Source organism: Pelophylax lessonae, assembly GCF_965119305.1.
Source record: "Pelophylax lessonae genome assembly, chromosome: 5".
Taxonomy (NCBI): domain Eukaryota; kingdom Metazoa; phylum Chordata; class Amphibia; order Anura; family Ranidae; genus Pelophylax; species Pelophylax lessonae.
Genome location: NC_138772.1, coordinates 455,190,287 through 456,343,719, shown reverse-complemented (window position 1 = coordinate 456,343,719; position 1,153,433 = coordinate 455,190,287). Strand labels below are relative to the sequence as shown.

At 41.8% G+C, this 1,153,433-nt stretch overlaps 1 protein-coding gene across 1 annotated transcript; it reads right to left on the bottom strand.

Moving 5' to 3' along the window:
- Window positions 1-248,217: 248,217 nt before the first annotated feature.
- Window positions 248,218-902,556, bottom strand: LOC309555379 (uncharacterized protein). Its single transcript, XM_082257367.1, has 26 exons — window positions 902,471-902,556; window positions 886,950-887,124; window positions 823,774-823,857; window positions 818,414-818,581; window positions 812,216-812,299; window positions 798,759-798,926; window positions 781,980-782,222; window positions 778,985-779,215; window positions 735,439-735,669; window positions 732,388-732,510; window positions 731,080-731,364; window positions 719,561-719,807; window positions 702,393-702,582; window positions 697,477-697,630; window positions 647,684-647,851; window positions 629,664-629,831; window positions 624,144-624,311; window positions 605,389-605,556; window positions 504,052-504,195; window positions 465,676-465,738; window positions 435,243-435,352; window positions 374,842-374,916; window positions 301,768-301,861; window positions 297,114-297,175; window positions 259,293-259,395; window positions 248,218-248,679 (listed from the first exon to the last, which is right to left on the bottom strand). Exons 2-26 carry the CDS (start codon window positions 887,106-887,108, stop codon window positions 248,245-248,247), a joined length of 4,125 nt encoding a protein of 1,374 aa, XP_082113493.1. The 5' UTR covers window positions 887,109-887,124; window positions 902,471-902,556; the 3' UTR covers window positions 248,218-248,244.
- Between the last annotated feature and the right edge of the window lie 250,877 nt (window positions 902,557-1,153,433).

Sequence of the window (1,153,433 nt, the reverse complement as noted above, 5' to 3'; positions counted from 1 at the left end):
GACAATGAGTTTGACCTGAAATCAGCTTGTTCGCTGTTTGGTGTGTAAATGAACCACACGGCTAGATTTGCCCAGTTCTTTTACCTACCCAAACCTCCTGCTGCTGCAGCCAGAAATCATGTATTTAGTGGCAGTAATATTCATTTAGTGGTGGTATCATAACTTCACTACTGCTACCAAATGGCAGCTTCCTGTTGACTTATTTCACATTGCAAACAAGCTGAAGGGCATCCAAGGTGATGTTGTTGACCAAATATGTTGATACAGTGACAGAAGTATAGGCAGCTGAGAACTTGGATCATCATAGCATGGTTTGTGGTGCTGGGGTGTCTGGGCATCTGATAACTGTATTTGGTGCTGAATATACATGGCTGGATGGTGTGATTGATGTTGGATTTACATTGGTGTGGGTACACAAAAGGGTACAAAAAACTCTTACCCATCTAACTAGGGTGAAGGGCCAGATGTCTGTGGGCCTTCTTATTTTAAAGAGGGTTGCCAGGTTCCAAAGTCCCCTACATCACCCACAACCTCTGTGTCAGGGATATGGGGACGTAGCCCATTTCCCATGCAGCAGGGAAACAAGCTGCTCTACAGGGGGAGTGAAGGCTTTGCACATCCCCTGCAAGATACCCCTACTGTTGAGGGCATATGGCCTAATGTTGAGGGCATATGGCCTAATATATGGCCTAATATAGCTCAGGATGGGGGTAATCATTTACAACCCCCCCCCCTTTTCCTGCATGTGTGGTAAGGGTCTAGTATAGTTGTATTTTTTTTTTTTTTTTTGCCAGTATACTAATCCAATGTTGGACTGGTGAACAAAAGGGTGCTATACAATGGGTCTTTACCTGATAATACTTTAGCTCACACTCCTGATCTTGAGATTGTAGCTAGGCAATAAAAATATAGATACAGTTACACCGGGGGAACCTACCACATCCACCAGAGGGAACTGATCCAGGTGCTTGCCAGGGAGTGAGGAAGATATCCACTACAGGTGGAATCTGGATATTGGCCCACATTTGATCATTATCTGGAAAGAGGCTGACTTGCTCTCTCCAGCCGAGGAGAGTAGTATTTGTATTATCTCACCCTTTCCTGAGCATGTCACATTTGGACTGGATCTGATGATACTTACGCCCTTGTATTGTCTCATTTTGTAAAGGGGCCAGTCCATTTACGGTGGTGGGCTTCTGCTGCACATTTCAGTTGCCATGGTCTTTGCACCTTGGAATCACTTTGAAAGTGTGTTGAATGCATCACAATTGCTTTGGACTTTTACACCTATATTTGGACTCACCTTTAGGGTTGAGCGGACACCTAGATGTCCGTGTTCGACGGGTTCGGCCGAACTTTAAAAAAAAGTCCGGGTCCGTGTCCCGGACTTTTACCGAACTTTTCCCGGACACCGAACCCCATTGAAGTCAATGGGGACCCGAACTTTAAGGCACTAAAATGGCTCTAAAACACCAAAGGAAAGGGCTAGAGTGCTGCAAATGGCAGCAAAACGTAATTAAGAGCATGGCAAGTGCTCTGCAAACAAATGTGGATAGGGAAATAACTTAAAACAACAAAAAAAAACAGAAAAATAAAACAATGTTCTTCTTCATCTCTGAAGGACGAGGCCCATATGGAGTAGGAGGGAGGTTGAGGTGGTGGTGGATGTGGCGGTGACATAGGCGTGCGCACAGGGTGTGCTGGGTGTGCCTGGGCACACCCTAATCACCTAGGGCACATAGCATTGCCAGTGAGGAGATGGGAAAGATCTCCCTGGGACCTGCTCTGCTCTATTTCTCCTTGCCTACAGGTACATGGCCCCGATACATTACTCTCCCTGCTGGCAAACACATGCATGTGTATTTCAACTTTGGGGTGCACACCTTAATGCAATAGGCTGCGCACACCTATGGGCGGTGTAGGTGGAAGCGGCGGTGGAGGAGGACCAGGGCCGGATTAACAGCATCATGGGCTTGGTGCTGAGGATTTTGAAGGGCCTTAGGGCCGTGCCTTGCCATGCACCCAGAGGAGGAAGGGTGCAGCCATGCATGCCTAATTCAACATGGGATGCTGTCTCTGAAGCCCATAAACACATCCATGCATCGCCAACTGTCCCTCCTTGTCCGGCCTTCACGCTGTGTGGGGAGGTTCTGAGGGTGCTGCCTGGGGAAGCGAGCATAGAAGCCAGACTTCTGTGTTTACAAGTGACAGAAGAGCGGTAACAGTGAATATGGCCAACCCGGGGCCTATATAAAAGGTAGGGGCCTGGAGCTGCAGCTCCAATAGACCCTACATTAATCTGGCCCTGAGGAGGAGGACGAGGTAGCCAACACTGCTTCTTTTCACAAATTTTAAATGAGGGTACACCCCAAAAGAGTGAGAAAGAGCAAAAATGGAACAATGGGTGGGTAAGGTCGGTATCCATTGCTATTCTGCATAAGGTACGGAAAAGTCCCGTGGGATCCATGCCTGGTTCATTTTAATGAACGTGAGCTTGTCCACATTGTCTCTGGACAGGCGGCTGCGCTTGTCTGTTATAACGCCCCCAGCCGTGCTAAATACCCGTTCAGATAATACACTGGCTGCAGGGCACGCCAGCACCTCCAAGGCGTAAAGGGCAAGCTCAGGCCATGTGCCCAATTTGGAGACCCAGAAGTTGAAGGGGGCAGACCCGTCATTCACTACATGTAGGCGTGTGCACACATACTGCTCCACCATGTTGGTAAAATGCTGCCTCCTGCTAAGACGTTCCATCTGAGCTGCTGGTGCTGCTGTTTGTTGTGGCGTGCTGACAAAGCTTTTCCACATTTCGGCCATGCTAACCCTGCCTTCTGAGGTGCTGGCGGTGCCCTGGTTGCGTTGGCGACCTCCTCCTCCTCCTCCTCTGCCTTGTGCTTCCACTGTGGCCCCGCTGTCAGATGGGAATGCCAGCAGCATGGCGTCTACCAGCGTGCGCTTGTACTCGCGCATCTTGCGATCGCGCTCCAGTGAGTGAATTAAGGACGGTACGTTGTCCTTGTAACGGGGATCCAGCAGCGTGGCCACCCAGTAATCAGCACAAGTTAGAATGTGGGCAACTCGGCGGTCGTTGTGGAGACACTGCAGCATGTAATCGCTCATGTGTGCCAGGCTGCCCAGAGGCGACGAAAGGCTGTCCTCTGTGGGAGGTGTATGGTCCGTGTCCTCTGTATCCCCCCAGCCACGCACCAGTGATGGCCATGAGCTGGCCTGGGTGCCACCCTGCTGTGAACATGGTTCCATCTCCTCCTCCAGCTCCTCCTCCTCCTCATCCTCCTCATCCTCCAGAACTGTGCCCCTGCTGGACAATTGCGTCCCTGGCGTTTGCGTGTGCAGGAACCCACCCTCGGAGCCCCTTGCGAATGACTGCCCTGAAAGCCTTGGAAATGTTACCTCTTCATCCTCCTCCTCCTCCTCATCCTGTGCCACATCCTCTTCCATCATCGCCCGAATTGTTTTTTCAAGGAGGCATAGAAGTGGGATAGTTAAGCTGAGAACGGCGTCATTGCCACTGGCCATGTTGGTGGAGTACTCAAAACAGCGCAACAAGGCACACAGGTCTCGCATGGAGGCCCAGTTATTGGTGGTGAAGTGGTGCTGTTCCGCAGAGCGACTCACGCGTGCGTGCTGCAGCTGAAACTCCACTATGGCCTGCTGCTGCTCGCACAGTCTTTCCAGCATGTGCAAGGTGGAGTTCCACCTTGTGGGCACGTCACATATGAGGCGGTGAGCGGGAAGGCCGAAGTTACGCTGCAGCGCTGCCAGGCGAGCAGCAGCAGGGTGAGAACGCCGAAAGTGCGCACAAACGGCCCGCACTTTCTGCAGCAGCTCTGACATATCGGGGTAGTTTTTAAGGAACCTCTGCACCACCAAATTCAGCACATGCGCCAGGCAAGGGATGTGCGTCAAACCGGCTAGGCCCAGAGCTGCTATGAGATTTCGCCCGTTATCGCACACCACCAGGCCGGGCTTGAGGCTCGCTGGCAGCAACCACTCATTTGTCTGCTGTTCCATGCTCCTCCACAACTCCTGCGCGGTGTGTGGTTTGTCCCCCAAACAGGCAAGTTGTAAAACTGCCTGCTGTCGTTTACCCCTGGCCGTGCTGAAGTTGGTGGTGAAGGTGTTACGCTGTCCGGATGAGGAGGCGGTAGAGGATGAGGAAGCGGAGTAGGAGGAGTTAGGAACAGGAGGCAAACTGAAGCGCCCTGCAATCCTCGGTGGTGGAAGGACATGCGCCAAATTGCTATCCGCCTCAGGCCCATCCGCCACTGCATTTACCCAGTGTGCCGTTAGGGAGATATAACGCCCCTGACCGTGCTTACTGGTCCACGTATCCGTAGTTAGGTGGACCTTGGCACAGATGGCGTTGCGCAGTGCACACCTGATTTTTTCCCCCACTTGGTTGTGCAGGGAAGGGATGGCTTGCCTGGAAAAGTAGTGGCGGCTGGGCACGACGTACTGTGGGACAGCCACCGACATAAGGTTTTTAAAACTGTGCGTCTCCACCAGACGGAATGACAGCATTTCAAAGGCCAATAATTTTGAAATGCTGGCATTCAGGGCCAGGGATCGCGGGTGGGTAGGGGGGTACTTCCTCTTCCTCTCAAGTGTTTGGGAGATGGAAAGCTGAACGCTTCCACGGGACATTGTGGAGATGGTTGTTGGTGACCCAGGTGGTGGTGTTGCTGACAGATCGTCTGTTTGCGGGGTGGCAGGTGCCGGTATCACTACAGATGTGGCTGGAGCGGCCGAGACTGCAGCAGAAGAGGAAGCAGGATGAGCCAGAGACGTTTCTTGGTTTTGAAGGTGTGTACTCCACTGCAGCTCGTGCTTTGCACTTAGATGCCTGATCATGCAGGTTGTGCTCAGGTTGAGAAGGTTCATGCCTCGCTTCAAGCTCTGATTGCACAGGGTGCAAACCACTCGTGTCCTGTCATCAGCACATTTTCTAAAGAACTTCCACGCTAGAGAACTCCTTTGAGCTGACTTTGGTGCGCTCGTTCCCTTGCTGCGTTGGGCAGTAGCGGGCGTAGTGTCTAGGGCACGGCCGCTCCGCTTCTGCACCCTGCTCCCTCTTCTGCTGTGCTGGTGGCTCTGTGCGACCACCGCCTCTTCCTCCAAACTACTCAGTTCACCTGCATGACGTTCATTCCATGTGGGGTCGAGGACCTCATCGTCCTCCACATCATCTTCCACCCAGTCTTCACCCCTGCCCTCCTTGTCGGTCTCCACAATGCTGAACGCCGCAGCAGTTGGCACCTGCGTTTCGTCATCATCGGAGACGTGCTGCGATGATCCTTGCATGTACTCATCTTGAGGAATAAGTGGTTGGGCATCGCTGCACTCAATCTCTTCCACTTCTGGGGCAGGGCTAGGTGGATGGCCCTGGGAAACCCTGCTGACAGAGTCCTCAAAAAGAATAAGAGACTGCTGTATGGCTTGGGGCTCAGACTGCTGGCCTGATTTGCAAGGGGGTGAGGTGAAAGACGGTTGGACATTGGCTGCAGGTGCCAACTCTGACCTTTCTGCAGTAGACTGGGTGGGAGACAATGTGAAGGAACTGGAGGCACTGTCAGCAGCAAACCAATCTACTATCGCCTCAACTTGTTCTGGCCTCATCACTTCTAGGGGCGTTTGATGCCCTACCAAATACTGATGCAGGTTCTGTCGCCTACTCACACTTGAGGAAGGTGTTTCACTTGTGCGTGTAGCTGGCACAGATCGACCATGTCCTCTCCTTGCAACAGGAGCTCTACCAGCAGCACCACGACCCAGGCCACGGCCCTTATTTGACGGTCTCCTCATATTTCTGTAATTTAAGATCTTGCCCTAGAAAGGTTTTTATTGAATAGCGGAATAGAAAATATGATCCAAAAAAAGTGTATGTATATCACACGTACACAACCACACTAGGCCCCAATTACTATTGTTTGTACCCCTAAAAGGCTAGATGAGGAGTAGGGGGGGTATGGAACAGGCAGCACCCTCAAACCTTCAGAAGTATGAGATGAACCCCAACAACTTGGAAAGGTGGATCTCTCTCACACGTACCGACACAGACTATCCCGCAATTCAATTGATCCCCAAAGGTTTTTATTGAATAGCGGAATAGGAAATATGATCAAAAAAAGTGTATGTATCTCACACGTACAGAAACACACTAGGCCCCAATTACTATTGTTTGTACACCTAAAAGGATGGATGAGGAGGAGGAGGAGTATGGAACAGGCAGCACCCTCAAAGCTTCAGAAGTATGAGATGAACCCCAAAAACTTGGAAAGGTGGATCTCACACGTACCGACACAGACTATTCCGCAATTTAATTGATCCCCAAAGGTTTTTATTGAATAGCGGAATAGGAAATATGATCAAAAAATGTGTATGTATCTCACACGTACAGAAGCACACTAGGCCCCAATTACTATTGTTTGTACACCTAAAAGGATGGATGAGGAGGAGGAGGAGTATGGAACAGGCAGCACCCTCAAAGCTTCAGAAGTATGAGATGAACCCCAAAAACTTGGAAAGGTGGATCTCACACGTACCGACACAGACTATCCCGCAATTTAATTGATCCCCAAAGGTTTTTATTGAATAGCGGAATAGGAAATATGATCAAAAAATGTGTATGTATCTCACACGTACAGAAGCACACTAGGCCCCAATTACTATTGTTTGTACACCTAAAAGGATGGATGAGGAGGAGGAGGAGTATGGAACAGGCAGCACCCTCAAAGCTTCAGAAGTATGAGATGAACCCCAAAAACTTGGAAAGGTGGATCTCACACGTACCGACACAGACTATCCCGCAATTTAATTGATCCCCAAAGGTTTTTATTGAATAGCGGAATAGGAAATATGATCAAAAAATGTGTATGTATCTCACACGTACAGAAGCACACTAGGCCCCAATTACTATTGTTTGTACACCTAAAAGGATGGATGAGGAGGAGGAGGAGTATGGAACAGGCAGCACCCTCAAAGCTTCAGAAGTATGAGATGAACCCCAAAAACTTGGAAAGGTGGATCTCACACGTACCGACACAGACTATCCCGCAATTTAATTGATCCCCAAAGGTTTTTATTGAATAGCGGAATAGGAAATATGATCAAAAAAAGTGTATGTATCTCGCACGTACAGAAACACACTAGGCCCCAATTACTATTGTTTGTACACCTAAAAGGATGGATGAGGAGGAGGAGGAGTATGGAACAGGCAGCACCCTCAAAGCTTCAGAAGTATGAGATGAACCCCAAAAACTTGGAAAGGTGGATCTCACACGTACCGACACAGACTATTCCGCAATTTAATTGATCCCCAAAGGTTTTTATTGAATAGCGGAATAGGAAATATGATCAAAAAATGTGTATGTATCTCACACGTACAGAAGCACACTAGGCCCCAATTACTATTGTTTGTACACCTAAAAGGATGGATGAGGAGGAGGAGGAGTATGGAACAGGCAGCACCCTCAAAGCTTCAGAAGTATGAGATGAACCCCAAAAACTTGGAAAGGTGGATCTCACACGTACCGACACAGACTATCCCGCAATTTAATTGATCCCCAAAGGTTTTTATTGAATAGCGGAATAGGAAATATGATCAAAAAAAGTGTATGTATCTCGCACGTACACAACCACACTAGGCCCCAATTACTATTGTTTGTACCCCTAAAAGGCTAGATGAGGAGTAGGGGGGGTATGGAACAGGCAGCACCCTCAAACCTTCAGAAGTATGAGATGAACCCCAACAACTTGGAAAGGTGGATCTCTCTCACACGTACCGACACAGACTATACCGCAATTCAATTGATCCTCAAAGGTTTTTATTGAATAGCGGAATAGGAAATATGATCAAAAAAAGTGTATGTATCTCGCACGTACACAACCACACTAGGCCCCAATTACTATTGTTTGTACCCCTAAAAGGCTAGATGAGGAGTAGGGGGGGTATGGAACAGGCAGCACCCTCAAACCTTCAGAAGTATGAGATGAACCCCAACAACTTGGAAAGGTGGATCTCTCTCACACGTACCGACACAGACTATCCCGCAATTCAATTGATCCTCAAAGGTTTTTATTGAATAGCGGAATAGGAAATAATATCAAAAAAAGTGTATGTATCTCGCACGTACACAACCACACTAGGCCCCAATTACTATTGTTTGTACCCCTAAAAGGCTAGATGAGGAGTAGGGGGAGTATGGAACAGGCAGCACCCTCAAACCTTCAGAAGTATGAGATGAACCCCAACAACTTGGAAAGGTGGATCTCTCTCACACGTACCAACACAGACTATCCCCCAATTTAACTGATCCCCAAAGGTTTTTGATTAAATAGCGGAATAGAAAATATGATCCCAAAAAAGTGTATGTATATCACACGTACACAACCACACTAGGCCCCAATTACTATTGTTTGTACCCCTAAAAGGCTAGGAGTAGGGGGGAGTATGGAACAGGCAGCACCCTCAAACCTTCAGAAGTATGAGATGAACCCCAACAACTTGGAAAGGTGGATCTCTCTCACACGTACCAACACAGACTATCCCCCAATTTAACTGATCCCCAGAGGTTTTTGATTAAATAGCGGAATAGAAAATATGATCCCAAAAAAGTGTATGTATATCACACGTACACAACCACACTAGGCCCCAATTACTATTGTTTGTACCCCTAAAAGGCTAGGAGTAGGGGGAGTATGGAACAGGCAGCACCCTCAAACCTTCAGAAGTATGAGATGAACCCCAACAACTTGGAAAGGTGGATCTCTCTCACACGTACCAACACAGACTATCCCCCAATTTAACTGATCCCCAAAGGTTTTTGATTAAATAGCGGAATAGAAAATATGATCCCAAAAAAGTGTATGTATATCACACGTACACAACCACACTAGGCCCCAATTACTATTGTTTGTACCCCTAAAAGGCTAGGAGTAGGGGGAGTATGGAACAGGCAGCACCCTCAAACCTTCAGAAGTATGAGATGAACCCCAACAACTTGGAAAGGTGGATCTCTCTCACACGTACCAACACAGACTATCCCCCAATTTAACTGATCCCCAGAGGTTTTTGATTAAATAGCGGAATAGAAAATATGATCCCAAAAAAGTGTATGTATATCACACGTACACAACCACACTAGGCCCCAATTACTATTGTTTGTACCCCTAAAAGGCTAGGAGTAGGGGGAGTATGGAACAGGCAGCACCCTCAAACCTTCAGAAGTATGAGATGAACCCCAACAACTTGGAAAGGTGGATCTCTCTCACACGTACCAACACAGACTATCCCCCAATTTAACTGATCCCCAGAGGTTTTTGATTAAATAGCGGAATAGAAAATATGATCCCAAAAAAGTGTATGTATATCACACGTACACAACCACACTAGGCCCCAATTACTATTGTTTGTACCCCTAAAAGGCTAGGAGTAGGGGGAGTATGGAACAGGCAGCACCCTCAAACCTTCAGAAGTATGAGATGAACCCCAACAACTTGGAAAGGTGGATCTCTCTCACACGTACCAACACAGACTATCCCCCAATTTAACTGATCCCCAAAGGTTTTTGATTAAATAGCGGAATAGAAAATATGATCCCAAAAAAGTGTATGTATATCACACGTACACAACCACACTAGGCCCCAATTACTATTGTTTGTACCCCTAAAAGGCTAGGAGTAGGGGGAGTATGGAACAGGCAGCACCCTCAAACCTTCAGAAGTATGAGATGAACCCCAACAACTTGGAAAGGTGGATCTCTCTCACACGTACCAACACAGACTATCCCCCAATTTAACTGATCCCCAGAGGTTTTTGATTAAATAGCGGAATAGAAAATATGATCCCAAAAAAGTGTATGTATATCACACGTACACAACCACACTAGGCCCCAATTACTATTGTTTGTACCCCTAAAAGGCTAGGAGTAGGGGGAGTATGGAACAGGCAGCACCCTCAAACCTTCAGAAGTATGAGATGAACCCCAACAACTTGGAAAGGTGGATCTCTCTCACACGTACCAACACAGACTATCCCCCAATTTAACTGATCCCCAGAGGTTTTTGATTAAATAGCGGAATAGAAAATATGATCCCAAAAAAGTGTATGTATATCACACGTACACAACCACACTAGGCCCCAATTACTATTGTTTGTACCCCTAAAAGGCTAGGAGTAGGGGGAGTATGGAACAGGCAGCACCCTCAAACCTTCAGAAGTATGAGATGAACCCCAACAACTTGGAAAGGTGGATCTCTCTCACACGTACCAACACAGACTATCCCCCAATTTAACTGATCCCCAGAGGTTTTTGATTAAATAGCGGAATAGAAAATATGATCCCAAAAAAGTGTATGTATATCACACGTACACAACCACACTAGGCCCCAATTACTATTGTTTGTACCCCTAAAAGGCTAGGAGTAGGGGGGAGTATGGAACAGGCAGCACCCTCAAACCTTCAGAAGTATGAGATGAACCCCAACAACTTGGAAAGGTGGATCTCTCTCACACGTACCAACACAGACTATCCCCCAATTTAACTGATCCCCAAAGGTTTTTGATTAAATAGCGGAATAGAAAATATGATCCCAAAAAAGTGTATGTATATCACACGTACACAACCACACTAGGCCCCAATTACTATTGTTTGTACCCCTAAAAGGCTAGATGAGGAGTAGGGGGAGTATGGAACAGGCAGCACCCTCAAACCTTCAGTATGAGATTGTGTTCACTGTACCCCACAAAGATTGAGTTCACTGCACCCCACAATGATTGTGTTCACTGCACCCCACAAAGATTGTGTTCACTGCACCTCACAAAGATTGTGTTCACTGTACCCCCCAAAGATTGTGTTCACTGCACCCCACAAAGATTCTGTTCACTGTACCCCACAAAGATTGTGTTCACTGCACCCCAAAAAGATTGTGTTCACTGCACCCCAAAAAGGATGTTGTTCACTGCACCCCAAAAAGGATGTTGTTCACTCCACCCCAAAAAGATTGTGTTCACTGCACCCCACAAAGATTGTGTTCACTGCACCCCAAAAAGATTGTGTTCACTGCACCCCAAAAATGATTTTGTTCACTGCACCCCAAAAAGGATTTTGTTCACTGCACCCCAAAAAGGATGTTGTTCACTCCACCCCAAAAAGATTGTGTTCACTGCACCCCAAAAAGATTGTGTTCACTGCACCCCACAAAGGATTTTGTTCACTGCACCCCAAAAAGATTGTGTTCACTGCACCCCAAAAAGGATGTTGTTCACTGCACCCCAAAAAGGATTTTGTTCACTGCACCCCAAAAAGATTGTGTTCACTGCACCCCACAAAGGATTTTGTTCACTGCACCCCACAAAGATTGTGTTCACTGCACACCAAAAAGGATTGTGTTCACTGCACCCCAAAAAGATTTTGTTCACTGCACCCCAAAAAGATTGTGTTCACTGCAGCCCAAAAAGATTGTGTTCACTGCAGCCCAAAAAGATTGTGTTCACTGCAGCCCAAAAAGATTGTGTTCACTGCAGCCCAAAAAGATTGTGTTCACTGCAGCTCACACACAGAAAAATGGATGTGGATCACTGACACCTGCCTATCTCCAATCCCACACCACACAGCAATATCGATTGTAGTTTGTAGAACACAGTTTCCCTAAAATTCAGCAGACTCTGTCCCTAACAGGATTGAGAAGAGATCGTAGATCAGGATTGAGTGCAGATTCACCCCACCCCCCACACAGCAATATCGATTGTAGTTTGTAGAACACAGTTTCCCTAAAATTCAGCAGACTCTGTCCCTAACAGGATTGAGAAGAGATCGTAGATCAGGATTGAGTGCAGATTCACCCCACCCCCCACACAGCAATATCGATTGTAGTTTGTAGAACACAGTTTCCCTAAAATTCAGCAGACTCTGTCCCTAACAGGATTGAGAAGAGATCGTAGATCAGGATTGAGTGCAGATTCACCCCACCCCCCACACAGCAATATCGATTGTAGTTTGTAGAAGACACTGACCCTATATAATTCAGCAGACTCTATCCCTAAAATGCCTACAACTCGCCCTGCCTAAACACTCCGACCTGTCCCTCAATTCTATCCGGACACAAATGGTTTTTTCCTGCCTATCTTTCCCTAATCAGCAGCCAGCACGTTGATGTGTGCTCTGTCCCTGAATCTAAGCAGCATAATGACGCCGCTGCGGCTGCCTCGAACTTATAAAGACTTGGTCACATGCTTCAGACGGCCAATCACAGCTACTGAGACATTTGCAGGCATGGCTGGGATGGCTTAAGGCACACCAGTTAAACGATTGTTGATTGGCTGTTGAAAGCCCGCCATGAAAAGAGCGCCAAAGCATGCAAAACCCGGAAATAAAACGACCGAACACGGATTTTTACCCGAACATACAGTAAAGTGTCCGTGTCCGTGTTCGGGTACAAAAAATCCAATTATTCGGTACGAACACGAATAATACAGTCCGTGTTCGCTCAACACTACTCACCTTGAATATTCAAATTTATTCACTGTTATTTATTTACTGGATTCATTTATTTGTTCACCAATTTAATTTGGTTTGTGTTGTTGCTTTCACTTACCCACCATCACTAGTTGTGAGGTTGTTACAGTCTTTTACTGTTTAGGTTTATTTTTTTGACCAATTATACACACTATGCGTTTGTATATTTTGTGTATTTGAATTTAGTTATGGTTTAGCGCACCTGATTTCTACTTTTTCACTATTTACACATTTTTCTAAGGTTGCAGCTTCATCATTAATTTTCCAGCGCACTTTTTACATTTATTTAATATTTAATTATAGAATTGTTTAGAAAAATTGTAACCATAATGGCTTTCATAGTGCTGTGACCATCTCATGTACTTTCATTAAACTTTGGAAGAAAAGACCTTGTACCTAGAGAATTTTGTAAATAGAATTTGAAGTGCTAATAGATTAAAATAGCAGGAAGTAGATGGAGAAATATAAGTAGCAAAGAGTGGTGATGTAAAATTATACTATGTTGGGACATTTTAGTATCTGTTGCCACTCAAAAGAATCATATGCCCTTTAAGGCTAGGTTCAAACTAGAATGCGGTGCGGGAGCATATCAAAACAAACTGCAAATACTTTCTGCAGTGGCTGTCAATGTTAAGTTAATGACACCCCCCAAACATAGGTTGCAAACATGGTGCATTTTTCCTGGATCACATGGTACCAAACTATTATGCAATCTGATGTAGTACATTTCCAAAAGTAGTACATGTACTACATTTGGTGCTATATATTGCGATTTGATCCCATGAAAATGAATGAGCCCAAATTGCACCACACTGAATTACATATGAATCAAACAGGAATGCCAAGCGCAGTCATGTACAATTCATATTGTAAACTGCAATGATTTGGGGTCAAAATTATTTCAAATCTTTAACTGAAGTTTTTGCGCTATTTATAGAAAATATATATTTTTTTTACACAAAAAAAAAAGAGAAAACCGTCAGAAGCTGTTATGCTTCAGATTCCATCTGACTGAATCTTTTTAAGGCATTGCCTGCACACAAAGGCAGAGAAGGGGAAGAAAGTAGACTATGTCATTAGCATAACTAATTTTGCTAAGTGTGTAAAGTTTGAGCTGTTGAGCTCTTTAACCACTTTACCACTAGAGCATTTTGCTGTCTTACGTCTGGGCCACTTTTTGCGATTCGGCGCTGTGCGACTTTAACTGACAATTGCGCGGTCGTGCGACGCTGTACCCAAACGAAATTTACGTCCTTTTTTTCCCACAAACAGAGCTTTCTTTTGGTGGTGTTTGATAACCTGTGCGATTTTTACTTTTTGCGCTATAAACAAAAAAAGAGCGTTTATTTTGAAGAAATAACAATATTTTTAACATTTTTTTATATGAAATTCCCCCCAAAAAAGATGTAAAAACCAATTTTTTTTTAAATTTTTGGCCAATTTGTTTTCTGCTACCCATGTTTGGTAAAAAAATCGCAAAAGTTATTGTGTTTACTAACTAAGGGAAAGATTTATGTCATTTTTGGTGTTTTTTTTTTAACGAGTAATGGCGGCGATCTGCGATTTTTTTTGCGGGACTGCGACATTGCGGCGGACAGATCGGACCCTTGACTGACATTTTTGACACTTTTGGGGGTACCAGTGACATTACTGCAGTAATCAGTGCTATAAATATGCACTGTTACTGTAAAAATGACACTGGCAGGGAAGGGGTTAATTTTATTGGAGAGGGAGGGGTTAATGTATGCCTGGTGCTTACTGACGTGTGGGGGGGGGGGAGGTGACTGTGTGAGCCAGGGACAGATTGGATGTTCAGCTATGCTGAGCACTCCGATCTGTCATTCCCTGTCACTTAGGAGATTTAAGCCCCGTACACACGTACCGATCGTCGGCCGACAGAACGTCCTACAAATGTTCGCGGCTGGTGTGTTTGTTGTTTGTCTGTTGAAAAGTGCTCTAAACTTGCCCAGGACATTTGTCTTCCGACAGAAAATGACGTCACTACGTTCCACGCACGTTCGCCGCTACAAAAGAGGAAGTGAGTGTTTGGCCGTGACCCTTCTGGGCATCTCGAGCTGATTTCGGTAGCATTTGTTTGGTTGACGACATTTCGCTATTTTCCGAGACATCGTTCGAGAATTTATTTTGGCGACCGTGAATTCGTCCGTTGCTGTCGTTAGTGTTGGAGTTTTGGCTCTGAGACGACGTACGAGCAATAGGAAGAAGAAGCGGACCTCCTGGACGAAAAATTGGTTGCTTAACCGTGATCAATTTTCTCATATGTCCTTGCTGAGGGAGCTCCAGGAAAATAATCCTGATGACTTCAGGAATTATTTGAGGATGACGGATCCCATCTTTTACCGTCTTCTTGCCCTGGTGTCCCCCTATATTCTGAAGCAGGATACTTGTATGCGGCTTGCAATTACTCCTGAGCAAAGGTTAATTGCGACGTTGAGGTATCTTGCAACAGGGAGAAGCCTGCAGGATCTGAAGTTCACCACAGGCATCTCCCCCCAAGCTCTTGGTATCATCATCCCTGAGACCTGCTCTGCCATCATCAAGGTCTTGCAGAAGGACTATATCAAGGTATGTTTGATTTTTTACATTACATTACATGTATTACTAGTTTCACCCGAATTATGATGTTTTTGGATGTACAGCAATTGACACAGGCCATTATTTGTAAACTACCCTCTGTCCGCATGCACATAGTAGTAAAGATGTAGATTATCTTTAACCATTTGTAAAATTACCCACTAACCACCCCACCATTCTCTCCTATGTGTCCCTAAACGCATTGCCTGTTAACAGTATTTTGAATTTGGGTCATTTTATTGCTTTCCCTCAAACAATTATTCCTTGGCCAATGTTTTAGTACCTAGTTAATGATTTATCTAAAATACATCAGTCCATCCATTCCCACCTATGATTCTGTATGTTTATGTAATGATGTTAAAACCTTCACTGACCACAAGCCCTTATTGATGTATAAATGCCCAGTTTTACTTACCCATCCCCCACCCACATGCTAAATCTCAAAGTCAGCATATACCAAAGCTCAAGTTCAGAGGTCTTCAAACTATGGCCCACCAGTTGTTCACGAACTTCAATTTCCATCATGCCTAGTCATGTCTGTGAATGTCAGAGAATTACAAGGCCTCATGGGATGTGTAGTTCTGCAACAGCTGGAGGGCCATAGTTTGTAAATCTCAGCTCTAGCTGGTGAGTATAATGGGCCATACACACTAGAAGATTGTCAGAACAATTTATCCTTCCGATTTACCAAAACCAAATAATATGAGGTCCAACAAACACTTTCAAATCCTATGCAATCTGGTAGGCCCTTGCACTACATAGAAAAGGTAAATCTGCACGAAAAAGTCTTCAGAGAATCTTCTAGTGTGTATGGCCCTTTACAATATAAGAACAATAGGAGTTTGAAAATAAATGTATGTAGATGTTACATCCCCATATCCAAACCTTTGCCTTCCTGTTGTATATTTTTTTAGCAAGTTGCATAAGCATTTAACAGACAACTGTGTGTGTAATTAATAATGTGATGTGCTCAAGCACTAATTTTATTTTTTTTATTTTTTCCCCACAGTTTCCTTCAAACGCAGAGCAATGGCTGGAGATTTCTGATCAATTTCTGGAGAAGTGGAATTTTCCCAATTGTGGGGGTGCTATTGATGGGAAGCACGTCCGCATTGTCCCCCCTCCGAATTCCGGCACATTTTATTATAATTATAAAGGTTTTTTTAGTATAGTCATGCTAGCCATAGTTAATGCAAACTATGAGTTTATTTTTTTGGATATTGGCAAAAATGGCCGCAATTCGGATGGGGGAGTTATTGATCAGACGGAGTTCGCTCGTCGTCTAAAGAACGGCACTCTGAACCTGCCATCCAGGGAGCAAACTGTTGAGGGTATGAGCTTTGTGTTTATCGCAGATGAGGCTTTTGCGCTTGGGGAGCATCTCATGAAGCCCTACCCTCAGAGGAACCTCACCCCAGACCAAAGGATTTACAACTACCGGTTGTCCAGAGCTCGCAGAGTTGTGGAGAATGCCTTCGGGATAATGGCCAACCGGTTCCGGATATTCCTGACGTCCATAAACCTGGCACTGTACAAAGTGGATAATGTGGTCTTGTGTTGCTGCATTTTGCACAACTTCCTACGCAGGAATGCACAAAATTATGTATTGCAGCAACTGGATACTGACCCTGCTATGCCAGGTACAAGTGGAGAGGCCCAACCTTCTAACCAAGTGGAGTCCATGCCGTCAATGGAAGTTGGACGGTCAGCATTGGCATCACACAGGGCCCGTCAGATCCGCCAGGAATATCTGGACTATTTCGTGGGGAGAGGAGCTGTGTCCTGGCAGCAATCACTGTCACACACCCATTAATCTTGTTAAAGATTGGACACACAAGATAAATGTCAGAGATATATTATTTTTCAACACATTAAACAAAAATTGCAATGATTCTGTATTGTGGATTATAATCATTTGGGCACATATGCCAAACACAATTATTTGGGTTAATCATGTGTTATATATGTGTGACTTTGGAAGGGTTAATACATTCATCAGTGTGTTTCTTGACTGTAGTCTCTCACCAGCTGATCCAAAGTGATGATGGCCATGTGTTATTTTTTAGCCAGTGGTGTAAATACAAGGGCCTTCTGCGCCCCACAAAATGTACACAAACCCTGTCACATTGAGAACTAGGTCACACCCAAGGTTCATCTAATGTCACCTTACATTGGTGTTCATTGTCCAGAAGTTGCCCATACTATATATTTCATATAATACATTAGGGTATTAACAAAGTACCTACACCTGTTATGTTGTGTTCATTTATGACATCCTTCTCACTGCCCACCAATGTTAGGATATGTCAGTGTTATGTGAAACTTGATCATTGTTCATCTCAAAGTGTTATATATATAGGTAATGGAAAGTGAACTAGAGCAACGAACAAGCAATACACTATAGATTACACTGATCTCCCTACACTGATTGCTACTGGCAATATCAATGCCATATTGAATCCTAGGACTGCTAGTACCTTGAGTGTTGAGTCACACTTATGCGATGCGGGAAGTCTGCGACTTTGCAGCCTTCCAGCATTGCATAAGGGTGACCCGCCACTTACTTTTTGCACAGGATTGTATTCCACAAGTGTTAAGCACTGTGCGATCCAATCCAGATACATCAGAAATAAAGGGTCATGTGCGACTTGTATGCGTGTTCAGTGCGAATGTAGCCATACAAAGTGTATGTCTCAATTCACACTGCACATCTGATGGCATGTAATATCGTAGCGCACTGCTCCTTTATTACATGCGATCAGATGTTCATGCGAAAATCAGCTATACAGTTTGTATGGCTCAATTTGCACTGCACTCGCACAAAAGTCGCACATGATGCATTTATTCAGCCGCATCAGGATAGGATCGCACAGTCGTTCAAACTTGTGTGATCCGATCCTGTGTGAAATGTCAGATCGCACTGTGATATGCGTTAAAACTGGGGGTATCTTTAACATTTCATTGACACCTCCAGCAACTCGCATATGGCAGTGTCCAAAATGCTTTCATTAACATGTAAATATGTGAATAGGACAGCCATCATACATTTAGTGCTTCTTTACACAGCTTTAGACCTCGACCCCCCAACGAAAGTCTAATAAAGAATTGAACACACATTGTTGAATGTAAAAATGTTTTAGTATCAAACATTCACAGGGTTAGGGTTAGGGTTAGGGTTAGGGTTAGGGTGTTGTAAAGTGCTTTTCCCAAACTTGGGTACACTCTTTAACATCTGAGTGTAATTAAAATGCCATAAAACATTATAAAAAATTTGTAACATCAGGAACATCCCAATACAAACATTAAAAACGTAGGAAAATTGTGGCTTAAAATTTGCCAATCATGTCCACAAAATTGCGCATTTTGATTTGTAATGCCGTTGCAGTCTCCTTTATTTGTTCCAGGTCTGCGCAGCATTGGAGAGCCTCACGGGTCAATTTGGCTAATGTGCAACTATGTAAAACATGGTCTGTAAAAAAAAAAAAAAAAAGAGTCAATGTGAATCACCTACATGAGGTCATAATAATAGAGAAACATTTGGTGTCCAGGTAATCTTAAATTCCTCTCGAGTTAATACCTACCCTGTTCTTATGCTCTTTTGCCCTAGGCTCTTCTTCTTCCTCCTGTCCTCCTCCGATGCTGTTGCTGATGATTCTGCCGGTCTCCTGAGCTTACTATAGATTTATTAGGGGTGTGAACGCATGATGACGTCATTGTGAGGGCATGGTCGTAATGTATATATATTAAGATGCAGAGACCAGAGACGGGCAGAATGCACGGCAACAGCATCGGAGGAGGACAGGAGGAAGAAGAAGAGCCTAGGGCAAAAGAGCAGACAACATAAGAGCAGAAGATTGGACAGCAGAAGAGTGGAGAGGAGAAGATCCAAAGAGCAGAGTGGAGAAGACCGGATGAAGATATTTAAGAACATTTCATAAACGTCTCCTGTCGTTATTCACATACACTTCCATTTATGTGGTTAATGTGTAGGGGTACTATGTACCCCATACCCATTCACATAGGGATTGGGGTCTGGGATCTGGGGGCCACCCTTTGTTAAAGGTTGCTTCCAAAGTCCTAGGAACCCCCTGGCCGCATGACCCCCCAAAACCACCAGACAGGGTTGTGGGGATGAGGCCCTTGTCCTCCTCTACATGGGAGCAAGGTGCTTTTGTGTGTGCGGTGCAGAGGCCCCCTGGCCCAAAGCAACAAAACCCCCCCATGTTGAGGGCATGTGTCCTGCTGTGGTCCAGGGGGTGTTTGGTCCGCTTGCTCGTTCTCTTTCCTGGCCTGACAAGCTGCATGCTTGGATAAGGGTCTGGTAGGGGTTTTGGGGGTAACCCACGCTGTCTTTTTGTTGTGGGCATACCCTCAAACTCAATAACACACACAAAAGGCCTGGTTGTAAACTTGGGGTGGACACCCACGGTGGGTTCTTCAATTTTTTGGTGTAGTTCCCCCTCAAAAATCTTCACAACGCAAGTGGCCCCGCAAGTCAGAGCATCCTGATCCGACTTACGGTGCGACTTCCATTCAAATAAAGAGGCTCCCATAGGGAACTAGTGTTGTAAATTGGAGGCTAAAAATAACACTGATAAAAATCATTCTGAAAAAACCTACGTGGGCACACAATTGGCTCTTGGACACTTGGTCCTGGTTCCTCCACAGTTTCGGAAGTGGCTTCCACGCTGCTTGCCAAGTTGCCAGGAGATCGGGGTTCTGACATGGCTGGGGATGCCACATCCTAGCATGATGCAACATCTGCAATGTAAATTTGTAAGGGAATACAAGAATATAAGGTTAAACAATCATTGCAAATACACATATTTCTATGATCCCACTACACAAAAATCTGTGACTACCAACCTTCTTGTTGCTCTGGTGTCTGGTCACTTGTTGGCTCCACCAGAATCACCTCAGGCATAATGTCTTCATCTACATAATACAAAACATTGGCCATATCATAAAAGTCACAAGAGGTACATTTGTTAGGACATGGTGCCCTGCTTGATAGCTCTTTTAGTAACAAATATGAAGACATGTACATGGTTATCTACGAAAAATATGGTACATTAATGTTTGACAGTGCATAGGAACCAATTACCTTTAGTGGAATCTGTGCCACCATCTGGGCCCATGTCCTCCTCTTCTTCCACAACTGCCGATGGAGCTGCCAAACCTCTCCTCCTCCTTTCCCATTGTTTGGCACGGAGTTTACGTTTTTCTCCTATTTAAAGGTTTGAATAATAATCTGTGATTAATAGGAATGTTTGCTGAGAAGATTCGTGCAGGAAAGAACGTTCGTTGCAACACAATACATATATTTTTAACTATGGCTTCCTGACTTTTAATGTCATATACTAAAACATCAACAATAGATCGATCAAATCACGACATGACAACTAAAATGAGTAATCTAACTTTTTACATAGACATTATAATCTAGACATGTTAATACAACATACACCAAATTATAAAAAACATATTGCATGATTAAAAAAATAAATAAAAAATAAAACTTACTTTTTTTCAAAATCCGATGGATTTGGGAAAGCTGATCCTGCTCACGGTGTTTGAGGTCAGACCACCGTTTCCGAATCTGATCTTTCGATCGCTCCACACCGAATTTTTTTAACAAACAGGCCACCACCTTGTCCATGATGCCATCTTTCCTGGCATTGGGCCGATCGTAATTTGCCAACTTGCCATCATAATCCATTTTTTCTAAAATGGAGACCATCTCCACCATTTCTGGCTTTGACATGGGTGTAGCCCTTGATTTTCTGGTGGCCCAATCACTTCGGCCCACACTAATTGAGCTCCCAGATTGTTGAGACATTATTCTTGATTACAAGATTTTTCCACTGCTTCAGGTGTGAGTGTCACATGTAGGCCTGATCTTCGGCACGTACACACCCCTGCACAAGCCCGCCACTGGAGGAGGAGTTGACGCCTGCGCTGTATTTAAAGGACGCCAGATCGTTCGGCCGACGATTCGCTAGCGGACATATCGAGAGTTGGAGCATGATCGAGCGGCGAATCACGACTTTTCCCCACAAACAAAGGTACGACTCTTTTAATAGAAAGTGTGTGTTTTGGGCCCTATACAGCTTTTATTAGGAATATCTTTATTATGTGCCAAAATACATGCTATTTTAATATGTTTTGTGTTGTTTTGTGTCTTGCAGGCATATACTGTCCTGCAATATGGTGGACAATTTCACCAGCCATAATTTCCTCATCAGCTTCATTGATGAATTCAGGCAACTGCCGTGTTTGTGGCAAGTCAAGTCCGCAGATTATAAAAATAGAAAACTCAGAAAACAGGCCATGGAACATTTGGTGGCCTTCTACAAGCCCGTCTGTCCTGGGGCAAATTTTGAGTATATCCGCAAAAAAATAAACAGCATTCGCACTGCCTACAGGCGGGAGTTAAAAAAAATAGAGGAGTCCACCCAGTCTGGAGCAGGTGCACGGAATGTATATGTACCACGGCTGTGGTACTATGATAACATGCGATTCCTGGCAGACACCATGGAATCCAGGCCGTCAATTTCAACACTGCCTTCTACTTCGGCAGAGGGCTCAGTGTCGGTTGATCCAAGCCAGGATGAGGATTTCCTGGAGGAGAGTTTTACTCAGGTATGGCATTTCACAATATATTGTCTGCTAAAATGTAATCATGTAACAAAATTATAAGCTAAACCATAATTGACCCTTTATGTAAACGGGCATAGCAAGGGGTTGGCATGACAGGCAACCGCCAGGGGCGCAGGCCAAGGGGGGTGGGTCACAAAAACATTGGCATTGTTTTATTGTTTATTTTAACAATCCACTCAGCCTGCACACCCCAGAACCCCCAGTTTGCAGGCGGATTCATGCAGGTGTAAAACATTGAGAGCTGCTTCATGCAGGTGTAAAACATTGAGAGCAGCTGAGCCAAAAGACCAGGAGACTGAGACTGCCTCTCACTGCATCCCCAGCACACCTCCGGTCTTACAAACACTGCTGCATCCCCAGCACACCTCTGGTCCTAACAAACACTGCTGTAGCCTCAGCATTCCTCTGGCTCAACCTTTTTTAATACAAAACTAACAGCTCCTGCAAATGATCCATCCATCCTTGCTTCCATGTCTCTGGTCTCTCACTCTGGGTCAGCAAGCCAGGTGGCTTCCTTATTCCTGTTTCCCTGCACTGCTTCACCCTCAATGCCCTACATCAAGCCCTCTGCAAGTTCAGGCCCCTCTCTCTCTCTGCAACCCCCCTCCTCTCTCTCTCACACCCCCTCTTTCTCTCCCTCTCTCTATCTCTCAACCCTCTCTTTCTTTTTCACACCTGAGACAATGATTGCCCACTAGAGAGCTCTACACTGGGCAAACAAGGGGCAAATTATAAACTTTTAATGCCCTTTAATTTTTTTTTTTGGGGGGTGGGTTACAGTTTTACATTGATCTTGGGGGGGGGGGGGGTTGTTGCCAAATACAGCTCCTCAACAAGGGCACTGGAGACCCTAGATACGCCACTGTATGTAAAGTCTGCTATTTGTTCACAATAATATAACAAACATGCATTTTTATATACACTATAACATTCTAATCAATTGTTCATTTCATCAACAGGGAAGTGTCACTGAGGAGGAGCCAGGTTGCAGCCAGGAGCCTGGGGAGCCTGCGGAGCCTGAGGAGCCTGTGGAACTCTTTCCACCACCACCTCCTCCTGCCAAACGGAGGCAAAAGAGGAAGCACGTGGATGACATCACCGACGAGTTTATCCAGGAGGCCACCATAGCCCTACGTGGGAAACCGGAGGCCAATGAGTCCTTCGGCAACATGACGGCAAATATTTTGGATAAGGTGGACCTCAGGCAGTGTCAGTATGCCAGAAAAATTATTCTTGATGTGCTGCAAAAGGCTGAAAACGGCATACTTACTGAGCACAGCCATGCATGCCAGGAGCACCCGTGCCCTCCACCTCCACCTCCACCTCCACAACACCCACCACCTCGCCAAATGCCACATGGCCAGTGGCAATATGGCCAGCAGGATCCAAACCTGCCCTCATGGCAACCTGATTACAGTTACCAGCAACTTTAATTTTTGTAACCCCCTATTATTTATTTTACCCCTGTTTGCCAGTTTCTAGTTTAATTTTGTCCAAATGGACCTTTTTTATGTTTAGTTTATTATACGGAAAGTATTGATGTTTGCTTTGGTTTTTTTTTGCTGAGATCCAAAAAATAAAGAAAATGAAAATAAAAAATGGCCTATCTGAATTTGTTAACATGTTTAATATTGTGCATAACCTGAAAAATATGTTTTAGACATTAATTCAGACAAGAATAAAGGGTCATATCAATAGTTAGATCTTTGGTGTGAAAATACAAAAATAATGGTGAAGAGTTCAAATTATTTAATTATAAAATTTGATAGAACAGATAGAATAGACAAACATTATCTTCATCATAACAGAACACATGCCTTTTTATTAGAAAAGTATGGCATTATGAGCAGCATCTTCCTTCTTCTCACATTTATCAAGATGAGCATGTGCTCCGCATTTCACCTATTTCTTGGACTTCCGCGAGCCGAAAGTTCTTTCTGAATAAAATGTTGAGTTTACTAGAGAAAATTCTTCCGGGAACTCATTTGGTTTGATCATGCGTGTTGGGATTTGTACCTGTGTGTCGGCCGAATTGTGTACTGACAGGCGAACAATCGTCCGTTCTGGTGTCGGCATACAAAAATTTTCATGTTTGCAAGAAAGACTTTTGTCCGCAGATTGTGCGCAGACATCTGTCGGAGGCACCATACTAACACGCGTACAATCGGCAGATCCTTCGTCCACCGACGTTTGTATGCCGACGATCGGTACGTGTGTACGGGCCTTTACGCGGACTTAGGCGGATCTCCAAACTGGATTCCCCGACGATCGGGGCAGAGCAGCGGCGATCGCCGCCGCTCCTCCCCTGGCCCGACTCCCGCTGTGAATGAAAACAGCGGGAGCGCGCCTCCGGCGGCGCGCGAGCGCCGCCTACAGGGGAGGAGTCTAGCGACGTAGGTCTATGTCGCTAGACGATAACGAGCCACTGTGCCGCAGTAGCAGCACAGTGGCTAGTGGGGAAGTGGTTAAATAGCATTTTGTTTTAGAAAAGCAGCTAAGGCTAACCATGTAGACATGTGAAGGGGATCAAAGCCAGAAATGAAATACAAAATATTCATATGCAATTATTCATATTTACTTGACAAAGCACTTCATGAAATTAAGCACCTACACACGAGTATTCAACAATTGAAGTGTATTACATTAAAGGCTATGTTCACCTTTGTTCACCTTTTTCTTTTCTAAATTCCAGCTCCCCTATGTACCAATATAGCATTTATGTACTTATTTTGCAAAAATAAAACAGCTTTCCACTAATTCTACACAGGCTTACCTCACTCTCTTCATAGCTGTTTAAACACACTGCTCGATTGTGCCAGTCATCCCTTACGGAAACGATAGGACTTTATGCGGACGATATGCTTTTATATTTAGAGGACACTGACGCTTCCCTTCAAACTGCTCTACAAGCTATAGAGAAGTTTGACTCCCACTCCGGCTTGAAAATAAACTGGTCAAAACCTCAAATACTTCCCCTTGACCCGTCTCCCCCCACTCGTGCCTCGGACTCTCTCCCGTTGCAGAGAGTCGCGACGATATGATACCTGGGAATCACAATGACGAGGACGCCCTTGGATTACATTGTGTTAAAGCAGCGAACGCAAACTTGGGCACGACTCCCCCTCGGGATCATGGGCAGAGTAAACCTCATTAAAATGATGCTCTTACCCAAACTTCTATATGTGTTCTTTCACTCCCTGATCCCAATTCCTCTAAAAATTTTCAAAATTATTGACCATATTCTGAACTCCTTTGTGTGGGACTGTAAGCAACACAAACTACCCTTGGCTACACTTAAAAATCCGACTGCACATGGTGGAGTAGCTTTGCCAGACTTCCAGTCATACTATATAGTGTTCCAACTATCACACTTCTACTATTTCCACAAAATTGGAGGAGCTCCACTACCAAACGCTTGTCTGTAGGAGACCACATCAAACGGCTTTTACTCCTATGCAGGTGCTATTACACGGTCGGGGACATCTGCCATTGACAATTGTTCGGGATAGGCACCTGTTACACCACAGATAGATCTGGGACATGGCCCTTAAGAAACTGAAAACCACCCACATTCACACCTGAACCCCACTGTGACACAATTCCTGCCTCGCAGAGTTGGTTTCTATTCCGCACTGTAACCTCTGGGTGGACAGGGGTTTACTCTACTTGGACCAAGTGTTATGTGTAACGGGAGTCAAAACATTTCAGTCTTTTAGAGAGGAATTCAACCTCCCCTCGCATATGCTTTTTAGATACATGCAGTCTAGACATGCACTACTAACTCAATTCTCGGCCCAGATCCCCCCTCTGTGTGATATACCCTTGCTGAACATAGTGTTGGGTGACACCCATGTAGGTCTGATATCTGCACTGTACACTGAGCTGCGCAGTGCCAATGTTGTTTTGACGGTGGAGAGGATGCAGACTCGGTGGCTGCCTGATACAGATCCTTTGGATGAGGTGGAGTGGGACGATATTTTGGATGGTCCCAAACTGTCTTCACCTAAACTCTCAGATCGCATGATCCAGCTCTACATTTTGCACAAGGCCTATTTGACCCCGCTCAGGATTTCCAAATACCGACCCAACCTTAGCTCATACTGTCCTCTGTGTCCCCTGCAGTCGGGCACTTTTGTACATCTTATTTGTACTTTCCCGGACATCCAATCCTACTGGATACAGATCATAAAATTCCCGCATGACCACATAAGCTCCCTGTTACAGCTGGACCTTAAGCCCTGCATCCTTGGACTTTTACCTGATGCTGACTTAGATACATTTTTTGTACATGTAAACTTATAGCTAAATCATGGCTGCAAACTCATGTCCCTACCCTACAGGAATGGATAGTGGAGGTGAACGCTACCCTTCACTATAAAAGGTTGCTTTATAAACATAGAGGGTGTCCTGCCAAATTTGTCTGGAATAGATGGCTGGAGCTTGCACAGACCTGTAGTGACTAGGCATCTTGACGTAACGCTGACTGCCTTAGCTTTATTGTTGCTTATGTTCAGATGTTGGCAACATGCCCACCCTGGGTGTCATGATCTCCCTGAGTCTACAGTACTTCTTCCCTAAACAGGTATTTGTATTACCACAAGTTTTTTGACAGTTGTGGCAAGTTGTTTAGTCTCCTTATGTTATGGACATACACATGCAAAATGAGCATTGATGTACCCGTTATGTGCTTCTTTTTTTGAATGCTTCATATTCATACCAAACTTTTGTACCTTGTTTTGTATACCACAAATAAACTTGTTTTTTTATTTAAACACACTGCTCAATTACTTCTGCCTTATTTCCTGTTCAGGCTTTAGGTCATGACACAGGAAGGAGTTGACCAGCAGATCTCATTAGCACACACCCTGCTTCATCTACCGGCAGCTGGTCAACTCCTTCCTGTGTCGTGGGAAGGAGTCATGTCATGTCATGTCATGTCAGGAAGTAGGGCAGAAGTAATTGAGCAGTGTGTTTAACTAGCTTGGCGATCGCTGTCCTGCCATGTTCCTAATACATGACGCGACCCCGATCTGGGTAAAGAGCCGATGACTCGGCTCTTTAACCATGTGATTGGCTGTGTCACCAATCAGTGCCAAGCAGTGACACCAATCAATGCCTATCAGTAATGCCAGTCAGTGCTGCCTATCAGTGCCCATCAGTACCTGCTCATCAGTGCTGTCCATTATTGCTCATCAGTGCCACCTATCAGTTCCCACCAGTGGCACCTATAAATGCCCATCAGTGCCGCCTATCAGTGCTCATTAGTGCCGCATATCAGTGCCACTTATCAGTGCCCATCAGTGCAGCATATTAGTGCCTCCTCATCAGTGCCACCTAATCAGTGCCCTTTAGCAGAGCTGCCTTATCAGTGCCCAAAAGTCCAGCCTCATCAGTGCCCATCAGTGAAGCACATCAGTGAAGAAGAAAAGTTACTTATTTACAACATTAACTGACAGAAACTAAGAAAAAACATTTTCTTTTTTTTTTTAATTTTCGGTCTTTTTTTTTTTAACGAAAAAAAAAACAGGCTGTGAATTTGGGTACTGTGTTGCATGACTGCGCAATTGTCATTCAAAGTGTGACTGAAAGCTGAAAATTGGCCTGTGCGGGAAAGGGGTGAAAGTGCCCAGTATTGAAGCGGTTAAACAGCTATGAAGAGAGTGAGCTAAGCCTGTGTAGAATTATTGTTTGCAAAATAAGTACATTAATTCTATACTGGTATATAGGGGAGCTGGAATTTAGGAAAAAAAGTAAACTTAGCCTTTAAAGAGTACATTCATCTTGAATAGGCCCTCAACATGCTTCCACATATGAAAAAATACACCTGCACTGTTGTTGTCAGTACACAGAGCATGCACGTCTGTTGGGTGCTGTATTGCATTTGTTTATACTGGTAATGTGCAAAGGGTGGGGGGGGGCATACTGCACATCAGTATAGATTATGTTCAAATGTGCATTTTGGCATAAGTTACCACATCGCAAAGCCTAAAAAACACACATTTTTAAATGTATTTTTTAGTTCTCAACATAATTAAGAAAACATATAAAAATTACTTTCAGAAGATAAAAGTTAAGATAAAGAAGGGAAAAAATTAAAATAACGGATCTTTGGATTTTATTTATAATTACCATTAATTTCAAGTATTATCTGTAAAACAGAAAGCACACATGTGTAATAACTGTTCTTATACAACATTTTGATTGAGACTGAGATCTTTGACTCTGCAAAAACTGAAATAAAGTGAGGTCTGGCTGTTTTTTTTTTTTGTTATTTATCAGTTCACTTACTAACATAATTAAACGAAGGCTTTTCAAGGTTATGTTGTTGTGCTGTTTATATGTGGATCCATGGAATAAAATCAAAGACTCTAGGCATTTTGCAGAGATTACTTGCCAGCAGCAATATTTAGTGCAAAGCACATATTTTTATTAACGATAATTTCAAGAGCCAGAAAATATTGATATGATTATAGCCAGCGGCACTAAGGAAGGGATCATAATGAGGCGGTGATAATCAGAGAAAGTAGAGTGCGTAGCTTTGACTAATGAGTATATGAACACCAATGTACATTATTCATAAAGCTTCCGATTAAAGGAAATCTAAAATGTAACACAAGGTTCTTAGTTAAAAATCTGCACTTATCTGCATTTCAAATGCTTGCTGTACTTACCCATTTTGCACTAATTCTGAGAAACCAGGGGTTTCTATATTTAACTGGCAGTGGATTCCTTAATTCAAAAAGTTTTGCCTCATAAAATGAAATATATATTAATCTATTACAGGAAATAAGGTTCAAAGTGCTGTAAATTAAAGCAGCCAATGAGGTTTTTGTTCATATTGTTGAAAATGAAAGTTACCAGTAATACATCTACATTATTTTAAAGGCTTTGTTAACTCTATATGCACTAGACATAGAGATACATATATATTATAATTTAGAAAAGTCAAATGTTAATGTTCTTATAGTGCTCCAGCTGACTAAGTGGACAGTACAAACAAGTGGCCCTGCCCCCACCTATATCTAACTTCTGAGAGTCTCCACAATGGAAGCACATGCACTTCACTGGATAGGCAGAGGGTAGGTGAGCCTGGAAGGTGCCCACCCCTCTTTAAAGGCACAGGGGCACACTGAACACTCAACACATAGCACTATGGCAGCAAAGGAATCAGTGCCTGACCAAAATATTAACAGTGCAAACAGGTAGCCACTGCTTCCACCTATAGCTGGTCTTTGTAGCAAGGAGCAGTGAAAGGGCAATGTATGGCAAACAAAACCAAAGAAATTTCCAAGCTCAACTTACCGACCAGTCTGCAACCAACTGAATTGACCTGTCTAACAATATGCGTAAAAACAGTGGTTTATTCTGCACACATTTGCAAATACATGCATAAGCTACAGGCCCGTCCAGCCACCCTATTTCCTGTAGTCCCAACTCTAACTTCTGAGAGTCCCCACAATTAAAGCACATGCATTTTAATGGATAGACAGAGGGCGGGGGAGCCTGGAAGGAGCCTGCCCCTCCTTAAAGGCAAAGAAGCACACTCAACACCCAGCACATAGCACTATGGCAGCAAAGGTGTAAGTGTGTTGCCTGACCAATATATTAACAGTACAAACAAGTGTCCACTGCCCCCGCCTCTAACTGGTCTGTGCAGCAAGGGAGACTGGAAGGGTGACATATGTCAAACAAAACCAAAGAAATTTCCAAGTTCAACTTACTGACCAGCCTGCGACCAACCGAATTGACCTGTCTAACAACATGCGTTAAAAACAGGTTTAGTCTGCACACATTTGCAAAAACATGCATAATCTACAGGCCCCGTCAAGGCACCCCATTTTCTGTAGTTCTAACTCTAACTTCTGAGAGTCTCCACAATAGAAGCATATGCATTTTAAGTGGACAGTCCACCCAAAATGTAAAATGTATTTTTGGTTTGATGCAAGAGCAGTAAAATACAGAATTTTTTTTTTACATATCCAGAGGACTCTGCTGGTGATATGACTATACCTAAAGTAAATCTATCTCTGGTCTAATCGGTATTTATCACCTCTCACAGAAAGCAGAGTACCCTCTGACAATGCTTATGTCTGCCTTCCTTTTCCAGGAGGATAGCACCATTTTTGTTCTAGAATAAAATAACTTGGCTGATTAACTAAAAAAAAAAATTCATTGAAAGTTTATAATCATGTGAAAAATACATTTCTGTTTAATTATTTTACTTGCACATTATTGTTTAATAAAATTGAAGAGGAATTTGCACATCATATGATTGGATATCTGAAGTGAATATTTACACAATTCTTTTAGTAAATCAGCTTAAACAGCTCAGAGATGCCACAAAAAGGATCAGTGTTAGGCCTAGTTTTCTTCATTCTTATTAATAATAATCTTTTACATGAAATAAATAGTAATGTTGCCATTTTTACTAATGACAGAATGGATAGTGGTCTATATCAAAATGATCTTTATAAAGCAGCAATAAATGGGAAATTCAATTTAAAATTATCATGAATCTATAATTTTGAAAATAGCAATGCTAATAATAGGCTTAGCAGCACCAATCGCCACCGCATGGCATCCAAAAGCAAACAAAATCTTTAAATTAATTAAAGGAGATTTTGACACTCTCATGTAGTACCAGTTCCTGGAGGAGAGAGTTCCACATTTTTATTGGTCTAACAGTAAAGAATCCTTTCCACAATCTAAGTTTAAACTTTTGTTCTGCTAACCTCAGATTATAACCATTTGTCTTCTTCGGGAACCAAAGAATAAACAGCTTATTACAGTTACTGAAGTAACCTTTGAAATACTGCATTTGTACATTATAAGTGCCTCTTCGACAGAGTAAATAACTATAATCTATGTAATCAATCCTCATAGCTGAAGTCTTCCACCCCCCCCCCCCCCTTATTAACTTTGTTGCCCTTTGCTGAACTCTTTCTAATTCAACAAAGTCTTTCCTAAGGATCAGTGACCAAAACTGAACTGTACATTTAAGATGGGGCCCAAACCAGTGTTTTGTAAAGGGGTTCAGTTATTGATTTGTCTCTTGAGTGTATGTCACTTTTAATGGATTACAGTATTTTGCTAACTTTGTTAGCTGCAGCTTGGCATTATAAGTGATTATTAGTTCTGTGATATACAAGCACCCACAGATCATTTTCCATCATTGATTCTCCAAGGGCTGCTCCTCCTAATATATATATATATTTATTGCATGTGTAATCTTGGCACCCAAATGCATAACTTTATGTTTCTCAATTTTAAACCTTATTTGCCGTGTAGCCCAACTCCCTATTTTTTTCAAAACCTTCCTGTAATGATGCTATATACTTTGTAAAAGTTATTTCTCTGCATAAAGTGGTATCACCAGCAAACACTGAAATTGAGCTCTTGATTCCAACCTTTATATCATTATTAATTGAACAACATTGTCCTCAAGAAAGAGCCCCAGGGCACACCACTCGAATTTTAGACTATTTAGAGAATGAGTCATTTATCACTATTCGCTGGACTTATTCATGTAGTTATCCATGAACACATAAAATTCCCTCAACTTCAACAAATCTTATTTTATTTAAAGTGATTGTAATGGTAATTTTTTTTTAAAATAACAAACATCTCTATACTTCCCTCCTCTTTTCGGGTTCCCCCGTCTGCGCTCCCAGCCACTTCCCTCTATCCAGTGGCCCACAAGGGCATTTATGCGTGCTCGCACCCAACCCCCGCTGCTGCATCCATTGACATAGACATCGGGACTTGGCCCAGCCCCTGGCTCCCTCATCACAGACGTTGATTGACAGCACTGGAAGCCAATGGGCCAGCAAAGTCATTGAGACCCAGAAGTGAGGGGAGAGAAGAGCTGAAGCTGTGCACTGCGCTGGATCGAATGAGGCCTCAGTTAAGTGAAAGGGGGGGGGCATGCTGACACTAAACATCTTTAAACTTTTATGAGGTACAATAAAAAAATGCCTTCGCAAAATCTAGATAAACTATATCCACTAGACTTTCACCATCCAATTTCTTACTTACTTCTTCATAGAATGATAAAAGACTGATCAGACAAGAATTGTCCTTCATACATCAATGCTGGTTGTCACTTATGATACTTTTATCACAGAAAAAGTTCTGCATAGAGCCCATTACCATTCCTTTAAATACCTTACATACTTTTGGTGTTAAGCTGGCTAGTCTGTAGTTTTCTGATATGATCTAGGTCCTTTTGTGAAAATTTTGGAAAAGATCAATGATGAGCAACTAATTTAACCACTTCAATACAGGTCAGTTACACCCCTCTTCCTGCCCAGACCAATTTTCAGCTTTCAGCGCTCTCACACTTTGAATGACAATTGCTCAGTCACGCTACATTGTAACCAAACAAAATTTTTATTGTTTTTTTCACACAAATAGAGATTTATTTTGGTGGTATTTGATCCCAACTGGGTTTTTTGTTTTTTTGTGATATAAGCAAAAAAAGAGCAAACATTTTGAAAAAATAACACTTTTTTTTAGTTTCTATTAAAAATTTTGCAAAAAAAATAATTTTTCTTCATACATTTTGGCCAAAATGTATACTGCTACTTATCTCTGGTAAAAATAACCCAAATTAGTGTATATTATTTAGTCTGTGTGAAAATTATTGGGTCTAGAAGCTATGGTACCAATTACTGAAAATTGATCACACCTGATGTACTAACGGCCTATCTCCTTTCTTGAGGCCCTAAAATTTCAGAACAGTACAAATACCCCCAAATGACCCCTTTTTTGGAAATTAGACAGTCCAAGGTATTTAGTAAGAGGCATGGTGAGTTTTTTGAAGTTTTAATTTTTTCCCACAGTTCTTGGGAAAATGAAAAATAAATATTTTTTTTCTTTTTTTTCCCACAAAGTTGTCAATTTATAAACTATTTCTAACACATAGTATGTACACATCAAAGATGACACCCCAAAATACATCATTCTGCCACTCCTCCTGAGTATGGCGATACCATATGTGTGAGACTTTTACACAGCCTGACCACATAAAGAGACTCAACATCCAAGTAGCACTGCCAGACGTTCTAGGAGCATAAATTACACACATAATTATCTGACTACCTATCACACTTTTGAAGGCCCTAGAGCACCAAGACAATGGAATTGCCCACAAAATGACCCCATTTTGGAAAGAAAACACTCCAAAGTATATTCTATGAGGCATTGTGAGTCTTTTGAACATGTCATTTTTTTTCCACATGTTTTTGGAAAATGTGGGAAAAAAATGAAAACCTATTTTTTTACACAAAGTTGTCAATTTATAGGATATTTCTAACACATACCATGTACATAGCAAAACTGACACCCCAAAATACATTCTGACACTCCTCCTGAGTATGGCGATACCACATGTGTGAGACTTTTACACAGCCTGGCCACATAAAGAGACTCAAAATCCAAGTAGCACCGCCAGGCATTCTAGGAGCATAAATTACACACATAATTTTCTGACTACCTATTACACTTTGGAAGGCCCTGGAGCACCAAGACAATGGAATTGCCCACAAAATTACCCCATTTTGGAAAGAAAACACTTCAACGTATGTTCTATGAGGCATTGTGAGTCTTTTGAACATGTAATTTTTTCCCACAAGCATTTGGAATATGTGGGAAAAAAATGTAATATACAGCCGATAGACTTCACAGATTTTTTTTTTTTTTATTTATTTTTTTTTTTTTAAAGCTGCACTTCTGCTTGTCAAAAATAAATATTTTTGTTTGTTCATAAAACTTATATTTTTATTTTATTTATAAAGACGTTATATGTCACAACGGCTAAATCTTTTACTTTAGGAGTATATAATGAGTTTGGCAATTCAAGAGAAATGCTTAAACGATGCATTACAATTTAACTACAGTAAACCCATTGGATTTTATTCAACTAAAATGTAGGAGATTTGTCTACTACAGGCCGAGCTTCACCCTCACCTCCACCCACTACTACGTCTGTCTACTCCATTCTCTCCTCTGCCCCTCTGACACCTCCCACCCCTCCATGTGCCCCCCCCTCTCCTGTCCCCCCCCCCCCGTCCCACCGATCCTCCCTGACTACTCTCCATGTTCTGGGTTTTACCTGATTGACCTTTGTCTGGTACTTATGAAGTGGTTGTCCCTATTGCATACTTGTGCATTACTTCTTTTTACATGCCATTTGCCCCGTGGTTTGATATCATGGGATTTATTGTTACACTCGTTGATACCATGTCATTGTTATGGAGCTCTAATCATATGTTACAGATCTGACGAAGTGATTGCTGATGTAAGCCTCTGATGCTTCATGTAAGCTACATATTGGACTTGTGTTCTAATGCATATTTTGTGTGATGGTTATGTTACATTTGATCAATAAAAGAAATTTGAAAAAAAAAATGTAGGAGATTTTAGTCGACTAAAATGCAACTAAAACTAAAATAATTCAGAGGACTAAAACTAAAATGGTGTTTTAGTCATAGACTATGACTAAAATTTAATTGAAATTTGACGTTAATTTTGAGATAAAAAAATGCCTTTCTGATCTATTTTTATTATTTGTAAACAAATACTCCTGTTATTGTGTTTCTCCTTATTGCTTAATGTGATAAAGCATTCCACATAAGTTATAACTTCCATACCCTAATACTGTCCCATTGTCCTTTGACTCTAATTAGGTCCCATTATCCTTTGACCCTACTGATGTCTTGTTATCCTTTGTACAGTGTTCTGGATAAAATAAAAGTGACAGATTTTTATACTGGCCATGTATGTTTAAACATGCTATTTATGTTACCTGCAAGCAACTTTTTTCAAAATTAAACTTATCCAATGTGTCAACTACTTCACTGACGATATAGCTTTTCTCTCTTTTAGTAACCACTTCCTGCCCGCCCTATTACAGAATGATGGCAATGTAATATATCACTAACATTAAATATTAAGAAAAAAAATTAAAAAAACCTTTTTTCTTAATATGTTTTTTTTTTTTCTTATGTGGTTGCGCAGTGGTAATTTTGACTTTAAATTTTGATTTACTTTTAGTCGTTGTCTTTTGACTAAAATACCATTTTAATTTTAGTCGTCTAAGTCTTTGGGCTAAAATGCCATTTTAGTTTTAGTCGTATTTTAGTCATCTGAATTGTTTTAGTTTTAGTCTTATTTTAGTAAACTAAAATAGTGTTAATTTACTCAATAAAAATATTTGTGTTGATGAAATAACACTGACCTCTAGTGTGGCAAAAGTAGCAACAAGAGGGGGTTTGCATTCTACCAGGTTGAATGTGATGGACATTGGTCTTTTTAAACATTAAATAATTATATAACATTACAAGAATACTTGCTATTTTTTTTATAGAAATATTTTTCAAAATAATTTTCAGATTTCTGGATGCTTTTTAGAATTAAGAAGATAGAGATTAGTTAACAGTAGTTTGCGGCATGGCTTTCAGTTTTCTTTTCAGTTGGCAATTGAGGTTTGAAGTCTGTGGACAAATGCTTGTGTTTAGATAGCCTTGCAGCTGAGGTCAAGTCTCACTTCCTTCAGCGCGATCTTCACATATCTTCTTGATCGAGTTGATGCTCTTACAGGAAAAAAAAAAGAAAAACTATTTACACCAAGATGGACCGTCTTAATGTGGAATTATTTTATTCATAGACCATTCCACCAGTCAGGAGGCCGAGAAGATTTTTTGACTTATAGCCAGCTTGAGAGAGAGATGTGTATTTTGTGCAATAATCATGTTTGTACTTCGGTGGCATAAAATGTATTAACATAAAAATGTCTTTATGCAATGCTTTCCCAGAACAGAGAATCTATGAACAGTGCTACCACCATAACCTGATTCTAAATCTATGTTATTATTATTGTAATGAGAAGAATTTGATGGTATTTATTCAAGCTCCTTTCTACTTCAGGTAATGCATTGTTTAGTCTCTAGCAAAGATTTTCTAGGCTATATTGAATTGGAAAGCGGGAACTGCTGCAATTGATGACTTGATATAATCAGATTGTTTACAGATGGTAACAAAATATGATAGACTATTTAAATAAATCATTATGCTTCATTAGCTAAGCAGAAATGTGCCATTGTTCTTTGTTGTACTCTATCCACTGTTGTGCAGCAAACATTTCTCTTATTCTGGACAATAGTCCACTCACTGCCGTAACTAAGAAGACTTAAATTCCAAAATCCATTGAAAATTAAACAGACCTTAAAATAGAATTATATTTTAAAATATGAATTGTTTAAAAATGTCATCTTCTTTGTAAAAGAAATGTCAATGACAATTTTACCCCATGATATAGTTTGCCATAATAATCTTGTATTAATGGGAAACTCCATTATATGGCTTCACATTCTGGCATGAAATTCTACTCTTAAGGGCCATACACACTATAAGATTTTCTGAAGACTTTTTCCTTTAGACTTACCAAAACCATATAATATGAGGTCAAACCTAAACACTTTCAATTTGTATGCAATCTGGCAGGCCCTTGCACTACATAGAAAAGGTAAATCTGAAGGAAATCTAACCACAAAAGTTGGATAGTGTGCATCCAGCTTTAGTCTCTAGAAAGTTGTAAACCCTTCAGGTAAAAAAAACACTTTTTGAGACCATGCACAATGGTCATATTCTTCTATACTATGTTCCTTTGTAAGGCAGATGCAAACGAGCATCCATGGTTTTAAAGCATGTATCCAGATGGGCCATTGATTGACTTGACTTAACAAGAACATTGCATGGAATGTTCAGGGTGGTGAAGCATAATGCTGTGTCTAATAAACACAGGAGTGCATGCTAAGTCATGCAGCTGAGTGTAGCCTTTCAGACCCAAAAAGGTGTCATAAGACAACACTTGCCAAGAGCCCCCTTTTAAGCATACATGTGACCTTTTGTGTGTACAACTGCTACTCTACCTTAGTATGGATATTATTAAACTTTGCTTACATGCAACAGACTGATTCTTCTTATCCACCTCAGATGTATGTATATAATTAGCTGATTTGCATTAACCAAAATTAGGACTTCATAAAGAATTATAATACTTCATTTCTAAAGCAATAACATGATATCATAAGGAGTGAGGAATCCTGGCCCACAATCCACTGTACAGTTTAAACATAAGACTACATAGGCTTTTTTCTGTGGAATGTTCTTTACCCACTTGGTGACTGCCCTATAGCAGTTTTATTGCTACAGGGCGGCAGCTATGCACCAGATCACCTATATAGTATATACTGTATGTGATCCTGCACTTCGGCCTGCAGGGGGTGCACGTACACTGCATGTGCACATTGATTATTTACAGCAGAAGCCGATGTGCGGGAGCCAGGCACTCCACCGGCCACATGTCCGTAGGCACCCGACGATCCTCTCAGATTGTTCTCAGAACAGAGCTCTGTTCTGACAGGGGGAAGAGATGAATTGTGTACTCCTGCACAGCAGGAACTAAAATCCATTTTTTTCCCCTAGTAAAATCAGCACACATAGTAAACACAAACACTGGCTAGGCACACAGTCAACATTAGTAACAGGAGTCGTCCCGGAAGATTGGAAATTGGCAAATGTCGTGCCCATTCACAAGAAAGGTAGTAGGGAGGAATCGAGCAACTATAGACCAGTGAGTCTGACATCAATAGTAGGCAAATTAATGGAAACCCTATTAAAGGATAGGATTGTGGAACATCTTCAATCCCATGGATTGCAAGATGAAAAACAACATGGGTTTACTTCAGGGAGATCATGTCAAACAAATCTTATAGATTTTTTTGACTGGGTGACTAAAATAATAGACGGTGGAGGTGCAGTAGACATTGCATATCTAGATTTTAGTAAGGCTTTTGACACTGTCCCACATAGAAGACTTATCAATAAACTGCAGTCATTGAGCATGGACTCCCATATTGTTGAGTGGATTAGGCAGTGGCTGAGTGACAGACAACAGAGGGTTGTAGTCAATGGAGAACATTCAGAACAAGGTCATGTTACCAGTGGGGTACCTCAGGGATCTGTACTGGGACCAATTTTGTTTAATATCTTCATAAGTGATATTGCAAAAGGCCTCGATGGTAAGGTTTGTCTTTTTGCTGATGACACAAAGATATGTAACAGGGTTGATGTTCCTGGAGGGAAACGCCAAATGGAAAAGGATTTAGGAAAACTAGAAGAATGGTCAGAACTCTGGCAACTGAAATTTAATGTGGATAAGTGCAAGATAATGCACCTGGGGCGTAAAAACCCAAGGGCAGAATATAGAATATTTGACACAGTCCTGACCTCAGTATCTGAGAAAAGGGATTTAGGAGTAATTATTTCAGAAGACTTAAAGGTGGGAAGACAATGTAATAGAGCAGCACGAAATGCCAGCAGAATGCTTGGATGTATAGGGAGAGGTATAAGCAGTAGAAAGAGAGAAGTGCTTATGCCGCTGTACAGAACACTGGTGAGACCTCACTTGGAGTATTGTGCACAGTACTGAAGGCCATATCTCCAGAAGGATATAGATACTCTAGAGAGAGTCCAGAGAAGAGCTACTAAACTAGTACATGAATTGCAGGAAAAAACTTACCAGGAAAGGTTAAAGGACCTTAACATGTATAACTTGGAAGAAAGAAGAGACAGAGGGGATATGATAGAAACTTTTAAATACATAAAGGGAATCAACTCGGTAAAGGAGGAGAGCATATTTAAAAGAAGAAAAACTACCACAAGAGGACACAGATTTAAATTAGAGGGGCAAAGATTTAAAAGTAATATGAGGAAGTATTACTTTACTGAGAGAGTAGTGGATGCATGGAATAACCTTCCTGCAGAAGTGGTAGCTGCAAATACAGTGAAGGAGTTTAAGCATGCATGGGATAGGCATAAGGCTATCCTTCATATAAGATAGGGCCAGGGACTATTCATAGGATTCAGATATATTGGGCAGACTAGATGGGCCAAGTGGTTCTTATCTGCCGACACATTCTATGTTTTCTATGTTTTCCTATGTAGTTACTATAGGTGTTAGGAGGGGGAGGGACAGGTTGTTAAGGAGCAGGGCTGGGAAGCTGGCCGTGGCGTCCTTAAAAACCGATGAGTTATTAGCTGTCAATGGGTTTCCTGACAGCTGAAAAAAAGGCATGGGGTCCCCCCAGTCCATCTGGTATAGATTTGGAGGGGTGCCCCCAAAATCCATGCCAGACCCTTATCTGGCCATGCAGCCTGGCATGTCAGGAAAGGGGGGGATGAGCGAGCACCCCCCTCCTGAACCATATCAGGCCACATGCCCTAAACATGAGGGGGATGGGTGCTTTGTGGCAGGGGGCTCTGCCCCACCACCCCAAAGCACCCTGTCCCCTTTCACAAGTGGGCCCCCAGATCCTGCCCCCCCCCCCATGTGAATGGGTATTAGGTACATAGTACCCCTACCCATTCACCAAAAAAGTGTAAAAAAAAAGTAATAACCACAGGAGACAGTTTTTGACCAATCCTTTGACAAATTCCAATGTTTCTCTTCTCTCTTAGTTTTTCTCCATCACTGTGGACCCCAGTGCTGACAGAAAGGTGCAGGGAAGTGTCAAACAAGAATGCTTTGCAGGTGACTGACATCATCCTTATCAACTGATGATGCCGTTGATCATTTGGACACTGGCAGCTAGAAGGTTGTAATAGCACACAATGAAAACCTGTGACTTAGTGTAAAAATATAACTTTCATCCACACGCCAGCTTGTATACAATTTTTGGGCAATTTTTTGGTATTTTGCCAAGGCACCTCTGAAGAAACCTCAAGGCACTCCAGGGTGCCTTGGCACCCTTGTTGAAAAGGCTGCTGTAAGCTGTGTCATATATTATATATTCTTGACTGAAAAGTTTATTGTCTCAACAATTTCTGGTTGCCCAATGGCTCCCAATTGTTTTAATTAAGTTTTTCTTTTTTTAATATGGGCCCAGACAAGTGAATATTATACTGCATGTCTACATTCTTTGTATAAAAACAATTTGTAATAAAGGAGTTTCATTTTTCTTCATTATTTGTCTTTGTGTCTGTGAGACTCTCTTGCCCCACAGGGGTACAAGGGCTTCACCATATGTATATATTGCATGGAGTAAGTAGTCTCATGCCCTGTTTAAGTCCCACTCTCTGTTTACCACAATATGGACATACCCTTTTTTTCACAGCTTTACTTTTTTCAGTGTGCCTATATGTTATTCGATCTTTTAAAAGCCAAGCAATGTCCCTGCTTTAAGAGCTGTTTGTGCTAGGGATCGACCGATTATCGGCAAAGCCGATATATCAGGGGCCGATATGCACTTTCCCTGATATATCAGAATCGGCCCCTGAGGTTACCGATATTGCCGATATTTCGGGAAAGTGCTTGTACCAGAATGATGCCTGCAGCTAGAGGCATAACCCCCGGTACCGGCGTTCATAGCCAACAGTCGGCTGTCTTGTAATGACAACCAATGCGGCTGAGAACCCGCTCGGCTGTCATTACAAGGAGCGGGAGGGGACACCCCCCCCCTCCTGCTGCCTTCTGCGGCTCGCCAGGGTCTCCCATCCCACTGGGAGACCCGAGCAACCAGCCTGTACGGCCACCGAAGAAAAGACCTGATCAAAGCCGCATTACGCTCTGAACGGGTCTCCATGTAAAAACCTGGAAGTGATGTCATGACATCACTTCCAGAAACTTGGTGCCAAATTCAAAAAAAATTACAGCATTCAAAACAGCCAAACTTGGCGTTTTGAATGCTTTTAAGTGCAGAGGAGGGGTCTTTTAGACCCCCAGATCCCTCCACAAGAGTACCGATATGCGATGACCAAAATATCGGTATCGGTATCGGCAATAAAAAAATGATATTGGTGCATTTGAAGGTTAAGCCTTAAAAAAGTAATAGGTTGTCAAGCACTTTTTACTAAACCAAGCAGGGTTTTTTTTTATCAGCAGGTAGAAGAATGGCTGTGATATTTTAAGAAAAATATCTTCCAGCTGTGGAGGGAAGGGAGTCTTATAAGTAGTCTGTAATAAGCCAATGGGTAATCCAGCATCTGGACATCTCCCCAATCAGCAACAAGGGAAGTTACTATCTGATTCAACTTGCTAGCAGCCACTCACTAAAAATGTAAACCATTCTAAGATGCTCAGATGTATAAGTTCACATATACTGTAGCTTATTGCTATCATAACTAATTCAAATGGGTGATGTCTAACAAAAGTTTCTTACTCTTCATTTATGTTTTTTGTTTAAAATATGCTGGCAAATGCAGTCCCCATACATACATATATATTTCAGAACAGTAATGGTTGAATGGCAAGGGCACCTTTGTAGGTTGAAGTCCAGGAGTCTTTATTCTGAATTAAAAATAATTGCAGTGGCATCTCAGTTCTGAAGCAAGAATAAATGCTATATGCTAGGGAAAACTTGCTGATTGAAGTAATTCATGTATAATCATTCATTTTGGAATAAATTAATATGACCTCTTTGCTGTGCCATATTTTCACTATATGTTAAAATGACAACACTAAGCACGTTAAAAGACTAAGAATAATGTCCCTCATTTGTTGTACTTAATGAAATTGGATTTTTGGCTCTTTAGGCATGCTAAATCCACAAAGCACATACTAATTTAAAATATCTTTACTTATGAGTATTATAAATGTAAGTTTTTTAGACAAATTAAAAATGCCATTTTTTAACTCATTTCTATCTGTCTATTCTAGCTTAAAGTTTATTAACAATTAGAACCTAATGCATTGCATAGCCCCCAGAACAGCAAACATGTATGTGCATTAAAGAGCCAATCAGGTCAAAGGGGTCATTATTTTTTTTATTTACCCATTAACTTAATTGTTTTTTTGAGGCAAATGCAGCAAACCTTTTTTAAATCAATACCTTAATATTATTTAAATATTTATTTTTTATTACCTGATTTTTCCCAGAAATAAGTCACATGCAGTTTTCAATCATGCTTAAATAAAGAGAAGATGTTGAGCATTTGACTGCTGCCCATCATAAAAATTGCAACCTATATCACTAAATTGGCAATAAGATACCTAATATTAAAGGAGAGCTCCCAAAATAATACAATTATCCATAAAAGCACAAAAAAGATAAAGTTTACACCCCACTGCCAAAACTAGAATACATAATTTGTATTATAACACATAGAAACACCTTATAACACATCACCAACATTGGTTTCACATATCAGTCATGGGCTTTCTCCAACTTCAAGAAACCACAGTATCAGAATGTTGATGCAAAGACTACGGTTTTTAAATTGCTTTCTGTCTTCTTAAAGTAAACCTTTCCCAAGAGAAATGTGAGAGTTGCCATTGCTGACTTTCTAAACATGCTGATTGCCTGGCTATTGCACTGACTTTCTGGCTTTAATACTTTATATCACTGACCCTTTACAAGTATGCAGATAAGGAAAGTAAGAGTACAGCCTAGAAGCCTTCATTTCAGCCAGAGCTAAAAAGCCAGGTGTCCAGCATGACATCAATGCAGCAAGCATTTGCAAAATGAGAGGCAGCAGTTGCAGTCTCTTTGTTGCTTTCAGTAAAGGTTTCTTTTAATGTACTACAATTGTTGCATTTTCCCAATCATATGCAGTTCAGGAAGAACAGATTTATAACTGCAATACCAAATGGCCAAGAAGTATCACTTTTGGATACCTGTTGACAAACTGGATCACAAAACAGCTAAAAATGCAATTTCAGGGGCGTATCCTAGCTGCTGACCAAAATGACAGCCTGGTTCTAATCCTTTCTGTTCCCCTGGGTGAACACAGTGGCCTACAGCACCTTAGCCTGCCGAAAACACCTCCAGCAGGGAGGCCAGGACACAAGGAGTCCATCTGGCTATGTCCACAAGAAATATCAGGCATCAGACTGCGCCACCTCAGGAACTTTTTCATGTACCCAGCTCAGAAGAAATTTCAAGATAGCGCTGCGGAAGCAACCACTCTCCCTACCCACCATAGTAACACAGGGATGATGCAAAGGAATCCTTCCTGAACTTTGAGGAGGCCTCACAGGATCCCCTATCTACCATAGCGGCTGACAGAGGTAAGCGGGCTGCTCATTCTCCTCCTCACTTCCCACACTAGCCGCCCTCAGTCAAGAAACATCACTGGTCTGATTCAGCCAGAGCACAAGCTGCTCTCTCTGTAGCTTATGCAGAACCCTTGCTGTCTTTCCCACCTCTGACTCCCTTGTATCTGAAAGTATGTTAAAGGCAATGCTCCTTTCCCTCCAGGCTGATCTGCACCATGAGCTTAAATCATCCATCTCTCAACTAATAAACAGGGTGGAATGTGTGTAGGAGCACACACAGCATCTATATGGAGGTAATGGTCAAGTCACATGATGAAATAGTGGATGCATATAAGGAGCAGGCAGAAGCAATTTGCAAAGTACAACTCAAAGTGGTGGATTTAATGGATTGCTCCCACGGTAATAATATTAGGCTCAGGGGAATTTTAGAAGCAGTTTAATAAAGAGATTTAATCTATTATCTGCAGCAGCTGTTCCTAAAAGTCATCCCTGACCTCACTCCACAAGACCTCCTCATGGATAGAGTTCATAGAATTCCCAAGCTGGCCCACATCCTAGACACAGTTGCATGGTACATCCTGGTGAGGGTCCATTTCAATCACATCAAAGAGCGCCTCCTCAGAGCTACTAGATCTACCCACTCACTACCTTAATCTTATATGGGAATGGCCCTCTTTCAAGATCTCTCTGCTGCTACATTGCAGAGAAGGAAGGAGTTTGCTACCATCACCACTATTTTGCGGGACCACAGCATTATGTACCGTTTTTCCCACTTAGCTCCTGGTTACACACCAAAACCAGCAGGTTTCCATCACTTCCTTAAAGGATGGTCTTAAACAGCTTTATAGGTGGGCCCTGACACCCTCACCTTCATTCAATGCCTCGCACAACAACACTTCTTCTAATCCCAGACCGACCTGATAGGCCAAAAACAAGCTTTCATTTTGCCTGAATATTGGTATTCATTGTTAGTTTATATAGCTATCTTTACTTGTTCCGTGCCTTATACTCATCCGGGTATAATTCCTACCTCTCTCTCTTCTACTTTCTACACTACCATCTTTACTGTGCTACTGTTTTGTGTGGTGCTCCTTCTCCACTCCCTGCCACCGCCGCCAAAGTCACAGCACAATGTCACTCTGTATTACCTCTATCAATGTGAAAGGGCTTAATAGCCCCTTCAAAAAAGCCCAGACTATGGAAAGAAGCCCTTTCACAAAAAGCCAATATTATCTGCGTACAGGAGATGCACTTTATGCTTGCACCCTCCTGCCAGCATAGATTGTTTCCACACACATTTTTTGCCAATCCTTTTAAAAAATTCAGGGATGTTATGATTGCCATGCACAATTCCCTCTCTGTCCAGTGTCAACATTTGAAAGCAGACCTTCTGGACAGATCATCTTAGATGCTCTCTTTGATAACTCACCCCTAGTACTCGCCAATATGAATTCACCAAATACCCATCAGGAATGTTTTTTCAGAACAGTTTTAAATAATCTTGTTCATTGTCTAAAGGATCTCATGACTTTATGTAGAGATTTCAATGATGTAACAGACAAAGCCATTGACTCATCTAGCTCATGTAGATTAGGACCTACGGCCCTCTTCTGCGTTAGGCAATTGGAGGATCTATACAACCCATTTCTGTATTTGCACCAATCTGAGAGGGACTGCACTTTCTACTCCACCCCTCAGAAATACTACTCTAGAAATGATCTTTTCCTGATAAACGAAAACCTCCTGCAAACTATCTCTGAGGCCAACATAGGCCTCATCACGTGGTCATCTTTTAAACAAGAAGGAAGACAACACACCTCATGGCACATGAACACTTCTCTTCTCGCACACTCTAATTATCGGGAAAAGATCAAACTAGATGCGGAAACCTTCTTTGCCACCAATACTGATTCAGTATCAGATGACTCTATTCTATGGAATGCACACAAATCTTATATTAAAGGTTCCTTTAATAAGTTTGGGGCCCCTGTGAAGCGTACCTGAGCAGAGAGGGTCAACTCATTTTTAGACCAAATTAAGAGACTTGAGAGGAATAATAAAACTACCCCTAACTATTTTGTCACCTCTCACCTTCACCAACTTAGGAAAGACCTACGTACATACTTGCAGGCCTTGTTTGATTACCACATCAAAAAATTATACTTGGATTGGTATGCTTGGGATTGCAAACAAGCCAGACACCCTCTTGGCAAAACAGGTAAAATGAAGGGCAATAATGTCTAAAAATCGCTTTATGCAAACCTTCCAAGGGCAGAGAGTGAGCAATCCTAAGGACATAGTGAGTTCTATGTCAAAATGTGCAATCTGAATAACCACTCACACCACAACCCGTACAAATTACTCAATTCCTAGATCAGTTGCATTTGTCCACCCTCTCCTCTACCCAACTTAGAAGCAGAAATATTAAAAGTAATCCACTCCCCCTTCACAAAGCCCCTGGCTCAGATGGTTTTTGTAACAAGTATTTTAAAACATTTGCATACATCCTCAAACCTCCCCTTCTTAAATCCTTTAATTTTATAATGACCACAGGAGACATTCCCAAAGAATCCCTTGAAGCACCTATTGTCAGTATACCAAAACTAGGCAAATCCTAAGATGATCCAGCTAATTCACGGCCAATTTCCCTTCTCAATATGGACCTTAAAATGTATGCAAAAATACCAGCCTCTTGCATCTCCAAATTTGTTCTCACATTAGTTCACTCTGACCAGGTAGGTTTTGTCCCACGTAGAAAGGCCTCAGATGGACCAGAAGGTTATTTAACCTTATTTAGTGGGCTGAGCACTACAGAATGCCTTCTCTGCTCCTATCCCTGGACGCAGAGAAGGCGTTCAACAGGGTACACTGGTCTTATCTCAGTGCAGTACTCCATAAATGTGGACTATCAGATAATATACTCATCGCAGTTCTAACCCTTTACTCCTGCCCTTCTGCCAGAGTTTGGATGTCTGGCGTGCTCTCCAATCCATTCAATTTCACCAATGGTACACAACAGGGCTGTTCCCTTATACCATTGATATTTGCCTGGAGTGATGTAGCCCCTTGCGGAAGCTATACGAGTACACCTGATGATCTCAGGCCTTCAAATCGGTACAGTCACACAAATAAATGGGCTATATGTGGATGATATGACCGTATCCCAATCATATGACAATCCCACCCAATCCCTTCCAGCCTTTTATGATCTTCTAATGTTATTTGGTCAAATTTTTCATTATAAAGTTAATTGCACTAAGCCCTGCATGCTTGGCATATGCTTAGATCACATTACAAATAAGAACCTCTTAAGCTCCTCCCCCTTCCCATGGGCCTCAGCTTCATCTTATAAGTATTTAGGGAAACAATTGGTAGTGCCTTCTAGTAATATGCCTAATTTGAATTATGAAGTCTTGCTCAAAAAGTTACTTGGCCTTTGCAATAATTTACACTCTGTTTACAACTCCTGGGCTGAAAAAATAGCTTTAACTAATGTTTATATTGCCCCATGTTTTATACTTTTTCCATTCCCTCCCAGTCGCAATGTTGTCCTACCAACTTGCCACGCTTCAATGAACTCTAAACACCTTTATTTGGGACACCAAGCATCCTAGAGTGTGACACTTCATCCTCTGTACTCTAACATCAGAAGCAGGAATGGGATCGCCAGATCTCAAGAGCTACTATAAAAGCACCTTATTAACCCAAGCCAACTAATGGTGGACATATGCCTCTCTCCCAGAATGGATTCTAATTGAAGAAGCATACCTGCAATACCCCACCAAACACCTCCTGGATGCACTATGGCTACAATCCCCCCTCCCCATTTTTCATCACCCCAGTCAAAGCCACTGTAACAGTCTGGAGGGCCATCCTACATCAGGCTTAAGGCCTCTTGAAGCAAACCTTGACAGACCCCGGACTCTCCATATTGGAAATGATTTGTGAGGACCTGTCTATATCCACATGGACTTCTGCTGGTATCAACACCATTGGAGAATTCTTTAATAATGAAGGAATACACGACTTCCAAGATCTTCACAGTAAATGTAAAATTCCCCATCAGGACTTCTACAAGTACCACCAGATTAAGCATGCTATGAGATCTGTCCCATGGTCAGAATTCTCCTTGACAGTGGACATTTCACAGGCTTATGAACAGTCACTTCAATTCACAAAGGAATCTCATACTTCTACCGATTCCTAATCTCCCAACCCAACCCACAAAAGCTAAAAACAATGAGGAAATGGGAACACAATCTTAACTTCTCAGTAGACCTGACAACTTGGCACTTAGCTTCTTGCAATATCTTAAGATTCTCAAAATTTCACTCACACTGGGAATCAGCTCAAAAGCTTCTACATAATTGGTATCATACCCCAGCAAAACTTTCTCATAATTTTCCTTTTCATTCTCTTTCTTTCTGGAGGCAATGTGGCTGTCCCAGATCATCTGTTTGTAAATGGTGGACTTGTTACTATTACCCTTCTGGGGAGATGTACAAGTTTTCATAGCAAGCGTAACTGGTATGTCACAAACAATCACACATCAGTTGGCTTTGCTGGGACTGGGCTTGGAAGGCCCAGGCACTTCCATGATTTTCCTATACACACCCTTATTGCAGCCTGCTCATCCATCACACGGAAATGGAAAAGCAACGCTTTCCCATCTGTCCAACAACATATTATCATTCTTATTCAACACCTATATTTGGAGCTTATGTTTGTCAAAGCCCCCATAATTGTGCCCAAATTTACTGTATGTAATAATTGTCCCCCTTGCTGACTGCCCCTTGAAGCCACATGATTGCTTAATACCAAACCTCCAATTTGCACCAAAAGCACACATATTTATTATTGCTCTTTGCATCCACATCGAGTCCTAGCCACTGCGGAGCCATACTGCTTAATACTGAATTACTCATTGTTTTTAAAAGAGTCTAAATTGTCTAACGTTTCTGCACCCTCCTCCTCTCCTTCTCATGTCTTTCCTTTAACTTTTATTCTTTCTTGATACCCAGATTAAATCTGATTTGATTAGACTTGACCTGACATGATCTGACTAGATCTGATCTCATCAGATTATGCTCAAATGCTACTTGTAACTAATACCTGTTACTTTGTAACTTCATCTTTGTTCTCTTTTTAAGTGATCCTGGTCTTTAATTACTATAAGACCAAGCATGAACAGCTTGCTTTTCTATCTGTATTTGTTATTTGATAACTGTAATAAAAATTAAAGTTTAAAAAGAAAACGCAATTACAGTTATGACAGAAATACCAAGGCATCTGGCCTCACTACCAACCATCATAGGACTGTGAGGGTTATGTACAATACATACATCAGATGTGACGTTGGGCACCTCACAGAACCATCCTCCGGGCAGCCAGACCTAGGTAGAAGCTTAAAGAGTTATTGTTACATTTTGTGCATTTTGACTGCACACGGGAAGAAGGAAGTTTAAGTGCAAGTGGATGGTGGTGTGTGTGTGTGTGTGTGTGTGTGGGGGGGGGGGGGGTATTCTAGAGTTGGGCTTTGATATTACTGCAGTAATAAAGATTGGATCAAAGAGAACCACTTTTTGTACAATGGTATAAAATGTAAATGTTTTCCCTTGCTTCTAAAAGCTGAAGAAGTGCTACTGTTCTCAAAGGGAAACATAATTGAATTTTTTATAGACTTATTGGAAATATAGACTAAGCAGAGCATTAAATAGTCTGTAGAGAGCTATAAATGGACCCACAATACTAGAGATAGAATGTGAATATTTCCCAGCGGGAAAGGAGGATACTTTAACAGATAGTATAGGTATAATTAAACAAAAAGAAAATTGATAATAATAATAATTATTAATAATAAAGCAATATGACTCACTTTTCTTCCTAATGTACAAGCTTTACATTTATATTAGGAAAATGTGGAATAAAAAACTGGGGTGGAAAACCCCAACATTGCTGCACTGAATGTATAGACACAATTTATTTTTTCCTGTTACAAGATTTTGTAGAATGCTGATACTAAACTATAGTCTTTTCAGCCAAATAATGCTAATCACACACACATTTTATTGATCTCACGTGCTCTTGGTTAATCAACACTGCAACAGATAGTTAGAGATACCCAGTGATATAGGAAAATAGGTAACAAAGTCACAACTGTGATTAGGTCCCTGCTCCTGCAAAGCCATCGGCCTTCCTGTGCCACTCAATGTAATTAGGTTGTATAATGTTTTATAATTATGATAATATATGATGACTATATGGACATAAGTTCTGTTGTCCTGCAGTGACCATTTACTGCAGTAATTTTGGCACAGAAGGCTCCTTTACAGACCTGCTTGTCACCACAGCATCTGCTGCTCACCCTTGAGAAAAGTCATTTGGTTTCCACATTATGTGATGTATAATCACATGGTTATGTCACAGAAATGTCATTGCCCTCCCATGGATTGAGCAGTGGGCCCGAGAAGGGGAGCTCTTTTTCTGTGCATTAAGGGGCAATTGTGACTATTTTGTGTATCCATTAATCTATTTATCTGTCTATCACTATCCTTTGATACATAGGTGTGGAAATGGCTTGTACCTTGCATAGTTTTCTGCTTTGCCACTAGAGATAGCCATTGAGGGCTTGAGCTTTCATGGAAACACTTCACTTTGGGTACGGTGGACAGTTTCATTAGCCAGTACAAATGTACTGGATTAAAACAAGTAATGCATGTAATCTACAAAGTTTAGTATTTCACTTAATTGCCTTGCAGTATCAAATTTGCCAGAAATCTCTACTGTAAGGGGCTTAAAGTACACGTCAAACAGTTATTATGGGATGCAACAGCCTTATAAATTAAAAAAACAAATTATGATTTTTTTTTGCACCCACCAATTTTTTTCCTTTTTTTTTGGAGAACACAGCTCTGCTTTAGATCATCACCTACTAGGTTTAGTTCCACATATAGGATTAGAACACTAGGTATAACTGAAAAACAAAAGACAGCACAGGGGCGGCTTTTGCCTACTATGATGTCCCAAAGCAGTGGCACAACAGGGCTGGAAAGCATAACATGGAAAAACAGATTCATGCAAGCCATTCAGACTGATGCCTGTATAACTTTACACCCAAAACTGGCATCAACCTCCTCATGTCTCATTGACATAATAAAATGCTATTTTTTTTGTAGATTAAAAAATGCCTTGTCTTTTCCTCTTCAAATGCTGCCTACTAAAAGGGCTTACATCATGTTCAATGACTGTAATATTTGTGCTACATGTCTCTTCGTGTAACTTTTTTCCTGGATCAAAAAGGCCTCAGATCCTCTTCAAATGTGGACTACTAAAATATGAACATAATATTACTGCTTTGGGCCACTTACTTAATCCACTGCAATGTTTATTTCTGGATCAAAAATGCATCTTACCTCTTCCAATGTTGACTAATCAAAAGGCTTACATGATGTTTTGCATCTTTGTTATATTTCTGCCTTGTGTCCCTGACATAATCCAGTATAATTTTCTATTTATGGTTTAAAAAAAAATCTCTCCCTCTTCAAATGTGGCACACCAAGGAGGCTCTCATGATGTGCAGAGACTCTTAAATACCCTTAAAATAATTTTGTCTTGTGTCCCTGATAATCTAATGCAATTTTTATTTCTGGATCTCTCCATCTTAAAATGCTGGCTAATATAAAAAAAAAAAAAAAAAAACCTTACATGATGTGCAGTATCTCTGTTATATTCTTTTTGTATCTCTGGCATAATCCACTGTATTAATTATTTCTGGATACAAAAAAATCCTTGTCCCTTCCTCTTCAAATTCATCCTACTAAAAAGGCTTACGTGCGTCTGTGTAATATTTCTGCTTTAAAAATGGTGCTTTCGTTTATTATGATTTGTAGACCTTCTGATAGATTTTAGCTCTGATCTGTCTACCACTTCAACCACCTTATTCTGGCCTTTAATTGCTATATAAAAATCATACGTCGCAGAAACAACTACCTGAAAATAGATCTTTTATCAAGTTGAAATAATTAGGTAGGGATGTTACTGCTTTAGGTAAGTCAAAAAAAGTATTACAAGTACAAATTATATGTTGTCAGAATACAGGGTCAATGATGTTGTCCTGGAGAATCATACTATTCTGTAACCCTGCATTTAGCTTCAAGGCATCTCGGTAGCATGGATTTTGAAGAATTTATATTTATTCCATGCCATTTGTTTGTCAATCCCTTAACTATTAGCTTCACAAATGGACAAGAACTGATTTTCAAGATTCACCCTGCAAGATTTGCAATTTGTGGTTCACACATATCAAACCTGGACAGAGTCACTTATCACTATTTCTGCATTTGGATTGTTTCTAGCCATTTTCTTTACTTATTTCTGCTTAGACACTTAGACAGTATGAATAAAGTTTTTTTTTTTCACTTTTAGACACTTTAGTGGTTAAGAAACACCAAACCACTTTTCAGCTGCTGACACTATGTTTTATTAGGCTCAGATCAGTGTAACAGCAACAAACTTTATTGGGAGACAGAGCAAATATTGTATGCTCGATTGACTGCAGTACTTGTAAAACACTGTAAATGGCAGCAGACATATTAAACTATAGCCACCTCCTGTGTATCGATGTAGCCCTGCAACTAGAGGTATCATCTGGTACCATTTTTTAGAGCCGGCGGTTGGCTTTCAGGTGATAACAGTCTATGCGGCTCAGGAGCCGCTGAGCCTTTATCCCAGCGAGCGGGAGGGGGGACCCCCGCCATCTTCCACGGCTCTACCTGGGTCTCTCGTCCCACCGGGAGACCCAAGCAACTAGCCGGCACATCCGTCGGCTGGTTGGAGTCCCTGATGTAGAAACCTGGAAGCGGCGTGATGAAGTCAAGGCTGGGTTACTCGGCGGCTAAAGGCACCGAATTGAAAAAAATGTAAAAAATGCTGATTTCGGCATTTTGAATACAATGAAGTACAGTGGAGGGGTCTGGGGACCCCCAATCCTTCCATAAAGAGTACCTGTCATGGCCTATTACTGTCACAAGGGATGTTTACATTGCTTTTGACAGCAATAAAAGTGATCAGATTTTTATTTTTATTTTAAAACTGTGCTAAAATAAAAAATTAAATAAATGAAATAGAAAAAAAATTAACGTGTCCCGATCGCCGCGAGCTCGCACACAAAAGAAAACTCATACATAAGTTGTGCCCACAAATTAAAGCATTGTTCAAACCACACATGTGAGGTGTTGCAGTGATCGCCAGAGCAGGAGCAATATTTCTAATAAAAGAGCTACTCTGTAACTCTAAACTGGTAACCGTTAAAAATTTTTTTTAAGCATCGCCTATGGAGATTTATATGTACCATAGTTTGTCGCTATTCCGTGGGTGTGCGCAATTTTAAACCGTTACATGTTAGGTATGTATTTACTTGGCTAACTTTACTATTTAGCTTTTTAAATGCAGTGAAATTTATTTATTTTTTTTTAAAATGGCGTTTGAAAGATGGCTGTGCAAATACCGCAAGACAAAAAATATTGCAATGACCGCCATTTCATTTTGAAGAAAAAAAATATATATAATGTTTAGGGGTTCTAAGTAAATTTCTAGCTAAAAATACAGATTTTACCTTGTAAGCAACATGTTTAAGAAGTGGGCTTGGTCCAGAAGTCGTTAAGCAGCTAAATTTATTAAGGAAAATAAGCCTTTTAGGGGAAATTTCACTTTACAAATGAAATGTTCCCTAACTTCTGAAGTATGTGAAGTTCTGCTGCTGAGTTTCATAATCCAATAATGTGCAATCAAAAAATACTGTTTTTCTATTTTTTTTTTTTCTTTGCACTTTTATTTTCTTTGCACTTTTTTTTGATTGGATATTTCACTTAATTTACAAAAATAAGGGAAAATTCCCTTGCAAAAGAAACAGCCTATTTTCCATTGGTAAATCAACTCGTATGTCTCATAACAGTAAGTGAAGATACACTTACAATTAATTGCTGCAGTACATTTGTTTTATTGTTTGAGGCAATAAAACTACAGTAACTTGAAGAGGGCCCCCTTATTATTACATCAAAAGTGTTAATTTAGAAAGAAATGTAGGACATAAATGTGTAATACCAATCAGATGGACATGCAGCTGTTAGAAAATTGACAGCCAAATCCATCTTATTGCTCAGGGTAACTCAAATGCCTTTTTCAGTTTTTATAACCAAGAGCCAATAACACAAGGAAAACTTTCTAATCATGCATTTTATCCCATCCCCTATAATCAATAAATTAATTAACATTCACATTTTGGAACTGTGTTTCAGTAACCAATTATTCATAAATCACCCTGACGTTTAAATCAAGCAAATTCATTTTTTTTTTTTTTTTGCACTAAGCCACACAGTTCATCTTATATTCCTATATTAGAACACTGACACTCATGATTTCTTAGTGGAAACTTTCCAAACAATGACATCACATATTCAAGCATATTCATCACATATTCAAAAAAATGTTAATTTCAAAAAAATTCATTTCTCTCAAACAGCTCACAAAAATACACTATATATATATATATATATATATATATATATATATATATAGATAGATAGATAGATAGATAGATAGATAGATAGATAGATAGATAGATAGATAGATAGATAGATAGATAGATAGATAGATAGATAGATAGATAGATAGATAGATAGATAGATAGATAGCATCTCACAAAAGTGAGTACACCCCTCACATTTTTGTAAATATTTTATTATATATTTTCATGTGACAGCACTTAGGAAATTACACTTTGCTACAATGTAGTGAGTGTACAGCTTGTATAACAGTGTAAATTTGTTGTCCCCTCAAAATAACTCAACACACAGCCATTAATGTCTAAACCACTGGCAACAAAAGTGAGTACACCCCTAAGTTAAAATGTCCAAATCAGCCCAATTAGTCATTTTTCTTCCCCGGTGTCTTGTGACTCATTAGTGTTACAAGGTCTCATGTGTGAATGGGGAGCAGGTGTGTTAAATTTGCTGTTATCGCTCTTACTCTCTCATACTGGTCACTGGAAGATCAACACGGCACCTCATAGCAAAGAACTCCCTGAGGATCTAAAAAAATAATTGTTGCTCTACATAAAGATGACCTAGGCTATAAGAAGATTGCCAAGTCCCTGAAACTGAGCTGCAGCACGGGGGCCAAGACCATACAGTGGTTTAACAGGACAGCTTCCACTCAGAACAGGCCACGCCATGGTCGACCAAAGAAGTTGAGTGCACGTGCTCAGCGTCATATCTAGAGGTTGGCTTTGGGAAATAGATGTATGAGTGCTGCCAGCATAGCTGCACAGGTTGAAGGGGTGGGGGGTAGGGGGTCAGCCTATCAGTGCTCAGACCATACGCCGCATCAAATTGGTCTGCATGGCTGTCATCCCAGAAGGAATTATTTTCTAAAGACGATGCACAAGAAAGCCTGCAAACAGTTTGCTGAAGACAAGCAGACTAAGGACATGGATTACTGGAATCATGTCCTGTGGTTTGATGAGACCAAGATGAACTTATTTGCTTCAGATGGTGTCAAGCGTGTGTGGCGGCAACCAGGTGGGGAGTACAAAGACAAGTGTGTCTTGCCTACAGTCAAGCATGGTGGTGGGAGTGTCATGTTCTGGGGATGCATGAGTGCTGCCGGCACTGGGGAGCTACAGTTCATTGAGGGAACCATAAATGCCAACATGTACTGTGACCCTATAAAAGTTTCACAGGCAGTCAGACTCCTCCAGGATGGCATCAAAACATGCCATTGCCAGAAGGTTAGATGTTTCTCAAGAGCATGGAAGAGATTCCAGGAGACAGACAGTTACTCTAGGAGTGCTGGACATGGCTGTAGAAGCAGGACTCGTATCTGCTTCTTTGTGCAAGGAGGAACAGGATTAGCAATGCCAGAGCCTTACAAAAGGACCTTCAGCAGGCCACTGGTGTGAATGTCTCTGACCAAATTATCAGAAACAGACTTCATGAGGGTGGCCTGAGGGCTAGACGCCCTCTAGTGAGCCCTGTGCTTACTGCCCAGAGCTCGATATGCATTTGCCATTGAACACCAGAATTGGCAGGTCCACCACTGGTGCCCTGTGCTTTTCCCAGATGACCGGTTTGGTGGTGGATCAGTGATGGTCTGAGGAGGCATATCCATGGAGGGACGCACAGGCCTCTACAGGCTAAACAATGGCACCCTGACTGCCATTAGGTATCGGGATGAAATCCTTGGACCCATGGATGCTTTTGAATACACTATATCTGTATCATCCAGCTATTTTGTTAGTTGCCATTTGTCATTGCCTATTATTTTAAACCATTGATTTTAGACCTGCACTTAGTCTGGCGCCCATCTTTTCCTATTTTTCCCACAGAGTTCACTCCTTCACTCAAAGGGTGCTGCCATCAAGTGCTACTTGAAAACTATGGACTCTTCCATGGACTGATATAATAATATATTACACTGTTATGTTCTTATATTCAAGTGTTTGCTATTTTACAATTTATGAATTCTTGTCGGATCCATTACACTATGGTGTTTATTTGACATTTGCCTGATACACCCCTCTAGTGCCACTATATATCCTTTTCCTGTACAGCTCAATATTGAACCCTACGGACTAAGACTGGGATGCCGTTAAAGTTCATGTACATGTAAAGGCAGGCGTTCCAATACTTTTGGCAATATGATGTATATTATAACCCTAATTTAGTCAAAAAGCCATCAACCTTTCTATAAAAATAATTGCAATTGTAAAGTCATCCAATGCCTCTCACTATTATTTGAGATTTAAACTTATGCTACTTTGTCTGGGCCCTTGTTTTGCCCAACCTGTCATATCTGAGAAAGTCTGAACCAGTGAAAAAAAGGTCCATCCCCCATGATGTATTGTGACATTTCTATATTCTGTTCTATGAAAGCTTTGCTGTCAATTAGCATGAGGCAGCAGCCAATTGGGTTGATTTACTTAAAAAAAAAAAAGTAAAGATTGTTTGGTTAGCAAATTCAATATTAGCTTGTGCTTGTGAAATAGGTAAAATGTTTCTCTTCAATCATCTGAACATGAGCAAACAAAAATTCTGTTTTTTCCATTACAGTTACTTATTGGGTGTTCAAAGAGAATTAAGCTATGTGAAACCTTACTTTGCAGAGTGAATGTACTCTGCTCCTTTATTAACTCAACATTAATTATATTATACAGGATTTGTATAGCACAAACAGTTTGGGCAGCGCTTTTCAACATAAGGGTAGACAGTACAATTACAATACAGCTTAATACAATAGGATTCAGAGGGCCCTGTTTATTAGAGATTACTAGAGTTTGGCCTGAACATGAATGCAGGCAGAACATTGGCTGTTCGCTGTTCTGCAAACACGCAAATTATCGAGCCGTTCGACCGTTTGTTTAGCCTGCCGAATGACAACAATGCACTGCGCCACTGCACAGTGCATTGAAAGCGTTGCCCAATCAGGGCACATAGCATTGCCAGAGCCATGATTGGACACTGTGATGATGACTATATCCAATCATGGCTCATTGCTCTTAGTCCCACCCCACACTATAAAAATATTCTTCCCTTTGCGGCCATTAGCAGTGTGTATTGGCATGGAGAGAGATAGAAAAGGGCTCTGTTCAGTGCTACTAGTGAGTTAGTGTGCCATAGTGTACTATTGTGATTCTGTCGTCAGTGTAGAATATTAGTTTAATGTGAATCTAGTGAAAGTGCAGTGTGAGTGTAGTTTGACTATTCATTTTTACTTTAGTGTCACTTTAGTGTGAATCCAGTAATAGTGCAGCATGAGTGTAGTTTTACCATTCATTTTTACTTTAGTGTCAGTTTATTTTGTCAGGGCAGGTTTCTTGCAGAATATTTCAGTTTGTTACTGCACATTTAACGCAGTATATTTCAGTGCGTTATTGCACGTTTAACACAATATATTTCTATGCGTTACTGCACATTTAACACAGTATATTTCTGTGCATTACTGCACATTTAACGCAACATATTTCAATGCATTAGTGCACATTTAAAGCTGTATATTTTAGTGCATTAGTGCACGTTTACAGCTGTATATTTCAGTGCATTACTGCATGTTTAACGCAGTATATTTCAGTGCGTTACTGCGCGTTTAACACAGTATATTTCAGTATGTTACTGCACGTTTAACGCAGTATATTTAAGAGCATTGCTGCACATTTAACGCATTATATTTTAGTGTGTTAGTGCATGTTTAATGCAGTATATTTCAGTGCGCTAGTGCATGTTTAATAAATAATATTTCAGTGTGTTGGTGCACATTTAATGCAGTATATTTCAGTGCATTAGTGCACGTTTACTACAGTATATTGCAGTGCTTCAATCCAGTTTTACTGCAGTATATTGTATTGTATATTGTACAGTATATTTTAGTGCTTTACTGCACATTTAATGCAGTATATTTCAGTGCATTACTGCATGTTTAACGCAGTATATTTCAGTGCGTTACTGCACGTTTAACGTAGTATATTTTAGTGTGTTAGTGTATGTTTAATGCAGTATATTTCAGTGCGTTAGTGCATGTTTAACAAAGAATATTTCAGTGTGTTGGTGCACGTTTAATGCAGTATATTACAGTGCATTAGTGCATATTTACCACAGTATATTACAGTGCGTCAATGCAGTTTTACTGCAGGATATTGTATTGTGTCGGTGGAGGGTGTCTGTGTAGTGAGTGCACCAAACACTACTTTCCATTGATTAAAGTGCATCCATGTACTCAAGTCCACATCTTACATTTTGTTAATAAGCCTCCACCATTATGTCTAGGAGGCCAACAAGGAGAGGCAGAGATTCCCATGGCACTCTGAGGGGGCCAGCAGTGGGTCCACAGGCAAAGGTGGACATGATCTGTCCTCAGGCAGGGCATAATTTCCTCTGTTTAGTGATGTTGCCCGTGCTATCTAGCCATGGCATGCAGAGGAGGCGGTGGACTGGCTTACTAAACCATCCTCATCCTCCTTCACTCAAGCAGAAACTAGTGCGCAGTCCACTGCAGCTGCCAGAGGGGCTTATTCTGCCTCCTTGTCCACAGCTACTCCGGTCATAGCCCCAGCATCATGCATGGAGGAGTCAGCTGAGTTATTCGAACACAGCGTTAGCCACTTGCTCCTTGACAATGCACAGCCATTACTTGATTCAGATTTTGGTTCTGAGGTTGAGGAAGCTGGGAACATGAGCCTACAGAGAGGAGAGAACACTGGTAAACAACAAATTGGCAATCATGTTCCTCCAACCAAGTTGTGTCCAATGATAATGAGTAGAGGACGAAAGTGAAGGTAAGGCTCAGCTGTTTGGGCCTTTTTTAGCACATGTGCAGCCAATCACACTGTTGGAAATTGCAAACTTTGCCTCAAGCAAATCAAGCATGGCAAAAACACCATTTGGGTACCAGATGCTTGACAAGGCATTTCATTTACCACCACTCAGCCCATTGACAAAAGCACCTGAATGCCACATAAAAGGGACGCCATTTTTCTCCTCCTCACTCCTCACCTTTCCGGTCTACCACTGCTTTACCTCATGACCTCTCAGCAGCCTCCACTGACCGGAATGATGGTATAGCGTAGGGTGATCCAGGTCCTTGCAGCATGTCTGCCAGTAGCACACCACCAGCTGCAGACTACAGCAGGGAAACTTCTCTGCCCCCCACATGCCCAGCATCTAAATTCAAGATTATGAAGGCTGCTGGCTTTACAACTCCTGCCTTTCCATCTGGTGGATTCTGCCCCCTTCCGTGAATTTTCAGAATGTGCTGTACCACAATGGCAGGTTCCCAGTCTCTATTTCTTTTTTTGTAAGGCCATTCCAGCACTCTACCATCACATGGAAGCCAATGTTGTGGCATTGTTGGGCAAGGCAGTCAGCCGCAAGGTCCACACTACTGCTTACACATGGTCCTGCAAGCATGGTCAGGGACGATATATTTTGTTCACAGCACACTGAGTAACTCTGCTTCTAAGTCGGAAGGATGCAGGACAGGGCTCAGTGCTGCAGCTTGTTGTGCCACCACATCACTATATAGCTAGTAATGATAATGCAAAATTTGTCAGCTCTACCCCGTCCTCTTTCTACTTCATCCCTCCTCTGCTGAATTGTCCTATGAGCCATAAGTACCCCCAATGCGTTCCATGATCTATTCAATGAGTCAGGCTAAAAAGTGCCATGCAGTGCTTCAGCTGGTCTGTCTAGGGGACATGATTTACATCAGAGCAGAGATTCTTGCTGTTCTGCACGGACAGGCCCAGAGGTGGTTCACGCCATGCTAGCTGGAGGGAATGGTGGTGTGCAATAAAGGCAAAAACCTCCTGTCTGCCCTTAGAGAGGGAAAGTTGACACATGTACCATGCCTGGCACATGTCCTCAATTTAATAGTACAGCATTTCCTAAATAGGTACTCAGGGTTGGGAGATCTTCTAAAGCAGGCCAGAAGAGTGTAATGTTCCGGTACCTCTGGTACCCTTGTCTCCATATTTCTCCTCTCCTAATTGCGTCCCATCTTGTGTAACAAGGGACGCATATACCTTTAAGACCGGATGACATCATTGCCGAGCGCCGCTATGAGCGGCTATTTCATTCGCCGGTTTGCTCTCACTCATCGCTCGTTCAAACCCACATGTTCATCGCACCTACGCCTGAGAAGTCGGAGCTGCTGACATACCTTCCTTGCTGAACTGAAGCCGGAAACCTCGCTGGTGATCCGTATCTCGCTACGGGATCACCCCTCTCCAATGGACACTGTTATTCCTAAACCTATCTAAGTGATAAGTACCCCGCAGGGGATTCTTGCTAACCAATCTCCTACTGTCATCTACTGCAATTACCAAGACTATCTGTATCTATCTATTCACTATCATCTGCATAGACTGTTAGCTCTTGGGACTACCTTCAACTATCCTTGCACTAGGTTACTCTGTCTAAGTATACTCCATCTGTGTCCTCTTACCATCTGCACTATACTTGACATCAGAACCTATCTGCTTTACCATCACCTGCAACTCTCCTAATACTACTTCTAGTGCTCACCATACAATAGCCTGTCTCTCATCTATATATCCTCATATACTCTATCCCTCCATTTAAACATCTATTAATATATATATAGTATATAACAGGCTGTACACGGTGATGAAGTCCTGAGAGTTGGATATGTTGTTCAACAGATTCTCTACAAGGCTACTGAGTGTAGTAATTCTGCAGCTGTAAATCCATCCACAAACAAAAACGCATGAATGTTACAGATTGAACGAGCCTTTAAAAAAAATATGGATTCAGCAGAATTATCCACTCATGTACTACAATTAAAACAGCAAGTAGATGCATTGATCTTTGCGCTCACAGAGGTAAAAAATGACAATCAAACCTTGAGACAGCAGCTTGGCCGTCTCACACAGCCTCCTGCTGCTCAGCCCCGTGAGCCTAAGATAAACCCTCCTATAGTGTTTTCTGGTGATCGGAGCAAATTCTGTGAATTTAAAAACGCATGTCGATTGTTTTTTTTGTTAAAACCTCTAACCTACACCACTGACCAAATTAAGGTTTGTACCATCATCTCCTATTTAACGGGTGAACCCCGGGCCTGGGCAGATGCTCTCTTTGAAAAGGATGATCCACTCCTTAATTCTTATCCCTTATTTCTAGCACAACTTGCTACTTTATATGAAGACCCCAACAAGCAGAGTACCGCTGACACCCAATTACGGGCCTTAAAACAAGGAAGGAGACCTGTTGAAGATTTCGTGGCGAATTTTAAAAGATGGTCCCCTGATTCAGGGTGGAACGACACATCTTTGCGAACGCAGTTTAGACTCGGCCTATCTGAGGCCGTTAAAGACGAGCTCTCCCGAGCGGATTTACCTGGCACTCTCGAGGGACTGATCCAGACCAGTATCAATATTGACAGACGACTACGAGAAAGAAAGGCTGAGAAGATGGGCTCACCATTTTCCAGTCCTTCTCGGATGTTGCCTGCTGACCCTACTCCTATGGAAGTAGGAATGATACGTCCACCTCTGACCCTTTCTGAACGTGCCAGGAGGAAAACCGAACATCTCTGCATGTACTGCGCATCCCCGAATCATTTGGTAAACGACTGTCCTCTTGTCCGCAGAAAAGAGGGTGAGTGTTCAAATGTCTTGCTAGGGGGACTCACAACTTCCTTTTCTAATCCTTATCTTTTTGTTCAATTAACATTGCAGTGGTACCAAACTAGGATCACCACCAAGGCTATGATTGACACAGGATCTTGTGGAAACTACATTGACATTTGTTTTGTCTCCCTTAATAAAATACCTATTGTTTCAAAACCCAAACCTGTCTCCGTTAGTTTTATTAACGGTACCCCTTTATCCTCTGGTCCTATCACCAGTCAGACACAGGCACTTCTTGTAACTGCTGACGAGTCTCATGTGGAGACCACCACCTTTGATGTATTAACTTCACCACATTTTCCAATCATTTTGGGACTTCCCTGGTTACACATACATCAACCAATCATCGATTGGAAAACAAGAACGTTAGCCTTCTCTTCTCACTATTGTGAGACGACGTGTAACCTCCCCACACATGATAGGATCCTGTCTGTACTGCCGGATGACATTATTCCTAAGTGTTATCAAGATTTATCGGAGGTTTTCCTTGAGAAAAACGCTCAAATGCTACCTCCCCATAGGGACTATGATTGTTGTATAGATCTGCTCCCTAATAGCAAGTTGCCTTACGGACATGTATATCCTCTTTCACAGGATGAACTCTCTCACCTTAAGGAGTATCTGGATGAGAACTTGGCAAAAGGATTCCGACCTTCTACTTCCTCCACTGCTGCTGGGCTTTTCTTCGTCCGCAATAAGGACTCTAGCCTTAGGCCTATCATTGATTTCAGACAATTAAATGCCATCACTATAAAGGATCGTTATCCTTTACCTCTTATTCCTGAACTTATCGAACAGTTGAAGATCCACTGGGTTACTGGATCATGAGAATAGACCACTTGCCAGAACTTGCCCATTATGCAATTGAGCTTCTGGGCTGCCCTGCATCTAGCGTGCTTTCAGAATGGGCATTCAGTGCTGCCAGAGGTTTTGTGACAGATAAGAGGGTGAGTCTGTCCATGAACTGGCTGACATTTATCAAAATTATTCAGTCCTGGATTAGGAGCAGCTATCAAGTACCTCTATAGGGTTATGGTGTGAAGGCACCACTGACACCCAAATACCAATTTTTATGCATCTGTTTGACACATTTCAATTTTTGACAGCAAGGCCAATTCTTGCTTTCATCAAGAGTACCCCTATAGGGTTACAGTGTGAAGGTACCCTTGATACCCAAAGACCAATAGTTCTGCACCTGTTACTTCTATCCAAAGTCTGCAGAAGAGACACCAGAATTTATCAAAAAAATCTCTAATCTTTTTCCGAGTGCACTAAATTGTGGCCTCATCATACAAACTTCTTCCCAAGCTGTTGTTTATAAAATAAAGAAAGCTTGAATCGAAAATGTAATTTGTTTAGCTTTATAAATGCCATTATTGCTGCAGCAGGTTCTATACACGGTAAAGATGTGCCACAATCTTTCGCTAAGGCGTTTGATACAGTTCCCCATAAGCGCTTAATTTATAAAATAAGGTCTGCAGGTATCGACAGCAGGGTTTGCTCTTGGATACGGAACTGGCTAAAAGGGCGTGTCCAAAGGGTGGTAATAAACAGCGCATACTCAGACTGGTCTGAGGTAGTAAGCGGGGTCCCCCAAGGCTCAGTCCTAGGACCAACCTTGTTCAATTTGTTCATAAACAGCATTGAGGACGGGATCAGTAGTTCAATATCAGTTTTTGCTGATGACACAAAATTAGGCAGGGCAATAACTGCACAGCATGAAGCAGATATCCTACAGAATGACCTGGACAAAATAACGGAGTGGGCAACGACTTGGCAAATGAGGTTTAACGTGGATAAGTGTAAGGTTTTGCACTTGGGGACTAGAAACATAAAAGCACAATACACGTTAGGAGGGGAACGCTTGGGGGAATCAAAAATGGAGAAGGATCTGGGAGTCTTGGTTGAAGATAGACTAGGCAAAAGCATGCAATGTCAAGCGGAAGCTGCCAAGGCTAGCAGAATATTTGCATGCATAAAGAAAGGGATGTATTACAGGGATAAGACTATAATCCTTCCACTTTATAAAACTCTGGTCCGACCGCATCTGGAGTATTCTGTCCAGTTCTGGTCGCCAGTCCTCAGAAGGGATGTGTTGGAGCTGGAGAGGGTCCAGAGAAGGGCAACTAAACTAATTAGGGGTTTGGAGAACCTTGATTATGAGGAGCGTCTGCAATCGCTTGATTTATTCTCCCTGGAGAAGAGACGCCTGAGGGGGGACATGATAGCAATTTTTAAATATCTCAATGGGGATCTAGGCTTAGAAAAAAAGCTGTTCAGTCAAAGGGATTGCATGAGGACTCGGGGGCATACAATGCGATTAGAGGAGAAGCGTTTTAACCTCAGGCAACGTGGGGGGTTCTTTACTGTTAGGGCTACAAGATTGTGGAATTCTCTACCACAAGAGGTGGTTTCTGTGGGTAGTATGGTGGCTTTCAAAAGACTATTAGATGTACATCTCAAGGATCAGAACTTTCAGGGGAATGTGAGATGATTACAGCCACACACACACCTACACAGGTTGAACTGGATGGACTATTGTCTTTATTCAACCTCACCTACTATGTAACTATGTAACAATACAGGCAGACTAAGGGTACCCCCTAGACACTATATTTAACCACTTTACCGCTGCTCACTAGAGCTCTACTGCAGCAAAGTGGTTCGTTATCGTCTGGCAACGTAGACCTACGTTGCCAGACACTCCCCTTCCTCGGCGGCACGCGCGCGCCGCCGGAGGCTCGCTCCCGCAGTATTCAGTCACAGCGGGAGTCGGGCCAGGGGAGGAGCGGCGGTGATCACCGCCGCTCTTCCCCGATCGCCGGGAATCGAGTGTGGAGATCCGCCCGCTTGTGTAAACAAAGCGGGCGGATCTCCTAAGTGACAGGCAAGGTCAGATTGCAGGGTTCAGCATAGCTGAACCTGCGATCTGTCCCTGTGTCACTCAGTCCCCTCCCCCCACACACGTTAGTAAGCACCAGGCATACATTAACCCCTTGATCACCAATAAAAATGAACCCCTTCCCTGCCAGTGTCATTTTTACAGTAACAGTGCATATTTATAGCACTGATTACTGTAGTAATGTCACTGGTACCCCCAAAAGTGTCAAAAATGTCAGTCAAGGGTCCGATCTGTCCGCCACAATGTCGCAGTCCCGCAAAGAAAAACGCAGATCGCCGCCATTACTCGTTAAAAAAAAAACACCAAAAACGACAGAAATCTTTCCCTTAGTTAGTAAACGCAATAACTTTTGCGCAAACCAATCAAAATACGCTTATTGCGATTTTTTTACCAAAAATATGTAGCAGAAAACAAATTGGCCTAAAATGATAAAAAAAATAGATTTTTACATTTTTTTGGGGGGGAATTTCATATAAAAAAATGTGAAAAATATTGTTATTTTTTCAAAATTGTCGCTTATTTGTTTGTTTATAGCGCAAAAAGTAAAAATCGCACAGGTGATCAAATACCACCAAAAGAAAGCTCTGTTTGTGGGGAAAAAAGGACGAAAATTTTGTTTGGGTACGACGTTGCATGACCACGCAATTGTCAGTGAAAGTCGCACAGTGCCGAATAGCAAAAAGTGGCCCAGACGTAAGACAGCAAAATCCTCCGGTGGTAAAGTGGTTAAAGGAATTTTTCATTTTATTGTTATTTCTCATTTTTATGCTCATTTAAAAATGATGTTTTTTACAAACTTATTTTTATTGATACATGTCCCCAGGGCAGTACCTTGATCCCCATAACAATTGTACGCCCACTTACTTGTATATAAGCCTTCAAAATTGATTTTGATTTTTCCAGTTTGAGTCCCATAGTCTTTATTGGGGTTAGTTCCGAAACGTTTGCAATGTTCAAAAGTTCTGTCGTGAACCAAACAGGGGACTTTAGGCCCATCTCTAGAGCTTACAATCTAAGAGGGAGGGTCAAGAGATACGTTAGGCCCGTCTCTAGAGCTTACAATCTAAGAGGGAGGGTCAAGAGATACAAAAGGTAAAAACTGTGGGGGATGGGCTGATGGATTAACAGGCTAGGCTTCTTACATTCTGGTTGGATATGTCGCAAGACTTGATTCCACATAGCATTTGGTGAGTTCATCTGTATGGTGAAGGGAGAGCACACTGCAGGAATTGTTTATAATGCCCCATATACACGTGCAGATTATCTGCAGACTTTTGTCTGCAGACTTACCTTTTCTATGTAGTGCAAGGGCCTGCCGGATTGCATACAAATTGAAAGTGTTTAGGTTTGACCTCATATTATATGGTTTTGGTAAGTCTGCAGACAAAAGTCTGCAGATAATCTGCACGTGTGTATGGGGCATAACACATGAGGTGTTCCATTGTTTGTACATTCACGGTTGATTCTTCTTATAGGTTTGGTGAGTGTTCTGACACTCTATATACATCACGGATAGATTAAAAATCTACTTGTTGGACTGTGGACTTTACACACTTTATTTAATTTAATTAATGTTTGATTTTAAAATGCTATTAGTGCTGCACCTATATTTGTTTTAAAGTGTCACATGGAGATTGTATATTCACCGTTATTGATGCTAGCTGCTGTTTGCATTTCTAGCGCTCACTTTGCACACAAATTTTGTACAGTGATTGAATGTGGGGTCGAAAGGATAGTTCAGAGTCTAGGATTACACTTAGAACCTTGGCATGCTAGGACAGGTTGATAGTTGAGCCAATGTCATGGGAAGGGGCACATGGGGGAGGAAATATTATGAGCTTGGTTTTGGATAGATTGAGTTTGAGGAAGTGGTATGACATCCAGGCTAATATGTCTGTTAATAAATTAGTGATTAGGGTTGAGCGGACACCTAGATGTCCGTGTTCGACGGGTTCGGCCGAACTTTAAAAAAAAGTCCGGGTCCGTGTCCCGGACTTTTACCGAACTTTTCCCGGACACCGAACCCCATTGAAGTCAATGGGGACCCGAACTTTAAGGCACTAAAATGGCTCTAAAACACCAAAGGAAAGGGCTAGAGTGCTGCAAATGGCAGCAAAACGTAATTAAGAGCATGGCAAGTGCTCTGCAAACAAATGTGGATAGGGAAATAACTTAAAACAACAAAAAAAAACAGAAAAATAAAACAATGTTCTTCTTCATCTCTGAAGGACGAGGCCCATATGGAGTAGGAGGGAGGTTGAGGTGGTGGTGGATGTGGCGGTGACATAGGCGTGCGCACAGGGTGTGCTGGGTGTGCCTGGGCACACCCTAATCACCTAGGGCACATAGCATTGCCAGTGAGGAGATGGGAAAGATCTCCCTGGGACCTGCTCTGCTCTATTTCTCCTTGCCTACAGGTACATGGCCCCGATACATTACTCTCCCTGCTGGCAAACACATGCATGTGTATTTCAACTTTGGGGTGCACACCTTAATGCAATAGGCTGCGCACACCTATGGGCGGTGTAGGTGGAAGCGGCGGTGGAGGAGGACCAGGGCCGGATTAACAGCATCATGGGCTTGGTGCTGAGGATTTTGAAGGGCCTTAAGGGCCGTGCCTTGCCATGCACCCAGAGGAGGAAGGGTGCAGCCATGCATGCCTAATTCAACATGGGATGCTGTCTCTGAAGCCCATAAACACATCCATGCATCGCCAACTGTCCCTCCTTGTCCGGCCTTCACGCTGTGTGGGGAGGTTCTGAGGGTGCTGCCTGGGGAAGCGAGCATAGAAGCCAGACTTCTGTGTTTACAAGTGACAGAAGAGCGGTAACAGTGAATATGGCCAACCCGGGGCCTATATAAAAGGTAGGGGCCTGGAGCTGCAGCTCCAATAGCCCCTACATTAATCTGGCCCTGAGGAGGAGGACGAGGTAGCCAACACTGCTTCTTTTCAAAAATTTTAAATGAGGGTACACCCCAAAAGAGTGAGAAAGAGCAAAAATGGAACAATGGGTGGGTAAGGTCGGTATCCATTGCTATTCTGCATAAGGTACGGAAAAGTCCCGTGGGATCCATGCCTGGTTCATTTTAATGAACGTGAGCTTGTCCACATTGTCTCTGGACAGGCGGCTGCGCTTGTCTGTTATAACGCCCCCAGCCGTGCTAAATACCCGTTCAGATAATACACTGGCTGCAGGGCACGCCAGCACCTCCAAGGCGTAAAGGGCAAGCTCAGGCCATGTGCCCAATTTGGAGACCCAGAAGTTGAAGGGGGCAGACCCGTAATTCACTACATGTAGGCGTGTGCACACATACTGCTCCACCATGTTGGTAAAATGCTGCCTCCTGCTAAGACGTTCCATCTGAGCTGCTGGTGCTGCTGTTTGTTGTGGCGTGCTGACAAAGCTTTTCCACATTTCGGCCATGCTAACCCTGCCTTCTGAGGTGCTGGCGGTGCCCTGGTTGCGTTGGCGACCTCCTCCTCCTCCTCCTCTGCCTTGTGCTTCCACTGTGGCCCCGCTGTCAGATGGGAATGCCAGCAGCATGGCGTCTACCAGCGTGCGCTTGTACTCGCGCATCTTGCGATCGCGCTCCAGTGAGTGAATTAAGGACGGTACGTTGTCCTTGTAACGGGGATCCAGCAGCGTGGCCACCCAGTAATCAGCACAAGTTAGAATGTGGGCAACTCGGCGGTCGTTGTGGAGACACTGCAGCATGTAATCGCTCATGTGTGCCAGGCTGCCCAGAGGCAACGAAAGGCTGTCCTCTGTGGGAGGTGTATCGTCCGTGTCCTCTGTATCCCCCCAGCCACGCACCAGTGATGGCCATGAGCTGGCCTGGGTGCCACCCTGCTGTGAACATGGTTCCATCTCCTCCTCCAGCTCCTCCTCCTCCTCATCCTCCTCATCCTCCAGAACTGTGCCCCTGCTGGACAATTGCGTCCCTGGCGTTTGCGTGTGCAGGAACCCACCCTCGGAGCCCCTTGCGAATGACTGCCCTGAAAGCCTTGGAAATGTTACCTCTTCATCCTCCTCCTCCTCCTCATCCTGTGCCACATCCTCTTCCATCATCGCCCGAATTGTTTTTTCAAGGAGGCATAGAAGTGGGATAGTTAAGCTGAGAACGGCGTCATTGCCACTGGCCATGTTGGTGGAGTACTCAAAACAGCGCAACAAGGCACACAGGTCTCGCATGGAGGCCCAGTTAAATTAAATAGCGGAATAGAAAATATGATCCAAAAAAAGTGTATGTATATCACACGTACACAACCACACTGGGCCCCAATTACTATTGTTTGTACCCCTAAAAGGCTAGATGAGGAGTAGGGGGAGTATGGAACAGGCAGCACCCTCAAACCTTCAGAAGTATGAGATGAACCCCAACAACTTGGAAAGGTGGATCTCTCTCACACGTACCAACACAGACTATCCCCCAATTTAACTGATCCCCAAAGGTTTTTGATTAAATAGCGGAATAGAAAATATGATCCAAAAAAAGTGTATGTATATCACACGTACACAACCACACTAGGCCCCAATTACTATTGTTTGTACCCCTAAAAGGCTAGGAGTAGGGGGAGTATGGAACAGGCAGCACCCTCAAACCTTCAGAAGTATGAGATGAACCCCAACAACTTGGAAAGGTGGATCTCTCTCACACGTACCAACACAGACTATCCCCCAATTTAACTGATCCCCAAAGGTTTTTGATTAAATAGCGGAATAGAAAATATGATCCAAAAAAAGTGTATGTATATCACACGTACACAACCACACTAGGCCCCAATTACTATTGTTTGTACCCCTAAAAGGCTAGATGAGGAGTAGGGGGGGTATGGAACAGGCAGCACCCTCAAATCTTCAGAAGTATGAGATGAACCCCAAAAACTTGGAAAGGTGGATCTCTCTCACACGTACCAACACAGACTATCCCCCAATTTAACTGATCCCCAAAGGTTTTTGATTAAATAGCGGAATAGAAAATATGATCCAAAAAAAGTGTATGTATATCACACGTACACAACCACACTAGGCCCCAATTACTATTGTTTGTACCCCTAAAAGGCTAGATGAGGAGTAGGGGGGGTATGGAACAGGCAGCACCCTCAAATCTTCAGAAGTATGAGATGAACCCCAAAAACTTGGAAAGGTGGATCTCTCTCACACGTACCAACACAGACTATCCCCCAATTTAACTGATCCCCAAAGGTTTTTGATTAAATAGCGGAATAGAAAATATGATCCAAAAAAAGTGTATGTATATCACACGTACACAACCACACTAGGCCCCAATTACTATTGTTTGTACCCCTAAAAGGCTAGGAGTAGGGGGAGTATGGAACAGGCAGCACCCTCAAACCTTCAGAAGTATGAGATGAACCCCAACAACTTGGAAAGGTGGATCTCTCTCACACGTACCAACACAGACTATCCCCCAATTTAACTGATCCCCAAAGGTTTTTGATTAAATAGCGGAATAGAAAATATGATCCAAAAAAAGTGTATGTATATCACACGTACACAACCACACTAGGCCCCAATTACTATTGTTTGTACCCCTAAAAGGCTAGATGAGGAGTAGGGGGGGTATGGAACAGGCAGCACCCTCAAATCTTCAGAAGTATGAGATGAACCCCAAAAACTTGGAAAGGTGGATCTCTCTCACACGTACCAACACAGACTATCCCCCAATTTAACTGATCCCCAAAGGTTTTTGATTAAATAGCGGAATAGAAAATATGATCCAAAAAAAGTGTATGTATATCACACGTACACAACCACACTAGGCCCCAATTACTATTGTTTGTACCCCTAAAAGGCTAGATGAGGAGTAGGGGGGGTATGGAACAGGCAGCACCCTCAAACCTTCAGAAGTATGAGATGAACCCCAACAACTTGGAAAGGTGGATCTCTCTCACACGTACCAACACAGACTATCCCCCAATTTAACTGATCCCCAAAGGTTTTTGATTAAATAGCGGAATAGAAAATATGATCCAAAAAAAGTGTATGTATATCACACGTACACAACCACACTAGGCCCCAATTACTATTGTTTGTACCCCTAAAAGGCTAGGAGTAGGGGGAGTATGGAACAGGCAGCACCCTCAAACCTTCAGAAGTATGAGATGAACCCCAACAACTTGGAAAGGTGGATCTCTCTCACACGTACCAACACAGACTATCCCCCAATTTAACTGATCCCCAAAGGTTTTTGATTAAATAGCGGAATAGAAAATATGATCCAAAAAAAGTGTATGTATATCACACGTACACAACCACACTAGGCCCCAATTACTATTGTTTGTACCCCTAAAAGGCTAGGAGTAGGGGGAGTATGGAACAGGCAGCACCCTCAAACCTTCAGAAGTATGAGATGAACCCCAACAACTTGGAAAGGTGGATCTCTCTCACACGTACCAACACAGACTATCCCCCAATTTAACTGATCCCCAAAGGTTTTTGATTAAATAGCGGAATAGAAAATATGATCCAAAAAAAGTGTATGTATATCACACGTACACAACCACACTAGGCCCCAATTACTATTGTTTGTACCCCTAAAAGGCTAGATGAGGAGTAGGGGGGGTATGGAACAGGCAGCACCCTCAAATCTTCAGAAGTATGAGATGAACCCCAAAAACTTGGAAAGGTGGATCTCTCTCACACGTACCAACACAGACTATCCCCCAATTTAACTGATCCCCAAAGGTTTTTGATTAAATAGCGGAATAGAAAATATGATCCAAAAAAAGTGTATGTATATCACACGTACACAACCACACTAGGCCCCAATTACTATTGTTTGTACCCCTAAAAGGCTAGGAGTAGGGGGAGTATGGAACAGGCAGCACCCTCAAACCTTCAGAAGTATGAGATGAACCCCAACAACTTGGAAAGGTGGATCTCTCTCACACGTACCAACACAGACTATCCCCCAATTTAACTGATCCCCAAAGGTTTTTGATTAAATAGCGGAATAGAAAATATGATCCAAAAAAAGTGTATGTATATCACACGTACACAACCACACTAGGCCCCAATTACTATTGTTTGTACCCCTAAAAGGCTAGGAGTAGGGGGAGTATGGAACAGGCAGCACCCTCAAACCTTCAGAAGTATGAGATGAACCCCAACAACTTGGAAAGGTGGATCTCTCTCACACGTACCAACACAGACTATCCCCCAATTTAACTGATCCCCAAAGGTTTTTGATTAAATAGCGGAATAGAAAATATGATCCAAAAAAAGTGTATGTATATCACACGTACACAACCACACTAGGCCCCAATTACTATTGTTTGTACCCCTAAAAGGCTAGATGAGGAGTAGGGGGGGTATGGAACAGGCAGCACCCTCAAATCTTCAGAAGTATGAGATGAACCCCAAAAACTTGGAAAGGTGGATCTCTCTCACACGTACCAACACAGACTATCCCCCAATTTAACTGATCCCCAAAGGTTTTTGATTAAATAGCGGAATAGAAAATATGATCCAAAAAAAGTGTATGTATATCACACGTACACAACCACACTAGGCCCCAATTACTATTGTTTGTACCCCTAAAAGGCTAGATGAGGAGTAGGGGGGGTATGGAACAGGCAGCACCCTCAAACCTTCAGAAGTATGAGATGAACCCCAACAACTTGGAAAGGTGGATCTCTCTCACACGTACCAACACAGACTATCCCCCAATTTAACTGATCCCCAAAGGTTTTTGATTAAATAGCGGAATAGAAAATATGATCCAAAAAAAGTGTATGTATATCACACGTACACAACCACACTAGGCCCCAATTACTATTGTTTGTACCCCTAAAAGGCTAGATGAGGAGTAGGGGGGGTATGGAACAGGCAGCACCCTCAAACCTTCAGAAGTATGAGATGAACCCCAACAACTTGGAAAGGTGGATCTCTCTCACACGTACCAACACAGACTATCCCCCAATTTAACTGATCCCCAAAGGTTTTTGATTAAATAGCGGAATAGAAAATATGATCCAAAAAAAGTGTATGTATATCACACGTACACAACCACACTAGGCCCCAATTACTATTGTTTGTACCCCTAAAAGGCTAGATGAGGAGTAGGGGGGGTATGGAACAGGCAGCACCCTCAAACCTTCAGAAGTATGAGATGAACCCCAACAACTTGGAAAGGTGGATCTCTCTCACACGTACCAACACAGACTATCCCCCAATTTAACTGATCCCCAAAGGTTTTTGATTAAATAGCGGAATAGAAAATATGATCCAAAAAAAGTGTATGTATATCACACGTACACAACCACACTAGGCCCCAATTACTATTGTTTGTACCCCTAAAAGGCTAGATGAGGAGGGGGAGTATGGAACAGGCAGCACCCTCAAACCTTCAGAAGTATGAGATGAACCCCAACAACTTGGAAAGGTGGATCTCTCTCACACGTACCAACACAGACTATCCCCCAATTTAACTGATCCCCAAAGGTTTTTGATTAAATAGCGGAATAGAAAATATGATCCAAAAAAAGTGTATGTATATCACACGTACACAACCACACTAGGCCCCAATTACTATTGTTTGTACCCCTAAAAGGCTAGATGAGGAGTAGGGGGGGTATGGAACAGGCAGCACCCTCAAATCTTCAGAAGTATGAGATGAACCCCAAAAACTTGGAAAGGTGGATCTCTCTCACACGTACCAACACAGACTATCCCCCAATTTAACTGATCCCCAAAGGTTTTTGATTAAATAGCGGAATAGAAAATATGATCCAAAAAAAGTGTATGTATATCACACGTACACAACCACACTAGGCCCCAATTACTATTGTTTGTACCCCTAAAAGGCTAGGAGTAGGGGGAGTATGGAACAGGCAGCACCCTCAAACCTTCAGAAGTATGAGATGAACCCCAACAACTTGGAAAGGTGGATCTCTCTCACACGTACCAACACAGACTATCCCCCAATTTAACTGATCCCCAAAGGTTTTTGATTAAATAGCGGAATAGAAAATATGATCCAAAAAAAGTGTATGTATATCACACGTACACAACCACACTAGGCCCCAATTACTATTGTTTGTACCCCTAAAAGGCTAGGAGTAGGGGGAGTATGGAACAGGCAGCACCCTCAAACCTTCAGAAGTATGAGATGAACCCCAACAACTTGGAAAGGTGGATCTCTCTCACACGTACCAACACAGACTATCCCCCAATTTAACTGATCCCCAAAGGTTTTTGATTAAATAGCGGAATAGAAAATATGATCCAAAAAAAGTGTATGTATATCACACGTACACAACCACACTAGGCCCCAATTACTATTGTTTGTACCCCTAAAAGGCTAGATGAGGAGTAGGGGGGGTATGGAACAGGCAGCACCCTCAAATCTTCAGAAGTATGAGATGAACCCCAAAAACTTGGAAAGGTGGATCTCTCTCACACGTACCAACACAGACTATCCCCCAATTTAACTGATCCCCAAAGGTTTTTGATTAAATAGCGGAATAGAAAATATGATCCAAAAAAAGTGTATGTATATCACACGTACACAACCACACTAGGCCCCAATTACTATTGTTTGTACCCCTAAAAGGCTAGATGAGGAGTAGGGGGGGTATGGAACAGGCAGCACCCTCAAACCTTCAGAAGTATGAGATGAACCCCAACAACTTGGAAAGGTGGATCTCTCTCACACGTACCAACACAGACTATCCCCCAATTTAACTGATCCCCAAAGGTTTTTGATTAAATAGCGGAATAGAAAATATGATCCAAAAAAAGTGTATGTATATCACACGTACACAACCACACTAGGCCCCAATTACTATTGTTTGTACCCCTAAAAGGCTAGATGAGGAGTAGGGGGGGTATGGAACAGGCAGCACCCTCAAACCTTCAGAAGTATGAGATGAACCCCAACAACTTGGAAAGGTGGATCTCTCTCACACGTACCAACACAGACTATCCCCCAATTTAACTGATCCCCAAAGGTTTTTGATTAAATAGCGGAATAGAAAATATGATCCAAAAAAAGTGTATGTATATCACACGTACACAACCACACTAGGCCCCAATTACTATTGTTTGTACCCCTAAAAGGCTAGATGAGGAGTAGGGGGGGTATGGAACAGGCAGCACCCTCAAACCTTCAGAAGTATGAGATGAACCCCAACAACTTGGAAAGGTGGATCTCTCTCACACGTACCAACACAGACTATCCCCCAATTTAACTGATCCCCAAAGGTTTTTGATTAAATAGCGGAATAGAAAATATGATCCAAAAAAAGTGTATGTATATCACACGTACACAACCACACTAGGCCCCAATTACTATTGTTTGTACCCCTAAAAGGCTAGATGAGGAGTAGGGGGGGTATGGAACAGGCAGCACCCTCAAACCTTCAGAAGTATGAGATGAACCCCAACAACTTGGAAAGGTGGATCTCTCTCACACGTACCAACACAAACTATCCCCCAATTTAACTGATCCCCAAAGGTTTTTGATTAAATAGCGGAATAGAAAATATGATCCAAAAAAAGTGTATGTATATCACACGTACACAACCACACTAGGCCCCAATTACTATTGTTTGTACCCCTAAAAGGCTAGGAGTAGGGGGAGTATGGAACAGGCAGCACCCTCAAACCTTCAGAAGTATGAGATGAACCCCAACAACTTGGAAAGGTGGATCTCTCTCACACGTACCAACACAGACTATCCCCCAATTTAACTGATCCCCAAAGGTTTTTGATTAAATAGCGGAATAGAAAATATGATCCAAAAAAAGTGTATGTATATCACACGTACACAACCACACTAGGCCCCAATTACTATTGTTTGTACCCCTAAAAGGCTAGGAGTAGGGGGAGTATGGAACAGGCAGCACCCTCAAACCTTCAGAAGTATGAGATGAACCCCAACAACTTGGAAAGGTGGATCTCTCTCACACGTACCAACACAGACTATCCCCCAATTTAACTGATCCCCAAAGGTTTTTGATTAAATAGCGGAATAGAAAATATGATCCAAAAAAAGTGTATGTATATCACACGTACACAACCACACTAGGCCCCAATTACTATTGTTTGTACCCCTAAAAGGCTAGATGAGGAGTAGGGGGGGTATGGAACAGGCAGCACCCTCAAATCTTCAGAAGTATGAGATGAACCCCAAAAACTTGGAAAGGTGGATCTCTCTCACACGTACCAACACAGACTATCCCCCAATTTAACTGATCCCCAAAGGTTTTTGATTAAATAGCGGAATAGAAAATATGATCCAAAAAAAGTGTATGTATATCACACGTACACAACCACACTAGGCCCCAATTACTATTGTTTGTACCCCTAAAAGGCTAGATGAGGAGTAGGGGGGGTATGGAACAGGCAGCACCCTCAAACCTTCAGAAGTATGAGATGAACCCCAACAACTTGGAAAGGTGGATCTCTCTCACACGTACCAACACAGACTATCCCCCAATTTAACTGATCCCCAAAGGTTTTTGATTAAATAGCGGAATAGAAAATATGATCCAAAAAAAGTGTATGTATATCACACGTACACAACCACACTAGGCCCCAATTACTATTGTTTGTACCCCTAAAAGGCTAGATGAGGAGTAGGGGGGGTATGGAACAGGCAGCACCCTCAAACCTTCAGAAGTATGAGATGAACCCCAACAACTTGGAAAGGTGGATCTCTCTCACACGTACCAACACAGACTATCCCCCAATTTAACTGATCCCCAAAGGTTTTTGATTAAATAGCGGAATAGAAAATATGATCCAAAAAAAGTGTATGTATATCACACGTACACAACCACACTAGGCCCCAATTACTATTGTTTGTACCCCTAAAAGGCTAGATGAGGAGTAGGGGGGGTATGGAACAGGCAGCACCCTCAAACCTTCAGAAGTATGAGATGAACCCCAACAACTTGGAAAGGTGGATCTCTCTCACACGTACCAACACAGACTATCCCCCAATTTAACGGATCCCCAAAGGTTTTTGATTAAATAGCGGAATAGAAAATATGATCCAAAAAAAGTGTATGTATATCACACGTACACAACCACACTAGGCCCCAATTACTATTGTTTGTACCCCTAAAAGGCTAGATGAGGAGTAGGGGGGGTATGGAACAGGCAGCACCCTCAAACCTTCAGAAGTATGAGATGAACCCCAACAACTTGGAAAGGTGGATCTCTCTCACACGTACCAACACAAACTATCCCCCAATTTAACTGATCCCCAAAGGTTTTTGATTAAATAGCGGAATAGAAAATATGATCCAAAAAAAGTGTATGTATATCACACGTACACAACCACACTAGGCCCCAATTACTATTGTTTGTACCCCTAAAAGGCTAGGAGTAGGGGGAGTATGGAACAGGCAGCACCCTCAAACCTTCAGAAGTATGAGATGAACCCCAACAACTTGGAAAGGTGGATCTCTCTCACACGTACCAACACAGACTATCCCCCAATTTAACTGATCCCCAAAGGTTTTTGATTAAATAGCGGAATAGAAAATATGATCCAAAAAAAGTGTATGTATATCACACGTACACAACCACACTAGGCCCCAATTACTATTGTTTGTACCCCTAAAAGGCTAGATGAGGAGTAGGGGGAGTATGGAACAGGCAGCACCCTCAAATCTTCAGAAGTATGAGATTGTGTTCACTGTACCCCACAAAGATTGAGTTCACTGCACCCCACAATGATTGTGTTCACTGCACCCCACAAAGATTGTGTTCACTGCACCTCACAAAGATTGTGTTCACTGTACCCCCCAAAGATTGTGTTCACTGCACCCCACAAAGATTCTGTTCACTGTACCCCACAAAGATTGTGTTCACTGCACCCTAAAAGGATGTTGTTCACTGCACCCCACAAAGATTGTGTTCACTGCACCCTAAAAGGATGTTGTTCACTGCACCCCAAAAAGATTGTGTTCACTGTACCCCCCCAAAGATTGTGTTCACTGCACCCCACAAAGATTGTGTTCACTGCACCCCAAAAAGATTGTGTTCACTGTACCCCCCAAAGATTGTGTTCACTGCACCCCAAAAAGATTGTGTTCACTGTACCCCCCAAAGATTGTGTTCACTGCACCCCACAAAGATTCTGTTCACTGTACCCCACAAAGATTGTGTTCACTGCACCCCAAAAAGATTGTGTTCACTGTACCCCCCCAAAGATTGTGTTCACTGCACCCCACAAAGATTCTGTTCACTGCACCCCACAAAGGATTTTGTTCACTGCACCCCAAAAAGATTGTGTTCACTGCACCCCAAAAAGGATTTTGATCACTGCACCCCAAAAAGGATGTTGTTCACTGCACCCCAAAAATGATTTTGTTCACTCTACCCCAAAAAGATTGTGTTCACTGCACCCCACAAAGATTGTGTTCACTGCACCCCAAAAAGATTGTGTTCACTGTACCCCCCAAAGATTGTGTTCACTGCACCCCACAAAGATTCTGTTCACTGTACCCCACAAAGATTGTGTTCACTGCACCCCAAAAAGATTGTGTTCACTGCACCCCAAAAAGGATGTTGTTCACTGCACCCCAAAAAGGATGTTGTTCACTCCACCCCAAAAAGATTGTGTTCACTGCACCCCACAAAGATTGTGTTCACTGCACCCCAAAAAGATTGTGTTCACTGCACCCCAAAAATGATTTTGTTCACTGCACCCCAAAAAGGATTTTGTTCACTGCACCCCAAAAAGGATGTTGTTCACTCCACCCCAAAAAGATTGTGTTCACTGCACCCCAAAAAGATTGTGTTCACTGCACCCCACAAAGGATTTTGTTCACTGCACCCCAAAAATATTGTGTTCACTGCACCCCAAAAAGGATGTTGTTCACTGCACCCCAAAAAGGATTTTGTTCACTGCACCCCAAAAAGATTGTGTTCACTGCACCCCACAAAGGATTTTGTTCACTGCACCCCACAAAGATTGTGTTCACTGCACACCAAAAAGGATTGTGTTCACTGCACCCCAAAAAGATTTTGTTCACTGCACCCCAAAACGATTGTGTTCACTGCAGCCCAAAAAGATTGTGTTCACTGCAGCCCAAAAAGATTGTGTTCACTGCAGCCCAAAAAGATTGTGTTCACTGCAGCCCAAAAAGATTGTGTTCACTGCAGCTCACACACAGAAAAATGGATGTGGATCACTGACACCTGCCTATCTCCAATCCCACACCACACAGCAATATCGATTGTAGTTTGTAGAACACAGTTTCCCTAAAATTCAGCAGACTCTGTCCCTAACAGGATTGAGAAGAGATCGTAGATCAGGATTGAGTGCAGATTCACCCCACCCCCCACACAGCAATATCGATTGTAGTTTGTAGAAGACACTGACCCTATAATTCAGCAGACTCTATCCCTAAAATGCCTACAACTCGCCCTGCCTAAACACTCCGACCTGTCCCTCAATTCTATCCGGACACAAATGGTTTTTTCCTGCCTATCTTTCCCTAATCAGCAGCCAGCACATTGATGTGTGCTCTGTCCCTTAGCTAAGCAGCAGAATGACGCTGCTGCGGCGGCTGCCTCGAACTTATAAAGACTTGGTCACATGCTTCAGACGGCCAATCACAGCTACTAAGACATTTGCAGGCATGGCTGGGATGGCTTAAGGCACACCAGTTAAACGATTGTTGATTGGCTGTTGAAAGCCCGCCATGAAAAGAGCGCCAAAGCATGCAAAACCCGGAAATAAAACGACCGAACACGGATTTTTACCCGAACATACAGTAAAGTGTCCGTGTCCGTGTTCGGGTAAAAAAAATCCAATTATTCGGTACGAACACGAATAATACAGTCCGTGTTCGCTCAACACTATTAGTGATGCGTGAGGAGACTGATGGAGTGAGCTGAGGGGTAGAGAAATAGATCTGGTTGTCATCAGCAAAGAAATGGTATTGAAAGCCATGGCAAGCAATCAACTGACCCAGGGAAGAGGTGTAGATTGAGAATAGGAGAGGTCCCAGAACAAAACCTTGGGGAACCCCCAAAAGGAAAAGGGAGAGGGGAGGAGGGAGTGGAGTTTGTAAGTGACAATGAAGGTGAGGTGGGATAGGTAGGATGAGAACCAGTGAAGAGTACAGTCATGAAGAACAAAGGAGTAAAGTTTATTAAGGAGGAGGGGTGGTCCACCCTTTTAAAGGCAGCAGAGAGGAGCAGGAGTACAGAATAGTGTTCCTTAGTTAGATACAGAAAAAAATGCAACACTCTCAGTTTTAAAATAATAATAAACAGTAATCAAAATAGTTAAGAAAGTGCATCACAGTCCATTCATAATCAATGGACAATGTTCCAGTGCTTGACTCCAACTGTGCTCAAGATGTCCCACATAGATTTACACTCACCACACTGTGTGACGACCTATCTCTAGTATGGTCAGCTGTGCTTTTGGAGGGATATTCCCCTTGATGGTGTCGATACATTTGAGAAACCACTATCTTGTTTCCTCAGATGGTAAGTTATAGGGGAGGACACAAATAGGAAGGACTCACAGCCTAAAACCGTCAATACAAAAATGTATTTAACAGAAATGGTAGAAAGTTTACACTCACATGTCATTGTGTCCATTAACCTGGCAACCGGTGTGTACAGATAAAGTGTTTTGTGGGTTCCCGGCCAAGCACCCAATGTTTGTATTGCAATGCAGCTCGGGCAGGAAGTGATTTATGCGGAAGTGTGTGGCAATAACGCAATCAAGCCTTGACGCGTTTTGACTAATCAACTGGTCTTTTTTAGGAAGCTCATTGGTTGTAGCTGTTAGTAGATCATTGTAAGTTCAAGGAGAGAAATTTCCCTGGAGTGTTAAGGGCAAAATATGAGCTGAAGGGGATCAAGAAGTTTGTTCTCAGTTAGATGGTCGCTCAGTCGGTTGTAGATCAGACCTTCAAGGAGTTTGCAGGGAAAGAGGAGTAAGCAGATGGGACATAGGTTGTTAAAATTGGTGGGGTCCAATGAGGGATTTTTAAGGATGGGGTGATAAATGCATGTTTAGAGAGTCAGGGAAGAAGAGAGGGATTGAAGATGTGAGTTAAGAGAGTGTAGAATAGAGCTAGAGGGTGACCGTAGCATTTGCAAGAAAACAGGGTCCAGCGGGCAGGTGGTTAGGTGGGCATTAGAAAAATGTTTAGCAATCTCCTTTTTAGTAGCGTGGTTGAAAAAGGCAAGTAATGATTGTACCTGTGGACATGGGGTGTTAAGTATCTGCACATTGGAGATCTCCTCACGAATCGTATCAATCTTATTTTTTAAGTGATTGGCGATCTCCTTGGCAGTGAGTGAGTTAGTGGGTGGAGGCAGTGTAGACCGAAGAAGAGAGGTAAAGGTAGAGAAGAGTGGACAGGTATTGGATGATAAACTATTAATGAGAGTGATAAAAATAGGTCTATTTGGACGTAAGGAGGCAGAAATAGTATTTTTGAAGAGCAGATTTATATTGCTTGAAGTCTTTATGAGACTTAGTCTTATGCCACAAGCACTCAATACCTTTTTGAGACTTCTGGTGTCATCTGTTTGCCAAAGTTGCAGGGGTTGGGCCTGATTGTGTGTGTAGTGAGGGGGGCGAGCTTGTCTAGGGAGGATTACAGTGGGCTGTTCTTAACAGGAGTGGAAAGGATGGGGCACTACAGTGGTGAAATTTTGTCATAGAGGTGGTCAGTAGGGATGATTGAACGCCTCGGGTCGACCATCAGTTAGACCCGAACATTGGGTGTTTGAAATTCGGCCGAATTACGAACTTTTTGCGGTAAAATTTCGGAATTCGGGTCACCCGAACCTACCAAAATGCAATGGGACAGGAAGTGGGGCTTAAAAGCCCGTGTTTGGCCCAGAAACATCAGTAAAAGCCAATGAGGGGGCAGGAGTCTGCTAGGAAGGTGATTGGAGTGACTAAATAGAGAGAGGACAGAAAGGAGAGTGATATATATATAAGCTGTGGGGTGGAGAAGAGGGGTGAAGGAAAGAGAGTTTAACAACTTGCCTACAGTGCACTTTCACCCCCTTCCTGCCCAGACCGATTTTCAGCTTTCAGCACTCTCACACTTTGAATGACAGTTAAGGCCCGTACACACGTGCAGATTGTTGGCCGAAAAGATTCGGCCGACGACCGATCGGCCGATTTTCGGCTTGTTAGTATGATGCTTCCGACAGCCGACAGCGCACTTTCGGCCGAACAGAATCTGTTGTGCAAGCATTAAAATTTTTGTATGCCGACACCAGAACGGCCGATTGTTCGCCAGTCAGTACAGAATTCGGCCGACAGACAGCAGATTTGCAAGACTGGGCATGCTCAGAAAAGAAAAAAGACCAGGAAAGTTAACCATCACATGACATCCCTTCTGCAGTCGGCTGTTGTTGGCCGACAAAATTCGTGTGCAGTCTTTTGCACTTTTCAACAGACAAGACAGCCCTCAGGCAAAAGACGGCCGATCGTTCGGCCGACGATCGGTACGTGTGTACGGGGCTTTACTCAGTCATGCAACACTGTACCCATAAAAAATTTGTGTCCTTTTTTTCACACAAATAGAGCTTTCTTTTGATGGTATTTAATCACTCCTGGGTTTTTTATTTTTTGTGCTATAAATAAAAAAAGACTGAAAATATTGTGAAAAAAAGCATTTTTCTTTGTTTCTGTCATAAAATTTTGCAAATTCGAAATTTTTCGTCACAAAATTTGGCCAAAATGTATACTGCTACTTAACTTTGGTAAAAATAACCCAAATAAGTGTATATTATTTGGTCTTTGTGAAAGTTCTCGAGTCCACAAGTTATGGCGCTAATCATTGAAAATTGACCTTACTTGATCACACCTGATGTACTGAAGACCTATCTCATTTCTTGAGACACTAAAAAGTCAGGAAAGTACAAATACCCCCCAAATGACCCCTTTTTGGAAAGTAGACATTCCAATGTATTTAATAAGGGGCATGGTGAGTTTTTTGAAGTTGTAATTTTTTTCCCACAATTCTTTGCAAATAAAGATTTTTTTTTTTTTACAAATTGACGTATGAACTGGTTATTTCTCTCACACAGCATATATATAATTGCAACTACACCCCAAAACACATTCTACTACTCCTACTGAGTATGGCAATACCACATGTGTGAGACTTTTTCACAGCCTGGCCACATACAGAGGCCTAACATCCAAGTAGCACCGTCCGGCATTCTAGGAGAATAAATTACACATATAATTTCCTGACAACCTATCGCAATTTTGAAGGCCCTGAAGCACCAGGACAATAGAAACCCCCATAAAATGACCCCATTTTGGAAAGCAAACACCCCAACGTATATTTTTTGAGGCATAATGAGTCTTTTGAATGTGTCATTTTTTCCCACAAGTTTTTGGAAACTGTGGAAAGAAAATGAAAATTCATTTTTTTTACATAAAGTTGTCCATTTATGAAATATTTCCAACACATAGCATGTACATAGCAAAAATTGCACCCCAAAATACATTCTGCTATTCCTCCTGAGTATGGCGATACCACATGTGTAACACTTTTACACAGCCTAGCCACATACAGAGGCCTAACATCCAAGTAGCACTTTACACAAAGTTGTCCATTTATCCACTTTAAGTCTGGGCCTATTTTTGACACTTGGTGTTTACAAGCTAAAATCATTTTTTTTTTGCTAGAAAACTACTTAGAACCCCCAAACATTATATATTTTTTTTAGCAGAGACCCTAGAGAATAAAATGGAGATCATTGCAATATTTTTTATCACACCATATCTGCGCAGCAGTCTTCCAAATGAAATTTTTTTGAAATAAAATTCACTTTTTTAAATTAAAAAATAAGAAAACAGTAAATTTAGCCCAATTTTTTTCCATAATGTGAAAGATAATGTTACGCCGAGTAATTAGATACCCAACATGTCATTCTTCAAAATTGCGCATGCTCACAGAATGGCGCCAAACATTGGTACTTAAAAATCCCCATAGGCAACATTTTAAAAAATTCTACAGGTTACCAGCTTAGAGTTACAGAGGAGGTCTAGGGCTCAAATTATTGCTCTCACTTTAACGGTCACGGTGATACCTCACATGTGTGGTTTGAACACCGTTTACATATGTGGGCGGGACTTGCGTATGCGTTCGCTTCTGCGCGAGAGCTAACAGGGACAGGGCGCTTTAATTTTTTTTTCCTATTTATTTTATTTATTATTTTTTTTATTTTTACACAGTTTTAAAAAAAAATGTTTTGATCATTTTTATTCCTATTACAAGGAATGTAAACATCCCTTGTAATAGAAATAGGCATGACAGGTCCTCTTTATTGTGAGATCTGGGGTCAAAAAGACCTCAGACCTCACAACTACACTAAAAAAGAAAAAAAATTGTTGAAAAAAAAAAGCGGCCCTTTAAACCGGTTGCTAGGCAACGACTTTTGACGTAGCTCCGGTCCTCCAAGACCATAGAGTCGAGTGAGGGCCATCTTGCCCTCACTCGACTTCCTGTCTCTGAGGATCCGGGACCGGATAGTTTTCCCCGCTGCCGGCGGGTCCAGTAAGCTTGGAAAATGTCTGGGACGTGGCGGAAGGGGGGGGCACCTCTTCCCCTGCACCGTAAGGGTAATTCCGCAGCGAATCCGCCACTGGGACCACCCTTATCTGAAAGCCGACCACTCGCCATTTAAAAAAATACTGGGGTTATGACCCCGTGGTGGATAACTGGCGAGATGCAAGGAAATCCCACTAGTAATTAGCCTACTAACCAGATATACCCACCCCACACAGGGGTATAGAGCGGGTATTAAGGTGTAGATGGAATTCCTTCACTTGGCTCCTAACTTCCTTCTAGATCAGGGGGATGTTGGAGGCTGTCCCTGGGGGTCCCGGGTGTCACCAGAGGAAAGCGGGATCTTAAGGTCCTCTCCAATAGGAACAGTGATATATACGGTGTCCGTGGATAAAGGTAGGCCACTCAGCCGTGGAATCATACAGGGCAAAAGAAAGGCTAGATAGTGTAATACCGTAAGGTTGTTTATTGAAACCAATATATAAAAAATGGGTACTCACAATGTAACAGGGAATGCAAGCATGATAATAGCGTCCTGGTACGCAATGCGTTCCACCAATATGCCGGTTCTACCTTTTCAGCCAGTCATTAAATTATTTATTGCTTTTTTGCACATTATTGCACTTATTGCACTTCATCCACGGATTTTTTCTGAATTTGGACTATTTTGTACCATCATCACTGGTTATTAGGACTACCAGTTTTTTAGCCAGTTACCATATTATTTATTGTTTTATAACTACTTATTTCTTTGCACTTTATTGCACTCATTTTCTGTATTTTCTCCTAGTACACCCATTTTTCATCCCTGTGCACTATTTTAGCACCTTTCTGTCACTTGGCACTTTAAATTGCTTTCATTGGTTCATTTATTTCACATATTGAATCACTTGATTGCACTTAGATATTTTATCACTGGGATATATTATCACCATCGTTTTACATGTTGGTTTTTTAATATCACTTTTGTTTTTATATGTTGGTTTTACTTATTTAATTGTGTATATTTATTTATGCACAGACACTTTCATTTGTATTCACATATACTTTATTGTGATTCATACACTGTATTACTTAACCACTTTACCACCGGAGGATTTTGCTGTCTTCCGTCCAGGCCACTTTTTGCGATTTGGCGCTGTGCGACTTCAACTGACAATTGCGCGGTCGTGCGACGCCGTACCCAAACGAAATTTATGTCCTTTTTTTCCCACAAACAGAGCTTTCTTTTGGTGGTATTTGATCACCTGTGCGATTTTTACTTTTTGCGCTATAAACAAAAAAAGAGCGTTTATTTTGAAAAAATAACAATATTTTTAACATTTTTTTATATGAAATTCCCCCCAAAAAAGATGTAAAAACCAATTTTTTTAAAAATTTTTGGCCAATTTGTTTTCTTCTACCTATGTTTGGTAAAAAAAAATCGCAATAAGCGTATTTTGATTGGTTTGCGCAAAAGTTATTGCGTTTACTAACAAAGGGAAAGATTTCTGTCATTTTTGGTGTTTTTTTTTTTAACGCGTAATGGCGGCGATCTGCGATTTTTTTTGTGGGACTGCGACATTGCGGCGGACAGATCGGACCCTTGACTGACATTTTTGACACTTTTGGGGGTACCAGTGACATTACTGCAGTAATCAGTGCTATATATATGCACTGTTACTGTAAAAATGACACTGGCAGGGAAGGGGTTAATTTTATTGGAGAGGGAGGGGTTAATGTATGCCTGGTGCTTACTGACGTGTAGGGGGGGAGGTGACTGAGTGAGTCATGGACAGATCGGATGTCCAGCTATGCTGAACAGTCCGATCTGTCACTCCCTGTCACTATGGAGATCCGCCCGCTTGTGTTTACACAGGCGGGCGGATCTCCACACCAGATCCCCGGCGATTGGAGCAGAGCAGCGGCGATCGCCGCTGCTCCTCCCCTGGCCCGACTCCCGCTGTGAATGAAAACAGCGGGAGCGAGCCTCCGGCGGCGCCCAAGCGCCGCCCAGAAGGGGGAGTGTCTGACGACGTTAATACTACGTCGTCAGACGATAACGAACCACTTTGCCGCAGTAGTACTACCGTACTCAGACGGCAAGTGGTTAATATAGGCAGCGCCAATTACCCATTTATTGATCCCTTTGTTTACACAGTCTTTTGATTGTAGTTCAGGGTAGGCTGCAGCCTAATCACACTTTTTTACATCCATTAGATATCTACAGCGCAGAACTTATTTCTTTCTCTTTCACACTTGTAGTCCAACAAACGGACTCCGCTTGTCTCAACGGGGGATCGATTTGCCAATCCCCCGCTGAGCAGGAGGATGACAGCTGTGTCTCTGCGCTGTGTGCGGAGACACAGCTGTCAGTTCCCCATGCATCTCTATGGGGGAAATCGGATGGGAACGGACCGTCGGTCCGCTGGACGGATGGAAAATAGGGTTTCCATCCGTCCAGATTTGACGGATCAGATTGGGTCGGATGTCAGTGAACATGTCTCCGCTGACATCCGATCCCCCATAGGAAAGCATTGGGGGACCGTTCAGATCCGCCAAAAAAGACGGTCTGCCTGTGTGAAAGGGGCCTCGACCTTTTTTCAGTACTGATCAAATTTCCTTTTGTTTTACCCTATAGTATTGGGACACACAAGTCCAATAAAAAATAACCACTAGCCAAGACCTTTTAGCCACAACAATAGCCATACTAGCCAAGGCCTTTCAGCTAAGACCATTATAAGTAAACAGGTCTAGATAGGCATTTATAACTATAATTGTAAAAGAAAAGTCCCCAACCTTTTTAAATTAAAGAGAGCTTGTTCATTTATTCCATGTACAAGATCTATGCAAGACTGCCTGCCTATAGAAGCATCACTTGGGAATACGGAAATTAAAATTAGTTATCTTATTAAACATTCATGCGGTTTGTTTAATTGGTGCATCAAGGGAATCTCAAAACTATAATCACAAATAATTATTCCATGTTTATATATACAATAATATATGTACAGTAGAATAATGTGTTTGGAATAATCCTATTATTTTTAATGCTCTACATGCATATAAAGGCCTTCACATTGCTCCTGAAAAGAAAATGCTTGCTTTCATTTCACAAGTTAGGCATGGGGAAATTGTTATAACAATTATATTAGCTATTGTTTGGGTGGAGAAACTCGTGCTTCTGGTTGTTAGTGGTCAAGATTGAGATTTCATTTTTATTTAGACAATGTTACTTATCACCATGTTCAGTGCCATTTCTCAAATCATGCCAACAAAAAATGCAGCAAAATCAAAATAGATTTTCATAAAAAAAAGTCAAATTTTATTTTCCCTCTAAACCTGGTATAATTCCATGTTTTTGTGAGACTCTAAAAAACTGCTCCAGGTAGAAGTTAAACTGAAACCCTTAAGTACAAACATGAATCACAGCTCATCAGCTTAGTGCTTTAGTTTTTGAGCTAAACATTACTATAGTGAATCAGATCAGTCCATTCTCTTTTGTCAGTAATCTGATAACTTGGGAACTCATTTACTTGTTCACATTTTTGTTTGAAAATTAATGTTATAAACATTTGCTACTTTTAATTGCAACAACTTACATTATGTGCATGTGCTTTAATGCTTAGAAATTGCTGTATGCATTATATTTTTGAAAGTGCACAATATATACTGCCGCTCCGTGAAGACGTCAGTGTGATGAAACTAGTAGGGCGGGGCTTAGGACGCTGTGAGAAAGACACCGCAAACAGCAAGCAGGACAACAGGGCTGGAGATGGCCGGGAGTTCTTGCTACAATTCTTTTATATGCCGGGAATCCTAGTGTTAGGTTGACACAATGTTATGTGAGTCTAACTATTTATTTAAATAAACTTGGTTATATTTAGAGTTGAGCGGACACCTGGATGTCCGTGTTCGGTGGGTTCGGCCGAACTTGAAAAAAAGTCCGGGTCCGTGTCCCGGACTTTTTCCGAACTTTACCCGGACACCGAACCCCATTGAAGTCAATGGGGACCTGAACTTTCAGGCACTAAAATGGCTCTAAAACACCAATGGAAAGGGATGGCTGTGATGGCGCACACGAGTTAAACGCTTGTTGATTGGCTGTTAAAAGCCCGCCATTAAAAGCGTGCCATTACATACAAAACAGGAAATAAAATGACAGAACACCGATTTTAAACCCGAACATACAGTAAAGTTTTCGGGTGTGTGTTCGGGTAACAAAAATCCAATTATTCTGTACGAACACGAATAATACAGTCCGTGTTCGCTCAACACTAGTTATATTGTAACGGAGTTACGCTATGTTGGATCTGTTTTTCTCCTCCTCCTCATCTCCCTATCTCTGGGAGTATTTTCCCTGGTGGATGATACAATCAAGCGAGATTGATACCAGCTAGAGTTCTGTGGAGGCATTATACAATCAAGAGTGGAGTTTATCAAAAGCGAGATTGCTGGTTTTACCAGCTAAAGTTCTGGTGAGTCCATTTAGAGAGAAAGCCTGCACGGATGGTGGGATCTCCACATGTAGACACCAAGAGAACTTTGTGATTTATATTGGCACTTTTTGCACATTTGCACACACTATCACTGAAAAACATGTTTTAGCATTATATGGACTGATTATGGGACTGAATTAATTTTTTGACAAACAGTTAATTTTTTTTTCTTTTTTTATTATCATATATTTGATGGAGGGTTTGATTTTAGTTTTTTTTGCACATATTGGTTTAAGGTCATAGCAACACTAATATTTTTGGATTTTTCCAAACAATCATTGATTATTTATAAATTTTTTATACAAGTTACTTTATAGATTTATGCACTATAGTCATTTTAATTTATTTTGTTATATAACTGCCATCTAGTGGTTAGTTTACTTATTTAATTAAGCACACTTATTGAATTTTTGCTGACTTTTTGCTATATTTGCACAATAGACTTCAAAATAGTATATTTGGTCTACCATTACATTGATATATATCATTTTACATATGCCATTGGGGGTTTATCATGATATGAGTTTAGGTTTACAGTATATATTTGCACTTTAATGCTTTTTTTGCACTTTATCACATATTTTCCAGCATGCAGCACTGTTTTTATATTTTTTGTCATTTTTTTCTTACACTTTACCAAACTTATTGGTAGCTTTTGCCTTTTGTTCCTAGTACAATCTCCACATCAAATATAGAGATAGTATCATATCTTGCACTGGCACTTTAAAGCATTACATTTTTAGTCCATCCAAATAATTATTTTTGCTAGAGTTGGGTCTAAACAGAATTTGCGCTACTTTTATTCTCTGGCCTTTATATATGTAGTATATCTACAGTTAACCAGCAGCATTTTCCGTTAACCCCATTTATATGTAGATTGATCCTATATGCGAATTGTCCTGAATTTTATCCAAAGTTGACATCCAAGGCGCTTGATTATACATTTCTCTATTCACAATATATACAATGCATTCATAAAGTATTCAGACCCCCTTTACTTTTTTCAATTTTGTTTTGATACAGCCTGTTACTACTACTTGTTTATGTTCATTTTTTCTCAATAACCTACACTAAGTACCCCAATTTGACAAAGTGAAAACATAATTTTAGAAATGTCTGTGAATTTATTAAAAATAAAGAACTGAAATGTCACAATGACTTAAGTATTCAGACCCTTTACTAATTTGGTAAAGCACCTTTGATAGCAATTACAGACATGAGTCTTTTTGGATATAACACGACAAGCTTTGCATACCTGGATTGGGGAATTTTCTGCCATTCTTTGCAAATTCTCTCAAGCTCAGTAAGGTTGCATGAGAACCATCAGTGGACAGCCTTTTGCAGGTCTCTCCGGAGATGTTTAGTAGGGTTTACCTTTGGTTGGGCCACTCTAGGACCCTGCTTGTCCCTAAGCAGTCCTGTGTTGTCTTGGTTGTTGCGCTTAGGATCATTGTCACGTTGGAAAGTGAACCTTCGGTTCAGTCTGAGGTCCTGAGTGCTGTGGATCAGGTGTTCGTTGAGGATATCTATGTCCTTTACTCCATTGAGCTTTCCCTTAACCCTGACCAGTCTTCAAGTCCCTGCTGCTGAAAAACACTTCACAGCATGATGCAGCCACCACCATGCTTCACTGTTGGGATGGTATTGGGCAGGTAATGATCGGTGCATGCTTTCCTCCAGACACAATATTAGAATTGAGGCCAAACAATTCAATCTTGGTTTCATCAGACCTGAGAATCTTGTTCCTCATAGTCTGAGAGTCCCTCCGGTACTTTTGCAAACTCCAAGAGGGCTTTCATGTGTTTTGCATTGAGGAGAGGCTTCTGTCGAGCCACTCTGCCATAAAGCCCAGATCACTTGATGGCTGCAATGATGTTTGTGCTTCTGGAACTTTGTCCAATTTCCACACAGGATTTCTGCAGCTCAGTCAGAGTGACCATTGGGTTCTCGGTCACCTCTCTTACTAAGGCCCTTGTCCCCCGATTTCTCAGTTTGGTAGGGCAACCAACTCTAGGGGGAGTTCTGGTTGTGCAAAACTTTTTCCATTTGAGAATTATGCAGGCCACTGTGCTCCTGGAAATATTTTTGTAGCCTTTCCTAGATCTGTGCCTTGCAATAATTCTGTCTCTGAGCACTGCAGGCAGTTCATTTGACCTCATGGCTTTTGCTCTAATACAAAATGGATTGTTGGCTGTGAGGCCTTTTATAAAGAGGTGTGTGTCTTTCCAAATAATGTCCAATCAATTCAATTTACCACAGATGGACTCCAATCTAGGTGTAGAAACATCTCAGCAATGACCGAGAGAAAAGGGAGGCACCTAAGCTAAATCTCAAGTGTTGTTGCAAAGGGTTTGAATACTTATTCCAATGTGACATTTTTCAGTTTTTTGTCATTATGGGATACTGAGTGTAGATTAATGAGAAAAAAAATGAAACAACTGTAGTATTGGGCTGAAACATAACAAAACTGAAAAAGTGAAGGGGGTCTGAAGACTTTATGAATGCACTGTATGTGGTTAGTTCTACTAAAAAAAATGTTTAATTTCTCAGATGATATACCACTATATGATTCAATGTGATCAACAGAGATTATAAGTGAAGCTCTCTTTTTGAAATGCAAGAAGGCAATAAGAAGTGCCATAAGGAGTCAGAGTAAAGGATTTCCAGCACGGTGGAAACTATCATTATAAGCTAATCTTGGTTCATTACTCCACTCTGCTAACAAGAGTAAAATGCAAAATACTACAATTAATGCATTGGGCAAGAATCATAGACAGTCTCATCAGTCGTGCAACATAAATAAATATAAGCAAATATCTCCAGATAGAAGAGGTAGTCACAAAGACACCCACTGAAGGGTTTTTACTATCTCCAGCATACAAAAATTCTCATGCAACCAAACATCAGTGGGAGATTCAGCCTTGTAAATTTGATCATAATGGGTGATGCAAATAGAGAGATAAAGGAAATTGTACCACACAGATTCAGGAGACAGATCCATCCACCTAACATGTGAGAAGTTCTCTGGAATCTAGCTGAGGTAGATTACATAGTAGTTAGGGTAAAGCAAATTAAGGGGACTTTCTGATTTAACTTTTACTGTTTGCTTGATAGTTTGCAGTTCACTCCTTTTTCCCTGAAACTGGTCTTCATTGCATTTTTAGCCTTGTTTAATAGTTTTTGGCCATAGGCTTTAACTATTATGTGAGAATCTATATTATATTAGTAAAACAAATTAGTACAAAGAGAGGCCACTCTTTTCAAAAATGTGCGTCTTCGGGCTCTTCTGCTAATTCATTGGCTTTAATACCATTAAAGTCACTGACACAGAACAAGTATGCATATAAGAAGTATTGACTTCTCTTTGACTTGGTTGCATACTTGCTCTGATTTTTAAAGGCCATTATAGAATTCCTTTGGGGGTAAAGGGGAAATCCACTTTCGTGGGGAAAAAATAGCAAATAAAGAAAAAATAATATAGCGTATACAATTGCAAAACAAGTCATATTGTAATTGAATGTTATTAAAAATTGCCTTTCCTTTTCAATTTGCAGCTGCTGTAATTTTCTGAAAATGCAATGCAATATGGCTATCTGGAGTTGTTCTGTACACTGAATGTATACAGAATGCCCCCCAGAAACATCATTTCCTGCTTGTAAGATTGGTTCACTAATTTACCCAGAAGTCTGCCTAAGATACAAGTCAGATTTCAGGCATCCCTTGGAATAATAATGCCATTCTGGGTGAGATACTCTCAATGGGAACACGTCTAAAGGGATGCAGGCCCAGCAGATTTCCTCATTGGGGCTCTGCAGGTGCACAGCTGATTGATAATTAGGAAACCACTCCCATTAGACCCACTTTCTCAAGGGAACATAGGAACAAACAATGATTTTTTTCAGAATAACAAAAAGGTAGAAATCTGCAACAAAGATTGTTAAAATCCTTGCAATGTACAGAGATCGCCCAGAGGGGAATGTTTTTTCTCAACAAAAGTGGAGTTACTCTTTAAAATCATTATTGTTATGTACAAATGTCAGATACATATTATTTGTTGCATTTGAAATGTTTTGAAAACCTATTTTTAAGTTATGTTTTACCATGATTTGTTATTGCTTTTATTGTGGCAATGGGTTATCTCCATCTACTGTGTGAGTAGGGAGCATTTTAGGGGATCATGTGCTACTGGCAGTCAGCTATGGCTAAGATCTTTGTTTAGGAAGAGGCTTGTAAGCAGGACTGAAGATATTATATGCGTTTTTAATAAAGATATACAACACATTGGAGGATTCCAGTCATGCTCGGAATTTACTTCTACTGGGCTTGTTAATACAGGGACTTGTCATATGAATTTCTACATCCCAACACAAAACACAGGACAGCAGGGGTTGAAAATATCTGTATACTTGTTCTGGGCTTGTGACACACATGGAGCTAAAGACCTAAGCCTGGTACACACTAGTAGTTTTTTTCATTCAACCCAGCAGGGCTGAACTAAAACAAAATGGCAGCTCAGGAGAAGCTGCTGTACTAATTATCTGATGTTAGTACAGTGATCTCCCCTGCTGTTCTATTGTGTTCTGATGGGGGACAGGGAGGGGGAGGGGGGCTGGCCAGGAAACGCTGATCAGAGATCTCACCCATTGGCTGTGAGAGCTGATCGGGAGCCGAACGGAAACCCTTTTTCAGGCGCTGATCAGCAAACCTTTTTCGGGCATACCCTTTTGACAGAAGCCTGATGTTCGGACAGCTTCTGCCAGACTGACTCCAGTACACGTGGGTCGAATGTCAGCTGGGTTCTATTGAAGTAGCCGGTGCCGCCCGACATTCGGTCCATGTGCCCTAGGCTTAAAGGGTTAAAGCTAAAGGGCTAATGCTAAAGACAATTGGCCTTTTTAGAAAGGGTTTGCCAATAGGTCATTTGCATAAGGTCAACACAAAGGTACTTTAGGCAAACTAGGCAGATTTTAATTTCTCAGTTTTTGATTTTGGGATTTGGAAAGGTATACTCTATATGATTGGTCTTAGGATAATGGTTTAAAAAGGTCATTTAATGGTTTTGTTGCTTTTGCTTTGTGAGATTATTGTTTATTAAAAATGTTAACAAACAAAACAGAAAATAACTCTGCCAAACAAGCTTTTAAGCTATAAATCTATGAGCTTTTTCCTGACATTTTGTGGCCTATTTTTGCACATTTTTAGCACAGTGTTATTATTTTACCACAAAGCTTAAATTGCTTATAAAATCTATATTTGCTAGAATCCATTTTATATCTTAATCTTTTGGCATTAAAGGTTAGGCTATAACAGTTACTTTTATAAGTTTTTCAATGATTGCTGCACCCCTGGGCATACTTGAAAATAGTTTTCTCCTGTTGGTTTTAGGAATTTGTAAGTGTAAATTTTGCCAAAAAGGATATCACTGTTGGAGATCACTTTTTGCGTATATATAGAAATTTTGTTAAGAGAGATGTAAGACCCTCACAGCTACATGGCAGGAGGTCTTTAAAGAACACACATAAGATGATAAAATATTCTCCAGTCTTGTAATCTGTGATACAAACATCCCTGTATTTAAGAGAAAAACAGTTTAGAGTTTGAGAAAGAGTAAAAATCTATTTCAACACTCTTTGAAAAGGGTCATATGAATACCCACATGCTGAAAGTTTGATCTTTTAAGTAAAGATAAACCACTAAAAAAGCAAGTATGAAGCTGAGGTATACCTTCACTTCATAAGGATCAGTTTGTAAAATATTAAAGTATATAAAAATTGACAATTTAATTTTTTTTTTTTTTTTTTAGTGGAACAGCTTAAGAAAATCTAATACATATAGGCTTGCAATTCTGTTCAGCCAGTCCTGTGACTTACACACATCTGCCACATTTCACAGCTATGAAGACCACTCTGCTACTCCCTGATTCAGCATTGCCACTCACTGGAGTGAAGAGACCCTTGTGCAAGGTTGGATGTGAAGAGGTGACATTAAAAGCTGCAGGAAATAGCAGTTGCCTGCCTGAATATACAGTTTGTTAGGTAAATCAGTAAATATATAAATGTTTCAATTATGCTGTAGGCTATAGGCATTCAAGTATTTACATATTCTTACCAAGAAGTAAATACAATTTAAAATAAGCCTTCATTGACTCATTAAGCTACAGGTACCCTAGAGCAATTCATCTTCAAATTCCACAACACAAACACTGAAGTCTTTCTCTCAGCAGCTCGGCTCCTTCTGTTCCTCTCTCCTAACTGTTACTCAGCTGCCTTTCAGCCATCTTATCTTTACAGAGCAGGTAATCTGGGAGAGGGTGCAGGGTGATCTGAGCATACTGAGAGCCAACTTGAACGACTTCAGTGATTCTGCTGTGAATTTTGAGATTGAATTGCCCCACAGTGTCTGCACCAGCAGAGGTCAATTGCTGGCTTAAAACCTCAGTGATTGCTAAGATGATGCTTACAAGAACATATAAACATTTGAATGTTCATTCAGCCCGAGGCAATGAACCCTCTGGGGTTGATTTACTAAAGGAAAATGGTCTGTTCACTTTACAAGAAAAGTTTCACTCTGCAAGGGAGTTTTCCTAAAAGCTTAGTGAATAAGGCGAAGATCTGCTGACTTTCATCATCCAATCATGTGCAACCAAAAAGGCTGCTTTTTTTATTCCTTGTACATTATTGGGTATTTTTTTGCAAAGTGAAATCCCACCACAGTCATTACGTTCTGCTGAAAATACCATTATAAAGAGAATCTTCCCTTTTCAATGTGAAAAGCCTATTTACCTTTAGTAAATTAATCCATCTGTGTAAATAGGCTAAGGACCTGCCGTTTGTTCACTAGAGCAACCCCCAAGTGATGATAGGCTTTGCTGCAGACAGCTCCCAGGTTTAGTTTATACTTATAAGTGGCAACAGCTGATTGCAAGCAAAAATTGAGCATTGTAGAATATCAACTTGGTTAATCAGGAAAAAGGCCAGGGCAGATGGATAACAAGGATAGTTCAGAAACAGGCAACGTTTTAAATGGGTATCTGAACTGGAAAATAAATTATGGGTACATGAGCCTGTAAACAGATACTCAGAGAACTTTGCTTAGGGCCATTCTCAAGTGCACTTCGGGAGTTTAAAAAGCTTTTCCATTTATGACCTTAGGGGAAGTGACCAGCAGTACTTTTCATTAGAAACCAGCAAGGGGGTTGTGAAAATGCCTAAACAGACTTGAGCTGTTGCCCAAATAAAGCTGTTCCCCAAATAAACAGAAATCGAGTACAGAACTCAGGAGCTAAACAGCAAATCCTGCAGAGACAGAGCTGCATGAACAGCTGCAGACAGTGGCAGAGGTTAGTTCTGAAGGCAGAAAACTGTGAAAGTTCATATGTAAATAACAGGGCTATGTTAAGCCAATGCACACCACTGGGTTTTCTTAGGAATGGCATCACCACTTCCGTTAGGAACCATGCAATCACCTGTGTGGTATGTTGGGCAAATCATCATAGGTGTTGCTTTAAACTTTCTTCGCTCTTCTCACCAAATCCCCTTTCATTTCCTTTGCTGTTGCCACCTACCTTCCATGTAGACTCAGAGTGTTGAAGAACTATTTTGGCAGTTCCAGCCTTTACTGAAGGCAGGAGGAGGAGTTATGATACCTTTTCAGTGGGGCATCATAAGTCCTGGCTGTAGAAACATCAATGCGAGTATTGCTAAGTATCCTTTATAGTAATCACAGAATAATTCTAAGCAATGAACCAAAGATGAAGACTTTGCTTGCTTGTCCTCATCTAACTTATATCTCCCAAGGTCAAATATTACTGTGTTTGAGAAATCCCAATGGAATTAGTACATATTGAAAAAGTACGCTTTCATTTGTTCTGTTATATTTTCCTTTTTTTTTCAAATTAAATAAAATATTGGCTTTACTGAGATTATTTTCTGTTGCCCTCTATCTCCTTGTAATCCTATCCCTCTCTGTTTATTGTAACTTTAATTTGCTTTCACGTCCGAACATTTTATCTAAATATATTTCAACATCTCTCATATCTAAATGCTACCGAAAATACAGACGAAAAAGTTTAGCAAAGGAGTATGTTGTGCTATAGATCACATTTAATAGGCTTTCTGTTGGTTGTAATTTAAAATAAAATATACACAAAAAAAAGGAACGTAATAATTTCTCCTTCAAATGAAACAAGATGCCATTTGTGGACCACCAAGAATCCCTTGTACTGTTCACTCCCCCAAGACAAAGCTTGGAAAACTGACAAATCCACAATTTGGCTTTTCCTTGCTGAACATATATAAATATGCAACCTGGCCTAATTTCATAGCCCACAATTCAGCATGTCTCCTATCAAGTGTCTTTTAATTTTCTCTTTAAAACATTTAGTCCATCAGCTCTTTTGCCAATCAAAACATCTTAAAGGAAAAAGTCCAGGATCTAAACGAGAGGCTCAGACTTCTGTACTCCGTGTTCTGATTATCAAAATTGACATTTTTCCTTTGAAAAATTATACTTCCGACATCTTTTTTTTTCTTTTTAATAACTTTGACAGACTTGTACATAGTTAACGCACTGCGCTTTTTGTCGTGGGATATCAAATGCACGTATTGCTATTTTATATTGTGTATACAACTTCTGTATGTTTGTCTTAGCTTGCTGTACTTTTCTGCCCTACTGACAAAGCAAGCCGATCCTTGTTATTATAGGAGTCATTGAAGCATTCATGAGACATTCTTTCATTTGGTAGCAAGATAAATTTTAAGCTTCTCATACAGCCGAGACTTCTGAAATCATAAAATGATTTTCATAGTTTCATATATTTATGCTGAGCATGGGGTTATAAGAGGTGAATTCAAAACAGACGAAAGGAGACATTTTCATTTCTGTTAGTTTAGTTTGGCTCCTTTTCTAATGAGACAGACTTTATTCTCATAGAATACACATCTATAAGAGCAATAAAAATTTAGAATGAATTACCTACAAACATTTTCTTTTTTTTAAAGACATAAACATGGGGGGCAGAATCATGTGACCAATCACACTCTCTCCCATTCTCAGATTGTGTTACATGCAGTGTACACTATGAAATGGTCTTTCTCAATGGGGAAGAGGGGGGGGGGGGCAGGTCCCTGTCGGGAGCTTGTGCACTGCAGTTTTACTGAAAACTTGAGCTATTGACTCCTTTAGGGTCAGAGGTTTTGCAAAAGGAAGATTACCTGTCATTACTGCATAGAAAAATTCCACAAATTCAGCTGCCTGCAGAACATGAAGCATACTTTAATACAGGTAAGTTAGGTTATTAAAGCCATAGAGAAGATCATTTTTTAGCTAACTTTCAGCTTAAATGTCATTTTTGATAGTTTGTTTGGGACAAGCTGTCCCAAACAAACTATTTTCATTTCGGAATGATGTGGTCGCTGGGTGTGCTGTAATAGACTGTAGCAGCATTAGTTACATATATTATCAAACAAAATAGTGCAGCGCAAATAGAAATAGAAAAATGCAAAGAAAGTCTATATATAGGCAATTGAATCCAGGTGGGAATAATAGATGACACCAAAGTTCCCAAGAAAAAGCCACACACAGGTAGAAAGGTGACTGGTGATTTCAAAGGAGGGATGTACACCCAATGTGATAAGGTAATCCCCTTACCAGATCCAAATGATCACTAGATTATAGGTGGTCGAAAACGTCAGAGCAACACTCAAATGATCCAGGGAAAATCACTGCATCCAAGGACTGAAACCATCAGTTGGAACCGGACAACCTGATCAGTCATAGGGTATCAGCTCCATGGTTATCATCCCCCTCAGTGTTCATGGGAAATAAAAGATAAATGCTCCCATAGTGCATTAAAAGTTAAACTTTAATGGATAAAGAGAAGTGAAGCACTCACATGTAATGTAGTCAAAACCGTCATTCAAGATACAGCACAAAGCAAATGCTGCGGCGTTCCTGCAGGGTTACTATCCAGTATCTCCCAGCTTCTGGGTGGAGACAGGGCGGGTAAACCCCCACTGGGAGCCGAGAGGCGTGATGTCGTCGCCGCCAGAAAACCATACCCTACATGTTTCGTGATACGTGATGTCTTCTGGGGGTTGGTCCTGATGGCACGACGTCACATCCGCTGATATATTATCAACAGTTATAAAGATACTTGGGCTTAGTGCTTCTGTTATTCAGGACAAACGTTACATTTTTATCAATGTCATGAGCGCCGCCTCAGCCAATCAAAAGAAGCCTTGCAATCATTGATATAAATACAGTGCTGCTCCTGAGGTTTTAAGGAAGCACAATGTCTGTGTGAAATGCATAAACCTGCATTTATTGTAGGCGCTCTGGTGGCAGGACTTGTACAGTCTTCAATAAATATTGTTGGACCGGTGGTGGTGTGCAGGCAAATTCTTTTTGTCTCTGCTCCCGAATGGCAGAAAAGCACGAACACAGTAATAAAAGAGTTCTGTAGCACATCCTATCCCTGGAGAATTGTGAGGCTGTAACCATCTCCCAGGGATATAACAGTGATCACCCAAAAAATAAAATTCTAACACATCCCTCACTACAACTCCCCCCCCCCAAAAAAAAGAAAAAAAGAAATGTGATATCCTTTTTAGCACATTAGGCCCTACATGCATGCCTAAGGGTAAATCAAATCTTAATGTCTCAGCACAATTTTGCAACTTTGTGTTAGTAAAACTGTACATATCATCACAACTAAAAAACATAATTTTTTTTTAATTTAGCCGTATATTTCTTGCTATTTCCATAATCTTTCTCCAAAAAGACAACCTAAATTAAGTTTGCCTGCTCCTGACGATCGCAGTGATACCACACATGTGTATGTTTGTTGTTGTTTGTACCTGTAGTACAGCCCAAAAACAGTAGTGCGTATTTTGCTCTTTTTATCCTACCTAAAACACACTGACGCTAATATTAACTGACACTGATACTAATTTAAAAGAAAAAAAAATCCATCTCCAAAATACTTTTGTCACTATAGTGTGTGTGTGTGTGTGTGTGTGTGTGTGTGTGGGTGTGTGTAACAGAACACTGGCTACACTAGGATGAACATTTTTCAATACCTAGTGTGGTCAGTTTGAAACAGTAAAATGGGGGACTTGCAGGATCACCAGGTATTTTATATAAATGAAGAAATACAAAGAGAAGAGGATGCTTTAAGACAAGTACATGGTACAATATACACATATCAGGAATATGAAATGTTGGGGTAACATATTCTTTAACCCAGACTAATTAGTAAAAAAAAAAAAAAGTATTGCATAAAAGTATTTTTCATGTATTTCAAGTATTCTCTATAGATTTCTTTGGTACTTGGAAACTCCTAATAAAGAAGCATTGAACATTAGTCTGAGTCTCCTTGAAATGTTAACCGATAGAGGTGAATATACAGTATTTGCATTTGCACTTCACATAACTGTGAGAGACACTAATTGTATATGTGACATAGTATACCCAAGAGTATATAAAAATGACTGATTTCAGCTTCCTAAGTATATCATGCCTGAAGAAAAAAGTTTACAGACTTGAAAGCTCTCACAGTTTTTCACTTCACTAGACAAAGAAATCACCTTCACCTTACTTGAATTTTATATTTTATCATCATTTTGTTTTTACAAACATAGTACATGCTTTAAATGTTTCTATGGCAACTTGAAGCTGTATTAATAGAAAATTATGCTTTTGTTCTTATGAACACTTTACTTTTATATATATATATATATATATATATATATACACATACATATATATATATATATATTTGTATGATCAATAAATCCTGTATTATTAGACAAATATATAGTAATAATCACTCACAATGCCATTTTTATTGACAAACTGTAAGCTTGTTTGGGAAGGGCTGTCATTCTTCGTTGTATATATATCTGTATGTTTTAAAGATAACTTTATGGCCCCCTGTATGCCATAATTCTGTTCAGCAATGTGGAAGTTGTTTGCATTATATGAATCAATATTTTTAATTTAAAAAAAAAAACATGATCATAAAATAGGTAAAATTAATTATTTCTTGCAACTCTGTTTTCATTAATACTTCATTAGAGGTATTGTTTAAAATGCAAGCAGCTTCATTACCTGAATGCAATCTGATAACAGCATCTTGTAGTTATTTATATATTCAGTATGTTCCAGAGTTCCAGCAGTCTTTTTTTTTTTTTTTTTAAATACCCTTGTATTGTTTGCACCTAATCTTATATCAAACATCATTAGTAGTTAATGTTGGTTTTATAAATGTGTTTTCTTTTTGTGTACTTTGCAGTCCCCACTGAGCGTGCTCCCATCTTCTGAAGCCCGCTGGTGTCTCCTTTGGGGATACGGTGTTGCTGGCTACCCAGCTAGCACCTTCCGATTTTGCACATGCGCATATCGTGCAAAGCGTGGCACGGTGATGCTACAAGCAGAGGATGCCCATTGAATCCTGAGATTGATGACACTCATATCGCAGGAAACAATGGGCGGGCGGACGGACATGATGTACCTCCCCGCGGCGAGGTACTGCAGAAGTGGAGGATTAAAACCACAATAAAGGTATCTGTACTGCTGGGGGGAAAAAAGGCAATCAGATTACAGGAAGTGAGTGCGAACATGGGGGGATGTTTAAAAATGCCTGTAACTCTACTTTAACCATGTTTACAGTTTTAGACAGATTAGTCCTGAGCTAAAAATCCTTGATGTTTTGTTTTTTTTTCCCCTGTCCTGATGGGGAGATTTCTTTTCACTTCCTATCCTGAAAACACAACAGGTAGGGAGAGAAAATCTCTAAAAAGTTATGGGAAATCCCCTCTTAGGTTGGGCATATACTAATCTGGCCATAGATTGATTCAAATTCATCCGGTTCAGCAGGGACTTCTGTAGAACAGGAGCTGGAATTTTTTTCTCAAACAGCCAGTTGCAGCCAATTGGCAGCAGTCCCTTATCAGTGTATTCTGACAGCAAAGAGTCCAGCTGTCAGAATAAATGTCCCAGCAAGGAAGGTTTTTCTATTAATCTCGATGGTGTGGGTGGAGAATCCAACCCACTGGCTGAACGTAAAAAAAAAAGAAAAAAAACATCTATGGCTAGTTTTAACTTTTTTCATTACCCAAAACTAACATATTCATCCAGCTCTACAAATGAGGAAGATGGAGGAATCCCATCTAACAGGACATTGTATTCTTATATACATAGCAGCAATTGCAGCTAATTGGCATCATTCTCCTCCCGGGTGCTACAGGTGCTATAAATAGTTTCCCATAGAAATCAGTGGATAGATGTTAGTTATAGACAGGGTGTATACACTAGGTGATAAAGCATACAGCTACACCATAGATGTCACACTAGCAGCGCTACTAAACCTTGTCAACACATACAAAGTGTATCACCTCATATATGCATATAAAGGAACTAAATATTATATAAAACTCTGCAATGGGTGAAAAGTAAAGTTCATGCACTGAGTCCAAATATCCACCAAAGGTGACAGTCCAAAACAATGTAAATCCTTAATTGATGAGTGTTCACCGCACTAAGTAGGAAGGAACCTCCACCTCACCCCTGTGCACACCCCTTGGTTGTGAACTCACCGGAAAGGCGATATATGCAAGCCCAAATAATGCCGTTATAGGTTGGGAGCCACCAGACCCTCCGATCCCCTCTAGACTCTGGATATAGGATAGACTTTACTGCCAATACCCTGATGTATTTCCAAAGCCTAGCGACCACTGGATAGGATACTCTCCTCACATTAGACCAATTGGCATACCGTAGTGCATGAAACAGTAATGAGGTCACATAGCGTGATACTGCGTAACTTAAACTTTATTTCCCCAAGCAGACAGGCCCCTGTCTGGTTATGCACTTACAAAGATTCTAAACATACAAGCGTAGAATAGAAGGTAGACCTGTGTCCTGCAGCCGTTCCCCGTTCTTACAGATCGCCGCTCGGTACCTATTTGGCGGAACTTCCGGGTCTGGCGTGTGACATATGCAACCTTCGTGACCGCATGACCACGGTGTTAGTACTGAACGCAGACATGCATAGCATGTATGACCCTAAATGTAGACAAGCCTCAGCCACTGGTTCTAGCCTAGACAGTAGGTTTGTCTTTTGTCAAATACAGTTGAATTTATGGTTGTATAGCCTCAGATGTCTGTTTGCATGAGTCTGATGAAAGAGGTCAGCTCTGAACACCCAAAATACACCGACATGTCTTATATTCAAGATTTAATCATTGTCTGCATCCCCATAAGGGGAATTTTCCCTCAATTTATTGGGGGACAGGTCTGCAACAAAGAAATATCCTCTGTGGAGACAGCATTTAGGATCCTACTGACAATGTGGATATAAACAGCTGTAAAACCTAACCTCACTCTATTGAAGTTGGAGTTTGCATTGGAGTTGGGTTTTGATCAGCCTACAGAGTCACAATTCATATTGTACTATAATTATAAAAAAGGAAATCAGTGCAACAAAGAAATATCTACTGTGGAGACAGCATTTTAAACCTCATTGAAAAGGTAGATACAAACAACAGTAAAACATAACCCCACTCTACTGAAGTTGGAGTTAGGTTTTTTTTGACCAGTCCTTTCAAAAGAATCCCAATTCCTTATGTCATGAAATAAAGCTATTAAAAAAAGGTAAATCATTAAAATAAAGACATAGGCTACTGTTAAGTTTTGTTTGCATTTTTTGTTTATTAAATAGAAACAGAATTTGATTTTCTTTTCTGATAATCCTATTCAATCCAGCACACAGAGAGGTTTGTTTTTTTTAAATGAAAACTCTTTACTTTTACCACCCAAAACCTGACTATTGGTTTTAGCCCACTGTAAAAACACAGTATAGAAAATTCCATACATGCATTCAAATTATTTAACCAAATTAATAAATCATGCCCCCAGGAAAAGATTATCTCCCACCCAATGTACCAGTAATTCACTGTTTTATCTTCTAATAATCTGGTTTTTAATAAGCCAGCACTTCTGTTAATGTACTAATTAAAATGCATGAAGATAAGTGTTTCATGACTGTGAACGACATGCATATTTCAAAGAATGATGATATGTAAGTAAAATTGATTACCATCTGCAGAAGAACAGTATGATCTTACAGACTTTTAGTTTTCCTTTTTTTAATCTTTTAACAAGGCAAACATTAAATTTATACCAGCTGCACGGTAGCTACATTCTCAACTGCCATATGCATCAACACTTCTACTATACCCTTAATTATATAGAATCTGCCCTTTCCTTAATGAAAGTTGTAAATTTGAGTATCGTTCTCAATTCTACATTAAACTGTAGGCCCAAGCAACAATTACAAAGATGATAACTGCCCCAATTATTAATTAGCTGCTACAGAGTGCTCTGCAGGAGCGCTTGTAGCAGATCAATGTGTTTACATTGGAAGTGATCTATTGCTGGATTATTGTCTGCAGAAGTAGATCACTTTAAATGATCTGTTGCTGCACAGCTGCAGTGGTGGTTTGGATCAGGTCTCCACTGGCCAAATCCAGACCACCCTTATAGAAAAAAAAGTGTTAAAAAGGTTTAACAAAGGTAAAAATAATTTTTCCCCTGCACCGTCACAGTGTAGCATTGAAAGAGAAGAGGAATAAAGTACATATATTTACTTTGAGTTATAATATTCCACCGTGTTACATAATGACTTACTAATGTAATATTTTAATCTGCAGACTTTGCTGATTACATTTTAGAGGAAATATATGGAAGTGCAAACAATACATAAAAGTTGCATTTGGAAAAATTACAGAAATATGCATTTTTTATAAATTTTACACAATTATATCTCATTAAATTCCAAGGAAATAAAAAAAATATGTATCCAGTCTGCTACCGCCTGCCCCCCCCCCCCCAAAAAAAAAATAAAATAAACAATGTAAAACACAGTAGGATAGACTACAAATACTAAAATTTATAATGTGCCAAATCAAAACATCACTGAAACAAGAAAATGTACTGGAACTCAAGTAAATTTAGAAGGGGAAAAAGTCCTGGGGCATAAGTGGGAAAATAAAATGGCATTTAAAGCAATTTAAATAAGGTATACTGTACATTTAACGGAGAAGTTTGAAAATGGGATACATATAGGATAGCATTTCTTTTTTTAATTGAAAGGTGGATTTTAATTTCAAGTGACTAGTATTGTCTCTGTTTAATGAGGCTATATCTTTCAAACATAGAAGTCTCACAAGTTAGCTTATCTCTAACAGGGCAATTTCTTTCCCTTATACTTAACTTCAAATGTTGATGTGTATGCCGATGACCCCTCATGACTCCCCCTCATACTGATGACCATACATGTTGTACTTACAACATTATCCCAGACTAAAGAGCACCTGCTAACCCACCCAGGATGATGACTACCCCTGACCTCATATTTGCATTAGTCTATTGGCTATCCATGACTGTGCTCCCACTATCCATCTGCAACTTCTACCAACTGATTAACACAATCATGTCATCAAGAATTCAGGAATCAAGACACAGCTCATCTCCTTGGTTGTTCCCTGGTCTACACCATTGGTTATAATCTGCAGTCTTTGAGAATTCTTCCTGGTGCATGGTTTCCTGATCTGCAGAACTTTGCGACTGTGTATCAAGTTCCTGCCTGGAATACCCGGGGAGGTTTTCCTAAGGGTGATGAGAAGAAAGTATAAGGTCCAACGGCAGAAGAATTTAAGTTGAAATCCCATCTGTCTTAACCGGCATGGAGCTTGGGAATGTTCAAAGAGTAAGAAGAAGGAAAAACAGTGCGGAATAATTTCTGCTACTACTGGTGATTACCTGGATAACTGATGATCGGGAGGCTGTACCACATGCATATAGCTCTTCAGTGATGCAGGTTTGATGTTTCCAGTGCTTACTGAATCTGAGGAGTATACGTTTGTAATTGAAAGTGCCAAGTATAATATACCTGATATATTTCAAGCAAACCCGTGAGTTAGCAAACCTGCTCTATTATTCAACTAGTGAACAGAGTGAAAGAGTTTTTATGATCATATGTGCCCAACCCTTCCCTTGCTCCTTTGCTTTACTATTTGCCACAAAGCTTGATAAGCAGCCTCCCTGACCATGACCAACAGAGGAGCCAAAGAGAGCAGCAATAGGTGGGCCATGGCTCGATCTGATATCTGGTCACTGTACTCCTAAAGTCAACTATTTAGGGGACCAGGACACTATGCAACCAACCTTATTGTGCATGTAAGCACCTGGATGCACCAATGTAACAATTTTACTGGCAGTTTAGGTTTCTTATCAAGCCTACAATGACACTTTAATCATTTGGGCTATATGGTATACTTACCCCTTGGAATCTTTCTAGTATGATATTTGGGTTTGTTTGTTGATATGGTATTTATTACCAAATCAATTGCTGGATATATAATTCAGTGCCTTTGTTTATTATTAATTATATGTCACCAATCAGCACTGTGTATCTTTAAGGTTCTACAGCCTCTAAGTCTGACTCTGTTTGCACATTTTATATGATGTCTGTCTATTAGCACCCCTATGCTTCTTTAGGCATAGCGGGTCTTTTGAGACCCTTAATTTTTACATTATTAATTTTACACTTTTATTTTTAATCATAATTGTTTACATCCATTTGAGCAGCTATGCTCCACCATGTCTGATAGCTCGTGTTTACCCCCCTTTTTTTCAATGAGCAGTATCTTGAGTTATGGTGGTTTAGCATTAGTAGCCAGTGAGATGTATTCTGTACCATAACGTGAGGGGGAATTACATGGCTTCCTTTGTAGTATGCAAATTGCACACTGACATCTGGTGGCCAAACAATGGTTGTACACCTTAAAGGCTTTTTGTCTGGTTTTACACATCTGTGTTTGATCATTCAATTATTGTTCATTATATAAAGGAATCCATGACCCCCCATCAATTAGCTCCGATGAAACCGACGTAAGGTCGGTGAAACGCGTCAGAAAGCTTTACAATCGGATTGTGCCACCCGGACCCACCTCCCCTAAGTGTCCAAGCGATCCCCGCAGCCTTGGCTCAGCTACGGTTCCCTTGTTTCCGCTGCTCGCCACTACCGGATGTGACGTAGGGCCGGCCACCTTGGACCAGCTCGTCACTACTCGGCAACGAGGCTGGAGCAAGCACTGAACGGGACCACGCCGCATAGCAGTCTGTACGAGCCGCCGGGATACCGCTGCTCCACACACAGAGGTAGGAACTATTTTAAAATTGGCCTGATTACCGCATGGTATATAACCCCTTCTATAAGTCAGCACGGAGGACCTACCCGCATTCTTCCCCCGCTATCACTGGGGCAGGACACACAACCACCAAGCGGATAGCCTGTAACTCCACAAACAGTGCTCACGTTAATCAAGGAGGAAACATTACCTGTCTTTGGCCGGTTCATATCATCAGGGACTGCATTTTCTATTGGTGCCTATACCATCCACCTGGGAAAATTCCTCTTCTTTACAACATTGATAACAGCACCAACCCAACCCTCTAATTCAGGATCGGAAATTGATCAAGTGGACTTTTCCTCTCAATCTTCTTCCTGCAGGTTTTTGCTACAGTCTTGTTATTTTTTCCAACAACCCCTTTTTTTCTTTCACACAGGCACACCTGTGGTTATCTTTATGAACTTTGTAGGCAGTCTATACCCTCATCCATGGGTTGGGTTCAGCATCTCTGATTTATCCCTGAACCATCTTAGCATACAACAATTTTCTTAATGTGGTCTGTGATGGTGCAATCCATTGTATGTACATGGTTTTAATGTTTTATTATGTATTGTGTCTATTTATGTTCACAGTTCCTTCACCAGGCATAAGTGCCTTAATAAATGAATTGCTACCTTTTCACCAATACTCAGCCATCACAGTGTTTTCTTTGGTGCCTATATCTGATCACCCTTGATTTGTGAAGAGTTTTGAAGGCAATCCTTGTTTTCATTGCATTCACAGATGCTTTTTGTATACAATGACACTTTAAGAATTGTATAACAGAAGATAATCAAAGAAAAGAGAAGCCCTGTACTGTGAGTCAAGCTAATTGTAAACCAGACAAACCCCTAAGCCTTTATTTCAAACTTACAGGGAAAATACTGAACTAGGAGCTCTAGTACAGCCAGAAGCATGCACCTCTAAAGGGAGCCCAGGGATAAGTTCTTTGATATAACTACTCCCATGTTATAAGACATCAACAGAAATCTTTACCAGATACCACGCAGGAAATCTGAAGTGGATGACAATGAAGAATCCCAGCTCAGCTCTTACCTGCGGTAAAGAAAAAGGAAAAAAATAAACATTTATATTTGCAGACAAGTTTGCCTGGATATAATATGTGAACCTACATCTTAAAAGTATAATTTTGCTTTTAGCAGTGGCGATCCTGCCATAGGGAGAAAAGAGAATCACTCTTCTAGAGCTGCCTATAGTACTGGATATTCAATATTTCTGAATACTGCCTCATTCCTGATAGTCATTCAGACAGTGAAACAAACAGAACAATAGGACTGCCTATTGTCTCTGCATGTCAGTATTATTCATCAGGATGATTTAAGTAAATACAATCACATAACTGTGGAAAATATGATTACTGAACATTGAATAATTTTTATGCGGTTTTATAAGGTAGGTCTTCTGTTGGTCTATGGTACAAAAAGGAGGAAAAAGGCAACCATTTTAATTTAGATTTAAGATTGAAGTGGGGATCACATGGGAAGAGCACAGCTCAAGTAAATATGTAAACTATTCCCAAATAACGTGCTTAGCCTGCCTGCCAAAAACCTGCAAGGCTTGATAATGTAATAAAATGAAGATGTATAATATAAACACACAAAGGGTCTTCAACTGCCCTAAATGAGTCTGCAGATTTATGGTATTGACTTCCCTTTAATTTATTAAATGATCCATACATCCCACTGTCAGCATAGACATTAGGTCCAAACCTTAAGGCCCCTTTCCCACTTGCGGACCGTTCAGATCCGCCTGTCAGTTTTTTAGGCGGATCTGAACAGATGCCCCATGCATCTCTATGGAGCATCGGATGTCAGCGGAGTCACGTCTGGCGGATCGGATCGGATAGGATGAGAACGGACAGGCGGTCCTTTCTCATCCGATTCCCCCATAGAGAACAGCGGGGACCAGACAGCTCTGTCTCCGCACAAAGCGCGGAGACAGAGCTGCCATCCGCTTGCTCAGCGGGAGATTGGCGGATCAATCCTCCGCTGAGAAAAAACGCAGATGGACTCCAAGTATGAAAGGGACCTTAGAGTCATCTTGGCAGTGTGTTGTAAAGCTTACAAATACTATAAACAATATTTGCAAATACATGAAGTTGAGACCTCGGTTTTGCATCTAAACATCAGAAAAGCTCTTTTAAAAAAGTCTCTTTTACAGGCCAGCTATGCTGAGTTCCAGAGAAATTTGTTTTATACACTTGGGTCTAATGAATAAGGTCTGCCAACTGGTTTGAGCCTGCCCACAAGTCTAAAGCTAGCAATAGATGAATTGAAATTCAACGTATTCAGCAGGGACTTTTGATGTGTGTCCATCCCCATTTGACAGAAGTCTATCGCTAGATCAACTATTCTACATTTAATGATCCATGGCTTCAGCCAATCGTACTGTATTCTTACACAGGAGATTCCTGCTGTCAAAATATAAGGTCGTAAGGTCATGGAAGGATTGTGGGGTGGGGGGGGGGGGATTCCCGCCATCTACATTATTTTTTACTGCGGCAGGCTGGCTCCGCTGCGCGAATCGACATAGAGGTACTGTGCACTGGTTCACGAGAGTGGTGCTGGGAGGCGAGAGCAAGCCGGCGGTGGCACGCTCCTGCCCCAAAAATACGTAGCAGAATACAAATTGGCCTAAAATTTGATTTTTAATTTTTTTTGGGGGGAATGTTATATAGCAGAATGTGAAAAACATTGGTTTTCTTTTTCTGAATTGTCACTCGTTTTGTTTATAGCGCAAGAAATAAAAATTGCACAGATGATCAAATACCACCAAAAGAAAGCTCTATTTGTGGGGAAAAAAAGACATCAATTTTATCTGTGTACAGCAACCCACGACCGCGCAATTGTCCGTTAAAGTAACACAGTGCCAAATCACAAAAAATGGCCTGGTCATTAAGAGGGAAAATCTTCCGGTCCAGAAGTGGTTAAATAAAAGCGAGTTACATTGAGTCTTAAGGTGAGCAGCCATTGCACACAGTGGGAGCACATGGAAGACACACTGGATTGCATGGAATTATGAATGTAACTTTTTTTTGGAGAAATAATTCTTCACCGTTTATTTAAAGAACTATTTTTACTCTTGTGTGATTTGCACAGCACTGGACTCCGGATGCACTGCCCAATGGGGCTGATAGGGATTGATTGTTTATATTGAGTCATAATATTGGATACATACATACAATTATTCACATTTTCACATATGCATGTTATTTAGTGCTTTTTTATTTTATTTTATTTATGGTTAGTGTTTTTATTTTTATTTATATTTTCATATATTGATTATCACAGAGCTTTCTATATTATTTTGGATTTAGTGCCACACTATTCATGCTTTAATTATTGCTCAGCACAGAGCACTTCCCATTCATTCACTGCCCCGTGCAGCTGAGGCTGCAGAGAAAGGCATGTGTGTTTGAGATTTGGGGTGCACACTGTAGGCTATGCATACCTACGTGTCTACTTCATTGATTTCCAGCTTCTAGAGCAGGGAACCTCAAACTATGGCCCTCCAGCTGTTGCAGAACTACACATCCCATGAGGCATTGTAATACTCTGACATTCACAGACATGACTAGGTATGATGGAAATTGTAGTTCCTGAACAACTGGAGGGCCATAGTTTATAGACGCATGTTCTAGAGGAATCCCACTGGTATGGTATATCCATAGTTACACTTGTCCAAGTTGGACAAATGTAACTATGTAAAAAACGCCATACTTGGAATTCTTGTATAACCACTTGCGCGAAACAACCCACCCTTTCGCCAGCGTGGAAGCTGATCTGCGGCGCAGCAGCCGCGCTTGCTGCCGGGCACCCGTGATCGCTTCCCATGGAGACAGAATGGAGGTCTGCTGTTGTAAACACAGCAGACCGTTGTTCTCTCAGGAATCAATGCAGAGCTCCTGTGTTCCTCCTATTTAGGAACACAGGTCCCTGAAATGATTCCATAAGCCCATCCCCCCCACAGTTAGAAAACACCCCTAGAAATACATTAAATCCTTTGATCGCCCCTGGTGTTAACCCCTTCCCTGCCAGTGTCATTAGTACAGTAACAGTGCATATGTTTAGCACTGATTGCTGTAGTAATGTCACTGGTCCCCCCAAAAATGTCAGTTAGGTGTCCGATCTGTCCGCTGCATTGTCGCATTATTACAGTAACAGTGCATATTTTTAGCACTGATTACTATAGTAATGTCGCTGGTCCCCCCAAAAGTGTCAAAAATGTCAGTTAGGTGTCCGATCTGTCAACCACAATGTCGCAGTCCTGCTAAAAATCACTGATCGCCACCATTATTAGTAAAAAATAAATACATAAATAAAAATTACATAAATCTTTCCCCTAGTTTGTAGGCGCGATAACTTTTGCAAACCAATCAAAATACACTTATTGGGATTTTTTTTTAATCAAAAATAAGTAGCAGAATACAAATTGGCCTAAAATAATGAAAAAATGTGATTTTAATTTTTTTTTATTGGGAGTGTTATATAACAGAAAGTGAAAAATATTGTTGTTTTTTTTTTTTTTTTCAAAATTGTTGCATATTTTTTTTGTTTATAGTGCAAAAAATAAAAACCGCAAAGGTGATCAAATACCACCAAAAGAAAACTCTATTTGTGGCAAAAAAAGGACATCACTTTTTTTTGTTTGGGTACAGCATCGCACGACTGCGCAATTGTCAGTTAAAGTAACGCAGTGCCGAATCACACTGGTCATTAAGGGGGAAAAATCTGGTCCAGAAGTGGTTAAGTGACACAGAAGGATCAATATAACAGCCAGTCAACTAGTATTTTCAGATGAAGGTCAGCTGTAGCTGCTATCAAGGTTCTGTCGTGCATTTTTTAAATCTGACCAAGACATTAAAAAAAAACACATCAAGGACAGAAGGAAGGGGTCTACTGGTACATCGGCAAGCATAATACAACCCGCGTGTATTTCCAATTGCTGACAGGTTATACCTTAACTATGTAATGAGCCAACATTTGCTGCATGGCAGTGTTTAAAAAAAAAAAAAACCTAATGCCAGTTTTGGTACACATATCAGCGGCTTACTGACAAATAAAAAAAAAAAACAGAATAATACGATACACTGACCATAAGACAAATCAGACACTGCAAGGTCTGAAAAATAATGCAATGCCTTTGGCAGATGTGTGCCTCCAATTAATATCCTCAGAATCAAATGAGTTAATCTTCATAGCTTAAACATCATTTTAAAATTAATTTATCAGCACTTAACACATACAAACTACCACTTTAAAGTGCCCTGTCATTAACAAAATCCCATATTTTTCTATAAAAAATAGACATACTGATCTACATTTTTTCATGCTGCCTGGCTAGAATAGACTCAAGGGATATTATCTTATTCAGAAAGAACCTTTCAAGGTTGAATAAAAGAAATAGTGCAGGATCCCTGGGAGAGAGAAGTGATCATCATTTTCACCTTCAACTCTTCTTTGATGTGGCAGAGTCAATTTTTAATCAGCAGCCATCAGACTGGGCTTCATTTCGCTTTACAAAGTCCTATTACTCTGCCACTTTCTGGAAGAAGGTGATAAGGACAGTACTGTTCATAGAGTCCTGCATATGATGAGTCCCCTTGGAGAGACTTGATAAAAAAATGAGTGACTATATAAGGATAAAGGTCATCTCTCTTTCAGAATTAACTCTTCAAGATGACAAACTTTGATTTTTTTTTATTTTATTTTAATCTGCATTGTCCTGTTCTGTGATAAAAACGTGGATTACATCCACTAGAGGGTTAAATGAATGTAAAACGGAAAACAAGATATATAGTTACACATTTTAGAATAATTTCTTTATTCTCTAAATATTCTGATAAAAAAAATATCATCAGCAATATTTATTATAGCATTGGAGGATGAAGGGTGTTTTTTTTTTAATGTCTCATATTGCTATTCAAAAATATTAATGGGTTAGTATTGTTCACTGATGCTTAGGCAATATGCAGGTGATACCTCAATGTAAGAGATTTCTATTCTGTTGTTCACCTAATTTTCACCCTGGTGCAAAATCCTGTGCTCTTAATATCCTGAGTATTCCAGCTCTATAGACATAGATATTCTGCAAATTCATCTTCCCCGCTTTCTTTTTCCTTATAGTAATGGGTGTTATTACTGAAAAAAGATGAATTTTAAAGTGCAATCAGTACAACAATGAACAGACTATTTTAAGGGCACATTGTTAAAGTATATGTAAACCGAATCACTAAAACCCATTTTATTATATTGAAGTCTGCAGGTTTCATTAAAATAATATCTGGTCCATACAGGTCCTTGTTCAGGCACTTCCTGATATAGGGTGACAATGCTCTGTTCATCTCTCCCAATAGCACTCCTGCATTATCACCCTGTCCCAAGGGCTTTCGGGTAGAGATTTCAAGTGACTGGTTTAATGACTTGAGCTCTGAAAGGTTTTACCCCCTTCATGACCAGGGCATTATTTGCTATTCAGCACTCTGCTACTTCAATTGGCAATTGCATGCTCATGCAACACTGTACACAAATTAAATTTGTATCCTTTTTTTACACACATATAGGCTCAGATATCACTGGGGCAACTTGTCAAGTGAGTCGTGCTCCATTCAGTGCAATGGAACCATTCTAATGAGGGTGACTCAAGTACCTCCGATTTAGAAAAAGCTAACTAAAAGCTGCACTACTTCAGAGTGGCTTGCGTTGACTTCTATTAAAGTCACGCTGTACGGGGCGGCTTCAGAGTTTGGTGACTTTGAAGCCGCCCCAGTGTGAACCGAGCCATAGAGCTTTCTTTTGGTGGCATTTGATCTCCGCTAGTTTTTTTGTTTTTTGCAATACAAAAAAAAAGACCGAAAATTTTGCAAAAAAAACCCCAAAATGTTCTTCTTTCTGTCATAAAAAATATCCAATAAAATCCAATGTTGTTATAAATTCAGGACAAAATGTATTCTGATAAATGTCTAATGGTAAAAAAAATTCAAATAGGTGTATTTAACCACTTAAGCCCAGGAGGATTTGGCTGCTCAAAGACCAGGCCCTATTTTGCGATTCGGCACTGCATGACTTTAACATACAATTGCGCGGTTGTGCAATGATGTACCTAAAAGAAATTGACGTCCTTTTTTTCCCATAAATAGAGCTTTCTTTTAGTGGTATTTGATCACCTGTGCGATTTTTATTTTTTGCGCTATAAACAAAAAAAGAGCGTAAATTTTGAAAAAATAACAATATTTTTCACATATTTTTATATGAAATTCCCCAAAAAAAATGTAAAAATCAAAATTTTTAACATTTTAGCCCAATTTGTTTTCTGCTACATATTTTTTGAAAAAAATTGCAATAAGCGTATTTTGATTGGTTTGCGCAAAAGTTATTGCATTTACTAACTACGGGAAAGATTTATGTTATTTTTATTGTTTTTATTTAACTAGTAATGGCGGCTGTCTGCGATTTTTTTTGAAGGAATGCGACATTGCGGCGGACAGATGGGACCCCTGACTGACATTTTTGATACTTTTGGTGGTACCAGTGACATTACTACAGTAATCAGTGCTATAAATATGTACTGTTACTGTAAAAATGACACTGGCAGGGAATGGGGTTAACTTTATTGGTGATCAAGGAGTTAAATGTATCCTTAGGGGCGTGTTTCTAACTGTGGGGGTGGCGTGGCTTGTGATGTAACCACAGAGACATACGATCCTACATAGCAGGATCATGTAGTCTCTGCAGTTACACCAGAGAGAATGACAGACGGCTGTGTTTACATCAACCGTCTGCCTTTCTCCCTCTCCTGAGCGGGATCGCGAGTGGCCGGCGGACATTGGAGCCGCTGGTAACACGCGCAGGGATTCCGTGAATGAGCAGGGGCAGGAGCGCGCCTCTGGCGGCGCACGCCCGCCCCCTACAGGCTCCTGGGTGAGCGACTTAGCCCTACGTCGGTTTTCCCAGGAGCGCCAGACTGCCGCAGAAAATAAACTGTCGGAAGTCGGCAAGTGGTTAATTGGTTTGTGTGAGTGCTATAGCACCTACAAACTATGGTATACACTGTGTATTTGTAAATTGATCAGTTCTGATGTACTAATGACTAGAGTTGAGCGGACACCTGGATGTCCGTGTTCGGCGGGTTCGGCTGAACTTGAAAAAAAGTCCGGGTCCGTGTCCAGGACTTTTTCCGAACTTTACCCGGACACCGAACCCCATTGAAGTCAATGAGGACCCGAACTTTCAGGCACTAAAATGGCTCTAAAACATCAATGGAAAGGGCTAGACTGCTGCAAATTGCAGCAAAATGTAGTTAAGAGCATGGCAAGTGCTCTTAAAAAAAATTCCCCTTTAAATTAATTTTTTAATAGCAGATTAGAACAGCAATCTGTAGTGAAATATAGCTGAATGCTGCACACAACAGACTGATAAAAATAGATTTTTTTCTCCCTCCTCCTCCTCCTCCTCAGTGGGCTCAAGTGAGGGCAAAAAGATTGTTCACTGCACCACCCCCCACACAGCAAAATCGATGTAGACTGTCCCTGCCTAATCTCCAGCCTGTCCCTAATATGCTCAATAAGATCGTTCACTGCACCACCCCCCACACAGCAAAATCGATGTAGAAGACTGACCCTGCCTAATCTCCAGCCTCGCCCTAAAATGCTCTAATAACTTTTCCTGCCTGCACTCCGACCTGTCCCTGCATTCTTTTCGGACACAATTTTTCACAGAATCACTGTCTGTCCCTAATCAGCAGCCAGCACGTATGATGTGTGCTCTGTCCCTAAACTACAGCAGAATGACGCGGCGCTCTGGGGCTCTCAAACTTGTAAAGACATAGTCACATGCTTCAGATGGCCAATCACAGCTACTAATACATTAGTAGGCATGGCTGTGATGGCGCACACCAGTTAAACGCTTGTTGATTGGCTGTTGAAAGCCCGCCATTAAAAGCGCGCCATTACATACAAAACAGGAAATAAAATGACCGAACACGGATTTTAAACCCGAACATACAGTAAAGTTTTCGGGTCCGTGTTCGGGTAACAAAAATCCAATTATTCGGTACGAACACGAATAATACAGTCCGTGTTCGCTCAACACTACTAATGACCTATCACATTTCTTGAGGCCCTAAAATGCCAGGATAGTACAAATACCCCCCAAATTACCCCTTTTTGGAAAGTCGGCAGTCTAAGGCATTTAGTAAAAGGCATAACGAGATTTTGAAGTTGTAATTTGTATGTCATAATTTTTTGAAAATTAAGATAAGGTTTATTTTTTTTCATATTCATTTTATTTTACATACTGTCAAAAGCGCAGCACAGAGTCATTATATGACTGATGTGGTGGTGTTTAGGGATAATGACTGGTGAATCTTAAAAAAATAATAATAATTCTTATTCAATTTTTTTAAACATTTTATTCTAATTTTTTTTTTATATTTTTACTATTTTGTTTTTACATCCTTTCATCAGAGTAGTTTAGTGTCACCATTGTAATAGCAGGCTTTCAACTGTCATGAATGGGTGAACCATTTATGACAGCTGTGATCACTAGTTTGGCTACAGCTAATCACCTACTACAGGGTGCTGTGGTTGACCCAGGTACCATGTGATAGCTGTGGGCCAATCACAGCATAAGCAACACCCCGCTGCACCACAGTGGGTATTGTAATTAGTTAACCAATAATGAATGAATTTGTTCATAACAGCTTTGTTGGCACTGTGATCATGTGATCGCATAGCATAGCGATCACACGATCACCGCACCCCGAGTACCAGAATCCACAATCCACTGTATCCCGCAGTGCCCCCCTTAGCCCAAGCAGGCAAAATTATGTATATATATGTGATTCTACCTGCAAGTGCTGACCTGCCGATTAATAAACAAAAAAAGACCCACAATTTTGAAAAAAAAAACTACAATATTTTTTACTTTCTGCTATAAAAAAATACCCAATAAAAAATGTAAAAAATCGAATTCATTCATTTAGGCCAATATGTATTAAGCTATATATTTATGGTAAAAAAAAATCCCAATAAGTGTATAATGATTAGTGTGTGCAAATGTTATGGCATCTACAAACTAAGGGATATTTTTATGAAATTGTTATTTATTTATTTTTTACAAGTAATGGCGGCAATCAGTGATTTTTTATAGGGACTGCAACATTGCAGCGGACAAATCTGACACCTAACTGATATTTTTGACACTTTTTTTGGGGACATTATTACAGTGATTAGTGCTCGAAATATGCACTGTTTCTGTACTAATGACACTGGCAGGGAAGGGGTTAACCTTAGGGGGAATCAAAGGGTTAAGTGTGCTTCTAGGGAGTGCTTTCTAACTGTGTGGTGGGGGGTTGGCTTAACCGGAGAATGACAGAGATACGTGTTTCTGTTTAGCAGAAAAAAAAGAGCTCCATCTTTGTCTCTGACAGAACCTCGGTCTACCTTGTTTACGGCCCTTGCGCCTCTCCTGTGTACAAACGGCGGGTCCAATCACAGCGGGAGCGGGTCACTGGTGAGTGTGCACTTCAGACCCTGTGCACAAAATCATGTGGTTAAAAAAAGTAAATATAATTTTTTAAAAATAAAATGGTAATCGTTTATGCTATGAAGAGATATAGCAAACTAAGTTGAGTAAGGTTTTACAGGTGTAGTACTTTGTGTCTCTGTACGGTTGGCCACACATGATACAATTCTCTAGTACAATTTTCCTTTAGATTTACCAAAACTATGTAATAGGAGGTCAAACCTAAACACTTACAATGTGTATGCAATCAGACAGGTCCTTTCACTACATAGTTGAAGGTAAATTTAAAGAAAATTGAATAAGAAAATAGTTTACTGTATGGCCAGGCTTAATAAGGCCTGAGGTACCACACCCACCAATAGCCCACTGTCAAGCACAGTAGGAAAACTCATGAGAATTAGGCTCCATTCACACTTGGGTGATTTCAATTGCATGCGGAATCGCCATGATTCTTCCCGTGATTCAGAATCGTGGCAAAATGCAGGACGAGTTTGCGATGCCTTGTTTCCCAATGGCACCCCAAACGCGATGCAATTTTGCCATGATTATCACGTGACAAATTGCTGGAAAATTGCAGGATGCGTGTTGCCCAAAAGAAGTTCCCGAAACTCCTACTGGGTGAGACGCATCCTGCGATTTTATTTGTGCATTTTTTCCGTGATTTGTCGGCAAAATCGCACCATGTTTAGGGTGTCATTGAGAAATAATGGCATTGCAAAAGTGTCCCGCATTCTGTCCAGGATTCAAATGGCCCAGGTGTGAATGGAGCCTAATGCCTCGTACACACGCACCGATTATTGGCCGGGAATTTTCGGCCAAAGTCCGATCGGCCGATTTTCGGCTTGTTAGTATGATGCTTCCGACAACCGACTCCGACTTTTCGGCCGAATAAAATCTGGTGTGCAGGCTATAAAATTTTTGTTGGCCGTCAACACAACGGCCGATTTTCCGTCAGTCAGTACAGATTTCGGCAGACAAAAATCTGATGAGCAAGACTGGGCATGCTCAGTGAAGAAAAAACACACGGAAAGTAAACCAGCACATGACATCACTTCTGAAGTAGAATTTTGTTGGCCGAGAAAATTCGTGTGCAGTCTAGGCACATTCCAACCAACAAAACACAACTCTGGACAAAAGTCGGACGATCGGTCGGCCGATAATCGTTGCATGTGTACGGGGCTTAAGTCCAATTTCACACATGGGAGGCGGATGGCAGCTCTGTCTCCGCGCTGTGTGCAGAGAGGATGCTGTCAGGTCCCCGCTGTTCTCTATGGGGGAATTGGATGAGAATGGACCCTCTGTCCATTCTCATCCGATCCCATCAAATCCGATGGACAGATGGAAAATAGGGTTTCCATCCGGATTTGACGGACCGGATCGGTTTGGATGTCAGCGGAGATGTCTCCGCTGACATCCAATACCCCATAGAGATACATGGGGCATCTGTTCAGATCCGCCTGAAAAACTGACAGGCAGATCTGAACGGTCCACTAGTGTGAAAGGGGCCTTAAGCCCCGTACACACGTACCGATGGTCGGCATACAAATGTTCCTCTTTTCTCCCCGGGATGTCGGTGTCTGCTGAAAAGTGCAAAGACAGCACAAGGACAGCACAAGAATTTTGTCCGCCGACTGCAGAAGTGATGTCATGTAATGGTTAACTTTCCCTGTGTTTTCTATTTTCTGAGCATGCCCAGTCTTGCAAATCTGCGGTCTGTCGGCCGAATTCTGTACTGACAGGCGAACAATCGTCCGTTCTGGTGTCGGCATACAAAAATTTTCATGTTTGCAAGAAAGACTTTTGTCCGCGGATTGTGCGCAGACATCTGTCGGAGGCACCATACTAACACGCATACAATCGGCAGATCCTTCGTCCACCGACGTTTGTATGCCGACGATCGGTACGTGTGTACGGGCCTTTAGAGTTGCATAGCGTGGACAGCTCGTGCTCTACCTTTATTGTTATCACTGATGCACTTATTTAGAAACTATGTATAGATTTGTATGTTTAGGATCACCTGTTGTACAAGTTTCACTTCTTGTGTCATGTGATTATTTCTACTAGAATGAGCTGTTGAAAATATCACACTGTCTGCAACATTAGGCTCCATTCACACCAATGCGTTTTTTCATGTTTTTGTAGAAATGTAGGACATTTTTTTAACACGGGTTCCTATGGAACATGTTCACAGCAATGCATTTTTGCATTTAAACGCAAATTGCTGCTTTTTTTGCTTTTTTGGTTTAATAGACTTCAATAGAGAAGCTGCAGAAAAGAATGTAATGAGTTTTTACTGCGTTTTTACCGTAATTTTGCTGTGATTTGCGCTTTGCGTTTTTAAATCGGCCCAAAAACAAATTTTCCCCCCAAAAAAGCATAAAAAACACAGTAAAATCGCGGCAAAATGGCAGTACAAAAATGTAGAAAGCACAGCAAAAAGTACTACAGAAATACCCAAAAGCAACATGCATAGGTGTGAATCAAGCCTTAAAGCTACTTATCAATTATATAGATTATTAGACCAAGAAAGAAAACGGAAAGAACTGTAAAGAGTCTTTGGACTCCTCTCAATATTTCCTGCAACATTGTTCTCTTGCTGAATTTAGCCAGAAATGTCCAGAGATCGCCTCTTTAATCTCATTTCAACCCAGTGTATTTGTCTGTCTGTATATCTGTTTATTCTGTCTGTCTGTCTATTCTGTCCATCTATCTGCCTAATTTAGAAATTCATTTGATCCTATTCCTTTATAAAATGAATGCAGCAGACAATTTTACAAGGAAGTAAGGCCTCTTTAACACAGGCAACTAGGGAGCAGTGAAAACAGGCAGCTGAGACGCAGTTTTACCACCCCCTCCATCACCCACCTTAATTGTAAAATAAAGCCAGAGGAGGCTGTTCGCATACTGTGACTGCAATGCAAGGCAATTTAACACCAGTCAAACTGGGCTATAAAACTCAATGGGGCCATGCTGCAACTGTAAGCCAAACAACTGGTACTCGTTTGTGGTGCATTTGCCTCATTTTAACCAGTTCTGGACCTCCCCACGCAGATATTCTGTGGCAGTGCGGCCCTCCTGCGTGTGAAATGACGTACCTGTATGTCATTCTGTGCACTGAGTAAGGGGGCACCCTGCGATCATTGGTGAAAGAGGCAGAACGGCGGTCTACCTATGTAAACAAGGCAGATCACGGTTCTGTGAGGGAGGAAGATGGAGATCTTGTTCTCCTAAGCGGGAACACAGATCTCTGCCTTCCCCCAGTTAAAGCAACCACCCCACTCAGTTAGCAGGCACTCCCAGGGAACATACTGTATTTAAAGAGGTTGTAAACCGAAAATTATTATTTTTTTTTTCTTTTCATCCTGAAAGAGAAAGACATAATGAGCTAGTATGCATCGCATACTAGCTCATTATTAAATACTTACCTTAGAACGAGCCCCCGCCGTGCCGCTCGCCTACCTCTATGACTGGCGACATGTCCAGTCGCCCGTCTTCCGGGGTCGCGGCATCCGGCCATCTGATTGGCCGACGGTCACGGCACGGGAGCGCTTGCGCCAGTGACGTCACTGGCTGCATGTAAGGTAAATATCTCCTAAACGGTACATGTTTAGGAGATATTTACAGTACCTATAGGTAAGTCTTATCATAGGCTTACCTATAGGTACAAGTGTCAGAGGAGGGTTTACTTCCTCTTTAAACCTTGATCGCCCCTGATGTTAACCCCCTTCCCTGTCAGTGCCATTAGTACAGTGACAATGCATTTTTTTTTAGCACTAATCACTGTACTGATGTCACTGATCCCCAAAAAGTTTCACTTAGTGTCAGATCTGTCGGCAAAAATGTTGAAATCCTGCTAAAAATCGATGATTGCCATTATTACTAGTAAAAAAAAAAAAAGTCCATAAATCTATCCAATAGTTTGTAGATGCAATAACTTTTGTGCAAACTAATCAATATACGCTAATTGTTTTTTTTTTTTTTTTACCAAAAATATGTAGCAGAATACATATTGGCCTAAATTGATAAACAAATTAGATTTTTTTTAAGGCCCCGTTCACATAGGGGCGATCCGACTCGGGGGGGCGACTTCCGAGATCGCGGTGCGAGCAGCGCACCGCGACCTCGGAGCGGCCGCCACGGACTTCATAACATTGAAGTCTATGGCGGTCGCCTCCGGGTCGCCCCAAAGAAACTCCGGACCCTTTTTCTAAGTCGGAGCGACTTGTGTCACTCCTATTAGAACGGGTCCGCAGCTTCCCTATGGAAGGCGACCTACGGCGACCTGTGAGGCGACCAGGTCGCCTCACAGGTCGCCTTAGTGTAAGTGGGGACTAAATGTTTTTATTGGATATATTTTATAGCAAACAGTAAAAATTGTATATATATATATATATATTTTTTTTTTTAATTTTCACTCTTTTTTTGTTTATAGTGCAAAGAAATAAAAACTGAAGAGGCGATCAAATACCACCGAAAGGAAGCTCTATTTGTCGGAAAAATCAACATCAATTTTATTTACAGTGTCGCACAACTGCGCAATTGTCAGTTAAAGTAGCACAGTGACATATCGCAAAAAAAAATGGCCTGGTCATGAAGAGGGGGTTAACCTTCTGGGACTGAAGTGGTTAAACAAACATTTGGCAAAAGAAAGAAAGAAAAAAAAAAAAAAAAACAGGCATTCCTAAGGCAGCAGGATCACCTTCTGAAGATCTGGCAGTGGCTGCTTAGCCACACTCTGAAAAATCATACACTATGGATCACTTTTCAGAACACGGGGGTTGGGGTGAACCAAAACTGGTATTTTGTACTGAAGAAATGAGTAGATATTCGCACAGATAGCCTAAAACAAAGATGCAGAAACAGAAGAGTTGCTTTAGCATTGCACTTTGTATTTTTACTATTTAATAACACTGGCTGGTTTTAAACCGTTCACTCCTGTGAAAAAAAAAAAATCCCTATAATCTTGGTATCATTTATTGAAGTCAGCATTCTTAATTGCTTTGCTGAAATTGATCAGGGTTCTGGGAATTACACAGCGAAATGATGTTACTAGTCTCCAGTCTGTACAATCCTTGATATAATCTCATTAAAAAATATCAAGCCTTTAGGTGAGAGGATACATATGGATGCTAAATGCATTTTAAGCAGCAGTGGCGGCAGCACCCAAACTGATGACCTAGTTATTAAAGAACAAAGCTGAGCAAAATGAATTTTAATGCTGAAGTACAGCACATTCTTTCTCGCTTAATGCAAAATATAATTGTGAACACGTTTTTGGATTATATTTGCTGGTTAACCCTGGAAAGAATGAGTTCCTGAGACCAATGAAAATAGCACACACCATTCCAGCAGACCACACAACTCAAAGGAAAATACATTTCTTAATCTGTAATTGGGGAAAATACATGGCATTGCTTAATATTGATTAAAATCATAGCTTTTTGGGTACGGGTAAACCTGATGACGGATCCCATTTATTAACCACTTCAGCCCCGGAAGGTTTTGCCCCCTTAATGACCAGGCCATTTTTTGTGATTCTGCACTGCGTTACTTTAACTGACAATTGCACGGACATGCGCTGCCGTACCCAAATAAAATTGATGTCCTTTTTTTCCCCACAAATAGAGCTTTCTTTGGTGGTGTTTGATCATGTGTGCGACTTTTATTTTTTGAGCTATAAACAAAAAAAAAGAGCGACAATTCTGAAAAAATGACAATATTTTTCAAATTCTGCTATATAACATTCCCAATAAAAAAAAGTATAAAAATCAAATTTTTTTCATAATTTTAGGGCCAATTTGTATTCTGCTACATGTTTTTGGTAAAAAAAAATCCCAATAAGAGTATTTTGATTGGTTTGCGCAAAAGTTATCGTGTCTACAAAGTAGGGGAAAGATTTATGTCATTTTTATTTTATTTTTTTTTTTTTTTTACTTTTTACAACAGCGATCTGCGATTTTTAGTGGGACTGCGACATTTCGGCGGACACATCGGTCCCCTAACTGACATTTTTTACACTTTTGGGGGGACCAGTGACATTACTATAGTAATCAGTGCTAAAAATATGCACTGTTACTGTAATAATGACACTGGCAGGGAAGGGGTTAAATAGTAAAGCAAATCTCCTGCGCTCAAGTAGAATATGACGGAGGGACGAGGGATACTTCAGACTCAAGTAGAAAAAGCATGTGGTCTTGCTGCCCCCTCAGGATCAAGGGTGTCCAGAACAATCTGGGAAAAAAGACAAAAGAAAAAGGGGCGCACCGACCTAGTGCATCACCACTAAAATCATTTATTAAAATATTAAAAAGTATACAATATACTCACAAGGCAGGTGTGATAATACACACATCAACATTGTACATAAAATCTCCAAGGTAGCCAAGGTCCCACACAAAGCTGAATGGCATGCAGTGTGAGGTATGGGGCTGCTATGGCTGGGCTGACACGTTTCAGGGGCGAACCCCCTTCCTCAGAGCCAGGGAAGTTGCTGCTGGGTCACACTCCGGAAGGGCAGCCGAGCCAGGTTCACGCAGCCAAGCCAGCCTGCCGCAGTATATCTGTGGCGGGCGGTCGGCAAGTGGTTAAAGAAAAACTTAAACCAAAACAGGGGTTTAGTCGTCTAGTATGTAGCACACAGGTCTGGTGACTATACACTATCATATACTATGACATGTTTCAATACTTTATAGCTTTATTAATATATTGTAGGTTTACACTAATTTGAATTTCTATCAAGCAAGCAGTGTACAAAAACATCCCATTGTGGGATATCCCCTATTTTTGTCCTGATAGGAAAGCTCCATAAAGTGAGCTGAAGCAGGCGTTTCCAGTAAACAACTTGTAAACTGTAGCAAAAATAAAAACTAAAAATCTCCCTGCAAGTTAATGTCACAGCCCTTCATACAGACATTCTAAATGTGTGCATCGGTAAGAGCATTAAAGGCAGAGCAAGAGCCGTACATACTATTTCATTTTTATGAGTTTTCCTATTGTGTCTGACAGTGGGCTATTGGTGGGTGTGGTACCTTAGACTAATGACTCGCACACACGTTCAGATAATCGTAGGAAAAAAATCGCTTTCGAATGAATCACACGATAATCTGATTGTTAGTACACAGCTTTCAACAGCCGATCACGACATTTCGTCCAACAAAATCCAAAGAGACAAACACAAAAACTTTTGTCGTACGACAGCCTGGCGAACAATAATCATTTAATCATTTAAGTATACGTCCGCTAAAAATTGATAGACAAAGACCACACATAATCAGAAACAAGAAAATAACATGGAAAAGGCCTGTCTGCCATTGTTTTGCACTATCCGATACCTAGCTACGCAACCAGGAAGATTTTCTAGAATTGTACGAAAAAAAAGTCATACGTTTTAGTAAGCATTGTTGAATTTGATATTAGTATCATGCAACAAAATGCGAACGATAAGTCATTCGATTATCTGATCATGTGTATGAGGCATTAGGCCGGGTTCACATACCGTATGTTCAGCTGTGGGCTCATGCTTGGGGTCCGGTGCATGTCTGTTCACTGGTTCAGGTGCGAATCAGTTCCAAATTCTTGCATCTGAACTGGACACAAAGACATACAGGACCCTTCTGCTGCTCCCATACCTGTGTGAACTGGCTCTATTAAGAGTCGGTCACACTCGCCTGTCATGCAAATTGGATGCAAAACCCGCAGCCAATTTGCATATAAGTGAACCCATCCTCAAAGCGGTAGTAAACCACAAAAAAAAATAATAATAAATCTTCCCCCCTGCAGATTAAGAGCATAATGTGCTAGTATGCATTGTATCCTAGCACATAATGAAAGACTTACCTTAAAATAAAGCCCCCCAGTGGTGCTCTGTCACCTCTGAAAGAGCTTCCATCTTCACCCAGTCTTCCTTCCAGGCTCCAGTCATTTGGAATGGGGAACGGGATAACATCACTCCTGCACATGTGTATGGGGGTCACAGGCATGGCACAAAGCTCTAAAGGGATGCCATGGGTATGCCGTCTCTTCAGAGTGCATGCACTGGTGACCTCACCGGCTGCAGGAAACAGTGAATATCTCCTAAACAGTGCATGATTAGGAGATATTCCTTGTACCTACACATAGGCTTTATTATAACCTTACCCATAGGTACAAGTGTCAAAACGGTGTTTACTAACACTTTAAGATATAATTAAAAGCAAAATTAAATCAGCAAGGGTCCCCTCATTCGTGCCATGCTGACTCTGGACCTGTCCTTTTCTTCTTAGATAGGATAGTCACCTGCCTGTTAATTGGAGGTACTCCGCCATATCATGTCACACTTGGCCGGAAGCTCACTTGCTCACATTCCCATCCTAAAGGTGAGTTCAAACATAGTGTGGTGACAGGTGTTTTACTGTCCCTTTCACACTGCAATGCAGTACAGAGCTGCGCTGCAGCATGCTGCGATAAAATGCAGACATAATGCATTTTATCGCAGAGCACTGTATAGAATTACATGGAACTGTACAGCAGCGCATCGCATTGCTGTTCAGCCACATGTCGGTTCACATTTATTTGAAATGTACAAAAGTACACTTCATTCACTTCATTGAACATTTTAAATAAAGTTTGTAAAAAAACAAAACAAAAAAAAAGGGTACCTGCCTGTGCTAAATCATGCATCACACTGCCCCCTACAGCTGCCAAAGAGCTAATGTGCTCCTGTGTGAAACGACCCTAAGGCCTATTACACAGAATAAAGGAATACCCAGTCCAAAAGGCTTTTCACTGCTTTACTGAATAGAGTCACCCCAGCACAATTCTTCAATTGACAAGTCACAGACACTTTTCAGTACATTTAGCAGTACATGACACTTCCCTGCTTCTCATGACATCCCATACAGTGATTGCACAAGTTCAGGACAGGCCACTGCCATGAACAGGGCCTGAAGGGCACTAACAACTGCCAACACTTCAGAATCAGAAAGATTTTATTTCATTTTTTGTAATTGAAATAACTTTTACCCTGTGCTTTGTTATGTTATAGTAGCACTAAACTTTTATCCTGTGCTTTGTTATGTGATAGTAGCACTATACTGTATACTCGACTTTGGCCCTCTAAAAAGGACCAAAATATTACATTTCAGTTACAATAAATTTCACTGTCTCCTTAACGACTTGCCTACCGGGCACTTTCACCCCCTTCCTGCCCAGACCAATTTTCAGCTTTCAGCGCTCTCACGCTTTGAATGACAATTGCGCGGTCATGCTACACTGTACCCATACAAAATTTTTATCATTTCTTTCACACAAATAGAGCTTTGGTGGTATTTAATCACCCCTGGGTTTTTTATTTCTTACAAAAAAAAAAAAAGAAAAAAGAGAAAATTTTGAAAAAAAAAAAGTTTTTCTTATTTTCTGCGAGTAAATTTTGAAAAGAAATACATTTTTCTCCTTCACTGATGTGCGCTGATGAGGCGGCACTGATGGGCACTGATAGGCTGCACTGATGGGCACTGATGAGGTGGCACTTATGGGCACTGATGAGGTGGCACTTATGGGCACTGATGAGGTGGCACTGATGAGGGGGTACTAATATGCCGCACTGATGAGCACTGATAGGTGGCACTGATAGGCGGCACTGATGAGCACTGATATGCGGCACTGATGAGCACTGATAGGTGGCACTGCTGGGCACTGAGAGGTAGCACTGCTGGGCACTGAGAGGCGGCACTGATGGGCAGCACTGATGGGCACTGAGAGGCGGCACTGCTGGGCACTGATGGGTGGCACTGATGGACACTGACGGGTGGCAATGATGAGCACTGATGGGCGGCACTAATGAGCACTGATGGGCAGCACCATCAGTGCCCACACTCAGTGCCCATAGTGATGCTAGTCAGTGCCCATCAGTGCCTAGATGAGCAGGCACTGATGGGCACTGACTGGCAGCACTATGGGCACTGACTGTGGGCACTGATGGGGGGCACTGATGGCGGACACTTATTGTATTTTATCTACCGTTTTTGTAATCAGGGCACTGGTGATCAGTGCCCTGATTACATGTCTCTGTGTCCCCTTATCGCTGTTTAGCTCTGCTCTTCCTCACACGCAGTCTCTGTGTGAGGAAGGAGAGCTGGCGATGAGAGATGATCTCATATGTTTACATATGAGATCATCTCTCATTGCATGGTCCGATCACATGGTAAATGGCCGCTGTGATTGGCCATTTACCACGATCTCTGATTGGCTGTGTCCAAGGGACACGGCCGACACAGGTTTTCCCCTATGCGCGCTCGCGGGAGCACGCGGGGAGCCTGTTACTGGGAGGCCGTATAAAGACGGCCTCCCGGAAATTAGAGCCCGCGCTGTAGCCGTACTTCGGCTATAGCGCGGGCAGCAACAAGTTAAAGTATTCCAAAAAGATAAATTAACAATTTTGCATTGAGTGTCTATAACTTTTCCGGGAAAAACTATTAAACGCACGGTAGAGTGCTGTACAGTCTGAAGAGTGACTGCATTTAGAACGCTTTTCAGAGGGCATTTGACAGGTGGTGAGGAGGTGTTATTAACGACCCTGGTCCATCATCCATTGTCCTGCATCTTGTGTCCTGCATCCATCTTCCAGAGTTCAGAGTAAGAGGGAGTGGTGTGAGACAGAATCTCGGTGCTGCATTTATCGTGGAAGCAGTGATTGAAGGAAAAACTGTGGATTGATGTTTGTAGGTTTTGCAATGTTTGCAATGTCCTCGGCCCAGTGTCCTGAGCCCTGTGACCTGTCTCCTGAGCCCAGTGTCATGAGCCTAGAGCCCTGTGTCCAGAGTCCTAAGTCCAGAGTTCTGTGCCTGTCCACAGAATCTCTTTCTTCCTTCTAATCCTCAGGATCATGGGAAAGACCAAAGAGCTGTCAAAGAACATCAGGGACAGGATTCTAGACCTGCAAAAGGCTGTAATGGGCTACATGACTATCAGCAAGAAGTTTGGTAAGAAGGAGATAACTTTTGGAGTGATTATTTGCAAATGGAAAAAATACAAAATAACCACCAGTCCCCCTCGGTCGGGAGCTCCATACAATATTTCGCCTCATGGGGTAAGAATGATCATGAGAAAAGTGAGGGATCAGCCCAGAACTTCACGGGTGGACCTTGAGAATGATCTCAAGGCAGTTGGGACCACAGTCACCAAACAAACCATTGGTAACACAATATGCTGCCATTGATTGAAATCCTTTGCCACATTGAGGGGCCAATGGAAGGGGCCATGTATTGTAAAATTTTGGATGAGAACCTTCTACCCTCAGCCAGAACACTAATGATGGCTCTTCCAGCATGACAATGACCCAAAACATACCACCAAGGCAACAAAGGAGTGGCTCAGGAAGAAGAACATTAACCACTTCCCGATCACCTAAACTACATGTACTGCGGCAGGTCGGCTCTAATGTGTGAAATCACATACCTAGGGGGCACAATTGCATGCTGAATGGACAGAGGGGGGGGGCCAATGATTGGGTCTGCAGACCCGATGTCCACCGGCCACCTGCGGTCGTTCACAAGAGAGGCGGAACGACCTTATGTGTAGCTGCTGACATTTCATTTTTGGAGGGGGTGGAGGGGAAGGCGGAACTCCACTTTAAGTAGGAACATGGATATCTGTCTTCCCCCAGTCAAAGCAACCACCCCACAGTTAGTAAGCACCCCCTAGGGACACATTTGACCCTTTGATCGCCCCTGGTGTTAACCACTTCCCTGCCAGTGTCATTAGTACAGTAACAGTGCATATTTTAACGGACACTGATTACTGTAGTAATGTCACTGGCCCTCAAAAAGGTGTCAAAAGTGTCAGTTAGGTGTCCGATTTGTCCGCTGGAATGTCCCAGTCCCGCTAACAATCGCTGATCGCCAATATTACTAGTAAAAAAATAAAATAAAATAAAAATGTTTATAGACGCAATAACTTCTGCGCAAACCAATCAATATATGCTTATTCTGATTTTTTTTTACCAAAAATATGTAGCAGAATACATATTGGCCTAAATTGATGAGGAAATTAGATTTTTTAAATTTTTTATTGGATGTGTTTTATAGCAGAAAGTAAAAAATGTTGTTGTTTTTTTTTCATAATGTTCGCTTTTTTTTTTTTGCTTATAGCGCAAAAAATAAAAACCGTAGAGGTAATCAAATAGCACCAAAATAAAGCTCTATTTGTGGGAAAAAAAGAACATTAATTTTATTTGGGTACAGCTCCGCATGACCGCGCAATTGTCAGTTAAAATAACACAGTGCCATATCGCAAAAAATGGCCTGGTCATTAAGGGGGTAAAATCTTCTGGGGCTAAAGTGGTTAAGATCATGGAGTGGCCTAGTCAGTCTCCAAAACGAATCCTATAGAAAATATATGGAGGAAGCTGAAACCTCAAGTTGCCAAGTGACAGCCAAGAAACCTTAAGGATTTAGAGAAGGTTTTTAAAGAAGAGTGGACCAAAATCCCTCCTAAGATGTGTGCAAACCTGGCAACCAACTACACAAAAAGTCTTACCTCTGTGCTTGTTTGGGTTTCTCCACCAAGTACCAAGTCATGATTTTCTTGGGGATCAAATACTTATTTAACTCACTGAACTGCAACTCAATTTATAGCATTTGTATCAAGTGTTTTTTTTCTGGATTTTTGGTTGATATTCGGTTTTATCATTTATACTATTGATTGTGGGAAATATTCCCAAAGTGTATCCAAAGCACAAGCCCAAGGTGTGAGGGCATGGGTTTGGATGGAAACAAGAATGTAGACGGAAAAAATAGATGAGGAACAAGGAAAAAAGAAACTAGGAAAGAAAAAGGGGGAGGGGAGAGGGAAGGGGAACAAAAATGGGGGAGAGAGAGGGAAGGGAGAAAGGGGAGAGAAAGGGGAGAAAAAAGAGAGGGAGGAGGGGGGGGGGAAAGGGAAGGGAAGAGAGGGGAAAAAAATGAGAACTGGGAAAGAAGGAAAGAGAGAAGGGAAACAAGAGAAGTGGGAAAAAAGGTGTTGAGGGCTGATGGGATTTTTTAGGTACCAGATAGAACAAAAAGAAAAAATGTTTATAAAAACTAAAAAAGTTTATTGGTACATATTAAAACCAGTTTATATGATGCAAATCATGATATACATAGAAATACATTAAGCATATATGAGATGAAATATAAAATGAGGCATATAGGCGTAAGGCAACAATGTGTAGTAGATTGGGTCTAATGAGGAGCATCAGACCATTCCCGACATGTTTCGCGGGCACAAAGGGTCCGCTTCTTCAGGGGAGTAGAACACATAGAATATAATATGCCTTGAATAGCCTGTATGATATAACAACAACAACAGTTATTAGTGTGTACATGTACATATATAATCATAAATGCATGCGAGTGTGGAACACCAGGTGCACCCAGGGCCTCCACCGTGCAAACAACAAACCGACGTCCGAGTGAAAGGAAAGTGCCCCCCCAGGAAACGTCTCCCCAGCGGATGTGGAGGGGTAATCAGGACAGTGGGCTATCCCAAATGGGTGTTGCAAGATAGAGTGGGAAAAAATAGGTCTGCACTAAAAAAGGAGAGCAAATATGTCCACCATCACCATAGAGGGTATGGGATTTGTATATAAATGCTTAATACCTATTCATGTTTCCTGAGGAAAACACACATATCTCATAAAATAGGGAGATCAGCCAAGATTATAGAATGCAGCTGGAGCTGGAGTCCAGAGACCAGTATTAATCCTAAATGGGCAAGAATATTGCATGTCAGCATCCCAAAAGGGTTGTACAATATAAAGGCAGCCTTGATTGAGAAGGCAAGCCAAATCAAGGAAAAGGTTACCTGTTTGGAATTATGCCAGATGAACAGGGATAAGTTAAGATAGCATAGTGAAGGTAATTTGAATCAGGCACAGGACAAGCTGTGCCATTAAGAAATGCTCCGTGGGCCAAATGCTTAGCCTAGGCAATGGATCATCTATGAAACAGGAGAATAATTAAGTTCAGAGGGATGCATCAATAGCTAAAAAAAGGTCCATAAAGGAGAAGCCATCCTGGATCATACCTGCAACATGCTGCAATGGCGCTGAACGCCGTCTCCTGAGAGACAGTGTAGTGAAGCCCCGCCTAATATGACCCTCAACCCGACGCCACATGCGCATGACGTCATGCGCGATGTGGGCGGGTCAGGTCCTCAACTGCGCGCGCACCATAGGGTGCGCACGCAGTGCCGCTTTTGGATGGGCCACAATGGGCAGCCCAGGGCGGCCGCAACGAAGATAGAGCGGACACATTGTCCGATCATCAGCGCGCCCGAGGACCACACATCCGCTGGAGAGTTTGGGGAGGCACGCCTCCGTCCGGACAGAAAGTGTATTGCAACCGGAGACACAAAAGGAGTGCACAATGAATAGGGGATCCACACAAGCATGTAACAATTCAATAAACAAACAAAAAAGAATATATGTAAACATGATACAATTGATAGAGACACCTTTTAATACAAAAACTATGCATTGTAGTAAAAAAATAGAAAAGAAAAAAGGGGAGAAGAGGGGAACAGAGAATAGGTCCCCCTTGCTACAATACAATAGAATTCTGTAGGCTGTATGGGAAAACCCAACAGCTAGTGGATTCACCCATAGAGCCAACAGGATTTGAAGGAAAAAATATATGAAAAATTCCATAAACACTGCTGCATAAGCAAATATAATACTGAGTCAAGGAGAGTTGTCAATCAAAGAACTGTATATGGAAGATATACGTATACAATAAGTTGTAGTCACATGGTTAGATGTGACAAACGATCTTTCAAAATAAATGAAGATCTATAACTTACCCAACCAGGAGTCAGGATGTGAGACACAGTTGGCGCGGACCAGACAGAAACAGGCGCAGTTGACTAAAGACCGGATATACTGGGCTAGGGATTCAGTATAAGGCAGATATTGAAGGGTACTTAACCCAAAAAGGGTTTGTATGTCAAAACTTCGTTGATTCCCGGAGGTGTCGTGGCCTCCAGGGACTCAATCCAGTAGGACTCCTTCTGTAATATACGTTTATCCCAGTTACCCCCGCGGGGGTCCTGGGAAACAACCTCCAACACAAAGAAAGAAACCGCAGAATTGTCATATTTGTGCCGAAAAGCTATGTGACGTGTGACACTGGTCTGAATGGTGCCCCCTTCTGAGTGGTAAATATGGTCTCCTATACGTTTGCTGAGCTTTCTAATCGTTTTACCGACATAAAAGGCTCCACAACGACAGGTCATAAGGTAAATTAGTCCCTGTGTGTTGCAGTCAGCATGATGTTTGGAGTGGAACCATTTCCCATTGGGTAGGCGTATACCTGTACCAGTCTTTACCCAAGGACATTTGTCGCAGGAGCCGCATTGGTAAGTACCATGTTTTAGGTTATGTGTAGTAATGGAGTTAGTATAATGGCTACGAGTCAAACAATCCCGGAGGGAAGTGGCTCGTCTGAATAGCAAACTCGGTTTGGCTTTAAGGTACTTGCTTAGGGTATAATCTTGGGTAAGGATGGACCAATGACGGTTCAAAGTTTTGCGCAAAATGTTCTCGTGTGCAGAATAGGTAGTGATGAATCTGACATTGGTGTCATTTTTCTTGGTGGTGGTTTTATACAACAGACTGGCTCGGGAATGCGCTCTAGCTCTGTTGTATGATTTCCTTAACAACGTTTTAGAATACCCTCTGGCAACGAGTCGCTCACGCAACTGATCCGCTTGATTTTTGAAATCAGCATCCACAGAACAATTCCTGCGGAGCCTGAGGTACTGAGCATATGGGATACTTGCGACCAAGGGGGTGGGGTGGGCACTTGCTGCGCTAAGAATAGTGTTGCCAGCACTCGGTTTGCGATACAAAATGGTATCAATCCGTCCATCCGGGGAGAGGCTGATGTCCAGGTCGAGAAAGGAAATATGATGTCTATCAATAGTGTAAGTGAATTTCAAGTTCAAATTGTTGGCATTGAGGGCCGTAAGAAATGACAGAAGTTCGCTATGTGTACCTGTCCATACGACCAAAAGGTCATCAATGAACCTGTACCATATTAGGATCTGATTCATCCATAGTTCATCTCATCGTCTGAGAAAACCAGCCTCTCCCAGGCTCCCAAATATAAATTGGCATATGAAGGTGCGCAGCAAGTGCCCATCGCAACCCCCTGGATCTGCAAGTATGTCTGTTCCATAAAAGTAAAGTAATTCCTGGTGAGGATGAACCTGAGAAGCTTAAGGACAAAGTCCATCAATGGCCAAGTCTTACGATCTTGTTCCTTGAGGAACGATTCAGCCATCCGGATGCCCTGGTCGTGCGGGATACTTGAGTACAAAGCCTCAATATCAATTGCTACAAGCAGGGCATCCGGAGGAATCTGAATCTCCTCAAGGTGTTTTAAAAGATCAGTGGTATCCTTTATGTACGATGGAAGTGCCAGGACATGGGGCAATAAAAAGGAGTCAACAAATTTGCTAGCGTGTTCCGTGAGCGACTCGTTGCCAGAGACGATAGGTCTACCAGGAGGATGTTCAAGGCTTTTATGCACCTTAGGTAAGGTGTAAAAGGTGGGGGTTTTGGGAAATTTGATAATTAAAAAATTGTACGTGTCCCTGTCTATGAGGCCCTGGCTGAAGGCCTCCACACACAGGGACTTGTATTCAATTATGAAGTCGTCTATGCAATCGGGTGTGATAGGACAGTACCACTCTCGGTTGCAGAGGACCTCCAGGCACATAGTTTCGTATTGGAGGGGGGACATAACTACTATGTTACCCCCTTTGTCTGAGGGTTTTATCAAAATCTCTTTGTTGTTTTTGAGGGACGTTATGGCTGCGGTCTGCTCCTGTGTTAGGTTGTTAGGTATAGAGGGCCAAGACTTGGTTTTAAGTTCTCTCGATACCCTTTGGACAAAGGTCCAGATGTTAGGGTTTGTTGATAAGTCTGGAAACTTTTCAGATTTAGGTTTTATCATTTAAAATACACCTATGATAAAAATTATAGACCCTGTAAGGGATCAAATACATGTTTTCCCCACTGTATATGCTAAGAAGACAGTAAAAGGTTGTAGAATATTAGGGGATGATTTACTACGGGCAACTAAGCTGTTCACTTTGCAAGGGAAATTTGACTTGGCAAACTCATTTTACTTGCATTGAATTATCAACCATGTGCAGGGAATATTAAAAATAAATAAAATATTATCTTTGCATGCATATGATTAGATGATGGAAGTCAGCAGAGTTTCACCTCATTCACTAAGCTAAGAGAAAATTCCCTTACAATGTGAACAGCCTATGTGAGTAGGGATTTTTTTTTTAATTCAACCATTTTATTGTTTTCCAATACATTACATATTATACATATATACATTCATATACATCATATACAATCACGTCCCCATCGCCCTCCCTCCCCCTCGCTAAGTTTATACTCAATAACTCACAACACAAAAAAAAAAAAAACACACACCTCAGTGCTTACTATAATTCCAATAACCCCACACTTGTGAACCATTAATATACCCTTGCTTGTTTCATCATGATGCAATATACAATAAACATGTACCACCCCATACACCTCTAAGAAAAAAAAAAAAAAAGAATTGCATTCCACAGTGTACTCTGACCTTCAGCCCGTGAGGGCGAAAGGACTCGGGTGCTGACAGCAACAACACACAAAAAAAAAAAAGGGGGGGGGGGGAAACACTCCCCCTTCCCCCGTGCCAGGTGCCACTTATCCTGTGCCCTCCATGTGTCCTACATACTTTCTCACATGGTGCTGTGCAGCCTGTTAATCCCAGGCTGGTCCAAAAATCATTCCATATCCAAGGTGCCCTCGTCCTTCAAAATCTTTTTAAGAAGGAGAGAAGAAAAAAAAAAAAAAGAAACCTCCAAGAAAAGGGGGATAATCCTCCCTTTCTTCGTCTCCTTCCTATAAGGGGGGGCGATATACCCACACGTACCAACAAATACCCCGACACCCCACAACACAGTACACAAATATTACATATAAGCCCTCCTGTTCTTCAGAACCTACCCTCCGCTACTTCCTCCACTGTCACACCACTGAAGAGAGAGCCTGAGGGTACACAAAAAAAAAAAAAAAAATTCCCCCCATATACCCCCCGACCCCCCCTCCCTAAAGCCTCCCTCCCGTCCTCACTCCTGATCCTCTCTCCTCTCCCCCAGCCCCTCGTCTCCTCCTAACTCATCACCTGTAAGTATTCCTCTGAACATGTAAAATTCGTCCAAGCTTGCCACCTCACCCTATGTCGTTCTTCCATATTTAATCGTGCCGCTGTCAATGACTCCATCCTGTGGATCTCCCTAATCTTGGCATACCATAATCTTAATGTTGGTGATTGTGTAAGTCTCCACATAGCGGGTATACAGGCTTTAGCCGCGTTCAATAGATGTATCAGAATAGAGTTTCTGTACCTCTTAATTGAATTGCTCGTACAATGTAGTAAACATAATGCCGGGTCTTCTCTCACCTTATTTAATGTCAACTTCACAACTATTCGGGCCACCTCAATCCAGAAGTCCCCAATAGCGGGGCATGACCAGAATATATGAACCAAGGTTCCCCCCACTTCTCCACACCTCCAGCATTTATCCGGGTGTTTTGGATCCATTTTATGGAGGATCCTAGGCACCCGATACCATCTGGTTAGGATTTTATAATTAACCTCTTGGTATCTACTGGCTAATGAAGCCTTGTACGCGAGTTTTAGAATTTTATTTACTTGCTGTTGATTAAAGGAGACCGCTAGGTCCTGCTCCCATTTTTGCACAAAACTCGGGGAGTTTGAATCCTGTATTCCCCCCAGCATCGAATACAAATAAGAGAGTACATGCGGAATTCTCTCTTCGCCCCTACATAAGGCCTCAAATGGTGATAATGGGCGTGGTGTATATCCCTGATTTTGTAACTGCTTACAGTAATGTCTAAGTTGGAACGCACTAAAAATATCTAGCTTTCCTTCGGGCCATGATAGCATCTCTTCCAAAGTGGGAGGGTCTTTTTGAGTCCACACATCACATAATCGTGCTCTACCCTCTTTGGCCAGATCTATAATTTTCGCGTTAGTGTTCCCGGGGGTAAAAAGTGAGTTCCCTACCAAGGGCGTCAACGGAGAAATCGACGGAGCTACTGTTTTATAATTTCGTGTTTTTGATGCTTCATATAACGTTGCCCCAATTGTCGGGTGTCTGCAGACTGTCTCTGATTTCAAAATAGGGGTCCATGGGGCCAATGGTAATGGGGTGTTCATAATTTCCCTTTCCATCTGTACCCACTGTTTGTGAGAATGATTACAGTGCCAATCATATACTCGCATGAGATGAGCTGCCCTGTAATACCAAAGCAAGTCAGGTAAGCCCATCCCTCCTTTTGCCTTCAGGAGGGTTAGGATCTGGATGCCTATGCGCGGGGATTTTTTCGCCCAGATGAAGGATCGAAACATTACCCTCACCTGTTCGAAAAATACCATTGGTATTGCTATTGGTACAGCCTGCAGGACATACAGCAATCGGGGCAACACATTCATTTTCAAGGCGCTGCAACGGTCAAACCATGACAGGGCCAATGTCTGCCATTTTCGTACATCACCCCTAAGTATCCTCAAAAGTGGAGAAAAATTTTCCTCATACAAATCCGCAGGATTTGAGGTGATATGTATCCCTAAATATACTATTGATTGGTTATTCCACTGAAAAGGGAAAAGGTTCCGTAGTTTTCTCCATTTTCCTATGGGTATGGACACATTCAATGCTAACGATTTTGAGATATTTATTTTAAAAAAAGACACCTCCCCATACTCCTTGATAGCATTCAAAATTTGTGGGAGCGATTTTTCAGGCTCTGTCACAAAGAATAGCAGATCATCTGCATAAGCTGCCACCTTATGTTGTCCTTTCACCAACTTAGGTCCTACTATTTCCGGATTTTGGCGGATCTTGCAGAGCAGGGGCTCCAGAGCTAGGATAAAAATCAATGGCGAAAGTGGGCAGCCCTGGCGAGTTCCGTTTTTTATCTGAAAAAATTCAGAATTCCACCCATTGACCCTTACCGCCGCTGTGGGGCTGGAATATAATGACATAATATATGTCAGCATTCTTCCTCCTAGGCCTATATGTGACAGGGTGGCCCTGATGAAATTCCAGGCCACCCTGTCAAAAGCCTTTTCGGCATCAATGGACAGGAACATCATCGGTACTTTTTGTCGTTGCATGTTATAGACTAGGTCAATTGCCCGAGTGGTATTGTCCCTCGCCTCTCTTGTGGGGACAAATCCTACCTGATCAAAATGGATTAGGTTCGGAATATGTGGGAGAATCCTATTCGCAATCACCCTTGCAAATAGCTTGGTGTCCAAGTTTAGCAAGGAGATTGGGCGGTAACTTCCACATAGCGTAGGGTCTTTCCCTTCCTTATGGATCAGGGTGATGTATGCCCGCAGAGAATCTACCAGCATATCACCCCCGTCTCCAATATAGTTTAGATGTGCTAACAGCGGCATTTTTAAGATCTTGAAAAACTGTTGATAGTATATTAATGAAAAGCCGTCCGGGCCTGGGGCTTTATGAGGTTTTGTTTGATCTAGTGCCAGTTTTAACTCTGAAATTCTCTCCTCCATTACTTTCACCTGATCTGCGTCTAGAGAAGGCATTTCTGACTTTTTAATATATTCGATCGCCTCATCGAAGCCAGCACCCCCCCCCCTTTAGCTGGCCCAGAGGAGGCGATGTCATATAAACCTTGGTAATATCTATGGAATTCTTCTGTTATTTCTGCCGTATCATGTTTCCTTTGTCCGTCTCCTGCTTGTATCTGCGAAATTACCGTACGCTTCTGTGGACCCCTTAAGGCTCGAGCTAGCATCGCACCTGGCTTGTCTGCGTATTCATAGAAATGCCTCCTTTGTGACACTAAGGATCTCATCACTTTCTCATATAGCAATCCATTTAATTTTTCCCTTGCCTTGGTGAGGGGCAACAAGTGTATTTTCGCAACTGACTTTTTGTGTACTGAGCTCAGAGTCTCTATCTGAGACATCAACTCTGAGATCTCTCTTTCTTTTTCGCGTTTACGTTTGGAGCCCAACCTAATCAATACTCCCCTAATTACACACTTATGGGCCTCCCAGATATTCGATGGGGATATTTGTGTGCTCCTGTTTTCCTAAAAATAGCTTACCAATTCTGTCTCTATCTCCATCTTTGTGTCCATTGCCTGCACTAAAGATTCATTCAGTCTCCATGTCGGTGGTCTCATTAGACCTGCGTCAAAATTTATTGTAACATGTATAGGAGAATGATCCGACACGGAAAAAGAATCAATCTGAGCAGACATCACTCTGGAGAGATCTGCCTGCGAAATCATAATCCGGTCTATCCTAGAGTACCTGTTGTGTATTGCCGAATAATATGTATAATCTTTCTCCTCGGGGTTCATGATTCTCCAGGGATCGATTAAATTAAGGAGAGAGAGTTCCCGGTTTAATTTTTTCAATCGAGCATATGGTAGATGTGAGGTACCCATTGAGGTGTCCAACAAAGGCTCTGGGGCATAATTATAGTCTCCTCCCATAATTAACGAGCCCTCCTGAAACTCCAATATTATTGGTGTCAGCATCATTAAGAACGCCACCTGATTATTGTTAGGGAAATATATATTTATCATCGTGACCATCTTATCCCCTATCTTACCTTTTACTATTAGGTATCTTCCCTCTGGATCTACTCGTGAGTCTACATAAGACCAGGCTACCTCTTTCGCTATTATCGTACTGACTCCTTTAGACTTTGCTATCGGCGAGGGGGCATGATATGCCCAAGGGAAGTCCCTGTTATGTAGTTTCGGGATTTTTTCACTTTTAAAATAAGTTTCTTGAAAAAAGGCGATCTGCGTTCGGCTGTGACGCATGTCCCGCAACACCCTCGATCTTTTTTCCGGGGTAGACAACCCCCTGACGTTTAGTGACAAAATCTTGGTTCCTTGCATTCTCCTCCCCGCTAGTTTGACCCCTTGCAATATTATACTATCTTCGCTCCAAAAGAAGGAGGAGCGTCCGGGACCGTCCCACAGAGACTGACCGGCGGGCGGGGGAGAAGGAGAGAGGAGGAGAGGAAGAAAGGAGAAAAAAAAGGAAAACCACCCCCCCCTCCCTCCCCTCCCTCCCCCCACTCCCTCCGCTCTCTCTTTCACCGGTGTGACCGTGTGTTTCAACTAAATCTGGTCAAAACTTGACCTTGCGTAACAAGACGCGTCCTAATTGGGCGGGAACTCTGAAGATGCTCGCCGTGAGAAGGAAAAACACACAACAAAACAAAAAAAAAAAAATTCCCTGGTAAAATCCACAAAGGATAAAAACAGAGGAAAAAAAAAAAAAGAAAAAAAGAGAAAAAAAAAAAATTTAGCACAACAAACCCCTGTGGGTCCGTGCTCCCCTAGGCGTCCGCCCTTATCACCCGACTGTGTCGGGTGGGTCGGGGTCGGGGGGTGCCAGCAGGGCCTCACACATTTATAATTCTTAAACATTATTCACATTCTTGTACTCAAGGCCCATTATCATTCTAATGATTCTGCTCCCACTTAACACCACCCCCCCCTTACCACCCCAGCATCAACATAAATACCACCCCCCTCTCCTCATGTTTCGGCCTTTCCCCACACCAACCCCCTTCATAACCAAAAATCACATCTCTTTAATAACGACTATAAACACCGCCATCTTTGAAAGGGCATTCTTCATCACTTAGTTGTCTTCCACATAGCCCCTGCCATTTGAGTCCTGTACCCCTATTCCTTAATAATCTCCCCCGGGTGTTTATATGCTACAAGAGTGCCTAGCCAATCTGGAACCTCAATTGGCTGTATTTTTAAGAAGGGAAAAAGACCTTGCAACTGATCATGCCAACGTAAAAAAAACATAGAGTCCCCCTTCTTTATCTTTATATGAAATGGATGTCCCCAATGGTAAGTTGCTCCAGCCTTCTGAATTTCTTTGAGTAATGGCTTAACCATAGCCCGCATTCTTAATGTGTTCTTGGATAGGTCTGGCAGGATCCTAATCTTCGATCCGTCATATTCAAAGGGGCCCCTCTCCCATGCTTTCCGCATGATTAGTTCCCTCTGGGCAAAAAAATGTATCCTAGCCAAGAAGTCCCGTGGGGAGTCCACCCCCATGCTGCAAGGAGCCCTCACTCTGTGGGCTCGGTCTATTTCCATATTCTCTGTATGGGGTCGTTCCAGTATATCGTTGAAAATTTCAGTTATCTTGCCCTTTAACTCTGGCCCTAGTACAGCTTCAGAGAGACCCCTAAGGCGTACATTATTACGTCGTTGCCTATTTTCACCGTCATCCTGCTGCAATTGGAGCATGATTAGCTGTTTAGACATTACTTTATGGGAATCCTCAATGTACTCCACTCTTTCCTCTAGCTGGCTTTGTCCATTCTCCACCACCTCAATTCTACTATCCAAATGATTAATCTGCCCCTTCAATGAATTTATCTCAATAGTTAAGGAACTTACTATATTTGCTGCAATCTCAGTCAAGTCCTGCTTGGTGGGCATCAAGGATAGGAGCTCCTTCCATTCCTCTGGCTGTGTTTGCAGAGCTTGAGGTGGGGAGGGGTATACCGCCTGCTGTTCAGTGCCTGATGTAGATGTCTCCTCCAGCAAACTTACCGTAGGTTGCTCTTGAGGTTCCCTGTTATTGCTGGTACCTTTGGTGTCCTTTTTGGCCATAGCTGCAGCGTTTGCACCCGCTCTCATCGGCGCCATCCTGGAATATTCTTCCACTCCCTCCCTCCGCTGCCCTCGGAGGAAGTAAGCGGATATGTCCGCTCTCCGGCCTGACAGTCCTTGACTCTTTCGGCCGGACCGATCGCCGGTTTGCATGGGCCGTATGCGGTTACTACGCGGCAACAGTCGCAACTCCCTCCTCTGCCACCGGAGGTATCGGCGACCGTCCGACCGTCTGTCCCAGCCAGATGCCGCTGGGGCCTCGTGGGGTGGGTGTGGGAGTACGCCAAAGCATGCTGCTGCTCTCGTGGGGTTTCCGGGTCGGTGGATGCTGATCACTCGCTGCTACATGCGGACGCCTTCACAGGGAGCACGGATCACCACAGAGATCCTCCTCACGGCGTCATCTTCCGGCCACACCCCCTCGCTTAAAGCCAGTGAGTAGGGATTTAACTACATCAATACCAGGCACTTTTACCCCCTTCCTGCACAGGCCAATTTTCAGCTTTCAGCAATGTCGCATTTTTAATGACAATTTTGCGGTCATGCAGCACTGTACCCAAACGAAGTTTTCATAATTTTGTTCACATAACTAGAGCTTTCTTTTGATGGTATTTAATCACCACTGGGTTTATTTTTATTTTTTGCTAAATAAATTCTGTTAATAAAGTTAGCAAATAAATAATCTTTATTTGTAATTTTAGGCCAAAATTAATACTGCTACATTTCTTTGTTTAAAATAACCTAAATCAGTGTACAGCTGTAGCTAAAAGTGTTGAGACTGACACAAATATTGGTTTTCACAAATAAGTAAATGTTCAGACAGCGCTTGCTCAGCCATAAATTGATGGATAATACCCCATCTGTTATAGGGAATACTGTAAAATATCACTATAATGGGGACCAATCAATATTGATAATTGCTATATAGTGACAAATATAAAAACATAATACAAGTGTATTTATTTTTTTTTCTAAAAAAAATATTGTGCAAAAAAAATATTTATGTGCATTGAAGTGCTTTGAGCTCTGTGCCATTATTAGTATAAAATGCCCCTCTGTATGTTTAGCGAATTGGACGCTGCCAATTACCTGGCATGCGTTTCACTCTCTGGGCCGGAAGTGATACACGGAAGCATCAGCTTGATGGATTTCATCATCAACAGGCAACGTTGTCAACCAGAGGACATTGCAGTGGGATAGGTCCTGTTACCTGGAAGATATGAGATTTAATTTACCACTCAGACAATATTTGGGTTAAATGAGAGTTCTTTGACCACAAGTAACAGTTTCAAAACAGCATTATGCATTTATTGAGAAGTAGCCTTGAAGCCTAAATTAATTCACAACAATTTTATCTCTAGTACATACACAAAAATACAAACAGGAAAATATTTAAAGTTTAACTGAACACATGTAGAGCATGGGATTCAAATTATTATGATATGCCCCGAAAGACAGACAACAAATACTAAAAACATATATACATTTAAGTGCTAGGAGGTATCCTGATATTTACCAGTGGTTAAGATGATATAGAGTCCTATTCTCAGGTCCATGGCCCTCTCCTCCTCTCTGCTCACCTTGCAATAATATACACCTCTATCCCATAGACTTGTATAGGGCTATTCTGATTGGTTCAGCTATCCTGCCCTGTTCCTCCCTCTGGGCGTATCTCGCTCAGGATTGGACAACTTCCTCCTCGCCTAGCTTAGCATAATTCAGCCCCTTGCTAACCCCACCTCTCTGTTGGAGGGAGAATTTAATTATACATGTTAATTTGCTCTGAAATTGAAATTTAAGATATGCAAGGTTCATATCCGGGGCACATTGTCCAACCCTGAACAGATAGTCCATCTTCATTGCATATCTTAATAAGAGTTCTTTGATATGGAGGCGGAATTAAGTGCGGACATGACATGGTCTATTCACCCTATTGCATTGGCCCCAGGATGTCTGGCTCACAGGAATTTAATTACAGAGTGATACTATCAGTATGTGTTTAAGTGTAAATAGCAGGTGCCCCCTGGTAGCTCAGGCATGCATTTCAAACGGATTTATTAGCCATTGATTACTAAAGCCGATCCGTCTGGCTTACACAAATTACACATCTACAGTCATATAGCAAATATGAGTCTGAAATCAAAATTTTGTACATTTATATCTATTTACAATTACTAATGGAGATTTATACATAACTCCTCATCAGGCAACACAGTAATGGAGATTACACATAAACTCCTCATAAGGCAACAGGTCCCCCAGACAGACCTACAAGTCTAGCTGACTCTCCCTACTATAAGGTAGGGAAGTCACCAACATCTTGTGAGTGATCACATTTTTCACATGGTGGACACACAGGAATCATCCTGGGAACAGAGCACAAAGAACTTTATTGCACATACAGACTTTTTTTTGCATAGTTTCACCATTATAGTGGTATTTCACAGTATTCACTATAACAGTTGCAGCATTATCCATCAGTTTATGGTTGAGCAAGCGCTGTCGGAACATTTACTTATACTTGCTTACCTGTAAGGATAGCATAGATAGCAGCGGCCCACCAACACCAATAATTTTAGTTATATACCTAGGCGTGGGTGCTTCAATTTGTTTAATTTTTACAAAGTCTGCTGCCTCAGTTTTTATCATTGCAATTTGTGTATATTTTTATGGGAAATAAAAGTATTCCCATAAAAAATATTTTCACTGCATTTGAGAAGAAGGCTTCAGGGCGCCCAAGAAAGTTCAGTAAGTGCCAGCACCATCTCCTACAGTTGATTCAGCATGGGCAATAGCAGTGCAGGGCTTGTTTAAGAATGGCAGCAGGCAAGTGTGAGTGCACCTGCATGCATAGTGAGGCAAAGACTTTAGGAGGATGGCCTAGTGTCAAGAAGGGCAGCAAAAAAAGCCACTTCTCTCTGGGAAAAACATCAGGGACAGACTGATATTCTGCAAGAGGTAAAGGGATTGGATTGCTGAGGACTGGAGTAAATTAATTTTATCTGATGAATCCCCTTTCCAATTGTTTGGGGCATCAGGAAAAAACCTTGTCCTGAGAAGAAAAGGTGAGTGCCACCATCAGTCCTGTGTCATGCCAACACTAAAGAGTCCTGAGACCATTCATGTGTGGGGTTGCTTCCCAGCCAAGGGAGTGGGCTCATTCACAATTTTACCCAAAAACACAAGCATGAATACAGGTCCTGTGAGAGCAACTTCTCCCAACCGTCCAACAACAGTTTGGCGAGGAACAAGGCCTTTTCCAGCATAATAGAACACCTTGCCATTAGGCAAAAGTGATAACTAAGTGGCTTGGTTAACAAAATATCAAAATTTTGGGTCCATGGTCAGGAAACTCTCCAGAACTTAATCCCATTGATTAATCTAATTGAGAATGTGTGATCAATCCTCAAGTGGTGGTTGGATATAAAAAAAAAAAACACAAATACTGACAAGCATTGATTATGTAAGAATAGGCTGCCATCAGTCAGGATGTGGCCCACAAGTTAATTGAGAGCATGCCATGGCAAATTACAGAGGTCTTAAAAAAGAATGGTCAACACTGCAAATATTGACTCTTTGCATAAACTTCATGTAATTGTCAACAAAAGCCTTTGACACTTATGAAGTGCTTGTAATTACACTTCAGTATACCATAGTAACATCTGACAAAAAGATTTAAAAACACTGAAGCAGGAGACTTTGTGAAAATAATATTTGTGTCATTCTCAAACTCAACTTTTGGCAATGGCTGTATATTATTTAGTCTGTAGGAAAGTTCTGAAGTCCACAAACTATGGTATATATATATATGTGTGTGTGTGTGGCAGCCTAGGTGCTAGGTAAATGCATAGTGGGCTTTGTCTGCCTAACAGCAGGGCCATGATTGCTTTTTGGTTAGAGTTTCATGGCTTCCAGGTGTGTCTGCTGAGAGGGGAGTCTCCCCACTGGCTCTGTGAGAGGCTTCTCATAGGGCAGTGGAGGAAACCCAATCAGGGACACATTCAGACTTGTAACTACCCCAGAAGGTAGATTCTGCTGCAAAGGATTCTGGTAGTGGGTATAAGTCTGGGGGGCGTGCGTGACTCGTGGTCTTTGGCGGGAAGCAGAGTCCCAGGAGGGAGAGGACGGCTGCCTCTTCGCCTGTCAGAGGAAGCGGATGTCTCGAGTGCTGCCTGAGAATCCAGAGAGTGCTGAGTTGAGCTGAGGGGGTTTCCGGTGTGCCGAGAACCAGCAGAGAGCGAGAGGGGTCCAGTCCCAGGAAAGCCTACACAGGTCGTGATTACTGAGGATTGCCCCTGGGGGTCTGCCTAGTGTTAGAGGGGACAACTCCGAAGAAGGTTCTAGAATCCAAATATCAGCTAGCTTTAAAGGGGGTGCCTGGTCAGAGGACCCTGAAGTGATAAAGGGGGTACCTGTAGTTTGGGCCCTGAAGAATCAGAGCACAGTGTGTAGTGCACAGTTAGGAGTTGCAGCCATACAGGAATCCACAGCAAGCTACCTCAAGCCAGTGCAAGGCTGGAGGGAGTAGTCAGTGACTTTGCAGTGCAAGTAGTGTCAGACGTTCAATGTTCTACAGTCCTGGATCTTTTGTGCTTAAGTCGGAGTTCCAGCATGGCTTTCAGAGATAAAGTGTTTTCAAAGCGCCAGTAAGCGTTGGCTAGCGTAGGCTCGCGTCAAGACAGCGCTAACGGGCATTTTTGCTATAAAGTCCCGCAATTGTACATAGTCCAACCAAAGGAGTATCCCACTCATTCCCTTCTCCCATCCCCTAAAACTACAATAAAACAACCAAACAAAGATGCCAGAGTTGTCAATGTGTCAGTTCTCACACCCAGGATCGCAGCTCACATGGGCTGGAGAGGTAACGGGTAACAATGGCAGACCCACCTCAGGCCACAGGCCTGGAAATATTGCTACATTTGGGGGCTCATCTGGGATTTTGCCATTCGTTACTGGGCCAGTTGCCCCTGGCAACGGCAAAAAGAAACGTCCAAAAAATCAATTTTTGTGTCCAGAACTGTTATTCAAACACCAGGCCAGGTGTGAAACTGTAGCTGCGGGAGGCAGGGAGAGTGGGATGAAGTTTGAGGTCCACATGGAAGGGTGCTTGTAGCAACGCAAATGTTCCAAGAAAAATTGTAATGTAATGAAGACTTTTCATATGGACTATGGAATGTACTCTGCTATCAGAAAATAGAGAGTTGGAGGTAAAAGTGTCAAAGTGTATGAATGCTGCAATTGTTTAACAGTAGGAAGTCCCAGGGTGGGCAGTGAAGATGGCGTCAGGGGTCCCGGGGTGGGCAGAGAAGAGGACACCGGAGGTCCTGGTGAGGACAGTGAAGATGGAGGCTGGGGGCATGAGAAGACAGGTGCCAGGGGCCTGGTAGTTGTGCATGCTATATGGAAAGATGTTGACCATGCGTTTGACAGCGGGGCATTTATTCTCTATAGTTGCTGCACTGATACTGTGTGGATCGTAGTCTGCCATGCAGAGAGGGTCGGTGAGGTAATCCCAGGGCCAGTATGGAAAATGAGGATTGCACGTGTGTGGCAAGGAAGAGAGGTATCAGCCCTGCGACCGACAGTGGGATGTTACTCTTGCCGAGCAAGGAGGGACAGCTGGCTTCAGTGAAGGAAGCCGCAGTTGTGGCCCTAGTGCAATTGAGATGGGCAGATGCATGTCTAGCAAGTGACATGGTCCACTTAGCAGTTATTTCCCAGAGGCTTGCGGTGAAGAAGCATGGCAGGAGAAGAGTTACAGTCCTGCGCAGGAAAGCGCGCCACATGCAGATCTGCCCAGCAGGAGGAGTCATTGCCCAATATGGTGAAAGGGTGGAGACATGTGTAGGAGAGAGAGACATGTAGTTCATGAGAGGATTGAAGAGTGTTCCCGCTATTACTGCCACCATGGGTGAAAATCCAGCGGAGCAGAGCCGAGAGCAGATCTGCCAGCCCGATCCCCCTCTAGTTTGGGATACCGGTATCCGGATGGTGCCGGACGGCGGACTCACGTTGAGCACCGGAGGAGGTCGGGAGTTCCTTGGAGTGGTATGTCCCCAGTGTGCCACTGTTACTCTGAGGGTGCAGGTGTGGGTTCATTGTGGGCAATGCGGTGATCTGCTGCTCAGGGCAAAGAAAAGTGAGGGCCGTCCCAAGAAGCTCACCATTACGTGGGAGACAGGCCTCACTCAGGAGGTGACTGGGAACGAGTCAAAGTTCCTCCTCAGAGCCGGGAGGGGCCAGTTCAGACTCATGATGCAGCTGGAGGCCCCGCCAGCAGTCGGTGGGCCTGTAGTCTGCGGGAAAGGGGCTTGATGTAAGATTCTGGTACCTTTGGTACCCTTATTTCCCATTTCTACCTTAATATTGCGTCCCACCTTGCTAACTAGGTGGAACGCATACACCTTTAAGAACTATGACATCATCGCCGAGCGCCGCTATGAGCGGCTATTTCAATCGCCGGTTTTCTCTCACTCATTGCTCGTTCAAATCGCATGCTTGACCAGTCTTGTCCTATGCTGCCGGAGCTTCTAGCTATTCCTTTGCCTGAATAAAACCGGATCCTCGCTACCGATCCCGTATCTCGCTACCGGATCACTCTCTTGCTACTGGACCTTGCTACTACTAACCCAACTAGTGATAAGTACCCCACAGGGGATTTCTTCCTAACTAACTTACACTATCTACCTCTGCATACTAAAGGATTGTTACTATATAAGCACTATTTCTATCATCTGCATAACTTCATAGATTGCTAGCTCTTGAGCCTACCATCATCTACATCATTGCACTAGGTTACTCTCTCTTGTATACTTCATCTGCTGTCCCCTACCACCTGTTACTATACATGATTGCTAAACCTATCTGCATACTACCTATCATCACCTACCACTCTCCTGAATATTACTACTGAGTACTCACCATTTCTAACGGCTGTCTCTCACCTCTATACTATCATATACATCCTATCACTCCAGGAACATCATATTGAGTGTATGTATATTTGCATAAAGCAGGCTGTGCACGGTGATGAGTCCTGAGAGTTGGATATGTTTGTTCAACACATGTCTACATGACTACTGAGTGTAATAATTCTGCAGCTGCAAATCCATTCACTAACAAAAAACGCAAGAGCGTTACAGATTGAACGAGCCCTAAAATATGGATTCAGCAGAATTACCCACTCAAGTAATGCAATTAAAACAACAAGTAGATGCATTGATACTTGCTCTTACAGAGGTAAAAAACGAAAATCAGGCTTTGAGACAGCAGGTTGGCCGTCTTGCACAGCTCTCTGCTGCTCAGCCCCGTGAGCCTAAGATGAACCCTCCTCTAGTGTTTACAGGTGATCAGAAAAAATTTTGTGAATTTAAAAACGTATGTCAATTGCTTTTCTTGTTAAAACCTCGTACCTACCCTACTGACCAAATTAAAGTCTGTACCACTATTTCCTATCTGACGGGTGATCCCCGTGCCTGGGCAGACTCTCTCTTTGAGAAAGATGATCCACTTCTCAATTCCTATCCTTTATTCCTAGCGCAACTCGCTAGTTTATATGAAGACTCCAATAGGCAGAGTACTGCTGATACCCAATTGAGGGCTTTAAAACAAGGAAGGAGACCTGTTGAAGACTTTGTGGCAGAGTTCAAGAGATGGACCCTTGATTCAGGGTGGAATGATACATCTCTAAGAACTCAGTTCAGACTCGGCCTATCAGAAGCCGTTAAAGACGAGCTCGCCCGAGCGGATTTACCTGACACCTTGGATGCCCTGATACAGACCAGTATCAATATTGACAGACGACTGCGAGAAAGAAAGGTGGGATTGCCATTGTCCAGTCCTTCTCGGATGTCGGCTGTTGACCCTACTCCTATGGAGGTAGGAATGATACGTCCACCTTTATCCTTTACCGAACGTGCCAGGAGAAGATCCGAACATCTCTGCATGTACTGCGCCTCCCCGGATCATTTGTTAAGCGGCTGTCCCCTTGTCTGCAAAAAAGAGAGTGAGTGTTCAAATGTCTTGCTAGGGGGACTAACGACTTCCTTTTCTAATCCTTATCTTTTTACAGTGGGACCAAACTAGGATCACCACCAAGGCTATGATCGACACAGGATCTTGTGGGAACTATATCGATACTTGTTTTGCTACCTTAAATAAAATACCTATTATTTCAAAACTCAAACCTGTCTCTGTTAGTTTCATTAACGGTATTCCGTTATCCTCTGGTCCAATCACCAAACAGACACAAGCACTCCTTGTCACTGCCAATGAGTCTCATATGGAGACTACCACTTTTGATGTACTAACCTCACCACATTTTCCCATTATTTTGGGACTTCCCTGGTTACACATACATCAACCAATCATTGATTGGAAAACAAGAACTCTAACCTTCTCTTCTCACTATTGCGAAACCACGTGAAATCTCTCATCATATGGAAGGATCCTGTCTGTGGTGACAGATGAGATTATACCACTATGTTACCAGGATTTTTCGGAAGTCTTCCTTGAGAAAAATGCTCAAGTGTTGCCTCCCCATAGGGACTATGATTGTTGTATCGATCTACTCCCTAATAGCAAGTTGCCTTTCGGTCATGTTTATCCTCTTTCACAGGATGAACTCTCTCATCTCAAGGAATACTTGGATGAGAATTTGGCGAAAGGGTTTATCAGACCTTCTACTTCCTCTACTGCTGCAGGACTCTTCTTTGTCCGCAATAAGGATTCAAGTCTCAGGCCTATTATTGATTACAGGCAATTAAATACCATTACAATAAAGGATCGCTATCCCTTACCCCTCATTCCTGAACTTATTGAACAGGTGCGCGGGGCTACCTACTTTTCGAAATTGGACCTAAAAGGAGCATACAACCTAATCCGAATCCGTGACGGGGATGAATGGAAGACAGCATTCAGAACCAGATACGGATTGTTCGAGTACCTTGTGATGCCATTCGGGTTGTGTAATGCTCCCGCAGCCTTTCAACGATTCATAAATGACATCTTCAGAGACTTACTTGATGTTTGTGTTGTAGTATATCTGGACGATATACTTATTTATTCTCAATCTTTATCTGAACACATAAAACATGTAAGACTCGTGTTGTCCAGACTACTTGCACACAACTTATACGTAAAATTAAAAAAATGTTTATTTCATAAAGAAGAAGTACTATTCCTAGGATACATCATATCTAAAAATGGAATCAAAATGGATATGAGCAAGATATCCTGTATTCTAGATTGGCCTGTGCCAACAACTTGTAAAGCATTACAAAGATTCCTCGGATTTTCTAACTTCTATAGGAAGTTCATCAAGAACTTCTCTGCTATTGTGAGACCTCTCACACAACTCACAAGTATAAAAAAAAACATTCAAATGGTCAGAAGAAGCAAATGGAGCTTTCCGCTTGTTGAAATCAAGCTTTACTTCTGCTCCCATACTACGCCATCCAGACCCATCCCTTCAATACATCCTGGAGGTAGATGCGTCAAATATGGCAGTAGGAGCAGTTCTCTCCCAACGACCAACAAATACTTCACCACTTCACCCAGTTGCTTTTTTCTCAAAATCACTAAGCAGCCCCGAGGTGAATTACCCAGTGGGTGAAAAAGTGTTGCTTGCCATAAAATTGGCATTGGAGAATTGGCGACACCTACTTGAGGGTACTCGATTACCAGTTCTCATATACACAGATCATAAAAATCTTCAATACCTTCAGACTAACAAGACTCTTTCCCACCGGCAGGTACGATGGTCCTTATTCTTTTTAAGATTCAACTTTTTGGTGACCTACACTCCTGCAGACAAAAATAAAAAGGCGGATGCGCTGTCACGATTAGCCGAGGATAACTACGCCGAAATACCTTCAATTCCTATAATACCCTATGAACGTATTGTCGGTGTTGTTCGTTCCCTGAAGGAAGAGATTTTGCACAGCATAGGACTGGATTCACCTCCACCACAACTAAGTGCTGATGCAGAAGGCTTCCTCTATTACAATGACAAACTATGCGTACCAAGATTTTGGAATTGTCGCATGATGTGCCTATGGCAGGACATATGGGTATGACTAAAACATTCAATTTACTTTCTAGGCAGTTTTGATGGCCTGACATGAAGACGACCGTACAAAAATTTGTTTCTTCTTGTGACATCTGTGCAAGGTCCAAAATTGACACTACAAAACCATCTGGTCTACTTTGTAGTCTACCAATACCCCAGGTTCCATGGGAAGTTGTGTCCTTAGACTTTATAGTAGAACTACCACCTTCCAAAGGATTTAACACCATTCTAGTGTCAGTGGACCATCTGACCAAGATGGCACATTTCATTTCTATTCAAAGATTAGCGGAATTGCTAGTGAAACATGTCTTTAAGTTACATGGTATTCCAAAGACCCTTCTGTCTGACCGTGGTTCACAGTTCATCTCCAAGTTTTGGCAAGCTCTATGTCAGATACTACGAATAGAGCGAAAACTTACTTCTCCTTACCACCCTCAGACCAACGGACAGACAGAAAGAGTCAACCAGTGCATTGAGCAATATCTACGTTGCTATACCTCATACCTACAGGACGATTGGGTGGACCTCCTCCCGCTGGCGGAATTCGCTTATAACAACGCAACCCACAGTACTACTAAGCAAAGTCCATTCTACTTGAACTATGGGTTTCATCCCACTCTTCTTCCACCACGCATCCTTCCATCAAGTAACCCAGTGGCCTCTGATTATCTCACCCAAATAAAGGACTCTCTGGGTTTACTCAACACCACCATATCACATGCCCATAGTCAACAAAAAAGGTACTACGACCTACGTAGAAAACCCTCTCCTCAATATGCTATTGGGGATCTTGTTTGGCTATCTACAAAAAATTTGAGATTAAAGCTCCCTAGTAAAAAACTTGGACCTTTATTTCTGGGACCCTTCCCAATTAAGAAACTCATTGGAAAAACTGCAGTGCAACTCACCTTACCGGCAGATCTCAAAATACATCCCATCTTTCATGTGTCGCTACTAAAACCACATGTTCCTAACCAAGGAATAAGGCCTACCATCTTGCCTCCACCTCCAGTATAAGTTGAAGGCGGAGAAGAATATGAGATCAAGGAGATTCTGGATTCTCGTATCCACAGAGGAAGACTCCAATATCTCATAAGATGGAAGAACTATGGACCCCAAGACGACACCTGGTTGGATACTGCTGATGTTCACGCACCTAGGCTTATACGAACATTTCACTCGAAATACCCGGAAAAACCAGCGCTATAGGCCTTCCGGAGCCGGCCTTAAGGGGGGGGGGGGTACTGTAAGATTCTGGTACCTTTGGTACCCTTATTTCCCATTTCTACCTTAATATTGCGTCCCACCTTGCTAACTAGGTGGAACGCATACACCTTTTTAGAACGATGACATCATCGCTGAGCGCCGCTATGAGCGGCTATTTCAATCGCCGGTTTTCTCTCACTCATTGCTCATTCAAACCGCATGCTTGACCAGTCTTGTCCTATGCTGCCGGAGCTTCTAGCTATTCCTTTGCCTGAACAAAACCGGAACCTCGCTACCGATCCCGTATCTCGCTACCGGATCACTCTCTTGCTACTGGACCTTGCTACTACTAACCCAACTAGTGATAAGTACCCCACAGGGGATTTCTTCCTAACTAACTTACACTATCTACCTCTGCATACTAAAGGACTGTTACTATGTAAGCACTATTTCTATCATCTGCATAACTTCATAGATTGCTAGCTCTTGAGCCTACCATCATCTACATCATTGCACTAGGTTACTCTCTCTTGTATACTTCATCTGCTGTCCCCTACCACCTGTTACTATACATGATTGCTAAACCTATCTGCATACTACCTATCATCACCTACCACTCTCCTGAATATTACTACTGAGTACTCACCATTTCTAACGCCTGTCTCTCACCTCTATACTATCATATACATCCTATCACTCCAGGAACATCATATTGAGTGTATGTATATTTGCATAAAGCAGGCTGTGCACGGTGATGAGTCCTGAGAGTTGGATATGTTTGTTCAACACATCTCTACATGACTACTGAGTGTAATAATTCTGCAGCTGCAAATCCATTCACTAACAAAAAACGCAAGAGCGTTACACTTGATCGCAGAGCTCCATAGGGAGGGGATCCATGTCCTACCAGACAGTTGGAGAGTGACCAGAGAAACCTACCTCAATGGCCATAGTGGGATCCACCCCCATCAGTGTCCCACAGTCTGTGAAACAAGCTCCAGTCCAAGCGTCACCTACCAGCACCAGCAGTGAGGGTGAAAAGGGCACTGTAAGAGTTGATTCTCCAACCTTCTACATTAAGTATGGATCACTTGAAGGAGGAAAGGATGACTGGGGATCAATTGACGAAACTGAGTGGTAATGGGGCTCAGAAGCTGGGAGCAGCTCCCCAGGTCCCGAAGTGACTGTGCCTTTGGCTCAGGAAGCCCAGGAGGCTATCGAGAGGGCGGAACTAGCCCAAAAATTGGGGTTCTGCGATGCCTATGTTGCCAGGGTCCCAGACCTCACCCCCCCAAGCAACATTGCTAGGGCCAGAGACCAAAACACGGCCTATGAGGAGATAATACAGAGGGTATGTACCCCATTTTCTCCACCAGTGAGAGGAATCGGAAGACTCTTCCCCGTCTGTCCAGGATGCAACGGTGAGTGCAGAAGAAAGTTGCACTGGAGTATGGCTATGATTACCCGTATGCACCAAGGGAGGTAAATGCTATTGGTGGAGAAGTTTTGGGAAATTCCACAAAGTTAAGACTCAATGGTACTACGGGCGCTCCATCTATATAGACAGGGGGGGAGGTCCATCGCCCCAATGGGTCAAGACATGCTTGGTCCATCCGGGTCAAGGATGAGAAAGGGGAATATGTTCAAGTGCCTCACCCTGAGTATTATATATGAGGACTGCTGGTATTTCTCTTCAAAGAAATTCAAGAAGCAAAATACAGACCAACAGACTGTGTGGCCGGCTGGCCATCACAACTGACCAAGGAGACTTTAAAATGATATAATGCTGAAGTAAAGTTACAAGTGTGTAAAGTTTAAAGCAGACCCCTTGGGCCATCGGGCCAGGGTCTTTTGGAAGTCAAGTGTTACAGTTTCTGACCTTTTAGGGCCATTGGGCCCGGGTCTTGTGGAAAGTTGTTGTGTGCTAGATCCCTTGGGCCATTGGGCCATTGGGCCAGGATCTTTTGTGGATTACAAATTGCTGTGTGGGACATCATCCACAGTCTTGACAGATGAAGATATTGCTACAAAGTTCAAGTGGGTTCAGGAATCAGGAACTTTGGTGGGGGTGCCCTGCTTGACCCCTGTGATGTTTCCCTGTCTCAGCAGGACTGTAGGTCACGAGAGACTGTGACCTGCTCTGTTTCCATATTGAAGTGCTTGGAAGGACAGCAGAGGGCACTGTGCTTCACTTCTACCAAAAAGGACTCTGCCTAGACAGCTAGTGTTAGGGGACAAGCTCTTCAAGGGAGTAGAAGACTCCGGCATGTCAAGACACTGTATAGTAGAGGCAGTCAGGGAGGGAGTGAAAAGGTTGCCCTTACAGCCAGTTAAGGAGGGTCTTTCCACTCAACTGTTCAGATAGTTAGGCTTGCATTTCATATGTGTATGTAGTTGACAAACTTTTGCTTCCTTTTCTCTATACAGGTCGGACCACCTTAGAGATAGACAGTCGGGATGATTACATTGCATTTTTCTTTGTTGTTCTCCACCAAGTGAGTTTATTTGGTGGGGGGTTTCATCAGTTCCATGCACCTTAAATTGTTTGTAAAAATGTGTACAGCAAAGTGTAAATATCCATTTTTTTACAGTAATTTATTTGTAAGTTTGTTTTTTCCCTTTTCCAGGTTTGTGGGATACGCCTGCTTTTTTGCAGAGTTTAGATAGGAGGTGGCTGCCTCAGAGTCAGAGGGACCTTACTCATTTTGGTGTGGGGTGGGTGTACCACCCTACAGGTAGGTGCTAGGTAAATGCACAGTGGGCTTTGTTTGCCTAACAGTAGGGCCATGATTTCTTTTTGGTTAGAGTGTCTTGGCTTCCAGGTGTGTCTGCTGAGAGGGGAGTCTCCCCACTGGCTCTGTGAGAGGCTTCTCATGGGTCAGTGGAGGAAACCCAATCAGGGACACATTCAGGCTTGTAACTTCCCCAGAAGGCAGATTCTGCTGCAAAGGATTCTGGGAGTGGGTATAAGTCTGAGGGGCGTGCGTGACTCATTGTCTTTGGCGGGAAGCAGAATCCCAGGAGGAAGAGGATGGCTGCCTCTCCTCCTGTCAGAGGAAGCGAATGTCTCGGGTGCTGCTTTATGTTTGAGTCAAAGGTAAGTGGCAGCTGGGAAGGATGCAGGACAGGGGTTCAGTTCAGGAGCTTGTTCCACCACCACGCCTCCAAAAAGCTGGCGGTGATTCTGCCACATCTGTCTGGTCCACCCCCTCCTCTTCTTCTTCCTCTATGGCCTCTTCTGCTGAATTGTCCTCTGAACCAGCAGTACTCCCTAAGCAATCAATTAGCTACGCAAGCAGTCAGGCTAAAAGATTCCATGCGGTGCTATAGTTGGTCTGTCTAGGGGACAGGAGCCACACCAGGCCAGAGAATCTGTCAGCTCTGCAGGGACAGAGTCAGAGGTGGTTGATGCCACGGCAGCTTAAGCCAGGAATGTTTGTATGCAACAATGGCACCAACCTTCTCTCCACCCTCCGACAGGGACTGTTGACACATGTTTCATGTTTCCTGAATTTGGTGGTTCAGCATTTCTTGAACAGGTACCCAAGCTTACAAGATCTTCTGAGGCAGGCAAGAAAAGTCTGTGGCCATTTCCAGCAGTCATACAATGCCAGTGCTCAGTTAGCTGAAATTCAATGGAAATTCAACCTGCCCACCAACCACCTCATTTGTGATATGCCCACCAGGTGGAACCCCAACATTGGCAATGCTGCAGTGGCTGAACACACAGCAGAGGGCCATCAATGAGTACCTCAGTGAGTATGGTGCAAGGACATGCTCAGGGGAGCTTGTCTTCTTTTTGCCACGCCAGTGGCTGCTTATAAAGGATGCATGCACTGTCCTGTCACCATTTGAGGAGGCCACAAGGGTGGTGAGCCGCGACAATGCATGCATCAGTGACACTATCCCTCTAGTCTTCCTGCTGAAGCACACGCTTTATGGAATCATGGACAGGGCACTTGAGACAGAACAGTGGGAGGATAAGGAGGACTTCCTTTTCTCACAAGGCCCCCTTTATGCAGATACAATTCCTGCGGGGCCGCAAAAAACACAGGAGGAAAAGGAGGAGGATTTTGACAGCATGGAAGTTGAGGATAACATACAGCAGTCTTCAAGGGATGGTTTTCATTCCCCAGAAACACCAGGATTTGTACATGGCTGGGGAGAGGTAGTTCCTGACAATGTCATCCTTAGTGACCCAGAGGACTCAGAATCTCATGCCTCCTCAAACTTACGCTGCATGGGCTCCCTGATTCTGCAAAACCTACGAAAGGACTCGAGGATACGTAGTATCAAGGAGAGGGATCATTACTGGTTGACAACCCTTCTTGATCTACATTACAGAGGGAGCAGAGGTTAAAAAAATCTTGACGACCCCTTGAAGAAAATTTAGTGTAACACCTTTCCAGACACTGGGAGGTTACCATTTCCTGGGCAACGTGTTTCTGATGCTTCGTTCGGTCAAAGGAAAAATGATGGAGAAGGCAGCCGTCTGACCAATGCATTTAAACAATTCTTTAGTCCTTAGTGCCCAGGGCAGTAAGGTTTAAGCAACCATCGGCAGCATCTGTATCATTTGGTGCAGGATTATCCAGGGGCAAGAACAGACTTGGAGACCTTTCCAACTGAGCATCCATTGGGTTTGTAGGTTTTGAGGATGGACCACTGAACAGAACTTGCTCAATATGCAATCAAGCTACTGGCCTGTCCTGCTTCCAACGTGCTTTCCAAAAGGACATTCAGTGCTGCTGAAGGTTTTGTGAGGGATAAAAGAGAGTGTCTGTCCACTGACTCAGATGACCGGCTGACATTTATCAAAATGACTCAGTCCTGGATCAACAGCAGCTATCAAGTCCCTGATGCTGATGTAACTGATTGAGTTTGTCTATGCTGCCTATCCTATTCCTGCATCTTGATTATGCTAGCTTCCGACAATGTTTTTGGTTTAGGGCACCACCAACACCTAAGGCTCAATTTTTCTGCACCTGTTTGACAGGTGCATGTAATTTCAATTTTCTTCCACTTTTAGCAGCAGGGCCCAGCAAGAGTAACTGTCAGGGGTTACAGTGTACAGTGTGTAAATGTAAATTTAAAAAAAAACTGGGGTAAAAATAGCTTGGGAGGACCCTTTGGGTCTGGTATGTCTTTTACGGGGAACCCCATGACAGAATTAAGAAAAAAACAGTGTGTGGTACCCCCCCAAAATCTATACCAGGCCCTCTGGGTTTGGTATAGATTTGAAGGGGAACTCCACACGAAAATTTAAAAAAATCCATACCAGACCCTTATCTGAGCATGCAGCTTGACAGGCCAGGAAAGGGGGGGATGAGTGAGTATCTTCTCTCCTGAACCATACCAGGCAGCTTGCCCTCAACATGGGGAGGGTGCTTTGTGGTGCCCCCCCTGCCCCAAAGCACCCACCCCCCCCATGTTGAGGGCATGTAGCTTGGTTTGGTTCAGGAGGGTGGGGACGCTCGCTCGTCCCCCCTTTCCTGACCTGGCAGGCTGCATGCTCAGATAAGGGTCTGTTATGGATTTTGGGGGGGGACCCTACACTGTTTTTTTTTTTTTCTCATTTTTTTTTTATCTGTATTGCTGGGAGCCAGCAAAATATTACAGCCGCAGGCAATTTTAAATTACATTTTTTTTTTTGAAATGTCAGTATTCCTGTAGCAGGCTCTATACATCAAACAGATGTGCCACTTCACAGGCAGACTAAGGGGACCCCAGAAGCACTATATTTAAAGGAATTTTTCCCTTTTTTTGTTTTACTTTAAGCATCATTACAATCACTAAAAATTATTGTTTTAAAAAACATAAATTTTGCATTGATTAATTTCCCCCCAGGGTCCCCATACACTTTTTATGGCAATAACTTGCATATAAGCCTTTAAAATTAGGACCATCCCTACTGGTGACAGTATGAAAAACACAAATTCATTTTTTTAAAATGTAATATTACATTTTTATTTTAATGATTTTTTTTAACACACTGTTACTAGAGCAATATAATGTTACCATAGTAACATTGTACTACTTTGGGGAAGTGATCAGGCCCATACTGCACTACCAAATGGTTAGTGTGAATTTTTGAAGGTGGTGGGTATAGGCACATTAAAGCTGGGTGAATCACCATATGAGCGATTATATGCAAGAAATCACTATTGGCACGGAATGGATTTATTATTGGACACTTTAATGTAACTTATATATATATATATATATATATATATATATATATATATATATAATACATTTATTTTTTGTTGCACATCACTAGTGGTGTTGAAATATTCATATTGTATGTCAGTTTGGGTAATTAACAGTTTACACATTGGGTAGCGTAGCTATTTATAGTGTTTTACATTAGAGTGCAAGCTGATCCACACAATATTGGGTCAAAGTGTCTGTTGAGTGTCAGTGTGATAAGAGTGGAGGCATGGGATCACAAAGGCACACGTAATACAGCACAGTTTATTGCATGATTGGAGCACGATCTGAAGGTGGACATTCATCACAGATCACACTTTTGGATTTATATTTGCACTGGACTGTTGCATGGACTTTTGATTTATTGGTGTGAAAGTATTTGTCACAGGTTCTAAGATTCAGTTGTATTTATTTTTTTTCACTGGAGGAACATTGATACCTAGTGCCCATATTTTCCATAATTCACCTGAAATGCTTTTGCTCTAATAGAATTATAGTTTATATGAAGATTTTAACACAGCTGTCACAGTGGAAGACAAGGCTAGTTACAATTATTCTTAAAAGTTTTATTTCTTCTCTCCTTTTACCTATGTTGCACAGTCTGTAAAAAAACAAAATAGGGGGGAAATACCTTTTTGTTAATCCTGTCTAATCCAGTCACGCGATTCAGAAGCTCTGGCTCCCCTGTGTCAGAGAGCCCCTGCTGCAGGAGAGAGGAGGGAGTGCCAAGAACGGAGAGGCAGTGGAAGCCTATGGGTAATGTCATGGCTAGAGGAATACAGATCCATTGTGGAGTGCTCCCCTACTAAGGTGACCCGGAGCTGCTGGATCATGGGATCCACTAGAGCCGATTTAAAATATTTATTCACACAGATATATTTTATACAGGTTATGCTGCATAGTTAGGAGGAGGCAGATTTTTTAAGAACAATTGTTATCAGCCTTTACTGCCACTCTAAGCATACATAGAGTTGATTTACTAAAGACAAATAGGCTTCCCATTGCCACATACAGTATAATGCACTGAACCAAATGTTTGCAATGGAGAATCTAACCCTTATTGTAAAGATATTCTAGATCAGTGATCTCCAAACTGCAGCACAGGGAAGGGCGGGGGGGGGGGGCTCCCTCCTTGCTTTTATCCATCCCTTGGGGCATCACCACCCCCCCCCCCCCACTGTCAGCAACAGTGGGGCATAGTTCTTGCCACTGACATAAATTCTGGGGCACTATTCATTCCACTGACACCAATGATGGGGCACTATTCCTTCCACTGACACCAATGATGGGGTACTATCCCCTCTACTGACACTAATGATGGGGCACTATTCTTCCCACTGACACCAATGATGGGGCATTATTCCTCCCACTCATACCAAATATGGGGCAGTATTCCTCCCACTGATACCAAAGATGGGGCACTATTCCTCGCACTGACACCAATGATGGGACACTATTCCTTCTCCTAATACTAAAGTGGGGACACTGTTGACTTCCAGTGACCTAAGGACATTTTCCACTCCTGCTGGCTACAGTCCAGCCCCCCTAAAGTCTGAAGGACAGTAAACTGTCCCTTTGTTTAGAAAATGTGGAGACCTGTTCTAGATGATCCTATTTTCCTATTCTGCCTTTTGCCACTAGCTATTGCAGATCATGCACTTGCTTCCATGCATTCAGCAAATACATAGGCAACCTTTTCTAGGCCAAATGGTGAAATAAAATGTACATATTGAAGTCTTATGTATGTGTGAGCTGTTTTCAGGTAAATCATCTGCCTTTATACTGTGTGTACAAAACAAAATGGTATTGTTTACATAAAAGAAGCCACTACTGTGTATGGTTTATTATATGGTGTATACGTTTATTAAATTTTTAAACTAATGAGAGAGTTAAAGAGAAAATTGATACAATAAAAATCAAATAACTTGTAAGCGTAATAGCTGTCTTGCTATGGCACTCTACTGAGAAAACTACAGGGGTCCCCTTTATAAATGTGTGAATGGTTAGCTCAGGTTTGTTATATATTTATAAAAACTTGTTTGGCGGTCGAGTTCATCATTTCCATTTATTAGTGGGCCACTTTTACATTCTACTATTTTCCTTCTTTTTAATGGCATTTTATTGAGATTTGTCACATGTACACATTGGAATTCAAGAAACAACAATTGAAGCACAAAGTTAATTAGAAAACCAGGGAAACATTGTAAACATGTATTTAATTCATCATCCTACTCAAAGAATCTATATAACAATTTGGTGAATGAGACACCTTTCTAAAAACGTACACCATTTTTAATAACATTTCCAACTCACATTAAAGCAATATTGAACCCAAAAGCAAACATTTTATATATCGTCACTTTCCAATTCCTAGATGTGATGGCTGCATTTGTTTTCTTTTTGAGGCTTTCTTTTATTTTCACCAGCTGATCCAACAGGTAAGTCTGTTGTTTTTCAAAAGAACAAGCTGTCCTGCAGATGTAGCAGTTAGATTAACAATGCTGCTGTCCAAAGATCTCTCTGTGCTCCTTCATCCAGGAGGTGTGTTACTGGCCAGATCACCAGGTGAAAAGCTTAAAAAAAGAAAACAAATACAGCCACCAAATCTAATGATTCATGAACTGCAATATATTACATTTTTGGTTTTGCATTTAATACGGCTTTTATGTTCCTTCACAATTGCATTTCACAGCTTTTGTAACATTTAAACTTTTTTCTTTAGCCATCTTTTCAATATTATCCTAAGGACTGTAAGGGTTTTCAAGATTATGGTCTCCCTCACATTATTCTGTTGTAACCTTATGGCATTTGCTTTCCCAATATGCCAAGCATATGGTCTGCTGTTTATTGTTAGAAATATAATGAAAATGAAGTAAGTGTATGCATAGTTAACATTTCTTCTTCTGTTTTGGAGCAGGAAATTGTTGAAAGTGCTTCTAGTTTATTATTTAATGTACGTGTACTATTGTGGAACTTTCCCTTCACTTCCTGCTCTGGAGCCATAGGAAATCTCCAAAACTGAGGGGAATTCTCTTCTTAGACCAGAGGCCACCAATCCCAGGTCTGTGGACTGGTATCGGTACATGGCCTGTTGGTGGCTGCTCCGTGGGAGTGGGCGGTGGGTGAGCAAGCAAAGCATGATTTGTATTTGGGTCCACTTGTGTTGCTGCCTGGGCTCCACCTCTTCTTAGGTCGGCGGTGGTATTTTCCTTCTTTCCTTGTCTTCCACCTGGGTAACAATTGCACTCTTTGCTTTTGTTTTGTATCTTATTTTTTTTTCTTTCCTTCTCCCTGGTCCCTGCTTGGTAAGAACCGTTTCACATAAGCGCGACTTGTCAGGCGACTTGTCAGCCTGACAAGTCGCGCTTCCTCGCGGTCCATTAACCGCTACAGGACCCTTTCTAATAGGAGCGACACAAGTCTCTCTGACTTAGAAAAAGGGTCCTGTACTATTTCGGGGCGACCTCGGAGCGACTTGCATAGACTTCCATTATGTGAAGTCCCTGCATGTCGCTCCGAAGTCGTGGTGCAATGTAATGCACAAGTCGCCCCCGAAGTAGTAAGGAGTCGTGTCGCGCTAATGTGAACCGGCTCTAAGGCTCATCTTCTTCCCACCTCCCGCTGTCATTCAGCCTTATTTATCCTCTGCTCTCCATGCTATGACCATGCCCCACTTCCCACCTCTAGCTCTATTCTGTCTCTTGCGCCTTTGGCTTGTGATATGCCCATGTTATTTCCCTCTATCAGTAAAAAAACTTTGAACATTTTCATTGGTTAGGTTTGAGAAAGGGGGTGTCCCCTGACATGCATAGTCACACCCACTTCCAGCAACTCCCATGTTATGGTTTCAGCTTTTCCCACTGCATGCTGTCAGATTATGTGTTTAGAGAACCACACTGTGCTGGGCTCCGTGTCTGGATAAGCAACAGGTGACAATCAGGCTGCACTAGACCAACCCCCCCCCCCCCCCACTCCATGGAGGGGTTGTCCCTGACTCAGGAAAATGTGTCCCCACCCTCTTGCCTATTACCCCAGAGAATAGTTTTTTTTTTTATTTCCATGAGGTTCGACATCTGAACTGTTTAAATACTTAATCCAAACCCAAGGCAGTTTGGCTTATTCCTACTGCAGAACAGAAGTGTAGTACTGCCTGGGGTCTACAGTTCTACATAGGTATTTCCTACACAGCATTGTCCCATTCATTGTACAGACTACAGTGTCGCACATAGGTTAATACAATCTTACACATGCATACTGTAAATAATCTGCACCATGACTGCTATCATTGCATCCATAGGTTGTAAACACATTAAAAAAAGATACAGTAAACACATTTATCACAATTACCATTATTAATAGAAAACAAGTTGTTAAAATGGAACTATAGGTAAAGGAAACAATTACATGTATGATGTAGTATGCTACGAGCATTAACATAGTTCAGTTTTTGTTTTTCTTTATATTCATTTCTTAGGCCTTTTAATATCCTGCCAGTAGATCTATTTATTTCCCACCTCCTGTAGCAGGGTGAAAAAGCTGTTCATTCACAGTGAAATCACTGCAGCATTTTCACTCTGTTGACAAAGTAGGTGGCACGCTAAAGCTCAACTCCAGCTAACTATTTTAAAGCAGTTACAGTATTTTCTTTCTTTTGACAACATGTTTGAACCATTTGAAAAAAATCTGACCATTGTGATCACCCCTGTCATTATAATATTTTGTCCCAACTGTCATTTTTGCTGGACAGCCTGACCAGCATTTTAAAATAGAGACAAATGTAAAGGCCAGTGAAAAAAAAAAAAAAATATATATATATATATACTGAATGCTATTATGATATGTATTACCTAATATATTTACGAGAATACAATATTTTTTTTTACTATAATGGACCTTTAATTTAGGTATATTGTTAATTACATGCATATTTTCTTGAACACAAACATGGAGACACTGACATTGGGGATATCCTTTGTTATTTAAATGAATAAATATTATTATCGCCTAGGTATCACATTTATAACAGAGAAACCAGGGACCTGCTATTCCCCACAACTATACAGTGTTACAAGTTTATTTGAACTGACAGCATATATTATTACCTTTATTATGGAATGAGAGCCTTTATATTAGTATTCTTTATATTATCTTTCCTATTTGTATCGTCACTTATCCTATATAGCCCTTTTAGTCCTCCATGTCTTTGTGCAATATCAATTTATACATATAATGGTGTCACAAAGACTGTGGAAATTTACTGTACTGTTTGATTATAAAGATGTCTCCAGAACTCACACAGTACGTGGCATTTTCTCTAATGACCCCTCATTTGTTTTGCAAGTCAATTCCTGAAATACATCACACCAAATAGCCTTTCATTTCACATCAAAAGGGCCCATAATAGGGACCTCATCTGTATGGAGCTTTTACAAATCCTTGGTTATTCTGAAGGAGAAACCTCTAAGGTATTAAAAAACTTCCTACCTGTACAATAGTACATTTATATCAAGATGAAGGTGCAGGGTGTCAGGCCAATGTGAAAGAATAATAGCAACTTAATAGCATACAGTATGTAATGCAAGCAACCACAATAAATAATGATCATTTCCAATCCTTATTAGAATAGTCCAGGAATTATTCAAAGATCAAAGTTAGGAATACGTTCCTGAAAATGAGATGCACAGGGATATATCTTTTGGCCTGACCGCGGCAATCTCAACACACATGCAAACATCGAGGAACTCTGTGGTTTTCATCATGATCTATGCTGTATTTGAATATTTAAAAGGATTTTCTGTACACGGTACTGTCATTCATCATTACTGCAACATGAGCCTTATGTGTATTTTGTCAAAGTGTTTCAGCAGGATGCTGTGACAGCTCTTCCTGATGGATTGTAAGCACTTTAATTTTTCTGTTGCATAAACTCTTTACTTATTGAAGCCTATTTGCATGATCACTCAAAGCCTCAAGATCGGAGACAGACGTTCTCTAACAAGCAGCTGTGGGGCGTTGGTTGCAGGAGCTTAACAGCAAAAATATGTTTAGCGTAACACAAGTCTTTATGAGGAATAATCTTCAATCAGCGCGTGTAGAGAAATGGTGGGAAGCGGTTGTAGGTGAAGATGTACACAGCTTTATATTAGTTTGTGAGTTTCCGGAAATTGATAGTAAAGAAACAGCGGTGACTGTAAAAATGTAGATTTTAGTACCTGATTGAAATATTATAAATAAGCATTTATTACATTATGACTTACCAGTCCTTAGATGAGGTACCTACATTTGTTTTCTTTTTTTTTCAGCCAATCCGACCCTTAATTTCACCTGGTTTTAATGCAAGTAGCACACTTCCTGTACCTGGGTGGCTATCCTCATTCCTTCCGCTGTATCCATGAAAGGAGCTTTTGTTGCCACCCAGGCTGGACTTCACATGTCTGCCTTTGTTCATCTCCATTAAATGGGTGCTGAGGGCATTAGTAGTTTGCAAAACAGAGATATGATCATTTTTTGTTTCTGTTCATTTCAGGTGAGATAGGCGCAATCAACACATATTTTCTATATTTGATGAAAATGTTTTTAGCCCCCAGCGAGTTCTTAGTGCTGGAACCTCTAGATTAAAAGGGTTACTGTGGAATGTCCTGATAGATAACTTAAAGAAGTTAATGAATATCTATGAAACAAGCATTTGCCTAGCAACAGGACTGCCTCAGCTTAGCGGGTTACTGAACATGTGTAAACATCATAAACCTTTATCACTTTCTGCAAAAAACCAAGGGTTATTCAATATATCTCAATAGGTATATTTTAAAAGAGAAGTATGGGATATTTTTTTATTTTAGAATCATACATACCTAGGTGGATGCAGCATCAGTCCAATGCTGCTTCTGTCCCCTGTCGGGTCTAAGACCACCCATCGCTCGGTTCTCAAAGCTCTGTGAGCATAGAGCTGGTGACTGGCAATCAGCAGCTCTCTGCTATGCCCCTCAAGCGCTCACTGGAGAGCTGGGCTGTGGAAGGGGAGGGAGCCGGGTGCCAATTCAGCATGTGGGCAGATGCCCACCATATGGTTGCGATCTTTTCCAAGCCTGATCCGGCTCTGTGACATCAGCTGACAGAGGGCTTCAGCCTGCTGTCTGCTGAAAATGGGTCACAGGAATGCAGAACAAACTGCACTCCTGCAAACCATTGGAGAAGTACAGCAAAACAAGCTTTGGCTGTACTTCTCCTTTAAGCTAATGTTGAAAATTGTTGGGGAACTTCTTTCAACATAAAAAAAAAATTAAAATGTGATGGAGTGAGATTGCAGAGCTTGACTTGACATTGTCATAATTCTCTATTAGACATTCCATACATCAATGTCATCCAAGGTAAACTATTTTTAATACCTTCATATGACAGTCATTCAATATTTTGCTAGGCATAAGCATAACAAATGTCCCCCAAGGAGATTTAGGATGGAAAGATTCCTTATCTGATTCCCCATTGCTGTGCATTTGAGTGAAGAGATAAACCAGTCCCGTTGTTCAGAATGTCCAAGGCGCTTATACTACATTAGCTAAGGAGCTGACGCAAACACATTGGTGCTTAAGGCAAAGAATACACATCCTCATTTCTTAAACAGCTTTACGAGTGTTGTACTTGCCAATTATCTGATGAGTATGCATGTCACATAATCCACAAAGCAGCAACTAATCAATCTCTTTATAGTTCAAATATGCGAAGTCCATGGCATCAGTAAAAGTCTACTGAGGTACGGTGTAGCAAAAGAAAATAACAAACAAAGAAACATTGCTTATATTATTCAAGACTATGCACACTAAAGTAATACTATTTTCTGAACAAGCAAAACAGCAATGTAAAACAAGTCCTCATTCACCTCCGTAGCTATAGGCATTGTGGAGAAACTAATATTTAAAGTTTGTAACATAGCCACTAAAATCTGAGCTCTTTTCACATTTTATTTTTTATGGAGAGCAGATCTAGACAGATATTATACCTATGACTCTAATATAGGAATGAATAGGGTTGCAAGATGCCACCATGCAGGTCCAGGTGATTGAAAGAGTACGTGCCCTCAAGAGGGGGCTGATGTGTTCTGTTTTTTTGTGTTCCAGATTCGCATTCCCTCTGGGCTCAATTTTGAGTGGGATGTAAACCAATATTATAACTAGATTATTATATGGTAATCCTTGAAACTGGTTGAGTACTTATTATATATTTTTATTATAATCCATCTTTTGGCACCACCATTTTTTGTTGGTTTAGCTATATGTATATACTATAAATTTTTGGTTCAATTTCTAGTCCATACCTCTCTCGAGTGCATATTTGTCAACAATTCTTACTTTAGTTTCTTTTTTTTTTTTTTTTTTTTGATGGTTTATGTGACTATTTATGGGCTCCTTTGTTGTTCTAGATTACATTTGTTTATTTTTTTAAACTGTTTTATTATGATTTTTTTATTCTGTATTTTTCATTATTATTATTTACCGATTTTTGTTCATTATTCCCCATTCCCTTTTTTATTTTGTCATCGTTAGTTACATTTTGGCCTTTTTTGGTCCCTTTTATAATTATTATATTTTATATTATATATTTTTCATTAATTTTTTTGTGTTTGTTTATATATTTATAATCTTCATTGTATATGTATATATTCTAGCCTTTGATACTTCTGACATGTGTTACTTTGTACATTTGGTTTATTCACATGGTGGCATACACATATATGTGCAGTGTTTTATCTGCTTGTCAAGAGGTCAGGATACCAATCACATCACCCAGCACCTCTGACAGGTGTGGGTGGTCCTTTTTTAAGAAGTGCTGATTTAGTTTTCCTTAGGTTATAAAGAAGCACGATGTTAGTGTGAAACACGTCATCCTCATTCATGTCTGTGTCCCATGTCCTGGAGGCAGTTACTTGTACTGTATTGTGCCAATAAACACTGTTGGACCGGCGGTGGTGTGCAGCCGTATTCTTTTTGTCTTAACTACTTGCAAGATGTAAACACATTAAGAAGAGAATCTGGTAGAGATGTTTTTGGAAGTAAGGCCAGTCCTGAGCAGGGCCACATCGTGAATATTGCTGGAATAGAAAGGAGGGTAAGTATGTAACCAGGTGTGCTGCACTCAACAAGCTGGCGGTGGTGATTCATTAAAACCCCACTCCACTTGTCACCTCCATGTTAAGGGGTAGAAGAAAAAGAAGACATGCTTACCTTATTCCTAGGTCCAGCAGCAGGTAAATATGTAACCAGGTTTGCTGCTCTCAACAAGCTGGGGTGGGGATTCATTAAAACCCCACTCCACTTGTCACCTCCATGTTAAGGGGTAGAAGAAAAAGAAAACATGCTTACATTATTCCTAGTTCCAGCAGGCTCCATCCAGCACTGTGACTTGTCCACCCATCTGCCTCTGTAAGCTGAGACCAGCCATGATCATACGCCTCCTCATTGTAAAATAAAGGGTTATTGTCCCTGTATTAAACATGATGTCAATGAGGTTCTTCCCAGAGACCAGAGTTCTGGGCAGATGAGGAGAGCATCAGAGCTGGCTGGAGTCAGGAGAAAGCTAAGTAATGCCACCAGCACTGTGCCCATCCTAGACATAACAAGTACTTAATCCTTGCCGTGCAGTGTATATCCTACTACAAGGGTGATTTTTTTATATTCCTGCCGCTAGGCTTTAAAGAGCTGTACAGTTACACATCAACAAAATATGTAGAAATGTATAACAATCCTTATATTCACATACTGTTTAAAGTCCAAATACATGTGCCAGACTTAAAGTGGTTGTAAAGTCTCCACAATAAACTCCCATGAAGGGTTCTCTTATGGGGCAATAGTAATTGCAGTGGGTTTGTTTTTTAGCGATATGATCTCTAAATACCTTTTCCCAGCAGAGCTTCTGTGCAGTCAAATGTTTTTTTTGGGTGTTACTTTTAAGCAGGGGGTCAGGTGGGAGGGGCTTACATTCCTCTGGTGGTCTAGTTTCAGGAGGGGAGGGGCAGGGAGAGGAGGGGCTTCACACAGACCATGAAAATGACAGGAAGGGAGGGGGAGAGAGGGAGATACAGATGCTGCAGGGAGAGCAGGGTGACGGAAAGTCAGTTTACTGAAAGGAACATAGGAACAGGTAGGATCAATCAGGTATTATACTATATGGAAAAGGATAACTAACATTGCAAAAAATTACTAGCACAAAAATAATGAAGGAAGGATTAAAAATAGGAAGGAAGGAATTATTGATCAAAACAAGGAAGGATTGGTCAAAGGAAGGATCTGTCAGTCGATCGCAGGAAGGATCAGTCAGTAAATCCCAAGAAGGATTTGCCAATTGCAAGAAGGATCAGTCAATCGATCGGAGCAAGCATTGGTCTATTAAAAGAAGGATCAAAGATCAAATGAAGGATCAATCGATCTCAGAAAGCATGGAATGATCAAAAGAAGGATTGGTCAGTTGATCACAAGAAGTATCAAAGTAAGGAAGGACTGGTCAGTCGATTGCAGGAAAAAAATGTTGATCGAAAGAAGGATCTAAGGATTGGTTGAAGTTACGATCGATTGGTCAGTTACAGGAAGGTCAGGAGAACAATCACAGGAAGGATCGGTCAATCAATTGCAGGAAGAACTGAATGATCGATCAAGGGTAAGGATTGGTCAATCGATTGCAGGTTGGATTGGTTGACCAATTGCAGGAAAGATCGGCAGATCGATCGCAGGAGGGATCACAGTAAGGATCAAAGTAAAGAAGGATTGCCCGATAAGTCACAGAAAGTATCGATTGATAGATCACATGGAGGATCAGTCGGTCGATCATAGGAAGAATGAATCAGTCGATCACAGGAAGGATCAGTTGGTCATTTATTCATCTCTTGTGAAAGCAATAAAGTTGATAAAAAAATTGGAGACAGTGTAAAAAAAGTTTTGAGTAAAATAAATAATAAAAAAATGTAAAGTCCCCCCTCCCCTGGTGCTTGCATGTAAATATGAATGCATATGTAAGTCACGCACATTTAAACAGTGATTGTACCACACATGTGAGGTATTGCTGTGAACACCAGAGCGAGAGCAATAATCCTAGCTCCTGACTTCCTGCATAACTCTAAACTGGTAACGTGTAAAGGCTTTTAAATTATCGGTAATAGAGGTACCGTAGCTTGGTGCTGTTCCATAGGTGTAGACAATTTTAAAGTGTGCCATGTTTGGTATCTATTTTACCCAGTGTAAGCTCATTATTCATATACTGTATATATTTTTTAAAAAATGGGTATTATATAGTGTTTGTGTGCCAAAAAAATAATTAACGTGTACTTTTTCTAAAAAGATTGCATTTGAAAAACCAATGCGGAAATAACGTATGACATATTGCAACGCCCATCATTTTAATCTCTAGGGTCTCTGCTAATAAAAAAAAATGTATATAATGTTTGGGGGTAAATTTCTAGCAAAAAATTAGCAAGTATTGTGCATGCAGGAGAAAAATGTCAGAATTGGCCTAGGTGTAAACTGGTTAACAAACAGGAGGGGAGGCGTAGCTCAGGGCAGAGGCTTAACTAGAACCTCAAGGGCCCCGGTGCAAGAAACCATGAAGGGCCCCCCGGAAACCCTGGCCGGGGCCATTCCCTTCAAGCCTGGGGCTCTACCCATTGATCCTGGGGCCCTTTACTATAATTGCAGGGCCCTTTATTACAGTCCTGCAGCGGGACTCTTTCACAAGTTCTGCTATGGGACCCCTTTATGCCATCTTGGGGCCTCCCCACGGTGGTGGAATGCCAGGGCCCGGTCACAAACGTGACCTTTGCAATTCTGGAAGTTCCCCCACTGGTATCAGTCATTTTTATTTTTTGGTATTTTAATTGTATTTTTTTTTTATCATTTTGTTTAGTTTTTTTACAATGTCACTGACTATGACTCTGTCCATTCAGAAAAGGAAGGAACCCTTCCTGGTTCACAGACTACGGAAGAGACAGTAAGAGAGGGAGGGGAGAGGGGGAGATGCAGAGATACTGAGGATAGAGCAGGATGATGGAAGCACGTAAACTGACCAAGCTGTCAGGGATTAGCAGCCATGATAAAAGTGGTCAGTTTACAGAGGGGAAGACAGGAACAGGCAGGATCAGCTAGGTATTGTACAACATAGAAAGGGACAATTGACCAGGGCAGCAGGCGGGGCTCCGAAATGGCTGCTTAGACTGGGAGCTCTGCACTGATTCGGCTGCATCGCGCCCCATCCAGCAGCATCCGCAGCCATCCTGCTCCGCAAAGTGGACCGGCACCTCGCCCTCATCCCCGGACAACTCCCGGACCACGCAGGCATCAGTATTTCCACCCGGATCGGCCCGGAAAGCTCTTTCAGTTTTGAGGCCTACCCGCCCTGATCCGACAGCATTGTGTTTAGCACACCATCCAGCGGGATCAGCAGCCATCCTGAGCAGCAACGTATCCCTGCACCTCTCTCTCATCCCCGGACACCTCCCGGACCCCGCAGGTACCATTATTACAGCCCGGATCGGCCCGGACAGTACTTTCTAGTTTGAGGCCTACCCGCCCAAGATGGCGGCCGCTCCACAGCCCCCCCGGCCATCCGATTCTCAGCAGGGCTCCCCCCCACATATCTTGAACCCACAGCTGTTCCCTACTGCCCAGGGACCCCCAGGGGACACTTTCTCCTCACCCCATCTGTCTCCAGCATCCACGGAATCACTAATAGGGCAAACACTGGATGATCTCCTGCTATCCCCTATGGAGGCCTGCAATCCCCATGGCTCCCTTAGGGATCCTGTCACCTCAGCTCAACTTGACATAGCCACTCTATTTGTAAAATTCTCTGAGCTGCTGGATAGGGGGCTTTCTGTCACTGCTGCAAAAATTACAGGAGAGATAAAGGCTGATTTACATAATCTAGGATCCAGGATTGAAGCGATTGAATCCAAACTTGATCAAACGGTCGCCAGGACCACCCAAAATACTGATCTTATTCAAACTCTGCATGATCAGCTGGACTCTGCAATGTCAAAGATTGATGATCTGGAGAACAGAACACGTCGCTATAACTTTCGGATAAGGGGGATCCCTGAAAAATTCACTGATACCACAGAGATAGTCCATTCTCTCATCAAAAACCTGATTCCAGAATTACCTCAGCATAAGCTGGAACTGGATAGAGCTCACAGGGCCCTCGGTCCCCCCAGATCTGACGGACTTCCCAGAGACATAGTGGTCAAACCTCATTATTTTTCTGTGAAAGAGGAAGTAATGAAACGTGCCAGAGCCTCATCCAATCTTACATTCCAGGAACAACCAATCCAAATATTTGCAGACCTCTCATCATATACGATTCAGAAACGCAGAGCTTTAAAACCCCTTCTCTCTGTTCTGACCCAGAAGAAATCAAATACTGGTGGCTGTTTCCATTTAAACTGAAATTCGCCTTCAAGAATAAGACCTATGCCTTTGCTACCCTCCCAGAGGGGGAACGATTGCTTCTAGACTTGGGACTCATATCCAGGACCCCCTCCTCACCACCACCAGTATCGTCCAATACGGCAGCGAAACACCAGATGCCGACCAGCCCGCTGACACCTCTCTGGCAGAAGCCAAAGACCAAGCGATCCAAAGATTCCAGCCATCCCGGTTGAAAGACTCTCCTGGCCCATGTAATGGTATCTCACATCCTTTAGACTTTCGGTTTTTGCTGAAACCCAAAGTTGCCAAGATTTCATCTTTTATTGATTGGAGGTCCTCCTCCAGACTCTGCCCTGAACTTTGATTTGCAAACTGTTTTTTTTGTGGGCTTTGAGAATTCCATGATTGCCCACCAGGCTACTCCCCTCCCCAGGGTTGTAAACCCCCTTCCTTCTTCCTTCACCTTCCCCTCTTCTCCTAACCTTCCCGCCCTCCTGACTCCCCCCCCCCAATTTTGCTGGTTTTCTTATGATATTGATGGCGGTTGTAATTTCTCAGATTACACATCTGAAATGTTGTTTATAATGATTATTGTTATGGGGCGCTGCAGCCGGATTAGCGAGCTGACGCCTTTTCCTACCTCGGAGTCTAGGTTTGTTCCGACTCCCTGGGTGGAACCCCTCCCCTTGCTGGGAGGATTTTTTTTGGGTACATTCTTCCCTAGGGTGGCAATGGAATCATCCTCTTTGCCCCCCTGGAGGCGGATTTTTTTTTGTTTTTTTCTCTATCTATCTTTCTTCGCTCTTCTTTTCTCTCATGTCTCTCTTTTTTTCAGTTTACCTGACAGGTCACAACCACGAGATGCTGCAATAAGCCCCGACTCTCCTGTGGAACTTCGCGGGATGCCTGACATTCAATTGTTTCAAGTAGGTGACTTACAGTATGGTCGCTTGGGTTCCTCACCCCTCTGCTCCATGGCTGACTCCCTTACACTACCCCCTATCTTAAAGATAGGGACACATAATGTTCAGGGCCTTAACTCCCCAGTAAAGCGCAGAAAAGCGTTTCAATATTATCATAGCCAAAAACTTGATGTAATTCTCCTCCAAGAAACTCACTTTCCTAGCTCGTACAACCCCAAATGTATCCACTCTAAATTTCCCTTGTTTTTTCTGGCCAATGCAGAAGGCAAGACTAGGGGAGTGGCTATCGCCTTCTCCCATAGGTGCAAATTTTCCCCCATAATGGAACACAGAGACCCAGAGGGACGGTTTATTCTAGTAAAGGGGGCCATTGATGATCATGTCTTCACCTTCATATCATACTATGCTCCTAACAAAGCACAGGGCCTGTTTTTCTCACAGCTTTTCCGCACATTGCAACCTATGCTTGAGGGCTCGGTGATTTGGGGGGGGGGGGGGACTCCAATGTCGCTTTTGACACTGGAGTAGATAAAAAGAGGCCACTGGGATCCCAAGCGGTTCGTCCCACTAAATGTAGTACTCTCGTGGCCAAGCTCATACATGACCAAGGCTTGATCGATATTTGGCGAGAACTAAACCCCACCCACAAAGACTACACTTTTTATTCAACACCACATCATTCCTTTTCCAGGCGTGAGGTGTTACTCCCCGCACACCTCACGCCTTTGGCTTTGAAATCCTTCATTAGGGACTCTGCTTGGTCTGACCACGCATTGGTCACATTGCTTCTGCAGAGCCTCATACCCGTCCATTACATAATAATTGGAAGCTAAACGAATCCCTCCTTAAAGACCCAACCAGAAAATCACAAATTGAAAAAGAGATCAGGGAATACTTCTCCATTAATGACACGGGGGACACATCTCCGGGCATTCTATGGGCGGCCCACAAGGCCACCATTAGGGGAGCCATTATCCGCCTTTCCTCTCAGATACACAAGGAGAGACGCCTCGACCTGACACGTCTAGAATTAGAATTCCTGGCACTTAAACGGCGTCATAAAAGCAATCCTACCTCAGTTCCCATAGCGGAGCTGGACTCGGTTAGAACTCAACTTAATTTGGCGTTGACGGCCAAAGCTGATAAACACCTCCGTTGGTCGGGAGCGCGTTTCTATTTCCAAAGAGATAAAATTGGTTCACGTTTGGCTTCCACCCTCTCGCCCAAACCACGGCTGCAAGCTCCCCCTCTAGTGAAACTCCCGAATGGTACTGGTACTCGCAATCCCCAGATTATAACGAAGCCCTTTAAAGACTTTTACACTGATCTTTACAGCAAGGCTCCTGACCCACCCCACTCGCAACTCCACTCGTTTCTAGCCTCTATTCCTCTCCCTAAACTAACTGATGACCATCGTGTACTATTGGATGACCCTATATCGGCAGAAGAAATAAAACTAGTCATTAAAGATATTAAGAGTAGCTTTGCACCTGGCCCAGATGGCTTTTCGATCCCATACTATAAATCCTTCGGTCCGATCCTGGCTCCCTACCTAGCAAGGCTATTCAATGATCTTCGCACAAACCCACAACTAGATTCCTCCCTCAATGCGGCATTTATTACGGTAATACCCAAGCCTGGCAAAGATTCTAGCGAGGTTAGTAATTATAGACCGATTTCGCTTATAAATAATGACTTCAAAATACTGACAAAGATACTGGCTAACAGACTTTCCTCCTTCATTACCCAATATATCCATAAAGACCAGGTAGGATTTATCCCTGGCAGGCAAGGACCCGATCAAATTCAACGCGCTATTGATGTTATCTCATTGTTGCAATCAGGATGGGACGGGGGTCCGCCCCAGGAGGGTATTCTCCTTTCTATTGATCTGCAGAAAGCCTTTGACTCCATTTCTTGGTCGTACTTGTTCTCTATCTTGGAAACTTGGGGTTTTGGAACACGTTTTGTTAATATTTTGAAAGCGCTATACTCCAACCCCAGCGCTTAAGTCAAATTCCAAGGCTGTTATTCAGACTCTTTCCAGATATCAAGAGGTACCCGCCAGGGCTGTCCCCTCTCCCCCCTCCTCTTTGCAATTGCAATTGAAACACTAGCCGTAGCTATCAGAAATTACACTAACATTCATGGAGTTCACTCACAAATGTGCCTTGTTCGCAGATGATTTACTCTTATTTATCACGTCCCCGCTGATTTCCCTCCCCAATGTTGGTAGGCTTTTAACATCGTTCGGAACTATTTCCGGACTACAAGTGAATATGGCCAAATCGATGGCTCTGAACATAAACATGCCCCCCTCGGTGATAGCTAACCTGAAAGATAATTTTCCATTCACATGGAGCGAACAGTCTATACCTTACTTGGGAATCACCCTAACAAAGAAAACAGACCAACTATATAAGGCCAACTATCCCCCACTCTACTCTACTCTCTTGGATAGGTAGGGTGCATGCGGTCAAGATGACTCTTTTACCCCGTATCCTGTATTACTTTAGATCACTCCCTGTTCCCGTAAATGGCACTCATCTTCGTAAGTTCCAGTCTCAAATTCTCAGGTTCGTTTGGGGCTCAAAAGGCTACAGATTTTCTAAGGATATCTTATTCAGAACTAGAGCACAGGGAGGGCTAGGACTTCCTAATCTGAGGTGGTATTACCAAGCAGCACAGTTGGCGCAGTTATCAGTTATATATTCTCGTGGGGTAAAACCTGACTGGGTCAATATGGAACGCCAAGCGGTCCCTCTCCATACGCTAGACTACCTGATGTGGTGTCAAGCAAAGTATCATCCAGCAATTCTAGCACCTACTCTCTCACATTCATTCTCTCTCTGGGATAGGCTCCGGGGTAAACCTGAAATCACCTCCCCCATACGACCCCTGGCTCTCTTGTTCCAAAACCCCACTTTCCCTCCAGGCCGGAATATTACCGCGTTTAAATGGTGGTTGGATAAGGGGTTGTACAGAATAGGACACTTCTTTACAGGATCGAGCCCGATCTCCCTTTCGTACTGCAAATCTAAACTCAAAATGCCAGATACTGAACTCTTCTGCTTTCAACAAATTTCCCATTTCCTTTCTTACATCTGGAAATCCAACGTCATTCCTCCTGGGGTAACACCATATGAGGCATGGTGTGGTAATGTCATGGAGCAGAGGGGAGGCATCTCTGCGATCTATAGGTCACTTGCCGATAACAACCAAAAACCTAGTTACACCAGAGCATGGGAGGGTGACCTCTCGCAGGAATGGGGGGAACAGTCGTGGTATTCTGCCATGTCTGCTTCTTATAAAGGTGTACTGAATGTCTCCCTTATTGAGGCAAGTGTCAAAGTCCTCACCATATGGTATATGGTTCCTGAGAGGATTCATAAATTTTACCCGGCTGCTTCCCCTCTCTGCTTCAGGGGTTGCTCCCTCCTGGGCTCTGTCATTCATTTATGGTGGGACTGCCCCAAAATAAGGGGCTTCTGGAATAAAGTATTCAGCATCATCAGGAAAGTCACGGGTTTATCGATTGTGCAATCACCACAGATTGCTCTGCTTAACATGCCTACCCCGGGCGCATCCAAACATCAAAAACGTCTCATTCACTTCATCCTTCTGGGAGCCAAAATTACCATAGCCGGCGCTTGGAAGCGACCTTCTGTTTCCATATTGCGCGCTAAAAGAAAAATTTCCTGGATCATGTCGCAAGAATTGTTAGCTAGCAAACTCCTGGATACTCACCATCTCTTCGAGGTGGTGTGGGAACCATGGGCTGAGTGTACTAAAACCCCATTACATGCTTTGCTGCACTAGTTTGCACATTCTTGCTCTTAGGGACCTGTCAGGAACACTTCTTCCTCTCACTTTCTCTCTCTAAGATTTCATTCCTCAGTGCTAGAATCACACCCTCTTTATCATGATCTGATCTTTCCCCTGTGCTTTCTTTTAATATTCTCTTTAACTCTCGATTCCTTTCCCACCTTGTGTCTCTTCTTTCTCTTCTCCACACCATTTTCTTTTCAGCATGCCATGCTTGATGCAAAGTTTTTGAGACGCTAGTTGCTCCCTACCTTCACGGTTTTGGCAGCCTTCTGGGCTCTTAGGGCTGCATATTACTCAATAGATTTTTTAGCTAAAATTATAACTTTACTGCACTCTTTTATGAGGGTGATTCATTCTTACCTCAACCTGGTCTACCAGAGCTGAGTTATGGGGGAGCCGGGGATGCCCTATCCACCCTGAGGGGACAGTCTTAGCCCCCAGTAGGGGTCTCCTCAGGATTGGGCGGGTCTCTCCGGATCTCTATTTCAAGGCGTATAACTTTTCCTCTGCGCCCTTGGCATTGTGTAACATGTGCAGATCGCTTAAACGTTGAAGTTTTCGAGAGTTGTATGTATACTGTTAAGTATGGCTCAATATGTCAAATATTTGCTTTTTGTGCATGGTCTATAATGCTTGTAATGTATCTGTTCCTTTATGTTACAAATAAAAATCTTTTGAAAGTAAGAATATTAAAAAAAAGAAAGGGACAATTGACATGGCAAAAGCACTGTAACATATCTCGTGCTTCTGTGGATAATATGGATGCAGATCCACCACTTCCTCTTAACAGCAATAAGGTGGAAATATATAACAGCCTCTGAAGTTGCTGAAGACGGCCACAGGTTGGGCTAAATGCATTGATTTGTGACGTCACATCCAGCCCATGGATTGCACGCCGCATCAGTGCTACTTGGGTAACACCTTTGTTTTGCTGGCTGATTTTATGTATTAAGCGAGTATATTTTTTTTTTATACTGGCAATTTTAATAAAATGTAATACTACACTATAAGGGGATTCCTCCTTTTTTCTTTCCTTGCTTTGCATGGAGCCACAAGCAACTTGAAGAACAAGAGAGGTTCAATTAAAGGAAAACTGACACTGAAGGAGGATAAGAGCAGAGGAGATTTTAAGAGGAAGATTTTGTTTAGAGCCACTATGCAATCCTGGATGATGCCATACATGCTTTATAGCAGAGTAATTTTCTTCTGTGCCAGACTTAAAAGTGCTCCGTGCTTCTGTGGATAATATGGTTGCAGATCCACCGCTTGCTTAACACCAATAGAGTGGAAATTTATAACAGCCTTTATATTCAAATATAAATTCTAAATACATGTGCCAAACATGATATAAAGTGCTCTGTGCTTCTGTGAGTATTATGGAAGCAGATCCACTTTAAGCATCATTAAAATCACTTTTCCGACTTCCGGTTCCGGCACCATATGTGAAGGAGCAGGAAGTGGCGGCTCCGGTCACCTCACGATACAAATTCAGCTGTAACGCCCGGCGCGGTGAGTCCCCCCCCCCCCCGAAACCATCACTGCGAGAGGGGCTATCTCCAGATGGACAAATTTATTACCCACGGTCTCTCCGGCGCTGCACACACCTCCCGCTCTCTTCCACCTCAGGCCGACTCCCTCACAGCCAATATGGCGGACGGGACACCTCAGTCACTCGGCATTTTGGCCCCACCGCCGGATCCCTCCCTCGCAGTGGCTCTGCAAGACCATTCTTCAGCCCCCCCCCCCCCCGCCAGACCAATATGCGGGGATAGCCCAGGCTGTCGCAGTCCTGCTGCCCCCAACTATTACAGCAGCTGTGGATCGCGCAATGGCGGCAGGTATAGCGCAGATAAGAAAGGACTTAGGAGAGCATGCCATGCACCTGTCAGAACTGGAAATCAGAGTGGCGGAAATAGAGGAGGAAACCCAAGCTTCTTTTCATGCTGACCACCAAATGAAACAAACCCAGAAATACTTACTTGAGAAAATTGATGATCTTGAGAATAGATCAAGGAGGAACAACCTTCGCATTATAGGCCTCCCTGAATCTTTCGGGGCGGACTCCCTCATGGACGTATGCATGCATCGCATCCCTCAGGCCCTGGGTATTACATCACCTTGTGTGGCGGAGCACGCACACCGCATAGGTCCTCCGTCCAACGAGCGCCGAACCCCCATCCTGTCATCGTGAGGTTCCTCAATTATGTGGACAGAGTCAACATATTGAAATCCTATCGCAATTCTAGATCACTTCAATTCGAGGGACACAAAATCCTCATGTTCGCAGACTATTCCCAGGAAGTATCCAGGAGGCGTAAGGCACTTCAGCCGGTGTGCAACGCTCTCTTTCAGCAGGGCATGGAATTTACACTAGCTTATCCTGCCACGCTCCGATTCACAGACTCCACTGGGACACCCAAGTCTTTCACTCACCCAGATGATGCTTGGGATTACCTGCACTCTGTTCTTCGGCTGCCTATGGATACGTCTGTTTCACCCCCGCAGACCTCTCGCCACCAGCGAACATCCAGGGATCAAAGGAGCCCCCGGACGGAACCGGCCAAGAAACTTTGTCTCACGGATTTCTCCGGGAGACACAAATCAGCATGAGCTTTAGGCCTTCCATTTATGCTGCCTTATCGTTCCTCCTCTCCTGAATGCCCCCTCTAACTATGCAAGGTTTACTCACAACTGCAAGTGCCAACCGTGGTTTGCTATACCTCTCAGGATAATTGCTATGTCTACCATACAGATTCATTCACTGCTCTATGGTCACTTCTTAAATGTGTTACTAATCTGTTGTTCTCTCTTTTAGTTTATTGACCCGGCTATTTTTCACCTGCCACCTACTGCTACGGTGCTGTGGCAAGGTGCCCATCTGTTTACCACCGGGGGAGGTTTGACCACATTCATCTTCTCTGAAAGGTTATGAGCGCTTTACTTGTGGACCGCTTCTAACTGTAAGTGGGGGGCGGCTTTGCCGCACGGGCTCTACACAGTACACCTTCAGGTAACGCCATGGTAGGAGGTTTCACATGTGGAAAAAAGAGAACTGCTGGCTTCCTTGGGTATTGAGGTACCCTGTTGTTACTTACTTTACTCTTCTTGTGATTGTACAAGTTATGCCATCCCATACCCATCCCCTCTCTCCTCCTACATTACCTACCCCCAAAGTCCTTCATCCTTTGACAACGCTATCTTGGTACCCATTCCATTTCCTGCTGTACTGGATGCCACTGAATGCCTTGCCTATGCTTATAATTTCACACGCTACAGGCCCAAATGATTAAAGTAATTTTGTGGAATGTGAAGGGGCTTCGGTCCCCGAACAAACGCATGGCGGTACTCTGCCATTTGAAAAGGCTGAAAGCAGACATAGCTCTGCTGCAAGAATCACACCTCCCTACCCAAGATTTTCATAGGATGCGTAAATTGTGGGTGGGACATGTATTGGGCTCCCCGGCAATCCATGGCAAAGCAGGCGTACTTATTTTGATCCACAAACATCTTGCATGCTCCATTGTCTCAAGGCACTCAGATGATGCAGGCAGATTATTCGCTGTAAAATTAACCCTGGGCGACAAGGAATGGGTGGTCTCCACGACCTATGCCCCCAACTCTCCTACTAAAGGTTATTTCCAATCACTTGTTGCCCGCCTAGCCCCGCAACTTCATCTCCCCCTTATATTGGCAGGGGATTTCAACTCAGTCATGGATCCTAGGGAGGACATATTATGAAGTCATAGGACGTTGCCATCCCGTCCCCCCTCCGACCCTCCGCACCTATCCAACTTCGTGGAAAATCTGGGCCTTACAGACGCCTGGCATCTGCAACACCCAGAGGGTAGGGAATTCACATTCTTCTCCAACCCACATAACTCTCTTTTGCGAATTGACCTGGCCTTCATTAACTCACCTTTATTACCCTTGCTCTCGGATTCTGGCATTCAGAATCTGGCCATTTCTGACCATGCACTGGTTACGCTCTCGCTCTTAGACCCATCGCCCATGACCCCTGCAAATAACTGGAGATTCCCATCCCTCTTAGCACACAGTGACAACATTGCCTCGATTATTAGGGACACCTGGAATGATTATTCTGCCACGAACGTGATACATACATCCGACCCAACCCTCTTCTGGGAAGCCGGGAAGGCGGTACTCAGGGGAAGGATACTCTCCTACCCTGCTAGCCGCAAGAAAATTGTCCATCAATCTTATGTTGAAGCGAGTGCTAAACTAAGAGCTGCACAATTAGAATTGTCCCAATCCAACACACCAACTAACAGACTGCTTTGGCAGGAAGCTAAGTCTTCCTTTGAATCTTGGGCCGCTGAGCAGGAGAGGCTCCACTCATCCATGCAAGACCTGACCTACCACAAATTTGGCAACAAGCTGGGCAAACTCCTGGCCAGACTATGCAGGGGATCGTATAAACCTACACACATTGCGGCTCTTAAAGATCATACAGGCTCGTTGACCACCTCTCCCACTGAAATCATGGCAATCCTGGCTCGCTTCTATAATACACTTTATAGCGCAGAGCACGCAGATATAGCAATGGCCGCCCGTTGGTTAGAACAGGTTACCCTACCTACCATAGATTACTCTCTTCTATCCGCCCTTAATGCTCCTATTGCACTGGATGAAATTGTCCAAACCATTTACCGATTACCCTCTGGTAAAACACCTGGCCCTGACGGGTTTTCTTCGGATTTTTACAAGCTTTCAGCGAATACACTGGCCCCCTCTCTCCTTCAACTTTATCAGCACATCCTCTCTGGTCACCCCTATTTCCCCACAGGACTGCAGGCACATATCAAACTAATACCAAAAAAAGGGAAGGACCCCTCTGACCCCGGATCTTACCGCCCCATATCCCTGCTTAATATAGATGGTAAAATCCTGTCCAAGATCATTGCCAATCGCCTGGCCCCCATCATGCCTACCCTTATTAATCCTGCCCATGCAGGATTCACTGCTGGTAGATCCGCCACGGCGAACATAAGAAAAGTTATCGCAGCACTCGAAACCGCACACAGCACCCAGAATTCAGACATGGCCATACTCTCACTAGATGCTGAGAAAGCATTTGACAGGGTTGACATAGGTTGGCTCCACATGGTTCTGGATCGTTTTGGGTTCTCTGCCCCTTTGTCCACCTTGTCAAAGCTATGTACACCCTCCCGATAACACATGTTGTGGCTAATGGTCACATCTCCCCCCCTATCACTCTTGGTAGAGGAACCAGACCGGGTTGCCCGCTTTCCCCCCCTTTTGTTCAAAATTGCACTGGAAACCCTGGCCAGATTCCTTCTACATCACCCTGACCTGCATGGTATCCCAATAGGCAACCAAGAACTTCGAGTCGCGCTCTTTGCCGACAACATCCTCATCTTCACCTCTAATCCCTCCAAAAGACATGAATTTTATACACCAAACTTTTGAATCGTTCCGCCACTGTTCAGGCCTAAAAATTAACTTCACCAAGAGAGAACTGCTGCCGCTTCGCTATACTATCCCCAACTCCTGGCCCGCCACCCACATCTTCCCCATCGCAAAGGATTTCATTACTTATCTGGATATTAAAATAGGTCGGTCCCCATCGTCTATTTACCATCTCAACATTCCCCCAGTCATCAATAAAATTGTCTCTGAATTAGACACCTGGAAAGATTTCCCTCTCACACTGTTTGGCAGGTGCCACTTATACAAAATGGTCAGCTACCCTAAATTGTTATATCCCCTCCAAACCATCCCAATTCTGCTCAAACATGCTGACATCCAAAGATTACATAGGGCGATCTCCTTATTCCTGTGGAAAGGGAGGAAACCCTGTATCTCATTGCACAAACTTCTTGCCCAAAAGGGAGGGAGGGGTGGTGCTCCCCAATACACGGCTATATAATCTTACTTGTCTCCTCAGAGTGGGTCTGGACTGGGTTGGCAAAACTTCCAGGTACTCTAACTTTTGTTTGGAATCTCAACTAGCCGCACCTTTTGATTTATCTGCCCTTCTGCACTGTGGACACAGGGATTTCCCGCTACACCTTAAACACAATGCCCTTATTCGGGACACAGTCATCACCTGGAGAGAACTGATGAAAAAATTTACTGCCTCTCACTTAATGTCACCGCATCTACCCATTATGGGACACCCCTGTTTCCACAGGCGCAGCATCACCCTCCCTTCAATGTTTGGTCTACCAAAGGAATTACTCACTTTGCCCACCTTTTTGACATGGATACGGGCAAGCCGCTTGGAGTTCATACTACCTTGTCACGCTTTGCACTGCCCAACGGGCATACTCTAGGTATCCTGCAAGCAACCAGTTTTGTTGCCAAAATCTGCCCATCAAGAACACTCCGCTTCAAACGAACTCTGATAGTGTAACGCTCCTGCGTTTCATGTATGGTGTGGATTTTCAGCTGCAGAAATATTCCACTTCAGTAGTCATGTAAGAGAGATGCTGAGATACCATTCCCAACCTCAATGACTCATCATGTGTGGAAGGTCTTAATTCAGCTAGTAAATACACACACTCAACAAGCTGGTTCATAGAGTGACTTTATGTATGTAGTAACACAGTGATGAAGATTTAAGAGACAGGTTGAGTGGAGGTGGTAGGTGACAGACACTTGAAGGTAAGACAGTAGCAGATGTATGCAGGTAGGTTTAGCAATCATGTATGGTAGCAGATGACAGAGTAGCAGGTGGACATACAAGAGAGATCAACCCAGTGCAGGAATAAGTAGCAGTAGTCTTAAGAGCTAGCAATCTAGATATGCAGATGTGATAAATAGTCTTTACTATGCAGAGCTAGATAGTGTAAGCTTAGTATAAGTTTATAGAGGGTTCCCCTGCGGGGTACTTAGCACTAATAGCAATACAGCCGAAGGTTGGTTCAGGAGGAGCGGATGATCCGGAAGCGGGATGCAGGGATCAGCGCAGCGAGGTTCCGTCAGCGAGGTATGCTTGCAAGCACGAAAGCTTCAAGCCAAGTTAGCATCCAGGTAAGGGTGTTTGAACGAACACATGTGAGTGAGAACCGGCGATTTAAATAGCCATCTAGTCCGGCGCTGAGTGATGACAGCTTCAGTCTTAAAGGTGTATGCGCACCTTTCCAAAAGAGAATGGTGGGGCGCATACACTTGTGAAAAGAGTAATTTAGGGTACCAAAGGTACCGGAACATTACAATACCCCCCCCTTAAGGCCGGCTCCTGAAGGCCTCTGGAGCTGGTTTGTCTGGGTATCTCGCATGAAAATTGCGGATTAATCTAGGGGCATGTATTTCAGAGGTGTTTAGCCAGGTGTCGTCTTGGGGCCCATAGTTCTTCCATCTAACCAAGTACTGAAGTCTTCTTCTGTAGATACGAGAATCCAGAATCTCTTTTATCTCGTATTCTTCTCCACCTTCAACTTGTACAGGAGGCGGAGGTGGAATATTTGGCCTTATTCCTTGGTCCGGAACATGGGGCTTCAGTAGCGACACATGGAAAATGGGATGGATTTTTAGGTCTATTGGCAATGTAAGCTGTACTGCAGCTTTTCCAATAAGTTTTTTAATTTGGGAAAGGTCCCAAGAACAGAGGTCCAAGCTTTTTGCTAGGGATCTTCAGTCTTAAATTTTTTGTTGAGAGCCAAACGAGGTCCCCAATAGTGTACTGTGGAGAAGGTCTTCTGCGAAGATCATAGTACTTCTTTTGTTGACTGTGAGCGTGTGCAATGGTAGTATTTAATAAACCCAGAGAATCCTTTATTTGGGTAAGATAGTCTGAGGCTACTGGGTTGTTTGAAGGAAGGATGCGTGGTGGAAGAATAGAGGGATGAAACCCATAGTTCAAGTAGAACGGACTCTGCTTGGTTGTACTGTGGGTTGCGTTGTTGTAGGCAAATTCTGCCAGAGGGAGAAGATCCACCCAATCATCCTGTTGGTAAGAAGTGTAACAACGTAAATACTGCTCGATGCATTGGTTGACTCTTTCAGTCTGTCCGTTGGTCTGCGGATGGTAAGGAGACGTGAGCTTCCGCTCGATCCGTAGTATGTGACATAGTTCTTGCCAGAAATAAATTGGGATCCACGGTCAGACAGAAGAGTTTTTGGGATACCATGTAAACTAAAGACATGTTTCATCAGGAGTTCTGCCGTTTGTTTGGACGAAGGTAGTCTGCGAATAGCAATGAAATGTGCCATCTTTGTCAGATGGTCCACTGACACCAAGATGGTATTAAATCCCTTGGAAAGAGGCAATTCTACGATGAAGTCCAAGGACAAAACTTCCCATGGAGTTTGGGGTATTGGTAGACTGCATAGTAGACCGGATGGTCTCGTAGTGTCAATTTTGGACCTGGCACAGACATTGCATGAAGAGACAAATTTTTGTATAGATGTTTTCATGTCAGGCCACCAGAATTGCCGGGAAATCAAATTAAGAGTCTTTGTCATACCCATATGTCCTGCCATAGGCACATCATGAGATAATTCCAAGATCTTGGTGCGTAGGGTAGGTGGTATGTAAAGTTTGTCGTTGTAGTAGAGGAAGCCTTCTGCATCAGTATTTAGTTGTGGTGGGGGTGAATCCAAACTTATACCATGCAAAACCTCTTCCTTCAAGGAACGGACAACTCCAATAATGCGTTTGTGAGGTATTATAGGAACGGAAGGGATTTCAAAGTAGTTTTCTTCAGTTAGTCGTGATAGTGCATCCGCCTTTTTGTTCTTATCTGCAGGTGTGTAAGTCACTAGGAAGTTAAACCTTAGAAAGAATAGTGACCATCGTACCTGTCGGTGCGAGAGAGTTTTGCTAGTCTGAAGATATTGGAGGTTTTTATGGTCCGTGTATATAATTATTGGTAATTGGGTGCCTTTGAGTAAATGTCGCCTGTGACGAGACCCTTGCTCGCCCTGTCCGCTCTCCCGACACTCCTCTGTTTCTAGTCAGTCAGCTTGCAGATTGCATCGTCTGATGGTTCGGTCAACCAAGGATCCGGGATCCGAACTACAGCTATGTGCCGTTCGGAATCCATTAGAACAAAACACCAAGCAGGTTGTATGTAAGTTCAAGCAGGAAGACAATTTATTGGAAGAACACAGCACACTTTATACAGAAAGTGGAATATCCATGCAAATGAGGGCTTGAAATGAGTCAACAGGGATTGGTCAGATAGCTTTGACCAATGCAAATGAGGGCTTGAAAATGAGTCAGTAGTGATTGGTCAGATAACTTTGACCAATGCAAGGAGACAGAAGCCCCAGGGGGCAATCAATGGACACAATAGTCAGACACAGAACAATGGTTGTCTAACGAGCCCTGAATACAGATTACTCTGTGTCAATACCTCCCTTAGCAGACAACAGGTGCGGTCATTAGCATTAGCCCACCTGACAATAGTTGAATGGGGAGCCACCCCAGACAGTCCGGCTCCTCAGAACTTCCTGGGATGACCATATTAGGAATGGGCTTCCTGCTCAGAAACCTCATGGCAAAGGGAACAATTGACCTTGCTGACAAAAATGAAGCAATTCAACCCCTCACCCATCTGTCCTTAAATTCCAGTGATGGTGAACACCATCACATATCTTCCCCCGGGTAAACAGTCCAACAGCCACAGTGGGACCCCGAACGGGTCAACTCGAGGATGTTGGAAAAGTAGTCTTAAGGTTCTAGGTCTGTCTGCCGGGATAACCCATCCGCCTTCCCATGTATATTCCTGGTGTAGGGGTGTGGGGCCTTTGTGTAATTGAGAAATCTACACGTATGTGTCTTCCATCAAGTTCCATGCCATTTGCATGTTCTTTTGCCTCCTTTGCGTCTTCAACATTTTCAAAGCAGACAAAAGCGAAACCCCTGGAACGCCGAGACTGCCGATCATACACAATGGATACATCAGCCATTGGACCATATGTTGAAAATACTTCTCTTAGATCTCGCTCCGTTGTGTAACGACTTAGGCCAAACACGCCCAAACAGCAGTTAGGATCAGGATTTACCGGACGTACTCTACTTCCTATATGCCGCCTTCGATTTGACATGGGAGAGCGACTGTGGCTGTGACGTCTGGTGGTCCCGGCCATGGTGGCCTCTGGGGCATAAGAGGAAGTTAAATGGCCCAAATCGTTTCCCAAAAGTACTTCTGCGGGTAACTCGCGTAGCAATCCCACTCGCACATGTCGCTCCCCTGAGCCCCAATCCAAGAGGACTTGGGCGGTGGATAAACGTAGCACCTGGCCCCCTGCTACCCTGACTGCAACAGTCTGGCCGGTCCGGGCTGACTGGGGAATCATGTGAGGCTGGATGAGGGTAATCGTAGCCCCGGAATCGCGGAGTCCCTGGGCCGGCTGCCCATTAACCCATACTGCCTGGCGATGGTGCTGCCGATTATCTCCGGCAGCAGCTTGGACAGGATCCGCTTCGAAAAGTTCGCCGCACTCTTCCTGAACATCTCGGTTGTTGGGCTCATTCTGGTAGCAATGAGCCGCTGGTCTGGATGGATGATTAGTCTCTCGATACCTCGTGGATTGGCTAGGGCAATGTCGTTGCAGATGACCAGTTTGGCTACAGGTATAGCACTTAGGTCCGGTAGGAGGGTTGGGTCGGACTGGGGGTCTCGAGGCAGACCACGGAGGTACTGAAGTCGGCTTAGAGGCTGGTAAACTGGGCCGAGATAGTGGATAACGCTCATTTTCGCCTGACCTTCGAGAGTCCAGATATTCATCGGCCAGAGTAGCCGCTTGCTGTACCGTCTGTGGTTGTTTATCTCGCACCCAATCCCGTAATGCCGGAGGGGTGTGGTTAAAAAACTGTTCTAATAGTACTAGCTGGGTGATGTCCTCTATGGTATGAGCGTGGCTTCCCTGGAACCAGCTCTTAAGGTTCCGCTGCATACGATGTGCCCACTCCACGTATGTTGTGTTGGTTTGTTTCCGGGATTCTCGAAACTTAATCCGGCTGGCTTCGGGTGTAATGGCAAATCGGGCTAGCAAAGCTTCTTTTACCCGGTCGTAGTCTTTAGCGTCTTCGTCCTCCAGGGCCCGATATGCATCCGCCGCTCTGCCAGTTAAATTACTCGCCAGTAAGGCGACCCAATCTTGGGACAGTACTTCATGTATCTGGCATAGTCTCTCAAAGTCCTGCAGGAATGCGTCAATTTCCTCCTCTCCTTCCTTAAATAGTTTGAACGCCCGAAAGGGCAACTTACGGACAGTCGCTGCATCTTTAGGCGTTTTCTCCGATTGACGTATTTCTGCCATTTTCTGCTCATGTTGCCGCTCTCGTTCCCTCTCTTGCCGTTCTCGTTCTTTCTCTTGCCGTTCTCGTTCTTTCTCTTGTCGCTCTCGTTCTTTCTCTTGTCGTTCTAGTTCTTTCTCTTGTCGCTCATCCTGCAGCTGGATGTCTCTAATGGCATTCTGTATGGCGGTCTCTGATGGGTTAGCACCATATAATGCCAACCGCTCCCGAACTCGTTGCTGAAACAAGTCTTCAACTGACCGGGGTCCTGCATCACCCTCCCTCTGATCCATCTCGGCCAGCTCACTGATGAGGGTGGCCTTGTTCTTTGTCCCACTGGTCCTTCCGCGGCTCTCAAGTAAGTCTCTCAGCGTGGCTATCCTGCATGCTGCATAGCTGGTCATTTACTGTGGTGGTTTGGAGTGTCCCGGTAACTGGAGAGCAAATCCCACCGCTGCCACCAATGTGACGAGACCCTTGCTCGCCCTGTCCGCTCTCCCGACACTCCTCTGTTTCTAGTCAGTCAGCTTGCAGATTGCATCGTCTGATGGTTCGGTCAACCAAGGATCCGGGATCCGAACTACAGCTATGTGCCGTTCGGAATCCATTAGAACAAAACACCAAGCAGGTTGTATGTAAGTTCAAGCAGGAAGACAATTTATTGGAAGAACACAGCACACTTTATACAGAAAGTGGAATATCCATGCAAATGAGGGCTTGAAATGAGTCAACAGGGATTGGTCAGATAGCTTTGACCAATGCAAATGAGGGCTTGAAAATGAGTCAGTAGTGATTGGTCAGATAACTTTGACCAATGCAAGGAGACAGAAGCCCCAGGGGGCAATCAATGGACACAATAGTCAGACACAGAACAATGGTTGTCTAACGAGCCCTGAATACAGATTACTCTGTGTCAATACCTCCCTTAGCAGACAACAGGTGCGGTCATTAGCATTAGCCCACCTGACAATAGTTGAATGGGGAGCCACCCCAGACAGTCCGGCTCCTCAGAACTTCCTGGGATGACCATATTAGGAATGGGCTTCCTGCTCAGAAACCTCATGGCAAAGGGAACAATTGACCTTGCTGACAAAAATGAAGCAATTCAACCCCTCACCCATCTGTCCTTAAATTCCAGTGATGGTGAACACCATCACATCGCCAATTCTCCAGAGCCAATTTTATAGCAAGCAGTTCCTTTTCACCCACGGGGTAATTTATCTCGGGACTGTTTAGGGATTTAGAAAAAAAGGCGACTGGATGAAGTGGTGAAGTGTGGGTTGGTCGTTGGGAGAGTATTGCTCCTACTGCCATGTTTGACGCATCTACCTCCAGAATGTATTGGAGGGATGGGTCTGGATGGCGTAATATGGGAGCGGAAGTAAACCTTGTCTTTAACAAGGGTCTCACAATAGCAGAAAAGTTTTTAATGAACTTCCTGTAGAAATTTGAAAATCCCAGGAATCGCTGTAGCGCCTTGCGTGTGGTTGGTGTAGGCCAATCCTGAATGCAGGATATTTTACTCATGTCCATCTCGATTCCTGTTTTGGATATGATGTAGCCTAGAAAGAGTACCTCGTCTTTATGAAACAAGCATTTCTTCAGTTTCACATAAAGGTTATGTGCAAGCAATCTCGATAGTACAAGTCTTACATGTCTTATGTGTTCAGACAGGGATCGTGAATATATAAGTATATCGTCCAGATATACCCCCACACAGACATCTAGTAAGTCTTTAAAAATATCGTTTATAAATCGTTGGAAAACTGCAGGGGCGTTGCATAGCCCGAATGGCATCACAAGATATTCGAACAATCCGTATCTGGTTCTGAATGCAGTCTTCCACTCGTGTCCATCACGGATTCGAATGAGATTGTATGCTCCTTTCAGGTCCAATTTTGAAAAATAGGTAGCTCCACGCACCTGCTCAATGAGCTCAGGGATAAGCGGTAGAGCATAGCGATCTTTTATTGTGATAGCATTAAATTTCCTGTAGTCGATGATAGGTCTGAGACTTGAGTCCTTATTGCAAACAAAAAAGAGTCCTGCTGCTGTGGAAGAAGTGGAAGGTCTAATAAAACCTTTTTCCAAATTCTCATCCAAATAGGTTTTGAGATGGGAAAGTTCATCCTGTGAAAGAGGATAAACATGACCGAACGGCAATTTGCTATTTGGGAGTAGATCAATGCTACAATCATAGTCTCGATGAGGAGGTAATGCTTGAGCATTTTTCTCAAGAAAAACCTCAGAAAGATCCTGATAACATAGTGGTGCAATCTCATCTGTCACCATAGACAGAATCTTCCCGGAAGACGGGAGGTTACACGTCTCCTCGCAATAGCAAGAGAGGAAGGCCAAGGACCGTTCCTTCCAATCTATGGTTGGTTGGTGTGTGTGTAACCAGGGAAGTCCCAACACAATGGGAAAGTGGGGTGAAGGTATTAAATCGAAGGTAGTAGTCTCCCTATGAGACTCGTTAATAGTGACTAGAAGTGCTTGTGTCTGATCGGTGATCGGACCAGAGGATAACGGAACACCGGTAATAAGACTTACTGAGACAGGTTTAAGTTTAGAAATAATAGGAATTTTATTTGAAGCAGCAAAACATATATCAATATAATTTCCACAAGATCCTGTGTCAATCATGGCCTTAGTAGTAATCCTGTTCTGGTCCCACTGTAATGTCAAACAAACAAAAATGTAAGGGTTAGTGAATGAAGTTGTCAATCCCCCTAGGAGGACATGTGAACACTCACCCTTCTTTTTGTTGACTAGGGGACAGACATTTATCTTGTGATCCGGGGATGCACAGTACAAGCAGAGATTTTCATTTCGTCTTTTGGCTTTTTCCATAGTTGATAGCGGTGGGCGTATGGTTCCTACCTCCATAGGAACGGGGTTAACGGCCGGAATCCGAGAGGAAACGGATAATGGCATTCCCATTTTCTCAGCCTTTCTTTCTCATAGTCTTCTATCTATGGTAATACTGAGTTGTATTAATGCATCCAGGGTTTTTGGTAGATCCGCTCGGGCGAGCTCGTCCTTAACGGCTTCTGATAGGCCAAGCCTAAATTGGGTTTTCAGAGATGCATCATTCCATTCTGAATCAAGGGTCCATCTCTTGAATTCCGCGACAAAGTCTTCTACAGGCCTCCTTCCTTGTTTCAAGGATCTTAATTGAAGATCGGCAGTACTCTGCCTATTGGGGTCATCATATAGGCTAGTGAGTTCTGCTAGGAACAAGGCATAGGAGTTGAGAAGCTGGTCGTTTTTCTCAAAAAGAGAGTCTGCCCAGGCTCGAGGATCGCCTGTTAGGTAAGAAATAATAGTACAAACCTTAATGTGATCAGTAAGGTAGGTACGAGGTTTTAGCAAAAAAAGTAACTCACATGCGTTTTTAAATTCGCGAAATTTTTTGCGATCGCCTGTAAATACCAAAGGGGGATTTATCTTGGGTTCAGGGGACTGAGCAGAGGTAAGTTGTGTCAGTCTAATTACCTGCTGCGACAGAGCCTGATTGTCTTCTTTTAATTCAGCAAGTGCGTGTATTAACGCAGTTACTTGCTGTTTTAATTGTGTCACCTGAGTGGTTATTTCTGCTGAATCCATTTGTGGGTTCGTTCAATCTGTAACGCTCCTGCGTTTCATGTATGGTGTGGATTTTCAGCTGCAGAAATATTCCACTTCAGTAGTCATGTAAGAGAGATGCTGAGATACCATTCCCAACCTCAATGACTCATCATGTGTGGAAGGTCTTAATTCAGCTAGTAAATACACACACTCAACAAGCTGGTTCCTAGAGTGACTTTATGTATGTAGTAACACAGTGATGAAGATTTAAGAGACAGGTTGAGTGGAGGTGGTAGGTGACAGACACTTGAAGGTAAGACAGTAGCAGATGGATGCAGGTAGGTTTAGCAATCATGTATGGTAGCAGATGACAGAGTAGCAGGTGGACATACAAGAGAGATCAACCCAGTGCAGGAATAAGTAGCAGTAGTCTTAAGAGCTAGCAATCTAGATATGCAGATGTGATAAATAGTCTTTACTATGCAGAGCTAGATAGTGTAAGCTTAGTATAAGTTTATAGAGGGTTCCCCTGCGGGGTACTTAGCACTAATAGCAATACAGCCGAAGGTTGGTTCAGGAGGAGCGGATGATCCGGAAGCGGGATGCAGGGATCAGCGCAGCGAGGTTCCGTCAGCGAGGTATGCTTGCAAGCACGAAAGCTTCAAGCCAAGTTAGCATCCAGGTAAGGGTGTTTGAACGAACACATGTGAGTGAGAACCGGTGATTTAAATAGCCATCTAGTCCGGCGCTGAGTGATGACAGCCTCAGTCTTAAAGGTGTATGCGCACCTTTCCAAAAGAGAATGGTGGGGCGCATACACTTGTGAAAAGAGTAATTTAGGGTACCAAAGGTACCGGAACATTACAGATAGACTCACTTATTGAACTCAACTTGCATAGGATCTCTGATATTTATCAACGTTTACTATCATACCCCCCCGTCTCAAAATCTTTACGCCTCTTTGCCCATGAGAAAAGGCCTTCCCCACCTCGGACTCTACCACCCCGGCACTCGTCGGCTACCTCACTACTTGCAAATATGTCACCAATGAGTTTTGGAGAGAACAACAATACAAAATTCTACATTGTGGATATGCCCCATACCCCGTACAAAATCCTCCTTGCTATCGATTTGTTGTCCTCAATGCAGTCTGCCTAAACCAACCCTTGAACATAGATTATGGAGCTGTCCCCGAATACAAACCTTTTGGTCAAAAGTGGAACTGTTTGTAGCTTCTCTCACTGGTCTCACTCCCCACAAGGATCCATTTCTCCTACGCTTCGGGAACTTTGACTTTCTACAGCAAAAGATCTCCAAAACCCAGTCACGCATCCTCAGCAATCACAAAAGCTGGTTGGCAACGTGTTATATGATTGCCCGGAGGTCTATACTTGTCAAATGGATTTACAGCTCTCCTCCCACTCTTAAGGACTTGAGAATGGGCCTCCAGTCGCTGTACGAGAAGGAGGCTTTGGATATTAAACTCTCCCGCACTCACAATACTGCCAAATTTGACCACAAATGGTCATGCCTTCTGCATCCCGCTTAGCCTTCTGACACCTTTCTTTGGGAACCGACTCATACCGCGCCGCCACTAGCCAGATCAGCCTCTGAGCCATCTCAAGCCTCCAATTCTCATCTTTTTGTCTTTTACCATCGCTTGCAACACCTACACCACGGCTCACGGCGGCAAGCGGGAAGTGTCCTGTTGTTGGAATCCACTTCACAACTACAATTGATTTGGCCTCTTCACTTCCTGAGTACTCGTTTCCAAGCTAGTGGCATCCCCCCCCCCTGCTCAGGTGCATCTCTGGGTCTTAGACCCACCCTAGATACTTGCATATTACCCACCATGGTTAGCTTGTCTGCATTATATGCTACCTATACCTCTAATGTAATGTTGTCTCTTCTGTGCTTACCCCTTCTCCCCTCATTCCCCCCCTCTACCCCACGAACCTTACATTTGGCTCAGTGTTGATGTCGTTATGTTATGTTACTTATTTACTCTTATTGCATTGATGTCTTTGTCAATTGGTTAACACCCAATAAAGTTTCTTTAAAAAAAAAAATCACTTTTCCTGTAAAAGCAATATTTTTTAAACGTTCTTTTTCGCATTGATACATGTCCCCCACTGCAGTACCCGGGCCCCCATACCCTTTTTATTTCCAATACCTTGCATATAAGCCTTCAAAATGTGGACTTTTTATTTTTCATGTTCGGGTCCCATAGACTTCAATAGAGTTTGCGGCTTTGGTCTACATTTTTTCCTGTTTGTGAACTGAACCGGGAGGTGTTTGGCCCATAACTACTAGTAGGCCTTCTACTGCTTTATTTTCTTCCAAAAGTTCTATATAAGGTTAGGTTCTATATAAATCATTGAGTATATACAGTATAGGTATATATGTGCCTGACCACTTATAAGATAGTTCCCAGCATTAGCATAGCAAGCCCACGCTTGAAGAAGACACACAGGTCTTGCAAGGCACAAAACCCTTTTTATTCAAATAACAACACATTTCTCTATCTCAAATATTATCCACAAAAACTCTATCTGACATTCAAAATGTGTTCAATGGCTCCAAAATTAGCCCCCTCCTCACTCCAACAAAAGCACCATGGCATATAGGCTTTCAGTACCTACCAACCACCTACAGTACCTACCACCAATAAACAAAATGAGCTAGACAGTCCTACTCTGGTACTGTTTAGTCAACTACTACTTGTCAAGATGGCGTGTTGCCTTTTTATTGCTTTGGGAAACCTCTATAAAGCCAGAAGCACCTTACACAGCAAGCACCTTGTGGTTGGAGGTTGTGCATACACCATTAGCACATGGAACAGCAGGAGAGAAGTTTGCAGACTCCTACTCCTGGGCGATCTGTTCCTCAAAGCCTTCAAAATTCAGCACAGCTTTTGTGAATAAAGATTAGCTCATATTCCTAATTTTTTTATCTTTTCTCTTTTAGTATATTATGTCTTGAGATTTCCATACTCTGCCTCCTGAATATTGCAAAAAAACTATGCCTTCAGCCTGTGACAGGGATTGATGACAACACATAAAGCTTCAAGATTATCTACATTGATAACACATTGCATATGGACTACTATTTTATCCGTCATATGTATATACTGTAAATACAAAATACAACAATGCTTAATAAAGTAGACAGAACCATACTGAGCAGTGCCTGTTGTCCACAGAATCACAAAAAAATAGCTAGAAGAAACAAATTATTATAACGAATATTAGAACAGCAAAGAAACTTTATGCATAGAGCAACCGCGGTGGTATAAGGACCAAGGCACAAGTATTTTAGTCAGTATAGAAATTAAGTCATGATTGCCAATATAAGCTCATTTTGTAAATTGAATTGCTCTTTCTAGGATCTCAGCGCTTGGCAGCCTGCTTATTTACCTGTCCACATGCAGCCCTTGCTGTCTGCTCTTGGCCCAGTGGCAGCTTGCATCCCATTTACCAGGTAACAGGGCATGGCTTCTCCCTCTCAGCAGTGGCTTACGCCCAAATTGCCTGGTAACAAGATTCAACGCTATTCCTTTTCTGAATGGCTAGCATCCAGGTTGCTGGGCAATGGGACACAGCCACTAGGTTCATCCTAGCAGTTATTCACCGCTGCCCTGTACTTCCTCCATGTTCCTTATCAGCTGCAGGGTAACAAGTCTGGCAATACTCACCAGCCTGTGTGACTTGTGATAGAATTTCTTGCTGACGTTTGTCCCTGTTGCTGACTTCCGCTATGTTCTCAGATACCTTTACTGCTTCCAGCCTGCTCTGAACATTGCTACATTACTGGATACTGCTACTGTCTGCTGCCTGCCCTGACCTTTGCCACATTCTCAAATTTGTCCACTGGTTGCCACCTGTACTGACCTACTTTCAAGGATTATGCCTGACGCTAGCCACCAGCTCTGATTCCTCCATAATGTTTTCCATCTTGTTTTTCCCATTGCTGTATGGTAGGTCCACTATCTTCTACCTTGTGTCTGCTGGCAACATTATGCAGCCAGTTTCATGCATTAAACCCAGGTGGCAAGCTAGTACCAGTAGGCCTGCTTGTATTAAGGGAAGGGGGCTACTAAAGTGAAACTACAGTTATTCAGTATTTACTTTGACTGGAGTGTCAGCATCTGGACATTACACTAAGCAGAGAGTTTTGGTGCCAAACTCTGTTTAATTTCATCAGCTTTCTGTCTCAAAGAATCAATAATGAAGTGTGTCTGGCTCGTCAGCTTATTTAGCAGTGGTTTTGAAACCCTCTGCTAAAATACAAAACTAAAGCACAGACTTCAAAAGACTTCAACCCCAAGTGTCAGTGGCTTCTGCAATCTGCATGTTTTTTGCTGTTTTCCTATGTTTTTGCACCAGTTTCAGGGTATACACTCCAAAATTATCCCTGTGAGATTCCTGGTGCGCAGATATGTGCATGTGCATTTTTTATTTTCCCACAGAAAGGTGATTAGGTACATGCATGTGCTCAAAAATGCACGCTTGCTCACGTGCGCACATGTGCACATGTATGCGCACATGCATAATTCCAGTTGGCTTTCTGCTCTATTCCAGCTTCTGCTCTAAAACAAATCCAATAAAAAAATGGAAAAAAATCGAAAATTTCTTCATTAATTTAGGCCAATATGTATTCTGCCAAATAAGCGTATATTGATTGGCTTGCAGAAAAGTTATAGCGTCTACAAACTATGGGATATTTTAATTTATTTGTACTAGTAATGGTGTCCATTAGGGACTTATAGCAGGACTGCGATATTGTGGTGGACAAATCAGACACCTAACTGACACTTTTTTGGGGACCGGTGACATTATTACAGTGAACAGTGCTGAACATATGCACTGTCACTGTATTAATTACACTGGCAGGGAAGGGATTACCATTAGGGGCAATCAAGGGGTTAACGGTGTGTCTGACCAGTGCTTTACTACTGTGGGGGAGATGCTTTTACTGGTGGAAGACATGGATTGGTGTTTCTGATTTACAGAAACACAGGATCCATGTCTCCTGTACTGACAGAATGACAATCTACCTTGTTTACATAAGCAGACTAGCATTCTGTCAGTGTACTGAATGATCAGCAGGTGCCGGCGGACAGTCAGGTACCTCAGTGGTCCTCAACTCCGGTCCTCGGGGCCCACTAACAGGCCAGGTTTGCAAGATAACCAAATTGCATCACAGGTGATCTCATTTGCTGCTCAGTGATTGCAGTATTCTAGTAATACTTAAAATCTGGCCTGTTAGTGGGCCCCGAGGACCGGAGTTGAGGACCACTGAGGTACCTCACTGCCCACTTTTGATGACCCTGGCTATTCCTGTGACCATTCTATTGTCTCTGATCCTGGCTTCCTGTCCTGCTCAAGTGCCTCCTTGGCTGTCTACTGTACAAGCATTGTGCACTGCTGAGAGCTTTGACAAGCTACATGTCCTTAACCAACAGTACAAGCGGAGTGTCCCTTTAACCTGGGCTAGACTACTGAATACAATTACTGTTCCTGATGTTGGCCCGTCAGTCCCCTTGGGATTGCATCTCCTGCTGCAAGTTCACCTATCTACATCTGCTGGCACTCATGTTCCTCCCGTCCCTTGGTACAAGTGGGGCCTGGGCTGGAGATACAAGAAAGACCAACCTCGTCATTTTAGTCTCCTATCAGGTATGTGACACTAATGTTTCCTTTTTCTTGCTAATTATCTAAACACTTATCAAAACTTCTGCTCTGATTAGAATCCTTAAAGTTAGAAAGCTCCCTTTGCTTGCCTGCCCCTTTTCACCATACTACTAGCACTTACTGTGACTTTCGGGAGTTAATATAACCTCCTTAACACCCCCTTCTCTAAGCGGAACTAGCCGTCTGTACTTTTTTAAATGAGAATAAGTTCCTGAATCTGTCTTTCTCTGCATTGCACATTGTTCTTAATCTAACACTGGTAGCTGGATCACAAAAAGCACAAGAAATGATGATTTCATCAATGCCAAATCAACAAGTTAGAGACCGGTTGGATGCCAAGCTCTGTTGCTTAACTGCAGTGGAGGAAAGTGAGGTCACTATGTCACTAAGCAATCTGACAAAGTGGGTCTCGACTACGATAGTAGCTGAACATAATTAAACATCTTTCACCAGATACAGCTGTATGTATCGCTACCCTCATATAGGCTGCTGGTAATAGCTGGATCTTCCTTAACAGTACAGCGGCTGCCAGTCACCCAAGCACCAGTCTATATTCTCCAGCTCCAATGAGTCAGGATAGGAGTTTTCTGCTTGTTATTGCTTGAGGAACTTTAACAGAAGAGGATTTAGAACATGGGATACTTCAAAATTCTCAGTTCATAGTGATCAGAGGACAATCTTCTTCTTGAGTAATAGTGGGTGTTGCATTGTATAAGGCCTCACAGCTGAAGACTATGGGGCAAGCCTACAGTTGCAAGAAAAAGTATGTGAACCCTTTGGAATGATATGGATTTCTGCACAAATTGGTCATAAAATGTGATCTGATCATCATCTAAGGCACAACAATAGACAATCCCAGTCTGCTTAAACTAATAACACACAAATAATGAAATGCTGCCATGTTTTTATTGAACACACCATGTAAACATTCACAGTGCAGGTGGAAAAAGTATGTGAACCTCTAGACTAATGACATCTCCAAGAGCTAATTGGAGTGAGATGTCAGCCAACTGGAGTCCAATCAGTGAGATGAGATTGGAGGTGTTGGTTACAGCTGCCCTGCCCTATAAAAAACACACACCAGTTCTGTGTTTGCTTTTCACAAGAAGCATTGCCTGATGTGAATGATGCCTCGCACAAAAGAGCTCTCAGAAGACCTACAATGAAGAATTGTTGACTTGCATAAAGCTGGAAAGGGTTATAAAAGTATCTCCAAAAGCCTTGCTGTTCATCTGTCCACGGTAAGACAAATTGTCTATAAATGGAGAAAGTTCAGCACTGCTGCTACTCTCCCTATGAGTGGCCGTCCTGTAAAGATGACTGCAAGAGCACAGCACAGACTGCGAGGAAGAATCCTAGAGTGTCAGCTAAAGACTTACAAAAGTTACTGGCAAATGCTAACATCCCTGTTAGCAAATCTAAAATACGTGAAACACTAAACAAGAATGGATTTCATGGGAGGATACCACAGAGGAAGCCACTGCTGTCCAAACAAAACATTGCTGCACGTTTACAGTTTGCACAAGAGCACCTGGATGTTCCACAGCAGTACTGGCAAAATATTCTGTGGACAGATGAAACCAAAGTTGAGTTGTTTGAAAGAAACACACAACCCTATGTGTGGCGAAAAAGAGGCACAGCACACCAACCTCAAAACCTCATCCCAACTGTGAAGTATGGTGGTGGGGGAATCAGGGTTTGGGGCTGCTTTGCTGCATCAGGGCCTGGACGGATTGCTATCATTGAAGGAAAAATGAATTCCCAAGTTTATCAGGACATTTTGCAGTAGAACTTAAGGCCATCTGTCTACCAGCTGAAGCTCAACAGAAGATGGGTGTTGTAACAGGACAATGACCCAAAGCATAGAAGTAAATCAACAACAGAATGGCTTAAACAGAAGAAAATACGCCTTCTGAAGTGGCCCAGTCAGAGTCCTGACCTCAACCCGATTGAGATGCTGTGGCATGACCTCAAGAAAGCGATTCATACCAGACATCCCAAGAGTATTGCTGAACTGAAACAGTTCTGTAAAGAGGAATGGTCAAGAGGAATGGTCAAGAACCGTTGTGCATGTCTGATCTGCAACTACAGGAAATGTTTGGTTGAAGTTATTGCTGCCAAAGGAGGCTCAACCAGTCATTAATTTCAAGGGTTCACATACTTTTTCCACCTGCACTGTGAATGTTTACATGGTGTGTTCAATAAAAACATGGCAACATTTCATTCTTTGTGTGTTATTAGTTTAAGCAGACTGTGATTGTCTATTGTTGTGACTTAGATGATGATGATCAGATCACATTTTATAACCAATTTGTGCAGAAATCCATATCATTCCAAAGGGTTCACATACTTTTTCTTGCAGCTGTATTTAGCAACTGGTTACTTAACCTTTTGATAACCAGTGCAGTTTCCAGAACATAACACAAAAATTTATGCAAACATCTTCTAGCAAAAATTCCATCCAGGCCCTCAGCCCTGACACCACTGAGGCCTTCAGAACAGCTGTACAGTCCATAGACCTATTGAGGAAAGAAGCCCCTCTGGCTCTGGAACTCTCCTGGGGTGAAGGAACTCTGTTCTCCAGTGTTTCAGACTATTTATCACCATGCCAGCCCCATTCTGGACACTCCTCTCCATGGATTGGCTGGAACCTGGCAAATATTCAGGCTGGTGTTTTGACACCATAAGCCCTGGAAGCTTCTTCCAGAGACGGGGGAAAGCAATCAAACTCCCAGACTGTGAAACCCCTGAGCAGACCAGGCTACACAATTACTGCTCCCTTGATTACAGAAAGAGCCAACACCTAAATGTACCTATCATCCTATGCAGGGAGGGTGCTACATGTATATACCTGTTTTAACTGTGTATTTAGATACTTGCATTGAATTCAGCTTTAACCACTTGCCGACCGCCGCATGACTATATACTGTGGCGGTCAGCCCCTCCTGGGCAAAGCGACGCACCGGTGCGTTGCTCGCCCACACGCCTCTAGGGGGCGAGCGCGCGCCACCGGAGGCACGCTCCCACCCCCGCTCGTTCACTGACATCCCCCCCGCGAGTGACCGGTGGCTCCGATGTCCGCCGGCCACTCCCGATCTCCCGCTGGAGAGGGAGAAAGGCAGGCGGCTGATGTAAACACAGTCGTCTGTCCTTCTCCCTGATGTAACTGCAGAGACTATACGATCCTACTATGTAGGATCGTATGTCTCTGTGGTTACATCACAAGCCACGGCCCTTGACAGTTAGAATCACGCCCCTAGGGACACACTTAACCCCTTGATCACTAATAAAGTTAACCCCTTCCACGCCAGTGTCATTTTTACAGTAACAGTGCATATTTATAACACTGATTACTGTAGTAATGTCACTGGTACCCCCAAAAGGGTAAAAAATGTCAGTCAGGGGTCCGATCTTTCCGCCGCAATGTCGCAGTCTGCAAAATAAATTGCAGAATGCCGCCATTACTAGTTAAAAAAAACAATAAAAATGACATAAATCTTTCCCGTAGTTAGCAAACGCAATAACTTTTGCGCAAACCAATCAAAATAGGCATATTGCAATTTATTTTACCAAAAATATGTATCAGAAAACAAATTGTCCTAAAATGTTAAAAAATTTTGATTTTTACATTTTTTTTTGAGAATTTCATATAAAAAAATGTGAAAATATTGTTATTGTCGCTCTTTTTTTGTTTATAGCTCAAAAAGTAAAAATCGCACAGGTGATCAAATACCACCAAAAGAAAGCTCTATTTGTGGGAAAAAAAGGACATCAATTGTATTTGGGTAAAGCATTGCACGACCGCGCAATTGTCCGTTAAAGTCATGCAGTGCCGAATCGCAAAATAGGGCCTGGTCTTTGAGCAGCAAAATCCTCCAGGGCTTAAGTGGTTAAATGCACCATTCAGGCAAAAAGCACAAGAAACGGTAGCAATGAAAATAATACAGAACAGATAAATGTTTCACTCCTTCCACCTTGGCTGTCAAAAAGTTTGAGTAGACAAGGGTGAATAGCTACAACAATAGACCATGCAGTTCAAAATTCATTTTTCACATACTATTTAGGATGACAATCAAAGTTATTTGAACACTAAGCAAAATTATTGTAATAAGTTCAGCTTTTAGTACATTGCACTGCTGTTCTATGTCAATTGGTTCCATCGATGTTGAATGGCTAATTTGTTCTGGCAGTACAACAGAGACAGGACATGTAGTGCACTTTCATCTTGTACTCAATAGTTCCATCTGCACAGACTGTTTGACCTTTGACACTGCCTGACCCACAGAATTCATCAGTCCATTATCCACACCCTCTAGAGAAGATTCTTCCCAGCTTGCAATTAAAGTCCCATTTAACATAACATATTAAAAATGCATTGCAATTAGATTCTGAGTTCTGTTTGTACAGTTTTATTTCTTTTGGTTTTACAATCTCTGCCTGGTGCATTTCTAAATTATGAATGCACCACAATTAAATAATGCAGATGTAGTTAGCTTTAAATGCTTAGTTTTTGCTGAACTCATAATGTTTTACTATAATTATGTTAAAATGTTTAATTTGTGCCTTATGCTATGCTTTATATACATCTGGGCACCATGAAAATTTGTAATGTTTATTTTTGCTAATTATATGACTAATTGTGGATTTTTTTTTTAAATGTCAGTGGATTTATAACAGGACAGATAGGACCCACCTCTGTTCTTTACAAATTCTACTTAGTCATACACATCATGACTGATTATTTAAAACTGGGGAAAATAATATCTGAAAAAAATTAAGTTATTGCCCATTGCAGTCAGTTTAAAAAGGAAAAAATCCCTATCTTTATGAGTATAGTTCTTCCAAGTCAGTAACTAAAATACTCAGCATAACAGCAAACCAGTAGTTTGTAGTAGTTCAGTAGTATGATGGTCTATTATGGTAAGAAATACCACTATAGCATCCCACAGGGCATCTTTGGAGCCCAAGCAAGAAGGGTGCCGACTGCAAAGTCCTTCACAGCTGTCTCTGCTATTCTTGCCAGGTCAGCTGAATGGAATTATCCTTATTAGGGTCAATTTCTGGTTGGGATATCTGCTGCCTTATAATGTCTGCAAATTTCTAACAAAGATGAAACTTTCCAAGGCCAATGGTGGTACCAGGCTTGTACTTTTCTCTGTTGCAGATAAATAACCATTGACACTAATGATTTTTCTTTCACTTGTCCCTTGGACCATCTTGTTAATGGAGACCTCCCTTCCTCCCTTCTCTCACTGAGTCCCTTTGCAAGGGGGAACCTTAATCTGCCACTGACCAACAGTGGGAGATGAAGTTGGCATACGTTTTCATTTTCCAAATGACCAACAATGTAACAAGGACATTTACACTGACTACCAATGTATTTGGGGACACTTATGCTGACCACCAATATGCAGAACGAATATACTGGGGGAGTGGTGTGCTGTTGGCTATTAGTGTAAAATGGCTGCCAAAAGGCTACTTCGGCCCCCCATAGAACACCGGCATGTTGGAGGAATAGTTGTATTGTTATAAAAGGGCCTTTTATTAGGAATACAAAAGGCCATGTACTACCCAAAGCAGAGTTCTACAGTAGGGGCTCCATGGCTTGTAATTTTGCCCTAGCACCCTACATATTTATCTCAAGACAGGCTTCCCTTAAACACATCCTGAATGGCCTATAGCAAAATTATGGCTGGGCGATGGCTCTCCCGTTCTGACTGGATGCCATATGATGTCCAGCAGAACAAGCCGCTCGTTCTTGCCTCCTGGGGCATGGAGCTCATAGGCTCTTTACCATGTGATCGGCTGTGTCCATTCTCAGCTGATCACAGCGTTACCAGAAAGTGCCAGTTATCGGTATTCCTCTATTCATCCTAACAGGGCGCGAGTAGAGGAGAGACAATCAGTGGCTCTCCTAACAGTGGAGGTCTGCACTGATAATCAGTGCAGTGATTATCAGTGCAGCCCCATTAGCAGTGCTCCCCAGTGCCCACCTGTGATGATAATCAGTGCCCACCTGTGATGCTAATCAGTGCCCATTAGTACTGCCTGTCAGTGCCCATCAGCAATGCCTGTCAGTGCCTTCTCATCAGTGCTGCCTATCAGTGCCACCCATCAATAAGCCTCATTGGTCATCAGTGCCGCCTAGCAGTGTCCATCATTGCCGCCTTTTAGTGCCACCTAACAGTACCCATCAGTGCTGCATATTAGTGCCACCTATCAGTGCCCACCAGTGCTGTATATCAGTGTCACCTATTAGTGCTGCATATTAGTGACTCCTCATCAGTGCCCATCGATGCAGCTTATCAGTGCCCATCAGTAAATGAGAAAACTAACTTGTTTACAAAATTTTATAACAGAAATGAATGAAAACTTTTTTTACGTTTTTTTTTTTTTTTAACAAAAAATAAAAACCCAGTGGTGATCAAATACCACCAAAAGAAAGCTCTATTTTTGGAAAAATTTTACTTGGATACAGCAACGCATGATGGCGCAATTGTAATTTAATATGCGGCAGCTCTGAAAGCTGAAAAATTGTATGGGCAGAAAGGAGGTGAAAGTGCCCAGTAGTTAAGCAGGAGAGCTTGGTGCAGGAAACTTATGAAAACAGAGAAGAAGCACATACAGTATCTCACAAAAGTGGGTACACCTCTCACATGTTTGTAAATATTTTATTATATCTTTTTATGTGACAACACTGAAGAAATGACGCTTTGGTACAATGTAAAGTAGTGAGTGTACAGCTTGTATAACAGTGTAAATTTGCTGTCCCCTCAAAATAACTCAACACACAGCCATTCATGTCTAAACTGCTGGCAACAAAAGTGAGTACACCCCTAAGTGGAAATGCCCAAACTGGGCCCAAAGTGTCAATAATTTGTGTGGCCACCATTATTTCCTAGCACTGCCCTCTTGGGCATGGAGTTCACCAGAACTTCACAGGTTGCCACTGGAGTCCTCCTCCACTCCTCTTCCACTCCTCCATGACAACATCACAGAGCTGGTGGATGTTAGAGACCTTGAACTCCTCTACCTTCCATTTGAGGATGCCCCACAGATGCTCAAAAGGGTTTAGGTCTGGAGACATGCTTGGCTAGTCCATCATCTTTACCCTCAGCTTCTTTAGCAAGGCAGTGGTCATCTTGGAGGTGTGTTTGGGGTCGTTATCATGTTGGAATACTGCCCTGTGGCCCAGTCTCTAAATGGAGGGCATCATGCTTTGCTTCAGTATGTCACATTACATGTTCTCGTTCATGGTTCACTCAATGAACTGTAGCTCCCCAGTGCTGGCAGCACTCATGCAACCCCAAGATCATGACACTCCCACCATCATGATTGACTGTGGCAAGACACACTTGTCTTTGTACTCCTCACTTGGTTGCAGCCACACACGCTTTACACCATCTGAACCAAATAGGTTTATCTTGCTCTCATCAGACCATAGAACATGGTTCCAGTAATCCATGTCCTTAGTCTGCTTGTCTTCAGCAAACTGTTTGCGGGCTTTCTTGTGCATCATCTTTAGAAGAGGCTTCCTTCTGGGACTACAGCCATGCAGACCAATTTGATGCAGTGTGCAGCGTATGGTCTGAGCACTGACAGGCTGACCACCCACCCCTTCAACCTCTGCAGCAGTGCTGGCAGCACTCATATGTCTATTTCCCAAAGACAACCTCTGGATATGATGCTGGGCACGTGCACTCTGAGTGGAACCTGTCCTGTTAAACCACTGTATGCTCTTGGCCATCGTGCTGCAGCTCAGTTTCAGGGTCTTGGCAATCTTATAGCCTAGGCCATCTCTATGTAGAACAGCAATCCTTTTTTTCAGATCCTCAGAGAGTTCTTTGCCATGAGGTGCCATGTTGAATTATCAGTGACCAGTATGATAGAGTGAGAGCGATAACACCAAATTTAACACACCTGCTCCCCATTCACACCTGAGACCTTGTAACACTAATGAGTCACTTGACACCGGGGAGGAAAAATGGCTAATTGGGCCCAATTTGGACATTTTTACTTAGGGGTGTGCTCACTTTTGCTGCCAGTGGTTTAGACATTAATGGCTGTGTGTTGAGTTATTTTGAGGGGACAGCAAATGTACACTGTTATACAAGCTGTACACTCACTACCTTACATTGTAGCAAATTGTCATTTCTTCACTGTTGTCACATGAAAAGATATAATAAAATATTTACAAAAATGGGAGGGGTGTACTCACTTTTGTGAGATACTGTAGGTAGGGTAACCTACTGCTCTCCCCTTCTGTAAGATATTTATTGTGTCAGATTAACAATACTGTGAACAGCAATAGATCTCTGATTAGCTAAGAATGCTGACACTCCCTTTGGTGTTGTTATGAAGGTGATTAAAAGAAGTTGAGACAAAGACAGTTTCAATACTTACATAAACTGTACATCGAAATGCTTTGCTGATTTGTAATGAATACATAACTGGATTTAATTATATTTTTATATTTGCTTGGAGTTCAGCTTTAAGTGTGCAGTACTTTTAAACTCCATAATAATGTAGATCATTTTCTATCACAGACAATTCTTCAGAGCATCAACTAAACAAACATAATAATTTTGTGAGACTGTAGCAAGACACAATAACGTGATCTGTTTATAAAGTTTCACTGAAGCAATACAGGGGATGATGGATGCATACAATTTCCCGTTCTAACACCAAATAATAAGGTTAGGTAGAAAATATTTTTAACATAACTCATAGGGAGCTACCATTAGCTATAATTAAAATGTAACTAGTCAGCTGTATTAGAGTAACAATATATCTAATAGCACAAAAGCGCAGTAACATAAAAAAAACAAAAAAAACAAAGGAAATGAATAGACGACATGCAGATTCCAGGATCAGCACACTGTTCATTTGTCTGTCGTCAGCTATGCATTTGTCAAATGCTTATGACACCCCACGCAGCGATAACCCATTTCTCTTATGATATTAAAATGCCATTATATTTTAATAGGTCAATTGAAAAGTTACCAAAGTTTTTGTGAATTACAGGGGTTTGCAGGAAAATGTTTATGAATCTTTAGCTTAAATAGTAATGACTGTATTACAAAAAATACAGTGAGAGGAAGGTTTCTATATTTTATATCAATTAAAGAGCCCCTGCCTAATTCAGAATCGACTCACATTCAACCAAATAATGGTTTTAATACAGCACGGAGGGTTAGACTGTTGTGTTTATTACTGTCTGCATCTCTATTGAGATATCTAAAATGCATGTCACCTGGGTTGGGATATCTCCCCAATTAGACATTTGTTCTAAACCTACCTTATTCTTTTTTAAACTACTTTTAAAGAAAATAGAACAAAAAGTTTGGACTTTAGAGGCACATACCAGGCAGGCAAAATGTGTTTGTTTAAAAAACATGTATATTTTATTCATCACATATTAAAATATTGATTAGGACAAAAAAGATAGAAACAAAATGCGACATATACAGGTTGACTGTGTTAAAATCACATTCTCTATGGATTTAGATTGGGTATACAGACATTTTACGTGGTTTTGCATACGATAGGTACTATATTAATGGTCTGAAGAGGACGACGCGTTTCGCCTTAGCTTCTTCCTGACCTCAGACGTTTATGTATTTTCTTGATAGAAATAAAACACATAATTAGTCCAAACTGTACATTTATTCTATGTTCCTTGAAATCTTTAACATAGTATTTGAACAAACATCAAGTGCTAAGAAACCAACCTCTTAAAATGCAAAAAACTATGCAGTCCGTGGCAGTCAGTAACCAATAGTAACCATAAAGAGGAGGTGAGAAGGGCAGGTGGGGGAAGAGATGGAACAAGTCCACCTGTATGTGCAGAATAATAGGGGGCATATAATCTCCAAAGTAAATTTAAATATAAATTTCTTTTCTAAGTTATATAAATATTGATCCATAATTACCTATGCTTTCAAAGAAGGTCAGGCAGCAATAGGGAGTAGCAGTGTGGCGGATGACACCAATGGCCGGTAAGTATTATCTAGCAAAGAGAAATATATATATATATATATATGCATATGTATATATCTCTTCATATATCTCCATTTGTTTAGATATATGGGTCAAAATTTCTATATTTTAATATATCTATGTTCAAATATTGATTCAACATTTTACCTTGTATTGTTATAGGGTTCACCTCATAGAACCTTATCCCATTATGGTAGAGAGTATGTGTATATCCCATGCAGGCTTCAATGGAATCTTTCCACTGGGTAATCCCGGTGTAAACTAAAATAAGGCCGGATATATAGCAGATTATGATTTGAAAAAGAGTTATATAGCTCTATTTTTTCTATTGGTTACTGACTGCCATGGACTGCATAGTTTTTTGCATTTTAAGAGGTTGGTTTCTTAGCACTTGATGTTTGTTCAAATACTATGTTAAAGATTTCAAGGAACATAGAATAAATGTACAGTTTGGACTAATTATGTGTTTTATGTCTATCAAGAAAATACATAAACGTCTGAGGTCCAGAAGAAGCTGAGGTGAAACGCGTTGACCTCTTCAGACCATTAATATAGTACCTATCGTATGCAAAACCACGTAAAATGTCTGTATACCCAATCTAAATCCATAGAGAATGTGATTTTAACACAGTCAACCTGTATATGTCGCATTTTGTTTCTTTATTTTTTGTCCTAATCAATATTTTAATATGTGATGAATAAAATATACATGTTTTTTAAACAAACAAATTTTGCCTGCCTGGTATGTGCCTCTAAAGTCCGCTATTTTCTTCACTGAACAAAATTAATTTGTATCAGTGGTCCTTCTTTTTGTTCTATATAATAGGATTATGGCACACAAGGGATAGCTCTAATTTCTACATTTTTTCATTTTAAAGAAAATAGTTTTGGCACAACGTCTACATTACAGCATCAAAAGCCTGCAGCACTCTGGGAAATCCAAAACTAAATACAAGCACACCCTATATGCAAACACAAGGAAAAGGCACAAACACTGTTCTTCACATTAAACCCATGAGAGTAACTAAAAGTCCATTGCAAAAGTCTATACGACATATAAGGTTTTTAGCTTAAAGAATCCATTAACTGAGGGCAGCTACCAACATAGGAATAGAAGCCAGATTCCAGCAAGGCGGAAAGTAAACAAGAAGGAGAGACGCCTCTAAGTGTAGGAGTAAATCTATTTAATGGGAACCATACAGTTGGCAACCCACATATAAGTGGAATAAAAACAGGCACATCTGTAGTGTAAATATCTCAAAAGGTGTCATCAGTAGGCGTTATCTCTGTCCACCAGCAGCGCCATGTGATGATGATATTCCCGCTTGTAACCGCTTGTAGGAAGTCAGCTGTGCAGTCAGTAGAATCCCAGAGGGAGGCTTGGGGCGCAGATGGCTGGGCAGCGTGGGGCAATGATGTCACTGGAGTGCTTTTTTTTTTCTTGATGCATTTCCGAGCACTCCAGTGACGTCATTGTCCCATGCCGCCCAGCCATCTGCGCTCCAAGCCTCGCTCCGGGATACTTCTCACCGCACTATTTTTTTAAATTATTTTTTAGTTGTGTTTTGAACAGTGTGATTAGTAGTAGTAGTAATGTGACAGCATACAGTGGTGGCGCAAGAGGTGTAAACTTGTGCTATAAAATAGTAGAATTGTGTATATATACTTGTGATTTTTGTATTTAATATGATTTTAGGGTGAACATTGTTGGGAGTGTAATAGTATAAGCTTTATAGCTAATGCACGATGTGTGGAGAACAATTCTGATTAGAAGATTAAGAATTTGTGCACATGTACCAATTTAAATACTCAATGCGATATCTATGATTGGGATGGTCATTTATGTAGAATTCCATAAAGGGGAGTAAGGAGTAGACACGCACCATGAGCATGAGGAAGGAGTGTAATAAGCTTAAATAGCTGCAAATTCTATTCCCCAGTACTGATTATTATGCATTTGATATGTTGCTGAGATGTGCATGAACACTGGGATTGGAGGATAGGTCCTTGTAAACAGTGAGCCGATCGAGAATAGTCAAATCCGATCGACCACTGATCCAATAGCCGCGGAAGGGGTTAACACCTTGGGTGATGGTATGTTAAATAGAAGGAGCCATGCCATGTGACCACGCCCTCCAATGAAATTGTGAAGATGAAACGCGTCAGTTCGTGATAACGCGGCTATCGGGACTACTGGCGGTGTGTATTGCATCCCAGCAATCACAGCGATCAGTGAACAGTGATGTGCAGTGGGATTGATACATGCTGGTCGAGTAGTATGAGAATGTGATGACATGCTTGATTTGTTTTGCTTTTTGCAAGTGCATTTTAACAAGGGGGGGGGGTTTGTGGCAATACATTTTGAAACAATATCATGCTATGAGTTCATTTGTTTTAATATGGGTGACAACTTAAAGAGACGAGTTTTGCAAGCTTAGAGGATTATTCTTTATCCACGCCAGACAAGGGTGAGTGTTGACTGCTCAAGGGAGAGGTCTCATATGGTGTGGTAACGGGTCCAGTAGATTGGTTTTGGATTTCACCCCTTTCAATCTAAGTGGTGCAAGATTTTGGACATTCATATGGTGTTTCAGTAGACATTTAAAGTCATAAGAGGTGGAATATATCTAAAGAGCGCTGCTAATGCTGAAAGATTTTCAATGAAGAGGTATATAATTATATGTTTGATGTTATATATAGCGATTGCTGATAGTGCCAGGAATTGTTTATACATGTGTATAGATATATATATATATATATATATATATATATATATATATATATATATATATATATAACAATTGATAATTGTTTTTTACATTTGATTTAATTGTATTCACTGGTGAGTTTGTAGATGTTTGAAGATAATCCATTCTTACCTTCTCTTGAAACATCTACAAACTCACCAGTGGATGTTATTAAAAACTTTTCAACAAAAAACAGTTTATAGAAATGAAGTTGTTTAGATTTGATGGCTCTTTAATTATGCGGAGGAACATGTATAGATCCCTGATATGCATAGATCATGATGCTGGGATGATTAAGTATAATTAATCAACACAAATGAAAAGAATATATAATAATCCATGAGATAAATAATATATCTCTGAAAATGATGTTGCAATCTAGGAAAATTCTGTTTTTACAGAAATCAATCTTGTATTGAGATGTGAGAACAAGCCTTGATACGGTTCATGGCCAAAAACATCTGTAACTTGTGCTCCCTTAAGCCATGTTCTGCTGGCACCAAATGCACCGGTGACAGGGAACTATTATTTTTATAGTGTATTTTTCAATGTTATTTCAATTCATGCATATGAAGTGTGATACAAAGATAATGTTCCTTGCTGTTCAAAGGAAATGTGTTCCCCACGGTATCAAATTATTGAAACAAGAAGCACAACATAATTGCTTGAAGGAATTATGACAATGCAGCGCTGGATATAAAGGATGATGGACAGTTTCTGTAAAAACAATTAAGTGGGACTGGATGTGCGTACATTAGTAAAGTTTGATGAAAATCCTGGAAATGTGAAAGTTGTGTATACAAGGGACTTAAGCCTGGGTAAACCTACTTTACGAATGTGATGATCAGAGGAAGGAAATTAAAAATATAAAAGTATTTCATGTTCAGTTTGTATTGTCAGGCATATTGTAACTACAGTTGTTAGCAAATTGGACCTCACATGTGAATACATGTTAATGCTGTGCCTGGCTTTCCGTTGAAATTAAATGTGATGATGTGAACATCTGCAGAACTATGGTACTAATGCAGACAGTTTTGAACTATATTCTTTATTTAATTAGTAAGAGGGTGTGTGCTATCTTAAAAGACATTCATTTTAACATCATAAAGCAATGGAACAATTATCAGAACAGGTTTGAATTTTCCATAAAATAAAAATCCACCTGAAATACATCAAAGTTTTACATTGAACTAAACTATAATGTTAAAAAACCGGAAAAAAATGGCCTTTAAGAAATATAAATCAGAGGGCACAGAATCGGCTTTCAAGCAATACAAGGAGGCAAATAAGAAAAGTAAATACGAAATTTAAAATGGCTAAAATCAACTTTGAAAGACAAATAGCGGAGGATAGTAAAAAGAATCCAAAGAAATTCTTTAAATATATCAACAGCAAAAAAGCTAGGGCGGAGAATATTTCACACATAATTAACGATGATAGGAGGATGGTTACAGAGGACACTGAAAAAGCAACCGTGCTGAACGCTTTTTTCTCGTCAGTCTTTACACAGGAAAAGGAGGGGTACACTGACCACGACTATATGGTTCGTAGTAATACACAGGACTTGCCTCTATGGCTAACAGAGGGTGAAATCAGGGAAAGGCTGGATAAAATTAACACAAATAAATCACCAGGCCCGGATGGCGTACATCCGAGAGTACTCAAAGAACTCAGTAAAATTATATCTAGACCACTGTTCCTGATCTTTGCTGACAGTATTAATACAGGAAATGTAGCAGGGAATTGGAGGAAAGCTAACATGATACCGATATTCAATAAAGGGCAGAGGCATGTCCCGGGAAATTATAGGCCTGTCAGTCTGACATCGATAGTATGTAAACTTCTGGAGGGGATGATAAGGAACTATATCGTAGAGTTTGCTAAAGACAACAACATCATCAGAAGTAATCAGCATAGGTTTACAAATGGGCGTTCTTGTCAAACCAATCTTTTAACATTCTACGAGGAGATGAGCTGTGAGCTAGATAGGGGCAGACCAGTGGATGTGGTGTACCTGGATTTCGCAAAGGCATTTGATACAGTTCCCCACAAGCGCTTAATTTATAAAATAAGGTCTGCAGGCATCGACCACAGGGTTTGCTCTTGGATACGGAACTGGCTAAAAAGTGTCCAAAGAGTGGTAATAAACAGCGCATACTCAGACTGGTCTGAGGTGGTAAGCGGGGTCCCCCAAGGCTCAGTCCTGGGACCAATCTTGTTCAATTTATTCATAAACAGCATTGAGGACGGGATCAGTAGTTCTATATCAGTTTTTGCAGATGACACAAAATTGGACAGGGCAGTAACTGCACAGCATGAAGCAGATATCCTACAGAATGACCTGGACAAAATAACAGAGTGGGCAATGACATGGCAAAAAAGGTTTAATGTGGAGAAGTGTAAGGTTTTGCACTTGGGGACTAAAAACATAAAAGCACAATACACGTTAGGGGGGGAACCCTTGGGGGAATCAAAAATGGAGAAAGATCTGGGAGTCTTGGTAGAGGATAGACTAGGCAATAGCATGCAATGTCAAGCAGTAGCTGCCAAAGCCAACAGAATATTAGCATGCATAAAGAAAGGAATGTATTCCAGAGATAAAACAATAATCCTTCCACTTTATAAAACACTGGTCCGACCACATCTGGAGTATTCTGTCCAGTTCTGGTCGCCAGTCCTCAGGAGGGATGTGTTGGAGCTGGAGAGAGTCCAGAGAAGGGCAACTAAACTAATTAGGGGATTGGAGGACCTTAATTATGAAGAGCGTCTGCAATCGCTTGATTTATTCTCCCTAGAGAGACGCCTGAGAGAGGACATGATAGCAATTTATAAATATCTCAATGGTGATCTCGGCATAGAAAAAAAGCTATTCAGTCGAAGGGATTGCATGAGGACTCGAGGGCATACAATGTGATTAGAGGAGAAGCGTTTTAACCTCAGGCAACGTGGGGGGTTCTTTACTGTTAGGGCTACAAGATTGTGGAATTCTCTACCACAAGAGGTGGTTTCTGCAGGAAGTATGGTGGCTTTCAAAAGAATCTTAGACGTACATCTCAAGGATCAGAACATTCAGGGGTATGTGAGATGATTACGGCCACACACACCTACACAGGTTGAACTGGATGGACTGTTGTCTTTATTCAACCTCACCTACTATGTAACTATGTAACTATGAGACTTTTATTTGTGCTATCTTTAGGTCTGTAGTTTCTCCTGCCCCCACTCGGCAGCGGGAATGCCAAAGCATAGAGCCAGTGGGCGTGATTGGCGCCGGCCACCCGCGATCGCTCCCCGCTGAGAGAGAAGGACGGCCAGCTTTTGTAAACACAGCTGACCATTCTCTCTGAAATGATCACAGAGCACCTGTGATCCTTCTATGTGGGATCACAGGTCTCTGTGATCATTTCAAAAGCCCACCCCCCCCACACAGTTAGTAAACATGCCCCTAGGTACACATTTAACCTCTTGATCACCAACTAGGTTAACCACTTCCCTGCCAATGTCATTATTACAGTAACGGTGCATATTTTTAGCACTGATTACTGTAGTAATGTCACTGGTCCCCCCAAAAGTGTCAAAAATGTCAGTTAGGGGTCTGATCTGTCTGCCGCAATGTCGCAGTCCTGCTAAAAACGCAGATCGCCACCATTACTAGTAAAAAAAAAATGACATAAATCTTTCCCCTATTTTTTAGATGCAATAACTTTTATGCAAACCAATCAAAATATGCTTACTGTGATTTTTTTTTGACCAAAATTGTAGCAGAATACAAATTGGCCTAAAAGGATGAAAATTTTTGATATTTAAATTTTTCTTATTTTTTGGGAATGTTACATAGCAGAATGTGAAAAAAATTGTTTTCTTTTTTCAGAATCGTCGCTCTTTTTTTGTTTATAGCGCAAAAAATAAAATTTCTCACAGGTGATCAAATACTCCCAAAAGAAAGTTCTTTCAATTTTATTTTAGTACAGTGTCGTACAACTGCGCAATTTTCCGTTAAAGTAACACAGTGCAGAATCGCAAAAAATTACCTGGTCATTTAGGGGGCAAATCCTTCCGGTCCAGAACTGGTTAAGATGGAAATTCTGTTCACATTAGAGATTTACTCCCAGTTCCTGTTGTGAAGGGAAATTGTCTTAGTGGATCACAGGCAGCAAAAATAAATAAATAAATGAAAAACTGGAAGGATTTTAGCATTACATATACTTGTAATGTACAACTGCATTTTAACATTATGTAGCCAAACTCATGGATTTTTATATTGCCCCAGGACTGTCCCCTTAGCTTACACACAAAATGCAATCTCTTGGATGTGTATTGGATGAGAATCACCTGATACAAAAAGGAATCTCACTTGACTTGAAGGACTTATTGGAACATTGTTGCTTAAAAGCATGGATGTGGGCCACAGCATTAAGGGGTGACCCTGGAAGGTTTGGGAATCGGTTACCACTCCATTGGGGCTGTGAGTTCTACATTTTGCCCTACATATCCCATTTTGTAGACATATTTATCCTTTATTGGGTCTGGATTTTTAACTAGGGCCAGTCCAAATACAACCCTTTCTTGGCTATATGTGCACCCCCATAAGCTGGCGGCAAGAGGATGGCCAACCTTTTGATCAATCACTGGATGAGCTGGTTGTGGTAGTTGGTGTTGGATGGGAGATATATCTTGATCTTTTATCAATTTGCACATGAAAGCTCATGTTTTACATAAACATACGGTATCTCACAAAAAAGCGAGTACACCCCTCACATTTTTGTAAATATTTTATTTTTTCTTTTCATGTGACAAAACCAAATAATTTAACCACAGAACATGGTTCCAGTAATCCATGTACTTAGTCTGCTTGTCTTCAGCAAACTGTTTGCAGGCTTTCGTGTGCATCATCTTTATAAGAGGCTTCCTTCTGGGATGACAGTCATGCAGACCAATTTGATGCAGTGTGCGGCGTATGGTTTGAGTACTGACAGGCTGACGCCCCACCCCTTCAACCTTTGCAGCAATGCTGGCAGCACTCGTACATCTATTTCCCAAAGACAACCTCTCGATATGACGCTGAGCATGTGCAATCAGTTTCTTTGGTTGACCATGGCGAGGCATGTTCTGAGTGGAACCTGTCCTGTTAAACCGCTGTATGGTCTTGCCCACCGTGCTGCAGCTCAGTTTCAGGGTCTTGGCGATCTTATAGCCTAGGCCATCTTTATGTAGAGCAAAAATTCTTTTTTCAGATCCTCAGAGAGTTCTTTGCCATAAGGTGCCATGTTGAATTTCCAGTGACCAGAATGAGAGAGTGAGAGCGATAACACCAAATTTAACACACCTGCTCCCCATTCACACCTGAGACCTTGTAACACTAACGAGTCACATGACACCGGGGAGAGAAAATTTCTAATTGGGCTCAATTTGGACATTTTCACTTAGGGGTGTACTCACTTTAGACATTAATGGCTGTGTGTTGAGTTATTTTGAGGGGACAGCAAATTTACACTGTTATACAAGCTGTACACTCACTACCTTACATTGTAGCAAAGTGTAATTTCTTCAGTGTTGTCACATGAAAAGATATAATAAAATATTTATAAAAATGTGAGGGGTGTACTCACTTTTTTGAGATAATGTATGTAGGGTCATCCTACTGCTCGATTCCCTTCTGTAAGATATTTATTGCGTCAGACTAACAATACTGTAAACAGCAATAGATCCCTGATTAGCTAAGAATGCTGACACTCCCTGTGGTGTTGTTATTGCTGATTTGTGTTAAAATACATCATTGGATTAAAAAATGTTTTTATATTTGCTTTGAGTTCAGCTTTAAGTGTACAGTACTTTTAAACTCCATAATTATTCAGATCATTTTCTATCACACCTGAGACCTTGTAACACTAACAAGTCACATGACACCGGGAGGGAAAATGGCTAATTTGGCCCAATTTGGGCATTTTAATTTAGGGGTGTACTCACTTTTGTTGCCAGCGGTTTAGACATTAATGGCTGTGTGTTGAGTTATTTTGAGGGGACAGAAAATTTACACTGTTATACAAGCTGTACACTCACTACTTTACATTGTAGCAAAGTGTCATTTCTTCAGTTTTGTCACATGAAAAGATATAATAAAATATTTACATACATGTGAGGGATGTACTTACTTTTGTGAGATACTGTATATTGGTTATTGTCAATTAGAAGATATGGCTATATATTTTTTTTATATCTGAAGATATTTTAATATGTTGTTTACAATAAAAGTGCAATGTTTTTAAATTACATTAATTTGAATTTATAATCATTGAATAATCCCAGAGAAGCATATTTAAAGTCTTATATTTATCTTGTGTTTCCTGGTAAGAACAGATTATCCTTAAAGCAAATCTTCAGCCTTTTTGAAAAAGAAATTAAAAGTCAGTCACCACAAATACTGTAGTGGCTGACTTTTAATAAAAGGACGCTTACCTGTCCAAGGGTTCAGCAATATGCTCACCTGAACTACTTCTTCGTTAGTCTTTGGGTCCCTGGTGGTGGGCTGGTGGCATTTTTACTTTGGACAGCCGGCTGTGATTCCTTGCGGCTTCACAGCCGGCTGCCCACTCCAGATGCACAAGCCGGTTGGTGAATGGTCCCATAGCCTTCTGGCACCCAGAAAAATTCCAAAAAGAGGAGAGGTGGAGGTGGGCATAAATCAGAACTTCCCCTTTAGAGTGACGTTCCACTTTAAGATGAGGATGATATTGTTGGGGGCTTAAGTTTCTAACAGTTTAGTTGACTTTCTGTCTAGTAATCTTGCCCAGGAACACCGTTGTCACATTTTTTTAAGCTTTGTTTTTGCACACATGGAAGCTGCACATGGCAATAACTACATACTAGTTAAAAAAGTTTCAGATATCTCTTATCTTGTACAATGATGTCTATTTCATACATGTATGTAGACACTGTCCCATGCACTGTTTTAGTATTTTTGTGTTCAGCAATGACTATAACTAGACAAGCTATCCTGGAATCTCTCTTGAATATTTGAGTTTTCCTTTAATCTAAAAAAAAAATTGAATATTGCACCTTAGCAATCTTCTTGGATTTTTCCTTTATTTTCATCAGGAGATTTGACTTCCGGTCTTGGGGTGGCCACTCTCAATCCTCCACTGCATCTATGGAGGAGCAACATAGGCATCCTTGGACAGCAGCACTGTCAACCTACAGAGAGGGCAGTGCTAGTTTAACTGGTAGATTTTGATTTAGAGATTCAAAAGGATAATCAGGATTTGCATTTCCATGATTACGAAGTCAGGACCAAAATATGCAAACCCCTGTTGATCTGAATAAACACCTACCTCTACATAAGTGGTAGTAGTATTTTCCATGTATATACAGAAATACTACCCTCCGAATTTCACTCTAATACTAAAAGATCTAGTAAAACAATAATTCTGCATGGACACACCTATCTCCATAATTTGCTTACATTGTAAGGCAACCACCATTAGTACCGCCTTTAAAAGTTTCAGAGATATTAAAGGTTCACTCCACCTAAATTTGTTGTTAGCTTTTTTTTATTTAAAGGGCCATACACACTATAAGATTTTCTGAAGACTTTTTCCTTCAGATTTACCTTTTCTATGTAGTGCAAGGGCCTGCCAGATTGCATACAAATTGAAAGTGTTTAGGTTTGACCTCATATTATATGGTTTTGGTAAGTCTAAAGGAAAAAGTCTTCAGAAAATCTTATAGTGTGTATGGCCCATTAGATTCTGGAAAGTCAAACCACCAAATTGTGAGTTAAACCTGATAAGGGTTTCTTAAATTTCCAAGGGACTCCAGATTTGTAAAATGTATCTCTAGTCTAGACAAAACCTTTTCTTTTGGTTTTGGAAAGAGTTGGGATGTTTATATCCTCTCAAGTTTTACTGCTGTGTGCATAACTCCTATGCTTGACAATTGTCACCAAGGGAAAATACAACATTTTAGAGCTGTCGCCAAAGGAAAAAAAAAATCTTTCAATGGGGTCAGCTGTTCTGGGACATCTGTCTAAGAGGGGAATTTAATCCACTTTGGGAGATTTCTTCTAACATCTTAAGTTAAGTTACTGGGACAGGAAGTGATAGTAAATGTACCCGATAGCTCGCAAACAGAAAGAAAAAAAAACAGTTTTATATATATATTTATATATTTATGTACTTTAAGGTTGCATTGCCCAATCTTCACATCTCTGACAATCATTATGAAGGGATCCAAAAAATGCCTAAAGAGGTATAAGATTCCACCAGATGATTGAGCCCAAGAAGCTCTATCAAAATAACTGGTGTACAGTCATGTGACAAAGTAGACAGACAAATGTGAAAATTGTTGACTTTTCCATCATATCTGAACAGGAAAACATAAGATATTGATTCACAAAGTGTCTAAAGATAAAACATGTAATATACAACTAATTGCACAAAATAGTGGCATTGTTGGTGTTGGATGTGAGATATATCTTGATCCATTTGCACATGAAAGCTCGTTTTACATAAACATATATTGGTTATTGTCAATAAGAAGATATTTTTTTAATATCTGAAGATATTTAATTATGTTGTTTACAACAAAAGTCCAATGTTTTCAAATTACATTGATTTGCATTTATAATCAATGAAAAATCCTGGAGAAGCATAATTAACTACTTATGGACCGGAAGGTTTTACCCCCTTTAATGACCAGGCCATTTTTTGCTATTTGGCACTGTGTGATTTTGACTGGTAATTGTGCAGTCATGCAATGCTGTACCCAAACAAAACAGAATTAATAAAGGTATTCAGATCTGGTGGTTTGGATGGGTATTGCCAACATCCCTAAAATTATGAAACTGGAAGTGGAGTTCCCCTTGGGTGTGGGACTTTAAGGGCAATAACCCATCACAGAGTAGGCTCAAATAGTAAACAAGTATACATTTATTCAAAATATCCAAAATAACATAATAAAGAAAAAAAGGATAAAATCAAGAACAATAACAAATAAGATGCATGTGGCTATAATGTTAAATCACTTTGAGAGAAGAAATAAGAAGCGCGATAGTTCCATGTGATGACCAGACACGTTTCGGACTTGGCCTTTTTCAGAGGTCAATGGAAATGCATCTCAGGCACTCATGCTGCTCAACATGATGTATGAAGCCATTGTGTAAAAAGCACGAATGTCGCGCATCCAATCAACGGACTGCTGCAACTGATGTAAAACAGATTATGTATAAATTTGCCAAGGCCCGGGGAGAAAAAGGAGGAAGAACCAGCATGGACAAAGTATAATGTAGTGGTGGATGTACGTAATATCACTCCATAGAAGATGTGGTCATCCCCCACTATTCGTTCCCACGAGGATCCCAAAGTGGTCCCTGAAAATGCGTTATGTTCAAGGTAAAGATGTACGTTGGTCTTGATGACAAAAGAGACTTTTAAATGAGTAGAAGAAGTAATGTCTCACATAGATTCCTGTAAGGATCCATAAGGTGAGATCTCCCGGTGGCGGTGTCCATGCTGGTTCTTCCTCCTTTTTCTCCCGAGCCTTGGCAAATTTATACATAATCTGTTTTACATCAGTTGCAGCAGTCCATTAATCGGATGTGCGACATTCGTGCTTTTAACACAGTGGCTTCATACATCATGTTGAGCAGCATGAGTGCCTGAGATGCATTTCCATTGACCTCTGAAAAAGGCCAAGTCCGAAACGTGTCAATCATCACATGGAACTCTCGCGCTTCTCATTTTTTCTCTCAAAGTGATGTAACATTATAGCCAAATGCATCTTATTTGTTATTGTTCTTGATTTTATCCTTTTTTTCTTTATTATGTTATTTTGGATATTTTGAATAAATGTATACTTGTTTACTATTTGAGCCTACTCTGTGATGGGTTATTGCCCTTAAAGTCCCACACCCAAGGGGAACTCCACTTCCAGTTTCAAACAAAACAGATGTCCTTTTTTTCCCCACAAATAGATTTTTATTTTTTGCTATATAAACAAAAATAGACCGAAAATGTTGATAAAAAGACATTTTCTACTTTTTCTTATAAAAAATATCCAATAAACTAAATTTTTGTCATACTTTTAGGCCAAAATGTATTTAGCTACTTGTCTTTAATAAAAAAAATCTCAATAAGGCGTATATTTTTTGGTTTGCGCAAAAGTTATAGTGTCTACAAACTATGGTGTAAATGCTGGAAGTTACGCAGCTTTTACTTTCTGACTGCCTATATCATTTCTTAAAGTGCTACAATGTCAGGGAATTACAAACCCCCCAAATTACCCCTTTTTGGAATGTAGACACCCCAAGGAATTCACTGAGAGGGGTGTTGAGCCCACTGAATATTTAATTTTTTTGTCACAAGTGTTTGAAAAATGACAAAAAAAAAATCGTTTTTTAAAAAAAGTTGTCATTGAAATGATATATTGCTCACACATGCCATAGGTATATGTGGAATTACACCCCAAAATACTCTCTCTGTTGCTTCTCCTGAGAATGGGGATACCACCATGAAATGCCAAGATAGCACACCCCCCCCCCCCTTCCCAAATATCCCCTTTTCCAGAAGTAGACAACCTAAGCTATTTGCTGAGAGGCATGTTGAGTCGAATTTGAATTTTTTATTTTGCCACAAGTTTCGGGAAAATTACAAATTTTTTATTTTGTTTTACACAAAGTTGTCATTGAAATGATATATTGCTCGAACATGCCATGGCTATATGTAAAATTACACCCCAAAATACATTCTGCTGCTTCTCCTGAGTACAGGGATACCACATGTGTGCAATTTTTTGGTAGTCTAGCTGCCTACAGGACCCCAAAATCCAATCACTGCCTTCAGGCTTTGTAAGGGCGTAAATTGTTGATCTCACTCCTCACTACCTATCACAGTTCCGGAGGCCATGAAATACCATGAAATACCAAGATAGCACAACCCCCCCCCCCCCAAATTACCCCTTTTCAGAAAGTAGACTCCTTAAGCTATTTGTTGAGTAGTTTGCAGATCTCGCTTTTTGTCACAAAGTTTTGAAAATTGAAAAAATAAAAAAAAATACATTTTACTTTTCTTTCTTCATTTTTCACAACAAATGAGAGCTGCAAAATACTAAACCATGCCTCTCAGCAAATAGCTTAGGGTTTTGTGCTATCTTGGCATTTCATCGCCTCTGAAACTGTGATAAATATTGAGGAGTGAAATCAACAATTTATGCCATTAGAAAGCCTGAAGGCAGTGACTGGGGTTGGGGGTTCTGTACGAGGCTAGACTGCCAAAAAGTCTCACACATGTGGTATCCCGGTACTTAGGAGAAGCAGCAGAATATATTATGGGGTGCAATTTTACATATACCCATGGCATATTTGAGCAATATATAATTTAAGTGACAATTTTGTGGAAAGAAAATACAATTTTGTAAATTTCTCAAAATTTGTGGCAAAATATAAAATATTCTATGGAGTCAACATGCCTTTCAGCAAATAGCTTGGAGTGTTTACTTTCCAAAATGGGATTATTGGGGGGGGGGGGGGGTTGTGCTATATTGACATTTCAGGGCCAAAATTAGCAATTTACGCCCTTAGAAAGCCTGAAGGCGGTGATTGGTTTTCTGGATCCTGTACACTGCTAGGTTCCCAAAAAGTACACAAGAGAAGCCGTAGAATGTATTTTGGAGTGTAATTTCACATATATCCATGGATATACTCTTCAGCTGGACTTCAGGAAGCTTTGGGCCCCAGATTTGGGGCTCTCTGTAGCAACACACTCTTTCCAGGTAACAAGTCTTGGAGGACAAGAACACCCAGAAGCAACACCCCCCCCCCCCCCCAGGCAGACCCTGAGAGATTTCCAATGTCATTGCCAAAAATGTATATCTTTCCAAACATGTACCACTGGCATTAAACCTTATAATGCAGGGGTGTCAAACTGGCAGCCCTCCAGCTGTTGCAGAACTACAAGTCCCATCATGCCTCTGCCTGTGGGAGTCTTGCCTGTAATTGTCAGCCTTGCAATGCCTCATGGGACTTGTAGTTCCGCAACAGCTGGAGGGCCACCAGTTTGACACCTGTGTTCTAATTGTTGTACAGGGAGACATAATAACTCATGATTTAGGTTACTATATCCTCTTACATCATTGCCAGAGACACTCTCAAACGGCAGGCAGAAACAATTACACAAAGCTTAGGGAAAGCCTGAAGAAAGCCGAAATATCAATAAGTGCTTAGACTGAGTACAGCCCAGTAGTACTACATTTAGACTAGGTATACTACTGCATAGGGCAGGGTCCTCCTCTGATTACTTTATAAAAGGTAGTATGCATCAACTGTTTACTTTACATTGAACTATGAGCAGAACTAGAAAACAGATTCCAAAAAGAAAAGACAGCTGGGAGAAAAATTAAATATGACAAGCAGCTATCTTCCAAACTAATACTCACTACAAAGAGGAGATCATGATGGTCATACAAAAAACTAGGTGGCACTACTGTGTTTTGTCTTACTTTCAGTAACAAGTATTAGGAAATTCTCTGTAGTAGATAACAGAAAGAAAAAATGAGACATAAATCATCATTATTTTGGCAATGTCCAATTATTAGGCTATATTTACATAAAGAATTAGAGGAGGCGGAGATGGATATGGATTTCCCTGTAGACCAAGTCTTACTTTCTAAGTCTCTGTAAAACACAGATATTGGCTACTAAGCTGATTATGCATATCTTAACTGCAGCCAGATGTTGTATCTCATCTGCTTGGAAATGAAAACTGGTTCCTTTTGCAATATGTGCACACACTATGATTGAGGTCACACAACATTCCTTAATCATCCTGATGTGATCTAACAAGATATGGGAACTCATATGCATTCTATCCCTTGTACTGAGACTTCCTAATCAAGATTATACTTTGAAGCTATAGGTTCCATGAGCTGTTGGCCAATGTCCATGTTTGAATTAACAGCCTAGATTTCATAAATAGTCACCAGACAGCACTGTCCTTTAAAGCTGAACTCCAGGCATAAACATTTTTTCTGTGTAATTGTTTGTGCTTTCCTACCTTAAGCAGATATGTACTCACTTTGCTTCATTGGGCTGTAGTAGTAGTAAGAGAAAATAAATGCGCATTATTTAAATCACAGGCCTCATTCCCTGTGATTTTTGTTTTGTAAGACCGGTGGCTGCTGTGCCCTCTATCTCCACAGCCACCAGTCTTGTAACTTCCCCATTATAGTTCTGTGTGAGTGTAATGAACAAGTTTTAGAGCCTCAGACTGCCCCTCCCACGGATAGGCATCAGAACACAGCTCTGCCCTCAGCTCAACCCCACCTTCACCCATAGCTTAGAACTCAACTCAGCCATCAGCCTAGCCCCCAACCCACCCTCCACACAGCCCTAGCTCCGCCAATACACCCTCTTAGGCTTCCTGCTTTTTCCATTACATCATGGGACACGGTTATTTATACCTGTACCAATGTGATGTATGGGGATGCAGAAAATCCTCCTCTCGCAGAGTGGAAGCAGGAAATTTTTCTCTAACATGATGATGTCACAGAGTCCCGAAAATCAAGTATTACAAAAAAAGTAAGACCTAGTGATTTAAACTGTATCTGTATTTATTAAAGTGGCTGGGGAGAGAATATGAAAAATAAATACTTGCAGAATCCTCAAATTCAGCTTTAAAAAACCATGCTGATCCAGAGCTACATCCAACATCATCCTTGACTAAAAACAATGAAAGAGAAGGGTCTTCTGACCAAGATTAATTTAGTAATATAATACAATAACACAGAAAGGGCAATTTTTTGTTTTGGCTGCTGGTAGTTAAATAATTAAAAAACAGCTAATATTGCCACTGTTAGAAACCAAGAAGATAAAAGATTTTTAATTTTAAACAGTGTTGGTTCCCCTTTGGAACTAGGCTCACAGTGATCTTAAAATATACATTTTAGGATAAAAAAAAAAAAAGTTTACCATTTTATCCCTCTCAAGAATGAAAGCTTGTTTTATACCTAATCAGAAGACAGCCCCTATATAAAGCACAAGCGACTTTCCCACCTGAACATTATCCCTTTAACACGTATCTAAACAGAAAAAAAATAAAATAACAAACGCTGGGGTTGATTTACTAAAGGAAAATAGGCTGTTCACTTTGCAAGGGGATTTGTTTCAGAGCTTACAATATGAGATGATGCTCTGCTGGCCTTCTTCTTTTAAACACGTGCAAGCAAAAATCCTTTTTTTTTTATATTTTCTTTGCAGGTGATTGGGTATACTTGGAAGAAGTGAAACTTCACCACATTCCCTGAGCACTGCCACAAATGTGCAATTTCTCTTGCAAAGATAACAGCCTATTTGCCTTTAGTAATTCAAGCCTCTTGTGTCTACACATTTCTCCAATAGATCATTGGAAGCAGGTGTGGCTATTATTCAGGCTGGACTTCAAACATATCTAACAAAGACACTGCGTTTCACAGTTTATTTTTCATACTTGCTGAAAACATTTTAGCCTGAAAAATGAAAACTGATGCATCCCCCACATTTAAGGACTGATCAGCTGCAATATAATGGGATTTTTGACTTACCGTAAAATCAATTTCTCTGATGTTAATTGACGGACACAGCTTCAGATCTTCAGAAACTTTGCGTTATACTGCCCCCTACAGGAGTAAGACACTAGGCAGACAAAAAGTCTGGCTACACCCATGGGCAGTCCCAGGGATAATACTCTCTCTCTGCTATAGGCCCTCAGCTTAGCTTACAAGCAGTGTCAGAAGAATTTCAACTCCGGAGAGGTGGGTGCTGTGTCCGTCAATGAACATTCGAGAAATGGATTTTACGGTAAGTCAAAAATCCCATTTTCTTTTTCATTCATTGACGGACACAGCTTCAGATCTCCATAACCAAAGCAGTATTAAACATGAGGAGTGGGTACAGCAAAAAAAATTCCCAAGGCTAAAGAGTAGCCAACCAGGCAACAGGAGCTCAACCAAAACAACTGGAGCCCACCTGAAAAAAAAAACAATACACCCTCGAAAGAGGATCGAGTCCTCTCAACAGCAGCCAAAAGACGCATCCGCAGATGCCAACACATCCCCCTTATAAAACTTTGTGAAAGTGTGCACCGATGACCAAGTAGCCGCCTTGCAAACCTGCATCACTGATGCCTGATGATGGAGTGCGCCTTAACAGGGAAAAGAGGAACCTGATCCTTGATGGAATAGGCTGGATTCACTGTCTGTCTGATCCATGGTCATAGAGGTAGCGGACAACCCTTTAAGATGCCCATCCATGAGCACAAAGAGAGAGTAAAGGCAATACAATGTCATCATTCACATAAAAATCAGACGACCTTTGGAAGGAACATTGGACAGGGGCAAAGAACCACCTTATCTCTGTGAATTACCAGGTAAGGTGAATGCCGCCAGTTCCGACACCCTGCACGCAGAGGTGATAGCCACGAAAAGGCCACCTACTGGGACAGCGTGAGCAGGGGAATCTCCCAAAGATTCTCGAAGGGAGGCTTCTGGAGGACCGAAAGCACAAAATTGAGGTCCCAAGGTGGCAACAGAGCCTGCACTGGAGGAACCAAATGTCGGATACCCTGAAGAAAGGTACGCACCAGGGAGTGAGTGGCCAAAGGTCATTGGAAGAAGTTCGCCAAAGCCCTTGATGGTACTCAAGGCCAATTTCTGTTCAACCCCCCCATTGAAGGAAGGTCAAGATCCGGGCCACCGAGATGGAGCGGGGATGAACCCCAAGAGACTCACACCACGCAATGTACTGTAGATTTCCTAGCTTTTAACAGTGTAGAAATCACATATTGGAATGTGAAGGTAAGCATCCTTGATGTCGATAGAGGCGAGGAAATCCCCCTGATGCAGGGATGCCACCAGCGTGCTAATGGACTCTATTCTGAACTTCTGCACCCACACAACACAGTTCAGTGCCTTAAAGGACTGTGAACAGGCTTGGGTAAAAACCTTGAAAATGTTCCGAAGTCGGAACCGGGACAATCACCTCTTAATGTAAGAGGTCTTGTACCGCCCCAAACAGACCCTGTAAGCGGTCTGGGGACAGGCGCAAGTTGGAAGGAAAGAACCTTGCCGGAGTGCAAGAGTTAAACTCGATCTTGTAGCCAGACCAAATGACTTTGTGGAACCACTTGTCTCGCACCAGGGAAGTCCATGGGTCCGAAAAACAGTGAAGACATCCTCCCATCCCTGATACAGGTGAGGGCGCACCTTCATTATGAAGGAGCCTTGTCCGCAGGTCTGGAGAAGCCTGCTCTCGGCTTGCCAGACCAGATTCGTTTGGATCCTCCAGAGGAGAACCTGAAAGGCTTTAAGCCCCTGTCAGTCGACCCTGAGGGACGAAAAAACTTCTTATGAGCCAAAAAGGAAGGCCCACATCTATGATGAGGTTCCTTTCCCTTAGTAGCCTGCAGAAGAAAGGTACTCTTCCCCCCTGTGAAACCTTTTATGATGTCCTCCAGCGTAGCTCCAAACAAGCGATCTCCCTGAAAGGGAAAATCAGTTAAGGCCTTTTTAGAAGTCTGGTCAGCAGGCCAGCATTTGAGCTGCATTCGAGCATCCGCTAAATCCATCTCGACCTCCACTGGAGTTCGTGCGCATGCTCGTTGTATTCCGTCTGCGTCCCATGCTGACGGAATCAATCCGTGCCGGTGGGACACATTGGCCGGACGCACTTCCGCTGTGTCATTTCCGGTTGCGGGGGGGGGGGGGGGGGGCGATCGGCTTCTGCGCTCCAGGGAACCTGTTAAGCAGCCAGCCGAACACAGTTTAAGATAAGTATATGCAGCTGGTACTTATCATTCAAATTAGTAAGCTAATTTAAACCCTTGGTCTCTGGCAATGAGCTCTCTTGCTCATTAGCCAGAAACACAGGAAGCTGACGGTTCTATGTTTATGTGAAAACTGGATACATAGAAGGTAATTGCCCTACTAGTGATCTCTATGATATTTTGATTGTAAGGAGATTCTTAATTGCTTTTAGGTATTGCATAATGGCAACTAGAGCAATACATAGGATATAGATTGTAGTAAAGATCTTCATTAATGGGGGTTTACATGTCTTTTCATCAATGAGACATGAGTATCTATATTGGTTTGTAATGTTTGTTTCCCCTTGAGTACAAGGTAGAATATTGATGCATTGATGGAGCCATGGTTTTGCCCTATTTCATTATATTTGATAAAGTAGGATTTGCCTTCTATGTCAACAATTGTAGGAATCTGTATCGATTTCTTTGGAATCTGATTCCTTATAGAGACAAAATTACCTGACTGTCTGATTTTTGTTCGGCAGGACTGCTACTTTCTTGGGTTTCAGCTGTCCCCACCAAGCCTATATATAAGCTGGTCAGCACACAATACTGACATTTTGAAAATTTTGCACCTGAGACTATGTCTAAACTTCAGAACTCTTTCTACAATTTCCAAACGGCATCCCTGTTGTTCAGCTGAAGCACACTGATTTCTTGTTTTTAACACTTGTGGGCAGGCTAATTGTTTGAAATCACTACAGTGGAATATGTAAGTGTGTCATTATATGTTCTTTAGAAATGTTTCTGAAAATATCATATGATGCCATTATTGTAAAATGATTTTTCATTCAATTAATTATTTGCAGACCACTTTCCAAGGGCACCCCTGAGGAAGGAGTAATCAATGACACTCCGAAACGCGTTGGTTTATTACCCTGGGGCCATGTGGTCACTATCCATCTGTTAATGTGATGTATTACACAAGCTTGCCAATCTTTTAATCTTTTGTAATAATTTTTTCTAATAAACATTATTTGTAAAATTCTATTTGTGTATATGTTATAATCGAGTGCCTATAAAGTCCAACCACTAGGGGAATTTTTCTTCTTGCATTTGAGACAAAAGACACATCGAAGGATCAGTGTCAAAACAGAGAGCTGAGCCACTAGGGGAGCCACATCACAAGAGGCATCACAGATAAACTGCAGCCCCTGGACCAGATGATTCGCCAGCTCAGCAAAGGCAGGGGCGAGCTGTTCTCCCTGAAGGTCACGACGTAAAAGCTTAGCCTACCTGCAACACCAGGGCAATGGTGAATATCAGCCTCAGTGCCGAACCAGACACAGTGTACATATTGCGGGCCACAGCCTTCGTCTTCCTGTCAGCCGAATCCATAAAGGCCGGGGACTCTTCAAACAGATTCATGGTTGCCTTGTTCAATCTGGAAACCAGAGGGTCCACCACCGATGGAACAGTCCATTCTTAAGAAGGGACTCCTCATAGGGGCAACACCTAGTAAAGCGCTTAGGGATCCCACGGGGACGGTTTGGTCGTCTGCACTCTTTTGTCAAAATAGGCAGGGAAAGGAAACACCTTTGCCACTCTGGATGGCTTATGAGTGCCAAAGGAAACCTGCACCTTCATCACAGCTCAGGCTGCATTCTCCATTTTCAAGGTCTCACGCACAGATACATTCAGTGCTTCCACCAGCGCCTTTGTAGGAGCGGTTGCAGACATGGAGGAATCATCCTCACTCTCAGAGGATTCCGGGCGCGTGGTTGCAGACCCAGCTGGGTGACCCACATCCACGGCGGCAAACCATGGCAAAATGGCCGCCGGACTACACAAACATGGCCACCATGTATAGAAACACACAGGCTACAACAAAATGGCGGCCATGTGTGGCACTACAAGGCTTACAGGGAGTGAAGAGGGAACCAAGGCCTCAATGACAGACCTAGGCAGGATGGGGGGCCCAGGCAGGAGCCCCGACCAGGTACAACCCCCCGCACAGTCCATTGTCCGGTCACCAGTGGTGAACCCCCCCCCAGCCCCCATAGCCAGCATAGCACCCTGCTCCCACCCCAGGAGGTGGATCAGAGCACCCAAACAGCCCCAACATATGTGGAGGGAAGGGGGGTTAGGATGGGGGACAGATGACAAGGGAGGGGTGCCTGACAGAAGGAGGGGAATTCGGGGTTCCGACTGTCCCAAGGAGGGTCCCACATCCACTCCAAACCCTCCAGGGGGAGAGAGGTGACAGCTGCTCACCATACCAGGAACCAGGCGGGCACTGCTCCAGACAGAACCCCTCTCCATCAAACCGTGGGGGGCTGTCGTCTAGGAGGAACGATGAGACTCAGGTGGAGAACAGGTCGTATGCGACCTTGAGAGGCATTTAACTCGCAGGCCAGCCCCCATCCAGTGGGGCTATGTCACGGCCGACCTAGCGCAGAGCTGATGTACAGGCACGCTTGCTGGCCAGACTGGGGTGACCACTAGATCTAGTTTATCCAGCCCGTCACCCAGTCCGGCAGTTGATTGTAGATCTCACAGGAAAAATCCAGGAGAAAATAATTTCTATCTAAAAAAACAAAATTGCCAGGACCAAAGATCCCAGCAAGGAACTAGGTTCTTATTACTTACTAGGCAAAAAAAACTGAGTGCCTATAGCAGAGAGAGAGAGTATACCCCCTGGGACTTCCAGAAAGGTAAGCACAGCCATAGAAATACAGGTAAAAGAAGGAATAGAGTGAGGAGAATCATAGACTGGGAGAGGGGGAGTTTATACTAGAAGGAATAAAGGATGGAAGGGGAAAGGAAAGGGGAAAGGGAGATATTTATCACACCAAAGAGTTTGTTTAATACCATTTTTTTTCAGATTGGATCTCCCAAGTTTGCTGTGAGTTACACCATCAATTCGATATCTGAGATTCTAGTATGCCACTGTTCCATGCTAGATGGGGCTGTCTTTTTCCACAGATGAGGAAACCAAGCTTTCATGGCATTCAAGAGATGTTTGAGAAGAAAGTTCTTGTAGCACTTGAATGAAAGTAGTGTGTCGTGTAGCAGATAAGTGGCCGGCTCATCCCTTGTCAGGTTTTTTTACTTTCAAATATTTTATTTTTGAATACAACAAAGGCAATACAAACTGTCAAATGCAGCCACTAGCAATCAACAATGAAACAAGAGATCGATCTGAACAATGTATAATAACAATGAAGTACACAGAAGAGCATTTACTGGCCAACTATGAACGACGACCAAAGAAAAGGCCCATTACGTGTGCTAATAAACCGGAACCAGAGATGGAGAGACTTCCCCAGATCCCCCCGGGAGCCAAGCGGAATCTTGTGGGGAGGAGGGGTGAACATAAAGCAAATCGGTGAGGGAAACCCTGGCCCCAAGCACCCAGGAGGGTTGCGACACATTTGGGGACCAGGCCTCTCACCAAGACATAACAGGGCTCTCAGCAGAAGAAACCCTTAGCAGGAACGGAGGCAGGTGCAATGGGAAAAAGGCTCAACAAGGAGGAGTGGGGGAAGCCCCAATCCTAAAAGCAATAAATAAAAAAAGGAAAATAAAATACAAAAATCAGACGAAATGAGTAGAAAGATCGGGGGAAGAGAGACAGAAGTAAGGAAGAAGGGATGAGTAAGCAGGACGAGGATGAAGGAAGGGAGGGAGAGTCACCGGGGGTACAGTAGGTGTGGTAGGTAAGTCAGGGAAGTCTACAAGGTTATATGCAGGTATTGAGCCCATGGATCCCAAACAGCTTCAAACTTAGCTAATCGGTCCTGGAAGATTGCCACCATTTTTTCTTGGGCCATGATCCAAGAGATCTTCCGTTTAGCAGCGGTAAGGGAAACCGAAGGTTGTTTCCAGGACTTAGCCAACGTGAGCTTCGCGCCCAGGAGCATAAAAAACAATAGGGTGGACAAGCTCTTAGAATACGTCCGTGGGAAGTCATGGAGGAAGGTGACATGAGGTGTTTGGGGGATCTGTAGGTTCGTGACTTGTCGAAGCAGGTGGAAAAATTTATTCCAAAAGGAACGGATTCTAGGGCATGTCCACCAAATGTGAATGAAGGACCCCTGGAGTTCACAACCCCTGAAACACAAGGGTGATGTGCCAGGGAACATAAGTGCCAGACGGGTCGGTACCAAATACCACCGAGTCAAAATTTTAATGTTTGCCTCAATGAGAGTCGTGTTAATGATGCCTTTGAAGGATCTATGAAACATACGGTGCCATTCGGCTAGCGAGTAAGCTGTCTGTAAATCACTTTCCCATTTGAGGGCATAAGCTGGCTTATCTAAGGGATCCATCAGGGCTGCGTATATGGTTGATATGCCCCCCCTCGGCTTCGATGATTCAGAACACCACCGCTCATAGGATGTCAATCTTGGAGGTACCTGTTTATCTGACCACATTGCATGCAGAAAATGGGAAATTCGAAAAAAACGGAACCTTTCGGATGCCGTCATCTCAAGTTTGTTAATGCAATGGGAGAGGGAGAGTGGGCCGGAGGGCAATAGGAAATGTCCTATGCGGTACAGACCTTTGTTTGTCCACCAGTGAAAAGCTTTGACGTCATGCCCGGGCAAGAATTGGGGATGATGGAATAAATGAGTTAACGGCCTCATGGGTGAGACTAGACTAGGGAGTCGATAGAGCTGTCTACATAGGCTGATAGAGTGCGATAGGGTGGGTGCCAAGATCGCAGGTTGGAGCTTAGGTGGGCACCAGGCGACATAGTCCAGTGTGTAAGTAGGGATAGCCTGCCTCTCAATGTGAACCCAGTCGGGTTTCGGACCGCGGGTATAGATCACAGAAAACTGGGCAAGCTGAGCTGCCTGATAATATTTCCACAGATTGGGCAAGGCCAATCCGCCTTGTTTCCTTTGTCGGAACAGTACCGAGCGTGAGCATCGGTAATCCTTCTTGCCCCAAACTAATTTCACTACACTGGATTGTAAGGCGTTCAGATGGCTTTTACGAAGAGGGATGGGCAGGGAATGAAAGAAATACAGCAGCCTTGGTAGCAGGGTCATTTTGACCGAGTTTATCCTGCCCAGCCAGGAGAGGTTGTGAAAATCCCAGCATGACATGTCAGCCTTCAACTTTCTGAACAAGGGGGGGTAATTAGTCTGGTACAAAGTGGTGATGGACCGAGTAAGGTGCACTCCCAAGTAGGGGAGCGAGGCATGACACCAGAGAAATGGAAAGGAAGGTTTAAGAGCCTCGAGAGTAGGTATGGGAACCGTGATGTTGAGAGCCATGGATTTGGAGAAATTCACGGTGAGGCCAGAGGCAAGGGAGAACGTCTGGAGCAAGCGCATAACGGAGGGGAGCGAAACAACAGGGGATGTCAGGAAGAGTAGGAAATCATCTGCAAAAAGAACGCATTTGTGCTCTGTCGGACCACAGCAAATGCCATGAATGTCTGGGTGGTGGCGGATCGCAATCGCCAGGGATTCCATGGCAATCGCAAATATAAGGGGTGATAGGGGGCATCCCTGTCGCGTGCCCCTCCTAATGGGGATAGAAGCAGAGTAGTGTCCCAGCAACCGAACCTGGGCTGAGGGTAGCAAATAGAGGGCTCACAAGATATTGAGGAATTTGGTGCCAAAACCCCACCTCTGGAGGGTCTCAAAGAGATAAGGCCAAGAGAGGGAGTCAAACGCCTTATGTAAGTCGAGAGAAAGGAGTAAAGTATCTTGGTGAGGGTCACCATCCCATCTGGAGTTGGTCAAAGAAATAAGGTCTACAGCTCTCCTAATTTGGTCGGATCCCTGTCTCCCAGGGATAAAACCCGAATGGTCTTTGTGGACATATGTACTGATGAAGCTGGATAGCCTGTTAGCGAGGGCCTTCGTCAATATTTTAAGGTCCACGTTAATGAGAGAGATGGGTCTGTAGTTGCTAACATCACTGTGGTCCTTGCCCGGTTTGGGGATGACCGAAATGTACGCTGAATTTAAGACCCTCTCAATAGGCTCCCCCTTTCGCAGCTCGTTGTAGAATCTACAGAGGTGAAGCGCTAAAGTAAGCCCGAAATTCTTATAATAGAGCGAGGAGAATCCATCGGGCCCAGGGGTGGACCCCGCCTTCAAGTGCTTAATTATGAACAGGACTTCCGAATCGGAAATAGGGTCCTCCAAAATATCCCTATGCTCTCGACTGAGACAAGGGAGTGAAAGCCCATCTAGGAAGGACTGCGTTTCCCTGGAGGGGGATCGGGATTGAAAATCGTATAGTTTTGAATAAAAGGAATGAAAGGATTCCAAAGCCTGCTGGGGATTTTGGGAGAGTGTGCCCAGAAACGTTCTAATTTTGGGAATTGTGTGTGAACGCTGTCTGGGGGTCAATTTAACCGCGAGTCTGGGGCCAATTTTGTCGGTGGAAGCATAAAATTTTGCTCCCGACCAACGGAGTTGTTTCTCTGCCTCAGTCGTTAATGCAAGATTTAAATGAAGTCTGGAATCCTCCAGGCGAGCTTTTGAAGTCGGGGTAGGGTTCCGTTTGTGGTCCTTACTAAGCGCGAGAAAGTCAGATTCCAGTTTAAGTAGATCCGCTCGCCTCTCACGCTTAAGGTTGGTGGAAAGTTGAATCAGCTTCCCCCAGATAACCGCCTTGTGAGCAGCCCAAATAGTCTCGGGGGAGACTTCCGGGGTGACATTGGATGAGAAGTACTCCTCAAGTGCTTTAGCTATAATTGTGCAGTGAGTCGGATTGCTTAAAAGCGCCTCATTAAGCCGCCACCGAAACGTACCGTCAAATGCGGGAGAGCGGGTTCAGCAATAAGACAACCATGGCATGGTCAGAGATAGGCGAGTCCTTAATGAAGGAAGTAAACGTGTACGGGACCGCTCGCATAGAAATAAAAATATGATCTATCCTTGATAGGAGGTTGTTTGGGACCGAGAAATGAGTGTAGTCTTTGGCATGGGGATTATGTTCCCGCCAAATGTCCACCAACCCACCCGAGAAGAGTAGTTTAGCTACCCTGGTACTCAGCCTGGGAGGGCGGCAAAGAGAGGGGTTACCCGGGTGGGATTTGTCCAGACTTTGATCCAAGGCTACATTAGAGTCCCCCCCCATGATTAATGTGCCTTCTGCCTGGGGAATGACGTGGGTGGATAAGTGGTGAAAAAACAGATCTTGCCGTTTATTCGGGGCGTAATAAGATAGGAGAGAGTATTTTAGTCCCCCCAGCAAACCTATGAGCAATAAATATCTCCCCTCCTGATCCTCTACTTTCCGGGTAAGTTCAAAGTGAACATGGCGCCCAAAAAATATCGCAAATCCTCTGGTTTTATCTGTAGCGTTGGCCAAATAAAATTGAGGGTATTTAGGGTGAACAAACAAAGGTCTGTAAGATGCCGGGAAGTGAGTCTCCTGAGTGAATGCAATGTCAATGTGGTGAGAGTGGTACAGATTGAAAAGCTTACGTCTCTTCGACTGGGAATTAATCCCTTGGACATTGTGAGAGCCAATCTTCCAAGGATGGGAGGCGGTATTCGGTGTCGTCATCGATTCAGCAGAACAAGAGGAGCTGAGGGTGGAGCAAAGCAACGAGTCCAGAGCCGTTCAAGGCGGGCAGCGAAGTTCAAACATGGCGACAGTCCTGGAAGACGTAAACCCAGTAGGGAAAAATTAGAGAGACCCCCGGTGACCTGAGGGGGGTGGGGAGAAGGGAAGAAAAGGGGAGAGAGAAGAAGAAACAAAATGAAAAGAGAAAACAAGCACACATACTGTAACATTAGCCAACATTCATTGAAAGAAAAAATCCCCACCCAATTCAGGAGAGGTAGGCCAGATCCCACCAACCCCTGAAACCCATAGATGTCTTCGAGGAGCGAAGGCATCAGCTCCACTCTACGTGGGGAAAAAAGTCCCAGGAAGAGACGGAGTGAGGCGCAGCAGGAATCCCGCTGTGGCCAGACACCCCAAGGAAGAGGAAAAAGGCAAAAGATAAAAATACACATTTCAGGAAAGTTTAAACAGCCAAAGGTTACCACCCGAAAGGACCAATGGCAATTACTGACAATGGGGGCGTAGCCCCCCACTGTGTAAGCATAGCAATACAATTTCATATAAGAAAAAAAAAAAAACAATATTAGAATATGTCCAACACCCTTGAGCAATAAAACGAAAACAATACTGACCCCAAAAAAGGGGGGGGTCGTATGTAAGGAGCCGGAGGAGTTGTAGGAGCGGAGGAGTTGGGGTCTTGAGTGATGAGGCCGAGCTTTAGGAGGAGCTGTTCGCCATCCGGAAGAGCCGAGAAGCTGTAGGTACGTTGTTGGTGAAGAAAAGTAAGACGGAAGGGAAAGGACCACCAATATTTAATTGCCTTCTGTTGCAAAACCTGAAGGAGTGGTTTGAGGGATCGCCTTTTCTGAATAGTAGTAGGCGACAAATATTTGGATAGTGTGGCCTTGGATAGACAGATGGTCGGAGCGGCGTGCAATCCTCATGACCGCCTCTTTTACTTTAAAAAAGTGCGGCTTAACAATAATGTCCCTTGGGGAACCGTCAGGGAGAGGGGCTCTCAGAGCTCTATGAGCTCTATCCAGTTCCAGGCGGTGAGGCGGTATGTCAGGAATCAAGTCTCGGATGAAGGCGGTAACGGCATCATCAATATCTTTAACACTTTCAGGTAATCCCCTGATCCTAAAATTATATCTCCTGGAGCGATTCTCAAGCTCATCAATTTTTGATAAAGCAGTGTACAGTTGATCATGTAAATCCTGCATCCTGGCTGAGTTTTGGTTGACTTTAAGGACAGTCTGGTCCGATTTCAGTTCAATAGCCTCCAGTCTGGATCCCAGGTTCTGGAGATCATTGTGGATGGCAGAAGTTATTTGGGAAGCATTCTGTGCCAGGCCCTGTGTGAGCATCTGGGAAAAGGTAGCCATGAGATAGGAAAACTCCTGCTGGTGAGGATGAGGGAAAGGCAGAGGGCTCTGTGACAGGGGCTGAACAGCAGGGTAGGCCGTAGTTCCCCAAGGGTCCTCTCCAGGAGTGAGACTGTGGAGGCAGGGGACAGGATCTGGGGCAAGTCCAGGGGGGTGGTCGGGCAGTCATCCACTGACCTGTGTGGCGTGGTGGGTGTCGGATCATCCGAAATGTCTTCCTGATCCTCCGGTCCCGCATTATGAGGAGAAGCGGCCGCCATCTTGGGGCTGGCAGGGCTGGAGGCCTCCGAAAAAAACTGTCGAGAGAGGTCCCTACGGACCTGGGAACCGGACATCGGGGGTCCCTGGAGGTGCCGTGCTGGTGTGCGCTGCTGGGCTGTCAGTCAAAACACAGCGGGACGGAGCTCCCTGATCAAGCGGCCATACAGGGAGCAGCCGCGCATGCGCCTCCCCTTGTTAGGTTTTTAATAGAGTTCATGACTCCAGACCGAATTTGTCTGGGTAGTCTAAAAAAATGCAATAATGATCCTTTTATGCCTTTGCATCTCCAGTAAAGAGAAGAAATTGAGGGGTTAAATTTGTTGAATATTTGTGGTATTTTATACCACCAAATCAGAATTTTATATCCATTCGAATTATATGCATGCCCCAGAGACGACTATGTGCGCAAAGAGAAGTATTTGATCTTGCTGATCGTTCCCATTTAGTTTTACAGCTGGGACATTTGTTGTGGTTGCCTGTGATCAAATATGAATCGGATAAGGCATGTCTGACAAGTGTGGCAGTGTCTTGAAAGGAGAGGGTTCCCGATAGCTGTAGGAAGTATTTGGTAGTGATCTAAAGCTGGATACACACTATACAATTTTCTTTTGATTTTTTCCCTTAGATTTACCAAAACCATATAGGAGGTCAAACCTAAAACCTTGTATGCAATCAGGCAGGCCCTTCCATTACATAGTTGAAGGTACATCTAAAGGAAATCGATCATCAAAAGTTGTATAATGTGTATCCAGCTTAAGAATGGATCCTAACATGCACCTCATGAAGTCTAAATCAGATCCATGAGAGGAGCTAATTTGCGACTCAGTTAGGAGTTGGTTTTGGGAGGTGAAGTGAAATAGACTGAAGTGACCTTCCGCAAGGAGATTGCAGAACTGAGAGACTTTTAAGCTATGTGGAAAGAGTGGTGAGCCCAAGACAGGCAGCATAAGGATATGGGGATATGGACTTCGTTTTAAACATGAACTTGGTAATGACTATGGTTTGGCCAGGTAGAGGATGTGAATGTCAGTTGCACAGGTGGAAGTGAGGTTTCTACCCACAGTAAGCCTTTGAGAGGAAATAGAAAAAAGATTGTTTCAAGTCTATTCAGAGTTTTATGCATTACGTTTCTGATGTGCTAGTACGATGACTGCATTGGTATAGAGGGTGGTACAACTGTTTTATGGTTCCTCAACATATTCCAGTGTTCATATTGGGCGTTTTAGACCTAAACCACCCACATCTATTGAAGAATTGACCAATTGTTAGACGAACGCTGTCTCAGAAAGGATCCAGGCATAAGGATACCACATACAAGCTATATATACACCATATTACCAAAAGTATTGGGACACCTGCCTTTACACTCACATGAACTTTGGAGTGTGTCTATGGGAATGTGTGACTATTCTTCCAGAAGCACATTTGTGAGGTCAGTCACTGATGTTGGGCAAGAAGGCTTGGCTAATTCATTCAAAATGTGTTCTATGGGGTTGAGGTCGGCATTACCTCTGAGCACCAAGTGCATTATTACTTGGCGGTTTACTTGTGTTAAAAAATTTTCTTAAATATGCACACTGCCACTGATACCACCAACTGTGAAAGGGAGCTCCACATCCTTACTGCTCTAACAGTAAAGAATACCTTACGCAGTTTAAGGTTAAGCTGCTTCTCATCCAATTTTATTGAGTGGCCACATGTCTTCTTAAGCGACCTGAGACTAAATAGTTTTCTCCATTTGCTAGAATCACCATTTAGATATTTGTATATTGTAATCATATCTCCTCCTAATTGTCACTTCTCCAGGGAGAATAGGTTTAATGTTTGCAGTCATTCTTCATAACTGAGGTCCTCCAGTCTCCTTATTAGCTTAGTTGCCCTTCTCTCCAGCTCTAGCACATCATGCCTTAGAGCTGGTGAAGTGGTAGAAGTTCTATCTCTGTAAACTATCTTGCCAATTATATATCCTGAGCTTAAAAAAACTATTCTCTTTGCTGTAAAGAGCACTATGGTGTTTATATACTAAAGCCGAAGAGTGCAAAATCAGGCTCACTTCTGCACAGAAACCAATCAGCTTCCAGGTTTTATTGTCAAAGCTTAATTGAACAAGCTGAGGTTAGCAGCTGATTGGCTTCTATGAAGAAGTGAGCCTGATTTTGCACTCTCCAGCTTTAGTAAATAAACCCCTATGTTACTTATACAATAGCTGTAACATTTATCCTGATTCAATAAAACACCTTTTTTTCAATGTGAAAAGTAATGCAGTAGCACTTTGTACTTTGAACTTTTCCAAATTATGTCTTTAGGGCAAATTGTTTTCTAAATAAAATAAATTGAAGCCACAAAAGTAATTGATACACATGAAGGACAAGGTATTTAATTACAGAAAAAATAGTAATAATATAATATTAATAAGAATGTCAGGGGTAAAATAATAATAGAACAAAAAAAGAAAGAATACCTGCTAGGTTCTAACTTATTTATAGAATACACAGCACTGTGCATTGCATACATGGATACAGCATGCTCTCTTCTTAGTTTCCTTAAACCCAGAAGTACTGTAGAGCAGTAAAATTTTAATTTACTCCCTGGTCATCTATTCTAGACTATTACAACTTTTGGTTTACCTTTACATAGACTACCCCCCCCCCCCTTCAGTTCATCATGAATGCTGCTGCCAGATTCATCCATCTTACCAACCGTTCAGTGTCTTCTACCCCTCTCTGCTAATCCCTGTGTTGGCTTCTGCTCACCCAACAAATAAAATTCAAAACACTAACAACAGCCTAGCTAACCATTTACAACTCTTACCCGAGCTACATCACTAACCTTGCCTCAAATTACCAACCAAACCTTCCTCTTCACTCCTTCCAAAACCTCTTGCTCTCTAGATCCCTTCTCACCTCCTCCTATTCTTGCCTGTAGGACTTCTCCAGAGCCCTTCCCAACCTCTGAAACTCCCTACCCTTATCCATCCAACTATCTCCCACTCTATTCACCTTTAGGCAATCACTAACAACCCACCTCTTTACAGAAGCCTATACTGCCTCTAACAAATAAACTTGTATTTTCCCCATCAGCTCATCCCCCAGTTAATACTTTTTGTATCACTTGACCCTCCCTTTTAGATTGTAAGTTCTAATGAGCAGGGCCCTCTGATTCCTCTTGTATTGAATTGTATTGGAACTGTACTGTCTGCCTTCATTTGGTAAAGAGCTGTGAAAACTGTTGGCACTGTACAAATCATGTCTAATAATATTAAGGAGGGATCCCAGCATGCCAGTGTAGACAACTTCTGGGAGAGCCCATTATATACTTTTTTTAGAGTGATTAAACCTAAACTTAAGGCAGCTACTGTTTACCAAAAACACAATTTCTGTTGTGTATTCCTAAATTTTCTTTTACATACTGCTTGCATTAGTAACTAAAGTTGGTATCAGACTTTTATTCATTACAGACTGGGATGAGGGAAGGGCAGCACTTGGAGCTAATCAGCTCTACTACATGCAAAAGTACTGATATTGAAAATGTCGAATAGAGGAAACTGGGCAGCAATGATGCTTTATCATTGTCCAATAGCTGCAGGTGTGGAAGCAGCACTACTCTACTTCATTAACTTTATCAGAGAATGGTTTTTCACTGTCTTTGCAATGTCACAAGAATGACATACTCAACTCCTAAGGTCCTAAGGATAACAACTCCAAAGGTCACAGGTCACAAATATGGATTCACTTGTGAGTTTAGCTGCTTGCCTTAAATTCACCTGTAAAGCCCAAGTCCAGGCAGCGAAAAACGTACCCTTGCACTCCAGCGGCAAATGCTTAGCTAAGGGGATAGGAAAAATGCAAATTGCTTACATTTATTTCTTGCTTCCACTTGTCTGTATGACTGGCCCCCCAAATCCCCTTCTCTTCACTGCAAGACTGATTCCAAACTCTGCAATGTCATCACATACAATGCAGAACCAGCGGTCAGATGGCGGGAGGGAAGGGAAAAAGGTAAGTATTACTGCTTATTCTTATCTTCCTAGACAAAATGAACATTTAACTCTTGCAGTGCAGAGAGGAGAAGGAACTCTTCAAGATTGGGTTTTAGCCTACATGCACACTAGCATAAAAAATGCCTGTGGCATAAATAGCCGAAAAAAGAATGCAAATTTTGAGTATTTTTTGTACTAGCATTTAGGAGCGTTTTTTCTGCCAGAAAAAAGCTCTCAAAAACACAAAACAGACATTTTTTTTTTCTGCCTCTAAACGCTGAGCTTAAAAAAGGCTTCTAGACTACCTAATGTACAGTACATGGAGACATAGGATAACATTAGCTGCGTCTACAGGCAAAACACTAAACTACTTTAGGAGCAACATTTTTTAAGCTAGTGGTCATGATTCTGAAGCCTAACCCACTGTGTTCACCTTTAAAGCGTAACTCCACTTTTGTTGAGAAAAAAACATTTCCCTCTGGGTGATCTCTGTGCATTGTAGGGATTTTAACAAACTTTGTTGCAGATTCCTACCTTTTGTTATTCTGAAGAAATCATTGTTTGTCCCTATGTGCCTCTGTACTGAGTGGTTCTAATGGGAGTGGTTTCATAATTATCTGTCTGCTGTGCAGGGCTCTAATGAGGAAAGCTGCTGGGCCTGCATCCCTTTAGACGTGTTCCTATTGGGAGTATCTTCCCAAAAATGAAATTTTTGCTGCAGGGGATGCCAGAAAACTGACTTCTGGGAAAATTGGTGAGCCAATCACACAAGCAGGAAATTATGTTTCTCGGGTATGGTCAGTACACATTCTGTGTACAGTACAGCTCAAGGTAGCCATATTGCATTGCATTTTCAGAAAATTACAACAGCTGCAGGTTGAAAAGGAAAGGTAATATTTAATAACATTCAATTAGAATATGATTTGTGTCGCAATTGTATACGCTATATTGCTTTTTCTTTATTTACTATTTTTTTTCTCCACGAAAGTGGAGGTACCCTTTAAGTCTCATCCAGTAAAGCTGATTGCACTCGGTACTTGTGCCCAAGAACCTGCATGAGATGGTACCTCCCAAAAGCTGTCTTTATTTACACACCGCTCTGATTTTCCATGGGGAGCATAGAGAGGGGATAATAACCAAGCACTATGCACTGGAAAGACAAGTTAAAAACCACTAGTTTCTTTTAAAAAGTGCCATTGTGGCCTGGAAATATGCCAGCACTTCATTGGTTATGCTGGTTAGGAAAATGAAAAACTCAAAAGATAAAGCACAAGTTCAAAACCTTGGACTCTATACAACAGCTGTTAATTACAGCAGGTTAAGTGTTTGACTTTTCAAAATACTAAATGAAGACAGGAGTTAGGTACAACATTTCTTTCTTAAAAAGGGGCAACAGCAATACAGAAAAACTTATAATGAAAGAAAAAAAAAAGGAAAAAAAAAAACGTTCCCATAAGGAAATGAACTTAAAAACTGACTGCAAATGCAAATCTGTATAGTAGGAAAAGTGACTGACAAAACCCCTAGGCGGGATGTAATCAGGACGGCTGAAGACTTTACTACTAAAAATGTAATCGCTTGACAAGACCTCCTGGATTTACACTTTCTCACTATGATAAAAGATTGAGGTTTCTCTTTGATTTACATATCTGTAAGAAGAGGGATAGTTAAACAACTACATCATGCTTACTTGATTTTTCTGCTGGTTTAGCATATTTCGGAATAATAAAAAGGCAAGGTGGTAGGCAATGAAATACAAGTTATGGAAATAATGAACTATTGCTATAGCGAACCTATCATGCAATATTAAAAACTCCAAAATTAATACTAAAACCCAAGAAAAAGTTAAAAGTTACCAAATGCAACAATTTGAATCCCCTGAAATAGGTTACAAGGCTGTCAAAGGCCAGTAGATGTTCCCTGAACATTTAAACATGCCCAGGTCAAGTGCTTTCCTCTTTCTTCGCTGTCCTAATTAGACATTGAGGATCATCTGTGATCTTTGCAGTAATAGTATACACAGGAGAAGAATCCTAGTAAATAAAAAGTCCATCTACTGCATCTAGAACATATATTTCCTTACATGAACTTCTATTGTATATCAGCATGGCCAGGGTGGTCACAGAAGTTTGATGAATTATTTCTGTTCTGTACCAGGTTTTTTAGCCATGTATTTAGCGGTTTGTCTGGAGCTCTGCTTTAAGATTCTGCTAAATGCAGTTGACAGTCAAGCTCTACAAAAACGTAGGGCTCATTTAAATGTATGAATGTGTAAAGTGGTGAATTTTTATGTAAGGTTGGACAGATTGTCATTTATCAATGTGCTTTTCCTTTGTGAGTTAACACACATTATTGACATTCATTGGCATGTGTTTCCAGTGCATTTTGAGGTTAGGATTTGTTCATAGCTGTTGCCACTGAATCAAAATGCATGTTATATGGCTTTTGATTCATTGCCATTGACTTCTATGGTCCTCCCAATGCACTAAAAAGCAGGAACGAATAGATATGTAGTATTTACAAAAAAAAAAAAAAAAAAAAAAAAAAAAACAGCATTGTAGAATGTATGTAAAAAAAAAAAAGATGTTTTATATTTACTTGGTCTGTGGCCGGTTCCTCAGAGCTTTACTCTGTCAGAGAATTTCTGTCAGAATCTATTCATTCTACACCTTTTAAGGTGTGTTGGGTGCTTGGTCTCCTGCTATGAGCTGTGTTTCTATCAACTGATCCTAAAGCCTGTTAAACTCTAATTTTTAATTTTTCTTTGTTCAACCCAGCAGGTAGAATGAAAAAAAAAAAACTGTCAGCTCCAGTCAGGGTCGCTGTACTAATTATGCAAAGTTATTGCAGTGATCTCCCCCACTGAGCTGTTGTGTTTTGACAGGGGGATGACCCCCCCGCCAGAACACTTTGATCAACACTCTCCGCCATTGGGTTTTCGGTCAGCTGCTAGTTTTCCAGCATGCTTGTCCAACGGATCGGAATACACATGGGCCAAATGTCTCCTGACATTCGGCCCATGTGTACAGGGCTTAAGCCAATATAGGACACCGTTGTGACATAGGGGAGAAAGAGCATGGGGAGGGGACGCAGGTATCGGACACTCCCAGATGTGTCAGATCTGAAATCTCAGTCACAGCTCCTGGAGCACAGGTGAATATAAAATGTCTATTGCAGTTTTTTGTATTTTTAAAAGAGCAACAGGGTCACTTATAAGCAGCAGACTGAAACTTTTAATGTATAAAAAGAAATGTTCAGAAATGATAGGCAGTATTTTCATACTTAGGTAGACCTATTTTACAAGGAACCGTACTGTTTTTTAAGCATGTGCACTGGTTATCAGGGATTATATTGAATTTTATTGGGTTTAACCATGAACAGGTTTATGCCTGAAGGTAAAAAAACATTTTGTGTACTGCTCCCCTCCAGCCCCCCTAATGCTCACCTGAGCTCACACTTGATCCAGCGATGTGCACAAGAGCCTTGGCTGTCCCAGGACTCCCTCTCCTCATTGGTTTAGACAGCAGTTTAGACAGCAGTGGGAGCCATTGGCTGTCAATCACAGCCAGTTAGCTAATGAGGAGAGAACGGGGGGCTTTTGGATGCATAGAGCAAGGCTCAGGAGAAAGAGGCTTGCTATTGGGGACACTGATCAAGGGGGAGGAGCCAAGGGTGTCGTGGGGTACCCAAGAAGAAGAGAATTGGGCGAGCTCTTTTTTTTTAAAGCTGAACCTTTAATACCACTTTAAGGTCTTGTGACACAGAGCATGACCTGACACAGAGCAGGACCTGGCTGCCAAAGTGAATGTCAAGTCCCACAGATTATATCAGGATACCAGCACCCTACCAGAAACACAGTGGTTAGTAAAAAACTGTGCAGGGAGTTTTATATCCACAGGGTTCAGCCCTGACTGCCTTCATTACAGGCATTTCTCTGCTTAACCACTTAACCCCGGTATTTTTTTTTACAGGGCAGGTGGTCCTCTGTCACATAAAAGTGGTCCCAGCAGCGGATTAGCTGGAGGATCACTTTTATTGGCAGCGGGAGAGGTGCCCCTCCTCTCGCTGCTTCCCAGTCATTTTCCCCACATACCTGAGCCATCAAGTATACAGTCTGTCCATGTCCCAGGTAGGAAGTCAAGTGAGGGCAAGATAGCCCCTACTTGACTCTATGGCCTTGGAGGACCGGAGCAATGTCATACTTCGCTTCCTCCCAACACTTTTTTTTGCTTTTAAGTGTAGATGTGAGATCTGAGGTCTTTTTGACCCCAGGTCTCACATTAAAGAGGACGTGTCCTGATTTTTTCTAATACAAGGAATGTTTACATTCCTTTTAATAGGAATAAAAGTGATCAAAATTATTTTTGAAGGGACAGTGTAAAAATAAAAAGTAAAATAAATAAGAAAAGAAATGTAAAGCACCCCGTCCCTCCAAACTCGCGCGCAGAAGCGAACGCATATGCAAGTCGCGCCCACATATGTAAACGGAGTTCAAACCACACATGCAGGATATAGCCACAATCGTTAGAGCGAGAGAAATAATTCTAGCCCTAGACCTCCTCTGTAACTCTATGGTTCAAACATTTTATTGGAGAACAAAGTAAACAGGTAACAACAATTGGTAAACAGAGTGTCAAGATAAGTACAAGCCAGATGCGCTAACAAAATAATGGCTACAATAACCATGGGTCAAACTTAGGAGTAGGTAGATAAGAGGCAACCAGGGGGGCTATGCCAGGACTCTGCAACCAGCATAGCCAACCCATAGGCTCCTCTGTAACTCTAAAATATTAACCTGTAGAAATTTTTAAAACATTGCCTATGGTGATTTTTAAGTACCAATGATTGTCACCATTCCACGAGTGTGTGCAATTTTGAAGCAAGACATGTTGGGTATCTTGGTGTAACATTATCTTTCCCATTATAGAAAAAAATTGGGCTAACTTTACTGTTTTCTTATATTTTAGTTAAAAAAAGTGTATTTTTTACCAAACAATTGCGTTTGTAAAACCGTTGCGCAAATACGGTGACATAAAGTATTGCAACGATCTCCATTTTATTCTCTAGGGTCTCTGCTTAAACAAAATATATAATGTTTGGGGATTTTAGGAAATTTTCTAGCAAAAAATACTAATCTTAACTTGTAAACAAAAAGTGTCGAGGGGGCGTGGCGACCGCCGGACATGATGGCCGCATAGAGTGATCGCTCCTGCATGTGCCTAGATTATCTACATCATCGCCCCATCTACAAGCCTCGCTCACCCTCGAGACTGTGCTTCGCGGACATCTCAATCCCCGCTCCACCGCCGGACGATGAGAAGACTACGCTCCAACCCCCTGCCGGTCAAAAAAATTTCCGAATTCTTCCCCTCCACTCCGCATGGTCTCCGCCAAAATGGCGGTGGAGACACTCGCACTTCTCCCGCGGCCGGCCCTCTACTGGCAGACCGGACACAAGCAGAAGAACTGTGCAGCAGCCAGACGGCGTCTCCCACAGCAGTGGAGGAAGAGAACCCGGATCGCGCCACCACTTACTCTGGGAACTCATCCCCACCTTCACCATCATCTCTGAGCCCTGTTAAATCAAAACCGAGGAGGGAAGGATCCCCTTCCAAATCTTATGCATCGGCTATGGAGGTGAGCAATGATCCCCTTCCACAAGCCCCTACACTGCCACAATCTGATCCTTTTGCCTCTTTTCCCACTACTGGCCAACCGGTTTCTGACACTACATTGAAAGAAATGCTCTATTCACTTCGCACATCTATACAACATGATATCCTCTCCTCTCTCTCACTCTGCAAGAAGGAGATCCATGCCCTGGGGGATAGAATAGAGACGGTTGAGCACAAGATGTGTGAATTCACAGCTTCCCACAACGTTTTAGTGGACTCTCACAACAAGTGTCAGAAATAGACCTGGTCCTCAAGTAGTTAAACTTCCAATCCAATAGTAGCAAGGCCTGGGTAGCATTCATCTTAGGGTCCAGCTATAGGAATGGATCCAGACAACCAAATTATTGATCCTTGCTGGAATCACTTGAGAATCTTTACACAGTTAGTTTGGCTGAAAAAAGACACAAGTCCATCTAGTTCAACCAATAATCTGGCAGTTCTATGCAGACAGTTACACTTCAGTGACCATCACCTTACAGACACTGGTAAAAAAACGAAGACGCTTTCTGAGAAGGATGGGTTACATAGGAGGACTACCTGTCTGTTTTTTTCTGCCAGTGTCCATTCACCTTTAGATGGCACATAAACTAAGTAGTCATTATTTATAGCCTTTACGGAATAAGTTTTAAGACTAAATTTTCCTGGGCATTTTAATGAGCTCAGCCCAAACAGAACGCAGTTACTAAGTAAAAGACCAATGCAGACAAATCTTTACGAAAACAATTTTACACTGTAGACTTTCACTAATTTTTCCTTCTTTTCTATTCCTTATTTTGTAGGTCTCTAAAAGCAACTTTAAATCGCGTAGTCACCGGTAAACATTGTGTGTGTGTCTATCAATATATAATGCCCAATAGGAAACAGGAAAAGGAGTAAGGCAGTTACTAGGAACAAAAAGTTTGACAAAATGGCTGAACGCCAGCAAATAAAATATTAATACCAAATGCACAGTTACAGTGACACATAAAAGTCTATGTTGAAAAACTGAAGTAGCTACAAGGCAAGCTATAAGGATATCGTAATTATTGATAATCTATAGGACTGTAAAATGATGAGACAAAATAACATTCAGATTTTAATTGAAACCACAACATTTCAGAATCAAAATAGAAAAAAAAATAAGGTGACATTTTTGTAATGAAAATGACACGATGCATGTTGATACTTATCAGAAAAGACAATTTAGTCCCACATATATTAAACAACTTGCTTTAGGTGATAGCTAATTCACTCTAGCATCACTGCACCTTGTAGCTGCTAATGGATATCTTTTTGTTAGCATCATAGAAATAAATGAAACATACATAAAAACAATGGTGCAATTTTCTCTTCTTACTTTTATTAAAATAGAGAAATAAATGACATAAATAAATTAGAATTAAATTTATGTTATGTATACCACTTCATTATTTACAATAATGTAAATACCAGTTCTGGCACACAAGAGAAAAAAGTACACAGAATAATAAAATTAGCAAATGCTTTGGCAATACCAGTTACCAATAATTCAGAACTCAAAATACCAAGTTCACATGTGTTATTAACTAACTGAAACGATTTGCTTGCACAAGGATGCATTCACATCCAAGTGGTCCCTGTCAGTATAATCCAACCAGCTACTACAAGGAAACCACAGCAAACATAGAATAAACATGCAAATCAAACAGATCTGTTCATATCTCTGTGCTACAGTGACGTGACAGAAATGCAGGTTGTATATAAATGACTGCATCAGCATGCCTTTAGCATGCATATAGAGTATAGATGCATGGACCCAACTTATGGTTAATTATATCTTTTGGGGAACCTCATCTCTCCTCCTGAGTTATTATGGGCATTAAGGAAAATACAATAGAAGGAGTGAGAACACCACAGGTTAGACAGAAACACCCAAGAGGTGCATGGGAACAGAGCCAGGAAATGTAACAAAGAAAGCTATGGGGAAGGTATGCCCTTATTATTTAACTACTGAAACCAGAGATAGAAAGGACATTTGTATATACTGAAGGTCACCTATTCCAGCCCATCTATTTCTTTCTTTAAAGACTTCCTTCCACCTTTTCTAGGTATGTTTCTACTGGCAGAACACTCTAGGTTTAGCAGTGCTGCCTTACATCATTGCTGCCTATTTCCTGTTGTGCTATTTCATTAGAAGGACCTTCCAACTCTCTGCCAATATGGTAATTAAGGCAATACAATAAATTGTATGACATTACATTAAAAAAAAAAGACTAACTACGAGTCCATGAAGTCCCTCAATGTCCCGTTCACAGACAAAATTTTCCTCTGCCTTTCTCATAATACCATTTTGAATTCTGGCATATTAAGCCAGCTGTTACTTCACACATCTAGCTTGCCCTTTTTTAATTTACTTATTGTAATGGAGTTGGCCAAGTCAGCAAATAGTCACATTGACTCTTGCAATACCCCAGACCTACATGCCTGAAGTTTTCAGGGATACATGATGTGGATATCCCATATGTCTGTAGGTGGCTGAAGCTACATCACTCTTGTCTAGGCTGGGGGAAGGGGAACAGACGAAAATAGGTACTTAGTAAAAAGAAAAAATCTTTGCTATTCCTTGATTGTCTTTAATATTAACAGGGAGAAGGCAAATTAATAAAGTTGACAAACTGGTGAAAGGTCAGCTCCAAGGTCCAGACTGGTCAGGTTCTACCAATAATATAGATACGAAAGTCTGAATTCTACAAAAACCACTCTGGACAATATACTTTCCAGGAAAAAGGTGTTTGGCTGGATTCACACTGTTGTGGTTGATTAATATGCACTATGCTGCATGTTAAGGTGTGTTTCTTTAGGGCAGCCCATTCATTTAAATGGCTGTCTAAGCCACCAAAAGAAACTGGTGTATGAATTTTTAAATGTTGCACTAAGGAAGACTATTAAGCTAAGAAAGAAATATAATGTTTACAATATGGACATCCACTCTTCACTATCTTTTGCTCTAAATGAGAATCATCTGATTTACATTATACATAAACTGAAACTCAGCCTACTACAATAAATTATTGGACAAAGTTATATTTTATAAGGAATTACATAAAGAAAAAAATATTATTAAAAAAATAGTCCTGATATGAAAAGTCTTCTGTTCACAGTGTTACGGAAAATATTTCCCTGATGCTTGCCCTGATTGGAGAACAAAAATTTGTCACATAGTTCTGCGTCCATAATGTAAAAATAATGTCGTTTAAAATGTAAACGATTTATTACATTTGAAAGGTTCACCTTTCACTTTCTGGGTTTTCCTACAAACTGTTGTATCTGCAACATTAGGCCATGCATTTTCTCCATCCAGTACTCTGTGTTGTCTTGCAATTGAGTAGAATGCTCTTCCACGCACTGTGTGCAACATGATTTGTCTAATGAATCTTTAAGTACTAACTCTTCTGATTCCCCATTCACTATTCCCTTTTGGGAGAGAATCTGAAGCTGCGTATGAGATCCTGTGGTTAGAGGTGGCACAATGTTGTGGCTACAGGATACAGCATTTAGAGTCTTTTTTTGGAGGCAATCTTTCTGTTCTTGTATTACTTTCAGATGAGCGAAAAGATTAGAGAGAGTCTGATTGCAGGTTTCTAAATGACGTTCATACTGTTGACATCTCAGTTTTCCATCTTCCAACTGCTGCTGCAAACATCCATTTTCTTGGCCTAATTCATTTAGCTGGGTAAGAGGAAAGGAGAATGATTATCTGGTTCACCTTAACATTTTATTGGATATAGAACACTTGTTTTAATATTGTAGGCTTGAAACAAGAAAGCAGTTTGTCCTTCTTATACTATATTGATTGAATTTATCTGCAGTTAGAATATTCTTTTTTTATTCCTTTTTAAAATATGAAAGAAAAAAACTGCAATGAGCACTATCCCCATCAAAGAATCATAATCAAGGCAAGGGACCATAGAGTTACAAATAAAAAATAATCGTTATTATAGTGTTATAGATAATCAAATATTTGGTATTTGTTAAAAGCAAAATAAATAAATAAATAAATCAGGAACTACTAAATAGCAAAACAGTGAAAAAGGACTATGAAAAAAGGGTACAAAAGTTGGTAATCGTGGGTGTAAAACTGTGTTGCCATATCCATACATTGGAAACTAATATTGAATTCTGAATTCTCAATATATCTAAATTTTAAAGACTAAGTCCAGCTTTTGCAAAAAAATATACATATACTGTATATTTACAGAGAATAAAAATGCATTTATTATCATTTATTTGTTTATTTTATTGCAAATGAGCATTGTAACTGTGATCAGTGTATCCCAGGTGCAATATCAGGCCCTGGAATACTCTTCCTCCTGCTTCTTGTCTGTACTGAGATACAGACTTTCCTCCAGAAAGATTGAGTAAGTGTCAATCGACTATGAGTGTGGTAGTCACTGCACTTGTGCTCCAATAAGAACTACAAGGCCCTCTGCTAAGGTTGTAGTTGATTCATTTACAGATTTCTGTGAATGAATGATGTGACTGTGCAGAAGGAAGAAGAATCCAGAATGCTGTCAGAGGAGGAACCATTTATGTGGTGGAGGGGGTCTGCTTGGCACAATATTACCCCCTAAATATGGTTGTAACATGTCCTCAAGGTGTAATTAGCCTTTAAAGCCCACCTCTGAGCAAAAAAAGGTGGTTGAGGGGAGGGGGTATGTGGGGCAGATGGGAGCCCGAAGAGTGACTTTAAAGAATTTCTAAACCCAACATTTCATATTCCTGCTATACCATGTATTTGTATGAAAAAGTATCCTGTTCGCTTTGTATAGCTTATTTTGTATAAAAAAAGAAGCTATGATGATGATAATGATATATATATATATATATACATACAGTATCTCACAAAAATGAGTACACCACTCACATTTATGTCAATATTTTATTATATCTTTTGGGCCCAAAGTGTCAATATTTTGTGTGGCCACCAATATTTTCCAGCACTGCCTTAACCCTCTTGGGTATGGAGTTAACCAGAGCTTCACAGGTTGCCACTGGAGTCCTCTTCCACTCCCCCATGACGACATCACGAAGCTGGTGGATGCCAGAGACCTGCACTCCTCCACCTTCCCTTTGAGGATGCCCCACAGATGCTCAAAAGGGTTTAGGTTTGGAGACATGATTGGCCAGTCCATCGCCTTTACCCTCAGCTTCTTTAGCAAGGCAGTGGTCATCTTTGAGGTATGATTGGAATAGTTATCATGTTGGAATACTGCCCTGCAGCCCAGTCTTAAAAGGGAAGGGAATCATGCTCTGCTTCAGTATGTCACAGTACATGTTGGCATTCATGGTTCCCTCAATGAACTGTAGCTCCCCAGTGTCGGCAGCACTCATGCAGTCCCAGACCATGACACTCCCACCACCATGCTTGACTGTAGGCAAGACACACTTGTCTTTGTAATCCTCACCTGGTTGCTGGCACCCACGCTTGACACCATCTGAACCAAATACATTTATCTTGGTCTCATCAGACCACAGGACATGGTTCCAGTAATCCATGTCCTTAGTCTGCTTGTCTTCAGCAAACTGTTTGCAGGCTTTCTTGTACAACATCTTTAGAAGAGGCTTCTGTCTGGGATGACAGTCATGCAGACCAATTTGATGCAGTGTGCTGTGTATGGTCTGAACACTGACAGGCTGACCCCCACCCCTTTAACCTCTGCAGCAATGCTGGCAGCAATCAAACATCTATTTCCCAAAGACAACCTCTGGATATGATGCTGAGCACGTGCACTCAACTTCTTTGGTCGACCATGGCGAAGCCTATTCTGAATGGTACCTGTCCTGTTAAACCTCTGTATGGTCATGGCCACCATGCTGCAGCTCAGTTTCAGGGTCTTGGCAATCTTCTTATAGCCTAGGTCATGTAGAGCAACAATTCTTTTTTTCAGATACTCAAAGAGTTCTTTGCCATGGGGTGCCATGTTGAACTTCCAGTGACCAGTATGAGAGAGTGAGAGTGATAACACCAAACTTAACACACCTGCTTCCTAATTCACACCTGAGACCTTGTAACACTAACGAATCACAAGGGAAAATGGCTAAATGGGCCCCATTTGGACATTTTCACTTAGGAGTGTATTCACTTTTGTTGCCAGTGGTTTAGACATTAATGGCGGTGTGTTGAGTTATTTTGAGGGGACAGAAAATTTACACTGTTATACAAGTTGTACACTCACTTTTTTACATTGTAGCAAAGTGTAATTTCTTCAGTGTTGTCACATGAAAAGATATAATAAAATACTTACAAAAATGTGAGGGGTGTATTCACTTTTGTGAGATACTGTATATACTGTATATATATATATATATATATATATATATATATATATATGTTGTTTTACGAGGTGAAGGTTTACATATACAAGGACAAGGAAGGTTTACATGTTCAAGGACTTCTACTATCTACTGACGATAACTTCCTCTGTGCTTCTTATATCAAACTCTTCCTGGCTATACCATCTATTTTCATCTCATTATATGAAACTCTTCCTCTTCAATGTATCAAACATTTACTCCTGATATGAAAGTACCCCCTGTTCATAGCCATATCGGTCTTCACAGCCTCAATGGGGCTTAGAAAAAAGGTACTTCCAGTAAGGTACAACCTCAGCTACTTTGCATCTTAATGCCTAGAGGTTATTAATGCCTAGATGCCCAGGCTAAATTTAGCAGTGATTGCATGTGTCATTTAACCACTTAAGCCCCGGAAGATTTTACCCCCTTCCTGACAAGGGGGTATTTTGTGATTCGGCACTGCATGACTTTAACAGACAATTGCGCGGTCGTGCGACGCTGTACCTAAACGAATTTTAAACAAAAAAAGAGCGTAAATTTTGCAAAAATAACAATATTTTTCACATTTTTTTATATGAAATTCCCCCAAAAAAATGTAAAAATCTAAATTTTTTTACATTTTCGGCCAATTTGTTTTATGTTACATATGTTTGGTAAAAAAAATCGCAAAAAGCGTATTTTTATTGGTTTGCGCAAAAGTTATTGCGTTTACTAACAAAGGGAAAGATTTTTGTCATTTTTGTTTTTATTTAACGCGTAATGGCGGCGATCTGCGATTTTTTTTGCGGTACTGCGACATTGTGGCGGACAGATCGGACCCTTGACTGACATTTTTGACACTTTTGGGGTTACCAGTGACATTTCTACAGTAATCAGTGCTATACATATGCACTGTTACTGTAAAAATACACTGGTAGTGAAGGGGTTAACTTTATTTGAGAGGGAGGGGCTGTGTGTGTCCCTAGGGGCGTGATTCTTACTGTGATTGGCTGTGGCTTGAGGTGTAAGGACACTGATCAATGGTTCTACATAGTAGATCCGTGTGATCAGTGTTTTTACACCGAGGAGAATGACAGGCAGCTTGTTTACACAAGCCGCCTGACTTTCTCCCATTCCCCCGAAGATCGCCGAGTGACCGGCGGACATCGGGTCCGCCGGTCACACGCACGGGGGGGTCCGTGACCGCGCGCTCGCTCCCCAGACCCTCCCAGGCTAGTGACGTTAATTAACGTCACTCTGCCTGGCCGGGGCTGACCGCCGCAGTAAATTTACTTGCGGCAGTCGGCAAGCGGTTAAACATTTTCTGTCTACCATACCAACCATTTTCTCTTGTATATAAAAAGCTTTAAAAGCAGCACTGAGGGGCTAATTATTATTTATTTCCCGCTCGACATAAGATTCACAACTGCTGCAGTTAGGTCAGTCAGGGTCACAGAGGTGTTGAGGGTCTGGACTGTCTGGGTTAGGGAGAAGGCCTGCATACCAGTCTCTTCAGGTCCACATTATCTACAATGAACAAGCATACAGAATATGCATTCGATCTTTTGGCAGCAAAAAAAAGTTACTCTGTGGAGCCTGCTGTAGTGTGAACAAACACTAGTTACTTACTAATGCTAATGAAACCAATGTTCTATTTTATTCTAGGTTTTCTACTTTGCCTTTTCAAAGCTAGGAACCCTTTAAAAAGTACCTGGCGCCAGGCTTTGGCCTTTCCATGATGGACAGGCTTCCATTGCTTTACCTAAGCTGCTTTTTTCTTAACTTCAAAAATGGTAAACTATGCTGAAGTAGAAAAGTGCCTATACAGTACATAGAACCCTATCTTACAGAGTTTGAAAACACTAATACTATAAATATGTATGCCATACAGCTTGTATTTGTCTGTTCATTTGCTAAATCTTACATGAGATCATGCCAACTATATGCCTATAGTGACCCTGGTGGGAACTGAAATCAGGACCTTAGCACTGTGAGGCAAATTAGTTGATAAACTAGCCAGTATGTTGCCCGGTACAAGTTTACGTCATTTACTATTACAAAGTAGTATGTATGAGCAGCGTGTTTCTAGGTGTATTTAAATATATAAATACATTTTTACCCATAAGTACCTATACAATTTTAGCATACAATAAAAAAATTAAATTCAACTTTATATGAGATTTTTTCTTTAAACCATAAAGAAATCTTTTACAGACAAATGAACTTAGATATCGCCTGCCTTTGCTGTATGATTTGATAATGTTAGAGTTTTTTAAATGGTTGTAATAATCATAGGGAGAAGTAAAGATTAGTCATTAGCTATAACTGAAATGCTGTATTTAGCAATTTGAGTGTTAATTAAAAGATCATTCCCTGGTTTTAAAATGATAAAATACAAGTCATCGAAATTCATCTGTGGAATAATGGACAATAATGTGTAGTTCATAAAGCTTTCTAGGTATTTGACATGATTAGTGTGCTAGATTTTAATACTTTCCTTTCCCTTTTCAGAAACTTTAAAATAGTCATAATTGGAATCAAGTTTAGTGTCACTTATCTTTATGTAGAATTAAAACAAAATCTATTCATCTTTGGAAGACAATTTCCACTTTCATTTATCACTTTCCAATGGCCATTCTGGTTCAGGAATGACTGTAAATTCACACATTAATAGCTCACACTTTATACATAGTTCTAGAGAAGCTCTGTCCTTCCTGGCACCGTAAAAAAAAAACCCTATATTTATTTGTATTTTTACTGTTTACCTTGCAAAATAATATCTAGCCAAACTGTTAAAATGAATGCACAGATTGCTTACTTTAATTAACCCCTTGCTTACTGGGCACTTATACCCCATTCCTGCCCAGGCCAACTTTCAGCGCTGTCATAGTTTAAATGACAATTGCGCGCTCATGCAACACTGTACCCATATGACATTGCTATATTTTTTTTTCCACACAAAAAGAGCTTTCATTTGGTGGTATTTAATCACCATTGGGGTTTTTTTTTTTTTTTTTTTGCTAAACCGAAAAGACTGAAATTTTGTGGAAAAAAAAAAGTTTTTCACATCTTTTAAAATTTTGCAAACAGGTAATTTTTCACCTTCACTGATGTGCACAGATGAGGAGGCACTGATGGGCACTGATAGGCTGCACTGATGGGCACTGATAAGGCGGCATTTGTGGGTACTGATCAGGAGGCACTGATGAGGCTGCACTGATGGGTGGCACTGATGGGGACTGAAAGGTGTCACTGGTAGGCAGCACTTATAAGTGACCCTGATAGGTTGCACTAATGGGCACTGATTAGCAGTACTGATGAGCACTGATTAGTGAGACTGCAGGGCACTGATTAGTGGCACTGGAGTGCACTTTGTGGGACCGATGCCGGCCTTCTTTTCTTCATACTGATAGCGTGAGGAAAAAAATAAGCCAATAACCGGCTTCTGTCTATTTCCATGATCAGCTGTCATTGGCTGACAGCTGTTCACATGGTAAAGGGTTCACTGTGATTGGCCATTTTCCCGATCAGTCCCAAGAACTCGGCTGGAGCACGCGGGCAGGGTGAGAACAGGAGGAAGTCTATGTACGTCCTACTGGCATTTTAGGCCCAAGCTGTAGCCATCTTTCGGGTATAGTGTGGGCACCAAATGGTTAATATTTTCAGGAAAAAAGCACCTTTTTTGGCCGGATAACATATATACTACATATAAATACATAGGAACTTCACTCTCTCATATATACTTGTTTTAACCTTTTGTTTTACATTTTTTTAGTTAATTTCTGATTTTCTTGCCTAGGCAAATGATGTCATACATCCCAAGAGTCTTCAGGAGGGGAGGAGGGGCTTTCATGCTTAAGCTAAGGGCAGATAGATTAGAGCAAACACATATCTGAATTCCACTTCACATCTAAATACACAGAGTTTCCCATTTACATCTGCATCCACAGAGCTTCTTATTTACATCTGAATCTAGAGTTCTGCTTTACATCTGAATATGCAGAGTTTACCCTTTACATCTGAACTTGCAGAGTTCTCCTTTACATCTAATTCCACAGAGTTCCCTTTACATCTGAACTCACAGAGTTTGATTTAGGAAGAACAGTGAGAACTCTGATGTAAGAGGAAACACTGCAGACTCTGGTGTAAAGGGTAACTCTGATAAAAGTGGGTCCCTGGTAACCGGAGTCCCCGCTTACATCATGGCTCCCAGCATTCCCCTTTAATCAGGGTTCTCAGAGCTCCTGTTACTTTAAAGTCTGCAAAATTTCCACTTGCACTGTAAGGGCCCTTTCATACGGGCAGACCGATCAGACCACCCATGGTCCTCTATGTCTCTATGCGGAGGCAGATATAAACGGACATATGTCATTTACACCCACCTGCAACCGATCCCAAAAAAACATATGTATGAGAATCCATTCCCCATCTGCCTGGCAGGTCGGATGACAGTCAGATGTAAATGGACAGGCATAGAGAACCAAGGGCTGTGTCCTTGTCCACTCTGCACAAGTGGAGCAGACACAGACCTGTCATCTGCCTGCTCAGCAGGGATCAGCAGAAGCCATGCTGAGCAGGTGGAGTCTGCCCATGTGAAAGGGCTCTAATGGGGAGCTCTGTGGACTGTAATGTAAAGGGGGACTTTAAAGTAAGGGGTGCTCTGGGAACCCTGATGTAAGGGGGTCTCTGCTCACCAAAGGCCCCAGTTACATCAGAGTCCCCCTTTACATTACAGTCCACAGAGCTCTCCCTTACATTAGTGTGCTCAGAGGCTGGTAAAAGAAGGGAGGGAGGGGGGACACTTCACTCACTATGGATGGAGGCTTGGGCTGCACATTTCCTCCACTATCTAGTGGCTGGCTGTTGGACTGTCCTGCCCACTCATCCCCTTTGTGAAGCACAGCACTGTTGGAGATTAGAATGGGGAATTACAATCACACAGATCCCTGTGCTGTAAATAGCGATTAGCAGGTATACAGTCAAAATCACTGTGAAAACTGTGAATTCAACTATATAAGAGATTTATTCTATACACTATATTGATATTGATATGATCTATGACCAATTAGAATTCTGAGCTTTAGTCACAATGAAATGCTCAATGGCATTATCTGAAGCAATGAAAAATATACATGAGCTGAAAAAGTTTTTGATAAGATTTTGATCTAATCGAACATTTATTGGCAATAATTGTAGTTATTCTGCTAGTTATTTACTATAATGGTCCATATGTTTTCAATATTTTTCACACCATTAACCTTAACCAATTATTACTATACTGCACCAACTGTTACAAAACAGTTCAAGACAAGAGAGTTAGGAGGGCCCTTGCTCACGAGAGCCACTTCTGATTCTTCTAGAACCACTAAAGTGGACATTACCGATAAGCACCAACTGCTACAAACCTGTGGGTTATTGTTAGTGGTCCCAAACGTCTCTATTCCCCTGTTCATGTAACTGCCTCAGTCCTTCACTTCCAAGTTGGAGTCAGAAATGTAATTACACCGTACTTACTGTATAACTAGCATCCCCTGTACTACTTTAGGTATAGGAAGAAATTACAATTCTGTTGATTTAACGAACAAGCTTATTATGTCTTTTTTAGAAGACCAACACAGGGGATGCCATAGATTTAATTTTCTTAAAAACCTAACTTGGCAAACATGTTTACAGACACTTGCCACTTATCTTAATAACAAATAAATTTTTTAAATACATTTGCCCATTTTTAATGCTGGGGTTTCAATTTAAGAGAATGTGGCTGCAGTAAGATCAGCCACTTCACATACACTCTATCACAATGTTGTGTGGTCATTGCTCCGGTTCCTTAGATAATGATCTATATTATCTTGTAAAGCTTTATACAGCAATTACCACCTCATTAGTGAGCTGCAGGCAACATCAGGAAAGCTGCAATTCCATTTCTTTTTGAAAAAGAATAAAATGCCACATAAATCCTGATAGCCACACATCTGAAATCTCTCTTAAGATTCAACAGCAAAGATTGACAAGTGCTGTAGGAAACAGAGTGCCTTCCTGAGCCGTGCGCTTTCAGATGTTCAGTCCTATTGTTGCTTACATTAAGCCTCTAATGATCACATAAACTGTTTTATGTCTAAAAACAATAATGCGTGCTATTAAGTACCGCAAGGCTGGTCTGCAAGCAGCTGGGGTAATTATAGCTTGCTATCAATGAGACAGTAAATATCAGCGACCTTCTTTTTGCTAGCGTTGAGCATGCCGATTATGCAGGGACAATTTAGTTTGCAGTGGCATGGCCATTTTCCAACTATTAGCAGGAAATGAAATGAGATATTTCATTATTATTTAGTATGAAAATTCAGTGGAGAAGTTTCTGAAAATGTCCTCTGAATTTATACTTGAGTTACTACACTCATTATTTCAAACATCTTGGTCTGAATCAATATCAGTAATGATTCATTCTTTTGATTAAGAAGTGACTCCATCTGTAGATGTCAGATAATTACCAAGATGACCCATAATGAGAACATTTCACAACTCTCTGACTTAACTTTCTTATTCCCTCAACAGCATAATGACTTCCTGAAAGAGCTTTTTATAGTGTGCCTATGCTCCTGGGGTTTCTTTTCATGATCAGCCACTATCAATGTGACTTGCGCATTTTTTGTTCCTTTCCTTGAAAAAAATAAAATAAAATAAATAAAATGACCTTATGTACAAAAAAAAAAAACAATTTGTGTACTGCCAAAGATAAAATGGCATCATTAGATGTGCTAAGTCCTGAAATTTACTTATGGATCTTATAAACCAAAATATGTGTATTAAAACAAGACAGCATGCAGTATTAAATTATGACACAGAATGTGCTTTGTTATTCAGTTAAGGACTCAAAGGGGAATTAATTTCTGTTTTATTATATCAAATATTGAAATAAGAAATGTAAGATATTCTTTTGATCTATACACTAGAGGATATGGAATTTAAAAAGTTTGTGAAAAGAAATCTAAACTTTTGCTGACAGGTTAGCATAAACCATGAAATTTATTGCTGCTGCAGTGTACAGAGGGCGCTTTGTAGCTGTCAGATGTGTTACTATATCTCGGCATAGTAGTGCACTGTTTTAGGTGAATAATGACAGTGTATGGAGCTAGATTTCTCCGTTTTTTTACACCAAATGACTTGCAGTTCAAATCATTTGTTTCTCATCTATACACTACCTGGCATACTTATGTGGTTATTTAACAAGGCAACGCAAAGAGCACATATCATGTGTGAAGTGCAGAAAACCACAGAAACCAGATACATTTTTTATTAGAACAATTAAAGATGATTTCTGATGGCTGGTTTTGGATTGCTACAACCTGAACTCTGCCTCTGTTAAATGCACCCGTATGTGACTATTAAATCGGCGATTTGCAGTCACTGTGGAACTTGACTACAGCAAGAAATTCATGGATATGGATTTCCAAACAGGTAGCCTTATGCCAATTCAAAAATGGGTGAGTGTTTGGTGGAAAAAAGCGGAAGAGTTTTCACCAGTGATCAAAGTTAATAGCAGTTCATGTGGCTGATTTGGAGGACATGGGATGTTGCCTAAGAATTGAAACATTTTGTTAATTGAAAAAAAAATAAAAAATGATGGGGTTGTTGCAGACTTTGAACACTTCCAAGTATAGGAATGCCCAAGCCCCTGCAGCACGCTGTATTCTTTTTCACCCGCTCATATGTTACTACAGCAAATACAAGCTGGCGGAAGAAAACACAATGCGTGGCAGAGGAGCAGGTATTCAACAGTTTGACATAGCTGTATGAGTGGAATACCTAGAGTTGCCATGGAGCAACAAAACAGTGATGTTTGAAGACACTTAAACCTGGAAAGGTAACTATACATGATATTTTACAGCCTAGGATTCTTTTACAAGTAGCTATGTGTCAGTTTAAGCTATTTTTTTACTTATAGTATTTTATTTCATTTTTCAGCAAAATACTAAATGAATTGTGCTGGATGAAGACAAAGAAAATCTTACCTTCTGGTTTAAAAAATGAATTGATTTTATATTGGTTTGTAATTTAGAATGCATATCTTCAGTAGCAGCTAGATTATTTTCCAAGAGACTTGTATGCTCCAGCCTAATGAAATTAAAAGACAAATTTAGTTTAGAATATTCTGAGGCTTTGACAAAAATAATAATATACAGCAAGTGGACAATAGACAACTGAATAATTTATTATTTTTAAGCAAAGTTATTTCATAGGCAGCTCAATAGGTCAATCACTGAAGGAACAATCCCATAGAAGGTACCAATATAACTTTTTCTTACCAGAGAAATAAACTAATCCAAGGGTGCATTTTGAGCCATTGGCACATAAGCTGCATTCCACAGCACAAGTCTGTGAGAATATGTGTTACATAGTATACATAGGCAATTAATTAGGTCCCAAATGAAAACATTACACTAGGTCTCAGAAGGATCTAGCATAATGTTCCCCAGCCAACATGTCAGAATATCAGATTGGAAGTGTCAGAACAAGAAATGACTTTCTGTTAAAAAAAAAATATTAAATAAATAAGAAGAAGTCCACTAAATGTTGCTGCCTGTATGAAAAATATGATACAAGAATTTTTACCTCTGTGACCTCATTGAGAAGATTCCCATGCCAAACTCTTCAGTAAATTATGGTTCTGACAGTTTAGGAAGGGTGTCAGAAGAATTCCCTATTTACTGGAAACATTTGATACCTTCCATTCTCATACAGAGCAGGTGAGCAACAAGAGGATAAGAGTGCTACGCTTGACAACATTTCAGTGACAAAATCTCCTCAAATGGAACAAAAACATAGTTTCTTATAGTTCTATTCTAGCTAGAAATAGTTACTAGAGCTTATAATTAACATAACTCCATCTTTCACCACTTCAGCGCACCAGATATATTGATTCAACCCATAGAAAAGAATGCCCTATTGTAGGCAGAAATCTAGTTCCTGATCCTACACAAGGCTATGAACTCCTTCTACAGCCTCATGTAACAACTCTGGGGCAAACAAGAAGCACCTAGAACTGTGATATTTGGAGAGGGAGTAGTGCATTATTCTATGTCACCCCTCTACCTCCAGCTTTCTCAGACTATGAAGAAGAAGCTCCGTTATCAAAAGAACAGACAGAAGAATAAGGAGACACCAAGCCAAACCAGGAGTTAGAACAGTCAATCCAGGAAGTAGAATGTTTTTTGCTAACCTTTTAGCATGGCAGGAGTGTGTAAAACACAAGAACGATTGTAAATAAATACAAAACTATTTAGCAGAAAAAAAGAGTAACCATATATATTTAAACTGCAGATTTAGATGTTTGTCTGCATCTTTGCTTAGAAATGAAAGAAACAAAGAACCAATGCGCTACCAATGGAGTGGATGTAATATTAAATGTGAAAAAGTTTATTTATACTGGAAATTAGCGCTGATTTTTCCTCTAATCTTGCTTTGAAATGAGTCATCTCCTATCATTTAAGATCAACTTCATGTAAGTTCAGTCAGTAAACTGCAACCAAACTTTAAGAGCCTGTATCGATGAATTTTTGTTCACTTCAAGCAGGTTTTGAATACCCATACAAGTCTATAGTACAGCAAACTTGCATTAAACAGGTGAAATGCAAGTTTAAAAGGAGGTCGCCTGCACCTGTCGCGGAATTCTGAATGATCTCAGAAGTGTCTCAAACTGATGCTATTGTTTTCACTGTTATTAAAAGGCCCTATAATGCACATTGACACATCAACAAATGGATGACCCACATCAATCTCTCAGATGTGAAATAGCATCTTTTAAAATGATGGCTGACCTGTGTACATATGTTGACATTCAATAGAACACATGTACATTTTTTTTGTTATTCTTTGTCATTTCCATATAATGCTTTTATGTGGAACTGACGTATCTTGTTACTTGATTCAATATATCACCTCTTTTAGTCTGATGTGCCTTGGCCAGGCACCAACAGAATGGTGTTCAACAATCAAACATGACTACACCAATTAGAGCAGCCATTGTTCAACTCCAATCTCAACCTTTTTCTTTTTTAAGGTACAGTGGGAAATATTATCTTCTGCAAGCTTTTTAGTACTGCCTGTGGCCAAGTGGTAACACAGAAATAACTAACTGACCAGGATCAAACCCCTCCCACTCTTCAAAAAAGGAGTAGTATCGTTTCCCTTTAAAGAGGAACTTTAATCCTGTAAAATTTGTCTTGTGGAACCTCGCCCCCCCCCCCCCCCCATTCCATGCTATCATCCTTAAAAATCCTTTGCAATCCGCAATGTGTCACAAGTCTCTGCCAGATATTTGGGACCTGACATTGACCTGCAACATATTTAACATGTGCTGGAGAAGATGTCGCTGTTTTTTTTTTTTGGTATCTGGGACCTTGAAGTGTTACTAAACCTACAACAGTGAAATCTGTCTATAGGTACAGAATAGCATGCTTGTTATACTAACTGCGTAACTTAAGTGAATAATCCTCTGCATTGTGTAAAAAGGTGGTGTGATCCTGTATGCACAGATCCTCCCCCTCCTGCAAGTTCACTCTGGACAAGTCCAGATGGGCACCGGTTCACAAAAAGAAATTGGGGAATTGGAGAAACCGCAGAGAAGGGCAACCAAACTGATAAGAGGCATGGAGGAGCTCATCCATGGGGAAAGATTAGAGAAACTGAATCTTTGCTCTCTTGAGAAGAGGAGATTAAGGGGGGTGATATGATCAACATGTACAAATACATAAGTGGTCCAAATAGTGAACTTGGTGTTGAGTTATTCACTTTAAGGTCTACGTCTGGAGGAAAGGAGATTTAATCTCCAAATACAGAAAGGCTTCTTCCCAGTAAGAGTTGTGAAACTATGGATCGGGCTCCTTCAAGAGCTGGTTTTGGCCAGCTCAGTAGATTGCTTTAAAAAAGGTCTGGATTCTTTCCTAAATGTACAGTACATAACATAACTGGATACTGACATTTATGGGCAAAGTTTATCTAGGGATCATCCAATTGTGTCTGGGGGATAAGGAATTTTTTTCCCTGCTGGAGCAAATTGGATCATGCTTTTCTGGGGGGTTGTGTTGCCTTTCTTTGGATCAACTGTGGATATGGGATTGTGTATAAAGCGTTGTAAAAAAAAAAAAGAAAAAAGTTTGTTTGTTTTGTTTTACCCTTTTTATTGGTTGAACTAGATGGACTTTGTGTCTTTTTTCAACCAGATTAACTATGTAAAGGCTGACGGAGATCAGTAGTAGTGAAATTCAATAAAGGATGACAAAAAGGTGAAAAAATAATAAAAATTAGAATATATACAATGTAGCAGAGTGTCCCAGAGAGAGCCAGGAAAAGTCCTGTTCGGGGTGTATACATCACCCAGGCATCTCTCCTATACCTTTAGGGATCCCTGAGCCATGATCCAGTTCGGATCTTGGCCCTCTTCACCAGGCCAATTAAGGCCCCTTTCACACAGGCGGACCGTTCAGATCCGCCTGTCAGTTTTTTTGGCGGATCTGAACGGTCCCCCCATGCATTCCTATGGGGCATCCGATGTCAACGGAGACATGTCCGCTGACATCCGACCCGATCCGATCCGTCAAATCTGGACGGATGGAAACCCTATTTTCCATCCGTCCAGCGGATCGGATCGGATGGGATCGGGTGAGAACGGACTGACGGTCCGTTGACATCCGATTTCCCCCATAGAGATGCATGGGGAACTGTCAGCTGTGTCTCCGCACACAGCACGGAGACACAGCTGTCCTCCTGCTGCTCAGCGGGGGATCGGCGGCTCGATCCCCCGCTGAGAAAAACGGACTCCGTCCAACGGACGGAGTGTGTGAAAGGAGCCTTAATCTCACCTGAGACAAACAGCAGTGCTCTCTCAGCCTTGGAACACAGACAACGTTTTGTCTATGAGAGCGGAAGGTCAGTAAAACTACCTGTGTGTGTCTTTGGAAGCTGACAAGCTGTAGGCTTGCTCAGTCTGGGTTAGTTAGGGACTACATTGTGTGTAGTAAGCGCCGGGACACGGCTAGGATTTTGTTTATTCTTAGTATTCCTGTTTGTTTTCCTTAAAGCACTGTACAGCACCTGTTTATAAACTTGTATATAGCACCAATAAACACCGCACTGTTTGTCACTACATCAGAGGATTTGGTATCTGTGCCTTAAAGACTGCTCATCCCAGGGAGTTTTGCACCCGCTACCTGTTCCCCAGCTTACATATGGTGGAGGCCTGCGGGCACTGGTAGTAAGTTACTACTTAAAGGGCCAGTACCTTGAGTGACTAAACATGGAGGAAATCCTCAAACAGTTGGTGGTCTCCAACGCTGCACAGCAGCAATCCAACGCTGCACAGCAACTAGCAAACGCTGCACAACAGCAAGCAAACTCTTTGCTTCAACAACAGATTGGTGTTATACAGGAAAAAACACAGCAAGCGAACTCTTTGCTTCAACAACAGATTGGTGTTGTACAGGAAAAAACGCAGCAAGCAAACTCTTTGATTCAACAACAGATTGGTGCTGTACAAAATCAAACCCAGTTGATGTTTGAAAAACTGGCAAGTGCTGCAGAAGCAGACAGAAAGGTGCTGGTTGAGATGGTGCAGACACTTACACAGGAGCCTGCTGTAAAATCAGAAATAGTTAGAGACCGCTCCTCAGCCATCCATGTTGGTCGCTTCCTGTCCAAGATGAGTGCTGATGATGACCCAGAAGCCTTTCTGGTTACATCTGAGAGAACCGCTGAGAGGGAAGGCTGGCCCAAAACCCAGTGGGCAGGATTGATCGCTCCCTTACTTACTGGGGAATCGCAGAAGGCCTATTATGATTTTGAGTCCGTGGATGCAGGAGAGTATGAAAAGGTCAAGCAGGAAATCCTGGCGCGTCTTGGTGTCAACATGGCCGTTCGAGCCCAGCGGGTCAACAGCTGGTCCTTCCGAGTTGAGAGGCCCCCAAGATCACAGATGTTTGACCTAATACACCTGGCGCGAAAATGGCTACAGCCGGAGTCCTTGTCTGGACCACAAATAGTGGAGCGTGTAGTCATGGACCGGTTCCTGAGGTCATTACCAACTCCTTTGCAGAAGTGGGTGAGTCAAGGAGACCCCAAGTCGGCAGACAACCTGGTGGAGCTTGTTGAGAGGTACTATGCTGCAGAGAACCTGGTCACCACCCCTACAGCCGCAGGGACTTTCCACCTAAAGTCACGGTCTCCTCAGACAACCGGTAAGACTGTTCCAGGGGAAGTGGGTGGTCAGCATGGCAATGAGACAGGGGGGAGGATTTTTGGTGCCAGAGCTGAAGTTTGGCGTCCCAAACAAGGGAAGCCACTGCCTGTCAACAAACCTAACTGGGGTAACATCAGGTGTTTCTGTTGCCAGGAACTGGGACATGTTGCAGCAAACTGTCCATTGACAGATGAACCCATGCAGTGTGATATGTCTCTGAGAAGGCAGTCTATGTTTGCTGCTGTTTCATGCGCTGCGGCGCCAGGTGTAGGAAAACACATATGCCAAATGACTGTTAATGATAAGCCTATTGCAGCCTTGCTGGACTCGGCAGAAAAGGTTGAGAATGTGAATTTAAATGCAAAAAAATCAAAAGGGAGTTACCTGTGTTGGGTGCTATCGGTGGTGCCACATCCCAATGAAATCTCAAGAAATGGAATTCCCCTATTGGTGGCATTTTTTAGGCACTCACATATACACAATGATTTAGAAAAGTTAAATATTTTATTGAAAGACAAAATTTAACACAATAGTATAAAAGGCAAGTTTATGTAGAATACATCACATATGCACTTCGAATGAATCACACCAATTCAGGGTAAAGGCTCCAGACCCGACTAGTTTCGGAGTTATATAGATACTCCTTCTTCAGGGGGGAGGGAGGAGACCCTAGGTGGTGGTCTATAGGTAATTGATCAGACAAAAATCAGTCATATAATACATCAGTTTATATAGGAGAGATCAAGGAAATACTTGTGACTTACATTCTGTGCAGTGATGAGCAAAACTGTATACCTGCCGGTATATATTAAAAACAGGTGCTGTATACGCTCCACTGAATCCGCAAATTGGCTGTATCGTTGGTCTGATTCGTATGGTAAAACCTCACATGTATGTGTTGTGGGGAGAGAAAGTTATGCCAATATTTGTGGATAGTCCCTGGAAAAAGCCAAATAGGGACAGCTGGATCCCAAAATTGTGGCCGATCAGCTAGGGAGAAGAGATATAAAATCATCAGAGACAAGAGGCCCATTAGCCTAATGATGTAGAATAGCCATATTATTTAAAGGGGGGAAGAAAAAAGAGACTATGATAAAATAAAAGGTTCCATCTTATTGCCAGTGTAGCACTTTGTACCATGTATTTAAGACAGATAATTTGCAGCTCTGCTTCAAAGCATGGAGAAAAAACATCATTTAATTGTAAGGACTCAGTGATTAACTGTCTGAGCCCCTTAAAGTAAATATCTCTTAGTTCCTCCCAATAAACAATGAAGGCATGGGTATGAATGAATCGCCTCCATAAACTAAGAGGAGATTTTGTTCAGATTGAAATGAAAGCTATTACCTTTAGCAAGATGTTTGTCAGCCTGGATCGGGCCGCATCCCCTCAGTGTTCTCAGCAAGCGAACAATGAGTTCACTGCCGAGATCCGGGGGTTTATATGTGGAGTCAATAAGACTCCACAGCTGTGTTAACTTATCTGTATTTGTTTCAACCTTTCCCTTCGCTGATTGCCTGTTGGGATCCCTGGTGCGGAGGGGCCGAACGTTCACCCATCCATTGGCCCGGATGGCGATATGGCAGAAGTCCGATCGGCTCCTGCGTTCCACCGGCACGTCACCTGACCCGTCGGCGTGGAACGCTGGCGGGGCTTTGTGTGAGTCATCGTCTGCTGGTCTCGCAATGCGAGACCTTAGCATGACAGTGTCCTCTGTCATTTTGTACCAGCTTAACGAGCTGCCTGAGGACGCTCGTTAAGCGAAATGCATTGTGGTCAATGCTAACCCGGAAGTAACACACAGAGGCATTCGGAACAGAGGCTGGGATACACATCCACCGCCGCAATACAAAGAAGGGGGAAAGGAGATACAGGGTGCTGCAGATCCCCGGAGAATATCTTCCTAAGACCCAAAAAAACGATTTTGTACTGCCGAATTGCCCAGTGCCAGGAGGGCACAACAAATAGTAAGAGGCTAATTGTCACCTTATAGTGTATTTTTTTTGGAGAATAAAACAGTATTTCACTATTGGAGGCTATATGTTCTTCTATATCTTTATGTGTATGGGGGGACTACATGGTCCAACTCGAGTAATATAGGAGCCAGAGATCCAAGCAATCGAGGAGAGGTTTGATCCACCCAATAAAGGGATCACAGGCGTTGGGGGTCCTTGTGACCTGCTGCTAGCTGGTAAGAGGCCACGGTTGTCACATCCCAGCACCTGGAGCACTGTGAATGGATTAATAAGAATTCACCAAGCACAATTTTGATTGCATGCTATTGCTTGGACTTTTAAACACTACTTGGAGCACATTTATATATTTATACTTTTTTTTATATATTCTTATGTGATTTTTTTATATATCCTTATGTGATTTTTGTATGGAATTCTTTATATATTTATTTATTGGTTCACTGATCCACACCTTTGTGGATTAATTTACTTTGAGAAGCACAAGCACTTCTTAATTGACGGTTGTCACATCCCAGCACCTGGAGCACTGTGAAGGGATTAATAAGAATTCACCAAGCACAATTTTGATTGCATGCTATTGCCTGGACTTTTAGACACTACTTGGAGCACATTTATATATTTATATTTTTATATATTCTTATGTGATTTTTGTATGGAATTCTTTATATATTTATTTATTGGTTCACTGATCCACACCTTTGTGGATTAATTTACTTTGAGAAGCACAAACACTTCTGAATTGAAATTGCACTGGTATGCACTTTTCTTTGCTAATTGCACCAATAGTAGATCATATATATATTTGTAGCAATTTTTAATCACATATATTACTTTAAATTACCTATTAATTTTTATAACACGTGATATATTAAGATTACCAGCGCCTTTTTACCTATGATATATATTGCTAAAGTGTTGTTCATGGTGTTCAGTCGCGTTGGGGTCCCTAAGGAGATCCTTACGGACCAGGGCACCCCTATTTATGTCACGAATAACTAAAGAATTGTGCAAGTTATTTAAGGTGACCCAGTTGCGAACCTCCGTATACCACCCTCAAACTGATGGCCTTGTAGAACGCTTCAATAAAACCTTAAAGAGTATGTTAAAAAAAGTTGTGGACAAGGATAGAAAAAACTGGGACTTCTTGATTCCGTACTTGATGTTCGCCATCAGGGAAGTACCCCAGGCCTCTACGGGATACTCTCCTTTTGAATTGCTTTATGGGAGACACCCTCGGGGACTTTTAGACATAGCCAAGGAAACCTGGGAAGGGGAGCAGACACCCCACAAAAGTGTCATTGAGCACATCGCTCAAATGCAGGACAGGATTGCAACGATCATGCCTATGGTAAAGGAACACTTACTGCAGGCCCAGGCAGCCCAACAGAGAATATACAACAGGGGAGCCCGACTCCGTGTCTTCTCACCTGGTGACAGGGTCCTGGTGTTAGTTCCCACTGTCGAGAGCAAGTTCCTAGCTAAGTGGCAGGGTCCCTTCAAAGTATTGGAAAGAGTTGGGGAGGTCAATTATAAAGTGCATCAACCAGGAAAAAGGAAGCCAAAGCAGATTTACCATATTAATCTGTTAAAGCCCTGGAAGGATAGGCTGGCCTTAACTGCGAGGTCCGTCCCTGTGACCTCTAGGGTTACTGAGTCCCCTCTGGTCCCTGAGGTCACGGTTCCAGACACCCTGTCTTATTCCCAAAAAAAAGAAGCTAGAGAGTTCCTGATAAGGAATAGAGAGAAATTTTCGGAGTTACCTGGTACGACTTCAGCAGTTCAGCATGATATTGTTACTGAACCTGGGGTCCGTGTCAAGCTCAAACCGTACCGAATTCCCGAAGCGAGGAGAAAGGACATTAGTGATGAAGTAAAAAGGATGCTGGAGCTAGATGTCATTGAGGAATCCAATAGTGACTGGTCTAGCCCCATCGTTTTAGTCCCAAAACCTGATGGTACTTGGAGATTCTGTAACGACTTCAGAAAACTGAATGCAGTGACAAAGTTTGACACATACCCAATGCCCAGAGTGGACGAACTTATAGACAGACTTGGCAAAGCCCGCTATCTAACTACTTTAGACTTGACCAAAGGATATTGGCAAATACCCCTGACTGGTGGCGCCAAAGAAAAGACTGCGTTTGTTACCCCAGAGGGTTCGTTTCAGTATAAAAAAATGCCTTTTGGGTTGCAAAATGCCCCTGTTACATTTCAGAGGGCCATGGACAGGACCCTAAGACCTCACCGACAGTATGCAGCTGCCTATCTGGACGATATAGTGGTACATAGCACTGACTGGGAGTCTCACTTGCCCCGTGTACAGGCAGTTCTGGATTTCCTCTTCAAGGAAGGTTTTACAGCAAACCCAAAAAAATGTGCCATTGGTTTAGAGGAAGCCAGGTATTTGGGCTACACTATTGGTCGTGGAGTCATTAAACCTCAGTTAAACAAAGTAGAAGCCATCCAAGAATGGCCACGTCCTGCAAACAAGAAGCAGGTCAGAGCCTTTCTTGGAATTGCAGGGTACTATAGGAGGTTTATCCCGAATTTTGCAACTCTAGCTGCCCCACTGACCGACCTTACTAAAGGGAAAGAATCAGTAATGGTGAAATGGTCCCCAATAGCAGAGGAGTCTTTCCAAGTCTTAAAGAAGGCTCTTTGTGCACAGCCAGTGTTGTACTCCCCTGATTTCTCCAAGGATTTCTTGGTTCAGACGGATGCGTCTGATGTAGGTATTGGGGCCGTATTGTCACAGGTATACAATGGGGAAGAACACCCTGTGGTGTACCTGAGCAGAAAGCTTAATGAACACGAGAGAAAGTATGCAGTCATTGAAAAGGAATGTTTAGCCATAAAGTGGGCCTTGGACGCACTAAGGTACTATCTGTTAGGGCGTCAGTTTGATTTGATAACTGACCATGCTCCTCTGAAATGGATGGCCCAAAAGAAGGAGACTAATAGACGGGTGAACCGGTGGTTTTTGGCTCTACAAGATTACTCCTTCACTGTAAAACACAGGCCAGGTGTTGAGATGGGGAATGTAGATGCCCTGTCCCGTGTTCACTCCTGTTTGGCCACAGGTGTTCCAACCCTGGGGTTGAAACAAGGGGGGGGGGGGGATATGTAGCAGAGTGTCCCAGAGAGAGCCAGGAAAAGTCCTTTTCGGGGTGTATACATCACCCAGGCATCTCTCCTATACTTTTAGGGATCCCTGAGCCATGATCCAGTTCGGATCTTGGCCCTCTTCACCAGGCCAATTTAATCTCACCTGAGACAAACAGCAGTGCTCTCTCAGCCTGGGAACACAGACAACGTTTTGTCTATGAGAGCGGAAGGTCAGTAAAACTACCTGTGTGTGTCTTTGGAAGCTGACAAGCTGTAGGCTTGCTCAGTCTGGGTTAGTTAGGGACTACATTGTGTGTAGTAAGCGCCGGGACACGGCTAGGATTTTGTTTATTCTTAGTATTCCTGTTTGTTTTCCTTAAAGCACTGTACAGCACCAGTTTATAAACTTGTATATAGCACCAATAAACACTGCACTGTTTGTCACTACATCAGAGGATTTGTGCCTTAAAGACTGCTCATCCCAGGGAGTTTTGCACCCGCTACCTGTTCCCCAGCTTACAACACATATTCACCCTATATTCTCAAAAGTATTGGGACACCTGCCTTTACACGCACATGAACTTTAATGGCCTCCCAGTCTTAGTTCGTAGGGTTTAATATTGAGTTGGCCCAGCCTTTTCAGTTAGTAAACTGCAACCAAACTTTAAGGGCATGTATCAATGGGATTTTTATTGACTTCAAGCAGATTTTGGATACCCACACAAGTCTATAGTAATACAAACTTGCTTTAAGCAGGTCACATGTATGTTTAAAAAGAGAACACCGGCACCTGAAATAGATGAATGAGTTCGGGGTGGAGGAACTTGACTGGCCGCCAAGACATTTTGGATCATTTAATTTCATGCTCCCAAATTTGTGGGAACAGTTTGGGGATGGCCCCTTCCTGTTCCAGCATGACTGAACCCTATGGACTAAGACACAGATGCCATTAAAGTTCATGTGTGTAAAGGCAGGCGTCCCAACACTTTTGGTAATATAGCGTGTGTATATATATATATATATATATATATATATATATATGTATATGTATACATTTACACACACACAGTATATATACAGTATCTCACAAAAGTGAGAACACCTCTCACATTTTTGTAAATATTTTATATCTTTTCATGTGACAACACTGAAGAAAATACACTTTGCTACACTGTAAAGTAGTGAGTGTACAGCTTGTATAACTGTGTAAAGTTGCTTTCCCCTCAAAATAACTCAACATACAGAAATTAATGTCTAACCACTTGCCGACCGCCGCAAGTACATATACTGCGGCGGTCAGCCCCATGCAGGCAAAGTGACGTATGGGTACGTCACTCGCCTACGAGCCAATAGGGGGTGAGCGCGCGCTGCTGGGGCGCGCTCCCGCCCCCGCACGTTCCGATGTCCGCCGGTCACTCGCGATCTCCCGCTGGAGAGGGAGAAAGGCAGGCGGTTGATGTAAACAAGGCCGCCTGTCATTCTCCCTGATGTAACAGCAGAGATCATACGATCCTGCTATGTAGGATCGTATGTCTCTGTGGTTACATCAAAAGCCACACCCCTTTACAGTTAGAATCACACCCCTAGGGACACACTTAACCCCTTGCTCTCTAATAAAGTTAACCCCTTCCCTGTCAGTGTCATTTTTACAGTAACAATGCATATGTATAGCACTGATTACTGTAGTAATGTCACTGGTCCCCCCAAAAGTGTCAAAAATGTCAGTCAAGGGTCCGATTTGTCCGCCGCAAAGTCGCAGTTCCGCAAAAAAAATTTTCAGATCGCCGCCATTACTAGTTTAAAAAAAAACAATAAAAATGACATAAATCTTTCCCGTAGTTAGTAAACGCAATAACTTTTGCGCAAACCAATCAAAATATGCTTATTGCAGTTTTTATCACCAAAAATATGTAGCGGAAAACAAATTGGCCTACAATGTTAAAAAATGTTGATTTTTAAATTTTTTTGGGGAATTTCATATAAAAAAATGTGAAAAATATTGTTATTTTTTCAAAATTGTCGCTCTTTTTTTGTTTATAGCGCAAAAAGTAAAAATTGCACAGGTGATCAAATACCACCAAAAGAAAGCTCTGTTTGTGGGAAAAAATGGACGCCAATTTAATTTGGGTACAGCGTTGCACGACTGTGCAATTGTCCGTTAAATTCACGCAGTGCAGAATCGCAAAATAGGGCCTGGTCTTTGAGCACCCAAATCCTCCGGGGCTTAAGTGGCTAAATTGCTGGCAACAAAAGTGAGTACACCCCTAGCAAAAAATGTCCAAATTGGGCCCAAAGTGTCAATATTTTGTGTGGCCACCATTATTTTCCAGAACTGCCTTAACCCTCTTGGGCATGGAGCTCACCAGAGCTTCACAGGTTGCCACTGGAGTCCTCTTTCACTCCTCCATGACAATATCATTGAGCTGGTGGATGTTAGAGACCTTGTGCTCCTCCACCCTCCGTTTGAGGATACCCCACAGATGCTCAATAGATTTTAGGTCTGGAGACATGATTGGCCAGTCCATTACCTTTACCCTCAGCTTCTTCAGGCAAGGCAAGTGCTCATCTTGGAGGTGCGTTTGGGGTCGTTAACATGTTGGAATACTGCCCTGCGGCCCAGTCTCCAAAGGAAGGGGATCATGCTCTGCTTCAGTATGTCAAAGTACATGTTACCATTCATGGTTCCCTCAATGAACTGTAGCTCCCCAGTGTCGGGAGCACTCATGCAGCCCCAGAACATGACACTCCCACCACCATGCTTGACTGTAGGCAAGACACACTTGTCTTTGACCTCCCCACCTGGTTGCCGCCACACATGCTTGACACCATCTGAACCAAATAAGTTTATCTTGGTCTCATCAAACCACAGGACATGGTTCCAATAATCCAAGTCCTTAGTCTGCTTGTCTTCAGCAAACTGTTTGCGGGCTTTCTTGTGCATCGTCTTTAGAAGAGGCTTCCTTCTGGGACGCCAGCCATGCAGACCAATTTGATGCAGTGTGCGGCGTATGGTCTGAGCACTGACAGGCTGACCCCCCACCCCTTCAACCTCTGCAGCAATGCTGTCAGAATTAATAAGTCTATTTCCCAAAGACAACCTCTGGATATGATGCTGAGCACATGCACTCAACTTCTTTGGTCAACCATGGCAAGGCCTGTTCTGAGTACAAGCTGTCCTTTAAACCAATGTATGGTCTTGGCCACCATTCTGCAGCTCAGTTTCAGGGTCTTGCCAATCTTCTTCTAGCCTAGGTCTATGTACAGTATCTTTATGTAGAGCAATAATTCTTTTTTTCAGATCCTCAGAGAATTATTTGCCATGAGGTGCCTTGTTGAACTTCCAGTGATCAATATGAGAGAGTGAGAGCGATAACACCAAATTTAACACACCTGCTCCCCATTCACACCTGAGACCTTGTAACCCTAATGAGTCACATGACACAGGGCAGGAAAAAATGGCTAATTGGGCCCAATTTGGACATTTCCACTGTGGGGTGTACTCACTTTTGTTGCCAGAGGTTTAGACATTAATGGCTGTGTGTTGAGTTATTTTGAGGGGACAGCAAATTTACACTGTTATACAAGCTGTACACTCACTACTTTACTTTGTAGCAAAGTGTCATTTCTTCAGTGTTGTCACATGAAAAGGTTTCATAAAGTATTTACAAACATGTGAGGGGTGTACTCACTTCTGTGAGAAACTGAATATACTTACTTGTTTTTAAGGCAATTACTAATGGTACACAGTACTTTAGCAAACTAAATGTCATTCAGTTAGGGTTTACAGCTTTCTAAATTCCAAAAAAACAATTGTGTCACTGTTACATTAACTTAGGGAAATTCTTCCAATGGCAAAAAAAGAAAAGTTTGTCTGGAGTTCCTCTTTCAATTATAAATAGTCAGGTTTGAGTGGAGGCATCTCGCCAGTAAAATCTATGTTTGCAGTGGTCACTCTGGATCCTTTGATTAGAGAAATGAGGCACCAGACTCATGCATTTATGTATCATTTCCTTCTGCACTAGAGAAAAAAAAATATTTAAATAGGAAATGAGCACGTCGCAGCATAAGGTGAAATATGTATATTATTCACAAACAGGTTCAAGTGCAGCCATTACATGGTATCAAAGAATAGTCAGAAAGGCAGATGGCATGCAGATCTGACAGGCTGTCCTTGTGACAGAAACAGACTGCTTCAAAGTTCCTTGTAACTTGCCTGTGGAGTCTGTCAAGACAGATGCTGTAACAGGATCACTGGAGAAAAAATTCAAGGGTAGAGCTAATGGCAGGATGTGTAGTACTTAACACATCCTTGTTTGTAATAGTATGAACAAGGGCAAACATATTTGTGATTAAATATGCATTAGGTAACAGTAAGAAGGGTTGCGATGAATACCGCACAATTCTGAATATGATTCTAGCTTGCTCTACTACCACTACATGCCATCATGTTCTGCACTCTTCATAGAAATTAAATGCCTTCAATGCAATCAATAGGGGTTTGAGTTACTACACTGTAAATTGGCTCAGATCCCTGCAGTTGTTCCACTGAAGCCTTAGGGGCCCTTGAGTAAAAACTGAGCTTACCCCCCCCCATACTGATCAATCTCCAACACATGTGTAGCCTTGATACTAGTTGCCAACCATTTAAAGTGGATCACCAGCCAAAACCTTTTTAACTTTGGACAGAATGGGAAAAAATAGAATCTTAGATATACAATTCTGGGTCTTAAGGAAAAAATAACTTTCACTTCCTGTCCTTGCAAAAACATTATTATCGAAATAGAAATTCAGGCAAAATGTCTAGTTAGCAGACAAGCAGCAATAATAATAATAATAATAATAATAATAATAATAATAATAATAAAAGTGTATTTTATTGTTGTGTCAGATTTTCCACCACTAACTTACACAAGAAGTGAAGGTACCTAAAATCAACCAGCAAGTGATGAGAAACCTCCCAAATAGTCACTTTACCAGGGACTCAAACCCAATATCATTGTGGGCCACATCAGCATTATGGTTGTCATTAAAAGGCTGGTTTTATCTGTAGGACTACATCATGTATCTACTCTTTATCATATTAAATAATTGCATCTGCATTCAATTAATTTAGTAATCACTTAAGACTTAACCGGTTGCCGACCGCCGCAAGTACATATACTGCGGCGGTCAGCCCTGGCCAGGCAAAGTGACGTACCGGTACGTCACTAGCCTGTCACTTGCTTGTGAGCCAATAGCGGGCGAGCGGGCGCCCGCGGAGGCGCGCTCCAGCCCCGGCTCGTTCCCTGGGAAGTTTGTGCGTCTGACATCGGGTCCGCTGGTCACTCGCGATCGTCCGCCGTGAAGGGAGAAAGGCAGGCGGCTAATGTAAACAAGCCGCCTGTCATTCTCCCCTGTGTATGAATAGTGATTATGCAGTTCTACTATGTAGGACCGTTGATCACTGTTCCTACACCAGTAGCCATGTCCAATCACAGTTAGAATCACGCCCCTAGGGACACACTTAACCCCTCCTTCCCCAATAAAGTTAGCCCCTTCCCTGCCAGTGTCATTTTGCAGTAACAGTGCATATGTTTAGCACTGATTACTGTAGTAATGTCACTGGTAACCCCAAAAGTGTCAAAAATGTCAGTCAAGGGTCCGATCTGTCCGCCGCCATGTCACAGTACCGCAAAAAAAAAATCGCAAGATCGCCGCCATTACGCGTTAAAAAAAAAACACCAAAAATGACAAAAATCTTTCCCTTAGGTAGTAAACGCAATAACTTTTGCGCAAACCAATCAAAATACGCTTTTTGCTATTTTTTTTTTACCAAACATATGTAGCATAAAACAAATTGGCCTAAAATGTTAAAAAATTTAGATTTTTACATTTTTTTTTTTTGGGAATTTCATATAAAAAAATTTGAAAAATATTGTTATTTTTGCAAAATTGACGCTCTTTTTTGTTTATAGCGCAAAAAGTAAAAATCGCACAGGTGATCAAATACCACCAAAAGAAAGCTCTGTTTGTGGGAAAAAAAGGACGTCAAATTTGTTTAGGTACAGCGTTGCACGACTGCGCAATTGTCCGTTACAGTCACGCAGTGCCGAATCGCAAAATAGGCCCTGGTCAGGAAGGGGGTAAAATCTTCCGGGGCTTAAGTGGTTAAGCTGTCCCCCACCCTCCCATAAAGCGCACCCCTTTACCTTGTGCTGCTGCCAGAAAGAAGCTGGGGTGGAGGTGGGAAGCAGAAAGTGTGAGGTTTGAAGAAGGAGGAGGGCTGGAGTCAGCTGGTGGAGTCTGGCGAATGCTGAGACCACCAGGGGAAGAAGAGACGAGGGGGGTGATGCAGCTGCACAAAGAGGGGAAGAAGTTGTAGAATGAGCTCTGCCCTCCTCCCGGCTTCCGAATGATGAGACCAGTCAAGGGGGGCCACAAAAGGGTGCCACAGCTGCAGGAGAGATGTGAGGACCACATGGAATGGCCTGACTGGCCGGATTTAGACTGCCCACCAGGCCAAACCTGTTTTACACATGTACTCCACATGATCATGCTTTGTTAGAGCTTTTTTCCTTCCTCGGGATCAGTTAGGAATTTAAGATCAATTCCAGGCCATTTCTTGTATCTTTGGTAAAGAGTATAAGAACAGTCATGTTTTTATTGCTATTTGTTCCTTCTTACTACCTGTCCTGGTGACACCTGAAAATGAGAGGGTACAGGTGTCACTGGGACAGGAAGACAGAAAGTTATAAAAACCTGACAGTTTCTAAAATGTGCTCTTGTGGCTATGGTCATCCCTATGAGAGGGATATCCCATCATTTCCTGCCCTTGAGTTACCCTGTCATCTTCCTAATGGAGATACAGCAGCAATAACCAGATACAGGTTCCAAACTTTGTATTCTCTCTGTAAAAAAACAACAAAAAAAACTTGGATAGGGTTTGGCTTAAAGGTATCTGAGGCCAAAAAGTGTTTTTTTTTTTAATTGTAGATCACGTATTTTAAACACTAGCTTGCAGCGCTTTCTTTCCAGAATAATTTTTTTTTATTCACTTGCATCGTGACTTAAAACATAATTTCACTTTTTTTGAGAAAAAAAAACACCCCCTCTGGGTAATCTATGTACATTGCAAGGAATATAACAGCCTTTGTTGCTGATTCCTACCTTTTGTTATTCTGAAAAAATCCTTTGTTCCTCTGTGCTGAGGGGGTCTAATGGGAGTGGCTTCAAAATTATCAATCAGCTGTGCAGCTGCAGAGCACAAATGAGGAAATCGCCTGGGCCTGCATCCCTTTAGATGTGTTCCTATTGGGAGTATCTCACCAAAAATGACATTTTTATTCCAAGGGATGCCTGAAGTCTGACTTGTATCTTAGGCAGACTTCTGGGAAAATCAGTGAGCCAATCACACAAATGGGAAATTATGTTTCTGGGGGGCGTTTTGTACACATTCTGTGTACAGAACAACTCCAGGTAGCCATATTGTATTGCATTTTCAGAAAATTACAGTGGCTGCAGACTGAAAAGTAAAGGTAATTTTTAATACCATTCAATCACAATATGACTTGTATTGCAATTGTATACGTTATATAATTTTTTCTTTATTTGCTATTTTTTTCCCCATGAAAGTGGAGTTACCCTTTAAGTCTAGGTTCACATCTATGTGGTTGATGCGGTTTTTTAGGTGCCATTTGCGTTTTTAAACCCGTTTTTTGTAATGTGTTATTGCATGCAGTTTTCATGAGTTTTTTTTTCCTCTTTAAACACACTGTATATAGCTGGTTGCTAAGGAGCGGGCTGGGAAGCCAGCCGCTGCATTCTTAATAACTGATCATCATTTAGCTGACAGCTGAATGTAAAAAAATTATTGCCGGCAAATTTGGAAATAAACAGCATGGGGTTTCCCTCTAAATCCATACCAGGCCCTCCGGGTCTGGTATGAATTTGGATGGAAACCCCACACAAAATTTAAAAGAAAATGGTATGGGCCCCCCCCAAAAAAAAATTCACACCAGAACCTTATCCAAGCACGCAACTCAGCAGGTCAGGAAGGGGGGGGGTGAACAAGCGACCCCCCCCATCCTGAACTATGCCAGGCTACATGCCCTCAACATGGGGGGTGCTTTGAGGGCAAAGTACCTTGTCTCCATGTTGATAGGGACAAGAGCCTCTTCCCCACAACCCTGGGCTATGGTTGTGGTATAGGGGCCGGGGGCTTATCGGAATCTGGAAGCCCCCTTTACTAAAGGGGGCCCCTAGATTCCGGCCCCCCTTATGTGAATAAAGACAGTACAAGAGTTTTTGACAAGTCCTTTATTAAAATACAATGACCCCTGATGTAGATCCATCATCAATTATGACGCCTGCCGCCACCGCCAGACCCGAAAACCCCCCCAAAAAAAAGGGCTGCGCGTGACAAGTGCTCCTGCAGTCTGCCTGCCCTGCCATGCCCCACTGTGTGACATTTCTTAAATAGCTATGGGGCGGGGCCACCCAGAGACGTCACCTGGTGGCATCGCCCCCATGTACTAGTTGATGACAACTATTTAGGAAATGTCACTGGGGGGGGGCAGGCAGACAGTGGGAGTGCAGAGATTTTGTTTTCCGGGTCTGGAAGTGGCAGTGGGCATCGTTTATGACGATGGATCTACATTGGGGACATTGTTTTTTTTGTTTTGTTTTTTTTAATAAAGGACTTGTCAAAAACTCTTGTACTGTCTTTACTCACTTTTACACTTTTTTGGTGAATGGGTAGGGGTACTAATGGGGGCTTCCAGATTCTAATAGGCCCCCCACCCGCAGATACCCACAATCACAGCCCAAGGTTGTGGGAAAGAGACCCTTGGATTTGGGTGGGGTACCCTATATGGGTTATTTTCCCCAATTCTTTTTTGCCAGCAACTCTTTTTTTTACATTCAGCTGTCAGTAGGGAACCCCACTGATGGCTGTTGACTCATCGATTGTTGAAGAGGTGGCGGCTGTGCCTTAGCAACCAGCTATGCACAGTGTGGTAAAGTGGAAAAAAAATGCATCAAAAACGCAACACTTTAGTTTTTGGTGCGGCTCCTTTGAAGTCTATTACATGCAAAAGGCAATCTGCTGCGGGAAAAAAAGTCCCTGACCCTTTCCAAAAATGCGCCTGTTGAAAAAAGCATAGATGTGCACATATACCATAAGAAACCATGTTAAATGGACTTCAGTGCGTTTCTGCAAGCTGCAAAATGCACAAAAAATGCATAGGTGTGAACTTAGGGTTAGGCTTGCTAGAACGTTTGACTATTCAAAGCTAGCCGATTCTCAAGCACAGCCCCCTTTCTTCCTTGCACATCATTGCCCTCCCCTCATTTAGGAGTGTCTAATTACTGTCTGTGCTTGCCCAGCTCCTTTGGCCCTCCCTCCCCTCCCTAGAAACCTTGAGTGACTTTCTGAAATCACGTCAAAGATGGCACCACCCTGCAGAAGTCTCAGGGCTTTTGGATGTCTACACTAGGGTGATGTTTACAAGTAAATACCATGCAAAAAATACATTAACTCCACATACAATCTTATGTGAAGATTTATATTTAAATGAATGTTGTGGTGAAATATCTCTTTAAGTAAATGCATACTGAAATTGAATAAATGGCTGAGCCATCTTATGGTAAAACCTTTAGCACTGAAAGAGTTAAAGTAACTAACATTCACAGGCAGGTGACCATTTATACACTGAATAAGAACATTAAAAAGGAAAAAAAATCTCCCTGGTGCTACATTTGAAGAGTTGAATATTAGCTGCATCATGGCTGTGCAGATGCATTTGTAAATAACTCTCCTTGCTGGAGATGTAATTATGGCTCTTTAAAGGCTGATTTTTTTGAATGCTGTTTTTCTTATCACTCTGACTGGCACCAATCGATACCAAGAGCATTTTTTTTTTTTAACTACAGGAAATGGTATCTAACAATGGCTTGTTCTACAGCTTTATAAAAAAATTCTCTTTGTTCAGAAATATATTGATGCGCTGCAGAGAACAGGTTACTTTTCCTGTGAAACAAAAGCTAGTTTTGTAACCTTGTTCCATTCTGTGTATTTATATATCTATCATGGAATCATGCACTGGGCCACCATTGGCTATAATCAGACAATGTACAACAAACAAAGGCATTGTGCTGTACATATTATTATAAATGTGGAAATAAATGTCCTTTTTTTTGTTTGTATCCAGGCATGTGTTAAAGCAAAGCTTCAAATCAAAAATAAAAGTTACCTTGTTTATTCTCCTCTCCTCCAGCCTGTAAAGAATTGGCATTTTTTTTCAGGCAGCATGTACCTTTTTTGGTGGCACCTGCTCCCACTTCCTCATTGCTCACCTAGGCAAGAATGATGTTGTCTTGGTCCTCCACCCCACCAGCAGCCTCCTAGGATAAGGCCATATATCCCAGGAGACTACAAAATCTGTCTAATGGCAGACCACATTGTGCACATCTACAGTAGGGAGCCAGCTGTGAGTTATCAGGAAGTGAGACCGTGAAACCAAGATGGCAAGTGTGGAAGACTAGGCACTGTGAGAAGCATTGGCTACAGTATTTGTAGCTGCTGACTCTTAATTCTCCCAAGCCAGGGAAAAGTTATTCTTTAAGATTGTGCAATGAAGGACAGTGTGCCACCTGAAATTCTGCATTAGGCTGCACCCTATCGCCCCTTTAACCACTTCAGCCCCGGAAGATTTTACCCCCTTCCTGACCAGGCCCTATTTTGCGATTCGGCACTGTGTTACTTTAACGCGTAAATAACCCCTACTTTGCGCAGTCGTGCGATGCTGTACCCAAACAAAATCAACGTCCTTTTTTTCCCACAAATAGAGCTTTCTTTTGGTGGTATTTGATCACCTGTACAATTTTTATTTTTTTGCGCTATAAACAAAAAAATAGCAACAATTTTGAATAAAAAAAAAAAAACAATATTTTTCACATTCTGCTATATGACATTCCCAAAAAAAAAAAAAAATTTAAAAACAAAATTTTTAACATTTTAGGCCAATTTGTTTTCTGATACATATTTTTGGTAAAAAAAATTGCAATAAGCATATTTTGATTGGTTTGCCAAAGTTCTCACGTCTACTAACTACGGGAAAAATGTCATTTTTATTGTTTTTTTTTTTTTACTAGTAATGGCGGTGATCTGTGATTCTTTGCGGGACTGCAACATTGCGGTGGACAGATTGGACCCCTAACTGACATTTTTGGGGGTACCAGTGACATTACTACAGTAATCAGTGCTAACAATATGCACTTTTACTGTAATAATGCCATTGGCAGGGAAGGGGTCAACCCTGTGGGTGATCAAGGGGTTAAATGTGAGCCTAGGGGAGTGATTCTAACTGTGGGGGGGGGGGGGGCGTGGCTTCTGAGATGACCTTAGAGACATGTGATCCAATATAGCAGGATCACATAAGCTCTGTGATCATCCCAGGGAGAAGGAGAGTCAGCTGTGTTTACAACAGAGGACCATCCTTCTCTCTCAGCGGGGAACGATCGCGGGTGTCAGGCGGCAGTCGGAGCCATCTGACACAGGCATCAGCTTCTCTGCTGATGAGTGGGGGTGGGAGCGCGCCGCCGGCTGTGCGCGGTTGCACCCTAGACTACCGAGAGCGAGCCCTGTACACATACGGTGATTTGCCTGGGAGCGGCTGCCTGCCAAAGTACGGAAAAAATTGGACAGGAAGGAGTTGCATGTATGGCTCAAACACCGGTGATTGGTTAGTAAAACACTACTTTATTGGAGAAAATCAAGATAAAATCATACACGACACAAATAAACTGCCAAAGTACATCTGCGGCGAGCGGTCATAAACTGGTTAAACAAATTCATAAAATACGTTTGTTTTATTGAAGGCAAGCCTAAAATGGTCAATTTTCTTTTATGGTTTATTACATTAAAATGTTGATAAAATGATGTTTAAACAGTAATATTTTTAGTTAGTAGTATAGCATGATTACAACCATAAATAAAAATGTATTAAAGGATATAATATTCATAGATCTCAGTTTTTTAGAGAATGCTAGGTTTTTCCAATAAGGAAGCCCAGCATTATCTGCATGCATATTGGCAGCTTGTGTAAAAGACAATGTATAGTTTTTTCAATGTTTCCATATGTATGTATAAATAAAGATAAAAGAGAAGCTATGTGTAAATACTCTGATGAGTCTGTGATAATGTTTGAAGTGACCCTGTTGCCTGCAAACAGTGAGCTAATACTTGCCATTTTGCTGCCAGTGCTGCACTCCATTAATGAGAAACCAGTGGATGAAATCTTCTGGAACCATAACTTCAAGGAGAGTTGATCTCTTAGTCACCCCACTGTGCTAAATGGCTCCTCCTGACAAACTCCACATCACTATATGACTTCTCACAGTAGCTTCAAAGCCTGTAGCCTTACTTGAAACATAGTCTTCTGGCACCCCATTTTAAAATTTAAAAAAGTTATTCCAATAGTTTTACATAACACAGCAACAGCCACACATATAGGACACCCAACATTAGAGGTGAATTATTCTTCAAAAGCAAATACACTTTGGCAAACTGGTACTGATTAGTATTCCCATGTTTCTCTTCTCCCTTAGTTTTTCCCCATCACAATGTCATTGGTTGTTAGGACTCGGGCAACTATATACTTGTAACAGTGCACAATGAAAACCTGTGGTTTGTGTAACTAAAAGGAAGGCTTCATCCACATGACAGCTTGTATTCAATTTTTGGGCACCTTTTAGGCATTTTGCCAAGGCACCCCTTAAGAAACCTCAAGGCACCCTGGTTGAAAAAGGCTGCTCTGGCCTGCAATTTTTTTATTATACATTTTACATACAGTTTGAAGGTTGGCAAGCAAAAAGGAGTGTGGTTACTGGTCAGTACCATAGTGACAGAAGCAATACTGGATGCTGTATATTTTATCTGCTTACTTAAAAATTATTTTTATTAACTTGCCAAGTGCCTTTGCTAAGGAAAGAAAATCCCAGAAATTGTAAATTCCCTAGCTCAACCCCCTTCCTCTTGCACATCATAGCTCTCCCCTTTCCTTGAAGTTTGTAGTTACTGTTTGTGCTGGTTTGTGCTGGTCTAGCTCCTCTCTCCTTATATATTCAGCTTTCTATCATTGGGATACATAACAGGGGGCCACTCCATAGGTATAAACAGGATACTTCCATGTATGTGCAAACGTTTGCATTGATGGATATGTGGCTCCTATGAATGGGGTAGACATAGAAATAAACTGGGCCACGCAGTACATGCTCACTAGGCACAGGACCAAGCTAATATGTTTTCCTGTGTGTGGCCAGACAGAATAAAACATAGGAGGAGGGATAAAGTTAGGTATTTTAGTGTTCAAGCTACACTTGGGGGAAAGGGGGTGGAATAAAGGACAATTTCAATAAAAGTTAATATGTCTAATAAAGTAGTTGTAAACCTCAGACATAAAATATGAAAATAGCACATATGTTTATATGGTGCACATATCTTTCTGAGTGCCATTTCTGTCTGCTGCCTGGTTCCCCTGTTATCAACATGGCTCACTCCTGGTAGCTTTTCCTGACACCAAGACTTAAAATTATGATTGGGGAGGGAGCTGCAGCACTCAGCCCTTAACTCATCCACAGCTGTGCTTGTTCTCTGTACTTTGTGAAGGGGGGGGGGTGTACCTGCCCTCCAATCAGGGCTCAAAGTTGTCAGCAGTGTGAAGACTTCAGTCCCCCGCCACGTGCTCCTAGAACTAAGGAAAAATCCTTTTCTTTTTACATTTTCAGAATGATCTACAGATGGAATGGCTGCAGAAACACAGCTACAACTTAAGTAGGAAGATTTGTTTCATCTCTGTGTATCCCCTAATGCTAGTCACTTCATTAGGTACATGTGAGGGATTACAACCACTTTATATTAAAGGATAAGTTCACTATTGGTAACATGTTACACCCGTATTTTGGATATAATATGTTACCAAAGAGCACTTGTCTGTGCCCATCTGATCCACAGCTGTGATAGCGAGTGGGTGATCTTCTCCTCACTCCTTGCTGTCACAATTTAAAAAGAGCCTGGCCATTTGGGACTCTGCCATCATGGGCTCGTCATTTATTCACAGTGATCTGTGAATGAATGAACTACAACTATCGTCTGCCACCACCGGAGATGGCTTGTAGTTCTCAAAGAATTGGGAGAGTGATGATGAGCACTTACATAGTTCATTGATATTCCGCCCCCTCTAGTGCTTGTCTGCCCATAGGGGAGGTATGGACAGATAGCTATACTGAGATTCTGCAGGATTTTGACATTGCACCGTGATCTGCAGGCTCCACAAAAAAAAAAAAAAAAAAAGAGATCATAATAAATGCATTTTTTTTTACCTGCAAAAATATTCTTTTTTATTTTTTCTTAAAGTGAACTTAGCCTTTAAGTATTTTTTTCGCTCAGTGTTAACTGAGCATCAACAGCTGATGCGACAATAATGACCATTTATTTCAGTCACTTTGGATGTCTACATGTTGCTGTAAAAGTCAAACTGCTGTTTTTCTATGCACTAAAGTGGCTAATTCACTATTGTTAACTTAAATAACCAAATAAACTTAAAATAATCACATAACCAGAGGCAGAAAGTATATGTGTCAAACTGAGTATTAAGACATCTTACCCAGTTAGTAATTGGTGACAACAATTAATCACAGCTTGGTGTGATCTCTCTAGCAGCCAGCTTGAATACCACAACCAAAATGCAGAGGAAGGTCAGATATAATGTGAAGCATTACATATGACCATGTAACTTATCTGTATGAACACCAGAGGATTCTGAACCTTTAGACAGACATACTGCATCTCATAATTGGTAATTCTGTCCAGTGCCTTTGTCTCTCTGCTCTGCATACCATGATACATAATGAAACAACATTTATGTCTTGTTTTATCTTTCCTAGAGAAATATTTTATGAATAAATACATATTAAAACGGCATCTTATCAACAATAACATTCATCTTTTAATGTCCTGTACAAGCAAAAAATCACTAAGTGCCATCTGACTCTGACCTATGGTAACGTCATAGTGAAGGATTAAATGTGTAAACTACCCCATGATGAAGGGCAATGGAGAAACAGTGTATTAAATTAGTATTATTATTTACACAGGACATGTTGCCGCATACACACATACACACACACACACACTGTTTTCGCTTTACACTGTCAAGTGCATCCAAATACAATACAATTGACATATTACAAACATGAAGAAACCTTGAAGCAAATGCTGCACATACCCTCACTATTTTCAAAAGTGATTATTTATTCATAGGTGGAGTCTGGTGGGCTCAGTCACCCCTAGCATCTTACATATTTTGGATATTCCAAACGTGAGAGTGTAGTCTCCCTGCCACAATTCTTAACCTGCCTTCACACATTACAGGGAACCCTGCATTTTTTTTATAATATTCATAAAAAAAAAACAATTGGAGTGGGAAGCCCTCATAATGACCCTAGCAGTTTGTGAGGACATCTCACCAATAGAGTCCTCCAAAGCTGGTTTGAGACCAAATAAAACTCTAGGCAAATTAACAGCTTTGCCCACCTACCATGTCAGATGGTGACTGGATGGTGATGGCAATATAACATAGGGCTAAAGTTATAACCCCCTGCTCTCAAGCGACAGTCTTAAGAACTGGATTATGGAATGAGGTGGTTATGGGGGTCTGCAGGCAGGGGGCTCTTTGGAATCAGGAAACCTTCTTTAACAAAGGGGGCCCCCAGATCCTGCCTCCCCATGTGAATGAGTATGGGGTACATTGTTACCCTACTCATTCATCAAAAGAAAATAAAGACAGGAGGCAGTTCTTGACAATTCCTTTGTTAAGAAAATAATTAAAAATGTCCTCCACTGTAGATCCATTGTTAATCAGGACTATGAGTAAGGCTGCAATAGCCGAAACATGTCAGCATTGATCCTGTGTAAATGATGCAGCTAAACAAAGACCAATACTGTACCAAGGAGTTATCGAGTTGCCAGCCTAATTTCTGCTTTGCATCGTCAATCACAACACCTGCCGCACCCAAAAAAAAAAAAAAAAATGCCCTGCCCACAATGAAGATTAACTGCCAAATGCCTGCTCCACAGTGTGACAATTCCTAAATAGGTAAGGGGAGAGGCCACCTGGTGATGTCACCTGGCGGCACTGCGCCATTGTGACATCACTGACCAGTGCATGCTGGGTTATAACAAGAGTTGCTTAACACCAATGTTTTTTTTCCCACCTGAATAATCTAATATGATGAATGCTCTCACTCTTGGGGAATACTACAATAAGGACATTTTCTGCTACTTTTGATAGAACTGCACCTTATACCAATTTGATAGGAAGACAAATGTTTATGTAGAGATTTTGTAGCAATTTAGGTTGATATTTGGAGTGTATTTGTATACATGTGTGGATGGTGTTCCAGGAGTTTTTAATATTGTATAAAAGGTGTAGTACGGTCTATCATACTAACAACACATTTCTATTATGCACTGTGGACATACAGGACCAGACGGCAACACTATTTGATAACAGCACTATGTCTACTTAACCCCTTGGAGTTTAAGCCTTTTTCTGACACTTGTTGCTTACATCTTAAAATAAGTCTTTTTTTGCTAAAGAAATACTTAGCATAATCTAAAAGATGATGTGGCACTGAGTAAATAGATACCTAACATGTCATGCTTTAAAATTGCGCACACTCGTGGAATGGCGACAATCTTCGGTACTTAATAATCTCCAAAGGCGATGCGGACAAGGAGGACTTAAGCTCTAACTATTGCGATGATACCTCACATGTGAAGTTTGAACACCATTTTCATATGCAGGCGCAACTTGCGTATGCGTTTGCTTCTTCACGCAAGCAAATTAAACATTTTTTTTCTTAATTATTTATTTTTTTACATTATTCTTTTAAAAAAAAAAAAGAAATTTAATCACTTTTATTGCTGTCACAAGGAATGTAAACATCCCTTGTGACAGTAATAGGCAGTGACAGGTGCTCTTTATGGAGGGATCTAAAAGACCCCAAATCCCTCCTCTGCCCCTAAAAGTATTCAAAACGCCAAGTTTGGCTGTTTTGAATGCTGTCATTTTTTTTAAAATATGGTGCCTTTAACCACTTGCCGACCGCCGCAAGTACATATACTGCGGCGGTCAGCCCCTCACAGGCAAAGTGACTTATATATACGCGCGGTCACAGACCCCCCCGCGCGTGACCGGCGGACCCGATGTGAGAATCCATCATAATGCTTGCAGGGGCAAGCGCACATTGGTCAGCACATGACCGTGGAAACCAATGAGAAGCACTTCTTTCTTCTGAGACACCTTACCAGAACAAGAAGCCTCAGCTGCGCTTCTCATTGGTCAGCATGGTCACATGACTGTACTGATATATGAACTATATATATAGGGATGTGTACTGCTTCATGGCCAATATGTGGCCAGGATATTTAGAGCCAGTTCACCTTTTGATCTTTAATGAAAAGATAAACTTACCCTTTAAGGTCTTCCTAAAAATAACATTAACATTTTGCCCTGTCAAAGATTAGCAAGGCAGCTCGTGTAAATAAATTAATTAAATAGTGCCGCACAACATAAAGTGCTCAAGATATGTATATAAATGTGCAATATACAATAAGTATTAAATAAAAATGATGGATAAATAATCAATAAATATGTAAAAAATTGACAATTAATTATATGATCTTAAAGTGCAAAGCGTGCCAACGTGATCAACATATAAATGGGTGGATGAATATATCCTTTTTTTTTTCAAAAATTGGTGAATAAATAATTTGATGTGAAAACGTATTTATAAAAAATATTCTCTTCTTTTAACGCAATAAAAGTGCTGGTGACAATCTTTCGTGATATAAATTTTACAATTCTATATATAGTCTACTTTGAAGTGACCAAATAGTGTATCCAGTAGTAACTTCCGTAGTGAAACATGCCTTCACCGCAAGACCCTATGTGACTGGGTCCTCACCTCCGCTCCTGCGACCTATCGATTAAGCATAAGTCTCACAGCGCAGTTTACCCTTTAGGGGTCGCCTTTCCTGGAGTCATGGATGGTATACCAGCCCCTCAGGAGAGCGTCACACTTTGGATAACTTCCCTCATAGTAATCAATTGATGTAACATAGAAAAAAGGGGGACTCCAATAGTGCTTATATCTTCTTTAAAAATCGTTTTTATTTAGAAAAGTAAAGTACTCACATTTATCCCCCTTGGAAGACACGTGTCTCTGTGTCTTACGTGTAGGGGAGGGGCTGCTTAGACCAGGAAGTGAAGGAGCAGCACGTACAGATACTCCATCCCTACCCTGTTGCCATCACATACAGTCACCAGAGACTATTACCAAAGGTTGTTTCATGCTTGGTGCACTATAGCACCCGTTAAATGTGAGTACTTTACGTTTCACTACGGAAGTTACAACTGGATACACTATTTGGTCACTTCAATGTGGACTATATATAGAGTTTTTGAGAAGTGCAATATTTATATCAGAAAAGATTGTCACCAGCACTTTTATCACGTTAAAAGAAGATAAAATTATTTATAAATATGTTTTCACATCAAATTATTTATTCACCAATTTTAGAAACTTTTTTTATATATTCATCCACCCATTTATATGTTGATCACATTGGCATGCTTTGCACTTTAAGATCATATAATTGATTGTCAATATTTTTTACATATTTATTGATTATTCATCCATCATTGGTAAAAAACAATATTCATTGTATATTGCACATTTATATACATATCTTGAACACGTTGGCACGCTTTGCACTTTAATATCATATAATTTATTGTCATTTAATTTTTTACATATTTATTGATTATTCATCCATCATTTGTATTTAATACTTATTGTATATTGCACATTTATATACATATCTTGAGCACTTTATGTCGTGCGGCACTATTTAATTTATTTAGTCTTATACACCTATGAGAGAGTGCTGTGCTCGCTGCAATCCCCACAAAAGGTGCTAGACTTGTTTAGCTCACAGGAACAACATTCAAAGCAGCTCATGTAGTTTCACAAGCACCAGAAGTATCTAGTGGTTATTTTGTTTTGCAGGGTTGAGACGTTACTCGCCAAATTATTGCATTTGGTGCATATGGTACCCCCATAGCCCCACCTCTTATCTGGTCTACAACATTGACAAAGATGGTCTTTGCTGACACAGCCCTCCCCAATAGACATCAACTGCCTCCAAAACATGCTTACTGATAAAGGGATTGGCAGGTGTACAGCTTAACCTAATTGCACTGCCACCCAAGATTACTACAGGAGTATGTTGGCTGTGGCCGAGCTCCCTGGGTAGCTATCAATCTCTCAGCTCTTGCCTAGATTGTGAGTTATTTAGCTCTGGATTCTACAAGATAAATCATGTTTTTCTCTAGCATCTACAAAATGCCAGTTGTGGATGGATTGACTGTCTGTGACCTTGTTGGGGAGATTTAGCCTTGTTTCCTGTCAGTACAGGAAGTGATGAGAAATCTCTTCAATAGGGACACAGACATAAACACATTAGTGAATTGAGGAAGGGTTAAAACAAATGATGTTGTTATTACAATCCATATTTTCTTCCCCCTTTGATACATGCCCTCCTCATTTTTGTACAAGTATCACTGGGACAGGAAGTGAATTAAAATCTTTGCAATAGAGACAAAAAAAAAAAAAAACAGAAATCAAATCCTGTCAGCAATTTTAACTCTTCCTTGCTTTATCTGAAGTATAACTGTGGGGCTTTAAAAGGAGGTATGAAGGTATCTAAAGGTGCCTGAGGGTATTTTACCTATTTTGACTGCTTCTTAAAAACTCTGCATACACAGAGATCAGACAGTGACATTGGATATCATTATCTTACTATCCCAGCACAAAATAATTTAAGCCATCAGATAATTTAAACCATCCAAACAGAACAACACATTTCAGTAATTAATATAGTGTATGTTTCTACCATGCTTCCTCTTTTACTGTTAATTGAAGCACTTATTAATAACAAAATTATTATTATTTTTTAAGTATGTAAATGGTTTCTGCTTGAACGTGCGCATAACAACAGCAGCACCATTTTCACTGAGCATTTTTATAAAAGCTTGCCTGTTACCAGCGGGTGCCCCTTCAAGCACCGCAATACTTCATTTGTCAACAAACACAGTGTGTGCCCAAAATGTGCCTATAGACAATTTACTTTGGAAATATGGCTCTCTCTTATTGAGAACTGGATCCACAGCTTGTGTGTGTCACAGTTTTGCTGTTCCCAGAAACATTATTAAACTATCAATCACAGAAAGGGACAATGATAGATTTATCAGAAGCACTCCACAGGGAGGAAACATTCAGCAGACAGTCTGCTGCTAAATTACAACTCCCAGCATCTTACAATATTCTTTGTATGCCATCAGAATCCCATGGCATTATTAACAGCACCCAACGCCTAATACAAATACTGTACAATTATATCTAAACGCTACATGTAAATCATTAATAGGGCCCCTATTGTTAACATCTACATTTTCCATAAGTAGACCCAACTAGATGCACCTCATTATTGGGATTTACCATTGCAAGAAAAAAGTTTGTGAACCATTTAGTGTTACTTGGCTCCCAAAATGTGATCTGAACGTCTTCATGTACAACATTTTTATACTATCTTTTCTAAACAAATGGTTTACCTAATCATTATCCTTGCTGGGAAAAGTATGTGTACTATTTTGATAATGATATCTTGCATAGTTGGCTATTGGATGCAAGTATTCCAATCAGTGGGAAGAGATTAAAGGTCTGCTTCCTATGAAGGTGCCATACCCTATAAAAGGCAGACAAATTTGATTACTATGAAAATCTGTTCTTCTTAAGAAAGGTCTGGTCATATAAACCATGCTCTGGACAAAGGAAATAATCAGAATACTGTGGAAGAAGGACTGTAGAGATTAACTGAAAAAAGTTCCTAAAGATTCAGGTGTTTTTTTTTTTTTATTCACAGTAATATTACCAGGGGTTGATTTACTAAAGGCATGCAGGCTGTTTACCCTGTTTACCTTAAAAGGGAAATTGCACAATGCAGGGAAATTAGTAAAAGTGGTGAACTTTTATTTTTCATTTGTTTGCTATGGTAAATAATTATCATTTTACTTTATAAAACACAGTAATCCCACAGTGTGCAATGTTGAAGGACATGTCTCCACTGTAAGGAACCACTGAACAAAAATGGTGCCTATAATACATTGCTGCAGGTCTCAATTTTGCAAATGTCCATCAAAACATGTTACAAAGCTACTGGAATAATGTTCTGTTTATATAGGGACAGAAAGTGATGAAAAATCCAGAATTCCAACAGTTGTCACTAATTTAGCAACAACCCCCCCCCCCCCCCCATGTGACACAGGCAGAAAAAAAATAGAATCCTTCCAACAAGTCATACGTACAGACATATTTGGCTGTAGTAACTGCAATAACACTGTTTTATATGTAAATAGACACATACAAATAGGAATGTGTCTGCAATAATTAACTGTGAAAAAATTTCCTTCAATACGCCTGTATGTCCATTTTTTAATAAATACTTTATATTCACTTTTCTTGAGCTCAGCCCAGGTCTTGTGCAAGTCTCTACCATTTCTGAAACATCTGTACTGTCTCTCTACACCGTGGGAACACATTGGACCTACAGTATCAGACTGGAAGTTTTAAAGTGGAACTTTACCCATACCAACTTGATAAAAAAATAATGTTCTTTAGCAAAGAACATACATTCCTCAATAATAATTATGTTATGAATGGGGCGTGGTTTGGGGCCAGAGCAAGATGACTGCCTGATTCTCCTGCACCCATGCACAGAGGTCCAGCATTAAAGCGGAGTTCCGGCCACAAAAACATTTTTTCAATAAACATACCCCCGGTACAGTCAGGGCTAGCACATTCCACAATTACTAGCCTCTGATCTTTCCCAGTTCGCACTTACCTGCAAGAAGAAATACTCACTTTTAAACTTTCTACTCCAGCGTTGCCATCTCTGTTGTGGGCAGCTGAAGCCAGCGCGATCCTCTTCTGCGTCCTATTCCGCGTCTTCTTCTCCCAGAATGCGCCTTCACCGGCCCCTCTCGTCACTTCTGGTGCGGCGCCGCATTCTTCCACAGCTTCTGGGCATGCCCAGAAGCTGTTTAGCAAGGAATGCGGCGTCGCACCGGAAGTGCCAAAATTATTTCCCCTTTCAGTGGCAAATATTAAATACTTAGGCATCCAACTTGCAACATGTCTGCCAGACTTGTATGCAAAACATTTACCCATTGTACGAGCCATATCTGGCGATCTACATAGATGGGATAAACCATCATTCTCCTGGTTAGGAGGAGCGGCTATTTTAAAATGAACGTCCTTCCCCCGAGTCCTGTATATTCTACAAACAATTTTGGTTAGACTTTCTTCCTGACTTACAAATTAATGTGCATAGAATTTCTCTGGAAACAAAAAATGCCCAAGGTTAAGTTATAACCAGCTAATAAGACCAAAGACAAAAGGTGGAATAGGTCTTCTGGATCTTAAACATTACTATTGGGCTAGCCTCCTGTCCAGAATAATAGACTGGATGGTACATGACAAACTAAAGGACTGGGTACGCCATAAATGCTCCTTTTCTCCAATACCATTGGGTTTGACTCCATGGATATTGCCTTGCCATATCCCTCCTTCCATACAGGAACACCCTTTAATCAGCCCGACACTTCAAAGCTTCAGAGAAGTTTGCATAAAATTACAACTTTCATCCAGTCCCGGTCCTCTAACGCCGTTCAGTTTACCCCTGGCCTTTACTACGGGAATGTCCTCACACTTTCAGACAAATATTTAGCCACACCCTAAGATCCTAGCACACCAGTTTTTTCAAGATGGGGCACTTCTAGATCCTATCAATCTGACCACAAACATACAAGACAACTCCTTCCCTTACTGGTCATAATTCCAAATATGCCACTTCCTACAAGATATTGATCAATCTTCCTCCAGACTGCTCACCCCATATGAATCACTATGCTCCCAAAGCTCACCTCAACGACATGTGATCTCTACCATACACATGACGCTCTTTGCATTCACACCCTCTAACTCAGGGAAAGCATGCCAAGTTTGGTTTTGAGGTGGATAGACCTTCCAATATAGATGTCCCTTGGGAGTTTTCCCAGGGAGTTGTACCGACATATGTGCAACAGTGAAGGGGAAAATAATTTCATTCCCCACATGGCCAAAGGCCATGGCTGAAGGAAGTTATGAGCTTAAACCTAAAGGAACTTCTTTCTTGAAATTGGTCAGCAAGAGAATTATAGTTCCATGGGCCTTCATCTCCATTACAAGTATTCTCTCTTGGAGGTAATAGCTTGATAGGCACTTACAAAATACTTTCCATTTGTAAATTGTGGTGTTTGACTTTGTTGTTTGGGTGTAAAAGAGGCTACTCAACCCTCTAACAAGTCGCAAACGTTATTAGCAACTTAATTGTATTAACTTTGTAAAACTATCTGCCTAGTAAATTTATTGAAACTAGTATAATATATATCTTTCTTTGTACAAATCGACGAAAATAACTTTGTATTTCAATTGTTTCAATTATGCATCAAATACATTTTGTTTATTTTATGTGGGTCTATCCATCCCAGCCTCAAAGAGGAGCGGTCAAATGAAGGTGGACAAAGACTTTAAAATCAGTAATGTGGTAATAATGTATCTAACTCTGTGCCATGTAATGAGTTCTAGAAGAGACATCTCAGTTCTATTGATTGATGTGTATTCCGTGTATCCATGCTTAACTCAGCCGTGTTCTAATCAGAGCTGCAACATTTCAGCAGCATCTTCTATAGCATACCTGCTGTGCTTTCTCTCACTCCTCTCACAGAATGTATTTCACAATCCTTTAAGAATAGCCCTGGATAAACATGGCTCCCATCCGCACATTCAGCACTGAGCCAAAGCAAATTTGTCATACAAAGCTGAATCCGTTTCCGCTTCAAGTAACAAACCTACCATTTCCTCTTATCATTGGGCATCTAGGTATGTGCTTATTTCTTCTGAGAACATGCTGTGCCGCTATAGCATACTCAGTTGTGACTCCAGTATATTAATGAAATTGTAATGGAAAAAGGAAATTGCATACAACTGGTAATATTGCCACGACCTATACATCATTTTTGTTATGTTTTGTCACAGAATCTTAAATTTTTTTTCCCCTATCTTAACTTCCACAAACACAAATGACGGATTTCTCTCCATATTCTCAGCAATGACATTTGCCGTAAATTTAATTTATAATAGTGTACCAAGTATCCAGTGCAGCACTGTCATTGAGATTATTGAAATGATAGTTCTGCGAGATGATCTATCAGTCCAAACGGCAGGACTTGGACCAATCTCGTCTATATTAAAATTACCTGCGCTGTAAGAAAGCTATAACTCTTCCTCTTTCTCTTACAAGTTTGCTTTCTGTTTTGAGTTTTTGTAAATAATTGCATTCTGCTGATCAGAAACAAATTCTAATGTACTCCACTCGCCCTGCCATTGATCACTGGAAGCGCTAATATTGGAACTGAAAATATGTTTATGTTTCAAACGAACTGACATCTTTATAATAAAACTCTGTACTCTCAGCCTGGCGTGCTTTAATATGAAGATCACAATTTACTAAAGTGCAGTTTTCCTGGGATGTGAAAATCATGCAATTAAATTGTATTAAATTTGCAATTCTCAAAAGCTCAATTTTATCTAGATTTATGCTTAGTTCACAACTTTGATGTGATTTATCAGAGATGAATGAATATTCGGCATTTTGTCAGATTTACTGGCTTCGTTTAAGGGTTCCAGCAGTGAGCCGAATACAAAGATGAAAATAAGAACATGCTTAATTGCAATATGGCAGTAGAATCCTCACTGGCTGCATTTGTTTCAACATACACCACTTATATAAGAAACTACTACACCACTTATATAAGAAACTACTGTATAAATATTGCAATAGTAAAGGAAATGATTTGTAGGCATTTACAAATTTTTATATTTTCCTGGAAACACCATAAAAATACAAAAAAGTAGAACTAGGTTAATGTATGCACACACCATTTACTTTAAAGTGGAAGTAAGCCCTTTTTGTAAACTTGTACCTACAGGTAAGCCTATAATAAGGCTTACCTGTAGGTTCTTTGAATATCTCCTAAACTTGCACTGTTTAGGAGAGATTTATACTGCATACAGCAGGTGATGTCACTGGTGCATGCCCTCTTGAAGGGACAGTATACCCGTGCCATCCCTTCAGAGCTCCATGCTGTAGTCCGTTACTCCTATGCACATGCGCGGGAGTATGTCATCACGGCGTGGTCAATGAGACGGCTGGAGGAAGCAAACTTGGAAGGAAGACCAGGTGAAGATGAAAGCTCCTTCAGAGGTGACAGCGCACTGCTGGAAGGCTTTGTTCTAAGGTAAGTATTTCATAATGTGCTAGTATCTGATGCATGCTAGCACATTATGCAATTTTCTTACAGGGGTGGAAAAAAAATGCAGTTTACTACCGCTTTAAGTAGATTTAAACCCAATCACTAAAATCTTAAACAAGCTTAAATGTTATTGTAAATATAAAAGTTCCTTTCAATCCTTTTAAAATTCAATCTTTCTTCAAATAAACCCTTGCTGATCCTACCAAAAAGGTTCTTGTTCAAGCAATTCCTGTTATGGGTGACAACTGTCTCCCAGTTTTGCTCCTGCAATGTCACCCTGTCACATGCCCTGATGGAAACTACAAGCACCTGTGCTGACACATGCAGTGGGTGGGTTTGGTGTACCAGAAGAGCAGTTGTTTAAGATCCACAGAACTTTAGCAAACTAAATGCACTCCAGTTAAGTGCATTTGAATTCTAAGTGTAATCTCCTGCTGAAGTAGCAATGGAAATATTCACATCGCAATGATTGGTACATGCATAGACATACAGTAGGTGCATCCAACTGCCTCCTTGTAATAATGTCTGGGCATGGTTAAAATGTTTCTAAAGGGAAAACATTTTTTACCTAAACGCTTTCCCTGCATTAAAGGAGTTGCAAAGTCTTATGGTTTTTCACCTTAATGCATTCTATACATTAAGGTGAAAAACCTTCGGTGCTTCAGCTGCTCCCAGACCCCCCCCCTTTTTTCTTACCTGAACCCGATCGTTCCAAAAACAAGCCCAACAGCTCCAGTTGCTGTCTCGGGTCCTCATTGGATAGATTGATAGCAGCAGGATCCATTGGCTCCCGTTGCTGTCTTTTAAATCCAGAGACACAGAAGCTGGGGCTAGGCCAAGTCCTGCTTTCTATGTTAATGGACTCAGCAGCGGGACCTGTGAGCGCACCCGCATGGGTGCCCCCATGAAAAGCGTCTCTCTGTGGGGGCACCCAATGAATAGGAGGATTCAGGAGGGCCACCGGGGGAACCCCAGAAGAGGAGGATAAGGGCTGCTCTGTGCAAAATCCTTGACATTTAAAAAAATAAAAAAACATGAAAAAAAATGTTGTTAAAATGTTTTGAAACACTAAGCGTTGATTCAGTTTATAAGCTGGACCACTGACTAGAGAAAAGCAGCTCCAAGTGGTTAAAAATAATTTTGTAATATAATCAGAATATCTGCCTTAACAGTTTAGCATTTCCAAAATATCAAACTCAATCAGCAGCATGGTGCAGGTGAAGCAATAAACAGAAAAAACATTACACTGGAAAATATTTCTTTAAACAAATAATTTTAAATTGGATTTAAGAATGACACCATATGGTGGATTTAGAAACATAAATTCTATATAGTATCATCCTAAAAAATAATTTTTATTTGATGGTAAAATGAGAGTAGCATAAAAACATTGGTTACATACCTTTAACCCATTCCTGCCCAGCCCCAGCATCCCTTTACCTGGGTCTTTATTCCTGGGGGGCCGGAAGGACTGCCCAATCAAGTGACCATGCTATTGACTATGACAGCTCAGTTACTGTAGAGTGAGCACGCTCTCAGCACAGAAGCCTCAACCATCCATGGACGCAGGTGTGTTCTAGGTGGGCGGGCAATAAAGTCCACCCTCTGTGCTGTAGCACATATATGTTACATGGGAGGCAAGAGTTTAAATTGTGGATATTACATACATTCACCAAATAATTCTTTAGGAAAAATTCAAGAGAACATTAATTTTCGGGTGTTTTATATTTTCTACTAACATGTTGCAACTTAAATAGATTTACTCACTTTTATTTTGTCATTTCATTATTAGATAAGTGTCAGCAGGGCCTACCATATGACAGACAACAATGTATTTGCTGCACGTCAAATAATTTATGGTTATTTCCTCACCAGGTTTGTCTGTCTCATAGAAAGAGATAACAGCAGATTGTATTAGCATATATGCCTACAAAAGGCTTTGCTCCAGGATGTTTTCATAGTATGAAACTGAATGTTGATGAAATACAAGTATGCAAGACTTACTCCTGTGTCTCCAGCTGTCTTCTAAATTTCATATTCAGTTCTTGCTGTTCAACACAATCTTCCTTTAAAAACAAAAAAGGATGAAACAGCTTTATCACATAAGTAATTTAAACGTAATGCTAGTATGTAAAGTCGTTACCTTTAATCTCCAGAGGAAAAATGTAGCATGACCACAAGGTCTAATACTGCTCCATCATCCCTAATGCCATCAATAGTTCCAGGGCTCAAAGGAGAAGTGTAGCTAAAGCTATTTTAGCTATACTTCTCAAGTAGGTCACAGGAGTGGAAAACTAACTGACTTTAGTCAACACTCAGCCAGCCCAGGCTTGGGAAAGATCTCTACCATATGGTCAGGATCCACCCAGATCTCTGGATCAGGACCTGGCTCAGCCTGTTAGTGATCTGCTGAGAGACTGAGCCAGCCCCTCCCCCCCCCTCCTTAGCCCAGCGCTCCAGTGAGGAGGGAGGGCAAAGCAAAAAGCCGGACTGACAGTCAAAGCTCTCTACTCAGAGTGGAGAGGGAGAATTGAGCAATCAGTGGTGTTTGATCACTTAGTTTTCACTGCAGAGCCAGCAGATCGATGCTGCATCTACCTAGGTGAGTATAAATGTGTGCTTTGTCCATACTTCTCTTTTAAGATGTTCTGCAGTGATGTAGCAGCTGGTGGAAGGAACCACTGCACCTAGTAAGAGAATGCTATAAGACATACCCGAAAGTGAAGATTTAACACAACACCTACTGGAGAGGTAAGTATAAAACTTTATCATTTAGGGGGGAATGATTTTTTTTCCCCTGGGTGACAGGGTAGTTTTAATATGCATTTGAAAAACAGAACAGATTGTTTTTAATTACATAAAGTATGCTATAAACAGTACTTGGAGCAAATTGTAAAAAAAAATAGAAACCATAACAACTATTTAGAAATCACTTTAATTAAAACAAACCAGTACATAATGGCTATATGTCAATAATGATTCCCTTTTAATGCTGGTCCTTTTCCACATGCTTCTTCTCTTTTGTTCCCTAACTTATTAAATGATCATTGTTAATATTAAATCAGAATTCCAGGAATATTTATTTAATCTGCAGTGTAAATGTTCATTTTGAAGAGGTAAATGCAGTTGAAGTACTGCTATCATTTATATAATTCTGATTCATTCCCCTTGCCTATTTACAGAATGCTTTATATTCAGTAAACCATTCACAGAAAACAAAGTTTTCTTCAAATTGGCAAGAGTAGAGAGGGGCAGACACACATCACAGAGGGTTCTGTGAGTAAGAGCTGCAGCTCGCATAGCCACTCTCTCTGTACTTCCAACCTCAATGAAAGTGTAAATATCACAGAAAGTACAGCCATACCTAATGAGTCATACACATCTTAACCACTTAAGCCCCGGAAGATTTTACCCCCTTCCTGACCAGGCTCTATTTTGCGATTCGGCACTGCGTGACTTTAATGGACAATTGCGCGGTCGTTCAACGCTGTACCTAAACAAATTTGACGTCCTTTTTTTCCCACAAACAGAGCTTTCTTTTGGTGGTATTTGATCACCTGTGCAATTTTTTGATCATGCGCTATAAACAAAAATAGAGCGACAATTTTGCAAAAATAACAATATTTTTCACATTTTTTATATGAAATTCCCCCAAAAAAATGTAAAAATCAAATTTTTTTAACATTTTAGGCCAATTTGTTTTCTGCTACATATGTTTGGTAAAAAAAATCGCAAAAAGCGTATTTTGATTGGTTTGTGCAACAGTTATTGCGTTTACTAAGGGAAAGATTTTTGTCATTTTTGTTGTTTTTTTTTTAACATGTAATGGCGGCGATCTGCGATTTTTTTTGCGGGACTGTGACATTGCGGTGGACAGATCGGACCCTTGACTGACATTTTTTACACTTTTGGGGTTACCAGTGACATTACTACAGTAATCAGTGCTATACATATGCACTGTTACTGTAAAAATCACACTGGCAGGGAAGGGGTTAACTTTATTGGAGAAGGAGGGGTTAAGTGTGTCCCTAGGGGCGTGCTTCTAACTGTGCAGGGATGTGGTTGGTTGTGTAACAACAGAGAAATATGATCCTGCATAGCAGGACCATATGATCTCTGCTGTTACACAGGGGAGAATGACAGGCGGCTTTGTTTACATTAGCCGCTTGCCTTTCTCCCTTCACAGCGGACGATCGCGAGTGACCGGTGGACATGGAGTCCGCTGGTCACACGCGTGGGGGGGGGGGTCCGTGAATGAGCGGGAGCGCGCCTCCGGCAGCGCGCGCTCGCCCCCTAGAGCCTCACAGGCTAGCGACGTAGTACTACGTCGCTTTGCCTGTGAGGGGCTGACTGCCGCAGTAAATATACTGTGGGCGGTCGGCAAGTGGTTAATGAACATTTTAGATTTTAAAACATTTATTTTTTCTTGAAGTTCTGCTTTAAAACTTAAAGGCACTACTAAAGACAACATTCTCTGTGCTTTTCACACAGAGCTATAGTTGTTCTGTAAAGTCCACAAATCAAAGGCCCATGTAACATTCCCCTTTGTATTTCTTAGCTGGAATAGCTTTCAACAATGGAGAAATAAAGCACAAATTTTAAAGTATATAGCAGATTATACCATGCTGCTTGAAAAACACATTAAAGCATCAAAATACAAGTCTGTAACATATAATATGAAAAATAATCACATTATAATATAAGATGAATTACTCACCAAGGACGTGTTTATTTTGTTAAGAAGTCGTTGCATGAAGATTTAAAAAAAAAAAAAAAAACACGAAAGTGCTAAACCCAATAAATATGAATCTCTAGATCAGGGGTCTCCAAACTTTCTGAATAAAGGGTCAGTTTACAGTCCTTCAGACTTCAGTGGGAGTAGAAAATGACCTGGCATCAATGGGAGTAAAGAATGTCCCATCATTGGTATTAGTGGTAACAATATTGCCCCATTGTTCGCAGTTGGGGAACAAATAGTACCCCATCATTGGTGTCATTGTGAGGAATAGTGCCCCATTGTTGGTCTCAGGTAAAGAAATAGGGCCCCATTACTGGTATCAGTATAGGGCCCTGCAGATGGTGTCAGTGGGAAGAATAGTGTCCTATCATTAGTGTCAGTGGGAAGACTAGTGCAGATATGTTTGTTATATATATATATATAAAAAAACAAGACTTTAGCATGGCTCCCAAATGAGTTGACTTAATCACAACTGACTACCTAAAATCATTTACAAGTGTTGAGCAATATTTACTTTTGATTTGGGGCCATATAGAGACCACTGTTGCCAACCTACCAGACTGAAATTTACTGACACAAGACCCAAAATTTACTGGCACAGCCAAGTTTTTCCTGGCATTTCCAAAAGTTACAAAATTACAGTTTTAAGAGCAAATTTCAGTACTTAGGCTACAAACAAGTACAATATGCAATTAGCAATGTGATTTAGGGTAGATATTAAGGCAAAAAACATATTTCTTATTTTATTTTCGATATAGTAAGTAGGTAGCTCAGGGACAGAACTCACAGGACAAGAAATTAGAATGGGTGCACACACACATGAAACTGACTCTCACAGTGACACTGACAGCAGTGTGCAGCAGCACAGATGATGATGATGACACCTCACTGACATGTTCCCTCCTGAGTCAATCTAACAGTCTCTCTCCATGCCAGGTGGTCCCTTCAGTCCACTCCAAGTCCAAATAGCACTGACAGTCCTGCTCCCGGCCTGCCGTGCTCCTGTGCTGCAGACCCATACACGAGGCTCTGGCCACTCTGCTAATCTTCCTTGCACCATGACATCACATGACACGCTCAGGCACTGACTCCGCCAGACCCACCCACTGCCGGCCCTGCCGATTACACTGTAGCAGGCACTCAGATGGTCTGAGTCGGGTCCGGACCAGAACTACGCGTGTGCAGTTCAGAGCCGAGCGTCACAGCCATATTTTTTACTGGCAACTTTTTCCTGCCACTGGCATTTACTGGCAGGAGAAAAGTTCCAACTTTTTACTGGCTGCCAGTAAAAATATTGAGGGTTGGCAACACTGATAGAAACTATCAGGGCTAGTGAGCACATTTGTTTTTCCTTCTATAGCTTCAGAATATCTACTGGAGAGACCTGACAGGTCTTTTGGTCTTTCCAGAAGCCAGTTCTCCATATTTACCATCCTAATCGCCATTCTAAAATAGTGAGTCCTGTGCCAGTGTTGCTTTTTCTATAACCTTTGCATAGCCATTCGATAAAACAATCAGTTGTAAAGATATAGAAATTATCATTGGAAAAGAAACAATAATTCCTTTCTGGTGTTTGATTTTTTTCCCATACTAATCTCTTTGGAATGATTGTAAGTGAGGTGCTGTTGAATTGGAATGGCTGGCCCAATAACAAGAATTCAAGAATGTAAATGTTAAGGGGTTAAATATGAAGAGGTTCAAAAGAAGGATGGCTCAACATACAGGAAAATCTTTTATGTCTTGATTCTGCCCCATTTTACATTGCTGCCCCAGGCACTGTCCTCTGCATCTTTTCCAAAAGCCCCGCTTGTTTCCCACAACAGCTAGATTATTCCAAATTGAAAGAGTAACAACAACCAAAAGTGCATTACCTATTTTAAGTCATTTTCTAGATAAAATTTTATATAACCTTATCCTTACCTTCAATTGTTCATTTTCCCTTTTCATTTTCTCCAAATCAACTTTAAGGTTATCAACCACAGCTAGCAATGCATCTTCTCTTTTCTGAAAATTGCTGTAATAAAATATAAACTATGTATATTAATTAGAACAACAATAACATGCAACAAAACTTTACCAGTATACATAATTTCAAGTAGGATTAGACTTTTTTAAGGATGATATACATACAGTATTTCCAAGAATAAAAAAGGACAATCAGGAAACTGAAACCCCATTCCTTAGTTACCAAACCCTGATCTCTATCTGGCCACATCTGATATTATTGTGCAGTTCTTTAAACTACTCCAATAATGAGATACAAAATCTAGGTAAAATGGGACAAAAAGTGCCAGCTGAGAGAAACAGATTTAAATGATAAATCTTAATGATTAGGGTAGGCCAGTCCTTATCAGAGATAGACATATAGAGAACTAAACAATCAGCACACATCATGCTTTGAGAGTGCAGCCTCGTGTCCTACCTCCACTTTCTGTTTGTGGAGAATTAGACTTGCTGCTTGCACACAACTCACAAAACAATGTCCTGCAAGGAAGTTACCTATTATCAGGTCAGTGTCCTTATTCCTTGGGATTTAGGCTATGCAAATATTAAACAGAAAAAGTCTCCCTTTGCAAATCTGCTTTGGAAGGGCTTCAGGCATTGTATGCAAGCAATGGTTTATGTTGTAAGCTTTTTACTACATATCTTAATGTATAACATTTCTTGTTGCCACAGCTTCACTTTGATATATATATATATATATATATATATATATATATATATATATATATATATATATATTGATTATAAAGTCTTGTTTTTTTTCCCTATAAAAATAACAAACATATTATACTTACCTGCTCTGTGCAGTTGGTTTTGCAAAGAGCAGCCCTGATCCTCCTCTTCTCAGTCCCTCTTCTGTGATCCTGGCCCCTCTCTCCTGTTCAGTGACCCCACAGCAAGCAGCTTGCTATGGGGGCACCAGAGCCAAGTCACAGCTCCCTGTGTCCATTCAGACATGGAGCCCCAACCTGGCTCCAACCCCCTCTCTCCTGATTGGCTAGCTGACTTTGATTTACAGCAGCGGCAGCCAATGGCACCAATGGTGTCTCAGGAGGGAGAATCTAGGATGGCTGAGACACTTGTGGACATCACTGGACAGAGAGGGACCTCAGCTAAGTGTTAGTGGGCTGAGGGGGGCTGCTGCACACAGACGGTTTTTTTTATCTTAAGGGATAGAATGCATTAAGATAACAAATCATCTGACTTTACAACTCCTTTAAGTTAAAACATGTTAGCAGTCTCACAGTCTTTTGTGACATGTCATCAGTCCCTAGCAGTCTCCTTTTTTCATTACAATCAGTCTCTAATAGTCTCTTGTAACATGACAGCAGTTTTTAGAGTATCTTATAACATGTCAGAAGTCTCTGAATTGAGAGTCTTGTGTACTTGCTTGTGAAAGCAGGTTCATAAATAAGTGATGGTAGGGTTTTGGGTCATAAAAACCAACTACATTTACATCTAGACAAATAAACTTGCACAATTTGAAAAAAAAAAAAACTACTGAAAAATGTATCTGCTAAGACAAAATGTGCAAAGTTTAGCAGACACAGGCCAAGTCGTAAAACATAGGCTAATGCTCTGCTCAAAGAGGCATGGATGTGAAAGGTTAACCACATCAGCAACATAAATCAGAATAATCCTACAATAAGCATACTACAACAATTCTGTAGTTGCTATGGAACACTTGATGCAAGGCATTGACTAGAGATGTGGGCCACATGTCACATGTACTGTATCTAAAGTCATCTTTGCATTATTTGTGTTTTCTACTTACGTTAAAAGCTTACTATAAATCAACAGCAAGGCCAAGGAATTTGTATATTAGAAACACAAAAGATGAAATGCAAAATATATATAACTGTGATTTCTTCAATCTATGGACCCACACACTATAACCTTCACAGCTTTTCATATTCATTTCTTTGTCTTGTATTCTGTCATATTTTGTGTTCCTTGTTTACAAAAGAAAATAACTTTTTGAGTAACTATCTTGTATGTCCAACTTCAGCATTGTCCTACAGAACCAAAGCATCAGAAAGAGGTTTGATATAATAAACTTTACTAAAAACACTTTAGGACAGACAAAGCTTCTCAATATATTTTGATGACATCATAATCTTTCCTGTTGTAAATGTTTGCAGTCCCCGGTGTCAAATGTAGAATATGAAACATTTATAGACATGGATGAAGCAGGACTTATAAAATTCATCTTTTGAGTATTAACAGTGTATTCATTATTTGTTTTATGTTTTCCCAACATCCTGTTTCAGTACTCTATTATTTATATGTTGATCTTCAGCCACATGGGTTCGCACATTCTTGTTGACTGAGACAATACTGTTTATATTAATATCCTTACAATCCATATGTTTGAAAGCATCCCGGGCAAATAGTCATTCTATGTATGCACAAAACTATCTCCATTGGCTGTAGTCAATAAATGAAATTAAGTTACTTAACCACTTCCCGCCCGCCCTATAGGCAAATGACGGCGGGAAGGTGGTTACATTATCCTGACCGGACGTCATATGACGGCGGCAGGATAATGTGCTTTGCGCGCCCCCCGGCGGCGATCGGTGATGCGGCGTGTCACTCTGAAACACCGCATCCCTGATCTCGGTAAAGAGCCTACTGACGTAGGCTCTTTACCATGTGACCAGCTGTGTCAAATCCCAGCTGGTCACATAGTAAATAGGAAGTGCCGTTGATTGGCTTTCCTCAGTTCGTGCCTGGCAGGCACGAGTAGAGGAGAGCCGATCTGCGGCTCTCCTGACAGGGGGGGTCTGCACTGGTAATCAGAGCATTGATTACCAGTGCAGACACTTTGGGGGGGGGGGTGCCACAAGAACCACCAGGGATGCCCACGCATGACCCCAGGGATGCCCATCCATGACCCCAGGGATGCCCACTATGGCCACAAGGGATGGCAATCAGGGCTCAGGGAGCCCGCCAGTGCCCTCCCCAACAGTGCTGCCTGCCAGTGCCCATTATTGCCCACCAGTGCCGCCTATCAGTGCCCATCAGTGCCACCTATCAGTGCCCATCAGTGCTGCCTATCAGTGCCGCCTATCAGTGCCCACCAATGCTGCATATCAGTGCTACCTATCACATCAATGCCCATCAGTGCTGCATATCAGTGATGCCTATCAGTGCCACATATTAGTGCCACCCCATCAGTGCCTCCTCATCAGTGCAGGAAAAAACGTATCTATTTACAAAATTTTATAACAAACAAAAAAACTTTTTGGTCTATTTTTATTTGTTTAGCAAAAAAGAAAAAACCTTGCGGTGATCAAATACCACCAAAAGAAAGCTCTATTTGTGGGAAAAAAATGACATAAATTTGGTTTAGGTACAGTGTTGCCTGACCGCGCAATTGTCATTTAAAATGCAACAGCGCTAAAAGCTATAAATTGGCCTGGGCGGGAAGGGGGAAAAGTGCCCGGTATTGAAGTAGTTAAACAGCAGGTAACATGAAATTTAAGGTAAATCTGTAATTTGCTCATGCGGGACAAAAGAACAAGTCAAGTTCAATGCAAACCTCCACAGCAACATATACTCACCTTAACTTTACTCCACCCACCACTTTATTCTGCTTCTAAGAGTAAAAACAGAGCTATAAGTAGGCATGAGCTGCTGGTTCAGTCAAAATCTATTGCTTGTTAGGAGGTTTGGCAAACAGCAATTTAATTCAGCCAAGACAAACCTCCCAAAGCAGAATGTTACAGCTTCCCCTCCGGCTAGTTGTTGGGAAAACAGAAGTAAATCTACTGTCCTCTGGGGATTCATGGCTGACAATAAACATAGGGATGGGGATTGTAAAAAAAAAAGACCTGGGGTCCCCGCATATTTATACTGAACCCTCACTCTTTTTTGTGTGGAGTTCCCTCAAATGAACCCCTTGCAAATAAAAACAAATTGTGGGGTCCCCCTAATAATCCATAACAGGCCCTTACATGAGCATGCAGGAAAGGGGAAAGGATGAGCAAGCGCCCCCCCCCATCCTGAAACATACCAGGCAACATACCCTCAGCATGGGTCTCTTCCCCACAACCCTGTGCCAGTGGTTGTGGGGGTCTAAGGGGGGGGTTATTGGAATCTGGAAGCCCCCTTTAACTCCCAGATAGCATTCCTCCTATGTGAAGGAGTAAAGAGTAGCCCTACTCATTCACACAAGCAAGTAAAAAGTAAACACATACACAGTTTCTGTTATGACATTTTATTAATAAAAAAAATAATAAATTGTCTCACAATGTTTACTTTAGTACCGGGAACTGGGATATGTCATTCGCGCAAGTGAAATAATGGGATTGAACATGCTGGTGGTTGGCAGGTTTTTTTCTTCTTGTGATGATTGACTTGGATCTGCATCACTGACCAATGTAACTGACAATACATTTATATCGTGGGCCTTTTTAAAATTAAAAGACAAGGTCAAATCTGTGTATGTGGTTGAAATATGAGGGGAACCAACACCTTTCTTTTGTTTGTTTGGAGTCCCCTTGACATCCACACCAAACTCTCATCATAGAAAAGGGTCTGGTATATATTTTTATGGTGAACTCAACTCGCCTTAGTAAAGAACTGGAAGGTACAGTAGAATATATTTACATGTTTCAAAAATTTGTTTTTACAATTCTGCAGTTGTTTCCTGGTTTCTGGCCTAGACCAAAATTATATCATACATTTCTTTTCTTTCATCTGAAGGATAGGAGGTGGTTCTTTCTCAGTTAAGCACAACCTCCTGCCTTGCTAAGGGCCGATGGATTCCCGGAAGTAAATGTTACATAAATCATCTGTCCATAGACAAGATGCTTGTGGTTAGAAATGCTAGGGAGTGGTTTTTCAAAGTGATTTCTCAACAAAATAAAGCATGGAGATGTGGATGGATAGGTAGGTTTGCTCTTAATAATAAAAATGAATTAAATAGCATTTTCAGTTTGTGGTACTCAGATACAGTTAAAGTCTGCTCTAAACAACATTTTTTTTTTCTCTGAAGTGGGTTGTAAATGTCATACCTTGGGCATGGTATTTAAATTAATTTTGCATTTTGAATGTTGCCCTTAAAGCATTATTAACCACTTAAGCCCCGGAAGATTTTACCCCCTTCCTGACCAGGCCCTATTTTGCGATTTGGCACTGCTTGACTTTAACGGACAATTGCGCGGCCGTGCGACGCTATACCTCAACGAATTTGACGTCCTTTTTTTCCCACATATAGAGCTTTCTTTTGGTGGTATTTGATCACCTGTGCCATTTTTTGATCATGCGCTATAAACAAAAAAAGAGCGACAATTTTGCAAAAATAACAATATTTTTCACATTTTTTTATGAAATTCCCCCCAAAAAAATGTAAAAATCAAAATGTTTTAACATTTTTGGCCAATTTGTTTTCTGATACATATTTTTGGTAAAAAAAAAAAAATCGCCAAAAGCGTATTTTTATTGGTATTGCGTTTACTAACTAAGGGAAAGATTTTTGTCATTTTTGTTGTTTTTTTTTTATTTAACGAGTAATGGCGGCGATCTGCGATTTTTTTTGCGGGACTGCGACATTGCGGCGGACAGATCGGACCCTTGACTGACATTTTTGACACTTTTGGGGGTACCAGTGACATTACTACAGTAATCAGTGCTATACATATGCACTGTTACTGTAAAAATGACACTGGCAGGGAATGGGGTTAACTTTATTGGGGAAGGAGGGGTTAAGTGTGTCCCTAGGGGCGTGTTTTCTGTGCAGGGATGTGGCTTTACATGTAACAGCAGAGATCAATGGTCCTACATAGCAGGACCATTAGATCTCTGCTGTTACACAGGGAAGAATGACAGGTGTCTTTGTTTACATTAGCCGTCTGCCTTTCTCCCTTCACGGCGGACGATCGCGAGTGACCGGCGAACATCGGGTCCGCCGGTCACATGCGCAGACTTGTTAGGGAACGAGCCGGGGCAGGAGAGCGCCTCCGGGGGCGCACGCCCTCCCGCTATTGGCTCACAGGCTAGTGACGTACCCATACGTCACTTTGCCTGGCCGGGGCTGACCACAGCAGTATATGTACTTGCGGCGGTTGGCCAGCGGTTAAATTCACTGATCCCCACCAAATGGATTGGAAAATGTATTTTTGCTTTGATACATGTTACTCAGGGCAGTACCCAGCCCCAAATGCAATTTGTTTTACAATCCCTTGCATATTAGCCTAGAAAATGGCCATTACTGTTTTTCTAGCATTCAGCTCAGTAGGATTCAGGTTCAGCACCCAAAATTTTGTCATTCTATAAAGCTGCCTTGAACCAAACCCAGGTATGTTAAGATTTCCCTGTGACAATGCCTATGCTATTGACCACACGCTGTCACATCGGTAGGTCTCATGCTTTGTACATTACTTCTGGCCCTGATTAGAGTAGGGGGGAATAAAAGAAAGGTAACTAAAGTGCCTTGCGAAAGTATTTGGCCCCCTTGAACTTTGCGACCTTTTGCCACATTTCAGGCTTCAAACATAAAGATATAAAACTGTATTTTTTTGTGAAGAATCAACAACAAGTGGGACACAATCATGAAGTGGAACAAAAGTTATTGGATATTTCAAACTTTGTTAACAAAAAAAAAACTGAAAAATTGGGCGTGCAAAATTATTCAGCCCCTTTACTTTCAGTGCAGCAAACTCTCTCCAAAAGTTCAGTGAGGATCTCTGAATGATCCAATGTTGACCTAAATGACTAATGATGATAAATAGAATCCACCTGTGTGTAATGAAGTCTCCGTATAAATGCACCTGCACTGTGATAGTCTCAGAGGTCCGTTTAAAGCGCAGAGAGCATCATGAAGAACAAGGAACACACCAGGCAGGTCCGAAATACTGTTGTGGAGAAGTTTAAAGCCGGATTTGGATACAAAAAGATTTCCCAAGCTTTAAACATCCCAAGGAGCACTGTGCAAGTGATAATATTGAAATAGAAGGAGTATCAGACCACTGCAAATCTAGGAAGACCTGGCCGTCCCTCTAAACTTTCAGCTCATACAAGGAGAAGACTGATCAGAGATGCAGCCAATAGGCCCATGATCACTCTGGATGAACTGCAGAGATCTACAGCTGAGGTGGGAGACTCTGTCCATAGGACAACAATCAGTCGTATACTGCACAAATCTGGTCTTTATGGAAGGGTGGCAAGAAGAAAGCCATTTCTTAAAGATATCTATAAAAAGTGTCATTTAAAGTTTGCCACAAGCCACCTGGGAGACACACCAAACATGTGGAAGAAGGTGCTCTGGTCAGATGAAACCAAAATCAAACTTTTTGGCAACAATGCAAAACGTTATGTTTGGCTTAAAAGCAACACAGCTCATTACCCTGAACACACCATCCCCACTGTCAAACATGGTGGTGGCAGCATCATGGTTTGGGCCTGCTTTTTTTCAGCAGGGACAGGGAAGATGGTTAAAATTGATGGGAAGATGGATGGATGGAGCCAAATACAGGACCATTCTGGAAGAAAACCTGATGGAGTCTGAAAAAGACCTGAGACTGGGACGGAGATTTGTCTTCCAACAAGACAATGATCCAAAACATAAAACAAAATCTACAATGGAATGGTTCACAAATAAACATATCCAGGTGTTAGAATGGCCAAGCCAAAGTCCAGACCTGAATCCAATTGAGAATCTGTGGAAAGAACTGAAAACTGCTGTTCACAAACGCTCTCCATCCAACCTCACTGAGCTCGAGCTGTTTTGCAAGGAGGAATGGGCAGAAATTTCAGTCTCTCGATGTGCAAAACTGATAGAGACATACCCCAAGCGACTTACAGCTGTAATCGCAGTAAAAGGTGGCGCTACAAAGTATTAACTTAAGGGGGCTGAATAATTTTGCACACCCAATTTTTCAGTTTTTTATTTGTGAAATATCCAATTAATTTCGTTCCACTTCATGATTGTGTCCCACTTGTTGTTAATTATTCACAAAAAATTACAGTTTTATATCTTAATGTTTGAAGCCTGAAATGTGGCAAAAGGTTGCAAAGTTCAAGGGGGCCGAATACTTTCGCAAGGCACTGTATATGCTGCGCTGGATGAGGAAGAGGGAGCAATAAACCAAACCTGTTGATTTACACTTTCCAAGCTCTTCCTGAAAACAGTATGCAAATAAAATATCTCAGTATTTGTTTTTTTTCTAACCACTGTGATGAAATAGGCTGGAACATCTGTCAGCCTTAGCTCATTCTCCTGCACGACTAGCCAAAGTATGCCACCTTGTTTTCCTAAATGACAATTACAAACTTTCAATTATATTATAACTGTATTTTCTTCTTACTTCTTTCAATATACACTCACTGGCCACTTTATTAGGTATTGAGGATATAATTATATACCCGAAGAAGTCCCCTGTGCAGCCAAGGAAGCATAACCTAACCTGTTCAGCCCAAGAGCCTAATAAACCTAAGAAAACCTCCAATTATGCTGTAGCATGTATATCATTACCATAAAAGTGCTGTAGTATTTTACACTCACTGGCCACCTTATTAGGTACACCTTGCTAGTACCGGGTTAGACCCACTTTTACCTTCAGAATTGCCTTTTTTCTTCATGGCATAGATTCAACAAGGTGTTGGAAACATTCCTCAGAGATTTTGGTCCCCATTGACATGAGAAGATCATGCAGTTGCTGCAGTTTTGTTTGGCTGCACATCCATGATGTGAATCTCCTGTTCCACCACATACCAAAGGTGCGCTACTAGATTGGATCTGGTGTCTGTGGAGGCTATTGGAGTACAGTGATCTCATTGTCACGTTCAAGAAACCAGTTTGAGAGGATTTGACCTTTGTGACATGGTGCATTATCCTGCTAGAAGGAGCCATCATAAGATAAGTACACTGTAGTCATGGAGGGATGGACTTGGTTAGCAATAATACCCAAGTAGGCCATGGCATTTAAACAATGCTCAATTGGTACTAAAGGGCCCAAAGTGTGCCAAGACAATATCCCCCACACCATGACATCACCACCACTAGCCTGAACCATTGATACAAGGTAGTATGGATCCATTCTTTTATGTCTTTTATGCCAAACTCTGACCCTACCATCTGAATGTCACAGCTGAAATCGAGACTCCTAAGACCAGGCAACATTTTTCCAATCTTCTATTGTGCAAATTTGGTGAGCCTGTGCATATTGTAAAATCAGATTTATGTTCTTAGCTGACAGGAGTGGCACCCGGTGTGGTCTTCTGCTGCTGTAACCTTTAAGGTTCGATGTGTTGTGCGTTCAGGGATGGTATTCTGCATACCTTGGTTGTAAGAAGTGGTTATTTGAGGTACTGTTGCCTTTTTTATCATCTTGAACCAGTCTTCCCCTTCTCCTCTTGCCTCTGATATTAACAAAGCATTTTTGTTCACACAACTGCCACTCACCGGAAATGTTTTTTATTTTTCGGACCATTCTCTGTAAATCCTAGAGATGGTTGTACATGAAAATAAAACTGTGGCAGTAGATCAGTAGTACTTAGCCCAGCCCGTCTGGCACCAACAACCATGCAACGTTCAAAGTCACTTAAATCCCCTTTCTTCCCCATTCTGATGCTCGGTTTAAATATCAGCAAGTTGTCTTCACTACGTCTATATGCCTAAATGCATTGACTTGCTGCCATGTGATTTGTGTTACCAAGCAATTGAACAGGTGTATCTAATAAAGTGGCCAGTGAGTGTATTTTCCATTATTGAAGACAACTTGTTAGGCAATATAGGAAAGGAACATGTAGGAGGTTGTACACAGAATTCATACATATACAAGTAGTGCTTAAAGCATTTGTTATCCCAACATTTCATATTCCTGATATGTGCCTGCTGTACCATGTACATGTATGAGTAAGTATCATGTTTGCTTTGTATTGCTTACTTTATGTGAAATCCCAGGTGTTGCTGCCAGTCACCTTGCTTTCTGATTATAAATTGACCGCAGGAGAGAATGCTGTGGTCAGTTCTCTATCTATGTTGGGAACTAGCCTGACACGCCCCGCTGCACAGCCACTCACTGGGAAGCTCAGTGTTCTGCTGCTTCTCCTCCCCCCAGCGCTTATGCAGCTGAGGACAGAGGGAATGAGATCACTTATAAAACAGAGAAAACGGGTATTTATATATATATATATATAAATATATATATATATATTTTTTATATCTATACAAAATGGTTTTGCCTTTCATTTCTATTTTAAACTGAATTAGTTTTTTTTTCAAGGTGATCGTTTACAATTACTTTAAGTCAGAGATGTGTGCAATACAGCATGATGCAAGGATTATGACATAATGCTGGCACAAGATTTGCTGTCTTGGGTATATACACATGCAGGCCAGAGAAGGAAGAAGTGTAGAAAGGAAACACTGTCAAGGAAAGAATGCACACCACCCTAATAAACGGGGAGTTGGGACATAAGACAACATCAAGTAAACAGGGAAAGAGAAGAGAAAGGGTTAGGAGGTTTTTTAAAGCATATATGTGCTTTTCTAATGCATTGCAAACAGGTTCACTTTAATAAGGGTTCCACCACTGACACACCTTACCTTCTTTTTCCTCCTCTGCCACTTCATTTGAGTTCTTTTCTGTTTGAGAAGCCTGTGTGTCATTCCCCTTTTTTCAGACAAAGCAAGTGCCTGTTAACCTCCCTGGCGGTATGATTCTGTCAGGAATTCTGTACCAAAAGCGGTACAATTTTTTTCATGGAAATTTGGCGTTATGTATTATAGGCCTACAATTCTTAGTAATTACTGACTTAAACCTGACCAAAACAAGACTCTAGTAGACATCCCAGATGTGATAAATTTGAAACACAAACGCATGAATTATAATCTAATCAATAATATAATTTTACTATATAATATTATATATATATATATATATATATATATATATATATATATATTATATTATATAATAAAATTATATTATTGATTAGATTATAATTCATGCGTTTTATATATATATATATATATATATATATATATATATATATATATATATATATATACGTGTGTGTATGTATATGTATATATATATATATATACAGTGGGTACGGAAAGTATTCAGACCCCCTTAAATTTTTCACTCTTTGTTATATTGCAGCCATTTGCTAAAATCATTTAAGTTCATTCTTCTTCCTCATGAATGTACGCATAGCACCCCATACTGACAGAAAAACACAGAATTGTTGACATTGTTGCAGATTTATTAAAAAAGAAAAACTGAAATATCACATGGTCCTAAGTATTCAGACCCTTTGCTGTGACACTCATATATTTAACTCAGGTGCTTTCCATTTCTTCTGATCATCCTTGAGATGGTTCTACACCTTCATTTGAGTCCAGCTGTGTTTGATTATACTGATTGGACTTGATTAGGAAAGCCACACACCTGTCTATATAAGACCTTCCAGATCACAATGCATGTCAGAGCAAATGAGAATCATGAGGTCAAAGGAACTGCCTGAAGAGCTCAGAGACAGAATTGTGGCAAGGCACAGATCTGGCCAAGGTTAAAAGATTTCTGCTGCACTTAAGGTTCCTAAGAGCACAGTGGCCTCCATAATCCTCAAATGGAAGACGTTTGGGATGACCAGAACCCTTCCTAGAGCTGGCCGTCAGGCCAAACTGAGCTATCGGGGGAGAAGAGCCTTGGTGAGAGAGGTAAAGAAGAACCCAAAGATCACTGTGGCTGAGCTCCAGAGATGCAGTCAGGAGATGGGAGAAAGTTGTAGAAAGTCAACCATCACTGCAGCCCTCCACCAGTCGGGGCTTTATGGCAGAGTGGCCCGACGGAAGCCTCTCCTCAGTGTAAGACACATGAAAGCCCGCATGGAGTTTGCTAAAAAAACACCTGAAGGACTCCAAGATGGTGAGGAATAAGATTCTCTGGTCTGATGAGACCAAAATAGAACTTTTTGGCCTTAATTCTAAGCGGTATGTGTGGAGAAAACCAGGCACTGCTCATCACCTGTCCAATACAGTCCCAACAGTGAAGCATGGTGGTGGCAGCATCATGCTGTGGGGGTGTTTTTCAGCTGCAGGGACAGGACGACTGGTTGCAATCGAGGGAAAGATGAATGCGGCCAAGTACAGGGATATCCTGGACAAAAACCTTCTCCAGAGTGCTCTGGACCTCAGACTGGGCCGAAGGTTTACCTTCCAACAAGACAATGACCCTAAGCACACAGCTAAAATAACGAAGGAGTGGCTTCACAACAACTCCGTGACTGTTCTTGAATGGCCCAGCCAGAGCCCTGACTTAAACCGAATTGAGCATCTCTGGAGAGACCTAAAAATGGCTGTCCACCAACGTTTACCATCCAACCTGACAGAACTGGAGAGGATCTGCAAGGAGGAATGGCAGAGGATCCCCAAATCCAAGACTTGTTGCATCTTTCCCAAAAAGACTCCTGGCTGTATTAGATCAAAAGGGGGCTTCTACTAAATACTGAGCAAAGGGTCTGAATACTTAGGACCATGTGATATTTCAGTTTTTCTTTTTTAATAAATCTGCAACAATGTCAACAATTCTGTGTTTTTCTGTCAGTATGGGGTGCTATGTGTACATTCATGAGGAAGAAGAATGAACTTAAATGATTTTAGCAAATGGCTGCAATATAACAAAGAGTGAAAAATTTAAGGGGGTCTGAATACTTTCCGTACCCACTGTATATATATATATATATATACACACACACACACATACATGTATATGTGTATATATATATATATATATATATACATATATATATATATATACATATATATACATATATATATATATATATATATATATATATATATATATATATATAATATAAATGTTATGTGTGTGTTTGTGTTTTGTGCAAAGTTCAATGTTTGAATTTCCCTCCCTAGTTCTGCTCCCATGCAGCATTGCTGCTGCAGGGAACAGAACTAGGAAGTCATCACACCGACAGAGGACGGACGAGCGGCGGGGATCTCAGACGGCTGGCGATCACAGCAATGGGAGATCATCGCTGGATCGCCAGGAGAAGGTAAGACACCGCTGCGCGCTCTGCCCATCCACCCCGAGCGTGACTCGGGGATACCGATCCTAGCACAGAAAATCCACTCCGAGTCAAGCTCAGGGATACCGCTAGGAGGGTTAATAGGCCACTAAAAACACCCAGAGCTGTCACATGGGAATGGGAAGGAAGTCCTCAGCCCTGCGTAAGCTTTAAGTCGTAACAAACATAGGACTTAAGTGGGGTACACTCTAGTAGAAAATCTGATGAAAATTCCTGTCCGAGGTAAAATTGTACGATTTTCAGCTAGTGTGTACACAACTTTCAGCAGCCGATGCCGACATTTTCAACGAAAAAAAATGGAGGGACAAACACCAAAATTTTTCTCGTCCGTCACCCCAGACGACCAATTTTCGTTTAATGTATATGCAGTACGTCTGTGAAAAATCGGATACGAAAGACCGGGCATGTTGCTGACGACCCGGAAGTCTAGGAACAAACGTCCCAAAAAAAAAAAAAAAAATCAGACGAGAAATTTTGTGAACATTATGCACTGTCAACTAAAAACAGTAATGAAGGCTGAGCAAGAGAGAGAAAAATCTGAGGATATTTTGTCCGATTTTCGTCAAGTGTGTACGAGCCTTTAGTCTCTTTGCTCCTTGCTGCCAATCATAGGGAAGGGAAGAATGTGCACTTGACAGGGCTGGCATGATATATGTAGTGTATATAAGGGAAGATGAGTATCTTGTATGTGGCCGTAACATCTGTAAAGTAAGTTGCATAGAAATTTTGGCAGAAATGTTCACTACTTTCTCCCATTCAGCAGAAGACAAACTGCAGCACCTCGAGAGTCACAAAGCTTTAGAGCACGTTTTGCGTTGTAGTTTTATTGTCTGTATAAACGTATCTCATTGGTATATTCACAAAAGCGATTATCTTGTATTATCAATGTAAATATTGTATGGGGCATATCTTGTGGTATTTTATTAACTTTAATATTTGTTAACATAAAATGTTATTTGAAGCATAAGTTTGCCGCTTCTTAAAAAAAATAAATAAATAAATAATGATAATAATAAATGCACATTTTTTTGCAGTTAAAAAAAATATGCATTTTTTTTCTGGGGAGCCTACAGAGCATTGCACTCACAATCAGCAGATCATGGGTGCAATGCAGACTCTCAATATATCTGTCTGCCCGTATCTCCTACAGGCAGGCAGTTTCTTGAGAGCAAGAAGAATCAATAAACAATGACGGTGTTCACCAGCACCCTCGCAGTTCATTGAGAACTACAAGCCATCAGCCGCAATGGAGGACAGTAGTTTTAGTTCATTCATTCACAATTGTGAATGAATGATTCAGTCATGTGGGCGTGTTCTTTTCAAAAAGTGACAGTGGGTGGGGGGAGAAGATCCCTCGCCCAGTGTCACAGATCTGGGGAGATCGGCAGAATAGGCGGCAGAAGCTGAAACATGATAAATGTTCCACTCTACCTGTGAATACAGGTAGAACATGTAATATGTTCAAAAAGGTGACTTATCCTTTAACAGTCCAATCATAAAGAGAACAGGTTATCACTGTGGAAAATTGCCACTAGTTTCTCACTGGTAATAGCTGTGAAGAGGTGTCTGTCAAGCAGAGCAGGAAAAGGATCTGAGGCAGAGATTAAATTCTGACTTAAGAGATAAAAAATTCTGATTTAGGAGAAATAAAGGTTTTCAACAATTTAACAATTATTTTATCATTTAAAAAAAAATATCTACACTTTTGCAATATTTATTTTTGTTAAAATAACATTTTAATGAGAAAATAACCCCAATTTAAAGCTGTGAGTGAAAGTTACTCTTTTGACTTAGTTAAGAAACTTTACTGAGCTCAGTAAATATGCCCGCAGAACACTGTTGTCTATGGACAAAGTGCAATCAGTGAAAAAATATATTTTTTTGCTGCCCTAATGTACTAGCACCCCAAGGCACTGTTAGCTGCCAGAAAAATAGGCAGCTGCAATAAAAGATATAAAAATGCTCTTCAGAAAAATTCTGATATATCTTGATTAACCACTTCAATATCGGGCACATTCACCCCCTTCCTGCCCAGACAACTGCGGTAATGCAACACTGTACCCATATGACATTCTTATAATTTTTACTTTGCACATGCATAGAGCTTTCTTTTGGTGGTATTTAATCACCACTGGATTTTTATTTTTTTGCTAAATAAATTAAAAAAGACTTGATTTTTTTTTTGTTTCTCTTATAAAAATTTGCATATAAATAATCTTTCTTCATAAATTTAGGCCAAACTGTATTCTGCTACATTTATTTGATGGAAATTTAATTTTTAGTCTGGAGAAAAAATATAGATAAATACACTGAACCAAAATTATAAACGCAATATTATTGTTTTTGCCCCCATTTTTCATAAACTGAACTCAAAGAGCTAAGACTTTTTCTATGTACACAAAAGGCCTATTTCTCTCAATAATTTTTCACAAATCTGGCTAAATCTGTGTTAGTGAGCACTTCTCCTTTGCTGAGATAATCCATCCACCTCACAGGTGTGGCATATCAAGATGCTGATTAGACAGCATGATTATTGCACAGGTGTGCCTTTGGCTGGCGGCGATAAGGGCCACTCTAATATTTGCAGTTTTACTGTATTTTGGCGGGTCTGGGGGGGGGGGGGGGTAAAAAAAAAAAAACAGTCAGTACCCGGTGTGACCACCATTTGCCTTAAGCAGTGCAACACATCTCCTTCACATAGAGTTGATCAAGTTGTTGATTGTGACCTGTGGAATGTTGGTCCACTTGTCTTCAATGGCTGTGTGAAGTTGCTGGATATTGGCAGACCTGGAACACGCTGTCCTATACGCCGATCCAGAGCATCCAAGACATGCTCAATGAGTAACATCCGGTGAGTATGCTGGCCATGTGAGAACTAGGATGTTTTCAGCTTCCAGGAATTGTATACATATCCTTGCAACATGGGGCCATGCATTATCATGCTGCAACATGAGCTGATGGTAGTGGATGAATGGCACAACAATGGGCCTCAGGATCTCGTCACGGTATCCCTGTGCATTCAAAATGCCATCAATAAAATGCACCTGTGTTCGTTGTCCATAACATATGCCTGCCCATACCATAACCCCACCGCCACCATGGGCCACTCGATCCACATTGTTGACATCAGCAAACCGCTCCCCCACACAATGCCATACACGCTGTCTGCCATCTGCTGTATACAGTGAAAACTGGGATTCATCCGTGAAGAGAACACATCTCCAAAGTGTCAGGCGCCATTGAATGTGAGCATTTGCCCACTCAAGTCAATTACGACGACGAACTTCAGTCAGGTCGAGGCCCCGATACGGACGACAACCATGCAGATGAGCTTCCCTGAGACCCTTTTTGACAGTTTGTGCAGAAATTCTTTGGTTATGCAAACCGATTGTTGTGGCAGCTGTCCAATTGCACGCTCCCTCAAAACCTGTGACATCTGTGGCATTGTGCTAGTGAAAAAACTGCACATTTTAGAGTGGCCTTTTATTGTGGCCAGCCTAAGGCACACCTGTGCAATAATCATGCTGTCTAATCAGCATCCTGATATGCCAAACCTGTAAGGTGGATGGATTATCTCAGCAAAGGAGAAGTGCTCACTAACACAGACTTTGTGAACAATATTTGAGAGAAATAGGCCTTTTGTGTACATAGAAAAAGCCTTAGATCTTTGAGTTCAGTTCATGAAAAATGGGGGCAAAAACAAAAGTGTTGCGTTTATAATTTTGTTCAGTGTATATACTGTATATGGTATATACAGTATTTCTTAAAAGTGAGTACACCCCTCACATTTTTGTAAATATTTTATTATATCTTTTCATGTGACAACACTGAAGAATTTACACTTTGCTACAATGTAAATTAGTGAGTGTACAGCTTGTATAACTGTGTAAATTTGCTGTCCCCTCAAAATAACTCAACACACAGCCATTAATGTCTAAACCGCTGGCAACAAAAGCAAATACACCCCGAAGTGCAAATGTCCAAATTGGGCCCAATTAGCCATTTTCCCTCCCCGTGTTGTGACTCGTTAGTGTTACAAGGTCTCAGGTGCAGCACAGTGGCCAAGACCATACAGCGATTTAACAGGACAGGTTCCACTCAGAACATGTCTCACGCTCGCCATGGTCACCCAAAGAAGTTTAATGCACAAGCTCAATGTCATATCCAGAGGCTGTTTTTGGCAAATAGATGTATGAGTGCTGCCATCATTGCTGCAGAGGTTGAAGGGTGGGGGGGGGGCGGGGGTCAGCCTGTCAGTGCTCAGACCATACGCCGCAACACTGCATCAAATTGGTCTGCTTGACTGTCGTCCCAGAAGGAAGCCTCATCTAAAGATGATGCACAAGAAAGCCCGTAAACAGTTTGCTGAAGACAAGCAGACTAAGGACATGGATTACTGGAACTATGTCCTGTGGTCTGATGAGACCAAGATAAATGTATTTGGTTCAGATGGTGTCAAGAGTGTGTGGCAGCAACCAGGTGAAGAGTACAAAGACAAGTATGTCTTGGCTACAGTCAAGCATGGTGGTGGAAGTATCATGGTCTGGGGCTGCATGAGTGCTGCCGGCACTGGGGAGCTACAGTTCATTGAAGGGACCATGAATGTCAACATGTACTGTGATATACTGAAGAAGAGTATGATCCACTCCCTTCAGATACTGGGCCCCAGAACAGTATTCCAACATGATAACGACCCCAAACACACCTCCAAGATGACCACTGTCTTGCTAAAGAAGCTGAGGGTAAAGGTGTTGGACTGGCCAAGCATGTTTCCAGACCTAAACCCTACTGAGCATCTGTTGGCCATCCTCAAATGGAAGGTGGAGGAGTGCAAGGTCTCTAACATCCACCAGCTCAGTGATGTCGTCATGGAGGAGTGGAAGAGGACTCCAGTGGCAACCTGTGAAGCTCTGGTGAACTCCATGCCCAAGAGGGTTAAGGCAGTGCTGGAAAATAATGGTGGCCACACAAAATATTGACACTTTGGGCCCAATTTGGACATTTTAACTTAGGGGTGTACTCACTTTTGTTGCCGGCAGATTAGACATTAATGGCTGTGTGTTGAGTTATTTTGGGGAGGACGGGAAATTTACACTGTTGAGTTATTTTGGGGGACAGGAAATTTACACAAGCTATACACTCACTACTTTACATTGTAGCAAAGTGTCATTTCTTCAGTGTTGTCACATGAAAAGATATAATAAAATATTTACAAAAATGCAAGGAGTGTACTCACTTTTAGATACTGTATATCTGAAAATTTATCAATCGTGATGTAATGACAGCCCCTCTCATTTCTTGAGGACGAAAATGGCAGGACATAATAAATACACCCCAAATGACAGTCCAAGGTATTTAGTAAGAGGCATAGTGAGTTTTTGGAGGTTGTAACTTTTGGCACAATTTTTTGGAAAAAAAATAAATTAAAAAAAATAAATTTTTTTCTACAATTTTATTTTTTTTATTTTGCATAGAGTGGAGAGAATATAACACAAGTTTTTATTGCTGTCTGCATCCCCATAAAGGAGATTCGCCCTCTCTATTTTTACTAAAAGTAAAAGAAAATCTAAAATTTTGGGTTGTTCTTGGAACAGTAATAGAGAGAAAAATCTTCCAATGAGGACAATAGTTCTGGGGACCTGGGGGTCCCCATGAGATACCCTTAATTTGCAAGGATTTCCTCTCACTTCCTGTTTTGGCTATGGGACAGAGAAATCTCCCCAATGGGACACAGATGGCAAAAAAAAAAAAAAAACTTGACAGGATTTTACACCCTACCTACTCTATCCTAAAGCATTTTGGCTATAGTTCTACTTTAAGGTAAACATCTAAAAAAACATAATGGTAGATATTTTGGTTGGTGCATGTCTTAGCCCATAAGAAACGGAATATTTGTGAATACCTTGCTCATACTCTTGCCACTGAAGGGTTACCATATAGATGTAAGCAAACAGACTGTGCACTCTGTAAGAGAATTTGCTCCATAGCTTAGGTAATGAAGTGAAGCTCTGCTGACTTACATCATCCAATCACGTACAAGCGAGAATGCTATTTTTTTCTTTTTCTTTATTTTTCTTGCAGGTGATTGGGTATTTTTTTGCAAAGTGAAGTTTCACCACCACATCTACTAAGCTCTGGAGCAAATTCCCTTGCAAAGTGCAACTGCACTGCAAAATGGTAAACAAACCTTAACCACTTCCCGACCACCCGCCGCATTTTTACTGCAGCAGGGTGGCTCTTCTGCCCAAACCGACGTAGACCTACGTCGGTCGCATGCAGGAAGCTAGGGGGCGAGCACGCACCACCTGCGGCGCGCTCCCGCCCCCACTCGGCAGCGGGGAAGCCGATGCACTGGTCAGGTGGCTCTGATTTACGCCTGACACCCGTGATTGCTCCCCGCTGAGAGAGAAGAGCAGTCAGCTGTCGTAAACACAGCTGACCGTTCTTCTCCCTGAAATGGTTATAAAGCCCATGTGCTCCTTCTATATAGGATCACATGTCTCTATGGTCATTTCAGAAGCCACGCCCCGCCACAGTTAGACTCACTCCCCTAGGCTCACATTTAACCCCTTCATCACCCACAGAGTTAACCCCTTCCCTGCCAATGGCATTATTACAATAACAGTGCATATTTTTAGCACTGATTACTGTAGCAATGTCAACAATGTCAATTGGTACCCCCAAAAGTGTCAAAAAAGTCAATTAGGGGTCCGATCTGTCCCTGCAATGTCGCAGTCCCAAAAAAAATCGCAGATCACTGCCATTACTAGAAAAAAAAAACAGTAAAAATGACATAAATCTTTCCCATAGTTAGTAGATGCAATAACTTTTGTGCAAACCAATCAAAATACGCTTATTGCAATTTTTTTTTACCAAAAATTGGCCTAAAATGTTAAAAAATGTTGATTTTCAATTTATTTTTTTGGAGAATGTCATATAGCAGAATGTGAAAAATATTGTTATTTTTTTTAAATTGTCGCTCTTTTTTTGTTTATAGCGCAAAAAATAAAAAATCGCACAGGTGATCAAATACCACCAAAAGAGCTCTATTTGTGGAAAAAAAAGGAGATCAATTTTATTTGGGTACAGCGTAGCACGACCGTGCAATTGTCCATTAAAGTAACCCAGTGCCGAATCGCAAAATAGGGCCTGGTCAGGAAGGGGGCAAATTCTTTCCGGTCTTAAAGTGGTTAATGTTTTCCACATTCTGCTAAATCTGTCATACCCCTCAATGTTTTCTTTTAAAAAAATCCACAATTTTTCTGTCCAGCCATCACAGATAAAAGTGCACAATGTTAGAAATCAAGTTACTTTATATGATGTAACCGTCTTTGAGATCCTTCATTGATGATCTCCATTAAGGAAACTGTGCAGGTCTGGGAGTGATTACAGCCCTGAACCTGTGATATTTTTGCCAGTGAAAAGTTAGGAAGTATAACCCCACCTAGAATTATTATGCATAAATTATGTGCATTATCGCTTGCAAATATCACAGAGTAAGTAAAGCCAAAACCGTGATGCTTAAAGAGTTTAGCACACAGAAAACTGGTAATGTGTATTCTGCATCTTAACCACCAAGATATCACTTCTTTAAAGCTATTCTTCTTTTTTATACAAATGTTTACTATGACAATTATTTGATTCATTATTCTAATTTCTGCATTCTTTGTTTACAGCAGGGTTTTGTAACCAAAGCTACGTGTATCCCTAAGGGTACATTTGACAGCTTCAGGGGAGATTTTGTGCTGCTAAAATAAATACAGAATTACTGATTAAAACTGAAGCAAATAATAAATCACATTTGAAACAAACCTAAGCTCATGTTTAATTTACTTATAAACATAAGAGATTTTTGGAAGATGTTTATACAGCATTAGAATATAGAAAAGGAAACAGGGGTAATAATGTCTAATACAAATATGTACTTCATTTATTAAAGTTGAACTGCAAGTGTCCTCTTGAAAACCTGTATCAATGCAGTTTCCACAGCAAAACAATCACAACTTTCATTCACAGTGTAGTCTGTACTCACACTGCCCTGTGCATATATCAAAGTGGTCCTAAAGCCAAGATATTTTTTACCCTAATGCATTCCCTGCATTAAGGTAAAAAAATGTCCCAGTAGTAGTATTGCCCCCCTCCCCCTCCTAAATACTTACCTCACTCCTCACTCGATCCAGCACTGTGCCCGCATGTAGTGACTTTTTTATCCCTGAATTCACAGGACAGGGAGGCAACAGGGGAAGCCATTGGCCCCTGCTCCTGTTAGTTAAATCCCATGAGCAGAGATGGAGGGGCAGGGCCAAACCTCCCTGTGTGTTTTCATGGATGAACCCAGCCCAGCTTGGGTGTGAGCCTGCACATCTGCCCCCATAGCAAGCGGCTTGCCATGGTGACAGACACAGAAGAGAAGGAGTAAAAATTGTCAGCGGGGGACCCCAGAAGAGGAGGTTTGCGGCCGCTCTGTACAATTCCATTGCAGAACAGGTAAGCGTAACATGTTTGTATATGCTTCACCTAGTGTCCCCATCAGTGTTACTTGGTTTTTATCATAGAAAGAATGTCTTTGATGGGCAAATGTAGGTTGCTTTTGACATCAGTATGAGATGCTCCTAAGGGCTCTTTCACACGGTCCGCCTCCGTAGGCGGATCCGTGCTGCTCAGCGGGGATCGATCCGCGATCCCCGCTGAGCCGGCGGATGACAGCTCCGTCTCCGCTTGCAGTGCAGAGAGGGAGGTGTCACAGCCCCCGCTGCTCTCTATGGGGAATCGGATGAGAGCGGACCGCCTGTCCGCTCTCATCCGATCCCATCCGATCCGATCCCCAGGACGGATGGAAAATAGGGTTTCCATCCGTCCGGATTTCACGGACAGGATCGGATGCGGATGGCAGCGGGTGTCAGCGGACATTTCTCCACTGACATCCGCTGCTCCATAGGGCTGAATGGGGCATCCGATCACATCCGCCTAAAAAACTGACAGGTGGATCTGATCGGACCGCCCGTGTGAAAGAGCCCTAAGGCTGGATTCACACGAATGCACTTTTTAATGCCTTTTGCAGAAATGCATTTCATTTTTTTTAACATGGGAGCCTATGGAACACGTTCACATCTATGCATTTTTGCGCCTCTGCATTTTTGGAAAGGGTCAGGGACTTTTTTTGTGCAAAATGCAGCATTTTGCATGTAATAGACTACGTTTTTACCGCAAGTTTGCCATGATTTGTATTTTTAAATCTGCCCAACAACAAACTTTCCCAAAAAAATAAAAATAAATAAAAGACGCAAAATGCAATTTGCAGTAAGATTGCACCAAAATCACAGCAAAAAAAAAAAGAAGTGGAAAGCACAGCAAAAAACATTACAGAAATACTCAAAAGCAACATGCATAGGTGCAAATTGAGCCTAAGACTGTTCATTGAAGGTGCAGTTGATCTGCATTTAACCTCCCTGGCGGTATGATTCTTTCCGATTTTAGGTGCTGAAAGCGGTACAAATATTTTGCATGTAATTCTTAAGAATGAGCAGCCCAAACCACCTATTTACATATGATTTTTTTTTTTACTGTGCATTCTTCTTTATAACATCTCAAGTATGATAAAGTTTGAAATTCAAAATCATAAATTATAATATAATAAATAACTATAAATAAGTTAAAGTATGTATGTATATATACTGTATATATATATATATATATATATATATATATATATATATATATATATACACACGTATATATTTATATTTATATATTATATATATATATATATATATATATATATATACACACGTATATATTTATATATATATATATATATATATATATATATATATATATATATACGGGTCCCTCTCAAAAAATTTGCATATTGGGATAAAGTTCATTATTTTCTGTAATGTACTGATAAACATTAGACTTTCATATATTTTAGATACATTACACACAACTGAAGTAGTGCAAGCCTTTTATTGTTTTAATATTGATGATTTTGGCATACAGCTCATGAAAACCCAAAATTCTTATCTCAAAAAATTAGCATATTTCATCCGACCAATAAAAGAAAAGTGTTTTTAATACAAAAAAGTCAACCTTCAAAAAATTATGTTCAGTTATGCACTCAATACTTGGTCGGGAATCCTTTTGCAGAAATGACTGCTTCAATGCGGCGTGGCATGGAGGCAATCAGCCTGTGGCACTGCTGAGGTGTTATGGAGGCCCAGGATGCTTCGATAGCGGCCTTGAGCTCATCCAGAGTGTTGGGTCTTGCGTCTCTCAACTTTCTCTTCACAACATCCCACAGATTCTCTATGGGGTTCAGGTCAGGAGAGTTGGCAGGCCAATTGAGCACAGTAATACCATGGTCAGTAAACCATTTACCAGTGGTTTTGGCACTGTGAGCAGGTGCCAGGTTGTGCTGAAAAATGAAATCTTCATCTCCATAAAGCTTTTCAGCAGATGGAAGAATGAAGTGCTCCAAAATCTCCTGATAGCTAGCTGCATTGACCCTGCCCCTGATAAAACACAGTGGACCAACACCAGCAGCTGACATGGCACCCCAGACCATCACTGACTTGACACTGGACTTCAGGCATTTTGGTATTTCCCTCTCCCCAGTCTTCCTCAGGGTCCGGTCACCTCTTCTCGTTGTGCAGCATTTTCTGCCACACTTTTTCCTTCCCACAGACTTCCCACTGAGGTGCCTTGATACAGCACTCTGGGAACAGCCTATTCGTTCAGAAATTTCTTTCTGTGTCTTACCCTCTTGCTTGAGGGTGTCAATGATGGCCTTCTGGACAGCAGTCAGGTCGGCAGTCTTACCCATGATTGCAGTTTTGAGTAATGAACCAGGCTGGGAGTTTTTAAAAGCCTCAGGAATCTTTTGCAGGTGTTTAGAGTTAATTAGTTGATTCAGATGATTAGGTTAATAGCTCGTTTAGAGAACCTTTTCATGATATGCTAATTTTTTGAGATAGGAATTTGGGGTTTTCATGAGCTGTATGCCAAAATCATCAATATTAAAACAATAAAAGGCTTGCACTACTTCAGTTGTGTGTAATGAATCTAAAATATATGAAAGTCTAATGTTTATCAGTACATTACAGAAAATAATGAACTTTATCACAATATGCTAATTTTTTGAGAGGGACCTGTATATATATACATAAAAAGTACAGTAAAACTGCAGGAAAGGGCACTGGGGGGCAAACTAATGTGAATTTATTTTACTTTGTAATGTATCAGTGTGTTTTGTGTGTTTTACTGTTTGAATTTGCCGCCGGTTCCACCCCCCTGCGAGCGTCACATCGCAGGAGACGGAAGCCGGCGCACAGAGCATCAGACGGAAGATCTGGCCGCCGCACACTGCCGGGATACATCGCTGGATCCCGGGGACAAGGTGAGTAACCTCTCTTACAGGATCCAGCGATCTCCCCAGCGGTACCCAGAGTGTGGCCTGGGGTTACCACTTTTGGTACTGAAATTTAACCCCCGAGCCACACTCGGGAATACCGCTAGGGATAAGTTCACTTTTTTAAAAAATAAACAAATATACATCTTTTTGCAGGTAAAAAAAATGTGCATTTCTTATTTTTTTTAACTTGGAGCCTGTAAAGCATTGCACCCATGATTAGCAGATCGCTGGTGCCATTTAGGACTCCTGCAGACTTGTTTGTGTATCTGTCTGCTCGTACTTCATTTGGGCAGGCAGATATACACTGGCAGGAAGAGAAAATGAACTGCCAAAGCACTCAATAGTGCCATGGTAGTTCATTTAACCCCTTGGAGACTAAGGGGGATATTTACTAAAACTGGTGCACACAGAATCTGGTGCTGCTGTGCATAGTAACCAATCAGCTTCAAATTTCAGCTTGTTCAACTATGCTTTGACAATAAAACCTGGAAGCTGATTGGTTGCTATGAGCAGCTGCACCAGATTCCATGTGCACCAGCTTTAGTAAATCGCCCCCTAAGCCTTTTTGTGACACGTTAAAATCAGTATTTTCTGCTAGAAAATTACTTAGAACCCCCAAACATTATATATATTTTTTTCAGCAGAGACCCTAGAAAATAAAATGGCGGTCATTGCAATATTTTATGTCACATAGTATTTGCGCAGCAGTCTTTCAAGCACAATTTTTTGGGAAAAATACACTTTCATGAATTAGGAACAGTAAAGTTAGCCCAATATTTTTCTATAGTGTGAAAGATGATATTACGCCGAGTAAATAGATACCTAACATGTCATGCTTTAAAATTGCGCACACTCGTGGAATGGCAACAAACTACAATACTTAAAAATCTCCATAGGCAACGCTTTAAAAATTTTGAACGGTTACCAATTTAAATCACAGAGGAGGTATAGTGCTAGAAGTATTGTTCTTGCTCTAACTATCGTGGCGATAACTCTCGTGTGTGGTTTGAACACTGTTTACATTTGTGGGTGTGACTTACGTATGCGTTCACTTCTGTGCGCGAGCACGGAGGGATGGGATGCTTTCGTTTTTTTAAATGTTATTTTACTTTATTCATTTATTTTTACACTGTCCTTTTAATTTTTTTTTTTATCACTTTTATTGCTGTCACAAGGAGTATAAACATCCCTTGTGACAGTTATAAGCAGTGACAGATACTCCTTATGGAGAGATCTGGGGTCTATAAGACCCCAAACCCCTCATCTGCACTTGAAAGTATTCAAAATGCCAAAATCTGCAAGTTTTGAGTACTTTCTATTTTTTTTAAAACTGGCACCTTTAAGACTCCAGTAAACTAGAAGTAATTTTGTGACATCGCATCCGGGTTACTAAATCTGAGAAACCCGAACAAAGCTGATTCTGGACGGGAGACCTGGGTGGAATTGCAGAAGGTGGCAGGAGGGGAGAGATCTCCCCTCTTGCTGCTTGTGATAAAAGCCGAGCAGCTGATTAGTCGCATCAGTTGTTAAAGCCGACCATCAGCTCTAAAAAAGGGTACCGGAGGCATTACCCTGGTACAACCCCTTGAAGAAGAAGACCGCATTCTTGCATTACATCGGCGTGAAGGGGTTAAACTACAAGCCAAGAGCTGCAAAGGCTTGTGGCTTCCCATTCACAGAGAATTGTGAATAAATGACATGGCCAGGTGGGGGGAGCCCTACATGTTATTTTCAAACATTGACAGCAACCTACAGGAGAAGGTGCCCACTTACTGTCACTAGGGATACGGGGGGGGGGGGAGGCTGCAGCTGCTGGAACATGTTACATGTTCCAAAAGGTGAACTTGTTCTTTACCACTTCCAGACCGCCTGCTGCAGTTTTACGTTGGTACTTTGACGTTATATACCTGTATTATGGCAGCAGATAGCTGACATAACCCCAGTATTTTCTTACAGTGTGGGCGGTCCTCTTTGACATAAAAGTGATCCCAGTGGTGCATTTGCTGTGGGATGACTTTTATTGGGTGGCGGGAGAGGTGCCCCCCTCCCGCCGCTTCCTGGTCGTTTTCCCTACTTACTGGTGCCGTCGGTAGTGGGGAAAACGATCCGTTCCGATCATGTACCAGGCAGGAAGTTGCGTAAAGGCAAGATGGCCCCCACTCGACTCTATGGCCTTGGAGGACCGGAGCAATGTCATGCGTTGCTTCCTCCCAAAGGCCTTAAAGCGCTTATTTTTTTTCTTGCTAAAAAAATGCCATTTTTTTTTGTTTTGCTTTTAAGGGTAGATGAGAGATGTGAGGTCTTTTTGACCTCAGATCTCACATTAAAGAGGACCTGTCCTGCCTAGTTCTATTACAAGGGATGTTTACATTCCTTGTAATAGGAATAAAAGTGATCAAAAATATTTTTTTAAAGGGACAGTGTAAAAATAAAAAATAAAAGGTAAAATAAATAAGAAAAAAAAATGAAAGTGTCCCGTTCCTCCAAGTCACGCCCACATATGTAAATGGTGTTCAAACCCCACATGTAAGATATTGCCACGATCGTTAGAGATTAAAGTATGTGTTTGTCGCCATTCCACAAGCGTGCGCAATTTTGAAGCATGACATGTTAGGTATCAATTTAATCGGTGTAACATTATCTTTCACATTATAAAAAAACTTTACTGTTTTCTTATTTTTAATTCAAAAAAGTGTATTTTTTCCCAAAAAAATTGTAAGACCGCTGTGCAAATATGGTGTGACAAAGTATTGCAAGGATCTCCATTTTATTCTCTAGGGTCTCTGCTGAAAAAAATATATAATCTTTGGGGGTTCCAAGTAATTTTCTAGCACAAAAATACTGATTTTTAACTTGTAAGTAGCAAGTGTCAGAAATAGGACTGGTCCTTAAATTGGTAAGCTGCTTCAGCTGATTTTTGTTTTCCATAGACTTGTGTCATGAGGGATGCAACTCTGATGTGAGAAAAGTTAGGCCCCTTTCACATGGGCTTTCCGATCAGGTTCGCCTGTCAGTTTTTTCAGGCGGACCTGATCGGATGCTCCATGCATCATTATGCAGCGGCGGATGTCAGCGGTGACATCTCCGCTGACACCCGCTGCTATCCAATCCGATGTGGTCCATGAAATCCAGACAGATGGAAACCTTTTTTTCCCATCCATCTGGAGGATAGGATCAGATGAAAACAGACAGGTGGACCGTTTTCATCCGATCTCCCATAGAGGAGTGCGGGGATCTGACAGCTCCGTCTCTGCAAAGTAAGTGGAGATGGAGCTGTCATTCGCCTGCTCATCGGCGGATTGATCCCCGCTGAGCAAAATGGAATCTGCCGGGTGCAAAGACCCGTGAAAGGAACCTAACTTGACACAGGCCCAAATCAGACCACAATGCACTAACTGAGGTGGTATATAGTTGATAAGGTCATCCTCAACCAGTCAAAAAATTAACCTTTATTTATTTTTTGTTAACATCTACTGCCTTGTAAATATACCCTATATGCTTATATTATATTGATTATCTTGAAATTAACCTAAAAGAAACCAAAGCATACTAGGTAAATCACACATAGCATAAGATGGATGGATGGCCTATCTTACCAAGCAGCCTGCTCACTGCTAACTTTTAACATAAGGAAGAAAGCATTTTGGGTATATGGTAGTCCCTCAGCAGCTTCATTGATCCTGCATGTGAGAGTAATCTGGATTTGACCCTACATTTTAAAATCTTTTTGTGCATCTCATTGTCTAATACAATTTAATCCACAAACCTCAGAATCATCAGCTTGGCTTTCCATATTTCTATTTTTTCAAAGGTGTTATAACGTATTACCCGTTTACAGCCTTTGCTTTGATGGTTTAATATGTAGTTAAAAAGGAAATCACCCTTTTATCAATAAATACTCACAATAAACTATTATTGTGTAGCATCCTCCTAGTCAGGTGCTAAATAGAAGCTATAGTTGGCATTTTCAGCTTAACAAGGAAGCAGCAGGAAAAACCATAATTACTTCTTCTGCTTATCAGAGGAGCTTGATCTTTAGTTAAGTCTGCTCAGTGTGTATTCATTTGGTCTGAGGGAGTGTCCCCACTGCGTCCAATAGGGAGGCCTGTTGAACAGTGGGGAAATCTGGCCAATGATACACAGGCTTTTGTAACCGTCCCAGTGGGTTGGCACCTGGAGAGGTGCATGATGGGATTGGAAATAAAAGCAGAGAGCACCTGAGGCAGGGGGTCTTTTGGCGGGAGCAAAGTCCCAGGAGGAGGTGACGGCTGTCTCTCCTCCTGCTGAAGTGAGGAAGGTGGTCCAGGCAGTCAGCCTAGGGACCAGGGTTGAGCTGGGCTGCAGAGAATCCAGTGTGTGTGCTGACCGAGTGGAGCTGCTGGGCAGAGTTCTTCTGGAAAAACAGTATTGTGAGTACTCAAGATCTGCCCAGGGGTCTGCCTAAGAGAGGGGGCCACTCCAGAGTGGTCAAGGGGATCAATGAGCCAGCTAACTCAGACTGATACAGTAAAGGGGGTGCGAATGTTCAAGCCCTGAAGATTAGGGAGTAAAGGCTGCACCAGGAAGGGCCCTGAAATGTTCAGCAATACAGTTTATGTCAGGATACAGCTTGCCTCAGGAGACAGATTACCTCAGGAAGCTTATCATCCTATTTCACATTCAAAAAGCAAAGTAAAGTAAGCGGCCTAGCCGTGACCAGCTCAATCAGCGTTAAACAGCATCAGTCAGCGTTAACAGGCATCAGACAGCACTTTTTGCATCGCCCCTGCCTATTGTGCATAGTTCAGTTTGGTTGGAGTATCCCACTCATCCCTTCTCCTACCCAAGTTCTCAAAAAAAAACTAAAAAACCAAAGAAACTGGACTGGTCCTTGTCTGAGGTAAACACACTTGGAAATATGCCTAAATGTTTTACAGTTGCTAATGGTAACCCAGGGGAACCCACACTCAGCAGCTCTCATGGGAGTAGTGCTACAACTGTAAAATTTGCATTAAAGTTCTGAGCATTTAAATTGTTAGCTTTGCCCACCCTCGTCTATGCTTTGCCCACCCTCGTCTATACTATTTATCTATTTTTGTATGTTCATTGAGGCTTCTCTAGCTGCATCTACAGAAATCAGACTACAAGCAGGTGCCATGGGACCATATAAAAGAGGAGATAACTGCAGCAGCATCAGGCCACCCAAAACCCTAATATCAATTTTGATATTGCTGAGCCTTTGAAGAAGCCAAGATGTATGCAAAGTTCCCAGCTACAACTGTATATGAATGAAAAACAATACACGCGTGGCAAACAACTATATACTGGAACGCTATACTATGCATTGAGAACCAGCGAACAAAGGTTCTGGATTAGCAAGGAAACAACAAAACAAAATAAAGCAATATAGAGAACGAAAGCAGAAGTAAAACACAACCTTCAAATATTGCTCTTTCTGTTTTATCAGAAGGCAGAATGAGCTAACTATCCTCACTTCATATTCTTCTTGGTTTAAAGAAATATACTGGGGACAGGGTAAAATTCCATGACAGAATGACTCTAGAGACATCTTTGATCATTCGTTATGATGCATAAAATATGTCACAGCTGTACCATAAAAGATATCAGCCATCAGGCATGGCTGTCATTTGCCCTTGCTGGTTTATAGGAGGGAAAAGGAAAAAAAAAAAGGGAAAAAATAAAACAGCTTTTCTGTTTTGTACTTGTGCAGAATTACTGCTAGGGATAAACACAACCTATTTAGTCTATGCACATATTATCATACTCCTGGTATATTTCAACTGCAACGTAGTCATAAAATAAACATGCTAAGGAGGATAGATCTGCTTGATATTGGGTTACAACATACACCATTTCGTATGTTGTTATAAGCTGTGAATATGTTAAAGGCTGGTGGAGAGCTCGGCTCTAAAAAAAAAGGGATTACACAGTTCCCCAGAGACTGGCCCCTTTCATTTGATTCTCTGTGATGCACGCATCTTATTTTAATTCAGAATCTGATCCTGGGTAACAAAAGGCACAGTTATGACTACAAAAGGAAAACGGCAAACCAGAAATTCATGAGATTAATATCAGCGAAGAAAAAAAAAATAATATTAAGGCAACAAACCGGGTTTTTCCTGTAGTTAAGGGAGCTATTTATTTAGGATTGTACATAAATCTTGGGAGAAGACAGACAGGCATACTGTATGTAGGATCAACGGTTTAATTTAGCCTGCCACTTTTCGGGATGTGTTTGATGTAGACAGGTTGAATTGGGACTTGTCAGGTTTTTTTTACCCAACCCATCATTATTAGTACTCTGCATAGCGGCTCCACCGTATGGCAGTATTACAGAATAATTATTTCAGGGGATCTTGCAATAAAGTGCAAAAAAAAAAATCTTACAGGCATACTATGATAACTAGATATCATGATTATAGTGATTATTGTTTTTTTTATTACAATACATCTAACATCGGATATAAAAAGAAAAGTAGCCTCATGAAAGAAGGCTGTTAAAAAGGAGCTTACATTTTTTTTTTCTTTAACCTTCAGTAAATGAAAAACAAAAGACAGCTGTAATCTGAATGATTACACGTGGCTTAATGTCAACAGTGATATAACCTTGTAGAGTATATAGTTGTCCCACCACCTGGGCACTTTACCGGGGAAGATTACTAAATGACCAGGGATTCATATGCTGATTAAGACACAAGTGGGCTCATAGAAGCAATACATTTAGTGTTCTTTTTCTCTCTTTTTACTCAGAAAGGTTTATGCTTGCAGGAATTTTAAAGGTTTTTTTTGTGCTTAACAAAGACTGTCTTAAAATTAAGAAAAACTTGTGTCCATTTGTTGAACAGCGTGTGATTGCTAAATTTAAATAATTAGTGCTATAGATATACACTCACGGACCACTTTATTAGGTACACCTGTTCAATTGCTTGGTAACATAAATTGCTAATCAGCCAATCCCATGGCAGCAGCTCAATGCATTTAGGCATCTAGATGTGGTAAAGATGACTTGCTGAAGTTCAAACCGAGCATCAAAATGAGGAAGAAAGGGGATTTAAGTGACTTTGAACATGGCATGGTTCTTGGTGCCAGACAGGGTGGTCTGAGTATTTCAAAAACTACTGATCTACTGGGATTTTCATGCACAACCATCTCCAGGGTTTACAGAGAATGGTCTGAAAAGGAGAAAACATCCAGTTGTGTGGACAAAAATGCCCTGTTGATGTCAGAGGTAAGAGGAGAATGGGCAGACTGGTTCAAGATGATAGAAAGGCAACAGTAACTCAAATAACCACTCTTTACAATCAAGGTCTGCCGAATACCATCTCTGAATGCACAACACATCAAACCTTGAAGCAGATGGGCTACAGCAGCAGTAGACCACACTGGATGCCACTCCAGTCAGCTAAGAACAGGAAACTGAGGCTACAATTCGCACAGGCTCACTAAAATTGGTCAACAGAAGATTGGAAAAAAGTTGCCTGGTCTGATAAATCTCAATTTCAACTGCGACATTCAGATGTAGGATTGGAATTTGGTGTAAACAACATGAAGGCATGGATCCATCTTGCCTTGTATCAATGGTTCAGGCTGGTGGTGGTGGTATAATGGTGTGGGGGATATTTTCTTGGTATACTTTGGACCCCTTTGTATAAATTGAGCATCATTTAAATGCTACGGCCTACCTGAGTATTGTTGCTGACCATGTCCTTCCCTTTATGACTACAGTGTACCATGTCACACAGCTCAAATAATCTCAAACTGGTTTCTTGAACATGACAATGAGGTCACTGTACTCCAATGGCCTCCACAGTAACCAGATCTCAATCCAATAGAGCACCTTTGAGATGTGGTGGAACAGGAAATTCGCATCATCGATGTGCAGCCGACAAATCTGCAGCAACTGCGTGATGCTATCATGTCATTATGGACCAAAATCTCTTAGAAATGTTTCCAATACCTTGTAGAATCTATGCCACAAAGAATTAAGGCAGTTCTGAAGGCAAAGAGGGGTCCAACCCGGTAGTAGCTTATCTGATAAAGTGGCCAGTGAGTGTACATGCTACAGCACTTTTATGGTAGTGATATACATGCTACAGCACGTTTGGAAGTTTTCTTAGGTTTGTTAGGTTCATGGCCTGAATAGGTAAGGGTATGCTTCCTGGACTGCACAGGGGAATCTTTGGGTATATGCTTATATCCTCAATGTATTTTCGGAGCTCCCTGGAGACCTTAAAACCTGGGGGGCCTCTATTAATAAAAATACTAACTGGACCCTGCAAAGCCATACACTTTGGCCTGCCTCTTCTTTTCACTACCGGATGATCAAAAAGGTTTCACACCACATTTGATAGCCAATTGGTGGACAAAGAGGGAGGACAAAGTGCAACCATGCATGTTTGATACATTTTTTTATACTAGAGTGACCATGGTTTTTGTTGTTTCCAGAGCATTGCAGAATAAAGCGAGCAAGAAAACAGGCCCTGAAAGGCCTACTATAAATTCCAGGAACCTTTTAACAATCTCTTAATTATTCAACGATGCTGCATTCGTTTTCTTTGTCTAGGTTTTTTCACCTGATAATCCTTTCAGTAAGTCTGTTGTTTTTCTATTTTCTTTAACTACTTGCCCACTGGGCACTTATACCCCCTTCCTAACCAGGCCAATTTTCAGCTTTCAGTGCTCTTACACTTTGTATGACAATTACTTAAGGCGCTTTTCCACTGCATGAAACTGATCATTTTGACGCTTTTCCCCTGCATGGTACCGCATGGTACGTGTTAGAACAGTTCGGTACGGTTTGGTACAGCGGCGCTTTTCCACTACATGGTACGGCTCGGTATGGCTCGCTTAAACAGCACCACCTCAGTTGGGGTTCCAAGCGGGCCGTACCGATACCATATCCCACAATCCTTTGCATGCAGCATTGATTGTTTGTCACTACTAGCCACTGATTGGTCAGAGAATCCTTGTAATCCCACCCACTTACTACTTAGTGGAAAAGAAAGCCGAGCCGAGTAGAGCCTATACAGTGCTGAAAGGTGCCGACTAATACCACGCAGTGGAAAAGCAAACTGAGCCGAGCTAAGCCAAGCAGTGCCAAGCCGGGACTTGCAGTGGAAAAGTGCAATTAGTCAAACAACACTGTACCCATATGAAATTCATGTCCTTTTTTTTGCACACAAATGGAGCTTTCTTTTGGTGGTATTTAATCATCACTGGGTTTTTTATATTTATTGCGCTGTAAATTTAAGGGGACCCGAAATTTGGTAAAAAAAAATGCATTGTTCTTCATTTCTGTTAGAAAATCTAGCAAATTAGCCATTTTTATTCATACATTTTGGCCAAAATGTATACTGCTACATTTCTTTGGTAAAATAACCCAAATCGGTATATATTATTTGGTCTTTGTGAAGGTTATATAGTCTACAAGCTATGGCTCCAATCATTAAAAATTGATCAACCCTGATATACTGACGGCCTATCTCATTTCTTGAGACACTAACAAGCCAGGACAATAGAAATACCCCCCAAGTGACCCCTTTTTGCAAAGTAGACAGTAGTAAGAGGAATGGTGAGTTTTTTTCCACAATTCTTTGCAAAATAAAGATTTTTTTGCACAAAATTGTCATTTTAACAAGTTATTTCTTTTACGTGGCATAAGCATACTTGCAACTACACCCCAAAACATATTCTGCTACTCCTCCTGAGTATGGTGATATCACATGTGTGAGACTTTTACACTGCCTGGCACATACATAAGCCCAACATGCAGGGACCACTGTCAAGCGTTCTAGGAGCATAAATTTTACATCTAGGTTCATGACAACCTAACCCATTTTTGAAGGCCCTGGAGCACCGGGACAATGGAAATTCCCACAAAATTACCCTATTTTAGAAAGCAAACACCCAAACGTATATTCTAATATTTGAATATTTTGAACATATCATTTTTTTCCACAAGTTTTTGGAACTCCTGTGATATCGGCGTCATTGATCCCAGGATTCTTGCAGGCTGCTAAATGTGTGTGCCCAGGTGCATTTTACCTAAACAGTAACAAAAGAGGCATCTTGGGAATGAGCCGCCCAGTGATGCTGTAAATGAAGGTGATAACTTGGTCCCAAAAGATTAAAACTGGGGAGGACAGCCAAAAGGGATGTAACAGTAAGGACTTTAAGATCCCCAATTGCGGGCACGTTGCTGGGTGGGAAATGATGTCTGAAGAAAGAAATAAGATAAATACCCTGTGTATCAAATAATACTCGTCTCTCTACACAGTTTGTTTGTGACACACCAGCGAGCTTTCAAATAGCTCTCCAGAATCATGTCTCCCAGGTCATCCTTGGGAAGGTCCTTGCGCTATTTCATAAAAAGTGTTTCGCCCCTGGTTGTATGGACAACCGATTGCACTGATTTATACACCTGTAGTGGTGTAAGTGTGTTTATTGCATAAACGATCAATCAGAGAGAGATGGAATCTTTTCAAAGCATCAGAACACCATGACTTTGTGTAGCATGATAAGATATGTTTAAGAGAGTTGAAACTCAGTGATCATCTTGGAAAAAGATTTCAGTTTTATAGTCTCCAGATGGAAGAGCGAGGTCTCCTTTACCAGGCCTTGCATGTGCCAAATGCTGTATGCTCTATATTCCATGCCTTGTGGAAACATTGGTTTGCCATGAAGTTCAAGATATCGGGAAATCTGGAAATGTGGTGGGATAGATTGAGATTGTTCCTGATTTCTCTCCAGGCAATAATTGGGTCTTGAATCAAAATATTTTGTTGCAAGGCTTTTGGGAGGGATTGCAATTTACTAACCTCACAGGTGGAAGGGAGAAACTAGGTTAGATGTCAAAACATAGGTAGCATAGGCCGAGGAATGGGAAAGCTAATCCAAGCCATACCTGAGCAGACAAGCCAGATCAAACAGCCTAATACAGTTTCAGGTAAAGTAGCACCTCTCTCGCTCTTTGGAAGACTCAGCTTAGACAATGCAGCTTAGACAATGCAATGCATGGCCTTTCCTTACACCACAAGAAAGAGGTGATAGCTATAGTAAGCCTGCGTACATCTTGGTGCTTTAAGAGGAGGGGGATAGTTTGTAAAGGGTATAGCAGGCGAGGGGAAACTCAACATTTTAACAAAATGGCATCTTCTGAAAAGTGATAGGGGGAGAGTCATTCAGGCCTCCAGTTCTGTCTTAATATTTGTAAACAGCAGGGAAAACGTAAGAAGATAAAGCGAGGATGGGTCCTTCCCTATTTTGATACCTAAATACACAATGTAATGGTGGGCCAGAAGGAAGGGGGATGATGCGTCCAACTTGGCGCGGTCCAGTGTGTGGGGTGTAGAACGTCGCACTTGTAATTTACAGGTAAACCGGAACAAATGCAAAACATATTCAGGATAGTTCGCATAGCCTCTACATCAGAGAAGGGTTCCAAATTAAAGTAGTTGTAAAGTTAGAAGGTTAAGATAAAAAGCCTTCTGGGTGTAGAAACTATACTTACCTGAGGTCCATCTCTGTCCAGAGATGTCCACGTTTGCCTTTACCGTTTGGGACTCCCCCCTTATTGTCTGAGACACATTGGCTCTCACGGCTTTCAATCAAAGTACATTAGCCAATCATGAGAGATAGAGGTGGGGATGAGTGGCAGCTCCATGTCTGCATGAACACAGGGAGCTGCAGCTCGGCTCGGGTGCCCCCATAGCCCGAGGGCCTAGGAGCAGCAACAAAGCACCCGAGAAGAGGAGGATCCGGGCTACTCTGTGCAAAACCAACTGCACAGAGGAGGTAAGTATAACATGTTTGTTATAAAAAACGAGACTTTACAATGACTTTGAAGATTAGCATATTGTCGGAAAACAACACCGTACGCAGCTCTCTCGTATGGATGCCATGAAGAGGGGCCAATGTTAACAGGTATCTTGAAAAAGGTTCTAAGGCCAAATTTAAATGAAGGGGGATAGGGGGCACTCCAGTCTGATGCCATTGTGTAGGGAGATATTACCTGAAATGCCTCCGAAAGCGATAATCTGTGCCGATGGTTTCAATTACATATTGTATAAGAAATCTACTATGTGCCCCGTAAAGCTAAATTTTAACAGGGCCAGAAAGAGCCAATTGAGGTTGACATTATCAAAGGCCTTTTCTGCATCTAGCATTATGGTTGTAAAATCCTCCAATGGGTGAGACTTTGCATATTCTAAACCTCATGAATGTTGGAGGTCGCTGACCGGCTGGGATTAGAAAGTGTTAATCCTTCCAAAAAGAATTGAACAGTGACATGATCCATTGGATCCTCAGAATATGGTGAGGTATAATAGGCCTCTAAAATTTTGGGGATTTACTGTAAAGAATGAGTGAGTTGGCCTGATCTGTCTTTAAGAGCCATAATATCAGTCAGTTTATAAGGGTCTTTGGTGAGCCTAGTCAGCAGTTTACCAGGCTTGTTGCCAAATTTGTGAAGCTGCACATCAAATAATGACCATTTGATCAGTTTGTGCTATTCAGCTCAGTGATCAAAACAGTGTTTTGCCTCATGTCAGGCTTTGTTGTGCTCTAAAGAATCAGAATGGGCAAAAAAATCTTGGGCTCTACAGAGAGCTCTACTGGCCTGTCTATACTATCGTAAAGTAGCCTTCTTGAAAAATGATGTACAAGCAATAGTTTTGCTTAAAAAAAAAAAAAGGTCTTGCCTGCTTCCCAAAATAAGATTTTAAGATATTGTGACCAGTAAGTACATAGATTATGTAAGAAATCCTCATTGTGTGCTAAATAGGCTGTAAACTTCCATAATTTAGGAGTAGTGTTCGATAGAAGAGCATCCAGGGTGAGGGAGACAGGGAAGCGGTCTTAAATGGCCATGTTGGATATACTGGAACTGCGGGGATAGTGGGGAGAAGGTGAGGAGAATAGAATAGGTAGTCAAGTCTGGCTAAGAAGTAATTGGAAGGAGAATAGAGGATGGGTAAGATGTCACGGATCTACCATAATCATTGCTAACAGCATATGAGAGAGTGGAGAATCCGCCTGGGGAGGTGCAGCTCCTTTCCAAACCCTGTAGCGTGTGTGTGATTTGTAGCCTTCCTCAGGGTGCAATATTATAATAAAATCACCACCCACTAAGAATAGGGGTAGTGGGTGCTGCATAATCCATGCGGGGGTATCTTTAAAAAAGGCTGTTTCAGAATTAGAGGCATATATATTGGTTATGTGGATTGAGTGGGAAGGGAACTGTAGGCACACAGAGACTTTTTGGCCGAGCTCATTGCTGACAACTGATTTGACAGTACATGGCAAGTTCTTGTGGGGCAAAATGAGGACACTTGCCTTATGACCTAGTGCCAAGGATACCACGACCTCAACCACCCAGAGCATTTTTAATTGATAAAAGTCAAAAGAAGTGGCAGAACATCTTCATGAATTTTATATATATGAATATATGTATATATTCACATTTTTTAACAGGAATAATATGTTGGGTGAAAGGATCAAGCCCCTGAATAGAGGGATAGAGAATGTGACGTGCGATGGAAAGGAGGATGGGAGGGAAAAGGAATAAACCAACAAGGGAAATTAAAAAGTGAAAAAACAAGTAGAAGGCCATAAACAACCTAACCACAGAGCCATTAAAATAGCGAGCTTTACTTTTTTCCACATAGTGGGTCACTAGGATAAAGAACCCTAGAGCTCATATCCACTGACAGATGCGTCCAATATCGGAAGCCCTGTAAGGACCTCATGCTCAAGTAGAGCAGCCCCCCCCCCAGCGGATAAGGGAACATAAATAAAATAGGCAACTGATAAAGCAATGGACAAATAACAAACAGTTCTTTGCACTGACATATCAAAGAGAGGTAAAAGATATATAGTTCACCCATATGCACTTGTAAGGTGTTTCTGTAAGGTGGCTTAGGCACTGCAAAATCTGGCAGGAGGTTGGTGGCAAGAACAAAGATGGCAGGGGATGAGCCCCCCGCCAAACTCAGAAAACCTTCCTGCTGCCAAAGGAGTCATACTTGACTTTCTTGGAGGCTTCTTTAGTAATGCTGGATTTAGCCCTGAGAGAAAGAGTCGCCTTTCCATTTAGAGAGATGTCCTCTACAGGCTTTAAACTTAAAGAATTCAGATATTGCGCTGCCTTTGAAGGTGAATGGAATAATAAACTTTGCCTCGACTTACCTTCTGCCATTGTGAGGTGTAGGGTGGCAGGATATGCAAGGGTACATTTGATGTGGTGTTGGAATAGAACAGAGCAAACCTGGGAAAAAGTCTTGTGTTTGCGGGATACCTCTGCCAAATATTCAGCAAATAATAGAAGATTCTGGCCTTCAATTTGAAGTGCTGCAAGATTAGTTGTTGGTCTGCATAATTTAAGTAGCGTACAATATCCGGCCAGGGAGATCTCTACTTTGTGCAAAAGGACCAATCCCGTGGCAGTGTTCCACTGTGCAATGTGTCAATCCCAAGTGCTGTGGAAATGGTGGAGGAACAAAGTGTGGCCAGAGCATTAGCTTTGAAGGATTCTGGCAGTCCTATGATGCAGAACTTGTTATGCCTGGATTACTTCTCCAGATCCTCCTGTTTAACCTCAATGGCCCGCAGAGCATCATCATGGGAGTGTACAGCAGTTGAGGCTTGATGTAACTCATTCTCCAGGAAGGATAGCCAATGTTCCATTTCCTGAATATACTGGAGATGTACACTAAGTTTATTCATGAGCTGGGCAATCCCCTGTGTAACTGATGTCTCCAGTGCTGATGAGATTGTGGGGGTGAGAAGAGCTGCTTCTCCAATATACTAATTATATTCTATTTTAGTTACAGCGGACGTAGGTTCGCTGTATACTATTATATATCATAATGAGGCAGAGGCGGCAGTCAAATGGGCCTTCTTATCCTCTCATTTACCAAGGAAATTGAGAAGTTTTCTTTTGAGCAGCTTGTATTTTTGCCTATCAAGAAACTATTTTTGGTATGATAACACTTTCTACTTACAGAACAGGGGTGTGGCCATGGGCGCGCGTTTTGCTCCCAGTGTGGCCAATCTATTTATGGCCCACTGGGAGGAGGAGACCGTGTTTCGTGACCGCCCCCCTGAGCTAGTGTGTTACAGGAGATACATAGATGACCTGTTCCTGGTGTGGAATGGCGAACCAGATGGTCTAATGTCATTTATGAATAAGCTTAATGGTAATAATAAGAACATCGTCCTCTCGTGGACTACTAGTCCTGAAAGTGTGGTGTTCCTCGACCTCGTTATATCAAAAGGCATTAATGAGTTTACCACTAGTAATTTTTCCAAGCCGACAGATAGGAACTCTTACATCCCTCTGGACAGCTGTCATCACGCCTCTTGGCTTTGTAACATCCCAAAGGGGCAATTTGTAAGACTGAGGCGCAATTGCTCTTTTGAGGCCGACTGTGTTACACAGGCTAGTATACTTTCTGAACGTTTTGCACAAAAGGGCTACAACAAGTGTAAACTAGAGAAAGATATATTAACTGTCCAAATGGTTGATAGAAAAATGTTGTTGCCCAGTGGTTCAAAACGTGAAGCCCCCAATGGGGAAGTTAGAATCATATTGGATTACAACATCCAACACAAAAAGATAGAGAGGATCATCAATAAGCATTGGCCAATTTTGCTGCAGGATAAGATCCTGGGCAAGAATTTGCCTGAGAGACCTCGATTTGTCTATAAAAAGGCTCCTACTCTTAGGAATTTATTGGCTCCTGGGGTTGTAGACCCACCAGTAAAAAATCAAAATAAAATGTTCTCCTTCCTCTCAGGGTTTTACACATGTGGAAAATGTATAGTTTGCCACACTGCTAAGAATAATTTAAAGCGGCGCAAAGAATTTACGGCTCAGGCCACAAAGAGGAAATACACAATTAGCGACCTCATCACATGCTCTACCACTGGCGTTGTGTATATGATGGAGTGTAACTGCGGGTTACAATATGTAGGCAGGAGCATTGCAGATTCGCATAGCAGAGCATGTTAGGTGTATCAAGAAAGGCAAATCACCCCTTTACCTTTATCAACATTTTAAAAATTATCATAATAAAGACGCTAGAGATCTTAAGTTCTGGGGCATTGAAAAGGTAAAAAAACATTGGAGGGGAGGCAATTTTATTCGTCAACTGAGTAAAAGAGAATCTTTTTGGATCTTTGAAACTAAGGTTGCCATCCCCCGTGGGTTAAACACCGATTTTGATCTAAATTGCTTCATATCAGATCGTTGATTGTTTTAATGTTTATAATGTATTTATGAATGTCCTCTATTTTGTTATGTATTCAATTTTATGATAATTGTCAGCCATTCACTATTGTATTTTTTTATACCTATTTATATGTAAGTTTTATGCAATGTAGTTTTACTTTGTGATCCAAAGTATCAGCGGGTGTATAGCGTCTTCACGCTTCTCCTATTTATATATGTACATTCATTTTATTTATTTTAATTGCAGCAGGATTCATTCCGCTTTTAAATAGGTGTTTATACACCATTATGATTTTATCAGAGGTTTGCCTCTTTAATAATCATTGTAGTAGCCTTTCTCCCAGTCTAGCTGCAGCCGTAGCCCTAAAACTTCCAGGTTCCGGCATCTGAGTTGCTATGGGAACCTGTTCACTGATTAGCCAATCATTGGAAACTTGTGGCTATGTAGTGTGGTGACGTTCAGCCAATCCCCATTACCGCTGAGGAAGCCTCCACCCACGGAGGCGATACGTGTGCGGGGGGAGCAGGAAGCGTCTGACGTCACCCGCTGTTACTGAGGATCCCGGCGAGGACCGAGCCGGTCTCGTTGCTCCCGCTGGTGCTATTCATTTCTACACCGCTGTTTCTTGCATCGTAAGAGGCCAATCTGTTTTACTTTATGATTTAATAAAAAGTCTATCAGGTTTACACTATTGGGCTATTTTGTCTCCTATGCTTTCCATCAATACAGAGGAGATTTAACCCTGGAAGTGTTTTTAGCTCATGAGTCCTGGTCCCAGACGTTTGCCTTCTGTCCGAGGAATGTGATTACTTTATTGCCTGTATATATTGATCTAAGGTGAGAGGCCACTTTGGAAGGTGGAGGGCTGTGTGAAGTATTTCCTTCTATCTGCACTTGGCTCAATTTGATCTATTATATCAGGATTTCATTGCACATCTGAGGGCTGTCTGTTTGGACTTTACCTGTTTGGACTTTACCTGATCTATGAACTTCATTATGGACTGTTTTATGTGATTTATATGAGAGTTTTTTTATTTTTAGCGCTACACTGTTTCTTCCATTTTTTCTCCAATATACTGCTTGCATATGTGGATCCACCAGGATCCTACTTAGTAGGATCTGTAGAGGGAGAAGATGCAGCTGGGGGGACATGTTTCTGGGATGGAAGGGAGGAGTTCCCCTCTGCGAGATCCTCCATTGCACTGGCTCCCACCATGCAATTGTCAGTTTTTTAAACAGATTTCTGGCTAGCTCAGTAGGAGCTTCGATGTCTCATCTCCTGACCATGCAGCGCAATAGCCGGAAGCCCTGGTAGTTTTCATGTTATAGTGAACCGGTCTTTAAAATGTTGAATTGCAAAGGGAGCACAGCGTACCAGGTAGATTTCTCTTTCTGACATTACTTCAACGAACCAGCCTACACTACTCTCTTCTGTTGGTAATGTGGTAATCTTGAAAGGCATCCTACTCCTGATGCCTAAACATGGTCTGCATGGTCTTTTTTCTAACTAATAAAAAAAAAAAATCAGCACTAGTAATGTTTGCAGTGCTGTATTGGGGCACAATGTTATAGAGCTGCCACCCTGTAGCAGTAAAACTGCTAAAGGGCAGACTTAAAGCAGTTATACAATACAAATTATCTATAGGGTCTGTACAAGAATACTATAAAAAATGCCAAGTGGTTAATCTTATTGAACCCCAGGCTCATCAGCTCCATTATTCACTTAGACTCTATGCAAATGATGAGAGACCTGGTCTGGTTTAAGTTTGTATCGTAAGTTCCTCTTTGATTGTCATGTAAACTTATCACTCACTACACAAAAAGGTCTGCCTTACTTAAAGCCATACATTTCAAGGTGTCTGCTCCAAAACGTGATGCAAAACTATGAGTTAATATAAAAAATAAAAAAAAATGTGTTCAGGTACTTATTCATTTTTCTCTAAACATAGCTAATTTTTGCCCACAGCACAAATTCATGGCAACTCCAGTTTAAGGTAACTAAAGCAAAACATTAGCAGTAAATGACTATATATAAGTCAGAATTGGTTACTTTGTGCTATTGTAAGAGATAGAAGTTCTTGAGGAAGCGGTAATTCCATGAAACGCGTCAACCCAAACGTTTTCTTATCTCATCTAAACCACAATGGTTTCTGCCTATGTGGTAGATGTTAATTGAGGGTATCAATGTACAAATGCATATAGGAAACATATTTTTTTATTGAAGATGTTTTTACTGGGCCAAATAACGTTTTGTATATTGTTTATATGAACAATGCGAAATGTGCTTACTGGAGGGGTATTTAGATTCCTACTACACAATTTTATGAGAGAGACCCTCCACCTGCACATGTGGCATGTGACCAGAACTAGCGCCCCCCCGCAAACACTCTAAACTTTACTACAATGCTTGCTCTAGTAACTGCTCTATCATTTTCAATTTCCCATCACTTTTTGTCTCCTTGACAATAGTCACCAGGACAAATAGAATAGGTGAATCTCCCCAGCAAGGAAAGATACAGCAATAAAAAACGTGGGTCCTCCTGTACTCTATCCAAACTAATTCCAAGGCACTATCATATTGCTGTTGCTCTTCTTTTGATATTGTGCAAGCAATTGTGACAGACCAATGCTAGTAAAGTAGAACTTCAACTACCACAGCTATAACCCTCTCAACTGAGGAGTACCAGATTTTCTAGATGGGTTTAGCTCAACGTGTTTGTTTGCATCAGAGATCACTTGATGACCAGCAGTCTGGCTTATAGTTTTTCCAGTTACTGTGGCTCCTTAAGTAGAAAATAACCACTTGCTGTTTTTTTTTTTTCATCAAAATAAAACAAACCACTAAATACTTTGTTGCTAAGGTACCTTTAGTCAATAATATCTGCACAGAAAATAACTCAAGTCATGAGACCATGGAGTTCATGGAAGCCCTGGAATCTCCTTTACTGAGAAATGTGCTCTGGTGTGAGCAGCTAACACAATAATTAAGTTCTTTTTTCCCCTTCCCAAAGACGATCAAATCTTCTTGTCAGTTCCTATATTTCCTTTTCTTTTGTGCAGCTGCCACATTAACTGTTTTTTGTTTGAAAGTTTACTCCTATTAGCCCAACATACATGGGTCATTACATTATTTGTAAATTTACTACCCAGCAGTGCTTTGAAAGAGAGAGAGTAAACAGCCGCTTACCCAACATAAAGAATCGATTAGTGGTCGCCATCTGGATCGGCTCTGCAGAAACTGGCTGCCATATGTTTTGGCCAACATGACAAAACAAACTGTTTTATATTGTCACCACCTCCAGCTCTGTTTTATGTATTGTACCAGCTTTAATAGACTTATGAAATGGATTAGAGGCTGTTTCACTTGTGCCCTACTGCTAGATCGAAAGGAAAAGAGAGAAAAAAAAATAGAGGAAGGCTTTAAAACAGCGTACACTGCTTAGAATAGAAAACTCCTGACGGCTTCAAATAAAAGAGGTGCTGTAATTGTTACATGCCCGTATTACTGCACTTATTAAATCTATAAAGGCTTTCATTAAAAGTAATTATTTTAACTATTTTCTTATCAAGCCAGGGAAGGCTAAAATATAAAGTGACAGTATTAAAGTGACAGTAAATTTTAATTACAATGTTATTCTTTTAGTGTAAAGGGGCAATTAATAACATTTACAGATATATAAGTGAGAAATAAACACAGATAATTTTTGGTCACATGCATCCTAAAAAAAAATATTTTATTTATGATTAATTAAAAACATTTGTATTACTGTGAGCAATTTATATACATATATATATATGTGTATATAGATGATGAAATCCATGATTGATTGTATGTGATCCATAGGCTGATTGCTGCTAGCATAGCAGGGCAAAGGTACAATTGATCTGTAAATGATTCAGCTGTTCCTTTAAACTGAATTTATCCGAAACCAAGTCTTTTTGTGTAAGGATTTTTCCCACAACTCATTTCTGTAGTTGGACTAAATACCTCTACTACATCGCTATACTGGAGGGCTGGAATTATTTCATAGAAGAACATATCAGGCAGTCAAAGGTTTGTGCCTTTTTGCCTAAAATATCTGATGAAATAAACCAACTGAACTTTTTAGTTTAAATTAACTAAACACATTTCAGATGCAAAACAAAAGGGGAGCAATGTCTCACAATTTATTTTCTTTATAAGCAGCCACCTGTCAGCATGTTATAATGTAGGACCTTTTTCTCTCCATGTGGCAGCAGTGGTCACTATGCAGCGATCAAACACACCCCATACTGAATCAGAGTTAGATCTTTCCAATTAGCAGGGAGCATAAGCTTTGCTGATTCCACAGCTATAGGTTTCACTCAGCAGGGGTGCATTGGACCTCTGCTAAGACACCATTGCTTCTACAGAGAGAGCAAGGGTCCTCCTCTAAAGCATACTGGCTGGGCACAGCCTTTTATCCTCAGCTAAGGCTGCTTTATATAAAAAGCAGACTGTTGAATTAACTTTAAGAAACAACCCTAGGCACAAGTTTGAAAACACTTTGCTCCACACAATTGAACAGTTACTTCATATTTGTCTTTCTGCTAATTCGCCACACACCAGCTGACAACTGCGATCAGTCACTAGTTTATAGAAATCCCACTCTATAAACTAACCAGCAAGAGGGTCATGTACAAAGGTGGATTTACAGGAGGACATACACTGATCAGTCACAGCATTATGGCGTCCCACGTAATATTGAGTAGGTCCCCCTTTTTCCCCCAAAACGGCCCCTTCTGCCATCAAACTATCCTGACCAATCGAGACATGGACCCAACTAGACCTGAAGGAATGCTGTGGGCAACAAGCTGCCAGTAGCAGATCCTTTAGGTCCTGTAAGTTGCAAGGTGTGGTCACCATATATCAGACTTGTTTTTCTAGCACATCCCACAGATGCTCAATGGATTGAGATATGGAGAACTTGGAGGACGTGTCAACACCTCCAACTCTTTCTTGATTTAGTGACAGTGCAAATGTCAGAGTCAGTGTGTTTAGGAAGGATACAAAAATAGCTAAACACGCACTATTGTTTTTTGGCACTACTATGGGTACACACATATGTGGTATCCTTACAATCATCAAGAGCAAGAGAAATTTGTTTGGGCTTTTTTGGTGGTGGGTCATGGCAATGGCATAAAAATATAAAGCTAATTTTTTTTTTTTTTTATGTTTTTTGGCAGTTTTTTTTATCAAAAATATAAAAATGGAAGATATCCATTAACATTATCCATTTACCATCAAATAAAAGCTCTATTTCTGAACAAAACATAGTATACTTCATCTGGACCAACTACACCAAAGATATGCAAAGATATGTACAGTTTTAATAAAACATGCCAAAGTTGCAAAACTGTGTCCAAGCATTAAAGTTTGTTTCAACCTTTTCATTTAGGGGTTAAACATTACTGACAGTCACAACCCATCAAAACAAAATGTTTTTTTTTTTTTTTTACCAGTAGCACAATCAAAAAAATAATAAATGAAGCACTGAACAAAAATTCCAAATATAAAGCAAATTGTATTACTTTCTCTGGCATAATTTTATTAGAATTACTGCATCTAGCCCCAAGAATAAGTCACCAGCCTTTCTTCTCTACACTGATGACATTATTTAGTGTGTGTATCCTTTGTGGGGACCAGAACTAAACCTATGTAACCTAATGTAAAAGCAGTGTTTGGATATCACTAGGCAGAAGTCTCTTTCCTGTGATCACAGCTGTAAAGTGACAGTTTGCAGTCACAAGAACAGAGGTGCATATGACAGCTCAACTGATTTAGGTCTAAAGGCCTATTTAAAAGCCTCTCCAAAAAGCAGATGGCTTCACCTTGCAAGACAGGGGTTAACTTGTATTTAAGAGTTACTGGTCGTTTAAGTGAATTTACCATGGTAGATTAACAGTTTCTAAAAAATGTCTTCCTCTGCTTTTGATTCAGTTTATGCGGTATATAAATGCATAAATAATATATGTACTAGTAAATACATACATGTTTGCTGTTGGAAAAATAACATATCAGGTTCAAATGAAATTTAGAAATGTTAATCTCTCTTGCAGCTGCTATTTTTGTTTTATGGTATTTTTACAGCTGTTTTTAATTTCTTTTAAGAAACACTAAACCTTTAGGAGAATTCCCCCGCGAGCAGCCACGGCACAGATAATTGGTTTCATTGCAATTCAGATTATGAACATCATTTTTCAGTTGTTACTTTCAAACTCTGTATAGGGGGAAATCTGCAAGCCATTTTCTTCATTTCAGCTACCTCAGAAATGCAAAATTACACAAGCGACGCAGTCACATTATTCAATTGTCTCTGAAGCTATTTACCTATATGGGATGCTTGAGTGGAAGATCTAAACTGCACCTAAGTAAGAAAACAACTATCATTTTCCATAAAACTGCGAGGAGTGCACTTTCCAAGCTTATCGATGGATTCTACATACAGTAGTATTTCAGATGTCACTAAACAGAATGTAAATGCATACAGATTTAAATTGAACAATATAACTGCGCAAAATAGTTGCACGTATATTACTTCAAAATAACTGGCACATTTTTTTTTTTTATACTATGGATTTATCGAACTCCCCAGGTTTGCTTATATGCCTTGTTAATTATTATAGGTTATTTGAAAAGCTTTAGTGGTCTTGTATAATCAAGGTAAGGAAACAGGTAAGTTCTATATACTTTACACTCCATACGCATAACGTACCAACAATGGGAACAAGGGACACCTATCTGCAAAATAGGCATAGGACACACCCCCTGCAACGCAAAGTTAGAATTTGAAATAAAGCGGAGTTCATCTCAAAAGTGGAACTTCCGCTTATCTGTCTCCTCCCCCCCTCCGGTGCCATGATTAGCACCTTGCGGCTTCACAGCCTGGGTTCCCTTACCGGCAATGGCGGCGGCAGCACCCGACAGCCGATGTTTCCATCGGCTGCATGGCTGACGTCGCTGGACTCTAGGACAGGTAAGTGTCCTAAAAAGAAAAGTCAGCAGCTACAGTATGTGTAGCTGCTTACTTTTAATTTTGTTTTTTTTTGGGGGGGGGAGGGTCGGAACTCTGCTTAAGCTCATATCAAAATACAGTGAGGGGAAAAATGTGGTGATTTTTGACTTACTGTAAAATCCATTTCTCTGATGTTCATTGATGGACACAGCTCCTGATATTCATAACCATTGGGTTATACTGCCCCCTACAGGAGTAGGACACTATAGCTACTCAGTTTTGTTGTAAGCAGTGTCAGGAGAATTATAACTCAGCAGAGGGGTGGGTGCTGTGTCAGTCAATAAACATCAGGGAAATATATTTTACGGTAAGTCAATAATCCCATTTTCTCTTTCATGATATTTATAACCATTGGGTGGTGGGAACAACAAAAAAATTCCCAAGGCTAAACATTAGTCAACCAGGCAACAGGAGCTCAACCAAACAACTGGAGCCCACCTGAAATAACAACACACCCTCAAAGAGGATCAGGTCCTCTTAAACAGCAGCCTGCAAAACCTTGCAGCCAAAAGAAGCATCCGCAGATGTCAACACATCCACTTTATAAAACTTTGCAAAAGTGTGCACCGATGACCAGGTGGCCACCTTTCAAACCTGCATCACTGATGCCTGATTACGGAAAGCCCAGGAGGCACTAAGTGCCCTAGTAGAGTGCACCTTGACAGGGAAAGCAGGAACCTGACCCCTGATGGAATAAGTCTGAACTACTGTATGTCTGATCTATCTGGAAATGGTCGCAGAGAAAGAGGACAACCCCTTTCCAATGTCCATCCGTGAGCACAAAAAGAGAGTCTGACTTCCTGAAAGACTCCGCAGCTGCCAGGTACAATTGCCTGGACCACATCCAAGGCATGCAAGACAATTTCCTTCTGATTTTTAGGCCTGGAAAATCGGGAAGGCAACACAATGTCTTCATTTAAATGAAAATCATAGGCAACCTTTGAAAAGAACGATGGACAGGGGCGAAGAACCAGCTTATCCCCAGTGAATCACCATGTAACAGAAGTGATAGCCACTAAAAATGCCGCCTTCTGGGAAAGCATAAGCAGGGGAATCTCCCGAATATTTCCAAAGGGAGGCTTCTGGAGGAGCTGCCAGGGTGCCAGAAAATCAGACCACATGAAGATGCAAGTAAAATAAAGCAGTTTATTAGAGCAACAACAATAAACAAACAGCAAGAGTGAGGAAAGAAATCAGGAACAGCCAGAGTCAAGTCCAGAGTGGGTAGTCATCCAAGCCAGGATTGAGTCTAGAAGCAGGTAGTCATCCAAGCTGGGGTCGAGTCCAGAGGCGGGTAGCCTGCCGATGCCGGGTCATCTACCAAATCGGGAGCCAGGAAAGTTGTCAGCCAAGCCAGGTCATGCAAAGAGGAACACAGAGAACAGAAGACTGCTAGAAGTCTGAACAGAAGACTGATGCACCTTAGAGCACAAACACAAGGGCAAAGGACTGCAAGCCAACAGGTGATATATGCAGTCAGGTGTGCAACATCATCACTGAGCGATGCCCAGATTGAGGTCCCAAGGCAGCAATGGAGCCCACACTGGAGGAACCAAATGTTGGACACCCTGAAGAAAGGTACGCACCAGGGAGTGTGTGGCCCAAGATCATTGGAAGAAGACCGCCAAAGCCGACACCTGGCAGTTGATGATACTCAAGGCTAATTTCTGTTAAACCCCCAGTTGAAGGAAGGTTAAGATCTGAGCCACTGAGAAGGAGAGAGGAAGAACCCTAAGAGACTCACACCAGGCAATGTACGTCATCCACGTACGATGGTAGATCTTCCAAGAGGTAGATTTCCTAGCTTTCAACAGTGTAGGAATCACCGACTCAGATGAACCCCTATTCTTCAGCACATGGCGTTAAACAGCCAAGCTGTCAAAGCCAGTGAATGTAAAGCAGAATGGAAGATCAGTCCTTGGGACAGCAGATCCTCCCTGAGAGGAAGCTGCCAAGGAACGTTGGTGACCAGCAGCACCAGATCGGCGTACCAAGCCCGGTGAGGCCAGTCCAGAGCCACTAAGATAACTGAAATCCCTTCTGCCTCAATCCTGTGTAGAATCCTGGGCAGAAGCTTGAGGGGAGGGAAGGCGTAAATCAGACAATAGTGACCCACGGGGCCACCATTGCATCTGTGGCATCTGCAATAGGATTCCTTGACCGAGCCACAAACCTCTGCACCTTTCTGTTGAGCCAAAACACCAACAGATCCACCTCAGGGGTGCCCCACCAGAGACACAGCTGATGAAACCCCTCCAGATGAAGGGACCACTCCCCATTGGTCCAACACCTGCCAAATGAGGTAATCCGCCTGCCAATTTGCTACCCTGGGAATGTGTACGGTGGAGAGGGCTGGAACTAACCGTTCTGCCAACCTTAGAATGCTGGCTATCTCCAGAGCCACCAGGACACTTCTTGTGCCCCTTTGGTGATTGACATAAGCCATGGCTGTAGCAATGTCCGATTGAATACACACTGGACAACCCTGAAGATGATCTGTTCAATGATCCAGACACAGTCTGTTTGCTTGAAGTTCAAAGACATTGATCTGGAGTCTGGACTCCTCCAGCGTTCAGATTCCCTGAGAAGAATGCTTGCTGAGGAAGCCTCCCCAGCCAGACAGGCTGGCATCCATGGTGACCACTGTCCAATATAAGGGAAGGAAGGATTTGCCCAGGCAAAGCGCCAAAGAACAAAGCCACCATATCAGGGACTCCTTCATGCCTCGACTCAGACGGATCTGATTGTCCAAAAGAGTCTTGTCACATTTGGTCAGAATTTCCCTTTGCAGGGACCTCATATGGAACTGTGCAAATGGAACTGTCTCAAAGGTAGATCAGGCCCAGCACCCGCATGCAAGTCCGGAGGGATGACCATTTGTTGGACAGCAGGAGGCGAATTTCAGCCTGCAATTTCCTGAGTTTGTCCAGAGGAAGGAGCACTCTGGCTAAGGCCAAGTCCAGAGTCAGGACCAGATCCAGACAGTCCAGCTGTGTGGACCAGAGCAGACTTCTGAAAATTCAAAATCCAGACAGACTCCCGCAGATTTCATGTCAGGGAAATGGTCATAGAAGAACTGGCAATGTTGCCAATAGTAGAAATGGGTGCATCCCTGTGCGCCCTGGTGCAGGAGCGGCGAACAGGCATATGCAAATGCACAACGGCGCGAATTGGCGCACTTAATGCATGACAGACGCAGCCACTCACTGGCCTATAAAAGACTGTTGTGGGATCTATTACATTGCTGGATTGTCGACAGACTCCCTGTGTTCCTGAACTCCTGTGTATTTCTCTTGGATCCCCTGTTGTGACCTTTGGGTCTGAAATGGATATTAGGGGAACCCCCTCGCTGTTTTTTTCCACATTTTTCTATTGCAGGCAATGTTTTTTTTTTCATTCAGCTATCAGCAGGGAAGCCCATTGACAGCTGAAGACTCATTCGCTGTTAAAATGGAAGTAAATCCTCCTATCGTTTTCAGCAAAGGAAGCTGCCAACTTGGCCTCTGTTTAATCTTCAACTGCCATGATGCTGCACATGTTATCAGTTATGACACCAGCCATAGGATGGTTTGACAGTTTGGTTGAGAGTAGTGTTGAGCGAACACGGACTGTATTATTCGTGTTCGTACCGAATAATTGGATTTTTTGTACCCGAACACGGACACGGACACTTTACTGTATGTTCGGGTAAAAATCCGTGTTCGGTCGTTTTATTTCCGGGTTTTGCATGCTTTGGCGCTCTTTTCATGGCGGGCTTTCAACAGCCAATCAACAATCGTTTAACTGGTGTGCCTTAAGCCATCCCAGCCATGCCTGCAAATGTCTCAGTAGCTGTGATTGGCCGTCTGAAGCATGTGACCAAGTCTTTATAAGTTCGAGGCAGCCGCAGCGGCGTCATTATGCTGCTTAGATTCAGGGACAGAGCACACATCAACGTGCTGGCTGCTGATTAGGGAAAGATAGGCAGGAAAAAACCATTTGTGTCCGGATAGAATTGAGGGACAGGTCGGAGTGTTTAGGCAGGGCGAGTTGTAGGCATTTTAGGGATAGAGTCTGCTGAATTATATAGGGTCAGTGTCTTCTACAAACTACAATCGATATTGCTGTGTGGGGGGTGGGGTCTGCACTCAATCCTGATCTACGATCTCTTCTCAATCCTGTTAGGGACAGAGTCTGCTGAATTTTAGGGAAACTGTGTTCTACAAACTACAATCGATATTGCTGTGTGGTGTGGGATTGGAGATAGGCAGGTGTCAGTGATCCACATCCATTTTTCTGTGTGTGAGCTGCAGTGAACACAATCTTTTTGGGCTGCAGTGAACACAATCTTTTTGGGCTGCAGTGAACACAATCTTTTTGGGCTGCAGTGAACACAATCTTTTTGGGCTGCAGTGAACACAATCTTTTTGGGCTGCAGTGAACACAATCTTTTTGGGGTGCAGTGAACAAAATCTTTTTGGGGTGCAGTGAACACAATCCTTTTTGGTGTGCAGTGAACACAATCTTTGTGGGGTGCAGTGAACAAAATCCTTTGTGGGGTGCAGTGAACACAATCTTTTTGGGGTGCAGTGAACAAAATCCTTTTTGGGGTGCAGTGAACAACATCCTTTTTGGGGTGCAGTGAACACAATCTTTTTGGGGTGCAGTGAACAAAATCCTTTGTGGGGTGCAGTGAACACAATCTTTTTGGGGTGCAGTGAACACAATCTTTTTGGGGTGGAGTGAACAACATCCTTTTTGGGGTGCAGTGAACAAAATCCTTTTTGGGGTGCAGTGAACAAAATCATTTTTGGGGTGCAGTGAAAACAATCTTTTTGGGGTGCAGTGAACACAATCTTTGTGGGGTGCAGTGAACACAATCTTTTTGGGGTGGAGTGAACAACATCCTTTTTGGGGTGCAGTGAACAACATCCTTTTTGGGGTGCAGTGAACACAATCTTTTTGGGGTGCAGTGAACACAATCTTTGTGGGGTACAGTGAACAGAATCTTTGTGGGGTGCAGTGAACACAATCTTTGGGGGGTACAGTGAACACAATCTTTGTGAGGTGCAGTGAACACAATCTTTGTGGGGTGCAGTGAACACAATCATTGTGGGGTGCAGTGAACTCAATCTTTGTGGGGTACAGTGAACACAATCTCATACTGAAGGTTTGAGGGTGCTGCCTGTTCCATACTCCCCCTACTCCTCATCTAGCCTTTTAGGGGTACAAACAATAGTAATTGGGGCCTAGTGTGGTTGTGTACGTGTGATATACATACACTTTTTTGGGATCATATTTTCTATTCCGCTATTTAATCAAAAACCTTTGGGGATCAGTTAAATTGGGGGATAGTCTGTGTTGGTACGTGTGAGAGAGATCCACCTTTCCAAGTTGTTGGGGTTCATCTCATACTTCTGAAGGTTTGAGGGTGCTGCCTGTTCCATACTCCCCCTACTCCTAGCCTTTTAGGGGTACAAACAATAGTAATTGGGGCCTAGTGTGGTTGTGTACGTGTGATATACATACACTTTTTTGGGATCATATTTTCTATTCCGCTATTTAATCAAAAACCTTTGGGGATCAGTTAAATTGGGGGATAGTCTGTGTTGGTACGTGTGAGAGAGATCCACCTTTCCAAGTTGTTGGGGTTCATCTCATACTTCTGAAGGTTTGAGGGTGCTGCCTGTTCCATACTCCCCCTACTCCTAGCCTTTTAGGGGTACAAACAATAGTAATTGGGGCCTAGTGTGGTTGTGTACGTGTGATATACATACACTTTTTTGGGATCATATTTTCTATTCCGCTATTTAATCAAAAACCTTTGGGGATCAGTTAAATTGGGGGATAGTCTGTGTTGGTACGTGTGAGAGAGATCCACCTTTCCAAGTTGTTGAGGTTCATCTCATACTTCTGAAGGTTTGAGGGTGCTGCCTGTTCCATACTCCCCCTACTCCTAGCCTTTTAGGGGTACAAACAATAGTAATTGGGGCCTAGTGTGGTTGTGTACGTGTGATATACATACACTTTTTTGGGATCATATTTTCTATTCCGCTATTTAATCAAAAACCTTTGGGGATCAGTTAAATTGGGGGATAGTCTGTGTTGGTACGTGTGAGAGAGATCCACCTTTCCAAGTTGTTGGGGTTCATCTCATACTTCTGAAGGTTTGAGGGTGCTGCCTGTTCCATACTCCCCCTACTCCTAGCCTTTTAGGGGTACAAACAATAGTAATTGGGGCCTAGTGTGGTTGTGTACGTGTGATATACATACACTTTTTTGGGATCATATTTTCTATTCCGCTATTTAATCAAAAACCTTTGGGGATCAGTTAAATTGGGGGATAGTCTGTGTTGGTACGTGTGAGAGAGATCCACCTTTCCAAGTTGTTGAGGTTCATCTCATACTTCTGAAGGTTTGAGGGTGCTGCCTGTTCCATACTCCCCCTACTCCTAGCCTTTTAGGGGTACAAACAATAGTAATTGGGGCCTAGTGTGGTTGTGTACGTGTGATATACATACACTTTTTTGGGATCATATTTTCTATTCCGCTATTTAATCAAAAACCTTTGGGGATCAGTTAAATTGGGGGATAGTCTGTGTTGGTACGTGTGAGAGAGATCCACCTTTCCAAGTTGTTGGGGTTCATCTCATACTTCTGAAGGTTTGAGGGTGCTGCCTGTTCCATACCCCCCCTACTCCTAGCCTTTTAGGGGTACAAACAATAGTAATTGGGGCCTAGTGTGGTTGTGTACGTGTGATATACATACACTTTTTTGGGATCATATTTTCTATTCCGCTATTTAATCAAAAACCTTTGGGGATCAGTTAAATTGGGGGATAGTCTGTGTTGGTACGTGTGAGAGAGATCCACCTTTCCAAGTTGTTGAGGTTCATCTCATACTTCTGAAGGTTTGAGGGTGCTGCCTGTTCCATACTCCCCCTACTCCTAGCCTTTTAGGGGTACAAACAATAGTAATTGGGGCCTAGTGTGGTTGTGTACGTGTGATATACATACACTTTTTTGGGATCATATTTTCTATTCCGCTATTTAATCAAAAACCTTTGGGGATCAGTTAAATTGGGGGATAGTCTGTGTTGGTACGTGTGAGAGAGATCCACCTTTCCAAGTTGTTGGGGTTCATCTCATACTTCTGAAGGTTTGAGGGTGCTGCCTGTTCCATACTCCCCCTACTCCTAGCCTTTTAGGGGTACAAACAATAGTAATTGGGGCCTAGTGTGGTTGTGTACGTGTGATATACATACACTTTTTTGGGATCATATTTTCTATTCCGCTATTTAATCAAAAACCTTTGGGGATCAGTTAAATTGGGGGATAGTCTGTGTTGGTACGTGTGAGAGAGATCCACCTTTCCAAGTTGTTGGGGTTCATCTCATACTTCTGAAGGTTTGAGGGTGCTGCATGTTCCATACTCCCCCTACTCCTAGCCTTTTAGGGGTACAAACAATAGTAATTGGGGCCTAGTGTGGTTGTGTACGTGTGATATACATACACTTTTTTGGGATCATATTTTCTATTCCGCTATTTAATCAAAAACCTTTGGGGATCAGTTAAATTGGGGGATAGTCTGTGTTGGTACGTGTGAGAGAGATCCACCTTTCCAAGTTGTTGAGGTTCATCTCATACTTCTGAAGGTTTGAGGGTGCTGCCTGTTCCATACTCCCCCTACTCCTAGCCTTTTAGGGGTACAAACAATAGTAATTGGGGCCTAGTGTGGTTGTGTACGTGTGATATACATACACTTTTTTGGGATCATATTTTCTATTCCGCTATTTAATCAAAAACCTTTGGGGATCAGTTAAATTGGGGGATAGTCTGTGTTGGTACGTGTGAGAGAGATCCACCTTTCCAAGTTGTTGGGGTTCATCTCATACTTCTGAAGGTTTGAGGCTGCTGCCTGTTCCATACTCCCCCTACTCCTAGCCTTTTAGGGGTACAAACAATAGTAATTGGGGCCTAGTGTGGTTGTGTACGTGTGATATACATACACTTTTTTGGGATCATATTTTCTATTCCGCTATTTAATCAAAAACCTTTGGGGATCAGTTAAATTGGGGGATAGTCTGTGTTGGTACGTGTGAGAGAGATCCACCTTTCCAAGTTGTTGAGGTTCATCTCATACTTCTGAAGGTTTGAGGGTGCTGCCTGTTCCATACTCCCCCTACTCCTAGCCTTTTAGGGGTACAAACAATAGTAATTGGGGCCTAGTGTGGTTGTGTACGTGTGATATACATACACTTTTTTGGGATCATATTTTCTATTCCGCTATTTAATCAAAAACCTTTGGGGATCAGTTAAATTGGGGGATAGTCTGTGTTGGTACGTGTGAGAGAGATCCACCTTTCCAAGTTGTTGGGGTTCATCTCATACTTCTGAAGGTTTGAGGGTGCTGCCTGTTCCATACCCCCCCTACTCCTAGCCTTTTAGGGGTACAAACAATAGTAATTGGGGCCTAGTGTGGTTGTGTACGTGTGATATACATACACTTTTTTGGGATCATATTTTCTATTCCGCTATTTAATCAAAAACCTTTGGGGATCAGTTAAATTGGGGGATAGTCTGTGTTGGTACGTGTGAGAGAGATCCACCTTTCCAAGTTGTTGAGGTTCATCTCATACTTCTGAAGGTTTGAGGGTGCTGCCTGTTCCATACTCCCCCTACTCCTAGCCTTTTAGGGGTACAAACAATAGTAATTGGGGCCTAGTGTGGTTGTGTACGTGTGATATACATACACTTTTTTGGGATCATATTTTCTATTCCGCTATTTAATCAAAAACCTTTGGGGATCAGTTAAATTGGGGGATAGTCTGTGTTGGTACGTGTGAGAGAGATCCACCTTTCCAAGTTGTTGGGGTTCATCTCATACTTCTGAAGGTTTGAGGGTGCTGCCTGTTCCATACTCCCCCTACTCCTAGCCTTTTAGGGGTACAAACAATAGTAATTGGGGCCTAGTGTGGTTGTGTACGTGTGATATACATACACTTTTTTGGGATCATATTTTCTATTCCGCTATTTAATCAAAAACCTTTGGGGATCAGTTAAATTGGGGGATAGTCTGTGTTGGTACGTGTGAGAGAGATCCACCTTTCCAAGTTGTTGGGGTTCATCTCATACTTCTGAAGGTTTGAGGGTGCTGCCTGTTCCATACTCCCCCTACTCCTAGCCTTTTAGGGGTACAAACAATAGTAATTGGGGCCTAGTGTGGTTGTGTACGTGTGATATACATACACTTTTTTGGGATCATATTTTCTATTCCGCTATTTAATCAAAAACCTTTGGGGATCAGTTAAATTGGGGGATAGTCTGTGTTGGTACGTGTGAGAGAGATCCACCTTTCCAAGTTGTTGGGGTTCATCTCATACTTCTGAAGGTTTGAGGGTGCTGCCTGTTCCATACCCCCCCCTACTCCTAGCCTTTTAGGGGTACAAACAATAGTAATTGGGGCCTAGTGTGGTTGTGTACGTGTGATATACATACACTTTTTTGGGATCATATTTTCTATTCCGCTATTTAATCAAAAACCTTTGGGGATCAGTTAAATTGGGGGATAGTCTGTGTTGGTACGTGTGAGAGAGATCCACCTTTCCAAGTTGTTGGGGTTCATCTCATACTTCTGAAGGTTTGAGGGTGCTGCCTGTTCCATACTCCCCCTACTCCTAGCCTTTTAGGGGTACAAACAATAGTAATTGGGGCCTAGTGTGGTTGTGTACGTGTGATATACATACACTTTTTTGGGATCATATTTTCTATTCCGCTATTTAATCAAAAACCTTTGGGGATCAGTTAAATTGGGGGATAGTCTGTGTTGGTACGTGTGAGAGAGATCCACCTTTCCAAGTTGTTGAGGTTCATCTCATACTTCTGAAGGTTTGAGGGTGCTGCCTGTTCCATACTCCCCCTACTCCTAGCCTTTTAGGGGTACAAACAATAGTAATTGGGGCCTAGTGTGGTTGTGTACGTGTGATATACATACACTTTTTTGGGATCATATTTTCTATTCCGCTATTTAATCAAAAACCTTTGGGGATCAGTTAAATTGGGGGATAGTCTGTGTTGGTACGTGTGAGAGAGATCCACCTTTCCAAGTTGTTGGGGTTCATCTCATACTTCTGAAGGTTTGAGGGTGCTGCCTGTTCCATACTCCCCCTACTCCTAGCCTTTTAGGGGTACAAACAATAGTAATTGGGGCCTAGTGTGGTTGTGTACGTGTGATATACATACACTTTTTTGGGATCATATTTTCTATTCCGCTATTTAATCAAAAACCTTTGGGGATCAGTTAAATTGGGGGATAGTCTGTGTTGGTACGTGTGAGAGAGATCCACCTTTCCAAGTTGTTGGGGTTCATCTCATACTTCTGAAGGTTTGAGGGTGCTGCCTGTTCCATACCCCCCCTACTCCTCATCTAGCCTTTTAGGGGTACAAACAATAGTAATTGGGGCCTAGTGTGGTTGTGTACGTGCGAGATACATACACTTTTTTTGATCATATTTCCTATTCCGCTATTCAATAAAAACCTTTGAGGATCAATTGAATTGCGGGATAGTCTGTGTCGGTACGTGTGAGAGAGATCCACCTTTCCAAGTTGTTGGGGTTCATCTCATACTTCTGAAGGTTTGAGGGTGCTGCCTGTTCCATACCCCCCCTACTCCTCATCTAGCCTTTTAGGGGTACAAACAATAGTAATTGGGGCCTAGTGTGGTTGTGTACGTGCGAGATACATACACTTTTTTTGATCATATTTCCTATTCCGCTATTCAATAAAAACCTTTGAGGATCAATTGAATTGCGGGATAGTCTGTGTCGGTACGTGTGAGAGAGATCCACCTTTCCAAGTTGTTGGGGTTCATCTCATACTTCTGAAGGTTTGAGGGTGCTGCCTGTTCCATACCCCCCCTACTCCTCATCTAGCCTTTTAGGGGTACAAACAATAGTAATTGGGGCCTAGTGTGGTTGTGTACGTGCGAGATACATACACTTTTTTTGATCATATTTCCTATTCCGCTATTCAATAAAAACCTTTGAGGATCAATTGAATTGCGGGATAGTCTGTGTCGGTACGTGTGAGAGAGATCCACCTTTCCAAGTTGTTGGGGTTCATCTCATACTTCTGAAGGTTTGAGGGTGCTGCCTGTTCCATACCCCCCCTACTCCTCATCTAGCCTTTTAGGGGTACAAACAATAGTAATTGGGGCCTAGTGTGGTTGTGTACGTGCGAGATACATACACTTTTTTTGATCATATTTCCTATTCCGCTATTCAATAAAAACCTTTGAGGATCAATTGAATTGCGGGATAGTCTGTGTCGGTACGTGTGAGAGAGATCCACCTTTCCAAGTTGTTGGGGTTCATCTCATACTTCTGAAGGTTTGAGGGTGCTGCCTGTTCCATACTCCCCCTACTCCTCATCTAGCCTTTTAGGGGTACAAACAATAGTAATTGGGGCCTAGTGTGGTTGTGTACGTGTGATATACATACACTTTTTTTGGATCATATTTTCTATTCCGCTATTCAATAAAAACCTTTCTAGGGCAAGATCTTAAATTACAGAAATATGAGGAGACCGTCAAATAAGGGCCGTGGCCTGGGTCGTGGTGCTGCTGGTAGAGCTCCTGTTGCAAGGAGAGGACATGGTCGATCTGTGCCAGCTACACGCACAAGTGAAACACCTTCCTCAAGTGTGAGTAGGCGACAGAACCTGCATCAGTATTTGGTAGGGCATCAAACGCCCCTAGAAGTGATGAGGCCAGAACAAGTTGAGGCGATAGTAGATTGGTTTGCTGCTGACAGTGCCTCCAGTTCCTTCACATTGTCTCCCACCCAGTCTACTGCAGAAAGGTCAGAGTTGGCACCTGCAGCCAATGTCCAACCGTCTTTCACCTCACCCCCTTGCAAATCAGGCCAGCAGTCTGAGCCCCAAGCCATACAGCAGTCTCTTATTCTTTTTGAGGACTCTGTCAGCAGGGTTTCCCAGGGCCATCCACCTAGCCCTGCCCCAGAAGTGGAAGAGATTGAGTGCAGCGATGCCCAACCACTTATTTCTCAAGATGAGTACATGCAAGGATCATCGCAGCACGTCTCCGATGATGACGAAACGCAGGTGCCAACTGCTGCGGCGTTCAGCATTGTGGAGACCGACAAGGAGGGCAGGGGTGAAGACTGGGTGGAAGATGATGTGGAGGACGATGAGGTCCTCGACCCCACATGGAATGAACGTCATGCAGGTGAACTGAGTAGTTTGGAGGAAGAGGCGGTGGTCGCACAGAGCCACCAGCACAGCAGAAGAGGGAGCAGGGTGCAGAAGCGGAGCGGCCGTGCCCTAGACACTACGCCCGCTACTGCCCAACGCAGCAAGGGAACGAGCGCACCAAAGTCAGCTCAAAGGAGTTCTCTAGCGTGGAAGTTCTTTAGAAAATGTGCTGATGACAGGACACGAGTGGTTTGCACCCTGTGCAATCAGAGCTTGAAGCGAGGCATGAACCTTCTCAACCTGAGCACAACCTGCATGATCAGGCATCTAAGTGCAAAGCACGAGCTGCAGTGGAGTACACACCTTCAAAACCAAGAAACGTCTCTGGCTCATCCTGCTTCCTCTTCTGCTGCAGTCTCGGCCGCTCCAGCCACATCTGTAGTGATACCGGCACCTGCCACCCCGCAAACAGACGATCTGTCAGCAACACCACCACCTGGGTCACCAACAACCATCTCCACAATGTCCCGTGGAAGCGTTCAGCTTTCCATCTCCCAAACACTTGAGAGGAAGAGGAAGTACCCCCCTACCCACCCGCGATCCCTGGCCCTGAATGCCAGCATTTCAAAATTATTGGCCTTTGAAATGCTGTCATTCCGTCTGGTGGAGACGCACAGTTTTAAAAACCTTATGTCGGTGGCTGTCCCACAGTACGTCGTGCCCAGCCGCCACTACTTTTCCAGGCAAGCCATCCCTTCCCTGCACAACCAAGTGGGGGAAAAAATCAGGTGTGCACTGCGCAACGCCATCTGTGCCAAGGTCCACCTAACTACGGATACGTGGACCAGTAAGCACGGTCAGGGGCGTTATATCTCCCTAACGGCACACTGGGTAAATGCAGTGGCGGATGGGCCTGAGGCGGATAGCAATTTGGCGCATGTCCTTCCACCACCGAGGATTGCAGGGCGCTTCAGTTTGCCTCCTGTTCCTAACTCCTCCTACTCCGCTTCCTCATCCTCTACCGCCTCCTCATCCGGACAGCGTAACACCTTCACCACCAACTTCAGCACGGCCAGGGGTAAACGACAGCAGGCAGTTTTACAACTTGCCTGTTTGGGGGACAAACCACACACCGCGCAGGAGTTGTGGAGGAGCATGGAACAGCAGACAAATGAGTGGTTGCTGCCAGCGAGCCTCAAGCCCGGCCTGGTGGTGTGCGATAACGGGCGAAATCTCATAGCAGCTCTGGGCCTAGCCGGTTTGACGCACATCCCTTGCCTGGCGCATGTGCTGAATTTGGTGGTGCAGAGGTTCCTTAAAAACTACCCCGATATGTCAGAGCTGCTGCAGAAAGTGCGGGCCGTTTGTGCGCACTTTCGGCGTTCTCACCCTGCTGCTGCTCGCCTGGCAGCGCTGCAGCGTAACTTCGGCCTTCCCGCTCACCGCCTCATATGTGACGTGCCCACAAGGTGGAACTCCACCTTGCACATGCTGGAAAGACTGTGCGAGCAGCAGCAGGCCATAGTGGAGTTTCAGCTGCAGCACGCACGCGTGAGTCGCTCTGCGGAACAGCACCACTTCACCACCAATAACTGGGCCTCCATGCGAGACCTGTGTGCCTTGTTGCGCTGTTTTGAGTACTCCACCAACATGGCCAGTGGCAATGACGCCGTTCTCAGCTTAACTATCCCACTTCTATGCCTCCTTGAAAAAACAATTCGGGCGATGATGGAAGAGGATGTGGCACAGGATGAGGAGGAGGAGGAGGATGAAGAGGTAACATTTCCAAGGCTTTCAGGGCAGTCATTCGCAAGGGGCTCCGAGGGTGGGTTCCTGCACACGCAAATGCCAGGGACGCAATTGTCCAGCAGGGGCACAGTTCTGGAGGATGAGGAGGATGAGGAGGAGGAGGAGCTGGAGGAGGAGATGGAACCATGTTCACAGCAGGGTGGCACCCAGGCCAGCTCATGGCCATCACTGGTGCGTGGCTGGGGGGATACAGAGGACACGGACCATACACCTCCCACAGAGGACAGCCTTTCGTTGCCTCTGGGCAGCCTGGCACACATGAGCGATTACATGCTGCAGTGTCTCCACAACGACCGCCGAGTTGCCCACATTCTAACTTGTGCTGATTACTGGGTGGCCACGCTGCTGGATCCCCGTTACAAGGACAACGTACCGTCCTTAATTCACTCACTGGAGCGCGATCGCAAGATGCGCGAGTACAAGCGCACGCTGGTAGACGCCATGCTGCTGGCATTCCCATCTGACAGCGGGGCCACAGTGGAAGCACAAGGCAGAGGAGGAGGAGGAGGAGGTCGCCAACGCAACCAGGGCACCGCCAGCACCTCAGAAGGCAGGGTTAGCATGGCCGAAATGTGGAAAAGCTTTGTCAGCACGCCACAACAAACAGCAGCACCAGCAGCTCAGATGGAACGTCTTAGCAGGAGGCAGCATTTTACCAACATGGTGGAGCAGTATGTGTGCACACGCCTACATGTAGTGAATGACGGGTCTGCCCCCTTCAACTTCTGGGTCTCCAAATTGGGCACATGGCCTGAGCTTGCCCTTTACGCCTTGGAGGTGCTGGCGTGCCCTGCAGCCAGTGTATTATCTGAACGGGTATTTAGCACGGCTGGGGGCGTTATAACAGACAAGCGCAGCCGCCTGTCCAGAGACAATGTGGACAAGCTCACGTTCATTAAAATGAACCAGGCATGGATCCCACGGGACTTTTCCGTACCTTATGCAGAATAGCAATGGATACCGACCTTACCCACCCATTGTTCCATTTTTGCTCTTTCTCACTCTTTTGGGGTGTACCCTCATTTAAAATTTGTGAAAAGAAGCAGTGTTGGCTACCTCGTCCTCCTCCTCAGGGCCAGATTAATGTAGGGGCTATTGGAGCTGCAGCTCCAGGCCCCTACCTTTTATATAGGCCCCGGGTTGGCCATATTCACTGTTACCGCTCTTCTGTCACTTGTAAACACAGAAGTCTGGCTTCTATGCTCGCTTCCCCAGGCAGCACCCTCAGAACCTCCCCACACAGCGTGAAGGCCGAACAAGGAGGGACAGTTGGCGATGCATGGATGTGTTTATGGGCTTCAGAGACAGCATCCCATGTTGAATTAGGCATGCATGGCTGCACCCTTCCTCCTCTGGGTGCATGGCAAGGCACGGCCCTAAGGCCCTTCAAAATCCTCAGCACCAAGCCCATGATGCTGTTAATCCGGCCCTGGTCCTCCTCCACCGCCGCTTCCACCTACACCGCCCATAGGTGTGCGCAGCCTATTGCATTAAGGTGTGCACCCCAAAGTTGAAATACACATGCATGTGTTTGCCAGCAGGGAGAGTAATGTATCGGGGCCATGTACCTGTAGGCAAGGAGAAATAGAGCAGAGCAGGTCCCAGGGAGATCTTTCCCATCTCCTCACTGGCAATGCTATGTGCCCTAGGTGATTAGGGTGTGCCCAGGCACACCCAGCACACCCTGTGCGCACGCCTATGTCACCGCCACATCCACCACCACCTCAACCTCCCTCCTACTCCATATGGGCCTCGTCCTTCAGAGATGAAGAAGAACATTGTTTTATTTTTCTGTTTTTTTTTGTTGTTTTAAGTTATTTCCCTATCCACATTTGTTTGCAGAGCACTTGCCATGCTCTTAATTACGTTTTGCTGCCATTTGCAGCACTCTAGCCCTTTCCTTTGGTGTTTTAGAGCCATTTTAGTGCCTTAAAGTTCGGGTCCCCATTGACTTCAATGGGGTTCGGTGTCCGGGAAAAGTTCGGTAAAAGTCCGGGACACGGACCCGGACTTTTTTTTAAAGTTCGGCCGAACCCGTCGAACACGGACATCTAGGTGTCCGCTCAACCCTAGTTGAGAGCACAACCAATATGACAGCTACATTCCCGGCAGGTGCCAGGAATGTAACTGTCCGACACCTGGCTCAGTCTCTCAGCAAGCCATCGAGAGCCTGAGCTGGCCACTCCCTGCCCCTCCACAGCTCAGCGCTCCAATGAGTGAAGAGGAGGCAGAGCAGAGAGCTGCTGACTGACAGATAACAGCTCTCTGCTCAGGGAGCTGTCAGAACTGAGTGATCAGTGGTGTCCGATTGCTCAGTTCTCAGTGCAGAGGCGCTGGGGACCAATGCTGCATTCACCTAGGTAAGTATAAATGGGCAATAACTCAAAACCTCACACTTCTCTTTTTTAAATAACATACACACCACATGAAATGTCAGTTTATGTCAAAATCAGGAGAAAATCATAATTCAACGAATTACAAGAAGGATGGAACACACATACACGCAAACAAATATGTGTGTATATATACAGTATCTCACAAAAGTGAGTACACCTCTCACATTTTTGTAAATATTTTATACTATCTTTTAATGTGACAACACTGAAGAAATGACACTTTGCTACAATGTAAAACAGAACGCCTGTACAGTTTGTATAACAGTGTATATTTTCTGTCCCCTCAAAATAACTCAACACACAGCCATTAACCTCCTCCCACCCGGCCAATGCATATAAACGACCAGGTGGGAGCTTCCTCCTTCAGAAGGAGGGAAATAACGCAGCCGCGTGCACGCGCATCTGTGCAATCTCGGTGTGCCTGTGTCACCAGGCGCATCTGTCCGTGATCATCTGCCACATCTGTCCATGATAATCTGCCACATCTGTTCGTGATAATCTGCCACATCTGTCCGTGATCTGCCACATCTGTCCCAGTGAACATCTGCCACATCCCAGTAATCAAAATCTGTCACAGGGCCTTCAAAAATGTGATAGGTACTCAGGAAATGACATGTGTAATTTATGCTGACGGTGTTACTTGTATGTTGGGCCTCTGTATGTGGCCAGGCTGTGGAAAAGTGTCACACATGGGGTAACGCCATACTCAGGAGGAGTAGAAGAATGTATTTTGGGGTGTAATTTTTGCATGCTTGTGTTAGAAATATCTTATAAATTGACAACTTTGTTTAAAAAATAAAAGTTTTCATTTTCTTTCCACATTTTCCAAAAACTTGTGGAAAAAAATGACATGTTCAAATGACTCATTATGCCTCGAAGAATATACCTTGGGGTGTTTTATTTCCAAAATTGGGTCGTTTTGTGGGTAATTCCATTGCCCTGGTGCTCCAGGGCCTTCAAAAATGTGATAGGTACTCAGGAAATGAAATGTGTAATTTATGCCTTTAGAACGCCTGACGGTGCTACTTGGATGTTGGGCCTCTGTATGTGGCCAGGCTGTGGAAAAATCTTACACATGTGGAATCACCATACTCAGGAGGAGTAGCAGAATATATTTTGGGGTGTAATTGCAGGTTTTTCTATGCCATGTGCAAGAAATAACTTGCTAATATGACAATTTTGTGGGGGAAAAAAATCTTCATTACCCAAACTAATGTAGGCAAAAAATTGCAACTTCAAAAAACTCACTATGCCTCTTACTAAATACCTTGGACTGTCTTCTTTACAAAAAGGGGTAGTTTGGGGGGTATTTGTACTGTTCTGACATTTTAGGGCCTCAAGAAATTAGATGGGTAGTCAGTACATCAGGATTGATCAATTTTCAATGATATGTAGCCTAGCTTGTAGACTCTATAACTTTCACACAAACCTATTAATACACTTATCAGGATTTCTTTTTACCAAAGACATGTAGCAGAATACATTCTGGTCTAAATTTATGATGAAATTAGATTTTATTGGATTTCTTTTTCAAAATGTTCACCCTTTTTTTTACTTATATCACACAAAATAAAAAACCCAGTGGTAAGTAAATACCACTCAAAGAAAGCTCTATTTGTGTGAACAAAATGATAAAAATTTAATTTAGGTAAAGTTTAGCATGACTGAGTAATTGTCATTCAAAATGCTAGAGCACTGAAATCTGAAAATTGGTTTGGGAAGGAAGGGGGTGAAAGTGCCCAGTATTGAGGTGGTTAATGTCTAGACCGCTGGCAACAAAAATGAGTACACCCATAAGTGAAAATGTCCAAATTAGGCCCAATTATCCACCCCCTCCGGTGTCATGTGACTCGTTAGTGTTACAAGGTTTTAGGTGTGAATGGGGAGCAGGTGTGTTAAATTTGGTGTTATCGCTCTCACTTTGTCATACAGGTCACTGGAAGTTCAACATGGCACCTCATGGCAAAGAACTCTCTGAGGATTTGAAAAAAAAGAATTGTTGCTCTACATAAATATAGCCTAGGCTATAAGAAGAGTGCTAAGACCCTGAAACTGAGCTGCAGCATGGTGGCCAAGACCATACAGTGGTTTAACAGGACAGGTTCCACTCAGAACAGGCCTCGTCATGGTCGACCAAAGAGGTTGAGTGCATGTGCTTAGAGTCATATCCAGGGGATGTCCTTGGGAAATAGAGGTATGAGTGCTGCCAGCATTGCTGCAGAGGTTGAAGGGGTGGGGGGTCAGCCTGTCAGTGTTCAGACCACACGCCGCACACTGAATCAAATTGGTCTGCATGGCTGTCATCCCAGAAGGAAGCCTCTTCTAAAGATGATGCTCAAGAACGCCTGCAAACATTTTGCTGAAGACAAGCAGACTAATATACATATAGACATATTTGGTTCAGATGGTGTAAAGCATGTGTGGTGGCAACCAGGTGAGGAGTACAAAGACAAGTGTGTGTCTTGTCTGCAGTCAAGTATAGTGGTGGGACTGTCATGGTCTGGGGCTGCATGAGTCCTGCCGGCACTGGGGAGCTACAGTTCATTGTGGGAAAAATGAATGCCAACATGTACTGAGACATACTGAAGCAGAGCATGATCCCCTCCCTTCAGAGACTGGGCCGCAGGGCAGTATTTCAACATGATTCTGACCCCAAAACACACCTCCAAGATGACCACTGCCCTGCTAAAGAAGCTGAGGGTAAAGGTGATGGACTGGCCAAGCATGTCTCCAGACCTAAACCCTATTGAGCATCTGTGGGGCATCCCCAAACAGAAGGTGGAGGAGCGCAAGGTCTCTAACATCCACCAGCTCCGTGATGTCGCCATGGAGGAGTGGAAGAGGACTCCAGTGGCAACCTGTGAAGCTCTGGTGAGCTCCATGCCCAAGAGGGTTAAGGCAGTGCTGGAAAATAATGGTGGCCACACAAAATATTGACACTTTGGACTCGATTTGGATGTTTTCACTTAGGTATGTATTCACCTTTGTTGCCAGTGTGTTGAGTTATGTTGAGGGGACAGCAAATTTACACTGTTATACAAGCTGTACACTCACTAATTCACATTGTAGCAAAGTGTCATTTCTTCAGTGTTGTCACATGAAAAGACAGAATCAAATATTTACAAAGAGTGTACTCACTTTTGTGAAATACTGTATATATATATATATATATATATATATATATATACACAAAATGATGGAATCAGTGGTGGGGTGTAATGCATTTTAACCTTGAGATAGCAATCATAATTACCAAGCAAATATAAAAAGATGATATGTTAGTTATCAGGATATAAGGCAATGAACAATATTCTAAAAAGGCCAATTAACCTGTTCCCATACTGTAGGTGCATTATGGAAAACAGGGTTGAAAGAGGAGGGTATATTTAAAGGAAGCCTGTCTTGAAAGACATAAATGGGATTGATGGCCACCTTTTCAATTAGGCACATGACTGTCATGCTGATTCAATGGCTATAATTCACCTACCTGCAACAAGTATGAAGCAAGTTACTTCTTGATCTGCATACATGTTCTCGACTGGTTACCTGAAAAGCAGCCAGGTTACAAGCCTTTTCAGAAGGTGACGCCAGCAATGGCAGCCTATATTAATCTCTTGGTAAAGGTTTCCTTTACATAATAATAGTGACTAATGGAAAGGTATTCGCAGAAAAGATAACCCCTAGAAATGTAGGTACTGCTATCAATGTTGTGTCTTTGACATATGCTTACTTTCAGCACAGGAAAAGAAGTCACAGCAATGCTTGCCTATGACATAATTTTAGCAAACACACGCTGTGTTCACAAAAAATTTTGGCTGCATAGGAACTATGGAGATTGTATTACATGTGTCTCAATTTTTCATTAGCTGGTAAATTTACCTTTTTTCTTTTTCAATTTAATATTGAAATACAAGAAACAGAATGAAAGTAGCATTTGGTTCTATAATTGTATTACTTGTACTGCTTTATGAAAGATAAGGATCATGCATGCGCTCATATAATATTACACACCACAAAAAAAAAAGTCTATTATTAAAAGAAATCATATTAAAGTGGCATTATAAGCGGGGAACTTTAGCCATATCCCAAACAGCGGCACATTGCAATAAAATAATATAAGCAGTAATTATTAATATTTTACACTCTCAATCCACTATCGGTTCTCTCTTGGCTCCCAAGGCATGTTCTATACCTTATGTACATCATATTGTATGATACTTTAATTAGATAGATGTGTTTCAATTAAAAAAACAGTATGTATAATTATATGCAGTATATATACAGTAACAAAACACTGTATTTAAACTAGCATTTGCTTTTCATGGTTGCTATACCAACCTGTAAAATACAAAACTAGCATTTCAATTACATTTCAACTTCCTCTTTGTACAGATAGCGATTCAACCAACATGTTAACAAATTATTAACAGAATGAACAAACTACAAAAAAGGAACCGGTTTTCCAATAAAGCCAAACGCCAGCTTCTAATCTAAATACATTTTAATTTCCCAGACCCCATTGAAAATAAAAATTGCAGCTTTCACTGTGATACTTGCCTTTTCCTTGGTGAACACAGCCATCCACATGATATAAAAGAAAACACGATTCATCAGATCAAGATACTTACTGCAATTGCTCCATGGTCCAGTTTTGATGCTCACATGCTCATTGTAGTTGCTTTTGGTTGTGGAAATGGGTCAGCATGGGCACCCTGACTGGTTTGCAGCTACACAGCCCCATACACAACAAATTGCACTGCACTGTTTGTTCTGACACCTTTCTATCAGAACCAACATTAACTTTTTTCAGCAATTTGAACTACAGTAACTCTTCTATTGGATCAAATTACAAAGACCAACTTGTGTTCCCCACGTGCATCAATGCCACCAGTTTGCAGCATTTTCTTACTTGGACCACTTTTGGCAGGCCCTAATCGCTGCATACTGAGAAGATCCTACAAGAGCTGCAGTTTTGGAGTTGTTCTAACCCAGTCATCTAGCCATTACAATTTAGCCCTTGTCAAACTAACTTGAAGTTATTGTAAAGTCTCGTTTTTTTTTTTAGTTTTTTTTTTATAACAAACATGGCACACTTACCTGCCCTGTGTAGTGGTTTTGCACAGAACAGCCCCAATGCTCCTCTCCTCATGTCCCTGGCTGGCCCCTCTCTCCTGTTGCGTGCCCCAACAGCAAGCAGCGATCGGGGCACCTGGGCCGAGCCATAGCTCGGCACTCGTTCACTGGGCATCGTTCACTGCTATCTACTGTCACTTGCAAACACAGAAGCCCAGCTTTGAGTGTTAGCGTTACAATGAACTTTTCCTTACTGAAGAAGAATATTGGTCTAAACGACAAGCAGGGTATGGTTTTAAAATCACTGTATAAAAACATCTAATTTTACCTTTCTTGTTTCAATGATAGAATAGGTAATTATAGACCCAACTTCCCAGAAATGGTGCGTTTTCTACTCAACTCAAACCTTGCGTACATTATGCTTACAAACCACAGCCAGTTGTTCTTCATCTTATTAAATACTGGGTCCAGTATCTCTTTTAGCTGGTGCCCTATATATCTCCTATACTCAAAAATGTTATAATAAAGAATAAAGAACAAACCATTTAAACGCTAAATAAAACATTTTTTTTTTGGATTGAATAGAGGGGACAGAATCGCTGTCAGGTTTGTATTGGTGTGTGGGTGTCCATTACAGACATTAACACACTCTAATTATACTGATCAACAGTGTGGCTGGGAATAAATCGCAGGGTTAATTACAAATTCTAAGCTGCTACTGTAGCAGGGATAAAGAGAATATCTTCAAATGGGGACACTCAGTCTTGTGACAACTGTCTAAGAGGAGATTTTACTCACATTGGAAAGATATCCTCTCACATCTGGTTAAGTCTACAGGACAGGAAGTGAAGGGAAATCTCACTAATGAGAGAGAATAAAAAAAAAAAAAACGTGACAGTAACTTGAACCTTTGTCTACCAAAGTTAAAAAAAAAATTGGCTTTAGATATACCTTAAGCCGTTTACTGCCACTGCTTTGGGGGTTCTGGCTGAGCAGCACCCTTCTAGCTGGCTAGGTCAGTAACTTAAAACTATTCAGCAGACTCAAGAGAATAAAATAATAGCTGTGATATAGCCACTGATCACAGCTATTCCACCCCCCTCCAACCTGCTGATCAGCCCTATCTCAGGGTCGCACACCGGTCAGTTTAGGACTTGCAGCTGTATTCGTACAGCTGCTGTGTCCCCATTGTGTAGTGTAGCATAGGCTGCCTGCACACAGCTCTGGGTGACTCCAGTTGCATGAACAAACTGCTAATTTACACTGTATAGGCCACAGTGCCCATGTGGAAGAGCCCCAAGACATTATTCACACACAGAGTTTTTTATTACCTCAATACAATTTGATCTTATTTAGTAGAAATTGAGAAGGTATATTGTAAGTCATGTGGTGTGTGTCTGCCAATAATGATTTTGGTGAATTTTTAGTGAAAATACCATTTAAATAAACATTTGCGCAACTATTGCGTGGCCTAAAAAAATCTGTAACACCTTTTGTTTATTCTTCCGATCCTATGGATTTCAGAAAAATTATCATTTGGGGGGTCTTTACAAACTGTAGTGAACCTGTAAGTGAAAAATGATAAACTCCAGATAAGCTGCTTAGTTACAGTTTTGCAAACATTTGATTTTCGCCATTTCGCAAAAAGGCAGAGTTTAAAATGTACAATATCTATATATTAACTCAACGTAGTTTAGATTTTAGATTTAGTAGGATTTTAGCAGGAATTGTGTAAGTTATATTGTGTTTGTGTCAGCTAACAATAATTTGAAGTGTATTTTTAGCAACAAAGCATTTTTCATAAACATTTGCGCAAATATCGTAGGACCTAAAAAAATCATAAACACTTTCTGGATCTGGATTTGAATCTGCAACCTCTGCGGTGCCTGTCTATAGCTCTTCTCGCTGTGCCACCTGAGATGCTGGACAATGCCCTGCCTGATTTATTGGATAATCTTGCCTTGTCTCTTGTTTGTGGTAAAGTTTGAACTCTTTGCTCCTCCATGACCTTCCTGATTTAAGCCATGTCTCTGCATTTCCTATATACCAGTTTATTGTACTCTCTCCCGACGATATCTTGCTCTTTTGCTTGTTATCAACCTTTGGCTTGTTGTTTGACTGCACTTCCGCTTGATTCCAACCTGCAACCATTTCTTACCAATCTGTAGCTTGTTAACTGTCTATGGTTCTGCTTGGACCCTACCTGCTATATCTGCCACTGGATCCCAGCTTGCTCACCTCCTAGACCTGTTACAAACACTCAGCAAAACCCATCTCCACCATCAGGAGTGATGGTGATTACCGATTGGTGCTTGGACCCTGCAACTCGAGTGACTCTGTATCACCTGCCAGAGTGACCTGCTTGTATATATTTCTGCTGGTCAGGGGGAGCCTCCCTACTGCTATAGCTACTGGTCTCTGAGCCCGACCCCTAACTGTGACAAGCACCTTCCTTTTATTCTACAGGTCCTATGGTTTTTTTTTAATGTATAATGGGGGGGGGGGGTCTTTAACTCTGGAAATTATAAGTGAAAAGAAAAAAAAGACAAGGGAAATATTGCAAAAATGGTTTGCGTTTAAAAATTGAGCACAGGGCCTGAGAAGAGTCAGGCTGGGGGAGGAAAGGGCTACATATTGCTAGACATTCATTAGCCAGGAAATTATGCAGGCTCTATCTGACTGCACACTGTCAGAAGCTTACTGTGTGCAGTGAAATCTGAGTAATTCATGTATGCATAGAAGAGGGGCCTGTACAACTGTGCAAGACTGAAGACGAGGCTGTCAATCAGTGTTATAATATTTGTAGTAATTAATTTAATCCGATAATTCATTAATTTATTTCTAAGACATGTTTTATTTATTAATGTAAAGACAAGTGTTAGCCAAGCAGTGTGTCCTATTCTTGTCTGAGTTATCAATGTCTAATGCTGACTTGCACAGCCTGCATACACCAAAAAAAGAGAAAGCTCATATAGTATTATAAGAGTGCAGCTTTTCTTTTCCCAATTCAGAAATGGCTAAAAATGATTCCAAAGTTTCAAGCATGAGTATATATGGTAAGTCATAAAAAATGCACCATAAAATAAAATTTGTTTTTGCATTACTGCTTACAGTTTATCTAAAATTACAAAAAGGTTCACAGAATGTATTGTGACTATTTTAAAAACATAGATCTGTAAGTGAACCCCTGGTCCCATTGGTAAAGGGTGCAGTAAAGTAGACCCTTAAGGATCAGAAGGTTTAGAAACTTCTTAAACTGCAGTTGTTAACCTTTTAAAGGCAGAGGCTTTGAGCTCATCTAAAAGAACTGGCCTAGAAACTGGGCAGTTACAAAATCTGAATAAATAACGGATGATCCAAAAATGCATAAATGACAACAAAACAAGGTTTCATTTTAGAATTATGTTTCAATCCCCTGAAAGATTGTGTAACCTTATACATCAAGGTACATATTATAAAAATCATAAGAATGTGTTTCATCAGGGTTTGATAATTGATCCGTTTTAAATGAGATGGAATCAAAAGAACAATTTTGACAATGTTTATAGTGTGTTACAGCTCCAGCTTGAAACAGACATCTGACCAAAGAAATTCACATTTGGAACTGTGCATCACTGTAATGAAAGTTCTGTTTTGAGCACACAATGAGCTGACCTTTAATAGAAACATATGAAATGTATTACATGGGCAGTTGAAGAGATTACAGTAATTTAGGAGGAACTCCAAAGCAAATATGCTTGACGATGTAGTAGAAAAAGCAGGAGTAAAAAAAAAAAACAAGACTTACTCTCTTTCCTCTGTGAGGTGAGCCAAGAGTTGATTTTGTTCACGGATTTTCTCACCTAAGTTTTCATTGGCAAGCCTGTTTCAGAGTTAGATAAGAAAAACAATATGTTTATATACTGAATAAAGGGAATCAGCGATTAATTAGGGGGTATGGCTAATTAAGAGACAGCAGACTTTTTAAAATATGATCCAATGCTCCCTTACAAAACTTAAAAACAGCACAGAATACTTACCTTGTTGGATTAGGAGATGCTCCAATACCCCATGGTAGGTGATTACATGACCAAACACCTGGGTATTGATTTGCTTATGGCATTTAAAAGACTGTATATTGTATACGATAAAATTCTAAATGCACAAACTTAGTACAACCTCCCTCAGATTTACTAAATCTAATCTAAAAATCCATATAATTATTACAATTAGACGACTCCAGCCAGCTCCCAAACAACTGTCAACCTCCCCATATTGTGGGCATGTGGCCTGGTATGGTTCCTCTTTCCTGGCCAGGCTGCATGGATAAGGATCTGTTTAGAAATTTAAGGGGGCCATATGCATTTTATTTTTATCAGGTATATAGGTCTATTATGTATCTTTAGGGGAAACCCCATGCAGGTTTTCTTTGCATGGAGTCCCCCATTAACATCTATACCAGAGCCTCATCTAAGATAAGGGTTTGGTAAATATAAATATACAGAACAGGTGCATCTCAAAAAATTTAAATATCATCAAAAAATTTATTTGTTTCAGTAAATTAAAAAAAAAATGAAACTTATATATAATATAGATTTATTACACATTCCTTTTAATTTTGATGATTATAGCTTACAGCTAGGGAAAACCTAAAATTAATTCTCAGAAAATTATATTATTTCATAAGACCAAATAAAAAAAGATTTTGAATACAGAAATGTTGGTTTACTGAAAAGTATGTCCATGTACAGTATAGTATGTACTCAATACTTGGTCAGGGGTCCTTTTGCATTAAATACTGCATCAATGCAGCGTGGCATGGAGGTGATCACCCTGTGGCACTGCTAAGGTGTTATGGAAGCCCAGGTTTCTTTGATAGTGGTCTTTAGCTCATCTGCATTGTTGGGTCTGGTGCCTCTCATCTTCCTCTTGACAATACCTCATAGATTCTGTATGGTGTTGAGGACAGGCGAGTTTGTTGTCCAATGAAGCACAGTGATACCATGGGTCATTAAATCAGGTATTGGTAATTTTGGCAGTGTGGGCAGGTGCCAATTCTTGTTGGAAATTGAAATCAGCATCTCCATAAAGCTGGTCAGCAGAGGGAAGTATGAAGTGCTCTAGAATTTCCTGGTAGAGGGTTGTGCTGACTTTGGATTTGATAAAACACAGTGGACCAACATCAGTAGATGACATCACTGACTGTGTAAAATTCACATTGGACCTAATGCAACTTGGATTATGTGCCTCTCCACTTTCCCTCCAGACTCTGGGATCTTGAATTCCAAATTAAATGCAAAATTTACTTTCATCCGAAAAGATGACTTTGGACCACTGAGAAACAATCTAGTCCTTTTTCTGCTTAGCCCAGGTCTGACATTGTCTCTAGTTCAGGAGGGGCTTGACACAAGGAATGCACCAATTGTAGCCCATGTCCTGGATAAATCTCTGTGTGGTATCTCTTGAAGCACTGACACCAGCCATAGTCCACTCCTTGTGAATCTCCCCAAAATTCTTTAATGCCTTTGCCTCACCTTTGCCATACTCTCAAGGCTGCAGTTATCCCTGTTGCTTGCACACCTTTATCTACCACACGTTTTCCTACCAGGGTGAAACGCATTAGTATCTATGGACAATGTATTTGCTGTTGTGCATCAATGAAGCATCTTTTAAGAAGAAGCACCGAGTTGCCACAGGGGACAGGAGGTGGCGCATGGCTGTGAGCCACCAGTTCCGTACATTGAACAAGACCTGGATATTTGTTCAACCCTCCAAGGCGATAACCTTTGGGGGAAAGATGATGGGGTGGGGGAGGGGAGGGGGTTTCCGTTCTCCTATTCCTTTTTTTTTTCTCTCCTTTTCTCTTCTCTTTCAGGATTTCTCTTCACGAAAATATGTGCTAGCTACTCCTTTGGCTGCCCATGGCTTGGTAAATTTAGTTTCATACAACGGTAAAGGCTTGAACACACCTAGCAAAAGAAATAAGGTAATTAAAGAGTTGCATCACTATGGAGCTGGAGTTGCCTGCTTACAAGAAACACATCTTACACATGCTTCAGGGATTAAATTGTCCTCTCAGCTTTTCCCTACGTGGTTTTTACGATGACTCGACTTCGGGTCACTCACGGGAAGTAGCAATTGGATTTAGTAGGAGCACTGTGCTTACGCTAAAGGAGGAGTTGGCAGACTCTGAGGGGAGGTACATGTTTATTAAGGGAAGACTATTCATTATGAAGTGTACTGTGGTAAATATTTACTCCCTGAGTAGGGCTCCAAACAAGTTTCTGAGGAGAGTTCTGAAAAGATTGATGACATTCAAAGAGGGGAGGCTTATTGTGGTGGGAGACTTAAATATGGGGTTGGACCGCGTTCGGATTAATCAGCGGGGACTTCTCGTCTCCCACTGCAAAGGCAGAATGAAACAAGGAGACTATTGGGAGAGTATCAGCTTGTAGAGACTTGGAGGGTTACACTTCAGAGACTACACTTGTTATTTCTCAGTACATGGGTCTCATTCATGGATTGACTACATTTTAATAGAGCACCAACTTCTAGTCTCCCTTAAGGACGTGACAATTAAGCCAATCACACTCTCTGACCATGCCCTGGTGATAGTTCAGTGGGATGTGCTTGCTACAGTACCTATAGAATGGATGTGGAATTGAACGACTCGCTCATCCAGGATCCTAATATAGTGGAGAGAGTAGAAGAAGAATTGGAGAATTTCTTTGCGATCAATCATTCACCAGAGATTTTACGATCTGTGGGAATTGTACAAGGCTTATATAAGGGGGATACTAATAGGCATCAGGTCACAAAGGAAAAAAGAAAAGGAGAGAATGAACCAGCTATTTGGGGAAATCCACACATTGGAACAACAGACTAGACCCAAAGGTACCCCAGAGCAGCAGGTGTTAAATGAGAAGAGAGGAGAATTGGGGGTATTTATGGAGCAGGAAACAAAAAGCGCATTTCACATAGTCATAAAAGAAATAAACCTGGAAAATGGCTAGCAAAAGCAGTGAGGGAGAAAAAAAACGCAACCCATATTCCCAAAATTAAAAAGGCGATTGGGGAAATAGTGTATGCGTCCCCAGATATCGCTCAGGTGTTCAACTCCTATTATAGTCAAGTTTATAATGTTACCCAGAAAGAGGAAGGCAGGGATAAAGGTAAAGAAGACCCTGCTGTGAGGGAATACCTACAAGAGCTGGATCTTCCAAGGCTATCCAGATAGGAACTAGGGATCTAGAGGCGCTGATCACATGTGAAGAGGTGGGGTGGGTAATAAAAAATATGGCCATGGGGAAGAGCCCAGGTCCTGATGGCTACTCGATCCTGTATTATAAAAGGTTCCGAAAAATCCTAATCCCCAAATTATGCAAATATTTTAATACAGTGGGGGAAGGGGAGAATTTAAGACAGGAGTCTCTGCTCACCTATATAACTCTTATTTTGAAGGAGGGGAAGGATCCTGCGACACCGACGAGCTATAGACCAATGTCCCTCTTAAATACTGATATAAACATTTTTACTAAAATAATCGCAGAAAGACTAAAACCTCTCCTGCCGAGATGGATACATAATGATCAGGTGGGCTTTGTGTCTGGTCGAGAGGGAGGGGACAACTGACTTAAATCACTATTTTTGGTCCATGAAGCAAAAAAGAAGGAAATCCCGGCAATATTATTGTCTATAGATGCCAAAAAGACCTTTGACGGGGTCGAATGAAGTTTCATGTTAGAAACTCTGAGATTTAGGTAGTTAGGTATTGGAGAAAGGATGTTGCGGTGGATCATTACCTTTTATTTCCATCCAATGGCAAGAATAATAGTGAATGGTGTCTTGTCCTCCACCCTCAAACTACACAACGGGACTAGACAAGGGTGTCCCCTCTCCTCAATGTTGTTTGTCCTAGCTGTAGAACCCCTGCTGGCAGCAATTCATAAAAACCCAGACAACAGAGGGGTGAAAGTGGCGAGTAAGGAGTACAAAGTGGCCGCGCCCGATTTAAAAAAAAATATTACCAGGCAATTCTATTGCACGAATAGCAGATTGGATACACAATAAGAAAGATTAAGAGCTGGGTGGAAACTGAGTGTGCAAAAGTGGGGTAGATTTGTGAAAGATGGTTTTGGGTGCCACAAGTATAGACCTAGCTAATAATAAGAACATATTGACTAGGAACATGTTAAGAATTTGGGACAGGTTATTAGGATCTCTTCACTGGGAATATAATGCATCTCTTTAACCACTTGCCGACCGCCGCACGACAATCTACGTCGGCGGTCAGCCCCTCACAGGCAAACTAACGTAGGGCTACGTTGCTTGCTTGTGAGGGTCTAGGGAGCGAGCGCGCGCCCCCGGAGGCGCGCTCCCGCTCCCGCGTGGTCACGGACCCCCCGCGCGTGTGACCAGCGGACCCGATGTCCGCCGGCCACTCGGTGATCGGCGGGGGAGAGGGAGAATGTCAGGCAGCTTGTGTAAACAAGCTGCCTGTCATTCTCCTCGCTGCAAAGACACTGATCACATGGATCTACTATGTAGATCCGTTGATCAGTGTCCTTACAGCTGAAGCCACAGCCAATCACAGTAGAAAGCACGCCCCTAGGGACACACACAGCCCCTCCCTCCTAAATAAAGTTAACCCCTTCACTACCAGTGTATTTTTACAGTAACAGTGCATATATATAGCACTGATTACTGTAGAAATGTCACTGGCAACCCCAAAAGTGTCAAAAATGTCAGTCAAGGGTCCGATCTGTCCGCCGCAATGTCGCAGTACCGCAAAAAAATCGCAGATCGCCGCCATTACGCGTTAAAAAAAAAACAACAAAAATGACAAAAATCTTTCCCTTTGTTAGTAAACGTGATAACTTTTGCGCAAACCAATCAAAATATGCTTTTTGCGATTTTTTTTACCAAACATAGGTAGCATAAAACAAATTGGCCGAAAATGTTAAAAAATTTTGATTTTTACATTTTTTTTGGGGGGAATTTCATATAAAAAAATGTGAAAAATATTGTTATTTTTGCAAAATTGACGCTCTTTTTTTGTTTATAGCGCGTGATCAAAAAATCGCACAGGTGATAAAATACCACCAAAAGAAAGCTCTGTTTGTGGGAAAAAAAGGACGCCAAATTCGTTTAGGTACAGCGTCGCACGACCGCGCAATTGTCCGTTAAAGTCACACAGTGCCGAATCGCAAAATACCCCCTGGTCGGAATGGGGGTAAAATCTTCCGGGGCTTAAGTGGTTAATAGACACAAATTATTTTAAAACCAGGGAAAGAGGATTGTTTAAATTTTGTTAGATGGGCAAAAAATTAGTTGATACAGTTAAAAAATGTAATGGTAGAAAATATAATGTGCCCTTTTTTGAGTTAACACAGAAATGGGTGATATGCCGCTTGATAAATGGAGATATACATAGTTGCAACACTTTGTACACTCTCTCCCACAGCCTCTGCGGGGAAGGGATAACATGAGACCAATGGAGAGACTGTTTGGCTCGCCTGCATGTATTAAGCATAGCATATCAAAAATATATATGATTTGACTTTGAGAAACAGACCCTTTCATATTCACCATACCTAGGAAAATGGGAAAAGGAATTAGGAATTAGGACCCCTCCGGGACGAGGAAGAAAGAAAGTTTTAAAATGAGCTTGTTACTCATCAGATGATTTAAGGACAACAGAGATGTGTTACAAGCTTCTTGTCAGATAGTATCTCACCCTGCAGTGGGATCAGAGGTTCAGTGCAGTGTTATCCCCAATTTGTTGATGGGGTGGTGGGGCTCCCGGGACCTTTGCACATCTGTGGTGGAAGTGTCTGAAGATACACTTTTTTTGGGAAGGGATTATTAGGTCAATCAGCCAGACTACAGGAGATGGTATCCAGGCGGAACCTTGGAGTTGCCTGTTGCACAACACAAAGAAAAAGGCAATCGTATATAAGAATATGCTTGTGCCTCACTAACTGAACGCAGCTAAAAGTTTGATACTGTTATTTTGGCATTGGCTAGAAGCCCAGAGTATGAGGGACTGGGTCATAAGGGTGGATTGAGTAAGGTCTATGGGGGAAACGATGTATACAGTTGAGGACTCTCACACAAAATATCTAGATATATGGGGAGACTGGCTGGAGTTTAAAAAACTGAGGACTACATTAAAATGCTGGGGATAGGAGACTGATATTGGAGACAGCTTAGGGAACAGATAAATCTGGGCCTAAGAAGTCAGCATAAAGGTTGGGAACAATGATGCAAAAGAGAGAAGTGCATGATAGAGAATAAGGGTAGAATTAAAAAGGGGATATTACCGATTCTTTTTTACGATGGGGAGAGGGGGTGGGGTGGGGGAGGGACATTAGCATAGAAGCTCACATGTAATAGTTATATAAGAATGCTTGCTTTCTGTATAATGATGACTATTGTGTTTATTTGCCAAAGAAAAATTGAATACAATGTTAATATACAAAAAAAAAAGTGTCAGCTTCCCAAGTCAATGCTGAAAAGGAAGAAGCAGGGTGAGATGAGCTGCTGAAAGTAAAAAGTCAGCTTGTTTGTGTTTCAAAACTTTTTATTTATGTACTCTTGTATTTACTCTAACATTTATAGCCTGGCTATAGCCGAGCTTTAATCTAATGCAACTGCTAAACCTCTCTAGGGATAACACTAAATATTATATTCACTCTAAGCATACCCCTAAACCTGTAATCAAAGCTGTCGTCTACCTTAATCTGAAAATTTTGATTCCCCCATAAACCAGACCTACTACTAAACCTAGTCCTTAAAATTGACCGGGAGCTAAAAGGCAAGGTTTTCTCCATACATTGGGGCCCCCTCTCCCTTTATAAGTCATTGTGTGATGGAAGTGGAAAAATCCCCTGAAGGAAAAAAAATAGAATATATCTTACCTCCACTTCAATCTGTGATGCCTAAGAGAGGATAACATCCCTATCTTTCTGGGAAGCAGGATAATTACACTGTGCTAGAGCACTATCTCTTTGGGATTTGGGATACTAATCATTCCTCCAGATCTCTCCAGAAGCATAGTGCCATCACCGCTTCAATGCCAGAGGTAAGGTAAGTATACTTGCTTTTTACCCCCACAGGTTTGTTTTTGGGCATACATTATATGGCAATTTATAAAGGGGATGGGGACCATGAAGTAATGAGCAAACCTTGCACTAAAAAGCAAGATTTGAACTTGAAGCAATGCCTACGTCTATGGACCTCAAAACGCATTAAAATCAGCCCAAAGCAGTGCAGGGACTACTTTGGCATTGTTGCAACTTGAAGTCGTATGGATATGAACGGTACTCATTGGAAATCATGCAGTACGACTCGTCATGCAACTTAGCAGTCCCAAATCGCAGGACAAGTCACACCAGTGTGAAAGGGGCCTTAAGGATAGATTTTTAATTATGTACCTTTGCTCTACTCCATCTTTAAAATAATTTGTTCCAAAACCACAGGGTCACTTTAAAGCTGTCCACACAATACAATCTCATCATGTAATATCTGTACAATCTCAATAACAATTAGTAGATATTTTTTTAAACATGCCTAACAAATGCATTGGATTTATACTCAGCCATGTAGGATATATTGTTGTTAGTGAATCTAAATAAGATATACCTCACCAGAACCTAACCAGTATGTGATAAAAATGCAATCCAAAACCTGCTCTATAGAATTCAAAGTCCCTACTCCATAGTGCCCATATCTTGCAATGTGGAAACCAAGTCTAAATCATATCTATGTTATTGGATGATTGTATAAAAAGCTCTACATTTTAAGTTATAACTGTGATAAAAAAAATTGCCATAAATGAAGAATAATATGCATGGCCCTCACCCATACCTAGAAGATGAGGTTTTTTCTATATTTCTGATGTGTTGGCATGTGAATACCTTCTGCTTTATGAAGGCCTTGTATGTTCTTTGCCATGTTATTTTATAAGCTTACAAATATAATTATAGAATGTTTTTAGCATAATTTCTACAGTAATGTAGAAACACATGAACACATGTTTTCAGAAACATTAGAAAAAGTTACATGGCCTATGGAAAGCTTGTATTCTAACCACAAGATTGAAAATGAATTAAAAAAGGATGTTTTGACCAATTATTATAAGGCTAGACATAAATTCATCAGCCAACCATTAAATAAGAACTAAAGGCAAAACTTTTTTTCATTTTGGACAGAGTAAGTGAGGGTTATAACTCCTGTCAGTTTTTTCTATAATCTGTGTTCCACTGGAGAGATTTCCCTTTATTTCCTGTCAAAACAGTCAAAACTCTTGGGGACCCCAGGTCACCAGAAGTAATGTCCCCACTGGAAAATGTCACCATTACTGTTCTAGGGACAACCCAAAATGTGGGAACTTCTTTCACTTTTAATAATAATAGTAAATGGAACAAATAGAGAGGGTGAATCTCCCTAACAGGGGCAGAGGTAGCAATAAATAGTATTGTATCGACCTAGCCAGTCATGCGGACACCACACCACAGAAATGTGTATAATGCAACAGAAAGAAAAGAGAATGGGGCTTTTTCGGTGTTGGCTACCCCATTTAGCAAAAAAATATACATATATCTTAAAAAAAACTTTGCTTTATTTATTTATAATTTTTTTTTTTTTTTGTTTTTATGGATTGTATTGTCCAATGAATGTATGCACCATTGTATATTGACTCTATCTGCTATGGTTGATATGAGTAATGAATTTTAACCTCTTTGGATATAAATAAAGCAAAGTTTTTAAGATTTATGTATATTTGCTGAATGGGGTAGCCAACCGTGAAAAAGCCCCATTTTCTTTTCTTTCATTACAGGTAGCAATAAAAACCTGAAATTTTAATTTGTCTCCATTCTTTCCAAAGCTAAACAAATGTCTTTAGATACACTTTAAATTCAAAATATGTAGAAATATCACTAAACTCCTTCTGAAAATGTTGTTTGCCAGATAGAAATTGTTGAAGGAGCAAGACTAATGGTGTGAATACACGATTAGCATATCACCCGATCATTCGACCACCGACTTTTGAAAAAGTATTTGTTGGTCGAAAACGTTGCCAACATACACGGTCCGAATATCGCCCAACCATTGCCCGCTGACCATCGAAACAGTGTTCGTCGGTCGAAAACATTGCCAACATTAACGATGCAAAAAAAAAAATGTTACAGACCAATCGATCACATACGTAGTCCTCACGTTTCACGTTTAAGCGGAGGTGATGTAATGTGTGTGTAACCTTAAAGCCACGCCCATCCTCCTAGCACCAACAACCGCCTAGCACGAACGAGCGTGGGACCGTCAATACAGCCGTGTGTATATATATATATATATATCACCAACGTGCATTAGTCGGGTAGTGTTCGTGTTCACGAACGGGCGATCGATATTGAATATGGATGAGGCCCAGAATGCCAAAATTTGCATCACTGCACTTGGTGTTTTAGCCATCCATAAACACCAAAAAAAGAGCACAAGAAAGCAAAGAATTTGGACCAAAAAATGGCTGCAGAACCATGATCAATATTCTCATATAATTGATTAGAGAGCTAAAGGAGAAAAATCCTGATGACTACAGGAACTACCTCAGGATGTCTGATGCTTGTTTCCAACAATTATTATCTTTGATTGGTCCCCATATCAGAAAACAAGACACAGTTATGAGGGACTCCATCACTACTGAGCAGAGACATTCCATTATATATTTTGCCTTCTTTAGCTTTTTTCATTCGTGTTTACGAAACTTCTTGAACTTGTACAATGCTTCCGGGTCAACAGACATTTCCGGGAAAATATTTTCGGGCATGCTTGATGAGGTTATACAGATTTAAACTGAAGGAACTCAACACCAACGTACAGAATATCATTCATACGCAAACGAGACGACAGAATTTTTAGTGTTTTTCAAACGGTATTTTTCGTTCACAATATCGATATCGCTCATTGATGGCTGGGCATTAACGGGTAGAATATTGGCTGATCGCTCGCTGAACGAAAATTTTCGGCCGATTTTCTTATCGTGTATTCCAGCCATTAGTCACTGCCCCAGAACAACTATGCATATCAAAAGTTCACACTGACTCCACTAGCTGCATATTGTTCCAGGTTAGCTGCCCAGCTTTCATGTGGATTGCTTCATTTTAATATTTTCAGGGATACTGATCAAAAACAAGTAACATGTAATCAATGAACTCACAGCACTGCATACTTCTGGGTCAGTGACAAATAAATCATTACATCTGTTAACAGCCAGGCAACTAGCAGTTATAGAAAACTTTAGCAATGGCAGCCTACATATTTGTCTCAGCATGGGTTTCCTTTAAGCTAATTCATGTTCTCGCTAGGAGAGCTGTGAAGACGGGCCAGCAGGTAGTTTGATGACTACCAAAAGGCTTATTGCTGAAAACCAAAAACAACCTAAACTCAAAGCAATATTGATCAAAAATCATTAAGAGCCAATTCACACTTGGCTATTTAGATACAGCAAAACTCATGTGTTTTTGTTCCCTGTAAATGCATTTCAAGAGGAAATTCTATTCTTTCTTATGGGGCAGGTACACATCTTTGCACTGCAATTCTCTAGATAATATGGCTGTGTTATCTGTGCCACATCCCTAAGTCCCCGCTCACACCAGTACGACTTCAGGCACGAAATAGGATTTACAAATCGTACCTGAAATAGCATCTAATGTGTTTCTACGGCAGTGTCTTAATAGGTACGATTTCATGTAGTGCGATTTGAGAAGTAGTTAATGTATTACTTTTTCAGGACTTTGCAGGATTTCACTGCCATAGACTAGAATGCAAATCGTACCGGTGTCTATAAGATCAGCACTACTTGAGCACTGAAAAAGTAAAATATTAACCCTTTGCTAGTTAAGCTTTTGCTCATATTATCACTGTTCCTCAGCCTGGGGAACACATGGTATGATTTAAAGTAGTGCGATGTAAAGTCCGTCTTCAACACTACTTCTGTGAGATTTGTACAATTCAGTGCTACTTTATGAGAGGGGCTGTACATGTCACAGGGAGAAACAGTGATGTTATATACAAAAGTTTAACTAGCAGAGGGTTAATCTTTTACTTCTTTCAGGCTCAAGTAGTGCTGATAAGGACACAGGCACGATTTGCAACATGATTTACATTATAGTCTATGGCAGTGAAAACATGCTTAAGTCCTGAAAAAGTAATACTTGAACTACTTCTCAAATTGTACTATTTAAAATTGTGTCTATTAAGACACTGTCATAGAACTACATTAGATGCTACTTCAGGTACGATTTGTAAGTCTTTTGTCATGCCTGAAGTCGTACTGGTGTGACCAAGGGCTCATTGTGACATGGACAGCCCCTCTCACTGAAGTAGCACTGAAGTCTTATCAAATCATTACAAATCCCACTTAGGTAGTATTGAAGTAAGACTTTAAATTGCACTACTTTAAATCGTACCCGAGGTGACCGCAGGCTAAACCTTCCAAACAAGTATAAACCAAAGTTTTTTTGAAGGCAGGACTTTTGAGGCACCACAAGGTTACAACTCTCTTTTTAAAAACAAAAACAGTGCAGCTTGGCAATATTATTCAAATTGTGACATAAAAAAGGATTTACATCAAGCCCTGATTCACATCGGTGTGGCTTTGAAATTGCACTACTACTTACATAGTTACATAGTTGGTGAGGTTGAAAAAAAGACACCAGTCCATCCAGTTGAACCTATGATGAGTGTGTGTATAATAAGTGTTTATGTCAATAGTACATTGTATACCCCTGTATGTTATGGTCATTAAGGTGCCCATCTAATAGTTTTTTGAAACCCTGCTCCCCGCTGACACCACTGCTTGTGGAAGAGAATACCACATCCTTACCGCTCTGACGGTATAGAACCCTTTACGTAGTTTAGGGTTAAAGCGCTTTTCTTCTAATTTACTACTACAGCGGCATAGGTGGGAGGGGGGTGTGCTGCTAGAATTACTTTATCAGTGAAGGGAATCCTTCACTCTAAAAAATGTTATCTTGGTCATCGCTTCAGCTGTACTGGTACGTTGCTGGAGGGGAAGCAGTTAAAGGGTAACCACTTTCATAGGGAAAAGAAAATATCATAAAAAAAATGTCATTTGGCATATACAATTGCTACACAGGTAATATTGTTATTTCATGTAATTAATTGAAAGAATGTCTTTCCTTTTCAATCTGTAGCACTGTAATTCTCTGTAAAATTCAATGCAATATGGCATCCAGGAAGCTATCTGTACACAGTTGACAAGAATGTAATTTCCTGCTTGGGTGATTGGTTCACTGATTTTCCCAGAAGTCTGCACTTGTCAGACTTTAGGCATCCTCTGCAACAAAAATGTCATTTTTAGTGAAACACCCCCTAAGAGTTAACTACGTATAAAGAAATGCAGACACTGCATCAGAATCAAGCAAATCGCTATTTCTTCAGAGTAGAAACAGGTAGAAATATGCAACAAAGCTTGTTAAAATCCTTGCACTGTATAATAATCACCTGGAGGGGTTTTTAGTTTAATGGACAGAGGTAAAGATGTTGATCCAATGTCCATTAAGGAGACTGAAAACTAATTTTTCCAAGCCAGAAAAATGAATTGCTAAATTAGGAGCTATGTCTGTGACCTGTCTGTCTTTGCAGAGTGGAAAATATATGTAGATCCCAGCCTGCTGCCAGCAACCTGTCAAAAATCAATGACAGGCTGAAATAAGCAGTAGTTGTACACACTACATTTAGAGCACTACATATATCCCTGTATGTATGTACTGCTCTAATCTGTATATATCTGTGTACAGCCACTATGTATTTCAGGCTGCCATTGATTTTGAGAGGCTGCTGGCAGTGAGCTGTATGCTGCACCTGTAAATCCTGGGCAGAAAATGATGACTGAATGTATGCTATATGGCCCGCTTACTGCCGTGTGCATAAATTCTAAAAGTGTATGCATATAAAGTATATCACAATTTTTAATTTAGTGGTTTGCCTGCAGTTTTGCTTCAAAAGCACTAATTTCAGCAAAATTTATGAAGAACATACATTTCAAAAACAGTAATGCAGGTTCTCCATTTTTGCTGTACTATAGCTCTAGCCATGCTAGCATGGATCCTGTTTAACCATATGGAATTGGTGTAATAAGATATGAACGTCCATCTAACCAATATTCTATTAAACGACTGAGTAAAATAAGAATATCAATTTCAATCGCCTACAAAAATTACCACTTTCCATAACCACTGCCTGCTGTAACGTCTCTACTCAACATTACTGCTGAGATGGACATATGGATGAGGTTAATTTTTTCCTTACAGAAAAACATATTTTTTTTAATAACCTGCACATGGAAAGAGAATATTACGTAAATTACATACACACACAAAAAAAAAAAACACACACACAATCATCTGCCAAAGTTCTTTACAAATCTTCGATTATTTGATGTTTTCCATTTTATGCCTTTAGAAGATGGTAATAAGGCTCTGATGCAAAAAGAAGAAGACAAAGCCACCTCCCCTCAAAGTATATCACATAATGTCATCATGAGATGGTCTTGTCATCTTGACATACAGAATGAACAGCAAACAGCTGTCCTGTATGTAGGAAAAGGCAAAGAAAAACCTGCGCTTGATTAGACTTTCTGTCATAGCGCTGACTGCTGGAGCTCTAATTTGACTCTGAACTGAAATATCAACAAAGATGAATAGAAGAAATTAAAAATTCAGCCAGTTTGACACTGTTTTCTTGACAACAGTTTGACATTATTAGACAATTGTGGGCGGGTAAAATGAGAAGAAAAGACCTGTCTTAAACAGAAAAGAAAGAATATAAAAACAAGCAAAAAAAAAAAAAAAAAACACATTTGGAGAGGAAGTAAAATGGGATGATAAATCTGCTTGATAGAGCTCATCATCATAAAATTACCCACCTAAAGATGGCAGGCATCAATGGGAAAAAAAAGAATCTCTGATAAAAGTAAATGTATATCTGATAATGCTTCATGTGATCGCAGTCCTATGAACAGAACATTGGGGTAGGTTAGGAATTTACAAAGTTGTAGGGATACAAAGAAGTTGCAAAAACCTGTTATTTTAGATGTTTCAGGAATTCATCTTGTACTGGTCTGACTAAGGCCAAGTTTGGCCTAAATGCATAAGCGTGGATTTTACTTTTTATTCTGCTATGTGAGCAATATAGCAATATAGTATTTGTATTGTATGCATATAGAGAAAGCTTTGACTTTACAGATAACTACGAAGGAGTGTAGCAATAAATCAACCACTGCTGGCATGCAGGACATTATTGTATTTGGTTAGATGATTACCTTGCTTTTTGTTCGGTAGAATGGAATCCCATTGGTTGTACTGAGTAGCTGAACTTTGTAAATTATAACTGCATTTAGAATGACAACAGAAAAAGATCATGTAGTCTAGATTCTGCCCCTTAATTTTTTTCCTATTTTTAAAGGGTAACTCCACTTTTGTGTGGAAAAAAATAGTAAATAAACAGCAAAGAAAAAATAGCATAGTGTATACAATTGCAACACAAGTCATATTGTAATTGAAAGTTATTAAACATGACCTTTTCTTTTCAATATGCAGCCGCTCTAATTTCCTGAAAATGCAATGCAATATGGCTATCTGGAGTTGTTCTGTACACAGAATGTGTATAGACCACACCCCCAGAAACATCATTTCCTGATTATGTGATTGGCTCACTGATTTTCCCAAAAGTCTGTCCAAGATACAAGTCAGATTTCTGGCATCCCCTGGAATAAAAATGTCATTTTTGGTGAGATACTCCCAATAGGAACATGTCTAAAAGTGGAGTTATGCTTTAACCTTTTTGTCTAAGTATGGATCGAGTTTCTCCTGAGCATGCTTAAATTCACTTAGTGTTATATGACTCACTAACTCTGCTGGCAGCCTATTCCAAGCATTAACTACTCTTTTAGTAAAATGTTTCCTAAAGTTTTTCGGTGTGTTGACCTTAGATTCATGTTGAAAATGCTGCCCTCTTCAGCATTATTCACATGCCTAAAATGTAATTAAACCCAAATCATCAAAAACTGTCAATACATGCTAAATATAGCAAAAGCATTGCTATATAATAACATTGTGTTCATACTCATTCATCCTCTAGACTAGAGCATTTGTTTTCTGTAGACTGCAAAACTCCAGGTTGATTCTGCTGTTCACTTTCCCTCCCTTGTTGTCTGTACCCCCACTGCAGACTGAGAGTGCGTAGACCAGATCTTGACATTTACTGAGCATGCTCCAGTTTCAGTTCCCTTCTAAGCTGTACATTTTCTTTTTTTTTTTCTTATCTTTGTGGCTCACCTGACTATAGCATGTGGGTGTATTCACAGTGGTAAATTACCGTATTCTCATGTTGCTAAACACTATGTGGGTGGAATATCAGATGGTGAATGATGGGAGGCGTCACCTCCCTGTTAGTCCCCGCACATACAAACTATAGACACAGGTTGGAGGGGTGTGACACAGCTTGTAGCTTATAGTGTGAATAAAGTGAAAGGTATTGCCCGTCAACCTAAACACCGCTTATACAATGTTATTGCAAAAAATAAGCATTTGCTTTGAAATATAGTTTTGTATGAAGCTTTAAAACACTTTGTTGCTATAAATGATTTATTTTAAAATCTCTATTCTAAAAGTTTTTTTTATGTCATGTGTCCAGCACAGCACCAATCAGCTCTGTGTACACACAGATTTATATTCCAGACATCTGCTACTATAGACCATACATCAGCATAGTACTAGAACTTTCTCCTTCATATCTTTCCCGCAGCACAGGAAAGACCTGCGAAATGTCATGTGACCACTGAACAGCAATGATTAAATAAGTTACTTTGATGATTTTCTTAAATTAAATACAGTGACATGATCTTTATACATAACTAGAAGAGATAATGGCAACTAAACATTGTATGTTTAGGATTACTTTAATGTATTTAAAGCGGCTGTAAACCACTGCACTTTTTTTTCTCTTACCTGCAAGGCAAAAGCACAATGTTCTAGTATGCGTCGCATACTAGCACATTATGTTAAACTTACCTGAAAGTGAAGCCTTCCAGCGATGCAATGCCCTCACCGAAGGCAGTGTCCACCTCTACCCAATCTTCCTTCCAAGTTTGCAGCTCCGGCTCTGTGAGTGACATGAGCGCGGGAGCTGCCAGTCACGGCACACTGCTCTGAAGAAATGGCACAGAGCGCATGCACCAGTAATGTAACTGGCTGCTAGCTCAGTAAATATCTCCTAAACAGTGAATTTTTAGGAGATATTTACACTACCTATAGGTAAAACTTAAAGATGGAAGTTTACTTCCTCTTTAAAGTTTTCAGTCATTTCCCTCTGTTTTCTTTCTTTCCGCAAGACTGTACATATTCGGTTCTCCTGATTTTATTCCCCAGACCTTTCTCCATTACTTCTTCTATTTGCATTCTATTAACCACTTAAGCCCCGGAGGATTTGGCTGCTAAAAGATCAGGGGGTTTTTTGCGATTTTTTACTGCGTGACTTTAACGGACAATTGCGCGGTCGTGCGACGCTGTACCTAAACAAATTTGACGTCCTTTTTTTCCCACAAACAGAGCTTTCTTTTGGTGGTATTTGATCACCTGTGCGATTTTTTGATCATGCGCTATAAACAAAAAAAGAGCGTCAATTTTGCAAAAATAACAATATTTTTCAAATTTTTTTATATAAAATTCCCCCCCAAAAAAATGTAAAAATCAAATTTTTTTAACATTTTCGGCCAATTTGTTTTATGCTACATATGTTTGGTAAAAAAAATCGCAAAAAGCGTATTTTGATTGGTTTGCGCAAAAGTTATCGCGTTTACTAACAAAGGGAAAGATTTTTGTCACTTTTGGTGTTTTTTTTTTAACGCGTAATGGCGGCGATCTGCGATTTTTTTTCGGTACTGCGACATTGCGGCGGACAGATCGGACCCTTGACTGACATTTTTGACACTTTTGGGGTTACCAGTGACATTACTGCAGTAATCAGTGCTATATATATGCACTGTTACTGCAAAAATGACACTGGCAGGGAAGGGGTTAACTGTATTGGAGAGGGAGGGGTTAAGTGTGTCCTAGGGGGTGATTCTAACTGTATAAGGACATGGCTATTGGTGTAAAAACAAAGATCAACGGTCCTACATAGTAGAACCGTCTGATCTTCATTTTTAAACCAGGGAGAATGACGGGTGGCTTGTTTACATAAGCCGATCCGCCTTTTTCCCTTCACCGGATCGATCGGGTCCCCGTAGGTTGGACTACAGCAAAGTGACATTTACTAAAAAAAAATTATACTGCCAGCTTTTGCCACTTAATGACATTTCCCTGTTAGCTTCATTTATTTTATGTAAACATTACCAGGGGTGAGGGGGAGGGGGGGGGGCAAAAATACCAGACCTTCATAGGGATCCCCATACTTTTTTTTTTTTTAATGCTAGTGTTATTTACAGGCACTTTAAATGTCGCTTTTGCTGTAGTATATTGTACAGGTACACCACTCCACAGGCATGTTAAGGACACCCCCCTAGGCAGTTGTTTGAAAGAAACTGCACATGTTTAACAGTTTACTTAGTATTATTAAAAGGCCTGCTCCCTGCAAAACAATAATTTTAAGAAACTTTTTTTGCATTTGTACATGTCCTATATGGTAGTACCTTTTAGTCTTAAAAATGGCCAGAACTGATTTTAAAGATTTGCCCTCTACTGACCTAAATACGGTTCAGAATAATTTGCAGAACTTCAGCAAAACTGACCCCAGGTACTCTGGATATTTCGACAGAGGATTTTTTCTGTCTGGACAGCAATATTATACAATTCCTCTTATTGCCATAATGATGAGAGATCCTTGTGGAAGGATACCTAGCAGAAAGATTTTTTTAAACTGGCAAATCACTGAAAACAAATGTAGTTTTGCCTAAACCCATACCCAATTCTTCTGCTCAGAATTATACAATGCTGCCCATTTTCACCATAGAATATCCTAGAGGTTTAGTGGCCCAGTCACTCAGCTGATAGATGTACAACTCCACATATCCAAAGTGTATGCGCAGAATCAAGAAGATCAGGTTACACGTCTTAAAGTTACTAGCTCTGGTTCCTACAGATGATATTTCCACCACTACTATACTATATACTATACTATATGGGAAGAAGACCAAGGCTTAGCTCATGAATGGCATGGTACTGATCAGGATAGATGGAGAAAGAACACAGAGTGAAGTAGAAGCAGAGGGAGTCTTGCACTGCAGGTCCTCAGGTATATCTTTCTCTCCAGAAAGGAGGACAGTGAGCCGCACCAACAGTTATTTCACCAAACCTTACTCCAAATTTTAAACATCTTGCAGTCAGAGGCAGAAGTGCCTTGGATGACAGAGTGAATATACAGCTATGAGGTTTAAAACACAGGAAGAGGACAGCTATTTTTCAGGAACAATTCAAGACAGAGGGTACATTTTCAGGGTCCTTCTAAGGCGCATGGGATAGTTCTACACTTTTTATGTTCACGTCCACTTTAAAGGCATTCTCTTACCCAAAAAGTGCTTGAAATGTTTAACAGGTCATTAAATCACTGCAGGGAAACTAATTACCAGTAAGTATTCTGTTTATTCCTTTATGGTATTTTGTATCTATGCAGCTCAGCACATTAAAAAATTGACATGCAACATTTTGTGTACTAACCCACAAAAAGGAAAACATGCTGAAATTTTTATAAAACAAAACAAGTTGCTGAGCTTATTTCTGAAGTAGTAAGTGTCAAATCATAAGCTTGGGGAAAAATGGGGCTGATTTTATCCCTCATGCCATAACATCAGGAAAGGGTTTGATAGGCCCAAAAACTTAATACTGCAGCAGGACAATGACCCTTAACATATAGCCAATGTTATTAAGAACTATATTCAACTATATTCAGAACTATATTCAGCCCCCACAGAGCAAAGATCTCAATATTGAGTCTGTCTGGTATTACATCAACAGACAGAAGGACTTGAGGCAGCCACAGAAGATCTGTAGTTAGTTCTCCAAGATGTTTGGAGCTGCCAAGTTCCTTCAAAAACAGTGTGCAAGTGTACCTAAAGGAACTGATGCTGTTTCGAAGGCAAAGGGTAGTCACACCGAATATTGATTGGATTTGCATTTCTCTTCAGTTCATTTACTTTCCATTTTGTTAATTGATAAAAAATAAACTATTGACACTTCTATTTCCAAAAGCATTCTTTATTTACAGCATTTTTCACACCTGCCTACAATGTTTGCACAGTAGTGTGAGGTTATATATCTTTTTTTTTTTCTTATAGTTTTGCATTCCCTTCCTCATACTGATGCGTCTATGCTAAAAGTTTATAATTTATATTAAAATGAGTGAATAATAAATGCCTAAAGTGCATCTATTGGTGTTTAGGGTATCTTCAACAAAGAAACCATTTAATGTTAAATTTACCTCTACCATTTTGCATGAACAAATAAGCCAGTTATCAGGAATTTGGAACACTTGCATAAAAACACTTCATAAATGTTTATTACCTCCCGGGCATGGGAATGAAAGAGCCGGTCACCTGCCACAGTTTTTATTACAGATACAAGCAGTCCCCGAGTTATAAACATCCAACTTACATGCGACTCATACTTACAAATGGAGGGAGAGGAAATCTTCCCATAGGAAATAAAATTCACTCATGTAAGAGTTATCATGGGAAAATGGTGTCTCAGCTGAAGATTTATTACCAATGCTTGTTTCCACAAAAACCCACAATTTTTCAAATCCAATTGTCACAGAGACATAAAGTGAGGCAAAATCTTCTGAACAGGGGTACAGACAGCAAAACAAATGTTACAGTGGTGTTAAACCTTGTCATTGCTATCCAAAAAAACGTAAAAATATTTTTTTTTGGCTGGAGTTATACTTAAAAAATGGAACTGTTCCAACTTACAGATAAATTCAACTTAAGAAAAAACCAACAGAACTGATATTGTTTGTAACCCGGGCCTGCCTGTATAATGAAATAATTCAGAGGGGTTATGGCCAATAAGAATACCTCTCTGTACTGTTCAAACCAAGCAAATGTATGCAGATTTCTCTTATAGAATATAACATTTAAAATATAAAATCACTGATTCTCATTTGATTTGATCACCTGCCCTTTGGAGGTTGGCCTTAAAAATAACAGCCATTTGCACATAGTCTCAAGCTTCCTATTTTAATGAATATGTTCTCAAACTTACTTTTTAGAAAACTGGGACAAATCAGTTAAGTCTTTCATGAACTATGATAATTTGTTCAGTGGAATATAACCCATCAAGTGTTACAAGGACTGTATGTCTGTGCAGCAGTAATACGAACAAAATTATCTACTAACTTAAATGATGCTGCTTCTTACTTAGAAAATTATATATAATTTTGCTGCTGCAGCGGCAACCTGTAATGTTAAAAATCAACTGATGAGACAGAGAGGTAATTGCAGGTCTGCCAATCAGGTGTTGAAGATACTAAGATTTAATTAATTTGTACTTGGGGCTTTCATCCTCTTAAAAGGTAACCCTCATTTTGATGACAAGCTGGAGATTCCAAGAATTTTCTGGAAAGAAATGACATTGCTTGTTACAAACCTAATATGTAAAAGGAAAATTATTTTGATGAGAGTGAGCCAAAGTTGACGTCTGTAAGTCTAATTTGTTTTTCTTTGTTTAAGCAGGAAAAGCAGTGAGCTGTAAAAATGGTCCCAAAAGAGGTTTTCATGTTGATTTAATATAAAGTGAAGAAAAAACTGCATCGTACTACCAATCTTTTTTTTTTATTTCATATTTTTAAAATGCTCAGCAGAAGCGTTTGACATTTTAGAGGTGTATTTGGAAAGTTTCTTGGGAAGCCCCATCCCTCACTTTCTTTGTAAATAGGATGTATTTACTGGCATTAAGGGCTAAAACAGCACATGCGGATATACTAATGGTCCTAGGAGTATCAGACTTTGAGGAGTTGTGATTACCCCCGTGATTTAGGGTACTATAAAGAGGACTATATGCAGCATGCAGGACCTCTTGTATACCTACTAATCTTAGAAAGTTTGATATGCAATAAACCTTTCATCTTAGCAATAGAGATGAGCCAATGGTTCAGTCCAAACCTAGGGTCAGATCGAATTTTATCAGTTTGGCCCATCTGACCCCGTTTGGCGGGAACTGTGCATCATATATATAGGAGTGGTGTCTCTACTGTTTCTACATATGACAGCTTTCCACTGTCACTGGTTTCTAACGAAGATGTTCTTAGAAACCACTGACATCCCAAGGAATTCCAGCTATTTGAAGTAAAGGGCCAGGGAAGGCAGTGACATCACAGCCCAAATTTGGGCAGTGATGTCGCTACTATCCTCTCCCCTTTTTTTATATAGCTGATAACAGCTCGGGAGCTAGTGTCACTGTCAGGATCAGCCGCATGCATCGTTATTTTTTTGATCGGTATGTTGTCAGGTGGCATTCATCATGTATGACAATAGATTTACAATGAGGGACATTTTAGTAGTATTTTTATTTAATAAAGGACTTTGTAATTGTTTCGGTGTCTTTATTTCTAGGGTAAATTATTATTATTTTTTGTGAATGTGAATAAGCCTCCCAATCGCAGTGAGTAAGTATTGCAGAGAAAAGGCTATTATCCTCTTCGGATTAAGGATCTGGTATAGATTTTTAGGAGGACCTCATGCATTAGTTTTGCATGAGTTACCCCTTTAAACACTTAAGCCCCGGAAGATGTTACCCCCTTCCTGACCAGGGCCTACTTTGCGATTCGGCAATGCGTGAATTTAACGGACAATTGCGCGGTCGTGCGATGCTGTACCTAAACGAATTTGACGTCCTTTTTTTTTTTCCACAAACAGAGCTTTCTTTTGGTGGTATTTGATCACCTGTGCGATTTTTACTTTTTGCGCTATAAACAAAAAAACAGCGTAAATTTTGCAAAAACAATATTTTTCACATTTTTTTATATGAAATTGCCCCCCAAAAATTTTTTTTTAACATTTTGGGCCAATTTTTTTTTTTACCACGTTTGGTAAAAAAAAAAATCGCAAAAAGCGTATTTTGATTGGTTTGCGATAAAGTTATTGCGTTTACTAACAAAGGGAAAGATTTTTCTCATTTTTGTTGTTTTTTTTTAACGCGTAATGGCGGCGATCTGCAATTTTTTTTGCGGGACTGCGACATTGCTGTGGACAGATCGGACCCTTGACTGACATTTTTGACACTTTTGGGGTTACCAGTGACATTTCTACAGTAATCAGTGCTATACATATGCACTGTTACTGTAAAATTACACTGGCAGTGAAGGGGTTAACTTTTTTGAGAGGGAGGGGTTATGTGTATCCCTAGGAGCGTGATTCTAACTGTGATTGGCTGTGGCTTGAGGTGTAGGAACAGTGATCAACGGTACTACATAGTAGAACCGTATGATCATTGTTTCTACACAGGAGAGAATGACAAAAGGCTTGTTTACATCAGCCGCCTGCCTTTCTCCCTCTCCACCTGACGATCTCGAGTGACCGGCGGACATCGGGTCCGCCGATCACACGTGCGGGGGGGAGGGTCCGTGACCACGCGGGAGCGGGAGCGTGCCTTTCGGCAGCGCGCACTCGCTCCCTAGACCCTCACAGGCTAGAGACGTATCCCTACGTCGCTCAGCCTGTGAGGGGCTGACCGCCGATGTAAATAGTCGTGCGGCGGTCGGCAAGTGGTTAAAACCAATACAAGGATATGGCACAGCACATTTACAAAAAAATAAATAAATAATAATAAACATGTTGAATTGCCAGCAAATTACATTCATTGATGGTTTCCTTGAAAAAAAAATACAGCATACAAACCCCTCCATATGCCCCCAAATTACATAAAAGACTCTTGCAGGGGCCTGCCAGCTGTTTTTTTTTTTTTTTTTAACAAAGCCGTCAAAGACCACTCAGTTATTTGCTGGCAAATTTAAAAATGTTTCCTTGTCAGTACTGCTGCTGTACATCACAGAGATTTGCCTCTTCGCAAGCAGGATTACGACACCAGCAAGCCATGTTATGTAAAGGAATTTGACATTTCCAATGTTACACTTTAATCATTAAACAAGGAAAAAAAAAATCACTGCTCCTGGCCAAGTGTTTTTTTTTTAGTATATTTTTCATAGAGCAGTGCCCCTATTTTTTGGATAAAGTCAGGTTAACATGGTATGCCAAACTGTAGATAGTTAAGGATAAAATGGCTGTGATACAGCAACATAACAGCAATACAACAAGCAGCTCCAGTATTACGACTGCCATCACTCCTTGTCTGTAGCATGGGACATGATTTGGAATTTCTGGAAGACTGGTCAAAGCAATGAAAACTTCAGTTCAGTGTTTCTATAAAATAATAGAAATAAAAGGATCCCTTGCTAGAGTACAGTATTGGGGGTACAGTGTTGGCCAGCAATACAAAGGAAAAAGGATTTGTAAGTGTTTATTTCAGATGATTGCAAAATGTGCAAACAGTGTGGCCAAGCAGTGGGGAAAAGTGAATAGAATTCTAGGATGAATCACTAGAGGGATTTCCAGCAGTAGGAAGGAGGTACCGATTCCCCTTTATAAATCTTTAGTGAGACCTCATTTATAATACAGTGTCCAGTTTTGGAGACCTCACATACAAAAAGATATTGAAAAGATAGAACGAGTGCAGGCACGGGCAACAAAAATGGTGAAAGGTCTAAGGGATAAAACATATCAGGAGAGACTTCAGAAACATAATATGTACAGTAGGGAATAAAGAAGGGGCAGGGAAGACATGGTTGAAACCTTTAAATACATCCTGGCAGTTTATAAGGTTCAAGACAGCGGTATTTTTAATATGAAGCAAAGGTCAAAAAACAAAGGAACAAGATCCAAAACTAGCAGGAGGAAAGTTCAAAACGAAGACTAGTTGATGATTGGAATAGACTTCCAGAAGAGGCAGTGAGTCAGTCAACAAGAAGTAGATTTACCATGCTTGGGGGAAAAATATATCTATACTCAGACAAAAAATAAATAAAATAAAATGAAATGAATAAATAAAAACGGGGCAGACTTAATGGGGCACTTGGTCTTTTTCTGCTGTCAGTTATCTATAAGAGGACTAATGGTCTGTCCCTGACTACAACGTCAATGCCTGGGAACTACACAGGTTTTTGACAATCAACAGGAAGATGAGTGGTAGCCAGTGCAGCACAAAGTGAGATGATTAAAGGTGAGAATGAAAAAAAATTGTGGTTTTTGCTATACTTAAAATATTTGTCAGACAGCAATAACCGCAGTGTACAACAATGAGGTGCCTGGAAGAACATGTGTTGGTTCTCAAATACATCTATGTTAAGATGGTTCTTAAGCCCAGACTATACAGTACACAAAACCTCAACTTCTACCCAAGTCTAGATTAAGCCCCATCCCTAGTTATTCAACTTCAAATAGTATTAAATATCATATAAAATACTTTGTATATACTGTAACTCTCTCTCTCTCCCTCATCCTAGGATTTGTATGAATGTAATCAGGATGAATTGGGACCTGGCTGGTCTAGCTTTGCCTGTTTTGACTATTTAAGCTCATAATTGCTATCTGTCAGGTTCCATACAGCAAAGAGGGGACCATCATCTTTTTGATATTGGTCTTCCTTGCCCATGTAAAGGCACTTATAGGCTCTGCTTGGAACTATATATGCTTATCACTTTGCTCTTATACATCAGGATTTAGCATTTTACCTCCTGTATGACCAGCAACACATAGTGCATGGTAGGGAGTTCCTTTGGGTATTCTTGGTCCTTGTTCCTTATGGGTTGGGGTGGCGCTTTATGGAGAGACTCCCAATGTATAAACCATTTGGTTTTATATTAAAGATGGCTGACCATGTACAGATCTTATATCCTCTATATATTTACCACTCTATTCCCAGAAGAAGAGCTTATTTTGAAACAACTTTGGTTATCCGCACAGCTGCTGTAATGGGTTGTGCAGGATCTGCTGTTATATACGTTTTAAGCCATGTGGTGAAATGAATACAACCATATGAGGGTTTAGTACCTTTTGACATCCTTTTATGTGAATATGTTTTATTGAGGACTTAAATAAACTTTGATGATTTTTTATATATAAAATATATTTTTTTTTGTGTGGATGCGAGTACATTTTTATGTGTGCCTGAAAAGTTCTTCCTACTATGGATGTTTGTTGTTTATGCTCTTGCCAACAAATGTCAATTTGGTAAAACAGAATGGTGCATTAGGCCATAATCAAATTAGGTTGCTGTAGGCAACATCAGACCTCATGTTGCACTCAAAGTAAATGTCTTAAAATGGTTTAATGCAGGGGAACAGCTCCTTCTGTGGTAACATAGCCTAATCTAAGACTCCAAAGTTTGATCTATGCATGGCTAGTTTAACATTTAACAAACAGGAAAAGTTTAGAAAAGTGATGGATTTGGCAAATATTTCCAAAACCTTTTCAAGAAGGTGTAAAATCAGTAATGTGGAATAAAATTCAAAACACTATTCAGAGAACTGCAGACTGTTTACTAAAAAAAAAAAAAAAATGCCAAAAAGCTTGTCTTTCAAGACTTCCAGAAGAGAGTGTTCTGCCCACTTATAATCATAAGTAAATCTTTTTGAACAAAAAACGTCAAACTGTTTCTAGTAAAAAAACATAATACAGCAGTTCACTTTGAAATAGTAAAGCCAAGCTTTATGGTTTCTGTGTGAAGATCTTGAAATGCTTTATAACTACTAAGCCTTGTTGCATTACTTTTATGGAAGAATTTATTTATTTTACTTTGCATCAAAAAAGAGAGAAGAAGGCTATCAGGTCATTAATCACTAAGTTAAATCTGGGGACAGCTAGATTACGTAACAAGACAGTAAAAAATTATATGCAAGTCCTCAGCTGAGTAACTGATAAAAATAAAGTGTAAAGTACTAATTAACATTCTCACCTCACCTTAGGATGCTGTGTCAAGATTAACAGCTTCTCAAGCTAAACTCAAAGATAAAGGCTAAAAATAAAGTCTATGTGGCTCATGCCCAAAGTTAAAATAGCTATACATAACAAGAAAATCGCATTTAAAAATAGAAAAATGAAGGAACACTATCATAATTTAAAAGTTACAAAGAAATTAACAGAATATGCAAAAGCATTTTCAATGTCCAAACTGTGTGTTCATTCCATGAAAATAATAAACATATCTGTCAAAGGTGCTCAAGCAACCATGCTTCAGTGCCCAAACTCGCCATTCCACCAAATAAGTGTAGTGCCCCCTCACCTTAGTTTTAGACCTATGAAACAGGTTACTTGCACTTAACTATCTATGCAACTCCTTCTCCAGCTGTCAGCTGCAACTTCATCCATACTGTCCCCTTAGGGGCTCGATCCGTGCTGCCTCAACTTACCACTTAAAAGAAGCTGTCTATACAGGGCTTGGACAAAAATTTGTAAACACCAGGTAAAATAACAAAATAATTATCTTATACAGTGTTGGACCACCTTTGGCATCCAAGACGGGCTGAATTCTCCTGGGAATTGACAAATATAAGTCTTGGATGATGGACAATGGAATCTGATACCAGTTGACTAAGTCGACTGCACTTATGCTTATCAGATGATGTTTTTTGGGAAACTGTACATGCCATCATAACCTTTGATACTGTACCTCGTGACACCGCAAATAAGTTGGCAACTTCAGTCACAGAGGCACCAGCTAAGTGGGCATCAACAGTCTACCAAGGTAAGGTCTGACAGGACTCCAAAATACTAGCACTAAATACTAAGGGCTACAAGACTGTGGAATTCCCTGCCACAAATGGTAGCAACTGCGGGGAGTATGGCTACTTTTAAAAGACTCTTGAACATACATCTCAAGGATTGAAACATTCAGGGTTATGGAAAATGAATACGTCCACACACACCTACACAAGTTGAACGGAAGGACTATTATCTTTACTCAACCTCAACTACTATGTAACTATGTAAATTGATTTCAGAGGGGGGTTTTGTAATAGGTCAAAAAAAGTCAGCTGATTGAAAATGTTCTGGAAGTTTTGGGGGGTCCTCTAGAATAGGTCATTTAAAGTCACATGATCCCCCCAAAAATTCCAGAAATTCCCAGGACCCCTATTTAAGCAGGAGGCTGATGGGGGGGAGGTTGCCAGTTGCCGAAAGGATATTTGAAGAGCGCTCAACTGATTTTGGCTGATTTTGTTTACAGTTTTAAATTATTTATAGTTTTAAAGAATGTGAATTGTTATTTGTTGAAAGAAAAGTGCACCAAATAATAGGATTTTTAAGGTGCCAAAGAAACCAAAACAGTAGTATATAAAAATATTCAATTTTATTCATACAAATGTTAATTGTTAAATGTTAATATGAATTATTTTTTTATATTTCTGGAAACCAATAACAAGGCCATGGCCATTATAAACCCAGTTTGGTGTGTCTAGTGTTCTTTGTTTGGATTTTATGCCGCCTACCATCCCATGCTACATCACTTCGGCTTTCAACAGGAAATATGTCGTCAGATTTACACGTGCAAATCATATAGTGTTTCCAAATTTTTTTCCATTTTTTGTTTTTGTAGCTTCCCACATTTTTAAATATTTTCCAGTGACACTTTGCTGCTGTGCAAAGTAATGATTTTTGGTGACTGAAGCATAGTTTGGGGACTGAAGCATAGTCTTTTAACACCTTTGGAAGTTATGTTTATTATGTTTATGGAAAGAACACTATTGAGTTTGGACATTGCATGTGATATTTCAAGAACTTTTGTCATGGGTGGCAAGTAATCCTTGGCACTATAATATATAGAGTCAATATTCACATGTATTGGGACTTTGTGAAAAGTAATGATTGCCTTTTCATGATTGTACTTATTGCTCTATGATTTCACATTATAAGATATAATATTCACATATTTATTCATTAGGAGGTATATTTGATTTAATTTAAAGAAAACAATTTTTAAAGGTACAGTGCATCATGTTTATAGATATTTTCGGTTTTATAAGCGTGTGAGTAAACTGTTTAGTGGTTTGTAGCAGTCTCACATCAACACATCTTCATTGGTTTATTCATTTATTTCATTAACTTATTCATTTATTTAATTTAATTACAAAACACTCATATTTTGTTCAATATAGCTGCACACTAATCTATCTTTTTATACGTTAGCAGGATGTCTTTTATTTCAAGCCTAATAATATAAAATGACACCAGATAGGTTGCTAATACTACTGTTCCACTTTTGTCTTCCCAAAAGTGTCAAACTGTCAGATCATCCCAGCATTTGGTCAGGAGTTTGGAGTGCTGCTGCAGGTAAATCTCTTCATTAAAACTATATTTAAAAAAAATTAAGCTGATTCTCCAACTGATCTAATGAAAACAAAATCATTTTTTATTCCTGAAGAAAGCTACCATTTTGATAAACTCAGTTTTGTCTCTGTCTGGTGTGGCAATGGGTGTCACAGACCATTCTTAATTTCTACAGATTTTGTGAACAGTGCATTTCTGCTATAACATGGGGTGCTAATGTTTGTAAAAAGGGTTAACTGAGGAGTTAACTGACCCCAGTGATGATCAGTTTCAGTCTCCTGTGGCTCATAGAGTGTTATCCAGCTGAAAAATCTATGTAGAGCGTGAGGCTGAGAGTGCCATCATCAAACTCCAGGCTGCAGCAAATGTTCTTATTTTCTGAACAGTAGCAGGAGTCACCTCTGACAAGCATAAACATGCCTTCATCCCAGTCGATGCCTTCTAAGAGGAAACGCGTTGGATGGGAGCTAGCAACGTGACGTTAACAAGCACAGACCACACTGCAGGCGGCCATGCAAGATTTTATCCTATATTGCTCAAATTCATTTTCATCTATGTAAGTGCAATTTTTATTTAATAAACCAGCTTTTTATGCATTAATGCACTATGAGCGTCTTCCATTATCTTTTATAACCACATGATGTGATTAACGAGATTAAGGAGCACCATAAACTTGGATACATTCCCTGGAGCTGGCTGACCACTTGTCTTCAGAGGTGCTTCCACTTACATGCATATGACCTCTTGGTGGGATCATTTGATTTGGTAAGCGGCCAATTTTCACATATAGAGCACAGCGGTGACACACTTTCCATTGTGGATTTTTTCAGCTGCACTACAAATAGTTTGTTGTATTTGCATGTGGGAAAGTTGGAGCATCATCTCCTCACTAAACACATTGAATTGTGGAGCACTGGACTATTTATGAACTTTTTGCACCATTTATTATTTGTCATTTTTGTGAATAGATCTTTGCTATTTGCAAAAAAAAATATTTTTGATGTAAATCACGTGATACACCGTTTCAGGCAACAAGAGTTTCACTTATTAAAAGACACTTTTCCATTTGAATATTCACTATTGTTTGACTTTGATTATTGCACATTGTTTATTGCATGTGTTACCTAATCATTTTTAGGATAATATCTCAAAAACAGTGCATCTTATTTATTTTACGTCTTTTTCTCCTCACTATTTAAGGAGTGTTTGACTGCAGTCGTTTTTTTTATTTCACGCACTTGTAGCTGAGCGCACCTTTTTTTGTATTGTTCAGATGTCAGATGTTAACTACTATTCTATAAATAAAATAAGTTGCTGCAGCACAAAGTTTTGTTTACAAGTAGTGTCATATAATTTATCAAATAAACAAAATGTGCAACACATAGTAAACTGAAATAAAGTGAATATTTTCTAACAAAAATGCAATCTTGTTCACTGGCAAAAAAAGGCTAATATGGCATGACAATTGATTCATATCAGAATTACAAAATTACCAAATATCAATAATTGGCCAGTTGAGGTGCATAATATTTTCATGTAGCTGATATGCACCTAACTATTTTTAAAAAAGATTACAAAAAAAAACTGCTGGTATAAATAAGTTTTACCTACAGCAGTCCCCAAACTCCAGACCAAATTCTGGGCTTACCTGACACCTTGAAAGTGGAATAGTAGTAGTAGTAATAGTATTAGCAACGCATCAGGTTTAATTCAATGTATTAACAGATCATTTCTCTATGGATAATTGCCTTTCTTTTGGTTCTCCCTTTTTTCTCTCTTCCAGTTTATGGAATTTAAAGGGTAACTCCACTTTGGTGGGGAAAAAAATAGCAAATAAAGGAAAAACAATATAGCGACAATTGCAACACAAATCATATTGTAATTGATTGTTATAAAAAATGATCTTTCCTTTGTAATCTGTAGCTGTTGTAATTTTCTGAAAATGCAAAGCAATATGGCTACCTATAGCTGTTCTGTACACAGAATGTGTACTGACCACACCCCAGAAACATAATTTCCTGCTTGCGTGATTAGCTCACTGTTATTCCCAGAAGTCTGTCTAAGATACAAGTCAGATTTCTGGCATCCCCTGCAACAAGAATGTCATTTTTGGTGAGATACTCCCAAAAGGAACACATCTAAAGGAATGCAGGCCCAGCAGCTTCCCTCATTAGAGCTCTGCAGCGGCCACAGCTGATTGATAATTATGAAACCACTCCTATTTGACCCACTCAGCACAGAGGAACAAACAATGATTTCTTCAGAATAACCAAAGGTCCATGTCTGCAACAAAGTTTGTTAAAATCTTTATAATGTACAGAGATCACCCAGAGGGGAATATTTTTTTATCTCAACAAAAGTGGAGTTACGCTTTAACCCTTGTGGTTAAGAGGTACATCCACTACATCAATATTTTTGCTATAAATAGTCGTTTTTCTTATTAGACACTATTTGTACATTTGGAGTCAGTCTTAACAACTTAATCTCATGGAGTAAGAGAATTTAGTCATATGACCTGACTTTGCCAAATTTCTTTCAAACCCCATGAAACTAACATGATTTAATGTTATGTTAAATAAAACATGCTAATTTCTTATCAAAACTTTGCCGGAGGAAAGAAAATAATCTGTGTTTGAATCAGTTTTAAGAGCTTGAAGGTCAATAAATATTTAATTTGGAAATAAAATTAGGAAAACACAAAAAGATTCAATAGTTGTAGAACCTAAATAGCTTAGGAAATAAAAGCAAGACTTTACTAATGCATTTTTTTCCAAAATTATATATCAAGATAACACTGCATAGGCATCTTAGAAACAAAAAAATGCTTTAGTGTTCCCTGGTTTAACAACTTAAGCACCGCCCCATGTACATTTACTGTGGCAGGACGGCCCTTAAGCGCAAAATCACGTACCTGTACAGGATTCTCATTGTTGGCTCTGGGGCGCACGCATGCACCGGAGCCGCACTTCCGCTCTTATTGGACAGCATGATGACCACTGGGATCCGCCGATCATTCGTAGGAGAGATGAATGATCGGCGGATGCCAGTCTGCCTATGTAAACAAGGTAGACCGCTGTTCTTTCACATAGAAAGAGAGATCCTGTGTTTCCCTGTTAATCAGAAAAACAGATGTCTCTCTTCCTCCAGTTAGTCCATACCCCACACAGTAAGAAAGCACACCCAGGGAACAAAGTTAACCGTTTGATTGCCGCTGATGTAAACCCCTATCCTGCCAGTGCCATTTATACAGTGAAAGTGCATTTTTTCTTTTAGCACTGATCACTGTATTGTTGTCACTGGTCCACAAAAAGTGTTGCTTAGTGTAAGATTTTTCCACTGCAATGTCACAGTTCCACAACAAATCGCTGATTGCCGCCATTACTAGCAAAAACAATTAAATAAAAAGTCCATAAATCTGTCCCATAGTTTGTAGACACTATAACTTTTGCACAAACCAATCAATATACGGTTTTTGTGAATCTATTTTACCAAAAATACATAACAAAATACAAATTGGCCTTAATTTATGAAGAAATTTGATTTTTTTTTTTTTATTGGATGTGTTTTATAGCAGAAAGTAAACAATGTTTTTTGTTTTGTTTTTTAAATTGTCGATCTTTTTTGTTTATAGCGCAAAAAATAAAAACCGCAGAGGTGATCAAATACAACCAAAAGAAAGCTCTATTTGTTGGAAAAAAGGAGATCAATTTTATTTGGGTACAGCATCGCATGACAGTGCAATTTGTAAGTTAAAGCAAGGCAGTGCCATATCGCAAAAAATGGTCTGGTCAGGAAGGGGGTAAAACATTCCGCAGCTGAAGTGGCTAAGAATAAGAAATTCAATTTAAATGATCCCTAATGTCTTACAATTTCATGTCTACACCCTTAGCATAACCAAGCTCAGAGGGAACAACTGGAAACCTTTCCAGCCTGTTCTGAAATATTTTGCTTATGTGTGGACCGATCCCTTTCATTCTAATGCAGCCAATGTCTGTCAATTGGCCCCCTTATAGGAATGAATAGGATATTGTCCTTGCATGCACTGCATACTTTAGGTCCAGCCTAGAGCATTTTCAGAAGTGGCTATGTGACTATCACGGAGCGGTGCAGCATGGACAGGTTTATGAAATTAATAGTTATTCTTCAAGTACAATTATTTATTTTACATTAGAAATAAATTAACAAACTGCTCAGCATTTTACTGAAAGCACTAAACCATCCTTTGCAGTTTGTTCACCAATGCCCTACACCCTGATATTCCTACCCAGTCAAACACAGATGTACACAAACTATGACAAATTTAGAATAGAATCCAACTAACACACCAGTATCTTTCTGGGCTGTGGAACCTGTGCAATGATTGAGCACTATTGTGTGAAACGCGTTTGCTGAATGGTGTGTTGTCCTATGGTCTATGTCGGATGATTTTATGTGCAATAAACTCCACGATTTTCCTGCATTTGGAAGTGCCGCATCCTCTCTTTTTGCATATTTGAACCTGTACAAATGTCAAGAACATACAAACTGCATGCACTTCCTGTCCTTTCTGGACTCAAACACTACAAAGGCAGGGGGACTAGTCAGCCACCTTGTTGTCCTCTAAAACTGAAATTAATGTCCAATGTCAGCTGCCATTACTGGCAAAAAAAGTTAGGAAAACCACATCTATGTGCTCAAAAGTAATAATCCTATATAAAAACAAATGTTGTCACGTGGCACAAGAAATGTATTCAAGATTTATTTACAAATTGAAATATTTAACCATAGGTGGTTACTGATATAATATACAGTGATATATATTGACTGTGGAGCACACTGTTTATACATGTTTGATTCTTTGGTGTAGTTGACTGAAATATACACATTTTATGTATTTGTTTATTGTTAATTTTGTGGAAAGTTAATTGATTTTTATGATTGATTTGATTTGATTTATTTGTTCCATTTAAATATACAATTTATTTATTAGAGGTGTGGGGGAGCATAGCATTTATACACACACACACACACACATATATATATATATATATATATATATATATATATATATATATATATGTGTGTGAATAGGCTACACACATATCAATTTATTTTATCAGTATTTATGGAAACACAAATTTATGTTTGCAGCAACTGGTCTAGATTATTTTATTTGACTAATAGGGTATTTACACATAGTTTAAGTGGTAAGCATGGGTTTCTCACAATAATTTTTTTTATATAAACTGTATGCACCTGATGTCCTTCCTGGACTCAAACGCTACAAAGGCAAGGGTACTAATCAGCCACCTTGTTGTCTGCTTAAGTTAAAATGAATGCTCTTTGTTAGCTGCCAGGTAAAAAAAAAATTAGGAAATCCGCATCTATGTGCTCAAAAGTAATATCCCTGGTATGCCATTGGGGTTTTGTTCTGATTATCCACTGAAGCTTTCACATATTTATGTATCAATATTATTAAAATATCCTATGCAAACCAATTTATAGAAGTTACGGAATACATCTTTACAGGTCCTTTAATTATGCTCTGCTCTTTCCTGAAATGGATTGTCCTTATAGCTATAGAAAAGATTTAATGCATGTCACTGCACTAAAATAAACTTCTGGCCCAGGGTATGATGATAATCAGAGCTGTGGGGGAACTGGAAAAGAACAGTTTTTGATTATAATGTGGCTAAGTTTCAAAACAGGACTTCTTACCAGGTGCAGCCCTCTAATTTTATAAATAGGCCCACGCACTCTGCTGGCTTCTGCTGCTGGAATTCAAATGAAAAACACCATTCTGAATGTGTTCACGATTTTACCTAGGCTGAATTAATGGCACTTCAGATTTAACTTTGAAACCTCTCCCACCTCTTCAGGGAGCCACCTCACAGCCTCGCAAGTCTGCGCTTTCCCAGTGGGGGGAAAAGCCTCCCAATTAAGGAGGCATTTCAAAACTGCTGACAAAATGCAATATTGAGATATGTATAAATATTTCATATGATGCTTGAAAGTTTGCTCGAGCTGTCTGGCAATCTTTCTTTCAAATGGAAAAGAAAGTCGTGATGCCAAACACATAATGTAATAAAAACACAGACTAAACTTCAATTCACTTACCTACGATTTGTGACATGTGTGGTATTTAAAGGTTTTCACTTTTACAGTTTGGTTGAACACTTGATACTTTGCTAAATAATACATTAAATATATTGAAGATCTGAGTAAGAGAAGTTTGAGTGATGGTGTTTTGAAGAGCGGAAATTAAGCAGAATATCCATGTAGACAAATGAGCCCACATTCTAAAGCAGCATGTATTTTTACTTTAATAAATAACAGTATGTTACAACTTTTACTAACCATTTTCTGTTTTTAGGTAGATACTGATGGGTTACATCTTTTTGAGAGTAGTACCAAATGCTACCAAGAAAAATTAAAATTGTTATAAACCTCACAGTAGATGCTCCAAAGGAATATGAAAAGCAAAAATGTCTGGTTGGCCACAGGGCCTGAGATAATGCCAATCATTGTATATCAAGGCAGAAGGAGGAAATGTCCAAATGCAAATTTTCTTTCTGGCATCCCCAAAACAGCAGATATAAAAAAATATATATATACTGAATCCATTCAAAAATTATTTCTCAGTGTTATTCCTTTGCTTCCTGTTAAGTTGTCTATTAAAAAAAATGGAAGTTATTCTTTGTTAATAATTTTTTATTTGATTTAGGTTTAGGTAAAGAGGACTATAATACAAAGGTGCTCTGTAGGTGGCACTATACAATCTGCTGTTAAAGAAGGACTTTTTGCTAATTCAAGTGTAAGCTTAACGAGTTTTACTGCGGCAAGGTGGCTCGGCTGTGCGAACCGATGTTTTTGTAAGTCGGTCGAGCGCAGGGGTAAGGGGCGTGCACGCCCGCCGTCGCCCGCAATGTACTGATTCAGTTCAGAACCAATCAGTCATCAGGTTCAGGCCATTGATTTTTGGCCTGGACTTGGTGATCGGTTTTGACCAATTGCAGAATGTCCTGTGCCTGTGTAATGTAAACTTAGGCACAGGAAATGATACAATCTCCTCTCCTGGAGTCCTTTTCAGTTCCAGCGTGAGAGGAGAGAACATCTACTGTGAGTACACAAGCACTTCACTGACACTAGTACACATAGGCACATATTTAACCCCCTGATCACCTCCCCTCCAGTTAACCCTTTCACTCCCTGTCACAGTGTCACTATATACAGTATACAGACAATTTACTGATCACTGTATTAGTGTCACTTGTGACGCAAGTCAGTGTGAGAGGTAGTTAGTGGTAGTTTAGCGGCAGTCCCAGAGAGGTTTATTGTACCCGCCATATATCCCCTAAGAAAGATTTAACCCCCTGATCACCCCCAGTTAGCCCCTTCATTACCCTGTCACAGTGTCACTATTATAGTGTACAGATCTTTTTTCTGATCACTGTATTAGTGTCACAGGTGACATCAGTTAGCGTTAACGTGAGCATCAATCCAGGATAGCATCAGATTGCCCAACGCATATTTAGTAATACATTTCAACCCTTTGATTGCCAGTGACACACACAAACACTAAACACCTCCATTACTAGTATAGTGTCTGAACTGATCAATAGCATTGATCTGATCAGAACTATACTAGCATCCCCAATAGTTTAGTGTAGTGTTCCAAAAACGCAGGGTTAGCAGGATCAGCCCTGACACCTGCCAGCACCTGCATTTAGCTCCTCTGCCCAGCCCCCAAGAAGTGCAATATCAGCAGATTACTGTCACTTCCAATACACAGCACACTAAACCGCAGCATTAGCATAGTCAGGCCTGATCTCTGCTAGCAGTTACATTTTTTGGTAGCAGTTTAAACAGTCCTTGACAACCAGGTGATTTTTTACCTGTGAGTCACACTAGGCACCTATAAACTTATTGGCCAAAATGTACAAACAGAGGTACACTAGTGAAGGGGCCTACTCGATGCTGAGCATGACAGAGGAGAGCGACGGGGAAGCCTCACTGTCAGAAACTGGCTCATTATTCATACCTGTAGAGAGCAGTGGCACCCTGACAGATAGAATTGATGATGGAGTAGTGGTCCCTGCTAAGGTCAGGTGTACCAGACCCTGTTCCCAGGTTGCTGAGGTTTAACAATCGCAGGGTTCTTGTATGCAGCAGAGTGTCAGGACTCATGCCCCTCCCCCTTCTGGTGAACTGGCAAGCACCAGCGGCCTAGTACATTGTGGTCATAGTCAAACCAGCACTGCAGTAACACTTGGTGACGTGGCGAGTCCTATAAGTGCAGTTCATGCTGGTGCAGTGGGTAGCACATGTAGTGCCCCACAGCCACTAAGAATTTAAAGACAGGCCTGTAGAGTCCATAGTGTCCTTGCAAACCCTGATTGGAAGCCCACCACTTCTGCAGCGCCCATACTTCCCCCATTCACTGGCCAACCCAGGATTCAGGTGGAAAAAGCAGATTTTACTCCCCTTGATTTTTATGAGCTGTTTTTCATGGAAGATCTGTACAGATCTATTGTGGACCAAAGAAATTTATATGCTGATTAATTTATTGACACAAATCCAAAACTGACCCTTGCCAGAGAATTTGTATGGAAACGTATCACTGTTTCCGAATTTAAAACCCTTCTGAGCCTATTCCTCATCATGTGCATTACTAAAAAGAGTTCTGCTCATATTGGTCCACTGACCCAATTCATCATATGCCCATGTTCTTTGCTGCCATGGCCAGGACTAGATACAATCAAATCTTGCAGTTACTGCATTTAAATGACAATGAACTCTGTTTTCCCCGGGGGTGACCCTGGATATGACTAGCTCCACAAAATTCGGCCCCTCGTAAATCACTTCAACCAAACTTTGCAGCTGTGTACGTGTGCTCCAACACGCTTTCTGCATTAATGAGTCTCTGATTATATTTTCCTGGCCTCCTTGTTTTCAAACAGTTTCTCCCCAGCAAGCGTGCCAGATATGGGGTCAAGATGTATAAGCTTTCTGACAGGGCAACAGGCTATACATGTATTTTCCAGATTTATGAGGGAAAAGATAGCAATGTGGAGCCCCCCGAATGCCCAGACTACATAGGGAGCAACGGCAAGATTGTTTGGGACTTTGTGTCACCCTTATTTGGAAAGGGGTACCATATATATGTGGACAATTATTACACAAGCATGCAACTCTAGTCACCTATTTGATTTGATTTGGAATTGGCACATGTGGCACTGTGCAACCTAATTGCCTGGGTTTCCCCCAACATCTTATAGATTCCTGACTTAGACAGGGGGAGAGAGCCTGCTTGAAGTGTTATAAATTGCTTGCAGTGAAGTGGAGGGACACACGGAATGTTTTCCTTCTGTCCTCCATTCATTCAGATACGACAGTCCAAATTGCAATGGCGACTGTTTTTTTTGAGAAACCCCTCTGTGTCCACGAATACAACCTTAACTTGGGAGGGGTGGACTTCAATGACTAGATGATAGCGCCATACTTAATTGCCCATAAGGCTAGATGCTGGTACAAGAAAGTATCTGTATACTTATTCCAATTGGCTCTGCTGAATGCTGATGTGCTATAAAAAGCATCAGGAAGAAGTGGATCCTTCCTAAAATTACAAAATTAGATCATCACAGCCATTCTGTATCCAGATGGTGCTGTGGCCCAAATACACAATTCAGATGCAGTGAGCTGGCTGCATGAGTGGCATTTTCCGGATGTCCTCCCTGGTACCCCTACCCAAAGATCACCCCAAAGAAGTTGTCGTGTCTGTACAAAAGGGGTGGACTTCAATGACTAGATGATAGATTCATACTTAATTGCCCATAAGGCTAGATGCTGGTACAAGAAAGTATCTGTATACTTATTCCAATTGGCTCTGCTGAATGCTGATTTGCTATAAAAAGCATCAGGAAGAAGTGGATCCTTCCTAAAATTCCAAAATTAGATCATCACGGCCATTCTGTATCCAGATGGTGCTGTGGCCCAAATACACAATTCAGATGCAGTGAGCTGACTGCATGAGTGGCATTTTCCAGATGTCCTCCCTGGTACCCCTACCCAAAGAGCACCCCAAAGAATTGTCGTGTCTGTACAAAACAGGTGCCCCTCCTGTCCTGGCCAATCTGGTCTCTGCATCAGGGACTGTTTCCGTCGCTACTACACACTAGTATTATTATTGGATACTGCATGGCACAGTTTAGGGCACACTTTCACACAGTGTCTCGAAAGATGTTAGATGGCTATCGCATTTTGAGAGGCCCTAGCCTGGAACATTTAAAGTTTTTTTTTTAATTGTTACAAAAAAAAAGTGTAAAAAAAAGGTTAGAAAAAAACTAAATAAAAAAAAAGTAAAATAAAAAAGCCAAAAATAGTTGTCATTTTAATTTTCTGTTCTTACTGTTTTACGGTACTTTATAATATACTGTTATAATGTAATGTTTTATTGTTACTATTTTTCATTGTTAACCATAGTTTACTTTGCAGATACTACCATTCTACTGTTTTACTGCATTGTATACTATTGTATTGTAATGTATTATTTTTACTGTTTTTTATTGTTAACCATTGTTTTCTTCACAGGTACGCCCATCAGCTGCAGCACTGATTTGTTTATTCTGACAGCAACATTGTTCGATCTCAGCATATACGTAAATCAATGATTTCAGCGCTGTAGGAGGTGATTTCACCATCGCAGTTAAAAAAAAATGATCATATATATATATATATATATATATATAAGTGTGGAGGATGGGGTGGACACAGAGGGCAGATCTCCCCTATGCTTCACCATATATTTTTTAACACTTTTCTTGGCAGAAATTTCTTCATCAACATCGATCTATGTGAATGCAGGAATCTGCATACATTGCATGAATGCACATCATTAGAAGTGGGTGGATGCTGGGAGGTCTGATGGTGGGCATACCACACACTTTCTGGCAGAGATTTCTTCATCCACATTGATCAATTGATTTTTTTGTTCAGCCCACAGGCTGCATGAAAAAAAAAAAAAAGAACCTTACAATATATACCAAACAAGGACCAGCAATGTACTGGTACATCGCTGGACTTTGAGTGGTCATACCAGGATGATGCCTGCAGATTTAGGCATTACCTTGGTATCATTTTTTTTACAGCCAGCAGTTGGCTTTCATGTAAAAGCAATCCTAGCGGCTAATTAGCTGCTAGACTGCTTTTACAAGCAGTAGGAGGGGATGCCCCCCCTCCCGCCACCTTCCACAGTTTTCTCGGGCTCTCCTGTCCCACTGGGTAACCCGAGACTGCAGACGGCGATTTCGTCAGCTGACCATAGAGCCGATTGGATACCAGAATGGCTCCAATCATCTCTATGGCCTCGCCTAAGATACCAGAAGCTACGAGCATTTCATGACTTTGGTTTCGCCAGATATAAACAGCACCATTGGAAAATTGGGAAAGAATCTTATCACACTAATCTTGGTAAGGTCAGATGCTTTAAGGGCAGAGTAGACATTTAGAGTCAAATAGAAACTAATTGTTTCAAAAAAGAGTACCACCACTTATTGCTATCATAGGGGATATTTCAATTCCCTGTAATAACAATAAAGTGATTAAAAAAAAAAAAAAAAATATATATATATATATATATATATATATATATATATATATATATATATATATATATATAGAATTCAAGCACCCCTGTCCCCCCGTGTTTGTGCGTAAAGGCTAACGCAAGCATCGGTCTGGTGTCAATTGTAAACAGAAAAGGACCATGCAGGTGAGGTATAACCGCGAATATCAAATTGAGGGCAATAATTCTTGCAGTTGACCTCCTTTGTAAATCTAAAGTAGTATCCTGTAAAGGCTTTTAAAAATGTACATAGTTTGTCACCGCTGCACAGGCATGCACAATTTTAGAGCATGTCATGTTTGGTATCTATGTACTTAGCATAAGATCATCTTTTATATTTTACCTAACAATAGGGCAATATATAGTGTATTTGTGCATTAAATTAAAAAAAAAGTGTTTTTTTTTTCCCCCAAAAAATTGTGTTTGGAAAATCTCTGCGCAAATACCGTGTGACAAAAAAAATTTGAGCATGCACCATTTTGTTCTACAGGGCCTCTGCTTTTAAAAAAAATATATAATGTTTGCGGGTTCAAAGTAAATTTCTAGTAAAAAAAAAAATATTTTTTCATGTAAACAAAAAAGTGTTAGAAAAGGCTTGGTCTTCAAGTGGTTAGAAGAGTGGGTGATATGTGGCATAAGCTTCCAATATTGGCCATAAAATGTCAGGAAAGGTCAAACACCACCAAAAGACCCCTTTTTGGAAATTAGACACCCAAAATTATTAGCTGAGAGGCATGTTGAGTCCATGGAATATTTTATATTTTGCCACAAGTTTCAGGAAAATTACAATTTTTTTTTTTACACAAAGTTGTTACTTAAATGATATATTTCTCAAACATGCCATGGCTATATAAGAAATTACACCACAAAATACACTCTGCTGCTTCTCCTGAGTATGGGGATACCACGTGTGAGACTTTTTAGCAGTCCAGCCAGGTACAGGACCCCGAAAACCAATCATCGCCTTCAGGCTTTCCAAGGGCGTAAATTGTTGATTTTACTCCTCACTACCTATCGCAGTTTTGGAGGCCATGAAATACCAAGATAGCACAACCCCCTTCCCCCAAATGACCCCTTTTCAGAAAGAAGACACCCCAAGGTATTTGCTAAGAGGCATTGTAAATATATTACAGCTTTCATTTTTATTTATTTTTTTTGAAAATGGAAAAATAAAAGGAATTTTTTTTTTCAAATTTCAAATTTCAAAACTTCATGACAAAAAGTGAGATCTGCAAAATACTCAACATCCCACTCAGCGAATAGCTTAGAGTATCTACTTTCGGAAAAGGGGTAATTTAGGGGGGGGGGGTTGTGCTATCTTGGCCTTTCAAGGCCTCTGAAACTGTGATAGGTAGTGAGAAGTGAAATCAACCATTTACACCCTTAGAAAGCCTGAAGGCAATGCCTGGTTTTTGGGGTCCTGTACATGGCTAGACTGGCAAAAAGTCTCACACATGGGGTATCCCCGTACTCAGGAGAAGCAGCAGAAAGTAATTCCACATATATCCATGGCACGCGTGAGCAATATATAATTTCAATGATAACTTTGTGTAAAACAATTTCTATTTTTCGTAATTTTCAAACATCTGTGACAAAAAATGTAATATTCAATGGGCTCCTACTTTTCAAAAAGGGGTAATTGGGGGGTTGTACTGCCCTGCCATTTTAGCACTTCAAGAAATGAGATAGGTGGTCAGAAAGTAAAAGCTGCATAAATTCCAGTATATGCACCATAGTTTTTAGACGCTAACTTTTGTGCAAACCAATACATATACGCTTATTTAGATTTTTTTTTATCAAAGACATGAAGCTAAATACATTTTGGCCTAAATCTATGACAAAAAATGGGTTTATTAGATTTTTTTTTCATATTTTATTGAGATTTCAATAGGCATACAGTCAATATCAAAATATAACAATAAGTAATAACCATAAAAAAAAAAGTTACACGGTATTAACAGGAATAACAAGTGGAAATGTTCAGTGGAACATTGACAAATGTCAGTAAGTCATCCTTTAGAAGGTCTTTAGACGATCCAGAAACAGTGCGAGACAGCATGGTAGCATTTGAGTTGGGATGTATCATGGTTGATATTAACATCCCTCTGTACCTTGTGATGTGCTGCAAGGTGCTTGGGTGACTTGTCTCCCCAACGGACACCCCAATGGGATCATACTGTGTCTGGAAGCGGAGACAGCCCCCGCTCACCTCAATGGTGTAGGGGTCAGATGAGGGGTGTATAACTTTTGCCTTGAATGTTCTAGTGATCAAGGGGGTTCCTCCACCATTTCTTTATGGGGATCAATAAAGAAAATGCAGGTCACGTACGGTTGGGTAGCAATAGAAGAGAGGAGTACGGGAGTATGACAAAGACGGAAATCGTAGGAATAAGAAGAGATATATATGGTATAAGCGGGGAGGGGGTGAGAAGGAAGAAAGAAAAAAAGGGAGGGGGTTCCCCTCTCCCCCGTCAGATGGTGGTTATTGGATTATTTTTATAAGAAAAAGTAGAAAATTTAATTTTTTCTCAAAGATTTTGGTCTTTTTTTTTATTTATATTGCATAAAATAAACACTGCAGAGGTGATCAAATACCACCAAAAGAAAGCTCTATTTGGGGGGGGGGGACATATATTTTTTGGGGGTACAGCATTGCATGACTGTGCAATCACCAGTTAAAGTAACGCAGTGCCAAATTGCAAAAAATGACCTGGTCATTAAGGGGGTAAACTTTCCGATCCTTAAGTGGTTAACCACTTTACCACCGGAGGATTTTGCTGTCTTACGTCTGGGCCACTTTTTGCAATTTGGCACTGTGTGACTTTAACTGACAATTGCACGGTCATGCAACGCCGTACCCAAACAAAATTTATGCCCTTTTTTCCCACAAACAGAGCTTTCTTTTGGTGGTATTTGATCATCTCTGCGATTTTTATTTTTTGCGTTATTAATTAAAAAATGCGACAATTTTGAAAAAATAACAATATTTTTCTACTTTGACAGTAAAAAAATATCCAATATATTCAATTTTTGTCATATATTTAGGCCAAAATGTATTTAGCTACATGTCTTTGACAAAAAAATTCTCAATGATCTTATTTTTAACCGCTTTAAGACCGGAAGATTTTACCCCATTCCTGACCAGGCCATATTTTGTGCTTCGGCACTGCGTTAATTTAACGGACAATTGCGCAGTCGTGCGACACTGTACCCTAATTAAATTGACGTTCTTTTTTTCCCCACAAATAGAGCTTTCTTTTGGTGGTATTTGATCACCTGTGCGATTTTTACTTTTTGCGATATAAACAAAAAAATAGCGACAATTTTGAAAAAATAACAATATTTTTCACATTTTTTATGAAATTCCCCCAAAAAAATATGTAAAAATCAAAATTTTTTAACATTTTAGGCCAATTTGTTTTCTGCTACATATTTTTGGGAAAAAAAATCGCAATAAGCGTATTTTGATTGGTTTGCGCAAAAGTTATTGCGTTTACTAACTAAGGGAAAGATTTCTGTCATTTTTGGTGTTTTTTTTTTAACGAGTAATGACGGCAATCTGCGATTTTTTTTGCGGGACTGCGACACTGTGTCGGACAGATCAGACCCTTGACTGACATTTTTGACACTTTTGGGGGTACCAGTGACATTACTACAGTAATCAGTGCTATACATATGCACTGTTACTGTAAAAATGACACTGGCAGGGAAGGGGTTAATTTTTATTGGAGAGGGAGGGGTTAATGTATGTCTGGTGCTTACTGACGTGTGTGGGGGGAGGTGACTGAGTGACACAAGGACAGATCGGATGTTCAGCTATGCTGAACACTAAGATCTGTCACTCCCTGTCACTTAGGAGATCCGCCCGCTCTGTTTACACAAGCGGGCGGATTTCCACACTAGATCCCCGACGATCGGGGAAGAGCGGCGGTAATCACCGCCGCTCCTCCCCTGGCCTGACTCCAGCTGTAACTGAATACAGCGGGAGCGAGCCTCCGGCGGAGCGCGCGCGCCGCCGAGAGTGGGGAATGTCTGGTGGCGTAGGTCTACGTCGCCAGACGATAACGAGCCACTGTGCCGCAGTAGCAGCACAGTGAGCAGACGTAAAGTGGTTAAACTATATAAAAAATTTATTTTTGTTTTTCATAGAGTAAGGAATAATTATGACCCCTGACAAATAGTCAGGGTGAATCTCCCCAGAGTGGACACACAAATAAATTTACAGGGGCATTTAACACTTCCTCACTTAATTCAATATGCTATCCAACACTTCAAAAAATAAAAAATAAACATTTAACTGGCAATTTTTTTTTTGTAGAACACTGAAACATGACTTTATAGCTTGTTTACATTTAATTTGTGCTGCATGCCGTAGAGCATCCTGCATTTATGTCATTTGGATGTTGTTTCATCCAAGCTTCAAATGCTTTTTGGTGGCTGCAGGCCTAAAAAAGCAAAAGTGGCAAAAAGTCGTACCTTACAGCAATGTGGAATACAAAAATGAAAAATAGAAGTGTGTGCAAATACCCCTTTATACACTTTCAATATATTTTTATTGTATTTTTTAACCACTTTAATACAGGGCCTTTCATCCCCTTCCTGCTGTGACCAATTTTTAGCTTTCAGCGCTGTCAAACTTTGAATGAAAATTGCGCAGTCATGCAACACTGTACCCCTATGAAACCTTTATCATGTTTTCACACAAATAGAGCTTTCTTTTGGTGGTATTTAATCACTGTTGGGCTTTTTATTTTTTGATAAGGCTCGGCTCACACTGGGGCGGCACGACACTGTACTACTTCGGGGGCGACTTGTGCATTCCCATGCACCATGACAAGTCGCTCTGAGGTCGCCCGAAGTAGTACAGGACCCTTTTTCTAAGTCGGAGCGACTTGTGTCGCTCCTATTAGAACGGGTCCTATAGCAGTCAATGGACTGCGAGGGAGCGTGACTTGTCAGGCGACTGACAAGTCGCCTGAAAAGTCGCGCTGGTGTAAATGGAGCCTTAAAAAAAAAGATATTGTTGCATTTTTCTTTGTTTTTGTTATAACATTTTTCAAATAAATAATCTTTCTTAATTAATTTAGGCCAAATCAGTGTATGTTATTTAGTCTGTAGGTAAGTTATAGAGTTCACAAACTATGATATATATATATACACACAGTGAATAAAAAAAGTCTACACAGCATTGGTAAAATGTCAGATTTCTGTGCTATAAAAAATTTGACAAACATAAATTATTTCAGAACGTTTTCCACCTTTAATGTGACTTATAAACTGTACAACTCAATTGAAAAACCAAACTAAAATCTTTTAGTTGGGGGGAAGTAAAAATAAAAAAAACTAAAATAATGTGGTTGCATAAGTGTGCACACCCTCTTATAACTGGGGATGTAGCTGTGGTCAGAATTAGACAATCACATTAAAACTCATGTTTAAGGGCTCTTTCACACGGGCGTTCCGTATGTCCGTTTTTCATCCCATCCGTTTGCGGATGAAAAACGGACATAATGTTTCTCTATGTAAATACGGATGTCATCGGATGATCATCCTCTGACATCCGTTTTTTGTCAGTTCAGTTCAGTTCAGTTCAGTTTTTTTGAACGGAGGAGAACCCTATTTTTTCTTCCTTTCAAAAAACGGAACTGAAGCAAAAACGGATGTCAGTGGTGTCATCCGCAGATATACGTATTTACATAGACATGCATTATGTCAGTTTTTCATCCGCAAACGGATGGGATGAAAAACGGACATACGGACCGGATGACACAAGTGTCATCCGTGTCCGTTACAAAAAAAAAAAAAGGACCTGATCGGGCAAAAAAAAAAGGAACGCCCGTGTGAAAGAGCCCTTAATAGGAATCAGTACACACCTGCCATCATTTAAAGTGCCTCTGATTAACCCCAAATAAAGTTCAGCTGTTGTAGTAGGTCTTTCTTGACATTTTCTTAGTCACATCCTACAGCAAAAGCAATGGTCTGCAAAGAGCTTCTAAAACATCAGAGGAATCTCATTGGTAAAAGGTATCAGTCAGGAGAAAGGTACAAAAGAATTTCCAAGGCATTAGATATACCATGGAACACAGTGAAGACAGTCATCAAATGGAGAAAATATGGCAGATGACATTACCAAGAACTGGACGTCCCTCCAAAATGTATGAAAAGAAGAGAAGAAAGCTGCTCAGGGTGGCTGCCAAGAGGCCTACAGCAACATTAAAGGAGCTGCAGGAATATCTGGCAAGTACTGGCTGTGTGGTATATGTGACAACAATCTCCCAAATTCTTCCTATGTCTGGGCTAAGAGGTAGAGCATTTTCTTATGAAGAAAACATTCAAGCCCGGGTAAAATTTGCAAAAACACATCTGAAGTCTCCCAAAAGCATGTGGGAAAACCAAGGTTGAACTTTTTGGCCAAAATTCCAAAAGATATATTTGGCACAAAAACAACACTGCACATCACCAAAAGAGCACCATACCCACAGTGAAGCGTGGTGGAGGCAGCATCATGCTTTGGGGCTGGCATTTTTCAGCTGGAACAGGGGCCTTAGTCAAGGTAGAGGAAATTATGAACAGTTCCATATACAAGTAAACATTGGCACAGACCCTTCAGGTTTCTGCTAGAAAGGTGAACATGAAGAGGAACTTCATGTTTCAGCATGACAATGACCCAAAGCATACATCCAAATCAACAGAGGAATGGCTTCACCAGAAGATTATTAAAGTTTTGGAATGGCCAAGCCAGAGCCCAGACCTAAATCCAATTGAAAATCTGTGGGGTGATCTGAAGAGGTCTGTTCACAGGAGAGGTCCTCGCAATCTGACAGATTTGGAGTGTTTTTGCAAAGAAAAGTGGGCAAATATTGCCAAGTCAAGATGTGCCATGCTGATAGACTCATACCCAAAAAGACTGAGTGCTGCAATAAAATCAAAAGGTGCTTCAACAAAGTATTAGTTTAAGAGTTTGCAAACTTATGCAACCATATTATTTTATTATTTTATTTTTACTTCCCTCCACCTAAAAGATTTCAGTTTGTTGTTCAACTGAGTTGTACAGTTTATAGGTCACATTAAAGGTGGAAAAAGTTCTGAAATTATTTATCTTTGTCTCATTTTTTTAGAATCATAGAAACCTCACAGATTTTAACAGGGACATGTAGACTTTTTATATCCACTGTATGTATGTATATATATATATATATATATATATATATATATATATATATATATATATATATACATACACAGTGCCTTGCGAAAGTATTCGGCCCCCTTGAACTTTTCAACCTTTTGCCACATTTCAGGCTTCAAACATAAAGATATAAAACTGTAATTTTTTTGTGAAGAAACAACAAGTGGGACACAATCATGAAGTGGAATGAAATTTATTGGATATTTCAAACTTTTTTAACAAATAAAAAACTGAAAAACTGGGCGTGCAAAATTATTCAGCCCCCTTAAGTTAATACTTTGTAGTGCCACCTTTTGCTGCGATTACAGCTGTAAGTCGCTTGGGGTATGTCTCTATCAGTTTTGCACATCGAGAGACTGACATTTTTGCCCATCCCTCCATGCAAAACCGCTCGAGCTCAGTGAGGTTGGATGGAGAGCGTTTGTGAACAGCAGTTTTCAGTTCTTTCCACAGATTCTCGATTGGATTCAGGTCTGGACTTTGACTTGGCCATTCTAACACCTGGATATGTTTATTTGTGAACCATTCCATTGTAGATTTTGCTTTATGTTTTGGATCATTGTCTTGTTGGAAGACAAATCTCCGTCCCAGTCTCAGGTCTTTTGCAGACTCCCATCAGGTTTTCTTCCAGAATGGTCCTGTATTTGGCTCCATCCATCTTCCCATCAATTTTAACCATCTTCCCTGTCCCTGCTGAAGAAAAGCAGGCCCAAACCATGATGCTGCCACCACCATGTTTGACAGTGGGGATGGTGTGTTCAGGGTGATGAGCTGTGTTGCTTTTACGCCAAACATAACATTTTGCATTGTTGCCAAAAAGTTTGATTTTGATTTCATCTGACCAAAGCACCTTCTTCCACATGTTTGGTGTGTCTCCCAGGTGGCTTGTGGCAAACTTTAAACAACACTTTTTATGGATATCTTTAAGAAATGGCTTTCTTCTTGCCACCCTTCCATAAAGGCCATATTTGTGCAGTATACAACTGATTGTTGTCCTGTGGACAGAGTCTCCCACCTCAGCTGTAGATCTCTGCAGTTCAACCAGAGTGATCATGGGCCTCTTGGCTGCATCTCTGATCAGTCTTACAAAAAATGATAGGAAAGGAAAGATGGGGCTTGGCGGGCCAGTGGGAGTAGAAGGATCAGACGCAAAACCAATTTATAAAACCAAATAACATTTTATTGGTATATAAGATAAAAAGCATGGGCTACCATGCATATTTAGTGCAAACAGACTAACATACAGAATGGTAAAATCAAGCAAGATGAGTCATTCACAACATAGAAATACATCCCATGAGGGAAACAAAACCAAAGAGCCTGTGTAGGATGGAGGGTAGGTCTCAAGATGGATTTTGGTCAATGTAGGTCCCCAGCAAGCCGACGCGTTTCGCTCAAGGCTTCCTCAGGGCCTGAGAGACCATGACAGACCGGTATTTCCTTATTGGTAATGACTCAGAGTAGATGACAAGGTTGTGGCGACACAAATACTGATTAGGGATCACTGCTTCCGTATTCAGAATATAAACCCCATGTTGGCGTCATATATATTCTCATTGCGCTGGATTCAAAAGTTTAGACCCTCGTATACCACAGAGGCAAGGCTTATAATCTCCACTGATGGTAGTCTCCTGGGAATCTCGACTACCCGTACCCTCTCCCTGGTATATTCAAAATTATGGATACTCAACATTAGGTATAAAAAATCTATTGTGGTGTAGGGATAGCCTCAAACGGACGGGGGCAGGCACTTTTTATGCGGTCAAGGAAGGCAACATATCCCAGACCTAGAAGTCCCGGGAGACAGCGGTGAATAAGCTATTTGTGGTGCAGGGATGGCTCCAGGCAGGAAAGAAGTACATATATGTATCGCTATTTCTGATAGAAGGGACAGTAAGTCCCGAGCTCCACAGTCCCTTAGTTGCCGTAGTACGCCAACAACCTTTTTTTTGTTGGTCTCCTCATAGGGGTAAGGGCCTAAACTACACAGCAACCTTTGTATGCTCTGATCAGTCTTCTCCTTGTATGAGCTGAAAGTTTAGAGGGATGGCCAGGTCTTCGTAGATTTGCAGTGGTCTGATACTCCTTCCATTTCAATATTATCGCCTGCACAGTGCTCCTTGGGATGTTTAAAGCTTGGGAAATCTTTTTGTTCCTTGTTCTTCATGATGCTCTCTGCACTTTAAACTGACCTCTGAGACTATCACAGTGCAGGTACATTTATACAGAGACTTGATTACACACAGGTGGATTCTATTTATCATCATTAGTCATTTAGGTCAACATTGGATCATTCAGAGATCCTCACTGAACTTCTGGAGAGAGTTTGCTGCACTGAAAGTAAAGGGGCTGCATAATTTTGCACGCCCAATTTTTCAGTTTTTTATTTGTTAAAAAAGTTTGAAATATCCAATACATTTCGTTCCACTTCATGATTGTGTCCCACTTATTGTTGATTCTTCACAAAAAAATGACAGTTTTATATCTTTATGTTTGAAGCCTGAAATGTGGAAAAAGGTCAAAAAGTTCAAGGGGGCCGAATAATTTCACAAGGCACTGTATATATACACACATTATAATTCCAAAAGTATGAACTTTAATGGCATCCCAGTCTTAGTCCGTAGGGTTCAGTATTGAGTTGGCCCACCCTTTGCAGCTATAACAGCTTTAACTCTTCTTCGAAAGGCTGTCCACAAGGTTTAGGAGTGTGTCTATGGGAATGTCTGACCATTCTTCCAGAAGAGCATTTGTGAGGTCAGGCACTGATGTGGATGAGAAGGCCTGTCTCGTAGTCTGCGCTCTAAAGGTGTTCTATCTGGTTGAGGTCAGGACTCTGTGCAGGCCAATCAAGTTCCTGCACCCCAAACTTGATCATCCATGTCTTTATGGACCTTGCTTTTTGCACTGGTCCAAATGATTTGGTGGAGGGGGGGGGTTATGGTGTGGGGTTGTTTTTCAGGGGTTGGGCTTGGCCCCTTAGTTCCAGTGAAGGGAACTCTTAAGGCATCAGCATTCCAAGACATTTTGGACAATTTTATGCTCCCAACTTTGTGCAAACAGTTTGGGGATGGCCCCTTCCTGTTCCAACATGACTGCCCACCAGTGCAAAAAAAAGGTCCATAAAGACATGGATGAGCGAGTTCGGGGTGGAGGAACTTGACTGACCTGCCCAGAGTTCTGACCTGAACCCGATAGAACACCTTTGAGATTAATTAGAGCGCAGACTGCGAGCCAGGCCTTCTCTCCAACATCAGTGCCTGACCTCACAAATGTGTTTTAAGAAGAATGGTCAAACATTCCCATAAACACACTCCTAAACCTTGTGGACAGCCTTCTCAGAAGAGTTGACGCTGTTATAGCTGAAAAGGGTGGGCCAACTCCATATTGAACCCTACGGACTAAGACTGGGATGCCAGTAAATTCATGTGCGTGTAAAGGCAGGCTTCCCAGTAGTTGGTAATATAGTGAATATCTGAAAATTGATCATTCCGGATGTACTGATGGCCTATCTCATTCCTTGAGGTCTGAAAATGGCAGGACAGTAAAAATATGACCCAAATTATTATATGGGATATGAATTTTTTTTTAACATACTTTTACCAGTGCAGTACAGCACCATCATATAACTGGTCTGGTGGTGATCAGGGACACTGACTGGTGACATCATGTACACAAATAAATAACATTTAACAATTTTTTTTCTTTTTGTTCTTTTTTATTATATTGTTTTCTTTTTTTTTAATTTTCATTTTTTTTTTAACACATTGTGACCAGAGCAATACAGTGTTACGATAGTAACATGGTACTACTCTGGGAAGTGATCAGGATTTTTTTATTCCTTTATTTATTTAAATTATGATTGCTTATGCCAGTGAATTTCACTGGTATAGCCAACCATTTTTACTATGAATGAAACAGGTTTATTCAGTATGTATTTTTGTGATTAGCCACGGCTAATCACATGGTAAAGATGGGCTGTTTGGCCCTGTCTGTACTATGTGATCACTGTGACCAATCACAGCTAGCACCACAATTGTACATAATGACCAGCATTAAAGGAAGACATCCAATGTTTACAATTGTCATGTGATCTGCTGTCAGATGGACACAGCTAGTGACAGATCATTCTGCAGCGCGGCCTATCCGATCCGGGAGGGACGTCATTTGATGTCCACCCGGAATGGCAAACTGTTTGAAAGATGAGGGGCATCAATACATAAAATCTTTAAGACAAATATTTGGATACAACACTGCATTTTTGCATTGACAGGATTGTTAACAACATAGAATCTAGTGTTCACCCATACAGAATTACAGACAACATTTTTCACTGAGAGATGAGCGAGGAGTTGTACACAACAAAAAGACTTTTGGGAAATACATTAAAAAGTCATATTAAAACCAAGAACATTTATACATATGCACCATGTGCCAGGAGGGGAATGAAGAGCGAGAATAGGGTGGGGGGATTGTGGCAAAAGGGAGGGGGGAGGAACAGTAACAAAAAAAACAACTATGTAGTTAGATAAACTACAAAGACAATGTGTAAGGAAGCAACTGAGAGAAACTACAGTCCTGGTTGAACTCAAGTATAAGGATATACAGTGGGTACGGAAAGTATTCAGACCCCCTTAAATTTTTCACTCTTTGTTATATTGCAGCCATTTGCTAAAATCATTTAAGTTCATTCTTCTTCCTCATGCATGTACACATAGCACCCCATACTGACAGAAAAACACAGAATTGTTGACATTGTTGCAGATTTATTAAAAAAGAAAAACTGAAATATCACATGGTCCTAAGTATTCAGACCCTTTGCTCAGTATTTAGTAGAAGCCCCCTTTTGATCTAATACAGCCAGGAGTCTTTTTGGGAAAGATGCAACAAGTTTTTCACACCTGGATTTGGGGATCCTCTGCCATTCCTCCTTGCAGATCCTCTCCAGTTCTGTCAGGTTGGATGGTAAACGTTGGTGGACAGCCATTTTTAGGTCTCTCCAGAGATGCTCAATTGGGTTTAAGTCAGGGCTCTGGCTGGGCCATTCAAGAACAGTCACGGAGTTGTTGTGAAGCCACTCCTTTGTTATTTTAGCTTTTTGCTTAGGGTCATTGTCTTGTTGGAAGGTAAACCTTCGGCCCAGTCTGAGGTCCAGAGCACTCTGGAGAAGGTTTTTGTCCAGGATATCCCTGTACTTGGCCACATTCATCTTTCCCTCAATTGCAACCAGTCGTCCTGTCCCTGCAGCTGAAAAACACCCCCACAGCATGATGCTGCCACCACCATGCTTCACTGTTGGGACTGTATTGGACAGGTGATGAGCAGTGCCTGGTTTTCTCCACACATACCGCTTAGAATTAAGGCCAAAAAGTTCTATTTTGGTCTCATCAGACCAGAGAATCTTATTTCTCACCATCTTGGAGTCCTTCAGGTGTTTTTTAGCAAACTCCATGTGGACTTTCATGTGTCTTACACTGAGGAGAGGCTTCCGTCGGGCCACTCTGCCATAAAGCCCTGACTGGTGGAGGGCTGCAGTGATGGTTGACTTTTTACAACTTTCTCCCATCTCCTGACTGCATCTCTGGAGCTCAGCCACAGTGATCTTTGGGTTCTTCTTTACCTCTCTCAACAAGGCTCTTCTCCCCCGATAGCTCAGTTTGGCCGGACGGCCAGCTCTAGGAAGGGTTCTGGTCGTCCCAAACGTCTTCCATTTGAGGATTATGGAGGCCACTGTGCTCTTAGGAACATTAAGTGCAGCAGAAATCTTTTTGTAACCTTGGCCAGATCTGTGCCTTGCCACAATTCTGTCTCTGAGCTCTTCAGGCAGTTCCTTTGACCTCATGATTCTCATTTGCTCTGACATGCATTGTGATCTGGAAGGTCTTATATAGACAGGTGTGTGGCTTTCCTAATCAAGTCCAATCAGTATAATCAAACACAGCTGGACTCAAATGAAGGTGTAGAACCATCTCAAGGATGATCAGAAGAAATGGAAAGCACCTGAGTTAAATATATGAGTGTCACAGCAAAGGGTCTGAATACTTAGGACCATGTGATATTTCAGTTTTTCTTTTTTAATAAATCTGCAACAATGTAAACAATTCTGTGTTTTTCTGTCAGTATGGGGTGCTATGTGTACATTCATGAGGAAGAAGAATGAACTTAAATGATTTTAGCAAATGGCTGCAATATAACAAAGAGTGAAAAATTTAAGGGGTTCTGAATACTTTTCGTACCCACTGTAGTTCACAGACTTGCAGACTGATGGGCAGGTCAGCTTTAAATATGAGATGGTGAGGACCAGTTGGTTTAAGTGGCATGAGAAGACAATTGAACATGTCAATCTGTATATCGGAAAGATGATAAAAGGCTGCTATTTCTGTATACAGCAAATCATTTTCCATAAAGGTGCGCTTTCTAGAGGCAAAACATCTGATGAAGATAAAGTTTTGCAACTCCATGTCCAGCTTCTCCTTGTACATTAGTATTTTCAGTTCACTTTTAATAACAGGACCTTTATAGGAAGTCAACTTCTTAAGTAAAGCTCTGCGGGTGACCAACAAGCAGAGGTAAATCCATTGTGAGTATTGGGGAGGTAGCTCTGATTGATCCACAGAAAGAAGCAGAGTGGAGAACTATAGCCAAATAGTAATAGCGAGGGATCTATAGGAATAGAGCAACTGGTTACTCCACATATAAAGCTGATCACTTGGTTCCAGAAAATAGTGATTAATGGGCACAACTAAGTCCGTAAGAGAGGGCCAACTGAAACCGCACAGGTAGACACCTTAGGATTATCTGTTGCTGAGATAAAGGCCCTATGGAGTAACTTGAAATGAGATTCTCTCCAAAGCTCATTGTCACACGTTTCTGTACTTTATTATATTCATCAACGAGCTTGTCAGCAAGTGGATCATCCAGAAAATCCTTATTCCTTTTGGAAATGGGGGAGGAAGCACATGGTCTTGTAAAGTAAGAACTGAGTGGCTGATAGATATATACGAAATGGAGGAAGATTGTTTTTGGACAAAGCACCACTTTAAACACAAACTATTATGAAAACTCTTGCTAATAAATACAACTCTGGTAAACTACATACTGTACATTGCAAGGATGCTGCCATGTGCAGTGTAGTTCACAAAAATCCTTGAACTTCCTATTTCAACCAGTTAACTCATTCTACCTAAATGCTAAGTGGAAGGGTCATCCTAGAGTCATCCTAGTGCTGTAATTAGATAAAACAGTATTAGGGTAAATCAGATGAGCAGGGAATATTTATGTGGGAGTTCAGTACACCAACATTTTAAAGCACACATCTATACAAGGAAGCCGTGCAAGGGTAAAGGCACCCTTGTGCTTCATTCCCTGTAATTACCACCCAATCACCCATGCCTGTAATAATTAAGTTACTACATACAAAAAGGACAGTAAAAAGAGAGCATTAAAAGTTGACGGAATGACTGAATCAACACATTGCACAGTATAACAACCACTTCCTCAGGAGCTACAGTGTGTTCATATAAGCATATGACATTTAGAAAGACTGAGATGCACATGCTAGGATTTGTGTCCAACTTTGGTATACCTTTTCTATGACTGGGTAACAAACACTGTTAAGTAGTAAGGGCCCAATCTCACCAGGAGTGATGGAAATTTGCTGTGCAGCTATTCCGGAGCAGTTCAAATGCAAGATATGGCAAAGTGCCTTGTCTCCTACCATGCCAGGTTAAACCAATGTGTTGTGCACTGTAAAAAGCTAAGTTTTAATACTCTTTTCAGCGCAGCATGATGCAATCCACTGCATCGCACCATGCTGCGCCCAATAGAACTTAATGAAATGTCAGTTTGTGACATTTTAATAAAGTTTGCTTGAAAAAAGAAAACAGTGCATTATAGTGAAGCTACGGGTGTAAGTAGGCCTTCACAAGAAAACAAAACTACATAGATGAGAATGTCCATAAAGAGGCAAATTTACAACGCAAGTAATTAACTATAGGTAGATAGAAACTAGAGTATAACAATGTTTTTAGCACATACCAATTTTAGCTGTATTTAAAACCAGTGTAAAATGTTTGATTGCCTGAACTGTATATACAGTAACAGATTTTCTTTATGGCTGACCAGAGTTTGTTGCTTTTTAAACATGACACTATTATTAAAATGCTTCAGTTATATAATTGAAAATCAGAACTGTTTTTTGCCTCCACATATAACAAGAGAGGTTTGAGACCTTTGTTTTATTTACATCTAAAAGCCCTTTTTAACTATCAAAAAAATAAAGATAACACAACACGTTATACTTTGTTGGGATTATAGTTCCTTTCTTAAAGCCTTACACTAGCTATTTTTAGTTATGGATAGAATGAGGAAAAGTTATAATTTGTGTCTGTGAACACATGACCTGATCTGGTGCATCAAGTGCTTCCATGTGGATGGAAACACTCCATTACGTTCCTCCACACTGATGTGTTCCACCAAAACCAAGGAGTTTTATTGTGGTGCTTTGGCTTTTAAATTTCCATTTTTTTTATTCAAAAGCGTGTCACTGTGAAGCAGATGAAAGTGATAGGTTAGAAAGCATATCATTCCCAGAATATTGGGGCTCTTCTTACCCCCCAGAGATCTGGGAATGGCTCTCACGCATTAATAGAATTGCTGAGATGGAAGAGCTGATAAGTATAGCAAATGACACCCCCACAAAATTTACACATACATGGGTCTGTTGGACACACTTCTAGTCAACAGACAGCTATAAATGCATAATTCAACAGGATTCCACGGAGCCCTCATGCTAGATCCTGTAACACTCCATTACCATCCCAAATAACATCCCTACCAGTTTTTTCATTGGTGCTGGCCCTCCCGCCCCTACACATGGGGTGCTGGTGGGAGGTCACCACACCAGACTAGCCTTATTATGCATAGATGCATTTTGAAGAAAACTACTTAAATCCAACCATACACACCATGTTTCCCCCTCATTACTCACTTCAAAGTTATCCACTTTTCGCGTTCAGGAAAAATCTAGGTGGATAAAACAAAACTTTAAACCAAGAGGATTTCCTTATACCCCCCCCCTTTTATTTTTACTCCTCTCCCTTCCTCCATTCTATCCCCCTCTCTTTTTCTCCTTCTCTCTCCCTGGTTACCTCCTTCCCGCCCCCTGCCCAACTTTTTTCTTAATCTCCCCCTCTATCTACCCCATCCCCTTTTCAGTTTCAAATTTTTTGATTATTAGCTATGACATAGACCTAATATAGAGCCCTACGGCACTATTAATTCACCTTACTTTAGTCCCGCCCATCCATAACATTTGCACCTATTACACAAACTCTCCTAACTTTCTATAAATACACTTGGTCTCTACAACGAGCTCACAAACCCCGTAAATAGGTAACCACCTTAAAATTATATAGCCATGCTTATTCTTATCTATTACCTGTGCCTAATTCTGTTCCGAGTTTTATGCTATCTTTAAGAAATCTAAAATTTAGGGCTTTATCTCTCCATGCCCTGAGAGTTACCGCATGTTTGTATGTATTTCACTACTGTTTTGTTCTTGTAGTTGTTCTCTTACCCCATGACCATAGATGCCTTACTCTGTAATAGACTATGTACATATATACACATACATACATGATCTTTACATGTATTTAACATTCCTTCATTGCTAAATTAACAGGGCAGCCAACAACCATGACCAAGTAAAGGATGATGAAGTTTGCAGGTTTGGTCACACAATTTTACCAGCATGCTACAAATGCTTTCTGTTATTGCAGGTTTGGTTACACAATGTTATCAGTATGCTACAAATGCTTGCTGTTAATGCTTGCCACAGATGGATTGAAATTCGGCCAGCCAGTTAGGTCAACTTCTGTTGAATGGGAATGTTAGATCGGCGGGTGCAGCTCAGTGTATTTTGCCAAAGTCATATGGGGCACCAGCACCAATTGGATAGTTTTCTCCCTGCAACCAAGGAAACCATAGACAAACTATTTTCCATTCAACTTCTTCTCACCTTCTGCAATGTCACTGCAGACAAGCACCACCTGCAGTTTACCACTGTTAGACTGCAGGGGTTTGTGAAACTCATTGTTCTTTGTGGGGTCGCCCACTGAGTAGTCATCTTCAGTTTGTGAAGCCTGAGCCCTGGGAGGCTGCGGATCAACAGAGTCCACCCCCCCCCCCCTCACCTGGGCTAGAGAATGGTTATTTGGAAATGTCCCAAAAGTCAGCAGGGCCCATATATGCTTTTGGACTGGCCACTGGCACTGTTCTTGGGTCTTCTTCTTCAGGATCTGCAAGGGGAGGAGGCTTGGGTACAAGGGGAGGCAGGTACCATACATCAGGGACTTCCTGCGGAATATCCACAAAAGCTGGTTCTTCTCTATCTAAAACATACTTGGCAGAGCAATCACTTTGCACACAGGGTCTCAGCAGGTTGCAGTGAAGTTGCCTCTTAATGTGGTTGGGACCCGGAGAGACAATATTGTACACTGGAGTTGGAGAAAAGGGCTGTGTCTCTACTCGATAGGGGGTGCACTCCCTTTGGATCCAGCTTACTGCCTCTTTCGCTTCTAGTGGTCTTCACAAACATCTGGTCCTCTTCTGGTAGTACCATCATCTCTCCGTCATTCTCCAGGGATAAGATAGCCAGCTCCACGATCAGTCGGGCAGGAATATGGATACAGACACGTAGCATTCTTCAGACTCTACCCCCACTCAGACAAGGAGATAAACCGAGGAACCGTTAAACCTAGGCACCAGGGCCATGGCTGCTCCTAAGAGTGCCATGATGGTCCCTGCTCCGCTGTGTGCACCTGCTGCAAAGAGGGGCATAGCCTGCCAACTAGAGGAAATGTTCTGGTGGGGGACAGAGCGGGATAAGTAAAAGAGAGGATACAGTATGTGGACTGATAGATCAGAGGGGGGATAAGAGAGGGCCCTCAAGCCCAGTCCATGGGATAATGGTCAGCAACAATACAAAAAGCTTCTGAAGCGGTCACAGCTTATATAATTAAAGCTTTATGTAGCTTTAAATTGTTTTTTAAGCCCAAATCCAAAAAAACCTAATATATTGTAGCTTACCAATCATTAGATGTGGTAGCTGCATTTGTTTTTTTAGGCTTTGTCCCTATGTTTTCACCTGGTGATCTAGCTAGTAATATACTTCCAGTATTAGAGAGCCTCCACTCTGGATGAAGGGGCACAGGGGCACCTTTGGACAACAGCATTGTAAGCTAGGTGAAGGGGAGTGTGAGAAGCACTAGTAGAGTTGGATACACTAACAAACTGAAGCCAAACTCTAGCTAATACTTTATAAACAGTTACAGCAAACTGTTTTTTTCCTTATGGGATAAAGGTTTTACATAAATAAAAGCTGATCATTATAATGGTTTGTTACATCCCTGTAAGTGCTATATCTGCAGGAGAGTTTGTTGTTAAAAATCAACAGACTTACTGACAAGATCACAAGGTGAAAATAAAGGAAAGAAAAAAAAAAAAAAAGGACACAGCCATTATATATATATATATATATATATATATATATATACCGTATTTTCCGGCGTATAAGACGACCCCCTAATTTTCAAGTTAAAACATAGGTTTTGGGCTATACTCGCCGTATAAGACTACCCCCCTTCCGAAGCAAGGCAACACCATGGAAAAAACATCAGATTTCTCATAATATCTCCAAGGTACCCTAAGTATAAGTATTACCAGTAGATGTAATCTCAAGACGCTAGCTGTGCGGGAATCCTGTACTGGTATACCGTTTGTACCGTAGCTTTGGCTACATACAGTATACCGCGCTGAGCCAATCACAGTGAGCGATGTATTCTATTATTGAATGCAAAGCCTGCTCGGATTGGCAGAGTCAGAGAGACGGGCTGATGTTACTCTGCCAATCCGAGCAGGCTTTGCATTCAATAATAGAATACATCGCTCTCCCTGATTGGCTACGGTACATACGGTATACCGGTATAGGATTCCCACACAGCCAGCATCTTGAGAGATTACATCTACCGGTTATACTTATACTTGGGTTACCTTGGAGATATTATACTCGGCGTATAAGATGACCCCCCATTTTTGGGGGATTTTTTTGAGGTTCAAAAGTAGTCTTATACGCCAGAAAATACAGTGTATATATATATATATCTATATATAGATATATATAGATATATATATATATTTTTTTTTTTTTTTTTTCCCAAAAGCAGAAGCCCAGGTGAAATAGAATGGTGGCAGCTAGAATTTTTGCATCAAATGCAAATTGTTATGAAAAATGTGTTAATTACACACAAACTCAAAATACTCATTTTATGATGGAATAAATTAATGAGTTTTCTATTACACTTTTTAAGTAATACAAAGTTGTTTTTTTTACTGTTTGTAACTTTGCAGGAGATATTTTCTATCCCCGCTTGCCCCATATGTTGTGGGAATAGCTAGAAAATAAGTACACACAAACAGCTTATGAAGAATAATTTCCAGGAGCTCGGGAACTCATCCATGCATCTAGACTTCCATATCAAACCTTTGTCATCCACCCATCCCATCCCATAGTTCAGTGTTTGTGTCTCTCTACATGTTGCCAAGCTAAATGCATTACATTGTATGACATGGGGGGCATGCCAGAGCTCAAGTCATTATTTACATACAACGTACAACATGGTTCGGGGGCTCTGGGGGCATGCAGATTGCATTACAAACCAACAGTATGTTTAGGCACCTTACTTTTATAAAGTATTAGCAATTGGTTATTTGTTTATTTTAAAAACTGAAACATTTTGAAAAATGTATCGTAAAATCATGCTCAGGTTTGTCCAAATAAAGGTAAAAAAAAAAAAGAGTTTGCTGAGAAAACGTTATGAGCTGTAAAAATAGAGAGCAGTTGTAGACAAAAAAAAACACAACTGTAATATAACACTGTACTGATGACCAAAGAGATTTTAACAGTTCAAGAAAAGATGGTTTGAACAATGCATAAACTGATGTGCAGCATTTATCAAATTTACTTACTTTTGTTCTTTGATCCACTGATTAACATTTGCAGCCACAAATTCACTTTCCCGATGGAGGCGACTGTTGTCAGTTTGTGTTGCTTCTAGAGCTTGGCATAGGATTTCCAGCTGTGGAAGTAGACAGATCAAAGAGTATGATGGACTCCCTAGAACAAGGGCTATCTGGAATACTAATAATAGTCTGTAATACTTGTAAAGAATCAAGTCATTTTTCTCCACTCCTTCAAATAATCATGGTTTCCTTGTACATGCTATTAATTGATTCAATATGCGAGATGGAATGTCTGAACCTTTCCCACGCTTTACATTTACCAGTTTACTATAATATGCATTACTTTACCTCCAGAGGTTGTTTAATTCAAATCAGGCTTATTTGATGAAAAATGAAAAGAGAGCCGTTACAACTTGTTATGTTTAAGCCTCGGTTCTTGGATAATGTGTGCCGTATGATATGTTTTTCATAAAGAAGCCATTTGCTGTTGAGGTGTATCTTTCAAAACTATTACAAGCAGAAGCTGGGCAAGACGAAAGAAGAATTATTTTGGCTTAGCTAAAGAAATAGGATTATAAGTATGTCGTTTTGATTATCACTGAAGTTGTTCTAGGGAAGGTAGCAAAAAATTGCAAATAAAAAGAAAATATTGTTTTTTTTTTTTTTTAATGTACAGAATCTTCAGTTGTTTATAGATCCCAATTTACATCCACAGACATCTCTATGGGTTAGTGGCTAGTTGTGCTGAAAATTTTTAGCTAATCGCCATTTTCGTTTACATGAACTTGCACCGGACGTGCTCCTGCTCAACCCCTGCCTCCTCCACAGAAAAGACTAGCATGCTCAGCTGATCAGAGTCAGCATGTTCGGGGAAGATCTTTCACAGAATAGATTTTTGGTAGTTGAGGCATCTCTATCTGACCTCCGATATCGGTAGCAAGCATTGTACACAAGTGCATTTCAGCACAGCACATGGAAGTTATTGGCTGTGTTAACCATTTCTGGACCGGAAGGATTTGCCCCCTTCATGACCAGGCCATTTTGTGCGATTCAGCACTGCGTTATTTTAACAGACAATTGTGCGATCGTGCGACGCTGCACCAAAATAATTTGCTATTGATTTTCTATTTGCTAAAAATTTATATTCTTTTTTCCCTACAAATTGAGCTTTCTTTTGGTGGTATTTGATAACCTGTGCGATTTTTATTTTTTGCGCTGTAAACAAAAAAAGAGCGACAATTCTGAAGAAAAAAAAATATATATATTTTTCACTTTCTGCTATATAACATTCCCCAAAAAAAAAAAAAGTAAAAATCTATTTTTTTTTATTTTTTTAGGCCAGTTTGTATTCTGCTACATGTTTTTTTGTTTAAAAAATCACAATAAGCATATTTTTTGCAAAAGTTATCCCGTGTACAAACTAGGGGAAAGATTTATGTCATTTTTATTTATTTATTTATTTTTTTACTGGTAATGGTGGGGATCTGTGATTTTTAGTGGGACTGTGACATTGCGGCGGACAAATTGGACCCCTAACTGACATTTTATACACTTTTGGGGGGGACCAGTGACATTACTACAGTAATCAGTGCTAAAAATATGCACGGTTACTGTAATAATGACACTCGCAGGGAAGGGGTTAACCTAGGGGTGATCAAAGGGTTAAGTGTGAGCCTAGGGGAGTGTTTTCTAACTGTGGGGGGAGGGACTTGTGTAATGACGACAGAGACCTGTGATCCTATATAGGAGGATCACAGGCGCTCTGTGATCATTTCAGAGAGCAACAGTCTGCTGTGTTTACAACAGCAGACCGTCCTCTCTCAGCAGGGAGCGCAGCCTAGTGGAGGCGGGAGCGCGCTGCTGGCAGGGCGGGCATCGCCTACAGGTACAGCGATTGGCGCAGCCAAGCTAGCCTGCCGCAGTATATAAGCGGCGGGCGGTCGACAAGTGGTTAACAAACCCCTAAAGTGGTAGAAAACCCTAACTATAAGAAAATCCTAAATTCCCTCCCCTTACCTATCCTACTTAACCTGTATATAAAAAGGTGTGTACTATTTTAACTCTGCGAGAGTCTGGTCATGTAATCCTGCCTCTTTGTGTAAAGGAGAGCTTGACAACAGCTGGGAACTCCAGGAGCCAGGTTTTCACCCCTTGACCCCCTGTGTCCAAGGTGATGTTGGCACACCCTCCTCTACTGTGCAGAAGCTGCTCACTGATACAGAGAAAGTGGGGCTGTGGGATCACATGACTGGACGAGAGCAGAGTGAAAATAGGTAAGTACACACATCTTATTTATACAGGTTAGGCAAGATAGGTCGGGGAAGGGGGGTGGGGGACATTTTTAAGAATAGTTAGGATTTTCTTCAACTTTAATGTTTTTTTCTTATTTTTAAAAAGAATAGGGAAGGATTAGAACCTTTGTCAGGTTTTTACTGCTGTCTAGGTTGATGTAGGGGAGATTTACCCTCATCTTCCACCCTGGTGGCATTGTCACCAGGACATAAATTGAGAGAGTTTTTCCAAAAGGAGCACAGACAGCAGCAAAGTATTTTTTTCTTTTTCAGTACAGTAAGAGACATCCAAAACCCCTATAAGCTTTCTATAACTGTGCATTACCTTTGCAAGGTTTCCTTACTTCCTGTCTGGTGATAGTATTTTCACCAGAACAGGAAGTGAGGAGAAATCTCCTAATAAAGACTCAGACAATAAAACCCCATCAGAAGTTCTAAAAAAAAAAAAAAAAATGTTTAGGCAGGAGTTATAGTTACCAATGGCAGGAGAAGTAAAGATGAATGGTCCCTGGAAGTGGCTGCTGTGATTTTTGTAATCCACAAACATTTATATCTATTCACTCATTGAGCTAAAATGACACTTCTGTATTAGGTACATCAATATTTCTCAAAGCATGAAAAAAAATACTGGTTTCTAGCAAACTAACTTAAATAATGACGAAGACTGTGTTGGGGCCTTAAGAGCTGTTGGGATTGTTAAAAAAATGAACTTAAAATTGTTTAAAGAAGTTCCTAGGCAATTAGAAAGTAGATAATATGCAGGAAACAAAGTAAAGTTTACCTGCTTTTTACTACATGAAGACTGCCAAAAAGTGCAAATATGAACAGAAGAGTTGTGAGGACCCCAGCACCTAATTTCATACTTAGTGGTCATACCCAATAATTTGGGCTGCAATCTTCTATTATTTCAAACTCATTATGCAGAACATTGTTGCACAATTTAGCCCTATTAAATTCTAAACCAGCACACCTAAGCGATACCCAATTTAGTCTTCAGCCACATTGAATCCAATGTTGAAATTGTGTGACTTCACTTGAAGACGCATAATTTCAAAGTCGTATGTTAATGCGACTTCAGGTGCGACTTGGAAGACATCTGTGCAACTTCACAAACTTGCAAAAAGTAGTTCAGGAACTACTTTCAAAATTGGTGGGACTCTGATGGAGTCAGAGTTGCACCGATTTGACTGCCTCCATTGCGGACAATAGGGTGCGACTTGTCATACGATTTGACTGGTGACCGGAAACCTAAATTGTTTTATACATCACCACAACCACTTAAACTATTGCCAAGGCATGACAGAGCTACCACATTAGTGTGACTGAAACCAAAACCAGACTGGCAATAAATGATGATCTGGACTGCCCTGGGCTACGTTTGAGCAGGGGTTCAGATGCCGAACCCAAACACCATTGAAATCAATGGTAGCTGAATCTGTCAAAATAAAAACACCAATTTTCTCCGCTAATAGGCAAAGGCATGTAAAAAACAAAATACCAACCCATGTACTAATGCAAAGATTTTTTTGGAGCACTGTTTTTTTTAACCGCTTGCCGACCACCGCAAGTACATATACTGCGGAGGTCAGCCCCTCTCAGGCAGAGTGACGTATCGCTACGTCACTAGCCTGTGAGGCTTTGGGGAGCGAGCGTGCACCGCCGGCGGCGCGCTCCCGCTCCCACGCGGTCATGGACCCCCCGCGCGTGTGATCGGCGCACCCGATGTCCGCCGCTCACTCTGCGATCGTCGGGGGAGAGGGAGAAAGGCAGGCAGCTTGTGTAAACAAGCTGCCTGTCATTCCCCCCTGTGTAGAAACACTGATCATACGGTTCTACTATGTAGGACCGTTGATCAGTGTTCCTACAGCTCAAGCCACAGCCAATCACAGTTAGAATCACGCCCCTAGGGACACACACAGCCCCTCCCTCTCAAATAAAGTTAACCCCTTCACTGCCAGTGTAATTTTACAGTAACAGTGCATATATATAGCACTGATTACTGTACAAATGTCACTGGTAACCCCAAAAGTGTCAAAAATGTAAGTCAAGGGTCCGATCTGTCTGCCCCAATGTCGCAGTACCGCAAAAAAAAAACGCAGATCCTCGCCATTACGCGTTAAACAAAAAAACAACAAAAATTACAAAAATCTTTCCCTCTTTTAATAAACGCGATAACTTTTGCGCAAACCAATCAAAATACGCTTTTTGCGATTTTTTTTACCAAACATATGTAGCATAAAACAAATTGGCCGAAAATGTTAACAAATTTTGATTTTTACTTTTTTTTGGGGGGAATTTCATATAAAAAAATGTGAAAAATATTGTTATTTTTGCAAAATTGACGCTCTTTTTTTGTTAATAGCGCGTGATCAAAAAATCGCACAGGTGATCAAATACCACCAAAAGAAAGCTCTGTTTGTGGGAAAAAAAGGACGTCAAATTCATTTAGGTACAGCGTCGCACGGCCGCGCAATTGTCCGTTAAAGTCACGCAGTGCCGAATCGCAAAATACCCCCTGGTCTTTTAGCAGCCAAATCCTCCGGGGCTTAAGTGGTTCAAGAACTGACATTTAAAATGGAATAAAAGAATGAAATTGCTAGAAACTGAAATCCGGCTATTTTTTTTAAGATTAAAATGACATGCAGACTCCAAAGGTCCCTCAAAATACTCAGTCGACTCCTTAGGGTCTGTCATAAATTGTGGAAGGATCTGTGTGCTGTTTTCTTTTAAAGAAGCAAGCAATTTAAATTTGTTTTCTGTGTAACATATCCTTGAGCCAGAATGGAAAAGAGTATTTGTTTAAAGCCCCCAAAAATGCATACCAGACCCTTTGTGTTTGGTGTGGATTTTAAGAATGCACCTCACCATAAAAATGCATGAGGTCCCCCTTAACCTCTTTACCACTGCTCACTGTGCCTCTACTGCAGCACAGTGGCTCGTTATCGTCTGGCGACGTAGACCTACGTCACCAGACATTCCCCTCTCTCGGCGGCACGCGCGCGCCGCCGGAGGCTCGCTCCCGCTATATTCATTAACAGTGGGAGTCGGGCCAGGGGAGGAGAGGCGGTGATCACAATCCCCTCCCCCCACACACGTCAGTAAGCATGAGGCATACATTTAACGCCTTGATCACCAATAAAGTTAACCCCTTCCCTGCCAGTGTCATTATTACAGTAACAGTGCATATTGTTAGCACTGATTACTGTAGTAATGTCACTGGTACCCCCAAAAGTGTAAAAAATGTCAGTTAGGGGGCCAATCTGTCCGCCGCAATGTCGCAGTCCCGGAAAAAAAAATCGCAGATCGCCGCCATTACTAGTAAAAAAAAAATAAACAATAAAAATGACAAATCTTTCCCATAGTTAGTAAACACAATAACTTTTGCGCAAACCAATCAAAATACGCTTATTGTGATTTTTTTTACCAAAAATATGTAGCAGAAAACAAATTGGCCTAAAATGTTAAAAAATGTTGATTTATAATTTTTTTTGGGAATGTTATATATCAGAATGTAAAAAATATTGTTTTTTTTTCTCAAAATTTTTGCGCTTTTTTATTAATATCACAAAAAATAAATAGCACAGAGGTGATCAAATACCCCAATAGAAAGCTCTATTTGTAGGGGAAAAAAGGACATAAATTTAATTTGGGTACAGTGTCGCACGACCGCGCAATTGTTCATTAAAATAACACAGTGCCGAATAGCAAAATATAGCCTGGTCAGGAATGGGGTAAAATCTTCCAGTCTTAAAGTGGTAAAAAATACGCTCATTGAGAATTTTTTTGTCAAAGACATGTATCTAAATACATTTTGGCCTAAATATATGACAAAAATTGAATATATTGGATATTTTTTAACTGTCAAAGTAGAAAATGTCAATTTTTTCGCAAAATTTTTTTTCTTTTTTTATTAATATCGCAAAAAATGAAAAGTGCAGAGGTGATCAAATACCACCAAAAGAAAGCTCTGTTTGTGGGAAAAAAAAGACGTAAATTTAGTTTGGGTACAGCGTTGCATGACCGCGCAATTGTCAGTTAAAGTCACGCAGTGCCAAGTTGCAAAAAGTGGCGCAGACGTAAAGCAGGAAAATCCTCCGGTGGTAAAGTGGTTAATATCCATACCAGACCCTTAATTCTTGCATGCAATCTTGCTTAGCCAGGAAGGGGGGGGGGTGCTCCCCCTCAAACCATATTAGGCCACGAGCCTATAACATTGACTTGAGGGCGGGCTTACCATGTTTATGAGGACAAGGGCCATATATAGTACCCCATAGTACTCCACTCATTGACAAAAGAAACGTAACCTATAAAGAAACCAAAACATTTATCAAATTCCCTATTAAAAAAAAAAAAAACTCCTTGAGCTGTCATTAGCGATATAAAAAAAAGAGGTGGGGATAGTGCTGACATCCTTGACCAAATACAGCCATGCCCATATTTGGTCAATGTCACTACCCAAATATGAAATTACCAGTGGCCATATTTGGGCAGTGATGTCACTGCTGTCCCCACCCCTTTGTTTAGGTGACTGGGAATTCCCAGTGATTTCGGCGGATCCTAGGGATGTAGTGTTTTCAAGCTCCCATTGGTTCCTTAGCAACCAATAACAATGGGATGATCCTATATATAAAAGCAACAATCAGATCATCCCTACCCACGAACACATGAATAATCCATATGATAATAGAAGAGAAGTTGTGTGATAGAATCCCAACATTTCTAGCCACATGATAACCCTCAGCTGATAAATACCACCCAATTGTACCCTACTATAATAGGGTTTCAGGGCCTCTACTAAATCAAGCACACACCAATAACCCCCTCCTGGTCTACTGAAATCCACCTAGCCCTCCCCTACTCCCATATTCCTACTTACCCCTTAAACTAACCTCTAATGCATTTTTCTATGTTTTTATTTCAGTTCAAATTTCAAGTGCCATGTGCAATGTGGTTCAAAGTGCTTCAGGACACAAAATGACCTGCATTTATTCACAATCCCTCCCTTGTACGCATTTCAAATGAGCCTTTTTCCCATGCTTTCTAAAGTTAAAATACTAACAGGTGTAATTAATATGAAATACCACCTTGATAGTCTGAAAAATCTGAAATAAAAATGATTTAACAAGAAAATGCTGGGTCTCAAATCCCTTGCTCCCTCTTAAGTTGCATACCAATCATGTCTCCTAATAGCTTGGGTAAAAATGTACATTCCATCAAGTGAACACAAACAGTTCAGTAAACAGGTAAATACACAGGAGCTGCTTTAGCTGCCTAAGGAGTTATATTGCTTTCCACCCAGTCCTAAGATTTACACAGTTCTACCTGTCAATAGGACTACAGGTTAATTCAGTTGGTAAGCAGACTGGTTGGTGAGTTGAGCTGGGCATTTTCTCTGGTTTTGTCTTTCATGTGTTGCCCTTTCATGTGCTCCTTGCTGTAAAGGCCAGTTATAAGTGGGAGCAGGGGTCATTTGTTTGTTACTGTTGTAAAATTTGGTGAGGGGACACACTGAACACCTTTGCTGCCATTGTACTATGTGCTGGGTGTCCAGTGTTCTCCTATGCCTTTAACCACTTGCCGACCGCTCACTGAGCTGGTACTGCGGCAAAGTGGCTCGATATCGTCCAGCGACATAGACCTACGTCGCTGGACTCCTCCCCTTGTGGGCGGCGCGCGCGCACCGCTGGAGGCTCGCTCCTGCTGTATTCAGTCACAGCGGGAGTCGGGCCAGGGGAGGAGCGGCGGTGATCGGGGATTGTAAACAAAGCGGGCGGATCTCCTACGTGACAAACAGGGACAGCATAGCTGAACCTGTGATCTGTGCCTGTGTCACATAGTCCCCTCCCCCACACACGTTAGTAAGTACCAGGCATACATTAACCCCTTGATCACCAATAAAAGTTAACCCCTTCCCTGCCAGTGTCATTTTTACAGTAACAGTGCATATTTATAGCACTGATTACTGTAGTAATGTCACTGGTACCCTCAAAAGTGTCAAAAATGTCAGTCAAGGGTCCGATCTGTCCGCCGCAATGTCGCAGTCCCGCAAAATAAATTGCAGATCGCCGCCAGATCGCTGCCAGATCGCCGCCAGATCGCCGCCATTACAAGTTTAAAAAAAAAAAACAATAAAAATGACATAAATTTCCCGTAGATAGTAGCTGCGATAACTTGTGCACAAACCAATCAAAATATGCTTATTGCGATTTTTTTTACTTTTTTTTTTTTTTTTTAAATATGTAGCAGAAAACAAATTGGCCTAAAATGTTAAAACATTTAGATTTTTACATTTTGGGGGGGGGGGGGGGATTTCATATAAAAAAATTTGAAAAATATTGTTTGTTTTTCAAAATTGATGCTCTTTTTTTGTATATAGCGCAAAAAGTAAAAATCGCACAGGTGATCAAATACCACCAAAAGAAAGCTCTATTTGTGGGGAAAAAAGGACATAAATATAATTTGGGTACAGCACTTTAACGGACAACGCGCAATTGTCGGTTAAAGTAACGCAGTGCCGAATCGCAAAATATGGCCTGGTCAGGAATGGGGTAAAATCTTCCGGTCTTAAAGCAGTTAAAAATACGCTCATTGAGAATTTTTTTGTCAAAGACATGTAGCTAAATACATTTTGGCCTAAATATATGACAAAAATTGAATATATTGGATATTTTCTAACTGTCAAAGTAGAAAAATATTGTTATTTTTTCAAAATTGTCGCATTTTTTTATTAATATCGCAAAAAATGAAAATTGCAGAGGTGATCAAATACCCCCAAAAGAAAGGTCTGTTTGTGGGAAAAAAGGACGTAAATTTCGCTTGGGTACGGCGTTGCATGACCGCGCAATTGTCAGTTAAAGTCGCACAGTGCCGAATCGCAAAAAGTGGCCTGGACATACAGCTGGAAAATCCTTCGGTGGTAAAGTGGTTAAGGAGGATTGGGCTACCTCAAGGCCCATCTGCCCCTTATCTATCCATTAGAATGCATGTGCTCCCACTGTGGAAACTCTCAAAAATGTACAAGGGTTAAGACTGCAAGTAACATAGGGTGCCGTGAAGGGGCCTTGCAGCTTATGCATGTGTTTACAAATGTGTGCTAACTAAACCCCTGTTTTTAATACATACTGTTGGACAGGTTAATTTGATTGGTAAGCAGACTGGTTGGTGAGTTGGTTTTGTCTTTCATGCATTGCCCTTCCATATGCTTTTTGCTGTGAAGGCCAGTTATAGTTGGAAGTAGGGGCCATTTGTTTGTTACCTGTCAGTATAGCTAGCCTGGTGACACAACTTTTCTCTGTTGAAATTAACCAACATAACCCTGTAACTTCTGTGTTTGCAGCCTGTGATTGGACACTAAAGAAGCAGAAATACATCTCTTAGCTGTCTCCCCTTGTTAACAAGTCTCTTACTAGCACAAGTTGAAGCTGAACTCTGTCTGGCAAAAATGTTATAGTTGCAGCCGGACCCCTCTGCACTACAAGGATTACATGCTTGTTTTTTCTAGGGGGGATAAGAAAAGGGTAAAATACCCCACTGCAATCCTTCTACTCTTTTTAAGATCGGTCCTCCAAAGTCACTGTTCTTCATTGCCCAATAATGGGAGCTTACTGGTGACATGTGCCATGGAAGACCAGTGACCCTGTATTGCACGTAAAGGTACTGAGGGGCAGCCCACATTCTGCGAGTGCCCGACAGCAGTGAAGAGTGCCGACTTCTCAGGAAACAAGCAATTAGGTAAGAAATACAACTTATTCATCATCCTGCAGACATTCTGAGTGCTGTTGTGCAGGAAATTACAATATGCTGAAATCAAGGCAAGTCTGTTTAAAGTTTAGCTTTAACAAATTTTAGCTAAGATATGCTGCAAGAATTTTTAAAAAAGTTATATAAACTGGAAAAATTCCTTGCAAAATATTTCTGTTCCCCCTAACCCAATAGCAGCTGTATAAATATCCCAAAAGATATTGACAAAATCTCATACACAAAATACAGCGCTTCCCCAAATTAGCAAATAAATTAATCACTTCAATCAATATTCCAAAAAGCAAAACTTAAAAATAAAGATACGCTTTATAAAGTGCACAAACCAATGATATACTATTGTAATTTCATGTAATTAAATGATACACCAAAATAATTGTAAGTCCACATAAGTGACAAGTGCACAGACTTCCACCCCAGTTCATCAGAGTCAACCATCAAATTATTTGACCTTTCATTACCAAGAAAAAAAACAAAAGGCCAAAAAACCCTGAATATTGATGTCAAATATGCAGGAATGTAGAGATTTCATGGCTCCTTACATTTTTTTCACATAACTCTATTAACTACATGCTTTAGTGAACTTCAAATAGTTTGTATGGACCAAGCTGGGCCAAATTAAGTATTTACTTCAGTAACACATGCAGTAGCTGTCAGCACTGTATGAACTGTATGTAGCATTGGTTACATACAATAGACAGCATTGTGCTCCAACAGCGGGATGGGGACTTCCCATCCCACTCCCCGAACAAAATCGAGTTGGGTTGAGCACTGCCCATCCATTCACACAAAGCTTTGTATTTTCTGAATGAATACAAGGCTTTACCTGATTGGCTGAGGCAAACAGATGATGTCACAATCTCTGCCTCAATCAGAGGAAGCTTTGTAGTCATTGAATAATTGTGCATGGCAGAACAGAGCTTAACCCAACTCAATTTTGTTCCCGAAGTGAGATGGGAAGTCCTTGCCCTGCAGCTGGAACACAACACTGTATGTTGTGCTGACAGCCTACTGCACTTGTTTTGAAGGGAATAGTTCCCATAGACCAGCTTGGTTCACCCAACTGCACTTCCTGGTATCAGTCTGTGTGCCCGGCCCTTATACGAGTTGCCCTGTCCAATGTGGTCTCACTGATCATCATCAGGAGTAGATTCCGTACAGCCATTTATTTACATTGTCATTTATATACAGGGCATCAGAGGTTAGCCCGGTGATTGTTGTATCCCCTGAACACCGCGGATCACATGACCGAGCACATGACCAATTCAATTGGTCCTGTACCATGTGATCACTGTTCCCAAACACAGCGATCACATGTAAACAAAGAAAATGAAAGTAAATACTGGTTATCTCTCCTCCCACAGAGATTGCCTGGGATAGGAGAGAGAACTGTTACTGCAGTATCGTGAGTGTAGTCACCCTGTCACCTTGCATTTATACACACTAAACACCAGTGCCAGCAAGTGTGATAGTGTCCCTAATCACTAGCCCCCAGTGTATTGTAAATAAACAGTGCAGCCAGCCACCTGTTACCCTTGTCCTAGTGTCACGAGTGCTGCCAGTAACATCACCATAACCTAAATCAGTGTCCTTATTACCACCATACCTCAATACCAGCATTCTGATCACCGCCAAACCTCACACCAATGTTCTAAACACCACCAAACCTCACACCAGCATCTTGATCACGGTCATACCTCATACCCATGTCCTGAACATTGCCATACACCATACCAGTGTCCTGATCACCACCATGTCTAAAACCAGCGTCCTGTTCACTGCCATACACCATACCAGCATCCTGATAACAGTCATACTCCATACCAGCGGGTTGATCATCTCAATACCCCATACAAACTTACTAATCAACGCCATACCCCATACCAGTGTCCCAATAACCAACATATCTAATACCAGCATCCTGATCACCACCATACCAGCATCCTGATCACCACCCTACCAGACTCCTAAACACAATCATGTACCATACCAGTGTCCTTGACAACACCATACCTCATATCAGCATCCTAATCACTACTATACCTCATACCAGCATCCTGATCCCCACCATACACCCACCAGCATTCTGATTACTGCCATAACTCATACCAGCATCCTGACCACCACCATACACCATACGAGCATCCTGATCACCGCCATACCCAATATCAGCATCTTGATCACTGCCATATGCCATACCAGTGTCCTGATCATTACCATACAACATACCAGCATCCTGATCACCACCATACCCAATACTAGCATCCTAATCACCATCATACACCATACCAATGTCCTGATCATCGCTATACCCCATACCAGTGTCCTGATCACAGCCAAACCAGCGTCCTGATCACAATCATACCCCGTAACAGTGTCTTGATCACTGCCATACCCCATATGAGTGTCTTGATCACTGCCATACCATTGTGCTGAGCACTGCCATATCAGTGACCTGATTACTGCCATACCAGTATCAGTGTTAACAGAGCCAGTGTCCCCAATTGTTTCCACTGTCCTGGTACTCCAGGGCCACTAAAAATATGACAGGCAGTTATGAAATTAAATGCATAATTCATGCCTCTAGAAAGCCTTAAAGTGCTACGTGGATTTTGGGCCTCTCTGTGTAGTTAGGCTGTGAAAAAGTCAAGCACATTTGGTATCCCCATACTCAAGAGAAATAGCAGAATGTGTTTAAGAGTGTAATTCTAAGTATGCCTATGCTGTTTGTGAAAAATATGTTATTGAACTGCATTTTCCAAAAACTTGTGGCAAAAAAATGAAGCCTTCAAAAAACTCACCATGCCTCTTAAAAAATACCTTGGAGTATTTAATCATTTTGTGGGTGTTTCTACTTTCCTGGTGCTCCAGGGCCAAAAATGTGTTAGGTAGTAGGGAAATTAGAATTGAATTATGCCCCTAGGCCTTTGTGGCTAAGCTGTGAAAAAAATCTTACACATGTGGTATCACCACACTTGGGAGGAGTATGTATATGCAGTTTGTTAGAAATATCTTATTAATTGACAACTTTATGTTAAAAAAAATATATATATATATATTTTTTTCTTTCCGCATTTTCCAAAAACTTGTGGTAAAAAAAATTACATGTTCAAAATACTCACTATTCCTTTTAGAAAATACATTGGAGTGTTTGTTTTCCAGAATGGGGTCATTTTGTGTGTGTTTTCACTGTCCTGATGCTACAGGGCTTCTAAAAATGTTATAGGTGGTCAGGAAATTAGATGTTTAATTTGTGCCCTTAAACGCCTGAAGGTGCTCCTTAAATTTTGAGCCCCTCTATGCATTTAGGCTGTAAAAAAAGTCTCACACGTGCGGCATGCCCATACTCAGGAGAAATAGCAGAATGTGCTTTGAGGTGTAATTGCCAGTATGCCAATGTTATGTGTAAGAAATAACTTGTTTAAATGACAATTATGTGAGGGAAAAAACATTTAATTTCCTAATCTTCCCAAAAATTGTGACACAAAAAATTAAAACTTCGAAAAATTCACAATGCCTCTTAATAAATACCTGAGACTATCTGCTTAAAAAAAAAATAAAAAAAAAAGGTTGTTTGAGGTGTATTTGTATTTGTACTGCCCTGGCATTTTTAGGGCTTCAAGAAAAGAGATAGGCAGTCAGGGTTGATTGATTTTCAAATATATGTACCATAGTTTGTAAGCTCTTTAACTTTCACACAGAGTAAATAATTTACACTGATTTGGGTTATTTTTACCAAAGAAATGTAGCAGAATACATTTTGGCCTGCATTTATGAAGGAATATTATTTATTTGCAAAATTTTATAACCGAAACTAAGAAAACAGGGTTTTTTTTTAATATTCTTCCTTTTTTCATCTATATAACAACAAATAAATAACCCAGTGGTGATTAAATACCACTAAAGAAATGCTCTATCTGTGCTGAATAGCAAGAACAGGCCTAGACTGGAAGTTGGTAAAAGTGTCTGGACTTGAGGTGGTAATAGGGTTATGTGGAAACATGAAAAGAGCCAGTAAATCTCTGCATCCCTGCATATTTGACATCAATATTTAGGAATTTTTTACAACAAATCAATCCAGTAAGTGATTCTGGGGCACTAGGGTGTACCTTGGAGGCTGTGAAGTACTAGCACTTTACGTCACTAAGTGTAGAGGTTTGTGCACTTGTCACGTATGGGGAATGTTTTCGTATAATAACTTGTTATATAATAATGAACCATGTGTATATACAGTAATTGGTTCACTTTATGAAATGTATCTTTTTTTTTTTTTTTTTTTTTCCGATCAGAGTGATTTATTTATTTACCGGTACTTATTTGGGGTAAAAAGTTCTGTATTCTGGGGCAACTCTGATGAAAAAATGGAAGTCTGAAGAGACCCCTAGTATAACTGAGGTGATTGGGCTGCTCAAGGAAATACATTCCTATGAGAAACTCATGGCCTTTAAAGATGGCTCCGCTGCTAAAATAATATCGCACTGGCAACCTTGGCGTTCATATGCTAAACCTAACAATCCATGATAATTCCCAGAGAATTCCGTATGGTACACTTTTGTCTTCTATGTTTTATGAACTATAATGCTTCATGTTCTTTATGTGAGAAGCGTGTTTCTCAAGTTATGTACTTTTTGTACTTGTTTTTCAATCTTAGTAGATGCATTTACCCTAATGACCTTTGTTATTCTTCAAAATTATTACTTTGTAATTGTGACTAACTACATCGCTGAATTATATACATTTATCATGCGTAATCTTGTTTGCAGCTCACGATTGTATTGTTGTACTTATTTTCTTGTAAACCCAATAAAAACATTGTTAAAAAAAAAAAAAAAGTTCTGTATTCTATGTATGAGATTTCTTAGATATTAACAGATTCCAAATTAAAATTCAGCTGGGACAACATCTGATCAAAAAATTAGATTTTTCCAACTCTGTCATGTCTTCTGGACTCTGAGGGGTTGATTTACTAAAACTGGAGAGTGCAAAATCTGGTTCAGCTCTGCAGAGAAACTAATAAGCATCCAGGATTTTTTTTTGTCAAAGTGTAATTAAACAAACTGAATCTAGAAGCTGACTGGCTAGCATGCTTATCTGCACCCGATTTTGCATTCTCCAGTTTTAGTAAATCAACCCCTGATTGTCTGTTACCTTTCCTAGCTTAAGCCAGGAAACCCATCTTCTCTTCATTGTCTCCAGCCTTAACCTCTTTCTGTATCATGATTTTGTCTAAATGATGCCATCCTGAACTATTGCTTCTTTGTTGCTTGTTGACTTGGCTTGTGCCTATAAGTTGCCTATCTACAATGCCATCCAACGTCAATAGATCAACCAAAAGGTTTCAATCTAGCAGCATCATACAGATATACTTCACTGCTAGGGCTCCTGATGAAGGCAAAGCACTCCTTCCACTTCTTGCCTTAGTGGAGCCCTCATTTTTTTCCTTGTGACAGAAAGCTTTCTTGTGACAGACATTTTTTCCCTTAAAGACTGTTTTGAAAATAAATCTCTGACCATCTCAATTCAGATAAACCAACACTACTTTTCTCACTTCTTTGGGAAGCCTTTATGCAGATTTGGCCATCACTTGGTGGACATCTGAAGTACATCTTCCAACCAGCCTTATAGTTACAAACTGCCCAATTACATGTTCATTATCAACAGAGAAGACCTAAAAGGAGCCTGCTGTCAAATAGTGTTTGTATGTATAGAGTATATAGATATACACACACACATACAGTGACTGCCTAGGTTTTAAACCCTTAGTAAATATCTAAAATAATCAATTTCTATTTCTATATAGGAGAATATTTCCTGATTGGTGGCAAATAAAATTGTAGCTGCGTGTAACTTTAGACATTCCAAATGCTTGATCTGTGATTCCTGATCTGCAGTGTTATACAGAGATAGCCAGATTACCCCTCTGCTTCTTGTATAGGATGCCTTACTTGTCAGTGTCATTCTTCGCATGACTGATGACATCATACATATTCACAAGGTACATCAAAGAAATTGCAGTCTAGGAAAAATGATGATGTTGGAACTGGCTTAAGTCCCCTGCAGATATCTTTGTATGGAAAATTTAGACAGTAGACTCAGTGGAAGGAGAATATATCATAGAGTTTCAGGGGAAAAAAAACTCTGAGCGACTCTTCCAGGTCCATCATGCTAGATAGAGAAATTAGGACTAAGCAGGGCTCAGGTGTCCATGATAGCACCTCTTTTGCCATTTCAGACGAAAGAGATAAAACAATCCCTGTAATCAATTAGTTGCCATGGCCTGCTAGAAGAACAAGCTGGTGGATGAAATAAAGAATTCATACTTGAAACGATTAGTCATTCTGAGGGTTTGACAAGCTGTTGATGGATCTTCAAAGGATTGAGGAATAAGATTATTGGGTCATAATTTATTGATAAGACCTATGTTGTATCCAGCATTGTCCCTTCCGGGCAAAGGTTTTCAATGAAGATATCAATCTCCTTTTTAAATTTCAGGTCTTGAGTATTATCCCATTTAGAGTATATGTTGAAAAGCAAATAATAAGCTTTGCATCTAAAGGGACCAAGTGATAAATACTGTAAGCCCAACATTGACTTTGTTCTTGACATACAATTACTACATGTGAACAAAATGGCTCAGCCCTAAATTGCTTTTGTATATACATACATCCCATAATGGTATTTCATTATATTACTGCAAAGGCAAATAGTGTGATTTATTCATTAATTTGCAAATTTATCAAAATTTAATATCTTTTAAAATAATTTTTAAAATGGTTTTCTCCTCTCAAATTGTTCAATAACACAAATTGTTTGAAGAACAAAGAAATAAAAAGAAATTCCTTTCTTAGTCACGTTACAATTAATGTCCTAAGCAAAAAAAAAAAAAAATACATACAGTATATACAGTGTATCCGGAAAGTATTCACAGCACTTCACTTTTTCCACATTTTGTTATGTTACAGTCTTATTCGAAAATGGAGTCAATTAATTATTTTCCTCAAAATTCTACAAAGAATACCACATAATGACAACATGAAAGAAGTTTGTTTGAAGTCTTTGCAAGCTTATTAAAAATAAAAAATGAAAAAATCACATGTACATAAGTATTCACAGCCTTTGCTCAATACTTTGGCACCAATTACAGCATCAAGTCATTTTGAGTGTGGTGCTACAAGCTTGACACACCTATTTTTGGGCAGTTTCTCCCATTCTACTTTCCAGGACATCTTGTCACGGAACCATGAACCAGACGTACAACAACAGATAAGTGAAAATAAGAAAGCTTTATTGAAAAACAAGCTGTAAAGCAAAAGTCCAAACGGATGGCGAAACTGATGCAGAGTCTTTTGCGAAGCCAGGGGTCAGGAACCAGCAGGGTAGTCAGACGAAGCCAGGATCAGGAACCAGCAGGGTAGTCAGACGAAGCCAGGATCAGGAACCAGCAGGGTAGTCAGACGAAGCCAGGATCAGGAACCAGCAGGGTAGTCAGACGAAGCCAGGAACAGGAACCAGGAGCAGCAGCAGTCTTAGAAGCATGTGAACACAGGAGGACCAAGCAGGGAACTGAAGCCACAGACCTCCTATATATATGAGCTAGGCATCCAGCTCCTCCCAGTGGGAAGGAGGAGCCGCAGGGTGGGAGGCTACAAGAAACCCAGAAACCAAGATGGCCGCCAGCACATGTCAAACGAAGGAGAACAGCAAGAAGGTAAGACCATGACAGTACCTCCCCCTCAAGGGCCCCTCCTCCGCGGAGTAAAGAACGGTTTCTGAGGGAAGCGTGCGTGGAAGGCTCGGAGCAAGGCAGGAGCATGGACATCTGCGGAGGGAACCCAGGAACGCTCCTCTGGACCATAACCACGCCAATGAACCAAAAACTGCACCCGACCGCGGACCAGGCGTGAGTCCAGGATATTGCTCACCTCATACTCCTCACGATTGCCCACTCGGACCGGACGAGGCCGAGGAACCGAGGAAGTGAAACGATTACACACCAGTGGCTTCAACAGGGAGACATGAAACACGTTGGAGATCCGCATGCCAGGAGGAAGCGCAAGGGCATAGGCTACCGGGTTTACCCTGCGAAGCACTCGGAAGGGACCAACAAAGCGAGGCGCCAGCTTGGGAGTGGGCACCCGAAGGTTGAGGTTGCGGGTGGACAACCATACACGGTCTCCGGCCTGGTAGGAAGGAGCAGGCGCTCGTCTGCGATCAGCCTGGAGTCTCTGGCGCTGCGCAGAGACCTCAAGGGACCTCTGGATCTGTACCCAAGAAGCACGTAGGACGGAAAGGTGATCCTCCACAGCCGGAATATCCTGGGGAGAGAATACCTCCGGTAACACGGCAGGTTGGAACCCATAGTTGGCCATGAAGGGAGACGTCCCAGAGGAAGAGTTCACCGCCGTGTTCCTGGCAAACTCAGCCCAAGGCAGGAGGTCAACCCAATTGTCTTGGTGATCGGAGACATAGCAACGAAGGAATTGCTCCAAGGCCTGATTGGATCGTTCTGCGGCCCCATTGGACTGAGGGTGGTAGGCCGAGGAGAAGGAGAGATGAATCCCCAACTGGGAGCAAAAGGCGCGCCAGAACCTGGACACAAACTGACTCCCCCGATCCGACACAATCTCCTTGGGCAAACCGTGCAACCGGAAGACCTCCCTGGCAAAAATCGTGGCCAACTCCTGTGCAGAGGGTAACTTCTTGAGAGGAACACAGTGGCACATTTTGGAAAACCGATCCACAATCATGAGAATGACCGTATGGCCTCGGGATGCAGGGAGGTCCACAATGAAATCCATCCCCAGGTGTGACCATGGGCGCTCCCCGGTGGCTAAGGGTTGCAGAAGGCCCAACGGAAGGTGCCGAGGAGACTTACTCTGGGCACAAACGGAGCATGCCGCTACATATGCGGCGATGTCGGAACGTAGGGAAGGCCACCAGAACAGACGTGAAACAGCCCAGGACAGCTGATTCTTTCCAGGATGCCCCGCGGTCTTGGAGTTATGGTAGGTTCGCAACAACCGAGTGCGCAACTCCTCAGGCACAAAACCTCTGCCGTTGGGTCTCCCAGAGGGAGCACCAGATTGAGCCGCCAAAATCTGCAAACCCAGGGGAGAGGTCAGGCTGGTGCGAATGGCGGCCAGGATCTGATTCGGAGGTATGACCGAAGTCGGAATCGACTCCTCCCTGGACAGGTCGGAGTACTGCCGTGATAAGGCATCCGCCCTGATGTTCTTGGAACCGGGTAGGTAGGAGACCACGTAATTAAAACGTGACAAGAACAGAGCCCATCTGGCCTGACGTGGTGTCAATCTCTTGGCCTCAGAGAGGTAGGTCAGATTCTTGTGGTCCGTCAGGATGAGGACCAGAACCACCGAACCCTCGAGCAAGTGCCTCCATTCTTTAAGAGCCTGCACGATGGCCAATAACTCCCTGTCACCAATCTGGTAGTTGCACTCCGCGGAAGACAGTTTCCGGGAGTAAAACCCACAAGGAAGCAGAGGACCCTCTGGTGTTCTACGCTGAGACAGAAGGGCGCCTACTCCCGACTCAGACGCGTCCACCTCGAGGACAAAGGGCAACCCAGGGTTAGAATGCGACAGAATCGGAGCTGACACAAAGGCGGACTTTAGAGCCTCAAAAGCTCTGATGGCCTCGGGCGGCCAGACCTGGGAATTACTGCCCTTCCTGGTCAGATCCGTGAGAGGCTTGGCTAGCATGGAAAAGTCCCTGATGAACTTCCGATAATAATTGGCGAAGCCCAAAAAGCGCTGCAGGGAGCGAAGACCACTGGGCTGGGGCCACTGTAAGACAGCCGAAACCTTCTCAGGATCCATGGAGAACCCCTCAGTGGAAATGATGTAACCTAAGAAGGTTACCTGGGATCGGTGAAATTCGCATTTCTCAAGCTTACCGAACAGCTTGTTCTCTCGTAACCGTTGCAATACTCGTTTGACATCCAGAATGTGGGTCTCCATGGACTCAGAATATACCAAGATGTCATCCAAATAGACCACCACACACTGCTGCAACAGGTCACGGAAAACATCGTTGATGAATTCCTGAAAGACTGCGGGCGCATTGCACAGCCCAAAGGGCATAACCAAGGATTCATAATGATCGGTCCTGGTGTTAAACGCGGTCTTCCACTCATCGCCCGCCTTGATCCTTACGAGGTTATAGGCCGCCCTCAGGTCGAGTTTGGTAAAGACCGTGGCCCCTTTAAGGCGATCGAACAGCTCGGAAATCAAGGGTATCGGGTAAGCGTTCTTGATCGTGATGCGATTGAGACCCCTGTAATCGATGCAAGGCCTCAACTCACCACCCTTCTTTTTCACAAAAAAAAATCCAGCCCCTGCCGGGGACGAGGATTTGCGAATGTGTCCGCGTGAAAGCGCCTCCCTCACGTACTCCTCCATGGCCTCATTCTCCGCTACAGACAGTGGATAGACTTTGCCACGGGGAGGAACGGCACCAGATTGTAACTCGATGGCACAATCATATGGGCGGTGCGGAGGTAGGGCAACCGCGCGCACCTTATCGAATACAACCTGGTACTCCTCGTATTCAGGGGGCAACAGAGAGTCCGAGGAAGTACACAGCAACTTGACAGGCCCATGGATGCAACTAGCCCCACACTGCGGTGACCACGAGGGGATCTCGGCCGATCTCCAATCGAAAATCGGATTATGCTTCTGGAGCCAGGGGTACCCCAAGACCACCGAGTAGTGTGGAGACGAAATAACCTGGAAGCAGACCGACTCTCTGTGGACGGCACCAATGGCTAACCCCACTGGAAGGGTCTCATGAGTCACGTGTGGCGGCAGAAGGGGTCTGCCGTCTATCGCCTCAAGAGCCAGAGGAGAACCTCGAGCCTGCAGAGGAATGGAATTGGCGGCAGCGAACACACTATCAATGAACAAACCACCAGCACCAGAGTCCACCAATGCCTGGGTCGTCACCGAGCCCCCGACCCAGGAGAGGACAACAGTGATCAGTGGTTTGTCAACACGGGAAACCGGGGACGAGGAGACTCCACTCAAGATCTGCCCCCGACAGGATCTCAGGTGCGAGCGTTTCCCGGACGGTTCGGACATGCCAACCGAAAATGCCCACCGAGACCACAGTACATGCATCGGCCCTCGCGTCTCCGGAGTACCCTCTCCCCCTCGGACAGGCGAGCAAACCCCAGCTGCATGGGTTCACCCCCAGACAAGTCATCCCCAGGAGGCGTGGGAGGAGAGGGAGGCACGGGTGGGACAACAAAGGTAGGCGCCAATCTGTTAGGAGGCCTCCGCAGACTCTCCTTAAAGGAAGGTCTCTCCCTGAGTCTGGTGTCAATCAAAATCAGGAAAGAAATAAGAGACTCGAGCTCCACTGGTAGGTCCTTAGCTGCAACCTCATCCTTCAAGGCATCCGAGAGACCATGAGAGAAAGCAGCGACCAGAGCCTCATTATTCCAGCCCACCTCTGCTGCCAGGGTACGAAACTCAATGGCGTATTCAGCTACGGATCGTGAACCCTGTCTGATGGACATAAGGAGCTTCGCAGCAGAGGCAGCACGAGCCGGCACATCGAATACCTTCCGAAGAGAAGCAACAAAACCGGAAAACTCGGCAACCACCGGATTGTTGTTCTCCCATAAAGGGCTGGCCCAGGCCAAGGCCTTGTCCGAGAGCAGCGAGATTAAGAAGCCCACCTTTGATCTCTCAGTAGGAAAGGCATGTGGCAGCAACTCGAAATAAATGCCCACCTGGTTAAGGAAACCAACTGAGTTGGCTCTCCCCCAAAGCGCTGTGGAAGGGGGGCAGAACCGGACATACCCCGAAACACCGCAGGCGCAACAACAGGTGTCGGGGTAGACTCTGGCGCAACAACCGGAGCGGCAGGAGCGACAACCGACCCATCGGCAATGGGAGCGAAATGAGCCGTGCGTTCAAGCAGGGTTTGCAACACCACGGCGAACTGACCCAACAGGTGATCCTGCTGATCAAGTCTGGCAACCAGCGTGGGTAGCGAGGATGGCCCTGTACCGTCAGAATTCATGGCTTGGTCCTAATGTCACGGAACCATGAACCAGACGTACAACAACAGATAAGTGAAAATAAGAAAGCTTTATTGAAAAACAAGCTGTAAAGCAAAAGTCCAAACGGATGGCGAAACTGATGCAGAGTCTTTTGCGAAGCCAGGAGTCAGGAACCAGCAGGGTAGTCAGACGAAGCCAGGATCAGGAACCAGCAGGGTAGTCAGACGAAGCCAGGATCAGGAACCAGCAGGGTAGTCAGACGAAGCCAGGATCAGGAACCAGCAGGGTAGTCAGACGAAGCCAGGAACAGGAACCAGGAGCAGCAGCAGTCTTAGAAGCATGTGAACACAGGAGGACCAAGCAGGGAACTGAAGCCACAGACCTCCTATATATATGAGCTAGGCATCCAGCTCCTCCCAGTGGGAAGGAGGAGCCGCAGGGTGGGAGGCTACAAGAAACCCAGAAACCAAGTTGGCCGCCAGCACATGTCAAACGAAGGAGAACAGCAAGAAGGTAAGACCATGACACATCTCAAGGATAGGGAGCGTTGATGCACAGCTATTTTCAGATCTCTAAAGAGCTGTTCAATCAGGTTCAAGTCTGGGCTCTGGCTGGGCCACTCAAGGAAATTCATATGTTGTCCCATAGCCACTCCTTTGTTATCTTGGCTCGTGTGCTTAGGGTTGTTGTCTTGTTGGAAGATGAACCTTCGCCCCAGTCTGAGGTCCAAAAAACTCTGGGGCAGGTTTTATCAAGGATTTCTCTGTACATTGCTACATTCATCTTTCCCTTGATCCTGACTAGTCTCCCAGTTCCTGCCACTGAAAAACATCCCCATAGCATGATGCTGCCACCACCACGCTTCACTGTAGGGATGGTAATGGCCAGGTGTTGAGTTTCCTCCATGACGCTTGCCATTCAGGCCAAAGAGTTCAATCCTTGTTTTATCAGACCAGAGAACTTTTTTGTCTTATGGTCTAAGAGGCCTTTAGGTGCCTTTTGGCAAACTACAGGCAGGCATGTGCCCTTTACTGAGGAGGGGCTTCTGCCTGGCCACTCTACCATACAGGCCTGATTGGTGGAGTGCTGCAGAGATGGTTGTTCTTCTGGAAGGTTCTCCTCTCTCCACAGAGAAATGCTGAAGCTCTGACCATCGGGCACCTCCCTGACTAAGGCCCTTCTCCCCTAAACGCTCAGTTTGTTCAGGTGGCCCGCTCTAGGAAGAATCCTGGTGGTTCCAAATTTCTTCCATTTTGGGATGACAGAGACCACTCTGCTCATGGGGACCTTCAATGGTGCAGAAACATTTTTGTACCCTTCTCCAGATCTGTGCCTTAAAACAATCCTGTCTCGGAGGTCTACAGACAATTTCTTGGACTTCATGGCTTGGTTTGTGCTCTGATATGTACTGTTGACTGTGGGACCTTATATAGACAACTTTCCAAAATCATATCCAATCAAGTTGTAGACAAACATCTCCAGGATGATCAGTAGAAACAGGATGCACCAGAGCTCAATTTTGAGTGTCAAGGCAAAGGCTGTCAATATTTTCCTACGTATTATTTTTTAGCTATTTTTAATACATTTGCAAATATTTCAAACAAACTACTTTCAAGTTGTTATTATTGGGGTTTGTAGAGATTTGAGGAAAAGTGGTATTTTTGACTTGCCGTAACCGTAAAATTCATTTTTCTGATGTTCATTGACAGACACAGCTCCTGATCTTCATAACCATTGGGTTATACTGCCCCCTACAGGAGTAGGACACTAGGAGGACACAAGTCCCAGGGGTATACTCCCTCTCCCTGCTATATGTACTCAGTTTAGTTACAAGAAGTGTCAGAAGAATTACAACTCCACAGAGGGCTGGGTGCTGTGTCCTTCAATGAACATCAGAGAAATAGAAAAAAATAGTAAAAAATCCCATTTTCTCTTTCGCTTATTGACAGACACAGCTCCTGATTTTCATAACCATTGGGATGTCCCAAAGCAGTGTTAAACATGAGGGGTGGGAACAGCAAAACAATTCCCAAGGCTAAACGTTAACCAACCAGGCAACAGGAGCTCAACCAAAACAACTGGAGCCCACCTGAAAAAAAACCCTTGAAGAGGATCAGGTCCTCTAAACAGCAGCCTGCAAGCCTTGTGGTCAAAGGAAGCATCCGCAGATGCCAACACATCCACTTTATAAAACTGCAAACTGAAAGTGTGCACCAACGACCAGGTGGCCACCTTGCAAACCTGCATCACTGACGCCTGATGATGGAAGGCCCAGGAGTCACTAAGCGCCCGAGTAGAGAGCTCCTTAACAGGGAAAGGAGGAACCTGACCCTTGATGGAATAGTCCTGAATTGCTGTCTGTCTAATCCATCTAGAAATGGTCGCAGAGGAAGCGGACAACTCTTTCCAAGGCCCATTCATCAGCACAAATAATGAGTCTCACTTCCTGAAAGACTCCGCAGCTGCCAGGTAAACCCTAATTGCCCAGACCACATCCAAGGCATGCAAGGCAATTTTATTCGGATATTTAGGCCTGGGACACAGGGAAGGCAACACTATGTCTTCATTCAAATGAAAATCAGAGACAACCTTTGGGGAACGATGGACAGGGGCGAAGAACCACCTTATCTCTGTGAATCACCAGGTAAGGTGAACGACAGAATATGCCACCAGTTTCGACACCAAAAAAGCCACCTTCTGAGACAGTGTAAGCAAGGGAATCTCCAGAATATTCCCAAGGGGAGGCTTCTGGAGGACCAAAGACACCAGATTGAGGTCCCAAGGCGGCAACAGAGACCGCACTAATGGAGCAAAATGTCAGACACCCTGAAGAAAGGTACAAACCAGGGAGCATGTGGCCAAGGGTCGTTGGAAGAAGACAAAGCCAACACCTGACCCTTGATGGTATTCAAGGCCAATTTCTGTTGAAGGAAGGTCAAGATCCGAGCTAGTGGGTAGGAGCGAGGATAAACCTCATAAGACTCACACCACACAATGTACATCTTCCATGTGCGATGGTAGATCTTCCTAGAAGTCGATTTCCTAGCTTTTAACAGCATAGTAATCACAACACAGATAAACCTCTATCCTTCAGCACCTGGCGTTCAACAGCCAAGCCGTCAAAGCCAGCGACTGTAAAGCAGGATGGAAGATTGGTCTTTGGGACAGCAGATCCTCCCTGAGAGGAAGCTTTCAAGGAACGTTGGTGACCAGCAGCACCAGATCAGCATATCAAGCCCAGCGAGCCCAGTATGAAGCCACTAAGATGACCAGAATCCCTTCAGCCTCAATCCTGTGTAGAAGTCTTGGCAGAAGCTTGAGAGGAGGGAAGGCGTTAATCAGATGATACTGACCCCATGGGGCTACCAGCATGTCTGTGGCGTCCGCCAGAGGATCCCATGACCAAGCCACAAACCTCTGCACCTTTCTGTTGAGCCAAGATGTCCCACCGGAGACACAACTGATGAATAACCTCCAGGTAAAGGGACCACTCCCCTTGGTTCAACGCCTGTGGACTGAGGTAATCTGCCTGTTTCCCACCCCTGGAATGTGTATGGCGGAGAGAGCTGGAATGAACCGTTCTGTCCACCTTAGAATGCCGGCTACCTCCAGAGCCACCAGGACACTTCTTGTGCCCCCTTGGTGATTGACATAAGCAACGGCCATGGCATTGTCCGATTGAATGCACACTGGGCATCCCTGAAGACAATCCATCCAATGGTCCAGACAGTCTGATCGCTCAAAGTTCCAAGACATTGATTGGTAGACTGGACTCTTCCAGTGTCCAGATCCCTTTAGCAGAATGTTTGCCGTGGACGTCTCCCCAGCTGGACAAGCTGGGATCCGTGGTTCCGTGGTGACCTCTGTTCAATACAAGTGGAGGAAGGATTTGCCTAGGCGAAGCACCGGGGAACGAAGTCACCATATCAGGGACTCCTTTGTTCCCCAACTTAGCCTGACTTGATTGTCCAGAGACTGCAGTCTTGTCCCATTTGGCCAGAATTTCCCTTTGCAGGGACCTCATATGGAACTGTGCAAATAGAACTGCCTCAAAGGTTGACACCATCAGGCCCAAGTCCGGAGGGTTGACCATCTGCGGGACAGCAGGAGACAAATTGCAGCCTGCAATTTCTGGAGTTTGTCCAGAGGAAGGAGCACTATGGCTAAGGCCGAGCCCAGAGTCAGACCCAGATAGTCGAGCTTTGTGGATGGAACCAGAGCAGACTTCTGAAAATTCAGAATCCAGCCAAACTCCCTCAGGGTTCGTATGGTGATCTCCAGCTTTTCCACCAGAGCAGTAGGAGACTCTGCTCGCAGAAGGAGGTCATCCAAGTAGCCCTGTACCGTGATCCCCCACTGACATAACAACGTTTTAAGTAAAAACCCTGAAAACGTTCCAAAGGCCAAACCAGGACATTCACTCCTTTAAGTAACAGATTTTGTATCACCCCAAACAGACCCTGTAAGCTGTCCGGGGACAGGCGCAAGTTGGAAGGAAAGAAACTTGTCGGGGGACAAGAGCGAAACTCAATCTTGTAGCCGGAACAAATTACTTTGTGGACCAACTTATCTTGTACCAGGGAAGTCCACGGGTCCAGAAACCAGCGAAGACATTCCCCAACCCAGATATGGGTGAGGACGCACCTTCATGCTGAAGGAGCCTTGTCCGTTGGTCTGGTGATGCCCGCTATCGGTTTTCCAGACCAGGTTTGTTTGGATCCTCCAGAGGAGGCCCTGAAAGGCTTTGAGCCCTTGTCAGTCGACCCTGAGGGATGAAAAAACATCCTATGAGCCGAGAAGGAGGGCCCATGTATACCACGAGGTTACTTGCTCTTAGTAGCCTGCAGAAGAAAGGTACTCTCCCCCCACCTGTGAGGGCTTTAATGATGTCATCCAGAGTAGCTCCAAACCGGCAATCTCCTTGAAAGGGTAGATCAGTCCAGGCCCTTTTAGTAGTCTGGTCCACAGACCAGCATTTGAGCCAAAAGACATGCCGAAGGACCACTGCAAAAATGGAGAGCTGAGCCACTAGGGGAGCCGCATCCAAAGAGGCATCACGGATAAACTGCAGCCCCTGGACCAGCTGGTCTGCCAGCGCAGCAGGGGGGAGCTGTTCTCCCTCCAGGTCATGGCGTAAAAGCTTAGCTCACTTGGTTTGCGACACCAGGGCAATGGTAAATACCGGCCTCAGTGTCGAGCCAGCCAGAGTGTACATATTGCTGGCCACAGCCTCCACCTTCCATCAGCAGGATCCCTAAAGGCTGGGGACTCTTCAACCGGAATCATGGTTGCCTTATTCAATCTAGAAACCGGAAGGTCCACCACCGGTGGAACACTCCACTTCTTAATAAGGGACTCCTAATAGGGGTACCACCTAGAAAATTGCTTAGGGACCCCAAGGGGATGCTTTGGTCATCCCCACTCTTTAGCGACAATTTTGTCAAAATAGGCAGGGAAAGGAAACACCTTTGCCACTTTGGATGGCTTGTGAGTGCCAAAGGGAACCCGCGCCTCCGTCGCAACTGCACCCTCCATCTTTAAGGTCTCACGCAAATATACAATCATTGCATCCACCAGCTCCTTTTTGTGCATGGTTGCAGATGTGGAGGACTCATCCTCACTATCAGAGGATTTTGGGCGCGTGTTTACAGACCCAGCAGGGTGACCCACGTCCTCGGTGGCCGAATGAGATTTAGGATCTGATGAGACAGATGAGGCAGGGGAAGGCGGGGAGTGCTTTTTGCTAGCCCATCTCCCGAAAGTCCCCTCCACCACACAAAAAGGACTCCAGGACCGCTGTCAGTACATCGAATCATGGTTGGGACCCGGAGGGCCCTGCAGCCTCAGAAAGGGGATCAGGTGGGGAAATGTGCTCCAAAGACTCCATGAGTCACCAGGGGGACCCCACAAAAAAGGTGTAAAACACTGCAAGGGCCAACCCCCACCACGCTGGCAGCACCACCTTGTTGCACCAAGCGATCCTCAGCAGAGAGGGAGAGAACCCCACCAGACTAACCACTCAGCAGGAACAGGCACCTGCAGCCACCAGGATAATCTTCCCTGCATGCCTGGCGATCAGCAAGTAAAAAAAACCAGGAGTCAGCACCAGGGGATGAGGAGGGGCTCCCACCGCCGAAATTGCCACCCACAGGGCTCCACTGTCATGGCTGCCACTATTTTCAATGGCAAACCACCGCGAAATGGCTGCCGGACTATACAGATATGGCCCCTGTGCATATAAACACACAGGCTACAACAAAATGGCAGGCCGCATGGCACCACAAGGCTTCCAGGGACCAAGGAGGGATCCCTCAAGGACAGACCCAGGCAGGGGGGGGCTCTGGCAGGAGCCCCCACCAGATACAACCCCCCTGCACAGCCAAACGCCTGGTTGCAAGCGGCGCACCCCCCCCCAGTTCCTATCATCAGGATAGCACCATGCCCCCACCCCAGGAGGTGGACCAGACCACCCAAACAGCCCCAGCAAAAGTGGAGGGGGGTAGGATGGGGGACAGATGAAAGGGGGTGCCTGAGGGGAAGGAGGAAAATCTGGGGGGTCTGACCGTCCCAAGGAGGGGCCCAAGTCTAACCCAAAACCCTCCAAGTGGAGAGGGAAGACAGCTACTTACCATACCAGGAACCGGGTGGGCACAGCTCCAGACAGAACTCCTCTCAATCGAAATGGGGGGTTGTCGGCCAGGAGGAATGATGTGACTCGGGCCGAGACCCAGTCGTATGCGACCTCGTGAGGCATTTAGCTCACACGCAAGCCCCTGTCCAGTAGGGCTATGTTGTGGCTGACTTAGCGTGGAGCTGAGGTCTGCACATGCTTGCTGGCCAGGCTGGGGTGACCAATGGACCTAGATTATCCAGCCTGTTGCTCAGTCCGGCATTTGGTTGTAGATCTCACAGGAAAAATCCAGAAGAAAAAAATTTCTATCCAAAAAATAAAAAGAAAAAAAATTTGACCAGACCAGAGATCCCAGCAAGAAAATAGGTGCTTACTCCTGACTAGGCAGAAAAAAAATGAAGTATCTATAGCAGGGAGAGGGAGTATACCCCCTGGGACTGCCCAGATTTTCCTGGCGTAGCCAGATTCTTTTTCTGCCTAGTGTCCTACTCCTGTAGGGGGCAGTATAACCCAATGGTTTTGAAGATCAGGAGCTGTGTCAAAAAGAATGAACGAAAGAATGAATGAAAGAGAAATAATGAATTTATTCCATTTTGGAATAAGGCTGTAACACAGCAAAATGTGGAAAAAGTGAAGCGCTGTAAATACTTTTCAGGTGTACTATATATTTCATACATGGAGAAGTGTATCCATTTTCTAGCATCACAGAGAGGGGAAAAAAAGTTTTGTATAAAAAAGGATTTGGGTGTATATATGAAAAAGTTCTATTAGCAATTCAGAATGGCAGTTATTTAGATGAAAATAGTATTTTAGTCTTGTACAATTTCCCTAGAGAGCTGGCTTTCTGTCCAGTAGTCTTCACAATCTGCAGTTTATTATAGAAATAACCATAGAAAAAATTAATAGAAATATTTACCTATGTGCACAAATTTTCCCTATATCCCTGTTTCTGAGTACAGCATGTAGGAAAAGATTTGAGGCAGCACAACCAAAATGCTCTTAAAAAAGTTAAAAATCTTCTCACTTCACAAATTGCTGCAGTAGACTACTCTCTTTCCTCTGCTCACCCCAGCTGTGTGTTCACACTCATTCATACCTTTTTTTTATGTGTTGTAGGGTAACCAATGGTAAAATGTGAATTTTACTGCACTATAATGCAACACACGGCACTATGTACAATGTGCACCAAAGAAGCCACACTGCAGCACACCACAACACATGAGTTAAAATAAAAAAAAGGGCAGGTCTATTTTTTTCTTCTATTGTAATGTTTTGGCAATCAATTCTAGTTATATAGACTGCTTGACAAAGCAGGTTATCGTGCATGCAGGAACACAGAACACTATAGTGTGAAAGGGACCTTACTTGTAAATGACTGCAGCAGAAGGAAGATGATACACATTGATTGGTATTGCAAAGGCTGATGGCATAGTAGGGAATAATCTTTAAAAGGACATGGCCTTCTAGCACATTAACTATGATTTGCTTTCTTGACTACTTTAATCATCTGTTTATACATATGTGCATCAGTGATAAAAGACCATGAATATATTAAAACGTTTCAAACATAAAAGTAATATACAAGTTAATAAATGCAAACCATTTTAAATATGTATATTTTTCATTATTGACTGCTCTGCTGTTGTAAAGGACACATTTCAGAAAATGCATCAAATATGGTAGTTAAGCTGTATGAAATATTGGCTAATATTACAGCATTTTCTTTGAACTTACCTCCCTCTGTGCACTAATGTATTTCTTCTCAGAGGTTTTCAGTTCATTTTGCAAATTTGCCACCTAAAAGATATATGGATCAGTTATCAAGGGTTTTATAAATAAAACAAACTTTAAAAATGTATACAAATAGATCACATATTGCTCACTAAGAATTGCATAGGATCTACTCATGACAGTATGGTATCTTAGCCATACTGATAAATGGTTAAACATTCCTGTAAAAAATATGTAGCAGTTATATATACCGGTATATATCAAGAATCAAAAAAGTTGCCCTAAATATCGTGACAAAAAGTGATAAAATAAATAGCCCAGGACGACGTCATCTGTGGCGAAACACGTCGGGTTACGACTTGCTGACTTTGCCACGTGCTGTCCAAGGAGACGGGCGATGTTGTGGCAGCCGGCCAGCTTTATTTTTATGCGTTCTTCTATTGGACTTTCTGTAAGTGCATTTCTTGATTTTTCAATAAAAGTAGTTACAATTTTACACTGTGGAGGATTGTTGTTTCTTTCATGGCGAGCAACATCAACCATAGCTAGAAGAGGTGGATGTGGGGTTGATAACCTTTTGGAGCCATACATTTCTACTTCCCATTCCAGAGGCCCTGGTCGGGTTATATCTTAAGCGTTGATGACCTTGATGGTCATGTCTTTTTGGTAAGGAGCCATCTGTTTTTGGTGAAGGATTCACGTTTGGTGGTGATGGTCTTTGTTTTACAGAAGAAATGCATGACTGCTTAGGGGCTGATTCAAAATTTAACATTAACACTGGTTTATTTTTATGCATATCGATATGAACGTTTTTTTCCACATTATGGTTAATTTTCATAATATAGACATTTATTTATTAATGATGATTTATTTGATCATTTTTTGTCACGATATTTAGCCCACCTTTTTTGATTTTTATTGTGTTTGTCTTACACTTTTAGTTGCTGCTTTTACTCACATGTTTTTTGATGTAAGCGCAAAATTTTCTCTTTTTGGTTGTAATTATATATATAAGAATATACAATGAAGACTGAATGAATAAAGACTTCATCAAATATATAGATTCTACATCTTCCGATGTATGTTGGAGATGTTCCTCAGATAGGGGCACAATGCAACATATATGGTGGCACTGCCCCCAAATCCTGAAGTTATCGGAAAATGTATTTGCTTTTCACTGCAGGTTGACAGAGACCACGATGACTCCTTCCCCTGAGATAGCTCTGTTATCCTTGATACCGGGAACTCTCAGGTTGTTTAAGTTAGATTATTACGCCATTTTTTGGCTGCTATGAGAAATGTGATCCCTAGATATTGGAGACAATCAAAAGTGCCCTCTCTGATGGAGTTGGCGGTAGAGGTGGATAAAATTAAAGCCTTGGAATGTTTACTTGTGCAAGAACTTGATGATTTGGAACGTTTTGCGAATACTTGGTCCGTGTGGGCTGAGTTTCACGATCAGCTGAGTTTGTTAAGTGGGCCACTGATATATCGTCATAGTGGAGTGCGTACTTTCTGTGCGTATATTTTCTGTGTTTTTTTGTACTTTTTGTGTTTATTTTTTTTTTATTTTTCCCTCTGTTCGGTTGAGAGTGTTTACATAAAGTCATTAAGCCAACTAAGACATTTTGACGTATTTGTAAATCAGGATTAAGTGATATATTCAGAGGTCATTTAGTTATGGGGATTATAATCATGATAGGAGTTGGTCTTACTAACAATATATTAAGGTTTTGTAAGATAAAGTACTCTGTGTAGCCATAATGTTTGTTGGATATTAAATGTTTGATATCTATATTTCTAACATTAACATGAAATACTTGGTATCATGTTAAGTGTATTAAGTAAGATGGTTCTAGAGAGAATTTCTGTTTTCCCTTTTTCTTGTGTACACTTGTATGTACACCGCGACCTCAGCGCGACTTGCACGGACTTCATATAATTGAAGTCAATGCAAGTCGCCTCCAGGTCGCCCTAAAGTAGTACAGGACCCTTTTTCTAAGTCGGAGCGACTTGTGTCGCTCCTATTAGAACGGGTCCTGTACTACTCTATGGCGAGCGAGCGACCGCGGCTTGTCAGGCGACCAAGTCGCCTGACAAGTCGCGCTAGTGTGAATGGACCCTTAATGGGAGCATTGTCTAAAAGAATAAAATGTATCTTTAACCTGTTTTTTTGTTTTGGATGGGGAAGGGAAAGACTCACTGTCAACTTTTTTTACTGTCTGTGGGCCCATTATTACTGTTCTGATGACTATTGTCAACAAAACAGAGTAGTGGGAAATCCAAAATATTAAAGTTGTCCCCAGAAGAAGAAGATAAGAAAAAATCTTCCAATGAAAACACCTGTTCCTGGGAAAACAGAGAGGGAAATTCTCCAAGATTTCCTCTAAAGGAAGTGAGTGGAAATTTCCCCAATAGTGCATAGATGCAGCACGAAAAAAAAAAAAAAAAACTAGCAGGGATTTTAACCTTTCCCTTGTCTATCCAAAACACAAAAAAAATAAAGGCATGCTCAAACTTTAAATGTAGATTTGGGTCCCATCAACAAAACCACAGTAAAAGACCTAGTGTTTTCTTTAGCCTTTATTCCTGCTTTTTACAACAAATGTGTACACAGACAATAGGACAACAACATTAAAACCGCAGGCCTCTAGGATTTTCACTTGCACTGACAGCCTAAGAAACTCCAGAAAGCAAAGTACAGTATATCTTTGTTAAGTACAGTAATTAAAAGAGAAGTATGACCAAAGCTTTTGCTTTCTTGTGAAACAGTATCAGCTGATAGCAGGCTATTGCCCGCTATCAGCTGATGTGGCAGAGCTGCTCTAGGCTCTGGAAAAAAATTCAACAATATTGTATAGTTCCAACCAGCTGCCTGACAGTTGGCTTCACCTCTCAGCACACAGCTGAAACCTGGAGACAGCTGTACCTGCCCACTGCTCCAGTAAGTGGTGTAAAAGCAGAGCAGAGAGCAATGACTGGCAATCACTGCTCTCCACTCTGAGCAGACCGAGAACTGTGCGATCAGTGGTTATGTAATCACTCAGTTCTCAGTCTTAGATCCAACATGGGACAGCTGAAGCATCACACCAATGTAACAGCATTGAGGTGAGTATGGGGGTTTTTTTTTTTCCAAACCCCAAACTTCTTATTTAATTTTCCAGAACTGTTGAAGTGTTTGATGTGTTTCTTCACTCAAAGAACATTGCAACTAAAAAGAGAAGCTTAAAGCTAAGCCAACATGGTAGTTTATAACTTCAATAGACTCTTAAAAATGGTCTGTAAGATCAGCATGGTTTTAGAGAAAAATGGCATATGACTTTGAGCCTGCTAGCATACAAATCACACCAACAGATTAGATGTGCCTCTTCGTATTCTGTTGTGTTGATAAATATTTCTGAGTTTTTCTTTTGCCAATTACTATCTCAAAAGGACAGTGGGGCCCTTGATTCACTTATGCCTGAAAACAAAAGTGTAGCCAGACATTTAAATTTTCAGCTGCAATATGTAAGTGTAAACTTTCTGACATATCAAAAGCATTGTAATTCTGTTCCGTCAGTTTTCGAAAACTTAAAGGCATTATGAACCTCCCTACCTGTGCCTGGTGTTTTTCATATGTATAAGATGTCTATTAATATATAGTTGCATAGTGTCCTTTGTTGGCCTGCACATAGTCAATAGTAGAGTAAATCTTCCCATTTCTGTGTCAGAAGTTATTATTTAGGTAAAAAGGTGATCCATGCGGCATAACACTGCAAAGGGTATTACAGTCTGAGACCTGCATTTTCCTGTGAAGAAACTATATATCCCACAATACCAGGGTCTCTCAGTCTAGTACTCTGCAGATGAGAGCTAGCTATACATTATTTACACTGCTCAAAACAATTAAAAAAACACTTTTTAATCAGAGTATAGCATCAAGTCAAGTAAACTCCTGGGATATTGATCTGGTCAGTTAGGTATAAGAGGGGGTTGTTATTCAGTTTCAGCTGCTTTGGTTTTAACTAAATTAAGAACAAGTATGCTAGATGGGCAACAATGAGATGACCTCCAAAACAGAAATGGTTTTACAGGTGGCGGCATTAACATTTTTTTTCTTACTTTTCTTTGCAGACTGTTTTTTACTAGTTTTGCAAATGGCTAAGGTCATTGTCACTACTGGTAACATGAAGCGATACCTGGGCCCTATAGAGGTTGCACAGGCAGTCCAATTCCTCCAGGATGGCACGTCAATACTAGTGATGAGCTGAACACCCCCCTGTTCGGTTCGCACCAGGACATCTCGAACAGGGGAAATGTTCTAGAGAACATCCGAACTCTTTTAACCACTTTACCACCGGAGGATTTTGCTGTCTTACGTCCAGGCCACTTTTTGCGATTCGGCACTGTGCGACTTTAAATGACAATTGCGAGGTCATGCACCTCCGTACTCAAACGAAATTTAGGTCCTTTTTTCCCACAAACAGAGCTTTCTTTTGGTGGTATTTGATCCCTCTGTGCTTTTTATTTTTTGCAATATTAATAATAAAATGCGAAAATTTTGAAAAAATAACAATATTTTTCTACTTTGACAGTTAAAAAATATCCAATATATTCAATTTTTGTGATATATTTAGGCCAAAATGTATTTTTCACATTTTTTATATGAAATTCCCCAAAAAAATGTAAAAATCAAAATTTTTTAACTTTGTTTGCCAATTTGTTTTCTGCTACATATTTTTGGTAAAAAAAATCACAATAAGCGTATTTTGATTGGTTTGCGCAAAAGTTATCGCAGCTACTAACTACTGGAAATTTATGTCATTTTTATTGTTTTTTTTTTTAACTAGTAATGGCGGTGATCTGCGATTTTTTTGCGGGACTGCGACATTGCGGCGGACAGATCGGACCCTTGACTGACATTTTTGACACTTTTGGGGGTACCAGTGACATTACTTCAGTAATCAGTGCTATAAATATGCACGGTTACTGTAAAAATGACACTGGCAGGGAAGGGGTTAATTTTTTTTGGTGATCAAGGGGTTAATGTATGCCTGGTGCTTACTGACGTGTGTGGGGGGGAGGGGACTTTGTGACACAGGGACAGATCGCAGGTTCAGCTATGCTGAATCCTGCAATCTGACCCTGCCTGTCACTTACGAGATCCGTCCGCTTTGTTTACACAAGCGGGCGGATCTCCACACTCGATCCCCGCCGATCAGGGATCACCGCCGCTCCTCCCCTGGCCCAATCCCGCTGTAACTGAATACAGTGGGAGCAAGCCTCCGGTGGTGCGCGCGCGCCGCCCACAAGGGGAGGAGTCCAGCGACGTAGGTCTACGTCGCTGGACGGAATAGAGCCAAAATGGCATGGGGTCCCCCCTAAAATCCATACCAGACCCTTTTCCGAGCACACTGCCTGGCTGGCCAGGATGGGGGTGGGGGCAAGCGAGTACCCCCCCTCCTGAACCATACCAGGTCACATGCCCTCAACGTGAGGGGGGTGGTTGCTTTAGGGCAGGGGGGGCTCTGCACCCCCCCCACCTCAAAGCACCTTGACCCCTTGATGGGGACAGGGGTCTCTTACTGACAACCGTGGGCTGTGGTTGTGGGGGTCTGCAGGGGGAGGCTTATCATAATCTGGAAGCCCCCTTTAACAAGGGGTCCCCCATATCCCCCCCATGTGAATGGATATCGGGTACATTGTACCCCTACCCTGTCACCAAAAAAGTGTAAAAAAACAATAAAGACCATAGCCAGTTTTGGAGAAGTCCTTTATTAAAAAAACAAAAATAATAAAATAGTGCCCCCCAATGATCACGTCGCTCGCCCACCCGCAACTGGAAAATAGAAAAAAAAAAAAAAGAAGCTCCTGCTTCTTAAAACGCCTCCCGCACGTAATGAGCTGTTTGAGTTTGACAGCTCTTTTATAGGGATCTGATGTCACGAGCGTCCCATAATGCACTGCTCAGGTGCAGTAAATAAACTACTGACATCATGTAATGTATGTTTTTTGGTGAATGGGTAGGGGTAAAATGTACCCGATATCCATTCACATGGGGGGGGGCGGGATCTGGGGGCCTCCCCCCCGCAGACCCTCACAACCACAGTCCACGGTTGTCAGGAAGAGAACCCTGACCCCATCAACATGGGAAGAAAGGTGCTTTGGGGGGGGCAGAGCCCCTTCTGCCCAAAAGCACCCACCCCCTATGTTGAGGGCATGTGGCCTGGTATGGTTCAGGAGGGGGTGCACTCGCTCGCCCCACCCCCATCCTGGCCAGCCAGGCTGTGTGCTCGGATAAGGGTCTGGTATAGATTTTAGGCAGAACCCCACTGCGTTTTTTTTTTACATTTTGGCTCGGGGTTCCCCTTAAAATTCATACCAGAGCCGAGTGGCCTGGTATGGAATGGGGGGGGGGAGCAATACTGACATAAACTGATATAAACTGAAGTGTATAGTATATATATAACTTTGTGGTATACACTGCACTATGTGATCTCAACAAACTGTAAAAAGCAAAAATCTCTCTCTGCCAGCAATGTATTATTAACTATACTACACTGCACTATTTGTTAAACTCACTACACTCTCCCTGAAGGAATTCCACTTATAAATCCCCCACTGGCCAAGGGAAATTGAACCCACAACCTCTCAATTGCAAGCCTGGTATTCTACCACCTACGCGCCACCTTCAAGCCTGCTTAGGCTGAACACACTCTCCCTGCCTAACTAACTTCTACCTCGCCCTACACACAGTGCACGGCAGCCGCCCCTGAGCCATGATTGGCTAAAGGCACCTGCCTTTGGCCAATCGTGGCACAGATGATTTGATTGGCCAAAGCATGGGGGTCAAAGTCCATGCTTTGGCCAATCACATAATGCACTGCCAGTGCACAGTGCATTATGGATGTGGGAACTCAAAGTTCCCGTGAAGAAGCCCATTTGTTCGCCATTCGGCGAACGGACTGTGTTCGAGTCAAACTTAGGTTTGACTCGAACACAAAGCCCATCCCCAATCAATATGTGCCATTGCCAGAAGGCTTGCTGTGTCTCCCAGGACAGACTCAAGAGCATGGATGAGATTCCAGGAGACAGGCAGTTACTCTAGGAAAGCTGAACAGGGCCGTAGAAGGTCCTTAACCCATCAGCAGGACCGGTATCTGCTCCTTTGTGCAAGGAAGAACAGGATGAGCACTCCCAGAGCCCTACAAAATGACCTCCAGCAGGACACTGGTGTGAGTGTCTCTGACCAAACAATCAGAAACAGACTTCATGAGGGTGTCCTGAGGGCCCGATGTCCTCTAGTGGGCCCTGTGCTCACTGCCCAGCACCACTTTAATTTTTTTGAGCAGTGTAGATCTGCAAGCCACAAGCAGGCAGAACATTCACAGACACACAGAGAGCTCAATGATGCAGCTAGAGGATTTTCTTTATTACATTACCACTCCCACATTCTTGATGCAACACAGAGAGGATGGCAATGCATGCATTGGACTCTACATGAACCAAAGCAGAAAGTGGACTTGTCCCATTGGTGAATAGGGACAGGCTAGCTGTATGCAAACCATGGACATAGGAGAATCGATCAGCCATGACCCTATAAACTTTAGCCACATGTACGCCCATCATTACAAGGTAAGACAAACCAACGTTAGAGGAAGTATAACAACACTAATACATAGTTAGAACAATAAACAAATTTTAAAGTGTACAAGTTCTTTAAACAATTCCATCAGACAGCACAGGCTGGTAAAGGACTTTGCCTGTGACCCTGTGACTGGTTAGTAAACACACTGATGAGGTCAGCCCTGCATTCTATTCTCCTACCAGGCAAGCCCTTGTGCAAGATCTAGTTGGCTCAGAGTACCACCCTTTCCTCTCCCTGCCTGAATATGCATGGAACTACAGGAAGCTAATAAAAAGACAGACTAAGGTTCACCTTAAATGGACATTTAATGGTTTTTAAAGAGCAATTACTGTGTTACATTTTTACCTTGCTAACACCTCTGATTTAAAGCAGGGCTTGGTCAGATCCTTGTGACACATGAGTATGTCCAAATGCATAAACTGAAACATGTATAGAAAGGTCTGTCCATGACATGAGTCATCTCCTGCTCACAGCTCTTATTTTCAAACAACTATTAGGAAAATCGATTTCAGCTCCGTCTTGTAGGACAATGGTGGCTAAAAGTTCAAAGCCAAGCAAGTGGCTAGCCCTGTAAAGAGGATTCCTGCGAAGTAGCCACAGATCTTAAAGCAACTTTTGAAAGTGAAATGATTTGCATGGCTGCTTGGGGTTATCCCCTGAATCAGCAGGTCACAGTTTAGCTCTAAAGAACACACAGAGATCCATCATTAATTTACATTAAACTCCCAGCACAAATCTTGCCATTCAGAACTGTTCTGTCCTAATAACAGAAGAATAGTATATTTACTGATTTAGCAAAATCTGGTCAAATTACATGTGGCAGCATCTTTATGTTCAGCCTAAAAAGCGCTCAACTTTATGTCTTGCTGCTTATAAGTCACTCACAAGGCTGTGTGTCATTATGGCCTCATTACTGTTGGCTGGAAGTACATTATAGCTTATATAAATATTATACGTAGGCTGCAATTTGAGTAATCAGCTGCTTATGATTGACAGAAATCCACACTGTCATTTACACTGCACTGTATGACTTGCACTGTGGTGCTTTTTATAAGCCGTAATAAAAAAAATGGTCTATCTACATCGGCTTTAGCCTAACTGTAATCTTTAAAGAAAGAGTAGAAGCCTTTTTCATACATTCCCCTAATCTACCCCTGCATTTCTCTGCAACTGGTAAAACACGGTATACTTATGCTTTGCTGTATTCATAGAGCATAAAATATTTACAAACTATAGGATCTGTCTTACTTGGCATGCCAATCTGGTTTGTTTGATCAGTAATTATAATGCAGTAACTCTTAGCTACCAACTAGAAGTCTTTCAACAGACAAACCATTATAAAAAAAAGAAATCTAACTGACTGTCATTTGTTAATACTGATGAACAGCATACTTGCTGACATTTAACTATTTACCAGGGACAGTTTGCTGTCAAGCTGTGTAGTTAAACATATCCTTTTTCCATAGTGTCTTAATGGACCAAATATTGCTATAGCCATAATTACTTCATACAAATTACCCTAAAATCAAAACACTTCGCTAGCATTATAAATGCTGTCCATGGCAGATCACCGGTTTTGGAAATGGTGTTGAAAATTCTATCCATGCTGAAAGGGTTTCACAACAAACATAGCACAGGGATTTGTTTAAAGTGTTGGAAATAAAAAGTTATATATATATATATATATATATATATATATATATATATATATATATATATATATATATATATATATATATATACACATACACAGAATCTCACAAAAGTAAGTACACCCCTCACATTTTTGTATATACTTTATTATATCTTTTTAGGTGACAACACTAAAGAAATTACACTTTGCTACAATGTAAAGTAGCGAGTGTTCAGCTTGTATAACAGTGTCAATTTGCTGTCCCCTCAAAATAACTCAACACACAGCCATTAATGTCTAAACCACTGGCAACAAAAGTGAGTACACCCCTAAGTGGAAATGTCCAAGTTGGGCCCAAAGTGTCAATATTTTTGTGGCCACCATTATTTTCCAGAACTGCCTTAACCCTCTTGGGCATGGAGTTCACCAGGTTGCCACTGGAGTCCTCCTCCACTCCTCCATGATGACATCACAGAGCTGGTGGATGTTAGAGACTTTGCGTTCCTCCACCTTCCATTTGAGGATGCCCCACAGATGCTCAATAGGGTTTAGGTTTTGGAGACATGCTTGGCCACTCAATCTACAACAATATATTGGCACAAAGAGGGCAGAATAGAGGACCCACTGATTCCACATAGAATATTGACAATAATAATATTGATAATACTATCAAATAAAAGGAACTATTAGCTATTAGCAAAGTCCATAGGTGAGCTTAAATAAAAAGTCCAAACAATGAACATCCATGTAAAAAACAGTCCATGCACAGTCACTGGAGAGGCAGCTCTTGTGGCAAGAAAGAATAAAGCACTTGTAATGGACTGTAGAGAGAACACAGGTGCCAATCTAAGTGCAGCATGTAAAATTAATTAGGCTGTAACACAAGCTATGTACTCACAAGCATGAATAGTATAGAGTGTGATCCATAATATAAATGTCGTCCAATCCAGTGGTGTGTTCAGGATGGCCTCCAGCGGTCACGGCTCCTGCAGTTCTTGCCGGTGGTTGCCAGCACTTCCTGTGCAAGGTGGCTTCTTCCGGACGTCACCTACCAGATGTGACGCAATGGCGCAGGCGACGCATTTGTGGAGCCTGCGCTTCTTCCTCAGGCCTATACCTATACCTAGGTATAGGTATATATAGGTATAGGACTCCGTGCTGCTCAGCGGAGGATCGATCCTCTAGAGATGATCTAAATTTTCAGGAACTATCTCCCTGCACTGCTGGAGGAAATGCAACTCTAAGGGGTTGATTTACTAAAGGCAAATAGACTGTTCACTTTGCTCCAGAGCTTAAATGTGCAGAAGCTCTGCTGACTTCCATCATTCAATCATGTGCCAGCAAAAAATACGCCTTTTTTTTTTTTTTTTAATTTTCATTTTCATTTTAATTTAATGTGACCTGATTGGGTATTCTTTACAAATGTAAGCGTTACTTTATTTACTAAACTCTAGAGCAACTTCACTTGCAGAGTGCAAATGCACTTTGCAAAGTGCACAGTCTTTTTGCCTTTAGTAAATCTACACATATATGTAACCTTAATTACATGTTTTGTCTTACACACACTCTGGAACAAATTATTCATACTTTACTCTGAATGAATGGGGTATAGAGTGACTCTTACTCTAGATCTAGTCAAACTATATATTGGCATAGATTACTTCCCATAAGCAGCTAGAACTGTTATACTGCACGTTTCTAGCAGCAAAACTAAAGATTACAAAACTATGGAGATCTACCATAACACCCCATTTACTTTGTAATAAAAAGGGACAAGAATAAACAAGTTATGATGAAAAAGTGCTCTTAAGAAAAACCCATAAAAAAATGTAAATAGGAGGACCTGGTTTCACCATCCCTTACAATCGAAACATAGATAAATCTATTTTTTCTTTTTTTAGACTGGTGTCACTGGTTATTATTGCCAAGTATCCTTTCTTCTATTTTTTTTTTTTTTTTTTCATGACATCTTGTCAACGAAATGACACAGTAGGAAAGATTTACAAAAAATGGCGCACACAGAATCTGGTGCAGCTGTGCTTACTAAACAATCAGCTTCCAATTTCAGCTTCTTCAATTAAGCTTTGCCAATAAAACAAAGAATCTCATTGGTTACTATGCACAGCTGCACCAGATTCTGCGTGCACCAGTTTTAGCAAACCTCTCCCATTGTGCTCTGTATATGCAATGTTATTTGAAATAATTTAGAGTTTCTAACATTTTTACTCTGTACTTCTGATATGCTGATAACTGCTGATAGATTTGACTGTAAGCAATTGCCTTTAGTACCTGTACTTTCTATATAACCAATGAACGCTTCAACAAAAGACTACTGAAGAGAAAACGTCAGGAAATGCACCCTCCATGTTTTTGTACTCATAGGTTCCTCTTAAAATCTATAAAAATAAAACTCAGTGGGATGCGAAGATACAAATTATGTTTTGCTCTACTCTACAATGTGGCCTCCCTATAAGATATATATACATTGTAAAGAGTAAGTCTGGGGCAGGGCTAAGAGGAGGTTAATTTGAGAAGGTAGGTATTTTTCTTTAGACATGGCTATTAAAGACAGGTGAGCTCACAGAGACGGAGATAGAGAGACTTGTAATGGAGACAGAGAGGCAGAATGCTCCCTGTAACCGCTTGGGAGCAGAAGGACTATCTTAAGGTGGAAAATATCTTAGCAAGCAAAGAGATGTGCAATTATTTGTTGGAACTTATTTGCTAGTCTTCATTATTGGTGAAGATAAGCCATTTTATTTTCACCTTTTTCTGAAGAAAAGGTGCTGAAAATAAAGCAGACTTTTGCTTTGATAAGACTGTTTTGCTGGCACCCGTTTTCATCCTGGATCCCCACAATATAGTAAATAAATTGAAATGCTGAATTACAATGTATCTATCCATCTTGACATATGAGCCACCTTTTGCTAACAGATCTAATTTTTCAGCAACTGCTCAGAAAATGAATTTAAACCGTGTCTTGTAAAAATGGTGGCTGGATTCCTAGCTTGAGAAAGGGTACGGAGACCATAACTCCCACAGAATTCTGGTAATAACTATACAGAAAAATCCCCCCTGTACACAGATTGAAAGAGCCGTGCCATATGTTTGTCCTAAAGCTTTCATTTAACACTTCATGCCCTACTTCCAAGGGCTTTTAAAAGTATAAGTATTCACTGTATACTCAGGCAGGGCAGTCACGTCTACACAAAACAACTGCAGGGAAACTGTATTCTTTTGGACAGCTTAGCACACAGGGCATGCGGTGAAGTTCTTTGCTTTCACCACACTAAATTACAATGACTGCAGGGTCAGCTTGTTATGGTGCAGCAGTTTGGTAGATGTTTGGTAAATCCCCCAACACAAAATATCCACAATGTGTTTTTGAAATGAATCATGCAAACTATAAAATGGCGGTTACTTATGCATGCAAATAGAATCAAAACTACACTTGATGTATTTGTCAAACTTCTGTATGTTTTTGATACCCCACAGTACCTGAAAACCCTAAACATTCTGGTTATATTATACATCAGTTCTCCCCAATTATAGTCTTAGGAGACACATGTAGTCCTTAGCCCCTTTAGATAGTCGCTTGTGAAATGCACAACTGACAAGTTAAAAAGTCCTATCTAATAATACATATATTTAAATCAGTGCATTGTCTTAAAATAAGGGGCTGTTAAGTCACTAAATATAATCAAGTAAGATTTCTTTTTAGCCTCAAATATACTAAATAGAAAAAGGGACATTTATGGCTGCAGGATGCTCAAATACAGACTTATTGTTCCACCTATACTATTCATCAGCAGGCAGGCTGGTAGGCATCCTCAAGGACAACCTAACCAAAAAACAAGAAATGCAATATATTGCAGCTTACAGACCTTAGATGTGGTGGTTGTATTAGTTTTATTTTTTCAAGTGAAGAACAAAGCAAACAAAGAGCATCCCTTTAGATTTTGCGAGAAATACAGTGTCCTTGTCACGTACTGCATAGAAGAATATCTTCCTTCCTAGCTAGCTTCTGTACACTATCAATTGCCCTGCCCCCATGTCAATTGAAATAAAAAAATACAGACATGGCTTTTTCCATAGATACTGTATTTTTTTATTTCAACATAATGCCAATACATAGATAATTAAATAGCCCTATTTTGTATGGTGCCAGTTTACACCAACTCACTGCTTTAGAGTTCACTAAAAAAAGGACAAATTGCATTCTTGCACAACACAAAATCATAAATTAAAAAAAAAAAAGGCTTATAAAAGGCATGCTAACATATGTACTATGTCGAGATTGAGTCCTAAATCCAAACTTCAAAAGTGTTTTGTTTTAGACTGTTTTTTTAGACTAAGTGGGAAAGAATCACGTTTTTATTACCATCCATTTAATTAACAAAAGCTTTAACAAAGCCACAAACAAAAAAAAAAGTGTGAGTGAGTGACGTAACCACCCATTGACAGGAAATATGTATTTGCACAATTACCTGGCAAAAATAAAGCAAAAAAAAAATTGAAAATGAATGCAGCCACCACACTAAGGACTAGTAAGCTGTAATAGATTACATTTTTTTTTTTTTAGGTTTAGTTAGACTTTAGATGCATACTTTAAAACTCTCTCCAAAATGGGTACTAATAAAAGTACAAAACACAATATATTTTAGCCAGTTGTGCACTTCTGACCTTATGTCAATAATTTGGGAAAGGCCCTTTTCTGATGCAACATTATTTTGCCCCTGTGCATGGTCTATAAAAATATAGTTTGGAGTTTTGGTGTGGGGGAACTCAAGTAGCCTCCAAATCGTATGCAAAATCAGTACTTTATCTTACAAATGTTCTTTTGGCTGAATGGACACACATTCTCATAGACACACACCAAAAGATCATGGAAAGCCTTCCCAGAAGATTGGAGGCAGTTACATGGGAGCCATGCCACATTATAAACATGATTCTGAAATAGGCAGTCCAGCAAGCTCAAATAAGTCGGGTGATCAGGTTTCCAAAACTTCTGGCCATACAGTATATGCACATTCAGCATCTCATCAAGGATCCTTGTGTGTGGGAAGTCTTGTGCTATTTTTAGTAGGTATATTAGTATTTTAAAATATCAAGTACTAATACAGTGCCTTGAAAACATATTTGTACCCCTTGAAATTTTTAACATTTTGTCATGTCACAACCAAAAAAGGGAAATGTATTTTATTGTAATTTTATGTGAAAGACCAACACAAAGTGGCACATAAATCTGAAAAGTGTGACATTTGTATTCAGCCCCTCGAGTCAATACTTTTCACTGCAATTACAGCTGCAAGTCTTTTGGGGTATGTCTCTACAAGTTTTGCACATCTAGAGAGTGACATTTTTGCCCATTCTTCTTTGCAAAATAGCTCAAGCTCTGTCAGATTGGATGAAGAGTGTCTGTGAACAGCAATTTTCAAGTCTTGGATTTAGGTCTGGACTTTGACTAGGCCATTCAAACACATGAATATGCTTTGATCTAAACCATTCCATTGTAGCTCTGGCTGTATGTTTAGGGTTGTTGTCCTTCTGGACAGTGTCAATCCCAGTCTCAAGTCTTTTGCAGACTCTAACAGGTTTTCTTCCAAGATTGCACTGTATTTGGCTCCATCCATCTTCCCATCAACTCTGACCAGCATCCCTGTCCCTGCTGAAGAAAAGTACTCCCACAACATGATGCTGCCCCCACCATGTTTCACAGTGGGGATGGTGTATTCAAGGTAAAGTTCAGTGTTAGTTTTCCACCACACATAGCGTTTTGCTTTTAGGCCAAAAAGTTACATTTTGGTCTCATCTGACCAGAACACCTTCTTCCACATTTGCTGTGTCCCCCACATGGCTTCTTGCAAACTGCAAATGGGACTTCTAATGGCTTTCTTTCAACAATGGCTTTCTTCTTGCCACTCTTACATAAAGGCCAGATTTGTGGAGTGCGCTACTAATAGTTGTCCTGTGGGCAGATTATCCCATCTGAGCTGTGGATCTCTTCAGCTCCTTCAGAGTTACCATGGGCCTCTTGACTGCTTCTCTGAATAATGCTCTCATTGCCTGGCCTATCAATTTAGGTGGACTGCCATGTCTTGGTAGGTCTGCAGTTGTGCCATACTCTTTCCATTGTTGGATGATGGATTGAACAGTACATTGTGAGATGTTCAAAGCTTGTTTTTTTTTTTTATAACCTAACTCTGCTTTAAAACTTCTCCACAACTTTATCCCTGAGCTGTCTGGTGTATTCATTAGCCATCATGATGCTGTTGGTTCACTAAGGTTCTCTAATAAACCTTTAAGGGCTTCACAGAACAGCTGTATTCATACTGAGAATAAATTTCACACAGGTGGACTCTGGTAACGTTTTAGGTGACTTCTGAAGGCAATTGGTTCCACTAGATTTTAGTCTGGGGTATCAGAGTAAAAGGAGCTGAATACAAATGCATGTCACACTTTTCAGATATTTGAAAAATAATTTGAAATCCATTTGTCATTTTCCTTTCACTTTACAATTATGTGCCACTTTGTGTTGGTCTATTATATAAAATCCCAATAAAATACATTTAGGTTTTTGATTGTAACATGACAAAATGTGGAAAATATCAAGGGGTATGAATACTTTTTCAAGGCACTGTATACCTGTTAAACACTGTTTCTGAATAGGACCTATAGTTGCATTTTGTACGTGGGTGAAATTCTTTGAAATATACAGTATCTTATGAAGAAGTCCTACACTAACCTTTTCACAATATGCAGAAAAAGGACATTAGTTACTGGGTTACTAAAGCTCAGTCCATGTGCTATGGTAGGTATTTTAAACTAAAAAAAATCTTTCCAAAAGACCAAACCACATACAATAACAAAGTTTATGGATTCCTATTTTGTTTTATAAGCTTTGGGTTTCTGTCACAACTCTCTACTGGGGGAAAAAAGGGAGCAGATGTCACTTGATTATGAAGATAGAGAAAATAAAAAAGGACTGTACTTACACTTTCCCATTGTACTTTGAATTTTTTTTTTGTGGCTTTGTAAATAGGTAAATGGATGGTAATAAAACTTGATTCTTTCCCACTTAGTCTAAAAAAAAAAGTCTAAAACAAAACACTTTTGAAGTTTGGATTTAGGACTCAATCTCGACATAGTACACATGTTAGCATGCCTTTTATAAGCCTTTTTTTTTTAATTTATGATTTTGTGTTGTGCAAGAATGCAATTTGTCCTTTTTTTAGTGAACTCTAAAGCAGTGAGTTGGTGTAAACTGACACCATACAAAATAGGGCTATTTAATTATCTATGTATTGGCATTATGTTGACCAATGCAGCCAAAAGCTGCTATTGAGAAAGAGCCCTGTAGAACTAACCACACATGACAACCCTTGGCACAGGTGACCATTTTACACATTATGGGCAAAATACATACTCATTTTTCATTGTTTTACAAGTGTGTTAGAGATAGTTTGAAAGGATCTGGTTTGGATGTCTAGCAGCTTACTTGCGTAATCAATAGATAGCACACCTGCTGTAGCAAAGAAGGGGCGACCTGGACATGGTCTGGAACCAAACATCTGTAGCTCAATTAAAGCATCCATCCATCCAAGCTTTTGAACACCCTTTATTGAAATGGTGAAGCAGACAATACACTGTAATTCTTGTTGTATTCTTCAATATGTAGCCAATGAATATTGGGACTCCAAATCTTAAAAACTGATAAAAGCCAGATACTTCTTTATAAGAAAATAATATAAACCACTTCATGAATCTAGGTACACAATTAATACCATCAAATAAAATGTAAAACATTTTTTTTTTTTTACTTTTTTCAGTTGAATAACTGCTCACAGTGGACTGTTATTACACAGTCTACTGAATAGTTCACATAGGTGTCTCATGACATGTGGCTAATTAAAGTTGTAGAACAAACTTCTGCATTGGGATTAGGGGAAACAGAAAAAGTACAGACTTCTACTTTACTGCAAATAAAGGATAAAAAAACAAGTCAAGGAACTTTCCTGCATGCTCATGACCATATTAGGAGGAGATTTATAAAGTGACTTCACATGTGCAGACTCATAAAACTGATAAAAGTCATTCCTTGGCTTCGTGACTTTACTGTAGGAGATTCACTAGCAACTCTAAGGAAAGGGGGATGCCTGCCTTGTACGACTATTAAACAGGTCATTAAAACACAGCTGCAAATCAACGATGTCCTGAGTAAATTAGTCAATAAAATCAGATCTTGAATCAGTGACACGTCTCCATAAAATACCATGCAAATGAAATACTGTAATTTTTATCATGATAGTGTGTGTACTTATTATAAGCAAAAAGAAAACAAATTCCACATAGATAGATACCACTAATATATTCTTTATTTTACAGCCAGGCTGGGTTCCCCATTAAGTATAATACACACATTTCAAATCTGACATAAAAATATACTTTTATACACAGAGGCAAGTCTGTTTGACACTTTCTGCATTTCTATGTTCCATTACAGAATGCTTTCAAATGAGTGATGTGGTACAAAAACTCAAAAATTAATCTCTGCCTTCTCGACAGAAGTTATATTTATTGGTTAGGACAACTTTCCAAAATGAAGGACATTCCATATACTAGCAAAAGAACAGCATATCACTTATACAAGGGAAACAGAGAGGGAGAGTGTTTGTATTTTCCAGAGACACTCAAACACTTGTGTTATCTACAGTAAAAATGGAATTTTGACTTACCTGTAAACTTATTTTATATACAGTAACTTGGGTGTATGCCGGTAACCTCCAGGTGGTTGGACACTGACAAAAAAGTTGCTGGGCTGTCCCAAGAGCATGCTCATATAGCCCTGCCCACTCTGTGGGACTCCAGTTTTTTAGCAAGCAATGTAAGGTTACCACAGGAGACAAATGGGAGGGTCCTGGGTTTACTATACTCCATAATAAGGAATTCACAAGAAATTCAAAATTCCCCCTTAATTGTACAGTATAGGACACAGAACATTTTCTTGTCCAGTATTCATAGACCAAGGGATAAAAAACATAGCAAACAGAACTGGCAACAAGACTAAGAAAACAAGGGTAATAACACTAACAAGTGCTCAGGTGACAGCTTGAAGCACCTTGTGGCTGGAGCTTCCATTGAGGCCTGAACATCTACCTGGGGAACATGTGAACAGAGGACCATGTGGCAGCCTTGCCATTCTGAGAAACAGTTGTTTGATACTGAACAGCCCACGAGACATCAACAGGCCTTGTAGAATGAGCTCTGTTAGGGAAAGGGGGAACTAAGGCAAGATATCCCTCTTGAGGGCCCAAGGGGAAGACAAAATTAGACTCCATTTGGCACAAACGCCATTTGTCTCCTTACTGAGGTGGAAGGATGATACCTCTTTGGCTGGATAAGAAGGTATTGGTCTCAAGAACACTTTATCCCTGTGTAATACGAGAAAAGGCTCCTTGCAAGAAAAGTGTTACCTTACTTAGTAAGTTCTTTCAAGGGGATATCTCTATTCTATTATCTTCATTCCTTCTCCATGAAGGAGGTCTCTGGAATACTGAGAGCACCGGGTTCAAATCGAAAGGTAACATAGGAGGTTGAATTGGGGGATTTACATGAGCAATACTTTGCAAAAAGGTCCTGATTAGGGACTGTGAAACAAGAGGTTTATGGTAAAGGATGGATAGGGCAGAGATCTGTCCTTTAAAGGTTATCACGGTCTTTAAAGGACTCAATATGGTCTAGACCCGATTGAAGAAAGGTCAGGATAAGAGCAATATATATGCAACAGAGTATTCTCTGTGACTTGGACATCTCCCACCAGGGAAAACAGGTCTTCCAAAACTTCTGGGATGTAGATTTTCTCACTCTGAGCAAGGTGGGTGATGACCAAACCAGATATACCCCTATCCTTTTGAACCTGGGTTTCAACAGCCTTGCCATTAAAGCCAGTGACTGAGGGTGGAAACATTTAACGGGGTCATGAACCACCCACCCATCTAAAATAAATATATTTGTGTACCACATTCTTCAGGGCCAATTTAGTGCAATAACGATCACTGGAACCCTTTCTATCTTCATCTTGTGCAACAGCTAAGGGAAAATCTTTTTCGGAGGGACAGCATAGATCAGCCTGAATATAGTCCAAGGAATCACCAGGGCATGTACTGAAAATACTTGAGGATTCCTGGTCATGGTCATAAATCTGTTTTACAGCTTAGGAAGTCCACTTGCCAGTTGTCTATACCCAGAAAGTGGACAACAGAGAGAGCTTGGATACCACCCAATAGAGGATATAGTTTGATTCCTCAGGACAGGTGGGGAAGGTTGAAGGAAAAAAAAGTGAAAGAAAATGGAGGAGAAGGAAATGGTGGAGGAGGATACAAAAAAACCCAAAAAAAACAAACAAACATAAAAGTATATAATTTAAAAAATGTAGGCAGTTTAAACCTGACATTCATATTAATGTGTGATGTCCCACTCATAATTGAATCATTTGGCAATTGGGAGTGTCTAATTTAAAGATCCAGAAGACCTCCCTTCTACTAAGAATTGAGATGCACTTAATTTATAGTAGATTAAAACTACTATATTAAAGGAGTTGTAACCCTAAAAAAAAAAAAAGAAGAGATCCTGTTCCCTTACAGCAAGTTAAACAGCACAGTGCTTGTGCTGTCTAATCTGTCTTTCTATGCTGTAAAAAATCTGGTTGATCCTACCTGTACCTGTGTCCCCCTTAGTGTGCTGACTACGGTAATCATGGTTGCTGATCCATAAAACTGTGGTCAGGTTACCGCCTTTTTTATCCTGCTGCTCTCCTCACTCCTCCCTCTCCCCATCCCTTCTCGGCTGTCAGCTCCTGTGTGTGATATCTTCACAACCCCTCCCCTCCTGCCGCTATTAGTAGCTGGCAGTATAGATTACTGCCAGCCCCTTTGTTCTACTAAGCCATACTACACTGTGTACATGTTTGTATAATATTGTGCCTATAAATGCCATTTTTCAGTTAGTTTCTGGCCGGTCACATAACCTCCGCCCACCCCCCCACCCCCTGACCTAGGGTCTACAGGGAGAGGGGCTCAGCGGACAGCACGGGGGGATCTCAGCCCCTCCTGCTGTAGCCCTTAGATTGAGGGAGGAGAGCGGACGGAAGTCTAGTGACCGGCCAGAAACTAACTGAAATAAGGTATTTACAATCTTATACAAACATGTACACATTGTAGTATAGCTTAACAGAACAGAGGGGCTGGCAGTAATGTTTATTTGCATTTACAACCACTTTAAGCTCTCTGACTGCAATTCAGCTTTTAGTGGCCAGTCTAACACCATTTGAACATAATTTTCAGCAAAGATAGTATGTTATGAAGTCAGCCCTCTCTGTCATTTATTGCTGTAGCTCATCATGCTTTCCTATGGCAGATATTAACTGATAAAGAGGGAGCTGTGTGACTGACATCTTATCCATGAACTTATAATAATTCATTAAGCTTTTATCAAGTACAATCATTTGCTGTTTTCTTTATAGCTATCAAATGCTTTATTGGAAATGACAATACAATGTCGATTGATATAATGGAAAATTATATTCAAAGTAAAATGTAATATCTCCTTAGGATATGCTTCTTGTAGAATGGCATCAAAGATACCGTGCAGGCATAACACATACATTAAAGCTTAATGCAACCTTTCTGGCTAATTTAAGCTGAAAGGCAGGGCAGCAAAATAATCAACCTTTTAAACAATATTAATTATTTTCCTTGCTCATTTTTGCTTCTTAATTCACCTCTATTCAGTGTAAGTTTACCATTATAATGCTTTCATTGAGTAAATCATTTGTCGTACATTTTTCTCAGTTAAATTTAAAACTGAATTCCAATCAGATTTAAAATACACAAATGCAGATCGGTATTTATGAATACACTCTCAAATGTGTATTTTTTTCTGCAAGCAGTATAAATACCTGAATTTTATGTGCTATCCTTGTACAGCAGAGCTCAGAGGTAAAGGGAGAAGCAACACAAGCAGCCAATCATGTTGCTCTGCAGTGCAAGGAGAATTCTGGAAAATCGAGCATAGAGACAGAGAGATGAGTTCATGAGTTTGGGGCTTCTCCTTTCCCTGTCTAATCTTAGGACAGGTATGGGCAGAAGATCTTAAATTGTATGTGAACCCTCACCTTGTAAAACACCTTTTTTTTTTATAAGTGATTACATTCCCTCTGTTCTCAGCTACAAAAGGAGATCAGAGAGCTACAGAGGAGGAGAAACAGCAGAACACTGATCTTCACTGAGAATAGGGAATGGTTTTGTGTGTGTGTGTGTGTATTCAGCAGAAGTCTGATCATTGGAGGAGAGCAGGCTGAGCTCCCAGTGTTGCACAGACTGAGAATTTAGCACGCTGTTCTCTCATGTGTACTGTGGTCAATTTTTAATAGGGAACTAGAGGGACTGGGATGAACACCAGGTATTCCATACAAAGGAAGTAATACAAAGAGAACAGGAAACTTTTTCAAGTACATGGTACAGCAGGCTCTTATCAGGAATATGAAACTTTGGGTTGACTTATACTTTAAGTGTTACTAAACTGTAGCAGAGAAAAATCGGGTCTTCTCCCTGGCCAGACAGGAAAGTGTTTAATGGCAGAGTGGTGTAAATCTCAGTACTAGACGTACAGAGATTTAAATATTTTGGCAGGTAAAACAGGTTTGATTGAAGTTTATTTTTTTCCTTTTCTTAATATCTTACTTTGTGGCCTACTCACATCGTAAAAATGTTGCTGAATAGGTGATCTGTACACACCTGCAACTGCTATTTGTATATATGTATGTAAGAAACTACATACAGTGCAGCTCACAGCAGCTTGGAGGAAGGCTGGAATGGTTGGGGAGGCTTGCTAGCTCAGCTTATTCAATGCGTGTGGTCTATCATTCTTATTTTGTGAAGTAGTGGTTTGTTGTGTGGTATGAGCTGGAACAAATAAGCACCCATGGAAGTTGTCAATGAGCACAGCAGGGCTTAAAAGGTAACTCCACTTTCACACAACAAAAAAAAAAATGTTATAGCATATACAGCCATGTTATTATTACACTTGGAGACTGATGGTAAAACAAATGGCAATGCATGGACACAAGTTTGCAACTTTCACATGCATTAGTAAAACTGTACATATCATCACAATGGCTTTGTGTATCCAGATGAATTGTACCTTGTTTTTTTTTCAGGACAAATTGTGATTTTTTTTTATGGTAAAAAAAGAAAAAACTGGGCGTAAATATATATATATACAGTGGGTACGGAAAGTATTCAGACCCCCTTAAATTTTTCACTCTTTGTTATATTGCAGCCATTTGCTAAAATCATTTAGGTTCATTCTTCTTCCTCATGAATGTACACATAGCACCCCATACTGACAGAAAAGCACAGAATTGTTGACATTGTTGCAGATTTATTAAAAAAGAAAAACTGAAATATCACATGGTCCTAAGTATTCAGACCCTTTGCTCAGTATTTAGTAGAAGCCCCCTTTTGATATAATACAGCCAGGAGTCTTTTTGGGAAAGATGCAACAAGTCTTTCACACCTGGATTTGGGGATCCTCTGCCATTCCTCCTTGCAGATCCTCTCCAGTTCTGTCAGGTTGGATGGTAAACGTTGATGGACAGCCATTTTTAGGTCTCTCCAGAGATGCTCAATTGGGTTTAAGTCAGGGCTCTGGCTGGGCCATTCAAGAACAGTCACGGAGTTGTTGTGAAGCCACTCCTTCGTTATTTAAGCTGTGTGCTTAGGGTCATTGTCTTGTTGGAAGGTAAACCTTCGGCCCAGTCTGAGGTCCAGAGCACTCTGGAGAAGGTTTTTGTCCAGGATATCCCTGTACTTGGCCGCATTCATCTTTCCCTTGATTGCAACCAATTGTCCTGTCCCTGCAGCTGAAAAACACCCCCACAGCATGATGCTGCCACCAACATGCTTCACTGTTGGGACTGTATTGGACAGGTGATGAGCAGTGCCTGGTTTTCTCCACACATACCGCTTAGAATTAAGGCCAAAAAGTTCTATTTTGGTCTCATCAGACCAGAGAATCTTATTTCTCACCATCTTGGAGTCCTTCAGGTGTTTTTTAGCAAACTCCATGCGGGCTTTCATGTGTCTTACACTGAGGAGAGGCTTCCGTCGGGCCACTCTGCCATAAAGCCCCGACTGGTGGAGGGCTGCAGTGATGGTTGACTTTCTACAACTTTCTCCCATCTCCTGACTGCATCTCTGGAGCTCAGCCACAGTGATCTTTGGGTTCTTCTTTACCTCTCTCACCAAGGCTCCCCCGATAGCTCAGTTTGGCCGGACGGCCAGCTCTAGGAAGGGTTCTGGTCGTCCCAAACGTCTTCCAATTGAGGATTATGGAGGCCACTGTGCTCTTAGGAACCTTAAGTGCAGCAGAAATCTTTTTGTAACCTTGGCCAGATCTGTGCCTTGCCACAATTCTGTCTCTGAGCTCTTCAGGCAGTTCCTTTGACCTCATGATTCTCATTTGCTCTGACATGCATTGTGATCTGGAAGGTCTTATATAGACAGGTGTGTGGCTTTCCTAATCAAGTCCAATCAGTATAATCAAACACAGCTGGACTCAAATGAAGGTGTAGAACCATCTCAAGGATGATCAGAAGAAATGGAAAGCACCTGAGTTAAATATATGAGTGTCACAGCAAAGGGTCTGAATACTTAGGACCATGTGATATTTCAGTTTTTCTTTTTTAATAAATCTGCAACAATGTCAACAATTCTGTGTTTTTCTGTCAGTATGGGGTGCTATGTGTACATTCATGAGGAAGAAGAATGAACTTAAATGATTTTAGCAAATGGCTGCAATATAACAAAGAGTGAAAAATGTAAGGGGGTCTGAATACTTTCCGTACCCACTGTATATTTTTTTAAATTTAGCTTTATGTTTTTTGCTATTACCATAACTTACCACCAAAGAACAACCCATGGGTTACCATTACTTACCCATATACTGACTGACATACACCAGGAGGAGAGGCAGTCATTGGTATATGCAGCGATATGCAAACTGTGGCCCTCCAGATGTTGCAGAACTAGAAGTCTTATGAGGCATAGCAAGATTCTGTAATTGGGGACAGCTCCACAAGAGATGAAAGAAGGAGGCGTCAGGGTCTCCACACATAGGACAAGAAGGGACCAAGTCAGGGTGATATTTGGACAGTCTAAGTGGGGTGAGATAAGCCTGGTGTATTATAAAGGTCTGAGTTAGACGATCCGACAGTTTTGGCGACACTCTGCGGCACGTCTCCAGGGCATCCTCCCATTCCTCATCCTCCATGGCCCCCACACTGCGCTCCCAGCGGGTCTTAAGTGCAAAAGCCAAGGTGGTCGAGGAGGGTGTGTGAAGTTCAGAGTAGAACATGGAAATAAGGTGACTGGGTGCTGTACTTTTAACAATCTCAAGGGTGGTAACCGATTCTAGCTCAGGAGGGCCGTCAGGGAATTGAGATCTATAGGCATGGGAGAGCTGTAAGTATCTGTAGTGCATGGGGCCCTGGATCGCAAACTGATCCTGCAAGGCCTCGTAAGACCGCAGACCAGTGGTCGTGGAGATATGGCTAAGGAGAAGAATACCCCTCCCGCTCCATATCGACAGGTCAGGGATGGAAAGGAACTCGCGTAATGCGCTATTATGCCACAGAGGGGTGAATGTGTGAAATGGAGGGCACCGAAGCCTGGACGCTACCACCTCCCAGATCCGACAATAGTGGTATAGAAGAGATCTGGGGCACAAGGGCTCCGGCGAGCCCCTGACACCCCTAAGGATAACTAGGAGGGGGTCCCCGAGGGGATGAGCCCACCCAGGGCAGAGCAGGGTCAAAAAGCGTTCTCTATCCGTTTTATCTATGTGAAAGAACTGGGACAACTGAGCTGCCAGATAGTACAGATTAAAATCCGGCAGGGCCAATCCCCCTAGGTTTGTAGGATTCTTGAGATTGCGCCAGGAGATCTTGTGCCGGTTAGCACCCCAAACAAAGGTCTTGAGGAGTGATTCCATCTGCTTAAACAGCTTGAGTGGCAGGTAAATAGGAGAGTGCCATACAACATAAAGTATTTTGGGAAGGAGAATCATTTTAATTAAATTGACTCTACCCATCACTCCCAGAGGTAATTTGGACCATACTTGAATTTTAGCCTTAAGCAGAGGGAACAGGGGTTGAACGTTATCCGGGACATAATCTGCTGAGTTAGCTGTCACTTGAATCCCTAAGTATTTAATGCGGGATACACATTGTAGGGCCGGGCTTGCGGGGGCGATTGCCTGTGGGCTCTCGTCAAGCGGGAGAATTTGTGACTTATCCCAGTTTATCTGAAAACCGGAGAATCGTCCATACCGTTCAATTAAAGAAAGGGCCGTGAGTAGGGAGTCCCGAGAGTCTTCCAAATATAACAAAGTGTCATCTGCATACATGCTGATCTTCTCCTCCAGCGGTCCCTTACGTAGGCCTCGAATCCCGGGATGTGCTCTAATGGCCATCGCCAGAGGTTCCGCGGCCAGGGCATACAGCAGGGGGGAGAGGGGGCACCCCTGTCGAGTGCCACGGGATAAAGGGAAGGCGGTCGACTGCCAGCCATTTGCCAGGACCCTAGCTACCGGGGCGCTATATAGAAGTTTGACCCACTTAATAAAATTAGGTCCAAAGCCGTACCGGTCTAGACAGGTCCACAGAAACGGCCACTCTACCGAGTCAAATGCTTTAGCCGTGTCCAATGAGACCACCACCCTGCCACCCATTCCGTCGTGCTGTGCCTGGAGATTCATGAATAACCGGCGAAGGTTAAATGAGGCGTTCCTCCCAGGCATGAACCCGGCCTGGTCCGAGTGTATGAGTGAAAGGATCACCTTGTTAAGGCGGAGGGATAAAATTTTCGCAAGGATTTTAGTGTCTACTGGGAGCAAAGAGATGGGACGGTAAGACTCTGGGGCGTGTACATCCTTGCCCGGCTTGGGAATGAGCACAATTAGCGCCTCCCGCATAGAAGGGGGTAGGGTTGCATCTTTGAATAGAGATTGAAACAAAGCCAATAATTTAGGAGAAAGGAGTTCCGAATATTGGGAGAAAAATTCAATCGGGAGGCCGTCTAGGCCGGGGGCCTTAGATCTAGGGAACTTGGACATGGCTGCTGCAATCTCCTCCACAGAGATGGGTGCCTCGAGGGTCGCCAACTGGTCGGGTGTCAAAGTGGGAAAGTCAATAGAGTCCAAAAAGTCATGCATGTCAGTGCAGTCAGCGGGAGCCCTAGAGGTGTAAAGAGTACTAAAAAATGAGCGGAAGCACTGTGTCACCGCAGCTGGATCAGCGATCTCATTACCCAGGTCATCCTTCAAAGTAATAACTACCGGGGGCCTATCCTCACAATGAACTAAGTATGCGAGGAGTTTCCCCGCCCGCTCACCATGTGCAAACAGATTCTGCTTCTGAAAAAACATCTTAGATTTCGCCCTCTCGTAGTCAAGTTGGGAAAGGACTTTAGAGGTCAATTTATACTGAGATTCATGTGCCGGAGTCGGGTCCCCCATAAAGGCCTGTTCAGCTTCAATTAGATTTGTCGTTGCCCTGGAGATCTCCTCGGCTGCCCGCGCTCTAACAGCCTTGATTTTGGAAATCATAGTGGATCTGGCAAACAGTTTAAACGCCTCCCACACCGCAGCCGGGGAGGCAGTGCCCTCATTGTCAGAGAAGAATTGTGTCCAGGTCCCCTCAATGTCGTTCCCATCCGACACCAAGGGGAGCCAGGCAGGATTCAGGCGCCAGGCCGGGGGAGGTCTATTGCAGGGCAAGGACAACAGTATCCAATAAGGGCAGTGATCAGACAGAGTCCGTGGGGCGAAGCCTGCCGTCAGTAACCTGGGGAGCAGGGTTCGAGACAGCAATATCAGATCAATGCGTGACATAGAGTGGTGTGCAGCCGAAAAACAGGAGTACGCGCGCTGCGCGGGGTATTTGCTGCGCCAAGAGTCGGCCAAACCAAAGCTCTCCAACAATCGGGAGAACCTGGTCGGGGACGACCCCGGCGGCACCCGGGAGGCGCCACCGGACCTATCCAGACCCGAGTCCATCACATTGTTAAAGTCACCCAGCCAGATCACCGGGGCCCCGGGGCTCTGTGCCATAAACACCAGTCCCTCCATAATAATCACAGCAGAGTAAGGGGGGGGGCACATAGAAAGCCATCAGTAGCATCAATTCCCCATAGACTGACGTTTTGAGAAAAACATATCTACCCATTGGGTCGACCTGAGATCCTAGGAGCTGGAAATGTACCGATTTGGCCACCAGTAGCGCCACACCCCTGGAGTGTGAGCTATAAGCAGAGTGCTGCACCCAACCAACCCAGGGCCGTTTGAGGGACTGTTGTACACGGCCCTCCAAATGTGTCTCCACCAGAACTATAATATCAGCCCGTACACGGCGTAGGACATTAAAGACAGCCGTTCGTTTAATCTTATCACGCATACCCCTGACATTCCACGTCAACAATTTCAATGCGGCCATGGCAGGGGTAGTACAGAGCGCGGAGCGAAGGCTCCCAGGATCTCAGGCCGCAAGGCCACGGAACCAACAAGTCCACGGTCACACACCAGCAGCGATAAACGGCAGCAAAAGAGCAGATAATTATTACTTGAGGTCAATGTGCATAAAACAGAAACAGTATAGAGATTGTACCAAATATAAACCATAAACAATGGTAACACCCCAATCCCCCCACCCTGCCCTGCACCAACCCCAACTTGTGCGGGCATGTTCCCAAACAAGTGCCTCAACCAGAACAGGCCCACATGCGACTGGGAAAGAGCAAGATCAGGAGGCCAGGGACCCCCAAGGTATGCAGCAAAAATACAGCAAAATACAAATAGAATAAACAAGGGGGCCCGGGGGCCCAGGTCCAGCAGAAGTCGCAGGGGGCAACAGGGGAGTTGGGCACAAACACACGCCTTAGCGGGTGTAGGGGGCGAAAACCAACAGGTGTATCGCTGGGTAGCAAAGCCTATGGGCAGGTGGAAGTCCATAGGAAGAGAACAGAGAAATCAGTTCCATCTGTGGAGCTAGGGCGCTCCGCCGGTCAAACACAGGAGCAATAGTGCAGGAAAATGAGGGGGGAGGGGGGGGGAAGGGGGATGCAAAGTCTTGAGTTCCACAGGATCTACAAAACCCCTCCTCCACCCTTGCAGCAGCTTAAGGTATAGGCCATCAGGGAGAAAGTATCATGAAGTCGCCAAGGCAAGGTGGTCAGGCTCTAGCTTCCAGTCCTTCTAGCCAGGAGATGGCGGCCTCCGGATCCTCAAAGAAGTGGGCTCGGTCTTCGCCCTCCACTCTAAGACGGGCCGGATACAACATGGAGTATTTGATATTCTTGATACGCAGTCTGCGTTTGACCTCCAAAAAGCTCTTGCGGCGCCTCTGGACCTCAGCAGAAAAGTCGGGGAAAATCGCTATTTTGTGATTTCCAAATGGAATGTTCCCCTTAACCCTGGCCAGGCGCAATATGGCATCTCGGTCCCGATAGTTCAGGAATTTAGCGATGAACGTGCGGGGGGGTGCACCCTGAGGGGGGGGGCGCCCTGAGAGGCGATGTGCACGTTCCACAACAAAAGTGGGTGAAAAGGATTCTCTGCCATAAGTCAGAGTGAGCAATTGTTCCAAATATGATGAGGGGTCAGCACCTTCAGAGCCCTCCGGGAGGCCAATGAACCGCAGGTTACAGCGGCGCAGCCTATTCTCCATGTCATCTTGTTTTTGGAGGATAAGGTGTACTTGTTGCTGCAGCCTGTCTGAGGAGCTTTGCAATGGGGGGAGGGAGTCTTCCACCTCACTAATTCTGTGTTCAGCCTCACCAACTCTGTCCCTTAGCTTCTGCATATCCTGACGCATCAAAGATATATCTACCTTCACCTCCTCGATTTTAGTTGTCAGCATGGTCTGGCAAGTGACAATCGCTTCCAAAACCTTGGATGTAGCAGGGCTCTCAGGCTCCTCCACCACGAGCGACGGGCCGGCGCCATCTTGGATCGGGGCCTCCTTCTCCAGCCTCCGGAATGCAGCCAGTTTTGCCGCAGCTTCAGAGCCTTTCTTCGGCGGAGACATGCGGAGGTCGGTGCCGCGGGTGTGCGGGAGGTGAAGGAAGGATTATCGTGCCCGAAGGGCTGCAGGATTAGCGGTGAAGGATATCGGTCCGGCGGAGCTCCTCTCACACACGTCCTCTCACATGCTGCGCCAGGCCACGCCCCCCTATTTGCTATTTTTATTCATGGTTTTATTTACAAGTTGCACGATGATGGTTGTATTTTTGTTTTTCTGAGTACATATTTTTATGGTGATGGACTGAGAAAGGGTATTACATAGCGGGTATTCATACAAATACTTACCAAATACCACAATGTGGATACCAGGAAGAGAATCGCCCACCACTCCAACATAAAAATGCATAATAATATTAAAGAGGAAGTAAACCCTCCTCAGGAAGTTGTACCTATAGGTAAGCCTATATTAAGGCTTACCTATAGGTACTGTAAATATCTCCTAAACATGTACCGTTTAGGAGATATTTACCTTTAATGCAGCCAGTGACGTCACTGGCGCATGCGCTCTGAAGGAACGGCAGATCGTGCCGTTCCTTCAGAGCCCCGTGCCGTGACCGTCGGCTACCGCGCGCGTGCGCGGGAGTGACGTCACCGCGGCTCCGGCCAATCAGATGGCCGGATGCCGCGATCCCGGAAGACGGGCGACTATACATGTCGCCCGTCATACAGGTAAGCGGACGGCACGGCGGGGGCTCGTTCTAAGGTAAGTATTTCATAATGAGCTAGTATGCGATGCATACTAGCTCATTATGGGTTTCTCTTTCAGGTTGTAAAGAAGAGAAAAAAAAAATTCTTGGTGTACAACCTCTTTAAAGAAAAGGCCTTCAAAAAATACAAGGCTGAGGGGTCATTGGCAGCATTCAAGCATTACAAAGAGTGTAATAAGAAATGTAAAGGCGAAATCAAGGCGGCTAAAATAGAACACGAGAGACATATAACAGAAGAGAGTAAAAAAAAACCCCAATAAATTCTTTAAGTATATAAATAGTAAGAAAGCGAGGCCAGAACACATTGGCCCCATAAAAATGACGAAGGGAAGCTGGCCACAGAGGACAGAGAGAAGGCGAAAGTGTTAAATAATTTCTTCTCTTCAGTCTTCACAAAAGAATCGGGGGGCCACACTAACCCAGCTTGTAATGATAAATTAAATAATACACCCCAGGAAGTACCCCCATGGTCAACAGAAGATAGACTTAGAACTAAACTAGAGAAACTTAACATAAATAAATCACTGGGACCGGATGGCTTGCACTCGAGGGTACTTAAGGAACTCAGCCAGGTGATAGCCAGACCATTATTCATGATCTTTAAGGATAGTCTACAGACGGGTATGGTGCCAGCTGATTGGAAAAAAGCCAACGTGGTACCAATATTTAAAAAAGGGCAGAGATATATCCCAGGTAACTATAGACCTGTCAGCCTAACATCTGTAGTCTGCAAGATTTTGGAGGGGATGTTAAGGGACCACATACAAGACTTTAGTAATGAAAATGGTATTATTAGTAGTAATCAGCATGGATTCATGAAAAATCGTTCTTGTCAGACCAATCTATTAACCTTCTACGATGAAGTGAGTTGCCATCTAGATAAAGAAAGGCCTGTGGATGTGGTGTATCTGGACTTTGCAAAGGCATTCGACACCGTTCCCCACAAACGCTTACTGTACAAACTAAGGTACGTAGGTATGGACCATAGGGTGAGTACCTGGATAGAGAACTGGCTCCAGGGGAGAGTCCGGAGGGTGGTAATAAATAGGGAGTGGGCAGGTGTGGAAAGTGGGGTCCCCTAAGGTTCCGTCCTGGGGCCAATCCTGTTTAATTTATTCATAAACGACTTAGAGGAGGGGATATCTAGTACAATCTCAGTATTTGCGGATGATACTAAACTAAGCATGCCAATATCTTCTATGCAGGATTTGGAAACCTTACAAGCGGACCTGAACAAAATAATGGGGTGGGCAACTACATGGCAGATGAGGTTTAATGTTGAAAAATGTAAAGTAATGCACTTGGGCATCAGAAACATGAAAGCAAGCTACTCACTAGGGGGGGAAACTCTGGGTGAATCTAAGATGGAAAAGGACCTGGGGGTACTGGTAGACAACAGGCTTGGCAGTGGCATTCAATGCCAAGCGGCTGCAAGCAAAGCCAACAAAATACTGGCATGTATAAAAAAAGGGGATTCACTCCAGAAATAAAGACAATATTCTCCCACTCTACAAGACTCTGGTCCGGCCACATCTGGAGTATTCCGTCCAGTTCTGGTCACCGGTCCTCAGAAAGGATGTGCTGGAAATGGAGAGAGTCCAGAGAAGGGCAACCAAAATAATTAAGGGAATGGAGGACATCAGCTATGAGGAAAGACTACAAGCACTGAACTTATTCTCTCTGGAGAAGAGACGCTTGAGGGGGGATATGATATCAATGTACAAATACTGTACTGGTGAGGACCCTAGCATAGGGAACAAAACTTTTCAGAGAAAGGGAATACAACACAAGGCCACTCAAATAGTGAAAAAAAAAATGGTTTAACCTTAAAATACATAGGGGGTTCTTTACTGAAAGAGAAGCAAGGATGTGGAATTCTCTTCCACAAGCAGTGGTATCAGCAGGGAGTATTGATAGTTTCAAAAAACTTTTAGACCACAACATAAAGGGGTATACAATGCACGGTTAACAGCAAACACACACACACACACACACACACATCATAGGTTGAACTGGATGGACTGATGTCTTTTTTCAACCTCACAAACTATGTAATTATTTAACCATTTATGACGCCAAATTTAAAGCAGAAATAGCATATTTGACCTATATGTTATAGGTTCACACATGGAAGTGACCTGCTAGCCTATCAGATGAAGGATTCACGTGGTAATATAATTTCATGCTTTTTTGGATCAAGACAGTATATGCTTGAAAGAGAACTGTATTTGAAATTCAATATCTGCACATGTATGGACTAGTGGTTTACACAGAACCGCTAATTGCAAGGACTGGATAATAAATTAGTACATTCACACATTGCATGGTATACATTTTTTTTTTTCAGAGTCTTACATTAATTTATTTTATAAGAGGGTGTCGCCGCTATTGTTATCACATTCAAAATTGTTCTGAGGCACCATATATTTTAATTTATTAATTTATTATGTGAGTCCGTGGATATATAGATATAGGGACATTTAGTGTAGGGTGTCACAATTGTTTTCATCATATTGGTATTTTTGTTTTTTACATACGTATATGTTGGAGGTGTGCTGTCAATTTATGCAGGTACCTGTACAATCACATAAGTCCTTGCCCTCAAGGGTATTCTGTAGGGTCCCTAACTCACTATTATACATACATGTACTAGGGCTAATTTAGTCAGGAGTCAATTAACCACTTCAGCCCCGGAAGGTTTACCCCCCCCCCCCCTCATGACCAGGCCATTTTTTGCAATGCGGCACTGAGTTAATTTAACTGACAATTATGCAATCGTGCGACACTGTACTCAAATTAAATTGATGTCCTTTTTTTCCCACAAATAGAGCTTTCTTTTGGTGGTATTTGAGCACCTGTGTGGTTTTTATTTTTTTGCGTTTTAAAAAAAAAAAGAAAAGACAGACAATTTTGGAAAAAAAAAAAATAAACGAGTATTTTTAACTTTATGCTATAAAACATATCCAATAAAAAAAAAAAATGTCTTCATAAATGTAAGCCAATATGTATTCTGCTACGTGCTTTTGGTAAAGAAAATCCCAATAAGTGTATATTGATTGGTTTGCACAAAAGTTATAGCCTCTACAAACTTTGGGATGTATTTATGGAGTTTGTGGCGAACAAATCTGACACTAAGTGCCGGTTCACATTTCTGCGATGCGGGAACGATGCGAATATACAGCGTGTTCCCGGATCGCATCCGCACCCCTGGCAGTTCACACTGTCATATGCGATATGCTGGGGGTGTCAATTAATGGTTAACGACACCCCCAGATCAGATCGCATATCGCAGTGCGATCTGAAAGTTCGCACAGAATCGGATCGCACTAGTGTGAACCACCATGCGATCCGATTCTGCTGCGGACCAAAAAAAGGGCCCTGTGCCTGTTTCAGTGCGATTGCGGTGCGAATTCAGCCATACAAACTGTATGGCTGAATTTGCATCGCACAGAGATCGCATGTAATTTTAGGAGCAATGCGCTCCGAATTACATGCGATCTCTGTGATCGCACAAATGTGAACCTGCAATAAGTGACACTTTTCAGGGACCAGTGACACCAATAGAGTGGTCAGCACTAAAAAAAAATGTACTGTCACTGTACTAATGACACTGGCAGGGAAGGGGTTAACATGAGGGGCGATCAAAGGGTTAAATATGTTCCCTGGCAGTGCTTTCTAACTGTGTGGGTAGGTGCTTTGATTGGGGAAGACAGAGATCCGTGTTCTTGCTTAGCAAAAGCACAGGATCTCTATCTTTCCCTTTCACAGAATGGCGATCTGCCCTGTTTAAATAGGCGTACCATCGTTCTGCCTCTAGGGGAAATGGTCAAGGCGAACTGGTAAACATCAGGTCCACCGGACCCGCTGATTGGCTCCTGCTGTGTCCAATCATAGCAGAAGCAGGTTGCTGGCGCCGCACATGCGGGCCCCAAACCCGGAAATAGAAACGTACAGGTACGTGATTTCGCACAGGAGGGTCGCCCTGCCACAGTATATATGCGTTGAGCGGTCCGGAAGTGGTTAATCTAACAGCATGTCCTTGAATTGTACGAGGAAACCTGATTACCCGGAGGAAACCCACTCAGGCATAGGGAGAACATACAAACTCCAGGCAGGTAATGCTGTCGTTTGGATTTAAACTGGTGACCCTAGTACTAAGGTAAGTACTAAACAAATACTGTATAATATATAACTTAAAGTGGTTGTAAGCCTCAGACATGAAATATGAACAAAGCATATCTCTATAGTGTGTACTTGTCTCAACCAAAAGCACTAAGTGTCATTTTTCTCTGCAGCTTCATTTTTTTACTACTAGCAGGAGTCACTTCTGACAAGTTTCCCTGACACCAAGAGAAACATGGTGATGGGAGGAAGCTCCAACTGATTGACAGTCTCAGCTCTGTTTCAGAGTGTTGTGTGAAGGGGGGTGTCCCTTCCCTCCAATCAGCTCTCTGAGCTCTCCTCACTGATCTCTGCAGAGTGTAACTTCAGCTCCCCACCCCCTTTTTCTGACAGCTCAAACAAGCTTTATAAATTCTGCACTCTGAATGTATAGAGAGAAGAGAACACAGCAGGATTTGTTTCACCTCTGTCTATGACCGGAGGATAGTCACTTCACTGGGTATATGGATGGCTTTACAATCACTTGTTTTCTCTTATTATTTGAAAGCCTTGTGCATTGATAGTAAAGCATTTTGTGAATGTACTGTATGTGTATGTTAAAATAAGTGACAGGGCACAAAAAAGCATATGATTTTTTTTTTTACTAAATTTTCCAAATGTCCATAATAAATTTGACATTTTAAAGGTACATAAAAATACACAAAAATATCACATCCATGTTCATTAGTAATGAGCATTTAGAAAACAGGTTAAAGATGACTGGGCAGCTGGAGTCTAGCCCAAAATCACTACCATTCCAAAGTCAGACCCCCCCCCCCCCCATAAACATGTGCAGCACGTCACTGCTTGCTGGCATTAAACACTGGGCACCCTTCTAGTGCTTGCATTTATCCAGCAGACAGAGGTCATGCTGAAACAATGCCTGCTCAAGTTCTTGTATACCCCGTTTGTGCGGATAGGCAAACCTGCTCAATGTCTGGAAGTTTCTGTACAATACAAGGTCTGCATAGAGATAGTCTGCTATTGGTCAAGCTTTGCCTATCCATGCAAACTGAGCACATGCAGTACCACCTCAGCAGGCACAGAGTAAAAATCAGTGGTCTGGTTCAGTATATTGGGATGATTGAGGATACAGCACTCCGACATGTTTTTACTTATCACTTATCAACATTGTGAGCCAGAAAGCATAAGAACTCTTGGTTGCCTCCTTGTACCCTGACCAACTGATCCTTTGACCTCCACAGTATGGTCCTCCTTAGTGAACCTTGTGCTGTTTTACTGGGTTTTTATTTGTTTTTTTTCTTGTGTTACAATATTTTATTGAGAAAAGTATAATAGCATTCATAAATACAATTATATAGAAATATAATAACATCATTGCTGTTTTACTGTTTAACCCCTTGCCAACCATCCACGTGAATTTACTTCGGGGCGACGGCTCTTGTGGGCAGAATCATGTACAGCTTTCATGGGTCTGTGGCGTGCACACGTGCTACCGGTGACCTGCTACTGCCGATTGTTCCCGAGAGAGGCAGAGCGGCGGTCTGCCTATGTAAACAAGGCAGATTGCAGTTCTGTTAGTAGGGAAGATAGAGATTCTGTGTTTCTGCTAAGCAGAAACACGATTCTCTGCCTTCCCACAGTTAAAGCACCCCCCACACGGTTAGCAAGCTAGGAACACATTTAACCCTCTGAATGTTAACCCTGTCCCTTCCAGTGTAAAAAATTCCATAAAAATATCCCACAGTTTGTAGGCGCTATAACTTTTGCGCAAACCCAATCACTATACGCTTATTGGGATTTTTTTTACCAAAAACATGTAGCAGCATGCATATCGCACAGGTGATCAAATACCACCAAAAGAAATCTCTGTTTGTGGGAAAAAAAGGACGTGAATTTAATTTAGGTACAGCGTCGCACGACCGTGCAATTGTCCGTTAAAGCAACACAGTGCTGAATCGCAAAATAGGCCCTGGTCAGGAAGGGGGTAAAATCTTCCGGGGCTTAAGTGGTTAACCATTTGACGACCGCCCACCATAAATCTGTGGCAGGCAGCCACTCCTGGGCAAACCTACATAGTACTACGTCGCTCGCTCAGGAGACTCTAGGGGGCGAGTGCGTGCCGCCGGTGGAGCGCTCCCGCCCCCCCTCATCAGCCAGGGAGCCAGTGCGTGTGACAGGCGGCTCCGATGGCCACCGGCCATCCTTGATATCCCCCCGCTGACAGAGAAGGACAGATGGCTGATGTAAACACAGCCATCTGTCATTCTCCCTGAAGTGATCACAGAGGCTATGTGATCCTGCTATATAGGATTGCATGTCTCTGTGATGACTTCACAAGCCATGCACCCCCACAGTTAGAATCACTCCCCTAGGGACACATTTAACCCCTTGATCACCCATAATGTTAACCCCTTGCCTGCCAGTGTCATTTTTACAGTAACAGTGCATATTTTTAGCACTGATTACTTTAGTATTGTCACTGGTACCCCCAAAAGTGTCAAAAATGTCAGTTAGGGGACCGATCTGTCCGCCACAATGTCGCAGTCCCGCAAAAAATTGCAGATCGCCGCCATTACTAGCAAAAAAAAAAAACAATAAAAATGACATAAATCTTTCCTGTAGTTAGTAAATGCAATAACTTTTGCGCAAACCAATCAAAATACGCTTATTGCGATTTTTTTTTACCAAAAATATGTAGCAGAAAACAAATTGGCCTAAAATGTTAAAAAAATTTGATTTTTACATTTTTTGTTTTGAGAATTTCATATAAAAGAATGTGAAAAATATTGTTATTTTTTCAAAATTGTCGTTCTTTTTTTGTTTATAGCGCAAAAAATAGAAATCGCAGAGGTGATCAAATACCCCCAAAAGAAAGCTCTATTTGTGGGAAAAAAAGGACATGAAATTTCATTTGGGTACATCATCGCACGACCACGCAATTGTCCGTTAAAATCACACAGTGCGGAATCGCAAAATAGGGCCTGGTCATTGAGCAGCCATATCCTTCGGGGCTAAAGTGGTTAAAGCGCAAAAAATTAAAACCGCAGAGGTGAGCAAACACTACCAAAAGAAAGCTCTATTTGTGGGAAAAAAGGACATACATTTTATTTGGGTACAGCGTCACATGACTGCACAATTGTCAAGTAATGCAGTCGTATTGCAAAAAAATGGCCTGGTCATGAAGGGGGTAAACCTTCCGGAGCTGGTTAGGCTGTGGGTTAAGTGGTTAAGCTATGTATATGTATATGCAAAGTCCTGCTCATATCAGTCAATGTTTGTTTATATAACTAAAATGTTACCCGAAAGATATGAGAGTTAATTTATCTCAGACAATATTTGGGTTAAAAATGAGAGTTCTATGACTCTGAATGAAAACTTTAACACAGCAATTATTTATTGGTATATAGTTTGATAAGCCTACTTAATTTACAACAATCTAACTGTTGTACATACTACAAAATGTTAAATATTCCTAGTTTAACTGAACAAATACAATGCATAGAGTATATACTCATATACAAACACACTATGACCGACACAAAGAGAATATACAATGTAACCCTTAGTGCTTCCTCTTGCTCTCCCATGCCAAACAGGAAGTCACTCTCTCTCTCACCTTTTCTAATATAGACCCATCTCCCATAGCCTTGTATAGGGCTATTCTCATTGGTTCAGCTATCGTGCCCTATTCCTCCCTGTGGGCGTATCTCCTCCAGGATTGGACACTTTCCTCCTCCCATAATTAGGCCTCTTTCTAACCACTCCTCTCTGTTTGGGGGGGGGGGGGGGAATTTACTCCTACCTGTGGTGCATTGGCTCCAGAAATGTCTGGCTCCCAGAGATGTAGTTACAGGATGATACTATCAGTATGTGTTTACATGTAAATAGCAGTTGCCCCCTGGTAGCTCAGGCATGCATTTTAAATGGACTTGTTAAACAGGTTCCTAGAACTGACTGCCGACTGAAAGTCACACAGCTTCATATAATTGACAATCATATCTCAACTAAATGTAAAATCAAAACTCAATATCTCGTACATATATATATTTACATTAATATTACAATTGCTGATGGAGATTTATACATAACTCCTCATCATCACAACACGGTAAGGGAGATTTCACCTAACTCATAAGGCAACAAAAACTTACCTCTACAAAGCTGAGTTTCAGCTTCTCCAATAGGTCTTTGTGCTCTCTTTCTAGGACTGCTAGTTTCTTCCCTTTATTTCTGATATCTTCTATAGTATGCAATTTATCATTTCCCTCTAGACCATTTTCTTCTTGCTTAATCACCTTTTGGAAATAAAAAAATACTGTAAGTCAATTGTTTCATTTTTATTTACAGTTCAGGGAAAAATGAATTAACTTTTTTTTTTTTTTTTTTTTTTTTTTTTTTTTACATTAGTTTGAGTGTGTTATTATTAGGTCTAGTAGTGCATAAATAGAGGCCAAGTAAAAATACCTGTATTGTTTTCATGTTATTTCTTGAAAAATAAACAATTATGGAATGTGCAATTTCAGTTATAGGTCAGAGCTAAATCATATGTGGCAATTTGTTGTACTGTCTTTGGTTAAAATGATTGCAAACTGTAGTTATTGACCACAGCCTCACATGTCATGCAGGGGTAATAGAGCCCAAGCACTGCTATGGCAGTACGGCCACTAGAAAGATACCAACCCCTAAAGGCAACATATGATGCAGCTCACATTCACCACTTTATCCTCAGATCTCTCCTGGTAGTAAAGACACTATGGTCCCTGGAATGCAGAGCTCTCCCCAATTTTTACACGAGTAGAAGAGAGAGAAAAAGGACATCAGTCAAAGTCAGAACCTCATCTAATGCCACCACCACCTCCTGGGGGTGCTACTATAGAAATGTTTCTATCTTTATAATAGGTATAGGTACTAGCACCATACACAAACCCAATTGATGCAAACATTGTTAAAATTTAGTGGCATATTTGCACTAACATGCTCTCCTGTGAGGAAAACCATTGCCTTCAGTTACAGAGATCTGTAAAAAAATAGCTGTTGATCCTGACAGAAATCCTGTCAGATTGTTGTTAGCCCTTCCCGGTTTACCTCTGCGAACTATAAAACACATCCCTTCCTATGTTATGGAAGCACTGGAAAAGGGAGGTGTTCTGTAGTCTTAAGGCTGGCCATAGACGGTGCAAATTTCCTTCCTGCAACCTGCAAATTTCATGTCTGTGTTGATAGGGAAATTTGCCTCTGTCTCTGAAGTGTGTTAGGCTGGCCATACACGATTCAAAGTTCAGCAGGAACCGGCCGAGATTTGAACTATTAGTGGGCAGGCTGAATGTACCAAGTTGATCGATCTATCAGCTTGGGTACAACCAGCCTGCAGGATTCGCCTGTGATTGTTGCAAGCTAGCCACTAGGAATAATCACGGTCTTCTCCCGGTGGGAACCGCTTCTCCCACCCTCCCACTGAGAGGAGACAATGACCTGGCAGGATGGATTGTGTTTCCCAGAGTGTCTGTTGGGTCTGGGGAGTCTCCCCACTATGTCCAATGAGGGTTTGTATCCATCTCATAGGGCAGAATCTGCCGCAAAGCATCCTGGGAGAGGATATAAGTCTGAGGGGAGCACATGATGCAGTGTCTTTGGTGGGAAGCAGAGTCCCAGGAGGAGGGTGAAGGCTGTCTCTCTTCCTGTCAGCGCAAGTGAGAGTGTCATGGGTGGTCAGCCTAGAGGACGAAGGTTGAGCTGGGCTGCAGAGAGGGATCCAGAGTGCTGTGGACTGAGTGGATCTGCTGGGCAGGAGTTTCGAGGAAAAAACAGTATTGTGAGTACTTGGGACTGCCCAGGGGTCTGCCTAGGAGAGGGGACCACTCCAGAAGGTCAAGGGGATCCAGGAGTCAGCTAACCTGAGGAGAAGGATTAGAGAAAGGGGGTGCCAGTGCTAAAGCCCTGAAGATAATAGAGAGAAAGGGGGTTCCGGTGTGGGCCCTGAAGTGTTTAGCAGCGCAGCAGCAGTACAAGTAGCTCCCTCAGCAAGGAGTGCTTAGGGAGCTAAAGAAAGGACTTCTTTATGTGAGAAAGCAGTCCAAGATCAGTTTGGAGTTAACAGGCAGTAAGCCAGCGTTAACCAACGTCAACCGGCATTGACCGACATCTAGTCAGCGTCAAGTCAGCACCAAGAAGTGTTTCCAGTTGTCCCTAGAAAATTGTGCATAGTTGAGCCAGAGGAGTATCCCACTCATTCCCTTCTCCCATCCAAGTTCTCAAATTAACAAAAAAAAACCCAAAGATACTGGACTGATCATTGTCTCAGCACTCACACTTAAAGGAGCATGCGCAAGGGTACTTTTGTTGCATCCGGTGGCCCAGGGGGACCCATATCCAGCACATCGGCTGGGAATCCTGCTACAGTACATAGGGATGATAAGGAGGAGAAACTCCACAGAACTGTGACAGGTAACATCAGAGAGGAGATCACTAGAGAAAAAGGAGGCTGGACTCAGGGAAGGGCACAATTACCAGCTAAAACTAAAGGAAGAAAATGTGAAAAACAAAAGGAAGAAAATAGAGAAAAAGAGAGAAAAGAGAGAAAGAGAGAAAAAGAGAGAGAGAGAGATGTCTTGGGTTTGGCTGAACTTTAAATGCGTGATCCAATAAAAAGAGTTTTGCAGATTGGAGTACCTTTTAATTGCTATGATCACGAAGAGAATAAAGTTCTAAAGTTCACATGTGCACTTAAATTACAAATAAAGGCTCTTACATAACAGTCTAGTAAATACTAAATCCAGATACTATGTTCTACATAATCCTCATAATGTGAACAAATTGTTTTTTAACTGAGCCAAATCCTATATTTGGGTCTCACATGCTCCCCCTCACAGACACTGCAGCCCATAGTGGAAGGTTTCAACAGAGACAGTGCCGCCAATTTTAGCAGTGGGCAGGACTAGGTGCAGCCAGATGTTGATTTGCAAGCTGCAGGCTTGTAAGTCAGCAGTGACAAGGTTAATAGCCACAACCCTGGGGTCTCTTTTATCCCACTGTGATGCAAACAGACACAGCCTACATGAGAGTGACAATTCTTTTTTGAATGCACAAGTCCAGCACTGTTGTCATCCCATCACAGTAAGCTGTATTAGATAAACTTCAATGGCAGGCTCAAAATGTATTTAGGAGGCCATAGTTTTACTTTAACTGCTTTCCACCCGCTGTATTGTAGGATGACGGTCAGGTGGGACTGCTCTTGTTCAATGAGGATGCCATATGAGGTCATCCCATCCAGAACGGTGATGCGCTGTGTCCCTCAGCTGATCACATGTAAACAAATGCCGGTTATTGGCATATCCTTTCCTTAGCGCTGTCAGTGTCTGAGGAATAGAAAGCCGATAACCAGCTTTCCAGTGGTGACAGGGGCATTTGCACTGATCATTAGTGCAGCCCCATCACTGTCCATCAGTGCTCATAAGTGCCGCATATCAGTGCCCATCAGTGCTGTATATCAATGCTGCATATCGGTGTTCATCAGAGCAGCATATCAGTGCCCACCAGTGCCACCTATCAGTGCCCATCAATACTGCCTTATTAGTGCAGCCTCATCAGCATCTCTTCATCAGTGCAGCCTCACAGTGCTCATCTGTGCAACCCCATCAGTGCCCAGAGGTGCAACCTCATCAATGCCGACTATCAATGCAGCCTATTAGTGCCCATTAGTGCAGCCTATCCGTGCAGCCTCATCAGCGCACATCAGTGAAGATGTAAATTATGTAATTGCAAAATTTAACAAAGAAAAAGGTTTTTTTTTTTTTCAAATTTTTTGTTTGCTTAGCAAAAATAAAAACCCCGGTGGTGATTAAATACTACCAAAAGAAAGATCCATCTGTTTAAAAAAAAAAAGATAAATATTTTGTGTACAGTGTTGCATGACCGCGCATTGGTCATTCAATGTGTGACAGCACTGAAAGCTTAAAATTGGCCTGGGCAGGAAGGGGGTGAATGTGCCCTGTATTGAAGTGGTTAACTTAAACCTTTTATAACTTACAAGGTGATAAAGGCAAAAAGGTAACAATAAAGCTGAACTGTAAGCACCCTCCCATATAAGTTATGTATTTAAATAGTACTTGTCCTTGCAGAGCTCCTTGGATTCTTTAAGTCTCAACTGGTCATAGAGGCTGTTCAGTTTGACACTCGAAAGACAGGTGGCGATGACTTGCTTAGACAGAAGGCGACACTAGGTACAGCTTCACATGGGTTCCACATTAGAAGCATTTCATATCAAGACTAACACAAATGCTTGTCCCTTCACTTTAGCAGCACTACTAACTTTAGTCACTTTAAGGCTATAACAGGTTCACTTTACACAGCAGATCTGACATATTAGACGTCTTACCAAGAACTAATTCTGAAATACCCTCTCTATAGGGGGCACTGTTGGATACTTTTATAGTTAAGGAGAAACTATCCTCCTCTAACACACTATTTTTGTTTCAAGAAAAACCCAAACTGCTTTGCAAAACATGGTTCAAAAGTGCAAAGAAATGTGAAAAACAAAACATAAAAAAACCTCTTGAAGTTTTTATTCCATGTGCTACATCATACAATTAAATAAAAATGATAAAAATTATTGATTTAATTAGAAGAAGGCTGTATAAACTTTGTTAACATAGCATGTCTTTAATACTATGTAAAATGTTATACAGCACGATTAAACAGAGGTTGTACAGAAAAAAAAATGCTTTTGTTACACAAATATGGCTTTAGAGTCTAAAAGAGACCAAACTTAACATAGAATAACATGGCCAACCTTTCCACTTTTTTTTTTTTTTGTCACTGTCCTATTAATCTATTAATTTGCATCACCAATTATATAGGACAAGGTCTATTCTATTAATCAGCCAAGGTTATTGCAGATGATAAAAGTAAGTAGGTATGCCTTTACAATATGAACATGAACAGATGTATTAATCATTTTTATATAAAACACAATATAAAGAAGAATAAAATATGTAAAGAAAAAAGACAAAGCATTACAGTACTTAAATTGGCACTTTAGAAATATAAATACAAAGGCAGATATAGAGAGCTGCCAGCTGGGCCATAACAATGAGCCACCGGGTATAATGACCAATGACTTTAGAAATATATCAATCTCAAAATTATAAATGTGAAATACCATGCAAAACAACTAAGTACTTTGTAATAATAATGTCATTCATATATATCAAGTGTCAAATAATAAATCATTTCATAACATTGACAGTTCATCAACAGTGCTTAACTGTGAAGTTTACAGCCAAAAAATCTTCATAAGATCTTATACCACTTCTTCCCAATCACCACGGGGCTCTCAGTGCCCTCACTTTAAAAGTGTGATATACATGCATGTAAAATCCCATCCAGCTTGGTTCTCTTCGATCAATGTTTTATACCAGGGTCCTCCATGAACCTGTAGTGTGGCCCTGCCACTCTCTAGGTTGCTCGTATCCTGTTAGATGTTCCTCCATGGTAATAGGGTGCTAGTCCAGGTAGATGATTTCAAAATTCCAAAATGACTGGAAAGACCATAAGAGTCAACAGTAAGATGAAAATGCACTCATCTAGGTAATACCGCACTGGTGAGCCAGGTTGGTCCCGCTGTGGTGGATTCGGCGGAAAGACCTCGGCTGTGGCTCCCAGCACTTCCTGGTAGGGCTTTGCTCCGAATACACCACAGCGGGACCAGACTGGCTCCACCACAGCGGTCTTACCTAGATGAGTGCTTTTCCTTTTCCCTGGTATTTTTATATTTATAATTTGGAGATTGGTAGCACAGCACGCTTTTATTATATTTTATTTATGAATTGTGGGAACACAATTTTGTGCATGCAGCAACCCACAGATTAATATTTGATTTATTTATCAGGGTTAATTTTTTTTTTTTTATTTGAGAGCTATCACTTGGTAGTGCAGGAGTTATTCACTCACACATTTTAAGGCAAGCATGTCACCACATGGTACTTTTGCGGTTCACAAAAAAAATCTGCAAATTTTTTTTTCTATTATTATTCTTTACTGAAAGTGGTTGTAAAGGCTGAAGGTTTTTTTTTTTACCTTCATTCATTCTATGTATGAAGGTAAAAAACCTGTGTGATGCTCCCCCACAGCCCCTTCCTTCTACTCACCTGAGCCCAATCTCAATCCAGTGTCCCCATAGAAATGGGCTTGCTATTGGGGGCACTGGTGAAGGGAGAGGTGCCAGGAGCCCCAGCGGGGGGAACCAAGAAGAAGAGGATTAGGGCTGTTCTGTGCAAAACCATTACATAGAGCAGGTAAGTATGACTTGTTTGTTATTAAAAAAACAGAACCTTTAAAATCATTAGTATTGGGCAAACGGTTTGGCCAGAGCACGAGTTTTGGCATGGGTGCTCAACCGTTTGTTCGGCCCGCCAAGCACCCCACAATGCGCTGTGAGCCACACAGTGCATTTTAAGCCCTGGTTGGCTGAAGCAATGAAGGATTTGCCCAATCAGGGAACAGAACCCTATCAGAGCCATGATTAGAGAAAGTAATGATGACTGTTTCTAACCATGGCGCATTGCTCATAGACCCACCCCACACTATAAAAAGGTTCCTTGTCCGAGCAGCCATTTGCATGTGATACTGGAGTGGAGATGAATAAAACAGGGCTCTGTTCATTGCTACTAGCAGGTTAGTATGCTATAGTGATTCTACTATGAGTGTTTGCTTTAGTTTTAGTTTAGTGTGGATATAGTGATAGTGCAGCATGAGTGTAGTGTGACCGTTCATTTTTATAATTTACGGTAGTGTCAGTTTAGTGTTTCAGGGCAGGTTACCTGCAGTATATTGAAATGTGTCAATGTAGAGTGTCAGGGCAGTTTTACTGCAGTATAGTAGTGTGTTAGGGCACTTTTGCTGCAGTATATTGAATTGCATTAGTGCACTATTACTGCAGTATACTGAAGTGCGTTAGTGCACTTTTACTGCAGTATATTGTAGTGTGTTAGTGGAGTGTGTTTGGGTACTTAGTACTTAAGTTAAAGTGCACCAAACACCACTTTCCATTGAATAAAGTGCATCCAAGTCAACATTTCCCCGTCTCAAAGGTGTACGTGGTCTGTTTAGTGATGTTGCCTGTGCTATCCAGCCACAGCATGCAGAGGAGGTAGCGGCCTGGCTTACAAAACCATGCTCATCCTCTATCACCCAAGCACAGACTAGTGCACAGTTCACCACAGCTGCCAGAGTGGCTTATTTTGCCTCCTTGTCCACAGCTACTTCTGCCATTGCCCCAGCATCATGCATGGAGGAGTCAGTTGAGTTATTTGAACACAGTGTGAGCCACTTGCTCCTTGACGATGCACAGGCATTACTTGATTCTGATGTGGGTTCTGACTCTGGGGTTGAGGAAGATAGGAACATGAGCCTACAAAGAGGGAAGAACCCTGGAAAACAGCAAATTGACAGCCATGTTCCCCCAGCCACAGCATATTACCAAGTTGGCTCCAGTGATGACAATGGAGGGGATGATGAGGTCACTGACGCGACATGGGTGCCGCCATATAGAGCAGAGGAGGGAACTGAGGGTATGGCACAACCCCAATGAGGCAGCCATCATGGAAAAGTGGAGAGAAGCCACCCCATTGCATTACATTGTGGAGCTGTTATCTCTTGGTCCACTTCCCACAGCTCAGCTGTCTGGGCCTTTTTTAGCACTATTGCAATTTGCAAACTTTGCCTCAAACAGATCAAGCATGGCAAAAACTCCAGTCATTTGGATATCACATGCTTGACAAGGCATTAGACTTCTCACCACTCAGCCCATTGGCAAGAGCACCCAAAAGCCAAACAAAATTGACGCAATTCTGCTCCTCCTCACCTTTCAGGTCTACCCCCATTATATCTCATGACCTCTCAGCAGCACTGACATGGATGATGGTATAGTGAAGGGTGTCACAGGTCCTTGCAGCACGTCTGCCAGCAGCACATCTGCCAGCAGCACACCACCAGCTGTAGACTATAGCAGGCAAATTTCTCTGCCCAGCTGCTGCAGAAAAAAAAATACAGTCACTGCCACTCACATGTCCGTCTAAATTCAAGCTTGTCAAAGGTGCTGGCTTTACAACTCCTGCCTTTCCATCCGGTGGAGTCTGCCCCCTTCTGTGAATTTGCAGAATGTGCTGTACCACAATGGCAGGTTTCCAGTCGCTATTTCTTTTTTTGCTTTCATTCCAGCCCTGTACCATCACATTGAAGGCAATGTTGTGGCATCGTTGGGAATGGCAGTCAGACGCAAGGTCCACGTTACTGCTGACACATGGTTCAGCAAGCATGGTCAGGGACGATATATTTAGTTCACAGCACACTAAGTAACTCTGCTTGCAACATGGAAGGATTCAGGACAGGGCTCAGTGCTACAGCTTGTTGTGCTGCCACATCTCTTTACAGCTGGTAGTGATGATGTGAGATTTGTCAGCTCCACACCCTCCTCCTCCTCCAGGCCTTCCTCTGTTAAATTGTCCTATGAAACACAAGTACCCACTAAGCGTTCAAGGGGCTACAGTATTTAATGAGTCAGGTTAAAATTTTCCATGCAGTGCTTCAGCTTGTCTCTCTAAGGGACAGGAGCCACACCGGACCAGAGATTCTTGCAGCTCTGCAGGCCCAGAGGTGGTTCACACCATGCGACCTGGAGCCAAGAATAGTGGTGTGCGATAATGGCACTAACCTCCTGTCCACGCTTAGACAGGCAAAGTTGACACATGTGCCCTGCCTGGCACTTGTCCTCAATTTGGTGGCGTAGCATTTCTTAAACAGGTACCCAGGGTTGGAAGATCTGCTAAAGCAGGCCAGAAGAGTCTGTAGCCATTTCAGGTGGTCATACACAGCCAGTGCTCGGTTGGTTGAAATTCAGTGGAAATTCCAACTGCCCGTAAACCACATGATTTGTGACATGCCTATCAGGTCAAACTCAACTTTGGCAATGCTGCAGCAGCTGCACATGCAGCAAGGGGCCGTCAACGAGTATCTGTGTCAGCATGGCACAAAGACAGGCTAAGGCCGGCTCAACTTTTTCCCCATGCCAACAGTTGCTGATAAAGGATGCATGCACTGTACTGCCTCCAGTCGTGACAATGCATGCATCAGTGACACAATCCATGTTGTGTTCCTGCTGGAGCAGATTCTGCGTGCCATTATGGACAGGGCACTTGCGGCAGAGCAGAGGAAGGGGAGGACTTTCTTTGCTTTCAAGGCCCACTTTATGCAGACAACATTCTTGCGATGCCACAGAACACATAAGATGAGGACTAGGATGATTCTGGCAGCTGTGGAGGCATTGAAACAGAGGAAGACATATGTTGAATCTTAAGAGATGGTTTTCTGTCCCCAGAACCCTTGGGAGTAGTAAGTGGCTTGGAGGAGGCAGTTCCAGATACTGTAATCCTCAGTGACCCTGAGGACTCTGCTTTTCATGCCTTTGCAAACTTGCAGTGCATGGGCTCCCTCATTCTTCAAAGCCTGCGAAAGGACCTATTGATCACTATTGCATCACTAAGGAACACTGTTGATTGGCAACTCTCCTTGATCACCGATACAAGGGGAAAGTCTCAGAACTAATCCCATCCTCACAGATAGAGCAGAGGATGACATATCTTGAGGACACCTTAAAGAGGAGTTTATATCATGCCTTTCCAGACTCTGCTAGGTTACAGTCTCATGGAAAGGCTAGTTTTAAGGCTTCTGTTGGTCAAGGGGGGAGTGGTGGAGAAGATGGCTGTCTCAGTGATGCATTTCAAAAATGTTTTAGCCCTCAGCGCGCAGGGCTGTCAGTTTCCATATCCCATTTACAGTGTCTACATCAAATAATGGGAGATTATCTAGAGGGGAAAACTGACCTGGAAAGCTTTGATGATCCACTGCCTTACTAAGTCAAAAGAATAGACCACTGGCCACAACTTGCCCAGTATGCAATTAAGCATCCAGCATGCATACCGAATGGGCATTCAGTGCTGCTGGAGGTTTTGTGACAGATAAAAGAGCGCATCAGTCTGCAGACTCCATTGACCAGCTGACATTTGTCAAATTAATAATTTCTGGATTAGCAGCAGCTATTAAGCCCTTAATGCCAATGTTGAACTTTTGCGATGTTCGAGAGTTCTGGCACCAATCAAACAGGGAGTTGTTCAGCCCATCTTTAAAAATCACTTAAAGCTCTTAACTAAACAGAAGCAAAATAACCCTTTTTTGCACAGTCCTACCTACCCCAGTTTTGAAAAAACTGGTTTCAGCCTTATTGTCCATTCCTAAGCTATCTAAATATCCTCCACACAGCCTGGGTGCTGTCATGAAAAAGGAATATGCCTTTATTAATGAGGGCTCTTTTTCAAGCATCTCACCAAAAACAAAACTAGGAGGAAATGCCAATTATTTCAGTTTAAGCACACTACAGAATTCAGGGAACTAATCTATGATTGTTATATTTATTAGTATACAGGATTTATATAGCACCAACAGTTTGTGCAGTGCTTTACAAAATGAAGGCAGATATTACAGTTACAATACAATTTGGTACAAGAGGAGTCAGAGGGCCCTGCTCATTATATGGGGAAATTAGGTTTCTAGGGGCATACTATACCACAAAAAGTTGTTATTTAACCACTTCCCACCCATATTACATCATATGATGTTCTGGGCTTAAAGTGGTTATACCAGGATGATGCCATCATCACTTCCAGTTCTGACAGACGTAAACACTGCAATTTCTTTTTTTTTTTTGTAAAGCATGGCATCAATGTTTTTTTTTTTTTTTTATCTCATGCTTTACAGGGTAGAGGAGAAACCTGGGGTCTAGACACCAGATGTTTCCATAAAGAGAACCCGTCATGCCCTATTTCTATCACAAGAGATGTTTACATTTCTTGTTATAGCAAAAAAAATGTAAAACTATGAAAGGGACAGTATAAAAAAATAAAATAAACAAAAAAATCTTTAAAATGCCCCCAGCTCCTCACGTTTGCATGCAGAAGCAAATGCATACATAGATCACACCCACATATGTAAACGGTGTCCGCACCACACATGTGAGGTATCACCACATTATAGTGATAGCAATAATTCTAGAGCTAGACTTCCTCTGTAACTCTAAACTGTTAACCTGAAAAAATTTTAAAGCTACACCAGTGTTGATTTTTTAAGAATAGTTTAGCGCCATTTCACAAGCATGCACAATTTTAACCCATTAGGTATCTATTTACTTAGCATAACATCATCTTTTATATTGTGGGTGTTATATTGTGTTTTGTTGCCTTAAAAATTAATTAAAGGCAGTATTTATCCGAAAGAAATTGTGTTTGAAAAATCACTGTGCAAATACCATTGTATTCTCTAGGGCCTCTCAGCAGCATTATTTATATAATATTTGGGGGACCTAAGTAATTTTCTAGCAAAAAAGCACAATAATTTTTACATGTAGAAGAGAAATTCTAAAATTGGCCTGAGCTGGAAGTGGTTGAAAAAAAAAAGTGCAGGGGATACATATTAAAAAAGAAATATAATTTTTTTAATGTTATATATAAATTATACAGCTTGCATAGCAATCAGATATGATTACCAATTTTTTTTAGCAAGAGCATTGTTACTTTCACAGGTTTATGAACTAATGCGTTTATGTTTTCTTTATCTATTTGTAGAAAATGTTTTTCAATTTTTTTTCTATTTAACAAATAAATATTTTTTACAAGGTGCATCCTCTGACATTTGATATGAAAAGAATTCTGGACTCATTCACATATGTTTTTAGGGCAACAGCTGAAAAAAGGCTACAAACAACACAGAACTACACAATATTACATATTAACCTCAAACACACTACATTCTCATTGTTAAGTCTAAAACAAAAGCTCATGCCTGTAAAGTTCTCAAGGGAACAGCATGCAGCGGGTCTGTTTTTGGGCAAAATTAAATGACAGTGTGACTTGTTGGAACCAATGTATTAACGCAGGCAAAAGTTTTCTAATGAAAAGGTGGTAATGGTGGCTCTACAGGTTGAAAGCTGCGATTAAACTACTTTTTCTGCCACATAATGACCTAAAACAAAGACTGATATTTATATCATATATTTATTGCTCAATTTAACGTTTTGACCGGAGTTCATCCCTAATTTCTTCCATATATGGCTGCAAGAGTGATACAGCTATGCGGTACTATACTGTGACACATGTTTCAAATTTAAGGTAAAAAATATGACTGATTGTAACAAACACCAATTTCTGTCTTTTTTCTAGTACAGTGCGTAAAGAATGCAGCATCTCATAATGAAAACATTGCCTTTGCGGTAAAGACCCCAAAATATTACATTTATAAAAGGTCTCAAAGAACAATCTGCTGCCAAGACAGTGGAAAGGGACTGTACAAAAGCCAGAAAATCTGTGAATGTTGAGAAAGATCAACAGTAAATTATTTTTAAGAAGAAAAATACAGATTTCTTTGTAGAAAGGTAACTTGAAAGATAGTTATAGCCAGCCTGATACGAAATACATTTTATGGCTTAGCACAGAAATATATATGGGGATTCAAAGGGAACACATAACTTTTTCTTAAACCACTATATATCTATTTTATGTGGATACTTTTGTCACACATACAGACCTGAGCTTATAATTGAGGATTCTCTACTTGAACTGCCAGTTATTGTAAAGAATGGACAAATGCATCAGCATACACTGGTTATACAGTGTATATACTGATCTGATCTTGTCCTTGTAATCTCAGTCTTTTGTATTCAATGACAAAATGCCATTGTGCATGAGTAAGGTTCACACATGCTCTACCTTTTGTATATAAAAAGATAAAACAAAACTTTGAATACAATCTATACATATACTGTATGTATAATTAAAGTGTTACCAAACCCAGGACACTGCATTCATAATATCTGGTCTCCCACAGTACACAGAACATGAAAATGCAATTATTTTACTAAATTTAAACCGATAAGTACCTTTTCTCATCAGCAGTATATAGCAGTCTTGTGACATCTATCAGTGTCAAGCCAAGCACTGGTTAAAGCTTGTAGGGTTTTTTTTATTCTGCTCTGACTGTCCTATGAGGCTGCATGACCCTTGGCTTTGTCTGGACAGTGCTAATTGGCCCTGTGCTGAACACATCAACCCTCCTAAGAAAAAAAAAAATTCTCTAGCATTACACAACAAACTGAGCAGGTTCAGAGAGCCTCTATCAGGAGATGGATTGGGGACAGTGGAAGAAGGGAAGGATTAGAGAAGTCAGGCTCCAGCAGACTTTTTACACAATGCAGATGAATAACCCCTTAGGTTCCACAGTGAGTATAACAAGCATGATTTACTGCATATACAGGCTGATTTTACTTTGTGTGTTTAGTAACACTTTAACACACCTCGATAAAGGTTTTTCAGATTTTTTTAATTTCACTTTTGCATAGGGAAGGGATAGAGCCCCCTTCAGGTTTTTATTGGGGTATGTGTCCTTTTTGAAGAAATTTACACTCAAACAACAGAAACTGAAAATAACTGAAAAATTAATGGAAAATCCAACAAAAACATTTTCCACTATACTTTCTGACAACTTAGATTTTCCTCCAGAGTCATCCCTATGAAACTTTCAATTCTGTGGCTATTATAGCTGGGACAGAATGTGACAGTAAATATCTAAAAGAGACAGCAAGAAAGACCTGTACTTAACACAGTAGAAAGAACTCCGTGATTGGAGAAGAGCTGACCCTGTGATTTAGATCAGATAACTGGACTCTCCCTTTTTTAAAGAATATATTTCTTATTGCACACCAGTGCCTTCAGATTCCGGAATATGCAATACACATTTCTAAATCACTTTGCTATAGAAAGGTATGGAGTTCCTTTTTTAAAATTTTTAGTCTGGCTTCAAAAATAAATGCAAGCACCTCAAGTTATGTGAACTTACCTTCAGAGATCATAAGCACACTGGGGACCCTGAAACCCAAGGTGCACTAATAGGCACATTTTAACACTTAGGCCTCATGTACACTGCTGCTGGTAAACGGATGTTTAGGAGCAGTTGGGCATTTTTTTTCTATGTTATCTTATCTGTCCATGTACACTGAGTTTTTATAGTTGTTTAGCAGCAGTTGTGTTTAGTGCCATTTTTGAAAAGCAAAAAAATGCATCCAGGACGGAAGTTTATTGGAATTTGAAATGCCAAATGGCAGTGGGAGAGAGCGATTGATTTTTCCTGCATTGTAGGCATTTGGGAGGATAAAGTGATCACTATAATCGGTTATCTGCAAAAATTCTTCTAAATGAAAATGCTCATGAACGTCGGTAAACACGGCATGTAAAAATGGTAAAACGGACGTTCTGAAGAGGTTTTCCAACATCCAGTGTACATGAGTCCTTACAGGAGAATTTAAGAGATGCTCCCTAACTGACTTGCATTTTACAGTGATATGCAAGCAGGATAAGTCAGGTCAGATTTCAGCTTTGCCACGTAAGGGGCGCGCGGCGCTGTTTGGAAAGATGTATAAAAGGTAAGTGCAAGCACCTCTAGGCATCCAGTTTCACATGTTTTTGGAACTGACAGATGGAAAAAAAAAGGAGTTAAAGCAACATCATTTTAATTTGTGACCCCTGTACTATAAAAAGCTCATTCTGGTGCAAAATGCACACCTGGGAAATTTCAACAGGCTCCATTCAGAGCCCCCTTCTGCACCAAGATTTAACCTCTTCATACCCGGTCTATTGTAATATAACGGCCTGGGCAGGAGCCCTATTGTCCTGGGAGGATGTCGTACAGGTCGTGCTCAGGCGCGATCTGTCATCCGCTGTGAACACCCAACACAGCAGATTACAAATCACTGTAGCAGCACCCAGCGGGTACCATGTGATCGCTGTGGCCAATCACAGAAGATCGCATGACAAATGTACACAATGAAAGGCTTTGATTCTTGCTTTCATTCTGTACTATTGTGATGAGCTCTGTGATTGGTCACAGTGATCATATGGTACAGACAGGGCCAATCACAGACCATCTATACCATGTGTTAGCTGTGGCCAATCACAACTAGACACAATAGTAAACACTAAATGAATAAGTTTTATTCAGAAAAAATGGTTGCTTATAACTGTAAAAAAAATTCCAGTTATAAGCAACAATAGTGTGTAAATTAGGGCTGAACGAAAGTCGATATGATATCCACTATCGTCCTGCGGGCGTGGGCGATATTCATATCGCCGAAGACACGATATTTAGCATTAGGCAGGGAGAAGTCGGGACTCAGGGGGAGGAGGACTCACAGTGATTACATCCGTCCCACACGTTCAGCGGTGAGCAGCGCGCTGTGAGCAGCTGCACAGCAAACCAATCACGCGTGCCTGCACACCTGATTGGTCCGCTGTGCCGCTACTCACAGCGTGATTGGTTCGCTGTGCCATTGAAGAAAACTAGCTGCAGGGCGGAGACTGAACGTGTGGGCTGCACAGAAGTCGAGTGAGTCACTGTATGGCTGTGTTCTTCTACCGGCTCCTTGTCCTCCTACCACCACTGTGAGTCCCGAGAGTGACAGACTGAGTAATCCACACAATTCCACACTGTCACTGAGACTATACCATTATTAACCCTGGCCTGCCCTGTATCTGCAATTACAATCAGAAGGCTGTGCTGCTGCCTGCATGCCCTGCTGCAATATGATTTCCATCCATTCCCAGCATCCTTCCCTACAGTGTCAGTAACATTAACCCTGGCTGTCCCGGACTCCCAGTGCAGTATATATACAATCAGAAGAAGGGCTGCTGCAAAACTCATCCCATCCCTACAGTAACATTAACCCTGGCTGTCCCAGGTGTCCCTTGTACAATCAGAAGGCTGCACTACTTCCCTACCCTACAGTAACATTAACCCTGTAATGTATATGGTACAAGGCTGCAGTGTGCACTGAATCCCTACAGTAACATTAACCCTGTACCTGTCTCTCAATATCGCAATATATATAGTTGAAAAGAAAATATTGCAATATATTTTTTTCCAATATCGTGCAGGCCTAGTGTAAATAAAAAAAAAAAAAATGCTGATAACCTCCCCATAGTAGTTCCTTTGTTCTAAGGTGACACTGTATTACTCTGGTCACTGTATGTAAAAAAAAAACATGTAGTAAAAAATATTTTAAAAAATGAAAACAAAATTGTTATTTTTATTTTTTTTTTTTACATACTGTCACCAGTCAGCATCCCTGATCACCGCCACACTAGTTATATGATGAGGCTGTCCTGCACTGGTGACAATATGTAATATATATATATATATATGCGCAGTTGTCATGAACTGCATAAAGCCGCAGTTTTACGTCAGTACTTTAACTTTAAATACCAGTGTTTAACCACGGATTCGCCGCAGGATCACTTTTATGGGTGGCGGGAGAGGTGCCCCCCCCCCCCCCGCAGCTTCCCGATCCTTTTTCATGCTTACTGGAGCCATCAGAAGCAGGTAAAAATGATCTGATCCGTCCATGTCCCAGGCAGGAAGTCAAGTGAGGGCAAGATGGCCGCCAGTCAATTCTATGGCTCTTGGAGGACCCATTTTTTTTCATGTTGAAAAAAAAATTCATGCTGAAAAAAATGAATTTTTTTTTTGCTTTTAAGGGTAGATGTGAGATCTGAGGTCTTTTTGACCCCAGATAGCATTAAAGATTAAAAAGGACCGGTCTTGCTTATTTCTATTACAAGGGATGTTTACATTCCTTGTAATAGGAATAAAAGTGATCACATTTTTTTTTTTTTTAAAGGGACAGTGTAAAAATAAAAAATGAATGGTAAAATAAATAAGAAAAAAAAAATTAAAGCGCCCTGTCTCTCCAAGCTAACGCATACGCAAGTCGCGCCCACATATGTAAAAGGTGTTCAAACCACACACCTGAGGTATTGCCACAATTGTTAGAACAAGAGCAATAATTCTAGCCTTAGACCTCCTCTGTAACTCTAAACTAGTAACCTCTAGACATTTTTAAAGCATCACCTATGGAGATTTTTAAGTACCAATGTTTGTCATTATTCTGGGAGCGTGCGCAATTTTGAAGCATGACATGTGGATATTTATTTACTCGGCGCAACATTATCTTTCACATTATAGAAAAAAATTTGGCTAACTTTACTGGTTTTTATTTTTTAATTAAAAAAGTGTATTTAAAAAAAAAATGCGTTTGTAAGACCGCTGCGCAAATACGATGTGGCAAAGTATTGCAACAATCTCCATTTAATTCTCTAGGGTCACTGTTCAAAAAATATATAATGATTGTTCAAAGTAATTTTCTAGCAAAAAATACTGATTTTAACTTGTAATCAACAAGTGTAAGAAAAAGGCTTGGTCCTTAACCACTTAAGCCCCGGAAGATTTTACCCCCTTCCTGACCAGGGGGTATTTTGCGATTCGGCACTGCGTAACTTTAACGGACAATTGCGTGGTCGTGCGACGCTGTACCTAAACGAATTTGACGTCCTTTTTTCCCACAAACAGAGCTTTCTTTTGGTGGTATTTGATCACCTGTGCGATTTTTTGATCATGCGCTATAAACAAAAAAAAGAGCGTAAATTTTGCAAAAATAACAATATTTTTCACATTTTTTTTATGAAATTCCCCCCAAAAAAATGTAAAAATCAAAATTTTTTAACATTTTCGGCCAATTTGTTTTATGCTACCTATGTTTGGTAAAAAAAATCGCAAAAAGCGTATTTTGATTGGTTTGCGCAAAAGTTATCGCGTTTACTAACAAAGGGAAAGATTTTTGTCATTTTTGTGGGTTTTTTTAACGCGTAATGGCGGCGATCTGCGATTTTTTGGCGGTACTGCGACATTGCAGCGGACAGATCGGACCCTTGACTGACTTTTTTGACACTTTTGGGGTTACCAGTGACATTACTGCAGTAATCAGTGCTATACATATGCACTGTTACTGCAAAATTACACTGGTAGTGAAGGGGTTAACTTTATTTGAGAGGGAGGGGCTGTGTGTGTCCCTAGGGGCGTGATTCTAACTGTGATTGGCTGTCTGTTGAGCTGTAGAAACAGTGATCAACGGTTCTACATAGTAGAACCGTGTGATCACAGTCTCTACACAGGGGAGAATGACAGGCGGCTTGCTTACACTAGCCGCCTGACTTTCTCCCTCTGCAGCGGCGATCGCAGAGTGACCGGCGGACATCGGGTCCGCCGGTCACACGCGCGGGGGGGTCCGTGACCACGCGGGAGCGCGCTTACGGCGACGTGCGCTCGCTCCCTAGACCCTCACAGGCTAGCGACGTAGGTCTACGTCACTTTGCCTGTGAGGGGCTGACTGCCGACGTAGATAGTCGTTAGGCAGTCGGCAAGTGGTTAAAGTTTGACTGTGCTGAAAGCTGAAAATTGGTCCTGGCAGGGAGGGGATGTGTCCAGTATTGGGGAGGATAAACTTTGTGCATTAGTACTGCTTGGACCTTGAAGAAGGGTTTCCCCCTGAAAGCCTGTCCTTAAAAATTGGATGTTAGCGCAAATTAAAAAAAAAAAAAAGCATCACGGACACTACTTAATTATTTTTGTTGCAAGTGCACTAATACAGCTATAATTACCTCAAGGTGGTGTTTTAATACTTTTTTTATTAAATGTAAACTTATTATTTAGGTGCTGTGACCCTATGTAGAGTGGACTACACTTGCACAGTACTCAGCCCTTATGTTTGCGTTGAGCACCACTTATATATCTAGGACTACTTTCAAAAATATATCACAGGTCCTGATTCAGTGATTTCCAATAAGGCTCAAAGCAATTTCACTGCACCATCATCTAGGGACAGCCTACATGATATTCCTCAATGGTCTTTTTATGTCATTACTAGGGATGCACCGATCCGATATTCGGATCGGATATCGGCGCCGATATGGCCATAATAGCTGGATCGGGGGATCGGTAAAATTAACAGATCCACAGGCCGATCCGGTTTTGCTCTTTACATAGCTATGAGGGAGCAGAGAACAGCTGTCAAAGAAGAAAAAAAAAAAGAGCCTCCTGCAAAAGCCTGTCAGTCTCCTAGTTAAGTAAACATAATGATTACAATGTATCTTTTCGTTCCATCTGCCGGAGGAGGGAAGCTTGACCTCTTAAATGCACAATTGTTATAGGGTATCTGCCGATACCGATACGGAAGTATTATTTTGTTATAAGCTCACAAAACAGTACTTCCAGATCAGACTCGGGAAAGTGATTTCACAAAGCAAAAGATCGGCATCGGGATCGGCACCAAAAAAGTCGGATCGGTGCATCCCTAGTCATTACTACTGTATTTTTATTCACTAAGAAATTTTAAAGAACAAAGACAATGAGCAAAAGCCTACATCAACCAATCATATTTTTGAAGAACAATCGTTAGGCTGGATAAGACTTAGGAGTGCCACCTCATACTTTGGAATTAGATTGGGTGGTCTCCACCAATTATTTTTCAGCTCTAAAGAATCTCAATCAGCAGGAGCATTGTGGGTACAATGTAACAATGTCACTACAAAACACCACCAATTACATACTTTTGTTTTCCATGTCCAGCCAAGGCGAGATACACACCTCAGGTGTGTTAAGCAATCCAGAGATAACACGTAACGTCTCAGTCTTAACTTATGAAACTGTGATATATATTTCATACGAAACTGAGAATTTGTACACAGCAGAACTTGAGAAAAAGCAGAGCGTAAATGAAGGAAAAATAACATATGCTGCATATAACACACCCTTTAAAATATACAACGAAAAAATGTATCCGGCCTTTCTTTGTCTGCTAATACCAGGTGCAAGCCCTTTACTACTTTGCACAAAAGAAAATGTTTTATGGCTGTATTAGGAAGGAAAAAAAAAGATTTACACATATTTAAGAATGTTTTTATTAGACAGGTATCAAAAGCCATACAGATTCAAATATCTTTCTTCTAGGGGTATTGGCACAACAAGGAAAAAGCATCTACTTTCCTGCTGATTTAAAACATTCCAGTTTATTTTTAGAGCACACATGGATATACTTTTTTTTTTACCTTTCCATGGCACAGAGCCCAAAAATATAGATTTTTTTTTCTTTTTTTTGCTTTCTCTTGAGAGAGCTGAAATTCATAATGTGATGGCTTGGGACCCTTTTCCTACAAATTCCTCCTACTATTTATTATCAGCAAAAGAAGAGCTGATTTATAGAGCTTGCTGAGCCTTAAGGCACACACTATAAGAATAACTATTATAGGCTGCACACAATTTAACCTACTTCCAAACAAAGAGGTATAATTGCTGATAGAGGAATGTATTATAACTAGAATTTTAAAAAGCCAGTCCAGAAAAAGTAGCACACTTCTTTACACTAGCAACAGTAATAAACCTTCATTACATAGAGTCCTGATAGAGAACTGGCTCACTGTGCTAAGTGTGATGATATCTCCACAGCAAGTCTGCAGTGATGTCCTTACATTTGGAGACTCCACAAGTACAGGGCAGCAAAAAGCATGGGTCCCCACAGGGATGGGTAACTTCTAAAACCAGAAAGTAATTTATTCACCAAACATCAAATAAACAGGAAGCAAGGGATCTGATTGCCACGGTAAACATAATAGTCCCAGTTTTTGCATTTTCCTTATATAACCCCTTCCTGAGAGTATGCATGTATGTGGGTCAACAGTGGGCCACAAACTTTTAATGAATATTTGTGCTGAGTAAACAAAAAAGTTGTGAAAAAAAAACAAAATAAAATATAAAGATAAAATAGCTAGATCAGGGTTTGATCTAAGTCAGTGATAGGGTCAAGGTTAGGGTCAAATGTCATGCTTAGATTCAGGGTCAAAGGTGGGTGTCAATGTGTTTTCGGTAGGCTTGAAAACAATATATTTTTTTTTATTTACTATCAGCATGTTTTAGGCAGGATATACAACAAAAATAAAGCAAAAATGGAAGCTAATGTTTCTGGGCCCTACTACGAGTACAAACAACAAATAATGCACACATACTGTATGTGGTATCACTGCAAATGTCAGAAGTAGGAGAACTTGGATTGGTCTATGGTGGTAGGTCATGGTAATTGCAAAAAATATACAGCTAAATTTGAAATAATGATTTTTTTTGGGGGGCTAGCATTTCTTTGATAAAAAAAAAAACAAAATCAGCAGATATCAATTTCCATTTTACCACCAAATGAAAGCCCAATTTGTCCGGAAAAAAATGCGGTATAATTCACCTGGATACATTTAGTAGTTGCAATGATATGTGAAGTTATACTAATACATGCCCAAGTTGCAAAACTGTGTTTTGGCAATAGGATTTGTTTTAGCTTCTGTCAATAAAGAGTTAAATAAAACAAGTACACACCATAACTTCATAAGAGTCATTAATTTCTACATTATTTCTAAAGTTTTCAAAGGACAACTTGTCATGGATCACAATGTGAAATCTTGTAACCAGAGCTCATATTTTAAATTTTAATATTTGTACAATGAAAATGTTATTTTATATACTCAACTTGTTTGATATTTTGCCTGCTGCAATTTAAAACCCCAGGGGAATTCTTGATTTTCTTCTGCAACATATAATTTGGGGTGGGCAGCCTTTGTATCTCCATGTGTCCCTCTAAATTCAAAGGACAACTTCACCTTATAAACTAAACCCCCCCAAGGCCAACACAGTGTAGGCTTCTTCAGCTCCCTAATTTTGTTTGCTAAATTGCACAAACACTGGGGGATCGTGCACCAGGAAATGACAGTTTTTTTCAGGATAAATTGCATCTCCTGGAGCATGCCCCTTTAACAAAGCAGGAAGAGCAGCCAAAGGGGTTCACACTGTGACAGCCCTGGAGCAATGTGCAAAGTATAAAACCACAAGTTGTTATTAGGTATGCAATTATATAAAGAACATTGCTAAGAAGTATGTGAAGGCAAATGAAAAATGTTTATATATAGATGAAGTTGTCATTTAATATTCCTGAATTCTGGATTACTATTGTAAAGTTTATTTCTTTGGTTCATTAGGCTTTTCACAGCACTTCAACGAGAGGCTGATTTACACCTAGATGTACATTCCCACGTGGCACGTTTTTGACAGCTCATTCACTTCAATGGGCTGCCAAAAGCGCCGCAATGCACAAAATGTATGGCAGGCTTTTAAAATTGTGCTGCACCAACCCGCATGTTATTGCGGTACCATGTGGTTTGGTGGCCACAACCTATGTGTGTTCACTAGATGCATTTGGGGTGCTATTAATAATTGATGGCATCTGCACACATCTAACGAGAGTAGCACATTTCCCTGCAGTGTGGAAAATGTGTATTTCCTGAACTGCAATTGATATGAACGGGCCCTAAAGCTGCTTACTATAGTGTGACCTCCCTTTCATATGCCAAAGAGTCTAAAAAAGTGGTAGTTCAAGAAAGTAACAATTTGCCCCCCTTTTAGCAGTTTGTAAGACAGATTTACTCAGAAGTGCAGTAAAGTAAACCTATGATCACTTAATTTGGTACATCTAACCACCCACAAGTTATTTTGTAAAAGAGAATAGGTAAAATTCAAATAGCTTCAGCTTTCCGAATATGTTATACACATATTTAGGGTATAACATGTTCAGCATCAGACCCCTTTCCCCCCATTTCCTTCCTCCTTGTAGCAGCAAGATAGGGATCTTCTCCCCATATTGGCTGCCACAATTCAAAGAGAGCACAGCCATGCTTGTGAATCAATGAACAAGTACCGACATCCTTTGTAGCTGTCTGCTTGTAGTTCTCAATGAACTACCAGAGTGTTGTTTAGAGCTGTGGTAGTTCATTGATTTTTCCTGTCAGTGTAAAACTGCCTGGCCGTACTATGTACAGACGGACAGACTACACTGACAGTCTGCAGGAGACCTGAATGGGATCAGAAATCTGCTGATCGCTGGTAAAATGCTTTCCAGGCTCCTAAAACAAAAAAGAAGTGAATGCACATTTTTTACCTGCAAATAAATTTTCAATTCATTATTTTTGTTAAAAGGTGAACTTATCCTTTACTACAGTGACACAGGTCTTAATTTTAGCCATGCGACTGCAAATTTTAAATCTCATAGGGCTCAGTTAAAAATAACAGTCACCTTTAATAATGATTATTATTCTAGTGTGTTAGATTGGTAGATATATAATGTTGTCTTTTGCAGGTAATTAAAAGATTAACTTTACACTTTATTAAACCGACCTCTAGGTCCCAAGGTAGGACCATAGAGAGCAATAGGGACTTAGCTAGAAAGGTACCCCAGTGAAGAATATTAAAACTAAAAAGAAAAGGAAAGCTGCACAGGTAGATTGTAATCCCAGGGTGAAGTTTTCATGTTTATTAAATGTATCCTTAAAAAAACAATATATTCCAATTAAAATAAACCTAATATCTGCATTTTTTATCATTATTTTTGGAAACAAGGTACAAATGCTTTAAAGTACTAAAGATCAATTCCTAGATTAAGCTACAGACAATTCACAAGCCCTGGTTGATGTTGCATTTCACATTTTCCACCAGGTATCAAATAAAAACGCATAGAATATCTGGAAACTTTCTTTGTATACAACCTTCTTACCAGCTTTATTAGATAATGTTAAAAGTAACACGCTCATGGGACCAACTTATTTTTATTAGGCTTTATGAAATGCTATACTTTTCGAGAACACAAAAAAAAAACTGAGAATATAGGACACTGCGCAAAAAGAAAAAAAAAAAAAAAAGATGTTTACAAGCATCACAAGACATTTTACACATTAATGAATCTGCACAGGCTGAGTCCAGAAAAATACTGGTTTATGACCCAAAATTTTCAACAAAGATCTAATTTCAGTAAACGTTTTAAAAAATGAAGGCGAAACAAGAGGCCAGTATTGCAAGCTCCCCAAATTTTAGCATTACAATAATGTAAAGGAATCTTCCTAGCTATCTAACAATGTTGAAGCAGGGGTGTTCAACCTGCAGCCCAAGACGGTCTATGATTGCAGCCCAACACAAAATTGTAAATTTACTTAAATGTATTTTTTTTAAACGCTTTTACACTTTGTGAACACATGCAGCTGAGAAAAAAAGCTGACAGTGTCTCTTTACTGGACTTTTATAAGTTTTATCTTCCCCAAAAAAAAATCCCGCTCTTCAAAATCACTCATTGTTGTGATTCATGTCACCAGTTTTTGGCAGCCCCTATATTTGTCAGCAACTATTTTCAGTAAGGGAGCACATAAAGGGCATAGTTAGAACCAAAATATCTGATGAGCACCTTGAGATTTCATTGGGAATTACAACTACATTCACCGGACCAGATAATGATGCATCAGTTTGTCGAATATTGCACTTGTTTTGGGTTGCCCACTTTTACTTTTATAATGAAAAATATTATAGACAAATGAAGTTTTATTACTCAGATATGTGTATTATCTATAGTATATCAGTGATCACTATCTTGTAATTTGCCTGACTCTTTAAATGAATACATGTTTTAATGAAAATTTAACAAATATAACAGAAATGGTACACAACACAGAGAGTAACATATACAGTAAGTTTATATGCCATTTCAATATAAGTATAGTCAGGTAGGGGGAAATGCTTTGTAGTAGTTTATTGGTCGATCCAGGATTGCCAAATCTTGTTGAATTTGTTACAGCTCATCTAATTCATTGCTAGTGTCTTTCATAAGTGTACAGAGATTATTATAACCCGCGCTTAGAACTAAAATTATTAATAAATGTGTTTGCAGCTGCTGTTCACTAGGTAAAAAACAAGAAAAAATAAAATGTGTTGAAAACAGCGCTTACAATATGCCACCTACAAGGGGCGTTATCAAAGACATTGATAATATTAGTCTAGTCCTTCCTTTGAGTGACACCGGAGGGATTTACAGTATTGGAGATCTATTGGTCCATCTATTTCTGAGGCTCATCTGTCCCTTGGGTAATTCCAGAAGGGGATATACTGTGTTGGAGAATCATTGGCTCATCTACTTCTAAGGCCCATTAACCTTTTGGTTCTGGTGAGTGGATCCTCATAAGGGTTTTTTTGAGGCACCTTCTACTGTGTGGAGCACCATAGCACCTTTTTTGGCTTCAGCACTTTACTGAGTATTGCTGCACCTGGCGTGAGATTGTTTACATAATTGGAATTGTCATATTTTGGACATTTTTCTCCTTATCACTTTTTGCACTTTAGCATTATTTTTTGTATTTTGTATTTCTAAAATTAAAATTGCATTAGACACCATTGCACTTTATGCACTTACCTCCTAAAATCTAGTTTTTAGCACTATTGCACTTAATGGTTATTATTTTTCATGAATTGATATCATTTACCCTCTAATATCCAGTTTAACACTATTGAACTTTATGGGTATCATTTCTTATTAACTGACGTCATTTACACATACTTAATTTTGGATATTTACACCATTGCAAGCGCTGTTTTCAACACATTTAGTCTTTCATAAGTGTAATTATTGTAAACAGTATTTACAATATCAGGTTTGGAGAATCTTGTGAATTTTATTTTTTGATGATGGTGTTGCGTGCTGCCAAGAGTATGTGTGTGACTACCGGTCTCATATGATATGGATTATTGTCTATTCCTAAGGTAAGAATAGCTGGGCCTGGGTTAGAGGTAGTGAAAATTCCTGTGATCTTTGACAGTAGGCAGAACGTCTGCCTCAAAAAACTAGTGAGATTTGGACATCCCCAGAGGATGTGCAGTAAATTCCTATTTGGGAAGAATTTGGCTAGCCTGTAGGGTGGGTAGTGCCACCTGTGTGTAAATGTAAGGGTCAGTACAAGGATACTTGTTGGAACATCATTGGAAAGCGAGAGGTTATCTCTGGCAGTTGTTATTGTACCAGAAGGATGTAGAAGGACACAAAGTAGAACAAACTGTAATAGAAGAAAACAAAACAGACAGATTAGAAGGGATAGAAAAGTGAATCCCTTAAAGGATTCGTGAACAATGAGGGGAATAGAAAAGATTTTCGTAAGTGACTATAGCTGGGGGAAATCCTTGTTGTGTCAGGTTGCTGCTTTTCAGGAGCCACCACAAGAGCTTTTTTTCTTTAAAGATTTTTTGTAAGTCACAACCTGTCAATTTGCTTGTAGGTTGGGAGGCATATCCACTTGGGTAGAGTTTGGTGGTGATTCTGAAATAATGCCCCAATGGAGAAGACCCTCTTCAAGGAGTGACACTGTGATAGTGGCCCCATTGTGGGTAATAAAGAGTATTTCAGAGTACTTACATTTATGTGGAATATGGTGGTTGTGCAGAGCTTTGGTTATGGTGGCCAACTTGCGTTGGCGCTGAAAAGTGTGTCTGGAAATATCGGGGAGGAGCTGTAGGGATGCATACTGGTCTGGGCGCTAATCTGGTTTGCGGAATGCATTTAGAAGAATTTCCTTTTTTGCGATAGAAGTGCAGCCTAAGCAGGACATCCCTAGGCACATCATCTGCTAGGAATGAGGGTTTCGGAACTCTGTGTACCCTATCCACTGTGAGCTCCAGCGTCGGTAACATTGGTGCAAGGGAGGAAAACATTTCTTGAACATACTGTGGAAGCTGGTTAGTAAGCACCGTTTCTGGTATGCCTCTGATTTTTAGGTTATTTCTCCTGGATCTTTCTTCCAGGACAGCTATTTTATCTTTGATCCACAGAATTTCATCATTCTATGCACTGTGTGCATCCACCATTGTTTTTAAAGAAGTAGAGTATTCTCCTATGGTCTGCTCTACATAATCAATATCTCTCCCTTATTTTCTGAACCTCTTGCTGGCATTTTTGACTATAGAGATCACATCATTTTGTAAAGATGATCTGAGGGCCATTAACATGTCCTTTAATGCAGTGTCTGACACTGGCTGGCCAGATGTGGGGAAACCAGCGAAAGGGTCATGTGTGGCAAAGGCATGAGACCCCTGTGAGGCTTGCGGTCCACTCACCTCCATTTCTGGGTCCCATAGTGTCACATTTGGGGGGCCGTTCATTGCTTGGACTTGACCGGGCTTCTTGTAGTGGGGGTTGATGCAGATGAGGATCCGCTGATGGGAAGAGCCTGTGAATAGGCAGATTTATGTGTAGCATTGCCAGAATGCAAGGCTGAGGCCTGCCCATTTGGCTGTGGGCCTGGGTGCCACCGCCATTTTGTTGGAGCCCCCTCGAGGCTGAAGAGAAGCCAGACAGCTTACGGGGCTGCAGTGGTGGCTTATTTCTCCTCCGCAGCATGGCTAGTGATCTCCCACATCTCTCAGTACTGGCGGAGTGGGGTTGTGCTTTGATGTTGCAGATTTCCCTATCAATCTGGCAGTGCTCCTTGGCTAGGCAGCCATATTGGGGCTCAGTCACCTCGCCCCCCTGATCTGCCTGACTTTTGCTCATCAGCTATCCTTATTGTTAGTGTATTTTATGTGTAGCCCAAGACAATTCCTCTTCTTCCAATATGGCCCAGGAAGGTTGAACACCCTAAATTTAAAGTGTATTCAAAACCTAAAATTAACTTTATATGCTTCCTTTTGGTCTGTTATAAAAAAAAATGCTTTAATGGTATATGTAAGTGCAAAAAACAGTTGATTCTGCCAGAAAACCTGTAAGTGGATAGCGTTCTATGCTTTCTACCTCTGCTTGAATTGTATCAGTTACCAGTGTATACAGTTCTCTCTGTAGACTACAGAACACCTTCTTTTGTTGTGCAGAAAAGGAAAGGAGGAAATGTTCTGTACACCTGTCCAAGGGGTCAACTCGGGTCCTTTATACATACAGTACAGTACAGTAAGTGATTGTTGTCACCCTGTGGCAAGGCAGTGTGTTACTGGCAGGATCACCAAGTCTGAAAAAAGAAAACAAAGGCAGCTGTTCATCGCTTCAGATAATCTTTAATGGATTAAATAAAGAGTCTGCACCTCTAAATGTACTGGTATAGAAAATGCCCAAGTTTCCACAAAAGTTCTGTTCTTTTTTTTTCCTTTGAGTTCTCATCTCATCTTCAGTGCACACTTCTGGTGTAATTGTTATCACAGCTCCTACACTGTTGTATAATTACACCCCTTGACCATATTAAGTGTGACGAGGGCTGACTGTGCTCATAGTAGATCAAAGGTTTAATATGTTAACATGAACTAGAGGGAAATCTAATAGTATTCTGGCTTCCAGTGCTGATGCCTCACTTACTATGCAAAGTGCAAAATATTTCAGATTTGTAGCCAGTTGCAGGTTTCAAAATAAAATGCAGGCTTATTCAGAAATTGTAGGTAAAAAAGCAATGGAGTTATGTAAACTGCAGTAACCAGGTTCAGATTACTTTATAGTTAAAATACTGTACATGCAGTAAAGTATGCTTGTTCTTCACACTGTAGGACCTAAGAGGTTAATCCTCTGCATTGTGTAAGGCTGTGTGATCCTGTCTCTCGGATCCTCCTCTTCTTTAACTGGCTCCCACCTATCTCTTGACAGAACAGAGCGATAAGATCAGACTGCATATGCTCAGTTCAGTGTGTGTTGCTAGAGGGTTTTTTTTTTTTTCTTGGGAAAGTGCATGTGATCAGCACGGGGCCAATCAGCGCTATCCAGACAGAGTATCAGGGGAGAATGGAAACTCCTCTCACAAGCATTCAGCAGACAACTGATACAAGTCACAGGACTGCTTTATACTGCTGATGAGAAAAGGTATTTAGCAGTTTATATTTACTAAAATAATTGCATTTCCATGTTTTGTGCACTGTGGTAGACCAGATATAGTGAATGCAGGGTCCTAGGTTTAGTAACACTTTAAGACGGTGGTATATATTTAAATTATCCAATAGGCTTTTATTATTAGCTTAGTTCTCTGGTTTTCCCTTTTTCCTTTTGAAATGCAGGCATGTTAAAAACAAATAAAATGATTTGCCATATTAAAGGATAAGTCCACCCTAAAACTGAAATCCCTGCATCTCTGTGATCTAACACTAACCTATCTAGTCCTGTAAAGAAGAAATCCATATACATACCTTTTTTGAAGCCGATCCAATCCGATCTCCAGCAGTGGAAGCTCTGCAGAGGACATGGCCAACAACAGCTGTGAAATTAATGGGAAGTGACGTCACCGATAGACTTACCATGGGGCTTCCATTGTCAGTCATGCCCTCTGCACCCGCCTCCACAGCGAAGCGGCGGCTTACAGCTCAGCATGGTATTGGGTCAGATCGGCTTCAGAAAAAGGTATGTATACTGATTTCTTCTTTACAGGGCTAGATAGGTTAGTGTAAAATTGTGGAGAGCTATAGATGCAGGGATTTTAGTGTTAGGGTGGACTTATCCTTTAATTATTTTCAGCCACATGACTTTATAACTTTATGTTAAGCTGTAGCTGGCTTTTGATCCTGTAAAAGGTGTGGTTAATAATAATTGATATAGCTTTATTGTTTAGCCTAAAGACCAACTCCATGAAACCTAAAAATTCTCCCTTGCAGTGGGGCTGTGCCTGTACTGAAGGGGTTAACTGCTAGGTTTTGTCTAGCAAGACTTTAACTTAAAGTGTTTGTTACTTAAAAAAAAAATGGATCCTGTTCCCTTAAAGCATGTTATACAGCACAGTGCTTGTGCTGTCATTTGGCCCCTTCTATCACCTGAAATACCTGGTTTATCCTGCCTGGCTATACCTTCCCCCCTGTAAACTGACCACAGTTTATCATGGCTGCTGAGCCCTGGCACGGTGGTCAGTTTACATGCCTCTGTCATCCGCAGTTCTCCTCTCTGCTCTCAGGTGTCCTTCCCCTCCCTACCTGTCAGCTCCGTCCACTCCACTATCTCCCCCTCCTGCTAGTCTCATATCTATACTATGATCATGCCATCCCCTCTGTTATATGATGCTATGTGTCGCTGTGCCTGTGCTATATAAAAAAAATGCTGATTATACCTGAACTTAGAGCATCTACCCGCACTCATCTGACTCCTCGGCTCTTTCTCCTCTCTCCTCTCCAGCTGATTTAAGCGGGAGTGCTCAGCCCCGCCTGCTATAACTGTCAGCTGGGCAAAGTAGAGAGCCGAGGAGCCACGTGAGCGCCAGGAGACACTCGGAGATAAGATTTAATCTGCATTTTTTTTTAATATGGCACAGGGACACATAGCGTTATATAACAGAGGGGATAGCATGATAATAGCATAGTGGGTTAACAACCACTTTAACCAATCCTCTGCTTCTCTGTGGTGGACTGTCCTTCAATATCCAATGTAGGGCTTTGGGGTCTACAATATTCTTGATTACATCAAATGGCTGTAATCTGCTGGAGTGCCGGAGAGAAGAGGCTGATGGGACTGTTCTAGCATTGCAGAGGATTAAGTAAATCTGCTTTTTCAAATCTCTAGACAGAAATTAGCAGTTAAATATTTATGATTTCTGGAGTTTAGCTTTAATTATGTTACTTTATGTCTGCTGTTGGGTTACTTTGCAGACTTTTTTTCCGAACTGGCTGTGCTCTCACCCACAAGAACTTGACTTCATTGCTCATTCCTGTCACTGTGTGCGCAAGAAACAAGCTGATCACATAATTCTGATGATGGCCAGATCCTTTGATTATCAGCCACTGCTGGTTGGCAATGAAGAGATAAATAATCCTAGTAAAATAGTGCATTTCACCACATCACCACCTGTGCAGTTCATTTACTTCAGCCCCCACATCCAATCACTGTATACATCTTTCTGCCTTAATCTTCGCAACATTTCCAGAATTCACCCCTTCCTGTTTAATGACAACACAAAATAATGTATTCACTCCTTGGTTACTGCAACTTTCTCCTCGTTGGCCTACCTATACACAAGCTATCCCCCCTTCAGTCTATTATCAATGCTTCTGCTAGACTAATACATCTTACTAACCAATCCATGACTGCTGCTCCTCTCTGCCAATCCCTTCACTGGCTTCCCCTACCCCACCGTATCAAATTCAAAACACTAACCACAGCATATAAGGCCATCCCCAATATCGCCCCCAGCTACATCACCAACCTCATCTATAGCTATCGCCCAAATTGGCCTCTTCGCTCCTCCCAGGACCTCCTGCTCTCTAGCTCCCTTGTTACCTCCTCCCATACTCGCCTCCAGGACTTCTCCAGAGCCTCTTCTATCCCCTGGAACTCCCTGTCCCAATATTTCCAGTCAGCCCCTACCCTGTCTGCCTTTAGGCCATCCCTGAAAACTCACTTATTCAGGGAAGCCTACTCCACCTCCACCTAAGAACTGTAGCCGAGTCACTTCCATCAGATCACCCCCCACAGCTATTACCTTTTGTACCAGCTTCCCCTCCCTTTAGGCTGGGTTTACACATGCTGCAGCAGGGGGTCTGGTGCATCCCTGTTCACTGATTCAAATGTGAGGTCCGAATTTGTGCCTGAATTTGCACCTGAATCGGGAAACAAAGATGCACAGGACCCTTTCCAAATGTGGACAGTGGTCGCCTCGGAGCTGTGTGAACTGGCTCTCTATTGACAGCCGTTTACACTCTCCTGTCATGCAAATTGGATGTGGGGAAACCGCATCCAATTCGTATATGTGTGAACCTAGCCTTAGATTTTAGGGTTCATGAGCAGGGCCCTCCTATTCCTTCTGTATAGAAATGTATTGTAGTTGTAATATTCCCCCTCTACATTGTAAAGCGCTGCATAAACTGTTGGCGCTATATAAATGCTGTATAATATTAATCATAAAATAATGATACTAATTTCCCTATGCTTTGCTGCTGTCTGCAGTGTGTTTCTAACTGATCAGAAAATAACACTTGTCAGGAGGTAAGAAGATGGTGAATGTGAAATGCACTAACTATTGCACAGAGTTGATGCATTCCTTTATAAAAACCTAGTGCTCACATGATCCAGCTACCACCTAACTAATCTAGTCAGCTTGTTTTTATGTTGTTCCTGGAAGGAAGTGAATGCAGTGTACAAAAAAAAGAAACAATCAGTATAATCAGGGACAAAGCACAGATAGTTAAAGAGACAGGCCCTTGAACAAAGAAAACTGAGCCTGCAAAGCAAGCCCCCAACTTTGTCTTCCACTTAAGCTAGCCAAACCTGGTTTCGTTTTTTCTTTCAGCCTATAGGCTGAAGGAAAAAACTGAACTGATTATCCCATCCACACATTTGAAGTGGATGGGGGAATCCTCCCCACTGTGCTATCATATTCTGACATAGGGGAGATTTCCCTGCTATCAGCACTGCTGCCTATTGCCTGCAGTGCTGATCAAGAGGTGTTTATCCGACAGGGCAATTGAACAGATGTTGGTCAGTAGATTAACTTCTGTTCAACTGCAGTAGCTACACATAGATCAAAATTCAGCCAGTCTCTGCTGAACAAGCAGAATATCAATCCATCTAAGGCCACCTTCAGTGTCACCATCACATTTCTTTCATTCTTGAATGTCCTGACAATAAAGTAAAAACTCGACAGCTGAGCAAATAAAGATTGCATGAGATAATTTCTGTCTAAGCAGGCCTTTTTAAACATGTGAATAAAAAAGTCTTCACTTTTTCATGATAGTGGTTCCTGTAAGAGAAGACCACTAACTACAGAGCCAGCTGTGTAGCAAGACACATGCAGTAATATACATACATACATACAGCCATACCTTATGCAATTTTATTTCCTTCAACCATGCGATGAAGGAAAGAAAATTGCTTGATTCCTCCACCAACACAGTCAGTGTTAATGGGAAATCTCTCCTGCAGTGCTATTGTAGTCTGCCGGTAGGGAGCACGGGAGCCTTCCCCAACTGGCAGAATACAATGATCACTGCTGGCAGTGATTGGGTGAAAAGAACTAAACAGGCTGGTTGTACTGAGGTCAATCGGTGGATCGACTTCAGTACAACCAGCTGGGCCATAGACAGGTTGGAATTCTATCCTTCTGAAAATGCTAATTGGCTAGCTGTCACGTTGATACCCCTATTCAATTCTTTGATACAGTGACATGCAAAAAGTAGGCAAATAAAAATTTTCCAGATAGGCATATTTGTTCTGGGTAACGATTTAGAAAATATCAGAGGGGTCAGCATAACAGCTAGGCAACTAACAGTTTCAAAAGGAGGTCAACAGTGGCATCCTCCATGTTTCCCTCATGATAAGTTTACTTTACTTTAAAGGGCTGAAAAATACTGAGGTAAATTTTAAAGAAATTAAAAATCACATGAGAATGTAAATTGGAAATATACTCCCCTTTGCAAAAGGCGACATATCTACTCATTTTATGCCATCTTGATTGGCTTGTCTAGGATGATGTAACCCCCCATGTGAATGGGAGTTCATTCATTTCTGCACTAAACAGATGTCAGGATTTTACCCAGAGTTGCTTGTGTGCAACTTAGGGTACACACAAAAGAAGAATGCAAACAGGGAGGTAAGAAGCCTTTTATGTAGACATAAGAGACATAATAGACATGCAGATCAGAGGCTGCATTTAAGGTAACATTGGTAAGCAAGTGAGGAAATGTATAGGGGTTCAGGTGTGAAAACTTTGTAGGTCACAGTTTGAACTGTACTATCTGGAAAACCGACAGCCAATGGTGAGACTAACATATGGAAAAAACATTTTAACAGGGTGATGAGAGGCGTGAGAGTCTCAGCAGAACTCAGGGTAAAACAGTGTGGTGACATCTTGTGTAGGCTATAGACTTCACCATCAGATCTCAGATATGGCAGAGGCTTTTAGCTGTATCATGCATGAGATGTTCAATGAGGAAAGGTGAGGTTTAAATGATAACAGAATCAAATAATATGCTTAAGCAATGGGTAACTTGGGTTATGAGGGTGATATCAATAGCAATTGCTATTTCAGACTGGGAAGCAGATAGATGGCAAAATGATGATACCTTCTTTTAGCCATATTAGGTTTATTAAACTGAAAGGGCATGAAAGATGAGATGGCAGTTACACAGTCAGGAACCTGAGACAGTAAAGAATTTAAAACAAGAGCTTTGAGAAAACTGTATATTATCATTTAAGTGATACTGGAATCTGAAAGAGTAATGGTTTGTGCATTCTGCAAGCACCGTGCTTTTCAGTTACTGAATAAGACTCTAAGTGCCTTATTCATGTAAAGGTTACTATAAGAAACACTTATGTTTTCTCATAGCAACCAGTCATTCTCCAACTGCTATTTCTGCAGTTCGGGTTTGAAAACAAAACAAAGATTCTTACTATGGGCAACAAGAAATATTTCAGCTTGCGCACATTTCATGTGCACTAAGGGACGTATGTATGAAGTGTGTGCTAACAGGTACCCCATAGTAAGCAAATAACTTTCAAATGTAATTTCTGCCATCTGGGACTGAAAATGAAACGGACTAGTTGCACACTTTATATACATGTCCCTTTTGGTGTGACAATTTCAGTCACCTTTGTGTCCCTATTTTTCTAAGCTACCACCCAACCCATTCAGATTACAGTTCATTCCATCTATGCTAATGATGCCAATAAAACCTTTCTCAGAAGAAAATATAATTAGTCATCCTGGATATTCCCATCTGGTTGCTTTTTATTCTCTTCCTACCTCCACAGGAAGGATTTTTGTTTTGAAAATTTCCTTCCAACCGGATTCAAACGGTGTAAGGCCAAAAACGCAAAGAAGATTTTTAGCTCAATCTTGTTAGTAACTTACTCATGAATAATCCTTAGCGCTTAATTGCTGATTACAATGAATAAAAATGATTTAATTCAGTGTAACAACACTTGTAACACTTTATATAGATAAGTCACACACAAATGGAGCATTGTGCAATTGTATGAAAAATAATGTCTTATGTAATGACGAAACGCGTCAGTACAACGGCCCGCACGCAGACACGCCCCTAGCCACGGCCATCTTGAAATTTATGTTTGTGTCATATACATACATGTGAGTAGTTTACTTTGTTTTTGCTGATTTTAAATAAACCAAACGTACTTTACCATCAGAGTTCCATTTGTTTTTGGAGGGGCAACCTTAACCATCTATGTGAAGGAACTTAGGAGATGTGGATTCATTTGGGAATAACACCATACAAGGACCGAGTGTGATTGACCTGGTGCCAGCTATCATTGGGGATACCGCGTACTCTGGGTTTCCAGCTCTTTGATCTATGCCCGTTTGACCTCTCTTGACCGGGGGTCAAACATTCCAGGAAGGAGACATCCTTTACTAGAACACGTGGTTTCTCCAAGATCTGAGATATAAGCTTATAGTGTTGGATTTCCTCTTTTTACTCACTATAGACTTCATGCACCCGTTTATGGACTTTATGGACTTTGGTCTTTATTGAGTTCTTACTATATGTTATCATTTATATTTGGCGTTGTACACTTTTTAGCTATGAAAAATAACGGATACTACAGTATCTCACAAAAGTGAGTACACCCCTCACATTTTTCTAACGATTTTATTATATCTTTACATGTGACAGCACTGAAGAAATTACACTTTGCTACAATGTAAAGTAGTGAGTGTACAGCTTGTATAACAGTGTAAATTTGCTGTCCCCTCAAAATACACAGCCATTAATGTCTAAACATCTGGCAACAAAAGTGAGTACACCCTAAGTGAAAATTTCCAAATTGGGCCCAATTAACCATTTTCCATCCCTGTTGTCATGTGACTCGTTAGTGTAACAAGGTCTCAGGTGTTAATAGGGAGCAGGTGTGTTAAGTTTGGTGTTATCGCCAGAGGTGGGGGACTTGAGTCACATGACTTGACTTAAGTCAGACTTAAGTCACCAGTTTGAGTACTTGAGACTTGCTTGACTAAAATTAATAAAAGACTTGAGACTTGATTTTGACTTGAGACATATGACTCGAAATGACTTTACTTTTTTAAGTTATTAAATATTTGCATTTTCTCAAGATGTGTTAATGTGCCTGTTATGTTTCTGACACCACAGTCACTTAAAACACCTCAGTGTGTTCTGATTTTTAGGACACTGGCTGTTTAACAACTTTAAGACCGGAGGATTTTCCTGCTTAATGACCAGGCCTCTTTTTTCAACTTGGCACTGCGCGAATTTAACTGACAATTGCGCTGTACCCAAACAAAATTGACGTCTTTTTCCCACAAACAGAGCTTCCTTTTGGTGGTATTTTATCATCTTTGCGCTTTTTATTTTTTGCAATATTAATAAAAAATGAGCGAAAATTTTGCGAAAAATTTACATTTTCTAATTTGACAGTTAAAAAATATCCAATATATTCAATTTTTGTCATATATTTAGGCCAAAATATATTTAGCTACATGTCTTTGACAAAAAAATTCTCAATACAAAAAGGGTATCCCCAATGGTTTTGGGACTTTAAATGCCACTAAGACACTGAAAAAATATTACAACCGTATATAGACAAATTACAATTTTATTACAAAAGAAATCAAAAGAAAATCATACATAGACATATATATATATAGCAACAACTAGATATATGTGACATTTAAAACCTGCATGCAAGGACAGACCAGTATCCATACAGAAGACTCCTAGGCACCATTGGTGGAAAGAACCGGACAGGACCCTACGCGTTTCGGGTATGAAAACCCTTTTTCAGGGGTCAACCAGAGCTCAATGCACTAACTGTACCTATATAAATATAGATTGCATTAAGTATGCTATACATGAAAAACATATTCAGAGTAAGATTCATATTATGCAAGTTATACAGTATATCATAATCTTCAGATGTAGGTACTTACCAAGAGGAGTCTTTTTTGTAGGGGTAACTGGGCTGTCAATTAAAACCGATTTTGTTGTTGTTGTAGTTGTTGGAGTTGTTGTAGGTACAGAATTAGCTCTGAATTTGTGATAGGTTAAGGTTATTTCATTCGAATCGATCCTTATGGTCTGCGACTTTGGATTTCAACCAGTGTATGTCAGTGTCATGCCGCTGAAATTCTTCTGAAAGGCTATTATAGGCATCTGCGTGTTCACCTAGTGATCTCTCAACGGCATCAATACTTTCCTTCACATGCTCTATGTGTGACTGTAAAGAGGATAGGTTTTTATTTAGGTCTGCCTGTAGATCATTTTTAAGGGATAACAGTATCTCCTTAATGGTAAATTCTGAGGCAGGTTGATCAGTGGCTGGGGATGCAGCTATGGACTGTATTATACTAACAGTACTGTCCTCATCGAGAGCCAGTTGCTCCTTGCTCACTGGCCCTTTTGATGATGGGGAAGTAGCAGGCGAGATAGCAGGTCTCTTTTGGGAGCCCTCATCCTCCTTTTGTAGAGCTGGATCAGCAGCAAGGATCTGTGTGCCTGAAGCGCTCCGAGTGTTGCTGTGTGGAGGGGGCAGACTCCATCTCCCTCCCCTCTCCATCTGCTGAGGTCACTGTGATGGACTCTGGAAACCCCGAATGGGTTTCTCCACCAAGAAGCTGCTTCCTAAGCTCTGGAACACGAGATCCGTGAATCTGACTATAGTACCAGTTTTGGAGTTAACCAGAATAAAACTGTTTCAAAAACAGGCACAGAGATATATACACTGTGGGACAATCCCCCCCTCCCCCTTAGCAGCCAATCCACATACACATATATAAAAATACCCCCGGGATATTCAGGGCTAGTACATTCCACAATGGATAGCCTCTGTCCTGTCCCGGGTCGCACTTATCTTTTAGAAGAAATACTTACCTTGAAAATTTATTCTTCAGCGCTGCCATCTTGGATGTGGGCAGCTGAAGCCAGTGCGTCCTCTTCTGCGTCCACTTCAGGTGCGGGCGCATCATCCCTCCACAGCCTCGGAGCATGCCCAGAAGCTGTTTAGCAAGTAATGATGCGCCCGCACGGGAACTGACGAGCGGGGCCGGTGCAGGCGCATTGATTCCTGGGAGCGATGACGTTCAGCTCCCAGAAATCAATGCAAAGAGGAAGTGACGGCGTGGGGATGCGGCCGCAGAGGGAGGAAGTGGAAGAAAGGTGAGTATATTTTTCTTCAACAACAAGGTAAGTAAACAAAAAAAAATCCTAACTATCCATTTCTTTTTCAGGTGACCAAAAGCAAGCGGATGGCCCAAAATCGATTTTGTGGCCGGAACTCTGCTTTAAGGCAGACAGAAACAATAGAGCAATGGAATACAGGTACTTAACAATAACAAACCCCGCCCCACCTCACTATCTAGCAAGGGTCTGTGAGACATTCCTGCAATATTCTAGCAATCTGAAAAAGTCATATTGTCTATCTCTATATATCTCTTGAGGGACATTGTCCAGAAATATTATTGTCCCAAGTGAAAAAGGCCCTTCACTCTTTCAACACAAACCACACATATAGAACCCAGGATAACAGCGGTAACACGAAACACTGAGTCCGGTGTGGTTGTACAGCGAGTCTGATTAGTGCAGACCCAACTGGGGTTCTTGATCTCCCTGAGCCCCTAATAGACACAGGGTGATTTACACATAAGAGGGGCCAGGGAAGCTGGACAAGGAGTTTCCTGACCTCTAAAGTAATCTGGGTTCCATGAACCCCCCCGCCAAAGTGACTCCTGTCACATATTTCCCCTTTCGGCAGGAGACTAACACAGAAGGAGACCCCAAACGGGTTGACTATGAAGTTAGTCCATAGTTCCAGTCCCCCAATGTCTGCACCCACACAGTACACCAAACAAATTGTCCCGAACAGATCGTTACCCAGCCAACATCTGCCTCTCTCGAAGAACATAACCCCTGCTGGGGAGAAGTGTGGACTGGACCTTCTCCCTGGAGTCCATTTAGCAGCTGGAGAGATGACAGAGTGGCTGGGCTCACTCTATCATGCTGCTGGGGATCTGAGCCTGGGGTATCCAGGTAGAGACCGTAGACTCATACACTTTTTCTCGATGAAAATCTGCCAGTGTTTGTACAACAAGGGTGACATCCTCCTGTCCCAATGACAGACCTTTTTCTGGGGTTGTGTTAGTGGAAACCAAAGTCTTATCCACTACCACAGGAAATCCATCTTCAGTTAGGTGGGAGCAGAAGCCAGCAGCACTCTGCTCTGTTGCTAGCTCTTCTGCTGGATTGCTGTCAGTGAATACCGCAGTCCCATCCACTTATATCAGCTCAAGCTGCAGTTGTGAGGTGCCGATTGCATTCTCACCCTGGAGCTCCTGCAGGGTTGATTGTTGTGGGCAGAGGCCATTACCATTCTGCCCAACTGCCAGCTCTTCCACTTGGAAGTAAACTGAAATGTCAGTGGCCTTGCAAAAATCCTTTAGGGCCGCCGATTGTTGTATGCAGAGGTCAACAGTGCCATGCTCTGAAGTCAGCTCTTCTGCTGGGTTGTTCCTCCTCAACAGATAAATCTATTAAATCCACAGTCTCTGGTGGTGTCTGGGGATCGAGATTCACCATCTCCTGTCTGTGGAACCCAGAAGAGGTTATCGGTGCTGGGCAGAGGCTAGCAGAGCTCTGCCTGTAGTCAGCACTTCAGCTTTGGGAACAGCAATCTCCGGAGTTTCCGCTGCCGAATCTAAGGCATGCTGCTGAACGTATTCTAGCATTTTCCTGTATGCCCTTTCCAGATGCTGTTCTTTCCTTAGCAAGTGTTCTAGATCAGGTTTAAGCTCTGAGACCCCTGCAAGACCGAGCATAGCCTCTCTGTATTTTCGCAGGTCCTCAAGGGTAGGTTCCCCTTCATCACCAAACACAAACACATCTGTAAGGCTCTCCCACATCAATCCAGGGCCACCAAAGTCATATCCCTCCGGAGAGCATTATGATGTCTCTCCTAAATATTTCTGCTCTGCGTGCCATTGCAGAGCCCAATACTGATTGTCCAGGTCCATCTCCTGCTGGACCAGCCTGTCCAACTGGGATACCCATTGCTCCTGGGACCGCTCTCGCAGGAATGCCATCCACAACTCCCGTTGGTCACTGGCTCATTGCCCTGGGGTTGGAAAGCATTTGCCCTGGTATATACCAGCAAGCTGGAGGGCTCCATTTCAGAGTTCCACATGAATATGCTGCCTGAGCTCCAGGTATTGATCTGCAGACACCGTCCTGGGGTATACAGAAATGGTGATCTGCAGCACCCCCTAGCACTCTGACACCAGGTCCATATCTTCATTCGGGTGACCAAAGTCCGCTATCCCGATCTTGTATCCAGGTATAGGTTTGGATGTCCCAGACTGCAGAAAGTATCCCACCACTTGCCACCAAATGTGATGAACTCTGGAAACCCCGACTGGGTATCTCCGCCAAGAAACTGCTTCCTAAGCTCTGGAACACGAGATCTGTGAATCTGACTATAGTTACTCCAAGAACTAGACAGTACCAGTTTTGGAGTCAACTAGAATAAAACAGTTTATTCAAAACCAGGCACAAAGATATATACACTGTGGCACAACCCCCCCTCCCCCTTAGCAGCCAATCCACATACACATATACATCCCATAATAGGTTGATCTTAAGGCAGACAGAAAAAATAGAGCATTGGAATACAGGTACTTAACAATAACAAACCCCACCCACTTCACTATCTAGCAAGGGTCTGTGAGACACTCCTGCAATATTCTAGCAATCTGAAAAGTCAAATTGTCTATCTCTATATATCTTTTGAGGGACATTGTCCAGAAATATTATTGTCCCAAGTGAAAAAGGCCCTTCACTCTTTCAACACAAACTACACATACAGAACCCAGGATAACCAAGGTAACACGAAATGCTGAGTCCGGTGTGGTTGTACAGCGAGTCTGATTAGTGCAGACCTGACAAGGGTTCTTGGTCACCCTGTGCCCCTAATAGACACAGGGTGACTTACACATAAGAGGGGCCAGGGAAGCTAGACAAGGAGTTTCCTGACCTCGCTAAAGTAATCTAGGTTCCACGAGCCCCCAAGCCAAAGTGACTTCTGTCACAGTCACCATGTTGTTGAGCCTGTGGAAGTAGTCTGTGAAGCACCACGCTTGTGTATATCCTGCCAATCGGCTGGCGGTGGAGCTTACAGACATCCTCAGGTGTCACAGGGCTGAAGGAAGTCGGCATCCAGGCATTTGTGGATGCGGCACCGTAGATCATACAGCCATACTGTTACACCGCCAGGCTACCCCCCCCCCAATAAAACCTTGAAAGCCATTCCTTCTCTATCGCAGGCAACAATGCCTGGTGCTTCTGAGTAAGGGGTAGTATGTATCCTTTTTCCATGACACATGACAGAGGAAATATGGTCACCACTTTCTCTAGTAGTTTCTTAAGGAACAGCAGGGAAGCTCTGGCAAGGTAAGCATGAATTAAACAAAAAACAATGACATCTACTGACATTTAGAAAAAAAAAATTGTAAAACTATTGTGGAACCATCACACTCTATCAGTTCAGAGCTCTCCCTTCATCACAGACTGGTCTATTTTTGTAGGTGCCAATGTCATCATGCAGGCAATAATTCTTAGGGATTAAAAACTCTAAAAGAAATAACACTTAAAATATACCCTGATTTCAATTCAGAATTATGCTTCATGTTATTATTGGGGAAGTGCTAAAGATATGTCCATATCAGCCAACAAACCACTTTGATTACAGTTTTTATTACTAAGCTAATACATTTTGGCAACAATGAATTGTAAATTGCCTTGTTAATAACTATTAATATCTTGCTGTTGTGTCTGAATAAAGCAAGGCATGAGAAATACAGTCTATACATTGTCACCAAGGCTGATAACAAATGTGACTTGGGTAAAAAAATTAACCATAAGAAAGACCAGTAATCAAAAATATGAATTATGCATGTGTTAGACGGCAGACACAATCAATCCTAGAAGAGGTTCCTTTTATCTCATACTTATACCTGATGCGCAGGGGATGGAGGTCACATGGAGACTAAAATGGTGCCCAGATTGGATCTGCTACTTCATAGTGAATTAACTAAAGTAGCTCTCCTGCACACTCAGACAAAACACGCTGGGATTTCCTATTCAAAGCATGTCAGGAATTATTAGAAATTATGATTTTAATGTATTATGCAAGAGCACATCTCCATTAGGGATTTATCTTCAGGCAGATCAGTTCTACCAAACAGCAAATATATTCTATCAATTTCCTTTGATGGACACATATATATATATATATATATATATATATATATGCTTTATTACAGTCAGGTATCCTAACTGAGAACTTAAAAAGAAATCTAAAACAGACTTGGGACTGGTTAAGTGCTAAAAACTCAGCAGCATAAACAAATTGTTCATGAAAATTATACACAAGGTTTAAAAACCTAATAAGCTTAAATACAAATATTTCTACAAAGAAAAGTTAGAAATAGCATTTTTAAGCTAAATGCTTAAAACTGAACTCCAGGCACATAGCGAAAAAATCATTTTAAATTTCAGCATTTTTAATTACCACATGGATTGTCTTTCTGTCCTTCCTGCGCTAGTGTGCATGCTAGAGCTGCCAAAGGCCAATACTGTTTACAGTTTAAATATAGGTTTAAATCCTCCAAAATCAGGTGAGATTTAGCATTTTAATTTAGCATTTAGATGAGAAGCTTCAGAGTTCCACCTTCAGTACCTGGTGATGTATCCTTTCCCGAAGGCTATGAGAAAGGAAGGCATATTGCATGCCACCTGTGCTGACCCTCCTTTTCCTCTGGCGTTTGCGGTTTCTGAATATTCCCTTATTCTTTGTGTCATTTGATCCTGTCTTTGTTCTCAGTGTTTTCCTTTGGCTGTGGAGTTATTATCCCTTTGGTTTCTGTCCATGGATCCCTTCATTTCCTGTTGCTGTGTGTGTCTCTCTCAGTATAGTCTCTGTGTGTATCCCCTGTCCTTCCAGTATGCTATTTGGTTGCACTTTTACCACACAGGTGTGCTAGAGGGCTGCCTCACAGCGCAACATCCACACCTTTAGTGGCTCTCTAGTGAAGACCAGGTGGCTCTTTAGACCCTGCGACTCTGGCACACCTCCGTTGCGGTCACACTGCTCCCTCAGCTGTGAGGATCTGCTCCTAGGTACACCTGGTGAGTTGTTCATTGGTCCGCTAGATCTTGAGTTACAGTCCCAGGTGGTCTTACAGTTACTCAGCATAGGTGTTAGGAGTGGGCAGGGGATATTTTTAAGAGTAGTTAGGATGAGAATGGAATTCTATTTTAATGGACCTGTAATCTATTATTCATGAAATTGTTTGTTACTGTGCTTTTTTGTTTCCTTTTAACATTCTCTGTGGCCTCATTAGTTGTGGTCATGTGTACTGTTCTATGCAAACTACAAATCCTCAAAAGTGAGCAAGGGAGGATGGCTCCACTCCCACATACAGTGAGACCATGAAGGTCCCAATGTATATAACAGGAAGGCAGATCACAGCACCAAAACTTAGAGATTTGAAGGAGTCTGAGTGCAATAGAATGCACATTTTTGAATTAAGAATACATATTGAATATATATATATTTTTTTTTTTTAAACCAGAGTACTTTTCCCTTTTACTGCCCCCCCCCCACCATGCTTCCTGGACTCTGCTTCCCCCCCCCCCCCCCCTGCTGGTGCGGGACACTCATTGTGAGTGTTGCCAGGTGGAGGGGTTGGAGATCAGCAAACATCAGTTTGCTGATCTCCCCTAGCTAGAATGAACCCAGAAGTGACGTTTCTGTTGGCGCTTTTGATCTGAACTTTATTAGCTTCAATGGAAGGCAGATGGGACATCAGGAGTCTAAAAGACACCTGCTTTCTTGTTAAAGAGATTAAATATTATATCACATAGGGGACTTTTTTGTTTTAGAAAAAAGTAAGAAAAGAAAGTAAAAAAAATAAAGTAACACCCAAGCATTTAAGTTTTTGAGCCTGCCCTGCCCCCATGTGTACGTACACACAAACGCAAATGTACCCATTGGGGGGTGTGTACATGTAACTTTACCTGTGATGCACGCTACATCGTGCCACACTGGAATGGGAGCGACAATTCTAGGGCCATTATTTATAGTTAACTCTAAACCGATGACCTGCAGTCAGGACATGACATGAGTTTTTAAAGTGTCACCTATGCAAAATATAGGGTACCAAAGGTTTCTGTTTTGTGGGTGTGTGTGCAAGTTTAAAGCTTGACATGTTGGGTATCTGTTCACTTGGTGCAACCTCATCATTTATATTTGCATTTATGTGCCTTAAAATTAACTTGCTTGCATTTGTTGCGCTTGATAAACAGTTGCACAAATATTCTGCGACATAACAAATTGGAACTACCACTATTTTATTCTCTAGGGCATCTGCTTTCAGAAAGCATAGACTGTTTGGGGTTTTGTTCATCTTCATGCCTAAAATGATTTTTAAATTGTCCTCTCGGATACCTGATCCTTATAAGAGAACCCCGTATTAGCAAACCTTAGTGAAAATTTAGATTCTGAATAAGTTGTAATTAGTTACCTCTTGTAGACATTATTTAAGGGAAATGAGAGGGAGCACAACTGGGGGGAATCAATGGTGAAGAAGGATCTGGGGGTTTTGGTAGATTATAAGCTTAATAGCAGCATGCAATGATAAGCTGCAGTTTCCAAAGCGAGCAAAGTCCTTTCTTGTATTAAGAGAGGCATGGACTCCAGAGAGAAAGATATCGGTAAGTACAGATCATTAGTAAGACCTCATCTGGAATAAGCAGTTGAGTTTTGGGCACCAGTTATCAAAAAGGACATTGGGGAACTAGAGAAAGTGCAGAGAAGGGCAACCAAACTGATAAGAAGCATGGAGGAGCTAAGCTATGAGGATAGATTAGAGGAACTGAATTTATTCTCTCTTGAGAAGAGGAGATTAAGGGGGGGGGGGTTGATCAACATTTACAAATACATAAGGGCTTCAAATAGTGAACTTGGTGTTGAGGTATTCAATTTAAGGTCATCACAGAGGACAAGGGGGCACTCTATGTCTAGAGGAAAATAAATGTAATCTCCAAATATAGAAAGGTTTCTTCACAGTAAGAAATGTGAAAATGTGGAATAGACTCCCTCAAGAGCTGGTTCTGGCCAGCTCAGTAGATTGCTTTAGGATTCTTTCCTAAATGTACATAATATAACTGGGTACTAACATTTATAGGTAAATTTGATCCAGGGAATATCCGATAGCCTCTCGGGAGGAATAGGAACAGTCCCCTAAAAATCCATAAAAATTGGAACCTATAATTAAATTCTAATCTTACATTAATTTCAGGACCTCCCTAGCTTACAGTTGTAATTACGTTGTACCTTACTCAATATATGCGAACATCTTGACAACAAATTTTAGCATATATCTATGTTAAAAAAAGAGTACACCAGAGACTGTCACTGCTCCAGTTCTTTACTCTATGAAACGGATATGTTTTATACAGTTACTGTAATTGTGAACATTATTGTGAAGATCTTACTCCATATTTATGTAACCAGGCTGATATTTTCCTTGTTAGTACTAGCATGTGCAACAAATACATGTAGTTTTTATATGCAACACTTTTACTGTCTGTCCCTATTGTTGCAACAAATTTATAAAGAAATGCAACCATGTTGGTGATAAGAAAATTTGAAATAAAATAGACCGCTTTCATGTTGGAGCAAATAGTGTTGCACATGTATTGTGAAACAGAAAAAAATTTGGTACGAGACAATTCTACCACAGACTTTTGTACACCTTACCAACATGTATATGAACTGTATGCATTGTATGTAATGCAAGTTGCGCCATTTGTCACACTACTGCCTAACAGATTTTTAATAAGTGTCTATGACAATCATTATGAATTTCATAGAGTATCCTTAAAAAGAAAAAAAAAAAAAAAAAACATGGTGAATGTTTACGATAAACAGCATTTTAGCAAACTAAAAATCATCTATTTGGGGTTTAGCTATTAAAGGATAAGTCCAGTCAAAAACTTACTAATGCTAAACTTGCTCTTTGCCACATTCCAAGACAAATCTATCTAACCCTGTAAAGCAAAAATCACTGAACTTACCTTTTCTACACCTGATCCGGTCCGGTCTCCAGCAATGGAAGCTCTGTGCAGGAGAGGATCGACAGCGTCTGTGAAATGAATGGGAAGTGACATCACCTATAGACTTACTAGGGGGCTTCCATTGTCGAGCACCTCTCCTGCACCCACCGTCACGCTGAAGCCGCTGCTGACAGCTCAGCGTGGGACCAGACTGGATTAGGTGTAGAAAAGGTAAGTACAGTGATTTTTGCTTTACAGGGTTAGATAGAATAGTCTTAGAATGTGGTAAAGAGCAGGTTTAGCGTTAGTTTTTAACTGGACTTATCCTTTAAGTTAAAGCGTATCTAAACCCAAATTCAAAAATATAATATATTGCAGCTGTCCAACCTTTAAATGTGGCAGTTGAATTAAGTTTCTTATTTTCATGTTGTTGTTTTTTTTATTATTTTATTCGGCAATCTGGCCAATATTACACTTTCTTGGGTAGCTCCATTCTAGATGGAGGAGCAAGAAAACCACCATTTGGACCCTTGGGCAGCAGCATTGCCACTCTAGGAAGAGGGTAGTGTTGGATGCACTAGCAAATTTAGGTAGAGTTTACTGACAAATTAAATGTGAACTCCAGCCAACAATTTTTAGGCAGTTACAGCAACAATATTTTTAGGTTTTATATAAATGTATAAAAGCTGACCATAGTAGGCCCCCTTGTCAGTGGTAAATGGCTTGTCTCAACAAACTAGCTGCCACCTTTGCTGGACAACTTGGTCTGATACATGAAGTTGAAAAATAACAAACTAAAGCTGGTCATATTGATTGAAATTCTGATGATTCAGCAGGGTGTGGCTGAATTTCAATCTATCTATGGCTGTTCCTGCTCCAAAGAAGTCAATATTATGAGCTCCTCTCAAATGGAACTGTTGAAATTTTTCACTTGATCAGCACATGCAGCTAATGGCTGCAATGCTAAATAGTGTATTCTGACAGTGATGGTGTTCCCACTGACAGAATGCAATAGCATTAGAGGGAGGATTCCTTCATCCACCAGCAAAAAAACAAAAACACAGAGAAAAAAAAAAAAAACATCTATGGCCAGGTCCCCAGGTAGAAAAAAAGGCTAAAAAAAAGGAAAACTAATAGAATTAGGACATTTAAGAATTGGTAAGCTACAATATAAAGTATTAAATTACATTTTTTGCCTTTGAGTTTTTATATGTTTTAAACAAAGTAACAATATTAAATTGGAGAGATAAGGTGTAAAGAATTAAAATAACAGCTGATGATGTCCACCATTTCAAAGATAGCACCTAAGGTGCTAAATAGGATAATCATCTTTTATTCAGATACAAAGTAGTCCTTTTCAAATATTGCTTCAAGGGGAAAAAAAGGGCATAGATTTTGTTGCCACATATGACAATAAGGTACTTAAAACCATTTCAGAAGATATCAAGCCCTAGTAAAGGGGGAACTGAGTGCAGTTTAGAAAGAAAAAAAAAAAAAGAAAAAAGGAGACAACAGAATTGGAAAGAGCTCCAAACATACACATTAACAGCGGGTATATGACCCATATGTCGAGGAGCGATATGATCTGAAACATGGGTACCAAAGAGGTTACAATTTAGCTAGTATAGGGAATGTTCTCTTGTAGAGTTGTAGAAAAAAGGTGGGGCCCTACGAGAGGACACAACGGAACAGATGGGATTCTCAACATGCAAGGTGGGTTGCTAGTACCATAGAGCATAGTGTTAGTAGTATGCTTTGCTGGGAGTAGGGCCCATAGAATAATGGATGAAAGTGTGCATTGTTTTTATGTGGGATCCAACTACTTCTGGGGTCTTGTGATCAAGGGGTCCAGTGAGTAAAGAACTTTTGTAAGGTATAATGCACTTTAGCATACATATATTTCATATGCAGATTTTGATTTAGAATGGCTATGCAGAGCTGAAAGGTGCTTTGGAATGGATTTCCAGTAGTGATGAGCCGAACGCCCCCCCTATTCGGTTCGCACAGAACATCTCGAACAGGGGAAATGTTCTAGCGAACATGCAAACTCCATTAAAGTCTATGGGACACGAACATGAAAAATCAAGGGTCCTAATTTTAAAGTCTTAAATGCAAGTTATTGGCCATAACTGGGGGACATGAATCAATGCAATTTTTTTTAAAACAATCGTTTTTACAGGAGCAGTGATTTTAATAATGCTTAAAGTGAAACAATAAAAATTAAAAATTCCTTTAAATATTGTGCCTGGGGGGCCCCCTTAATGTGCCTGTAAAGTAGTGCATTTGTGCAATGTTTGTAGCCTGCTGCAGCAATACTTTGACAGCTCTTTTATAGTGACCTGACGTCACAAGCTGTGCATTGCGAAAGTATTCGGCCCCCTTGAACTTTTCGACCCTTTGCCACATTTCAGGCTTCAAACATAAAGATATAAAACTGTAATTTTTTTTTTGAAGAATCAACAACAAGTGGGACGCAATCATGAAGTGGAACGAAATGTATTGGATATTTCAAACTTTTTTAACAAATAAAAAACTGAAAAATTGGGCATGCAAAATTATTCAGCCCCCTTAAGTTAATACTTTGTAGCGCCACCTTTTGCTGCAATTACAGCTGTAAGTCGCTTGGGGTATGTCTCTATCAGTTTTGCTCATTGAGACACTGACATTTTTGCCCATTCCTCCTTGCAAAACAGCTCGAGCTCAGTGAGGTTGAATGGAGAGCGTTTATGAACAGCAGTTTTCAGTTCTTTCCACAGATTCTCAATTGGATTCAGGTCTGGACTTTGACTTGGCCATTCTAAACACCTGGATATGTTTATTTGTGAACCATTCCATTGTAGATTTTGATTTATGTTTTGGATCATTGTCTTGTTGGAAGACAAATCTCCGACCCAATCTCAGGTCTTTTGCAGACTCCATCAGGTTTTCTTCCAGAATGGTCCTGTATTTGGCTCCATCCATCTTCCCATCAATTTTAACTATCTTCCCTGTCCCTGCTGAAGAAAAGCAGGCCAAAACCATGATGCTGCCACCGCCATGTTTGACAGTGGGGATGGTGTGTTCAGGGTGATGAGCTGTGTTGCTTTTACGCCAAACCTTACGTTTTGCATTGTTGCCAAAAAGTTTGATTTTGGTTTCATCTGACCAAAGCACCTTCTTCCACGTGTTTGGTGTGTCTCCCAATTTGGCTTGTGGCAAACTTTAAACAACACCTTTTTATGGATATCTTTAAGAAATGGCTTTCTTCTTGCCACTCTTCCATAAAGGCCAGATTTGTGCCGTATACGACTGATTGTTGTCCTATGGACAGAGTCTCCCACCTCAGCTGTAGATCTCTGCAGTTCATCCAGAGTGATCATGGGCCTCTTGGCTGCATCTCTGATCAGTCTTCTCCTTGTATAAGCTGAAAGTTTAGAGGGACGGCCAGGTCTTCGTAGATTTGCAGTGGTCTGATACTCCTTCCATTTCAATATTATCGCTTGCACAGTGCTCCTTGGGATGTTTAAAGCTTGGGAAATCTTTTTGTATCCAAATCCGGCTTTAAACTTCTCCACAACAGTATCTCAGACCTGCCTGGTGTGTTCCTTGTTCTTCAGGATGCTCTCTGCGCTTTAAACGGACCTCTGAGACTATCACAGTGCAGGTGCATTTATACAGAGACTTGATTACACACAGGTGGATTCTATTTATCATCATTAGTCAATTAAGTCAACATTGGATCATTCATAGATCCTCACTGAACTTCTGGAGATAGTTTGCTGCACTGAAAGTAAAGGGGCTGAATAATTTTGCACGCCCAATTTTTAAGTATTTGTTAAAAAAGTTTTAAATATCCAATAAATTCTGTTCCACTTCATGATTGTGTCCCACTTGTTGTTGATTCTTCAAAAAAAATTACAGTTTTATATCTTTATGTTTGAAGCCTGAAATGTGGCAAAGGGTCGAAAAGTTCAAGGGGGCCGAATACTTTTGCAATGCACTGTGTATATATATATATATATATATATATATATATATATATATATATATATATAAACTTTGTGGTATACACTGCACTATCTGATCTCAAAAAACTGTAAAAAGCAAAAATCTCTCTCACTGCCAGCAATATATTTATTAACTATAGAATTCCACTAAAAAATCACCCGCTGGCCAAGGGAATCAAACCCACAACCCCACAATTACAAGGCTGGTGTTCTACCAGCTACGCCACCGTCAAGCACACTTAGGTTGATCACACTTTCCCTGCCTAGCTAACTCCTATCTCACCCTATACACAGTGGATGAGATTAAAGTTAGGGAGAGTGTGTTCAGCTGAAGCAGGCTTAATGGTGGCATAGATGGTAGAATACTAGGCTTGCAATGACATGGCTGTGGGGTTCAAATCTCCCAGCCAGCAGGTGATTAATTGAGGTCAGAGTCTATGATATTGCAGGAACTTGATGTTCCTGCAAAGAAGCCCATCTATTCGTCATTCGACGAATGAGCCAAACTTGCATTCGACTCAAACTTGAAGTTTGTCCCTAATTTCCAGTTTCGGGCAATGGTTACCTGTGAACGTGTGTAATTATAGGATGGTATTGTACATGCCATGCTTGTAACTCTAATCCCAGTAAAGTGGTTTTGGCAGGGTTAATGATATATGCGAGTCTGTGAGTTGAGATAATAGGGTATTCACGTCTTTCCAAAATGATGTGATTTCGGGACATTGCCACCAAATGTGTGGTGCTGTGCCGGGACAGTCACAATTTTTCCAACATCAGTTTGATTGCATTGGGTAGAAATTAGACAGTTTATCTGGTGTATAGTACCAAAAGTAAAGAATCTTTGTGGCTGACTCCCAATGTGTTATTGTGTTTTATTAGGTGTATGTTGCTGCTCAGTGCCAGCTCTTAGGTTCTTCTGTGAATTGGAGGTAATGTTCCCATTTCTCCATAGAGGGGAGTTTTTGATGGTCTTTGTTGGATGTTAATAGATTGTAGATAGAGGAGATCCCCTTGCAAGAGTGTGTGGGGGGGGGGATGCTCGTAAGATTGAATGAGCTGTTGAGGCAGGGTGGAGGTGGACCAAAGAGTGTCCCGTAGGACATGGCTGATGCGTAAATATTTATAGAAGTCTTTGTGACTGATTTGGGACTCGGTCTGTAGTGTATGAAAAGGAGATAAAGTTTTGTTTTCATATAGGTCCCCAATTGTTTGGATCCCAGCTTCCACCCAGGGGTCAATGCCCAGATCTTGACACAGTAGGTTCATTGCAGTCAAGGGGAGCAATTTGAGGAGCACTTTTGGTATACCAAGGGTTGCTTGGAGGATGGAGCTCCACACTCTTATTTTAGCATTGATTGTATCAAGATAATGTTGCCGGGGAGTCAGCTGGAACCATAGAGCTGCTATGAGTTGCTTAGGTGGAAAGCCGATAACTACTTTTTCTATTTGTAGCCATAAGTGTTGCTACAATGAGGTCCACCATCTCATTGTTGAGCTAAGAGGATAGCTTTGTAGTATCTTTTGATTTCGGGAGCACTAAGTCCGACTGTGCTCGAGGAGGGCGTATAAGGTGGAGCGATGGACTAAAGGGTGTTTACCACTCCAGATAAACAAGTTGAGGATCCCTTAAAGCTTGGCCAGTTGATCTTGCAGGAAGGTCATGGGAATGGAGCGGGACAAGTAAAGAATGGGAGGCATGAGAAACATATTAACTAGGGCAATTTTTCCAGCCCATGATGCTCTTATGGAGTGCAAGCTGAGGGATATATACTGTCATTTCTTAATTACCCTATCTAGAGTACTCCTCGCTAGATTAATTAAGGGTGCTGTCAATTGGATGCCAAAATATGTTAGCGATGAGGCTGGGGCCCAGGGGAAGAGAAATAAGTCAGAGATTCTTTGTTTTAGTTGTGGGTCCATGGATATTCCCAACATAATGGATTTGGAGCAATTGACTTTATAGAGAGACTTTACTAAATTGGGTGAGAAGATTGGTGAGGGCTGGTAGTGACTGAGTCGGGTTGGTGAGTGCAACTATGACTTTGTCGGCATAAAGTCCTATTTTATGAGTAGTGTCACCTTTTTAAAAGCCATCAATGAGGGGGTGTGACCTGATTGCCTCCGCCAGACATCCCTGCCTGTTGCCATTGGTATTATTAAAGGGCGCAGAGGTAACACCAGACTTTTGAACCCTGGCAGAAGGGGAGGAATATAAATTCAGGATCGCAGTAGCAAAGGAGCCGAATTTCTGTAGGACCGCTAAAAGATACCCCCAATGCACTCTATCAAACGCCTTCTCTGCATCTAAAGATAGAAGCAAAGAAGGCGTTCAGTGATGCTCAGCCCACTGAATGAGATTAATAAATCTCCTAGTGCCATCTGTGGCTTGCCTGTGTGGCACAAAGCCCACCTGAGCGGGGTGTACCAAATGCGTGATAAATTGGGAGAGGCAGGTGACCAAAATTTTTGCATAGATTTTGGTATCAGTATTGAGCAATTAGATAGGTTTGCTGGGTCTGAGTGTGATTTACCTGGTTTGGGGATGGTGACAATCACTGCCTCTAGGGATTCCTTAGGGATGTGCCCTGATTCTGCAAAGTGAGAGAATGTCTTACAAAGTTGGGGGCTAAGAAGGGCAGGGCAGGTTTTGTAATTACAAAATCCATCTGATCCGGGGGCTTTTTGTGTAGGGAGGTCATGAATCAAATCCTTGATCTCCTTTTCTAGGAATGGTTTGTTAGGTTCTGATATTTGGTCGGTCTTGAGAGTAGGTAAACTCTAAAAAGTTCTTGATCTCAGTCAAGTCAGGTTAAGGTTCAGTAGTGGGGGCCCTGAGGTTATATTGTTTGGAGTAAAATTTGCTGAAGCAATCAGCTATATATTTGGGGTTACATACTCTGCATACCAGAGCGGTGAGCATAAAGGGGATCCTGGCAATCCCTTCTTTTCTTTTAACTTATTGTGCTAGTAGGGCACCAGGTTTGTTGTTATGCGAATACCAGGTGAGGCAAAGTTTTTTAATATGAAGTCATACATCGAGTGTAGGTAAGTGCGGAGTTCCTCCCTATTTTTACACAACAAAGCTTTTAGGGTGTCACTGGGACTTACTTTGTTAGTCTGCTCTAATTGTCTGATTTGCTCTAAACAAAGGATTACTACTTTCCGACCGTTTACGCTTCTCCTGGGCACCCAGCTTCAGGAAGAAATAAATAAAAATATAAATAAAAAGAAATAGAAATAAAATAGATTTGTTGGCAGCAGACCCTGCGTTCATGTCAAAATATGTCTTTATTTCCCTCTTAACCTGTTCCTGGAACTCTGGGTTTGAGAGAATGGCTGTATTCATGCGCCATAAGGAATTTCAAGTGATCCTAGGTCCATGATCAAGCTTCATGGTAACCGGAGCATTTTCTGACCATGTAGTAAGTCCTGCGGTTATCTGTGTTACAGATTGTAAAGTAGATTTGTGTACCAGGTCAATCCTGGAATAGGACTTTTTTTGCAGGCAACGCCAGGGATCATAGAGGTATTCAGATAGAATCAGGGAAGACAGAGCAGTAGACTGTTGCCTAGTGGGGCTGGAGGTGTCCAGGGCCCTGTCAGCTATATCATCAAAATCCCCACATTTTCTCTTTAAGAAATGGCTGCAATTTGGCCATTACGGATTTGAAAAAGGTCTTATGTTTTGTGTTGGGAGAATATATGTTAGTTATGACTAACGGGAGTTATTGAAAGAGGCAGAGAGAATGAGGTGTCTGCACATGAGGTAAATTTCTATATGATGGAGCTGGAATGCTATCGAATTGTGTACAGCACTCATAACACCCTTGGATTTTTTAGGTGCGTTAGCAAAGAATTGATGGGGAAAGAGCCTGTAGTGGCATGTGAGAGCTTTGTTTTGCGCAAAATGTGTTTCTTGAACACACACTACATCAAATTTTAGGGATAATGTTTCCCTCCAAAGTCTGGATCATTTGAAGGGATGGTTCAGTCCCTTCACATTGATAGTGGTGATGTTAAGTGGCATTATCGGTAAGAGCTGGCTTTGCCCACTTGGCCCTGGGTAGAAGCGCTAAGGATACTGTAGTTTAAGTAACTGTACAGATTAACAAATATCATGTGTAACAATACCTAAACAATTCTGAGGTAAACAATTCTGAGGTAGAAGAATAAAGTAAGAACTATACTTTGGATATGCAGTACAACAGAAAATAAAACAATAACAATGAAACGTGTGCTTAGCACACTTCGTACTTGAGGTGTGAAAAAACTGTATGAATTGGCCAAGCTTCTAGGGTGAATAGAAAAAGTGATTCTTCCATTGTGGTGTAGCACCCTACAGGTAGGTGCTAGGTAGAGGTATAGTGGGCCTTGTCTGCCTAACAGCAGGGCTGTGATTTATTAGTCAGGGTGTCATGGTTTCCAGGAATGCCTGCTGAAGGGGGAGTCTCCCCACTGGCTCCTGTGAGAGGCTTCTCATAGGGCGGTGGAGGAAACCCAATCAGGGGACACATCCAGGCTTGTAACTACCCCAGAAGGCAGATTGTGCTGCAAAGGATTCTGGGAGTGGGTATAAGTTTAGGGGTGGCGCATGACACAATGTCTTTGGTGGGAGCAGAGTCCCAGGAGAGAGAGAACGGCTGTCTCCACTCATGTCTGAGTAGGAGAATCTCGGGGTGCTGCCTGAAGGTCCAGAGAGTGAGGAGCTAAGCTGAGGGGATCCGGTGTGCCGCGAACCTGCGGAAAGTCAGAGGGGTCCAGTCCCAGGAAAGCCTATACAGGTCGTGAGTACTGAGGATTGTCCCTGGGGGTCTGCCTGAAGTTAGAGGGGACCACTCCAGAAGAGGTTCTGGGATCCAGTGCCAGCTAGTGGTGAAAGGGGGTACCTAGGTTGAGGACCCTGAAGAGCCTAAAGTGTAAAGGGGGGGCCTGTGGTTTGGGCCCTGAAGTGATAGTGCACAGTGTGAAGCATGCCAGTTGAGAGTTGCAGCAGTAAAGGAACTTACAAGGAGTGTCTCAGCCAGTGCAGTGCTGGAGGGAGCCATTCAGTGACTCTAAGCTATTGTAGTGCTACAAGTCAAGCAGTTCTACCATCCTGGATCTTCTGGACTAAAGTCGAGGATTCAGCACAGTTTCAATAATTACACAGTGTTCAAACGTCAGGAAGCATTGGCTAGCATTGGCTGTAGTCAAGACAGCGCTAATAGGCATTTTTGCCAGAAAAGTCCCACAATTGTATCTAGTTGAGCCTAAAGGAGTATCCCACTAATTTCCTCTCCCATCCCCTTAAATACAATAAAACCACAAAACAAAGATGCCGGAGTTGTCAATGTCTCAGTGCTCACACCCAGGGCCGCAGCTCACAAGGGCTGGAGGGGTAACCCGTACAGATGGCAGACTCACATCAGGCCACAGGCCTGGAAAACATGCTACAGTGGTAAGCCTGACAGGTATAGCGGATGAGGATAGGTATGGGGGAGAAGATCTTTGTTTTCCTCGCTCAGGCAGCTCTCGGGCTTGCTGCAGGTTATGTGTTGCATCCTGTCAGACAGCATGCGATGACGGGGTAGGAACAAGCCCCCAGTTGTGGAGTTGCTTATACCCCTCTTTCAGGGAGGTAAAAGCGACCTGCTGACCTTGATTTGTGACAAGTAACCTGGTTGAGAATCCCCATCTAAAGATCAGCTTATTATCTTGCAGAACCTTAGTGACCGGAGGAAATTCCTTCCTTCTTTGTGCAGTAGCTACAGATATATCTTTATAAAGGGTGACCCCTGCGTATGGGGGAGGAAATGTGTGAGCATTTCTCGTATCCCTTAGGAGCTGATCCTTGATGTTGGAATAGTGTACTCGAGCCAGAATATCCCTAGGGACTATTTATGGAAGGTGTGCTGGTTTCGATATTCTGTGAGCGCGATCAAGGAGGAGATCCCTGGGTGGTATGTCTGGCACTTATTTCAGGAAAAGCTGTTTCAGAAATGGGATGATTTCATGCGATTTGACCGATTCCGGAATGCCCCTGAATTTGATGTTATTGTGGCGGGACCTATGTTCTGGGTCAGCCATTTTCAACTGAAGCTTCTGGATCACCTCGGCCTATACCTCATGTATGTCGCCACCATGTCAGTTGAAGTTCCATATGATGTGATCTTTTCTCCAGGCGGTGGTTAAATGGTTAATTGACATTCTGAGTTCTTTGAGGAGCCCAGCTTGAAGGGAGAGAAGCATTGCTTTTAAAAGTTGCCTCTGTAGCTGGGACATCTGCTGCAGGGAAGGCAGAAAGGGGGTTGTGATGATCAGAGGTTTGTGCTGAGAGAGAAGCCCCATGTTGCTTTTTAGCTGAGGGTAACTTGGTGGGTGATGAAGCTGTGGAGACTGTGGCTCAGTCAGCAGGGGATGAGAGGGAGGCTTCAGCTGTGATTTCCTCCATGTCCAAGTCTGGATCTGTGAGAGGATCTCTGGGCTGTGGTGGTGGTGAGACAGGGCTGCCGTTCTCCATGGTGCCATCTTGGTTTGTGTTAGGCAGCGGCCACCGGGTCATGCTCCGCTAGTTTCCTGGGATCTTCTCCTCCTTGAGAGAGATAGAATCGTGGGCTGGGACGCAGAGGGCCGAGTATTTCACCCCACGAAGCAGAGCAGCAGTGGATCACATGGCCATACTGTTCAGCAGCTAGGACACCCAACCCCCCACCCAAGGCACCCTTTTATAATGATAGACAATCTTAAAGGCACCCCATTCTAAAATGTAAAAAAAAAAAAAATGATAGTTTTACATAATGCACCAAAATCCACACATGTGGTACACCCAACATTAGAGGGTATTTATTCCTACAAACCAAATAAATGTATGCACACTGGTACTGACTAGTAATCCAGTGTTTCTTCTCCCTCAGCTTCTCTCCATCACTCAGCTAATGTGACCCCAGTGTTGATGGAGAGGGGCAGGGGAGGTACAAACAAGGATGCTGTGCAGGCTCCTGAGGTCCCCCTTAGCAACTGATAATGTCATTGCTTGATAGGATGCCAGTGGCTTTATAAGTCGTAATGGTGCACAATGTGGCTTTGTGTAACTAAGGCTCCATTCACACCTGAGCGTATCATTTTCAGGAGTTTTTTTTTTTGGCGTTTTTCAGGTGGTTTTTTCGGGCATCTTTTGCAGGTGTTTGGAGGCAGGCATTGACATCTAACAAAAACGCTGGTAATCTTTTAAAAAAAAGCTCATGTATTTTTTTGAGCTTTGGGCATTTTTCTTCAGGTGACAAAACACTCATATGTGAACAGGGGGCATTGAAATTAATGGGATTATGCTTGTTGGGCATTTTGAGACTTCAGAGATGAGCGTTTTATGAGCTGCAAAACGCTCAGGTGTGAACAGGGCCTTAAAAACAGGCCCATTTCACCATATACCATTTTTGGGTACCTTTTGGGTATTTTGCCAAGGCACCCCTGAAGAAACCTGAAGGGACCCTGGTTGAAAAAAATCTGGTTTAGATAATCTTGCATATGGCATTTAGCCAAATTTAGAGAAATGTTGAAGATGTATATTCTTTTTTTTTTTTAATTTCTACAGTAGGTTACAGAATGACAAGAATCAAATGCACAGGTTTATAAAAGAAGAGGATGTTTATCTTTTAGGATATGCAATATTTAAAGTACAATTTAGGAAAAGAAGAAAATAGCAAGGCAAACAGTAAGGGAAGAGTGCTGTTACGCTGTGCTGTGAACCTCTGACAATGCACAGGTTTTAGTCAAATTAAAAGATTACATTTCCTTTCTTTTAAAACTTAAATAGTGGAAAGCTAAAAAAACATCTTAGAAAAGACAATGCCAGTGCAGTCACCTTCCACATTTAATCTAGCCTCAGATAGCAAACCTTCTGTACAAGGCTCTTGTAGCTTTGATCATTTAAAATACATATACTGTATATCACATAGTCAGTGAAATGTGTAAGCCACATAACTGGTTATAGCAATATTTCATAAACTCTACTACACTAGGCCTTGTACAGCACTGACATGGGCTGGGGTTTAGAGGAAGCATTAGCCATAATGTGCAACTATGAAAAGATCCCCAGCATACACAATTGAAAGTCTACACTGTGATTGTAACTCAATAAGTCAATGTTAGAAAAAATGTTAGGAAAAAAAATTGCTAGAAGAAAAGCAAAGATGTTTTTTGGCAGATGAGACTTACAAAATAATTAATTCACAAAACATTAAAATGTTACTAAACCCAGGACCCTGCATTTACTATATCTAGTCTCCCAGAGTACACACAAATTATTTTAGTAAATATAAACTGCTAAATACCTCTTTCTCATCAGCAGTATATAGCAGTCTTGTGCCTTCTATCAGTGACTGGTTAAAGCTTGTAGGAGGAGTTTTCATTCTCCTCTCACTGTTCTATCAGGATGCAGGACCCGTGACATTCTGTCTGGACAATGCTAGTTTGCCCTATGCTTATCACATGCACCCTCCCAAGAAAAGAAAAAAAAAAAAAACTCTAAAAACTCTCTAGCAATACACACCAAACTGAGCATGCGTAGCTTGACTCCAGTAACTCTGTCTTATCCAGACGTGTTTTGGTGACAACGCAAGAAGAGGAGGATCCTTGAATACATTATCAAACAACCTTTTTACACAATGCAGAGGATTAACCCCTTAGGTTCCACAGTGAGTAGAACAAGTATGCTTTACTGCATATACTGTACAGACTGATTTTTACTGTTGTGGGTTTAGTAACACTTTACCACAATGATAATAATGGGTTTTTTTTTGTAGCCAAGTTATGGTAATTCTAGAATTTCATTAGACTCAACTAAAAATAAATGTCACTTATCCTTATCCTGGTGAGTTAAAGCATTATTAAACCCAAAAGCAAACATTATACGGCAACTTACCAATTCTTCGATGTGGTAGCTTTATTGTTTTTCTTTTTTAGGCTTTCTTTCTGTTATTTTCTCCTGGAGATTTGGCCAGTAGGTTTGTTATTTTTCATCAAAAGCAGATGATGATACAATGATCAACTTTTATTTATTATGTAAAATCTTTATCCCAAAAGGAAAAAAAAAGATGTTTGCTGTAACTTCTTAAAGTGGTTCTAAAGGCAGAATGTTTTTTTTCCTTAAATTAAAACTATAGGCAAACTTTTTTTTTTTGGATAGAGTAAGGGAGGGTATATCCCTGTCAGATTTTTTTTCACTATCTGTGTCCCATTGCAGAGACTTTCCCTCACTTCCTGTCCCATAGACAAACAGGAAGTCAGAGGAAATCCCTGCAAAATAAAGGAATACCTTGGGGACCTCCAAACTTACAAACATACAAACTTGTACAACCGAGGCCTGATGGTGAAAAGCCAAAGAAGTACTCAGCGCTCTAGTAGAATGAGTCTTCACAGGGAAGGGAGAAACCTGACCCTTGAGTGAATAAGCCTGAACAACCATTTGCCTGATCCATCTTGAAATGGTCACAGCGGACGTAGCCAAATCTTTGCGAGGACCGTCCGTAAGGACAAAGAGAGAATCCGAGTTTCTAAAGGACTCAGTAACCATCACATAAACCCTTATCGCCTGAACCACATCCAGAGAGTGCAAGGCAATCTCCTTGGTATGGTGAGGCTTAGGGCATAAGGAAGGCAACACAATGTCTTCATTAAGATGAAAATCCGACACCACCTTGGGGAGAAAAGACGGTTTTGGCCAGAGGACCACTTTATCCCGGTGGACCACCAAATAAGGCGAACGACAGGATAGCGCTGCCAACTCAGAAACTCTGCAAGCAGAAGTGATAGCCACTAGGAAGGCAACCTTCTGTGACAATGAAAGCAGAGAAATCTCCCTAATATTCTCAAAGGGAGGTGTTTGAAGAACAGACAAAAGCAGATTGAGTTCCCACTGCGGCAACGGGGATCTCCTTGGAGGAGCCAGATGACGCACCCCTTGGATGAAAATGCGAATCAAGCTATTAGTAGCCAATAGACATTGGAAGTGAATAGCCAAGGCCGACACTTGGCCCTTGATAGTACCCAGCGCCAAGCGCTGCTCAACCCCTTTTTGTAAAAAGGCCAAAACCCTAGCTACAGAAAACAAGCGAGGGTGCAGTTGCAGCGATTCACACCATGAAATTATGATTTCCATGTACAATGATAGATTTTCCTGGAAGAGGACTTCCTGGCCTTCAAAAGAGTCAAAATCACTGAGTCAGAGAGACCTCTATCCTTTAACACCTTGCTTTCAACAGCCAAGCCGTTAAAGCCAGTGATGGTAAAGCAGGATGAAAGATTGGTCCTGGAGAAAGTAGATCTTCCCGCAGAGGAAGACGCCATGGAGGATTCACGACCATTTTTTCCAGCTCTGCGTACCAAGACACCCGAGGCCAGTCTGGTGCCACCAGAATGACCAGAATGCCTTTCATCGCCACCCAGCAAAGAAATCACGGCAGGAGTACGAGGGGAGGAAAAGGCATACATCAGCCGATACTGGCTCCAAGGAGCCACTAGAGCGTCTGTGGCATCGGCCAGAGGATCCCGAGACCTGGCCACAAACTGCAGAACTTTTCTGTTGAGGTGAGACGCAAACAGATCCATGTTTGGGGTCCCCCACCGGACACACAGGGATGAAACATCTCCGGATAAAGGGACCATTCCCCTTGATCCAACACCTGACGACTCAGGTAATCCGCCTGCCAATTCTCCACACCTGGAATGTGGACTGCGGAAAGAGCCGGAACATTGGCTTCTGCCCAAATAAGAATCTCGGCCACCTCCTTGGCCACCATAGCTCTCCTGGTGCCCCCTTGATGATTGATGTAAGCCATGGCTGTGGCATTGTCCGACTGAATCCAAACCGAAGAGCCGCGTAGCCAACTCGTCCAGTGAAGCAGGCAAAGCTTGATCGTTCTCAGCTCCAGAATATTAATTAGCAAGGAAGACTCCTTCGATGCCCAAATCCCCTGGGCACAGAGCTTCCCCAGCACTCCACCCCAGCCTGACAGGCTGGCGTCCGTGGTGACCACTGTTCAAAACACTGGCAGGAAGGACTTGCCATGGCACAGGACAGGAGACTGGCGCCACCAAAAAAAAAAGAGCCGCCTTTGTAAGATGGCTCAAGCGAAACCTCTGGTCCAACGTCCGAGGATCTCTGTTCCATTTTGCCAGAATCTCCTTTTGCAAGGGTCTTGATTGAGACTGAGCAAACGGGACTGCTTCGAAGGTCGAAACCATCAGACCCAGGGCCCGCATGCAAGCCCGCAAGTAGCGATCAGTCTTCATCAGCAACCTGACTGCTTTTTGCAGCTTCTGAAGTCTGTCCAGGGGGAAAATGACCCTCGCCAGAGCAGAGTCGAGAGTCAGCCCCAGATAATTGATCCGTACTGAAGTCATCAGAGCAGATTTCTTGAAATTGACCATCCACCCAAATTCCTGAAGGGTCTGAATCGTGATAGAGACGTTGCCCAGCAGATCTGAGTGGGAGACTGCTCGCAACAGTAGATCGTTCAGATATCCCACAATTGAGTTACCTCGCTGACGTAACAATGCCAGCACTGGGGCCAGGACCTTGGTAAATACTCTGGGAGCCAAGGGAAAATCAAAGGGTAATGCCACAAATTGAAAAAGTGCTCCTCTCCCACGCAAAACGTAAGAATCGCTGGTGTCCCTCGAAAATGGGGATGTGGAGATACGCATCTTTAAAATCGATGGAGGCCAGAAAATCATCCTGATTCAATCATACCACCACTGACCAAATGGACTCCATGTGAAACTTCTGCACCTGAACAAAGCGGTTCAAAACCTTGAGGTCCTGAAATTGGGCACACCTTGCCCTCTTTTCTGGGCACTGTGAACAGGCTTGAATAGAAACCTTGAGAGCGTTCCTGCTGAGGAACCGGCACAATCACCCCTTGAGCCAGGAGATCTCGCACAGCCTCCCGCAGATCCTTCAAACGCTCTGAAGACAGGTGAAGATTTGACTGAAAAAAACTGTCCCCTGGCCGGGACCAGAATTCAATCTTTTACCCGGAACTAATCAGTTTGCGAACCCAATCGTCCTGAATGAAGGAAGTTCAGGGTTCCCGAAAGAAGCGCAGGCGTCCCCCCACCCCTGGGCCGGGTGGGGGGGCGTCCCTTCATGCTGAAGAGGACTTGTCAGCAGCACCTGACTGACCGCCCTGGCCTCAATGTCTTTTAGCCCTCCAGTAGCTCTGAACGGCTTACCTTTTTCTGGTGCCTCGGAGGCACGAAAAAAATGCTTGTGAGCAGAAAAAGAAGGACCCCGCTATGTACGGGGAGGCTTACCTTGGAGGATTGAGGAAGAAGAGTACTCTTCCTGCCAGTCAAGCCCTTGATCAACTCATCCAATGAGTCGCCAAACAAACGCTCTCCCAGAAAGGGAAGGTCAGCTAGGGCCTTCTTAGAAGCTTGGTCAGCCGACGAGCTCTTCAGCCAAACCATGCCTCTCAAGGCAAAGCCCATGGCCGAAACCCTGGCCACCAGGGGAGCTGCATCCATAGATGCATCACACAGGAACACCAGAGCCTGGATCACCTGGTCCAACAGTTCCAGCTGTTCCAGAGGAACAGTCTCGTGGTCCAAAGACTCCCGCAAATCCCTAATTCACTCAGTCACCGTCTGAGACTAAAACAGACACAAACACTGGTTTCAAAATGGAACCTGCCAACACATGAAGATGGCGGGAAAATGATTCTACCTGCCTGTCCGTAAAGACAGGGGAATCTTCCACAGGCACAAGGGTTGATTTGTTTAATCTGGAGACAGGATGGTCCACTTTAGATGGCACCATCCAATGGTTGGAGACCTTTTCAGCAAAAGGATGCCGGCATTTAAAGCATTTTGGCACAACTAACACGTGCTTAACGCGCCGCCATTGGACGTTCCCGCGCTGCAGCTGAAGAAGACAGGTCCTCTTCATCATCTGACTGAGAGTACAGTGACCCCTCAGGTAAGGGAGCATCTGGGGCAACCTCTTCAGCCTCTGAACCAGAGGACACCTCCATAGATAGAGAAGGCAGTGGCCGTTTTCGGCTATCAACCTTTTTCATGACTAAATCAACTTTAGTCGCCAGGCTTTCCAGAGCTGCTGAAATTGCGGTCAGCGACTGTGATCCGGACACAGAGTGGGTGTCAGGTCACCCGTGGCCAGGTGACGACTGCACCCTGTTGGAGGCAGGGGTGCAGCGCAAGGTAGTGAACCAGATAGCAGACTGCTGCGGATGGACCGGAACATGAGCCCAAGATTCCCCAGGGCGTGGAGTCTAAGACCCAGCAGGTGTTCACCAGAGCCTCTAGTGGTGAGGATGGACTTGGCTGCAGCTGGGCCCAGGTCGCGGCCCCTGGGGTCCCCCAGGTCACGCTCCTTAGGGAGAGAAGGGAAGCAGCCACTCAGGACACACAGAATGGTGATGGGTAAGCCGAGTTCGGGGTAACAGGCAGACGAGGGTAACCAAGGGACAGGCCAAAGGTCAGGGTAACAGGCAAACAGGAATAGTCAGAGACAAGCCAAAGTCGGTACACAGAAAAGTAGATCAAGTAGTACAGTAGAAAAAAAGTAGATCAAGTGTCAGTAGTACAGATGGGTAAGCCGAGTTCGGGGTAACAGGCAGACAAGGGTAACCAAGGGACAGGCCAAAGGTCAGGGTAACAGGCAAACAGGAATAGTCAGAGACAAGCCAAAGTCGGTACACAGAAAAGTAGATCAAGTACACGGGAAACAGGAAACAAACACTGTTGAACAGCAAAGCAGACCTGCAGTGCACTGGTTAATATAGACTTCCTGTGATGACCTGGGCGGGGCAGGAACAGGAAGTAGAGGTGATAAAAAGGAACCAGAAATTCAGTCTGACCTCTAATACAGACATGAAGGGACAGGTAAGCTTGCCAACACTATTGCAAGTCCATGACAGTGGGTCTGAGGGTGACATCACAGTTTGGGACTCCTTATTGCAATTTGCATAAACCAGAGTACTGTCGATTTAAACGCGCCGATCGCGGCACCCACCACCGAACCCAGTGGTCTGCAGGGAACAACTTAAACTAAACTGACAGTAAAATGTGCAAGGATACATCTGCAGGGACCCCAAGTAATGTACCACCTTAGACAAACCGTCATACTGATCGTTTCAGCAGCATGGAGAGAAAGACAGGAAGTGATCTCAGCCAGCAGCAGGAAACAAATGCACAGGAAGTGATGTCGCCTGAGGAAAGATCACACTGCTCAGCATAGCATAAGAGCTACACAAAAATGGTTGCCCATATAAATCAATAGGAAGCTCAGGGAAAATGACTGCCCCATAATAGTCTATGGGGAAAAAATCACATTGCCAACACTTAAGATGGTGGCACCCACAGTGAGCCATGCGGCCAGGGACCAACACATGGAGGCCTCAGGAACCACAACAAGAACCAGCAAGCCCAAGGTACCACGTAACCCCCCTCCCCAGGGCGCCAGGTGCTCTTGATACAAAGCCACCGCAGGGACAGGGAAGGGGTGAGGATGGGACACACAGACCGGGCACCGGGCAGGCCAGGGGGATCTTTTGGAGAGCCCACATCCCCCAAGGCCAGCAGGGGCAAAGGGGGGCAAATTTACTCACCATACCATGGACCGGGTGGCCTCCGCTCCAGGCAGACTGCCTCCCACCCGAAGTGGGGCTGCTGCCAGCCGAGGAGTATGCTGCATTCTAGGTTGTCGTGTCCCGGCGAGGCATCCACTCGCAGGATCTTCCCCATCCGGAAAAGGGGCACTGTCGTGGCTAGGCCTAGGTCGGGACTACAACCTGCTCACGCTCATAGGCCAGGCTGGGGGGACCATAAGGATCTATATTATTCAGTGCAAAGCCCCAGCTGGCATCGTTGCTTGTAGATCACCAGCAAAATTCTTCCCTGAATACTAGCTAGTAGGTGAGTAAAGAGAAATAAAAGAAAATATTTTCAAAATAATAAAAAAACTGAGACCGGAGTCCCAGCAGAAAACCTAGGTCCTACTCCTTCTCTAGGCAGAAACAAACTGATGTGCTGGGCTGTGTCTATGAGGGTTAGGTCTGGAGGGACAGCCCCATGGGCGTATATATGCTAAAACTTTGTACTAACGTACTGCCTAGACTACTTCTGCAGGTGGCAGCATAACCCACACTGCTCATGAAGATGAGGCTGCGTCTGTCAATGGACGATAGAGAAAAAAAAGTTTTGCCTTTAGTTATTCTCTAACGCATTCTATGCATTAAGATAATAAAACCATCTGTGTGCAGCAGCCCCCCTAGCCCCCCTAATACTTACCTGAGCCCATCTCGATCCAGCAATGTTGCAAGACAGCCTTAGCTGTCCTGGACACTCCCTCCTCATTGACTGAGACAGCAACGGTTGCCATTGTCTCCCACTACTGTCAGTGAGCCAATGAGGGGAGAGAGGAGGCAGGGCCAAGCTGCTGCTCTGTGCCTGAGTGGACACACAGAGCAGCGGATAGGCTCGGGTGACCCTATAGCAAGCTGCTTGCTGTGGAGTCACTCGGCAGGAGCCAAGAGCGCTACTGGGGGACCCGAGAAAAGGAGGATCAGAGCTGCTCTGTGCAAAACCATTGCACAGAGCAGGTAAGTATGACATGTTTGTTATTTTAAAACAAAATAAAACAAGATGTTATTATAATTTTAGTAAATGTTAGCAGGAGTTTGACTTCATTCAGTTTGTTAGTGCATCCAAATCTGCTAGTACATCTAACACTTCCCTTCCCCCAGATTAAAGAGGTTGTAAACTCGTTTGATTTTTTTTTTTTTTTTTTACACCCTGCAAAAGAAAGACATAATGAGCTAGTATGCATCGCATATTAGCTCATTATGCAATACTTACCTCAGAACGAGCCCCCGCCGTGCCGCTCACTCACCTCTATGACGGGCGACATGTCTAGTCGCCCGTCTTCCGGGATCGCGGCATCCGGCCATCTGATTGGCCGGAGCCGCGGTGACGTCACTCCCGCGCACGCGCGGGGGAGCCGACAGTCACGGCACAGGGCTCTGAAGGAACGGCACGATCGGCCGTTCCTTCAGAGCGCATGCGCCAGTGACGTCACTGGCGACATGTAAGGTAAATATCTCCTAAACGGTACATGTTTAGGAGATATTTACAGTACCTATAGGTAAGCCTTATCATAGGCTTGCCTATAGGTACAAGTTGTAGAGGAGGGTTTACTTCCTCTTTAACATACTGCTATCCAAAAGGTAGCTCCTTCATGTAGTTTTACTGCTATAGGGTGGCAGCTGTACACCGGATCATATATATATATGTGTGTGTGTAATCCCACACTTTTGCCTGCAGCAGACGCATACACGCAGCTTCTTATGTGATTATTCACAGCAGAAGCCAATCTGCAGTTATTGGGCACTCAATGTTTGCCGGCACCCACCAATCGTCCGGCAGGGACTCAGAAAGTAGCTCTGCCTATATAAACACGTCAAGGTTCTGTTTTGACAGGGGGGGAGGGATGGATTTGGTGTTCCATGCAAAATCCATCTCTTCCCCTAGTTAAAGCAGCACCTATAGTAAACACAAACACTGGATAGGCACACAGTTAACCATTTGATCTCCCTAGATGTTTAACCCCTTCCCAGCCAGTGTCAGTAGTACAGTGACATATTTCTAGCACTGATCACTGTATTAGTGTCCCTGGTTCCCGCAAAGTGTCAGTGTCCGATTGTAGTATAAAAAAAAAAATTCCATAAACATATACCATAGTTTGTAGATGATATAATGTTCAAGGAAACCAATCAATATACACTTATTGGGATTTTTTCTACTAAAAACATGTAGCAGAATACATATTGACCCAATTTATGAAGAAATTAGATTTTTTAAATTTTTTTTTATTGGATACATTTTATAGGAGAAAGTAGGTCTTTTTTTTGTTTTTGAGCAAAAATAAAAAAAAAACAAAGTGGTGACCACATACCACCAAAAATAAAAATCTCTATTTGTGGGAAACAAATGACATAAATGTTATGTGGGTACAGTCTTACATGACCATGTGCAATTGTCAGTTAAAGTAACACAGTGCCTGACTGCAAAAAGTGGGCCTGGTCATGAAGGGGAATAAATCTTACAGAGGTCAAGTGGTTAATACAAATCAATCAGTGGATTGTTAAAGTCTAAAGCCCAAAGGTTTTCTTTCTAGTATTTGATAGTGTAGGGAAGGGTTAGAACATCTACCAAGTTTTTATTTCTGTCACTGTTCCAGCTAGGTAGAGTCACACTCTCTATTTGTCCTGGTGACCATTGTTGCACGGTTTTTGGTGGTCCAGTTTTCTTACCCCCATAACATTCTGACGCTCTGCCCCTTTCTTACTGCCCATACCATGATACACATCTTCTTGCTTTCTGTAAGTCATCCCAAGTCTATAGAAATAATTGTGTTTTTGTATGTAAATAGGGGACAACATAAAACTTTTTCTCCCAGTGAACATACCACTGCATGTTAATTTGGCATTAATTATAGAACATGTCAAATTGTATTTCAGTCATAGCCTGCTGTAAGTCTCTGGAGCTTTCTTAATGACAGTAATTACAGGTCATAAGAAGAGTTGTCTGAAATTAACATTTCTCTCATGTCTTGATCGCAAGATGTAAATGGCCACGCGGTGCAGATGTTTTGATTAGTAAAATTTTCACTTCCTTTTTTTTGTATCAATGCTTGTCAAACTGCATAGCACCGAACCTTTTTAGCAGCTGCCAGAAAAATGAAAATGGAGGTGTATCTAAACAACTTAAAAATCTGAGCCTTTTTTTCTGTCTCATTTATTGTTCTATATTATTCTCTCATCTGTTTCACTTATCCCATCACATCATCCTTTTTCCCCTGACTTTTGACAGTGTAAACTTTTTGGATTACAGATCAGATTTACAGAGAAAATACACTTACATAAACTTCTATGATAAACAAAGAACTGTGAGCTGGCTGTTGTTTTCCATTACTGTTATATATATGCTGCTGCACTTCAGAAAAATATGTTTTTAATCTGTCCGCCTATGCAAACGATCGGTCATTAGAACTGATCAGTGCTTAACGCTGCAGAAGACAGACAAAAAAAAAAAATGACCTGACTTGAAAATGAGCCCTTATTATTGTAAAATAATGTTAATATCATCAACTACCCTGGGAATTAGGAGAAATTAAAAGCAAATCACTTGGAAGAATGAAAGGCCTGCCCCTTAAGTAATAATGAAAGTAATACTTGACATTCATCTCCCTAGAAAATAATATTAGATAAACTTTTTTTTTTTTTTTTGCAAGGGCATTCTGAACAGCCAATCTGGTTTTATTAATAATTTCCTGTCCCTATACTGGAAGCTCGCATTATCTGGTCACAGTCACAGAAGACCTGCACAGATATTTAATAAAGCTGCCACTGGTAATCCTCTCTGATTACCTATAAGCTTCCAGCTGTAATACACACTGTGCTACAGCTCTGCAGAAGGACATCACACTGTCACCTGGTATGATGTTTGACAGCTTATTCTGCAATATCAAGCCAGCACAAAATTGCTTTTTCCAAATCCATCCCTAGTTAATAACTGAAGGCAATAATGGTATTCAGCATGCGTAATATACTGAGAAGGCAAAATGAGGCAACAGAGAGAAAATGATTAAAGACTGACTATTATGAAGAGGAGATCAAACGTTGAATTTGGAAACCGACAACAATGGTTCAATTACAACATCACACAGGGAGCGCTGCAAGTCTGCATTGCAATTCGGAGAAACGCACATGAGGAAAAAAAAAAATCCATTGTGTGAATAAGGGATGCATTCTAATTTCAATTTAAACAAAGTCCTGTTGCCAATTTGATTTTTCTGCAAACGTATGCTCAGTAATTCTCTCTGGAGCTGGATAAGAGGAGCATGACTTATGATATACTGCCCACAAAGCACAATTGTCTGTACACACACAAGGCTCAGCACAGGTTCTCTTTGTGAACAAGGCTTCACAGGACAGACAAATGCTTGCATACCTGCAGGCTTACTTATTTAAGGACCACAAATGGCAATAAGCCTGTACTTTATCCAACCAATCAGAAATCATGGTTTGACTAACTTGACTACAGAAAATATAATTGGTTGGAAGAGGATTGTTGCAGTTCCTTACTGTGAAAATCAAATTAAAACAGCGCTAGCACATTAAATAAATTGTTATTATTATATAAATGTGTGTGGTGATCAACTTCTATTTAAATAAAGTGCAAAGTGTCCAAAATTATGTGCAGAATTAATGCAGCTGCTGTGCATCCAAGTAAGTCTTGGAGAAAATGTGCAAAATGAAGTTAAAACAGCGCTAGCATCACATAAGAAATTCGCTGGTGAGTATAGTATCGGTTCTAAAAGTGCAAGGTGATCAATATAAATAATATATAAAAATATATAGATATGAACCAGCAATAAATCACAATAAAAATATAGAAATATATAAATATATAGATATGAACCAGCAATAAATCACAATAAGTCAAAATAAATAATCCTAAAATAGTCCTTAAATCTTGGTGTACTAAAATAAGGTGCTCAGGTGCAGAAACCGTCCGATCAAGCAGTGCTCAAGTGAGTGGCCCGTCCCTCCAGGTCCCCTACTCACCACAGGTATGTATCACAAACACTTGATAGAATCATATATGGCTTAGGCAACCAGGCTTCGATATGGATGGTTCCAGGAGAAAGGAATGCCTTAATATAGGATCACTCCAAAAGGTCTCCGTTATGCTTTGTTCACATTCAATGCGAGCTTTGATCGTTTATTTTGTAAGTACAATTTATGCTTTGGGGGAATAAAATTTAAAAACATATTACACTATTGGCCCCCTTTCTTTTCTTTCATCTGGGAATAACAGAGACCTTTTGGAGCGATCCTATATTAAGACATTCCTTTCTCCTGGAACCATCCATTGCCTAAGCCATATATGATTCTATCAAGTGTTTGTGATACATACCTGTGGTGAGTAGGGGACCTGGAGGGACGGGCCACTAACTTGAGCACTGCTTGATCGGACGGTTACTGCACCTGAGCACCTTATTTTATTACACCAAGATTTAAGGACTATTTTAGGATTATTTATTTTGACTTATTGTGATTTATTGCTGGTTCATATCTATATATTTATATATTTCTATATTTTTATTGTGATTTATTGCTGGTTCATATCTATATATTTATATATTTTTATATATTATTTATATTGATCACCTTGCACTTTTAGTACCTATACTATACTCACCAGCGAATTTCTTATGTGATGCTAGCGCTGTTTTAACTTCATTTTACACATCCTTACTGAGCTCTACCATTTCCTGTTGAATAAATGAGCAAGTGTCAACTCCACAGTGCACTGCATGAAGCACAAGGTAATACTGACTACAAGCACATTGTTCAGGACAGATTGATTTTATATTTTTTGACCATTTCTTTTTATCTACAAATAGTTGACCTTGCCTGAAATTGTCCCATGTAAATAAATAACTTAGCATACAGTTTCAGAATCCCATAAAGTAAGTGCAATGTTTCGAGACCATGCAGGGTTCCTCAATGAAAATCAATAGTGGCAAGTATGCCTTTATAAAGGGATGCTACATGGTATTTAAATGCTGCTTAAAAAAATAGAAATGATATGCTGTATGAGGACACAGATGTGTTTTTAATATCTCTCCCTATATGCCAGCTGGCACACAATAGATACAGTATACAGCTATAAAATACCAACAATGATATATTAAGTGCAGTATCCAATAGCAAAAAATCTAAATTAGTCTGACTGGATGCTCTGGGCAAATACGCTCACATGACTTATATTTTTCTCACTGATTTATGTACTAATTGACATATTTATGAAAAATGTAAAGTTTCATAATGGTGCACCAAAATTTAGTAATGCATAAATACCAATTGTAAATATTCCATTACTAATCTAGCTACAGTAAAATTAAATGTGATTGGCGGTTACAGATTATTACGTATTGAAGACCATCCTTGCTTTTTGCACTTTCTGTACTGATTAAGCCACAGTGTGACATTGTGTCACTTACAGTGGATTTCCAGGCAAACAGCTAAATATATATTTAAAATGCATACAGTATGCAACAATGACTTCCTTAGGAGTTGCAAATAGGTTTAAGTTCTCCAGCTCCACCCAGTGGTGACCTACCCTTAAAGTGGTTGTAAACCCACCTTTTTAACTTCTACCTATAGGTAAGCCTTTAATAAGGCTTACCTATAGGTACTGTTAATATCTCCTAAACTTGCACCGATTAGGAGATATTTACATTGCATGCAGCCGATGACGTCATCGGCACAAGCGCTCTGAAGAAACGGCCGCTCGTGCCATTTCTTCAGAGTCCTGTGCCGTGACCGGCGGCTCTCTCGCGTGCATGCATGGGAATGACGTCACATGGCTCCAGACCAGTAGCATAGCCGGAGTCTGCAGACCAGGAAGGAAGATGGCTGAAAATGCGGCCTCCAATGGGGACAACGATGGCTTTGTTTGGAGGGAAGTGTCACATAATGTGCTAGTATGTGATGCATACTAACACATTATGCACTTACTTTTCAGGGGGGAAAAAAAAAAACGGGTTTACTTCCTCTTTAAAGTAGAAGTCCACCCTAGCTCTAAAATCCCTACGTCTATAGACCTCCACATTCTAACACTAACCTATTTATCCCTGTAAAGAACAAATCAGTATACATATATACCTCATTTTTTTAAGCCAATCAGACCCGATCCCACACTGAGCCATCAGCCGTGGCTTCGCTGTGGAGGCAGGTGCAGCAGCCACATCCGACAACGGAAGCCCCATAGTAAGTCTATGGGTGACTTCACTCCACATTCATTTCAGAGCTGTTACCGGCTGTGTCCTCTGCAGAGCTTTCACTACTAGAGACAGGATCGGATGAGCTTCAAAAAAGGTATGTATACTGATTTCCTCTTTACAGGGCTAGATAGGTTAGTGTTTGATCGTTGAGGTCTATAGATGCAGGGATTTTAGTTTTAGGGTGGACTTTCACTTTAACTGAACCGGACAACTCACCGACACATCAGCAACAATGCAAAGGATTTTATTAGGGCAAGGACAAGCCAGATGTAAAAAAAAAGAACAACAGTAAAAGAGATCGTATCACAGTCATAGCATTTGTTACCCCAGAGTTTCATATTCCTGATATGTACCTGCTGTACCATGGACCTGTATGAGAAAGTATCCTGTTCTCTTTGTATTGCTTTTTTTATGTGAAGTCCCTGGTGTTCCTGCCAGTCCCTATGCTTTCTGATTAAAAACCGACCACACTAAGCAGGAGAGCACACTGTGGTCATTTCTCTAGCTGTGCTGGAAACTCCTCCAATGATCAGACTTGTCCTCCCCCGCTGCACAGCCATTCACTGGGAAGTGTAGTGTACTGTTGCTTTAACTCTGATATTTTTTAAAATACAAAAATAATGAGCAGTACAGTAGCATACATATTATTTGTTCCCCCTAAATTGTCTATGAAGGGATTGGCTAGAACATACTAGGCTAAATAAATGGAACAACTTTATCAGTGTTAACAGCAGCTATATCAGAGGTAAATATCAGCACATTATTGAAGTACACTAATAGCAAGGTGGCCTATCTGTAGTCTGTGACTACACCACTGGCCAGTGGAAGGACAAATGGGCCCTTAAACTCTGTTGGAGTGCTGACACTCAATGCGAGAGTATGTGTTACCTAAAGGAGTGTCCCAAAAGCATCCTGCACAAAATATCCTAATTACAGCAAACCTACATTTAGATACAAAGCAAGATTAGTACGAATACAAGTGGCCAAAATACCTCTGACCACCAATGCTGTGTATGTATTCTTGAGTTTGTAGTCTGTTCCCTAGAGGCCAGAAGAAGTTTAAACCACACTCTAGGCTCTCTTTGCAAGCATGTGTTTGTATCTGGTGTCCACTGGGGTCCTCTGACTCAGCATAGCAGCAATCTTTCCAGCCTAGTTCACAACACAGTCTCTCCTTGTGGCTCTTCTGATCATAAAATTGTGGGTCATGTCCATATTTACTGAATTCTGTCACTCAGGATGTAACTCAACTCTTCATGGCAAATAGTGGCATATGTAAAGTATAAAGGAGGACAGATGGTGCTTTCTAGTTGGTATACCTAAACGTTTTATCCACCATGCTTGAAGGAAAGCCACTTCCTATTTAGTAGAGAACATTCTCTAGTGTTTTGGTGCTTGAGCTTTAATTATATCAATGGTCAGAATAAATTATTTATATAAATAGTAACTTCCACCTGCCAATACCATCTACTGTCTATACTCAGTTTTCAGGTAGAACCAATTAAACCACCCACTCCACCCCAACAAGCTATGCATCTATATGTCAAAGAAATGTACATGTCTCAGTGATGTTTATTTCTGTTGCCCTGGTACATAAACCTTTACTGATGTAAAATTGATTAAAAAAAATATATATTAAACCACTTGCCGACTGTGCACTGTAGTTTTACTGCCACAGTGCCTTCCGGCTGCTCAGAATCACACACACACACACACACACACACACACATACATATATATATATATATATATATATATATATATATATATATATATACACACACACACACACATACACACGCATGTGATTCTGCATTTCCGGCTAGGGGGCGCATGCTGTCACTGGCTCCAGCAAATGCTGATCAGCGGTTTCCAGCCAATGGCTTATGACCGGAAACCACTGATTGTCGGAGCGAGTGAAAGGAGAGAACTTTATGAATGTAAACAACACAAAGCGCTCTTCTGGCAACGGCAATCTGCCTGTTTTTATTTCGCTGCAAAGCAGATAATAAAAATGGGCACATCTCTTAGTAAAATCAGCACACATTACACATGGTAAATATTGTTACACACACATTTCCCTCAAAGTTTCAGTTAGTGTCAGATTGCTGTCATCCTGCTATAAGTCGCTGATCACCGATATTACTAGCATTAAAAAAAATAAATAAATAAAAATTCCATTATATATCTCATAGTTTGTAGATGCTATAATTGTCCTATAACCAATCAATATACACTTATTGGGATTTTTTGTTATCAAAGACATGTAGCAGAATTAATTTTGGCTTAAATGTATGAAGAGATTACATTTTATAAATGTTTTCAATGGATAGGTTTCAGAACAGAAAGTAATATATATATATATATATATATATATATATATAGAGATATATGTTGTTTTTTTTTGCAAAATGTATGCTCTTTTTTCATTGATAGTGCAAACAAATAAAAAACCCAGTCGTGATCAAATACCACCAAAAGAAATCTCTATTTATGGGAAAAAAATTATAAACATTTTGTTCGCGTACAGCATTGCATGACAGTTACAGTAGCCCAGTGCGGAATAGCAAAAAATGGCCTGGTTATGAAGGGGGTAAATCTATAGTATATTTATAATAATATATAAATATATTGTTTTTACAAACACGGGTTGGTTCAATGACAATGCATTAACTTTTTTTCATCCATAAACCTAATAATGGAATCGCTTCATTAAAAGCGGAGTCCAGATTTTTTTTGGAGAGAGAAATTATGTTTAATTTACTGAAAATAAGTAGCAACAAATAGGGCTTCATTATACTGATCTTCCAAAAAATCAGGGACTGGTTTAATCCCTAATCTGATCAGTCAAAATGAGAGAATTTCTGTATCACTCTTACTTTATATCAGATGACAAACATATTCTAATGTAATTTATGATAAAGCAATAAAACTTTCATTAACTGTGAATTTTAAACACAATCTACATGTACTGAGAACAATTATTTTGTTTTGACTTGCTGCTAAGAAAAATAAATGAAAAAATAAATATTCAGGTATCTCACCCATATCAAAATTAAGAAATAAACAGTGGGCGCACTGGCCTAGCGCATTATCCTCAATACAAACAACTTTATTAAAAGAAAGTACAAATCCATACTGTCAAATGTAGATTTGACAAAGGCACATCAACACTAATGTTACAGCATTGAGAGTGTTGCATCACAGATATGAATTCCTTACAGTGACTGGCTTACGCATTTCATGGTCTCGCCTCTTCCTCAGAGCCTGCTGTACTGTATTTCACGTCTATATTTATAGAACCAGATTCATTGCAAAGAGGTGTAAACCAGGGCTAATGGCAGGCAAAGAGAGACAAGGAGCCAAAAAAAAACAGTGAATAGGGAAGCAGCTCCTTTAGGGACTCCTGGGGTCAGAGTCTGGTCAGTAGGAAGGCTAAAAATAAGGGAGCGCTTCTAGTTAAGGCTGCAACAAAATGATCAATCACAATAATGTAAAAGCAAAATGCATGGTTGTATACTGTAGAAGAAACTTGAATAAGGCTCCACTCTAAATAGAAAATCCAAATCAAACAGTTTATTAGATTAAAAACCAGTAACCAATAGGAGATAAAATAGTCACTTATTGGATGTCGGGCTGAGCCCGTGTACTTGCCCCACTGCTGATATGCTACTCGCTGGGTCTCTGGCCAGATGACATGGTGAGCAGACGTCCGTGCTATCACTTGGATGGGTAGGCAGTTGATGTGACAAGGTTCCAAGGAGACAGTCGGTGCGGAGACCGATGCACAGGGCAGCGGAATGAGAGCAGCAGCGGCGTGGGAGATGAGGTAACTCAGCCGCGCCAGCAAGAACCAGGAAGAAAGGCGACTCCTACAGCAAGATTGCCAGCACACTCCGCAGGGCAATCCCCTCTCACCAGTGAATCCAGCTCCCCATGGACCCCACGCCGGCCATATCTTAGACTCTGCCTGATGCAAACAAAAAAGCATGGGCAGCAGCCAGATAGGGGGATGTTATACCTCGACCCTGTAAGACAGAGTGGTGCAATAGCATGACACAAGGCACTGCAAGGAGGTGTGGAAGAAGAGGAAGAAAGCAGCGCCATCTAAGTGTAGCATGGGCAGGTAATTAAGAAGTTTAAAAGGTTTACACTCACAAGGATAAGTTAAAACCAGCGTTATATTTGGGAGAGTTCATATGCTCCGTCCCAGAGTTAAAATGTCCAAATTGGTACCAAAGTGTCAATATTTTTTGTGGCCACCATTATTTTCCAGCACTGCCTTGGGCATGGAGTTCACCAGAGCTTCACAGGTTGCCACTGGAGCCCTGTCCAAATCCTGCATGACAACATCACAGAGCTTGTGGATGTTGGAGACCTTGAGCTCCTCCACCTTCAGTTTGAGGATGGCCCGCAGATGATCAATAGGTTTTAGGTCTGGAGACATGCTTGCTTGGTCAGTCCATCTCCTTTACCCACAGCTTCTTTAGCAAGGCAGTGGTCGTCTTCGAGGTGTGTTTGGGGTTGTTAACATGTTGGAATACTGCCCTGCGGCCCAGTCCCTGAAGGGAGGGGATCATGCTCTGCTGCAGTATTTCACAGTACATGTTGGCATTTATGGTTTCCTCAATGAACTATAGCTCCCCAGTGACGGCAGCAGTCATACAGCCCCAGACCATGTCACTCCCACCATCATGCTTGACTGTAGGCAAGACACGCTTGTCTTTCTACTCCTCACCTGGTTGCCGCCACACACGCTTGACACCATCTGAACCAAATAAGTTTATCTTGGTTTCATCAGACCACAGAATATGGTTCCAGTAATCCATGTCCTTAGTCTTCTTGTCTTCAGCCAACTGTTTGCAGGCTTTCTTGTGCATCATCTTTAGAAGAGGCTTCCTTCTGGGACGACAGCTATGCAGACAAATTTGAAGCAGTGTGCTGCGTATGGTCTGAGCACTGACAGGCTGAAACCGCACCCCTTCAACCTCTGCAGCAATGCTGGCAAGGCTCATATGTCTATTTCCCAAAGACAACCTCTGGATATGACGCTGGGCACATGTACTCAACTTCTTTGGTTGACCATGGCGAGGCCTGTTCTGAGTGGAACCTGTCCTGGTAAACCGCTGTATGGTCTTGGCCACCGTGCTTCAGCACAGTTTCAGGGTCTTGGACATCTTCCTATAGCCTAGGCCATCTTTATGTAGAGCAACAATTTTTTTTTTTTTCAGATCCTCAGAGAGTTCTTTGCCATGATGTGCCATGTTGAACTTCCAGTGACCAGTATGAGAAAGTGAGAGTGATAACCCCAAATTTAACACACCTGCTCCCCATTCACACCTGAGACCTTGTAACACTAACGAGTCACATGATACTGGAAAGCGAAAATGGCTAATTGAGCCCAATTTGGACATTTTACTTGTCATGCTTTTTATTGAAGTTTTCAAGAAAAAAAAGAAAAAAAAGGCAAAACATAAACAAACATAGGAAACCGTACATGGTACAAAATTCAATCAATCAATGAATGATGCACTATTGGAACACATGTTATATCATTAACAGTAACATAATGATAACATAACAATAACATATCAAAGTAAAGCTACCGCTCAGGGCAAAAAATTGTCAATCGAAGAGTAGTAGAACCAGGTAGACAGAAGTGTATTAGCAGGAGGGTGTAAAATATTGGCTAACCAACCAAACTTGCCAATGTTTATGAAACTTAAGCCCTCTTAGTGTTGAATATGCATGGGCCTTTTCCAGAGAGCACTGTAAGTTGACCATACGTATAGCTTCTATGTGGGAAGGTGCAGTGGACTGTTTCCAGTATCTTGCGACACTAGTTCTGGCAGCAGTCAGGATATGAACGTAAACCGTTCGCATACATGGTGGTATTGATTCCAGACCTAATGAAAGAAGGGCCATAGCAGGGTTGGGTTTAGTAAGTACCCCAGTAACGTTGGAAAGAACCTCAAAAATCCTTCTCCAGAAGCTAGTGAGTCCTTTGCAGGACCAAAAGATGTGAATAAGCGTTCCAACTTGGTCACAATTGCGCCAGCACAGGGGGCTTTGGGAGTCGTAGATTTTAGATAGACGATACGGTGTCAAGTACCAGCGTGTAAGGATCTTTTGGGCTTGTTCCCAGTGGTTTACACATTGGGTGGCTTTGTATGAGGTGCTGATGGCCAATTTCCATTGTGCTTCGGAGAAGGATGATTGGAGCTCCCCTTCCCAAGCGGTCATGTGCGGCGTTTTATAAAACGACATTTTTTGCCGAAAGAAATTATAAAAGAGAGAGATTCCTTTTGTGGAGGGTATGGGAGTTGTAAAGAATTTCCACAACTGTAAAGGAACACGTATCTCAGGTGGAGGATTTTTGTTTAAAAAACTGGACATACTATTATACGTATAGACGGCCTGGGTAGGGAGTGTAAATTCGCGTCTTAATTCTTCAAATGGTTTGATAGTGTTGTGTCGGTATAATTGTGCCACATTGGTGATACCGGCTGCTAGGAATTTGGAGAGATTTGTGTAGGGGAGGAGAATCCCTAGTGTAGCTAGTGGAAGAGGGATATTCTCGGAAAGTATAGTTCGGGGGAGTTGAGTAAAAAGGAGCCTCCATGAGATCAGAGAGGCTTGAGTGGGCAATGGGAGAGCATGTAACGCCATTGGTCGCCACCTGTCCGCCAACAGTAGAACGCTAAGATCATGCACTTTTGTTAGTGAGGATTCGATAGGGAGCCACGGGAGGGTGTCAGGACCGGAGAACCAGTGACGCAGGGGGGCTAAGTGCGAGGCGTGATAGTAATCCATAAGGTCAGGGAGTCCGATACCTCCTACTGATTTGTGGCGGATCATATGCAAGTATGCACACCGTGCCCGCTTTTTTTGCCAAACAAACGTGCGTAAAATTTTAGTTAAGGAAGTTATATAACTTTTGGGGATGTGTACTGGTAGGGTGCGAAATATGTAGAGGATTTTGGAAAGGCACATCATCTTAAAGGCAGCAATTCTGCCTGTCCAGGACATTTCAGTCAATTTAAGTTTGGCGACGTCTGCTGAGATGGAAACAAGAAGGGGTTTCATGTTAGCATCTATTAAGCCAGAAGTGGGAAACGTTAGGTTTATGCCAAGGTAGTGTAGCGGTTGTGTGGTCCAAGTATATGGAAGGAGATTCCGTAAGTGCGCGAGGGCAGATTGATGTACCCCCATATTGAGTATTTCAGATTTACTAAAATTCACTTTATAATATGATATTCTGCTGAAAGATTGGAGAATGTCATGGGCCGCTGGTAGAGATACTGTAGGGTTCGTAAGACTAAGGATCACGTCATCTGCAAAGAGCGTAATGGTATGATGAGAGCCTGGCAGCTTAAAACCTGAGATTAAGGGGCTTTGTCGAAATGATGCAGCGAGGGGTTCAATTAGTAGGTTAAAGATAAGGGGGGAAAGGGGGCACCCCTGACGTGTGCCATTTGTTATGGGGAAGGATTTGGATAAAGTGCCAGCTGACAGCACTTTAGCTGAAGGGGATGAATATAAAGTGAGGATAGCTGATAGGATAGGGCCAGAAAAACCGAAATTGTCCAAGACAGCTCTCATGTACCCCCAGTGAACGCGGTCAAACGCCTTCTCTGCATCAATGGAGAGAAGCAGAGAAGGCGTTTTGGTGCGCTCTGCATGATGGATTAGGTTGATCACCCGCCTGGTGGCGTCGGGAGCTTGTCTGCCCTTGACAAATCCCATCTGGTCTACTCCCACAAGTGTAGGGAGGATGGAGGCCAATCTATTAGCAATGAGTTTAGCATAAAGTTTTACATCATTGTTTAATAAAGAAATGGGCCTAAAGTTAGCTGGGGATGTGGGGGGTTTGCCAGGTTTAGGGAGGGTGGTGATGTTAGCCTGTAACATTTCATTTGGGAAGCTGCCTGTAGTGGCAGCCTCTGAGAAAAGACTAAGCATGTGTGGTGACAATATGTCTTTCATGGTGCCATAATATTCGTTAGTTAACCCGTCAGGACCTGGCGATTTGTTTAGGGGGAGAGTTTTTAGGGTTTTGGTCAATTCTTGGGGGGTGAAGGGTTCATGAGAGAGAATCAGCGGACAGGGACGGTAGGCGTAGTTGATGGAGAAAGTGTTGAATGTCAGATGCTGTAGGTTGGGGGGTGGATTGGTCTTTGTTCAGATTATATAAAGAACTGTAATAGTCCGCAAATGCGTCGGCAATTTTTTGTGGGTGCGTCAGTTTCTCGCCAGAGTGGGGGTGGGTCAGAAAGTCTATTTTGGTCTTGACTCGTCTTGCCTTCAGTCGGGATGCGAGAAATTTACCCGCTTTGTTGTGAGAAGAATAATATTTCAGTCGGAGGCGCGCTAACATTTTATCGTGCTGTTCAGTCAGGAGTCTTCGGAGATCTGAGCGGAGGGACGTAAGCTTAGAGGCGTTTGAGGGGGATGGAGTGGTCTTATTAAGCCCATCTATGGTATGGATTTCCGCAATGAGACTATGCATTTTGTTATGATATTTCTTTTTCAGGCGAGAGCCCAATTGTATGAGAATTGTATGAGAATCCCTCCCTGACGTATGCCTTGTGTGTGGTCCATAGGGTAGAGGGGGAGACCTCTGGGGTGTCGTTAGTGTCAAAGAACTCGCACAGGTGAGTGCGTAAGTGAGTGACAGAAGCTGGGTCAGAGAGAATAGAGTTGTTACAACGCCAAATAAAAGAGGATGGAGTAGCTGGACCGGTGGAAATAGTCATGTGAATGGCGGCGTGGTCTGACCAGGTGATTGGAGAAATGGAGGTGTCAAGGAGGAGTGGCAGAGTGGGGGAGTCTAGGAGAAACATATCTATCCTGGTGTAGGTATTATGACTAACCAAGAAGTAGGAATAATCCCTTTCCTCCGCATGTTGGTAGCGCCACACGTCATGGAGTCCCTCAGAATGCAATAGAGTAGCCAGGGAGGGCAAGGTGGAGGTGCCCCTGCCCGAAGAATCCATGGCATGGTCCGCTACCAAATTAAAATCACCGCACATGACTAATTTGCCCACTTTCAGTTTTTCAACTTTTAAACAGAGTTTGCGCAAGAACCGCAATTGACGTGTGTTGGGAGCATATACATTTACAATCGTGTATGAGCAGTTGTTGATAACACAGTTGATAATAATGTAACGGCCCTCTGTGTCCTCCACCACCCTAGAGTATGTGAAGGAGACAGAGTTGCGAAAGGCTAGCAGGACCCCTCGTTTCTTCTCTGAAAAGGAAGCCTGAAATACATGGGGGTAGTCTGGGTGGGAACAGCGGGGAGCATGGTTCTGCTTAAAGTGTGTTTCTTGAATCGCTAAAACATCTGCTTTCATGGAGCCCGCTTCCTTCCACATAGAGTACCTCTTTGTAGGGTGATTGAGTCCCTTAACGTTTAGCGACAAAAATCGGAGAGACAAATTAAGGTGGCAAGTCTGCAGACATTCCTCCTGGAGGGGAGTTGTATAGTCGGCCGGTCTTGGAAAAAGGGTGGGTAATCTAAGCAAAATGCACAGTACCTGATAGGACGTTTGGGCTGCCATGTAGCAAGGAGGAAAAGTACCTGGAGGGCATATTTGAGGACGAAGAAGAATAAATGGGTCCCAGTCGGTAGTCTCGAAAACGGATAAGGTTCCCGAGGTTCACGTGCAAGGGAGAGTGTTCGCCATCTCGGGAGAGGTAGCCAGGAAAAGTTCCAGATCTTGAACAGGATGTAACAACTGGTGAAAAAAGTTGGAGAACATGTAGACATACGTACGGCATGTAAAAAGGAGAAAGAACATAAAAGAAAAACAAGAAGTAAAAAAAACATGGTCAGCGAGGACCACATGCGTAGCTGTTGCTACAAACGCAGTGGGGGTAAAGAGCACGATGGGATGTGCCCTGGGGATCAGTGGGGGCCGGGACACCCGGCTAAGGGATAAGGTGACTGTCATTTGTGCCGGCTGGTCGATCTTGAGTGTCGGGATACGACATTCCAGTCCGGTTGGACATGAGAGGGTGGAGGAGCACCGCTGCCGTGCGGAGGGTCAGGGGGTTCCGGAACAACGCCCCATTGTCGGAGTAGGCGTATGCCTTGATCAACATTTGTAATCTGGACTGAAGATCCCTGGTGTGTCACGCATAGTTTTGCTGGATATTTCCATTTATAGAGGATCTTATTGTTGCGGAGGGCCTTGGTGATCGAGTTGAGATTGCGCCTCTGTTGTAGGGTGTATTGGGAGTAATCCGGCAAAACCTGAAGTGTCGCTGCATGTTCCGGGAGTTGATCCTTGCGCCTGAAGGTGTCGAGGATTTTTTCTTTGGCCTGAAAGAAATGGATTCTGAGCAGGACGTCTCTGGGGATTTCTTGAGGGAGAAAGGAGGGCTTAGGGATGCGATGGATCCTGTCGATCGTCAAATCTGCATTGGTGAGCTCAGGGACCGCCTTTTTGAATAAGTCCCGTACAAATCCTGGTAGCTGGCCGGGCAAGATGGATTCTGGTATACCGCGTATTTTGAGATTGTTACGCCTAGATCTGTCTTCCAGATCCGCTAATTTCGCTTGAATACGGCGTATGTCGTCTTGTTGGGAGGTGTGGGAGTCTACCATCGTGTTGTAGGAGACCGTGAATTCACCCAATTTATTTTCAATGGTGTCGACCCTGTCCCCCATGCCATGCAGTTCTTTTTGGCAATATGCAATTGATGCGGTGATGTTTGCCTGCATAGATGTGTGCAGCATAGAGAGCATGTCTTTCAGGGTAGTGTCCGATACTGGCTGCCCTGTTGTAGGGAGAGAGGCAAAGGGGTTGGGGGGCGGGGTATAGGTCCACTGGCTAGCGCTGGTATTCTCAGGATCGCTCACCTCCATGGAGAAAGGCTGGTGTGGTGGATGTCCTTCTTCCCACCTGGGCCTTGACTTGGCCGGGCTCTGGGTGGATGGTGTGGGGGGAGAGGAGTCCTCCGATCGTGCTGGACGCATCTGCGTTAGTTGGTCTGGATGCCCGGGTTGCGCCGGTGACGTCACAGCTTTGTCGGGTGGAGCGGCCGCTAGAGGACGGGAGCGTTGCGGGAGTCCACAGGAGCCGGCGCCATGTTTGTGGAGATCAGGGGCTAGAGGTCGGAAAAACTCCGACAGTTTACGGACTACAGGCGGCTCGTTCTTCCTCCTAGACATGATGGTGGTGTGCAGCGGGGGTTCCCCAGTCGGGATAGCAAGGTCTGGAGCGGCGGCAGTCACTGTTGCAGGCTGACGAGAGCTGTAAAGCCGGGTGTACTCCGGAGCACACTGACTATGCGGCCATCATGTTCGGCGGTCGCCACGCCCCCCCCAATTTGGACATTTTGACTTAGGGATGTACTCCCTTTTGTTGCCAGCGGTTTAGACATTAATGGCTGTGTGTTGAGTTATTTTGAGGGGACAGAAAATTTACACTGTTATTCAAGCTGTACGCTCACTACTTTACATTGTAGCAAAGTGTCATTTCTTCAGTATTGTCACATGAAAAGATATAATAAAATACTTACAAAAATGTGAGGCGTGTACTCACTCTTGTAAGATACTGTATATCTCCATACAAATCCCTACAATGTTGACTGCTTCAAATTCAAAAACATTGAGGATGTAGGTATAAATATAAATATAAAACTAGTAAAAGATACAGTAAAAAATCCATTAAATCCCATATTAATGGTAATAGTGATAGTAATAATTGTATGTCAGATCTATCTCCACCCTAGCTAACGAGGGGGCTTTTCAAATCTGATCTACTGACTACTAAGTGATGCTTTCCTTTTCTGTAAATGACAGATGTATAGTGCCACAATTGCTGCACAAAAGATTAATATGTTGATTCTTTCTCTCCAAGCTAGACACAAGAAGATACAAATGGGAAAACTAACTCCCCCTGAAAGTCAGTGGCTTTAGCGGTTCGGCATATCGAGCGTCACAGGCAAATGGAAACAGTCGGGAAGGTTAAAGGTAGACTCACCCATACTTATAAACATATAAGACCCTCAGTAACTGATGTATGTATTACATAGGGGATGGAACACAAGACTAGATGTCACACACCTCCACTGTAAACGTTATCCTTCCATGACTCCATGTATATCAAGGTCCTCATTGAGTCCCCTGAGAGTAAGAGATCCCAAAGTGAAAATCCAAAAGGTTCCCCTCTTACACAATTTTTAGAACCTCCTGCCGCAGTCTAGATCTCTACCCATGTCCTCGATGCCAAAGACCCTTAGACCAGACGGGTCCCCATCATGGTATTGCCTGAAATGCTGGGAGACCGGGTATTTGTTCCTCTCCTTCAATCCTTCATTCACATTCTTATTCGAAATCTTGTATTTAGTTTCACTGATTCTTACTCTTTGTTTGCATATTATGCGCTCCACATAGAGAAGGCCACACGGACATATGAGACCATATACAACAACATTTGTACTACAATTAATAAATTGTCTGATTTTAAATGTGCAGCCATTACTTCCCAATACCTCTTTCTTTCTGTGCCACATGAATGAGCAGCATCCACAATTCTCCACTACGTATTTAAAGGTACCCTTTTGGTAAAATATTGTTGACCAAGGGTTGCCCATACTTCCCCCCCACTAACACAGGGTTTACATACTTTACTAGGTGCTATTTGGCTCATGAGATCTTTAGGTTTTCTGAAAACAATCTCAGGCCTAGACGGCAAAAGCTTTCCTAGGACTGTGTCTTGTCTCAAGATTTTCCAGTTTCTCTGTATTACATGCTGTATCTCAAAGGCCTTTATGTTAAAAATGGTGTTGAACCTCATGGTGTCTGTCTTAGCATTTTCCCTATCACCCTTGCATTTGTATCTGGACCAATATGCTATTCTATTAGCACCCTGTGGGGAATCCTCACTATATAGCAGTCAATATTTCTTAAATGCTTCCTCCACCTGGTCCTCTCTATAGTGTTTCTCCGGCACTTCCTTCTGAGGATCTCTCCTTGGACCTTATAATCTGCCCTCTTAGTGCAGGTTGCTATGCAATCTGCAATATTGACCAAAGGGTATGCTTTTAATCCACCTTGTGTGATGATTGCTCTTTGCCTGTAAATAGGAGTTTCCCACACTAGTCTCGAAATGTGTCCTAGAAAGAACACTCTCTAACACATTTACAAAAATGTGAGCAAAATTTAGCCCTTTACGTTAAAGGTCCAGCTCGGTGCCCATGAACACGGAGCTGGATAAATTATAGATCCTAATAGTGGAGAACTCTTGGATTACCTTCTCCCTTTTTGGTATTTTTTTTCGCTCCTCCCTTCCCCCTCTTCCTTCTTTTTTTCTCACCGACTGTCTCTGTGGGAGAGAGCTGTATTATCTGGAGGCTGCCGGGAGAATTCCCCCCACAGCCCCTTAATCTAAAAAAAGGAAGGGGTTCCGTGCCAGACTCCACCCCTAAGGGAAACTGGATGCGCCTAAGGCAGTGGTTCTAGAGAGACTGAATCTTAAGGAGTATGTGTCCTTCTTAGTCTGATCTGTATTTTCCCATGCTAGTAGACTGTCAGTTGGGGTTTTGGGCCCTATGGTTCCTGAGTGAGTTAAGGTGTGTATCATATTCAGGGTTCATACACATTTTCACCAATGAAATTCCATGACTTCACGTAAATATTCATGACCTAATGTTTCATGAAATGTCTATGTATACGTGTTAAATAAGAAGAAAATCTATGTCACACCCAGCATATTTTTACTAATATAAATGACCAGCTTTGTAGTGTACAGTGGAATATGAAATATTTATTTAAATAACGCTTGCACAGTAACGACGTTTCATAACATAAACCCTGAGAACTGCTTAGAAATGGATTAACGTAATCCACAGGAGATATAACATAAATCAAGGGGAAGCAACTAAAAAATAAAAGTGTCCAGCAACACTGTTCTGAACATAAATATGAGCACTTACGTTCGCCGCATGCAAAGCTGGCCGCTATCTTGCTGTCTGGGAACATAGTCTGGAAAAGCTGACCTGTGTCTTCACAAGACTTGTATGAATAGTGTGAATTAACCACCTTTAGAGCCCACAGTACCTATGCTGTTAGAGTTTCGTTTCTGGATACAGCGTGACTCAAAATGGTCCCTTGTTTTACAGAGGATGAGGTGGAAGCACCGCTGCCGCAGCTGGGAGCCGGTGTCACTTCAGGCGCACGGGTGAAAAAGCCAGCGATCGTATTGGAAGCTGCCGAGCAGGCAGCTGCAGACTGGTGCTTTGCACCTTTAGCGTGGCTAGACAGCGCTGCCTCTCCCATGTTCGAAATGTCAAATGTTTTACGACACACTGTACATTTAGCACGTCCCGGGTCCTGATCTTTCTCCAGCCACCTCTCATACTTTTCGTCATGAAGCCATACATTTTTAAAGCTGCATTTCCCTGGCATTGCTGTAACTGTGAACGGACTGGTATGAATGGCACAAAATGCAGCACTTAATCTTTTTAGGCCCAAGCAACAGTCATAAGGTGCAGGCGGACTGGTATGGATGGCACAGACAGTGAGATGCACAAAATGCAGCACAGCAATCTTTTAGGCCCAAGCGACAGTCATGAGGTGCAGGCGGACTGGTATGGATGGCACAGACAGTGAGATGCACAAAATGCAGCACAGTAATCTTTTTAGGCCCAAGCGACAGTCATAAGGTGCAGGCAGACTGGTATGGATGGCACAGACAGTGAGATGCACAAAATGCAGCACAGTAATCTTTTTAGGCCCAAGCGACAGTCATGAGGTGCAGGCAGACTGGTATGGATGGCACAGATCTGATGGTGCACAAATGCGGCACTTACTTTTGGGAGAAAGAACAGTGGTGCTCCTGCTTGCCCAAATAAAGCTGTTCAGGTGGCAGTGAGTCATGAAGGTGCAGCTGGAAAAAATGCGGCGCTTACTATTCTTAGGCCGAACCTAACAATCCCATGAGGCAGAAAAGAGTTCTCACAGAAACTAAGGCGACTCAGGATTGGATGCTTAATTATTTATTTACATTTATTTTTAACATTCCCATAGGACTGGTACAGTAGGTGCTCGCAGTTTGCCCTACGGTCGGTCACTGGCCAGCAGCAGCCGAGGAAATGATCATGCACCAATGACAGGCAGCGGGGAGGGCCGGGCCGCGGTTTGCCTGTATGTGACTGGCCAGCAGCAGCAAACCAATCACAGGCAGCGGAAGCGTCACTGGAGGGCGGGCCACATGAACGTGATGGCGCGGGGGTGCGGTAACTGAAACGGTTACCGCCCCCTTCCGCGTCATCATCACGTTCATGCGGCCCGCCCTCCAGTGACGCTTCCGCCGCCTGCGATTGGTTTGCTGCTGCTGGCCAGTCACATAAAGGGAAACCGCGGCCCGGCCCTCCCCGCTGCCAGCGATTGGTGCTTGGTGTATGATCTACTCCTCGGCTGCTGCGGACCCGGAAATGTGCACAAGCATAAAATAAAATAATTATACATTAATTTGCAATAAAAAAAGTTTTAAGCATCCGCTCCCCCCGCCGCTGCCCGCCGCTCCCCCCCAGATTTCCATGACTTTTCCAAAACATTTGTAAAATCGTACTTTTCCATGACCTTTCCAGGCCTGGAAAGTGTCATCTCAGAATTCCATAACTTTTCCAGGTTTTTAATGACCGTACGAACCCTGCATATTGCAGTTTGGGTTGAAAGTTGCAGAGAGTGTGTTGCTGCTAGTTTTATTCTTAGGACCTGGACTATGGTTTCTCATAGGGCTCTTACCCTTATAATTTTTCTTAGATTTCTTATTATGATGGAAGTTATGTCTGTTGTTTTCCCTGGCATAACCTTTGTTGGGCTCAAGTTTTAGAGCTGTCAGGGCGTGGGGGCCTGGTGCCCTTGATATTGACCGGGTCTCCCCCACTCCTTTGGAACATGGGCCTTTCTTCCAATTGAATTTGCGCCCCTGCTGGTAATCCTGTCTGTCCCTTTCAAATTTACCTGACTTCTTACTGATCAAATCATTTTCAAAGCTGACCATTTGGTCATTGACCCCATTATCCCAAGTATTAAAAGATTCAATATCTGTATATGAAGCAAGCTCCTCTTGTATGCTTTTTAGATCAATACAAATCTTTTCCAAATTCCTTTTCCTTTGTGTTATTATAATTTGGAGAAGTAACATTATTCCATTCTCCTAATTTTCCTATCCATTCTGTTTTCAGGTCATCCTCTAACCATACACACATTTTGGTCAATCTTAGACCCCTCAGTATTCTTTCTCCGTCCAAGTATTTCTCTAATAGTAGAATATCCCACCACTGAGTCATTTCCCTCTACAAGGTATGCTTTAGTTTATAAAAACGAGACACAATACTGTATTCTCTACCCAAAGAATCCATACTAGTAGTCTGGACTTCATCTGTAACAATCGGCTGTTCGTAGGAATCAATGCTATCGATAAAGCCTTTGGCCAAGGACATTCGCCTGAGTTCCATTTCTTCTACTGTATTGACAATACTATGTTTTACATTTTCATGTAGTTGGCGCAATTACCACAGCTCCATGTATGTCTTTTCGCTCACAGATGCAAAACACCAAACTTCAACTGGAGTCCCCTTCTTAAGGCTCCGTTCACATGTCAGCGTATGGATCGCGGGCAGAACCGCCGCGGTTCCGCCCGCAATCCGGAGATTATTGCAAATCGCGGGACGCCTGTGCGTTGCCCGTTGATTTGCAATAGCCCCCCAAACGCTGAGCGATGTTGCCGCGATTTCCGCCTGCCAAATCGCGGTAACATCGCGCAAAAAAAATTGCGGGACGCAATATGCTCCAAAGAAGCTCTTGTACTTTTTTGGGCGTAATGTGTCCCGCGATTTTTTTTTGTGCGATGTTACCACGATTCGGCAGGCGGAAATCGCGGCAACATCGCTCAGCGTTTGGGGGGCTATTGCAAATCAACGGGCAACGCACAGGCGTCCCGCGATTTGCAATAATCTCCGGACCGCAGGCGGAACCGCGGCGGTTCTGCCCGCGATCCATACGCTGACATGTGAACGGAGCCTAACAGTCTCCTAGAAAAAAAACACCACTCTCCTGCACTTAGAGATGGGTCTTACGAAAGGTGTCCCTCAGGGCTCTAATACTTGTCCACCCAAGCTAGCACCAGCTTTGCTGCCCTCTCAAGACTGGTGATGTCAAGATGCACTGGAATCAATAAATAAAAATTAGGCTCACTGACCTAGCGCGTTATCCTCAATACAAACAGCTTTATTAAAAGAAAGTACAAATTCATACTCACAAACGTAGATTTGATGAAGGCACATCAACACTAATAGTACAGCATCAATATTAAAATTGCCTGTATGTTACAGCTGTAAAAATGAGCATTAATATTTATGTTTTTATTATAGCAATTCAAATAAAAGCACCTTTATTAAAACTGTGACAAATTCATTTGCTGAATAAAACTAAACTGATAATTTAAAATGCTTTAGCCAGGAAGAACAAACAGTTTATTTGTGACTGTGGCTGACAACCAGTACAAGCATGATAACAGAACTGAACAGAGTTAGTAGGGGAGTTGCGTGCAGTCTCTATCAAACCTCCTTTTGCACTGGTAGTCATGTATACTCATTTAGCTATTGACATTGGATGCTGACACATGCAGATGAACCAACTGTAAAGTTGTTGTTTTTTTGAAGCATAAACATACACAGCTATATCACCAAACAACATATGGCCTTGTAGTGGGAAGAGAAGCACCAACACTATTAGGGACAGTTTAAACCACATGCAAAAACATATGGATAGTAGGTTGTATGGTTTCCAATGGCATAGCAATTGCATGGTGGTCAGTTCCAGTGTCTTCCAGTTCCAGAAAAAATAGTAGAACATGCTGCATTTTTTCAGCACTGGTCTGTACTGGAATGCTGTAAAAGGCATCAAAAACGCACTGGAACACATGTTCTTATCAGGTTAAGAAAAAAGAGAGGGGGGGGGGGAAATGCATTGGACCATATCAAAAATGGACTGGAATGCATCAAAAACGGCCATTCAGAAAAGCATCCAAAATGCATGCGTTTCTATGGTGTAAACCGGTCCTGAGGCATCCGAGAAGTTGACATTACTATTTGAGCTCAACGAAAACAATTTATTTACCGTATATACTCGAGTATAAGCTGCCCCGAATATAAGCCGAGGCACCTAAATTTACCACGAAAAACTGGGAAAACGTATTGACTCGAGTATAAGCCTAGGGTGGGAAATGCAGCAGCTACTTGACCCAACTGGACCACCACGACTGCGGACATGGTACAGGAGATGCAGGGCTGTGGGGATGGTACAGGCATAATACAGGAGATGGTACAGGCATGGCATAGGAGATGGTACAGGCATGGCACAGGAGATGGTACAGGCATGCCACAGGGGATGGTACAGGCATGGCACAGATATGGCACAGATGGTACAGGCATGACGCTTATATGGCACTGATAGTACAGGTGATGCAGTGCTGCAGGCATGGTACAGGAGTCTGACTTACCTTTACCTGCAGTGCTGCAGAGGAGTCTCACTTATCTTTCCGCCTTACATTTAAAAATGTCACCGCCCGGTGCCAACATGTCACTGCACATGTGCCATCTGCCCGGGAATAGCTGAACGTGTACTGGCTTTCCCGAGCGGCGGCGGCGCATGCGCAATGACCGGGGAAAAGGTCAGTGAGACCGTGACTCGAGTATAAGCCGAGGGGGGCTTTTTCAGCATAAAAAAAAACTTGGCTTTTACTCGAGTATATATGGTACTTTATTTTTTTGACCCAACCACAACATTTTGGTGAGTCCTAGGATTAGATTTTATATTATACTTATTTGGGTTTGTGGTATAGGTTTTAGGATAAAAGGGTTGTTATTAACTTTTGCCACAAACTATGTGGGGTTTGCACTAAGATATCATAGGTGAGTGATTTGTATGTAACAGATTTTAGTATTGAAGAATAACCTTTTCTTGTTAAACATGTATCATTATAAAGTGGTGCGGATACATTTTTGTTAGGGGATTTGTTAGTGAATTTGTTTTTGTTGAGCATGATCAGATGGAACCTAAAAAAAAACGGAACAATAATTCACCAGATGGTGTTTACTTTTGCGATAATACCAATATAAGAGTGTTACTGTAGGAAATGGTTGGCCTTTGTAGGTAAAATGTTTACTATGAGTTATGTAGCTCATAAAACTGCACTTTGAACTTGCTAGAATGAGTTGGTGAAACTGTAATGTGAAGCTGTGTTTAATTAGTTGACTGCTCTGCAGATGGCCCCTCTCTGGATCCATCATGTTTCCATCAAACCTGAATCACATGGCACAAACTGCAATTTCAGGGATCATACTGTAATTCTCTTATAATGTCAGTCAACCCATTCCTCTCGATTCCATCTGACTGTCCTCATATTATAGGAGCAGAACAGAGCATGGATTGAATGGAGAAAATTGCTACCATACCTTAAGGGGACAGTAAGCAAGTGTGAAGAGTATTGGGATTGAGTGACACAAAGCTATTGTTAAAGTATTACAAGGGAAAATAATATGGTGCCATGGACGCAATTGCAGCCTATACTTAAAACAATAAAAAATTCTAGAGTGAAAACAATAGACACAGGAAGTATACAGTATATTACAAAATGTGGAGCCTGATTAATGAACTACACATTTTAATGTGATTGCCAAGAGAAAAAAAAAAAAGATGAAGATAATAAGACCCTTCATGTACATACCCTAATGTTTAAATTAGGAGTGCCGAGTCAACAACTGCAAGTAATTGCTAGCCAAGTACAAGGCAACCGTCAGGCAATTTAAACCATTCTAAATCAATTTTCGGTCAAGGCAACCTACTGCAGATCTTTTGAATATATAACAGTGTTGAAAGAAAAAGCCTGAAATTTTATTTGTGTGTGGTCATCTTCACAGAGGTCCTATATGCTTAATATACATTTTACTCATTCATTGGTAAAGGTCAGATAATTTTACAACTGTGTTTTTACTTGCTGTGTCTTTTGTAGCATAAAAAATTTGGTGAAGTACTGCAGATCATAAATGTAGTAGGTAATATACATTAAAGTGGAACCTTCAACCTAAAAAGGGAAGTTCCGCTTTAACACCTCCTTCACACCCTCCTCTCCCACTTTTGGAGGTTTGTTTTATTTTTCGGGATGACGGGTACTCGCTCCTACTTTCACTCCGACCGCCTAGGCAATGTGAGCGGAAGTTCTCTAGCCTCCTTCCTTACCCGCAACATTCTGTGTTACAGGTCCCAGGAGGCTGTGGGTCTATTAACAAAGTGCAATGCGACTCACGCATGTATAGAGGAAAGCCAGCTTCCATTAGTAAACATGTCGGCTCCAGGGACCCAAAGACTGACCAAGAAGTGGCTCAAGCAAGGACGACACTGGATCCTTGGACAGGTAGGTGTCCATTTTTTCAATATATATATTGTGGAGCTGGGTTCACAACTATGCGAAATGTATGCGGGCTTCCCCGCATCCAATTCTCATGACAGGCGAGTGTGACCGGCTCTCAATGAGGTTGATTCATACAAGGCTGGGGCAGACTCATTCCACATTCAAAAAAGGGACCTGAACATCTTTGGGTCCGATTTAGGTGCAAATTCCGGCAAAAAGTCAGACCTGATTCGCACCTGAACCAGAGAACAGGGATGCACCGGACCCCAGGCACAAACCTGCAGTCACATATGTATGAACCCAGCCTAAGCCTGCAGCTCTTGTGAGATGTACACAGTGGTCAGGACCTTCCAAAAGCGGTCCAAAGAAGGAAAATCGGCAATCACCTATAGGATCATGGGCAGCCAAGAGTCATTCATGCATGCGGGAAGGGAAGACGGGCCTGTGTAGTCTGATCTAATAGAAGAGATAATTTAGATCAAATCACTAAAGAAGTTAATGCTGGTTTCGATAGAAAGGTGTCAGAACACACAGTGCATTGCAGTTTGTTGTGTATGTGGGTGCATGGCCATGTACTCGGATTTCTTCAGGCCCCCTTAAATGCTAGAACAGTACAAATGTCCCCTCTTTGGAAAATAGACAGTCTGTGGCATTTTATATACTATCACCAGTGCAGTACTGCATCATCAAATTACTTGTGTGGCAGTGATCAGGGATACTTACTGGAGACAGTAGTAAAAAAAAAAAAGTAATAATAATTTTTAACTAATTTGTTTAACTTTTTTTATTGTGTTACTATTTTTGTTACATACTCTTAGTTCAGTATCACAATAGTAACACTATACTACTCGGGGTGGTGATCAGGGATTTTTTTTATGCACTTTGATTGCAGTTACAATGATAATCATTGTGACAGCAAAGTTTTTAACTGTCATGAATGGGTTAAATGACAGCTGTGATTACTAGTATTCTGTGATTGGCTACAACTAATCACATGGTACAGGGTGCTGTGACTGGCCCAGGTACCATGTATTAGCTATGGGCCAATCACGGCATCATTCTGCAGGAAACACAGTAATGAATGAAATTCATTTACAACAGCTTTGTTGACACTGTAGTGAAGTATTATTAACCACTTCCCGCCCGCCCTATAACACAATGACGGCGGGAATGTGGTTGTGTTATCCTGACCGGACGTCATATGACGGCGGCAGGATAACACAGCTCTGGGCGCCCCCCAGGGGTGGGCAGAGCGGCGATCGGTGATGCGAGGTGTCAGTCTGACACCCTGCACCTCCGATCTCGGTAAAGAGACTACTGACGTAGCTCTTTACCATGTGATCAGCCGTGTCCAATCACGGCTGGTCACATCGTAAACAGGAACAGCCGTTGATCGGCTTTCCTTAGTTCGTGCCTGACAGGCACGAGTAAAGGAGCGCCGATCGGCGGCTCCCCTGACAGGGGGGGGTCGGCACTGGTAATCAGATCATTGATTACCAGTGCAGACCCTGGGGGGGGGGATGCCACTAGATCCACCAGGGATGCCCACTATGGCCCCAGGGATGCCCACTATGACCCCAGGGATGCCCACTATGGCCACCAGGGATGGCAATCAGGGCTCAGGGAGCCCCCCATTGCCCTCCCCATCAGTGATGCCCACCAGTGTCCTCCCTATCAGTGCTGCCCACAAGTGCCCATCATTGCCATCCTTTAGTGTCACCCACCAGTGCCCATTATTGCCCACCAGTGCCGCCTATCAATGCCCATTAGTGCCCATCAGTGCCGCCCGTCTGTGCCGATCAGTGCCGCCCATCAGTTTTCATCAATGCCGCCTATCAGTGCCCAGCAGTGCCGCCTATCAGTGCCCACCAATGCTGCATATCTGTGCTACCTATCAGTGCCACATATCAGTGCCTATCAGTGCTGCATATCAGTGCCGCCTATCAGTGCCACCCCATCAGTGCCACCCCATCAGTGCCTGTCAGTGCAGTCGCATCAGTGCTCATCAGTGCAGGAAAAAACGTATTTATTTACAAAATTGTATAACATAAACAAAAAAAACTTTTTTTTTTTTCAAACTTTTCGGTCTTTTTTTATTTGTTTAGCAAAAAGTAAAAATCGCACAGGTGATCAAATACCACCAAAAGAAAGCTCTATTTGTGGGGGGAAAATGACATCAATTTGGTGTAGGTACAGTGTTGCATGACCGCGCAATTGTCATTCAAAATGCAACAGCGCTAAAAGGGGAAAATTGGCCTGGGCGGGAAGGGAGGGAAGTGCCCTGTATTAAAGTGGTTAAACCTGTGCGTTACCACTCTGATCAGAGAGTATAAAAATTTTGGCTTGACATTGTGACCATGTGATTGCATAGCCTTCGGCAGCTGGGTACTGAGATCTGTAATCAGCCAGTGTCCGGTGGACACAGCATTCTCGTGAATGGCGTGCTGCACGCCTCTAACCCCGAATAGGGAGTGATGTACATGTATGCGATCCAGCCTGCCTATGCCGGCCGCCTGCGGTAAATGTACTATTGGTAGCTGGCAAGTGGTAAAAGGTACTAAGTCATAACATTATGTAAAATCATGTATTTTTATTTGTATTATTAGAAATATTTGCAGGAAAACACAAGATTGATGCTGCCCCTTTTCTGCTGTTAACATGTAGGAGGATTGGTTACATTTATTATTTGGTTACATTTATTATTTATTAATTATTAATTAATCGTCTTGCTTTTAACTTGTATAAAAATGTATTATTGGGTTATTACTGTTCAGTAGTTAGGACTTTTGACCCCTTTACAAAATGATATGCCATTTGTAATATTGTATGATACAAATATGCTATGATTTGCCATGCAGATTACTGTCTCTAATTATTCCTGAAGAAGCGGACATTCACCCGAGAAACATTTTGCATTTTTGATATCCAGATAGTTACCTGAACCAAATGATGGAACTATATAGTGTGAATCAACCAAATATAGTTGAATATGGGTATTGGAGTACGTGGAGTGGATTGAGGTAAATGAAAGTCATATGTATGTGGAACAGCATTTAACATGTACATGTACTTTCAATATTTCTAATTACATGAATAAAAAAAATAAAAAAAATGGGATTTTTGACTTACGGTAATATCCATTCCTTTGATGTTCATTGACACAGCTCCTGATCTTCTTAACTATTGGGACATCCCAAAGGAGTGTTAAACAGAGGGGTGGGAATAGCAAAAAATTTCCAAGGCTAAACAGTAGCCAACCAGGCAACAGGAGCTCAACCATAACAACTGGAGCCCACCTGAAAAAAAACAATACACCCTCAAAGAGGACCAGGTCCTCTAAACAGCAGTCTGCAAATCCTTGTGGCCAAAAGATACATCCACAGATGCCAACACATCCACTTTATAGAACTTTGTGAAAGTGTGAACCGATGACCAGGTGGCTGCCTTGCAAACCTGTATCACTGACACCTGATGATGGAAAGCCCAGGAGGCACTGAGTGCCCGAGTAGAGTGCGCCTTGACAGGAAAAGGAAGAACCTGAGCCCTGATGGAATAGGCCTGAATTAACGTCTGTCTGATCCATCTGGAAATGGTCACAGAGGAATCGGCAACCCTTTTCGAGGCCCATGCGTAAGCACAAATAGTGAGTCTGACTTCTTAAAAGACTCTGTAGCTGCCAGGTACACCCTAAATGACCGAACCACATCCAAGGCATGCAAGGTAATTTCCTTAGGATGTTTTGGCCTGGGACACAGGGAAGGCAACACAATGTCTTCATTCAAATGAAAATCAGAGACAACCTTTGGAAGGAATGATGGACAGGGGCGAAAAACCACCTTATCTCTGAGAATCCCCAAGTAAGGTGAATGAGAGGATAACGTCGCCAGTTCCAACACCCTGCAAGAAGAGGTGATAGCCACCAAAAAAGCCACCTTCTGAGAAGTAAGCAAGGGAATCTGCCAAAGATTCTCAAAGGGAGGCTTCTGCAGGACTGAAAGCACCAAATTGAAGTCCCAAGGCGGCACTGGAGGAACCAAACGCCGAAGAAAGGTACGCACCAGAGAGTGTGTGGCCAACGGTCGTTGGAAGAGGACCGCCAAAGCCGACACTTGGCCCTTGATGGTACTCATGGCCAATTTCTGTTCAACCCTCCATTGAAGGAAGGTCAAGATCCGAGCCACCGAGAAGAAGCGAGAATGAACCCCAAGAGACTCACACCACGCGGTGTACGTCTTCCACATATGATGGTAGATCTTCCTAGAAGTAGATTTCCTAGCTTTTAACAGAATTGGAATCACCGATCCAGACAAACCCCTATTCTTCAGCACCTGGCTTTTAACAGCCAAGCCATGAAAGCCAGGGACTGTAAAGCAGGATGGACAATTGGCCCTTGGGACAGAAGATCCTCCCTAAGAGGAAGCTTTCAAGGAACGTTGGCGACCAGCCACACCAGATCGCCATACCAGGCCCAGCGAGGCCAGTCCAGGGCAACAAAGGTGACCGGAATTCCTTCTGCCTTGATCCTGCGTAGAAGTCTAGGCAGAAGCTTGAGAGGAGGAAAGGCGTAAATCAGATGATACTGATCCCACATGGCCATCAGCACAACTGTGGCATCCGCCAGAGGATCCCTTGACCCTGCCATGAACCTCTGCACCTTTCTATTGAGCCAAGACACCAACAGATCTACCTCGGGGGTGCCCCACCGGGGACATAACTGATGAAACACCTCCGGATAGGACTGAGGTAATCTGTCAGCCAGTTTTCCACTCCGGGAATGAGCATGGTGGAAAGAGCTGGAAGGAAACATTCTGCCCACCTGAAAATACAGGCTACCTCTAGAGCTGCCAGGACACTTTTTGTGCCCCCTTGGTAATTGACATAAGCCACGGCCATGACATTGTTTGATTGAATGTGCACTGGACATCCTTGGAGACGATCCGTCCAATGTTCCAGGCACAGTCTGATCGCTCAGGGCTTCAGGATATTGATCGTGAGTCTGGACATTCCCAGGGTCCAGTCCCCCTGAGCAGAATTTCTGTAGAGAATGCCTCCCCACCCAGACAGGCCGTCCAATACGAGGGGAGGGGGATTTGCCCTGCAGGAGCGCCGGAGAACGAAGCCACCAAATCAGGGACCTTTTAGTACCCTGGCGCAGCTGTATTTGGTTGTCCAGAGACTGCGGATTCTTGTCCCATTTGATCAGAATCTCCCTTTGTATAGAACTGTGCAGAATGGGACTGCCTCGACCATCCACACCATTAGGCCCAGCACCTGCATGCAAGTCAGGAGGGATGACAATCTGCTGGACAGCAGGAGGCGAATTGCAGCCTGCAGTTTCTGGAGTTTGTCCAGAGGAAGGAGTACTCTGGCTAAGGCTAAGTCTAGATAGTCAGACCCAGATAGTCTAGCTTTGTGGAAGGAACCAATGCAGACTTCTGAAAATTCAGAATCCAGCCGAACTCCTTCAGGGTCCATATGGTGATCTCCAGGTTTTTCACCAGAGCAGTAGGAGACTCTGCTCGCAGAAGTAGATCGTCCAAGTAGACCAGGACTTCAATCCCCTGCTGCTGTAAAAATGCTAGCACCCGGGCCAACACTTTCATTAAGACCCGAGGAGCGGAGGTGAGACCGAAAGGTAACACCACAAACTGATAATGCTCCTCTCCCATGGCAAAGAAGAGGAAGCGCTGGTGACTGACACATATTGGAATGTGAAAGTAAGCGTCCTTGATGTCGATGGAGGCAAGAAAATCCTCCTGTTGCAGGGAAGCCACCACCATGCGAATGGACTCCATTCTGAACTTCTGCACCCACGCAAAGCAGCTCAGCGCTTTGAGGTGCAGAATTGGATGCACCTTGCCTTCCTTCCTGGGGACTGAAAACAGGTTTGAGTAAAACCCCTGAAAATGTTTTGAAGTCGGAACCAGGACAACCACCTTTTGAATTAAAAGGTCTTGCACCGCCCCAAAGAGAGCCTGTAAGTGGACCAGGGACAGTTGCACGTTGGAAGTATAAAACCTTTCCGGAGGGTAAGAATGAAACTCAATCTTGAAGCCGGACCGTATGGCCTCGTGGACCCACTTGTCTTGTACCATGGAAGTCCATGGATCCGGGAACCAGCAAAGATGTCCCCCCACCCCAGATATGGGTGAGGGCTCTCCTTTATGATGAAGGGGCCTTGTCCACGGGTCTGCAAAAGCCCGTTCTTGACTTGCCAGGCCAAGTTCACTTGGATCCTCCAGAGTAGGCCCTGAAGGGCTTCAGTCCCTTGTTAGTCGACCCTGAGGGACAAAAAAACTTCTTATGAGCCGAGAAGGAGGGCCCAAATCTACGATGAGGGTCCTTGCCCTTAGTAGCCTGCGAAAGAAAGGTACTCTTCCTCCTCTGAGACCTTTAATGATGTCATCCAGGGTAGCACCAAAGAGGCGATCTCCTTGAAAGGGATGATCAGTCAAGACCTTTTTAGAAGTCTGGTCCACAAACCAGCATTTGAGCCAAAAGACACACCGAAGAACCACTGCCGTAACGAGCCGAGCCACTAGGGGAGCCACATCCAAAGAGGCATCATAGACAAACTGAAGCCCCTGGACCAGCTGGTCCGTTAGCTCAGCAAAGGTGGGGGGGAGCTATTCCCCCTCCAGGTCACAGCACAAAAAACTTAGCCCATTTGGTCAGAGTTTGCGACACCAGGGCAATGGTGAATATCGGCCGCAGTGCCGAACCAGCCAGGTTGTATATATTGTGGGCCACAGCCTTCGCCTTCCATGTCAGCCAGGTCCTTAAAGGCCGGGGACTCTTTAACAGGAATCGTGGTTGCCGTGTTTAATCTGGAAACCGGAGGGTCAGCCACTGGTGGAACAGTCAACTTCTTAAGAAGGGACTCCTCATAGGGGTATCACCTAGCAAATTGCTTAGGGACCCCAAGGGGGCGCTTTGGTTGTCCCCACTCTTTAGTGACAATTCTGTCAAATTAGGAGGGGAAAGAGAACACCTTTTCCACTCTGGATGGCTTGTAAGTGTCAAAGGGAACTTGCACCTCCATCACAGCTGCGTCCTCCATCTTCCCCAGGAAGACGTCAGCTAAGACGATTGGCGTGCTGACGTCACCACGTGAAACCCGGAAGACGGGCGACAGTGCATCTAGCCGGTTATCTTTATTACAGCGCTGATTTATCTGTTTAAATGTGAGTTTTTTTTCTTTTATCATTAAAGTACTGTTTTTACCTACTTCACTATGGAAGCTTTTACTTTTTATATATGCTGACCCCGCGGTGGATGCTGTTTATGTCTCAAATTGCTCGAGTACCACCTAAAGGCTGCACCTTTATTCAGCATCAATCCGTAGCCATTCCACATTTCGTTGGTCTTTAAATTGGACCCATTGAGGATCAATTGAACGGCACACTTTTTACCATCATCTGGTAAGCGTATGGGCTTGTTACATTAACGGACGCACCGTGGAGGAATATATTCAACACTGTTGTGGTGGAGGACTTCACAATCTTTTTCCACACTGTCATTTCACTTCTAAATTTTGGGACTTTTACAATTCTCAATTTATTTGTTTTTTTATTCTCTGTACTGTGCACCTGATTATTAAGTCACTTTATTATGTTACACTATTGATATACTTGGCCTCATTAACTGAACTAAAAAATCATCAATTGAACATCATCAGTTCATGAACTGATCAGAAAGAGCAGAAAGCACTGTGGTGGACAGCATTGGAGTATAAGTGAGTATTGCAGCCAGAGCTGAGCTTTTTGTACCATATTCCTGCTCGGGGCTATTTTATCACAAAACTATTTTGCCCAGAGTTGGGCTTCAAATATAAATTGATCAACACATAACTAAATAAAATATCATGTTACGGTTCCATCATGTATACACAGTATGTCCAAAAGTACGTGGACACCAGATTGTCACACCTATATTAAGTTGTATCACTGCTATACTTGATCCTAGAATCGAGATGCACATGTTTCATTTTCCATTATAAATTGTGCACCTGCATACACCTGGTTGCATTATTTCACTTTGTCACCAGAGTACTTTCATTTGAATTTACTTTTTAAACATATATTTATTCATCCATTTAACATATCTAGAACAGCTACTATTTACTTAATTTATGAAGGGTATCATGTCTGGTGCGCCAGATTTCCTGTTTTAGGGTTAATATGTTTTCTTGCTGCATCTTATGGAGCCAACCCTTGTATGGTGGGCCTAGATTTGTGTCTCAGTACACCGTGTACATCAAAAAAAGCACACAGATCCATAGCATAGGGTGGCAGTCACTCCCCTGCTCCTCTTCTTCCCTCCCCACCCTTCTCCAAGCTAACAGACTGGCTCAAGACTGCACAGTCCACATTTAACTCTTTCCTGCGACGACTGGAAGTTAAGGGAAACAGCACTGAAAGTTGTAAACTGCAAGTGCCAGAATTTTAACAAATAGCATGCTGGGGATTGTTTATTTTATTGTGTTAAATGTGCTCAAATAAAACACTGAGGGTTTAATACTATTTTAAATTGTGCATCTGGATCAAATACTGAATAAAAGAAATTGAGCTCAGAACAGTTACTGATGACTGTTTGCATTACAAGAGTAATAACTTGAACCAAATATAATGAATAAATATAAATACCTTGGTAACCCTATTTAAACAACTATCTTATTTCCATACCAGAAATCAAAGAAACCAAAGACAGGGTCAGACAGACACCATGGGTGCCATATGGTAAACTGGCAATTTCTTTTCTAAGTAGTGCTGCACAAAATTAACCCAGGAAAAGATCCTGACTCTTTGCAGGCTAATTACTAACATACTTTGGTTATGGATGAAAAAGACGTGCAGAAGGTACATTTTAGGAAATTACCACAAGTCACTTCTCATTTTTCATGTGATTAACTGTGATTCTCTGTCTTTCTTTATATTATTACCATTATTTTAGGTCTGAAAACTTTACTTATTAAACCATGATTCTGCACAAAAATACAGTATGATCTCAAATCACAGCAGGTCACAAGTTAAAAGAAAAGTATTTTCACTTTACAAAACAGTTATAATTACAAGTCATTAAAGCCTCTATATCAGTTGAAAAGGCAATGGAAACTTGATGCCCCTGCACCCAGAACATTTCTTTTAAGACTAAGCACCGCAACTCTTGGAAAAAGCGTTTGACGCTGCAGGAGGGAAATTTAATCATCATCATTTCAGTCAAGAGACACTGTCATACTATCCCACAATGTTTTACTCTATTAATTAGATAACAGATGGGTAGAAAAACCCACTTGTTTGAACTATATAAACAGAGAAAGTGCTTTAAAGTAGTTGGGATGCTGAGATTGTAACCATATGTTTAAATCTGAGTTACCTCTTCCTTGGTACTTTGGGTTATATGCTGAAGCTTCTTTGTATCTGCACTGGCCTGTTCCAGCTTGAGTTTTAACCTGGAAAGTTCCTCTGTTATTTTCTTATTCTGGTGACGAAGGCTGTTGACTTCAGAGGTGATTGCAGAGTGTTCTTTGTTTTTTTCATTTAGCTAAAAGTCAAACATACAGTGTTATTGGATTCACTGTATAATATCTATAATCATTCCTTGTAAATCAGCCTGAGGTAGACTTCAACTACATGTCTATAGCTAGTAGACACACCTTACAACAGGAGCAGAGGCTCACAGGGTGTATCACTGCGCACAGGTCACACATTGCAATAGTACCACAGCAGGCAGTTAGCAGATATTGAAAGCAGATCTAAACACAATCATTAAAATATCATACATGTTTACTATGCTAATGTCATTTCAAAAGTTGTTTTCAATCTCTTGAAATCTGAAGCTTTCAATAAAGAATGCCTGTTGATCCTGCTAGGAAGTTCCTTCTTTAAAATTCCAAAATACTTCCTGTATTTGGGTGACAAATATCCCCCAACTGTGCTCCTGTATTTTTACCCAGTTTTATGAACCTTTGATGGAGGCTACAAGCAGCTGTGCCAATACATATCATACAGGTATACTCCACAGTTGTCACTATTAGGAAGTCAGACCAGAGCAATGATGTGCAGGAGGTGCTGAAGCCAGCGTGTGTAGACAAAAAGAGCCTGCAAAACTGCTGGAAGAGATACAGGGATCAGCAAAAATGTTATAATCACTATCAGGCAAATTGAAAAAGATTGATTATATTGTTACAGCATCATCTGAAAGACAGTGGGATAGATAAGGCAGCAAATAAACATGTTATCCCTGAAGCTGATGTGTTGAAAGCAGAAAAAATGGGCAAGCGTAAGGATTTGAGCAACATTTACAAGGGCCAAATTGTAATGGTCTGAGCAACTCAAAACCTGCAGCTCTTGTGGGATGTTCCTGGTCTGCAGTGGTCAGGACCTACCAAAAGTGGTCCGTGGAAGGAAAACGGGTGAAGCGGTGACAGGATCATGGACAGCCAGGGCTCACTGATGCATGTGGGGAACAAAGACTTGCCTATGTAGTCTGATCCAATAGAAGGGCTACTGTAACTAAGATAGCTGAAAAGGTTATTGCCCATACCAACAGAAAGGTGTCAGAACACAGGGCATTGCAGTTTGATGTGTATGGTGCAACATAGCCACAGACAGGTCAGAGTTCCCATGCTGACCCATGCCCACACCAAGAAGCACCTGCAATGCGCATGTGAGCATCATAACTGGATCACAGAGCAATAAAAAAGTGGGCTGGCCTGATGAATCACATTTTCGTTTACATTAAAAGGCTGGCCAGGTTTGTGTGCATCTCTTACCTGTAAAAGTTTAGTTATACTTTGAGGCAGCATACAGTATACTAAGGAAATACAGATGAAAAAGAAAGGTTTGTGCTAAAATGTCATATTTTTGTATGCCTTAGCATTGTGAACAGTGATACTGTACTTTAATCACAATTGGAGCCCAGTTGTTTTCTATTACTGTATTATACCTGTGTTATGCTGTACCGGCACATTCTAGTTTGTCCAGAGATGGTTTTTAAAGCAGCCAACAGTTTTGTAAATTAGTTTTACCAGTCGTGTGGTTCAGACAAGGCAACAAAAACAGATCAGTTAGCAGTCTCCCCTGCAGTCACACCATACATTCTGGTCAACTACCCACCCCCACCTCTTCAATGGAAAAATATCAAGACATTTTTTTACTGTCTACCATCAGTAAAGGACCGGGGCAAGGTAGACAGTACTAGGCAATGTTTGGAGTCCTCCGGTGCACCAGACAAATGAAAGCTATAATATTTATGGATTCAAGGACTTGCAGTGGTGATCGAAAGATTGGGCACCCCAGGTAAACATTTGTATTAATGTGCATAAATAAGCCAAGGAAAGATGGAAAAATCTCCAAAAGGCATCAAATTACAGATTAGACATTCTTATAATATGTCAACAAAAGTTAGATTTTATTTCCATCATTGACACTTTCAAAATTACAGAAAACAAAAAAATGGCGTCTGCAAAAGTTTGGGCACCCTGCAGAATTTATAGCATGCACTGCCCCCTTTGCAAGGTTGAGACCTGCCAGTGTCATGGATTGTTCTCAATCATCGTATGGGAAGACCAGGTGATGTCAATCTGAAAGGTTTTAAATGCCCAGACTCATCTGACCTTCCCCCAACAATCAGCACCATGGGATCTTCTAAGCAGTTGTCTAGAAAACTGAAACTGAAAATAGTTGACGCTCACAAAGCTGGAGAAGGCTATAAGAAGATAGCAAAGCGTTTTCAGATGTCAATATCCTCTGTTTGGAATGTAATTAAGAAATGGCAGTCACCAGGAACAGTGGAAGTTAAAGCAAGATCTGGAAGACCAAGAAAAATATCAGACAGAACAGCTCGCAGGATTGTGAGAAAAACAATTCCAAACCCACGTTTGACTGCAAGATCCCTCCAGAAAGATCTGGCAGACACTGGAGTTGTGGTACACTATTCCACTATAAAGAGATACTTGTACAAATATGGTCTTCATGGAAGAGTCATCAGAAGAAAACCTCTTCTACGTCCTCACCACAAAAATCAGCGTTTGAACTTTGCAAATGAACATATAGACAAGCCTGATGCATTTTGGAAACAAGTTCTGTGGACTGATGAGGTTAAAATTTAACTTTTTGGCCGGAATGAGCAAAGGTACATTTGGAGAAGAAGGGGCACAGAATTTAATGAAAACTGTTAAGCATGGGGGTGGATCAATCATGCTTTGGGGTTGTATTGCAGCCAGTGGCCAAGGGAACATCTCACGAGTAGAAGGAAAAATTGATTCAATAAAATTTCAGCAAATTTTGGATGGTAACTTGATGCCATCTGTGAAAAAGCTGAAGTTAAAGAGAGGATGGCTTCTACACATGGATAATGATCCTAAACACACCTCGAAATCCACAGGAGATTACATCAAGAGGCGTAAACTGAAGGTTTTGCCATGGCCTTCACAATCTCCTGACCTCAACATAATTGAAAATCTATGGATAGACCTTAAAAGAGCAGTGCGTGACAGACAGCCCAGAAATCTCAAAGAACTGGAAGACTTTTGTAAGGAAGAATGGGCAAAGATACCTCAAACAAGAATTGAAAGACTCTTGGCTGGCTACAAAAAGCGTTTACAAGCTGTGATACTTGCCAAAGGGGGCAGTACAAGATATTAACTCTGCAGGGTGCCCAAACTTTTGCAGACACCATTTTTTTGTTTTCTGTTATTTGGAAAGTGTAAATGATGGAAATAAAATCTAACTTTTGTTGACATATTATAAGAATGTCTAATCTGTAATTTGATGCCTTTTGGAGATTTCTCCATCTTTCCTTGGCTTCTTTATGCACATTAATACATATTTTTACCTGGGGTGCCAAAACTTTCGATCACCACTGTATACTCGCATTTAAAATAAATGTAATAGGTTTTAAACAAAATCATAACAGGAATAAATGGTGGCCTTTTATATATGGCTGAAGTTTAACTTTAAGAATAGTTTCCTCTAGTTTAATAAAACCCTCTTAGTACATTACTTCCCCATACCATGTTTTCTGAAAACATCTCAAAATATCTTGGATTATTTGTGGAATACAAGTCATCACACGACTCTTCAATACAGTTCATAAGTGTTCACATTTGGTCTCAAGGACAAAAGGATTGTCTTCCTTAGCTGGAGCAAGATAGCGTGGCCCATTATGGTCATGTCTATATACTGCACATGCTGCAGATTAAAAGTATTAAAAATCATTCTACTGTATCTTGTTAAATTGATGTCAGTTCTCAAGCCTAAGCAAATACTGCTCTCCACTGCCCTACTGTAACAAAGTATACATTTCTCTACATTTAGATTGCAACAATAATCTTTGTAAATCCTAACCACCATACAAATATAGGAAATAAACTGCATGTGTTCCTCAACAATGTATTAAATGTGTTACATTTTTCATGTCACTGAAGTCTCCAAAAACAAGATAAAACATAAGACAGCAAGATTGTCAGCCCATTGTGTTCTATATACTGTATAAGAGAAATATCACATTTTGGTAGAACATTTAAGAGTGATTCAAAAAGCACATACTGTATACAACATAGTTCCATACATACTAAATTGTTAAAAATGATGCTTCCTAAGCCACGGTAGGAAACCCCAGCATGCAGAGGATTTCCTGAAATCTTCCTTTGCCTCCTGAACATCTCCAGGCTCGTAGTGCAACCTCATACAAATCTAAAAGGCCTTAGTGCACAAGTGGAAATGCTGAAAGCAGCAGAGTAGGATGCCTCTGTGCTATTGAAGGATAATTCCACTGTCATGGGGAAAAAAAATAACAAACAGAAAATAATAATTATAGTTCATTCATGCAATTGCTACAAGAGCAACATTGCAAATGAATGTCATTTACAATTACCTTTCCTTTTCAATCTGCAGCACTGCAATTTTCTGTAAAATTAAATGCAATATGGCTACCCAGAGCCGTTCCGCACACCAATGGTGTAGGAAACACCCCCAGAAAACAAAATTCCTGCTTGTATGATTGGTTCAATGATTTTTCCAGTAGTCTGCACAAGGATACAAGTTATGTTTTAAGAATCCTCTGCAGCAGAAAATGCATTTTGGTGAGATACTTCCAAAGGATTATACACGTTTAAAGTGATGCAGACCCTGTAATTTCCTCATTAGAACATTGCAAGTGCAGCAGCTGATTATTAATGAAAAAGTCACTACCATTCAGATTTACTCTGCAGACAACAATTAGTTTAAAAAAAAAAAAAAACAGGTAGGTTTTAACAAAGTGTGTTAATATCCCTGCAATGGATTGGGGGGGAGGGGGCTACATTAGTTTAGCAAAGCTTGGGGGACAGGTAACATTAGCTTTTATTATACATGCGATTACCCTTTAAATTGATGGCTGAAGCATAATGCCACAAGCGATTAGTATTTTATATCACACGGTATTTGCGCAGCAGTCTTTCAAATGCAATTTTTTGGTAAGAAATACTTTTTCATGATTTAACCACTTGCCTTCTGTGCACTTAAACACCCTTCCCATCCAGGCCAATTTTCAGCTTTCAGCGCTGTCACACTTTGACTGACAATTGCGCGGTCATGCTACACTGTACCCATATGAAATTTTTATCATTTTTTTCACACAAATAGAGCTTTCTTTTGGTGGTATTTAATCATGTCTGGGTTTTTTATTTTTTACAAAAAAAAAAGAATAAAGACAGAAAATTTTGAAAAAAAAAAAGTTTTTCTTATTTTCTGCGAGTAAATTTTGAAAATAAATTTTTCTCCTTCACTGATGTGCGCTGATGAGGCGACACTGATGGGCACTGATAGGCTGCACTGATGGGCACTGATGTGGTGGCACTTATGGGCACTGATGAGGTGGCACTTATGGGCACTGATGAGGAGGTACTAATATGCCGCACTGATGAGCACTGATAGGCGGCATTGATAGGTGGCACTGATAGGCGGCACTGATGAGCACTGATAGGCGGGACTGCTGGGCACTGAGAGGTGGTACTGCTGGGCACTGAGAGGTGGCACTGAGGTGGCACTGCTGGGCACTGAGAGGCGGCACTGATGGACACAGAGGCGGCACTGATGGCACTGGCGGATGGCACTGATGGACACTGATGGGTGGCACTGATGAGCACTGATGGGCAGCACTGATGAGCACTGGTGGGCAGCACCATCAGTGCCCATAGTGCTGCCAGTCAGTGCTCATCAGTGCCTAGATGAGCAGGCACTGATGGGCACTGACTGGCAGCACTATGGGCACTGATTGTGGGCATTGATGGGGTGCACTGATGGCGGGCACTGTGGGCACTGTTGGGGCAATTTGTGTATGTTTTTTTACCTTGCAGTAATCAGGGCACTGGTGATCAGTGCCCTGATTACATGTCTCTGTGTCCCCGGCGGCTGACGGCTCCCCCTCCTTCCTCACACTGCAGGCTCCGTGTGAAGAAGGAGCGCCGGCGATGAGAGATGATCTCATATGTTTACATATGAGATCATCTCTCATTGGATGGTCCGATCACGTGGTGAATGGCCGCTGTGATTGGCCATTCACCACGATCTGTGATCGGCTGTGTCCAAGGGACACGGCCGACACAGATTCTCCCCGAAGCGCGCTCGCGGGAGCGCGCGGGGAGCCTGCTTCTGGGAGGCCATTTACAAACGGCCTCCCGAAAATTCGAGTCCGCGCTGCAGCCGTATATAGGCTGTAGCGCGGATGGGAGGAAGTTAAAAAAAGAAAAAAGCAAAGTTAGCCCAATTTTTTTGAATAATGTAAAATATGAGGTTAGGCCGAGTAAATACCGTAGTCATGCTTTAAAATTGCGCACACTCGTGGAATGGTGACAAACTACAAGACTTAAAAAGCTCCATAAGCAACGCTTTAAAAATTTTAACAGTTACCTGTTTAGAGTTACAGAAGAGATCTTGTGAATTATTGCTCTCGCCCTAACGATCGCAGCGATACCTCACGTGTGGTTTGAACACTGTTTATATATGCAGGCGCTACTTGAGGGACGGGGCACTTTTTTTTCTTAATTATTTTATTTTTACACTGTCCATTTAAATAAAAAAAAAAAGATCACTTATATTGCTGTCACAAGGAATGTAAACTTCCCTTGTGACAGTAATAGGCAGTGGCAGGTATTCTTTATGGTGGAATCTGGGGCCTAAAACTCCTTCTGTGCACTTAAAAACATTCAAAACACCAAGTTTGGCTGTTTCAAATGCTGTAATTTTTTTTTTAAATCTGGTGCCTTTAAGGTTTCAGTACCCGAAAGTGATGTCATGACTTTGCTTCTGGGTTTTTACATCAGAGACCCGATCGGAGCGAAATGCGGCTTTGTTTGGGTCTTTGGCCAGCTGGCGGACATGCCAGCTGGTCGCACGGGTCTCACGGTGGGACGGGAGACCTGGGCGAGCCTCTGAAGGAAGCAGGAGGGAGGGATGTCCCCTCACGCTCCTTGTAATGACAATCGAGTGGCTGCTTTGCTGCATCAGTTGTCATTACAATAAAGCCGACTATCAGCTCTCAACAACGGTACCAAGGTGATGCCTCTAGCTGCAGACATCACCCTGGTACAACCCCCTGAAGCCTAGGCTGCATATTTGCATTCCGCCAACGTGAAGGGGTTAAAGCACTAAATAATCACAATTTTACACAATGGCTACTGCCATAGTTTCCTCCCACAGAAAACACCACTAAGCATTATTTGCATGCAAACTAACTGAATTGTTTAACTCTAAAAAAGATTTCAGAGAAACTGTGAGCAACCCTTTCTACCTACTATAAGGCACTGGCTGTCAGGATTGTGGACAATGTTTATGTGTCACCAAAGTTTTTCATATACACGTTGAAGGACGCCAAGGTTGATGACCAATATGGACAAAATAAACTTATTGTTTCCTCAGAATCTGAATAAGAGATCCCCCAGACATACTGCAGACATACTATAGGAGATTGTCAGAGACTGCAGACATACTACAGGAGATGGTCAGAGACTGCAGATATGATCCAAGAGATGGTCAGAGACTGCAAACATGATACAAGAGATCTATGCATCAATGCAACAGTGCCCATCAAATGCAGCCTCATCAGTGCCCACCAAACCAGGCTCATCAGTGCCCATCAAATGCAGCCTCATCAGTGCCCATCAAACCCAGCTTATCGGTGCCTATCAAATGCATCCTATCAGTGCCCATCAAATGCAGCCTTCCAGTGCTCATTAAATGCAGCCTGCCAGTGCCCATTAAATGCAGCCTACCAGTGCCCACCAAATGCAGCCTACCAGTGCCCACCAATTTCAGCCTACTAGTGCCAATAAAATGCAGCCTACCAGTGCCAACCAAAGACAGCCTACAAGTGCCCATTAAATGCAGCCTACCAGTGCCCACCAAAGGCAGCCTACTAGTGCCCACCAAAGGCAGCCTACTAGTGCCCACCAAAGGCAGCCTACCAGTGCCCACCACATCCAGCCTACCAGTGCCCATTGAATGCAGCCTTATCAGTGCCCATCAAATACAGCCTCATCAGTGCCCACCAAATGCAGCCTCATCAGTGCCCATCAAATGCAGCCTCATCGGTGCCCAAATGCAGCTTCATCAGAGCCCACCAAATATAGCCTCATTAGTGCCCACCAAAAGAAGCCTCATCAGTGCCAACCAAATGCAGCATTACCAGTGCCCATCAAATGCATCCTCATCAGTGCCCATCAAATGCAGCCTACCAGTGTCAACCAAACACAGCCTACCAGTGCCCATCAAATGCGGCCTACCAGTGCCCACCAAAGACAGACTATCAGTGCCCACCAAATGCAGCTTACCAGTTCCCATCAAATGCAGCCTACCAGTCCCCATCAAATGCAGCCTCCAGTGTCCATCAAATACAGCATCATCAGTGCCCACCAAATGCAACCTCACCAGTGCCCACCTTATTCAGCCTCATCAGTGCCCATCTAATGCAGCCTCATCAGTGCCCATCAAATGCAGCCTCATCAGTGCCAATCAACTGCAGCCTACCAGTGCCAACCAAATGCAGCCTACCAGGGCCAACCAAATGCAGCCTACCATTGCCCACCAAATGCAGCCTAGCAGTGTTCATCAAATGCAGCTTACCAGTGCCAATCAAATGCAGCCTACCAGTGCCCATCAATGCAGCTTATCACTGCCCATCAAATGCAGCTTACCACTGCCCATCAAATGCAGCTTACCATTGCCCACCAAATGCAGCCTACCAGTGTCCATCAAATGCAGCTTACCAGTGCCCATCAAATGCAGCCTATCAGTGCCCATCAAATGCAGCTTACCAGTGCCCATCAAATGCAGCTTACCAGTGCCCTTTAAATGCAGCCAAACAGTGCCCATCAAATGCAGCCTACCAGTACCCCCAAATGCAGCCTTATCAGTGCCCAATAAATGCAGCGTCCTGGTGCCAACCAAATGCAGCCTACCAGTGCCCATTAAATGCATCCTTATCAGTGCTCATCAAATGCAGCTTTCCAATGCTCATCAAATGCAGCTTACCAGTGTCCATCAAAAGCAGCCTAACAGTGCCTACCAAATGCAACCTACCAGTGCCCACCAAATGCAGCCTTATCAGTGCCTGGATCACAGAGCGGTGATCTCTCACTGTGTCACAGAGCTTTTGAATTTCCGGGTGGCCACTGTAACAAAGTCCTGCCTCCTAGACTGGCCCCTATGATACACGTCACACTGATCCAGTTCCCTGGCATTGATCAGTGTGCCACCTATTACAAAAGCCAGTCTAGAAGTCAGGACTTTGTTACAGTGGCTGCCCGGCCTTTCAGACCCAAGCTCTGTGTCACAGTGGTAGATGCCCACTGTGTGTGACACACACAAGGAGAGGAAGAGGAAGGAGAGAGGGGATGACTCTGGCACTTGAGCTTTGGCGTCCCTCCTCTGCCTCAGGTCGCAATGCCTGGGCTCGGTGCACCCTGTACATCTGCCCAGGATCGACCCTGGTCTTTAAATATGTACAAAGGGGAAAACAATCATTTAATCCCCTGCAGATGATGTAAGTTTCCCACTTACAAAGGAATGAAGAGTCTATAATTTTTATCATAGGTGTATTTTAAATTATACAGACAGAATATCAACCAAAAATCCAGAAGCAAATTATACAAATGTTATAAAATTAAGTTTTTGTTGACTAAAATAAGTATTTGATCCCCAAGCAAAAGATGACTTAGCACCTGGTAGAGAAACCCTTGTAGGCAAGCAAGGAGGTAAGATGTTTCTTGTAGTTGGTGACCAGGTTTACACACATCTCAGGAGGGATTTTGGTTCACTCTTCTTTACAGATCTTCTCTAAATCCTTAAGGTTTCTTGGCTGTCTCTTGGCAACTCAAAGTTACAGCTCCCTCCATAAATTTTCTATAGGATTACAGTCTGGAGACAGAGTAGGCCACTACATGATCTAAATGTGCTTCTTTTTTGAGTCACTCCTTTGTTACCTTTGCGGTATGTTTTTGGTCATTGTTATGCTGGAAGACCCATCCATGACCCATTATAAGTGTTCTGAGAAAAAGGTTCTCGTCCAAGATTTTACAATACATGGACCCGTCCATTGGCCCCCCAATGCGGCAAAGTTGGTCTGTACCTTTAGCAGAGAAACAGCTCCAAAGGATCATGCTTCCACCTTCGTGCTTGACTGTAGGCATGGTGTTCTTAGGGTTATAGTCAGCATTTTTCTTCCTCCAAACATGGCAAGTCGAGTTAATGCCAAAGAGCTAAATTTCTGTCTCATCTGACCACAGCGCTTTCTCCCAATCCTTCTCTGAATCATTTAGATATTCATTGGCATGACTGTACATGTGCATTCTTGAGGAGGGGGACTCCCCATGTTTGGAGGAAGAAAATTGCTGACTATGACCCTAAGCACCTCATCCCTACAGTCAAGTATGGAGGTGGAAACATTACACTTTGGGTTTGTTTCTCTGCTGAAGGTACAGGCCGACTTTGCCGCATTGAGGGGGCAATGGATGGGGCCATGTATTGTAAAATCTTGGATGAGAACTTCTTCCCTCAGCCAGAACACTGAAGATGGGTTGCGGATGGGACTTTCAGTATGACAATGACCCAAAACATATCGCCAAGGCAACAAAGGAGTGGGTCAAGAAGAAGAACATTAAGGTCATGGAGTGGCCTAGCCAGTCTGAAGACCTTAATCCTATAGAAAATGTATGTAAGGAGCTGAAACTTTGAGTTGCCAAGCGACAGCCAGGAAACCTTAAGGATTTAGAGAAGATCTGTAAAAAAAGAGTGGACCAAAATACCTCCTGAAATGTGTGCAAACTTGGTCACTAAATACAAGAAATGTCTTATCTCTGTGCTTGCCAACAAGGGTTTCTCCACCAAGTACAAAGTCATGTTTTGCTTGGGGGATCAAATACTTATTTTACTCACTGAACAGTAACTCTATTGATAACATTTGTATTATGGGTTTTTTTTCTGGATTTTTGGTTGATATTCTGGCTCTATCATTTAAAATTCAAATATGATAAAAAAATATAGACAATGAATTTCCTTGTAAGTGGGCAAACTTACAAAATCTGCAGGGGTTTAATTACTAATTTTCCCCACTGTATGTTGGCTGATGCACAATAAAAATTCTCTCTCCTATGAGTGCTTGCTGCTGAGTGAAAAGGTTGACGGCTGATAGAACCCTAACATGGTGGTTTAGTGTTTAGCACTTCTGCACTGTTGTCCCCAGTTCAGTTAAAACATGATTTGAATGAAGTTTGCATGTTCCCCCTGTGTTTGAGTGGCTTTCTTCCCGCTCCATTGACCCTAATATGGAGGTATGTATGAAAGTAAAGTAGGGCTGGGACTGATGCGAATGTACAGTATATGAAAAAAAAAAATAAAATGGTGCATAATTTGCTAGCACGACATAAATACCAGCATTAATAATAAAAAGATACAAGAGCTGCATGCTCGTTGTGGTGAGCCCTATAGGAGACCACCAATTAGGAACTAACATAAGTTTAGTTACTGGCCTAGACAAGCAGATGTTTTGGATGTTTTATGCGATGGGTTTGCTGTACAAAGCCTTCTTGCAGTGTCTTGTATTTCTTTGCTGCATTGTTGAACAAAAGTGCAGGACAAACCTGCTTGAATGTTTTTGGCTGTCCCTATCTCATGCATGCTGCCAACACCTGTTGAATATAATACACTTACAGTACCTATTTTGTTGCACCTGCGCCTCTAATTGTCAAGTATATGAGAATAACTTTACTTTTCCAAACTGGCTCAGTTCCTATAAATAGATGAGTGTTTTACAAACCCTGATTGAACATACAGTAGACATAGACTACACTGTAAATCAGTATAAAGGAAGAGAGCAAGGATACATTGTAAGTGGTACTAGAAACCTGTAAACTTGTTCTGCTATTGAAATCAACGTGTTCAAGGGGTCAACGACCAGGCCCAAAGACTGTTACATGGGGGCCAGCCTAACAGGAAATAAATATTGAATTTCAGAAAGAACTATGTTGGGCTAGGATCATTATGGCAGCTGTGGTGTGGATCAGAGTAACAGACAAAAGCTCTAAAAGCAAACTATGACAACAAAGGGTACCTAGAATACCGCAAGGAAGTTATTATGTTTTTTTTATTGAATGCTAAAAGGTGTTGCAAAACCAACCACATTTTAAAGCTGAATTCCAGGTATGATTTTTTTTGCATGTTTGGACCAATGTAAGTATGCATATGCCATACCTGACTAAGAATTGCCTGTAATAATTGCAGTGTCACGGTCAGGGGTTAATCTTGGAGACCAGTAGCTGTACCAGTGGAGAGGCTCCCACCGACCAGCAGGATAGGTACACAAACAGGTGACCCTGGTGGATGACGTGGGCTCACTTTAAGTGTGGGGCCTAAGCACTAACAGCTATACCTAATGGTAGAGATGAATTTTGATGCTTGTTACTACCAGGTTGCGGTCCTCAGTATCATCCTCCCAAGAGGTGAGCAAGCCGTGGTCTAGTAGCAGATGAAGAAGGTAGAGATCAAGCAGAAACGTAGTCAGTACGTAAACCAAAGTTTAGTAACAAGCGGTTGCAAGTGGAAACGTAATCGAGAAACAAGCCAAAGATACGGACGGCAGCAGTAGTGACAAGAGTGAGATAAACAGGAAGTGCAAAAGCATGGCTTAAATAGGAAGTTCATGAGAGGAGCAAAGGGTTCAAGGTTCAATAGAAACAAGAAACAAGGCAAAATTGTCTAAGGAATAAGGTAGGAAGCTGTTCAGCATCCTAGGTGCCTCAGCAAGGACAGATACTGCCAGCCACTACATACTACCATAGTAATCCTTGCTGTCTTCTGGATGCTGTGCCATGTAATAGGATAAGGAGGAGATCATGACATCACTGCCATTACCTCATCCAATCAGAGAACGTTTTGCATCCACCAAAAGAGTGCAAAGCATTTTCTTGATGGCGGTTGTTCTGTACGAGAGACCTCCTGAAATTCAGCTTTTAATATTATTTATATTTTGATTAAGTCTTTTTTAAGGGGTAAACTTAATGGTTGATTATAATCACTCATTACTCACATACGTTTACCTAATTAGTAGAACATTGATTTCAAGGTGTTGCAAATTAGGTGATTGCCAGCAAGTGTCAAGATCTCTCATTGCAAGTAATTAAAATTACTTGTGTGCCTTAGCACTGCCATTTTTGATGGATTATTTTTTTCTCTTTCATAAATACATTTGCAATAAATAGAGAGTTGAGGAATAAACTACATAACATCAAGGGGTCTCAGGTTTCAACAAATTGTGTAAAAAACAACTGGTCTGTATTTTCTTACACTTTTTGTGTATAGTGTACTGACACTATACATACTAAATGCGCTTAACACTGACTGCTTGTGCATATTGCATCTTCCTGCATTGTCAAGGTACATATGCTTATTTTATCTTTAAAGCAACCCTGGCACGTTTTTTTTTTTTTTTCAAATCCCTCTTCCCTGTAGATTTTGACCATAATTACTCATCTTTCCCAGTGCCTGCACAGCCAATCTCTGCTTTGATCTTAAGGGAGTGTTAATCCACATAGTCAACCACAGGTCTCAATGGTTCCTTCCTCAGACCTCAAGTAATTTCAGGAAATATTGGTGACAAAAAGAGGAGGAACCAGTGAGAGCTGTGGGGGATAGTAGTGTTGAGCTGTACATACATGAGTTCAACTTAGGGCGGGTTTTCTGAACCTTACTGAAGTTCGGGTGTTAAAAAAAAAACAAACATTTTCTAGACTAATAGGCAAGGGCCTGTCAAATAACTAGCATAGGGGTCTAGGCACTTGGGCACAAAAAAAACAAAACAAAAAATGTCCCAGGGTTCCTACTAAGATGCATACCACCCTTATCCTAAATGAGTGCCTGATATAGATTTTAAGGGAAACTCCATGCAAAAAAAAAAAAAAAAAACAATACAATACAAGCATGGGATCTACCCCAAAATTCATACCAAACGCTCATCTGAGCGTGCAGCCTGGCTGGGAAAGAAAGAATGGGGCCACACCCCCCTCCTAAAAAAATACCTTGCTGCATGTCTTTACCATGGGAACCTCTCTGTCAAAGACCTTTTAAACGTATGTTGTTGAAGACAAGGGCCTCTTCCCCACAAACCTGGCCCAATGGTTGTGGGGGTCTTTTCTCAGAAACTCTACATAATAACTCTACTCACTCAAAATAAAAATAAAAAATTATATATATATATATATATATATAGTAAATAAAGACACACACTTTCAAAAGTCCTTTATTATGAAAAAAAACCCCTGCAATATAATTCCATTGTCAATCACATTCAATCTTATTGCTCACTCGCCACGAATGACAGCTCCAGATACCTAACAAAGGGGCGGATATCTGGGTGATGTCATTGACCAAATAACAGTTTAAATTGCACATTTAGTGGCAGTGCCAGGGAGCGGTCATTCACAGGCGATTGAGTGACAGGATCGGACTTGTTGGTGGGTTTTCTTCCTTTCAGCAGGTCAATTGACAGCATTCATTTTTTTTTTTTTTTTTACACAATCCCCTCCCCTTTACATTTACCTGTCAACCAGAAATTCCCAATTGACAGCAAACTGGACCGAGCAGAGACACGTCACTGATGGTTAAGTCTGTACGTGGGTTCAGACCAAACCAGGAGCTCAGCTGTGAGGTGTCAGTATCCCAGAGGACCTCAGGAAAGCCATTCTAGTGATTGAGGTTTGGTGGTACAAGCACCAGATAAGTACTGCCTTTTTTACAGGTAAAAAAAATGTCTAAGGCAGCAAAGATCTCCTGTTTATACAGTATTGCAGAAAAGTGAGTACACCCCTCACATTTTTGTAAATATTTTATTATATCTTTTCACATGACAACACTGAAGAAATGACACTTTGCTACAATGTAAAGTAGTAAGTGTACAGCTTGTATAACAGTGTAAATTTGTTGTCCCCTCAAAATAGCTCAACACACAGCCATTAATGTCTATACCGCTGGCAACAAAAGTGAGTACACCCCTAAGTGAAAAATGTCCCCTTCCCTGTGTCATGTGACTCAGTGTTTCAAGGTCTCAAGTGTGAATGGCAAGCAGGTGTGTTAAATTTGGTGTTATCACTCTCACTCTCTCATACTGGTCACTGGAAGTTCAACATGGCATCTCATGGCAAAGAACTCTCTGAGGATCTGAAAAGAAAATCTGTTGCTCTACATAAAGATGGCCTAGGCTATAAGAAGATTGTCAAGACCCTGAAATTGAACTGCAGCACAGTGGCCAAACCCATACAGCGGTTTAACAGGACAGGTTCCACTCAGAACAGGCGTCGCCATGGCCGACCAAAGAAGTTGAGTGCATGTGCTCAGTGTCAAATCCAGAGGTTGTCTTTAGGAAATAGACGTATGAATGCTGCCAGCATTGCTGCAGAGGTTGAAGGGGTGGGGGGGTCAGCCTGTCAGTGCTCAGACCATACGCCGCACACTGCATCAAATTGGTCTGCATGGCTGTCATCCCAGAAGGAAGCCTCTTCTAAAGATGATACACAAGAAAACCCGCAAACAGTTTGCTGAAGACAAGCAGACTAAGAAAATGGATTACTGGAAGAATGACCTGTGGTCTGATGAGACCAAGATTAACCTTTTTTGGTTCAGACGGTGTCAAGCGTGTGTGGCAGCAACCAGGTGAGGAGTACGAAGACAAGTGTGTCTTGCCTACAGTCAAGCATGGTGGTGGGAGTGTCATGGTCTGGGGCTGCATGAGTGCTGCCGACACTGGGGAGCTACAGTTCATTGAGGGAACCATGAATGCCAACATGTACTGTGGAATACTGATGCAGAGCATGATCCCCTCTCTGCGGAGGCTGGGCTTCAGGGCAGTATTCCAACATGATAACGACCCCAAACACACCTTCAAGATGACCACTGCCTTTCTAAAGAAGCTGAGGGTAAAGGTAATGGACTGGCCAAGCATGTCTCCAGACATAAACCCTATTGAGCATCTGTGGGGCATCCTCAAATGGAAGGTGAAGGAGCGCAAGGTCTCTGATCCACCAGCTCTGTGATGTCGTCATGGAGGAGTAGAAGAGGACTCCAGTGGAAACTTGTGAAGCTCTGGTGAACTCCATGCCCAAGAGGGTTAAGGCTGTGCTGGAAAATAATGGTGGCCACACAAAATATTGACTCTTTTGGCCCAATTTGGACATTTTCACTTAGGGGTGTACTCACTTTTGTTGCCAGCGGCTTAGACATTAATGACTCTGTGTTGAGTTATTTTGATGGGACAGCAAATTTACACTGTTATACAAGCTGTACACTCACTACTTTACATTGTAGCAAAGTGTCATTTCTTCAGTGTTGTCACATGAAAAGATATAATAAAATATTTACAAAAATGTGTTGGTTGTACTCACTTTGAGGTACTGTATATAATATTGTATAGAAAAGCCAGGGGGACATATACAGTGCGTTGCGAAAGTATTCGGCCCCCTTGAACTTTTCAACCTTTTGCCACATTTCAGGCTTCAAACATAAAGATATAAAACTGTAATTTTTGTGAAGAATCAACAACAAGTGGGACACAATCATGAAGTGGAACGAAATTTATTGGATATTTCAAACTTTGTTAACAAATAAAAAACTGAAAAATTGGGCGTGCAAAATTATTCAGCACCTTTACTTTCAGTGCAGCAAACTCTCTCCAGAAGTTCAGTGAGGATCTCTGAATGATCCAATGTTGACCTAAATGACTAATGATGATAAATGGAATCCACCTGTGTGTAATCAAGTCTCTGTATAAATGCACCTGCACTGTGATAGTCTCAGAGGTCCGTATGAAGCACAGAGAGCATCATGAAGATCAAGGAACACACCAGGCAGGTCCGAGATACTGTTGTGGAGAAGTTTAAAGCCGGATTTTTTGATACAAAAAGATTTCCCAAGCTTTAAACATCCCAAGGAGCACTGTGCAAGCGATAATATTGAAATGGAAGGAGTATCAGACCACTGCAAATCTACGAAGACCTGGCCGTCCCTCTAAACTTTCAGCTCATACAAGGAGAAGACTGATCAGAGATGCAGCCAAGAGGCCCATGATCACTCTGGATGAACTGCAGAGATCTACAGCTGAGGTGGGAGACTCTGTCCATAGGACAACATTCAGTCGTATACGGCCCAAATCTGGCCTTTATGGAAGAGTGGCAAGAAGAAAGCCATTTCTTAAAGATATCCATAAAAAGTGTTGTTTAAAGTTTGCCACAAGCCAAATTGGGAGACACACCAAACATGTGGAAGAAGGTGCTCTGGTCAGATGAAACCAAAATCAAACTTTTTGGCAACAATGCAAAACGTAAGGTTTGGCGTAAAAGCAACACAGCTCATCACCCTGAACACACCATCCCCACTGTCAAACATGGTGGTGGCAGCATCATGGTTTGGGCCTGCTTTTCTTCAGCAGGGACAGGGAAGATGGTTAAAATTGATGGGAAGATGGATGGAGCCAAATACAGGACCATTCTGGAAGAAAACCTGATGTAGTCTTCAAAAGACCTGAGACTGGGACGGAGATTTGTCTCCCAACAAGACATTGATCCAAAACATAAAGCAAAATCTACAATGGAATGGTTCACAAATAAACATATCCAGGTGTTAGAATGGCCAAGTCAAAGTCCAGAACTGAATCCAATCGAGAATCTGTGGAAAGAACTGACAACTGCTGTTCACAAATTCTGTCCATCCAACCTCACTAAGCTCGAGCTGTTTTGCAAGGAGGAATGGGAAAACATTTCAGTCTCTCGATGCGCAAAACTGATAGAGACATACCCCAAGCGACTTACAGCTGTAATCACAGCAAAAGGTGGCGCTACAAAGTATTAACGTAAGGGGGCTGAATAATTTTGCACGCCCAATTTTTCAGTTTTTTATTTAAAAAAGTTTGAAATATCCAATAAATTTCGTTCCACTTCATGATTGTGTCCCACTTGTTGTTGATTCTTCAAAAAATTACAGTTTTATATCTTTATGTTTTAAGCCTGAAATGTGGCAAAAGGTCAAAAAGTTCAAGGGGGCCGAATACTTTCTCAAGGCAATGTATTTACTCTGACAATAGAAATGCATGGTGTGGAAGGTAGCAGCAAGCTCCAACCCTACACAAAGTGTGGAAGCTTTGCTTTCAGAACGACCCATGATTTACCCATAATTGCAAGCTTTCAGTCGCTAATGCAGGTGTGTGGACCTCTAGGTGTCTACACTTTATATCAGTGGCAGTTTCTCTTGCCTGACCGAGTCTCTATGAATTAAAAAGATAATTACAGATACTAAAATAGAAAACATGTAATAAAAATACATGATATAAAAACAAAACAAAAAAAAAAAAATAACTGTATCTGGCCTATATGAACTTTCTTCTATCTACCTTTAACAATTAGAATACTAAAAGAAAACTGGTTTATGTAAAAAGATGTTCAAAGTAAAGCAAAGCACATTTCTACAGCTTGTAATTGAATTGTCTTTTATTGTCTTTCTATTCCAGAGTAAGATCTGTAAGATTAACATGCAAGGCATTTCTAAAATGACGTCCGAGTCAAACAAAAAATGACAATAAAGTCTAAAGAAAAATGAAGACAACAGCGTTACCTGCTCAACTGTCTGTTTGTGACTTGCTTGTAATAAAGTCATTTCCAAGTTTAAATCATAAATGTTCTGCTCCGCAGACTCCAGACTTTTTGTACTTTTTCTGCATCGTTTCTTTGACTGTTCCAAATCTTCCCGCAGTTTCGCTATCGTTTCCTCATAAAATTCAGCCTTGAACATTAGAAATGTGCAGTTTGATGAAGACCTTTCAAGAAACCTCTTTTTTTTTTTTTTAAAACATTTGAGATTATATAAAGATCACTATGTGATTGTGGGAAAAAGCAAAAGCAACCTCTCAGTACTTTGAGGCCTTTTCTATAGCCCAGAGCTGCTTTTCGCTGTGATCACGATCTTTAAACAATTCTCTAAAGTTTCCCCATCCTGATGACAGGGGCACACATGAAGTACGAGCCAACGCCTGACCTGCGTATGAAGACACATTTGTAAGGAGTTCCTCACCAAATGTGTGAATACAATTTTTCTTCTTTCCTTTTATCAGGGAATAGAGCTTGTACAAATAATAAAAGGCACAGGTTCAGTAATCCTTCAGTCATCTAACCTTCCCACAGGGGCAAACAGAAGCGACGTGCAGTTGGATGGTGTCACAAGCCACAACCAAAGGATTAAAACAAGTCTTATTACCGTGCAAGCGCTGCCATTCCGTTTAATTACTTATGTGAACAATTCAAATAGCCAGGCCAATTTCACCTACAGTTCAGTGCACCTACAGGAAAGGAGGAGGTTTAATAAAGCGGAGACACAGATTACTTTTAAAGAAAACTGTATTTATAATCATTCCTTGTGTAATATACATCCACAGTCATTTCCAGGGAAATATATCCAACTGCATTATAATGAAATGACATCAGTGACTGCAGCTGCTGCAGTATAAAAGAGCATTTTTTTTCATTTGCATAAATCTGTGTGCAACCTTTTTCTGTAGGGTAAGTTTAAACAAAACTCAGTGTTTTATCCTTCTTCTATGATGGAGTAACTATTTCTTCATTTTTAAATGTGCCATCAAAAATGTTGTAAGTTCATAAACATTACTGTTCCAATGAACTTGGCGTGTTTGGCAATTCAGATACAGTGATTGCGAACTGGGATGACATATATGTAATGCTTTTTTTTTTTTCTGGCAATGCCTGAATTGATGCATATATGCATATTTATTAGTGGAAAATCAGTGATTCCAGTGTCCTCTATTTAAATCTCAAAAACAATTTCTTCCTTCTGTTATACAATATACACTGACACTGTAAATATATATTGGAAATGATTACCCATATGCATTTATTATTATATTGTAACATTTACCTGGAAATAACATGCTTTTTTTTTTTTTTTAATGGTTGTAAATCTTTACATACACCTAGGGAAATGTCTGTCCTCAAATGATACACAGAGATTAAATAAATCCTCATATATAAATTATAACCTTTTATCTGCAGTCTTCGCTTCTCTACATCAGTTTAACATCCAGAATGTATAAAGCTTGTCTGAGCGGTCACAAAAAAAGGGGCGGGGAGCTGAAATTAGACTCTGCATAGCTCAGTGAAGAGAGATCTGAGAGCTAATTTGAAGATACACACACAGCACACAGGAAAATAGCTGAACCTGTCACTCTGCTGGAGGACCCTCCCTTGTCACCTTTTTTCTCTTGGTGTCAGGAAAACTTGTCAGAAGTGACTCATGCTGATAGCAGAGGTACAAAGCAACAGACAGAAAAAAACACTTAGTGCTCTTGATTGAGCTACAGTCAGGTCCATAAATATTGGGACATCGACACAATTCTAATCTTTTTGCCTCTACAATGGATTTGAAATAAAACAAACAATATGTGCTTTAACTGCAGACGTTCAGCTTTAATGTAACTGTATTTACATCCAAATCAGGTAAAAGGTGTAGGAATTACAACAGTTTGTATATGTGTCTCCCACTTTTTAAAGGGACCAAAAGTAATGGGACAATTGGCTTCTCAGCTGTTCCATGACCAGGTGTGTGTTATTCCCTCGTTATCCCATTTATAAGGAGCAAATAAAAGGTCCAGAGTTCATTTCAAGTGTGCTATTTGCATTTGGAATCTTATGCTGCCAACTCTCAATATGAGATACAAAGAGCTGTCACTATCAGCACCAGATAAGTACTGCCTTTTTTACAGGTAAAGAAAAAATGTCTAAGGCGGTAAAGATCTCCTGTTTATATAGTATTACAGAAAAGCGAGTACACCCATCACATTTTTGAAAATATTTTATTATATCTTTTCACATGACCACACTGAAGAAATGACACTTTGCTACAATGTAAAGTAGTGAGTGTATAGCTTGTATAACAGTGTAAATGTGTTGTCCCCTCAAAATAGCTCAACACACAGCCATTAATGTCCAAAATGCTGGCAACAAAAGTGAGTACATCCCTAAGTGAAAATGTCAAAATTGGGCCCAATTAGCGATTTCCCCTCCCCGGTGTCATGTGCCTCATTAGTGTTTCAAGGTCTCAAGTGTGAATGGGGAGCAGGTGTGTTAAATTTGGTGTTATCGCTTTCACTCTCTCATACTGGTCACTGGAAGTTCAAAATGGCAACTTATGGCAAAGAACTCTCTAAGGATCTGAAAAAAGATCTGTTGCTCTACATAAAGATGGCCTAGGCTATAAGAAGATTACCAAGACCCCGAAACTGAGCTGCAGCACAGTGACCAAGACCATACAGCAGTTTAACAGGACAGGTTCCACTCAGAACAGGCCTCACCATGGCTGACCAAAGAAGTTGAGTGCATGTGCTCAGCGTCATATGCAGTGGTTGTCTTTGGGAAATAGTGCTCAGCGTCATATCATCATATCATTTTTTTTTTTTTTTTTTAATGGTTGTAAATCTTTATATACACCTTGTGAAATGTCTGCCCTGCTGTCAACTCTCAATATGAGAGCTGTCACTATCAGTGAAGCAAGCTATCATTAGGCTGAAAAAACAAAACAAACCAATCAGAGAGATAACAAAAACATTAGGTGTGGCCAAACCAACTGTTTGGAACATCCTTAAAAAGAAAGAACGCACCGGTGAGCTCAGCAACACCAAAAGACCCAGAAGACCACGGAAAACAACTGTGGTGGATGACAAAAGAATTCTTTCCCTGGTGAAAAAAATACCCTTCACAACAGTTGGCCAGATCAAGAACACTCTCCAGGAGGTAGGTGTATGTTTGTCAAAGTCAACAATCAAGAGAAAACTTCACCAGAGTGAATACAGAGGGTTCACCACAAGATGTAAACCATTGGTTAGCCTCAAAAACAGAAGGCCAGATTAGAGTTTGCCAAACAACATCTAAAAAAGCCTTCACAGTTCTGGAACAACATCCTATGGACAGATGAGACCAAGATCAACTTGCACCAGAGTGATGGGAAGAGAAGAATATGGAGAAGGAAAGGAACTGCTCATGATCAAAAGCATACCACCTCATCAGTGAAGCATGGTGGTGGTAGTGTCATGGCGTGGGCATGTAAGGCTGCCAATTGAACTGGTTCTCTTGTATTTATTGATGATGTGACTGCTGACAAAAGCAGCAGGATGAATTCTGAAGTGTTTCGGGCAATATTATCTGCTCATATTCAGCCAAATGCTTCAGAACTCATTGGATGGCGCTTCACAGTGCAGATGCACAATGACCGAAGCATACTGCGAAAGCAACCAAAGAGTTTTTTAAGGGAAAGAGGTGGAATGTTATGCAATGGCCAAGTCAATCACCTGACCTGAATCCGATTGAGCATGCATTTCACTTGCTGAAGACAAAACTGAAGGGAAAATGCCCCAAGAACAAGCAGGAACTGAAGACAGTTGCAGTATAGGCCTGGTAGAGCATCACCAGGGATGAAACCCAGCATCTGGTGATGTCTATGCACTCCACACTTCAGGCTGTAATTGACTGCAAAGGATTTGCAACCAAGTATTAAAATGTGAAAGTTTGATTTATGATTGTTAATCTGTCCCATTACTTTTGGTCCCTTAAAAAGTGGGAGGCACATATACAAACTGTTGTAATTCCTACACCGTTCACCTGATTTGGATGTAAATACCCTCAAATTAAAGCTGAAAGTCTGCAGTTAAAGCACGTCTTGTTTATTTTATTTCAAATTAATTGTGGTGGTGTATAGAGCCAAAAAGATTAGAATTGTGTTGATGTCCCAATATTTATGGACCTGACTTTAAGTATGGTTTGCTTTGTTCATATGTCATGTTTGAGGTTTACAACCACTTTAACAACGAGCCTTTCTATAAAACTTTCTATAAAACTTGGTGTTTACAAGCTAAAATCATATTTTTTTTGCTAGAAAACTACTTAGAACCCCCAACATTATATATATTTTTTTTAGCAGAGACCCTAGAGAATAAAATGGAGATTGTTGCAATATTTTTTATCACACCGTATTTGCGCAGTGGTCTTCCAAACGCAATTTTTTTGGAAAAATTCACTTTTTTGAATTAAACAATAAGAAAACAGTAAAGTTAGCCCAGTTTTTTTCCATAATGTGAAAGATAATGTTACGCCGAGTAAATAGATACTCAACATGTCATGCTTCAAAATTGTGCACGCTCGCGAAATGGCGACAAACATTGGTACTTAAAAATCCCCATAGGCGATATTTTAAAAATCTTTACAGGTTACCAGCTTAGAGTTACAAAGGAGGTCTAGGGCTCAAATTATTGCTCTCAATCTAACGATCGCAGCGATACCTCACATGTGTGGTTTGAACACCGTTTAAAAATGTGGACGGGACTTGCGTATGCATTCGCTCCTGCGAAACGAGCTAACGGGGACAGGGCGCTTTAATTTTTTCTTTCTCCTAATTATTTAATTTATTATTTTTTATTTTTCCACAGTTTAAAAAAAAAAAAAAAAAAAACAATACGATTTGTTTCTTTTAACTGTCACCTTAAAGTGGTAATAAATCCAAAACCAAAAATCTAATATATTGCAGTGTACCAATCATTAGATGTGGTGGCAGCATTCGTTTTGTTTTTTTTTCCTTTGCTCTGTTTTCACCTGGTGATCTGGCCATTAACACACCTCCTCTATTTGAGTGCCTCCACTTTGAATAAAGGAGCAACAGAGACACCTTTGGACAGCAGCATTATCAGACTGGGAGGGGGGGAGTGTTAGAATATTTAAATACACTAAAAAATTAAAGACAAAGTCCAGCTAACACTTTTTAAGAACAGCAAAAGCATTTGTTTTTTGCCTTTGGGATAAAGGTTTTACATAAATAAATAAAAGCGGATTATTGTAAGCACCCCTGTTAGTGTTAAATAGTTTGTCTCAACTCTCTAACTGCTACATCTGTGAGACATCTTGTTCTCTTGAAAAAAAAAACTTACTGGCCAGATCAGCAGGTGAAAAAAAACTCTATTTTAATAATTTATATAAAAAAAGTTGTGGAAAAACATATTATAAAATGTAATTCCTGTATTTTATTTAATTTATGTTTCTTTTTTTTTTCTTATAATGCATATGCCCCTTCAAAACATACCTGTATCATGTAATGATTTATTTGTTTTCCTGCAGTGGAATGATTCAGGTGGAGAATTTTCATTTCTGCTTGTGCCTTTAAAAGATCACTCTGACTAGAGTTATTTTCTTCTTGCAGTTGGCGAACCTCATCCTCCAATTTTATCAGCTGATTTTTTTGCTCTTTATTCTAGAAGAAAAAATACAGAAGGAACATATATAAAGGCTACATTTTTTTTATATAATACAGCTGATATCCTGTTGGATTTTTTAAAATGACAGATTCTAGAGCCACAGTGCCCAACTTGCACCTGCCCTTTGGCACTTCTTGTGTGGCACTCAGGGCCTTTGCATAGAGTAGTCTGTATTTTCCTTAGGTAATTGCTTACTCAGGCCAGTGAAAGAAATATATTATTTACACAGGATTGGTTTATTTCCGTCACGCACTCTTTACTTTTTAAGCGTTTTCTTTTTCTTTTTCTCTAATTACAATGGATGATGCTGAGAGAAATATTTATAAGGGGGCTGTGGGGAACACACATTTGGGAGCATTGATATGAAAAGGGACTATTGGCAGTATTCTCTGGCAGTCTTGTGTGATGTATCTCAAGTCTTTATAGCTGACCTCAGTAGTCTTCCACCCACTAAGTAATCACATTTTTACTCCTGCATAATAGGGGTCATTGCCCTCTATTTTTAATTCATAGGACCAATAGTCACTATTCCTGCTCCTCCCAAACCACCGGTCTGTGTAGCTTATTCACAAAGTAGTCAGAGGAACTGGATCCTGGTATAACCCGCTCACTATCTGGTCTGACATTGCCCACCACTTGCATCATTGAATGGACAGACCCATGTAGTTTTCAGAGGTGCACTGAATGTGACATTGGATGCCTCACTGATCCTTTCTCCCAATGACTGGACATATCTGCAGAATAGGCTGTCACAACATTTACAACTAACATCAATTTCTCAGAATAGAGGAAATTATAGTTTTTCTTTAACTGTCTGCTGAAATATGTCCCCGGTCTCCAACAAATCCTATAGCGTGTTCACAATCTCAGACTATCTCCTGTAGCATATCTGCAGTCCCTGACTATCTCCTGTACAATGCCTATAGTCTTTGATAGTAGAAAATTATGGGCATGGGACAACAGGGCAGCCAAAAAGTACTTGTGGAGGTCAGGGCAAGCCAGACATCCTTCATGCCAAGGCCTTTGCAAAACCGCTAATTTATATCTCGGCTAACCTGGGCCCCAGGCAAAAATTTTTTGGGGTATCCACACAGGGGAATGTCTAGACACATAAAGAGACGCAGGTAAGAGCTTCATTTTATATAGATGAATTTGCCCAATCAGAGAAAGGGGAAGATGTGACCAGGTCTTCAGCCTAGATTTCACAACGGGGCCATATTTAATGCACAGTAATCACAGGTAGATGGTGATATATAGATACCAAGGTATTTAATCCTATTGGTCCATATTAGTGTGGGATTGGGGTCTGTTAGAAGCCTGGCCTCTGTATTAATGGGTAATATTTGGGATTTATCCCAATTTATTTTCAAGGCCAGAACAGTCAGCGAAACTAGAAAGAATACTCTTAAAGAGAAGGACCGGGGTCATTTAGGAATAAAATAATGTCATCTGCATATATGGCCAGCTTTTCATCTATGGATCCAACTCAGTTGCCCTCTACTGTGGGTGTACATCTAAGGGCTAAACAAAGCAGCTCCATCATAAGGGCAAAGAGGGCCAGGGGAAATGGACAACCTTGCCTCGTGCCTCTGATGACAGCCGGATCCAAAAAATAGAAAAAAAAAAAAAAGAAAATGCTTCCGCCTCCTGGGAGGCCTCTGACCAACTGCTCTCTCTTAGCTTTGACAGTTCTTATATAGGTAAGGGGCGGTTACATCACCTGGTGGCACCGTCTACTTTTGACATCACGGGACATCACGTGACGTCAGAAGGAGGCTGTGCCACCGGGTGACATAACCAGTTAAAAATAGGCATGAATTTAATACACCTGTTTGATGTTCTTATATCTCATCACTGTTCTTCTTTCTATAGTCACCTACCAAGAGAATTCATAAAGAGTGTCTACAACACTCTTTAGAACTTTATCATGCCTCTGTATGACCAATGTCAGAGCAGGTGACAGACTCATGTATCTCAATTATAAATAACATGTGAAAGTCCAATAGTGTCATTCGAAAAATCCAGTATGTTGGATGTACGTCAAAACCTTTACAGGTGAGAATACGGGAACATAGAAGTAATGTTAAAAAAGGAAAGAAAGAATATAGTGTATCAAAACATTTTAGAGAAGTTCATAACAGAGATCCTAAAAGTCCTAAGTTTTGGGGAATAGAAAAAGTGAGTAATCATTGGGGGGGGGGGGGATTTCATCAGATACCCTAGTCAACGTAAATCCTTTTAAAATCCTTTTAAATTTAAAAGACTAAGGTCCTCACCCCTAGAGGTCTGAAATTGACTTTGATTAAAATTGCTTTATTAGCAATAGTTATATTATATAGTTCTCATTTTTCCTTCAAGAAAAAAAAATTCTATGGGTATAATACAAGGTTGAATAAATAAAAAAACTGTATGAGCATAAAAAATATTATCTGTTAGCTTTCTAAGGAAGAAGTTATTTTTAGAATGTATTGTATGGGTATTATATATATTAGATTAATTTAAATTTGGACTAATGCAAAAGAAGATGTATATATGAGGTGCTGTACATATATATATATGCATATAAATGTATGATGCTGGTTACTTTTCTTTTTAATTAAGTAGCGAAGGTCGGAGCTGTACCTAAGCATGACATCTATGTACAGACACTGGTTTGCTTGTGATAGACTGACAAAATGAGGGCATAACTTAGATGTTGTGTCCCCAGATCGGCATCAGTGATAGATGTCCGCTTCCGTGGTCTAGAAGGGAGCCGTACTGTGAGGACTCTTCCGGCATTAGTGGGATTTGTGGTTTACAAAGATTACTATGGTAAAAATCTGGAAATCTATTTAAGGGCTCGGATTGGCTGGCTCCCCGCCTACTAAGGAAGCCTATTGTCGGGTGCTACACGTCTAGGAGGGAGGAGCCAAGCTGATGATGTCACCCAGCTGCCTTTGTTGTCGAATATCGGTGAGCCGGCTGATGTATATTGCTAAGCACTTTTTATGTTTTTATCTTGTAGGTGCATTTAATGGGGTCATTAAAAAAAAAAAAAAAAATTATATATATATATATATATATATATATATATATATATATATATATATATATAAAAAATAGAAAGCACTATGTATTTGCCTCTTCATTGCATGTAACCTATATGTGGGAGGTAAGTGCACTGTGGGCTGGAGGCTTAAAGAACTCCAGCTTTTCCTCCCAAAACAACAGATGCATTGTGCATGTAAATGAAGCACAATCCCACTGTCAGTTCATCTGTATCTTACCTAATTTAGCTGTATATAGCAGGTTTCTGTGTCTGTGTTGTCACTCCTCCTCCTGGCTGAATTTCAAAGTTCTCTGACTTCTTCTTTCCTTGCTTTACCAGCCCTGACACTACATGTCCCATGATCACTTGAGCCTCTGTAGTTTCAAGGCAAGGCTATGGGAGTCACGTGTAGCAGTTGTGGGAGTTGATGTGGGCAGGTCTAAGGGTTTCTGTGGGTCTTTTTGGGCCTTCATGAGGGTGGTAATTAGGGGGAGATTGGAGTTGTGTTATCCCCGCCCACACTCCATTCCTCTGTGCAGTGAAAAAGAGGGAATTAGCAGAAAGTGGAACTCTGGTCAAAAAATGAACCACTTGCCGACCAGCCACCATACTAATACTGCAGCAGGTCGGCTCTGTCCCATAAAACAATGTACATGCATGTTGTTTGGTGGGACAGCTAGTGAAGGCATGCACACAGGACGATTGGGCACAGGGGGAGCCAATCAGCAGGTCCGGTGGACGCAATGTTTGCCGAGCACCTGCAATTGCTCCCTATGGAGAAAGAACAGCGGTCTGCCGATGTAAACATGGCAGACCGCTGTTCTGTCAGTAATGAACACAGGGACCCTGTGTTCCTCCAGAAAGCCCATCCCCACACAGTTAGAAAGCACCCCCTAGGTACACATTTAACCCTTTGACCACCCCTGGTGTTGACCCCTTCCCTGCCAGTGTCATTACTACAGTAACAGTGCATATTTTTAGCACTCATTACTGTAGTAATGTCACGGGTCCCCCAAAAGTGTCAGTTAGGTGTCCGATCTGTCTACCGCAATGTCATAGTCTTGCTAATAATCGCTGATCACCGCCATTACTAGTAAAAAATAAAAAAAATTGACATAAATCTTTCCCCTAGTTTGTAGATGTGATAACTTTTACGCAAACCAATGAAAATACACTCGTTGGGATTTTATTTAGCAGAAATATGTAGCAGAATATATATTGGCCTAAATTGATGAAAAATTTTGATTTTTACATTTTTTTTTTATTGGGAATTTTTTACAACAGAAAGTAAAAAAATATTTTAATTTTTTCAGATTTGTCTATTTTTTGGTTTATAGCGCAAAAAATAAAAATTGCAGAGGTGATTAAATACCACCAAAAGAAAACTCTATTTGTGGGAGAAAAAGGACATACATTTTATTTGGGTACAGTGTCGCATGACTGCGCAAATGTCAGTTAAAGTAACACAGTGCCATATCGCAAAAAAAATGGCCTGGTCATTAAGGGGGTAAAACTTTCCAGTCCAGAAGAGGTTAAAGTGATTTTAAAGGCTATATTTTTGTTTTTTAAAATAACATGTCATACTTCCCTGCTCTGTGTAATGGTTTGTTATACTTCCCTGCTCTGTGTAATGGTTTGTTATACTTCCCTGCTCTGTGTAATGGTTTGTTATACTTCCCTGCTCTGTGTAATTGTTTGTTATACTTCCCTGCTCTGTGTAATGGTTTGTTTTACTTACCTGCTCTGTGTAATGGTTTGTTCTACTTCCCTGCTCTGTGTAATGGTTTGGTATACTTCCCTGCTCTGTGCAATGGTTTGTTATACTTCCCTGCTCTGTGTAATGGTTTGTTTTACTTACCTGCTCTGTGTAAAGGTTTGTTATACTTCCCTGCTCTGGGTAATGGTTTGTTATACTTCCCTGCTCTGTGTAATGGTTTGTTATACTTCTCTGCTCTGTGTAATGGTTTGCTATACCTTCCTGCTCTGTGTAATGTTTTTTTTGGAGAGCAGCCCTGATCTTCCTCTTCCTCCACTTCCGCTTGCTAAGAGGGCACTCATGCATGCAACCCACACAGAAAATGCATGGCTACGCCCACCAAACACGTGTCGCTCTCACAATGTCATTTAGGCTGGTGCAACCCGCACAGAAAACACACGCTTTGATTTGCATTTCTAAAATGTGTGGCAATGCATGTCACACTTTCATTACCATTTAGGCTGCATTCTCATCTGCACCTTTCTGAGTGCATGAGAACCTGCAAGAAAATGCACGCTTTGCCTTGTGTTTCGAAAACAAAATTACGTTTGCATTACCATTCATTCGCATCTGCCTGTTTCCAATGCACAGCAACTCAAAATAAAAAACGTATGCTTTGCGGTGTTTTGAAAATGCGCAGCAATGTATGTCATGTTTCCAAATGCCACCAGCACAGAAAACACTTACTTTGTTGTGTGTTTCAAAAACACATAGCAACGCATGCGTGGCAACAAAAATGCATACTTTGCGGTGCATTTTGAAAATGCACGGCAACGCACATCACACTTGTTACCATTAACATCTGCGCATTTCCGAATTCATAGCAACCCACAAGAAAATGTATGCTTTTCCGTGAGCTTAGAAAATGTGCGGCAATGCACAGTGTGCTTGCATTACCATTTGTTTGCATCTGTGCATTTCCAAATGAGTGGCAACCTGCACAAAAAATGTGTTTTGCTGTGCATTTCCAAACGCATGTTGTACTTGAGTTACCATCCATTCACATCTGTGCATTTCTGAAAGCAGGGCAATCTGCAAGAAAAAGCATGCATTTTCTGTGATAGTGATAGTCTGTGATAGTGGCGCTGAAAGTCACGTGACTTTCATGTGGTGCTGTGTGTACCAGGGCTGTTTATTTATCCCTTCCAGCATCAGTACAACTAGCTTTCCCAGCGGGCTGTGTATATTATATGGAGGGCTTGCCTTTTTTTTAATAATGCTGGGATCTGTGAGGAGGTTTGCACTCTTCCTGTAGATATGACTGGGTGAGACTGAATGCTAATTAGGATGTATTCCATCCCACCCACCATCAGAGCTATGAAGGAAGTTACATCATTTGCAACCGTCTGAGACTACAGAGGGGTGTGTACCAGGCTAGAGATGGAGCAGGAAGTGGCTATGGAAGGCATTCTGTCTACATAAGACTATAGAGAGGGTCACATGGTACAATGCCACAACTAAAACCTAGAATATCAGGAGATCTGCAGACAACAGAGCAACATGGTACAGAGGTATGATATATGCTGGGACTGACCATTCCATTCAGGTCTAGTGAAAAAGTTGGTGTTTAGCTTTAAGGAGTTTAGACTATAGGTAGTTTGAAGAGGCTGTGCCATCGGAGTGGATTCAGATAATTATTACAGATGGGCATGGTAGAGATTTGAGGTGAACAGGTTTTTTTACCTGGGGTGTGAGAACATGAATCACTGGAGAACAGAAAGGTAGATGATCACAGATTTGTGGGCAGCACTAGATTTCCTTCTAATCTTTTCTCACATATTATGGATTGAATAATAGAAAGTCCCAGGGGACTTTGGAATGACACTATTGGACTTTCACATATTATTTATAATTTAAATATATTGTATTTGTGTTGCGCTGCACTGGTTGAATTTGTATTTTGGGAATAAGTGTTGAGAAATCACTATAGAGTGTACAGCGAGCAACCTTGGAGGTATATTGTTGTATTTAGTATTTGTTTTAGAGTAGCAGTGGTTGTGTTGATTGTATATAGAGAGTTTTTATAAGATTCATGTATCTGTTGTAAGCAAGTAAATTAATTTGGGGAAACCAGTGCATGTGAAGGGCGAAGTGAGGATGGAGTGTTCATATGGGCACTCCATCCTCACTTTGTGAGTTTAGTGGGTGGTTGAGCAGAGCCTGATGGAGATACAGAGACACTAGTTCCCCATCAGGTCTGCTTCCCTAGTGATTGACAGCAAGCAGTGTGACGATCCATAGCCAATAGATTGCCTGCTCTTAGTTATAGAATCTGTCAGTCACAACAAGACAGCAGACCTGATGGCAACTACTGTCTTAGCTTCCCCCAGAAGGCTTTGTCCACTGCCAGCATCACTGGTTGCATAGCCAACAGCATCCTTAACCAGTTCCCGACCACCCGGCACCTTTTTACTGCGGCAGGGTGGCTTGTACAGGCAAAACTACGTAGACCTACGTCGCTCGCCTGAGAGGAACCAGGGGGTGAGCGCGCACCGCCGGCAGCGCGCTCCCACCCCAGATCGCCAGTGGGGAAGCCGATGAGTGTGTCAGGTGGCTCTGATTGTCCCCTGACACACTCGATCGTTCCCCGCTGAGAGAGAAGGATGGTCGGCTGTTGTAAACACAGTCGACCGTCCTTCTCCCTGGGATAATCGCAGAGCTCATGTGATCCTGCTATATAGGATCACATGTCTCTGTGGTCATCTCAGAATCCAGTCAGAACCAGTGACAGTTGAGGAGGGGGTAGTGGTGGCAAACATGCTGCCTATTATACACAGCATACAGAGAGAGACACTATCTCTATGTATCAACATCCAGTTGGTCTTAATTACCTCAATTACCTTAAACACCAGTTTTATTTCCTACAAACTGGAGGTTTGGAACTACCTGACTCTGCTGCACAAGTCAGCAAAGCTACGAAAGTGGGCTGCAAGGATTTTGAATCTGACGCAGGCCTTTTTATTAACTTGCCGTATAATCATGTACATGTACATGATTGTGCTTAAGTGGTTATAACGGGGTTATGGCTGCAGCTGTATGCTCTAACCCCAGTAATTTTGCAGCCAGCGATGTTTTTTGATCTAAAAGCAATCCTAGCAGCTGATTAGCTGCTGGATTGCTTTTACAGGCGCCTCCCCTTTCCCACCTCTTCAGGCTCTCCCGTGTGATCTCTCTTGGACATTTCTCTTGAAAAGCACCTGCAATATTACCCAGCTGTTTTTTTTTTTTTTTTTTTGCCAAGTTCTAAAAATGTATGAAAATGTTACTATTTCATGATGGGTACACTTGAAAGTTCTGGGAAAAAAAATGAGTGCACATGCCCACAAAATTATAGGACTCTATGATTACACCACTTTGTGCAGTAGTGATATTTAAACCTGAACATTCAGCTAAATACACAGCTGAGATACATATATGGAAGCTGTTTTACCTGAAAAAGGGTTCATACTACAGTCTGGTCAGTCCTGAGATTGACATGGTTCTACCAGACTGTACAGTACGTGGGTGAAATGTCACTCACTCAGAATGGCATACTGTGAATGAGTCTGCTCCATGAGTGGATATCACAACGTCACCCTTCATTGAGAGCGTACTGATGCATATATTGGCACTGATATCACATTAAGGACCACCTACCTGAAGAGGCGAAAGCGACCAACCTGAATAAGATTGGATGCAGCAAGTAAACAATAAATAAATAAATAAATAAGCAAAGAAAAAAATTCTGACAGTGAGGACCATGGGGGTATGGGTAATTCTTGTTATTAACATATGTGCATTGCAAGTGACAAACCTGATTGGCTCCTTGTGTTGTGTCATACACTAGTTTCATTTCAAATTACATGTCATGTTTTTTCAAGAAAAAATGATTGCATTAATTGGTTTTATTTTTTTAAATCTGCCTGTAGGTCAGCTTTAATTTTAGCCATTTTCCAAGAGCCTTTTAAATAATGAGCACTTTATTGTACATACTATAGCTTATTATGGAACTCTTATTCTGCTCCACATGTTACTATTTTCAGAGCATGCTTCCATTGTTGCTAATCCGTCTGCCTCTGCTTCTACAAGAGCCAGCAATGCCTTGAGGAACACTCTCTACATAGAATGGAGGCTTGGTCATGTTTGATCAAGTATGTGCTGTTATAAAGTGGTGAGAGAATGTAGGAAGTAATCACACAACGTTTCAATTTGACCAAACATTGCAATATCTAGGGAGATGACATGTTTTATTTTCACGCTGCCTTTAAAAGTAATGAAATTAGGAGACTTACTCAAACACACCTGAGGAAAATAACTCTCTCCCTCCTGACATGCCCAGGAATATTAGCAACATAAAACGGCTTACTTCAGTCAGCTGTTTAAACTAGTGAGCTCACAGCTGCAGTTCTAAGGCTGTGATTATTAAAAAATAATTGTGTATTAAGCCTGGATTAAAAAGTGCCCTATAAACACACATTCTGATTTACAGCAAAGGAAGCCATGAAATTCCATTTACAATTACAAAATGCTTGCTGAGGCACATTACTCAAAGTTCATTAATGATCCTGGATTTCAGCTGCTCTATGAGCAGGGTAAGAAAATGAGCATCTCGGCAAAAAAGTTCTAAAGTAATAGGGATGCATTTTATGGGCAAATTAAATTACATTTAAGGTTGCAGTCGTAACAGGCTCTATTTGTTCAGTGAATATCCCTAAATAATTCTAGTACTCTGCTCAGAAAAGTTACAGGGTACCAGGCTCCTTGCATGGAGAGACCACATAATTAATCAGCATAGACTCACTACTGAGCCACAGTTCCCACCATTGCAAATTGTCATGCGATTTGACAGTTCCAGATTGCATGACAAGTCGCACCCCATTGCTGGAAATGAAACTGTTCATACTCATGTCACAGCGATTATGAAAATGTTTCTTGCACAAATTTTTACCAAATTTTACCAACCTATAGCAGCCTGTTTCTCCAGCAAAGGTTATGATAGGTAATTGTGGTTACTGGACTGTGGCATAAACAGGGACAAAAATATTGCAGTTATAAGGGAAACATTCCAAAATTGTAAGTTAAATGCTTTAATAAGTTCAGGGGGATTTAAGAAAACAAAGGTTTTTACTGAAACAGTTTTGGTATTTGAGGTACAACTAGGTTGAACATTAACAGGCAGCTAGCATCCTCAGGAGTGGTCAGTCTACATACCTTTCTAATAAGCTGGTAGATGGAAAGAATATTTTTATAAAGTGTATGAAGAAGCAAATATTACTGCTTTTTCATTTTTAATAGAGCAGGAAAGGATTAGAACCTTTTTTTTAACCACTTTATCACCGGAGGATTTTGCTGTCCAGGCCACTTTTTGCGATTCGACACTGTGCGACTTTAACCACTTGCCGACTGCCTAACGCCGATCTACGTCGGCAGTCAGCCCCTCACAGGCAAAGTGACGTAGGGCTACGTCACTAGCTTGTGAGGGTCTAGGGAGCGAGCGCGCGCCCCCGGAGGCGCGCTCCCGCTCCCACGTGGTCACGGACCCCCCCGCGCGTGTGACCGGCGGACCCGATGTCCGCCGGTCACTCGGCGATCGGCGGGGGAGAGGGAGAATGTCAGGCAGCCTGTGTAAACAAGCTGCCTGTCATTCTCCTTGCTGTTAGAATACTGATCACTCGGATCTAGTATGTAGATCCGTTGATCAGTGTCCATACAGCTCAAGCCCCAGCCAATCACAGTAGAAAGCACGCCCCTAGGGATACACACAGCCCCTCCCTCCCAAATAAAGTTAACCCCTTCACTACCAGTGTATTTTTACAGTAACAGTGCATATATATAGCACTAATTACTGTAGAAATGTCACTGGTAACCCCAAAAGTGTCAAAAATGTCAGTCAAGGGTCCCATCTGTCCGCCCCAATGTCGCAGTACCGCAAAAAAAATCGCAGATCGCCGCCATTACACGTTAAAAAAAAAAAACAACAAAAATGACAGAAATCTTTCCCTTTGTTAGTAAACGCGATAACTTTTGCGCAAACCAATCAAAATACGCTTTTTGCGATTTTTTTTTAACCAAACATAGGTAGCATAAAACAAACTGGCCGAAAAAGTAAAAAAATTTTGATTTTTAAATTTTTTTTTGGGGAATTTCATATAAAAAAATGTGAAAAATATTGCTATTTTTGCAAAATTTACGCTCTTTTTTTGTTTATAGCGCGTGATCAAAAAATCGCACAGGTGATCAAATACCACCAAAAGAAAGCTCTGTTTGTGGGAAAAAAAGGACGCCAAATTCGTTTAGGTACAGCGTCGCACGACCGCGCAATTGTCCGTTAAAGTCACGCAGTGCCGAATCGCAAAATACCCCCTGGTCGGAATGGGGGTAAAATCTTCCGGGGCTTAAGTGGTTAACTGACAATTGTGCGGTCGTGCTACGCCGTACCCAAACTAAATTTACGTCCTTTTTTCCCACAAAGAGAGCTTTCTTTTGGTGGTATTTGATCACCTGTGCGATTTTTACTTTTTGTGCTATAAACAAAAAAATAGCGTAAATTTTGAAAAAATAACAATATTTTTCACATTTTTATATATGAAATTCCCCCCCCCCCCCCAAAAAAAAATGTAAAAATCAAACTTTTTTTAAATTTTTGGTCAATTTGTTTTCTGCTACCTATGTTTGGTAAAAAAAATCACAATAAGCGTATTTTGATTGGTTTGCGCAAAAGTTATTGCGTTTACTAACTAAAGGAAAGATTTCTGTCATCTTTGGTGTTTTTTTTTTTTAACGAGTAATGGCGGTGATCTGCGATTTTTTTGCGGGACTGCGACATTGCGGCGGACAGATCGGACCCTTGACTGACATTTTTGACACTTTTGGGGGTACCAGTGACATTACTACAGTAATCAGTGCTATAAATATGCACTGTTACTGTAAAAATGACACTGGCAGGGAAGGGGTTAATTTTATTGGAGAGGGAGGGGTTAATGTATGCCTGGTGCTTACTAACGTGTGTGGGGGGAGGTGACTGAGTGACACAGGGACAGATCGCATGTTCAGCTATGCTGAACCCTGCAATCTGTCACTGTCTGTCACTTAGGAGATCCGCCCGCTTGTGCCAGGGGAGATCGCCGCTGCTCCTCCCCTGGCCCAACTCCCGCTGTGACTGAATACAGCGGGAGCGATCCTCCGGCGGCGCACGGGAGCGAGCCTCCGGCGGCGCACGGATGCCGCCCACAATGGGAGGAGTCCAGCGACGTAGGTCTACGTCGCTGGATGGGAACGAGCCACTGTGCCACAGTAGAGGCACAGTGAGCGGGGCTAAAGTGGTTAATGTTGCATGTGTCTCCTCAAAGAAAATTCACCCATCTATTTCTCCTGGTGGTAATTGTCACCGGGACTAAAAGTGAGGAAAAATCCAAAAGTTTTGAGCGGTCACCAAAAGAAGTAAGGAATTATAATCCAATGCAGGCAAATTTGACAACTGCCTAAGAAGGACATTAACTGTTGTATCCAACACAAGAAGTAAAGAGAAATGTCCCCAGTGGGACACAAGCGGGGCTTTAACCCTTCATTACTCCTTAAAAGAAATGATAAAAAAGAGAAGGCTGTACATACACTGTAAAATAAAAGTATATAATTTGAGCATTTTATGAGTTTTCACACTATCCCTTGTATCATAGTAAACAGGTAGAATGTACTCATTCAACTTAGCAGAGGGTAATAATTTACCTTGAGACAATTTTGTTAAATATATACTTTCAGTATACCATATCGATTTATAGTTTATGGGTGTGGATGAAAAATAGATGTACAGTCTATATGTTAAGGCTTTAAACACATAAGACCATTTAATTAGAGCCATTGGGATTTTTTTTTTTTCTGGGATTAGGAAGCCACATACGACATACGTATTCATGATACCACATTTCACCAGCAGGTAAGAAAGCAGGTCAAATATGATATTGTAGCTCCCTGGCCCATTAAGGTCAGACAACTCCTGCAGAAAAAAAAGCGTTACATGAGTAGGTCAAATATTGGTGGAGGATTACTTTTTAAACTGAAGTCCTATAACTATACTAGTAAATGCTACTGTGAAATGAATACAGCATATTTCACTGTCACAAACTGGAATACTTTTTTCTCTCCAACAGATGGTGAATTAAGTATTAACCCCACTGTTTTACTAAAGTTAAGCTTCAAATGACAGAAATATATATTGTTCATCATACAAAGCCAAGTATATTGTAATGCAAGTGCTGCATGCCAAAACCAGAAAAGACTGTTTTCCCTAAGGAGTTGTGCATATGTAGATAATCTTAAAAGAAGAATAGCATAATGAGTAGGATGAAATATGTCATACAACTCCTATCTTTAGTTATGTTTGGCTTATCAGTTGTTCAGAATAGGGCTATGCATTGCTCTATCACAAATAGCTGATACATAAACACTGCTGAAACATGCAAGGGTAAAATATGAGCTGTGTACACAAGGGGACAATCTTAAACAATTTTAAAAGAAACAAGAACGTAAAAGGAATATTTAGTAATGTAGCTATGCTGAAATGAGAACAGTATAGGAACAATAAAATTTAAAAAGTGTTAAGGATACACCAATTATGCGAGGGAAAATCATGAGCATTTTAAGTGAACATAAAATATCTATTATATATAGTTCTATGGAACTATTATCCCCCTCTATCATTTCTAAAAACTGGGATGAGACATGTTGGTAAGCAGGGCCATTTTTTTTACAGGAGTGGTTTCCTTCATGATAATATCCTATGATCATTTATCGTGTTCAGTCGTTTTCTTAGGGTAGGTCTACACCTGTGCTGTAATTTTTTGGTGCCTTGCATTTTACTACTGAACTCTACATGATGTGTGTTTAGATGAAAACACATCAAAGATGCAGCAAGCTAATTTTTTTTTAATGCACCACACCTAAAACACACAGGTGTCCCTCTTATAGTAGACTAATGAACACAGATGTTATCAAGAGATGTATGCAGATCCTTAGAAATACCTTAATGATTTTATGTTCTTTCCATCTGAAAACTGTATAGCATAGTCTTTTACTGAAATTTGTAGGATGTTTACAACTAGGAAAATAGAAATGTTACAGAATTGTATAAATATTTAAACTTTATGCAAGGCAATAATACAGCTCCAGGTTTTTAGAAATCCTTCTATAACCTTTTCTACACTTATGAGCTTCAACAGCTCTTGATGTGCTGTTAATCTCTTTTAGTTTAGCCATCCTAAAGAATACTGTTGTGGTGAAGAGGTAACCTGAATTGTGTTTTTTTTTTTTTTTTTTGTTTTTTTAGCATACAGAGGCATTTAAAACCCATACCTGAATAAATTTGAACACAAGAATTATTGATTGGAACACCTAGCACCTTTAAAATATTGGGGTTCATTTACTAGGACTGGAGAGTGCAAAATCCAGTGCAGCTGTGCATAGTAGCTAATCAGCTTTTAATTTCAGGTTGTTCAATTAGGCTTTGATAAATGTTATTTGGGATGCAGCAGCTGCACGGACATAGCCGCTGCTCCCAATCTGACAGCCGTGCCTTAGGGTTTCCACCTCATCCCTTTAAACCAGGACACATATTAATTACACAGGTTCTGAGGCTATTGTAATGCACAAAAGGCACAACGTGAGTTTAATTACCACCTTAATCAGCCACATAACCTGTGTAATTAATGTGTGTCCTGGTTTAAAGGGATGGCAACCCTACTGTGCGGGTGCATGTGCATGGCCCCCAACGCACACTGTCTGCATTCGGGGCCATGCACCTGCACTGTTGAACTTTTGTACCAGGTACTATTCCATACACATTCAAGAATCTAGTGTCTGATGAGCATTTTCTTGTGGCACTGTCAGAGAAGTAGCAGCCTAGGACAAGACCTAGGATCAACCTATACTAGTCATCAATCATGAGTTTGCTTCTTTTAAGGAGGAATTAAAGGACCTTTCTGCATCATACTAAAAATTGGAGTGTGAGAGAGGAAGAAGCCTGGTGGTAGGTTTTGGGTCTGGACTGCATGTTTCAACTGCAGATAATAAAAGTGCATTGACTGGGGCAGGCTATATTGGGATTGTAAAGTGGAAAAAGACAGCAATGTAGCTCCCCTAAATATATGCTTCAAGTGCGAGATGCCATAGTTTAACTATTTCTTTGTATAAGGAAGCTTAGCTAATTCAGGATACAATAGATTGTTCCAGATGGGGCTATATTGCATAAAACCCTCTACAGCTTGCATTTGATTAGCCTTTCCCACACTTTCTACATCGGTTTATAGGTGAAATGACAAAGTGTTGGCCGTGAAGTGGAAGAATAAGAGAGATGTCTACGTCTTGTCCACCATCCACAATGACACCTCAGTGGAGATTTCCAGAAGACACCGTTGGCCATTTATAATGCTTTTTTTAATGTGACATAATTAATCCATGTTTTTATGACGTGAGGTTTCCTGTACAGTATTTTTTTTTTCTATCATTGGTTTTGCACACTCAAAAGTTCCTTTCCCTTGTGGATCGAGAGCCCTCTATCTGTTGGGTACAGTTCCCTCCTCTACATGGAAAAATATTTTGTGGACTTTAATGCTTATGTCACCTACACCAAATCCACAGAAAGACCCACCACCTTCCTCAAATTCATAGAAGAAATTGTCACGTTCTGCATCTACCTGCAAAGATCACCCCCAGATTAGCAGACTTCATGAGCTCCATTTCCCTGAGAGCATTTCACCAACAGAAGTTGCCAAAAAAGATGTTGTGTATGCAGCAGAGGGGGGGGGGGGGGGGGAGAAGAGACACCAGTCATCATTGTCCTTGGTATCCCCCTCTCAACCTGGCCTATGCATCGGAGACTGTTTCCAACCTTTTTACACATCACTAAAATATTAGCCCATATTTCTAATAGCCTGCCATTTTGCCTATTTCAATATCTGTGCTGACCATTTGCCTGTTGCCCCAACCAACCATGCCACTGCCTTCCACCTTAACTGACTCCGGCCTGTTTATTGACTATGCTTTTGCCTGCTATCTGCATTGTTTATACACTGCCTTCCACGAGAACTGACCTCAGCCTGTTAATGGACCATATTTTTTACTTGCTGCTTGGACTGATCTTTTGCCCCGCTACTGTAGTAATGGGATTCATGGTATCACATATGTGAGGGGCTCCAGAATAGTTTTTCCAGGAGGAGAAAAAAAAATTTTTGGTTTTCTTCGGGTTTTGTAATTCTCGGATTAGGGTCTGGAGTCCGGAGGTTTCAAAGAGATTTAGGTGGGAGAAGCCTCTACCCCTGGGCCCAGGTCTTATCTGACCGAAGCCCCAATCCTGATATTTCTGCCTGCTGCCGACTTACTGCCTGAATGCCTCTGCCTGAACTGACCACACCTTTGCCTGCTACCTCTACTGGACCATGGACCATGTTTCTGCCTGCTACCAGGACCAATATTTTGGCTGTGCTGACCATGTCTCTGTTTTGTTTACCCTTTGCTCAGCAGAATGTGTTTCGGGATGTAATTCTTGGTGTGTACATGCTATGTGTTAGAAATATGAAGGGCCTTCAAAAATGATAGGTTGTCGGGAAATTAGATGTATAATTTATGGTGCTCCTTGCATCGTGGGCCTCTCTATTTAGGTAGGCTGTGAAAAAGTCTCACACATGTGGTTTTGCCATACTCAGGAGTAGCAGTAGAATGTGTTTTGATGTGTAGTTGCACGTATGCGTATGCCATGTGAAAGAAATAACCTGCTAATATGACACTTTTGAGGGGAAAAAAAATCTTCATTTTCCAAAGATTTGTGGAGAAAAAATACAACTTCAAATACATCACAATGCCTCTTACTAAGTACATTGGAATGTCTGCTTTGCAAAAAGGGGTAATTTGGGGGTATTCATACTGTCCTGGCTTGTTAGGCTGGCCATACATTATACCATTTTTTATTCAGTTTTTAGATTTATCTTCAAATATGTAGTGCAAAGGCCTGCCTGATTGTAAACAAATTTAAAGTGTTTAGGTTTGACCTCATATATTATAGGCCCCTTTCACATGGGCTGTCCGATCAAGTCCACCTGCCAGTTTTTCAGGCAGACCTGATTGAACCTTCTATTCACCCCTATGGAGCAGCAGACGTCAGCGGTGACGTGTCCCCAGACATCTGCTGCTATCCAATCTGATCCTTTCTGCCAAATCTAGATGGATGGAGGTACTATTTTACATCCCTCTGGCAGATGGGATATAATCAGATGAAAACGGACAGGCTGTAAGTTTTTGTCCGATCTCCCCCTAGGGAACAGCAGGACTGGTTCTGTCTCTGCTCAGTAAGTGGAGATGGACCTGTCATCCTCCTGCTCAGTGGGGATCAGTGAAGCGATCCCCCGCTTAGCAAGCAAAGTCTGTCCAACAGATGCGCCCGTGTGAAAGGGGCCTTATGGTTTTGGTAAATCTAAAGGAAAATTGTACAAGAAAATAGTATACTGTATGACCAGCCTTAGTGTCTAAAGAAAATAGATAGGTCGTCCGTACATCAGGTGTGATCAATTGTCAGTGATTGATATCATCGTTGTATCAATCTATAACTGTATGTCTATAACTTTCACACAGACCAAATAAAATACACTAATTTAGGTTATTTTTATCAAAGCAATGTAACCGTATACATTTTGGCAAAATTTTATGAAGAAAAATTCCTTATTTTTACTGCAGTCTTCCCCTGAGGAGATTTGTCCTGACCACCATTGTCACTTGGACAGAATATGGGAAGGTGGATTGGCCTTCAACTGATGAGAACTATGACAGCAAATACAATACTGATTTATGAAATTCTTCAGAAAAAAAAATGGCAAGACATTATGTTTCTACTATTTTTGAATAGCAGAAAATGTAATAAGTAGATGAAGAGTGAAAAGTGTACATGGCTGGCCCTGACTAAAACACGTTACTGTGTATTTTGTTATAAACTCTTTAAAAACCATTGATAATGTTATATTTTATTACATGATCAGAGAAACATGCAATATCATACACTCACCACTTACAGGCACCTACTCTCATTCAACATCCATTATTACCTTTTGAGCATAACTCTTATTTTGGGACCTCAGTCTCTCCATTTCAGTTTCCATATTCACAGTTTGCCTTCTCATTTCTTCTATATGGTTTTGCTCATCTTGCTGACGACGTTGCCCTTGGTTCAGCTCTTCGCGTAAACCTTTCACAAGTTCTTCATAGTTTTGAGCCTGGGAGAAGATCAAATGTTAACCACAACTCTTTTTCTTCTAGAGTTTGTTAAAAAGCTGCTAAAACAAAGAATGTGGATAATAGCTTGGGTTGCTAGATTACTTCAGATGAAAAGTTTTTGCTTGCTGTGTTTTATGACCAGACAGAGTAGGTAGAAAAAAAATAGTTTTAACTTAAAGGGTACCTGTCAGCTATGTAGGACAACAGACCTCAGCTGAAGCTTGTCTACATCTATCGTACAATATAACTAATCTTATGTTAACTTCATGCTGACATTTATGTTTTAGAAAATGTAACAAATATGAATTTTATTAAGACAACAAGAAGCCCATGAACAACTATAGAATATGTTCAAAACGTTCCTAAACAATTTCCCTGCCACAATACTTTTGGCGTATTGCACCACAGTATTCTGACCAACCTCCTTCGAGTAAATTTGTTATCTCTTATGCACATTTCCAGCTACATTTTTAAATACCTGGTCCCAATGGATTCATAATTTCTCACAGATACGAATGAATAATTATTTATTGTTTAGTCATTTGTCTACTGAGAGCCCATTCATACTTGTGTGACTTGTCATGCAACTTTGGACCCCAAAATCGCACGACAAATCGCACCCCATGCTTCCCAACGATAACCATTCATAAATGTGTGATTTCAAGTCACAGAGACTCTAAAGTAGTTCCTGCACTAATTTGGTCTGACTTTCATCTGACTTCAGGTCCATAGACTTCAATGTAAACCCTCAAAAGTCACATCAAATTCACACCTGCATGATATTGATACGATTTGGGTGCGACTTATGAAAAGAATGCCAGCAATTAAAACATTTAAAAAAAAAATGGTGTGGGGCTCCCCTGGTATGATTCAGGGGGGACGCTCCCTCACCCCCCCTTTCCTGAGCTGACATGCTGCATGCTCAGGTAAGGGTCTGGTATGGATTTTGAAGGGGGGGGGGGGGGACTCCACGCCATTTACTTTTAATTTTTTAATCTATTTTTCTTCTTTGCCGGCATTCTTTTTTTGATATTCAGCTGTAAGGGGGGTAACCCGCTGACAGCTGATGAGTCCTTGGTTGTCAAGGATGAGCTGGCCTGGCCTGCTCCTTGATAACCAGCTATTCTTCATACAATGTACAATGTTTCAGAGCCACTGGGAAATCCATTAGGCAACATGTCTTTCACGCTTTCTCACTCTTGAGCCTTTCTTTGTAATACACTGCTCAAAAAAATTAAAGGAACACTTTTTAATAAGAGTATAGCATCAAGTCAATTAAACTCTTGGGATATTCATATGGTTAGTTAAGTAGCAGAGGGGGTTGTTAATCAGTTTCAGCTGCTATGGTGTTAATGAAATGAACAACAGGTGCACTAGATGGGCAACATTGAGACAGCCTACAAAACATGATTGGTTTTACAGGTGAAGGCAACTGACATTTTTTTTTCCTACTCATTTCTTCTGACTGTTTTTCACTAGTTTTGCATTTGGCTAGGGTCAGTGTAACTACTGGTAGCATAAGGTGATACCTGGACCCTGTAGAGGTTGCACAGGCAGTCCAACTCCTCTAGGATGGCACATCAATATGCGGGTCAGCTCGCGAAAGCTGAGGAGCCGGAGCTAACCCGAACATGATTATATGCCGGTTATACTTGTGTCAGTGGAGACACTTTTAAATGTGAGTGCATGATCTTTTTAATAAAGTGGAAACATTTTTGAAAAGATTTTATGCTATGTAGAGTTCTCTCTCCTTTGTTGGTTTTCTCCTCGTCTAAAACATCGATTGTGAGTGGGGGAAGATTGTTTTGATGGCAGATTATTATTCCCTACAGGGCAAAACGCCTGTTCACTGGTTTGGAAAACTATCATCTATTCAATCTGGTGAGTGATTTTAAACATAAGTTGTGGAGGACTATTCATTGGATGTGGTGACAACATTTGAAGATAAGAGGAATATACAATTTTTTACATACATTTTTATAGAATATTTTTGCCACATCATTTTTTTCTTATATGAACATTCAGGATATATTGGACTGTGAACACTGATGGTTTAATTGTTTTATATATGAAACATTAGGCTGATACAGTTTTTGTTTAGCACTTTATTTTGATAGTAATATAACGTGGTAAAATTAGCACCTTAAGGCTGCTTTCACACGGGCGGTGTGCCCGACAGACTCAGTTTTGCTCAGAGGGGAGCGATCCACATATCCCCGCTGAGCAGGCAGATGAAAGCTCTGTCTCTGCCTACTTTGCAGAGACGGAGCTTTCAGAGCCCCGCTCTCCTTTACAGGGGATCGGATGAGAAGGGACCGCCTGTCCGTTTTCATCTGATCATACCCGATCCTTCAGACAGATGGAAAATAGGGTTTCCCTCCATCCAGATTTCATGGACAGGATCAGATCGGATAGCAGCGGGTGTCAGCGGAGATGTCTCCACTGACATCCACTGCTCCATAGGGCTACATAAAGCTTCCGATCAGGTCCGCCTGAAAAACTGACAGGCGGACCAGATCAGAAAGCCTGTGTGAAAGGGGGCCTAAGGATTAGAAGGATATTATATTGTTTGCACACCTGCATACAGCTCTGTCACCTTTTAAGCCCCGTACACACATTTAGATAATCGGACGACTTATTGTTCGCATTTTGTTGCATGATACTAACATCAAATTCAACAATGCATACAAACCGTATGATTTTTGTTGTACGATTCGGGAAAAGCTTCCTGGTTGCTTAGCTATTTATCAGATGCTGCAAAACAAAAACAATGGCAGCCAGGCTTTTTCCGTGCTATTTTAGTGTTTCCGATCATGCGCGGTCTTTGCCGATCGATTTTTAGCGGACGCATAGTGTACTGATGAAACTATTGTCGTTCGCGGGGCTATCGTACGACAGAAGTTTTCCTGTTTGTCCCTTCGGATTTTGTTGGATGAACTGTTGTGATCGGCTGTCGAAACCTGTGCACTAACGATCAGATTATCGAGCGATCAGGTCGAAAGCGAGTTTTATCGTACGATTATCGGAACGTGTGTACGGGGCATTCGTTTGCATCCATGATTGAGAAACTCTCAATAAGATAGCAGCAGCATCTGGTTAAGATTATTCATCATCTAGGCACGTTCATCTTTTTCAATTTGTGCCAATGCAAGAAGGTTTGCTGTGTCTCCCAGCACAGTCTCAAGAGCATGGAGGAGATTCCAGGGCTGTAGAAGGTTCTTAACCCATCAGCAGGACTGATATCTGCTCCTTTGTGCAAGAAGGAACAGGGTGAGCAGTGCCAGAGCCCTACAAAATTACGTCCAGAAGGCCACTGGTGTGAATGTCTCTGACCAACAATCAGAAACAGACTTTATGAGGGCGTCCTGAGGGCCCAATGTCCTCTAGTGGGCCCTGTGCTCACTGCCTGGCACCATGGAGCTTGAGTAGCATTTGCCATTGAACACCAGAATTGGCAGGTCCTCTACTGGCGCCTTGTGCTTTTTTTACAGATGAGAGCAGATTCAGAAGGTTATGCTGTCTGTAACACCGTTCAGTGTGACAAGTTTGGTGGTGGGTCAGTGATGGTCAGGGGAGGTATACCCACAGCCATCTAAAGGCTAGACAATGGCACCCTGAATGGCATTAGGTATCAGGATGAAATCCTTTGATCCATTGTCAGACTCTACGTTGGTGTAGTGGGTCTTGGGTTCCTCTTGTAGGCAACCAGTTCCTGGAGGATGAAGGAATTGATACCACTGAATGGCTCACATGCTCGCCAGACGTAAATCCAATAGAACACCTCTGGGATATTATATTTTGGTTCATCCAATGCTGCCAAGTTGCACCTCAGTCATTTCAGGAGCTCAGTGATGCTCTGGTCCAGATCTGGGAGGAAATACCCGAGGACACCATCCGTCATCTCAGGTATGCATACCAGCATGTGGGGGCAATACAAACTACTGAGGACCATTTTGAGTTGCTGCAAAGTTCAGTAAAATGGACTAGCCTGCTGCATCATTTTTTCACTTTGATTTTCAGGGTTTCTTTAAATTCTGCCCTCTGTAGTAGAAGTGTCATTTCGTCAGTGTTGTCACATGAAAAGATATAATAAACTATATACAAAAATGTGAGGGTTGTACTCACTTTTGTGAGCTACTATATATATGATCAATTTTCAATAACTGGCCTTTTATAATTGTATGGTAGACATCTTTAATAAAGAAACACCATCCCTTGAGCTACACTGCAGTATGAAAGACTTGAATGGCATTGGGCATTATGTTTTGTTTATGCACATTGATCCCAGTTATAAATGGTACATTACCTTGCGTTCCTGTCCATAACACTACATTAGCATGGCAAACCACGGCATACATAGTCAATGCTATGTGAGATTTATTAGAAGCGCAGCTGTCTGGAAATAGCGCTTAGATGCAGCACAGCTCTATGGCTGTGTAGTTATAGGCAAATTATACCTAATTGCATCACCTATAAGTGAAGTATACTTCTAATTATCCTCTTCCTACAGCCGTATGAAAATCAATAACCATAAGCCTTCCAATGAAACACACACTGCACGCTTCCCCAGGTTCCTAATGAATGCAAATAGTTTGACCTTTCCTTGACAAGCTTGAATATTGTTTCATATTTTTGCCATTAAATTTGCTGCTATCAGCAATTCACATTACAAACAGGAAAAAAGAAAGCTGCAAAAAGAGAAAGACAAACTGAGAGAAAGAGGGAAAGAGAGAGAGAGAGAGAGAGCGAGAAAGAGAAGGGGATAAAGAAAGAGAAGACAACTAAAAATAAACATGAAAAAAATCTTGACAACATCAAGAGGAAATCAAAATTGTACAAAACAAGTGGCTGAACTTTTAGCATCTGAAAGCATATATTTAGATGATGAACGTCTTAGTTGCATAATGAATTTCTTTTATTCACGTAGCTTTTTGTCTGAAGGGCCTCTCAAATCATCACGCAGATGTGGCTCTGCATAATTTTTATATAAATATTAGAGAAACACTTTGGTAATTGGTTTCCATCGAAATTCATAGTGATTTCCTCTTAAGAGTAGCATTCCTTAAAAACAAAGGTTAATTGAAGTTTGAATTTTATGAAAGCCTTAGCAGGTGTTATATGCCACTTTTGTTAGGAGATAAATCAGTTGATGATGCGGCATCAACTTTTACCCATGGGAAGTAAAACCACTATTTTAACCCCTATTAATTTAAAAGAGAACAGTTATGAGGTTACAAAAGACAGTTCTAGTTCTCCCATTTCCATTGAGGTTAATTCCATAGTGTGTGCACACATTTTTCACTTGTTTCTGTACCTTTTACCAAGTTGTCAATGTTTTTCAAGCTTTCTTTAGCTTTAAATGCTCAATAACATTTGCATATCCGCAAAAGTGAGGTCATATCATGACAGTCAATGAAGAAGATCACAGCCTGGAACCTGGAAGAAGCAGGGTAAAAGATGCCGGCGAGGGTCCTTGGACCATTGAAGGAGAGGTAAGTATTGTAGACTTCAGTTCTGCTTTACAGTAAATGTTTTGCTGGTGGGGTGACAGAAGGCAGATAGTCAGTAATGGCCAGTCTAATGATTCGTAAACACTCTATGAGAAAAAATTCTGTACGAGGCACGATCGTTCGATTTTCGTATTGTGTGCACACAACTTTTCACATCCGATTCCGACTTGGCAAATGAAAATTTATGAAGGGACAAACTCCAACATTTTTCTCGTACATGAACAGAACAATTAATGTTTAATGTGTACTATTTTCATACGAGAAATATCAGATATGAAATGATCAGAAACAACAAATAACTAAAAAAAAACCCTTTGTTGTATCAGAATTTTAGTACAATACTGCTATCCTCAGTTCTGACTTGCTGTGAAAACTTAAAGAAAACTGGCCGATCTTTTCTTCCTATCTTATAGTGCGTACCCCACCTAAAATGGGTATCAAAATATTGAATAATGGGATTTTTGACTTACCGTAAAATCCATTTCTCTGATGTTTATTGACGGACACAGCTCTTGATTCTTCTTAACCGTTGGGTTATACTGTCCCCTACAGGAGTAGGACACTAGGCAGGAAAAAGCTCGACTAAGCCTATAGGCAGTCCCAGGGGGTATACACCCACTCTCAGCTATAGGCACTTTGTTTTTGTTTTCTTTTGTTACGAGCAGTAACAAGAATGCCAACTCCACAGAGGGGTGGGTGCTGTGTCCATCAATGAATATCAGAGAAATGTAAAAAATCCCATTTTCACTTTCGTTCATTGACAGACACAGCTCCTGATTCTTCTTAACCATTGGGACTAGGGATCGACCGATATCAGTTTTTCGTCGCCAATACCGGCTGATATTTTGTACATCCTATGTCAGGGTCCAAGATTAGTCTTCTCCTCCTCCAACCATTAGGTGGTGGTGCTCATGTAAGGGTAAAATGATGTCACATAGCATAACTCCATTTACACATGTTATTGAATATGCCACTCACATACAGTGCCTTGCGAAAGTATTCGGCCCCCTTGAACTTTTGCCACATTTCAGGCTTCAAACATAAAGATATAAAACTGTAATTTTTTTTGAAGAATCAACAACAAGTGGGACACAATCATGAAGTGGAATGAAATTTATTGGATATTTCAAACTTTGTTAACAAACAAAAAACGGCAAAATTATTCAGCCCCCTTAAGTTAATACTTTGTAGTGCCACCTTTTGCTGCGATTACAGCTGTAAGTCGCTTGGGGTATGTCTCTATCAGTTTTGCACATAGAGAGACTGAAATTTTTGCCCATTCCTCCTTGCAAAAGAGCTCAAGCTCAGTGAGGTTAGATGAAGAGCGTTTGTGAACAGCGGTTTTCAGTTCTTTCCACAGATTCTCAATTGGATTCAGGTCTGGACTTTGACTCGGCCATTCTAACACCTGGATATGTTTATTTGTGAACCATTCCATTGTAGATTTTGCTTTATGTTTTGGATCATTGTCTTGTTGGAAGACAAATCTCCGTCCCAGTCTCAGGTCTTTTGCAGACTCCATCAGGTTTTCTTCCAGAATGGTCCTGTATTTGGCTCCATCCATCTTCCCATCAATTTTAACCATCTTCCCTGTCCCTGCTGAAGAAAAGCAGGCCAAAACCATGATGCTGCCACAACCATGTTTGACAGTGGGGATGGTGTGTTCAGGGTGATGAGCTGTGTTGCTTTTACGCCAAACATAAAGTTTTGCATTGTTGCCAAAAAGTTTGATTTTGGTTTCATCTGACCAGAGCACCTTCTTCCACATGTTTGGTGTGTCTGCCAGGTGGCTTGTGGCAAACTTTAAACAACACTTTTTATGGATATCTTTAAGAAATGGCTTTCTTCTTGCCACTCTTCCGTAAAGGCCAGATTTGTGCAGTATACGACTGATTGTTGTCCTATGGACAGAGTCTCCCACCTCAGCTGTAGATCTCTGCAGTTCATCCAGAGGGATCATGGGCCTCTTGGCTGCATCTCAGATCAGTCTTCTCCTTGTATGAGCTGAAAGTTTAGAGGGATGGCCAGGTCTTCGTAGATTTGCAGTGGTCTGATATTCCTTCCATTTCAATATTATCGCTTGCACAGTGCTCCTTGGGATTTTTAAAGCTTGGGAAATCTTTTTGTATCCAAATCCAGCTTTAAACTTCTCCACAACAGTATCTCGGACCTGCCTGGTGTGTTCCTTGTTCTTCATGATGCTCTCTAAACAGACGCGTTGATGCGCTTTAAACGGACCTCTGAGACTATCACAGTGCAGGTGCATTTATACCAGTCATGTCCAAAGTCCAGCCCGTCCTTTCATTTTATACGGCCCCCTGAGACACAGCTGACTTTTGTCAATGAATTTCTCACTGGGACTCCTCACATCCCCGCCCCGATGCCGATGTGGGGGTGGGGCCTCTGGCCTCCCTCGGCAGCTCGGCTGCTCCCGAGTCCCGCTCCGCCCCCCGCTCGGAGTGCAGAATGAATTTGAAAATTGCATGCCTTCTCGCCTTCACCGCACACACAGCCACCTGTAGGAGCCGACCTAGGATCTTGTGGAGCTGACCGAGGAGATGTCACTTCTACAATCCTACTGCCTGTTTCTGTAAGTCTGTGTGTGTATGTATGGAGCTGACCAAGGAGGTGTCACTTCTACAATCCTACTGCCTGTAAGTGTGATTTTATTCATAAAGTACTGATGTTTATTATTTCCTATATATATATATATATATATATATATATATATATATATATATATATATATGTATGTACAGTATATACGGTGTGTATATATATATATATATATATATATATATATATATATATATATATATATATATATATATATATAATGTGTGTGTGTGTGTGTGTGTGTGTGTGTATTTAATTTTAATGGTTCAAATGTCAGGCAAATTGGTCGGCCCTCACGCATGTTCACTTCATCAAATCTGGCCCTCTTTGAAAAAAGTTTGGACACCACTGATTTATACAGAGACTTGATTACACACAGGTGGATTCTATTTACCATCATTAGTCATTTAGGTCAACATTGGATCATTCAGAGATCCTCACTGAACTTCTGGAGAGAGTTTGCTGCACTGAAAGTAAAGGGGCTGAATAATTTTGCACGCCCAATTTTTCAGTTTTTTATTTGTTAACAAAGTTTGAAATATCCAATAAATTTCGTTCCACTTCATGATTGTGTCCCACTTGTTGATTCTTCACAAAAATTTACAGTTTTATATCTTTATGTTTGAAGCCTGAAATGTGGCAAAAGGTCGCAAAGTTCAAGGGGGATGAATACTTTCGCAAGGCACTGTATGTACAAATTAAAGATATAAGCAATTCCACATTAGCATATTAGCTGGCAGATCGGTATCTCTTACCCACTTGCCGTATTTGATACCCGGGTGATACCGCTCCGTTTGGCATCCACTCAATACTGCTCTGTCTCTCACCCGCTCAATCTCCCACCCACCCGATACCAGACAGGCTGGCATCCGTGGTGACAACTGTCCAGTACAGGGGGAAAAAGGATTTTCCCTGTCGAAGTGTCGGATGGGTGGGAGATGGAGGGGGTGAGAGATAGAGCAGTATTGAGTGGATGCTGAATGGAGCAGTATCACCCGGGTATCACTTACGGCAAGTGGGTGAGAGATACCGATCTGCCAGCAGATCTGCTAATGTGGAATTGCTTATATCTTTAATTTGTACATACAGTATGTGAGTGGCATATTCAATAACATTTGTAAACGGAATTATGCTATGTGACATAATTTTACCCTTACATGAGCAATATTTAGAATATCGGCAATATCGGCCAGTTCCGGGGCTGATACAGATATAGCGGCAAAAGTCAATATCGGCCTCCGATATATCTGGCATGCCAATAATCAGTCGATCCCTAATTGGGACGTCCTAAAGCAGTGTCAAACATGAGGCGTGGGAAACAGCAGAACAAATTCCCAAAGGCCAACGATAGCCAATCAGGTAACATGGAGCTCCACTATAAACAACTGCCGCTCACCTGAAAAAAAAACAATACACCCTCAAAGAGGACCAGGTCCTCTAAACAGCGGCCAGCAAAACTGTGTGGCCAAATAAAGCATCCTGTTAGGGATACAAGTGGTAGCCTGATGGCAGAGGAAGGCCCCACGTGTGCCAGAGGGCGGAGCTTAGATGGGAACCCCCAAGGTAAGTGACACAGGCTAACCTAAGGTACGGAATCTAAGTATCCACCGGTTTTCGCCAGAGCCTCTAGTGGTGAGGATGGATTTTGCTGCGTGTGGATACCAGGTAGCAGTCCTCAGGGTCGCCCCACCAAGGGAGAAGCCGGTCAAGATCCGAAGGCAGATAAGCAGACAAGGGAGATCCGAGAGAATGGTCAAACAAGCCAGGGGTCAGGACGGGCAGCAGGTCAACAAGGTCAGGAACAAGCCAAAGGTCAAAACGGATATCAAACAGGTAACAGGAAGCAGGCTTCAGGAACACAGGAGGAGCTGCAGACAAGACAGCAAAGACACAGTGCTTCTGAGCTGTTTAAATAAGGCAGCCTGTTTGCCAATTACTGCAATTAGTCTGCTCTGGGTTAACCCTTTAGATTGCAGATTCATGACAGCACATCAGTGTGCTCAGGAAGCATTCCTAACACAGCCTGTTTGCCAATTACTGCAATTAGTCTGCTCTAGGTTAACCCTTTAGATTGCAGATTCATGACAGCACATCAGTGTGCTCAGGAAGCATTCCTAACATTGCCCCCCCCCTTAAGGGCAACCTCCGGGTGCCCAACAAACTGCTTTTCTGAGGATGGGCAAGAAAAAAACGCCTGGATCAGATCTGCGGCATGAATGTTACTCTCCGGTTCCCTGGAATTCCCTTCTGGCCCATAACCCTTCCATTTAATAAGGAACTGAAGCTGGTTACCTCTTTTCCGGCAATCAAGTACAGCCTCAACTTCATACTCCATGTCGCCATCCACCATCACTGGTTCCGGAGGTCCAGGGCTTCTGCCGGGGAAGGCGTCGGGAACCACGGGTTTTAAAAGAGTGACATGGAACACAGGATGGATCCGTAGCGTTATCAGGTAAGGATAACTCATAGGACACGGCATTGAGTCTTCTTTTAACGGTGAATGGGCCAATAAACCTGGGAGCTAACTTCTTGGATGGGCAGGCTAAGCGGAGGTTAGCTGTGGATAAAAAGACCTGGTCGCCTGGTTGGAGAATCAGTTCTCCCCTCTTTTTCCCATCAAAGATTCTTTTGGACGCTATCTGAGCCTTGGCCAAGGTGTCCTGCAGAAGTTTGTTGTTACTCGTGAAGAAGTCAATGGTGACCTGAACTGCGGGCACTCCGGAATCAGATGGGAAGTCGGGCAGAAAGGAAGGATGAAAACCATAATTGGCAAAGAAGGGAGATTGCCCGGTAACGGAATGTCGTGAATTATTAAAGGCAAATTCCGCAAATGGTAGTAATGCTACCCAGTCTTCCTGGACGAAGGTGGTAAAGCACCGGAGATATTGTTCCAGGGTCTGGTTCGTCCTCTCTGTTTGCCCGTTCATCTGTGGGTGGTAAGCTGAGGACATAGATAATTCAATTTTTAGTAGCTTACACAAGGCCCTCCAAAAGTGGGACGTGAACTGTACCCCTCTGTCCGAGATAATGTTCGTGGGTACCCCGTGGAGTCGCACGATCTCCCTAATGAAGACTTCTGCAGTTTCTTTCGCAGAGGGGGTACCTTTGAGGGGTAGAAAGTGGGCCATCTTAGTAAGGCGGTCTACAACCACAAAAATGGCGGAGCACCCGGCCGAAGGTGGAAGTTCCACGATAAAGTCCATGGCGATAGTTTGCCAGGGCCGGTCAGGGATTGGGAGTGGTCTGAGGAGACCCCACGCCTTACTTCTGGTGGTTTTACTCCTGGAGCAAGAAACACAGGAAGACACATAACTTCTGCAGTCTTTTTCCATCTCAGGCCACCAGAAGGTGCGTTGCATGAGGTCAAGGGTCCTATGAACACCAAAATGGCCAGCCAGAGGGTGGTCATGGCAGGCAGCTAGAACCGAAACTCTGACTCCCTCCGGGACAAAGATTTTGTCCTTAGCCCACAACAAACCATCCTTGCGTGACAGGGGTATCCCAGGTGGACCGGAAATGTTGACAGAGGCTTGCTCAAGATGGGATTTCAGGCTAGTGAGCAGGAGCAGGAATTTTTTCTCTGACAGGATAGTGTCAGGTACCAAATCTTCTTTAGGATTATCAAACATCCGGGACAGGGCATCCGGTTTGACATTTTTCGACCCGGGCCGATAGGTGATATGGAACGAGAATCTGGAGAAGAAGAGTGCCCATGGGGCCTGGCGGGGTCTAAGTCGCTTTGCGGATCTTAAGTACTCAAGGTTCTTTATGATCGGTAAATATAAGAATCGGGTGTGATGCTCCTTCCAGTAGATATCTCCACTCTTCGAGAGCGGCTTTGATAGCCAGGAGTTCCCGGTCCCCAACATCATAGTTTTTCTCCGTGGGAGAGAGTTTCCGGGAAAAGAATGCTATTGGGTGAGTTAAGTCTCTAGTTCCCTGTCTTTGGGAGATGACTGCCCCGACCGCAACTTCCGATGCGTCTACCTCCAGGAGATAGGGTAAGGCAGGATCCGGGTGACTCAGGATAGGGGCAGAGGTAAAATGTTTTTTAAGAACTGAAAATGCGGACCGAGCTTCTGGGGTCCACTGGAAGCGGACGTTCTTCTTAGTAAGGTGAGTAATAGGGGCTATGATGTTAGAGAACCCCTTAATGAGCCTCCTATAAAAATTGGCAAAGCCAACAAAGCGCTGTACTCCCTTTTTGTCTGATGGAGGTGGCCAGTCCAGAATGGCAGAGACCTTCTGAGGATCCATCTCTATTCCTTCTGTGGAAATTATTAACCCCAGAAACGGGATACTGTTCTGCTCAAAAACGCACTTCTCGGCCTTGGCGTAGAGACCATGCTGGCGAAGGCGACCGAGGACATTTCGAACGTGCTCGCGATGCTGCTCTAGGGATGTTGAGAAGATTAGGATGTCATTCAAGTATACGATGACGAAGATATCCAACCAATCCCTGAAGATGTCGTTCACAAAGTGTTGGAACGTGGCAGGAGCATTACAAAGGCAAATGGCATTACCAGGTATTCAAAATGTCTGAATCTTGTGCGGAAAGCAGTCTTCCATTCGTCGCCCTCTCGGATGCGCACCAAGTTGTACGCCCCACGAAGATCCAGCTTAGTAAACAGGATGTCAGATCTGAGTCTCTGAAAGAGTTCGGGGACTAGAGGAAGGGGATAACGGTTTTTAATAGTAACTTTATTTAAATCCCTATAATCAATGCAGGGTCAGAGGGTGTGATCCTTCTTCTCTACAAAGAAGATACCTGCCCCTGCTGGAGAGGTAGAGGGACGGATGAACCCCTTCTTCAGAATTTCCTCTACATAGTCCTTATAAGACATCCAGCTCACGTTCAGAAAGTGGGTAAATCCAGCCGAACGGGATTTCAGCTCCTGGGAGCAAATCGATGGGGCAGTCATATAGACGGTGGGGGGGCAAGGTCTCTGCTCCCCGTTTGCTGAATACGTCCAGGAAATCATGGTATGCTTTGGGCACCACAGAACATACATCAGGTTCAGATTCAAGACAGAACAGAGTCTTGGGGAATTCAGGAGGATCTCCCTGAACTGTCGTAGAGCGCAGCCGTTCCTCTAGCTGTGTGTAGCCGTCTTGAAGCGACTTTACGGTTTGAGACAGGGCTGCGAGGTGTTGGCAGATCTCTTCCAACGGTGAGGCTTCTCTTGCAGGCTCCATAATGGCTGTCTTGTACTGTTAGGGATACAAGTGGTAGCCTGATGGCAGAGGAAGGCCCCACGTGTGCCAGAGGGTGAAGCTTAGACGGGAACCCCCAAGGTAAGTGACACAGGCTAACCTGAGGTGCGGAATCTTAGTATCCACCAGTTTTCGCCAGAGCCTCTAGTGGTGAGGATGGATTTTGCTGCGTGTGGATACCAGGTCGCAGTCCTCAGGGTCGCCCCACCAAGGGAGAAGCCGGTCAAGATCCGAAGGCAGATAAGCAGACAAGGGAGATTCAAAAGAATGGTCAAACAAGCCAGGGGTCAGGACGGGCAGCAAGTCAACAAGGTCAGGAACAAGCCAAAGGTCAAAACGGATATCAAACAGGTAACAGGAAGCAGGCTTCAGGAACACAGGAGGAGCTGCAGACAAGACAGCAAAGACACAGTGCTTCTGAGCTGTTTAAATAAGGCAGCCTGTTTGCCAATTACTGCAATTAGTCTGCTCTGGGTTAACCCTTTAGATTGCAGATTCATGACAGCACATCAGTGTGCTCAGGAAGCATTCCTAACACAGCCTGTTTGCCAATTACTGCAATTAGTCTGCTCTAGGTTAACCCTTTAGATTGCAAATTCATGACAGCACATCAGTGTGCTCAGGAAGCATTCCTAACACATCCGCAGATGCCAACACATCCACTTTACAAAAAACTGTGTAAAAGTGTGCACCAACCAGATGGCTGCCTTGCAAACCTGCGTCACTGATGCTGGATGATGGAAAGCCCCGGAGACACTAAGCGCCCTAGTAGAGTATGCCTTGACAGGGAAAGGAGGAACCTGACCCTTGATGCAATAGGCCTGAACCACCGTCTGATCCATCTGGAAATGGTCACAAAAGAAGCAGACAACCCTATGTAAGGTCTGTCTGTGAGCACAAATAGAGAGTCTGACTTCCTAAAAGACTCCGTAGCTGTCAGGTACATCCTAATTGCCCGAACCACATCCAAGGCATGAAAGGCAATTTCCTTTGGATGTCTAGGCCTGGGACACGGGAGGCCACACAATGTTTTCATGCAAATGACAGTCAGAGACCACCTTAGGAAGGAATGACGGACAGAGGCAAAGCACCACCTTATCCTTGGGAATCACCATAAGGTGAACGACAGGATAACGCCACCAGTTCCGACACCCTGCGTGCAGAGGTGATAGCTACAAAAGAAGGCCACCTTCTGGGGCATTGAGGCAGGGAAACCTCCCGAATATTTTCAAAGGGAGGCTTTTAAAGAGCCCCACATTAAGATTCCAGGGCGGCAACAGAGCCCGCACTGAAGGAACCAAATGTCAGACACCCTGAAGAAAAGGTACACACCAGGGAGTGTGTGGCTAAAGGTTGTTGGAAAAAGACCACCAAAAAACGATATCTGGCCCTTGATGGTACTCAAGGCCAATTTCTGTTCAACTCCCCGTTGAAGAAAGGTTAAGATCAGATCCACCGAGAAGGAATGAGGATGAACCCCGGTAGACTCACACACAATGTACGTCTTCCACGTACGATGGTAGGTCTTCCTAGAATTAGATTTCCTAGTTTTTAACAGCGTAGGAATCACTGACTCACACTCAGCACCTGGCGTTCAACAGCCAAGCCATCAGTCAGTGACTGTAAAACAGTATGGAAGGTTGGTCCTTGGGACAGCAGATCCTCCCTCAGAGGAAGTCCCCAAGGAGCATTGGCAACCAGCTGTACCAGATTGGAGTACCAAGACCAGCGAGGCCAGTCTGGAGCCACTAGAATGACCGGAATCCCTTCTGCCTGGATCTTGCACAGGAGTCGTGGCAGAAGTTGGAGAGGCTGGAACGAATCAGTCAGCCCACCTTAGAATGCCGGCTACTTACAGAGCCTCCACGACACTTCTTGTGCCCCCTTGGTGATTGATATAGACCACGGCCCTGGCATTGTCTGAATGAATTTGTATTGTTCACCCCTGAAGATGAATCACCCAATGAGCCAAAGTCTGATCGCTCAGAGTTCCAGTACATTAAGCGGCAGTCTGGACTCCCTGAGCAAGTCTGTGCTGGGAGCGCCTTCCCACCCAGACAAGCTGGCATCCGTGGTGACAACTGTCCAGTACAGGGGGAAAAAGGATTTTCCCTGTCGAAGTGTCGGAGAATGAAGCCACCTCTAGAGACCATGGATCCTGTCCCATTTTACTAGAATCTCTTTAGCAGAGATCTTGTGTGGAACTGTGTAAAAAGGCTGCCTCAAGGGTGGACACCATCAGGCCAAGCCCCTGCATGCAAGCCTGGAGGGATGACCATCTTCTGAACACTCCGGCTGAGGCTGAGTCTCGATTTAGACCCAGATAGTTTAGTTTTTGTGGACAGAACCAAAGACCACTCCTGAAGGCTCAGAATCCCACCAAACTCCCTCAGAGTTTACAGAGCAATCTCAAGTTGGCCATCAAAGCAGTGAGAGACGCTCGCAGAAGAAGATTGTCCAAGTACCCCAGTACAGTGATCCTCTGCTGACTATGCAGCACCGGGGCCAACACTCTTATGAAGACCCGATGAGTGGAGGCCAGATCAAGATCAATGCCACAAACTGAAAGTACTCTCTGCCTATGGCAAAATGGAGGAAACACTGGTGACTGGCACATATTAGAATGTGCAGGTAGGCCAGAACCAGAGAATTGCCAGGACCAGAGATCCCAGCAAGGAACTAGGTCCTTACTCCTGACTAGGCAGAAAAAAAAACTGAGTGCCTATAGCTTAGAGTGTGTGTATACCCCCTGGGACTGGCCCTAGGCCTAGTGTCCTACTCCTGTAGGAGGTAATATAACCCAATGGTTAAGAAGAATCAGGAGCTGTGTCCATCAATGAAAGAAAGAGACATTCTACTTTTTCTACAGTGCAGTAAAAACTACTAAATGTAATAAGTAAAAAAAAAAAAAAAGGTAGCATTTTTAACAATCACTCCAGAGTTAAAATAGAAAATTCTATATACAAATATATTATAGTTTTTTGTGTTTTTTTTTTTTTTTTTTTTTTACAACACAGTGCTATTGGGTCATTGCACAAACTTCCAAATAAAATAAATGTGGAAGGTAACCTCAAATACAATGCTACCTAGTCTACACAAGAAAGTGTTTAAAGTTTCAAAAACAAAGAACATAACACAGCAACAGCAACACGCTGACATTTTACAATGTGCTACTAACCAAAGAATATAAAAGACTACCTTGCAAAAAGTTTTAATTATAAGAAAAGGTTTAAAAGTTGTGTTTGGTTAATATTTTTAAGTTCATGAAACAATTGCACTTTAAATTGTTTGCAGTTGCAATGTACCTCTATAAAACAATCTTTACTAGAATGTTAAAGAATGCTTAGCTGCTTACTTCAACAGCATGTAGGTCAGTACCTCATCACCTTGGGCCAGTTCAGAGCTATTGGAATCAACAGAATGACCTGTTAAGCAAGAGGTCCAAATCCAGCATCCCCCACTTGTGGCATTGGTCCTGAAATACTTCTGAGTGTAGGGGAAACATCCCCAGTTCAGGACACTGCTGACTAAGGTAGTCTGTAGGCCAATTATCCACACTTAGAATGTGATGGAGAAGGCTGCACTGTGGGGTTCTGCCAGGCTAGAATCCTTTCTATCTCTCTTACTGCAGCAATGCTTCTGGTTCTTCCCTGATGATTGATGTACACCACTGCTTTGGCATTGTTTGACTGGATGCTGATTGGATGACTCTCCAGTTGGAGTGAGAGTTGGTTGCAGAGAGCGGAATTCTAACTTGTAGCTCCCAAAAACCCAATATCTTACCCAGGCATTGGTGAGTCTACAAAGGTCAACAGACAGCTCATTTTGAAAAGTGGAAATCGGGGAAACAGGACAGTTAACCCCCCCGACTCCGTGGTCAGTGTTCAAACCAAAAGATGCCATTCTTAAACATCCTACAGTGGGAGCAACTTTAAAAGAAACAAGAAGAATCCAGTCTCATTGGAAGGTAGCTCCAGGTCCGTCTCAAATGACACCTTTAGTAGGGAATCCAGATTTCCCCCCAGGGTGTATAAATGCCAGAATCTGTAGGTGGGCTCAGGAAGGCAGAATGCGCCTTTATGACGTATGGCAAAATGGCCCCATGCCTTCTCTTGAAGAGTTTAGGGCAGGTCAGGTATATTGTCAGTGTCTACCAGCTATACAATTACATTAGGTCGGTTCAGCAGAAAGGGCATGTACCACGAGACTTGACTTATTTTGAAATATGTGTAGAACTGGTAATTTTACTGGCCATTTGATTTCGGTGTTTTATACACAATTATCAGAGGATGAAGGGGACCAGCAATTACCATTTATACAAAAATGGGAGCAGGAACTAAATAGTACATGGTCGAGAGAGCAAGTCAATAAAATTCAGCGATTAGTACACAAATCCTCGATGGATAGTAAAATTCAAGAAACAGGATACCAAATTCTAACCAGATGGTATAGAGTCCCATCAGTATTACAGAGAATAGAGGAGACTATCTCAGAGAAATATTGGCGTTGTGGATTGGAGGAAGGAAACATGTTGCATATCTTTTGGGAGTATATACGAGTTTGCTAATTTTGGACAAAAGTAGCAGCAGCCATAAAGCGCATGACTAATGTAGGTATACAAGATGATCCTGCGCTTTGCCTGCTACATTTAACAAGAAGTTCAGTGAGGAGCTATAGGAAATCCTTAACTCTGCGCTTTCTCAATGCGGCAAAAGCATGTATACCTATCTTCTGGAAACAGACACTGACCCCCACATTTGAGTTATGGTGTTCGAAAGTTAATGAAATTTTTAAAATGGAAGAATTATCTGCCGTATTGGGAAATACGGAGGATCAGGTTAAGACGAGATGGAGGCCCTGGGTTCAGTATTTAGAAGCCAATTCTTCCTCATAGGAGTATGAGAGGGTGATACCCCTAGTCTTGTCCTGATTCAGTCTGCCGACGGATGGTCCCCACACCTCAATAAGTAGGTTGTAATACAAAATGAGTTATATATGTAGAGTAATTGCGGATATTTTTTTTTTAGGGTTCGAGGGGGAATGAGGGTGGGGTAGGGGGGTTGGGATTGCTTTGATGTTATGATGTATGTTTGGAAATATATGTATAAAAATACCAATAAAAATATATAAATTAAAAAAAAATAATCCTTCAATGGGACCCTTTCCCCCTGGGCTCTGACAGAACCTGGATGAGACACCGCTGATTGTATTGGCTTGTGGTAATATGCCTGAACTGATGGGGGGAGGGTGGAGGGAAGACAGATTGCTGAATGGAAGGGAGAAAGGACAGTAGAACTATTTTTATGTCTTTTGCATAGTCCTTCTTCTTTAATCTATAGCCCTCCGAATGATTTTTTGTACAGCTACATACTGCAAGCCCATGAATTTGGGTCTGATAAGATGATGCGGAGGACATGGAGTGCCTACGGGACCCAAATATTGACAAGGCTTCAGATATACTCACAGGTGGCTTTACGCTCATGTCATGCGAAAAATTAGCATGAATCGAAATATCTAATTTACACATGTCCAGACATGCCACCAACCTTCACCTAGACAATCGAACATATGAACACCCAATGCAGGTGGCTTACAAAAGTCAGGACTAGGCCCTGTTTGTCGATTTCTCCCTTCATTAGCGGGAGGCACTCTATCTCCTCTGGAAATCACTTCCCGTTGACAGAAGGTATTTAAGCACCAATGTTTATGGTACACGATATCACAAAACTTGATGGTATTCTCACTTAGCTAATATCTAGGAAAAGGGAGTAGAACTGCCATAAGATACCAGCTTCTCTAGAACAGGTAACGCATCTAAGTGATTGCTGCCAACCCCATCATCCTATGACTATATGCATACAATGCTATTCTCCACCCTACTTTACGAGGCACAAAACCTCTATTCACCTTAGCCTCCCTTGGTATTTCACAGGTGAAAAGCTTTCCGGTTTGGTACCAACTAAACATGAGAAGGCCATATGTCCCTCACACCACTATATGCCTGTGAGGATTTATGGAGGTCTAATATTTAGTTCAGCAATGCCCTGTTCAACAAGATCCGTAATCCGATGGTTTCTGTTATTATTGTTACTTCACCTTTAACATACCTTTCCCCTTGTCCTGTGATACAGAGTATTCCAGGTTCTACAACAGTTGCAAATGCAGATGTTTTATTGAAATGTTTGTTGATATTTAAGACCTGGTTTCATGGTTTACTTACTATTTCTTTATTTTACTGACGCTCTTATCCATCTCTCCCCAGTCACTGTCTACTTCATACACAGTTAAAAATCCCTCTCAAATCACTGAACAACAGGACTCTAGGAAAATAGAGACCCTAGAGTATACACCGACCACACCTACCACGTCTCCACACAGCAGGACCCCATTTTGAGCCGTTGACCCACTCCGGAGTTAAGGTAACACCTAGAGTTGGTTAACAAGTGTGACCATACCCCCGGATTACATTTCTCTTTCTGACTATCTGTGCATTGCACAGATACTACATACCCCCCCCCCTTTTTTCTTCTCTTCTTTCTGCTCCCCATACGCTACACACAGGCTTCATCACCTCAGTCCTCACCTTACAAAAAATATATTGAGTTTTATATAATAATTGTGTTCACAATTCTACTTTTAGTCTGCAAGCATATTGGTCATATAGCCGATCATGCTACTATAACTTCTCCATCTCATACTCATACAAACAATACTCTCAAAACAATATCGTTAAATACAACATACCAGAGAAATGTAGTCAAGTATTGTCTAAGGCCCGCAAACTTAAGGCCGACGTTCTGTTTTTTCAGGAAACCCACTTCCGCACAAATGCCATACCCAAACTGACTAATAGACATTACCCCATATTTTACCATGCTACTTATACACTAGCCAAAACAAAAGGGGTCTCAATATTACTCTCCAAACGCGTGCAATGGCAACTTTTAGGCTCTCTCATAAAAGGCTACATCAAAGGACGGGAAGAATATAGACAAATGGACTTTATTGGCACTAACACTCTAATGTCATAAAAAAGAATATTTTATTTTGAATTAAAAAACATGTATATATAGTGTATGTGTCACCACAAGTGTAAAACAAAGAGACATGAACAAAAATCAAATATAAAACATACAATTCAAAAGGCACATATATTCCAAATTGCCGAAACCTCTATCACCGCCTTGTGGGCAAGGATTACCATACTTTAGCTTGTATAGATTAAAGATGCTAGAATGGCCCTCTGGCTATTTCTAATGTAAAGAATTAAAGCTCTTTAAGCGAATCCATCGGCGGTGAGGATGAAGGGGCTCGGTATTGAATACTGTATTCCAGTCACAGACAAACTCTACATGTTTCGCGCTGTTGGCGCTTCTTCGGGAGTTTAAATAGGGGCTGAAACAGTTCTACAAAAATATATAAAAAAGAAGCATTTAGGATTTATACATATCAGGATATACATAAATGTACATGTGTGTGTACCTTCCTGGGACCCATGGAAGGAGAACAGAACATAAAAAATATCAATATCACATCAATATTATCAATAGCATAACCCATCTGATTGAGTTTAGCCACGTTTTTATTGTTATCTTACCAGAGTAGCAATGTTAATAGCACAGTGTATAGAAACACTGTTCTCTATTGCAAGGATGCCGATGCCTATGGTCATGGAGCAGACACGAGGGCGAAGATCCAAAATTACGTGCCAGAAGACCCACCCCAGGGAAGAGAAGGGGGTGTGTCAGGATAGGAGGTGGGGGGATATTTAGGATAACAATCCTTAATCTAATAAGAGAAAATATATATACATATAATGAGCAAAAATAGAAAGAGTATCATACAATAAATATATGTTAATGAAAGTTTCAATATTAGATCTCTTACCCATTAATACTTAGAAAATAATGGTATTAATAGAGGTGAGGTCACGGAAAGTGTAGCTGACTGTCGTAGTACAAATAGACATTAGAAAACTGAATGCCAGGAGGGTAATTCTGTATTCCCTGTAAACAGAGACAGGGGATATTAGAATTGATAGGAAACAGATAGAGAAAGCACCCAGATAAAAATGTGAACGGGAACCAACCTTGATGTATATAGTAATGGCTCAAACCATCCGGAAAAAACCAAAAAGCCTATGAAAAAAGGCTTGCTAGGGGGCAGACGGCTTCTACTAGATGATGATACCGAACATCCTATAGACCCAAATAAACATAATATGGGGTATAAGGATGTAGTTTGAAAGAAAATTCCGCCATTACAGAACGCTTAATAATAATACTAAGCCTCTATTAGCATCATGCAGATAAATATGCATAGTATATACCTTAGTATGGTGGGTCAAACCATCCGGGAGATGTCCAAAAAGTAGTCTGTAGCAAAAAACTTTTGCTGTCGGGCAGGCAGCCTCTACTAATTGGTTAGACACAGTCTCCTGTGAATCCAATAGACAATATAGAGAGGGTATAAGGACATTATTTTAGAGAAGCAGATATTGGCGCCATGCCATTCAGGGTGCAGAGTACTAACCTGAAGATATCAAAAGATAAGAAATATGATGCCGGCTGGACGGCCGTGACCTCCCACGAAAGCTCCAGACCGAAGGCTCCCTTCGGTCCGGGCTAAATAGCCCCCAACTGTGAGAGTTAGCACGCCGGATTGGCGTGTGACGTCAGCACAGCCCGGCATAGGATCCGCCCCCTGCTCCGGATAGGGCGGATATTGATGGAATAATCCAATCCCGTGGTGCGGTGCAGTAAGGGCGGGTCCGAGAAGCGAGAACGGTGTCAGCCTCTCGGAACGCGCCGCCCACTACCAGGAAGACTACGGTGATAGGGAGGGGCGGAAACCCGCCCACTCACAGTCCCGGGCTGAACCCGACCTCGGGGCCGTGCTAGATGAAAACAGCCATGGAGGGAGATCCTGGCAACGGCGGCAGGAGGGGGAAGCAAAGCTCCTGTGAGGTGACGGCGCTACCAGCCGCACCTCCAGGCACTGTAAAAGGGGACAACGCCGATCATGGCTCTCTCCACAGACAAAGGCATCGGCATCATAGGCAGATGTAACAAAAAACCTAAAATAGAGAAAAAAGAAACTATTAAAAACATATTGCCAACATGACAATTATATGTGTTGCACAGAAATAGAGACATGGATGTACTAACAACACAAACAGCAAAAAGAAAAGAAAGAAAGAGCCTAGTCTGATAGGAATGAAGTGTATAGTGATCAGGGGGGGGGGGGGGGAAAGGGGGGGGGGGATTTTAGGGGAAAGAAAAAGAAGGGGGGGGGTTGAAAGAAAGTCTCTTGGTAATGGGGGGAGGGGGGGGGGGGTTTTGTAAAATCCTGGAACATGATCTAGGTTTGCATTGAGAAGGACAATCCCTGATAGGGCTATTTACAGGAAGGGTCTATATGATAAAACTTCATTTAGGCCCGGTGGTGATGTTGCGTTTAAACGCTCTATCCAAAGAACTTCTCTTTGTAATATTCTTTTATCCCAGTTACCCCCTCTGGGGTCTGGGGGTATGGTTTCTAACACGATAAAGGATATACAGGATGTGTCATATTTATGGTAAAGATCAATATGCCGACTAATTGGGGTGATCATTTTACCCTTTCCTGAATAATATATGTGATCGTTAATTCTTTGTTTGAGCATTCTGATGGTCTTGCCGATGTAGAACACTCCACATCGGCAAGACGCCAGATAGACCACCCCCTGTGTTGAGCAATTTGCAAAAAACTTTGGAACAAACGTGTCACCATTGGGTAAGAGAAAATGCTGGCCCTGCCTAATCCAGGGACAAAAGTCACATTTGTTACATTTATAGATTCCACAAGGATTTTGCCGACACGTTTTTTCTGGATTGTAGTGCGAGGACACTAATTTGTCACGGATGGAAGAGGCTTTTCTGAAGACAACCTCGGGGTAAGTATTGGTATATCTCGCAAGTATGTTGTCCTGTCTAAGAATGTGCCAGTTCTTAGACAGGATTTCACGTAGCTGTTGAGACTGCGAAGAAAATTTAGTGATAAGTTTAACTGTTTGAGGGTTTGTATTGCGATTCTTAGGACAGAAGACGACCTAAGACCTAAGACTAAGACTCTGACCAACATCTATAGTCCTAATACAGCACAGGTGAGCTTTTTCAGGGAAATAGTGCCCCTTCTTGCCGGTTTTCAAATGGGAACTACTATCTTGAGAGACCACCTATTAGACACTTCTTCGGGTTCATCCTCTATTCCATACAGGGCGTTAACAAAAATGTGTTAACAAAAATTAAGACACAATTACAAAATCTCCTATTACATGACGTTTGGCAAATCCTGCATCCCAGCTGAAAAGATTACACTTACTTCTAGCCGCCGCATTACAAATATTCCAGAATTGATTACTTATTTCTATCGCAAAAAGACCTCCCCTTTTTTAACAGATACCTCCATAGAACCAATGCTCCTTTCGGATCATCATCCAATTACCCTGACTCTTATCTTTGCAAGATAAAACCCCCTTTATGAAAATTTTGCGATTGGATTCCTCCTGATTGACATGGAAAGTTTATGTCAATAATATTCGCTCAACCATACAACAATTTTTGCTGAAAACGACACCCCTGACACTACACCAATTTCACAATGGGAGGCACACAAGTGTACCATAAGAGGTCATTTCTTGGCGCTTAAGGCAGCCCAAAATAAAGCCCAATAAGCCAAAATTTCAGACTTACTCAACAAAATCTGTGAACAAAGATAAAAACAAGAATGTGGGACTTTAAGTGAGGAGACTGGACATAAGAGTTTATTTTATAAATAGCTGAACACATATCAATAATGATAACATGAATACATACAGAGATAACGTATACAATGAATTGCACAATACATATTAAGTCAACAAAAATGCACAGATATCGTTTCTAGGATCAACCAGGATCTCTCAAGAAACAATGGATACAATGAAATATCATAATCTCTGTATTCATGGATTGAAATATGTCACACTACAATAGTATATTTGAGTAATTTCGACGCGTTTCATGGACCTCCGTCCATTCATCAGGAGCTAAAGAGTTTATCTAAAAATGAAAATATGAGTTATATTAATGCACTGGTGTAAATATGGACTATAATAGGGGATATAATGAATTGGACACTACCTTAAGTAGTGTCATATATCCAGGAGCCATCCAGTCTGAGACGGGAAGACCGAAGCCAATCCAGGGAGTGTCTGACCCGGGGCTGAGGCATGGATCACAACCAGCAACACAGGGGCAACAAGGAGGAAAGGACCAGAAATGAAGTAAAAACGAACCACTTGAAGGACTCCAAAGATGTGAATCCAAGAAGTGATGGTGGAGGCACATAGGGAGCATATACAGTCTGAAAGTATACATAAAAAAGCAGTAAATCTATAGAATGAGTGTACTGAGAAAAAAATGATCTCAATTGTATCTATAAATAATCAGTTGTATAGGGTCAGACAAATGAGCCCAAAAATAAAAAAAAAGTGCCTATGAGAACCACCAAGAATTTTGTAGCCGGAGATAGTAGACAGTGCAAAGGTCAGAGCAATCGTCCAAAGAAAAATATCTATAAATGAGACCCCGAAAGTGATGTGTGCGAAAAAGTTAGTTAGGTGCATATTGGAGATGCCCGCCAAGGGGCATATATCCAAACCAAAACTAAATGTTACTGTGCATGTGATCCAAGCAATATCACAGAAATTTGTAGTGAAAAAGAAACAACCACCAAGAAAAAGGTGAACATGAAGTGAAGCCCTGTTTGGGGAGTACCAGGGATTAAGTGCTGTGAGCAAAGTAAAAATTAGTGCACAAAGTGAAGACGATGATAAAGCATATAAACAGTGATAAGGTTGAAGTGAAGATGTAGTCAGAAATACCAGGGAGTGAAGGGTCCCAATAGGAGTAATCGACGGTCCATCCAAAGCAAGTGTCCGAGGTGCTGGGGTGATACCATGCCAGCGCCATGCTGGGCGTCATTAAATAGGCGGCTAAGATACCTCCTACATCCGGTCAGGCAGACCGGACATAGGTAGGAACAGACCGCCTCTGACGTCCCTGATGATCGAGGGGTTGCCCTGGTAACATGACGGCAGGAGTCGTTACGTACCATGCAACCACTGCATGACGCCCCGCCACCAGCCCGGATGTCGGAACAAAGACAGGCATGGGGGGGAGGTGGCTGGCCGCCCATCGCAGCCCCGGTCAGAAAGCCTGGATGGCTCAAATCTAACCGATCCGGACTGGATAATAGACAGCTCAAAAAGTACAAATGCATATGGATAGGTTTTTATAGATAACATGTCCGGATTGTAAATCCAGAACTAGTTATAAAACATGTATAAATATGAAAGATGCTATAATTAAACTATATGTGGAATGATTAAAATTCTCCCTAAAAAGGGAGGAATGTGGCAAATAAATAGACAAAACCAGCGGGTGTCTTCCACCCTAATTAAATACAAAGAAAAGAGAGATCTTTGTCTACATTTGGCCACAAACACTGTCCAGTTTCCTCCATCCCTAAATACTAATGAACAAAGATAAAAACAAGAATGTGGGACTTTAAGTGAGGAGACTGGACATAAGAGTTTATTTTATAAATAGCTGAACACATATCAATAATGATAACATGAATACATACAGAGATAACGTATACAATGAATTGCACAATACATATTAAGTCAACAAAAATGCACAGACATCGTTTCTAGGATCAACCAGGATCTCTCAAGAAACAATGGATACAATGAAATATCATAATCTCTGTATTCATGGATTGAAATATGTCACACTACAATAGTATATTTGAGTAATTTCTCGGCTCAACGCGTTTCATGGACCTCCGTCCATTCATCAGGAGCTAAAGAGTTTATCTAAAAATGAAAATATGAGTTATATTAATGTACTGGTGTAAATATGGACTATAATAGGGGATATAATGAATTGGACACTACCTTAAGTAGTGTCATATCCAGGAGCCATACAGTCTGAGACGGGAAGACCGAAGCCAATCCAGGGAGTGTCTGACCTGGGGCTGAGGCATGGATCACAACCAGCAACACAGGGGCATCAAGGAGGAAAGGACCAGAAATGAAGTAAAAACGAACCACTTGAAGGACTCCAAAGATGTGAATCCAAGAGGTGATGGTGGAGGCACATAGGGAGCATATACAGTCTGAAAGTATATATAAAAAAGCAGTAAATCTATAGAATGAATGTACTGAGAAAAAAATGATCTCAATTGTATCTATAAATAATCAGTTGTATAGGGTCAGACAAATGAGCCCAAAAACAAAAAAAAAAAAAGTGCCTATGAGAACCACCAAGAATTTTGTAGCCGGAGATAGTAGACAGTGCAAAGGTCAGAGCAATCGTCCAAAGAAAAATATCTATAAATGAGACCCCGAAAGTGATGTGTGCGAAAAAGTTAGTTAGGTGCATATTGGAGATGCCCGCCAAGGGGCATATATCCAAACCAAAACTAAATGTTACTGTGCATGTGATCCAAGCAATATCACAGAAATTTGTAGTGAAAAAGAAACAACCACCAAGAAAAAGGTGAACATGAAGTGAAGCCCTGTTTGGGGAGTACCAGGGATTAAGTGCTGTGAGCAAAGTAAAAATTAGTGCACAAAGTGAAGACGATGATAAAGCATATAAACAGTGATAAGGTTGAAGTGAAGATGTAGCCAGAAATGCTCATATAAAGAAAACAAAACAAAAAAAGGAGAGGGGATAATGTCCAAATGAATAGTCCCAATATTAAGTGCAGAGATGTGAATCCACGTGCAAAATAACTTTCTTCCAGTGACACCAGGGAAAAGTGTAGGAAGGGGACACCCTTGTGCTCAGGTATAACAAGCAGCTTACCGAAATTCCGTGGCTGCTCAATTTAATGAGACAGCCTCTCCCAGCTAGTAGTAAACCAGTAGGTCAACCGATATCAAGCTCAGGTGCTTCAAAAGACTCCAAAAGCCGAAAGCCGTTTCCGGTGTGTTGTTAAACCGATCACATTAATATGTGGCACACTTGGAACTTCTCATATACTCCATTGAACGTAAAGCCATATGTAGAAAGAAACAGAGGCCCATAGCGTAATCCCGTAAACCAATAGGTAAATTTATTAAAAAAACTACTTACAATTTAAAAGACAAAAACAGGCATGTAGTATGTGCCGGTCATGGATCTAACCGCGGCGTCCCGCAAGTCTCCAGATCAGCATATGGATAAACAGCCGGCTTCGTTGGGGGGCGTGTGGACGTTTATGTCTGGCGATCCCAGACATAAACGTCCACACGCCCCCCAACGAAGCCGGCTGTTTATCCATATGCTGATCTGGAGACTTGCAGGACGCCGCGGTTAGATCCATGACCGGCACATACTACATGCCTGTTTTTGTCTTTTAAATTGTAAGTAGTTTTTTTAATAAATTTACCTATTGGTTTACGGGATTACGCTATGGGCCTCTGTTTCTTTCTACATATGGCTTTACGTTCAATGGAGTATATGAGAAGTTCCAAGTGTGCCACATATTAATGTGATCGGTTTAACAACACACCGGAAACGGCTTTCGGCTTTTGGAGTCTTTCGAAGCACCTGAGCTTGATATCGGTTGACCTACTGGTTTACTACTAGCTGGGAGAGGCTGTCTCATTAAATTGAGCAGCCACGGAATTTCGGTAAGCTGCTTGTTATACCTGAGCACAAGGGTGTCCCCTTCCTACACTTTTCCCTGGTGTCACTGGAAGAAAGTTATTTTGCACGTGGATTCACATCTCTGCACTTAATATTGGGACTATTCATTTGGACATTATCCCCTCTCCTTTTTTTGTTTTGTTTTCTTTATATGAGCTTTTCAGCTATATAATTGTATACTGATTTCAGCGCTGCACTTTTTGGTTTTTATTGTATTTTTTGAATCACTGTTAGTTGATTTTGTGCCAGCTGCTCACTATTGTTCTCAATCATTTGGTTTTCTGTCACATCTAGCGCGGAAATTTCTCTTCTATTTATATTACATGTAGTCAGAAATACCAGGGAGTGAAGGGTCCCAATAGGAGTAATCGACGGTCCATCCAAAGCAAGTGTCCGAGGTGCTGGGGTGATACTACGCCAGCGCCATGCTGGGCGTCATTAAATAGGCGGCTAAGATACCTCCTACATCCGGTCAGGCAGACCGGACATAGGTAGGAACAGACCGCCTCTGACGTCCCTGATGATCGAGGGGTTGCCCTGGTAACATGACGGCAGGAGTCGTTACGTACCATGCAACCACTGCATGGCGCCGATGGGAGGCATGACGCCCCGACCCCAGCCCGGATGTCGGAACAAAGACAGGCATGGGGGGGGTGGCTGGCCGCCCATCGCAGCCCCGGTCAGAAAGCCTGGATGGCTCAAATCTAACCGATCCGGACTGGATAATAGACAGCTCAAAAAGTACAAATGCCTATGGATAGGTTTGTATAGATAACATGTCCGGATTGTAAATCCAGAACTAGTTATAAAACGTGTATAAATATGAAAGATGCTATAATTAAATATATTAAGATATCCCCTGTGTTGCTGGTTGTGATCCATGCCTCAGCCCCGGGTCAGACACTCCCTGGATTGGCTTCGGTCTTCCTGTCTCAGACTGGATGGCTCCTGGATATATGACACTACTTAAGGTAGTGTCCAATTCATTATATCCCCCATTATAGTCCATATTTACACCAGTACATTAATATAACTCATATTTTCATTTTTAGATAAACTCTTTAGCTCCTGATGAATGGACGGAGGTCCATGAAACGCGTCGAGCCGAGAAATTACTCAAATATACTATTGTAGTGTGACATATTTCAATCCATGAATACAGAGATTATGATATTTCATTGTATCCATTGTTTCTTGAGAGATCCTGGTTGATCCTAGAAACGATGTCTGTGCATTTTTGTTGACTTAATATGTATTGTGCAATTCATTGTATACGTTATCTCTGTATGTATTCATGTTATCATTATTGATATGTGTTCAGCAATTTATAAAATAAACTCTTATGTCCAAGCTCCTCACTTAAAGTCCCACATTCTTGTTTTTATCTTTGTTCATTAGTATTTAGGGATGGAGGAAACTGGACAGTGTGAGGAAAATTTCTGGCTAGGGCCATACAAATAAAGAAAACTAGTCCTAACATACATTGTATTAAGGATTCGCAGAGTAATGCTAGCGTGACAACTCCCGACATTGCTGCTCACTTTGAACGTTTCTATTCTGAACTATATAATTTAACACCAAAGGCCAACATTACGGAGGAGAACATAAATAGAGCCAGACTCATCCAAAACTTCCTTATAGAACATAGCCCCACACCTATCTCCACAGAAGATGCGCTCCTTCTAGGAAACCCCATCTCTGCGCACAAACTGAAACAAGACATTAAGCAGCTGAAAACCGGTAAAAGTCCTGGACCAGACGGATTTACTGCGGCTTATTTTAAAACATTCTTTGACCAACTTAGCAAACCATCCCTCAGGGCCTTTAATTCCTTATCGTCGTCTGCTCCCTTGTCTCACAGACTTCTAGAAGTGCACATAATAGTTATTCCAAAAGAGGGGAAGGACACCACATCAGTAGCCAGTTACAGACCGATCTCCTTGTTAAATCTTGATATCAATCTCTTTGCAAAAATGTTAGCAAACCGCTTGCAACCCCTCCTACCCTCGCTGGTTTCAATTGACCAGGTTGGGTTTGTTCCAGGAAGAGAGGCCAGAGATAACACTATGAAGGCAATAAATCTACACTACTGGTTAACTACATCAAACAAACTGAGCTTTTTTCTATCTTTGGACGCAAAGAATGTGTTCGATAGGCTGCCATGGAAATACTTGACAGCTGTTCTTAAACATATTGGGTTACAGGACCGAATGCTTAATTTCATTATGTCACTCTATACTTTACCGGGTCCGTGTTAATGGTCACCTATTGTATGCAATCTCTATGCACAACGGCACAAGACAAAGGTGCCCCCTCTTTACGATCTTATTTGTACTTACTTTAGAACCACTTCTACGCTGTTTGCGCTTTAATGCAGATATTAGAGGTATAACGGTTGCAGACCTTCTAAACACATAAACTTGCAGCATTTGCCAATGATATCCTACTCTTTCTCCAGGAGCCACACATATCCATCCCTAATCTTTTAAAAAAGTCTTTGAAACGTTCCAATGGCTATCCAACCTTACACAAAGTAGTCAAACAGTACCAAAGCAATTTTCCATTTCCATGGAAATCAAATGCAATTAAATATCTAGGTATTCACCTGACTACAAGACTATCTGATCGTTTTGCAGAAAACTACTTACCTGTTCTTCGATCCATCGCAGACGACTTGCGTATTTGGAACAAACACTTCTTCTCGTGGTTCTGGTGGGCAGCTATCTTGAAAATGAACATCTTCCTACGCATCCTTTATGTCTTACAGACTATCCCCATTTTGATCCCCACATCCTTTTTGAAGGCTTTCAAAAAGATTTGTGTAAGTTTCCTTTGGCACCGAAAGCGACCAAGCATAAGTGTTAATCAGTTAATAAGACCCAAATCGAAAGGTGGCACTGGTAGTCCGGACTTACGGAACTACTATTGGTCATGTCACCTTTCAAGAATTGTTGATTGGTCAGTACATGCTCGATCCAAAGACTGGGTGAATCTTGAAGATGCATTCAGTCCCCTCCCACTAGAATCTACTCCTTGGCTTCTCTCTGGCCACAAACCACCAATACTCAAGGATCACCCCTTAATTGGCCCAACTTTACACAGTTTCAGAACAGTATGTTCAAAGCTCCAAGTTTCCTCTAATCCTGGTCCTCTGACTCCTATCAACAATAATCCAGCATTTTACCCAGGATTGTCCCTGCCACACATCCAAAAAATGTGGCCATATCACAAAATCCTATCTCACCATTTCTTTAAAGATGGCAAACTGATGGATCTTGCTACATTATCCAGACTAACGAAAGATAAAACATTCCCCTTCTGGCTAAACCAACAAATACATCAGTTTCGCAAAGACATTGATCGCCCTACTTTGAGCTCACATCTTCTCACTCCATTTAAATCATTGTGCTCCCAATCACGTAATCTCCACTATACATGATATGTTCTTCACATCTACATTCCCGAAACTGGGGAAAGCATGCCAAAGATGGGAATCTGATCTACAAATAGAACTAGCAGAGCATCACTGGGAACATATTTTTACCATCGCACATAAAGGTTCCATCAATGTGAATATAAAGGAAAATAAAAGGAAAATAATTACAAACTCCTAACCCAATGTACAGCCTGCGATATAAGTACAACCCCGAAATATCTGACAAATGCTGGAGATGCTCCAAAGACCCAGGTACGCTCTTACACATCTGGTGGACCTGTCCTCTATTACAACCATTTTGGTCCCAAGTTCATGAGATTACAACACAAGTCTCCACATACTCTTTTGAATATACCCCGGCTCAGTTTTTGCTTCATCGCTCAACCATACCGGTGAATATATAACGCAAATCACTTTCTATGCATATGATTAATGCAGCCAAGTTCTGTATTCCCTTGCACTGGAGATCCCACAAGATTCCCACAATATTGGAATGGTTGCAACGGATAAGCAAAATAGCGGAAATGGAACAACTTATTCACATAGCGCGAGACACTTCCGTTAAATTTTACCACACCTGGGCATGCTGGACCCATTTCCAAACTACAAGCCAATACACCTCCCTAACAAACATTGATACTACCCACTCCACACAGTAAATTTTAACATTTAGCCCATTTTAAAACCTCACCACTTTTCTACTTAAGGATGAGGGGCCTCCCTCCCCTACACAAGGGTTGAGTGAGGGAGGTCGCTCATCAAGACAGGCATTTAAGCTATAACAAACAAGCAAAACAACAGCAGATGTATGATAGTATGTAATGTTGAACTGTTATTCAGTGACTGAGAAGGGGATGTAGAGTCCCATTACTTCTGTTTACCTGTATCCTCCCTCCATCCCCCCCCCTTCCATTTAATATCCCCCCCTTTCATCTACTTTTCCTTTGCCTTGTTCTCCTTTTACACAACTTCCTTAGTAAATGTGTTTTCTGTACACGCTTATGATATATGATTTATCTGTAATGAGTTATCTTTTACTTTTGAATATGACTATATGTATTCTTGTGTTGTTTATCATCCTTTTATGTTCAATAAAAAATGTTATTGTATTAAAAAAAATGACTTAAAGTAGGCCGGTAACTGGCAGCGCCAAGCCCGGACCCAAAAACATTAGGAATATGCAACTTGTTAAGGCTCTAGGTCCCCGGGAAGGAGGAGTGCTCCACAGAGTGGTGGGATCAAGAATGCCACTGTGGGAAGCCTGATGGCAGTGGCCATGACATATCTTCATTGGTCTTCAGTTAATCAGCAGCTCAATCAGTACAGCACCCAGGAAGACAAACAAGGCAGGTAACTGCTCCGGAGAGTATAGCCTGAAAACCTCCCCATTCTTGCGTCTTACAACTAAGAAAGGATGACTCTATCAATAAAATGTCTCATATTCCCAAATGAGGTTGGGGAGAACCTTCACTGCTTTTCACATGGAGATTGCGGCTCTAGAGAGGTCAGGCTATAGGGTGACATGCATGTTGTCAAATTCCACTGGGCCCAGATGCCAAGTCCGTCACATGATCTCCTCCTTAAGAGAGAAAAAGTGTACCCCGCACAAAACAATTTGCGGATGGGAGGGTGGTGCACTTCTAAGACCAGTAACTCTGTGCACCCTGTCAAGTGCAATAGGCTCAGTGAGCTGTTTCTCTAGCTCTTTGTTGAGGATTGCCATTACTGTAACTCTAAGGTCTGAACCGATGGTAGCCCTAAGGATCCTCCTGAGGCATATGTTGTTCCTCTGAGACAGATTTTCACAGCCCTACACACTCAGTCTCAGTGAGAGAAGGCCTCACTGATGTTGAGCCTGGGGGCACTCAACCACCCCCAGGTGCAGGGTAATCTGGGCTGTACTGTTGGTTTATTCTTTCACTTAGATTGTAGTTGGAATGAATTGCTGCTTCAAGGCATCTACCTTTGTTTTCCAAGCTGATTTTTTGTCAGCTGTCCAGGTATTCAGGACATCCTTAGTGGGGAGAGATTGTAAAAGGGGATGCAGCTCCGGTTCTCCTATAGTTGAGGCTGCACTTGTAGCCTAGGTTTCCTCAGTCTGCAGCGTAGGAGAGTGGGATGGCCAGGCAGGGGGCGCTGCTCCAACTGCAGCATGCTGCATGTTGAGTTTGCAGTGGAGGTGGTTGTGTCTGTCCACTGTGTTGTCTTGGTCATCTTGGCCAGCACCATGTTGAAGGAGAGAGAAGACAAGGCTGAAAAAGAAAGTAGACCACCAAGTCCAGCTAGATGAGGGTGCCAGAGACTGATCTGTGTCTCCCCTCTTCAGGTAGGTTCTCTGGTGGAAACCCACCACATCTCGGCTGAAAGCTTGTGCGGCCCAAAGCTCATCTCAAACATGTCTGTTCTAATCCATTACTAGAACGCGCTCCGGCGGGATAAGACTTTTAGAATTATAACATTGTGACATAGCAGCAGAAAATTCTGCCTTAGTTAAATAAAGCTCATGCCATATGTTAGAGATGAAGGTAGAAATAGATGCAGAGACCTAAAACGGGGTTCTGCCCTGGTATAATGAAAGCATTTTCACTGTAGGGTTGAGTGTTGTGCAGCTCTTTGGCAGACCGAATGTTTGCCTGATCGTTTCCCTTTGCCTTCTTTTGCTTGTCCTTCACCATAGCTATGTGTGAGTGCATCCCCTGTGGGGTTCTCACAAATAGGGTGTGGAATAAAAGGTAAGAATGTCCAGAAAGATAATGCAGTCCCCCAGTTGTAAACCACCCTGTAGCAAGGTCCTTGTGGCAAAAGGGCGGAGGAAGATGCCTGAGTACTTTGTAGGAGCTCTAGGCATAACGGCAGTAAAGGGTGCAGCCTGATGTGTGATTTAACACCTTGTCATCCACCTGAGACTAAGCTGTAAGTGGTTGAATTTTAGAGCTAAGTTTGTAAAGTTTACACTGTAATTGAATACATTTTAAATACTTTCCTGGTTTCCAGATTATTTTATTTTATAAGCGCTAAGTATTCAGAATATACCTAACATAGTGTAAACAAGTAGTAGAGGTAAATAATGAATTAACTACATCCCATTAAACTCTCTTATATAAGATCTTCTGTAAAAACGTCTCAGACTGGGTAAGCATAGACCGCATTGATACATCTCATGTATCACATTGTGAGCAGCTGTTTATGAGTTTCACTTTTTTCTTATGTATGATTTTTTAGACACAACATTGTCCTTTGTGTCCCTCCTGGACTGTATGTGTGGACTCTTGTAGGTCTGAGTGGGTCCTTCTGAGATTCTCAAAAAATTGACAGCGTGGAAACAGCCTTGCTTTTTAAAGTTTGCTCTGGTCAATTAAACCTCTTTAATTTAAGGTATGATTCCCCATGGTTTATGGAAATAAATTGTAGCATAAAATATTGTCTCTTTGTAAATGCTCTAACATGATATGTTCTAAAATGTAGATATCCTCATCCCCTAAGGATTTGGACTACTAAGTTGAGAATTTCTATGCAAAAATTTCTACCTGCCATTGTACAAGGACATTGTTTGTTAGAAGTTGAGGGTTAGGCATACCAGAGCTCATATTTTAAATAGATAGTGTATTGTATTAGTTTTAAATTCATTTTTTATCAATACAAATCTTTTTCTACATGTAATCTGAAGTATTAGTCTGACGTTTTGCTGCCCAAAAGCCCCTTGGGAGCACCTCTTTTGTTATAATAAATATTATTGGGGAGAGCAGCACTCCTTCTACCCAGGTGTGTGGGCACTTTCTATGTTAACAAATTAATTATTACTTGGTGTTTGAATACATTATGCTCAAAGGTACAGGGTTACCCTATCTTACCTTTTCACAATGTAGGACATAAATACAGTATATAAATATTCCAGGCCTCGCCTGTCACAGTGGGCATACCCCTGAAGAGGGCTTCAGGGTCTGGGTTCCATAGCGATAGACTACAGCCCTGAACCTATATAGGACCCTCTGGCTGAATACAACACGTTGCACTAAGTGCCAAGGTGAGCATTTATGCATTATCCAGTGCCCGAAGCAACATTACAAGCTGTCCTCATGGCCTGGGGTCCTGGTACAGCTCCGAAGGTTTTAACAAGACTGCACTGCTTCTATTGTTTTATTAGAAGACAATGAATAAGTTGATTGTGGGTTGATTGAAAAATTTAAAGATAAAATAATAAACTAGTTAAGCTAAGAGTGATTTCTCTACAAAGGAGAAGAGGCCCATCACTTCAGGACAGCTTTACTGATGTCCAATCTCCTGAAGGTACATGACTCTAACCCAGAGAATATTATGCCAGTCTCCTGCACTGAAATACAATTTGAAATACATTTAAATATGTTTATAGCTATAAGCGGACTAAACTAACTGTTATTCTTGCATTGAGTTTAAAGCTTTTGTCAACATGTTGAGGCAGTTATATATGGATTTATCATTGAGGGAATGCTCAAATAGAATTCTGAATATCACCTACTCCAAAACAGTGTGTTGCCTGACACAGTATTACAAAGTGTCTCTTGAGATTAATAAGAACATTAATCTAAGGCCAATATAAAATGACAAAAAATAAGGTATAACTGTGAGTTGCATATGTGCTTGCTACTATATAATTAACAGATTTGTGTCTATCATGATCACACATAATTACTTTGTGGCCTTGGGCTTCGGCTATCTAAAGCATGATTAGAACAGGAATGTGAAATTACAGGATTAAAATACACATTCTTTCTACTTAAAATTAAATCTAAATTATGGCAAATTGTAGATAAAGGTTTGACTTAACCCAGATGAGTTTACTACCCAAGCATATTTTTTGTGTGTTAACTGTTTTTCAAAGAGATTAAAAAAGATATTTGTCAATGATTTGCTGCACACACGGCAACAGTGGTAATAAAGTAATCCCAGACACTGCTCTATTCATTTAATTTGCAAAAAAAAACCTAGCAATGCCACTAAACCAGACTTCTCAATTTTAATAGAGAAGTGCTATGGTCCTATATTATGTTATCCCTGGTGTCCAGAAACCCCAGAATAATCTTTCCTGACTCATGTAGCTATGACATAAAGTGAACATAGCACATAAATTGGAGTGTCTATTGCCCCTGGCTATATAGTCCAAGTTGAATGTACTAGTGGGCCAATGAGCACAGAGAGACATTAGAAAGTTTGCACTCTTAAGCTGGCCATACATGGACTGTAATTCAAACCAGTTCAGCAGCGTGTGGCCATCCTCGCTGAACAGAATTCAATTGGTTGATTGACTTCTGTAAAGCGACATGCTAGAAAACAGTTTTTGAACAGCAGCTGCAGCCACTGATCAGTGTTTTCTGTGGTTGTTAACATTGTATGGCCAGCTTAAGCTGATGGGGTAAATCAATTCAAAGTTCCACAATTTTGTCAGGTAGACCGGATGGAATACCTGTACAACCCTGGTGGAAAGAAATGTAACAAACGGCATATTTTTTTTCTTGTTTTCTGTTTCTTTTTACTTAGTCTATCTGTGGCAGAAAGTAATAAAATGATCTCTACGATGCTGGCTATACATTGCATTTTTTATGTTCAGTGGTGAAACTGCAGTAAAGCAGCCCATTCTTGGACCAAAAGCTTGGCTTAGTTTTTCACCCCCTCTTTCATAACACATTTTGGTTGCCTGTGGTCATAGACAGCACAAACAGCACAGTTAAAGCTGCTTGATGTTAGTCTATTTATACCCAAGACAGAAGCAAACTCTAATGCCTAATTTTGTATTTCATCAGTGGTGCACTAGGTAGTACAAGCACTACTTATCTTTGTCAATGGAGTTTAAAGCCAGAGGCTACAACTTCCTTGAATTTTATGCCTAGGCGGATGAGAATTGCCTTGGATTTATTTCCAATAGATCTGAGCTCTGTCAAATAAAACTTTTGGAATGTCAATATCGAAAGAGATATTAAATTGTACTGAGCTATATTTTAATAGAACAAAAAAATGGCATTTAAAGATCAGCTTCACCTACCAAATAATGCATCTCCAGCTAGTGTAGCATATGTAAGAGGAGGCTGATTAGACCTTGAATTCAACCTGAACTCAGTTTAACCTGCCACAGTCATGGTTGGGTTTGGAGAGATTTGATAAATACTGGTGTCCCAGGAGGCAAATTACTGGAATCATGCCCCACTCTACACAAAGTGTGGAAATATTGTTTCCTCAGAGCTGCTATTTAAAATTTTCATTATAAAACACATTATAATCACAGTAATAAACATGCTTTCGTAAATTATATCTCATTTTAATGCAAAGTAATTACCACAAGAGTTGACTGTCCCAGTGTCTGGTCAACACATGAGGCTTGATTTACTAAACTTTAATGCCATTTGACTGTCATTTTCACATTTCTTTGGACTTAACTAATAACTGTTAATTTTTTCAAAATATGGATATGTATCCCGGTGTGTTGGCTTTGTGAATTAAGCCTATCTTCTGCATATCCTGTGTAAATTGTACTCTGGAACATCCAGATTTGGTAAAAGCTGGAATCTAGGCAAATATACAGTACAATCTAAATGCAAGAGCCACTTCTGCATTTTGCCTCCAGTAAAGTCCAGTGATGGCCACGCTCTCTTCTGCAGGATGAATGGTCTTGTATCCACCCTCCCTGTAGTTCTCCACATACAGTCTGTAATGGGTGGACCTATCTGGTTCTCCCACAGCTCTGCTATCTGAAATGTCACCATTGATAATAAAATGAACCATACTTTTCCAAAGAAACATCTGTCTCCCAAAGGTATATGATGCACCAAAGTAGACGTATACCCTTTGTGGAATATATTCTAGGTTTTAGTGTCTAGAGTTTAGCTTTAAATTCCCATTCAGGGTAAAAGCTACCCTGATACTCTTACTTGGGAAAGGCAGAAATACACACCTAAGTACCCCACATCCAGGTCCCCCACTGCCAGCAGTTCTATTGCGTGAAACTATTGATCCAGTGATTTGATGGCAACCTGAGACCACTGGTTCCCTGCCATTGCCTGTGATGAAATTATCCCCTTCTCTCTCCTGAGAGGACCCCATCAGCAGCCATCCAATAGTAAGTGTTCATGTCCCACATGAAATGCATTTGACACCTAAAGAAGGACCTTTCAAAGAAGTAAACAGAAGAGGAGAACACTAAGCCTGGGTATGTCAGGTTATCACAGCTTACAGGTATCCCAGAGTGGCGCTTTAAAGCTCAACTTTTGTTAATTTGTTTAATATCATGGAGTAAAAACAGAACTGTTGTCATATTGTTGCTGCTATTTGTGATCATATTTTCTAATCAGAACAGGAAATAAGAGGCCTTCTTCCCAGAGAAAAGAAAAGATGATACAGGAAAAAAAAATAAAATAAAGAAATAAATATATGAAAAAATACATTGTCTAACTAATTCTGCATTCATTATCCACAAAAAAAACTTGTTGGAGTTTCACTTTGCTGTTGCCTTTCCCTGCCTTCTACATCTCTTCAGAGTCATCAGACACACAAGTCAGTACATGAGGAAAGGAGTATGCAGGCATCACACATCACATTACTTTAATGCAGCTGGGTATTTTTAATCTATAAAAATGTATTTGTTGAACTCAACTACTTTTATTTGGTAGCAGCCTCTTGAAATCCCCCTACACAGCAGCATTCAGACTGGGTGAGGGAGAGCAGCACTAGGAGCCAATCAGATTCGGTGACTGACAATGAACCTGCTGAAAGCAAGAGAGAATAGAGTAAGCAGAGGTGTGATCTTATCAGTATGCTGCTGCTTTTTTTTACTTTTCAATCAGTGGGCTGGGGGTGAAGAAACGAGTGACCTAAGTGTAACAATGAATCTGAGGTCATCTTCCTGGTAGTGCTGTTTGAGAGGACTGCGTTCATCTCAGGAGTAAATGGAACCGCAGAACCTTTGGCAGGAAAACAGCTTCCTTAAGTAAATTTCATCTTTATGTTTAGATGTTTTTCTGGAGTCTAGCTCTAAAGATATAAAGAAAGCTAAAACTAAATGAACAGATTAAAACACAGACTATTCATTATTGGTCCCCCTTAAACAATAATACACAACACAACTCAATTAAACACACTGAAAGAGAATATGAAAAACTTGCCAGAGAAAGAGAGAGAAAAGAAGAGTAAGAGCTGCTTGGAGAAGTTAATATGTCTCGATTTGTGACGTAGAGAACAGACATCACCACTGTTATCCTCCCTTGTTATAAGTCTTTAATGTTCTGAATGATTCCTTGTTACATCTTACTTAGTATCGATCTTACAGGCATCCCTACCTATCCTTTACCCAGTGTGGTCACTGAACAGTAGAAAGGTTCAATAGGACGATCAGCTCCTCATCCACTTTTTCTCTAAAGCAATTTGTATTATGGATTTATTTTAATAGTGTACAGTGGCAGTTGCTGTTTTTACTATTAAAAAACAGTTTGATTATCTGACCCTGCTTACTTTATCTTTTTAGGTTCTGTGCACAGCCTTTAAAACGAATCAATAGACAGGAATTCCTGCACAGCATTATGTTGAAATCAATCTTAATTCAGACTTATTTATACTTTCCTTGCATGGTTCAATCTCTTTTCTCTCCTAATTGTTTCTGCATTTTTTAAATAAAGCATTTCTAGTTACAGAATAATGCATGCCATTTTTTTTGCTACTTCAATCATTTCAGAATTTCTCCATGTAATGGCAAAATTAACTTAAATCCTCCTTGCAAAGTTGTTCTCAATTTGTATTCCAGGGGAGTAGGAACTGGTAGTGCGTAATGACCTTTTTTGTTCAATCACTATATAGTGCAATAAATATTCATCACTCCAGCTCCAAGTCTTTCTATTATTACTGCTCCTTGAGCCTTCGAATGCACAGTGTTAAAAATAGGATATAGGTTAACTACAAAAGCAAAAAATAAAAATAAAAAATGCAATAAGACTGAACAAAATATTTGCAAATAAAATGCATTTAAATAAAGACAAAGTAATTGATGTAAAGAGAAAAAATATCAATAGTAGTCTACAAGTAAACCATCAGGTAAACCATGATGATTTTTTTTAACATGCTAGAGAAAAAATTGCTGTTTGGACCTTCATCATGTGCAGAGGTAGAAAATATACATTGAATGCATGCATACAGCATACTGACCCTAGAGTATAATAAAAAGGTATACCGAGAAGATGCCATTTTACTGTGCTCTGTAAAACCACAAAATTCAACATGAATATGTGGCCTAAGAGAAAAACACAGGAAGAGCTTCACTGATAAAAACAGGTCATGAAACAATTGCATATTCTAACCAAGACTGCTTTAATTGGGATAAGCTTGTACTATTGGCAATTCCAATAATTCACATTTAATTCAGAGCTGGTTAACACCGGCAGTTGCATTTGAACACAGCTACTGCAGCTGGAGGAAAGCACTGCTGATACACCGCTTGTGTCTAACTGTTGAAATGTTATACACTGGCATTTAATTAAGTTCAATTGGCTGCAGCCAATGGATTGCCTTGCATTGCGCTACGTTGAAAAAAAGTACTGCATGCACCACTGCAATGCGAACTGGCCAGGTAGGAAACAGGGCATTTTGTCTTGTCTTGTGGTGGGACTGCACTGAATAGCAGCTCAATGCATTCCCACCGCATGTAGTGTGAATAGTCCTTTAATCTTTATAAATAAACTGCTTTGATAAAGGTTCCTGTATATACCATCAGACACCTAGGGATCCATTTATAAAGCAGTAATATGGCCTTACCACTGCTATGCCATTACGGTGTACAAGTGGGTATTATGCTCATGCTTGATCCAGAATTTGAGAGCAAGCAAAGCACCAATTAAATACAATGAATGGAAAACACACAAAAAAGTAGAGAGGAGAACCAAGTAACATGACCTGTGAAAGTCATGTGACAAAGTCCTAATGTTGTCTCTGCAATAAACAGCAGAGGGCACAGCAGGCTCCACACCACAGTCTGAAAAGCTTGCAAAAAGTTGCAGTATCCAGTGGAGAGCGGTATCTGCAATAAATAAGCCCTTAAAGCAGACATTCACTCCAAAAAGCACTTCTCATCTTTGTTACCCTCCCACCTTTTTGCAGTCCTAAAAGCTGACTTTTTGTTTTGTTTATTTACCTATATGCTAATTTTAAAGAAGAGGTTTTTATTTTCAGGTGCACTACACCTTCTTTAGAGCCACAAACAAACATTTTCTTTGAAAAAAAGGAAATACCATCCATTTTGAAGGAAAAAGTTGAATTAAACCAAATAGACTTTTTCCTTGCTGTGTTTCAAGCTATAAACTGTTTGCAATGCACAAGTAAATGATTACTCTATCATTACATGAATCGGAAGTAGAAACACCCTCTTGTCCAAAAACATACTTAAAAGGTCATAAAAAAGGAAATACAGATAGACAAGAAGGGCAAGAAGCAACCAGAAGCAATGCACCACAAATCATTGTAAAATGCCCATGAGAAAAGGCAAAGGCCCTAAAAGAGTGCCTACTAGACTTCACTCACTAAATCAACCCTGTGTGGGTTCAGGTACGTCATCTCTAAACCTAAAGCCTTTGCAAGTATCTGATATACTATGTGTCTATACACTATATTACCAAAAGTATTGGGACGCCTGCTTTTACACACACATGAACTTTAATGGCACCCCAGTCTTAGTCCGTATGGTTCAGTATTGAGTTGAACCACCCTTTGCAGTTATAACAGCTTCAACTCTTCTGGGGAAAGCTGTCCACAAGGTTTAGGAGTGTGTCTATGGTATGGGCATGTTTGACTATTCTTCCAGAAGCGTATTTGTGAGGTCAGGCCCTGATGTTGGATGAGAAGGCCTGGTTCACAGTCTCCACTCTAATTCATCCCAAAGGTGTTCTATCGGGTTGAGGTCAGGACCAGTCAAGTTTCTCCCTCCAAAACTTGCTAATCCATGTCTTTATGGACCTTGCTTTGTGCACTGGTCCAAATCATTTGGTGGAGGGGGGATTATGGTGTGGAGTTGTTGTTCAGGGGTTGAGCTTGGCCCCTTAGTTTCAGTGAAGGGAACTCCTAAGGCATCAGCATAACAAGACATTTTGGACAATTTCATGCTCCCAACTTGGTGGGAACCGTTTGGGGTTGGTCCTTCCTGTTCCAAGATGACTGTGAATCAGTGCACAATCCAGGTCCATAAAGACAGGGATGAGTGAATTTGGGGTGAAGGATTTTGACTGGCTGCACAGAGTCCTGACCTCAACCCGATAGAACACCTTTGGGATGAATTTGAGCGCAGAATGAGAGCCAGGCCTTCTCTCCAACATCAGTGCCTGACCTCACAAATGCGCTTCTGGAAAAATGGTCAAATATTCCCATAGACACACTCCTAAACCTTGCTGTTATAGCTGCAAAGGGTGGGCCAACTTAATACTGAACCCATTGGACTAAGACTGGGATGCCATTAACGTTCATGTGCGTGTAAAGAGAGGTGTCCCAATACTTTTGGTAAAATAGTGTATATACACACACACACACACACACATACACACAGTATATACAGTATAGGGAGTTGTGCTCAAAAATTTGCATACCCTGGCAGAAATCGTGAAATTTTGGCATTGATATTGAAAAAATGACTGATCATGTCAAAACACTTTTGTTCTTTTATTTATTTAAGGATAGTGATCATATGAGGCCATTTATGATCACATAGTTGTTTGGCTCCTTTTTAAATCATAATGATAACAAAAATCACACAAATAGCCCTGATCGAAAAAGTTTCCATACCCTGGAATGTTTGGTCTTGGTACAGACACACAAGGAGACACACACAGGTTAAAATCGCAATTAAAGTTTCATTTCCCACATTCGTGGCATTTTAAATTGCAATTAATGTCTGTATATAAATAGTCAATGAGTTTGTTATCTCTCACGTGGATGCACTGAACCAGGTAGATACCGAGCCATGCGGAGCAGAAGAGAACTGTCAAAAGACCTGCATAACAAGGCAATGGAACCTAATAAAGATGGGAAAAGATATAAAAACATATCCAAAGCAATGAATATGTCAGTCAGTAATGTTCAAGGTCAGGTAGGCCAAGAAAGATGGCAGCCACAACTTCCAGAAGAGTGGTTCAGTATACAAAGAAAAACCCACGGTAATTTCAAGAGACATAAATACTTCTCTGGAAAAAGGCAGTGTGGTTGATTTTAAAGAGCTCAATACACGGATACTTGAACAAAAATGAGCTGCACGGTTGAGTTGCCAGAAAGTAGACTTTACTGCGCCAATGTCACAAAGAAGCCAGATTACAATATGCCCCGCAATATCTTTCAGGCAACTCGACCATGCAGCTCATTTTTGTATTGACATAGTGTGGGGTCTTCTTTGTATTCTGAACAATTCCTCTGGCAGTTGTGGCTGCAATCATTCTTGGTCTACCTGACATTGATTTGGTATTTCTGCACTGAGCGGTCATATTTTTCATATCAATGCCAAAATTCCACAATTTCTGCCAGGGTATGCAAACTGTCGAGCACAATACTGTATAGAGTGCATCCAGAAAGTATTCACAGAGTTTCACTTTTTCCACATTTTGTTATGTTATAGCCTTATTCCAAAACTGATTAACCACTTCAATATAGGGCACTTTCACCCCCTTCCTGCCCAGGCCAGTTTTCAGCTTTCAGCACGGTTACACTTTGAATGACAACTGCGTGGTCATGCAATGCTGTACCCAAATCAAGTTTTTTATTTATTACAAAAAAAAAAGACAGAAATTTTTGAATAAAAAAATGTTTTTAATTTCGGTCAGTAAATTTTGTAAATAAGTATTTTTTCTCCTTCACTGATGTGCGCTGATGAGGTGGCACTGATGGGCACTGATGAGGTGGCACTTGTGGGCACTGATGAGGAGGCACTAAGATGCCGCACTGATGGGCACTGATATGCAGCACTGATGAGCACTGACGGGCAGCACTGATGGGAAGCACAAATAAGCAGGCACTGATGGGACTGACTGCAATCCCTAATGGGCACTGATTGTTGTCACTGATGGGCATTGATTGGTGTCACTGATGTGAACTGTTTTTTCTTTACTGTAATCAGGGCACTGATGATCCTTTGCCGTGATGACCTGTCCTGGACTCCCCTATGAGGAGGAGCCACTGACAGTGTGAGGCGAGGAGCGCCGATAAATGGCACTTCCTCATTTACATGTGACCACCGTGATTGGACACAGACGATCACATAGGTAAATAGCCACATAATTGGCTCCTTACCAAGATTTGGTCGTACCGTGTCCTAGAAACACATCATGGCTTCAAACGCTGAGCTGCGTGCTCCCACGGGTGCGTGAGAGAGGCCGTTCTAGGGCACCATTATATGACGTCCTCCCAGAATGAAAGCCGCACTGCTCCACCGTCATTTGACAGTGAGCGGGCGGCAAATAGTAAAATGAATGATTTTCCTCAAAATTCTACAAACAATACCGCATTATGACAACGTGAAAGAAGTTTGTTTAAAATTCTTGCAATTTTATTAAAAACAAAAAAAAAACACATATACATAAGCATTCACAGCCTTTGCCATGACACTCAAAATTGAGCTCAGGTGCATCCTTTTTCAGAGCACAAACCAAGCCACAAAGTCCAATGAATTGTCTGTAGACCTCCAAGACAGAATTGTATCAAAGTACAGATCTGGGGAAGGGTACAGAAAAATGTCTGCAGCATTAAAGGTCCCAATGAGCACAGTGGCCTCCAACATCCATAAAAGGAAGAAGTCTGGAACCACCAGGACCCTTCCTAGAGTGGGCAAAACTGAGCGCCCGGACAAGTGAGTCGGAAAAGGGCCTTAGCCAGTGAGGTGACCAAGAATACAATGGTCACTCTAACAGAGCTCCAGTATGAGGAGAAGCTTCCAAAAGAACAGCAGTCTCTGCAGCACTACTCCAATTAGGCCTGTATGGTAGAATAGCCAGACAGAAGCCACTCCTCAGGAAAAGGCACATGACAGTACGCCTGGAGTTTGTCAAAAAGCACCTGTAAGACTCTCAGACCATGAGTAAAACAATTCTCTGGTCTGATGAAACAAAGATTCAGCTCTTTGGCCTGAATGGCAAGCGTCAAGTCTGGAGGAAACCAGGCACCACTCATCACCTGGCCAATACCATCCCTTAGTGAAGAATGGTGATGGCACCTTTACGCTGCAGGGATGTTTTTCAGTGGCAGGAACTGGGAGAATGGTCAGGATCGAGGGAAAGATGAATGCAGCAATGTACAGAGACATCTTTGTTAAAAACCTTCTCCAAAATGCTCTGGACTTCAGATTGGGGCAAAGGTTCATCTTTCAACAGAACAACCACCCTAAGCACACAGCCAAGATAACAAAGGAGTGACTACAGGACAACTCTGAGAATGTCCTTGAGTGGCCCAGACTTGAACCCGATTAAACATCTCTGGTGAGATCTGAAAATGGCTGTGCACCGACACTCCCCATCCAACATAATGGAACTTGGGAGGTTCTGCAAAGAAGAAAGGGAGAAACGGCCCAAAAATAGGTGTGCCAAGCTTGTAGCATTATACACAAAAAGATTTGAGTCTGTAATTGGTGCCAAAGGTGCCCTAAAGTATTGAGCAAAGGCTGTAAATACGTGTGTGATTTATTTTCGTTAAAAAAATGTGCAAAGATTTCAAACAAATTTATTTCACGTTGCCATTATGGGGTATTGTTTGTAGAATTTTGCGGAGAATATTGAATTTAGTCCATTTTGGAATAAGGCTGTAACATAACAAAGTGTGGAAAAAGTAAATGCGCTGGATGCAACTTTTTGGATGCAAAATATACTGTGTGTATATATATATATATATATATATATATATATATATATATATATATATATATATATATATACATACATACATACACACACACACACACACACACACACACACATACACAGTATATGTCAGTGTAAGAGAACATGGGCTGTGTTATTCAACATTTAAAGTGACTCTGTTGCTGAGTTAAGCAAGGGAAAAAAAAGTCTTCATACTCACCTTTCCTACCACACACTCCTTCACTCTATTCAAGAGCTGCAGCCTCTGGCAGAATCTTCACATCCAACACTAAGACTACTGAATTCCCAGAAGGGCACTGCGATTCCATCCACTGACCCTTACGTCACTATTTTGTTCCTTAGTAGGGGTTGGCGGTAGGAAATCACAGTGCACAGCTGTGGACCAAGCATCTTACACACTCGGAAGAGTCTTGAATGTAAAGAGGTAATTGCTTTGCAAGAGAAAACCAGGAATGGTAGGTGGGAGGCATGAGTGTAAACCCTCTTCATTTGCAGGTAGCCATTTTTTTGTTTTGTTTTGTTTTTTTTCTTACAAATTTTTAACTCTCTGACATTTGAACATTTACCTCAGCCAGTCTGATATCTGTTTTCAATGCTACATCCCTAGCACAAACCCAAGAATGTATTTATATAAAAAAAAAATGTTGCATTTTTAAACCTAGCTAGTATAGGTGTCTGAATCAGTATTTGTTTGTAATATATTTTTCAACGCAGATTTCTTCATGGTGACAACCATGCACCATTCCCACAAAACGTGTGTTAACCACTTAAGCCCCGGAAGATTTTACCCCCTTCCTGACCAGGGGGTATTTTGCGATTCGGCACTGCGTTACTTTAACGGACAATTGCGCGGTCGTGCGACGCTGTACCTCAACGAATTTGACGTCCTTTTTTTCCCATAAACAGAGCTTTCTTTTGGTGGTATTTGATCACCTGTGCAATTTTTTGATCATGCGCTATAAACAAATAAAGTGCGTCAATTTTGCAAAAATAACAATATTTTTCACATTTTTTTTATATGAAATTCCCCCCCAAAAAAATGTAAAAATCTAAATTTTTTAACATTTTAGGCCAATTTGTTTTATGCTACATATTTTTGGTAAAAAAAAATTGCAAAAAGCGTATTTTGATTGGTTTGCTCAGATGTTATTGCGTTTACTAACTAAGGGAAAGATTTTTGTCATTTTTGTTGTTTTTTTTAACGCGTAATGGCGGCGATCTGCGATTTTTTTTGCTGCACTGCGACATTGCGATGGACAGATCGGACCCTTGACTGACATTTTTGACACTTTTGAGGTTACCAGTGACATTACTACAGTAATCAGTGTTATACATATGCACTGTTACTGTAAAATGACACTGGCAGTGAAGGGGTTAACTTTATTTGAGAGGGAGGGGTTGTGTGTGTCCCTAGGGGCGTGATTCTAACTGTGATTGGCTGTGGCTTGAGGTGTAGGAACAGTGATCAACGGTCCTACATAGTAGAACCGTATGATCACTGTTCTTACACAGGGGATAATGACAGGCGGCTTGTTTACATCAGCCGCCTGCCTTTCTCCCGCTCTAACGGACGATCGTCAGTGCCCGGCGGACATCGGGTCCGCTGGGCACACGCGCGGGGAGGTCCGTGAGCGAGCGGGAGCGTGCCTCCGGCGGCGCACGCTTGCTCCCCAGAGCCTCACAGGCTAGTGACGTACCCATACGTCACTTTGCCTGTGAGGGGCTGGCCGCCGCAGTATATGTACTTGCGGCGGTCGGCAAGTGGTTAAAACAGGCACTTGTAGTTTCCTTCGAAAGCCCATGTGACAAGGTGGCAACACAGGAGCTCAACTGTGAGACAAGAAGAGTGTTGTCACCCTATACATAGGATGTGCCTGAACAGGAACCTTCATGGCAGAATCACCAGGTATTATTTTAGTAAAATCTGCTGTTTGAAATGACATCAACATGATAAATCTTACAAGAGAATTAATTTATTGCATGTACATATACTTTAAGGCCCATTGCACACAGGACATTTTTTATTTTTTTTTTTTTTTTTTTTTTTACAAGCCACCAGAGAAATAGTATAACACCACTTCCTATACAGGGAACTGGCACAATATGCAGTGCCACTTTAATGCAGTTTGCAGTTAATGTTAACCTTTAAATGATAATTCTACCCCAAATTCAAATCTAGATTTTTAGTAGATGCTGAAGGATAAAACCAACCAAGTGTTTCATACATCTTGCAATACTTAAAAAATTAAGTGAGAACTCCAACACTCCAAGGTAGGAACAGAGGCAGTAACAATGGCAAGGAGATACTGTAACCTGAGCCTTAAACCATTTAAGAAGCCAAGGGGGATAACTTCAATCAATAACAAAACGTATTATTCCTAGGTTGACAGACCCTTAAATTAAAAAAAACAGTATTATATGTATCAATTTATTCCAGGATCAAAATTAAAGTGATTGTAAAGGCTCCAATATTCCAATATAGATGGGGGGGGGGGGGGGGAGCTGCAGCTGCTGGAACATGTTACATGTTCCGCCCTAAATACCGAACATGTTCTAAAAGGGTGAACTTTTCTTTTAATGAAGGTAATGCATTAGGGTGAAAAAACGTTCTAAATTTAGAAATACTTTAAAACATAGTCTTATATCACATGGAATCATGATATGTAGGCAGCCATTACATAGTTTGAACCAAGTTTACACTAGGAACTAGTTACACTAAGCCCACAGTCATACCAGTGCGACTTGTCATGCAATTTGATAGTTTCAGATTGTCACACCCTATTGACCGCAATGGAAGCAGACGCCATCATATTTTTACTTCATTGGAGTTCAGGTGCGACTTGCATAGACATCTGTGCATGAAGTCGCACAGATGTCTTCCAAGTTGCACCTGAAGTCGCACTGACATGTGGCTTAGAAATTGTGCAATTTCAAGAGAAGTCGCACAATTTCAAAGCTGCATTTGGTGTGACTGAAGTATTAAGGGTTGAAGTTCTACATCTGTGGTAGCTGTGAACAGACAGCCTACTGGTTTAGCCAACAGTCTAGAAGTCCCTAGTGACATCACCACAGAATAAGGTAATATACCTGATGAATGGTTAAGCCACAAATTCATAGATGGTGTTTTAGCCTATAAAAATGACCATTTACTACGTACTGGTGACAGGCACATCCATCTTTTTACTGCAGTACAATGAGGCATGAATACATCACATCAATACTGATAAGCTTTTGCAACAGTGAAACAGATAATAGGTAAAAGTTCCATACCTGCTGCTGTAGGTTGTGGGCATTTTCTTGTACTGAAGCCATCTCTGTTTCGTACTTGTGATTGGCTTGCTGAAGCTTAAGCATCTCTTGAATTGCTAGTTGGTGCTGATCTTTTAATGATGTCAAGTCAGTTTTCACAATTTCAAGCATGTTCCTAAATTATGAGACAAACAGGAAAAGAATAACAACCTAAATCTGCTACAAGAGACACAATGTCAGGCAATGGAGCTTTTAAAAGCCCAATCGACATATAAACCCAACCATACACTGTTAGGTCCCTTTCACACATAACGATCCATTGACGGATGAAAAACGGATATCAATGCATTTCTATGGAAAACCGAATGATCATCCGTTTTCATCCGCTTCTGTCAATATCTGTTTTTTGAACGGATGAAAGCCCTATTTTTCTTCCATTAAAAAAACAGATCAGATGAAAAACGGATCTAAACTGGCAAACGGACCGTTTTTCATCCATTTTTGCATTGATAGTGGATGTAAGAAAAACGGACGAAAAACAGACGAATACTTCATCTATTTTGACGTGACTGAACTGATGAAATTAACCTTGGACTTAACAGATTCCTCCATCCATGTTAATAGCATGAATGGACAAACACCCCCTACGGAGCTATTAGTTACATAGTTAGTGAGGCTGAAAAAAGACACCAGTCCATCGAGTTCAATCTATGATGAGTGTGTGTGTATAAGTGTTTTTATCAATAGTACATTGTATACCCCTGTATGGCGTGGTTGTTAAGGTGCTTTTTAACTAGTGATGCTCCCTGCTGATACTATTGCTTGTGGAAGAGAATTCCCCATTCCTACCGCTTTGACAGTAAAGAACCCTTTATGCAGTTTAAGGTTTAACCGCTTCTCTTCTAAGTTTAGTGAATGGTCGCGTGTCCTTTTTAAATTCCCTTTCACTCTAAGACAGTGACTGTCAGAACACCCGAAAAGCCGCTGCATCTGACTGGATGCAGTTACTGTTCAGCTAACAATTTTCTGCCAAACTTCTTAGATTTTTTAATCGAAGGAATTACTTACATAGTGATGTACCAGCTGAAAATCGAAAAGTGAATGCCCCTGACATCAACCTGATATTTGTACCTTGTTTGGAGTGCTTCAGGCATGTTTCCATACATAGGTTAGTTAAATGTTTTCCCCATCTAAAAGCTGTTAATTTACTTTGCTTACATTTATTACTAAAATTCTGTTCATTTTGTAGCAAGCAAACAGAGGAGGTGTTTATAAAGAAATGCTATTCACTGACAATGCTCTGCATCTCCCACAACACTTGCATGTGCATCCCAACATACACACTAACTCTTGTTTTATTTATTTTTATTCCTGAATGGCAATGGCTGTAAACATATGGAGAAGATTTCCTAATAATTCCATCACACACCCGCCATACATAATAGACCTTCCCATGCTAAGCCCGCAAACAGGTCATGAATATATATTGTCTATACATGCAATTTTGAGTTGAACATAAGGACTAATGTTTTTTAAAACAGGAACTTGCCAGAAGGAAATACAGATTAGTTTATGTACACAATAAATCATTTTTGCAATCTGTTCCTTAAAAGAAGACTTGTCATTGCTAGTACGCCTTTTCTGCAACAGATTGCATTCGTTTGATATCAAACTACACCAATTCTCAAAACAAATCAATAAATTTCATTACAATCCAAAAAATTCTGAATATTCTGATCATATAATGGTTGCAAACATTACCCAAATTTACTGCCAAAAACATGTAAACATAACTTTTCACATTGTTTTACGAGGACAAACAGAATGTGCATTTGACCCACAGAAACCTTTTTAAAAAACACAAGGTGTGTATTAAAGGAGAATTAAACAAGAAGAACAACTAAATGCTTGCCGGCACTTACCATATAATTTTATCAAACAAAATCACATATTACAAACGTTTTAATTATGGCATCTTAGATGCAAGAATTGAGGTTATTTCTTTTTTATACCTATCTTGAAATTTACCATATCAATTGGATTTTACCCATCGGTTTATAGATTTCAAGAGCATCTTGTGTGCATAAAGCAGCTCTGGACGAATAAAGTACCCATAAAAATACTTGGATTATATAAGGCTATCTGAGGCAAATAGAGTTTACTTAATCCTGTTAAACATGAGCTCAAAGTAAAGGCTTACTTGATCTAAAATTTCTAAAATGTAATACTATGAAATATATTAAGTTAAAACATATTGACAGCCTTTATTTACCTATTTTCCTTTTTTAATCATTGTTTAAATAACTGTAAACAACTATATTAATTATAATATATAAATTAATATATATTATATATATATATATATATATATATATATATATATATATATATATATATATATATATACATATACATATAGATAGATAGATAGATAGATAGATAGATAGATAGATAGATAGATAGATAGATAGATAGATAGATAGATAGATAGATAGATAGATAGATAGATAGATAGATAGATAGATAGATAGATAGATAGATAGATAGATAGAAATACACATGTATATAAATATACACACACACACATATATATATTTATTTATTTTTCAGAGAATGTCCAGTGAAAAGGGACACAGTTTTGCAGCAAGATTATATATAATCTCTGTACACACTGCATACAAGCACAGTAAATTGAAGTTGTCACATGCACAATATGCATGAAAAAATCAATCTTTCAACTTGAGATCCGGTCAAAAGTTTTACCTTAAGTAGTAATATGATTAGGCAGAAATATCATATTTTCATAATGCCTCAGTTCAGAGTTTAAAAGTTTAAATTATTTTGCAAAAGAACCTTGCAAATATAACTATGAAAAGCAAATCAATAAAATGTCTATTCCTATCTATTCACTGGGGACCTCAGCTGCACAGCCGCACAAAAATCGATGCAACAAATTATTACGATTTCCAGCCGCCCACTGGAAGCTTTGGACAAGTATTTTACATGGAGCAGGTCTGAGCTGATTTTGAAATAAATATATACACATAGAAAAATTAAAAGCAATTCTGTGATATCAGAATTTAAATCATCATCAAATTTTCAACTGTCATACACAGAAAAAAAATGTATTCACTAATAGAAAAAAAAAAAAATAAGTTCACCCTATAAACTTTAATTATTCTAAAAAAAAAAAAAAAAAAAAGTTTTCTTATGATACTATTATTTTTTTTTATATAGTTTTGCAAAAAAATGCTTTAAATTAAACACTCTATATATTATAAACTAGCATAAATAGCAAAAAAAATAAATTAATAATGAAAATATTTAATAACGGTCCCAGAACACCAACTTTTTAAGCATAGTGCTTTTTTAGAACTGTTAATATTTTATAACAGTGTTATCATTATACAACTAAGGAATGCACTTACATTTTGTATGCCAATCACGCTACCTACTGTGTAAACATATTTTGCATACTTGAATAATTTACACTCAGTATTATAAATAATGCCCTTCAATTACAATAATAATACAGGTTAAAAAAAAAACTAAGTTTGTACTGTTCAGTATTACATTTTTTTCTTTAAAAAAAAAAATGTAAAAAAAAAAAAAGCAAAAAAGGAACCAACAACCAACTGTTGATTCTTTTTGCTTAATAATATTAACAATTCATATTAATAAACATGTTTATAGGCCTACTTAGGGCTTTGGCTCCTGTGAATGGGGTATCACTTTTCACACAGTAGGAGGTCAGCTTCAAAACTTTGCAGATAGTTTAAGGAGCAGTGGCAGAGATTATTTTAAGTGCTTTGTAAAATGCATGACCTAAGTTTCATTCACTAGACCCAAACTGTGTGCTCCACAACAACCCCCAGCACATATTATGACTACACAAGTCGTCACTCCAAACTTTCAATTCAATTAAGAAAATCTAATATCCATGCGCTGCTCAGTCAGATAACCTTCAACTGAGTTTGGGAAGATTTGGTAAGGCAATCTGAAACTTTTGCTACACTTACGTCTCGGTATCAGATTATTTTTCAACCTCAATATGAAAAGCTTAGAAAAGGGGGATAGCCTGGTACACAAATTATTCAATTAAAGGGGCGGACACAGTCAGATTGGGAAACCTGACAAATAACTACACTACACCAAAATAAAGGCACAACAACTTATTAATATAACCATAATGAGGCCCAATTATGTAAAATACACAAAACTGTTGTAGATGTACACTCTGGATGTAAAAAGACAACCTGATATATAATAAGGACATTGTGATAGATCATTATTTTGGAGGATTTAGTAAACAGGTCATTAAAGACCTTTAGACATTCAACTCTGGCACATGTCTGACTTTAAAGCACAGCAATAAGAGGTAAATAATGCATCTTTTTGTTTTTTGAAGACGCATATAGAGTGAACAGGGGCCTCTATCATGAATGCTGAGCTCTTATCAAAGATCCAGTTTAAAATTATGGCTATTTTGATCTGTCTTCCTTCAGTGAAGTAACAGGAAAGAAATGCAATCAGAGCATTCAGCATAATTTGGTACCATCTTGCTTCAAGTCAGCTGCTTTAACAAAGAAGAAGAGACAACAAGAGCCATATGTAACCTTTGTACTCTTCAGTGTTGGAAAATTAAGACTTTTGCCCCCACTGCGGTGCCATAGAAGACTTCTAAAAGGAATGCCGACACCTTGTTTCCTGGAACACGCTAAGAGAAACATGATCCTTTAATGCTCTGCTTAGGAATCGAATATTTACACATGCAACTGCATGAATATGAATATAGAGTAACATGCAATTCTGCAGGGGAAACTGAAATAAGATAAACTTAGTTTAATGTGTGATGCACAAGCATGCTCAGAGCAGCTAGGCTGATAGAATATATAGCGATCTAGCCTGCTTTAAAATATATGTCAGTGGTCACTCACTTGTATTCACTATTTTCTTCCTCCGAAGCTGTGAGTCGTTCTTTAAGGATCTTCAGGTCTGTCTGGTATTTTCTGCTGTTCTGTTCTTGGCGAACGGTCTCAGCTATTTGCTCGCTTAGCTGCTCTTGAGTTGCTTTCAAGCTGGATTCCAGTAGAAGAAGTTTTTCTTCTTGACTGGCAAGTTCTTGTGCTAAAGGATAGCAAGAAAAAAAAAAAAAACATAGCAAAGAATAGTAAAGAAAATGCATAGTTTTACTTTAAGCTTTCTTTCTGTTATTATCTTATTCTAATTCCTAAAATGAATCCTTTTGACAAGTTTAATGTTCATATCTTAATAATCAAAAAGTCTGTATTTCCATAGGTCAGACCATGCTTTAACTCTTACTCTGCCAACATTAACTTATAAACCCCATGTACTTCTTACACAAATAAACTTAAATTTACAATTGCTACTAACTTTACAAACAGTGCCGTGAATCCGTTTTAAACTTAATAGCAAACATATACGACAGTTAAAACATAGCACTTCATGGCTTGCACTGTTAGTCAATTTATTTAGACCTATTGCTATGGTTGTTTCAAAGCATTGCTAGTGATTTCAAGGTCAACCAATAGATGGCGCTCAGTAACCAGCCCAAGAATAAATAGAGCAGACACTAGCAGGTCTTTTTTTCTGCAAAAAAGCCATTTTAAGACAAAGACATTTCCCTTTGTTCTTTGTTGACCGCCGTCCAAAATGATATGTGGAGACAATTTGAATAAAAAGCTTGCTGCCTATCAAATACAAATATTGCCTGTTTCTTCAGCACAGCCTTTATTAAAAAATAAATATACAGTATAACTTTTTACATCGTCCATAGGAAATAAAATAAGAATGTATATATCTATCTATGAATATTGCATGTGCATGCTATTACTATGTACATATATACACAATACATACACAAATACACATCTATCTCGGAAAGCGGTGGAATATATAAATTAGCACTATATTAATACAAAATAAAAATATACAAATCTATGTGTCTGTGTGTTTGTGTGTCTATCTATCCATTGATCACATACATTTGGTATGATTTTCTATATTCAATTTTAATATTTGATCAAAATATATTGACTTCATATTGCTGTCATTATGCTGCAAATGTTTGCTAATCGCAGTTGTTTAAAATTTGCATACTTTAAAGAATGTCTAAGCCATCAACATGCAGTAGGAATGAACTAAACACTTTGATATTGATCCGAAAGGCCCTACTTTATTTTTTTTTCTCTGAACTTGCCCGAAGGCGTGAGACAAGCATCTTAACTCAGTGAATTATCATCATCTGTCTTGCAAAGGTGGATATCATATAGCTGGATATCTGAAACATCTGCCGCTGAACAGAAGCACACTTTATGTATCTTAAAGATTAATCATGTGGCATCATTGATCACATTTTAAAAGGTTAGATATGATATCAATGGAAGAGAGCTGCAACAGAATCAATGTCAATGGTGGAAAACTTTTCTCACGTCCTTATAGATTCCTTGCTAATTACATATGCGAAAAATGCTATTTAGTCACCCCTTAAAGAAATCACAAAATAGAAAATCCGAAAACTACTACAACTAAAAAGCAACACAGCTGAAAATATGTCTATTTCAGAAAGCTTACAGTGTCACCATAAGATACTTTCTTTATATACATATTTAAAACTGCATAGGTGTATACAAGGATGGTGGCAAATATAACAAAAGGGGGGTATTTCCACACCAATTTATATAGTCATTTGGACAATTATATGCTGGCTGTCACAACTAATTAATCGGCTCAATTTGTTTCATTTCTGATTCGTTAAATTAGTTTATTTGCACAATTAACAAACAATAATAGTGATGTGTAATGTATTTGAGCACAAAATGCCATTTTTATTTTATTTCTTAATCATGGGGCAACACTATTGCACCTAAACATGCTATTTTCATGGGTCCTTTTAACAAACAAAAATATGCAAAAAAAATTTGTTCCGTTTAACAAAAGACCAAAAAAAAAAAAAAAAAAAAGAATACAAATAAAAAGCACAAATTTAAAAAGGTAGAGTTGGGAAATTACAAGGAGAAATTACACTTTTTTTTTTTTTTTTTTATGAAAAATCAATACATTACCATAATCACACTACCCTCAGAATTTTCTTTATAAACTAGCATATGGTTTAAGTGGCAGTGTGTGCTGCAATGCACTCCGCAGCAGGTCCCACTTGGGAAAAGAAGGGTTAACTTCCAAGTACATCTGCATCTCTTTGAGCAAATGAGTGGAACGTTTAATAATTTCAACACGTGTTGAAATACGGACGCAATCTAATGAACAACTTCAAGTGAGACTCCTTTCAAAATCTAAGATAAACCCTCCAGGCTGTAAAACAAAATCTCACTAAGGGGGAAAGGGGAGCGGGGAGTGCTGCCATTACCCAATAAAGGAAATGTAATCACACAGTAAATCAGCTTTTTTCCCCTCACTCTAAAGCAATGGTTTTGGCTTTGCAAGTGTCAAGCCTTGAATGTTTTAGATGAGGCAACATTTTGTTCCCTTTACCAGGTGTGTATCAGCTTATGTAGAAAACATCAGTCCCTGGAAGGCAATCACTTTCCCTGAATTGCACAGCAGGAAATTGTAGTATTATATGTGTGTGTGTATATGTGTGTGCATATATATATATATATATATATATATATATATATATATATATACACACACATGTATACATACATATATACACATATAAATATATATATATATACACACACACACACACACACACATATATATTTATATATATATATACACACACAAATATATATATACATACATACATACGCACACACACACACACACACACACACACACACACACACACACACACACACACAAGGGTACTACATGCATCAGTTATATGTGCGCTTGTGTATATAAACAGTCAGAGACAGACAGACTTCCATACACACACATTTATGATTTTCATGTTTACGGTATGTTTGCACACAAACCTACTCACACATATCTATAATAATAAAAATTTGAGTTAAGAAGACCGAAAAAAAGGACCTCAAAATATTTGAATTACACAACATTTTAAATAAAAGGTAAGATACAAATGTAAAAAAAAAAAAAAGAAATGTATGACACAAGGTAGCATGGCTCAATGCTACAAGCAACTATATATAGGCTACAAGAAAAGGGGCCACCGATGCCCTTTAAGAAACAAGACATCCTTAAATGATGCTGCAATTGAATTTATTCGAAAGTCCAGCAGCTTCGGAAATCACACTCTAGCTGTATGATAAAGCATAAACACCAGGGCATTTTCATTTTATTTTTGCACTATGCAACCATTCAAATGCCATTGTTTTTTTTAAAATGCTAAATAAATTTAAAGAAATGCAGTATCCATATTGAAACAAAATGAGTGGACTGCAAAAATGTACAGTTAAAATTAGAAGCATGTGATTTGCTTATTTATGTGAACATAACAATATTTTAAAAATTAATTTTTAAAAATGTAAAAAAAAAAAAATTAAAAACGTAATTACCAGAAATCATTATTAGTAATAAAATTAAGAGTAATATAAAAGATAATTCCATTTTCCAAAAAAATGCAAAACTTTAATTTACTTATAAATTTAAACATGAACACAATTAGTGTTAGAATGCCTGCATTTATTTATAAAGTGGAAAATGTAGTTTTAAGTAAAGAAATCACACTGAAAAAAAAAAAAATAAATAAAACAAGGGAGCTAAAGAGCACCTGTTCATGAAAAAAAAGAAGTGAGGTGCTGAAAAAGAAGGGTTAAATTGGTTTACGTTTACCCATGCCCTGGATTTGAGCTCTAGTTGATCCCAGGCCAGAGGCACTAGCAGCTGCATGCTTTATTTACAATCCCTTTGGCAGACTTACAACTGCCCCGAGCTATAACATAGTGTACCTAATGTTCAAACTGGCAGGTAATCTCATGTCAAACATACTTCTTTGATTTAAAGTGATCAATAGATTGTTGTAAAGAGGTAATTTCTCTGATGTTTCCACCTTGCTTTTCCTTACAGGTGAATCACACAAAGGCACACTCATATGATGTGCGAACAATAAATAGGAAAGGTTATAATATGCTTTGTAAAACAACGGCAAACAGAAAAGTATAAAAAAAAAAAAAACAAACCTGAAAAAGCCATATATACACACAGGCTTCCGGTGAACGGCGATCTTGGATCAATACCCTGTGTAATACAATTATCTGCAATGATCTGGTTGTATTGAAAAAGAATTTGCAGTAGACCTCTAGGGGTTTTATCTAGAATCAAGTATCTGGCTAGGCTGTGAATAGGGAAGTGGAAAATGAAGGTGCTGACATTGTCTGTCTATAACATTCACAATGACTTCATTAATATTTGACTACAGGACTCCAACCCTTTTTGCCCTGTATGTTTTTTTTTTGTGTTCAGCATAAAAAAAGGTTTCCTGTGCCATTTATATATGTTTACTGAACACCTGACCAAATACACTTTATTCTCTATTGCTTCGAGTGCTAAAAAACATGGATTCATTCAGTTTGGCAATACAAACTGCAACAGTTATGTGCCTACTGAAGCAACAAAATACAAGAAATTAAACCTCAGTTTATAGTAGCCTGATGCATTAAAATCAAATTTCTGACAGGCTACTATGCGTTTTGGGATGTACTAGCTCCCTAAAAGGCATGCATGTGCTATATTTAGTAATATTAGAAATATATCACAAAGTCAGGGCAGTGTGTGTTAAAGTAGGCTATACAGGGTGCAAATTTCTTTCCTGCAACCACGGGTTGCCGTGCTGAGAAGGCAGTGATTATCACTAGCAGCTATAGCAGTCACTAGCGATAATCGCAAGAGAATCCGGCAGGATGGCTGCACCCAGGCTGATTGATCAACCAACCTGGTACATTCAGCCTGCCCGTTAATGGTTCAAATCTGTGCCTGGTTCAAACTGTGTATGGCCAGCCTTACACTATTGTAAAGATATTATTGATGGGTTGCTATTGGTTACAGGGCATCACTTCTCTTTGTACTTAAGACCTCAACCATGATATAAAAAACAAAGAAAAGAAAGATGCTGCTACCAGAATTAAACACATCAGAGACATTATTATCAGAGATTCAATAGAGGTCATTTGAGTGGATGCTTTAGGCAGCACTGACATCTAATTGCTTGTTACATGTGTGAAGGCCATACTATGATGTGTGCCTAAGTTGAAAAGGTGTTTAACTATTATTGTTGCAATTATTTCATTTTATATTTTACAGTATATGTTTGAAAATGGTTTCAGTATAAAAAAAAAGCAGTACACAGATGAGCCACATGGAACAGGTAGATTTGCAGCTTGCAGATATTGGTAGAAGAAAAATGAGAAAATAATCAGGCTAATCTGCAATCTGCCTCTTCTTTTATGTTTCTAATGAAAAAAAGAACACCCCACTCATCCAATGAAACTGGCCTTGTACACTGGGCATCTGGTGTTGTATGGGTGAGTAAAAGGTTTAAGAGTGTCATCCTTCTATGATAGTATTAGACAAAATGTCATTCAGCAAGCATGTGTGTCTTCACCAGAGAGGGTTTAAAAACAATTCAGGGTCTTCTTTTTCCCCTATGCATTATACTGGAGTTTCAATTGATTTTAGAAAAACTGTAATAAAGAATGTTACAATGTTTACAATCACTGGATGAAAAAAGAAGCTAATGAGAAGGAAATGGGTTGGCAGAACCTCAAGGAACTCTTTACCCACTTCTGCAATGAATCTCAAAGGGATTCATTCACTCAGAGGTTTGAAACTCCATTAGTAAATATGGGACACCTTTGGAGGCATTTAACATTTTCTATAAGTGTATACATTTTTTGGTTTATCTACTCCCAAACAAACAGTAAAATCACCAAAGTAAAAAGTTGAAACATTGCTGTCCCATCTCTCAGTGAGTTGCCAAGTTGGATTTTAGGCCTCATGTACACTGCTACTTGTAAACGGACGTTTAGGAGCAGTTGGGCGTTTTTTTCAGAAGCCCCTGAACCCACCTCTATGTTATCTTAGCTGTCCATGTACACTGAGTCGTTTACAGTCAGTTACAGGCAGTTGAGTTCAGTGCCGTTTTTTGGAAAGCAATTATTTGCGTTCAGGATGTTCAGAACGTGTGTTTACCGGCGTTTCAAACGCAAAACGTGACCGAACGCGATCACCCGCGTTTAGCGCTTGTGTTTTTACTGTTTAAAGGGGAATGATTTTTTGTCCTCTAAAAACGGATCTGAGCACAAACGCCCGCTAAATGCCGCTAAATGCGGCTGCAAACGCGACACAACGGACGTTTTAAACGTCCTTTACATAGCTGCTAAATTCCAGCGTTCAAAGGACTTTTTAAAACGTCCCGAGTACATGTAGCCTTAAAGTCAACCAGGACCATGGCTGCTATCACAACCTGACCTATTTAATAGGATAAATGTCTAAATGGCCTAAACTTCATTAATAAAAAGCAACCAAAGAGATTTAATCTTTCAATATGAATTCAATAAAGTGAAATGTGGTTAGTTCAGGTAGCCCAATCACATTGTTCTAAAACCATTAGAAAATTATAGAATTTGGCAAAGAACTAGAATTGGGGGCTGTTTTACGGTCAATTCACCTTTGGACTTAATACAAAAAATGAAAGATGCATGAATCACTTCATAAATTATATACAGTATTTTTACTTTACTTTATAAGCATGTGGTGTAAAAATCCCATATCACCAAGCAGCAAAATCTGCAAAAATGGATGAGCCAAGGAGGACAGAGCAAAATGAAGAATTGTGAAAATATGAAAAGGAAGGCAGTTTAATATAAAGGAGATAATTAAGGAAGCAAAGAAAATGCATTACAATCAGACAATGTTTTAAAGTATATGAGTGGCCCCACACTTTGGGAGACACTGCACTAGTATCATTCTTTATAGCTTGCACATATTGTAGTGAAGAGGGAAGAAATATATTCACACACACAGACAGCAGAGAAGGGATTGCAGTCATGTGACAAGCACACAGACAGGCTGACAGTAAAGTGTGTGCCAGGATCTCATTCTGGGATTTCATTTCACAGCAGATCCAATCGAGGAGGAAAGCTATGACAGGCAGTGAAAGTCATTTACCTTGAATTAACACTGCTCAGGACTACAGAGAAACGTGCAATCTGATGGCAGATAAAAACACTCTTGGCACACCCATCTCACACAGCACTCTATGCCATCTCTGGCTTTTGTTTTGATTGCTCTTTTGTTTTCCTCCCATTTAAAGGGTTTAAATTAAATAAAGCTTTTAAAGCAGCTTTCGTCTCATATCTTTCATACTAGAACATGTGTATTGTTGATATATTTTGGTTGATCTGAGAAGACCAATGATGAAAAATGTAATTCTGTAGACATGTGTAAACATTAAAAAGTGTCATTGTAAGCCGGCATGTTACTGACATGTCCCATGGTGAAGAATGAAAGTAGAAAGGTTTCTTTTACTTAAATAAGGGACCTAAAAGAAACAGCTGAGTGTTTTATTCATACTTAAACACTGTTTGTAACAATCTGTAGAAGTTCACTTAGGTTACCTATTTTATATTTTAATAGCACATTATAGAATATACATTAACCACTTCAGCCCCGGAAGGTTTTACCCCCTTCCTGACCAGGCCCTATTTTGCAATTCGGCACTGCGTTACTTTAACGGACAATTGCGCAGTCGCGCGACGCTGTACTTAAACGAGTTCACCGGAGAGCCAGACATGACCGTTCCAAGTAAAATCTTCTAGATTGTAAGCTCTAAAGAGCAGGGCCTTCTAATTCCTCCTGTATTGTATTGTAACTGTATTGTCTTCCCTCATATTGTAAATCGCTGCACAAACTGTTGGCGCTATATAAATCCTGTATAATAATAATAATAAATAACGTGCTCGAGCAGCGAACTGGTAATGTACCATAGACTGTTACTATACCTGTTCTAGAGCTTTCCCTTCTTCCGAAATACGTCACCAGCATCTGCTAAAGTGAGTGTTCTTAACCCAAAAGATTTCCTTTTGACTGTTCTCACTTCTCAAATAATCATCATTGTATTATATGCAAGATAAGCATATACTAGATATTCAGAGGTACTGACCCTCCAACCCTTAAACAGCTGTATGCAGAGTACTTTCCTTCCTTAACCACTTCAGCCCCGGAAGATTTTACCCCCTTCCTGACCAGGCCCTATTTTGCAATTTGGCACTGCGCTACTTTAACGGACAATTGCACAAGACAATTGTACTTAAACTAAACTTATGTTTTTTTCCTCACAAATAGAGCTTTCTTTTGGTGGTATTTGATCACCTGTGCAATTTTTATTTTTTGCGCTATAAACAAAAAAAAGAGCGACAATTTTGAAAAAAAAAAATATATATATATATATATATATATATATATATATTTCACATTCTGCTATAGGACATTCCCCAAACAAAAATTAGAAATCAACATTTTTTTAACATTTTAGGCCAATTTGTTTTCTGCGACATATTTTGGTAAAAAAAAAACAAAAAACGTACAAGCATATTTTGATTGGTTTGCGCAAAAGTTATCGTGTCTACTAACTACGGGAAAGATTGAAGTAATTTTTATTGTTTTTTTTTTTTTTACTAGTAATGGCGGCGGTCTGCGATTTTTTGCAGGACTGCGACATTGCGGTGGACAGATCGGACCCCTAACTGACATTTTTGACACTTTTGGGGGTATCAGTGACATTACTACAGTAATCAGTGCTAAAACTATGCACTGTTACTGTAATAATGCCATTGGCAGGGAAGGGGTTAACCCTGTGGGTGATCAAGGGGTTAAATGTGAGCCTAGGGGAGTGATTCTAATTATATGGGGGTGTGGCTTCTGAAATGACCATAGAGACATGTGATCCTATATAGAGGCTTTATGATCATTCCAGGGAGAAGGACGGTCAGCTGTGTTTACAACAGCCGACTGTCCTCTCTCAGCAGGGAACGATCGCGGCTGTCAGGCGGCAATCGGAGCTGCCTTCCCGCTGTAATGGGGCTTCCCCACTGATGAGCGGGGGCGGGAGCGTGCTGCCGGCGGTGCACGCTCACCCCCTAGACTCCCAAGAGTGAGTGCTGTACATGTCGGTGATTAGCCTGGGAGCAGCTGCCTGCCGCAGTACATCTGCGGCGGGCGGTCGTAAACTGGTTAAATACATGTTCACCCCTGCCCCTATAATGTTCCTGACACACACACACCAATTCCAATCCCTCATAATTTTAATATATGATACTGGGAATTGGTGCACCTGGTGGAAACCCATGCAAACATAGAAAGAACATATAAACACCCTGAAAATAGTGTCTGTGGTATAAAACTGACACCAGTACTGCAATACCACCATGCTAACCACAAAAGGCTAAACTACACGAGTGATTTTAATCTCATAGAGACTATCACTTTAAGGATGATATGTGCCTGCTGTACCATGTACTTGTATGAAAAAGTATCCTGTTCTCTTAGTAACGATTTCTTTGTGTGAAAGCCCTGGGGGTAGATTTAATAAAACTGGCGCACTCTGATTCTGGTGTAGCTCTGTATGGTAGTCAACAAGCTTCTAACTTCAGCTTGTTCAATTAAACTTTGGCAACAAAACCTGGAGGCTGCAATTACACCAGATTTTAGTAAATCCCCCCCCCCTCCCCTGGTGTTCCTGCCAGTTCCTCTGCTTTTCTATCAAGTGCTCTGACCACCCTAAGCAGAAGAACACAGCATGTTCAATTCTCCAGCTGTAAAAAGGCATTTATACAGTTTCTATAGCTATATACAAATGTTATGCCTTTTATTTCTGCTTTAAACTTAATGAGTTATTTTACAAGGGGAGAGTTTACATATAATTTTGAATTGAAATTTGAAAAGGCAAAGTGACAGAATTTCCTGGGAGCCAGGTTAGAAAATCCTGTGTAAGCTCTGTGTCAGATGGTTGGAGTATACACAGGGATGACAGCTTTTCCTCCTCCTCAGAAGTCAGCGTTTGGAGCTGGCTATTGGCTGCTCAGGCCCAAGCTCCGCATCATGGGAGGAGGTGACATGCTTTCCCACACTCTGAAGAGCAGGGCTTTTCATGAGGGCATGGACAGACCAACAGAGTGGCGAGGGTGGGGTGGTGTGGTGAAGGTGAGGGTAAGTGGGTCAAAGGGGTGAGGCTTCAAGAAACACCTCTTTAAGCTAATAAGCAATTTAACCCTTTGCAAACATCTGCTTTTTATTCAAAACACCATAACCAATGTGCTACAAATGAGGTGAAGGCCAACAAATTGCTGGTAACATATAATAAACAGTCACCTATGTAGATCATCTGTAAACTAAAGTGCTACAATTTTAAAGACAAATTGGCATTAAGGAAAAAACCTGTGTAAGAAGCCTCAGAGAAGCTCCCATCTCCTGACTCATGACTTGACAGGATGGTGTACCTGATACTATTTAGATTTAGTGTGAGTGGATTTACTGCCCTGGAACTAATTCCCTCAATGAGTACAGTGACGGCTGTTTCCACTAGAGGCATCTAAACTAGATATTTTGCTTTGTGACACATTCTATCAGCTGTGAGGGAGGTTCTCAAAACATATTTTTCTCAGCCAGCATGCAGACCCATTGGATGATGTATGTCAGGCCGGCTCTCCATGAAGATGTGTAAGGAACTTCCTTATCACTGCTTAACAAGAAGAGATCAAAACCATTAGTAACATTCTTAGCCTTTTAGGGTCAGTTCACACCAGAACATGCAGAAAAGGTTTGTTCTGTGTACGCTTCCTTCATTGCATTCAAAACATGCTGCCTTTGCAATCTGCTGCAGGGGACAATACATTGGTAATGGCACCCCAAACACAGCTTGCAAATGCAATGCTTTTGCAAACACCAGATCGCAAGGTACAGCAGTACCGTGCGATTTAGTGTGGCGTGTTTTTCACATCACTGCATCACAGCAAATTTCTTGGAAAGTTTTTCGACAACATATTTGTGAAGTTTCTCATTTGTTCAGGCCATGGTATATCAAGTAGTAGTTAGTCACAATCACCTGGACTTGTTCTGTAATGTTGAAGATGTTTCGACAAGTAGCTTAAACTGAGAAAGCTACCTGAATGAGTGGCAACAAATGTCAACGTTAACAGCTTCTGGACTGCCCCACATGATTAAATGCAGCGGGCAGCCTCTCAGCACAAAATCATGTACCTGTACGTGATTTTGCTTTTCCTGGTCTGGGACGTGCACCCGCGCTGCCGCTGACCAGCTTCAGATGTAATTAGGCACAGTGGGAGCCAATCAGCTGATGTTCGCTGGGACCCGCCGATTGTTCCCAAGGCAGAAAGAGCGGAGGTCTGTCTAAGTAAACAAGGCAGATCGCCATTCTGTGATAGGAGAAGACAGATCTTGTGTTTCTGCTAAGCAGGAACACGGATCTCTGTCTTCTTACAGTACAAGCACCCCCCGGGGACACATTTAACCCTTTGATTGCCGCTGATGTTAACCCCTTCCCTGCCAGTGTCAATAAAAAGGGAGATGTGTTGGGCGCTTGTGCCGACCAGTGGGACCCGTACTGGGATGTGGATAGGGTGGAGAGAAGTGCATAGATCCGATGTTGATTCCGAGGGCAGCGCAGTAGGCAGGCAAAAGCCAGAATCCCGCTGACACACATAAAAATCGAAGAGGACAGGCGCCACTCAGTAACAAGCAAAGTTTATTGCCGCCGGACCAGCAGCCGGGAGATGACGCCACTGAATGAAATCCAATGGGGGAGCAGGACCAAACCACAGACGGCGGTGAACCGCTCGTCATCAGTAGCCGATGAGCAGTTCACCGCCGTCTGTGGTTTGGTCCTGCTCCCCCATTGGAATTCATTCAGTGGCGTCATCTCCCGGCTGCTGGTCCGGTGGGTCCGGCTGTCAGGAAGAAGCGCCATGCCATACAGGGGTAGAGAAGCCATCAGGAGAAGACCGAACCTAATCTCTATGTAAGTGTGCTATGTCCTTTGTGCAATAAACTTTGCTTGTTACTGAGTGGCGCCTGTCCTCTTCTGTTTTTATGTCTGCCAGTGTCAATAGTACAGCTACAATGCATATTTTTTAGCACTGATCCCAGTATTGGTGTCACTGGTCCCCAAACATGTGTCAAAAGTGTCACTGTGTCCAATTGGTCACCGCAATGTTGCAATTCCGCTATAAGTCACTGATCGCCACCATTACTGGTAAAAAAAAATAATAAATATCCCATAGTTTGTAGATGCTAAAACTATTGCGTAAACCAATTTAATATATGCTTATTGGGTTTTATTTTTACCAAAAATATGGAGCAGAATACATATTGGCCTAAACTGAAGAAGAAATTTGATTTTTTACATTTTTTTTATTGGATGTGTAATGTAAAAAAATACTGTTTTTTTTTTCAAAATTCTCGGTCTTTTTCTGTTTATAGAACAAAAATAAAATCTGCGGAGGTGGTCAAATATCACCAAAAGAAAGCTCTAATTGTGGAGAAATTGTTTTGTGTACAGTGTCACATCACTGTATGACTGTCAAGTAAAGTAATGCAGTGCCGTATCACAAAAAATGGCCTGGTCATGAAGGGGGGTAAACCTTCTGTGGCTGAAGTGGTTAAACAACAAGTTTAGTTGAATGTGACCAACTACTACTAGCCATTTACATAAATATTTCACATTAGCTTAGCTTGTTATCCTTAGTGATCATGCTCATCAATTAACTACACGACAGCAACAGCTTGAGGAAGCTCCGCAACAGGGGGAATTGAGGAAAAACTAGAACTTAACACAGTGGGTACTAAAACACAGCACACAAAGCACAATTCTTCCTCTAATCCTTTCTCAGTCTTACTTTAAAGTACAAACAAATTATTCATATTAATAGTCATTTATTATTAAATACAACCCAACAATGCTATGAAAAGACTCATGAGTATCACATCCACAATTTTGTTCTAAAACATCTAAAGTGAATACAGTACTGGGTGTTCTTTCTGTCACGGGACATCCTTTGAGGCACAATAAGGAACTGCCTTTCAGGATTTGTGTTTTCAGTTTTGGTCAAAATGCAAGATAAAAATACTTACAATATAAAAATGAGACTAAATACTGTATTTAGGATTATCACCTCAAGCAGGTCTCCACTACTTTTATTTCCTATATATAACCTAGTAGTCTAAATTATAAGTTCTTCACATTTTAATTGACATGTTAACGTGATTTTAAATCCTCAGCTTGTAAAACAAGTCATTCAATTTAAAAATAGAAATAAAAGGCAAAACATTTTTGTATAGATATAAAAAAAAAAACATTGCAAATACCTTTTCCCTTTTTTTCTAAGTGATCACATTCCATCTGTTCTCGACTATAAGAGCTGAAGGGAGGAGAAGCAGCAGCACACTGAGCTTCCCAGTGGCTGTGCAGCAGGAGCGTGTCAGGACACGATCATTACAGGAGAGTAAACTAAGTTCCCAGCATAGCTAGAGAACTGACCATGGTGTGTTCTCCTGATTAGTGGGGTTAGTTTTATTAGGAAAACAAGGGGGCTGGCAGGAACACCAGGGATTTCACATAAAGGAAGCAAGACAAAGAGAATAGGATACCTTCTCATGCAAGTAATAATAGCTGGGGTTTTTTTCACCTTCCCCTGGATCAACTGCGGGTATAGGATTGTGTATATATGGGATTGTATAGTAGGGTTTTCATTACTGTTTTCTTTTTTGTTTGTTTTTTATTGGTTGAGCCAGATGGATGTGTGTCTTTTTTTAACCTGACTAACTATGTAACTATGTAAGTACATGGTACAGCAGGTACATATCAGGAATATGAATTGTTGGGGTACCAAACACTTTTAATAATATTTTTTTTATCCTACATGGATTTTGATAACCCTAACACATGCATCCTGTCATTGAATATCTACAATCAACAATATCAAACATCTTTTGCAAACCAATTCTAGGCTCAGGAACACATTTCAAGACACAAAACTAAAATTTATTTCTGTCTCTGTGTGAAGTCTAAGAAGGTGACTGTGCCATACCGTATTCATGTTAAAAAGTATTATTTTTATATTAAGAGATGATTGGTTCTTTCTACAAAACAACCACTAATGCCTCATGTTTCCCCCTCTCCCTCCATTATTCAAACTGTAGGTTTATGCAGGTAGGGCCCCTTCTGTGGCTCCCCATTTTACCCCCAATTTCCTTTCATTCTTATGTTGGTACATGTCTAGTTAAATCCTTTCTGAATATTAGGGCAAAAAGGGTGAATATTTCTACAGCTCCTTTATTACCTAGCATCTAAGTGACCTGTCCCAAATACAGCCTCATTTTCATAATTTTAGCACCGATTGGAGTAGTAAGGGAATTATTATGAATGCTTACAACTGTTAACCTTCCTAGCGGTATTCCCGAGCGTGGCTCGGGGTCAAATTTCAGAGCCAAAAGCGGTAACCCCGAGCCACACTCGGGGTACCGCTAGGAAGATCGCTGGATCCTGAAAGCGGGGTTACTTACATTGTCACCGGCGGATCTTTCTCCCGATCCTCTCCGTGCCCCCGGCTTCCGTCTCCTGCGACGTGAAGTTCGCAGGGGAGTGGAACCGGCGGCAAATTCAAAATGTAAAACACATCAAACACACTGATACAATGCAAAATAAAACAAATCACATTAGTTTGCCCCCCAGTGCCCTTTCCTGCAGTTTTACTGTACTTTTTATGTGTATATATATATATATATATATATATATATATATATATATACACATACATACATACACTGTATATATATACGTATATATATATATATATATATATATGTATACATACTTACATACTTTAACTTATTTATAGTTTTTTATTATATTATAATTTATGATTTTGTGTTTCAAACTTTATCATACCCGAGATGTTATAAAGAAGAGCGCACAGTAATAAAAAATAACATGTAAATAGGTGGTTTGGGCTGCTTATTCTTACGAATTACATGCAAAATAATGGTACCGCTTTCAGCACCTAAAATCCGAAAGAATCATACCGCCAGGGAGGTTAACACAAGCACATATTTACTGTGCAAGTGGATGCCATTCATACCATTTTCTATGGAGAAAAATCAGCCTATCACTAGACAGATACTATATCCACAGCAGGTAGGAAAAAATACTGCATCTGGTCCTGCCAGAGTAGAAATATGATTCTATATATCAGACATCATATCACTCGTCCTTATTGGGTAGACATCTATCTTGCTATCCTTATTTTCTAATGTGGTTTATTTTAAATGTACCAGTAACATCTGGAGCTGTAGAGGACTCAGGGCCTGATTGGTTGCTGTGAGCAATAAAGACACTTATTCCTTCAGATAATCATTTTTTTTTTTTTTTTTTAATTTTCATATTCAAGTGTTCTCCAGTCCAGCTGTTTATAGAATAAAGCCTTTATAATCCTCAGACTGCCACAAACATATAGAGCAGAATTTGCTGTTGAGCAACAGCCAGAGGACTGTATCTTGTTTATTCCCACTTCATGATAAAACAAAGGACGATCGCTCTCAGAGGAGCTTGCATTCTTTCCCCCTTTCAAAGCAGAAAACTATTATTTTGACTTTGCTCAATTGTTTCAGTCACTTCTGGCAAACAGGAAGATAATGATGATAAACACTTATGAATGCAGCAAAAGAAATGATAAATTCTATGAATCACCCTGTAATGGGATCTTGGTGTTTAACATTTGTCTAGTGATCTCACGCCTGAAACCACAAGTCACGGCATAAAATATATAGTCCCGAGTGGAAATGGCCTTTTCAAGTTAATAACCCGCTGGAATGAAACAAAGTTAGTCAATAAGTTGATTTTGAGTTTAAAAATACCTATTTTACGACATCCTAATTTAATATATTCAACACTTAATTTTATTTGCTTATGTAGGCGTTACCTGAAGATTTCAAAATTTATGAAAGAAAAAAAACACAGATTTTCTGTGCCAATATTTAACCACAGTTGTATTCTATTTTTTTTTTTTTTTAATAGCCATAAAAAGGCATTTTAGGTCATGTTGACTATTTAAATATTACCTGTCTCCCAAACACAACAAGACACAAACTCCAAATTTTAAAAGTCAAAGCGAACAACTAAACATGTGCTAAAAGGATTGTATGCTGTATTAGTATAGCCCCATTCAATATGGATTTTTTAAATGTCTGCACAAAGCTGAGAAGTGGAAATCACATTTATGGGTACAGTGCATGCTAACCCTGCTACCAAGAATTAAATGTCTTTAGGAAAATTTCCCAGCATGCACTACTGACTTAGGGAAACCTGAATGGTCACACTGTCCAATCAAATTGTAATGGCTGGCCTAAATCAAACCATAATATGTTCCTTGTATGACTGTTTTACAGTAAGAGGGGTAAAAATGTGGAATAGACTCCCTCCAGAGGTAGTTCTGGCTAGCTTACTAGATTGCTATAAAAAAGGCCTGGATTCTTTCCTAGGTGTACATAATATAAATGGGTACAAATATTTATAGGTAAAGTTAAACCAGGGAATATTCAATTGCCTCTCGGGGAATCAGGAGGGAATTTTTTTCCCCTGCTGTAGCAAATTGGATCATGCTTTGCTGGGGTTTTTTTTGCCTTCCTCTGGATCAACTGCGGGTATAGGATTGTGTACATGGGATTGTATGGTTGGGTTTTCTTTACTGTTTTTTGTTTTGTATTGGTAGAGCCAGATAGACTTGTGTCTTTTTTCAACCTGACTAACTATGTAACTATGTAAATATTATAATATAAAATGTGTAATATTTTTACTTGACAGTGTGATATAAAATGTTTTTAATTCAGTTGTACTAAATAATGCAATTAAAAACAAAAGAAAAAAAGAAGTAAGATGTCACAACGGATGAATGGACAATACAATTTGATTAGGATTGTAACGATAAGTCATCTTTATAACTGAATTCTAGTTGCCAGCTGTATATCTGTGGAAACATTCTGCAATAAAAATAAAAATTCTTTCTGTCTGCATTATCAGTATAGGCCATACCGCAGGCTGTGCCCTCACACCACTGGCTATCACTGTACCTTTCGGCTATGTTACCTGTTTCTCTGTAGAGCTTATGCACTTCTTGTAGCTCTGTGCTGAGGTCCTTCATCTCAGCTCTGAGTACATCGTTTTCTTTCTCCTTTTGATTCATTTTTTTCTGTGCGTCCTGGATTCTTTCTTCCAATTGCTTGACCACGCTGTCAAGGTGCTCTGCCTCAGACGCTTTTTCTTTGATACCTTCTTTTGCCTGCAGGAGATCGCCTTCAGATTTCCGCAGAAGGTCATCTCTTTTGCTTATTGCCTGTAAAGATGAAAAGCACACAAAAAAATGTATCTGGCACTACAGACAATAGATGGTAGATCCACATTTATCTTTAGACAACACGAATATCAACAGAAATAATAATAATAAAAACACATGCATAGCAAAAGAGAAACAAAAAACAAAACAAAAACAATGCAAACCACAATAATGATGTGCAAAGTATAGTATCATGCGTGTTTTCATGTGGCAGACCTAAAGTCAAAAGTAACCAATATTTCAAGAAGGTCATCAAAGTTTTTAATAATGGTAGATATTCTGGTAACAAATTATCTAATATATACCTTTAATAAACTCTTACTTTGGTACCTATAAGCCAGAGTATTTTCCAATCTCCAGAACAAGCCCTATATACCAAAGGTTCAGTAGAGGTGAGGGAATGACAGTCCATGCAAGTGGTGCATGGATAGTCACATTATCATGATATTCACAAGTTGGCAGTAGGTGCCCACAGCTGCGAACGGGTATTTTCTCTAGCTCAGCTTCTCATTTACTTTTAGGTTAGGGAGTTATGCCCATCATAATAACACATGGAAGAGTAGAGAAACACAACCACTAACATTTTGTTTATACCTCTGTCATGTAATCAAACACTTCGCTTAACAGAGTTTTTTCTCTAAAACATTCTGAAAGGATATGTTTCGAGGGAAAATAGGACTTAAAAAAAAAATGAAAATCTAAATAAAATGAAAACCCTTTATCTTTTGGCACATGTGATATGCTGTTTCAATGTAAATAGTACAGCAGGAAAGTTTAAAGTAAGCCCGTCACAGGACCAATGGTAATCACAACACATACAATTTAGGCCCCTTTCACACATACGGTCCGTTCAGTTCATCAGTTCAGTCACGTCAAAATGTATCAGTTTTCCATCCGTTTTTCATCCATTTTTCATCCGTTTTTCATCCATTTTTCATCAGTTTTTCATCCGTTTTTCATCCGTTTTTCATCACTTGTCATCCATTTTTCGTCAGTTGTTATCCGTTTTTCATCCGTTTTTCGTCAGTTGTTATCCGTTTTTCATCCGTTTTTCGTCAGTTGTTATCCGTTCTTCATCCGTTTTTCGTCAGTTATCTGTTTTTCATCCATTGTCATCCGTTGTCATCTGTTTTTCATCCGTTGTCATCCGTTTTTCGTCCGATCCGTTTTTTTGACGGATGAAAAATAGGGCATTCATACGTTCAAAAAAACAAACATTGACGGAAGCGGATGAAAACGGATGTTAACTGATGATCATCCATTGTCATCCGTTTTTACATAGAGATACATTGATGTCCGTTTTTCATCCGTCAACGGATGGATGAAAAACAGACAGCATGTGTGAAAGGGGCCTAAGAGTGAGGTTTTCAAGAAGGTTCTTTTGCACCACCCATTAAACCCTTCACAAATAAGAGCCCCGGTACAGAATTCAGATTTCTGTTGATTTCACATTTCCGTCATAGATCTCCTTTTGCCACTCTGTCCTGCTAAAATAAGCCCCTCTCAAGGACTTGGTCACATGGCCAATGTCAATCACAACACCTACATTTTAAGAGTGAGGTGTTATAGAATTTTCTTTTGGTCCACCCATTGAACCCATCAAAAAAAAAAAATCTGTTACAGAACAGATTTTTGTTGATTTCAGGTTTCCATCATAGATCTCCTTTTGGCACACTGTCCTGCTACATTTAAAGAGGGCTATTATTCCAAAACTAAAAATCTATGTTTATATTTATGAACGCCCTTTGAAAAAACATACAACAAAAATATAATTCTTAAGAGTTAAGCAATTACTGTTTGTAAGTGTGAGTAATTATTTAACTGCTGTAGTCTCTGCTTGGTATATTGAATACTGAACATGTAAAATTTCATTTTAGGAATCACTCAAAATGTTTTCTTTTTAATTCTGTTCTCCAGGCTGTAATTAGTTTAATCTGGTTTTCTTTATTGTAATATTTCATTGGCGTAGGTTTCAAATCAATTAATATTTCGTACTCATCATGACTGACTGGTATTTATTGGCTTGTTGCCACACCTTGATTCTCTATCACATTCAATCATGGCTCTTTTAATCTGAATATTTAGTACTCTTTCATGTCTTAATTACAGCAAATTGCACACAGTTGGCACCATTTCTTGAAATTAATCCCAGAGTACTTTGTTTCTGTCAAGCAGTCAAAGCCCTGGAGAATAATAGTAAATGTTATTGCAGATCTAAATTTAAACGACTGTCTATGTCTTTAGCACAACCCTTTAATTATTTGTGAAATTCGTTTTCAGTGGTTCAAATGTTAAACGTCCTTTATTGAGGGTGTTAAACTGCCAGCGCCAACAAATAAAATAAATATGTATTTAGTTATGGTATTAACAAATAATGCAATTAGCTTGACTACTGTCATTTCCCAGGTGTTCGAAGGCTAAAAGGCATGGGTCCCCTTATTATTGCGAATATTAATATGGTAAATCTGTAGGGAAAGGTCTTATTAAAGTGGGAAATCCCTATACCCTATAACGTTTTACCACTACCACGCTGACATTTAAATATTTACTTTTTGAGCATATTCATTGAAACAAGAACTATGAAAATAGGGAAGCCCATCTGTCATGACAAAAGAAGGAATCCAGCCTAGATAAGCAAGCCATTCCAAAAAAATAATAAAGTTTTTTATTTTGAACCATAAAATGGCTGAAATGGTCTGTACCGTACTTACTATCATAGGTAACTTTTTTATTTTTATCATCACCATTCAGAATTCAAGTTTTTTTGGCAAATAGGTATTGATTACAAGAATTACTCATTGGAGAAAAAAAGAAAAACTTGTTTCAGGAATGTAACGAAGAAAAGTTTCTCTTGAAAATGTGTTAAAGATAAATCTGCTCATTGGAACCAACCAGAGGCTAAGGCTTTGTCAAGATTGGGTATGGTATTTGCCATATTTTGGGATGGTGAAACAAAAGGCAAACCTAAAAGGGGCAGCATTTCCACTCTTTTAGCAAAAAGACTGGGTGTGAATTAAAAGGGTTTTGTATGACGACATGAATACATAGATGTGTGTATCATACAACTATATTTACTATTCCATCAGAACAACTGCCCATCTCTGGGGAATAAGTTTATCTCTGCTACAGGGAGATGATGAGCAGATTAGGTCTAAATAAGTCTAATTGACCCACAACAAACCCAAATAAGGCCCCTTTCACACTTGCTGCTCCATCGGCGGACTCAGTTTTTCTCAGCGAGGGATCGATACGCCGATCCCCCGCTGAGCAGGTGGATGGCAGCTATGTTTCCACGCTGTGTGCGGAGACAGAGCTGTCAGGTCCTCGCTGTTCTCTATGGGGGAATCGAATGAGAACAGACCGTCTGTCCATTCTCATCTGATCCCATCCGCCAGACGGATGGAAAATAGGGTTTCCATCCGTCCGGATTTGACGGACAGGATCGGATCGGATGTCAGCGGACATGTCTCCGCTGACATCCGATGACCCATAGAGATGCATGGGGCATCCGTTCAGATCTGCCTGAAAAACTGATAGGCGGATCTGAGCGGTCCGCAAGTGTGAAAGGGGCCTTTGACTTTCTCCTGACAAATGTCCAGAAACACTCATATCAAAAGAGGCACTGAAACTGAGTTTAGTGAGAATGACTAAGACCTGAAGTGAGCCTATACCAAAAGGATAACGTAAAGTGTCACTAAACACTTGATATTAAATCAAACTGTCTATTGAGAAAACAGTAATATTCCACGGCCAGCTATTGAAATCTACAGTCCAATACTTTTTTTTTTTGTAATACATCTTTCCCCAAGGAGGATCCTTTCCCTTCACTTCTGGTCTGTTGGTGCAAGCAATGCATGTATATACAAACACGTGCACTGCTATCATGAAAATACAAACTCCATCTATCTTTACATAGCTGATCAAGCTGCACATGCACCCCCAATTGGGAACTACAGTGTGATGTTTGCTCTGTTTCTGTTCTTCTGCTTCACTATGAAGCCAGTAAGTAGTGATTCTCATCAATGGGCAATTACTTTGCTTTTACGTATTACATATTAATGTATTCTATGTTGGGAGTGTGCCAAGGAGGGTGGCTAGGTTCCAACATTCTTCGGGACCACGTATCATGAGTGTTACCACCCTCACAATGGAAATTATAGCTGTACAGTTTTTTTTATATAACTGCAGACTGATGCTGTCATTTCAGGGGACAGAGATGGCAATCAAATATTATTTGTTATTAGGTTTAATAACACTTTAAATCTATATTAAATCTATATTAACTGTTTTTCTGGGATACAAACTGAGGAGTAATATAATTTACCTTAACTTTAGATGACACTGATCCAGGTTTTTGTTTAGTATTTGTATGATGTTTCCAATCTATTTGTATAATGTTTGTAACAGGAGAGGATCAGAACTCAGACTGGCTGACCAACCTATGTATCTGAGATTATGTGAAAAGACCAAAAGCCTAGGCTTTTGGTCACATGGTCAGCACTGGAGGGGACCAGGGGAAACATTTTCTTTAGAAAATGTATTTCAGTCCTCCTAGTAGTGTTCATTTACACACCATAAAATGATCAGATAGGTTTAAAAGAAGTCTTTATGAGAAAATATAATAGTGCTGATTGCCTAGCTAATGACCCAGCAACTTCAATACCTTCAGTCACTGTCCTGAAATAGGTATGCGCTAAGTAAGTCAGAAGTCTATATCTTTACATGCTTGCTCTGAGATTGTTACCTAAAGTGTTGAAGATAGAGGGCCAAGCAAGAAAGCTCATGCAGCAAGCAATTTCAGAAAAAGAGGTCAACACTGTTAAAATATATGCAAACCTTTAACAACAACCCAATCGGTTTAAAATAGAAATGCAAGGCAAAATATTTTTGTGTGCATGTGCACTACATAAATATATATATATATATATATATATATATACCTACACATATACATTATATATAACATTCTAAAGACTAAGTTTTTTATTATTTTCTTTATAAGTGATCATATGACCTCTGTTCTCAAATGCATAAGGGGTTTAAAGGCATAGGGGTGGAGACTACTTGTGAAGATGGGGGTTACTGACAGCAGCTTTAACGGAGTACAGACATATTCCAGTGAGAAATGCAGAGACAGAAGTTCACTGTGAGTAGCTGGGCAAGAAGGTGTTTCAGCAGGAGGCAGAGAAACAGCAGGACATTGCTCTTCCCAGTGAAGAGTTGTGCAGGGGGTGTGTGAGCAGAAGTCTGACAACTGGAGTACAGGCAGGCTGTGCTCCAAGGAGAATGCAAAGAAGAAATCCAACAACTCCGAGGTGGATGTGCTTTTTTGCATAGATGCAGTCAGTTTGAAGTAGAAAAGCAGGGATACTGGCAGGATCACCACGTATTTTGCACAAAGGAAGCAACGCAAAAAAACAGAATACCTTTTAAAATAAGTTATCAAACACATATCAAAAATGTGAAATATTAGGGTAACAAACTTTAAAAGTTTTTGCCTTAATGTTTTCTAGATTAGAATTTAATGTAGGGCTGCATACCTAAGCAATGACAGGCTACATTAAAATTTAACTGTTTACACCTACCTGAAATTATATAAAGCTTTTAGAAATATGTTGTAGCTACTTTCCTACACTTTTTATAGTCATCATTTGTGTAATATTAAAAGACCTGCAAGGACAGGTGGCATGAGGTTGAGCTAGATGCAATTTGACAGCTATAAATTCACAAATAATTTCCAATGTACATTTTGATAGCCAATAAGAAGTACATAACAAAGAACAGTAGTAAAATAATGAAACAAAGAAGCAACTTGCTATTTTGTGATATGTCATCACTTTTTTAGACAGAGGTCTTTGAATCCTTTCCACAATATCATATTCCACAGCCTACAAGCCCCAATAACCTACCAACTGTCCTGGATCCTGTGTGACTGATCCCTCTCTCACAACCAACATTTTATACCTCACACTGTCCAAAGACCCCAAGGCCAGGCATTTTTTCAGACCACTGATGCTGGTCTTTTTTTTCCAACCACTGACCACCGACATTGGGCGAAGTTTACTCTCCCTGACCACTGATGTCAAACATTTTTCCTTCTTCTGACCATCAAAGCTGCAGAATTTTTTCCTCTCTCTGACCAGTGATGATTGCCATTTTATTCTCCTGTAAACTACAGATGTTAGCTGTCTTTATCCTGCTGACCAACAATATAAGGGGCACTATGACAAACACCGCTGATGGCTGCCATTGCATACATTGGGCCGATTTGCTAAATCTGGTGCAAAATCTGAGTGCAGCTCTGCAAAGAAGTCGATTTACTACTGTGCACAGCTGCACCAGGTCTAAGACTACACTCAGCTCTCTTATCTGTGCTGTGCAGTGTGTGACATCAGATCCCCATCTCCTGCCTCCTGAAGCTCAGAAATTCTGTGTAAACTGTGCACTTTAAATAACTGAAGAGAACAGAGGCAGCAAATAAACATGTACACCTTACGTAGGAGAATTTGTTTCATCTTTGTGTATCATCTGGAGCTAGTTACTTCAGTGGGTATATGTAAGGGTTTATAACCACTTTAATTATGTTTCTTCAAGACACTCCCAATATTCAGCCCAATTTAGCCACACCCACTTGACTCTCTTCCAGTTTGTCTCTCAATTCCTGAGGATGGGAGCTTTGCTATGTTATGCAATGTTCTCTTATATTAAATGAAAACCTGCAGCTCTAGGCTTATTAGGCTTTGACAAGTGAGTGCTTCTAGATTGGCATAATACCCAATATATACAGATAATGATTACAATGCACAAAACAGCTATGCAAACTTTATAACAACTATAGAGTCATCTTTATAACAAGGATTTCCTTTTTCTCAGTCTGTAGCGGAGGCCAGAGATTCTGAAAGAGTGACATACAAATAAGGCTTGAGTGGATTGCCTTTTGCCTTCACCACTTTACAAATGTCTCCTGAGCTTATGTCCTAAGCTTGAATATAAGTTTGAAAAGTCAAAGGAAAAACACGGTGTGACCCTGACTAAAAGGAATTCCTGTGCAAACCTGCTGTCAGACCACTGTACCGTTTTTAATATTATTCTAGCAATGGGGTGGATTTACTAAAACTGGTGCACATAGAATCTGGTGCAGCTGTGCATTGTAACCTATCCGTTTCTAACATCAGCTAGTTCAATGAAGCCATGACAATAAAATCTTAAGGTGGATTGGTTACTATGCACAGCTGCACCAGATTCTGTGCACTACTGTTTTAGTAAATCCCCTAGTATACAGTGATCTATAGCACTACACCTTTCTGATCCTTAACATTTTGTAGGTCTGATACCCAAGCACGGCAAGCTAGTGAGCTCCAGCACTCTATGAATCTGAGCTTCAACGCCCTGCATCTGTGAGCAACAGCACTACCCACCTTTGATTTCCAGCACTCTGCATTGAGATCTCTAATGCTCCAGTTGAGATATCCAGCACTCCACACCTGTGTCAGGGCTTATACTTGTAATTAAGCAGACATCCAAACTTACCTTTTTTCTCCTCAATGACTAGTGATAGAAACATAGAATGTGTCGGCAGATAAGAACCATTTGGCCCATCTAGTCTGCCCAATATATCTGAATCGTATGAATAGTCCCTGGCCCTATCTTATATGAAGGATAGCCTTATGCCTATCCCATGCATGCTTAAACTCCTTCACTGTATTTGCAGCTACCACTTCTGCAGGAAGGTTATTCCATGCATCCACTACTCTCTCAGTAAAGTAATACTTCCTCATATTACTTTTAAACCTTTGCCCCTCTAATTTAAAACTGTGTCCTCTTGTGGTAGTTTTTCTTCTTTTAAATATGCTCTCCTCCTTTAACGAGTTGATTCCCTTTATGTATTTAAAAGTTTCTATCATATCCCCTCTGTCTCTTCTTTCTTCCAAGCTATACATGTTAAGGTCGTTTAACCTTTCCTGGTAAGTTTTTTCCTGCAATCCATGTACTAGTTTAGTAGCTCTTCTATGAACTCTCTCTAGAGTATCTATATCCTTCTGGAGATATGGCCTCCAGTACTGCGCACAATACTCCAAGTGAGGTCTCACCAGTGTTCTGTACAGCGGCATAAGCACTTCTCTCTTTCTACTGCTTATACCTCTCCCTATACATCCAAGCATTCTGCTGGCATTTCGTGCTGCTCTATTACATTGTCTTCCCACCTTTAAGTCTTCTGAAATAATTACTCCTAAATCCCTTTCCTCAGATATTGAGGTCAGGACTGTGTCAAATATTCTATATTCTGCCCTTGGGTTTTTACGCCCCAGGTGCATTATCTTGCACTTATCCACATTAAATTTCAGTTGCCAGAGTTCTGACCATTCTTCTAGTTTTCCTAAATCCTTTTCCATTTGGCGTTTCCCTCCAGGAACATCAACTCTGTTACATATCTTTGTGTCATCAGCAAAAAGACAAACCTTACCATCGAGGCCTTTTGCAATATCACTTATGAAGATATTAAACAAAATTGGTCCCAGTACAGATCCCTGAGGTACCCCACTGGTAACATGACCTTGTTCTGAATGTTTTCCATTGACTACAACCCTCTGTTGTCTGTCACTCAGCCACTGCCTAATCCACTCAACAATATGGGAGTCCATGCTCAATGACTCAGCTCACCACTAAGCTCTTTTAATAATTTTGGGTGTATCTCATCAGGACCCTGTGACTTATTTGTCTTCACTTTAGACAGCAATCTTAGAACGTCTTCCTCTGTAAAGACTGTAAAGTGATCTTTTGTAACTTTTACCTATCAAAACGGTTTACTTTTTTGCAGCTGTATTCCATCAGTGAAGCCATAGTAATAATATCAAACATTCTCACATTAAAGGTGGCATTTCTATAAAGTTTAAAAGGGGTTATGCCATTTTAGTTAACAAAAATAAAAAAGCAGTATGTCCCCAGCCCACAGTGGCAGTGAACTCTGGCACTTCACACCTATAAGCTTTAGTGCTCTGCACACAGAAGCTCCAGAATTTGCACCTTTGAGCTCCAGTGCTCTGCACATATGAGCTTCTGCATTCTGAGCATGGGATATCAAGCAATCACCACTCCAGTACTCCACACTTGTGCCAGGGTCTATTCTTGTAAATAGGAAAACAACAAAGTTTGTATTCTTTAGCCTCAAACACTAATAACTACAGGGATGTTTGCCTTCTTTCAGATGAATAAGGCTGATAGGGCCATGAAAAAAATAAAAATAAATAAATAACACATTTTCATAGCAAAGGTGGTAGTTTTCTAAAATTTAAATAGGGTTATGCTACAAGGACATTTTAGCTAAAAAAAAAAAAAAAAAAAAAAACTGTGTAGTTCTTTAAAAGAGGATTCTTGTTGAAAATGATAGGATAAGTTCAGCTTTAGTAACATGTTAAATGTTACAACCATATTTAGGGTGTAACATGCAACATGTTACCCAAGAGCACCTTCATGCACCCCTCTAATCCCCTGCTGTGACACCAGACAGGGGGGATCTTCTCTTGGTCACTGTGAATGAATGAACTACAACTATATCTTCCATTTGTCAGATGGCTTATAGTTATCAATGAACTGCAAGGGTGCTGGTGAGTGCTCTCATAGTTCATGGATTATTTCTGCACTTCAGTAACTGTCTGCCCATATGAGGTATGAGCAGATAGTTTTACTGACAGTCTGCAGGAGCCTGGTCCTGCACCTGTGATCTGCTCTTTACAGCAATGCCCTGCAGGCTCCAGAAAAAAAAAAAAAACTGCAAAGATATATGAAGAAATTTAGCCTTTAAAGGATTACTGCAATTTAGCATTCCGTTGTTGCATTATGTATTTGTGTACTGTAGAATACCAAATAAAAAGATGAATTTCACTAGTAGATGTGGTGATTAACCAGGAAAGTGTTTACAGCCTTCCAAATACTATCATTAAAGACAGCTACTCAAACAGGAAAAATGGGAAGGATGGCTAACAGAGTAATGAAAAGCAATACCAAAACTTCACCCCCCATACCCCCTTCTCAAAGTAGACTATAGTCCTTTGTGGTAATCACTGTTTCTGTAAGGTACACATTATGTCAAAAGAAAATAATGTTTTGCATTAGTGCATACAGTAAATTTTCAACCAAGCATCTAAAACCAATTGTAACTCTTATCTAAAACATTACCCCTAAGGCCCCTTTCAGAGAAACAGAATGATCAGGTCCGCCTGTCCGTTTTTTAGGTGGACCCGATCAGGTCTCCCACTGACCTTTATGGGGAGGCAGATGTCAGCAGACAAGAGTCCACAGACACCCGCCTAGCATCCAATCTTACAAGATCCGCTAATAACTGATGGATGGCGATACGTTAGCCATCCGTCCAGCAGGTCAGATCTGATGGGGTCGGATGAAAACAGACAGGCTGTTCAATTTTATCTGATTTCCTCATAGAGGAGAGCAGGACTCTGACGGATCTGTCTCTGCACAGTGAGCGGAGATGGACCTGTCACCCACCTGCTCAGCGTGGATCAACGGAGTCCATCCAAGTGAATCTGACCCATGTGAAAGGGGGCTATGTATAACTGTACAACAGCCATAGTCTTTGCACCAATATTATTACTGCATTGAAACAAGAAAGAAGGCCCCAAAACACAAAAATGAAATACAATGTCTGCACTAAATTTAACAATTTGCTGCTTTGAAGGTCATCATAATGTGCAGCTTAGAGGCCTTAACGTGATTGTAAAGTCTCGTTTTTTGTTTTTTTTTTTCAATTAAAATAACAAAAATGTTATACTTACCTCCTCTGTGCAGTTGGTTTTGCACAGCGCAGCCCAGATCCTCCTTTTCTGTGATCCTGGCCCCTCCCTCCTGTTCAGTGCCCCCACAGTAAGCAGCTTGCTATGGGGGCACCCGAGCAAAGTCACAGCTCCGTGTATCCACTCAGACACGGAGCTGTGGCCCGGCCCCATCCCCTCTCTCTTCTGATTGGCTGACTGACTTTGACAGCAGCGGGAGCCAAAAGCACTGCTGCTGTGTCTTAGCCAACCAGGAGGGAGAGTCTCGGACGGCCAAGACACTTGTAGACATCGCTGGAGAGAGATGGGGTTCACGTAAGTATTAGGGGGTGCTGGGGCGGCTGCTGCACACAGAAGGTTTTTTTATCTTATTGCATAGAATGCATTCAAATAAATAAACCTTCTGACTTTACAACTCCTTTAAGGAAAGATGAGAACCAAGTTTTTTGTCATGCCTAGAGATAAAATTCCTATTTTGCTTATACCTGATCCTTTTGAGCACAGATTCTTCTAGCACCAGTCAGCTCCGCCTCTAGATGAGCTACTTGCTGCTCTAAACCAACAACATCTACTTTGTGCTTCTGTTGTGATGTAAAAATCTCAATCTGTAGGGAACGCAAAGTCTTTTCTAGTTCTTCAATCTCAAGTGCGTAATTTTTCTGTTGGTCCAGCACTTTCAAAGCTTCAGTTTTTTCATGCTCGATGATTCTCTGACATTCTTCTATCTTTGTGTTTTTTTCATTTAGTTGTCCACTTAGAAATGTAATCTCCTGTAAAAAAAAAATATACATATATATTAATAATTCAACCATCTCTGTAAAAAGTGCCCATCATGCAAGCTGTAGCACTTTTTAAGGTATTCAAAGAGTAGTTCTAGGCACTAGGTGAAAGCAATCGATGAGCAACTAGCACTGGCAAATCAACATAAGGCATCATGTACATAGGCATTTGTCAGTGTAAATGTAAATAAATTCTTCGTAACTCAAAAGCAATGAAAACTTGACTGGGTTGCTGACTCCCCCTTGTAACACCTTCAGCAAGTGAAACGTTAGGCCAAACATTTAGAAGCACCTGAAAACATGCTACATTTTCTTGCTTGCTTTGAAGTCTGTCTAAGCAAGCCTTAATATGTGTTGTATGTAACCCATTGCAGGAGGCCATAGGAAAGTATTCAAAACCAACAGTTGTCTTTATACTGTGGACAGATTCAAGCATTGCTCCCATGAACCAAATGCACAGAAGCACTAAGATGCAGTGTCAGAGAACAAGCTGTAAAGAAACATTTACACAACTATATCTGTGTATCTATGAAATGAACTGTTCATGACACAGAAGATGGGGACTATATATTGTAGTAACCAAGGCAAACATCAAAGAAGATGGTAGACCCAGATATACTCCTGCACCATTCCCCAATACCTGTGAAACAACAGATATGAACAAAGCGATTCCCTTCTCATCAGTATATACAGAGAGACAAAAAATGATTAAGAAATCAAATCGATTATCACACCCTTAATTTAAATTAGTCACACCCTTAATTTTACAGGTTTATTTAATAAGGCAACAATAATGTACAAAGTGCAACAATAATGTGCAAAGTGCAGTAAACCACAGAAACCAATCACTGATATGACTACAAATTAGTTGCATAGCATCACTGTACTTTGAACTGTATTAAAAAATAGACTCAACTTCCTTCTTGACACATGCTCCAAAATCTCAATAACTTAATTTTATTTAAAAGTTGCAATAAATGTGTTACTAGACCAGAAAATTGTGAAGTAGCTTACATGCTGTTGCTTCTGCAGCTGCAAAGCCTGTGCGCTGTACTCTTCATTGGAATGGCTATGAGTAGTCCTATACTCCTTCAACTCAGAACAAATCTTTCTTATGTCACTTTCCTTCTCCATGATCTGAAAAAATAATCATACTTTATTCTGTGAAAACTGATTGACAAGTTAACTTAAACTACAGCATGTTTTTCTATATGGCTCTTTACTAGGTAAAGTGAAGTATTTAACAATTACTTGTAACCAATACCGAAATACATGATAAAAATACATTTGGAACATATAACAAAAGAATATTCATATTAAATTCTATAAAAAGTTCAAAGCGAACAAAAGTTTATTTTTTTTAAAAAGCGAGAGGCGTACTTATAGTTGATTTATCATCTAATTGTTACTTAAAGCAGGACTATCTGAGCACCAACAATTTAAAACACTATTTAACTACTTCACTGGGCAAATTTACCCCCTTCCGGCCAGGCCAATTTTCAGCTTTCAGCATTGTCGCACTTTGAATAACAATTGTATGGTCGTGCAACACAGTACCCAAACTAAATTTAAATTAAACAAATTTCGCAAATAAGTAATTTTTTCTCATAAATTTAGCCCATTTTGGTATTCTGCTACATTTCTTTGTTGAAAAAAAACCCAAATAAATGTTTATTATTCATTCAGTAGGAAAGTTATAGAGTCTGCAAACTATAGTATACATATCTGAAAATCGATCAATCCTGATGTACTGTTCTCTCATTTCTTGAGGCCGAAAAAAGTCAGGACAGTACAAATACCCCCCAAATTACCCCTTTTTGGAAAGTAGGTAATCTAAGGTATTTAATAAGAAGCATGGCAAGTTTTTTAAAGCTGTAATTTTTTGTCATAATTTTGTTGTAAAATTAAAACTGAAGAAATAAAGGAAAAAAAAAATCACAATTATTTTTTCATACTGTCACCAGTGTCAGTACAGCGTCATCACATAACTAGTGTGGTGGTGATCAGGGACACTGACTGGTGACAATATGAAAAAAAAACATAATAATAATTTTTTTAAAATGTTTTTTATTACTTTTTGATCAGGATTACATTTTAAAGTTATCAGGATTTTTTTTTTTTTTTAACATATGATTGCTTATAGCAGTGAATTTCATTGCTACAATCAAGCATTTTACTGAATTAGATTGATTCATTCAGTTTGTTTTGTTGTGATTAGTACAAATGGCCCTGTCTGTACCATGTGATCACTGTGACCAATCACAGCTAACCACAATTGTAACAATGAATGGCATGAAACGAAGCCATTTATTTTTTACAACGGTCATGTGATCTGCTGTGAATGGTCACAGTGATCACATGGTACCAGTGGGCCGGTACACTGATCAGTCACTTGACACAGCCAGTGATAGATCACGGTCGAATGCTAGGCTAATTCAGGGAGGTCATCCACCCAGAATGACGAAAAGTTTGGCTGGACCGTCAAATTGTTATAGGCCAGACAGGAACTAGTAATGCATTTTTATTATTTAAAGCAAACTGAGAATGCACTTGAAAAAACAGCCCTCTAGCATTTCTAGCCTTGGCTATCTTGAGTAAAGGCAGAAGATTCATGTAGCATTTACTTCCTGATATCCATCTGCCCTTAGCTTAGGCATGCAGGGATGAGAGAGTGCCTAGCTAAGAAAGCCTCCCCTTTCTATGAAGGAAAAAAATGCCCATAAGGACTCCTGAGATGTATGGTATTATTTTGGCCTAGACCAGAAACTAGGATGCAACTGCAGAAATGTAAAAAATAAATAAAAAAAACAAGTAATTATAATATACCTTATATACCTTCCTATTTACTAAGGCTAACAGCATAAGGATTAAAAAGATTTAAATTTATTGAGAGAGAAAAGTTCAGCTGTAAACTCCACCCACTGCTCTTTATCCAATTAGGATATTCTCACCACTTAGGTTCTCTGACTTACTGAGGAAAAATAGATGGGCGAGGCATAGCTCAGGAGGTGTGGCTTAGTGTAAAAGTCAGGGAAGATGATGCCTTAATAAAATGGAACCAGAACTAGAGGGGCAAACTAATGTAACAGCAGACATTACATGTACTAACCTGACCATCTGTCTATGCTGTCTTTCTTTATCCATTTGTTATTTATATGTTGGTGGCAATCATCTATTCTCTCTAATACTATAACTGCATTGATTAAGAATAGATTTAGCTATTGGTAGGCTTGTAAGGAACTAACATTGTGCAAGCACTATCATGCATTGACAACTAGTATGCTAAATATCAAAGTTACATCAGATTATCTTATTATGCATTATGAAAAATTCAAGACAAAAATGACTGGGATTTTTTTTTACCAGAATTTTATTGCGGTTTTGAATAACTGGGATTCATAGGCATTGTCTTCAGCATCCACCTCTATCGGAAGACTTTCTACAATTATCAGCTACTGAAGACAGCAGGGGAGAGGACTTAGCTAGCATTACTACTGGAAGGTGGCAGGAATAGCTGTTACTATATATGGCCCCCAAGTCACAGTACAGGAGGCCTTACAGTTGCTCACCAGGAAAAACAGGAAGGGGCCACCCACCAACATAGCAAGCATATCCATAAAATGTTGCACAATTTTTCAGCAATGCTGAAAGGAAGGTACCTGCTTGGCTGCAACAATGGAGCAGAGCAGGGAAACTAGCATGAACACCCTATGCAAGTGTTTATGTCAGCCTTCTGTAATAAAAATGCAGGTCAGAAGAGTAGTGTCTTTTATGAATCCAAGTGTCATTGCAGAGACAACTGATTCAAATGACAAACATAGCATGAATTCATTGTGACATGTTGCTGACAGTTAGGTGCTCCAAAACTGTTCATTTTATCATAAGGGGGCTTTCAGTGGTGCAAAATATTCAAATCTGAGTTCACCAAAGCAGTTGTTTCTATGGTGTAATATGAACACACATAGCACCCTTAAATACAGGCACAACAGACGTGGACATGTAAAGTGACACACATTTGCCATATGCTACAATATCATAGTGTGCATATGATACACAATACACTACCTGCTTTTGTAAATGATCAACCTTTTCTTTCATCATTCCAGCCAGCTGCTCGTACTGCTGGTATTGCTCTTTGTTCAATTTAACATCATCCTTGGAGGAATTCAGCTCTGTAGTTAACTGGTCAATCAGGTGTTCAAAGGTTTCTACCTGGTCGCACTTTTCCTTATACTGACGCTGAAGAATCGATACTTCAGCTTCCAGACTCTGAATGGTTTCCTTTTTGTTAGCAATCTAGCAAAGAAAGAACAGAGAAAAGAGATACTTTCACAAATTTAATGGAGCTTCTATGCAATAGAACATACTTTTTCATTTTATTTTTAAAGTTACCAAGGGTTCTCTTTCTTTTCTCAGTTACAGAACCACACATGCTTAGCTTTAATGGTACTGTCACTTGTTAAATTAAAATGTGCAAAAAGCACTAATCCCCTGAGGCTACAGATCAGCTCCTAGCATTACTGTACTGAATTAAAAGCTGGTTATTTTTTATTTTTAATTAGGTATGAGTAGCTACATAACTATATATCTTTTTAACTACACACACATATATATAGTGCAAGCTAAATACACATACTGCATATGTGGTAAAACCCAACTCTACACTATTTTATAAAATCCACCCAGGATTTGTCAAATTAAAAGGAACAAAAACTGCTCTGGCTGTAATACTCCCCTCCATTCCAGGGCTGTCCCCTGCATTAATTTTTCCCTCTACTAGATGTTCTCAGTTCATTTAATTCAGAAGAATAAGAACATCCTGTGAGTGTGGGGGTCATGGAGTGACTCCAGCATTCACACAGCCCCCAGCACTCACAATCCAAGCATGTGGAGACTGGTGCTGATGTCATCACATCAGTAATGTTCTCAATGTTCATCATTGAAAACAGTCCAGCATCAGAGAAGATGCAAAGAGAAAGAGGATTCTGCTTATTACATAACCAGCCTAAATACATTTGGAAAAAGTAAGTATTATTAAATAAATAAATAAAAATAATTAAATACTTGCAGGGACGGCCTCACAGGGGGAGGAAGTTAAGCTTTTTAGAAAAGACCGACCACACAAATCACCAAATACCATCCAATCTTGCTACTGAATATGGACATTAACAAACACGCTAAAATGCTTGCTAATTACTCCCATTGCTTCCATTATTAGTATTCCTAGACCAGGTCGGGTTCATCCCTGGCAGAGAAGTGAGGGACAGTACTACTAAAACTCAAATGGTTTCAAGTGTTGTCAAACCTGAAGTTGAATTATTCCAAGTTTTACATGTTAAACATTTTGCTTCCAGCAACATACCTTGGGATACAAATCCCGGTATACACAAGGAACTACCTCTCTAGGTTGGATACTGTATACCAAGATCTTAACAACTGGAGTACAGTCAATCATGATTTGGACAAGCTGCTTTAATCAAAGGATTAATTCTGAGACAGTCCTGATACAACTTCATACATACATAGATACATACTGTACATACATTTTTTTCAGCATGCCAGAGAGAATGCTCTGCTTTATCTGGAAAGGGAAACCTCCCCGGATTAAATAATCTTGTCTTCTTTTACCAAAGCACAAAGGTGGCATTTGCTTTCCTTGCCTTTAGAAATACTACTGGGCTTGCCAGCTTGAAAGAATAGTGGTTTGGTGGAGCTGTGGAAAACAGAAAGTTTGGGTTTCTTTGTAAAAATCCTTTCCATTGTTACCACTGAGAGATATGCCCCGGTTCTCACTCCAGCAAATCCCTAAGAGAGCAGTACACTCCATTTGTTAGGTTCCTTCATTACTAGCTTCCACAGGGTCAGAACTGCCACCTATCTCTCATCTACTCCTAGCCCCCTTAACCCTGGTATTAACCCCAATTTCATACCAGGCTTGTCACCTAGATACTTGAAGAATAATTGGGCCCGCAAGGACGTACTATACTGGGCATACTATAACTCACACACTTTCTATGTGTTCTGAATGCCACGACAACTTGGGCCAAACCTCTTACTCCCTTTGAGTCATTGTGTCATTGTCCCCCCCCCTCCCCCAACGACACTTGATTTCAACTCTATTTGTGCTAATTTTGAGATCTCTCTTCGACTACAAGCTTGTTGTGTCAGATCTGTAGGAGATATCGAGACAGCTCTCTGAAAAGGACTGGAAGTCCATAAATACTTACACCCATAAGGCTCCCTAAATATTTCAATTCAAGAAAACGGCTATAAGATCCAAACACAATGGTATAGAACCCCAACCAGGAGCAGTAGCGGACCACTCCATGCACTGCCGTTAGTGCACAGTCCCGAGCTGCACAGAAGTACAATCCATGGCTCAGTATCTAGACTGCAGCCAAGTTGAACTGAACCCTCTGTCTCCAGGAGGATGAAATGAGGAATTACGTTCATGCTGTTGTATTGTATTCGATACTTTCATGGTTTATTTCCTGTATGTTGTTAAACTTCAATAAAAAGCAATATTTGAAAAAAAAAAAAGTGATACAATCATACCTGTAATATTTGCTCATCTATATAAATTTTTATTCGATTTTTTATGACAGTCCTGCCACATAGTGACAGTGGGCACCGGTTACATGGATATATTTCTCTCTATATATATATATATATATATATATATATATATATATATATATATATTTCTGTTTACATATTTTGGTTAGGTTTTCTAGTATAGAACTTTTATTTCCTGTACTAGATTTTTATGTATATGTCAGGGCACAAACACCAGGAGAAGGACTCTAGGACCCAGCAGCGCTATCAGCAACTTAGCAGCAGAAGGACTTTAGGACCCAGCAGCACTACCAGCAATTTACCTGGGCCTATATAAGGATGCCTGCCAGTGATTTTATTTGCTGGTTGACCTTCGGCTCCTCCAGTGTGTTATCCTTGTGATATTCCAGTTCCTTTTACCGACCCGGCTTGTCCTTGACCAATCTCATGATTGCTTCCTGTGTTTGACCTCGGCTATCCACCTGACCACACTTGCTCTGACATCCACCTGGCTCCTGATCTTGGCTATCCACCTGACCACGCTTGCTCTGATATCCACCTGGCTCCTGATCTTGGCTATCCACCTGACCACGTTCCAGTCTCAGCTATATCCAAGTCCTGCAAACACCTCACGGGCGCCACCTGTCTCTGCTGATTCCACTCCAGCACTCCAGCTGTACTCTGGATCCTTCTGCACACAGTCCAGCAGGCGACCCGTGCTACTTTGGGCCTGACCTCTCCTGTTCTCATCCTCAGGGGGGGGGGGGGTCTGGAACTTAGCCACAAGGGAAGCCCTCTCTCTCCATTGGCCTCCAGCACCAGGTACGTGATAGTATACCTCTCTTTATATCCATTAATATTTGGGGTCATCAGCATGGTTAATTCATAACCTAAGGACCATCAGTGGCTGCATCACAGCCACGAGGAGCCGGCACTTTTCTCAGTGGTCGGGACACGGAGCCATGGATTTTACATCTGTTTGGCTTGTGACTGTGCACTTACAGCGGTGCATAGAGTTATCTACTACTGCTTCTGATGCACCTACTTTTGTCGAAAGGATATGATTTTAATAAAGGCTTACACTGATCACTACACCAGAGCAGGGGCACTGTCTTTACTTCCTCTTTTCTGCTTTGAAACAGGTGGACACCCGCCTTCTTTTTGAAAACAGCATGCTTTAGTATTAGTTCTTTCATTTGTTTTGAACTTCTGTATACTTTGTATCTTTTATTTCAGCTTGTTTAGTGTTACACACAGCGATCACTTTCCCCTGCTGGTGTGACTGTCGAGCACTGTGTTCTGAGTGCTATTTCTTAGTGCTTAGGTTTTTATATACAAGATTACCACCCTTGTCACTACTGAACTACTCCTGGTGCAATACCCACAGTACTTCACCACACATCCCTGCCCAAATGGGCCTACTTCAAATCCCTGGCCATGTTTATGGTAAATACCGCTAGATTATGCATTCCCATACATTGATGAGCCACACAAGTTCCAATGATAAAGGAATGGTTCCAGCATCTCAACAGAACTGAGGAAACAGAGTAACGTATGCATATTTGACATATTTTTCTTAATTTACTACCACGTGGTCCTGTTGGTTCCACTTTAAAACAATTGACACCTCTCACAGTCACTATTGAAAAAAAATATTTATAGGTAATTCTACCTCCTACTTTTCACTTAATGGCGGTTTCCCAGTGGGAAAAAACAAGAAGGTCCCACTTTCCAGCATGAGAAAGTAGGCTCTATTTTCTTACGGCTTCCCTTTCACTCTGTGCCTTAGTATTTGGGATCATTTATTGCTCTAAGATAGTGAATGATGTAGGATCACTGATTCTTTATATAACATCAAGCCAGTCTGTAAAAAGATTATTAGGAAGGAGGACCATGGGGATCCAAGAGACCTAACCACCCAGGTTGGATCAAATTCTACCTACTTCTAACCAAAACATCAATTGGTGTTAGTTGCAAAGATAATAAACAGGTAGGCATGCACTAAAAACATTACTGCTAAACTCTTGATGCATTTCTTTCCTTATCTGCACACCTTGCAGCTCATTGCCAGTTAAATAAGATGCATATACAGTATACAGAAATCAGTGTTCATTAAAGCAGAACTTCAGTCTCATTTGTTTCTGATCCATCTGCTTCTGCCCCTGGTGCTTAGAGGAAACTGTGATGCTTCATAATTTTCTCCCCTACCTTTCCTTTCCTTACTGTGTGCCACTGAATTTTCTTTGAAGAGAATTGCAGCAGGAGCACTTTCTCTCTTTGTGATACCTAGTCTCTCACAAGATACTTTCCCCCTTGGGCCTCGGAGATGCCAATCCCTACTATAGAGCCTGTTTCATCTGGTTGCAAAAGCGGTAGCTGCAGAGCCCACCCTCCCTGCGCACATATAATCATGGACTTCATGGGACAGAAATTCCTGTGCAGCACTTTATTACATTTTTCAGAATAGGAACCTATGCTGTGCAGCATGATCTGGACTGCAAACATACGTAACACACAGCTTCTGGTTTGCTGTATTGTACAGTTTACATTTAAGGCAAGCTGTGTGTATTAGCTAATATAGACATGGCAATCATGGTTGCTGTGGGCATTCTGGCCCCACCTGACTCCTCCCACAGGCCAATTCATAGTAGGATAAAAAAAATAAAGCACATGATCCTTTTTTTCTCATATTTTAAGATGCAAAACGTGAAATGTTAAAAAAAGGTCATAAAAAAACTGTGCAGTATCCAAAATAATTGGATTGATGCAGACAGGAATTCCGCTTTAATATGGCAAGAATGTTTGCTACCAATGCACAACATTTTTGCAAGGGCCTATTACTGTATTGCTAACAGCAAAATACTGTTCCGAACATATTATTTCTGGTTGCCAAAAGGCCAGGGACTTAAAAACTGTCACTGTTGTATTAAGTGCATTTTTATGACTTAAATGAGTCACATTCATAATACCTAATGAAGATATAAATTAGATTGTCATCACCATGCAATGTTACAGATTGTTATGAATGGAAACACTGTAACAATCACGGCATCGCTGCCCCTGAGCATTGCTGCAGTTATGCTGGGACTCCTGCCCAGATTTTTGCCTTTCTCTGGATGTTTCTAATTTCTTGCGTCTTAATCAAGTTCACAAATTAACACAATCATCTGATTGTTCCTTCTCATAAGGTCTATCCTTTAGATTGCAACTTAATGGTGCTGGGGTAAGGTGACAGGGGAATTCCCTGCAGAACTAACACTGATGTAATGAATCTTGGAAATGTGGATTTCCTAGTCTGAAAGTTTGTTTAAAATATACCAATTAGGTTCACTGCAAGACATGAAGTCAAGTGCACAATATATATGATTACAAAGTAATCCATAGAGCAGTGTTTTCCAATGCGTATAGCGCATACCTCTACAATGATACACATGCCATGACACAATACATATAGTACATGCTTTTACACAGATACATATCACAATAAATTCGGCTCCTTCGACTTTCTGGCTGCTGTTTGTGTGCACAAAACTGGGTTAGAAGTGGCCACTACTGTGGGCTGTTGTGGAGGCAGCAGTGCCTTGATTGGATGATGTGCTAGATCTCTAAGGCTTGGTGTATGGTATATGGGCATGTTTTCTAACATGGAGATGTGAGGAAGTTTTAAAGGCTGTGGAATACAGTGTTTAAATTTGCAAGCATAATTTAGAGCAGTGTTCGATTGTATTAAAGTGTTGCCTTGCAAATATCTGAAAACGCAAACATGTAAAACATGGTAAACAATCTCAATAGCAGCCAAAAAAAAAAAATGTATGCTGTGCTGGACTTGCTTCTGAGTCTTAAAAGCTAAGTTCACAATTTGTTTCTAAATTCCAGCTCCCCATGTACCAATATAGCATTACTGCACTTTTTTTGCAGAAATACCAAAGCTTTGCATTTATTCTACACACGCTTACCCCACTGGCTGTTTAACCACTTGCTGACCGCCCCAAGCAGATTTACTATGGCAGGACGGCTCGGCTGTGCATAATCACGTAGATCTACGGAATTATGTGCATGCGGTCTCGGCAGGACACGCCTGCGCCACCAGACCCGCGCTCCCGCTTTGATTAGTCACAGTGAGAGTCAGACCGTGGGAAGACCGCCGGCCTCCTGCAATTTTCAGAGACACTAACAGAAGAGCCGCATGCCTATGTAAACAAAGCAGGCGGCTCTTCTGTCAGACAGGCAGAGAGAGATCGAAGCTGAAACACCGATCTCTCTTTGCCTGTCACAGTGTCACAGAGCCCCCCCACAGTTAGCAAGCACGAGTAGGCATACATTTAACCCCTTGATCACCCCCAGTATTAACCCATTCCCTGCCAGTGTCATTTATACAGTGACAGTGCATATTATTTAGCACTGATTATTGTATTACGTTACTGGTCTCCAAAAAGTGTCAGAAAAGTCGGTTAGGGGGTCAAATCCGTCCGCCGCAATGTCGCAGTCCCGCTAAAAATCGCTGATCACCGCCATTCCTAATAAAAAAATAAAACAAAAAGTCCAAAAATCTATCCTGTAGTTTGTAAACGCTATAACTTTTGTGCAAACCAATTAAAATACGCTTTTTGGGATTTTTTTTCTACCAAAAATATGTAGCAGAATACAAATTGGCCTAAAATGATAAAAAAATTTGATTTTTTAAATTTTTTATTGGGAATGTTTTATAGCAGAAAGTAAAAAATATGTTTTTTTTTTAAAACTGTCGATCTTTTTTAGTTTATAGCACAAAATCTAAAAAGCGCAGAGGTGATCAAATACCATCAAAAGAAAGCTCTTTTTTTGTGGGAAAAAAAGGACATCAATTGTATTTGGGTAAAGCATCGCACGACCGCGTAATTGTTAGTTAAATCAACGCAGTGCCGAATCACAAAAAATGGCCTGGTCATTAATGAGATAAAAAAAAGGACATCAATTGTATTTGGGTAAAGCATTGCACAACCGTGCAATTGTTAGTTAAAGAGGTTGTACACTCGTTTAAAATTTTTTGTTTTTTTTTACCTGCAAGAGAAACGCATAATGAGCTAGTATGCATCGCATACTAGCTCATTATGAAATACTTACCTTAGAACGAGCCCCCGCCGTGCCGCTCACTCACCTGTATGACGAGCGACATGTTCAGTCGCCCGTGTTCCGGGATCGCGGCATCCGGCCATCTGATTGGCCGGAGCCGCGGTGACGTCACTCCCGCGCACGGGAGCCGACGGTCACGGCACGGGGCTCTGAAGGAACGGCACGATCAGCCGTTTATTCAGAGCGCATGCGCCAGTGACGTCACTGGCTGCATTAAAGGTAAATATCTCCTAAACGGTACATGTTTAGGAGATATTTACAGTACCTATAGGTAAGCCTTATCATAGGCTTACCTATAGGTACAACTTCCCGAGGAGGGTTTACTTCCTCTTTAAATTACGCAGTGCCGAATCGCAAAAAATGGCCTGGTCATTAAGGAGGTAAAATCTCCTGGAGCTGAAGTGGTTATTACCATTACTTCTGCCTTACTTCCTGGACAGACTATAGGTCATGACTCAGGAAGGAGTTTACCAGCTGACCTTATTAGCACACACCCTGCATCATCTACCTTCCTACCTACCACCCACTTCCAGGTGCACGTTTTTTATATAAAATGCAACCAATCAGTGATCACTGTTCTCGTAATATACACAGGCATTGATTTTTTTCTACCTTAACTTTCATCTTGCATAGATTGTTCATTTGGCAGATTGTACTAAGCAACCAGATAACAGTCTATGTGGAGAGAGCTGCAGAACTGAAAACAGGAGAAGTATGTTCTGGGTTCTGTAAAGTTCACCATGCACAATGCAATCTGATTGTACAATCTCCTTTAGATCTACTATCAACTATGTAGTACAAGGGCCTGCCTGATTGGATACAGAGTGAATGGGAAGATAGGTAGGTCCTACTATTTCAGTTCTGGAAAATCTAAAGGAAATGCTACAGAGATTGTATGGTGTATGGCCATCTTTATACAAGCACATAAGAGGGAGTGGATGGAAACACTCAGCAGTCAAGCCCTATTTACATCTCTGCGTAGCAGGAACTCACATTCCCAAGTGTGTTTTTTTGGGGTATTGTTTTGGAGCATTTTCACTTTTCTCACGCATAGGGCGGCCATCCACTTAAATGGGTTGCCCTGCATGTGAAAATCACCCCAAAGAAGCTCCAGAACATTTTTTTTAGAGTGGAACTACATGTGGCTCATGGGACATTTTGGCCTGTTATGGGTTGCATGTTTTTTTGCAGTGTTTGCCACTCGTGTTTGCCGTGCTGTTAACAATAAATGGCACTGAAAGCACAACTATTAATTTTAGCTGTACACAGCATCTATCCAATCACACTGTAAGCAATCAAGCAGGCTTGCACTACATAGTTGATAGTATAGTGAGCTTTACAGAACCCAAAACATACTTTTCCTGTTTTCAATAGTACAGCTCTATCCATATAGGCTGTTATCTGATCGCTCAGCACACTCTGCCAAAAGAACGATCTATGCAAGATGAAGGTTAAGGTAGAAAAATAAATAAAAAATAAATAAATTGAGGCGAGTGTTTTTAGTGAGAAAAGTGATCCCTGATTGATTGCATTTTATTAAAATTGTATGCACCTGGAAGTCGTTGGTAGGTAGGAGGGTATATGATGCAGGGTGTGTTTTAATTAGGTCAGCTGGTTAACTCCTTCCTGTGTCATGACCTATAGTATGTCTAGGAAATAAGTCAGAAGTAATAGAGACATTTTTTCTAGACAGCCATGAGGACAGTGAGGTAAGCATGTGCAGAATAAATGGAAAGCTTTGTTATTTATAGATAAACTTGGCCTTTAAACATGTCTACACAAACAGTAGATGAAGTGTAAAGAAAGGGATGTATATTAGAGACCCCTGGGCATAGGGCAAGGTTATGGTACAGGTTATGGTACAACTACAACACGACGGCCATTTATTTAAAAAAATAAAAAGAAGTTCTCCATGCAAAGAAAAACATTGATTCTTACCTCTCTTGCTACCCAAGCAATGAAGAATTGCCTGTTTTGTAGAGATACATTTGTTTAAATACCTGGCATTCAAAACCTCCAGGAGTGACAATTGTCTGCTTCCCCTTGCTCTTAGTAGTTTCATCCACCGCAGTGACAGAGGTAAGCGGACACGCATCTGACACACTTGAAATGTACCCATACACATGGCCATTATAATGCATAACTGCTTGTGTACATGTAAATCAAGGATATAGCACCAAATAAACATAGTGTCATTTATAGGGCATTATTTTAGTGCAGTTCTCTGGCTCTTCGTAACCATAATTATTATACTAAAACTGAAAAGTGCTGAAACTTTGGTGGTAATTTACCTTAGGATTTTTGATCAATTTTGCAATAAAAGCTTGTTAAAATTGACTGAAAATGGCCATGTATAAGGTCAACAACTCAAATTACTAAATCTATTGTCCAGAACTGAGATCTTCCCTATACAGAATTGATTCTCAGGCAGCACCTATCATAAAATAAATGACAATCCCCCTGCAGATCTACCAGGTAAGCTTTTTCTTTAAAAATGTTTGCCCCTGCATTACTGAGACCAATCTGGAACTATGCACCAGCTATTCACAGCATAAAAAAAGAAGTGCATATATTTTTCTCAAATATAACTGAGAACAATCATGAAATAAATGTGTTTTAAAGAACCTTCAGCCAAATTGCAGGATAAGCAGCATAATAATTTAACACAGCTTTAATAAGAGGGGTTGCTTTCCTTATTTTTTTTTAGATTATAAAAATCTTACACATTTCTGGAGGCATGTTCTTTAGAAAATGAAATCTGGAATATTCATACCATTACACATACCTAACAAATAATAACTGGAAGTAAACTCTACAGTGTCTAAACAATACATGTACATTTTGTATGGGCATATGCTTCCCCCTCCCCCTCGTGGCAGTGGAGCCCATATGTCGGACACGCATGAAGTGAAGTTATAAGGTAGTATTCAAACTTTTATGGCATATGCTCTTAGCTGTCAGCCAGACTATGGCCTTAGATGGGCAGGCTGCTTAATGATGCAAGTGACACCACCTTGGTTGAGAGACACTTTTCATAAATGCTCCTGTACACTTGAAAAAACCCCTTAAAAGCTTCTGCCAAAAAAAATGAATACTTTAACATAATCATGACAAGACATAGTGAATGTGAGCTTTACACCCCTCAAATACAGTTCTGAGAAACTACACAGGAAATAAAGCCATTGTTCATGATTTTATCATATCATCCAAAAAAAAAAGTGTGTAAATCAGTGAGAAAAAACAGCCACAAAGTAAGTTTTTTTACTCTATCTGATCAATGCAAATAATCAAAATTCCTTTCCTGAGAACATTTTCATTGTATATAGTAGGATTGATAACTCTCTATAGAGAACCTAAGTAATGTTTTAATGACTCTTCATTGTTATGAACTGCGTTGCAGCTTACAGTCTATAGCATGCACCTATAAAATGTGCTCTTTGATGTAGGTGTGCATTTGTTAATGATGAACTGGAGTTATAAGTGCATGCGTGCACGACAAATGCTCTTAACCTTAAAGTGATTTTAGGATTTTCCCTATTTGTCCCTGGATTTTAGTATTGACCACCTGAATCTTAAAACCTAATCTTTGTTTACATTTTAAAAATAATAGTATCTGTTAATGTTATTATGGCTTTTAAATTAATATGTATTGATATGCAGCAGTTAAAACACCAACAATTATGAATCGGTCAGCTTATTATAGAATGTTCAGGCATGTTGTGAATATTTTCTGTAATAGGTGTGGATGTACCCATTCAGAGGTAAATGCCTGGGTTGAGTATTTAAAAAAGTGGTATATTGTAGCCATTCCAATCTACTTAAACCAGTTAGAGAATTACATTTTTAAATAAAAAATAAAAAAAGCCAGACTTTATGTATTCATTCAGGCACTAGTGTACCTACTGTTCACAGCTAAACACGAGTTGCTTAGTCATGTAGAGAGAGAGAGAGAGAGAGAGAGAGAGAGGGGGGGGGGAGAGAGAGAGGGGGGGGAGAAAGAAAGATAGAGGGAGAGGGAGAGAGAGAGAGAGAGAGAGAGAGAGAGAGAGAGAGGGAGAGAGAGAGAGAGAGAGAGAGAGAGAGAGAGAGAGAGAGAGAGAGAGAGAGAGAGAGAGAGAGAGAGATACAGCAAAAGTTGTATAGGACTTGGAAAAAAAATCCAATACCTGTATCCTAGGTCCCCGAATAGGATCACCTAAAAAGTGCCTAACTAAGCATTGTGCTGAAGTGCAGGCATCTTGATAAATTCTTGTGTCTCTTTGGCACCCTTGGGGTCTATACTTATCCCCAAGGATCCTTTTGGACAACATTCTGGAAATGGCAAGGCTTATAAAGCAATCAAAGGTCACCGGAACCAAAAGCAAGGTAATATATTGCATGTGTTCTAGAGTTGTCCGGTGGTCCAACCACTGTGGAAGGAAGTTTTAGATTGGGCATCTCAACTATTGGGATTGCCCTGCGATCCAACACCAGCGTTAGCCTTGCTGGGTCTAGACCTGGATTCCTTTCCGCCTGGCCCCCGGAAGGTATTGGCGCATATATTATTTGCTACGAGAATCGCAATAGCGGCCAAGTGGAGGACTACTGACCCTCCGAGCCTGTCAGCTATCAAATTTAGAGTAGCCCACCAGTACGAAATGGAAAAGATGCTCGCCTTCAAACTTAGGAAAGTAGACATATTCAAGAAACAGTGGCAATCCTGGATTGATCAATCCCCTGACAAGTTGTGAAGTTACCCTTCATGATATGATACTTTAGCATACTATTTTCATATGCAGGCTATGTTGCGCTGGTGGCAGACCACCCCCCCCCCTGCCCTGCCCTAACCTACCCCTTACCCCATCCCCTGTTTCTGGTTTGTTTTGTCGTTCTTTATAGCTATTCGATATTAGCACTTCCTTAAAGCTTGTGATAGGGAGTCATGCACAGGTAGTGGGGACACCTGTGTCTGAGAAATATGGAAAGTGGTGGCGGTGCCTTCACAGTGTGCACCCATCTGGGGTGAGGGCCCGGATACCACAAAATCTGCGCTAATCCCTAATATGAGCTCAGTTTCAAGCGAGTGCACGACATGTGTTTCTTTCTTTATACTTGTTAATGTATGAAGCTTTCATTTATACAGTTATACTGCTCTCTGCTTGGCATTTGATGGAATTGTACGTGCACCTCAAAAAATTTTCTTTTTTCCATGTTTGCATGTATTGTTACTATATTCTATTTCTTCAATAAAAATTGATTTACAAAAAAAAAAAAAAAAAAAAGTCACCAGAAGTCTAACAATTGTTCCAAACAATTTAAATATTGCTAAATAATGCATGTATTTAAATGGTTATTTTTAGGGGCCCAATCAGTGAAATTTTAGATGTTAAATGCCAGAGCCTCGATCGGCACAGGCCTTTGGCAGTTGAATAACAGGGGCAAGATTTAAATTCAACTTACATAAGATTTTAAAAAATGGCAAGCTCCTATGTATAGCCTGAGCCACAGAAAATATGTCTTCACTGTCATTAGCCTATAAAGTTTAACTGTTTTGAATCATTGATTAAAAGCAAGATTCAATGCTTCAGAGGTGCAACTGAAAATTGCTTTGACAGTTTTACCCTACGTTTTAATGTGACTTTTATTTTACTAGGGTTAGTATACTCTGTGTTAGTCCTGCATTTCATAAAAATCAGCAATGCAACTACCATTATAGTTAATTCAAGTTGCATGTCTAATTGTGTGCGTAGGAGAATCACTAAGATGCCCAAGAAATTGGGAAACCTGAGCTACACTAAAAAACTTGGGCAATTATATTTCATGGAAAAGAGTAAGCCAAGAGACTATATGATTGCTGTACTTTTAAATGCATACGAAAACTGACACAGAGGAACTATTCACAGGGATCTGGTTGGTGGGGGATTAACCCAAATTAAATAGAAATGGAAGGAACTCAAAATATTTGTGGCTTTCTGAACAGTATTTATTTTACTACACAAGATAACTGGAGATACGTATGCTCCAAACACTGTCGATGTTCCTGCTCCTATTTGAAGCTAAATTTGGCATGACAGAATGAATGCAGGATACTCTTGAAGCTGGCTGTGGGTAACAGGAGGTTGAATTTCATAGACATTCACTTGTGTTTTAGAATAATCATTCATAAGAAAGAAAAAATATATATATTTTTGTTTGCTTTATTTGTAGCTGAAAACAATGTATAATGGCTTTCATTTACAGCACGTCCCCTTCACACAGGCTGAACCACCTAGGGATACAACAGGCTTAGGACACAGAATGGAGGTTAGAAATATTTTGCTCTTTGATGCCACTAATATTTTTTTTTTTATTATTACTGAGGCACAGATATGCAAGTACTCATGAGTCTTTTTAGGGGGAACATAAGAGCCTCAACTAGGAATATGCAAGGTTATCTGTTACCAAGCAAGTCTGCTGCAATCTTAAAGTGGTTGTAAAGGCAGAAGGTATTTTATCAAAATGCATTCTATGCATTAAAGAGAGGTATGGGTTTCCTTTTTTTTATATTTACTTACCTAGGTGGATGATGCATCTGTCCCCCGGCGCCTCTACACTGAGAACAGAGCGATCGAACACCGCAGGTTACTCGGTTCTGACAGCTCCACGAGTAGAGAGCCGCTGACTATCAGTCAGTGGCTCTCTGCTCTTTCCCCTCCTCACTCACTGGAGTGCTGGGCTGTGGAAGGGGTGGAACGGCTAGAATAGTCTCTCAGCAGCTCGCTAAGAGGCCGAGCCGGGTGTCAGTTCAGGCACCTGGCAGATCCCAACTTCCATTGTCGTGATGATGCAGTGCCTGGGCTGACTTCTATGCCGTCAGCAGAGAGTTGACTTCCGCTCGCTCTCTGCTAAAAACGGGTCACAGAACACACTGCACTTCTGTGATTCATAGGAGATGTACAGCCAAACGAGCTATGGCTGTACATCTACTTTAAGATAAAAAAAACCTTCTGTGTACAGCAGCCCCCCTCAGGCCCCTAACATTTACCTGAGCCCAAACTCGCTCCAGAGATGTCCACGAGTGCATCTGTGACTCTCCCTCGTGATTGGCTGAGACACAGCAAGGGCGCCATTGGCTCTCGCTGCTGTCAAAGTTGGTGAGCCAAACAGGAGAGAGAGGAGCAGGGCCGAACCGTGGCTCTGTGTCTGAATGAACACACAGAACTTCGACTCAACAGGAGGGAGGGGCCAGGAGTGCCAAAGAGGGACCTGAGAAAAGTAAGATCCAGGCTACTCTGTGCAAAAATACTGCTCAGGGCAGTTAAAGCGGAGTTCCACCCGAAAATGAAAGTTTGTTCCATCTTCTTGGTCCGGGTCACCTGAAAAACAAATGGATAAATCACAATTTTTTTTTTTACTTACATTGTTTAGAAGATAATATACTTACCTTACTTCCTCTTCCTCCCCTCGGTGGCCACGGCGAGTCGTCACTTCCTGGCTTGCAATGATTCCTGGGAGCTGAAAGTCATCGCTCCCAGGAATCAATGCGCCTGCACCGGCCCCGACGTCAGTTCCGATGCAGGGCCGTGATACCTTGCTAAACAGCTTCTGGGCATGCCCAGAAGCTGTGCAGGGATGACGATGCAGACCCGGAAGTGACGGCGGGGCCGGCGCAGTGCATCATGGGACCGAAGAGGACGGAAGAGGGCGCAGAAGAGGATAGCGCTGGCTTCAAGCTACCCACACCTGAGATGGCAGCGCTGGAGAAGACATTTTCAAGGTAAGTATTTCTTCTTGCAGGTAAGTGCAACCCGGGACAGTTCAGAGGCTATCCATTGTGGAATGCACTAGCCCTGACTGTCCCGGGGGTATTTTTATGTATTTTCTTTGTTTTTTAGGTGGAACTCCGCTTTAAGTATAACATGTTTGTTATTTTTAATGAAAAAAAAAGGAGACTTTAGTATCACTTTAGGGTTCCTACCAACCTGCTGATTTTGAGTCAAATCCAATAAGGCAATAATTGCGTAAATAATATTCACTTGCATTGAACATTGTTCAGGAACAATCTTGTAAATGTAAGACATTTCTATGGGATTAAATCAGCTCGGCGAACAGCTCATTAGCATTCTGCTTGTGCTACCCAGGTATGTTGATAACGTGACAGGTACACAAAAAAAGCCCCAACATACACATTGTCAAAACTAGTCACATGTCTGTAGAAAAAGGATAGGTGTATTTTTTTTTTTTTTTTTTTTTGGGGAAAAGTGTACTTATCTCTTAAGATACCTACCAGACTGCCTACTAACTGAATAGTATAGGGATGCTAAGTCCCTGCCTTTAAAGGAGAAGTAGGGCCAAAGCTCTTTTGGCCCTACTTCTCCTGGGGATTACAGGAGTGCACTTTATTCTACACCCCTGTGCCCTGTATCCACACTGGCAGCTGACATCATTCAGCTGATCCAGACTCTGGAGAGATCCTGTCTTTAATGTCATGATCCACCCAGATGGCTGACCAGCAGCTGGCTTAGCCTCTCAGTGCACTGGTGAGAGTGCAGTCAGCCCCCTCCCCAGCACTTCGGGAAGCACTGGAGGGGCAGAGAAGAGAGCCAGTGACTAACAGTCACCGTTTCTCTGCTTACTGAAGTCCAAAAACTAAGTGATCAGTGGTCTTTGATAGCTCAGTTCTCAGCGTAGAGGTGGCATCGGACCGATGCTGTATCCACCTAGGTGAGTATGTGTTTTTTTTTTTTTTTTATATATATCTCACACTTCTCTTTTAAGCAAGCATTATACAACCACAGCTAAAATCTCTGAATTGTTTATTTTTAATACATTGCTAATAGCAATTAAAGGGTTTACCCAGGTATGGACTGGGACCAAGCTCAGGTAACCCACAAAAAGCATCAGATTATTGTATTTGGACCTGAAGGTGCCTGAAGACCTTAGATGGAAGCAATTCATACATGCATGGTTCTCCTAATGAATTATTTTCTCTACAATTATGTAAGTACAAACCTTTAATGCAGGCATGTTTGGCCTTTTTAGGAGGGAGCATGTGGATAATGCTTTTTCCCAAGGGAAAAACAGCAGCAATTGCATTGGAAAATCCTTCTTGGATCCAATCATTTTTGGTCATAAGATCATTGCTGGATCTGACTTTAACCAACTGAATCAAAAAAACATTCACATAGGTTTATAGATGCACTTAATAGTGTAATTGAAACAGAAATTGTTTTCACAGAGTCTATCAACTTCCACACAAACTATTTAAATGTACATTAAAGTAGGAAAATAGGTAAAACCTTTTTTTTTCCATTTTGGATAGAGCAAAAGAGGGTTATAACCCGTCAGATTTTTTTTTCACCATCTGAGTCCCATTGCAGGACTTTCCCTTCACTTCTTGTCCCATAGCCAAACAGGAAGTGAGAGGAAATCCCTGAAAATTAATGGAATTCCTTGGGGACCCCCTGGTCACCAGAACTAGTGTCCCCATTGGAAGATCCCCCCCTCTATTACTTTTCTGGGGGGGGGGGTTCTTTTACTTTCCCTTTCAGTGATAATGGTAAACAAGTCAAATAGAGAGGGTGAATCTCCCTAACGGGGGGCACAGACAGCAATAAAAACAGGCATTCTAATCCAAATCCACTCTAAAAAAAAAAAAAGTTTTGCTTTTAATTATACTTTACATTACTTTATTAAATACATAATATTTATGTAAAAAAAAAAAAAGAAGCTCAGAGTGCATTCAAAATTAACAGATAACTTCTTGCGCTTCTAATTACCAGTTTTAACAAGTGGTACAATTGGGTCTATGCAACAAGTACAGTGTAGGTTTCAACAATCATGACAATAATAGTACTTTGAAAGAAAGTGGTACTAAGGGATTAGAATGCAATTATCGCCTGTACTTAACGAAGAAAGTTTAATATTTGTTTACACTGTAAGTGCTCAATCGTTTTATAGACAACAAAAGCAACTATCTGGTGGTTTAAGACCCCATTCACACTAGCGCGACTTGTCAGGCGACTTGGTCGCCTGACAAGTCGCGGTATGTCGCTCGCCATTGATTAGCACAGGACCCATTCTAATAGGAGCGACACAAGTCGCTCTGACTTAGAAAACGGGTCCTGTATTACTTTGGGGCGGCGTGCACCGCAACTTCACAGGTCGCCCCAGCAAGTCGTGTCACCCCTGTCTGAACGGGGTCTAAATCCACAATCTGACTTAGCCACAAGAACAAGTTTTTTTTTTTTTTAAATCCTGCAGACAGCACAAACCTAAATATGGTAAATAGTTATAAACTGTACTGTGTTTATAAAGCTTGAATGAAGCATGTCCTATGCCCCGCTTGCTACTTCAGTACAGAACAACAAAAAAATACAGGTACAGAGGAGAAGGTGGCCTTTGTCCTGTAAATTTAAGGAGGGGTGGGCTCCCTCCAAGCCCTTAATCTATCTATTCTTATATGTTCTCCTACTATGTAGGTTCTGGAAATTAAAAGTTAGGACCACAGTATATAAAGAGGTCCCTTTATACTGCGCTTTACGCATACTGTATATTTGCAAATGTGTGCAAACAAAACTCTGTTTTTATTGTAAACTGTTAGACGTGGTCCATTTGGTTGTTTTGCAGGCTTGCTGGCAAGTGTGCTGGGAAATCTTTTCTTTGTTTGTGATGTGCATTGCCCTCTTATGTGTACCTTGCTGCAAGGGCCAGTTATAGGTTGGAATGGTTGCCATTTTTTTGTACAGGACCATGTTGCAAAGGCTCCCACTAAACCAGTGGAGAACCTGGTTATAAACTCGGCCAACTTTTCCATCCGGGAACCCTTATATACTACCTCTCTAAGCAGCGGGGCCAATCTCACTCGGTGCCTCGGCTCCCCACACAGGCAGAGGGTCCCACTGCAGACAACACAGCAATGGTGTCCATATCAGGCATGGACTGTAGCCACACCCCCACTGCTTTTGAAAAGGACTTGTAAGGAGACTATGCTATGTTTGCTACAGAAGTGGCTAAATTGTTATCACCTACAATCAAAGCTTCAAAGACAAATAGTTTGCACTCCGACATGAAAGGGTCAATCAATTTATTTATTCCGACATAAAAGTCATGGGACATCATGGACAGGATGACAAAAGAAGCATCAGTTGACGTGTTTCACGGAGCATATTCGCTTAATCATGAAAGCATGATCCTTTCTTTTCAGAGTGATGTCTATTTGTCTTTGAAACTATACATTGCCTAGATTGTAGATCTGACGTGCACCCGACCTCTAATTGTGGAATTGTTCTCACCTGAGCCGCTGTCTCTCCTTTGCATCTCACAATCAAAGCTGTCATGGACGAGGCAATCCAGCAACTGAAACAGGAAGTCCAGGCTCAGACACAGAATAACCAAGGCTGCATATAGTATTTCTAGAGGATGCATTAAACCCAGGTAGAGCTCTCTCAAGCTTCCAAGCATAATCTCACTGTACTAGCAAAATTAGATGACCTGGAAAAACGGTCGTGCAGAAATAAACTTAGAGTTATCAGCCTGCGTGGAAGCTTTAAACCCTCTTTATTAGCTGAAATCTGTTTTACCCACATTCCTGAATTGCTGAAATTCTCTCTGCATGGCAAAAAGCCAAAATCTCAACTCAATATGTGGTTGGAAATGTATGAACAATTCAAAATGTCCTTACATTTCTATTGGGATTTTTTTTACCCAAAGAATGTAGCATAATACAAATTGGCCTAAACTAATGAAGAAATTTGATGTTTTACATTTATTTATTGATATGTTTTATAGCAGAAAGTAAAACTTTTTTTTTTCCAAAAATTGTCGATCTTTTTTTGTTTACAGTGCAAAAAATAAAAACTGCAGAGGTAATCAAATACCACCAAAAGAAAGCTCTATTTGTGAGGAAAAAAGGACATCAAATTTATTTGGGTAAAACATTGCACAACTGCGCAATATTCATTTAAAGCAATGCGGTACCGTATCGCAAAAAAATGGCCTGGTCATTAAGGGGTTAAACCTTCCGGGGCTGAAGTGGTTAAGGAAGTCTTCTTGGAATCTCTATATACCTTATGCCTACATCCAGCTACTTGCTAAGAAAGGTAAAGAACCTACCCATCCTAGTTCCCACAGGCCCATCTCCCTGAACAATAACAATATATAAGGGAGACACAACTCTGAAGGAATATGCATAGGAGACACAGCAGACAGTAGCATTGTAAGTCTGGGGGGAAAGGGAGTATTGAATGTAGGCAGATTTAGAACCACTAACAAGGTAAAAAAAAGTCGTCAAAGGCCTACAACCAAAGCTAAACTTACATCTGTCTTATTGCAGCCAAGAGATGCATCCTGAAAAAGATGGGTGATTCCCAAGTACCCACCATTTTGAAAGTTAAAGCCTCAATCCACTATATATTCGCTAATGAAAAACTAGATGCAATAGTTAATCCTGATGTGGAGTCCTCTAAATTATTTTACAAATAAGAAATCTCTATAGCAACTACTTACAGCAAGGCAGAGGTGGGACAACTTATTTATCCATATTATTTCACCAAATGGTTCCTCAGAAAATACATTTCAAACCATCCTGATCATCTCTTTCCATTTTTGCCCCAAAAAATCTCTACCTGAAGGGCATAATCCCTTCGACTTCACATACCTCCACACCTGTCCACTAATAGGAACCTCCCACTGCCCCTACAATTTAACAATTCTAACACTGGGACTTTCCACAGGAAACTAATTAGCACTAGGTCATTCTTGTTATTTTCACCAAAAGGTGCTCCTCTTATGGGTATTACCTTAAATATTGTTACAACTACTTGTTTTTTATATCTCTAGTCGTGTATCTGACACTTAAGCCCTCCATGCCCCCCAGGATTTCCTAACCCATATTGAATTATACATGCCCTATTGAGCAATAGTGGATTTCATATATTCTGTCTTAGATTTTTGTGGGTCATTGCTTAGAGATGTATTAACCTACTACATTTCTACAATGTAAAAATTGTATATTTTCCGTAAAATGGTCACTAAAAATATTTTGGGGTAACATACATTTAAAGGTGCTGTAAAAAAAATTATATATATATATATATATATATATATATATATATATATATATATATATATATATATACACACACACACACATACACATGCACACAATGAAGTCAGGGTTTCAGTCATCTTAAAGCAGAAACCAGTCAGATTACTGGACAGGATTGGAGTTTTCTTAGTGTAGAAAACATGGCCGTTTGGAGGAAAAGAAAATAAAGGTGCTGAGGATAAAATTACAAATATTTTCTGTCTTTCACATATCACTAGCTTCTGACTGACCAAAATTGTGAGAGTCTGTGAGGTGTGTATTAAGAAAAGCAGGAAAAAAAGGCCTTATGAGTTGGAGGTAACATACAGATAATAGGGAAATAAAGGCTCTCAAAAGCATTTATTCCAAAAATTTGAGAATTGAACATGGAATTGTAGGCCACACTCCCGCTTAACCATACTTAATTTAATATAAATAATAACACTGACTTCAAGTTTTTTGGCAAAGAAAAAGGCCGCGGCACGCTTTATTGGTTTAAATGAAATAAATTAATTCATAAAAATTACTTGCTTGTAAAAAACACTCAAACTGAATAACTTATAATTGCTCAGTTATAGAACAACTCGAGCATCAATCAAATCAAATACCATATGAAATACAATGTCCCCCCTAGTCTACTAGGGTGACCCAACCACACAAAGGTGCTCGCGACAAAGGGGAGGGGGGGCGGGGAAAATTCTTCCTTGCTGCTCTTCTGTGCAAAAGGAAGCACTCTAGCCCAAACCAGGTTTATATAGCCTCTGCCCAGCCTGCCAGAAACTCTCCCTGCACACTGATTGGCTAATATTTGCTGCAATGCTCAGGTAAATTTAACCTTTCACTAGCCTACTGTACACCTATAACCCTATGCTTTTAACTAACCAAACTTCTACCAGGTGGCCACAATCCCACACAAGTGGCCACATAATGTGCCCCCTTTTATATGGAATTGTAGGCCACACTCCCGCTTAACCATACTTAATTTAATATAAATAATAACACTGACTTCAAGTTTTTTGGCAAAGAAAAAGGCCGCGGCACGCTTTATTGGTTTAAATGAAATAAATTAATTCATAAAAATTACTTGCTTGTAAAAAACACTCAAACTGAATAACTTATAATTGCTCAGTTATAGAACAACTCGAGCATCAATCAAATCAAATACCATATGAAATACAATGTCCCCACCAGCCGGACTTGAGCAACAAGGACGGCCCTACCCCACCACCGCGGCCTTTTCAATGCTATTTTGCAGCCCTAGATTAAAGATATCAATCCCCACATCTGAAAGGTGAATGCCATCCTGGCGATAAAGCCCCTGGATGCCACCCTCCAAATCTACATGCCTATAGGACAAGCCGCCGATAGACGGCATAAACTTCTCCATCGCCCTATTGACCCTCTTCCTCATCTTCTCCATAACCTTCCTCTGTGATGAGGAAAGCCAAGGAAGCCGAGGAACTATCTCGGAGAACACCACCACCGTCCCAGGGGAAGAAAGGGAAAATAAATGTAAATCTTGTTTCATTTTAAATAATAAATCTAATGTCTTAATATTACCAATGTCGTTACCCCCAGCATGGATAATCACAATGGCCGGAGGAGGCCAAACTTGGAATAATCTAGACAAATGAAAGTACAGCTGGTGCCACTGCAGGCCTCTAATTCCTTTCCAAAACAATCTAAACTCCGGAGGTAGAGCTAAATTTGTACTGTAAACACGTTGCGATGCTCTCTTTCTCGCCCAGAAAATAAAGGAGTGTCCCAGTATCCAGACTGCTCGCTGAGAACCTGGAGAATTCAAACAAACAAGTTAGGCCTTACATATACTTTAAAACATTTAGATTTCCACCTTCCCATACTTTGTATTACCCTATCCGAAAATCCCCTCCTAGCCGCCTCCAATGCTGCCCCTATCCTAAATGAGTGTGAGGAAAACCTAAAATTACTTAAACCCAGCCGCTCTAAGCATTTGTGTAGAATGAAGTCAAACTGGTATTTCGTTAGAGGAGTAGAATCCAGGTGAACTAAAAAATGTCGACCACAAACTGGCCTTACTTTCAAAAATCTTTTAACCATACTCAACGGGCAAATATCCTTATTCTGTTGGGCCTTGATAGTAATCCCCACACCTCTCCCCAAGGTGTCTGACTTTGAGCGCCGTAACCAAATCCCGATATCTTCCCTGCCCACCACCACCTGATCATAGAAAAGGCCCCCTTCTGCTTTTTTTGATAACGGTATCAACTCCGAGATGCGCAGCGCCCCAAAAAAGGTCAAGACAAAAGCTGTTCTGAACAACAGTGCTTCGTAAACGGAACTACATACTGATGAAGTCATACCGCAGATATCCCCCAATAATTCAATAGAAATAGGTCTCCTGTCATCTATTACCGACACTTCCTTCCTATAGCCTTTCAATAATTGCTGTACTGAAAAATAAGATGTACAAGCCGGAAAACCCTTCAAGCGGCAGAAAAAGGAAATGCCCGCCAGTGTCTTACGCAAGTGACTATAAGACAGTTTCCGCTGCATCAAAGAACCTACAAACTCCAAAACCCAACATTCCTCCGGTCGACCTTCCATCTGGCCCTTCGCCTCCGTGAAAGCCAACCAACTTCTCCAGGCAGCAGCGTAGCTCGCCCATGTCCTCGGGGCCACTGATCCCACTATCGTTCTCTCGACTAGGTCCCAACAACTGTCCACACTCGGCTCGGAATCTCGGTACCTTCTTCGTCCGCCTCCGGCAGCAGCTGGCGAAACCGGTCCATCTGAAACCGAGATAGAGCGTCGGCCAGATTATTCAAGACACCCGGTGTATGTTTTGCCTTCAACCATATATTGTACTGTAAACACAAAAGGACAACCCTCCTGAGCACCTTAATTACAGGAATAGATTTGGATGAAAGGCAGTTTACCGCAAACAAGACCCCTTTGTTGTCAGTTTCCACCAAAATCCTTCTGTTCGCGAAACAGGAACCCCATAGATCCAATGCCACTAATATCGGAAACAGTTCCAACAAAACCACGTTCTTCGTCAGCCCTCCAATCCTCCACGAATCCGGCCATCCTGCACAACACCAGTGTGTCTGCCAAATTGCTCCGAAGCCCTTAGAACCCGCCGCGTCCGTAAACAAGCGGAAATCCGGGGCAAAAACAAACTCTTCCTGAAAAAATGAACGACCATTGTACATTTCAAGAAATTCCGCCCAAACCGACAAATCCTCCCGAAGGTCGCTAGTCAATCTGATGTGGGAAAATGGGGCCTTCAAGCCCGAAGTGGACAGGTAAAGACGTCTGGAAAACACCCTACCCATGGGCATAATTCTGCACGCGAACGCTAGCAAACCTAAAAAGGACTGCATTTCTTTCAACAGAACCTTTCTCCGCGACATGAATGACTGTACCAGAGATTTCAACCTTGCCACCTTGTCCATAGGCAAACAAAACTCCATGCGTTCGGTATCAATCTGAATACCCAAAAATATCATTTTTGTAGCGGGCAAGCAAGTTTTTTCTTCCGCCAGAGGAACCCCAAAGTCCTCCGCCACTGTCCTAAAGGTTTGCAACAAAGACAGACAATCAACCGAATCTGGTGGGCCCACGAACAAAAAATCGTCCAGGTAGTGCAGCACTCCCACACTACCTGACTTGGCTGACACCACCCAGTGCAAAAAAGAAGAAAATGTTTCGAAATACGAACAGGACAAAGAACATCCCATAGGGAGGCTTTTGTCAAAAAAATACAAACCCTCCAGCTGAAAGCCCAAAGAATTGAATGCCAAAGGTGATATAGGCAAAAGTCGAAATGCGGACTTTATGTCCGCCTTTGCCAACAATGCCCCTTGCCCGAAAAGCCGAATCTTAGCTATGGCTTCTTCAAACGTGGCATAAGATACTGATGACAGAGTCTCATCGATGTCATCATTCAGCGAGCTTCCCTTCGGGTAAGAGAGGTGATGTATGACCCGGAATTCATTCGGCTCCTTTTTGGGGACCACTCCCAGTGGAGAAACACGAAAATTGTCAAAAGGCGGCCGATCAAAAGGACCCGCCACCCTACCCAGCTCGATTTCTTTAAAAATCTTGTCCCTAACCACCTGTGGAAAATTTTCCACTGACTTCAGGTTGCCCACCTCTGTACATCCCTTTCCCACAAATGAAGGCAAAGGGAAACCTCTCTCAAAACCTTCAATGAGAAAACGGGCCCTCTCCCTGTTTGGGTACCTGTCCAACCACGGACGCATTCTTTCCAGCCTCACAGGCATGCAGGCTTTTTGGAAAAATATCCTTTGTGGTTTGCCCAACAGCAGCGTTCTTTCTAAAACACTTACTCACTGGATGTGGGCCCGCACAGAACGAACACTCGTGCTTATAACGGCAAGCCGCATTCCACCGACATTGATTCTCATTGAAAGCGAAGCAGCAACCTTTGCGATATGCTGCATTCTGTATGTTTCCTACCGGCTGCCTAACAGGATTCTGCCTCTGCGGAGACATTAAGTTCAGCCACAGGCCCACATCCTTCATACCCCATCTTAAAGAGGGGTGGACCGACAGCTTCTGACGAAAAGATTCGTCGTAGTAATACCAGCCCAACCCCCCGAAGCTCTTGTACGCCTCCAAGACATGGTCCAGGTGCTGGAATAAGCCCCCACACCTCTCAGGGTGCTTTTCTGCCATTACTCCGGCGAATATACAAAACGCCTGCAGCCAGTTATGGAAAGACCTAGGAGCCCCCCTGCGCCGCTCCTCCTCCTGCTTGTCATCTCTTTTATCCGTCCTAACCAACAGTTCCTTGTGTGCAGGCAACAATGATAACAAATCTACAAAATCACCTTTCCATATTTTTTCTTTAACTCCCAAACTCAGGTGGTAGCCCAAAGGTGACATTTCACATGGCATCGCACCTTTCATACATACTTCCGGCACACCACTACCTCCCAGTAAAGGTGCATGCATAGGCATAGTATTCTCCTCTTTAAATATATTATGGCTAACATTGTCATCTGTGACATTAACCCCATACAAATTAGGGACAGTAGACACCGCAGGAGAGAAACTAAGCTCACAGCTTGGCTGCTGCTGAATAGACAAAACAGGCTTAGCAGAGAGAGGAGAAACAGCAGGGGAGACTTGAGAGAAAGATTGCACTAGAGAGGACAAAGAGTTAATCAATGAGGACAAATCCTGAACCCTGCATAACTCACCAGCTGCTGGGGGGAGAACAGGTCGCTGCTCAGCTTCCTCCATTAGCACGCTGGGGGCTGCTCCTAGTGTTCCATGCTGTGCTGTAGACACTCCCACAGCAGGCGTTCTGGACACTACAGGAATGCTCCTCTGTGGAGATGGCAGACGCCCTCTCTCCTTCTCTGGGTCCGCCTGGCAGGCGTTAGCCCGCCCTCCGCCACCCCTTCTTGGAGATAGGGAGGCTCTTCTTCTCTTCTTAGATGTACGGCGCATGCGCGCCTGAGCCGTCTTCAGATCCATGGCGCCGCACGGCGGCTCACTGTCCGTCACACTGGCTGGCTTCTCTGGCGTCTTCTCCCTCTCTGGGGCCCGGCTCCTCCGCGCTCTCGTCTCCCGCACTGTAAGTACACTCGGCCTCGCTGCAGGCGCTTCTGCCTGTGAAGAAACAGGATGCGCTTCCGCCGGCATTCTCTCTTCAGCTCCGGACGCTGAGAGACACTGCCTCAGCCATGCTTCACCTCCCGCACTCTCCGCCTTCTCTATCAGCTGTTTTAGCAGGGCCTCCATGGCAGCAGGTGGGACAGCAATTCTGGGACTCTTTGGCTGAAAATTCTTCCTTGCTGCTCTTCTGTGCAAAAGGAAGCACTCTAGCCCAAACCAGGTTTATATAGCCTCTGCCCAGCCTGCCAGAAACTCTCCCTGCACACTGATTGGCTAATATTTGCTGCAATGCTCAGGTAAATTTAACCTTTCACTAGCCTACTGTACACCTATAACCCTATGCTTTTAACTAACCAAACTTCTACCAGGTGGCCACAATCCCACACAAGTGGCCACATAATGTGCCCCCTTTTATATTCTGAAGAGAAAACTGCCATGAGGCAAAATTACAAAGGCATTTCAAATAATTCATGCCCATTAGTGAATTGACCCTTTAATCATTACAACTATTCTGCAGTTTCCTTTTATGGATACAACTTGCACTACAGTATTATCAGCCATACAGCCCTTATACACAATGGGAAAACAGTGAAGTGATACAGAATACATATAGCCACCACAGTATGCACAGGAGCAGCTCAATGCAATGGTTTTTAATCACCAAGCTATGGCCAACTGCTGGCCAAATTATTTCTCCTGCAAGATTGCAGCTGCCTTTCTGCTAGGACTATTGGGCACTCACTTGTTGCATCACTTCAATGCTCTTGTGCAGAGCTGGGTTCTGCAAGTCCATCCTTAAGTGTCTCCTTTTCCAGTCATCTGCATACACCCAGCCCTCAGCTCCTCTCCCTGAACAGAATTGATGATCAAATCTTACCTATCTCACCGCACCTTCAGTGTCCACTTCCTCCTCTCCACCCCCCTACTGTTGAGGTCTCCCAAGGTTCTATCCTTGGGCCTCTACTATTCTCGATCTACACCTCCTCCCTGGGTCAACTGATAGCCTCCTATGGCTTCCACTACCATTTCTATGCTGATAACACCCAAAAATATCTCTCTACCCCTCAGCTCACCCCATTAGTCTCCTCATACATCACTGATTCACTAACAGACATATCAGCCTGGATGTAACACCACTTCCTCAAACGTAATCTAATTAAAACCGAGCTCATAATATTTTCTCCCCCATGTGCCCCTTCCCCTGACTTTTTTGTCAATGGAACAACTGTCAGTCCTTCCACACATGCCAGTGCTAGAAGTAACCCTGGACTCTGAACTGTCCTTTCAGGCCAGCATCCAATCCCTGTCCAAAGCATGCAGCCTTAACCTCCGGAACATCTCTAGAATATGCCCCTTTTTAACCAATGACACCACAAAGCTTCTAATTCACTGCCTGGTTATTTATCGCCTTAATTACTGCAACTTCCTCCTCATTGGATTACCATAGACTATCCCCCCCCCCCCTTCAGTCCATAATGAATGTTGCTGCAAGACTCATCCACCTTCGTCAGTAGGATGACGGTCAGCAGTACTGACGAAGTCAACGGATGACGCAATGCATATAGGGGGTAGAGCCTGCTGTTGGATGCCATTCCATTCCATTGTATGCTTCCTACTGAACGGACCATGTGTTTAAGCCCGCACAGCTGAATGTGCCGGCTAATGTAAGTGGATCTTTTTATTTGGTTTACAATAAAATACTGTACAGACATGGAGGTGAGCAGCCATCTATTCAACGGTGAAGGGGTACACGGACACAGGATAGTTCGTTGAGGCAGAGGCACTTTCTTATTCGGATCTGTAGTTTGCACCAATCTTCTTGCACTTTATTGGGATCTATTAATATTGAATTTTATGGGACTATTTTTATTATTAGTATGAATTTTACAATATCACATTGATTCACTTTGTGTAATTGCCATTTTTGCACATAATTCTTGTACTTTATTGTGATTCTTTAACACATGTATCATTTGAGATTTTTTCCATTAAAAATATGATATTTACATTATTACATTGACATCATTTTTGATATTATTGTTTCAAGTAGTGCAGCACTTTTTTGACATTATATGGAATTTTGTATGCAGTGAAAACATACTAAGTGATAGCGGCCGCTTGTTTATTTATGTATTATTTATATTTTTCCACTTTATACATTGGTATTTAACCACTTGTTGGTTCTCTTTAGTTGCGCTGATTTTTTCTTTGTATAGAATATTTCAACTGATTGCTCCTTTGTAGTACATCTTAAATACATATTTTGGTTTGGTATACTTTTATTGTACGAGTATACACTTTTTTAACTTTTGGAAAATTGAACTTTTTGGAAGAATATACCTTATGCTGGTCTCTAAGCTTAGGGACAGCCTGGTCTGCAGGCAAATTGAGAAATTTCCAAAGCTGCCTCCAGTAAAGGCTACCAACTGCAAAATTTAGGGTCAGAAAACCTAAAACCTTGGCCAAGCCCCTCACTTACTTTCCTGCAATTTTTATACATGAATTGCATTTTTTAAACGCTACTGGAAAGGTTTGATGGAATATTTACTTCTCACAAGGATTCAAATTATAATTCTCATTATAGTGCTGAGAAAGAAGACTCCATGGGGTTGATTTACTAAAACTGGAGAGTGCAAGATCTTGGGCAGTTCTGCATAGAAACCAATCAGCTTCCATTTTGTTTGTCAAAGCTTAATTGAACAAGCTGAAGTTAGAAGCTGATTGGCTTCCATGCACAGCTGCACCAGATTTCGCACTCTGTAGCTTTAGTAAATAAACCCCAATAACTCTTTGGAGATGCTGCCAAATTAACAAAATTTTTTTTTGCATTTCTGAATATCAAAAGATGACAGCTGGATGCCAATTGGGTGTTATAACCTAACCAGTAATACATAATTAATGCCTGTATGTTTTATTATGTGTTTCTATACCCTCCTTTAGTAAAACAGTTCACATGTTACTCAACCCTCTTTTAATGTGGCTACAAGTGATACACTTTAAACTGCTCCATTTAGAAGAAACGGACAAAGAACTGGGTAATTATACAATAGAATAACTAATAGCTTTACTGCTCCATCCTTAAAGGAGAATATGATAACATGGAGATTGTTTAAATGTCTAATGTAGTCTGTCAAGGATGCCCTAGAAACATTCGTTAACAGTTGATAAAATTAATTACGGTTATAAAAGTAATCTGATTAAAATCCCAACTACAAAGGAACTCGGCACAAATTATGCAGTGTTCATTTGCTGTCCAAAACCTGTTATTCTCTTCAGATGTCTCAATTACATGACAATATGAAACAAAGCCAACTCTCTTGACTTGTTCTAACAGTACCCAAATGATTCTTGGCATGTGTTCCTGGTCCCTCGAGTGCTCTAATTAGCTAAGATCTCCTCAATTGTTTTAGTTATAATTAGCAAGCATATAAAAGTAATGACGTATCACACAATGGCGCTGAACAGTAATTAACTTTTTTTTTTCTTCACATCAATGTTCCTAGCCGTGCTACCCTACAACACACTTCCTCCGGGCACTGGTGCTTAATTCGTTGCTCATTACACAGAAGGCATACTACAACCTGGCACGTGGCCATGTTCTAAATTCCATGTGTGGAATGAGCAGTTGGATGGCAGCCAGCATTATTTAAGAAACAAACAACTGTGCCATGTGCAGATCTGGCCTATGAGCAGTTTATTGGTAACAAAGCAGTTCCATTATTCAGCATACCAGTATGGGAAAGTCATTTGTAGTTTTGAAATTATCACCGCAGTATGGAAAGCATGCATACTGCTTTGCTTATAACTTTCTCATTTAAAGTTTTATTGTTTTAAAAACATTAAAGAGCAATTCCAGGCAACAGTGGTAAAGCAATCGGCAACTAAAGACATCTAGCAATTGTTGCAACTGTGCTAAAGGCTAAATCTTTAAACTTTAACTTGCTAATGTATTTTCAATATTTTTGAAATATACAGCTTTTATTAAAAACATTGTAAGGCATTTTCTGTAACAAGGTGACTCCCAGTTGTACTCCTGTGTTGTCACATTGTCACTCTCGTTGTTCAGTCTCTGAATGAAGAAAACAAAGGGTTGTGTTACTGAAACTGGAGAGTGCACAGTCTGGTGTAGCTTTGCATAGAAACTGATTAGCTTCCATTTTTTTTTAAAGCTTAATTGAACAAGCTGAAGTTAGAAGCTGATTGGCTATCATGCACAACTGCACCAGATTTTTCACTCTGTGGTTTTAGTAAATAAACCATCCTGTCCATGCTGATGCACAGTGCACAGGCACATTCCACTGTTGTCATCATCACGAACCCCATTCTGAGAAATTAAGTGCAGCAGATGCTGATTTGATGCATGTATACAGTAAGTAACTGCAAACAGGCTTAAGATGATTAGCAGTGTGGTCTTTTATTTAAAAAAAAATAATATAAAGTAATAATATACAGTTTAGTGCTTTAGCATGCGACTGGACTGGAGTGAATTAAAAATAGGTAGGTACACACATCTTTTTTCCTGGTAAGCCAGGATAGGTACCACAGGACAACAGGAAACATTTTTCAAGTAGTTAGAGTCAGACTTTTCTTTCACTTTCATGTAGAGCAAATGATGGGGCGCTTCCCCCCAATTCAGACTATCAAAGCCATGACAAGCTGATTCAGGGCAACCATAAACATGTTTTAAGTTTCACAATGGCCACATAACGTTCAAAATAAAGTTTTCAAAATAATGGATTTTCAAGGCTTGCTCAGCTTTCCTCTTCTATAACTGTGCTGTCAAAATTTAGTGGAAAAAAAGATGACATTATTGATATCTATTCTGAGTTCAGATGACAGTACAGATTGACCGTGTTCCACTTCAGTTTACAGAACATTTGAAATGCGTTCATTGAACACAATAAGCACGATAATGTGAACTGCCAAGTGATGTCCAGATACACTTTTCATAGGATTCAAGCACAACCTAAAACTGATAAAAACCAGCTCTGATCATTCTCTCATTTATGTCAAAAGATAGAGGGGAATACAATCCCGTAAGCCTCATGCACACTGGACGTTTTTTTTGCTCCTGGGGGTGTTTGGTATTTTGTTCCTGCCTCTAAACGCACCTGCATGTTAGCCTATGTGTCCATGCACACATAGGCGTTTAGAGGCAAAAAAAACCCATAGCCAGTGCGTCCAGGAGCAGCAGAGTTTTGGCAGGAAAAAAAGCTAGGACGTGCCTAAATGCATATAAGCGCTAGGAGCATTTAGTGCTTGAGCATTTATTTATTTCCATGACCAGAATAGAGAATTATTTTGACCAATGAAATTAATTAAGGCCCAAGCGCTTGGTGGCCATTAACGCAATATGCAAGTTTACATGCATCAAGCATTATTTCTGCCAAAAGCTGCTGCCAGGAGGAAAAGAGTCTAGGAGAGTTAGAAAAATGTCCAGTGTGCATTAGGCCTGAATATGCTCTTTTTCATTAAGTAGGAGAAAGTACAATGACTATCAACAATGTGCATAAGCCCACAGAAGTAAGAAATTCACCTAGAATATAAATCTGCAGCTAAATGTTATAGCTTACTGCTTTTCCTGCTTGGTCCTTTCACTTTACACAGCCACCTGAATACTACTGTGAGAATAGAATAAGAAAAGAGGGTGCACTGGCCTAGTGCATTTTCCAACAGATTTATTAAAAGATATGAATCAAATATCATAAAGATGTCTACTCACAAACATAAGTTAAAAACACGCTCGTCAGGCCACATACAGTCAGGTCCATAAATATTAGGACATCGACACAATTCTAATCTTTTTGGCTTTATACACCACCACAATGAATTTGAAAGGAAACAAACAAGATGTGCTTTAACTGCAGATGTTCAGCTTTAATTTGAGGGTATTTACATCAAATTCAGGTGAACGGTGTAGATATTACAACAGTTTGTATATGTGCCTTCCACTTTTTAAGGGACCAAAAGTAATGGGACAGATTAACAATCAAAAATCAAACTTTCACTTTTTAATACTTGGTTGCAAATCCTATGCAGTCAATTACAGCCTGAAGTCTGGAATGCATAGACATCACCAAACGCTGGGTTTCATTCCTGGTAAAGCTCTGCCAGGCCTCTACTGCAACTGTCTTCAGTTCCTGCTTGTTCTATGGGCATTTTCCCTTCAGTTTAGTCTTCAGCAAGTGAAATGCATGCTCAATCGGATTCAGGTCAGGTGATTGACTTGGCCATTGCATAACATTCCACTTATTTCCCTTAAAAAACTCTTTGGTTGCTTTCGCAATATGCTTCGGGTCATTGTCCATCTGCACTGTGAAGCGCCCTCCAATGAGTTCTGAAGAATTTGGCTGAATATGAGCAGATAATATTGCCTGAAACACTTCAGAATTCATCCTGCTGCTTTTGTCAGCAGTCACATCATCAATAAATACAAGAGAACCAGTTCCATTGGAAGCCATACATGCCCATGCCATGACACTACCACCACCATGCTTCACTGATGAGGTGGTATGCTTTGGATCATGAGCAGTTCCTTTCCTTCTCCATACTCTTCTCTTCCCATCACTCTGGTACAAGTTGATCTTGGTCTCATCTGTCCATAGGATGTTGTTCCAGAACTGTGAAGGCTTTTTTAGATGTTGTTTGGCAAACTCTAATCTGGCCTTCCTGTTTTTGAGGCTCACCAATGGTTTACATCTTGTGGTGAACCCTCTGTATTCACTCTGCTGAAGTCTTCTCTTGATTGTTGACTTTGACACACATACACCTACCTCCTGTAGAGTGTTCTTGATCTAGCCAACTGTTGTGAAGGGTGTTTTCTTCACCAGGGAAAGAATTCTTCGGTCATCCACCACAGTTGTTTTCCGTAGTCTTCCGGGTCTTTTGGTGTTGCTAAGCTCACTGGTGCGTTCTTTCTTTTTAAGGATGTTCCAAACAGTTGATTTGGCTACACCTAATGTTTTTGTTATCTCTCTGATGGGTTTGTTTTGTTTTTTCAGCCTAATGATGGCTTGCTTCACTGATAGTGACAGCTCTTGGGATCTCATATTGAGAGTTGACAGCAACAGATTCCAAATGCAAATAGCACACTTGAAATTAACTCTGGACCTTTTATCTGCTCCTTGTAAATGGGATAATGAGGGAATAACACACGCCTGGCCATGGAACAGCTGAGCAGCCAATTATCCCATTACTTTTGGTCCCTTAAAAAGTGGGAGGCACATATACAAACTGTTGTAATTCCTACACCTTTCACCTGATTTGAATGTAAATACCCCCAAATTAAATCTGAAAGTCTGCAGTTAAAGCACATCTTGTTTGTTTCATTTCAAATCCATTGTGGTGGTGTATAGAGCCAAAAAGATTAGAATTGTGTCGATGTCCCAATATTTATGGACGTGACTGTATGTGGCTATCACTCATCAGTTGTTTGAATCACCGAACCTGGGAGTAGGGGGTCCTGGATGAGACCACTCATGCTGACCCATTTTGAAAGACTGATCTACTAGTTAGCATGTAGACTCAGGGTGAAAAGTGACTAGGTCAGGTCAAGTGACAAGTGAGCTTCATATGGAAGATGCAGCTCACCCCTCTGCATTTTTTCAACAGCTAAATGGGTTTCCTAAATTAAAAACACTGCTGCATTCAGGTCCTTCAGCCCTAGGATGATTAACCACTTGCCGACCGCCGCACGACTATCTACGTCGGCGGTCAGCCCCTCACAGGCAAACTAACGTAGGGCTACGTTGCTTGCTTGTGAGGGTCTAGGGAGCGAGCGCGCGCCCCCCGGGGCGCGCTCCCGCTCCCGGGTGGTCACGGACCCCCCCGCGCGTGTGACCAGCGGACCCGATGTCCGCCGGTCACTCGGCGATCGGCGGGGGAGAGGGAGAATGTCAGGCAGCTTGTGTAAACAAACTGCCTGTCATTCTCCTCGCTGCAAAGACACTGATAAAACGGATCTGGTATGTAGATCCGTTGATCAGTGTCCTTACAGCTAGAGCCACAGCCAATCACAGTAGAAACCACGCCCCTAGGGACACACACAGCCCCTCCCTTCCAAATAAAGTTAACCCCTTCACTACCAGTGTATTTTTACAGTAACAGTGCATATGTATAGCACTGATTACTGTAGAAATGTCACTGGTAACCCCAAAAGTGTCAAAAATGTCAGTCAAGGGTCCGATCTGTCCGCCGCAATGTCGCAGTACCGCAAAAAAAAAATCGCAGATCGCCGCCATTACGCGTTAAAAAAAAAAACAACAAAAATGACAAAAATCTTTCCCTTTGTTAGTAAACGCGATAACTTTTGCGCAAACCAATCAAAATACGCTTTTTGTGATTTTTTTTTACCAAACATAGGTAGCATAAAATAAATTGGCCAAAAATTTTTAAAAATTTTGATTTTTACATTTTTTTTGGGGGGAATTTCATATAAAAAAATGTGAAAAATATTGCTATTTTTGCAAAATTGACGCTCTTTTTTTGTTTATAGCGCGTGATCAAAAAATCGCACAGGTGATCAAATACCACCAAAAGAAAGCTCTGTTTGTGGGAAAAAAAGGACGTCAAATTCGTTTAGGTACAGCGTCGCACGACCGCGCAATTGTGCGTTAAATTCACGCAGTGCCGAATCGCAAAATATCCCCTGGTCGGAATGGGGGTAAAATCTTCCGGGGCTTAAGTGGTTAAAAAAAGGATGAGCACTGACATGCACAGGGATGATGTATTGCCATGCATTTTGTGATTGCCAGCTTATGTCTAAATGACAGCTCCATCCATCCATACAGACTGAAGAAACCGGTCATTTGTGGAAGAAATGCAGTACAACTGCTGAAGAAATGCATTGCAATCTAGCAAGAAATGTTCACTGCTTAGTCTTTCTGTATCCTTTTTATCAACATGGAAATAACCAGCACCACTAAACTTGCAAAAAAGTAATAAAGAAATAAATCTTAGAATAGTGAAATACTAGCATAGAACACCCTTATATTCAGAAAGGCAACATTAGACCCACAATACAAAAATGATATCAAAAGCAAACAATGGTTCTAAGCAACCATCCACAGAAACCATCCATAGATGGCTAGCCAGGTGGTTACACCACAATCAAATAGTATTTTTCATTAATGGTCCACAAACTCCCATCTCACAGAAATGACCTGCTCATAGAAGATATAGAAATAAACAGCCTCATAGTGTAGCATGAAGGGACAGAAGATATGAAATTAAAAATAATACAATCGCATAGTAAAAGAACTGATATGCATATCACAAATACCAGAAACAGAATTTGAAAATCTCACCGCGGTACTCTGCGTGATGATGCTACTTGTTACATAGACTCCATCCTACATGTTTCATTTTACAGTGACATCATCAGGGGCAGGGCTAGTGATGGTCTTCGCACTATACAGTACAGTATATACTGGCATACCGGAAGAGGAAAACATCCTGATGCCGTATGCGTTCCAAGGTCCAGAACTTTGAGACACAAAAACAGAAAGTCCCCTGGCATCATATGCACTCCATTACATGGTAACCCACATACTGGCAGTAATTTGTTGGTATTCAACACACGTCCTTAAATATAAACTGCAGGTCAACATGGGCACCATCTTATAGAAATGTGATCTACCTACAAATTCAAACATTTCATTATAACAACAACCTGTGCAACAGGTCATACAAACATTTAAAAACTTAAAGTACCAAGTACCACATGTAGCGCTGTACTTATGTTTATATTTTTAAATTCGGTTTCAACACTTTTTATCTTTTGAAAGTCCAAGCACAGGTGATATTTTATAAAGGTTTTTTAACATTAGACCCACACATGAAAGCTCCTGCAATCATCAGCTCCTGCTTACCCCACCTGAATCCTACTGTGCCCACCCTAAAATGTAAATGTATCTATATCCGTGCTGCTAAGGCATTTAGCTATGGCAACAGCAGGTAAAAGGATGAGCTGTAGATCTGGTAAGAATGTGATATAAACTTTATAATCGAATATGTGTGAAAGAACTGTTTATGTTGTCCATGTTTTCCTATTTATATTTAAAAAATGATTGGTTTCTACAGTTTATTCAGGCGTTTCTTTTTTTAGACATGTTTCAGATCATTAGGTTTGAAATGCTGAGAGCTGAGAGCTGACACTTTGGAACCATTCTGGAAATGGGACTGCAAAGAATCTGTGGGTTTGGGGTTAAACTCAAATCAATCCTCCATTCTGCATTTCTGACTGCATACGTGCGTACTAATAACACATTAGCATGCAATTGATTAATGTAAACTTCACAAAGTCACCAAGTATGCTACACTCTAAATACACTATACTTAAAATTCTACATTCATTTTTAGGGCTCTGCACATAGGCGCCAAAATTGCCACGTTTTTAGATGTTTTTTTGTTTTCCAATCTGAAGCAGCTTATTGTTTTCAATGGGTCTGTACACAAACACACACAGGCACATACATGTCTGTAAAGTAGTGCAGTGTATAGATTACTGAAAGAAAAATAGAAAAATCTGCGTTACTGGTCCATACATGGAATGAAATTTGGCTGGTCTCTGCTGGACCACTGGAAGACTAGACCAGACCTGCACATTTAGCTCACTTTCTGTCATCTGAAACCATTGGGAATAGCAGTAAAAACCTTGTAGGTGTTCTAATCCTTCCCCATGAAATCTAAAAAAAAAAATATATATATATATATATATATATTTGGCTCAACTTACACTTTTGGCCCATAAGTGAATACGTATTGCCATGGCAATGTCAAGTGGAAGATTAGGCTAACCCTACTGTGCTCCCTGACAGAGGGGAGCCACAGTTGCTGGATCATGTGACTGCATTAGAGCAGATTAAAAAAAATAAAATATCATCCATGCAGCATAGGTAGGAGGAGGGGGGAGGCACCATTTTTAAGAACACTTGTGGTCAGCTTTTACTACCACAACTACATTTAGAAAACAACTTTATTTAGAACTACAACCTAAAGCTTATGCTAAGGAATAGTAAAATGAAAAATAAAAAAAATAGAACACATATGCAGTGCATCTCTTAAATACTGTACATGCACATTTGTCTATGTTTTATGCTTTTAGGGCTGGTTCACACCAGAGGCAGTCCAGTGGGTTTGAGATCTGCCTCATAAACGCATGCACAGTGTTTTCCATGTAATCCAATGGCTCTAGTTCACACCAGTGCAGTGCATTCAAGTGCAGTCAACAAAAGTAGAACATGGTGCATTTTGTTTCTTTGGAATGCATCAAGACACATAAAATATGCACTGCAATGCTCTGGAGTGCATCAAAAATTTACCTGAATTGAGAAAGAGAACATAAGAGGGGAGAAAATGCATTAAACATGTTCATGCAGAAACACATCCAGAATGCAGAAATTGTGGTGTGAACTGGCCCTTAAAGCGGTAGTAAACTCTTCATTGTTACGTTTACCTACAGGTAAGCTTAAAAAAAAGCACAGAAAACAAACACCACAAGGATAGAGCACCTTAAAGGCTATTAAATGTAGCCTATTTTATATTGGACATAAAAAGTATAACAAAATATACTGCGAGCCCGCTAAACCCCATGGGGGGGGCACTAACCCTACCAACTTTCCTGCATAATCCTACCCCTCCACCCAAACACCACCCCCAAAAAAAGAGCCTACACAGCATTCCAGAGTCCCGGAGTCACCCTGCCCCCTGTATCTGTCAGGGTGCCAGTAAACCAGAACAGACAGGAATGCAGTTAAAATAAAGCAGTTTATTGAAGCAAACAAAAGCACAGCAAAAGTGAGGAAGCGAGATCAGGAACAGGCTGGGGTCAAGTCCAGAAGCGGATAGTCATCCAAGCTGGGTTCGAGTCCAGAAGCGGGTTGTCCACCGATGCAGGGGTGGAGAGCCAGGAGAGTCGTCAGCCAAGCCAGGTCATACACAGAGGAACACAGAGAACAGAAGACTGCTAGCAGAGATGCACCTTGGAGCACAAACACAAGGGCAAGGACCATAACTCATCAGATGATAGATATAGTAAGGTATGCAGCATCATCACTGTGCAACACCCAGGCAGCAGGCAAGTGATAATGCAAACAGAGTTTATAAGAGGCAGCAGTCTGCACATGTCCAAGATGGCTGCCAACAGGAGGGCAAGGTAACACCTTGACAATACCCTCCCCTTACCGGCCCCTCTTCCGCGGAGCACAAAACGGTTTCTGACAAAAGCAAGCATGGAAAGCGCGAAGGGAGGGAGTATGAACATCAGTGGAGGGAACCAAGGAGTGCTCCTCAGGACCATAACCCTTCCAGTGCACCAGGTATTGAACCTGACCTCGGGAACCGATGAGAATCCAAGATGCTGCTAACCTCATACTCCTCATGATTGCCCACAGTAATGGGACGAGGGGGAGGAAGTGAAGAAGTATAGCGATCGCAAACCAGTGGCCTCAAAAGTGACATGTGATAGACATTAGAAATATGCATGCCAGGGGGAAGACCAAGGGCATAGGCCACCGGGTTCACCTTACAGAGGATGCAAAAAGGACCAACAAAGCGGGGTGCCAGTTTTGAAGTGGGTACCCTGAGGTTGAGATTATGGGTCGACAACCACACCCTCTCCCCGACCTGGTACAAAGGAGCAGATAAATGTCTCTGGTGTGCTTGGAGCTTCTGACACTGTGCAGAGACCCGTAAAGACTCTTAAATCTGCACCCAAGAGGAACAGAGGGCACAAAGATGATCCTCCACAGCCGGGATGTCCTGTGGCGAGAATGACCCGGGCAACACAGCGGGTTGGAACCCATAATTGGCCATGAATTGAGACATTCCGGAAGACAAGTTGATGGCAGAGTTCCTGGCAACAGGGGTAACAGATCAACCCAATTGTCCTGATGGTCAGAGATACAGCAGCGGAGAAATTGCTCCAGAGCTAGGTTGGAACACTCAGCAGCACAATTGGACTGCGGATGGTAGGCCAAGAAGAAGGAGAGTCAAATACCCAACCAGGTTGGGACCAGGTTGCAAGTCTATGGCACATTTGTACGGATGATGAGGAGGAAGAGCACCAGCACGCACCTTGTCAAATCCATCTTAAAACTCACGATATTCGGTAGGCAACAGGGAATCCGAGGGAGGTACAAAAGTACCGTAACAGGCCCATGGATACAAACAAGCAAGGTCAAGGTCATGGAATTCGCAGCAGCAAACGTACGGTCAATAAAATATCCCCCAGCACCGGAGCCTGAGTAATGCCTGAGTAACTTCCGAACCCACTGCCCAGGAGAGGACAACTGTGATTTGCGGTTTATCTTAACGGGGACAAGGAAATTCCACCTACGATCTGCCCCTGACAGGATCTTCGGTGCCAGTGTTTCCCAGGCTGATCGGACAAGATTTCAGGAAATGCCCACCAAGACCGCAATACAGGCACTGGCCCTCCCTCCTCCTAAAGGCCCGCTCAGCCTCAGAAAAGTGAGTGAACTCCAGCTGCATGGGTGCACAGCCAGACACACCACCAGCCAATCTGGTAGGAGGCCTTCACAGGCATTCCTTAAACGATGGTCTCTCCCTGAGCCTGGTATTGATCAAAATCAGGAAGGAAATGAGAGCCTCAAAGTCGTCAGAGAGATCCTTGGCCGCAATCTAGTCCTTCAATGCCTCAGAGAGACCACGAGAAAAGACAGTCACCAGAGCCTCATTATTCCTGCCCACCTCTGCTGCCAGGGTAGGAAATTCAATGGCATACACAGCAACGATTTGTATACCCTGTTGAAAGGACAGGAGCTGCTTTGCAGCAGAGGCAGAGTGAGCAGGCACATCAAATACTCTATGGAAGGATTTGTCCAGGCCAAGGCCTTGTCTGAGAGCAACGAGATTAGGAAAAGCCAACCTTGGACCTATCAGAAGGAAACACCTGAGGAACCATCTCATAATAAATGCCCAATTAGTTAAGGAAGCCATGACACTGACTTGGTTCACCCCCATAGCACTGCAGAAGGGAGGCTGAGCCAGTCATCCCTCTGGTAACAGCGACTCCAGCTGCAACTGCAGGAGCAGGAGTGGCAACAGGGGCAGCAGCAGGAGCAACAACAGGAGGAATCACCGGCCTAGCAGCACCAGGAGCAAGGTGCACTGTGCATGCAAGCAGCGTCTGCAATGCCTGAGCGAACTGACCCAAAAGGTGATCTTATTGATCGAGCCTGGTAATCAGCATGGGGAGCATAGGAATACCTGCATCGTCAGGATTCATGGCCCTTGCCTACTGTCAGGGTGCCAAGAAACCAGACCACATGGGAATGCAGGTAAAATAAAGCAGTTTATTGAAGCAAACAACAATAAAGGCACAGCAAGAGTGAGAAAGCGAGATCAGGAACAAGCCGGGTCAAGTCCAGAAGCGGGTAGTCATCCAAGCCAGGGTCCAGTCCAGAAGCAGGTAGTCCGCCAATGCGGGTTCATCCGCCAACGTGGGGTCATCTGCCAATGCGGGGTCGAGAGCCAGGAGAGTCATCAGCCAAGCCAGGTCGTACACGGAGAACAGAAGACTGCTAGCAAAGATGCACCTTGGAGCACAAACGCAAGGGCAAGGACTTCAATTTCTCAGGTGATAGATATAGTCAGGTGTGCAGCATCATCACTGTGCGACACCCAGGCAGAAGGAAAGTGATGATGCAAGGGGGGCAGAAGTCTGCACATGTCCAAGATGTCTGCCAACAGGAGGGCAAGGTAAGACCTTGACAGTATCCCTCCTTAACTGCAGTCCTCCCATACACGTATGGTATGTTCTCTCCGATTGTGCCATCAATCCAGAGCTCTGTACCGAAGCCATGACACCTGTGCGCATGCTCGGTAGTGACATCATTGCGGCTCGGCCATTCAAACGGATGGAGCCTGTGATCCCAGAAGGATGACCAGGTAAAGATGGAAGTTCTATCAGCGTTGACAGTGCACCGCTGGAGGGCTTCATTTTAGAGGTAAGCCTTTTACAATGTGCTAATATGCAATGCATAATAGCACATTATGGCTTTAACTTGCAGATTTTTTTTTTTAACTTTACTACTGCTTCAAAGACCCTGCAAGTATGGACAAATATCCATTGATTTGCTCAATGTCTTTTGCTAAACTACCCCACCACTCGCGTTGTTTTTCTGTCCATACCATTTCAACTAATTGACTTGACAAGATAAGAACTGGAAAGATTAACTAGTCTTTTTGTGATAACACTGATTAGACCAAAAACAGAGCAAATAAGAAATGTTTGACAGAAATACATTTAGAAAATGGGTAGTCACCTTTTTCTTGGTCTTACATAATAATTACCTAACTTGTAAAATTTGATTAAAGCAGACTATCCATTTTTGAAATAAGACTTGCACATTTAAAATAAACTGACTAAATAGTAATTTTTTTGCATAAGCCCAGTGTGACTGTTTTTTTTTTGTTTTGTTTTTTTAGGCATAATCTAATTCTGTTATTTTTTTAGGAATTAGTTATTTTGCTGTAGATATCCAATACCGTTCTTTCACACAACCTAATTTGCTCATTCGTTTTACATATTAATCAAATCTTCACATTTACGAGCACACACACTGTATAAATTTGCACAGAAAGAACTGTCAAAATAATACTCTATTATATTCCTTATCAGAGACCTAATCAGGCAATTGCACTAACTGCAATTGTCTTCTTTTAAGCAATTTCAGACAACGATAAAGGCAGGAACGTAAGAATAAGAAGGTTGCACAAGTGCACTCTTTTACCTTGTCATTAGTGGATTATTTTCTTACACAGTAAACGACAAGGCACCTCTTTCTACTTTTATTTTTTTTCCTTTAAAAAGTCGCCTTTGATCTTGGCCAGTAATTATTTTTCTAGCAGGCATTCTGCAAGATAGGTTTTTACTAAATGTGACTGGAAAGGATCAGTAATATGGAGAGTGCTATCATAGTAGAAGCTAAAAACACCATTTTAATCTGTTATGGATAAAAAGAATTAATTCCAGATTTTGTTTTCTTCAAACATCACTGCCTTTCATCATTCATTTATAGTTGTCCTAAAGCACTTTCTTAGATAAAAAGTACAGATTCTTTTGCTGAACAAAAGTATATGCTCAATATAAACATGTTAAAGGCATGAGTACCTAATTTTTTTTTTTTAAACAAAGTAAATTAAATCCAACCGGTGATTTGGGCACAGGTTCCAAAATGTCCTATTAAATCAAGAGCACATAAGTAGTAAAATGTATGTTATTTATTTTACTCTGTACTTCAACCCTTTTCTAATAGACCTACTGATATGGTTATAGAAAAAAAGAAGATTCCTATTTGTTAGTGTGCACTGAAAAATTAAACTGGGAAAATTGCCCTATATTGATTTGTTCAGTGGTGGAACTTCCAACATACCCGAGGACATGACCAAAGAACTATCTCCAGTGCAAACTGACTCCTCACTCCATGCATTACTTGAGTCAGATTACCCAGTGAAAGAAAACTCTTATTCACTTATTACAAAGTAATGTATTTGTTTAGTAACACAATAAAATATAGGAATATACCCTTAATTTTTTTGTATTATAATCCAAGTCTCTCAATTAAGTCAAAGCCATAACTGGACCACGGATCCAGAATCTGACATTCCTCAGAGATATGAGCCCAAGGCAAATGCATAGAATGTCTCCATTGCTATACACTACGATTTTTTTTTCCATTAGAGACAATCCAGTGGGGCAGATACATGTAGTAGGGTGCTGCCTACCATGGATTGCCTATCAAAAGCATGAATTCATAATATGAGAAAATGGAAGGGTGAGGAGTACACAACATTATCATTAACTTCTGCGTAGATGGCAACCAAAGAGGTTTGCAGATCTCTCAACTACTTCCAGCGGTCTCCTACAACTACTAATAAAAAGGGCAATTTCCTGCCACAGAGATTATTTCAGCCCCTATACTGAAATATCCTCATTTTGCCAGAACATTTATTGTCAGTTTAGAAAAATTTATTGGTAAGAGGTTGGAAATTCAGTGAAGTGACTCTGACTGAATAGAAATTGTGTCTTTTTAATAATAGAAAGTCCGTAAAATAAGACTGTCATCACTGTAAACCTATTAAACTAATGAAAGGATTGCATAAGGGCAACAGAAAATGCCCTTGGTTTTTATTTTTGTTAGTTCAAAATGTCATCAACATGAAAAAGAGTAATACAAAACTGCAGATTAAAACAAAAGGATAGATCTTTTAAAGTCATTATTTTACCAGGGAAACTTTTCGTACCTCTCCAGAAGATTCCTTTAACTGTTCTTGCAGACAGCCTATATGTTTTTCTAGAGACTTTATGGTATCAATACATGTCCGATACTTCTTCTTACAGACCTCAAGGGCAGACTCCAATGTTTTGGCTTGGCTGCAGCTTTGAGTTATATTTTCTTCAAGTGCTCTGACCTGCTGCTGTAAGTGCTCCATTTCTGAATTTTGACCTTTTATGGTTTGATCTTGAGCATCAATCTAAATGAGAAGAACAAAGTGTAGGTTTATATGTGGTCAGAAAGTTGCAGTTCTGTGCTGTTTAGATAAAACACACATGCTTACAAAATGTGAGGTAGGGAAACTGTTACAATTTTCACATACACATAGGCATATCGCAGAAAATCAAAATGCATCATTACTTTACAGCTTTAGTTAAAATTATTATATATTTTAAAACATTTTTTCAAAGATTCATGCAACACCACAGCTGCACTATAAACACTAGGAAGTGTACCTAGAAGTGCAGATTGATGTAACGCTTTGAAAGTATTGACTTTTAAACCTGAGCTATACAGCAGGGGTTCACAACATGGGCACTAGATCGAGTAATACTATCCCTCCAAAATAGATTTTTTTATTTTAATATACTTTTAAAATAGAATTGATTTAGCAGTACATTCTCTAGAACATTGCTTCAACTGCCTGAACACTGGTAACTCCAAAAGTCCATCATGTCAAGAGATGAATTTTCATCATCATATTCCTTTATTTAAGCCAAACAGTGTGCAGCTAGTTTTAACCTTAATTTGGGGAAGTGTGGAGTAAGGAGATCTTGGCACCAACTTTGTACTTAAGTGGGGTACACACTATAAGAAAACCGGGTGAACGATCGTCAGATTTTCCTCGTTGTTTCACAGAAAATCGGAACCGATGAAAAAAAAATTCATACGAAAATTCTCATACGACAAAGGCTATTTTTTGCTCTTTATTGTTTCTGATCATGCGCAGTCTTTCTTTTCTGATTTTTCTTGTACAAAAATCGTACGAAAAAGGTACAAGGTAAAGGAAAAATTAAATTTTTTCTCATACAAGAAATATTTTGGAGTTTGTTCCTTTGAGAATTTTTGTATGAAAATTCTGAATCGTCTGTAGAAAGTTCAGTACACACTGTACGAAAATCGTATGAAAATTCTTTGGACGAAAATGTTTGCCCGATTTTCTTGTGTGTGTGTACGAGCCTTTGGGTACTGCAAATGCAACCAACAAGTTTTTCAGGCAATCAGCATTTAATGGCTGCAAAAAATATCAGCTCTGTAGTAACTAGAAACCAAAGAGTCCTGACAAGTACAACCTATCAGCTGCCATCTATGTACTCAACCTTATTTTGCAAAACTCAAAAGAAAATTCACAATTATGCTTTTCAAAACTGGTATTAAAATGTAAATCCAATACTTAATTAGAAGGCAAGAGCAGAAATTCAGGCTACAGTAAGTTTTCCCAAAACCAGGCTATGGAAACTGACCAATCCATGAACTTCTTAACAGCCAAAGAACAAAGTAGCCATTCTGCTACTGGCAGAGCCATGATACTGCCAGTCCAGCACAAACATTCTTAGACAAACGGAAACATTTAAAGCGGATGTTCACTTTATCTGAGCACCACGAACAAAAAACGCTATTCTATTCATTTTTAGTATTCAAAGCAAACTCCCCCATCCATTCATGTCTCGTGCGACGCTGTACCAAAATAAAATTGATGTCTTCTTTTGCTCACAAATAGAGCTTTCTTTTGGTGGTATTTGATCACCTCTGCAGGTTTTTGTTTTTTGCACTATAAACAAAAAAAGAACCACAATTTTAAATAAAAAAACAATATGTTTTACTTTCTGCTATAAAACATACCTGATAAAAAAATGTAAAAAACCAAATGTTTTCATCAATTTAGGCCAATATGTATTCTGCTACATATTTTTGGTAAAAAAAAAAAAAAAAAGATACTAATAAGTGTTTATTGATTGGTTTGCACAAAAGTTATAACGTCTACAAACTATGGGATAGATTTAGGGACTTTTTATTTTTTTTTATTGTTTTTACTGGTAATGGCGGGGATCAGCGATTTTTAGCGGGACTGCGACATTGGGGCAGACATATCTGACACTAAGTGACACTTTTTGGGGACCAGTGACACCAAAACAGTGATTAGTGCTAAAAAAAATGCCCTGTTACTGTATAAATGACACTGGCAGGGAAGGGGTTAATACCAGGGGCGATCAAGGGGTAAAATGTGCTCCTAGGGAGTGCTTTCTAACTGTGGGGAGAGTGGATGCACTGGAGAAAAAGAGGGATCTGTGTTTCAGCTTAGCTTAGTTGAAACACAAGATCTCTCTTTTACTCCCTGACAGAACAGTCTGCCTTGTTTACAGACCGCCGTTCTGTTATTCCTGTGAATGATCGGCGGGTGCCAGCTGACCACTGATTGGCTCCCGTTGTGTTCAATCATAGCGGGAGCAGTGCTCTGGTGGCGCAGGTGCACACCCTACATCACCTAAACATGTATATATGCGGTGGGCGGTCCGGAACTGGTTAAAATACTATAGGCAAAACTTTTTTTTTTTTCCATTTTGGAGTAAAGGAAGGTTGTAACCTCTGTCTGATGTTTTTTTGTCATCTGTGTCCCATTGCAGAGATTTCCCTTCACTTCCTGTCCCATAGCCAAATAGGAAGTGAGAAGAAATCCCTCCAACTTAGGGGAATTCCTTGGGGACCCTCAGTTTACAAGAACTAGTGTCCCCTTTGGAAGATTTCACATCTTTTACTTTTCTAGGGACAATCCAAAATGTGGAATTATCTTTTACTCACACTTTCAATGATAATGGTAGACAGAACAAAGAGAGGGTGAATTTCCTTAATGGGGTCACGGACAGCAAAAAAAACTGGCAAACATTCTAAGCCTTCTGCAACTAAAAAACAAATTGCCTTTAGTTATATTTGAATCAGTTATATGTATTTCTCAGTCTCATCACCTTTTCTTTTGCCTCTTGGTAAGCAACATCAACATTCTCCAGACTAAGTTGTAATGATGCTATTTTTTCTTTACATTCTTGCAATTTCAGCAGATCTGCTTGGTGGGATGAAGTTTCAGACATCAGGTCCTTCTGCATCATCGAAGTCTTCTGGTTCCACCGTTCTAAGTCCATGATATGGGACTGCTTGGTGTGGTCCAAATCCTTCTGCAGTTTTTCTACAATCATCACATAATTTTGGATCTAAAATGATGATAATTTTAATAAATTATTGTTAGAGAAAATGGATTTTTGTAAGAACTTACCGTAAAATCCTTTTCTCTTAAGCTCATTGACAGACGTAGTCTTCTTGATTCTCAAGAGCTGGGTTATGTTGTCTCCGCAGGAGTAGGACTAGGCAGAATGACAAAAACGTTCTGGCTCCACCCTAGGGGGCAGTCCCTGAGGGCATATCCTCCCTCTCTCTGCTACAGGGAATCAGTTCTGTTTAAAGCAGTACAGAGAAATTAACCCAACCCAACTCAATGATAGAGGGGCGGGTACTACGTCTGTCAATGAGCTTAAGAGAAAAGGATTTTACGGTAAGTTCTTACAAAAATCCATTTTTCTCTATCGCTCATTGACAGACGTAGTCTTCTTGATTCTCAAGAGCTGGGACATCCAGAAGCAGTGCCACAAATGAGGGGTGGGATTGACAAAATCAAATCCAATCTAGTAGGCCCAACCGGTGCCAAACTAGAAGTTTTAAAGGCTCATTATAAACAAAGAATGAGACTAAAGAAAAAATTTTCCAACGGAAAAAAACCCTCGAGGAAGACCACTGGTCTCCTCAAATTGCGGCCTGCAAAACCTTGCGGCCAAATGAGGCATCAGACGATGCCATTACATCAATCTTATAATGTTTGGAGAAGGTATGCACCGACGACCAGGTAGCCGCCTTGCACACCTGGACCACTGACGCCTGATGGCGAAAGGCCCATGACGCACTAAGTGCCCGAGTGGAGTGCGCCTTAACAGGGAACGGGGGCTCCCGACCCTTAATAGAATAAGCCTGTACTACCGTCTGTCTGATCCATCTGGAAATGGTCGCGGCAGATGCAGGCAACCCCTTTTTGGGTCCATCTGGGATCACAAAAAGTGAATCCGTCTTGCGAAACGAGTCTGTCGTTTTCAAGTATACCCTGATCGCCCGGACCACATCCAAGGAGTGCAAAGCAAATTCCCGAGGATGACTGGGCTTAGGACACAGGGAAGGTAATACAATTTCTTCATTCAGATGAAATTCTGAAACTACTTTTGGTAGGAAGGATGGATTCGGACGAAGAACCACCTTATCTCTATGAACCACCAGATATGGTGAACGACAAGATAATGCGGCCAGTTCTGACACCCTGCGTGCAGAAGTAATAGCCACCAAGAAGGCCACCTTCTGGGACAACGTGGGTAGAGGAATCTCCCTAATATCTTCAAAGGGAGGTTTCTGAAGAACCGACAACACTAAATTAAGATCCCAGGGGGGTAACGGCGCGCGCACTGGCGGAGCCAGATGTCGCACCCCCTGGATGAAATTCCGCACCAAGGAATGAGTAGCCAAAGGCTTCTGAAAGAAGATGGCTAATGCTGAGACCTGACCCTTGATAGTACTCAAGGCCAGTTTCTGCTCAACCCCTTGTTGCAGAAAAGTCAATATTCGACTAATCGAATAAGACCGAGGACGGAACCCCAAAGGTTCACACCATGCAATGTAGGACTTCCATGTGCGATGATAAATCTTTCTGGAAGTCGCTTTCCTTGCTTCAACTAGAGTAGGAATAACTGAAGCTGACAAACCTTTGTCTTTCAGCACCTGGGTCTCAATAGCCAGGCCGTTAAAGCCAGCGATCGTAAAGCAGGATGGAAGATCGGTCCCTGAGACAGTAGATCCTCTCTGAGAGGAAGTCTCCACGGGACGTCCGCCACCAGTCTGACCATGTCGGCGTACCAAGCTCGACGAGGCCAGTCCGGAGCTACCAGGATTACTGGGATTCCTTCCTCCTCTACCCTGCGAAGAAGTCTTGGCAGTAACGCGAGAGGAGGGAAGGCATATATTAGCTGGTATTGCCCCCACGGGGCGATCAGTGCGTCTGCGGTTTCTGCTAGAGGATCGCGGGAGCGAGCCACGAATCTCTGAACTTTCCTGTTGAATCGTGATGCCAACAGATCCACATCCGGGGTGCCCCACCGTAGGCACAACTGGTGGAAAACGTCTGGATGGAGGGACCATTCCCCCTGATCCAGGGTCTGACGGCTGAGATAATCTGCCTGCCAATTCTCCACCCCCGGAATGAACACCGCAGAGATTGCTGGAACAAATCGTTCCGCCCAGCGAAGAATGCAAGCCACTTCTTTGGCCGCTCGGACACTCTTGGTGCCCCCCTGGTGATTGACATAAGCCACGGCCGTGGCATTGTCCGACTGGATCCGAACCGGGCTGCCCTGGAGCTGCTCGGTCCAGTGAATCAGACAAAGTCTGATCGCTCTCAGTTCCAATACATTTATCGGTAATCTGGATTCTTCCGGGGACCAAAGTCCCTGGGCAGATAATTGACCGAGAATTCCTCCCCATCCGGATAGACTGGCATCCGTGGTCACTATCGTCCAATATATTGGCAGAAATGACTTTCCCTGGCTGAGCATTGGAGACCGAAGCCACCAAACCAGAGACTCTCTGGTCTGTTTGCTCAATCGTATCTGATTGTCCAGGGATTCCGGATTCCGATTCCATCTGAGGAGAATCTCTTGCTGAAGAATTCGGGTATGGGACTGGGCAAATGGGACTGCTTCGAATGAAGCCACCATCAACCCCAGAACCCTCATGCAAGTCCGAAGGGAAGACCAGCTGTTGGACAGTAACAACTGGACTGCTGATTGAATCTTTCGAAGTTTCCCTACCGGAAGAAACACTCTTGTCCTGACTGTGTCTAAAATTAGACCCAGATATTCGAGCCTCTGGGTGGGAACCAGAAAGGACTTTTGCTGGTTCACCAGCCACCCGAATTCCTGTAAAGAAATCATAGTAATTTCTATGTTTTGTAGCAAGGTCTGAGGAGACTCTGCATGAAGCAGAAGATCGTCTAGGTAACCTAGAATCGATATACCTCTTTGGCGCAGAAGTGCCAACATTGGGGCCAACACTTTTGTGAAGACCCGCGGAGCCGTGGCGAGACCGAAAGGTAACGCCACAAACTGATAGTGGTTCTCCTCTACGGAAAAGCGTAGAAAACGCTGATGTCCTGCGAAAATGGGAATGTGAAGATAGGCGTCCTTGATGTCTATGGACGCTAGGACATCCCCTGGATGCAGGAAGGCTGCTACCGTGCGAATGGACTCCATTCTGAATCTTCTTATGTTGACGAAAGAATTGAGTGCTCTTAAGTCCAGAATTGGACGCACTTTGCCCTCTTTCCTGGGTATTGTAAACAGGTTTGAATAAAACCCTTGAAACCGTTCTGTCCAAGGAACGTGGACTACCACTCCTTGTTGTAGTAGATCTGTGACTGCTCTCCGCAGATCTTCTAGACGATCCGGAGATAGTCGGATATTGGAAGGGAAGAATCGCGCCGGTGGGAGAGATCGAAACTCGATCTTGTACCCTGACTTTATGACTTCGCAAACCCATTTGTCCGGGATTCTGGAAAGCCATGGATCCGGGAACCGGCGAAGACGTCCCCCCACCCCAGTTATGGGTGGGGGCGCACCTTCAGGCTTTGGATGGTTTATCTTCAGGTCTGGAGGGGGCGGGCTTTTGCTTGCCCGACCAACGACCCCTGATGCCTCCTGCAGGAGGCTTGGAGGACTTAGTTTTTTCACCCGCTGGACGAAAAAACCTCTTGTGAGCAGAAAAAGAAGGCCCTCGTCTTTGACGAGTTCCTCTACCTTTAAAATTTTGCGGTAAAAAGGTGCTTTTTCCACCGGTGAGATCCTTAATGATCTCATCTAAGTTGGCTCCAAATAGACGTTCTCCTGAAAAGGGGATATTAGCCAATGCTTTCTTGGAACCTTGGTCGGCTATCCAACCTTTTAGCCACAGTGTGCGCCTGAGAACCACTGCTGAGACTGATGCTCGCGCCATTAATGGAGTGGCGTCTAACGCCGCATCACATACAAACTGTAACCCCTGTATCATTTGTTCCAACAAATCTGATACCGCCTGAGGGACTTCTTCTAAGTCCCGGCGTAACCACTTGGTCCATTCAGTTACAGCCTGCGAAACCAGACCAATAGCAATTATTGGCCTGAAAGCTGATCCAATCAAGGAAAACATGGTGCGAGACATAGCTTCTATCTTGCGATCCACTGGATCTTTAAAAGACGGAGCGTCTTCCAAAGGAATAACCGTGGCTTTATTCAATCTAGCAATTGGTGAATCCACCACAGGTGGTTCTGTCCATTTCTTAATAAGGGTTTCCTCAAACGGATAACGCCTGTCAATGCGTTTGGAAATATTAAAAGTGCGTTTTGGCAGACGCCATTCTTCATCGATTGGATTGCCAAAACATTTGGGCAATGGAAAAACCTTTGCCACTTTGATGCGCTTTTTAGTCCCAAAAGGGATCTCAGTTTCAGCTATTTCTGATGGAATACCCTGTAACCTTAAAGTCTCTTGAACAGATACAATGAGTGCGTTTACCAACGCTTCCTCTCGGGCTATGGCTGATGCCGAAACATCCTCCTCACTGTCTGAAGAGACAGGACCCGAGACACCAATACCAGATGAAGTACCTGCAACTGCAGAAATAGGCTCAGAGTCTGAATCCGAGGTTTCAGATAATAAGGGGTTAGGCGGGGGTCGCTTTCTTGCGCCCTGTCCCTGACAAGCCACTTCCACCCGGGACACAAAAGTTTCCATAATGGCTGACAAAGATTCAATTGTCAATGGGGTGCTGGAGGATCCCGCAGACCCCTCGAGGGGATCCGGAGGAGATACATGAGTGGCAGGGTCCATGTTAATACAGGACACTTTTGCCAGCAATAAACAAAAAAACTCTTCTTTTTTTTTTTTTTTTTGTGTGTCTCCCCCTAGCGCAATAGCGCCCCTCAGAGTACCTGCTTCTCGATCCCAGAGAGAGAGAGAGGGACCCCCAAGGCTCACCAACCGATGCAGTGCAGTTTCCAACAAACTGCAGCCAGCGTCTGTCTTACACAGACTGGAAGGAGCTGTTTGCTTTTTCCCGGGCAGAAGGCGTGGCTCCGCCCCCTGTGTACGCCTTCCGGCGTTCCCAGCCCTCCACGAGGAAGCTGGGCTCACAAAACATGGCCGCCCCCATAGAAGAGACATAAGACTCCAAAAACATGGCGGCCGGCGTGACCTGAGGACATACATGCATTCGGTCTACGGCAAAATGGCGGCGGACCGCCGATATCGTCTTCCCAGCACATCCACCTGCACTCTGCTGAGAGGTGACATATGGATCTACAGAGATACACTGCACATAAGGTAGGATTATACCTCCTATGTTTGCTGTAATGTTACAGTCTGCTGGGTAGAGTGTTAGCTCTTGAACCAAGTCCACTTCCCACAACACATGCTGTATTACAAGGGGGACTTGTAAGTGTCAGATATATACTGACCATATATGGAGGGGCCCATAATATATACTGCCTCATAAATGAGGAAAAAAAGGGAACGTTTTACTCACCATACCGAACCGACAGGCACCCTCTCTTCATAATACCCTCTCCACCGAGGTGGGGGTTTGTGGACGCCTCGACTCTCTGGTCCTGGCGTCCAAGCGAGCTTTTAACTCGCAAAGTCAGTCCCTTTACTGGGACTCCGTCGCGGCCGACTCAGCGCACTGGTCTGCACGCGCTTTTAGGCAGAGACCGGGGTGACCACTGGATTCACATCCAGCCCGTCGCCCGGCCCCGCATACTTACTTGAATATGTCGCGGCCGACCAAGCGCAATGCCTGGTCTGCACGCGCTCGTAGGCCGGCTGGGGTGACCACAAGTGTCGCCCAGTCCGGCATCTTTGCTTGAAGATCTCACAGGAAAAAAACACTGGAGAAAAAACTACCTAAAAAAAGTCTTTTTCTTAAAGAAAAAAAGTCTTGCCAGGACCAAAAGATCCCAGCAAGGAACTTAGGTCCTTACTCCTGACTAGACAGAAAAAAACTGATTCCCTGTAGCAGAGAGAGGGAGGATATGCCCTCAGGGACTGCCCCCTAGGGTGGAGCCAGAACGTTTTTGTCATTCTGCCTAGTCCTACTCCTGCGGAGACAACATAACCCAGCTCTTGAGAATCAAGAAGACTACGTCTGTCAATGAGCGATAGAGAAAAGACATTTCAAGGCACAATCATACATGTATTTTATATAGAATACAGAGAGAAACTTTAAAGGTGTATTTCATCTTTTGAAGCCAAATTAAAGTAACACCTATGTTTTATTTGTAGCATTTCCCGTGTCAGTCAGCTGCGGCTACTGGGGAGAGTAGACAGCGCTTGACAATGGCTGGTTGACATGTGGGAGTGGGATCACTTGACCTAGAGCAGCCTGAAAATAGGTAAGTATAAGCGTCTTTCTTACACAGGTATAGGTGTTGGGGGGAGGGGGGGGCGGCCACCTGCCGCCTGTCAGACCTGTAGCACAGAGGAGGAGTTTCAGAGCCTTTTTCTTATCTGTAGTACAGCTCTGACAGCTGTCAGCATGTGGAGAGAAGATGGCAGTTATATAAGTGACACGTTGGAAAAAAAAGCCAAAAAGAACACATGACAACTGACGAGCAGTTGCAACGCAATGCCAAGGACTGGTGAGTGGAAAGAAAATAAAATGTATCCCCAAACTATGTTTGACCCTACCGTCAGACCACATACTATTTTTTTTTTCTCCTTCTCTCCCTCTTTCTTATTTGTTCTTAATGGTAGACTTTTCTGTCTACTTGGAAAAAAAAAAAAAAGTTACATACCGGAGAGGGCATTTTCTTTTTTGCGGTATTTAAGGGGAGAGTTGATTTATATATGTGATGATGTCAAACTCTTACCGAGGTTCTTTCTTTTTTTCTTTTGTATAATATGTGCATTGCCTGTATCTGGTTGTATCTAATAAACTTTATAAATATAAAAAAAAAAAAGGACTGGTGAGCACATTTCCAAGAAGAAGGAGGGGATTTGGTGGGTGTTGTACTGGTAGAAGGGGACGATTTTTCTTTTGAAGGTCACTGTGCATTACTTGCCCTCGACTCCTGCACTTTATATGTTACTTACCCCTGACCTTTCTGCGCTCTTTGTGTTTCACACTCCTGGCCTCTGCATTTTGTGTGTGATGCACTCCTTATCACTGCACCATGTGCATAACACATTCCTTACCCTGCCTTAACCACTGCAATCTGTGCATTACTTACTTCTGACCTTTGTACTCTGCATTACCTACCCCTGACCTCAGCAAGCTGTGAATTACTTACTCTTGTACTCTGCAATCTGAATGTTATTTACTCCTGGCCCCATGCATTACTCAGTGCTGATCTCTGGGCTCTTTGTTGCCTACACCTGACTTCTGCAGTCTGTGTATTCCACACTCTTGACCCCTGTACTCTGTACGGAATGCACTCTTGACCTCTGCACTCCCTGTGTTACGAACTCCTGACTCCTGCACTCTTTGCCTTATGCACACTTTATTTCTGCACTCCGTGTGGTACAAACTCCTGAACTCTGCAATATGAGTTCTAACTCTTGAACTAGTGCTCAGTTGGTCTGGTACTTACTCTTGACCTACAGCAGAGTAGGTTTATGGCTCAACTATGCCCCTTTAAGCCTCTCCAAATGTTAATGCATTAGGCAACACCCACCATTCACCATGGTTTGCCGCATAATTGCTAAGAGTGCCTAAGGGTGCCCCAGGTTTTTGAGAATCCTAGAAACTTCCTGGATGTATATCAAAGAATTTTGTAAAAACCAAAGCAAAAAAATAATAATGGGAGTTCTGCCTTATTTTAAAGGGCAAGTTCATCTACTAATGCAAACAATCTTTAACTATCCTCTGCCCAGATGTTGCTGTCCAAGGGTGTCTCCTTTGCTCCTCCATCCAAAGTGGAGACCCTTTTAGAAAGAAGTGCGTTACGGACAGGATTACTAAATGAAAGTGAAGGAAAAAAGCCTTAAAAAAGGAAAACGAATGCTGCCACTGAATTTAAGGAATGGTAAGCTGACACTATTTTTTGTTTTGGGGTTTAATACTGCTTTAACAGATGCTTGTTATGAACATATGATTGCAGATGAGCGTTTCTCTGCTCTGACACCCTATAGGTCTTCCTGGACTCTCTACAGAACAACTGAAAAAACTAGTGTGCAGCTCTTACATTTTTTACTAATTTGCAAACCTATACTTTTACCTGGAAAATGAGGATATAGGGCAGCCACCAAACACAAGATACATCTACAGTCAGCACCATAATTTAAAATGTTGTCAAGCACTTTCTAATTCTGTTGGGTTCAGCTCCATCGTATGTCTATTTCATGTCCTCTTCTAGCTGGAAAACACTAAAAGGCGCTCTTACTTCACTGGGCTTCTCTGTCTGCCACTGCAGAGCCCTTTCCAGACAAAAACATCCCAGTCAGACCTTCTCCCTTGTAAAAAAGCATATCATGACCCCATTCATTCCTAATAAGGAACTATACCTATAGTGCCCCCCCCCCCCATTCAGTGGAATATGAACCACCCATAGGAATAAATGGGTTTATGGCATGTGTGCACACTAGGCACAGGACCCAGTCAAGATGGTTTTCTTGCAGGGCAGCACCTCACATGAAGAACTCAGGATATATGATAAAGGTAAGTATTATAGTATGCATGCTAAACTGAGGGGAGTAGGGGGTATACATAAAAGAAAACTTTAGATAGTAAATACCAGAAGCAGCTGGGATGGAATGGGTAAACAATCATCCTTTCTGCCTGAAGTTTATAGATGAGCTCTCAGGGTTTCAGGGCTCACTTGGATCATTGAAAGATAATTAAATGTTGTATAGTAATGGGTCTACACTGAAAAAAAAAAACATGGCTAAAACTGAACATCAAAATGGACATATAGTTCTCAAATTTAAAAAAAATGGTCCTTATGGCAGACAAAAAAAAAAAACTAAAATGAGAAGAGCCTATAAAAAAAAATAGGTCTCCTCAGTAATATAAAAGGCACTGTAACTGACAGAAATATACTTAACAGTAACATTAATTCATACAACGGACTCTGGAACAGCCAAATATTAGCATCAAACAGGATAGAAGGTGTTTAATATGGAGTAGGGAGAAGCTGAATGAAAGAAAGGAAGGATAAAGATCATGGGGAGAAGTTATGTTGCATAAATTATGGCTCAGACAAACACAAGAGAGCTGACTATAAAGGGGAAAACGGAAGGACAAAAAAAAGAGACGGGCCTTTCTTTGCATCATATTTTACAAAGTCACAGAGAGCTTTATTGTTTAGTTACTAATTTCTATTCTAAAAGTGACTGATTGCACACCACATCCTGCTTATTCTAAGAAGTTCAGTGTATGTTTCCATTTCTTTCCATTTGACTTGTAAAATCATCTTTATTCAGAATGCAGGACCTCTTTCAGTCCAACTATCTTATGCAAAAAGCACAAAAGAACAACACTTGCCAATTTGAGAGGTTATTGAAAATACTTGGAAAATCCTCATAGCTCTTTACATCTCATCTAGGAGCACAGTAATCGGAAGAGCTTTTAATCAAACAAAAATAAGGGTTTACAAAACAATATTTTCAATGGATTCTTACGGGAAGTTGGAATCCACTTGAGTTGCTGCTGACATTGCTGGGTGAGAATTGAAGTCCATCCCTTCACATATAGACTAATAATGCTTATATCAGCTCATTTCATAAGGCAGTGCAGAGTTTTACAGTATCTGATAAGTTCTGTAACCCAAAGCAACAGCATTTGGCCATCACTAAATGGAATGATTCAGGAAAAGAAAACAAAAAAAAAAAAAAAAAACAAAGCTGGGTGCTGTGGATCACTGTGCTTTGTGTTATTACACAAACCACAGACCACAATAGCAGATATTGCCTGCATGTAGGCATGCCACCATGTTTGCGTTTAACCAGCATGGCTGGAAAAGTTAACACCTGCATATTGCCTGTATAATAAATAAATATCATATAATAAATAGGAAAGCTATCTTAAAATAAACCAGGTTAATCCTAAAGCTATTCCATCTAACAGTACTTACAGGTGCCTCAAAAAAGGAATGCCTCAAAAAAGAAAGAAGAAATTGAGGCTTATGAACTGACCTAGTCAACGCCTTTATATGAATGCCATTGAATCATTTCGGCAGATTTGAAATGGGCAGTCCATGCAAGGAGACCCACAAAATCTTGCAATTGAAGACATTTTGCATAGAGGAGTGGTCAAAAATGTTACTTGTGAATGTCAGAAACTGGTGGGCAGTTATGCAAAAAAAAAAAGTCATTTGAAAAGCAAAGGGTGTACTTTCTTTTTGCACACTATACCATTACATAGTTATTGATGAATAAATTATTGAAAAATGGGATTTTTGACTTACCATAAAATCCATCTCCCTGATTTTCATTGACGAACACAGCTCCTGATTTTCATAACCATTGAGTTATATTGCCCCCTACAGGTGTAGGATACTAGGAAAAAAAAGTCTGGCTACGCCTACGGGCAATCCCAGGGGATATACTCCCTCTCCCTGCTATAGGTACTCAGTTTTGTAACAAGCAGTATCAGAATAATTACAACTCCAAAGAGGGGTGGTTGCTGTGTCCGTCAATGAACATCAGAGAAATGTATTTTACAGTAGTCAAAAATCCCATTTTCTTTCGTTCATTGAAGGACACAGCTCATGATCTTCATAACCATTGGGACATCCAAAAGCAGTGTTAAACATGAGGGGTGGGAACAGCAAAAAAATTCCCCAGGCTAAACAATAGCCAACCAAGCTACAGAAGCTCAACCAAAACAACTGGAGCCCACCTTAAAAAAACAATACACCCTCAAAGAGGATCCAGTCCTCTAAACAGCAGCCTGCAAAACCTTGCAGCCAAAGGAAGCATCCGCAGATGCCAATACATCCACTTTATAGAACTTTGTATAAATATGTGCACCGACGACCAGGTGGCCACCTTGGAAACCTGCATCACTAATGCCTGATGATGGAAGGCCCAGAAGGCACGGAGCGTCCGAGTAGAGTGCACCTTGACAGGGAGAGGAGGAACTCGACCTTTGAAGGAATAGGCCTGAATCACCATCTGTCTGATCCATCTGGAAATGGTCGCAGAGGAAGTGGACAAACCTTTCCGAGGCCCATCCTTGAGCACAAATAGTGAGTCTGACTTCCTAAAAGACTCCGTAGCTGCATTGCCCGGACCACATCCAAGGCATGCAAGACAATTTCCTTTGGATGTTTTGGCCTGGGATACAGAGAGGGCAAAACAATTTCTTCATTCAAATGAAAATCAGAGACAACCTTTAGAAGCAATGACGGACAGGTGGCGAAGAACCAACTTATCTCTGTGAATCACAAAGTAAGGTGACTGACAGGATAACGCCGCCAATTCCGACACCCTGCGCGCAGAGGTGATAGCCACTAAATGCCACCTTCTGAGACAGCGCAAGCAAGTCAATCTCCCAACGATTCTCAAATGGAGGCTTCTTGCGGACCGAAAGCACCCAACTTGGGTCCCAAGGCGGCAACAGGGACTGCACTGGAGGAACCAAATGTCGGACACCATGAAGAAAGGTACGCACCAGGGAGTGTGTGGCCAGGGGTTGTTGGAACAAGAATGCCAAAGCCAACACCTGGCCCTTGATGGTACTCAAGGCCACTTTCTGTTCAACCCCCCGTTCAAGGAAGGTCAAAATCAGAGCCACCGAGAAGGAGCGAGGATGAACCCCCAAGAGACTCACACCACACAATGTACGTCACATACGGTCGTAGATCTTCCTAGAAGTAGGTTTCCTAGCTTTTAACAGAATTTGAATAACTGACTCAGATAAACCTCTATCCATCAGCACCTGGCGTTCAACAGCCAAGCCGTTAAAGCCAGTGACTGTAAAGCAGGATAGAAGATTGGCCCTTGGGACAGCAGGTCCTCCCTGAGAGGAAGCTTCCAAGGAACATCGGTGACCAGCCACACCAGATCGGAGTACTAAGCCCAGCGAGGCCAGTCCAGAGCCACTAGGATGACCGAAACCCCTTCTGCCTCGATCCTGCGTTGAAGTCTTGGCAGAAGCTTGAGAGGAGGGAAGGCGTAAATCAGACGATACTGACCCCATGGGGACACCAGCATGTCTGTGACGTTTGCCAGAGGATCCCGTGACCGAGTCACAAACCTTTGCATCTTTCCATTGAGCAGCAACACCAACAGATCCACCTCAGGGATGCCCCGCACAACTTATGAAACTCCAGATGAAGGGACCACTCCCTTGGTCCAACGTCTGCCGATTGTGGTAATCCGCCTGCCAGTTTTCAACCCCAGGAATGTATACGGCGGAGAGTGCTGGAACTATCCATTCTGCCCACCTTTGAATACCGGCTACCTTCTGAGCTGCCAGGACACTTTTTGTGCCCCCTTGGTGATGACATAAGCCATGGCCGTGGCATTGTCTGATTGAATGCGCACTGGACATCCCAGAAGAGCAATGGTCCAAGCACGATCTGTTCGCTCAGAGTTCCAAAACATGGTGATTTTCAGGTTTTCCACCAGAGCAGTAGGGGACTCCGCTCCCTGAAGGAGCTTGTCCAAGTAGCCCAGTACCGCGATCCCCCATTGGTGTAACAATGCTAGCACCAGGGCTAACACTTTTGTAAAGACCCGAGGAGCAGAAGCGAGACCAAACTGATAATGCTCCTCTTTCATGGCAAAGCGGAGGAAGCGCTGGGGACCGGCACATATTGGAATGTGAAGGTAAGCATCCTTGATGTCGACAGAGGCAAGAAAATCTCCCTGATGCAGGAATGCCACCACTGTGCGAATGGACTCCATCCTGAACTTCTGCACCCGCACAAAGCAGTTCAGTGCCTTGGGTTCAGGATTGGTTGCACCTTGCCTTCCTTCCTGGGAACTGTAAACAGGTTTGAGTATAAATCCTGAAAACGTTCCGAAGTCAAAACTTCTTATGAGCCGAGAAGGAGGGCCCACATCTACGAGGAGGTTCCTTGCCCTTAGTAGCCTGTACTCTTTTACCCCTGTGAGACCTTTAATGATGTCATCCAGGTAAGCCCCAAAAGGCGATCCCCTTGAAAGAGGAGATCAGTCAAGGCCTTTTTAGAAGTCTGATCTGCAGACCAGCATTTAAGTCAAAAGACAAGCCGAAGGACCACAGTCAAAACAGAGAGCAGAGCCACTAGGGGGGCCGCATCCAAAGATGCAAAGATAAACTGCAGCCTCTGGACCAGCTGGTCCACCAGCTCAGCAAAGGCAGGGGGGAGCGGTTTTCCCTCTAGGTCATGGAGTAAAAGCTTAGCCCACTCGGTCAGAGTTTGCGACACGGGGGCAATGGTGAATACTGGCCTTAGTGCCGAACCAGCCAGAGTGTATATATTGCGGGCCACAGCCTCCGCCTTCCTGTCAGCCAGATCCTTAAAGGCCGGGGACTTTTCTACCGGAATCATGGTTGCCTTGTTCAATTTGGAAACCAGAGGGTCCACCACCAGTGGAACAATCCACTTCTTAATAAGGGATTCCTCATAGGCGTAACGCCTAGTAAATTGCTTAGGGACCTCAAGGGGATGCTTTGGTCATCCCCACTCTTTAGCACCAATCCTATCAAAATAGGCGGGGAAAGGAAACGCCTTTGCCGCTCAGGATGGCTTGTGAGTGCCAAAGGGAACCTGGGCTTTCGTCGCACCTGCAGCTGCATCCTCCATCTTCAAGGTCTCATGCACAGATACAATCAGTGCTTCCCCCAGCGCCTTTTTGTGCGCAGTTGCAGATGTGGAGGAATCATCCTCACTATTGAGGATTTCAGACGCGTGGTCAGAGACCCAGCAGGGTGACCCACGTCCGACCGGCCAAATCAGATTCAGGATCTGATAAGGCAGATGAGGCAGGGGAAGGTGGGGGGGCGCTTTTTCTAACACAACGCTCAAAAATCACCTCCACCCGGGACACAAAGGACTCCAGAACCGCCGCTGTACATCGATGAATGGTAGGGACCCAGAGGGTCCCGCAGCCTCAGAGAGGGGGTCAGGTGGGGAGATGTGCTTCCAAGACTCCTTGAGTCTCTAGGGGGACCCCACAAAAAGTGTAAAAGACTGCAAAGGGACAACCCACTCCGCGCTGGCAGCACCACTTGGTCGCCAGGCACAAGCACTATGCGATCCTCAGTAGAGAGGGAGAGAACCCCACCAGACTCACCACCCAGCAGAAACAGGCACCTGCAGCTGCCAGGATAGTCATCACTCCATGTGCGGCGATTAGGAAGTGAAAAGATCCAGGCGTCAGCACCAGGGGATGAGGAGGGGCTACCACCACCAAAATCGCTACCCACAGGGCTCCACTGTCTAGGCCGCCACTATTTTCAACGGTAAACCACCACAATATGGCGCTGGACTACACAAACATGGCCACTGTGTATAGAAACACACAGGCTATGACAGGCTTGATTTATTTCTTGCAAACATTTCTGCGATTGAATCCCATTTAAGATGGGGTAAATGCCCCCCTTGGTTTTGGACACAAAAAGGTTGGAGAAAACCGTTGAAACCTTTCTGCAGCTGGAACAATGGCAATAAATGAATGAATTGAATGATCTACAAGAGTAGCATTGATGTGTGCACAAAGGTTACATTACATGCCGGTCCCACAATCATTGCTCTGGTGAGATTTGGGTATGGCACCCCAAGGCATCGTAGAGGTTTAGCCAATATTATTTTCTGCAAAAGGAGCTCATCTCAGCAGCATATCGATGAAACCTGGAATGAACTAAAAAGTTCTTGAAACAAGAAAAATGACAAGTAAAAATGGTAAATCGTTTCTCAACACTACCCTTTACACATGTTGACACTGCTGCTGTCCAAGAGTGGTTATGTTGCTCACTCATAGATACAGTGGAAGGGCGAGCAGAGCCCCCCTAGGACAGGAAACGTGTTACTGACTGGAAAGATAGGTGAAAATAAAGGAAAATCGTCTAAAAATAGAAATGAATGCAGCCACTACATCTAAGGATTGTTAAAGTACAATATATTACAATATTGGGTTTGGTTTTGATATACTTTAAAGGCATTGTTTCCACTGTAAAGAGATTATCTCATCACACTTTAACATGTGCTGAGAATGTATATGGCATTTGACCCCCTTGTCTACTAGTAAAATCCAGAACATTTTAGACAGGTCTGGAAAGTGTAAAAAATTCCTTAACACTTTTGATGCCATGATCCTGCCTACATCTCTACTCCAGGTGGTTGGGTCAGTTTGGAAAAGTTCACATATATCCATAAAACAAGCAATAGCTTCAAGACTCCAAACAATATATGTTCTAGCAATAGAGATTTTGCTGAATTAAAAGGCACTAACAATGATGTTCTATATCCCTAAAAGAAAACATAAAAATGTTAAAACAGTAATACATTTTCCAAAAAAAACAAACTTTCCCACTATAAGGTAATATCATAATGTGCTAGAATGCATCACATACTAGCTGATTATGATAAGACTTACCGTAAAACAAAGTCCTGTCACCGCTGCCAGGGCTTTCATCTTCAACAGGTCTTCCTTCTAGGTTTGTGGGCTCCGGCTGTTTGCATGGCCGAGCCGCAATGGCACAAGTGCATGAAAGCCATGGCTGCAGCACAGCACTCTGAAGGCAGGGCATGCTGTCCATCCCTGCAGTCAGCATGCCAATTGCATGTTCCCTCAAAACTTGCAACATCTGTGGCTTTGTGCTGTGTGATAAAATTGCACATTTTAGAGTGGCCTTTTATTGTGGCCAGCCTAAGGCACACCTGTGCAATAATCATGCTGTCTAATCAGCATCTTGATTTGCCACACCTGTGAGGTGGATGAATTATCTTGGCAAAGTAGAAGTGCTCACTAACACAGATTTAGACAGATTTGTGAACAATATTTGAGAGAAATAGGCCTTTTGTGTACAAAGAAAAAGCCTTAGATCTTTGAGTTCAGGTGAAAAATGGGAGCAAAAACAGAAGCGTTGTGTTTATAATTTTGTTCAGTGTACATTGTAGATAAAGCTGTAGATGAGCTAATAAACAGATCACACACAGAACTTAATATGACGCACAATCACAAAATGTCAAAATGACAGGGAGAGTGGCTGACTGCTAGTGACTTGGGCAGCAGAGCTCTGGCTCTCCAATGTGCTGTTTAACACACATACTTTGCAAACGTTGTAAGAAAAAGTACAACATTTTTTTAATTGCCTTGAAGCCTGGCTGAAAAACAACTAAAATAAACTGTGGCTTTAAACCAAATCTGCCCTTTGCCCATGTAGGGCAAAGTAAGCACTTCCTTGCATAGAAGACTTACCATTTGCTTCCTCTGCAATGCCTAACTACCCTGGTATGGAATTATCCTGTTATTTTTCCCAGGTATGGAGGGAGCATATCATTTACCTCCCTTTCTCCCACAATGAAACACTCAGTGCTTGAGTGGCCAAGTAGGGTATGCCAAGTCAGAATTTACACAGGGTATTTTTTTATATATTTTTTCAAGCAACAAAGTCTCCTTAACTGCTTTACAACAAACTGGCTACACCAATGCTTGTTTTAAATGATCATATCTGGTGAAGACACCAAAGCACTTACCTGGCCAAGATTAATATCCTGCTCATGCACAAGCTGTTGTTTGGCTTTATCTACTTGATTAAACTGATCTTCCTGTTCATTACATTTTTCCCACAGTTCCCGAGCTTCATTCTGAAGACATCTTATCTTCTGTTGGAGTCTTGAAATCTCTGCCTCCTGGAGGTTCAACTAACCATTAAAAAGGAAAACACACATTTATTGTACAGGTAAAAAAAAATTAAAAGGTAATTTTTTTATTTCATGTTTAAACATCAATGATTACATAAAATAACATAAACGACATCTCAGTAACATATTGTATGTCATAGATTGACGGAAAGCAGTGTAAAATTGTCACTTAGATGAATGTCTTCCTTTTTATAGTTGAAGCCTTTTGGTTACATCCTTATGATAGCACTAAAGCACTAAAAAGATGGTTGAACTGTGATGTAGCAGCTTCTGCAACGTAGCTTACAAGTCAGCTTACTTTAATGGGAGTTTGTTTCATCTGCTCCATTTGCTGTTGGAAGCAGGGCCAGGTATAGCCTATCTGGTCTGGGAGTGCAGTAAAAAAGTCAAGAGGGCATACTATTGACACACCTAGTAGACTGTAGGCTCCCAGAAGCAGGGCCCTCCTAACGCTCTTGTACTGAATTGCATTGTTGCTGTATTGCCTCCCTTTATATTGTAAAGTGCTGCACAAACTGTTGGCGTTTAAATTATGTATAACACACCTTCATTTTATCATCTACATCAGAGTACCCCCCCATTACATTAGAACCCCCCCTTCACATTAGAGCTCCCCGCCCCCCCCCCGCCCCCTCCTATGACATCTGAGCCAGCCCTCATCATGTCAGAGTTCCCCCCTTCACATTACAGTCTGCCTCTGTTGACATAAGAGTCAGCAACCTTCACAAGAGAGTCCTTAGTCCTCCCTTCAAATCTTCAATGCAGATACAGCATCATGGCAGGAGGCAGAACAGGTCTAGATGGAAGCAGGACTTCTGTCGACTTCTAAATCCCCACACTGGATTAACATTATTTGGCCACATCACCATAGCAACATTTGACACCATGCATTCTGGTCTTCCCCCCGCCCCACAGAAATGATTGATGCAGTGCAGCAGATAGGAGCAAGGCACTGTGCCAAGACTGCACACTGCACCTCAGCTCCTTCACTTCCTGATACAAACATTACTAGCCCTGGGGGATAAGAATAAAATCTGGGGGGCTCAGTCCACCCCAGCACCCCCCTAAATCTCTGGTAGCAAGTACTAAGCTCAGACACTGAAGGAATCAGAGAAAAAAAGGTGGGCTCCTTCCTTTGAAAATATAAACAATTCCTTATAGCAATGGTAGATGGGGTGGAGACATAAAACCTTTATGAGATAGTGCTTTAACTTAGAGATTGGTCGCTCAGCTATAAAGCATTGAGCTATGTAACATACAACCAGAAATAACAAGTATTTCCTGGGGTCCACAAGGTGGAAGAGCATGGTTGGGGTATAAGCTGGGGTATATGGTGCCACATTTCCAGCCTTTGCATTAGCCTGTTAAGATTACATTACATTCAGTCAGTACAAAGTATCATCTATCACATGCTTTGGATAAACATCCTGAAAAAAAAAAATGCTTAATGGACCACATGGTCTATTTCTGCTGTCAGTCTTCAATTTATCAACTATTGAGAACCACATATTCAACACTACATTTTGGTGTATATCCTATATGCTCCTTTCTTATGCAGAGCTAAAGGAACCAATTATTTTCAGTCAATCACAGACAAGCTCTGGATCCTTCTATAGGTGCGAGCCTATAGCCCATGAATAAGTTGCCTGTGTCCTGTACTATACAAATAAGACAAGTACCTTATATTGCTCTCAGCCTCCTCCAAATCCCATTGTTTTGCTGCTGTCATCTGATTTCCAGTTGAAGAGTGGCTACATTCATTCTCCCACTGTATGTAGAAAAGTATCCACCCTCCCAGGATAAACTATGGGCTTTGGAATGTGTAGTTTGCATGAAGCAATGCACATGGCTGAAACAAACATGCACTGCTCATTTCAAACAAATGAAAATGAGGGGGAAAAAGGAGAGGTTCAGGCCCCAAAATCAGAGCAATTTTTCAATACAAACATGAATTTATTTAGATCTGAATATTTTCTGAAATAATATTTCATTGGGGTATGGTTGTTTGGTATAATGCAGTTTCACACACCTGAAAACATGCAATGTTTTCCGATGTGTGGGGGTGTCATTAACAAGTAATGGCACCCTGGCGTGTCTGCTAAGGAGCAGCACAGTTTGCCTGCAGGTTGGGAAACCTGCACAGTTGTGAACCTAGGCAAACTTAGTGATGGTCTTATTTGACTACACTGTAATAATGAAGCAAAAAAGAATAGAACTCCAGCCTAACACTAAAAAGTCTTAAAAAATTTCCCTCCCCCTCCTGATACCTATACTGCCCAACCTGTGTAAAAAAGACATGTATACTCATACTTACCTATTTTCAGTCTGCTCAGGTTCAGTGATCCCGTATTAGTGAGTGCCAGCTGCAGGGGAGAGGAGAAAGCATTCAACAACAGCTGGGAATTCTGAAAGCTGTGAAGTCACTCATAGGCTCCTATGTACCAATTGTTGGTGCTCCCTCCTTTCCCTTGCAACCGCAGCTGACTGACACAAAGGTGCCGAAGCAGCAAGATCATGTAACCGGACCAGAGCAGACTAAAAGGCAGACAAAAATATGCAAGTATACACATTGAAAGCAATGGGAGGCTCCTGACTCCCAAAGCTAATTGCAGCCACTCACATGTAATTGCTATTGCTATGATTACCTGCAAGTGATCAGCCCCGGATGAAAACTACCAATGGAACTGCCTCCCACATCTAATTGCTGGGACCCCCTGCTGATTTTCTCATATCTACATTTTGTAGGACAGAAACCCAAATGTGAATGTAGCCTTAGGGCAGCTTCACACTGCCACACTACAAGCACAGCTAGCCCACGGTTTTTGTGTGGATTAGCTGTGATTTCCCATAGGCTTCTATGAGGCATTGTGGTTTTGGTGCAGTTTTAGAAAGCACACCAAAATTCCTGCATGCTGCACCTTTGGTGTGCTTTCTGAAACTGCACTATAAACATCTATGGGAAAGTGCAGCTAACCCCCATCAAACCGGTGGGATAAATGCACTTTGCCCAAAGAGCAGTGTGACCACACTGGGGCAGTGTTGATGCCACTCTAAAGGTTCTTGTTAGTAGCAACCTTGGAACAAAAAAATATTTTTTTGTATCCACAGCAGATATTGTGCTCTCATTCATAGATTATCTTGTGCAGGAATACAGCATACAATGTCCTTGACAGGTCATATACCCAGGGGAGCAGAGTCCACTGCTATTTTTGCTTTACTAGCCTCAATTCAAAGCCTTTGCATTAGTTCCTTCCTCCAAGGCTCAATGTAAGCACCAGTACTCTCTGAACTGTGTAAAGCAAAATCATCAGTGGACTGAGCTTCCCTAGGACAGTAAACTGACAGAGACAGTGTTTGCTGTATTCCCCAAAAGGATAACCTACGAATGACAGTGCAAACATCTCCTGTGGATACAAAAAGATACTTTTTAGGGAAAGGTTCACACTTGTGCGGGTAAATTGCACCTGTTCCTGCACCCACAACCGCCCACAGTCAAATCGCACTGCCCATTTGCAGACATGCAGGGCTTCCATTCATTCTTAATGGCACTCCCACGCATCTGAAACTGCAGCACATTTTCGGTTGCAGGAAATGGGCATTTTGGGTTGCAGGGTGCAAAAGTACCATGTGATCCAACAATTATTTACAATAACATGCATACATTAAAAAAAAAACATCCACGGTATAAAGCATATGTTACACCTAAAATGAACTATATAACACTACACATTGGCAGATCTCGTTCAGTAATCCCAAAAGTTCTTGTTCATAGCAACCTTGTATTTGGCCTCATTCATCTCTATGCGGCTCTGCGAGCTGCGTTTGCATGGGCCCAGCAGCCTATTCAATTGTATAGGCTACTGTGCCTGCATTTCATGCAGTAAAAAGGCTCCTGCACCATTTTTAAAAATGGTACAGGAGCCTTTTTACTGCATGAAATGCAGGCACAGTAGCCTATACAATTGAATAGGCTGCTGGGCCCATGCAAACGCAGCTCGCAGAGCCGCATAGAGATGAACGAGGCCAAATACAAGGTTGCTATGAACAAGAACTTTTGGGATTACTGAACGAGATCTGCCAATGTGTAGTGTTATATAGTTCATTTTAGGTGTAACATATGCTTCATACCGTGGATGTTTTTCTTTTAATGTATGCATGTTATTGTAAATAATTGTTGAATTTTTTGGCTGGGCAACTGAGAGATTGCATGGTTTGAGATCTAAAACTATTAACCCTTGATTTCCCATCAAGGGAGAGAGAGCACTGATTGCAGGGATATTGAGAGATATACTGTAATAATATCTCAGATCAGGACTGTTTGTGATTAAGGTAGTCACCTAAGGCCCCCATGGCAGGAAGTTCTTGAAAGCAGAAGCGAACATTATACTTGGCATTACACATTTACTGACAGCAGATACTTGCATTATAGTTTTTACAAGCATCAAGGGCTGGCAGTATACAGTTACTGATGCTGGAAGTGGGCATTATACATTTATGAGCACCAGAGACTGATATTTTACATTTAATGGCCCCGATGAGTGTACTTCTAGTTTTTTTTATAGGCAACAGAAGTTGGTATTTTACATGTATTGACAGCATAGCTTGGCAATTTTATTTATTTGGTTCATTAACATAGTGTTGACAAATTCTATTCCATGGTACAGGGTATGTAGAACAATTCACAACAGTATATGCATTTAAAGGGGCTAATTATCCAACACTTTTACCAATTCAGGTGGACGTTACCTAGCAGTAGGATACTGCTGGAGAAAATCGTACTATTGGGGGAAACCAAACAAACACACATAGGCTTCATGTAGATAGTGTCCCTGGTGCTACCTGAATCAGGAAGCCAACCATTGGGAGTCAAACCAAATAGACACGCGGCCAAGGCACTGTACTAACCTTCATAATACAGTACATTTACTGACATCAAGACCCAGCATTAAACATTTAATTGAAGAAGATGGTAATACATAGTTATTACCATATTCTGACTTCAATTAAATGTGGTGGTGTAGTGGTTAGCACTTTCACCTAGCAGCAAGAGGGTCGCTGGTTCAAATCTCAACCACGACACTACCTGCCTGGAGTTTGCATGTACTCCCTGTGCCTGCGTGGGTTTCCTCCGGGTACTCCGGTTTCCTCCCACTCTCCGAAGACATGCTGGTAGGTTAATTGGATCCTGTATAAAAAAATTGTCCCTACTATGTATGTATGAATGTGAGTTAGAGACCTTAGACTGTAAGCTCCTTGAGGGCAGGATCTGATGTGAATGTGTAATGTATATGTAAAGTGCTGCGTAAATTGACAGCGCTATATAAGTACCTGAAATAATAATAATTTAAATTCTGCATTAGGTCAAATATTCTGTATTTCCTTTAGACTTCACATTTTCTTGCATAGCCTTTCAGGAGAGGTCATACAGAACTCAATGATCATATAAACTCATAATGTTCAATGCAAGATGCTTTTTAAAGGTGAACACAGTATGGGGTTTGAACTAGTTGTCCATGTATAGAGACCTTCCATTTACTATAGGGATCACTGATTTCTATTTCAAGGCCCATTTGTGCTCCATTCACTGCAGGGTGACTGGGGCAAAGCTCACATGAGGGCAATGACATCTGCATGAGCAAACCCTTAAGTGACCCATTGTTCCATTGGGAGGAAAAAGTCAAATTAATTTGCATTCATAAAGTAGTGCACTAATTCATGGCTAAAGGCACTAATTCACGGATAAAGAAAAAAACAATCCATCTTCACATAAACCCACCCCATTGAAGCACACCATCTTTTAATGAAAGACAAGCTATAGGAGTAACCCCACCATGTTTCATTTTATGGGTGTCAAATAAAAGAGTAGAAAAATAATTAAGGATTCATGGACACATTTAAATTGCATATTCAGCTTAAATACAATGTAAAGATTCTATTTTTCTTTACTGTATAACGCTGCACCTGATGCCCTAGTCAGCATTAGAACATCACAAACAACAGGAAAACTCAGATTGTATAATTTTCATTAATTTAATAGAATATGTCTAATAATAAGCAGCACCATCCCATTGTGACAGCACATATTCATCATTTGGATTGTTACTATGCAACAAGGTCAGATTTTGCCTTTCACTGAATTAAACCAGATGACTTATGCATTTGCCAACTTTCTCTTTTGAATTGAAAATAATTTATTGTTCAAAACTGCGTGATGGGCACAAGATAGGTCGTCAGTGACTGAAAGGAATCCCAAAATCAGAAGCATTTAAGGAACTCCTGCCTGAACAAATACCACCAGTACATGTATACTACTTGCTGATGTCTGTTTTGTTTTTTTATCTTTCTTCCTTTATTTATTCATCAAATTTTATTCATTCATGTAGCACTGAAATTCCACAGCACAAAGACCAGTCCTTGATCCCGTAGGTGCCTAAAATTTAATGCCACTACCACATCTAAGCAGACAAATACCTGAACTATAGTCAGGTTTTTTTAAATGCTAGTTGACCAGCCTATCTGTAAATTACGAAATATTTTCAAACAGTTGGACTTGAAAAAGAGAAGCAATGCTGATTGACTTAAACAATTGTGTTTGCAATATGTGTCACACGTTCCTAGGAAACACTGGACAACAGATTTGTACCAGGGGCTTTAACAGACGTAATAATGATGTAAAAGAAGAACATGATTGAAACTTACAGAGCCAATCAATAAAGATTATTCTTTATTATTATAGTAAAACCTCATGCAGCATGCAAACTAGATATTTTTAAACACACACACAAATGTGCGATTATCTATTTGGATATTTCAGGACAGAAAAAAAATGTTCTGTTTGTTTTCTAGCATCAAACAAAATCTCTCTAGTGGGCTTGTATAACTACAGATTTTTTCAAGCAGTATAAGGCTTGGTTCACATAAATATGAAATGGATGCGTTTTGAACTGCATACGATTCGCATGAAACAACATTGTTTTCCATTGATGCTGTTTACACATCTGCAGCGCATCTGCGGTGCACCTGCAGTGCAAATTTAAAAAGAGTCCTGTACATTTTCTGAGCACTGCAGTGCGGTTCAGATGCAATTTCCAGCCTTATTTTCTTCTATGGGAACGCTATTGAATTGCACGTCATAGGTTTTGAACAGAAATTGAGAAATAAAAAAAAAAAACAGCATGGCGATCCCCCCATCCATATCAGGCCCTCCAGGTCAGGTATGCATTTTAAGGGGAACCCCGTGGCAATTTTTATTTAAACAACGCCCCCCCCAATCCATACTAGACCCTTAGGCCTGGTATGAATTTTGAGGGGAACCCTATGCCAAAATTAACCACTTCCCACAAACCGACATACCTGTATGTCGGCTTGCAGAAGTGGTTTTACTCAGCTCAGCAGCCGCTTGGCCGTTATCCCAGTGAGCGTGAGGGGACGTCTCCACCCTACCACTGCCTTCCCCGGCTCTGCCCGGGTCTCCCATCCCACTGGGAGACCAGAGCATGTCTGCCGGCTGGCTGGAGTCCCGAACAAAGCCAGATTCGACTTTGATCGTGTCTATAATCATGTAACCCGGAAGCGACGTCACAATGTCACTTCCGGTTTACTCGGCTGCCAATGGCGACAATTTAAAAAAAGATGTCAGTATTCAAAATGCCGATTTCAGCATTTTTTTTTTTATACTATGAAGTGAAGTGGAGGGTCAGGGGTCTTTTAGACCCCAGATCCCTCCATAAAGAGTACCTGTCACTGCCTATTACTGTCACAAGGGATGTTTACATTGCTTGTGACAGCAATAAGTGATCAGATTTTTTTCATTTTAAAAACAGTGTCAAATATAAAAAAAAATTATAAAAAAAATAGGAAAAAATAAAATAAAAAATTCAAAGTGCCCTCGTCCCTGTGAGCTCACGCACTAAAGAAAAACGCATACGTAAGTTGCCCCTGCAAATGAAAACAGTGTTCAGATCACACATGTGTGGTATCGCTGCGATCACCAGAGTGAGGGAAATAATTCTAGAAAAATACCTTCTCTGTAACTCTAAACTGGTAACCGTTAAAACATTTTAAAGCGTTGTCGATGGAGATTTTTAAGTACCATAGTTTGTCGCCATTCTACAAGTGTGCACAATTTTAAACCATAACATGTTAGGTATCTTTTTACTCGGCTTGACATCATCTTTTACAATATACAAAAAATTTGGACTAATTTGACTGTTTAGTTTTTTTTAAATGCAATGAAATGTATTTTTTCCAAATTATTAGCGTTTGAAAGACAGCTGCACAAGTACCACATGACAACAACTGCCATTATATTCTCCAGAGTCTTTGCTAAAAAAAAAATAAAAATATATATATATATATATATATATATATATATATATATATAATGTTTGGGGGTTCTAAGTAAATTTCTAGCAAAAAATACTGATTTTAACTTGTAAACAACATGTGTCAGAAATAGGCTTGGTCCTTAAGTTGTTAAAAAAATAAATGGCATGGGGGTCCATACACCATACTCATTCACATAGAGGGGGTGGGATCTTGGGGCCCCCCTGTTAAAGGAGGCTTCCAGAATCACATAAGACCCTGCCTGAGGACCCTCACAACTACCGGCCATCAGCATGGGGACAAGGTTTTTTGACCTAATAGTCTAATATGGATTTGGGTGGGACCCCATACTTTTTTTTTTTTTTTTTGGCGTGGTGTAACCTTTTAAATCTGGTATGACTAGGGGAAGGGAGCCCCACACTGTTTTTTTCTCAAATTTTATTACCAGCAATACTTTGATCAGTCATCAGTTGTTAAGGACGTGGAGCCAGCTTGCCAACCCTCTCCTGAACCATTGCACTACTGGGCACTTTTACCCCTCAGGGGTGTTGCTAGGTGGGGAAAAAAACAGGGGCTTTACCCCGAAGGTAAATTTGATTCCATGACGCCCGGGGTCATGAAGATCAGCGCCAGGGACCTTTGCCCGGTGCTGGGTTAAAAGGTGATTGTAACACAAGTTAGAGCATTTTTATGAGCCAACACCTCTGGACGCCTTTACATTACACAGCCCCCCCTTCCCCCCCCCCCCCACACACACACACACACACACACACACCTTTGGACCCCTTTACATTGCACAGCACCTCCCCACACCTCTGGACCCCTTTACATTACAAAGCCTCCCACACACACCTCTGGAACCCTTTTGCATTACACAGCCCCCCCAGCTCTGCTTCTTCCTACCCGATTCAGGCATGCAGAGGGGGAGACACAGGAGAGAGGAGCAGGGAGCAGGACAGAGGCAGAACTGAATAGAGAAATACCAGCGCTGAATAGACAGCGGGAGTTGCCGGAGTTACCTTTCCAAGTTGGTCCTAGCAACCAATCACCTGCTGGGTAACTTTGAAAGTTAACTCCGGCAGTTCCTGCTCTCTATTCAGCGCTGGTGTGCAAACTGCATACTACAGCCCTATACCTTCCAACTGTTGAACTTCAGAATGAGGGACACTTGAGAGAGGAAGTGACCTGTGGTGCGCATAGCGTGGCAAAATGGGTGTGGCCAAATGTTTAAAAAAAACACTCTTCCTTATACTTATAAAAAAAATCTTTGATTGCTGTGCCACAAGCTGGAGTCTCAAGGGCACAAACCCCAGTACCATAATTAAAAAAAAAAAAAGAATAAAAAGCTTTCATTACAAGTGGTTTTGCACAAACTGTGGAAGAGTGCGTTACGCTAAGGGTAGAAGGATTTGTGCATTTTGTACAGAGTGCAAGGTTCAGGAATGCGTTGTACAGATTGCAGGGTTCAGGAATGTGCTACATACAGAGTGCAAGGTTCAGGAGTGCGTTGTACAGAGTGCTAGATTCAGGAGTGCGTTATACAGAGTGCTAGATTCAGGAGTGTGTTGTACAGGGTGCAAGGTTCCGGGGTGAATTTCATTGCTATATGAAAGCAATTTACTGAATGAAATTGATTCATTCAGTTTGCTTTGTTGTGATTAGCTGTCATAGGCCACAGCTGATCGAAAGGCACAGATGGAACGTGATTGGCCCAGTCTGTGCCATATGACCACTGTGACTAATCACAGCTAGCAACACAATTGTATACAATGGATGGCTTGAATGGAAGCCATTCATTGTTTACAACTATCATGTGACCTGCTGTGATTGATTTCAGCTGTTACATGGTAAAAGCAGCAGGCTGGTATAGTAATCAGTCATTGGCTGTGCCCGGTGGACACAAGTGGTGTCAGATCGCACAGTGAGGCGTGATCCAGGAGGACATCATATGACATCCACCCGGATCAACGAGAGGCCGTCCCCGGCTCCATTCGCCCATAGGCCGGGCAGGAACCGGTTAACATCTAGCTTTTGTTAAGGACGTTGACGGTTGTCTGCTCCTAAAATTTGCATCAGAACTGTATCTCAAACGCAGCTGAACCACTGAACAGCTGCTTTGAAAATGCGCAGTGAAAACGGGCACTGCACATGTGGTCTAAGTCACAATGTGGTCTAACTTGGTCTGAGTCACAATGAGCATGAGCAAATGTCAAAATTCTTGTTACTGTGTAGAGATCATTAAATTGTCCCTTATTTCCAGAGAAAAGAGTGCATTTAACTAATAAGGTTGCTTGAACCAGGCTAAGTAAAAGCTGAAATCACAGACCATAGACAGCTAGTGCAATGTAGGGGGGAGGGCCTATGAAATGAAGAAAGCTGGATTGGGATCATTAGTTTGGTGGGATTCAATTGTATTTTCAGGCTGCTTTCACATTGCTCGTTTAAAAAGAGCATCAAAAATGCATTTGCGTTTTTTTAGGCGTTTCTGGTGTGTTTTCTGGTTGCTTGACTCCCAGCATGCACCTCTAAAACATGGGTATGCGACTCAAAAAACACACCAAAACGCAACTAACCGGTGTGAAGAATTCCAAAGGATTTAGGATTGTTCATGCATTTTTCTTCCGCTTTTAACTAAAAAATGTATATCAAAAACGAATCAGTGTTAAAGGGCCCTAAAGAGCTGGAAGTAATTGTGAATGTGTCAGGAGATGTGCGAAACTGCAGACACTGTAAAAAAAAAAAATAGATATATGTATTGTGGCCTTCCCATTCCGACCTTCCCATTCCTATCTGGCCAAATTGCACAGCAGGCTGAGTGGATAACAAGAACATTTGTGTTACTGAACAAATATTTCCAATTTTTTTATGGACTTCTACGTTATATTCTTTAGGGCTCTTTCAGATCCGCCTGTCAGTTTTTTAGGCGGATCTGATCGGATGCCCCATTCAGCCCTATGGAGCAGCGGTTGTCAGCGGTGACATGTCCGCTGACACCCGCTGCCATCCGCATCCGATCCTGTCCGTGAAATCCAGACGGATGGAAACCATATTTTCCATCCGCCCTGGGGATCGGATTGGATGGGATCGGATGAGAGCGGACAGGCGGTCCGCTCTCATCCGATTCCCCATAGAGAGCAGCGGGGGCTGTGACACCTCCCTCTCCGCACTGCAAGCGGAGAAGGAGCTGTCATCCGCCGGCTCAGCGGGGATCGCGGATCGATCCCCGCTGAGCAGAACGGATCCGCCTACGGAGGCGGACCGTGTGAAAGAGCCCTTACAGAGATCTCACCAGGAAGCAGCAGAGTACTGGATAAACGTGGAGCCGCTTGTTTCCTTTTTCTGATTCATGACCTGGAGTTCGGCACATCTATCGTTTAGGAATTGGCATTTTCATTTATTTATTTGGAACCTTATATGACTGTGTTTTTTATTTTCCCTTTATTATGTGGGATTTCAATAGATATTGTATATTTATTATCCATTGATAATGTTTGCTACATCCCAATTCCCATGAGTATCGAAGGCACTGCATTTCTGTATTAAGACTGTAGACTAGAATTTATATAAATATCATCATAACATCTATGCCATGGTACATTGTGAGAGGAAATGTTTTTGAGTTATATTTCTTATTGTCTTTTCGAGTTATGCACGTCGTTGTTTCAATAATATTTTACTTCTCTGTTTTTTTTTTTTTTTTTTACAAGATAGTTCATTTTGTTCCACACCAGAATGTTGTGGGGGAAACCCACGTTCCATGCGCATGTCCCGCACCGCTTTTAAATGCACCAAGCTTGCGATCTGCAGTCGTCAATGTTAACAATACCCCAAACACAGGTTGCTGGGAGTTTGCTTGCAACAGCTTGCATGGTACAGAAGTACCATGCAATCTGGTTGCAGTGAGTTTCCAAAAGAAGTACATGCAGTAGAATTTGAATGAATAGGCTCAAATCGCACCGAACTGAACTGCACGCGTACCGCATTCCTGTGCAATTCCTAGTGTGAACAGACTCTTAAGCGAATTCCACTACACTCCACCACACTCCAAGCATATTTATTTCTAAATTTATTTCTGACTAATAAAGTAAGTGTCTGTAAACCCCAACAATAAACTTCTCTATTGTTCTTTTTTTTTAATAAACCACTAAAAGCATTTTGTTATAGTTGTTCAAATTAAAAAAAAAAAAAGTACTCGTTGGTTTTGACAGAAATCCAGTGGACTTGTAAGTTACTGTGCACTTTATGGTCTTATCTCATGCACTGGCATCAGCCTTGCACAGTTAGCTACTAAACTACTGTACACTCTATGAGATCAGGAGAGGGAGAGGTAATTTGTATTACTAACATTCTTCCTGTTCTAGGATGGCAGCACTTTTGCTCACTGATGCTGTACAGTAAGCCCTCCCGTTCACAATGAATGTGAATTTAAATTTTCAAAGCCGCAGGTCAGTTCGATTTCAGATACGACTTACACAGATGTCTATGCAAGTCGCACCTATAATCGCAAAAAATAGTGAAAAAAACTTTTTTTCTAATCAGTACAGCACCGCAAAGTCTGAGTCGCCATTGCCAAAGTCTGATGGTGCCATTGCCAACAATAGGGTGCAACTTCTTATGCGATTTGGAGCTGCACCCGTGTGAATAGTGGCTAAGTGAATATTGCCACATTGTTGAAGTGTGTTACTGGCAGGATCACAAGATGATAAAAAAGCCAAAAAAAAAAACCTGGAAAAATATAAACTAATAAAGCCACCACATCTAGGGCCAGCAATATATTACATTTTTGGTCTTAGGATAAAACACACTTTAATTCCCACCTCTTGAGACTGATCTGATGTGTAAGTGCATAGAGTAAGCATGAAATAGTAGGTAATAGGCTGAACATTTCCATCTTACCAACAGCTCGGTATACTGAAGAATGATCTGTGAACAGACATTTCAGTCTAAACTCTCAAAGTACTTACTTCTTCTTGAGAGCCAAAATATTTCTCCTGTGATGTTTTCAAGTCTGTTTTAAGTTGTAAAATGATTTGATCTCTGTTATTAACCTACAAAAAAAGAAAATATCAAAATGAAACACAGATGGACAATGAGCGAGAGTTAAGACACCGGAATGAATAACTAACTTCATTCAAAACTAACTTGAGCAAGACAAGGCATTGTGCATTCAACCTTTTTGTGTCATTTCTTTCTCTTGCTGGTTCCTTTCAACATATGTTTCTTTGGATATTCCGCACAAAGGCCATTACTGAGTTATAGGTCTACCAGCGTGCTTTTATATAAAAGTGCCGCTGGAGCTAAACCAGTCACACTTAACCCCTACATAGTATGGTAAAATAAGTACTTTTAGGGGCCCAATACGAAAGAAAACCTATCACCTCTGTGGACAGGGCCATAAACCTAAAACTCAAGTTAACTTCTATAAAAAAAGCCATTTATAAACATCTAAAGTTCCGTACTTTGCTAGAAGTTAAAATTGCTTTAACATATAAGGAGCAATTGAGTACAATCTATTGAGAAGATTTTATAACAAACTAGAGTAAAAGTCATTTTTCTGCATTGCCTATAAAGGTCAGTTCGACATTGTTTGAAAAATAAAGGATCTATTACTATGGGCAAATTCTTAAATACAAAATGGGTGACGACACTCTTCTGCACAGCAAGGTAACATGATCATGCCCGATCATATCCAAATACGGGTGTGTCTATAAGTAAAGAGCTATTATACTGATACCTTAGACATTCTGGGGTTGATTTACCAAGTCCCCATTCACACCGATGCAACTTGTCATGCGATTTGACAGTTTCAATTTGCATGACAAGTCACACCATATTTGTGCCTATGGAACCGTTCAAATCAGTGCAAGTTGGTGCTCCAACTTGCACCGATTTGAAAAAGATTCCTGCTATATTTATGGCAAGTTCATGTGCGACTTGCATGAAGTCGCAAAGATGCCAGCAAGCCATATGTGAAATCGCACTGACTGGCCACTTTGAAATTGCGCTGAATAGCGTGATTTCAAAGCCGCATTCACTGTGTATGGGTTGTAAAACTGGAGAGTGCAAAATCTGGTGCAGCTGTGCAAGTTAGCCAATCCGCTTCTAATTTCAGCCTGTTCAATTAAGCTTTAACAAAAAAAACTGGAAGCTGACTGGTTTCTATGCAGAGCTGCACCAGATCTTGAACAAATCAACCTCTACAGGTCTCCTACTTTCCATCTGTTCCATTGCTATGGCCCCAGAATTCATCTGCATTTGACACTTCTAGTTGTATTAGGTTCCTGTGTCCCCTGCCTTCTACTACTACTATGTCACTACAGGAGTTATTAGCCTTATGTTCAATTCAGGAAGCAGAACACTGACATCAACTTTTTTATCAGTCAATTTTCATACAATTTACTTCTAAATTTGTTAGTTGCTATGAGAAACACAAGAAATAAATACATATCAGGAGCCAGCTATCCATGCCACCAGCACAGAGGCAGTAGAATTGGATTGGATTGTAGAGTTTCGTTTTATCAATGTAGGCACATTCTCTTGGCTTCCTCATGGTTGCCTCCTAAATTCTTCATTAAAATTGTCTGTCCATATTTAGAAAGCACAGCCTTGCTGGTAGCACAATTTTGGGGAAACATTTTACAGCAACAAATTCTCACGGCTGTTTATCAAAATTACATTTAGATATATAATTGAACAGCTTTGTTCTGAACAGACTGTCCAACCTACAGCATGTACAGAAATATTGAGGACCTAGGTTTATTTTAAATCATTTGGGAACACAGCTGAGTATGTAAGTACTACTTAAAGTAGAACTATAGGCAAAACTTTTTTTTTTCATTTTGGATAGAGTAATGGAAAGTTATAACCCTGGTCAGATTTTTTTTCGCGATCTGTGTCCTATTGTGGAGATTTCCCTTCACTTCCTGTCCCATAGCCGCACAGGAAGTGAGAAGAATTCCATGGACATTAAGGGAATCTGTTGGGGACCCCCAGGTCACCCCAACTAGTGTCCCCATTGGAGCATTTCCCTTCTATTACTTTTCTGGGGACAACCCAAAATGTGGGATTTTCTTTTACTTTCACTTTCAATAATAATGGTAAACAGGACAAATAGAGATGGTAAATCTCCTTAACGGGGGAACAGACAGTAAAACAAACTGACAAGCGCTCTAATCCCTCTCCCCTCTACCCAAAAAAAGTTTTGCTTTTAGTTATACTTTATTTGGTTTGCACAGTGGTTTCTGGTTATATGGACCGAGGACTCTGGAAGAAAGGCCTCTGTTATTTTGTATGTTCTAGTTTTTGTAATTTCACATCTTGAAGAAGAACTTTTGAAAACCACCTCTGGACAAGTTTTCTTTCCTTCAGATTTTCTTTATAATAATTTTAAAATTTTCTTTATAATTAGCGCCAACAACTTAACAATGTCAGTCCATTTCAGGCTAAGCGAAGGCTAAGAAATAATTTATGGCACACTTTAGGAAGAATGATGGAGAAAAAGTTAACCACGTGTTTATAAATACTAGTCCTAACAGACAACCAGCACCATTCTGTTTTTGTTAACATTACAAAGGGATCAAAAGCATGCATAATATGATAAAAACATAGGTGCCCCTATATTTCTAAGAAAAGCGAATATTAAGGCATAAAAGTGTATGTATAGCCAAACCTTTTTTTTTTCGGTTCTGGCTACAGTAGGGAAAATCTAGTGTCCCGTTGAGAAGATTTCTCCTTCAGTTGCTGGATGGAACAAGAAGTGCAAGACAATATTTACCTGCACTTCTTTTTCTGGTGACAACTTAAAAAGTTAGGAGTTCCCATGGCATTCTGTTTTAGCGACAGTTGTCTACAGGAGGGGTTGAATCTGCTTAACAAGGATTCCAAACTTTCTGTATATTGAGACCTAAGCTATAAAATAGGTGAAGTCTATAATTCATTAAAAACCGTTCAGTTACTGCATATAAATGTTGTTTCATTCATCTTGCCACCCTCAGGGTACAGCTTTTTAGTACTTCTCAAATAAGTCTAAATCTTCTTAGGCAATGTATCGGAGGATCACACAAAATGTATTCTTGCTTCCTTGTTCCCATAACATTTTTTGGTTAGAAAATGGATGATTCATTATCCTCCAGCCCATCTTATCTAAACCTCAGTACTTAAATCTACTCCCACTGCCATTCTAGGCCTATTCTATTGATCATGTGAATGGAAAGATCTGTATACTTACCTAATTTTGAGGGTGCTCCAGTCTGGTCACCTGATCAAGTTCCAGCACAGGCTTTAGTGTAGAGGAAAGACAGCCAACAGATGCCACATAATAAGCATATGGGTGATGTCATTGCCCCTGGCTCTGTAGCATTGTTGGGGTTCTCATCTTCTCACTGAAGCTGGCGCTGGGACTCGATCATTTGACCGGATCAGAGCACCCTCGGAAAATATGTAAGCATACAGGTCTTTTCTTTACAGGGTAGATAGAACAGGCTAGAGTGGGAGTAGATTTAAGTATAGATAACGTGTGACTGAAAGCCCCTTTGAATTAGAGCCCCACCCATTTTTTTAAAGAATGGGAAAGGTTCAATTGTTGTCCATATTCCTGTGGAAAAAGACTTTCCTCTGTCGCCCTCAAAGTGATGGTGGTCACGAAAACAAGAAGTGAAAAGAAATCTCTCCCACGGGGTTGTATGCAGCATTAAGAATACAGTTGTTTTAGTAGTGCTGGTAGGAGTTATAGCCTCTGTTGGGTTTTAGTGCTATATGCCACTTTTGAGTAGCAACACATATCAATAAAAATCTGAGAGAGGTTTTAACCCTTCAATACTCTTAAAAGCTCCAGAAAAAAAAAAGATGAAATTTGAGCTACACTTAAAGAGGAAGTAAACCCTCCTCTGCAACTTGTACTTATAGGTAAACCTATATTAAGTAATAAACAAGGAAAAATTGGGGGAGCAAACCCTGAACATGTATATCTAAAGTCGGTGCAGCTATGAACCAAGCGACGTGTATATTAAAAAAGAATAGCGCACACATGCAAAAGAAATGACTATCAAATATGGAGACAATCTTTAAATAAAAATGGGGATTTAGTCCCACCATATGGCCATATTGTGCTCAAGCCCACCACTACGTCAAAGTACCCCATTATCAGTGGGTCCTACACTATCCATAAAAAAGGGGTGAATCCAGCACACTGATAATGGGGTACTTTGACGTAGTGGTGGGCTTGAGCACGATATGGCCATATGGTGGGACTAAATCCCCATTTTTATTTAAAGATTGTCTCCATATTTGAGAGTCATTTCTTTTGCATGTGTGCGCTATTCTTTTTTAATAAACCTATATTAAGGCTTACCTATAGGTACTGTAAATATCTCCTAAACATGTACCGTTTAGGAGATATTTACTTTGCATGCAGCCAGTGACATAACTGGCGCAAGTGCTCTGAAGGAACGGCTGCTCGTGCCGTTCCTTCAGAGCCCCGTGCCGTTACCGTCGCCCCCCGCGCGCATGCACGGGAGTGACGTCATCGCGGCTCCAGCCAATCAGATGGCCGGATGCCGCAAACCCGGAAGAAGGGCGACAGAACATGTCGCCCATGAGACAGGTAAGCGGTCGGCACTGTGGGGGCTTCGTTCTAAGGTAAGTATTTCAAAATGAGCGAGTATGCCATGCATACTCGCTCATTATGTGTTTTTCTTTCAGGTGTTTGTTTGTTTTTTTTTAAATTCTGAGGTTTACAACCTCTTTAAAGGTAGTCACACTGAGCCTGAATGTAGTATGACACAATAGTTAGCAGCACAATCCTACAATAGTCTGTGCAAGATGCATGAGACCCGGTTTACACTACTCCGACTTAGGACGCGACTTGTGCCACCTCAAGTCGCCCCAAGTCGCTTGTCATTACAAATTCAATGTAAATGAATGAGAGCCGTCTTAATATGCACTACTGAAGTCGCTCCGACTTCAGAAAAGGTTCCTGTACTACTTCAAGGCGACCTCTATCCGACTTGTGCACATAGACTTCAATGGGAGTCTCCTCTAAGTCGGGTCCTTATCTATTTTCAAGCGACTGTGATCAGACTTTCCAGGAAGAAGAAAAAGATTAACCAGGCATTCCCCACAGACAAACTTGCCTATCATTTAAGTATCTTCAAAGTAGCGCTAAAGTCGCGCTAAAGTCGCGCTAAAAAGTCGCTCCTTCGTGGTAGTGTGAACCGGCTCTAACTGTAAACATCAGCAAATCTTGCGGGGGACAGCTGACACAGGACTATACTAAAGTCTTAAAGTGTAACCCTAGGCAGGTATAAAAGGCACAAATAATGCAGGTCTTTAATCATTAAAACATTATTGAATGCATTTTATTTTAGATGCACTATAGGTTATTACATTTGACTTGGAATTAGCCTCTTGCAGTTCCCCTATACCGCATGTCTGGGGTGTGAGTGACATAAGCAATACATAGGACCAATCAATTCAGGAACTGAGAAGGATTATGTGAATATGAGCAGAGAGCAGTGTGACAGTGAGACAAACTCATCACTGTGCTGTTTCTCTTTTCACTGTCCAGTCACAAGCTGGGGCAGGTCTAGGATGACGCAAGTTTAGAGGAAGGGGATTGAATGATGCTGACCATCAGACTGAGGACATCTAATGGCACAAAAAATAGCTGTCAGGAAAAACTCTGGATTAAAGTTGAATTTTGCAGCAAACGTTGGTTTTGTTATTTTAGCTTTCTATTCATGGCTCTGCTTTTAACCCTCAGAGTAGTTGACGTGCACAGCAAGTGAAGGGTAGATCATCAAAATATCCGAATACGTATTTTTAAATAATAGGATACATCTGTGTGCCAGCATTTAAATTACATATCCCAGCACAATGCCTTAACAGCATTTGCCTTCTCCCATTAAGCATATCTTATTTTCTTTTTTTTTTTTTTTTTATCAAAGACCAGTCTAGCAACAGACAGAGGAAAAATAGCACAAAAGAAAAATGAGTTACATTACTTTTAAAAGTAATGACGCATACATGGTTGTCATTTGTGGAGAGCAGGGGTTACAATAAAGTAAATGACATGCCTCGTTATATTCTCTAAACATGTAATTGACAAGAGAAGGCACTCTAGGAAGAAGACAGCAAAATGTATTGTAACACATGCACACACACACCTCTTGTTGTGCAGTTTTATGTCTCTCGGTGACAACTGCCAGTTTTAGCTCCAGCCTCTTCCTTTCTTCACTCATCTTGGAAATGTCCTGGGACTGCTGCATGATTTGCTCTGTCAGCTGAATATTTTCTTCCTTAAATTTATGTAAAAGTTTCTCCCGGTGGAGCAGCTGGATGTAAAACAGATAAATACAAGGTTCATTTCAAACACTGCTGTCCCAACTTCACAATATGTTCCCCCAATGTAGAGCTTATTGCTCCATAGGAAATGCAGCTAATTGAAGCAAAAGGCTGCTTGTCTTTTGAATATTCACAACAAGCATGCACATAGACTTAATCAGTTTACAAGACACTGCCTCAAAAGCTGTTTGCTTGGGTCAATGCTATATGCAGCTAGCTTAAACAAAACACACTGCATATAGGGACATTTTTTTTATTTTTTTAAATCAATACTATCGCGGCCTGTCTGCATTTTTGCATTTAGAGCCTTCTACAGTCACATTTCATTCCATATCAGTGAAGCAGGTGTATTCTTAAAGTATTTCTAAAGTACAGCAGAAGTACTGTATTCTGGCAGCCGCCACCTGAGGATATCAGAATACGCAAACAGTGGCTGCAACTGACTGCCTGCAATCACTTTTTAGCCGCCAGTTTTCCACCCAGCTCTTTTGATTCTTAAATCAAAGGATGTTATGCAGAGTGGTGCCAACAGGGCCACCCATGCATGGAATTTCAGCTGGTTCATCGGCAACTGGCAGAAAAGTAGCCTGTGCGTGGCCATCTTAGGAGGAGTTAAAGCCCATATCAAGTTTTTATTGCTGTCTGTATCCCTGCCTGCTAGGAAGATGCCCCCTCTGTATTTCTGCTGGTGACCTTTGTCATTGCGGAAAAAAAAGTGATAGGAAAATCCAAATTGTTACAGTTGCCTCCGAAACAAAATAGAGAGGAAACCTTACAAAGTGAACACCTATTCCAGTGACAACTGTCTTAGGGGGACACTCTGATTTCTGCTGACTTCTTGATGTGTGAAGGGAAGTGAAGGGAAAGCTCCCCCGAAGATACAAAGAGCTATAAAAAGTAAATGTAGTAACCGCGCTAATGGGAAACAAAACAAAAGGCAGCAACTTCAAGTGTGACCGCACCCAAAAACAAAGTAAATATTAAAAAGTTGCGCTGAAAAGTTCAATATTGTGACAAATGAATGTCCATAATTAAGTCCAAAAACAAACGGTGATGTGTAGAAACAAGAGGTGATCACTTCAAGGCTCCCAATGGCATTATGCTTACCAGAAAGCCAAATTAAATTAGCAGGGAATCAAGGACAGAAAACTTGACGCCTTTAACCAATGGAAACACTTGTTGAACTCCCAGAGGATACGGATGTGTGGTGTTCAGAAGATAAAAAGAAAGAGCGCCATAGCGTAAAACCACACAACACAAAATAGATAAATAAATATGATGCACTCTCACAAAAAAGTGCAATGCTTTCACCAATGAGTAACACCACTAGTGAGTCAAACTTGTGTAGGTACTCCATACCAAATACAAAGAAATGTGCTCATCAAATAAAAAAGGATTGCTGACAGGCAAACAAACTTGTGAAATCCACCACCAATGTTAGCGCTTCTTACCAGATCACCAGAAGTAATATGCATAAAATTGATTCTGATGTAAGATGTATAGCCAAATAGATAGACACCGATAAGTGAATCAGGCACATATAGGTACTCCTTACCAAGACGTGAATATAGTGCTCATATAATCCAAAAGTTACTGACAGATAAGAATTAAATTACCCTCCACCGATCTTAACGCCTCTTACCAGACCTCCAAAGGGAATGCGCATAAATAAGTTCAGGTAATTGTAGAGATATTTTGCTGGCTCCGCAAGTTTCACTCATAAAGTTGATCCCAGATGGATGTCACCAATATAAAACAAGGGGAGCGCCATAGTATAAAATCCAAGAGAAGTTTATAGTTGGGTCTTCGCCCCCAAGGTTTAACAGTCCTTGTTAAATCCTGTTTCTTGCAGCCTCCAGCCCAAATTCACAGCTCTCCAAGACAGGTGCAAAAACCAACTCCTCCTCACCACCGCCCACCGCTGTCAGTAACTTTGGATCATATGAGCACTATATTCACGTCTTGGTAAGGAGTACCTATATGTGCCTGATTCATTTATCGGTGTCTATCTATTTGGTTATACATCTTACATCAGATCAATTTTATGCATATTACTTCTGGTGATCTGGTAAGAAGCGCTACGATTGGTGGTGGATTTCACAAGTTTGTTTGCCTGTCAGCAATCCTTTTTTATTTGATGAGCACATTTCTTTGTTTTTGGTAAGGAGTACCTGCACGAGTTTGACTCACTAGTGGTGTTACTCATAGGTAAAACCATTGCACTTTTTTATGTGAGTGCATCATATTTAATTTATCTATTTTGTGTTGTGTGGTTTTACGCTATGGCGTTCTTTTTATTTTATGAACACCACACTTCCGTATCCTCTGGGAGTTCAACAAGTGTTTCCATTGGTTAAAGGCATCAATATTTCTGTCCTTGAGTCCCTGCTAATTTAATTTGGCTTTCCGGTAAGCATAATACCATTGGGAGCCTTGAAGTGATCACCTCTTGTTTCTACACATCACCGTTTGTTTTTGGACTTATTTATGGACATTCATTTGTCACAATATTGAACTTTTCAGCGCAACTTTTTATATATTTATAGATACAAAGAGCTGCCTACTACTGAAGAAGCATTTTAATTTTGATAACTTTATTGTGGCTGTGGCATTGCTTGAAACGCTGTCTCTCAAGCAAATATACCCTGGTAGCTCAATCTCAGCAGAAATCAGAGTAATTTCTCAGTGTCCAGACAAGTGGGAGGAAAGGTATGGTCAAGAGTTAATGTAAATGTAAACCCGATTCATGAAATTTGACCTAGGCACATCCATCAGTAGTGTTTTCTTATCCCTCTTCAAAGTTCAGTGGCTTTCTCTTGCTCCATTCCTCTGTTATCACCATGATAACTTCTGACAAGATCTCCGTTAACTGAGATAAAACCAGGCTGAATTTTGTGTCAGGTGGGTAGATTAGCCGAGAGCTGGAATATTCACAGCTCTACATGATTCTTGATGATGTGAGGGGGGGGGGGGTGCCTTTCCTCCAATCAGCTGTCTCACAGTGTATGGCCAAACGTCCCTCCCACAGGTCAATCAGAAAGAGAAAATTCTAACAGTACGTGCACTTTCTAAACAGTATTAACGGAAAGCTGAGGACAGCACATGTACAAGTAAAACTTATGTAGAGAGATTTTTTTTTGGATCTCTGTGTATCATCTGAGGCTGTTCCATTCCCTGGGTATGTGAGAATTTACATCCACTTTAAAGATAAGATTCTTGAATATGGCTGTCCTTAGAGGACGCTGCTTGAAATATTACCCTAGCTCACAAGACATAAAGCCTAAGATCCCCAAAATGTAAGGCACACTAATAAGGGCACGAGGCCCACACCCTTTCTCTGTGTTTGACCATTTCTTTTGACCAGGTGAAAGCTGTCAGGTTTACACCAGGAATTATATACTTTAAAGAGACATGTCAGCTTAATCATTTAGTAAATACCCCTACTTTCCTTAACCCCTGATACTTACCTTGCAGTGCTGCCTTGACAGTCCTACCGCCACCCTAGCAAGCACTAGAACCCTCAGTGTCAACAGCGTTTGGGTTTTCTTTCTATCGCTGTCCCTAAATGATTGTTTTTCTTTTGCTTGTTTGGATTTTTTCTGCATGGGGGATTGGCAAATAGTTTGTGCCTCGTATGTGAGATTATTCAGAGACCAACATCGCTCCTATAAATATGGATATCTTTTAAGCAGCCAAGATATGTAGTTTTTCCTGCAGATGCAAAATCTCACAGTCTGCTGGCCAATCAATATACTATCTGAGGGAAGAGGGAGGAGCATGTGGCTCTATGACTGGCTGCATATACAGCTCATGTCATATTTCATTAAGTGCCGGTTCACACTATAGCGATGTCAGACATTGCATGTGATTCGCACCACACTGCTATGAAAATCTCATGCGATGTCTGTATGATGAAAATTGAGCCATACAAATTTTATGGCTGAATACGTATCAAATTCAAAACAAATTCATGCAGGACCCTTTTTTTTGGTTCGCACCAGAATCAGATCGCATAGGTGTTCACACCCATGAGATCTGATTCCTGTCCGAATTGACAGTTCGCACTGCGATATGAGAACTAATCTGGGCTGTCATTAACTTTGTATTGACACTCCCAGCAGTTTGCATATGGCAGTGTGAACTGCCTGCAAGTCAGGTGTGATGCGGGAACACGCAGTGGATTCGCAGGGTTCCCGCATCGCACCAGTGTGAACCGGCACTATACCTTTGTTTACCAACATGCATGTTACAATAAAGTATTTTTGTACTTTTGTTTTGTTTGGAAACATTAGTATAAACCAATAACTCTCTTTAAGGCTCCGTCCACATCTAGGCGTTGCTATTTTTACAGGCGTTTTTCTAGCATTTTTTGCAGCGTTTCTGTACAGGCATTTTGAGTTGACAAGTGACCAATGAAAAGCATTAAAATACCTGTAATCTGCCAAAAAAGAAGCTCATGTACTTTTCTGAGTGACGGGCATTTGGTTTAAGGTGACAGAACGCTTAGATGTGAACAGGGGCCATTGAAATGAATGGTATCTCTCTTATTGGGCAATTTTAGAGCTTAGGCTTAGAGCAGAAAATCGCTCAAAAACACCTAAATGTGAACAGAGCCTAAAGGTGGTACTCATTTATTTGGCATTTTATTCAGCTCTTCATTTGGAACCAACTATATAACTTAGACCAGAGTTCTTCTTTAACGTCTCCCTTAATGCATACTTCATTTCTAAAGTAGTAGGTCATTTATTGTATATTTCAGCTATATATAAATATTTTAGGTCACAATAAATAATAGATTCCACCTATGGAGGGTCTCAACAACATGTATGTTTTTGCTCTATAAGCCATTGTTCTAATAAAAGCATGCATTGTTAAAACATTCACATACAACCATAATAAAAAAAAAAGAAATTTCACTGAAGAAAAAAAGGGTTTTCTGGTCTGTTCTGCTCCCATTATTATGAACAGAAAAATGTGCAGTTTTGGCTGTTTGGAAACAGAAGGGAAAAACGGTTTTTATGTTTGGCACACATCATGGAGACATTACAAAAGGTAACAGAAACCATAAACAATCACAACAGGATCCCTAATTATAGATGTATATTTTAGGTACTTGCACTGCCAAGCAGTAAGGAAATAAATAGCAAAGGTTAATACAAAACAGGCAATTAAAATTGATTACCTCATCATAACATGCAGAGTACTGGTTTTGAGCTTTTAATAGTTCCTTCTGTAAGACTTCGCATTTGCTTTCTTTGTCATGTATCTACGGAAAACAAAATTTTAGAAAACATTTCAATAGAAACAACTGGAAATGTGCCAATGACAACTTTTCCACACCTAATTGCCAAAGGTAGAATAAATGTACAGTATTCAAGCGCCTAGCCAACCCACTTTCTTTTTCGATATGACAAACAACATATACAATAACAGTTTCCGGAGGTGAAATATACATGGCATCATTTTTCATGTGAGCTATAAACACGTTCTCTGCTTTCGGTATGAGCAGCAAGGCAGCCATCTTGGTAGTAAAACATATAGCACATGTAAAAGAGAGCGGCTCCTTGTTAATGGGGAGCGGGAAAGAATGCACGGGTGAATGAAGCATTCACGAGATTCCAGCATAGCAGCACCTTGCGTGCTACGAAGGGCTTCAATTTCACAATTTTCTAAACTCAGAAAAATGTATCACTCCAATTCCGAATATTGAATGTCTTATGGAAAGTGAAAGGTCATTTGTAACTGTCCAAACGATTGATGGCGTTAAGATACCTCCTTGACCTTCACCCTGCACTCATAAAAAACAGTTTCAGATGACAGAACACGGGACAATTTTTTCTCCCTTTCCTCAGAAATGTCTGTTCTTATTCCCTTATTGCTGAGCTGATTTGTTAGCTGATATATTTCATAATTGTATGTCAACATTTAATTACTCTGTGTCTTCCCTCATTAAAAAGCTAACTGTCATCTAATCCTGCTTAGCAACGCTGACTGTTTACACTAATTCATGCAATTCTGTCTGCTCTATGCCATCGTTCTCCATCACCATCAACGACATAATTGCTTCAGATGCCATTACAAACAGTCAAGGTCACTGGCTACAAAAATATATATTCCAATTACACATTAGTTAGGAGACATGCAGGATGGTGACTGCCTTTGTTGACAATGCATTCAATAACTTAAAACAGGGAAACTACGAGAGTAACATTGCTTTTAGCTTACTTGAAAGTTAACACATTTAAAAACTGATCTTTTATATCATTTTTCATTACTTGTATAAAATATTTTACAAAAACACTGAATACAGCGCGTTTTAATAAAATGTAGGTTCTACTAAAAAAGCCCAGCATTACAGCTTCCCTTGTTGACTGCCTCTGTCTAAGGCAGGCTATACACAACGTGAGTTTCGATCAATACGTTGATTGATAAACAAAAGTGGCGCTCACGTACAGCATGCGAGTGTACCATCAATGAGATTCGAAAATCGTACTTCCAAACACTATTTTTTTATGCCAATATGGGAAGTGATGCAATGTTTTTTTTTTTTTTTCTTTGCAATGTATTTTTTTGTTTTTATTTTTGCATTGAATCTAAAATTAAATCTATAAAAAGTTGCATATATAACAGAAGAATTAAAGAAATGATGGCAATGTTTTTTTGACCTTTTAACCACACCTCTACTGTAATACCAACTGAATTCACAAAACTTGATTTTTCTTATGTAGTACATGATTTAGAAAGGTCCATTCAACATGCACGGACATTAGTGTTTATTCCACTTTACTTGCGGACATGTCTGCATCTCCTGTATGAAGCAGACTTGCTGTACCCTTTTTTTCTGCAGTGAACGAGGTGTAAAACACTGCAGTAGGTCATCATTGGCTGCTTTTTTTTAGATTTTTTTCCTGCCATTGCTTAAAAGGTGTGAAAGGTCCATTAAACATGCACATACATTTGTGTTTATTCCACTTTTCTTGCAGGCATGTTGGCACCCAGCAGACTTTGCTGTAACCTATAGAATTTCCTGCATTATTCTCATTATATGTTGTGGACAAATAATCGTTTGTGTGTTGTTATTTATTTCGCTATCTTTTCCTTCCGGTTCAAACTTTTCGGGAATCATGCGCAGTTGTATTTTGTAAGGTCAAACCATACAACTCCCCTATTAATGATATGAAATTTGGCCAATTTTCGCAAAAAAAACCCCAACATGTTGAATCAGTCAATTTCGGCTGTCGTCCGAAAATCAAATACCACACTAACGATACAAAAAGCTAATTATTTTACTTTTGATTTGTATTTTTGTTCAAAATTCACATTGTGTATGGTCTGCCTAAGGCTAGCCATACATTATGCAATTTAAAACTGGGACGTGGCTACATGGCAACTAACTTTGTTTACCTATGTAAACCGGAAATCGTAAATGACGTTCCGGAGTACCGCTACGAGCCTGGTGAGATACGGACTCTGTCTCTTTCGGTCCACCATGACCACGATTTGTCAGCATCTTTGCTGTTGTACAAGCCATCGTTTTACTTATTTAATGGAAGAGCAATCTATGAGGATTATTTTATTAAAGAGTGTATACAGTATTACGCTATGGATATTTATTTTTTACATTTACATTTACACTTGGGGTATATATAACTGGAGTGTTCTGGTGTCCCCCAAACCAGGAGCTAATCAGCAGACCTTTTTCAGTCATGCACCATCAACAGACCTTTTTTGGTCATGCCCCATTTGTCTGACCAGCTGCAGAACACACAGGCCAAATGTCGGCCGGTATCTATTGAACCGGCCGATGACCCCCCCAACATTCGGCCCCTGTGTACAAGGCTTTAACCTTTTCTTCCATTTTAATTATCTATTTAAATAATATTATTTTATAATTTGTTGTAAATAAATGTGTATTAAAAGGATAATCTATCCCCTTCAAGCAAAACCCAACTCAAGCAAACTTATCCCTCTTCATGTTCAGGAACAATACCGATTTCATAAAAATAATACTCATCAAAAGTAAGCTCATAAAAATCAAACTGTGTGTAGCACCCTCCTAGATAGGTGCTAGGTAAAACATATATGTGACCCTGTTCTGCTTATCAGGAGGGCCTGATCTGTCAGTTAGCCTGTCGCATGTTTCCAAGTGTGATTCACTGGGTCTGAGGGAGTGTCCTCACTGCAGCCAATGAGGGAGCTCATTGGACAGTGGAGGAAGCCTAGCCAGTGGCACACTCTGTTTTATGTCAGTTTCAGTGGGAGGGCATTCTTGCAATGCATCCTGGGATTGGACATAAATAGGAGGGGAGCATGTGACAGGGCGTCTTTTGGTGGGAACAAAAAGTCCCAGGAGGAGGTGGACAGCTGTCTCTTCTTCTGCTGATGTGAGTAATGTGGCCCAGGCCAGGCAATTGGCCTAGGGACCAGGGGTTGAGCTGTGCTGCAGAAGGATCCAGTGTGCTGACCAAGTGGAGCTGCTGGGCAGAATACTTCTGGAAAAACAGTATTGTGAGTACTTAAGAGTCTGTCCAGGGGTCTGTCTAAGAAAGGGGACCATTCAGAGGGGTCAAGGGGATCCAGAAGTCAGCTAACCCAGAGTGATACAGTAAAGGGGGTGCCAAGTTGTTAAGCCCTGAAGATTAGGGGGTAAAGGGGGTGCCAGGAAGGGCCCTGAAGTTTCTCAGCAGTGCAGTCTACTATAAAGGGCAGCTACCTCAGGAAAGGAATGCCTTAGGAAGCTAAAATGACTTTTTCACAGTCAAAGGCAAAGTAAAGTAAGTGGCCTAGCTTTGACTAGCTCAAACAGCGTTAATCAGCGCCAGTCAGCGTTAACCAGCGTCAATCAGCATTTTTCTATATCGTCCCAGCCTATTGTGCATAGTTCAGTTTAATTGGAGTATCCCGCTCATCCCTTCTCCTATCCAGGTTACTAATAAAACATAAAAACCAAAGAAACTGGACTGGTCCTTGTCTGAGGTAAAAACACTTGGAAACATGTCAGAATGTTCTACTGTTGCTAATGGTAACCCAGGGGAACCCACACACAGCAGCTCCCATTGGAGTAGTGCTACATGTGCTTGAAAATTCCATAATAGCAAAATAAATATATAAAAATAAGAATAAACATGAAGTGACAAAAAAATAAAGATGAAAACCAAGAGCAGTGAGTCCAAATTAGTAGTCCGTATATCCATAAGTTAATAAAGTGCTTCTTAGCAGTATTCTCATTCCTCATGTGATATACTGTAAGTGACGTAAAACAATTGGTGCAGTGCTTCTTTATTAGAGATAATTGTACTCATTGTGCCAAATTCCATCCACCAAAAAAACAATCACCTCTGTGTACAATGGCCGCTCACCTGCAGCACAAAGGATTTGATGTAAAATACATGCACAATAGAAATCCTGTCAGTGCTTGATGATATATTCCATAAGGAACGGCTCCCCGGCTTCCTTGTTTGAGATTTGACTCAATCAGCGTGACATCACTGGCTCCTACTACGCGTTGTGTCACTAGACGCGACTTCCTTAGGGTAAGAGCACAGATGGTAACATGCTTCACCTGCATGCACCTCTATATGGTTTTCAATTCTTCTCTTCTTTCCTTGTCTATTCTTCCTACAACTCCCCTTACACACATTTCCGCTATGAAGAACTTTATTTTCTCTATAAAACCTCTACTTTTTATTCCATTTTGAACAGAGTAAGGGAGAGTTATAGCTTGTCTTTTTTTTTTTGCCATCTATGATCCATTGAGGGGATTTCCTTTTATTTTCTGCCCCATAGCCAAAATAAAAAGCAAGAAGAAATCCCTCAAAATTGAGGGAAACCCTGGTTGTCACCAGGGTCACTAGAACGAATGTACCTTATGGAAGATTTCCCTGCTATTCCTGTTCTGGTGAGCAACAAAAATGTTGGATTTTCTTTTACTTTTGTTTTAGTGAGAACAGAAAGATGCAGATATAACGGGGAACAGACAGCAAAAAAGAAAAAATAAAAATAAAAACTGTGGGGTCCAAGTAGTTTGTAATAAAAACTAAAACAAAATCATTAATCTGGAAGAAAAACTGAACTTCAGCCAAGTACACAGCTGAAATAGATAGAATGAAACCTACAGGTTTGGGATTTGAGCATTACTGCTGGACAGTATAGCAAAACATCCACTGGAGCAGCACAACAGTTTTATCCAGAACACAAGGAGCAAAACACTCATAATATCACTATTCTGCCAGCAAGTGTTCACTGCAGAAAAGTGTACTGGCCCTACCTCCTAGTATTAGCTTCACAGTGCAGGAGATTACAGAGAGATGATTACAAGACAAATTCAGGAAACTAAAGTGGTTCTAAAGCAGCGGTTCTCAACCTGTGGGTCACAGGGGTCACCTAAGACCATCTGAAAAACACATATTTCCGACGGTCTTAGGCAGGGAACGTACCGTGGCACCAGAAAAAAAAAGGCTGTGGCCGGCCCCACAGGTGCACTGCGCATGTGCCGCCGCTGCTCGAGAAAGCCTGCACACGGTCGGCTATTCTCGGGCAGACAGCGTATGCACAGGTACGTGTTGGCGCCGGGCAGCGGCATTTATAAAAGCTAGGCAACTCACCAAAAGGTAAGTGAGACCCCCTCCGCAGCCCCTGCATTTCCTCAGGAGATGCGGTGCTGCGGGCATGGTACAGGAGATTCTCCAGGAGAGCATTTCTTACACCATGCCTGCAGCCCCTGCACCATGTCCGCTGCCCCTGCATCTCTTGTACCATACCCGCAGCCCCTGCATCATGCCCATGGCCCCTGCATCTCCTGCACCATTCCTGCAGCCCCTGCATCATGCCCACGGCCCCTGCATCTCCTGCACCATGCCCGCGGCCCCTGCATCTCCTGCACCATGACCGCGGCCCCTGCATCTCCTGCACCATGCCCGCTGCCCCTGCATCTCTTGTACCATGCCCGCAGTCCCTGCATCATGCCCATGGCCCCCGCATCTCCTGCACCACGCCCGTGGCCCCTGCATATCCTGCACCATGCCCGCGGCCCCTGCATCTCCTGCACCATGCCTACAGCCCCTGCATCTCCTGCACCATGCCCACAGCCCCTGCATCTCCTACACCATGCCGGCAGCCCCTGCATCATGCCCACGGCCCCTGAAACTCCTGAACCATGCCCGCGGCCCCTGCATCTCCTGCGCCATGCCCGCAGCCCCTGCATCTCCTGCACCATGCCTGCTGCCCCTGCATCTCTTGTACCATGCCCGCAGCCCCTGCATCAATTTGTAACAATGAAAATACATCCTGCATATCAGATATTTACATTACAATTCATAACAGTAGCAAAATGACAGTTATGAAATAGCAATGAAAATAATTTTATGGTTGGGGGTCACCACAACATGAGGAACTGTATTAAAGGGTCGCAGCATTAGGAAGGTTGCGAACCACTGTTCTAAAGGATAATGTTTTTTTACCTCAATGCATTATCGGCATTAAAGTGGTTGTAAAGGCAGAAGGTTTTTTTATCTTAATGAATACTTTGCATTAGGATAAAAAGCCTTCTGTGTGCACCAGCCCCCCTCAGCCCCCCTAATACTTACCTGAGGTCCCTCTCTGTCCAGCGATGTCCACAAGTGTCTAAGACATCCAAGATTCTCCCTCCTGATTGGCTGAGACATAGCAGGGGCGCCATTGGCTGTCACTGCTGTCAATCAAAGTCAGCTAGAAAATCAGGAGAGAGAGGGAGCGGTGCCGGGCAGAGCACCATGTTTGAATAGACACACAGAGCTGTGAATCGGCTCAGGCACTCACCAGGATGGAGGGGCCAGGGTCACAGAAGAGGGACCCGAGAAGAGGAGGATCTGGGCTGCTCTGTGCAAATCTACTGCAACAGAGGAGGTAAGTAGTACATGTTTTGATTGAAAAAAAAAAAAAAAATAGGCTTTACAATCACTTTAAGATAAAAAAAAATGTCATGGTGACCCCCCAATACTGTCAGGGTGCCAAGAAACCAGACCACACGAAGATACAAGAAAAATAAAGCTGTTTATTAGAGCAACAACAATAAAAAGCACAGCAAGAGTAAGGAGTGAAATCAGGAACAGCCGGGGTCAAGTCCAGAGCGTGTAGTCATCCAAGCTGGGATCGAGTCTAGAAGCAGGTAGTCATCCAAGCCAGGGTCGAGTCTAGATGTCTTCCGATGCTGGGTCGTCTGCCAATGCAGAATCAAGAGCCAGGAAAGTCATCAGCCAAGCCAGGTCATGCACGGAGGAACTCAGAAAACAGAAGACTGCTAGCAGTGATGAACCTTGGAGTAAAAACACAAGGGCAAAGGACTGCAAGCCAACAGGTGATATATATAGTCAGGTGTGCAACATCATCACTGAGCGACGCCCAGGCAGCAGGCAAGTGATGATACAAACAGAGTTTATAGCAGCAGTCTGCATATGTCCAAGAAGGCTGCCAACAGGAAGGCAAGGTAAGACCTTGACAGTACCCTCCTCTCAATGGCCCCTCCTCCGCAGAGCAAAAAACAGTTTCTGAGGAAAGCGAGCATGGAAAGCATGGAGAAGGAGCATGAATATCAGTGGAGGGAACCCAGGAGCGCTCCTCAAGACCATAACCCTTCCAGTGCACCAGGTATTGAACCAGACCTTGGATCAGATGAGAATCCAAGATACTGCTAACCTCATACTCCTCATGATTGCCCACAGGAATGGGATGAGGGCGAGGAAGAGAAGAAGTATAGCGATTGCAAACCAGTGGCTTCAAAAGTGAAGAGGAAGATCAAGGGCATAGGCCACGGGATTCACCTTACGGAGGATGTGAAAAGGCCCAATAAAACGGGGTGCCAGTTTAGGAGTGGGTACCCTGAGGTTGTGAATACTGGTTGACAACCACACCCTCTCCCCAACCTGGTATGAAGGAGCAGATAAAAGTCTCCGATCTGCCAGGAGCTTCGGACACAGTGCAGAGAGACCCGTAAACACTCTTGAATCTGCACCCAAAAGGAATGGAGGATACGAAGATGATCCTTCCCAGCCAGGATGTCCTGTGGTGAGAATGACTAAGGCAACACAACGGGTTGGAACCCATAATTGGCCATGAATAGAAACATTTCAGAAGATGAGTTGATAGCAGAGTTCCTGGCAAACTCTGCCCAGGGTAGCAGATCAACCCAATTGTCCTGCTGGTCAGAGTAATAGCAGCAGAGAAATTGCTCCTTGGGAGGAATGGGTGGGGAAGAAAAAATAGGAGCCAATCTGGTAGGAGGCCTCCGCAGACGCTCGTTAAACAATGGTCTCTCCCTGAGCCTGGTATCAATCAAAATCAGGAAAGAAATGAGAGCCTCAAGCTCGTCAGGGAGATCCTTGGCCACAATCTCGTCCTTCAATGCATCAGAGAGACTATGAGAGAAGACAGCCACCAGAGCCTCATTATTCCAGTCTACCTCTGATGCCAGGGTATGAAACTCGATGGCATACTGGGCAACGGTTCGTATACCTTGTTGAATGGACAGGAGCAGCTTAACAGCAGAGGCAAAGCGAGCAGGCACATTGAATACCCTACAGAAGGAGGCAACAAAGCTCAGGTAATTGAGTATCACAGGATTATTGTTCTCCCATAAGGGATTCCCCCAGGCCAAGGCCTTGTCCGAGAGCAACGAGATTAGGAAGCCCACCTTGGACCTGTCAGAGGGAAATGCCTGAGGAACCATCTCAAAATAAATGTCCACTTGGTTTAGGAAGCCACGACACTAACTCGGTTCACCACCATAGCGCTGTCGGAGGGGGGCTTAACCAGTCATCCCTCTGGTAACAGTGATTCCAAATGTAGGAGCGGCAACAGGATCAGCAGCAGGAGTAACCACCTGCCTAGTAGAACATGGAGCAAGGTGTGCTGTGCATTAAAAAAATGTCTGCAACACCTGAGCAAAGCGACCCAAAAGGTGATCTTGTTGATCGAGCCTGGAAACCAGCATTGGGCGTGTAGAAGCACCTGCATCGTCAGGATTCATAGCCCTTGTGTACTGTCAGGGTGCCAGGAAACCAGACCACATGAAGATGCAAGTAAAATAAAGCAGTTTATTAGAGCAATAACAATAAATGCACAGCAAGAGTGAGGAGTGAAATCAGGAGCAGCCAGGGTCAAGTCCAGAGCGGGTAGTCATCCAAGCCGGGATCGAGTCGAGAGGCGGGTAGTCTGCCGATGCTGGGTCATCTGCCGATGCAGAATCGAGAGCCAGGAAAGCCATCAGCCATGCCAGGCCATGCACAGAGGAACATGGAGAACAGAAGACTGCTAGCAGTGATGCATCTTGGAGCACAAAAACAAGGGCAAAGGACTTCAAGCAAACAGGTGATATATATAGTCAGGTGTGCAACATCATCACTGAGCAACGCCCAGGCAGCAGGCAAGTGATGATGCAAACAGAGTTTATAAGAGACTGCAGTCTGCAGGATTTGGTGGACACGTGATTATGTGTATGCTCAATAAACAAACATAAGGCTCCGCTGCGATTCTGCCCATGAAACGGGACGCCAAGATGTGAATGGAGCCAAAGGGTAACGGGCATAAGAAGAATACAATTTAATGGAGAGGTGCAAATCCCCCTTTAAACTAGTTGCATTTAACATACATGCATATCCACTTTAGTTTGCATTTTAGCGCTTAACTCCAGGCAGATATTCGAAAGAGAAGTGACCATTATTTCCTAACATTTATTCAAATAAAGATGCTAATAATGACAAATATTAAAAATTATTCAGATAATATTCAGGTACTGCATCTTCCATATTTCCAGTACATAAACAACAAGATCAATGCTAACCAAATACAAGTAACCATTTTAAAGGTCATTTTCCTCATACTAATAGAAGGTATGTATTGTAATAAAAATCATAAAAGCTAACAGTTCATATTCTTTTAAGGACAAGTAATCAACACAAACCTTAACCTAGGGAAAAAAATTAATTCGTGCCCACAATGTATTTATATTAAGAATTATGCTATACAGTAATGATCAACAATAGCATAAATGAATAATTATTGAATTAATAAATCTTCAGTGTACAAAAGAAGCAAAACAAAAGTGGCAAGTGCAAAAGTGTGATCTGGTACATATCTATTGCAAATAAAACTGATAGACATACTATATACAGTATAAATCTAAAACAGTTTTTAATGTCTGTGTTAAAGAACATCTAGGTCATATTTTTCTTTCCATATAATGTGCATATAGGATAAGTAACATGCAAGTGTAATACCTCTTAAAGAGATCAAGTAATATTCCTAACAATGTCTTCATCCACCTTTTCCTTAGAAGGCCAGAACCATTTTGTTTAGGCATTATCTATAAGGCTCGTTTCACATTAGTGCGATGGCAGACATCGCATGTGATTCGGAGAGCACTGCTCTGAAAATCACATGCGATTTCTGTGCGATGCAAATTCAGCCATACAGATAGTATGGCTAATTTTGCATCTAAAAGCAGCACAAAGACGCACAGGACCCTTTTTTGGGTCCGCACCAGAATCAGATCGCATGATGGTTCACACTTATGTGATCCTATTCATGTCCGAATGTCAGTTCACACTGTGATATGTGAACTGATCTGGGGGTGTTGTTAACTTTGAATCGACACACCCAGCGATTCGCATATGACAGTGTGAACTGCCTGCACTGGGAATGCGATGCGGGAACCCACAGTAGATTTGCAGGTTTCCCGCATTGCATAAGTGTGAACCGGGACTGATTACTATTTTCAGGACCTTAATCTACACCCTAGATGTTACCTTTATGTAAATCCTGGTGCCTGTAAGCCTTTATATTCTGCACACTGTGTATATATCTCTGACCCTGCTTCTATCTATCATCTTGTGACTTGCTGCAAAATAGTAATGGATGCTTACTGTGGGAGAGGAGAAAATGCTACCTCCTACCTGCATTTAGACGGATAACAAAATTTTCCCAGACTGCATCTCTCAGCCTATGATACACACACACTGTATCTCACAAAATTGGAGTACACCCCTCACATTTTTGTAAATATTTTATTATATCTTTTCATGTGACAACACTGAAGAAATGACACTTTGCTACAATGTAAAGTAGTGAGTGTACAGCTTGTATAACAGTGTAAATTTGTTGTCCCCTCAAAATAACTCAACACAGCCATTAATGTCTAAACTGCTGGCAACAAAAGTGAGTACACCCCTAAGTGAAAATGTCCAAATTGGGCCCAATTAGCCATTTTCCATCCTCAATGTCATGTGACTCGTTAGTGTTACAAGGTCTCAGGTCTGAATGGGGAGCAGGTGTGTTAAATTTGGAGTTATTGCTCTCACTCTCTCATACTGGTCACTGGAAGTTCAACATGGAACCTCATGTCAAAGAACTCTCTGAGGATCTGAAAAAAAGAATTGTTGCTCTACATAAAGATTGCCTAGACTATAAAAAGGATTGCTAACACCCTGAAACTGAGCTGCATACAGTGGTTTAACAGGACGGGTTCCACTCAGAACAGGCCTAGCCATGGTCGACCAAAGAAGTTGAGTGCATGTGCTCAGCGTCATATCCAGAGGCTGTCTTTGGGAAATAGACGTATGAGTGCTGCCAGCATTGCTGCAGAGGTTGAAGGGGTGGGGGGTCAGCCTGTCAGTGCTCAGACCAAACGCCGCACACTGCATCAAATTGGTCTGCATGGCTCTTCTAAAGATGATGCACAAAAAAGCCTGCAAACAGTTTGCTGAACACAAGCAGACTAAGGACATTGATTACTGGAACCATGTCCAGTGGTCTGATGAGACCAAGATAAACTTATTTGGTTAAGATGATGTCAAGCGTGTGTGGCGGCAACCAGGTGAGGAGTACAAAGACAAGTGTGTCTTGCCTATAGTCAAGCATGGTGGTGGTAGTGTGATGGTCTGGAGCTGCATGAGTGCTGCCGGCACTGGGGAGCTAGAGTTCTTTGAGGGAACCATGAATGCCAATATGCACTGTGACATACAGAAGCAGAGCATGATCCACTCCTTTCAGAGACTGAGCCATAGGGCAGTATTCCAACATGATAACGACCCCAAACACGCCTCCAAGACGACCACTGCCTTGCTAAGGAAGCTGAGGGTAAAGGTGATGAATTGCCAAGCATTCTCCAGACCTAAACCCTATTGGGCATCTGTGGGGCATCCTCAAATGGAAGGTGGAGGAGTGCAAGGTCTACCACCAGCTCTGTGATTTTGTGATGGAGGAGTGGAAGGGGGCTCCAGTGGCAATCTGTGAAGCTCTGGTCAACTCTATGCCCAAGAGGGTTAAGGCAGTAATGGTGGCCACACAAAATATTGACACTTTGGGATCAATTTGGACATGTTCACTTAGGGTTGTACTCACCTTTGTTGCCAGCGGTTTAGACATCAATGGCTGTGTGTTGAGTTATTTTGAGGGGACGGCAAATGTACACTGTTATACAAGCTGTACACTCACTACTTTACATAGTAGCAAAGTGTAATTTCTTCAGTGTTTTCACATGAAAAGATATAATAAATTTACAAAAATGTGATGAGTGTACTCACTTTTGTGTATACCGTATCTCACAAAAGTGAGTACACCCCTCATATTTTTGTAAATAATTTATTATATCTTTTCATGTGAAAACACTGAAGAAATGACACTTTGCTACAATGTAAAGTAGTGAGTGTACAGCTTGTATAACAGTGTACATTTGCCGTCCCCTCAAAATAACTCAACACACAGCCAGTAATGTCTAAATCGGTGGCAACAAAAGTGAGTACACCCCTAAGTAAAAATGTCCAAACTGGGCACAAAGTGTCCATATTTTGTGTGGACACCATTATTTTCCAGCACTGCCTTAACCCTCTTGGGCATGTTCACCAGAGTACTCTTCCACTCATCCATGATGACATCACAAGGCTGGTGGATGTTAGAGACCTTGCGCTCTTCCACCTTCCGTTTGAGGATGCCCTACAGATGCTCAATAGGGTTTAGGTCTAGAGACATGCTTGGTCAGTCCATCACCTTTACCCTCAGCTTCTTTAGCAAGGTGATGGTTGTCTTGGAGGTGTGTTTGGGGTCGTTATCATGTTATAATACTGCCCTGCGGCCTAGTCTCCGAAGGGAGGGGATCATACTCTTCTTCAGTATGTCACAGTACATGTTGGCATTCATGGTTCCCTCAATGAACTGTAGCTCCCCAGTGCTGGCAGCACTCATGCAGCCCCGACCACCATGCTTGACTGTAGGCAAGACACACTTGTCTTTGTACTCCTGACCTGGCTGCCACACACGCTTGAGACCATCAGTACCAAATAAGTTTATCTTGGTCTCATCAGACCACAGGAGGACATGGTTCCAGTAATCCATGTCCTTAGTCTGCTTGTCTTTAGCAAACTGTTTGCGGGCTTTCTTGTGCATCATCTTTAGAAGAGGCTTTCTTCTGGGACGACAGCCATGCAGACCACTTTTATGGAGTAGGCAGCGTTTGGTCTGAGCACTTACAGGCTGACCCCCCCCCCCCCCATCCCTTTAACCTCTGCAGCAATGCTAGCAGCACTCATACATCTACTTATTTCCCAAAGACAACCTCTGGATAGGACGCTGAGTATGTGCACTCAACCTCTTTGGTCGACCATGGTGAGGCCTGTTCTGAGTGGAACCTGTCCTGTTAAACCACTGAACGGTCTTGGCCACTGTGCTACAGCTCAGTTTTAGGGTCCTGGCAATCTTCTTATAACCTAGGCCATCTTTATGTATAGCAACATTTATTTTTTTCAGATCCTTAGAGGGTTCTTTGCCATAAGGTGCCTGTGACAGAACCATCTGACTTTGTATTATATTGTTGCTGCCTCCTTTCGTCTGTTTGTTCGGCTGTTCCACGGCCCGTACAGCCCCCCTTTGTTCCCCTATGTTTTAGCTGCTACGCTCCAAATTCCTTTAAAGAGGTTGTCACTATGTCTGCAAATTCAATGTGTATTAGCTGCAGATTGAGGGGGGGGGATTGTTTCCAGCAGCCCCCTCCTAAAGAATGTCTACTGATTAACTCAGTGCTTTTGTCTAAAATAGGACAGTATGTTAATAGGGTCTGAGACTATTGATAAGCATGTTAATGAGCTCACCTGGCTGTAATTACACAGTCATTGTTCATGTGGTATTGTCAAAGTATATATAAGTGTTGTGTTTCTTGCAATAAAGGAGAAGAGAGTTACTCTTGATCGAACCTCACTACAGAGCCTTGTCTCGTACTTGGGGGGGAATTATTGATGTGCTTCATGTATGGCGGATTGGAGTGGTCGATAGCTGTCCGGGTGTTTGGGAGTGGATTATCCTAGACGACTGTAACCCCTTTCATACTTTGGGGTGTCGTAACAATTGGTGGCAAGCGACGGGATGAGTCCCACCGCCCAGAACAGTTACCGATGCAGTATGAGGAGCTGAAACGGATTACCCTCAAAAAGTTATTGCAACGTAGAGGACGACCAGCAGGTAATTTAAAGAAACGAGAGATTATTGCTCAATTGTTGGAGATGGATGCAGCACAAGAAAGGGAGAGAGCTAATGTGACCGGCATCTTGGATTTAACACCCGAGGAAATACAATTTAACCGGGCAGTGCAAATAAGGCTGGCACATTTTGGCCCCAACCCTACAGCTGACATTGTGGAACGAGTGCAAGCAGCGGTAACAGCCCAACTGCAAGGAAGAGGAGCGGCAGCAGCGGAGGTACCCCATAATAATGTGGGAAGAAAGAAGGTACCTTTTGCTGCGTTTAAAACTTTTGTGGAATCTGAGGAGGAGATTGATGGATTCTTGGCAGACTTTGAAAGGCAGTGTACCTTACACAGGGTGCCCACGGACGAATGGGTCACCATCCTCTCTGAGAAATTGTCCGGCCGGGCCAGTGATGCTTTTCGGGCCATCCCGGAGGAGGAAATTATAGATTACCAGGCCGTTAAAGATGCCCTGTTGGCCAGGTATGCAGTAACGCCAGAAGTATACCGGCGGAGGTTCAGAGAGACCCCCAAGCAAGTGAGTGACTCCTATATGGAGTGGGCATGCAGAGTACACTGTGCAGCAACCCACTGGATGGCAGGATGCCAAGCTGTATCTGGGGAGGAGATCTTACAAGTGTTTTTGTTGGAACATTGCTTCAACAAGTTACCTGCCGGGGTCAGAGAATGGGTCTGGGACCGTAAACCCTCCACTTTCCCGGAAGCCGCTCGATTGGCAGATGAATATACCGACGCTCGTAAGCTGGATGATAATGTGCCCAAAGCCCCTGCCAGGGTGGAGTACCGACAAGCAACACCCACCAGTACTACTATTTACCAGGCTCCAGCACACCGCACCCCGGCTTTGCCTGCAACCAACAGCTATGCCCAGCCACCCCGTTTTAACTCCAGGGATTATTTGCAACCCATCCGGTGCTTTGGATGCAAACAGCTTGGGCACAAAAGGCCGGAGTGCCCGTTGAACACAGCCAACCATGCACAGTCATGGAGACGGCCAGCCGGCGGAAATCCACGCAACTCCCCGCCTGCTGCTCACTGCATTGAGCAGGAGGAATGTTGGGGCGTCCTCCATGAAGCAGACCCGGTCCAAGCCGCTCATCAAGACAACAGGCAGCAGCACCGGCAGATGGTTAAGCTGAACGGAAGGGAAGTCAGCGGGTTACGAGACACTGGTGCCACTATGACTTTGCTGCAGAAAGATTTGGTGTCTGAACATCAACACACCGGAGACGCTGCGGCTGTGAGGGTAGCAGGGGGTGCTGTTTTTCGCCTACCTGTTGCCCGAGTACACTTGGATTGGGGAGTGGGGGCTAGACATGTTAATGTGGGGGTTATGAAAGACTTGCCTGCGGATGTTCTTCTTGGGAATGACTTGGCCCCCCTTGTTTCTGCATATGCTCCCATGGGCCCCAATGAAGTTAATGCTGTGACCACTCGTGCCCAGACCCGCGCTGCCGGAACCGACCCACCTGCTACTGAGACCCAGGTAAGACCTTGTTCCCTGACGATTCCCTCAGATCAGGCCCCTTTGAGTTGGGATACCCCAGAGGAGTTTGGGAGGGAAACCCGGGCAGATCCAACCCTACAGAAGTATAGAGCTAAGGCAGATGCTAGAGAGGAAGGACCAGATGGGGAGCGGTATGAGTGGGTGGGGGATAGGTTATACAGGATCCCTAAACCGTCCCAGAAAAGTTTGGCCCCTTCTCCGAATCGACAACTGGTGGTACCTGCTAAGTACTGTCAGGAGATTCTGCGAATTGGGCATGATGTACCGTTAGCTGGACATCTAGGGTCCCGGCGCACAGCCCATAGAATTACGCAGAATTTCTTTTGGCCCAGTCTTAATCAGGCTGTGCGGGTATATTGTAATACGTGTGACACTTGTCAACGGGTAGGGAAGCGGGGGGACCACCCAATAGCTAGGCTTATGTCTATGCCTATCATTGGGGAGCCCTTTGCCCGCATAGCCATTGACATAGTGGGTCCACTGGCCAGGACTAGCCCATCCGGTAAGAAATATATTCTTACCGTGGTGGACTACGCCACACGCTATCCAGAGGCAGTAGCGCGGTCTAATATAGAGGCAGAGACGGTTGCTGATGCCCTGGTTAAGGTTTTCACTAGAGTGGGGTTCCCTAAGGAGATTCTCTCCAATCAGGGGACCCAGTTTACCGCTGTGCTTACCCAGCATCTGTGGAAGGTGTGTGGCATCAAACCGCTACTTAGCTCACCTTATCACCCACAGATTAACGGTCTCTGCGAGCGCTTTAACGCTGAGGACCTTTACTGACGCTTGCAGGGACTGGGAGAGGTTCCTGCCCCATCTGTTGTTTGCGTACAGAGAGGTGCCCCAGGAATCTACTGGGTTCTCTCCTTTTGAGTTACTCTATGGGAGAAGGGTCCGTGGACCTCTTGATCTCATCCGAGGACACTGGGAGGGAGAGACAGAGCAGGAGGGGACCCCCATAGTGCCGTATGTTCTGGAACTCCGGGACCGCATGGAGAGTCTGTCTCTGATGGTAAGGGAGAGCCTCCAGGCGGCCCAGGGGAGACAGAAGAGATGGTACGATCGGGGTGCCCGGCAGCGAGTCTTCCAGGTTGGGCAGAAAGTGCTAGTGCTAAAGCCTGTGAAGACAGATAAGATGCAAGCAGCTTGGCAGGGACCGTATAAAGTGTTAGCTCAGATGTGTGATACTACCTATGTCATAGCCAGCTGTGCAGATGAAAGGATTCAGCGATCCTTTCATGTAAACATGCTCAAGGAGTATCAGGAGAGACCAGAGGATGTCGCTGCAGTATGCGCTCCTGCTGCAGACGACCCAGAGAATCTACCCCTACCAGACTTGTTAGAAAGGGACCCCCAGACTGACCTTACTGCCTTAGTACCGCTGGGGGACCGGTTAAACCCCACGGAAAGGGCTCAGGCTCAACAGCTTCTGTGGGAGAAACAGGCGACGTTCTCCCAAGAACCGGGTTACACTACTCTAGTTGTACATAAGGTAGAGACCCCCGGACAGAACCCCCTACGACAGCCCCCCTACCGCATCCCGGAAGCAGTCCGAGAAGGAATGCGGAAGGAAATACAGGAGATGACCCAGCTTGGGGTTATCGAGCCCTCCAATAGTCCTTGGGCCTCGCCTGTAGTCCTAGTGCCTAAGAAAGATGGAACTACACGGTTTTGTGTGGACTACAGGCGACTCAACGAGCGGACCACCACTGACGCCTATCCGATGCCCCGGGTAGACGACTTACTTGATCGTATTGCTAGGGGACGTTATCTGACCACCATAGACCTGTGTAAAGGCTACTGGCAGATTCCCCTGGCCGAGGATGCTATCCCCAAGTCGGCATTTATCACCCCGTTTGGCCTGTACCAATTTAAGGTCATGCCATTCGGGATGAAAAATGCCCCGGCTACCTTCCAACGTATGGTGGATGAACTCCTCGATGGCTTCCAGGAATTTGCTTGCGCATACCTGGATGACATTGCGATATTCAGTGAGTCCTGGGAGGAACACCTGGTTCATGTAGGGGTGGTGCCGGATAAGATTTGGGCCGCTGGCCTGACATTGAAGCCAGAGAAGTGCCATCTAGGTTTGGCAGAGGTACAGTACTTGGGTCACCGAGTGGGGTGTGGGAGCCAGAGACCAGAGCCAGCCAAGGTAGAGGCAGTGGCTAACTGGCCCACACCTATCACTAAGACCCAGGTGCTAGCCTTCTTGGGGACAGCAGGGTACTACCAACGTTTTGTCCCTGACTACATCACTATTGCTAAACCCCTGACTGACCTGACTAAAAAGAACCTCCCTAAGCAGGTCCTGTGGTCTCCAGCTTGTGAAGCCGCGTTCCAGGCATTAAAACAAGCTCTTGTGAATGCCCCTGTCTTGGCTGCCCCAGTCCCTAACAAACGCTTTCTTGTCCACACAGATGCTTCCATGTATGGACTGGGGGCTGTGCTGAGCCAAGTCAGGGAGGATGGAGGAGAGCACCCTGTCGCATATCTCAGCAGAAAGCGGTTACCCCGGGAAGTGAGTTATGCGGCAGTGGAGAAGGAGTGTTTGGCCCTGGTCTGGGCCCTGAAAAAGTTTAGTCCCTATCTGTACAGGCAGTAGTTCTCCCTCCTGACTGATCACAACCCATTGGTGTGGCTTAACCGGGTCTCTGGGGACAATGGCAGGTTGCTACGCTGGAGTCTAGCCCTGCAACCGTATAACTTTACCATCACTTACAGACCCGGTAAGTACAATGGCAATGCTGATGGGTTGTCCCGACAAACAGACATCACTCCGGCTTCCTAGTCCTGGTCATCCCCACGTTGACCCGCAAGGGTCAAGCCGTGTCTGCCGGAGTGTCCCACAAGGAGGGAGCTATGTGACAGAACCATCTGACTTTGTATTATATTGTTGCTGCCTCCTTTCGTCTGTTTGTTCGGCTGTTCCACGGCCCGTGCAGCCCCCCTTTGTTCCCCTATGTTTTAGCTGCTACGCTCCAAATTCCTTTAAAGAGGTTGTCACTATGTCTGCAAATTCAATGTGTATTAGCTGCAGATTGGGGGGGGGGTTGTTTCCAGCAGCCCCCTCCTAAAGAATGTCTACTGATTAACTCAGTGCTTTTGTCTAAAATAGGACAGTATGTTAATAGGGTCTGAGACTATTGATAAGCATGTTAATGAGCTCACCTGGCTGTAATTACACAGTCATTGTTCATGTGGTATTCTCAAAGTATATATAAGTGTTGTGTTTCTTGCAATAAAGGAGAAGAGAGTTACTCTTGATCGAACCTCACTACAGAGCCTTGTCTCGTACTTAGGGGGGAATTATTGATATGCTTCATGTATGGCGGATTGGAGTGGTCGATAGCTGTCCGGGTGTTTGGGAGTGGATTATCCTAGACGACTGTAACCCCTTTCATACTTTGGGGTGTCGTAACAGTGCCATGTTGAACTTCAAGTCACCAGTATGAAAGAGTGCGAGTGATAGCACCAAATTTACACCTGCTCCCCATTTACACCTGAGACCTTGTAACATTAACGAGTCACATGACACAAGGGAGGAAAAATGGCTAATTGTGCCTCAGTTTGGATATTTTCACTTAGGGGTGTACTCACTTTTGTTGCCAGCGCTTTAGGCATTAATGGCTAGGTGTTGAGTTATTTTGAGGGGACAGCAAATTTACTCTGTTATATAGGCTGTACACTCACTACTTTACATTGTACATATATACACACATACATACACACAGTAGAAAAGAATCACCCCATTTAACATAATCACATTGTGTTGCTTTGCAGCCTGAAATGAAGACAAACACATTTTTTTTATCCAGCTGTATTTTACTTAAGTAAAAAATATAACACCAACCTTTAAAAAAAAAATCAAAAACAGAATCACTGAGTTGGAAATAGGATCACCTCCCCTCCTAAAAAAGATTCAGTCAGTTGTAGCTTATCACCTTCTCAAGGACACACAAAGCCACTTGACATGTAACTGTGATCAGCTGTGGTCATTTTGATTTGCTCAGCATAAAAAGAGCTTTTCCGGGGCATTTCAGCCCCTGGTAATGCAACTGAAGCAAGCAATTAACTATGGGTGGCAAGGCCCTGTCAAAAGATCTCTGGGATAAAGTTGTAGACAGGCACAAGTCAGGAGATGGATATAAAAAATGCTAAAGGCTTTATCAATACCTAGAAGCACAGTGAAGAAGTGGAAGCTATTTGGTACAACACAGACCCTCCTTGGATCAGGATGTTGCTCCAAACTGGATGAAAGAGCCAGGAGGAAACTGGTCAGAGAGGCTACCACGAGGCCTACAGCAACTCTGAAGCAGTTGAAGAAATTTTTGACAAAGAGTGGTCATAGTGTGCATGTGACAACAATATCACAAATTCTCCACAAGTGGGGGGGGTCTGCAAGAAAAATTCCACTCCTCAAGAAAGGCCACATGCAGTCATTACTGAGCTTTGCCAAAGCTTACCTTGAAGATTCTGAGGCCACATGGAAAAATGGGTTATGGAAAAATGAGCCATAAATTTAATTTTTTGGCCTCGACACCAAACTAAATGTCAGGCGGAAATCCAATACAAATCACAATGCAAATAACACCATTCCTACAGTGAAGCGTGGAAGTGGTAATTTCCTGTTACAGGGGTGTTTCTCTGCAGCAGGGACTGCAGTACTTGTCAGGATAGAAGGAAAAATGGATGGGGCAAAATACCATGAAATTCTTAAGGAAAATGTGCTGCCCTCTGCCAGAAAGTTGTCAATGGGAAGGTTTACCTTCCAACACGATAATGACCCAAAGCACACAGCAAAAATTACCACACAGTGGTTGAAAGAGAAAAAGGTAAATGTCCTTGTATGGCCTAGTCAAAGCCCAGACTTAAATCCCATTGAAAATCTGTGGATAACTTGAAGACTGCAGTCCACAAACAGTTCTGCAAAGAAGAGTGGACAAATATTGCAAAGTCTAGATGTGCAAAGTTAGTAGAGACTTATCCCAACAGACTAAAGGCTTTAATTGAAGCAAAAGGAGGTTCAACAAAATACTAACACAAAGGGTGATCCTTTTTCCAACCCTGCAATACTGTTTTTTTATTTATTTTATTTTTTCCTGACATGTTGGCTTTACTGCCAACTTCTAAAGTTATTGAAAGACCGTTTTAAGTGCAGATGTTTTGTGAATTATATTAAGGCATTGCAACATTTGCTATTCACAACATTTGCAAACTGCAGAAAAAAATCTAGTAAAACTGCATTAATGTGTTGCAAATGTTTACAATTTCTCCAAATGTTTTCTCCATTTAGCCATTTGTGGAATTTACATGACATTTCCTTATAGATCGCTTTACATCCCTGAGCAGAGCCAGCACCTTCCATACAATGTTTAAGTAGCATCACTGACTTTTAATAATCCTTTCTAAAAACCATTCTAAGAAGCATTTAAAATTAATGATCCTAAAATGGATTTGCAGCACATTGAATTACAAGACCAAGCAGTAAAACAGTCATCCCCCTGTCCGAACAGCTTAGAGCCCCCAAAAAGAAGAGACTTCCATTAAACCAAACTGTATCGGCAGTGAAAATGGCCAATTTGAATGTGTTGTTGGCAGCTCCTTTTGGTTTCTCTAAAGCAGAACTAAGGAAAGATCATTGCCCATCATTCCACTAATCCCTATTTTATTTCAGCATTTCAAAATCTGAAATTGTAACTGCATGTCATTTAGAACTTCGGAGTTTAATACAATCAAATCTCCACGTTGGTATTCCTGTCTAAAACTGGCAGCAGCAACAGCTATAAAGCAAATGGAATGTCAGTGATAATTAACACTGACAGGAAAGGAAACAGAGAAAAAGTAAACAGCGTTTAAATTGTGTTTTTTTGCACAATACATTAAAGTTTCTAAGCGTCGAGCACACTTTTTTTTTTTATTCCTGCAGTGCTGTTCAAGTCGGCATGATGTATTTCCAAGAAAATTCTACTAAGAGAGTTAAGCATCAGGAAACCATTAGATGGCAGTTTTCAGTAGTTTCAATCCCACAATTTGATTTTTAAATGATGAAACATTCAATAAATGAAATGACTTTGCGCAAACATCGACGTGGAATAAATTATTTCAAATGAAAGCATGGAAGTTATTTGTTCAGCTGCTCCAGTGGTTGGAAGGTTAAGAACAAAAGCTATTATTGTTCAGTGTGTTTTTTCGCAGGAAATAGACAGTGGCAAAGATACAGAAGTTCAACACATGAGATCAGAGACACAGTTTTCACAGTAGACTCAAAACAGATGTTGGAAAGACGTGTGATCTTTACAGAAACTATTAGTTATGTTTTCTTTTGAAAGCGAAGCACGTTAACGGGATTGTGTACCTGGTTAACTGCTTTCAAGACCTCAATGTTTTGAAAGGGTTAAAAAGACACGATCGCCTACATAAAATACATACAATTTCTTAGTTACACAATGTCCAGTTGATGCCCGATATCGGTTTTACTATAATTGTAAGTCTGGTGATTTTGCGCATTTCACAAATATATGCCCGGCAAAAACTGTACATTAAGACTGAAACTACATTCAGTGGACATAGCATACCTGCCTGGAGGTTATGCGTTTTATCTTGGCAATGCTTGAGTACATCAGGCCTCCCCAAAGTGAAAATTCTGTGGTTGTCAAAAACCTTGTGCTCAGGGAAAACGACATCTGATCCTGTGATACTGTAAGCTAGTTATTCCTAACGAGGCCCATCTAAAACTGGATACACACTATACAATTGTCTATAGATTTTTTCCTTTAGATTTACCAAAACCATATAATATGAGGTCAAACCTAAACACTTTCATATGTATGCAATCAGGCAGGTGCTTCCACTACATAGTTGAAGGTAAATCTAAAGCAAATCAAACAAAAGTTGTACAGTGTGTATCCAGCTTAAAGCCTCGTACACACGATCAGATTATCGGACTATCTTTCATCCTTTTTTTGTTGCATGCTAGTCTCATATCGAAAGTGAAGAGATTACTTTCATACGAAAATTCTCGTATGACAGAATTCAACTCCAGAAGTGATGTCATCTGTTGAATTGTTTTGTATACGTTCTTTCTATTCGGAGCATGCCTAATCTTGCTCTTATGATTTTTTTCAGACGAAAACTGTACTAATTAAACGAAACTTGGACGTTGTGTTGACTTACAATAAAAATTTTATAGCCTGCACATCCAGTGTTTGTCCTCCGAAAATTCCTAATCGGCTGTCGAAAGCACCATACTATCAATCAGAAAATCGACAAATCGTTCGTCGGACTAAATTTTACTTCCGATTTTCGTATCGTGTGTACGGGCCTTTAGTCTCTCTATAAGCCCATGGGGGCCCCACTTTTAAATTGGTTTTCAAATGCTTATTACAAATACATTTCTGCTCTGTTTCACATTAAAAACCTTGCTCAATTTGGCTATAGAACAAAAATTAAACATCATAATAATATAAACTGGTAGGACTGAATTTTACACAGCTGCAAAGTTTGCTTGAAAGCACATCTGCTAGGGTTCCCATACACAGCCCAGTAACTGCAAGTGATGCAATCAATTCCAGTGTCACTTGCAATGTCTGGGATGTGCAGGGATTATCCACAGGATCATAAGCGCTTTAAAGTAGTAAAGTGTTTATTATTACTCACAGAGAAAACCTGAGAGCAACTGGGTGCCTAGAACTGCTTCTTGCTGAACATATGCCATATCCATGTACTAGATAAATGGGTAAGGATGCTAACATAGGGCCTGGAACTCCAACATATTCAAGTGGACTTAGGTAGATATAGATATCTCACTGGCTATCAGACACAGTGAGACATCTTCTTTGTCCTATTTTACAATACAACCTTTTCATTACTCTAGCTCGATAAATGGCGAAAATAGCAACACGAAAAAGCAAGTACTTTTAAAGCCAAATTCCAGGCAAAAAATAGTTTGGTTTTAAATAGAATAATGAAGTGTTATCCCTTCTGTTGGAAACAGAAATGATAAAAACCTATTGGGAAGGTGTCACCTTTTTTCCAGTCCAGGTAACTAAAAAGAGTAAGGACATCTCACCAATGGGAACACGAACAGCAATAAAATAAAAGATAAGAGATTCTCTCTTATAAACTCTAGTTTTTAGAAAAAAAGGTTTTTGTTTTTGCTGGGTATGCCTCAATGAAGAATTTTTGCTCACTTCCTGCCTTGGTAATGGCTTGAGTATAAAAGATCAAATCGGGGATTTGCCTCTTTCTTTGGTAAACTTGATGTGGGCCTGGGTCAGACCTTATGCATTGGATATTAAATAACACAGGAAACCCCATGCATGTAAAAAAAAAAAACCCCACATATACAACGCTTATATTATACTATATACACACACACAAAAAAATTAAAAACAACATAGACAACAGTGTTCCTTTAACAAGTTTTTTACAGCACATAAATATAGCACAAGTAACAAAAAAAAAAAAAGAGAAAGTAGAAAAGATATTTGTACAACACGCCCTGCTTACTCAACACGAAAAGTACAGGCATTTATGAAACTCTATCATTTAATTACAGCCTGCACATTTCTTTAAACACGTTTTTCCATTTTACATAATAATTTGCTTGGACCACTAGGCCAGTAATTACAGAAACTCCATCCAAAATTAAGTTTTGAAGCTATTTTGCAGACTTTATAAATAATTATGTCTAAACCAGTGTTTTCTTCCCTCTTTATTTTTTTCTTGTGCCTTTCATCAAATGACCTTAATGTAACATAGGTGTGTTACGAAAAGGAAAATTACTGCAAATATTTAACTAGGATGCGATTTTTTCTTCCAACATTAAAAAGCAAAAAACAAATAAAGTAAAAAGATATAACATAGTGACACATGTTGTATTATCCTAAAGATTATCATCAGGCATACCAAAACTAATGTTTTTTTCCTGTTCCTCAATCTAATAAATCTAGTTTTTATTTTAAAAGAAATTTCTTAAAAGACCCAATGTCTTACCTGAAACTGCAGTCACAAGACAGACCACATCCCAATTCTGACTTTTTCTGAACTGTTGTGAAAGAGGGTAGTTCTAACAAAACTCCAGTATTTACAAATGACACGGTTGTACCTGTTTATATCTCCTCTACATTTGTTCAAAGTCCAGAATTTATAAAGCTTGTCTGAGCGGTCATAAAAAAGGGGGTGGAGAGCTGAAGTTACACTCTGCAGAGCTCAGTGAGAACTCTGAGAGCTGATTGGAGGAAAGGGACACACCCCCTCCACACAGCACAACAGAGCTGAGACGGTCAATCAGCTGGAGATCCCTCCCCTGCCACCTGTTTTCTCTTGGTGTCAGGAAAACTTGTCAGAAGTGATTCATGCTAATAGCAGAGGAACAAAGCAGAAGTCAACAGTGACACTTTGTGTTCTTAATTGAGACAAGTAGACACTGTAGAGGGATATGCTTTGTTCATATTTCATGTCTAACGTCTAATGTCTAATGTTACAACCACTTTAAGGTGAGGAATATGTTCGACGATTTTCAGTGTTAGGTGCTATGTCCACAAGCCTGGCAACTGCTAACTTATATTCTTCAAACAGGAGCTTCTAAACTTATGAATGTATACAGCGTGTATAAACATAATTATATGTATAACGGAAAGGGAAATGCTACATTTTAAAAATGAAAAGGGATAGAAGTACAAGGGTAATAGCCAAAACCACCATATTTAATTAGTATTTTGCAAAACGCAGGTTTACAAAGCTAACATTTCATTGGCTGCCATGGGCAACATTTTCATATTTCCTTTGTTTCGTTATTTTAAGAATCCTCTGTACAATAATGAAATGCATTCTGGTTTCTAATGAGAGGTAAATATCCCTTGATGTGAAGTGGTGAGATTCTGAAAAAAACTTAAATTATGGCTTTTTAAGGCACACAAGTATTTCTCCAAGAATCAGGAAAGATTTGCAAGCTTCATAGACAATTTACTGTGTAATTTTATCTTTCTGAGAGACTCTAATTTTGTTCCCAATCCACATGTAAATGTCCTGCTTACACAGAGTTAAAGACTCAACAACTCTGGCCTTTATGCTCTTAAAATGATTGCAGTATTAATGCAGGTAAAGGCAAATAATCTTTAAAATGTTATTACAAGAAGATTATTTTTACTAAAATCTAATCAGAAATATTGCATGCTATTGAAATTGCTCCTATAAAATAATTTTCGCTCTATCCCCGGCTACAAAGCAAGTGCTGTGCAAATATGGTAGGTAAAAAGAACATAAGCGGAAAAAGACAGTAACATTTGATAAATAGATGTTGCAGGTGAAACTTTGAAAAGAAGATTGGTGTCATTGATAAAGATTATAAAGAAGCTAAAACAAAATTACTGACTTTACAACCAGATTACTATTTTCATTTGATTCAGAAAAATAGCACCTCTACCACTGGTAACTGTTTGCACACTTCGCAGTTATACAACAGTAAACATAGAGGTTAACGTGCATCTATACCCAAAAATGTAAATTTTTTTGGCATGCCAGTCCTTAGTTGTGATGGCTGCATTTGTTTTCTTTTTTTTTTTTAGGCTTTTGTCTGTTATTTTTATCTGGTAATCCAGTGAATAATACATTTCCACTCCCAGGGTGGCTACGCTCACTCCACTGTATCTATGAAGAAAGAAATGGTTTCCACCCAGGCTAGACTACAAATATTCATTCATCTCCATGACATGCGGGGTGAATGAATTAAAGCGGTTGTATCCTAGAGAGAAAAAAACAAACTCTGCAGGACAAAGGCATAATGAGCTAACTTGTTCATTATGAAATACTTACCTTAGAACGAAGCCCCGACACGGTCGTCTGGAGAACGCTGAGGGTGCCGTCATGTTTCCTCAGCGTCTCTTCCGGGTTCGGCGGCTCTGGCGCTGTGAGTAGCCGGAGCCACGATGACGTCACTGCGGGAGTTTCACTTTCCGGAGCTCTGAAGGTCCGCCAGACCTTCAGAACGCATGCGCCGCAGACGTCAGCGGCTGCCTGCAGGTTGAATATCTCCTAAACCGTGCAGGTTTAGGAGATATTAATTGTACCTACAGGTAAGCCTTATTATAGGCTTACCTGTAGGTAAAAGTCAAATAAAGGAGTAGACTACCGCTTTAAACAGTTACAGAAGAAAGATAACATTGTGCTAATGGCCTTATGAACACTGGACGTTCTTTTAAGGTTGCTCTTGGGGGTGTCTGGTGTTTTTTTATCTGCCTATAAACACCCTGCACCTTATCCTATGTGTCCATGCACACATAGATGTTTGGAGGACTTAAGATGCAGAAAAAACACCCACTGCCGGCACGTCCAGGAGCAGTGACGTTTTGACAGAAAAAACACTTGACGTATGTAAACGCATCTAGTGTGCATGAGGTCTTATGTTCATCTCACAAGTGATAAGGATGCTGCATTTCTGGATAGATAAACAAGCATTTTCTATACTTGCTAAAAATGTTGTTAGCCTGCAAAATTAAACTAATGCAAGCACCACATTGAAGGACTGGCAAGCTGCAATATATCACATTTTTTATTTGTGTTTGAATATCCTTTAACTACAGATTAAAATATATATACACATATTTAATAGGTAGTAGGGATTGACCAATATAGTTTTTTCAGGGGCGATACCGATTTTTCAATCACCCTTCAGGACAATAGCAGGCGCCGATATTCTGTACAATTAAAGTTTTGAAAAATCAACACAATTTTCAACACAAATCTGCCACTGAACAGGTCAATGTTTATTAAAATTTTTAACATTAAAGCGGAGTTCCGGGCACAAAAACTATATTTTTTTTTGTGCCCGTCCGCTAGTTCAGCCTAACCTGAAAAGGAATTGGATAGTTAGATTTTTTTTTTTTTAAAACTCACCTTGTAATTGACGATCGTAAATACTCACCTATGACAGCTTCCTCCTCCAGCGCCGAGGCTCTCCCCGTCACTTCCTGCCTCGCAATGATTCCTGGGAGCTAAACGTCATAGCTCCCAGGAATCAATGCGCCGCACCGGCCCCGCTCGTCATTTCCGGGCGCCGCACCGGAAGTGACGAGAGGGGCCGGTGCAGTGCATTCTGGGACACGAAGACGCGGAAGAAGACAGAGAAGAGGACCGCGCCGGCTTCAGCTGCCCACAACCGATATGGAAACGCTGTGGAAGAAAATTTCTAAGTAAGTATTTCTTCTAAAAGGTAAGTGCGAACCGGGACAGATCAGAGGCTAGCCATTGTGGAATGTGCTAGCCCTGACTGTCCCGGGGGTATGTTCAAAAAAAAAACGTTTCTCTGCCCGGAATTCCGCTTTAAGGCCTCATTCTTCACACCATACCTGCATGAAAACAGCACAGATCTCACTTGCAGAGACATCAGTTTCACATCAGTTTTCATGCGCAAATCAGTCCGTTTTCACGCACGTTGTGTGGTGTGAACAGGGCACAAAAAAGAATAAGAGTAAAGAGAAGAACCATTGTTTTCTTGTGCACTTGTAGAACATATGCAGCAATACGGACGTCTCTGTCTATACCATGGGGTGACTGAACGAACGAGGTCTAGAAATAGACAACTGTGAAAAATAAAGTGCTTAAAAAATAATAACTTATTAAAGGCTTCCCAAAACATAGAAAAATGGCATACACTGCTGCAGTGCACTCACTGCAATGAATAAATGTAAATCACTACTGCAGTGCAAAAGCTAGACAGTGGACACTACACTTCCTTCAATACTCCCAGTTAAGTAGAACAATATTATAGTGCATAAAGCATAACATTTCAGCATGTTCACCTGTTAAATAGCTTCTTTTTTCTTCATATATTGCTGCCACTTCACTAAAAACACGCTCACTTGGTAAAGAGGAAGGAGGAGCAGAGAGGTATCTTCTAGCATGAGAGGCAAGTCTTTTGTAGCATGCCTCATTTTATTTCCACCACTTCGTAGGATCACCACTTCTTCTGTCAATAACTGGTTCCTTCAAATAGAGATGAAGTTCATCACCCAGGTTGATTATTGCAGATTTAGAAGAATCCTCGGCATGAGGCCCCAATAAAATATTGAACATGGCATCAATTCGACCGTAATGAAGATTCTCTTCTGTCTGTTGTCTTTTTGCACGTTTGTCTGTTTTTGCAGCATCCTGCTCTTCCAGGTTAGAAGCATGCTCTTCCTAACTTGCCATTTCGACAGGAACCCCCTGTACCTCCTGTTGAATATCTTTTGTCAGCCATTGTTTTGCCTTGGCCAATACATCATCAGAAAAGAAAGCATGATTCTTGTATCGAGGATCCAAAAGGCATGCAAGCACAACATTTTTATTCTCTTCATGGTTCTCAAAACGTTTGGTGAGGCTGCCCCTCATGACCTGCCTACATGTTTTAATGCCACGTGTGTTGGGTCCTTCATTCTCTCAAAGAAGCATCTTCAGCACTCTCACACATGGGATGACAGATGACACAGATGAGTCATAATGACTCACCTCTAGTGTCACTTCCTCTGTGGGGAGGAGGGTCTCAATGACATTGGCTACAATGTCCCACTGATTAGCAGTAGGACAAGAATATCTTCCATATTCACCTGAATAGATAGTAAGAGCTCGCTTCTGTTCTAGCATTAGTTGCAGCATGTGAAGTGTTGAGTTCCATCGTGTTGGAACAGCCTGAATCAAATTGTTTTTGGGTAGGCCAAGGTCTTCCTGAATACACCGCTGTTGTCAAGGATTGAATGGTGGAAATGACCTGCGCACCTCTTCAGCGTGCCAATTATTTCAATCAAACATCTCTGGTTTGAAAGGCCAGACCATCATTTACCACAAGTTGCAGGGTGTGTGCAATGCAACTGAGGTCTGACACTTCAGCAAGCCCCATTCTTTTCACCATGTTTGCTCCGCTGTCTCGAAGCACAAGCATCACTCGGTCTTTGTTTATTTCCCAGTCTTCAAGTTTGCCTAGAAACAATTCTCTAATGTACTCCCCAGTGTGAATTCTTGCATTACTTTTGTATTCAACACCAATTGTATACCAAAAAAGTGTAGCGCTAATGACAAACAGAGAATGTAAAATACCACATTAGTCATAAAAACATGTGCAGTGACACAAACAGGAAAAACAAAAAGTCCATAAGGGTCGTGAATCCCAGAATGGATAATGGGTGGAAAGTTGTAATCCAAAGATGGAGTCCCAATAGATGGTGAGGCTACCAAGGCTACCATTGACCCCTTATAATTTTGGGGTCCATCTGATCTGGTAAGCGGCTTGTACCACCGGGTGAAATTTGTCTTTTTGGTGGAGGTCTTGCTGTCAGAAGACACACCTTTCTAGGATTCCCAGCCTTGTACCAATCTGGACTGTTTGCTGTGGTTGTATATCCCACAATAGCTTATTGTTGGGACTGATTTGACTTTATCACATCATTTTGCTATTTATTTTGCTAATTTATCAATTTATTGTATATGTACACTCATATCTATGTTTGGTTACTATTCATCTAACACCAATCACTTGGGTTATTGAAATTTCACAATATTATATTAGTTTGCACTACATATTTGTTTGCATTATATTTATTGAATAATCCCAGGGATTATTCACATATTGGTTGAGCGCGGCTATTATATTTCACTATATAAGTTAAGTTTTTCATTGGGGAAATGGAACCTGTGTGATTATTCTATAGTTTTGTTAGGTTTTGTGGCATCCGCTATATAAACCCCTTCCTTGGTTGACAGTCTTCAGTAGACAGCTACCTTACAGCAAGCTGCCCACGGACCCAACCTTTGTCACAAGCACTTAATATGTGGCTTGTCACCTCTTTATTATGGGGGGGAGGCTTTAGCAATGGTCACATTGCTAAACCCCAGCACTGTCAAACAGGGAGGGCCACACACATATTGGAATGTGGCTGGTCCCTGCTGAACTGGCTGAATTTTGATTTGTGTATCCCCAGCTTAAGACTTGAAGATATGAAGGAGCAAGGAACTGAGGAAGCACGGGCAAGGTGAGTTTAAAGGGGATCAGGAGATATCATTTCAGAAGCACAGTCTTTTTGCCCTGTATGGGCAGAAAAGGGTGTTTATTGAAAAAATATTCAATATTTTCAATATAGTGAAATCTATATTTAGATTATATTTTCCTTTTTAGGTCACAAAAGTCAACAAACCAAAAGACTTACATAGAGACAATAAAGAAGTAAAAGACAACTACAGAATAGAATCTGCCTAGTAATTCGTTTCAGCTTTTGGTGGACTTACCCTTTAGTGGTAGATGGTAGACAAGTAAAGATTATTGAAAGCAGGCATATTAAACACGTGTAGATTTTTTTTTTTTAAATTTGTCTTTAACCCTCAGGTAGTATATGGAGTACTACTTTTCTTGTCAGATGTGCTAGTATACTGGCTATGAAAGTAATGTCAGACATTCAAGCCACAGGAAAATTACTTGTAGTGTTTATAACCACAAGCCACAAACCTGAGTCATATTCCTGTTCTCATCTCTTTTCCAATCTTTAGTAAGGCTTTCCCAATGCATTTTTATCCAGAACAGGGAACTACATTTTAAAAGTCAGAAATCATAGACACAAGGTGAATTAAAGTGACAAAATGCTTAAAGTGAGTTAAAGCGGATCTTCACCCTCCCCTCATTTTTTGTTTAAACCGCTGCTTACCGATAGGTGTCTTCTGCACCACTCAGATAGTCACCCACCCAGTGAATTCAGTGTTGTCCTGCTGAGATCTTCTTCCCACCCCTCGTGCCACCCTGCCATGTTTTTGTGTGACATCATCGGGAGGCTGCCTGCTCCTCTGGATCCAGCCAGTGGGCCTTCCAATGATGTGCCTGCCTCCTCAACCTCCCCCACCCGGCCAATGCATATAAACGGCAGGGTGGGAGCTTCCTCCTTCTGAGTGGACATTCCCGAACATCCTTCAGAAGGAGGGAGATCACGTGGCCGCGTGCATGCGCAGCTGTGTGATCTCGGTGTGCCTGTGTCCCCCGGCAGGAGGGCTCTGTGATTGGCCCTCCTGATCACATGACGGCTGTGTCCAATCACAGCTGTCATGTAATGTGAATACAGTCGTTGTAATGGCAATTGGCTCTGCTGCTCCTTACACAGTGAGAAGGAGAGTGGATCTGTGCTGCCAGCTGGGGGATCAGTGAGTATTGAGCTGTTTTACTGCTTTTTACTCACTGATTACCCAGCTAGTGTCCCCAACATAGCATCCCCAACACAGTGAAAACACCTGTCACACATCTGTTACAGTGAACATCTGGCGCATCTGTCCGTGATCATCTGCCACATCTGTCCGTGATCATCTGCCACACGTCTGTAATCATCTGACAAACATGTCCGTAATCATCTGCCACACATGTCTATAATCATCTGCCACACATGTCCATGATCATCTGGCGCACATCATCTGCCACATCGGTCCATGATCATCTGATGCACACCTGTCATATCTGTCCGTAATCATCTGCCACATCTGTCTATGATCATCTTGTCATGGTCTTACCTTCTTGCTGTTCTCCTTCGTTTGACATGTGCTGGCGGCCATCTTGGTTTCTGGGTTTCTTGTAGCCTCCCACCCTGCGGCTCCTCCTTCCCACTGGGAGGAGCTGGATGCCTAGCTCATATATATATAGGAGGTCTGTGGCTTCAGTTCCTTGCTTGGTCCTCCTGTGTTCACATGCTTCTAAGACTGCTGCTGCTTCTGGTCCCTGATCCTGGCTTCGTCTGACTACCCTGCTGGTTCCTGATCCTGGCTTCGTCTGACTACCCTGCTGGTTCCTGATCCTGGCTTCGTCTGACTACCCTGCTGGTTCCTGATCCTGGCTTCGTCTGACTACCCTCCTGGTTCCTGACCTCTGGCTTCGCAAGGACTCTGCCTCGGTTTCGCCATCCGTTTGGACTTTTGCTTTACAGCTTGATTTTCAATAAAGCCTTCTTATTTTCACTTATCTGTTGTTGTACGTCTGGTTCATGGTTCCGTGACATTAGGACCAAGCCATGAATTCTGACGGTACAGGGCCATCCTCGCTACCCACGCTGGTTGCCAGACTTGATCAGCAGGATCACCTGTTGGGTCGGTTCGCCGTGGCGTTGCAAACCCTGCTTGAACGCACGGCTCATTTCGCTCCCGTTGCCGATGGGTCGGTTGTCGCTCCTGGGCCCGCTCCTACTGCCGCTCCGGTTGTTGCGCCAGAGTCTACCCCGACACCTGTTGTTGCGCCTGCGGTGTTTCGGGGTATGACCGGTTCTGCCCCCCTTCCACAGCGCTTTGGGGGAGAGCCAACTCAGTGCCGAGGTTTCCTTAACCAGGTGGGCATTTATTTCGAGTTGCTGCCACATGCCTTTCCTACTGAGAGATCAAAGGTGGGCTTCTTAATTTCGCTGCTCTCGGACAAGGCCTTGGCCTGGGCCAGCCCTTTATGGGAGAACAACAATCCGGTGGTTGCCGAGTTTTCCGGTTTTGTTGCTTCTCTTCGGAGGGTATTCGATGTGCCGGCTCGTGCTGCCTCTGCTGCGAAGCTCCTTATGTCCATCAGACAGGGTTCACGATCCGTAGCTGAATACGCCATTGAGTTTCGTACCCTGGCAGCAGAGGTGGGCTGGAATAATGAGGCTCTGGTCGCTGCTTTCTCTCATGGTCTCTCGGATGCCTTGAAGGATGAGGTTGCAGCTAAGGACCTACCAGTGGAGCTCGAGTCTCTTATTTCTTTCTTGATTTTGATTGACACCAGACTCAGGGAGAGACCTTCCTTTAAAGAGAGTTTGCGGAGGCCTCCTAACAGATTGGCGCCTACCTTTGCTGTCCCACCCGTGCCTCCCTCTCCTCCCACGCCTCCTGGGGATGACTTGGCTGGGGGTGAACCCATGCAGCTGGGCTTTGCTCGCCTGTCCGAGGGGGAGAGGGTACTCCGAAGACGCGAGGGTCGATGCATGTACTGTGGTCTCGGTGGGCATTTTCGGTTGGCATGTCCGAACCGTCCGGGAAAAACGCTCGCACCTGAGATCCTGTCGGGGGCAGATCTTGGGTGGAGTCTCCTCGTCCCCGGTTTCCCGTGTTGACAAACCACTGATCACTGTTGTCCTCTCCTGGGTCGGGGGCTCTGTGACGACCCAGGCGTTGGTGGACTCTGGTGCTGGTGGTTTGTTCATTGATAGTGTGTTCGCTGCCGCCAATTCCATTCCTCTGCAGGCCCGAGGTTCTCCACTGGCTCTTGAGGCGATAGACGGCAGACCCCTTCTGCAGCCACACGTGACTCATGAGACCCTTCCAGTGGGGTTAGCCATTGGTGCCGTTCACAGAGAGTCGGTCTGCTTCCAGGTTATTTCGTCTCCACACTACTCGGTGGTCTTGGGGTACCCCTGGCTCCAGGAGCATAATCCGACTTTCGATTGGAGATCGGCCGAGATCCTCTCGTGGTCACCGCAGTGTGGGGCTAGTTGCATCCATGGGCCTGTCAAGTTGCTGTGTACTTCCTCGGACTCTCTGTTGCCTCCTGAATACGAGGAGTACCGGGATGTATTCGATAAGGTGCGCGCGGTTGCCCTACCTCCGCACCGCCCATACGATTGTGCCATCGAGTTACAACCTGGTGCCGTTCCTCCTCGTGGCAAGGTCTATCCACTGTCGGTAGCGGAGAATGAGGCCATGGAGGAGTACGTGAAGGAGGCGCTTTCACGCGGACACATTCGCAAATCCTCGTCCCCGGCAGGGGCTGGATTTTTCTTTGTGAAAAAGAGGGGCGGTGAGTTGAGGCCTTGCATCGATTACAGGGGTCTCAATCGCATCACGATCAAGAACGCTTACCCGATACCCTTGATTTCCGAGCTGTTCGATCGCCTTAAAGGGGCCACGGTCTTTACCAAACTCGACCTGAGGGCGGCATATAACCTTGTAAGGATCAAGGCGGGCGATGAGTGGAAGACCGCGTTTAACACCAGGACCGGTCATTATGAATCCTTGGTTATGCCCTTTGGGTTGTGCAATGCGCCCGCAGTCTTTCAGGAATTCATTAACGATGTTTTCCGTGACCTGTTGCAGCAGTGTGTGGTGGTCTATTTGGATGACATCTTGGTATATTCTGAATCCATGGAGACCCACATTCTGGATGTCAGACGAGTGTTGCAACGGTTACGAGAGAACAAGCTGTTCGGTAAGCTTGAGAAATGCGAATTTCACCGATCCCAGGTAACCTTCTTAGGTTACATCATTTCCGCTGAGGGGTTCTCCATGGATCCTGAGAAGGTTTCGGCTGTCTTACAGTGGCCCCAGCCCAGTGGTCTTCGCTTTTTGGGCTTCGCCAATTATTATCGGAAGTTCATCAGGGACTTTTCCATGCTAGCCAAGCCTCTCACGGATCTGACCAGGAAGGGCAGTAATTCCCAGGTCTGGCCGCTCGAGGCCATCCGAGCTTTTGAGGCTCTAAAGTCCGCCTTTGTGTCGGCTCCGATTCTGTCGCATCCCAACCCTGGGTTGCCCTTTGTCCTCGAGGTGGACGCGTCTGAGACGGGAGTAGGCGCCCTTCTGTCTCAGCGTAGAACACCAGAGGGTCCTCTGCTTCCTTGTGGGTTTTACTCCCGGAAACTGTCTTCCGCGGAGTGCAACTATCAGATTGGTGACAGGGAGTTATTGGCCATCATGCAGGCCCTTAAAGAATGGAGGCACTTGCTCGAGGGTTCGGTGGTTCCGGTCCTCATCCTGACGGACCACAAGAATCTGACCTACCTTTCTGAGGTCAAGAGATTGACACCACGTCAGGCCAGATGGGCTCTGTTCTTGTCACGTTTTAATTACGTGGTCTCCTACCTACCCGGTTCCAAGAACATCAGGGCGGATGCCTTATCACGGCAGTACTCCGACCTGTCCAGGGAGGAGTCGATTCTGACTTCGGTCATACCTCCGAATCAGATCCTGGCCGCCATTCGCACCAGCCTGACCTCTCCCCTGGGTGAGCAGATTTTGGCGGCTCATTCTGGTGCTCCCTCTGGGAGACCCAACGGCAGATGTTTTGTGCCTGAGGAGTTGCGCACTCGGTTGTTGCGAACCTACCATAACTCCAAGACCGCGGGGCATCCTGGAAAGAATCAGCTGTCCTGGGCTGTTTCACGTCTGTTCTGGTGGCCTTCCCTACGTTCCGACATCGCCGCATATGTAGCGGCATGCTCCGTTTGTGCCCAGAGTAAGTCCCCTCGGCACCTTCCGTTGGGCCTTCTGCAACCCATAGCCACCGGGGAGCGCCCATGGTCACACCTGGGGATGGATTTCATTGTGGACCTCCCTGCATCCCGAGGCCATACGGTCATTCTCATGATTGTGGATCGATTTTCCAAAATGTGCCACTGTGTTCCTCTCAAGAAGTTACCCTCTGCACAGGAGTTGGCCACGATTTTTGCCAGGGAGGTCTTCCGGTTGCACGGTTTGCCCAAGGAGATTGTGTCGGATCGGGGGAGTCAGTTTGTGTCCAGGTTCTGGCGCGCCTTTTGCTCCCAGTTGGGGATTCATCTCTCCTCCTCCTCGGCCTACCACCCTCAGTCCAATGGGGCCGCAGAACGATCCAATCAGGCCTTGGAGCAATTCCTTCGTTGCTATGTCTCCGATCACCAAGACAATTGGGTTGACCTCCTGCCTTGGGCTGAGTTTGCCAGGAACACGGCGGTGAACTCTTCCTCTGGGACGTCTCCCTTCATGGCCAATTATGGGTTCCAACCTGCCGTGTTACCGGAGGTATTCTCTTCCCAGGATATTCCGGCTGTGGAGGATCACCTTTCCGTCCTACGTGCTTCTTGGGTACAGATCCAGAAGTCCCTTGAGGTCTCTGCGCAGCGCCAGAGACTCCAGGCTGATCGCAGACGAGCGCCTGCTCCTTCCTACCAGGCCGGAGACCGTGTATGGTTGTCCACCCGCAACCTCAACCTTCAAGTGCCCACTCCCAAGCTGGCGCCTCGCTTTGTTGGTCCCTTCCGAGTGCTTCGCAGGGTAAACCCGGTAGCCTATGCCCTTGCGCTTCCTCCTGGCATGCGGATCTCCAACGTGTTTCATGTTTCCCTGTTGAAGCCACTGGTGTGTAATCGTTTCACTTCCTCGGTTCCTCGGCCTCGTCCGGTCCAAGTGGGCAATCGTGAGGAGTATGAGGTGAGCAATATCCTGGACTCACGCCTGGTCCTCGGTCGGGTGCAGTTTTTGGTTCATTGGCGTGGTTATGGTCCAGAGGAGCGTTCCTGGGTTCCCTCCGCAGATGTCCATGCTCCTGCCTTGCTCCGAGCCTTCCACGCACGCTTCCCTCAGAAACCGTTCTTTACTCCGCAGAGGAGGGGCCCTTGAGGGGGAGGTACTGTCATGGTCTTACCTTCTTGCTGTTCTCCTTCGTTTGACATGTGCTGGCGGCCATCTTGGTTTCTGGGTTTCTTGTAGCCTCCCACCCTGCGGCTCCTCCTTCCCACTGGGAGGAGCTGGATGCCTAGCTCATATATATAGGAGGTCTGTGGCTTCAGTTCCTTGCTTGGTCCTCCTGTGTTCACATGCTTCTAAGACTGCTGCTGCTTCTGGTCCCTGATCCTGGCTTCGTCTGACTACCCTGCTGGTTCCTGATCCTGGCTTCGTCTGACTACCCTGCTGGTTCCTGATCCTGGCTTCGTCTGACTACCCTGCTGGTTCCTGATCCTGGCTTCGTCTGACTACCCTCCTGGTTCCTGACCTCTGGCTTCGCAAGGACTCTGCCTCGGTTTCGCCATCCGTTTGGACTTTTGCTTTACAGCTTGATTTTCAATAAAGCCTTTTTATTTTCACTTATCTGTTGTTGTACGTCTGGTTCATGGTTCCGTGACACATCTGCGACATCTATGATCATCTGCCACATCTGTGTATGATATCACACACGGTTGGAGCTGCATATGGGTCCACCACTTTACCCTCTTGCATTTGGAGTCCAGATTGATTACTGGTCTATGGATTCATGCCCTTATCCCTGTGTATGTGAAGGCAAGATTGAATGCTGATTTTCTACAAAGCTTCTTGTGGCCTGTCCATTAATTTGAGGGCCCATATCTTTTGGTAAGCAGCCATTTCTCATCACCTCTCACGGTTGTCTTCCCTCCTGCCTCACCATCTATTGGGATCCCATCTTTGGATAACAGCTGTCCACTTATTATCCAATCTGGGACTAACGTTTTTTTTTTTTTTTTTGGACTTTATCACTTGAAATGTTTTCAAGTAGCACGTTTATCTCTGACTTGTGTGGCACTCACAACACATTTTTTTTACTTTCTTTATTAGCGCTACACTATTTGGTTTACATCTGCCACATCTGTTCGTAATCTGCCACATCTGTCCATGATCTGCCACACCAGTCCCAGTCAACATCTCCCACATCCGTCCGTGATCTACCACATCTGTCCCATCCCAGTGATCAACATCTGTCACAGGGCCTTCAAAAAGGTGATAGGTACTCAGGAAATGAAATGTGTAATTTATGCGCTTACAATGCCTGACGGTAGTACTTGGATGTTGGGCCTCTGTATGTGGCCAGGCAAACATGGGGTATCGCCATACTCAGGACGAGTAGCAGAATGTATTTTGGTGTGTAATTTTTGCTATGTACATGGTATGTGTTGGAAATATCAATATCAAATTAAAAAAAATGTAATTTCAAAAAACTCACTATGCTTTTAAACACCTTGGACTGTCCTCTTTACAAAAAGGGGTAATTTGGGGGGTAGTTGTAATGCCCTGACATTTTAGGGCCTCAAGAAATTAGATAGGTAGTCAGTACATCAGAATTGATAAAATTTCAATAATACGTAGCCTAGCTTGTAGACTCTAGACTTTCACACAAACCTTTTATCATACACTGATCAGAATTTATTTTTAACAAAGACAGGTAGCAGAATACATTCTGGCCTAAATCTATGATGAAATTTGATTTTATTGGATTTCTTTAGAATTCTTTAGAAACTGAAAGTAGAAAATATTGCTTTTTTTTTTTTCAAAATTGTCGCTCTTTTTTCGCTTATAACGCAAAAAAAAAAGAAAACCCAGTGGTGAATAAAATTCAAAATAAAGCTCTATTTGTGTGAACAAAATGATGAAAATTTAATTTGGGTACAGTGTAGCATGGCTGAGTAATTGTCATTCAAAGTTCAAGAGCACTGAAAGCTGAAAATTGGTCTGGGAAGGAAGTGGGTGAAGGTGCCCAGTATTGAGGTGGTTAAATTAATGAAAGACTATTCTTCCTGGGATATGTGACGTGTATATCCCAGGAGGCACAGTGCATGTCATTTACAAAGGTGAGAGATAAGCATTGAGGGGTAAAAGGAAGGGGTAAAAAGGTAAAAAAGATATGCTCCTGTTGTAAATATATTGTTTAAAAGTAATTTCGAAGACAACTGGACCCTACCTAATGCAAGCTTTGACCCTACCTTTTCTAATATACTCCTTATAGGAACATCAAAAGGTTTCCAGTGAAAATAAAAATCATACAAAACATAACATACATAACATACTAAATAAGGCAACACAGTGGCTGAGTGGCTAGCATTTGTGCATGAAAATAAAAAGGAAAAAATGCAGTGCTTCAAATGCATAAGTGTTCACAAACACCAAGAAACAGGACAGCAAGTAAACAATCATAAGGATGAAAGTACATAAATTCTAAGGCACACCCAGGGTGCAAAACCAAATGAACTGCAGGTGAACTAATAGTCCTCCACCGACACCATAGCCGTCCGGGCCTCTTACCCCAAGGTATGGACCACTAAATTATAGGTGGTATAGGTGGCAATTTCAACAGATTTCCAGAAAATTCAGGTTCATGCACACAATGAATATTTGTGACTGCTGTGGCTTTTTTTACCTATTATGCATTAGTGTATCAGCCAACAAGTCTTTTCAGTAAGCAAAGTTGTTTTCTGAATATTATTATCTTAAAACTTAAGTAATTTGAGAATGACTATTGTATTTCATTGTTAGGATCCAGGTTAGTATAAAGTGTCCTAAATAAATAATCCAATAATGCCAGTTCCTGCAATGGAAGAGCTGTTATACTCACCTCTCCAGTGGCCCATGACTCCTTCCAATCTTTCATTCCAATCATTAGCATTCAGCATTTCAGGAGTGTCAGATGCCTGTGTCCCCCACATGCTTAGTGGCTACTTTCTTTAACTCCTATATTAACCCCTTCAGGCCTACATAACACATATGCAGCCTAACTGCACTGGGCTTTTTTACGTGGGGCAGCATATATGTGTTTCCCCCTTTGTGCTGGGAGTGCGCCGTACGGCACGCTCTCAGCACAGAGACTGGGGTCTCACGGAGAGCCCCGAGCCTCGTACTAACAATCAGGAACCTGGATCTCCCAATTCTGGGTCACCCAATCGCTGTGTTAAGCCCCATACACACGTACTGAATGTCGTCGGCCGTCTTTTGTCCGGTGCTGTCCTGTCGGCTGAAAAGTGCTAAAGACTGCACACAAATTTTGTCGGCCAACAACAGCCGACTGCAGAAGTGATGTCATGTAATGGTTAACTTTCCGTGTGTTTTTTCTTTTCTGAGCATGCCCAGTCTTGCTAATCTGCTGTTTTTTCAGCCGAATTCTGTACTGACTGGCGAACAATTGGCCGTTCTGGTGACGGCCAACAAATATTTTAAAGTCTGCACGACAGATTCTGTTCGGCCGAAAATGCGCTGTCGGCTGTCGGAAGCATCATACTAACAAGCCTACAATCGGCCGATCGGTCGGCGGCTGAATATTTACAGCCGACAATTGGTATGTGTGTACGGGGCTGTAGCCTCTGATTGGTCAGTCACTTTAAAGCCCGTCCCAGTGTTTCTTATCCTTTCTGGGAATGGAGAAGAAGGATACAATGTATCCTTCTCGTTCCTTACAGAAAGAAAAAAAAAAGTGTTTGTAAAAAAAAATAAAAAAAATAAATGATAAAAAAATAAATAAAAATGTCAAGATCAAGGTTTGATCTAGGTCAGTTCCAGGGTTAGTTTTTGGGTCAAGTAAGGGTCAAAGGTCTAGGTCAGTATATTTTGGACAGGGTTTTTTTTTTTTTTAATTAGTATAAGTTAGTGTCGGTGTGTTTTAGGTAGGACAAAAAAAATAAAGCAAAATGCGCACTGTTGCATTTGGGCTGTACTACGGATACAAACAACAAGTAACATCCACATATGTGGTATTATTGCGATTGTCAGAAGCAGGAGAATTTATTTTAGGTTGTTCTTTGGTGCCAAGTTATGGTAGTAACAAGAAATATAGAGCTACATTTTTTGGAAGAAATATATATATATATTTTATATCCTGGGCCAGTTTTCCTTTGATAATAAAAAAATAAATTAAATAAAAAATTAGGAGAGATATCCATAATTATTTACTACCAAATGAAATCACAAATTGTCCTGAAAAAAAAAAAAAATCAATGCATAATCCACCTGTATGCACAAAGTAGTTTCAAAATTGTGCTTAGACATTTAGATTTGTTTTACCCTTAGGTGTGAAGGGATTAAAGGGCTAACTCAAGACTAGTGACATTTTTACCTCTTACCTTTATTTTTGCCTAAAATAAAACAATAAAAATAAGTCACAGCTGTTCCAGGTACAGAAAAAGTGCTCCCCACCCATGTTGTAGACAGCAGTGAATCTGCTAGGTAATAAGAGCCTGTTGCCCTGCAGTCAAATCATAGAAATCCATTTTGGGTGGAGATGATCTCAAACGGGAAATCAAATGCAGACAGACAAAGGTTAAATCATCTAAAAATCCGCAAGCTTACCTACAAGCTTCTTTGCTAAAAAAACATGAATTTATGAAGGAGACATTTGGGATTTAAATGCATTTTAACAACCAAGAGGAATCTAGAAAAGATCTTATGTGAAGGAGCTAATATAATTCTCTTTGATCTGCTCTGTAATTTGCAAGTACCTTCTTATATTCAGTCTCCTATGAATGTATACTTCCTATGCATACCATAGTAACCTCAATAATGCATATCGTGGTGATGCTACCCAACGGTGGGCAAACTGCTAAATTTTGAAGGCCCCTCATGTGGCCACACACATTACGAAGGGTGAAGTAAAAATGAATAGTCGCAAGTATGCTTACTGTGATGAACAGTACATGTGTTAAAGTAACATCATAATAATAGCAAAGAATAATAATAAACATTCAAAGCGAGGAACACCTTTCAATACTCTTGAACTGAAACAAAATATATTCCCAATACATGCATATTTTTTCATGCAGAATTTCTTCTTTTTTTTTCGAGAAGCTGATACCTAAAAAACAGCTAGTGAATGGAAAGATAGCAGGTGCAATTCTGAGGAAGAATTTTAAGGAAGAATTTTTGTGCAGCCACACCAATATAAAATATGTCCTAAGTGACATGGTTGACTTTAGTAATGGAGGATGTGTTGTCTGTGGCTGACAGACTCTATTGAAATGGCCTGTTCAGAGATATACAGTGCCTTGCGAAAGTATTCGGCCCCCTTGAACTTTTCGACCTTTTGCCACATTTCAGGCTTCAAACATAAAGATATAAAACTGTAATTTTTTTTTGAAGAATCAACAACAAGTGGGACACAATCATGAAGTGGAACGGAATTTATTGGATATTTCAAACTTTTTTAACAAATAAAAAACTGAAAAATTGGGCGTGCAAAATTATTCAGCCCCTTTACTTTCAGTGCAGCAAACTCTCTCCAGAAGTTCAGTGAGGATCTCTGAATGATCCAATGTTGACCTAAATGACTAATGATGATAAATAGAATCCACCTGTGTGTAATCAAGTCTCCGTATAAATGCACCTGCACTGTGATAGTCTCACAGGTCCGTTTAAAGCACAGAGAGCATCATGAAGAACAAGTAACACACCGGGCAGGTCTGAGATACTGTTGTGGAGAAGTTTAAAGCCGGATTTGGATACAAAAAGATTTCCCAAGCTTTAAACATCCCAAGGAGCACTGTGCAAGCGATAATATTGAAATGGAAGTAGTATCAGACCACTGCAAATCTACGAAGACCTGGCCGTCCCTCTAAACTTTCAGCTCATACAAGGAGAAGACTGATCAGAGATGCAGCCAAGAGGCCCATGATCACTCTGGATGAACTGCAGAGATCTACAGCTGAGGTGGGAGACTCTGTCCATAGGACAACAATCAGTCGTATACTGCACAAATCTGGCCTTAATGGAAGAGTGGCAAGAAGAAAGCCATTTCTTAAAGATATCCATAAAAAGTGTAGTTTAAAGTTTGCCACAAGCCACCTGGGAGACACACCAAACATGTGGAAGAAGGTGCTCTGGTCAGATGAAACCAAAATCGAACTTTTTGGCAACAATGCAAAACGTTATGTTTGGCGTAAAAGCAACACAGCTCATCACCCTGAACACACCATCCCCACTGTCAAACATGGTGGTGGCAGCATCATGGTTTGGGCCTGCTTTTCTTCAGCAGGGACAGGGAAGATGGTTAAAATTGATGGGAAGATGGATGGAGCCAAATACAGGACCATTCTGGAAGAAAACCTGATGGAGTCTGCAAAAGACCTGAGACCGGGACGGAGATTTGTCTTCCAACAAGACAATGATCCAAAACATAAAGCAAAATCTACAATGGGATGGTTCACAAATAAACATATCCAAGTGTTAGAATGGCCAAGTCAAAGTCCAGACCTGAATCCAATCGAGAATCTGTGGAAAGAACTGAAAACTGCTGTTCACAAATGCTCTCCATCCAACCTCACTGAGCTCGAGCTGTTTTGCAAGGAGGAATGGGCAAAAATTTCAGTCTCTCGATGGGCAAAACTGATGGAGACATACCCCAAGCGACTTACAACTGTAATCGCAGCAAAAGGTGGCGCTACAAAGTATTAACCAAAGGGGGCTGAATAATTTTGCACGCCCAATTTTTCAGTTTTTTATTTGTTAAAAAAGTTTGAAATATCCAATAAATGTGGTTCCACTTCATGATTGTGTCCCACTTGTTGTTGATTCTTCACAAAAAATTACAGTTTTATATCTTTATGTTTGAAGCCTGAAATGTGGCAAAAGGTCGAAAAGTTCAAGGGGGCCGAATACTTTCGCAAGGCACTGTATATACAGTATATATACTGTGTGTTTATATATGTGTGTGCGTATATATTGTTTTTAATTTAAAGAATAATTGCCCCAGAAGAAGTTCCTCCTAGGAGCTTTAAGAATTGCAAGACAGCCATTATCCTTGCCGTTGATCCCTTTCAACTCAAGATTTGGCAGTTCTTGTCTATGACTTTTAGTCAAACACCAAAGGCAAGGAAAATAGTTTAGCACAGTTCAGGAAAACTAGACTGGATTTGGTATTTCTGGTATGGAAAGTGTAATGGGTTTGAAGGCTATTCTGCAGTGTCAGAAACTGGAATTTTTAATAAGGCTTCATACTGACAGGTAACAGGATCTGATAACTACCCAGGTAAGGATTTTAGAGTAAAAAGTAAAAATAAAACAAACATAGCTCTAAAAAAAAAAAAAAAAAAAAGTGTCAAAATAAACTGATCAGCAGCTGCAGACACTGATTGAAAAATATTTTCCAACAAGCCTATCTGACAATGTGGCGCAAAATAGCTGTAGAGCCTATTCCTTAGATGCCGGAGGTCCTTCCGCCACTCTGATAAAGACTGGCGGCATCAGATCTAAGTTTATTACCAGTGGCTTTTGCTCTTTTTAATGTTCTTGGATTTTTGCATTGCTTTTATTATAAATACATGATATCACCAATAAATACTACACTACAGTATACGTTTTTCTTTGATGTTGGGGGTTCTTTTGGATAGGAGCGGTCATATCTTCTGATGTCCATGAGGTTTTATAATGGAAAGAGTTCATACCTGGTTGGCCATAACCGGATGCTAAACCAGTAATGAGCGCATTCAGCTGTTCTATATGATACACAGCATTATTGTCTGGTGAGTTTACATTTTAACTTAATGTGGAGGAAAGACATGGTGGTGAAACATTATCTCAACTGTTCATTGGAACAGGTCATTATTGGACATTCACATCATTGTAACTATAATAAAATAATCAGTGTCTGATTTTATATTTTATTTTGCTTTTCAATGAATATAATGAGTCCCTTGATGACGAGTTGGAGAGGAGGGTCGGTGACCTCACAATCTCCACCCCTTTTTATCAGAGAATGCCTTGTATTCATTTGAAACAAATACAGGGCATTCTATGAAAGGTGGAGGTGCCAAGTGAGTGAACCCTTGTGGTGAGTGTGCACATGAGAAGCCTCTCAAACAAAACTGGGAAGATCACAGCTTTCACTGTATGCAGCACAATTGCTACATTGATGTACAGCATTCCCAGATACCAGAAAACCAGAAATGCATATGTATATTAATCAAACATGGCCAATGTATATATGAAAAAAATATAAATCATGGAGTTTAGATTTCAGTTGTGCAGGTGTGGTGGAAGGGCTTTGTTTGTTTGCCTCAATACTAGGGTTTTTACATGTCTGAATGCCTTTTATTTTTTAAACGTACTAGTAGTTTAAACACTTGCCGACTGCCCGCCGCAGTTTTACTGCAGCAGGCTGGCTCAGCTGCGCGAAACGAGGTAGGGGTACGTCGGTTGCAGGAGTGGTGCTGGGCACTAGGCAGTGGGGATGCCGATCCACAGGACCGGTGGCGGTGATTGCCACCAGGCACCCGCAATCGCTCCCGCTGATAGAGAGGGACGGTCAGCTGTTGTAAACTCTCTGAAATGATCACAGAGCCCATGTGATCCTTCTATATAGGATCACAGGTATCTATGATCATTTCACAAGTTTCTCCCCCCACAGTTAGAAAACACTCCCCTAGGCTTACAATTAACCCTTTGATCACTCCTAGGTAAACCCCTTCCCTGCCAGTGTCATTATTACAATAACAGTGCATATTTTTAGCACTAATTACTTTAGTAATGTCACTGGTCCCCGCAAAAGTGTCAGTTAGGGGTCCGATCTGTCCGCCGCAATGTCCCAGTCCCGCTAAAAATCACAGATCGCCGCAATTACTCATAAAAAAATAAATAGATAATTCAAAATTATATAAATCTTTCTTTCCTAGTTTGTAGACGCAATAACTTTTTGCACAAACAAACGAAAATACGCTTAATGTGATTTTTTTTTACCAAAAATATGTAGCAGAATACAAATTGGCCTAAAAGGATGAAAATTTTAGATTTTTACATTTTTTTTGGGGGAATGTTATATAGCAGAATGTGAAAAATACTGTTTTTTTTTTTCCAGAAGTGTCGCGCTTTTTTTGTTTATAGCGCAAAAATAAAAATCGCAGAGGTGATCAAATACCACCAAAAGAAAGCTCTATTTGTGGGAAAAAAAGGACATCAATTTTATTTCTGTACAGTGCCGCACGACTGCACAATTCTCCATTAAAGTAACGCAGTGCTGAATCGCAAAAAATGGCCTGGTCATTAAGGGGGCAAATCCTTCCAGTCCAGAACTGGTTAATCACCTTCCGACCAAACTGGCAGTAGAGACTGTGTATATCTATATGCCTGCCAAACTTAGCTAGGGACATTTAGCTGCAAGTTCCTCTAGGGCAGGGAATGACAAGCATGGATGTAGTGTATATACATTGTAAAGTTCTGTTGGTGGTTGTGCCACATATAAATATCAGGGTACATATGTGATGTTAATGGAGAACAGTGATCCTGTCGGTATTAATCCAGGTCTGAACAGAAGCAAAAAGTCAGCAAAGAAAAAGAAGAACATCAAGGTTTCTTTTCTTTTTAAATTACAGTCCAACAAATGAAAATGATTTTTAAGGTAACATCTGTTTTTCTGAAACCAATTTAAGAGCAATTATGGTAACTATCTACTCAAAAGACATAGCAAAGAGCAGATCTAATTTGTTGTAAATTGAAGCAGCTCATCGCCCCCCCTGGCAGAGGCAGTGTGTAAAGGTTCTTGGTAAGGAGGGTCATGGAAAGATCACATGCAACAGAGGTTTTGTATCACATCTCAAAATTACTCAGAGGCACTGTAGTCTTGCAAATTGAACTAAACTTCCCTAATTCCAAGAAATAACACTGCAGTGAAAATTGGTTATATGACTTTGAAAGAAAAATATTCTGTACATCTAAAAATGTCCTGTAAGTGGAAAGGAGAAATAAAGACAAAGTACTATGAAATTGAACGTTGTGTATTCTTGCTTTCCGATGCATTGCTAACTTTCCTGTAAATCATGGGGAAGACGTGTCAGTGACTCAAAATAGAATGAAACCATTATCTCAGACTAGATTTGAAATAATGAGGAGTAGACTAATTAAATGTTTTATCTCTAGTTTTAGTAGCAATGTTTAACAACTAACTCTATTTAACACATGGATGCAGGAGATCAAGCCCCATACCCATGGGCCAAATGTCAGGGGACATCGGACGGTTCAATAAAACCCAGCCAACATTCCACCCCTGTGTATGTCAGCCGGTCCGAGAGAAGCCAGCTTCTGATGGATGAGCATGCTGGAAAACCAGGGCTTTCAGCCAATGGCAGATCGCTAGGCAAAGAGCCAGAACTGCGCTCTGCCTATGAAAACAAGGCAGTAGGGAAGGCATTGATCCTGTGTCTCTGCAAAGTATTAACATGGCTCAATGCCTTCCCCCCAGTAAAAACACCTCCCACACGTTGCTCAAACACTGGCTAGGCACACAGTTAACCCTTCAATGGCCCCTGATGTTCAACACCATCCCAGCCAGTGTCATTAGCAGTGTCATTAGTACAGTGACAGTTCATATTTTAAGCACTGATCACTATTAGGGTCACTGATCCCCAAAAAAGTGTCAAAAGTGTCAGTGTCCAAATGTCCGCCACAATATCACAGTCCCACGATAAGTCGCTGATCACCATTACTAGTAATCAATAAATAAAAATATCCCATAGTTTGTAGACGCTATAACTTTTGCGCAAACCAATCAATATACACTTATTGGGATTTTTTTTTATAAAAATATGTAGCAAAATGCATATTGGCCTAAATCGATGAAGAAATTAGATTTTTTTTTTTTTTTTTTCTTTATTGGATGTGTTTTATAGCAGAAAGTAAAAATGTTTTTTTTTTTTTTAAATTGATGAATTGTTTTGCTTATAGCGCAAAAAATAAAAACCACAGCGGTGATCAAATACCACCAAAAGAAAGCTCTATTGGTGGGAAAAAAATAGACATACATTTGCTTGACCACGCAATTGTCAGTTAAAGTAACGCAGTGTCGTATCGCAAAAAATGCAGGAACAGATTAGAAACCAGGGCGCTTATGTGGTACTCTCTTCCAATATCAAACAGCGGTGAATAAAGATACTGGAGTAGGTGGAATCTTCTATCAATCACTTATAACAGCACTTGGGAGAGGAGAGTGACTCTATAGAGAAAGATGAAAGCAGAAAGGCGCTTCTAAGTGCAGTATTCCACTGTGGTATATAGCAGTAAATGGTCAAATACACTTCCAAGATCCAAGATGAGGGATAGCATTTCAATCAGCCTCACAGTCAGTCATAGTAATATCACTAGCAGCGCTTGGAAGGGGTGGAGCAGCTCTGAGGGATTAGGAAAAAAGCACAGCAGCGCTTCTAAGTGCAGTATTACACTGTAGCTTATTGCATAAAACAGTTAAAAACACTTAAAAGTTCCATACTATAAAACAGCATATGGAGTGTTGTCACAGTTAGCCTGGTAATCCTGCCTGTCCTGGTGCCTCTAGTGGGAGGCCGACCTGTAGCTATCCAAGACAAGGTGGTGGAGTAGCAAGATGGTCAACAGCTTCTTGGAACGTAGGAGGCCAGAAGTGACGTCAGGGGGCGGGGCGTTTTGGAGCATGCACGGTTAGCTCCTTCATCAGACCTATTCCGGCCTTCCACATTCCGATGTGGTCCTGGAAGCCATTGGCCATCTTGCTACTTCACCACCTTTTTCTGGATAGCTACAGGTCGGCTCTTCCTTCTTCTAGAGCAGGGGTGGGGAACCTTTTTTCTGCCAAGGGGCATTTGGGTATTTATAAAACCATTCGGGGGCCGTACAAAGTTATCACCTTAAAAATTAGCCTGTTATATTTGGTCAAACATTTAATTATCTCACCCCTAATGTGATGGCTGCAACTGCTTCTCTTTGGTGAAGTGTGTGATGTTAGCTGGTATGGATGATGTTGCTACTCTCAACAGGTTTTCCAGGTTTGCATTGGTCAGTCTGGAGCGCAGATGACTTTTTTGTGTTGGTAAGTTTTGAAAAGAACTGCTGGCAGGTACTGCTGGTGGGTATAGCTGGCTGGTACTGCTGGTGGGTACTGCTGGCTCAGGCTGGTACTGCTGGCTTGTACTGTGGTGTGAGTACTGCTGGATGGTACTGCTGGCTCAGGCTGATACTGCTGTGGGTACTGCTGACTCAGGCTGGTACTGTGCTGGCTGGTACTGCTGGCTGGTACTGCTGTGGGTACTGCTGGCTCAGGCTGGTACTGATGGCTGGTACTGTGCTGTGGGTACTGCTGACTGGTACTGCTGGCTCAGGCGGGTACTGCTGTGGGTACTGCTGGGCTCAGGCTGGTACTGCTGGCATGTACTGCTGGCTGGTATTGCTGTGGGTACTGCTGGCTGGTACTCTGCTGTAGGTACTTCTGGCTGGTACTGTTGTATGTACTGCTGACTCTGGCTGGTACTGCTGGTTCTGCTGTGGGTACTGCTGTGTGTACTGCTGGCTCTGGCTGGTACTGCTGGCTCTGGCTGGTACTGCTGTGTGTGCAACTGGCGGGAAATGCTGGCTAGGAGAAGTGTAGCAGAGCCATGCTGGAGGAAGAGGTGATGTTTTCTGTATTCGTCACAGGGGGGAGTGCATTTGATATCACTCCGCCTGTGACTCACTCAGACTGTCATAACGGAGCAGGAACTATACAGGAAGCATCGGCTCCATTCGGACAGATCAGCTGAGAGACAGATTCAGCTGCATGGGGGGCCGGACCAGATGACTTCGGGGGCCGCATACGGCCCCCAAACCATAGGTTCCCCACCCCTGTTCTAGAGGCACCAGCACAAGCAGAATTACCAGGCTGACTATGACACCATTGGATATGCGGTTTTATACTATGGAACTTGTAAGTGTTTTTAACCATTTTATGTAATAAACTACAGTGTAATACTGCACTTAGAAGCGCTGTTGTGCTTTTATCCTAATCCCTCAGAGCTGCTCTACCCCTTCCAAGCGCTGCTGCCAGTGAGATCACTATGGCTGACTGTGAGGCTGATTGAAATGCTATCCCTCATCTTGGATCTTGTAAGTGTATTTAACCATTTACTGCTATACACCACAGTGGAATACTGCGCTTAGAAGCACCTTTTTGCTTTCAGATTTCTCTATATGGTATCGCAAAAAATGGCCTGGTCACGAAGGGGAGTAAATCTTCTGGAGGTCAAGTTTTTAACCACTTCCCTACCGCCAGCAGTACATATACTGCGGCAAATCAGCTCTATTGCGCGAAATGACGTACCTGTACGTTGATTCATGCAATGGCCAGTGGCGGCATGCGCCGCTGGAGAGGCAGAACAGCGGTCTGCAGATGTAAACAAGGCAGACCACCGTTCTGTTAAGAGATGAACATAGTGATCCTATATTCCTGCATATTTTTAGCACTGATTACTGTAGTAAGATCACTGGTCCCCTTAAAAGTATCAAAAGTATTAGTTAGGTGTCCGATCTGCCTGCCGCAATGTCGCAGTCCCACTAAAAATCGCTGATCACCGCAATTACTAGTAAAAAAAAAAATTAAAATGCCATAAATCTATCCCCTAGTTTGTAGATGCGATAACATTTGCGCAAACCAGTCAATAAACACTTAATGGGATTTTTCTTTTACCAAAAATATGCAGCAGAATACATATTGGTCTGAAATGATGAAAAAAAATAGATTTTTAATTTTTTTTGTTATTGGAAAAGTTTTATAACAGAAAGTAAAAAATATTGGGGAATTTTTTTTTTTTTAAATTATTGCTCTTTTTTCTGTTAAGAGCGCAAAAAAAAAAAAAAAAACGCAGAGGTCAAATACCACCAAAAGAAAGCTTTATTTACTGGGGAATAAAAAGGATAACAATTGTACTTGTTGTACTTGCATCGCACAACCGCACAATTGTCAAAGTAGCGCAGTGCAGTATTGCAAAAAATGGTCTGGTCATTAACCACTTCAATACAGAGCAGTTAGACCCCCTTCCTTCCCAGACCAATTTTCAGCTTTCAGCACTCTCACACTTTGAATGACAATTGCTCAGTCATGCTACACTGTAACCAAACAAAAATTTTATCATTTTTTTCACACAAATAGAGCTTTCTTTTGGTGGTATTTGATCACAACTGTTTTTTTTTTCTTCGTGATATACGCAAAAAAAGAGCAAAAATTTTGAAAAAAAAACACTTTTTTTTAGTTTCTATTATACAATTTTGCAAAAAATTAATTTTTCTTCATACATTTAGGCCAAAATTTATACTGCTACATATCTCTGGTAAAATTAACCCAAATTAGTGTATATTATTTAGTCTGTGTGAAAGTTATTGAGTCTAGAAGCTATGGTACCAATTACTGAAAATTGATCACACCAGATGTACTGATGGCCTATCTCCTTTCTCGAGGCCCTGAAATGTCAGGACAGTACAAATACCCCCCAAATGACCCCTTTTTGTAAAGTAGACAGTCCAAGGTATTTAGTAAGAGGCATGGTGAGTTTTTTGAAGTTATAATTTTTTCCCACAATTCTTGGGAAAATTAAGAAAAGAAATTTTTTTTCTTTTTTTTTCCTAAAACGTTGTCAATTTATAGGATATTCCTAACACATAGCATGTACACAGCAAAAATGACACCCCAAAATACATTCTGCCACTCCTCCTGAGTATGGCAATACCACATGTGTGAGACTTTTTCACAGCCTAGCCATATAGAGGGGCCCAACATCCAAGGAGCATCATCATGCATCCTAGCCACTTGCCTAGGCCTATTTTTGACATTTGGTGTTTACAAGCTAAAATCAGTTGTTTTGCTAGAAAACTGCTTAGAACCCCCAAACATTATATATTTTTTTTTAGCAGAGACCCTAGAGATTAAAATGGAGATTATTGCAATATTTTTTATCACACCGTATTTGCGCAGCGGTCTTCCAAACGCAATTTTTTTGGAAAAAATTCACTTTTTTTAATTAAAAAATAAGAAACCAGTAAAGTTAGCCCAATTTTTTTCCATAATGTGAAAGATAATGTTACGCCGAGTAAATAGATACCCAACATGTCATGTTTCAAAATTGCGCACGCTCACGGAATTGCGACAAACTTTGGTACTTAAAAATCCCCATAGGTGACAATTTAAAAATTTCTACAGGTTGCCATCTTTGAGTTACAGAGGAGGTCTAGGGCTCAAATTCTTGCTCTAGCTCTAACGATCGCGGCGATACCTCACATGTGTGGTTTGAACACCGTTTACATATGTGGGCGGGGTTTCCGTATGCGTTGCTTCTGCGCGCGAGCTAACGGGGACAGGGCGCTTTAATTTTTTTTTTTTTTTTTACTATTTATTTTATTTATTATTTTTTATTTTTACACCGTTTAACAAAAAAAAAAAAATTATCATTTTTATTTCTATTACAAGAAATGTAAACATTACTTGTAATAGAAAAAGGCATGACAGGACCTCTTTTTTGTGAGATCTGGGGTCAAAAAGTCCTCAGATCTCACAAGTACACTAAAAGATAGAAAAAAAAAAAAAAAATTATTATATAAAATGAAAAAAAAAAAAAAAAAGGACCTTTAAACCGGTTGCTAGGCAACAACATTTTACGTAGCTCCGGTCCTCCAAGACCATAGAGTCAAGTGAGGGCAAGCTTGCCCTCACTCAACATCCTGTCTGTGAGGATCCGGGACCGGATCGTTTTCCCCGCTGCCGGCGGGTCCGGTAAGCGGGGAAAAGGACCGGACGCGGCGGGAGGGGGGGGCACCTATTCCGCCATCCCGGAAGGGTGATCCGACGGCGAATCCGCCGCTGGGACCACCCTTATCGGAAAGCCAACCGTCCACCGTTTAAAAAAATACCAGGGTTATGGCAGCTATCTGCTGCCATAACACCGGTATTTAGGTTTAAACGGAGGACGTATATAAACCTTTTTGGACTTGGACATGGTGGCTGTATGAAGGGTGACAGGTACTCGGGTACTTTGTTGGGCAGGTGACAGGCAGGTGACAGGTACTCTGGTACTGATGAGCAGGTGGCAGGTACTCGGGTACTCCGATAGGCAGGTGACAGGTACTCGGGTACTCTGATGGGCAGGTGACAGGCAGGTGATAGGTACTGATGAGTAGTACTGATAGGTGATACTGTACTGATGGGTACTGATGATCAGTACTGATACGTGATAGGTACTGATGAGTACTGATGAGTAGTGATGGGTACTGATGAGCAGGCGGCAAGTACTCGGGTACTTCAGGCGTCAGGTACTCTGATGAGCAGGTGGAAGGTACTCGGGTACTCTGATGGGTAGGTGACAGGTACTCAGGTACTCTGATGGGTAGGTGACAGGTACTCAGGTACTCTGATGACGGGTACTCCGTTGACATCAGAGTACCCGAGTATCCGTCATCAGAGTACCCGAGTACCCGTCATCAGAGTACCCGAGTACCCGTCATCAGAGTACCCGAGTACCTGTCATCAGAGTACCCGTCATCAGAGTACCCGAGTACCTGTCATCAGAGTACCCGAGTACCCGTCATCAGAGTACCCGAGTACCCGTCATCAGAGTACCCGAGTACCTGTCATCAGAGTACCCGACATCAGAGTACCCGAGTACCTGTCATCAGAGTACCCGAGTACCTGTCATCAGAGTACCCGAGTACCTGTCATCAGAGTACCCGAGTACCTGTCATCAGAGTACCCGTCATCAGAGTACCCGAGTACCTGTCATCAGCCCATCAGAGTACCCGAGTACCTGTCATCTGAGTACCTGATGGGCTAGTGACAGGTACTCGGGTACTTTGATGGGCTAGTGACAGGTGCTCTTTATTGGGGGGGGGGCAATCAGTGTGTTTGGGGTGCACTATGATTGGTAACTAGCTGTTACCACACTCTCTTCCTCACACAGGATCAGTGTGTGAGGAGGAGAACACGGTGACATTTGTGACCGGCTGTGATTGGACACAGCCGGTCACGTGGTAAAGAGCCAATTTCATTGGCTCTTTACCTAGATCGGGGATCGACTCTGTCCGAGGGACGAGCCTCGTCCCCGATCGCTGCTCTGCGCGCCCCCGGGGGCGCGCATGGCAGAGAGAGCGAGCGGCTCGTGCTGGAGCCGCTCATGTGATCGGCTGTGATTGACACAGCCGATCACATGGTAAACAGCCAATTTCTATTGGCTGTTTACCTTGATCAGGGATGGGCTATGTCCGAGGGACGAGCCTCATCCCTGATCGCTGCGATGCGCGCCCCCGGGGGCGCACACGTAGCAGCTAGAGCGGGCGGACGTCATATGACGGCCGCCCGGAACGGTAAAGCCATCCTGCCGGCATCATATTACTATGCGCCGGTATGGATGTGGTTAAAGTGGTTGTAAACTTTTTTTAAACTTTTACCTATAGGTAAGCCTTTAATTAGACTTACCTATAGGTACTGTAAATATTTCCTAAACTTTCACTGTTTAGGAGATATTTACATTTCATGCAGCCGATGACGTCATCGGTGCATCCGCTCTAAAGAAATGGCCACCTGTTATTCTATGCGCTTCAGAACCAAAAAGTGTGCAAAGTCTTATATTTCACATTTTTCAGAAAGCAGCAACAGTCCACGTAGAAAAGCCTGTCACTTGCTCTCACTGTCCTTTTTGCACTGTTTGTTGTCTGACTTGTTGCTTGCTGAGTCAGAACTAGAGCTTGCTCATGCTCCCTGCTAATTGAAATGCTTTTGCTCCGACTCAACCATGCATGTGTTGAACCCTACAGAGAGATCACTGCTTCCACACAAAGAGCATGCTGACAGGGGATAGGCTTTTCAACTCAGGCTGCGTCTGCTTGCTAAAGAAAACAAATTGTAATATTTTGTCACCTTTTGTTTCAATGCACCAGGAATGTAAAGCTGAATTTTAAGCAAACAGCTAGAAAAAAAAAACTGAAAAACATATGGTAGCTTGTTTACCTGTCATATTTTTTTATATTTGTTCATCCATTCCTGAGATTTACACAGCACAGCCTGCCTTTTTTTACTGCAGCTGAGCAAAAAAATCTTAAGACAATATCCCATTCCCAGCATGCGACTGGTCAATGAAAAAGCAGCAGCACACTGATGAGATCCTAGCTCTGCTAACTTTGCTCTCTCCTCCTGTAAGCATTTCTTTATAGTATATGCCCAGCCAGCAGAGCCCAACTGTCCCTAATGCTGCTGATCCCTCTTTTAGTCTAAGTTTCAATTTTTAGGAGAGTGCAGGAGAGACAAATTCAGGATATTACTCCAATTACGTTTAAAATACTTTAAATGTTGTTATTAGAACATAACTGCATTCACTAGTATTTTTTTCCTATGTGCCTGGGATTAAAAAAAAAAAAAGTACTGATAATCAGACATTATGTTTGTTTAGCTCTGACCACTATTATTTAATCTTTTTTTATTAAAGTTGACCTGACATAAGGTTGACTAGGATGGAAAATGTCATAATAACCTCAGGTACACCAGTTGTCATTTTTTAGATCCCATTGTAAATGTTACAGTATCTCACAAAAGAAAGTACACCCCTCACATTTTTGAAAATATTTTATTATATATTTTCATGTGACAACACTGAAGAAATGACAGTTTTCTACAATGTAAAGTAGTGAGTGTACAGCTTGTATAAGAGTGTAAATTTGCTGTCCTCTCAAAATAACTCAACACGCAGCCAATAATGTCTAAACCACTGGCAACAAAAGGGAGTACACCTCTAATAAACCCCTCCAAATTGGGCCCAAAGTGTCAATATTTATGTGGCCACCATTATTTTCTAGCACTGCCTTAACCCTCTTGGATATGGAGTTCACCAGAGCTTCACAGGTTGCTACTGGAGTCCTCTTCCACTCCTCCATGATGACATCCCGAAGCTGGTGGATGTTAGAGACCTTGCGCTCCTCCACCCTCCGTTTGAAGATACCCAACAGATGCTCAATAGGGTTTAGGTCTAGAGATATGTTTGGCCAGTCCATCACCTTTACCCCCAGCTTCTTTAGCAAACCAGTGGTCGTCTTGGAGGTGTGTTTGGGGGGCATTCATGGTTCCTTCAATGAACTGTAGCACCCCAGTGCCAGCAGCACTAATGCAGCCCCAGACCATGGCACTCCCACTGATGCTTGACTGTAGGCAAGACACACTTGTCTTTGTACTCCTCACCTTGTTGCCATCACACACGCTTGACACCATCTGAACCAAATACATTTATCTTGGTCTCATCAGACCACAGGACATGGTTCCAGTAATCCATGTCCTTAGTCTACTTGTCTTCAGCAAAACTGTTTGCAGGCTTTCTTGTGCATCATCTTTAGAAGAGGCTTCCTTCTGGGACTACAACCATGCAGGCCAATTTGATGCAATGGTCTGACCCCCCCCCCCCCCACTCCTTCAACCTCTGCAGCAATCCTGGCAGCACTCATAGGTCTATTTCCCAAAGACAACCTCTGCATATGAGGCTGAGCATGTGCACTTAACTTATTTTGGTCGACCATGGCTGTTCTGAGTGGAACCTGTTCTGTTAAAACTGCTGTATGGTCTTGGACACTGTGCTGCAGCTCAGTTTCAGGATCTTGCCAATCTTATTATAGCCTAGGCCATCTTTATGTAGAGCAACAATTCTTTTTTTCATATCCTCAGAGAGTTCTTTGCCATGAGGTGCCATGTTGAACTTCCAGTGACCAGTATGAGAGAGGGAGAGCTATAAAACCAAATTTAACACACCTGCTCCTCATTCACACCTGAGACCTTGTAACACTAACGAGTCACATGACACCGGAGAGGGAAAATAGTTAATTGGGCCCAATTTGGATTTTCACTTAGGGGTGTACTCACTTTTGTTGCCAGCAGTTTAGACCTTAATGGCTGCATGTTGAGTTATTTTGAGGGGGACAGCAAATTTACACTGTTATACAAGCTGTACACTCACTACTTTACATTGTAGCAAAGTATAATTTCTTCAGTGTTGTCACATAAAAAGATATAATAAAATATTTACAAAAATGTGAAGGGTGTACTCACTTTTGTGAGATACTGTATATATGGTATATTTAACATTTACAACTGGATCTTAAAAAATGACAATAAATAAAGGTATTAGTTGTATAAAATGGGAATTCAAAGGCTTTTCTTAAGTTGAAGCATGTATCATCAGACATCAGCAGATGCCTTTATATATGACTAGGTAATAGGAATTTAGCAAAAGAAAAGTTACTTTGCAAGTAGTGCTAAAACAGGTATAAATGAAATTATGGCTATTTAACAGAAAAGAAACAGGGTATGCAGAAGTCTAAGGCCTCATGCACACTTGAGTTAAATAATGCTGCTTTCACAGGTGTTTAGAGGCAGAAAATAAAAAGCATCACTTGTGCGTTCAGAAGAGGAGCTGCTGAGCAAAAAAACAAACAAAAAAAATGCTCAAAAGCGCCTAAACATGCCTTAACGCTAGCAGCTTTCCAGCATTAATGCATTTTAATAGCGAGAGTTCTGAACAATAGGATGTATTACCTGCATGAACACGTATAAACGTGTATGAACGCACCTGCAAAGATGAAAAGAACACAATGTGCATGAAAGTTTATTACATGGCAGGAATCTTTTTAAAATGATCGTTGCTGCGTATGAAGCATAAAATGATCACATTTAATACCGACTTGGGAGGACTGTCGTCACAAGGGATCTGGCAGGTTGGAGAGCTTTTTCCAATATTCTATTTATCTCTGCCAATAAATCACAGCTAGCGATAACCCATTGGTCCCCATTACTGCCTGAGCCGAAACAGAAAATGGCACGCAGCTCAATCAATTTATAACTAGCAAGGGAGAAGCATGCGAGTGAAGCATTATACTGCAAGTGCACATAGCAAAATTCCATAGCACTAAGCCCTGCTAGCAGAAAACAGGTTTACAATAATACCTGTTTTCTGGCATTTAATACAACAATCTAAGCCGCATCCATTTGCAGAAGACACTACTTGCTTCTGGAGGTGTAGTTCATACTCTTTTGTGAGAACCTCATCTACATCATGAGAAGTAATGGGAAGATCCCCAGATATGTACCTAAGCCAATAGAAAAAAAAATTACAATTCAGACAACTGAAAAAAGGAGGGATGATGTCACTGCATCCAGACAGGCTGTGTGAAAATCAGCTTGCCTTCAAAAGTCTTTTTTCCAGTCTAACATAGAAACATAGAATGTGTCGGCAGATAAGAACCATTTGGCCCATCTAGTCTGCCCAATATATCTGAATCCTATGAATAGTCCCTGGCCCTATCTTATATGAAGGATAGCCTTATGCCTATCCCATGCATGCTTAAACTCCTTCACTGTATTTGCAGCTACCACTTCTGCAGGAAGGTTATTCCATGCATCCACTACTCTCTCAGTAAAGTAATACTTCCTCATATTACTTTTAAACCTTTGCCCCTCTAATTTAAAACTGTGTCCTCTTGTGGTAGTTTTTCTTCTTTTAAATATGCTCTCCTCCTTTACCGAGTTGATTCCCTTTATGTATTTAAAAGTTTGAATTTTCACAGCTGCTACCTAGGAATTTCTAGAGAGAGGGAGAAATAGACTGTAACAGCCGCTCTGTATAGGTATTGTAGGATTTGTTAGAAGGAAGAATGGCTTGATTTGATGTGAAGTACTTTCTGCAATCTAGCTTTTTGTTTATCATATTTTAATGTGATACAGGGGAGCAGACAGCCATACACCCTTAGTGCCCGTTCACACCAGAACTCGGGAAACACCCATGGAACATGGGTTTCCCATACGGTGTTCAAAACGCACTGGCTATGCAATCTTCTGTGGGTGTCAATGTATTCCTACCAACGACCCAAATGCAGATCGCAAATATAGTGCGTATGCCTGCACCAGATCACATAGTACCACGTGATCCAATTGAAACGCGTTTTTAAAGTAGTGCATTCATTACTTTTGGTGCGACCAAGTGTGATTTCAGCCCATTCAAATGCAAGCACTTACATGTGTGCCAGGATACATGAGTGGCCCTGGACATAGACAGCTGATGTCTAAGGTTGCTCATAGCTTATGGCCCTCTTTGACTGTGCATAAGCTCTTAATCTGGGTCCACACTATGAGAAAAAAATCGGAAGAAATATTCCGCATGAGGCACCATCATGCGATTTTCATATAGTTTGCACACAACTTTTGACATCTGATCCTGACTTTGCAAACAAAAATTTCTAAAAGGGCAAAGTTTTTCTAGACTGTGAACAGAACGATTTTCGTTTAATGTGTAGGGTTTTTGTACAACAAAAATCAGATACAAAAGACTGTGCACGATCAGAAACACTAACAAAAAATAAGCCTTCGTCGTACGAGAATTTTCGTACATTATTTCCTTCCTCGGTGCCGACTTGCTGTAAAACATCGAGGAGTACCAGATGATTGCTCATAGTGCGTACCCAGCATTAGGCTACTAATCAGAGAATGTAGATTTATCCAAAAGATAACCAATTCAAATAGCTTAGACTTAGTTAAAGTCTATTACACCATCTTGAAAATGTAAGCAACTTTCTGTGCTCTCGATTCCAATGCCTAAAATATCGCTAAAGTACAGACACTGCAAAATATATATATATATATATATATATATATATATATATATATATATATATATATATATATATTCAAAGCCTCCAAGTTTAAATAGATTATTATTATGCATTTTCCAAGAAAAGTGTCTTCCTATGTTTATAAGCCTCCCAAAGATTATACGGCTGAGCATGAGTGATTCCCTTGCCCTGGGGATTGGGCTGCTATGCTGAAATAAATGCGCTCTCAAAAAATAAGGGAGGAAGATTTGTAAAGAGGATAGTAGTAGTACGACTACGATCATTTAAAAGGTATTTATTCGTATTTGATCACTATTAAAATAGTATTCGATGATCCTGCCTTGAAGGCCAATGATTAGGCACTTCCTGTGATAGGGTGACAACACTGTGTCCCCAGCTGTGTTTCTGCATTAACCACTTGCCGACTGCGCACAGTATATTTACTGCGGCAGTCGGCCCCGGCCAGGCAGAGTGACGTAGATCTACGTCACTCGCCTGTCACTCCTTCTAGAGCCAATAGCGGGCGAGCGAGGGCGCGCCGAGGCGCGCGCCCGCCTCGGCTCGTTCACGGAGGAGTGCGGGAGTGTGACTGGCGGACCCGATGTCCGCCGGTCACACTACGATCGCCGGCACAGCGGGAGAAAGACAGAGCGGCTTATGTAAACAAGCCGCCTGTCTGTTCTCCCTGTGTAAAAATGAAGATCAGACGGTTCTACTATGTAGAACCGTTGATCTTTGTTTTTACACCAATAGCAATGTCCCACTACAGTTAGAAGCACGCCCCTAGGACACACTTAACCCCTCCCTGTCCAATACTGTTAACCCCTTCCCTGCCAGTGTCATTTTTGCAGTAACAATGCATATATATAGCACTGATTACTGCAGTAATGTAACTGGTACCCCCAAAAGTGTCAAAAATGTCAGTCAAGGGTCCGATCTGTCCGCCGCAATGTCGCAGTACCGCAAAAAAAAAAATCGCAGATCAGCGCCATTACTCGTTAAAAAAAAAACACCAAATATGACAAAAATCTTTCCCTTTGTTAGTAAACGCGATAACTTTTGCGCAAACCAATCAAAATACTCTTTTTGCGATTTTTTTTTACCAAACATAGGTAGCGTAAAACAAATTGGCCGAAAATGTTAAAAAATTTTGATTTTTACATTTTTTTGGGGGGGAATTTTATATAAAAAAAAAGTGAAAAATGTTGTTATTTTTGCAAAAATTACGCTCTTTTTTTGTTTATAGCGCGTGATCAAAAAATCGCACAGGTGATCAAATACCACCAAAAGAAAGCTCTGTTTGTGGGAAAAAAAGGACGTGAAATTCGTTTAGGTACAGCGTCGCACGACCGCGCAATTGTCCGTTAAATTCACGCAGTAAAAAAATCGCAAAAAAAACCCTGGTCTTTTAGCAGGAAAATCCTCCGGTGGTAAAGTGGTTAATATTGTGCCACATAGGGCTTATAATAGAGAGACTAAAAGTGGTCATTTCACCACATATTGCAAAGCATGGCCCACTGGTGTCACCATCAGGAAACCCGCCTTGGATAAGGCCCTGCAGCTATCGCTGGAGCTCATGAACATAGGGAGTGGGCACAAACTTGCAGGAGTGATACAATGACATCTGTTCATTATAGACCTTGCTTTAGCAAACTAAATGTCCTTCATTCAGGATTTACATCCATCTTAAAAATACAGCCTAATACCTTAAATTCTCCCCTGCAATCATTAATGTGAGCGGAGTTCAGCCTTATGGGTCAAAATGAAAAATCCCAGTTTTTCTATCTTTATTTTGCGGATTGCAGTGCTGTTACATGATTTCCCTCCCTCTTCCTTCTGAGTCAGCAGCAAGTGGGTGTGGTTACTGAAAGCTACTGACATCACTTCCAGGGGGGGACCTTGTTCCTGTGTAGCCAGTGGGCGTATACAGAATGGGAGGAGCTGATCAAAGGTTCCCGCCCAGTGTTCTCTCATCAATAATGATGCATTCTACATCCTAATTCATGAGAAAGTGAAGAAATAAAAAAAGATCCATTCACACAAGACACAGGACACGGGGGGAGGTGTAGTACACGTATGCAGTATAGCTGTGCTGGGCTTTGAATGAAGACTACCATAGGAGGAGGAAGCTAGACACAGGGGTGGGAGGAGGGGGGACTGTCAATGTAGGTGGAAGTGCTCTGGGCTCTCAGCTCTCAGTGTACAATGATCATAGTACAGACAACCACACTAAGTCTACGTTTCCACTAGTGTGACTTGTCATGCGACTTTGGACACACAAAGTCGCATGAAAAGTCACAGCCCATTGATGTCAATGGCATCCGTTCTAATCTATATGACTTTGAAAATCAGCAACTTTGAAAGGGTACCTGCAATACTTTGATGCAACTTTGATCCAGAGTGTAAAGTTGCATCAAAGTTGCACTCTACAATCGCAATAGTGAAAACGTAAACTAAAGCTTTGTTTCCACAAGTGTGACTTGGGAAGCGACTTTGGACACACAAAGTCACAGGCTACTACTGGTGCTGCTGCCGCTTCCCTAAATGAGGCTATGAAGACAGGAGGAGATCATGGTGAAGGATAGGAGGGATGGGGGTGGGGCCGGGCAGGTCTAAGCATGCCTGTCTAAGAATAGACAGACAACCTTTTCAGGAAGTGAAAGACAGCTTAGGAAATCCAGATAAAGGGAGATAGCGTTGTCGGTGAAGAACAGGAAGAAGCTGATTGCCTAGCTTACATAAGACTTTCTAAGCTACACAAACAGTAAGCCAGAAAATGAATAATATCAAAGATAAAGATATTTAACATACTAAAGGAGGAAAATTTTCATTTTTTATTGGAAACCTATAGCAAGAGGAAGGAGCTGCAGGATGACATTTCCAGAGCAAATTATCAACACCACAATATTGATTACACACGGTTTTCAATCATATCTCTCGAAATACAGTAGGCCAAAACTGTCTAAAAACAGCGCAGTCGTGAGATAGTTTGGCCGTTTTACCCTTATTTTTACTATGAAATCTCTATACAAATGAGCATTAAAAAAACACCTGAATTACAATTTTCAGACATTGGCCTTTCTGCTCACGCATCAAATTATTTTTTTTAGAAAAAAAATGTGCCAGCTGAAACTATATTCTCTTCAAAAAAAATTATGAGGCTTAACCTATTTTAAGAGCACTGTGTCTTTTTTACTTTAAAAAAAAAAAAAAAAAAGAGCAGAGGGAAATTGGAGTTGCTCACTGAATTTCCTTCACGAATAATGGCCCGCAAAACATATGCTGCTGAAATTACATTAATACCTTGGATCACAATGGAGCCAAAGCTCACTAAGTGGGGACAACCCGTAACAATCGCTAATGCAGTAAATTTTAGAGCCCAAACTTCTTAAATTGCTAAGTGGTTGGAATGTGTGCTGGCTGATTGAGCCCCAGGAGGTCAGGTTCACATAGGGACTGTCTTTCACATTTTAAGACAGCAATTGCACCACATAATTCAGCAACATGGGCTCATTCTAATTACCTTGCTTGCAGCAGCCCTCTTTGTGTCCTTGAGTCTGTCACCGGCCCTGTTCAGGCTTTCTTGCTGCTGATGGACTTGAGATTCCAGTGCCTGCATCTCCCTGGTCTTTTTATGCAATTCAGATTTCAGGATCCCCAGTTCCAGGTTTAGCTCATTCATCTTAATGTCACTGCCGCTAAGCTGTAACAGATTGATGTCAGATATGTTGAAGTGAAATATGCTATAAACAGATGTTTTTAAAAAGCATCATAATTAGTTTGTGGTATTGGGATTCTAGCAAAGCCATGTGTCTGACAGAAACTCAGAATAACTTCAGCAAATGAGAATCATGCAACCGGAATCAGACCACGGACCGAGATTGTTATAAAGTAATGAATGGGTGTCTGCATGTGCTCAAAATGGAACTAAAATGTGGTCATAGTTTCTGGTTCTAATTAATTACAAACAAGAACCACTTGACTGATCTTGTCATCATGCCTTGTTGTTGTTTTCCACAGTTATGTTTACAAGTGTGCTGGGATTGCTTTGCTCCGGGTCTCAGCTGAGACGGAACACCAGATTTAAAGGGCCACTAACCCATAGGCACTAGGGATGTTATTTGAATAAATGTACAACTAAAGGCAAAACTTTCTTTTTAGTTTTGGATAGAGTGGAGAGGGATCAGAACACCTGTCAGTTTTTTTTTTTTTTTTTTTTTGCTGTCTGTGCCCCAATTAGGGAGACCCCTCCCCCCCCCCCTCTCTATTTCTAATACAGTAAAACCTTGGTTTGAGAGTAACTTGGTTTGAGAGCGCTTTGCAAGACAAGCACATTTTTAAAATAAATTTTGACTTGATATACAAGCGATGTCTTGATATACAAGTAGTGTCATGTATAAAAATGAAGAGAGGAGCCTCTAAAGTGTAGCAATATGGTTACATTTAATGAAGGTTCAATATTTAGCAACTCACATGGTTGATGATTAAAAGAGGCAGATCTAAGTATGCAGACATCCGGGGTATCTTCATCATCCCTTCCCCGCTGCACTCCACGAGTGATTCAAAGCCTCACTTTCAGATCACTCTACTGCAGGCTATTCTTCCCGGTCACGATTGCAGACTGACAGTGGTGAGAGCCAGTGGTTCAGAAGACGGTCTATGTGGACAGCTTTACCCCGGATGCCTGCATACTTAGATGTGCCTATTTTAATCATCAACCATGTGAGTTGCTAAATGTTGAACCTTCATTAAATGTAACCATATTGCTACACTTTAGAGGCTCCTCTCATCTCTCTTATATTCTGTAGCTCTGCTAGATTTCGCTTCTAATCCCCTTGGGAGGGCTGCATATTGTGGATGGACATTTTATGGATACACAACCTATCAAATTGCTATAATCTTTGTATATAGACTATAAACTGAAGGATTTGTGGAACGAATCATCTGAGTTTCCATTATTTCTTATGGGGAAATTCGCTTTGATATAAGAGTGCTTTGGATTACAAGCATGTTTCCAGAACAAATTATGCTCGCAATCCAAGGTTTTACTGTATTTAATTTTAATAAAAACAGAATGGTGTAGCGCTAAATTATGAATGACAAACACTTATACCGAATCAAAGTATGATAACATATACAGTCCAAAAAATGAACACTGAAGTCCACAAAGGAAGGTATTGGCTGAAACAGATTCCCAGGAAAGGAAAAGCTCCAGACAAATGAAGAAAGGTGAAGATCGGGTGTGCCCAGGAGTAGAAATGAATCCACCACACAATATAATGAGAGATGGCTCCTTACCAAATAGCTCTTGCCACTAGATTATAGGTGGCTGAACGCTCATATGAAAGAGAGATCCTCCAATGTAGTGGAATGGCCAGGCAGGAGCATAGGTCACTCTCTCTGGGGACAACCAATCATAGGTCACAGGGATATCCAGTGTATAACCATGGAAATAAAAAGGGGAAACACTCCCATAGTGCATTGCCAATGTATAACTTTAATAAATAAAAATGGATGCATGTAAAAACTTTGTATGTCAGCGGAACAAACAATGACATGCAGCCGCAGCATTCCTGCAGAACATTCCTCCTCGGATCGTGGGTCACCCGGCAGTATGGTGGAGAGCTAACGCTGATGATCCATCTAAACACCAGGGACCAATACAAACTCTCGCGCCGTCAGGATAAACCACTACATGTTTCGTGATAACTCACGTCCTCTGGGGGTTGGTCTGGACATGTAGTGTTTTATCCTGACGGCGCGAGAGTTCGTATTGGTCCCTGGTGTTTGGATGGATCATCAGCGTTAGCTCTCCACCATACTGCCGGGTGACCCACGATCCAAGGAGGAATGTTCTGCACGCTGCGGCTGCATGTCATTGTTTGTTCCGCTGACATACGAAGTTTTTACATGTGAGTGCATTCCTTTTTATTTATTAAAGTTATACATTGGTAATGCACTATGGGAGTGTTTCCCCTTTTTATTTCCATGGTTATACACTGGATATCCCTGTGACCTATGATTGGTTGTCCCCAGAGAGAGTGACCTATGCTCCTGCCTGGCCATTCCACTACATTGGAGGATCTCTCTTTCATATGAGCGTTCAGCCACCTATAATCTAGTGGCAAGAGCTATTTGGTAAGGAGCCATCTCTCGTTATATTGTCTGGTGGATTCATTTCTACTCCTGGGCACACCCGATCTTCACCTTTCTTCATTTGTTTGGAGCTTTTCCTTTCCTGGGAATCTGTTTCAGCCAATACCTTCCTTTGTGGACTTCAGTGTTCATTTTTTGGACTGTATATGTTAACATCATACTTTGATTCAGTATAAGTGTTTGTCATTCATAATTTAGCGCTACACCATTCTGTTTTTATTATTTTATTTGGAACTTGTACTATTGTTTCAGGTGTTAGCTGCTTCTCCTAAAGCGCAGTGTTTTTTCTGTTTTTATAAAATTTAATGTTATCACTATAAGTAAAAGAAAATCCCAAATTTTGGGTGGTCCCCAGAACAGTAAGGCCCCTTTCACACTGTGGAGTCAGTCCACTGAGCAGGTGGATGGCAGCTGTGTCTCCGCTCTGTGTGCGAAGTCAGAGCTGTCAGGTCCCGCTGTTCTCTATGGGGGAATCAGATAAGAACGGGCCGCCTGTCGGTTCTCATCCGATCCCATACGGGCCGATCCAGATTTGACGGACCGGATGTACGCGGACATGTCTCCGCCGACATCCGATGCCCCATAGAGATACACGAGGCATCCGTTCAGATCCACCAAAAAAATGGACAGACGGATCTAAACAGTCCGCCTGTGTGAAAGGGGCCTAATAGAGGGGCAATCTTCAATAGGGACGATAGTGCTGGTGACCTGGAGGTCTCCAGGAGATTCTCTTAGTTTGCAGGGATTTCTCCTCACGTCCTGTTTTGGCTATGGGACAAGAAATTAAGGTAAATCTTCCCAATCAGACAAAGATTGCAAAAATAAAACTTACATGGGTTTTAACCCTCCCTTACTCTATCCAAAATGAAGAAAAATGTGACCACTGTTACTGACTGTCACATGATCGGGAGCCTATCCCACGGACTCCTAATCATAACAAGAGACCGTGTGCTGTCTATGAAAATTTTGGCCATGGGCTGAATTAAAGAAAAAATAAACAGATTCCTCCATCCACACAAACAGGTGGATGGAGGAACCCCCCCTAACAGGATATTGTATACTGACAGTGGCGTTGGCTGCTGTCACAATGCACAGATTAGTGGCTGCAGCCACTGATTGGGGAACGTTTTTCAAGAAGCCCCTTCAACAGACGTTGATTAAACACCCCTTACAGGGCTAAATTGTAGGATGCAATTCCCTAAGATTAAGCTCTGTAAGTGGTAAAATGTAATAGGGGCATGGCCTCAGGTGAAAGATTGTGGTTTGTGCTGTTTTGTCTTTTCCAAATGCCCCCTAAATTCCCTGGATTCTGCAATGGCATCAGTATGCGGCCCAATCCTTTTTGGGTTGCGAGCAGAGGAGACGGGCTCCTGGGCTTAGGCTCCCAGCTGTGCTGCAACAAGACAAAAGAGCGGTGGGATATTTTGGAGCGGTGGAGTATATGTAGGTCATCTAATGGCAAGAAAGGTGGGCTTTAATGCTCAGCTGCCACACATGTGCAGCATAAGGTTATGAGCAGAAAGCATGTTCACTGCACACTCTCAGCACAGTGACAAAGATCTCACTGACAGCATTGGATCATGATTTATGGTCAGGAGCCAGAGGGACAGGCCTTAATTATGTAAAAATTGTGAGAGCCAATCAAAGAGGTCAGATGAAGAATAATGATCCAAATATACACAATTTTGAATTAAACACTATTTCAAATTAATATATTAGCATTGTCCATATTTTCCTGTGTTCTTCCTATCACCGCCTGTAATAAGTGATCAAAATTCTTCTTAGTAGAAACAATAAGTGCTCATAAATAGTGTTCCGCCACCTAGATGTTAATGGGCCACTCACCAGATAGCTACGGGCCACCAGGACCCAAATCGCTTAGAATAATTTTCCTTGTATCCCAAGTGTAATTCAAAGATTTTCTAATCTAGATCTGCAAAGACCGTTGCACCATCTCCCTGGGTGTTATATCAGGAGGTATTGATCTCACATCCACAGCAGGGTAATAAATGCCAGAGATTTTTCCAAAAATACAAAATTTGAAGCCAAATGAATGTGCAATAACGTTTTTATTATTTAAAACATTTTAAAATCAAATCATAAAAAATCCGGCAGCAGAGTGGTGCGTTTCAATCTATCCAGTCCTACTGACTGGGTGCTGCTATGAGGCATAGGAAAATTTGACTTTTTATGATTTGATTTTAAAACTTTTTAAATAAAACATTACTGCACAATCATTTGGCTTCACATTTCGTATTTTGGCAAAAACCTCTGGCATTTAATACCCCGCTGTGGATGGGAGATCAATACCTCCTGATATTACACCCAGGGAGCTGGTGCAACGGCCTTTGCAGATCTAGATTGGAAAATCTTTGAATTAAACTTGGGACACAAGGAAAATTATTCTAAGCGATTTGAGTCCTGGTGGCACGTACAGTAGCTATCTGGTGAGTGTCCCATTCACGTCTAGGTGGCAGAACACCATTTATGAGCACTTATTGTTTCTACTAAGAAGAATTTTGAACACTTATTTCATGTGGTGATTGGAAGATCCCAGGAAAATATGGACAATGCTAATATATTCATTTAAAATAGTGTTTAATTCAAAATTGTGTATATTTGGATCACTATTGTTTGTAATGGCGCCTCACAAGTAATGCACATTTATTGTTTCCATTTAAGGTGGATGGGGGAATCCTCACCACTGAGTTATTTTAATATTAACAGCGGAGAGACTTCAGAATGTCAGAAACGCTCATTAGCACTATAGCCAGCAGCACTGACTAATGCCTCGTACACACGCATCGATAGTTGGCCATGAATTTTCGGGCAACGTCCGATCGGCTGATTTTCGGCTTGTTAGTATGATGCTTTCGACAACCGTCTCCGACTTTTCGGCCGAACAAAATCTGGTGTGCAGGCTATAAAATTTTTATTGGCCGTCAACAGAACGGCCGATTGTTCCTCAGTCAGTACAGATTTCGGCAGACAAAAATCTGATGAGCAAGACTGGGCATGCTCAGAGAAGAAAAAACACACGGAAAGTAAACCAGCACATGACATCACTTCTGAAGTTGGTTTTTGTTGGCCGAGAAAATTCATGTGCAGTCTAGAGCACATTTCAACCAACACAACAACACTGGACAAAAGACGGTCGATCGGTCGGCCGATAATCGTTGCGTGTGTACGAGGCATAAGCGAAAGCTTTCCAAAGAGCTTGTTGTACAGAAGTCAATCAGTAGATCGATTTTTGTACAACCTTCCTACCCATACATGGATCGGAATTCGGCCAGTCCCTGCTGAACCGACCTAACTTCAATCCATGTATGGCCAGCTTTAAGGGATTAAACACATCTAATGATGTTTTTAATAGAAAAAAACACCAATTAATGCAGTTTTGCATTTATCGACCAGAATTCGGCTTTAAAAAATTAGTTTTAAGTGGCGTTATACTAACAAACGGTGTCAATGCTTATTCCCCAACACAACAAAGCTTTCTGTGATTTTCAAACAATCAAGCTTTATGATATTTCAATGCAGTCCCAATAGTAATGAACAGTATCAACCTTTACTTTTCCTGTGTAACAAATCTCCCGCAGTTCTATTATGCATTCTCCCTTTCAGAATAAGTCGGAATTCACAGAAAAACAAGTGTTACAACAAACCTGTAAAATTACTAATAAAAAGAGAAAAAAAAAATCAGCTATAAGTGCTCATTACCAAGACACCTTAGTGATCGTCCTTCTCTCTGTAGAGTTTAAACAGTACACTAAATTACAAATGTCATTGTGGTAAAACGGCACTGTTTATCTTTAAAAAGTAATTATGCCAGCTGACGAAGAATACCTCATTTGTAGACTACTGACTGAAAGGAACAAAATAACACGGTTTTATCTGTGATAATAAGACACAGGAAATTTGTATTATTGTAATGGGCCTCTCAGAGGTTATTCACACACCTATTATTTAACACAAATGGGTTAGTGAAAAAGATTTGAATGAGCAGTTGTAAGTTTTAAAATAAGCTAAAACTTTGCTTTTAAAACATTATATAGCAAACTTCAAAAGCAGGTCACTATTTTTTAAGTGGTAAACCATTTGTAAAAATAATTTACCCAGGGTTTAGTTAACAATAACTATAAATATGACTGCTGGTAGTTACACATCCTTTTTATCTATGCACTGATTTTCATAATCAAACATAAAACATAACTCAACTGGTCCAAACGTAACACACACGCACGAACACTTTTTATGGTACTCTAAAGCCAGCCATAGATGGTTTAGATTTGAACCATGTATAAACAGGTTGATCGATTGATCAACTTGGGTACAACCAGCCTGTTGGATTTAACAAGTGATTATTGCTAGCAGCTGTTATAGCCGCTAGCAGTAATCACTATGTTCTCCAGACGCTGACAGTAGCCGGAATTACAGCTCATTGTTTCATTAAAAAGTGATGAAATAAAAACCAATTGTCCCATAAATTCCCGCACATCTTTGGTAGGTAGGAATGCAAAGAAAGTTTGAAGAGACATAAATGATTGCTTATTCTACCAAGATGTGCTGTGTGCGGTGTGATCCGGATGGATTTGTTGGCACCCCTAGAAAAAGTTATAAATAACTAGATATTTCAAACTGTTTTCTGTAAATTGTATCACATCTTTAAACTTGTACTCAGCCTAATTATCCCTTTTGCTGTCATGGACGTAAGGCATATGGCAGCATGGAACTGTTTCCAGCTGGCCAGGTCAGTATACCTTACGTCAGCTGCATTTCCCACCATAGCATAGTTCTGAAACAAAGAATAGCTGTAATCACCAGCCGACACAAAAAAATACAAATATATATATATATATACATACAGTACAGACCAAAAGTTTGGACACACCTTCTCATTCTAAGAGTTTTCTTTATTTTCATGACTATGAAAATTGTAGAGTCCCACTTCAAGAGGTAGTCACCTGAAATGGTCTTCACAGTCTTGAAGGAGTTCCCAGAGATGCTTAGCACTTGTTGGCCCCTTTGCCTTCACTCTGCGGTCCAGCTCACCCCAAACCATCTCGATTGGGTTCAGGTCCAGTGACTGTAAAGGCCAGGTCATCTGGCGCAGCACCCCATCACTCTCCTTCTTGGTCAAATAGCCCTTACACAGCCTGGAGGCGTTTTTGGGGTCATTGTCCTGTTGAAAAATGAATGATGGTCCAACTAAACCCAAACCGGATGGAATAGCATGCCGCTGCAAGATGCTGTGGTAGCCATGCTGGTCCAGTATGCCTTCAATTTTGAATAAATCCCCAACAGTGTCACCAGCAAAGCACCCCCACACCATCAAACCTCCTCCTCCATGCTTCACGGTGGGAACCAGGCATGTAGAGTCCATCCGTTCACCTTTTCTGCGTCGCACAAAGAAACGGTGGTTGGAACCAAAGATCTCAAATTTGGACTCATCAGACCAAAGCACAGATTTCCACTGGTCTAATGTCCATTCCTTGTGTTCTTTAGCCCAAACAAGTCTCTTCTGCTTGTTGCCTTTCTTTAGCAGTGGTTTCCTAGCAGATATTCTACCATGAAGGCCTGATTCACACAGTCTCCTCTTAACAGTTGTTCTAGAGATGTGTCTGCTGCTAGAACTCTGTGTGCCATTGACCTGGTCTCTAATCTGAGCTGCTGTTAACCTGCGATTTCTGAGGCTGGTGACTCGGATGAACTTATCCTCCGCAGCAGAGGTGACTCTTGGTCTTCCTTTCCTGGGGCGGTCCGCATGTGAGACAGTTTCTTTGTAGCGCTTGATGGTTTTTGTGACTGCACTTGGGGACACTTTCAAAGTTTTCCCAATTTTTCGGACTGACTGACCTTCATTTCTTAAAGTAATGATGGCCACTCGTTTTCCTGTACTTAGTTGCTTTTTTCTTGCCATAATACAAATTCTAACAGTCTATTCAGTAGGACTATCAGCTGTGTATCCACCTGACTTCTGCACAGCACAACTGGTGGTCCCAACCCCATTTATAAGGCAAGAAATCACACTTATTAAACCTGACAGGGCACACCTGTGAAATGAAAACTATTTCAGGTGACTACCACTTGAAGTGTGACTCTACAATTTTCATAGTCATGAAAATAAAGAAAACTCTTTGAATGAGAAGGTGTATCCAAACTTTTGGTCTGTACTGTATATATATATATATATATATATATATATATATACACACACATACATACATACACACACAGTATCTCAGAAAAGTGAGTACACCCCTCACATTTTTGTAAATATTTTATTATATCTTTTCATGTGACAACACTGAAGGAATGACACTTTGCTACCATGTAAAGTAGTGAGTGTACAGCTTGTATAACAGTGTAAAATAGCTGTCCCCTCAAAATAGCTCAACACACAGCCATTAATGTCTAAACCACTGGCAACAAAATAGAGTACACCCCTACATGCAAATGTCAAAATTGGGCCCGAAATGTCAATATTTTGTGTGGCAGCCATTATTTTTCAGCACTGCCTTAACCCTCTTGGGCATGGAGTTCACCAGAGCTTTAAAAGTTGCCACTGGAGTCCTCTTCCACTCCTCCATGACGACATCACAGAGCTGGTGGATGTTAGAGACCTTGCGCTCCTCCACCTTCCGTTTGAGGATGCCCCGCACAAGCTCAATAGGGTTTAGGTCTGGAGTCATGCTTGGCCAATCCATCACCTTTACCCTCACCTTCTTTAGCAAGGCAGTGGTCATCTTGGAGGTGTGTTAGGGGTCGTTATTATGTTGGAATAGTGCCCTGCGGCCCAGTCTCCGAAGGGAGAGATATTGCTCTGCTTCAGTATGTCACAATACATGTTGGCATTTATGGGTTCCTCAATGAACTGTAGCTTCCCAGTGCCGGCAGCACTCATGCAGCCCCAGATCATAACACTCCCACCACTATGATTGACTGTAGACAAGACACAACTTGTCTTTGGTTCAGATGGTGTCAAGCATGTGTGAGGGCAATCATGTGAGGAGTACAAATAAGTTTATCTTGGTCTCATCAGACCACAGGACATGGTTCCAGTAATCCATGTCCTTAGTCTGCTTGTCTTCAGCAAACTGTTTGCGGGCTTTCTTGTGCATCATCTTTAGAAGAGGCTTCTTTCTGGGACAACAGCCATGCAGACCAATTTGATGCAGTGTGCGGCGTATGGTCTGAGCACTGACAAGCTGATCCCCCAACCCTTCAACCTCTGCAGCAATGCTGGCAGCACTCATACGTCTATTTCCCAAAGACAATCTCTGGATATGAGGCTGAGCACGTGCACTCAACTTCTTTGGTCGACCATGGCAAGGCCTGCTCTGAGTGGAACCTGACATGTTAAACCACTATATGTTCTTGGCCACAGGGCTGCAGCTCAGTTTCAGGGTCTTGGCAATCTTATTATAGCCTAGGCCATCTTTATGTAGAGCAACAATACTTTTTTTCAGATCCTCAGAGAGTTCTTTGCCATGTTGAACTTCCAGTGACCAGTAAGAGAGTGAAAGTGATAACACCAAATTTAACACACCTGCTCCCCATTCACACCTGAGACCTTGTAACACTAACAAGTCACATGACACAGGGTAGGAAAAATGGCTAATTGGACCCACTTTGGACATTTTCACTTAGGGGTGTATTTACTTTTGTTGCCAGCAGTTTAGACATTAACTGCTATACAAGCTGTACACTCACTACTTCACAATGTAGCAAAGTGTCATTTCTTCAGTGTTGTCACATCAAAAGATATAATAAAATATCTACAGAAATGTGAGGGTGTACTCACTTTTGTGAGATACTGTATATACACATATACTCACTATATTTTCAAAAGTACTGGGACGCCTCCCTTTACAGCCCCTTTTGGGGATGGACCCTTCCTGTTCCAACATGACTGCACACCACTGCACAAAGCAAAGTCCATACAGCCTGGTCCATAAATATTGGGACATCGACACAATTCTAATCTTTTTGGCTCTATACACCACCACAATGGATTTGAAATGAAACAAACAAGATGTGCTGCAACTGCAGACTTTCAGCTTTAATTTGAGGGTATTTACATCCAAATCAGGTGAAAGGTGTAGGAATTACAACAGTTTGTATATGTGCCTCCCACTTTTTAAGGGACCAAAAGTAATGGGACAATTGGCTGCTCAGCTGTTCCATGGCCAGGTGTGTGTTATTCCCTCATTATCCCATTCAGCAGATAAAAGGTCCAGAGTTCATTTCAAGTGTGCTATTTGCATTTGGAAACTTTTGCTGTCAACTCTCAATATGAGATCCAAAGAGCTGTCACTATCAGTGAAGCAAGCCATCATTAGGTTGAAAAAACAAAACAAACCAATCAGAGATAGCAAAAACATTAGCTGTGGCCAAATCAACAGTTTGGAACATCATTAAAAAGAAAGAACGCACCGGTGAGCTCAGCAATACCAAAAGACCCGGAAGACCACGGAAAACAACTTTGGTAGATGACCGAAGAATTCTTTCCCTGGTGAAGAAAACACCCTTCACAACAGTTGGCCAGATCAAGAACACTCTCCAGGAGGTAGGTGTATGTGTGTCAAAGTCAACAATCAAGGGAAGACTTCACCAGAGTGAATACAGAGGGTTCACCACAAGATGTAAACCATTGGTGAGCCTCAAAAACAGGAAGGCCAGATTAGAGTTTGCCAAACAACATCTTAAAAAGCCTTCACAGTTCTGGAACAACATCCTATGGACAGATGAGACCAAGATCAACTTGTACCAAAGTGATGGGAAGAGAAGAGTATGGAGAAGGAAAGGAACTGCTCATGATCCAAAGCATTCCACCTCATCAGTGAAGCATGGTGGTGGTAGTGTCATGGCGTGGGCATGTATGGCTGCCAATGAAAGTGGTTCTCTTGTATTTATTGATGATGTGACTGCTGACAAAAGCAGCAGGATGAATTCTGTGTTTCAGGCAATATTATCTGCTCATATTCAGCCAAATGCTTCAGAACTCATTGGACGGCGCTCCACAGTGCAGCTGGACAATGATCTGAAGCATACTGCGAAAGCAACCAAAGAGTTTTTTAAGGGAAAGAAGTGGAATGTTATGCAATGGCCAAGTCAATCACCTGACCTGAATCTGATTGAGCATGCATTTCACTTGCTGAAGACAAAACTGAAGGGAAAATGCCCCAAGAACAAGCAGGAACTGAAGACAGTTGCAGTAGAGGCCTGGCAGAGCATCACCAGGGATGAAACCCAGCGTCTGGTGATGTCTATGCGTTCCAGACTTCAGGCTGTAATTGATTGCAAAGGATTTGCAACCAAAAGTGAAAGTTTGATTCATGATTGTTAATCTGTCCCATTACTTTTGGTCCCTTCACAAGTGGGAGGCACATATACAAACCTTTGTAATTCCTACACCGTTCCCCTGGTTTGGATGTAAATACCCTCAAATTAAAGCTGAAAGTCTGCAGTTTCATTTTCATTTCAAATCCATTGTGGTGGTGTATAGAGCCAAAAAGATTAGACTTGTGTCCATGTCCCAATATTTATGGGCCTGACTGTAAAGACATGAATGAGCAAGTTTGGGATGGAGGAACTTGACTGGCCTACACAGAGTCCTGACCTCAACCCGATAGAACACCTTTGGGATGAATTAAAGTGCAGACTGTGAGCCAGGCTCTCGTTCAACATTGGTGTCTGACCTCACAAATGCGCCTGGAAGAATGGTCAAACATAGACACACGCCTAATCCTTGTGGACAGCCTTCCCAGAAAAGGTGAAGTTGTTATAGCTGCAAAGGGTGGGCCAACTCAATATTGAACCCTATGGACTAAGACTGGGATGCCATTAACCACTTTACAACTGCCCACCGCAGCTATACTGTGGCAGACAGCCACTCCTGGGCAAAGTGACGTAGGTATAAGTCGCTCGCTCTCCGGAGGCTAGGGGGCGAGTGTGCGCCGACGCCAGTGCGGGGAAGCCGATGCGTGTGTCAGGCAGCCCCGATTGCCACCTGACCCCCGGGATCATTCCCTGCTGAGAGCGAAGAATGGTTGTTGTAATCACAGCTGACCGTTCTTCTCCCTGCAATGATCATAGAGCCCATGTGATCCTTTTATATAGGATCACATGTCTCTATGGTCATTTCAGAAACCACGCCCCCATCCCACAGTTAGAGTCACTCCCCTAGGCTCATATTTAACCCTTGATCACCCATAATGTTAACCCCTTCCCTGCCAGTGTCATTATTACAGTAACAGTCCATATTTTTAGCACTGATTACTGTAGTAATGTCACTGGTCCCCCCAAAAGTGTCAAAAATATCAGTCAGGGGTCCGATCTGTCTGCCGCAATGTCGCAGTCCCGCAAAAAAATGCAGATTGCCGCCATTACTATTAAAGAAAAAGAAAAAAAAAAAGAAAAATGTCATATATATCTTTCCCATAGTTAATAGCAAACTATAATAAAAAAATATCCTTTTTGCAATTTTTTTACCAAAAATATGTGGCAGAAAATAAATTGGCCTAAAATTTTAAAAAAGTTTGATTTTTACTTTTTTTTTTTTTGAGAATGTCATATAGCAGAATGTGAAAAATATTGTTTTTTTTTTTTTTTCAAAATTGTCGCTATTTTTTTGTTTATAGCGCAAAAAATAAAAATCGCACAGGAGATCAATTACCACCAAAAGAAAGTTCTGTTTGTGGGGAAAAAAAGGACATCAATTTTATTTGGGTAAAGCGTCGCATGACCGCGCAATTGTCCGTTAAAATAACACAGTGCCAAATCGCAAAATAGGGCCTGGTCATTGTGGGGGCAAATCCTTCCGGTCTTAAAGTGGCTAATGTTCATGTGCGTGTAAAGGCAGGTGTCCCAATACTTTTGACAATATAGTGTATATATATACATTTATTTTTTAGGACAAACAATTGCGGGATTCTTGTGGTTCCAGTACCCTCAGGTGTGAATGAAGCCTAAGAATTGGTAAGCTGCAAAATAATACATATTTGCTTTCAGGTTTAATACCACTTTAAGGCTTCACACGCACACTGGTCTCATATGTGCACACTGGTCTCACGCGCAAACTGGTCTCATATGTGCACACTGGTCTCATGTACATACTGGTCTCATATGTGCACACTGGTCACATGTGCAAACTGGTCTCACGCACATACTGGTCGGATATGTGCACAGCAGTCTCACGTGTGCACAGTGGTCTCACACGTGCACACTGGTCTCATACGCGCACCGGTGTCATACACGCACACTGGTCTCATACGCGCACACTGGTCTCATACGCGCACACTGGTCTCATACGCGCACACTGGTCTCATACGCGCACACTGGTCTCATACGCGCACACTGGTCTCATACGCGCACACTGGTCTCATACGTGCACACTGGTCTCATACGCGCACACTGGTCTCATACGCGCACACTGGTCTCATACGTGCACACTGGTCTCATACGTGCACAATGGTCCCACGCGCACACTGGTCTCATACGTGCACAATGGTCCCACGCGCACACTGGTCTCATACGTGCACACTGGTCTCATACGTGCACACTGGTCCCACGCGCACACTGGTCTCATACGTGCACAATGGTCCCACGCGCACACTGGTCTCATACGCGCACACTGGTCTCATACGCGCACACTGGTCTCATACGCGCACACTTTTCTCACGCGCACACTGGTCTCATACGCGCACACTGGTCCCACGCGCACACTGGTCTCACACGCACACTGGTCTCACACGCACACTGGTCTCATATGTGCACACTGGTCTCATACGTGCACACTGGTCTCATACGCGCACACTGGTCTCATACGCGCACACTGGTCTCATACGTGCACACTGGTCCCACGCGCACACTGGTCTCACACGTGCACACTGGTCTCACACGCACACTGGTCTCATATGTGCACACTGGTCTCATACGCGCACACTGGTCTCATACGCGCACACTGGTCTCATACGCGCACACTGGTCTCATACGCGCACACGGGTCTCATACGCGCACACTGGTCTCATACGTGCACACTGGTCCCACGCGCACACTGGTCTCATACGTGCACACTGGTCTCACACGCACACTGGTCTCACACGCACACTGGTCTCATATGTGCACACTGGTCTCATACGTGCACACTGGTCTCATACGCGCACACTGGTCTCATACGCGCACACTGGTCTCATACGCGCACACTGGTCTCACGCGCACACTGGTCTCATACGTGCACACTGGTCTCATACGTGCACACTGGTCTCATACGCGCACACTGGTCTCACACGCACACTGGTCTCATACGCGCACACTGGTCTCATACGCGCACACTGGTCTCACGCGCACACTGGTCTCATACGTGCACACTGGTCTCATACGTGCACACTGGTCTCATACGTGCACACTGGTCTCACACGCACACTGGTCTCATACGCGCACACTGGTCTCAATATAAGAAGAAGAGGAAGGATTACAGGCTGGAAAAAAACACCACCTGCGCATTCATGGGAAGAGGGTTTGGGCAGAAGAAATGTGTGAATGCGCATAAACGCGTGTTAACGCTAAATGTGTTCAGGTGTATTCTAAGGGGCAGAAAAAAAAAATCACAACTTTGGCCAACAGAATACATTAATGCCAAACGTACACAGAAAATGCGCCTTTGTATTTCAGGCAACTTTTTCCTGCCAGGTAAGAAGGTGTTAGGAGGAGCTGAGTGTGAATGAAGCCTGAGGAGTATTAGAAGACAGGAATACATAGAGCTCCTCACACAGCCTGCAGGAGTCATAGCACACTGCTGGTACTTGTAGTGCCTCGGTAATGACTATTCTCTATATACAGTAATGACTATTCTCTATATACAGTAGTGTCTGTCCGGCGGGTTACCTGCTGAGGTGAGGTGCACACAGTGCGGAGGTCAGTCCCGGGATATGGATGGATAGTGATGGATCTCCTGGATACAATGTATACAACATAACCCCGCCCACTACAACTTCCACACACGTGAGAGCCCGGCCATTCAGAACTCCGTGGAAGCTCCGCCCGTGTACGGTGAATGGAGAGCGCTGATTGGCTGGCCGCCGTGCGGTGACGGTTGGGAGTTGTATACAGAGCTGTGCTCATTGTTTTGAGGAAGTTGAGGAGAAGGTGGGGGGGGAGGAGAGATCTCCTAGTCAGTAGTAGAAGACCGTGCATTGCTGTGTGTAGTCTATGAGGGAAGTGAGCACACAACTCCCAACTGTCCCTCCATGGAAGCAAACTCCTCCCCCTCCATTCTTACAGCTCAGCCACTTTCTCTGAGGAGAGGGGAGAGGAGAGGAGAGGAGAGGAGTCCTTCACACTAGCAGCTGAGCCACATTTTTACTGCTCTCTGCCACTCCCCCTTTAGCTGCAGAGCTAACAGCCAGGAGTGTACTCATGCAATGCCATGCTTTGTGGCTGCAGCAGGAATTTTGCCCCCAGTTGCTTGTGGCAGGCATAGTACATAGCCCATTCAAGTGAACAGGGGTGCTCTGCAAGCACTGACAACCATTGGCTGCCCTGCATGTGCATGCGGCTGCGGTGCACTAATGTGGGGGTCATGTGTTCCAGCCGTTTCTGTGTTTAAAAGTCAGCAGCTACAATAATTATATCTACTGACCTTTAATAAACACACTCACCTGTCCCACTAAGCCTCGGTTCTCTCCCTCTCCTCGGCGCCCGGTGTTCTGCCGAAAACTCCAACTTGCCAAATTCTCTAAGAACGTTATTCCCGGTGAGTGTACACCAGGAATAATGGGAGATTTCCACCCCTTGGTGTTTTCACACAACACTGGCACCCTATACACTCCGGTAGATGCTATATCTAGTACAGATTGTTAGTCCGCCTGCTAGTAACCACGCAAACTGCAGACTAAAGCCTCGTACACACGCAACGATTATTGCCCGACCGATCGTCCGACTTTTGTCCAAGTTGTGTTTTGTTGGTTGGAATGTGCCTAGACTGCACACGAATTTTCTCGGCCAACAAAATTCTACTTCAGAAGTGATCTCATGTGTTGGTTTGCTTTCTTTGTGTTCTTTCTTCACTGAGCATGCCCAGACTTGCTCATCAGATTTTTGTCTGCCGAAATCTATACTGACTGCACGAAAATCGACCGTTGTGTTGACGGCCAACAAAAATTTTATAGTCTGCACACCAGATTTTTTTCGGCCGAAAAGTCGGTGTTGGTTGTCAGAAGCATCATACTAACAAGCCGAAAATCGGCCGATCGGACGTTGGCCGAAAATTCCCTGCCAATTTTCGACGTGGGTGTACGAGGCTTGACCATCTGTACAAGCTAAAGCATCGACCGGAGTGTAAAGGCTGCCGGTGTTGTGTGAAAACATCAAGGGGTGGAAATCTCCAATTATTCCTGGTGTACACTCACCGGCAAGGAACGTCTTTGGAGAATTCGGCAAGTTGGAGTTTTCAGCAGAACACCGACGTCACCAATACTGGCACCCGCATGTGACAGCTTCACAGCTGGCTGCCCACTGCGCATGCGCGAGTCGCTCTGCGCGTCCTGATTGGCCGGACAATCTTTTGGGACTTGTGATGCAGAAGATTGCAGGGAGGGAGAGGAGAACTTCCTTTCGAGCTGCCTAGGCGGACCGAGCAGAAGTGGGAGCAGGTACTTGTCAAAACTAGGTACCCACTCCCCCCCCCAAAAAAAAACTTCCACTTTTGGTTGGAAATCCACTTTAACCACTTGCCGACTGCCGCACGACTATTTACGTTGGCAGTCAGCCCCTCACAGTCAGAGCGACGTAGGGCTACGTCGCTAACCTGTAAGGGTTTTGGGAGCAAGCGTGCACCGCCGGATGCGCGCTCCCGCTCGGTCACAGACCCCCCCCCCTGCGCGTGTGCTTGGCGCACTCGCGATCGTCCGTGACAGCGGGAGAAAGGCAGGCGGCTAATGTAAACAAAGCCGACTGTCAGTTCTCCCCTGTGTAAGAATAGTGATCAAATGGTTCTACTATGTAGGACCGTTGATCATTGTTCTTACACATCAAGCCACAGCCAATCACAGTTAGAAACACGCCCCTAGGACACACTTAACCCCTCCCTCTCCAATACAGTTAACTCCTTCACTGCCAGTGTCATTTTTACAGTAACAGTGCATATGTATAGCACTGATTACTGTAGTAATGTCACTGGTACCCCCAAGTGTCAAAAATGTCAGTCAAGGGTCTGATCTGTCCGCCCCAATGTCGCAGTCCCGCAAAAAAAATCGCAGATTACTTGTTAAAAAAAAAATGACAAAAATCATTCCCTTTGTTAGTAAACTCAATAACTTTTGCGCAAACCAATCAAAATACGCTTTTTGCGATTTTTTTTTTTACCAAACATATGGTAAAAAAAAAAAATTGGCCTAAAATGTTAAAAAAAATTTGATTTTTACATTTTTTTGGGGGGAATTTCATATAAAAAAATTAGAAAAATATTGTTTTTGCAAAATTGTTGCTCTTTTTTTGTTTATAGCGCATGATAAAAAAATCGCACAGGTGATCAAATACCACCAAAAAAAGCTCTGTTTGTGGGAAAAAAAGGGCGCCAAATTCGTTTAGGTACAGCGTCACACGACCGCGCAATTGTCCGTTAAAGTCACGCAGTGCCGAATCGCAAAATAGGCCCTGGTCAGGAAGGGGGTAAAATCTTCCGGGGCTTAAGTGGTTAAAGTGATTGTACCGTCCCTTGTAAGCTCTAATGAGCAAGGCCCTCTGATTCCTCCTGTATTGAATTGGCACTATATAAATCCTGTATAATACTAACAATAAACCAGCTAGCACCTTGTAAGGGTGGGTTCACACACATGCGGCCGCGGTTTCAGTGCTGCAGTCCGGTGCAGTTCTATTCACCAATTCAGGTGTGAATGTTTACCTGAAATCGCACCTGAACCAGACCCAAAATCACACAGGACCCATTTTAACCACTTGTTGACCACAATACACACATATATATATATATATATATATACTAACATCGCAGTTTGCAAGTGGTTTACCAGGGTTAGGATTGCTTTCTGGTCCCAAAGGCAATCAAAGACTTTACACACCTTGATCGACTCTTTGGCCTTGGAAGACTGGAGAGACGTCATAGCGTCACTTATGTTCCAGGCTGACAGAAAAAAAATGAAAGTAGGAGATCAAAGATCAAAAAAAAAAAATGTTTTTTTTCCATTTTTTTTAATCATCTTTTGCTTTCAAAGTAAAGAGGAGATTTGGGGTCTATTTGACCCCAGATCTCTCCACTATAAATAGGACCTGTCATCATTATTTCTATTACAAGGGATGTGTACATTCCTTGTAATAGGAATAAAAGTGACAAAACAATAAAAAAAAAAATAAATGAACAGTGTAAAAATAAAAAGTAAAATAAAAAAAAAATAAAATGTAAAGCGCCCCCAACCCTCTGTGCTCGCGAGCCGAAGCGAACGCATATGTAAGTCACGCACGCATATGTGCATGGTATTCAAGCCACACATGTGAAGAATCACCGCTATCGTTAGTGTGAGAGAAAAAATTCTAGCGCTAGACCTCCTCTCTAATGCCTCGTACACACGCAACGATTATCGGCCGACCGATCGGCCGTCTTTTGTCCAGTGTTGTTGTGTTGGTTGGAATGTGCCTAGACTGCACACGAATTTTCTCGGCCAACAAAAATCTACTTCAGAAGTGATGTCATGTGCTGGTTTACTTTCCGTGTGTTTTTTCTTCTCTGAGCATGCCCAGTCTTGCTCATCAGATTTTTGTCTGCCGAAATCTGTACTGACTGACGGAAAATCGGCCGTTCTGTTGACGGCCAACAAAAATTTTATAGCATGCACACCAGATTTTATTCGGCCGAAAAAGTCGGAGTCAGTTGTCGAAAGCATCATACTAACAAGCCGAAAATCGGCCGATCGGACATTGGCCGAAAATTCACGGCCAACTATCGATGTGTGTGTACGAGGCATAACTCTTAACAGGTAACCAGTAAAGGTGTTTAAAGCGTTGTCTATGGAGATTTTTAAGAAGCATAGTTTGTCGCCATTCCGCGAGTGTGGACAATTTTAAAGTGTGACATGTTAGGTATTTATTTATTCACCATAACATTATCTTTCACATTATACACAAAAATTGGGGCACCTATTGAGTCTTTTTATTTACTAAAGTGTATTTAAAAAAAATAAAAAACTGCGCTTGCAAAACTGCTGTGCAAATACCATGTGACATAAAAAACGATTGCCATTTAATTCCCTAGGAGCAGCAGCACACTGAGCTTTGACCTGACCAGGGAACAGTTGTTCAGCAGGGAAGTGTCAGGACAAGTTTGATTATTGGAGGAGAGTACACTGAGTTCCCAGCATAGCTAGAGAACTGACCATGGTGTGCTCTCCTGCTTAGTGTGGTCAGTTTTTAATAGGAAAGCAGAGAGAATAGCAGGGATCTCACATAAAGGAAGCAATACAAAGAGAACAGGATACTTTATCAGACATGTACACGATACAGCAGGTAAATATCAGGAACACAAAAGTTTTGAGGTAACAAATGCTTTAAAGCAGGTGATGAAATGGCCTGAATCACCGTCTCAATGCCTACTTTAACCCCCTGTTGCTTTCAGCAGCTGTAGCACCCGCCTGCTCCATTCAAGCACTAGTGCGGGATTAAAGAAGCTAGTAAGGAGGCAATACAATGCCTCCTTTCCACCTGCCAAATGCTCTCTGAAGAGTGATTCCAATGCAGAATATTCTTCAGAGGTCAAAGCATGGGTTAATGTGCTCTAAGACCCATTCACATCTTCACATTCCAGAGTATGGGCAGAAATGCGCGGAAAATGCTCTAAAGCATGCATCACGCTTGCGGTATCATTAACCACTTGCCGACTGCCGCGCGACTATCTACGTCGGCGGTCAGCCCCTCACAGGCAAACTAACGTAGGGCTACGTTGCTTGCTTGTGAGGGTCTAGGGAGCGAGCGCGCGCCGCCGGAGGCGCGCTCCCGCTCCCGCGTGGTCACGAACCCCCCCGCGCGTGTGACCAGCGGACCCGATGTCCGTCGGCCACTCTGCGATCGGCGGGGGAGAGGGAGAATGTCAGGCAGCTTGTGTAAACCTGTCAGCGACCTGTCATTCTCCTCGCTGTAAAGACACTGATCAAACGGATCTAGTATGTAGATCCGTTGATCAGTGTCCTTACAGCTCAAGCCACAGCCAATCACAGTAGAAAGCACGCCCCTAGGGACACACACAGCCCCTCCCTCCCAAATAAAGTTAACCCCTTCACTACCAGTGTATTTTTACAGTAACAGTGCATTTATATAGCACTGATTACTGTAGAAATGTCACTGGTAACCCCAAAAGTGTCACAAATGTCAGTCAAGGGTCCGATCTGTCCGCCGCAATGTCGCAGTACCGCAAAAAAAAATCGCAGATCGCCGCCATTACGCGTTAAAAAAAAACCAACAAAAATGACAAAAATCTTTCCCTTTGTTAGTAAACGCGATAACTTTTGCCCAAACCAATCAAAATACGCTTTTTGCGATTTTTTTTACCAAACATATGTAGCATAAAACAAATTGGCCGAAAATTTTAAAAAATTTTGATTTTTACATTTTTTTTGGGGGGAATTTCATATAAAAAAATGTGAAAAATATTGCTATTTTTGCAAAATTGACGCTCTTTTTTTGTTTATAGCGCGTGATCAAAAAATCGCACAGGTGATCAAATACCACCAAAAGAAAGCTCTGTTTGTGGGAAAAAAAGGACGCCAAATTCGTTTAGGTACAGCGTCGCACGACCGCGCAATTGTCCGTTAAAATCACGCAGTGCCGAATCGCAAAATACCCCCTGGTCGGAATGGGGGTAAAATCTTCCGGGCTTAAGTGGTTAATTGATAATGTCACCCCAAATTCAGCTAGCAGTTGCGTGACACAACGCGCATTAAAACTGGACTTTACCCATAACAACTTGAAGAAAGAGAATGTTCTATATCAAGGAACATACATTCCACATTAATAATTATGCTACCAAAATGAATGTGAGCTGGGAATTTCCTCCAGCATTGCTCCTGTTGCTTCCTGCTGGAGGCGGCCATTTCACTGAAGCCCAGGGCCCCTGAACAGCAGTAAATCATAAAGTAGAAATAAACTCATCGATTTAACAGTTTAAAAAAAGTTACATTCCTTTAATGCCGGTATGCTGTCACATTTGCTTGTGTCCTCAACCAAACTGTCAAACCATCAAAGGGCTGGTGAAAGGATGGTGATGAAACTGATCACCATGGTAGTTGTAGATCAAATAGATGGCAGCTTCCTTGGCTGCAAAGGATAGTAGGGTTTAAAAGCCTTTGCTGACCGCGCTATAGCCGAATGACGGCTACGGCACAGCCAGACAGTTCTGGGAGGGTGTCATATGACCTCCTCCCGTATTGGCGCCCGCAGCGCGGCACAGGTGGTGCTCTCTGTGATCGCTGTGTCCTCGGGACACAGATGATTACAGATTGAGGTCAAGAGTCAATCAGTGGCTCTTTACCATGTGATCAGCTGTGTCCAATCACAATTAAAACAAGCCGTTTATCAGCATTTCTTTACTCATGCTGTCATGCTGTCATGCTGGGGAGAGGAGAGAGCCAGTAACCAGCTTGTGTAAAAAGATATCTACACTGATAATCAGGGCACTGGTTATCAGTGCAGTCCCAACATTGCTGCCTATACGTGCCCAACAGTGCTGCCAATCAGTGGCTCCTCATCAGTGTCACCTATCAGTGCAGCCTAGCAGTGTCTCCTTATCAGTGTCCATCAGTGGAGCCTATCAGTGCTCATGAGTGCAGCCTATTAGGAAAGATCAGTGCAGAAGAAAAAATTTACAATAAACTATGAAAAACTTATTTTTATTCAAAAATGTTGGTCTTTTTTAGTTTAACCACTTGTCGACCAGTCACGTTGACTGTACTGCGGCAAAGCGGCTTGTTATCGACTGGCGACGTTGACCTACGTTGCCAGACATCCCCCTCTCTCGGCGGCGCGCGCGCGCCGCAGGATGCCCGCTCCCACTGTATTCGGTTACAGAGGATGAGCGGTGGTGATCACCGCCGCTCTTCCCCGATCGTCGTGGAATCGAGTGTGGAGATCCGCCCGCTTGTGTAAACAAAGCGGGTGGATCTCCTAAGTGACAGGCGGGGTCAGATTGCAGGGTTCAGCATAGCTGAACCTGCGATCTGTCCCTGTGTCACACAGTTACCTCCCCCCACACACGTCAGTAAGCACCAGGCATACATTAACCCCTCCCTCTCCAATAAAAATTAACCCCTTCCCTGCCAGTGTCATTTTTACAGTAACAGTGCATATGTATAGCACTGATTACTGTAGTAATGTCACTGGTACCCCCAAAAGTGTCAAAAATGTCAGTCAAGGGTCCGATCTGTCTGCCGCAATGTCGCAGTCCCGCAAAAAAAATCGCAGATCGCCGCCATTACGCGTTAAAAAAAAAACACCAAAAATGACAGAAATCTTTCCCTTAGTTAGTAAACGCAATAACTTTTGCGCAAACCAATCAAAATACGCTTATTGCAATTTTTTTGCTCTGTTTGTGGGGAAAAAAAGGACATAAATTAATTTTGGTACAGCGCTGCACGACCGCGCAATTGTCTGTTAAAATAACGCAGTGCTGAATCGCAAAATATGGCCTGGTCAGGAATGGGGTAAAACCTTCCGGTCATAAAGCGGTTAAAAATACGCTCATTGAGAATTTTTTGTCAAAGACATGTAGCTAAATACATTTTGGCCTAAATATATGACAAAAATTGATTATATTGGATATTTTTTAACTGTCAAAGTAGAAAAATATTGTTATTTTTTCAAAATTGTCGCATTTTTTAATTAATATCGCAAAAAATAAAAATCGCACAGGTGATCAAATACCACCAAAAGCCCCAATGTCGCAGTCCCGCAAAAAAAATCGCAGATCGCCGCCATTACGCGTTAAAAAAAATGACAAAAATCTTTCCATTTGTTAGTAAACGCAATAACTTTTGCGCAAACCAGTCAAAATACGCTTTTTGCGATTTTTTTTACCAAACATAAGGTAAAAAAAAAATTGTCCTAAAATGTTAAAAAATTTTGATTTTTACATTTTTTTGGGGGGGAATTTCATATAAAAAATGTGAAAAATATTGTTATTTTTGCAAAATTTACGCTCTTTTTTTTGTTTATAGCGCATGATCAAAAAATTGCACAGGTGATCAAACACCACCAAAAGAAAGCTCTGTTTGTGGGAAAAAAAGGACGTCAATTTCGTTTGGGTACGGCATTGCACGGCCGCGCAATTGTCAATTAAATTCACACAGTGCCGAATCGCAAAACGTGGCCTGGACGTAAAGCAGGAAAATCCTCTGGTGGTAAAGTGGTTAAATAGCAAAATATAAAAAACCCCAGTGGTGATTAAATACCACCAAAAGAATGCTCTATTTGTGTGAAAAAATGATAAAAATTGAGTTTGGGTTATAGTAAAAAGTGAATGACAGGTGCGCTGCTATGGATAATGTGTGGTGACTAAGAACTTAGTGAGTGGTAGCTCCCACCATAACAAGTACTCATTAAACTTGCTGAATACAATTTGACAAGGGGGAAGTGGTGCGCTACTCATAATGTGAATGCATCATAGTAGTAATAACAGATGAATCAACACATCAATGAAAATAACAACTAAAAAAAGAAGGAAATGTGTAAATATAATAAATGTGCATAAACATAATATGAGATCAATCAAGCAGTGAATCAAGTCCATAAATCTCTATATAAGTGTAAACAATGGACTTCACTTGATAACAATCAGAGCTGTGAAACTGAACTAGGTCCGGGCCCCTGGCGGCCTCTTCTCCCTCCTCACTGCCCGCACGCCTCTATACAGGACTCTGCCGCTCTCTGAACTTATCTGCACAGCGCTCTACAAGTTCAGAGAGCGGCACACTCAGTCCTGTATAGAAGCGTGCGGGCAGTGAGGAGGGAGAAGAGGCCGCCAGGGGCCCGGACCTAGTTCAGTTTCACAGCTTTCATTGTCATCAAGTGAAGTCCATCCCATGTGAGCTGAAGTATAGGAATGCAGATTGAAAGAAAATGTACATAGCCTGGAAAAAGAAAACAGATGCAGCCACCACAATCAAGGACTGCTGTACATACTGTGTTATTGTAAAGGAGATACGGAAGCCTGTGATATATTGGAAGACTATTGTACCAGCATCCCAGAATTTGATAAAAGTTTGTGGGGTTAGGGATACCCAAGACCAGCCTCCCAGATGCAGAGTTGTATAAAGTACTCGAAACCCATACTTGAGTAAAAGTACAAGTGCTCGATCAAAAAGTGACTTGAGTAGAAGTGGAAGTGCTCGATCAAAAAGTGACTTGAGTAGAAGTACTAAAGTATTCAACATTTTTTGTACTTAAGTATTGCAAGTAGTTTTTTTAAAAAATTTTGCTACTCAAGTACTGAAAGTAAAAGTAGCAGTAGTTTTGAAAAAAAATTGCTACTCAAGTACTGAAAGTAAAAGTACAAGTACTGTGTTATGTAGTTATTAAAGAAAGAAGTCAAAAGTTTGAACATCATATTGTTTTTTGTTATTTCAAATGCAGCTTTTATTTATACATACAGTAGCATTTATTTTCGTATGCGCTGATAATACACATGTTTTGAGCTTCATGAAACCTGCCATCTACTGTTCTGGCAGTGGTAATTTTTATAACAGTAACGAGTAACTATGCAGCACAAAAAAAAATATCGGAGTAGAAGTATTGAAATCATTGAAAAAATTTAGTGAAGTAAAAGTGGAAGTAGGAGAAAAAAATTCTACTCTAGGAAAGTACAGTAGTGAAGTAATTCTACTTAGTTACTATACATCTCTGCCCAGATGGTCAATGGGGGAGGGAAAGGGGGAAGGGGGAATGAAGGGTGGGAAAGAATTGTGTGGGACTTTCCAGGTACCGTAATCAATATTCAAATAGAATAAAATCAAAACTTTTTATTAAAAAAAAAACATAGTTTAAAATTACATCACAAAGATGTGAACATGATCAGTGTTTAACATGTACTCTAAACAATGTTTACAAACACAGTATGGGTTCTAGCAATCCTGTAATTGATTTCTCGAACTTCTAAATGCGTAACCTCGACATGTTTCGTGGTATGACCACTTCTTCAGGAGGATGCTATACACATTTATGTTTTCATCTGGTGATAACAATCAAACAATTAATAATCATATTTTAAAGATATGGCACAAATGACAAAAAACCAATATGGGAGCGATCACAGAGCGCACCACCCGTGAGTCACTGCGGGCGCCAATACGGGAGGAGGTCAAATGACACCCTCCCAGAACTGGCTGGCTGTGCCGTAGCCGTCATTCGGCTATAGCGTGGTCTGCAAATCTTACCTAGTGTTTAGAGCCCCGGTGGATCACAGATCTGAGGGCGCAGCCATCAAAATAACTCTCACCGGCGGACATGGGTGACACTATATAAAAGCCAGTAACAACGGTATATATCTTTAATTGTCATATATACAGTTTAAAAGAATTCCATCCCACACCCCATATAGAAAGTGGGGGGCAAGGAAACTCCTGGGTGGTGATTTACATACGGAGAGGAGGGTGCAGTCAGACACTTTATCCTCATAGAACCAAGTGACTTGAAGATAAGAAAAGAGGCAGTAAATAAAAGGAGATAGGTATGGGGAAAAAAAGGGAAAAGACCAAGACCTCAAAGGAGGAGAAAGAAGGGGAAGGGGGGGAAAAGAGAGGGGGAAGGGAGGGGGGATGGGGAAAAAACAGGAAGGGGAGGAAAGGGGAAGAGAGAAAAGAGAGAAAGAAAAGAAATAGAAAGGGAGGAGAAGGAAAGAAGTAGAAATAGACTGGTCACAAGGGGTGGATAGAGAAAACCACCAATCACCAAAAGGCAAGGAGCACCATGGTAAAGAGGTTTTACTTGTATATGTCTATAAAAAGACAAAAACATACCCCAGGCGGCCCGGCGGGGCCTGCCGCTGATAAAAGGGATCCAATCCAGAAAAATTGTAAAGGAGTTTAAAGGAAGTTAAAGTGGAGTTCCACCCAAGTGTGGAACTTCCGCTTATTTGCTTCCTCCCCCCTCCGTTGCCTCATTTGGCACCTTTCAGGGGGGAATGGGTACCTGTTTTTGAGTGGTACCCTTCCCCACTTCCAGGAATGGCGCAGCGGCGAAGTGAGGACTCCTCCTCTTACCCTCCGCCACCAAGCCAATCCTAATGTGCTTCGTGCATGCGCAGTAGGGACTTGCCCGTGAAACCGCAAGGCTTCACTGCTGGGTTCCCTGACCGGCAGTGGCGGTGGGAGCACCCAACAGCCAATGGAAACATCGGCTGCGGTGCCGACATCGCTGGACTCCAGGACAGGTAAGTGTCCTAAAATTAAAAGTCAGCAGCTACAGTATGAGTAGCTGCTGACTTTTAATTTTTGGAGGGGGGGGGGGGCGGAACTCCGCTTTAAAGGAGCTCTAGGTAGATCCTCCCATTGATTACATACTGCACATTCCCTTTGTGCTGCAGGTGAGCAGCCATTGCACACAGAGGTGTTTTTGGTATTGGTGAAAGGATTTCAGCACAATAAAGTCTGGCCATACATGTTCAATGTTCTTGTACAATTTTCTGTTACATTTTCCAAAAACCATTTAATAGGAGTTCAGAACTAAATAACACTTTCAATTGCATCCTATAAGGCAGGCCTTTGTACTACATAGTTAAAGGTAAATCTAAAGAAAATTGTATCATGTATGGCCAACCTAACTGTTTATGTGTATAGCAAGAAACACTGCACTAAAACAGTTAGGCTCCTTTCAACTGGTCCGCTGTCCGGTGCGGACCGTTCTCTGCTCAGCGGGGATCGATCTGCCGATCCCCACTGAGCAGGCGGATGACAGCTCTGTCTCGACACTGTGTGCAGAGAGGGAGGTGTCAGAGCCCTGCTGCTCTCTATGGGGGAATCCTGTCCGCTATCATCCGATCCCATCCGATCCGATCCCCTGGACGGATGGAAAATTGGGTTTCCATCCGCCCGGATATCACGGACAGGATCGGATGCGGATGGCAGCAGATATGTCACCGCTGACATCCGCTGCCCCATAGGTATGCCTGGAGGATCCGATCAGGTCCGCCTAAAAAACTGACAGGCGGATCCGGTCGGATCGATCGTGTGAAAGGGGGCTTCAAGTTACCATCATCGTTTGAAGATTTTTTTGAGGATTGTTTACACTTATATAGAGATTCACAGACTTGATTCACTGCATGATTGATGTTTATGCACATTTATTATATTTACACATTTCCTTCTTTTTCTTATTTGTTATTTTCATTGATGTGTTGATTCATCTGTTATTACTACTATGAAGCATTCATGTTATGAGTAGCGCACCACTTCCCCCTTGTCATTTAGTTTGGGTACAGTGTTGCATCACCACGCAATTGTCATTCAAAGTGTGACAGCACTAAAAAGTTGAGAATTGGCCTAGGCAGGAAGGGGGTAAAAGTGCACTGTAGACAAGTGGTTAAGGCTGTCAGCAGATTGGCCTCTACAAATATGTCAGTGTTTAAAAGTGCCTAAAAGTGGAGAGCAACTGAGCATGTGCAGACCCGGGTGAGAATGGGTTATAAACAGTATAGACGCTTATATTTAACCACTTAAGCCCCGGAAGATTTTACCCCCTTCCTGACCAGGGCCTATTTTGCGATTCAGCACTGCATGAATTTAACGGACAATTGCGCGGTCGTGCGATGCTGTACCTAAACGAATCTAGCGTCCTTTTTTTCCCACAAACAGAGCTTTCTTTTGGTGGTGTTTGATCACCTGTGCGATTTTTTGATCATGCGCTATAAACAAAAAAAAGAGCGTAAATTTTGCAAAAATAACAATATTTTTCACATTTTTTTATATGAAATTCCCCCCCAAAAAAATGTAAAAATCAAAATTTTTTAACATTTTAGGACAATTTTTTTTTGTTTGGTAAAAAAAATCGCAAAAAGCGTATTTTGACTGGTTTGCGCAAAAGTTATTGCGTTTACTAACAAATGGAAAGATTTTTGTCATTTTTTTTTAACGCGTAATGGCGGCGATCTGCGATTTTTTTGCGGGACTGCGACATTGGGGCGGACAGATCGGACCCTTGACTGCCATTTTTGACACTTTTGGGGTTACCAGTGACATTACTACAGTAATCAGTGCTATACATATGCACTGTTACTGTAATAATGACACTGGCAGTGAAGGGGTTAACTTTTTTTGAGAGGGAGGGGTTAAGTGTGTCCCTAGGGGCGTGTTTCTAACTGTGATTGGCTGTGGCTTGATGTGTAAGAACAGTGATCAACGGTCCTACATAGTAGAGCCGTTTGATCACCATTCTTACACAGGGGAGACTGACAGGCGGCTTTGTTTACACTAGCCGCCTGCCTTTTTCCCGCTGTCACGGACAATCGTGAGTGCCCGGCGGGGGGGTCCGTGACCGAGCGGGAGCGCGCATCCGGCGGCGAGCACTCGCTCCCAAAACCCTTACAGGCTAGCAACGTAGCCCTACGTTGCTTTGCCTGTGAGGGGCTGACTGCCGACGTAAATAGTCGTGCGGCAGTCGGCAAGTGGTTAATGTTTTTCATAGATATACCTGCAAAAGGGGCCAGCATGAAGTCATCAAGAAGGACTTAATTTTCTGACTAAAGTTCCACTTTAATAAATCACCCAAGGCTTACTGCAAAAAAAAAAGGCGCAGGAACTACTTTGGTGCATTTGTCGCACATAGGCCAGCTCATTCAAATAGCTGAAACTAAAACAAAAAGAGAGGATGCAGCAGCCTAGTGCATTACCATAAAGTCATTTTGGCAGGAGCAAATAAATGTAAATCCCGAACCCAAAGAGAGGAGGGGCCATAATGCACCACAATACAAAACAAAAAGCGTTAACCCCTGGGGAGCAGCAATCCAACCAAATTGCCTCACTGGCAAATTCATCAATACACCAAAAGATAATGGCGATATGCACAGCCAACCATACGAATATCAAAATGCAATATCGCATATAAAGGATTCAATAAATAGATAAATCTATAAGTAACAAATATATGAAAATATCAAACAATAACATCACTAATCATCAATTACATGGACTGATCATGTTATAAAAAAATGTGTATACGTAAGATAGTAAAGCAGCTTGGTAAACTCAAATAAATCCATTATAAGTGGTTGTAGACTCTTCCATATACCCAGTGAAGTGACTGGCTTCAGATGATACACAGAGATGAAACAAATCCTTCTACATAGGTTTTACCTGTTTATCTGCAGCCCTTTCTTCTCTACAGACCAAAGTGCTAAATTTAAAAAGCTTGTCCGAGAGTTCCAAAAAAAAAGGGAACAGAGAGCTGAAATTGCACACTGCAGAGGTCAGCGAGGAGAGCTCTGAGAGCTGATTGGAGGGAAGCCCCCCCCCCCCCCCCCCAGCACACAGGAATAGAGCTTTGCTGTTAATCAGCAGGAGGTCCCTCCCCTGTCACCTTTTTTTTTCTATTGGTGTCAGAAAAACTTGTCAGAGGTGATTCATGCTGATAGCAGAGCAGACAATTGTGAAACTAAAGCCCCGTACACACGTACCGATCGTCGAACGATCGGCCGTCTTTTGTCCCCGGGCTGTCGGTGTCTGTTGAAAAGTGCAAAAGACTGCACAAGAATTTTGTCGACTACAGCCGACTGCAGTAGTGATGTCATGTAATGGTTAACTTTCCCTGTATTTTTTCTTTTCTGAGCATGCCCAGTCTTGCAAATCTGCTGTCTGTCGGCCGAATTCTGTACTGACTGGCGAACAATCGGCCGCTCTGGTGTCAGCATACAAAAATTTTCATGCTTGCAAGACAGATTCTTTTCGTCCGAAAGTGCGCTGTCGGCTGTCGGAAGCATCATACTAACAAGCCTACAATCGGCAGATCGGTCGTCGGCCGAAGCTTTTCGGCCGACGATCGGTACGTGTGTACGGGCCTTTAGTGCTCTGGTTTGAGACAAGTACATACTATAGGGATATGCTTTGTTCATATTTCATGTCTGAGGTTTACAACCACTTTAAAACAGAACTTAACCATGAATGGGAAGTTCCACTTTATGTCCTCCTTCCTCTTCTTCTTTTGGATTTTCTGGGGACCATTCACACAGTGCAGTGCGGCTCGCACATGCACAGTGGGAAGCCGGCTTCCCACAGTAAACATGACTGCCTGGGTGAGGATGGCGCTGGATCTTTGATTAACCACTTGCCGACCACCGCAAGTAGATATACTGCGGCGGTCAGCCCCTCACAGGCAAAGTGACGTATATATACGTCACTAGCCTGTGAGGCACTGGGGAGCGAGCGCACGGTCACTGACCCCCCCGCGCGTGTGACCGGCGGACCCGATGTCCGCCGGTCACTCAGCGATCGTCGGGGGAAAGGGAGAAAGGCAGGCGGCTAGTGTAAACAAGCCGCCTGTCATTCTCCCCTGTATAAGAACAGTGATCATACGGTTCTACTATGTAGGACCGTTGATCACTGTTTCTACAGCTCAAGCAACAGCCAATCACAGTTAGAATCACGCCCCTAGGGACACACACCACCCCTCCCTCTCAAATAAAGTTAACCCCTTCACTGCCAGTGTAATTTTACAGTAACAGTGCATATGTATAGCACTGATTACTGTAGAAATGTCACTGGTAACCCCAAAAGTGTCAAAAATGTCAGTCAAGGGTCCGATCTGTCCGCTGCAGTACCGCAAAAAAAATTGCAGATCGCCGCCATTACGCGTTAAAAAAAAAACAACAAAAATGACAAAAATCTTTCCCTTTGTTAGTAAACGCGATAACTTTTGCGCAAATCAATCAAATACGCTTTTTTTTTTACCAAACATATGTAGCATAAAACAAATTGGCCGAAAATGTTAAAAAATTTTGATTTTTACATTTTTTTGGGGGAAATTTCATATAAAAAAATTTAAAAAAATATTGTTATTTTTGCAAAATTGACGCTCTTTTTTTTGTTTATAGCGCATGATCAAAAAATCGCACAAGTGATCAAATACCACCAAAAGAAAGCTCTGTTTGTGGGAAAAAAAGGACGTCAAATTCGTTTAGGTACAGTGTCGCACGACCGCGCAATTGTCCGTTAAAGTCACGCAGTGCCGAATCGCAAAATACACCCTGGTCAGGAAGGGGGTAAAATCTTCCGGGGCTTAAGTGGTTAAAGGTCAGCAGATAAAAGTCAGCAGCTACAAATACTGTATTTTTTTTTTTTTTTTTACAAACGGGAAGGATCGCTTTAAGGAAGGATTTACATGCAAACAGATTCCAGAATACCTGCCAGCAGCAGTTTTCCATGAACCATTGAACCTTTTCCCTCTGCCACTTCCAATGGAGACCCCACACTTATTCTGTACCTGACAGACTATACTCTATGCTAAGGTGGCTTATTTTGCATGCTCCAAGCCCAGGCAGGGGTAGATGTTGAATCAGAGAGCATGTATGATAAACCATGCACAAAAAAAAAAACGTATCATCACAAGAAGATACGCAGTCAGAGAACGGGATGAGTTCAGAAACGCACTCCAGAACACGCTTTCTCCCACGCTTTCACTCAATAGAGTGGGGAGAGGAGCCGCTCGTGGGAAAGAGTTGCCCCCTACCAATTGGTCCTTTTGCTGCTACATCTCACTGTCAATTGGCATTTGCACTTTTTTGCACTTATTTGAATGGATTAGTATATGGAACCCAGTCACTTTAGTCTTCTGCACTCCTTTTTAATGTGAAATGAATTAAAATTGTATTTATTTAATTTATTATATGTTATAATTTATTGGCACTTATCACAGTCATTTTATTAAAAAAAAAGGCACAGGTTTTACAAACTGACATTTTTAACCACAGCTCTGGAAGGTTTTACCCCCTTAAAGCGGAGTTCCACCCTAAAAAAAAACTTTGCAGCATCAGGTGGAGTAAACAAACCTGAAAAAGAATTGGATAGTTCATTTTTTTTTTGTTTCACTTACCTTATTTTTAATGAAAATTAACTTACCTTCCTTCCTCTTTCTCCTTGTGCGGCCACGACCCCCGACGTCACTTCCTCCTTTGCATTGCGTCCTGGGAGATGAGCGTCATCAATCCCAGGATGCATTGTGAATGGCCGGCCATTACTCTGATTGCCGGTCGCAATCTACTGCGCATGGGCGAGATTGCGATAGTATTCTGGGTAGCTGAAACCAGTAAGAAGGACACAGCGGGGGACACAGCGGCTTCAGACGCCCACACCGGAGATGGCCGCGCTCTTCAATCAATTTTAAAGGTAAGATTTTATCTATATTCATTTACTGTACACTACTGTAATGTGGGGTTAGTGTTAGTGTAATTGGACTAGGGGGGTATTTTTAGGTAACAAATGTGGCCGGAACTCCGCTTTAATGACTAGCCTGTTTTTTGCGATTCGACCTGCGTTATTTTAACGGAAAATTGCGCGGTCATGCGATGCTGTACCCAAATACAATTGATGTCCTTTTTTGTCCCACAAATATAGCTTTCTTTTGGTGGTATTTGATCACCTCTGCGGTTTTTAGAATTTTGCGCTATAAACAAAAAAAGAGCGAAAATTTTGAAAAAAACACAATATTTTTTAGTTTCTGCTATAAAACATTCCCAATAAAATTTTTTTAAAAATCTAATTTTTTTATCAGTTTAGGCCAATTTGTATTCTGCTACATATTTTTGGTAAGAAAAATCCCAAAAAGCGTATTTTAATTGGTTTGCGCAAAAGTTATAGTGTTCACAAACTACGGGATAGATTTTTGGACTTTTTATTTATTTTTTATTAGTAATGGCGGTGATCTGCAATTTTTAGCGGGACTGCGACATTGCAGCGGACAAATCGGACCCCTAACTGACATTTTTGACACTTTTTGGGGACCAATGACATTAATACAATAATCATTGCTAAATAATATACACTGTAACTGTATAAATGACGCTGGCGGGGAAGGGATTAACACTGGGGGTGATCAAAGCGGTTAATGTATGCCTAAATATGCTTACTGACTGTGTATGTGTGGGGGGGGGGGGCGGGAGGGCTCTGTGACAGTCACAGAGAGATTGGGGTTTCAGCCTAGCTGAAACTCCTGATCTTTCTCCGCCTGTATGACAGAAGACCCGCCTGCTTTGTTTACATAAACAGGCGGGTCTTCTGTCAGTTTCTCTTACGATTATTGGATATACGTGATTTTGCAGCAGTATATCTGCAGTGGACGGTCGGCAAATGGTTAATTATGTGTATGGTTTGAACACCACTTAAGGTAAACACACCAAATAATTTTTACATTTTTATAATTAATTTAATGCTTGTACAGGGGCGACCATTACAGTACACTGTTTTTGATACAATTGGTTGATTTGTGTGATACACAAGATACATCTGTAGCACCCTCAAGTGTGCTAGATTAGGTGTACATAGTTAGTTTGCAGAGTAGGAAAATTTATCCTGGCTGAGAGCCAGGCCTAGGTTGCATTTGGGTCAGGGCTAACAGACTCAGGGAGGCTGGATGACTCAGCAAACAGCATCTCTAATGACCCCGCCTGCTTTCTGGAACCCTGGAGAAGCCTCCAGAAGTAGAGGGTGGAGTCTAGGAGGGGCTGTTTGGAATATTTATGAGGACCCTGGCCAATACCCAGCAAAAGGGTGCTAGAAGGGGCCCACTCACCTCATAAAAAACTCATGAGTCATGCCAGCAGGGGGCAGTGGGGTGGAAGATGGAGTGCTGAGGAGGCTGTCAGTGGCCCTTGAGGGTGCCCCATAGAGTGGGGGGGTGACCTTGGGCCTGGGGCTTGGGTGCTCGAGGGACCCTCCACAGCACACAGAAGAATCCTTCTTGGAGGCACGGGAGCAAGGAGAGGACAGCAGGAGCAGGTCAGCACATCCAGGTGGTTTCCTGACAAGTCAGCCGTGTAGGCTGGTGAGCGAGCAGTCTGGGAGGACTGTGGAGAGAGAGAGTGTCAGTCTGGGAGGACTGTGGGAATGTAGCCAGGAGAGCTAGTGAAAGGGGCAGCTGCAGCCAGGTGGTCTGGCAATGCCTGAAGAGGTGGTGCTGGGATCAGTAGCCACAGGAATAATAAGCTGGACACTGGACTTTGCTACACAACCAAGAGGCCTAGGGTACCTGCCTGTAGAGGGCTTTTCCTTTGATCTGGTGGAGATACTAGTCAGATCCACTAAAGTTTCTCAGGTGAGTTTCTTTTCTTTGCAAACAAGTGTGCTGGAGGAAGTGAACAGTGTATATAGACTCTACATAGGAGAAGTTGTCCCTGAAGTTGTTAAAAGTCAAGTGGACATCCCATAATACCGCTACTCCCCATCAAATTTCTAATCCCTCAAATAAACAAAAAAAATCAAAGTACTGGACTGTTTTCTGACTCTGGGGACTCTTGGTGTGCCTGGCTGTGCAGTGAGGGGGATCCTATTCTACGTGTTGCTCCTTAGAGGGTGTGCTACACATAGTCCTGTACATAATCAGTCCAGACATTGAAAATGTCTCACATAGGTCATATACCCATGCTCTGCAGGAGTAGCAGAATGTGTTTTGGGGTGTAATTCTTAGTATGCTTATGCTGTGTGTGAAAAATATCATAGTAAATTGACAACTTGCAAAAAAATAATAATTTTCACTTTCTTTCTGCATTTGTTGTCATAAATGAAGTCTTTTAAACACTTATAATGCCTCTTAACAAATACATTGAGGTGTTTACTTCTAAATTTGTGGTCATTTGGTGTTTTACTGTCCTGGTTCTCCAGGGCCTACAAAAATATGATAGTAGTGTATGCTGCCGATGAGCTGAAGTTTTGTTATTGTGTAGCAGAGTGATGAACTATTTTGTTTGTTCATGCTGAAAAAGGGCTGTTTTTGTTTGCTTTTTTGAAAAATAAAGACTGTTTGTTTTACATACAGTATACAGGACTGGCTAGTGATTTGGGCCCTCTAATATCACAAAAACTTTCTTTCGCTCCCATGTAACTCTATTCTGTGACTGTGAGTGAAGAAAAGCCCTGTATAAGCTACAAGATGTCAAAGTCGTAGCTCACTTAGGGCTCTTTCACACAGGCGATCCGATCAGATCCGCCTGCCAGTTTTTTAGGCGAATCTGATCGGATCCTCCATGCAGCTCTATGGGGCAGCGGATGTCAGCGGAGACACCTCCGCTGACACCCGCTGCCATCCGCATCCGATCCTGTCTGTGAAATCTGGACGGATGGAAACCCTATTTTTCCATCCGTTCAGTAATCGGATCGGATCGGATCTGATGAGAGCGGACAGGCGGTCCGCTCTCATCCGATCCCCCATAGAGGGCAGCGGGGGCTGAGACACCTCCCTCTCCGCTCTGCAAGGGGAGACGGAGCTGTCATCCGCCGGCTCAGCGGGGATCGCGGATCGATCCCTGCCAAGCAACACGGATCTGCCTATGGAGGGGGACCGTGTAAAAGAGCCCTTAGGCCCCATACACACGGGCCGAATGCTGGGCAACATTGGCCGGTTCAATAAAAACCGTCCAATATCCGGCTCCTGTTTATGGCAGCTGGTCCAGCAGAAACCGGCCGAGCATGCTGGAAAACCAGCAGCCAACCATCTCGCGATCAGTGCTCTCGGCCATAGGCTGCGAGCGCTGACTGGAGTGTTCTGGTGGGGTGGGGCATCCCCCTGTCAGAACACAACAACTCAGTGGGGGAGATATCTGTATTAACGTTGGAGCGTGAATACAGCAGCTCCGACCAGAGCAGACAATTTTTTTCATTCAACCCTCTGGTTTGAATGGAAAAAGCCTCATAGTGTGTACCAGGCTTTGAAGTGCCGCTGCTCTTGTGCACATTGCTGGATCGTGGTGGGGCTCAGGTAAGTATTTGCGGGGGCTGCTGCACATAGAAGGTTTTTTAGTTCATGCATAGAATGCATAAAGGTAAAAAGACGTGAGGCTTTACAACCACTTTAGGGCTGTGGACCCTGCCAGTGCTAGGTCAGTTACGTACATACTTTTCTATACCCAAAAGTACCAGGGATCTATATTGGCAGAGTTGTGGAATAAAAGTATTTACTTCTGGGGATTAAAACTAACTTGATACTTTGGCCTGCATGTTTAAAGCACCGGTTTACAATAAACTAACACCTGCCATGAGAAAAAAAGAAAGGCTGCTATAGGAAAAAGCACACATAAAAGGGAAAGTTGGAGAAAAGTCTGAAATGTTGTCTATATTATTCCATGGCAGTAATTCAAAACTTTTTACTCTTGACTTCTGTGTTCTATTGGGGAAATCTCCCAGCAGTTCTGGTCCCATAGATACTAAAGGAAGTGGAAGCATTGTCTCTAAAATAAGGGTAAGGAAGTGGAAGCACTGTCTCTAAAATAAGGGTAAGGAAGTGGAAGCATTGTCTCTAAAATAAGGGTAAGGAAGTGGAAGCATTGTCTCTAAAATAAGGGCAATCCCTCTTGAACAGTTGTCACTGTAATGCCCCGTACACACGTACCGATTGTCGGCCGTAAATATTCGGCCGACGACCGATCGGCCGATAGTAGGCTTGTTAGTATGATGCTTCCGACAGCCGACAGCGCATTTTCGGCCGAACAGAATCTGTCGTGCAAGCATTAAAATTTTTGTTGGCCAACACCAGAACGGCCGATTGTTCGCCAGTCAGTACAGATTTCGGCCGACATACAGCAGATTTGCAAGACTGGGCATGCTCAGAAAAGAAAAAAGACAGGGAAAGTTAACCATCACATGACATCACTTCTGCAGTCGGCTGTTGTTGGCCGAAAAAATTTGTGTGCAGTCTTTTGCAGTTTTCAACAGACACGACAGCCCTGGACAAAAGACGGCCGATCGTTCGGCCGACGATCGGTACGTGTGTACGGGGATTTAAAAGTGTTTCCTTTGAAAGATTTCCCCCAGTACTGCAGTTCAAATGACAAGTCCATTTTTTGTAATGTCTCATTTTCATACACTTTGACAATGGTCACCAGGACAAGTAGATAGGATGAATCTCCCTAGCTGGAACATGACTGGGGTATTGCCAATGTTAGGGCTGCCATGACACTCCCCCATGGACACCACATTTTCCTCCCTATTTACCCCCAAATGTAATGACTCAGGCCACACAACTCACCATTGGGTTTAAATGGCCATAGCAGCCTTTTTATTAAACAACCTTAATTTAACCATTAAATCTCTTAGTTACATAAAATTACATCAAAATTACATTCTTCGAAAAACATATCATAACTAACAGCCTGATGTACTATCTTCACTTCCCCTAGGTCTTAGGATTTTGAAGGCACCCCTTGAATGACCAACCAGCTGTATCTGGCACCCACTCGCATCTCTACGGCCCCCAGCCGCAACTACACCGTCTCAGGGACAATTGTTTAACAACACAACATCCAATGCAGCCAAATAATCAATCACCTGTCACTTCTGACACTTAACAGGGCAGGTACACCCATACCCAAGATGGGCCCAACCCATCGTTCTCCAAAGAACGTAACCATTCCCTGACTTCAAAACCCAACCACCTCTGCCTGCTGCTATGACAAAAAACTGGCCCCCACCCTATGAAAAAGGAGGGAGAATCTTTTCCCTGCAACTGATGCCCCGAAGACCACTTGGGCCACACCCTGCCCCACCCTGTCCTCCACGAATAAGGTAAGACTTATATTTATTTTCTTTCCATCCTGCTCCTTCAAATTTTTTCATCACTGTGGTCAAAAACAATTTGACACCATCGTATGGACCTGACAGTGGGGGGTATTACACACAATCCGGTGGCTGCACCCACCGGGATTGTGTGCGAAACTGACAGGCAGACTCCTATTTTTTTTTTTTTTTGACAAAAAAAAAGTTACATTCAAGCACATAAACCCCCCCCCCCAAAAAAAAAAAAAATGTTGAGGCCTCTCAACCCCCACATATACACACATATACGAACTTAAACACATGTGTCGATGGGCATCTATGCATGAAAACATTGATTGCGATACACATGTTAGATATCGCCCCACCCGCCGGAGTGAGAGCAATAATTCTAACACAAGAACTCCCCAGCAACACTAAACTGATACCTATAGGGGACTTTTGAAGCATCGTGAAACAAAAACTATCAGTGCAAACAGAAATAATTCAGTGATTATAGTGTACAAAAACCAGTATTAGAAATAAATCATCAATTGCAGAAAATAACATAAAGTGTTAAATCAGCCGGCAGCATACACTGTATCGTGTTCACTCGTCACAACCAAAAATAATCAAAAATAGGGAAAGTGATGCGCCAGATCAACTGTGTTAAAATTATATATAAGATATCAAACGATAATGTGCGTGCACATAATTTAAAAAGAAGTGTCCAGTAAAAGTCCATAAATAAAACAGTGCTCAGTGTCCACAATGTGAAGTGAAGCCAGTGATTCCACAGATAATCACAAACACCTCTGTGCAAAATCCCGTCACCAGAAGGAATGGCCTCTCACCTTAATGCAGGACCCAAACGGGTCAGCATCAGCTTTGAATACACAGGACCAGGGGACCTCTATCCAACTTCTTAATACAGGACCCAAGCAGGTCAGTAGCCACTATTAGGATCCAAATACACCAGACCAGGGGACCTCAGTTCATAACTCCAGAAGAGGACATATAATGCATGGGGGAATAAAAAATTGACAACAAAGTGCCTGCTTGTATGGCGGTATGCAGATATCAAACACAGGAGAGACGTCGACGTCAGGCACGCAGGCTCCGCCCCCTATACGCGTTACGCCAGAGCTTCAATCTAGCATTGACTTCTTCGGTAGGGGACTTTTGAAGCATCGCCTATTGAAAATATAGGGTACTGAAGTTTGTCGCCATTTCACGGGTGCACACAAATTTAAGATTTGACATGTTGGGTACCTCTTTACTTGGTGTAACCTCATCTTTTATATTGTACCAAACATTTGAGTAGTTTATTGCATTTGTTTGCCATAAAATTCACTTTAGTATGTTTTTAAATTACATTTTGGTTTTCCTAGACATTTTGAAAAAAATTCTACTGGTGTATATCCAGCTTATTTGCCTCTAAACTTTCTTATCTTATCAAGGGCTGAAAGCAAAGAGTCCTGAACAACACAGAAATTACTTTGAAAAGAAATGTATAGAAATTAAGCCAATGTGTTGCGGTCTCTTCTGACATCATATTTGCAAATGATAATATCATTGAAAGTAAATATTGATTTTCTCTTTATTCAGCGACATAGGTTTATTAATTCAAGCAACCCAGCTACCATCTACAGTAGGCATAACTGAGTAAGGTTCTGTTGGCCTTGGCTTTATAAAATGATGACAATACGAAGATTTATTTTGAATAATTGCTTGACCCGCAGCCATTAAAACTTCGCTTAGACTTTTCTGAGGGCACATGAGAAATAGAACAAGGTCAAAAGACTGCAAATATTTTACTAGTTACATTGTTTTACTTAACATGCCGTATTGCCGTCTTTACAAGAATTCTAGTGTTGCTTCAATGTAGACTGAGGTACAACAAAGAAAGATACTGCTTTTCAGTAATACAAAATTCCGCAGAGCCCATTATCTGTGGCCTTGCATTTGTTCTCATACTCTCCGCTTTATTCAATTAAACATACCTTTAACTGCATTTTCTCAAGAAAACACTTTGGTTTCTCACATTCTTTATATGGATGAGTGTTAATGCAATCTTTAACAATCACTGTTTTCCTTGACAAGTCTTGGCATCCTGGTTTTGGCCCTTTTCTTAATGTAAATCATCAACATTTGCTATGGTCACAGCAGCAATTAACCTTGAAATATATAAATAATATTTATTTAGGGTCATTTGAAGCACATGTCCTATCAAAGAGTACTATCTAAGAATTTGAAATAAAAACCTTGAAACCATAAAGCAGATGTGGTCTGAAGGGCCACTCTTTAACAATCAATGGCAAACTATTTGGTGCTGCCTCTTAAGGATGTTTAGCATTCATTTTTAGAAAGTGAAAAACATTTTTGTAAATGCATACATCTGTTGCTATGTTAAAGTTTAATATTATAAACATGCATGGAACAATGGGGGGGATAGCCACATGAACGGACCTACACACATAAATTTTATCAAGGACTCGAGATCCCGGATGCAGTATGTGAAGAAACCAAGATATAATGGGGATTTTGAGAAACCACATATACAGCCTTAAAAGTTTTCTTTTTAAATTAGATTTTTTTTTTGTACATATTAAAAAAAAAAAAAAAAAAAATATATATATATATATATATATATATATATATATATATATATATATATATATATACATATATATATATATATATTGTATACAAACCATTCACACTCACACTGGTAATGCTACTAATAGTGTGATATAACCATGTGACCTACCTAGTGTGATATTACTATGTGATCGACATATACACAGTATATACAGTATTTCACAAAAGTGAGTACATCCCTCACATTTTTGTAAATATTTTATATCTTTTCATGTGACAACACTGAAGAAATTACATTTTGCTACAATGTAAACTAGTGAGTGTACAGCTTGTATAACAGTGTAAGTTTGCTGTCCCCTCAAAATAACTCAACATTAATGCCAATGCCATTAATGTCTAAACCGCTGGCAACAAAAGTGACTGCACCCCTAAGTGAAAATGTCCAAATTGGGAACAAAGTGCCAATATTTTGTGTGCCCACCGTTATTTTCCCAGCACTGCCTTAATCCTCTTGGGCGTGAGCTTCACAGGTTGCCACTGGAGTCCACGTGTGACATCATGGAGCTGATGAATGTTAGAGACCTTGCGCTCCTCCACCTTCTGTTTGAGGATGCCCCACATATGCTCAATAGGGTTTAGGTCTGGAGACATGCTTGACCAGTCCATCATCTTTACCCTCAGCTTCTTTAGCAAGGCAGTGGTCATCTTGGAGGTGTGTTTGGGGTTGTTATCATGTTAGAGAACTGCCCTGTGGCCCAGTCTCCGAAGGGAGGGGATCATGCTCTGCTTCAGTATGTCACAGTACATGTTGTCATTCATGGTTCCCTCAATGAACTGTAGCTCCCCAATGTCAGCAGCAGTCATGCAGTCGAAGACCATGACACTCCAACCACCATGCTTGACTGTAGGCAAGACACACTTGTCTTTATACTCCTCACCTGGTTGCTGCCACACATGCTTGACACCATCTGAACCAAATACTTTTATCTTGGTCTCATCAGACTACAGGACATGGCTCCAGTAATTCATGTCCTTAGTCTGCTTGTCTTCAGCAAGCTGTTTGCAGGCTTTCTTGTGCATCACATTTAGAAGAGGCTTCCGTCTGGGACGACAGCCATGCAGACCAATTCGATGCAGTGTGCGGCGTATGGTCTGAGCACTGACAGGCTGACCCCCCCACCCCTTCAACCTCTGTGGCAAAACTGACAGAACTCCTACATCTATTTCCCAAAGAAAACCTCTGGATATTACGCTGAGCACGTGCACTGAACTTCTTTGGTCGACCATGGCGAGGCCTGTTCTGCGTGGAACCTGTCCTGTTAAACCTCTTGCCAATCTTCTTATAGCCTAGGCCATCTTTATGTAGAGCAACAATTATTTTTTCAAATCCTCAGAGACTTCTTTGCCATGAGGTGCCATGTTGAACTTCCAGTGACCAGTATGAGAGAGTGAGAGCAATAACACCAAATTTAACACACCTGCTCCCCATTCACACCTGAGACCTTGTAACACTAACGAGTCACATGGCACCGGGGAGGGAAAATTGCTAATTGGGACCAATTTGGACATTGTCACTTGGGGGTGTACTCACTTTTGTTGCCAATGGTTTAGACTTTAATGGCTGTGTGTTGAGTTATTTTGAGGGGACAGCAAATTTACACTGTTATACAGGCTCTACACTCACTACTTTACATTATAGCAAACTGTTATTTCTTCAGTGTTGTCACATAAACTCCAGAGACAGGTAACAAAATGGTGAAAGGTCTGAGGGATAAAACATATCAAGAGCGACTTCACAAACTTAATACGTACAGTCTGGAGGAAAGAAGGGAAAGGGGAGAAATTATTGAAACCTTTACCTATATCAAGTGAGTGAATAAGGTTCAGGAGGTTTTTCAATAAGAAACCAAAATTTAAGAACATAGAGACATGACCTTAAACTAACTGTAGGAAAGTTCAAAACTAATCTTAGAAAATATTATTTTACTGAAAGGGTAGTTGATGCTTGGAATAGACTATCAACAAATGTAGTGACACAGTCAACAGTATGTGGCTTCAAACATTATTGGGACAAACATAGATAGTATACTAGATCTACTCGCAAAAAAGTGCATTCCTATAGGCATGGGGTGGGCCCTTGATGCTCTTTGTGACGGTATTCACCATCATTGGAATTTAAAGACAGATAAGTAATGGTTTGGATTGCTTCATATTTGCCAGCAATATCTCCATATAGAAATATTAAGATGTATTCCCATTTGCCATGAAATCTGTAATTCCTAAATGCTGTGTATATTACATATCTTTCAATGTCAGCAAGGTTTTCCTTTTGTTTGTGTATTGGGAATGTGGATTGCCCTGTCTCATTGTAAGTGCTAATGACCTCCCATTGTTCTGTGTCTGGCTATTGTGTACATTGATTGCCCCCTGGGGACTTCTGTCTCATTGCACATGGCAATCCTTCTGGTCAAGCTATCGGACCAATCCCTGCTGTCTCATTTTCAAGTCCTCATTTGCATGGCTAAGGAGGACCTGAAGGAGACCACAGGTACTTTACAATTGACCAATAGGAAAGCGGTTGTTGGGGGAGGGATGTTCCAAATTCTGTATATAAGTCTTGTTCAATTAAGTTGTTTTGAGTTCCTTCACCTCAATCTAGAGTTCTGTCTCTTATTGGGGGAATCTGCTGCAAGGGATTGCTATGTCCTCCATACTCCCTTGGATAATCACTGAGCTCTTGTAAGAGCTTGTGTAAGAGCTTGTTCTGCTGCACTCTCTGGGGAAAGAGAGGTTCACCTACAGGAACCTGGAGCCTTGTCGGAGGTCCAGGGTGGGTAGGAGACTGCAAGACCCTAACCAAGCTGCGGCGGTTCGTGGGGTCTGAAGTGGTTACGGTGTCTGGTGGAGTGCTTGGAGCCCCTCGGGAAGCACTAGGAGCATCTGTCAACGGAGGTACTCGGTCGGGTGCTGGTTGTTCCGTTACAAACTTCTATGCAACACAGGACTACTGATCCTGCTTTGTAGGTAATGACATCAGAGAGCTGTGATTGGCTGAGGGAACTGAAGCTATTCACACAAAGAGGAGCAAAGATTTGGGAGGGAGAATTAGGGTATATATTTGTACTTTTTATATTCCCACCTAGCCAAATGAGCATTTAACCCATGCAATGTGGGAGAACCTCACTGGGGTTATATTTAAAACTAGCCTTGAGTTGGGCTTTAGGCCTCATGCACACCTCTCCTAAAAGCCAGCAGTGTTTTTGCAGAAAAAACGCCTGACGCTTGTAAAAGTGTCTTAAGCTTTTACAAGTTTTTAGGAGCTTTTATAGGCGTCAAGCTTTTGGGCGGTAATTTATTTAATTGTCCAGAATAACAAATGTACTCTGGTCATTGAAATTAAGGCCTCTTGCACACTGCAGCTTGATAAGCTCAGTACAGCTAAGCTAAAATACAGCCAATGAATTATAATGTGCCTATGCACACAGTCATGTAAACAAGTGCCGTGCATTCTTCAGTAAAAAAAAAAAAGAGGAATCAGCTTTTTTGGTCTGTAATTTACACCTCTTGTGCAAATCCATGCAAATGTCCATTTAAATATTATGTAGAACAAGAACGCGAGAATAAGAAAACCATAGAAAATGTGCGCGCAAAACTGCACAAACCCATATGCGCGAGAAAATGTGTGTAAATATGCACAAATACATAGAAAAAAAACGTCTGAAAACATACATGCTAAAACAGGAGTATCATGTACAAGAGGCCTAACTAATGCTCAAACACTAACATTTAACATCTTTTAGAAGTTGTTAGCAGTATCTAGCAGCTGTTAGTAGCTTCAAACATTTATTCTGCCCAAACTCTGCTGCTCTTAAACGCACTGGCAGTCATTTTATTTTTCCTGCTTCTAAAAGCTCCTGCTACTAAACGCTGCTAAAAGCTGATGTGTGCATTGACACATAGGCTAATATGGAGGGGCATTTAGAGGCAGGAAAAAAAATGTCAGATGCCCCAAGAAGCAGCCGTAAAAACGTGCTGTGTGCATAAGGCCTTAAAGCAAACAAAGGCCCTAACATGTTAAAAAAGACCTTGCATGAAAAATCAAGGTTCACATTGCTGACTGCCCCCCACCCCCAGATATAAACAACAGCAAAAAAATACCCTTTTCTTGCCACTTTCTGGAGGTGCCAGGGACGTCGCTGTGCCTTACTACTGCCTCCCGGGAAAACTGCTCAAAATATTTCTTCTGATCAAGGTAATATCCTATTTGAACCTCAAAAGCTCTGTGATGTCATTTCTGTTAGCTATCAGCATGGAGTGGTGTATCCCATTGGTGAGTGCCCAGTGAAAATTTCATCAGTGGGACAGAGAATGCTGAAAGTAGCCTCTAGTATTTCCCCCGAGATGCTCTCACAGACAGGTTCTGACTCCTTCTTGCTGCCTTTCAAGCCTCCCTTGCAGGTGGGTTAACTGTTTTGGCAATAAAGTTCTGTAATCAGGTTTTGGAGATCCTTCCCACCCAAAGTCTCTCTAAACCTCCGAATTCCAGGTCTCAACTTACAAATCTCGAGAGTATTGTATTTCAGTCCTCTACTCTCCAACTGAGCGGACTACTCTAGAATTCCTTACCCTGCATAGCTGACAACCCCTGACTGCTAAAAATGTATCTTAAACTCTCCCTCAAAGGGACCACAACCCAAATAGTGGGAGAAAAATATCTCTCATCCAGGACCCATCACTGGCAACTTGCACATCCTGTAATCTATTTTTTATGAATTCTTTTCCTACTGTGTTTTTCCATTCCTTGGAACATTCTCTGTGAGCATCCAGAACTCTTCTTTCTACTCCTCACTTCTATTTGTTTAACAGTGCACATTAGTTGCAGGCAAGTGCACCGCTCTATGCACACTACAAAACCCATAGTCAATAGTCCTTAGAAGCAAGCAAGAGAGGGTAGCTATGTTCCTGCATAAAGTGGGACCACGAAGACCACGGATGTAGCCGCCTTCTAACAGAAAGTCAGATCACAGCAACTAAAAAAATTTGGGGGAGGCTGAGAGGAATAGAAGATACTTTGATTGAAGAATAGATTCTTGAATAGATTTTTTTCAAACTGGAGTCACTTTAATCTCACATTTTTATACTTCTAATTTACTTTATACTTTTTTTACATTAGCATCAAGGCTAAAATATCACAAAGGGGTATACATTTTTATATTTCCATTCTGACATATGAATTTCACAAATGGACAAAAAACAATAAATCACAATTCAAGACATGTCACCGACAGAATAACGTATTCAGCTTGTTTAAAAGTACATCTTGTTCACTCAGAGCTGTTATCATGTGGGTTTCAATTTTTGCCTGTAATCGGCCCGTTTTTTCCACCGTGTCTTAGTAAAAATGTTGGAGTTGTTTCATTTCCTTTCTCTGTTCAATTATTGCCTGCTCCAGTTTCAAAATCTTTCAACAAAAGAATATAGAATTAGAGATTTGCTGCACCCGGCTTGCTGGGATAACATGAAAAGCAGCACAGTCATCATGAAACTGCCTAAATCAATATAAAATGATTCATCAGTTGGCTGGAAATAATCATATAGATTCGGAAAATTGAAAGAGGAGGTGCAGTGCTATTTTCCTGTTGTTTTACTTTGACATATTATTGTTCCGGGATCTAACAATTAACTGTATGCTTGAAAACGCAAGATAAAAATTACCATAACTTCAAAGAAAATAGGAGCTGCTTTTTCGATGTGAAGTATGATTCTCAAAACATATGACTTTCGTACAAAAAATAAATAAAAAAATACACTTGGAAATCTAAGAACAGACTGCATGCAGAGAGAGTTTTTCACCAGCTTTTGCTTTAAATACATCTACAGTGTGTACAAAAAAAAAAAAAAAAAAAAAATTATATATATATATATATATATATATATATATATATATATATATATATATATATACACACATACACCAGTATCTCACAAAAGTGAGTACACCCCTCACATTTTTGTAAATATTTTATTATATCTTTTCATGTGACAACACTGAAGAAATTACACTTTGCTACAATGTAAAATAGTGAGTGTACAGCTTGTATAACAGTGTAAATTTTCTGTTCCCTCAAAATAACTCAACACACAGCCATTAATGTCTAAACCGCTGGCAACAAAAGTGAGTACACCCCTAAGTGAAAATGTCCAAATTGGGCCCGATTAGCCATTTTCCCTCCCTGGTGTCATGTGACTCATTAGTGTTACAAGGTCTCAGGTTGAATGGGGAACAGGTGTGTTAAATTTGGTGTTATCGCTCTCACTCTCTCAAACTGGTCACTGGAAGATCAACATGGCACCTCATGGCAAAAAACTCTCTGAGGATCTGAAAAAAAGAATTGTTGCTCTACATAAAGATGGCCTAGGCTATAAGGAGATTGGCAAGACCCTGAAACTGAGCTGCAGCACAGTGGCCAAGACCATACAGCGGTTTACCAGGACAGGTTCCACTCAGAACAGGCCTCACCATGGTCCACCAAAGAAGTTGAGTGCACGTGCTCAGCATCATAGCCAGAGGTTGTCTTTGGGAAATAGAGGTATGAGCGCTGCCAGCATTGCTGCAGAGGTTAAAGGGGTGGTGGGTCCGCCTGTCAGTGCTCAGACCATACGCTGCACACTGCGTCTGGGCTGTCGTCCCAGAAGGAAGCCTCTTCCAAGGATGATGCACAAGAAAGCCCGCAAACAGTTTGCTGAAGACAAGCAGACTAGGGACATGGATTACTGGAACCATGTCCTGTGGTCTGATGAGACCAAGATAAACGTATTTGGTTCAAATGTTGTCAAGCGTGTGTGGCTGCAATCAGGTGATGAGTACAAAGGCAAGTGTGTCTTGCCTGCAATCAAGCATGATGGTGGGAATGTCATGTTCTGGGGCTGCATGAGTGCTGCCGGCACTGGGAAGCTACAGTTCATTGAGGGAACAATGAATGCCAACATGTACTGTGACATACTGATTTAGAGCATGATCCCCTCCCTTCGGAGACTGGGCCGCAGAGCAGTATTCCAACATGATAGCGACCCCAAACACACCTCCAAGGCGACTGCTGCCTTGCTAAAGAGCCTGAGGGTAACGGTGATGGACTGGCCAAGCATGTCTCCAGACCTAAGCCCTTTTGTAGGGCATCCTCAAACAGAGGTGGAGGAGTGCAAGGTCTCTAACATCCACCATCTCTGTGATGTCATCATGGAGGAGTGGAAAATGACTCCAGTGGCAACCTGTGAAGCTCTGGTGAGCTCCATGCCCAAGAGGGTTAAGGCAGTGCTGGAAAAGAATGGTGTACACAAAATATTGACACTTTGGGCTCAATTTGGACATATTCACTTAGGGGTGTACTCACTTTTGTTGCCAGTGGTTTAGACAATAATGGCTGTGTGTTGCGTTATGTTGAGGGGACAGCAAGCTTACACTGTTATACAAGCTGTACACTCACTACTTTACATTGTAGCAAAGTGTCATTTCTTCAGTGTTGTCACATGACAAGTTATAATAAAATATTTACAAAAATGTGAGGGGTGCACTCACTTTTGTGAGATACTGTATATATATATATATATATATATATATATATATATAGACAGTGGTATATAAATAATTATGAACAGGGTAACACATTTGATTAGATCTATAACTCTTTCCTGGGGCAGGAATTGCATTGCATACATTTATTCCTGATGTCTAAAGCACCAGTCATAATAATGAGCAGGAAGAAAAGTGGGGTTACCACAAAACAGATGAACTTTTCATCAACTGTTCTGTGGCATATTTGCAAATGCATACTAATCTTCAGTAAAGTGGGAAAAAAACCCCTATACTTTACAGTCAAGTAGGTTACCATCTCAGCCTTTGTTTAAATGTGAAGTCAACATGATGTTGCACGCATGATCAGCTTTTATAACATTAGCACTGGGAGGACTTGATGGACCAGTTGAGAGCCAACAACAGCAAACTGGCAGATGTGACAGATGTCACCAGAGGTGTGCCTTCAATGTAACTGTTTTGGGAAAAAGTTAAAGCATATTTAAATACAAAAACAAGAGTTTAATATATTGCAGGTTACCATTTTTAAATCCCTCCTCTCCTTTACAATCAAGAAAACTACCATCTTAGCCTCTGTTTGAGCCCCTGGTTCTATACATGTGATGATCAGTTGTGACACAGCCATTTGATGGCTTGACAGTTTGGTTGAGAACACAAGCAACTGTGACAGTTTAACATGGTGGATCAATAAAATGTTCAAGCATGCTTTACAGCCCCTTTTAATATATATATAGATGACTTGATAAAGTGCATAGCGCGAAACATGTAGTTATGGCAACCATATAGCTTGTGGTCCACCCTGGTTCCTGGTACTTCCCCGCAAGTGGCGCCCGTCCGGCTGATGTCACCGCTACGGAACTACAGCAGAGTCCTTTCATCCTTACGCCGGCTGGTTTCCGGCTTTGTGCACACACTGCTCAGCAGTCCTGGCTGGGAGACTGACCTCCTCGCACTCGTGTTGCTTGCTGCCAGGTGCCCTTGTCCACTCCAGCCCATGGGGATGTAAGCATTTTATGTACTTTGTTTTTCGGTTATCAATACCAATAAACTGTTAACCCTTTCTATACTGGATGTTCACCTGACTTCCTTATCCATTGCATCCTGGTGTGGTTCATGCGCTGCCTTCCTCATGTACTTTTTATATATATTCCTCTGCACTAAGATACTGCTTATTGTGATCAGTTCTCACTAAAGTTTTGTGCCACAAACATAAAGTGTCAATAGTTCCTCAGTGCTATAGTGCTCCACTTGAATCAAGCTGCAGACAGGTGCTCTTCAGAGCATATTCCCCTGTGAATATTCACTTACCAGAGCCAATGTAACCTCTTATATAAATAAGTAGGTCTGTATGCAATTTTGATAAAAGTATCCTCCTGGCCCTCCACACTCTTCAGGCTAGCAGGAATCAGGAGGATACTTTTACCAAAAGCACATACAGACCTACATACCGTATATACTCGAGTATAAGCCGACCCGAGTATAAGCCGAGACCCCTACTTTTACCACAAAAAGATGGGAAAAATCATTGACTCGAGTATAAGCCTAGGGTGAGAATGCAGGGCGGCGGGCATGGTACAGGAGAATGCAGGGTGACTGGCATGGTGCAGGAGAATGCAGGGTGACTGGCATGGTGCAGGAGAATGCAGGGTGACTGGCATGGTTCAGGAGAATGCAGGGTGACTGGCATGGTGCAGGAGAATGCAGGGTACTGGCATGGTACAGGAGAATGCAGGGTACTGGCATGGTGCAGGAGAATGCAGGGTACTGGCATGGTGCAGGAGAATGCAGGGTACTGGCATGGTGCAGGAGAATGCAGGGTACTGGCATGGTGCAGGAGAATGCAGGGTACTGGCATGGTGCAGGAGAATGCAGGGTACTGGCATGGTGCAGGAGAATGCAGGGTGACTGGCATGGTGCAGGAGAATGCAGGGTACTGGCATGGTACAGGAGAATGCAGGGTACTGGCATGGTGCAGGAGAATGCAGGGTACTGGCATGGTGCAGGAGAATGCAGGGTACTGGCATGGTGCAGGAGAATGCAGGGTACTGGCATGGTGCAGGAGAATGCAGGGTACTGGCATGGTACAAGAGGATCCGGGGTTGTGGGCATACTACAGGAGATGCAGTGCTGTGGGCATGGTACATGTGGACCATGCCCGCAGCACTGCATCCCTTGTAGTGTGCCCGCAGCCCTGCATAATGGCAGGTAGTGAAGCTGTTTCACTTACCTGTTCCCGAGGTGCCTTCATTTTAAAAATGGCTCTGCCCGGCGCCGACACGTCATTGCGCACGCGCCGCCGCCGCTCGTATACTTTCGGCTATTCCCGGCCTCTCCCGAGCGGCGCCGGGAATAGCCGAAATTACACGAGCGGCGGCCGAGCGTGCGCAGTGACATGTATGCGACGGGCGGCGCCATTTTTAAACCTTAAACCCGTCGGAGCGGACAGGAAAATTTTTTTTTCCTTGACTCGAGTATAAGCCGAGGGGGACGTTTTCAGCACAAAAAAATGTGCTGAAAAACTCGGCTTATACTCGAGTATATACGGTATATATATATATATATATATATAAAACAATATTATAAATACCTTTTTTTCTTTTTTTATAAGTGATCACATTCCCTCTGTTGTTCTCAGCTGCATAAGGAGCTTAGAGAGGTGGGGGTGGAGACTGCAGGAGGGAGGGGGACATTTCAGCAAGAAGCAGAGAAACTGTTCTCAGTGAAGAGCTGCGCAGGAGTGCATCGGCACACGTTTTGGCCAATGGAGGACGGGTAGACTGTGCTCCAAGCACAGCAAGAAAACTGACCACACTGGTATGGATGTGCTCTCATGCTTAGAGTGGTCAGTTTGCAATAGGAAAACAGGGGTACTGGAAGGATCACCAGGTATTCCACACAAAGAAAGAAATACAAAGAGAACAAGATACTTTTTAACACAAGTACAACAGACACATATCAGGAATTTGAAATGATGGGGTAAGGCCCCGTTCACACCTGAGCGATTTTCTGCTTGAAGCTTGTAGCTCTAAAATGCTGAACAAGCCAAATCCCATTTATTTTAATGGCCCCCTATTCACATCTGAGCACTCTATCACCTGAAGCAAAACGCTTGAAGCTCAAAAAAAGTACATGAGCTTATTTTTTGGCAGATTACAAGCATTTTTGGCCCCATAAACTTCAATAGAAACACCTGACTCAAGCGTATTATGAGCGTTTTTCTGCTCAAAAAACAGCTCACCATCCCATCCCTAATTTTATTTTCTTCTCCTCTCTCTAGTGCTTTCTATTGGCTTAGCAAAAACGCTTGAAGCTGTAAAACGCTTGTAATACACTTCTAAAAAGCTTTAAAATGGCTTGTAAAAAGCTGCAAAAAAGCTTAAAAAAATGCCCAAAAAATCCCAGTAAATTGATACGCTTAGGTGTGAATAGAGCCTACACTTTTTTCAGCTACTCTTCTTATCAATGCCACTGCTATAAAGACACTCCTCGTTTAACGACTTACCTGTTTAACGACCGCTCAGACTTACGAACAGCTTTTTGGGCACTGTACATCACTGTATTGTACGATACAGTACAGGATTTTTGTTGTTTATATTTTTGTTTTCAGTACTTATCCAAATTAAAACAATGTTATTGAGTTGGAGTTTTGTGTTTAGACCTTTTATTTTCAGAATACAGTACAGTACAGTAGTTAGGAATGCTTAAAATATTGATTACTTGTGGCTCCTCGTTTAACAACCAATTCGTTTAACAACCTGGTCGCTGGAACGGAACCTGGTCGTTAAGTGAGGAGAGCCTGTATTATCATTTGGAAACATATAGCAATTGAGCAGTGACAGTAATATGTCCATGTCATTTTACTCCACAGGTAAGCTCCACACACATATTCATAAATTTTACTATCAATGCCTTTTTTATTAAGAAAAATAAAAGAAACTGAAGTTTTACAAACATGAACATTATGGAAATGATGTGAAAATGATTATTAGTAACATGCAAATAAAAGGTTGATTTAGAACCTATTGTCTTTCAGACTAGAGCAAGCAAAACCTTTTCATTTTATAATTTGCAAAAGGTGCTACTCATCTATTTATATGATACTGTGACAATTTAATCAACCCTCTGAAAGTGGACAAGACTGTCAGAATGATTGATAGCGCTGCTGTTAGTAAAACATTGAAGCACTGAACACAAAGTTACGATATATGTGTGCCAAAGCTCCCGTTTGACCTTGCATTGAAAAACTTCTAATGGAGGAGCCAAAAACAATGCTTGTAGCTTGAATCTATTTTCTTTTCACTTGCATTTTTAGTTTAAAAGTATTCTGCATTTTAAATTGAAAAACGAGCAATGAAAAATATTCAGAAAAGATACAGCAGGCGTAGGCTTCTGACCCAGAGCTTTTAATATTTCATCTAGCTGTTTGAGTGCATTGAGATCCCCACTTCAAAGTGGAGGTAAACTCCACTTTTGATTTTGTACCTACAGGTAAGCCTATTATAAGGCCTCGCCTATGCTTATGTGGATGATATCCTGTTCTATATATCTAATCCTAGAACAACATTTCAAAATTTAATAAAATATCTACCGTAAAAAACTATGGGAAACTATCGGATTTGAAAATCAAACCCAGTAAAATCAGAAGTCTTAAACATAAACTTAAGAAAAAAAAGAAAAACTGGCACTTCAAAAAGAGTTCCCATTTTCTTGGGGGAAAAAGACTGAACATACTTAGGAATAAAGCTGGCAGCCTTATTGGGAAATTTGTATCAAGCTTATTATATCCCCCTTCTTAACAAAATTAAAACAGAAATGAGGAAAACATTATCGTGACCACTTTCATGGATGGGGAGGATAAATATGGTTAAAATGGTAACTCTCCCAAAAATATTATATACATTTTAAATGATGCCAATAGCCCTCACTCAGTAAGTTTTTAAAACATTAAAAATAATGTTTTTTAGATATATCTGGCAAAATAAGAGGCCAAGATTATAGTACGCGGTACTGAGTAGAGATAAAACACAAGGAGGATTAGCAGCACCAGATATAAAAAGATACTACAATGTAGTTATTTTAACACGTATGATAGAATGGATAAATAACAAAAGTGAGAAAAGATGGGTTAAAATAGAGAACACGAGTAAGACACAATTAGACAAAAATATTTGGATACCACAAAAATACAGAATGTTAGATGTAGGCACACATACTTTGACTAGAAATGTTTTTAAGTTTGAGATTTTATTTATAGACTGGCAAAATGGGCACCCAATTCACCATTCATTTCATTAATAGGTACAAAGGCACTTTGTTTGGAGATTGGTTAGGAGCACACAATTAAAAGATATTGTATGTAAAGGTAAAAATATGTCCATTCCAAGAGCTAAAACTCAGAGGTGAACTTACAACACTAAGTGAATGGAGGTACAGTGGGTACGGAAAGTATTCAGACCCTCTTAAATTTTTCACTCTTTGTTATATTGCAGCCATTTGCTAAAATCATTTAAGTTCATTCTTCTTCCTCATGAATGTACACATAGCACCCCATACTGACAGAAAAACACAGAATTGTTGACATTGTTGCAGATTTATTAAAAAAGAAAAACTGAAATATCACATGGTCCTAAGTATTCAGACCCTTTGCTTAGTATTTAGTAGAAGCCCCCTTTTGATCTAATACAGCCAGGAGTCTTTTTGGGAAAGATGCAACAAGTCTTTCACACCTGGATTTGGGGATCCTCTGCCATTCCTCCTTGCAGATCCTCTCCAGTTCTGTCAGGTTGGATGGTAAACGTTGGTGGACAGCCATTTTTAGGTCTCTCCAGAGATGCTCAATTGGGTTTAAGTCAGGGCTCTGGCTGGGCCATTCAAGAACAGTCACGGAGTTGTTGTGAAGCCACTCCTTCGTTATTTTAGCTGTGTGCTTAGGGTCATTGTCTTGTTGGAAGGTAAACCTTCGGCCCAGTCTGAAGTCCAGAGCACTCGGGAGAAGGTTTTTGTCCAGGATATCCCTGTACTTGGCCGCATTCATCTTTCCCTCGATTGCAACCAGTCGTCCTGTCCCTGCAGCTGAAAAACACCCCCACAGCATGATGTTGCCACCACCATGCTTCACTGTTGGGACTGTATTGGACAGGTGATGAACAGTGCCTGGTTTTCTCCACACATACCGCTTAGAATTAAGGCCAAAAAGTTCTATTTTGGTCTCATCAGACCAGAGAATCTTATTTCTCACCATCTTGGAGTCCTTCAGGTGTTTTTTAGCAAACTCCATGCGGGCTTTCATGTGTCTTACACTGAGGAGAGGCTTCCGTCGGGCCACTCTGCCATAAAGCCCCGACTGGTGGAGGGCTGCAGTCATGGTTGACTTTCTACAACTTTCTCCCATCTCCTGACTGCATCTCTGGAGCTCAGCCACAGTGATCTTTGGGTTCTTCTTTACCTCTCTCACCAAGGCTCTTCTCCCCCGATAGCTCAGTTTGGCCGGACAGCCAGCTCTAGGAAGGGTTCTGGTCGTCCCAAACGTCTTCCATTTGAGGATTATGGAGGCCACTGTGCTCTTAGGAACCTTAAGTGCAGCAGAAATCTTTTTGTAACCTTGGCCAGATCTGTGCCTTGCCACAATTCTGTCTCTGAGCTCTTCAGGCAGTTCCTTTCTCCTCTCATTTGCTCTGACATGCATTGTGATCTGGAAGGTCTTATATAGACAGGTGTGTGGCTTTCCTAATCAAGTCCAATCAGTATAATAAAACACAGCTGGACTCAAATGAAGGTGTGGAACCATCTCAAGGATGATCAGAAGAAATGGAAAGCACCTGAGTTAAATATATGAGTGTCACAGCAAAGGGTCTGAATACTTAGGACCATGTGATATTTCAGTTTTTCTTTTTTAATAAATCTGCAACAATGTCAACAATTCTGTGTTTTTCTGTCAGTATGGGGTGCTATGTGTACATTCATGAGGAAGAAGAATGAACTTAAATGATTTTAGCAAATGGCTGCAATATAACAAAGAGTGAAAAATTTAAGGGGGTCTGAATACTTTCCGTACCCACTGTATCTCCAGCTGAAACACTTTGTGGCTGATCTACCACAAACAATTAGAACGGAAGATAACTTAAAAGCAATAGAACATTTATGTAATACACAGACATTTGTGAAACATGGAGTATCTCAGATCTATAAAGTACTCACGGAGTTGAAGGCACTGGCAATGCCTACATTAATTAGAAAATGGAAAGAAAAGCTGGATTTAAGATTAGAAGAACAACAAGTAGTGAACGTTTTGAAAGGGCCACATGGTTACGCGACAGAAATAAATACAATAGAAATTATTTATAAATGCCTAATAAGATGTACATAATCCCTGTGAAACCCCAAATACCAACAAAGCAACTCCCCACAATGCTGGAGAGGTTGCAACCAGAGCGGTACTATGGCACACATCTGGTGGGATTGCAAAAAAATCAAGGATTATTGGTGAGTAGTGTTGAGCGAACACGGACTGTATTATTCGTGTTCGTACCGAATAATTGGATTTTTTGTACCCGAACACGGACACGGACACTTTACTGTATGTTCGGGTAAAAATCCGTGTTCGGTCGTTTTATTTCCGGGTTTTGCATGCTTTGGCGCTCTTTTCATGGCGGGCTTTCAACAGCCAATCAACAATCGTTTAACTGGTGTGCCTTAAGCCATCCCAGCCATGCCTGCAAATGTCTTAGTAGCTGTGATTGGCCGTCTGAAGCATGTGACCAAGTCTTTATAAGTTCGAGGCAGCCGCAGCGGCGTCATTATGCTGCTTATATCAGGGACAGAGCACACATCAACGTGCTGGCTGCTGATTAGGGAAAGATAGGCAGGAAAAAACCATTTGTGTCCGGATAGAATTGAGGGACAGGTCGGAGTGTTTAGGCAGGGCGAGTTGTAGGCATTTTAGGGATAGAGTCTGCTGAATTATAGGGTCAGTGTCTTCTACAAACTACAATCGATATTGCTGTGTGGGGGGTGGGGTGAATCTGCACTCAATCCTGATCTACGATCTCTTCTCAATCCTGTTAGGGACAGAGTCTGCTGAATTTTAGGGAAACTGTGTTCTACAAACTACAATCGATATTGCTGTGTGGTGTGGGATTGGAGATAGGCAGGTGTCAGTGATCCACATCCATTTTTCTGTGTGTGAGCTGCAGTGAACACAATCTTTTTGGGCTGCAGTGAACACAATCTTTTTGGGCTGCAGTGAACACAATCTTTTTGGGCTGCAGTGAACACAATCTTTTTGGGCTGCAGTGAACACAATCTTTTTGGGCTGCAGTGAACACAATCTTTTTGGGGTGCAGTGAACAAAATCTTTTTGGGGTGCAGTGAACACAATCCTTTTTGGTGTGCAGTGAACACAATCTTTGTGGGGTGCAGTGAACAAAATCCTTTGTGGGGTGCAGTGAACACAATCTTTTTGGGGTGCAGTGAACAAAATCCTTTTTGGGGTGCAGTGAACAACATCCTTTTTGGGGTGCAGTGAACACAATCTTTTTGGGGTGCAGTGAACAAAATCCTTTGTGGGGTGCAGTGAACACAATCTTTTTGGGGTGCAGTGAACACAATCTTTTTGGGGTGGAGTGAACAACATCCTTTTTGGGGTGCAGTGAACAAAATCCTTTTTGGGGTGCAGTGAACAAAATCCTTTTTGGGGTGCAGTGAACACAATCTTTTTGGGGTGCAGTGAACACAATCTTTGTGGGGTGCAGTGAACACAATCTTTTTGGGGTGGAGTGAACAACATCCTTTTTGGGGTGCAGTGAACAACATCCTTTTTGGGGTGCAGTGAACACAATCTTTTTGGGGTGCAGTGAACACAATCTTTGTGGGGTACAGTGAACAGAATCTTTGTGGGGTGCAGTGAACACAATCTTTGGGGGGTACAGTGAACACAATCTTTTTGGGGTGCAGTGAACACAATCTTTGTGGGGTGCAGTGAACACAATCTTTTTGGGGTGGAGTGAACAAAATCATTTTTGGGGTGCAGTGAACAACATCCTTTTTGGGGTGCAGTGATCAAAATCCTTTTTGGGGTGCAGTGAACACAATCTTTTTGGGGTGCAGTGAACAAAATCCTTTGTGGGGTGCAGTGAACAGAATCTTTGTGGGGTGCAGTGAACACAATCTTTGGGGGGGTACAGTGAACACAATCTTTTTGGGGTGCAGTGAACACAATCTTTGTGGGGTACAGTGAACAGAATCTTTGTGGGGTGCAGTGAACACAATCTTTGGGGGGTACAGTGAACACAATCTTTTTGGGGTGCAGTGAACACAATCTTTGGGGGGTACAGTGAACACAATCTTTTTGGGGTGCAGTGAACACAATCTTTGTGGGGTGCAGTGAACACAATCTTTGGGGGGGTACAGTGAACACAATCTTTTTGGGGTGCAGTGAACAACATCCTTTTAGGGTGCAGTGAACACAATCTTTGTGGGGTGCAGTGAACAACATCCTTTTAGGGTGCAGTGAACACAATCTTTGTGGGGTACAGTGAACAGAATCTTTGTGGGGTGCAGTGAACACAATCTTTGGGGGGTACAGTGAACACAATCTTTGTGAGGTGCAGTGAACACAATCTTTGTGGGGTGCAGTGAACACAATCATTGTGGGGTGCAGTGAACTCAATCTTTGTGGGGTACAGTGAACACAATCTCATACTTCTGAAGATTTGAGGGTGCTGCCTGTTCCATACTCCCCCTACTCCTCATCTAGCCTTTTAGGGGTACAAACAATAGTAATTGGGGCCTAGTGTGGTTGTGTACGTGTGATATACATACACTTTTTTTGGATCATATTTTCTATTCCGCTATTTAATCAAAAACCTTTGGGGATCAGTTAAATTGGGGGATAGTCTGTGTTGGTACGTGTGAGAGAGATCCACCTTTCCAAGTTGTTGGGGTTCATCTCATACTTCTGAAGGTTTGAGGGTGCTGCCTGTTCCATACTCCCCCTACTCCTAGCCTTTTAGGGGTACAAACAATAGTAATTGGGGCCTAGTGTGGTTGTGTACGTGTGATATACATACACTTTTTTTGGATCATATTTTCTATTCCGCTATTTAATCAAAAACCTTTGGGGATCAGTTAAATTGGGGGATAGTCTGTGTTGGTACGTGTGAGAGAGATCCACCTTTCCAAGTTGTTGGGGTTCATCTCATACTTCTGAAGGTTTGAGGGTGCTGCCTGTTCCATACCCCCCCTACTCCTCATCTAGCCTTTTAGGGGTACAAACAATAGTAATTGGGGCCTAGTGTGGTTGTGTACGTGTGATATACATACACTTTTTTTGGATCATATTTTCTATTCCGCTATTTAATCAAAAACCTTTGGGGATCAGTTAAATTGGGGGATAGTCTGTGTTGGTACGTGTGAGAGAGATCCACCTTTCCAAGTTGTTGGGGTTCATCTCATACTTCTGAAGGTTTGAGGGTGCTGCCTGTTCCATACCCCCCCTACTCCTCATCTAGCCTTTTAGGGGTACAAACAATAGTAATTGGGGCCTAGTGTGGTTGTGTACGTGTGATATACATACACTTTTTTTGGATCATATTTTCTATTCCGCTATTTAATCAAAAACCTTTGGGGATCAGTTAAATTGGGGGATAGTCTGTGTTGGTACGTGTGAGAGAGATCCACCTTTCCAAGTTGTTGGGGTTCATCTCATACTTCTGAAGGTTTGAGGGTGCTGCCTGTTCCATACCCCCCCTACTCCTCATCTAGCCTTTTAGGGGTACAAACAATAGTAATTGGGGCCTAGTGTGGTTGTGTACGTGTGATATACATACACTTTTTTTGGATCATATTTTCTATTCCGCTATTTAATCAAAAACCTTTGGGGATCAGTTAAATTGGGGGATAGTCTGTGTTGGTACGTGTGAGAGAGATCCACCTTTCCAAGTTTTTGGGGTTCATCTCATACTTCTGAAGGTTTGAGGGTGCTGCCTGTTCCATACTCCCCCTACTCCTAGCCTTTTAGGGGTACAAACAATAGTAATTGGGGCCTAGTGTGGTTGTGTACGTGTGATATACATACACTTTTTTTGGATCATATTTTCTATTCCGCTATTTAATCAAAAACCTTTGGGGATCAGTTAAATTGGGGGATAGTCTGTGTTGGTACGTGTGAGAGAGATCCACCTTTCCAAGTTGTTGGGGTTCATCTCATACTTCTGAAGGTTTGAGGGTGCTGCCTGTTCCATACTCCCCCTACTCCTCATCTAGCCTTTTAGGGGTACAAACAATAGTAATTGGGGCCTAGTGTGGTTGTGTACGTGTGATATACATACACTTTTTTTGGATCATATTTTCTATTCCGCTATTTAATCAAAAACCTTTGGGGATCAGTTAAATTGGGGGATAGTCTGTGTTGGTACGTGTGAGAGAGATCCACCTTTCCAAGTTTTTGGGGTTCATCTCATACTTCTGAAGATTTGAGGGTGCTGCCTGTTCCATACCCCCCCTACTCCTCATCTAGCCTTTTAGGGGTACAAACAATAGTAATTGGGGCCTAGTGTGGTTGTGTACGTGTGATATACATACACTTTTTTTGGATCATATTTTCTATTCCGCTATTTAATCAAAAACCTTTGGGGATCAGTTAAATTGGGGGATAGTCTGTGTTGGTACGTGTGAGAGAGATCCACCTTTCCAAGTTGTTGGGGTTCATCTCATACTTCTGAAGGTTTGAGGGTGCTGCCTGTTCCATACTCCCCCTACTCCTAGCCTTTTAGGGGTACAAACAATAGTAATTGGGGCCTAGTGTGGTTGTGTACGTGTGATATACATACACTTTTTTTGGATCATATTTTCTATTCCGCTATTTAATCAAAAACCTTTGGGGATCAGTTAAATTGGGGGATAGTCTGTGTTGGTACGTGTGAGAGAGATCCACCTTTCCAAGTTGTTGGGGTTCATCTCATACTTCTGAAGGTTTGAGGGTGCTGCCTGTTCCATACTCCCCCTACTCCTCATCTAGCCTTTTAGGGGTACAAACAATAGTAATTGGGGCCCAGTGTGGTTGTGTACGTGTGATATACATACACTTTTTTTGGATCATATTTTCTATTCCGCTATTTAATCAAAAACCTTTGGGGATCAGTTAAATTGGGGGATAGTCTGTGTTGGTACGTGTGAGAGAGATCCACCTTTCCAAGTTGTTGGGGTTCATCTCATACTTCTGAAGGTTTGAGGGTGCTGCCTGTTCCATACCCCCCCTACTCCTCATCTAGCCTTTTAGGGGTACAAACAATAGTAATTGGGGCCTAGTGTGGTTGTGTACGTGTGATATACATACACTTTTTTTGGATCATATTTTCTATTCCGCTATTTAATCAAAAACCTTTGGGGATCAGTTAAATTGGGGGATAGTCTGTGTTGGTACGTGTGAGAGAGATCCACCTTTCCAAGTTTTTGGGGTTCATCTCATACTTCTGAAGGTTTGAGGGTGCTGCCAGTTCCATACTCCCCCTACTCCTAGCCTTTTAGGGGTACAAACAATAGTAATTGGGGCCTAGTGTGGTTGTGTACGTGTGATATACATACACTTTTTTTGGATCATATTTTCTATTCCGCTATTTAATCAAAAACCTTTGGGGATCAGTTAAATTGGGGGATAGTCTGTGTTGGTACGTGTGAGAGAGATCCACCTTTCCAAGTTGTTGGGGTTCATCTCATACTTCTGAAGGTTTGAGGGTGCTGCCTGTTCCATACCCCCCCTACTCCTCATCTAGCCTTTTAGGGGTACAAACAATAGTAATTGGGGCCTAGTGTGGTTGTGTACGTGTGATATACATACACTTTTTTTGGATCATATTTTCTATTCCGCTATTTAATCAAAAACCTTTGGGGATCAGTTAAATTGGGGGATAGTCTGTGTTGGTACGTGTGAGAGAGATCCACCTTTCCAAGTTGTTGGGGTTCATCTCATACTTCTGAAGGTTTGAGGGTGCTGCCTGTTCCATACCCCCCCTACTCCTCATCTAGCCTTTTAGGGGTACAAACAATAGTAATTGGGGCCTAGTGTGGTTGTGTACGTGTGATATACATACACTTTTTTTGGATCATATTTTCTATTCCGCTATTTAATCAAAAACCTTTGGGGATCAGTTAAATTGGGGGATAGTCTGTGTTGGTACGTGTGAGAGAGATCCACCTTTCCAAGTTGTTGGGGTTCATCTCATACTTCTGAAGGTTTGAGGGTGCTGCCTGTTCCATACCCCCCCTACTCCTCATCTAGCCTTTTAGGGGTACAAACAATAGTAATTGGGGCCTAGTGTGGTTGTGTACGTGTGATATACATACACTTTTTTTGGATCATATTTTCTATTCCGCTATTTAATCAAAAACCTTTGGGGATCAGTTAAATTGGGGGATAGTCTGTGTTGGTACGTGTGAGAGAGATCCACCTTTCCAAGTTTTTGGGGTTCATCTCATACTTCTGAAGGTTTGAGGGTGCTGCCAGTTCCATACTCCCCCTACTCCTAGCCTTTTAGGGGTACAAACAATAGTAATTGGGGCCTAGTGTGGTTGTGTACGTGTGATATACATACACTTTTTTTGGATCATATTTTCTATTCCGCTATTTAATCAAAAACCTTTGGGGATCAGTTAAATTGGGGGATAGTCTGTGTTGGTACGTGTGAGAGAGATCCACCTTTCCAAGTTGTTGGGGTTCATCTCATACTTCTGAAGGTTTGAGGGTGCTGCCTGTTCCATACTCCCCCTACTCCTCATCTAGCCTTTTAGGGGTACAAACAATAGTAATTGGGGCCCAGTGTGGTTGTGTACGTGTGATATACATACACTTTTTTTGGATCATATTTTCTATTCCGCTATTTAATCAAAAACCTTTGGGGATCAGTTAAATTGGGGGATAGTCTGTGTTGGTACGTGTGAGAGAGATCCACCTTTCCAAGTTGTTGGGGTTCATCTCATACTTCTGAAGGTTTGAGGGTGCTGCCTGTTCCATACCCCCCCTACTCCTCATCTAGCCTTTTAGGGGTACAAACAATAGTAATTGGGGCCTAGTGTGGTTGTGTACGTGTGATATACATACACTTTTTTTGGATCATATTTTCTATTCCGCTATTTAATCAAAAACCTTTGGGGATCAGTTAAATTGGGGGATAGTCTGTGTTGGTACGTGTGAGAGAGATCCACCTTTCCAAGTTGTTGGGGTTCATCTCATACTTCTGAAGGTTTGAGGGTGCTGCCTGTTCCATACCCCCCCTACTCCTCATCTAGCCTTTTAGGGGTACAAACAATAGTAATTGGGGCCTAGTGTGGTTGTGTACGTGTGATATACATACACTTTTTTTGGATCATATTTTCTATTCCGCTATTTAATCAAAAACCTTTGGGGATCAGTTAAATTGGGGGATAGTCTGTGTTGGTACGTGTGAGAGAGATCCACCTTTCCAAGTTTTTGGGGTTCATCTCATACTTCTGAAGGTTTGAGGGTGCTGCCTGTTCCATACTCCCCCTACTCCTAGCCTTTTAGGGGTACAAACAATAGTAATTGGGGCCTAGTGTGGTTGTGTACGTGTGATATACATACACTTTTTTTGGATCATATTTTCTATTCCGCTATTTAATCAAAAACCTTTGGGGATCAGTTAAATTGGGGGATAGTCTGTGTTGGTACGTGTGAGAGAGATCCACCTTTCCAAGTTGTTGGGGTTCATCTCATACTTCTGAAGGTTTGAGGGTGCTGCCTGTTCCATACTCCCCCTACTCCTAGCCTTTTAGGGGTACAAACAATAGTAATTGGGGCCTAGTGTGGTTGTGTACGTGTGATATACATACACTTTTTTTGGATCATATTTTCTATTCCGCTATTTAATCAAAAACCTTTGGGGATCAGTTAAATTGGGGGATAGTCTGTGTTGGTACGTGTGAGAGAGATCCACCTTTCCAAGTTGTTGGGGTTCATCTCATACTTCTGAAGGTTTGAGGGTGCTGCCTGTTCCATACTCCCCCTACTCCTCATCTAGCCTTTTAGGGGTACAAACAATAGTAATTGGGGCCCAGTGTGGTTGTGTACGTGTGATATACATACACTTTTTTTGGATCATATTTTCTATTCCGCTATTTAATCAAAAACCTTTGGGGATCAGTTAAATTGGGGGATAGTCTGTGTTGGTACGTGTGAGAGAGATCCACCTTTCCAAGTTGTTGGGGTTCATCTCATACTTCTGAAGGTTTGAGGGTGCTGCCTGTTCCATACTCCCCCTACTCCTAGCCTTTTAGGGGTACAAACAATAGTAATTGGGGCCTAGTGTGGTGGTGTACGTGCGAGATACATACACTTTCTTTTTGATCATATTTTCTATTCCGCTATTCAATTAAAACCTTTGGGGATCAATTCAATTGCGAGATAGTCTGTGTCGGTACGTGTGAGATCCACCTTTCCAAGTTGTTGGGGTTCATCTCATACTTCTGAAGATTTGAGGGTGCTGCCTGTTCCATACTCCTGCTCCTACTGCTCAACCATCCTTTTAGGGGTACAAACAATAGTAATTGGGGCCTAGTGTGGTTGTGTACGTGCGAGATACATACACTTTTTTTGATCATATTTCCTATTCCGCTATTCAATAAAAACCTTTGAGGATCAATTGAATTGCGGGATAGTCTGTGTCGGTACGTGTGAGATCCACCTTTCCAAGTTTTTGGGGTTCATCTCATACTTCTGAAGATTTGAGGGTGCTGCCTGTTCCATACTCCTCCTCCTACTCCTCATCCATCCTTTTAGGGGTACAAACAATAGTAATTGGGGCCTAGTGTGGTTGTGTACGTGCGAGATACATACACTTTTTTTGATCATATTTCCTATTCCGCTATTCAATAAAAACCTTTGAGGATCAATTGAATTGCGGGATAGTCTGTGTCGGTACGTGTGAGATCCACCTTTCCAAGTTTTTGGGGTTCATCTCATACTTCTGAAGATTTGAGGGTGCTGCCTGTTCCATACTCCTCCTCCTACTCCTCATCCATCCTTTTAGGGGTACAAACAATAGTAATTGGGGCCTAGTGTGGTTGTGTACGTGCGAGATACATACACTTTTTTTGATCATATTTCCTATTCCGCTATTCAATAAAAACCTTTGAGGATCAATTGAATTGCGGGATAGTCTGTGTCGGTACGTGTGAGATCCACCTTTCCAAGTTTTTGGGGTTCATCTCATACTTCTGAAGATTTGAGGGTGCTGCCTGTTCCATACTCCTCCTCCTACTCCTCATCCATCCTTTTAGGGGTACAAACAATAGTAATTGGGGCCTAGTGTGGTTGTGTACGTGCGAGATACATACACTTTTTTTGATCATATTTCCTATTCCGCTATTCAATAAAAACCTTTGAGGATCAATTGAATTGCGGGATAGTCTGTGTCGGTACGTGTGAGATCCACCTTTCCAAGTTTTTGGGGTTCATCTCATACTTCTGAAGATTTGAGGGTGCTGTCTGTTCCATACTCCTCCTACTCCTCATCCATCCTTTTAGGGGTAGAAACAATAGTAATTGGGGCCTAGTGTGGTTTTGTACGTGCGAGATACATACACTTTTTTGGATCATATTTCCTATTCCGCTATTCAATAAAAACCTTTCTAGGGCAAGATCTTAAATTACAGAAATATGAGGAGACCGTCAAATAAGGGCCGTGGCCTGGGTCGTGGTGCTGCTGGTAGAGCTCCTGTTGCAAGGAGAGGATGTGGTCGATCTGTGCCAGCTACACGCACAAGTGAAACACCTTCCTCAAGTGTGAGTAGGCGACAGAACCTGCATCAGTATTTGGTAGGGCATCAAACGCCCCTAGAAGTGATGAGGCCAGAACAAGTTGAGGCGATAGTAGATTGGTTTGCTGCTGACAGTGCCTCCAGTTCCTTCACATTGTCTCCCACCCAGTCTACTGCAGAAAGGTCAGAGTTGGCACCTGCAGCCAATGTCCAACCGTCTTTCACCTCACCCCCTTGCAAATCAGGCCAGCAGTCTGAGCCCCAAGCCATACAGCAGTCTCTTATTCTTTTTGAGGACTCTGTCAGCAGGGTTTCCCAGGGCCATCCACCTAGCCCTGCCCCAGAAGTGGAAGAGATTGAGTGCAGCGATGCCCAACCACTTATTTCTCAAGATGAGTACATGCAAGGATCATCGCAGCACGTCTCCGATGATGACGAAACGCAGGTGCCAACTGCTGCGGCGTTCAGCATTGTGGAGACCGACAAGGAGGGCAGGGGTGAAGACTGGGTGGAAGATGATGTGGAGGACGATGAGGTCCTCGACCCCACATGGAATGAACGTCATGCAGGTGACCTGAGTAGTTTGGAGGAAGAGGCGGTGGTCGCACAGAGCCACCAGCACAGCAGAAGAGGGAGCAGGGTGCAGAAGCGGAGCGGCCGTGCCCTAGACACTACGCCCGCTACTGCCCAACGCAGCAAGGGAACGAGCGCACCAAAGTCAGCTCAAAGGAGTTCTCTAGCGTGGAAGTTCTTTAGAAAATGTGCTGATGACAGGACACGAGTGGTTTGCACCCTGTGCAATCAGAGCTTGAAGCGAGGCATAAACCTTCTCAACCTGAGCACAACCTGCATGATCAGGCATCTAAGTGCAAAGCACGAGCTGCAGTGGAGTACACACCTTCAAAACCAAGAAACGTCTCTGGCTCATCCTGCTTCCTCTTCTGCTGCAGTCTCAGCCGCTCCAGCCACATCTGTAGTGATACCGGCACCTGCCACCCCGCAAACAGACGATCTGTCAGCAACACCACCACCTGGGTCACCAACAACCATCTCCACAATGTCCCGTGGAAGCGTTCAGCTTTCCATCTCCCAAACACTTGAGAGGAAGAGGAAGTACCCCCCTACCCACCCGCGATCCCTGGCCCTGAATGCCAGCATTTCAAAATTATTGGCCTTTGAAATGCTGTCATTCCGTCTGGTGGAGACGCACAGTTTTAAAAACCTTATGTCGGTGGCTGTCCCACAGTACGTCGTGCCCAGCCGCCACTACTTTTCCAGGCAAGCCATCCCTTCCCTGCACAACCAAGTGGGGGAAAATATCAGGTGTGCACTGCGCAACGCCATCTGTGCCAAGGTCCACCTAACTACGGATACGTGGACCAGTAAGCACGGTCAGGGGCGTTATATCTCCCTAACGGCACACTGGGTAAATGCAGTGGCGGATGGGCCTGAGGCGGATAGCAATTTGGCGCATGTCCTTCCACCACCGAGGATTGCAGGGCGCTTCAGTTTGCCTCCTGTTCCTAACTCCTCCTACTCCGCTTCCTCATCCTCTACCGCCTCCTCATCCGGACAGCGTAACACCTTCACCACCAACTTCAGCACGGCCAGGGGTAAACGACAGCAGGCAGTTTTACAACTTGCCTGTTTGGGGGACAAACCACACACCGCGCAGGAGTTGTGGAGGAGCATGGAACAGCAGACAAATGAGTGGTTGCTGCCAGCGAGCCTCAAGCCCGGCCTGGTGGTGTGCGATAACGGGCGAAATCTCATAGCAGCTCTGGGCCTAGCCGGTTTGACGCACATCCCTTGCCTGGCGCATGTGCTGAATTTGGTGGTGCAGAGGTTCCTTAAAAACTACCCCGATATGTCAGAGCTGCTGCAGAAAGTGCGGGCCGTTTGTGCGCACTTTCGGCGTTCTCACCCTGCTGCTGCTCGCCTGGCAGCGCTGCAGCGTAACTTCGGCCTTCCCGCTCACCGCCTCATATGTGACGTGCCCACAAGGTGGAACTCCACCTTGCACATGCTGGAAAGACTGTGCGAGCAGCAGCAGGCCATAGTGGAGTTTCAGCTGCAGCACGCACGCGTGAGTCGCTCTGCGGAACAGCACCACTTCACCACCAATAACTGGGCCTCCATGCGAGACCTGTGTGCCTTGTTGCGCTGTTTTGAGTACTCCACCAACATGGCCAGTGGCAATGACGCCGTTCTCAGCTTAACTATCCCACTTCTATGCCTCCTTGAAAAAACAATTCGGGCGATGATGGAAGAGGATGTGGCACAGGATGAGGAGGAGGAGGAGGATGAAGAGGTAACATTTCCAAGGCTTTCAGGGCAGTCATTCGCAAGGGGCTCCGAGGGTGGGTTCCTGCACACGCAAACGCCAGGGACGCAATTGTCCAGCAGGGGCACAGTTCTGGAGGATGAGGAGGATGAGGAGGAGGAGGAGCTGGAGGAGGAGATGGAACCATGTTCACAGCAGGGTGGCACCCAGGCCAGCTCATGGCCATCACTGGTGCGTGGCTGGGGGGATACAGAGGACACGGACGATACACCTCCCACAGAGGACAGCCTTTCGTCGCCTCTGGGCAGCCTGGCACACATGAGCGATTACATGCTGCAGTGTCTCCACAACGACCGCCGAGTTGCCCACATTCTAACTTGTGCTGATTACTGGGTGGCCACGCTGCTGGATCCCCGTTACAAGGACAACGTACCGTCCTTAATTCACTCACTGGAGCGCGATCGCAAGATGCGCGAGTACAAGCGCACGCTGGTAGACGCCATGCTGCTGGCATTCCCATCTGACAGCGGGGCCACAGTGGAAGCACAAGGCAGAGGAGGAGGAGGAGGAGGTCGCCAACGCAACCAGGGCACCGCCAGCACCTCAGAAGGCAGGGTTAGCATGGCCGAAATGTGGAAAAGCTTTGTCAGCACGCCACAACAAACAGCAGCACCAGCAGCTCAGATGGAACGTCTTAGCAGGAGGCAGCATTTTACCAACATGGTGGAGCAGTATGTGTGCACACGCCTACATGTAGTGAATGACGGGTCTGCCCCCTTCAACTTCTGGGTCTCCAAATTGGGCACATGGCCTGAGCTTGCCCTTTACGCCTTGGAGGTGCTGGCGTGCCCTGCAGCCAGTGTATTATCTGAACGGGTATTTAGCACGGCTGGGGGCGTTATAACAGACAAGCGCAGCCGCCTGTCCAGAGACAATGTGGACAAGCTCACGTTCATTAAAATGAACCAGGCATGGATCCCACGGGACTTTTCCGTACCTTATGCAGAATAGCAATGGATACCGACCTTACCCACCCATTGTTCCATTTTTGCTCTTTCTCACTCTTTTGGGGTGTACCCTCATTTAAAATTTTTGAAAAGAAGCAGTGTTGGCTACCTCGTCCTCCTCCTCAGGGCCAGATTAATGTAGGGGCTATTGGAGCTGCAGCTCCAGGCCCCTACCTTTTATATAGGCCCCGGGTTGGCCATATTCACTGTTACCGCTCTTCTGTCACTTGTAAACACAGAAGTCTGGCTTCTATGCTCGCTTCCCCAGGCAGCACCCTCAGAACCTCCCCACACAGCGTGAAGGCCGGACAAGGAGGGACAGTTGGCGATGCATGGATGTGTTTATGGGCTTCAGAGACAGCATCCCATGTTGAATTAGGCATGCATGGCTGCACCCTTCCTCCTCTGGGTGCATGGCAAGGCACGGCCCTTAAGGCCCTTCAAAATCCTCAGCACCAAGCCCATGATGCTGTTAATCCGGCCCTGGTCCTCCTCCACCGCCGCTTCCACCTACACCGCCCATAGGTGTGCGCAGCCTATTGCATTAAGGTGTGCACCCCAAAGTTGAAATACACATGCATGTGTTTGCCAGCAGGGAGAGTAATGTATCGGGGCCATGTACCTGTAGGCAAGGAGAAATAGAGCAGAGCAGGTCCCAGGGAGATCTTTCCCATCTCCTCACTGGCAATGCTATGTGCCCTAGGTGATTAGGGTGTGCCCAGGCACACCCAGCACACCCTGTGCGCACGCCTATGTCACCGCCACATCCACCACCACCTCAACCTCCCTCCTACTCCATATGGGCCTCGTCCTTCAGAGATGAAGAAGAACATTGTTTTATTTTTCTGTTTTTTTTTGTTGTTTTAAGTTATTTCCCTATCCACATTTGTTTGCAGAGCACTTGCCATGCTCTTAATTACGTTTTGCTGCCATTTGCAGCACTCTAGCCCTTTCCTTTGGTGTTTTAGAGCCATTTTAGTGCCTTAAAGTTCGGGTCCCCATTGACTTCAATGGGGTTCGGTGTCCGGGAAAAGTTCGGTAAAAGTCCGGGACACGGACCCGGACTTTTTTTTAAAGTTCGGCCGAACCCGTCGAACACGGACATCTAGGTGTCCGCTCAACCCTATTGGTGAGATGTACAAATGTACATTATGGAAATTACAGGAGAGGAGTTACCAAATGATCCTTTGGTTTGCCTCTTTCACAATACAAACCCTAAAAAAAAATTAATATAAGAGATCTTTGGTACTATATTTTAATCAATGCCGCGAAAGGAACAATACCAAAAAAAATAAATGGTTAAGCCCGGAGATACCTGCTATGTGAAAGAATGGTTTGACTGAATTGAGTATATACATAGAATGGAATATTTCTGTAGTAGAGAGGAGTGCCATGCTGAAAGATTTAATAGTATATGGGAAAAATTGAAGAAATTTAAGAAAACCAAGAAGTGTATAGAGAAATGTGTAGAATAGGCAAAAAGAAAAGGCACAAGGGGGAGGGAGGTAGGTGGGGGCGGGAGGATGGGGGAGGGGGTTTGAGTAGATGGGAAACAAATATACATGTAAGGGATCTGTATAAGATGTTTTTTTTATGTTTTGTTTGTTTTATTTTGTGAAATGAAATAAAATATTAATAAAAAAAAAAGGCCTCGTCTGTGATCCCAGACCAGATCCTCAAAGACAGCCCCTCAGTCAGCTCCAACAGGTTTCAGCAAAATAGGCCCCCAGCAGACACATAATGAGCAGCACACATATGGCAGACCTGCCCAGAAGGGCATAATCCCTCTTGGTTGGGATCTCCTCCTCTAGGACAAGATCCCCTCTTCTCCAAGTTTTAGAGTATGTATGCTCCCTCCCAGTGACCATCTGGGCACCTCTCCCCAGGAATTGAGCAGGGCTGCATACATATTCAGCTGCTGATTTGACTCTTCCAGCCCACTATCTTCCAGAACTTTTCCAGACAGACAAGGGGAAGCAGTCAACAGTGCAGCCAGTGAAACACAGTACAGACCAAAACAATCACATGCAGCTCAACAAATTACAGTGAGCCAGTAACTAAATTTACCTGACCTGGCACCTATCTAGGAGGGTGCTACAACAGGATAGGATTGTGGAACATCTTAAATCCCATGGATTGCAAGATGAAAAACAACATGGGTTTACTTCAGGGAGATCATGTCAAACAAATCTTATAGATTTTTTTGACTGGGTGACTAAAATAATAGACGGTGGAGGTGCAATAGACATTGCATATCTAGATTTTAGTAAGGCTTTTGACACTGTCCCACATAGAAGACGTATTATTAAACTGCAGTCATTGAGCATGGACTCCCATATTGTTGGGTGGATTAGGCAGTGGCTGAGTGACAGACAACAGAGGGTTGTAGTCAATGGAGAACATTCAGAACAAGGTCATGTTACCAGTGGGGTACCTCAGGGATCTGTACTGGGACCAATTTTGTTTAATATCTTCATAAGTGATATTGCAAAAGGCCTCGATGGTAAGGTTTGTCTTTTTGCTGATGACACAAAGATATGTAACAGGGTTGATGTTCCTGGAGGGAAACGCCAAATGGAAAAGGATTTAGGAAAACTAGAAGAATGGTCAGAACTCTGGCAACTGAAATTTAATGTGGATAAGTGCAAGATAATGCACCTGGGGCGTAAAAACCCAAGGGCAGAATATAGAATATTTGACACAGTCCTGACCTCAGTATCTGAGGAAAGTGATTTAGGAGTAATTATTTCAGAAGACTTAAAGTTGGGAAGACAATGTAATAGAGCAACACGAAATGCCAGCAGAATGCTTGGATGTATAGGGAGAGGTATAAGCAGTAGAATGAGTGAAGTGCTTATGCCGCTGTACAGAACACTGGTGAGACCTCACTTGGAGTATTGTGCGCAGTACTGGAGGCCATATCTCCAGAAGGATATGGATACTCTAGAGAGAGTTCAGAGAAGAGCTACTAAACTAGTACATGGATTGCAGGAAAAAACTTACCAGGAAAGGTTAAAGGACCTTAACATGTATAGCTTGGAAGAAAGAAGAGACAGAGGGGATATGATAGAAACTTTTAAATACATAAAGGGAATCAACTCGGTAAAGGAGGAGTGCATATTTAAAAGAAGAAAAACTACCACAAGAGGACACAGTTTTAAATTAGAGGGGCAAAGGTTTAAAAGTAATATGAGGAAGTATTACTTTACTGAGAGAGTAGTGGATGCATGGAATAACCTTCCTGCAGAAGTGGTAGCTGCAAATACAGTGAAGGAGTTTAAGCATGCATGGGATAGGCATAAGGCTATCCTTCATATAAGATAGGGCCAGGGACTATTCATAGGATTCAGATATATTGGGCAGACTAGATGGGCCAAATGGTTCTTATCTGCCGACACATTCTATGTTCCTATGTAACATCAACACGTTTGATGAAACATTACTCCTGCATACATTACCTTCTTACAGTAATATACAGAATACCTTCACAAATTGTGTAATTGGCTTCTTGCTTTGCCCAGAAGACTGAACTGAGCTAAAAGTCAAGATTCAGGCATCCCCTCTCTACCCCCAAAGATTTCAGGCATCCCTTCTTTAAGGACCCAGTTTATGCTGCAGTAACACACATTTTTGTACATTGAGTGCATTTGATTAAGCAGCCCATTCACATGGAATTTGCTCTCAATGTACCTAAATACACAAGAAAATGCAACTGCACAATTTGACAACATGATATTATACAGCGCACATTTATGCATTGTGGTATGCTATAGAACAGGTGCATTCTGTATTACTGTATATGTGCATTGGGTTGCCATATACCCAATGTGTTACCACAATACACAAAGGGCTGATAACACTGTTCCAGATTTCAGTGCAACAAATGTAGCGTTGTCTGCTCAAAATGAAAGTTGGGAGCACACTGGACTTCTGGAAGATGAACTGCTGTTTTCTGTACTTTTAGCATTTTATAAAGCCACAAAACAAGGGGGAAAAGGCATGTTTTGCAGAGATGTACATTGTTTTTGAATATTTTTTTTTTTATACTTTGTCCAGGCATATACTTTTCAACAAGTTCAGGGTATTTGTATTAACACAAAGACACAGTTGGGTTGAGGATTAAAGGATAGCTCTACTGAAATAACCGTGTTGACACCCATTGCTAACGTTCTAAAAATGCTGGCTGTCTGGCCATTTTTGGCTTTACCATTTTCTGAGTCAGAAAGTACTGAATTAATTAGTTTTTTTCAATCAGGCAACTAGCATTTCCAGAGAGGTCAGCAAGGGCAGTCTCCATATTTTTAGGTTTACAAGTTCACATAAAAAGTAGCCTCATATACCTAACTTCACGATTAAAGCCCATTTCCAAGCAATAAGGTTTTCCTCCATCCCTGCAACCCAATCTCTATATATATATATATATATATATATATTAAAAAAGAATAGCGCAACCATGCAAAAGAAATGACTATCAAATATGGAGACAATCCATAAAAAAAAATGGGGATTTAGTTTCACCATATGGCCATATCGTGCTCAAGCCCACCACTGCGTCAAAGTACCCCATTGCCAGTGGGTACTACACTATCTATAAAAAAGGGTTGAATCCAGCCTCTCTAACCCTTGGAGACAACACTCCTTGCTGGGAGAGATGTGCTAATGCACTACAAGGGACTCCTCCTATATCTACTTGATATATATATATATATATTTTTTTTTTTTGAAAGACCCTAAAGCTCTTATTTTACCTGACTCCACTGCCATTTGTTCTCACCAGCTCTTCCTGTTCTAAAGACTTGTGATCCTGTTCTGCAGTCTGGGCCTATCAAAAACAGTTCTGCGGCTGCTCCTCTTCATGATGTCATCACGCTGCTGCTGGAGTCTTCAGAAGCTGTGAGGACCCCACCAAAGGGCAGTCAATGGAAAGCATCCACATCCCCAGGCAGCAACATGGATATCTGTGTGACCATGGTTTTAGGTATAAAGGGCATTTAGATTAGGATTTAGTTTTAATTTATTAGCTATACGGGACACATGTATTTACGTATAGTAAAAAAAATGTCCAGACTTTTATCAACCTTAAAGTCCATTTGTGCATAGCACAATAAAACGGAGTCCACCAAGAGTGTTAAATTGCCAGCATAAATCAATATGTACTATATATATGAAAGTCTACAAATTAGTATAAAAATCAGTATAAAAATCTACTATATAATTGTGAAAAAATCCTCCTGTGACATGCCACCCCCTGAACCTGCCACCAAAGAGCCACACTGCTGCTTTATAGAAAAATAAACCTCAAGTGCAAGGAGGTCTAAAAGTGCTTTATATGAAAAAGTCCCAATGGATGGATGGATACGGGATGATCAAGCTCGGACATGATCCTGCCCATATCAGCACAGCTTCGGTTGAGTTCCACACAGAATTATCCATTAGCATATCAATCACTCATTACACATAGGAGAGAGCAGGTAAGCTGCAATAGTTTAGAACTTTAAAACACCATTAATTATACTAGGTATGTAATCACATATCAGAAAATGTATACAACTTAACACAATACAGCTGATTTGGACAGAGGATGGGCCTAGTCAGAGAAGAGCTTTCCAATGGAACTAAACTTGGAATGTAGGAAACCATTAGCAGATGGATATTTATGGTAGAAGAGGCTATGTATATCTCTTTGCAATGAAATCTTTCATTCTGCCTGCTCACAGTTATTTCTATTTATTTATTGTTTAATGAATTGTACACTGTCAGTATATCAAGGGAAGAATAATATACAAATTGTAAGATTTTGGGATAAAGTGCCAGTTGCTAGGATGAATGTACTTCCATGTGCATGTGTAGGAGTTACACGATCCAGGCCTGGCCAGTCAAGGTGGCTGAAGACTCCTGAACCTAGAAGAAGCCTAGGAAAAGATGGATGCACCAGCAACACAGTGATGAGGAGGATCATGGACTTTGCAGTGCTGGAGTGGGGCACTTTAAAAACAAGTGTGCCATCATGTGCAAATATTCTGTGAATACCAGCACATTATGAGGAGACGTTTCTATGGGGCCAAATAGTTGAATTTTACTTTATGCTCTACCACCTGCCATTGTCCTGTCCAGTGAGAGATAAAGGCACTGAAAAGGGACACAACAGCTTTGAAAACAAAAATGGCTGACAGGTTAAAGTTAAAGCGTAACTCCACTTTTGTTGAGAACAAAACATTCCCCTCTGGGTGATCTCTGTACTTTACAAGAATGTAAACAAACGTTGTTGCAGATTCCTACCTTTTGTTATTCTGAAGAAATCATTGTTTGTTCCTCTGTGTCTCTGTGCTGAATGGGTCAAATGGGAGTGGTTTCATAATTATCTGTCAGCTGTGGAAGCTGCAGAGCACTAATGAAGAAAACTGCTGGGTCTGCATCCCTTTAGACATGTTCCTATTTGGAGTATCTCACCAAAAATGACATTTTTGTTGCAAGGGATGCCAGAAATCTGACTTATATCTTAGGCAGACTTCTGGGAAAATTGGTGAACCAATCACACAAGCAGGAAATGATGTTTCTGGGGTGTGGTCAGTTCACACTCTGTGTACAGAACAGCTCCAGGTAGCCATATTGCATTGCAATTTCAGAAAATTACAACAGCTGCAGATTGAAAAGGAAAAGTAATTTTTAACATTCAATTACAATCTGAATTGTGTTGCAATTGTATACTATATTGTTTTTTCTTTATTTGTTATTTTTTTCCACACAAAGTGGGGTTACCCTTTAAGGGCTTACTTTGCACTTTATTATTTTTATATTGCTATATTGTTTTACATGTACTTTCAAAAAAAAAAAAAAAAAAAAAATATATATATATATATATATATATATATATATATATATATATATATAAATATAATTGCTTAAATCTCACCTCTTTTCATCCTGAAATCTCTTTTAAAAATAAAGGGAGTCATTCTTAACTGATATCTGTGTATAAGGAGTATGAAAATGTGTATGAAAATACCATCTACGTTTCTGTGGTACAAGTGTTTTTTGTTTTTTTTTATATCCATACTTGCAAAATACTAATTTTAAAGATATATTGCAAATATTTTAATTTGGTTAAATTATGTTTGCCAAAATTTTCACCAGCTAACTTAATACACTGTGTTTGACAAATCAAAACTGTTTGTGATTGGTTGTCGATGGTATCATATTGAAAAAGTTAATTCAGGGAGATTATTCATGAACTGCACTTCTCAATGAGATGCCACTCTTTTTATTGACTACCAGTCAGAAGCCATGTACTCATGTCTTTTGTAGTCAGGCTTAAGGTTATAAATGGGAGGTCAGAAAATGAAGAAATAAACGTGAAGCATTGTAATTACCAGAATGGGTATATATTTCATAAACCTTATAAGATTTTTTTTCTTCCTTTATATGTTTGATAAAGTAGAACCATTTTTATCTTTAGATTCCTCTCTTCACATTCCAGCTCTGCCCCCGGCTTCCTCCTCGGTATAACGCTGGCAGTCCCCTTCAGGCAGAATGGCAGTCATGTCATTCTGCCCATTTTCTCTGAGCTCAGCTTGTTGCTTACATGCACCCTAAGGGGAGCATCATCATGCATTCTGGACTTATACTGCTCTAGGTTTGAGGTGCTCTCACATTATTACTTAAACACTGCTCAATCTTGGAAAAATACCACCTCCACTACCCCATCAGAGGAAGCTGTGATAACATCAAAAGACCAGCTAGAAGACTGCAGGAAAAAAAGTATGTATAAATAAAAAGGAAAATACTTCAGGGGGTGGAGGGATAACCTTTTGTATAACCTTTTCCTGTTAGGGAGATTTCCCTTTACTTCCTGTTCCAGCGAGACAACAGAAAATGAGAGAATCCCCTCTAAAGCCTAGTACACACTACTAGTTTTTTTATTCATTTAACCCAGTGGGCTTAACGGAAAAAAAAAACTAACAGCTTTGGAGGAATCCCTGTCCTAGCTATGCAATGTTAGTACAGTGATCTCTCCAGCTAAGCTATTGTTTTCCGACAAGGGTGATGCCCTCCGAGCCGGCTTCTGTTGGACCGGCTGCCGTACACACGGCCCAAATTTCAGCCAGTTTCTATTCAACTGGCCGATGCCCCCTGAAATTCAGCCCATGTACAGCCCTTTAGACAGTTGTTTTCGTTAGGAGATTTCCTTTCACATTCTGTTCTGGTAACAAATGAAACTTGACAAATATAAAGGGTAAATATCCCCCCCAGCAGGGACAGAGATATTCTTTTGTGTCCCACCCTTATCCAAAACTAAAAAAAAAAAAAAATGTTTGACTTTAGATACAGGTAAAGCAAAAAGGTTTACTTGGCAATATACAGTATGTTGTCCAAGAAATAAACATTTATAGCTACAAAAAAAAAATCACAAATCGCTCTGCTCTAGGTGTCCAATCAGCTCTGCCTCTACAATATGGGTGCCAACACAGTCAGAGGACCACCCTCACTGATCAAAGTATACATCAAAAGAAATCCAAATTCCCCATTCCAAAGTCTTCTACTTTATAATTTGTAGAAAAGAAGTCACCATCACTCCCTTTAGCTCCTCCCACTGACACATTTCAACATTGATTGGACTTCATAGTAGAGATACTCTCCTCTTTCTGACTCTTTGAGTTAACAGTCAGAGGAAGGAACTCAGGTCGGTGGTGAATTTGACTTCACCCTCTTAAGGAAAACTTTGAAGTGCAGTATTTTATGTTAAATTTTGAAATGGTTCGTCAAGATTCACTGAGTAAATGTAAGGTTTTCAAATTCAGAAAACTTTATTATTCCTAAAGGAAAATTAACCACTTAAGGACCAGGCCTATTTCTGACACTTGTTGTTTACAAGTTAAAATCAGTATGTTTTGTTAGAAAATTACTTAGAACCCCTAAGCATTATGTATATTTTTTTAGCAGGGACCCCAGAGAATAAAACGGAGATCATTGCAAAACTTTATGTCACACCGTATTTGCACAGCGGTCTTACAAACACAGTTTTTTTTTTTTAAATACACTTTTTTGAACAAAAAAATAAGAAAACAGCAAAGTTAGCCCATTTTTTTCTATATTGTAAAAGATAAGGTTACGCCGAGTAAATAGATACCCAACATGTCATGCTTCAAAATTGCGCATGGTCGCAATGGTGCCAAACATTGGTACTTAAAAATATCCATAGATGACAATTTAAAAATTTCTACAGGTTACCAGTTTAGAGATACAGAGGGGATCTAGGGCTAGAATTATTGCTCTAGCTCCAATGATCACGGCGATACCTCACATGTGTGGTTTGATCACTGTTTACATATGTGGGCATGACTTGTGTATGCATTCACTTCTGTGCGTGTGCTTGGAGGAACGAGGTGCTTTAATTTTTGTTTCTTCCTTATTCTACCTTTTTTTTTTTTTTTTTCTTTAAAAAAAATGTTTTTTTGAATCACTTTTTTTCCTATTACAAGGAATGTAAACATCCCATGTAATAGAAATAGGCAGGACAGGTCAAAAAGACCTCAGATCTCACATCTACACATTAAAGAAAAAAAAAATGTCATTTTTTTTTAAGCATGAAAAAAATGGGCCCTTTAAGGCCATTTGGAGGAAGCGATGTAAGACATCGCTCCGGTCCTCCAAGGCCATATAGCCAAGTGAGGACCATCTTGCCTTTACTTGACTTCCTGCCTAGGACTCGAAAGGACCAGATTGTTTTTCCCACTACCGACGGCTCAGGTAAGCGGGGAAAACAACCGGGAAGCGGCGGGAGGGGGGGCACCTCTCCCGCCACCAATAAAAGTGATCCTGTTGCGAATCCGCCACTGGCACCACTTTTATGTGAAAGAGGATCGCTCGTCCTGTAGGAAAATACTGGGATTATGGCATTATGGCAGCTATCTGTTGCCATAATACCGATACTTAACGTCAAGGTAGCGTCGTAAAACTGCGGTGAGTGGTCCCTAAGTGGTTAAAAGATAAGATATATACTATATAAATAAACATATATATATATATATATATATATATATATATATATATATATATATATATATAAACATATATATACATAAATACTACTATATAAATAAACATATATCTATGTATATACATATATATATATGAATACTGCTCAAAAAAAAATTAAAGGAACACTTTTTAATCAGAGTATAGCATCAAGTCATTTAAACTCCTGGGATATTGATCTGGTTAGTTAAGTAGCAGGCTTCAGCTGCTTTGGTGTTAATGAAATTAACAACAGGTGCACTAGAAGGGCAACCATGAGACATCCTCCAAAACAGGAATGGTTTTACAAGTAGAGACCACTGACATTTTTTTCCCTACTCATCTTTTCTGACTGTTTTTCACTAGTTTTGCATCTGGCTAGGGTCAATATCACTACTGGCATGAGGTGATACCTATAGAGGTTGCACAGGCAGTCCAACTCCTCCAGGATGGCACATGGAGCATGGAGGAGATTCCAAGAGACAGGCAGTTACTCTAGGAGAGCTGGACAGGGCCCTAGAATGTCCTTAAAGCGGAGTTCCACCCGAAATTTATACTTACCTCCATCTTCTCGCTCCCGGTCACCTGAAAAACAAATGGATAATCGCAATTTTTTTTTTTTTTTCACTTACCTTTTAGAGAAAATATACTCACCTTACTTCCTTCTTCCTCCCCTCGGCGGCCACGGCGATTCGTCACTTCCTGGCTTTTGCAATGATTCCTGGGAGCTGAACGTCATCGCTCCCAGGAATCATTGCGCCTGCACCGGCCCCGACGTCAGTTCCGGGGCGCGCGCGTCATTCCCTTCTAAACAGCTTCTGGGCATGCCCAGAAGCTGTGGAGGGATGACGCGCGCGACCCGGAAGTGACGTCGGGGCCGGTGCAGTGCATCGTGGGACCGAAGAAGGAGGAAGAGGACCGAAGAGGACGCGGAAGAGGATCGCCCTGGCTTCAAGCTGCCCACACCCGAGATGGCAGCGCTGGAGAAGACAATTTCAAGGTAAGTATTTCTCCTGAAAGGTAAGTGCAACCCGGGACAGATCAGAGGCTAGCCATTGTGGAATGTGCTAGCCCTGACTGTCCCGGGGGTATTTTTATAAAAAAATGTATAACTAGGGTGGAACTCCGCTTTAACCCATCAGCAGGACCGGTATCTGCTCCTTTGTGTAAGGAGAAACAGGATGAGCACTGCCAGAGCCCTACAAAATGACCTCCAGCAGGCCCCTGGTGTGAATTTCTCTAACCAAACAATCAGAAACAGACTTCATGAGAGTGGCCTGAGGGCCCAGCATCCTCTAGTGGGCCCTGTGCTCACTGCCCGGCAGGTGGATCTCGATTGGCATTTGCCATTGAATACCAGAATTGGCAGGTCCTCCACTGGCACCCTGTGCTTTTCACAGATGAGAGCAGGTTCACCTTTAACACATGTGACACACATGAAAGGGCCTGGAGAAGCCGTGGATAATGTTATGCTGCCTGTAACATTGTTCAGCATGACCGGTTTGGTGGTGGGTCAGTGATGGTCTGGGGAGGCATAGTTATGCAGGGATGCACAGACCTCTACAGGCTAGACAATGGCACCCTGACTGCCATTAGGTATCGGTATGAAATCCTGGACCCATTGTCAGACCCAACGATGGTGCAGTGGGTCCTGAGTTTCTGCTTGGAGAACTAACCACAGATCTTCAGTGGATGTAGGCTGCCTCAGATCTTTTTGTCTCTTCTTGAAATCCCTGACAGACTCGATGATGTTGACACCAGGGCTCTGTGGGGGCCAAACCATCACTTTCAGGACTCTTTGTTTTCTGTTTTCTTTGTTTTCTGTTTTACACTTTTCTACACTTAAGAAAGTTCTTAAGCCAGGTATAGATGGTGTAAACTTCTTTCCTCCAACCACGGGTTACAGGAAATAAAATCTTTTGTTCTCCCATCAACATAGTCAGTGTTGATCCCCCATCAACTGCTCCCTCCTGGCGGGGAGCCGCCCTTGCCAGGAGAACACACAGTGATTAGCTACTGGCAAATAAGCATATGAAAAATCCAACAGGCTGGTTGTACCTAAGTTGATGAATAGATCAACTTGGATGCAACCAGCCTGCCCATACATGGTTTGAATCTCGGCCGGTCCCTGCTGAACTAACCGAGATTCAAACCATCTATGGCCAGCTTTAATGACATTGGCTGTAAGTTAGAAGTCATTATCCTGCTCCTGAATAAAATTCGGGGCAAATCACACGCCTTCCTGATGGTATGACATGATAGATTCTTGCCACAGCTGGCAGTAATATACCTTGTCAATGACACCTTAGTGTTTTTAGTTTTATAACGAACATACATGCATTTACAGAAGGGGGCTCCAAGGTTCCATTCTAAGAATTTTCAATACATTTTGTATTATCAATGCATTTTCAATACATTTTGTGCTAATAGCCTTATTTCCCCAGCTACATGGCTCACAGAACATGCACAACTACTAGGTTGTGAAAGCACATGTCTACATGTGTATCAAAAGAAATTTTGGGACCTTTTCTTTTTTTTTAGTTTCAATACATTTTTATTCAAGAATACCAAGTACAAATAAAAATGAAAATGGTACAGAAATGAAAACTGATACACAACAAGTGGTAATTGAGACATGTAGTACAGCATAGTGGGTTGGAAATGCAGCAAACAATGCATATATATATAGCATCCTGGAGTAAGTCAAACAAATGAAACCATGGGACCTTATTTTTTAAAAGTCAGCTTCATTCTACAAAATAAATGTTTCTTTATTTAAAATTGCAGGCAAACTGCATCATATACCTGTTATATTGCTTGGAGAAATATATAATATAATATTCACTTTAAATATCCCATTTATGCTAAAATACACTGATTATTAAAATCCAAACAGTTGCATCATGTTCTTCAAAAAAACTAACCATATTAAGAATAAACAAATGATTGACTATAAAAAAAAAATAATAACTCATTTGTGATTTAATTTGTAACTAACAATAGAAAAATGAAATAACAATTTAGGGCAAATATGACCTTTAAGCACACATCTATCTGATGTTCGTGGAAACTATAAAACTTAATCTAACTCTGAAAGTTACTTTTGCTGCTCATACTTGGAAAATACCAATGAAAAAAAAAAAAAAAACTTCTTTTTCTTTTGCCGCTGATCTCAGTAGCTGTAAAGCCCTATATCTTTGGGTATAGCTACAATCTAACAACGAAAAACTGGAAGAGGAATTGTGTTTGCAGCTAATATTGTCTCAGGTGAGTAATAAGGGATTCTTCCTGGAAAATATGTGGAGAAAAGTAGACCAAACTATTCTTTAGCAAAACAATGATACATCTCTTATACTTCAGGCAAGGCCGGAGTAAACAGCCCACAAAATATGTTGCTATCATTGTGGCATTCATTTTTATTTTTTGGGGGTGATACAGGAATGCATTGCAGCTTAGTTTTTATTTACAGTTGGCAAGTGGGTACTAAAGTGCCAGTTTGGTACAATGTAATGCCAACATAAGTGTAATCTATGGCTATAACAGAAAAGCATTGTAGGAAAAAATGTAAAATGTAGAAGTATCATTCTCACTTCTATAGTCTTACTTCATGGAAATAATGCATTTTAGCTGCCACGTCAAAGTAGTGTTTTGGGAACACTGCGGGACCTACATGGCTATTCTGCTATCTCAAATATCGATGCTCTTCTTTCCGCATACAAAAAAACAGCAGTTTTCAAGGTGATTTTGTAGGAAATTGGAATGCCATATTCTTTTCTGTTCACGATTTCTATCTCTTAACTATAATCTTATATGTAATGCATTTGCATATGTTATCAGTATGCCAGAACATTGCAGAGACATTGCACTACCTTCATTAAAAAAAAAAAAAAAAAAAGAACAGTTAGATCATAAAGTAGCTGTAAACCATGACTGAATGACACTTAGCTTGCTGAAGTACTGTGTACCATAAAACATGCTCATTTTTTAAAGTTGAACTCTGGGTAAAATAAAGTGTTTGAAGTGTATGGGTCATCAGTTCAGCTTGTGCTAGTTCAACAAGTAATTTTCTAGGTGTGCTTTACTGAATTGAATTGGGCTTTTTGTTTGTTAAAAAAAAAAAAAAAAAACTGCACAGGCCATTTTCGCACAATGTTTTTTTTTTAATAAAATGCAAGTGTATTATCTATACAGTTTATTACATAAGTGTATTTTTTATATAGAAGTGAAAGTGGATAGTAATGCGCTTCAATAGTAAATCAACAATATTAACCACTTTACCGCTGCTCACTAGAGCTCTACTGCGGCAAAGTGGCTCTTGTAGGTCTGACGACGTAGACCTACGTCGGCAGACACTCCCCCTTCTCAGCGGCGCGCGCGCCGCCGGAGGCTCGCTCCCGCTGTATTCAGTCACAACGGGAGTCGGGCCAGGGGAGGAGCGGCGGTGATCACCGCCGCTCTTCCCCGATCGTCGGGGAATCGAGTCTGGAGATCCGCCAGCTTGTGTAAACAAAGCCGGCGGATCTCCTAAGAGACAGGCAGGGTCAGAGTGCAGGGTTCAGCATAGGTGGACCTGCGATCTGTCCCTGTGTCACTCAGTCACCTCCCCCCACACATGTTAGTTAGCACCAGGCATACATTAACCCCTTCCCTCGCCAATAAAATTAACCCCTTCCCTGCCAGTGTAATTTTTACAGTAACAGTGCATATTTATAGCTCTGATTACTGTAGTAATGTCACTGGTAACCCCAAAATCCCCATTTTTTATTTATGGATTGTCTCCATATTTGATAGTCATTTCTTTTGCATGTGTGCGCTATTCTTTTTTACTATACATGTCGCTTGGTTCACAGCTGCACCGGCTTTAGATATACATGTTCAGGGTTTGCTCCCCCAATTTTTTGCTTGTTTATTATGTATTCGGTCTGACCAGACTTCTGAGGTTGAGCACCCCACCCCCCCACACACACCTGTACTCTATCAGTGTCCACTATCAAGTAGATATAGGAGGAGTCCCTTGTAGTGCATTAGCACATCTCTCCCAGCAAGGAGTGTTGTCTCCAAGGGTTAGAGAGGCTGGATTCACCCCTTTTTTATGGATAGTGTAGGACCCACTGGCAATGGGGTACTTTGACGTAGTGGTGGGCTTGAGCACGATATGGCCATATGGTGGGACCAAATCCCCATTTTTATTTATGGATTGTCTCCATATTTGATAGTCATTTCTTTTGCATGTGTGCGCTATTCTTTTTTACTATACATGTGGCTTGGTTCATAGCTGCACCGGCTTTAGATATACATGTTCAGGGTTTGCTCCCCCAATTTTTTGCTTGTTTATTATGTATTCGGTCTGACCAGACTTCTGAGGTTGAGCACCCCACCCCCCACACACACCTGTACTCTATCAGTGTCCACTATCAAGTAGATATAGGAGGAGTCCCTTGTAGTGCATTAGCACATCTCTCCCAGCAAGGAGTGTTGTCTCCAAGGGTTAGAGAGGCTGGATTCACCCCTTTTTTATGGATAGTGTAGTACCCACTGGCAATGGGGTACTTTGACATAGTGGTGGGTTTGAGCACGATATGGCCATATGGTGGGACCAAATCCCCATTTTTATTTATGGATTGTCTCCATATTTGATAGTCATTTCTTTTGCATGTGTGCGCTATTCTTTTTTACTATACATGTCGCTTGGTTCATAGCTGCACCGGCTTTAGATATACAGGGAGTGCAGAATTATTAGGCAAATGAGTATTTTTGAGGATTAATTTTATTATTGAACAACAACCATGTTCTCAATGAACCCAAAAAACTCATTAATATCAAAGCTGACTATTTTTGGAAGTAGTTTTTAGTTTGTTTTTAGTTTTAGCTATTTTAGGGGGATATCTGTGTGTGCAGGTGACTATTACTGTGCATAATTATTAGGCAACTTAACAAAAATCAAATATACAGTATTCAATTATTTTTTTTTTTACCAGTGAAACCAATATAACATCTCAACATTCACAAATATACATTTCTGACATTCAAAAACAAAACAAAAACAAATCAGTGACCAATATAGCCACCTTTCTTTGCAAAGACACTCAAAAGCCTGCCATCCATGGATTCTGTCAGTGTTTTGATCTGTTCACCATCAACATTGCGTGCAGCAGCAACCACAGCCTCCCAGACACTGTTCAGAGAGGTGTACTGTTTTCCCTCCTTGTAAATCTCACATTTGATGATGGACCACAGGTTCTCAATGGGGTTCAGATCAGGTGAACAAGGAGGCCATGTCCTTAGCTTTTCTTCTTTTATACCCTTTCTTGCCAGCCACGCTGTGGAGTACTTGGACGCGTGTGATGGAGCATTGTCCTGCATGAAAATCATGTTTTTCTTGAAGGATGCAGACTTCTTCCTGTACCACTGCTTGAAGAAGGTGTCTTCCAGAAACTGGCAGTAGGACTGGGAGTTGAGCTTGACTCCATCCTCAACCCGAAAAGGCCCCACAAGCTCATCTTTGATGATACCATCCCAAACCAGTACTCCACCTCCACCTTGCTGGCGTCTGAGTCGGACTGGAGCTCTCTGCCCTTTACCAATCCAGCCACGGGCCCATCCATCTGGCCCATCAAGACTCACTCTCATTTCATCAGTCCATAAAACCTTTGAAAAATCAGTCTTGAGATATTTCTTGGCCCAGTCTTGACGTTTCAGCTTGTGTGTCTTGTTCAGTGGTGGTCGTCTTTCAGCCTTTCTTACCTTGGCCATGTCTCTGAGTATTGCACACCTTGTGCTTTTGGGCGCTCCAGTGATGTTGCAGCTCTGAAATATGGCCAAACTGGTGGCAAGTGGCATCTTGGCAGCTGCACGCTTGACTTTTCTCAGTTCATGGGCTGTTATTTTGCGCCTCCAAATAAACTTGACAATGTGATAATAAAATAACGCCCAGTGATAAAGATGGTTCTTCAGCTTGTTGCATCTTTTTAACTTGGATTTCTGTAAGTGTATTTGCCTTTATTAAATTTGGTTTTAACGACTTTACTGCTGAGTACCGTAGTACTACTGCGGCAAAGTGGCTCGTTATCGTCTGACGACGTAGACCTGCGTCGCAAGACTCCTCCCCCTGTAGGCGGCGCTCGCGCGGCGCCGGAGGCGCGCTCCCGCTGTTTCCATTCACAGCGGGAGTCGGGCCAGGGGAGGAGCAGCGGCGATCGCCGCTGCTCTGCCCCGATCGTCGGGGAATCCAGTTTGGAGATCCGCCCGCCTGTGTAAACAGAGTGGGCGGATCTCCTAAGTGACAGGGAGTGACAGATAGGAGTGTTCAGCATAGCTGAACATCAGATCTGTCCCTCACTCACTCAGTCACCTCCCCCCCACACGTTAGTAAGCATAGGCATACATTAACCCCTCCCTCTCCAATAAAATTAACCCCTTCCCTGCCAGTGTCATTTTTACAGTAACAGTGCATATTTATAGCACTGATTACTGCAGTAATGTCACTGGTACCCCAAAAGTGTCAAAAATGTCAGTCAAGGGTCCGATCTGTCCGCCGCAATGTCGCAGTCCCGCAAAAAAAATCGCAGATCGCCGCCATTACGCGTTAAAAAAAAAACACCAAAAATTACAGAAATCTTTGCCATAGTTAGTAAACGCAATAACTTTTGCGCAAACCAATCAAAATACGCTTATTGCGATTTTTTTTACCAAACATGGGTAGCAGAAAACAAATTGGCCAAAAATTTAAAAAAAAATTGGTTTTTACATCTTTTTTGGGGGGAATTTCATATAAAAAAATGTTAAAAATATTGTTATTTTTTCAAAATAAACGCACTTTTTTGTTTATAGCGCAAAAAGTAAAAATCGCACAGGTGATCAAATACCACCAAAAGAAAGCTCTGTTTGTGGGAAAAAAAAGACGTAAATTTCGTTTGGGTACAGCGTTGCATGACCGCGCAATTGTCAGTTAAATTCGCACAGCGCCGAATCGCAAAAAGTGGCCCAGACGTAAGACAGCAAAATGCTCTAGTGGTAAAGTGGTTAAAGGATAATGCATTATTAGTCCTTTTCTTCCTTTTGGGAATGCATCTTTGGGCCATTTCATCTTGAGCCGCACCAAGTTTTTTCTGGATGCTGTGGGTGGATGTGATCTGGAGGATCCTCAAGGAGAGTGCTCCACCTCTTCAGTCCTGCTAACACGGGATCATCTACCTACTTTGCTTGAAGTTTTTACCTCCATCATCTCTGGTAAGAGTCCATCTTTATCACTGGGCGTTATTTTATTATCACATTGTCAAGTTTATTTGGAGGCTCTGTTTTGTCTAACACATGGTAAGAGGCCATTCACTACGTTGGAATTTGAACACAGTCACCATCTAAATGTGGACTCGCCACTGAACATATTATTTGCACATGTTTGATTATGGACTTTAATTGATAAACTGTATTTTGCTTACACATGATTCTGAAGTCCTCCAATTTTGTGAACTATTTTTGCAGCTACAAGATTTGATTGTTTTACACATTAATATTGTTGGTTTACTATTGAAGCGCATTACTATCCACTTTCACTTCATTTACATATTTTTCTAGTGCTGCTTCTACTTATTGATTTGCACACCTTTTTTTTGACTTTTCATTATTTTTTATATAGCACCAACAGTTTGCGCAGCACTTTACATTATAAAGGAAGACAGTACAGTTACAATACAATTTAATACAGGAGGGTTAGGAGGACACTGCTCCTGAGAACTTACAATCTAATTATATAGTATTTTTGCGCCCAGCTGCGTACCTTATATACACATACATACAGTATCTCACAAAAGTGAGTACACCCCTTACATTTTTGTAAATATTTTATTATATCTTTTCATATGACAACACTGAAGAAATTACACTTTGTTACAATGTAAAGTAGTGAGTGTACAGCTTGTATAACAGTGTAAATTTGCTGTCCCCTCAAAATAACTCAACACACAGCCATTAATTTTTGAACCGCTGGCAACAAAAGTGAGTACACCGCTAAGTCAAAATGTCCAAATTGGGCCCAAAGTGCCAATTCTTTGTTAGCCACCATTATTTTCCAGCACTGCCTTAACCCTCTTGGGCATGGAGTTCACCAGAGCTTCACAGGTTGCCAGTGGAGTCCTCTTCCACTCCTCCATGACGACATCATGGAGCTGGTGGATGTTATAAACTTTGCCCTCCTCCACCTTCCATTTGAGGATGCCCCACCAATGCTCAAAAGGGTTTAGGTCTGGAGACATGCTTGGCCAGTCCTTCACCTTTACCCTCAGCTTCTTTAGCAAGGCAGTGGCCTTCTTGGAGATGTGTTTGGGGTCGTTATCATGTTGGAATACTGCCCTGCCGCCCAGTCTCTGAAGGGAGGGGATCATGCTCTGCTTCAGTAAGTCACAGTAAATGTTGGCATTCATGGTCCCTCAATAAACTGTAGCTCCCAAGTGCTGGCAGCACTCATGCAGCCCCAGACCATGAAACTCCCACCACCATGCTTGACTGTAGGCAAGACACACTTGTCTTTGTACTCTTTACCTGGTTGCCGCCACACACGCTTGACACCATCTGAACCAAATAGGTTTATCTTGGTCTCATCAGACCACAGGACATGGCTCCAGTAATCCATGTCCTTAATCTGCTTGTCTTCAGCAAACTGTTTGCGGGCTTTCTTGTGCATCATCTTCAGAAGAGGCTTCCTTCTGGGATGACAGCCATGCAGAACAATTTAAATCAGTGTGTGGCGTATGGGCTGAGCACTGACAGGATGGCCCCCCCACCCCTCCTACCTCTACAGCAAAGCTGGTAGCACTCATATGTCTATTTCCCAAATTCTGGATATGAGGCTGAGCACGTGCACTCAACTTGTTTGGTAAACCATGGCGAGGCCTAATCTGAGTGGAACCTGTCCTGTTAAACCGCTGTATGGTCTTGCTCACTGTGCTGCAGCTCAGTTTTAGGGTCTTGGCCATCTTATTATATCCTTGGCCATCTTTATGTAGAGCAACAATTCTTTTTTTTAGATCCTCAGGGAGTTCTTTGCTATGAGGGGCCGTGTTGATCTTCCAGTGACCAGTATGAGAGAGTGAGAGCAATAACACAAAATTTAACACACCTGCTCCCCATTCACACCTGAGACCTTGTAACACTAATGAGTCACATGACACAGGGGAGGAAAAATGACTAATTGGGCCGATTTGGACATTTTGACTTAGGGGTGTACTCACTTATGTTGCCAGCAGTTTAGACAGTAATGGCTGTGTGTTGAGTTATTTTGAGGGACAGCTAATTTTCACTGTTAAACAAGCTGTACACCCACTACATTACATTGTAGAAAGGTATAATTTCTTCAGCGTTGTCACATGAAAAGATATAATAAAATATTTACAAAAATTTGAGTGGTGTACTCACTTTTGTGAGATACTGTATATATATATATATACACACACACACACTATATTACCAAAGGTATTGGGACACCTGCCTTTACACACACATGAACCTTAAAGGCATCCCAGTCTTAGTCCATAGGGTTCAATATTAAGTTGGCCCACTCTTTGCAGCTATAACAGCTTCAACTCTTCTGGGAAGGCTGTCCACAAGGTTTAGGAGTTTGTATATTGGAATGTTTGACCATTCTTCCAGAAGCGCATTTGTGAGGTCAGACACTGATGTTGGAGAGAAGGCCTGGCTCACAGTCTCAGCTCTAATTCATCCCAAAAGTATTATTTTCAGCTGAGGTCAGGACTCTGTGCAGGCCAGTCAAGTTCCTCCACCCCAAACTCGTTCATCTTTATGGACCTTGCTTTGTGCACTGATGCACAGTCATGTTGGAACAAGAAGGGTCAACTCCAAACTGTTGCCACAAAGTTGGGAGCATGCAATTGTCCAAAATGTCTTGGTATGCTGATGCCTTAAGAGTTCCCTTCACTGGAACTAAGGGGCAAAGCCCAACCCCTGAAAAACAACCCCACACCATAATCCCCCTCCAACAAATGATTTGGAACAGAGCACAAAGCAAGGTCCATAAAGACATTGGTGAGCAAGATTAGGGTGGAGGAACTTTACTGGTCTGCACATAGTCCTGACCTCAACCCGATAGAACACCTTTGGGATGAATTAGAGTGCAGGCTACTAGCCAGGCCTTCTCTCCAACATCAGTGCCTGACCCCACAAATGTGCTTCTGGAAGAATGGTCAAACATTCCCATAGACACACTCCTAAACCTTGTGGACAGCCTTCCCAGAAGAGTTGAAGCTGTTATACCTGTAAAGTGTGTACCAACTTAAAATTTAACCCTATGGACTAAGACTAGGATGCCATTAAAGTTCATGTTATCTCAATACTTTTAGTAATATGGTGTATATCCCTATGACTTTCTTTGAGGAGTTCTGTTCCTATTTTTCCATATATCAAGCTATTGCTATTTTTTAAAGTCATATTGGTCCTTAACAGGATTGATGATTTCAACGGTTCAGCAAAGTGGCAAAAGCTGGGGGTTTGTAATTGAAAAAAGATTAGGATCCAATGCTTATCCACTTGCCGACTGCCCGCAGCATATATACTGCGGCAGGCTGGCTCGGCTGCGCCAATCGCCGTACCTGTAAGGTGTTCCGCAGGAGCGCTTCTGGGGGCGAGCCCCCACTAGGCAGCAGGGATGCCGATCCAAGGGACCAACGGCACTGATTGCCGCCGGGCACCCGTGATCGCTCCCCACTGAGAGGGAACACCGGTCGGCTGTTGACCGTTGTTCTCTCTGAAATGTTTACAGAGCACCTGTGATCCTTTTATTTAGGATCACAGGTCTCTATGATCATTTTACAAGTCCCTCCACCCACAGTTATAAAACACTCCCCTAGACTCACAATTAACCCTTTGATGACCCCTTTGATCACTTCCCTGCCAGTGTCATTATTACAGTAACAGTGCATATTTCTAGCACTGATTACTGTAGTAATATCACTGGTCCCCCCAAAAGTGTCAAAAATGTCAGTTAAGGTTCCGATCTGTCCGCCGCAATGTCACAGTCCCATTAAAAATCGCAGATTGCCGCCATCACTAGTAAAGAAAACATAAAAAATAAAAATGACATAAATCTTTCCCCTAGTTTGTATAACTTTTGCGCAAACCAATCAAAATACGCCCATTGCATTTTTTTTTACCAAAAATATGTAGCAGAATACAAATTGGCCTAAAAGAATGAAAAAAAAAATTGATTTTTTTATTTATTTTTATTTTTTTTGAGAATATTATATAGCAGAAAGTGAAAAATATATATTTTTTTTTTTTTCAGAACTGTCGCTTTTTTTTTTTTTTTTGTTCATAGCACAAAAAATAAACATTGCACAGGTGATTAAATAACATCAAAAGAAAGCTCTATTTGTGGGGGGAAAAAAAACATCAATTTTTTTTCGATAAAGCATCGCACGACCCCACAATTGTCTATTAAAGTAACGCAGTGCCGTATTGCAAAAAATGGCCTGATCATTAAGGGGGCAAATCCTTCCGGTCCAGAACTGGTTAAGGACCTCTGTTTTATTTCCTGTCTGTGTTTTTATTGGGTGGATGTACAAATCTAAAATGCATACCACAGTCCACTCTTATTGGTTTCTTTTAACTCACTTGATATGGGTTAAATAACATCGGAGGCACTGCCTTGTTGATCTGATAAAGAAATATAGGCTGTTTTTGTTTCTTTCATATAATTTGGTGTTCTCTGCAAAGTGCATTTCACATATCTTTAGCTTGTTTACTAAGATAACTGAAAATTCACTTTGGAAGTGAACATGCTGTACTTGGGGCGTGGCTTGGACCGGATCTGATATGGCCGCCTGACTCTGAGCTCCTGCACTGAGGGGTCTGATTTTGCCTTATCTGAGCCCTTTCCCTGCGCCTACCACAGCCCGAGACATGGGGAGCAAAGCCAGGAGCTCTTCTGCCACCCGAGTGGGCACACCGAGAGAAGTGGAGACTCAGCTCAGCCGCAATATCCCGGACAACTTCTGGACACAGCGGCCTTCTCCGTCCCCCTCATCCTCTCAATCCGCCCGCTCGCGCTCCCGCTCACCAAACAGGCAATCTGCAGAGCTGGGTGCCTCCTTGCCTATGTCCGCCCAGGATCCTCCGAGAGCTCCGACGGCCCCACCGACCCTCTCAATGGCGGACTTACAATTTGTTGCCGCGGATATTAAGGCTGCCATGGCGGCGGCTATAGCAGTGCTCCGCAGTGACTTCCAGGCCATGTCAGCAAGAGTGGAGGAGGTAGAACAGGTCACTGCCCGCCATGACGCCTCCCTGGGTCATGTACATCAAGTTACTGAATCGCATGCCATACTCCTGAGGGACCTTAACAGACACGTCGAGGACCTGGACAATCGGGGTCGCCAGAGGAATCTGAGGGTGAGGGGAGTACCCGAAAGCATTGAGCATCAAAATTTACCTCAGACCATCACCTCCATATGCAATGATCTGCTTGGGAGGCCCCCCGAAGCGCCCATGGTATTTGAGCGCATTCACAGAGCCCTGAGACCCCGTGGAAGAGAGAATGATCCGCCGAGAGATGTGGTGTGCTGCCTGGCCAACTTTCAGCTCAAGGAAGATGTTTTACGGAATGCCAGAATGCGGCAGCACCTCACGTTTCAGGGCGCGGACATTAAACTGTACCAAGACCTCTCTGCCATAACATTGCAGTGAAGGAGAGAACTACGCCCTCTACTAGAAGAACTTAGATCCAGGGCGATCGTTTACCGCTGGAAGTTCCCCTTCGGATTGTCGGCCTCGTCACAAGGCCGATCGGCTTTGCTGAGAGTACCAGAAGACCTCGAGCACTTCTGTGCCACCCTGGGCATCCCACCGGTTAGTGTCCCCGACTGGTACAGTGAGTTCCGCGTTTCCCCGATGCACCGGGCGATCTCCATGGATAGTATCCAGATGGCTGACAACTTCGTTTTGGGCCGCCGCCGCTCCCACCCGCCTTCTTCACCACCGGGCAATGGCAGGGATGCTCCTCGCAACGGGAGCCCGACGGCCTCGCCCGTCCACCGAAGAGCGCGCCACGCTCCGTAGCTGAATGCGCTCATCACCTTCATCTAGTAGCACAGAGACCTTCTTTTTTCTTTTTTGGAATCTGCTCGTCGGCTGGTCATGACTTTTTTTTTATTTTTTTTTTTCCTCCTGCTGTCCTGTCATGGTGTCTCCCTTGCCTCCGTGATGTGTCCACGGTCCCGGACTCCTCCGCACCACCGAGCTGCCTGATGCCTCAGCACTGATGCCTGCTGTAAACGATCCCGCGGGTCCTATTGACAATGCATCCTGCATCCAGTAACCGTGAGCTGCCTTTCCCTCACATACGGTACCTCCGTGCAGCCTGATCTTCCCACCCTCGTCACTGGAAAAGCCGGCAGCTATGCCTCTTCGCCCCCTCTACTCTGGACTCGAGTTCCTCATGAACGTTACCGGTATGTGCCTTGGATCCCCCTCTCATTGTGCCTCGATTCTCCCCCCCTCCCTCTTGCCTTCCCCATTGTCACCTGCTACCACTCCTTGATGCCCGAGACTGTCCGCCGATGGACCACTTCGGCCCTAGCTCTGGCCAGCACCTTGAGATACTGTTCCAGCCCCCCCCCCCGACCCAGTGCGATACCCTCATGGTTATCCCCATGCTCATATGGACGCGGACTACGTTTGTTCTCTTGGGGTACTGCTCACTACTATGCTTAGGGGAATATAAGGTCTGTGGCATTGTATTTGTAGAGCACTTTATTATTGTTCCCTTTCGCTCCCTTCCCCCCTCCCCCCTCTTCCCCCCCTCTTCCCCCCCTCTCCCCCCCCCCCCTCTTCCCCCATCCTCCCCCTCTCCTCTTCCCCTCCCCTCCCCCTTTCCCCTCACCCTCCCACATTCTCTCCTCCTTCAATTACTCCGCCCCTCCTCCTCCCCTCCTACCTTTCCCAGACTCCTCCGTGATTTTTTACTGGTAATGCCCTTCTCCTGGACATTTTGCCCTTTTGGATGAATGATGCCCTGCTTGCTGGTAGGGAGCGGAGCCTTAGTGCTGATTCTGGGCTCCCCTTCCCCCTAGTTGACCAGGTCATTGTCACACTGCTGCCCGCGGGATATTCCTGCTCTACCTTGCCCTCCCCCCGGGCTGTTGCTCACGCTCCTGGGGGAGATGGGATGCTTCACGGGTGCCAGTGCCCCTGGTGACGATACTCATTACTGTGGCAGTGGGCGCCCGCTCCCGCCGACGGCCTGCACCCCGGGATATGTATTCCTCGGCAACCCTCCAGCTGGTTTACATCCTTACGGGTGTGCGGGGGTGCTGGCCGCCGATGGGTTCACGGCGTCCTGAATGGTGACGGCGGTGAATACAGCTCTGCTAGGCAACACCACACCGGGACTTGAGCTGTGTGTTGTTTGACAGCTGCTGGAAGTTATTACTGTATTACTGATGTATTAATGCACTGTTGTTCCCCTGTTGCATTGGTTCCAACATGTTTCCTTTTTTTTTCGATTGTTTCTCTGTGCTATGTTGATTGGTTATGCTCTCTGGTTCACGTCTACCTCCACTGTTAAGAAATGCTCTTCATAAGATGCATCCCACCGAAATGCTCTTCCTCTCTACTGCTCCTCTTTCCTACTCTCTCTGCCTCTCGCCCGACTACAACACTGACCGTCCGCACCCTACCTCACCCTCGGATATCTTGCTACCGCGCGCACCCCTCGCTTCGGACTTGCCCACTACCCTCCAGACTGCTACTGCCTAACCAATGGACCCCCAACACTTTGCCACGGTCACCCTCGCCCACACTCCTTGATACTCCTCGTTTATCTCTCTGGCTCTCTCACTCGCTCTATGTCCCTGACTCTTCCTCAACTCTCCACTGCAGATCATTCTTGCTCCGGATCTCCCACTCTCCCTGTCGCGCTGGGCTCATTCAGAAGCTACTATTGACCCCTGCAGGTCCCTGGAGGTCTGGCCACCAGGTTGGTTGTCTCCTTCTACGCCCGCCAACGGTCGACGTTCCTTAACGGTCGTCCGACTTTCACCGACTTCCAGACCCCCCCACCCCCTCTGAGTTCCTCAGCTGGTCTGTTGGCCCTCACGGTAAAGTAGTTCCCCTACCAATCTCCTCCCCTTCCTCTCCCCTTGCTGGTTCCCTCCCCCCTCCCCTTTTTTTTTTTTTTTCTTTTCTTCTTCTCTTTGCCTCCTCCCCTTCGAGTGCGCTGAAAATGCCCGCATCCGCTCCCCAGCCGAGTGACCTCCGTCTTAAGGTTGTATCCTTGAACGCCTGCGGCATGAACGCGCCCCAAAAATGCTCAAAACTGCTCATGCACATGCACAGGGTCAGAGCGGATGTGGTGTTCCTGCAAGAGACGCACTTCCGCTCGGACGCCCTCCCAAAATGCACAAACAAGCACTTCACCCAAGCGTTTCACGCTGCGTCGGACTCTTCTAAATCTAAGGGTGTCTCTGTTCTCATCGCGAAATCTACCCCTATCTCCATTTCTGACTCTGTAGCGGATGCCCAGGGACGTTACTTGTTGCTTCGGGGTACCCTCAAACATATTCAGCTCACCCTTGCGAATGTATACAGCCCTAATAAGTCTCAGGTCTCATTCTTTAGGTCGGTGATAAGTGAATTGACGCCCTTCCAGCAGGGCACCTTGATCCTCGGGGGAGACTTCAATGTCCCCCTGGAGCCGCTGCTTGACACCTCCTCGGGTTCCTCTTGCTTGCCATACAAGGCTTTAAAGCAGATTAAGCTGTCTCTCCGGGACCTTCAGCTTCACGACTCCTGGCGGACGCTTCATCCTCGAGACAAGGACTACACTTATTTTTCCCCGCTCCACGCTAAATATTCAAGGATCGACTACCTCTTCTTGTCTCAACCGGCTCTCACATCCCTTACGGCAGGGCTCGACAAATTTGCTATGAATCTAGGAGCCAGCTAAAAAAGTTAGGAGCCAGTTTTTTTTTTGTAGCGTGGGTTGTCAGGGCAAGTAATTTGCGCCCCCTAACTAACTTACAGCAGAGCGGTCAGTCAATAACTCCAATGTAACGCATTATGTCAAGGTTATGGGCTGGCCAGAAAGAATGACATTAAAAACCTATTATAGGGGAAACTCCTTTTTATGCGAATGCATCATGACTGCGGCATGTAAAATACCCTAATCTGCTGCCTATTGTAGCTTAAGGGTGGCTGTTGGTGGGTGGCAAAAACATGTCTTTACAGCACATTTTTACCACCCAACTGCACATTTAAATAAAGCCTTTGTGACATTTTAAATAAAACCCCGAAAAGGATGAAAGAAGTATCCCAGCGCTGCTGATCTTCTGTTGCCTCTTTGCAGCTACTTCCTGCATGTGTGTCCCCCTGTGGTGATTGTGGATAATACACAGGGCTTTATCAGAGGACATAAAAAGATAATTTTAAAGCATGCCTTGCCTCATCTCCCTTCCTCCACCTCACAGCACACCTTAAACAACTTTGCACTATTAGAACAGCGGCTCAGTGTAGACACAGAACACACACACACACAGGCAGCCCCCGTTCTCTATCCTCCACCAGAACCCTCCCCCCCCCCCTCCCTCACAGTAGTGACTGTGACAGTCTGCCTGCTAGGTCAGGTAAAGGCCACACAGGCTGCCGGGTCCCCCTCCTCCTCACCCTTCTCCAAGGTCTGAACTCCTGCTGTGGGCTCTGGGGGGAGGAAGGCAAGCCTGATAAGGACGCTACGGGCAGCATAAGAGAACTCAGAGAGCAGCCATTCTCACAGGATACCGATCTTCATGCTACACCGGACCTTGCTCTGGCAGAGGGGAGGAGGCCAGCCCCCTCCCCTCTCACATTACTCACAGCCGGACTTCAGATTACTGCACGGAGACCAGAGAGGGGGAGAGCAAAGCATCAGCTGCCTGACACTCTGAGCTGCGTGTCCGGGCAGTCAGTCAGGAGTTGCAGAGAGTGGGCTGGCGGCAAATTAGGAGCCAGGACGCGGTTTCTGGTCGCCATGGCGACCTGGCGACCGGGGTTTGTCGAACCCTGCCTTACGGGGGCCTCTATTGAACCGTCAATACTCTCGGATCATCACCCCATCTCTCTCACCATGTCCTTCCCCTTAACTTTATCCAGAGACCGGGTATGGTCCCTTAACTCCTCCTTGTTAACGGACAAAGCAAGGTCAGCCGCTGTCCGCGAAACTTTAAAGGATTACTTCTCTATCAACGCGACTCTAGATACGTCGGCCCTCACTCAATGGGAAGCACACAAGTGTGTGGTCCGGGGAAAATTTATAGCGCTCTCGGCGGCTCTAAGAAAACAAAGAGAGGCCCTTATCTCTGAGCTGCTTTCGCGCATTCGCACTTTGGAACTTGCTCATAAACACCGGAATACTCTCAACTCTGTCAGTAAAGTCTGCATGTATTTCTATTAGCCACTTCACCGGATACTCCGTTCTCTGGGCTCATCACTCTATCCACCTTCCCTACTCCCCCCCCCCTTTTTTTTTTTTTTCTTCTCTCTTCCTTCCCCCCTCCCCACCTTTACTCCCCTCCACCTCCCCCTCCCCTTCCCTACCTCCTCATCCACCTCCTTTCGTCCTGGGAGCCTAGTTGTTACTGGGCAGGCCCGGTCAACTGGCCCCCACTCCTTTATGCAATTTAGTGACTCATTTGTCAACTCCCCTTTCGGACGACTCCCCTGTCTCCCGTCCCTGGGTGCTGTTCACCCAGGGTATGGGCCTCACCGCGGCCCTGTCTGACTTGAATACTCCGATCCCCTGATGGCTCGCTTCCTCTTTCTTGCCCCTTCCTCTTACCTCTTCATTTACCACCTACTCCTTTACGCTGCAGGTCTATACTTAACTATGTGTAAGCCTCACAGGGGGTTGTTGTCCTATGCTCCCTTGATTACCAATATTGCTCGTTATAAGCCATTCTGTATTTTTACATATGTCAACTTGTGCTGAATGTATGTTTGTACTTTTACATCTTTATAATTCAATAAAATATTTGAAAAAAAAAAAAAAAAAAACATGCTGTACTTCTCAAGTAAATCAACCCCACCGGATAAAGAAATCAAGCACACCAAATACATGCTAAATGTTTACTAAAATTCCATGCCTTAATATGATGCATTGAAAGGTTTAATGCTTGTAGCCTTTCCTCATAACTGAGATCCTCCAGCCCTCTTATTAACTTTGTTGTCCTTCTTTGGATTCTTTCCAGTTCTAGTACATCCTTCCTGAGCACTGGTGGTGATCAGAACTGGACATCATATTCACAATGTGGCCAAACCAGAGATTTGTAAAGTAGTAGAATTATAGTTTTATCTCTTGAGTTAATACCCTTTTAATGCATACTTGCATTCATATGTTTAGCCCCCAAGTGCATTATTTTACATTCCCCTACATTGAACCCCATTTGCCCTGTGTTTGCCCACTCCTCCAAGTTATTGAGGTCATCCTGAGGAGTTCCTATATCCTGTTGTAAAGTTATTACCTTACTTAACTTTGTATCAGCAGCAAACACTGAGATTGAACTATTTATATCAACCTCTATACACTTTATGAACAAGTTAAGGACAGAATCCTGGGTACTCCACTTAAAACTGCAGACCATTCAGAAAATATTACTACCCCCCTTTGGACACGTCCCTGTCCAAGATACATATATTATTGTTGATGCCAACAGACCTCAATTTATATCAGAAAGTTTTACCACTCGTTTACTGTTGGAAATGATGTAATTAGTTTGATATAACCTATAATTGGGGTTATACAGTATGGTTTATGTTTGAATAAATTAGTAACACCCTGTACTTTCCTCATCCACTGTGATAACTGAACTAACAAACTAAAAATGTTTCCTTTAAACTTACAAGAAACTAGTTCCATTACTAAATCACAAGGTATTCAAGTTGAGATTTGACCTCCAAAAATGATAACGAGATAAATACATTTTTTTCTGATTTTTGCTTCTAAAAAAAAAAAAACCTGTTCCAAGATTTGCTGCTTGCACGGCATCTCACCCCAGGAGAGGCAGTACAAATAACTGCTTTTCACCCAAACATTCATCTCTCACACCTGACTGACCTGTTTCTAAAATCCCTGCAGTTGCCTGTTGCCCCCTCTTCTGAATGTTACTCTTCTGGTGACACCATCATGTACTGGAACACAAGGTGTCATAAGGCCAGTAACAGGACTAAAAAGTGTATAATCATTATCTGCTAAAGACTTATACCATTTGTAGAATGTACAGAAGGAGAAAGCTCTTGGACTGGGTCAAGTAACCTTTGGCATGAAAAATGCCAAAAGAAAAACATCTGTTGGGAGTTTGGCATTTGGAAACGATTTAACTGGGTTCCAAACTTTTGTAGAAAGTAGCATTCGATAGATACTAAAATATATCTGTTAGGGTGACCTTAATTGTAAGGGACAGTAAAGTACAACCCAACTCATAGCAGCTAGGGATGATCGAACGGTTCGGGTCGACCATCGGTTCGACCCGAACATTGGCTGTTCGAGGTTCGGCCGAATTTAGAACTTTTTGCCCAAAAAGTTCGGAATTCGGCAACCAGAACCGACCAAAATGCAATGGGACAGGAAATGGGCTTTAAAAGCTCATGATTGGACCAGAACCATTAGCAAAAGCCAATTGAGGGGGCATGAGAATGCTAGGAATGTGATTGAAGTGACTAGGGGGTCCATAGACCAATCATTAGTGAATACGCCCCCCAGTATATAAGATAGCCCCTGCCAAATTCCTAGCATTGTTATACAGGGACATGGAAGAGAGTGGAAGCAGTTCGTGGACTTCTGCTACAAAGTGTCATTTAGCATTTATTAGTGTGAGGAAAGGGATATCTAGTGTAGTTGTGTAGTTAGGGTGCTCTTTTACACTTTAGTTAGCTTTAATAATCTAGTTTCTGTAGGGAAAGTGTTAAGTGCCAGGGTGACCGTAGTGTAGTGTAGGGTGAACTGACAGTGACTGCTATGGCAGGGTGACTAAACTCTTCCATATCAGGGTGACCGCTATAGAGAAAAGCTAGTTTCTCTGAAGTCACTTTCGCTGCAGTAATATGGCTTCGCCCCTGTCAGCTTGCTTTTTGGCTGCAGGCGTCTATAGGGATTTTTTGAGCACATGTTTGGAGTCAGGCATGACATCTGAACATGTGTATAGGGGGTATATATACACACCCATGTATGTATATATACACCTGCACATATATAGGTGTGAAAGGAGCAGAAAACACTACTTGCGCTAATGAAATAATTAACACCAATATAGTTACGCTCCTATCACACCTATATATGTCTAAGTGTAAAATACATATAAGTATGTGTGTATATATACCACTATACACAAGTTCAGATGTTTTGCCTGCCTCCAAAGAACCCAAAAAAATGCCCAAAAAAACGCTAGCGCCAAAAAAAAAAAAAACGCCCAGGTGTGTTGTTGCAGGCATTTTTTTGGGGTTTTTGGAGGCAGGCAAAACATCTGAACTTGTGTATAGTGGTATATATACACACACATACTTATATGTATTTTACACTTAGACATATATAGGTGTGATAGGAGCGTAACTATATTGGTGTTAATTATTTCATTAGCGCAAGCATATATTTCTGCTACTATCACACCTATATATGTCTAGGTGTATATATATATATATAAGTATGTGTGTATATTTATCCGTATACACAAGTTCAGATGTTTTGCCTGCCTCCAAAGAACCCAAAAAAATGCCCAAAAAAACGCTAGCGCCAAAAAAAAATGCCCAGGTGTGTTGTTGCAGGCATTTTTTTGGGTTCTTTGGAGGCAGGCAAAACATCTGAACTTGTGTATAGTGGTATATATACACACATACTTATATGTATTTTACACTTAGACATATATAGGTGTTATAGGAGTGGAGCCATATTCGTGTAAATGATTTCATTAGTGCAAGCATATATTTCTGCTACTATCACACCTATATATGTCTAGGTGTATATACACATATAAGTATGTGTGTATATATACCCGTATACACAAGTTCAGATGTTTTGCCTGCCTGACCCCAAAAAATGGCCAAAAAAACGCTTGCTACTAAACCGGCAAGGTGTGAAAAGAGAGAAGCCACTAACCTGTTCTATAAGTGACAAAATACAAACAATCTTTTTTTTATGGTTCTGGACATGCTACAGAGCTTTTAATTTTTTTAAATTTTTTTAATAATTGGCTCTCTATCAAAAATGACAATTTTTAAGAACTTTTTTTTGTGTGATTAATAGTCCCTGGGGTATGACCCGGAACCCTAGGCACTTTTTAGGGGCATTTATTGGGTTTTAGGGCTTCAAAATTGTGTTTTTTGATTACCGAAGTTCGGGTCCCATTGATTTCAATGGGGTTCTGAAATCTGGGCCGAACTTTTGGGAGGTTCGGGTGTTCTGGTCGAACCGAACTTTTCAAAAGTTCGATCATCCCTAATAGCAGCCTCTGGAGATAAATAATTTAGAAACAAGAAACTTACAGATAACGCATAATACAAAAAAGGTGATTATTTGCAAAATAAGTTTACTGCATAGGAGTACGTAAGAGACAACAGTTATTCTTTTTTATTATCTTCTTGGGTGAAAAGATGGAGTTGCACTGTAAGGAAAAATAGATTTTAATACTTATCTCCGGAGCGATTTGCGATTCACGCCATAGTCGGATTAGGAACATGCAGCAAGTGATTCATAGTACAGTGTGCTGTATTTTTACTTCGGTTAAAGCTCTAGAGCCATGTGTGGATTATTGTTTCTAAGTAGTGTATACATTTCCCTCAGTGAAATGTCTTAAGACAGCTGATCAATAAGTGGGTAAAGCCAGAATTCATCACATTCTGCACTGTCCTCTGGGGAGAAGCTCAGAAGTGTCATTGTAATGGACCAACAAGGAGAGTACTAGATATCTGTCGTTACTGATTAAAGACAAAAAAGACGCAAAAGAGAAGTCGGGTGATGTAGACTATACAGTCAGTATTTCAGCCCCATGTAACATTAATTCTTTAAGGCAAGATGCAGGGACCATCTTTTTGCCACATTAGCCGCACTGCTAAATACTGTTATTTACTCTTTTAAGTCATCACACAGTTGTTCCCGCAGTCTGGAACCTTGTATTTCCTCTATTTCCTCTGCTTCTGTTGTATATGTTAGAATCTTCTGGATCTCTTTGTATTAAAAATATAAGTGTTAGCCAACACCCTTAAACCATGAAATCATTCCAGGCCAAGGAGATAAAAAAGCAATAATTATATATATATATATATATATATATATATATATATATACAGTGCCTTGCGAAAGTATTCGGCCCCCTTGCAACCTTTTGCCATATTTCAGGCTTCAAACATAATATATAAAACTGTAATTTTTTGTGAAGAATCAACAACAAGTGGGACACAATCATGAAGTTGAACGAAATTTATTGGATATTTCAAACTTTGTTAACAAATGAAAAACTGAAAGATTACGCATGCAAAATTATTCAGCCTCTTTACTTTCAGTGCAGCAAACTCTCTCCAGAAGTTCAGTGAGGATCTCTGAATGATCCAATGTTGACCTAAATGACTAATGATGATAAATAGAATCCACCTTTGTGTAATCAAGTCTCCGTATAAATGCACCTGCACTGTGATAGTCTCAGAGGTCCGTTTAAAGCGCAGAGAGCATCATGAAGAACAAGGAACACACCAGGCAGGTCCGAGATACTGTTGTGGAGAAGTTTAAAGCCGGATTTGGATACAAAAATATTTCCCAAGCTTTAAACATCCCAAGGAGCACTGTGCAAGCGATAATATTGAAATGGAAGGAGTATCAGACCACTGCAAATCTACGAAGACCTGGCCGTCCCTCTAAACTTTCAGCTCATACAAGGAGAAGAATGATCAGAGATGCAGCCAAGAGGCCCATGATCACTCTGGATGAACTGCAGAGATCTACAGCTGAGGTGGGAGACTCTGTCCATAGGACAACAATCAGTCGTATACTGCACAAATCTGGCCTTTATGGAAGAGTGGCAAGAAGAAAGCCATTTCTTAAATATATCCATAAAAAGTGTCGTTTAAAGTTTGCCTCAAGCCACCTGGGAGACACACCAAACATTGGCTTAAAGGGCGTGTCCAAAGAGTGGTAATAAACAGCGCATACTCAGACTGGTCTGAGGTAGTAAGCGGGGTGCCCCAGGGCTCAGTCCTGGGACCAACCTTGTTCAATTTATTCATAAACAACATTGAGGTCGGGATCAGTAGTTCGATATCAGTTTTTGCCGATGACACAAAATTGGCCAGAGCAATAACTGCACAGCATGAAGCAGATATCCTACAGAATGACCTGGACAAAATTACAGAGTGGGCACGGACATGGCAAATGAGGTTTAACGTGGAGAAGTGTAAGGTTTTGCACTTGGGGACTAAAAACATAAAAGCACAATACACGTTAGGAGGGGAACCCTTGGGGGAATCAAAAATGGAGAAGGATCTGGGAGTCTTGGTTGATGATAGATTAGGCAACAGCATGCAATGTCAAGCGGCAGCTGCCAAAGCCAGCAGAATATTGGCATGCATAAAGAAAGGGATGTATTCCAGAGATAAGACTATAATCCTTCCACTTTATAAAACTCTGGTCCGACCGCATCTGGAGTATTCTGTCCAGTTCTGGTCGCCAGTCCTCAGGAGGGATGTGTTGGAGCTGGAGAGAGTCCAGAGAAGGGCAACTAAACTAATTAGGGGATTGGAGGACCTTGACTATGAAGAGCGTCTACAATCGCTCGATTTATTCTCCCTGGAGAAGAGACGTCTGAGGGGGGACATGATAGCAATTTATAAATATCTTAATGGGGATCCCAGCTTAGAAAAAAAGCTGTTCATTCGAAGGGATTGCATGAGGACTTGAGGGCATACAATGCGATTAGAGGAGAAGCGTTTTAACCTCAGGCAACGTGGGGGGTTCTTTACTGTTAGGGCTACAAGATTGTGGAATTCTCTACCACAAGAGGTGGTTTCTGCGGGTAGTATGGTGGCTTTCAAAAGACTCTTAGACTTACATCTCAAGGATCAGAACATTCAGGGGTATGTGAGATGATTACAGCCACACACACCTACACAGGTTGAACTGGATGGACTATTGTCTTTATTCAACCTCACCTACTATGTAACTATGTAACTATGTAACTATATGTGGAAGAAGGTGCTCTGGTCAGATGAAACCAAAATCAAACTTTCTGGCAACAATGCAAAACGTTATGTTTGGCGTAAAAGAAACACAGCTCATCACCCTGAACATACCACCCCACTGTCAAACATGGTGGTGGCAGCATCATGGTTTGGGCCTGCTTTTCTTCAGCAGGGACAGGGAAGATTGTTAAAATTGATGGGAAGATGGATGGAGCCAAATACAGGACTATTCTGGAAGAAAACCTGATGGAGTCTGCAAAAGAAAATTGAATGCAATATGGCTACTTGGAGCTGTTCTGTACACAGAATGTGTACTGACCACACCCCAGAAACTTAATTTCCTGCTTGTGGGACTGGCTCACCAATTTTCCTACAAGTCTGCCTAAGTCAGAATTTTGGCATCCCCTGCAACAAAAATGTCATTTTTGGTGAGACACTCACAATAGGAACACTATTAAAATCCTTGTAATATACAGAGATCACCCAGAGGGGAATGCTTTTTTCTCAACAAAAGTGGAGTTACACTTTAAGGGGTGATTGGCTGAGCTTTATTCAAAATTAAAGACAGTTCAAACAACAACAGTTGCCCTCACAAGGGGTTATCAGTGTTCCATTAGTCAGTTCCATCCATCAGTCCAATAAAAATTGTTCAGCCACCTGGCTAACAAAACGTCATCGTCTTTAAATAGGTCTCAGCCCAGATTCACCACACAGTCTACTTTACCTTTCAAGCTAACAAAAATGCTCATGTGGCTGTACAGGCTTCTGTCTTGAGAAACCCCCATCTAATGAAACTCAGGCTCTGCACCTCCTTCACAGCTGCCTTGGCTCTGTGACTCAAAGGGTCCATTCCCTAAACTCTTGATACAAGCCCACCTACCTCCTATGCTCAGACTTCCTGTCTCTTAGGTGGAGTCCTGTACTGCTGCTATGCCCTTGATTATAACAGGTGTGCAGAGCTGCACACTCAAACTGCTGGTCTCTGGTAGGACCTGGACACTGGGTTGGAGGCCTAAAGCTCTGACCTCCAGACCCTGATCTGGAACCTACAAAACTGGGAGAAAGATGTAAAACCAACTTTCTCCACTCAAAGCTAACATTCTGCAGCCCCTCACCCTCAGACTGTATCTTTGAGAGCCCTGTGTGCCTTTTACCTAGGTGCCTTTTGCCTAGTCACACACTGAAAGGGCCTAGCACTGTCACAATATATATACTGTATATATCAACACACATACACTGTGTATACACACTCACACATGTACTGTATATACTGTAGTTACATAGTTGGCACCAGAATATGCAGTTCAACCTGTGTGTGTGTTCATATCACTACCATTTTCCATATTCCTGTACATTATTATTATTATTATTATTATTATTAGTATTATACAGGATTCATATAGCGCCAACAGTTTGCGCAGCACTTTTCAATATGAGGGAAGACAATACAGTTACAATACAATTCAATACAGGAGGAATTAGAGGGCCCTGCTCATTAGAGCTTACAAAGTTTTTCGAATTTATCTACACTCCCCACTGACACCACCAACTGTGGAAGGGAGTTCTACATCTTCATCACTCTAACAGTCTACACAGTCTCGTATAGTTGGGTAGTGTGCTATGTGTATGGGAGAGGATCCCTTTATAAATCAATGACAACATGGGGCAAGGTATCCGAGAGAGACTACACATTCCCTCAAAAGCAGTAAGGGACCTATAGGCATGTCCTGACATATGGAAATTCTTACAATACTTTGTGAAACAGAAGTTCATCAGTGAATCAAAAGGATGGGAATTAAGTAAATACCCTTTTTAATGCATGCTAATAATCTGCTTGCTGTAGCTTGCCATTAGATGCTATTGCTAAGTCTGTGATCTGCTAGGACCCCCCCCAGATCTTTTTCCATTCTTGATTCCCCTAGAGGTTGTTCCCCAGTGAGTAACTTGCATTCAGATTTTTAGCTCCTAAGTGTATTACTTTACATTTATCAATATTATCCATTTAGCTTCTCATTTCTCTATCTTAACTAGGTCTTATTGTAAAGTTGCTGTATCGTATTGCAAAGTTATTGCCCCTGCTTATCTTAGCATCATCAGCAAGCATCTTGATTGAACTATTTATTTCAACCTTTTTTAACATTTATGAACAAGTTAAACAGAACTAGTCCCAGGAAAGAGCCCTGGAGTACAATGCTCAGAACTTTTGACCTTTAGACCATTCAGAAAATATGCACCATTTGAAATAAAGAGATATAGCCAATACATTTTGGGCCTGTAATGGGATATGAAGCCTTTCTCAGGTAATATGCCAAATTCAATAAGGCGTGATAGCACCTAAGGCATGTTTAAGTGGCCTGTCATGCAGTATTACCACATCTTAAAAATATACCTTAAGAGGCCACTTAAACACAATTTAGAATGTCTTAAGTGCTATTACAGCTTGATGAATTTGGTGGAATGTCTTGCTTTTGTGTTTTACAAATCACAAACCGGATTTACATGGAAAAATCTTATTGTTCCTTCTTCTGCACATGGCTTTTTAGTCAAAACTATGACAGTGAGGCTCACTGACCAATAATTTGGCATAGAAGTGGTGAGCCAGGGTTTTGTTCAGGAAAGCAAGCGGATATTTGCATACCAGGGTGTCTCCACCATGTGGAGCATCTGGGCTTCCATAACTAAATTGAGCTATTGTACAGTTGTACTTATAGCAGAATGTTCTTTTGGCTATTTGGATCTCCATTTGCCAAAACTTTATTACAGTTACCTGGATTTACTTACTGAAACGAAGTAGGCAGAATCAAATTTGCAATATCCACATTCTGACAATGCTGCGATTAACATACTTGCCTGTCACTGTTAAAGTGTACCTATACTTTAAAGTGATTGTAAACCCTTACATATACCCTGTGAAATGACCAGCCTCTGGTGATAAACACAGATGAAACTAATTATCTTACATGAGTTGTACCTGTTTGTCTGCATCCCCCTCTTCTCTACAACAGTTCAAAGTTCAGAATTTACACAGCTTATCTAAGCTGTCAGAGAGCAGGGGTCAGGCATCTGAAATCACAGACTGCACAGCTCAGAGAGCTCTGAGAAATGGTTGGGGTGAAGGGACATACCCCACTACAACGCACAGTAAACATGCAGAGCTGAGGCTGTCAATCACGGCTGTGTGCTAGAGCTTTCCTACTCATCCCCCTCTATCTCTTGGAGTCAGGGAAACCTTTCAGCAGTGATTTATGCAGATAGCAGAGGAACTAGACAGCAAAAAGAAATGGCACTCATTATTTTGGATTGAGACAAATACACACTACAGAAGGATGTGCTTTGTTCACATTTCATGTCAGAAGTTTACAACCAATTTTAGGGTCACGCTTGACTGCCTTGCTGGGATTAATCAGACAAGTTCTTTAGATATATAATCCCCAAATAGAAGATGCGGAGTACTTTCAAACACATGACAGTGCCTTGAAACCCCCTGTTTTCCCAGCCTAAGGCCTCTAAGTGCCTCTAATCACTGCATTACACTGATGGCCATATTCTATGGCAGGTCCAAGACCAGGAAGGGCTACCCAATGATATTTCCAACTTCCCTGATATTGTGGCTACCTACAGCTTCACAATGCTTGATAATGTGGTAATCTGGCAAAAGAGCTGCTGTAGGAGTGCCCACTGTAAGTGCTGTATTGATCACAACCACTTTTTTTTACATTGTTTGAAGAATACCATTTGATTTAAATATGCCCCTTTTTATCTTATGTGGCCAGTATTAAAATATACAATTTGCCAGTGTCTAAGTGTTTGAGAAAATATTGGAGATGGAGGTGCCTAATTGAAAAACTCAAACATTTGGTACTACTCTAAAGCTTTTAATGTCCAAGAATTGTTCTTGCTCTTACAGTCGTATCAGGTCAGAGAAATCTTTAATACTAAAACAACTAAAAGGGAGCGTGCACCAGCTTTGTGTATCACCTCAGACAGTAATTAAATATAAGAAATTGTTTAAACTTGGTCAAGGCCAATGGTGTCCTCAATGCTGAGAAATACAGGCAGAAATGTATCCGTCATGCCATACCATCAGGGAGGCATGTGATTGGCCCCAAATATATTCCGCAGCAGGACAACAACCCCAAACATACAGCCAATTTCATTAAGAACTATCTTCAGCGTAAAGAAGAACAAGGAGTCATGGAAGTGATGGTTTGGTCCCCAAAGAGTCATGATCTCAACATTATTGAGTCTGTCTGGGATTACATGAAGAGTCAGTTAGTTCTCCAAAATGTTTGAAACAACCTGTTGAGTTCCTTCAAAAACAGTGTGCAAGTGTACCTAGAAGTATTGATGCAGTTTTGAAGGTATAGGTTGATCACACCAAATGTTGATTTGATTTAGATTTTTCATCTGCTCACTCACTTTGCATTTGTGAAAACAATTAATATATATATTTTTGAAAGCATTCTTATTTCACAGCATTTCCCTACATACACAATGCAAAGGCTCAGACTGTTATGAATGCAGCTTTGTGGCCAGTGCTTTGCAAAACTGTGTAGATCCAGTAATACACACTGGGGAAGAGGAATAAAGAGAGACTAGTTAAAAAGAATCTTGGAGTAATTATCAGCTCTTCTAAAGGTTTTCAAATAATGTACTGTACAATTTAGATGTATTTCTGCATGTTTACCATGTCCTTTGCTGTCCTGAAGAAGCACACCCTGGTTAAAAAACAGGGAACCTGTCGGAAGAAACATTCCTTGTCATAGCCAGATCTTTTATCCACCAATGGAGTCTTTCGTTTTTTGATTAGTGACTGCTCTTGGGCAGGGCATATCTGTGCAGCATCAGGCTTGGGGACTTACCTACCCCTGAGCAGCCTTTTCAGGGGAAGCATCCATTGACTCAATTCAATGTCGCAGCATCTTTAGGACACTGATTACCTATATTTTTGGTGGCCATACTCATTGATCTGTATATGGTTTATACTTGCTGCATCATTCAAGGAGTCATTTTTGGTGAATTCCATGCACTTTTTATTGGATTATTGCTTATTGCTTTACCAACATTTATGATTTGATTTCCGTGTATGTGAGCGTGTGGTGTCTGGTGCATCGTGTGGTCTTTTTTTTTTTTTAAGACAACGTTGTTTTTTTTTTTTTTAATGGTGATGGTGGGAAGGTGTTTTGTTTTACATCATTTCTCTACATGTTGCATTTGCTTATATTGTATTTACAATAAAGTTTGATACTATTTGCTACACCTATTGTAGGTTGATATGTTTAGGTAACCATTGTCCCCCGGTTCTTCATCAGATATGGTGCTTTAGGCTACTCTTTCTATTTGCCTAATTTTTCTTGTATGCTGTTTTTTTTGCCATAGAGCCCCACTCTTTAACCTACTGTATATTTAAGAGTGAGTGGGTAGGTTACTAGAGGGTGTTCACTACATCCTAATTTATTAGCATTCCCATTTTTCTTTTTTTTCTAAGCATGTAATTTGCTGCCCTGAAGAAGCACACCCTGGTTAAGAAACAGGGAACCTGTCGGAAGAAACATTCCTCGTCATAGCCAGATCTTTTATCCACCAATGCAGTCTTTAGTTTTTTGATCGGTGACTGCTCTGTGGCAGGGCATATCTGTGCAGCATCAGGCTTGGGGACTTGCCTACCCCTGAGCAGCCTACTCTTCCGAATATCAGGTAGTGGTAACCTCCGCTGCATGATAATAGTCTCAGCATTGACAAGGGGCTTGCTTTCTAGCCATTTGCCTTCCTATCAACATAAGAACCAGAAATGTCCATGGTCAAAGGGAAAAAATAATTTGTAAGTGCCTAAAGCAGCATGAACTCTAAATATGGCACCAATCGAATTCTTCATAAAGCAATACCTATTTACTTTATGCACATAATACTTTATTTAAAAAAGAAAAAAAAAAACTTGAAAGATTGCAAAGATCGTAACATTGTTTATATAAAATGAATATTAAATATATATTTGCAAAGCAGTTAGCAGACATATGCTGAGTATTTCTCAAAAAACAAGAGAATGCCAGGAATCTATAAGTTACAGATTCTAGCCCAGCTGTAATAAATGTTTTATTCACATCACATCTGAAATGCAACTGATTGCTACACGTTCTATAAAGAGCACATATTCCTTAACAAACTCGTAGATGGAAAAACATGTTTGCTTTTTAAAGACTAAATTGTAAACATTATTTTCTGCCTTTTTACAAGATATACAGTATACCTCACGCTTGGAATGAAAAACGGTATTATATAAAAATGGAACAGATGAATGTTATTCTGATGCATTCATCCCTTTAAAAAGAAAGGGGCTAATATTATAATATACTGAATGTGAAAGCCAACACCTTGAGCTTGATTGTACAATTTGTACAAAAAAATGTACATGCAACACAATCAAAATAAATCTTTCCACTTATGTAACCATTTTGTATTTTTACGGATGTGTAAACCATGATATGCCACCTATTCCACTTTCTTCTTGCTGGTGGTTTTTACATTATTTCTCTAATTTAGCAAACCTAATTGCCGATGATGCTTGATGGAAGTTAAAGTGGTATTGCACCCAAAAGCAAACATTTATCATATAGCCACCTACAAATTCTTAGATGTGATAAGTGCATCCGTTTTCTTTCTTTTTTTTTTACCTGGTGATCCTGCCAGTAAGTCTGTTGTTTTTCCTACAGAACAAGCTGTACCGCAGATGTAGAAGTTAGAGGGTTGTGAAAAACCACTTACCACTGACAAGGGTGCTTACATTGATCAGATTTTATGTATAAATGTAGAACCTTTATCCAAAAAGGAAAAAAACTGTTGCTGTTACTGCTTAAAAAGTGTTAGCTGGAGTTTGGCATCAATTTGTTAGTGTGTCTAAATTTTCTAGTCCATCTAACACTCCCCCCCTAGTCCCACCCCAGACTGACAATGCTGTTGTCCAAAGATGTCTCTGATGCATTCTAATACAGGAGGTGTGTTACTGGTAAGATCTCCAGGTGAAAACTGAGGGAAGAAAAAACTAAAGCAGTCACCACATCTAATGATTGGTGAGCTGCAGTATACTGCTTTGGATTTTCGGTTTTGGGTTTAATACCACTAAAACATTTTGCTCTTAATACTTGTCAATTGTTAAATGCATAGAAATAATCATAATGATGCAGTGATGAGCTTTTGATGTGCTGGCTCATAGTCATATCACAAACCTCATTTCTCTGTATCCCTCATACATGCTAGGGGTAGCAGGGTCTGGAGAAATGAGTCCCTGCCTTTAAAGCTAAGGACTTAGGACACCATAGAGTGTCCAGTTATAAGCTGGAAATTATGTCATTATCTAGTTCATGGTTATGATTACTCTAAGGAACTCTAACAAAATATTTGACCTGCACTGTGTAAATAGCTACTATTTTATTTTCTATGTATTTATCTAGGTAAGGGGTGTCAAACTAAATGTTATTGTGGGCCGCATCAGCATTGGGGTTGTCCTCAAAGGGGCGGTTGTATCTGGAAAACTATCTATCTACTTAGATACCTAGGAGTACGCAGTGTACAGAGTGTAGAGTTCACGAGTGAGCTACATACAGATTGCAATGTTCAGGGTTGCGCTGTGTACAGACTACAAGGTTGAGAAGTGTATGACATACAGAGTGAGGGTTTTATGGCTGCGCTACGTACAGAATGCGAGATAAGAAGTACAGGGTGCTCGGAGTATAGAGTGCCCGACCCCCCAAAAAGCTCTCATCTCATCTGCCTGGCTCTAGTACCTCCCAGCAGTGTAGGTGGCTCTACATCTCTCTCTGTCTCTAACTTGCAGGGAGATCATTGGTTGGCACTGCTGTGCCCCCCCCCCCTCCTTGTGAGGGTAGGCAGGGATCTGCAAGAGTCAGAGGTAGTGAAACCGAATTCCACCACATTCCAGCTGAAAAAAAGCCCTGGGTGCGAGGGCCACAGGAAATGGCCTGGCAGGCCGGATTCGGTCCGTGGGCCTTGTGTTTGACACCTGTGATCTAGGTCAATAAAAATAGCATATAGGAAAGCTTGGGAACACCTGCATGCTGAACATATGCCACATGATATGTTTAGGCATTAATGAAGCCAAAACCAGGGTGCCTTCAAGTTTCTTCAGGGGTGCCTTGGTAAAATGCCTAGAAAATTGCCCAAACATTGTATACATACCAGTGAGTGGATTAAGTCTGCCTTTAGTTACACAAAGCCACAGGTTTTCATTGTTCACCATTACAACCTTCTAGCTGCCAGCATCCTAACAACCAATGATGTCATCAATTGATAAGGAGGATGTCGGTCACTGGCACAGCGACCCTGCCCCACTCCATCAGTAACGGGGTCACATTAGCGGAGTGATGGGGTGAAACTGAGGAAGAAGAGAAACACTAGAATACTAGTCAGTACCAGTGTGCAACTGTGAAGAATAAATCACCTCTAACGTTGGGTGTCCCATATGTGTGGATGTTGGTTGATTATGTAAAACTACTACTAGAATAGTTTTTTTACATTTTAGAATGGGGTGCCTCAAGACTGTCCATAATTTTAAAGGGTGACTTGACTGAAAAAAGGTTGAGAAACAACTGCCTTACAGCAACCTTTAGTTTTTTTTTTTTTTAACGTAATTGCTTTTTTGCTACCATACCTTATTCTACTTTCATTTTTTAAGTATCAAAGTAAATGGTTAATAGCTATTGATATAATCTCTTGAACCAGACTTCTGGTTAAGTTCTGAATTGTATTATAACTTGTATGTTTTTTTTTGTGCTAAAGTACTTGTCTTTCAAAATGTTCTTTTTTCTTCGTTTATTTTTCAAACTCAAGATTCAAAAAAAATCACAAGTCTGGATTTTGTCTGTATGTCATGTACGTACATTACTTACATATTAAAAACATTGTATTTTACTTAGGTTATGGATAGAAAAAGTTAACATTTTTGTCCAAATGTACTGTATAGGTAGTATGTACCCTGCAGCCTGCAGAGTAAACTTCCACAGCCAGTAATCTGTCTACCCCCAGAGAGTGTTTTTGAAAAGATCAGACACTGCGCCAGTTTGTGAGATTAAAGCGGAGTTCCGGCCTATTTTGCAACTTTAGTGATTCCTGGAGTGCTCGCTATGTTGATCAACAATTGGGCATTTCAATTTTTTTTTTCGGGGGTCCCTTACCTTATTTTCAGGGCATTTGTGATTGTACTTCCTCCTTCTCCCCCCTCTGTGGCCACGGCCACCGACATCACTTCCGCCTTTGCATTGCATCCTGGGAGCTGTTTGTCATCACTCCCAGGAGGATGGAATCAGGAAGAACTCCCAGAACACTCCCTGGAATCAGGAAGAAGGACACAGCAGATTACACTGTGGCTTCAGATGCCCACATCCAAGATGGCCGGGCCCAGACAGCATTTTTAAAAGTAAGATTTTGACTAAAATCTAATACTATACACCTTGTAAGTATGAGAATAGCGGTTCTGTAAAGGGCGATAGATTAGTATTATAGGGGTATTTTTAGTTAAAAAAGGTATTTGAGGCCGGAACACTGCTTTAAGGCTGAACTACAAACAGCTAAATACAAAGATTAATTACATAACACAAAGTTTTACCCGTCAACCTATTTGTATTTTTGTAAATTCAGTCCTGAGATTTATACAGCTCTCCCATGCAACACAGTTAGGCAAATGGCACCACATTCTCTGTTATATTTACCCTCTTAACCACTTAACGACCGCCCGATATACTGCGGCAGGCAGCATCTCCTGGGCAAAGTGATGTAGGTATACATCGCTCCCTCTCAGGAGGCTAGGGGGTGAGCGCGCAACTGATTACTGTAGTAATGTCATTGGTCCTCCCAAAAGTGTCAAAAATATCAGTCAGGGGTCCGATTTGTCCGACAATGTCGCAGTCCCGCAAAAAATCACAGAATGCCGCCATTACTAGTAAAAAAAAAACAATAAAAATGACATAAATCTTTCCCGTAGTTAGTAGACGCAATGACTTTTGTGCAAACCAATCAAAATACGCTTATTGCAATTTTTTTTTACCAAAAATATGTAGCAGAAAACAAACTGGCCTAAAATGTTAAAAAATTTTTGATTTTTAATTTTTTTTTTTTGAGAATGTCATATAGCAGAATGTTAAAAATATTGTTTTTTTTTTTTCAAAATTGTCGCTCTTTTTTTGTTTATAGCACAAAAATAAAAATCGCACAGGTGATCAAATACCACCAAAAAGAAAGCTCTATTTGTGGGGAAAAAAGGACATCAATTTTATTTGGGTACAGCGTCGCACGGCCGCGCAATTGTCCGTTAAAGTAACACAGTGCTGAATCGCAAAATAGGGCCTAGTCAGGAAGAGGGCAAATCCTTCTGGTCTTAAAGTGGTTAAGGATGACCCCACGTACATGTACTGAGGCAGGGCAGCCCTTATGCGTGAAATCCTGTACTTGTATGTGATTTTCTTTCTTCAGCTCTGGGGCGCGTGCACGCCGTCGGAGCCCAGCTCCCGCTGTGATTGGAATCCAGTGTCCGCCAGAAGCCCTGCAATCGTTCCAAGGCAGATCACCGCTCGGCTAGTAAAGAGGAAGCAAACTTCCTCTGCAAACATTTACCTATAGGTAAGTCTATAATAAGGCTTACCCATAGGTAATGTAAATATCTCCTAAACATGCACCGTTTACGAGATATTTACATGACATGCAGCCAGTGACATCACTGGCGCATGTGCTCTGAAGAAACGGCCACAGGTGCCATTCCTTCCAAGCCCAGTACCATGAACGGTGGCTCCTACACACATGCATGGGAGTGACATTATCACAGCGCTGGAGCCTGGGAACCCAGAAGTAACTCTGGGGAAAATGTCAGAGGAGACACTGATGTGCAGGTGCTGCCGCAGGTACTTCATTCTAAGTTAAGTATTAGGTAATGCGCTAGTATGCGATGCATACCAGCTCATTATGCCTTTGTCTTACAGGGTTGTTTTTTTTTTTTTTCCGTTTTTTAGAGTTTACAACCTTTTAAGGAAGACAAACCAATCAATATACGCTTACTGGGATTTTTTTTAAACAAAAATATGTAACAGAATACATATTGCCTAAATTGAAGAAGAAATTAGATAGATTTTTTACATTTTTGGGATGTGTTTTATAGCAGAAAGTAAAAAATATATATATATATATATATTTTTTAAATTGTCGTTTTTTTCGTTTAGAGCCGGTTCACACTACCACAACCAGAAAGTCGCCCGTGACTTGAAGAGACTTGTTTAGAGACTTGGAAGAGACTTGGAAGAGACTTGGAAGAGACTTGTGCACTACTTTGAAGAGACAGGCGACTTTGTCTGTGGGGAATGCCTGGCTTATCTCTTTCTTCTTCCTGGAAAGTCTGATAACAACAAGTCGTGTCAATTAAGATAAGGAGGCGACTCCCATTGAAGTATATGGGACAGTCGGATCACAGGTCGCCTCAAAGTAGTACAGGACCCTTTTCTGAAGTCGGAGCGACTTCAGTAGTGCCAATTAAGACGGCACTGATTGATTAACATTGCTTTTGTTATGTCAAGTGACCTGGGGCTACACAAGTTGCCTCACAAGTCGTGCTAGTGTGAATGGGCTCTCATAGCGCAAAAAATAAAAACCACAGAGGTGATCAAATACCACCAAAAGAAATATTTGTGAGAAAAAAAAGATCTAAATATTATTTGGGTACCGTGTCACACGACCGTGCACTTGTCAGTTAAAGCAACACAATGCAGTATTGAAAAAAATGGGCTGGTCAGGAAGGGGAGTGAACCTTCCAGAGCTGAAGTGGTTAAAGGATAGGTTCACCTTTATTCACATGTTACATGTTACATAGTTAGGGTGTAGGATGTAACATGTTACTAAATCAACTGCCATCACCCCGACCTGATCCCCCATTGTGACAGCAGGTGGCAGATCTTATCCCTGCACTCCCTGTCATAATTCAAAAAAAGCACAGGCTCCGCCCACACAGCCACACCCGTCATTGATAGAGTTATGTGAATGATTTAACTGCAAATACCATCAGTGATTGCTGCTTACTGCTTGTAGTTCGCTGAACTACAATGGTGCTGGCAAGCATCCTTGTAGTTCATTCATCCCCCAGCAATTCAGTAACTGCCTGTCTGTATCTGAGGTACGGGCAGACACTGTGCTGAGAGTCTGCAGGATTCTGGAAATGCACCCACAATCTGCTGATCATGGCTGCAATGCTTTAAAGACTTCTAAGAAAAAAATAATAATTTTACATTTTTTACCTGCAAAAAAATGTGCATTTTTTTAATATTCTAAACTAAGACAATGGAGCTAGTTGTGGATTTGAGAAGGAGGAAGGCACTAGTGACCCCTGTCTCCATCTGAGGAGTAGATGTGAATGGATAGATAATACGCTGGACTGGAGCAAGAACACAGATGTTCTCTCGAGGAAGGACCAGAGCCACCTCTATGTTTTGGGGAGGCTGAGGTCTTTTAACATCTGCAGGGTGATGATGAAGATATTTATGAGACTGTGGTGGCCTGTGCTCTCCTGTATGTGGTGGCATGTTGGGGAAGCAGGCTTAGGGTGGCAGACACCAACAGACTCAACAAACTGATTTGCAAGGCCAGTGATGTTGTTGCGTTTGAGTCTTTAACAACAGCATTAGCGAGGAGAATTTTGTGCAAGGTACGTTCAATCTTAAGCCTAGTACACAAGCAAAGATTATCGGCCGACCGATCGTCCGTCTTTTGTCCAGAGTGGTGTTTTGTTGGTTGGAATGTGCCTAGACTGCACACGAATTTTCTCGCCTGACAAAATTCTACTTCAGAAGTGATGTCATGTGTTGGTTTGCTTTCTTTGTGTTCTTTCTTCTCTGAGCATGCCCAGTCTTGCTCATTCGATTTTTCCCTGTCGAAATCTGTACTGACTGCACGAAAATTGGCCGTGTTTTGATGGCGGACAAAAATTATATAGCCTGCACACCAGATTTTTTTCGGCCGAAAAGTCGGAGTCGGTTGTCGGAAGCATCATACTAACAAGCCGAAAATCGGCAGATCGGTCGTCGGACGAAAATTCCCTGCCGATTTTCGACGCGTGTGTACGAGGCTTTAGACAACTCCTCATCACCCACACCACAATACGCTAGTTAGTCTGAAGAGTACCTTCAGTGATAGATTGTTACAACCACAATGCACCACAGAGCGACACAGAAAAACATTTTTGCCTGTGGCCATCAAATTATATAATTATCCTCTAGTGTGTGCTGGATGTGAGAATTTAACCTGGTTTGTGATCGAGATTTTTATGTAGTTTTTATAATATATTGGTTTTAGGTTAACTATGATTTTTGTGTAATGCTAGAAAAAGTGGTTTAATGTTTGCGTTTTGGTAGTTTGATTTCTGTTTTCTTTCAATCTGTGTTATTAATTTTATGTAGTATTTAAATAGGATGGTATGGTTTATTAGAGTATAGTATTGATTTTGTTTTATTTGGTATTAAAGTGGGTGTAAACTCCCATGCATTATTTTTATCTTTTTTATCTATAATAAGGCTTACCTATAGATACTGAAAATATCTCCTAAATGTATGTTGTTTTCGGGATATTTACTTTAGCTACAGCCGGTGATGTCACCGGAGGATGAGCTCTAAAGGAATGACATACCTGTGCCATTCCTTCAGCGTCCTGTGCCGTAAACTGTGACGTCATTGTGGCTCCGCCCACTCACACAGCCGTAGTCTGCGAAGCCTGAAGGAACACCAGGTAAGGGTGGAAGTGATTTCAGCAGTGACAGCGCGCCACTGGAGGGTCTTGTTCTAAGGTACGTTTCACATAAGTTGTTTGTACGCGATAATACTAGCACATTAAGACATTGCCTTGCAGGTATAAAAATAAAATAAAAAAACAGCGGTTTACTACTACTTTAATTGTTATTGGTAATTTTATTGTGTCTTGTTTCCATTCATAAAAAACTATGTTTTAATATATTTCCTTTGGAATGAATAAAGTATTCTGAACTCTGAATAAAGGTGAACTTAGCCTTTAGGGAATACCCCCAACCTGAGTAAAAGAGCAGCAGCAGACTGATAAGGTCACAGTACTCTCTTCTCCTATCAGCATGCAGGGTTCCCAGTCCTGCTCTTTTTTCCCCCAATCTGAGTGTTGTTGTATAGGAGAATGCAAGTGGCTGATGTCAAGTCAAATTCAGATACTTACACTAGTTGCTTTTAAAAATACATTTTAGGAACACTTAGTTGAATTGATGTGTGTCTTTCAGATCTGCATGGTGTTTATCTTTACACCCAGATTAACAGCTTAAACATGTTTCAGATAATTCATTTTATATAAAACACAATCTAGTTGGCATATTTTCAGAATTTACTTTAGATATCCGGACAATTAATGGGGTGCTCTCTAAATATCCCTTATATAGGAATATACAATATAATAATATACAATCTCAAAGGTGTGTGTCTATGTTTAAGCAAGGGGACTTAGGGATTTTATGCTGAGGACAACCATGATCATTTCACTCTCTGTGAGTTATCCTCCGAAAATAGATGTTTATGTAACCATGTTAGATTAAATTAGGGCAATGGACCAGAATTATACTGTGAACATTTCTGTCTCTGATAACTTGTAATTAAAAATAAAGATCTTTTCAATGGAAAAATGACAAATCAAATATTTGTGATTTTTTTTTTTTACTTTATATAGTGAAAACTAAATGTAATGACCTCAGTTGATTTAGATAATGTTAAATATTAAATTTTTCACATAACCTTTACAACTTTTGCACTGTTTCTGCAGTGTTCAGTGGGAAAATTGTGAACTTTGTTTCTAAATGTCTATCTACAGGTGTGTAGAGTTAACTACATGTGTAAACACAATATTCTATGCACAGTACCAACAGTTCCCGCTTTACATTTCTCTTCTGCAAGATCCAGCCTGCTCACCTTTTTACTTTAGTTCCACTTTAACCAATCCAAAATATCTTCTTATGTTCTGACTACTCTAAACTAATAAAAACTGAAATATCTTATCAAAAAGTCCTATGATGCCAATTAAACATGTGGTCAGATTTTCAGCTTTAGGGCTAAGGTCACAAAGTTGGCAAACGGGTGGTAAAAACAGACAGTTTATCCCCCTAAAAAAGGCCTTTAGGAGGTGGCAGCATAATCTTCTAAATCCTGAAAACATTTGTATGATAATACAACTGCTGATATTCGAATAAATGTACAAAAACTGAACCAAAAGTGCAGTTTCCAATTGCTTTTGTAGCACTCCTGCTTTCTGGGTACTTCAGGATGACCCTTTAGATGCTGGGACAATTTAGCATTTAACATCTAAGGGTGAAATCCTTGACTTATTGAGGGGTAGAAAGAAATTCATGTATTTAATTTATTTGGTCAGAAAACTCTGGAGACAGGATTAGAGGGACAGAATAACCAATTGGATGGAAACAGGATTAGAGGCACAAAATAGCCAAACCAATTGGCTGGAAAAATATCTTAGGTCTTTTAGTAGCAATTATTATAGTTACTGGCTCTTTAACAGCAGCCAAGCAGATTGCATTCACTTAGTGAGAGTACTCACTGTCTGTTGTTAATGGTCCAAGCAATCTTTCTCTTTATAAAAGTAGATTTAAGGCCATTGATACTATACAAGCAGTCACAGGTACTTTAGTGAATGAGCAGTGAGAACTTGCAATGTCTACCTTCAGCCATTTATCTAAATTTTTCCAAGACACTTTTCAGCACAGAAGACTCCTTTACAGATGCTCCATACAGGAAGCCATCTTTCTGCTCTGTTCCTTCTGGATGTACCCAAGACAGCTGGAATGCTCTTGCCTTCAGCACAGGCCCCCAACTGGGGCAAGGTCCAAGAGACCTCTTTACAGTGGCAGTGGAAGAAGGAGAGTGAAACCTACTGAGAAATAGGGATGATCGAACTTTTGAAAAGTACTTTGGTAATCAAAAAACACCATTTTGAAGCCCTAAAACCCAATAAATGCCCCTAAAAAGTGCCTAGGGTTCTGGGTCACGCCCCAGGGACTATTAATCACACAAAAAAGTTCTTAAAAATTGTCGTTTTTGATAGAGAGCCAATTATTGAAAAAATTATTGAAAAAAAAAAATGAGATTTCTTTGGATTTAGTGTCTGGGAGATCTAAAAAGTGTACCTGTGAAGTTTCAGCTCTGTAGCATGTCCAGAACCAGAAAAAAAAGAGAGTTTGTATTAGAATTGCAGTAGAGCAGGCATAGGGCTCCGCTATTTTCACACCTGGCCATTTTTGTTGCAGGCGTTTATTGGGCCTTTTTGTGGACGTCTTTGGAGGCAGGCATGACATCTGAACTTCTGTGTAGGGGTAACAACAACAACAACACACCTGGGTGTTTTTGTTGCAGGCGTTTTTTGGGCATTTTTTGGGCGTCTTTGGAGGCAGGCATAACATCTGAACTTCTGTATAGGGGTATATACACACACACACACACATGTATGTATATATACACATACACACATATAGGTGTGATAGGAGCGGAGCCCTATGCCTGCAAATAATTTCATTAGTGCAGGCATAGGGTTCTGCTACTTTCACACCTATATGTGTGTATGTGTATATATACATACATGTGTGTGTGTATATACCCCTACACAGAAGTTCAGATGTCATGCCTGCCTCCAAAGACGTCCACAAAAAAGCCCAATAAAACGCCTGAAACAAAAACGGCCAGGTGTAAAAGTAGCGGAGCCACTACCCTGCTCTACTGCAATTCTAATACAAATGATCTTTTTTCTATGGTGGTCACCCTGACATGGAAGAGTTTGGTCACTCTGCCATAGCAGTCAGAGTCAGTTCACCCTACACTACACTACGGTCACCCTGACACTTAACACTTTCCCTACAGAAACTAGAATATTGAATCTAAATATAGTGGAAAATAGTACCCTAACTACACTAGATATCCCTTTCCTCACACTAATAATTGCTAAATGACACTTTTCAAGCAGGAGTAACAGAACTGCTTCCACTCTCTTCCACAGCCCTGTATTAAAGTGAGATTTGGCGGGGCTATCTTATATACTGGGGGGCGTATTCACTACTGATTGGCCTCTGGACCCCCTAGTCACTCCAATCACATTCCTAGCATCCTCGTGCCCCCTCAATTGGCTCTTACTGGTTGTTCTGGTCCAATCACAGGCTTTTAAAGCCCAGTTCCTGTCCCATTGCATTATTGTTCTGTTCTGGTTGCCGAATTCCAAACTTTTTCAGCAAAAAGTTCGGAATTCGGCCGAATTTCGAACAGTCAATGTTCGGGTCGAACCGATGGTCGACCCGAACTGTTCGATCATCCCTACTGAGAACAGAAAATATTAACAAAGTTCAGGCTGGTTACAGCCAAGCTGCAAAAACAACATTACATTTAACTAGGGACACTCCATCTTAAGGCAGGGTCACATCACTTTCAGTCAGTTTTTTCTAGGTTAAATAAAAAAAAAGAGTATTGGACTTTTGAGTGTATTCAGTGGGGTATAACATGTGTGATACCGGGACGTGATTTTGTTGGTTAGAAACTTTGGCTTCAATTTACATTGCTGATTGTTGAATACAGATGAGTGAGTGTATTATTTTTTAAATATATATTTTTTACTGTAAATTGCTACACTATGCTATGATACTTCCATCTTTCCTCATATGCTTGTGAGTTATCAAGGAAAGTGTGGTCACCTGAAAGGAAAAGTGTGATCTATCCCCAGTGACATCAGTCCAAGACTACTTTGGGTGAGGCATATCTGACCTTCCTTAGGAGGTCCACATTAAGGGGTAAGAGGTAGTGTGAACTGGTGTTGGTGATGACTATTCTTGGATACACGTAGTTTCTTTTGGTGTGGAGTATGGTTTGAACCACTTCTGATGCAATGTCAGGAATAATTTTCAAAGGACTGTCTTACCTAATAGGACTCTTTTTTAGCACTAGACCTACATTTAAAAACATTATATAATCAAATAGTTTCCAGTTTTTTAAGTTTATCCTTACATGAAAAAAAAAAACAAATTAAATTGCTATGAATATTATTTTAAACGTTATATGAATTTAATCTAATGACACCGGCAAACACAATGGTGTGTCAGACAACTGACCCTTAACCACTTGCCGACTGCCTAACGCCGATCTACGTCGGCAGTCAGCCCCTCACAGGCAAAGTGACGTAGGGCTACGTCACTAGCTTGTGAGGGTCTAGGGAGCGAGCGCGCGCCCCCGGAGGTGCGCTCCCGCTCCCGCGTGGTCACGGACCCCCCCGCGCGTGTGACCAGCGGACCCGATGTCCGCCGGTCACTCGGCGATCGGCGGGGGAGAGGGAGAATGTCAGGCAGCTTGTGTAAACAAGCTGCCTGTCATTCTCCTCGCTGTAAAGACACTGATAAAACGGATCTAGTATGTAGATCCGTTGATCAGTGTCCTTACAGCTCAAGCCACAGCCAATCACAGTAGAAAGCACGCCCCTAGGGATACACACAGCCCCTCCCTTCCAAATAAAGTTAACCCCTTCACAACCAGTGTATTTTTACAGTAACAGTGCATATATATAGCACTGATTACTGTAGAAATGTCACTGGTAACCCCAAAAGTGTCACAAATGTCAGTCAAGGGTCCGATCTGTCCGCCCCAATGTCGCAGTACCGCAAAAAAAATCGCAGATCGCCGCCATTACGCGTTAAAAAAAAAAAACAACAAAAATGACAAAAATCTTTCCCTTTGTTAGTAAACGCGATAACTTTTGCGCAAACCAATCAAAATACGCTTTTTGCGATTTTTTTTACCAAACATAGGTAGCATAAAACAAATTGGCCGAAAATTTTTAAAAATTTAGATTTTTACTTTTTTTTGGGGGGAATTTCATATAAAAAAATGTGAAAAATATTGTTATTTTTGCAAAATTGACGCTCTTTTTTTGTTTATAGCGCGTGATCAAAAAATCGCACAGGTGATCAAATACCACCAAAAGAAAGCTCTGTTTGTGGGAAAAAAAGGACGTCAAATTCGTTTAGGTACAGTGTCGCACGACCGCGCAATTGTCCGTTAAAGTCACGCAGTGCCGAATCGCAAAATACCCCCTGGTCAGGAAGGGGGTAAAATCTTCCGGGGCTTAAGTGGTTAAATATGCATATTTAACAAATGAGAATAGATTTCAATAGGAAATCACATTTTATTGAATGTGCTGTCTAAGGTGATAACTGTATTTATTATGAGCAAGGGGGTCTGGACCCCTTTGGCCTGGGGAGGGGGGGGCAATTACTAACAAATGACCCTTTCATAGTATAGACAGATTTCGGTGAACTACAGAATGTGTGCCATGTTGATGAATGTATTGGTTGGTCCAGTGAAAAGTAGGTCCTAAAAGACACAGTTTAATTGTGACACACTTTTTCACATCTTCCATCAGCTTCCTTTGTATCTCTTGGCATTCAGTCACATGCCATCTTATAGCCGCAGAAGAAGTCAGTGATAAAAGGCTTTACTGTGCCAGTCACTGTGATTGCATGTCTAAACAAGGAGCAGGTAGCTTTATGATGTGCAGCATGACTTGCTGGAAACCAAAAAGAAACAAATCACCGCTCTGAAAACAATCAGCTGAGCCAGATGGATCCCAAGCAGCTGTGGCAGTCCTGTGGGAATGGGTGCTCACCAAGGTCCGTGACCTGAGGAATCCATGTGAATGAAGAAGAAAGTGGCACTTCCAGACCCAGGAACTTGGAAGCTTGAGTTTATTTCTTCAAATCATAAGTACAACATCAGACAAGACCACAAGACAGACTGGACAGCAGACGCGTTTCACACCTTGTGCTTATTCATTGCTGATTGCACACAGACAAGTACCTCCTCTTTATGAGCCAGGTAGTATCACCTTCTCCAATCAAAAGTGTAATTGCCGGGACACAAACACCTGGCTCTAACAAAGGGAGACTCAATCATCTGAGTGCTAGCAACACCCACACACATGCAATATGTATTTTCAATCGTTGTTCCGATATATAAAAAAATTACAAATTCTTCCTACAATCTGCATGTGTGTGTACAAATCCACAATGTTCAATATGTATGAACAGACAGATATACAAAAACAGGTATGTAAAATCATTAATAGAAAAAAGAAAAAAGAAAGAATTCTTCCATAAATCACACACTACATAGCTGACAAATAAATGCATATGTGGATACAATTGGAAAAGATAAAGAGGCGCTCTAAACATAAAAAACTATATATGAACGTGAGTCCAATGATCTGTTCCTGCGTTTCAGACAGAGAGGCTATCCTGTCTGGATGCTTAAACGGGCCAAGAAAATTGCAGATAGTAAAAACAGACAACAGCTTCTCTCTGAGACTCAGAAACATAGAAACAAAAACACGGATGCACAGATGGATAAACCGGTACTTGTTACTACTTTCAGCAAAGATTTCAATCAAGTAAGGGATATAATAAATAAATATTTGCCAGTTCTATTTGAGGATGAAATACAGATGAAAATATTAGAAAATGGCATAAATGTTATCCCTAGACGTGCACGTTCCATAGGTGCCTCCCTTTCTCCCAGTCTTTTTTGCCCAGCGGCCAAACCCCTAACCACATGGCTATACTGTAAGGGCAACTACAGATGTGGTGGAAACGATTGCTCCAGTTGCCCCCACATTTTTGGAGGTCAAATGGTCACTTCCACTTCCAATGGCAAATGTATTCAACTGAAACGGTTTTTCAATTGCAACACCAGCAATGTCATATATATTATCACTTGCGGGATGTGCGGCATGCAATACATTGGACGCACAACCCGCAAACTACGAGAAAGATTCAGAGAACACCTGAGCGCAATTAGAACTAAAAAATCCACAAATTTAGCTAAACACATTAATAATTTACATAATGGGGATTTTAGTTCTTTACAGGTTCAGGTAATAGAGAGGGTTAAACTTTCATGTAGAGGAGGTGATTTGTTCAAGAGCCTATGTAAATATATGTCTTGTGGTCTTGTCTGATGTTGTACTTATGATTTGAAGAAATAAACTCAAGTTTCCAAGTTCCTGGGTCTGGAAGTGCCACTTTCTTCTTCATTCAGCATGACTTGCTGACTAAGGGTTCTGTTGGAATCAGTGTCCAAATGGTGAACTGTCTCCCCTTAGAGTCACAAACCCAACGTATCTTAATAGTACTGGCCCAGTGAGCAAATGCTCATATGCCCCCAGGCCAGTTCACTGCTGGGTATGCACAAAAGAAGCCAAATGACTCCAGAAACCCTTAAATTTACTTATGGTTTAAAGTGGAACAACACTGCATCCGAGCACCACAAACCAAAGTTGTATTTAATTATTTTTTAGATTCAAAGCAAACTCACTCATGCCTCCATGCTTTATTTTGCTGAGAAATCACTTTGAAAAACACACCCAGGTTTTTCTGACTACGGCCTTCTTGTTTAAGGGCTAATGACTCATGGAACATTTACTTCCTAGAAGCCATCTGCCCTTAGCTCAGGCATGCAGGCAGGAGGGTGTTCTTAGCTGAGAAAAGACCTCCCCTCCTTCTCAACACTCCTGGGAAGTATGCCATCATTTGTTCAGGCCTTTAAATCAGGAAATAGCTAAAGAAAAAAAAAAAAAAAAAGGTTTAAGACAAGTAAATATGATATTCTTTCCTATCTATTTAATAATGGCAGCAGTATAATGATTAAATAGTCAACGTTGATTGAGAGTGAGGTTCCACTTTAAGTTTTATAATAAAAAAGAAAATCTAGTGCTTCAATATTTTAAATGCCTCTTTGTGTTCAGATTTTCAAATAAAAGACAGACCACCAATCAGCTAGTTCACCATGGAGTTACTTAAAACCATAGAAAATCAGAATTGATGTATATTTATTATAGAAGCACCTGATTTCATGTCATACAAACTTCACCCCTGGCCCTGACTGCAATAAATGGCTTAACTGAGTCATGGGGTAAAATAATGTGAAATATCTACTTAAAATAATGGCGACAAGTCCAATTTGACCATCTAGAAATGTCTGATACAAAGATCCCACAATAAGGGTTATAGAATAACCTTTTTTTTTTTCATGTCAAATTCCATTTAATAATTTTATTTTTACAACTCCCCAAATATGCGGAGATAGTTCCAGCCAATGGCATGAGTACGACTGAAGGAATAAACCTGTCTTGTGCATATTTTTAACACCCTATGAGTGCATAAACATAGCCAAGTCAATAAACATCCAAGGAAGATGGTAAACACAACGGTTACTTGATATTTAAAGAGAGACGTTAAAGAGAACCTTATAATTTTAACTTTTTTTAAAAATATGTTTCAAATTTTATTCAAATATGAATAGACTTAATATCCAAATAAACCAGTCTGAGTGAAATATGCAAACATAATTGCTTTAGGACTTTTAGGCACATTTCTATTAAGTGTACTTTTCAGTTAATATGGCGTGGTGCCACATAAAAATGATTTATACTGAAAATGGAGTAACATGATTCGAAAGTCTGCCTCAGCAATATATTGTAAGGCAGTCTGCCATAATCTACACACATTAGTTAAAAGGCTCGACCATAGAGGCATTATTTCTGACAAGTAAAATGGCCTACAACCACAAGGGGTGATTAATAAGCCCAGCCTCTATGGTATGCCAAAAATATTTCAAAGCATTGTTTCAGTGTTACGTTGCTGCATTAGCAATTGTTATCATTCCCTCTGTATTTTGTATGTAAATTGTTTGGCTTATTTAATAATTTAGAAGCCTGTTGACTAGGCCAAATGTATAAAATGCAAGATGCATAGGTAATCGGTATTACATTAAGGCTCCACTCCTCTATATTTTTAAAAAGGTGGGTGTGCTGAAGAGCCTCTGGGACCCTTTTTGTTCAGTGCACATAACCCTTAAAGACTGAACTGTAATATTTTTAGTTTTGGATAGACCGGGGGAATGTTGGAACCTCTGTCATGATTTTTATTACAATCTGTGGGAATTAAAATGTCGAGTGTACGCTTGCCATCAGGGCAAAGTAACGGAAGTTCTAAAATTTTAGTTGCCCCTGGAACTGAATTACAGAGAAAATATCCCAGTAGTAATACCTATTTGGTGGGGTTTTCCTATACTTTGGGATGACTCCTTTTCAATTCTTGTACTATCTCCAGGACAGGGAGTGAAGGAAAAACTCTAAAACAAGGACATAAGCAGCTACAGAAATCTGACAGAGGTCTGAAAGTACAACTAAAGGCAAAACTTTATTTTTACTATTGGACAGAGTGGAGATTAATGACATCCCCTGTCATTTTTTATTGCTGTCTGTACCCCCTGTCAGGGAAATTCACCCTCTCTCTGTTTATCAATGAAAGTGAAAGTAAAAGAAAATCACAAAATTTGGGTTGTCCCCAGATAAGTAATAGAAGGGAAATCTTTGAATTGAGACACTAGTTCTGGTGACCTGGGGGTCCCCAAGAGATTTCTTTAATTTGCATGGATTTCCTTTAATTCCCTGTTTTGGGTATGGGACAGGCAGTGGAGGAAAATCTCCCCAATAGGATACAGATGGCAAAAAATAAACTGACAGGGGTTATGACCCTCCCTTACTCTATCTAAAATGAAAAAGTTTTGCCTATAGTTCTAATTTAACTCTTCCCAACTCAATTCAAAATGAGAACATAGGTTTTGGCTGGATTGACACTACAAATGATTCATTCCTTCATGCTTTCCATCAGAACAACTGGAAGTACATTATCACTTTGTTATGTATTTTTTATTTATTATAGACATTTATATAATGACATTAATGTATGCAGTACTTTACAAACTGAATATTTACAATAGTCCCTACACTCAAACTGTGTAAAATCTAAGGTTGTTCCTGCAATTCAGACTAAACAACATCTATTAGAATTACAGGTGACGCAATGGACATGAGAAAAAGTCCAATGTGACAATACATATGACACTACTGTCAACTGGACTTACACTTTAAATGGTGAGGATGTCAAACTAACAAGAAGAAAAAAAGGAATGGTTACTTTAGTAACACACATTTTTGTAGAAAAGTAAAATACCTCTATATATTTTTCGGTGTTGGATGTACTGATTAACAGAAACAGTTATGTTACACATTAACTCCAGAAGCCTTTCAATGACATCTCCATGTCTATAATATGTGATTGCAGGTTCAGCTAGGCATTACAGGCAATGTATTGCGCTCGCTCAACAAGAATAAGAAATGCAAATAAATAATCCAATTTGTTGGTGATTCCCACACAATATGAAAAACCTTTAACCACTTAAGCCCCGGAGGATTTGGCTGCTCAAAGACCAGAGCCTATTTTGCGATTCGGCACTGCGTGAATTTAATGGACAATTGCGCGGTCGTGTGACACTGTACCCAAATGAAATTGACGTCCTTTTTTCCCACAAACAGAGCTTTCTTTTGGTGCTATTTGATCACCTGTGCGATTTTTACTTTTTGCACTATAAACAATAAAAGAGCGAAAATTTTGAAAAAATAACAATATTTTTCACATTTTTTTTATATGAAATTCCCCAAAAAAATGTAAAAATCAAATTTTTTAACATTTTAGACCAATTTGTTTTCTGTTACATATTTTTGGTAAAAAAAATTGCAATAAGCGTATTTTGATTGGTTTGCGCAAAAGTTATTGCGTTTACTAACTAAGGGAAAGATATATGTAATTTTTATTGTTTTTTTTAACGAATAATGGCGGCGATCTGCGATTTTTTTGCGGGACTGCGACATTGCGGCGGACCTTGACTGACATTTTTGACACTTTTGGGGGTACCAGTGACATTACTACAGTAATCAGTGCTATACATATGCACTGTTACTGTAAAAATGACACTGGCAGGGAAGGGGTTAACTTTATTAGAGATGCAGGGGTTAAATGTGTCCCTAGGGGCGTGCTTCTAACTGTAAAGGGGTGTGGCTTTTCATGTAACCACAGAGACATACGATCCTACATAGCAGGATCATATGATCTCTGCTGTTACACCAGGGAGAATGACAGGCGGCTTTGTTTACATCAGCCGCCTGCCTTTCTCCCTCTCCACCGGGAGATCATGAGTGACCGGCGGACATTGGACCCGCCGGTCACACGCCCGGGGATGCAGGGGAACGAGCGGGGGCACGTGCTCGCCCCCGGCGGCTGGCGCTCGCCCCCTACAGGCTCCTGGGCTAGCGACGTAGTACTACGTCACTTTGCCCAGGAGGGGCTGACTGCCGCAGTAAGTATACTGTGGGCGGTCGGCAAGTGGTTAAATAAAGGTGTAATTAAAAAATAGTGTACAAATAAACATATAAAAAGGCATGTTATCAATAACTCTAGTGCTGTGGCAAAATTGGAAGGTTTGCGCACCCCTTTCTTTTCACAATTACAGGCAATGTATACAATTCAGGAATTCAAAGCCCGAAGCCACAAAAATTTGTGGAAATGATCATTGGCTGAGACATTTAAATAATCCTTTCACTGTGCAGGTGTTTGAAAGTCAGACAATCTCTGAAACATGTCAGACTGAAAAAAATCACATAATGAAAAGTCCTTCAAGTGAGCAGGGATATAAGATTATATGTTTGTGGCTCAAGGTTTATTAGCAAAATGGACAATTATGGGAGCATTGTGTTGGGGGTATATGTTTGGCCTACATTAATCACTGTAAACCCTGCGGGGCAATTACACCCATGGCATTCCACATGGCTGGACTGGTAGGTAAGAAGTGTCTCATTGGGATTTCTCTCAGACTCATAGTTTTCCATAAGAAAAGTTCTGAGACTTTTTAAACTGTAATGGGGAAGAACATTTTTGGGATCAACTTCTTTGAGACTGATTATCTCAATTAAAGCAATGTGCTAGGACAAGAAGCTGCAGGCAACAGTGAAGAGCTGCTGACAGCTGGGTTTTCCTGGGAGGATTCCCATAGAAGAATGACACTAACAAAAGGGTAAACTACATATTACCCCTCTACCCACTCCAGGTAAAATTTAAATATTTATATGTTATTACTAAGACCAATGATCCAGCCATTCTTCCTTGTTTCAGTTTTCATAGCATTAAAAATTCCCTTAAAATAGCAAATTTCCTCCCTGATCCCCTCAAGCTGGCCCTGCACAGTATGATTTTTGTTCAAACGTTTGAAGGGATAATCTAAAAAAAATCACTTGACAGAATATGCTTTCTCGCCATCATTGAGTCAACCCATTTAGTTTGAAAGCCCCTAAAACTTCTTCCAGAATTGCTTCAAGAATGGAATCCCAGATTTATTATACAGATTTTTTTTTACAATATGTATGACTTTTCCTGAATGAAAACAACATTCACACTTAGATTTTCATTTGTTCAAGAAACATTTGCCATCCAGGTGCTTTAAATGCTCTTATTACTACGGTCAAAATCAAACACTGATTTGACCCCAATAATCATTTGAAAAGCAAATTCATTTTTGAGCAATTTTCCACTGGTGTATGGTCAGCTTTAGCCAATCAGATATTCCTGGCTCAACAGTCTACAGTGTCACTACTTGTAAATAATATTAGTTATATTTTGTGCATTAAGAAAAACATCCAACCTCTTTTTGAAGCAATCTACAAAGCTGACCAGAACTAGCTTTGCTAGTCTAGGCCATATTTTTACTGGTCTTATTGTAAAGAAATTTCTCCATATGCAAAGGTTACTTTGTGAAAAGAGGAACAGGATGAGCCCTGCCAGAGCTCTACAAATTACCTCCAGCAGACCACTGGTGTGAATGTCTCTGACCAAACAATCAGAAACATGCTTTATCAGGGTGGCCTGAGGGCCCAATGTCCTCTAGTGGGCCCTGTGCTCACTGCCCAGCACCGTGGAGCTCGATTGGCATTTGCCATTAAACACCAGTATTGGCAGGTCCGCCACTGATGCCCTGTGCTTTTCACAGATGAGAGCAAGTTCACCCTGAGCACATGTGACAGATGTGAAAGGGTCTGGAGAAACTGTGGAGAACGTTATGCTGCCCACTTTGACCAGTTTGGTGGGTCAGTGATGGTCTGGGGAGGCATATTCATGGAGGGACACACAGACCTCTATAGGCTAAACAATGGCACCCTGACTGCCATTAGGTATCGGGATGAAATCCTTGGACCCATTGTCTTGGGTTCCTCCTGGTGCACAACAATAGCCAGAGCATGCAGCCAGTTCCTGGAGGGAATTGATACTATTGAATGGCCCCCACGCTCACCTTACCTTAATCCAATAGAACACCTCTGAGACATTATGTTTCAATCCATCCAATGCTGCCAGGTTGCACCTCTGTTTGTTCAGGAGCTCAGTGATGGACTGGTGCAGATCTGGGAGGAAATACCCCGGGACACCTTCCTTCGTCTCATTAGAAGCATGCCCCGATGTTTTCAGGCATGTATACAAGCATGTGGGGGCCTTACAAAATACTGAGTACCATTTTGAGTTGCTGCAATGCGATTTCGGCAAAACGGACTAGCTTGCTGCATCGCTTTTTCACTTTGATTTTCAGCCCTCTGTAGGTTGATCATTTTCATTTCCATCAAATGATGGGGCATCCTTTCGTTCCTAACACAATACTCAGTCCAAATCAGTATAGATATCCAGCATGATATTTTTCCCATTGAGAGCTGATTTGTTTTCAAAGTGTTCCTTTAATATTTTTTAGCAGTGTATTTGCAATACATATTGCATTTTCAGATTTTTAATCTTGAACAAAAGAGGGACATTTTGGAGAATCGGTGTTAAAATTGCAAAAACAGGGGAATAAGGATTATGGAAAAAAAAAACTTGATTATAAACTGAAGACTCTTGCCATGGCTGTAAGGGTAACAGATGACAGTTACCCTCTCCCGCTTCCAGTTGTTTTGCTGCAGCGCATCCAGCACATGTTCTCTCCCCCCCCCCCTTCCTGCCATCGAAGGTCCCAGAAGGTTTTGGATCTATTCACAAAGTGCATGGCTTGCCCATGCACAGTAAGGAAGCCAGCTGTAAAGCTGCAAGGAATCACAGTCAGCTGCACACAGGAAACATGCCGCTACAGTATTTGTAGCTGCTGACTTTACATTTTTTTCAAACAGATCGAAGAACCTCTTAACCGCTTGCCGACCGCCGCACGACTATTTACTGTGGCGGTCAGCCCCTCACAGGCAAAGCGGCGTAGTACTACGTCGCTAGCCTGTGAGGGTCTAGGGAGCGAGCGCGCGCCCCTGGAGGACCCCCTCCGCGCATGTGACCGGCGGACCCGATGTCCGCCGGTCACTCGACGATTGTCGGTGCAGAGGGAGAAAGGCAGGCGGCTAATGTAAACAAGCCACCTGTCATTCTCCCCTGTGTAAGAATAGTGATCATACGGTTCTACTATGTAGGACCGTTGATCACTGTTCCTACAACTCAAGCCACAGCCAATCACAGTTAGAATCACGCCCCTAGGGACACACATAACCCCTCCCTCTCAAAAAAAGTTAACCCCTTCACTGTCAGTGTCATTTTACAGTAACAGTGCATATGTATAGCACTGATTACTGTAGAAATGTCACTGGTAACCCCAAAAGTGTCAGAAATGTCAGTCAAGGGTCGGATCTGTCTGCCGCAATGTTGCATTACCGCAAAAAAATCGCAGATTGCCGCCATTACGCGTTAAAAAAAAACAACAAAAAATGCAAAAATCTTTCCCTTTGTTAGTAAACGCGATAACTTTTGCGCAAACCAATCAAAATACGATTTTTGCGATTTTTTTTTACCAAACATATGTAGCATAAAACAAATTGGCCAAAAATGTTAAAAAAAATTTTGATTTTTACATTTTTTTGGGGGAATTTCATATAAAAAAATGTGAAAAATATTGTTATTGTTGCAAAATTGACGCTCTTTTTTTGTTTATAGCGCATGATCAAAAAATTGCACAGGTGATCAAATACCACCAAAATAAAGCTCTGTTTGTGGGAAAAAAAGGACGTCAAATTAGTTTAAGTACAGCATCGCACGACCGCGCAATTGTCCGTTAAAGTCACGCAGTGCCGAATAGCAAAATAGGCCCTGGTCAGGAAGGGGGTAAAATCTTCCGGGGCTTAAGTGGTTAAAAAAGGAAAAATTCCTTTCTAACAGCATTCTTATAAACCCTCATCTGTGCATTCCTCTGAAACTAGGTTTTTTTTTTATTTAGAATTCAGCTCTGATTAAGGGCTGAGACAAGCCATTTCCCTGTCAATAGAGGACAACCTTGTTGCTCAATGAGCTATTCCCATCATTAGAATGAATGATTATTTGATCAATATATTCGTTGTGAAGTACAGATATTTATTTTATGCCTATGCATACTTTAGCCTGTGATAAGAAATTTAAAAAATTGTACTGTATTTTTTATAGGTATTCTCTTCCCCTATCTTTTCACAGTTTTATGATAGTGACCTGTTTTCTTTAAATTCCTACCATAAATTTTTAAAACTTGCATTTACTAAAACTGATAACAAAATAATCTGTATTTGAAGCCAAACGACAGTATGGCCTTCTACATAACAACTGACAAACCTTATTGATTCATTTATACACCTTTATTGCACTAATTTATTCTCTCTGCACCTAAATTTTTTGCACTTTGAATACTGGCAAGTTCAGTTATTATATTGTCATCTCACTGCTCTGCAATTAAGTCATTTTTATTGATTCGCAGCCAATATGTTGCTGAGACTTGTTTTAATCAAATCAGTTTTTTTTCTTTTTTATTGAACATCAAGAAATTAGCACGTTGACAACTCATTTTCTTCTCCAGTGTCTTGGTAACGTGTGTTGCTGTTTTGAGGCTTGTGAAGGGTTATCTGATTTGCTTTTTTTATTTTTCTGTTAACTTCAAGCATAGCATAGAGATATCTTTTCAGATAATAAAACATTGGTGGTGCAGCCTATAGAGCCTATATATATATATATTTTATTGCTGCTCACCATGCTGAATCGCATTGCATCGCTGTACATTGCCGTTAATTAAGTGTTTGTTTTTTACACTTCAAATAAAGTTCATGCAAAAAAAGGAGGAGCCATGTGATGCGCTGAAATGTGCACCACACTGCCCCCTACCATAGTTGTCATGCTTTATTTTGTTGACAAAATCACTTCCTAGCCATGGCCATCTTGTGTATGGGCAAATTATTCATGTAGCAATTACTTCCTGGAATCCATCTGCCCTTGGCTCAGGCATGCAGGAAGGAGGTCCCTCCTCTCCTCCTCCAAAGATAAGAAAAAAATTCCCATGAAACCTCCTGGGATGTATGACATAATTCTAGGCCAGAAACCAGGAAGCAACTGAAGAAATGTAAAACAAGTTTAAAAAAGTACATTTATTATACCTTCCTACCTATTTACAAATGCTAGCAGTATTAGGATAAAAAATAACTTGATTGAAAAAGTTTAATTCCACTTTAGGATTCTGGATCCAATTGGAAGCTGAAGTGTTTGTTAAGTCTCACTATGATCCAATGCTGCGCTGCATTTGTGCTTCATTTAGAGTCTGCTCAGCAGCCCATGGAACCCAATGCTGGGTCTTCTCAGCTCCACCTCTCATTCCTCCCCCAAATCGCTACTCTTTCCACTGATCCTAGGTAAGCTTTTTTCCATATTAGCAGTATAAAAGAGAGCAGTCAAGCCCCAATTACTTTATACTGAACACTAGATCAAGCAGTTGAGCCACAACAGCTGTATAATAAGCGCTGGATCATGCAGTCAAGCAACAATAGCTTCACAGTAAATGTTGGACTGTCAATTGAAATAGGTTGTGCAACAAGTTCTGGACAAAGCAGTCAAGCCAGTGACATATCATCATGTGTACAAGTGTGTGTGGGGTACATGGACCCCGAGGGCACACACTGCCTATGAAAGGGCTTGCTGTGTGAGTTTGTGCATAGGGCACTAAGTGGCTGATCGCAGCTGCCTGAATCCGAGGGAGTAGTTGTTGAGTACAGACATTTGCAAATGTCCCCCTCTGTGCTGCTGTACCTAAAAAAGACTCTGCTTCTCTGAAAAGTAATACTCATGCAGATCACTTTTTAGAGGCATTTGGAAAGCAGTGAGGAGGTGATATGCTGCTCTGAAGGATTCTTAAATGTGAAAAAAGCAGAGTCCCATGGAAGGAGTAACCACTGCACAGATAACACTGGAAGTGACCTTGAAACATCCCTCTGTACTCTTTCCCTCTCAACCCCCACCCTCCCTACCCCCTTTGCTCTGCCCCTCCTCCCTTTCACCTCCCCCCTTCTCCCATGACCTACCTCTCTCTCTTTCCCCCTTCTCCCCCTCTTCCCTTCTCCTTCCACTCCTCCCAGCTCTCTCTCCTTCCCCCTCTCTGCCACGTTTTTCCTCCTTCATTTCTACCCCCCTCCCCTCCTCCCTATGACCTTCCGCTCTCCTGCCCCCTTGCTCCTCCCCCTGCTCTCTCCTCCATCATCTCTCTCTTTCTCCCTCCTATTCCTCCATCCCTCCTTTCTCTCTCTTCCACCTCTTTTCCCTCTCTCTCATCTCCATGTCTCTCCCTTCTCTATCCATCTCCCTTCTCTCTTGCTCTATCACTTTCCCTCCCTCTCCTCTCTTCCTCACTCTCTCTCTCTCTTTTTCCTTTCCTCTCCCTCTCCCTCTCTCTCCATCTCCCCCCCCATCTCTCTCCCTCCCTACCCTCCCTTCTTTCTCTCTCCCTTTACCCCCTTTCCCCCTCTTCCTCCGCCTCTCTCTCTTCTCCTCTCTCCTTCCCTTCCTGACCTCCCCCTCTTTCTTTTCTTTTCTCCCCTTTTTCCCCCCTCTCATCCTGACTGCTGCATGCTTTAGGCTTGGTTCACATATATGTGAATCAGATGCATTTTTAACCGCATTCAATTTGCATAACATGTGAATCAGACTGGCTTTCAATGGAGCTGGTTCACACATGTCCGGGACGGCCGCAGTCCATTTCCAAAAAGGGTTCTTTGTGATTTCGAGTCCGGGTTGGGGTGGGAATTCACATGTGTGAACCCAGCCTTATGCTGTCCTGTATGTTACTTAAGCTGGCCATGGATGGATCAAAATTTGGCCAGTTTAGTATGGACTGGCCGAACTTTGGTTCATGTATGACCATCTCTACGTGACAGAAGTCAGTCTAATGATTTACTTCTGAAAAATCAGAATGTTGGAAAACTTTTCTCGATCATCAGCTGCAGCTCTAACAGTGGAGGAGTCCCGGTGGTCAGAATACAATAACAAAGTGGGAGGATTTCCCCTTTTCTCCTTGTGTAGATGGAGAAATATATATTTTTTTCAGCCCATGGGATAATTTAAAAAAATTAAAGATTAATCTATGGACATCTTTACACCTGACTCCTGCACTCAATACTGTATATATAGTAAAATACATAGTCCTGACCAAAATGTTCATTATCTTGACAGTTAGGTAGGCTCAGTCAGGCAAAAGAATATCTTTTTGCGTGCAGAAGAGCCAAAAACCACACCCAATTTATTTTCCTCTGGCAACAGGGCCCAAGTTCTGATCCTGCACACAGGCCCACTACTTTCATAAAAAGAGCTTGTGTCAAACCACTCTTGTTATGTTGTAAACATCCAAGTAACTTTGCAATAGTTACATAGGTACCTTTCTGTAGTACATAGTCATGGCTGAGAGACAATCTCATGTTTTCTTTCTATTGGCTTTTTCAAGGGGTCCCATGTTCTCACATTTCTTCTTCCTATTTATATAACTTTAATCGAATCAGGAACTTTTTAATTAACACCAATTAAAGTACATATGAAAAATCTGGCTGATGTACTTCACCATATATGTAATTTAAGTGTTTCTATGTTGTATGAAACATTAGACTATCTAGATATAATAACACATTTCATTTGTTTCTTTGTATTTCTATGTCTTTGATTCATAAATACCTGATACTATGTCAGGTCTACATTTTTTACAAATGGAAATGCCAGTTGAGAGCATAACATTTACTTCAGTTCAAACTCTTGCTTTTTCTGCTCTTAAAGGGCCAGTGTTACACAACATTACATTTATTTCAATTCAGGAACAAGAAGTGTGGTATTTGCAGAATTATTAGCTGATAATAAAGGGTAAAAAGCCTAAAAAAAAAAAAAATAATTCAGCCACCACATCTAAGAACTGGTAAGTTGCAATATATTACATTTTTGTTTTCAGGTTTTGGTGTATTTTAATTGTTTTTGTATAAATATACAATGTACAATGTAATTAAATTGTGTTTTTTATACAGTGTATGCTTGCATATCAACTTTCAGTGACAAGTAGACTGATTTACAATGTTCAGGATGAATAGTAATTATTAGCCATTTGCTTTTTGCTATTGATATACATATTTATTCTCTAAGATGTAGGAGTTATTTTAACTGTGTTTAATATTTCCTTTCTATTTTTTTAATGATACGATTTCTATTTGCAACCATAAATACTGTTAAACTGAAATTGTTATTTAACCACTGAAAGCCTATGTGTTTCGCAAATTGGTATTTTAAGGCTGATTTACTAAAGGAGTTGAAAATCTTTACTCAGTGTATTCATTTCAGTTATCCAATCATATGGAAACAAAGTCCTGTTTATTTATTTAATCTGCACATAAATGGGTATTCAAAGTAAACACAGCTTCAATTTATTTAGTAAAGATTCTCAACCCCTTGGTAAATCAACCTCTTTATCTCATGATTTATTATTTTATTACCACCTTAGATGCTTCCTTTTTTCTAGCCTTTTTAACAAACCTTTCATAATTGTTTTTTTTTTTTGTTAAAAATAGTAAATAATGCATGGTAATGAAAATATCACATGGGTCATAATATAGTGAATTTACATTTAAACCTGTTTTCATTTCACCATAAAATTTATGTAAATTTACATTAAATAAAATGGCATTGACTGAAATTATTTATAGAAAAAGAAATCATGAAAGTATTTTTTTTTAAGTATTTATAGTAAAAAGGGGAAACTTAATTTAAATAATGGGATCTAAAAGTTATTTTCCCAATATCCAAAAATCATTTTGTTTTAACTATTGTGTTTAAATATGAATGTAAGCATTATGCAGCTTGTTCTTAAAAGAAAGTATATGTTCAAATAATTATAGGATCACACCGAACTATAATCTATCTATCTATCTATCTATCTATCTATCTATCTATCTATCTATCTATCTATCTATCTATCTATCTATCTATCTATCTATCTATCTATCTATCTATCTATCTATCTATCTATCTATCTATCTATCTATCTATCTATCTATCTATCTATCTATCTATCTATCTATCTAACTATCTATCGTATATATATATATATATATATATATATATATATATACATATATATATAATCATAGTTTATTCAGGTATATATATACATATATATATATACCTGAATAAACTATGATTTCTAAAGGGTGTATATTTAGAAAACAACAGGAACTTTGGTGGAAATGTATAAATAAAGCTGGTATGATTTTTTTTGTGTTATTTATAAGAGCCGGTTCACACTAATCCGACTCAAAGTCGCCCTGACTTCGGGTAACTTTGAAGTCGCCCGTGCAGCGCGACTTCATCGCGGCTTGCAAACGACTTCTCATAATAGAAGTCAATGCAAGTCACTCATACTTTGCCAAAAAATAGTGCAGGAACCTTTTACTAAGTCGGAGCGACTTGAGTCGCTCTGATTAGAACGGTTCCATTGCACAGCATTGGGAGCTACTTGTCAGGAGACCAAGTCGCCTGACAAGTCGGATTTGTGTGAACCGGCTCTAAGGCTACGTTCACATGTGGGCATAGCGGATCACTATTTTTTGAAGTGTGAGAAGTGGAATCAATTAGGCTACGTTCACATGTGGGTGCAGCGGATCACGGGCAGAATCACCGCAATTCTGCCCGCGATCCGGAAATCATTGCAAATCGCAGGATGCCTGTGCGATGCCTGTGATTTGCAATGGCACCCCAAACGCTGTGCGATGTTGCCGTGATTTCCACCTGCCGAATCGCGGGACCATCGCGCAAATTTCGTGCGTCATGCGTCCTGTGATTCTGTTTGCGCGATGTTACCGCATTTCGGCAGGCGGAGATCGCGGCAACATCGCACAGCATTTGGGGTGCCATTGCAAATCACGGGCATTGCACAGGCGTCCCGCGATTTGCAATGATTTCCGGATCGCGGGCAGAATCGCGGTGATTCTGCCCACGATCCGCTGCACCCACATGTGAACGTAGCCTAATTGATTCCACTTCTCACACTTCAAAAAATAGTTTGTTGGCACTACAAAATTCCGATATGCTGGTTTGGTTTTTCGCCATAAATTTTTGCATTTCAAGAATGGAGTTGAGCCCACAAACATTTCGAGTCAAACCATAGAGCATTTTAAAGATTTTTCTAATGATTTTTTTAATGATTTTCCACCCATCTATGGAAAGCTTAAATTAACTGAAATATTCTTCCACTCATTATTATTGTGAAAATATTAAAAATGGTTAATACTAAATATCTTTCAAGTAAGAAGGAATACAAGTCTGTGTATAGATTGATTGGAAAATATTTTAGTTCACATATGCCATTAACCACTTGCCGTCCGCCGCCCGACTATATACGGCGGCGGTCAGCCCCGCCCAGGCAAAGTGACGTACCGGTACGTTACTAGCCTGGGAGCGAATAGGGGGCGAGCGCCCCCCGCTCATACCCGAAGAAGCGGCGCGTGTGACCGGCGGACCTGATGTCAGCCAGTCACTCGCGATCGTCGGGTAGAGAGGGAGAAAGGCAGGCGGCTAATGTAAACAAAGACGCTGTCACTCTCCCCTGTGTAAAAGCACAGATCACTCGGTCCTGCTATGTAGGACCGTTGATCTGTGCTGTTACACACACACAGCCAAATTCAATGACAGTAAGAAACACGACCCTAGGGACACACTTAACCCCTCCCTCTCCAATAAAGTTAACCCCTTCCCTCCCAGTGTCATTTTTACAGTAACAGTGCATATGTATAGCACTGATTACTGTAGTAATGTCACTGGTACCCCCAAAAGTGTCAAAAATGTCAGTCAAGGGTCCGATCTGTCCGCCGCAATGTCGCAGTCCTGCAAAAAAAATCGCAGATCGCCGCCATTACTCGTTAAAAAAAAAAACAATAAAAATGACAAAAATCTTTCCCTTAGTTAGTAAACGCAATAACTTTTGCGCAAACCAATCAAAATATGCTTTTTGCGATTTTTTTACCAAACATATGTAGCAGAAAACAAATTGCCCTAAAATTTTTTTGGGGGGGAATTTCATATAAAAAAATGTGAAAAATATTGTTGTTTTTGCAAAATCGTCGCTCATTTTTTGTTTATAGTGCATGATCAAAAAATCGCACAGGTGATCAAATACCACTAAAAGAAAGCTCTGTTTGTGGGAAAAAAAGGACGTCAAATTAATTTGGGTACAGCGTCGCATGACCGCGCAATTGTCCGTTAAAGTCCCACAGTGCCGAATCACAAAATACCCCTTGGTCAGGAAGGGGGTAAAATCTTCCGGGGCTTAAGTGGTTAAAACAGAACTAAATCCACTGACTAAACTGTTTCCTAAATCACTTACATTCAAGACATGCCTCTGATGATAATTGTCGCTATCGATAGTGTGCTTATATCAGACCTCAACCAAACTTTCAAGCCCTCAAATTGCTGGTGTCATAGCTGCTCACAAGTGAAGCACCATGGCATCTGCAGATCTAAATGGAGGCTAAGATGGTGCCATTTTCAGCTGTAAAGTATAGGATGATTTTGCTCCAATTTAGGAAGTGGCTGAACCTGTGAATAAGGTAGAAGTGAGGCATACAAATCATAAAAGATTTTAATAATAACTTTCATATTTATTGCAATACACCCATATTGCACTTTATCTTTTTTTCACTGTTAACCTTATTCTACATAATACAGGTTAGAATGAAAAGCTGACATTAGTAGTGTGAAATGTCAATAGATCAGTAGAACTAAGGAACTCTCTTTCCCCAAAATGTACTGGAAGGCCTGGTGTGGGGCATTTGATGTTAAAAAGTAAAAGGAACAATAACGAAATATCGCTGACCTGGTCTATCCCTAAATGTAAAATAAACCTTAACAAAAAGGGGTGCATATAAAAAGCAGTGGTATGACCATATCAGGCTATAGAGAAAAAAAGGGCTAAAGCACAGTAATGTGCATTGCTTTCCTCTGGCTTCTTGGAGCCTAATAAAACGATGTAAAAGTTGAATTAAAAAAATGCAGTTCAAGTTTGGGGGGTCCCTCAACATTAAATTATATGACAAATCAAAAAGTGACTGAAATAAATGATAAACTGCATTTGTTTTAAAAAAATATAATTTAGATTCTGAGTTAGGTTCTTGCCAAGACACATAAGGAAGGAAGGTCCTCTACAATCTGCTGATTTAGTCTGGACACTGGCGCGATTTAGACTAGACACTGGCGCGAATTCCGATCCAGGGCCACACCTATCCTAAATTTGACCAATCTCATAATTTTGGGTAAAACTTGCTAACAAAGTTTTACTCTTTTTGAGATTGTGGAGTATTAAATTTGCCCCTTGACCCAATAAGGGTCAAGTGGGGGAGTGAGCTTCTCTTTCATGTTTCTCACTGTGATAAATTGATGCTGGTCATTAACTTCTCTCCCACACATTGGGGTTGGAGGCTGTTGTCTGGCACTATACAACATTTTTCAAACTTTTCCCTTGTCCCACCCACTTGTCTCTCATAAACCAGGCAATACATTTCATGACACAGTCATGGTAAAACAAACATCTTGAATAGTAAAATAATTTGAGACGTTGAAATGTAAAACATCTGCCAGAAGCCCTCATCCCTATCTATTCCTCTGAAGTCAGGCTTAACTGTTCTATATCCTGACACCCACACATACTTTTTTTTTTTAATAAAACAATTTTTTTAACGATTACATTTTTTATAAAGGAAGTCTGAAGCTCCCCTGGCAGGGGAGCCCAGGGCAATGGCCCTTTCCCCCCCCCCCTTATAAATGCAGCAATGGCCAACGCAAGATTAATTCACCCATGCTGTGGATGAGTGAATCGGTTAGATTTGCAAATACAATACCATACTAAAGCTAATATAAGTTTGTATACTGACACAAATAGATGCTGTGACATACATAATATACAAGCAAACATAGTAAAAAAGCGGCACGAAAAGGAAGATCAATGGCAATGGCTAGGGTGCTCTTTCTTGTTTAACAGAAGACTAAGTACCCATATTTTATCAAAAAAAAAATAATTTTTTTAAATTTTAATTTAATTTCACAGCATAAATAATGTACTTCATAACGCATATAATGCATAAGTAGATTTTGTCTAGCAGACAATGAAGCTGATTTAAAAAAAGAGAATTCACTTCAATTATCCAATCATGTGAAAAGCAAATCCTTGTTTACTTATTTCATCTACACATGATTGGATAATTACAGTGAATATCCACATAGTTTATTGTGAGAATATTCTCAGCTCCTTTATTAAACCAGACTCATTGTTTAGGAGTAGGGTTGAGCGGACACCTAGATGTCCGTGTTCGACGGGTTCGGCCGAACTTTAAAAAAAAGTCCGGGTCCGTGTCCCGGACTTTTACCGAACTTTTCCCGGACACCGAACCCCATTGAAGTCAATGGGGACCCGAACTTTAAGGCACTAAAATGGCTCTAAAACACCAAAGGAAAGGGCTAGAGTGCTGCAAATGGCAGCAAAACGTAATTAAGAGCATGGCAAGTGCTCTGCAAACAAATGTGGATAGGGAAATAACTTAAAACAACAAAAAAAAACAGAAAAATAAAACAATGTTCTTCTTCATCTCTGAAGGACGAGGCCCATATGGAGTAGGAGGGAGGTTGAGGTGGTGGTGGATGTGGCGGTGACATAGGCGTGCGCACAGGGTGTGCTGGGTGTGCCTGGGCACACCCTAATCACCTAGGGCACATAGCATTGCCAGTGAGGAGATGGGAAAGATCTCCCTGGGACCTGCTCTGCTCTATTTCTCCTTGCCTACAGGTACATGGCCCCGATACATTACTCTCCCTGCTGGCAAACACATGCATGTGTATTTCAACTTTGGGGTGCACACCTTAATGCAATAGGCTGCGCACACCTATGGGCGGTGTAGGTGGAAGCGGCGGTGGAGGAGGACCAGGGCCGGATTAACAGCATCATGGGCTTGGTGCTGAGGATTTTGAAGGGCCTTAAGGGCCGTGCCTTGCCATGCACCCAGAGGAGGAAGGGTGCAGCCATGCATGCCTAATTCAACATGGGATGCTGTCTCTGAAGCCCATAAACACATCCATGCATCGCCAACTGTCCCTCCTTGTCCGGCCTTCACGCTGTGTGGGGAGGTTCTGAGGGTGCTGCCTGGGGAAGCGAGCATAGAAGCCAGACTTCTGTGTTTACAAGTGACAGAAGAGCGGTAACAGTGAATATGGCCAACCCGGGGCCTATATAAAAGGTAGGGGCCTGGAGCTGCAGCTCCAATAGCCCCTACATTAATCTGGCCCTGAGGAGGAGGACGAGGTAGCCAACACTGCTTCTTTTCAAAAATTTTAAATGAGGGTACACCCCAAAAGAGTGAGAAAGAGCAAAAATGGAACAATGGGTGGGTAAGGTCGGTATCCATTGCTATTCTGCATAAGGTACGGAAAAGTCCCGTGGGATCCATGCCTGGTTCATTTTAATGAACGTGAGCTTGTCCACATCTGGACAGGCGGCTGCGCTTGTCTGTTATAACGCCCCCAGCCGTGCTAAATACCCGTTCAGATAATACACTGGCTGCAGGGCACGCCAGCACCTCCAAGGCGTAAAGGGCAAGCTCAGGCCATGTGCCCAATTTGGAGACCCAGAAGTTGAAGGGGGCAGACCCGTCATTCACTACATGTAGGCGTGTGCACACATACTGCTCCACCATGTTGGTAAAATGCTGCCTCCTGCTAAGACGTTCCATCTGAGCTGCTGGTGCTGCTGTTTGTTGTGGCGTGCTGACAAAGCTTTTCCACATTTCGGCCATGCTAACCCTGCCTTCTGAGGTGCTGGCGGTGCCCTGGTTGCGTTGGCGACCTCCTCCTCCTCCTCCTCTGCCTTGTGCTTCCACTGTGGCCCCGCTGTCAGATGGGAATGCCAGCAGCATGGCGTCTACCAGCGTGCGCTTGTACTCGCGCATCTTGCGATCGCGCTCCAGTGAGTGAATTAAGGATGGTACGTTGTCCTTGTAACGGGGATCCAGCAGCGTGGCCACCCAGTAATCAGCACAAGTTAGAATGTGGGCAACTCGGCGGTCGTTGTGGAGACACTGCAGCATGTAATCGCTCATGTGTGCCAGGCTGCCCAGAGGCAACGAAAGGCTGTCCTCTGTGGGAGGTGTATCGTCCGTGTCCTCTGTATCCCCCCAGCCACGCACCAGTGATGGCCATGAGCTGGCCTGGGTGCCACCCTGCTGTGAACATGGTTCCATCTCCTCCTCCAGCTCCTCCTCCTCCTCATCCTCCTCATCCTCCAGAACTGTGCCCCTGCTGGACAATTGCGTCCCTGGCGTTTGCGTGTGCAGGAACCCACCCTCGGAGCCCCTTGCGAATGACTGCCCTGAAAGCCTTGGAAATGTTACCTCTTCATCCTCCTCCTCCTCCTCATCCTGTGCCACATCCTCTTCCATCATCGCCCGAATTGTTTTTTCAAGGAGGCATAGAAGTGGGATAGTTAAGCTGAGAACGGCGTCATTGCCACTGGCCATGTTGGTGGAGTACTCAAAACAGCGCAACAAGGCACACAGGTCTCGCATGGAGGCCCAGTTATTGGTGGTGAAGTGGTGCTGTTCCGCAGAGCGACTCACGCGTGCGTGCTGCAGCTGAAACTCCACTATGGCCTGCTGCTGCTCGCACAGTCTTTCCAGCATGTGCAAGGTGGAGTTCCACCTTGTGGGCACGTCACATATGAGGCGGTGAGCGGGAAGGCCGAAGTTACGCTGCAGCGCTGCCAGGCGAGCAGCAGCAGGGTGAGAACGCCGAAAGTGCGCACAAACGGCCCGCACTTTCTGCAGCAGCTCTGACATATCGGGGTAGTTTTTAAGGAACCTCTGCACCACCAAATTCAGCACATGCGCCAGGCAAGGGATGTGCGTCAAACCGGCTAGGCCCAGAGCTGCTATGAGATTTCGCCCGTTATCGCACACCACCAGGCCGGGCTTGAGGCTCGCTGGCAGCAACCACTCATTTGTCTGCTGTTCCATGCTCCTCCACAACTCCTGCGCGGTGTGTGGTTTGTCCCCCAAACAGGCAAGTTGTAAAACTGCCTGCTGTCGTTTACCCCTGGCCGTGCTGAAGTTGGTGGTGAAGGTGTTACGCTGTCCGGATGAGGAGGCGGTAGAGGATGAGGAAGCGGAGTAGGAGGAGTTAGGAACAGGAGGCAAACTGAAGCGCCCTGCAATCCTCGGTGGTGGAAGGACATGCGCCAAATTGCTATCCGCCTCAGGCCCATCCGCCACTGCATTTACCCAGTGTGCCGTTAGGGAGATATAACGCCCCTGACCGTGCTTACTGGTCCACGTATCCGTAGTTAGGTGGACCTTGGCACAGATGGCGTTGCGCAGTGCACACCTGATATTTTCCCCCACTTGGTTGTGCAGGGAAGGGATGGCTTGCCTGGAAAAGTAGTGGCGGCTGGGCACGACGTACTGTGGGACAGCCACCGACATAAGGTTTTTAAAACTGTGCGTCTCCACCAGATGGAATGAAAGCATTTCAAAGGCCAATAATTTTGAAATGCTGGCATTCAGGGCCAGGGATCGCGGGTGGGTAGGGGGGTACTTCCTCTTCCTCTCAAGTGTTTGGGAGATGGAAAGCTGAACGCTTCCACGGGACATTGTGGAGATGGTTGTTGGTGACCCAGGTGGTGGTGTTGCTGACAGATCGTCTGTTTGCGGGGTGGCAGGTGCCGGTATCACTACAGATGTGGCTGGAGCGGCCGAGACTGCAGCAGAAGAGGAAGCAGGATGAGCCAGAGACGTTTCTTGGTTTTGAAGGTGTGTACTCCACTGCAGCTCGTGCTTTGCACTTAGATGCCTGATCATGCAGGTTGTGCTCAGGTTGAGAAGGTTTATGCCTCGCTTCAAGCTCTGATTGCACAGGGTGCAAACCACTCGTGTCCTGTCATCAGCACATTTTCTAAAGAACTTCCACGCTAGAGAACTCCTTTGAGCTGACTTTGGTGCGCTCGTTCCCTTGCTGCGTTGGGCAGTAGCGGGCGTAGTGTCTAGGGCACGGCCGCTCCGCTTCTGCACCCTGCTCCCTCTTCTGCTGTGCTGGTGGCTCTGTGCGACCACCGCCTCTTCCTCCAAACTACTCAGGTCACCTGCATGACGTTCATTCCATGTGGGGTCGAGGACCTCATCGTCCTCCACATCATCTTCCACCCAGTCTTCACCCCTGCCCTCCTTGTCGGTCTCCACAATGCTGAACGCCGCAGCAGTTGGCACCTGCGTTTCGTCATCATCGGAGACGTGCTGCGATGATCCTTGCATGTACTCATCTTGAGAAATAAGTGGTTGGGCATCGCTGCACTCAATCTCTTCCACTTCTGGGGCAGGGCTAGGTGGATGGCCCTGGGAAACCCTGCTGACAGAGTCCTCAAAAAGAATAAGAGACTGCTGTATGGCTTGGGGCTCAGACTGCTGGCCTGATTTGCAAGGGGGTGAGGTGAAAGACGGTTGGACATTGGCTGCAGGTGCCAACTCTGACCTTTCTGCAGTAGACTGGGTGGGAGACAATGTGAAGGAACTGGAGGCACTGTCAGCAGCAAACCAATCTACTATCGCCTCAACTTGTTCTGGCCTCATCACTTCTAGGGGCGTTTGATGCCCTACCAAATACTGATGCAGGTTCTGTCGCCTACTCACACTTGAGGAAGGTGTTTCACTTGTGCGTGTAGCTGGCACAGATCGACCACGTCCTCTCCTTGCAACAGGAGCTCTACCAGCAGCACCACGACCCAGGCCACGGCCCTTATTTGACGGTCTCCTCATATTTCTGTAATTTAAGATCTTGCCCTAGAAAGGTTTTTATTGAATAGCGGAATAGGAAATATGATCCAAAAAAGTGTATGTATCTCGCACGTACAAAACCACACTAGGCCCCAATTACTATTGTTTCTACCCCTAAAAGGATGGATGAGGAGTAGGAGGAGTATGGAACAGACAGCACCCTCAAATCTTCAGAAGTATGAGATGAACCCCAAAAACTTGGAAAGGTGGATCTCACACGTACCGACACAGACTATCCCGCAATTCAATTGATCCTCAAAGGTTTTTATTGAATAGCGGAATAGAAAATATGATCAAAAAGAAAGTGTATGTATCTCGCACGTACACCACCACACTAGGCCCCAACTACTATTGTTTGTACCCCTAAAAGGATGGTTGAGCAGTAGGAGGAGGAGTATGGAACAGGCAGCACCCTCAAATCTTCAGAAGTATGAGATGAACCCCAAAAACTTGGAAAGGTGGATCTCTCTCACACGTACCAACACAGACTATCCCCCAATTTAACTGATCCCCAAAGGTTTTTGATTAAATAGCGGAATAGAAAATATGATCCAAAAAAAGTGTATGTATATCACACGTACACAACCACACTAGGCCCCAATTACTATTGTTTGTACCCCTAAAAGGCTAGATGAGGAGTAGGGGGGGTATGGAACAGGCAGCACCCTCAAACCTTCAAAAGTATGAGATGAACCCCAACAACTTGGAAAGGTGGATCTCTCTCACACGTACCAACACAGACTATCCCCCAATTTAACTGATCCCCAAAGGTTTTTGATTAAATAGCGGAATAGAAAATATGATCCAAAAAAAGTGTATGTATATCACACGTACACAACCACACTAGGCCCCAATTACTATTGTTTGTACCCCTAAAAGGCTAGATGAGGAGTAGGGGGAGTATGGAACAGGCAGCACCCTCAAACCTTCAGAAGTATGAGATGAACCCCAACAACTTGGAAAGGTGGATCTCTCTCACACGTACCAACACAGACTATCCCCCAATTTAACTGATCCCCAAAGGTTTTTGATTAAATAGCGGAATAGAAAATATGATCCAAAAAAAGTGTATGTATATCACACGTACACAACCACACTAGGCCCCAATTACTATTGTTTGTACCCCTAAAAGGCTAGATGAGGAGTAGGGGGAGTATGGAACAGGCAGCACCCTCAAACCTTCAGAAGTATGAGATGAACCCCAACAACTTGGAAAGGTGGATCTCTCTCACACGTACCAACACAGACTATCCCCCAATTTAACTGATCCCCAAAGGTTTTTGATTAAATAGCGGAATAGAAAATATGATCCAAAAAAAGTGTATGTATATCACACGTACACAACCACACTAGGCCCCAATTACTATTGTTTGTACCCCTAAAAGGCTAGGAGTAGGGGGAGTATGGAACAGGCAGCACCCTCAAACCTTCAGAAGTATGAGATGAACCCCAACAACTTGGAAAGGTGGATCTCTCTCACACGTACCAACACAGACTATCCCCCAATTTAACTGATCCCCAAAGGTTTTTGATTAAATAGCGGAATAGAAAATATGATCCAAAAAAAGTGTATGTATATCACACGTACACAACCACACTAGGCCCCAATTACTATTGTTTGTACCCCTAAAAGGCTAGATGAGGAGTAGGGGGGGTATGGAACAGGCAGCACCCTCAAACCTTCAGAAGTATGAGATGAACCCCAACAACTTGGAAAGGTGGATGTCTCTCACACGTACCAACACAGACTATCCCCCAATTTAACTGATCCCCAAAGGTTTTTGATTAAATAGCGGAATAGAAAATATGATCCAAAAAAAGTGTATGTATATCACACGTACACAACCACACTGGGCCCCAATTACTATTGTTTGTACCCCTAAAAGGCTAGATGAGGAGTAGGGGGAGTATGGAACAGGCAGCACCCTCAAACCTTCAGAAGTATGAGATGAACCCCAACAACTTGGAAAGGTGGATCTCTCTCACACGTACCAACACAGACTATCCCCCAATTTAACTGATCCCCAAAGGTTTTTGATTAAATAGCGGAATAGAAAATATGATCCAAAAAAAGTGTATGTATATCACACGTACACAACCACACTGGGCCCCAATTACTATTGTTTGTACCCCTAAAAGGCTAGATGAGGAGTAGGGGGAGTATGGAACAGGCAGCACCCTCAAACCTTCAGAAGTATGAGATGAACCCCAACAACTTGGAAAGGTGGATCTCTCTCACACGTACCAACACAGACTATCCCCCAATTTAACTGATCCCCAAAGGTTTTTGATTAAATAGCGGAATAGAAAATATGATCCAAAAAAAGTGTATGTATATCACACGTACACAACCACACTAGGCCCCAATTACTATTGTTTGTACCCCTAAAAGGCTAGATGAGGAGTAGGGGGGGTATGGAACAGGCAGCACCCTCAAACCTTCAGAAGTATGAGATGAACCCCAACAACTTGGAAAGGTGGATCTCTCTCACACGTACCAACACAGACTATCCCCCAATTTAACTGATCCCCAAAGGTTTTTGATTAAATAGCGGAATAGAAAATATGATCCAAAAAAAGTGTATGTATATCACACGTACACAACCACACTAGGCCCCAATTACTATTGTTTGTACCCCTAAAAGGCTAGGAGTAGGGGGAGTATGGAACAGGCAGCACCCTCAAACCTTCAGAAGTATGAGATGAACCCCAACAACTTGGAAAGGTGGATCTCTCTCACACGTACCAACACAGACTATCCCCCAATTTAACTGATCCCCAAAGGTTTTTGATTAAATAGCGGAATAGAAAATATGATCCAAAAAAAGTGTATGTATATCACACGTACACAACCACACTGGGCCCCAATTACTATTGTTTGTACCCCTAAAAGGCTAGATGAGGAGTAGGGGGAGTATGGAACAGGCAGCACCCTCAAACCTTCAGAAGTATGAGATGAACCCCAACAACTTGGAAAGGTGGATCTCTCTCACACGTACCAACACAGACTATCCCCCAATTTAACTGATCCCCAAAGGTTTTTGATTAAATAGCGGAATAGAAAATATGATCCAAAAAAAGTGTATGTATATCACACGTACACAACCACACTAGGCCCCAATTACTATTGTTTGTACCCCTAAAAGGCTAGATGAGGAGTAGGGGGGGTATGGAACAGGCAGCACCCTCAAACCTTCAGAAGTATGAGATGAACCCCAACAACTTGGAAAGGTGGATCTCTCTCACACGTACCAACACAGACTATCCCCCAATTTAACTGATCCCCAAAGGTTTTTGATTAAATAGCGGAATAGAAAATATGATCCAAAAAAAGTGTATGTATATCACACGTACACAACCACACTAGGCCCCAATTACTATTGTTTGTACCCCTAAAAGGCTAGGAGTAGGGGGAGTATGGAACAGGCAGCACCCTCAAACCTTCAGAAGTATGAGATGAACCCCAACAACTTGGAAAGGTGGATCTCTCTCACACGTACCAACACAGACTATCCCCCAATTTAACTGATCCCCAAAGGTTTTTGATTAAATAGCGGAATAGAAAATATGATCCAAAAAAAGTGTATGTATATCACACGTACACAACCACACTGGGCCCCAATTACTATTGTTTGTACCCCTAAAAGGCTAGATGAGGAGTAGGGGGAGTATGGAACAGGCAGCACCCTCAAACCTTCAGAAGTATGAGATGAACCCCAACAACTTGGAAAGGTGGATCTCTCTCACACGTACCAACACAGACTATCCCCCAATTTAACTGATCCCCAAAGGTTTTTGATTAAATAGCGGAATAGAAAATATGATCCAAAAAAAGTGTATGTATATCACACGTACACAACCACACTAGGCCCCAATTACTATTGTTTGTACCCCTAAAAGGCTAGATGAGGAGTAGGGGGGGTATGGAACAGGCAGCACCCTCAAACCTTCAGAAGTATGAGATGAACCCCAACAACTTGGAAAGGTGGATCTCTCTCACACGTACCAACACAGACTATCCCCCAATTTAACTGATCCCCAAAGGTTTTTGATTAAATAGCGGAATAGAAAATATGATCCAAAAAAAGTGTATGTATATCACACGTACACAACCACACTGGGCCCCAATTACTATTGTTTGTACCCCTAAAAGGCTAGGAGTAGGGGGAGTATGGAACAGGCAGCACCCTCAAACCTTCAGAAGTATGAGATGAACCCCAACAACTTGGAAAGGTGGATCTCTCTCACACGTACCAACACAGACTATCCCCCAATTTAACTGATCCCCAAAGGTTTTTGATTAAATAGCGGAATAGAAAATATGATCCAAAAAAAGTGTATGTATATCACACGTACACAACCACACTAGGCCCCAATTACTATTGTTTGTACCCCTAAAAGGCTAGATGAGGAGTAGGGGGAGTATGGAACAGGCAGCACCCTCAAACCTTCAGAAGTATGAGATGAACCCCAACAACTTGGAAAGGTGGATCTCTCTCACACGTACCAACACAGACTATCCCCCAATTTAACTGATCCCCAAAGGTTTTTGATTAAATAGCGGAATAGAAAATATGATCCAAAAAAAGTGTATGTATATCACACGTACACAACCACACTGGGCCCCAATTACTATTGTTTGTACCCCTAAAAGGCTAGATGAGGAGTAGGGGGAGTATGGAACAGGCAGCACCCTCAAACCTTCAGAAGTATGAGATGAACCCCAACAACTTGGAAAGGTGGATCTCTCTCACACGTACCAACACAGACTATCCCCCAATTTAACTGATCCCCAAAGGTTTTTGATTAAATAGCGGAATAGAAAATATGATCCAAAAAAAGTGTATGTATATCACACGTACACAACCACACTAGGCCCCAATTACTATTGTTTGTACCCCTAAAAGGCTAGATGAGGAGTAGGGGGGGTATGGAACAGGCAGCACCCTCAAACCTTCAGAAGTATGAGATGAACCCCAACAACTTGGAAAGGTGGATCTCTCTCACACGTACCAACACAGACTATCCCCCAATTTAACTGATCCCCAAAGGTTTTTGATTAAATAGCGGAATAGAAAATATGATCCAAAAAAAGTGTATGTATATCACACGTACACAACCACACTAGGCCCCAATTACTATTGTTTGTACCCCTAAAAGGCTAGGAGTAGGGGGAGTATGGAACAGGCAGCACCCTCAAACCTTCAGAAGTATGAGATGAACCCCAACAACTTGGAAAGGTGGATCTCTCTCACACGTACCAACACAGACTATCCCCCAATTTAACTGATCCCCAAAGGTTTTTGATTAAATAGCGGAATAGAAAATATGATCCAAAAAAAGTGTATGTATATCACACGTACACAACCACACTGGGCCCCAATTACTATTGTTTGTACCCCTAAAAGGCTAGATGAGGAGTAGGGGGAGTATGGAACAGGCAGCACCCTCAAACCTTCAGAAGTATGAGATGAACCCCAACAACTTGGAAAGGTGGATCTCTCTCACACGTACCAACACAGACTATCCCCCAATTTAACTGATCCCCAAAGGTTTTTGATTAAATAGCGGAATAGAAAATATGATCCAAAAAAAGTGTATGTATATCACACGTACACAACCACACTAGGCCCCAATTACTATTGTTTGTACCCCTAAAAGGCTAGATGAGGAGTAGGGGGGGTATGGAACAGGCAGCACCCTCAAACCTTCAGAAGTATGAGATGAACCCCAACAACTTGGAAAGGTGGATCTCTCTCACACGTACCAACACAGACTATCCCCCAATTTAACTGATCCCCAAAGGTTTTTGATTAAATAGCGGAATAGAAAATATGATCCAAAAAAAGTGTATGTATATCACACGTACACAACCACACTAGGCCCCAATTACTATTGTTTGTACCCCTAAAAGGCTAGGAGTAGGGGGAGTATGGAACAGGCAGCACCCTCAAACCTTCAGAAGTATGAGATGAACCCCAACAACTTGGAAAGGTGGATCTCTCTCACACGTACCAACACAGACTATCCCCCAATTTAACTGATCCCCAAAGGTTTTTGATTAAATAGCGGAATAGAAAATATGATCCAAAAAAAGTGTATGTATATCACACGTACACAACCACACTGGGCCCCAATTACTATTGTTTGTACCCCTAAAAGGCTAGATGAGGAGTAGGGGGAGTATGGAACAGGCAGCACCCTCAAACCTTCAGAAGTATGAGATGAACCCCAACAACTTGGAAAGGTGGATCTCTCTCACACGTACCAACACAGACTATCCCCCAATTTAACTGATCCCCAAAGGTTTTTGATTAAATAGCGGAATAGAAAATATGATCCAAAAAAAGTGTATGTATATCACACGTACACAACCACACTAGGCCCCAATTACTATTGTTTGTACCCCTAAAAGGCTAGATGAGGAGTAGGGGGGGTATGGAACAGGCAGCACCCTCAAACCTTCAGAAGTATGAGATGAACCCCAACAACTTGGAAAGGTGGATCTCTCTCACACGTACCAACACAGACTATCCCCCAATTTAACTGATCCCCAAAGGTTTTTGATTAAATAGCGGAATAGAAAATATGATCCAAAAAAAGTGTATGTATATCACACGTACACAACCACACTGGGCCCCAATTACTATTGTTTGTACCCCTAAAAGGCTAGGAGTAGGGGGAGTATGGAACAGGCAGCACCCTCAAACCTTCAGAAGTATGAGATGAACCCCAACAACTTGGAAAGGTGGATCTCTCTCACACGTACCAACACAGACTATCCCCCAATTTAACTGATCCCCAAAGGTTTTTGATTAAATAGCGGAATAGAAAATATGATCCAAAAAAAGTGTATGTATATCACACGTACACAACCACACTAGGCCCCAATTACTATTGTTTGTACCCCTAAAAGGCTAGATGAGGAGTAGGGGGAGTATGGAACAGGCAGCACCCTCAAACCTTCAGAAGTATGAGATGAACCCCATCAACTTGGAAAGGTGGATCTCTCTCACACGTACCAACACAGACTATCCCCCAATTTAACTGATCCCCAAAGGTTTTTGATTAAATAGCGGAATAGAAAATATGATCCAAAAAAAGTGTATGTATATCACACGTACACAACCACACTAGGCCCCAATTTCTATTGTTTGTACCCCTAAAAGGCTAGATGAGGAGTAGGGGGAGTATGGAACAGGCAGCACCCTCAAACCTTCAGAAGTATGAGATGAACCCCAACAACTTGGAAAGGTGGATCTCTCTCACACGTACCAACACAGACTATCCCCCAATTTAACTGATCCCCAAAGGTTTTTGATTAAATAGCGGAATAGAAAATATGATCCAAAAAAAGTGTATGTATATCACACGTACACAACCACACTAGGCCCCAATTACTATTGTTTGTACCCCTAAAAGGCTAGATGAGGAGTAGGGGGGGTATGGAACAGGCAGCACCCTCAAACCTTCAGAAGTATGAGATGAACCCCAACAACTTGGAAAGGTGGATCTCTCTCACACGTACCAACACAGACTATCCCCCAATTTAACTGATCCCCAAAGGTTTTTGATTAAATAGCGGAATAGAAAATATGATCCAAAAAAAGTGTATGTATATCACACGTACACAACCACACTAGGCCCCAATTACTATTGTTTGTACCCCTAAAAGGCTAGATGAGGAGTAGGGGGGGTATGGAACAGGCAGCACCCTCAAATCTTCAGAAGTATGAGATGAACCCCAAAAACTTGGAAAGGTGGATCTCTCTCACACGTACCAACACAGACTATCCCCCAATTTAACTGATCCCCAAAGGTTTTTGATTAAATAGCGGAATAGAAAATATGATCCAAAAAAAGTGTATGTATATCACACGTACACAACCACACTAGGCCCCAATTACTATTGTTTGTACCCCTAAAAGGCTAGATGAGGAGTAGGGGGGGTATGGAACAGGCAGCACCCTCAAACCTTCAGAAGTATGAGATGAACCCCAACAACTTGGAAAGGTGGATCTCTCTCACACGTACCAACACAGACTATCCCCCAATTTAACTGATCCCCAAAGGTTTTTGATTAAATAGCGGAATAGAAAATATGATCCAAAAAAAGTGTATGTATATCACACGTACACAACCACACTAGGCCCCAATTACTATTGTTTGTACCCCTAAAAGGCTAGATGAGGAGTAGGGGGGGTATGGAACAGGCAGTACCCTCAAACCTTCAGAAGTATGAGATGAACCCCAACAACTTGGAAAGGTGGATCTCTCTCACACGTACCAACACAGACTATCCCCCAATTTAACTGATCCCCAAAGGTTTTTGATTAAATAGCGGAATAGAAAATATGATCCAAAAAAAGTGTATGTATATCACACGTACACAACCACACTAGGCCCCAATTACTATTGTTTGTACCCCTAAAAGGCTAGATGAGGAGTAGGGGGAGTATGGAACAGGCAGCACCCTCAAACCTTCAGAAGTATGAGATGAACCCCAACAACTTGGAAAGGTGGATCTCTCTCACACGTACCAACACAGACTATCCCCCAATTTAACTGATCCCCAAAGGTTTTTGATTAAATAGCGGAATAGAAAATATGATCCAAAAAAAGTGTATGTATATCACACGTACACAACCACACTAGGCCCCAATTACTATTGTTTGTACCCCTAAAAGGCTAGATGAGGAGTAGGGGGAGTATGGAACAGGCAGCACCCTCAAACCTTCAGAAGTATGAGATGAACCCCAACAACTTGGAAAGGTGGATCTCTCTCACACGTACCAACACAGACTATCCCCCAATTTAACTGATCCCCAAAGGTTTTTGATTAAATAGCGGAATAGAAAATATGATCCAAAAAAAGTGTATGTATATCACACGTACACAACCACACTAGGCCCCAATTACTATTGTTTGTACCCCTAAAAGGCTAGATGAGGAGTAGGGGGGGTATGGAACAGGCAGCACCCTCAAACCTTCAGAAGTATGAGATGAACCCCAACAACTTGGAAAGGTGGATCTCTCTCACACGTACCAACACAGACTATCCCCCAATTTAACTGATCCCCAAAGGTTTTTGATTAAATAGCGGAATAGAAAATATGATCCAAAAAAAGTGTATGTATATCACACGTACACAACCACACTAGGCCCCAATTACTATTGTTTGTACCCCTAAAAGGCTAGATGAGGAGTAGGGGGGGTATGGAACAGGCAGCACCCTCAAACCTTCAGAAGTATGAGATGAACCCCAACAACTTGGAAAGGTGGATCTCTCTCACACGTACCAACACAGACTATCCCCCAATTTAACTGATCCCCAAAGGTTTTTGATTAAATAGCGGAATAGAAAATATGATCCAAAAAAAGTGTATGTATATCACACGTACACAACCACACTGGGCCCCAATTACTATTGTTTGTACCCCTAAAAGGCTAGGAGTAGGGGGAGTATGGAACAGGCAGCACCCTCAAACCTTCAGAAGTATGAGATGAACCCCAACAACTTGGAAAGGTGGATCTCTCTCACACGTACCAACACAGACTATCCCCCAATTTAACTGATCCCCAAAGGTTTTTGATTAAATAGCGGAATAGAAAATATGATCCAAAAAAAGTGTATGTATATCACACGTACACAACCACACTAGGCCCCAATTACTATTGTTTGTACCCCTAAAAGGCTAGATGAGGAGTAGGGGGAGTATGGAACAGGCAGCACCCTCAAACCTTCAGAAGTATGAGATGAACCCCAACAACTTGGAAAGGTGGATCTCTCTCACACGTACCAACACAGACTATCCCCCAATTTAACTGATCCCCAAAGGTTTTTGATTAAATAGCGGAATAGAAAATATGATCCAAAAAAAGTGTATGTATATCACACGTACACAACCACACTAGGCCCCAATTACTATTGTTTGTACCCCTAAAAGGCTAGGAGTAGGGGGAGTATGGAACAGGCAGCACCCTCAAACCTTCAGAAGTATGAGATGAACCCCAACAACTTGGAAAGGTGGATCTCTCTCACACGTACCAACACAGACTATCCCCCAATTTAACTGATCCCCAAAGGTTTTTGATTAAATAGCGGAATAGAAAATATGATCCAAAAAAAGTGTATGTATATCACACGTACACAACCACACTAGGCCCCAATTACTATTGTTTGTACCCCTAAAAGGCTAGATGAGGAGTAGGGGGAGTATGGAACAGGCAGCACCCTCAAATCTTCAGAAGTATGAGATTGTGTTCACTGTACCCCACAAAGATTGAGTTCACTGCACCCCACAATGATTGTGTTCACTGCACCCCACAAAGATTGTGTTCACTGCACCTCACAAAGATTGTGTTCACTGTACCCCCCAAAGATTGTGTTCACTGCACCCCACAAAGATTCTGTTCACTGTACCCCACAAAGATTGTGTTCACTGCACCCTAAAAGGATGTTGTTCACTGCACCCCACAAAGATTGTGTTCACTGCACCCTAAAAGGATGTTGTTCACTGCACCCCAAAAAGATTGTGTTCACTGTACCCCCCCAAAGATTGTGTTCACTGCACCCCACAAAGATTGTGTTCACTGCACCCCAAAAAGATTGTGTTCACTGTACCCCCCAAAGATTGTGTTCACTGCACCCCAAAAAGATTGTGTTCACTGTACCCCCCAAAGATTGTGTTCACTGCACCCCACAAAGATTCTGTTCACTGTACCCCACAAAGATTGTGTTCACTGCACCCCAAAAAGATTGTGTTCACTGTACCCCCCCCCAAAGATTGTGTTCACTGCACCCCACAAAGATTCTGTTCACTGCACCCCACAAAGGATTTTGTTCACTGCACCCCAAAAAGATTGTGTTCACTGCACCCCAAAAAGGATTTTGATCACTGCACCCCAAAAAGGATGTTGTTCACTGCACCCCAAAAATGATTTTGTTCACTCCACCCCAAAAAGATTGTGTTCACTGCACCCCACAAAGATTGTGTTCACTGCACCCCAAAAAGATTGTGTTCACTGTACCCCCCAAAGATTGTGTTCACTGCACCCCACAAAGATTCTGTTCACTGTACCCCACAAAGATTGTGTTCACTGCACCCCAAAAAGATTGTGTTCACTGCACCCCAAAAAGGATGTTGTTCACTGCACCCCAAAAAGGATGTTGTTCACTCCACCCCAAAAAGATTGTGTTCACTGCACCCCACAAAGATTGTGTTCACTGCACCCCAAAAAGATTGTGTTCACTGCACCCCAAAAATGATTTTGTTCACTGCACCCCAAAAAGGATTTTGTTCACTGCACCCCAAAAAGGATGTTGTTCACTCCACCCCAAAAAGATTGTGTTCACTGCACCCCAAAAAGATTGTGTTCACTGCACCCCACAAAGGATTTTGTTCACTGCACCCCAAAAAGATTGTGTTCACTGCACCCCAAAAAGGATGTTGTTCACTGCACCCCAAAAAGGATTTTGTTCACTGCACCCCAAAAAGATTGTGTTCACTGCACCCCACAAAGGATTTTGTTCACTGCACCCCACAAAGATTGTGTTCACTGCACACCAAAAAGGATTGTGTTCACTGCACCCCAAAAAGATTTTGTTCACTGCACCCCAAAAAGATTGTGTTCACTGCAGCCCAAAAAGATTGTGTTCACTGCAGCCCAAAAAGATTGTGTTCACTGCAGCCCAAAAAGATTGTGTTCACTGCAGCCCAAAAAGATTGTGTTCACTGCAGCTCACACACAGAAAAATGGATGTGGATCACTGACACCTGCCTATCTCCAATCCCACACCACACAGCAATATCGATTGTAGTTTGTAGAACACAGTTTCCCTAAAATTCAGCAGACTCTGTCCCTAACAGGATTGAGAAGAGATCGTAGATCAGGATTGAGTGCAGATTCACCCCACCCCCCACACAGCAATATCGATTGTAGTTTGTAGAAGACACTGACCCTATAATTCAGCAGACTCTATCCCTAAAATGCCTACAACTCGCCCTGCCTAAACACTCCGACCTGTCCCTCAATTCTATCCGGACACAAATGGTTTTTTCCTGCCTATCTTTCCCTAATCAGCAGCCAGCACATTGATGTGTGCTCTGTCCCTTAGCTAAGCAGCAGAATGACGCTGCTGCGGCGGCTGCCTCGAACTTATAAAGACTTGGTCACATGCTTCAGACGGCCAATCACAGCTACTAAGACATTTGCAGGCATGGCTGGGATGGCTTAAGGCACACCAGTTAAACGATTGTTGATTGGCTGTTGAAAGCCCGCCATGAAAAGAGCGCCAAAGCATGCAAAACCCGGAAATAAAACGACCGAACACGGATTTTTACCCGAACATACAGTAAAGTGTCCGTGTCCGTGTTCGGGTAAAAAAAATCCAATTATTCGGTACGAACACGAATAATACAGTCCGTGTTCGCTCAACACTATTTAGGAGTAGTAAAATGTTCCACACAGATCTGAGCAGTAAACATATTTTAAATCTGGAACGTAATAGAGAGGTTCTACTAAAAGGCACTTCCCAAGCATCAAGGTAAGGAAAGACAGCTGATGAAGTCGTGACTTGTGACAATACTTATCTGGCGGAACTAGGTAACGCTGAGACCAGAGGACCGGAAGTGTAGCGGAAGAGCTGTATGTCTTGAGTGAATGCTTTTTATACAATATGATCTTAACCTATTATAAATGTAAGTGAAATTAAAAAAAATAAATAAATTGGGGATTCAAACTACTGCACTATGGTGGCATCTATGTTGGCTCTGAGTTAGAGTAAGGTAAGAGCACACCGTAGTCACTTTGGTTTTGTACACACAGTGTGAGGGGGTCAGTTCCTTTTGTGAAATTTGCAAAGGTACTCAAAATCACATTTGCATGGATTGTGAAGAGTAACTTGCGGTAGATTGAAGGCACTTGGATTTATATGGACACTTATGCATGTGAATTGTATACATTTATTTATATGTGAATTGTTTAAAAGTCATTCACACTATTTTAGTAATTGGTTGAAGTGTTGGCACCATTTTATTTTGTTAATTTACATTATCAGCAGCTTAAAACAAGTTACGATTTTAGATTATCAAGAAAGGAATCGCTGTAACTTTGACCCATTTGAATCTATGCATGCGCATACAAGTACATTTTTTTTGTGTGTTAGGTAGGTCGGTTTTTATCTGGTAATGTATATTTTCTTCATGCATTAGCATGCGTTTCTTTTGATGAGTGTTTACAAAAATTTTCAGTGCATTTCTTTATTTAGAACTTTTAATGGACAGGGTTAATAGTCACTGACCAAGACTTGGTAAAGTAGAACGAAAGGTAAAACTTTTTTTTCATTTTGGATAGAGTAAGAAGGGGTTATAACCCCCTTTCTGCCATATGTGTGCCATTTGTGTTTCATTGGGGAAATTTCCCTTCACTTCCTGTCACACAGAAAAAGTAGAAAGTCAGCGTAAATCCCTCCAAAGTGAGGAAATCTCTGGAAGTCACCAGAGTCACCAGAACTGGTGTGTTTTTTTTTTCTTTAACTTTTGGTGATAACGGTTACTGTGACAAATGGATAGCATTGCATCGACAGCAATGAAAAATAGACAGATGTTCTAATCCCTGTTGACTTTACCCAAACCTTAAAAAAAATGCCTTTAGTTATATTTTAATACCTGTTGCCAACAAATCAAAACACACGTTATTTGCATTTTGATGTAGTGTCTTTGACATTTATTGGCCTCCCAAACACAGAACTGTTATTTTGTATTTTTTAAAAAAGCACTGCACTGAAGCTCTGAGATTGGAACAGACTACATTTTTAATATGGTGAATGATTACACGTGTTTTTGTGCATCACATGCACTAAAGCACTATAGTGTAAATTGGTCTTAAATATTTTATGAGGCAGAGTTCATACTATGGCGGTTTCCTGGCAGCTGCATTTGCGCAGGCATAGTGCCTATTCATTTGAATGGGCTGCTGTACCTACAGAAAACACAGAGAAAAGGTCCCTGCACCACTTCCAAAAATGAAGCTGCAGGGAAATCGCATAGTGTTATGCGGTTCCCAGCACATGGAACCATGCTGCTGTTTCCAGTGCGTGGGGGTGCTAATTAGAATTAATGGCACCTCTGCTAAAAGCATTGCGATTATGCACAGTCCAGCACCCGCATATATTGTGAACCTAGTTTAACAAACCTAGGCATGTTTTCCTTTCTTTTTTGGAAGAAGAGGAATAGATACTGAGATTTCAGCAACTTATTTACTTTTTAATTAGATGCATTTCTTTAACAAATTCAAACTTTATAAATAAAACATACACCAATGTGAAAACTACAAGGTTTAGTTTTTCAAACTTTACTTTCTTTCTACTTAAAAAAAATAGCTTTAAGATTGCAGACAACAACCCAGGCAGTAAAAGTATCAGAGATTCTTATAAACCACTTTAAAGATTTGGCACAAAGTAGCCTAAGAAGAAAGCAAGTCATATAATCCAGAAATGACTAGCTTCCAGCTATGAGATGTAAGCATGGCCCTGTTAGATGTATATATAACAGCAATGTGGACTCTTCCAGCTATTCCACAAAATGTTATTTCAGAAAGTATTTCATTTATAATGCATTTATTAAGTAGAGGTGGTAGTGTTCCTCACAGGCGTCAAATAGCAGATATGGAATATTTTCTCTTTTTTTATTTAAATTTTTGGCCAAAACGTAAAACAAACCTTGGCTGGACTAGTGAGAGTTAAAGTGGTTGTAAAGGTAGAAGGTGTTTTACCTTAATGCATTATATGCATTAAGGCAAAAACCCTCTGTATGCAGCTCCCCTCTTGGCTTCTTCTTATACTTACCTGGGACCATTGTCAAACCAGTGCTGTGCCCAAGAGCAGCAGATCTCTCCACTCTTTCTCTCCTTACAGGGCAGATTAATAGCAGTGGGAGCCATTGGATCCTGCTGCTGTCAATCAAATTCCATGACAAAGGAGCGGGTGGCTTGGGATCGAGCAGGCAGATGTGCCACTCTAGAAAGTGGTTTCCTATGGTGGCACAGGGAGAAGAGGAGGAGCCAGGAGCACCAGCGGAGGACCCGAGAAGAGGATGAGTAGGTAAGTATAACATGTTTGTTATTTTTTTAAAAAATAGTGTTTACAATATCTTTAAAGCACTTCTATTTCTGAAAAAAAATAATATATTGCAGCCGCCCCATCTAATCTTTACATGTGATGGCTGCATTAATTTTAGTTTTTAGACCATTTTTCCTTTTTTTTCACCTGGTGATTGGGCCAGTAAGTCATTTTTCAGCATTCTTTACCAGACCAAATTATCCAGCAAAAGTGGCAGCTAGAGGGTTGAGAAAAATTGTTTAACACTGACAGAGGTTCTTACAACCATCATCTTTCATTCATTTATGTAAAGCCTTTATCCCAAAAAGGAAAAAAAATGTTGCTGCAACTGCTTAAAAGGTATTACTCAAAGAGAGGCAATAAAGTAAAAATACAGATGTGAAAAATTACCTTTGTTCCAAAGGTCTGATGCTTGTGAGGTATCTCAATGACATCTTCAACAGTCCTGGTCTTCGGCCATCTTGGTTAAGCAGCATAGGATGACGTAGGTCCCATGCATGCACAGGAGTTCAGTAATGCAGATACTCAGGCAACCCTGTCGGGAATAGAAAATATTCATTTAAAATATTTTGGGCAACAAGCCTTTCATCAGACCAAGAGAGGACTTTCTGGCCCGATGAAGGGCTTATTGCCTGAAACTGTAGCCATATTGTCATTTCTTTTTTTTTTTTTTTTTTTCTAAACATCTGGGTGTGGATTTTTGGTACATATTGAGTGCACTCCTTAGTTCAATATTTATTTTTTGTATATAAAAATTGTACCAGCTACAAAGTCATCCATAGATTTCCAACATCAACAACATAGCATGGGGTTTGGATAGCATGTATAAATATAAAATTTGAGCACAGATAGCCCAGTTTTCCATAATATATGCTAAGGGAGATAAACCAGGTCTCTTAACCCATTCCCTCGATATTTCACTTGCTACACGCTTTTTTTTTTTAGAAGCCTCAGATGTTATTCTAACTGTTCTTCTCAGCACTATAACTCATGTGATTCTTGTTAAGTCTGTTCATCAGCATTTCTGTTATGAGCGTATTGTATCCAAGAAGCTCAATTATTGTGTCTGATTTGTATCTTCTTCTCCTTGAAACTCAATAAAAACTATTGCAATAAAATATAAAATTTGAAAAGCATATTATTAAAATTATGTTTTAACTAGGACATACATTTGGTATACACAGTATAACACTTTGCATTAGTAATATCCTAACTTGTTTGTTGGATTGGAATTTTGCCCTGGTTTGTCAAGTGCACGTCATATTTACATTCGTATGAGAAAATATTTCCATGTTAAATATTTACATGTCATGATATAATCCACAAGATTGGAACTGACAGCTACAATCTCACAAATATTTCTCACCTTCCTCAGGCTATCCATATGTGTGTCTGGTTTTTACACACAAAGGACAAAAAATTTCACAAAAGGCTGGAGGTACAGTAAACAGGGTGAGCTTCCTGAACAAATTCTGAGAAAGTGTTTGTAATTAAAAAGCTTAAGTAGCATGTTAATACAGAAGAATTTTGCTAAGAACTATGTCATGTAAGTTACAGCTATTAACTCAGACTTTAGAGTTGCTATTGTACCACTGTGCACCTTTAACTGCCACTTTTCTGGGGTACTTTGTATGCAATCACAAGGACTCAGGTGCACCCAGGGAGTTAGGTGCAGATGATAGATCCTAAACAGGCAGATGATAGGGACTAAGCAGGGTGGCTGTAGCCAGTGGTGTATTTAGGTTTTGTGCTGCCCTAGGCCTGAATAAACTTGTGCACCCCTAATTTAAATATGACCCACCCCTTCCTGTAAAGGCCACACCCCTTCCTGTTTCTGACCCATTCTGTCATCTGTAAACCACAGACCACAACCACAGTGTTTCAGTGCCCATCAGCATAGCCTCATCAGTTCCCATAAGTTCAGCCTCATCAGTGCCCATCAGTGCAGCCTCATCAGTGCAGCATATAAATGTAGCCTCATCAGTGGCCATCAGTGCAGCCTATTAGTGCCCATTAGTGCAGCCTAAGAAATTTGGACTTGTGTTTGCTGTCACTGATTGTAATTATAGGAATATTTCACTTATTTGTATAATGACTAGGACGTCCAGAGTCATTATACAAATAAGTGAAATAATCAGTGGCAGCAAACAAAAGTCCAAATATCTTATAAGATTGGAGTAATCTTACTAATCCAGTGCCATATTGGGATAGCACATATGAGGTGAGCAGGTCCAAAATATTATTGCCATCATATACAAATCAAAGTCTTAATTGAATATGATGCAATTCAATATGCTCGCTCAAGGACAAGTAAGTTTAAAGAAATGAAATTATATTATTGACATGATGCCGGCCATACCTGGGGGCGGAAGAGGGTAGGCGCAGCATTAGGGAGTGCCACACTTATTAGCATTGGCGGCCGGCGGACCAGTTGTATTAAGTGTGGTTGGCGGCCTGCGGTCTGTTCGAATGTCCTCACCGGCCAGTATTATCATACTGGCAAGTAGCAGTGTGACCACTTTATGGGGGTGCCACAATGATTTGCCTCCTGGACTCTGCCCTCTGGCCCAATTCGCCCCATAAGACTGGCACTATACTAAAAGTGTAGCGCACGCTTGTGGGGACCCTGTTCGTGTGGGAGCAGGGAGGAGGCTGTTTTTTTTTTCTTTTTTTGTGCAGGGTGCAGCTTTTTTGCTGCCCCCCTGCAAAGTGCCACCCTAGGCCTGGGCCTTGTTGGCCTAGGCCAAGATACAGCACTGGCTGTAGCTCCACAGGGTCCAGCAATCCCAGAACAAGACTGGACAGTAATATCATACCACTGGGTACATTGAGAGTAATTTATGTAATAAAAAGAATGGAATCAACTGGATTTTGACACTGCCAAAGAATAAGAGGAAACCACAAGAAAGAGAAGCATCGGCAGTCAGAAATTAGGGGGTAGATGCATTCAAAAGGTGTTGAAAGCGTGAAAAGGAGGAGAGAGAGAAAAAAAAGTGGGGGCCGGGGAGGGGGGGAGGCAGGAAGTTGTGCTTGCTTGTGTGCCCAGCTAGATCGTACTGCATCCAGTGGCCTAGTGTGGATCAAATGTCACTGTTCTAGTGGGCTTACGTTCATGTTGGGATAATGTAGATTCTTGGGAGGCTGTCATATCTTCAATTTAGTATATATATTAACCAGCTGCGCTAGGTGATAAATTACATGGATCACAAAAATTATGAAAGAAATGTTATAAAAGCTGCAAGCACGATATTGCTGTAAAAAAAAACAATATATGTAAACACGTATACAAAAGGTGAAGCGCTAAAATATGGATTAGATTGCAACATCCAATTCAACATCCAAGTAAAAGAGGAGTCATGGTGTGTGACGTCATCGTGCATTGGGATGCATTTTGTTGGTTGGAAACTTTGGGCGTTTTGACATGTGGATTGATACTTTTATTAAAGTGAGTGCAATTCTTTTAAAGCATTAAATCCTTGTGGAAATACTATGTTATGCATTCTGTGTTTTTCCTTAAATTACACCTGGGAGACTTTAGTGGAGAACATTGGCAGAGTGGGAGAGTTGTAGTAAGAGGAAAGTGGCGAAACATCTTCATTGAATTCTCGCTCTGTGAGGGTCCACACATGATGGTAAGAGACAGTGTGATTGGGTGATGGTGATGGCTGCGTCTATTTAATAACCTGAAAAGGTCACATTAGTGTGACGTAACGCGTAGGGCATGAGCGGAGGATACGGAAGTGACGTAGACACTGATACGAGCATGGCACTCGGGAATAGTTGCCGGATGTTTTTAACTAAAATGTAAGTTTATGCTGCTTTATTTTAATAAATATTTTAACATACTACATTATGAGAGTATCCTTTAAATATTCCCACTCTGCATCTCATGGCAAGAGTACCTTTAGAAGCCTCTGAGAACACCTACTATCCACAGAGCTATCAAAGTATTGGGAATAAGCTCAGAGAACATCTAGTGGCGAACAAGCTACATAACAACTCCAATGAGGATGTAATACTGCATGCTTATTTTAAAGAGGAAGTAAACCCTCCTCTGCAACTTGTACCTATAGGTAAGCCTATATTAAGGCTTACCTAAAGGTAATGTAAATATCTCCTAAACATGTACCGTTTAGGAGATATTTACTTTGCATGCAGTAGGTGACATCACTGGCGCATGCGCTCTGAAGGAATGGCCCCTCGTGCTGTTCCTTCAGAGCCCCATGCTGTGGCCGTCGGCTCCCGCGCGCATGTGCGGGAGTGACGTCATCGTGGCTCCAGCCAGTCAGATGGCTGGATGCCGCAAACCCGGAAGAAGGGCGACACAGCATGTCACCCATGAGAAAGGTGAGCGGTCGGCACTTTGAGGCTTTGTTCTAAGGTAAGTATTTCATTATGAGCTAGTATGCGATGCATACTAGCTCATTATGTGTTTGTCTTTCAGGTGTTCGTTTTTTAAATTAAAAAATTCTGAGGTTTACAACCTCTTTAAGTAATCTTCAGGTGAGAGGCTAGAGAGCACATTGGTGTCACTTGAATGAAGAAAAGCATCATACACTAATACTATTATTGGTGAAGGAATACACCTGGATATATATATGAAGGGATTTTTGCATATGTCAATTGCAGTTTATATTTTATTTTATTGTTTGTGATTATTTTGTATATATTACTATTTTTAATTATCGTGAGTGCACAATGGTCTGACGCACTTTTGGAGGAGCTCATATGTGGTTTATGCACTTTGTCATTAAGATGTTTCAATATTTGTAGAAAAGTGATTATTTACTTTAAATAGTGAATTTAAGTTACTTTGATTATTATTGCAGCACATCACCAAAAAGGCAGCGCAGCACTATTCACTAGGGATAATCGAACGGTTCGGGTCCACCATCGGTTCGGCCTGAACATTGGGTGTTCGAGGTTCGGACGAATTTAGAACTTTTTGCCCAAAAAGTTCGGAATTCGGCAACCAGAACCGACCAAAATGCAATGCTTCAGGAAGTGGGCTTTAAAAGCCCGTGATTGGACCAGAACCATTAGCAAAAGCCAATTGAGGGGGCAGGAGAATGCTAGGAATGTGATTGGAGTGACTAGGGGGTCCCTAGACCAATCATTAGTGAATACGCCCCCCAGTATATAAGATAGCCCCCGCCATATTCCTAGCATTGTTATACTGGACATGGAAGAGAGTGGAAGCAGTTCTGTTAATTTTACTTTAAAAGTGTCATTTAGCATTTATTAGTGTGAGGAAAGGGATATCTAGTGTAGTTAGAGTGCTCCTTTACACTTAAGTTAGCTTCAAAAATGTAGTTTCTGTAGGGAAAGTGTTAAGTGTAAGGGGACCGTAGTGTAGTGTAGGGTTAACTGACAGTGACTGCTATGGAAGGGTGACAAAACCCTTCCATAGCAGGATGACCGCTATAGAGAAATGATCATTTCTCTGAGTTGCTTCGGGACAGGAATATGGCTTCTCACCAGCAAGCATTTTTCATGCTGCAGTGGTTGCCATTGCCAGTGCTTTTTTGAGGACATGTTTGATGTCAGACATGACATCTGAACATGTGTATAGGGGGTATATATACACATATATGTCTGTATATATACCCCTAGACATATATAGGTGTGATAGTAGCAGAAATATATGCTTGCGCTAATGAAATCATTTACAGTAATATATTTCTGCTACTATCACACCTATATATGGCTAGGTGTCTATATACATATAATTATGTGTGTATATATACCACTATACACAAGTTCAGATGTTTTGCCTGCCTCAAAAGAACCCCAAAAAAATGCCAAAAAAACGCTAGCGTCAAAAAAAAAATGCCCAGGTGTGTTTTTGCTGGCATTTTTTGGGGGGTTTTGGAGGCAGGCAAAACATCTGAACTTGTGTATAGTGGTGTATATACACACATACATATATTTATATACACACCTAGACATATATAGGTGTGATAGTAGCAGAAATATATGCTTGCACTAATGAAATCATTTACAGTAATATATTTCTGCTACTATCACACCTATATATGGCTAGGTGTCTATATACATATAATTATGTGTGTATATATACCACTATACACAAGTTCAGATGTTTTGCCTGCCTCAAAAGAACCCCCAAAAATGCCAAAAAAACGCTAGCGTCAAAAAAAAAAAATGCCCAGGTGTGTTTTTGCTGGCATTTTTTGGGGGTTTTTGGAGGCAGGCAAAACATCTGAACTTGTGCACAGTACCACTATACACAAGTTCAGATGTTTTTCCTGACTGCAAAAAACCCCAAAAAAATGCCTGCTATTAAACCGGCAAGGTGTGAGAAGCCAACCCCCTGAGCTGAAAGTGTTCTAATACAAACAATCTTTTTTTTTATGGTTCTGGACATGCTACAGAGCTGAAACTTCACATGTACACTTTTTAGACCCCCCAGATACAAAATCCAAAAATCAAAAAATCTCTTTTTTTTTTTAATTTTTCAATAATTGGCTTTTTTTTTATCAAAAATGACAATTTTTAAGAACTTTTTTTGTGTGATTTTGTGTCTGGGGGGGTCTAAAAGGTGTACCTGTGAAATTTCAGCTCTGTAGCATGTCCAGAACCAGAAAAAAAAGATCATATAGGTGTAAAAGGAGGGTCCCACATCCCTGTTCTACTGAAAAATTATCTTTTTTTTTTCATGGTTCTGGACATGCTACAGAGCTGAAACTTCACATGTACACTTTTTAGACCCACCAGATACTAAATCCAAAGTCAAAATCAAAAAATCTCTCTCTTTTTTTTTTCAATAATTGGCTTTTTTTTATCAAAAATGACAATTTTTAAGAACTTTTTTTGTGTGATTAATAGTTAATGGGGCATGACCCAGAACCCTAGGGAGTTTTTAGGGGCATTTATTGGGTTTTAGGGCTTAAAAATTGTGTTTTTTGATTACCGAAGTTCGGGTCCCATTGATTTCAATGGGGTTCTGAAATCCGGCCGAACTTTCGGGAAGTTCGGATGTTCTGGCCAAACCAAACTTTTCAAAAGTTCGATCATCCCTACTATTCACCTATCATTGTCCTTTTTCTGAAGCACTCTGTCTGGAACCATATCTTAAATTTGCCTGATATCCTAAACTTTCTTGAGACAAAGTGACATGGGAGGTGGGGCATTTTGTTTCCATAAAGTAGGTATACAAGCTCTAGCTGCAATAATTAGGTGTTTAGTGAGAATGTTTTTCTACATGGAACTCTATAGGGTTGATTTTCTAGAACTAGAGAGTGCAAAATCAGGTGCAACACTGCATAGAAACTAATCAGCTTCCAGGTTTTTCTTTTGTCAAAGCTTAAAAAAACCTTCTGTGTGCAGCAGCCCTCGTTAGCCCCCCTAATAGTTACCTGAGCTTGTCTTTATCCAGTGATGTTACAGGAGTGTCTAAGCAGCCTGGGACTCCCTCCTTATTGGCTTAGACAACAGTGCTGTTTGATTGGCTCCCACTGCTGTCAATCAAAATAATTCAGCCAATCAGGAGAGAGAGGGGGAAGGGCCAGGTTGCGGCTCTGTGTCTAAATGGACATAGGGAGCTGTGACTCAACTCCTTGCTGTGGGGGCTCTCAACGGGAGGGAGGGGCAAGGAGAGCTGAAGAGGGACCTGGGAAGAGGAGGACCTGGGCCACTCTTTGCAAAACCAATTGCATAGAACAGGTAAGTATAACATGTTTGTTATTTAAAAAAAAAACTAGACTTTACAATCACTTTAATTGAACAAGCTGAAGTTAGAAGCTGATTGGCTATCATGCACAGCTGCACTAGATTTTGCTATCTCCCGTTTTAGTAAATCAACCCCTATATATCATTCAAATGTAGGAGGTAAGTTGCTAAATTATCATCTAAGGGGAAGGAGATGTGATGGATTACCTTTTTCACAGTATTCCAGAATTGGTGAATAGATGCACAGTACAAGAATATAATATGAAGCATTGTCCCCGAGGACTTCTCACATTGCCAGCAGGTCTCTGGTATCTGTTATATTTATGTGGGATAGATGGTACTCCTTACTAGTGGGATATACTTTTGTATTCCTGTTCTTAAATTTGATTTGCTATGAAAGACTTATGTGTCAGTAGGATTATCTTTTCTATTTATATCAGAGTAAACTCCCTCTGCAAGGCTGTCCCCCATTTTTTATATAAGACAGGGGTGTTCATCTGGGGGAGTTGTGAGGCTTTTGTGTATAAGGTAAAGAGCGTGTTTGATAGGCGTCTGGGAGTTACGCGTAGCCTTTTAGGTTGTAAAAGGTCTGCCAAGCTCTTCTTTGCAAGGTATAGAAGTTAGGATGCCTGATTTCCTTTTATTATTTAAGTACTGGATGACATTGCCTTCCACTGATGTTTAACAGAAGTCTGTGAGATTTACTTAAAGAAAGGAATTAGAAGAATTTATTTCTGAAAATGGGATTGAATGTTGCACATTAGTGTTGATGAATTGAAGAAACTGGATGTTTTCATCAAAATTGTTACATTTTGGTTTCTTAGAACAGGATAAAAAAAAAAAAAAAAAAACAAGTAGAAAGAAACAACTCATAAAAAATGGATATTTAAAGACTGTCATCATCTAAATGTATATGTTTTCTGGGTGAAAATCAGAAACAAAATAATTCCTAAAACCATATTTACATAATCAACACTCTTTAGAGTAACATGATAGCCCTTTGTTCCAGTGCAAAATATGAACCAGGGCCCATGAGCTTCAGCTCTTTAAACACTCCTCTAGACCAGAGATGTATAGTAACTAAGTAGAACTACTTCACTACTGTACTTAAGTACCGAAAGGCGGTATCTGTACTTTCCTAGAGTAGAATTTTTTTCTCCTACTTCCACTTTTACTTCACTACATTTTTTCAATGATTTCAATACTTCTACACCAATATTTTTTTTTTTGTGCTGCATAGTTACTCGTTACAATTATAAAAATTACCACTGCCAGAACAGTAGATGGCAGGTTTTATGAAGCTCAAAACATGTGTATTATCAGCGCATACGAAAATAAATGCTACTGTATGTATAAATAAAAGCTGCATTTGAAATAATAAAAAAACAATATGATGTTCAAACTTTTGACTTCTTTCTTTAATAACTACATAACACAGTACTTGTACTTTTACTTTCAGTACTTGAGTAGCAATTTTTTTTCAAAACTACTGGTACTTTTACTTTCAGTACTTGAGTAGCAATTTTTTTTTCAAAACTACTGGTACTTTTACTTTCAGTACTTGAGTAGCAAAATTTAAAAAAAAAAAATACTTGCAATACTTAAGTAAAAAAAATGTTGAATACTTTAGTACTTCTACTCAAGTCACTTTTTGATCGAGCACTTCCACTTCTACTCAAGTCACTTTTTGATCGAGCACTTCCACTTCTACTCAAGTCACTTTTTGATCGAGCACTTGTACTTTTACTCAAGTATGGGTTTCGAGTACAACTCTGCTCTAGACAAAACATCTTCTATATATCCCCCTGCAGCTAACATCTCCAAACCTTATTACTCTTACTTTGCACATTCTCCTCCTGTGAGGTGAGTGGTATGGGCATTATGGGAGGAAGCATAACTCCCAAAACCCTGCACCCCACACAGAATTTTTTTTCTACTATAGAAGAAAAAATTTAGCTGCACATATGCTCAAGGTGGTGGTGAAGAGGGACTTTAGATATAGCGAAGTAGGCCATAGGGCCATATAAAATCTAGTTCCAGCCTTTTGGCTGTGAAGCTATTATAGTGAGACAATCATCCACATATATCCATAAAGTTACTTTCACCACCAATTAGCACAATTAACATGGATATATTTGGGAAGAGACTACCATGGAACCTTTTGCTGAATATGTGCAGGTAGACTTTTTTAGAATGACAAAAATAAATGCATTATAGAACTGTGTGACAAAACATTGCCTGTAGAAGCAGGCACGACTAATGATTCCAAAGGCTAGGAAAAAAGGTAGACACCAGCTCTTTAGTCAGACTGGGTGCCAGATATTTCTTGGCAGATCCAACAAAATAAAGAATAAATATATTATATATTTGTAAAATATTTTATTCACTAGCTAATCTACATTTTAAAAATGTGATTACATTTTTACTTGAAATGGGATTTCCTAGAAAAACGAAAGTCTCTTATTTGATTGAGACCCCTTAGTGTATAACTTAGAAAACTGGAATCTAAGCACTGTAACAGTATGTGATTGTCCTAGAAAACCATTGAGAACCATGGTTGTGCTGCAAACCAGCTTTCTTCAACAAGTGGCTTTTGTGAAATCTATCAGTTCAGTTCAACTGTGGATATTAAGAATCTCTAATTTGTTTGTTTGGTTCCCCATCCCAAAAAAGCTATTTGATCCAATTTTCTTTTAAACCTTACTTAAAGTGGTTGTAAAGCCACTTTGTTCACTTTATACAATCCCCAGTGTTTGATAATGTAATGTGCCCCAGTATATGTGCTTTATAAAACAAAATGCCTTATTCAGAGTGCCTTTCGGTGCTCACGTGACTGCCTGCCTTTCTCCTCTCCTGATCTGACAGCTACAGTTGTAGGGGCTGAGAATCCCCTGCTGACATCAGCCGGGAGGCGGGGAGGAGAGGAGGAGAGTGGCGATCGTTCACTTGAGCACTGAGCGGCTCTCTGAAATAAGGTATAAATTGGCATTTAATAAAACACATACACTGGGGCACATAACATTTTTGAACACTGGGGATTGTATGAAAATGACCAAGTCATTTTAGCAGCAGTGGGGGAGGGCAGGTACTGACATGAGCTGACAGGCAGGGAGGGAGGGAGAGAGGACAGAGGAGAGACAGTGGGTGATGGAAGCATGTAAACTGACCACGGTATCAGGGGCTCAGCAGCTATGATAAACGTGGTCAGTTTACAGAGGGGAGGGCAGCATCAGGCAGGATCATCTAGGTATTTTAGATACAAAGGGCCAAATTACACAGCACAAGCACTCTGCTGTTATTCATGCTTTAAAGGAACAGGATCATTGATTTATTTTTTATTTTTTGGGTAACAACCACTTTAAGGTACAGTTGCATATATGCATACAAATTGTATAGTTGATTCATATCTGACCCGTCACAAGACATAAAGTCATAATTCTCTCTCGTGATCTCCTGGCGGCCATATTAGGACATAATGGTGCAGAAAGTGTTTCAGCCTCCATATGCTGCTGCTGAGAACACTCCACATTTATAAATATGAAGGCTGAACATACCATTCTTCACTGTCCCGAAGTAAAATGAAAGCCTGTGTTTTCAACTGTATATTCTTCCACCAGAATGATTTATTTTCCTTTTAACTTCCACATTACTTTACCAGACTAATTTTGTCTAAATACACACACACGCAGTCTCCGTATATGAATATATACACTCCCTGTCTCGCTCATGAAAAATAAGCTGGCGAAAATTCGGACAAGATACATATTGTGTAGCCTAAGTGAAATCTCATTGCATCAGCAGAATTCAATAGACAGAAAAAAAAAATACCTGTACCCAAGAAGCTGTAATTGTTTAAAGAAACAGATATTTTAAAAGGAGAGTGAGACGTTAATAAAAATTGAAAATGCCAGTGACCTGTTTTAGCATGCTTACGATCTTAATTATGCTGACGTGAATAAAATATATGACAGAGGTAAAATCAAACAGATAGCTGCAAAAACGACTTCATCCTACCTCTGTAACCGGGAGCATAAAAGTCAAAAGGTCATTATGAGTCTGTTTTACATATTCCCATGCAAAATGTGATGGTTCTTATTGATGGACAACGTCATAAAGCCATCACTATGTTTATAGACATTTAATTGAAGACAGCATAAAACGATAAACTAAGAAACATGCATGGGTGACTTCCAGAATTCAAACCATAAATCATACTGATGTTCAGACAAGTCGCCCAGACACAAATTCAGATGATAGATGAACCATTTAACTTTGATTTTTGAAAGCAATGAGCTTGCTAGCAATACCTCACACTGACTAATACCACATATGGTCATACAAGATCTCATCTAAAATCCATTTCTCCCTTGTGTGGATGCTAAAATTATCTTCTAAATGATCATTATTAAAAGTATGCTGTGTGTAACATCTTCCTAATGTGCATAGTTAGATTCATAGACTATTTGCCTCAGTAAGCAATGATTTTATCACTATTTCTAATCTGAAATGAAGGGCTCTTAAAATCTAGATGAAAAGAATGAGGTAATCTTGAAAATTAATTTATGGAATGCATTATGCTGGAGCAAAGTTAATCGAATAATTCAAAAAGGGAAATGTTGAGCGTATTTTCTCTAAATATGGTATGAAATATTCAACCAGCCTTTTGCCACAGCTCCTATAGATGGTGTAACAATAAGAATAATAGCCAGGGAACAAAGCCTGCAATCACCTTTAGACTTAGTAATGAGCTCATTTCTTACACTTACTCTACTAAAATACTTTTCTGGCTAAGCTGATATTCTGAGGCAGAGCAGAAAAATAACCGTTTTATGTTTATTATCCACTACTTATTTTACTTCATTATACTTGTTCAGTGTCTGGGGGTTTCCGCTGTGCCCCATCAAGAGTGTTCAGGTTTTACATGTTACCATGGAGAAAGCTCACAAGCAATGAGGTTGATTTACTAAAGGAGTAAAAGCTGTTCACTTTGCAAAGTGTATGTTGAAAGTAAATGTTTTAATTAAAAAAGATGACTAAATTCAAGAACACAAAATGCAATATATTACAGCTTACAGTCCATAGATGTGGTGATTGCATTAGTTTTCTTTTTAATCAGGTTTAAAAAAATGTAGAGCACATACAGAAAAATACTTGGTGATATTGCCAGAAATACAGTGTCCTTGTCACTTCCAATGAGCTGCACAGAAAAATATCTTCCCTCAAAGCTATCTATGATTATGTAAGAGATACTGCCATGTTTGGAGTCTATACAAGAAAAGCAGCCTAGGGTGACAACCATGGCTTCCTCCTTAGGTACAGTGGAGGAGTGAGTCAGGCATAGAAAGTGTGTTATTTGCAGGAGTACTAGGTAACAATAAAGCATTAGAAGTTTGAAACAAACAAAAAAAAAAGAGCCACTACACCAAGCACTACAATATATTACATTTTTGGTTTTGGGTTTAGATACATTTTACATTGAATATGTATTCACCTAAAAAAAAAAAAAAAAAAAAACCAAATGTAAGGAATTAAAAAAATCATTATTTTTGCCCGCACATTACTGGTTGATTGAAGTGAACACAACTTAAGTTACAGTATGTGTCTCACTTTTGCTACATCAACCCAAATGCAAAGGAGTGTCCTTGTGAATATGTCTGCTTAAAGTAAACTGATTATTGCAATTTATTATAGGTATTTATATAGTGCTGACAATTTAAGCAGTGCTTTACATATATATTGTACATTCACAGCAGTCCCTGCTGTCAAGTAGTTTACAATCTAAGGTCCCTATCTCACATTCATACATACTAGGACCAAATTAGACAGGAGCCAATTAACCTATCAGCATGTCTTTGGAGTGTGGGAGGTAACCAGAGTAGGTAACCAGAGTGCCCAGAAGAATCCCACAGAGGCACAGGGAAACCATGTAAAGCTTGGGCAGGTAGCGCCATGGTTGGGATTCAAACCAATGACCTTAGTGCTGCCAGGCAGAAGTGCTAACCACTTAGCCACTGTGAGCCCCTTTTATATATTTTTTAGAAGCAATCAAAGGTAGCCTCTGGAATCCTGTGGCATAAAGTCTAGGATAAAGATCACATGGATTCTGCCTATCACAAGCAGTGTGCATTTCAAATTATTAGAGACTGCACAACATTTTTTTCATTCATTCACACTGCCTATGTTTGGTAGGGGGTAAATAAAATTCAGCCACTTCATTATTATTATATAGTATTTATATAGCGCCGACAGTTTGCGCAGCGCTTTACAACTTGAGGGTAGACAGTACAAATACAATACACTTTAATACAGTAGGAATCAGAGGGCACTGCTTGTTAGAGCTTATAATCTAAGAGGGACTGTCAAGGGATACAAGAGGTAATAACTGTGGGGGATAGGCTGATAGAGAAAATAAAAGTACAGTTGTTAGGTAGTTGCCAGATAGGTTTCTCTGAAGAGATGTGTTTTCATGGATCGTCTGTAAGTAGACAAAGTAGGAGATAGTCGGACAGATGGAGGTAGAGCATTCCAGAGGATGGGAGAAGCTCAGGAGAAGTCCTGGAGGCGAGCATGGGAAGTGGTTACAAGGGAGTTAGAGAGTAGGAGGTCCTGGGAGGAACGAAGAGAACGAGTTGGCTGGTATTTTGAGACCAGATTAGTGATGTAGCTGGGCGCCAAGTTATGGATGGCTTTGTAAGTTATGGTTAGTAACTTGAATTTAATTTGTTGGTTGAGTGGCAGCCAATGGAGGGATTGGCAAAGAGGGGTAGCAGACACAGAGCAGTTTGCAAGGTGGATAAGCCTGGCAGCAGCGTTCATGATGGACTGAAGGGGGGATAGTCTTTTTAAAGGTAAGCCAATGAGAATGGAGTTGCAGTAATCAGACGAGAGAAGACCAGGGAGTGGATTAGAAGCTTTGTGGCATCATTGGTTAGGAAGGGATGTATCTTGGAGATGTTGCGGAGGTTGAGGCGGCAAGCTTTGGACAGTGACTGGATGTGTGGCTGAAAGGATAGTATCTACTATCGCCTGTACTTGTTCTGGCCTCAACATTCATAGATCCTCATTAGGCCTGACCAAATACTGCTACAGGTTTTGTCGCCTACTCGCACCTGAGGAAGGTGTTTCACTTGTGCTTGTAGCTGGCACAGGTCGACCACATCCTCTCCTTGCAAAAGGAGCTCCACCAGCTGCACCATGACCGGGGCCACGTCCCTTATTTGATGTTCTCCTCATATTTCTTAAATTTAACATCTTGCCCTAAATGGGTGTTTTTTGAATAGCAGAATAGAACAACAGTATCTAAAGGGTGTATCTCACAATGACAGATGCAGCAAGGGCTATAAATTTGTGTATTTTGCCCAAAAGGGTGTTTTTTTACTAACACAATGACAGCAGTATATAACGCTTGAATTCTACACGTACAGATGCAGCAAGGGCTATAAAATTGTGTATTTTAGCCCAAAAAGGGTGTTTTTAAAAACCCAGAAAATTATAGCTATATAGCTTACAATGCACACTGAATAATGCGGCAGAGGCCCCAGATGGAGGGTATTGCCAAAAATGGGTGTTTTTTCAAAGCCTGAATATTCTTGAAGTATTTCAAGCTTGTTTTTTTCACAGATGCACCAAGCAAGGGCTGTAAAATTGTGTATATTGCCCAAAAAGGGTGTTTTTTGTTACTAACATAATATGACAGCAGTATATAACCCTTGAATTCTACACATACAGATGCAGCAAGGGCTGTAAAACTGTGGATTTTAGCCCAAAAAGAGTGTTTTCAAAAACTCAGAAAATTATAGCTATATGTCTTAAAATGCACACTGAATAATGCTACAGAGGCCCCAGATGGATGGTATTGCCAAAAAAAGGTGTCAAAAATTTCACAAAAGCACAAATGCAGTGCTGGTGCACTGAGCTTGCATAAATTTTTAATGCGCCATTAAATTGCCGAACAATGATCTAGATCCCGAACATACAGTAAAATGTTTGGGTTTGAGTCCGGGTACCAAAAACCCTAAAGTTCGGTACGAACCCAAACTTTACAGTTCGGGTTCGCTCAACCCTATTAGTAAATCAACCACATTGTGTACATCCCAGCCAGTTAAACATCTAGTGCTGTGATGCCCACACCTGTGTACCATTTCTTAGACTTGAACATACCTATATTGAAGTAGCAATGTATCATTCAAGTGTATTAGTTAGTGCACAGGCTGCAATTTTTACTGGCCAAAATGCAAGCAATGGTAATGATGCTGCCATCGGAGAAGGTAATGGAAACCTGGAGGGGGGTAATGCTTAGCCTAGCCTAGTTAAAGGTGATAAGGGCATGGAAATGTAAAATTGGAAAATTTACAGACATTTCCCCTGATATGTAGTGTATGTGTGATCTGAACACAAATTATATGTGCCCACTTAGAAAAGTACATGCTTAGACAGTTACAGACTAATTCTCTTAGTTCATAAAATAAATCACAGTGTTTAAAAGACAGTTAACGCTTCATGAATGTCAGCATCTCGGGCCAGGAAAATTTCCCTGCAATGTCCCCTCCCCCCCCATTGCTGTTATTGGGTTTCACGTAGACTTTGCACCATTGGCAATCACAAGTCATTCTGTTAATTAGCACTTAGCTAATATACTTGCTCATACTTGGTATATTTGTTAAATGACTTCAGTACTTAAATGGCCACCTACAGATTCATTATCAAATCCTGAACCTCCTTAGATCTACATATTTTGTTTAACACCATGTCAAATGTTAAAATGAGGAAACAGGCAAATGAGCCATGTTTCACCTGAGGGAAATCAAATGACTCAATGACCTATTCTGATCCCTGTTCCAGCTGTTGCAGTAAGGCAGTTGATAATAGAAATACACATATGCCACTAGTATTTAAAGTGTTACTAATCCCAGGAGCCTGCATTCACTATATATGGTCTTCCACAGTACACACAACATTGAAATGCAATTATTTTAGTAAATATAAACTGCTAAATACCTTCTACCATCAGCAGCATATAGTTGTTTTGTGACTTCTATCAGTGTCTGGTTAAAGCTTGTAGGCAGAGTTTTCATTCTACTCTGACTGTCCTATGAGGCTGCAGGACCCCAGAATCTCTGTCTGGACATTGCTGATTGGCTCTGTGCTGATCACATGCACTCTCCCAAGAAAAAAAAAAAAAAACTATAGCAATAGACACCAAACTGAACATGTGCAGAGTGACTCCAAAGGCTCTGTCTTATCAGGAGATGGATTGGATAGAGGAAGAAGAGGAGGATCAGATAAGACAGGATCAAACAGCCTTTTTACGCAATGCAGCCCCTTAGGCTCCACAGTGAGTATAACAAGCATGCTTTACTGCTTTACTCATATACAGACTGATTTTACTGTTGTGGGTTTAGCAACACTTTAATTTGTAGCAGGAAAACATGCAATCTGGGTTTGGTGAACCATGCCTACAATAATAAAGAAAGTAACATGAAAAGTAAATGTCATGCTTTTGAAGTTATCACCAAACAGTTAAAAAAAATCCCTCATGCTATCAGTTATGACATTGTTGATTTAGTAAAGTGAAATATAGTAAATAAGGTGAATCTGTGTTCACTTAAAATAATCATTCATATACAAGGGACATTTAAAAAAAAAAAAAAAAAAAAAACATGATTTTGCTAGCTAGCACTTGATTGGTTGATTAAAGTAAACAGAACTTCAACCTATTAATCGAATAGTCTTTTTTCTTTAGAACAGTCTATTGCTTAAGAAGAGTTTATTCTTTTAGGCAATCAATCCCAGTGCTCTACATCTTCTATTGTTATATGAAAAGCTCCAATTTGTATACCACATGTGGAAAAATAAATAAGGAAAGGTGTACAAAACACATTCAAGTTTTTTACCCACAAAAAAAAAAGCAAACTTCTTAGTTCAAAATTATTTGGATCAAAATGTTGTGACTGGACATATAACTAAGAAATGTACAATCTTAAAACTAAAAAACAGAAAGGCAGCTTGATCATACTATAATATGTCTATGAATGACTATATTTTAACCACTTAAAGACCAGGCTTATTTCTGATATTTGTTGCTTACAAGTTAAAATCAGTATTTTTTGCTAGAAAATTACTTAGAAACCCCAACATATATAAATATATATATATATATATATATATATATATATATATATATATATATATATATATATATATATAATATTATATATTATACATATATAACCCCAACATTATATATATATCTATATAATATTATAATGATATATATATATATATATTTTTTTTTTTCTTAGCAAAGGCTCTAAGGAATAAAATGGTGGCTGTTGGCGGTTGTTGCAATATTTTATGTCACAGCCGTCTTTCAAACTCAATTTTCTTTTTAAAAATACACTTCCCTGAATTTAAAAAAATTAAACAGTAAAGTTTGCCCAATTTTTTTGTATATTGTGAAAAATGGCGTTACGTCAAATAAATATATAAAAGGTACCGAACATGTTACGCTTTAAAATTGCACGCACTGGAAGAATGGCGACCAACTACAGTACTTAGAAATCTCCATATTTTAAAAATGTGTAACAGATACCAGGTTAGATTTACAAAGTAGGTCTTTTACTAGAATTATTGCTCTCACTCTAACGATCTAAACCTCCTGTGTGATTTGAACACATTTGCGGGCGCGACTTATGTATGCGTTTTCTATGAGGCACGAGCACGTGGGGACAGGGGTGCTTTAAAAACATTTTTTTATTATTTATTTATTTATTTTTACACTGTCCCTTTAACCTTCTTAGCGGTATTCCCAAGCGTGGCTCGGGGTTAAATGTCAGAGCCATACGTATATATATATATATATATATATATATATATATATTTATATATATATACAGTATATATATATATATATATATATATATATATATATATATATATATATATATATATATATATATATATATGTGTACATACATACATACTTTTATCGTTTTTTATTATATTATAATTTAAGATTTTGTGTCTCAAACTTTATCATACCTGAGATGTTATAAAGAAGAACGCACAGTAAAAAAAAAAAAAAAAATGTAAATAGTTGGTTTGGGCTGCTCATTCTCAAGAATTACATGCAAAATAATGGTACCGCTTTCAGCACCTAAAATCCGAAAGAATCATACCACCAGGGAGGTTAAAAAAAAAAAATGTGATCACTTTTATTGCTGTCACAAGGAATGTAAACATCCCTTGTGACAGTAATAGGCAGAGACAGGTTCTCTTTATGGAGAGATCTGGGGTTTAAAAGACCCCAAACCCTTCCTCTGCGCTTTAAAGTATTCAAAGCGCTATTGGCTACCGAGTAAACTGGAAGTGATGTTGGGCCTGGGTTACTAAATCAGAGACCCAATTGAAGCTGATTCCAGCTTTTTTCAGGTCTCCTGCCAGCCGGCGGAAATGCCGGTTGGTCGCTCGGGTCTCCCAGTGGGACGGGAGAATCGGGTGGAGCGGTAGAAGCCAGCGGGAGGGCGGTGTCCCCTCCCACTGTTTGTGATAATGGCTGAGCAGTTGCTTAGCCACATCGTTGTTATCACATGAAAGCCGACCAACTGCTCTAAAAAACAGTACTGGGGTGATGCCTCTGCAGGCATCACCCCGGTACAACCATTTCCTCAAAATGACGTACAGGTATGTGATTTTGTAATAAGTGGTTAAACTGGGTCTTTGTACAGCTCTAAACCTCCATGCTTTTGAAAGTACAGTTAGTTACATAAAGGAATGGTCTGGCTCTGGCCAATATCCAAAAATCCCATCTCCAGACAAAGCTTTTAAAAATGTTTTGTCCAAACAAAAATTTTTGTTTAGGATAGAGTGTGGAAGGGATAGAACCCCTTCCACATTTTACTGCTATCCAGGACCTTTTTTGGTGTGTGTATATGCATGCAAGTATACATTTTTAGAAATGTAAAATATATGTAAATCCAATCACTAAATACTCATTCAATCTTTAACATGTTTATGTGATTCCAAATTTATTTTCAAACCTACTGCTTTTATTAAAAAAAATGCCAAGCAAGCCTGCAATAAAAAGTCTTGCTCAGGCAATTCCTTTCAGGAAACTGCACCAATGATGTAATGATACAGACAGGAATGGCTGGAGGAGATCATCAACAATGATTTACAAAAAAAGTATTTTTCTTAAAGAGAAGTATGGCCAAAGCATTTTTGGTTATACTTTGCAAAAACAGGATGAAAAAAAAGTATTCTCCTGAAAAAGAAGTTTGGCCAAAGCTTTTTTGGCTATACTCCTGTGACCCGTTTTCAGCGGACATCACTCAACCGGTCCAGACTGAGGAAAGACTGAGCCAGCTATATATTGTGCTATTTCATATTTTCCTGATATGATTTGGTAAATGAGAGTTCTTTGACCATGAGTGAAAGCTTTAACATAACAACAGAAATGTATTGGTAAATAGTATGAAAGTCTAACAAAACCAATCTATCTAGTTATATACAAGAAACATTATTTAAGAGAGCTTCAACATATTACAAAATACAAACATGGGAAGAGAAAAGACATAAGACAAACATTTAGATATTAGTGCAAGAGGTATATTCCATAATTACCATGCTACTGCACATGAGGGTCCCATTCTAGTTTGGTGTTCCAGAGCGTTCTCTCCTATTTCTCATAGGCTTGCATAGGGCCATTCTGATCGGTGGAGCTATCTTACCCCTCTCCTCCCTCTGGACGTACCTAATCCAGGATTGGACAATTTCCCCATCCCCTAGCTTTAGCATAACTCAGCACTCAGCCCCTCGCTAGCACCTCCTCTTTGTCCTTTCTCGAAGATAAGTTTACAATGGGTAAATATCAGAACATCTTTAGGGACATACACTTGTTTAGCCCAACCTAACATACCTGCACTTCATAAGGAACTGGTAAATCAATTAATTTCTTACACTACTCAAACCTGCAAACTGTGTTCACATGAATGGGTACATCTAACTATATCAATATATATCAATATATATATATATATATATATATATATATCAATATATATATATATATATATATATATATATATATATATATATATTTACAGTTGCTAATGGAGATTACACATAAACTCCTAAGGCAACACAAATGGTCCATTCCCAGCCCAGCGCTCCAGTGAGCACTGGAGGAGCAGAGCAGTGAGTCGGTGACTGACACTCAACACTGTCTGCTCAGAGCAGATGGGAGAACTGAGCAATCAGTGGTATTTGATCGATACGTTCTCAGTGCAGTGGCACGTGATGGACACCAAGGTAATTTTTTTTTTTTTTTAAAACCCTGCACTTGTCTTTTTAAAGCGGAAAACATTTAATTTATTTGGTTCAGGAATTTATTTAGTGTTGAGAAGTTACTCAGCAATTTGTATATTGTACATTGACATCAGCCCCTGCCCCAAAAAGCTTACAATCTAAAGATCCATACCTCATACATGCTACTGGGGCCAGTTCACCTTTCAGTATGTCTTTGGCGTGTGGGAGGAAAACCATGCAAACATAGGGAGAACATGCAACCAGGGCCCTAGTGCTATAAGTCAGAAGTCCTAGTCACAGTGCTGTGTGATGTAAACAATAACAATGAAGCTTTAGCAAGTTACAATTCATCCACTAGAGGCTCATTCACACATAATGTGGTGACTGGCATTTTTTTTTGTGGCACTAGATGAATGCCAGTCACGGCTAGGGCACATAGAAGACATGGAAAACTGTTAAATGTGCTGAAATGTGCATCACACCACCCTATCACTGCAACAGAAACTGACAATTGCCCATGCACTGACATGGAGCCTTTAGCATGCAGGAAGTGTGAACAGGACCTTATGATTTAGATCTACTTCAACCAAACCATTGCACTATGTTCTGCAATAATATGTCAGTCTGCAAGGTTCAGAGTGGAACATTTAAAAAAAATTGCAATGATAAAAAAAATGTAATACACTTTTAGAGGGGGTCAATAAATGATGTTTTTAATTTAAAAGAATACTAGTATAGTATTTAATTCATTGTATAGTTTGTAAATTTTTATTTATATTATTTAGATACAATTGTTCTGATTCTAGCTTATTTAAATGTGACCTAACTTCTTTTCTTGCATATTCAACTCCTTTTTACTATTCAAGTTGTGCCCTTTTATGCAAGTCTTATCAATTTGGTAGCTTTAGCATTTTTTCCTGTTAGCATTGTTTGACTCACAATGGTGTGCGGTTAACACATGCCAAGCTTTAACATGCTAATCACTACATTACACACACTCTTGGCTTATTATGATGACCAAGGTGCAGATGTCACAATTATTTTTTTTTTTTCAGAACAATTCCTTTTATGATGCAAATAGCCTATAAATTGATATAATTGACAATAGGATCATGTTGATAAATACGCATCTTAAATTTCTGCAATCATAATTAATCAAACTGTGTGAACCTCTAATTGTTTATGTTAAATCGGATTATATTTGTCTCTGAGTTTCTGATGACTAAAATAAATCACACTATACATGCGTCTTAAAATAATTATTTAATGTCATATGATTTTTGGGATGTAGATGGGACACCTGCTGGACCCCTTATTTTACCAGGAGAATGAAATATGCAGATATCTAATCTTTTATGTCCCTAGTGACATGAGACACTCGCTACACATTAGTAGTTAAAGTGTGTGACCATGAGATTATCCATCCAGGCCACGCTGTTAATGAAGAAGGGAACACTGCATAATTTAGACATTTAGTATAGATCAGCGCGCTGCCGCTTCCTTTGATACATTATAAAATATGAGTCTATAAACAGACCACATTATTACCTATTTAAAACCAAAGTTAAGTTTCAGTTAAAATCAACTAAATATATTCCAGGTGCATCAAAACAAAAAGAAGCCGCACAGTTTTTTTTTTTTCCCTTAGAAAGCAACCACATCCTGAGTATTAAAGCCTGTCCCCTTTCAGCGTGCTGTAGACTGACTCAATGCGTTGAAGCAATGGTTTCTTTGCAGAGGTCCATACACCCCCTGTTGAATCAGACCTACTGTATAACTCTTCAATCAGCACAACTCCTGATCCCAGCTGATTGTAAAGCTCTCTGCAGAGAGGGCTTTGTTTACTTATAGGGAGCAAGGGTTCTTCTCTGCAGCATGCTATCAGGGGACAGGTTTTTCTTTTCAAAATCTGGATGCTTGCTAAAAATAAAATTATCTGTACTTTGAAAAAGTTTTGATTTTTTGCACCCAATTTTTGCACCTGTATTTAGCGGTTTGAACCCTTTTGCTGTCCCTGACTTAACCACTTGGAGCCAGTGCCTGCCAGCCCTTTAACCACTTAAGCCCCGGAAGATTTTACCCCCTTCCTGACCAGGGGTTTTTTTGTGATTTTTTACTGCGTGATTTTAACGGACAATTGCGCGGTCGTGCGACACTGTACCTAAACGAATTTGACGTCCTTTTTTGATCACCTGTGCGATTTTTTGATCATGCGCTATAAACAAATAAAGAGCGTCAATTTTGCAAAAATAACAATATTTTTCACATTTTTTTATATGAAATTCCCCCCCAAAAAAATGTAAAAATCAAAAATTTTTAACATTTTCGGCCAATTTGTTTTATGCTACATATGTTTGGTAAAAAAAATCGCAAAAAGCGTATTTTGATTGGTTTGTGCCAAAGTTATCGCGTTTACTAACAAAGGGAAAGATTTTTGTCATTTTTGGTGTTTTTTTTTTAACGAGTAATGGCGGCGATCTGCGATTTTTTTGCGGGACTGCGACATTGCGGCGGACAGATCAGACCCTTGACTGACATTTTTGACACTTTTGGGGTTACCAGTGACATTATTGCAGTAATCAGTGCTATACATATGCACTGTTACCTCAAAAATGACACTGGCAGGGCAGGGGTTAACTGTATTGGGAGGGAGGGGTTAAGTGTGTCCTAGGGGCATGTTTCTAACTGTGATTGGACATGGCTACTAGTGTAAAAACAGAGATCAACGGTCCTACATAGTAGAACCGTCTGATCTCCATTTTTACACAGGGGAGAATGACAGGCGGCTTGTTTACATTAGCCGCCTGCCTTTCTCCCTTCCCGGCGAACAATCGCGAGTGACTGGCGGACATCGGATCCGCCGGTCACATGCACTGACTTGTTAGGGAACGAGCCGGGGCGGGCAAGCGCTTTAGCGGGCGTGCGCTATTGGCTCACAAGCCAGTGACAGGCTAGTGACGTACCGGTACGTCACTTTGCCTGGCCGGGGCTGATCGCCGCAGTGGTTAAGGGGTTTAGAATACCAAGAGGCATTATGGTCATGTAAGTGCCATGATTGGCTGTCACAGCGGTCACATGATATAGAGCTTTCTGTCAGCTGATGGCAACTGTGCCGGGAGTGTGCAGGGCGCACTCTCTGGACACAGCTCTATTTGCACCAATGCACACAAATATGGGGCTGCTCAGCACCAAGGCCCACCCGCAGAGAAGCCGCATATTTGTGTGCACTCGGTGCCAAGAGGTTAAGTCATATGTAAGTAGCAGTAGGGGGTTTTACACACACTATAGCAGCATGTAAATCTGACAAGCCAACTGTTGGCTGTCAGATTAAAGCTATTACAGAGCTGTACAACCACCCAATCTTTTCCACACCCCCTCCCCCCCCCCCACCCCAGTACATTTGCTTCCATGTTTCCCAGGCTCTGCTTATCCATTTAATGATCTTCCCTACCTAGTAAGATGCATTACATCACTTTGGGGTTCAGCTGTCACTTTTCCTGGCTACTGAGGCTGGGGAAGAATGGACTATGACCTGCAGTTAATTAGCTTCAATGAAGGGCAAGGAATAATTTAGAGGTCTATTAGGCCCCTGATGTCTTAATAAAGAGAACCTGTAACAACAAAATTGTCTCAGATTGGGGAAGCTTCATTCCCTATTTAATAAAAATAAAGTTTTAGTGAGAACAAAAAATGTATCAAAAAATAAAGTTAACCCCAAGTAGTTAAAACCCTTCCAAAAAAAATCTGGAGCACGCCCATGCCCCATATTCACGTACATATGAATGTAAATCAAGGCCGTCTACATACGAAAACATCTACACATGTTAAATATTGCTGCATGCCCCAGAGTAGGAACAATAGTTCTAGGGCCGTTTTACATGGTTACCTCTAAACTGCTGACCTGTAAGGGTTTTTAAAGTGTTACCTATAGAAAATTAAAGGTACCAACCTTTTTTCAATTGTAAAGCTTGACATGTTGGGTATTTTTTAATCATTGCAATCTCCTCTTTAATATTATAGGGTAATATATTGTGTTTGTGTGCCCTAAAATAACTTCAGTGTATTCTTTCCTGATTATTTGTGCATGATAAATCATTGTGCAAATATCACGTAACATAAAAAATAAGAACCACCACTATATTATTATCCCAGATCTCTGTTTCAGAAAAAAATAGTCTTTAGACCTAAAATGATTTTTTTAAACATGTGTGCAAGAAACACAAAAAAATAGCTTGGGCAGTGATATGGTTAAACTGAAAATTTGTTTTGGGCTCCAACTGAGCTTATCACCTCTTAGATAATTGTCAACAGAACAGGTTTCATTATTGGAAACATTTTCCTCTTCCTGCTCTGGTGACAACTTCAAAATTTTGGCTTTCTGATCACCAGTAAAAATGGTCACCAGCACCAATAGCAAAGGTGAAACTCCCCAGTGGGAACACAGGGAGCAATGAAAACCTGGCAAAGATGGGAAAACCAGCACACGGAGTAGTAGATTTTGAAGCAGGATTTACTGAAGTCCCATATCAGTGAAAACGTTACACCAATGTTTCGAGAGCAGGGTGGCCCTCTTTTTTCAAGCTGACAGACAGAGATTCTGTCACCTTTCTGTCTAACACTCTTTGACTTTGAAAAAGAGGGCCACCGTGCTCTTGAAACATCGGCGTAACTTTTTGTTGCCGCAGTAGTAAATGCTGCTTCAGAATCTACTTCTTGGTGTGCTGTTTTTCTCTTTGTTGTTGGATTTTCTATGCCACCATAAAGCAATGCATCCATTCTTCACAAGGGTTATTTATAGATGTCTATGCAGTAGAGTTTGATAAATTAGGAATAAAAATGGGGCAGAAATTTTAGCACTTTCACATTCTATCAAAAACTAAAAAGAAAAATTACTTGTAAAGCTGGCTACACATTATACAACTTCCTAGTACAAATTTCCATTAGATTTACGAAAACCATATAATATAAGGTCAAACCTAAACGCTTTCAAATTGTATGCAATCAGACAGGCCCTTGCACTACATAGTTGAAGGTAAATCTAAAGGAAATAAAAATTGTATAACGTGTAGCCAGCTTAAGTCTATGTACAATAATAGCTTTAACCACTTCTTGACCGGAAGATTTTCCTCTTATATGACCAGGCCATTTTTTTGCAATTCGGTACTGTGTTACTTTAACGGACAATCGCGCGGTCGTTTGGCTGTACCCAAAAAAAAATTATGTATTTTTTCTCATAAATAGAGCTTGTGGTTGTATTTGATCACCTGTGCGATTTTTATTTTTTTGTGCTATAAACAAAAAAGTTTTAAAAATCGAATTTTTTCATCATTTCAGGCCAATTTGTATTCTGCTACATATTTTTGGTAAAAAATCCCAATAAGTGTATTTTGCTTAGTTTGTGCAAAAGTTATCGCGTCTACAAACTAGGGGAAAGATGTATGTCATTTTTATATTTTTATTATTTTTTTACTAGTAATGGTGTCGATCAGCAATTTTTAGCGGGACTGCGACATTGCCGCAGACAGATCGGACGCCAAACTGACATTTTCAACACTTTTGGGGGGACCAGTGACATTACTACAGTAATCAGTGCTAAAAATATGCACTGTTACTGTAATAATGACACTAGCAGAAAAAGGGTTAACCCAGGGGCGATCAAATGGTTAAATGTGAGCCTAGGGGAGTGTTTTCTAACTGTGGGGGGTTCGGCTTGTGAAATCAACACAGAGACATGTGTTCTTAAATAGGAGGAATACAGGAGCTCTATGTTGATAGCTGAGAGAACAACGGTCTGCTGTGTGTACAACAGCAGACCGCCGTTCACTCTTCACGGGAAGTGATCAGGGTTGCCCAGCAGCAATCTCGGTCGCCGGCCCCGTAGATTGGCTTCCCCACTGGCGAGTGGGGACCTACCGACCTGCCACCGTATAACTGCAGCGGCTGGTTGACAAGTGGTTAAAAGCTGATTCTACCACTTGTGGGCCACCCTCCTGTAATGCAATGCAAAGGAGCTGCCAGTGCAGGCAACAATATGTACCTATATGTCGCTGCCTGCTTCCAGGTTATGGGCATGTGCATGCGCCCCCCCCCCCCTCCAACACCCACTGTGATAGTACACAACCAGGGTCTGTCCGCAAGTCCTTTTTACAATCGCAGCCCAGAGCCCTGTGTTGACAATCAGCACAGGGCTCTGTACATAGGGAATGCAAAGCAGGGATAAGAAACAGAGAGATATGTTAGTAAAAGCAGCACACATTACACACATTTCTCATTGTTAGGCACACATTTAACAATTTAGCCTTAATTGCTGTAGATGTTGACCCCTTTCCAGCCAGTGTCATTAGTACAGTGACAGTGCATATTATTAGCGCTGATCATTGTCTTAGTGTCACCGGTGATGTGAGTGGCAGTTAGTCAGTTCCTCCCCAGCATCAGTTAGTGTTTAGGGTTGAGCGAACCCGGACTGTATTGTTCGGGATCGTACCAGACTTTTGGGTATTCGGTACCCAGACACGGACCCGAACATTTCACTGTATGTTCAGGATACAGTCCGTTGTTCGGTAATTTATTTCATGTTTTGGTGCGGTTTTAATGGCGCGGTTTAATGCCTACTAATGGCATGGCTGTGATTGGCCATTTGCAGCATGTGACCCAGCCTCTATATAAGCTGGAGTCACATAGTGCTGCACGTCACTCTGCTCTAACTACTGTAGGGACAGGTTCCTGCCTACTGCTGCTGAGGGAGAGATAGGAGATTATTGTAGGGACAGGCTGGAGATTGCTTTCAGGGAAAGAATAGGAAGAATCTTCTTTAAATAGGACAGCAATCTACATTGATTTTATTGTGTGGGGGTGCAGTGCACGATCTTTTTGCCCTGACCTGGGCCCAGTGAGGAGGAGGGAGAAAAAAAAACTTTTATCAGTCTGTTAGGTTAGCGGCGTGCAGCATGCAGTGTGCAGCGGCCATGTAATGCAAGCTCAGTGCATATGTGTCTGCCTAATTTGGATAAAAAAAAAAAAAATTCCTTCATATTTTACAGTGACTTACAGCGTTTAGACACTGCTGTTCTAATGTGCTATTCAAAAATCACCAATTTAAGGGGAAAAAACTTTTTTTTTTCAGTTTTTAGGGAAAAAAATAATTTTTAAGTTTTTCATTCAAATGGGTTTTTTTTTTATTCAATAGCGGAATAGAACAACAACAGTATCCAACCTGTTAGGCGTGCGGCGTGTAGCAGCCATGTAATGCAAGCTCAGTGCATATGTGTCTGCTTAATCTGGATTTTTAAAAAAAACAAACCTTTTTCCCTTCATATTGTACAGTGACATACAGTGTTTAGACACTGCTGTTCTAATCTGCTATTCAAAAATCACCAATTCAAGGGGAAAATAAAAATTTTTTCATTCATACTTTACTGTGAGATACACCCGTTGGATACTGTTGTTCTATTCCGCTTTTCAATAAAAACCCATTTAGGGAAAAAATTTTTAATTGCGGCCTAGTCTGCATATGTTACTGTGAGATACACCGTTGGATACTGTTGTTCTATTCCGCTATTCAATAAACACCCATTTAGGGAAAAAATATAAAATTGCGGCCTAGTCTGCATCTGTACGTGTGAGATACACCCTTTTAGATACTGTTGTTCTATTCTGCTATTCAATAAATACCCATGTAGGGGAAATAAAGATATTAAATAGTGGCTTAGGCTGTATCTGTACGTATGAGATACACCCTTTGTATACTGTTGTTCTATTCCGCTATTCAATAAACACTCATATAGGGAAAACATATTAAATTGGGGCCTAGTCTGCATATGTTACTGTGAGATACACCCGTTGTATACTGTTGTTCTATTCCGCTATTCAATAAACACCCATATAGGGAAAAAATATTAAATTGCGGCCTAGTCTGTATATGTTACTGTGAGATACACCCGTTGTATACTGTTGTTCTATTCCGCTATTCAATAAACACCGATTTAGGGAAAAAATATTAAATTGGGGCCTAGCCTGCATATGTTACTGTGAGATACACCCGTTGCATACTGTTGTTCTATTCCGCTATTCAATAAACACCCATTTAGGGAAAAAAAAATTAAATTGCGGCCTAGTCTGCATCTGTATGTGTGAGATACACCCTTTTAGATACTGTTGTTCTATTCTGCTATTCAATAAACACCCATGTAGGGGAAAGAAAGATATTAAATTGTGGCCTAGTCTGTATCTGTACATGTGAGATACACTCTTTGGATACTGTTGTTTTATTCTGCTATTCAATAAACACCCATTTAAGGTAAAATTCATAATTTTGCAGGGTTTGCTGATTATGTTACTGTGAGATACACTCTTTAAATTTGTTTGGCGCATCTCCTTCCACCACCAAGGATTGCAGGGCACTTCAGTTTGCCTCCTGCTGCTAACTCCTCCTGCTCCGCTTCCTCATCGTCATCCTCTACCGCCTCCGCATCCGGAGCAGTGATCATTTCCAAGGCTTTCAGGGCAGTCATTCACAAGTGGCTCAGAGGGTGGGTTCCTGCACCCACAAACGCCAGGTACACAATTGTCCAGCAAGGGCACAGTTATGGAGGATGACGAGGTGGAGGATGAGGAGGAGGAGATGGAGGAGGAGGAACCATGTTCATAGCAGGGTGGCACCCAGATAACTGATAACAACAGATACTACACTTGATCTTAGCCAAAAGGTCGAGAAGCGATGCTGGTGGCATTCCCACCTAACAGCGGGGGCACAGTGTAAGCACAAGGCAAAGGCAGAGGAAGAGGTCGCCAACGCAGCCAGGGCACCGCCAGCACCTCCGAAGGCAGGGTTAGCATGTATGAAATGTGAAAAAGCTTTTTCGGCATGCCACAACGACCAGGACCACCAGCTGTTATTTTTTGTTTTAAGCCCGTGGTGTGTGAACACACTCAGACTATCACCCGGTGGGTGCATAAAAAAGTGCACACCAAAAAAGTGAAACACAAAAAGTGCACAGGGTGTACACATGGTCCCTGACCCTGATCCCCCGGGGCACAAGGCTCCTGACAGGGACTGGGGTACTTACACTGGCTAACCTGGCGGAAACCAGGCAGCCCCGTTCTTTAGGAAGTCTGCTGAAACATACCACCCCAAGTACTAGGTGGTGCTCTCCTGAAGAGAGACCCCATGAGAGAGGGCGAACCAAGCCAGAAGGCCATATCCACCCCCTCCCAAGACTTTCAGGGACAGGCCCTACTAATCACGCTGTGCAAAATAAAGTGTACTGCCACAATAAAAAACACAAAACGTGAGACACACTACACATAAAAGTGGGTAAAGGGATAGTGGAGAAGTGCAAGGTTAGTGCCATGTTGAAATACTATGGCAGGCCCTTCAGCCAGGAATAAATAATTCCTCTGGTCCTGACTCCTGACCAAAAGGCCCGGCCCTAGCGGCAGGTGTGCAAAACGTGTGTAGGAAATGCAGTGTCCTTGGTGCCATACTCATAGTGGTGCTGGCCTGCCCTGCAGCCAGTGTATTATCTGAATGTGTATTTAGCATGGCTGGGGGGCGTTATCACAGACAAGCGCAGCCGCCTGTCCAGAGCCAATGTGGACATGCTCACGTTCATTAAAATGAACCAGGCATGGATCCCACAGGACTTGCCTGTACCTTGTGCAGAATATACATGTATACCGGCCTTACCCAGCAATTGTTGTATTTGATATTTCTTACTCTTTTGGGGTGTACCCTAATTTAAAAAAAATAAAATTAAAAAATAAAATTAAAAACCAAAACCAGTGTTGGCTACCTCGTCCTCCTCCTTCACTGCCGCCACTTCCACCTACACCGCCACATCCACTGCCACCTCAAACTCCTACTCCATATGGGCCTCGTCCTCCTAGATCAAGAGATTATTTTTTATTTTTTATGTTTTCTATGTTATTTTAAGTTATTTCTCTATCCACATTTGTTTGCAGAGCACTTGCCATGCTCTTAAGAAGATTTTGCTGCCATTTGCAGCCCTCTAGCCCTTTCCATTTTTTTTTTAGAGCCATTTTAGTCCTCAAAAGTTTGGGTCACCGTTGACTTCAATGGGGTTCAGGATCGGAGTAAAGTTCGGATTAAGTTCGGGTCACGAACCCGGACTTTTTTTTCAAGGTTCGGGTTTTCAAGAATCCGCCGAACCCGGACATCCAGGTGTTCGCTCAACTCTGTTAGATTCACACTGTTGAAGTCCGGTTAAAAGTCGCTGATCACCACCATCAGTAGTGTTAAAAAATGTATTTAAATTCCAATATATATATATATATATATATGTATATATATATATATATATATATATATATATGTATATATATATATATATATATATATATATATATATATATACAGTAAAACCTTGGATTGCGAGCATAATTCGTTCCGGAAACATGCTTGTAATCCAAAGCAGTCTTATATCAAAGCAAATTTTCCCATAGGAAATAATGGAAACTCAGATGATTCGTTCCACAACCATTTATTCATAAGTCTTTCAGTTTATAGTCTATATACAAACATTATAGCAATGTGATTTGTGTAAAATGTCCATCCACAAATGGCGCCTACACAAGGGGATTAGAAGCAAAATCCAGCAGGAGCTACAGAGTATAAAAGAGAAGAGAAGTGCCTCTAAGTGTAGCAGTATGGGGACATTTAATGAAGGTACAACATTTAGCAACTCACATGGTTGATGATTAAGAGGCACATCTAAGTATGCAGGCATTCGGGGTGTCCACATAGACCATCTTCTGCACCACTGGCTCTCACTGATGTCAGTCTGCAATTGTGATTGGGAAGACTACCCTGCAGTAGAGTGATCTGAAAGCGAGACTTTGAATCGCTCGTGGAGCGCAGCGTGGAAGGGTGTGATGAAGATGGCAGTGTGGAGGATGGTCTATATGGACATCTTTACCCCGGATGCCTGCATACTTAGATGTGCCTGTTTTAATCATCAACCATGTGAGCTGTTAAATATTGAACCTTCATTAAATGTAACAATATTGCTACACTTAGAGGCGCCTCTCTTCTCTTTTATACCCAGTTGTGACATGACGCTACTTGTACATCAAGACATCGCTTATATAGCAAGTCAAATTTATTTTAAAAATTTGCTTGTCTTGCAAAGCTCTCTCAAACCAAGTTACTCTCAAACCAAGGTTTTACTGTAAATATATATATATACCATAGTTTTAGATGCTATAACTTTCACACAAACCAATCAATATACACTTATAAAGACATGTAGCAAAATTTATGAAGACATTTTATTTTTGAAATGTTTTTTTATTGTATTATAGCAGATGTTAATGTTTTATAGCAGAAAATAAAACATATTGTTTTTTTTTTTTTTCTTTTTTTGTTTATATCACAAAAAAAAAGTGGTGATTAAGTACCATCAAAATAAAGCTCTATTTGTGTGAAATAAAATTATATACATTTAGCTTTGGTACAGTGTTGCAAGACTGTAAATTACCAAATAAAATAGCCCATTGCTAAATAGCAAAAAATGGCCTGGGGTTAAAACCTTCTGGAGCTCAAGTGGTTAAAAAAACATTTGGAAGATACTAAATGCATGGTAGCCAATCAGCTTCTAACTTTAGCTTGTTCAATTAAGTTTGGACAATAAAACTTGGAAACTGATTGGTTTCTATGCAGAGCTGCACCAGACTTTACATGACCCAGTTTCTGTACATCCCCTCTATTATTTATCAATTATAAAACTAAAAATGCAACTTTGGCTACAATGCTCACTCCGTGTCTTATAACTATACAAGTGTAAAACTTTCTTTCTTTCTTTTTTTTTTTAGGTAAAACTAAAAAAATACAACCTGCATGTGGATAGTCTGTCTCAGGCTGACATAGCTAAGCTGGTTTGAACCCATAAAACACTCCTCTCTCCTGTCCTGCAAATGGAGTTTCCCTTGTTTTGTTTTTGGAAGATGCACTATCTGTCAGCATGATATAGTGGGGAGGGCGGACACAGACACAATTTTTTTTCAGGCTGTCAGAAACTGATTTGCATACTAGCTTCTCTGTCATTGCATGGGAAGGAGGTGAACATATTAATCTGCTGTATTTAGTGCCTTCAACAACTCTTTATTTTAAATCCTGCTTTTTCATGTAGTCAGTGTTGTGTTTGGAGCCTCCATTAGTCTTTACCACTTACGGACCGGAAGGTTTTACCCCCCTTAATGACCATGCCATTTTTTGCAATTTGGCACTGCATGATTTTAACTGGTAATTGCGCAGTGATGCAGTGCTGTACCCAAACAAACTTTATGTTATTTTTTCCCACAAATAGAGCTTTCTTTTGGTGGTATTTGATCACCACTGGGATTTTTATTTTTTGCAATATAAATGAAAAAAGACCAAAAATTTTGAAAAAAAATGGCATATTCTAATTTTTCTTATAAAAATATCCAATAAACCCAATTTTTGTCATACATTTAGGCTAACATTTATTTAGCTACATGTCTTTGATAAAAAAAAAAAAAATCTCAATAAGCATATATTTATTGGTTTACGCAAAAGTTATAGCATCTACAAACTATGGTGTATATACTGGAATTTATGCAGCTTTTAGTTTCTGACTGCCTATCTCATTTCTTGAAGTGCTAAAATGTCAGGGCAGTACAAACCCCCCAAATTACAACTTTTTGGAAGGTAGACACCCCAAGAAATTTGCTGAGAGGCATGTTAGGCCTATTAAATATTACATTTTTTTTATCACAGGTGTTTGATAAATGACAAAAAAAAGATGTATTGCTCATGCATGCCATGGGTATATGTGGAAATGCATTCTGCTGCTTCTCCTGAGTATGGGGATTCCCCATGTGTGAGACTTTTTGGCAGTCTAGCCTCGTACAGGACCCCGAAAACCAATCACCGCCTTCAGGCTTTCTAAGGGCGTAAATTGTTGATTCCACTCCTCACTACCTGTCACAGTTTCGGAGGCCATGAAATGCCAAGAGAGTAAAAACCCCACCCAAACGACCCCTTTTCAGAAAGTAGACACCCCAAGGTATTTGATAAGAGGCATGGTGAGTATTTTGCAGCTCTCATTTGTTTTGGAAAATGAAGAAAGAAAAGGAAAATGTATTTTTTTTTTCAATTTTCAAAACTTTGTGACAAAAAGCGACATCTGCAAAATTCTCAACATGCCTATCAACCCCCCCCCCCCCCAAATGGCCCCTTTTAGGAAAGTAGACACCCTAAGCTATTTGGTGAGAGGCATGTGGAGAATTTTGCACTTGTCGAATTTTCCTTTTCTTTCTTAATTTTCCCCCCTTAAAAAGCCTGAAGGCGATGATTGGTTTTTGGGGTCCAGTATGCGGCCAAACTGCCAAAAAGCCTCACGCATGTGGTATCCTCGTACTCAGGAGAAGAAGCAGAATGTATTTTGGGGGTGTAATTCCACATATACCCATGGCATGTTTAAACAATATATCCTTTAGTGACAACTTTGTGTAAAAAAAAAAAAAGGAAAAAAAATTTTTCCAGAAACTTGTGGCAATATAAAAAATATTCCATGGACTCAACATGCCTCTCAGCAAATAGCTTGGGGTGTATACTTTCCAAAAAGGGGTAATCTGGGGGGTGTTTGAAGTGTCCAGGCATTTTATTCCCAATATTAGAAGTCTATGCTATACAACAACCTCGTGAAGAAAAAGCCTTTTCTGACACTTTTTGTTTATATGAAAAAAATTCATATTTTTTACTAGAAAATTACTTTGAACCCCCATACAACAATGTATTTATTTTTTCAAAGCAGAAGCCCTGCAGAATAAAATGGTGGGTTTTGCATTTTTTTTTTTGTCACACAGTATTTGTGCAGAGATTTTCCAAATGTAATTTGTTTGACATGCTTTAAAACTGTGCATGTCTGTGCAGCGGCGACAAACTATGTACATTTTTAAAAGCTTTTAAAAGCCTTTACAGATTACCACTTTAGATTTACAGAGCAGGTCTACAGTCAGAATTACTGCCCTTGATCTGACATTCACATTACGTGCATGGTGCAATTGCTGTTTACATATGACACAAGACTAATACTCACAAACACTGGGGGACAAGGGTGCTTTTTTATTTTTTATTATTATTTGTTTATGTTTTTACACCTTCCCTTTCATTTTTTTTAATCATTTTTATTGTTATCAAGGAAATGTAAATATCCCCTATGATAGCAATAAGTAGTGACAGGGTCTATTAGACTCTAGATCTCTCCTCTGCCCTTAAAACATCTGACTACACCAAGATCGGTGTGATAAGATGATTTCCCAATTTAAAAAATGTTTATATCCAGCGAAACTGAAGTAATAAAATGCTTGTAGCTTCCGGTATCTTAGGTCATAGAGATGATTGGAGCTGTTCTGGTCTCCAATCAGCTCTATGGTCAGCTGACGGAACCACTGGCTGCAGTCTCGGGTTATGCCGTGGGACAGGAGAGCCTGAGAAACCCATGGAAGGCAGGGGAAGGGGGGCAGTCCTCTCCCACTGCTTGTAATCAATCAATTGATGTGGATGAAGAAATCTCTGCCAGAAAGTGTGTGGTATGCCCACCATTAGACCTCCCAGCATCCACCCACTTCTGATGATGGACATACATGCAATGTTCTTTTTTTTCGTTCAGCCCATGGCTTCTCAACAACACCAGTGAAAAAAAAGAAATTGGCGCATGTTGCACCGAGCGACCTAATCGCCGGGGTTCCCCCCAAAAGCTTGTAGATTCCAAACTTAGACGTTGGGAGCGAGCCTGCTTGAAGTGTAATAAATTGCTTGCAGTGAAGTGTAGGGACACATGTAATATTTTCGTTCTGTCTTCCATTCACGAAAGTTACAACAGAACGAAAATATTACATGTGTCCCTACACTTCACTGCAGGTCTAAGTTTGGAATCTACAAGCCTTTGGGGGAAGCCCCGGCGATTAGGTAGCTCGAAGCCAAATGCGCCAATTCCAGAATCAAAAAGGTGACTAAAAAGTGGCATGCTTGTATAATAATTGTCCACATATAAATGGTACCCCTTTCTGAATAAGAGTGACACCAAGTCCAAAACAATCTTGCCGCTGCGCCCTATATAGTCTGGGCAGTTGGGGGGCTCCGCGATGCTATCTTTTCCCTAAATCCGGAAACTACATGTATAGCCTGTTGCCCTTTCATAGAGCTTATACATCTTGACCCCATATCTGGAATGCTTGCTGGCGAGAAACTGTTTGAAAACAAGGCAGCCAGAAAATCTATTCAGGGAATCATCAACGCAGAGAGCTTGTTGGGGCGTATACAAGGCTGCAAAGTTTTGGTTAAAGTGATTTGCGATGGGCCGAATTCTGCGGAGCCCGTCATATCCAAGGTCACCCCGAGGACGACAGAGTTTATTGTCATTGAATTGCATGAACCGCAAAATTTGCTTGTATCTAGTCCTGACCATGGCAGCAGAGAACACGGGCATATGATTAATTGGGTCAGTGGACCAATATGACCGCAACTCACTCTTTTTACTAATGCCCAGGGTGAGGGATAGGTCCAGAAAGGTTTTAAATTCATGTAGCAATGTTTCCAGGCCTTGGGCCTGAGGTGGGTCTACCGGTAACACTCCCAGCGCATTTAAGTTGTGAACCCAGGTGTGAGAACTGAGACAATGACCATTCCGGCATCTTTGGTTTGTTTTGTTTTATTGCATTTAGGGGATGGGAGAAGGGAATGCGTGGGATACTCCTCTGGCTCAACTAGGTACACTTTGGGACACTTGAAGAAAAATGCCTGTTGGCGCTGTCTTGACGCCAGCTGAATGCCGACCAGTGCTTTCCTATAGATACTGTAGTACTGAAACTGTGCTGGAACGTCGACTTTAATTCAGAAGATCCGGGACTGTAGAACACTGCTTTAGCTCAAAAGTCACTGATCAGCTCCCTCCAGACCTGCACTGGCTGAGGTAGCTCTGTAGAGATACTTGTGCTGCTGCAACTCTTAACTTTGTACACTTCACACTGTACACTGACTCTTCAGGGCCAAAACTGCAGGTACCCCCTCTAATATTTCAGGGTCCTCTGACTAGGGATGATCGAACTTTTCAAAAGTTCAGTTCGATCAGAACACCCGAACTTCCCGAAAGTTCAGCCCGGATTTCAGAACCCCATTGAAATCAATGGGACCTGAACTTTGGTAATCAAAAAACACAATTTTGAAGCCCTAAAACCCAATAAATGTCCCTAAAAAGTGCCTAGGGTTCTGGGTCATGCCCCAGGGATTATTAATCACACAAAAAAAGTTCTTAAAAATTGTCATTTTTGATAGAGAGCCAATTATTGAAAAAATTATTAAAAACAAAAAATTAGATTTCTTTGGATTTAGTGTCTGGGGGGTCTAAAATGTGTACCTGTGAAGTTTCAGCTCTGTAGCATGTCCAGAACCAGAAAAAAAAGTTTGTTTGTATTAGAATTAATATAGAACAAGATAGTGGCTCCGCTATTTTCACACCTTGCCGGTTTTGTAGCTGGCGTTTTTATGGGCATTTTTTGGGGGTTTTTGGAGGCAGGCATAACATATGAACTTCTGTGTAGGGGTATATATACACACACACATGTATGTATATATACACATACACATATATAGGTGTGAAAGTAGCAGAAACCTATGCTTGCGCTAATGAAATAATTAACACCCATATGGCTTCTCTGCTATAACACCTATATGTGTGTATGTGTATAAATACATATAAGTGTGTGTGTATATATACCCCTATACAGAATTTCATATGTTTTGCCTGCCTCCAAAGACCCCCCAAAAAAGCCCAAAAAAACGCCTGTGCCAAAAAAAAAATCGCCCAGGTGTGTTGTTGCAGGCTTTTTTTTGGGGCATTTTTTGGGGGTCTTTGGAGGCAGGCATAACATCTGAACTTCTGTATAGGGGTATATATATACACACACACACTTATATATATAAAGTCCCGAAACTTCTTTAGCATTACCATCACTTCCCTTGGTGCGTAGGGGTAGTCATACCCATATTCAAGCGCTACTTTCTTTTGCATTCACCTCTGCATCCTGGATAAGGGGGGAGAGTCTTCCGGTTTCCTCTCCCTGGTGGAGAAAATGGGGTACATACCCTCTGTGTCATCTGCTCTTAGGCCATGTATTGGTCCCTGGCCCTAGCAATGTTTCCTGGAAGGGTGAGGTTTGGGACCCTTTCAACGTAGGCATCACAAAACTCCAATTTCTGAGCCAGTTCCCCTCTCTCTATGGCTTCCTTAGCCTCTTGACCGAGTGGTACAGTCACTTCAGGACCTGGGGAGCTACTCCCAGCTTCTGACACCCATTCCCACTCAGTCTCATCTATGGACCCCCGATCGTCAATCCCTTCCTCGACTGACGCATATCTGGTCTGGAAAGATGGGGACTCGATGCGCACAGGGAATCTCTCTCCCTCACTACTAGCACTGGAGGTTTATCAGGCTGCTGGATGCTGATGGGGGTGGATCCTGTCATGACCGCTGAGGTAGCTAGGCCCTCCGGACACCTTCCGAGTGCAGGTGCGATAATGAATCCCCTCCCAATGGAAATCTGCGACCGAGTCCCCCTTCCACAAAGTGTAGGCCCTCCGACTGCTGGCAGGGCCTCCAACTGCATCATTAGCCTGAACATGCCCCTCCCGGCACCGCGGAGGACATTTGTCTCAGTCCCGGTCACTTCCTGAGAAAGGCCTGACTCCCACATAACAGAGAGCTTCTTGGGACAGCCCTCACTCTTTTCTGCCCGGAGCAGCAGATAACCACTTTGCCTACATTGGACCCACGCTTGTACTGGCACAGTGACAGTGGCACACTGAAGACATACCGTTCCTAGGAACTCCCGGCCGCCTCCTGTGCACAGCGCGAGTCCGCCATCCGGCACCATCTGGATACCGGTGTCCCAGACTAGGGGGGTATCCGGCTGGTGGATCTGCTCCCGACTCTGCTTTGCAGGGTCTTCACTCATGATGGCAATGGTAGCGGGCACACTCTCCATCTCTTTCACAAATGACATGCTCCTCTCTCTTACACATGTTTCCCGCACGGCCACAACCGAAGTAGGGGATATAATTAGGGTCCCCTTAGTCACTCCCGATTGGCCGGATGTTCCCGCTGTCTCCACTTCTTCGCCATACTGGGCGATGACTCCTCCTGCTAGGCAGAGCTGTTGGTGGCGCGCTTTCCTATGCGGTGCTGTAACTTTTCCCCTGCCATGCTTCCTTACTGTAAGCCTCAGGGAAGTAGCTGCTAAACAGATCATGTCACTTGCCAGACATGCATCCACCCTTCTCAATTGCACTAGGGCCACAACTGCGCCTTCCTTCAATGAAGCCAGCTGTCCCTCCTTGCTCGGCAAGAGTAATATCCCACTGTCGGTCACTCGGTCAATAGTCCTCTTCCTCGCCATACATGTACAATTTTTATCTTCCATACTGGCTCCAGGATTAGCCCGACTGCCCCTCTCGGCATGGCCAACTATGATCCCCACAGCACTCGGACACTTTTCCCCCCTGCTCTCCATGTTCTGACAGCAGAGTACATCTCATAGTCCATATGAAAAGTCCTCATCAGGTTACATGTTTCCTTTGTACATTTGCGTTGCCACAGGCAACCTTCCATATGGGCTTCTAGCTTCATCCCACTCTCCCTATCTCCTGCAGATACATTCTCACACCTGACCTGGCACTTGAATAACAGTTCTGGGCACAAAAACTGACTTTTTTTACTTTTTCTTCTGCCGTTGCCAGGGGCAACTGGCCCAGTAACTAATCCTGGATGAGCCCCTAAATGTAGCCATGTTTCCAGGCCTTGGGCCTGAGGTGGGTCTGCCATTAGTGCCGGTAACACTCCCAACACATTTAAGTTGAGAACTGAGACAATGACCATTTCGGCATCTTTGGTGTGTTTTGTTTTATTGTATTTAGGGGATGGGAGAAGGGAATGAGTGGGATACTCCTCTGGCTCAACTAGGTACACTTTGGGACACTTGAAGAAAAATGCCTGTTGGCGCTGTCTTGACACCAGCTGAATGCTAACCAGTGCTTTCTGACGCCTATAGATACTGTAGTACTAAAACTGTGCTGGAACCTCAGATTTAATTCAGAAGATCCAGGACTGTAGAACACTTGACTCCTGACACTGCTTTAGCTCAAAAGTCACTGAACAGCTCCCTCCAGACCTGCACTGGCTGAGGTAGCTCTGTGGAGATACTTGTACTGCTGCAACTCTCAACTTTGTACACTTCACACTGTACACTGACTCTTCAGGGCCCAAACTGCAGGTACCCCCTCTAATACTTCAGGGTCCTCTGACTAGGTACCCCCTCTAATACTTAAGGGTCCTCTAACTAGGCACCCCCTTTAACCGCTAGCTGACTCCTGGATCCCCAGAACCTTCTCTGGAGTGGTCCCCTCTGACACTAGGCAGACTCCCAGGGGCAGTCCACAGTACTCACGACCTTTGTAGGCTTTCCTGGAACTGGACCCCTCTCTCTCTCTGCTGGTTCTCGGCACACCGGATCCCCTCTGCAGCTCAGCTTCCACACTCTTTGGATTCCCAGGCCGCCACCCAGGACACCTGCTTCCTCTGACAGGAGGAGAGACAGCCGTACTCTCCCTCCTGGGACTCTGCTTCCCACCAAAGACGCTACGTCATGCGTTCCCTTCAAACTTATACCCACTCCCAGAATCCTCTGTGGCAGAATCTGCCTTCTGGGGTAGATACAAGCCTAACTGAGCCACTGATTGGGTTTCCTCCACTGCCTATGAGAATCATCTCACAGAGCCAGTGGGGAGACTCCCCTTTCAGTAACTTCACCTGGGAGACATGACAGTCCAGTTGAAATCATGGCCCTGCTGTTAAGCAGCCAAGGCCCACTATACTTTACCTAGCACCTACCTGTAGGGTGCTACATCCAGAAACAGTGATACGTTTCCATGCAAATTCTCTGGCAAGGGTCAAATTTTGGGTTTATGGCGATAAATTGATTGGCATAAAAAATTCCTTTGGTCCACAATAGATCTGTACAGATCTTCAGTGAAAAACAGCTCATAAGAAACCAAGGGGAGTAAAATCGTCTGTTTCTACCTGAACTCCAGGTTGGCCAGTGAATAAGGGAAGTAGGGGCAATGCAGAATTGGTTGGCTCCCAATAAGGATTTGCAAGTGCATCAGGAAGGACATGGGCTCTACGGGCCTGTCTTTGAATTCTTGGTGGCTGCGGGACACTACTTGTGCTAGCCACTGCACCAGCTTGAACTGCACTTATGGGACTCACCACATCACCAAGTGTTACTGCAGTGCTAGTTTGTCTATGACCAGGATGTACTAGGCTGCTGGTGCTTGCCAGTTCACCAGAAGCTTGAGTAACACTAGTACCGACACTCTTCTGTATATGAGAACCATGTGATTGTTGCACCTCAGCAACCTAGAAATGGGGTCTGGTACGCCTGATCTTAGCAGGGACCACTACTCCGTTGTCAGAGCTATCTGTCAGGGTGCCACTGCTCTCTACAGGTTCGATTACTGAGCCTGATTCTGACAGTGAGGCGTCTCCATCGCTCTCATCTGTCATGCTCAGCATCGTGTAGGCCTCTTTACTAGTGTACCTTTGCTTGGACATTTTGGCCAATACATTTATAGGTACCTAGGGTGAATCACAGGTAAAAAAGCACCTGGTTGTCAAGGACTGTTTGAACCGCTACCAAAAAATCTAACTGCTATGTTGAATGCATGTATGGTTTTGTAGACGCCCATTTTTGTGTACCCTATTATTTACTTGAAAAAAGCATTTTGTTGTTTTTGGGTAGTGTTGTTGGGCAAGTGTTAGGTGTACAAGCAGATTTAGATATGCTAATTGACATTGAAATTGAGCTCCAGCTAACACTGGTTTTACATAAATAAATAAATAAATAAATGCTGATTATTGTACGCACTGTCAATGTTAAATGGACTGTCTGAACCCTATAACTCAGTGGTTGTTAACTTATGAGCTAAAGGGGGCCTCAAATGTAGTCCCTGACATCACCAAAGGGCTTCACTGAATGTTCAGTATAAGTAGTGCTTGAGAGGACTGTAAGAAACTGAAGACCTAATAAAGGAAATGAGGGTTTAGGGAAACTACGAAATACGAAAATGGGAACATGTTACATGAGGCTAGTGAAGATCATTGCTATTATTCTCATCAATGTTATCACTACAAACTGATAAGGTCTGAGAGCTGTACATCATATACAAAACAGGCGCAAGTTGGACACCACTGCTCTATCTGCAAGATAACTTGTTCTGTAGAGAAACAACAGACTTACTGGCCAGATCACCGGGTGAAAATAAAGAATAGAAAGCTTAAAAAAGAAAACAAATGGAGCCAACGCATCTAAGAGTTGGTAAGCTGCAACATAATTAATGTTGTCTTTTGGGTTTAATAATGCTTTGATGAGATATTGACCAGGAACAAATATGTAGCTCAGGAACTCTGACCTAACTTGTTGCAAACCTGTTGAATAAGAAAGTAAAGCTGAACTCCAGGCAGATGGAAAACACACAAATGATGAATGTTGCTCTGAATTCATAAACTACATCATTGGCCTTGTATAAAATTAATGTTTAATACCTTCAAAGTTCTTAAGCCTAAAAACTATGGCACTTTACCACAACCGGATGGCCACAGGTAGTGTGTACAGCTCACCATACAAGTGAATGGCTGTGTGTGCCCGTACTCTGTTGCTTCTGTGCATGAGCTTTCATCCACGCATGTGTGTCCAGAACACACCGATGTCAAGTTCAGGTAAAACCACTGTCCATGCATGTGTGCCAAAAATATGAGCTCATTAGTCTGCAGTTTCTCCACTAAATGCCCAGTCACAGGCTGGTGGAGGGACAAGACCTCTATGTTTGAGCAGAGAAAAATCAGGTTATCTGCCCTGCTATCGAGGGATGTAAATCTTAAAGCTGGATGAAAGAGAACACCTACTTTATATGTATTTTATTTGTATTTTAGTTATTTGCCTATAAAGCCTAGACACTTTCACCCCCTTCCTGGCCAGGACATGTTTCAGCTTTCAGTGCTGTCAAACTTTGAATGACCATTTCTCAGTCATGTAACACTGTACCCAAATGAAATTGTATTATTTTTTGAGACAGATAGAGCTTTCTTGTGGTAGTATTTAATCACTACTCTTTTTTTTTTTCTATATAAGTTTTCTTAGTTTCTGTTATATAGTTTTGCAAATAAATAATCTTTCGCCATAAATGTAGGCCAAAATGTATACTGCTACATTTCTTTCATAAAATTAATCATACAGGAATCAGTGTATATTATTTACTCTGCATGAAAGTTATAGAATCTACAAACTATGGTATATGTATATATATATTTGACAATTAATCAGTCCTGGTATACTGACTGCCTATCTCAATTCTTGAGGCCCTAAAATGCCAGGACAGTACAAATAACCCTCAAATCACCCCTTTTTGGAAAGTGGACACACCGAGGTATTTAGTAAGAGGATTTTTTTTCTCATATTTAAAATTTTTATTGTTTTCAACAGTTTTTACCAATTACCAGGGTAACTTTCTATTTTTACAAGAAGCAGTAATAAATACCCCAAACAGCAAAATCGTATTGCATTGAAGTAATAAGGCTGGCCATGGTGACTTTTTTTAAATTGTAACTTTTTGCTTTAATTTTTTGGAAAATGAAAAAATGTATACATTTTTTCACAAAGTTTTGAAGTTATTTGTCACACACAGCATAGGCATACTTTATTTACAACCCAAAATACATTCTAGTATGCCTCCTGTGCATGGGGATACTACACAGCCTAGATGCATAGAGGAGCCAAAATCCATGGAGCTTTGGGCTTTTATTAAGGAGCATAAATTATCTAATTTCCGGTCTACCTATCACATTTTGTGGCAAACCTGTAATGCCAGGACAGTGGAAACACCCACAAAAATGACCCCATTTTGGAAAGCAAACACACCAAGAGGCACAATGAGTCTTTTGAAAAAATAATTTTTACCACAGATTTTTGGAAAATGCAAGAAAGAAAATGAAAATGTATTTTTTACACAAAGTTTGCAATTAATAAGATGCCTCTAATACACATAATAGGCATACTTAAAATGAAACACCAAAACACATTCTGCTACTTTTCCCAAGTATGGGGATACCACATATGTGAGACTTTTTCAGCCACACAGAAGGGCCCAAAATCCAAGGGTCACCCTCAGGCTTTCTAAGGGCATAAAAGGGGCATCTAATTTCCTGACTAACTATCACATTTTTGGAGGCGCTTGAGTACAGGACAGTAGAAACACCCATACAATCACCATATTTTGGAAAGCAAAACCCCCAAGGTATGTTCTAAGAAGCATGGTGAGTCTTTTGAAGACTTCATTTTTTTTCCACAAATCTTTGGAAAATGCAGAATGAAAATGAAAACATTCTTTGAGTATGGCAACACCACATGTGTGAGAATTTTTCAGTGGCTGGACTGATTATGGTGGTGATTAGTGACAATATGACTAGTGGGACAGTGAAGAGGGACAATCTGACTGGTGTGGCAGTAATCAAGAGCACTTTATCTGGTGTGGCAGTAATCAGGGACACTGTAACCGGTGTGGCAGTAGTAAAGGACAAATATGACTGGTGTGGCAAATATCAGGGACACAATGAGTGGTGCCGTGTTGATTAGGTACACTGTGAGTGGGTGGTGGTGATTAGAAACACTGACTGATGCAGGGATGATTAGGGATACTGAGAACACTGGTCTGGTAACATTGTACTGCTGTGGTGGTGATCAAAGACAATGGCACTAACATAACAAGAGGCACTAACATACAGTGACATCAGAGCAGACAGTCACTGTACATGATCACTGCAAAAGTGATACAATGTCACCATAGAGACACTGCACTTGCTCTGGTGACAGTATGTAAACAAAAAATAATATTTTTTCATCCATTTTTTTCTTAAATTTGTTTACATAGTGTGTCACCAAAGTAGTGTAGTGTCACCATAGTGGGGAGGTGATCAGGATTTTTTTTTTTTTTTTACAATGTGATTGCTTATTATAGTGATGATCAATGTATAAGCAATCACTTACACAGTGTAATCTATTCATAATGCCATTGTTTACTATTGTGATAGCTGTGATTGACCACAGCTATCACATGGTACAGAGCCATTGTGATTTGCCCTGTACTGTGTGATCACTGTGAGCAATCACAGTAGTAAGCATCATCATGAATGACAGTCATTGTTTACTTCTGGGCCTGTGATAGCTGTGATTGGTTATAGCAGTCACATGGTACCAGATTGGAGCACAGTGGGCCAGTAATTGATTAGTTGTCTGCTGTGTCCAGTGGACACAGCGATCAGAGATTGCACCTCTGCACACCCCTGCCCCCGGTACATCCTCCCAGAATGATGTCTGTTCTGCCCGGCCATGTACTGTATGTACAGTGGCCTGGCAGAAAACAGTTAAAGAGGTTTTGTCATTTTTTTTTTTTAGATATATAAAAGTGCTCAGCTTAACCACTCAAGGACCAGGCCTATTTCTGACACTTGTTGTTTACAAGTAAAAATCTGTATTTTTTGCTAGAACCCCCAAACATTATATATATATTTTTAGCAGAGACAGACCCTAGAGAATAAAATGGAGATTGTTGCTATACTTTATGTCACACAGTATTTGCGCAGCGGTCTTACAAACACATTTATAAAAAAAAAAAAATAAGAAAACAGTAAAGTTAGTCTGATTTTTTTTCTAATGTGAAAGATAATGTTATGCTGAGTAAATTGATATTTAACATGTCATGCTTCAAAATTGTGCACGCTCGGGGAATGGCGACAAACATTGGTACTTAAAAATCTCAATAGGCGATGCTTTAAACATTTCTACAGGTTACCAGTTTAGAGTTACTGAGGAGGTCTAGGGCTAGAATTATGGAATGTAAAAATCCCTTGTAATAGAAATAAGCAGGACACGCCCTCTTTAATGTGAGATCTTGGGTCAAAAAGACCTCAGATCTCACATCTACACTTAAAAGCAAAAAAAAAAAAACAATGTAATTTTTTGAAGTAAAAAAAAGAAAATAGGCTCTTTAAGGCCATTGGGCGGAAGCGACGTATGACATCGCTCTGGTCCTCCAAGGCCATAGAGTAGGGTGGGGGCCATCTTGCCCTCATGCGACTTCCTGCCTGGGACACAGAAGGACCGGATCATTTTCCCCTCTACAGATGGCTCCAGTAAGCAGGGAAAATGACCCACTCCCCTCCCGACGTCCATAAAAGTGATCCCGCGGTGAATCCGCCACTGGGCCCACTTTTATGTGAAAGAAGACCGCCGGCCATGTAGAGAAATAACGGGGTTATGGCAGCTATCTGCTACCATGACACCGGTATTTAACGTAAAAACAGCAACATAAATATGGGGTGGGTGGTCTGGAAGTGGTTAATGTAACTATCATTTTCAGGACTTTTCTTTTTATACTTTGGAAACTATAGGGTGGATTTGCTAAAAGTGTATAGGCTGTTAAACTAGAAAAGTAAATGCTAGCAAATAAGGGGGATCTGTGTTAACTTTGCATACCCAATCATGTTTTTGTAAATGTTTCTTTTACATGATTTGACAGTTGAAGTGAACACAGGCTCACCCTATTTACTAACATTTACTTTGTAAAGTGACCATTTAATGTACTTTGCTATATGAGCAGCCTTTATTCTTTCAGTAAATCAACCCTCATTGTTTCCATGCATAACTTGTAATTATATGTATACCCATTTCCTGGCATAACTGTTGTGCCTTGCATATCCTCTTATTCAAAAGGTAGAATTTAGTTAAAAGTGAAAATTGAGATGCATACAGGGAATGAGTTTTACCTGCTAAATACACTAGTCATATTCCTCCACCCAAAATTTGCTCATTCATTTTATGGACCTGCTTTGTGCACTGGTGCACAGACATGTTGGAACAGGAAGAGGCCATCTCTAAACTGTTCCCACAAAGTTGGGAGCATGAAATTGTCCAAAATGTCTTCACTGGAACTAAGGGCCCAAGCCCAACCACTGAAAAACAAACCCACACCACCAAATGATTTGGACCAGTGCACAAAGGCAGGTCCATAAAGACATGGATGATGGATTTTGCTGTGGAGGAACTTGATCGGCCTGCACATTGTCCGGACCTCAACCTGATAGAACACCTTTGGGATAAATTAGAGTGGAGACTGTGAGCCAGGCCTTCTCATCCACATCAGTGCCTGACCTTACAAATTTGCTTCAGGAAGAATGGTCAAACATTCCCATAGACACACTCCTAAACCTTGTGGACAGTCTTCTCAGAAGAGTTGAAGCTGTTATAGCTGAAAAAGCTGGGTGTGCATGTAAAGGCAGGCGTCCCAATACTTTTGACAATATAGTGGATGTTAGATTTTTATCCTTGCAAGAACTTTGGAGACTTCTCTGTCCTGTAGGGTGACAGCACTGCTGTGTAATTGCTCTACAGAGCGAACAGGGTGAACACTGTAGTACAGGAAGAGGAAAACAGATCCACTGGTAGAATCAACAGATAACGAAACTCTGTTAAGGGGGAACTCAGAAAAAAAAAAAAACTGCTGTGATAATGCTAATGATTTACTGCATCATATACTGTATGTAATTTCATTTATAAGTGGTGTAGATTTCAAATGACTGCTAATTTGTCCAGGACTGGCCAGCCTAGCAAATTTAGCCCAAGAGTTGAGCCATTGACACTAAAAATGGTCTCCAAGAACCCCGCAATTAAATTTTGAGGAACTGCAGAAAACTCTTTCAACATTTGGTGTGCATAAATCTACAATCAGAGTGAGTGATTGCAGCAATTTATCCTGCATGTGCCAGGAAAAAAAAGTTACTGTTCAAATAGAACATTAGAGCAAGACTGGAGTTTGCCATTGAATGTGTTGTCAAAAACAACGTACTGTGGGCTGATGATAAAAGATAAAGTTGTATGGCTACAGTAACAGTAGACATGTTTTGACACAAACTGAAGACAGCATTTTTATAGAAGACCCTAAAAACAACTGGGAAGCAAGGTGGTAGAAATGTTATTGGTTTGAGGTTACTTTGTTGCCACAGGGCCTGGGAAGCTTGCAGTCATTGAGTTATCTATGAATTCTGTATCATATCAACATATGCCTGAGGAAGATGTGAGACTTGGATCTTCCAACAAGATAGTTATCTAAAGCACGCCAGCAAATCCACCAAGCAATGTCTCCAAAAGAAGAGATTGAAGGTAATAGGCCAGCCCAGTCAAAGCCCTGCTTTCAATCCCATTGAATTGCTGTGTGGAAATTTAAAACAGGAGGTTCATGCAAGAAAATCCACAATTACTGTATCTTGTACATAACAATCCAATTTTGCAAGTGTTCACTCTACTGACACCTTTTTTAGAGATATGAAGTAAAGTGTATTGATCAGTGGCTAACATAATACAGCACACTGCTACTGAACAGATTTTCATCCAAGCATTACTATAGTGATTTTGTTGATAATCCCTTGACTCAAGGGCCCTTGTTTGTGACATAAGAGAACCATTCCACGACACTTCCTCTGCAGGCTCCTTACAATGCCTCTCATGCGGAAAACTTAATGTAAAAAATGTCAGTAATAGGAGGTTTCTAAGAACCATCAACCAGATTCCAACATCCATTGAAAGTTTGAATGTGATTGCCGATGCAATGAGTATAGACAGTGAGAAAGTTAAATAGTACATAGCTTGTTGTCTCTTTTAAAAAGTTCCAGGGATGTATATGTCTAACTCCTGCTTCAAGGGTGATTGAAACCTGTTTATGTATTTAATTGTGGTATTCAGCCGTAACTGGACGTCCTTCTCTCCTTGCACATATGCAACCGTCAATGGAAAATGTGGTGGTCTGCAAGTTTATTTTAGTATTTTTATAACAATAATAAAATGGATTTTCATTTCTGGCTCTTGTAGAACCTTGCTTCTTTTCCATCCAATTCTAACATTTCAATTTAAGAATGTTCATCTGTTTGTGAATGGAACATGATTTCCAACACTCATTTATGCCTTTCCGAGTAATGGTCCCATACGTTGTAGGCTACATGAATGGCTTTACAATTCCAACCAGCAATTAACAAGCCAACCACCTTCCCCACCTGGTGAAGCCCTCTCCAAGTGTCTTTTTATACCCTTATACATACATAACATTTTTCTGCAGTCTTCTAGCAGGTGACATCATGCCAAGTTCCCTTTCTTCCTTTTGGTGGCAGTGAGCATTTTTCCAGGACTGAGCAGCACTCCTGTAATGGTGTGTAAAAGCTGTTTAGCCCTGGGACTTTTTAAGCCCAGTATGCATAATGACCTTAGGGGGGATGTAATCAACAGGCTAGCCTCACAAGAAATGGGCATGTAATTTTGCCTGAAGAAGACTTCCATGGTTAGACAAAGGAGGAAGTCAGAGAAAGTGGAGAGGGTACATAGAAATGTATTTTTTTTTTAAAACAGGAGGAGGGAGAGAGGAGGGGGAATTGAATAGTTAAAAAAAAATGGAATTTTACTTTAAAATATACACTTATACAGTAGTAATGAATAAACAATAACCCAACAATATCAGGAAGACTCACCAAAGACAAAACATTTGAATAAAATGGTGCTTTATTGATCTTACATTCTAACATTACTGAAATACATGTGAGGGAAAAAAAACAATAAAACATGAGAATTGTAGTAATAAAACCCTAACAAACGAGCAGTCAAGGATATTGAATGACCTTTATTAAAGTGATAAAACATGGAACCAAATGAAGGAACACAATTGCAGGAATTCTCAGTTCAGTCGATTATGGTGAGACAATCAGGATGAATTACTTTACATGATGTGATGTTTTTATTTTATTGGTGTACTTGGTAAAAACCTATCACTAGAAAACTAGTGAGGCTGTCATTGCTGAGCTCTCCTTCTGCAAATGCTAGCTGCCTGGCTGTCATATGGACTTTCTTGCAGTGTGTAAAAGATTGAATACAGACAGCTCACAAAATTTCAGTATTTTACATTTCGGAACACTGATTACATTATCAGACTGTAGAAGAATTATAAAACAAGACAAGGAATGAATGCAGCAAATCATGCATATTATTTAAAAATAAATAACTTCCCTGCTTTTTGATGACCATGCATTATTTACACGCACTGCATTTATCAGTGAATTTCTTGTGACAGTTACGTAATGTACTGGAGGAATTGTGACCATTCCAGAGAGTCTGGCCAGTCAGACTGAAATCCTCCTATAGTCCTCTCATTGTGTATATGAATTGGGTGTGATGATTTTGGCAAACTCGATAATTACATTCACTTTAAGGGTCCACTTCAGTTGCTCTTGTGGAGCAACGTAGAATTATACTTTAAAGTGAACTCATAGCCAGGCTATGAATATTCATGTAACTACATACTCATTACAATTAGTAAATTTGCTTTAAATCATGCCAGTTCCTGTTAAGAAAACATCTTGAACATCAGTTCAAGCACTTCTGGGCTTCTGTTGTGAGGGGCCTGTAGGTACAGAGGTCATTAAGCTTAGTATTAAAACTTGTTTACTGTTCATTAAGAATATGCAAATACTTTAGTGTACATAGCTGGGTCACATCTTGAAGTCCTCAAGTCGGCAGGTGTTGCTCAATGCTCTGAAAAGAATGCACACACCTTCCCTTCTACTTTGTTGAACCAGTGTAGATGCAGTGTCCTAACTTTTCACACTGGCCGAAACCTACAATGAATGAAAGTTAGTCATTAGTGCCTTCTGATCGATTTCTAAAAAACTCCTGAGTGGAATCCCTTTTCTGCAAGTTTACAGGTGTCTGAGTTCTTTAGGGAGACTGCAAGCCAGGCCTTCTTGTCCAACATCAGTGCCTGACCTAACATATGCCCTTCTGAAAGAATGATCAAACATTCCCATAGACACACTCCTAAACCTTGTGGACAGCCTTTCTAGATGAGTTGAAGCTGGTATAGCTAGAAAGGGTGGACCAGCTCAATATTGAACCCTATGGACTAAGACTAGGATGCCATTAACATTCATGTGCATGTAAAGGCAGATGTCCCAATACTTTTGACAATATAGTGTATCTCTAATCGCCCAACCCAGGGTTTACAGAGTACAGCTTCTTCTTCCCCTAAAGAACTCCCCTAAAGACACCTGTGGACTTGCAGACAAAGTTTAGTGTAATATCCAAATCGAAAAATTAAGTGCTGTGAAATGTGTTAGAAACATTTGTTTAACCTCCCTGGCGGTATGATTCTTTTGGATTTTAGGTGCTGAAAGCGGTACCATTATTTTAGGTGCTGAAAGCATGTAATTCTTGTGAATGAGCAGCCCAAACCAACTGTATACATTTATTATACATATTATATATATATATATATATATATATATATATATATATATATACATATATTATGTATACATATATTATATATATATTATATATATATATATATACATATATATATATATATATATATATATATATATATATATATATATATATATATATACAGTTGGTTTGGGCTGCTCATTCACAAGAATTACGTGTATATATATATATATATATATACACGTGTATATATATATATATATATATATATATATATATATATACATATATATGTATATATATGTATATATATATATATATATATATATATATATATATACATATATATGTATATATATATATAATATGTGTGTGTGCGTATATATATATATATATATATATATATATATGTATATGTGTATATATATACGTATATATATATATATATATATATATATATATATATATATATACTGTATATATGTATATATATATATATATACATATATTTACATAAAAAGTACAGTAAAACTGCAGGAAAGGGCACTGGGGGGTAATGTAATGTGATTTTATTTTATTTTGAACGGTATCAGTGTGTTTGGTGCATTTTACATTCGAATTTGCCGCCGGTTCCACCCCCCGGCGGACGTCACGTCGCCGGAGACGGAAGCCGGGGCTCGCAGACGATCGGGAGAGAGCTCCGCCGCCGCACACCGCTCGCAGTCTTCGCTGGGTCCCGGAGAAAAGGTAAGTAAAACCTCCTCCAGCATCCAGCGATCTTCTTAGCGCTACCCCGAGTGTGACTCGGGGTTACCGCTTTTGGCACTAAAATCTTACCCCGAGTCACACTCGGGAATACCGCTAGGAAGGTTAATAAAACATCTACATTATGCAAAGGTATCTGAACTATTATGTTGCGTTTAGCTTTTGAACTGGAATTTCGATGTCTGACTGTGTATATGTACTGTTTTTTACAAGCATGATTTTATGTGTGGTATTCTGCTAAGGAAATATGATAAAAAACACGGTTTCTATCTGCTTTTGTAATTACACTTATTGATTCATATACGGGCTGTACCCAAAAACAAGCAGTTACTGCACCTGCTGTGTTCATTGTTTTAGTGTGAATATTTCAAGGTCATATACAGACAATCCATGTAGTCATGACGTGTTATAGAGATAAATTGAGGAGCTTTTTTCAAGGTAGAAATTAAGGTCAATGTTTCAAGGTAGAAATTAAAATTGTCCTATATACTGGGTATTTAGCTCCCCGCCTTATCTTGATAGTGGCCTATGGGTGCACTTTCCCCTCTATATATTAGTAAGTATATTGGGAAAGAAATCATGCTCTTGCCGATCTACTCTTTTTGCATACTACAAGCCTTGCTTATGTATTTATTTACTGCATTGTGATAACATGCTTATTGTAATGTAATGTACTGTACCCTAGCTTTACACCCCAACTGGTGTTACATAAATATATGGCTTATTTATCCTGTACATGGTAGGTATGAATATTCATTGATAAAAAATACAATATATAATATTTGTGCAGAAATCAAAAAATAAGAAATCCTTATTTTCTTATTTTACTGGTACATTTTGAGTTTTGTTGGTAACCACTAGTCTTCACCCCTTCCTTGTAACATTTATTATATACACATACAGTAAGTGTCCTGCGCGTTGTGCATAACCTTGGCTTCATCTAATCTAAGAATGCAATAACAAAGGTGCAGCTATTTACCTATGTGCATAAGCCCAAAGACCTTCCACATCCATTAACCACTTAACATTTACACTGAAAATATTGTTGTCACTTATTTTTTTGTGTGCTAACCAGTTTTCGTATTGAACTAGAAATTAAGGAAAAAGCATATCCACTGTGAATTCCAGAAGGTACATTTATTAGGCCATCAAAAGTTGTTTGTTGGTGTTTATGATTTATTTAATTATAAGAAAGCGAAATGTTTTTCCAATGCATTGAAGTTTTGAGAGGGCAGATTTTCATTATTACAATTGTACATCTGGCCATGACTCCAGCACTTTATTTCTTTTCATTTTAAACTTCTATTTCCTATTTATTTATTCATAACATGTGCAATAGAGGAACCAAGAAATGGAAGGAAGTGTCATACAAGCATTTTTTGCTTTCTGATGGAAATGCCTAGGAGCATTAATGGTTCTTATTTACCAAGGTTAAATATCTGCTTAAGGTTTTTTTTTCCAACAGTTAAAAGTGTTGATTACAGATAGGTATGAGAAGTTGCTGTGCAAGATTGTTAATATTGTAATTATGGCGTTCAATTGAAAATAATGAAGACAAAAAAAGTTCTAAAACTTGAAAACGGTATATTTAAACCATGTTTTTTTAATTTTATTTAGGATATAGGAGAAATTGCTGTGCAAGTGTGTTAATATTGTAATCATAAGGGTTACAATGAAAAAATGAAAACGTAACCTAAAAAGATGTAACATACATTTGAAAATGGTATATTTAAACCACATTTTTTTTCTTTTATTTGATTTAAGATACAAGAGTCTTTTGGACATTATACTCCAAAACCATGGGGCATTTATTTAGAGTTGGTTTAACTTTTGAAGTTATGACAGCCTTTACTTCTCTAGGAAGGTTTTTCATTGAGTATCTGTGAGATCAGGTACTGATGTTGGAGAAAAACACCTGGCTCTCAATTGGCATTCCAATTCCTTCCAAAAGGTGTTCAGTAAGGTTGTGTTCTGGCTACCTGAGAAAATATATGACTGGCCAACCACCAGATAAAACATGCATATGGGCAAAATTTCAACATCTAAATATTTTCTACCCACCTTCCAAACTTCAGATTCATACGTACAACAAAATAGATCTCAGATTATGGATACATGTATAGAAACATGTATGTATTATGTCTTGACATAATAGCACAGAACTGGGTAATGTTTGGATTTGATATTTTATACTATATAAACCATTTTATACCATATAAACTGATTAAATTTGGCCAGTGATTACCATATGTGTTGGAATGTTGAGTGTTTTTATGTTTTTTTTTTTTTTTTACTGACAGGATTATAGTTTTAATGAACAATCAAATGATACTTTCCATTCAGTTGTTTGCTTCTGTACATTCTCATCTAAATATTGGCTGCTGATGTAGAAGATGTACGTTAATTCATTATGAAATTAAGTATGAACAGAATCATTGTCTAAACCTCTAATTATAATAGTGTTCCAATAACATACAATTGGAGTTTTGCCAATTATTTTTGGACTTTTCAAGTCAGTTCAAAAATTATTGATTGGGGTAGAAATCTGAATTAACCACTTTACCACCGGAGGATTTTGCTGTTTTACGTCCAGGCCACTTTTTGCGATTCAGCACTGTGCGACTTTAACTGACAATTGCGCGATCATGCAACGCCGTACCCAAACTAAATTTTTACTTTTTGCGCTATAAACAAAAAAAGAGCGTACATTTTGAAAAAATAATATATATTTATTCAAAAAAATTTAAAAATCAAAATTTTTTATCATTTTAGGCCAATTTGTTTTCTGCTACATATTTTTGGTAAAAAAAATCGCAATAAGCGTATTTTGATTGGTTTGCGCAAAAGTTATTGGGTTTACTAACTAAGGGAAAGATTTCTGTAATTTTTGGTGTTTTTTTTAACGAGTAATGGCGGCGATCTGCGATTTTTTTTGCAGAACTGCGACATTGCGGCGGACAGATCGGACCCTTGACTGAAATTTTTGATACATATGCACTGTTACTGTAAAAATGACACTGGCAGGGAAGGGGTTAATTTTTATCGGTGATCAAGGGGTTAATGTATGCCTGGTGCATACTAACGTGTGTGGGGGGAGGTGACTGAGTGACACAAGGACAGATCGCAGGTTCAGCTATGCTGAACCCTGCAATCTGACCCTGTGTGTCACTTAGGAGATCCGCCCGGTTTGTTTACACAAGCGGGCGGATCTCCACACTCGATTCCCAGACGATCGGGGAAGAGCGGCGGTGATCACCGCCGCTCCTCCCCTGGCCCGACCCCCGCTGTGACTGAATAGAGCGGGAGCGAGCCTCCGGCGGCGCGCGCCGCCCACAAGGGGAGGAGTCCAGCGACGTAGGTCTACGTCGCTGGACGGGAACGAGCCACTTTGCCGCAGTACGCTCAATGTGAGCGGTCGGCAAGTGGTTAAAAACATCACTTGGATCAATACAGTTATTCCTGTACTAGATGGAGTAAGGTTGAGTTACTGTATATCCTTTGGTATAAGATTTTTATTGGGGAGATCCCCTTTCAATCTGTTGTCATTCTGACCATTGTTCAGGGACAAAAAGTGATGTTAATTCAGGATTTAGTAGCTGCCACTTATGCAAAAGAAGAGGGGGTATTCTTCAATGGGGGCATCGGTTCCAAGGAGTACTGACAAAGGTGGAAGTTCTCTTCAATTTGTGGAGATTTCCCCACACCACCCAAAGTTAAAAATAGTTTTGTTTGGAGTTCTGATTTTAAAATAGGGCAGACAGCTGTGCAAGATGAAAGATGAAAATTTGAACTATTTGGCAGGCAGACTGTACCCCTGAGTTTCAATGTTACTATCGAATTACATCTTTTGGTAATCTAAAGGAGAATTCTAATAAATAGTTTTGAGAGGTCGGTGAGAAAAAAGGCTAATGAGATAATATTTTGTGTTCAGTGGAAAAGGAATTCCAAAGCCCTAACAAGGTATACCTTGAGAGTCCTCCTCATCTCTTTAAGCCTTGCTTAGCAAAAAATTTGCTGGGAAAATAAAGATAAATGCCTTTTAAACAATGAAAAAAGATTTCCTGATGAGAATTAAAATGGAACTAGGCTAAATATAAGACTTGGTAAAAACTTGAGGGGCAATGGCCGCCGGAGGATGACATTGCATCTCTGGAAATTCAATCCTGTTGAGCACTCCCTGACAAAGCTTCTGAATCGTGACTCCACAGAAATAAGTTTAAGTAAAGATATCCACACTGCTCTCTTATTTAAATGGTATGCAACATGAGTGGGGGGGGCGACGACATCGTTTTACCAAGATGTATGTTTAGCTTATAATTCCACTTTCAACAGAAAAAAAGATAATTTAGTGTAGTCTATTATTGGGGGGTTATGAGAAATAGACACCCCAAACAGTATATTATGCTAAACCTGTAGGTAACTAAGAGATCTGGAATCTTTTCTAAATGAAAGAGTGGGTTTGATAATAAATTTAACAGTGCCTCCATCCAAGACAATGTCTCTGAGGGCATTCCTTTCCTGGGAAATAAATCAGTAATCTAAACAAAGTACAGCATAATTTGAATCAGTACTACTGCCACCAGCATATGACATTAACCATAAGCACAAAACTATAAAAATAATACAAGCTTTAAATAAGAAGAGAAAAATAAAAGTACATACATCAAATGTACAAAGAGGTATTATCAGCTAAGGACCTGTTAGGAGTCCTGGTGGAATTGTGCATATACAGTGTACCATGTTATATACAGTTATGAAATTGAGATACCTACAGATGAATGTTGCAAAAAAGTCCAGTTGTAGGGCCCCCGAGGAAGCATCTATCTTTGTGTTAGAGACCTGATGACAAGATCTATGGTCACAGGCGGTCCTCCAACTGTAAAACCCCCTACTCCAACTCCAACCAGCCTGGAATAGAACTTCTCATGGTAGGGACTGTGGTGTGGCACTGAAACTGTGGCACTGCAACTTAGAGTCAGCCTATCTTCTCTGCACTTTAGTCCCTCCCTAATAGTTTCTAATCTGACATCCAACTGGACCTCTTAAGCTGACCATAAATGGTTCAAATCTTGGCCGTTTCAGCAGGGACCAGCAGAGATTTGATCCATCTGGACAAGCTGATCCATCAATCGACTAGGGTTCAACTAGCATGCCAGATTTCTAGCAATAATTATTGTGCTCTTCCAGCAGGGATTGCTCCCTACACCCACCTGCCGGAAGAATACAATACCTCAGTGGAAAGGATTCTCCATCAACACTGACTGACTTTCCTGCAATTACATCATGTATGGCTGTCTAAGTCTATGATACCAATGTGGCCACTGGAAGCCTAACCTGGCTCTAACCTATTCTGGTTATCAGGCCCCAAGCTAAAACTAGCTATAGAATCTGAGACCAGAAGAAACAGGGTTAACTAAAACAACAGGAGCTGCATATAAACTATTTTGCAATAAACAGGTTCAATTTCCAAAATACTGGAAGGTGTCCATTACACATTCATTAGCACAGACCTAGCTTTCTGGCACTATGCATGTGAAAAAATAAAAAAACAGAGCAAAGATACTCTGTATGTCAAATGGATCTAAATATACACCCAGCAGCTGTAGTTAAACTATTGGATCATAAGAATACTTACACAATAGTCTCTTCTGGTATGGAATTTAGCAGCATGGACAGGATATTTGCCTGAGACTTTCTCTTTCTCACCACTTCCTCCTTCTGGGGTTTCAAAGCCAACAATCAGGGGCAAGAAGTGCATAAAACATATATTTACAGGCATTTACAAATTCAGACAGTAGAGGGCAGCACATTCTTACATAAGAAAATTAATTACATGTGGAAAATTATGTTGAGCAGCATTTGTGATTTACAATAGTGCCAAACTGAACAGACTACAAAGTTCTTCTGTCACCTGACTACTGTCCGGACAATGAATTATTGTAGAAATAATATTGATCTATTGTTCCATGAGCAGCTATATCACACAGAAGATGCAAAGTTGAAAGAGGAAGAAGTGATCTCATCTGACAAACATTCGTGAACAGAATCTGCCCAGTCACATATCTCTATTTTTTTAGCTGTACCTTAAAGTAGATTTAGCCCCGGTTCACATTTGTGCGGCTGCGGAGATCGCATGTAATTTGGAGCACACTGCTCCTTCATTACATGCGATCTCCTGTGCGGATGCGAATTCAGCCATACACTTTGTATGGCTGAAATTCGCACTGCACCCGCACCAAAGACGCACAGGTGGCATTTTTTCAGCCGCATCAGGATCGGATCGCACAGTGGTTCACACTTGTGCGATCCGATCCTGTGCGAACTCTCAGATCGCACTGCGATATGCGATCAACCTGGGGGTGTCTTAAAACATTTAATTGACACCCCCCCCTGCGTATCGCATATGGCAGTGTGAACTGCCTCTTGTGCGGATGCGATGCGGGAACAGGCTGCGAATTCGCAGCCTTCCCGCATCGCACAAGTGTGAACCGGCCCTGAAACTAACTTAATAGCATTTAGTTTTAGAAAGCACTGTGCATCATTAACCTTTGCCATTTATTTTGGATAATATAACTTTTTTCACCTTTTTTTATCAACCTTTGTTGTATTTCAGTGCTGCTGATCTCCTGCAACTTCTTTGCAGCAACTCCCTGTCTACATCAGCTCCAATGATAGCTACATTGCATTCCTTAGGGCTGGTTTTGTCAAGAAGAAAACAGTGGTCTGTTGAAATAGCCCTCTGTAGTCTCAAAGAGAAGGCCATGTGACAGGACGACAACACAGGAGCACAACTGGGAGGAATGGAGAGAGCAATTTCATCCTAAATCAAGGACCTAAAAGGCAGAAATACTTAAAAAAACGCTTCACATTTAAAAATATTAAAAAATACTTTTTACATATTAAAGCTTAAGAGATTTTAATGATTTTGTTTACATATACTTTAAGTGTTTCATTATTGCATATCTAACTTTTTCTTAAAAAAAGGAATTAAATAATAAAGTTATATAAAATATCCAGGAATCCAGATTGTCATATGTTAGAGTAAGCAATGCCAGTCCTGTGGACAAGATTCAAGCTTTAAACAACTACTGCCAACAGTAAGACCTGTCACCAATGGTGCTTGGCTGCCTTTCAAAACAGTGGTCTGTACGTTCTCACGCCTTAGATCCATTCAGAAGTGATGCTTAGTTCAGTGGCAGATGAAGCTGCAGGTGCTGTTAAAAACATTTTAAAAACACGCAACCCAGAGGGACCACATTACTTGGCCTTCTGCCTGGATTTGTTGAGCCCCGGTCAAGGAGAAGGTTTTCAAACAGCTTTGTCTACACAAAGCTGGCTTATGTACTGTGTATTCTCAAGTACATTTGAAATGGGAAAAAAAAGCATAACTTCACCTTTTTGTCAAGATAAAATAACATATAATAATACTAATACAAAAACATAAACCAAATGCAAAAAAGTGACCAGTTTTGTTCCATTACGCCTGCACAGGTCTCGAAGCTTGGTGTCAGATCCATGGTGTCAGATATTCAAACACAGCATGTTACTTCTCACCTCTCTGTCACTCTACTCCTATCAGCATGCTCCCTCTGTGGGAGTGTGTCTATATTTATCAACAGTTGTCAACAGATAACTGGAATATAGAAAAAAGAGGAAAAAACACAAGAGGACAGGAGAGTTGACTATCCTACCACCTTGTGGAATTGGGATTTTATAGGCTGAGGGGTGGTGAGTAGGGTTGAGCGGACACCTAGATGTCCGTGTTCGACGGGTTCGGCCGAACTTTAAAAAAAAGTCCGGGTCCGTGTCCCGGACTTTTACCGAACTTTTCCCGGACACCGAACCCCATTGAAGTCAATGGGGACCCGAACTTTAAGGCACTAAAATGGCTCTAAAACACCAAAGGAAAGGGCTAGAGTGCTGCAAATGGCAGCAAAACGTAATTAAGAGCATGGCAAGTGCTCTGCAAACAAATGTGGATAGGGAAATAACTTAAAACAACAAAAAAAAACAGAAAAATAAAACAATGTTCTTCTTCATCTCTGAAGGACGAGGCCCATATGGAGTAGGAGGGAGGTTGAGGTGGTGGTGGATGTGGCGGTGACATAGGCGTGCGCACAGGGTGTGCTGGGTGTGCCTGGGCACACCCTAATCACCTAGGGCACATAGCATTGCCAGTGAGGAGATGGGAAAGATCTCCCTGGGACCTGCTCTGCTCTATTTCTCCTTGCCTACAGGTACATGGCCCCGATACATTACTCTCCCTGCTGGCAAACACATGCATGTGTATTTCAACTTTGGGGTGCACACCTTAATGCAATAGGCTGCGCACACCTATGGGCGGTGTAGGTGGAAGCGGCGGTGGAGGAGGACCAGGGCCGGATTAACAGCATCATGGGCTTGGTGCTGAGGATTTTGAAGGGCCTTAGGGCCGTGCCTTGCCATGCACCCAGAGGAGGAAGGGTGCAGCCATGCATGCCTAATTCAACATGGGATGCTGTCTCTGAAGCCCATAAACACATCCATGCATCGCCAACTGTCCCTCCTTGTCCGGCCTTCACGCTGTGTGGGGAGGTTCTGAGGGTGCTGCCTGGGGAAGCGAGCATAGAAGCCAGACTTCTGTGTTTACAAGTGACAGAAGAGCGGTAACAGTGAATATGGCCAACCCGGGGCCTATATAAAAGGTAGGGGCCTGGAGCTGCAGCTCCAATAGACCCTACATTAATCTGGCCCTGAGGAGGAGGACGAGGTAGCCAACACTGCTTCTTTTCACAAATTTTAAATGAGGGTACACCCCAAAAGAGTGAGAAAGAGCAAAAATGGAACAATGGGTGGGTAAGGTCGGTATCCATTGCTATTCTGCATAAGGTACGGAAAAGTCCCGTGGGATCCATGCCTGGTTCATTTTAATGAACGTGAGCTTGTCCACATTGTCTCTGGACAGGCGGCTGCGCTTGTCTGTTATAACGCCCCCAGCCGTGCTAAATACCCGTTCAGATAATACACTGGCTGCAGGGCACGCCAGCACCTCCAAGGCGTAAAGGGCAAGCTCAGGCCATGTGCCCAATTTGGAGACCCAGAAGTTGAAGGGGGCAGACCCGTCATTCACTACATGTAGGCGTGTGCACACATACTGCTCCACCATGTTGGTAAAATGCTGCCTCCTGCTAAGACGTTCCATCTGAGCTGCTGGTGCTGCTGTTTGTTGTGGCGTGCTGACAAAGCTTTTCCACATTTCGGCCATGCTAACCCTGCCTTCTGAGGTGCTGGCGGTGCCCTGGTTGCGTTGGCGACCTCCTCCTCCTCTGCCTTGTGCTTCCACTGTGGCCCCGCTGTCAGATGGGAATGCCAGCAGCATGGCGTCTACCAGCGTGCGCTTGTACTCGCGCATCTTGCGATCGCGCTCCAGTGAGTGAATTAAGGACGGTACGTTGTCCTTGTAACGGGGATCCAGCAGCGTGGCCACCCAGTAATCAGCACAAGTTAGAATGTGGGCAACTCGGCGGTCGTTGTGGAGACACTGCAGCATGTAATCGCTCATGTGTGCCAGGCTGCCCAGAGGCGACGAAAGGCTGTCCTCTGTGGGAGGTGTATGGTCCGTGTCCTCTGTATCCCCCCAGCCACGCACCAGTGATGGCCATGAGCTGGCCTGGGTGCCACCCTGCTGTGAACATGGTTCCATCTCCTCCTCCAGCTCCTCCTCCTCCTCATCCTCCTCATCCTCCAGAACTGTGCCCCTGCTGGACAATTGCGTCCCTGGCGTTTGCGTGTGCAGGAACCCACCCTCGGAGCCCCTTGCGAATGACTGCCCTGAAAGCCTTGGAAATGTTACCTCTTCATCCTCCTCCTCCTCCTCATCCTGTGCCACATCCTCTTCCATCATCGCCCGAATTGTTTTTTCAAGGAGGCATAGAAGTGGGATAGTTAAGCTGAGAACGGCGTCATTGCCACTGGCCATGTTGGTGGAGTACTCAAAACAGCGCAACAAGGCACACAGGTCTCGCATGGAGGCCCAGTTATTGGTGGTGAAGTGGTGCTGTTCCGCAGAGCGACTCACGCGTGCGTGCTGCAGCTGAAACTCCACTATGGCCTGCTGCTGCTCGCACAGTCTTTCCAGCATGTGCAAGGTGGAGTTCCACCTTGTGGGCACGTCACATATGAGGCGGTGAGCGGGAAGGCCGAAGTTACGCTGCAGCGCTGCCAGGCGAGCAGCAGCAGGGTGAGAACGCCGAAAGTGCGCACAAACGGCCCGCACTTTCTGCAGCAGCTCTGACATATCGGGGTAGTTTTTAAGGAACCTCTGCACCACCAAATTCAGCACATGCGCCAGGCAAGGGATGTGCGTCAAACCGGCTAGGCCCAGAGCTGCTATGAGATTTCGCCCGTTATCGCACACCACCAGGCCGGGCTTGAGGCTCGCTGGCAGCAACCACTCATTTGTCTGCTGTTCCATGCTCCTCCACAACTCCTGCGCGGTGTGTGGTTTGTCCCCCAAACAGGCAAGTTGTAAAACTGCCTGCTGTCGTTTACCCCTGGCCGTGCTGAAGTTGGTGGTGAAGGTGTTACGCTGTCCGGATGAGGAGGCGGTAGAGGATGAGGAAGCGGAGTAGGAGGAGTTAGGAACAGGAGGCAAACTGAAGCGCCCTGCAATCCTCGGTGGTGGAAGGACATGCGCCAAATTGCTATCCGCCTCAGGCCCATCCGCCACTGCATTTACCCAGTGTGCCGTTAGGGAGATATAACGCCCCTGACCGTGCTTACTGGTCCACGTATCCGTAGTTAGGTGGACCTTGGCACAGATGGCGTTGCGCAGTGCACACCTGATTTTTTCCCCCACTTGGTTGTGCAGGGAAGGGATGGCTTGCCTGGAAAAGTAGTGGCGGCTGGGCACGACGTACTGTGGGACAGCCACCGACATAAGGTTTTTAAAACTGTGCGTCTCCACCAGACGGAATGACAGCATTTCAAAGGCCAATAATTTTGAAATGCTGGCATTCAGGGCCAGGGATCGCGGGTGGGTAGGGGGGTACTTCCTCTTCCTCTCAAGTGTTTGGGAGATGGAAAGCTGAACGCTTCCACGGGACATTGTGGAGATGGTTGTTGGTGACCCAGGTGGTGGTGTTGCTGACAGATCGTCTGTTTGCAGGGTGGCAGGTGCCGGTATCACTACAGATGTGGCTGGAGCGGCCGAGACTGCAGCAGAAGAGGAAGCAGGATGAGCCAGAGACGTTTCTTGGTTTTGAAGGTGTGTACTCCACTGCAGCTCGTGCTTTGCACTTAGATGCCTGATCATGCAGGTTGTGCTCAGGTTGAGAAGGTTCATGCCTCGCTTCAAGCTCTGATTGCACAGGGTGCAAACCACTCGTGTCCTGTCATCAGCACATTTTCTAAAGAACTTCCACGCTAGAGAACTCCTTTGAGCTGACTTTGGTGCGCTCGTTCCCTTGCTGCGTTGGGCAGTAGCGGGCGTAGTGTCTAGGGCACGGCCGCTCCGCTTCTGCACCCTGCTCCCTCTTCTGCTGTGCTGGTGGCTCTGTGCGACCACCGCCTCTTCCTCCAAACTACTCAGTTCACCTGCATGACGTTCATTCCATGTGGGGTCGAGGACCTCATCGTCCTCCACATCATCTTCCACCCAGTCTTCACCCCTGCCCTCCTTGTCGGTCTCCACAATGCTGAACGCCGCAGCAGTTGGCACCTGCGTTTCGTCATCATCGGAGACGTGCTGCGATGATCCTTGCATGTACTCATCTTGAGGAATAAGTGGTTGGGCATCGCTGCACTCAATCTCTTCCACTTCTGGGGCAGGGCTAGGTGGATGGCCCTGGGAAACCCTGCTGACAGAGTCCTCAAAAAGAATAAGAGACTGCTGTATGGCTTGGGGCTCAGACTGCTGGCCTGATTTGCAAGGGGGTGAGGTGAAAGACGGTTGGACATTGGCTGCAGGTGCCAACTCTGACCTTTCTGCAGTAGACTGGGTGGGAGACAATGTGAAGGAACTGGAGGCACTGTCAGCAGCAAACCAATCTACTATCGCCTCAACTTGTTCTGGCCTCATCACTTCTAGGGGCGTTTGATGCCCTACCAAATACTGATGCAGGTTCTGTCGCCTACTCACACTTGAGGAAGGTGTTTCACTTGTGCGTGTAGCTGGCACAGATCGACCATGTCCTCTCCTTGCAACAGGAGCTCTACCAGCAGCACCACGACCCAGGCCACGGCCCTTATTTGACGGTCTCCTCATATTTCTGTAATTTAAGATCTTGCCCTAGAAAGGTTTTTATTGAATAGCGGAATAGAAAATATGATCCAAAAAAAGTGTATGTATATCACACGTACACAACCACACTAGGCCCCAATTACTATTGTTTGTACCCCTAAAAGGCTAGATGAGGAGTAGGGGGAGTATGGAACAGGCAGCACCCTCAAACCTTCAGAAGTATGAGATGAACCCCAACAACTTGGAAAGGTGGATCTCTCTCACACGTACCGACACAGACTATCCCGCAATTCAATTGATCCTCAAAGGTTTTTATTGAATAGCGGAATAGGAAATATGATCAAAAAAAGTGTATGTATCTCGCACGTACACAACCACACTAGGCCCCAATTACTATTGTTTGTACCCCTAAAAGGCTAGATGAGGAGTAGGGGGGTATGGAACAGGCAGCACCCTCAAACCTTCAGAAGTATGAGATGAACCCCAACAACTTGGAAAGGTGGATCTCTCTCACACGTACCGACACAGACTATCCCGCAATTCAATTGATCCCCAAAGGTTTTTATTGAATAGCGGAATAGGAAATATGATCAAAAAAAGTGTATGTATCTCACACGTACAGAAACACACTAGGCCCCAATTACTATTGTTTGTACACCTAAAAGGATGGATGAGGAGGAGGAGGAGTATGGAACAGGCAGCACCCTCAAAGCTTCAGAAGTATGAGATGAACCCCAAAAACTTGGAAAGGTGGATCTCACACGTACCGACACAGACTATTCCGCAATTTAATTGATCCCCAAAGGTTTTTATTGAATAGCGGAATAGGAAATATGATCAAAAAATGTGTATGTATCTCACACGTACAGAAGCACACTAGGCCCCAATTACTATTGTTTGTACACCTAAAAGGATGGATGAGGAGGAGGAGGAGTATGGAACAGGCAGCACCCTCAAAGCTTCAGAAGTATGAGATGAACCCCAAAAACTTGGAAAGGTGGATCTCACACGTACTGACACAGACTATCCCGCAATTTAATTGATCCCCAAAGGTTTTTATTGAATAGCGGAATAGGAAATATGATCAAAAAAAGTGTATGTATCTCGCACGTACAGAAACACACTAGGCCCCAATTACTATTGTTTGTACACCTAAAAGGATGGATGAGGAGGAGGAGGAGTATGGAACAGGCAGCACCCTCAAAGCTTCAGAAGTATGAGATGAACCCCAAAAACTTGGAAAGGTGGATCTCACACGTACCGACACAGACTATTCCGCAATTTAATTGATCCCCAAAGGTTTTTATTGAATAGCGGAATAGGAAATATGATCAAAAAATGTGTATGTATCTCACACGTACAGAAGCACACTAGGCCCCAATTACTATTGTTTGTACACCTAAAAGGATGGATGAGGAGGAGGAGGAGTATGGAACAGGCAGCACCCTCAAAGCTTCAGAAGTATGAGATGAACCCCAAAAACTTGGAAAGGTGGATCTCACACGTACCGACACAGACTATCCCGCAATTTAATTGATCCCCAAAGGTTTTTATTGAATAGCGGAATAGGAAATATGATCAAAAAAAGTGTATGTATCTCGCACGTACACAACCACACTAGGCCCCAATTACTATTGTTTGTACCCCTAAAAGGCTAGATGAGGAGTAGGGGGGGTATGGAACAGGCAGCACCCTCAAACCTTCAGAAGTATGAGATGAACCCCAACAACTTGGAAAGGTGGATCTCTCTCACACGTACCGACACAGACTATCCCGCAATTCAATTGATCCTCAAAGGTTTTTATTGAATAGCGGAATAGGAAATATGATCAAAAAAAGTGTATGTATCTCGCACGTACACAACCACACTAGGCCCCAATTACTATTGTTTGTACCCCTAAAAGGCTAGATGAGGAGTAGGGGGGGTATGGAACAGGCAGCACCCTCAAACCTTCAGAAGTATGAGATGAACCCCAACAACTTGGAAAGGTGGATCTCTCTCACACGTACCAACACAGACTATCCCCCAATTTAACTGATCCCCAGAGGTTTTTGATTAAATAGCGGAATAGAAAATATGATCCCAAAAAAGTGTATGTATATCACACGTACACAACCACACTAGGCCCCAATTACTATTGTTTGTACCCCTAAAAGGCTAGGAGTAGGGGGAGTATGGAACAGGCAGCACCCTCAAACCTTCAGAAGTATGAGATGAACCCCAACAACTTGGAAAGGTGGATCTCTCTCACACGTACCAACACAGACTATCCCCCAATTTAACTGATCCCCAAAGGTTTTTGATTAAATAGCGGAATAGAAAATATGATCCCAAAAAAGTGTATGTATATCACACGTACACAACCACACTAGGCCCCAATTACTATTGTTTGTACCCCTAAAAGGCTAGGAGTAGGGGGAGTATGGAACAGGCAGCACCCTCAAACCTTCAGAAGTATGAGATGAACCCCAACAACTTGGAAAGGTGGATCTCTCTCACACGTACCAACACAGACTATCCCCCAATTTAACTGATCCCCAGAGGTTTTTGATTAAATAGCGGAATAGAAAATATGATCCCAAAAAAGTGTATGTATATCACACGTACACAACCACACTAGGCCCCAATTACTATTGTTTGTACCCCTAAAAGGCTAGGAGTAGGGGGAGTATGGAACAGGCAGCACCCTCAAACCTTCAGAAGTATGAGATGAACCCCAACAACTTGGAAAGGTGGATCTCTCTCACACGTACCAACACAGACTATCCCCCAATTTAACTGATCCCCAGAGGTTTTTGATTAAATAGCGGAATAGAAAATATGATCCCAAAAAAGTGTATGTATATCACACGTACACAACCACACTAGGCCCCAATTACTATTGTTTGTACCCCTAAAAGGCTAGGAGTAGGGGGAGTATGGAACAGGCAGCACCCTCAAACCTTCAGAAGTATGAGATGAACCCCAACAACTTGGAAAGGTGGATCTCTCTCACACGTACCAACACAGACTATCCCCCAATTTAACTGATCCCCAGAGGTTTTTGATTAAATAGCGGAATAGAAAATATGATCCCAAAAAAGTGTATGTATATCACACGTACACAACCACACTAGGCCCCAATTACTATTGTTTGTACCCCTAAAAGGCTAGGAGTAGGGGGGAGTATGGAACAGGCAGCACCCTCAAACCTTCAGAAGTATGAGATGAACCCCAACAACTTGGAAAGGTGGATCTCTCTCACACGTACCAACACAGACTATCCCCCAATTTAACTGATCCCCAGAGGTTTTTGATTAAATAGCGGAATAGAAAATATGATCCCAAAAAAGTGTATGTATATCACACGTACACAACCACACTAGGCCCCAATTACTATTGTTTGTACCCCTAAAAGGCTAGGAGTAGGGGGGAGTATGGAACAGGCAGCACCCTCAAACCTTCAGAAGTATGAGATGAACCCCAACAACTTGGAAAGGTGGATCTCTCTCACACGTACCAACACAGACTATCCCCCAATTTAACTGATCCCCAGAGGTTTTTGATTAAATAGCGGAATAGAAAATATGATCCCAAAAAAGTGTATGTATATCACACGTACACAACCACACTAGGCCCCAATTACTATTGTTTGTACCCCTAAAAGGCTAGGAGTAGGGGGAGTATGGAACAGGCAGCACCCTCAAACCTTCAGAAGTATGAGATGAACCCCAACAACTTGGAAAGGTGGATCTCTCTCACACGTACCAACACAGACTATCCCCCAATTTAACTGATCCCCAGAGGTTTTTGATTAAATAGCGGAATAGAAAATATGATCCCAAAAAAGTGTATGTATATCACACGTACACAACCACACTAGGCCCCAATTACTATTGTTTGTACCCCTAAAAGGCTAGGAGTAGGGGGGAGTATGGAACAGGCAGCACCCTCAAACCTTCAGAAGTATGAGATGAACCCCAACAACTTGGAAAGGTGGATCTCTCTCACACGTACCAACACAGACTATCCCCCAATTTAACTGATCCCCAGAGGTTTTTGATTAAATAGCGGAATAGAAAATATGATCCCAAAAAAGTGTATGTATATCACACGTACACAACCACACTAGGCCCCAATTACTATTGTTTGTACCCCTAAAAGGCTAGGAGTAGGGGGGAGTATGGAACAGGCAGCACCCTCAAACCTTCAGAAGTATGAGATGAACCCCAACAACTTGGAAAGGTGGATCTCTCTCACACGTACCAACACAGACTATCCCCCAATTTAACTGATCCCCAGAGGTTTTTGATTAAATAGCGGAATAGAAAATATGATCCCAAAAAAGTGTATGTATATCACACGTACACAACCACACTAGGCCCCAATTACTATTGTTTGTACCCCTAAAAGGCTAGGAGTAGGGGGAGTATGGAACAGGCAGCACCCTCAAACCTTCAGAAGTATGAGATGAACCCCAACAACTTGGAAAGGTGGATCTCTCTCACACGTACCAACACAGACTATCCTCCAATTTAACTGATCCCCAGAGGTTTTTGATTAAATAGCGGAATAGAAAATATGATCCCAAAAAAGTGTATGTATATCACACGTACACAACCACACTAGGCCCCAATTACTATTGTTTGTACCCCTAAAAGGCTAGGAGTAGGGGGAGTATGGAACAGGCAGCACCCTCAAACCTTCAGAAGTATGAGATGAACCCCAACAACTTGGAAAGGTGGATCTCTCTCACACGTACCAACACAGACTATCCCCCAATTTAACTGATCCCCAAAGGTTTTTGATTAAATAGCGGAATAGAAAATATGATCCCAAAAAAGTGTATGTATATCACACGTACACAACCACACTAGGCCCCAATTACTATTGTTTGTACCCCTAAAAGGCTAGGAGTAGGGGGAGTATGGAACAGGCAGCACCCTCAAACCTTCAGAAGTATGAGATGAACCCCAACAACTTGGAAAGGTGGATCTCTCTCACACGTACCAACACAGACTATCCCCCAATTTAACTGATCCCCAAAGGTTTTTGATTAAATAGCGGAATAGAAAATATGATCCCAAAAAAGTGTATGTATATCACACGTACACAACCACACTAGGCCCCAATTACTATTGTTTGTACCCCTAAAAGGCTAGGAGTAGGGGGAGTATGGAACAGGCAGCACCCTCAAACCTTCAGAAGTATGAGATGAACCCCAACAACTTGGAAAGGTGGATCTCTCTCACACGTACCAACACAGACTATCCCCCAATTTAACTGATCCCCAGAGGTTTTTGATTAAATAGCGGAATAGAAAATATGATCCCAAAAAAGTGTATGTATATCACACGTACACAACCACACTAGGCCCCAATTACTATTGTTTGTACCCCTAAAAGGCTAGGAGTAGGGGGAGTATGGAACAGGCAGCACCCTCAAACCTTCAGAAGTATGAGATGAACCCCAACAACTTGGAAAGGTGGATCTCTCTCACACGTACCAACACAGACTATCCCCCAATTTAACTGATCCCCAGAGGTTTTTGATTAAATAGCGGAATAGAAAATATGATCCCAAAAAAGTGTATGTATATCACACGTACACAACCACACTAGGCCCCAATTACTATTGTTTGTACCCCTAAAAGGCTAGGAGTAGGGGGAGTATGGAACAGGCAGCACCCTCAAACCTTCAGAAGTATGAGATGAACCCCAACAACTTGGAAAGGTGGATCTCTCTCACACGTACCAACACAGACTATCCCCCAATTTAACTGATCCCCAGAGGTTTTTGATTAAATAGCGGAATAGAAAATATGATCCCAAAAAAGTGTATGTATATCACACGTACACAACCACACTAGGCCCCAATTACTATTGTTTGTACCCCTAAAAGGCTAGGAGTAGGGGGGAGTATGGAACAGGCAGCACCCTCAAACCTTCAGAAGTATGAGATGAACCCCAACAACTTGGAAAGGTGGATCTCTCTCACACGTACCAACACAGACTATCCCCCAATTTAACTGATCCCCAGAGGTTTTTGATTAAATAGCGGAATAGAAAATATGATCCCAAAAAAGTGTATGTATATCACACGTACACAACCACACTAGGCCCCAATTACTATTGTTTGTACCCCTAAAAGGCTAGGAGTAGGGGGGAGTATGGAACAGGCAGCACCCTCAAACCTTCAGAAGTATGAGATGAACCCCAACAACTTGGAAAGGTGGATCTCTCTCACACGTACCAACACAGACTATCCCCCAATTTAACTGATCCCCAGAGGTTTTTGATTAAATAGCGGAATAGAAAATATGATCCCAAAAAAGTGTATGTATATCACACGTACACAACCACACTAGGCCCCAATTACTATTGTTTGTACCCCTAAAAGGCTAGGAGTAGGGGGAGTATGGAACAGGCAGCACCCTCAAACCTTCAGAAGTATGAGATGAACCCCAACAACTTGGAAAGGTGGATCTCTCTCACACGTACCAACACAGACTATCCCCCAATTTAACTGATCCCCAGAGGTTTTTGATTAAATAGCGGAATAGAAAATATGATCCCAAAAAAGTGTATGTATATCACACGTACACAACCACACTAGGCCCCAATTACTATTGTTTGTACCCCTAAAAGGCTAGGAGTAGGGGGGAGTATGGAACAGGCAGCACCCTCAAACCTTCAGAAGTATGAGATGAACCCCAACAACTTGGAAAGGTGGATCTCTCTCACACGTACCAACACAGACTATCCCCCAATTTAACTGATCCCCAGAGGTTTTTGATTAAATAGCGGAATAGAAAATATGATCCCAAAAAAGTGTATGTATATCACACGTACACAACCACACTAGGCCCCAATTACTATTGTTTGTACCCCTAAAAGGCTAGGAGTAGGGGGGAGTATGGAACAGGCAGCACCCTCAAACCTTCAGAAGTATGAGATGAACCCCAACAACTTGGAAAGGTGGATCTCTCTCACACGTACCAACACAGACTATCCCCCAATTTAACTGATCCCCAGAGGTTTTTGATTAAATAGCGGAATAGAAAATATGATCCCAAAAAAGTGTATGTATATCACACGTACACAACCACACTAGGCCCCAATTACTATTGTTTGTACCCCTAAAAGGCTAGGAGTAGGGGGAGTATGGAACAGGCAGCACCCTCAAACCTTCAGAAGTATGAGATGAACCCCAACAACTTGGAAAGGTGGATCTCTCTCACACGTACCAACACAGACTATCCTCCAATTTAACTGATCCCCAGAGGTTTTTGATTAAATAGCGGAATAGAAAATATGATCCCAAAAAAGTGTATGTATATCACACGTACACAACCACACTAGGCCCCAATTACTATTGTTTGTACCCCTAAAAGGCTAGGAGTAGGGGGAGTATGGAACAGGCAGCACCCTCAAACCTTCAGAAGTATGAGATGAACCCCAACAACTTGGAAAGGTGGATCTCTCTCACACGTACCAACACAGACTATCCCCCAATTTAACTGATCCCCAAAGGTTTTTGATTAAATAGCGGAATAGAAAATATGATCCCAAAAAAGTGTATGTATATCACACGTACACAACCACACTAGGCCCCAATTACTATTGTTTGTACCCCTAAAAGGCTAGGAGTAGGGGGAGTATGGAACAGGCAGCACCCTCAAACCTTCAGAAGTATGAGATGAACCCCAACAACTTGGAAAGGTGGATCTCTCTCACACGTACCAACACAGACTATCCCCCAATTTAACTGATCCCCAAAGGTTTTTGATTAAATAGCGGAATAGAAAATATGATCCCAAAAAAGTGTATGTATATCACACGTACACAACCACACTAGGCCCCAATTACTATTGTTTGTACCCCTAAAAGGCTAGGAGTAGGGGGAGTATGGAACAGGCAGCACCCTCAAACCTTCAGAAGTATGAGATGAACCCCAACAACTTGGAAAGGTGGATCTCTCTCACACGTACCAACACAGACTATCCCCCAATTTAACTGATCCCCAGAGGTTTTTGATTAAATAGCGGAATAGAAAATATGATCCCAAAAAAGTGTATGTATATCACACGTACACAACCACACTAGGCCCCAATTACTATTGTTTGTACCCCTAAAAGGCTAGGAGTAGGGGGAGTATGGAACAGGCAGCACCCTCAAACCTTCAGAAGTATGAGATGAACCCCAACAACTTGGAAAGGTGGATCTCTCTCACACGTACCAACACAGACTATCCCCCAATTTAACTGATCCCCAGAGGTTTTTGATTAAATAGCGGAATAGAAAATATGATCCCAAAAAAGTGTATGTATATCACACGTACACAACCACACTAGGCCCCAATTACTATTGTTTGTACCCCTAAAAGGCTAGGAGTAGGGGGAGTATGGAACAGGCAGCACCCTCAAACCTTCAGAAGTATGAGATGAACCCCAACAACTTGGAAAGGTGGATCTCTCTCACACGTACCAACACAGACTATCCCCCAATTTAACTGATCCCCAGAGGTTTTTGATTAAATAGCGGAATAGAAAATATGATCCCAAAAAAGTGTATGTATATCACACGTACACAACCACACTAGGCCCCAATTACTATTGTTTGTACCCCTAAAAGGCTAGGAGTAGGGGGGAGTATGGAACAGGCAGCACCCTCAAACCTTCAGAAGTATGAGATGAACCCCAACAACTTGGAAAGGTGGATCTCTCTCACACGTACCAACACAGACTATCCCCCAATTTAACTGATCCCCAGAGGTTTTTGATTAAATAGCGGAATAGAAAATATGATCCCAAAAAAGTGTATGTATATCACACGTACACAACCACACTAGGCCCCAATTACTATTGTTTGTACCCCTAAAAGGCTAGGAGTAGGGGGGAGTATGGAACAGGCAGCACCCTCAAACCTTCAGAAGTATGAGATGAACCCCAACAACTTGGAAAGGTGGATCTCTCTCACACGTACCAACACAGACTATCCCCCAATTTAACTGATCCCCAGAGGTTTTTGATTAAATAGCGGAATAGAAAATATGATCCCAAAAAAGTGTATGTATATCACACGTACACAACCACACTAGGCCCCAATTACTATTGTTTGTACCCCTAAAAGGCTAGGAGTAGGGGGAGTATGGAACAGGCAGCACCCTCAAACCTTCAGAAGTATGAGATGAACCCCAACAACTTGGAAAGGTGGATCTCTCTCACACGTACCAACACAGACTATCCCCCAATTTAACTGATCCCCAGAGGTTTTTGATTAAATAGCGGAATAGAAAATATGATCCCAAAAAAGTGTATGTATATCACACGTACACAACCACACTAGGCCCCAATTACTATTGTTTGTACCCCTAAAAGGCTAGGAGTAGGGGGGAGTATGGAACAGGCAGCACCCTCAAACCTTCAGAAGTATGAGATGAACCCCAACAACTTGGAAAGGTGGATCTCTCTCACACGTACCAACACAGACTATCCCCCAATTTAACTGATCCCCAAAGGTTTTTGATTAAATAGCGGAATAGAAAATATGATCCCAAAAAAGTGTATGTATATCACACGTACACAACCACACTAGGCCCCAATTACTATTGTTTGTACCCCTAAAAGGCTAGATGAGGAGTAGGGGGAGTATGGAACAGGCAGCACCCTCAAACCTTCAGTATGAGATTGTGTTCACTGTACCCCACAAAGATTGAGTTCACTGCACCCCACAATGATTGTGTTCACTGCACCCCACAAAGATTGTGTTCACTGCACCTCACAAAGATTGTGTTCACTGTACCCCCCAAAGATTGTGTTCACTGCACCCCACAAAGATTCTGTTCACTGTACCCCACAAAGATTGTGTTCACTGCACCCCAAAAAGATTGTGTTCACTGCACCCCAAAAAGGATGTTGTTCACTGCACCCCAAAAAGGATTTTGTTCACTGCACCCCAAAAAGGATGTTGTTCACTCCACCCCAAAAAGATTGTGTTCACTGCACCCCACAAAGATTGTGTTCACTGCACCCCAAAAAGATTGTGTTCACTGCACCCCAAAAATGATTTTGTTCACTGCACCCCAAAAAGGATGTTGTTCACTCCACCCCAAAAAGATTGTGTTCACTGCACCCCAAAAAGATTGTGTTCACTGCACCCCACAAAGGATTTTGTTCACTGCACCCCAAAAAGATTGTGTTCACTGCACCCCAAAAAGGATGTTGTTCACTGCACCCCAAAAAGGATTTTGTTCACTGCACCCCAAAAAGATTGTGTTCACTGCACCCCACAAAGGATTTTGTTCACTGCACCCCACAAAGGATTTTGTTCACTGCACCCCACAAAGATTGTGTTCACTGCACACCAAAAAGGATTGTGTTCACTGCACCCCAAAAAGATTTTGTTCACTGCACCCCAAAAAGATTGTGTTCACTGCAGCCCAAAAAGATTGTGTTCACTGCAGCCCAAAAAGATTGTGTTCACTGCAGCCCAAAAAGATTGTGTTCACTGCAGCTCACACACAGAAAAATGGATGTGGATCACTGACACCTGCCTATCTCCAATCCCACACCACACAGCAATATCGATTGTAGTTTGTAGAACACAGTTTCCCTAAAATTCAGCAGACTCTGTCCCTAACAGGATTGAGAAGAGATCGTAGATCAGGATTGAGTGCAGATTCACCCCACCCCCCACACAGCAATATCGATTGTAGTTTGTAGAACACAGTTTCCCTAAAATTCAGCAGACTCTGTCCCTAACAGGATTGAGAAGAGATCGTAGATCAGGATTGAGTGCAGATTCACCCCACCCCCCACACAGCAATATCGATTGTAGTTTGTAGAACACAGTTTCCCTAAAATTCAGCAGACTCTGTCCCTAACAGGATTGAGAAGAGATCGTAGATCAGGATTGAGTGCAGATTCACCCCACCCCCCACACAGCAATATCGATTGTAGTTTGTAGAAGACACTGACCCTATATAATTCAGCAGACTCTATCCCTAAAATGCCTACAACTCGCCCTGCCTAAACACTCCGACCTGTCCCTCAATTCTATCCGGACACAAATGGTTTTTTCCTGCCTATCTTTCCCTAATCAGCAGCCAGCACGTTGATGTGTGCTCTGTCCCTGAATCTAAGCAGCATAATGACGCCGCTGCGGCTGCCTCGAACTTATAAAGACTTGGTCACATGCTTCAGACGGCCAATCACAGCTACTGAGACATTTGCAGGCATGGCTGGGATGGCTTAAGGCACACCAGTTAAACGATTGTTGATTGGCTGTTGAAAGCCCGCCATGAAAAGAGCGCCAAAGCATGCAAAACCCGGAAATAAAACGACCGAACACGGATTTTTACCCGAACATACAGTAAAGTGTCCGTGTCCGTGTTCGGGTACAAAAAATCCAATTATTCGGTACGAACACGAATAATACAGTCCGTGTTCGCTCAACACTAGTGGTGAGAGGTAGACATACAACATCATAGATATAAAAAAAAAAATTAGAACTTTATTAAATTCATCAATAATACAATTTAAAAAACATAGCGTACAAGCATAAAAGGAGTACACATTACATTAAAAATGTACAGCTTCATGTTCGTGGGTAGGAACAGTGTAATTTTGTAGGTCCTACGCGTTTCTCTTGAGCGATAAAGCTCTTGTATTAGCTTCTTGAGGGACCAAGTGAGCAGGTAACAACACTGTTTCTAAGCACCAATCATATAAATCACAGAGCATGCTAGATGAAGCAGGATTCCATGGCATGGAGCAATGACCAGGGATGCAATCCCAGAGGGGAATGGGCACATAACGTGACCAACTACCCACACCGGGACAACAAAATGGCAGGCATTGGACCGATACTATGTCCTTTTGGAGGTGTCAACTGGACGAGTGGAGTGAGGAAACTTGCAAAGAAAGCAAAATGCCCCTAATTAGCAGATTTAAACAGCCAATAGGGGATCAATATAGGGGGTCCTCAGTACGCGGTCCGGTGCATCCAGGGAGCACTGTGGAATATATTCATAGCAAAACATTCCAACCGTCTACAAATGGCAACATGCATATGTTAACATTTAAACATGTTCTACAGAAAGACATAGATACTTCTAGACCCTGTAAAAGTATATTGTATACCACATCCTTAAACGCAAACTTAAAAAAAAAAAAAATAATAAGTATACAGATGTAATTCAAATAAATACATGTATGGGAACTGTCTTAAATGCCAAAGGGTTATTATTTCTGTCCGTTCAGGGATTTGCACAGCTCTGCCACACAGTACAACCTGTTTTTTTTTTTTGCTGCTCTGCCTTATTTAGGTAACACATGTCTGGTCCTTTGTCTAGTCACTGGTTGGACAGAGAATTAGGAAGCAGCAAACTGATGAGCTCACCTCTCTGTTACTCTATTTCTATCAGCATGCTCCCTGTTGGAATAATAAGAACTGCAACCTAAAGTGACACCATACCCTCTGTTTTTTTTTTTTTTTTTTCAGAAGAGTAGGTCAACATATACCAAATATGTAGTCCTCTTCTAATGAAATGTCCCTTTCCTCATGTAGCCAGGTGTTCCAAAGCCACAGCCCCCAGTTCCCCATTTGCATGTGTCTTCTTAGCTAGATTTTTGTTAAGGAGATACAGTACATGTGCATGCACCCTCCTTGAGTTGAGCTGTATGCGTCCATAGAAATACACAACGATGACAAGCCATGCCCATGCTCCCTTGTTCTAGCAGTTTGACTGATGGCAGCAGGAAATTATCACTCTGCTGTCCTTAGTATCTTTTGAGGATCCAGGACATTTGGGGAGCAGCTCTGATAGATCCTTGACCTGGCTTCTGTGACATGGACAGCAAATAAGTGTTTGGGGATGGAGGCAGGGTTAATGTGCTGGACTTCTTTTTTTCCTTAATACTGTGAATGCATTAAGGTAAACAAGTGTGGCCTTTAAAACCGCTTTAAATACAGGTACTTACACTACTTGCAAAAGAAAAAAAAATATATTTCATGATTTAATAATTAATACAAATCTGAATTATTCACCTAGGATATCTAGCTATTGCACATAATGCAGTCTGTGCATTGAAATTCTTGCTATAGGGAAACCTCCAACAATAAGCAGACTTGCACTTGCCTTCAGTGAGTAACTTTTAAAAACGAATTGCCCCATCATTTTTTTTATTCACCCCAATACCAGTATATATATTTATCCCAAAACATTGTGGCACAAAAATCAGATCACCTTGGGATGTCCATTTCCAAAATGGGGTCATTTTGGAGATTTTAATACTGTTCTGGTGTTTTTATTTGATTTGTTTTATACCAGAAAGTAAGGAAAAATTTTTTTTTTCAGATGTCCAGTATATATTTCTTTGTATAAGTAAAAAAAGTGGTTAATAAATACCGCCAAAAGAAAACTCTGTCTGTCTCAAAAAATGATATAAAATTATTTTGAATACAATGCTGCAAGATCAAGTTATTGTCAGTCTAATTATCACAGCATTGAAAACTGAAAAATGGCCCAGAAATGAAGGGGGTGTAATATGCCAGTCCTGACATAGGTAATTTGTGTATTTTATATCTACCTAAGGTTCAGCTTAAATAGCATAGAGGTAAAGACAATAGTTGTGTAGGTGTGTGTGTCAGTCACGATAATCATTTCCCATATCCCTGTATATTGTGTTCTTTGAATCATTTTTCAATTATCTATTATAGTTGGAATCACCGACCTAAAAAAAATTTCAGTTTTTTTTTTTTTTTATTCACCCAAATCATTTTACTTAATCAAAAGGTTAGAGGAATAATACAATACTTCATTCGACTTTATCACATTGTGGCTAAGCTCTAAAAAATAATCTTTCTGTCCCTCAATAACTCTCACTCTGCAATTCAAAAGGCAGGACATATTACAAGGGTAATTTGCTCAGTCTTTAGTTTCTTTGTGTTTAAACAAAATCTTAAAGGTAGCAGAGAGATTTTAGCTTTTGATTATAATCAAAATAGGTAATCCTATCTTGTGTATGACTTAATGACACTGGCATACGTGTGCACCCCTGCAAATGTCTTCTTGGTATCATCCAGCTGTAATGAATGAAAGAGCAGTGATATTTAGATGGATGAGATATGTGCCAGGAAGAGAAAACTACCAAACAAGGACCTAGAGCGATCCCCTGTCTTCACATGCTTGATTTCATTCCTTAATTAGAGTCATTAATCAAAAGGTATGAGATATGAGACTTTGGAAGGGCTTGGTGACACGACACCTTGCCACCTGTCAAAATTACAGCTTTCTGTTCATGCGCCATCCCTCAAATAGTTATTTTCTGCAAGCCTGGCTGCATCCCACAATTTATTATTTACTGTATAGTTCTATCTCTGTTCAATGTCAGAAAAAGAAAACCTCTGATAAGGAATGGTTTACTGAGGATGGTTAAGAATAATAAGAAGAAAATCTATGAATTCCTAAGTGAAAAAATCCAAGAAGACTTATTTCCATATTATGTTTTCATAAATTCTCTTATATTTTCATCTATTGCACCATTTTTTTTCAGTTACTAGTTTCATGCTACCAGTGTAATACTACTCCCATCTGAGACCCATGCAGTCATTTCTTCAAGAAAGGTAGAAACATGAAACATTAAGAAATGTCAGGATATATAAGTGGTAGTCATACTCATCATGGAGAACCAATTAGGATGGGACTGACAACCAATAAAAGACTGTTCTAGCTTATAGTGACTTTGTCACGAAAACCAATTCCAAAATAAAAGCTGCACCTACAAAGAACTTAGTACTTTTCCTGCTGCCCAAACAGTCATCCACTTCTGCAGTGAAAAGAAATCACCCCATGCAAGGTGTTCAGTACCAACATTTCTTAGTGCTGATCCTCCTCTAAGCTCCAAGGTTCCTCCCACCAATCCCCACATTGGTAAAGGACTTGTTAGTGACATAGGTACCAGCTTATTAAACCGATTGAACACAAGAGTTCAGTGGAGGGAGGGGGGTGCAGAAATCTTTCCAGAAGTGGCAGTTTCTGAAGGAGTCTGTAAATAAATTGTAAAAATACGCGTTTGCAATAAATACCTGAGGAAAAGCCAATTTAACTGAATAGAAAATCCAGAAATCCAGCCTGGTGTAAGCACCAGTAGCAGTTAAATTGTCTACAATCTTCTTTTGACTGTTTAAAACATGGCCATGGTGATATTACCCTATAATGCATTGGCTCCATCCAAGTGCAGGAAAGTGTTCTTTTGTACACTGTCTGTTTTGTTTACATTCATGCCTGGTAACTACCATAGAGTTCTTGTTACAAACAGATTCTTCCTGTTAAGAGGTTGTTTCCTGTCCCTGCTTAAGGGTCAGGAAACCCTTCAAGGATATACAGTGCCTTGCGAAAGTATTCGGCCCCCTTGAACTTTTCGACCTTTTGCCACATTTCAGGCTTCAAACATAAAGATATAAAACTGTAATTTTTTGTGAAGGATCAACAACAAGTGGGACACAATCATGAAGTGGGACGAAATTTATTGGATATTTCAAACTTTTTAAACAAATAAAAAACTGAAAAATTGGGTGTGCAAAATTACTCAGCCCCCTTAAGTTAATACTTTGTAGCACCACCTTTTGCTGCGATTACAGCTGTAAGTCGCTTGGGGTATGTCTCTATCAGTTTTTCACATCGAGAGACTGAAATTTTTGCCCATACCTCCTTGCAAAACAGCTTAAGCTTAGTGAGGTTGGATGGAAAGGGTTTGTGAAAAGCAGTTTTCAGTTCTTTCCACAGATTCTCGATTGGATTCAGGTCTGGACTCTGACTTGGCTATGCTAACAGCTGGATATGTTTATTTGTGAACCATTCCATTGTAGATTTTGCTTTACGTTTTGGAAGACAAATCTCCGTCCCAGCCTCAGGTGTTTTGCAGACTCCATCAGGTTTTCTTCCAGAATAGTCCTGTATTTGGCTCCATCCATCTTCCCATCAATTTTAACCATCTTCCCTGTCCCTGCTGAAGAAAAGCAGGCCCAAACCATGATGCTGTCACCACCATGTTTGATAGTGGGGATGGTGTGTTCAGGGTGATGAGCTGTGTTGCTTTTACGCAAAATATAACGTTTTGCATTGCTGCGAAAAAGTTTAATTTTGGTTTCATCTGACCAGAGCACCTTCTTCCACATGTTTGGTGTGTCTCCCAGGTGGCTTGTGGCAAACTTTAAACAACACTTTTTATGGATATCTTTAAGAAATGGCTTTCTTCTTGCCACTCTTCCATAAAGGCCAGATTTGTGCAGTATACGACTGATTGTTGTCCTTTGGACAGAGTCTCCCACCTCAGCTGTAGATCTCTGCAGTTCATCCAGAGTGATCATGGGCCTCTTGGCTGCATCTCTGATCAGTCTTCTCCTTGTATAAGCTGAAAGTTTAGAGGGACCGCCAGGACTTCGTAGATTTGCAGTGGTGTGATACTCCTTCCATTTCAATGTTATCACTTGCACAGTGCTCCTTGGGATGTTAAAGCTTGGGAAATCTTTTTGTATCCAAATCCGGCTTTAAACTTCTCCACAACAGTATCTCGGACCTGCCTGGTGTGTTCCTTGTTCTTCATGATGCTCTCTGCGCTTTAAACGGACCTCTGAGACTATCACAGTGCAGGTGCATTTATACGGAGACTTGATTACAAACAGGTGGATTCTATTTATCATCATTAGTCATTTAGGCCAACATTGGATCATTCAGAGATCCTCACTGAACTTCTGGAGAGAGTTTGCTGCACTGAAAGTAAAGGGGCTGAATAATTTTGACCGCCCAATTTTTCAGTTTTTTATTTGTTAACAAAGTTTGAAATATCCAATAAATTTCGTTCCACTTCATGATTGTGTTCCACTTGTTGTTGATTCTTCACAAAAAATTACAGTTTTATATCTTTATGTTTGAAGCCTGAAATGTGGCAAAAGGTCAAAAAGTTCAAGGGGGCCGAATACTTTCGCAAGGCATTGTATATATATATATATATATATATATATATATATATATGAAGTCTTACAGGAAGTGGAGAGGAAAATGTGGCCAGCCACAATCTGTGCAAACCAGAGGTGCTTAAGGACGATTTTGTGTTGTATCCATCCAGATTGAAAAGGGACAAGTGTTACTGAATCGTATAGCTCAATGTTTGTTATATTACTGTCACTCCTATGTGAGCGCTTCTGTGTGGAAATCAGAGCACCATAGCCTGTGTGGAGAGGACAACTTCTTTTGACCCCCCCCCCCCCATAACAGGGCTATACAAGGTGTCATATTTTTGCAGTCAGAGTGCCCAATCCTATAAGGTATCATTCTTTTGAAGTCAGACTGCCCAATTATTCTACATTAGGGATAATCTTTGAAGGAAGAACCTTTATTTGGCTTTGAATTAATTGAGGCAGTTGGCCTGGGTTGGGAATTCTAGTAGCATACTGCAGTCACTGAAAAAATGAGAAAAGCCAGCATGTGATATAATCTGCCAACATGCAAGCCTGAAATATCAGTTTGGCCTTTAATTTACTGACTTTAAATTCATTTTATCTGAATAATGCTTTGGGTGCCTACACTTCTTAGTGTTTGGTGCATTTCTTTTTAAATAGTGTGACATGTGTAGTGATAACACATGCATTTAAAAAAAAGTATATTCAGAAATGGCCAATTAAGTCAACAGAAACAGCATTGGCAGGAGGAATATTGTTAGGAGGAGTGGTGTAAAATCCTTTCTGGCTATTGTGTAAGTCAACAGCTACAGAAAATTCAGCCTGGTCTATTTACTTAACAAAGCAGTAATGGCTGTTCAGCTAGCAAAGTGTATGGTATGTTCACTTTTCAGATCAGAGTGATCAGACTGATGCTCTATGACAGCACTGACCAATCAGAACCGCTCTGGTTAATCCCAGAAATGCTGCACAGAGCAGAAGGAGAAGAGCAGGGATTTCAAATCCGCAGGCCACTGCACTGGCTGTGTGGGCATTGACAGTTCAGCCTCCCCAGAGATAAGTACAATGGGGACTGGGGTGTGGGGGGATGAGGAGGATGATGGTGTTAATTCACCTTATCCTTGTTTCTGTAAAGGTGAACTAAAACATTAAAGGGCTTGTTAAAAAGTGTGTGTTTATTAACTATTAAAATGATGTACCCCTTACTCATTAACATAGTGGGGAAGGGGCGGTATCTCATCAACATGGTGACATGCTCTCCCCCTTTTCTGGCCACCCACGTTGTATGCTTGAATAAGGGTCTGGTATCGATTTTGGGGGGAGCCCATGCTTAGGAATCAGCTCAGACCGAACACTGGCTGTTTGAGTTTGGCATTTGACATGGAGGAACATAACAAATTCTTGCTTTCAATAGTTGCTAAAGAGCAGCAGGCACTTGAACCTACAGCTTCCTTAAAGCGGTTCTAAACGGTATTTTAACTTTATCTTACATTCTCTGCATTAGGTTAAAAAAAAAACTTCCACTAACTGCTCCTTCCTCCCCCCATCCCTAAACACTTTCCTGAATCCTCTCTTGATCCAGGGCTGTGCTTGCCTGCAACACCACTGCTTTCTCTTCTTCACCTCACAGGACAATCTGAGAGAGGTGAGAGCCTTTGGCTCCTGCTGCTGTCAGTCAATTCATGTGAGAAGGAAGCAGGGGGAGTAGCAGAGCCACTGTATGTATGTCTATGGATGCACACAGCCTGGCTTGGGAGCACGCCCACATGAGTATCCCCATAGCAAGCAGCTCTCTGTCCTGTGGCTCTGTGCAATATGCCTATTTTTTTTTTTTAGGAAAAAAAGAGCAAGCCTGAGAATCCCCAGCCACGTAAGTAAATAGGTGGGTAATGGAGCGGGTTACCCTAATGCCCACAAATGGCCATAGAATATTTGGGCTATGATGTCACCACTATCTCAATCTCTCTTTTATAGATGATTACAGCTTGAAAAATAGATATTTAGAGAGAGACAGAACCAGAGAGAGAGATAGAGAGAGAGAGAGAGAAAGAGAGAGAGAGATAGAGTGATAAATAAAGAGATAATGAGAGAAAAAGATACACAGAAAAAGAGAGAAAATTAAAAAGAGAAACAAAGTAATAATAGAGAAAGATACAGAGAGAGAATCAGAGATACAAAGAGAGGGATACAGAGAGAGAGAGAGAGAGAGAGAGAGAGATACAGAAAGAGAGAGAATAAGACAGCGAGAGAATAAGACAGAGAGATACAGAGAAAGAATGAGAGATACAGATATATATATATATATATATATATATATATATATATATATATATAGAGAGAGAGAGAGAGAGATACAGAAAGAGAGCGATAGAGATGGATACAAAGAGAGGAAGATATATGACTACAGAGAAAAAGATATAGAGAAATACAAAGATGGAGAGAGAGAGAACTATATACAAAGAGAGAAAAAGAGGGGGGAGAGAGATTTTTCGCCATCTCAGCAAACTGTACCCTTTTTGGAACTTTTACTTCTGAGTCGTTAAGTATCTTGCTGCAAGTGTGTGTTCCCTCTCTTGTTCTCCTGCCTTTATTCAGGGGGAAGAGTTGCACTTCTCTATTTATCATGGGTAGATACAAAGAGAGGGAGATACAGGATTACAGAGAGGGAGAGATACAGAGAGAGAGAGATACAGAGAAAGAGAGATAAAGAAATACAAAGACAGACAGAGAAAGAGAACCCAATGCTAAAACAAATTCTCCTTTTTATGGCCCTTCTTGTGATAACATCTTGGATGCCTCATACGTTGTTTGAGCCATTGCTCCTCATTTTGTGGATTGGCTACCCACCCCTACTTGCTTAATGTATTCTGAAAAACTATGATTTTTAAGATGTTTTTTTTTTAATTACTGTTACTGTCCTACTGTACTCACCGTATCAAGACTATGTACTCTTCCTATTACCATGCTTGGAAATTGTACGTAATTGTGGTTGATTATACAATTATTGTTTTGATACTTTTTTCTCTTAAAAACAAACTAAAAGGGAGAGAGATGCAGAGAGGGTAAAAGTGATAATGGGGGTACAAAGAGAAAGAGATACAGAAAGAGAGAAAAAGAGAGAGACACAGAGAGTGAGAGAGCGAGATATACAGAGAGCGAGATATACAGATAAACAGAGAGCAAGAAATAAAGAGATAACACAAAGAGAGATACATAGAAACGCTGAGACGGAGCAACAAATAGAGATAATTATAAAAAAAAAAAAAAATGTGATTTTTAAAGACATATGTAAACACTGGGACTTTGCAGTGTCTCTTATCTTTTGCAACTCACAATTGTTATACTTTTTTATTATGTGAAATGAGTGAGACAGAATGTGTGTGTCTCATCAGGTTTTCCCTCCCCCTCTAGTCACAGCAGTGTAGAGATCAACACAGGGAGGCAAAAGCTAAGCAGAGTGAAATGCTAGTTCACATGCCTGACCAGCCCCTTCTATAAAGGCACACAGAGAATGCAATGTTTCATGGGACTTGTAGTTTCTCAAATGCTCAGTGAACTACGGTACACAGATGACTTTGCCAAAAGGAAGCAGAAAGCAGAAAATCTCTAAACGCATTTTTAAAATGACTCAGAAATAGAGTGATACCAGAACATGGCACATTTTACATAAAACTGATAATGCACATTACCATTGTTATCTATGTTAGGCATGATATCTGGAGGAATTTTTAGTGTTAAAGTTTACCTTACGCTTTATTATATTCTTAGTGGAAGAAAATACGGCTTTCTTATTTGCATAGTCCTTTTAATGCACACAGTCCCTTCCCATCTTCTTATATACTGTATACTGCAACAATACATTGTTTATAGCCCTTTCTGTATCTTTTAGAGCTATATTGCCACTTGCATTTCATTTATATTGTTTTTCCTTAGTATAAGAATAATGGAAGCAGCCTAGTGCTAATGTTGACCATTTACTGCACTTAAAGAATCTAGTATGTTAAAAATATTAGAAAAAAAAAATATATATATATATATATATTAGAAGTGTTTCATTTCAGACAAAGCTAATGTACATCGGGAGAATCTGAATTTAGTTTTAATTAAATATACTAAAAAGCCCCGTGTAAACATATAGTAGACTGCTGCCCTTGAACAAGCTTTCTTTAGTTAACACAAAGAGAAAACAAAAGAAAGTGTGTTTTTAACCAAAAAGCAGCAAAAAAATTAGAACATGTGTTATATTCTCCGTGTTGTGAGAGACACAGGACTCTGATCTGGAACAACAGATGTTTATTCAGGACTCACTGTACACTCCAGCATGCATTACAGGACAGCTCTGTATATCAATGCATCTCTTACATGTCTCTAAGATGGCCACTCTGCCCCTTGACTCTTGTCATCACTCCTGGGTGGAGCCAGCCTTAAAGTAACAGTACATGTGAAACCCTTCAGGTATAACACCTTCCATCCATCCCTAAAAAAAAACCACAACAATAAAAAAAAAAAAAACACAAGAAAACGAGAACAGGCATAAAACAGTAACTAATAATTGTCCAATACAGTCTTCCATCTCAGGAGATTTACATGGCTTCTTCCGCGTCTGGATGTGAGAACAACTTCCAGGGATGCTACGGGGAGAAAATGGCAGCGGATCACTTTCGGCGGGCCCGTCGAAAGTCTTGCAGCTGAAACCGGTCAGGAGGGCGAAAGCGTCGTTGAGGATGGACACCCAGCGACTCGGGGCCGGAGGAAGCAGGGCTGGCCGGAATGGACACCGGTTGGGCCAAGAGTGGATCCCCTAGCTCAGAGGGTGAACAGACCTCTGGACCAGGGCTGGAGGGCTCTGTTCAAACGTTCAGAGTCCCCCCAAGCATCAGTCTCAATGCCTCCTGATCCGGTAGGAGCAGATCCTTGAGACACTGGAGGTGCAGCCAATGTCAGGGATTCGGGCAGCTGAGAACGACGACGCAATTGGTCCACATGCCGTCTGCAAATGGAACCATCTTCCAGGCAGACCCTATACATTTTGGGTCCCAAAGTCTCTGCGATGATAGCAGGAGGCCAAGGAGTGTTGGAAGCGCCATAAGATCGGGCCCATACCTTTTGCTGGGCTGTAAACCGGGGAATCTCGTCGTGTTCGACCCTCTTGTCTTGAGACTGCCGTACATGTTCCTGGACCGTTTGAGGGCGGAGCATGTCCAAAACAGTCCATGGCTGCCGACCCAAAAGAAGTTCAGCTGGAGTTTTCCCAGTGGTTGCATGTGGTGTGTTTCTGTAAGCAGAAAGGAAGGAGTCCAGCTGCTGGGATGACAGAGACTGGTGTTTACTTGTAGCCACAGTAGCTTTGAAATAGCGTTTGAAGGTCTGTACAAACCTTTCTACTTGACCATTTGTAGCCGGGTGGTAAGGTGCGGTCAACTTGTGCTTGATGTTGTGGGCAGTCAGGAAACTCTAAAACTCCTGGCTTGTGAATTGTGCACCGTTGTCTGTGACAATTTCTCTGGGGTATCCAAATGTAGCAGCGAGATGTAACAGTATGGAAATCGTCGCCTTAGTCATCGGCTGGGTAACAGGAATGACCTCAGGCCACTTTGAATGGGCATCAATAATGATCAAAAAGGTGTGTCCTCTGATCGGGCCTGCAAAGTCCAAGTGTAGGCTAAACCAGGGAACCGTGGGCCAAGTCCAGGGCTGGAGGGTCTCTTGCAGTTTGTGCACATCCAGCACACGCATTCACATATGTCGTGATATCTGAGTCTAGGTTTGGCCACCACACATAGCCTCGGGCCTTTTGTTTCATACGTGTGCCCCCGGGATGACCAGTATGGAGCAAGTCCAGAATGTGTCTCAGGAGGGTCTGTGGAATGATCACTCCCCATAAAACACAGTTGCCAGCCACAGTTAATTCCAGACGCCTACAGAAGTAAGGTTTATAATCCTGTGTGACAGTTGCAGGCCAACCGTACCGTACCCAGGAGAGTATTGTCTTAAGGAAGGTATCCTTGGCTGTATGGGCTGCTACCTCCCCAGAAGACAGAAAGGACAGGCTGGTGTAACGACAACTCTTGACTGGTGGAGAAGAGTCTGTTAATGTCCTTGTCAGACGGGACATGGCGTCCACATTAGCATTGGCATCATGGCTGCGATACTGGATTTTGTAGCTATATGCTCCCAAGAATAGGGCATAGCGTTGAAGACGGGCCGCAGTCGTCTGGGAGATGCCTTTGTCAGGGCTAAAGATCTGAAGGAGTGGTTTATGATCAGTCAGTATGGTGAATTCCCTACCATACAGGTAAAGATGAAACTTCTTAATTGCCCATATGAGCGCTAGAGCCTCTTTGTCAATGTGAGAGTAATTGCTTTCTGCTTTTGTAAAGGACCTGGAGGTGAATGCCACTGGTTTCTCTGACCCATCTGGTAAAACGTGAGATAGCACAACCCCTAGACCATAGGGTGAGGCATCACAAGCCAAGGTGAGAGGCCTTTGGAGGTCATTGGAGGTCATAGTGCACGAACATGCGTGACGCCAACAGCTTTCGCTTAGAAACTTCAAAAGCATGTTGGCATGCAGCCGACCAGTTCCATCTGGAGTGTTTCTCCAAAAGCTTGTATAACGGAAACAAAGTGTGTGCTAGATCTGTCAGGAATTTGTGGTAATAGTTCAGCAAGCCCAGGTATGATCGCAGCTCTTGGACGTTGGTTGGGGCTGGAGCTTTTACTAAAGCATCAACTTTGGCTTCCGTGGTGTGTATACCCTCTGCATCCACAAGGTGGCCACAAAACTCCAATTTAGGTACCATGAATTGGCATTTCGCCAAGTTCACTTTTAGACCCTGCTCTTGGAGTCTCGCCAACACAAGCTACACGTTACACTTGTGTTCCTGGTCCATCAGGCCCGTGATGAGCATGTCATCTAACAGGCACTGTGTGAAAGGAATGTCCTCCAAAATCTCATCCATTTTGCGTTGCCAAATGGCGGGGGCGGAGGCTACACCAAACACCATCCGATTGTATTCATACAGTCCCTTGTGAGTGTTGATGGTTAGAAACTTGCGGGATGAAGGGTGGACCTCAAACTGTAAATAAGCTTGCCTGAGATCAAGCTTGGTGAACTTTTGACCTCCTGCAAGAGAGGCAAAAATTTCATCTACTCTGGGTAGGGGATACTGGTCTATCTCCAGTTGAGAATTTAGTGCCATGCGGAAATCGCCACAAATGCGTAAGTCCCCATTCGCTTTCTTTACTGGTACAACTGGTGATGCCCACTCGCTGTGCTCTACATCCATCTTGAGTTTATTTCCTTCCACGGTTACCTCTACAGTCATTGCTGAGGGTGCTGAATGCATATGATGTATGTACAATCTGTGGAGCACTTCCTCATCCTCTGATTCCGATGACGATGTATATCTTCCCACCATATATGCCTTTGTCCTGGTGTTCAGAGGTTGTTTATTTCGCACCTTCTTACTACGGCAGACTCGTTTCAGATGGCCTGCCTTACCACAATTATCACAGAACTGATCCTTAAACCGGCAGACTTTGTGATCATGGTCTGTATTCCCACAACGGTAACAAGCTGACTCCCGGCTTGGTGAGGGTCTATAGTTTGCTGCTGTTGTCTTGACTGCTGTTCTGAAAACTTCCTCTTTAACCTCTTCCCTTCTGCTCTGGGGGTTCAATGCCTCTGTATCTTTCACAGCCATTTCCATCACTGAAGCTATCTCAATTGCCTTTGTAAGGGTAAGGTCTTTCTCTGTTAACAGTCTCTTTTGGCTAGACTCACTATTTAGTCCCATGACAAACTTATCCCTCAGTGCAGTCGGTAAGTACTCCCCAAAAGAACAGGTTGAGGCTAGTCTGCGAAGGGCGAGCACATAAGCCTTAATATCTTCACCCGGCTGCTGCTGCTGCTGCTGCTGCCACTGATAGAACCGGAATCTTTCTGCAATCTCTAGTGGTTTAGGCTGGAAGTGATTCCCTAACAGTGTCAGGAGCTCTGCCAAAGTCTTAGTTGCTGGTTTTTCAGGGAAAAGGAGATCCCTAAGGGCTCTTTCACACGGGCGGTCCGATCAGATCCGCCTGTCAGTTTTTTAGGCGGATCTGATCGGATCCTCCATGCAGCTCTATGGGGCAGCGGGTGTCAGCGGAGACACCTCCGCTGACACCCGCTGCCATCCGTATCCGATCATGTGCTGAAATCTGGACGGATGGAAACCCTATTTTTCCATCCGTTCAGTAATCGGAGCGGAGCGGATCTGATGAGAGCGGACAAGTGGTCCGCTCTCCTCCCATCCCCCATAGAGGGCAGCGGGTGCTGAGACACCTCCCTCTCCGCTCTGCAAGCGGAGACGGAGCTGTCATCCGCCCGGCTCAGCGGGGATCGCGGATCGATCCCCGCTGAGCAACACGGATCCGCCTGCGGAGGCGGACCGTGTGAAAGAGCCATAAGAGTGCCATATGTCCTAGCACCAACCACTGTCAGAAATACTGCTACTTGCCTGTCGCCTGGGATGGCATTTGCACAAAAATACTGTTCCAGTCTCTCAATCCAGGAACTCCAGGTTGTCTGTTCTCCATCAAATTCACTTAATGTCCCGATTAATGACATTTTCCTGCTGGGCTCTGTGGGTGTTTGTATCCAGCTGACAATCCAGAGTTTTTTTTCTTCTCTTCTTTTCTCACACAGATAGTAACCTTGTAAATCCCATCCTCGTCGCCACTGTTATATTCTCCGTGTTGTGAGAGACACAGGACTCTGATCTGGAACAACGGATGTTTATTCAGTACTCACTGTACACTCCAGCATGCATTACAGGACAGCTCTGTATATCAATGCATCTCTTACATGTCTCTAAGATGGCCACTCAGCCCCTTGACCCTTGTCATCACTCCTGGGTGGAGCCAGCCTTAAAGTAACAGTACATGTGAAACCCTTCAGGTATAACAACATGTATGAATATATTTCACATACATTTATATTGAGATGTTTATCAACTGGACTCAAAGAGTAATGTTATTCCTTGCATTTAATCTGATAGACTTATATGGATTATAAGAGCAAGGTCATAGAGGAACAGATGGTGCTTGGAGCCATTAATAAATTAATGAGCCCCCACTTTTGAAATGTATATGTATTTATTTTCTTAATAAAACATTACAGAATTATGTACAAGTTCATGTGACTGCTAACCTTTGTGAAAAAAAAACAGCTATTGATCATTTGGGGATCAAAGCCAAACTCTAGGATGCCCCCTAGGAGCCTTCCACCAGCTTTTTTTTTTTAATTTACACACATACCTTTTTCCATGCATCTGGTTGTGCGATGTCACATCTCCTCATTTTCTTTCTCCAGCAATGGTCAGGTCCTGAATCCTGCAGGCATGGCACCACAAGATGATATGACACTGTTCTCCTGGTGATGCATCCCCAGGGGGTGGATCATTAACAGTTTGCACTCACATGAAGTAGGTTGAATGATTTGTCATTCAACATAGAGGATGACGATCCTGGTTCACGGAAAAGTGTGCCTGTGGGGGACAGGAGTGAAAACCCCTATTTTATTGTAACTTTATATAAATAATTATTTGTAAAAGTGGGAAGTGATAATGGTAGAAACCCTATGGGAATTCCTTAGTGCCAAGAACATAAAGTACCTCTGGAAGGAGGTAAGGGTGAATAAACTCAGACACTATAACTAGAAAAGATAGAAGAATAAATAGAAACAGAGGAAAGGAAAGGAAAAAGGAAAGAGAAAAAGTACAAGCATGAAAGAGAAAAATTGGACATGTGAAAGAAAGAAGTGAGGAAGGGGGGAACAAGGGTATATAGAGTTCCCTTGAGGCCTGACTGAACAGCAGCATCTGGTTAAATTGGTGTGTCCAATCAGATCGAAAGTAGGGATTGGTCCAAATTAAAGTGACCATTATAGGTCGTCCACAGGTCCCATACCTTAAGAAATTTGGTGTGGGTGTCAGTGAGTATGGAAGTAAGCTTTCCTTGAATCATAGTCCCTGTGAGCCCCTCTTTATTTTCAGCAAAGTTAAAGTGCACATTTTAAGTGTATATGGCAAAACAGAACATCTTCTTCCCAAATACACTTGAATGTCCTGCTTTCTTTCTCCACTTTGCATCACTAGGTACTATCACAATAGCTCAACATGTATCAGGGAGATGCAATAGAATGGGCTACCATTGTAATAGTAGATTAGAAATTCCTCATGCATTTAGCCCTGCCCATCCTATGAATAAGCCTCTGGTGGGCGGGACAAAATGCATCAGGGTGTGTAGTGTGGTGGAGACATGTAGGCTGGGGCCAATCCTTATAGTTTATTCACCAGGGTTGGTCGGGAGTAGCAGCAATCCTTTCCTCTTTACATTTAATGCAACTTCATTTGTTGTAGAATACAATATTTCAGTCCTTTAACCCCATACTAACTTCTAAAGCTTGCAAGATAAAGTTACCTATATATTCCTGCAATCGGTCATTAAGTTATGATCTTACAAATGTAGGGATGCACAAATCTGCCAGGTTCAATGTATGGGACATTTGTTGAATCCTTTTGTGAAGTCCACAAAACCTGAACTTAGCATCAAACCCTACTGGGAGAGGGGTTTAAAGTCTTTGGGAGATTGAGTCTTGGTTGTAATTGTTAGCCTTTTTCAAGTCTAATAGGCAAGATATTTTAAAAAAATGGCATTATGAACTTGTCACTGCTATGGGGAACATATATATATATATATAAAAAAAAATACTGTATAGCAGGGAGAGGGTCCTCGGGGGCAACATTAAAAGTCCACAAATCCTTTAAAAAACATGTTTGGCGTGTCTAAAAGTAGAACTAAAGGCAAGCCTTTTTTTCATTCTGAATAAAGTGAGGGAGGATTAAAACCTCTGTTGGTTTTTTGGTTTTTTTTTGGCCACCTGTGTGCCATTGCAGGACCTTTCCTTTACTTCCTGCCCCATAGTCAAATCAGGTAATGAGCAGAAATCCATGTTTGTTACCAGCATCATCAGAACTATTGCTGGCATTGGAAGTTTTCCCCTCTATTGCTGCTCCTGGGACAACCCAACATTTGTGATTTTCTTTTACTTTTGATGGTAATGGTAGACAAATTGTAAGTGAATTTCCCTAACGGGGCACAGACAGAAAAAGAAAAAAAAACCTGATAGGTGTTATTATTATTATTATTATACAGGATTTATATAGCGCCAACAGTTTGTGCAGCGCTTTACAATGTGAGGGAAGACAATAAAGTTACAATACAATTCAAAACAGGAGGAACTAGGGGGCCCTGCTCGTTAGAGCTTACAATCTAGAAGGGAGGGTCAAGTGAGACAAAAGGCAATAACCGTGGGGGATGGGCTGATGGAGAAAATGGAGGTATATTTAGGTGTGGGTAGGATAGGCTTCTCTGAAAGGAGGGTTTTTTAGAGATCACCTAAAAGCTAATAGAGTAGGAGAAAATTGGACAGATAAGGGTAAGGAGTTCCATAGGATTGGAGAGGCTCTGGAAAAGTCCTGGAGGCGGGCACAGGAAGAGGTGACGAGGGAGCTAGAGAGCAGGAGGTTTTGAGAGGAACGAAGAGAGCGATTAGGTTGGTATTTTGACACTAGGATAGTGATGTAGCTATGGGCTAAGCTGTGGATTGCTTTGTAAGATGTTGTAAGTATTTTGAATTGAATTTGTTGGGTGAGCGGAAGCCAGTGGAGGGCTTGACAGAGAGGAGCAGCGGACATTGAGCGATTGGTAAGGTGGATGAGTCTGGCGGTAGCATTCATGATGGATTGAAGGGGGGATAGCCTGTGTAGAGGTATGCCAATGAGAAGGGAATTGCAGTAGTCGAGGCGCGAGATGACCAGCTTTGTTGTGTCTTTGGTTAGAAAGGGGCGTATTTTGGAGATGTTGCGGAGGCTGAGGTGGCAAGATTTGAACAGCGAATGGATGTGGGGTTTGAAGGAAAGTTCAGAGTCCAGGACAACACCTAAGACCTTGGCATGCGGGGATGGGCTGATAGTAATGCCATCGATATTGACAGAGAAATCAGGGGAAGGGGCACGTGGTGGAGGAAAAATTATAAGCTCGGTTTTGGATGGATTGAGTTTGAGGAAGTGGTGAGACATCCAGACCGATATATCTGATAGAAAATTAGTGATACGTGAGGAGACTGAGGGAGAGAGCTGAGGGGTGGATAGATAGATTTGGGTATCATTAGCATAGAGATGGTATTGGAAGGGGAGGCTATCAACTGACCCAGAGAGGAGGTGTAGATTGAAAATAGGAGGGGTCCAAGAACAGAGCCTTGGGGGACCCCAACAGAGAAGGGAAGAGGAGAGGAGGAAGTAGAATTGTACATAACGCTAAAGGTGTTTTATCTAAAACAAGCAAAAAATGTTGCCTTTACCTATACTTTAAAGCTTCATGTGGTGTTATGGAAAAGTATGATTTTTACAGGCCGCCTCAGTGACTGCGTACACTGGCAGTGCATATTTGTATTTGAAATTTAATTTTTTTCTTTACCATTGCATGGGCAAAATACACATGCAGTGCCCAATCTAAATTTATTACAATGTGAAAAAGGCATTTTAATTATTGAAAGTGTGGTGAGTGCAGGAAAAACCCACATTCCCTGTATTCCCAAATATTCCGAAAGTATTCAAAAAATAAACTTCAGGTATGTGTTTGGCAGAAATTAGCCATCATCAGAGCAGTTCACAGGCATTTAAATAGGGAGAAAATAAAAAAAAACAAGGCAGGTTTTACCTTGCAATAAAAAAATTGTGTATTATCTGAGAGACAATAGCTACAAATAATTTCAGAGGCTTGACAGTATGTAAGCAACTTGGTTAGGCTGCAATAAAACAGGTAAAGGTAGGTTTCATCTTCAAAAAAAAAGGACACTGTGCAATCATTTACATAGGCAGTAAAAAGAGAGACACGTGGCAGGTTTTTATTTTGCAATTAAAAATGAGTGTATTATTTAAGAGAAAATATCGAAAAATATTGTACAGTGACTGAAAAGTATGTAAGCAGCTTGGTAGGGCCACCATGCAGAAGGGAGAGATGAAGCACATTTTATCTTGAAAATTAAGTTAGAGTGTATTGTTTGAGAGACAATAGCCATATATATTGTTCAGTGGTTGGACAGTATGCAAGCAGCTTGGTAAGATTGCATTGTAAGAGAGAAAGATGAGACAGGTTTTATCTTGAAATAAAATTTGGAAGACAATAGCCACACATATTTTTCAGTGGCTGGACAGTTTGTAAACAGCTTGCTAAGTGTTAGGCAGCCATGAGAGTTAATATGTCTTCTCAGGCTCCTAGCTGTTCCCATTAGCTGCAGGGTAACACTTTTTCCCAGGCTTCTAGCTGCTGCCATCAGATGTGGGGTAACAAGTTTGGTCACGTTCCCTCTAGCTGGATTGGTCCAAATGTAGGAGGTGCCTTGTTTAAAGTTATGGACCTAGGCACAGGCATATCCTGATTATATGTGTCTGCTGCTTGCACTGACCTCTGGCTTGTACGCTGATTACCAAGTCAACAGCCAACCCTGACCTCTGGCTAATATCCTGGTTATATGTGTCTGCTGCTTCTACTGACCTCTGGCTTGTATTCGGATTACCAAGTCAACAGCCAGTCCTGACCTCTGGACTGTTATCTGTTGCTCCACTCTACTCACAGTGCACCTTTCTGCTCCAGTACTTCCTGGGGCCTACCTGACCCATGGTGCTAGAGTAGGATGAACCTGGGGTTGTGTTATGTAATTAGCATGTGGTTAAATCCAGGTAACTCTTAGACTCTGTGCCCTGGGCGATCCTGTATAACCTGCTTTCATGTATAACCATCTTTATTTCTCAGCGAGTACTGATCCTACCCCTTGTTCTCATCTGTTTCAGTGTTATCCAGAAGTAGTTCCCGGGTCTTCCTATACCACTGTGATCAAGTGTGGTTCCTACTACATAGATCCAGCTCCTAACTCTTTTGTGTTTTACCTACTGAAAGCTGGCTATCAGCCTACACTTATCTGGTATGCCTACTGCCTTTCCTGAGCTATCTTTTATAGTGTAGCCGGAGGGGCAATGTCAGCACAGTCATTATCCCGTCAATAAGCTTAGTAAGGTTGCATTGTTAGAAAGAGAGCTGAGGCAGGTTTCATCTTGAAAGAGACAAGAGCCAACAATATTGGACAGTGGCTGCCCAGTATGTAAGCAACATGGTTAGGCTGTAATTTAAGAAGGACAGATCAATCAGGTTATTCTTGAATTAAACAATACAGTTTGTAAACAGTTTGGTAAGGCCACAATATACTCTATATTTCCTTTCTGGGCTAACACAATTTTTCTCACCGGAATTTAATTGTCATTATATAAGTGGACAGACTGGATATGGCCTTTACACTGGATGGAGGGACGTTTAATGAACTGGCTTTGACTATAAGGCTGTAACTTGGCATGGAATGTTTTCCTTTTACAAAGTTTGATGGATAATAACTCCTGTATATTTGAATGGTATATTCAATGTTTATGCCTTGCATCATGAGGCCTCTCCTGGATATATGATCTGCATATTGCTTTTATCATTGATGTAATAGGATACTTTTTTTTTCACCAATAGTGCTGTTAGAAGCTGACATTTGCCTATTGTACAGCTTGAACTCTCAGAGGAGGTCAATCTGCCGATCAGTGTGGGATCATTTGACCCAACATGTATTTGCAGGAATGATTCCTCACTGTGATGTCTATTAAATGCCCATTTGGATTTTTCCTTTGGTTTCTACATTTTGGAGTGTGCTTCTATGAACTCACATTTGATCACTCTTAGCATAACTCATACCACTCTTAACATGCAAGTAATTTATCCCTCTTGGGTCTGCTATATCCAAAAACCAAGTGTGCCAGTTGAATGAGCTTATTTAAATGAACGTCTGTTTGATTCATAATTGATGCCTTGGTTATTTTTCACCCTGGGACTTTTATTATAAGCAATATTTAGCTATGCTATGTGCTAAGCATCTATTATACTATTGTGGTTCCTTTTGAGATTGTCTTTGCTTAAATATATTCCAACATGATCATTATACTTTAACCCCTCTCTTCTCTATTCTGCTACTGACCACCTCTATGACTCTCACCCTTATCCTGCCCCAATTTAGCCACTTCTGTCTTCAATAGGTCCCTGTCCTCCACCCTGGATGAGCTTGCCTTCCCCCCTCACTACTCACTACACACAGAATCAGGCCTGACCCTACAACCCTGGCAAACAGATGACACAAAAAGTCTAAAAAAACCTGGCCGTGCTCTTGAGCATCTGTGGCGTAAGACTAAACTTCAACCAATATAAATCTGCCCTCCAAAAATACAATTCCTGCCTTCACACTGCCAAGCAGACCTATTTTTTTTATAACCAAATTTTTATTGAATTTTTGCAAGAAGGTTAAGTACAGACGCTGTAGAAGCATAATAAAGAAAAAAAAAAATATCACAATGGTCACAGATTTGAAACAAGAAACATGAACTTTATAACAGGTCGAGTCAAGGCACTTCAGGTGAACCTTGCCGGTGACATATGAGTGTGTTGAGCTTCCACCCCGTGAGGACCAAACATTAAGGTACACCGGGCTCCGACTACCCCATATGGGAACCAACTGTAGTCAGGGCCGTGTACAACAGGGGGAGAATTATGGGTTGGGGTCAGCAACGATTAACTAGTGGCAGGCCAATCGGCGGGTGGGCTACGAGAGGAAGGATCATATACCGGCAAGGTTCCACAAAAAGGAAAGGGGAAAGGGAAAAGGAAAAAACCCACGAGGAAGATGTTTTGATAAGTAGGTGGACACCTGATGCAGAAAGCGTGGGAGTGTCCCCAGTCTGTGGGGATGCGTTGTATTTCCCAAACAGAATAGAGTTAGGGTGATGTAGGTTATCTGGGGACAGAGTTCAGGAAACAGTTAGATCGAGACCGTTGGAGATTCATAGGTTAGCACTCCTATTATCAGAGAGCCAAGGTGCCCAGTGCTTGTAGAAGGAGGTGGTAGTCATATTGGCTTTGGCGAAAGCAAATTCCATTCGGAGGTGATTGTTGAGCAGGAGAATGGTGTCCGCTAGTGTGGAGGGTTTTGGTGATTTCCAGGCTTTCGCCAGTGCTAGACGGGCTGCTATGAGGACATGGGTAGCCAGGACCTTGATGTGAGAGGCAAGCAGACCTATTTTATCACTCGCATTAACACATTCTCATCCAGTCCTCATCAACATTTTTATACCTTTAACTCTTTACTTTGTCTTTCACTGCCCCCATCCATTAACTCACTCCCTGGCAATCACTTCAAAATAAGATTGATATAATTTGTGATGAGATTTCTACTGTACACATATCTCCAACTCTTAACACTCAATGTCCACAGGTACACTCAACACTTCCCTCATTCAAACCCTGCTGCTATAGATGAGGTTGCTAAACCACCTGCCCCCAGGACCCTGTTCCCTCTCAAATACTGCGGTTACCCTCTTGCTTTATTCTACACTCTCTAACTGACATCTTCAATCTCCCCTTATCTTCTGGCATCTTCCCAAACTTTCAAAAACATGTGCTAGTCACAGGAAAAAGAAGTTCACATATGGAGCTGCAATTCTTAAGTTGCCATTAACTACATTTCACAAACAATTGTTATAATTCTTAAGTTTTATTCCATTTAATTAGAAAAGGGTATAGACATCACAAAAAACATGAAAACACATATAGACAACAATGTGTCAAAAATATACTAGTCACCCCCATACCTAAAAAGGCTACCTTGAACCCCTTCAGCCTTAAAAATGTTTTCCCCATCTCCTGGCTCCCCTTTTCCTCCAAAATCCTTGAACACCTGGTCTACAAGGGACTAAGGGACCACCTCATTAAGAATAACCTTCTTGATCCCCTTTAGTCTGTATTTTGCCATTGACACCTCAACACTCCACAGAAACTGCTTTCCTAAAACTCACACATGATTTACTAATGGCTAAAACCAATGGACAATAATATGTACTCCTACTATTTGAACTTTCGGCTGCTTTTGATATGGTTAACTACCCACTCCTCCTAAGATTCAACTTCCTCCTCTTCTCCTCCTTTCTCTGTCAGGGCCCCCCAATATTTTGTTCTTGGACCTCTCCTATTCTCGATCTACACCTCCTCCCTGGGTCAGCTGATAGCATCTCATGGCTTTCAATATAATTTCTGGATGTCACACCACTTCATCAAACTCAATCTATCTAAAACTGATATTATAATATTTCCTCTACATGTGCCCCTTCTCCCATCTTCTCACACAAGATCAATGGCACAATCATCAACCTGAACCCCATGCCAAGATGCTCGGTGTAATCCTGGACACTGAACTTTACATTCGACCCCACATCCAATCATTGTCCAAAGCTTGCTGCCTCAACCTCTGCAACATCTCCAAAATACTCCCCTTCCTAACCAATGACACCAAGGAGCTTCTAACTCACTCCCTCTTCATCTTTCGCCTTGACTACTGCAACTCCACCCTCATTGGATTACCTTTACATAGCCTATTCCCCTTCAGTCCATCATGAATGCTGCTACCAAAACTCATCCACCTTACCAACCGTTCAGTGTCTGCAACCACTGTCTGCCAATCCATTCATTGGCTTCCACTCACTTAATGAATCAAATTCAAAATACTAACAATAACATCACTAACCTTGTCTCAAAATACCAACCAAATTGTTATCTTCATTTCTCACAAGGCCTCCTGCTCTCTTGCCCCCTTGTCACCTTCTCCTATGGACTCCAGGACTTTTCCTGAGCCTCTCCCATCCTATGAAAATCTCTACCCCACTCTGTCTGGCTATCTCCTACTCTGTCCACTTTTAGGCGATACCTGAAAACCCTTTTTTCAGAGAACCTATCCCACCTAACAACTTTATTTTCACTATCTCCATCAGCTCCTCCCTCACAATTATTGCCTTTTGTATCATATGACCCTCCTTTTTAGATTTTAGGCTCCAACGAGCAGGTAGGGCCCTCTCATTCCTCAAATTGTCATCTAATTGTATAGTAACTGTACTGTCTGCCCTCATGTTGTACAGCACTGTGAAAACAATTGGCATTATACGTATAAATCCTTTAAAATATTAATAATAATAATAATGTTTTATATCTGTATTCTTTGTGAATCTATTTGGAAAGAAACTTATGAGTGGTCTATTATTTTTGGCTAATGCTTTTTAATTTTGCGCTCCTGGTATAACATGGTACGTTGAATGCTTCTAAAGTTTACAATATTTTGATTTAATCTCAGGAGTTTTTTTTATTATGTCTATTTTTACTATGTTTTTACTACGAGTTTATAATATACTCATTCATTCTTCATAGGGAATGTGGTCAATGTTTATAATTTTAATAATTTTTAATTGTGGGTTAGGGTTTTGGGGTATAATCATGTGAATAAAGACATTTTTGTGTACATTTAAAGATTTTTATTCTTGTGTCTTTGAGCTTTTTGTGGGACACTTGAAGCTCTATGTTGTTGCTCCCCTTATATAATATGAGTCACAATAGACACAAATATGTCTGTAGACACAAATATTGTTCATTGGCTGGACAGTATGTAAGCAACCTGCTAAGGTGCCAATGTAAGAAGGAGGCAGGTTTTATCTTGAAAAAATATAGAGTGTATTAGCCACAATATACCACATATATTTTTGAGTGTAGGAACATTGTAATAGGATGCGAACGCGGAGACAAAAAGTGGGTATTTTTTGAGAGACAATAGCCATAACTATTTTTGAGTGCCAGAGCACTAGAATAGGACACATATTCCAAACAATGTGGGGCAATATTACATATTACCCACAGCAAACATTTAAAAATTGGTAGTTGAAATCCAGCTTAGGAAGCTTTATGGGGTGCATATTCACAGTGCTGGAGCACCAGAATAGATCAGAAAAGGTGGGTAGGAGCTGGTAATGATGGCAGCTATCATTCTTTTTTTGGGGGGGGCTGGATGACACTGAAAATTTTAGTCTGTAGCATCAGCAGCAGGGGTTTTGTACTCACTGGTAATCCAAGACTGGTTCAATTTAATTAAAGTGAACCAGTCCACACTGTCAGGGGACATAGGAATGTTCCTCTCTGTAAAAAAAACCTACTGAGCCAGCCAAAACCCATTGTGCTTCTTCTTTAAGAGGATCAGAGGATTGGAGGCACGCTGGTCATGAGAGGGGATCCTGCCATCATTAGAAAATGTGATCACAAAGCAACACCAGCTCAATGTGCCAGATTTTGGGCTCCCTTTTGGGTTGTAACAGTAGTTCTACTATGTTCCCCTTGTATCAGGCATTCAATAGGGTGGTTGCTAAATATTGCTCCCTCTATATGTACACTAAATCATAGGGTCCCTTAGAATACATTTGAGCATAAAAGAGCCCACTTGCCACTAATTGCCTGTAGCAGATCAGAGGAGAAGAGAGTATTTGGTGTTGCTGAAGACAATGCTGTCCTCAACAATCTCACCCTATCTGCGTACAGGGGTGAACACAAGAGGGATTTTATCACTAGACCTCACCCCGCCATGGGCTTACAATTCTGGTTGCCTCCTCAAAAGGTGCCATGGTGCTGCACACATCCTAAATAAGCAGTGACCAATGCAATTAAAATAACCCTAACACCCTAGAGACTGTACTCCTACTGTAATTGCACAGATACTCTTTGATGGTACACTGCTGTTGATTTACTGAAAGCAAATAGATTGTGCACTTTAACATCTTCATACATTCCTGCAGCACCCCCAAAGTTTTTCTGATGTATATGACTCCCTCAATGAGGTATGATGGAGGCTTTGATGCCCCCCTCCTCAGTTGGAGGTGAGGGGGTTGGATTTGGGATGTTTTGGATCTCTGCTCTTCCCTCTAGTTATTTAGCCCATAGGGTGCTGATGTCCTAGGCAAGGAGATATGCTATACTCCTTCTCTCACCCAAGTTTCCTTTATGTTGCCACAAAACTGTTTTACTGTAAACTGTTTTCATTATCTTGTTATTTTGCTATCTTTAAATAAAGATTATATTTAAAAATAAATAAATAATAATGTATTTGTGTGTAAACATCTAAAACAATATTTTGTATTGTTTCAACAAAGTCGCTATATATCCCATATATTTCCACAACAGAAACTAAAAAGCCAAACAAATGATCCAGTGAAGAAATCCACTCCTCAATGTTCAACACATACGTGTATATATATACATGTGTACTCATGTATTGAACTGTATATATACAGTATATATATATATATATATATATATATATATATATTGAAGCAGGGTGACCCTGTGCTACTGGGTAAAATGCTAGTTTAGGCCACGGTTTTGAGGGAAGCAGGCACACTGATGGCTCAAGTGTGTGCTGGCTTCATAATAGAGCCAGAGTAGAAGCTCAGAGAGAGCCCCATGCTCCTGAGGGAGGTCAGTGTGTCTGAGGGGAACCGTGTGAGATGCTGCCGTGCATCAAGGTCAGGTTGGGACAGAGGAAGGCGCAATCCTGAGAGGAAGTCCATGTGGGATTAGAGCAGCTAGGAGGCTTTAGAGAGAGTCCAGGAGGGACAAGCACAGATAGGGAGCTGCAAAGAAAAATACAGAACTAAAGTTCAGTATCAGTGCATACCACTGGGATGTGTTTGATGGTCTAGAAGAACAAAAGGTGCTTGATGGTCAGGAAGACCTTGCAGGGGTACTCGGAGCAGTAAAGCTGTCACAAGAGAGGCTGGAGGCTGAATGGTATGTCTTTGCAGTGATGGTAAGAACCCCCTGCATGTTAAGAGCTATCTGTATGAATTTTGACCTGCTTTTAAATAAAAGTGGGCTACCATGCCCTTAAAATACAGGTTCAGACTGGCAGAACCCATTGTAAATTGACCTATCATTTGAGTTTAATCACCCCAATTCTACATATGGTGAAGGATAGCTGTAGGCACAGATGAAAGAGTTCCAGATTCTCGCAGACCAAAAACAGTGAGTAGCAAGAAACGACAGCAGCTAATGTTATTACAATGAAGTCTGCATGTAGATAGACATTGCTTGCAAGTCTTAAATAGACCATACACCAAATTTTCCTGAGTTAAAATAAACTGTATTAAAAAGTGTTGTGTGTCTGACTCCAGAGATGGGGCTGTCAAAACGCAAAAAGGAAGCAAGATATTCTAAGGTGCGAGGAAGTTTGTTACAGATGAAAGGGATTTGGTTGGAGCCAATCCTACAGAAGCCAGGGAGTCAGCCAGCGTGTGAATTTGCTGTGGACTGGTGCAAGAGCCATCTGGCTGTGTTAGAGCAAATGTAAAAAAAAGTATACCATTGCTCAGTGCAGGGAGTGAGCAGATGGGCGTTGTTGCCCGTAGCAACAAAGCTAAGCTCAATCATGGGATCTGTGGTTCATGGCTGAGTGTTCCTGATGAAAGCTATGATTAATGGGTTCAAGAGGAGCTTGTACATCCAATTAAAGAGCGCTGGAAAAGTTCTGCTGGGAGAGTGCCATGGCAACGAGTGAAAAAGCATTTTCCGAAAGGAGGAGCTACAGCAGAGAAGTGGCTTCACTTTACCATAGAGATGGGAGTAAAATTGTTTCATGCATAGTATTTGGTCAGTGGGGGCACGGTGTGTTTACTTGCCCCAGATTCTGCAATACAGCAGAATGTAATGATTTTGAGGAAAAGCCTGTATTTGCAATCCCAGGTTCCTGTTACAAAGACATGGCTGTTGACATTGGCAACACGGAATCAATTTTGCCTACAGGAATCATTGAAGAGCTTAAGAAGACTGTGTAAGGAGACTGTGTATGTGTTTAGGACCTGTGAAGTGGTGGCAAATTTGGTGAGGAGATCAGCTTTTAAGAGAGACTTGCTGTTGTGTAGTGGAGAAGCATGCTTTAATGCTAAACCTGCAGCAAGACTGAGGTCTTATAAGGACTTGTCTTCAGGCAGTGTTCTGTATAGCAGGAAGACAATTGATAAAAATGAATATAATTTTTGGTTCACTAAGGTGATTAGAATAAAGGCAGAGGTAAATTATGTTACAAATAAAATCTGGCGCTTACCAATTGGTGATGGTGAAGAGTACAGTGCCTGACTGGTTCTGAGCTGCTGTAGGAAGACCCCTTGGGAGGGGGGCAACAGAAAAAAGCCACACAGTTTAGAGAGAAAGCGCTGACAGGAGCAGGCTACCTGATGCTGGTATCCACTAATAGTGCCCTAACCATTGAGCACTAGAAAACTATCTCATAAAAATTCAAAGTTTATTGTAAATCCAAAGTGAGGTAAATAAGGTAAGAGGTAAGTAATGGGCTGATGCAGCCTGAAACAGCAGATTCTTATGAAGTTAATGAAGCATCATCAGTGTACAGTGGTGAAAGTGTGGTTTTGATTGCAGGTATATCAGGGGTGACCACCGAAAGATGTGTGCCATTACCCTTAGCAAACTTGACAGCTGCAACAGAGATGTCTTTGGAGATCTCACAGGAGCTTAGGGTACCTGAGTTTGGGGTTTCCCAGGACAACTGTGTGGTTGCCTTAATGGGCGAGTGTGTTTCACATGAGGTGAAACGTGATGTACTAAGTATCCTACAGTCTCAAACTGCTAATGGGCTAAGGCAGCCTACATAAGGCAGGAATGCTTATAGTGATGATGTTGAGAAGTGTATTACTGACAAGCGTAGTGTGTCAGATGGTGTTGAGCCCTTCTGTCCTCCTGTGTCTCCTTAAGCAGATGAAGCAATGCTACAGAGTGCTGATGACTGGGGCACAGACAGGATAGACTGGGATAGTCTGGCCATAAAAGAATTAGCGTGGTGGAAATAAATTTCTGAAGGTAATAGTGAGGTGGATATTATTGCTACTGTGGCGAATAGAGAGGCTGCAGAACAGCCATTAGTCTCAGGTGCATTGGATGTTGCAGAAGTTAACCCCCTTCAGTCAGAAGGATCAGGTACGGGCACGTATATGGCAGAGGTTTTGTCCACAGCAACAGAGATTAGTAATGTTGAGGGTCAGAATGACAGTGTACTGGATAATAACTTGGAAAGGTTCAGTGTTGCTGAAAATGAAAGGATAAGT

Coding starts and splice junctions, on each gene's coding strand:
- LOC309555379 (XM_082257367.1), bottom strand. CDS start 887,108: ATGAATGAGCTAAACCTGGAACTGGGGATCCTGAAATCTGAATTGCAT. Junction 697,631..702,392: donor GAAGAAAATAGTGAATACAA/GTGAGTGACCAC, acceptor CTCATAATTTAG/GAACATGCTTGAAATTGTGA. Junction 374,917..435,242: donor CAGTGGATCAAAGAACAAAA/GTAAGTAAATTT, acceptor ACTCTGAAACAG/GCTTGCCAATGAAAACTTAG.